General features: G+C 44.2%; 4 protein-coding genes and 1 non-coding gene across 12 annotated transcripts; 3 read left to right on the top strand and 2 right to left on the bottom strand.

Annotated features, from left to right (window-relative positions):
- Positions 1-13,278: 13,278 nt before the first annotated feature.
- Positions 13,279-38,483, top strand: LOC115464303 (ADP-ribosylation factor-like protein 6-interacting protein 4). Its single transcript, XM_030194693.1, has 2 exons — positions 13,279-14,196; positions 38,208-38,483. The coding sequence occupies exons 1-2, from the start codon at positions 13,279-13,281 to the stop codon at positions 38,481-38,483; spliced, it is 1,194 nt and encodes a 397-aa protein (XP_030050553.1).
- On the top strand, positions 38,149-101,721 carry NAB2 (NGFI-A binding protein 2). The gene is made up of 7 exons (XM_030196656.1): positions 38,149-38,608; positions 75,001-75,820; positions 81,354-81,487; positions 87,290-87,341; positions 91,129-91,258; positions 95,742-95,933; positions 99,987-101,721. The coding sequence occupies exons 1-7, from the start codon at positions 38,532-38,534 to the stop codon at positions 100,094-100,096; spliced, it is 1,515 nt and encodes a 504-aa protein (XP_030052516.1). The 5' UTR covers positions 38,149-38,531; the 3' UTR covers positions 100,097-101,721.
- An 11,098-nt stretch (positions 101,722-112,819) lies between these two features.
- STAT6 (signal transducer and activator of transcription 6) lies at positions 112,820-334,633 on the bottom strand. Of its 8 annotated transcripts, none has more exons than XM_030196648.1 (24): positions 309,198-309,303; positions 308,542-308,603; positions 297,256-297,350; positions 259,259-259,393; positions 251,934-252,075; positions 230,375-230,458; positions 211,079-211,240; positions 208,954-209,105; positions 208,105-208,236; positions 207,198-207,386; positions 206,153-206,240; positions 205,841-205,963; positions 205,177-205,269; positions 201,064-201,270; positions 191,204-191,298; positions 189,627-189,763; positions 182,971-183,117; positions 180,158-180,221; positions 179,634-179,723; positions 160,601-160,702; positions 158,373-158,462; positions 152,613-152,675; positions 144,913-145,059; positions 112,820-113,125 (listed from the first exon to the last, which is right to left on the bottom strand). In XM_030196648.1, the coding sequence occupies exons 4-24, from the start codon at positions 259,381-259,383 to the stop codon at positions 112,975-112,977; spliced, it is 2,583 nt and encodes an 860-aa protein (XP_030052508.1). In that variant the 5' UTR covers positions 259,384-259,393; positions 297,256-297,350; positions 308,542-308,603; positions 309,198-309,303; the 3' UTR covers positions 112,820-112,974. The 8 variants fall into 8 exon arrangements, with proteins under 8 accessions (XP_030052508.1, XP_030052509.1, XP_030052511.1 ...); XM_030196649.1 differs by lacking the exon at positions 308,542-308,603 and adding an exon at positions 295,695-295,754; XM_030196651.1 differs by lacking the exon at positions 297,256-297,350.
- Positions 334,634-486,540: 151,907 nt separating this feature from the next.
- Positions 486,541-1,099,321, top strand: LRP1 (LDL receptor related protein 1). The gene is made up of 89 exons (XM_030196646.1): positions 486,541-486,879; positions 613,905-614,027; positions 647,915-648,052; positions 672,711-672,830; positions 673,755-673,883; positions 682,240-682,503; positions 727,735-727,897; positions 731,269-731,491; positions 735,657-735,846; positions 755,988-756,131; positions 759,842-760,078; positions 760,739-760,919; positions 769,178-769,400; positions 770,359-770,548; positions 779,964-780,089; positions 780,616-780,756; positions 782,676-782,801; positions 784,318-784,434; positions 786,040-786,120; positions 803,761-803,928; positions 806,426-806,608; positions 807,705-807,905; positions 808,411-808,656; positions 810,426-810,623; positions 836,326-836,530; positions 837,120-837,284; positions 838,598-838,842; positions 847,848-847,979; positions 849,425-849,652; positions 850,438-850,612; positions 875,140-875,234; positions 875,345-875,494; positions 877,031-877,171; positions 879,467-879,592; positions 881,839-881,970; positions 883,776-883,910; positions 885,071-885,200; positions 886,533-886,659; positions 887,803-887,954; positions 888,675-888,799; positions 893,139-893,510; positions 924,976-925,165; positions 928,391-928,595; positions 930,906-931,098; positions 932,547-932,672; positions 941,562-941,687; positions 950,042-950,161; positions 952,362-952,475; positions 958,845-958,994; positions 961,434-961,556; positions 965,383-965,499; positions 966,412-966,540; positions 968,607-968,729; positions 968,893-969,030; positions 971,450-971,637; positions 973,348-973,531; positions 977,901-977,986; positions 979,089-979,208; positions 979,900-980,087; positions 980,787-980,992; positions 985,361-985,549; positions 1,001,864-1,002,012; positions 1,016,016-1,016,109; positions 1,018,038-1,018,154; positions 1,019,831-1,019,950; positions 1,021,300-1,021,422; positions 1,026,358-1,026,483; positions 1,027,205-1,027,321; positions 1,038,320-1,038,426; positions 1,039,513-1,039,645; positions 1,041,406-1,041,525; positions 1,043,994-1,044,116; positions 1,045,769-1,045,912; positions 1,049,490-1,049,624; positions 1,051,580-1,051,699; positions 1,055,355-1,055,620; positions 1,060,852-1,061,030; positions 1,062,959-1,063,065; positions 1,063,861-1,063,977; positions 1,065,054-1,065,230; positions 1,071,358-1,071,498; positions 1,075,197-1,075,370; positions 1,079,060-1,079,221; positions 1,080,636-1,080,810; positions 1,082,825-1,082,929; positions 1,083,060-1,083,124; positions 1,088,836-1,088,926; positions 1,094,537-1,094,681; positions 1,096,758-1,099,321. Exons 1-89 carry the CDS (start codon positions 486,783-486,785, stop codon positions 1,096,896-1,096,898), a joined length of 13,632 nt encoding a protein of 4,543 aa, XP_030052506.1. The 5' UTR covers positions 486,541-486,782; the 3' UTR covers positions 1,096,899-1,099,321.
- On the bottom strand, positions 563,821-563,902 carry TRNAL-CAA. Its single transcript has one exon. It is a non-coding gene; the product is annotated as a tRNA-Leu (tRNA).
- Positions 1,099,322-1,153,433: the final 54,112 nt, after the last annotated feature.

Raw genomic sequence — 1,153,433 nt, 5'->3', positions numbered from 1 at the left:
ACTTATGTACAAGGTCTGGAATGGATGACTTCCATGGGAAAGAAGGACCCAGATGCAGGCAGAAACATGAACAATAGATTTTGTTATTGAATACCACAGAAGGTTTAAGTAAGGTTGCATATTGGGGTATTGTCTAGAGTATGAACCTATTGCTTAGGTGTGTTTCAAAATATAACATGATTTGATTGGTTGAGGCCTAGTGAGACAATGATGATATAACATTTTTAGATTAATTTATAGGCATGTCAAGTCTCACTCATTAGGCATATGTCACACGCAATTGGAAACTTTCCCTCTCCTCTGCTCTGAGTCTCTTTTGATGCTCTCAGCCTTGTGAAGAACTGTCCTGATGAGGAATTTACCCAAGTAGCAAGTGTAGAGTGGCCCTATAATAAAATGCAATAAAAGTATAACCACTAGATGGAAGGAGAGTACTTCCATTTGTGCCTATATATGGGGACCATAAGAGAGGAGGAACCAAAAGTTCCAGTATAGTTTTGTATGGTGGAAACAACAAAGAAACAGGCAGCAAGGCTAGGTATTTCCCTGAGCACAAGCTATAAAGCAGACTTGCATACAGAGCTGGATTAAAACATAGACAAACCAGACCTAGGGCTCAAAGGTTTAGCGGGGGGGGGGGGGGGGGGGCTGTCAGTTGTGATATGGCTAGGTAGACAACTATGGATTTTTTTTTTCAGGCTTATACAGATTTATATGGTAACTGTCTCAAAACCAGAAGGATGGCTAAAGGGTCTGGATATTTTTTACAGTTTAGCCCTCTAAAGCTCTCCAATCCTCCCCATTTCCAGTGCAGAAACTGTGATAGGATCCAGCCAGTGGGCACATAACAACATAAGTGTTACCATACCGGGCCGACTGAAGGTCCATCAAGCCCAGTATCCTGTTTCTAACAACTACTTAGTAGCTTCATTGCATGCCCCTAGTCCTAATATTTTTGGAATGAGTAAACAAGTGATTCACCTCTAACCGTTTCACTCCACTCAGTATTTTATAGACCTCTACCATATCTCCCCTCAGCCGTCTCTTCTTCAAGCTGAAGAGCTCTAGCTGCGTTAGCCTTTCCTCAAAGTAAAATTGTTCCATCCCCTTTATTGTTTTCTTCATCCTTCTCTGTACCTCTTCTAATTCCGCTATATCTTGTTTCAGATGTGGTGACCAGAATTGCACACAGTATTCAAGTTGCAGTCGCACCATGAAGTGATACAAAGGCATTATAACATTCTTGTTTTTGTTTTCCATTCCTTTCCTAATAATTCCAAAAATTCTATTTGCTTTTGTTGGTGGAGGTGTACTTTGTACTTATGAAGGCCTAAACCAAGCAGTTTCAGTGCTGCTAAGTATCTAATATCTAAGAATTAATGTACAGACGATGAGAAGTGGAAATTTCTCTTTTTTTGTGTAAATTACAATGATATTAAGCAGGCTAGGTGGAGCAAGTACCCCACCTCTTCCCCCCATCTTCCTCTGACCAAGCAAGTGAAAGACAATCCATTTGCTGTTCACATGAGTGTGTTTATTAGCCTTTGAGATACTTTTAGGATGCAGATCAAAGGAAGTTCCAGGTGTAGGGGGCAGGGCTGACAGAGGAGAGAGAGATAGAAATCCTGTAGTAAGGACTGGATAAGAAAATATTATTGCAGAAGGGGGAGAATCTCTCCCTTTGAATATGGCCAGGAGACAGAATTCTTCCCCATGCCCTTGGAAGTAAGACTACTATCCAGGAGAGAATTACCCTTTTACAACCATGAACCAGGTAACACCTTATTTCCTTCTCTGCCTAGAACAATTCAAACACTATCTCCCTGGTCCCTGAAGTCAAAAGCAATAGTTCTATTGACAAGAGAAACCTAACACCTCTATAGCAACTGGAAGCAGTAGTTAACTTTTGTCTCCTCTTTTAGAATAGGGGAAATACTAATTAAAGGTTTGAGAAATGTATGTATAGATAAATAGAAGAGGTCCAAAACATTTGGACAACAGACCAAATGCATCTTCAAAAGGAAATATAAACAGATGCTGTGTATTTTATTGATACTAGAGATCCTGACTGACTGTAAGGTGCTAACTAAGGGGGTGTGACAACCCCTCCCCCTTGTGCTCCCTTTTTGTCTTGTAAGGGAAAAGAAACCCTATATAATATTTCTCTGCCACATAGAAGGTTGGGCAGTGTACATCTCTTTTGGCTCCCAAGCCAGGGAGTTTGAAAGAATGTCCTGCTTCCACTTTCCATTGTAATTTCCATTTCTATATATGTTCTCATTTCTGTCATATTCTAGACTATTTCTATGACTATTTTTCTTAATTTTTTTATCCTAATCTTTGGATAATTAAATAAACCAGTGTTAACCCCGAGAAGTGCTTCTCTGGTCCTTTTTTCTTTGTTTCAGTCTAAATAAGTTTTATCCGCTGTCCAGCTCTTAAGATATCGGTTGAGAGGATTGTATTGTGTAAGTAGTGCTCACCGTGATTAAAGACTCTGGAGGTGCGGCACGAAAAGCACAAACACTTTCTTAGACACTGCTGCACAGTGAACAAAGGGTTTCAACATATCATCAACCATGACACCTAGATCCTTTAACCTGGGCGGTGACTCCTAATGTGGAATCTTGCATCACGTAGTTATAGTTTGGGTTCCTCTTTCCCACATGTGTCACTTTGCACTTGCTCACATTAAACGTCATCTCCCATTTGGATGCCCAGTCTCATAAGGTCCTCTAGCAATTTTTCACAATCCCCTTGCAATTTAACTTTAAATAATTTTGTATCATCAGCAAATTTATCCCCCTGTTTACTGAGCCGCACGCCAATGCCAACACAGCCCATTCAAAGTGAATTGACTGTGTCGGCGCTAGCGCGGCTTAGTAATCTTAGATAGTGCTGGGGACGAGCTGGATGTCTTGGTACATGTGGGTACCAATGACATAGGAAAACATGGGAGGGAGGTTCTGGAAGCCAAATTTAGACTGTTAGGTAGAAAGCCGAAGTCCAGATCCTCCAGGGTAGCATTTTCAGAAATGCTTCCTATTCCTTGCGCAGGACCTAAGAGGCAAGCAGTGCTCCAAAGTCTCAATGCATGGTTGAGACGATGGTGCAGGGAAGAGGGATTTAGATTTGTTAGGAACTGGGCAACATTCTGGGAAAGGGGAAGACTGTTCCAAAAGGATGGACTCCACCTTAACCAGGATGGAACCAGGCTGCTGGTGCTAACTTTTAAAAAGGAGAGAGAACAGCTTTTAAACTAGAATGGGGGGAGGGGGAATCTGACAGTCACCCAGGAATACATGGTTCAGTGTGGAGTATCCTTGAAGGATACTATTGAAACAGGACATTCAGGGAAACCCAGTACAGATGTTTCAACAATGCTGAAAGAAAGCCAGGTGTGTTTAAGGAGAGAGCAGGATAAAGGATGCACATTATCTCTGTCAACTTCTAAGCTGCTTGTAGATGCAAGGAAAAAACACAATTTGAATGTCTGTATACAAATGCTAGAAGCCTAAAAAATAAGATGGGAGAAACAGAGCATATAGCACTAAATGATGAGGTAGATATAATAGGCATCTCAGAGACTTGGTGGGAAGAGGACAATCAATGGGACACTGTGTTAACAGCGTACAAATTGTATTGCAATGATAGGATCAAATTGGAGGGGAGGGAACTGCACTATATGTTAAAGAGGGAATTGAGTCAAATAAAAATATTCCACATGAAACAGATAGTAGGGTGGAATCATTATGGATAGAAATTCCATGTGTGAAGGGAAGGAGTATTCTTGTAGGGCTGTACTACCATCTGCTGGGAAAGAACAAACAGACAGATGAAGAAATGTTTACAGAAATTTAGCAAATTGGACAACAGTATAATAAGGAGTGATTTCAATTATCCCAATGTTGACTGGATAAATGTTACATCAGGGAGCGCCAGGGAGATAAAATGTCTAGACTGCTTCTTGGAGTAACTGGTCCAGGAAACGACAGGAGGGGGAGCCATTTTAGATCTAGTCCTTGGTGGCATGCAGGGCATAGTATGAGAGGTAAAGGTGTTGGGGTCCCTTGGGAAACAGTGATCATAACATGATCAAGTTTGAGCTACTATCTGGAATGAAGCCACAAAGAAAACCTACTGCAGCTGCATTTAATTTTTGAAAGGGTGACTATAATAAAATGAGGAAAATGGTTAAAAAGAAGCTAATAGGATTGGCTGCAAATGTTAGGACACTAACTCAGACATGGACGTTGTTCAAAAATACCATCTTGGAAGCAAAGACCAGATGCATTCCACAAATTTACAAAGGTGGAAAGAAGAGAAAATGACAGCCAGGATAGTTAAAAGGTGAAGTGAAAGAGGCTATTTCAGCCAAAAGAATGAAGAAAATGAGAAACAACATAAACACTGGCAAGTCAGAAAGCACTGATAAAGAAGGCTAAAAGAGAATATGAAGAAAAACTTGCCACAAAACTCACAGTAACAACTTTTTCAGATACATCAGAAGCAGAAAGACTGTGAAGGAATCTGTGGGACCATTAGATCATGAAGGAGCAAAAGGGGCACTCAAGCAGATGATGAAAAGCCCCGCGCTGTTCCAAACAGCACTCTAAAAATAGCACTGGAGCAGCGCGGGGCGTTATTGGACCTATGATCAGAGATAATGACATGCAAATTTTAGCACACAATTATCTCTGATCATGGGGTAAAATTGCGAGAGGATTGTATCAATCCTCACACACTTGACGGGTCTAGGCTGTCAAAAGCCAAGACCTGTAAAACACAGGGGCTGGAGGTTCATGGGACCACCAGACCCCAACTACCCTTGCCCCGAGCAAGCAAGTACCTCTGGTCCCCCCGACCCCCCCCCCCCCCCCGACAGAGGTTCAGGGAGGGCTGGAGATCCGGTGGGTCTCCAGCCCCCCCCCCCCCCCCCCCCCCCAGCATTTCTAAAAAGTCCCTGGTGGCTCAGTGGATGACCAATGACCCGAACCCCCCCCCCCCCAGCTGCCTGCAAAATGGCGGCGCCCTGCCCAAAGTATCCTGGGTTTTCGCTGGGTGGGGCTTCACATCTTTTAAGGGAGAAACTCCCTTATATGGTGTGAAGCCCCACCCAGCGCATCCCAGGATACATTGAGCAGGGCTGGGCGCCACCATTTTGCAGGCGACGTCGAAGGAAGAGGAGGGAGGCAGGCTACCTCCCTCCAACTCAAGGTAGGGGGTGGGGGTAGGGGGATTGACAGCAGCCCACTGGACTACCAGGGACCCCTTGCTAATGCTGGAGGGGGAGACTAGAGACCCACCGGATCTCCAGCCCCCCTGTCACTGGGGAGGGGAACGGGTTATCGGTCGCCCACTGGGCCACCAAGGACTTTTTAGAAATGCTGGGGGGGGGGGGGTTAGGGGGGCTGGAGATCCAGTGGATCTCCAGCCCTCCCTGAATCTGTGTTGGGGGGGTCGGAGGGACCGGAGGTCCGCCAGACCTCCAGCCCCGTCGCTGGAGGGGTTGTCGGTTCCTGGGGGGATTGCTTCATTGCAGGGAATGGGGGCCTGCTGGCATGCAAATGCATGCTGGACTGGGCTCACCATTCCTCCCCAATGGTCTGCAAACCCTAACGCCAGCTCAGAGCTGGCATAGGGTTTGCCGCAGCCAGGAAGCCAATCTTTGGCGCGCTGGTCACTGATCATTGGGGATGAATAGTTTTAGCGTGTATTTGCATGCTATTTGTGCTAAGAGCTCTGTTTTGCATGCATTTGCATGCTAGTTGCATTCATAGCCCATAAGCACGTTGTTTCACGCGCTCAGGGACTCTGATCATGGGGCGGAAGCAAATGCAGGCGCAAGTATGGCGCTAACAGCCTCTAGCACAGGCGTTTGCTTCTGATCATCTGTATGTCAGGGAGGACAAGGCCATAGCGGAGAAACTGAATGAATTCTTTGCTTCTGTCTTTATGGAAGAAGATGAAAGAGATCTGTCTGTACCGGAAATGGTTTTCAGGCATGATGATGCGGAGGAACTGAAAGACATCTTGGTGAACCTGGAAGACGTATTGAGCTAAATTAATAAATTAAAGAGTAGTAAATTACCTGGACCGGATGGCATACATCCAAAGGTACTCAAAGAACTCAAGCATGAAATTGCTGATCTGCTGTTAGTTATATGTAACCTGACATTAAAATCATCCATAGTACCTGAAGGTTGGAGGGTAACCAATGTAATGCCGATTTTTACAAAGGGCTCCAGGGGTGATCCGGGAAATTACAGATCAGTAAGGCTGATGTCAGTGCTGGGTAAAATAATGGAAACTATTATAAAGAATATAATTATGGAACACATAAATAAACATGGTTTTAATGGGACAGAGTTAGCCTGGGTTCAGCCAAAGGAGGTCATGCCTCACCAATTTGCTTCATTCCGTTGAAGGCATAAATAAATATGGATAAAGTAGTGTATCTAGATTTTCAGAAAGCTTTTGACAAAGATTTTCATGAGAAAATAGTTAAGCTCTGGAACTCGCTGTTGGAGGATGTGGTAAAAGCGGTTAGCGTATCTGGGTTTTAAAAAGTTTTGGACAAGTTCCTGAAGGAAAAGTCCATAGTCTGTTATTGAGATAAACATGGGGGAAGCCACTGCTTGCCCCAGGATTGGTAGCTTAGAATGTTGCTACTAATTGGATTTCTGTGCCAGGTACTTGTGACCTGCATTGGCCACTGTTGGAAGCAGGGTACTGGGCTAGAAAGACCATTGGTCTGGCCCAATATGGCTATTCTTATGTTCTTAATAAATTTGGGATCAGCCCTCTAGGCTTAAGGATAAGATAAAAAAGAACCTGTAACTGCCCATAATATTAACCATTCTGCTTTCTGTAATTGTAATTACTGTTATGTAACTGTTTTCCTTTTTTTTTTATTTATAAGAAGTCTTTATTGTGCAATTCAAAAATACAGATTTGCTGCGATACAATAAAAATGATGCACCTGTCCACAAATCTTACATAAACATAGGTAAAGCCAGTACACTTTTCGTATATAACTGTAACATTCAAATACAAACCTTAGTAGACTTCAAATTATTTTTCTTAAACTTTTCAATATTCGCTAATTATCCCCCCTGTGTCCTACCCGCCCCCCCCCCCTTCCCATTTTCCCCCCCTTCCCTCCCTCCCATTTAATTTAGCGATGTAACCGTACAGGCTGCTGTCATGATAACATCACACTACAGAGTTTGCATAGCGATCAGAGAAATGTTTCCATATCGATTGCCATTTATTCATCTGGCGTTTTCTAACCGCTATCAACCTCTCCATCTCACACACATAGCTCAATTTGTTATGCCATTTTTTGATTGGCGGGACCCCTGTCTGTTTCCAATGGGAAGCTATGGTGACTCTGGCAGCCCCCAGTGCCTGTTGCACCAAGATTTGTTGGGGCTTCTTTAGTCCTGGTGGCTTTACTGAAAAGAGAAAGAGCTCAGGAGTCCCACGGAATTGAACATCCCACCCACTGCTGTAACGAGCATGTACTGACTTCCAAAATGCCCGAACTTTTACACATCTCCACCACACATGACCCATATTCCCTCTTTGTCCGCATCCCCTCCAGCACAGCCCGGAAGAATCCGGAAATATGCGCTGAAGGCGGTCCGGAGTGAGGTACCATCTGTATAATACTTTCATTGCATTTTCTTTAAATGGGACATGGCTATACACTCCGGCCACATGTCGCTCTATTCTCTCCCACTCAGTCTCCCCCAGGGCCATTCCAGTCTCTTTTTCCCAACTCTTCCTATGTAGAGTATAGCTAGGTACTTGTGCAGCGATACTGTGATATAATCGACTGATCAATCCCCGTGAGAAGGCAAATTTCTCACATATGTCTTCTAGGCATAACCGTTCCCTTTTTATGACCTTACGTACAGCCTCAGTTTTAAGGAAATGTGCTAATTGACAATAAGCAAATTCATCCCCATCCTCTATGGAGTATTTGATCTTCAGGGTTTCAAACGGGATCAGAGAATCCTCCTCAAACATCCGACCCCAATTGCTCAGGCCCTCCATATGCCACCGCTGAAAAACCCCCGTTTCGTTCCCGGGTAAAAACATGGGATTAAATGCTATAGGGGCCATACGTGTTAGTATACAACGCCCTTTTGGAAACATGCTATCCCAATAGTGGAGAGTGACACATATGGACGGACACATACCCTCCCTCAGCACTCTGAAAGGCTTAGGAAGCCACACAAGCGATCCCAAAGGCCTTGTCCCCAAGGAATGTTGTTCAATATGCACCCATTGTCTATCAGGGTAATTCTGATGCCATTCAATCGCAGCTTTCCCCTGAGCGGCCCTGTAGTACCATAGAAGATTTGGGACACCCAATCCTCCCTTTCTCCTAACTTGGTAGAGCAACTGGCGCGCTAAACGCGGACGTTTACCCGCCCAGACGAATCGCATAATAGAGTCTTGCATGGATGCAAAGAGTCGCCTGGGCAGCATTACAGGTAGCGCTTGAAATAGATATAACAGACGGGGTAGCACGTTCATCTTAACAATGGCTATCCTTCCGAACCACGAAACCTCCTGATCTCCCCAACGCTCTAGGTCTAGCTTGATGGTGCGGGTCAGCCCCTTATAATTGGCCTCGGTTAGTTCAGATAGATTGGAAGTAATATTCACCCCCAGGTATTTGATGTGTTTTGTAGCCCACCGGAACTGGTATTGTGCCTTCAAGGTCTCTACTATATCTTCTGGAACTGAAACATTCAAAGCCTCCGACTTTGTCATATTGACTTTGAAACCAGAAACTGCTGAATATTCCTCTATAAGACACAGAAGGTTAGAGAAAGTGGGCACAGGACGAGTGACATATAATAAAATATCATCCGCGAAAAGAGCTGCCTTATGTGTTCTATCCGCTACTCGGGCCCCATACACTCCCGGATCTGACCTTAGTTTTGAAGCAAACGGCTCCATAACCATTGCAAATAAAAGGGGTGACAACGGGCATCCCTGCCTAGTTCCCCTTTGAAGTCCAAACAGATCTGAATTACTCCCATTGACCCGAACACACGCTTGAGGAGAATCATATAGTGCCTGGATCCATTTCCTGAATTGGGCTCCAAATCCCATGGCCTCCAGAACCTTATACATGAAGGGCCAATGGACCCTATCGAAAGCTTTTTCTGCGTCCAAGCTAAGTAGACACAGAGGCCGTTTAGTATTTTTTGCTAGGTATATAAGGTCCAGGGTACGCCTGATGTTATCTGTGGCTTTACGATGCGACACAAACCCAACCTGGTCGGGATGTATGAGTGTCGGCATCAATGGTGCCAGTCTGTTTGTCAGCACTTTAGCCAGTATTTTAACATCTGAGTTCAAGATTGAAATAGGTCTGTAAGAACCACAGTCAACCGGATCTTTATCTGGCTTAGGTAATACTGCAATCCATGCCTCCATCATTGAGGTGGGCAACTTCCCCCCCCTTCCCACCTGATTGAACAGGTCCGCGAGAAGTGGGGCCAGTTCAATTGCAAATTTCTTATAGAATTCATTCGGAAGCCCATCCAATCCAGGCGACTTACAGGAGGGCAGGCCACGCATTGCCTCCTGTACCTCAAGTGGAGTAACGGGTTTATCTAACAATTCTCGGTGCTGGAGTGTTAAGCTTGAAATCTCACTATCAGCCAGGTAGGTATCGATAGATTCCGAGGTGGGTGCGATCTCTTGTGTATACAATGTTTGATAAAATTCCCTAAAGCGTTTACGAATAAGGTCTGATTTATATATTGTGGATCCTGTGCCATCACGTACCTGCTTTACTGTACGATCAACTTTTTGTCTCTTTAATTTAATAGCCAGGAGCCGGCCAGCCTTATTGGCAAATTCGTATACTCCAGCCCTTAACCTCTCTCGGCCCATGTTAAGCTGCTCTGTGTAAATGGAGTCCAGCTTCATCCGCTCTCCACGCAGTTGGGTCAGTATGTGAGGTGATTTATTAGTTTTGTGTTGGCCCTCCAGCACCTGTATCCGGTCCATACATCTCGCTATTTGGAGTTTACGTGCCCGCGAGCGTGTGCTTGCTAGTTTAAAAAATAACCCCTTGAGACCGCCTTCATTGCATCCCACACAGTAGCTAAGGATGGGCCTGAATTAAGGTTGAACTCTAAGTATTCCTTCAACAGCTTTCTATAGCCGTCTTCCACCTCCTGTTCTAGCAACAAGCTCGTGTTCAGTGTCCATCTCCTATCTTTTATTTCCAATTTTATATTCGGCAAGGTGACCCATACAGGTGCATGGTCGGAGATCGTTATGTTGCCTATTCCAGCCGTTGGACCTTGCTCTACCAGCGAGACATCTACAAATATATGGTCAATACGAGAATAAGAATTGTGCACTGGGGAGTGATATGTGTAATCTCTGTCCGCCACATGTGTCAATCTCCATAGATCTAGTGTACCTAGGGAATGTGCCAATGACGCCAGCGCTAGAGCCTCTCTTCTCCCCTCCGTATTGGTAGGTCCCGTTCTATCCAATTCTGGGTTAAGGACTGCATTAAAATCACCCCCCATTATTAAAGGGCCCTGCACAAATAAGGCTAGCAAATTCTTCACCCTAGTAAAGAACTCTGCCTGCCCACTGTTGGGGGCATATACAGATGCTATCGTTAAGTCAACCTGGTCTATTTGGACATGTAAGAATATAAACCGCCCTCCCGGGTCTTTCTTTATTCGTAGCACCTTTACCGCTACTGCTGAGTGGAACATTACAGCCACCCCTCTTTTTTTGGAGGCCTCAGATGAAGCACAATAGACCCCAGGGTATCCCGAGCAGGAGAGAAGTTTTTCATGCTTGCTTCGGAGGTGTGTCTCCTGCAGGAGAACCACGTGTGGCTTCAACTGTTGTAGCTCTTTATAGAGCTTCTGCCTCTTTTGGGGCATATTCAAACCTTTAACATTATAGGATATTATTTTTAATTCAGCACTCATTATTCAAGGTGTAAATAGCGTGCAACTTTGATATTGACAGCAGCTTTACATTCCAATTTGCACCACAATATAAGCGTAAGAACATTTCAGTCACCCAGCATCTAGTACAGTCTATACATATGGTCCTTTCAGTCACCCCATCCCCCCCTTCTTTGACCTTACCCCAAGATCCCTTTCTTAATCGCATCCCTCCCTCCTCCCACTGTTCTCCCCCCTTCCCTACCCTCCCTTCTAGTTCCCAACCCTTAAAATCCCTCCTAGTTCCCCCATTCCCACCAGGTCTACCTGATTCCATCCCCCCACCAGACAGTGCCTTAGGCACCGAATGGGTTATCAGAGAAAGAAACCTCTCCGATCAGGTTGGCCACCCTTCCCCCTCCCTCACAAAACACAGCTCCCCTCTCTTTAGATTTATTGCTCATGATGCTATTCATCCGTGGCACACCCACCCCTTATAGGAGCATATACCACTTGAAAACTTTCCCACTTCCAGACAGTTTGATAAGTCCCATTATGCTGACATCAATACTTATAACAGAGTTTACCAGTGTACAAACCAATTCAGTTCCTTTATTTCTGAGTCTTCTGACCCACACGCTTCCATTTCTGCAAGCGAGCTTTCGTGGAAGGCGCTATCTCTGTTGGCAGCGCAGATGTCGGGGTCAGGCCTGCATCGTGTAAGATCTGCCATGCTTCAGAGACCCGGCGAAGCCGGAGCTGTTTGCCTTTTAATTCAAAACATACAGCAAAAGGGAAGCTCCAGCGATATGCAATTTTTTCCTTATTTAGGATCTCCAGGACTGGTTTCATTGCCCTCCTTTGAGCCAGCGTGTATAATGAAAGGTCTTGAAACACTGTAATCCGCGCTTCTTTATATTCTAGCGTGGTCAGTTGGCGAGCCCGCTGCCAGACCCGTTCCTTAAATGTGAATGATGTAAAGCGCACAATTATATCTCTAGGCCTGTTTGCCATTGTTTTACCCAGTGCCCTGTGTGCACGATCTATCTCCAACTCTCCAGGGGTGTAGCTCTCTCCCATGATGTGCTCGCAGAGAGTTCGCACGACAGTTGGGATATCTTCGCCGCCGCCATTTTCAGGTACTCCCCGAAATCTCAAATTGTGTCTGCGCCCTCTATTTTCTAAATCATCCAGCTTATATTGTAGCTCCTCAGCCTGGTCAGCCAGTTGACCGATGCGTGCGTCCATGGCCGCGTTAGCCTCTGCTTGCTCGTCGGCTCTCTCTTCTAGTGTCACCACGCGGCCTCCCAGCTCCCGTAGATCCATGCTAATGGAGTCCACGTGTTCCAGAATTTCCACCCTGGATGCCTTAATTTCTTCGCGTATTGCTTCAAGGCATTTCGCTAGATCTTTAGGGTAACTTTTCTTTTTAAGCGCCGAACTTCGCCGGTCCACGTGGGAAGACGCAGTGTCAGAGTCTGATGATTGCCGCTGCTCCGGAGAAGCATGGCGCGACAGGCCTTTCGCCGTCTGCCTTGTCGAGTGGCGCTCTCCCTCCCGCGTCTGCGAAGTCGCGATTTTGCTCATTATGTGGAGCGGGTTATTCCAACCTTGTCCACCCGATTTGGCACTTGATTTGTGATGGGGCACCACAGAAAACAGCTCTATTCAGCGGGGAAGTGCAGGAGCAAGAGTTTTAGGCAGCCATCTAATCTCGTGACCAACTGTTTTTCCTTTTAACCTCTAACATATTACTTTGGCAACACATGTACACATTTTGTCATGCCAATAAAGTTTCCTGAATCTTAGAAAGCACCAGTAGGGGAGAGAGAATGGAACCAGAGGGGAAGGGAATGGAATTGGTGCTTCTCTCTCTCCCTTTCCATGTCCTGCTGTTTTTCCATGTCATGAAGGCAGCACAGTAAATGTGCTGTTCTCTTATGCCTCCTGCTGGTGGAAATGCAAGGCGCAGTGCCCCGAAGGGTGCACGGAGCCAAAAATAATATGGCGCCGTGCCCCGACGGGCACGCGCACTAATCCCCAGCGGGGGGTGAGTGCGGCGAGGGAAGGGACAGGCCCCCGTCGCCAGCGGCTCCCCGCTGGGCAACGGGAGGAGCCAAAAGGGGGGCTTAAAAGCCCAGGTGTAAAGCCAGGTCGACCTCTTCCGGTCGCCGTGGCCAGCCGAAGTACACTGAAGTACCACGTACCTTCGAGCGCTGCAGCCCCGATCCTGAGCGGAGGCGGCCGACAATCTTTTCCCCGCCGCCCACGACCCCGAGACGATCTTAGATCCTTGACGAATTACACACCACCCACCACTCCTTCGCCCAGTATGGAAGCAGAAGCGGAGGCAGCAAACGAATGTCCAACCCAAGATAGCAGAGCGGAAGAGGGGCCCAGCACGCCACCGGAGAAGGAGGTCGAGACAACGGCCCAAGAGAACGACACGAGCGAGACAACAAGGAAGAAGCGAACGGCAAGAAAGCAAGCAGGCAAAAAAGCGACAGGACAACTCGCCCCTGCAGCAGCAGCCACGCCAGTGCTGAAGAAAAGAAACAAGAAAAAAGCCACAGCCAGCGGTGTGGAGACCCGCCAGTCCCTACAGAGACCTGGGTGTGCAGGCGTATGGTCGTCTCCACATGCGGCAGAAAGTGCGGGGCCAACAGCATGGCCGTATGGCTGGGGATACCCCCCTTCCTATTTTGGGGCATGGCCAGGATTCGGCCCCCCACCCAGCCATACATGGCCAATGCCAAATGCGGCAAATCACCCGAACCCCGCAACAGCCCCGAGCACCCCAAACCACGGTTGCGGGTGCTATACAACTAATACCCCAAGGCCGGAGCACGCTACCACGACCAGTGCCCCAACACAGGAGAGCACAGGTACGACCAGCAGGGCTTGGGGACTAGAGAATGTAAATGCCAATGCAGAATCGGGGGTGGGAACGAGCAGAGCAGGCGATAGTAGCACGACAAGCGGGGGCGATCAGGGCGCACACGCCGAGGGAGAGGGCGGCAGTGGGGGGCCCAGCATCACAGTCAAAGAGGCAGGGCCCCCTCCAGGCAAAAAAGAGAAAAAGAAAAAGAAAAGGAAAGGAAAGAAGAAATGCAAGCATAGCAGTTCAGACAGTGAGAGTAGCTCCGATTCATCGTCTTCGTCCTCTACCTCATCATCGGACGAAGACGATGAAACAAAGAGCGCAGAAGGAACAGTGGCAGCTAACAAGGAGGACCGCCCCCCTCCAATGGTAGCACTGCCTCACATATGGAGACTAGTACCCAAATCCACTAGAAAAAAAATAAATTCTTTGCTTCGGTCTTCACCGAGGAGGATTTGGGGGGGACACCGGTGCCGGAAAGAATATTTGAAGCGGGGGAGTCGGAGAAACTAAACAAATTCTCTGTAACCTTGGAGGATGTAATGGGTCAGTTCAGCAAGCTGAAGAGTAGTAAATCACCTGGACCTGATGGTATTCATCCCAGAGTATTAATAGAACTAAAAAATGAACTTGCGGAGCTACTGTTAGAAATATGCAATCTGTCCCTAAAATCGAGTGTAGTACCGGAAGACTGGAGGGTAGCCAATGTTACTCCGATTTTTAAGAAGGGTTCCAGAGGAGATCCGGGAAATTATAGACCGGTGAGTCTGACGTCGGTGCCGGGCAAGATGGTGGAGGCTATTATTAAGAATAAAATTGCAGAGCATATACAAAAACATGGACTGATGAGACAAAGTCAGCACGGATTTAGTGAAGGGAAGTCTTGCCTCACCAATCTAATGCATTTTTTTTGAGGGGGTAAGCAAACATGTGGACAATGGGGAGCCGGTTGATATTGTATATCTGGATTTTCAGAAGGCGTTTGACAAAGTGCCGCACGAAAGACTCCTGAAGAAATTGCAGAGTCATGGAATCGGAGGTAGGGTATTATTATGGATTAAGAACTGGTTGAAAGATAGGAAGCAGAGAGTAGGATTGCGTGGCCAGTATTCTCAGTGGAGGAGGGTAGTTAGTGGGGTCCCGCAGGGGTCTGTGCTGGGTCCGTTGCTTTTTAATGTATTTATAAATGACCTAGAGATGGGAATAACTAGTGAGGTAATTAAATTCGCCGATGACACAAAATTATTCAGGGTCGTCAAGTCGCAGGAGGAATGTGAACGATTACAGGAGGACCTTGCGAGACTGGGAGAATGGGCGTGCAAGTGGCAGATGAAGTTCAATGTTGACAAGTGCAAAGTGATGCATGTGGGTAAGAGGAACCCGAATTATAGCTACGTCTTGCAAGGTTCCGCGTTAGGAGTTACGGATCAAGAAAGGGATCTGGGTGTCGTCGTCGATGATACGCTGAAACCTTCTACTCAGTGTGCTGCTGCGGCTAAGAAAGCGAATAGAATGTTGGGTGTTATTAGGAAGGGTATGGAGTCCAGGTGTGCGGATGTTATAATGCCGTTGTATCGCTCCATGGTGCGACCGCACCTGGAGTATTGTGTTCAGTACTGGTCTCCGTATCTCAAAAAAGATATAGTAGAATTGGAAAAGGTACAGCGAAGGGCGACGAAAATGATAGTGGGGATGGGACGACTTTCCTATGAAGAGAGGCTGAGAAGGCTAGGGCTTTTCAGCTTGGAGAAGAGACGGCTGAGGGGAGATATGATAGAAGTGTATAAAATAATGAGTGGAATGGATCGGGTGGATGTGAAGCGACTGTTCACGCTATCCAAAAATACTAGGACTAGAGGGCATGAGTTGAAGCTACAGTGTGGTAAATTTAAAACGAATCGGAGAAAATTTTTCTTCACCCAACGTGTAATTAGACTCTGGAATTCGTTGCCGGAGAACGTGGTACGGGCGGTTAGCTTGACGGAGTTTAAAAAGGGGTTAGATAGATTCCTAAAGGACAAGTCCATAGACCGCTATTAAATGGACTTGGAAAAATTCCGCATTTTTAGGTATAACTTGTCTGGAATGTTTTTACGTTTGGGGAGCGTGCCAGGTGCCCTTGACCTGGATTGGCCACTGTCGGTGACAGGATGCTGGGCTAGATGGACCTTTGGTCTTTCCCAGTATGGCACTACTTATGTACTTATGTACTTATGTAACAGGAAATACTTTGACATATTCCAAGTGCTAGAGGGGAAGAAGAGGGACAAGAAAAGAAAGAAAGACTCAAAAGATAATACAAACACACGGGACAAAGGCACACAAAAATCAATTGTAAACTGGCTATGGGCATTTCTCAGAGTAATAGACGTAGCCGGACAGGCCGACCCCACCCAGTACAGCCCTATGCTAGCGTACGCCCACAACATAGTGCAGGCGTACAAAGATCACGAGGGAAACAGGTGGCTAAAATATGACGAAGACTATAGGGACAGGATGGACGAGTGCTCAGCCCTAGGGTGGGGGTGGATGAATGTGGATTTGTGGTTGCACTGCATGTCAAACAGAGGGCCCGTAACAGGCGCACAGGGAAGACCCTTTCGGCCAGGGGGACCAAGCAGCGGGGGAAGAACATTGGGGAACCAGGAAGGGGCGTGCTGGCGATTCAACCGCGCAGCATGCTCCCAGCCAAACTGCAGATACAAGCACGTGTGCACCTCGTGCGGAGCCCCACACCCAGCCGTCAAATGCGCCAAGAAACCACCAGATAGAACGGCCCAACCCTAACGGAGACCACAGGGTCATAGCACCTTCCCCGGTCAACCTGCCAGCGATGCGGCCATGGTTGGCCCGGTATAAAGAAAAGGAGGCAGTAATAATCGAATATGGTTTTGCACACAGCTTTAGAATCCCCTATTATGGTGCTCAAACAAGAAGAGCGGTCAGAAATTCCCCATCAGTGCGGCGGCTGCACCTTGAAGCGACAACACGCATCGCAAAAGAGGTGAGCTTAGGAAGGGTGGCAGGCCCCTTCAACGACATACCTTTTGAGCGCTTCATCGTGTCCCCGTTAGCAATCATCCCCAAAAAAGAGCCCGGAAAATACAGACTCATACATAACCTATCGTATCCTGCAAGCACCTCGGTGAATGATTTTCTCCCCCCAGAAGCGAGTTCAGTGCACTATGCCACCTTTGACATATCTTAGCTAGCAGTGATTCCCAAACCCTGGCAGCTGAAGACATGCTGTTTTTCCATGTCATGAAGGCAGCACAGTAAATGTGCTGTTCTCTTATGCCTCCTGCTGGTGGAAAGGTCATAGCATGAATGAGCAATGTAACTGGTTGCAAAAGATGGGGCTAAAGTGGGAGTGCAAGGCACTGGTTGGTTGCCCCAATTTCCACTCCTTCCCCTCAGGATGGCCCTGTATCTGAGTGCTAGCACCTATCTTTCTAGGAAAAAAGCATTGTAGTATATTTAAATAGTGTGAAGTTTACAAGATTCTATTTGCTGGCAATGCTTTTTCTCCGACACACCGTCAAGGGCAGAAGTGTGGAACCATTTAGGTTGCATGAACCCCTTTTTAACCTCCAAAAGGTTCAGGGATCTCCAGCTCATCTCCACCATTCTCTTGAATTCCCTCCCCTCAGAGCCAAACCTGAACACACTAGCCCTCTTTATCTCCCTTCCCTTTTCTGCCTCCACCAAGCTCTCTCCCCCTCCCCCCACCACAACCAGTCACTACCAGTTTCAACTCTTTCCCTTCCCCAGCCTCTCTCGCTAGCCACTCCCTATGAGACCCCCTCCCAGTCAATCTCCATCAGTCTCCCTCTTTTTCTGTGTCCTGTGGATCCCCTGTAAAGGTCTCATGGAACTTGGAAGCACAGGTTGGAATCCACTGATCCACTATCCTCCTTATAAATCCCACTATCCTCCTTATAAATCTCATACGTCTCACCATTCAGCCTCCTCAACTACAATCGTTGAGAGAGGCATCAGATAATTTTGCAGAACTGATGCTGTCGTCATCTCCCTGCTAAAAATAAACAGAGCTGGGACTTCGGAGCCTTTGATGCATGGAAGCAAAACTGCCAGCTGTCACAACAGCCTGGTGTCTGCCTCTGAACCCCAGTAAACCATCAGCACCACATCCTCCACCCCGTTGCCAGATCATGTTTCCTGACAAGGAGGGAAATTCTATAGCCTTGATTCTGTAATATCTTATCTCTATACTAAAATAAAGATTGTAGTAGGGCAAGATTTTTCCATCTCTTCTCTGGGACCTCACTTTTATCCCATGTCTCATTTCCCCTTTCATTCATTTGCCTGTTTGCCCCCACCTCTCTCCCTACCTATCCCCCACAGCTCACCTATCCCACTTCCTCATCAGCACCTGAACAGAATAGGGTGGGCATAAAAAAGCACAAACCTACAGTATTTTATATCCTCTCGACTAAAGCCTTCCAAATCAACCTTTACATTGAATCATTTTCTCATCTTTCTCCCTCTCTGTATCCTGTGTACAGTATTTCACTTCCTTTCTCTCTATGTATTTCATTCAACTCAATGCAGGAAACTTTATTGGCATGACAGGCTGTACATGTGTTGCCGAAGTAATACACTGAGGGTAAAGAAATAAAACTAACCAGAAGAAATAGCAGGGAAATAACAATGCTGCTTCTGTGATAGTCCCTATTGTTTGTTCCTTCCCCCCCCCCCCCCCCACCCATTTGCTGTTGCTTTAAAGGTTCCTCCTGCTGTGCTCTCTGGCATCCTGGAGGAGCCGAGTCTCTGTGGGTGGGCCAAGTTCTTCAGGAGCTGCCTGGCAGAAAGAGCATCTCTGGGCCTGTGGGTGGAAGGATGTGCGTCAGTGAGCGAGTGGGCAAGAGGGGCATGTGGAGATGAATAGCTGCCTTCCCGAAATAGCTGGGGAGGAAAGCAAGCCAGAGGGAGAGAAAAAGAAACTCAATGTAAACAGTCAGTGATAGTTGTCAATATTAGAAGTGGTGAAACCACTTACAGTGAATTCCCACTTCCCTCAGGAAAATTCACAGAAAACTATTAGGGGATACACTGTATACCCAGATCCAACTCCCTATTCTAGCATGTTTATCCCAAGCTTGTGATGTAATGGATTACAGCATACTCCTGGTCATGTCTATCCCTTTTATCTCACTGTATCACATGCTGCAGGTAATAAAGACCATCCCCAGGTATGTATATCCCTTCTGTCTCACTGTTTCACATGCTGCAGGTAAACACCATCCCCAGGCATTTCTCTCTTTTCAGTCTCATTGTATCACACATCACATCAGTGGTGTAGTCAGATGGCAATTTTTAGGTGGGGCAATGGGTAGGTTGGGTTGGGAGGGCACACATACACATTTCATTTCCTCAGCCCTGTCTACTCCTCCCCTGCTTCCCCTGCTTCCCCCATTTTCAAAGGTAATGAAATATCTTAGCTAGCAGTGATTCCCAAACCCTGGCAGCTGAAGACTCAGCAGCACCCTCCCCTTTCCAAGCCCTTTCATTAAACCACAGCCATCAGCGGCAGCGCTGTACCCCATCAACACTAGCACCCTACACATACTCAGTTCTTGTGCATGAATTGAGCATGCCTGTAGGTCTGGCATCGATTGTTCAGAGCAATGCCATTGATGGCCACATTTTTTGAAGGGGGTTGACGGGCAGCTGAGTCTTCAGCTGGTGGGGCTTAGTGATCCCCATCAGTTACATGAATGGCAGAGAGTTGCCAACTTCCCCTTGCTTCGCCCCCAGACCACCTTTTCAGTAAACTAGCGAAAGATAAATTATTAAAACATAGAACATAGAAAAATGTAGGCAAAGACCACAAGGCTTATCCAGTCTGCCCATCCATGCCATAACACCATTCATATTCTCAGTTTGGGCAATAACCAAAACCCTAATTTACACTGGTATTTTACCTGTTCAGAAGGCTTTCGGTGTTATCCTCTAAATGTTTAGATTTTGTTTTTATTTATTTCAGTCAGGGATGTAGCTGCCATTCAGTGAGACCAACAAAATGCCCAGAGCTGCCCAATAGAAGGGGCCGCCTGTAGGGAATAAAGAGCAACCCCAGTGTGTCTATCCTTTCTATCTCACTGCAGGAAGTAAAAACCGTCCCCTGGGCACTTCTAGCTCGCTGTGAGGCCCTTTTATAAAGGAACACTAGCTTTTTTAGCGTGCACTAAAAATAAGCATACGCTAGATGCTAGCAGTACCCATACTTTCCCACCAGTGACTCTAGCATTTAGTGTGCGCTGATTAGCGCATGCTAAAAACGCTAGTGCACCTTTGTAAAAGGACCCCTTTATCACACAGCGCAGGGAATACAGACCATCCCTGGGCATTTCTATCCCTTTTATCTCACTGTATCACACACTGCAGGGAATAAGGATCATCCCCTGGGCATTTTTATCTCTTCTATTACACTGTATCACATGGTGCAGGGAATAAGGACCATTCCCGGCCTTTTCTATTCTTTCTTTCTCACTGTATCACACACTGCAGGGAATAAAATACTTGCTGTAACACAAGCTTACACAAGTAGCCTTGTAAAAACATTTGCACACACCAGTAGTATAGCTAGATGTCCAGTTTTGGGTAGGTCTATGGCAAAATGGGTGGGCATGAAATTTCCTCTCTGCCCTCACCCTTCCCCCACTCTCTGCCCTGTCTCCCAACCAGAGGTGTAGCCACACCTTGCGGTGGGAGGGGGCCAGATCCCGAGTTGGAGGGGGCACATTTTAGTCTGCTGCCCTACCACCACCCCCTCTCCTCACCGCTCCCCCCCTCCACCCTGCCAGTCCCCACCCACTGCTGCAGCATATACCTTGGCTGGCGGGGTCCCCAACCCCCGCCAGCTGAAGCCTTGTCCAGCACCAGTCTCCGGCGCCGCCGCACTGCCTGCCCTGAACTCTGTTCCCCCTCAAGTCCTGCACGCTCCTTTTAGTGAAACTGAGCATGCTTAATTTTACTAAAAAGAACGTGCAGTACGTGAGGGGGAAGAGAGAGCAGGGCAGGTAACGAGGTGGCACCAGAGACCGGCGCTGAACAAGGCTTCAGCTGGCAGGGGTTGGGGACCCCCCGCCAGCAAAACCAGGAGCCCAGAGGACATTTGGGGAGGCCCAGGACCCCGTAGCTATGCCATAGCTCCCAGAACCCTCTCTAACTCAAAATATAAATACCTTAGTAGATGGGGATCTCCTAGTCCTGCTAGCTGAACTTCTTTTCTGAAGGCATCTAAAACTGCCTTCTACCATAGTAACATAGTAAATGACGGCAGATAAAGACCTGTACGGTCCATCCAGTCTGCCAAGATAAACTCATTTTACATGGTATGTGATACTTTGTATGTATACCCGAGTTTGATTTGTTTTTGCCTTTCTCAGGGTGCAGACCGTAAAAGTCTGCTCAGCACTGTTCTTGAACTTTCCATATCTATTCAGTTATGATCAGGGCATAGACCATAGATGTCTGTCCAGTACCAGTTTTGCCATCCAATCTCCGCTAAGATTCCGTAGATCCATTCCTTCTAAACAGGATTCCTTTGTGTTTATCCCAGGCACGTTTCAATTCCATTACTGTTTTCATCTTTACCACCTCCCAAGCTTAGCCGTCAGTGCTAGCATCCTGCACATGCATGAAAACTGAGCAACTGCCAAGCTTGGTAGAAAGGAGTTCAGAGGAAGTCTTCAGCTGGTGGGGCCTGGGGATCCACACCAACTGAAAATGTTTATATTTTGATTTGGGGGGGGAGAGAGGAGAGGGAGTGGAGAATGGGAGATGGTGCTCCTCCTGAGCGAGTCCAAGCCCAGAGTGGATGGGTTCCTGATTTCCCATGAGGAGTAGCCTAGTGGTTAGTGCAGTGGACTTTGATCCTGGGGAACTGAGTTCAATTCCCACTACAGCTCCTTGTGACTCTGGGCAAGTCACTTAACCTTCCATTGCCCCAGGTATAAAATAAGTACCTGAATATATGTAAACCACTTTGAACATAGTTGCAAAAACCTCAGAAAGGCGGTATATCAAGTCCCATTTTCCTTTCCCTTTACATCACAGGCATACACAACCACCTTCATGAAGAGCTCACACACAATCACACATGCACACCCCCAACATATCCCTACATGTATATGCCCTCTCATTCACAAAGAGATGCACTCACCTGTACACATGTACATAACACACATTCAGAATTATTCCTCCATACATACACCCCCATATGTATATCCATGTTTTCTTCTTTTTTTATTATTTTTATTAAATTTGACAAAAAATACATTTTCAAAACAGAAAAACAATGCACAATAGTACAATATAAAATAACCAAAGCTGAGTTTTATAACTACACTATATATCTAAATAATAATAATAATAATGTAATTTGTTCATACCGGAATTGGCGAACGCCTTTACGGTACTATGTAAGCCACATTGAGCCTGCAAATAGGTGGGAAAATGTGGGATACAAATGTAGCAAATAAATAAAATAAATAAATACTAGCTAACTCTAAAGTGTGAGTGATGAGAGTGGATGCAGTTTTTTAAATTACAGATATTTAATTTGATAACTTACAAAATGCCATTCCTGATGATGTCACAACAAGGCAGCAAACAGTTAAAACACAGAATAAAGAATTTCAAGAAAAAATAACATTTTCTCCGAGCTATCCTGAAGAGGAGAGGGGATGGTACAAGAGTGACTCCACTGCTGACGTTCATGCTGCCTCGTTGTTTCTGGTGTACGCAGGCACGGACACATGCACACATATACAAATGCAAAACCACTGAAGGGCTGAGAGGAGGCAGAGAACATTCCAATTCTGACTGGATCAACTGTGGCCACGTGTAGGTGAAGCAACTGGTCTGCTGCCAGCAAAAGCCGTCCGTGTGGTGATGCCACTCTAGGAAGCATGCCTGCCTGCACTGTGAGATATTAAGAGGTGTATGAATGGTGGAAAGGGGGAAAGCAAGAAAAGCAGGGATGGAGAAGAAAGGTGGAGGGGGAAGAGATTGCTAGGGTTACCAGAAAGTCCAGCCCATCAGGCGCAGGTTTATTCAATCCCCCTTTAGTCCCACTGCATCTGTGGATTTGCAGTGGAGTTAAAATTACAGGCTCAGCTACAGTGGTGGCAAAACCAGGACTGACTCAGCCTGTCCCTAATAACCTGAAGTCAGTTGGTATAGTAGGGTTGTCATTAATCCAGTCCTGGTTTTACTTTTATGCCACTGCCTTCCTGAAGCTGCAGTTCTACCTTTTCTTCTTTTTTTGTTTTCAAGTTCAAACATTTTATTTACATAGAAAAATGTAGGCAAATAAAGACCACATGGCCTATCCGGTCTGCTCATCCATGCCGTCTACTGTCTCTATCACTCCCTTAGAGATCCTAAGTACTTGTCTCACGCTTTCTTGAATTCAGATACTGTTTTCATCTCCACCAGTTCCCAGGGAGGCCGTTCCACAAATTCACCACCCTTTCTTTGACGTATTTCCTCAGGCAACTTCTGAGTCTATCCCCTTTCACCTTCATCCTATGCCCCTTCGTTCAAGAGCTTCTTTTCAGTTGAAAGAGACTCGCCTCCTGTGTGCTTATGACACATTAATTAATTAATTTATTTGTTGTTATGACACATTAATTAATTAATTTATTTGTTGCATTTGTACCCCACATTTTCCCACCTATTTGCAGGCTCAATGTGGCTTACACAGTACCGTAAGGCGGTTGCCAATCCAGTACATACATATTTAAATGTCTCTATTGTATCTCTCCTATTGTAAAGGGATGGGCAGTCCTGGTGAGGTTTGGGTCGCTTTTGGGCCATTTTGGTTCTGCTCAGACTTGCCCTGATATTGTTGGGTCCAGGGGGGAATGACCAGATGGTCATGATTATCTTTGGGCTGTTATTGGCCCAATCCCTTCTCCCACTGGTGGCCAGTTCTGGGGCCTGGATCGGGTCTGGAGCTGTAGGCAGCAAGGCATGACCAAGTGCACTGCCGCAAATGAAGAGGAAGTGTGGCAGGCTGGAAGGAAAATGGCCAGCTTTGATCCTGCCCTGCCGGAGCTAATGCAAAAGCATGGTTAAGTGCCCAGGAGCTCCGTTAGGCGTCAGGAGAAGCCAGGGCATAAATTTTAAAATGTTCCCAGCAGGCTTCCTCAGGTGATCGTGGTTGAGCACCAGCAACGGAGGGGGTCCGGAAAATGGCAGGGGTGGACTGAGGAATGTCTCCATATGACGATAAGAGGTCTCCTGACCTCAGGCTTCTTTAATTTTATTTGGGCTGGTTTTGGCGGTTTATTTTTTGGGGCTCCAGGGAACCATTAAAAAAAATATTTTTTTATGGTTGGGGGGTCCTAAGGTCCATGAGTGGTGGGCCCAGGTGTTAAAAATTCTTGAAAAATATTTTTAATGGTTATTTTTGCTGTTTTAGGTGCGGAGGGCCTAGCATCCTGTAGAATATGGATTTTTGAAATCCGTCAATTGTGTCCACAAGCATAAAATTATTTTAACACTTTCGCCTACATTTACTAAGGTGCGTAATAGGCACGTTAGCGTTAATGAGCGTTAATGGTAAACACGTGTTAAATGCTAATGCACCCATAGAAATGTATAGGCGCGTTAGCGTTTAACATGCCTTAACTTTCAAAGGCATGTTAAAAATGCCAATGCACCTTAGTAAACATAACCCTTTCTGAAAGTTTGAAAGGGTTTAGCTGAATTTTAGGGTTAATTTTTAAGTGAAAATTTGTAACATGGTAGCAGAAAGTGGCTTTTACATTTTGAAAACGTGGTCTGGATTGAAATGGTCTGAAATGGGAATCTGTGTCTTTTTTTTTTAATTAATTGAATTTTTACAAACTAAGGGCCCTGTTTATTAAGCCGTGCTGTAGGCATGCTAGCAGTGGGCCAACAGGTTGGATGGGTGGGCACTAGACAGTGGTGTGCTGGTAAATGTTTAACAACAGGCTCTCTCCCCGGTCCACCTCTGCACCCCCCCCCCCCCCCGTCCACCTGTGCACCTCCCCTCAAAATTGCAGAGCTGGCTATAGCCGGGGAGAGAGCCTGGGGGGGGGGGGGGGGCAATGCATTACTCTCTCCAGGAAAAAAAAATTAAATGATCCCAGGTTCCAATTTAATTCATGTTTAATGTGGGATAAAATGCCATAAATAAGTAAATAAATATAAACTTTTAATGTTGAGCACCTGATTCTCAAAGTGGACATATTCCAAACACTATAATGAAAATAAAATGATTTTTTTCTACCTTTGTTGTCTGGTGACTGTTTTTCTGATCATGCTGGCCCAGTATCCGATTCTGCTGCTATCTGTCCTCTTAACTCCGTTTCCAGGGCTTCCTTTCCATTTATTTCTTTACTTTCCTCCTTTCTTCTTCATTTCTTGCTCTATATCCATATGTAAAAGCTGGGTCGTCCGCAGACTTGACTGTCCAGTGGATCTAGCTTCTGCCTATTTTCTTCATCCATGTGCAGTTTTTCTCCTCTCTTCCTTTTCCCTCATCTCCTTCCTCACTCTTCCATCCCCTCCATCCATGTCCAGCATTTCTCCTCTCTCCCTTCCCTCTCTTCCATCCATGTCCAGCAACCCTCCTCTCCCCTGTCCTTCCCTCCATCCATGTCCAGCAACCCTCCTCTCCCCTGCCCTCCCCTTCATACACCCATGTCCAGCAACCTTCCTATCTCCTCTTTCCTCCCCTCCATCCACGCATGTCCAGCAACTCTCCTCTCCCCTCCAGCCATCCATACCTAGCAATTATTTTCTCTCCCCTGCCCCCCTCTATCCATCCTCCCCAGCAATTCTCTTCTCTCTCCCCTTGTCCCCTCCATCCATCCATCCCCAGCAATTCTCTTCCCTCCCCTGCCCCCCTCCATTCATCCATCCCCAGCAATTCTCCTCTCTGCCCTGCCCCTATCCAGCCATACCCAGCAATTCTGTTCTTGCCCCTGCCCCCCTCTATCCATCTATACCAGCAATTCTCTTTTCTCCCCTGTCCCCTCCCTCCAGCCATCAGCGATTCTCCTCTCGCCCCTCCCGCTCCCATCCATGTCCTGCGATTCCACCTGCCCGCCCGGAGCCCTCTTCTCCCCCCCCCCAAAAAAAAATTTACAGTGCAGGCTGAGCTCCGTTCCCGCATTTGCCTCCCTCACTCTCACGGCAGCGCTTCCTAAACGCTGCCCACCGCCGCCACGATCGCGGGATTTACCTCCCTCCGTCTTAGCAGCAGCGGTAGCGAATTATACACGCTGCCTCCTTCTAACCCGGAAGCGTCTCCGCTTCCGGGTTAGAAGGAGGCAGCGTGTATGATTCGCTACCGCTGCTGCTGAGTGCTGAGAGGAGGGAGGTAAATCCCACGATCATGGCGGCGGTGGGCAGCGTTTAGGAAGCGCTGCCGTGAGAGTGAGGGAGGCAAATGCAGGAACGGAGCTCAGCCTGCTCCCTCCGCTCCGCTGCCTCCACTGCTGGGCCTGAACCAAAACTGGGTGGGCCTGGGCCCACCCAGGCCCACCCGTGGCTACGCCCCTTTTTAGCGCACGCTAAAAATTAGCATGTGCTAACACTAGAGACACCCATAGGAATATATGGGTGTCTCTAGCATTAGCACGGTCTAATTTTTAAGCACGAGCTAAAAAGTTAGAGCACTTACAGCGCAGCTTAGTAAACAGGGTCCTAAAGGAGTCTTTTACAAAGGCGCAGTAGCGTTATTAGCGTACACTAAATGCTAGAGATGCCCATAGGAATATATGGGTGTCTCTAGCGTTTAGTGCATGCTTATTTTTAGCGCACACTAAAAACTCTAGCGCGCCTTTGTAAAAGGACCCCTTGTACAAGTAAATTCTTTTTTTTTCTTTATTAAAACTTTTATTTATTCATTTTACATTTATATCTAACAACATAAATGTATGGCAATATCAGAAATAACATTATAAGGCATTACCTAATACCTGAATTACAATAAAGAAAGATTTTCATTACTTTTGTCCACAATTATGTGAATCAAGATCTAAGAAATAACACCAGGAAATATTCATAAAATCTACTAGCGGACGGGAGAGACAGACATCCATAGCTGATTTAACAGCATTCTCAAATTTATGGAAGTACCTCCAGAGGCGGTACAACTTTTTCCTTTGATGTGATAAATTCTAATAATTTCTTGGGATTAAAAAAGAGGTAATTCACTAACTCAAAAGAAATACAGCATCGACAAGGAAATTTCAAAGTAAAGGTACCACCTAACTTTAGAACCCTAGACTGTCAAGAATTCTTTTCTTTTCTTTTGAGTGGTGTGTGCCAAATCAGGAAAAACTTGTAGCTTTTGTCCCAAGAAAGAGTCATTAATATGCCTGAAGTAAGACCGTAAGATATTATTACGATCAGGCTCAAGTGTGAATGTTACCAATAACATCGTCCGTTCAGAGATCAGTTCAAGAGAGGTCTCCAGGAATTCTGTTAGATTTAAATCTTTAGAAGTAGCAGCTTGAATTTTATCTTTAGGTAATCCTAATATTCCCATTACATATTGAGTTCTCGTTATACAAGTAAGTTCTAAGAAAAATTAAAAATACATCAAGAAAAAAAATTTCTAAATAAAAACACAAAATTCAAGCCCACATCAAGAGGAGAACTGTAAGCATTAGTCCATTATTTAAAAAAATAAACCAAAACTTATCAATAAGCAAGTCTCGCTGACACATACTTAGGTAGTCTTTTACTAAAGCTTAGCTCCAGTTATCTGCAGCAGGGTCCATTTTATTTCTATGGGCCCTGCTGCACATAACTCGAGCTAAGCTTTAGTAAAAGACCCCCTTAACAATCCCTAAATAACCTGCAAGACTATTAACTGAGGAAACCTTAGTGGAAAGAAATGTTTCTAAATGAGCAGGATCCAGGAACAGGTAGGTATGACTCTCAAGACTGACCATGCATTTACAAGGAAATTTAAGAAAGAAAAGATCTCCTGCAACCAAGACAAAAGCCTTAAGCTGCAGGAAAGCTTTACCACCAAGCTGTGTAGCCCTGGCTACATCAAGGAACATCATAACCACCATAGAAAGGAGCATCCTTTTTCTTAAAGTAAGACTTAAGCAGATACAGTTTCTTCTCAACAGACAACAGTGTTACCAGCAAAGGGGGGGGGGGCGGGAAGTTTCCACAGATCAAAGAGAAGCTTCTGAAAAGCTAGGAGTACTCACTGTAGATTTGCCCCTGGACCCCCCTGCCGATGACCCTCTCGCCCCCCCCCTCCTGCCGCCAACCCGCCGTCGCCTACCTTTGCTGGTGGGGGACCCCAACCCCCGCCAGCCGAGGTCCTCTTCTTCCCAATCCCGCACAAGGCTTCATTCTAGTCCGACGTTCTGCACGTTGTATGTGCAGGACGTCAGACTCACAAGGCTTCGTTCTGTTTCTGTGAGTCTGACGTCCTAACGAAGCCTTGCGCGGGATTGGGAAGAAGAGGACCTCGGCTCGGCTGGGGTTGGGGTCCCCCGCCAGCAAAGGTAGGCGACGGCGGGTTGGCGGTGGGGGTCGAGAGGGTCATCGGCAGGGGGGGTCAAAGTTGCTGGCGGGGGGTTTCGGCAATGGCAGGGGGGGTCAAAGTTGCTGGCGGGGGGGGAGGGGGGTCAGCAATGGTGGGGGGGCTAAAATGTGCCCCCTCTCCTCGGGCTCTGGACCCCCCTCCCGCCGAAGTCTGGCTACGCCCCTGCTCTGTCCACACATCAGAGCAGCCTCCGGGCATCCCAGCAGATGCCAGCAACTCACAGCTCACTAACTGCTCTCCCAATGTACAGCGGCAGGGATCACCTCTTAGATGGTACCCTCAGGGCTTCTTTTCACACATCAGAGCAGCCTCTGGGCATCCCAACAGATGCCTGCAACTCAGGGCTCACTCACTGTTCTCCCCCATCTGTGTCATTTTTATTGAAATTCTGTGTAATTTTCACTGTGTTTTATAAAGAAATGTATTTTTCCCATTGAAGCCAATGGTTTTAAAGATGGAGGTTTTTCAAAGGTTCCATGGGTGAAAAAAAACAAACATTCCATGCACTAGCGCCTGATTAGCTCCGAAGGGTCAGGTGGCTCTAGCCGAGTCCCTCTCGCCTGGGCAACAGCAGTTGAAACTGTTGCCAGAGAAGCCCTGAATTTGAGCGAGTGAGGGAGCATGTGTGGGTAGCTCTGAGGTTTGAGAGCACTGGAAAGTGATAAAAGTGCTGAAGTGAGAGAAAAAGTGTATTTAAAAGATTGAATGGCTGTGACTGATTGAGTAGCCTGAATTTGGAAAACTTAAAAGGAACTGCTAGCTGATTTTAAGCTTTAAGCTGGGTTCATTAGTGTGACAGACTGGAAATTAAATTGTCCTAAGTTGAGAGTGGCTTGCAAGCGATAGACTGCTCTGTGTGCTAGAGGTCAGAGATGACTCTCCTGTCTTAGGTGGATTGTTCCAAAATAACAACCTGTCTGAACTGTTGCTGAAAGCACTGGCAGTGAGAGAATGTGGTATGCCTGCAGCGAGGAGCAAGAGTCTTATAAGTGACTGTGCTGAAAGCATGGGCTGAGACTCCAGCACAGCCAGGCTCCTATAGCATAGGGCATGTACTTGAGAGAATAGGAAGCAGCCCAGTATGGAAAATAATTAAACTTTATTTTTAATTAATTAGTAGGCCACAGTACTCTATACCCAGAAAGTTTGAGTTTGCTGCTTAAGTTTGATAAATCCTAATAAATAAAGAAGTGAAGAAGTTAGGGTCTTACCTCCTTTGAGTTTTAAGTAAAGCCAGGTGTCAAGCCTCCAGAGAACAGAACGCCGCTCAAGAAAGCAGCAAGGGCCCCATGCAAGCAAGGCCAAGGCCCAGCCAAGAGAGTATTTCAGATAAGTAGTGACAACATCAGCACACACTAAAGGAGAGCAAACACCATTAGGGAACTTGGTTAGCGTGGGAGGAGTAAACCACTTACCTGGGGAAGAGTCCGTAGTCCTGGTCCATCCTGGTCTGGTGAAACCTGAAAGATAAAATAATACCGCAAAGGACCAGTCCTTTAAGGGATAATTGGGTAACAAGAATAAAAGATTTAAAAAGTTGAAGGGTTGACTTAACAAAGAATACTTATCTGATGAATGTCCTTGGTCAAGTTTGACTTTATCAAAATTGCTAGAGTTTTATGGGTAATTCTGGTACACAGTTCAATTGAGAAGATTAGCACTGTTGGAAAAGAACCACTTGGGTTAACATTACATTAACTGTTGTGCAATTTATTCATATTTGTGAACGTAACATATTTTTAATATGCACCGGTATTTTTAATCACACAGCACAGACTGAGTTTTTAACATGTTTTTAATCGACTTATTTATTGAAACATCTTTGTGCAATAAAATGTTTAAAACCTTACACTATTGTTTTTCTTGTGAATTCCATACGTGATGTTGATTCAAAGGGGAAACTCAGAAACTGTGACACAAATTAATTTAAAAGTTGTAATACCATCTAGTACCACTAGGGAATCCACAATATTGATATCTTTAGTCTGTCCTCATACGCTTTATGACGAACACCACTGATCATGTTAGTAGGCACCCTCTGAACCAACTCCATCTGTTTATATCAGTGGTTCCCAAACTTTCTCAGTTCAAGGCACCCGTTTAGTGTGTCAGTCATTTTTTCACGGACCTCCAGCCCCTTTGTATCGGGGGGGGGGGGGGGTGGAGATGAGGGGACCATAAACATGCAAATGCATGCTGGACAGGGTCTCCCCATTCCTCCCTAATGCCCTAGCAAACCCTAACGCCAGCTCTGAGCTGGCGTAGGGTTTGCAGAGGGAGCAGCGCCCTTGTTTGCTGCACAGCCCGCTGAGCATTGGCGAGGAATACTAATGTCCCTGTTTAGCATGCATTTGCACGCTATTAGCTATTAGTGTCATTGTTACACATGCTCGCTGGTTCTGATCCTGGGGCACAAGCAAACGCGGGCACTAGTCCAGTGCTAGTGGCCTATAGTGCCCAAGTTTGCCTTTGATCATCGGAGCCTGAGTTTCTTCAGTACCCTCGGATGTATAACATCCGGCCCCATCACTTTGTCAACCTTAAGTTTAGCCACCTCCTCATGAACACAGTACTCTGAAAACCACTCAGGGACTATCGCCCCTCCATTCCTATTTGTATTTGTGTTTGTCTTCTGCAGTTCTGCTCCCAACCCTTCAGCTGTGAAAACAGAACAGAAATATTTGTTAAGCAATTCCGCCTTATCTTTATCAGCTTATACATATTCCTTCCCTTTCAACTTTTGAGTCTCACAGTGCCACTTTTGCACTTCCTCCTATCACTGACATCCAAAAAATTAATTAATTATTTTATAGCATTTATATCCTGGGCAGGCTCAATGTGGCTTACATCAGTCTGCAAAACATACATTAATGTCTTCCCCCCCCCCCCCCCCCACTTTACCATATTGGCTATTTTTTTCTTGCATTTGCATCTTTGCTTTCTTGACTACTCTACCAGCTTCTCTTAGCTTTTCCAGATATTGTTCCTTATTTTCCTCTTTCTGCAATCTCTTCCCACTGCAGCTCCTTGTGAAAGTCACTTAACTCTCCACTGCCCCAGATTGTAACCACAGAAAGGAAGTATATCAAGTCTCATCTCCTTTTTTGTAGTTTATAAAAGCTAACTTCTTTTTCCTTACCTTTTTAACTACTACTTTTGAGAATCAAAGTGGCCTCCTTTTCCTCTTTCTTTTATTTACTTTTCTCACAAAAAGGTTCATTGCTCTTACAATAGCTCCTTTCAGTTTTGCTCACTGCTTTCCAACTTCTTCCAGATGTTCCTATCCAGAAAGCAATTCCTTGAGGTAATCCTCCATCAAAATAAAGTTAGGTTTTTTTTTTTAAGTCTAGAACCTTCACTTTTGAATGAACCCTCTCCACTCCTATCTTAATATTAACCCACACCATCTGGTGATCACTGGATGCCAGGTGATCACCTACTATAACATCAGAAACACTTTCCCCATTCATAAGTCCAGTATGACCCCATCACACATGGTTTGGGTTTCTGCCAGGCACTTGTGACCTGGCTTGGCCACCATTAGAAGCAGGATACTGGGCTATATGGACCATTGCTCTGACCCAGTATGGCTATTCTCATGTTCTTAACTGCTGGAATAATTCTCCTTGTAGAGAATCCAGGATTTCCCTGCTTATAAAAGGCCCTGCAATAGGGATATCCCAATCAACATCTGGCCTATTAACATCATAATATCTAGCATATTAAAATAGTACTTCCCCTTTCACAGCTATATTTTGAATGTCTTCAATTAAATCTCTGTCCACTTCTTCTGTCTGTGAAGAAGGCCTGCATATCACACCAGTGTAAATACATTTGCTATTCCCACTTTCCAGATTGACTCACAGTGCCTCTTCCTTACACTGTAGGTCCTTCAATTATGTGCCTTTAATATTATCTTTAACATATAAAGCCTCCCTGTCATTCCTGAACAGATTATAGCCCGGTATAACTATATCCCAGTCATGGTTCGGTGTGAACCATGTCTGTGTGATCGCCACTAAATCCAAATCAGCCTCTTCTATCACAGCCTCAAGATCTAAAACTTTAGTTCACATACTTCGGGCATTAGTATATACTGCTTTCCAGATGCTGCCCATTTTTCCTATTTGTGTAAAGGTATTTAATGCTTCACTTACCTGAGGTCTTTAATCACCCTGCCTCTGTGATTCTACTTTAAAGCCCTCTTCAGTCAGTTAGCCAGTCTGTTGCTGAAAAGACTTCGTCCCTTCTTTGATAGATACCGTCTCTGCTTAGAAGCCCATAAAAAAGCATCCCATTGTCCAGGAGGCCAAAATGTTCTTGACAACATCATCTGTGCAGCCATATATTCATCTCCAGGATACAAGTTTGTCTATTACGGCCTTTAACCTCAATAAGGAGGATCGAGAACACCACCTGTGCAGCTTTCCCAGAGCCATGAAGCCACTTTTGAGGGGTACCTAGCAGTATCATTTGTGCCAACATGGATGAGCAGCACTGGATAATAGTCTTGGCAAGCTCTCTGTAACATAGAAATATGACGGCAGATAAGGGCCGTGTAGCCCATCCAATCTGCCCATCCTCAGTAAACACTAACTCCTCCTTTTCCTAAGAGATCTCTCACTTCCTTTTCCTAAGAGATCCCATGTCCCACGCCTTCTTAAACTCTGACACAGTCTTTGTCTCCATGACCTCTACTGGGAGGCCATTCCACGCATCCACCACCCTTTCCGTGAAAGAGTATTTCCTCAGATTCGTCTTAAGCCATTTCCTCTTAACTTCATCTTATGCTCTCTCATTCCAGAGGTTTCCTTCATTTGAAAAAGGTTCACCTCCTGTACATTAATGCCACTGCGGTATTTAAACATCTCTATCTTACCCCCTGCCTCTCTTCCAGCGTATACAATTTGAGGTTCATGAGCCTGTCCCTATATGTTTTATGACAGAGACCGCTGACCAATTTTGTAGCCGCCCTCTGGACCAACTCCATCCTGTTTATATCTTTCCATAAGTGCGGTCTCCAGAATTGCACACAGTACTCTAAATGGGGCCTCACCAGAGACTTGTACAAGGGCACTATCACCTCTTTTTTTTCCTGCTGGTCATCCCTCTGCTTATGCACCTGAGAATCCTTCTGGTTTTGTGTCGCCTTTTCTACCTGTTTGGTCACCTTAAGGTCATCAGACACAATCACCCCCAAGTTCCACTCTTCTTTTTTACACAGAAGCACTTCGCCCCCTATACTGTACCGTTCCCTCCGGTTTTTGTGACCAAAGTGCATGACCCTGCATTTCTTAGCATTAAATCTTAGTTGCCAGTTTTTGGACCATTCTTCAAGCTTCACCAGATCCTTCTTCATGCTATCCACTCCCTCCAGGGTGTCCACACTATTATAGAGTTTGGTATCATCCGCAAAAAGACAAACCTTACCAGACAGCCCTTCCATAATATCACTCACAACCATGTTAAAAAGAGCCAGCCTGAGGACCGAACCATGTGGTACACCATTTGTAACATCCTTTTCCTCAGATCAAACTCCACTTATCACTACCCTCTGTCACCTGTCTGTTTTTAACCCAGTCAATCACTTTAGGTCCCATCTCAAGGGCATTCAGTTTATTTATCAGTCATCTGTGCAGAACCGTGTCAAAGGCTATGCTAAAATCGAAGTACATCACATCTAGCGCCCTTCCCACGTCCAACTGTTTGGTCACCCAGTCAAAGAAATCAATCACATTTGTCTGACAAGATCTGCCTCTAGTGAAACCATGCTGCCTCGGGACCTGCAGTCCATTCAATTCAAGAAACCTCACAATTCTCCGCTTTAGAAGTGTTTCCATTAGTTTGCTCACCATTGAGGTCAGACTGACCAGTCTGTAATTTGCAACCTCCTCCTTGCTTCCGTTCTTGTGCAGAGGGACCACATCCGCCCTTCTCCAGTCTTCCGGGACCACTCCAGATTCTAGGGAAGCACTGAACAGGTCAGACAGCGGAGTCTCCAGAACTTCTCCAAGTTCCATGAGTACCCTTGGATGTATCCCATCAGGCCCCATTGTTTTGTCTACTTTTAGTTTAGCCAGCTTTTCACAAACACAGTCTTCGGTGAATTGGTCCTGGCCCACCATACATCCATCCTCATTAGCATTTGTCTTCTGCTGTCCTGCCCCCGGTCTTTCATCCATGAACACTGAACAGAAATATCTGTTTAGCAGTTCAACTTTACCCTTAGCTTCTACATATTCCTCCCCCTCAGCCTTGAGCCTCACAATGCTATTATGGCACTTCCTCCTGTCGCTTACATATCTAAAAAATGTCTTGTCCCCCAATTTTACCGTATTGGCTGTCTTTTTCTCCATTTGCCTCTTCACTTTCCTGACAGCTTTTCCAGATTCTCTTAGCTTTTGTAGGTATTTTTGTCTGTCTTCCTCTTTCTGAGTCATCTTGTAATGTATAAAGGCTGACCTTTGTTCCCTTACCTTTTCAGCTACTACATTCGAGAACCAGAGTGGCCTTCTTTTCCTCTTACTTTTATGTAATTTTCTATCATAAAAGTTTGTTGCCTTTAGAATAGCTCCTTTCAATTTCGCCCACTGATGCTCTACTTCCTTCAGCTGTTCCCATCCAACTACCCTGAGAAATTCACCCATCTCAGCAAAGTTAGCTCTTTTGAAATCTAGAACCTTCAGTCTCGAATAAGCCTTCTTCTCCTGCACCTTAATATTAAACCACACCATTCAGTGGTCACTAGATACCAAACATTCTCCCCGTTCGTAAGCACCAAGTGTAGAATCGCTCCATCCCACGTCAGTTCCGTCACCCACTGCTAGAACAATTCTTCTTGTAGAAAATCTAAGATCCCTTTGCTTCTAGACGACCCTACAGCAGGGACACTCCAATCAACATCTGGCATTTTAAAGTCACCTATTAGTAGTACCTCCCCTTTCTTAGCTAATCTCTGTCCATTTCTTCCAACTGTGAGTGTGACCTGTATATTACACCAACGTAAACACATTTTCCTTTCCCTCTTACCAGTTTAACCCACAGTGCTTCTTCCTTACCCTTTATATCCTGCAATTCTGTCACTTTAATATTATTCTTAACATATAATGCCACTCCTCCACCCTTTTTTCCTACCCTGTCCTTCCTGAATAGATTATAGCCAGGTATAACTATGTCCAGGTCATGGTTCTCCATGAGCCATGTCTCTGTGATCACCACTAAATCCAAATTGGCTTCTATCATTGCAGCCTCTAGATCTAGAAATTTGTTTCTCATACTATGAGCATTGGTATACAAGGCTTTCCAGATTTTACTCTTTTTTTCCCCCTGTTCTATTTGATATCTTGCTCTTCTGAGGGTTATTAATGACTTTGGAGCTTCTCTCACCCATCCCCAGCCAATTTAATTTAAAGCCCTCTGTAGTACTTTAGCCAATCTGTTACTAAAGACACTTCATCCCTTCCTTGATAGATGGACACCATCATCACTCAGTAGCTCTTGGAAAATCATCCCATGGTCAAGGAAGCCGACGCAGTCACACATTTAGCTCCAGGATGCAAGCTTCCCTCATCCGGCCTTTACCTTCAACAGGAAGGATCGATGAGAACACTGCCTCTGCACCTAGGTGCTTCACCTCCTGACCCACAGCCATGAAATCCCACTTGATATGTTCAGTAGGATACCTAGTAGTATAATTTGTGCCAATATGGATGAGAAGCATAGACTAGTGATAAGTAGTCTTGATGAGTATCAGCAAACATTTTGTTACATCTCAAATCTTGGCACCAGGCAGACAACACACCTCCCTAGACATCATATACGGTTGGCCGATGGGCGTTTTAGTACTCCTCAGAAGAGAATCTTGAATTTTGGCACCTGGCAAACAGCACACCTCCTGGGATATCATGTCTGGTCTCTAGATGGACACCTCTGTATCCCTGAGATGACATCGCCAACCACCACTACCTTTTGCCTCTTAGTGGCCACTGATTCAGCAACTTTGAGGATTTTGAACTCTGATTCCTCCTATCTCTGGGATGCCCTCACCTCCTCCACTTCCAGGGCTGCATATTGGTTCTTCACTTTGAGAGCAGGTTTTAGGACACCTCACACTTTGGGGAGGTACAGAGACATTAGGCACCCTAAGAAGGAAACCATCAGTCTTGCACCCCCTTCCCTATTAACCTTTAGCGCCCCTCAACAATCATAACAACAATTCTCAGAATAATCTGGGTAAATGGGCTATTAGTGTTTATCCACTCCTGCCCTAGCTAAAATAATATTTAACCATCTTTCTGACATCATGTGCACCTTTCTTTAAATTAGTCACCTTATTTCATAACTCCTCTTACTCTTTTACCCATTTATATGTTCCATCTTTGCTTATACCCTACACTGTCAATTAACATGTTCCATTACATATTGTGTTGACATTGTAAGTAGTGTACTATGCCACTTTGTATTATTTGAATATTTTTACTGCTGTAATTGTCTATTGCTCATGTTTGATGTATTCTTACTCTACACCGCCTTGAGTGAATTCCTTCAAAAAGGTGGTGTAATAAATCCTAATAAATAAAAATAATAAAATAAATATTTGAGAACTGCCTACCCTATCTTTGGGTAAAAGTACCTCCTATTGTTTCTTTGAGTTGGTGTAGCTCGACTCTAGCTGTTCCTCCCCCCCCCCCCCCCCCACAGCTGCTGCCCCCTCTAACCCTCCCTCCAAGCTGCTGCTGCCTCTTCCCCCCTCCAAGCTACACCACCCTCCCAGCTATTCCCCCTTCACCCTGCTGCCCCCTCCAAGCTATTCTCACTCTCCCAGCTACTGCCCCCTCCAAGCTAGTCCCCCCTCCAAGCTGCTGCCCTCATCCAAGATGCTGCCCCTTCCCCTCCAAGCTGATATCTCCATCCAAGCTGCTCCCCCTCCCCCCTCCAAGCTGCTCCACCCTCCAAGTTGCTGCACCCATAGGAGCTGACTCTGTGGGTGCTGAGTGCTTAAGCACCCCCAATATTGAGAAAACTCCTTGTATGTGTCCAGGAAGGGGTTATTTCCTCTAAGCTTAGCACCCCAATAATTTTTCAAAGTTGGCTCCTATGGCTGCACCCCTCCCCTCCCAGCTGCTGCTGCCTCCTCCCCCAATTACTGTCCACCTCCAAGTTACTGCCCCTGACACCCCATCCAAGCTGCTCCACCTCCAAGCTACCCCCTCCCCCTGCTGCCCCTGACCCCAAGCTGCTCCCCATCCAAGCTGTTCCCCTTTCCAGCTGATGCTCCAGTCCTTCCCCTTCCAAATTGCTGCTCCCCTCCCTCTACCAGCTGTTCCCCCTCTCCCTTCCTCTGCATCCGATGCCCCCTTCTCCCTCCCCCAGGTGCTCCCCCTCTCCCCTCAAGCTGCTGCTCTAGGCACTGCCTATTCTTGCCTAACGGTTAACCTAAGCCTGGGAAGTAGCAGGTAAGGTGCCAGTATAAAAAAAAAAAAGAAAAAAAGAAATTGTTCCAGCACAGCCCAAACGGCTCCCTGCAAGAAGCGGGTCGTTTGGCAGCTCTGTATTTCTTGCTAAATGAGCACGTTGAAGCCTGAGAGCAGATTCCCCCTCCTCCCCTTCCCGGAGTTTGAAAACAAAACCTGGTTGAAAGAAACCTGTCATTTTGTCACTAAGCAGTCTCCGGTTTGGGGCGTGGGGAATCTGCTCATCATTGGTTCTTCCTGCCTCCCTCCCCCCCCCCCCCCCCCCTCACCCGTGTCGCTTCCCAAACGAGTGTTTTTCCTTCCTTTGCTCTCATTCTCTGTTGTCTAAGATTAAAACTCCCATGGCTGGCCATAGACTGAGCTCCATTCCTCCCCCAGATCCTCCTACACAAGCCCAGCCAGCCAGCGAGCACAGCTCTTTCTCTGTAACTTCTGTGTGGGAGGAAAGCTGCAGAGCTACAGACAAACCCCTCTCGGCAAAGAGAGAACGAGAGAGGCTGGAAGCGAAGGAGAGAAGGCACCGGGAAGAGATCGGGAAAAGGAAAGCCAAGGAGAAAGAGGAAACCTCGGCACAACCTGCAGCAGATCAAGTTTGGCTCGGTTGATTGTTCGGTTTTCCTTTTGTTTTGTCCTTGCGCTTCGCAGGTTGCCCCATGCAGAAGAAGTCTTTGCTCCCAGGGGAGGCAGCGGCCGGCAGGACGGAGGAGACAAGACGCACTGCCAAGCCCAGGCAAGTACAGTCACCATCATTTCGCAATCAAGCCAACCTCCCCCGGGGACCAGGCAGTGGCAGTGCTAAAAGAAAGCAGAGTCAGTTGCTGCTGCTGCTCCCGGCTTTCTGAAATCGCCTGCAGCAATTGGTTTTCAAAGGGTAGAAATTGGGACCACAGCCTGGCACATAAGTGCACTGCGATGGTGGGCATGCAAAAGCCCAGCGCTGGCTACTTCACCACACGGGGTCACTTCAGTAGCTCTGAGATTCGTTACTTCAGCCCAAGTGCAAGTGTGTCTGAGGATGGAAAACTTTGGCAACGTGTTGTTTGCCACACTTTTTTTTTTTTTTTTTTGCAGAATCAGTCGGTCAGAGGGAAAACGGTTTCTGTGTGGGTGGTAGAGAGAGAGAGAGAGAGAGAGTGGAGCAATGAAGGCTTGTTCTGCAGTGTTAGCTTGTCAGTAAAGCGTCAACTCTGTGATTTGGAGGCAAGTCGCTTAATCTCTGTATGGCCATGTTGGTATAATCGGGGCTCAATATTCCCGGTGCCTCACTTCAAATTAAGGTTCTCTGAATATGACTGGCTCATTACATCTGTGTGCTTCAGTTTGCTAGATTGTAACTGAGGAACAATTGGTTGTAGCTGAGGAACAATTGGGTTGATAATGCGTTGGGGATTTTTCTTCTCACTTTTTTCAGTCATGTATGCATGTTGTATGCACCCCAACAGTGATGCTTCTTTGTGAAGAGTTCTGGTTTTCTAGGATTTAAAGAGTTCCATATGAAAAGAAAACGATTTACAAATGTGACATCCTATAATTCCATTACCCAAGTAGAAAAAAAATAGAAAAATGTATTAACTTGTGTTGCTATTTGTCTCAGGAAAATGCTCAGATTTCTGAATAGGTTGGTCACCTGCTTGTTTGATTAAATCATTTTCTCAATGGATTGGTTACTTACAGATGCACTGTAATGTTTTTTTTTTTCCTAGCTGAGCAAGTTCTCAATATATATTTGTCACCTTGCAGTTTATCAGGGTGCAGGTGCGTGAAAGTGACAGAAATTCCAATGCTTCACTATGGGAGTCATAAATATATAATATGAACCAGCCAGAGCACAACTGTAGGTAGATTCACCTGATATACTGAGACAGAACACAATGCATGAGATGGGACAGGAACACCATGAAATGGCTTCTTCTTATTAACTCAAATTGTTCTGGAGTTAAAATGTGAGTGTAGAAGATTGGACCCCTAGCTAACATCTATGCTTGCAATTACTCTGCAACTGCCATGCAAATCTGCTCTGTTTTCTGACTAAAATCTTATTTGCATTGTCTTCAGTTACTGCAGAGAGAAAGAAGCATACTAAGGCTAGAATGTGGAGGTTGGAGCGGGGTGGGAAGGGGGTGTTGGTGTTGATAGCCTCTGCAGAAGCAACACATAGAGAAATGATTTTTACACTAACCAGCAATATTGATAAGCATGTGAAACAGCATCCCTAGAACAACATGGTAACTTTATTTATATTTTGCGCACACCTTTTTCAGTAGTAGCTCAAAGTGAGTTAGATTCAGGTACACTGGCTATTTCTCTGTCCCAGGAAGGCTCACAATCTAAGTTTGAACCTGAGATAATGGAGGGTTAAGTGACTTGCCAAGATCACAAGGAGCAGCAGTGGGATTTGAAGCGGCCACCTCTGGATTGCAAGACCAGTGCTCTAACCACTAGGCCACTCCTCCACTCAAAAAACTCTGTTAGAGAGAAAAGAAGGCCGGCGAGCTGCATAGCGAGCAGCCGCAAATAATATGGCGGCTGCCTAGCGGTAGCTCCCGGGATCGCACAGTCCTCCGGCTTCCCCGCCTAAGATAGAGTGATGTCACAGGAGACACCGGCAAGGATTGGCGGGGAGGCCGGAAAGGGGGTGGGATCATGCCTGGCGGCGCGAGAATCAAATAAAGGGCTGCCACAGAGGCTGGGAGGCCTCTTTGGTGGCAAGCAGCAGAACTCTGGATTGCAAGACCAGTGCTCTAACCACTAGGCCACTCCTCCACTCAAAAAAACTCTATTAGAGAGAAAAACCATTGGATATCTTCTATCTGTCTCTGGGCAACTAACCACTGCTGTGAGAACAAAACAGGTTAATGATTATGACCTCTTATCTTAAACTATTCTTCAAATACACTAAAACAGTGAAAACTTTCCCCATGGATCCTAGCACTTCAACTACCCACCCTCAGCCCCGTTCTTATCTCTTGCTCTGCTTCTGTTTGCACTGCACTGTGCTAGGTTGTTCTTTGCAATCTATTTAGCGTGTCCCAGCCGGCTGGTGCGTTCCTAGCTGACAAGATACTATAGCCTTCCCAATGGGTAGCAAATATCAGCACAAAATATTCTCATTATAATACTTACTGAAGAGCCAAAACCAAGAGGTTTCAAAATTGCAAATAGTTCGTTATACCTCTGATATTAACAGTGCTGATTCCTCCTTGGGTAGGTATATGCTGTATTTATTTCTTCTCCTGCACATCTGCTCCTTCCCTTCAGGAAGGAAACAAATAGATTGCAAAGAATAACTAGCACAGTGCAGTGCAAACAGAAGCAGAGCAAGAGATAAGTACAGGCCATGGGTAGTTGAAATGCAGGGATCCAAGGGGAAAGTTTTCACTGTTAGTGTATTTGAAGAATAGTTTAAGATAAGAGTTCATAATCATTAACGTGCTTTGTTCTCACAGTGAGTGGTTATTTGCACAGAGACAGATAGAGGATATCCAATGGTTTTTCTCTCTAATAGAGTTTTTTGCATGGGCATCTTATCTATTAGTCTAGATAAATAAAAAAGGACCAGTGATAGGATTAGCTCCATTGACAACTTTGGCATTCTTTTGTAATAAAAGGGCGCATTCACCTGAAGGTGAAATGCCAAGGGTGGATGCATTGAGGTCCAGTTAATTGAAGTTTAAATATTAAGGCAACCACACGCTGTGAGAACAACATTTGAGTTGCTCTTGGTATAATGTTGTAGAGATTAATGTATTTGATACAATGCACTTTCACGTGGAAACAAGGCAGTTTACAATTTTAAAATATAAAGAGTGGAAAGGAACTCCATTGTATAATAGGATAGAGAGTTGCAATGCTGCCCTAACCCTTAGCTCTGGGATGTTAACAATATTAAAAGTTGTGGCCAATCACAGAGAGAACAATTACATAATATGGTTAAAGAAATGTAACAAAATATAAATTTCAGACAAGGTACTATAGCCTTCCCAATGGGTAGCAAATATCAGCACAAAATATTCTCATTATAATACTTACTGAATAGCCAAAACCAAGAGTTTTAAAAATTGCAAATAGTTCGTTATACCTCTGATATTAACAGGAAGAGAACTAGAGTAGCAATGATAAAATGATTTTTTTTCTAGAAGAGGCTAAACAGGTCACTGAAGCTGAGGCCAATTCAAACTTATTCAAATGAATTCTATGATTAGAGACTGAATATGATTTAACCTTTAACCAAGATATTAAATTAGGCTGCATGTTAATCACAGTTAACTCGGTGATGAATGCATTAATTATTAATCATGATTTTAAAAAATTATTCACATTACAGCGTCTTCTGTCTCCTTCAAACATCTCTTCTGCCTTTTCCATTCCCAAACCCTGTCCTCTGCGCGATCCAGCATCTTCCCCCCACCCATAATTCAGCATAATACCCCCCCCCCCACACACACACACAGTGATCTACCTTAAAGATGGTCTTCTGTTAGTCCCTAGCAGCATTATACATATGCTGTCTGCGGCCTGCTCCGAAGCATTCTCTCTAGCCTGTCCCACCACCTATGACATCACTTCCTGTTTCTGCATGGGCAGGATGCTTCAGACCAGTGTTTGTGCAACGCTGCCGCTCCCGGGGACAACAGACGACAACCTTTAAGGTAGACCAGCAAGGGGGGATTGAGAAGGGGGGGGAAATGCTGAATCTTGGTTGGGGGAAAGGAAGTCATAGCAAACCCGTGAACAGAACTGGAGGGGCCACCAGTGGAAGTTATGACTGAGACAGTGATCTCCAGCAGCCAAGAGAAGAGTTTGGTGCTACTCACTACCAAGTTTGTGTCACTGCTTATGGGAGTGGAGGAGAGGGGGGGAGAGAGAGAGAATGGACCTGGGGAACTGGAGAGGGAGGGAAGGAAGAGAAAGGGAGAGATGCTGGATCCGAGGGTATCCCGAGAAGGGAAAGGGGATGGGATTTGATATACTGCCTTTCTGCGCTTACAGGGTTGAGTGACTTACCCAGAGTCTTAAGGAACTTCAATGAGAAATAAATAAATATTTAAAATAAAACAAATAAATAACTTTAATTGTGCAATTAATCACGATCACACTCTTTTTTTTGTTTTAAATCTCATGATTAATTGTGATTAAAAATTTTAATCGAAATGCAGACCTATATTAAATACAAAGTACATTTGCTATACATCAACTTAAATGCCAAACTGAGAATATTAAACTCAGTCTGAGCTGATGTAGGTAACTAATTTAAAGATTTCAAGAGCGTGGCATCTCTCTAGGGCAGCAGGCTTCAGGGGGTGGTAGTGCATTGCCACAGTGGCATAGCTGGCAAAGATAGTTGGAAGGAAATCCTTTAAAAGCTACTGTCAATAATAGGCCTTTCAGCTTCTCAGTGCATGTGTGCTTGAGGTCTGCCATGTCCTACCTTCTTGGACAGAACAAAGGAGGGGGTAAGATGCAGCAGGCCTTGACTCTGTGTGCATGCATTCTGGGATGCTGAAATGCCCACCACTCACAGCAACTTTTAAAGGGCTTCCCTGCTGCTGTCCTTGCCAGCTCTGCCAGAGCTGCACTGCTGCCTCCCCCCTCTCACCACCTCCCATCCCAAAGCCTTTATTTTCTTTGAGCTCCTGTGGTGATAGGTGGTGGGGCAGCAGCAGGAATGGCAGGGGGAACTAGGGAAGAGAGGGGAAATGCTGGACACCTGGGGGTAGAGAAGGGGAAATAGTGTCCACAGGAGGTGGAAGGAGTAAGTAAGGGGAGATGCAGTGACCTGTGATCAGGGGATTTAGTGAATCTTACACTTTCAATTGTTTTCTTTTTTGTTTGTTGGTAAATGTTTTGCAGTGGCATCTTTTAATCTTTCATCACTTTCTGTCTCTCCATGGATCCAGTATCGCTCCCGTCCCATTGTTGAAGGAAGGCTAGGGGGTTGTGTGGATGCAGAATTGATTTAATACTGTATGAGGGAAGCAAATCTGTACTGAGGGATTGTGGCTTAGTAGGGGCTGGAGTACTTCCCTCACCCCCCAGTTCCAAAGTAGCCTTCAAGAGCTGAATACTGTACTTCAGCCCTAGCTGCAGTTATTTGTTGGTATGGGGTGGAGTGTGGAAGCAGTAGGTGGTGGGATTTTGTTTTTTTTTTAATTTGGCAGTCCAGTCTCTTAGAAGCAGCAGGAGGCAATATGTCCCTTTACAGCTTCCCATCTCCCCCCCTACCACCACTGCTGCAGCCCTGCCACCAGTGGCATAGCCACAGGTGGGCCTGGGTGGGCCGGGGCCCATCCACTTAGGGCTCAGGCCCACCCAACAGCAGCACATATTTAGTGCTAGCTAGTGGGGATCCCAAGCTTTGCCAGCTGAAGACCTCCCCCTGATGGTGCTGAAAACACTGCTTTCTACTTCAGCAGTCTAAGCTTCCTAAGCTGCTGATACTGGCCTCATCGCACTGGGGGGGGGGGGGGGGGGGGGGGGGAAGGAGAACACTTGGTGCCCACCCACTTCTTGACTAGGCCCACCCAAAATCTGCTGTCTGGCTACGCCCCTGCCTGCCAAAGGTAATTGAAGGAAAAAAAGAGAGGTTAGGTTATCACCACCATAGAGATAGGAGGAAAAAGGACCTATTAAGTCCAATTCCTTTTTTTTTTTTTTGGCCTGGTCAGGTGAGAGGCAGAGAGAGGGGAGTTCAGGGAGAAAGAGGGGAAAGAGAGAGGAGGTTGGAGCAGGAGTGTGGGGTGGAGTTGGGTCTTAGAATAGTAGGAGAGAAGGATTGGGGCAAAGGGGGGATACAGAGGGAAGAGTTTAGGATGGAAACAAGGGAAGAGAGACGGAGATAGTGTTCAGGCAGGGTGGAAAAAAAGAATGTGGGGTAAAAGGAGAGGAATAAGGGGAGCTGGGCAGAGTGAGGCAAGTTTAGGGCACAAGAAGGGAAGAGTGAAGGAATGGAGCAGAGAGGAGTGTGGGGTGAGTTTGGGAGAGGAAGAGGAGGATTATGGCAACAGGAGAGGAAGAGAAGGTAGTGGAAGTAAGAGGGTGGGGGAAAGAGAGAGAAGATAAGTGGACAGCAGGATAAGGGACAGAAGAATGTGGTTAACAAAAGTAAGGGGAAGTGTAAGGGATAAGAGAGAAAGGGAGAAGAAAGTTATTACTAGGTACATTTTATGAGGGGAAAGAAGATTTGGAGGGGATATGGGTGGTGTTTTGTTGGAATCACTGAGTCCCAGTGACTCCACTGGGGATGGGAGCTGTTATTTGGGGCCCCAAACATCTTCTTGTTTTTTATTAGTGGTGTTTAGTTGGGCCCATCAAGCCCGTCCCCACAGGACCCCTTATCTTCTTGCTTGTATATCCCCAGAGATCATCCTGGAACAACAAGTGGAACAAAAAAAGATTTTTTTTAAATAGTGTGTGACGGACTCCAGATTTCACACATAATTTTAGGCAACTGACTTCTCTTTCGGTCATCTCCAAGCTGCCTTCAATTACATTTTTATCACTTCAAAAGGTGTTTATCAACTCAGAATGAAAGGAATCTTGAAATAAAATGTCATTTTCTGGTTTCTACGGTTCTCTTTGTTTTTCAGGATCACCCTGCTTGTTGTAGAGAGCTGCACAGGAACGGGGTTAGCGGGAATCCTGCAGTTCCCGCAGGGATCCCCTCCAGGTCCATGGGGATGGTTGCAGGTCCTATATAAAAGACACTGATAAGGAGTGATTGGAGCTGGGTATTGATAAGGATTAATTCATGATAAACCCCCTCCACTAAGGTTGAAACGATACTGTTTAAATTTGATGGCAATTATAATAGCACTAAAAAAAATTAAAGGATATGGTTGATAGCATTGAAATCCCCTTAAGCACTGAAAGGGGACGTTATCAACATGGGCTACTATTAAGTTTCATTATTTTATTTATTTATTAATTTATGACATTTATACCCCACATTAGCCCGAAATAGACGCAAGTTCAATGTGGCTTACAAACAATAAAGTGAATAAAATATAATAATGTACAGAATATAACACAAATTACAATAACTTCAAGAAGCAAAGTAACACATGTGCAGTAAGTAACCAGGGATTTAGACTATCTCAAGGACAAACAAATAATTAAGGGTGGATAGGTGAGAGCATAATTAGGCAGGACTAGATGGGAAACCAGATTAAAAAAAGGGTGTGGGTAAAATTCAAATAGAGTTCTTTGTATTCAGAAAGGCCAGACTGAAGAAATGTGTTTTTAGAAGTTAGGTAATCATCTGTAAACTTGATTGATTTGAGAAGAGAATTTCAAATTTTGGTGCCTTGATAGAGAAATTAGCAGAGTGAATTGTTTTTTTTATATCACATTCTTACAGGTAGGGAAATGTAAGACAAGATATTCTCTAGATGATGAAACAGCATTACGAGGGGGTAATTCAGTAAGATTATTTATATATGATGGGGCTTGACCAAACAGGATTTGGTGCATGAAACCGCATAATTTGAAAGATATTCTATCTTTTATTGGTAACCAATGTAGCTCATATAAAAGAGGAGTGGCTTTGGCGAAGCGAGGAGATCTACATATAAGATGAGCAGCAGCATCTTGAGCTGTTTGTAATTTTTTTGAGAAGACTAACTACCTTTAAGTCCAGTGAGCACAAGCGATTGAGGGCAAGATGCACTAAACTAAACGAGGCTTTAACGAGCCTTTAACGAACAGTTTTCCTACCCTGGCATGCATTAAAGCCCAATTTCCGACGACGATAGCAGCAAACGAAAACGGAATGCAGATGAGGAAATTGTGTAGAAACCCTATTGAAATGAGATGCATCAAAGTTTACCGCTTGCCCTAACGCTGGAAAACTACGGGAAAGCTAACGAGAGGTCTATACCTCTTGTTGGGGCTGCCCGGCTTCCAAAACTCTAATGTAAAACAAAACAAAAAAAATCCTAAGAGGTCTGTACCTCTCGTTGGGGCTGCCCAGCTTCCAAAACTAATGTAAAACAAAAAAAAAATCGGGAGGGGGCAAAAACGCTCATCAGGAGTGTCCTTTATCGACGGCCTTGCCCCCCCCACCCACCCGCCCGAGGTTGCTGCTGCTCCCCGCTCCCCCCTACATTAAAGTTATAGCTTTAGGCTGCCCCGGCCCCCCTCCCTTCCTCCCTTTCTCCTCAGCTCCGCCTCCCGCCATCCTCCGTACCCGTGCCCCGCCCCCGCCGCCCCCCCCCCAGAGGTCGTTGCCGCCGCTCCCCCCCTCCACCGGGCCCCCCTCAGTCTTACTGGGCCCTCGCAGCGCCTCTCACCTCAGTGTGAAGGCGCTGCATGGGCAAGAAGAACAGCTGATTGCCTCTTCGCCGAGTCTTCGGACGTCCCTCCTTTCCTCCTGGGCCCGCCCTCGTCTGACGTAAGTAACCTACGTAGGTTACTTATGTCAGACGAAGTCGGGCCCAGGAGGAAAGGAGGGACATCCGAAGACGCGGCAAAAAGGCGATCAGCTGTTCTTGCCTGTGCAGCACCTTCACACAGAGGTGAGAGGCGCTGCGAGGGCCCGGTAAGACGGAGGGGGGAGCGGCAGCGGTGACCTCAGGCGGGCGGGGGCAAGGACGTCCATAAAGGACGTGTTTGTTTGTTTTTTTATTCTTACGTCCTTAGCATGCGCAGAGCAGCCAGCATAACGTTTGGCTGCTCTGCGCATGCTCTACGGGCCGATTTTGCGACGGTTTAACGAAGGGTTAGTGAATGCAAGTGAGCTGCAACGAACAGCTCATTTGCATTCCCTATCCTTCGTGCATAGCCGTTCCGTACCGATTCGTTATGGAATTCGGTACGGAACGGCTCTAACGAGGACTTTTGTGCATCTTGGCCTGAACCAAAGTACGACAGACAGAATTTGAGAAAAATGGCCTCAATCTCTTTAGCTTCCAAAGTGAATGAAAGACACTTGAGATCAACTTAGAGACTTGGTTTTTAAGGGTGAGGAAACGATTTATTGTGACTCCCAAGATTTTCATTGATGACTCAAGGGGATAGGTTTTGATCTTAATTGTAAAATTACTAAGATTCATAGGATGATGAGGGTTAGTTATAATTAGAAACTTAGTTTTATGTGTGTTAAGTTTTAGTTTGAAATTAGAAGCCCATGAGTCTATAAGTTTTATCCCTAGACTAATCATGTGAGTTATGTCAAGTAATTCCTTAGAGAATGGGATATAAATGGTGACATCATCAGCATATATGTATGTCAAAAGACCATGTTTTTCTAAACGATGACCAAGAGGTATCATCATAATGTTAAACAAGATGGGGGAAAGAGGAGAGCCCTGAGGGACCCCACAGCCAGGAGACCAAGTGGAAGAGAGTACACCTGATTGTGTGACTTGATATGACCTGGATCTTAAGAAGCCAGAAAACTATTTCAGGACAACTCCACCGATTCCATAATAGTCAAGAATATTTAAAAGAATATTATGATCAACAGTATCAAAAGCACTGGATAGATCAAATTGAAGTATCTTTTGTTGCCAAAACGTAATTCTCTCCTAAAGTTACCTAAGAGGGTGGTAGTAAGCACAGTTTCTGTACTGTAAGAGGGCCTAAAACCAGATTATGAACTATGCAAAATGGCATGAAACTGGAGATACTTCATAAGTTGGCACATGACAAGTCCTTCCATTATTTTAACAAGAAGAAGAATTGAGGCTACTGGTCTGTAATTGGAAACTAAACTTAGGCTAGTTTGGGTATTTTTAGGTATAGGAGTCAAAATAATATTGCCATTGTCAGAGGGAAAGAAACCTTGAGACAACATGAAAGTAAGATTTGAGTGCAAATGATGTAAGAAGTAGGGCACATATCAAGTAGACAATGTGAATTTGGGTATTTGCGTAATGTGTGATTGACCTGATCAGTAGTAATTGGATGAAAAATGGACCAGATTCTGCTTGAGAATTAAGCAGTGAAGGATCATGTAAATAGAGAAAATAGTTCTATAGGTGAAGGGGTATTGTTAAGTTCTAGTCTGATTTTAGTTATTTTCTGTTTAAAATAAGTAGCCAAGTTGTCGGCAGTAGGTGTGAGATTGGTTGAATTGGTTATTATTTTGAAGGGGCCTTTTACTAAGCCATGTAAGCGTCTACGCATGTCCAACGCGTGCCAAAATGGAGTTACCGCATGGCTACCATGTGGCTCTTGCGGTAATTTCATTTTTGGCACGCATCTGATATGTGCAGCCGAAAAATAAATGTTATTTTCTGCCAAGTGGCATTTGGCGCACATAGGTCATTACCGCCTGGTTACCACGTGAGACTTTACCACTGGTGGTGGTAAGGTCTCAGACCCAAAATGAACACACAGCAATTTTCATTTTGCCGCACGTCCATTTTCAGCAAAGAATTTTAAAAAGGCCTTTTTGTACAGGTGCGCTGAAAAATGATTCTGCATGCACCTGTATGAAAAAAAATACTTTCTACTATTTGTTTTTGATCTGCTGGTCATTAGTTTCATGGCATGCCCTTTTGTTTTAGTTATTTGAAAGGTTAAATAGTCATTCCTCATTATCTATTTCTCCCCTATTAAATTTCTATCATATCTCCTCTCAGTATTGTAAGCCAAAGGGCTCTACCTAACCTCTTTAGCCTCTCTATGAGGTTCCATCCCCTTTTTCATTTTTATCACCCTTTGAACCTTCTCCAACTCTGTTCTATCCCTTGTGAAATGGGATGACCAGAACTGCACACAGCAATATTCTCTGTTCTGTTTTCCATCCCTTTTCAGTTAATTCCTACTATTCTATTTGCAGATGACACAAGTTGTTAAAATGCATACGGATTGTGAAAAATTGCAGGAAGACCTTAGGAAGTTGGAAAACTGGGCATCCAAATGACAGATGAAATTTAATCTGGACAAATGCAAAGTGATGCATATTGGCAAGAATAATCTAAATCTTAGTTATTTGATGCTAGGTTCCACCCTAGGAATCAGCACCTAGTTGTCATCATGGACAATACGCTGAAATCTTCTGCCCAGTGTGTGGCGGTGGCCAAAAAAGCAAAAAGAATGCTAGAAATTATTAGGAAAGGGATAGAAAATATTATAATGCCTCTGTATTGGGACCACACCTTGAGTATACAGTTCAAACTCCTCTTACTGACCTTTAAATGCATCCACTCTATGACCCCTCATTACCGCTCCTCTCTTGTTTCTCCCCACATTCCTCACCGTGAACTCCGCTCTCTGAACAAATCTCTCTTGACGTCCCCCTTCTCCTCCACCGCTAACTCCAGACTTTGTTCCTTTTGTCTCGCGGCACCTTATGCCTGGAACCGTCTTCCTGAACCCATACGTCTAGCTCCATCTGTTCCTGTTTTTAAATCTATGCAGAAAGCTCACCTTTTCACTACTGCCTTTGGCTCCTAACCACTACTCATTTGCCCTCCTCCTCTTTACCCATTAATTCCCTTGCCCATTCTATGTCTTGTCTATCTGTTCTACCTAGATTGTAAGCTCTTTGAGCAGGGACTGTCTCTCTATGTCAAGTGTTCAGCGCTGCGTGCATCTGGTAGCGCTATACAAATGCTATTAGTAGTAGTAGTAGTATTATGTGCAATTCTGGTCGCTGTATCTTAAGAACAATATAGCAGAATTAGAAAAGGTTCAAAGAAGGGCGACCACAATGATTAAGGGGATGGAACTCCTCTCATATGAGGAAAGGCTTAAGAGGTTAGGACTCTTCAGCTTGGAAAAGAGACGAATGAGGTGGGAAATGATAGAGCTCTACAAAATACTGAGTGGTATAGAATGGGTAAATGTAAATTAGGTTGGGGTTTTTTTTAACACTTTCAAAAAAGTACAAAGACTAGGGGACACTCAAGGAAGTTACATGGTACTACTTTTAAAATGAACAAGAGGAAATATTTTTTCACTCAACAAATAGTTAAGCTCTGGAACTTGTTGCCAGAGGATGTGGTATCAGCGGTTAGTGTATCTGAGTTTTAAAAAGTTTTGGACAAGCTCCTGGAGGAAAAGTCTACAGTCTGTTATTGAGAGAGACATGGGGAAGCAACTGCTTGTCCCTGAGATCAGTAGCATGAATCTTGCTGCTGTTTGGGATTGGGATTCTGTCAGATACTTGTGACCTGGATTGGCCACTGTTGGAAGCAGGATAATGGGTTTGATGGACCAGTGGTCTGACCCAGTATGGTTATTCTTATACTCTCGTATAGCCAGCTACAGCATATCGGACTGAAAATTTCAATGTACTGTCCACAATGACTCCAAGACCTTTTCTTGGGTGGTGAGTCCTCACTCAGAAGCCAGCATTTTGTACCCATAGTTGGGATTATGTTTCCCTATGTGCATCAATTTGCTCTTGTCCCTATTTAATTTATATTTGCCATTTAGATGCCTAATCTCCTAGTTTCACAAGATTCTTCTGCAGTTCCTGAGCCCCTACGTCTTGCCCCATCCTTGGCCACCTTTAAATCTAGACTGAAAGCCCACCTCTTTAACATTGCTTTTGACTCGTAAACCACTTGTAACCACTCGCCTCCACCTACCCTCCTCTCTTCCTTCCCGTTCACATTAATTGATTTGATTTGCTTACTTTATTATTTTTTTGTCTATTAGATTGTAAGCTCTTTGAGCAGGGACTGTCTTTCTTCTATGTTTGTGCAGCGCTGCGTACGCCTTGTAGCGCTATAGAAATGCTAAATAGTAGTAGTAGTAGTTCCTCAAAATCTGCTGCTATTGTAATTTAACGACTTTGATAATTTTGTGTCATTTGCAAATTTGATCCCTTCTTTCTTTTCTCCTTGTCATGTGTTAAAATAGCACAGGTCCCAGTGCAGATTATTGGGGCACTCCACTGTTGACCCTTTTCCAGTTGGAAAACTAGCCATTAGTCCTACTCTGTCTCCTGTCTTTTAGCCAGTTTCTAATTCACAGTAGGGCATTGTCTTCTGTTCTATGACTTTGTAATCTCCTGAGTTTCCTCTCATGAAAGACTTTGTGAAATGCCTTCTGAAAATTCAAATATACTATCCGCCTTATTTTCGAAAGAGAAAGACGCACATATTTCGACCCAAATCGGGAGATGGGCGTCTTTCTCCCGTGGGCGCCCAAATCAGTATAATCGAAAGTCGATTTTGGGCGTCTTCAACTGCAATCTGTCACGGAAACGGCCAAAGTTGACGGGGGCATGTCGGAGGCGTGGTGAAGGCGGGACTGGGGCGTGTTTATCGGCCAAGGAGAGATGGGTGTCCTCGGCTGATAATCGAAAAAAGAAAGGCGTTTTTAGCGCGATTTGGGTCACTTTTTTTGGACCCTTTTTTTTCACGAACAAGTCCCAAAAAAGTGCCCTAAATGACCAGATGACCACATTTTCCCACCTATTTGCAGGCTCAATGTAGCTTACATAGTTTTATTAACATTGTCATTCCAGGATATCAGATACAGTTAGTATTGTGCAGAGATTAAGTAGGGAAGAGGGAAGAAGGAAGGGAGTGATTAGGGTAGTTATAGAAGGTAGGCGCCGCTTATAGTCATATTTTAAATGTTTTTAGGTGCCATATATAGAATCTCCCCCTATATGTCTAACCTTCTCAGCTGTAGGATTGTAGGTTCCATCGAGCAATTGTTATTGGACATCCCAGGAGCCTTTCATGGGAAAGCTAAAGGGGAGACTTTATTGTTCAGAAAAATGTGCCATCTTGCAAGGAAGTGTATTCTGCAGTGTTGGATTTCTCTGGACTTCTAATTTATTGGTGGTGGAGGAATTGGCCACGCACTGATTGTGTTGGAGGAAAGGGATGCTGCCAACTCTTTCAAAAGAAAGAAGTACTTCTTGATGGTATGGGATCCATATACAAAATCTCTAAGTCCCCAAGGACAAAGTCTAATTTTAAATTCACTATAAAGCTGTCTAAATTAGTGTTCATCCGTGATACCATTGTTGTAGAGAATTTATCTTATATTAAGGGTAACTACGGGGGAAGGGTGGGGGGCTGGTATCTGGGGGCTACAAGATTCCTCATTAGGTATCGAAGTCACAAATGAGTTTCGCAAATCAGACAGACTGTTGTGTTTTTTGGTAAGTAGAGGCGTGGCCTCATGGCTTCCAAGCCCAAAATTGCTAGATGGCCGATGAAACTTCAATCACGTCAGCTTATTTGCTTGCGGGGAAGCAGCGGCATCAGGATCCACACACTCTAGAGATTGCTTTTAAACATATCACAGGTTCTGGAATATTGGGAACCTACATAATGGAAGGAGAAATTAGGTCTTACCTGATCATTTTCTTTCCATTTGTCCTTCCCAATATTCCAGAGGCCTGCCTTAGGTTTCTGAGATGTTTAGTCAGTGCGAAGTAATGGGTCAAATAACGACTATCACTTTGCATGGTGCTTCCTGCATATCTTTTATTCACTACAAGAGATGCAAGAGGTCCACACATGTCTGCTCATCTGGTTAATGTTAGGTTAGTGAATTGTTTAAGGTTGTTGTGTTTATTCTGAGTATTATCTTTTCATCCCCCATTTCCAGTATCTGGCCCTTTGAAACCCCCCTTCCCCCCCCCCCCCTGCACTCTGTATCTTTCTCTTTCCCCTCTTCCCCAGGGCACCTCTGTTTATCTTTCCTGGCATTTCAGCACTCCTGCACCACCCACAGTCCGTGTCCTCTCACTCTCAGCTCCATCTATCTGCCTGTCTCGGTCCTCTGAGCTTGCCTATAACTCTGCCACGCTGCAGGTATGCTGCTTCTTTCACCGCCCAAAGCCTCTCTCTGTAGCTTCTCGCCTCCTCTGACAGAACTTCCTGCTTCCAGACTGGTCACTACAAAGAGGCTTCGAGCGGTGAGAGAAGCAGTATGCCTTCAGCGCGGCAGCGCTAAAGGCATGTTCAGAGGGCTGAGACAAGCAGATAGATGGAGCTGAGAGAGGAAACGACCTGCAGGAGGGTGTAGACCATTTCTCCTGACTGTTTGAGGGCTGCAACTGAGGACTTCCGGGGCCACGTATTGGAGACCACTGCCTTAGACCTTTCTTCTAATTTTTGGAGATCTCTTCTCATGGTTTCTACTCCCTCCGGGGTGTCCACTCTGTTGGCAATCTTCATGTCATCGGCTATATCACTGATGCTAAAATTTAACTTTGCAAACAATAAATGTAGGGCACCTGTTAACAATGCAAAACATATATTTCTAATGACTTATACATACACCAAACTGAGAGTAGCTAAAGTCCCCAATCTAAATCTTCACTCCTGCTTCTTTACTAATGTACCCCATCTCACCCATTCCCAACTCATAAAAGATAATGTGTAAGAGAACAGAATAACCATTCACAAAGAGATCGTGAAGGTGCAAAAGAGGTGCTCAGGGAGGACAAGGCAGTTGCAGAGAAACTGAATGTATTCGTTGCTTCTGTCTTCATGGAAGACGATGTAAGAGATCTGCCTGTTCTGGAAATGGTTTTCAAGGGTGATGATGTGGAGGAACTTACTGAGCCAAATTTACAAATTAAAGAGCAGTAAATCACCTGGACGGGATGGCATACATCCTAGGGTACTCAAAGAACTCAAGCATGAAATTGCTGATCTGCTGTTAGTAATATTATTATTTTATTTATTTAGATTTTGCTCACACTTTTTTCTGTAGTAGCTCAAGGTGAGTTAAATTCATGTACCACCGGGTACTTCTTTGTCCCTGGAGGGCTCACAGTCTAATTTTGTACCTGAGGCTATAGAGGGTTAAATAACTTGCCCAAGACCAGAAGGCACAGCAGTGGGATTTGAACTGGCCACTTCTGGATGTCAAGACCAATACTCTAACCACTAGGCTATTGCTCCACTTACTATGTAACTTCTTGTTAAAATCATCCATAGTACCTGAAGATTGGAGAGTGGCCAATGTGATGCCAATTTTTAAAAAGGGTTCTAGGGGTGATCCGGAAAATTATAGACCAGCAAGCCTGACATCTGTGCCGGGCAAAATAATGGAAACTATTATAAAGAATAAAATTACAGAACACATAGACAAACATGATTTAATGGGACAGAGTCATCATGGGGTCAGCCAAGGAAGTCTTGCCTCACCAATTTGCTTCATTTCTTTAAAAGCATGAATAAACATGTGGATAAAAAGGTGAGCCAGTTGATGTAGTGATCTAGATTTTCAGAAAACATTTGATAAAGTTCCTCATGACTACTACTACTTAACATTTCTAGAGCGCTACTAGGGTTACGCAGCGCTGTACAAAATAAAAAAAAAAGGACGGTCCCTGCTCAAAGGAGCTTACAATCTAAAGAGAGACTCCTGCTTAGAAAATTAAAGAGTCATGGGATAGGAGGCAATGTTCTGGTGTGGATTAGGAATTGGTTATTGGACAGAAAACAGAGGGTAGGGTTAAATGGTCATTCCTATCAATGGAGGAGGGTGAACAGTTGATTGCCACAAGGATCTGTATTGGGACTGGTGCTATTTAACATATGTATAAATGATATGGAAATCTGAACGATGAGTGAGGTGATCAAATTTGCAGATGATACAAAACTATTCAAGGTTGTTAAAACACGTCCGGACTATGAAATATTGCAGGAAGACCTTAGGAAATTGGAAGGCTGGGCATTTACAAATGCAAGGTGATGCACATTGGAAAGAATAATTCGAATCATAGATGCTGTCCACCTTGGGGTAGCGCTCAAGAAAAAGATCTGGGTGTCGTAGTAGATAATACACTGAAATCTTTTGCTCAGTGTGCGGTGGTGGCCAAAAAAAGCAAACAAGATGCTAGGAATTATTAGGAAAGGGATGATGAATAAGACTGAAAATATTATAATGCCTTTGTATCGCTCCATGGTGCATCCGCACCTTGAGTATTGTGTTCAGTTCTGGTTGCTGTATCTCAGATATAGTGGAATTAGAAAAGGTTCAAAGGAGAGTGACCAAATGATAAAGGGGATGGAACTCCTCTTGTATGAGGAAAGGCTAGAGATGTTAAGGCTGTTCACCTTGGAAAAGAGACAGATGAGGGGAGATATGATTGAGGTCTACAAAATCCCTAGTGGTGTAGAACGAGTAGAAGTAAAATCGATTTTTTTTACTCATTCCAAAAGTACAAAGACTAGGGGACACTCGAAGTTACATGGAAATACTTTTAGAACAAAAGAAAATATTTTTTCACTCAATGAAAGTTAAGCTCTGGAACTGTTTGCCGGAGGATGTGGTAACGGCGGTTAGCATATCTGGGTTTTAAAAAAGTTTGGACAAATTTCTGGAGGAAACGTCCATAGTCTGCTATTGAGACAGACATGGGAAGCAACTGCTTGCCCTGGAATTTGTAGTATGGAGTTTTGCCACAATTGGGTTTCTGCCAGGTACTTGTGACCTGGCTTGGCCACTATTTGAAAAACAGGATACTGGGCTAGATGGACCACTGGTCTGACCCAGTATGGCTACTCTTATGTTCTTATGTTCTAAAAAGGCAAACCTTTCCTTCTAACCCTTCAGCAATGTCTCTCACAAGGCACCCCAACATAATAGCCTGACAAAATAGCCCTGACAAAATGGCCCCCTAGAAAAAAATAACACATCACAAAAAAAGATGATAAACTGCAAGTGAAATCTTCACTGATAAAGGCTCCTACCCGCATTGCATTGTATAAAGCATATATAAATAAGCAAAATTCTATAGCTACCAACTGGTATTTATGATCTGTTCTGCTGTTTAAAGAAACTATTCTTCCATCAACATGCTAATTAACAAAAAAATAGTCATCATTTTCATAGTCTTACCAACCATATCCTGTTTGGCAAGGTAAGATTATTAGGAAAAAATGCAGTGCCATATTCTGGGTATCCTGATCAGGCCCTTTTTCAGGGGGGGGGGGGGCAAATTTGTCAAAGGCTATATTGTGGGCAGGCCGTTTTCTGTTATGTCAGGGGCTATTATGTCGGGAGCTTTTTTGTCAGGGCTATTTTGACCGGATACCCTCTCACAAATATATTAAACAGAATAGGCCCATGAGGCACTTGGCACTACTTGCTTTAATGAAGAACTTGAAGGACCAGGGGGCATGTAAAGAAGCTACAAAGTAGTAAATTTAAAACAGATCAAAGAAAATATTTCTTCACTCAACGTGTAATTAAACTCAGGAATTCATTGCCAGAGAATGTGGTAAAAGCAGTTAGCCAAGGTTTGGATATCTTCCTAAAAGAAAAGTCCATAAGCCATTATTAAGATGGACTTGGGAAAATTCATTGCTTATTTCTAGGATAAGCAGAGCTGGTGGTTGGGAGGCGGGGATAGTGCTGGGCAGACTTATACGGTCTGTGCCCTGAAGAGGACAGGTACAAATCAAAGTAGGGTATACACAAAAGTAGCACACATGAGTTGTCTTGTTGGGCAGACTGGATGGACCGTGCAGGTCTTTTTCTGCCGTCATCTACTATGTTACTATGTTTTGGGATCTTGCCAGATACTTGTGACCTGGATTGGCCACTGTTGGAAACAGGATACTGGGCTTTATGGACCCTTCGGTCTGTCCCAGTATGGCAACTCTTATGTTCTTATTGTGTGTCTAAATCAGGCCCTTAAAGGACTCAGAACAGGGAGACACTAACAGGGTGAGATAAGAACACATTCCTAACATTATGGAGCCCTATTCCTTATGATATAAGAGAGGCAGAATCTCTCAATAATTAAGAAATCTTTGAAGACTTGGGGGCCCTTTTACTATGCTGTGGTAAGCACTAACGTGTGTTTAATGCACCTTAAAATGGCCTACCGCAGGGCACACTTAGGCATCTCATTAAAAGTTTTACATGGGCACATACTACCCACAAGCTAAAAATAAAATTTATTTTTTTAGAGCTGGGTGGTGTGTTTGGGGGTGAAGAGTAGGTGTGGTTATGCTAATCAGTTGGCATGTGAGCATTGTGGTGCACTGATTAGATGCCAGTAAGTGCTCACGTGCTAATGGCCATGCACTAAAGGGGGGAATTTACACGTGGCCATTATTGCAGAAAATGTACAAATCGGTCATTTACTGGCAGTGCTAAAAGTGGCCTTAGTGCGTAGGAAAGACCCACTTTTTAGTGCTCCTTAGTAAAATGACCTTTTGGTTTTATCAAAAGCTTTTTTAAAAGACTTTCTTCTGAGGGGGTGGGGGGGGGGGGGAAGTGAGGGGTAATTAGAATAGGGTGTTTAATATAAGCAGTGTGTTTTTTCTAGCAAAAAAAAGTGCCGGTACTCAAATATTAGGCCACCCTTCAGGGGTGGGGGTGATCACTGAGGGTCCCTCCCCACAATAGCCAGGCCTCCTGCAACCAGTCAAAGAATCTATGACAAGGCAGAATTGGTGTATACAGCCTGAGCTCTATCATTAAAACTTGGGTTCCATGGGTCAATTTTAGCAGACAATGGAAAAGGTGCCGGTACTCAGTACCCCCAACTACCCCCTCAAAAAAACCCTGAATATAAGTAATTTGTTAGTCTGAATATTTTTTTTTTGAGGTAAGTAAGGAGTTTCTAGCATAGGAGGTTTAATATAATTAATGTGCTATTCTGAATACTTGTTACCAGTTTTGTAGTTTTATTGTCACTCACCTTGAGCTATTTGGTGAGGAAAAATAACAAAACCTGTAAAGTAAAGTATTTTGCTGATAAATTCCTTGTCAGGTGGTTTGGGAGAAGTCCCCTTCCTTATCCTTCTGGTTGAATGATGCACACAGGAGGGAGGAAACGAAAGGTATGGCAGGTATGGCAGGTGTACGGTTGCGTTGGTGCAATAAATTAGAGTAGTTGCTGCATTACTCAAATACATACAAATTAGAGCCATCTAACAAGTGGTAGGTGATCACTCTTTCATAGAGTACTTCGATGAATGGGGGAGCAGCTCTCTAGAGCTGTTTTGCTCAGCACAGAATGTATTATAGATGATGCTGCCGCCTGAATATGTAAGTTCCAGGTTATACTGCAATTTCAAAGCTGTAAAGTAAATGGCTTGGGTGAGGAGATGATTTTTGCAGGGGGGTGAGAAATCTAAGGATGACAAACAGCAGGGAGCAACCAATAGCTATAGGAACCTTTATGTCTCTATGTTAATATACTCTGATGGACTCTATTACCTTTCCCCGTTTTTCCCTCGTCCCTTGTAATTACTATCCTTCCTATTCACTTTACTATAGTTCATTTGTTTGTTTACCGGATTGGCGATTGCCTTTACGGACTGATGTTAGCCACATTGAGCCTGCCAACAGGTGGGAAAATGTGGGGTATAAATGTTATTCTATATAATAGAAAGCACCTCCAACGTTCTGAAGCTGACTCCGTGAAAGTGAAGCCTTGAAGCATTTGTGCTCCTGCTGTATCCATCTCCTGAACTGACGTCATGTACTTCCGTGTTCATCACAAACAGCAAAGACCAATCACTGGAAGGGAACGCTGCAGAGTTGCCAGGCTACGGAACGCAACGACACACGCATGAGGGTGTCGTCGTCCCTCCCTTCCTCCCTCCCTCTCTCCCTTCAAGTTCCAAGTCCCCTCCCTACAAATTTTAAAAGTCATCTTCACTTACCAAGTCTGGTTTACGGCGTCCGGAAGCAGCGGTAAAAGGTGTGCAGTCTCGGCCCTTCCATCTCTCTCAGTTCTGGTCCCGCCCTTGCGGAACCAGGAAATGAGGGCGGGACCAGAGCTGAGAGAGAGAGAGAAGGGCCGAGCCTGCACGCCTTTTACCGCTGCAGATGGCCGCCATAACCCCGACTTTGTAAGTGAAGATGACTTCTAAAATTCATAGGGAGGGGTGCTGGAACTGGAAGGGAGGGACGACGACCCTGGAACTGGGAGGGAGGGGGGATCCTGAAACTCGGAGGGAAGGAGGGGGGAACCTGAAACTCGGAGGGAGGGAGGGAGGGAGGGAGGGAGGGGATGAGTGACCCTGGAACTTGGAGGGAGGGGACGAGCAACCCTGGAACTCGGAGGGAGGGAGCGAGGGGGGGGACGACCCTGGAACTCGGAGGGAGGGAGGGAGGGGGGACCCCATGGCACACACTCATTCTCACACATAGTCTCTCTCTTACAGACACACTCGCACCCAGTCTCACTCTCTCTCTGTCACATACACACACTCGCACATTCACTCTCTCTCTCACACAGTCACTCTCACACACACACTCCGAGGAAAACCTTGCTAGTGCTAGTTTCATTTGTGTCAGAAATGAGACTTTTTTACTAGTAAATAAATAAATACTCTGGACCAGTCTTGCTACTAGATGAACTAGGTGTCCATCTAGGGTAGCTGAATTGGGGGAGGGGAGGAGGATAGTGGCACAGCACCCATGCAGGAGAACAGCAATTTAATTTGCTCTCAGAGCGGCGAGGGGCCTTTAATCACAAGTCTATTATGAAAGCCTGCTCTGGTTCCCCCCTCCCCCCCCAGCCGGTAGTCTGCGTCAGAAAGGGCTGGAACATGGCAGCACTTGAGCATGGGCTTGTGCTCATCATGGCCTCACTCCGTGCATTTATTTTGCTGCAGTTTCGGCTGGCAGAGATAGGATGTTGGTGGCAGGCCTGACAGGGAGGAGACGCAGGGCATCTTGAGGAAGGAGCTATGGAAGGGAAGAGAAAGTGGAGATGCTGGAAACCTCGAAGGGGAGGGGGGCTAGGAATGGGATGAGGAAATTCTGGATGGGGGCTAGATAAATGCTGGACACCCAAGGGGGTATAGAATAGGAAGAGGAGATGTTGGACTGTTGAGAGACCGGGGGGGGGGGGGGGGGGGGGGGGGGAAAGAGAGGAGTAGGCCACCTGAAGTTTCACCTAGGGTATCATATACCCTTGGGCAACTCCTTATAGTTTTTTAGGGATGGGCTGTTGCAATCCCTAACTCTTACATCTTTTAATTCCCTGTTATTTCTTTTCTTTTTTTTTTTTTTCATTCTTTACTAATTGCCACACTCTGTAGTTACGAATTCTGCAGTTTTCAGGCCCAGTCACTTCACTTTCTCGAGAATCAGACTCTGAATGCATAGCTGGAAGGGGGTGGCTCAGGCACAACGAAAGGCTGGAATGAAGAGGGAGGTGGAGGATTTGGACTGGATGACACGCTTCCCTTACTCACTGTGCTGGAGAGAAAATATCCATAACCAGTAGTAATTTGGGGGGGGGGGGGGGGGGGAAACAAATGAAAAACTATCAGGATGAAGCCAGCAGGGGTTTCTCCCTTCCACTCCAGCTGCAGCAAGGAAAATAATCACTGGTCTGCCTGTCCTTAACAACAACAGCTGCATGGATTTAAGGTGCCTTTGAAACAAAGAGCCCATGAAGGAGTCAGCTGGACCACCAGACAACCAAGCAGTAAAAAGAGGGCTCAGGAAGGACAAGGTAACAGCAGAAAAACTAAGGGGGTCGAGATTCAGCATCGTTTAAGTGTTAAACCATACTAAGAGGTGTTTAATTACACAATGCTGCTGAAAATCTAATGTGATTGCCATGGCACTGAATGGATAGCATTAGGCAGTCTGGGAGCAGAGGTCTGACAGAGCCGCATAAACAGCAGTCCTATCTTTGCTCGGATAGGTAAGTTGGTGCCAGCAGTAAATATCAGCCGACATCTCTATAACTTGCAGATCCAAAGACCTGGATATTCAGTGCCCGGGCCCAGCACTGAATATCTGGGTCTAATTCAGCAAGTGTTTTTCAGTGGCTTTAAAACTACTGACCACCATGGGCTGAATATAGCTTTGTAAATGAATTCTTTGCCTTAGTTTTTACCAAGAAGAATACTAGAGTCATACCCACACTGTGCTCTCTCTACTCATGAGTATTTGGGGCAGTAATGGGGGGCAAGCCAAGGAAAAAATAGGTCTTACCTGATCACTTTTTTCCCCATTAGTCGTTTCCACTATTTCAGAATCTGTGGGATAGTTATCCATCAACCATCAGGTGGAGATAAAGAAGTGAAAACTGAGCTGAGACCTCTCTCTTGGCATCCAATCCAGCTACTCATTATTTAGATAGACAAACATAAGAACAAAAGAGTAGCCATACTGAGTCAGGCCAATGGTCCATCCAGGCCACAAGTACCTGGCAGAAAATGAAATAGTGGCAGCATTCCATGCTACCAATCTCAGGGCAAGCAGTGGCATCCCCATGTCTGTATCAATAGCAAACTATGGACTTTTCCTCCAGGAATTCGTCCAAACTTTTTAAAAACCCAGATATGCTAAGCGCTGTTACTACATCCTCCAGCAAAGAGTACCAGAGATTAAGTATTTGTTGAGTGAAAAAATATTTCCTCCTATTTGTTTTAAAAGTATTTCCATGTAACTTCCTGTCTCCAGTTACAACATAAGAATAGCCATACTGGGTCAGACCAATGGTCCATCTAGCCTAGTGTTCTGTTCCCAACAGTGGCCAATCCAGGTCACAAGTACCTGGCAGAAAACCCAAATAGCAACATTTCATGCAACCAATCCCAGGGCAAACAGTAGCTCCCCCATGTCCATCTCAATAACAGACTATGGACTTTTCCTCCAGGAACTTGTCCAAACCTTTTTTTAAACACAGATACGCTAACCGCTTTTACCACATCCTCTGGCCACGAGTTCCAGAGCTTAACTATTCTTTGAGTGAAAAAATATTTCCTCCTATTTGTTTTATTTATTTTTTTTTTTTATTAATTTGTTTATTTATTGTTTTAGTGATAATACAAAGAATACATCTTTGAAAAGATACACCAGATATAAACACAAATACACTAAAGAATATAATATATATAGAAAACATCTCTACAATCTGGTTACAACAGTCCACCATAAAGAGAAGGAGTGGGATTCAAGATTGATTAAACCAAAGGAAGTTTGGTGCTATTAACTTAAAGTTTGAGGAAAAACAAGCAGTGGTACTCCTTAATTTACAGAACCATAAACCAGAGATGGAATTAGCATTGGTTTTTCTTCATATCAAGGAATGACCTTAATTGTTCAGGTTCAAAGAATATATATTTTTTATCCTTGAATATCAAAATACACTTGCAAGGAAATCGTAATTGGAAAACTGCTCCAACATTTAAAGACTCTTGCCTCATATCTAGGAACTTTTTCCGCCTTTGCTGAGTCCAACGAGCAATGTCTGGGAACACAGAGACTTTGCTTCCTTTATACTCTGGATAAATTTTTTTAAAATAAAGTCTCAATAAAGATTCTTTATCTTGTAAGAAGACAAAAGATACAATCAATGTCGCTCTGGTTTCTGTATTATCCACAGACTGCTCCAAAAAGTTTGTCAAATCCAGCGTTTCAGGAGGAATGTCCTGTTTAGAAGTAACTTGAGGTAAAGGAGGTTTCTTTTCCAAATAGTAAATCTTTTGAAGAGGAGGGAGTGTTTGATCTGAATAATTGTATATTTCTTTAAGAAACTTAGCAAACATATCCTTCGGGGGCACAAATTGAGATTTTGGAAAGTTTAGGAATCGTAGGTTTAAATTTTCCATATTCTCTATTTTTCTTTGTATAGAGGCACAATCTCCTACAATATGAACTTGTTGTTGAGATATTTTCCCAATTTGCGTCTCTAGGTCAGTTTGCTTTATTATTACTCCCTCCATTTGTCTTTTAAGAGATTTTATCTGAGAAGAATTGTTCAAGGATAACATTATGAAAGAGGTACAGACCTTGTGAAGCGATTCCAATGCTGTCCAAATCGATTCTAGCGACACCTCTTGGGGCTTGACTAAGGGTTGTATCGCCAATACGCAAGCAGAAACTTCTTCTGGCGTAGTTGTTTCAGGCAATACCCCAATAGCCTCCCCTGTTGGCATTTCTGGCGTTCGCTGGACTCCCTCCTATTTGTTTTAAAAGTATTTCCATGTAGTTTCATTGTGTGTCTCCTAGCCTTTGTACTTTTTGAATGAGTGAAAAATTGATTCATCTCCACACCACTCGGGATTTTGTAGACCGCAATCATATCCCTCCTCAGCTGTCTCTTTTTCATGCTGAAGAGCCCTAACCTTTTTAGCCTTTCCTCATATGAATGGAGTTCCATTCCCTGTTGTTAGGAAGAAATCATTTAGTGTGCAGAGTCCCGCTGTATGGAAGTCTTACATTTGGCATAGTCCCTGGATGACTTTAAGATAAACTCAAAACCTATCTGTTCCACCATGCATTTGGTTGTTAGGCTCCCTGTTGCTGTTTGGTAGAGGGGGGATGGTGTGATGTGCGGCAGTGTTGGTCTCTAATTCTCTCTTATCTCCCCTTTTCTTTATTATTGTAGTTCCCTTTCTGTTCTTTTCTTTTTTGGTATTCATGGTATTGTAAACTGCTCCGATAGTTCTCTCCAGAGCAGTATATTAAGTGTGAAACAAACTTGACCTGAAGATGTATACCCTGGAGAGAGATAGGAGTGATATGATATAAACATTCAAATATTTGAAATATATTAATGTACAAACAAACTCTTTCCAGAGTCTCCACATGATTGCTTTAGTTTCAAGGCCAATCATCTGGAGACTTAAGGCTTGTCCTATCTGTCTTCAGCTCACTAATTTAAAACAGGAGCTCAGTAAAGTAAAGCAGGAATTGGATACACTTAAAGCAGCTTCTAGGACTGCACAAAATCATACCGCACAGAATCATACCAAATTCTCAACACTGCCTCAAAGGATAAAACCACCTAAGAATAGATGGTTCACGGTAGGCTCAGGCAGACTTCGTTATGTGACACAGAAGCATCCACCCTCACAAGTGTTGCCCCTACAGAATTCTTTTGCTCCATTACAGCACTGTGATGTTCCTGAAAATAGAACTGAGGTGGAAGAAAAAGCAATGAAGGTGGAACAAAAAGATATTAAGGTACACAAAGAGAAAAGGCGCCCCCAAATCACTAATGTTGAAACACATAGCATGAAATGTAGATGGAAAGCGATGACCACAAATGCTCGCAGTCTAAGCAATAAAGTTCATGACCTTCAAGCCCTGATGTTGGAGGCAGACTTAGACGTTGTTGCAATCACGGAGGGGGCTATAATCTATTTAGGAAGGATAGAGATGGTCGTAAAGGTGGAGGAGTATCTCTGTATGTGAGAAATTGTATCGCAGCGACTGAAATGATGGGCCAGGGGAAAGGAAGAAGTGATATGTATCACCTTAAAAAGAGATGATAGAACCTCTGTCCATGTGGGTGTTGTCTACAGACCTCCGACACAATTGGAGGAATTAGATAAAGATCTGATTGCGGATATTCAAAAGTTGGGAAAGAAGAGAGAGGTGCTGTTGCTGGGAGATTTCAATCTGCCAGATGTAGATTGGAAGGTTCCATCTGCGGAATTGGAAAGAAGTAGAGAGATCGTGGATGCTTTCCAAAGTGCTCTGCTCAGACAAAAGGTGACAGAACCCACAATGGAGGGAGCGATGCTGGATCTGGTGCTCACAAATGGGGATAGTGTGTCAAATATCCGAGTGGGTGCCCACCTGGGCAGTAGTGACCATCAAATGGTTTGGTTTGATATGACAGCTGAAGTGGAGGGTGGCCACTCAAAGTCCTGGATTTCAAGCATGCTGACTTTAGTAAAATGGGGGACTACCTGAGGAAGGAGCTGATGGGCTGGGAGGACATACGAGAAGTGGAAGGGCAGTGATCCAGGCTGAAAGAAACTATAAATAGGGCCACAAACCTTTATGTAAGGAGAGTACATAAAAGCAAGAGAAAAAGGAAACCGATATGGTTCTCCAAACAAGTGGCTGAGAAAATAAAGGCTAAAGAGTTGGCGTTCCAGAAATACAGAAAAACTCAAGAAGAGGAACACGGAGAGGAATACTGGATGAAACTGAAAGAAGCCAAGAGAGAGATACGTCTGGCGAAAGCGCAAGCGGAAGATCAAATGGCTAGAAAGGTAAGGAGGGGTGACAACAATTTCTTCAGGTATATTAGTGAAAGGAGAATAACTAAAAAGGGAATTGTGAGACTGAAAAATGCTGCGAACCGCTATGTAGATAATGATGAAGAAAAGGCAAATTTGCTAACTACATACTTTTGCTCTGTTTTCACAGAAGAAAATCCGGGAGAAGGACCACGATTGCCTTGCAAAAGTACATATGAAAATGGAGTGGATAGAACACCGTTCACAGAAGAGAGTGTGTATGAACAACTAGGAAATCTAAAGGTGGACAAAGCCATGGGACCGGACGGGATCCACCCCAGGATATTGAGGGAGCTCAGAGAGGTTCTGGCGTGCCCTCTTAAAGATTTGTTTAATAAATCCTTGGAGACGGGAGAGGTTCCGTGGGATTGGAGAACGTCAGAGTGATCCCTCTTCACAAAAGTGGTGATAGAGAAGAAGCTGGAAACTATAGGCCGGTAAGCCTCACTTCGGTTATTGGAAAAGTAATGGAAGCGATGCGGAAGGAAAGGATAGTGAATTTCCTGGAAGCCAATAAGTTGCAAGATCCGAGATAACATGGTTTTACCAAAGGGAAATCGTGCCAAACGAATCTCATTGAATTCTTTGACTGGGTGACCGGAGAATTGAATCAGGGACGTGCTATAGAAGTAATCTATTTAGATTTCAGCAAAGCTTTTGACACAGTTCCCCACAGGAGGCTCTTAAATTACCTGGACAGGCTGAAGATAGGACCTGACGTGGTGAACTGGATTAAGAACTGGTTGACGGATAGACGCCAGAGGGTGGTGGTTAATGGAATTCGCTTGGATGAGGGAAAGGTGAGTAGTGGAGTGCCTCAGGGATCGGTGTTGGGGCCGATTCTGTTCACTATATTTGTGAGTGACATTGTCGAAGGGTTAGAAGGTAAAGTTTGCCTTTTTGCGGACAATACTAAGATTTGTAACAGTGGACACCCGGGAGGGAGTGGAAAACATGAAAAAGGATCTGTGGAAGCTAGAAGAATGGTCCAAGGTTTGTCAATTAAAATTCAATGCGAAGAAATGCAAAGTGATACACTATGAAGTAGAAATCCATGGGAGACGTATGTGTTAGGTGGTGAGGGATCTTGGGGTGATAGTATCTGAGGATCTGAAGGTGACGAAACAGTGTGACAAGGCAGTGGCTGTAGCTAGAAGGTTGCTAGGCTGTATAGAGAGAGGTGTGACCAGCAGAAGAAAGGAAGTGTTGATGCCCCTGTATAAGTCATTGGTGAGGCCCCACCTGGAGTATTGTGATCAGTTTTCGTGGCTGTATCTTGCTAAGGATGTAAAAAGAATTGAAGTGGTGCAAAGAAAAGCTAAGAGAATGGTATGGGATTTGCGTTACAAGACGTATGAGGAGAGACTTGCTGACCTGAACATGTATACCCTGGAGGAAAGGAGAAACAGGGGTGATATGATACAGACTTTCAAATATTTGAAAGGTATTAATCCGCAAACGAACCTTTTCCGGAGATGGGAAAGTGGTAGAACCAGAGGACATGAAATGAGATTGAAGGGGGGCAGACTCCAGAAAAATGTCAGGAAGTATTTTTTCACAGAGAGAGTGGTGGATGCTTGGAATGCCCTTCCGCAGGAGGTGGTGGGGATGAAAACGGTAATGGAATTTTAAAATACGTGGGATAAACAGAAAGGAACCCTGTTCAGAAGAAATAGATCCTCAGAAGCTTAGCGGAGATTGGGTGGCAGAGCTGGTGGGGGGCGGGGCTGGTGGTTGGGAGGCGGGGCAAGTGCTGGGCAGACTTCTACAGTCTGTGCCGTGAAAATGGCAGATACTATCAAGGTCAGGTATACACAAAAAGCAGCACATATAAGTTATCTTGTTGGGCAGACTGGATGGACCGTGCAGGTCTTTCTCTGCCGTCATCTACTATGTTACTATGTTACAGTTTGGGGGCTAATATAATTAATAACATACCTTCCAAAATCAAACCAAATATGTATAATAAATAAATACATAAATTATATAATTTGCATATAAAAAAATTTATTTAGTTATTTTGTAATTAAGTACACCTTTTTATTTTACAATTTTTATTTATTATTTTTTAGATATTTAAGTGGAAATTATATGATAATTCAGAGAGATATATATTAGGTAGGTGTCAATTTTATTTTAATAGAAGTATAATTAGAGTTTATTTTGGGTCGTTTTGCAGCATATATTTTAGTAATCAATATTTTAAGCATCTGTTTATTGTTATCTATTAACAAGTGACATTTTATATGTTGTATTTTATATGCAAATTATATAATTTATGTATTTATTTATTATACATATTTGGTTTGATTTTGGAAGGTATGTTATTATATTTGTATATTTAATTTACACACTTATAGTAATTTGTTATGTCATTTTTTATATTTTACTTTAATTTATTTATTTATATACTAAATTTTACTATCATGGTGTTTTTGATTATCAGCCGAGTATTCGATCATGGTTATAGATTTCAACTATTATTTTATTTTTAATTGTTAATATTTGTTCTAATTGTTATATAATTGTTTGTTTTGTAGCCCCTGATGCAGCCCAGTTGGGCAAAACATGGCCTGTATCGGGCTTGTTAATTTCATTTTGATTTTAATTCATTAAATATTGTTTTTCATATATGTATCTGCTTTGTCTGTTTTCCATTCTCTAATGCAGGGCACTTTATCTTTCAATAGTCCTGTCTCTCACATTGAAGATTATTTTGCCAGAATGATGGTCCCTCACTGAAAAATTGGGAAGATCATTGGTTTAGAGAATTGAACCCAAATGTTGCTCACAAGTTCTGCATAAGAGACAGGTTAATCTAATCCAATCTCATCTACCTATATTTAGGTGCTGATTAGAAAATATACTTAATTGATGTCACAGCGCCTAACTCTGCGTGCATCCATTTACCCCAACGAAAACGTGGCGTAAATCCCAACACGTAGGTTTATGCACACTGGGCCATAATCTATAATTATGTGCGTAAATTTCAGAACGCCCACAAAACGCCCATTTTCCTGCCCATAACCACGCTCCTTTTTGCCTGTGCGCATTAGAAGTGCGGCACACTCTGTTACAGAATATGCTTAGCGAGTTCTTCTCCTAAATTTTAATTAGTGCCAGTTAGTGCTCATTCTTGCTTGCTAAGTGCTATTATCACCCAATTATTAAGCCAATTAATTTGTGCGCATTGTTATAGAATCCACATGGATTTCAGCGCAAATCTCTAGATGTGCTATATAGAATCCAGAGGAATGTGCACAATACACATCCCTCCTTGTTAAAAAACAAAAAAAAATGCAAAACCAAAAAAAACAAGACAGGAAAAAAAAATCAAAAGCAGGTTTTGCTACTAATTACAGGATTTAGAGAGGTTAACCACTCATGTTAACAAAGTTCAGGGGCTATCTGTTTAAACTTTTTCTTTTTTGGGCAACTTTAAACACAAAAACAGATCCTCAAATAGTCCAGGGTTGATTTCATCTGACTGGCTTAACCGTCTGGATTCGTTTTCCAGATCTCTTTCTGTTTTCCATACCCAGGACCTTACTTTTACTAATGTTGTGAGCTTTTACTGCCTTTGTTTTTGCATTGTTTGAGGGGGGTTACCATTGTTTTCTGTGTTATCCGACTTTTCATTTATCTGACAATGGGGTCTATCCCATTTAGGTTGGATAATTGAGATTTTACTTTATACGGGAAACCAAGTTCAGTCTTTAAGAGGATGGAGACAATTTTATACAGCATTTTTTAAAAAGGGAATAGGATTTGATATACTGCCTTTCTGGGTTGTAATCAAAGTGATTTATATGTTATATGCAAGTACTTATTTTGTACCTGGGGCAGTGGAGGGTTAAGTGATTTGCCCAGCATTACAGGGAGCTGCAGTGGGAATTGAACCCAATTCCCCTGGTTAGCAGGCTGCTGCACTAACCATTAGGCTACTCCTCCGTTTCAATTATGCTAACTCCTCTTACTCTCTTACCTATCTATATGTTCGACTTACGGGGTACTTGACCTGAAGAAGTTGGGAAACACTGCTATAGAGGACACAGAGGTTGATGGTGTAGGGGGACATGGGGTGAGGAGTGATAGGAGGCAGGGTGATGGTTATTACTAGAATTGTAGATGACATGGGTGAGTGTTAACCACCTCTCTGACATCATATGTACCTTTCTTTAAATTAGTCCCCTTATTTTCTAACTCCTCTTGCTCTCTTACCTATCTATATGTTCCATCTTTGCTTATACCCTTCACTATCAATTAAAATATTCTATTACGTATTGTGTCGACATTGTAAGTAGTCTATTATGCCATACTTTGTATTGTTATTTTAATATTTTTACTGCAGTGATTGCCTATTGCTTATGTTTGATTTATTCTTACTGTACACCGCCTTGAGTGAATTCCTTCAAAAAGGTGGCAAATAAATCCAAATAAATATATGCATATAAATTGCAGCTTCCCAAATCACCCCATGTACAACTATGCACAGTGTCAAGAACATGCACAATTATACATGATTCTGGTGTAGAGGGATAGGTTTTTGGCTGTGCACAGGTGGAATCAGAATTTACGCAGGCCTCATTAATTATGCACTTTCATGCCTATTATGCACGTAACATTACACCAGCGCCAGAGGTGGGGTAGATGCATCCAGCTTCATTATAGTCATCATTTCTACAGTTTTTATGGGGCAATATTATTAACACCCATAGGTATCTGTGTACACAATAGACCAGTGGTTCACAATCCTGTCCTGGTGGCTTCGCAGTCAGGTTTTCAGGATATCCACAATGAATATTCATGAAGAGATTTGCATGTAGTGCCTCCACTATATGCAAATCTCTCATGAATATTCATTGCGGATATCCTGAAAACCTGACCGGCTCGAGAGCCCCCGGGGTAGGTTTGGGAGCCACTGCAATAGTCTAAAAGTTGCCTCCTGCTTCACCTCTCAACCTAGGCAACCTGTTCTAAAATTACTCTCCACGTAGTGCAATAAGGAATGTTTTGGGAGAGGAAGTGTCGGGGTGACCATGATTGTTGAGTTTAATTATCAAATTCTAGGAGGGGGGGGGTCCTCAAAGACTGAAAAATAAGTGAGGGGGTGCCTAATACTGTTGCATCTGGCCTGCTTTCTCTTCCCCTAGCAGCAGCTTACTGAGCAGAGCTGTCAAGTTACCCATTCCAAGAGGAAACCTTTTTTCTGCCAATCTCATCCTTGTGCATTATGGGACCTGCAGCACTGATTTCAATGGATAGAATCATGGACTGCAAACACTATACTGCTTTGGGATGTAAGTTTAAAACCAGGACTAGACAAAAAGGTTCCCTCCTGGAATAGGTAACTTGGCAGCTCTGGTCACAAGGAGCCAAACACAGTACAAATTACCCCTCCCAGGATACACTAAGCGGAGTGGAGGAGTGGCCTAGTGGTTAGAGCACCAATCTTGCAATCCAGAGGTGGCCAGTTCAAATCCCACTGCTACTCCTTGTGATCTTGGGCAAGTCACTTAACCCTCCATTGCCTCAGGTACAAACTTAGATTGTGAGGCTTCCTGGGACAGAGGAATATCCAGAGTACCTATGTTTGTACAGCGCTGCGTATGCCTTGTAGCGCTATAGAAATGCTAAATAGTAGTAGTAGTAGTACCTGGATGTAACTCACCTTGAGCTACTACTGAAAAAGGTGTGAGCAAAATCCAAATAAATTATTTGAGATTCTGTTGCTACTATCTGAGATTTTACGTGGAATGTTGCTACTATTTGAGATTCTACATGGAATGTTGCTACTATTGGAGATTCTACATGGAATGTTGCTAGTGGAGGAATAGCCTAGTGGTTAGTGCAGTGGAACATTGAGCGTTGCTACTATTTGAGATTCCGTTGCTACTATTTGAGATTCTATATGGAATGCTCCTGAGTGGAGGAGTGGCCTAGTGGTTAGCGCATCAGTCTCACAATCCAGAGGTGGCCAGTTCAAATCCCACTGCTGTTCCTTGTGATCTTGGGCAAGTCACTTAACTCTCCATTGCCTTAGGTACAAACTTAGATTGTGAGCCCTCCTGGAACAGAGAAATATCCAGTGTACCTGAATGTAACTCACCTTGAGCTACTACTGAGAAAGGTGTGAGCAAAATCTAAATAAATAAAGGAGCTTCCTTGATATTTGGAGTGGCCAGCCACCACCAGCTATTTTACTGATGCTGCAGAATAGGAGAGCGGCTTCTACCCCCAACCCCCTCTCCCCACTGATTTCATGTTACAGTACAGAGATGTGGTAGCCGTGTTAGTCTACTTTTAAAGATAATCAATAGAAATAGAATAAAAGAAAACAGAGAAAAGAAAATAAGATGATACCTTTTTTATTGGACTAACTTAATACATTTTTTGATTAGCTTTTGAAGGTAGCCCTTCTTCGTCAAGAAGGGCTACCTTCGAAAGTTATTAAGTATTAAGTTAGTCCAATAAAAAAGGTATCATCTTATTTTCTTTTCTCTGTTTTATTTTATTCTATGTTACAGTACAGGAAGCTCCATGAGAAAAGAGGGAAGCCAATGGGCTGCCTCTGGGTCACAGAATTCTGCTTTTGCTTACAAGGCTGACCCAACCACTAGGTAAAACTAGGCATTTACCTGGGGTAGGGAAAAAAAATTAGTAGATCCTGACAGCCACCAGACATCATACTTTTAAATGTTAAACAATATTTTGAATCTAATACAATGACAGCAAATGGATAAATGATCTAGTTGAAAACTGCTCTTCCTTCCTATAGGTAATGTTCTGAAGGTACTTTGAGTTTGTGTGGTTGTCACAACCTAGTATTTTGTTTTCACTGCAGCTGTTCTTTTCTTCCCCCCCCCCAGAAGCTGCAGACCTAGGTGACTGTCAAGTCTGCCTGATGGTAAAGCCGGCTCTGGGATGATCAGCTCTGGCAAGCTCTTGGTCTCAAAAACAGTGAGACAAGGCAGAGGAAAGAGCCAGAGCTTTGCTAATGTGCATAGGGGAAAGTTATAATCAGCAGAAAAGGAGGCCCTGCCACTGTACAGATCATTAATGAGATCTCATCGGGAGTATTGTGTCCAGAGCCGAGTACAGGTAGAGAGTCGGCACTGTAGGCCCTATATAATGAGACTGAAGTACCTAACTCAGTGGTTCCCAAACTCTCTCGGGTCACGGCGCCCCTAGACTACACACTTCCTTTCAAGTCTCTCTCTCCTCCCCCCCTCCCCCATTGCTGTTGCTGCCACCACTGTTGCCAATGGTATTGAATCCTACCTTCCATCCAGCTTCAGCCCCTCCTTCTCTCCCCCTTCAATCCAGCTTCAGCTCCACCTTCTCTCCCCTTTCCATCCAGTTTCTGCCCTCTTTCTTTTTCTCTCCATCTTTCTACCCAGCATCTTCTCTCTCTCCAGCACTTTTCTGTCCAGCGTGTTCCCCACTTTCTGTCCCCATCTTTCCACTCATCATCTCTTCTATCCAGTGTCCCCACTCTTCTATCATTTTTCCCCCCTCTCTCCATTCCGCATCTCCTGCCAATCTCTCCACATCCCCCTTCCACCCAGCATCTGTTGCTTCTTCTGACGAGCAACAGTGGCCCTGGTAAAACAACAAACAGCAAGCGCGGGGCCGCAACTATTTCAGTCAGAGCCGACAGCGCATGCCTGAAGGCTTTGGCTCTGTGTTTCCTTTCTATTGTTTGCCGCTGTTTCTGCTCATCAGGAGAGTTCCCCGCTGTGGCGGGAGCACAGGAGATGCTGTTAAATGTGGGAGACTTGGGAAGTCTGTGGGAGGGAGGTGAAGAAAATATGCCGCGGCAACCATGCAAGTATGCTGCGGTGTCCTGGGGTGCTACGGCACACAATTTGGGTCCTCGAGATTTGCTTGTACTGCTTTTTTTGCATGCAGATATGTTTTGCATATTCTTTGCGGGTATCTTGAAAACTTGGATCTGCTGGGGCTCACTGGAGATTAGTGCAATAGGAAAATGAGGGGGAACATGATCAAAGCATTCAAATGCTTGAAAGGTATTAGCAATGCACAAGAAGCAAGCTTTTTCCATTAGGAAGGAAGTACCACATTAAAACAAGAGGTCATGGTACAAGTGTAATACTCCCTTGTAGGCAATCCTGAGTCTGGGGCTGGAGTCTCCCTTGGGCCCTGTAATGATTAGCACCTGGTGCCTCCACCTGGGGAAGAAAAGTGTTAGCGGGTGGGATTTCCCTCCTTTCCCCTCAGGAAATTCAAAAAGACTGCTGTGAACAAGTCTGGCTGAAAAGTTAATCAGTTTATTGAACTATTTACAACTTATACTATATGAAGCATTAAGACATTTGCTAATGAGAAGTATTTGTGGTAATCAACTTAAGTCCTTTGAGTGAATGATGATGAATAAACAAACTACTAAACAACCTTTAAACAGTTCTCTTGAACCCTCTTTGTCAATGGGGCGACTTTAAACACCTCTCCCTGGTGCTTTATTAAAAGTCTTTTAATTAGGGTGGTAGTATTACCTATGTCCCCCTTACTCCTTCTCCAAGTCTTTCCCTTTGTCTATCTCCACCCGGCTCCCCAGACCTCACCCTCCTGCTGGAGCACTCTGGACCGGTAGCTGCTGGACAACCAATAGGACTGAGCCAGTCTGGCTTGGCTAGTCTGTGCTGATGAGCTCCGATTGCTGATTGCTCTCTCAAGAACCACCGCTCCTCTGGGCTCCTAGTGCTGATTGCACTCTTACAAGCCTCCACCAGGGCTCTTAGCGCCGGTCACGCTCCCAGGAGCCTCTTTGCTGCAGGACCTTGGACACTGACTGTCCCTGAAGGCTGCTGTTGTTTGGATTCAGGCCCCAGAGGCCTTCTGTCTCACTGACTGTGTCCCCGAAGGCCTTGTATTCTGCTGAGTAGCTTCCCTGACTCCATAATCAGTTTCAGTTACCTTTACTTAGTGTGTGTGCATTATTAGCCTCAACTTTATTTATTATTTTAATAGATAATTCTGTGCGAAGTGGGTAAATGTTGCTCATTTCCTCTGCCCTTTTTCCCAGTAAGCAATTAGCATATTGTCATTTGCTGTTCTGCTGACCTGTAACTATGCAGTTTCTCACTAGTAGACTGAGCAGTGACGAGATGCAGGAGTGATGAAGTGACCACACACAGGGCACATTGGGTGCAGTCCCTCAAATCTCACTTTTGATGCTGAAAGGATTTTTTTTTCTCTCTTTCTCTAGGTCCAGTACTGACCTGGCCACTATGTCTCTGCCCAGGACCCTTGGAGAGCTGCAGCTTTATCGTGTGCTCCAGCGAGCCAACCTGCTATCCTATTATGAGACCTTTATCCAACAGGGCGGTGATGACGTCCAGCAGTTATGTGAGGCTGGTGAGGAAGAGTTCCTGGAAATTATGTCCTTGGTCGGAATGGCTACTAAACCTCTTCATGTCCGACGACTACAAAAAGCCCTCAGGGAGTGGGCCACCAACCCAGCTCTCTTCAATCAGCCAGTGGCGTCCATCCCAGTTAGCAGCATACCTTTGTTTAAGATCTCAGAAACAGGGGGCAGGAAGTCCATCAGTAATGGGCATGGAAACCCTGCAGATAACCCAAATAAGGGTTTTAGAGCCCTTCCAGCAGGAAGTTTCAGCCCCAGAAGCCCATCTGATCATGGGGAGAAACATTCTCCTCTACAGCTACCACAAGATGCCCGGCTGTGGCAGGGCAGGAACACACCAGAGCCAGATGGCTTCCTGACAGAGGATGAAGGAACATGCTTGTTCCCCCCAGCAGCAGAGAACCCAGAGAAGCTGGATGTGGACATGGTGCGAATCATCTCAGAAAGTGTGGACCGGCTGATGAAGAGCTTCCCACAGAGTGAGCCTGCAGAGACCAGGTCACTGTTGAAACTGAATAAAAAGCTGGCCAAATCTGTGGGCCACATTTTTGAGATGGGGGAGCATGACAGACGGAAGGAGGAGGAAATCCGGAAGTACAGCATAATTTATGGCCGCTTTGATTCCAAGAGGAGGGAAGGAAAGCAGCTCACACTACATGAGGTCAGAGGAGATGCTCCAACATGTCACTAGAATTAAATAGTAGTTAGTAGGGATATGCACAGCCCCCCCCCCCCCCCCCAAAATAGTTTGCCTAGTCTTGGCTTCAGATTAAGTTTTTGCGATCTTTGGGTGATTTTGTTGTTGTTTTTGTTTTGCACATTGAATGCATGCAAGAAATCTTTGTCCATGCAAATCATTTGTACACCCTTTAATTCATAGGTATATGTGAGTGCAAGTGATTCGTTCCCACTTTACATTTTTTGGCTCCTATATGAACTGAATGCGCATGCCACAAATGCACATTCTTAGTTGCAAAGCCTCCTGCATGCTTCTCTTTATAGTGAACTCCAATCCGTCAGATGCTTTGAAGCAGTCCTGCTTTTTTTCAGCTTCTGTCCCTGGTATTTGTCAGTACAGAATGTCATAGGAGCCGACTCTGTGGGTGCTATGGGTGCTTGAGCACCCACAATATTTAGAAAATTCCATGTATGTGTCCAGGGAAGGGTTATTTCCACTGGGCTTAGCACCCCTAATAATTTTGAAAAGTTGGCTCCTATGCAGAATATATGAGCAAAGATCCCACCCTACCCAACTGGGTGCTACTAACTGAAAACAACCCTGACCAATCAGTGATGTGTATTGGCACTTAACCGGCCAAGTGCTGACTGTGCCCCCAGAATGCCCCCAAAATAGCTGGTTTTGAGATGGGCGCTAACTGGTTAAGCGCTGCAGAAAATGACCAGTTAGCCCCGAACAAGCGATTTAACCAGGGGCGTAGCCAGACTTTGGCGGGAGGGGGGTCCAGGGCCCGAGGTGAGGGGGCACATTTTAGCCCCCCCCGCGCCACTGCCGACCCCCCTGCCGCCATTGCTGACCCCCCCTGCCGCCATTGCCGACCCCCGCCGCCGCCGCCAACAACAACTTTGACCCCCCCCGCCGCTGACCCTCTCAACCCCCCTCCCCCGCCGCCGCCATTGCCTACCTTTGCTGGCGGGGGACCCCAACCTCCGCCAGCTGAGGTCCTCTTCTTCCCGCGAAACGGCTTCGTTCAGTTTCTGAGTGACGTCCTGCACGTACAACGTGCAGGACGTCACTCAGAAACTGAACAAAGCCGTTTCGTGGGAAGAAGAGGACCTTGGCTGGCGGGGGTTGGGGTCCTCCGCCAGCAAAGGTAGATGGCAGGTTGACGGCGGGAGGGGGGGGTCGAGAGGGTCGTTGGCAGGGGGGTCCAGGGTCAAATCTACGGGGGCCCAGGCCCCCGTGGCCCCACGTAGCTACGCCCCTGGATTTAACTAGCCAGGAACCATTTTTGGCTTGTTAAATCGCTATGAATATCGACCCGGATACTTTTTTTAAAATGTAAAATCACTTTGTTTTCTTTCGGAACACATTTGTAAACTTCAGAACTGAGATACTGCGGGGCTGCCAAGTGATCCAGTTCCTGATGAGAGAATGTAGGCCATCCAGGGAGTAATTGTATAAGAAGGGCGCCAACATGGAGTTGGGAAGAATGCATTTAAATGACCAGAATGCTGGCATATATGCACGTGTGTCTGCAAATATCTGTGTAAATGCCAATATTCTGGCTACCTGCTGTTCCACAACATGACATGTAGTTTGAAGGTGGACATACATGGGTGGGGCATAGAGTTACACCTGTAAATTATAGAGTATTGTAATTTATGTGAGGGTTTTGTGTTTTTTAATCATGCTAGGTACAAGCATTTACAGGAGCTGTATGGCTAATGTAGGTGGTCATGCCTAAAATGTCTGTGTATATTTGCTCAGCTACACTATAATTCTATAATGGAAGGTGAGCATCTACTTTCCTTGGTCTCCAAATTTATAGAATTATCCTCCAAGTTCTAATTTTTTGACTAATCCTGGGTCCCTGTCCCCCCCCCCCCTAGGATTATGACTCTAGATCAACCAGACACCTGTCTCTACTCCTCCAACTATCTGTTCTCGATTTTAGCATCTCCCCTTCTTGCCACCTCCCCTGGCATCAGCCCTTCCCCTGAAACCTCCCCATTGTGGCTCCCAGCTCCTTCCCTCTGGTGTCAGCATTACAATGTACAGTGGTGTGATGCAAAGCAAAGCTTCCACTTAAACATGCATTGTGTCTTTGATCGGTCCTGCCTCCATGGTATTGAGAAGTTAGAGAGGGCAGGACCAGCAGAGGTGCACAGTGTGCTTGAGTGAAGGCTCTGCATTGCACTACTGTGCTTTGTAATGCTGATACTGGAGGGGAGCCAGGAGCTGCAAAGGGAGGTTTGTGGGGGGGGGGGGGGGGTTAGAAGCTGGGTCACAAGAGGGAACAGAGAGGTGCAAGTGCTGGATTGGATGGGGAAGTGGAGAAAGAGATGGAGATGGCTAGACTGGAAGGGGGGAGGAGAAGAGAAAGGTGGAGATCCTTAGATTAGAAGGGGGGAGAAGAGCGAGTGAGATGGAGATGGCTGGACTGGAAGGGGAGAGAAGAAAGAGCAAGGTGGAAAATTGCCATGGGAAGGTTCTACCCCATCAGACCCCACTCTGATGCCACAGATTTGCAAACCAAAAATATAGTAACCTTAACCTTCCGCTCCCCTCCTCCCCATCCAACTACCTGCCTTTTGTAGATTCTGACATCCCTAGTACTGATTCCAGATAGGAGGGAGGGGAATGCAGAGTTCTCAGACTTGACCTACAATCTAGATCACTTTGTGGCTGTGGGACCATAAAGTCACCAAATTAAATGCAGCTCACATTCAAGAGGACTGCCCTCTTCTTGGACAGCAGAAACAGGGTCAAATTTGTTTTGGGTTTGTTTCTTTTTAAACTCTCATGTTAATCTATCTCAGAACCCGCTGAAGTCCTGCAGCTCTGATAAACAGGTTGGAATGTGCTGGCCATTTTCTCAAGCTGGAGTCCGTACCCCAGTTTTGTGCAAGGAGTGAGGACTGCAGGACAGATTCTTCTTGGTTTTATTTGCAAGCCTTCACCAGCAGCCAGGCTAAATTTTGCTGTGAGAACTAGATACTGCAGCTTTTTCATTTGGAAATATTAGCCAAAGGGTTTCCCTTTACTTCTTCCAGTTCCAATGGAAAAGATTTCTTAAAACCCTTTCCAAAACAACAGATGTAGTATTAGAGTAAAAAAAAAAACCAAATTTGAAACAAGAATAAAATGGAAGCAACTGGTGCTGCTTATTTTATTTAACACCGAATAAAGCTGTTTATCATTTTTTGTGAAGTGACACTTAAGGGGCCTTTACTAAGCGGCGGTAAACACTAATGCATTCTTACCGTGCGGGAAAATGCACATCCTGCGGTAGTACTGGCATCTGAACATGGTTAGTGCAGCCACATTGCCGCGTGCCTACGATTAGCGCATGGTTAGCACATGAGCCCTTTCCGCCTACTAAATAGATCTTGATAAGGGCTCACACACTAATGGCCATGTGCTAATTAGGAAATTAGCACATGGCCATTGAGGAAATGAAAAATCAGCCATTTTATAGCTGCGCAGAAGTAGCCTCAGTGCGTAGGAAACCCACGCTGTAGTCATAGTATAGGCCATTGTCTTGTAATGCCTGAGCGTTACCCCAACCACCCAGCCGGGGTTAACCCTGTGGCCACCTGGAGGGTCCTACCCAGCACTGCCCAGGTCTGCCTGCACCTGTGTATGTGCACCTACACTGGCATACCCTCCACCCGCCTGCTGAGTCCTGCTTGCCTCTGGACAAGTTTTCCCACCCGCAAGTTATTTCCCCAGTGGTTTCTAGGGGCACTGGGAGCCACAACCTTGGTGCCCCACAGTTCCTAGAAAAAAACTCGCAGATCGAGAACACAGACTGCCAAAATTCTTAGTTGGTCCAGGACAACAGAGCTAACAAACTAACAGATTTATTATATAAAAAAAGTAGAACAGTGAACGTTAAAGGTTTCAAAACGGCAACAGATAAAATAACAAGGATTTCATGTTAAATCTAACTACCTTAAAGGACCCTAGTGATCTAGTGGCTGTGGCTTCTTCGGGGGCAGAAAATAAATCCCCTCTTTCCTGCCCACCCGCTGCCTCTACTCTGCCCAGTGCAGTGCCGTGTTTACAAAATGGCTGCCTAGACTTCCTACGGTAGTCTTGCCTCTTGCGAGACTACTGCAGGAGTCTCGGCAGCCATTTTGTAAACACAGCAGTGCAACCAAGGAGAATTGCGACAGAAGTTACTAGATCACCAGGGCCCCATGGGGGCTGTAGTGTGCAGCGGCGGGCAGCCAGGCAGAGCCTCTGGGCTCCCTAGAGCTTCTGGGCCCTTGGGCACTGCCCGGTTGCCCGAATGGTCAGTCTGCCCCTGATTCTGGGCTAGGTCTTTGGCTTCAGGGCCAATCAGGGCACAGAGCATTAGCACTGAGGATGTTTAGCCAATGACACTACAGTTTACTTTCCTCCTCAGGGGTTGTCCTCTTCTTTGGGGAAGGTAAGCTACAAAGAAAACAGACCTCTGCTACAGCTATAATGCAGAGGTCAGACAGCACCTGCTGGTCAATCAAGGGAAATACACTAAAGGGAAGAAAAGTGTCATAGGGCAGTATTACAAATCACAAAACATAGCCACTTTTTAGTACAACTTAGTAAAAGGGCCCCTTAGCTTTTTTTCCACTGACCTCTGTAGTTTATAGTGTTCTACTTATTTCATACAGCAGCAAAAGGGAGGATCAAAGTACACGCAACAATACAAATGCAAAAAATGCATCAAGGGCCTTTCAAGCATGGGAAAGGCAAGAGTCCTTTATTACTAGACCCAACACAGGCTGTGTTTCAGCGTCAAGGGCCTGGGTCGAGGTCAATAGGAATCAGTCTATCGAAAATAATGAGCTGAAAGCTCATATAATCAGCAGACCAAAGTTGATTGGAAATGTATTCTCAACACAGAATGAAGGTGTATAATCATATTCCAGCATCTTCAAATTGGCGCACTTTCAGCATTATTTTAGATAGACTGATTCCTATTAACCTCCGATGCAGGTGCTTGACGCTGAAACACAGCTCATGCCGGGTCTAGTAATAAAGGACACTTTCCCATGCTTGAAAGGCCCGTGGTGTTTTTTTGGTTTTTTTTTTTTGCATTTGCTACTTATTTAATAATATACCTCCATTACCTCAGTGTTGTGAAGAGAATCTATGGTTACTGAGCATTCATTCTAATCGGTTTTCCATGGACATATTTGGAAGAGGAGAGCGAATACTTTGAAAATGTAATGTAATGTAAATTCAGGGAGATTTAATGAGATTAGTGGTACACGTGAGATTAAAATTTGAGCCTTTCAAAACTCTGCAGTCCAGGATCAGTGATGCCGTGACCGTGCAGGTGTATTGATGGAAATGTGCATAAGGGTTTTTTTAAAGAGAAGTTATACTGGTGATTTTTGACTAGTTGCAGATGAATTCTGTGTCCAAGATGTTACTAAAAAAATGACAGTCTTTTTTTGTCCACCAACACAAGCTTCTTTGCTTCCTTCATGTGGTGCTAATGACATGGTCTCATTCCTTTCAGATGACCATTAATGAAGCTGCTGCCCAGTTCTGCATGAGAGACAACACCCTCCTCTTGCGAAGGGTGGAGCTCTTCTCCCTGTCCCGACAGGTGGCACGGGAGAGCATATATCTAACCACGCTCAAGTGCTCCAGGTAAGTTTTCCTTTCTATCACCTTTCTCCCTTTCAGTGGCGTAGCCAAGGGTGGGCACGGGTGGGCCCAGGCCCATCCACTTTGGGTTCAGGCCCACCCAATACCAGCACATCTCTAATGTGGCTGGCAGGGATTCCCAAGCCCCACCAGCCGAAAACTCCCAACTGTCCCTCCTGCATACCTTTTAAATAGCAGATCTTTGCCTGCTACAAGCAGCGACTGATACATACTGTTCGCACCAGCCCTGCAGCCTTCCCTCTGATGGATTCCCACCTATGCGGAAACAGGAAGTTGCATAAGAGGGAAGGCTATGGGGTCAACATGTGCAGTGTGTATTAGCTGCTGCTCGTTGCCAGTGAAAATCTGCTATTTAAAAGGTATGCAGGGTAGGGGGATGTTTGAGAGACCATATGGCATGCAGGCAAGAGAGAGAGAGAGACCAAATTACTTGTGGGACAAGGCGGAGTTCTTCTGCCCACCAATCTTGGGCCCAGGTCCACCCAAAATTGGGTGTCTGGCTACGCCCCTGCAGTCCCTTCACTCCTTCCTCTTCTGTTTTTCTCATATGGGCTCTCTCACCTCACTTCAGTCCATTCATCTCTCACCCAGAATCCATTGGATATGGCCCATCTATCTACATACTCCCTCTTACCTGGGCCTTGTCAAGTCTTCAACCTACAAAGTCCATCCCTTCTTGAATATCTTTCCATCTGACTCTCATCCAAGAGTAATTCATGAGCACTAGCTCTATGGCTACAATAGATGCTTCAGTAGCCCTAATATTAAACAAACTACTTCACTGTGTCTATTGAGGTGTATTTAGCACCCACAATAATTTTGAAAATTTGGCACCTGTGGAGCAACTAACATAATTTAGCAGGTTTATTTTGCATTTTTTTCATCTTCTAATGAATAATTTATGTTAATGCATGCTATCAAGAACACATATACTTTGCACTGGCATAGCTACGGGTGGGCCTGGACGGGCACAGGCCCACCCATTCTTGCCTCAGGCCCACCCTGTCTAGTGGCCCCCAAAGCATCTCATTGGTAGTTGGTGGTTCCTCTCTCTCTCACGGCAGCTACCCATCTCTCTGTTCCCCCGTTCCATCTACCTTTGAGCCGTCATCTGCAGCAATTTCTTTAGGCGACCTGCGCCAACCCTGTAGGCTTCCCTCTACCGCGTCCCACCCTCAATTATGTCACTTCCTGTTTCTTTACTGACAGGGACGCGGTAGAGGGAAGTCTGCAGGACCAGTGCAAGTTGCTTACAGGAGTCGCTGCTGGCGACAGCTTGGAGGTAGACCGAGGAGGGAGGGGTTTCAGAGAAAGACAGGCAGATGCCAGGGGGTGGGGGAGGGGGAGAGATGACTATAAGGGCAGATGGAAAGGTTTAAAAAAACTGTATGTATGTATGGGAGCGGGGGTGGGAAGGGCCCACCCAGGTTAACTCGGGGGCCCACCCGAAATGGCAGGTCTGGCTATGTTCCTGATGCTTTGTAGTCCAGTTTCTCTCTACAGTATAGAAATGCACAATGGGGTCAATATTCAAAGTGATTTAACTGGCCATAAATGACTCCTGGCTGGTTAAATCACCTATCTGGGGCTATGCAGTCATATTCAGCAGCACTTAAGTGGTTAGTGACGCTGAAAATAACCAGTTAGCACTGAACTGAAAGCTGGCTATTTTGGAGATGCAGAGGTTGGATGAAGAACATTTGAAAAATACTTTGAAATGGATGAGCGTGGATTATTTAATTATAAAGATTGACAACGGCGTGTGGGACTTTCTTGAATGGACTGTTATTGTTTCCGACGCTTTTGTATGGATTGAGTGCTAGTGTGAGTGTTTCAGGGGTAGACCCTTGAGAGAACAGGTACACTTTTGAGTGAAGTTTACATTACTTTAGAGCACTGGGTTTTGCTCACTAAAATATTGAAAATTCACGGAGTAGATCAATGATCGAGAAGCTTGTCCACCCTTAGAGGTATAAATTGCTTCGGCGTTTCCTTGCTTGGGTGAGTTATCACTCTGAGACTACTCCATACACATATTAATTATTTATAGATTTATTATTATTTTAGTAGTTATACCTGTTCCCTCATTGGTGTTCTCCCTGATTGAGACCCTGGTTTCCTGTTCTTGTATTCAAGAATGGAGTCAGCACTTGACTGATAAAGTGCCAATATTCAGCACTTAATCGGCCAGGGTAGGGTTACCATATTTTGTCCCCCAAAAAGGAGGACACATGCCCCGCTCCTTTCAGCCTAGCCCCACCCCTTTCACGCCTTCACTCCGCCCCCTTTCACTTCCTCGCTCCACCCCCTGTCACATTTCCCCCCCCCCCCCGTCACACACCCCGTCACTCCCCCTCCCCATCACCCCCCTCCCCTTACCTTACTACTGCCCTGGTGGCCTAGTGACCTCTTCGGGGCAGGAAAGAGCCCCCTCTTTTCTGCCTGGAGCGCTGCCCTGCATGCATCCTTCCTGTTTGTGATTTCGGCACCGATTCAAAATGGCCGCCGAGAGTTGATGTCTCGCGAGGTCACTTCAACTCTCGGCGGCCATTTTGAATCGGCGCCAAGATCACGAACAGGAAGGATGCATGCAGGGCAGCGCTCCAGGCAGGAAAGAGGGGGCTCTTTCCTGCCCCAAAGGCAGAAGAGGTCACTAGACCATCAGGGCAGTAGTAAGTAAGGGTTGGGGAGGCTAGCAATTTGCCCGTTTGTCCGGATTTCTGGCTGGCGGGCGGTTGCCCGGACATGTCCTCAATAAGATACGACTGACTTTTATGCAATCCTATATATGCAGTTACCCTGGCCTAGGGTTACCATTTGTCCGGATTTATCCGGACATGTCCTCAAAAAGACACACACACACTCCTGACGCATTCTGCCCACCACTCAGGGCACAGGAGCACCACGCTTCAGCTGAGGTCTGACACTTAAGTACAGAAAAGGTGTAATTTGTTTCTCCCCTGAGTTCTGGTGGAGCATGCAGACTGGAAATCCCCTCCCCCTTTCTTGACTCTTAAAGGCACACAGACAGACATGTGTGTACCTTGTGGTTTTATTTTCACATGTGATCCTAAAAGTGAAAGTGAAACATAACTCTCTACTGCCTGTTGCTAGGAAGGGTTTTATTTTAAACTTCCAGTCTATTACAGTCTAACAAGGATGTGTGACACTGATCATTGGGACAGACAGAAGGTACAGCACAGCCTGGCAGTGGAATGATATGTAATAACTTGTATTCCATCTATATGAGGAGATTTAAACATCAGAGTCAGAGCTGCCAAGTTGCCCATTCCAGGAGGGAGACTTTTTGACCAGTCCTGGTTTTAAACTTACATCCCAAAGCAGTGTAGTATTTGTAGTCCATGATTCTATCCATTGAAATCAGTGCTGCAGGTCCCATAATGCACCAGAATGAGGTTGGCAGAAATCCAGGACTAACCAAAGTCTTCCTCCTGGTTTCAGGCTGCAGACTTTTTGGCTATCCTGATTTTGAACTTAAATCCCAAAGCAATATAGGATTTGTAGTGCCTGACCCTGACCAAAGAAATCAGTTCTGCAAGTCCCATAATACACCAGGATGGGGTGATCAGAAATCCAGGACTGTCCCAAAATCTCCAGCTTGGAACTGGGTAAATTGTACGGCTGTACATTTAACACGTTAATAACGTGATTAACGTATTAAAGTTAGAAGTTTTAACACACGTTAACGTCTCGCTCCCTCTTTGCTCCCATCGTGGGCTTACCTGGTCTGCAAAGACTGGCTGCTGGGTCCCGGCCTGGTTCAGCCCTGCTGCTGTGCTCCCAAAGCTGCCAGGGAAGATGGAGCCATGCACCCGCAACCTGGAAGTAACCACTTTGCGACCGGTGCAAAGTTGGAGAGGCTGTAGGCAGCAGCAACAGTGGTTCTCTTTCCTTATATCTGGTCTTCTCAGCCCTCCGATTTTTCCTTTAGTGATGCAGTGCTGAAGGCATGCTGCTCCTTTCAGCCGCCCAAAGCCTCTGTAGCGTCCTGCCTCCTCTGACAGAACTTCCTGTTTCCAGGCGGGATGCTACAGAGGCTTCGGGCGGCTGAAAGGAGCAGCATGCCTTTAGCGCTGCACCGCTAAAGGCAAAGTCGGAGGGCTGAGAGGAGCAGGTGTAAGGAGAGAGAGAAAATGTGGATTTGGGGGGGGGGGGGGGAGGGTTCAGGAGTGCAAGATCCCAAAAAAGTACAAAACATTTTATACTGCTTATTCCAGAAATAGTGGATTTTCTCCAAGTCCAATTTAATAATGGTCTATAGACTCTTCCTTTAGGAAGCCATCCAAACCTTTTTAAAACTCCGCTAAGCTAACCGCCTTTACCACATTCTCTGGTAACGAATTCCAGAGTTTAATTACACGTTGAGTGAAGAAAAAGTTTCTCTGATTCGTTTTAAATTTACTACATTGTAGCTTCATTGCATGCCCCCTAGTCCTAGTATTTATAGAAAGCATAAACAGACGCTTCACGTCTACCCATTCAACTCCAGTCATTATTTTATAGACCTCTATCATATCTCCCCTCAGCCGCCTTTTCTCCAAGCTGAAGAGCCCTAGCCGCTTTAGCCTTTCCTCATAGGGAAGTCGTCCCATCTCCTTTATCATTTTCGTCGCCTTTCTGTGCACCACAGGGGAGAAAGTGTGCAGAGAGAGCAAGAGAGAATGGGGACCAGGGGAGGGGTTCAGGAAATTTGCTTGGAGAAAGAGGGCAGATTGAGAGAGAGAGACATTTGAGAAGGACAGATGCTGGAAATAGGGGATTGGAAAAAAAAAACCCAAGGGAGATTGTGATCATACAGTGGAGGGGAGAAATTGTGATCATGGAGAGAAGTACTGAGAAGAGAAAACAAGAGATGGTGATCATGGAGGGGAGGGGATAAACGGTGTCCATTGAGGGGAAGGGAATTGGAGAGAAGAGAGACAGGAGGAAATGGTGCCTACGAAGGGGAACGGAAGGGGAGAGAAGAAAAGAAAAGAGAGACCAGGAGATGGTGCCTTTGGAAAGGAAGGGGAGAGAAGAGAAAACAGGAGGAGACGGTGATTATGGAGGGGAGGGGAACGGGAGAGAAGAGAGACAGGAGGAGACTGTGCCAAGGGAAGGAAAGGTGAGAAAAGAGATACAGGAGGAGACTCTGCCAATGGAGGGGAAGGGAAGGGGAGAGAAGAGAGACAGGACGAGAAGGTGCCCATAATGGAGGGGAAGGGAAGAGATGGAAACTAGACAGATTTGAAAAGGAGGAAAAAAATAGATGGAAGCTGAATGTGAACAATGGATATAAGGCAGGATGAGAAAGCGGAGAGAAAAAGAAACAGTGAATAGACAGTAGACCCCTGGAAGAAGAATTCAGAGCATAGAGAAGCAGAACCAGAGACAGGGAATGAGATGATTGAAAAGATAAAATCACCAGACAAAAGGATAAGATAAATTGTTTTATTTTTAGTTTAGTAATTGAAATTTGTCAGTTTTGAGAATTTATATCTACTCTCTATATATTGCACTCTGCAGGAGGAATTTGAAGATGGACACTTTATGCAATTAATCATGCGATTAAACATTTTGATCATGCGATTAAACCTTTGCATTGATGTACAGCCCTAGTAAATTGCCATCCCTGAAACATCCATTGGTGGGCAGAGCTTGGGGCCCTTGCCGCAGAGCGGAATGACAGACTGGAGACTTCATCAGCACAAATTAGGTGCCCTGTCCCCCAACCCCCCCAGAACAAATTCTAATGCAATAATGTGGTTTCCTTTCCTTTTACAGGGTACATCCCGATGACACCAGTGCATCACAACCCAAAAAACTTAAGCAAGAGGTAAAAGAAGCTTTTAAGGTGGATTGTCCTGTCTGTTATATGAAGAGTGGGAGGGGTATGAAGGAGGTTCTGTGATTAAAAAAAAACTTTGGCTAGTTAACTATTTCTGAAACTAATAGCTTGAGGCAGCGTCCCAGCAGCCCTTACCCTCCCCTCCTTTCCTGGTGGATGATAGCAGGAAGACCCTGGTAAGTTTGCAGATGCTGTTGTTTTGTAAGCTCAGTGGTAGTTTCCAGTCTAATAGTTAGTGCAGGGCTGAGAACCAGGGGACCTGTGCACTGCAGCTCCTTGTGACTCTGGACAAGTCACTCAACCCTCCATTGCCCCAGGTACAAAATAAGTACCTGAATAAATATAAACTGCTTTGAATGTAGTTGCAAAAACCTCAGAAAGGCGGTATATCAAGTCCCATTTCCCTTTCCCTATTTGAGATTCTACATGGAATGTTGCTACAATTGGAGATTTTAGATGGAATGTTGCTACTATTGAGATTATGTTGCTACTATTTGAGATTCTACATGGAATGTTGCTATTCCACTAGCAACATTCCAGAACTTGTTTTGGGGGTGGGGTGGGAGGGCTAGGAGCACACCGCTGACTTTCCTGCAGCTCAGACAGCATGGGCACGGGCTCCGCGGTGAATCTCTTTGGCTGGTGGGGCTTGAGCATCCCCTCCAGTTATATATTTGGTGTTGCAATTTTGGAGGGAGCCTGAACCCAAAGTGAGGGGACCCAGAGCCCCCGAGGCCTCCCCTTGGCTACCATTGGAGTAGTTTTGTATAGTAACTAAGTCAATTTAGCTAGTTACCGTACTTAAATAAATGATTTTTTTTGTCACTTTTACTTGCAAAAAAGTATAGGAAGTATTTTTTTTAACTTTTACTGAAATAATCATTTCACCAGTTTTTACAACTTTTACTTAGCTGCCTCTGATGTTGCAGTTAAAAGTGGTGGGGATAGGTGGGGGTAGGGAAGTTAAAGGAAAGAGATGACATTGTGAAAAACTGAACAACTTGAGTGTTTGATGGTTAAATGTATTTTTGATTGTTTAGGGAGCTTGGGAGGGGGGGGGGCTCGGACCCCTAATGTGGGTCTGATTACAATTATCACACGTTAATCACCCCACACAATTTTCAATGAAATAGTTTAGATATATAAAAAGTAAAAGTGGAAGGGAGATGTAAATGATGATTGCTCAGTAAACCAAATTAAAAGGCAAAACTTGGACCAGAATTTTGCTATTGCAAACCTTGTCACGCAAACAGTGGATCATCTCATCTTAAATTTTGCTGTTCAGGGAATACAGCCTATAAGAACAGTGGAGTTGCTTGTGTTTGTTGAACTGGTTGCTGGTCTCCATCCAAGCAGAACAGTGATGAGTTGGGTCACTTTAAAGCAGAAATGAAGCTGAGGCTGGTAGCAATTCTTGGTGAACAGACATGTCTCTACCACAAAAGACTGCTCATCATCTCATGGGAAATTTTACACTGTGGTAACTGTCCACTGGATTGATAAGAGTCTTTAGAGAGGAAGTCTGCTTGGCTGGCCTTGACTGAAGGGTTCCCACACATTTGACATGCTTACAGATACTCAGTGTTTGTCAGATGAAAAACTGCTAGAACATACAATGATTCCAACTTTGTGAAAGCCTTCTCCGTAATTGGACAGCATGACGATGATAACAACGATGAAAGCGATGACTTAGCACTACTTCTAATGCAGATGATATCAACAAGGATGAGGATAAAGCATTCTTTGCTGTAAGGAAGTCAAGTGTTTTAGTCAGAAACTCACTTGATCAATATCTGCAGACCCAGTCAGAAGACATCAGTAATACTGCAGCCTGGCCTGATTTGAAGGAACTTTTAATCAGACTGGACAGTCCACTTTCTGATAGTGCAGTTGTTCAACACCTTTTTAGCTGTGCTGGATAAGTGACTCATAAGCGCACTCGCATGAGTGACAGTCATTTTCAGAAATTTACTTTTACTAAAAGCAAAGTGGATTGAATTGTAGAGCAATAAAGCTTTGGGATAAAAGCATTAATAGTTGCATTCATTGTAGTTGTGGTACTTTTACTTTGTACTCTAAAAGTATTATATTAGAAAATAACTTTTTTACTTTCACTTAACTACATTTTTTAATGTGTTCTTCACTGTAATTAAGTATTAAAATATACATTTATTTTTACTTTTACTTAAGTACTTTGATCTAGTACTTTGACCAATTCTGTACTGGAGCAAAGGAGGGGAGAGGATAAGGGAAAAGTAAATCATTTAGGGTAAGTTTTACACCTGTATAAGAGGTTGCAACAACAACGTAACAAAAGGGGATCTGAGCCAGTCTAAACCTTTGTCAGTACCTCATTGTGAGCCGCACTGCTCCAAGCTAGGTGACTGTAATCATCCCTTGAGCTTCTGAGATGAATTTCCATTAAATACCAAGCTAGTATCCTCCATGGGCTCTGTCAGGAACCACATCCTGTGGAGCGATGTTCACCACCTTAGGCTTGTTGCCTTGATATCTACCAGGCCTTTCTTTTTCTCTCTGTTTTGTGTGAGATTCACCCATTATGGCTCGGGTGCTCTGCTCCTCAGCGGTGCTGTGACAATTTAGATTATACAGGTTGTACAGGAAGTGACGAGTTTCAGAGCTTGTTGAGTGAAAAAATATTTACCCATTCTACGCCACTCAGGATTTTGTAGACCTCAATCATATCCCCCCTCAGCCGTCTCTTTTCCAAGCTGAAGAGCCCTAACCTCTTTAACCTTTCCTGATAGGAGACGAGTTCCATCCCCTTTATCATTTTCCTCGCTCTTCTTTGAACCTTTTCTAATTCTGCTACATCAGTTTTGGGAATGGAGTGAATGTATATGTTAATGTTCTCTATCTCTGTCACCACAATTCACAGTGTTTGCTTGTTGCTTCTGCTTTCTGGAGGTGTCTGCCCTTACTCTTTGCAGTGCCTCCAAGGATATTTAAAATTGCAGCTGTTACTCTTAAGTGTTCCTTCCTCTTTAAGTTTGTCCCCCCTGAATCCCTGAATTCTTCCCACTGCTGTGCTGTGAAATACCAGACCATGGGCTGAATCCATCAATAAGTCCTATTTGTTGGGCCCCCTGCGATAGATGTGATGGCTTTGATAGGGTTACCATATGGCTCCAGAAAAAAGAGGACAGATTGAGCCAGGCCAGATTTTACTTCCATTGAAAGCAATGGAAGTAAAATCCAGACTGGCTCAATCTGTCCTTTTTCTGGAGCCATATGGTAACCCTAGGCTTTGATCTTGTGACATTTGAAGGTGATTTTCAGAGGTGAATGAGAGGGTTAGAAGGTGAGGGTCTCCCCCAAGTAGGGTTATCAACTGGTGCTAGATTCGCCCAATAAGGTTGATCCAGTCCAGGTTTTACTCCATTGCATGCAGGGACTTGTAGTCTTGCTTTTCATAGGGAATGCAATGGGGAAATCAGATGTACAAGTCCTTGCATGCAATGGAGTAAAACCTGGACTGGATCAACCCTGTCGGGCGAATCCGGAATCAGTTAGCAACTCTAGTCCTGAGAGTGGCCCTGCATGCAGAGGAGAGAAGTATGTATTGTGTCACTAATGCATGCTGCTGCTTTTTCCTCCTTCCCACTTCTTCACTATTATACTTTCATTACCTGCGTATTCTCTGTTAGGTCTGTATTGATTTGTCTCTGTTTTCAGTTTGGGCAGATTTTCAATCTAGAAAGACAGCTATAATTTTTGTTAAATCATATTTTTCTTTTAAATTAAATGTTTGCAGGTCATGGAGCAGAGTTCTGCTGAGTCCCTGCAGCCAGCTGGCTGTGACCCTTACGCCCCTATGATCCGTGCCAGTATGGAGGAAGACACTGGAAGCCTTTCGGGAGAGAGCCTGGATGGCCACTTCCAGGGTGAGTCCCACAGCAGTGGCATAAGAACTGATGAGGATGGTGGAAGGTGGAGAGAGAAACTAGACTACAAAGCAGAGGATGAGTATCATCAGTGGATTAAGTTCAGTAGCAGTCACTTCTCTGTATTGCCAGGGTCACCCATATGATAAAAAAACAACAAAGCAGTGGAATCAAATGCATTTATTTGGAATAATACCCGACGTGGCCACGTTTCGCCCTCAGGCTGCGTCAGGGGTACAAACTATCAAAAGTGTATATAAGTATATCATATACACTAGTACTGAGATGAGAACAGTTATTCAAAAAATCTAGTTCCACTTTTCTGCTACTTCCAACTGAACTGATATGCAGCCTGAGGGCGAAACGTGGCCACGTCGGGTATTATTCCAAATAAATGCATTTGATTCCACTGCTTTGTTGTTTTTTATCTACTGTTTTGTAAGCAGTTGTGTGCCTTTTTGTTTTTTTGGAGGGTCACCCATATTACACCCCTTGATGATCTGCTATGAACAGGCAGCCACAGGAGGAAGGGAGCAAAAGCCTGAACATTAATGCATTCCGGTGGCCAGTCCATCTTCAGAATGTATATAGCTCTTCAGTTCTTCCATTGTAATTTATGCTGTCATGCTCTGGAGCATGTGGGGTAATATTTTAAGGCTTTACAGATGAAAAAGGACTTGTATATAATTGTGTAACTGCATATGCACGTAAAAAGTGTGTAGGTGTTCTCGAGGGCATAGTTTGGGTGGAGAAGAGGTCTGATGTATATGTATATTTTATGAAATACCTAAAAAAGAAAACCCAAATTCGAACACTTGTTTATATTATCCAAGACAGACCATCAGAAGTCATAACCGCCTCATGCTTGGCAAAGAGCAAAAGGCTAGATTCTTCCTCATCAGCCCCCCCAAAAACTTTTCAAGTGAAATTTCTTGCGTTCATGTTGTCCTGGTTGGACGATTAGTGAACAGAGGAGGCAGCGCTTCCTATAGAGAAAGAAAAATGATATAACTGAGGTAGATATTCCCTTGATACAGCCAGGAGGCAAAACATGCAAAAATTATAGGGACAGACTTATGAACCTCAACATGTATACGCTGGAAGAGAGGAGGGAGAGAGGAGACAAGATAGAGACGTTTAAATATCTCAAGGGAATTTATCTACAGAAAGAGAACCTTTTTCAAATGAAGGAGAGCTCTGGAATGAGGGGGCATATGACAAAGTTAAGCGGGAATAGGCTTAGGAGTAATCTAAGGAAGTACTATTTCACAGAAAGGGTGGTGGAGGCGTGGAATGGCCTCCCGGTGGAGGTGGTGGAGTCGAGGACTGTTCCAGAATTTAAAAAGGCATGGGATAAGCATGTGGGATCGCTTAGGAACAGGAAGAATTAGGGGTTACAGAGGATGGGCAGACTGGGGGTCATATGGCTTTTTCCTGCTGTCATGTTTCTATGTTTCTTTGTGTCTATGTTGGGTTCTTACCTCAACTGTAACCATATGATCTGATACATATAAGTGAAGTTGTACATAGATAAATGAAATCAATATATTTAACATATGAATGTATGAAAGTTCAATTGAAAATTTCTTTTTGGACTGATGAGGAAAAATCTAGCCTGTTGCACTTTGTCAAACATGAGGCGGCTATAACTTCTGATGGTCTGACTTGGATAGTATAAAGAAGAATTTGAATGTAGGTATTCTTTTTTAGGTTGATAACTTAACCCCATTCTGAATTTTATGAGAGTGCCAGTTTGATTGATATAAATTAGTCATGTACAAGGACAGAGTGCACACACAAATTTACACCTTTTTTGGTGCAGTTGTCAGTCTGTAATGGCATTTGCCTGCTATTGGAGCAGGATCTGGGAATCTATCTTACAAAGGTACATAGACACCTTTTTACATTTCTGTTATAAAATCAAGCCCTTTCTGACGCTACTGGTAATATAGCATTATAGACCCTGTGAAGAAGACACGTGGGATTTTATACTCTGCTAGTACATTTATTTATTTATCATTCTTGATATACTGTCCTTCTGTTAGGTCAAACAGGGCAATTTACAACATTGTCGGAGCCAGTCTATAAATTTGCTAATTGAAATGTATATATGACAATCAAGCATTAAATCCAGCTAACAAGCAAAACAGCATCCCAGGTCATACAAACAAAATTAGAAATAAAACAATTTGACCCACCAGGTTTGTTCATATGATATTATACAAAAAATGAGTTTTTAGATTCTTTTTGAAAGCATCTAGACAATGCTGTGAAGCAAATGTAGGCGCTAGAGGCTGTTAACGCCATACTAGTGCCTGCGTTTGCTACCGCCCCATGATCAGAGCCCCTGAGCATGTGAAACAACGCTTTTGTGGGCTCTGAATGCAACTAGCATGCAAATGCATGCAAAACAGGGCTCGTAGTGCAAGTAGCATGCAAATGCATGGTAAACCTATTCATCCCCAATGATCAGTGATGCTGGCTGCGGCAAACTGTAAGCCAGCTCAGAGCTGGTGTTAGGGTTTGCAGAACATTGGGCAGGAATGGTGAGCCCTGTCTAGCATGCATTTGCATTCTAGCTGGCCCCCATTAACCCCAATGCAGCAGCCCCGGCAGGAGCCCTGACCTAACCCGACCCTCCCTCCTCCCCCTAGCAACAGGGGGCTGGAGGTCCAGCAGACCTCCGGTCCCCCCCGATCCCTCCCCAGACACAGGTTCGGGGTGGGCTGGAGATCCAGTGGGTCTCCAGCCCCCCTAATCCCCCAGCATCCCACCGATGTCCCTGGTGGCCCAGTGGGCTGCGGATAAATCCCTCCCCCACCTGGTGGTCTAGTGGCCCTTCCCCACCCTCCTACCTGCAGTTCAAGGTGGCCTCCCTCCTCTTCCATTGGTGACATCTGCAAAATGGTGGCGCCCAGCCCTGCCCAGTGCATCCTGGGATGTGCTGGATGGGGCTTCACTTATATGATGCACTGGGCAGGGCTGGGCGCCGCCATTTTGCAGGCGGTGCCCATGGAAGAGGAGTGAGGCCACCTCCCTCCTCCAACTGTAGGTAGGGGGTGTGGGGAAGGGTCGCTAGACCAGCAGGTGGGGGGGGGATTTACCCACGGCCCACTGGGCCACCAGGGACATCGGTGGGATGCTGGGGGTGGGGTTAGGGGTGCTGGAGACTCACCGGATCTCCAGCCCCCCCTGAACCTGTGTTGGGGGGGGTTTGGGGAACCGGAGGTCCACCGGACCTCCAGCCCCCTGTTGCTGGGGGGAGGGGGAAGGGGTTCCTTACTTATCCGCGACCCACTGGGCCACTAGGAACATTGGAGGGATGCTGGGGAGGGTTATAGGGGGCTGGAGGCCCACTGGATCTCCAGCCCTCCCTAAACCTATGTTGGGGGGGTCAGCCCCCGTTTCGCTTGGCTTGGGCGTGGGTAGTTGGGGTCTGGTGGTCCCATGAACCTCCAGCCCCTGTGTTTGACAGGTCTGGGCTTTTGACAACCCAGACCTGTCAAACAAGTGCGCGAGGATTGTTGAGTGTGGGAGGATTTCAGGCACAATCCTCCTGCACTTCTACCCCATGATCAGAGAGAATTGCGTGCTTAAATTTGCATGCAATTATCTCTGATCATAGGTCCGGTAAAGCCCATGCTGTTGCAGCACTATTTTTAGAGTGCTGTTTGGAACAGCGCAGGGTTTTGATCATCTGCCCTTAAATGTATATGTTGAAGGAGTGAATTCCACATCGCAGGAGCCTGGTAGAAAAAGGCAGCTTCTTGGGTGGAGTCTAAATGGGCCCTAGACAATGGAGGAATGACCAGACGATTCTGGTTCTGTGATCTTAAGCTACATTAGTGGCAATAAGGAATTAATAGATTGTGAACCCACTAGGGACAGAGAAAGTATCTGCAAATAATAAATGTAAACCACTTTGGTTGTAATGCAGAAAAGCAGTATATCAAATCCATTACCTTTACTTTTTATTCAAATAGGATAGAAGTCCCGAGTAGAATGTCTTGTCTTATGGGCAGGACTAACATTTTGAACTTAGATCGATACAAACAAGGCAGCTAGTGAGCTTCCTTCAAAAATGGTTGAACATGGTCATATTTATTCCAGACTCACTTTTTGCTCTGGTGCTGTCTGTGAGCAGTATGAGCTCTGGAAGTGGCCTCAGAAAGGATCAGAACTCGGTGAAGAGGTTGAAGCATAAGGCTGTCGTTTGTGTTAGGCAGGCAGACCCAGTGAGATAGAGTTTATGGAAGTTTTGACCTTTGAAGCTTGCATGTGGCCAAGGTGGTGCGTGGCTCAGCAGCAATACAAACCCTGATCTAATTTTGCCAGCAGAATAAAGCTGCTGATTACAAATGCTACAATGCAGTGCAATGGAAGCTCAAAAGTGATGGCTGCTCAAAAGTCTTGTGTCAAGAAGCAATTTCGAGAGAGCAAATTAGAATTAACTACCTATTGCGGGTCACATCTATCCTTCCAGCTGTTGGCTCATCTATGAGGCTCACCCCATCCCCCGTGGCCCCACCTGAAGGCCCACTCAGTCTCTCCACACATGGCCCCTGGAGCCGCCACATCCTGCAGCAGACCCTGATGGATGAAGGACTGCGACTGGCCAGGCTGGTTTCACATGACCGGATGGGGCGCCTCAGCCCCTGCAAGCCTCAGATCTCAGGTGAGTGCAAAAGTAGATTATGCATGTTCTTATCATTCCTGCAGCTAATTGGCCCAGAGCTAGCTAGCAGTAAGTGGGATGTGTATAGATACAGCAGGGGCTCAGGGATCAATGCCTTTAGAATAAATTTCAGAAAATAATTTGGTTGACAGAGGAGGAATTAGATGCCTATTCCATTGGCGTATCTACGAGTGGGCCTGGGTGAGCACAGGCCCACCCATTCCTGGCTCAGGCCCACCCAAAAGCAGCAGCAGCAGTAGCAGTAGTGCCCCACATCAACATCTCTCTTTCCTTTTCCTTCTCCTTCTCCTCCTTCTCCTCCTCCTCCGTGACATCCCTATCGCTGAACCCCATCCCTCCCTCCCTCCCTGGTGTACCTTATAGGCGTCCTCGGCACCTGCAGTGATTCATTATTGCTGCCTGCGCCAGCCCTGCAGGAATCCATCGGCCGGGTCCTGCCCTTGCTTTCATCACTTCCTGTCTGGCGGGACCTGGCCGATAGAAGCCTGAGGAGCCGGCACAGGCAGCAATAATTGAATCACTGCAGGCGCCGGGGACGCCTGTAAAGTACACAAGGGAGAGACAGAGTTCAGCGACGGGCTGTCAGATGCCGAGACGCTATGGAGGGCGAGAGATGTTGATGTGGGGTAGGTGAAAACATCTATAATTTTTTTAAATATCTCGGGGGGGGGGGGGGGGGGCGGCGCTATGGACTGCTGTGCTGTGCTGTGGAAGGGCCTATCTGTTAGCTCTGGGCCCATCCAAAATACTGGGTCTGGCTACGCCACTGGCCTATACCTTATTCCTACTATTGTGATACAGTGATGGAGAAGGCATAGAAACACCTGGGGTATGATACAGGAGCGAGTAGCTGTTCTGGTAGGAAGAATATTTTTCATAGATCATCATTCCTTGCAATGAAAGGGATTTTCTTTTTTCATTGCACAAGGAGAAGTGGATATATGATGGCATGTACTCTTTGTTCAGCATATGGGGGCAGCAGGTTGTGGAGTTTTTCTTTAACAAATAAATGACTTGAGTAGGCGTTTGCAGGGGCGGTTAGTGGGGGAGGATGGGTGTTTCCTGTGTCTGGCTGAGATAAGCTGGAAGCTTTCTGTGACGCTAACAGGGCTTCCCAAAAAGCGTGGGCTTGTTATTTCTTCACAACCTATTCCTCCTCCCTCCCCCTTTTAGTTGTTGGGCTTTTTTTTTTTTTTTTGTAAGATTTCAGTCATTTATTTTCATGATTTATTATTGTGAAGAAAAATGGCCTGGGTTTTTAGAATGATCAGAGACTCGCTTGCAGTTTTGAAACGAACAGACTTCAGCAGGCTGGAATGACAGTTAATAGTGCCAGCTTAGCCACAAAATAAGAAAGCTCTCCAGGTGTGAGGAAAACTTTGGGCAAAGGAAAAGCAGGCATGGAGGAAATCCAGCAACTACAAGGTGCACCGTGCATTAGCTGAGGACAGAAGTTTTCCACTTTACAGCTCTGGTTTCCATTCCACAATCTCTGGGACTGTGGAAGCAGACGGATGTTTGCACTTTTCATACCCTCTACCTGTGGGGATGGGGAATTACTTCTAGCCATAGGATTTTAGAACCTATTCTTGGAATTTTGCAGAACAGAGTTTTGTGATTTTCTGCCATCTTAACCAGGGGCGTATCTGGCCTCCGGCGGTAGGGGGGCCAGAGCCAGAGGGAGGGGGCACATTTTAGCCACCCGCCGCCACCGACCCCCCCCCCGCCGCCATTACCGGACCCCCCCCCCCCCCACTGCCACCAATGACTCTCTCCAACCCCCCTCCCGCTGCCAGCCCTCCCCCGCTGTCGTTTCTTACTTTTGCGCCGAGGTCCGCTTCCTCCTGGGCCTTTAAAAATATTTCTTCAGCTGGCGGGGGACCCCAACCCCTGCCAGCCAACCCGAGGTGACGTCTTTCAAGTTCTTCGTCCGTCGTGGCCGACGTGCTGGAATCGAGCTCTGGATTCAGCCGCTCAACTCCAGCACGTCGGCCACGGCGGACGAAGAACTTGAAAGACGTCACCTCGGGTTGGCTGGCGGGGGTTGGGGTCCCCCGCCAGCTGAAGAAATATTTTTAAAGGCCCAGGAGGAAGCGGACCTCGGCGCAAAAGTAAGAAACGGCAGCAGGGGAGGGCTGGCGGCGGGAGGGGGGCCATGGCGAAATCTGCGGGGGCCCAGGCCCCTGTGGCCCCACGCAGATACGCCCCTGATCTTAACACTGCAGTACTCTGTATAGGGGTTGGCCAAAAAGTATGTCAGCCCAGTCTCCTTCATGGACTTGCTCCTCCTCTGTCTTTCTTTCTTTCTTTTTTTTAAAGGGGGGGAGGTCAGCTAGTGCCTTCTTTCCTTTTTAAATTCCAGCTTAATCAGAATCAGTGCTGGGTCACTCCATGAAGCTAATAGAAGGCACTTTAAAAACTATTCTTGTGGGGAAAGGGGGAGGTTAGGGGGTATATGGCAGGGATATGTTAGCTGAAGGGGTGGGATGCTATAAGAAACGAGGCCTTCCCCTTACTTTGGGTGAGTTAAGTAGAGGAGTGTGGTAGCCGTGTTAGTCCACTCTTAAGGTTATCAATAGAAATCAAACAAAATAAAACATGGAAAAGAAAATAAGATGATACCTTTTTTACTGGACATAACTTAATACATTTCTTGATTAGCTTTCGAAGGTTGCCCTTCTTCCTCAGATCGGAAATAAGCAAATGTGCTAGCTGACAGTGTATATAAGTGAAAACATTCAAGCATTACTATGACAGTCTGACAGGGTGGGATGATGGGGGTGGGTAGGAGGTATGCATGGGGACATCAAAGCATATCATTGCACACCTTGTTGGGTGTGTTGCAACACTTTTCTTATTTATTCCCCAGCCCTTTTGGTTCTGTACATGCAATGGTATGAATTCCCTGCTGTTCATATGCCTGTCTGGAATATTGTGTGCTATAATTTTTGTTGTATGTGTTTTTTAAATAATAAAAAAAGATTTCAACTAAAAACTTAACTTTTCACCCAGCACACAATTAGGCTGTGTAATTTGGTGCCAATAGATGTGGTGAAAGTAGTTTAATAAGGAGGTCATTACTCAGCCCATGCTAATCACTGTATTTATTTATGCCAGGCCAGATCTGGATAACGGTTCTGAATATCCGGCACATTTGCGGCCGCCAGAAGTTATCCAGGTCTGGCCAGTATTCAGCACTGGCACCCAGATAGCTGTCTGGACAAGTTAGGATAGCCTTTTTGCCAGCCCAACTTGCTTGGATAGTTATGTGGGCAGCAGCACGGAATGATGTAGGCGGTGCTCGGACAACTCCTGGCTCCACCTCCGGATGGTCCGAGCACAGAGTGCCACAACAGTCTGTACTGATACTGAGCAGCCCTCTCATTAAGTGCCACTGAATATCAGCAGCAGACCCAGTCAGCCTGATTTAACCAGATAGGAGCCCTCCTACAAGGTTAAATCACCTGAATAGCAACTGCAAGGGTTTTAAAATTATTTACATATGTTCCTGGAGGAAAGGTCAATAAAGCATTAGCTGGGCACACTTGAAGAAAACCATTGCTTAGCCTTGGATGTAAGTAAGAAGGAATGGATATTTTCTTTGGGATCTTATGAGTTGGCCACTGTTGGAAACAGGCTACTGAGCTTGATGGAGCTTTGTTCTGACCCAGTCTGCAATTTTCTGTGTTCCAGCATTGTGAGCATTTATTCACAAGTAGCTGGGGACGTTTCTCCCTCTTTTGATAGAATATCCCGGTGATGCAGTAGTCCTGAGGTTGGAAGCCATGGATCAAGGGCTCTGAATCCAGCCACTTAATGTTGCTTCCCTCCACCCAGCATTTGCGAATACTTCATCCATAGCCTCTCCGGTCCCAGACAACTTGGTGGGGGGGAGAAAGGGGGGGAAACCTTCTACATGTCCCTGCAAGCACCGCAACTGAGCCAGCCCACTTCCAAATTTTCTGTCTTCTTTCTCCCTCGCCGCCACCTCCACATTTCCACCTTATTCTTTTTTTTGTGTGTTTTGCGTAGAATTTGAAGACAGTGCAGTGGACAGCAGCCAATCCATCTCCTCCCATCCTAGTGCAGCAGAGCTGCAGCGAAGCCCCACTAAAGGAGAGCAGGAAACCAGCCGACAGTGATCCTACCGTCCACTCACCGGAGCAGCAGAATCGCATGGACGGACCGAAAATACTTACCAAGCAATAATTTAGTGTCTGTGCACCCCCTCCCCCCCTCTGTTGTAGCATAAGAAACCATCTGCTGCAGTGTCTCTTGATTTATTGTGTTTAGGGTGGGATGTTATGAGAATATTACAGGCCTAGTGTAGGGCTGGAGGGCAAGGGTGAACAGACATCTCCTGTTTTCAGCCAGTAGCTTGGGTAGTCCTAGTGTTTCAGCAAGACACGTTTGAGATCTCAAAATGGAAGGTTCTTGTTTTTTTGTTTTGTAATTTTATTTTTGTTTTTAAAAATCAACCGAAAATGTCCCACTATTTACAGAATTCTCTCCTCATCCTGCAGCGGCACAGAGTGGAATTTTAACTGTGAAGTCCTACAGGGGAAGGCTGGCCTGCATCATGTCTAGCTGCTCCACATATACATGTGAAGTTGTTCATAATCCCAGTTACAATTTAGTGACTCCATTCCCTGCTTAGGCTAGATTTTAGACTTGAAGGACACAGTATTTTTCTATTTTTCTATATTACATTTTTATGTTAAATGGTGGGTGGTGTGGTGGGGGAGGGGGGGAGAGATTCTAGAATACCCACAATATTAGAAACTAGACTGATAACAGAAAATAACCAGCCACCTGTGTATAACAACTGATAACTGAAATTAATTACCAATAAGAAGAAATAACTTGTTGCCACCAGCTTTTATCCTATATGAGTATTAATGAGGGAGATTACCAGCGACAAACTTGTGTGAGGGCCAGTGAATTAGTATCTACGTTTAGTTACACGTATCACAGTAATTATAAAGTCCTGTATTAAACAGAACAGAGCGATCGGGGATTGAGCTGTCCAGGGCAGGATGTGCTCAGTTCTGATAGTATCTTCGAAAAGTTTCTGCCAGCATGGAGCCTTTTCTAATCTACCTGTAGTGGGAGCAGCCATTTTACAGGCACATGTGGTGAAGAAAAATGAACAGTACCGACCCAGCTGCTTCCACAGGGGATTGCTGACACCGACACCGCTGCAAGTCGCTGCCCTAACAAACTTACGTGTGTACACGCTGCCAGTTAAATAGTGAGGCCACTGTTGGGTTTCATTTTGGAGGTGGACATCAAGTGCATGCGATTAAGGAGAAGGAGTCTTAATCTCTTCTGTATAGTCCTGGCTAAAACAGGCACTTTTGAAACCTGTCTGTGTCGTTCAGCAAGTGTAAAAGCCAACACTGAGCTTCTCTCCATACACGTGTGTTTCCCTTGTGAAACTGCAAATATACAAGCAGAGTGTAGCCCTGCCCAAATCATGCACCCTTGACATTCTCTATATAGTGTGGATTTCCTTGGGTAAATAATGGTTTTCTCAAAACAAATTTTAAACAGGTAAATGCCACTATTTCCATGTGAAAATTACAAATAAGACTTCCAAAATAACCTCTTAACGTGTCTGGCTTTACCTGTTTGAGAACAGCTAGTAAGTGACCACCTGATTAGGTTATAGGTGGACTAAAAGTTTTAAAATCAAATATATAAACGACAAGTGACCAACTCACCTGCAAATGCGCAGTACAGACTTCCCTCTCTGTCCCGCCCTCGCGTCGACGTCATGACGTCAGAGGGCAGAACAGAGAGGGAAATGGAGTCGGACTGTCGGACGCTGCCGCTGCCGCTGCCGCCTGGAAACGAACATCGCGCGAACCAACCTCCCCCCCATCCCCGCCGCCGCTCCCGCCCCCCTCCGTATCGGGCCCCCTGCACTGACCTGACAGCGCCTCTCACCTCCGTGTGGAAGCGCTGCAGGCAGCAGCACAGTGATCTGATGCTGCCTGTAGCCCCTTCACACGGAGGTGAGAGGCGCTGTCAGGTCAGTGCAGGGGGCCCGGCACGGAGAGGGGAGGGAGCAGTGGCGAGTAGGGTAGCTGGACATGGGGGGAGGGCAGGGGGGAGAGGGCATGGTTGCTGGACATGGGGTGAGAGCAGGGCAGAGAGGAGGGTTGCTGGACATGGGGGGAGGGGGGAGGCCAAGGGAAAGAGGAGGGTTGCTGGATATGGGCGGGAGGATCGGTGGACAGGGTGAGGCCAGGGGAGAGAGGAGGGCTGCAATACTCGCCCGTTTTTACGGGCTTAATGGCTAGTAATATAAATAAATAACAGGTTACCTTACAACACAAATCTAAAAGCAAACTCTTTGGGGAAAATCCAGAGGATTTGACATGACAGGTACAAGGTTTTAGACTCTCTGGGACAAGGATTCCAAGTACTGCTCTGTGCCCCTGCCTGCCTAGTCACTGAGGGGTCAATATACAGTTTTTTTTGGATGCCACTAGATATTCAGTGCTAACCCATGTCTGGACACAAGCATCAAATATCTGGTTATACATAACCAGATTGTTAAGTGCTGACTATTGGCACTTAACTGGATAAGTGCCAATTCGGCTCCCAGACTACCCACAAAAGAGCTGGTTTCAGTTTAGGTGCTACTGTATATACCCAGTTAGCCCTAGAGAAGCGATTTAAATGCCCAGGAACCTCTCCTGTCCATTTAAATAGCTTTGAATATCGACCCAAATGCTTGAGGGAGAAAGAGAGTGCAGGCCCAGCAGATAGGCTGCCAGTTATATTACATCATAATGGGACCATGATGCCGCAGCCAGGGACTGGCTTCTGATTGGCTGACAAACCTCATTAGAACACTAGCCCAAAGCTGTGTCATAATGAACATTTACAGCCTCCAAAACAGGTAGCACTAACCCCCCTCTATCCATCACCGACTATTCTTTCACAGAGCAACGGGACATGTTTTGACTCTGCTCAAGGGCCATGTACTGTGGTTAACTGTAGAGAATTAGTAACTTTTTTTCTTTTGAAATATGTACAATAGATTATTTATTTTGTTAATTTTAAATAAAATTTTATTTTATGGCTTAATTTCACTGACTCGCTTGACCACTTCCTTTAAAAATAAATATTGATTTGGAGTAACAATGTCAAAGAAGATGGAATGCAGCATTATCTGGTGCATTATCTCTGCAGTACTCAGGGCAATAGAAAGGGAAACCTGACACTGAAAGAAAGTACACAGTACATAAAATACAGCATCTTTTATCCAATGCATTTTTACAAAGATAACAAGTTGGTCCAATACTTTTCCCACATAGGGTCTATTTTATAAGATTTTTCATAATAATACAGAATGGGGGAAAATCCTAGAGTGAGATGAAAATGCAATTTTAGAAAGAGGGTTAGAATGTGTTGCCAACCTCAGAAGTTCCACGCAGGTGAGAGGTATCTCAGCATTCTTACCAAAGATGGCAGTATCATCAGAGGAAAGAAATGTTTCAAGATTTGTGGAAGAGTCCATCTTGAAATTAACACAACAAATAGCCACAACATGCTCAAACTAATGAAAATGCAAATTGCTGCCACACTAAAATTGTGACAATAATCTGCCGCGAGCACTAAATGTTAACTTTCCTGTCAGTGCCTGTGTGGTGGTTGAAATAAAAAAAACAATGTTGGGCATGTATCAGCACCTTACCCCCAAATCCAACACCTCTTCCTGCCACACCCAAACTTGTAGCTGGTGTCTTTTGGCACCCAGCCTGCACTCACAGGACAGCCCCCTCCCCCCTTGATATTAAATAAAAAGATTCCCCGGTGGTCTAATGGTCCCCTGGTTCCCCTCCCTTATTTACAAATCCCTGGTAGTCTACTGATCTCCCTCCCCCGTCTCACAAAATTGTCTGGTAGTCTAGTCCCCACCCCAACCCTGAGGCCCCCCCAACCTCATACCTAGAATGAGGCATGGAGCAATGCCCACTCCTGCCTCTGAGCACCACCGTCTACAAAATGGTGCCCCAGTGCATCCTGTTTACCATATAAGGGAGAACTTCCTCATGGGCAGGCACAGCTGCTACTGTTTTGGTCTCCTAGGAATATAGCAGGTACTAGGAAACATGGGCCTTGTGCCCCGTCCCACCCTGCCTGTGGGACTGATATGAATTTAGACAGCTTTTCTCCTGGAAATTAGGTCAATATTCAGCCAGTGGTGGTCGGAGTTTTTTATTTTTACAATTAGACCTAGATATTTAATGGCAGGCTAGGTCCAGGCACTGGCATTGACTATCTGGGTCTGCGGTTGCACCCAGAAGTTATATGGATACAGCTTGTGTTCAGTGCCATGCCTGCATACCTGACCTGGCAAAGTTAGGACTGGCGTTTCTGTGGTCCAACTTGCTCAGTTAGTGTGAGCATTAGCACTGAATATTGCCAGGGCTGCATAACTTCTAGAACCACCCCGGCACTGTCTGGACAATGCCACAGCAGTCAGCATTGAAATTTGGTGGCACTGCCCAGTTAAGTGCTGCTGAATATTGACAGCCTACCAGCTTTGCATGATTTAAGCAAACAGGAGCATCTCCTGCCAGGGCCGGTCTTAGCAAGTGCGGGGCCCTATGCAGATCAATTTGGTGGGGCCCCATCCTAGCCCCGCCTACCCTAGCCCCGCCCCCACCCTAGCTCCACCCCATTGATAAGATTATTCCATTTTTAGAACATTTTTTTATTTACGAAATTTCAAATAAAGACAAATGAAGCTAAACTTGTACAAAAAAAACTGATTGAAATAATAAGCACAATGCTATCATGAAACCTCCCCTCCCCAGAAATTATTCAGTTCAAGGCCACTACAATTAGTAGCGGGCACAAGCCGGGGGTGGATGCCGCGCCGGTGGTGGCGGGAGCGGAGTGGCCGAGCCGCGGGAATGGGGATCATCTCAGGCGACTAAGGCGAGCAGTGGCGGAGGTCGGAGCGGAGGCACGAGCGAGGCAGAGTTGAGGCGCTGCGCAGGGCCCTATGCGGTCACCTTGGTCGCCTCTGCCTAAGACCGGCCCTGTCTCCTGCCCACTTAACCACACTGAGAGGCATATTTCCAAAGCACTTAGACAGTAACCTATGGAACTTTGAAAATGAGCCCCTGAAAATCTTCCCCCAGAAATACAGGCCCTTGCAAAAGCAAGGTTAATGCAGCCTAAGCCACAGACCTTTGGTCATCCTACACTTAGGTTTCCCTGGAAGGCTGAGGAAGGGCTGGATAATTGCCTGCTCTCAGTCCCAAAGTGCATCCTATGATGCACATTGGGTTTTTTTTTCCAGATTTGTTTCCTCTAAAACTTTTAATAGTAGAAGTTTGGGGGTGGGGAAAGGTTAATAATGCTGTTTGAAACAACACTTTGGTGATGCTGTTCTCTCCCTTTTCATCTTTCAATCCTGCTGTATAGACTGACTCATCCACTGGGGGGATGGATTACATAGAAATGTGTTCGGAATGGAAAAATAAGGAATTACATCAAATTTTGGTAAAAGCAGTGCATAGAATATACAATGCATTTATGTATCTACAGAGACAAATAACCTGCTTCATATCATGGTACAGGTGAGTGAGCAAACAGGACTGCACCCAGGGACTTGGAGGCTAGCTGATTATACTTGCAGACTAGCTGAGGAAAGGCAGGGACTTTGGGTTATCTTTGTTTCTTTCAACAGGTATCAAAGCCCAGGGGGAGAGGAGGAATGTAAACCGGCTATTGCAAGCTTCTGAAAATGGCCCATACTACCTCTCTGATAATCATCTTAACTTTCCATATTTCATTAACAGCATCACCTTCCCCAACACCAACACACACCAAAACCTACACATTTCTAATTTGCTGGTCAAACATGGTAGGGGAAATATGCAGAGGCATGGGGGGAGGGGCATCTTGTGTTCTTTTCAGATTTCACCTGTTTATCCTCAGCACTTCAGAACATGGTGGAAGAGATGTAATTTACTGTAGCTGTTCTGTAAGGAATAAAGAATTGGTACTGCCCTGGATGTTCTCCCTTCTGCTCAGTAACTATGGCTCCCCTGTTAATTTTCAATCCCCACACATGTACTGCTTTGTACAGCAATTAACTTTTCAGACACTTGGGTCAATTTGATACGGTGAAGTACCTCATATATCCTTTCCTACAGCTATCATATGTGTGTGGGAGGGGGGCAGATTGACTGGGTCTGGGATTTCATCTATCATCTTGCAGTACCCCATGCCATAGTCAGGCAGTTTGCCATCTGGAGCCCAGTAAAAAAAAAAAAAAAAAGAGTGCATTCACTTTCTTTATTGAGTGTGTGTGTGTGTGTGTGTGTGTGGTGGTGGTGGTGGGGAGTAATTTAGTTGGACACTGCTTCAATAACTTTTGTAAACTTGTAAACCGTATATAAAATTTTTGAAAATAATAATAATACACAACACCACAAGCTGGGAGATTCTGTTAAAATGTTTGTAGTGTTTTTTTAAATTATTATTTAGAACATATTTATAAGTGCACTATAACCAGTGCATGTTTTCTAGCGAAAAAGGTACCGGTACTCAAATGGCAGGCCACCCTTCAGGGGTAGGTTGATCACTGAAGGGACCCACCCCATAACAGCCAGGCTCCCTGCAATCAGTCACAGAATTTATGACAAGGCAGAATTGGTGTGTAGAGCCTGAGCTCTTTCATGAAAACTTGGGGACCATGGGTCAATTTTAGCAGACAATGAAAAAGGTGCCTCAGTACCCCCCAACTACCCCCTCAAAAAAAGCCCTGACTATAACCCTGTATGAATGTGACTCATAACTTCTCCTTTACACTTATTTGTGCCCTCAGAATGGGGGAGGGGGGGAGGGTTTGCAGCAAACCTGCCTTCCATAACAGCACTAACGGCCAGGACTCAGAAAGGTATAGGTGTAAAAGAGCCAAACATTTCCTGAGGCCCTCATGATCAAAAGCAAACTCCGGCGCTAGAGGCTGTTAACGCCATACTAGCACCAGAGTTTGCAGCCGACCCATGATCAGAGCCCTCGAGTGCCTGAAACAACGCACTCAAGGGCTCTTAGCGCAAGTAGCATGCAAATGCATGCTAAACAAGGCTTCTAGCGCAATTAGCTTGCAAATGCATGCTAATCAGAGCTTAACGCATTCATCCCCAATGATCAGCGTCCAGCGCACCAAAGATTGGGTTGCTGGCCGCGGCAAAATCAACGCCAGCTCTGAGCTGGCGTTAGATTTTGCGGATCATTGGGGAGGAATGGTGAGCCCTGTCCTGCATGCAGTTGCATGCTGGCAGGCCCCCATTCCCCGCCAAAGAAAGCAAACGCGATCAGGGGGCTGGAGGTCCGGTGGACCTCCTGCCCCCCGACGATCCCACCCCCTTCTTGTTCAGGGAGGGCTGGAGATCCGGTGAGTCTCAAGCCCCCCCCCCCAAACCCCCAGAAATTGAGAAGTGGCTGCCTCCGGCCAAAGGCTCTCCCACCCAGCGACTGGGGGGGGGGTGGAGGTCCGGTGGGTCTCCAGCCCCCCCCCCCCCGTCACTGGGTGGGAGAGCCTTTGGCTGGAGGCGGCCACTTCTCGATTTCTGGGGGTTTGGGGGGGGCTGCAGACCCACCGGATCTCCAGCCTTCCCTGAACATGGAGGGGGTGGGATCGTCGTGGGGACCGGAGGTCCACCGGACCTCCAGCCCCCCCATCGCTGGGTGGGAGAGGGTTTGACCACAACATTTTCTGGGGGTTTGGGGGGGGGGCCTGGAGACACACCGGAGCTCCAGCCCTCGTTGTTCAGGCCTCGGCAGGCTGTTTGACAGGTTTGGGCTTTTGGCAGCCCAGACCTGTCAAACAAGTGCGGGAGGATTGAGCTGAGCACATGCTCAGGCACAATTCTCCCGCACTCAAACATGATAATCAAAGATAATAGCGCTGCTTAGATTTGCATGCATTATCTTTGATCATCGATGCAGAAAAGCCCTGCGCTGTCCCGGCGCTATTTGCAACAGCGCGGGGCTTTTGATCATGAGGGCCTCAGAGAGAACAGAGAGGACGAGAGTGACCATTTACCACCTGGAATGGGAAATGCCTTGGAGCAGGGGTGGACAACCTGTGGCTCGCCACTGAATCTTGTGTGGCCTGCGAGACCATGGGAAGTATATGCACAAAACATCATTAACCAGAATTTGGGTGATTTCAAATACTATATTTTACAATATATATTCTGGATAGCCACTGAAACAGTTTGGTTTTATAGTTTTTAGTTACAATTTATACTTAAATATCACAGTCTATGGATCTGTGCATTTTTAGTTCTGACATTATGTAATGTTGTGGCCTGCTAGGGGTAGTACTGACATTCATATGGCCCTCTGTGTATAAAGGTCACCCCACCTCTGCCTTAGAGGAAGAGGTGGGATCTGTACTGTACAACTGTGACATCGAGTTTGCTGCTACAATGTAATGCACGATGGAATGGCTGAACTGTAAAATTCTGATCAATTTCAGTATACTTTTGTTGTTGTTGTGGAATATCAGCCATGTGGCCAGAATTTGTAGTCTTTCCAATCCAACATAAGTTATAAAGAGTTATAAAAAGGTGTTGAGAAATATCTATCTGGGGACAAAATAACTCTAAAAATTGAACAGGACGAGATGAAACTTGGAATGAGAAAATCCAGTTAAACCCCCCCCCCCCCTCCCCACGAGTTAAAAAAAATGGGGTAAATTGAACTGGGGTTTCCAGAGACATAAGCTCTCCCCAAAATGGCCCAGTGCATTTCTATGGGAGAAGCATTTCCAGCTTCTGTAACAGAGAAACTTACATACATTGAAACACAGCAGAGAACTCCTCCTTTCAAACTGCCACTCCATGTTCTCTACTCTCCCAATCCCCAAAATTACCCTCCTCCTGAAACAGCCCCCCACCCCACCCCACCAAAACAACCCCCCCCTGCAACAGCCTCCCTACATAACCCCCCCCCTCCCCAAAGCTATCCTCCTCCCCCCCAATTGCCCCACAAGGTAAAACTGAGAGAAGAGGTTGCAAGGCTGAGAAACAATTGAGTAAGAACTAGATCAATTAAAGATTTCTTGAGGAATCTAAGATGAAAAACTGCAGCACAGGGGACAATGAAATGAGAGTGAAAGGACAGAAAAACATAGACAACCAAAGATAGTCAAAACTATACCCCAATCCCTTATTTACTTGAGTTGAAGAAGCAATATGTTGCAGTGGAAAAGGAGAAACCGTTGTAAACCTCAAAACTACAGGATCAGTAAGGGGTAGTGGTGATTGGCGACTCCCTTCTGAGGAACATGGAGGCATCTATCGACCGCTCAGACTTGATGTCCCAGGATGTCTGCCAAGATCTGAGACATTCCTTAAAGCCTGCCAAGAGTCATTAAACCAACTGAGGAAGATCTCAGAAAACTACTCTTGCCAGAAAAGGTATTTAAAGGTGACAATTTGGAGGAACTGAAACAAACCTCTGGTAAAACTGGAAGATGTAAACTTGTTCCTGGAGGATGTGTTAAAAGCAGTTAATATAGCTGTGTTTAGAAAAGGTTTGGACCAATTAATAGAAGTCCATAAACTGTTATTAATGTAGAACTGGGAAAAGTCACTGGTTATCCCTTGGGTAAGTAGGAGGAATTTTGCTCCTTTTTGGGATCCTGCAAGGTACTTGTGACTGATTAGCCACTACTGGAAATAGGATGCTGGGCGATGGACCTTTGGTCTGTCCTAACATGGCAATTCTTAAGTTCTTAAATATTCTTATGCAACACTGTTTATCCATGCTGAAGAAATGATACTGCTAGGTATCTCTCCATGTGTACCAGAAGTGACTTAATCAATCTGGGAAAGTGGGTGAAAGAAATGTGTTTACAGGTGATGCTCTCCTCAGGCCTCCCAGTCAAGGATATGAAAGGCAGATTAGGATCCTAGCTTGTGGAAAAAACATCCTCCACCGCAGAGAGAACAATGAAAGGAAGTCGCATCTGGAGATTCTGCAGTTATGGCATGGTTCTTTGCTAGAAGATGACCATGAATGTCTGGTGGTTACGATGAAACATTATTTCAAAGGCTTTGACAAAATCAGGTAAAATACTGTTTGAGCTAAAACAGGGATGGATTGTTCTTTGAAAGAATGTCATTGTGTTAGCATATGTGTACACTATTGGGAAACAGTGTGCAGTATGTGCTCGTGTATGCTCTTTAAAGAAAAGGGAATTCTAAATGAACCCTACTAACCTCATTGGTTTTGAAATAAAAACAAAAACAGGAAAAAAATGACATGAAACATTTCTGGGTGCCCATCCCTAGCTTCTAGTACTGACACCAGCAAGACGACTACTACTATTTATCATTTCCATAGTGCTACTAGACGTACGCAGCGCTGTACACTGGACATGGAGACAGTCCCTGCTTACAATCAGGCCAGATGACCAGGACTAATAAGAGATAAGGGAATTACTGAGGGGGGAATGAGAAATCATGGGTACTGAACAAGTAAGGGTTTGGAGTTAAAAGCAGCATCAAAAAGAGGTGGGCTTTTAGCCTAGATCTGAAGACGGCCAGAGATGGGTCAGGAGCGTTAGAACCTGGGCTGGGATGTGTGCTACAAGCCCTCACTTGTAACTACTTTGGGATTTTTGCCAACTTGCTTTAGTCCAGTCAGTGTAGTAACCTAACTTGATTGAATCTTATCTTCCCTATCCCACTACAACATTTTGTATTTATCCATACCGGACTTGGCGAATGCCTTCATGGTACTGTGTAAGCCACATTGAGCCTGCAAATGTGTGGGAAAATGTGGGATACAAATGTAACAAATAATAATAATAACATTCCCTAACTGAAGACCATACACCAGGGCTACATCATGTGTCCCAAATTTGGTCACACAAAGGGCACTTCTATAACTGGGTGCCCACATGTATGCACCACCTACACACACAAAATAACTGAACACTTACAAAAGTGCTGGCAGGGCGCCTAAGTGATATTCTGTAAGTGGCATCGCGTGTATTTGCTAGGGGGGTGTACACATGGGTGGAACATAGGCAGGACCCCATCTGCATGAGTAGTTTACACTGTCAGTTATAAGCTTCCCTGCTGCATTTACACAACCACACTTATGCCAGGTCTATACTGCGGGCATGTTAGCATAAGGGGTGCCAATACCAGGGTACACCAGTATTCTATAATGGAATTTGGTCACCCAGATGAGAATTACCTCTCACCAAGCTGCCTTGGGACACCCTGATGAAGGCACTCAGTTATAAAATTGCCCCCTAGGTGTCACCATCGCATGATGACTGGGACTCCCTCCCTCCTTACCAGGGGCTGTGAGCACTGCCTCCATAGCATTCCCAGCCCTTGTTGACTATTTCTTGGTCATTTACACCACTAGTTGGTATCTAATACACACAAGCAAGTTCCAAGATGGGCAGTGGCCCAATTTCAATATGAAGGGTGCGCTGAAAGACGTACCCGAACACGAGCCATGTTTTGGGACAGAGGCCTTCATCAGGGATCCTGTTAATCAGCAACCAATCTATATAAACATGCTAGTTACCAACTCAGCTGTCAAAATTGTATAATCATCACCATGGTTCATAAAATAAGGGCATGAAGTGCACCAAGCTTAAATTGCAAGGCTAAAGGCGTTGGCGGGAAACCAGCAGTGCCTCCTCTCATGAAAAGCTTGGAACTTGCTTGTGCTATCTTCCTCTTGTTGTTGCCTCATCAATTTTCTGTGGAAATATTGATTTCCTGTTTTTGTTTCCATCTAACACACACACACACACACACACACACACACACACACACACACAGAAACAAAAATGCAGATAACACAACACTTATGTAGAGCAATGTGCAATTTTCCTGTGTTTAACTCTCTCTCTAAGTGGAAGACAAGTTAATGTTGTATATCAAGGAGCTTTATTATATTACATAAAAAAATTATACAATTAATTTTTCTAAAGAACATTTTTCACCTGTGCAAACAGCAGCCAATTGTGGTACTCGTATATACAAAAGAATACAAGTTGCAAAAAGGTTTTTGCAAGGAAAAAAAAAAGGTCATGTTTACACAGTGGTAGTGAGTAATATACATATGGAAATTTAACTCATTTACATGATATTTTACCCATCTTCCCTCTATTTGGACAAAGCAAGAATAATGCATCAGTGAGTGTCCCTGAGGGCTCTGGTGGGTGGACAGACCAGAAAACCATGTGCCTGCCACTTCTAGCTCTCATTTAGATATGATTGAACACTTACACACTGGAAGAGCAGCCCCCGCAAGACAGCAGAGACCTGGCTGCTATTAGTCACCTCCCCAGCCCACTCAGAGTGACGGAAGCGACAGGAAAAAGAGGGGCCTCAAAATCCAAGCAATATCCTGCTGGTATTTTACAAAACAAAATCCATGGATTGTTTGTAGCAAGTTGCCCTAACAGCCTGGCTCTCCTTTAGCCTCGTGTGGCTCTCCTCCCATGTTTTGTGGGTATATGAGAGGCTAGAAGGTTCCCAACAGAGGTGAAAGGTAGAAAGCAGGTATCTGTGCTTTTCTGCTATGTTTATATGTTAGTTTATTTATCTACATACAAATATCACAGGGACACAGTGGCATACCAAGGGCGGGGTGGTGGGGGCGGTTCGCCCCGGATGCACGCTGCTTGAGGGGTGGAGAGCAGCCGTGCGCCTGTCGGCTCCGTGGTTCCCTGCTCCCTCTGCCCCAGAACAGGTTACTTCCTGTTCTGGGGCAGAGGGAGCAGGGAGCCAGTGGAGCCGACAGCCACTCGGCTGCTCCCAGCAGCTAAGAATGCACCCGGGGGGTGGGGGTGTCATGCTGCACCCTGGGGGGATGGACACCGCTGCACCCGGAGGGGGGTGCGCAGCGGCGATCCGCCCTCTTTAGACTGTTCAGAATGTTTGCATCAAGCATCACTACATGTCCATGCATGCACAGCATCCGAAGTGGAGCATGGAAGAGGCTAGGCCATCCAGTTCTGGTTGGTGATGCATTCGTTTCCTAGGGTTTGTGGAAGGTTGTGCTCCAAAAGAGGTGAAAATGCATCTACTGCCATAGGGTTTATTCCATTTTCCATCAACAGAGCGTTAATATCATCCTGTGAGTTGCATATCCTGGAGTAGGGAAGGAAAAGGAAAAGGCACTAGCTTAAACCACCTACGATGCAACATTTTGTTTTAGCCTGTCACACTTGCCATGGCATCAACCCACAGCAAAATTCTTTTTCTTTAACATTTTTTACAAAATTTACAACTCCAACACAAAAAGAAACATTTCATACACAGTTGTTCCTTCAGTGCACCAATAATTCTGCTTCACAGAATAGCAGTTTTTCCAATTTCTCCACTTCTACCCTTTCCCTTGCATCCCCACCCTACTTCCTTCTTCTAAAGCAAAGATACCTGTAGCAGGTGTTCTCCATCAGATGATGACACCATGTCACCACACATTCATACATGGGTGTCGTCATCCGACGGAGCCCAGCACAGGAAAATCTCAAACTTATTTTCCAGAAGCTTTTGGGAGTCCTACCATGCAAGTGTGCTCGCCTTCCTGCTTGCCTTGACCACATGGGACCAGCCAGTCTATTAGAAAGCTAATAGAATACAACTCCTAGGGCAGGAAGGCAGGATGTGTGAATGTGTCCTGCTGTCCTCAGAGAACGTCTGCTACAGGTAACTGCTTTCTCTGAAAAGACGTTGGACAATAATTAATATGGGAATTCCTAGCTAATCTAGGCTGTTCGAAAATAAAAGTGGGGGGGGGGGGGGGGGGGGGGGGGGGGGAAAGCAAACGAGGCCTGAAACCATTTGTTTGTTTAACAGACTGAACAGAAAGAAAATGGGTCTAAGGGAGATGGAGTTGGATTCTAGACCTCAAATAGATTCTGTAGTGCTGACTGATCAAACTGACGGACGTGTTGGGAATTTTGTGTTGATGTGAACATGTGGACAGATGACTACATCGTAGCTCTGCAAATCTCCTGGAGACTGATCTCAAGTGGACTATTGACTCAGACAATGGCTTGCACATTATAAGCCATAACATGACCCTCTAACGTCAGCCTAGCCTGGGCATAAGCAAGGGAAATGCAGTCTGCTAGCCAACTAGATATCGAGTGCTTTTACCAATGGCAAGCTAGGTGGTCTATGGGTTTAGTCCACTCCACATAAGGCCAGGGGCTCTCTTGCTGGGATGGGCATGAGGATCTGGGGAACAATGTTGGCAGAACAATCAACTGTTTAAAATAGAATTCTGACCTCATCTTAGGAAGGAACTTAGGATGAGTGTGCATCTTGTGTAAAAGTGGACCAGCTACTGGGGCCTGAAGCTCACTGACCCTGAAGGCTGAAGTGACCGCCATCAAGAACACAACCGTCCAGGTCAAAAACTTCAGATGGCAGGAATCAAGTGGCTCAAAAGGAGCTTTAATCAGCTGGGTGAGAATGATATTGAGATCCTATGACACTTTGGGACATTTGATCAGGGGCTTGAGCAACAGTAAACCTCCTGACTCAAATTAACTAGAGGCACAGAGGGCCTGCCTTCTACACGGTGATATGCCAATCGCACTGAGATGAACCTTAACTGATTTGGTTTTGAGAACAGACCGACAAGTGCAGAAGGTATTCAACCAGTTTTTGTGTAGGATAGTAGAAATGGTCCAAGTCCTTGAATTCACACCAGACAGCAAAACTCCCCCACCTGAAGTTGTAAGACCTCTTAGTGGAAACTTTCCTGGAAGCAAGCAGGACCTGGGAGACATCTTCGTGCAGTTGGAGTGAATTAACTACCACCCTGTCAACATCTAAGCCGTGATGGCCAGGGATTGGAGGCTGGGATGGAGAAGCGATCCTTCATTCTAAGTGATGAGGGTCGGGAAGCAGTCTAGTCTCCATGGCACTTTGGAGGCTAGCTCTGGAAGCACAATGAACCAAATCTGCCTCAGCCAATAGGGGGCAATAAAGATCATGGATTCCCTGTCCTGTCTTGAGTTTCAGGAAAGTCTTCACTATGAGAGGAATAGGAGGATATGCACATAGAAGGCCTGGTCCTCAATGAAGGAGAAAAAGCATCTGAGGCTGGTTGTTGTGTGATCCCTGCCTGGTACAGTACTGAGGGACCTTGTTGTTGAGATGAGTGACAAAGAAATCCACTGAGGGAGTGTCCCACTCTCGAAAGATCTCCTGGGCTATGCCCATACTAAGGAACCACTTGTGAGTTTGAATTACCCTGCTCAGTCCCTCTGCCAACTGTTGCATTTCCCCAAAAGGTAAGTAGCTCTGAGCAACATCCCATTCTGGAAGGCCCAGGTCTACAACCTTAGCGCTTCTGACACAGGAGGTACAAGCACAAACCTCCCTGCTTGTTGATGTAGTACATTACAACCTGGTTGTCCATTTGAATAGAAACAATTCTGTGCATCAGCTGATCTTTGAAGGCCTTTAGAGCATTCCATATCGCTTTAAGTTCCAGGAGGTTTTTACGCAGTGGTGTGCTGGTAAATGTTTAACAACAGGCTCTCTCCCCGGTTCACCTCTGCGCCCCCCTCAAAATTGCAGAGCTGGCTATAGCCGGGGAGAGAGCCGTCAGGTGGGGGTGGGGGGCAATGCATTACTCTCTCCAGGAAAAAAAAAATTAAATGATCCCAGGTTCCAATCTAATTCATGTTTAATGTGGGATAAAATGCCATAAATAAGTAAATAAATATAAACTTTTAACGTTGAGCACCTGATTCTCAAAGTGGACATATTCCAAACACTATAATGAAAATAAAATGATTTTTTTTCTACTTTTGTTGTCTGGTGACTTTGTTTTTCTGATCATTATGGCCCAGTATCTGATTCTGCTGCTATCTGACCTCTTACCTCTGTTTCCAGGGCTTCCTTTCCATTTATTTCTTTACTTTCCTCCTATCTTCTTCATTTCTTGCCCTACTTCCGTAAGTAAAAGCTGGGTCCTCTGTAGACTTGACTGTCCAGTGGATCCAGCTTCTGACTATTTTCTCCACCCTTATGCAGTTATTCTCCTCTCTTCCTTTTCCCTCATCTCCTTCCTCTCTCTTCCCTCCCCTCCATCCATGTCCAGCATTTCTTCTCTCTCCCTTCCCTCTCCTCCATCCATGTCCAGCATTTTTCCTCTCCCCCCTCGATCCATGTCCAGCATTTCTCCTCTCTCCCCTCCATTCATGTTCATCTCACTTCCTCTCTCTTCCCTCCCCTCCATCCATGTCCAGCATTTCTTCTCTCTCTCTTCCCCTCCATCCATGTGTATCTCCTTCCTGTCTTCCTTTCCCTCCTCTCCATGTCCAACAATTCTCCTATCCCCTCCACCCACCCATGTCCAGCAACTCTCCTCTCCCCTGCCCTCCCCTCCATCCGTCCATGTCCAGCAACTCTCCTCTCCCCTCCATCCACCGATGTCCAGCAACTCTCCTCTCCCCTGCCATCCCCTCCATCCACCCATGTCCAGCAACTCTCCTCTCCCCTCCATCTATACCCAGCAATTCTTTTCTCTCCCCTGCCCCCTCTCCATCCATCCATACCCAGCAATTCTCTTCTCTCCCCTGCCCCCCTCTAGCCATCCATACCCAGCAATTCTCTTCTCTCCCCTGCCCCCTCTCCATCCATTCATACCCAGAAATTCTCTTCTCTCCCCTACCCCCCTCTATCCATCCATACCCAGCAATTCTCTTCTCTCCCCTGCCCCCTCTATCCATCCATACCCAGCAATTCTCTTCTCTCCACTGCCCCCTCCATCCATCCATACCCAGCAATTCTCTTCTCTCCCCTGCCCCCTCCATCCATCCATCCATGTCCAGCGATTCTCCTTCGCCCCCATCCTCCCCTCCCATTCATATCCACCTGCCCGCCCTCTTCTCCCCCCAACATCCCCCTTTTTCTTCCTGCCACTGTGCCACCCTGCGGGGTTTAAATCTCTTTTATTACCTCCATCGAAGTGGCTGCGTCATTGAAAGCCCTGCCCGTCTCTAGCCTTCCTTTCGTGAGTTCGTTCCCTCAGAGTCCCGCCCTCGCGGAAAGAGGAAATGACATCAGAAGGCGGGATTCTGAGGGAATGAACTCACGAAGGGAAGTCTAGAGACGGGCAGGGCTTTCAATGACGCGGCTGCTTCGACGGAGATAATAAAAAAGATTTAAACACCCCCCAGGACGGCGCAGGTGGGCGCAGGCAAATGTGGGCTGTGGGAGGTGAGGTAAGAATGGCTTGTGGTGCCCTCCTGCCACGCTTACCTCGTTTACTGGAGCCGGCTCGCTGTGCAGAACCAGCTCGCAAGATCTTAAAAAATTTAACAACTGGCTCTTACGAGCCGGCTCTAGCACACCACTGTTTATATGTAACTGGATCTCCTGGAAGGACCACTAACCTTGAATGGGAAGCCCATCTACATAAGCTCCCCAACTCAGGATGAACACATCCATTGTCACTATTTTGTGTGGAGAAGCAATTTGGAATGGAAGTCCCTGAATCAAACTGGACTGAACTTGTCCACTACAAGAAAGATTCCTGTAGAGGAGGAGTGACACTAAGAACATCCGTTAGATTCCTTCTTGCCTGTGACTACTGAGAAGCTGTGACTACTGAGAAGCTGGAGTCCACTGAGCAGTTCTCAAATGGACACGAGCCATGGGTGTCATGTGGAGGCCATGTGGTATTGCAATCTTATCTGCCAAACTGTGACCTGCTGAACCATGTCTAGCAGGGCTCCAATGAACGCCAATCTTTGTACAGAAAACAGATGGTACTATGGGTAGTTGATAACAAACCCTATTAGCTCTAACGTGAATAGTTCTGGACATGGATTCCTGAGCTCCTTCCATTGATGTGTTCTTTACTAGCCAGTTGTCCAGGTAGGGAATCACATGCACTCCTAGTCTACATAGCGATGCTGTGACTACTGCTAGACATTTTGTAAAGACCCTGGGAGCTTTTTCTCCCTTCCTTCCTCCTTACCCAGCACTCCCTCTTCCTCTCCAGTAGTATTTCCCCACCCCCTTTCCCATACCATGCCAGTGTAGACCTTAGAAATGCATAAGCTCTATATGTAGATCCTTCAAGAGGTAGTGTGTTATAATTTAGGCTCTAAAACCTTGTCTGATGTTTTGGTGCCACCTCAGTAAGGCCAACACACAATCTCTCCACTGCAAAACACTATACACAAACTTGTGCAAAAACACACTCATAACCTTACCAAACCATAACAGCACTAATTCCAAGGACAGGACAAGCTACAACCTTATGCGTGGAAAGGCAGCACTGTAATTACACCGGGCTCTAAAACAGCAGTACACTACCTAGTGAAAAAACAAAACAAAAAGGGCTGCAAATACTGCACACTAGCAGAATACTGCACCTTGATCACACATGAAAAACACTTAACAACAGATATGACACAAGGAACTAGAAATAAAAAAATATAAAGGCAATACTGAACTGGAAAGTTACCTCAAGAAGTTAGACTCAGCATGCAGCAATACTAGAAAAATTGAAACTTACAAGCAAGATCTCACAGATGCACATTAATAAATTCTGAATAAAATACTTTTTTCTACCTTTGTTGTCTGATCATTTAGTTTTTCTATTCGCTTTGGTCCCAGTGTCTTCTGTTTTATGCAGTGTCTTCTTTCCATTTGATATTTTTTCACTCACCATATCCACCATTCTCCTGTGTCCTTATGCATCCTGTCTACCATCTGTAGCCCTGTCCCTATCCTTCCTCCAGTTTCAGTATCTGCCCTCAAAGTGTTCCGATCCAGCCCTTAAATTCAGCAGTTTCCCCTCCATCCATATAAAGCATTTCTCCCCTCCATCTATGTGCATCTACTTCATCTGTCTTCCCTCCCCTCCATCCATGTCCAGAATTTCTCCTCTCTCCCTTCCACTCCATCTGTGTGCATCTCCTTCCTTTGTCTTTCCTTCCCTCCATCCTTGTCCAACATTTCTCCTCTGTTCCCTGCCCTCCACTCCATCCATGTCCAGCATTTCTCCTCTCTTCCCTCCCCCTCCATCCATATGCATCTCCTTCCTGACTTCCCTCCCCTACATCCATCCATGTCCAGCAACTCTCCATTCTCCCCTGCCCTCTCCTCCATCCACCCATATCCAGCAAATTTGCTCTCTCCATGTCCACCAACTGTCCTCTCTCCCCTGCCCTCCCCTCCATCCATGTCCAGCAATTCTCCTCTCCCCTGCCCTCCCCTCCTCTCTACATCCAGCAATCTCTTCTCTCCTCCCAGGGGCGTATCTGGACTCCGGTGGTAGGGGGGGCCAGAGCCAGAGGCACATTTTAGCCCCCCCCCAACCATTGCCAGACCCCCCCGCCACCAACGACTCTCTCCACCCCCCTCCCGCCGTCAACCCTCCCCCGCTGCCATTGGACCCCAACCCCCGCCAGCCGACCCGAGGTCTTTTTTTTTTTTTTTTTTTTAAATATTGTTTATTGGCACAACTTCATACAATGCAAGATATTGTGACCACAACATTGAGAAAACAAAAACCTTTTCACAAAGAAACTGTTATCTAACAAAGAAGGAAATATCAAATCTGCTCAAACATTTGCAGAACCTATATTTTTCATTTTTCTCCCCCCCTCTTCCTTTACTTCCAAACAAACTCTCCAACTGATTCCCCTCCCCCCACCCTCCCCCCACCCTCCCATAACAATTCAAAATCCTGCTTTTTGCTGTGGAAGTAAGTGAGTCCCAGAACGGTGACCAAATCTTACAAAAACGGTCTCCCCTTACAGAGGCCAGGTCCCGGATCCTCTGTTTCTCCACTGAACAGCACTGCATCATGGCGCTACGCCAGTGTGATGTGCAGGGGGCTTCTCGTGTTATCCATTGCTGCAAAATTGTTCTTTTCCCCATCAACACAGCTCTCCTTAAAAAAGCCCTCAGGCCCTCTGGTGGCGGCCCTTGCACCAGAAAGGTATCAAATAGTTGGCCTGGAGTAGGCCTCCACCGTACCTTCCACATGTCCGACACCTGTCCGCCCATTGCCAGCCAAAATGAGCGCACCAATGGACATGACCAAAACATGTGTCCCAGGGATGCTCCCGGACCCCCACATTTAGGGCAATCATCTGACTCTCGCAAAGTTGCTCTGAAAGCTCTGTGGGGTGAGATATGGAGGCGCAGCAAGAATTTGTAGTTCATCTCTGTCCATGCTGCATTCTCAGTCACTCCCTGGGACGATTTCAAACAAATCTCCAGCTGTTGTGGTGTCAAACACCAACGGAGCTCTTTGGACCATCTATCGCATATGAGAGTAGTGTCCAATGGTGTTAGAGAGTCTCGCAAGCAGCTATGGTAGTATTTCAGTGGAGTTCTCTGCTGCGCCTCCAGCCCCAACAAAGCGTCCTGCAATTCCCACACACCCCTGGCCAGGGAACCGTCCGGCAACGAACGGACATAATGACTTAGCTGTAGGTATGCAAATGTATCGCCCCCTTCCAGACCAAACTCCTCACATAAGGTCTGAAATGGTTTCATTAACCCCTGCTCTGTTACTACCTGAAATAGAAACAGGATCCCTCGCGCCGACCATTTTTTAAATAGGGTCGAGGACCCCCCCTCTGGGAATGCCAGGTTACCCCGGATTGGCAACAGGGGCGACACCGATCTATCCCATTTATAGGTTTTGCTTATCCAGTGCCATGTTTTTCTTAAAGGATTCAAAATGTATTTGTAAGGACCCAGAGGGGGTAACTGGTTTGTTGGCGCCTGTAACCAATATGCAAAGTGTAGTGGTTCTGTCAGAGCAGTCTCAATCCCAGTACATGAAAAGTGTTCAGTGGATCGGAACCAGTCCGACAAGTGGCGTAAACAACTGGCTATCGAAAATAATTTCAAGTCCAAAAGTCCTAGTCCCCCTTTCCCTTTCGGCCGCATCAATGTCTTGATCCCAATACGTGCTCTCTTTCCTTGCCATAAGAACCCATTAAGCTGTCTCTGAAGCCATGTGTCCTCTTTACAACTCAGAATGAGCGGAAGCATTTGTAAAATATATGTCCACTTAGGGAACAGGATCATGTTGTATAGAGCTATTCGTCCTTGTAGTGATAGGGGTAACCCCCTCCACCCCCGCAGTGTTGTTACTAGCTTATCTTTTAGTGGACCAAGGTTTATCTCAGCTAACCGGGAAAGATCAGATGGGATTAGCACACCTAAGTATCTGACCACCCCCTCCGCCCATTGGAACGGGAAGTCTCCCACCCACTCCTCCCTCACCACAGATTGAACTGGGAGAGCTACTGATTTATGTAAATTTAGAGAAAGACCAGAAAAAAAACCAAACTCCTCTATGACCTCTATCAGGTGAGGGACCGAGATGGTAGGCTGAGTGAGGGTCAAGAAAAGGTCATCCGCGAATGCAAGTACCCTTGTCTCTTTCCCACGACATGTTACTCCTTTTATATTAGGATCTTTTAGTATGGTACGCAGGAGGGGTTCTAAGTACAATAAGAACAATAATGGGGACAGGGGACACCCCTGTCTGGTACCCCTTTCCACTTAAAAAACGTCCGAAGTCCATTAACCAGGACTCGTGCCGTGGTGTCCCGATAAAGCGTATTTATTGCAGCCAAAAACCTCCCTCCCACCCCAGTATATTCAAGGGTTTGGAACAGATAGTCCCAGTTGACTTTATCGAAGGCCTTGGCTGCATCAAGGCTCACTAGTAGTAGTGGGTCCCCTGTAGCCTGCCCATAGGCCGTTGCCAACAATACTTTCCGCACATGGGTAACTGCGTGACGGCCACGTACAAAGCCCACTTGGTGTTCCCCTACCAGAGATGGAATATGGGCAGCCAACCTGTCGGCCAGTATCCTAGCCAAAATTTTTATATCCACATTGAGGAGGGATATAGGTCTATAGGACTCCATCTGGTCCAGTGGTTTGCCAGGCTTAGGAATCAGGGTAATAAGTGCTTCATTTACTCCCTTAGAAAATGAGCCCCGGTCTATCACTTCATCATAATAATCTATTAGAGGACCATATATTTGGGGTGCCATGATTTTATAGTATTCATTTGAGAAACCATCTACCCCTGGAGCAGACCCCAGCTTTAGTTTCTTGATGACTTTTTGCACTTCTATCCCCTGGAGCGGTTTAGACAGAGCCTGTTGGGCCTCTACCCTCAACTTGGGCATCCCTGCATCATCTAGATAATCCCTCAACAAAGGCCCACGTTCACAGTTCCCTGTAGCATACATATCCTCAAAAAAATCTCGGAACCCATCCAAAATAGCTTGTGGCGTGGAAACCCGCGACCCCCGCTGGTTGGTAATCTTGGGGATAAACTGGCGTGGAATGTACGACCGTGCCACCCTCGCCAAAAGTCTACCCGGTTTGTTTCCAAAGCATTGAAACCTAAGGCGGCCCGCCGATAGGTGTCTCTGCGCTTGTTCGTGAAGAAGTGAATTAAGCGCCACCAGGGAGGCATCCATCCTGTCTTTATGAATCCTAGAAGGATCAGCAATAAATTTTTTTTTTTGCTAATTTGTACTCCCCTTCTAGGCGCAACACCCCTGCCGCCATTCTCTTAGCCCTAGCACTTTGAAAAGCAATCACCTCTCCTCTTATTACAGCTTTAGAGGCCTCCCAAAAAGTAATTGAAGAATCACATGAATCAGCGTTAGTGTCAACATAAAATTGCCATTTTGTCTGTAAGTGTTCAATGAACTGTTTGTCTTGATGTAAAAAGGACGGAAATCTCCATGGCCGCGCCCCTGTTACACCTACAGCCAGATCCAAAACCAGCCAGATCATTGCATGGTCAGAGACAGCTAATGGGCCTATCTCAGCCCTCCGAACCCTAAAGAACCAAGACTGGGAGATCAGTATGTAATCGATTCTCGACCAGGTTTGGTGGACTTTAGATTGGTGTGTATAATCTCTAGTGGTGGGGTTATGCACCCGCCAAGGGTCCACCAAATGCAGTTGATGGCAAAGCGTTCCCATGTCTTTCCCTCCTCCCGGTCCCCGGGAAGCCCTAGGGGAAGATCTATCCAGGGCAGGGTTCAGTACTTGGTTGAAATCTCCCGCCCAGATCCATGGAGCGTCCGCATATTGAAGGCCCAGGGCTGTAAGCGTTTGAAAGAAACTTGGACTATATTCATTGGGGCCATAAATCGTGCACAGATAATACTGTTGGCCCTGGTGATTCATCTGCACTAACACTATACGGCCCTCAGCGTCCTTGTGAATTAATTTAAACTGGCATGGGAGACCCTTTTTAATTAGAATAGCCACCCCACTTTTCTTACCCCCTGAAGAGGAATAAAAACACTCCCCTACCCACTGTTGTTTTAGTTTTTTGTGTTCCATGTCCGTGAGCTTAGTCTCTTGGAGACAAGCAATGGTGGCACCCCTGCGCCTCAACTGTGTTAATATTTTGTACCGTTTCACCGGGGATGTAATTCCAGAGACATTCCAGGAGATTATTTTTACCTGAGAACAATCAGCCAGTTGCCAGAATTTCAAAAGTTAGGATGACAGGTTTGCTATTCTCAACATCCCCGGGGGCCAGCCCCTCCCCCCAAGGGATCCAACTTCCATACAGAGCAGGGGTTATCAGTACAGCCATATGATTCACTACTAATATCCCCCTATTCCTACCTTTACTCACTCCCACAGCACTAGTGCACATCCATGTAACCCTCCCCCCCTCCCTCCCCACTAACCTAGTCCCCTTCCCTCTCTCCTCTCCCCCCTCCCCCCCACCCTTATCCCTTCCATCCCTCTCCAACCCCCTCCCCTCCACCCCTTCCTCCCTTCCCTTTGAACCCACACATGTGTTGCCCATTGAAATGGGTCCCAGGGGTTTTCCTTGTCTCCCTGCACCCGACTCCTAATGCAGTTTAAACAATATACCAACCCTGCAACTTAGTGTTCTAGTCTTTATCAGAGTAGCCCAGTACATTGGACTATATGCAGTTCAGCCACTGCCTGCAGCGTCCCGGTCCTTCAGCTCCTGTTGTTGCACATACTTCCGTGCCTCCTCCGGGGTTCCAAGGGTTCTCCACTGACCATTGTCCTTGACTTTTAGCACTGCAGGGTAAGCCAACATAAACTGGGTATTCATTTCATGCAGCTTTTTGCAGTATGGTGTAAACAGCTTCCTCTTCTCCTGCAGAGCTGCAGAGTAGTCTTGGAAAATGAGTATTTGGTTGCCATCAAATTTGGTTTCGTTCCGTTTCATCCGAAATCCCCTTAGAATTTCTTCTTTATGTACATAATTATGTACTTTCAGGATTACTGTCCTTGGATTGCGTCGTCCATCTTGCTGTCTGCCCACGCGGTGGGCCCTCTCCAAACATAAGGGCCCCGCGTAGTCAGATAAAGCAAATTCTTTAGCCAGCCATTTTTCCAGCACTGAAGATAGCACCGACGCACCCACCGATTCCGGCAGGCCCACAATTCTTAAATTGGCTCGACGAGACCTGTTCTCTAATTCATCCAATTTTTCAGTTACAGACTCCATTTTTTTCCCCATCTCTTTAAGCTGTTGCGCGTTGGGGATTAGTGACTCCTCCACTGCTGATACCCGCTGCTCGAGCTCGCCCGTCCTCCTTGTTGTATCCGTGATTAGCGCCTCCATCGTCGCGAGGCGTTCTAATATTTTGTCCCATTTAGGTTCGACCACCGCTCCAACTACCTCCGCCAGTTGCCGCAGCTGCTCCGTCGAAAAACCGTGGAGTCTTTTGGCGGCGTGCTCGGGCTCGCCTCCGCGCCGCCCGCCGGTTTCGGCTTCTCTCTTTCTTTTTTGGAGCTTTTGGGCGCCATTGGGAGGTTCGGGGAGTTCAAAAATTTTTCCATACAATCTCCCCTCGCGATTCCACAGTTGTGGCAGTGTTTACCTGAAGTTTGCAGGGTTTATTTCTGGAAGATCGAGTCGGGGCCCGGGAGATCGCGGAAACCACGTCTGCCTTGCCCTAAAGCATCACGTGACCCACCCCCGACCCGAGGTCTTTAAAGTTCTTCTTCGTCCTCCGTGGCCGACCGTGCTGCTGTTGAAAGCTGTTGAATCCAGTTCGGAGTCTGACGTCACAGCACGTTGTTCTCTATCTGACAGAGAATTTTATACCCATTTCCTGAAGCTGGATACCAGTCCTAAATTGGACTCCCACCCTTTCCTAAACGATAGCAGTTCCTCAATGGATTCCTGTAGCCCCAGGTAAAACTTAGAGATTGCCCCCTTCTTTCTACAGGCTTCGATCAGACAACTCCTTCATAGTGGATAATTTATTTACTAAATCATTCTGAACCTGCTAGAGCTTTGAGCCCAAAAAGTAGCTCCTTAAAATCCCTAATCTTCCCTTGCAGCATCAACAACTGTTCTATCCTACACAGCCCATCTGCCTCCCACCCTGTAAAGCCCCTAAAGATAGTCCTCAGTAGGAATGGGTATCGGACTTGAATATTGCTTTCCCCCAAATAATTTCCTCCTTCCCAAATGGATACTGATTATTGTGTAATTACATTCTGTAGTTGTCCTGCTGAGAACATACTTATGCTATGTAAAGGATTTGTATCCCACCAAATCTCTAATCAATCAACTTCAAAGCCGGTAACAATGTCATCAAATCTACAGTCTTAAATTAAATAACATATACAAAAATTAACAATCAGTGCATACAAACTTGGCAAAAAAGTGTGTTTTCTGCTTCTTTCTAAATTCCATATAATTCGAAAAAAGACGAATGTTCAAAGGTAAAGAATTCCAGATACTAATTGCACCATAACAGAAAACGACCCTTCATAGGCAGATTTAAATGCCATTCCCTTCATCAATGGAAAATACAAAATCAAACATTCACTATTTCTGCCACCTAAAAGTTGAAACAAAAAAGAAAAACCGTCAGGTGCATCACCAAAGTTTAAAAAACCAAAGCTTAAATAAAATATGGGCCTCATGAGGAAGCCAATGAAGACTCATAAAGGGGCGAGATGATCAAATCTTGATTTTTTAAATATCAGCCTAGCAGCAGTATTTTGGATCAAACAAAGGTTCTTCATAAATGTCACTGAAATACCAGAATACAAAGAATTACAGAATGATAGATTGCACTAATAGTCTAAAATGTTGTTGAATGAAATTAAGAACAAATTAAACGTAATTGTTTCAGTTTATAGAAAGATCTTTTGACAATAGCATCAATCTGAGGATCCATAAAAGAGGAATCAAATTCCTCCCAGTACTTTAGAAATTTTATCTATTTTTTTTTTAGTTCAGATGCTTTATTCAACTTTTTTTAAAAGGTACGTTTAACCTGATGCAGGAATACTCTCCTGATTCAAACTAAACCACGGTAATTTAGTTTTCTTTGTATTAAGTTTAAGATGGCAATCTGATGATCATCGTTTAACTTTTTTCAATAGCCCTTGTCAAGGTTAATAGTTAGGGGTGGATTAAAAGGAAGCAGCAGAAAAATATCATCCGCATAAGGGTAGATTTTCTAATCTAAAGGAATTTATCCCAGTGAGCTCATGTAAATATTATACAAAAGCAGAGAAACTAGGGAACTTTGAGGAACTCCACACTCAGCCAATCTGTTCAACAAAAAATGATTAAATGTCAAACGTCGCTGACACATCAAATTGCAGTAACATCATTTGACTCCTCTACTTAATTCTTTTTTAACATCCGATGTCAATGCAATCAACAACACCTCGGTGCTGTGAAAATTCCTAAAACCGTGTTTTGATGGTAACAATATATTCAAATTAATAATAAAATCTGAAAGTTGAGAGGCCACTGAAAACTCAGTAAGTTTTGTCAAAAAGGGGATACTGGCAAGACTAAAAAAAATTACTCAAGTGACTAAGAGCTTAGATAAAGTGGAATCCTAGGTTAAATCTTGTCAATCTGTGGCAGCTGCTGCCACTAAAGATAGTCTTATGATGCATTTTAGGTTGGAAGCAATGGAAAATGCATCTAGGGCGTATAATTTACATTTGTTGAATTTTCCTGTTACACATTATCTTTCACCCTTAGAGCTGTTTAAGATGTATGTATGAGATGTGTTGCAAATGATCTTTTGATGGTTTAGAGATTAAAAAGTTGTTTTATCTTCCTAGAGCAGTTAAGCAAATTAATCAGGAGAGTAATTTTGATAAACTGAATTCTCCAGATAGTTTAGATCTGACAAAATTCCTGGAATTGGTTATATTAGGCTCTACTGAGAAGAAACTTTGTTGTTAAAAGCTTATTTTCAGAAGAAGACAGGAGAGCTGATGCTTCCTGATGTGGCCAGGCTAATTCAATTAAGGAGTAAAGCCTTCCTTCTCACGTCTTGGCTGTAGGAGGCACATTCTTTGAAAAATTTCCTTGCAAATGCCTAATTATGCATGAATATCACTCGTTTTATTTTTGGATCCTATACATTTAGGGGCCTTTTTACTAAGCCGCATCAAAAAGTGGTCTGCGGCAGTGCGAGTGTGTCTTTTGGGTGTGCGCCGGGCCATTTTTTTACCGCATCCTGGAAAAGTGGCCTTTTTTTAAAGGGGCCTGAAAATGGACGTGCAGCAAAATGAAAACCAGCGCATATCTATTTTCAGCCTGAGACCTTACCGCCACCCACTGACTTAGCGGTAAGATCTTACGCGCTATGCAGGCGGTAAGCATGCAGCACGAGCCCAATGCCATTTACTGCCGGGTAAGCATCCCACAGTAGAAGGTATTTTCTACCGCGTGTTTTCAGTGCGCACCAAATTCAGAATTACCGCCCAGGGCACGTGGTAGCCGGGTGGTAATGCCAATTTGGTGTGTGCTGGACATGCGTAGGCCCTTAGGCGCCTTTGTAAAAGCGCCCCTTAGAGACATTTCTTTCTACTAAAGTTCACAACTCTTCCTTGACGGTTGCCTAATGCTTTTCGGGGGTTAAAGGGGTAATTCATATGATGTTTTCCATAGTGTAGAAAGCTGAGTTGAGTATTTTCTAATTATTAGCTCAGTGGCTGAATCATCTGTTCTCTCCATAATATAGACTATGATCTTTGTGATGAAATAGACTTTTTTTTTCTTTTTATGTAAAATTGTCCTGTATTTTTTATATGTAATAATTATTAAATTTCAAATTTTTTAAAAAGGGGATACTGGTATCTGGTCTAAAACCCAGTGACTGAGAAAAGTCTAATCCTGATGCTTTTGGGGTGGGAGTTGCCCAGCAATGGAGAAAACCAGCTATAATTTAAAATCAAATTCACTACATAAGTTAACTATTGTGATAAACACAGTGTCTGCCCTTACTTGAGGAGGCCGCCAGAGGGCACTCTCCCACTGAAAACCGGGAAAATGCCCATTCTGGTCAATAGAGGGAGCTAGTAGGGGAATGGATAGATGGTGGTTGCTAGGTCCGGGGAGAGTCCTGGGGGGGGGGGGGGGGGGGCAACAGGTCTAAGAGGTTATGGGCTGGGTCCTGTTTGGCTAATTAACCCCTTTATACCCACCTGAGTTGTGAAAGGGGGGAGAAGAGAGCTGGGAGGAGGAGAGAGATCCCCTGGAAGATACTGGCTAACCCTCTGGACTTGTGGTGGACGGTGTGTCCAAAGGAGACAAGCAGGCTGAAAATCCTAGGGTAAGAAGTCCCTAAAGCATTAGTGTTGGACTGTGTGTCCTCAGTACTTATAGGAACTGTGTGTCCAGGACTGTGTGTCCCAAGTACTGAAGAAAGCAGGCTGCAAAGCCTGGGGTTAGAAGTCCCCAAAGTATTGATGTTAATACTGAGCCCATGTGCCTGTGTGGTGGAGGCTCAGTGTGAAGACATGTGACAGTATAAAGTATTTAAGCTGGAAGAAGTGTGCCCAAGGGGCTGGAATAAAGGGTTGCCTGAGGAATATGCTGTTGGTGAGACCTGTCTAATTTGCTTAGTGAGAACCAGGTCACCCTGAGTGAGAAGGGGTAGCGCACTAATCTGCATATGACCTGCATATTGAGAACCAGGTCACCCTGAGTGAGAAAGGGGATATTACACTATGTAATCAAATACTCAGGAGGTTCAGAATACAAATATGCAGAACATTTATCTAATGGACAGTTTGTTTTAGAAAGACATTTGATTACTAAACACTATCAGAATCAGCGAAAGCTGAAAAAGGTGACCAGCATCTATCAGCTAGAATATCTATTTTGCAATTATTTCCTCCACAATGCTGAGCATTACTTGATATTTGATGAAGAGACTAAAATATCACCTTAATTTTGTTAGAAAAATAGGAAGCAAGATCTGTTGCTGATGGTTGAATGGCACTGGAAACATTACAGAATTGACAAGTTGTCAAACTTTTCAGCAGGGTATAAAGCTTCCTTAAATCAAATAGGTTCATTTATATTTTATGAACAGTTCTTTCTATTTCTTTTGAAGACGTTCATCACCTGATTTTCACCAAGCAGATTCCAGCTGGTGGCATTATAGTTTCATAACTTTCAAATTATGAGAAAACCATGGATTCTTGGTTGTCCATTTTTCACAGTGTGACAAAGGCCAACTGACAGGACAAATGGGATTTTTTCTTGATTTATCCACCACATCAGAGACAGCACTCTTCTGATGTTATCACCTGCATATGGTCCTGGCATAAACTCCACCTGATCGTCAAGAATCAACTTGAGTAAGCAAATAGCTAACCTGTTGCCAAGATTTTAACATCTAGATTTAAGAAAGAAATGGGCCTATACAAACCACACAGCATTGGGACGCTGCCTTCATCGCTGCACCCAGCTCTCCTCCTTCCCGTATTGTGTTAAAGAAGTCTTTTAATCTGGGTCCTAATATGAACTTAAAAGTTTTATAAAATTTGGTAGCATCCTTCAATAATTTCCTTACTCACCCCCTCATCTTTACTATATAGTGTTTTTTTAGAATTCTTGGAAATTTTTGACTATCGGGGTCCTCTTCTCCCAACACACCATGACCATCATTTATTTTAAGACCTTTTTTTGCTTATATTTTTTATTTGCCAGCATTCTGGATACTCTATTTCTTTGCTCATAATAGCGTTGTTTCATTACATCTAACTGAAATGTTACTTTTGCAGTATCCAGGACAGCCAATTTCTGCCTCTCTTTCTCCAGAGCTCTATATGCTCTGCTTGACCCCATACCTTTATGTTCTCTCTCCAAATCCTTAATATTCACACATAACTTTGCCTTTGCCTCTCTCGTTTCTCATAGGCTGCAATAAACAAACTCCCCCAACTCTCCAAATTATTCACTCCCAGAATGCAATCGAAGAAACTTCTCCATTATCATTCAGGATAAAAATATTCTTCTGTTTCCTAATAACCCTCTGACAATTATATTTCAACCCTAATAAGATTACATTGAGCCTTCAATATCCTTTTGGTTTACCCTCCCTACCCCAGGCCAATGTGACCCAAACTGTTGTGTGATCTGAGATAGAAATGGCCTCTATTCCCACCTCCTTTAAGTTCATAACTAAGGTTTTCTCCATCACAATAGCATCTACCCAGGGATATGACTGATGAACTGTGGAGAAATAAGTAAAATGTTCTTTATACCACCAAGAGGCTCATTTTCAAAGCACTTAGCCTCCCAAAGTTCCATAGAAACCTATGGAACTTAGCCTCCCAAAGTGCTTTGAAAATATGCCTCCAAGTATCTACTCCTATTGTTTCCAAAAACAACTTCAGCTTTTTTAGGGTCAGCCGCACTCAGGAATTTTCCTTTCCCATTTTATCTACCCCAAGTTGAAATCCCCTTCCCACCATAATTTCTCTCAGCTGCTCATAAAGCAACCCCTGTCTCAAACTGGGAGTGTAGATCCCCACTCTAGTCACTAATTCCCCCTCCAGTATTCAATATCTCCTTTGAGTATCTTTTATCTGAATCAGAATTTCAGTTTTCCTTTTTTTCATTTATAGAAGTCCCCAGTCTTCTCTGTCTAGGTATACTCTTGGTTTTCACCAAATAATATGTGGGAAAGAACTTATTCCACAGCATTCTCATATCCCTCATTTGTGAAATGTCAGCACATCTAATTCCACTCTTCTTGCCTCCTTAAAAACTCTCATTCTCTTGACCCTGGCATTCAATCCATTTACATTCCATGACACCACCTTCAGATCAATTCCTGTTGTATCCACAGTACCCTATTGCCTACATGCTACGCCCCATTTATGCTAAGCTATCTCCTACCTGCTCCTCCCACAGTCATCCCACCAAATCCATTACCACCCCTTACCTACCCCCCCCCCCGTCCCAATCCTCCCCTCCCCTAACATGACTGCATACTCCCTGTAGTCCACCATCTGAACAGGAAACACTCAACCCCCTTTATACACCAGAAAGAAAACCCCCTCTCATCCCCCATTCAAGCACCCCAAACACAGCATTGACACATCACAGACCCTCCAATTATTTTTATGTCTCCAAATCCTCACTCAGACTTCCAGTCACGCAATTTAAAAGTGTCTCTAGACATCCTTAAATTATTCTCTCAGTCCGGATTCTGTCTCAGGAGTGGATAATCTTTTAAGATATTTTCCCCTTTGCTGCCACTCTCTGCCGGCATCGATGGCAGTTTCTCTCTCCTCAGGGCCAGTCTTAGGTAGGGGCGACAGGAGCGGTCACACAGGGTCCCATGCCTCCAGGGGCCCCGGGGTGCTCCCTCCTGCTCCCCACCACTGCCGCGATCTGATTCCTTACCTCCCCTCCCCCGAGCCACAGGGTGCCCTCCCGGCACATACTCGAAGCCACCCTGATGATCTAGTGGAGTCTTCGGGGCAGGAAGGTTCCCCAGTCTTTCCTGCCCGCTGCTGGCACTGACCCCCCGTTGCCAAATCGCTCTTTAAAAATGGCTGCCGAGAGTTCCAGCGGGTTTCCTTTGTGCAGAACTGTCCTGAGTCAGTTTAAATGTGCCAACATTGTCCAGTTCAGCACACTATTAGGAGCCAAGTTCATACAAAGTTAATTACGTTCAGTGGAAAAAAAAATCTGTTGGCTCAGGTTGCTTGCTATGTGAATTATTCAATCACTGTTTCATTATTGCTATCAAGTATTACGTATTAAGGGGATCTTATTTTAATTCGTTTATCCAGTCCTTACATGCACATGGTTTTGCTTTTTAAACCCAAAGGTTTCCTATGATAGAATTTTACATATTTGAATTAGTTTTTCTGTACACGTTTTGCTTGATTTGTCTTTATTTGAAATAAAAAAAATGTTTACATAGTAGCATAGTAACATAGTAGATGACGGCAGAAAAAGACCTGCACGGTCCATCTAGTCTGCCCAACAAGATAAACTCATATGTGCTACTTCTTGTGTATACCTTACCTTGATTTGTATCTGCCATTTTCAGGACACAGACCATAGAAGTCTTGCCCAGAACTAGCCCCACCACCAAAACACTAGCCCCGCCTCCCAATCTAGGCTAAGCTTCTGAGAATCCATTCCTTCTGCACAGGATTCCTTTTTGTTTATCCCACGCATGCTTGAATTCCGCTACCGTTTTCATCTCCACCACCTCCTGCGGGAGGGCATTCCAAGTATCTACCACTCTCTCCGTGAAAAAATACTTCCTAACATTTACCAGCTACAACCAGACTTCACAGCCTCAACTGTGAAACCAATCAGAGACCAACCATTCATACCAGCAGAAACAACACAGAGCTTTACACACATGGGTCCTGTGCCTGTCTGGAGGGACTACAAGAAAGAAAATTAGCAGGTAAGACCTAATTTCTCCTTCTATAGCATCCTTCCAGACAGGAACAGATGAATGGGAAGTACCAAAGCCGTGACCTGCCACACCTGCACATCTAACCGATAATGATGAACAAAGGAAAGAAAGCAAGGACGATCACACTATCATCCTCTAAATCTGCACAGGTGAAACTAAAGAACATTCCACCCACGACTCCACCTGCCCCCCCAGTAGAATGAACCTTAAGGAAAGCAGGTACTGTCTCTTCTTCAACAAATTAGCAGGGTAGCTACGATTATTATGGATTTTATATTGTAGATTCCGTGCTCCTGAGGACGCCAGAAGGCGAAACATGTGAACGCATGTTGAGAGCATGGAAAGAGAGAGCGTGGAAACAACCACTATGGTTTATCAAAAATAACACTGCACCTCAACACTAGCAAGAAAAAAAGAAAAAAGGAATTGAGTTTAAGCATAGATGCGCAGCGTATCCTACCCTGACTGCACCCAGCACTTCTAACAAAAGTAGAGATAAGTACTGGTATTATCTTATATGGCAGGTTTCTGTCTGAACTGTAACAACTGAACATTAGTAATATTCTGGTAGGAAGGGAGGGCTGGCAGTGCGATGATGCTGGTAGTGGTGTTGTGATCACAAGCTGCCCTATACCTTAACTCGTGCACCTAGTCCTGAGCACTGTTCTACATATTTAGCTATTCTGCTTACTACTATTTACACAGAGGTTTTTTATGTTACAAGTGGTAGAGTTATACAATAGGTTTCTGTTCTTTTGTATTAGTTAAAATTTAATGCCACAAAGTGTAGAGTGATGCACTTGGGGTGCGGAAACCCAAAAGAGAGATACCGGATAGGAGGGGAGAGATTAGTAAGCTCGACTCAGGAGAGAGACCTTGGGGTGTTGGTGTCGGAGGATCTGAAGGTGAAGAAACAATGCGACAAGGCGACTTTCGTGGCCAGAAGGATGCTAGGCTGCGTAGAGAGGGGCATAACCAGCAGAAGAAAGGAGGTGTTGATGCCCCTCTACAAGTCGTTGGTGAGGCCCCACTTGGAGTATTGTGTTCAGTTTTGGAGGCCATATCTTGCTAAAGATGTAAAAAGACTGGAAGCGGTGCAAAGAAAAGCTACGAAAATGGTATGGGATTTGCATTGTAAACCGTGCGAGGAGAGACTTGCTGACCTGAACATGTATACCTTGGAGAAAAGGAGAAACAGGGGTGATATGATACAGATGTTCAAATATTTTGAAAGGTATTAATCCGCAAATGAACCTTTTCCGGAGACGGGAAGGCGGTAGAACTAGAGGACACAAATTGAGGTTGAAGGCAGGCAGACTCAGGACTAATGTCAGGAAGTATTTTTTCACAGAGAGGGTGGTGGATATGTGGAATGTCCTCCCGCGGGAGGTGGTGGAAATGAAAACGGTAATGGAATTCAAACATGCAGGGAAAAACACAAAGGAATCCTGTTTAGAAAGAATGGTTCCGTGGAATCTTAGCAGAGATTGGGTGGCGACCCCGGTAACTGGAAACAAAACGGGAACTAGGCAGACTTCTATGGTTTATGCCCTGATCGTGACTGAACAGATAGGGATGGGCTGGCGTGTAAATTTTGAGGGGCTTCGATGTTAGCTTCAGAACTTAGTACAAGAACAGTACTGGGCAGACTTCTACGGTCTGTGTCCTGAGAAAGGCAAGGACAAATCAAACTTGGGTATATATATAAATTATCACATACCATGTAAAATGAGTTTATCTTGTTGGGCAGACTAGATGGACTGTACTATGTTACTATGTTGTAACATATAGAAGGGTAAGAAAGTAGGAAGAGTTAGAAAGTAAGGTGATTGATTTAAAGAAAGTTGCATATGAGGTCAGAGAAATGGTTAAATATTATCTCAGCTAGGGTAGGAGTGGATAAACATGTCCTGCTGCAGTATATGCAGCCTGAATCACTCCTTGTGTGTGTGTGTGAGACTAATGAGTTACTTACTTCTTCCAGTAAAGACCTGATGCATAGGAAAGGATCAAAATGCTTTACGAATCCCCTTCAATAAGGGATCCACTAACCTCGGAGCTTCCTTAGGCTCTTCCTCTAACTGCAGCACAGAATAAACCTGCATAATCAACTATTGAAGCTCATCACGATGGAAAACGCGGACCACCGAGGAATCCTCCCTACAGGAAAGGTCCTCCATTCACTCCTCAGTTTCCCCTGACCTGCTGGAGCCAGGAGATCCTCCCCAGGCCAATCTGTCTCCTCATCAGAAACTGCCTCATTGCAATCCAGACAATCTTCCCTAAAGGACACTCTACAGTGCTTGGGAGGCGCAGGGGGTAAAGGAGGAGAGGAAGGTCAGGAAGGAAAGGCCCACTGCCCACATCCCCCCCCCCCCCCCCCCCCCCAGTCTGACCCACACTTTACGGAGGCAAAAGGCCCAGTACATTGCCAAAATGAAATCAGGCGCAAAATCCACTCCTGCATCCAAGGATCAACTTGCCGCTCAAACAAGAGACCTGCTGCCAGCTCTAACTGCAGAGGCAAATCAGGGCCCAATGCATCAGACAAGATGGCTGCAGTTCCCGAGTCCCCACGAGAGGAAGGCTCCCCTGATTGTCCCAGTTCCTGCTCTGCCTGCATAACACTGCCTGCCTGAATTAAGCAATGCTCGCAGACTCCTGCCACATCTAAGCTGCAGCTGGATACACATGGCAGTGCTTTAGCCTCTCAGCCAGCCGCAATGAAAGTGAAACCGGCATTCAGTAAAAATAAACAGCGCGCACTCCAGACACTTGCAGAGAGGCTGTGGAAAGCAGGTAGCTGAAACACTTAAAAAATATATATACATCTCAAAGGGAGCAGCAATGGGCAGACCCCCCAGACTCTCAAAGCTGCTGTTTGTGAGGAAACAGAGCAAGCTGCTGAAGCACATCTAAAATTGAGGAGGTGGAGGAGTGGAGGGAGGGACCCAGATCCACCCACCCACCCGCCCGGACGTAGCACCCTTGAGGCTAAGGAGACCCCCTCAGGCCCCCCACCTTGGTCCAGCAAGAAATAAAGGATCAGCACTGAGAGGCAACCTTCCTTTTAACTTATTCAGCACCTCTCTGAGAAAAAATAATCAGACAAAAAAAAGGAAAATGCCAGAAATGACTCCCCAGACTTATAAAGGAACACGACTGCACAGACTCACCACCTCTACACCTGCTGGAGGCTGAAAACAGTGACTCTAGGGGGACTGCACAGCCCACTTATAGGTGACTTTCAAGTCAGTAGATCTCAGTCTCCACCTGCTGGTAGAGAAGCATAACCCATTTGTCTGTGCTTGTCTGAAGGAACGCTATAGAATCACTATTTGTTTCAGATCAAAGGAGGTTAGACAGGTCACTATATCTGTAGTTCTATCTGTCCATTTAGGTCCCAGGCTTCGGGGGAGGGGGGCTGTCTACCCCAACAGGGCCTCTGTCTGGTTATCTAGGGTTCCACTCCAGCAGCACTGAACAGCTGTTCTGCACTACCATTTTTAGCATCAGCATAAATTTCAGATTCTGGGAGTCCCCTAATCCTGATGTTACTGCGTCCGGAGCAATTCTCCAGATCCTCTAGTTTAATAGGCAGCATTTCTTTGTCCCTCTGCCATTGCTCAGTCCTGCTGCAGCAGCACCAGTTCAACTGCACGCTGCTCCACTGGTCAGGGCCGCCGAGAGGGGGGGACAAAATTCCCCAGGCCTCCAGGGAGGCCCAGCGCCGAGTCCGTGGGTTCTCGCCCCTCCGTCCGACTCCTAGGTCCCTCCCTCCGTCCAACTCCCAGGGCCCGCCCTCTGTCCCTCCCTCCGAATTTCAAATGCGATCTTGTTCTTACTTCGTCGGGGTTACGGCAAGAGCAGCAGGCAGACGCAGTGAAAAGCATGCAGGCTCGCGCTTCAGCCTTCCCTTGTTGTCTGTCTCTCAGCTCTGGTCCCGGCTGCATGCGTTTCACTGCGTCTGCCTGCTGCTCTCGCTGTAACCCCGACGAAGTAAGAACAAGATCGCTTTTGAAATTCGGAGGGAGGGACGGAGGGGGGCCTTGGAATTCGGTCAGTCGGTCGGACGGACGGAGGGAGGGAGAGGGGGCCTTGGATCTCGGAGGGAGGGAGTTTAGTAGCACTATAGAAATGAATGATAAGTAGTAGTAGTAGTAGTGGGGGGGCCTTGGATCTCGGAGGGAGGCCTGTGGGGAGAGAGAAGAAATTGCTGGACAAGAGGGCAGGGCAGGGGGGAGAGAGAAGAGATTGCTGGACAAGAGGGCAGGACAGGGGGGAGAGAGAAGAGATTGCTGGACAAGAGGACAGGGTAGGGGGGAGAGAGAACAGATTGCTGGACAAGAGGGCAGGGGGGAGAGAGAAGAGATTGCTGGACAAGAGGGCAGGGGGGAGAGGAGAATTGCTGAACATGGATGGATGATTGGAGGGGCAGGGGAGAGAGGAAATTTACTGGATATGGGTGGATGGAGAAGGCAGGGGAGAATGGAGAGTTGCTGGACATGGATGGATGGAGGGGAGGGAAGTCAGGAAGGAGGTGCACATGGATGGAGGGAAGAGAGGAGAAATGCTGGACATGGATGGATGGAGTGGAGGGCAGGGAAGAGAGAAGAAATGTTAGACAAGGATGAAGGGAAGGAAAGACAAAGGAAGGAGATGCACACGGATGGAGGGGAAGGGAGAGAGGAAAAATGCTGGATATGGATGGAGGGGAGGGAAGACAGGAAGTACATGCACATGGATGGAGGGGAGTGAGGAGAAATGCTGGATATGGATGGAGGGAAAATTGCTGAATTTAAGGGCTGGATCGGAACACTTTCAGGACAGATGCCGAAACTTGAGGAAGGACAGGGACAGGTCTACAGATGGTAGACAGGACGCATAAGGACACAGGAGGATGGTGGACATGGTGAGAGAAAAAATATCAAACGGAAAGAAGACACTGCATAAAACAGAAGACGGGACCAAAGCGAATAGAAAAACCATGATCAAACAAAGGTAGAAAAAAGTATTTTATTCAGAATATGTCAGCTTTTGGAAATGTGTATCTGTGATATTTTTCATGCAAGTTTCAATTTTTCTAGTATTGCTGCATGCTGAGTCTGACTTCTTGAGGTAACTTTCTAGTTTAGTATTTTGCCTTCAGATTTTATTTCTAGTTCCTTGTGTCATATCTGTTGCCATGTGTTTTTCATGTGTGATCAAGGTACAGTATTCTGCTAGTGTGTAGTATTTGCAGCCCTTTTTGTTTTGTTTTTCATTAGGTTGTGTACTGGTGTTTTAGAGCCCAGTGTAATTATAGTGCTGCCTTTCCACGCATAAGGTTGTAGCTTGTCCTGTCCTTGGAATTAGTGCTATTATGGTTTGGTAAGGTTATGAGTGGGTTCTTGCACAAGTTTGTGTATAGTGTTTTGCAGTGGAGAGATTGTGTTTTGGCTTTACTGAGGTGGCACCAAAACGTCAGAAAAGGCGTAAAGCCTAAATCATGACACACTACCTCTTGAAGGATCTACATATAGTGCAGGGGCCCGGCCCGGTGGCGGACGGAGGGGAGCGGGGGGCAGGGGCGGCCTTGTCCTGGGCCCGGCCCAGTCTCTCGGTGGCCCTGCCACTGGTCCTCAGCTTCAGCAAAGGTGGCTTCCCAACTCTGAGACCTGCTGCCTCAAATCCGTTACGGAATCCTTATTTTCCTTTCTGGGCGCTGCCATTTCACTTTGTAGCTCTCCAAACCATTTTTAATCTCTCTCATGTTGCCTCCAAATAGTCCATCTTCTCCAATTTCTCTTCTGAACCACCACTCGTGGCCACCGCCATGTTCACCAACTCTTCTCCGTTGGTCAACCACTGCCCCACAACAAGAGGGGACTAGATCTACTGCAACCGCCAGTGAACCAATGTACTCCAGGGGTTCCCCACTTAGTAAGCATCCAAATCTGCACTGGACCACCACTTAAGGGTTTTGCTCTAAATTATTTACAAGCTCGATGCAAGAACTAGCCAGAGCATCCATGTGCTCTCAATGACGTCACTTCTTTCCATATTGGTCCCAGTATGTGGTTTTTGCTTTCCTTTGTCTTCTCTTAACTTTCTTGCCAGAATCTCATGTTCATTTGACATTTTTTCATATGCATCATCCCTCTCCCCTCTGTGTCCCTATCCCTCCCCCATGTTCAGTTCTTCCTTCTCTATGTCCCTATCTTCCCTTGTCCAGCATCTCCTGTGTCCATATTCCCCCCATGTCCAACATTACCGCTGTGTCCCTTTTGTTCAGCCACACTGCCCGTTTCCCTATCCTCCCATGTCCAGCATCTCCCCTCTGTCACTATCCCCTCCAGTGTCTATCACCCCTGTGTACCTGTCCCAATGCTCCCCCCTTATACAGCATCTCCCACGTGTCCCTATTCATCCTGTCCACATCTTCCCTCTGTGTCCACATTCCCTGTGTCCAGCATTGTCCCTCTATGTCCATATCCTCCCCATGTCCAGCACTGCTCCTCTGTTCTACCCTCTTCTCTATCTAGCATTGCACTTCTGTGTCAAGATCTATCCTCTCTCTGCCCTCCATGCTCAAAATGGTCCAGTCTCTTTCCTATCCTTTCCCCACCCCACGTGGTCCAGCATTCTTTGTCTCTCTCCTCCCCCCTTGGCCAGTATATTTCTCTTTTTCCATGGGTCCAGTATCTCTACCCCTCTCTCTTCTCCATATCCCACATCATGGCATGTCTTTCCCTCTCTTCCCTTCCTTCTCCTTGGCCCCTCCATGGGTCCAGCATATCTCCCTACCATTGTGGGATCAGCACCTCTCCCTTTCTCTTCCCTTTATCCCCCATGATCCAACATCTCTCTCTACCATCCCCCCCCCCCCATTGGTTCAGCTTCTCCCAATCTGGTCGTAAGCACTTGAGCCCAGGCCTAGCATACGATCTTGGCCAAGGCCTAGGGTGGACCAAACAGGCACTACGCACAAACTCAGCCACCAAGCCCCAAGCCCCGCACACACAGCACAAACAACTAGCACCACCGGAAAATGGGAGATAGAGCATTCAGGCGGGCCTCACGGCCTATCGGGAACCCACTTGTACAGAGTCCAAGAGTGTAGTCCTCACGGCCGAACAGGAACCAAGTCATACACTGGGAAGGGAGAAAAAAAAACAACGAGGGGTCTCCAAAGGGACTGCAGCACAGGCAACGCACACAGCGCAAGCTAGAGACACCAGGGAACGAGTGACAGCCAGAAGCTACTATAGGAATACAGAAGGCTGTGCCACACGGCAGTTAAGGCTAAAGGAAGCCACTCAAAGGAATACTTTAGGCTGTACCATACAGCATTCAAAGGTAAGGGGAAGCCACCTATAGGAATACCCAAGGCTGTGCCACACAGCGCACAAGGGTAAAGGGAATCCACACACAAGAATGCACAAGGCTGGCCCCACAGCACACAAGTGTAAAGAGAAGCTGCTTATAGAAATACACAAGGCTGTGCCACACAGCACACAAGGGTAACAAACAAAGAAAGTTGCCTTAACATGCACAGATCAGACAAGGAGCAATGCTCACCAAAATCAGGAGATAGACTCAGCAAACAAAGGGGAAAAAACATGCTAAAGGGAAGGCTGCTTCTGACACCAAACAGCAGGAAGCAGGGCAAACACAGCAGACAAAGGTAAGGCAACAAAGGAAAACTTAAACAAATAGGAGCAAATACAAGGACAGAGAGGCTGCCTACAGAGGCAGGACTACAGAAGGCAAATACTAAATACAGCACATAAAGGATTACACTGAGGAAAGGGAAACTAAACAAACCAACTGAAACGATACAAGGGACAAGCTTACCACAGACCAGACTACAGCAGCAAGCAGGGAACAAACACAGGTGCAGTATAGTGAGGCAATCAAGCTCATGCTGGGAATACCCAGCACACACACACAGAATCAACAAGCTACGAGGAGAGTAAGGAAAACACTCCAACGTATACAGAAAGTGCTCTAGCAGAGAGAGAGAGAGAGAGAGAGAGAGAGAGAGAGAGAGAGACAGAGAGAGAGCAGGCTTCAGCTGACAGAAATCAAACGCTAAAGCAAAGGTTGTAGGGAAAGGTAAAGTTAAGTAGATCTTGGCTTCTGACGTCAGCTCAATTCCTGACAGGCCAATGAAAAGCAAGTTCCAGCCATTCCCCTGACTGTTTAGCAGAGTGGGTTCCAACCATTCCCCTACCTGTTTAGCAGAATCATAACATATTATTGGAAGGCGGTAGAACGAGAGGGCATGAAATGAGATTGAAGGGGGGCAGACTCAAGAAAAATGTCAGGAAGTATTTTTTCACGGAGAGGGTGGTGGATGCTTGGAATGCCCTCCCGCGGGAGGTGGTGGAGATGAAAACGGTAACGGAATTCAAACATGCGTGGGACAAACAAAGGAATCCTGTTCAGAAGGAAGGGATCCTCAGGAGCTTAGCCTAGAATGGGTGGCAGAGCCGGTGGTTGGGAGGCGGGGCTAGTGCTGGGCAGACTTATACGGTCTGTGCCGGGGCTGGTGGGTGGGAGGCGGGGATAGTGCTGGGCAGACTTATACGGTCTGTGCCAGAGCCGGTGGTAGGAGGCGGGGCTGGTGGTTGGGAGGCGGGGATAGTACTGGGCGGACTTATACGGTCTGTGCCCTGAAAAAGACAGGTACAAATCAAGTTAAGGTATACACAAAAACTAGCACATATGAGTTTATCTTGTTGGGCAGACTGGATGGACCGTGCAGGTCTTTTTCTGTCGTCATCTACTATGTTACTATTATTCCTCCCCATAGTCTAGTATCTCTCCTGTCCCTGTCCTTCTCCCCCCATGGGTCTAGCATCTTTCTTATTTCCCTTCCTCAGTAGTCTGGTATCACTCCCTCCCCCCTGTGGGTCCAGCACATCTCCCTCTTTCTTTCTCACCACTCTGGTCCAGCACCACTCCCTCTTCCCCCCCCAGAATGTCCAGCGCCTCTCCCTCCCACCCCCCACATCGCAGTCCTTCAAACCTTCCCTCTTTGCCAGCAGCAACAGCAATAAAGACTCCAGAGGAAGTTGGAGAGTCATGGGATAGGAGGTAGTGTCCTATTGTGGATTAAAACTGGTTGAAAATTAGAAAACAGACATTAGGGTTAAATGGTCAGTATTCTCAATGGAGAAGGGTAGTTAGTGGGGTTCCCCAGGAGTCTGTGCTGGGACCGCTGCTTTTTAACATATTTAAATGGCCTAGAGATAGGAGTAACTAGTGAGATAATTAAATTCGTTGATGACACAAAGTTATTCAAAGTTGTTAAATCACGAGAGGATTGTAAAAAATTATAAGAGGACCTTACGAGACTGGGAGACTGGGCATCTAAATGGCAGATGACGTTTAATGTGAGCAAAGTGCAAAGTGATGCAAGTGGGAAAGAGGAACCTGAATTATAGCTACATAATGCAAGGTTCCACGTTAGGAGTCACGGACCAAGAAAGGGATCTAGGTGTCGTCGTTGTTGATACGTTGAAACTTTCTGCTCAGTGTGCTGCGCGGCTAAGAAAACAAATAGAATGTTAAGTATTGTTAGGAAAGGAGTGGAAAACAAAAAATGAGGACGTTATAATGAAACATAGAAACATGACGGCAGATAAAGGCCATATGACCCATCAAGTCTGCCCATCCTTTGTATCGGTCCATGGTGTGACCGCACCTTCAATATTGTGTTCAATTCTGGTCGCCGCATCTCAAAAAAGATATAGTGGAATTAGAAAAGGTGCAGAGAAGGGTGACAAAAATGATAAAGGGGATGGGACAACTTCCCTATGAGGAAAGGCTAAAGCATCTAGGGCTCTTCAGCTTGGAGAAAAGATGGCTTAGGGGAGTATCAGCCTGCTTATCCGACATTGCTGCCTGGATGTCCAACCGCCACCTGAAACTGAACGTGTCCAAGACCGAGCTTATCGTCTTTCCACCAAAACCCACTTCTCCTCTTCCTCCACTTTCTATCTCAGTTGATAACACCCTCATCCTCCCCGTCTCATCTGCCCGCAACCTCGGAGTCATCTTTGACTCCTCTCTCTCCTTCTCTGCGCATATCCAGCAGATAGCCAAGACCTACATAAGTACATAAGTACATAAGTAGTGCCATACTGGGAAAGACCAAAGGTCCATCTAGCCCAGCATCCTGTCACCGACAGTGGCCAATCCAGGTCAAGGGCACCTGGCACGCTCCCCAAACGTAAAAACATTCCAGACAAGTTGTACCTAAAAATGAGGAATTTTTCCAGTCCATTTAATAGCGGTCTATGGACTTGTCCTTTAGGAATCTATCTAACCCCTTTTTAAACTCCGTCAAGCTAACCGCCCGTACCACGTTCTCCGGCAATGAATTCCAGAGTCTAATTACACGTTGGGTGAAGAAAAATTTTCTCCGATTCGTTTTAAATTTACCACACTGTAGCTTCAACTCATGCCCTCTAGTCCTAGTATTTTTGGATAGCGTGAACAGTCGCTTCACATCCACCCGATCCATTCCACTCATTATTTTATACACTTCTATCATATCTCCCCTCAGCCGTCTCTTCTCCAAGCTGAAAAGCCCTAGCCTTCTCAGCCTCTCTTCATAGGAAAGTCGTCCCATCCCCACTATCATTTTCGTCGCCCTTCGCTGTACCTTTTCCAATTCTACTATGTCGCTTCTTCCTCTTTAACATCAGCAAAATTCGCCCTTTCCTCTCTGAACACACCACCCGAACTCTCGTCCACGCTCTCATTACCTCTCGCCTGGACTACTGCAACTTACTCCTCACCGGCCTCCCACTTAGCCATCTATCCCCCCTTCAGTCTGTTCAGAACTCTGCTGCACGTCTCATATTCCACCAGAACCGATATACTCATATCACCCCTCTCCTCAGGTCACTTCACTGGCTTCCGATCAGATACCGCATTCAATTCAAGCTTCTCCTTCTTACCTACAAATGCACTCAGTCTGCTGCCCCTCACTATCTTTCTACCCTCATCTCCCCTTACGTTCCCGCCCGTAACCTCCGTTCACAGGATAAATCCCTCCTCTCAGTACCCTTCTCCACCACCGCCAACTCCAGGCTCCGCTCATTCTGCCTCGCCTCACCCTATGCTTGGAACAACCTTCCTGAACCCTTACGCCAAGCCCCCTCCCTGCCCGTCTTCAAGTCTTTGCTTAAAGCCCACCTCTTCAATGCTGCGTTCGGCACCTAACCCTTACCGTTCAGTGAATCCAGACTGCCCCAATTTGACTGCCCCTATCGGACCGACCGTTCACTTGTCTATTAGATTGTAAGCTCTTTGAGCAGGGACTGTCTCTCTTTGTTAAATTGTACAGCACTGCGTAACCCTAGTAGCGCTCTAGAAATGTTAAGTAGTAGTAGTAGTAGATATGATAGAGGTCCATAAAATAATGAGTGGAGTGGAAAGGGTAGACGCGAAGCGTCTGTTTACTCTTTTCAAAAATACTAGGTCTGGGGGCATTCAATGAAGCTACAAAGTAGTAAATTTTAAATGAATCGGAGAAAATGTTTCTTCAATCAACGTGTAATTAAACTCTGGAATTCATTGCCAGAGAATGTGGTAAAGGCGGTTAGTGTAGCGGGGTTTAAAAAAGGTTTGGACGGCTTCCTAAAGGAAAAGCCCATAGACCATTATTAAAATGGACTTGGGGAAAATCCACTGCTTATTTCTGGGATAAGCAACATAAAATGTTTTGTACTTTTTGGGGATCTTGTCAGGTATTTGTGACCTGGATTGGCCACTGTTGGAAACAGGATGCTGGGCTTGATGGACCTTTGGTCTGTCCCAGTATGGCAATACTTATGTACTTACGACTGCAGCCAGCCCCAGAACCTTCCTTCTACTGGATCCTGCTCATGGATAAACAGACAGTTGAGTCAGAGGGGGTGGGAGGTGTTTACTGATGTCACTGCTGACAAAAGAGGGTCAGGCTGGACTAGGTGGGAGGGGAACACATGAGAGAGGTACTGTAGCCACTGGGAGGGAGAAGTAGTGGACTCATGAGGGGGGGCAAGGAAGAAGAGTGAGAAGTGCTGGGATTGTGGGGGGTGGGGATACAGGAGTTGATGCAGGATTACAGCGGGAGGAGAGAGAACAGACCCACACAGGGAGGGAAGAAGAGAGACAACTTCCTCTAATACAAAAATAGCTTACGTGATGTCCATGGCTGTGTCTTCAGGTAAGAGCTCAGTCTCAGGTAGTAGTGGGCATATATTCATTGGCTTGGACATCTGGTTCTCCACATCCTGCAAGGTTGGGCTCCTTGGGTCTTCAGCGATCCAAGGAAACGAGAGAATGTTGCTGGGAAAAGAAAAAGAGAATGGCAAAAAGGAAATGTTATGCAGGTATGAGCACCTACAGGTAAGAGGTCCTAGAGCCTTCCCAAATGCAAGATATTTATCCCTCTTTTCTTAGAACAAAAACTAGGACCACAAGTCATGAGCTACCTTATGCTCACATTAAGATCTCATTACAAGTCTCCAGCCTTGGGGTTACACTTGACACCAAACTGCTTATAGATACAGTCCTTTTTAGATTCCATTTATTGAAACAGCTCAAACCCATGCTATCATTTCACAATTTTAGATCAGTACTCCAGGGTTTGTTGTTAACCAAGCTGGATCACTGTAACTTTTTACTTCTGGGTCTTCCACAACATTGCATCAAACCTCTACAATCGGTGCAAATTCCTGCTGCCAGCTGGGGACTGGTAATTCTGTGTCACGACATATCACCCTCTTTTATGTGATTTACATTGGTTGCTGATTTTTTCCCCACAATTAAATTTAAGATTTTGTTATTGATTCAGAGGGCTTTTACAGAATGGAAGCCTCGATGTACTGAATTCGGTATTAAAGATCTATAAACCCTCCCATGCTCTGTGCTCAGGTGGCACTCAGTTGCTTTCAGTACCACCCAAAAGGAAAATGCATTTTGCCGAAAACAAGGAGGTGCTCATTCTCAGCAGGATGTGCCGAGTGGAACCAATTGCCTTTAGTTTTAAGGGTGATGGTTGATACACCTTCCTTTAAAGGTCAATTTAAACTATTCTTATTTTTTTTTTTAAGTTTTGGCTTAGACACAATGCACGGTAAAGTATGTGCAGCTATGCTCACGTTAGCTGCTCATTGCAAAGCAGAGATGACTGATTTCTAGACATGTTCATCAACAGACCGTTCGTTTTTATATTGACTATACCGATATTGATTATGTTTTACTTGGGGGGTAATTCTCAAAAAGCCACCTGAAGTTAGCACGCATCATCACAATGCTTGTGTAAATACTGTAACGGCAGTTATGCATGTTACTGCCGTTACAAAATACTAGGGTAAGCCCACAATTATGCGCCTAACTTTAGGTGCAAGCACTTACGCTAGCTCCATGGTTGCCTGTAGGCTACCGTATAAAGTACAAGCTATTATTGATGATTCATTGTGCGCTGTATCAGGACTCTCTATCTGAAAAATGCAGTGCAGTGGTATGTACCAGCACGACCGCTGCTGTCAGCTATGGGATGTGACCCTATTGTGCTCTCATTACAGCACCTACACTTGGATCAAAGAAAAGGCACATTTTCTGTTACTGGTCCAGCTGAATGGAACAAACTGCCTCTCAGGATAAAAAATGAGCCCTGGATGCATGTGTTTAAACGTCACTTAAGGAACCACTTGTTCTGCCTGGCTTATGTGTCTACTTACAGAGGACTGTCCTGTAGCTGCCTGATTTTGTTATTTTGTCTATTGTTGATTTGTAGTTATAGATGTGATGCATATGTATATTTTTTAAAATGTTTTTATTGTGCTCCGCCTTGGATAAGGGAAGATTATAAATAATAAATCTAATCTAAATGCCCGTACCTAACTGTAGGCAGTTAGGTGCATAACTGCTAGCATTCTGTAACATATACGCTTGAGTGCAGGGCACTCCCTGACTCCCTATGCCCCTCCCAGGTCCTTAGCCCCTTGCAGTTGCACACTGTAGAGTTTGCACACACATTGTGTAGAATACCAACTCGAACTGCAAATTAGTGCCAGCTGGAGCCAATTAACAGCAATTACAGCCAACTATTGCTCATTAACATCAATTAACAACTCATTATTCAATGTGTGTGTAACTGCCACAATTCTATAACTTGTTACACAACTTTCTAGAATCAGGGGTATTTTTACTATGTGTATGATTATGGATGTTCCTATGTTGTGACCTGCCTAGATTTGTGATAGGTAGACTATAAATACAATAAATAAATAAATAAATAAACTGCAGTAACTAGCAGAAAACATGCAACAAGTGCACTGAGTAAAGAATACGTAACCAGCTCCAAATATGTGCAGCAAATGTTCAAAAATCCCAGAAATAAGCTAATAGCACAGGCAGCTGAGCCAGGGAGTTAGGGGGGGGAGGGGCAAGATTTCCCGGGTCCGGCACTGGTGATTGAGAGAGACTGCTCTACTGGCCAAAGGTCCTTCTTCATGCTGTGTTCTGCCTATGCAGAAACAGGAAGTTACTTCACAGGAGGTGGAACGCCCCAGGAAGAAGGACCCGTGGCCAGCGAGCGGTCTTTCTTGATCGCTGTTGTGAGGGTCGGGAGCGGCGGAAGCAGGAGGGGTGACAGTGGCAGCGGGGCGCTGAACATTGTTTGTCCCAGGTCTGGCTTTGTCTCTCAGTGGCCCTGTTGCCTATGGCTGGGCCAAAGATAATGGACACCCTAGGTGAACCATCAGCCATGCACCCCCCCTCCCACCCCTGCTGCTGGAGTGGGTGGGACATGGCAGGACTTGAATGCATGCACACTGGGATGCTGAAAGGCCTGCTGGTGACAGTGGCTTTTAAATAGTTCACTGCAGCTATCTTTACTGGCTATATCAGAGTGGTGCAGCGCTGCCAACCCTTTAAGCCTGATGCCCCAGGTGGATGCCTAGCCCTCTCAGTGACAGGGCTGACCCTGCCACTGCAAGTTAACAGAAATTCTCCTTTAACTTAGGTGTAGGTACTCTCTTACTAAAAGCGGTCTTATTCTAGTGTCCCGTATTGTTGGATGGCAATGTTGGAATTAGGGGTTGGGGCAAATAGGATCCTCTGACACTGTTCCCTCTAGGGTGCATGGCCCATGATTTGTTAGATGCATGCCCCTTATAGTCCACCATCCCTGCCTTTCTCTCCCCCTGGTTTACCTTTAAACATTTATTTATTGTGAGAGGTCATTGGCTGTAGCAGCAGTTCAGATACATTACCTGTGGCTAGCCCCAGAGCCTTCCTTCTAACACATCCTGCCCCACTGGAAACAGGAAGCTGCATACAGGGCTGGTGCTAGACATGATGGGGCCCAGACGTTAGGGAGGGAGCCCCAAAGCTTGTTTGCAGGTTGTCCCTCTTTCAACTTCAAGGATGTTTGGGGCCCCCAGTAACACGGTCCTGGCTTCGTAAGAGGGAAGGGTCTGGGGCTGGCCACAGGCAGAGTATGCAATTGCTGTTGCTACCCTCTTGAAGTAAAGACAAATTCAAAGTTCAACCAGAGTGGAGACAGGGAGAGAGAGATGCCAGACCTGGAGAAGGAGGGGAGGGATTTGCTGACAACGGGAGGGAAAGAAAGGGTGAACAGCTGCCAGAGCAGGGGGCAGAGGAGAGGGGAAAATGCAGATGAGGAGAAACCCTGGAAAGATGCTGACTATGGAGGGGGAAAGAGGGAAAGGGGAGGAGATGCTGACTATGGGGGGGGGGGGGGAGAAGAGGAGAGAGAAGGAGATGCTGACTATGGGGGGAAGAAGGGGAGAGAGAAGATACTGACTATGGGGGGGAAGAAGGGGAGAGAGAAGATACTGACTATGGGGGGGAAGAAGGGGAGAGAGAAGATACTGACTATGGGGGGGGGGAAGAAAGGGAGAAGGAGATGCTGACTATGGGGCGGGGGAAGAAAGGGAGAGAGAAGGAGATGCTGACTATGCTATGGGGGGGGGGGAAGGGGACAGAGAAGGAGATGCTGACCATGAGTGTGGGAGAGGAAGGGGAGAGAGAAGGAGATGCTGACCATGGGGGAAGGAAGGAGGGATAGGGGAGATAGAAGAAAATGCCGACTATATGGGGGGATGGGGAGACAGAAGGAGATGCTGACTACGGGGGGATGGGGAGACAGAAGCTAGGATGATGAGGAGACAGAAGGCCGTGGCCATAAGGATGCTAGGCTGCATAGAGAGAGATATAACCAGCAGAAGAAAGGCGGTGTTGCTGACCCTGTACATGTTGTTGGTGAAGCCCCACTTGGTATTGTGTTCAGTTTTGGAGGCCGTATCTTGCTAAAGATGTAAAAAGATTGGAAGCGGTGCAAAGAAAAGCTACAAAAATGCTATAGGATTTACAATGCAAACTGTACGAGAAGAGACCTGCAAACAAACATTTTTCGGAGACAGGAAGGCTGTAGAACTAGAGGACATGAATTGAGGTTGAAGTGGGGCACACTCAGGAGTAATGTCAGGAACTATTTTTTCCACAGACAGGGTGGTGGATATGTGGAACGCCCTCCCGTGGGAGGTGGTGATGAAAATGGTAATGGAATTCAAACATGTGTGGGATAAACACAAAGGAATCCTGTTTAGAAGGAATGGATCCACGGAATCTTAGCAGAGATTAGGTGGCAATGCCAGTAATTGGGAAGCAAAACCGGTGTTGGGCAGACTTCTACGGTCTATGCCCTGATTGTGACTGAATAGATATGGATGGGCTGGAGTGTAAATTTTAAGGGGTTTCGATTTTAGCTTCAGAACAAGAACAGTGCTGGCCAGACTTCTACAGTCTGTGCCCTGAGAATGGCAAGGACAAATCAAACTCGCGTATTAAGTATCACATACTATGTAAAATGAGTTTATCTTGTTGGGCAGACTGGATGGACCATACAGGTCTTTATCTGCCGTCATTTACTATGTTACTATGTAAGGCAATGCTGACTATGGCAGAGGGAGAAGGGAAGCGAGAGAGAAAAGAAGCTACACTGAATGGAGAGAAGAGGGGAAAAAGGGAGAGTTTAGGACACAGCAGCCAGAGCCTGTTCCTTTGCTCCCACTGATCTGCCCTTCTATAGCCAATGCTGCTACTGGCATTGTGGCATCTTTGAAACACGAGAACAGCTCAGCACTGCCACAGGTACCACGGGAGGGTTTGTTTCCCATCGATAACCAAAAGACAAACAGACAGACAAAGTCTCTACGACTGGGAGTGTAAGTAGTGATTCAGATCTTGACTGACATTATGAGTGGGTCTTGGGCATTAGATGGGGATAATTAGGAAAATAATTAGGACTAGGTGATTATGCGAGGGATATGAATGGGCTGTGAGACTGTTAAGAAATATAGGGAGAGGAGAAAGCTTGAAGGACCTGGAGGGTTTCAGAAGGGGACAGAAGACCGTTGAGAGGAAAGGAAAGAGAAGGAAGGAAGGAAGGAAAGAGAGGGAGAGGGAGGGAGAGGGGGAGAGAGAGAGAGAGCGAGCGGAGCACACTGGGGGAGGAAAGAAAGTTCTCTCTGTCCAGAAGTGCTGTGAGGAATTCCAGAGCACGACAAATCCTCAGTGGTAAGTTATTTGCTGGGAAATTGCTTTTAAACTTGGGAAAGGTAGATTTAGAACTAAATAGGTTATCTCAGTGACTTTATTTTTAAGTTACTCTACTTGTTTAGCAAAAGCAGTTTAAGGAATAGGGTTTTCTTTGTCTGTTTAGCATTTAAAGTCTTTATTACAGTTCCATAGGCTAGCAGTTAAAGGACTATTTTACAGTTTACCACAGCATTAGTGTAGAACAGAGCTGATAGTCACAGAAAACTCCAGTTTACAATTTTAACTTTAGTTTGCAGCACAACTTTTTTTCCCATAGTATAAAACCCTTTCCCTTACAGTTTTAAAACTTGAACTTTCTGCCACAGCCTACAACATTTAACAGGTAGCCTCAAGAAGGCACAGCAGGTTCAGCTTCAGTCTTCCATCCCAACCACCCATCCTTAGCACAGCTCTTCATTTATAATCTTAATTTATAGTCAGTTATTCTAATTAGGTTAACAAGGGAGGAGTCATCTTACAGAGTTTTAATTACACTTCACTACTTTCTAAGAAGCAAATACTAAATAAATCACACAATATACCATATAATCTAAAGGCTCTTTTTATATTAGTCTAATATCATTACTACCTTAGCAAGTTTTAAATTATTAAACAACTCAATAATACTAAGATGCAGACAGTAGTCCAGCAGCAACAGGGGTACCATCCAGTCTTTTGCATTGAGTGTCACATGTATGATTATCTCTCAGTTGATGAGAGGTTACACATGTGCGACCGATGCAAAGAGCTCCTAGCTGTCAGACGAGTCCATTCTCTTGAAGCTAGAGTAGCAGACTTGAAGGAGCTGAGGGAGACAGAGAGGTACATAGAGGAGACCTAAATGGATGTTGTAGAGACACCCCCACATCCAGTCTGGCAGCCCCTGTGCTGCCTTGGAGGAGGGAGGTCTTCTAAAAGGAAAGCATCATCCTGGTGAAATAAGAAGTACTCCTTTAGCCAGTACCTGCCCACCAGGGGATACACTATCCTCTCGCACCAAGGATATGTCTCCAAAAATTTCTACCCAGGTGGGGAGGGTTAGGACAGCTGCTGTAGTTGGTGATTTAATCATTAGGCATGTAGACAGCTGGGTGGCTGGTGCACGTGAGGATCGCCTGGTCACTTGCCTGCCTGGTGCAAAGGTGGCGGACCTCACACGTCACCTAGGTAGATCTTTAGTGCTGGGGAAGAGCCGGCAGACTAGGTACATGTGGGTACCAGTGACATAGGAAAATGTGGGAGGGAGGTTCTGGAAGACAAATTTAAGCTCTTAGGTAGAAAGCTGAAGTCCAGGATCCTTCAGGGTAGCATTTTCAGAAATGCTCCCCATTCCACGTGCAGGACTCAAGAGGCAGGCAGAGCTCCAAAGTCTCAATGCGTGGTTGAGACAACGCTGTAGGGATGAGATATTTAGATTTGTTAGGAATTGGGCAACATGATTGGAAAGGGGAAGCCTGAACCAAAAGGATGGACTCCACCTTAACCGGAATGGAACCAGGCTGCTGGCACTAACTTTTAAAAAGGAGATAGAGCAGTAGAATTTTATGGTTTATAATGGGCTAGAAAACCCAGATATTTGTTTTCTTTTGTTTTCAGACCTGGGTTTTCTAGCCCATTATAAACCATAAAATTCTACTGTTTTGTCACTCTCTTATCTACCATGCATCTCTCCCTGTCTCTCATCCACCAAGCTCCCCCTGTTTCTCACCTTACCCTCTTCCTGTGAAACTCATTGAAATGCTTTGTTTCACTTATATATACTGTTATTTATCAACAGTTGCTTATTTCTGATCCGAAGAAGGATTACCTTCGAAAGCTAATCAAAACATGTACTGCATTAGTCCAATAAAAAAGGTATCATCATATTTTTTTGCCATGTTTTCTTTTATTTCTATTTATTACCTTTAAAAGTGGACTAACACGGCTACCACATCACTTTACCCAGATAATGTAGTAACAGCGGTTAGCACATCTGGGTTTTAAAAGGTTTGGACAAGTTCCTGGAGGAAAAGTTTATAGTCTGTCATTGAGATGGACATGGGGAAGCCACTGCTTACCCTAGGATTGGTAGCATGGAATGCTGCCACTATTTGGGTTTCTGTCAGATACTTGTGACCTGGATTGGCCACTGTTGGAAACAGGATACTGGGCTAGATGGACCATTGGTCTGACCCAGTATGGCTATTCGTATGTTATGTTCCCTCATTAATTTCTGCCCTTGGCCTCACAATATCTAACACTAGTCCTGTTGGGAGGTTAAATGTCCTTACGGGTATGAAACATTGCCGAGCTGGTGTGTAGGTGGCAGAGGCACTGGAATGTCCACTGATGAACTGAAAAATAATTAAAAAAAAAAAAGAGCAAATTAGGAAAAACAGAATGTTCTAGTCAAACCTCCACAGCCAAAATTCTAAACTCACCAGCACTCTCCCCAAAACTTACTGTAGAAAACAGAGGATAAATGTTTAGAGAGAGTTATAATCACAGCATGTAGATCAAGCTGATTTGGCCACATACACTTCAGACCTCACATCCCTTGCAAAATAAAATGCCTTCTTCAAATCAAGCAAGAAGGGTTCACTGTATCCTTCCATCTCCCATCTGCATCCCTCAGTTCAATGACCTATTTCATCTTTGTATTCCTCCCCTTCCTCCAACCAAACCCTTCACTTTCTTTCTGCATCTTTTCCAACCCTCCATCTCCCCTCTACATCCTCTCCTTTCCCTCAACCTACCTTCCATCTACAAATTGCATCCTCCTCTTCTACCAACCATCTCCCCTCTGCATTCATCCTATCCCCCAAAACCAACCCTACATCTCACTCTGCATTCCACCCCTTCCCCAGTCCAACACCTCCCCCTCTGCATCTTTCCCCTTCCAATAACCCTCCATCTCCCCTCTACATTCATCCTGTCCTCCAACAGCAATGCTACATCTCACATCTGCATTTCACCCCTTCAAACACCTCCCCCCTCTGTATCTTTCCCCTTCCAATAACCCTCTCTGACCCAGATCATCACATCATCTTACCTTTGCTTTCCTCCCCTTTCCCTAGTCCAACCTCTATTTCCCTCAACTCAACCCTTCATTCATCATCTGCATCTGTCTCCTTTCCCTAGCCAAGGCCAACTAAGCCATTAAGCAGAGTAGGTGGTTGTCTGGATGTGACCTCCTGAGTGGAAGTGGGGGCAAAACAACAGTATTTTATAGACCTCTATCATATCCCCTCAGTTGTCTCTTCTCCAAGCTGAAGAGCCCTAGCCACTTTTGCCTTTCCTCATAGGGAAGTCGTCGCATCCCCTTTATCATTTTTGTCGCCCTTCTCTGTACCTTTTTTAATTCCACTATATCTTTTTTTGAGATGCGGTGACCAGAATTGCACACAGTATTCAAGGTGCAGTATAGAAATTTACACCTACTTTAGAGCAGGTATGTGTGTCAGCATTTGGTGTGCCACTGGGACTGAATCTGAGAGCTTAGAGTATTTTATAAAAACACATTAACATAGTAACATAACATAGTAAATGACGACAGATAAAGACCTGATCGGTCCGTATCAGTCTGTCACACTCACGATTAAACCAACAATGAATGTGACAATAAAATACTTGGTCATTGCTTCTCTTTGGCATATCTGGAACACAGACCGTAGAAGCCCGCCCCTGTTCTTAGGTTCCAACTACTGAAGCTGCCATCAAAGCTCACTCCAGCCTATCCAAATCCATCTTGTTGTTTACTACTACTACTTGACATTTCTAAAGCGCTACTAGGGTTACGCAGCGCTGTACAATTTAACATAGAAGGACAGTCCCTGCTCAAAGGAGCTTACAATCTAAAGGACAAATGTACAGTCAGTCAAATAGGGGCAGTCTAGATTTCCTGAAAGGTATAAAGGTTAGATGCCGAAAGCAACATTGAAGAGGTGGGCTTTGAGCAAGGATTTGAAGATGGGTAGGGAGGGGGCTTGGCGTAAGGGCTCAGGAAGTTTACAGGACACAGACCGTAAAAGTCTGCCCGGCACTATCCTCATGCTCCAAATTACTGGAGTTTCCGTCAAAGACCCCTTCAGCCCAGATTGCTATAAACAGGACCCAGACTGTACAAGTTTGCCCAGCACCGGCCTTGGTTCTTTATTTTATACTATTCATTTTCAAACTAAAAGATCCTCTGTGTTCATCCCACGCCTTTTTGAATTCCGTCACCATTTTTTTTCTCTACCATCTCCCTTAGAAGGGCATTCCAAACACCAACCACCCTCTCCGTGAAAAAGAATTTCTTGACATTAATCCTAAGTCTACCACCCCACAACCTGAATTCACGTCCTCTATAGTTTGACCATTTTCTCTTCTCTGGAAAATATTTGTTTCTATATTAATACCTTTCAAGTATTTAAACGTCCGTATCTGTATCATATGTCCCCTGTCCTTGCTCTCCTCTAGGGTATACATATTCAGGTCTTCCAGTCTGTTCTTATTTGTCTTTTGGCGCAAATCCCATACCATTTTTGTCGTCTTCCTCTGGACCGCTTGAAGTCTTTTTATATTCTTAGCAAGATACGGCCTCTGAAACTGAACACAATACTCCAAGTGGAGCCTCACCAACTTGTACAGGGGCACCTCCTTCCTTCTGCAGGTTATGTCTCTCTCTATACAGCCTAGCTTCCTTCTGGATACAGCCACCACCTTGTCAAACTGTTTTGTCGTCTTCAGATCCTCAGATACTATCACTCCAAGGTCCCTCTCCCTGTCTGTGCATATCAGCCTCTCACCTCCTAGCTTATATGGCTCCCTTGGATTTCTACTCCCTAAGTGCATCATCTTGTACTTCTTTGCATTGAATTTTAACTGCCAAATATTAGACCATTCTTCTAACTTTTGCAGATCCTTTTTCATGTTTTCCACTCCCTCCAGTGTGTCCACTCTGTTACAAATCTTGGCAAAAGGCAAACCTTACCTTCCAACCCTTCAGCAATGTCACTCACTAATATAGTGAACAGAATCAGCCCCAGCACCGATCCTTACGGCACAACAATACTCACCTTTCCTTCCTCTGAGTGAATTCCATTAACCACCACCCTCTGGCATCTGTCTGTCAATCAGTTCCTAATCCAGTTCACCACTTAGGGTCCTAACTTCAGCCCATCAAATTTAATCAAGAGCCTCCTATGAGGAATCGTGTCAAAGGCTTTGCTGAAATCTAAGTAGATTGCATTCACCCTCAATTCAAGGCTTTGCTGAAATCTAAGTAGATTGCATTCACCCTCAATTCAATTCTCTGGTCACCCAGTCAAAGAATTCAATCTTTGACCGGGTAATCAGGATTAATATAGGTGCTTTCTTGGACTTCTCATACAGGTGTGCTGTTATACAATCAAACCCATTGAGCGTAATTTTGAAGCATTTTTGCATATCTTTGCACATATAAAACTGCCTGGGGATCTACACAAATAAAAGTAAGCACTCTGACTCCTAATGATACTTTACACAATGTATACACAAGGCATTCCTGGGAGCAGAGACTGGGCAGAGCCAGGGCACAGTTGCAAGTTACGGCGTCATATTGATCACCACTACTCTTTCTTTTTCCCTTCCTTACTTTTACCCTCTCTCTCTTATGCTTCTAAGCCATTAATTGTTTGTTCGCTGACTTGATGTATGTTTATATAGACTGTTGTAAGCCACATTGGGCCTGCCCGTGGGTGGGAAATTGTGGGATATAAATGCTATAAATAAATAAATATGTATCTAAGCAAACTTAAATATCAATCAAAATTTATAAATCATCTGCTTGATACGATTTAACTGGCCAGAAATAGCTGCTGACCAGTTAAATTGCTTGTTCGGGACTATCTGCTAATTTTCAGTGGCACTTAACCAGTTATCGCAGCTGAAAATTAGAACTTGGCACCTAAGTGAAAAAACAACTTTCTTGGGGGCGTTGCGGGGGCAGAGCCAGCAGTTGGCCAGTTAACCACATAAATGGGACCGCATAAAAATTAGTCCTACCTTTATATGGTAACACATAGCTGCTTAAGTTCTGAATATGTTAGCTGGCTCCATATAAACCGGATGGATATTCAGTGCCAAAGCCTGGACATGGCCCAGCACTGAATATCCAGGAATAATGCCAGCAGCAGTCAGCAAAATATTCATTGCCGCCAGCTGAATATTGACCCCTTAATATTTAAAAGTAAGAGATCCAATTCTGAATTTTTATAGGATTGTTCTGAGAGGGGTGAGGTAAACAAAATTGTTGAGTTTAAGTATCAAAATCTCAGGGAACAGCCCAGGGGCCTAAAATGATCTAGAGATGGGAGTAACTAGTGAGGTAATTAAATTTGCTGAAGACACAAAGTTGTTAAATCGCATGAGGATTGTGAAAAATTGCAAGAGGACCTTACAAGATTGGGCATCCAAATGTAATGCATGTGGGAAAGAGGAACCCGAACTATAGCTACGTAATGCAAGGTTCCACATTAGGAGTCACCGACCAGGAAAGGGATCTAGGTGCCATCATTGATGATATGTTGAAACCCTCTCCTCAGTGTGTGGCGGCGGCTAAGAAAGAAAATAGAATGTTAGGCATTATTAGAAAAGGAATGGAAAACAAAAATGAGGACATTATAATGCCTTTGTATTGCTCCATGGTGCGATGCACCTCAAATACTGTGTGAAATTCTGGTCACTGCAGCTTTAAAAAGATACCGTGGAACTAGAAAAGGTACAGAGAAGGGCGATGAAAATGATAAAGGGGATGGGACATCCCTAAGAGGAAAGGCTAAAGCAGCTAGGGCTCTTCAGCTTGGAGAAGAGATGGCTGAAGGGAGATAGGATAGAGGTCTATAAAATAATGAATAGAATCGAATAGGTAGACGTGAATCACTTGTTTACTCTTTCCAAAAATACTAGGACTAGGGGGCATGCAATGAAGCTACAAAGTAGTAAATTTAAAACAAATCAGAGAAAATATTTCTTCACTCAACAAGTAATTAAACACTGGAATTTGTTGCCACAGAATGCAGTAAAAGCTTAGCAGGGTTTAAAAATTTTGGATAGCTTCCTAAAAAGGTCCATAAGCCATTATTAAAATAATTTGGGGAAAATCCATTGCTTATTTCTAGGATAAGCAACATAAAATGTACTGTTTTGGGATCTTGCCACATGTACTTGTGACCTGGATTGGCCACTACTGGAAACAGGATGCTAGGCTTGATTGACCTTTGGTCTGTCCCAGTATGGCAATACTTATGTACTTATAATTTGCAGGGCATTAGGCTGAAGGTTTGCCTATCACAGCTAATACCTCTGCTCCCAGTGCAATCTTCCATCAAACCTCACACCAGTTCAGCCCTCCATTTGCCTTTGAATTCTTCCTCTTTCCCCAGCTCAACCCTATATCTCCCCTTTCCATCTGTTCAGGTTTCCCTCCAACGTAACTCAGATTCCATCTCCCCTCTACATTCATCTCCTTTCCCCAACTAAACCCTTCAAATCTCTTACCTACATCTCCCCTTCCACTAGTCCAGTTCTTTACTGTGCCTCTACATCTCTTTTCTTTCCCATGCCCCCCCCCCCCCTCTCTGAACCTCTCCCTTCTTTCCCCTCATTAGAGATGACTGGTGTGGAGATAGCTCAGGCATATGCAAGCAGAGAGGTGAAGACAGACTCAGCAGCCTGCACTTGGAAAGAATTTCAATTAGTCATACAGCTGAAAGGAGACTCGATGTGGATATCTTGTAAGCACTCACAGACAGGCAGATTCACACTGGTGCCCATGTCAAACTTCAGAAAAGCAATAAGACACACAAAGAAGGTAACAGAGAGAGCAGGCAAGCATAGTCAGCCGGGGAAAAGTATATATCTATATATATAAAATGCTGAAGGGAAAACTAGCTCTCCTGGCTTGATAAATTGTTGATCTGGTGGATCTGATATATAAATCAGACTTTCATTAATACACATAAAACAGCATTAAGAGAGGTGGAGGAAGACACACACACACGTGCACAAGGAGAATTCTGCAGTATTACTGTATGGTGCTGTTGGTTGTCCCTTGGCTGGACTCCTGTGGACAGGCTGGCCAGGCTGGGGCCCTGCTAACCGGTGACCCACTTTGGTCTCTGCAAGAAGACAAGTTAACAAAGCATAAGAGTGAAAGAATCAAACTTTTGCTGCTATGAGTCTCTGATAAAACATGCATCTATCCTTTCTAAACGCCTCATCCCCACCGTCTCCCCAATTCTACTTCTCAAAGGGCTGTAGAACCATACAGTGTACATCTCTGAAGAGAAAAGATGGCTGAGGGGAGATATGATAGAGGTCTATAAAATAATAAGTGGAGTGGATTGGGTAGATGTGAACCGCTTGTTTACCCTTTCTAAAAATACTAGGACTAGGGGGTACACAATGAAGCTACAAAGAAGTAAATTTAAAACGAATCGGACAAAATATTTCTTCACTCATCGTGTAATTAAACTCTGGAATTCATTGCCAGAGAACATAGTAGAAGCAGTTAGCTTAGCAGGGTTTCAAAAAAAGGTTTGGCTAATTTTATAAAAGAAAAGTTCATAAGCTATTGTTAAGATGGACTTGGGAAAATCCACTGCTTATTTCTAGGGAAAATAGCATAAAATCTGTTTTACTTTTTTGGGATCGTGCCAAGCACTTGAGACCTGGATTGGTCACTGTTGGAAACAGGATACTGGACTTGATGGATCTTTGGTCTGTCCCAGTATGGCAATGCTTATGTTCTTATGACTCAAAATTGCAGACCTCTTTCAAACACATCTGCCCTTTTGACTGTTGAGAATCCTGGAGCTTTCGCACTCCCCCTCCCCAAGAAGGGGATCCCTTTTGCAATTTCAAATCTCATCATTTAATTAGTTTTATGTGGTAAATAAATAATGAATATTTTAATTAATTTCAAGTGCTGGGGACTCCTCCTCCTACTCCTTTGTGCAATCTTAAATCCTTAATGCATAAGCCAAGGAATAGCACTGGGGGCCAGGCATAGGTCCCCCATATAAGAAGCTTGGAGAGACTAAGCCTCCACAGTTCCAACCACAACCTTCCCTCCCAACTCTCAGCCAAACTAACAAGCATCGCTGTTATTTATCCTGCCTGCCAGTTTGACTCAAGAGACATAGCATAAAATTACATAGTCCCCCAGTCTTGCATCTTCCTTCCCCTCTCCCCCCTTTAGTAGTTCAGCATATCATTTGAGCACAAGCTAAGTATATTTTATATTTAAATATTGAATAGGTTAGAATTTGCAATCATTAAAATAAAAATATTAAAAATATTAATAACATTGAAAAGACCGATGACAATACCAGTGAATCACATGGCTATGTCTCTGTGCGACAAGAGTCACTGCTGAAGTCTATGTATTGGGATACCCACTGTTGATCTGATTAGTTGCTGGGTTAAGAATATAGGATGGATGGACTGAGCAGAAATGTATACGTCCTTATTGGTGCCAAGGCCACAGTGTCTGAGCTCCCTACACCCCACATGTGAGCAAGACTCCTTCTATGAAGATAAGTGACTTTCTCTTCTGCACCCTTCCTTTTAGCATATACCAGGCAAGGCCAGACTGAAGTCTCCTTCTCCTGAACAGGCAAACAGCTATCCCTCCTCTAACAGGTTAGGCTAGGCCACATCGATACCTTCATTCTCCTAAAGGGGGCAGCAGTCTACCTGCTGGGCTAGCCTGGCCAGGCTAACTATCTCTGCCTTAGCTGAGTGGCAAGATCATAACCTTTCCAAACCTGTCCAGGGAACCCATGACCAGCTGGGTTTATTTCCACGATGAATATATATAAATTTGCATATGCTTGATCTCTATTTATTTAACATAAATTAATTGTGGATATGCTAAAAACCTGACTGACTACAAGGTTCCCTGGACAGGCTTGGAAAGCCCTGACTGTAACTAGTGGGTAATGTGCTCAGCAAAAACTGTGTGGGGAAGATACTGTGTACCAATGAACACAAATGTAATCAGCACTTTCCATCTATAACAGATCAGACAATGAAGGCAAGTCTGTAACACTGATTTGAAATGAAGCTTGGGACTATACAAAAATCCCACAATGCAATTGGATGCAAGCCCAAAATCTAGGGCTGGTGAAAGCGTTTTGCTCCAGAAACCAGGGCAATTGGCAGCTTTGTCACTGGAGACAACATAAAGTGCAGCATGTGAGCTGCAATTAGGACAGAAGAGGACAGAAAACAAATAAGGCAGAGAGACACTTACGTGGGGAAGGATGGCCTCATGGGAGCTGGGGGCGTCAGGTTGGGGTCTTGGATTGGTGAGAATGAGATCGGTACTGAAGTCGGAGGAGAGTACATTGAAGAGCTGCAAATAATAAAAGAATATGAGGGAAATTGATGGGAACTATGGTACCCATCTGTAACACAAACCCTGTGATGGCAGAAGGAATGGCTGAGGACGGCATAGAACCAGCAAAAAGATGGAGACAGCCTCAGAGAGAAGCCCTGTACTCAGACTGAGGAAGTAATATCAGTCATATAGCTGAAAATGCACTCAGAGGTGGGTTTCAGGGGAGCAGGTTTCAGCTGCTACTCATCTCATCTCAACACTGACAGCACAAAAACAGCCAAGGAAGACAGCACAGAGAACAGACACTCTAGTGATAAAACCAAAGGAACCCCTTCCTCCCAGGTCTAAGTCATGGGAGTGTCCCAAAAAGCAAACATGGACACATAGAAAATGTGGTCTTCCAAACTGGACGCACAAAGTGAGAAATTGTACACCAAAAGGGAGATATAATGGAGCATATCCAAAACATGGCGCACCCCTTGATAATGAAATGGAGTGATCAGTCCATTGAAGCAGGAAGGGGCCTACACAGGAAGTACAGACTGCAGGAACAGAGGATAATGCCAGGGACTTGCTCACAGGGTAAAACCCTAAAGAAACCCATATTTTTCTATCAATTCAAGAGTCAGTGGAAGAGAATGCTGTGGGTCTGGCTAAGACCAACAACAAATCATCCGCAAACGCCAGAACATGGGAGCACACCATCAGACTCTGGACCCCCTCTTTCCCTCTCAATGAGCATAGCAAGGGTTCCAAAGTAAGAAGAATCAGGAGAGGGGAAAGAGGACAACCATGCCCAGTTCAATGGAAAACAAATCCATTTGAATGCCATTCATCAACAAGGAAGCATGAAGGTTATGATAAAGAATACAAATGGCATCAGAAAACCATCCCTCAACACCCACATGAGCCATGTGAGACATGAATGCCCAATTAACCTGGTCAAAGGTCTTGGCCGCATCCAGACTGTCAAGCATAAGAGGAATGCTACAAAGTTGACTATATGCTAAGGCTAAAAGAACTTTTTGGACATTTACAACAGAATGCCTCCCTCACACAAAGCCAACGTGGTTATCAGAAATCATGGTGGCAATGTGCTGAGAAAGGTGGTCAGTCAAGGAAAATAATTTGAGATCTTAATAAGAGAAGTGGGCCTGTAAGAATCGGGGGAATCTCTGGGGTTACCCAGTTTCAACAAAGCGAATGCTACATACCTGTAGAAGGTATTCTCCGAGGACAGCAGGCTGATTGTTCTCACTGATGGGTGACGTCCACGGCAGCCCCTCCAATCGGAAACTTCACTAGCAAAGTCCTTTGCTAGCCCTCGCGCGCCCGCGCGCACCGCGCATGCGCGGCCGTCTTCCCGCCCGAAACCGGCTCGAGCCGGCCAGTCCAGTATGTAGCAAGACAATACACTTCAAGGGAAGACACAACTCCAAAGGGGAGGTGGGCGGGTTTGTGAGAACAATCAGCCTGCTGTCCTCGGAGAATACCTTCTACAGGTATGTAGCATTCGCTTTCTCCGAGGACAAGCAGGCTGCTTGTTCTCACTGATGGGGTATCCCTAGCCCCCAGGCTCACTCAAAACAACAACATTGGTCAATTGGGCCTCGCAACGGCGAGGACATAACTGAGACTGACCTAAAAAAATTTACCAACTAACTGAGAGTGTAGCCTGGAACAGAACAAACAGGGCCCTCGGGGGGTGGAGTTGGATCCTAAAGCCCAAACAGGTTCTGAAGAACTGACTGCCCGAACCGACTGTCGCGTCGGGTATCCTGCTGCAGGCAGTAATGAGATGTGAATGTGTGGACAGATGACCACGTCGCAGCTTTGCAAATTTCCTCCATGGTGGCTGACTTCAAGTGGGCTACCGACGCAGCCATGGCTCTAACATTATGAGCCGTGACATGACCCTCAAGAGCCAGCCCAGCCTGGGCGTAAGTGAAGGAAATGCAATCTGCTAGCCAATTGGATATGGTGCGTTTCCCTACAGCCACTCCCCTCTTGTTGGGATCAAAAGAAACAAACAGTTGGGCGGACTGTCTGTGGGGCTGTGTCCGCTCCAGATAGAAGGCCAATGCTCTCTTGCAGTCCAATGTGTGCAGCTGACGTTCAGCAGGGCAGGAATGAGGACGGGGAAAGAATGTTGGCAAGACAATTGACTGGTTCAGATGGAACTCCGACACGACCTTTGGCAGAAACTTAGGGTGAGTGCGGAGGACTACTCTGTTGTGATGAAATTTGGTGTAAGGGGCCTGGGCTACCAGGGCCTGAAGCTCACTGACTCTACGAGCCGAAGTAACAGCCACCAAGAAAATGACCTTCCAGGTCAAGTACTTCGGATGGCAGGAATTCAGTGGCTCGAAAGGAGGTTTCATCAGCTGGGTGAGAACGACATTGAGATCCCATGACACTGTAGGAGGCTTGACAGGGGGCTTTGACAAAAGCAAACCTCTCATGAAGCGAACAACTAAAGGCTGTCCTGAGATCGGCTTACCTTCCACTTGGTAATGGTATGCACTGATTGCACTAAGGTGAACCCTTACGGAGTTGGTCTTCAGACCAGACTCAGACAAGTGGAGAAGGTATTCAAGCAGGGTCTGTGTAGGACAAGAGCGAGGATCTAGGGCCTTGCTGTCACACCAGACGGCAAACCTCCTCCAATGAAAGAAGTAACTTCTCTTAGTGGAGTCTTTCCTGGAAGCAAGCAAGATGCGGGAGACACCCTCTGGCAGACCCAAAGAGGCAAAGTCTACGCCCTCAACATCCAGGCCGTGAGAGCCAGGGACTGGAGGTTGGGATGCAGAAGAGCCCCTTCGTCCTGCGTGATGAGGGTCGGAAAACACTCCAATCTCCACGGTTCTTCGGAGGATAACTCCAGAAGAAGAGGGAACCAGATCTGACGCGGCCAAAAGGGAGCAATCAGAATCATGGTGCCTCGGTCTTGCTTGAGTTTCAACAAAGTCTTCCCCACCAGAGGAATGGGAGGATAAGCATACAGCAGACCTTCCCCCCAATCCAGGAGGAAGGCATCCGACGCCAGTCTGCCGTGGGCCTGAAGCCTGGAACAGAACTGAGGGACCTTGTGGTTCACTTGAGATGCGAAGAGATCCACCAGGGGGGTGCCCCACGCCTGGAAGATCTGTCGCACCACACGGGAATTGAGCGACCACTCGTGAGGTTGCATAATCCTGCTCAACCTGTCGGCCAGACTGTTGTTTACGCCTGCCAGATATGTGGCTTGGAGCACCATGCCTTGACGGCGAGCCCAGAGCCACATGCTGACGGCTTCCTGACACAGGGGGCGAGATCCGGTGCCCCCCTGCTTGTTGACATAGTACATGGCAACCTGATTGTCTGTCTGAATTTGGATAATTTGGTGGGACAGCCGATCTCTGAAAGCCTTCAGAGCGTTCCAGATCGCTCGCAACTCCAGAAGATTGATCTGTAGATCGCTTTCTTGGAGGGACCACCTTCCTTGGGTGTGAAGCCCATCGACATGAGCTCCCCATCCCAGAAGAGACGCATCCGTGGTCAGCACTTTTTGTGGCTGAGGAATTTGGAAGGGACGTCCCAGAGTCAAATTGGAGCAAATCGTCCACCAATACAGGGATTCGAGAAAACTCGTGGACAGGTGGATCACGTCCTCTAGACCCCCGGCGGCCTGATACCACTGGGAGGCTAGGGTCCATTGAGCAGATCTCATGTGAAGGCGGGCCATGGGAGTCACATGAACTGTGGAGGCCATGTGGCCCAGCAATCTCAACATCTGCCGAGCTGTGATCTGCTGGGACGCTCGCACCCGCGAGACGAGGGACAACAAGTTGTTGGCCCTCGCCTCTGGGAGATAGGCGCGAGCCATCCGAGAATCCAGCAGGGCTCCGATGAATTCGAGTTTCTGCACTGGGAGAAGATGGGACTTTGGGTAATTTATCACAAACCCCAGTAGCTCCAGGAGGCGAATAGTCATCTGCATGGACTGCAGGGCTCCTGCCTCGGATGTGTTCTTCACCAGCCAATCGTCGAGATATGGGAACACGTGCACCCCCAGCCTGCGAAGCGCCGCTGCTACCACAGCTAGGCACTTTGTGAACACCCTGGGCGCAGAGGCGAGCCCAAAGGGTAGCACACAGTACTGGAAGTGGCGTGTGCCCAGCTGAAATCGCAGATACTGTCTGTGAGCTGGCAGTATCGGGATGTGTGTGTAGGCATCCTTCAAGTCCAGAGAGCATAGCCAATCGTTTTGCTGAATCATGGGGAGAAGGGTGCCCAGGGAAAGCATCCTGAACTTTTCTTTTACGAGATATTTGTTCAGGGCCCTTAGGTCTAGGATGGGACGCATCCCCCCTGTTTTCTTTTCCACAAGGAAGTACCTGGAATAGAATCCCAGCCCTTCTTGCCCGGATGGCACGGGCTCGACCGCATTGGCGCTGAGAAGGGCGGAGAGTTCCTCTGCAAGTACCTGCTTGTGCTGGAAGCTGTAGGACTGAGCTCCCGGTGGACAATTTGGAGGTTTTGAAGCCAAATTGAGGGTGTATCCTTGCCGGACTATTTGGAGAACCCACTGATCGGAGGTTATGAGAGGCCACCTTTGGTGAAAAGCTTTCAACCTCCCTCCGACAGGCAGGTCGCCCGGCACTGACACTTGGATGTCGGCTATGCTCTGCTGGATCCAGTCAAAAGCTCGCCCCTTGCTTTTGCTGGGGAGCCGCGGGGCCTTGCTGAGTCGCACGCTGCTGACGAGAGCGAGCGCGCTGGGGCTTAGCCTGGGCCGCAGGCTGTCGGGAAGGAGGATTGTACCTACGCTTGCCAGAAGTATAGGGAACAGTCTTCCTTCCCCCGAAAAATCGTCTACCTGTAGAGGTAGAAGCTGAAGGCTGCCGGCGGGCGAACTTGTCGAATGCGGTGTCCCGCTGGTGGAGAGACTCTACCACCTGCTCGACTTTTTCGCCAAAAATGTTATCCGCACGGCAAGGCGAGTCCGCAATCCGCTGCTGGAGTCTATTCTCCAGGTCGGCGGCACGCAGCCATGAGAGCCTGCGCATCACCACACCTTGAGCAGCGGCCCTGGACGCAACATCAAAAGTGTCATAAACTCCTCTGGCCAGGAATTTTCTGCACGCCTTCAGCTGCCTGACCACCTCCTGAAAAGGCTTGGCTTGCTCAGGGGGAAGAGCATCAACCAAGCCCGCCAACTGCCGCACATTATTCCGCATGTGTATGCTCGTGTAGAGCTGGTAAGACTGGATCTTGGACACGAGCATAGAGGAATGGTAGGCCTTCCTCCCAAAGGAGTCTAAGGTTCTAGCGTCCTTGCCCGGGGGCGCCGAAGCATGTTCCCTAGAACTCTTAGCCTTCTTTAGGGCCAAATCCACAACTCCAGAGTCATGAGGCAACTGAGTGCGCATCAGCTCTGGGTCCCCATGGATCCGGTACTGGGACTCGATCTTCTTGGGAATGTGGGGATTAGTTAATGGCTTGGTCCAGTTCGCAAGCAATGTCTTCTTCAGGACATGGTGCAAGGGAACAGTGGACGCTTCCTTAGGTGGAGAAGGATAGTCCAGGAGCTCAAACATTTCAGCCCTGGGCTCGTCCTCCACAACCACCGGGAAGGGGATGGCCGTAGACATCTCCCGGACAAAGGAGGCAAAAGACAGACTCTCGGGAGGAGAAAGCTGTCTCTCAGGAGAGGGAGTGGGATCAGACGGAAGACCCTCAGACTCCTCGTCAGAGAAATATCTGGGATCTTCCTCTTCCTCCCACGAGGCCTCACCCTCGGTGTCAGACACAAGTTCACGGACCTGTGTCTGCAACCTCGCCCTACTCGACTCCGTGGAACCCCGTCCACGATGGGGGCGTCGAGAGGTAGACTCCCTCGCCCGCATCGGCGAAGCTCCCTCCGCCGACGTAGTCGGGGAGCCTTCCTGGGAGGTGGCCGCGGTCGGCACCGCACGCGGTACCGACGTCGGGGACCTCAACCTGGGCGATGGGCCAGCCGGCGCCACGCTCGACGGTACCGGTGGCGCAAGCACCGCCGGTACCGGAGGGGTAGGGCGCAACAGCTCTCCCAGAATCTCTGGGAGAACGGCCCGGAGGCTCTCGTTTAGAGCGGCTGCAGAGAAAGGCTGAGAGGTCGATGCAGGCGTCGACGTCAGTACCTGTTCCGGGCGTGGAGGCTGTTCCGGGCTGTCCAGAGCGGAGCGCATCGACACCTCCTGAACAGAGGGTGAGCGGTCCTCTCGGTGCCGATGCCTGCTGGGTGCCGAATCCCTCGGCGACCCAGAGCTCTCGGTGCCGACACGGGGAGGAGACCGGTGTCGATGCTTCTTCGATTTCTTCCGAAGCATGTCACCGGAGCTCCCCGGCACCGACGAGGAGGACGTCGAATCCATCCGTCGCTTCCTCGGGGCCGAGACTGAAGAAGGTCGATCTCGGGGGGGCTGTACCGCAGGAGCCCTCAGGGTAGGAGGAGACCCACCCGAGGGCTCACCACCACCAGCAGGGGAATGGACAGCCCTCACCTGCACTCCACCCGATGCACCACCGTCCGACGACATCAGCAGACGAGGTCCTGGTACCACCGACGTCGATGCAGCTATCCGATGTCTCGGCGCCGATGCAGAGGCCCGATGCCTCGATGCACTCGATGCAGGGGCGGCCGAGGAAGATGGTCTGGACGCTGACGACGTCGATGCACTCGAAGATCCCGGTGCCGATGCCGACGAAGAGCCCGAGAACAACACGTTCCACTGGGCTAGTCTCGCTACCTGAGTCCGCCTTTGAAGCAGGGAACACAGACTACAGTTCTGAGGGCGGTGCTCGGCCCCCAGACACTGAAGACACGACGAGTGTCGATCAGTGAGCGAGATAACCCGGGCGCACTGGGTGCACTTCTTGAAGCCGCTGGAAGGCTTCGATGTCATGGGCGGAAAAATCAGGCCGGCGAAATCAAAAGCCGAAATGGCGAAATTTGAAGCACCAAAATTTTAGAGGGAGAAAAAATCTCGACCGAGGCCGAAAAGAGGCCTACCCCGACGACGAAAGAAAACTTACCGGGGCAAAAAAGCTGGAAGTACGGGGAGGATTTACACGAAACCCGGCGGGGGGTTTCCGGAGCACTTCCCGACTAGGACAAAGCTTTCCCGAAGGAAAAAAACACGTTCAAAACAAATTGGACGCGCGAGGTCGACTTTCCGGGGCTCGACACGGCGAAAACACGACCGTACCGAGTGCGGACAAAAGAAGACTGGCCGGCTCGAGCCGGTTTCGGGCGGGAAGACGGCCGCGCATGCGCGGTGCGCGCGGGCGCGCGAGGGCTAGCAAAGGACTTTGCTAGTGAAGTTTCCGATTGGAGGGGCTGCCGTGGACGTCACCCATCAGTGAGAACAAGCAGCCTGCTTGTCCTCGGAGAATAACGTTATCACTGCTTCATTAGCATAGTGAGGGAGTGCACTATGGGTCACAATTTCATTATAATAGGCCAAAAGCGGTCCACATACCTGGACACCCAACAACTTATAAAATTCTCCTGAAAATCCATCAGGGCCCTGCGATTTATGCTGCTGGATAAATTTAATCGCTCGCTGACGCTCCTTAGCATAGAGGGGGCTATTAAAATATTCCAGAACCTTTGGGGGAAATCTGGGGAGACCCGATTGTTGCAAATACTCTGTTCTGGAGAACAATCTAACCCCTGCTGATAAGATACCTTGAAAATAATCCCTCAAAACACCCGCTATCTCCTCTACACGAGAGTGAGGAACCCCATCCTGGGACTTCATGACCAAAAAGCGAAAATACAGGCTGATTGTTCTCACATGTGGGTCGGTGTCCACGGCGGCCCAGGAAACTGCAAATTTTTCTACAGCAAAATTTTAAAAGTTTTGCCAGAGCCTTCTGGCGTGCGAATCGCACACCTCGCGGACAACTTCCCACCCGTCGCGTGAGCGTTCCCACTCAGTTTAATCAAAAAGCAAATAATAAACAAACAACAAATCCAAAGGGGAGGTGGGCGGGTTTGTGAGAACTATCAGCCAGCTGTCCTCGGAGAATACCTGCTACAGGTACGTATCTTTGCTTTCTCCGAGGACAAGCAGGCTGTTTATTCTCACATGTGGGGTATCCCTAGCAACCAGGCTCACTCAAAACAATGAACACTGGCCAACTGGACCTCGCAATGGCAAGGACATAACATAGATTGACCTGAAACCATAAACAGCTGAGAGTGCAGCCTGGAAAAGAACAAAAATGGATCTAGGGGGGTGCAGTTGGATTCTAAACCACAAACAGATTCTGCAGCACCGACTGCCCAAACCGACTGTCGCGTCGGGTATCCTGCTGGAGGCAGTAGTGAGATGTGGATGTGTGGACTGATGACCATGTTGCAGCCTTGCAAATCTCCTCAATGGAGGCTGACTTTAAGTGAGCCACTGACGCAGCCATTGTTCTAACATTGTGAGCCGTGACATGGCCCTCCAGAGTCAGCCCAGCTTGGGCGTAAGTGAAGGAAATGCAATCTGCTAGCCAATTTGAAATTGTGTGTTTTCCGATGGTGACTCCCCTTCTGTTGGGATCAAAAGAAACAAACAACTGGGCGGACTGTCTAAAGGGCTTTGTCCGCTCCACGTAAAAGGCCAATGCTCTCATGCAGTCCGAGGTGTGCAAACTGCTTTCGCCAGGGCAGGTATGAGGACGGGGAAAGAATGTTGGCAACATAATTGACTGGTTAAGATGGAACTCTGACACCACCTTTGGCAGGAACTTAGGATGCGTGCGGAGGACTACTCTGTTGTGACGAAATGTGATATAAGGTGCATGCACTACCAAGGCCTGAAGCTCACTGACCCTACAAGCTGAAGTAACAGCCACCAAGAAAACAACCTTCCAGGTCAAGTACTTCAGATGGCAGGAATTCAGTGGCTCAAAAGGAGCTTTCATCAGCTGGGAGAAAATGACGTTGAGATCCCATGATACTGGTGGAGGTCTGACAGGGGGCTTTGACAAAAGCAAACCTCTCATGAAGCGAACAACTAAAGGCTGTCCAGAGATAAGCTTACCCTCTACACAGCGATGATAAGAACTAATTGCACTAAGATAAACCCTTATTGAGTTGGTTTTGAGGCCAGACTCTGATAAATGTAGAAGGTATTCAAGCAGGGTCCGTGTAGGACAAGAAAGAGGATCTAGGGCCTTGCTGTCACACCAGACGGCAAACCTCCTCCATTTGAAAAAGTAACACTTCTTCATGAAATCTTTTCTGGAAGCAAGCAAGACTCAGGAGACACCCTCTGAAAGACCCAAGGAAGCGAATTCTAAGCTCTCAACATCCAGGCCGTGAGAGCCAGAGACTGGAGGTTGGGATGTAGAAGCAACCCCTCATTCTGAGTGATGAGGACTGGAAAACAGTCTAATCTCCACGGTTCTTCGGAGGACAACTGCAGAAAAAGAGGGAACCAGATCTGATGCAGCCAGAAGGGTGCAGTCAGGATCATGGTTCCGTAGTCTTGCTTCAGTTTCAGCAAAGTCTTCCCTACTAGAGGTATGGGAGGATACGCATACAGAAGGCCTGTCCCCCAATGTATGAGAAAGGCATCTGACGCTAGTCTGTCATGGGCCTGAAGCCTGGAACAGAACTGAGGGACCCTATGATTGATCTGAGTGGCAAAAAGATCCACCGAGGGGGTGCCCCACTCTCGGAAGATCTTGCGGACTACGTCCATGTTCAGAGACCACTCGTGAGGTTGCATAATCCTGCTCAACCTGTCAGCCAGACTGTTGTTTATGACTGCCAGATAAGTGGCTTGGAGAAACATGCCATGATGACGAGCCCAAAGCCACATCTGGCCGGCTTCCTGACACAGAGGGCGAGATCCAGTGCCCCCCTGCTTGTTGGTGTAAAACATGGCAACCTGATTGTCTGTCTGAATTAAGATCACTTGGTTGGACAGCCGATCTCTGAAAGCCTTTAGAGCATTCCAGATCGCTCTTAATTCCAGAAGGTTGATCTGCAGACCTCTTTCCTGAAAGGGCCAGGCTCCCTGAGTGTGGAGCCCATCTACATGAGCTCTGCACCCCAGGAGAGATGCATCCATCGTCAGCACTTTTCGTGGCTGAGGAATTTGGAATGGTCGCCCCATGGTCAAATTGAATCGAATCGTCCACCACTGAAGAGAACTCTGAAAGTTGGTGGACAGTTGGATTACATCCTCTAGATCCCCTGCAGTTTGAAACCACTGGGAAGCTAGGGTCCATTGAGCTGATCTCATATGTAGACGTGCCATGGGCGTTACATGAACTGTAGAGGCCATGTGCCCCAGAAGTCTCAACATCTGCCGAGTCGTGACCTGCTGAGACGCTCGAACCATGCACACCAGGGGCAGAAGGTTGTCCGCCCTTGTCTCTGGAAGATAAGCTCAAGCTGTCTGGAGTGTTCAACAGGGCTCCAATGAATTCCAATTTTTGGACTAGGGTGAGATGGAACTTGGGATGATTTATGATGAACCCCAGTAGCTCTAGCACCTGAATAGTCATTCGCATGGACTCCAGAGCACCCTCCTTCGAGGTGCTCTTCAGCAGCCAATCGTCGAGATAAGGAAACACATGCACTCCCAGTCTGCGTAGCGATGCTGCAACTACAGCTAGGCATTTGATAAATATTCTGGGCGCAGACGCCAGGCCAAAAGGCAGTACACGGTACTGAAAGTGCTGTGTTCCCAGCCAAAATCGAAGCTACTTCCTGAGAGATGAAGTATCGAGATGTGTGTGTAAGCATCCTTTAAGTCCAGAGAGCATAGCCATTCGTTTTCCTGAATCATGGGAAGAAGGGTGCCTAAGGAAACCATCCTGAACTTTTCTCAGACAAGAAATTTGTTCAGGGCCCTTAGGTCTAGGATGGGACGCATCCCACCTGTTTTCTTTTGCACAAGGAAGTACCTGGATTAGAATCCCAGCCCTTCTTCCACTGGTGGAACGGGTTCGACCGCTTGGGCCTGTAGAAGGGCGGAGAGCTCCTCTGCAAGTACCTGCTTGTGCTGGGAGCTGTAGGACTGAGCTCCCGGTGGGCAATTTGGAGGCTTGGATTCCAGATTGAGGGTGTATCATAACCGGACTATTTGAAGAACCCACCGGTTGGAGGTTATAAGAGGCCACCTTTGGTGAAAAAACATTAACCTCCCCTCAACCAGCAAGTCGTCCGGTACGGACACGTTTAATGAGGCTATGCTGAACTGGAGCCAGTCAAAAGCCCATCCCTTGCTTTTGCTGGGTAGCCAAAGTGGCCTTAGGCACACACTATTGACGAGAACGAGGGTGCTGGGATGGAAATGAGCCTGGGCAGGCTGCCGAGAAGCAGGAGTGTACCTACGCTTAGCATAGGAACAGGGAGCACTCCTCTTCCCTCCAAAAAACCTCCTAGATGAGGAGGTAGTATCAGAAGACGCCCGGCGGGAGAGAGAATCCATAGCATCACTGTGCTTCTTGAGCTGGTCAACCAGATTCTCTACTTTCTCACTAAAAAGGTTATCCCCCTGGCAAGGAACATCCGCCATCTGCTGCTGGACCGAATGATCCAGGTCAGAGACACGCAGCCATGAGAGTCTGCGCATCACTATACCCTGGGCAGCGATCCTGGATGCTACATCAAAAGTGTTGAACGTACCCCTGGCCAGGAATTTTCGACACGCCTTTTGCTGCCTGACCACCTGGCGAAAAGGCTCGGCCTGCTCCGGAGAGAGTGCACTAACCAAGCTAGACAGTTGCCTCACCCAGTTCCGCAAGTGGATGCTCGTGAAGAGCTGGTGTGTCTGGATTTTGGCAGCGAGCATAGCGGCCTGATACGTCTTCCTCCCAAAAGAGTCCAAGGTTCTAGATTCTCTGCCGAGGCATAGTCCCTAGTACTCTTGGCTCTTTTGAGAGCGGAGTCCACCACTATGGAATTGTGAGGTAGCTGAGACCTCATCAATCCAGGCTCACCGTGGATCCAATATTGGGATTCAGTCTTTTTCGGGATCACGGGAACGACCAGTTTCGCATAAGGACCTCCTTGAGTACATTATGCAAAGGAGTCGTTGCAGCCTCTCTAGGCGGAGAAGGATAATCCAGGATCTCGAGCATCTCAGCCCTGGGCTCATCCTCAACCTCCATAGGAAGGGAATAGCCACAGCCATTTCCCGGACAAAGGAGATGAAGGATAGACTCTCCAGTGGCGAGTCTCCTTTCTAGTGGAGGGAAGGTTCAGAAGGAATCCCATAGGACTCATCAGAAGAAAAGTACCTGGGATCTTCCTCTTCCTCCCACGAACGCTCATCTTCAGTATCGGACAAGACATCCCTCAGAGCAGTCCGAAACTGAGCCTGCCTCGACGGCGAGGAACGTCCTTGATGGTGGTGCCGAGAAGTCGACGCCCGCCTGGACTCTGGTGACGCTTCCTCCACCGACGTTGAAGGGGAGTCGACCTGGGTGGTAGCCGACACTGATGCCGCAGGCGGCACCGAGATTGGGGACCTCACCACAGGCGAAGGGCCAGATGCCACTGCAGCAGACGGTACGGAAGGCACAAGGACCCCCGACACAGAAGCAGACTGGCGCAGCAATCCTTCCAGAAGCTCTGGAAGCAGGGTCCTGATGCGCTCGTCGAGAGCCACCATCGGACAAGGCTGCGGGGTTGGTACATGAGCCGGTGGCAGAATCTGTCGAGGCTCGGGAACAGATACCGTGGTGCCAGAAGACCGATGCATCGGCACCTCCTGAATAGAGGGGAAGCGATCCTCTTGGCGCCAACACTTCTCGGGTGCCGATTCCCTCGACGCCCCAGAGCTCCCGGCACCCCGGAGCTCCCGACACCGTGTGTCGAAGAAGAACAATGACGGTGCTTCTTCGCCTTCGCTCAACGCCCGTCATCGAGACTCCTCGGTACCGATGAGGAAGACGTGGAATCCTCATGTCTCCTCAGGGCTGGGTACGACAGTCAGTCCCAGGGGGCCTGCATAACAGGAGGCCTCGAGACAGGTGGCGACCCACTCGGCACCTCACTGCTCCCAGCACGAGTTGGTCGTTCCGCAGCCATTACATAGTAACATAGTAGATGACGGCAGAAAAAGACCTACGCGGTCCATCCAGTCTGCCCAACAAGATAAACTCACATGTGCTACTTTTTGTGTATACCTTAACTTGATTTGTACCTGTCCTTTTCCGGGCACAGACCATATAAGTCTGCGCAGCACTATCCCCGCCTCCCAACCACCAGTCCCGCCTCCCACCATCGGCTCTGGCACAGACCGTATAAGTCTGCCCAGCACCATCTCCGTCTCCCGCCACCAGCTTTGCCACCCAAACTCGTCTAAGCTCCTTAGGATCCATTCCTTCTGAGCAGAATTCCTTTATGTTTATCCCACGCATGTTTGATTTCCGTTACCATTTTCGTTTCCACCACCACCCGCGGGAGGGCATTCCAAGCATCCACTACTCTCTCCGTGAAAAAATACTTCCTGACATTTTTCTTGAGTCTGCCCCCCTTCAATCTCATTTCATGTCCTCTCGTTCTACTGCCTTCGCATCTCCGGAAAAAGGTTCGTTTGCAGATTAATACCTTTCAAATATTAGAACGTCTGTATCATATCACCCCTGTTTCTCCTTTCCTCCAGAGTGTACATGTTCAGGTCCACAAGTCTCTCCTCATACGTCTTGTAACGCAAATCCCATACCATTCTCGTAGCTTTTCTTTGCACCACTTCAATCCTTTTTACATCCTTAACAAGATACAGCCTCCAGAATTGAACACAATACTCCAGGTGGGGCCTCACCAACGACTTATACAGGGGCATCAACACCCCCTTTCTTCTGCTGGTCACACCTCTCTCTATACAGCCTAACAACCTTCTAGCTAGGGCCACCGCCTTGTCACACTGTTTCGTCGCCTTCAAATCCTCAGATACTATCACCCCAAGATCCCTCTCCCCATCCGTACATATCAGACTCTCCCCGCCTAACACATACGTCTCCCGTGGATTTCTACTCCCTAAGTGCATCACTTTGCATTTCTTCGCATTGAATTTTAATTGCCAAACCTTAGACAATTCTTCTAGCTTCCGTAGGTCCTTTTTCATGTTTTCCACTCCCTCCGGGGTGTCCACTCTGTTACAGATCTTAGTATCATCCGCAAATAGGCAAACTTTACCTTCTAACTCTTCGGCAATGTCACTCACAAATATATTAAACAAAATCGGCCCCAGCACCGATCCTTGACGGCAGAAAAAGACCTGCGCGGTCCATCCAGTCTGTCCAACAAGATAAACTCACATGTGCTACTTTTTGTGTATACCTTACCTTGATTTGTACCTGTCCTTTTCCGGGCACAGACCGTATAAGTCTGCCCAGCACTATCCCCGCCTCCCAACTACCAGCCCCGCCTCCCACCACCGGTTCGCTCCCGACGTCGATGCATTCCTCGATGTCCCTTACCTCGGTACAGATGTCGAAGGACCAGACCGAGCCCCAAAAAGCTTCTCTCGTTGGGCTTCTCGAGATGTTTGGGCCCGTTTCTTCATGCGAAGACACATACTGCAAGCGGCTGGGCTATGGTCGGGCCCAAGGCACTGGATACACCAAGTGTGGGTATCGGTACCTGAGATGGTCCGGTTACACTTTCAACATTTGAAGCCACTGGGTGTCTTCGATGACATGGAAGGAAACATGGCTTCGGCGAAATTAAACAACGCGATCGTGCCAAAAAAAGTAAAGGGCACAAAAGGGGAAAAAACCCGACCGCGCGGCCTAAGGCCAGCCGTGTCGAAAAGAAAGAAAAAGAAAGTGCCAAAAACTAAGAAAAAATACCGTTCTTTAAAAACAGCTGCCTATTAAAAGTGGCTGCCTCTCCCAAAGACGGTACACCTTTCCAGAGAAAGGGACGGCCCTTCCCTGCTAAGCCAGGGAGATGGGGAGGAAGGGGGGTGGACTCGAGACACCCGAGTTTAACACCCCAGAGGCTGTCAAAGAAAGAAAAGAAACCCTGTCAAGCCTCTAATTACGATTCCAGGCACAGAAAAAGTATTATAAATATATCTGTAATATCTTATAGAGAAAAAGAGAGAGAGAGACTAATGGGCTCACTTCCTACCTGCTGGGAGACTGAGAAAATACTGGGGCTAAGGTCACATGGCCAGGGCTCCTATTGGCTCTCTAGAGTCAGAGTTTTTTCTCAGTCTCCACCTGCTGGTAGGCGGGCACAACCCAACAGTCCAATCCTGGTCCGGTCCGGAGGGATGCTAAGGAAACCGGGTTTTAAAAAAAAACAAAAAACGAATAACGATAGAAATAAAACAAGAAATATAAAAAGAATCGTCAAGACTCTCTTTCCTGGGCCAGCGAAGCGAACATGCAAAAACCTCTGCACCTCACTGCGGACAAGAAAAAACTGAGCGGGAACGCTCATGCGATGGGCAGGAAGTAGTCTGCACATGCGCGGTTCGCGTGCCAGAAGGCTCTGGCAAAATTTTTTACATTTTGCTGTAGAAAAATCTGTCATTTCCTGGGCCGCCGTGGACACCGACCCACATGTGAGAACAAGCAGCCTGTACGTCCTCGGAGAATGGGTAGTCTCTTCTGTCACACCTTGGTGACTTGCACTAAAAATTTTCCAGGTTTGTTACCAAACCAATGGAACTGATATTTTTGAAAGAGCAAGGATCTGTGGGTTCTCTCATGCAAAAAAGAGAATTTAAGGCCACTTGTGTTGCTAAAAAATGTTCCTTATGTGAATGCATGAATGTAGGCCCCTTAGCCGTTCACAGAGCCCATTCTCAGGTGAGAATGCCCTTATTAATACATTTGTTGCTTGCACTAGTGTAAACTAGAATATCACCCCACAGAACTGTTTTAGAAATTTCCCAAAAAAAAGGGGTTCAGTGGCATGTTGGCCAATTAGTCTGACAATAATCAGCCCAAATGGTAGAAAGATAAAATTGAAAATCCATGTCTTTATACTATACAAATAAGAGGGAAAACACCATAACCTCAGTTGCTGATAAAAGGATTCCACCAGAGTTCTACCAAAATCATGAAGTGGTCAGAGATCTCCTCTGGGCCAATCTCAGTGGCCAAAATGTCAGTAAATTGAAAGGCAGACAAGAGGATGTAGTCCAAACTGGACATAGAGCTATGGGCTCTGGAAAGCTGCTTATAATCTCTCAGGTGGGGTGAAGGAGGTGCCATAGATTGGCCAAGTCAAGGGCCCTGCAAAAAGAACACAAAGAACAGTTTTTGTCTCCAGGTTGCAATGAAGTATTGGTAGACCTATCCAAGGCTGGGTCCATAACTAAATTGAAATTCCCCAAATCAGAGGTGTGCCAAGGTACGGAGAACAAAGTTGTGTCAGATGAGCTAAAAACTGGGCCATACACTACCAGGAGCAGAATGTCTTGACCCTGCAGAGTCAATTTTAAGGATAAGTACCTACCAGTACTAGATTTAGCCAAGACCTGCACTGTGAACTGCAAGGATTTGTGAACGAGTACTGCAACTCCCCCCCTGCCTACCCCAACGAAATCAACCAAAGCTTCCAAATCATGCACTCCTGGGTGGACGCATTTCAACTAAAACTCAACGCAGAAAAAACACAATGCCTTATAATCACCTCACAACACAATACAAACAAATTCACCACCATAACCACCCCAAACTTAGCCCTCCCCGTCTCAAACAACTTGAAAATTCTGGGAGTCACCATTGATCGAAATCTCACACTTGAAAACCACGTGAAGAATACCACTACGAAAATGTTCCACGCCATGTAGAAACTCAAAAGAGTGAAACCTTTCTTTCCAAGGGCCATTTTCCTGACCCTGGTGCAGTCAATGGTGCTAAGTCACCTGGACTATTGCAATGCACTCTTTGCTGGCTGTAAAGAACAGACCATTAAAAAACTTCAAACAGCCCAAAATACCGCAGCCAGACTCATATTTGGGAAAACAAAATATTAACGTGCTAAACCCCTAAGAAAGAAATTACACTGGCTCCCTCTTAAAGAACGTATCACATTCAAAATCTGCACGATTGTCCATAAAATCATTTATGGAGAAGCCCCGACTTACATGCTAGACCTCGTGGACCTGCCACCCAGAAATGCTAAGAGATCTTCCCGCACCTTTCTTAACCTACACTTCCCCAGCTGTAAAGGACTAAAATACAAACTAACATACGCGCCCAGCTTTTCTTATATGAGTACGCAGATGTGGAATTCACTTCTAACACCTAAGAATGATCAACGAATTAACTGACTTCCGCAAATCCCTGAAGACTTACCTCTTTAACAAAGCTTAGCACGAGAACCCTTAACTAACTATAACACAACACCTACCACTTTATTCAGATTGTATCTTTCTACAACGACTTGACCAAATCCTCCTGTCTTCCTTGACTTCTTTGTAACACCAATTGTTTTCTTTAATCTGGCATGGCGATGCTATAACAGGTCTCTGTAAGCCACATTGAGCCTGCAAATAGGTGGGAAAATGTGGGATACAAGCAGTGGTGTGCTGCTGGTGCTGATGATGCATAATGAACCTCCCCCATCCACGCGTTGAAGCTTATCATGATCCCCATCGGTAAGCCACATCTCTTGAAGACAGGCCATGCCTGCTCAGGCATGATTTAAAGCAGTTAAAATCTTGGCCTACTTGATGGGAGACACCACCTGGGAGACATCACCCACATTCCAAGACAGCAATCTATGCCTTAAGGAACCCAGGAGAAAAGCTAAGCAAAGGAAAAAAAAATCATACCAGATGTTAGGTTTAATCGTGAGCCCTTGGGCCTAGGCCGAGGAGCAGGGAAGGGGGGTGAGGAGTAGGGAAGGGGACCGAGGTACAATTGCTGAAATCTGGATTGGGGGGGGGGGGCAGGAAGAATTCAGACAAAAGAGTTTACACCCTCCACTTATGTGGTCTAACACTGCTAGCCCCAGCCCGCCAACCAAAAAAAAACTGGTTACAAGCAGAACTGGGCTGCCCAAGTACTCACCTACCCTCTGCTGAAGTCTGAGAAATACTGGCTAGGTCAGGGCTGCATAAGACCCTTATATGGTGAAGTCGGTGAACCAGTAGTTCTCAGTCTCCATCTGCTGGCAGGACAGTGCCAAAGACTTGTCCATCCAGTCTCTGGTGGACTGCGTCCTGGGATGTGCCAAAGACTCACTCGTCTGGATTGATCTGGAGGGATGATGCGTAATGCTCCCCTGCTCTGAAGCAGGTGAAACTTTCTGCATGCATTCTGTTAAATGTGCATATGTTATTTCATAAAGTACATTTGTAGCTAGCAATCCACCTAAACTACGCCCCGGAAAACATCCATGCATAGCACTCACACAGGTACGAGTCATCTTGTCAGCATGTGTACTTATTTACATGCATTTTATAACAGCTATTTACATACAGAAAATGCTTCATAAAGTCACCCCCCTAAAAACAGAGTACCTAAGTTTAGGCACTAAATAAGTGGCCTATATGAAGCCTATTATATAAAGAATAGTAGGTGCCTTTATTTGTTAAACTATTGCAAACGGCCGATACTGCACCTACATTTAAGGCACAATCTCGTACACCAACCATAAAGCTGGTGTATTATATTCAAAGCTTGACTGCAAAATAATGCACATACGTTAGTATTCTATAATCTATGTGCATAAAGTTTGCACCCATCTATGCTCTGCCCATGCGTCTGTCCACCTGCAAAGTATGTGCCTTGAATATGTGCATAAATGACCATGTGTGTCTGCTTGCGTGTGTAAATGAGTAGCATTTTGGCATTTACATGTGCTCTTACTGCCTAGAACTAAGTGATCAATCAGCCCTCATTTTCTTTTGCTAATACACATAAAACACAGCAGGAGAGAGGCAAGCAGACAAAAGACACATACACACATAGGAGTGCAAGAACAATTCAGTAGTATTACTGTATGCTGTTGGTGGGTGTCCCCTGACTGGACTCTTGTGGACTTGCTGGCCAGGCTGGGATGCTGATGGGTGGTGGCTGACTCTGATCCCTGCAAAAACACAAGTTACCAAAGTAAAAACCAGAGAAACTAAAACTCTTCGTCCTAAGCCTCCCAAAAAAACAAGTATCCATTCTTGCTAAAGGTGAACATCCCTCCCTTGAAATGGGCACCAGCCCCCTCCTGGGGACTCTTCCTGCTCATTTTATCAACTTCAAGCCCTAAGTGTATTGGCTGAGGTATAACACTGCAATTCAGGGCTCATCCTGGCTCCATCTGTTACCTGGTGGTAACAGCACAAGGTGGATGAAATGTACGGTGTTGTGAGACAGAGCCTGGACACTCAAGTTGGTGAGATAGAGGGATGATGGATGCAGCTGTAGTTGGCATAGATGGATTTGGTGGGGGATTGACGTGAGGAATGGATAAAACATAGAATGGATGGACAGAAGGGTAATTAAACCACAGATCTTTCTCTCACGTACCCTTCTACAATGATTGTGATCCTTGTTGGTACATATCCCCAGCTGTTCTTCTCAGACTGTTCCTCTGAGAAAGAAAGATTACATATGAAGAATGTAGCATTTTTAGTATTGAGCCCCTGCCTACCTTCCATGCAATCTGTCTCTCACACTAATGCATCTCTTTCTCATCCCCCCCCCCCACTTCACGCAGTGCCTTAGGAGGCTCACTCTTCGTATTTTAGACAAGAGAAGAAAGATGGATATTCCCAGCAGCTGCACACCCCAGGCAACCGTGGTGGATTAAAAGCAAGAACATGGTCAGTCTTTAAAATCTACAGCTTTCCAGCTCTCTTCCTTCTTTTTTCAGCATTGTTTACATGTTCACTTGTTGTACAGCAGTCCCTAGGGTAGGGATCCTCAACCTAGTCCTGGGGACACATCCTTGCAGCCAGGTTTTCAGGATACCCACAATGAATATGTACGCGGTACATCTGTATATACCACTTTGACTCTACACAAATCTCTCTCATGTGCACTGAATACTACTAAAACCAAATTGCTATATTTTAGTCCCACTATGTTAGTGTCCCTAAAACATTACTCTAAGAACTGGTGAACAATTGAATTTTGATACCTCTGCTAGAGTCCTGGGATTTAAACTCAATTCTCAGCTGACTATGGAACACCAAACAAACAGCTTGGGCAAAAAGATTTATTTTAAGTTATGTCAATTGAGAACCATCAGATTTTTTTTCCCTGAACATTTTAGGGTTTTAATGCAGATGATAATTTTATCTCATATCGATTACTGCAGTGTCTTATATGTAGGAATTCATAAAATGTTGCTGTACAGATTACAATTAATGCAGAATACTGCAGCAAAATTGATATATAATACAAAGAAAACTTGATTCAGCAATAGCCTTAAGAGATCTGCTCTGGTTGCCAGTTAACATAGTAACATAGAGGCATATTTTCAAAGCACTTTAGGAGGCTAAGTTCCATAGGTTTCTATGAAACTTTGGGAGGCTAAGTGCTTTGAAAATATGCCTCATAGTAACATAGTAGATGACGGCAGAAAAAGACCTGCACGGTCCATCCAGTCTGCCCAACAAGATAACTCATATTTGCTGCTTTTTGTGTATACCCTACTTTGATTTGTACCTGTGCTCTTCAGGGCCCAGACCGTATAAGTCTGCCCCGCACTATCCCCGCCTCCCAATCACCAGCCCCACCTCCCAACCACCGGCTCTGGCACAGACCGTATAAGTCTGCCTAGCACTATCCTCACTTCCCCACCACCAGCCCTGCCTCCCAACCACCGGCTCTGGCACAGACCGTACAAGTCTGTCCAGCACTATCCCCGCCTCCCAACCACCAGTCCCGCTTCCCACCACTGGCTCTGGCACAGACCATATAAGTCTGCCCAGCCCTATCCCCGCCTCCCAACCACTAGCCCCGCCTCCCGATCTTGACTAAGCTCCTGAGGATCCATTCCTTCGGCACAGGATTCCTTTATGCTTATCCCACGCATGTTTGAATTCCGTTACCGTTTTCATTTCCACCACCTCCCGTGGTTGGCGCTCAAACTGAGTTTAAGGTGGGATGTTTTGTTTTTAAGATCATTAATGGTTTTTGTCCACACTCCCTGATTCAATTGTTGTCAATTCCTTCTTTTAGGCCTTCATCTCATTTTTGCTTTACACTGAGATTACATTTTCCTACTATTGAGGGAGCTTTGCTGAAGCACTTTCATGAGAGTTCATTTTGGTATCAATGCAGCAGAATTTGGAAATTGATACCCATATCAAGTCAGACAACACTAAATTATTTACCATTTAGAAAATTATTGAAGACCTATCTTTTCAGTACATATTTTAGTACTGACATAGCCAGCCTTTCTAATTAGGATTTGAAATATGTGAAGCTAGAGTTTTAGGGTTTTCATCTTTAAGTTATGTGACCCGCTTTGATTCTCTATAGATATAGATAGTCTGGGTCAGAAGCATGGCGAACTGAATATATGTGTTTGGCTGCAAGCTATTTTGGTTTAACTACTGCTAACCATCTGAACTAAAGATGTGCAAGGACTTGGATATTATCATAAATTTAAGGATTTGAAAGACACTCTCTGCATGAAAGACGCTTTTGCATAATGAAAGTGGATGACAAACCTGGATCATAAAGGTCTTGTAAAGATTTAGATCACAGGAGGGAAGTGTTGTGACTCTTAAGGTGGTCCTATATAAATAAAGAGTTCTGCTTACCACAGCAGAGCTGAGCGTGGTAAGCTGCTCAGATGTATTTTATGGCAGTTAGTTATTGATGTATTAGTGGGAATAGGTTTATGGAAGACTGTTTGTGTGAATGCGGTTGAATGATCTGAGGTATTCAAGTACTTGTTAAAAGGATTAAAATATTTGAAAATAAAGTAGAAGTTGTACTATAACTGTTTGGTCTGATATAGGTATATATTAAATTACAATTATTTTAGAGATTAAACCTAGGTGCATTTAGAGTGTGAATATAGATATAGGTGGGATACAAATACTGAAATAGAATTGTGGGTATCCTGAAAACTTGGCTGGCTGGGATGTCCACAGGACTGGGTTCAGAACCCCTGCACTAGGGAAAAATAGCACCCAAGGTAAAGGTTGCTTTCAGCACCCTGCTTCACTTGCAGGTTTGTGTGCTTACACATTCGACTTAAAAGAGCAAAGTGAGGCCTCCTTCTCAGGTTGGCATCCTGGGAAGTCAACCTTCTTTCACATTGCTTGTGATAGCCCCTGTACCTCTGCCTCCCTTCCGCACCCCATCATTGACCTTGCACTCACTCGTGTAATGTGCCTTAAATGCAATGTCCTTTGGTTTCTCCTTATACAAGTACTGGAGCTGCTTTAGATCATGGATGCGGTCCGCCAGGGACCGGATGGCCAAGTCTTTGGCACAGAAAGGTTGAATGTTCTGGACCTGTGCAGAACCTGGAGAGAAAGAGGATGATGTGGGATTAGAGCTGAAAGCAACATGAGCAAAAAGAGAAGAGGTGGGAGCAGGCAAAAGAAAGAAAAATTACTCTCCCTTTCCCCACTTTATGAGTTGGGAAAATGCCACCACTCATGCTTAACGGTAAATGCAGGAGACAGAAGAAGCAGGTGTAAAAAGCAAGTCTCAGGGCACAAGAAATATTTGGGCATTTAGAAGGTGATTTTAAAAGGAGAATTTAGGTCTTACTGATAATTTTTTTTCCAATAGTCCTTCACACTATTCTAGAACCTGTGGGAAGGTTATGCTCATCAACCAGCAGGTGGAAATAGAGAACTGAAAACAGAGCTGAGACATCTCTCTCTTGGCATCCAGTCCAGCTCCTCAGAATTTACAAGCAATAAGGATAACTCAGAATAAACACAACAGCCTTAAACAACTCGCTAACCTAACACTATCTAGACGAGCAAACATGTGGACCTCTCTCATCTCTGGACAACTTGTAGAGAACAAGAGATATACAGCAAGCACCATGCAAAGTGACAGTCGCTATTTAAGCCATTACCTCACAACAACTAAACAACTCTAAAACCTTGGGCAAGCCTCTGAAATAGTGGGAAGGACTAATGAAAGAAAATTATCGGGTAAGACCTAATTTCTCCTTCCATTATGTAGCTTCCAGAATTTTTGGGATGTTCAAAAGCAATCTATAGAATGGGTGGGATCCTGGCACCGCCACCACCATGAGGAGCGAAGCCCCAAAACTGGCTTCCAAGCATGCAATATCCACCCTGTACAGTTTGGCAAAGATATGCAGAGTCAACCACACTGACGCCTTGTAAATATCCACCAGATACAATAAGGTAGTCAAAGACAAGGATGTCACTGTATGCCTCAAAGAATGAGGAGCCTGCTTCCTCACAAGCAAATCAGCTGACAAGATAGTCTCTTTAAGGCATCTAGCAATTATGAGCTTGGAAGCCATGAGGTCAAAAAAGCACAGTCTGTCTGATTTGTGAAACTAATTCGTGACTTCTAGATATCTATTGAAGACTCTATGAACATCGAGAAGCTTCGAGGAAGAATAATGAGCCTCTTCGTCCTGTCTGCAAAAGAACGGAAGCGCCATAGATGGTTGAGATGAAATGCTCACACCACTTTCAGAAGGAAGGAAGGAACCGTGCACAGGAAGACCCATGCCCCAAAAAGCAGAAAAAGGGATCCTGACAAGAGAGAGCCTGAAGCTCCGAAACCCTGTGCCGACACAACAGCCACCAAGAACGCTGTCTTTAGCATAAGATCTTTCAAGGAAGCCTTCCAGAGTGGCTCAAAAGGAGCCTTCTGAAGAGCTCAAAGGATTAAATTAAGGTTCCACTCTGGAAACAGTGTAGAAAAGGGAGGCCGCAAGCGGCCCACTCCCCGCAAGAATCAAACGACGTCAGAAGAAGGCGGGGCAGTGAGCAGCGAACAAGGGAAGGCTAGAGACATCGGGACTGGGAGCGCCGCCTCCTTCAATGATGCTGCGCTGCCGGAGGAAGGTAAATTTAAAAGAAAAAAAAAAGGAACGGGATCTTGGGGGGGGGGGGGGGGGGGGAGAAGAGGGCGGGCAGTTCCTACATGGGAGCGGGAGGGCAGGGTAAGCACGCAGCGGCAGCGCCCCACAGAGGATAGCGCCCCCCTGCGCCGCTTACCCCGCTTACCGCATCGGCACGGCCCTGCATAGATCCTCCATGAGCACCAGGCCTTGCTTCAGTAGGCCGTGTACCTACAGAAGACGGAGAGAATCACCATCCAGCAGTTGAATCAGGTCCGCATAACACGGCCTCCGTGGCCAGTCTGGTGATATGAGAATTATTCAACTCTGGTGCAATGTGATCCTTTTCAACACACAGCCTAGTATGAGCCAAGGAGGGAAGACATACAGTAGATGTGTCTCTGGCCAAAGCTGAGGTAGGGCATTGATCCCCACTAAACCCGGTTCTTTCAAGCTGCTTAAGTGCTCGGGTACTTTGGCATTCCTTTTCGTCGACATTTACACCAGAGCAGAACCCCACTGGTCCACTATCAGCTAAAAATCCTTGCTGAATAGTTCCCATTCTCCCGGGTCCAAGGAATGCCTGCTGAGAAAGTTCACCTCCCATTAAAGACCCAACGATGTGAGCTGCCGACAAGCAGAGAAGATTTTTCTCCACCCTGCGCATGAGGGAAGCTGCCTCCGCTACCACTGGAAGACCATGGGTTCCGCCTTGCTTGTTGATATAAGCTACCACTGTCGCATTGTTGGAGAAAAGAGCATTCCACACTGCCCTGAGCTCCAAGCGATTTATCGCCCACTGAGGCTCCTGTTCTGTCCAGGTGCCATGCGTCACGGGGAACTTGTAATGAGCTTCCCATCCTGACTTGCTACTATCCGTTAACACCACCTCCCATTGTGTTATCAGAAAGGGAGCTCCAACAGTCAAACTCCTGGGCAACAACTATCACTGCATACTCTGTCTGGCAACCAGCATCCATGAAAGATGAAGGTTGTACTTCTGTGACACTGGAGACCAGCGGCCAAGAAAAGACTGAACCCTTGCCCATGACCAGCGGCCAAGAAAAGACTGAACCCTTGCCCATGACACTACTTCCATCGCTGCTGTCACTGACCCCAGAATCTGGACATAGTCCCAGAACCTGGGCCTGCCTTGACTGAGGAGAAGACAAATCTGTTGAACCAGCTTCAATTTCCTGTGTTCCATGAGGAAGGTCTATAAAATAATAAGTGGAGTGAAACGGGTAGATGTGATTTGCTTGTTTACGCTTCCAAAAATGCAAGGAGTAGGGATCATACGATGAAGCTACAAAGTTGAAAATTTAAAATGAATCGGAGAAAATATTTCTTCACTCAACATGTGATTAAACTCTGGAATTCTTTGCCAGAGAATATAGTAAAAGTAGGTACCTTACCTTAGCGGGGTTTATAAAAGGTTTGCATAGCTTCCTAAAAGAAAAATCCATAAGCCATTATTAAAATGGACTTGGGAAAAAATCCACTGCTTATTTCTAGGATATGCAGCATAAAATGTATTTTATGGGATCTTGTAACCTGAATTGGCCACTGTTGGAAACAGGATGCTGGGCTTGATGGACCTTCGGTCTGTCCCAGTATGGCAATACTTATGTATTAAGATCCTCTCCCTTGCTGTGTTCAAGTGGAATGCCCAGATACTCCAGCACCTATTATGGAGTTAGTCTGCTCGTCTCGATACTGATCACCCAAATCAACTTTGTCCGTCGTAGCCATGCTATCCGAACAGGACAACACACGAATGAGCCAGTTCTTTAGATACTGGTAAACTCTTGATTCCCTGGTGCCAAAAGAAGGCCGCTACCCCCATCACAACCTTGGTAAATGTTCTTTGTGCCTTTGCGAGACCGAAGGGCAAAGCCCTGAACTGGAAGTGACAGCCCAGCACAGCAAAATGTAGAAACCTCTGAAGCAGTGGCCACATGGGTATATACAAGTATGCCTCCTTGAGATCAAAGGAAGTGAGAAATTCTCCTGCTTGAACTGAGGCTATGACTGCTCTTAGTGTTTCCATGCAAAAAAAAGGACACTCTGAGGCAATGCTTTAGACCTTTGAGATCTAAGACCAGATGAAAGGTGCCTTCCTTCCTTAGGACAATGAAGTAGATGGAGTATCTGCTTTGTCCCTGTTCAGCTTGGAGAACTGGAACAATGACCTAGACAGCCTGCAAGGAATTTACAGTGGCCTGAACTTTGAGTGTCTTAATTCCCTTTCAACAAGGAGACTTCAAGAAGAGAGATGTGATCAGGCAGGAGAACTCCGACTTGAAACCTTCTGTATGAATATCCAGAACCCACTGGTCCGACATGATTTTGGCCCACACCTCCCACTGAAGGAAGAGAAAGGTGGAACAGCCTCACATCATTGCAGAGCTCGAGAGGCATTGGGTGCTCTAGCAAACAGAGGAGGACTTCCTCTCCGCACAAAAGGAAGACTGGCATGCCTGAAAGTGGAATTTCTGACCATATTGTTGATGACCAGGCCAGTTCCATCTGCTCTCTTGAAACTGAGAGCCCCCTGATCGTCAGAGGGTTTCAGCTTATCCTCCGGCAACCGCTGTGGCTTAGTTTCCTTGAGTTCTTTTATCAAGTTACTGAGATCTTCTTCAAATAGCCACTTGCCCCAAAAGGGCAGTTAACTAGACATGACTTTGGCACTGCATCTGCTGCCCAATGCTGCAACCAGAGTTGCCGACATGCTGTGACAGCCAAAGACATACTGCCGGCTGTAACTCATAATGTGTCATAAAAGTATCCATCAAGTAGGCCAACAGGGTGTTATGGAGCCTGTGTTGTGTAGCAGACTGCTGATGCCACTTCAGGCATGCTCTAGCCATGAACAAACTATATACTGTTGCTTGAAGGCCCAAAGAGGCCACTTCAAAGGCTTCTTTCTGTGAGCCTTCTAGTTTCCTATCCTGTAGGTCATTTAGGACAATGCCCCCTTCCAATGGCAAGGTGATCTTCTTAGTCACTGCCATAACAAGGGAGTCCACCCTGGGAAGCTGCAATTTCTCTTTCTCCTCCAGAGTCAATGGGTAGAAGCGAGCCATAGCTCTTCCCCATTCTCAGCTCCGCGACCAGCAAAACTCATTCTGTTGTAATCAGGTCTTGAATGTCAGGATGCATCAGGAACACCTTAATAGGACCTCTAAGCCCACTCAGATCAATGAAGATGGAACTCCTGACATCAAAGAAGGCTGCTCCTCAATGGAAAGCACCATCAATGTCTCAGAAATAAGAGTAATGAGCTCCTCTTTATGAAACCTCAGTACTTTCGGGTCATGTCCACTCCTCAGGAGGAAGCTCTCCCTCCTCTAATGGCTTTTTCAATGATGGCTCCTTTGAATAGACTGAGGCCACATCAGATAAGGAGGGAGAAGCAGAGACGGACCTCCAGGAGTGGACAGATGAGGCTAAACAAGATCTCTTAGGTGCTGGAGGGGCAGCAGGGCGAGATACTGAAGCACCTCACAGCCATTCTAACTGTCTCTGCTTCAGTATACAGGCCTGGTGTAAGAGCAATATAAACTCCAGAGAAAACAAAGATCCCAATGCAGATGAATGTTCTGTTAGGCCCTGAGGTTGTAAAATGGCGACTGTGCTCCACGTGTGATCAGAGAGAGAGGCTGTTCCTCACTGCCAGTCAGCCCTGACAAAATGGTGCACGTTCCCATGCTCTCTGCATCAAACTGCACACCGGCCCTGCCGGAGAGCCCAAAGTCCTCGGCATATTCAGATGCTGCGCCATATCTGAAAATGTGCTACCGCTGACCATTTCCCCCATATTCCGCAGGATTCCCAGCTTGCACACACTGTAGTGCCCCAACGCCAGCCAGTGGGTCCCACAGCTGGAAAACCACTTAACTGCCTCGGCGGGAGTCGCCATTCACCTTGACTGGTACAAGTGCAGCACAACACAGTCCCAAGCAGTGAGTCAGAATCCCTCCCCTACACCAAGTAGAACTTGCAGCCCTACAAGCGGTTCTGAATCAAACTTTAATTAGCCTTCAGACTGCCGGCTGCTCCCCCCAAGCTCACAGTCTCCACAAGTCTTACCACAGATGAGAAAGGCTCAAAACTGATACTCTGTCCCATGCTCTCCAGTAAACCTTTTTCTTTCTCTTTTTTTTTTTTAATAAAGGTTGGTGTGCTAGAAAACGAAAGCTCCACAGGAAACCGGGAGAGGTGAAGGGATGGAAGAAGTAAGTTAGTGGGGCACAAGAGACAGGGATCTGAAGATCTCCAGATATGACTCTGCAAACTCAAGCCACCCGCAAAGCTCAACTGGGGACCAGTCAGCAGCAAATCACTCAGAACCAAGAGAGATATGTCTATCTCCAGCTGCTGGTTGATGGACACAACTATCCCACAGGTTCTGGAATAGTGGGAAGTTATGAAATGGAACAGGGGTTCTCACCCAAGTTCTCAGGACACACCTAGCAAGTCAAAACATCCACAATGAATATGCATGGAATAAGTCTGCATGCACTGCCTCTACTGTATGCAAATCTTGCTCATGCATATTCACTGTAGGTATCCTGAAAAGCTGACTGGCTAGGTGTGTCCCAAAGACTGGGTTGAGAATACTCGTTTTAAAGGATGATTTGTTTTATGACCAGAGGCTATTAACATATGCAAAAGGAACAAACTCAGCTAAGTGGGTGAAGCGAAGCACTGCTCTTGGAAGGAACAGGCAAAGGCATTACTGCATACACTTCCATGACCAGTCTCAGAAGTTTCTAGAGTCTTCACATACCACAATATCTTTCACTGGACCAACAATTAGCTCAACATGGGGCCACAGACAATGCCATCTGAAAAAAAGGCCGTCAAAGCTCTCAGATTAATTCTGATATTGGTACAATAAAAGATATTACCACCTGCAGATGATTTAGTCTTTTCCAGAACTGGCACATTCCTCTGTCCACCTCTTACCATCCACATTTTTCTGAATGTGTGCAATAGTGATGCCCCCAATCTCCGAGTCACTGAAACGCAGCAGGAAGGTGCCATCCAGTTGCGGTAGGAGCAGTTTCTGCAGGTACTGCTTACTGATAAATCCAATAATGAGCCTGAGAGAAATCAAATCAAATTAGGGCTTATATACTGCAAATCTTCTCTAATCAGGGTTCAGTGAGGTTTACAATAATTAACTCAAAGAGTCATTACAGGGTATACAGAATCGACAGAGGATGTCAGAGGAGGGGAACGTAGAGTCTGGTATAGAGTCAGAGCTGCTGGCCGTGCAGCAACAGTGAAGGTGGTAAGAGAGAAAAGGAAGAGAAACAGCTAGCAAGCACTGGCAGCAGGTATACAAGTGAGCGGTGCTGTTGCTGTCCCACTGCTTAGGGTAGGTCCTACATTGCAAGCTTTTCTGAGTCAATTCGCCTTATCTGATCTATCAGTCTTGGCTTTGCCTTCCTCCCTAAAATACTCAAGAATCCTCAGAGGGAGCAGCTAACACCATGACTGAGCAACATGCCCCTTAACTGGCAGCATGACCAAGGCAAGCTCACTATCATTTTAAGGGCAAAGAGGCCACACTCACTTAAGAAAACTCATGTTCGGCAGAGAGCCCCAGATTTTCTTCCAGAGTCCAACAGTGTTGCGTCTAATAGCAGTTAATTTCTCCATCTTATAAACGTAATGAAGTTTTAGCCCGCCACTTGAATGTGCAGGGCACCCTCAGATCTTTTTTAAGGACAATTCTATAACAGAACGCTTCCACCTAAGTCCAACTTGGGCATGTAAATGTGGAGAAAAACCAACTACCAACAATTACGTGCTTAAGTGGCAGCAAATTGACTGAGCACTATTGTATGAGGGTGCACAAAGTGGCATAGCGCATAAATGAAAGGGGGACATTCACATGGGTGAAGCCCACTTCTGCACACAACTTAAAGGTCACTCACTGTATGTTATACACAACTTTGCCACATTTAGAAGGTCTATGGCTGAAGTGTAACTGGGAGAGCCTGTTAAGTGCACTGATACTGGGTTATGCAAACATTTTATAACATAATCTGGGCACAGATGCCATTACAGAACAGGCTCTCACTGTGTGGCACTTCACTTATAGAACTGCTACTAAATGAATGGCCACTGTCTCATAATCCACTGGCCAAGTGACTGGGAGATATGACAGTCACTGTTAGGGAAATTTTGAAATCCCATAACCCCAGTGTAGGCCTTGGACTCCTCCAGGTCCTCCTAAAAGCCCCACGTGCTATCAATCGACTGCCCCTCCCCACCCAAGAGAAGTGGGGAGTCATTTTCAGCGCCCCTCTTCTTCCACAGGTGAAGAACACTTTGACAATTGCCCTTGCCTTCAATTTGAGCTCACACTGAAAAAAAAAAAGCTTTGTAGGAGCCTGCAACTTGCAGAACTCCCTTCTGCCACTGTGCGTGGTTGATTGAGAGCAAGTGATAGACAACCATCCTGGTCACCCTTATCATTCAGGAGAGAGGCGTGAGAGGAGCACAGAAACTGTGCAGGAAACCCTGTCACTTACTTATCAGACCAGTAGTTTTTTAGATATTTTTTCGTGAGGTCCACCACCCCGTCAAACCACTGCCAGAAAGTGAATCCCCTGTTGGGCAAGAGCTCCTGGACAGACCAAACACAGAGAAAAAGAATCAGGACAAAGACTTACTGACTACATCCATTTATGGGAGAGCTGGGTAGGGGTGCATTGACAAGAGCCAGCTCTGCTGGGGTAGCTCAAGGAGCGGCTGAGCCAATACTGCCCCTCCCCGGGCCTCTAGCAGAACAGTGACTCACATTGGCACGGACTTCTCTCCAGTGACTGCAAAGTGCAGAAAAACTCCCTTTCTCTTTCTTTTCTCTCCATTCTTCTTGACTTTTCCTCTTTTCATTCCTATTCTCACTTGCTCCCTTCCTCACCATCTCTAGCTCTTCCCTCCTCTTCAGTCCACAACAGTTGGGCCTGTGCTTAGGATGAGAAAAATTCTAGGGGTGGCAAGCTTTGAGGGTCACAAAATGTTATGCTGGATCTGAGCTGCAGCAGTCCATGGCCTGCTCCAGCAGATGGTGCAGTTAAGTGTTCAGTTGAGGAAAGCACAGTTACAAAGCCCTGGTGGCCTGTTCAGGGCTAGTAAGGTTCTTGGTGGTATCAGCCCGACGGCCTTCGCAGCTTCCACTACATGAGGGTGGGTGTGATGCAAGGGCTGGGTTGCCAAAACATTGCCAAGTACTCCATCTATTGGCCATGTGAGACCTTCCTAAGAAAGAGAAGGTGTGTGTGTGTGTGTGTGTGTGTGGGGGGGGGGGGGTCCATAACACATACCCCCCAGATTCTATATATGGCATCCTGATTTAGACACCTAAATTTGGCCGCGATCCTGAGACACGTGCCCAGCTTAATTGGCTAATGAGCCATTAACGATCATTAACTGGCCGCTAACAAATAGCGAATGCTACATACCTGTAGAAGGTATTCTCCGAGGACAGCAGGCTGATTGTTCTCACTGATGGGTGACGTCCACGGCAGCCCCTCCAATCGGAAACTTCACTAGCAAAGTCCTTTGCTAGCCCTCGCGCGCCCGCGCGCACCGCGCATGCGCGGCCGTCTTCCCGCCCGAAACCGGCTCGAGCCGGCCAGTCCAGTATGTAGCAAGACAATACACTTCAAGGGAAGACACAACTCCAAAGGGGAGGCGGGCGGGTTGGTGAGAACAATCAGCCTGCTGTCCTCGGAGAATACCTTCTACAGGTATGTAGCATTCGCTTTCTCCGAGGACAAGCAGGCTGCTTGTTCTCACTGATGGGGTATCCCTAGCCCCCAGGCTCACTCAAAACAACATTGGTCAATTGGGCCTCGCAACGGCGAGGACATAACTGAGATTGACCTAAAAAATTTACCAACTAACTGAGAGTGTAGCCTGGAACAGAACAAACAGGGCCCTCGGGGGGTGGAGTTGGATCCTAAAGCCCAAACAGGTTCTGAAGAACTGACTGCCCGAACCGACTGTCGCGTCGGGTATCCTGCTGCAGGCAGTAATGAGATGTGAATGTGTGGACAGATGACCACGTCGCAGCTTTGCAAATTTCTTCAATGGAGGCTGACTTCAAGTGGGCTACCGACGCAGCCATGGCTCTAACATTATGAGCCGTGACATGACCCTCAAGAGCCAGCCCCGCCTGGGCGTAAGTGAAGGAAATGCAATCTGCTAGCCAATTGGATATGGTGCGTTTCCCTACAGCCACTCCCCTCCTATTGGGGTCAAAAGAAACAAACAATTGGGCGGACTGTCTGGTGGGCTGTGTCCGCTCCAGGTAGAAGGCCAATGCTCTCTTGCAGTCCAATGTGTGCAGCTGACGTTCAGCAGGGCAGGAATGAGGACGGGGAAAGAATGTTGGCAAGACAATTGACTGGTTCAGATGGAACTCCGACACGACCTTTGGCAGAAACTTAGGGTGAGTGCGGAGGACTACTCTGTTGTGATGAAATTTGGTGTAAGGGGCCTGGGCTACCAGGGCCTGAAGCTCACTGACTCTACGAGCCGAAGTAACTGCCACCAAGAAAATGACCTTCCAGGTCAAGTACTTCGGATGGCAGGAATTCAGTGGCTCAAAAGGAGGTTTCATCAGCTGGGTGAGAACGACATTGAGATCCCATGACACTGTAGGAGGCTTGACAGGGGGCTTTGACAAAAGCAAACCTCTCATGAAGCGAACAACTAAAGGCTGTCCTGAGATCGGCTTACCTTCCACTTGGTAATGGTATGCACTGATTGCACTAAGGTGAACCCTTACGGAGTTGGTCTTCAGACCAGACTCAGACAAGTGCAGAAGGTATTCAAGCAGGGTCTGTGTAGGACAAGAGCGAGGATCTAGGGCCTTGCTGTCACACCAGACGGCAAACCTCCTCCAATGAAAGAAGTAACTTCTCTTAGTGGAGTCTTTCCTGGAAGCAAGCAAGATGCGGGAGACACCCTCTGGCAGACCCAAAGAGGCAAAGTCTACGCCCTCAACATCCAGGCCGTGAGAGCCAGGGACCGGAGGTTGGGATGCAGAAGAGCCCCGTCGTCCTGCGTGATGAGGGTCGGAAAACACTCCAATCTCCACGGTTCTTCGGAGGATAACTCCAGAAGAAGAGGGAACCAGATCTGACGCGGCCAAAAGGGAGCAATCAGAATCATGGTGCCTCGGTCTTGCTTGAGTTTCAACAAAGTCTTCCCCACCAGAGGTATGGGAGGATAAGCATACAGCAGACCTTCCCCCCAATCCAGGAGGAAGGCATCCGACGCCAGTCTGCCGTGGGCCTGAAGCCTGGAACAGAACTGAGGGACCTTGTGGTTCACTTGAGATGCGAAGAGATCCACCAGGGGGGTGCCCCACGCCTGAAAGATCTGTCGCACCACACGGGAATTGAGCGACCACTCGTGAGGTTGCATAATCCTGCTCAACCTGTCGGCCAGACTGTTGTTTACGCCTGCCAGATATGTGGCTTGGAGCACCATGCCCTGACGGCGAGCCCAGAGCCACATGCTGACGGCTTCCTGACACAGGGGGCGAGATCCGGTGCCCCCCTGCTTGTTGACATAGTACATGGCAACCTGATTGTCTGTCTGAATTTGGATAATTTGGTGGGACAGCCGATCTCTGAAAGCCTTCAGAGCGTTCCAGATCGCTCGCAACTCCAGAAGATTGATCTGTAGATCGCGTTCTTGGAGGGACCAACTTCCTTGGGTGTGAAGCCCATCGACATGAGCTCCCCATCCCAGGAGAGACGCATCCGTGGTCAGCACTTTTGTGGCTGAGGAATTTGGAAGGGACGTCCCAGAGTCAAATTGGAGCAAATCGTCCACCAAAACAGGGATTCGAGAAAACTCGTGGACAGGTGGATCACGTCCTCTAGACCCCCAGCGGCCTGATACCACTGGGAGGCTAGGGTCCATTGAGCAGATCTCATGTGAAGGCGGGCCATGGGAGTCACATGAACTGTGGAGGCCATGTGGCCCAGCAATCTCAACATCTGCCGAGCTGTGATCTGCTGGGACGCTCGCACCCGCGAGACGAGGGACAACAAGTTGTTGGCTCTCGTCTCTGGGAGATAGGCGCGAGCCGTCCGAGAATCCAGCAGGGCTCCGATGAATTCGAGTTTCTGCACTGGGAGAAGATGGGACTTTGGGTAATTTATCACAAACCCCAGTAGCTCCAGGAGGCGAATAGTCATCTGCATGGACTGCAGGGCTCCTGCCTCGGATGTGTTCTTCACCAGCCAATCGTCGAGATATGGGAACACGTGCACCCCCAGCCTGCGAAGCGCCGCTGCTACCACAGCTAGGCACTTTGTGAACACCCTGGGCGCAGAGGCGAGCCCAAAGGGTAGCACACAGTACTGGAAGTGGCGTGTGCCCAGCTGAAATCGCAGATACTGTCTGTGAGCTGGCAGTATCGGGATGTGTGTATAGGCATCCTTCAAGTCCAGAGAGCATAGCCAATCGTTTTGCTGAATCATGGGGAGAAGGGTGCCCAGGGAAAGCATCCTGAACTTTTCTTTTACGAGATACTTGTTCAGGGCCCTTAGGTCTAGGATGGGACGCATCCCCCCTGTTTTCTTTTCCACAAGGAAGTACCTGGAATAGAATCCCAGCCCTTCTTGCCCAGATGGCACGGGCTCGACCGCATTGGCGCTGAGAAGGGCGGAGAGTTCCTCTGCAAGTACCTGCTTGTGCTGGAAGCTGTAAGACTGAGCTCCCGGTGGACAATTTGGAGGTTTTGAGGCCAAATTGAGGGTGTATCCTTGCCGGACTATTTGGAGAACCCACTGATCGGAGGTTATGAGAGGCCACCTTTGGTGAAAAGCTTTCAACCTCCCCCCGACTGGCAGGTCGCCCGGCACTGACACTTGGATGTCGGCTATGCTCTGCTGGAGCCAGTCAAAAGCTCGCCCCTTGCTTTTGCTGGGGAGCCGCGGGGCCTTGCTGAGGCGCACGCTGCTGACGAGAGCGAGCGCGCTGGGGCTTAGCCTGGGCCGCAGGCTGTCGGGAAGGAGGATTGTACCTACGCTTGCCAGAAGTATAGGGAACAGTCTTCCTTCCCCCGAAAAATCGTCTACCTGTAGAGGTAGAAGCTGAAGGCTGCCGGCGGGCGAATTTGTCGAATGCGGTGTCCCGCTGGTGGAGAGACTCTACCACCTGTTCGACTTTTTCGCCAAAAATGTTATCCGCACGGCAAGGCGAGTCCGCAATCCGCTGCTGGAGTCTATTCTCCAGGTCGGCGGCACGCAGCCATGAGAGCCTGCGCATCACCACACCTTGAGCAGCGGCCCTGGACGCAACATCAAAAGTGTCATAAACTCCTCTGGCCAGGAATTTTCTGCACGCCTTCAGCTGCCTGACCACCTCCTGAAAAGGCTTGGCTTGCTCAGGGGGAAGAGCATCAACCAAGCCCGCCAACTGCCGCACATTATTCCGCATGTGTATGCTCGTGTAGAGCTGGTAAGACTGAATTTTGGCCACGAGCATAGAGGAATGGTAGGCCTTCCTCCCAAAGGAGTCTAAGGTTCTAGAGTCTTTGCCCGGGGGCGCCGAAGCATGCTCTCTAGAACTCTTAGCCTTCTTTAGGGCCAGATCCACAACTCCAGAGTCGTGAGGCAACTGGGTGCGCATCAGCTCTGGGTCCCCATGGATCCGGTACTGGGACTCGATCTTCTTGGGGATGTGGGGATTAGTTAGAGGTTTCGTCCAGTTCGCAAGCAATGTCTTTTTTAGGACATGATGCAAGGGAACAGTGGACGCTTCCTTAGGTGGAGAAGGATAGTCCAGGAGCTCAAACATTTCAACCCTGGGCTCGTCCTCCACAACCACCGGGAAGGGGATGGCCGTAGACATCTCCCGGACAAAGGAAGCAAAAGACAGACTCTCGGGAGGAGAAAGCTGTCTTTCAGGAGAGGGAGTGGGATCAGAAGGAAGACCCTCAGACTCCTCGTCAGAGAAATATCTGGGATCTTCTTCTTCTTCCCACGAGGCCTCACCCTCGGTGTCAGACACAAGTTCACGGACCTGCGTCTGCAACCGGGCCCGGCTCGACTCCGTGGAGCCACGTCCACGATGGGGGCGTCGAGAGGTAGACTCCCTCGCCCGCATCGGCGAAGCTCCCTCCGCCGACGTAGTCGGGGAGCCCTCCTGGGAGGTGGCCGCAGTCGGCACCGCACGCGGTACCGACGTCGGGGACCTCACCCCGGGCGATGGGCCAGCCGGCGCCACGCTCGACGGTACCGGAGGCGCAAGCACCGCCGGTACCGGAGGGGTAGGGCGCAACAGCTCCCCCAGAATCTCTGGGAGAACGGCCCGGAGGCTCTCGTTCAGAGCGGCTGCAGAGAAAGGCATGGAGGTCGATGCAGGCGTCGACGTCAGTACCTGTTCCGGGCGTGGAGGCTGTTCCGGGCTGTCCAGAGCGGAGCGCATCGACACCTCCTGAACAGAGGGTGAGCGGTCCTCTCGGTGCCGATGCCTGCTGGGTGCCGACTCCCTCGGCGACCCAGAGCTCTCGGTGCCGACGCGGGGAGGGGACCGGTGTCGATGCTTCTTCGACTTCTTCCGAAGCATGTCACCGGAGCTCCCCGGCACCGACGAGGAGGACGTCGAATCCACCCGTCGCTTCCTCGGGGCCGAGACCGAAGAGGGTCGATCTCGGGGGGGCTGTACCGCAGGAGCCCTCAGGGTAGGAGGAGACCCACCCGAGGGCTCACCGCCACCAGCAGGGGAATGGACAGCCCTCACCTGCACTCCACCCGATGCACCACCGTCCGACGACATCAGCAGACGAGGTCCTGGTACCACCGACGTCGATGCAGCTATCCGATGTCTCGGCGCCGATGCAGAGGCCCGATGCCTCGATGCACTCGATGCAAGGGCGGCCGAGGAAGATGGTCTGGACGCTGACGACGTCGATGCACTCGAAGATCCCGGTGCCGATGCCGACGAAGAGCCCGAGAACAACACGTTCCACTGGGCTAGTCTCGCTACCTGAGTCCGCCTTTGAAGCAGGGAACACAGACTGCAGTTCTGAGGGCGGTGCTCGGCCCCCAGACACTGAAGACACGACGAGTGTCGATCAGTGAGCGAGATAACCCGGGCGCACTGGGTGCACTTCTTGAAGCCGCTGGAAGGCTTCGATGTCATGGGCGGAAAAATCACGCCGGCGAAATCAAAAGCCGAAATGGCGAAAATTGAAGCACCAAAATTTAGAGGGAGAAAAATCTCGACCGAGGCCAAAAAGAGGCCTACCCCGACGACGAAAGAAAACTTACCGGGGCAAAAAGCTGGAAGTACGGGGAGGATTGACACGAAACCCGGTGGAGGGTTTCCGGAGCACTTCCCGACTTTAGAAAAGCTTTTCCGAAGAAAAAAACACGCTCAAAAAACAATTTGGACGCGCGAGGTCAACTTTCCGGGGCCCGACACGGCGAAACACGACCGTACCGAGTGCGGACAAAAGAAGACTGGCCGGCTCGAGCCGGTTTCGGGCGGGAAGACGGCCGCGCATGCGCGGTGCGCGCGGGCGCGCGAGGGCTAGCAAAGGACTTTGCTAGTGAAGTTTCCGATTGGAGGGGCTGCCGTGGACGTCACCCATCAGTGAGAACAAGCAGCCTGCTTGTCCTCGGAGAAACTGAGGTTAACTGGCACTAATTAGGATTTGCGTGTGCATCTGATCGCGCTTTTCTATAAATGCTTGGTGCCCAAATTCCATAGCGTGCAACACAAAAGGGGGCGAGGCCATGGGAGGGGCATGGGCATCAGGAGTGTTGTTACAGAATAATGAGTCAGTGCACCCAACTTGGGAACCAGAATTTATACCATGTTTCAGCAGTCGTAAATCTGGCGCCGTGGGAATCAGAGTTAAGCATGAATCTATAAAGGGCGTGCAAAAACCTAAACCCATCAATGCTAAAAATAAACATTGCAAGCTGGTCTTTCAGCTTCCTTGCCTTGTGACCAATACAGTAGCAGCAACACCAAACTGCTTGACACCTCCTTTTGAGGCCTCCTCCCTCCTCAAGATATCTGTCAGCACTGAAGCAGAAGGGAAGCTGGAGAGCTACTACTACTACTATTTACTACTATTTAGCATTTCTATAGCGCTACAAGGCGTACGCAGCGCTGCACAAACATAGAAGAAAAACAGTCCCTGCTCAAAGAGCTTACAATCTAATAGACAAAAAATAAATAAAGTAAGCAAATCAAATCAATTAATGTGAACGGGAAGGAAGAGAGGAGGGTAGGTGGAGGCGAGTGGTTACAAGTGGTTACGAGTCAAAAGCAATGTTAAAGAGGTGGGCTTTCAGTCTAGATTTAAAGGCGGCCAAGGATGGGGCAAGACGTAGGGGCTCAGGAAGTTTATTCCAGGCGTAGGGTGCAGCGAGACAGAAGGCGCGAAGTCTGGAGTTGGCAGTAGTGGAGAAGGGAACAGATAAGAAGGATTTATCCATGGAGCGGAGTGCACGGGAAGGGGTGTAGGGAAGGACGAGTGTGGAGAGATACTGGGGAGCAGCAGAGTGAATACATTTATAGGTTAGTAGAAGAAGTTTGAACAGGATGCGAAAACGGATAGGGAGCCAGTGAAGGGTCTTGAGGAGAGGGGTAGTATGAGTAAAGCGACCCTGGCGGAAGATGAGACGGGCAGCAGAGTTTTGAACCGACTGGAGAGGGGAGAGGTGACTAAGCGGGAGGCCAGCAAGAAGCAGATTGCAGTAGTCTAAACGAGAGGTGACAAGGGTGTGGATGAGGGTTTTGGTAGAGTGCTCGGAAAGAAAGGGGCGGATTTTACGGATGTTGTAAAGAAAGAAACGACAGGTCTTGGCGGTCTGCTGGATATGAGCAGAGAAGGAGAGAGAAGAGTCAAAGATGACCCCAAGGTTTCGAGCTGAGGAGACAGGGAGAATGAGAGAGCCATCAACAGAAATAGAAAACGGGGGGGGGGGGGGGGGGGGGGGGGGGAGCGGGGAGGTGGGTTTGGGGGGAGAAGGGGGTGGGAGAGGGATTCTTCTCTTCTCTCAGGGTTAAAAGGGCCTGTCTGCTTTGGTTCTTAAGATTGCTGGGGTGATGTTTTATGTGCCTGTTACCTATCTTTTTGTTACAGTAATTGGTTACTGCAAACCATTTTGGACAGACTTTGGCCCAAGGATGAGGTATATAACATTTTATAAATGAACAAGTTAATATCTGGTAGAATTCCATGCATACATTTATGCAAGAACACGTTAGGTTTTTATCTTATTTGAAGTCTGATACTAGATGGTTGTAAAATATACACACATACTTTCATTTCAATTATATAAATTGGGTACTAATATTTACATGTCCATTGTGGGCGCAGGCTTTAGAGTATTACCATATATGCAAGTAGGTGCGCACTCCACTGTGCCACTTACGCACTATTCTTAAGTATGCAACTATCTTGCATATGCGTATTTGCAAGGGGGGTACACACGGTGCAGCATGCCAGGGGGACATAGGCGGGGCTCCCACTTATGTGCATAACGTCTAGAATACTGTAAGTTATGTGTGTCCCAGTCACCTTTAGGCACCTGCACTTACGCCAGCTCTATGGTTGGTGGATGTGCAGGGATTACGCTTGTATTCTATAATGGAATCTAGGCACCCAGATTCTGTTCTAGAACAGCATCCTAATCCTAGGGGCCGGATTCTATAAATTGCACTCAAAAATGGGTGACAGAAAAGATCAGCGCTAAATATGATTCTATAAAGGGCGCACACTGATTCCTGTGGCCTAACTTTGGGCACTAGCCGTACAACAGCTGAAACCTGGTGTAAATGCTGGCGCCCAACTTGGGCGTAGAGACTCAGAATTCTGTAATGCATGCAACTTTTCAGAATGCCTGACACGCCCATTCCCCCACCATGGCCATGCCCCCTTGTGCACAATGGGGATTTGGGCACCTTGTGTTATTGAATAGAGCACAGTCAGATCATGTGGAAATCCTAATTTGCCAGCTAATGTCAATAACTGGTTGTCAGTAATTATTGCTTGTTAACAGCTCATTAGCCAATTAAGTTGCACGTGCATCTCGGGATTGTGCCCAATTTTAGGCGTTAGAATCCAGAGGTAGGTGCTTAGGAACGTTACAGTGACAGATTTCCTGGTATAATTTGCAGGCCTTGCACGAGGTCCCATTTAAAACATAAGAGGGACAGCTCACAGAATGCTGGCCTATCGGTAATGCTCATTTTGTCTTTTCTCAACATGCGATCTTACCATCCAATTTGCATCACATGAAAGACAGCGATACATTAATAGGGAACTCTGCACAAGAGTATAATTCCTGCTCAGATGGATGCTGATGAAGACAGTCAGATCACTGACACCTGAGAGGCTCATTACCTTATTGAACTGGGCCCAGGACACGCAGCGCTCCTGGAAGTCCTCTGCTGTGGAAGTACTGTCATTGAAGATCTTCTGAGCCAGGAAGAAGAAATGATCCCTCGTCAGCCCATGGCTGGTCTGCACCTCCGAGACAAACCTCAGGTTCAGCATCTCACACATCCTGGGCCAGGGAACCAGATCTGCCACCACGAAGGGGATTCGTTCCTAATATCCAACAGAAGAGAGACACTTTAAAGCTCAGGCCTTGAGACTTGCCAGAGATCTCTCTCGTAGGCCAAAGCATCCTTTCAGCACAGAAACTCACTAAAAAACAGCATTTATTTTCTCCCACAGTCTGTTTTCCATCAGATGCACCAAGCTTCACCTCTTCTGTGAAACCAGGGGAAGCATTAAAAGCCTTTACCTAGGAAAAAACCTATAGGGATAAATAGTCAGCAGCGGTCAGTGTTTTTTTTGGCCCTCACTGGCCTTATCACCAGGTATTCAGACAGCCGCGTATGAATGGATATACAATGCTGATACCTGGACAGCACATATATTTTTAAGTCCAGTATTCAGCACTTAAGCACATAAAGTGAACTGCATAAAGACAGGACTGTGTTCTATGCAGTTAGCTTATCCAGTAAAGTGTTGAATATTATATGGCACTTAACCACATAAGGGCTGACTCTGCTTAGGCACGGACCGTGAATATTCAGCAGTGCTATCCGACTAAGTGCTGCTGAATATCCACTGTTAGCCCTGACAAGCGATTTAAACAGCTTGGAGCCGGGGTCGATATTCAAAGTATTTCTTGGGAGTTACTTGGACAAATATTAGATTTTGAATCCTGCTCTCCTAGTTCTTCCCTCCCTTGAATAAATTTTGTCTGGTCAACAAACTTGCCTTGTTATGTCGGGATGAACACTTGGTGAGTGCTGAGGATGTAAATTTAGTTTAAAGAACAAAGAGAGTCCAATTCTCCCGCAAAAACACACAAGGAAACAACAAGTCAAGCGGAAGATATTCAGAAGGACCAGACTGAAGTCACAGATGTTAACAGTCAAAAATGATGATTTAGTAAGACCCTACACGGTCCGTGTTTCAGCCAAGAGGCCTTCTTCAGGGGTCTGATTGGACAGAATGGACAACCCACACTTTGCCGACGTTATTGCGTCTACCGCCGTGCCGCTTGTTCCCACTCACCAAGTGTTCATCCCGACATAACAAGGCACTAGTGGCCAAGAAAAAGATTTTTTATGTTCTAAAACAAGTTTTATTGAACAAGTAAATAGAGATACAGGATAAGAAACCGATGCAGAAGTTGTTCAATGTTTCTATGTATTAATCTTCCAGATTATTAACGCTTATTAAGTATGAACATAGCTCATTGTCCTAAAATAACCATAAAGTGCATTTAAAGGGTATAAAGATGTAAACTCATATACCAGTCAAATTCAATAACCTACCCAAAAGGAGCAAAATATCTTATGACAATCCGTACCATCATAATATCCTAACCCAAAACATATCCAGCTCTCCTTTTTGGGAACAAGCGGCACGGCGGTAGACGCAATAACGTCGGCAAAGTGTGGGTTGTCCATTCTGTCCAATCAGATCCCTGAAGAAGGCCTCTTGGCTGAAACACGGACCGTGTAGGGTCTTAATAAATCATCATTTTTGACTGTTAACATCTGTGACTTCAGTCTGGTCCTTCTGAATATCTTCCGCTTGACTTGTTGTTTCCTTGTAAATTTAGTTTAGCCAGATAGAAACATAGAAAATGATGGCAAATAAAGATCACACAGGGAAAGGGAATGGGACTTAATATACTGCCTTTCTGTGGTTTTTGCAACTTCACTCAAAGCGGTTTACATAGTACATACAGGTACTTATTGTACCTGGGGCAATAGAAGGTTAAGTGACTTGCCCAGAGTCATAAGGAGCTGCAGTGGGAATCGAACCTAGTTCCGCAGGATCAAAGTCCACTGCACTAACCACTAGGCTACTTATTCTGCCCATCCACACTAAGTAATAAGATTTACAATCCTTTCCTCTTCCTTAGAAATCCTTTCTGGTTGTCTTCTGCTTTCTTAACTCAGACCAGCTCCGCTGGGAGGCTGTTCCACGTGTCCATCACCCTTCTGTAAAACAATGCTCAGTTAAACATTCAACAGCTGGCCTAATGGTAAAAGGCTAAGTTTATCTGGTTAACACTGGGGCATGTATATTCAATGGCTTGAATATCTAGTTAAATTTAACTGGACAACTTATCCAGTTAACTCAGAGCCAGCCCTTCCATTTGGCAAAACAGGTGGTCACCAAACATGCCAAAATTTATGGAACAGCAAGATCTCACAAGGGAAGCATAAGAGCACTGACCACTAATTTTTCAAACGTGGCTAAAAGTTCCCCATTGCTGATCTGATGCACTGCTGTTGGCCATATAGAGGTTCAGCGGAAGGTGATTTTGGACAGAATGTGAGGCAAGAAAGTGAGAAAGGTGTTTTGGCCACAGCCACTGCTGCCGTGTTGGATGAAGCCACAACTGGCAGGAAGGGTGCACAATGCTGGAGTTGTTGCCAGATAGTAGGTTGGTGGTGGTGTGGGGGGGCACAAGGGTGAAAGTATGCTGAGGGTGCCTAATAACCATGCTCTGGCTCCGACTTAATTTTAACCAGATATCAGGCTATTGACGTCAGCCCCTACAGCTATCTTCTGGCAAGGTCTCTGTGTCCGGCCTTCACAGGGCATCGTGCACATTGCTACATCACAAGGATTATCGCCCCTTAGTGGAGGCTTTGACCAGAGATGGGATGAGTAGATTTTCGAAAATTGATTATAGAGGTACCTAGGACGATGTCTAGTATTGAGTTACAGGAATGCCGATACTGTATTCTACACAGAGTCTACTGTTCCCAGAGGCAGGCCCACAGGGTGGATTGGGTTGATTCCCCTACCTGTCCTAAATGTAATAGAGCTGATGATCTATGCAGCTGCAGTGGAATTCAACATTTTTGGGGTCATATTCATAGATTTTTGGGAGAATTATTGAGCTTGTCATTTATCATTTACCTAGAAAGGAGTTATACTTAACAAAACAGAAGCCTATGGGATACAGGGCAGGAGATCTAAGCGTCTAGTGCGTAAGGCATATATAGTGGGGATAAAGTGCATTCTTAATCACTGCTTGCAGGAAGAGGTCTCCTTGTTTTGGTACTGGAGTAAAAAATTTCATACTTTGATGATCTGGCAATCCCAAAGTGTGAAACAAACCTTAAAAAGACAGAGCATTTCTGTTGGTATGGAATAAGTTACCTTCCTTCTTTGTCCCCAGGGGTAAGCAGTTCACTTTTAAATGGATTTCAAGAATTAGGAGCTCTTCAAGAGACAGGAGGTTAACTGCATGATAGAGAGAGGGCAGAGGTTGGGGATAGGGGTTCCCTTTCTCAGTGTAAGAGTGTGCTATTAGGGATGGCCGGGGACCATCCTTGTGTTTTCTATTCAGGCTTTAAGGGTGGATTGGGGGTTGGTTGGGAGGAGAGCTGGATATGTTTTGGGTTAGGATATTATTATGGTACGGATTGTCATAAGATATTTTGCTCCTTTTGGGTAGGTTATTGAATTTGACTGGTATATGAATTTACATCTTTATACCCTTTAAATGCACTTTATGGTTGTTTTAGGACAATGAGCTATGTTCATACTTAATAAGCGTTAATAATCTAGAAGATTAATACATAGAAACATTGAACAACTTCTGCATCGGTTTCTTATCCTGTATCTCTATTTACTTGTTCAATAAAAATTGTTCTAGAACATAAAAAATCTTTTTCTTGGCCACTAGGATTTTTCGCTCTCAAAGGTATGCTTCATAATTCTCAATGACTGCTTATATTAACCTAGTTGAGGCAATCAGTTGCTGCTCCCTTTCCTGCGTCCATCCAAATGGTGCTGTTATAACGCTTTCCTTCCTGTTTCCATACCAGATGCTTCTGCTAGGGGTGGGTTTCTGAACTGAACACTGGAGCTAGGCTGGGAAGAGGGGCATTTGGTCAACTTTACATTTATTATTCCTTCTCCCTTACACTCCAGGTCACACTCCCCTCCCTAAATCCCCATGTCACTCACCACTTCGGAGAAGGCATTATCCCACAGAACGGTGGCCTTCGCATTGTTATCTTGGTTCCCATGAACAATCACCACCAGAGGGAGGGAGAAGGTCTGCAAAAGCAACAGGGCACATCCAGCACCATTCAACTCGAATCTCTCTACCAAATTCACAGCGTAATATGCATTATTTTATAGGCAGTGTGGACATCTATATGTTAACATACAGCACTACATTTACAAAGAAGCTCCACTGGTAACTGGTAACTGTATATAATATAAATTCTGTAATAATTGGCATCTCAAAGATGTGTAGCTCAGGCCACCAAATGTATTATTCTGTGCCAAACTGACAGCTTGATGCACTTCAGTGGGAACCAGAACTAGCAGAAAGTACTTCAAGAAGATTTAAACGTACTGCCTGACCGCCGCCGCCCCCCCCCCCTTTCACTTTTCCTTTATTTCTTTGCTCAAGGCACATCTCTTCAATGTCGCATTCAGCACCTAACCATTATACCTCTATTCAGGAAATCTAGACTGTCCCAACTTGACATTTCGTCCTTTAAATTGTAAGCTCCTTTGAGCAGGGACTGTCCTTCTTTGTTAAATTGTACAGCGCTGCGTAACCCTAGTAGCGCTTTAGAAATTTTAAGTAGTAGTAGTATTTCCCTTCAACCCAGGTTACCTGTAGATGGAAGGTAACATTGTGGGCACTGAGAGTGACATCTGTAGAGAACAGGATGGCGCATTTCTCTTCTGTCACAGACTCGGAGCCCTTCCGTTCACAGCGTTTGATCTTCTTCAACAGCTGTGCAAAAAGGCCAGACAGAATGTGAGAAGAGTTAGACACAGACAGATAGTAACACCAGAACAAACAGAAAGCAAACAAGTGAAATGTGAATGTTGTATGAGATCTGTGGTGGGGCGGTGTGTGCAGAGCATGTGTGAGGAAAGCTAATCTCTGGTTCATGTGGACATAACTGCCTGTTTCACTCACTATGTTCTTGAAACTTGCTCCACAGACCCTGGTTGTAAGGTTAAGTTCCAATGAAGCCATATTGTTAACAATGTCACCCATGTTTTCACTGCAGGGAGAGAAAAAACATGAGAAATTCCTGAGCTCCTCCCACAGGAGATCTGATGATACCATGCACCCCACTTCAGTAGCATGGCAATTTGTATAGACCCAGGCCTTCCAATTTTCAAAACCATTTAACCGGCCAGGAATGGCACCTGGCCAGTTAAATGGCACTTAACTGGCTATCTAGCAATATTCAGCAGGGGATAGTTGGGTATCTCCTGCTGAATATCACTGGTTAGCAGCTAGGAGATAATCAGATATATCACACGATATAGCCAGCTATCCCCTAATATTCAGCACATAGTCAGCTGCTGTAAGCGACCACATTGGGCCGCTTAAATAGCTGGAATACCTTTGGTTGGTTTAAACTTAACCGTATATCTCTGAATATCAACTCAGCCGGATAAGTTTAAACCAGCCAAAAATAAACCGGATATTCAATGCCAGTCACCGGAAACGGCCCAGAACTGAATATCCGGACTGACTGCCGACCGTGGGAGTTACCTGGGCGCCCTCACATGGTCTGAATGTTGGCCCCAGGGTGCTTAGACTTACCATAGTCTGTAAACACATCTTCCCATAATGCTCATGTATCTCTTAGAGATCAGTAAGCCTCTGGGGACAGAAAAATACTTTCTGTAACAGAACTTAACACCTTAAACTACTAAGACAGGCCCTTTACCTCATTATATGAATTTCCTGCCTAGAACATCTTCTCATTGCTCAAATACGTTCCTTGCTAAGGTAATGAATTTTGTCATCAGAACATCTTTATTCTGTGGACGTTCTTATAAAACAGAGTAAGTCCCACATATTAATTTATTCAGCCTCTGAAATGTTCTCATGCAGCACACAAGGAAATTCAGACAAGTTCAAGAGTGAGTTGAAGAGGTGGCCTCTGCCCCTCAGAAACAGGAAGCTAAGACCCCCAGCCCCCCCCCCCTTCCACACTTTTGCTCACCTGCTACGCTCAGGCACAGGATTCCGCACCAGCTCTCGGGCTTGTTTCTCCGTCACCACTGTGGCCTTGACCAGGGGCAGCTTGGCTGAGTTGCTGAACAGCTTCAGGCCCAAAAGGAAGCGCACGTTGGCCTGAAATTTGGTTTGGGTCTTTGGGACCTGTGGGGGTTGATGCTCCACTAGAAAAGAGCTGGCGATTGGGGGAAGGAGGAGGAGGGGGGAGCAATAAAGTACTGATATTAGTTAAGCCCACAGTTTTACAGACTGTTTAGAAAGCAGCTTTGAGGACTCTACAGCAGCTATGCCTCTAATATAGATAATAGCACATTCCAGCACCAGCATATCACCAGGGCACCCAGTCCATATGGGGAGATCTTAAGTCTTCTCCAGCCTTTTTTCAAAATGTTCTTTCCAGTGTATTGTGGTACCTTTAGTAGCAATTTCACATGGAAGAAGTAGGAAGTACAACTACCACAGTGAACTGAAACACCAGGCCAGGCTAACTAAAGAACTGGGTCACATCAAAGTAGACACTACGAAGTCCAAAAGAGTCTTTTAGTCGAACAAATCCCTTGCCAAATAGGCTGCATCAGGGTAAACATAAACAACTAACCAGGGATATACAAGATTTACCCTGGCAGTGAAACTGAGCATCAAAGATGACTTCAGCAGCTTATTATCCACAGAGGGCTGATAATAATAAACTGCTGAAGTCATCTTGGATGCTCAATTTCTGCCAGGGTAAATTTTGTATATCCCTGGTTAGTTGTTTATGTTTACCCCTGATGCTGGAGAAGATTTGGTGCAGTTCTCACTGTTTGTACAATGTGCTACGGGTATATTTGAAAAGATACAGTTGCATAACTGCCAGGCATCCTAATGCACGATATAAACGTATGGCAGGCTACCTCTTAACCAAGACACTGAGAGAACTGTTGAGACGGTCAAGGACTCCAGGGAAGTGCTCCATCCCCAGTTCAGTGTCTGCCTTTACCAGTTCTTGGCTCAGCTGAAGGTAAACATCAAAGAGACTTTCACACCTGTGGGAATAATCAAAAGTCATCTTCACCCGGGTTTGTCACATGATGTACGGTGCCAGTCATCTTAGAGAGATTTTAGATGCCTTTTAAAGACTTGGTTATTCCAAAGCTATCTGCAGGTATGGATGGATAATATCTGTAGGCAGATGAGGTGTGGCTATCCTAACTTGAGTAATTAAACATTGTTGTTAAATCTGAATTGTAATTCACCTTGAATTATTTCTAGTTAAGCAGACTAAAATGCTGTAATGAAATTAAATTTGCCAAGACATTCTAGTTTCTACCCTAGAAGTGGCTGTTCATTTTTAATCACACCTTGCCAAAAATTGCCATATGCTCTATTATCTCAACTCAACTGTAAACTTTTATCATCATCCAGGGCTTAATTTCTGGGGGAATAGTCTAAAATGCAGTCCCACCACTTCTTTTCAGACTCCAGAGCAGCAGAGGCGTTCTGCTCCAGTCCTCCCCACCCCCCTCCCAGACAGCCTGCAAGGAAGAGGACTGGAGGAGGTGAGAATGGAGAGGAGCAGAAAATTCTGCTCCTTTTCTCCTGTCCTAGGCCCTTCCATTCCCTCCCCCCAGTTCCACTTCCTTTTTGTCTACAAAATTAAGCCCTGTGAACGTCCTTTCTGCAAGGTGCATCAAAGTACATGCTGTGTAAACAGCTCTTTTTAAAATGGTAACCCCCTGCCCGTGGACCAGAGCAGCACTCACCTATCCTGAAGCGGGTGCAGATCCCCATCAAAAGGAGCTCCATTTCCAGCCAGCTGCTGCTGCCTTTTCCAGATGCTGATTCTTTTTACCAGCTGCACTTGAACATTCTCCAGCTCTGTCACTGCCTCCATTATCTGACTGGTCCACTGCTGCTAACGATGTGAAGGCATGGGGGAGGCAGAAAAGTGAGTGCAAGTGAATGAGACAGCGTTAAATATTATGCAAGCTTGTGGCTCTTACAGGTCAATCTTTTTACTGAATCAAGATGTAAAATTATTAGCAAAGGTTCTGGCTATTAGGCTTAATGCTGTGATAAGCTCTGTTGTGGGGGGAGGACCAATTGGGGTTTATACCAGGAAGATCCACTGGATATAATGTTCGCCGCACCCTCATCTTAATACAGTATGCTAAAAATCATGGAATTCCAATGACTCTTAACAATCGCTGCTGAAAAAGCATTTGATAGCGTAAAATGTGAGTTAATGAATGCAGCAAGCCTCAACTTCTTTTGAGCTGAATGTCAGAAAATATGAATAGCTTCACTATCTTCTACTCTTGCTGCATGAGTTAGAGTTAATGGGGATATTCAGACAGATTTGGACTCTTTAGGGGCATGTGACAGGGTTGTCCTCACGTGTCACCTAGATAGGATTTTAGATAGTGCTGGGGAGGAGTCGGCTGTCTTGGTACATGTGGGTACCACTGACATAGGAAAATATGGGAGGGAGGTTCTGGAAGCCAAATTTAGGCTCTTAGGTAGAAAGCTCAAACCCAAAACCTCCAGGGCAGCATTTTCAGAAGTGCTACCCGTTACACGCGCAAGGGGTCCAAGAGACAGGCAGAACTCTGAAGTCTCAATGTGTGGATGAGGCAACAGTGCAGGGAGCAGGGTTTCAGATTTGTAAGGAACTGGGCAACATTCTGGGGAAGGGGGAGCCTATTCCAGAACGATGGGCTCCACCATTAACCAGGGTGGGACCAGGCTACTGGCATCTGCATTTAAAAAGGAGATAAAGCGGCTTTTAAACTAAAACCTGGGAGGAAGGCCGACAGTCATTCAAAAGCACATGGTTCGAAACAAGGTTATTTTTCAAAGATATCAGCAAAACAGGGAAGATAGGGTATCCCAATAATGAGGTTGCAATAGAGAGCATAGTAGACCAGGTGTCTTTAAAGAAAAAGCAGACAAAAGATTGCAAATTAACACTGCCAACTGTGAGCAAGATGTAAATAGGAACAAACATAGTTGAAATATCTATATGCGAATGCCAGAAGCCTATGAAAGAAGATGGGAGAGTTAGAATATATTGCATGAAATGAAAAATATGATATCATAAGCATCTCTGAGACCTGGTGGAAGGAGGATAATTGAGGAAGAGTGGCCTAGTGGTTAGGGTGGTGGACTTTGGTCCTGGGGAACTGAGTTCAATTCCCACTTCAGGCACAGGCAGCTCCTTGTGACTCTGGGCAAGTCACTTAACCCTCCATTGCCCCATGTAAGCCGCATTGAGCCTGCCTGAGTGGGAAAGCGTGGGGTACAAATGTAACAAAAAATAAAAATCTTAGGGTGGATCAAATTGGTGGAGGGGTAGCACTGTATATTAAGGAGGGCCTTGAATCAAACAGACTGAAAATTCTGCAGGACACAAAATACATCTTGGAATCCCTATGGATTGAAATTCCATGTGTAAAGGGGAAAAGGATAATGATAGATGTTTCTTCACAGAAAGAGTGCTGGTCTGGAGGCATGGAAATGCCTCCTGCTGGAGACAATTCATAAAAGCCTGTAAAAACACAGAGAATGGGAAGGGAGGGTAAAGCCAGAATCAGGCAAGATCTACCATATTAAAGCAGGAAGGGAGAAAAGGGAAGAGGAGATGAGCCTGGAGTCTTCCTATTCCATCGTTTTCTAGTTAGCTGTGACAGTCCTGTTTTTGCCCACATGGCATCTATGGGCTTGTAGTTTCATTCTCCTAAGAAAAGAGGAAGGAAGTGCAAGTGCATGGATGCACTGGGAGTGCTCAGAAGTAGCTCAGCCTGCCAAATGGTCATCTTGCCTTAGCAGTGTTCTTCCTGCACAGCTCCCCCACCACACCGAGTATTATAACCCCAGAATTTTACTTGCCCCCTTCAGTGCTCCTTCATGGACTGGCAAATTTTCCTTGCTTTGCCTCATGCTCTCTTCCATAGTGTGGATTTGGTTGAGTTTATAACACAGTCTCTGGACAGCCAGGTTGAATTTCATCTCCTCCTGCTTCTGGCAGAAACTTGGAGGCAAGCGATGAAACTGGAAGTAGGGAACAGGAGATAGACACAAACAGAGTTTTTTTTTTTCTTATTTTGCTTTACATTTCAAATTTGCTTTTTTTTTTTGGAACAGTTCAGCTTCAGATAGTAATCCCGTACAAATTTGAAACTATGCAGTCACAGTGCGTATAAAGCATTCTTCTTAAATTTGTGGTGTTTAAACAACAAATTTATGAAAAATAAAGATAAAATTAAAATAGGAAGCATGGAATAGCGCAGGACATCTTTGATGGAAGTAACACTTTTTAATACTTCCTCGACATGGAAAGGGCAACTTTCAAAGACTTTAGCTGGGAAGAGAGGCAGTCTAAAACTGGCCACCCTGACATAGGGCACAAATATGCAGGCTCTGCAATGCCAACTGTACTTTTTCCTGTACTAGTGGAGTCATTCCTGGGGACAGGGACAGAGCGGGCAAATGCCACAACACTTGTGGTTTTGGGAATTTAGAACTGTGTGTTGCTCTGCCGGGGAAAATATCCACAGAAAAAGCAGGTGCAAATCACTGCAAATGCTTTTTCCCTAGGCAATTTTTCAAAGCAAAACGTATACGCACGCTTTGCAAAATGATGCAAATGGGTTAAAGTACTCATGAACTTGGCAACTAACCATACAGGGCTGTTATTCAAAGGCACTCATCTGGTCACCAACCAGATAAGTACTGGTGACATAGATATTCAGTGGCACTAATCAGACCAAGAAGATGGCATAAGCCTATGTGGGCTGAAGCTTGCCACTATACTGAGTGACCCAAAACATTTGCAGAAACTATTGAAAAACTATAGCAAACTTGTGAGGTTTATATTGTTTTATTAAATCTCCTTGGGTTTGCATTCTTTTTGTTAGGAGGAGAGTTTGATGGGGTTTGTTTTGGATACAGCAATATGTCATCTGCTAGGAGAAATCAGCTTCGATGTTTTGACATCATGCCGTCTCCTGTCTTATTAAACCACACAGTACAGCTGAATATGTCCTCTGACTGTTTCTGCACTCTCTAGACGGTGTCAGGGTGGTCTATGGGCAGAGCCAGAGGTTATCCAGCTAGCGATGATATTCAGACTGCTTCCCAGATAACTAACTGGATAAAGTCAGGACAGAAAAATGGCTGTCCTTAGTCCAGTTGGTGGTGTGAATAACGCAATAACCAGATAGCACTGTCGGTGTGTGCTGAAACCACATATTCAGCACCGCCTGATATCCGGATACTGGTGCTGAATATCCACTGCAATTTTAACCACGGTGATCTGTGTTTTCAAAAACACCAGTTGCCGCAGGCTGAATATCGGTTCCATAGTTGTGAAAGCTGCTCCCCCATCACACATACTAGCCTCTATAAGAAATGTATTTGTGCAGAACCTATATCATATGCTTACAGAGGGTTAAACTTATACAGCTTCATCTGCATTTAAAGTATGTTTGCATGTGGAACACGGCCGTCTCAAGAGATCATGGCACCCTGAGCCAACTTTTGGTTTGGCGCTCTTCCATTGGCATGCCCCCCTCAAGCCATCGTCTCCCTCCCCCCAGCCTACCTTTAATGGCAGTTTCCCCCTCCTGAATACCGACAGCGTTTCACCTAACACTGCCTGCATCAGCCCCTGCGTCATCCCTCTGCCACAACCCTGTAGAAACAGGAAGGATGGAGAGCGGCACAAGGAAGACGCAGGGGTGGTTTCAGGTGAAACGCTGTGTTTGGGAGAGGAAAACTATCTTTAAGGGTAGACTAGGGAAGGTGTTCTGAGACAGAAAAGAGTAAGGGGATTGCTGGCTCTTCTTTTTTCCACACACATGCAATGCTGCCAGATAAACTCTGAGCCAGCTTAACCTATAGTGCCAGTGACATCACAGGCTAAGGCGTTGGCGCTCTTTATCTCCAGTGCCCTGGGCCAGAGCCTCGCTTGGTCTATAGGTTAAGCTGGCCCTGATGTAGAAAAAGACTTTAAGATAATAGTGTGTAGGTGTTTCTGGGGCCACAGTTTGGGCGAAGTGGAGGTGGAGTTGCAACAATATGCACATATTTTACAAAATATACAGGTACACACATAGAAGGTAGTTCTATAATGGAAGCGCTAACATTTACATGACAGTTACGCGTATAAATGTTGAGAATGCTAGAATATGGGGCTCATTTTCAAAGCACTTAGCCTTCCAAAGTTGCATAGGTTTCTATGGAACTTTGGAAGGCTAAGTGCTTTGAAAATATGCCTCTATATGTGCGTATAAGCCAGATACAGCATATGCACTATTCTGTAAATACATACATATCTTACATGGAGCGCATTTCACAGGTGGGCGTACGCACAGGCGGAGTCTAGGCAGAGCATGGGCTGGGCACGTACTTACATGCATATCACAGAGAGTATTATAAGGTACACGTGCATTACACTGGTTCTATGGCTGCCATGCACACATACCCAGTCACCCTAGTATTCTATAAAGGAAGTAAGTGTCTACTTTCCTTTGGAGAATAGGCTCCTATATCCAGGCACCCAGTTGTCACTAAATTCCATATAGACTATCCACCTAATATTCAAAAACATTTAGCAGGCCAGGAACGGCACCTGATGTTTAAATGGCACTTAACCAGCTATCCGGCGATACTCAACGGGTGATAGCCGGTTATCCCCCGCTGAATATCCCCGAATATTCAATTCATATCCAGCTATTGTAAGCGGCCACATCAGGCCGCTTAAACAGCAAGTATATCTTTAGCTGGTTTAAAATTAACTGGCTATCTTCAAATTTCGACTTAGCCAGTTAACTTTAAACTGGTTACAATAAACTAGATATTCAATGTCGGTCACTGGAAACTGCCTGGCATTGAATATCAGGGTTGACCACCGACTGCAGGAGTTAGCCGGGCTCCTTCCCGTGGTCTGAATATCAGCCCCTTATATATTTTAAATAAAGACTGTATGCATTGATCAGACATCTTCCATCCTTTTTTTCTCCTTGCTGTCATATGCTGATTACAGAATAACCTCCACAGAACACACACATATTTAAACCTTTTCCATAGCAGGTGTAAATTTGTGTGTGAGCAACCAAGTATCTTTTGTGTTAGTTCTGTTGTGTTATGCTGAGTTTATCCTTACTGCTTGTCTATATAAATCTGAGTAGCTGGACAGGATGCCAAGAGAGGTATGTCTTACCTCAGTTTTCAGTTCTCTCTCTTGGCATCCAGTCGAGCTACTCAGTATTTACAAGTGGACAAGCAGTAAGGATAAACTCAGAATAAACACAACAACCTTAAACAACTCACTAACCAAATGAGGAAACATCTGTGGACCTCTCTCATCTCTGGACAATTTTTAGAGAACTAAAGATATGCAGGAAACACCATGTAAGATGACAGCCGTTATTTGACCCATTACTTCACATCGACTAAACATCTCAGAAACCTCAGGTGGGCCTCTGGAATACTGGGAAGGACAAATGGAAAAAAATTATCAGGTAAGACCTAACTTCTCCTTCCATTATGTAGCTTCCCACTATTAAAAGAACCTGTGGGATGTTTAAAAGGGATCAAACCACAGAATGAAAGCAGTAACTTTAGAGCAAAAAAGTAACCTAATACAAAGAATAAAGCTCTAATGGCAAAATACGTGCTTACAAAAAATGAAGAAAAAGCCCTCAGAAACCATGGGTAAAATACCCAGGGTTTAGTGCGCGGTTATGTTATTCTTATAACACACGCCACGGTTCTATCATTGGGCAAAAAACTTCATTTCGGATAAATTTACAATTTAATAGCCTCTAATGCGGCTTATGAAATATATCTTTTTTATAAATGTTTTTTTCTTTTTTTAATCCAACGTTAACTGTTGCACTTAGCTTTTAAGCCGGGCACTCTTCAATATCTGTTCGTTCAACGGGAACCCGTTTCGCCCAAAACCTGGCTTCATCGGGAACGGAGTGCTTTAAATGTGTTTAGTGAAAGCGTACAGCATTTCAAAAAATGGCGCCATTGGATTAAAAAAAGAAAAAAACATTTATAAAAAAGATATATTTCATAAGCCGCATTAGAGGCTATTAAATTGTAAATTTATCCGAAATGAAGTTTTTGCTCTTTCCAATGACGAGTGGTTCAACTTCTCACTCCCATCCATATTGCAGCAAAGGAGGATCGTCAGTTGGTCCTTTGACAATTTACTTCCTTTAGTTTCGGCTTGTTTGACTGCAAGTGTTCATTTTCGTCAGCATTGAAAATGTCACGAGGTGCAAACTCGTTCAAGATGGTAGGAAAAACTGAAACAACCCAATTTTCAGCACCAAAGTCATCAGTGTCTTGTTTTTCACCATGCTTTGAATTTTATGTTGTTCCTCTCCTTCCATCTTTCCAACCATCCGACAGTGGCTTTGAATTCAGTTAGTCCAAGACTTTCAGCTAGCTGATTAGCTTTCTCCATAAGCAGTGGACCACTGACAGGAAACTGTCTGCTCCTGACATGAGAAAACAACTGAAGAAGAGCATCTTCTACATCCTCAGCTTTTTCCGCCCATTTATGTTTCCAGTGTGGATTTGTATTGTTTTGCCAGTCTCCCAGAAGCTGGTCTTTCTGCTCCAAGATATGTGAAATTTGACTGGGATTGACACCATATTCTTTAGCAATAGATGCTTGACTTTGTTTGTTTTCTAATTTTTTAAGAACTTATATTCGTTCAGCCAGTGTTAAAGTCTTACAGTTGCGCGATGATGACTCCAGTGTACACTCTAACAACATTCTTTCGTTTCTTCTGCCTGTGGCAGTTAACCGAGATTTCAAATTTACCGCCCCTTTGTTACGCGCCAATCGGCTTCCATATTCCACACGTGCACTTATGCGGAGTCTTTCCTGCAGAGGAGCGGTCTTAAACCATGCATATAAGCGAATCTTGCAGTTATCAGTGGTGCGCTAAACCGAAGTTTGTCCCCATAGAAATAGATGGCGCCAAAAACGGGACCGAAGTATGGCATGCAGTTAAACAGAGCATGCGCTTATCCGACGTGCACTTAAATGGAGTGCACTGTATATATGTAAATCACACATAATGGGCCAGATTCTATATTTGGTGCCTAAAAAAATAAAAAAGCGGCAACAACGGAAAATGCACCTATGTGTATTCTCCCTTGCACTCCCTGATGTAACATTTATCCAGTCACTATTGGGGTAACTGACATCACCATTATAGTGTTACCCAATTTGCCAGCTTTCCTAATCTCTGTAAACATTTCTTCATTTGTCTGTTCGTTCTGTCCTGGAGAACGGTAGTACAGCCCTACAAGAATACTCCTTCCCTTCACACACTGGACAACGAGAGCACTTTTCTGCCCCAGTGGTCAGGCACATAAGGTGCTCATTTGACATCTGACCTCGTACTTATTTTCTCTTTGCTCTTGTGTTAACGTATTTAAGCTTTATGCAGTCTTTGTCTGTGCTTGTGGCCCCAGCATCCATAATTAATTAATTATTGTTCATTCACTTTAGCATTTAAATGCCGTTGGTATAAATTACAGTTTTCATTCACTTTGAAGCAGACATTAACAACAATTTCTTTGTGTTTTGTTATATTGTTGCATGGTTTGCTACAATAGCAATTTTCTTTGACCTTGACGTAAGACTCTACTGTTCTCAAGTGTCTGCACATTGGAGTTACTGGTATGCTTTTATGCCCCATTTTCATTGTCAGTCACTTAGAATTTTAATAAATTAGATATTTAATAAATAAAGCTATAGGCAAATATTTGTTTTATCAGGCTGCACGTCTTATGTTGAGTCCATTTTCACGCTGCAAAAATTCTATATACCACCCATTATCTGTTTTTTTAGCTCTGCATTTTTTAGCTCAGTATTTGCTTTTTAAGTCAGTATGTGTTTGTTATGTGATTGCATCTACATTAGCGTATGTACTTATATACACACTTTTTCCCTCGAATTATATAAAAACTGTGCACACGCCAAATTTGAATGCACAATTTAATTACATAACGAGTCAATTAGTACCAATAATTGGCTTTTTAATAAGCAACTACTGGCACTAATTTTATGCAAGTTCCAAAAAAGGGGACAAGGAAATCGGAGGGTCATGGGCGTTTCTAGAGCATGATTTTGAGTTACACATGCACCACCATCTGTTTTTTGCTCAGTGTGTTTTAATATTATTATATGTGTGTGTGCATATATATAATTTTTTATGTGTTTATGTGTAGATTATATGATTCCTGCGGCAGGTGGTCTTCCGCCAAAACATTTGAGTCCTTTGCTGAACTTCTCTTCAATAAATACAGACATTGCATTGCTACATTTTGCTGGGACTCTTTTTCTTTTTTGTCTAACCCTACTCTCTGATTTTTGCTTACACTTTCATAGAAGCTGTTTTTTTTCCCGTTGTGGTTTTGTTTGTACAAAGCACTTCACTGGGTAAAATTTTTTGAATAGCTGTAGCTCTATATATATTTCGATATTCAACAAAATATCAACTATTTTGATTCCTCTTTATTATATACCACAAATATCAAACCTATAAAATCATTTGTCAGCAACACACTCACACCCCCACATTCATCCAAGCCTTGTACCAGACCTTACTAATGCATCATATGCCTCACTACCACCGTGAACCCTACCCAATCAACTCTTATTACAATTAACAGTTGCTTCAACACATTCGTTTAAATAATTTACAGCGTTGTCATCTTGTCAACCACACTGTTCTTGATGACCAGCTTCTTCAACAACTGTCCTTTTAAACACTTTGTTGATTATCCACATTGTTCATACTGTCCATATTATCCATCATTAAACTCATTATTGCTTCCAGAATGTTCTCCTCCACTCCACAGTTAACTTTCCACAACCAGCAGGCTTCACTGTCATTTGGCAGTTTCCAATACTACGTCTGGATCCTCAAGGCTGGTATTCACAACTCCCTTTATCGCACACAGTATCCTGCACCCTACACAGCCTGTGTTTCACTACATAAGCGTCATCAGGGGTCGGGTTCAATTGATGATTCCACTCAATTCGTGGATATCAGGTGAACAGGAACTCCTAGCACTTCCATGCGTCCACGCCCCAGCAAAAACGCTAGCGCATGCGGTTTTGTTTGTGATGTGATTTTGGCCCACATCTCCAGAAACTCCTGAAAACATCCTCCCACCAGAGGAAGAGAAGAATGGACCAGCCTCGTATCATTGGGTACTCTAGCTGACAGAAGAGGACTTCTCTCCACACAAAAGGAAGATTGGCATGCCTGAAAGTGGGGCTTCTGACCACATTGCTGACAACCAGGGCGGTACCATTCAAAACTGAGATCGAGAGCCCCCTGAAGACAGATGACCAGAGGCTTTCAGCTTATCCTCCGGCAACCGCTGTGGCTTAGTTTCCCCCAGTTCTTTCACCAAGTTACTGAGATCTTCTCCAAATAGCCACTCGCTCCGAAAGGATAGTTTAACTAGAAATTACTCTAACGCTGCATCCACTATCCAAGGCAGTAAGCAGAACTGTCAATGTGACAGCCAAAGACATACTGCAGACTGTAACCCATATCATGTCATAAACAGCATCCAAGTTGGTCAACCCCGCTTCCAGGAGTGTGTTATGGCGCTCATGTGTTCCAGACTGCTGATGCTACTTCAGGCATGCTCTAGTCACTAATGAGCCACACACTGTTGCTAGAAGGCCCAAAGAGGCCACTTCAAAGGTTTGTTTCAGCGAGCTTTCCAAATTCCTATACTGTAGGTCATTTAGGGCAACACCCCATTCCATCAGCAAGATGGTCTTCTTAGTCACCGCCATAACAAGGGAGTCCATCATGGGAAGATGAAATTTCTCTTTCAGCTATGGAACCAATGGGTAGAGGCAAGCCATGGTTTTTCCCACTCTCAGCCCTGCATCCAATGAGATCCATTCTGATGTAATCAGGTCTTGAATGTCTGCATGCATTGAGAAGGCCTTAGAAGGACCTCTAAGCCCCTCATGATCGATGAAGATAGAACTCCTGATGCAGAAGCAGAAGGCTCCTCAATGGAAAGCACCACCAATGCCTCAGAAATAAGTGTGCTGAGTTCTTCTTTATGAAACAACCTCAGTACTTTTGGGTCATCCCCTTCCTCAGGAGCAAGCTCTCCCTTCTGTAACAGCTCCTTCAAAGAAGGCCCTCTGAGACCGCATTAGATAAGGAAAGAGAAGCAGAGATAGACCTCCAAGGGTGGACAGATGAGGCTAAACGAGATCTCTTAGGAGCCGGAGGGGCAGAAGGGGTGAGAAACTGAAACACCTTGCAGCAACTCTTGACAGTTCCAGCTTCAGTAAATAGGCCTGGTGTAAGAGCAATATACACTCCAGAGAAAACAAACATCTCGATGCAGCTGAATGCACTGTCTGTAGGAACAAAAGCCCTACATAGCACTATACAGCACTGCATAGCCCTATATAGCAGAACCATAAAGCATCATAATATATGGAACCACAAGTCGAACCTGGTTCATTAAAAACATTGAGCCAGATCAGTCAATGACTGCAGGAATTTCCCTGCCAAATGGGCTGACACCACAGCTGGACAGCTGGGACAACATCTGCATATTGTTTATTAGAACAATGACTCATGGTCAATGTGACTCTCCAGCTTGAAATAAATGGACAAGACTGTTGTGATAAACATTTGGGGGGGGGGGGGGGCACCAGAGACAGGGATTTCAAGACCTCCAAATATAACTCTACAGACTCAAGCCAACTGCAAAGTTCAACTGGGGACCAGTTGACCAACTGGACAAGGAGCAAATCACTCAGAACCAGAATCTAAAAACCGTGTCCATCCACCTGCTGGAAACAGAAAATACTACTATTTAACATTTCTAAAGCGCTACCAGGGTTGCGCAGCGCTGTACAATTAACAAAGGAGGACAGTCCCTGCTCAAAGGAGCTTACAATCTAAAGGACAAAAAGTGCAATCAAGATTGAGGCAGTCTAGATTTCCTGGATAGAGGTACAATGGTTAGGTGCCGAAAGCGACATTGAAGAGGTGGGCTTTGAGCAAGGATTTGAAGATGGGTAGGGAGGGGGCTTGGCGTATGGGCTCAGGAAGTTTATTCCAAGCATAGGGTGAGGTGAGGCAGAAAGGGCGGAGTCTGGAGTTGGCGGTGGTGGAGAAGGGTACTGAGAGGAGGGATTTGTCCTGTGAGCGGAGGTTACGGGTAGGAGCGTAAGGGGAGATGAGGGTAGAGAGGTAGTGAGGGGCTGCAGATTGAGTGCATTTGTAGGTTAGTAGGAGGAGCTTGAACTGTATGCGGTACTTGATCGGAAGCCAGTGAAGTGACTTCAGGAGAGGGGTGATATGAGCATATCGGTCTAGGCGGAAGATAAGACGCGCAGCAGAGTTCTGAACGGATTGAAGGGGGGATAGATGGTTAAGTGGGAGGCCAGCGAGGAGTAGGTTGCAGTAGTCAAGGCGAGAGGTAATGACAGAGTGGATGAGAGTTTGGGTGGTGTGCTCAGAGCGTGAATTTTGCTGATGTTAAAGAGAAAGAAGCGACAGGTCTTGGCTGTCTGCTGGATATGGGCAGAGAAGGAGAGGGAGGAGTCGAAGATGACTCCGAGGTTGCGGGCAGGTGAGACGGGGAGGATGAGGGTGTTATCGACTGAAATAGAGAGTGGAGGGAGAGGAGAAGTGGGTTTGGATGGAAAGACAATGAGCTCGGTCTTGGCCATGTTCAGTTTCAGGTGGCGGTTGGACATCCAGGCAGCAATGTCGGATAAACAGGCCGATACTTTGGCCTGGGTTTCCGCAGTGATGTCTGGTGTGGAGAGATAAAACTGGGTGTCATCAGCATAAAGATGATATTGGAAACCATGAGATGAGATCAGCGAGCCCAGGGAAGAGGTGTGGATTGAAAAAAGAAGGGGTCCAAGGACAGATCCCTGAGAAACTCCAACAGAGTGGGATGGGGGTGGAGGAAGATCCATGAAAATGTACTCTGAAGGTACGGTGGGAGAGATAAGAGGAGAACCAGGAGAGGACAGAGCCCTGGAACCCAAATGAGAATAGTGTAGCAAGAAGTAAATTATGATTGACAGTGTCAAAAGTGGTGGATAGGTCGAGGAGGATGAGAATGGAGTAGTGACCTTTGGATTTGGCAAGGAACAGGTCATTATAGACTTTAGTGAGTGCCGTTTCTGTCGAGTGTAGAGGGCGAAAACCGGATTGAAGCGGATCGAGGATGGCATGAGAGGAGAGAAAATAAAGGCAGCGGCTGTGAATGGCGTGTTCAAGTATCTTGGAGAGGAAGGGTAGGAGGGAGATGGGGCGGTAGTTGGAAGGGCATTTAGGGTCTAGTGATGGTTTTTTGAGGAGTGGTGTGACTACAGCATGCTTGAAGGAGTCAGGGACAGTTGCAGTGGAGAGAGAGAGGTTGATGGATATGACAGATTGGGGGGGGGGGGGGTGACAGTAGGAGAGATGGTGTAAGTTAGTGGGGATGGGATCAGAGGAACAGGTGGTGCATTTCGAGGAGGAAAGAAGGTGGGCGGTTTCCTCCTTGGTGATATCAGGAAAAGAGGAGGAGGAGGCCTGGGTTGGTTGGTTGAGGGAGTGGGATAAAGGGTGAAGAGGAAGAGGTGGCTTGGTAGTGAATTTGAGGTTGACCTTCTGCACCTTGACGCAGAAGTAGTCAGCCAGTGATTGAGGAGAGAGTGAGGGGGGGGGGGGTAGGAGCGGAGGGCACTTTGAGGAGGGAGTTAAGGGTGGCGAAGAGACGACGAGGGTTGGAGCCGAGAGAATTAGTCAATTGGGTGTAATATTCCTGTTTGGCAAAGAATAGGGAGGACTGGAAGGAGGATAGCATGAATTTGTAATGAATGAAGTCGCTATGGGTGCGAGATTTCCTCCAGAGGCGTTCAGCAGATCGGGCGCAGGAGCGAAGGAATCGGACGCAAAGGGGTCAGCCAGGGCTGGGGATTAGTATGCCTTGTGGGACGGGAGATGGATGGTGCAAGGGTGTCCACAGCAGAGGAGAGAATGGCATTGTAAGTAGAGACAGCCTTGTCGACAGACTCGGAGGACATGATGGACGGGAGGAGATTAGAGATACTAGAGGATAAGGTGGGAGGGTCAACAGCCTGGAGATTCCTGAAAGTAGTGGTTAGTGTTGGGCGGGACTGAGGGGGAGGGTGATGAAGTGTGAAGGTGATCAGGTGATGATCTGAGAGAGGAAGAGCAGAGGCGCAGAAATTGGAGGAGCTGAACTGGATGCCATAAGTACGTAAGTATTGCCATACTGGGACAGACCAAACGTCCATCAAGTTCAGCATCCTGTTTCCAACAGTGGCCAATTCAGGTCACAAATACCTGGCAAGATCCCCAAAAAAGTACAAAACATTTTATGCTGCTTATCTCAGAAATATTTTCCCCAAGTCCAATTTAATAATGGTCTATGGACTTTTCCTTTAGGAAGCCGTCCAAACCTTTTTAAAACTCTGCTAAGCTAACCGCCTTTACCACATTTTCTGACAACGAATTCCAGAGTTTAATTACACGTTGAGTGAGGAAATATTTTCTCTGATTCGTTTTAAATTTACTACTTTGTAGCTTCATCGCATGCCCCCTAGTCCTAGTATTTTTGGAAAGCGTAAACAGATGCTTCACGTCTACCCGTTCCACTCCACTCATTATTTTATAGACCTCTATCATATCTCCTCTCAGCCGTCTTTTCTCCAAGCTGAAGAGCCCCAGCCGCTTTAGCCTTTCCTCATAGGGAAGTCGTAATATCCCTTTATCATTTTCGTTGTTCTTCTCTGCACCTTTTCTAATTCCACTATATCTTTTTTGAGATGTGGCAACCAGAATTGAACACCATATTCGAGGTGTGGTCGCACCAAGGAGCAACACAAAGGCATTATAATGTCCTCATTTTTGTTTTCCATTCCTTTCCTAATAATATCTAACATTCTATTTGTCTTCTTAGCCGCAGCAGCACACTAAGCAGAAGGTTTCAACCTATCATCAAAGACGACACCTAGATCCCTTTCTTGGTCGGTGACTCCTAACGTGGAACTTTGCATGACGTAGCTATAATTTGGGTTCCTCTTTCCCACATGCATCACTTTGCACTTGCTCACATTAAATGTCTGCCATTTAGACGCTCAGCCTTCCAGTCTTGTAAGGTCCCTCTTGTAATTTTTCACAATCCTCCCGCGATTTAATGACTTTGAATAACTTTGTGTCATCAGCAAATTTAATTACCTCACTAGTTACTCCCATCTCTATGTCATTTATAACTATGTTAAAAAGCAGCGGTCCCAGCACAGACCCCTGGGGATCCCCACTAACTACCCTTCTCCATTGAAAATACTGACCATTGAACTCTACTCTTTGTTTTCTATCTTTTAACCAGTTTTTAATCCACAACAGGACACTACCTCCTATCCCATTACGCTCCAATTTCCTCTGGAGTCTTTCATGAGGTACTTTATTTATTTAGATTTTGCTCACACCTTTTTCAGTAGTAGCTCAAGGTGAGTTACATTCAGGTACTCTGGATATTTCTCTGTCCCAGGAGGGCTCACAATCTAAGTTTGTATCTGAGGCAATGGAGGGTTAAATGATTTGCCCAAGATCACAAGGAGCAGCAGTGGGATTTGAACCGGCCACCTCTGGATTGCAAGACTGGTGTTCTAACCACTAGGCCACTCCTCCACTTTGTCAAAACGCCTTCTGAAAATCCAGATACACAATATCAACCAGCTCACCTTTATCTACGTTTGTTCACCCCTTCAAAGAAATGTAATAGATTGGTGAGGCAAGATTTCCCTTCACTAAATCCATGTTGGCTTTGTCTCATTAATCCATGCTTTTGAATATGCTCTGTAATTTTGTTCTTTATAATAGTCTCGACCATTTTGTCCGGCACCGACGTCAGACTCACCTGTCTATAATTTCCTGGATCTCCTCTGGAACCTTTTTAAAAAAAATCGACGTTACATAAGCCACCCTCCAATCTTCCGGTACCATGCTCGATTTTAAGGATACATTTCATATTACTAACAATAGTTCTGCAAATTTATTTTTCAGTTTTATCAGTACTCTGGGATGAATACCCTCCAGTCCAGAAGATTTGCTACTCTTTAATTTCTCAAATTGCCCCATTACATCCTCTAGGTCTATAGAGATTTCACTCAGTTTCTCTGACTCGTCAGCTTTGAATACATTTCTGGCACTGGTATATCTCCCAAATCTTCCTCAGTGAAAACTGAAGCAAAGAACTCATTTAATCGCTACAGCTTTGTCTTCCCTGATCGTCTCTTTTACCCCTTGGTCTTCCTGCTTTTAATATACCTAAAAACATTTTTACTATGTGTTTTTGTCTCCAGTGCAATCTTTTTTTCAAAGTCCCTCTTTGCCTTCCTTATCAGTGCTTTGCATTTGACTTGACATTCCTTATGCTGTTTCTTATTATTTTCAGTCGGTTCCTTCTTCCATTTTCTGAAGGATTTTCTTTTAGCTCTAATAGCTTCCTTCACCTCACTTTTTAACCACGCCGGCTGTCGTTTGGTCTTCCATCCTCCTTTTTAATACGCGGAATATATTTGGCCTGGGCTTCCAGGATGGTGTTTTTGAACAGAATCCACGCCTGATATAAACTTTTAATTTATTTGTAATTTTAATGAATTTTACAAGATACACTTGTACAGAAAAGGAGTATTACCATACCATACAAGAAAATATTTTATAAAGAAAATCTATTAAATGATAATTACTGCTAAAGTCCACAATTGTAGGCAAGGCACAATTCAAAAATTGGTTAACATAGGAAAAAATGAGTAGAACATGTTCCCACTTATCCTATCACGGAGTAGATACTAATGGAGGAAGCACAAGAGAGTTTACGGCTGGTTCTTGTCTGGAGTCCAGGAATTTTGCTAACTGATCACTCTCAAAGAAAACATATTTAATTGATTGAAATTTAACAACACATTTGCAAGGAAAATTAAGCCAGAAAATTCCCCCCTGTGACAATACACGATCACGAAGTTTCAAAAAAGACTGACGTCTTTTCTGAGTTTGTCTAGCAATATCAGGAAATACTTTGACTTTGCAATTCAGAAAGACTTCATGTCTATGTTTAAAGAAAGTTTTCAAGATCCAGTCCCGATCCGGCTGTAGAACAAAGTCTATAATTAATGTAGCAGGTTGTACTCCACATAGTTCATCTTCAATTGTTTGTGATAAATTCAAATTTAACTCCTCAAATGGGGTTTCCATAGATGGTATTATGTGCTCACTTGGTTTCTTAACATAGGGAGCCAAATAATAAATCCTTGCTACAGGTGGAAACAATTGTTCAGTAATTTTTAATACTTCAGAAAGATATCTTTTAAATGTTATTAAAGGAGCCACTGCTGGAACTTTAGGAAAATTTATAAATCTCAATGTTTTCATCCTTTGTAAATTTTCTAAAGTTTCTATTTTCCTCTGTAAGTATACATTTTCTTTTATTAAAGTTATTTGACTCTCTTTAATTTGATTTGTTTCAAGTATAATTGTTTGTTCAAAAGTTTTAGATTGTTCCAACTGTTTTTCCAAGTCTGCTATTTTAGCTTGATTTGATTGAGTAACTTTAACTATTGGAGATAGTTTCTGGGTTAAAGAATCTTCTAAACATTCCAAAGCATCCCAAATTTTTTCTAGGGTTATTTTCTCCGGTTTTTTAGGAAATAATTTCAATGTTACCTCTTCCTGAGCTCCTTTCTTAGAGCCAGTCTTGCTCTCTTGTGATTCAACTCCTGCTCCTTCGGTATTCTCAGCAGTAACCACCAGCACTGCTGCACTCGGCGTTCTGCTAGCAGAGTCTGCCCCTGCTCCCAGATCAGACATCTCCTCATCGGGTCTAGTCAATCCAGGGCTCTGGTCTGCCAGCATTGCCGGCATCGAAGGAGGACTCCGTTCCTCTGGGCTCAGAGTGATCTCTCCCTCAAGCAGGTAGGTCGGTTCTCCTCTCATCGATCCCTCCTGCAGCAAGGGTTGTTGCCCAGTCAATTCTACTCTGGGAACAGTGAAACGGTCCATCGGTCCCAATTCCTGTCTTGCAGAGGGAGCAGGGTAAGCCCTCTGTTTGCCCCGTCTCTTGGGCATGGAAATGTATTTTTTAAGGAAAAAAAAAAACAGCAAGAGGGAGTTGAGTGAGGAGCTGTTTCACACACGTCCTATTCAGACGCCATCTTGCCTGAGTCCTGATATAAACTTTTGACCCTCGAAGCCGCTCCTCTAAGTTTGTTTTCACTGTTCTTCTTATTTTATCATAGTCTCCTTTTTTAAAATTAAATGCTAATGTATTGAATTTCCTGTGTATACTTACTTCAAAGCTAATATCAAATTTAACCATATTATGATCACTGCTATCAAGCGGCCACAGCAACATTACCTCCCACACCAGATCATGCGCTCCACTAAGGACTAGGTCTAGAATTTTTCTCTCTCTCGTCGGCTCCTGTATCAGCTGCTCCATAAAGCTGTCCTTGATTTCATCAAGGAATTTTACCTCCCTAGCATGCCCTGATGTTACATTTACCCAGTCAATATCGGGGTAAATGAAATCACCCATTATTATTGTGTTGCCCAGTTTGTTTGCGTCCCTAATTTCCTTTAACTTTTCTGCATCCGTCTGTTCATCCTGACCAGGCGGGCGGTAGTACACTCCTATCACTATCCTTTTCCCCTTTACACATGGAATTTCAATCCATAGGAATTACAAGATGTGTTTTGATTCCTGCAGAATTTTCAATCTATTTGATTCAAGGCTCTCCTTAACATACAGTGCTACACCTCCACGAATTCGAACCACCTTACCACTACGATATAATTTGTACCCAGTTATGACAGTGTCCCACTAGTTACCCTCCTTCCACCAGGTCTCAGAGATGCTTATTATATCTAATTTTTCATTTAGTGCAATATATTTACCCATCTTATTTTTAAAGGCTTCTGGCATTCGCATATAGACATTTCAAACTAAGTTGTTTGTTCTTATTTATATCATGCTTAGTACTTGACAGTATTAATTTGCAATCTTTTGTTTGATTTTTATTTAAGGACACCTGATCTACTACGGTCTCTTTTGCAACCTCACTATCAGGATACCCTATCTTCCATGTTTTGGTGATATCTTTGAAAGATATCTTATAGCGAAGCATGCGCTTTTGAGCGACTGTCAGCCTTCCTCCCGTTTCTAGTTTAAAAGCTGCTCTATCTCCTTTTTAAATGCCGATGCCAGCAGCCTGGTCCCACCCTGGTTAAGGTGGAGCCCATCCTTCCCCAGAATGTTGCCCAGTTCCTAACAAATCTAAAGCCCTCCTCCCTGCACCATCCTCTCATCCATGCACTGAGACTCTGCCTGTCTCTTGGACCCCCTGCGTGTGGAACGGGTAGCACTTCAGAAAATGCTACCCTAGAGGTTCTGGATTTGACCTTTCTACTTAACAGCCTAAATTTTTCTTCCAGAACCTCTCTCCCACATTTTCCTATGTCACTGTTACCCATATGTACCAAGACAGCCGGCTCCTCCCCAGCACTATCTAAAATCCTATCTAGGTGACGCGTGAGGTCTGCCACCTTCGCACCAGGCAGGCAAGTAACCAGGCGATCCTCACGTTCACCAGCCACCCAGCTAGCTATATACCTAATGATCGAATCACCAACTACAACAGCTGTCCTAACCCTTCCCTCCTGGGCAGCACTTGGAGACATATCCTCACTGCGAGAGAATAGTACATCCCCTGGTGGGCCGGTCCTGGCTACAGGAGTACTTCCTACTTCACCAGGGTGATGCTCTCCTTCTAGACCGCCCTCCTCCAAGTTAGCACAGGGGCTGGAGGTGGGACTTCTCTACAACATCCCTGTAGGTCTCCTCTATGTACCTCTGTGTCTCTCTCAGCTCCACCAAGTCTGCTACTCTAGCCTCAAAAGAATGGACACGTTCTCTGAGAGCTAGGAGCTCTTTGCATCGGGCACACACATATGACATCTCACCAACTGGGAGATAATCATACATGCGACACTCAATGCAAAAGACTGGATAGCACTCCTCTCGCTGCTGGACTGTTGACTCCATCTTAGTATTGTTGAGTTTTCCAATAATTTAAAACTTGCTAAAGTATTAAGGATATTAGCCTAATATAAACCTATCTCTAGGACTGTGTTAAGCCATTTTTCTACACAGCTTAGGAAGTAGAAATCCAAGGGAGACGTATGTGTTAGGCGGGGAGAGCCTGATAGGGGAGAGGGATCTTGGGGTGATAGTATCTGAAGACCTGAAGGCGACGAATCAGTGTGACAAGGCGGTGGCCGTAGCTAGAAGGTTGCTAGGCTGTATAGAGAGAGGTGTGACCAGCAGAAGAAAAGAGGTTTTAATACCCCTGTATAAGACGTTGGTGAGGCCCCACCTGGAGTATTGTGTTCAGTTTTGGAGGCCGTATCTTGCTAAGGATGATTTAAAAAAATGGAAGCGGTGCAAAGAAAAGCTACGAGAATGGTATGGGACTTGCGTTACAAGACGTATGAGGAAAGACTTGTTGACCTGAACACGTATACCCTGGAGGAAAGGAGAAACAGGGGTGATGTGATACAGACGTTCAAATATTTGAAATGTATTAATCCGCAAACGAACCTTTTCCGGAGAAGGGACGGCGGTAGAACTAGAGGGCATGAAATGAGATTGAAGGGGGGCAGACTCTAGAAAAATGTCAGGAAGTATTTTTTCTCGGAGAGAGTGGTGGATGCTTGGAATGCCCTCCCGCGGGAGGTGGTGGAGATGAAAATGGTAACGGAATTCAAACATGTGTGGGATAAACATAAATGAATCCTGCTCGGAAGGAAGGGATCCCCAGAAGCTTAGCCGAGATTGGGAGGCAGAACTGGTGGTGGGAGGCAGGGCTGGTGGTTGGGAGGTGGGGCTAGAGCTGGGCAGACTTATACGGTCTATGCCCTGACAATGGCAGATACAAATCAAGGTAAGGTATACACAAAAAGTAGCACACGTGAAATTATCTTGTTGGGCAGACTGGATGGACCGTGCAGGTCTTTTTCTGCCATCATCTACTATGTTACTGTGTTAGTTTATACAGTATATTGTGTGATTTATTTAGTGTTCCCTTCTTAGATGGTAATGAAATGTATTTAAAACTCTGTAAGAGCACTCCTTGCTTGTTACCCTAATTACAATATAAATGAATAGTCGTCCTAGGGGTGGGCGGGAAGACTAAACTAGATCCTGCAGTGCCTGCTAGAGGCTATTAATGCTGTGGTACAAAGTTCAAGTTTTAAAACTAAGGGGAAAAGACTGGAGATTAGTTGATAAAATTTGAGTGGAGGAGTAGCCTAGTGGTTAGTGTAGTGGACTTTGATCCTGGGGAACTGAGTTCAATTCCCACTGCAGCTCCTTGTGACTCTGGGCAAGTCACTTAACCCTCCATTGCCCCTGGTACAAAATAAGTACCTGAATATATGTAAACCGCTTTGAATGTAGTTGCAAAAAACCTCAGAAAGGCGGTATATCAAGTCCCATTTCCCTTTTCCTCCCTTTTTTATATTTTTATTCTATCACTAACCTACAATTCCTCCTTTAAACCCCAATCTTTAAGTTCCCAAAGCGCAAAGCAAAATATGTCTCAGCTCTATCTCCATCTGCTGATTGACTGACACAACTATACCTCAGGTTCTGGAACAGTGGGAAGCTACGTAATAGAAACATGTTTTTTTTCTGATAGATGTGCGTGCATAATGATTTTCTTTTTTTAGTACAAATAACTTGAACACATGCAACCCTCTGGCACTTCAGTGTTGCTGCCATGAAGTTTCAAAGTGGTTCTGACTTTTTGACATTCCCCTTCCTGGTGCATTCTGGGCCTGAGGTGGAAATATAATCATGCGCCAAGATGCAAGCTCAAAAGTAAAGGTGTGCCCAGCAAGCCTCCCGTCGAATGAGTGGGTCTCATGGCAGCTCTGTCCCATCCATTCAGAAGGCTTCAAAGGTGTCGCATTGCTGGAGCACAGCGAAGAGTACTCCTGGGTGTCAATCTCCCAGCAGCACTGATATCACTAGGAAAAACATTTGAATAGTTTAAGAAGAAAAAAAGGATATTACCTGTTTCAAGATCACTGCCTTCTCTCCCTCCAGGATGGACCTGAAGACTTCCACCATTTTCAGGGGATTCCTCCTGCACAGGGCCTGCAGTACAAGTCAAACATTCAGCAAAGTGTGTATTTGTGAAACTGACAATCATTCTTTGCTTTGGAGGGATGTGTGAGCTCACATTCATAGGTTTGAACATGGAGGGGGGGAGGAGGGAGTTTTTGAAAAGGTTTTGCACAAATACACATTTGTCCATTTACAACATGAGTGTGAAACTATGTACATATGTAGAGGTAGAAGGAGGAAAAGGAGTTCTCTTGGGGATGGTGAGTGGGGAAGAGGGCAGGGCAGCTAAAGTCCAGAGAGATCTGATTTTCAAAATCTCCATGCATGCTCATCCCCACAGAACAGATCCACACAAAGGGCAGGTCCAATTTTCAAAGGGAGTTTCCCTTTGAAAATTAGCTTGAAGGCTTGCAAGATTTACAGGCATTTTGAAAACTGTATCCTATGTCACCCAGTGAGCAAAGGAAGGGACATCAAGGTAGCAAGTCCATAGTGCTGTGCTCTAATTCCTGTGCCACCCTGCAAATCTCCCCTCACAGTAATCCTCCTATTAAACGTGCTGAATATCTAGGTGCAAAACACAAACACAATTTCCCTTTGAAGTTGCCTAAGGTAAAAATTACCCCAGAGAAGTGCACCTGCTTTCTCTTCATATGTATTTCTGCACAAAATACATAATTCTATGTAGTGTAGCATTCCCCACCCTACTCTCACACCTTGGAATGCCTTTAATAATAATAATAAAACTTTATTTATAGCCCGCTATACCTCAACAATCTAAGCGGGGAACATAGAATACATACATAATAAAATCCAATTTCACAAAAATAATTAATTACAAAAAAACAGACATAATAACTAATACAAACTTACACAGGGCTGTGAAAAAAAAAACTTACCATTAATCCCTATTAAAATGAAACTTTACCATTCATCTGAAAATCCATATGCACAACTAAACATTTGGGTCTTTAAATCCTTCTTAAAATGAGTAATTTCTTGCACACAACTAAGTTCCATAGGCAATGCATTCCACAACTTGGAGCTTTTAACATAGAATATAGAAGACCTATATTATTCTAGGTAAATGTGCTTAAGAGAGGGAACTTCAAACAATTGTTGTTGGAAGGATCTGAGAGAGTGTGATGGTTGTTAATGTCATAGAGTGGCGCTGGGTGTTGGGGAAAGATAACCGTTTAATATCTTCAAAAAATTAACAACAAGATCTTAAACTCAATCCGGAATTTTACAGGCAACCAATGAAGGGATTTTAAGACAGGAGTCACATGATCAAAACGTGATCCTCCTCTGATTACTCTTGCTATGGAATTTTGGGCAATTTGTAGAGCTCTCAGGGAACTACCTATAATTCCTATTAATAGGCCATTACAGTAGTCTAATAGAGGACAAACTACTGATTGTACTATTTTCTGAAAATTATCTGATATGACAAGGGGTCTACTGAATCTTACAATCTTAAGTTTATAAAAAAAACTTTTGAAATCACATTCTGCACTTGTTTCTTCATAGATAATGTGGTATCCAGTTGGACATCTAAATTCCTGATCTCATCCAATACTGGAATTTCAATAGAATTTATACTAAATGTTTTGGGACTGTTCAATTGTACCAGATAACAGAAGTATTTGAGTTTTCGAGATATTCAGTTTTAAACGGCTACCTTCCATGGATTGAGCGATCTTCTCAAAAATAATCTTAATTTAGAAAAATAATCTTCAAAAGAAACTTCAATAAGTAATACAAACTGAGTATCATCAGCATACAGTTTATATTGAACATCAAGGCATCGTAACAACATGCATAAAGGTATTTTAAAAAGATTGAAAAGTACTGGAGACAGACAAGATCCTTGAGGAATACCTGTCGAACAAACTACTAATTCAGATTTTTCTGAATCACTGAATAAACAGAATTTTCTATCTACTACTAATCATTTCTATAGCACTATTAGATGTACGCAGTGCTGTACACTTGAGCATGAAGAGATAGTCCCTGCTTGACAGAGTTTACAATCTAATTAGGACAATCAGGACAAATAAGAGATAAGGGAATTACTAAGGTGGGGATGATAAAATAAGGGTGCTGAACAAGTAAGGGTTAGGAGTTAAAAGCAGCATCAAAAAGGTGGGCTTTTAGCCTAGATTTGAAGGCGGCCAGAGATGGAGCTTGACGTACTGGCTCAGGAAATTTATACCAGACATATGGTGCAGCAAGATAAAAGGAACGGAGTCTGGAGTTAGCAGTGGAGGAGAAGGGTGCAGATAAGCGAGATTTACCCAGTGAACGGAGTTCACGGGGAGGAATGTAGGGAGAGATGAGAGTGGAGAGGTACTGAGGAGCTGCAGAGTGAATGCACTTATAGGTCAATAAGAGAAGTTTGAACTGTATGCGGAAACGGATAGGGAGCCAGTGAAGTGACTTGAGGAGAGGGCTAATATGAGCATAGCGATACTGGCGGAATATAAGTCATGTGGCAGAATTTTGAACAGATTGAAGAGGAGAGAGATGGCTAAGTGGGAGATCTGTGAGAAGCAAGTTGCAATAGTCTAAGCGAGAGGTGATCTGCTGAGTATGTTCAGAGAAGGAGCGAGAGGAGTCGAAGATGATCCCAAGGTTACGAGGAGGGAAGAGGAGAGGTTGGTTTAGGGTGAAAGATAAGAAGCTCAGTCTTGGTCATGTTTAGTTTCAGATGGCGGTGAGACATCCAGGCAGCAATGTCAGACAGGCAGGCTGATAACTTTGGCCTGAATTCCTGCTGAGATTTCTGGTGTGGAGAAGTAGATCTGGGAGTCATCAGTGTAAAGGTGGTACTGAAAATCATGGGGTGAGATCAGAGTACCAAGAGAAGAAGTATAGATGGAGAAAAGAAGAGGTCACAGGACAGATCCCTAAGGTACACCAACTGACAGTGGGACAGATGTGGAGGAGGATCCACCAGAGTATACACTAAAGGTACGCTGGGAGAGATAAGAAGAAAACCAGGAAAGAACAGAGCCCTGAAATCCAAGTGAGGACAGCGTATCAAGGAGTAGGCTGTGATCAGCAGTGTCAAAAGCAGCAGATAGATCGAGAAGGATGAGGATAGAATACAGGCCTTTGGATCTGGTCAGGAACAGGTCACTGAACACTTTAGCAAGTATTGTTTCAGTGGAATGAAGGGGGCGAAATCCAGATTGAAGTGGATCAAGAATAGCTTGAGAGGAAAGAAAGTCAAGACAACGGCGGTGAACAGCACGTTCAAGTATCTTGGATAGGAAAGGGAGGAGGGAGATGGGGCGATAGTTGGAAGGACAGGTAGGGTCCAATAAAGGTTTTTTTTAAGTAGTGGTGTGACTACAGCATGTTTGAAGGCATCAGGAACAGTCGCAGTGGAAAGTGAAAGAATGAGAATATGACAGATAAAAGGGATGACAGTAGGAGAGATAGTGTTAAGTAGATGGGTGGGAATAGGATAGGAGGAACAGGTAGTTAGTTTCGAGGAGGAAAGAAGATGTGTAGTTTCCTCTTCAGTGATTTCAGAAAAAGAAGGGAAAGGGAAATGGGACTTGATATACCGCCTTTCTGAGGTTTTTGCAACTACATTCAAAGCGGTTTACATATATTCAGGTACTTATTTTGTACCAGGGGCAATGGAGGGTTAAGTGACTTGCCCAGAGTCACAAGGAGCTGCAGTGGGAATCGAACTCAGTTCCCCAGGATCAAAGTCCACTGCACTAACCACTAGCAGGGTTGGAGGGTTGAGAGAATGGACTAAGGGATGGAGAGGTGGAGGTGACCTGGTTGAGAATTCAAGTTTAACCTTGTGAACCTCATCATGAAAGTACTCAGCCAGAGTCTGAGGAGAAAGTAAAGAGGAAGCTGGAGGTGAAGGCACTTTGAGGAGAGAGTTCAGTGTGGCAAAGAGACATCGAGGGTTTGAGCCAAGAGAATTTGTCAACTTGATGTAATAATCTTGTTTGGCAAGTAAAAGAGCAGACTTGAAGGAGGTCAGCAAGAATTTGAAATGTATGAAGTCAGTATGGGCACAGGATTTCAACCAAAGGCGTTCGACAGAGCGGGCACAGGAACGTAGGCAGCGGATTCTACAGGTCAGCCAGGGCTGGGGTTTGGTATGCTTTACAGGACAGGGATTGGGAGGAGCAAGAGTATCCACAGCACAGGAGAGAATAGTATTATAGTTAGAGACAGTCTCATTGACAGACTTGGATAACATAGTGGTAGAGAAGAGATTTTGAAACACTGGAGGACAGAGAGAGAGCTGGGCACCTCTCAGCCAAGGAAAGGCTTACCAGGGGTTAGGCCAAAGCCAGCATTCCTCCCCAAGGGTCACCTGACCTGATAAAAAGGAGCGGAAGCAATGTAATACAGAACCGGCTAATCCTATAGATTGAAGCCAGTTCAGTAAGGTGTCATGATCAATAGTACTGAAAGCTGCAGCTGCATAGATGACTAATGTTACAAGAAGATACTTCATTCCTTTATCAAAGCCAGCCTTAACACCATCTAAAAGAGAAATTAAGTGTCTGTGTCGTGATTTTTTCGAAAACCAAATTGGTGCTGATCCAAAATTCCCTGTTCTTGCAAGAAATCGTCTAGTTGCTGATATACAGCACGCTCTATTATTATAGCAAAAAAAGGTAGCGAAGAGTTGGGACAAAAATTATCAGTGTTCATCCAATCTAACTTTTGATTTTTAAGTAAAGTTTTCACAGCTGCAACTTTCAATGCAGATAGCAAGACTCCTTCAGCTAGTGATGCATTAACTATTTTGGTACAGAATGATAAGAACGACTGTTAAGGGTTTTACTATAGATGGATGAACATTTGCAGACTGAGTTATTTACAAGAGTCAGAATCTTTTCTAATTCAGCCTCAGATAGGACTGAAAATTCAGAACAAAAATGAACGTCATTTGTGGGTTTATATATTTCAACTGGAAGAGAGGTGTTCTCAAATTGGGAAAACATCAACTCTAGAACAAAAACCATTAGCAAAATCTTGAGGAGATATCATTTGTTTTCGTGTATGTCCTATTGTTAATTTTTTGACTACTGCAAAAAGTTCTTTTGCTGATGAAGGGGCTTCCTCTATTTTTTTATTGAAATACTAGTGAAAAAGGCCCATTTCGGAGTGAAATGAAACGGGCGCTAGCAAGGTTTTCCTCGTAGTGTGTATGTTTGCGAGAGTGTGTGTGGGCGAGTGTGTGTGGAAAGAATACTTGTACAGACTATCCTGTCTGTAAATGAAACACAGACTCCTAAGGTTGGGAGTGGAGCCGTCACTGAATCAGTCACAGCAGCAGCGAATATACAATGTTGTGGTCTCGAGAGCGGCCCCCAAACAGTGCCCTCTAGGTCCTAGTGCCTGCCTGAGCTAACATACAGAACACAGCACCTGCAGTCCTCCCTGCATTCACCTCTCCCTGGCAGAGAATGAAACCTGAGCTGTGCCTTTTTCCTTGAAGCACTGGGCTGGACAGCTTGTTGAAAAAGCTTTACTCTTGGCAGAGGGCATGAATGTGGGAACTTGCTAGCAGTTCTCTTAATTACTTCTAAAGCTGTGTTATTTGTTGGGGTGGGGGAGGAGAAAGTCGGTGAACCTGGCGATCTGGATTGTGTGCTGTTGCTGGTAAGAATGTGCCTCCGTGTTGTTTTTTTGTTTTATGACCTTGCCGATTTCAGCACCTCCAGTCCTCCCTGCATTCAAGCAGTGGCAGCTCATTGTGAGGCAGGGGGAGGAGTAGGGAAATACACTGGCGTGTTTCCCTACTCCTTACTCCTGCCTGTGATTCATGAAACCGGATATCTATACCACCATGCAAAATGAAGTGAGGCTTCATTAGAAAGTTGGTGGTGCCTTTTTTATATATAGATACTGCCCTTCAATGGCAGATGGGTGTAAGTCCATTCTGGCTGATTTGTGGGAAAATGGAAAAACCAGGTTCTTCTTGCTTTCTCTGAAATGAACTTATTGCCTTTTGCCTCTGAAATATTGGGGATCCTGAAGGGGCTATGCAGAAGTCCAGTATACTTACACTATGATAGGACATACTTACTAGATTACAGACATTTATTTTTGAGCATACGTGGACTTGCTTCCTTCTGCCACTGCAGGGCAGTATAGAGCAAATAATTTTCAGACAGCTTTTACCACACCTACCAAGCCTCCCACTTTAGGGGGCTCATTCTCTGTAGTTTAGCGAGGAGCTAGTTAAACTAAGAACAGACAAAACAATGGGGCCTGATGGGATACATCCAAGGGTGCTCAAAGAACTTCGGGAAGTTTTGGCTTCTCCGTTGTCTGACCTCTTCAATGCTTCCTTAAGGAGTTCGGAGTGGTCCCGGAGACCTGGAGAAGGGTGGATTTAGTCCCTCTGCACAAGAGTGGAAGTAAGGAGGAGGTTAGTCTGATCTCAATGGTGAATAAACTAATGGAAATGCTTCTGAAGTGGAGGACTGTGAGGTTTCTAGAATTAAATAGACTGCAGGACTCAAGGCAGCATGGCTTCACTAGAGGCAGGTTTTGCCAGACTAATCTGATTGATTTTTTTTGACTGGGTAACCAAACAGTTGGATATAGGAGGGGCTCTAGATGTGGATTTGGATTTTAGCAAAGCCTTTGACATGGTTCCTCATAAACGACTGATAATAAACTGAGTGCCCTCGGGATGGGTCCTAAAGTGACTAACTGGATTAAAAACTGGTTAAGTGGAAGGAGACAGAGGGTAGTGGTAAATGGAGCCTGCACAGAGGAAAAGGACATTATCAGTGGTGTACCACAGGGATCGGTCCTTGGGCCGACTCTTTTTAACATCTTTGTGAGTGATATTGCAGAAGGACTGTCTGGTAAGGTTTGTCTCTTCATGGATGATATCAAGCTCTGTATCAGGGTTGACACCCCAGAGGGTGTGGCTAGCATGCAGAGGGATCTGGCAAAACTGGAAGAATGGTCCACTGATTGGCAATTCAGATTTAATGCTAAAAAGTGCAGGGTCATGCACATAGGCTGCAAAAGCCCAAACAGTATAGTATAGAGAGTGAAGTACTTCTGTGTACAAAAGAAGAGCGTGACTTGGGGGTGATTGTGTCAGATGATCTCAAGGTGACCAAATAGGTAGAAAAGGAACAGTTAAAGCCAGAAGAATGCTTGAGTACAAAGGGAGAGAAATGGCCAGCAGAAGAAAAGAGGCGATAGTGCCCTTATATAAGTCTCTGGTGGTCCATTTTAGAATACTGTGTGCAATTCTGGAGACCACATCTACAAAAAGATATAAACAGGGTAGAGTCGGTCCAGAGAGCGGCTACAAAATTGGTCAGTGGTCTCTGTCGCAAAGTGTATGGGGATAGATTTAAGGCTCTCAATATGTACACATTAGAAGAAAGGTGGGAGAGAGGGTAGTAGTAGAGAGGGGATGTGGCATTAATGTATAGGAGGTGAGCCTCTTTCAATTAAACGAAAACTCAGGAATGAGGAGGCAAAGGATGAGGTTGAGGTTATAGGCTCAGGAGTAATCAAAGGAGGTACTTTTTCAAGGAAAGGGTAGTGGATGTGTGAAATCGCCTCCCGATGGAAGAGGTAGGGTCGAGGACTGTATCTGAATCAATAAAGCATGGGACAGGCACATGGGATCTCTTAGGGAGAGGAGATAGTGGTTGCCGTGGATGGCCAGTCTGGATGGGTCATTTGGCTCTTATTTGCCGTAATGTTTCTATGTTTCTACTCCCGCCAAGGAAGCCGACACTCCCACTGGTGGTTTAAGACACTTCTCTGAGTCAATCCAACAGTTAGTACAAAGTAATGGGGGCGCTGTGCCACTTGGTTGTACATCTGGACCTATCTGCACTTGCATGTGTCCCTTGGAGAACTGCCCTAAGACAGGTCCCCTGGCCTCCTGTTCACCACCTTCACAATGCATGTGCTCCATCTGCTTCAAGACACTGTTGCAATGCAGCTGCACCCATAAGGACCCTCCCCATTCCTGCTACATGCAGCCAGAGCCAGACAGATACACAGTACTGTACAGAGACAAACCTGAGTGTTGAAATCTTCAAGGTGAGTTAATACAATAGGGTAACTGTAGACCGGCAACTCCCAGTAAACTGGTTCAAAGCAGGTTACAAGCAAAAATAAAAAAGATAGGTTTTCAAACCTTTACGAAAAGACAGATAAGTTGGCACTATTCTAAGACTTAATAGGAAAAGAACACCAAAATTGAACATCTTGATATACATAAGTTGACTGCAAAGAGCTTTTATATTTAATTCTACGGAATGATGGAAAATAAAGCTGAGAATCCCCTGCCCAATAACAGAACAGAAAATAGATTTGCTAGATAATCAGGGCAAGAGGCTTCAAAAACCTTGTAAACCCAACAAGCCAACTTAAAAGGAACTCGGGCTTTTATAGGAAGCCAATGCGGTCCTATCAGACACAGCGTGGCATGGTCAAATCACCTCTTGTCAAATATCAGTTCTGTTGTGGTATTTTGCAAGATCTGTAATCTAGCAATACAGGACGCAGAAAAAGTTGGGGTAAAACTGAGAGCAAGATCAGTTTAAACAAACAGCGAAGAAGCAAGAACTTTGGTCACTGGCCTAAAAATCCAATCTATAAAAGAACATAGAAGATGAGATAAATGGGAAGCCCTGGAAACTCATGTCTAGTCCCTTTTTTGTTTTTTAAAAAGGGTGTTAACTTACCCCAGAAAGAAGGGCTAAAGAGCCTTCTGCAGCAGTTAATGGCCATTTTGGCCTTATTAATACCTGCAGAGAACTACATAATGCCGTAGGACAGAATTTTACCAGACCACAGCACTGCACTAATGACTTTATGGTGAGAATACTAAAAGGAAATTTCAAAAACATCAAGGAACATAAAACTTTGAAATTAAAATGATGAAATATTTTGACACCTGTCAGACAAGACTTAACAAAGATCTGGGTTTTCTATCACATTAAAAACCATAAAATGATACTGCTTTGTCACCCTCTCATCACTCATCCATCTCTCCCTGTTTCTCTCCCCCACCCCTACCTTCCCCATGAGACTGTCATTGGAATGCTTTGAAGTTTCACAGATATTTTCTGATATATGTCATCATTTGCTCATTTCTGAATTTCTGATCTGAAGAAGGGTTTTCTTTGAAAGCTAATCAAAAAATGTATTAAGTTAGTCCAATAAAAAAGTTTGATATGGAAGATATGGCAGTTGATCTTTACTACAGGCTAGACAAAGTACAAAACAAGACAGATCTGCATGCCTATCACCTCCATTATATACAAAATCTTTCTCATGCATATTCATTAGGAATATCCTAAAATCCCAATTGGCTGGTGGTCCCCCAGGACAGTTTGAGAATCACAGTTATAGACGGTTATTTAGAGGAAGTCATTACATTATGAAGGACATGTCAGAAAGCTTGCACAGCTTTTACATCTGTATATAGTTTACTTCTTATATTCCACAAACACCCATAAGAGTTCAGTGCGGATCACAAGAAGAAGAAACAGGCAAATCCTGCAAATAGTCAAATAATTACATTTAAAATAAAAAGCAGCACAATCTAACATAAAAATACAAAAAAATACCCTCACGGGAAGGCACTCACTGAAAACTACAGCACAACGTGAGGAACAGAACACAAAGCGCATCCTCTAAACTCCGTGGAAAAACAAAGACTGAAGGACTGGTGCTTGCACATTGGGTAGAAAGGCACCAGCGCATGTGGGGTGGGACACTGCTAGAAAATTCTACACCATAAACTACTCAGCGTCCACACTGGGCTCCGTCGGGATTGTATCACCCACATATGAGAATAGGAAGGCCTGCCTTGTCCTCGGAGAAATTTGTTTGATGTGTTAGTCATAGGAGGAAGTACAAAAGTGGCATTGTGACACTCAAGAGTGAAGGGGAGGATTATGTAGAAGCTGATAAGGATAAGACAAACAATTTCTATTCTGTGTTCACAGGCAAGGGCTGGAAGTTACATTGAGCCTGGATTCTCAATCTCCACCACTGCAGCCTCAAGTAACTAGCTATCCTGATTGATGTGCTCAGCATAGGTGTCATGAGGGAGCCACTGGAACTGATGATCAGGATGGAGGGGAGGCAGTAAGCATTGCTGGAAGATCCTTGGAAGCAGTAGCACTGATACAGCTACAAACGAGAGAACTGATGCCAGGAACTGAAGCTATGAGAACAACTCTGGAAGAGATAAATCAAATTTTGCCTCCTATTCTTTTAAATAAGCAGACTGATATGACCGAGACTATTTGATTATCTAACTCAGACTTGGCTACGACACTTTTTCTGTTGTTAGTAACTTGACTCCTCAAATTAAAACTTTGGAGAACAGTGTGTCACAGCACAATATGGTTTTGGAGCAGTTAAAATCTTCAGTTGATGATCTTCAAGGTACTACACAATCTGCTCCTTGGTTATAACTGTTGCAACCAACTATTATTTTGGATCTCTCTTCTGTCAGACTAAGGGCCCTGTTTACTAAGGCGCACTAGCGTTTTTAGTTTTTAGCACACGCTAATGCTAGAGACACCCATATATTCCTATGGCTGTCTCTAGCATTAGAGTGCGCTTATTTTTAGCACATGCTAAAAACGCCAGTGCACCTTAGTAAACAGGGCCCTTAAATTGGAATCTTTGGAGTATTCGATAAGAAGTGTAAATCTGAGACTGCTGAATTTTCCAGAGCAAAAATTTTCACCAGTAGATTTGTTTAAGAGATAATGGGGCTCCTTTTACAAATTGGAGCTACCGATTAGCAGCATGCTGAATGCGAAGAAGCCCATTCAATTTTCATGGGCTTCTTCACATTCAACACATGGCTAATCTGTAGTGCCGCTTTGTAAAAGGAGCCCACTGCTTGGAAGATTTGCACTTAACATCTGAAGCAATTTTATCTGATACTCAAACTTACTATCTACCAGGTTTCAAACATCATTAAAATGTGCGTTCTTTTGGTAATCGTGTGGCATTCTTGCTGGAGGGCTCTAGTATATTGTCTAGAGCTCTGGAAACATCTTATGGAACTTTTTCAACTACTGCTGATAGAGATTTGATATTGCCCCCCACACACATCTAACCTCAGCTTTAAAGTCTACAAATTCAGCAAATGGCTCCAGGCTGCAGGAGTTAAAGTGTTCCAGAAGGGGCTCCAACTCTGTTGAAAACGTTCTCCAGCTTTGGAATTAAAATCCGTAATTCCCACCCGCTCAAGACGCATTAGGTATATCATGCGCACACGCCACTGTTGTAACAAAGGATACTTATATGTCAGCCACTCTGTCAGAATGACCTGCTTTGATACTATAATGGCCCTAGAGACAAAGAATGCAAATCCACGTGGCATCGAGCGTCCCAACCTAGGCTGTCCAAACAAAAGTGTAGGGTCGTAGTACCAACCTGTCTTCCACATGCGAGATACTTGAAGCAGGATTACGTTCCAAAAACTTATTTGCCTTTACAGGACCAGAACATATGTCCTAGGGTCACACCACTAGCTCCACAGGACATGATCCCCAAGGAGAAAGTCCCATATGAAATGCCCTTCGAGGGGATATGTATAAACGAAGGACAAATTTGTATTGTAATTCCCAATGCAATGTCAATGGAGATAAACGCTGAATCAAAAGTATATGTGATTTAATGTGCGCTGCAGTGATGTTAACTTGTAAATCCTTTTGCCACAGAGATAACAATCTTGAGTAGTCCAGTTCAGGTATTGAGTCTCATATATGCCTGTGGAGAAAAGAGAGTGACACTCTCTGCTGTGCTTCTAAAGAAAAGGCAGATGAAAGTTCTTCTTGTACATCTTCTGCCAGTGACTCCCAAGGCAACGATGATACATAATGCCGCAGTTGAGCATAATGGAACTCATCAGATTGTGGCAAGGCAAACTCCACTTGGAGATCTTGGAAAGTTTTTATACACAATACCTTGCTTCTTCCATCTGCGGAAGGCGGGGTACAATTGGCCTGACACAAAAGCCACGTTATCACAAATTGCCAAATATGGAGTTACCTTTGCAGAAAAACGATGTAATCGACAAATCCACCTCCAAACTGCCCTTGCGGACTTCATAATCAATGAATGTTTTAACACACTTGGTATAGTTGCTCCAGTTGTATGTAAATAACTACTGAAGTGAGCTCCCGGGGAAAGTTGTAGCTTCAAGGTTGTATTAGAGTAATCCTAAGTAGCCCTGAACCAGTCATTAATATGCCTCATGCCACATGCAATAGTAAGGTGTCGTATTCTAAGTAACCCCAACCCCCCCGTATTCCACCGGTATACATAAGGTTGATATGGGAAAGACGAGCTCTCCTACCTTGCCAGAGAAAACACTGAACCAATGTGTTCAGCTTCCTCTCATCCCTCCATCTCAAGTACAATGGTAAGATCTGGAATACATAAAGCCATCTGGGGACAATAAACATGTTAAATAGTGCTATATGGCCTAACAATGAAATAGGTAGTGAGCGCCATGCATACAACCTCATCTTTGTCTCCCTTAATAACCACTGAATATTTTTTTAATACAGCAAGTTTAAATCTGTTGGAATTTGAACTCCCAAATATTTAATTGAGCCCTGTGCCCAGTTAATAGGAAATTGTCCTCTCCAACTTGTTTGCCTTCCCGTTAACACAGAAAGAGCAACTGATTTATTAAAATTCAACCTAAAACCAGAAAATTGCCCAAATTGTCTAATCTATGTTAATGGGGTGGATTTGTCAATATCAATAACAAATCGTCAACATGAGCCAATGTTTTGATACATTGATCTGCAAGAGAGACGCCCTCTATCCCCTCTGAAAGTGAGCGCATCCGGAGCAACGGCTCCAATGATATCACAAAGAGTAAAGGGGAGAGAGGGTATCCTTGTCTAGTGCCTCTTTCTATAGCAAATTCTTTTTCTTTAATGCCATTAATTAACACGCATTCCTGAGGGTGAGAGTAAAGAGCTTGTACCGCTTGCAAAAACCAACCTTTAATTCCCATAGCAGCCATAGTCTGAAACAAACAGTCCCATCCCACCTGGTCAAAGGCCTTTTCTGCATCCAGACTAACCACCAAGGATGGAACACCCTTATCCCTACAAGATGCCATTGCCAGTAATAGGTGTCTGACATTATGTGCAGCTTGACGTTGCCATACAAACCCCCACCTGTTCAGATCCTATCAATTTTAGTAGACACTGCACCAATCTTTCAGGCAATATTTTAGCTAACAACTTAATGTCCACATTTAGGAGTGATATTGGCCTATAGGAGTCTGCTTGCTCTGTCGGTTTGCCCGGCTTGGGTATTAAACTTAACAACATGGTATTAGCATAAATGGGAAAATTACCGTGCTCTATCACCTCCTCATAATATTCTAGAAGGGAAGCCAGAGCCGCCGGGGGCAAGATCTTAAAATACTCTCCTGTGAATCCATCAGGACCTGGGGCAGAATGAAATTTTAGCAACTTTGTCGCCTTTTGCAACTCAACTAATGAAAGGGGTGCGTTCAAGCAGTCTAGATCGGCCAAAAACAGAGTAGGTAAACCTGAGCGCTTTAAATAATCTAGCAGGTTTTGCTCTTGAGGTATCAACTCTGCTTTATATAGTGAGAAGTATTCTGTGAATATCTGCCCTATTTTCCCTCGATCACTTTTAAGCACACCACGCTTATCCCGTAAGGTAGCCACGGTCCAAGACCCTCCCCAATTCTTAATTACTCGAGCAAGCATGCGTCTTGGTCTACTACCAAACCTTTGCAATCTATATTTATAATATAAGGATGACTTGGTCTCTATTTCGTGCAGTAGAGTATTGAGAGCTACTTGAGTGGCCTTTAAATTTTCAAAAGTAGCCTTTGTGGGCCTCTGCACATGAGCATGTTTAGCCCTATGTAACTGTGTTTCTAAATGTAAAATACCTGCTGCTCTGTGCTTTTTCCTCATACTACAAAATGCAATGATGTCTCCCCGTAACACTGCCTTCGACACAGACCAAAATAATAGGGGTTGTTTTTGAGCATGTTCACTGTTATTAACCACATAATCAGCCCATCTGCTATTAATATACTTCTGAAATTGAGGGTCTGTGTACAAGTATGCCGGGTACCTCCACCCTCTCCCACCACAACTATCAACAGGCATTTCTAGGTCCACCCACACTAGAGCATGATCTGAAATTTCTTCAGAGCCAATGGTCGCTGCCAATGCCAAGGGAAACAAGGAATGTTCCATCAAAATATAATCTAAACGGGCTTGCGTTCCATGAGCCCTTGACCGGTGACTATAATCTCGTTCACCCAGATGCAATGCCCTCCATGTATCAACTAAGTTAAGAGATTTTAAAAAGACAGAGAACTCTCTGGTCCTTTGCCCTGAATAATGCAAAGAGTTCGGGTTGGAACAATCATAAACCGGATCTGAAACTAGATTGAAGTCTCCCAATACTATCAACCTTGAGTTCATGTGCTGCAAGCAACATCCAGCCAAAGCTTTAAAAAAGACTGGGTCATAGCAATTGGGACCATACAATACCACTAGTAGAAAATCTATGCCTTGCAGCCACACATGTAAAATTACGTAATTCCCCTGTGTCCCTTTTGTCACCAAAGTAACTTTGCACGATAACCCCTTTCGAAACAAAACTGCCACTCCCCCTTTCCGTCCCTGTGAGGCAGCCGAGTAAATCTCCCCTACCCAAGATCTCTGTAACATAGCATGTTCTAAATCTGTGAGGTGCGTCTCTTGCAAACAAGCGATATCTGATTTATGACGCTTTAGTGCTGACAAAATTTTGGAGCGCTTTATCGGGGACCCAATGCCCCCTACATTCCAGGATATTATTCGTGTAGGCATACGCTAAAGAAATGAACATTGTTAATGAGATAATCCCTATGCCCATTCCTATCCCCTCCAGTGAAATCTTTAAACAAATATTCAGCAACATGCTCATATGTATTCAGTGCAATTTGAACCCCTCTTGTCCAAGTTAACCATACCATCAACCCTTCTATAGCCCAAGAACCCCCCCCCCCACTTTTAGACCCTGAACAGAACCCCTCATCCTGCCCACCTTCCCTTCCCATTCCTCACCAACCCTAAACTTAACCCAATCCATCTACCCAGAAAATAAACCTGGGGACAGACACTGAGATCACACTGAGTGCTAGGGACCCCAACCTCCAAATATGACTGCTATAAACTCTGATATCATAATACTCCCAATACTAAAACAACTATATTGACATATTTGCACCTTTTCCGCACCAACAGAGGCAGTAGGGATTAACCGCATCAATCAGTCTATTGTCCAGCAATACTGTTTTTGCCTCTGCTACAGTCTTGAAAGCTTTCCATTGACCTTGAATTGAAACCCTTAATTGTGCTGGATATTGTAGCGCAAAACGAATTCCTTTATTTATGAGAGTTGAGCAGAGAGGATGGAACTGATGACGCTGCTCCTGCACCGCAGGGGAGAAATCCTGGAAAATAAATATTTTGCGCCCTTTGTGAATCAGTGAGTCTCTCCGTAATTTAAACCCTTGAAGTATTTCAACTTTACGTCTGTAATTCAATATTTTTGCCATAATTACTCTCGGTCAGTTCTGATCCTCCGTTCTGCACCCAACGTGGTGCGCCCTTTCCACCACTACCGGACCCATTGTGTCTGTGAGGGCCAATTCCTTAGCTAGCCAATCTTCCAGCTAAGTCGCTAGGTTCTGCTCAGGGATTTTTTTCTGATAAGCCCACTATAAGCAAATTGTTCCTGTGTGAGCGATTTTCAAGATCTTCCAGTTTGCTCATATGCTCCTTTAGTTGCTGGTTTAGTCTCGCTATGTCCGGGCCGTACACGAGGGAGTCATCCTCCAGTGCCGAAACCCTGGCTTCTAAATCCCCCTTGCGGGTCCCCAAACTGTCCAGCATCGTTTGAAACAAATCCAGCTTTTGATCCATCACTGCCCACTTTGGCTCCCAGGCTCTCTCTACTGTCGATGTTAGCTGCAGGAGCTGGGCGTCTGTGAAGACCGTACACGGCAAGGGAGGATCTTCCGCCATCTTGGCCTCCACATTGCCAGGTTTACTTTTTTTCTTTTTTAACAGCCTTATGCACCATCCCAGTGGGCGATTTGTTCAAATATTTGTCCATAAAGAAATAGCCCGCTACCATCCAGCGCTAAGCAATGAATATGGTGCAGCAATTAAGACGATATGGAGGCGAGGGCCCCGGAGCTGCAGCAAGACGCTGTTGTTCAGCTCATAGCATCACGTGATCCCGAGATAATATTTTAAAAAATAAGGAGAAGTTGTTTTGGGGTGTGGCCTTCCCAGACGCTTCTCGTGATACACGGAAACAGGAGTAAGCAATTTTTTCTACTCCATTCTGCTGTGATTCAGTTGGGGGTCAAATTCTAAAATTTTCATGCAAGTATATTATCTATTATCAGTCAAATAAATATGTTTTGTGGGATCCTGCACACATGACTGCTGTTTTGGAAACTAAGAGGAGCTCTGCGTCAAATTTCAACGGGGAATTGGGCAGGGGCTGATAGCGGCATTTAAATATATTGCTCTGTCTTTGCATTCTTCATATACTCCAATTCATTTTCCAGTATTATATTTTTCTGTTTCCTCCCTTATGGTACTGGAATCCCCCTCTTTTGTGGACGTCAACTGAAAATTTGCTATTGTTTTTCTTTTATTTAGTAAGGGAAAAAATTATTGTTAATTGCTTGCTTTAATTTCCTTATTTCAGCCTTACTATAGAAGTTTATATTCTTGGTTGTATTTTAATAAAACATTCAAAAAAATTTTTTTCCATGTTAGATATCCTCTGCTCCACATGGACATCTAATGATTAGAACAGTCGGATGAACCAGGTGTAACAGGACAGTGTGTTTTAAGCCTGAAAAACTGCATTTATTAATTCTTGAAGTGCATTTCTCTAGTTTGGCCAGCAGGTGGTGCATGTTATGTTTTATGCTGTTACAAAGAACTGACCTTTCCCTTCTTTTGCTAACAGATAAAGGAAATGCCTGTAGTGATGTAACCAGCTATTTTCAAATGTTGTTGTTCTGGGCTCTGATTAGCCCAGGAGTTCATTTTCATTTGGATTGTACCAGCTTTTGCCCCAGTCCTAGCCAGGAAGAAGAGAGACAGGAATCTCTTTGCCAAGGCTCTATAAACAGTTTCATTTGATAACTTGTGAACAGCTATATATCCTGATCTTCTCAGGTACTTTTTAGAAAGTAAACAAATGTTTAGTTAGTGTTATAATTGATCCATAGTTCTGTTACCTATTATTGTTTGCTGATTGCACTTCTTATGTTGCACTGCTCAATATTTTTAAGACAATAAATATGCAGTTTATTGCTTCTTTGTCTGGACTGATAAAAACTCCTGGTGGTTTGTGTGTTGGTTCTGTGAGTGCTTTCTGGGAACTGTGGAACCACTGGGAGTGTGGCCTCCACTAACCTAAAAATCACCGGGGATAATTTGAGAGTGGGAGACTCGCCCAGAGGTGGTTGGGACCCAGTCGATGGGAGGAGGGTGCTAGTGTAGAGCACAAGCGGCAGTTGAAGGCAGACCTGAGCTGTGCTGGAGAGACCCTTTAAGTAGCCACGGGGAACACCAGGGGACTCAGGTTCCAATCCCACCTCAGCTCTTTGTGATAGTTTTTTTTTTTTTTTTTTTTTTAATTGTGAGCCCTCCAGGGACACAATACCTATTGCAACTGAATGTACACCACTTCAACAGACTTCAGGCTTGCAGGTTTCTTATATTTTCAGATACAGAAGTATTTTTCTGTTGCTGAAGGGATCAAAATTTAAATAATAATAATAATAATAATCACAAAGAGTTGAAGTCAGATTTGGACCTGGGTCCTTTAGTTCTCAGCCCATTGCTGTGGCCATTAGGCTATCCCTCTGCTCTGAATGAAGGTCTATTAAAAAGTTAATTTAAAAAAAGATTTTAGTACCATGAGCATTCACAGATCCTGAAACTGTCATGGAGCTGCAATTCTGGAGAGGGCTTGAGCCCAAAGTTGAGGTGCCCAGGCTTCTGAGCCCCACACCCATGACTACGCCCCTGTTGGACATGCCAAGTACCAGGTCTAAATAACAATGTCCATCTTTTTGGACATAGATATCCCTTTCCTTTTTGAAGTCAGAGTTGGACTTTCATATTTTGGCCCCTCCCTACTCCAGCGCAAAACATGCCCCTTGCCATAAAGATGTACTGCAGTTTTAGATTTGAGTTTCTAGCTTTATAAAATCAGGTTTGGATGTTTAAATTCCGATTTTCAGATGTCCAAAACACTAATAAGGGCCAAATTGAGTGCCCTTGGTATGGTCCCTTTAGTGACTGACTGGGTTAAGAAATGGTTGAGTGGAAGGTGACAAAAGGTAGTGGTAAATGGAGCTCACTTTGAGGAAAGGGATGTTACAAGTGGTGTGCTGCAAGGATTGTTTCTTGGTCCACTTCTTTTTAACATTTTTGTAAGCAACATTGCGGAAGGGCTGTTTGGTATGGTTTGCCTCTTTGTGGATGATACCAAAATCTGCAGTAAGATAGATGCCCATGATGGTATGGATAACATGAGGAGGGACCCAGCACGGTAATGCCTTTGTATAAGTCTTTGGTGGGAGCTCATTTGAAGTACTGTGTACAACACTGGAGACCATACCATCAAAAAAATATAAACACGATGGAATCGAACCAGAGAATGGCTATTAAAATGGTCAGTGGTCTTTGTCATAAAGCATATGAAGACAGACTTAAGATCTCAATATGTATACTTTGGAAGAAAGGGGGGACAGGGGAGATATGAGACATTTAAATACCTATGCGGCATAAATGAACAGGAGATGAATCTCTTTCAACTAACAGGAAGATTGGAAGTGTGTGCGGGGGGGGGGGGGGGGGGGAGCAGAGGATGTGGTAAAAGGGGACAGACTCGGGAGTAACCTAAGGAAATACTTCTTCATGGAAACGGGGTGAATTCATGGAACAGTCTCACAGTGGAGGTGGTGGAGATGAAGACTGTATCTGAATTCAAGAAAGCTTGGGAGAAGAAGGGATAGTAGATGGTATGAGTTGGCAGATTGGATAGGCCATATGGTCTTTATCTGCCATCATTTTCTGTTTCTATATTGGGATAAGGAAGTATACAGTAATGTAAGCCAAAGCGTGGGCTACACTGTATCCTTTAGTGTTGCAATGTTTAAGTTTATTATGTAAATAATACAAACCAAAGTGTGATTAACCTTCTGATAAATAAAGAGAAATTTATTATCTATTCCACATGCATGTGGGCTTCAGTGTCTGTGGCACTCACATTTTATTTTTGTCTCTATACAACTTACCAGGTGCTTGCAGTAACATCCCTGCAGCACCTCTATAGTTTTCCATGCCATCATCATGTCAGATGATCTTACACTGCATTCATCCTGTCCTAGCTCAAGTTGGAGGAGGCACAACTATCGCAGGTAATTTATATTAGCAGGACTACTGGTTCAGGGGTAGCAGGCCACATACTAGACCAGTCCTGCTCAGAAAGGATTCTGGGGCTCTGGAGAAGGAAAGGAGCAATGTGGGAAGGTCCAGGTACAGGAGCAGCAAATAAAGATGGTTACAATTAAACTAAAACTTAAACATAAGAATTACAACTAAAATGAAAACTTACACTTACATGGAAGACATGGAGGGGAAAATATGTATAGAAGGTTCTGGAGGAATGTTTATGAAAAACCAGAATCTGCAATTTCTCAAATCAGAATGTTATAAGGTTTTTCTGATGTTTGTTCTGTTTAAATAGTAAATTAACAAAACAACAACAAGGATCTGGAGAAACAAGAAGTTTACAAGAGCAAGGTGAGACCAAAAGAGGTTCAGGAAGAAATTTTAAAACCATCCATGAAGTCACTGAATTTAGGAGCCTTTCAGTTATGACCATTTAAAGTAGTTTATGACTACTTCACTACAAGCCACATTTAATCTGAAAAAAATATATCAATGAGATGAAAACACAATGAAAGTCACCTAAGTCAAGTAAATTAACTTTGATGCACCTTTGTAGGACCATTTTACTTACAACCACTTAGTTTTGGACATTTAGATTAATTCTACTTAAAATACAGTTATAGCTAATTCACATTTTCATTTCAACAATATTATTGAGGCACATTAAGCTCAACTAAAGCACTGAAATCCACAAAGAGATATGAACATTTTGTGAGCTCTAATTTTCTTGGCTGATCACAGGCAGTAAAAAAACAAGAGGAGAGTTTTCATAATGGTCAATGTCAACCAATAGTGGGATGCCAACCAATAGTGGGAGAGCTTTATGTGAAAACATTTTTTCAAATTAAAGTTAACCAAATGTACAAAACAAATGGCAAATATCATGTTTTGACTTCCTTGTCATGTGAACTGAATTGGCCTGAACTGAAACAGGGATTTTAAGAGTTGGAGATGCCAGAAGCACAAGAAAAGCCAGAGGACAATGGGTGCGCTTACCTGTGACAGAAATTTGTATGAAATTGGATGAACAATTTAAAAGTTATAAGGGATATATGCAGACATGATCTGGACCATATTCAGCTGACAGTGGTCAGCGTTTTTTAAACGTTGACTGTCGCCGGCTAAATTAGCCCAGGATTTTCAGTTCTGGGCCATGTTTGGGCACCGGCACTGAATATTTGGGGCTAATTATGAATGTCCCGGCCAGTATTCAAGCCAAGGCCCACATAACACAGTTATGCGAGTCCCAGCTGAATATCGTCTGGGATCCACATAAATAAAAAAAACAAAACAAAAAACAGGTCAGGTGCCCCCTCCCCATCCACTCCCAAGGAAAAAGAGGGCTGCCCCAACCCACACTAACTTCTGTAGCCCTCCCCCACCTGGAGAAATCCCTAAAGCACTGTGAGGCTGCCGCTAGAGGTCACAGTAGCCATATTGAACTGCAGGATGGCGCCAGGCAGGAGCAAGTGGGCATCACTCCTGCCCGATCTCCTGCTCTTAGACCACCAGAAACTTCTCCAGGTACTCCTGGGGGCCATACAGAGGTGGGGGAAGGGCTGGGTCAGTCTTATATTTAGTTCAGGGGATGGGAGGATTGTTGGGGGGGGGCACCAGCTGATATTTAGACTGGTGCCTGGTTGAACTCGGCACATAAAGTTAGAACAGCTTCTTTTCTGCTCTAACTTTATGCACTTACCTACCTGGTTAGCGGTCTGAATATCATTTAGTAGCAATATTCAGCGGCACTGTCTGGTTACATGCTGCTGAATACTGCTGGTTAGCCCCGACCAAGTGATTTAAACGGCATGGAGCCTCTCCTCACCGTTGAAATCATTTTGAATTTTGGGCCTGATATTTTTACATGAGCAGCTTCTTGTAGGGAGCTAGGCTAATAATACCAAAATGTGTCCCCTACTTCCTTGACCTTGCTCAGTCAGAGTTCTACACACCTCAAGCATATTCACATACTGAGGAATCCACTCGTCCTCACTGCCACGGCCTGACAGTGCACCGCACAGCTCCTTCATCATGTTGGTTAAGATTGAACCCACTGTGCTGGTATAGAAAGCATCCGAGCCTTGGAGAAATTCCCTGGCATCCCAGAAAGACATATAAAGAGAGTGAGAGAAAAAAATATGTTAACAAGGAAGTCCACCATAGGGCAAATACACTGAATCCTTAAAATGTAGCTCTTCTTAAGTCAGTGGGATTTTCTTTTTGATTATTTGTTATTTTAAGATAGATCTCTGTATTTTCTATTCTTGGATTCTCCTCGTAATGTTGACTGAAACTTTCATGAGGCTGATGCTATTATATGTACAGTTTCTTTGGAAAAATGTTTCTAGAATTTGAAAAACTGATATTCAAAATTACTATCTTGATATATATATATATATATATATATATATATATATATATATATATATATATAATTTTTTTTAATGTAGTTCTTCATGGGGGGGGGGGGGGGGGTTAAGTGCTGGAGAGGACCCTGTATCCAAGTAACTTCTACAAGTGTCATTAACAGACTGACAGCTTATGGGATAAACCCCATCACCTAGTGTTTAAACAGCACACCTGCCAAGTGATTTCGGTCCTGGAAGACTCCAGGCTAATCCTAGCATTTTATGACACCCCAACTCCTGGTACATTCTGGTAACTGTAGTGCTGGTTTCAAATGGAACCTTTAGGGACTACAGATAATACTATGCAATGAGGACATGAGTTCAGAAACCAGGACAGGCCACTGCAGCAGGTTCCCCTCTGGTTCACAACTAGGTGATACTTGAAAGACAATGAAGATACATACCTGTAGCAGGTATTCTCCGAGGACAGCAGGCTGAATATTATCACATATGGGTCATTGTCAGTGACAGCACAGGAAACAGAGAACTTGCAAAGCAAAAAAAATCTAAGAAACCTCTAGAACGCAGCATCGCGCGGGAGCAACACACCGCGCATGTGCGAGAGACTTCCCACCCGCGAAGCGAACGTGCTACCTCAGTTTGATAGAAAGCAAAAATATATATACAAAAGAAACAACTCCAAAGGGGAGGAGGGTGGGTTGTGATAATATTCAGCCTGCTGTCCTCGAAGAATACCTGCTATAGGTATGTATCTTCATTTTCACTGAGGACAAGCAGGCTGATATTATCACATATGGGGAATCCCTAGCCCCCAGGCTCACTCAAAACAAAGAACATTGGTCAACTGGGCCTCGCAATGGCGAGGACAAAACAAAGATTGACCTAAAAAGAAACAAAACTAAGTAAGAGTGCAGCCTGGAACAGAACATAAATGGGCCTAGGAGGGTGGAGTTGGATTCTAAACACCAAACAAATTCTGCAGCACCGACTGCCCAAACAGACTGTTGCGTCGGGTATCCTGCTGAAGGCAGTAGTGAGATGTGAATGTGTGGACTGATGACCACGTCACAGCCTTGCAAATCTCTTCAATAGAAGCTGACTTCAAGTGAGACACTGACGCAGCCATGGCTCTGACAGCCAGCTTGGGCATAAGTGAAGGAAATGCAATCTGCTAGCCAACTGGAGATAGTGCATTTTCCGATGGCAACTCCCCTCCTGTTAGGGTCAAAGGAACAAACAATTGGGCGGACTGTCTATAGGGCTTCGTCCGCTCCACGTAAAAGGCCAAAGCTCTCTTACAGTCCAAGGTGTGCAACTTGTCCTCACCAGGGCGGGTATGTGGACGGGGAAAAATGTTGGCAAGACAATTGACTGGTTCAGATGGAACTCCAACAACACCTTCGGCAAGAACTTAGGGTGAGTGCGGAGGACTACTCTGTATTGGTGAAATTTAATATAAGGTGAATGGACTACCAAGGCATGGAGCTCACTGACTCTACGAGCTGAAGTAACAGCCACCAAGAAAATGACCTTCCAGGTCAAGTACTTCAGATGGAAAGAATTCAGTGGCTCAAAAGGAGCTTTCATCAGCTGGGTGAGAACGACGTTGAGATCCCATGACACTGGTGGAGGTTTACCAAAACAGGGTCCAAATCTCCCACAAAGCACACAAGCAACCACAAGAAGAGCAGAAGAAACCAAAAGAACCAGACTGAATACCACAAAGAGTAAGAGCACCAAAATAGTTTTATTAGGACCCTACACGGTCCGTGTTTCGGCCAAATAGGCCTTCCTCAGGGGTCTTCAAATTGACGTATACAGATATTCTTTCTACCCCATGTAATTTTGGAGGAACAAGCACAAAAACGCTGGTGCTATCTGAAACTAAGCATAGACACTAATGACTGGTGGAGGTTTGACAGGGGGCTTTGACAAAAGCAAACCTCTCATGAAACGAACAATTAAAGGCTGTTCAGAGACAGGCTGACCTTCTACACATTGATGGTAAGCACTGATTGCACTAAGGTGAACTCTTACGGAGTTGGTCTTGAGACCAGACTCTGATAAGTGTAGAAGGTATTCAAACAGGGTCCGTGTAGGACAAGAAAAAGGATCTAGGGCCTCGCTGTCACACCAGGCGGCAGGCCTCCTCCATTTAAAAAAATGACACCTTTTCGTGGAATCTTTCCTGGAAGCAAGCAAGACTCGGGAGACACCCTCAGAAAGGCCTAAAGAGGCAACTTCTAAGTTCTCAACATCCAGGCCGTGGGAGCCAGAGACTGGAGGTTGGGATGTAGAAGCGACCCCTCGTTCTGAGTGATGAGGGTCGGAAAACAGTCCAATCTCCTTGGAGGACAACTCCAGAAGAAGAGGCCAAAAAGGTGCAATCAGAATCATGGTTCCGCGGTCTTGCCTGTGTTTCAGCAGAGTTTTTCCTACTAGCGGTATGGGAGGATACGCATACAGAAGGCCTGTCCCCCCAATGTAGGAGAAAAGCATCTGACGCTAGTCTGTCGTGGGCCTGAACCCTGGAACAGAACTGAGAGACTTTGTGATTGGTCTGAGTGGCAAAAAGATCCACCGAGGGGGTGCCCTATGCTCGGAAGATCTTGCAGACAATGTCCTTGTTTAGTGACCACTCGTGAGGTTGCATTATCCTGCTCAGTCTGTCGGCCAGACTGTTTACGCCTGCCAAGTACATGGCCTGGAGAAACATGCCTTGGCGGTGAGCCCAAAGCCACATCCTGACGGCTTCCTGACACAGAGGGCGAGATCCGGTGCCCCCCTGCTTGTTGGTGTAATACATTGCAACCTGATTGTCTGTCTGAATTAGAATGATTTGATTGGACAGCCGATCTCTGAAAGCCTTGAGAGCGTTCCATATCGCTCGTAATTCCAGGATCGGAAGATCCTTCTCATGAAACGACCAAACTCCCTGAGTGTGAAGACCATCTACATGAGCTCCCCACTCCAGGAGGGATGCATCCGTCGTCAGCACTTTTTGTGGCTGAGGAATGGATGTCCCAAGGTCAAATTGGATAGAATGGTCCACCACTGAAGGGAACTGCAAAACTCGGTGGAGAGATGGATTACATCCTCTAGATCCCCTGTGGCCTGGCACCACTGGGAAGCTAGGGTCCATTGAGCTGATCTCGTATGTAGGCGTGCCATGGGAGTTACATTATCTGTGAAAGCCATGTGTCCTAAGAGTCTCAATATCTGCCGATCTGTGATCTGTTGAGACGCTCGAGCCAAGGACACTAGGGCTAAGAGATTATCTGCCCTTGTCTGGGGAAGATAAGCGCCGATGAACTCTAATTTCTGAACCGGGATAAGACGGGACTTGGGATAATTGATTACAAACCCCAGTAGCTCCAACAGTTGAACAGTGATCCGCATGGACTGTAGAGCCCCTGCCTCCGAGGTGCTCTTCACCAGCCAATCGTCGAGATAAGGAAACACATGCACTCCCAGTCTGCGTAGAGATGCTGCGACAACTGCCAAGCACTTTGTAAAGACCCTGGGCGCAGATGCGAGGCCAAAGGGCAGTACACAGTACTGAAAGTGCTGAAGTCCCAACCAAAATCGAAGATACTTCCTGTGAGCTTGGAGTATCGAGATGTGAGTCCAGAGAGCATAGCCAATCATTTTCCCGAATCATGGGAAGAAGGGTGCCAGGGAAACCATCCTGAACTGTTCTCAGACTAGGAACTTGTTCAGGGCCCTTAGGTCTAGGATGGGACGCATCCCCCCTGTTTTCTTTTGCACAAGGAAGTACCTGGAATAGAATCCCAGCCCTTCTTCCCCTGGTGGAATGGGTTCGACCGCATTGGCCGTTAGCAGGGCAGAGAGTTCCTCTGCAAGTACCTGCTTGTGCTGGGAGCTGAAGGACTGAGCTCCAGGTGGACAATTTGGAGGCTTGGATGCCAGACTGAGCGTGTATCCTAACTGCACTATTTGTAGAACCCACTTGTCGGAGTTTATAAGAGGCCACCTTTGGTGAAAAAATATCAACCTCCCTCCGACAGGCAAGTCACCCGGTACAGACATGTTTACTGCGGCTATGCTGCACTGGAGCCAGTCAAAAGCATGTCCCTTGCTTCTGCTGGGGAGCCCTAATGGCCTTAGGTGCACAGCGATGACAAGAACACGCATGCTGGGGCTGAGCCTGAACCGGCTGCCAGGAAGCAGGAGTGTACCTATGCCTGTTATAGGAATAGGGGGCACTCCTCCTCCCTCCAAAAAATCTCCTAGAAGAGGAGGCAGTAGCAGAAGACGTCCGGCGGGAGAGAATCCATGGCATCATGATGCTTTTCCATCTGATCAACCATATCCTCTACTTTTTCTCCAAAGAGATTATCTCCCCGGCAAGGAACATCTGCCATTCGCTGCTGGGTCTTACTACTACTATCATTTCTGAAGCGCTACTAGACGTGTGCAGCGCTGATCCAGGTCAGAGACACACAGCCATGAGAGTCTGCGCATTACTATACCTTGAGCAGCTACTCAGGATGCTACATCAAAAGTGTCGTAAGACCCCCTGGCCAGGAATTTGCGAATCGCCTTCTGCTGCCTGACCACCTGGTGAAAAAGTTCAGCAAGCTCCTGAGGAAGTGCTTCAATTAAACTGGACAGTTGCCTCACCGAGTTCCGCAAGTGAATGCTCGTGTAGAGCTGGTATGTCTGGATCTTGGCGGCGAGCATAGCGGCCTGATACATCCGCCTCCCAAAAGAATCCAAGGTCCTAGACTCTCTGCCTGGGGGCGCCGAGGCATAGTCTCTAGTACTCTTGGCTCTTCTGAGAGCAGAGTCCATCACCATGGAATCGTGAGGAAGTTGGGCCTTCACCATTACAGGCTCTCCATGGACTCTGTACTGGGACTTGGACTTCTTGGGGACCACTGGATTAGAGAGAGGGCAAGACCAATTCTGCATCAGCACTTCCCTGAGCGTACTGTGAGTGTTGGGGCCATTGCAACCTCTGCAGGTGGAGGATAATCCAGGACCTCGAGCATCTCAGCACTGGGCTCATCCACAACCTCCATAGGGAATGGAATGTCCCTAGATATTTCCCGCACAAAGAATGAGAAAGTAAGACTCTCAGGTGGAGACATCCTCACTTCAATCGGTGGAGTAGGATCAGAAGGAAACCCACAGGACTCCTCCTCTGAAAAGTACCTGGGGTCTTCCTCCTCTTCCGACAAGCGCTCCTCTTCGGTATCAGACAGACCCTCCCTAAGAGCAGCCCGAAACCAAGCCTGCTTCGACTTCGAGGATCAACGACCTCGTGGGGAGCGTCGAGAAGCCGACCCCTGCCTGGACTCCAGCGAAGCTTCCTCTACTGACGTTGAGGGGGAGTCGACCCAGGTGGCAACTGGCTCCGGTACCACAAGTGGGTAGTGAGGTAAAAGGCAGAGATAATAAAGCGAAAATAGGCAGTAAAAACCGCCGAACTCAATCGTCTCCTGAGCCGAAAAAGGGAAGGTACTGAAAAACAACTTTCCACGATCACGGATAAGAAAGAACTGAGGTAGCACGTTCGCATCGCGGGCAGGAAGTCTCTCGCGCATGCGCAGTGTGTTGCTCCCACGCAACGCAGCGTTCTAGAGATTTCTTTGATTTTTTTGCTTTGCAAGTTCTCCGTCTCCTGGGCCATCACGGACGACGACCCATATGTGATAATATCAGCCTACTTGTCCTCGGAGAAGAATTGCTCCTTAGGATCGGGAGCAAAGTGATTTACAGTTATACAGCAGAAGAAATAAAAAAAAATCCAAAATGTACAAGTTGTACAGATAATTACATACAGTTCTTGGGTCTGTATTGGCTCGTTGACAATTTTTATCAGTAATTAAGCTCATTCTGAAGTGTGTCATCCTTCCACATAAGATGGAACACATTTTCTGCCTCTATTACTCATGAAATGTGTTCATGAGTAAGTATAAGCAATCTGAAACGTGCATTAACTTTGTTTACCAAAGTTCTTGAGGGTTCAGCAAAACCCTTAGGGGTCACTTAACAGCCTTAGCTATGTCATGGGCTTTTCTTCCCTTACGTCAGTCTCTTGAGTTTTTTGGCTATGGTTATTTGCTTACAGCAGGTAAGTTCCAAGCCCATGAGGCAATCACAGTCTGATATATTCCAGTACAAATCTCAAAGATAGGCTCCACTCTACTAGTTACATTATCTCAGCAATACCTCTCTCCAGCAGCTCGAGAAGAACATGAGTAGCCAGACTACTTCCATGAAAGTATCTAAACAGGATGACCGAATAAAATACTTTGAACACATAGGGTGAGTAGGATATGCAAGAAAACTGTGTGAACAAAGAGTGAGTGGAGAAAGGACTGGCCCAGTCTAAGGGTATTGGACACCTTACATGAGACTTCAACTGTACCCAGCCCCCACCCCTGCAGGGCCCAGCATCTCTCCTTTCCCTCTAATACCCACCCCTCTTAGTTATCCAGATTATCTCCCCTTCCCTCCCCCACCCCATGTCCAATGCCTCCCTCCTTCCCTTATTTCTACATAGCCTTCTGCCGTTATCCCCTACTTCCATCCAGCCCAGACCAAACATATACAGAAGCACCAGCTTTGGGTGGGCCCTGTAACATAAACCTGCACTAAGCGCTGCTTTGTCCCACCCTCCTCTGACAGGAAGTCTGTCTCAGAAAGGGAGAGACAAGCCTGGGGTGGGGGTGGGGGTGGGGGGGAAGCAGTGAGATGGGAAGCAGGGGAAGGCACTCATGCGTGTCTGAGCCATGCCCCCTCTGCCCGAGCTATGCCCCCTGCCCATGCTGCTGCCCTAGGTAGCCACCTAGTCTACCTAGTGACTGGGCCAGCCCTGGGATAATGGGGGGAGGAGGCAAGGATAGGAGGGAGGCAAGGACAACCCACTTGGTTCTTACCAGGGCTGGTTCTCTAGCCATTCCCCCAAGAGCTGACGCAGCTTCAGGGGGAATTCCACATATAGGGAGTTGAAGCATTCTGGAGGCATCTTGGACACGATACTCCACAAGGTCATTTTGGACATCGCACAGTCTCTAAGCCAATAAAAATAAAAGAAAGGAGAAAAACAGAGAATGTGAACCCAAGGTCCAACTCACATATACAGTCTCCGAGTCCCAAAGGACAAAGTCTAATTTTAAATTTGCTATGAAACTTGTCTGACTGAGCATTTAACCTGCGATATCAGTCTTTTAGAGCTCTGGTCCTTCATGAAGAGCAGATGGGGGGAGAAGGGTGGGTAAGGACTAGTATCGGGGGGCTATAAGAACCAAAGCCTTCTGTTTGATATGAATCACTGCACTGTAATCTTGGGTTTAGAGAGGGGGGGTCAAGTTAGAGGAGGAGGGGAACTGTTGTGGTACATTTTGAGATCTGTTTTGTATCTGCTTCTTTTGCTATATTTTCTTTAAACTCAATAAAAATTGTTAGAACACAAAAGGGACAAACCTCATCTCTGAAGAAAAAGAAACACGGTCAGATCCACTGTTATCTAAAAGACAGCGAGTTTCTGCAAGCTAAGCTTAATGTTACAAAGCTAAAATGTTAATAATAAGGCCCACATCAGAGAATACAAAAATAGATAAAAGTGGGGTGTATAGTGTATTTATGTCCAGAATATTAAAGACAATTCTAGGCATAAGAGAAGGGAAGCATTAATGCTGATATGAAAGACATGAGGTGAGGAATGACAAGAGAGGGGCGCAGGGGGACGGTTATTTACTGGAAGTGTAGGGGATGCAGGATAAGGAATGACAGGAAGGGGCAGTTTGATGGTTATCCGAGAGTATAGAGGACATATGGTTGGCATGAATGGGCAGACTAGATAGAAAATGACAGCAGATAAAAGCCATGTTTGTATTCTAGGGCTATAGAGAAGTTTTCCAGTAAGCGGTATGAGTATCCTTGGGGGTACGCAAAACACTCACAGGGATATGCAAACAGTATGCAGCTACTGGCAACAGCTTGAATCTCTATCTCTCCCTTCAGCAACAATTACAGTCAAAGCAGGCGCAGAAGTGTGCGTCAGCTTCATCGAAGTGTGCCCTGCCATCCAGTGCAGCATTTTTCTCTGGCATCTTCGAACCCCCACTCCATCATCCGAGAAAACACCAACGTATTTTACTCTGGCCTCTTCAACCCTCCCCCCCCCCCCCCCCCATGGGAAAACAGCAACGTATTTTCCTCTCATCTCTTCGACTCCACCCCGGTGGAACAATGCAGTTTTCTTTGACCTTTGATCCCCCCTTCCCCACAGAAGCTTCGTGGCAAGTCCCCCCCGCACAGGAAAACTGTGCCTCAAACTCTATGCTGAAACCCTAGGCCCTGCAGGAAAGCCTCAAACTCCATGTTGTACCTATTTCTGTCCTCCATCACCCCCGGGGCATGCAGAGCTTCCAGCTGCTACTGCCCCTGCCTGTAGGAAATATAACTTTCCTCCGGCCTGCACTGGGGTTGTGAAGCTTTGTGCTAACATTCTCTCCCCCCCCCCCCCCCCAATCAGGGCAGGAACCGCACCTTCTGGCCTCCACAGACCTCAGAGTTGTGCATTTAGGCCTGCCACAGCCAAAAAAGAGGGGTTGTGCAGCTTTGTGCTAACATTCTCACCTCCCCCCCCCCCATCTCGGGTGGGAACCGCACCTTCTGGCCTTCTCCACACCCAATCCTGTCTGTGCTTCAGATTTTCCAGTCTCGGCGCTGGATAAGAATTAAAAAAAAAATACTGTGGGGTTGGGATGCAATGAAAGGTAGAGCAAGAGAGATGGTGGTGGGGAGAGGAAGGGGCAAGGTATAAAGGGTACATTTAGGAGTAGCAAGAAGGGAACAGCCAGGATGGAGAAAGGGGCAGTATGGGAGAGAGAACAAAATAAGGGTGTGCAATGAAGCGTGAGGAAACAAAGAAAGGAGTGTGTGTGGGGGGGGGGGGGGGGTAGGCAAGTCTCTGGTGAATGGAGCTGCTGAGCAGAGGGAAGGCCCCACAGTGGCTGGAGGCAGCCTGTGGTGATCACTACAGCTGCATGCAGTGATATTTATAGCAGGGGATTCAGTAGATGTTTGTTTGTAATTTGTTAAAGAAACAGTAAGAAGAGCTTGGCAGACCCAGCATATCAGGATGAAGGGCTGCAACTGTTGGTGGTCATCACCTCTTGAGGAAAGATGCAGGTAACAGGAAAAGACTAGGACACAGAGGAAAAAAGCTGAACATGGTGGAAAACTGGGGCACAGAGACAAGAGATGCTGAACATAGGGTTTGACACGGGCACAGAGAGGAGAGGTGGTTGATGGACATGGAGAGAGAAGAAATATCAAATGGACTGGAGACCCTGGCAAAAGAGTGAAAAGACAGAGGAAAGCAAAAATCAGAGACTAGGACAACACAATTAGAAAAATGACCAGTCAACAAAGGTAGAAAAAGCAATTTTATTTTCTCTCGTGAATAGAAATGTCAGTTTTTGGAACATACATCTGCCAAAGCTAGCATTTAGATATGGACATGAAATATAACAAATCATTCTGTGCTGATTTTCTAAGCACAGAATGCTAAAAGAGGTAACAGGCCACACTTTAAGTGACTGTGGTTGCATTCCTTGCATATTCGGAAGACAGTTTGTGTCATTACTATGTGATATTTATTTTTAGTTTACATTTGGTATGTGCATTAAAAGATGCCTTGGTTCATTCAGGACTATTTATTAAGAAAAAAAAAATGTTCTTCACAAAAAGTGGAGAAGTTGTCCATAGTGAACAATTAAGTTTCATTTGTTATTCTCTGGGAAAATGAAACAAGAATCCAATGGGTCATTACGGGCAAATCCTTCTCCTGTTTTTTGTTTTGTTTTTATAAATAGACCCTGTCTGTAAGTCTCACTGTTTTTACTCCCCCCTCCCCCCCCCCCCCCCCCATTTACAATGCTGCGCAGCAATGCTGATATAGCCCATTCAAAGTGAATGGGCTGTGTTGGCATTTGAGCACCGGCAGCCACTAGCAAAGCTTTGTAAATGGGGGGGGGGGGGGGGGGGGGCAGTTTGTAAGAACACACCACCTGCCAAGGGGCCAAGCAGTTTATATGAGAATGAAATGTAACAGATCATGCAAACTGTGTCTTGTTCTGTATGCCATTTCCAGTGACCTGTATGTGTTACGTATGTTGTATACCCTACACCAGATTTGGGTTTCTGCCAGGTACTTGTGACCTGGCTTGGCCACTGTTCGGAAAACAGGATACTGGGTTAGATGGACTATTGGTCTCACCCAGTATGGCTAATCTTATGTTCTTAAGTTCTAAGGTAAGAGTTAACTGTTTAATAATAAAATGTCCATTTCAAAATCTCTGCTTATCTGAGGTCAGGGGTACTCGGTTGAAATGTATTTGACTTACGGGGTACTTGGCCTGAAGAAGTTGAGGGAAACACTGCAATAGAGGACACAGGAGGTTGATGGTGTCAGGGTGATGGTTATTACTGGGGGTATAGAGGACATGGGGTAAGAAGGGGGCAGGATGATGGTTATTACCAGGGCTGTGGAGTCGGTACAAAAATCCTTCAACTCCGACTCCTCAGTTTATGGTACCTCCGACTCCGACTCCTCAGTTTTTAATATGTATTTTTTTTGCATGTTGACTGAAAGAGTGCAGCATGCAAGGCTGCATGTTAATGTTTGGGTTTAAAATCTATGTCATTGTGACTTTTTATTTTATTTATTAAAGAAACTAGAAATATTCATTAATCCTAAAGTTTAAACAAAAAAACACACATAAAAAAACAATGATGTGGTTTTTGAATTTTTCTGGTGTCATTGTTATAGTAACTGTCAGCTGTAAAAAATCTTGATAGTTGTGTCTGGCCTCCAGTAGATTTCTGATCTTTTATTGACCCTGAAGTAGATGGAATGTTTTCATTGCTATCTTTCTCATTCACAGCTTCTAACACTTTAGGATGGAAACGCTGCAAGTGTCTTTTTAAATTTGATGCTCTTGTAGGTGCATTTTTTTCATAACCACTGAAACTGCTAATTTTTGCATCACATGCTTTTTCACCATCATCATCTTCTATAATACATTGACATACATAATGTTTCCCATCTGTTGATATTGTAAAGTGTTCATAAACAGCAGACTTTGTCATGTTTCCTGACATTCTTTTTGCCATTGTGAATGGTGTGCCACTTCCACTAAAATATAAAGCTCTTCTTGCAGAGAGAGAGAGGAAGTTGGGTGGAGTCTCTCTGCTGCCTTATCTGTGTGTGCTGAATGATCTTCTCTTGGAGCTTAAGTTCACTGTGGAGTCAGAGAGGAGGTGCTCTACAGCAGGTCAGTAAATGGGACACTGAGCAGAGTGAAGCTCTCCAGCAAAATAGTTCAGCTGGACTTCACACTAGTGAAACAACTAGGTACTAAGCTTTATTCACAGCAGAGAAGTACTTTATTCAAATGTATGAGGAGTCGGAGTTGGAACATTTTTGCCAACTCCAACTCCGACTCAATGTACCCAAAATTGCTGCCGACTCTGACTCCACGACTCCGACTCCACAGTACAACAGCCCTGACAACTTTCTCATTATCCTCAAACCATATCAGGAAAGGTGGAAGTAGTAGTGTCAATGAGTGTAGGGCCTGTAAGTCAGTATGCACACTCAGATGTTCTGAAGTGGTCCTGTCCTTTTCTCCTGTGTACACTTTCCATGAAGAGAGGTAGAGGTGGAGCCAGGTACAGCCACTGTGGAGCGTATGAGTGCATGCTGGCTCACAGGCCCCATACTCATTAATTTTGCTACTGCTGCCCTTTTCTGGCCAGGAGCAGCCATGCCAAGTCTCAGACATTAGGTTTGTGTCTCATGCAATTGGAGGCTGTCTCACTCTTGACACACAGTAATCAGCTATTTTACATCAGAACTTCAATGCTAATGCACGGATCCTGATCCCGCACAGATGAGAAGAAAATCTAAGAGGAGTGGTATAGCCATGGGTGGGCCCAGGTGGGTTCAAACCCACTCAGTAGCATCACACCTATGGTGTGGCTGGTGGGGATCCCCAAGCCCTACCACCTGAAAACTCCCAACATCTTTCCCTCCCATGTTCCTTTTAAAGAGCAGATTTTTGCTGGCATTGAGCAGCAACTGATACACACTGTTTGCACCATCCCCACAGCCTTCCATTCCATCATTTATATCCTGCTTGTAGAATCAAAGCGGGTTATATAATATACAAATTAATAATTCCTTATAGTCATTTATAATAAGAATAATGACATAATATAGAAATTAACATAACCTCTTAAAAAAAAACCAAAATGTTTACTGATGAGTCTTCAAGACTTTAAGGAACTGTAGATAATTGACTATTACCCAGATTTAAACTGGTAACGAATTCCATATTCTGCTAGATTAATAGGCAAATGAACTAACAGAGAAGCGCTTAAACATCTTTAACAGTGAAAGAAGGAATAGTTAACTGAGTATGGGAGTATAGACAGCAGCCATTAATGATCTTAAACACAAGACACATCACCTTAAACTCATAGGAGCACCAACCAGTAACCAATGTAGATCTTTTAACAAAGGAGATGCCTAATCAAATTTCTTGCCTCTATATATCAATTCCGCTGCAATATTCGGCATAAGTTGAAGCCTATTTAAAAGCTTTTCACATATTCCTACATATAGATCACTTCAGTAGTCTATTTGGGAGTAAATTATAATTTTAACTAATATACGGAACTGTTCTGGGGGAAAAAAAAAAGAGATCTAACTGCTCTCAGCTGTCGCAACTTTAAAAAGATCTTTCTACTCAGATTATTTATCTGACATTCCATAGTTAGCTGAGAGTCAAGCATAACTCTCTGAGCCCTTGAAGAAGTTTCACAACTCAATTGTTCTCCCGTTCTTAAGGTAATAGTCTTGGTAACATCTACTAAAATAGTGCTAAAGTATAACAATCTGGTTTTAGCAGTGTTAAGTATCAATATATTCTGGGAAGCCCAACAATGAGTTTTATCAATGCAATCCAAGATCAATTTGTAACCATCATCATAACCTGAAACTAATGGAACTAGGATGAAAAATATCATCCGTGTAAGACGAAACATAATACAAAGAGGACTCCAAAAACAAAACAAAAAAATCCTAAGGAACTCATAAAGATATTAAATAAAATTGGTGACAATGGTGAATCCTGGAACACCATAGTCTGGAGTCCAACACTTGGAAAAAACATCTTCTTGACACAATATTTTCTTTTTTTTTTTTTAATCCTTTAAACCATTCCAAAACCACCCAACCTGCCCAGCAACAAAGCATGGTCTACGGTGTCAAATGCTCCAGACACATCAAACTGCAAAAGAACAGATGGGATCTTATGACTTAGGCCCCCTTTTACAAAGCTGTGCTAGCGGCTGCCATGAAGAAATGCCGACACAGCCCATTCAAAGTGAACAGGCTGTGTCGGCATTACTGAACCGACAGCTGCTAGCAAGGCTTTGTAAAAGGGAGCCTTAAGTAATAATTTTACCTTTGAAACAAATGTTAAAAGTAAGCATTCCAGCATTACTGGACTCCACTTGTGGACTTATGTGAGGTTAATATATTTTTTCTTCCTTTCTGTTTTTATTTTCCTAGAACTTAGTTCAATTAAATTTAATTGTAATTAACTGAACTTTCCCACTCATGGCAGGCTCAATGCTGCCTGGATGTCCAACCGCCACCTGAAACTGAACATGACCAAGACCAAGCTCATTGTCTTTCCACCCAAACCCACTTCTCCTCTCCCTCCACTCTCTATTTCAGTCGACAACACCCTCATCCTCCCCGTCTCATCTGCCCGCAACCTCGGTAGAGCGTTCCATAGTTGTGCGCTTAAATAGGAGAAGCTGGATGCATACGTTGATTTGCATTTGAGGCCTTTGCTGCTTGGGTAGTGAAGTTTTAGGCTGCGTACGCTTTGTAGCGCTATAAAAATGCTTAATAGTAGTAATAGTAGTAGTAGTATGTTCGTGCTGATCTTGTTGTGTTTCTGGTTGGTAGGTCTATGAGGTCTGCCATGTAGGCCGGGGCTTTGCCGTAGATAATTTTATGAACCAGGGTACAGATTTTGAAAGTTATACGTTCTTTGATTGGGAGCCAATGCAGTTTTTCTCAGAGGGGTTTGGCGCTTTCAAAACGCATTTTTCCAAACATAAGCCTGGCTGCTGTATTTTGAGCGGTCTGCAGTTTCTTTATAATTTGTTCTTTGCAACCCGCATTATGCTGACGATGACCAGGTTTAACTTCCCATGTACATTATAGAGCTGGACGATGGAGATACTATAAGTGGTACATTAGAGCTGATACAACTCTTGGTTTTCTCATCATTGTTTGAATTTAAATGGGGGAAAGACCAAGGTCCTCTACTTTTAGTTACAGGCATCTGGTTCTTGACCTAAAAACCTATTTTTAGGAAAACATTTGCTAACTGTTGGGGCAGTAAGGTTGGCAGCAGTGCAGGGACTCTGATGTCCAGGATCTCAAGGCTGTTCCCTACTCTTTTATTTTTGGCACTGCTTTTACTCTCTATTACAATTTGAATTGTAAACTGCATAGATGCGTTCTCAACACTTGGTATATCAAATGTAATAAACTTGAAACTTGATCATCACCTTTCTGTGGGAAGTCCTGGCTTCAGTTTTAAGGTGCTGTCAGGGTGGATTCTCAACTACAATTGAAAGATCCCATTTCTACAGTTGTACAGAATTCAGCCTCAGCCTTATTGGTCGCTAACTAATCTAACTACAATTGCACGTTGCTTTGGTTCTTCCTTGAATGACTACTGCACCACTGTAGTAGGTCTGCCATAAAGGGATATACAGTATTTCCAGTTTGCTCAAAATAGTGTGGTATGGCTGACTGATGGAAGAAATTTGATCATAAAAGATAGTACAGCAGCCAAGCAGGGGCCTCATAGAAGGTGCCACAAAAATCATGAACTCTATTTCTAATGGGCAACTACCAACAGCATTAAAAAGGGCAGTAGTGCGTCCTTTGCTAAAGGTGGACAACTTTGACTAGGGCAAGCTTGAAAGTTACCGGCCAGCATCTAACATCCCATTTCTAGGAAAATTTATAGAACAAATAGTCTGTGTTCAACTCAACAATTGGCTAGAGGAGAGAAACTGGCTACATCCATGTCAATCTGGATTCAGATCTGGTTATGGAACAGAAACAGTCCGTATATCCCTACTAGATGGTCTTCACAGAAACCGAGACAGGGGATTTGCCTCGGAATTAGTACTGCTAGATTTCGCAGCAGCTTTTAACACTATGGACCATGATATCATACTAGCATGACTGACAGAAACAGGTATCAGTGGAGCAGTAATTGCCTGGTTCAGATCCTATCTATCAGATAGGCATCAGTTCATACTGTTCAGCAGCACCTCATCACCACCATGAGCACTGTCCTGCAGGGTACCACAAGGATCAATACTGTCACCTATTCTGTTCAATAGCTACCTCAAGCTACTAGCCAAGCTGATTCGGTCAATGGACACTTGGCTCTACATCTACGCGGACAACATGCAGCTACACATATCCACAACCCTTGACATTAAAATCTCATTTGGGAAATACGAACTGCCCCTCATATCACAATCAGGAGCCTTGGAATAAAGCTTGAGTCAATACTTACTCTGATCCCCCAAATCCAAGCAACCTTCAAGAGCTGCGTCTATCATTTGTGACAACTATGCTGCCTTTCTCCTTACATTGTGAAGGCAAATTTTGTCTCAGTTGTGCATGCCATGATATCAAGACTGGATTACTGTAATACAATCTACACTGGTTAGACTACAAAGGGTCTGCACCAACTCCAATTGATTCAGAATGCACACACACTATCCACCTTTTTCCTGCCCCCTCCACCCATGACACACACACACACAAACCATCCACTTTTCTCCAGCCCTCTCCACCTTGCTTCAGCCCCCTCTCATGGCACACACAACCCCCATCCTCCTTCCTACAGCCCTCCACCCCATCACACTCCAACCACCTTTTTTCACACCCTCAACACTCCATCCTCCTTTTCTTCAACCCCTCCCCCCAATATTTCATCCATATTTTTCCCAAGCAACCCTCCCTCCCTTCCCCTTCTCCTTGCACACACACCACTCTAGTGTGGCAAGAGGAGGAGACGTGCATCGGGCTGCTTCTTTGAGCTGTGTGGGCCTCCGTACAGCCAGCTTAAAAACACTGCTGGGGACCAACGTGACAGAGGAAGAAGTAACCCAATGTGTGGCTGTGCAGCTCCTCCTCTTTTTTTTCCATTTTAGTTTTTATTGAGATTTTCAAAACAGCATATAAATTCAAGTAATTCAGTATCGAATACAACTTAAAACAGGTGTAGAAATCCCCAGCTCCCGAGATTGTTGCAAACGTTTCTATTCCTAATGCTACCATACAAGTTAAATGATGTAGACAAAAACAAACCCAAGCATATCCTTATATGCAAAAGAACAAACAAACAAAAATCTCTGAACCCTAAACAATCCAATCTTGTTCAAGCTACCTGTTGGTCATACTAGCCCACAAAAGATAGCCAAGTCCCTTTAAACTTATCTTGACGCGTACACCTTAGGGCTGTAATATAACTTGGGTAGTAGGCCTGCCACATTTAGGCTTAACCGATGACAGAGATGGCAGCTTACCCTCTTCACCAAAGTCCTGCTATCTCCTTTTTAAGAACAGCCAGATAGGGCAGTAATACTCGAGACTGGTCCAAAGTAATTAAGGGAGACAATGAAGCAGGAAAATGTTTTGGATCTAATAGTAACTGTATTTGGAGACTGAGAAACTTTGACACCATTCAAACCAAAAAGGCTGAATGAGACAAGTCCATCATACATGTATACATGAGCCTCCTCTGCCACAGACTCTCCAGTAAACACGTGTAGTACTGCATGTCATGGCAGACATTTTCTTTCAGTGGTCACAAGGGTCAGGAACAAGTGGCCTTTGCTCCTGTCCCCATCAACCCCATTGGACCACCAGGAATATCAGGTAGGCCCAGGGGGCCTAGCAAGATGGGGTGGGTCATGGGGGGGTGGGTCATGGGGGGGGGGTGACTCACGGGCTGGGGGGAGAGGGAAGAAAAGGGACCTTATTTTTTAAAAACAGTAATGTGGGTCCTGGCAGATAGTCAATGCCAGGACCTGCATAGGCTGGCCAAAGTTAGGATAGCTCAAAAGCCGTCCTAACTTTAGATGGCCTAGCTGGCATTGAATATTGCCAGTACCCACATAACCGCTGGCTCCTCTCCGCAGCCGCCCCCTGTACTGCCCTTGGCCTGCCCACTTTCAACATGGGTGGTCAAAGACGATAATTCAGCATCACTGCCTGGTTTAGAGCCACTGAATATTGTCGGTTAGGTGGCTCAGAGCAATTTAAACAGCCTGTTCTTTTAAATATCGGGTCCAGAGTATTTTGAAGGTATGAAGCCATGTGGGGCAGATATACCAAAAATACATCATTTTAAGCTCACTTTCAACTAGATTAGCCAAAATAGAGTTTAAAAACATTAGCATATATACATTGCCAGTCTTTTTCACAAACAGGCTCCCCTAAGTCTACCTCGCAAATTTCAGTTCAGGAACACCCTCTTCAAGCAATAAAGTGAATAGCAGCTCCTCCTCTATCCACCCTGGTGTGGTGTGTGCACAGGGAGGGAGGGAGACAGCCAGAAATCAAACACGTGTGCCCAGTTGCACCACAACAGCAGACTGCACAGAATTCTGGAAAGTCTGTTAAGATGGGGAATTCTGCAAAAATTCTACATTCTGCAGAATTCCCCCAGAAGTATAAAGTTCTCTCTCTCTCTCTCATCTCCTTCACAGCTGCATCTCTTTCCACTGTATCACCGAAGGAGGTTCAGTAGAGACAGGAGATGGCATGATGTCAAAAAGTTGAAGCCGTCTCCCCCCCTCACCACAGCTGCCATATTGGTGGCACCAAAATAAACTATCCATGCCGCATGCTTGTTGGTAGAATTTATATTAAATCTCAGTTATAATGGGTCATGGGTTTGACAATCCGCCTTTAAAAACATGCCAGCTTGTGCGGCCATCAGAACAGAATAACCTTGAATTGGTTATAGTAGTAATTAGTTCTCAACCATAATCAGTGTTATTTCGAGGGACTGGTTATAGGGACACCATAGCAGTGTGACAGGGGAGACGGAGGCTGGTGGGTTGCGACCAGGGAGGGGGTGATTGCCGCAGGAGGAGGGGGGGGGGGGGGGAAAGAGCAGCTGCGAAAGCTCAGCATGGTGAGTTACCGGCTCCAGGGCCTTTATCCACCGATGTAGGGGAAGGACCATGGCTCGGCTTCCGAGGCTCTCTTTGGTTTATTACTGTGTAACCCTGGGGCAGCACGTCGCTGAGCTGGGCACAAAGTTAGAGTTCCACCACCCCACCCCACCCCCAGCTTCTTTTGTGATCAAAGATGCTATTCTTTTAATGTAGAAATAGCTTTATTGTCATCATAAGCAAAAATAATGGCATATAATGCCGTACTGAAATCCACATTACAGCAATACAAACAACAAAGCAAGCTCTGGAGCACTGACAAATACATCACTCGTTTCATGAGAGGTCTGTACAACTTGCGCCCTCTCATGTGACAACCGATACTCCAATGGGACCTCAACCTTGTTCCCTACTGCCTCATGGAACCACCCTTCGAACCCCTTCTCACTTCAGAACTAAAATTCCTCACTTGGAAAACTGTCTCCCTCACCAATATCAAGTTGCAAGTTTATTCAAGGTTTCTACCCCACCCATCAAATGTGTTGTCTAGACGGCTTACAAAGTATATCAGAAAAAACAGAGTAGGGGGAAAAAAGAGGGGAGGTAAGAATCCAAAATTGGATGTCTGGCTACCAGGAAGGGAAATGTGTACATCAGGCTGGTCGTTGGTTTTCCCCTAGCAGATCTAGAGGCTAATCACCTCCATCGGGCATATCAGTGAACCCATGCATTGGTCCACTAACCACCTTTCACACACTTCTTCGATGACGGGAGTTATGCTTTGAACCCAACCCAAACCTCTCCAAGATAGTCTCGGAGTCCCATCTCAACCAGTCCATTGTCCTCCCTTACTTCTATCCATTGCCTTACCTCGACGTAGTACATAAACGTTTCCACACCTTGGACTGCAGACAAGCCCTCTCCATCTATACTGAAAAGGACTGCTTCACTTTCATACTGTCCCCAGCTCTTCCTTTCTTACAACCTGAGCAACATCGGCAAGCTGGCCCTTCTGCTATCACTTGTCTGCAATAAACTTCTGGGGCACAATCTCTGCCCACCAACTAAGAGCCATGGCATCTACTACAGCAGTGTTTCCCAACCTCTTTTATTTATTGCACTTGTATCCCACATTTTCCCACCTGTTTGCGGCTCAATGTGGCTTACAAAGACCTGTTATGGCATCACCATTTCAGGGTACAAAAGATACAATTGGTGTTACAAATATAACAAGGATAACAAGACGATCTGTTCAAGTAATTAAAGAAAGAAGATACTCAGAATAAAGGAGGAGCGGTGATGTATTGTAGTTAGTTATGGATTCTCGTGGTAGATTTTGTTGAAGAGATAGGTTTTCAGAGAGTTCTTCAAGTACCTCCAAACAAATTTCAACCAAATATCCCGGAGCTCCCAGCAGCAGAGATTTTGAAATGGATATTTTATTGTTAAACAGTAACTAACTAGGCAAAATACATAACAAATAAAAGTCACTGAAGCTGGCATACAGACCAAGACACGCTTGGCATGATCTGTTATATTTTAGTCTCGGGTATGTTATTCTTACAAACTGAGTAAAAATGAACAATGAAACTTAGACGGGACCTATTTATAAGAAAAGGAGAAAAGAAAGTTCTCCACAAAAGTTGCCAATAGTGACCAATCCAGTTTTCTCTTTTATATTTTACTTTCTTTATTAATTTTGCTTTAAACAAAGATAACACACTTTGAATGATACATCAATGTTTTAAATAACAACTTTAAAGTAAATTATTCCAAATTTTTAAATTCCAAAAGGAATTTATATAAACATTGATTTTCAGCAGTCCACAAATTAGAGAGAATCCAAATATCACCAAAGGAAGTTGGTTAAAGTGGAAATAATTAACATTTAAGTTAGAGCAGGCGGTTTCTAAATTTACATCTTGACTATATTTCCAACATTTATTTGGTCAGTTCTTTTTTCCCATGCATAAGTAAAAATCTAGACAATTGTTCTGGTTCATAAAAGATATATCTATTATTCTTGAAAAAAATTAAACATTTGCATGGAAACCTTAATTGAAAAGTAGCTTCTATTTCCACTGCTTTCTGCTTCAATTCCAGAAATTTCTTTCTCCTTTGCGCCAATCCAGTTTTCTCAAATGAAATCTGATTGGTCACTATGGGCAAGTTCTCCATTTTTGTGAAGTACTTCTATTATTTTTTTTTAAATAAATAAGCTCCAGTGAACTAAAGCACCTTATTATGCACAGACCAAATGAAAATTAAAAATAAATAGCACATAGTAATGACACAGAAGAAACTTCAGATCATACATGGAATGCAACCACAGTCACTTAAACTGAAAGTATGGACTGTCTTAAAATGTGGTGAAATACAGGCAAACGTGTTGCTTTTACAGTTTTAATCAATCTGGGCTTTTTGGATGAAATAAGCATTCTGAATCTCAATTTCCATGTCTGATTTCAACAATTAGGTCACTTTCTGGACAGAAGTGGTTTCTTATTTTACTTTTGAGAACTATTAGATGAGAGAAGTTGGTTTCACACAAATATTCTGAAGCAAAAGGAAGAAGTTCTGTAAGAGCTATTTTGGACAGCTGTGGGTACTCCCTTTTTTGCATCTGCCAACACAATATGTCCCAGGTCCTTATCTTGAAGTTTCAGTGTGGCAGAAGGAAGGTCAGAGAGGCCAGAGGCAGCAATTGAATAAAAGTGGATTGAAAAAAGTATTCCAAGATGCCTACACCTCCATACAGACCTGCAGCCAGTCTGCCCCCTTTTCTCTCTCTCTCTCATATACACACATCCCACATGCCCTCATCCAGTCTCTCTCTCTCTCATACACACATCCCACATGTCCTCATCCAGTCTCCTCTGTCTCTTGGACTCACTCACTCACTCTCTCTCTCTCTCTGCCCTCAGCCTCCCCCCTTTCTCTCAGCTTCCCTCTCTCTCTGCCCATCTGGCCTCAGCTTCCCCCTCGCTGCCCACCTGTCTTCAGCCTCACTCTTTCTCTGCCCACCTGTCCTCAGTCTATCTGCCCTCAGCCTCTCTCTGCCCACCTGTCCTCAGCCTCGCTCTCCTTTTCTGCACTCCTGTCCTCAGCCTTGCTCTCTTTTTCTGTCCTCCTGTCCTCAGCCTTGATCTCTCTCTCTTTGCCCACAGCTTCCCTTTCTCTCTACCTGCCCTCAGCCCCTCCTCTCTGCCCTCAGCTTCTCTCTCTCTCTACCCACCTGCCTTCAGCCTCTTTCTGCCCACAGCCTCCCTCTCTTTGTGCCCACCTGCCCTCAGCCTCCCTCTCTCTTTGTACCCACCTGCCCTCGGCCTCTCTTTCTCTCTCTGCCCACCTGCCCTCAGCCTCCCTCTCTCTTTGTGCTCTCTGCCCACAGTATCTCTCTCTCATGGGAATGAGAGTTATAAGTGCAACAGGCTCTTCTTGCACCTCAACACATATCAGTTACTGCAAAATGTCTAAAGCCCTGTTATAACAAACTAAAACTATATTAGGAATTTTGATATCACCTCAGTAAGACACAATCCCTCCCCTGTAAAATACTATGCACAAGCATTTGCGTGAATACAGAACAATGGGCGACATGAAGTATACAAATCAGCACAACACAGAACTAAGACATAGATCAAGTTACTGAGGCAGGTAGATGTATTATGGACATAAGAGCGTGGAGCAGCAGAAAGGGGAGCAGACCAAAGAACAGACCAAGTAGTCCAAACTCCATAGTATTCCAAGTCACCATTTATTAGCAAAAGCACTGGAGGGGTTAACACAGCACCTGATAGGCCAAGTTTTGCCCTAATCTGATCTTACTTATCTAACTTTGGTGTACTAGCAATTTTAGCTTGCACTAAAATGCTGAGACGCCCATTATATTCCTATGGGCGTCTCAGCGTTTAGCACCAGCTAATTATTAGCATGAGCTAAAAACACTAGCACACCTAAGTAAAAGCCCCACTTTATTTGTTATTATCGGACTCTCTCTCTCTTCTAACTTTTTAAATTGCTCTTTTGACCTTTAGTTGGTGTTTCTTTTCTTACTTCTGTATTATATTGTTTTTATACCTGTTTGTAAACCACTTTGATTTTATGAAAGGCGGTATATTAAGTCTCAATAAACTAAACTTCTTTGGCTGGTTCAGAGGCCAGTAGTACCAGACAGTGTAATGTTGTTGCTAATAAATGGTGATTTGGATTACTTTGGCCTACTTGGCCTGTTCTTTGGTCTGCTTACCTTTCTGCCTGTATTTGTTTTCTGAGAGCATACAGTCTGGAGGACAGTCCTGCCAAAATTGGAGTTATCTACAAGTGGGCTATGTAAGCAGTAATGTGCTGTGAAGATGTGAAGTGAAATGGCCTTGCAGGAAGGAATTTTGGAGGAATGCTGTAGTACAGAGGTTCCAAACACGTGGTAAGCTAGGAGTACACGAACTATTAGCAGGGGGTACGCAGCAGCCTGAATGTCTTTAACCTTCTTCCTTCCTTCTTCCCCTGGTACAGCAGCAGCTCTGTTTTTCTCTTCCATTCCATTCTGTTCCCCCCCCCCCCCCCCAACAGTATGAACATCAGTTCTTCATTTATGTCCGTCCCCAATGTTTGTTTTAATGCCTGGAATGCTGTTAAAATCTGCAGCGCAACGATTCAGTCACCCGGCTTCAGGCACCTTTGCTAGGGAACGCCTGGCCTCTGATGATGCAACTTCTTCTTTCTCGGAGGCGGGCCACAGCCTAGCGAAGGTGAATCATTGTGCTGCCGATTCCAGTGGTGTTCCAGGCAAGTTAAAGCAGACACAGGGGAGAGACAGAAAGGGATGTCTGGTGCTGGTTCCTGGGGTGGAGGTGAAGAGGGAGAGGTGCTCCTGGACTGGGGGAAAAGGAGGGAGAAAGGGACAGGCTGATGGACTAGTGAGAGGCAGAGAGAAAAAGAGAGAGTCTGGATCAGAGGAAGAGGTGGAGAGATGTGGGTTCAGGGGGGCTGGAGATCCGCTGGGTCTCCAGCCCCCCCCCCCCAACATCCCTCAGATACGCCTAGTGGTCCGTGGATGAATCCCCATCCCACCTGATGGTCAAGCAGCCCTTCCCCACCCTCCCACCTTTGGCGGCACTTCCCCACCCCCTAACTTGTAGGGGGGTGGGGAAGGGCCGCTAAACCACCAGGTTGGGGGGGGGATTCATCCATGGACCACTAGGCATATCCGAGGGATGCTTGGGGGGGGTTAGGTCGGGGTTTCTGCAGGGGCTGCTGCATTGGGGGGAATGGGGGCCTGCTAGCATGCAAATGCATGCTGGACAGGGCTCACCATTCCTCCCCAATGGTCTGCAAACCCTAACACCAGCTCCATGCTGGCAAAGGGTTTGCCGCGGCCAGCGAGCCAATCTTTGGCACACTGGACGCTGATCATTGGAGATGAATAGGTTTAGCCCTGATTTGTATGCATTTGCAAGCTAGTTGCATTCAGAGCCCGCAAGCATGTTGTTTCACACGCTCAGGGCCTCCGATCATGGGGCAGTAGCAAATAAAAGCGCTAGTATGGCGCTAACAGCCTCTAGCACCTGCGTTTGCTTCTGATCATCGGCCCATCAGAGAGCAGATATTGCAACTGAATATGAGAGGAGCAAAGGGATAAGGACACAGAGGGTAGATGCTGGTCAGGACAGATAGGGAAGGTGGGCATGGAGAGAGAAGATATATGTCAAATGGACAGGACACCCTGCAAACATAGGAAAAAAAGACAGAGAAAAGTCAAAGAGACACTGGGACCAATGAAAAAATAAAGTGCTCAGACAACGAAGGTAGAAAAAGTATTTTATTCTGAATTTATTAATTGCAGTGTATCTGTCATTGGAAATGCACATCTCTGATAGTGTGTGTTACTCTTTTAGGACTGTTCTATATTTAATGCCACATTATTCTCTTGCTCTACATGACCAGCTGTTTCACTTTATTACTGTCATTGCATTCCTACTTTCCAATAAACTTTGGCCTCTTTCAATATCTTAGTCAGCTACATTCCTTGCTTTCAATTAACCATATGGCTAAGGCTGTGGAGTTAGTACACCAAACCTTCAACTCCAACTTCTTTAAAATTAAACAAAAGAGCTATACTGATGCAGGCACTAATCTTATCTCAGTCGGATCATTGCAATGCTCTTTATGCTGTTATTTCTACTACTTTGATGAAAAAGATCCAACTATTACAAAATAGAGCAGCCAGGTTAATCTTTAGACACAAAAGTTATGATCATGTTACACCTCTTTTGTGTTCCCTTCATTGGCTGCCACTGAAAGTTTGTATGGAGTTTAAATTAGCTTGTTTTGTTTTTAAGATTCAGGATGGTGCAACTCCTGAACTTATATAAGAACAGCCATACTGGATCAGACCAATCGTCCATCTAGCCCAGTATCCTGCTTCCAAAAGTGGCCAATCCAGGTCACGAGTACCTGGTAGAAACTCAAATAGTAGCAGAATTCATGCTACTGATCCCAGGGGCAAACAGTGGCTTCTTCATGTCTATCTCAATAGCAGACTACAGACTTTTCTTCCAGGAACTTGTCCCCTTTTTTTCCTTCATGCAAATGTTTCTAATATTACATCACTTCAATATATTCATGACAAAAAATAAAGCTAAACAAATACATTCTTTAGAAGAAAAGGAAAAGGCAAAATATCCTATATCAACATTTGACCTCAATATGAGGAAAAAAGAATTCCAGGATTAAAGACACATAGTCCAAAAAGCAAGAAAATGTTTATATCCATTCCCCTCAAATCAGACCACTCTTATAGCAAAAGCACAGCCCTAGATTCAAGCCACAACACAAACTTCTTCTTTAGCTTCAAGAAATTCCACAAGTTGTTTTGGGTCCAAAAACAAATATGTCTTATTCAGAAACAAAGTGGGAAGTGGACCAATGACTCCAGGACGCTGAGACTATGATGATGTAGTATAAAAAAGCAAACTTTACTGTAGACTCGACACAGTACTGTGTTTTGGCCACAGGCCTGCCTCAGGAGTCTTGACTGATGCGAACAAAAGTATTCAATAATGGTTGGTCTCGTTAAAAACCTTCATGATTTTCAAACAACAGTCTAGTGGAGCAAATCTGCTTTCACCTGGTAGAGGGACACAACCCACAAGTCTCTGGATTGATCTGTGGGACGCTATGGAAAGGTGATCTAGGAAAGTTGTCTTATTTTCTATCCCTTTCCTAATATTGCCTAGCATTCTGTTTACTATTTTGGCCAGTCACACACTGGGCAGAAGATTTCAGTGTATTGTTCATGATGACACCTAGATCTTTTTCTTGGGCAAGTAGGCGTGTGTAGGATCATGGGTGAGAGGTTTGGTTTTGTTTATAATATCCAGAGTGCTTAGAGATAAGTAATAACTCTAACTCACTGCCAACCTTTTGGGGTCTGATGATTATGTGCTTTGTCCCCACAGGTGCTGACTCCTAGGGTGGAACCTAGAATCAAATAACTATAATTTGGATTATTCTGCCCAAAGTGCATCACTTTGCACTTGCTGAGGCTCATCAAGCCTAATGACTATTATCCAATGCTGTTCATCCATGTTGGCACGAATGATACAACTAGGTACCCTTCCAAACATATCAAAAATGACTTCACGGCTCTGGGAGAACAGGTGAAACAGACAAGTGCACAGGTGGTGTTCTCGTCAATACTACTTGTTGAGGATAAAGGCCAAGGCAGAGAAGCTCAAATCCTGGAGATGATTGTGGCTGCGCAGATGGTGTTATCAAGAGCATTTTCACTTCACTGGATGCTTTTTCTAAGGGCTGGTAAACAAAGATGGTGTCCATCTATCAAAGAAGGAAGAAGTGTTTTCAGCAGCAGAATGGCTAATCTACTGAAGAGAGCTTTAAACTAGATTGTTGGGGCAGGGTGATCAAAGCCTCCAGGTAAGTACAAGCCCTCTAGTAAGTGAGGCATTAAATATCTTTACAAAAATAGGAAAAAAGGCCAGTGTTTGGAAAGCTATATATACTAATGCCCGAAGTACAGTAAATACTGGGCTATAATATGTTCAGGAAAGACAGGGTAGGAAGAAAGGGGGGGGGGGGGGGGAATGGCATTATATGTTAAAGATAATATTAAAGCCACACATCTGCAGGACATACAGAGTAAGAAAGAGGCATTGTGGGTCAATCTGGAAAGAGAGAATGGCAAATGTGTTTACACTGGTTGATATACAGGCCTCCTGCACAACAGAAGTGGACAAAAACTTACGCAAAGACATTCAAAATATAGCTGTGAAAGGGGACAAGTGTATGCCACTGGGGTATGTATCCCTATTGCGGGATCTTTTACAAGCAGGGAGATCTTGGATTCTCTACAGGGGAAACTACTCCAGCACTTGGTAATGGAACCCATGCGGGATAGGGGCCATACTGGACTCAATGCTTACTAATGGGGAGAGTGTTTCTGTTGTCATAGTAGGTGCTTATCTGGCACCCAGTGATCACCAGATGGTGTGGTTCAATATTAAGACATGAGTAGAGAGGGTTAATTCAAAACTAGAGGTTCTAGACTTTAAAAAAAAAAAAACAACAAAACTTTATTCAGATTGGGAATTACCTCAAGGAATTGCTGTCTAGATGGGAAAATCTGGAAGAAGCTAGAAAACAGTGGGTAAAACTGAAAGGATCTATTTTAAAGGCAACAAACCATTTTGTAAAGAAAGTAAATAAAAATAAGAGAAAAAGGAGGCCACTATGGTTCTTAAAGGTAGCAGCTGAAAAGGGAAAAAAGGTTAGTCTTTATAAACTACAAGAGATTGCAGAAACAGGAAGACAGGCAACAATATCTGGAAAAGCTAGTAGTCAGGAAAGCAATGATGCAAACTAAAGAAAAAATAGCCAATACTGTAAAATGGGGGGGGGGGGGGGAGACCTTTTTCTTACATATGTTAGTGATAGGAGGAAGTACAAAAGTGGCATTGTGAGAATCAAAGGTGAAGGGAAGCAATATGTAGAAGCTGGTAAAGATAAAGTGTAACTGCTTAACGCATATTTTTGTTCTGTGTTCACAGCTGAAGGGCCGGGAGAAGGACTGCAGAAGACAAACACAAACAGGAATTGAGGAGTGGTAGTCCCTGAACAATTTTCAAAGGACTGTTCATGAGGAGCTGGCTAAAGGTGGACAAAACAATGGGGCCAGATGGAGTGGAGGAGTGGCCTACTGGTTAGAGTGGTGGACTTTGGTCCTGGGGAACTGGGTTCGATCCCACTGCAGGTACAGGCAGCTCCTTGTGACTCTGGGCAAGTCACTTAACCCTCCACTGCCCCAGGTACAAATAAGTACCTGTATATAATATGTAAGCCGCACTGAACCTGCTATGAGTGGGAAAGCGCGGGGTACAAATGTAAAAAAATAAAAAATAAACAGAGAGTACTGAAGCAACTTTGGGAAGTTCTAGTGACTCCGCTGGCTGACCTTTTCAATGCTTCTCTAGCGTAAAGAGTGGTCCCGGAGGACTGGAGAAGAGCAAATGTGGTCCCTTTTCTACGAAAGCAGAAGTAAGAAAGTGGTTGGGAGCTACAGGATAGTTAAGTCTGACTTCTGTGGTAAGTAAATTAATGGAAACATTTTTAAAACAGAGAATAGTAAAGTTTTTGGGATCCAATGGATTACAGGACCCGAGGCAACATGGTTTCACTAGAAGCAGGTCTTCTCAAACAAATCTAATTTCTCTGACTGGGTGACCAGAGAGTTGGATCGAGGGAGAGTGCTAGATACAGTGTATTTAGATTTTAGCAAAGCCTTTGACACTGTTCCACACAGATGATTAATAAATAAATTGGGTGCCCTAGGTATGGGTCCTAAAGTGACTGACTGGGCATGTCAGAGGGACCAGTGCACTACAAATGCTGGCTCCTCCCACGACCAAAGGACTTGGATTTGGTCATTTCTGAGATGGGCATCCTCTGTTTCCATTATCGACGAAAATCGGGGACGACCATCTCTAAGGTTGACTTAAATGTTGAGATTTGGGCGTTCCCGACCGTATTATCAAAACAAAAGATGGACGCCCATCTTGTTTCGATAACACGGGTTTCCCTGCCCCTTCGCGGGGATGTCCTGTGAGGACACCTCAGGAAAACTTGGGCGCCCCGTTCGATTATGCCCCTTTATATGTGCCTGGTGGGAGTTTTGCTAGATTAGCTTAACCTTTTCAACGCAGATATTTTTGTAAACAACACTGAAGAATGGTTTTGGTCCTTTAGACATTTCAACATTTTTACTCACATACATATTTTTGCCGTTCATGCTCTGCCGGTACACCCCTTTCTTTTGAATATTCATAGAAGTCAAAGCACGTATCCCGATTGAGAGATATTTCAGACCAAGCGTAGCATATTGGAAGGACTATCATTAAGTAAGTTTTTCCAATTTCTCTTTCTGTATTACTTTGATACTCACTGGGTCTGTTTTTACTTGCTCTGGTCTTTGTAATTATTATAGCCTCAGAGCTTTTATTTGGGTGTTTTTATTGTGTCTCTTACATCCTCCTGGGATTTAGTAAAATCGTGGTTCCCACAGTGCCATTTCACACTCTCTCTTTGGCTTTGTGAGGTCACTGTTCTCTAACCTCAGTGTTTTCCCTGAGATGTTTTTTTTAAACATTATGACTCATTTTTTGATGCAATTATAAGATGAACGTACAGCTGGTAATATTGTATCTTGAGCAGTCTACCAAGAAAGGTTTGTGTTATGTGTATGCCCCTGAGGTTTGTGTTATGTGTAAGCCCCTGAGGTTTGTGTTATGTGTATGCCCCTGAGGTTTGTGTTATGTGCATGCCCCTGAGGTTTGCGTTATGTGTATGCCCCTGAGGTTTGCGTTATGTGCATGCCCTTTTTGCTTCCTCTGTATATCCAGTCTGATTACCACACATTACCATCCAGTATAGGTTCATATGACAGTATATTTATTCAGATTACCATTGTCTGAAAGACTTTTTTATTAAGTATTGTGATTATTACCCATATTTTTTTTTACAAAGCATTATGTCTTCAATATGGGTAAATTAGCTACCATGTAACTCATGGCTCATTCCATATAAACAACAACAAAACTGAGCGGAAGCTATCCAGAAGGACCAGACTGAAGCCACAATTATGGGAACCAAAATAATTTATTACGACCCAACACGGTCCGTGTTTCGGCCAAAAAGGCCTTCCTCAGGGGTCTAAAACAAAGATATAACAATGACATAATAAAAACAATATAAAAACATATGAAGGCACATGTTATATATAATAAATAATAATAGTAGCTTTAAAATAACATTTTACATCTAAAATGTACATTTAAAAGCTGTGCATGTGGTTACAAGCGATTTTTGGACAAATTTTAATTTGTGTATAATGATTTTAAACAATATATGTAATATATGTAGTTATACAAAAGGTATATAGATGATATTTTCATCTTGTGGAAGGGCAATATAGAACTACTTAATGAGTTTCATGGTTGGCTTAATAGTTTAGACACCAATTTGAAGTTTAAAATGCAATCAAGTACGGAGTGTATCTCTTTCTTAGATGTGCTAGTCAGGAAAGAAAAATATTGGCTGACCACATCATTATATAAGAAGCCTACAGATCGTAATTGCTACTTACATTATACCAGCTACCACAACCGTGCCTTAAAAGACAATCTGCCTTTTTGCCAGTTTTTGAGGCTCAAACGTGTATGTGCCAACACAGAAGATTTTTTAGAACAATCCAAAAATCTCTCAGAGAGGTTTATCCAAAGGGGATACCCTAAAGCATGTGTTAAGAAGGGCTTCAATAAAGCCTGTGATAGAACAAGAGAAGATCTTTTACAGACTGGCAATAAGATCAAGGAGATCCCTGATATTGTATGTAATTTCCGTTTTTCATCATTCAGTCATCACTTTAAAGATATCATTAAAAAACATTGGCATATTATACAGACACTCCCTTGCTTTAGAGATATTACACCGACATTTGCTCTTTCCAGGAATCCAAATTTGAAAGATCTTTTAGTTCCATCTGCTCTTCCTACATTAGATAGGACAGTTGAAGCTAAAGGCGGTCATCAACCATGCAACAAATGCTCAGTTTGCATACACTCATTAACTCTTCAAGAATTTGTTCATCCTACCACCAGAAAACACTATAAACTAAATTTTAATAGTAATTGTCAAACACAAAATGTAGTATATATTATTTTATGCCCATGTAGCTTAATATATGTAGGTAAGACCAGTAGGATGATTAAGGCTAGAATTATAGAGCACCGCAGCTGCATTAAAAGACAAATCAAAACAGCACCTTTGGTTGACCATTGGATACAGGCTAAACATAAATGTGAAGATATAAAATTTTTCATCCTTAAGACCTTTAAAAGCAGTTGGAGGGGTGGAAATTTAGATAGCACACTGCTTAAAGCAGAACGTGCTATTTATGAATTAGACTCAATAATTCCGAATGGTCTAAATAAGGAATTAGAACTTATACATTTTTTATGATACATACTTATATAATAGCATTTGTTTACCCTTCACTGGTTATGCATGTGTTCCCCAAATCTGGCCCAAAATTTGTTTATTCTTTTTAATCCAGTTAATTTTTAAATACATAAATAGATGAACATATATATATATCATTATCCATTGTCCAAATGATATAACAGACAGTTTAATCCCCTTTCTTTCATTCATATAACTCTCAAAATTCCTCTTGATTTGAGATATCACATAAATCACTTCTTGTACGATCATTTTATATTATTGTTTCTCAGTACATACATCATTAATTGATTTAGATAGTTTGAGTTGTCATCCCACATTTTTTGAATATTGAAGCTGATAGTTATGATATGCTGCCATATAGAATTCACATCAACGAGTGACATTAGTGCATTTCTTACAAATAATCGGCGAGTTGCCTTCCATGTCAATAGCACTTGTCTATTCATTAAGGAAGTATTAGCAAAAACTTTTTAGTCGGTCTATTTATATTTTTATTTTTATAATAAATACACCAAGCTGTATGTGCAAGTTGACAGCAATTGCTTTCACCATGATAGTGTCTCAGCCTATCCAGCTTTAATATATCTCCGTTCCATTTTCATTCCAGCCGTTTCTTTAAATTTCTGTACATTAAACTATAGGGTTCCTTTTAACTAAATTATCGGCTATATTTTTACTTTTAACACATATTATTCTGCACATGTCATTAATTGACTGAGGCAGTTTTAAGCGCCATTGTATTTCCTTTTGAATATTAACCTTTAACACATATTATTCTGCACACGTCATTAATTGACTGAGGCAGTTTTAAACGTCATCGTATTTTCTTTTGAATACTTGGTTTCTAAGCCACTATAGGCTATCATATGCGGGTTACATCATTAATCGCCGTCAGCATATTTACTATAAAAAACAGCTGATTTGCTACTGCCGGTTTTCAGCGTGTCAGCACGTTCATGGAGATAGCACTCACAAACCCAATTTGATAGCACCAGCGGTAAGGTTTTTAGATTTTGCTCTTAAAACATATAGCTTATTTCAATCATACTTGGCGTTTGATATTTTAGGTTTTTTGAACAATGTGTATATTATTTATTTCGAAAATAATGGCGTTCTTTATATGCGTTTTTAAGGCTATATTTTAAATTGTCATATTTTATCTACATTATTTATACCTTTATCCAGATCATCTCATTTTTGTGAGCCCTTTTTGGAGGAACACTAGCATAAGCCAGTTTGAAGGTTAGATAATTATTAATTAATGCTTATGCAACAGTTGTCGTCTCTGTAGCTAATAATCACTTTTAGATATGTGTATACAGACCTTTAATACATGTACTATCTCGCACACGTCACTATTTGACTGAGACAGTTTGAAGTGTCATTGTATTTTCTTTTGAACATTGAGATTCTAAGCCATTATTGGCCACCATAATCGATTCATATCATTAAGTGACGTTAGCATAACCACTATAAATAAACAGCTGATTTGCCACTGCCGACTTTCAGCGTATCAGCATGTCTATGTAGATAGTATTCATAAATTCACTCCGATAGTATCAACGGTAAGATTTTTATTTATTTTCTTTTATTTATTTTTTGCATTCGCTCATAGATCTCGTTCTCAAAATATATAGTTTATTTCAATTACACTCGGTGCCTAAAAGCCATTCAAATCATTTTTGAATATCAAAGCTTGTATATATCTTAAAACGACGGTGTCTTTTGTATGCAGTTTTAAGGTTTTATTCCAACCTCATTAACCTTTTTTCATATATTTTTATCCAGATTATCTCACTCTGTTTGTGAGATTCTTTTTGGAAACATACCAGTATAAGCCAGTTTGAAGGTATGATAATTATTATTTATTAATTAATGTTCACGCAAAAGTTGGTGTTTCTATAGCTAATAATTACCTCCACATATGTTTACATTTATTTTGATATCATATTGCTTGTATATGCATCTTCAAGTCTTTCATTAGATCTTTACATATTTTTAAATACAATTTATTGTTGGATACATTATGCACTCTCATATTAATATGTTTCTTCTGTAGTCATATAATTATTTACGTACATACTCCCTCTGCAACTACATATATTACATATACTGTTTAAAATCATTATACACATATTAAAATTTGTCCAAAAATCGCTTGTAACCACATGCACAGCTTTTAAATGTACATTCTAGATGTAAAATGTTATTTTAAAGCTACTATTATTATTTATTATATATAACATGTGCCTTCATATGTTTTTATATTGTTTTTATTATGTCATTGTTATATCTTTGTTTTAGACCCCTGAGGAAGGCCTTTTTGGCCGAAACACGGACCGTGTTGGGTCGTAATAAATTATTTTGGTTCCCATAATTGTGGCTTCAGTCTGGTCCTTCTGGATAGCTTCCGCTCAGTTTTGTTGTTATTTTGCCTTTTTGCGGGAGTCTTTGGACTCTTCTTGTTGCTCATTCCATATAAAGCAATGTGTACAATTAATCAGATTACCATATATTTATTACTCAGCTTGGATTAATTTACTAGTATCATGCTCAGCCTTTGCTCTCTCTTCCCCTTTTCGGATGTTTTTCTCATTTGTATAAGATATGATATTCCTGACATTTTTTACTTATAGGATTCGATTCTATATTTGATGACTGTCAAATTGGTGCTGAAAAAATTGCACTTGGGTGTATTCTATAGAACGTGCCTAAATCTAGGCACAGTTTATAGAATATGCCTAGGGCCATGACAGCACCTAACTCTAGGTGCTGGTAGTTACACCAAGAAAAATTTGGTGTAAATACTGGCGCCTAAGTAAGGCATGGAGTAGGTATATTCTATAACCCTGCGCATATTGCCCACACCCGCCCATTTTATATCCAAAAGTCACATCCCCTTTTCAGCGATGCGCATTAGAATTTACAAAAAAACAATTTGCAGAATATGCTTAGTGATTTGTGTGCATAAATTCTGATTAATGCCAAATAGTGTTGATAATTGCTAGTTAAGCACTGTTATCAACACTGATTGACTTGCTAAGGTAATTAAACTGTACAAACAAATCCAGAATATGACTGGATTTGAACACGTAATTACGGTCGAGCTATATAGAATCTAGGGGATAACATGATATTCTTGACATTATTTTTCCCTGTAGAGAACCTGACATTTTGATTATCCTGTGGACACATTATGTTGGTTTTAAACAGATGTTGATTTTCACTTTGTGTTCAAATTGTGGGCTTGATGAGATGTATTATGATTGATCTCATCTGTCAGAATACATAAGATCAATTCCTGTCAGGTTTCTTTGCATGTATGATATAGATCTAGCCTGATACTAGACCTATAATTTGTGTGGTAATGATAGGTATGTTGTCCAAATTCTTCTCATACACTACATTGTTATGGGGATTTTTTTTTTTTTTTGCTCTTTTACTGTTACTTATATACATGGCTTACTCTTTAGCACACGCTATTTTAGTTAATTTCACATTCTGTGGTATAGATATTTTGTTTCTTAAATATTTGAGTTGGCTCTTTCCAAACAACGAAAGAGACATATATACAATTATAGGTCTTTATTTCAAAGTACCAAACGACTCAACACAGCTGCTGTGTTTTGGCGTCTAAGCACCTGCCTCAGGAGTCTACAAAACATATGAAAGCTGGTATAAACATATAATACTAAAAACAGTAGTGAAATATAAATATGACAAAACATAAAATGATAATGTATTTATTTATTTTATTTGTTGCATTTGTATCCCACATTATCCCACCTCTTTGCAGGCTCAATGTGGCTTACAATATATCATGGATAGTGGAATATAGAGAGTAGACATTTGATGTTACAGAAGGATTTTCTGTGTGTATATATATATGTATATATATACACACACACACGTGAACAAAAATACGTATGTTAAAATAAGGTAACATTTACTAAGTAGATTTGCATATATATAAAAAAAATATATATAAATAATTAAAAAATTGAATTAAAAAATGAGCATCTTCAAATAAAATACATAAATAATATGACATTGAAAAATAGGTGCAAATGGAACACTAGACCACTAACCTTGTGGTATAAAAATGCTGTTTCCAGGGTCAAATAGAGAGATAAAGTGTGAATGTTCCATTTTTTCATTTTGCTTGACATATAACAGGAAATTTTAACAAGTATGATGCCCCCATCACCAAGACCCTTGGCCAAAATCCCCCCCCCCCCCCCCAAAAAAAAAGTCCTTGGGGTCACAAGAGAAAAATCAGACAAATATATGATTAGAACCCAGAAATTGATCATACATATATCTGAAGTAATTATATAACACCAAATTTCTGTCCAGTTCCAGGTCAAAAGGTTACTAACAGAGTAGATCTGAATTTCCTGTATTTCCACCTTAGCCTGGATAACCCCAGACTTTTCCGAAGTTATCTTCACAGTTTGCTATAGGGACAGATCCAGCATCTTGATAGCATCCAATATGGCGTCACAGTCAACCAGTGCTGGTTTCTGTAATCCATTGAGGACGGCACTATGCTATGCTGAACCAACCGAGCAGCACCAGAAGTTGTTGTAGTGTCAGGCCTTGATCCCCAATAACCTCTCACACAGCCATTTCAAAAGGGGCATTCCTTGCACTGGTTCCCCATTCGATGAGGCTAAATTCTGTCCCTTCACAGACAGTGCGATCTCGGTGGAACCAGTCTATCTTTTGGGCTCAAAGACACCCACTCTGGACTAACAACTGATTCATTAAATGTCGAGCCCTCCAAAGGCACTGTAGTGGATCCATAGGTCATGATGCCAGTAACCTCGAAGGTCTGAATCAGCTCAAGAACAGAATTTTGCACCCGAGAGTAGGTACGTATCTGACCTCTCCTCTTCCCCATTGTAATCAACGCAAACGGAGAGAAAATGGCTTAAAACAGATGCCAACACAGGAGCTGACTCACAGCACTTCTGCATCAAACACCATCTTGACTCCAGCAAGTTTGGGACACTTCATTTGGTTTCTCCTCAGAGGCCTATCTGATATGGGTGGGCCTACAGCATAGCCCTCCAAGTAATTGAAACACAGAAGCCCCTTTGGAAGGGATGCCTTTTCATTTTGGTACACGAGATGGATGTCCTATTTCCTGCGGCACTGGAGATCTGACTCCTCTGCCCACACTATTTTACTCCAAGACAAGGCATTTTCTCCTAATAACTATGATCATACATCCTCAGATGTGACCCCTGAAGGCGGCATATCAGCCAAAACACGGACCATGTTGGGCCCAGATGACTCATGTGACTTTTTAAGGAGAATAAATTTATTGGAAAATATCTGACTTCTGTTCAATCTTTAAGACATTCCTCCACCCTGTTTGTTGTTTGTTCTACTTTTGTGGAAGGACTTTCCCATTCCTTTTGCTTTTGTTTGCGATACATGTATATGTTTTACTTTATATATTAAAATACTGTATCTTACTGTATATTTGTGTAATTGTAGACTCCAACACAGGCTCTTGTCACCGAAACATGGTCCATGTCGAGTCATACTGAAGAACAGTGAATAAAACATCTCCAGCCACTATTGTCTACTCTACTGTTTTTCCTTTGCTTGTTTGCTTCGTGGCAAGTATGGACTCTTGTTTGTTTCTCTTTGAATTCCCCTGCTGTCCACAGAGAGCAACTTCACTTTACAGTCAAAACATCATTATGCAGAAAATCTGGTCAAGGCCAGTAACATAGCAAATGACAGAAGACAAAGACCAACAGTCCATCCACTCTACCAATGTCAGACTCATTATCAAGTCTGATTAAACCAACAATGAATGTAATACAAAATACTTGATCACTCTCTCTGGCATTTCTGGGACATAGACTGTAGAAGTCCGCCCGGCCCTGCCCTTCACTTGAGACTGAAACGCTTCTGCTGGGGACCCTCCTGACTCAGAATTTGGGTTCAGATCTCAGATAAACCCAGTTAGTCAAAATGTCAGAGAAGCTTTTCTGGCACAAAAGCCACGGTGAGCTCTTAACAGTACACTTTAGAGAAAATAAGTTCTGGAATCACTAACAGAGAAATGATTAAAGGCAAATGTGGACGCTAGAAGCCACTACCGCCTGTATTTACCTGCGCAGAATGATCAGAGGGCTCTAGTCTGGCAAACAAGCACCAGGGAATACCGCAGAGCTTAATTAAATGACATTTAAATGAGCTCATTGGGATTCCCCCCTCATGATCAGAGAGCTGCACTCTGATACTCCTGCGCTCCTACTGCCTTTACGCCAACTTGGAGCTAGTATCAGTGTTAAGGGGAGAGCCTCCCCCCTGCTCGGAAAGGAAGCCTGAGCTGTTACTGACAGCCCCGGGGGTCCAGTGGATCCTCCCAGACCCACCCCCTCTATCGGTAAGGCCCCAGGAGTTCAGTAGACCCCTGCATGCAAATACAAATAAACCACACTGGTGGACCAGTGGGACCCCTGTCCTACCCCCTGGCCGCCACTTCGGGTCCAGTGTGACTTGTGACTGGTGGCCCGACCTGACTCGCCCCCTGAAAGATTTCCCTGGTGGGTTGGTGGTGGAGGGGCTCCCTCAACCCAACCCCCTTCTCCAGTAACTTGCAAACTGGAGGAGGGACTAGCACTCTCTCCTCTACAGTAGGCACCACCTCAAAATGGCGGTGCCCTGCCCTGCACATCTTGAATGCATGGGGAGGGGTTTAACTTCCATATAAGGGAGAAATCCCCTTATATAGGTTAAGCCCCACCCCCATGCATCCCAGGATCAGGTCAGGCAAGGCCCCCTTTCTCGGTTCACATTGCCGGGGGGTGGGGGGGTGTGAGGACAGCAGTCCCACTGGACCACCAGGGTGGGTTTTTGCATTTGAGTGCTGGTGTCACAAATTCAAGGAGAAAGTGAGCTCTTGGGCCGCTGCTAAAGTACAGCTTGCAGCAGGTGAATCACCCAGGCTAGGACTGATACTAAGCAATGCAGGCTCAGACTGCAGACAGACAAGGCTGGAGCTGGAAAGCTAGACTGGAGCTTTTAAGCAAGGCTAAATTCTGGAACTTGAAGGCAGGACTTGGATGGAATAGAAACCAGTAATAGAGCAAGCTTGGCTGGAGCGGGAACCAGGAACACAGCAGGCTTGGCTGGAGCGGGAACCAAGAACACAGCAGGCTTGGCTGGAGCGGGAACCAGGAACACAGCAGGCTTGGCTGGAGCAGGAACTAGGAACAAAGCAGGATTTGGCTGGAAAGCTGGACTGGAGCTTAGAAGCAAGGCTGGAACTAGAAAGCAGAACTGAGGCTTAGAAAACAGGGGTGGAACTAGAAAGCACAGTTGAAGCCAACTGGAACAACAGAGGCAAAGCAGGAGACAAGACAGGAACAACAGAGGCAAAGCAGGAGACAAGACAGGAACAATCTAAGACAAGGCCAGAGGCACAGCTGGAAACAATGCTAGAGACAAAGAATGAACAAGCTAGAAGCAAGGCTGAGGCAAAGCAGGAAAAAGCTGAGGCAAGACAAGACACAAAACAGGAAGCAAAGCAGGAACAACTGAGGCAAGACACGACACAAAACAGGAAGCAAAGCAGGAACAACTGAGGCAAGACAACAGACAAAAGAGGAACAACAGAAAATGCTAGACACAAGGCAGGAACAGGCTAAAAGTGCAACATATGCACACCGGCAAGAAAATGAAGATAACATACCTGTAGCAGGTATTCTCTGAGGACAGCAGGCTGATTGTTCTCACTGATGAATGACGTCCACAGCAGCCCCCGATGACTGAAAAATCTTCCTAGCAACAAAGTTTGCTAGAGCCTTCGAGCGCGCGCGGATGCGCAGCCATCCGCTTCCCACGTCCCGTCAGTTTGATAAAAAAGCAAAGAAGGAAAAGAGAACTCCAAAGGGGAGGCGGGCGGGCATGAGAGAACAATCAGCCTGCTGTCCTCGGAGAATACCTGCTACAGGTATGTATCTTCATTTTCTCCGAGGACAAGCAGGCTGCTTATTCTCACTGATGGGGTATCCCTAGCTCATTCAAAACAACAATGAAAGGTCAATTGGGCCTCACAACGGCGAGATGTGAAAGTGTGGACTGAAGACCACGTCGCAGCCTTGCAAATCTCTTCTATAGTGGCTGACTTCAAGCAGGCCACTGACGCTGCCATGGCTTGAACACTATAAGCCGTGACATGACCCTCAAGAATCAGCCCAGCTTGGGCGTAAGTGAAAGAAATGCAATCTGCTAGCCAATTTGAAATGGTGCGTTTCCCGACAGCAACTCCTCTTCTGTTGGGGTCGAAAGAAACAAACATTTGGGCGGACTGTCTGAAGGGGCTTGACGTTCAGCAGGGCAGGTATGAGGACGGGGAAAAAAATGTTGGCAAGACAACTGACTGGTTAAGGTGGAACTCAGACACCACCTTCGGCAAGAACTTAGGGTGCGTGCGGAGAACTACTCTATTATGATGAAACTTAGTATAAGGAGCATGGGCTACCAAGGCTTGAAGCTCACTGACTCTACGAGATGAAGTAACTGCCACCAAGAAAATGACCTTCCAGGTCAAGTACTTCAGATGGCAGGAATCCAGTGGCTCAAAAGGAGGTTTCATCAGCTGGGTGAGGACGACGTTGAGATCCCATGACACTGCAGGAGGCTTGACAGGGGGCTTTGACAAAAGCAAACTTCTCATGAATCTAACGACTAAAGGCTGTCCAGAGATGGACTTAGCCTCTACACGATAATGGTAAGCACTAATTGCACTAAGGTGGTTCCTTACTGAGTTGGTTTTGAGACCAGGCTCTGATAAGTGCAGAAGGTATTCAAGCAGGGTCTGTGTAGGACAAGAGCAAGGATCTAGGGCCTTGCTGTCACACCAGATGGCAAACCTCCTCCATCTGAAAGAGTAACTCTTCTAAGTGGAATCTTTCCTGGAAGCAAGCAAGACTCAGGAGACACCCTCAGAAAGACCCAAGGAAGCGAACTCTACGCTCTCAACATCCAGGCCGTGAAAGCCAGAGACTGGAGGTTGGGATGCAGAAGGGCCCCCTCGTTCTGAGTAATGAGGGTCGGAAAACACTCCAATCTCCACGGTTCTTCGGAAGACAACTCCAGAAGAAGAGGGAACCAGATCTGACGCAGCCAAAAAGGAGCTATCAGAATCATGGTTCCGCAGTCTTGCTTGAATTTCAACAAAGTCTTCCCCACCAGAGGTATGGGAGGATATGCATACAGAAGACCCGTCCCCCAATGAAAGAGAAAAGCATCCAACGCTAGTCTGTCGTGGGCCTGAAGTCTGGAACAGAACTGAGGGACCTTGTGATTGGTCTAGGTGGCAAAAAGATCCACCGAGGGGGTGCCCCACGCTCGGAAGATCTTGCGTACCATGCCCGAGTTGAGCGACCACTCGTGAGGTTGCATAATCCTGCAGGTATTTGGAAACATAATAACTATTAGGGGAAAGCTGGGTATTTTCCCCTACATGTACATGTTCCTTTCACATCTCTTGCACCTCCTTTGGCTCTATACACATTTTCTGAGTAGATACATTTTTACTTGTAATGTCTGTGTGTTTTTAAATGCAGTTTGTATATTCATGTTCAAATTATTATTGATCATATTTAATTGGTTTTTGTTCCTATTGTTTCTCTATTTATAATTGTTTTAATGTGGAGATATTTCTAATTAGGTTTTACATTCAATTTACTGATACTTTTATTGTGATCAATTAGATATATTTTGTTTTAATTGCTTATATTTTTATTAATGCTGTTTTGTTAATCATTTTGACTGAATATTTTAAGTTTCTTATTAGTTTCTAACCCGACACAGCCATAGGGCAAAATGTGGCCACGTTGGGTATAATTTGCCCAGCACTCCTATATCCTTGGTCTGCTTTTTGCTTGATTTCCTCAAACGATCCAGAGAAGAGGGCTCTATCGCAACACAGAAGTTAGTATCAAACATATAAATTGCGAGTGACCGTACTCACCCGCAAATGCGCAGTAGAGACCGAACGTTCAAGGAGCAACACTCCACAGCCCGCCTCCACCAGCAGCTCCTGTTCCTGTACCAAACGTAATGCAGCCAACAGGGAGGGGAGGGGGCGTGGAAATCGGAGGATGTAATGCAGCCAATAGGGAGGGGGCGTGGAAATCGGAGGAGGACGTAATGCAGCCAATAGGGAGGGAAGGAGGGGGGCGTGGAAATTGGAGGAGGACGTAATGCAGCCAATAGGGAGGGGAGGGGGCGTGGAAATTGAAGGAGGACGTAATGCAGCCAATAGGGAGGGAAGGAGGGGGCGTGGACATCGGTGGGGAGGGAGGGAAGGAGGATGGAGAAGAGAACCACGATATACAAGGGCACAGCAGGAACGACGAAGTGGCCGAGGCAACAAAAAAACCCGCAGCAGAAACCAAGCAGGGATCAAAAAACGTTCTGGGGCCAACAGAAAAAGGTAAACAGGTGCATTCACTCGCAGCACGTACACACACAAGTCCTGCTTTGCAGCATGAAGCAAAGACATAGCTGTCCCACCCCTTTGGCTCACTGAACAGCACGAGTCAGCAGAAGGGGCGGAACAACTACAACATGTATGCGGGGAGGGGGGGGAGGGAGACCAGCACGCAACTGAAAAACGAGCCTGCCTTTCAAACTGCTCTAACTGCCCAAAAGGAGACACTGAACCTCCACTGCCACCCAGCTCCAACAACTGCCCAAAAGGAGACACTGAACCTCCACTGCCACCCAGCTCCAACAACTGCCTACAAGGAGACACTGAACCTCCACTGCCACACAGCTCCAACAACTGCCTACAAGGAGACACTGAACCTCCACTGCCACACAGCTCCAACAACTGCCTACAAGGAGACACTGAACCTCCACTGCCACACAGCTCCAACAACTGCCTACAAGGAGACACTGAACTTCCAATGAGACAGGGAGTACTAACAGCTCACAAGCACTCTCTCTCACTCACACACAGAGACACACATGCACACACACACACTAACTGCTCACTCTCACACTCACTGTCTCTTTTCCTCAGAAACACACTTCAGTTCTCACTCACTCTCACACACAGACCCACACACAATATTCTAAGAAGGGGAGGGGGACAACAACAAAAAACCCTGATTTGCAGCTTATAACAAATGGATATACAGAGCCACTGACCACCACCACTGTGAGAGCTCACTCTCACGCTGTCTGTCTCTTTATCAGAGAGAAACACTTTCTTTCTCACTCACTCTCTGACCCAAACACACATGCACCCAATCAAACATATAAACGGCAAGTGACCAACTCACCTGCAAATGCGCAGTAGAGTCACTCAGAACGCTAAGACTGTAGAAGTCCAAGCCCCGCCTCCACCAGCAGTACAGCCCAATAGGGAGGAGGGCTTGGACATGGGCGTGGAAATCGGAGAAGGAGGGAGCAGGGAGGGAAGGAGGGGGCAGAACTGAGGGAAACACGCTGGGGGGGGGAAGGGCCCGGGGGCCATAGGAAAACAAAAAACTAGCCCGTTGTTACGGGCTTAACGGCTAGTTAGACAATGAGAGACTATGCTGTAAAAATTATGAATTTACTGCTTTACTTGGCTAAACAAGGAATTGCACTTCGTGGACATGATGAAAAAGAAGAACCAGCAAACCGTGGAAACGCCGTGGAATTGTGCAATTTGTTTTCAAAATATGAAGTATTTGCAAGAAAACTGAAGGGTTCTTTCAATCTAGAGGGCCACAGAACTCAAAATGAACTATTACAGATTGCAGCAGATTTTGTAAAAGCTAAAATCATTCAGAAAGTTCAGGAAAATGGGCTCTTCTTGTTGATGAAGCACATAGTTTCAAGCAAGAAGAAATGAAAGTGTTATGAGATATATAGAAAATCTCAAAATAAAAGACCACTTTTTGGGATTTATTGATTGTTCTGAGCAAATAGATGTTAATATAATTTATCAGCGCATTAAACAATTCTTACAACTATCATTGATTGCAGATTTGCCAATTTTAGCAGAGTGTTGTGATTGAGATGGACATGGGGAACCCACTGCTTGCCCCAGGATTGGTAACGTGAAATGCTGCTACTAATTGGGTTTCTGCCAGGTACTTGTGACCTGGATTGGCCACTGCTGGAAGACCTAATAAAGCTGTTCTTTTTGTATGGAGTTGCTATCATGGCAGGTCAAGTCAAAGAAGTACTGCAAAAAAAAAAAACACTGCAATTTGAAGCTACTCGGTTGTATATGCCAGATTGTTCCATCAATAAAAAAAGTTGAAACATAAAAAAACACTGCAAGATCATCCCTATATATATATATATATATATATATATATATATATATATATATATATATATATATATATATATACACACACACACACACACATACATTGCATGGCCCATAAATTGAATTTGGTTTTAGTAGAGGCCTACAAACTAAACTGGGCAGCAACAAGATTTTTTTTACACTCCAGAAAGCGTGTTTACATTTTTTTTGACACCATGCATACCTACCTAGAGGCCCAGAAGATGCTTGGTGTAAAACTGGAATTGTCCAGCGACACAAGATGGATCCTGCCAATGGAAAAATGTATCTGCTGTTAAAAACTCACTTCTCAGCGCTTTATTGGGACTTTCGGAGCCTGCATACCGTAGAGTCACTGAAACATCAGGTTTGCTGAAAACTGTGTACAAGTTAGAATTTTGAGTGTTTTACCATGTACTTCATACAATTCATGTCACACACAAAGCACTGCAGGCAGAAGCTACAACACTTTCTCGGGTCTCTTGTGTACCGCAGAGAACCACAGACGTGTTGCAGAATATGCGAAAAGATGCTATTTGGGAGGACTAAAAGTTCTGTGAGCTGCATGATGTTCCCGACACAGATGAAGAGCACACTTACAAATGACAACATTCAAGACCTGTGAAAAGAACAGCTTCACTTGAATATTCGTTTTTTACGAGCACTCGGGCAACGAGAATATCTCTCGGAGTCGAGCGAAAATGAGAGTGCAAAAGAAAAATGGGGACGACGACTGTATTTTCCAGTGCTAGATACACTGTTAGGAGAATGTAGTTGCAGGTCTTCACCTCAGTGAACAGAAATCGTAAAAAGTGTTGACGCAGTTCTGAAACGTAATTTGGAGGGCAGTAATGGACGACTCAGTAAATATGCAAGTGCTCTTTCTATCAAAACAAAAAACGTGCTCACACAGAGATGGAGTTGATGAAAATTGACTTAAACACAGAAATCACTCTGGAAACTCTGAAAGCAGCTGCTGCAACACATTTTACAAAGCTTTTGAAACTGGAACTTACTCACTTGCACAGGTACCTGAGAGAGATCCTTTTTTGCCATGCAACACGTACAAAACTGGCGGAGATCCACAATGGTTCTGGAAAGACTGACAGCTTTATGTTCACTGAACAATGAAAGTGATCTTGTTGGAGATATTAATTAAGATCAGATCACTGACACCTATGATGTGAAGTCTAGTTGCCAGATGTTACTTCACTAATGTGATCATTTAATTTTGGGGTTTTCCGTGGAGCGACAGGTTGCCATGGTGCCTGGAAATTGAACTTGGCACTGGTGATTTTGTGTCATCCAAAGGTTCTGACTACCTATTCTGCAGAAATGTACTTTCCTTCCAACTACACTGTTCAGCCACCAAGCTCTCAGACAGTGCAATGAAGTTCATGAACAACCTGTTGATCATGCAGTTCCCAATCTCATGGGACAGCAAAATCAACAAGTTCTCTGAGGGTAGGAACGGAGGGGGGAAAGATATATGTTTGTGTGAGAGAGAGAGACAGACAGAGCGGCAGACTGTGGACAAGTGGGATGTGAGTAAGTGAGTGAAAGAGACTGGCTGCAGGCCTCTATGGAGGGGCTGGCATCATCTACAAACACTTTTATCAATGACTTTATTACGCTAAGAGAGAGAGACACACACACATACACAAATAAACACAGACAAGTCTTCACTCGTTAATGTTCTTGCCACTTTATTCTCTGATGTATGATACATATCTAAATTTAAAAGGTATTACTTGCAACTATTTTACTTACCTTTTTTTCCTGTGTTTAGCCAGACATTTATGGATGTAGGCCCTGCCCCAACACAACCTCCTTTAGCCTCCCCAAACAGCTGTGCCACCGACCACCTATGCAGGTCAGAAGGTACTGAATTATTCTTTTGTTTTCCTTTGTGGGTTTTTCACAGAGTATTCATTTTGAATTGGCCTGGAGTAAGACTGGGGACATTTCTAGGGTTGCATTTCAATTAAAATTGTAATCATGTGATTAAAGGTATGTTGTTTATTTATTTTTGTTCCCACTGCAGTTCCTTGTGACTCTGGGCATGCTACTTAATCCTCCATTGCCTAGCATCACAAGAGGTTGCAGTGGGGGAGGAAAAAAAAATAATAACATACCTTTAATCACGTGATTAAACGTGATTACAAATTTTAATCAAAATGCAGCCCTAAATAATGAACAACAATATATCAGTTCTTATATACAGTATCACACCAAAAGGCTCAGAAAAGTTTACAACAAAATAAAAAAAGTCTTACACGAGATACCATTTAAGATTGGCAAAGAACCAAGATTTAAGTAATTTCCAAAATCTACGGGTAAGGCATTCCATATAGATACCACAGCCAATGTAAATAATCTCTTAGAGGTTTAAAGAAAAAAGTGAAACTGTCATTTGTTTACATGTGAACCTAACTGTGGTTCTAAAAGGCTGAACAAGTCCCAAACTAGAAAGGTACTCTGGGCAGAAACCATTTTTGAGCTTGAAAATCAAGCAAAGAGCTTTAAAATGGATTCTGACTTGGACTGGCAGCCAATGAAGGACAAGTAACAGGAATAACAGATCATGTTTACTTTTAGAAAAAAGTAAACGAGCAGCACTGTTCTGAAGCAATTGGATTTCAGACAAGGATCTAGAAGTCACTCCTATATAAAAAGAATTACAATAATCAATTCTAGAGAAAATCACAGCTTGAACTAATTTTTATAATCAGTTGAAAAATATATATCTGATGCAGGTGTCTAAGATTAAGATAAGTAGCAGTGATCAATTTCTTAATATGAGTATCCCCATTCAAGTCAGAATCAATCCAAATGCCCAGACTTTTAACTGTTTTCTGAAGAGGAATCATTTTACCCTCTAGGATTGGACTTAGAAATGGGAAAGAAATTTTAACAACCTTGAAATTAATTAATGATTGCAGTGCTAAGAACCGTGAAGCTTAGCCAATAATGGACGAGCCTCCATCATCCAATCATTGCACTGTCTGTGGGTTATTGCGCTAAAATAGTTTCATAACCGTCATCTGCTGTTAAATTAGAAACCGCAATATGCAAAAAAAAAAAGATGTTACTTATCTTAGATGATCGAAATAACAATTGACTTGTCCCACAGAGTTCTTCAGGTTATCAAAAGATGAGGCTCAAAGAGATTCATTACAAATGATGGCTTTTATTGGGTTTGGATATGTCATTGAAGATTTTTCACTTTGGATTGTTTTATGAGAACACTAACATATCACAAGGAGGTAATGAAGGACTATTTCAGTCTCATCTTTAAACACCTGCAGCCATTATCCTGGGGGAACCCTTACCGTCTCCTATTTAGGAGGCAGTAGGGGCTCCAGAGGTAGCCCTGCGGTAACCAGGTAGCACGCGGCTCTGCCTGATTACCGCCTTCATCACCATATGCCAGAAGCCAGATCTACCGTAGGGCTCCTGAGCAAGCACGGCGGTAGGGCCAATTTGGCACACAACGAAAAGCCTCCTACCACTTCGTAAAAGGGCCCCATAATGTTATCCACGTTATGCATGCATAATCAGGTGAGAGAACCGAAAAAAAGCAATGCATAAAAACAATCTTCTCTTATAAACATTACCAAGATTTTAAGAAAAAATAAAACCTGGATAAACAGGTACATAAAGCATTGCTGTCCCCCTATAAAGTCTGTTTGTCTGACTGTTGATGCTGTTTATCCATCAGGTAAGCCTTTGATACAGTGGATATTGATTTATTGTTAGATAAACTGCAAGAGTTTGGTGTAGGTGGGGTGGTTTGGAGTTTGTTTGAGTCATTCTTGAAAGGGTGTTTTATACAGGTTTCGGGTGGGGGGGGAAGGTATCAAAAGTAATCCTTGTAGCAAGAGGTGTACCACAGGGGTCTGCCCTTTCCGCTCTGTTATTTAATATTTATATGGCGTCTTTAGGTAAAGTGTTTGATGATTTGCATGTGGAGCATCGGATCTATGCAGATGACGTTCAATTTTTTTTCCCCCGTACAAGAAGGTTTGATTTGGTTCAGTGAAAGCCTGAAGGTGTGTGTATGACTGGGTTGGACCATTGGTCCGACCCAGTATGGCTACTCTTATGTTCTAATGGACGTGGAAGAATAGGTTCGCACTAAATTTAAGAACATCTGAATTGATGTTTGTAGGACAGGATGAAGAGTTGCTTCAATGTCAATCAGTGAAAGTTAGTGAGATTGAGCTACGGATGAGGGGTAAAATGCATGTGTTGGGATGATTTTTGACTCACAGTTACGATGCAGGAGCAAATTTTGAATGAGGTGAAGTCTGCGTTTTTTCAGTTGCATCTATTAATCAGGCTTAAACCAATGTTATCGAGGACCGATTTTAGATAGGTGGTCTAAAGTTTAGTGATTTCTTGGATAGATTTCTGCAATGCATTGTATCTGGGAATAAGTAAATCTAGAGTACAGGCATTGCAGACTATCTGGAATGCAGCAACCAGGTTATTTACTGGTGTGCCATGGTTTGAACATGTGTCACCAGTACTTTGGTCAGTTCACTGGCTACCAATCGCTTATCGAGTGCAATGTAAGATAGCACAGTTAATTCATTGTGTCCTATATTCAAAGACTACTTCATTGTATTTTCAGCAGGTTATCAATGTACTCTGCACACAAAGAGCATTGCATTCAGAGACGTCTGTGTTACTTGCCAATGATAAGCTGGCAACTGCTTTTTCAACTGCTGGTCCACAGATTTGTAACACTCTACCTGGGTATCGGAGATTGTACAACAGTTTGGAGCAGTTTGTCAAGGGTTTGAAAACCTCCTTGTTTGTGCACGCATGGGGGTTGATGCCTTTGTGATGGAGTGGTATGGTCAATGTCTTCTGTTTTGTGATTTTATGATTATGTGTGTTTTTGTTTGCACTCCACCTAGTTTATAGGCGGACTAGAAATTTTTAAATAAACAAAATAAAATACATTAGGTTGTCACAGAAAGTTTGTCTGATTCTTTTACAAAAGAACCCAGCTGCGGAACAGGTGAGTAATGGCTCTCCTTAATTTAATTTTGAAGTTTTATTCTTATAAGGCTCTGTGTTCTACTGAGCCTATGAGTGTGGATGGATTTTTAACTAAGCATTATTTGGTTCCTTTATTAGTTTTGGAGGAATCTGAGTATTTCACACCAGCTGTTTTTTTTTTTTATCAGTTCTAGTAGAGGCTGTGATTTTACATCATCAGCTAGGTAAGCCACCTCCTATTTTGGAGTTCTGGTGAACTTTTGATAAGTTCTTATACTTGGTTCATTTAAGATGAAGGTGCAAAGATGTATGCTTTAAGTTTACAAAAAAAACCTTTAACTTTAACTATGAACTAAGATTTTATATATGTGTAGCTTTACTGTATTGCATAGGAATTGTTTTAGTGCTCATGCAACCATCTTCTCTTTTGGCATCTAAAATTTAACTTTGGGAACTTTGAATATGCTTATTTATTTATGCATTCATACTTGTGTCCCTCTATTATCCAAAAACAAATTTCAGTTCAAAATGGTTTACAATTTACATTTTGGTGGAGTTACAATAGGGTTGAGCAATGTGGAGAAGGCATCATAGCTCGTGTGGTCATTCAGAGAGTTTTTGAAGAGACAGATTTGAATAGGAAAAGGTAGTTCTTATTTATATTTGATTTAAAATAAAGGTGTCAAGATGTATGCTTTAAGTTTTTTTATTTACACTTTTAGTGGAGACTATGATTTTACACACGTGGTGTTAATATATTTTATTGGAACTGTTTTACTACTTTTTTTTATTCCTAATAATATTAGTTTTGCATCATTTTAGTATCTTTTGTCCCTAATACAGCAGTCTAGCAAAACAGGGCTATGTTGGGCAATGATGTCTGACACCTGAGATTTGTAAATAGTTAATAAAGCCTGCTTTCTGAAAGGTCTGCTTCTCTTCTGTTTTCCACACTCTATTATTGCCCATCCTAAATACATCCAAAGGAATGCCTCTCTTGCCCCTACTTAAATGCACATACACTGTAGAAACTCATAACTTTAGATGGGGATGATGTCCTCTTAAACCAAGAGCATTTCTACTTGTGGCCTTTATTCCCCTTTTCTCCATATTTTCCACCCCCCAAAAAAAGTGTTAGATCCAGTCAGCTTAAGCACAAAATAACACCAGAAGTGCTTGATTCACCTGGAGCAGCCCAAATTCCCAGCTGAATGGCTGGATCCACCTGGATCTAGGTCCATTTACCATCAGAAATACCCAGTTCCAGCATTCATTCATAGATACAGCACCCATTTCCTCTAGGTCTGGATCCACCTGTATCCAAAATCATAGTAGGTGACGGCAGAAAAGACCTGTACGGTCCAGTCTGCTCAACAAGATAAACTCAAATGAGCTACTTTATATGTATACCTGACCTTGATTTGTATCTGCCATTTTCAGGGCACAGACCGTAGAGGTCTGCCCAGCACTAGCCCCACCTCCTAACCACATGGTGCTACCACCCAATCTCTGCTAAGCTTCTGAGGATCCGTTTCTTCTGAACAGTATTCCTTTACGTTTATCCCAAGCATTTTTTAATTCCATTACCGTTTTCATCTCTACCACCTCCCTCAGGAGGGCATTCCAAGTATCCTCCACTCCCTCTGTGAAAAAATACTCCCTGACATTTTTCTTCAGTCTGCCCCCCTTCAACCTCATTTCATGTCCTCTAGCTCAGCAATCATTTTTAACGCATGAGCTATATCTTCAAGGATCCATAAACTAATCCCACCAGAAGAGATTAGGTTCTGGATCCTTGTGAATACAACCCATACGTTGGAAACAATTGCTGGATATGGGTGGATCCAGCTCTTGTGGTTAGTTAGAATGGTTTAGGGGTACGCCCCATTTTTCTGTTACATTGCCAGAGCAGGAGTTGGGTGCTGCTTGGCACTTTAGATTTTTACTCCATGGTAAGGCGTAAACTTGGGGTAGCAGTTTTACAAGGTCCTTATTTTATGTGCCTGTGCTGTATGGCGGAGCATGGACAAGCTTCTATGGATTAGCTCTTAGATTTCTTCGTTGCTGCCTCTTTGTGGCAATGGAGATTTTGTTCCAGGCTTGTCCCCCTCTGTCTTTGCTTGGTGGGCACACAGAGGGGTGGTTTATATAATGAATATGGTTACAGAGGAGGGTAGAATTAAATCATTTCAAGAACTATGTGGGGAGTTTAACTTGGCTCATGGTGATCTTTTTCAGTACCTGCAATTGCAACATATCCTTGCCACGGAGTTCCCTTACCTGGACTACGTATGGGCTGTTTGTAGAGGCCTACTGGTTGGATGCACAACAGTTGGTTCCTCTTAAATATTATCACAAATTTTTTCACGATAAACTGAAAGAGATTGATTATGACTCTTATGCTTCAAAGTGGTCTCAAGATGCTGTGGAATCGGTCACTAGTGACCAGCTTAAACGTTGCCTCTTGGCCAGTGTTAAGTTTACGAATAATGTTTTAAAGTGGGAGTTGCACAGATAGAGAGGGTAATACAGCATACACAGAAAGTATACAGACAAAAAAGCAACACTGGGCCTTCAAGACTGGGACAAAAAGATACTTTATTGAAGACCCGACACGGGCCGTGTTTCAGGGGTCAAGAAGAGACACAGTAAGGTCCACTTGAAGTCAAATCAATGCCAAACACCGGTCTTGTTCCCTGTCTTTCATTTTTTCGGACCCATCTCAGCAAACAGATTACGGGGATCTTGGTTCATAAAAGGAGCAACAGCTACTAATTTGAAGTCCACTGCTTTTCAGCTACACTGACGCATGAAGTTCAACTTTCCACAGCCAATCATAAAGGTATCAGTCCACTCAAACCGAAACATTTCCAATGGGCACCCAATTCCAAGGGGTTATTTGGCCTTTATGAAACCTGCTATCCTGTTGGGTAAGAAATGTATTTTGCAGTGTTGCCAGATCCTCCATCCTTGGCACAGTGGCGCACCTTGATGATACAACAGCTGTCGATGAAGCATCATGAGTTTGTGGACTTGGCTTCTCCCATGGGTCATCGTTTTACCCAGACCTGGGAGACCTTCTGGTCTACATTAACACCCATAGCACATAGCAGTCTTTTAAATAGCTGAGGTGGTTTGTTTTTACTGTTATTTATAGTTTTCGACGGACAGAGCCAGGATGAGTTGATTGTGGGGCATTATATATTCTAAATGGATCTTTTAGGATATTGCTATAGTAGATTGTATATTGTTATTTGATTTTAGATGGTTAATAAAAATGATTTAAATAAAATGAGTCCTAGATCCGGGTGCATCCAACCCTTTTGGTGAAAGTAGGTTCTGCATCGATCCAGTCCTTCTGATGGGAACTGGATACAAGTGGTTCCAGCCCTTCTGGCGGGAAGGAGTGCTGGATCCATGTGGATCCTGCCCTTCTGATGGAAAATGGTCCTAGATCCAGCTGGATCCAGCCATTCTGTTGGGAATTTGGGCTGGTCCACATAAACCAAGCCCTTTTTGCAGAAATAAATGCTAGATCCAGCCCTTATGGTGTTATTTTGTGCTTGAACCCACTAGATCTAGCCTTATTATTGGGGTAGGAAAATAAGAGGAAAAGGGGTACAAAGGTCACAGAAGGGTGAGCCACCAACCTGCTGCAGGTTCCAGTGTGCATACAGCCCCTTGCTTTTTGTCCTCATCTTTGAAATCCATTGATTTGCGACCAGAGACACCTGAAATGCTCTTTAAGAGGGCACAAGTTCCTCTCTGACAATATCTCCAGATCCAAACCAGCTATGCTACTAAACCATGCATCTTCCTCTCCCTTCACTACCATTCCATTCTTTAGTATATGTCCCCTGGGTCCCACACCCCTCCATAGCATCCAGCATTTCTCTCAATATCTACCTCAATTTTCTGCTATATTGTACAGCATTTTTATCCTTTCTTCCCCCCTCCCCACAATGCCCAGCATTTCACTCTTCTCCTCTCCCTGAGAACTCCTACATCTCTTGCCTTTTCTTTCCTCCCAAGATTTGCAAGATCTGTCTCCTTCCTTCTCCCCCTTCCATGATTGCCAGCATCTCTGTCCTACTATTTACTATTTCTAAAGTGCTACCCGGGTTGCGCAGCGCTGTACAATTAACAAAGAAGGACAGTCCCTGCTCAAAGGAGCTTACAATCTAAAGGACAAAAAGTGCAGTCAATCAAAATTGAGGCAGTCTAGATTTCCTGGATAGGGGTACAATGGTTAGGTGCCGAAAGCGACATTGACGAGGTGGGCTTTGAGCAAGGATTTGAAGATGGGTAGGGACGGGGCTTGGTGTATGGGCTCAGGGAGTTTATTCCAAGCATAGGGTGAGGCGAGGCAGAAAGGGCAGAGTCTGGAGTTGGCGGTGGAGGAGAAGGGTACTGAGAGGAGGGATTTGTCCTGTGAGCAGAGGTTACGGGTAGGAGCATAAGGGGAGATGAGGGTCGAGAGGTGGTGAGGGGCTGCAGATTGAGTGCATTTGTAGGTTAGTAGGAGAAGCCTGAACTGTAAGCAGTACCTGATCAGAAGCCAGTGAAGTGACTTGAGGAGAGGGGTGATATGAGCATATCGGTCTAGACGCACAGCAGAGTTCTGAACGGATTGAAGGGGGGATAGATGGTTAAGTGGGAGGCCAGTGAGGAGTAGGTTGCAGTAGTCAAGGCGAGAGGTAATGAGAGAGTGGATGAGAGTTCGGGTGGTGTGCTCAGAGAGGAAAGGGCGAATTTTGCTGATGTTATAGAGAAAGTGGCACTGAGATGTTTCCTGTTTTGTATTCGGTTATAAAACTGAATGACAAGCATGATATAGATTCGTACTAAAACAAGGTAAAGGAGTCCAGACAGTGGTATACACTGCAGACATTTATATCAGCCTGATGCACAATCCAGAATTTACTAAATGCGAGGACTATATGCTCAGAAAAATTACAATCAAGAGCAATACCTTTCTTATTTTCTAATATATAAACATCATTTCATTGTAAATATCATTTCCCTACTAAATCTATAAGGTGACCGATGCTTGTGCTTGAAAACAATCACGGCAGGTTCCTTTTAGAGAGATGCATGGATACAGGGGAAAAAAAAAAGATTTTAAATGCTCCCAGGTTTCAACCTAATTCATGCTTAATGTGGGATATAAATGTCATAAATTACAATCATACATAATGCCCTTTTAACCTCCCGCTGTCTCCTTCCAATGTTTCAAGGTTTTGTTCCAGTGTTTATATTCCTTAACAACACTTTGATTGTCTCGCATAACTCTTCACAATGTAATCCATAACCAAGTTGTAACAAATTGTATTTCCATCATTCATATCGTATTGTAAGCCACACTGAGCCCGCAAAAAGGTGGGAAAATGTGGGATACAAATGCAATAAATAAATAAATAAATAAGCAAATAGATAGAAACTCTGAAAGTAGAGCACATGATTCTCATTACATGATGTCTGTTTTAGTAGTCCATTACCAGGAGAAAACAAAAATCTCTACATGAATATAACAGTGTTAGGGTGTCCCTTTAACCAGCCCCTCCAAATGACACACGGATTACAATTAATAACAAATTAGTACTCTAGCTATGAAAAGGTATACTTCCTCTGTGTACATCCGTATGCTGCACAAGCTGGCATGTTTGAAAATATAAGTGAGATTAAATAAAAATGCCTCCAACTAGAGCATCACGCACCTACCTACATCTCCATTACCCGAGCTGCAAAGGTCTCAGATACAAATTAACCTACACATCAAACTTCTCCTACATAAGCATACATAAGCACACAACTAAGGAATATACTCCCAAAGACTGTGAAATCAATTTCCGACCATCTAGATTTCAGGAGATCATTAAAGACCTATCTATTCAGAAAAACATTCCCCACCAATCAAACCTAGATGCCTCCAATCTGCAACACAGCAAACCTCAAGCTGTACTGGACAATACATATTACTTCCTATCCTTTACCCCTAGGCACCCGAATATACTAGTTTTACCCGGCCCTAACATCAAATTGTATTTCCACACCGGTTTAGGCGATCGCCTTGACCGGTAAGATGTAAGCCACACTGAGCCTGCAAATAGGTGGGAAAATGTGGGATACAAATGCAACAAATAATAATAATAATAACAATAAAGAATGACATGCATTGAGCAGCTCTTAGGTCTGCTGTGTTTGTTTCAAATGTAACTCCAGACTCTGTTCCTTTTATCTTATGCCTGGAATAGACTTCCTGAGCCGGTACGTCAAGCTCAATCTCTAGCCGTCTTCAAATCTAAGCTAAAAATCACCTTTTTGATGCTGCTTTTAACTCCTAACCCTTGTTCAGTACCCTTATTTTATCATCCCCACCTTAGTAATTCCCTTATCTCTTATTTGTCCTGTTTGTCTTAATTAGATTGCAAGCTCTGTTGAGCAGGGACTGTCTCTTCATGTTCAAGTGTACTGCGCTGCGTATGTCTAGTAGCACTATAAAAATGATAAGTAGTAGTAGTGTATGGCAAGGACGGCTGTGAAAGTAAGGAGAAACAGAGACTCACCTAGTTGGCTTCAACTTTTTGACATCATCCTGACTCCATCCATCCACTTCCACGAAAGTCTCGCGAGGCCACCGCTGGAAGTTTCATCAAATATTTTTAAAAAGTGGAGACAGCGAGAGGATCAGTGGAAGCAGGCAAGAAAGAGTAGGGATCTTTGCTGCCCCAAAGAAGCCACTAGACAACCAGAGTACTCTGAGGTATGTGCCGGGAAGACACCCTGTGGCTTAGGGGAAGGAAGGCACTTTTGTGGGGATCCACCAGGACCTGGGTCCATCCCTGCAGGAATCCCGCTATCCCTGCTCCTGTGCAGCTCCCTAGTTGCCACATGCATGTGCCAGTAAGTCATATGACCTCCAATGATCGTGCTTGTGTCAGAGCTAAGGCCTGCGTTATCAGCCCAGGAGCAGAGAGGATTAGTGGAAGATTTTCCGCGGTCTGCGCTGTTAAAGCAAGGAGAAGGCGGTGACACTCAAAGAACTTGGAACTTAGTAGGCAAGAGGCTGGCGTAGGCGCAACTTCCACGCGAACCCTGCAGGAACTGCTTACGTTCCGACAAGAATACTGCAGAACTGCTTCTCTCCCTAGAGGGGATTCCTGCAAACCCAGTTCTTACGCAGGTCTCTAGTTCCTCTCTCATAGAATCTAGGTTCTGCATGTCACAAGGTTGATTAAAACGCTATATCTTTACCCAACAGGGCATGGAAATTCTTTACAATCACCCAAATAGTACCCAAACCAGAATATATACAATAATTTAAATAATAAAAGGCCATATTTTACCTCCAAGCAAATTAGCCTCTGCACACATGGACCTCAGCTAATGAAAACAAACTAAAAGCCAAAGTGTGACTTATGACATCAGTTATCAGAGAGGCTAAATCCTGAGGAGATTATCATCCCAAATTTACATACTTACATTCCTGCTAAATTTTTATATTAAAAGCATTTATTTAGAGCACTCTTTACCATATAAACTACTATGGAAAATCATAACTGCATTACCTGCAATTTATTTTGTGTGTGTGTGTAATGCGATTGCAAAAAGCAAACTCCCCCATCCCCCACCCAACTACTTACAATCCCTTATGGTCTATGGCAAAGCTTTTCAATCCCAACTGGCTTGGTGTGCCCCGCGGACTGGGTTGAAAACCTCTGATCTGGGGAGTAGTCAAGGCAGGAGTCTCTCCTGTCCATGTCAGCTAGGGTTACCATATGTCCTCTTTTAAAAAGGTCATGTTTTCATTTTTTCAAATATGTCCTCCAGGTTTTTTAACTTTAAGGAAAACATCTTCTTTTTCTTTTATGTGCCTATGACCAACACACCTACCCAAATGAGAGAAACCATCTGTAACCTATTAGTCAGTCTAAACACATGGTACTGCTAAAGAGAAAGAAGAAATGCTGATCTCCCTACTGGTTGAATCTGTCAAAGGAATTTGTTCAGGAAGCTCAACTTTACGCATATGTTATACAGACTTACTTTAACGTGTAACTCAGGATCTGTTTTTAAGGTAGTCCAGAATCCGTGAGATCCGGAAAAATCTGTTGTTTTAAAAAAACAGATTTTAAAGATTCTTGTGGAGAATCTGTGAGATCTGCCAGGGCCGTCCTTTACCTTCTTCCCCTCCCGGTCTCTCCAATAGTCACCCCTCCCTCAGGCTGCGATGCTCCCTCCCCCACCCCCCCTACCTGTCTTCCCGGTGGTCCACTGGAGGGTTGGGGGCAGGAGCCCAGCCTCTTTGCTCTTACCGTTAGCAGGATCCCCCAGTGGACCACCAGAGAGAGAGGTGGACCTCGAGAACCTAGACACTGGGGGGGAGCGAGGGAGAGAGAATTGCGGCCTGGGGTCGGAGAAAGAGAGGGCTATCTGAGAGGCTATGAGGGGAATCGGGAAGGTTTTACAAAGTAAAAATAGTTACGCAGGTGCCGGCACCTAAATATTGCTACCTCCCGCATAACCCCCGACTCCTCCAGCACCGCCCCTGCAAAGATACCAAGTCATACGCATTCGGCTGCCCTCACCCTCTCACACGCCATCGGAGAATGGTCTCCCCTCCCCGGCCTACTATCTTCCACTCTCCTTCTTGTCCACGATCCGGCCCGTCTTCCCCCCACCCCCACCGGTCAAACTCATACCTGAGATGGCCCACCAACAATCCCACAGCTTCCTTTCTCTGCCGACCCGATGATGATCCCTACGACACTAGTTCTGCCCCTCTGGCTCTGAGGCATCCCGCCTTGCCGGAAGCAGGAAGTTGCGTCAGAGGAAAACACGGCACGTCACCAGAGAACGGGGTGGGGTCTTAGATGGACGTAAGTAGCACTACCCCGCCTCCTCCGAGTCCTACTCCCCAGTTAATTCTTGTTTGCTGCCTGGGCTGACACCAAGATTTGCAATACAGTTGACTTGTTCACGTGCCAGTAGTATCAGAGGTCGCACAGCCACGCGCCAGTAGATCATCAGGTGATGAATTCTAATATTGGTCCGTGCATCAGCTTCTTGCGCAGAGAGGAAGTGCGGCAGGCTGAATTATTGAAGCGAGGACTGGTAGGACTTATTGCACAGTGCTGTTTGCTACCAAAGCGGTAAGTGTTAAATAATGCATCGGGAGTTATTTTCTTCTTCTTTTTTTTTTTTTAATTCACGCCGGTTTCACAAATAACGTATGTGTAGACTTGGAGGTGCGTAGTTAAGGGCAGACTGGGCACCAGCATAGAACATGAAATTAAACTACTTTTTGTTTGTTTTCATGTTTTTAACCTATGTTTCCATGCTTTAAAATAGACTAATAGGGCCGTAGGCAATCATACCACTTTATCCCTGTATAATGAGTGTAGCAATTTAAATGAATGGAGCCACGGAATACGAGCATAATGATAACAGCCATATTGGATCGGACCAGTGGTCCATCAAGCCCAATATCCTGCTTCCAGCAGTGGCCAATCCAGGTCACAAGTACCTGGTAGAAAGAGGTAGTGGTGTACAAAGAAATAACATGTCCTTCCAACTATCGCCCCATCTCCCTCCTCCCTTTCCTTTCACCCCGGTTGCCTTGACTTTCTTTCATCTCAAGCTATTCTTGATCCACTTCAATCTGGCTCTCGCCCCCTTCATTCAATTGAAACAGCGCTTGCTAAAGTCTCCAATGATCTGTTCCTAGCCAGATCCAAAGGTCTCTATTCTACTCCTGCTCCTTGATACGCTGTCCTCACTTGGATTTCAGGGCTCTGTTCTTTCCTGGTTTTCTTCATATCTCTCCCAGCGTACCTTTAGTGTATACTCTAGTGGATCCTCTTCTACTTCTATCCCACTGTCAGTTGGTGTACCGCAGGGATCTGTCCTGGGACCTCTTCTCTTCTCCATCTACACTTCTTCCCTTGGTACTGTGATCTCATCCCATAGTTTTCAGTATCAGCTTTATGATGACGTCTCCCAGATCTACCTCTCCACACCAGAAATCTCAGCAGGAATCCAGGCCAAAGTATCAGCCTGCCTGTCTCACATTGCTGCCTGGATGTCTCAGCGCCATCAGAAACTAAACATGACCAAGACTGAGCTTCTTATCTTTCCACCTAAACCAAGCTCTTCTTTTCCCCCAATCTCTATTTCTGTGGATAACACTCTCACCCTTTTTGTCTCATCAGCTCATAACCTTGGGGTCATCTTCGACTCCTCCCTCTCCTTCTCTGCACAGATTCAGCAGACTGCTAAAACCTGTCTTTTCTTTCTCTATAATATCAACATAATTCGCCCTTTCCTTTCTGAGCATACTACCAGAACTCTCATCCACACTCTTTTCACCTCTCGCTTAGACTATTGCAACTTGCTTCTCACAGGTTCCACTTAGCCATCTCTCGCCTCTTCAATCTGTTCAAAATTCTGCTGCACGACTAATATTCCACCAATGTCACTATGCTCATATTAGCCCTCTCCTCAAGTCACTTCACTGGCTCCCTATCCGTTTCCACATACAGTTCAAACTCCTCTTATTGGCTTATAAGTGCATTCACTCTGCAGCTCCTCAGTACCTCTCCACTCTCATCTCTCCCTACACTCCTCCCAGAGAACTCCGTTCACTGGGTAAATCTCTCTTATCTGCACCCTTCTCCTCCACCGCTAACTCCAGACTCCGTTCCTTTTATCTTGCTGCACCATATGCCTGGAATAGACTTCCTGAGCCGGTACATCAAGCTCCATTTCTGGCTGTCTTCAAATCTAAGCTAAAAGCCCACCTTTTTGATGCTGCTTTTAACTCCTAACCCTTATTCACTTGTTCAGAACCCTTATTTTATCATCCTCACTTTAATAGTCCCTTATCTCTTGTTTGTCCTGTTTGTCTGTCCTACTTAGCTTAAAGCAGCGTCAAACTTGGCCCTCCCCCAAGTTTGACGCTGCTTTAAGCTAAGTAGTTTTTTTTGCACTTTATGTCCTTAATGATTTAGTAGACACAGTGGATTTAGCATTTTTGTACAAAAAAAAAAGATTTTAAAAAAATCTATGGTACAACACTTAGGGAGGACGTTGGGTGTGGACCGATGATTGAATCACGGTGACCGTTCATGAGTAATCCCATTAATTTGGCTGATTGTCACCTGTCTGGAGTCTTTCTCCCCCCCTTCCATTTATTTTTTGCTATCCTGCAATCTGTTTGATTAGATCCGCAGATATTGCTGCTGGATACAAATGTAACAAATAAATAAATAAAAATGTTTAGTTGTTGAAGGTTTTATATGTTGGCTATGTAATGAATGATAAGTTGATATCTTTTTTTTTTTGTATCATCTTATTTTCTTTTCCATGTTTTATTTTTTTCTATTGCTGTCTAATATTTATTTTCCTTTCTTTTCTAGGATGCACTGTAGAAAATTGAAGTGATGGACTAGGACAGATATCCTGGCGTTCTACAAAAAAAAAAGTTGGCTTTTCCCAGATGATAGTCCACACTATCCAAGGAATGCACTCATGGTCAATGATGTGAACCTGACCAACGAGCAAGAACAGCAGATAAGCCAACAAAATGTGGGGGAGAAACTTGGTGAAAAGATCAACATTGTAGAAGTGATGAACAGGCATGAATACTTGGCATAGATGCCAATGCAGGCAGAGGTGGACAATGATTTTGGGTTTTTTTTTAATACAATTTACATATTACAGTATATGTACAGAAAAATGCTAAAGATACAGCTATTACAAATGAAATTACATATAACAAAGAAAAGAAATCTCAGTAGCATCTATCAAGTCCACATTAGCAGGAAGACTTAAGACAGAAAATTGAGAAGAAATGTCAGCAATAAAACAAACAGCAAAAAAGTACTATTTTCCAGGAGCATTTAGATTTACAACCGACACAAATTTTGAACAAGATCTACACTTGAAGTTCCCTCTTACTATTAATAACGATGACTAGAGGTTTGAAAAATATATTTCACAAAACCAACATTTGACAGAAGTTTAAGGGATGTTTAGCCTTACTTGAACAAAATCTCCTACCAAGTTACAGATTCACATGGTACATCTGTCGCCACTACAGTAAGGAGACTGATATAGAAACATGACGGCAGATAAGGGCCATATGGCCCATCCGGTCTGCCCATCCTCAGTAACCACTCGCCTCCACCTACCCTCCTCTCTTCCTTCCCGTTCACATTAATTGATTTGATTTGCTTACTTTATTTATTTTTTGTCTATTAGATTGTAAGCTCTTTGAGCAGGGACTGTCTTTCTTCTATGTTTGTGCAGCGCTGCGTATGCTTTGTAGTGCTATAGAAATGCTAAATAGTAGTAGTAACCACTAACTCCTTTTCCTAAGAGATTCCCGTGTATCTGTCCCACGCCTTCTTAAACTCTGACACAGTCTTCATCTCCACGACATCTACGGGCAGGGCTGCCGAGAGATTAGGCCGGGCCCGGGGCAAGGCTGCCACCCCTCCCCCCGCCGCTGCAGTCTGTGGTCTCACCTGCCTGCCTCCACGGCTCCGGGTCCCCCGCATTCAATGCGGCAGTCGCAGATTGCCTCTGTTTTTTTTTAATTATTTGTTACATTTGTATCCCACATTTTCCCACCTATTTGCAGGCTCAGTGTGGCTTACAATAATACCATAGAGGCGTTCGCCAATTCCGGTATAAACAGTTTTACACAGTGATGTTATGGTAGAATAGCGTTCATGTGGAACAAACAAGCATATTAGGGAATCATATAGAGGAAGAGTGCCCCTCCCTGTGTCCCGCCCTCGTCTGATGTAACTTCTGGTTTCCGCGAGGGCGGGACACAGGGAGGAAAGGCCATAAGGGAGGCGATCTGTGACTGCCGGTTCGAATGCAGGTGGCCCGGAGCCGAGGAGGCAGGCAAGTGAGACCGGGGACTACAGCGCTGGGCCCAGGGAATTTTGCCCCCCTCGGCGGCCCTGTCCACGGGAGGCCATTCCATGCATCCACCACCCTTTCCGTGAAAGAGTATTTCCTCAGATTCATCCTAAGCCTATTTCCTCTTAACTTCATCTTATACCCTGTAATTCCAGAGGTTTCCTTCATTTGAAAAAGGCTCACTTCCTATACATTAACACCACTGAGGTATTTAAAACGTCTCTATCATATCCCCTCTTTCCCATTGTATACATGTTGAGGTTCATGAGCCTGTTCCTGTATGTTTTATGACCAAGACCGCTGACCAGTTTTGTAGCCGCCCTCTAGACTAACTCCATCCTGATTATATCTTTTCATAAGTGCGGTCTCCAGAATTGCACACAGTATTCTAAATGGGGCCTCACCAGAGACTTGTACAAGTGCACTATCACCCCTTTTTTCCTGCTGTTCATTCCTCTCCTTATGCACCCAAGCATCCTTCTTTCTTTGAGTGTCACCTTTTCTACCTGTTTGGCCACCTTAAGGTCATCAGACACAATTACCCCAAGTCCCGCTCTTCACCCCCTATACCCCCCTCCCTATTCTGTACTGCTCCCTCAGGTTTTTGTTACCCAAGTGCATGACCCTGCATTTCTTAGCATTAAATCTTAGTTGCCAATTTTTGGACCATTCTTCAAGCTTCACCAAATCCTTCCTCATGCTATCCACACCCTCTGGGGTGTCCATCCTATTACAGAGTTTGGTATCATTCGCAAAGAGACAAACTTTACCATTCAGCCCTTCCGTAATATCACTCACAAAGAGGTTAAAAAGAGCTGGCCCAGGGACTGACCCCTGCGGTACACCACTTGTAATATCCTTTTCCTCAGAGGAAACTCCATTTACCACTAACCTCTGTCTTCTTCTGTATAATCAGTTTTTAACCAAGTCAGCCACTTAAGATCCCATACTGAGGGCATTCAGTTTGCTTATCAGTCGCCTATGTGTAACCATGTCAAAGGCTTTGCTAAAATCCAAGTACATCACAACTAGCGCCCCTCCCATGACTAGGGTTACCATTCGTCTGGATTTCCCCGGACATGTCCTCTTTTTGAGGGCGCTGTCAGGAGACCGGGCGGATTTCAGCAATTGCTTGATTTGTCCGGGTTTCCCGTCGCCGTCGGTCGGGTCATCACATTATGACCACCTGTACTCCGAGTCCGACTTCTTCACTGACTTGACTCCTCTGATCATGCAAGCGCGGCGGCGCATCAGCGTCTGTGTGTGTGCGTGCCAGCCAGCGCCTGCCTGCTGATCAGCATCAGCTGATCTGATGATCCTGCTGCTACTGCAACCTCCCGCCTTCTCTGTCTGTAGCCGCCGCCATAACCGAGTCGACGATGAGGCTGCAGCATCTGGAACTCTCTGGACGGTCTGCTCTGGTGACTCTGTGTACCCCTGCCCTTAGCCGCTGCTATAACCTGTCCTGAGGTAGTGAGATAAGGGGGAAATAAACATTTTGAATGGACAGCTCAATAATACAAGTGTATTTACCTGCAGACGTTCACTATGTTGCCGTTTCCTCAAGATGCAAATAAAGCGATGGATTTGTCTTCCCTTCCCGGTCTTCCCCCCCCCCCCCCCCCCCCCCCATTTCTGTGATTTAAACGGCTCACTGGCTGCTCCTGTAGAGAAACCAGCCCCAAATCTCCCGCTCCCTCTCCCTCTTCCTTTTCTGTATAAGCTCGGGAGGTGTTTTCGTTGTACAGGCGGAGGGCGCTCTCTCAATGGAGCACTGTGCACCAAGTCTAATAGATCCATTCTTCGAATCCTAATTCCCTAGTTAAGTCTTTTGATTTTTTTTCAACAAACACTTCCTTTGTTCATGTCTTAGAATTCTAAATTTCTGTAACCTGTGGTTAAAATACGTTTTTGTATTAGAGAATTTTGCATCTTTAAATTAGCCTTGAGGCAGTTGGAGGGGGGGGGGGGGGGGAGAGAAAAAAATATATCTACAAATAATCAAACAGAAACAAAACAAGCACCCTTAAATCGGTGTGGGCTGTGCTGGTCAGTGGTCCCCACTGTAAGCTGGAGCTGCAGGGGTTAAATTGATTCAGCTGCTGCAAGCTGAGCAGAGCTGACATTTGTGTGTGTGAGAGAGAGAGAGAGCTGACAGTCTTTTGTGTGTGCGTGTGTGTACAAGTGTCCCTTAGGAATCTTGAGGGGAAAAGGGTAAATTGGCTGAAGGGATGGGTGGGAGCCTAAAGAGAAACAGCCTGTGGGTTTCTGTGACAGCATGTTTTAGCCCAAGAAGATGGTAAAACTTGCCAAGGTGGGATGGGCAGTTACATTTTACAGTTGCCAAGTAACCCATTTCCAGGAGGGAGATTGTAGTCCAGGACTGGATTTCTGACAGCCCTATCCTGTTGTATTGTGGGGTCTACTGCACTGATCTCTGAATTAAAAAAAAAAAGAATCAGGGACTACCAATACCACACTGCTTTGGGGTGTACCTTTAAAACCAAGACTGACCAAAAAGCCTCAGTCCTGGAACTGAGTAACGTTGCATCTCTGAAATGTAACTATGGTCATTAGAGAATTTTTAACATGTTCTATCACAGGCAAGTCTGAAAAGTATATGTCTTTTGCAAGATTACTCATCACTCTTATAAACAGCATAACTGCTGGGCCTTGCAAGAGCAGTGGCTAATTCAGTTGGAGTCTTCTCTATTGGTAGCAGGAGAGAATCTTATGGAACAATTTACCTTTAGGTATTAGTTCTGAGCAATCTTTCAAGAAATTTAAGATTATGTTAAAATCTTATTTCTGTACTAAAGCTTATTCTGGTTCATAATGTAGGGAAACTACCAGGGATGGCAGGCAGCCCCTCTGCAGTTTAGGATACAGTGATGTGAGTATTCTTGATATGGTTGTGTTCTTTCATATTGGTAAATGGGTGATAAGGAACCAGTGTGACGGGAGCAGGGCAGGATGCAACAAGAGGCGGGGTGAGGTGTGGAAAGGGGCGGGGAGAGGCCGTGAAAGGGGCGGAGCGAGGGCGTGAAATGGGGCGGGGCAAGTGTCCTCTTTTTTTTTTTTTTTAAGGACAAAAAATGGTAACCCTACCCATTACCAACTGTTTGGTCACCCAGACAAAGAAGTCAGTCAGATTTGTCTGAAAAGATCTGCCTCTAGTGAAACCAGGCTGCCTCAGATCCTGCAGTTCATTTCGTTCGAGAAGCCTCGCAATCCTCCACTTTAGAAGTGTTTCCTTTAGTTTGCTCATTGAGGTCAGGCTGACCAGTCTGTAATTCGCAACCTCCTCCTTGCTTCCATTCTTGTGCAGAGGGACCATATCCACACTTCTCCAGTCCTTCAGGACCACTCCCGATTCTAGGGAAGCATTGAACAGCTCAGACAGCGGAGCCACCAGAACTTCTCCAAGTTCCATGAATACCCTCGGATGTATCCCCTCAGGCCCTTTTAGTTTAGCCAGCTCCTCACAAGCACAGTCTTTTGAGAATCAGTCCTGGTCTACCATACATCCATCCTCATTGGCATTTGTCTTCTGTGGTCCCGCCCCCAGCCTTTCATCCGTGAACACTGAAAAAAATATTTGCTTAGCAGTTCAGCTTTACCGTTATCAGCTTCTACATATTCCTCCCCCCCCCCCCCCCCCCCCCTTGAGCCTCACAATGCTATTATGGCACTTCCTCCCATCGCTTGCATATCTAAAAAAAATGTCTTGTCCCCAGATTTTACTGTACCAGCTATCTTTTTCTCCATTTGCCTCTTCGCATTCCTGACAGTTTTTCCAGCTTCTCTTAGCTTTTCTAGGCATTTTTGCCTGTCTTTCTCTTTCTGAGTGAGTCATCTTGTAATGTATAACGGCTAACCTTTTTCCTCTTTTTCCCTTACCTTTTCAACTACTACATTTGAGAACCAGAGTGGCCTTCTTTTCCTTTTATATAATTTTCTAACGTAAAAGTTTGTTGCCTTTAGAATAGCTCCTTTCAGTTTTGCCCACTGATGTTCTACTTCCTTCATCTGTTCCCATCCAGCTAACTCTTCCCTGCGAAATTCCTCCATCTCAGCAAAGTTCTTTTGAAATCTAGTACCTTCAATCTCAAATAAGCCTCCTCCCCCTTGTCTTAATAATAAACCATATCATCCGATGGTCACTAGATGCCAAATGACCTCCCACCGTAACATCAGAAACATTCTCCCTGTTTGTAAGCACCAGGTCTAAAATTGCTCCATCCCACATTAGTTCCATCACCCACTGCTGGAACAATTCTTCCTGTAGGGAATCTAAAATCCCTTTGCTTCTAGATGACCTCGTAGCAGGGACACTCCAGTCAATGTCTGGTATATTAAAGTCACCAATTAGTAGTACCTCCCCTTTCTTAGCTATGTTGTGAATGTCTTCAGTTAAATCTGAATAATGTACGTAGGGGTGAGATACCTAGATCGGTCAGATGAGTGTCAAAAAATGGCTTAGGTACTCAAACCATTTTTATTTTTATTTAGGTAAGTAATCTTAAGCGGAAAAGGCCTCGAGAAACCCCGTGACTGCTGAAAAAGTCTATAAGGGGTTGGACTTCCTCATCATCGGCCAAAAAAACCTATCTTTACATTGGCTAAACAAGAGCTAAATAGAAAATCACTTAGCTCAATGAATAGCCGGTCTCTGTTCTCTCTCTGTACTCCTCTGATAATTCAGACCGTGATCAGCGGCGGCCAGCATTTCGAATTTGCTTATTCTGCTTCAGGATCACTGGACAAATTCCCGCATGATCCTAATGGCGGTTATCACAGAGACCAGTTAAATCTGCCCATTTCTTCTGATTGTGAGGGTGACCTGTATATTACACCAGTGTAAATACATTTTCCTTTCCCTCGTACCAGTTTAACCCACTGTGCTTCTTACCCCGTATGTCCTGCAATTCTGTCACTTTAATATTATTCTTAACATATAATGCCACTCCTCCACCCTTTTTTCCTACCCTGTCTTCCTGAGTAGATTATAGCCAGACCTAACTATGTCCCAGTCATGGTTCTCCATGAGCCATGTCTCCGTGACTACCACTAAATCCAAATTGGCTTCTATCATTGCAGCCTCTAGATCTAGAAATTTTTTTTCCGTACTACTGGCATTGGTATACAAATATACAAATAAAGAAATATAGAATGCCCAATCTACCCACCCTATCAGATTAACTGTTCACTCGCCCTCTAAATTGTTCTCTAGTCTTTTAGATTGTAAGCTCTTTGAGCAGGGACTGTCTTTCTATGTTTAAATTGTACAGCGCTGCGTAACCCTAGTAGCGCTTTAGAAATGCTAGTTAGTAGTAGTAGCTCTCCTGATTTTACCGGTTACCAGGAGTTGCTGGCTTCAGACGTCCCAAGCAAGCAGTGCTATTATCCTACCATCTTTCACTGCGCACAGCAGCGTCTCCAGCAGAGTGGCTTGGCCTCACCAACTCTGTGTTCAAGCTGAAAAGCGTGCCAAGTCTGAGGAAGGCTTTTTACTTTCTATTATCCCAATGAACTGCACTTTTCATCCTGATTGTTGGATTGTTGGTAACATCTTATTCTCCGAGGACAAGCAGGCTGCTTGTTCTCACTGATGGGTTGACGTCCTCGGCAGCCACCTCCATCGGAAAGTTTACTAGCAAAGGCCTTTGCTAGTCCTCGCGCGCCCATGCGCACCGCGCATGCGCGGCCGTCTTCCTGCCCGAAACCGGCTCGAGCCGGCCAGTCTTCTTTCGTCCGCGCTCGGTACGGTCGTGTTACGCCGTTCGTGCCCCAGAGAGTCGACCTCGCGCGTCCTTTTCGACGTGTTTTTTCCTTGTTTTTCTTTAAAAAAGTTCGGGAAGCGCTCCGGAAGTGTTCCGGAAGACCCTTTCGGGTTTTCTGCCCTTCCCGTAATTTTCACAGCTTTTGCCCCGTAAGTTTTCTTTCGTTGTCGGGGTAGGCCTAGTTTGGCCTCGGTCGAGATTTTTCTCCGTTTAAATTTTGGTGCTTCAATTTTCGCCATTTCGGCCTTTGATTTCGCCGGCGTGATTTTTCCGCCCATGACATCGAAGCCTTCCAGCGGCTTCAAGAAGTGCACCCAGTGCGCCCGGGTAATCTCGCTCACTGATAGGCACTCTGCGTGTCTTCAGTGTCTAGGGGCCCAGCACCGCCCTCAGAACTGCAGTCTGTGTTCCCTGTTACAAAGGCGGACTCAGGTAGCGAGATTAGCCCAGTGGAACGTTTTGTTCTCGGGCTCTTCGTCGACATCGGCACCGGAGGCATCGAGTGCATCGACGTCGTCAGCGTCCGGACCATCTTCCTTGGCTGCCGCTCCATCGACTGCATCGAGGCATCGGACCTCTGCATCGGCGCCGGGGCATCGGGCGACTGCATCGACGTCGGTGGTACCGAGACTTCGTCTGCTGATGTCGTCGGACGGAGGTGCATCGTCAGGAGTGCAGGTGAGGGCTGTCCATTCCCCTGCTGGTGGCGGTGAGCCTTCGGGTGGGTCTCCTCCTACCCTGAGGGCTCCTGCGGTACAGCCCCCCCGGGATCGACCCTCTTCGGTCTCGGCCCCGAGGAAGCGACGGATGGATTCTACGTCCTCCTCGTCGGTGCCGGGGAGCTCCGGTGACATGCTTCGGAAGAAGTCGAAGAAGCATCGACACCGGTCTCCTCCCCGTGTCGGCACCGAGAGCTCTGGGTCGCCGAGGGATTCGGCACCCAGCAGGCATCGGCACCGAGAGGACCGCTCACCCTCTGTTCAGGAGGTGTCGATGCGCTCCACTCTGGACAGCCCGGAACAGCTTCCTCGCCCGGAACAGGTTCTGACGTCGACGCCTGCATCGACCTCTCAGCCTTTTTCTGCAGCCACTCTGAACGAGAGCCTCCGGGCCGTTCTCCCAGAGATTCTGGGAGAGCTGTTGCGCCCTACCCCTCCGGTACCGGCGGTGCTTGCGCCTCCGGTACCGTCGAGCGTGGCGCCGGCTGGTCCATCGCCCAGGTTGAGGTCCCCGACGTCGGTACCGCGTGCGGTGCCGACCGCGGCCACCTCCCAGGAAGGCTCCCCGACTACGTCGGCGGAGGGAGCTTCGCCGATGCGGGCGAGGGAGTCTACCTCTCGACGCCCCCATCGTGGACGTGGCTCCACGGAGTCGAGCCGGGCGAGGTTGCAGACACAGGTCCGTGAACTTGTGTCTGACACCGAGGGTGAGGCCTCGTGGGAGGACGAAGAAGACCCCAGATATTTCTCTGACGAGGAGTCTGAAGGTCTTCCTTCTGATCCCACTCCCTCTCCTGAAAGGCAGCTTTCTCCTCCTGAGAGTCTGTCTTTCGCTTCCTTTGTCCAGGAGATGTCTACGGCCATCCCCTTCCCGGTGGTTGTGGAGGACGAGCCCAGGGCTGAAATGTTTGAGCTCCTGGACTATCCTTCTCCACCTAAGGAAGCGTCCACTGTTCCCTTGCACCATGTCCTGAAAAAGACATTGCTTGCGAACTGGACCAAGCCATTAAGTAATCCCCACATTCCCAAGAAGATCGAGTCCCAGTACCGGATCCATGGGGACCCAGAGCTGATGCGCACTCAGTTGCCTCATGACTCTGGAGTTGTGGATTTGGCCCTAAAGAAGGCTAAGAGTTCTAGGGAGCATGCTTCGGCGCCCCCGGGCAAAGACCCTAGAACCTTAGACTCCTTTGGGAGGAAGGCCTACCATTCTTCGATGCTCGTGGCCAAGATCCAGTCTTACCAGCTCTACACGAGCATACACATGCGGAACAATGTGCGGCAGTTGGCGGGCTTGGTTGATGCTCTTCCCCCTGAGCAAGCCAAGCCTTTTCAGGAGGTGGTCAGGCAGCTGAAGGCGTGCAGAAAATTCCTGGCCAGAGGAGTTTATGACACTTTTGATGTTGCGTCCAGGGCCGCTGCTCAAGGTGTGGTGATGCGCAGGCTCTCATGGCTGCGTGCCACCGACCTGGAGAATAGACTCCAGCAGCGGATTGCGGACTCGCCTTGCCGTGCGGACAACATTTTTGGGGAAAAAGTCGAGCAGGTGGTAGAGTCTCTCCACCAGCGGGACACCGCATTCGACAAGTTCTCCCGCCGGCAGCCTTCAGCATCTACCTCTACAGGTAGAAGATTTTTCGGGGGAAGGAAGACTGGTCCCTATGCTTCTGGTAAGCGTAGGTACAATCCTCCTTCCCGACAGCCTGCGGCCCAGGCTAAGCCCCAGCGCGCTCGCTCTCGTCAGCAGCGTGCGCCTCAGCAAGGCCCCGCGGCTCCCCAGCAAAAGCAAGGGGCGAGCTTTTGACTGGCTCCAGCAGGGCATAGCCGACATCCCAGTGTCAGTGCCGGGCGACCTGCCGGTCGGGGGGAGGTTGATAGCTTTTCACCAAAGGTGGCCTCTCATAACCTCCGATCAGTGGGTTCTGCAAATAGTCCGGCAAGGATACACCCTCAATTTGGCCTCAAAACCTCCAAATTGTCCACCGGGAGCTCAGTCTTACAGCTTCCAGCACAAGCAGGTACTTGCAGAGGAACTCTCCGCCCTTCTCAGCGCCAATGCGGTCGAGCCCGTGCCATCCGGGCAGGAAGGGCTGGGATTCTATTCCAGGTACTTCCTTGTGGAAAAGAAGACAGGGGGGATGCGTCCCATCCTAGACCTAAGGGCCCTGAACAAATATCTCGTAAAAGAAAAGTTCAGGATGCTTTCCCTGGGCACCCTCCTCCCCATGATTCAGCAAAACGATTGGCTATGCTCTCTGGACTTGAAGGATGCCTACACTCACATCCCGATACTTCCAGCTCACAGACAGTATCTGCGATTTCAGCTGGGCACACGCCACTTCCAGTACTGTGTGCTACCATTTGGGCTCGCCTCTGCGCCCAGGGTGTTCACAAAGTGCTTGGCTGTAGTAGCAGCGGCACTTCGCAGGCTGGGGGTGCACGTGTTCCCATATCTCGACGATTGGCTGGTGAAGAACACATCCGAGGCAGGAGCCCTGCAGTCCATGCAGATGACTATTCGCCTCCTGGAGCTACTGGGGTTTGTGATAAATTATCCAAAGTCCCATCTTCTCCCAGTGCAGAAACTCGAATTCATAGGAGCTCTGCTGGATTCTCGGACGGCTCGCGCCTATCTCCCAGAGACGAGAGCCACCAACTTGTTGTCCCTCGTCTCGCGGGTGCGAGCGTCCCAGCAGATCACAGCTCGGCAGATGTTGAGATTGCTGGGCCACATGGCCTCCACAGTTCATGGCCCGCCTTCACATGAGATCTGCTCAATGGACCCTAGCCTCCCAGTGGTATCAGGCCGCTGGGGGTCTAGAGGACGTGATCCACCTGTCCACGAGTTTTCTCAAATCCCTATATTGGTGGACGAATTGCTCCAATTTGACTCTGGGACGTCCCTTCCAAATTCCTCAGCCACAAAAGGTGCTGACCACGGATGCGTCCCTCCTGGGATGGGGAGCTCATGTCGATGGGCTTCACACCCAAGGAAGCTGGTCCCTCCAGGAACACGATCTGCAGATCAATCTTCTGGAGTTACGAGCGATCTGGAACGCTCTGAAGGCTTTCAGAGATCGGCTGTCCCACCAAATTATCCAAATTCAGACAGACAACCAGGTTGCCATGTACTATGTCAACAAGCAGGGGGGCACCGGATCTCGCCCCCTGTGTCAGGAAGCCGTCAGCATGTGGCTCTGGGCTCGCCGTCACGGCATGGGGCTCCAAGCCACATATCTGGCAGGCGTAAACAACAGTCTGGCCGACAGGTTGAGCAGGATTATGCAACCTCACGAGTGGTCGCTCAATTCCCGTGTGGTACGACAGATCTTCCAGGTGTGGGGCACCCCCTTGGTAGATCTCTTCGCATCTCGAGCGAACCACAAAGTCCCTCAGTTCTGTTCCAGGCTTCAGGCCCACGGCAGACTGGCATCGGATGCCTTCCTCCTGGACTGGGGGGAGGGTCTGCTGTATGCTTATCCTCCCATACCTCTGGTGGGGAAGACTTTGTTGAAACTCAAGCAAGACCGAGGCACCATGATTCTGATTGCTCCTTTTTGGCCGCGTCAGATCTGGTTCCCTCTTCTTCTGGAGTTGTCCTCCGAAGAACCGTGGAGATTGGAGTGTTTTCCGACCCTCATCACACAGGACGAAGGGGCACTTCTGCATCCCAGCCTCCAGTCGCTGGCTCTTACGGCCTGGATGTTGAGGGCGTAGACTTTGCCTCTTTGGGTCTGTCAGAGGGTGTCTCCCGCATCTTGCTTGCTTCCAGGAAAGATTCCACTAAGAGAAGTTACTTCTTCCATTGGAGGAGGTTTGCCGTCTGGTGTGACAGCAAGGCCCTAGGTCCTCGCTCTTGTCCTACACAGACCCTGCTTGAATACCTTCTGCACTTGTCTGAGTCTGGTCTCAAGACCAACTCTGTAAGGGTTCACCTTAGTGCAATCAGTGCTTACCATTACCATGTGGAAGGTAAGCCGATCTCAGGACAGCCTTTAGTTGTTCGCTTCATGAGAGGCTTGCTTTTGTCAAAGCCCCCTGTCAAGCCTCCTACAGTGTCATGGGATCTCAATGTCGTTCTCACCCAGCTGATGAAACCTCCTTTCGAGCCACTGAATTCCTGCCATCTGAAGTACTTGACTTGGAAGGTCATTTTCTTGGTGGCAGTTACTTCAGCTCGTAGAGCCAGTGAGCTTCAGGCCCTGGTAGCCCAGGCCCCTTACACCAAATTTCATCATAACAGAGTAGTCCTCCGCACTCACCCTAAGTTCTTGCCAAAGGTCGTGTCGGAGTTCCATCTAAACCAGTCAATTGTCTTGCCAACCTTCTTTCCCCGTCCTCATTCCTGCCCTGCTGAACGTCAGCTGCACACATTGGACTGCAAGAGAGCATGGGCGCGCGAGGACTAGCAAAGGCCTTTGCTAGTAAACTTTCCGATGGAGGGGGCTGCCGAGGACGTCAACCCATCAGTGAGAACAATCAGCCTGCTGTCCTCGGAGAATACCTTCTACAGGTATGTAGCATTCGCTTTTCAGCAGTGCAATTATCTTACCATCTTCCACTGTGTATGGCAGCATCTCCAGTGATGTGGCTTGGCCCCACCCACTCTGTCATCACTTCCTACCTGTTCAAGTTGTAAAGCGCACCAAGAGTGAATCGTGCTGCCTCAAGCACGTCCCCCAAAGGGGCACATTGAAGGGTCATGGCCTGCCCCTTTGGGGGTAACTTTGTCAGATGGTGACATTTTTTCAGAAACTGGGTCCCTTATTGGAACAAATCAGTTGAAAGATAATCTTTTCCAACTGTAGAAACTGCTTCCAAACGCAACCCTGTGTGCATTTTTTAAGTTTGATTTTGTAATTGTGGACTACTTAACCAAGTTTTTCTTTGTGTTTTTGTAATTATTTCCTTGAGTTTAAATTTTTCTTATCTTGGTGTTATTTCTTTCAAAGATATATTTTGTCTTTGTACATTTAATTGCATAAATTATTTTTTTTTAAGTTTGTTTTTGTTTTTGGAATATGTTTTAGTAATGTTATGTAGGACTGTATTAACCAGATATTTTGTTGTGGTCACTTCACTTGTCTGCAGGCTGGTAGGTTCCTTTTATTTTAAGTCTTTATTGTGGTGAGATAATTTTGTGACTTTATCAAGGACGCTTCACATCGGCTAAAAGTACATCATGTATCTTACAGTCATAATGCTTTACTTGATTGTTGAGTTGTTAATGCCACATTTAATTTGACACAGAAGACTCAACATGACAGATTTGCAGACATGAAACGTGGCTCTTTTGCAAGCCAGTTGACCAGAGTAGGGCATATACAAGAGGTTAGTTCATCTTATTTGCCTATACTGGTTTATTATATGAATGCCAGATCTGCAGTAAACAAAGTACAATGAAGACCTGGATAGCAGAAGAACAAGCAGGCCTGGTGGTCATTTCAGAAACCTGGCTACAACTTTCTCATGATTCTTCAAATGTATATAAGTTGATTCACCAACCCAGGGCAATAAGGACGGGAGGGGGCATAGCATAGTCATTCCTCAATGTTCAGAGGAAGCTCACTTTTATGTCATCTTCGTTAGAGATGTTATCCTGTATTATTCAGGATCACTGTTTAGAAGATTCACTGTGCTGTATCCCATTTTATTGTCCACCAGGAAAATGGAAAATTTGTTCATGAGAACTTTATGCAATTTATATCAGCAGGTAATATGGAATATGCTAATATTATCTTATTACTAGGAGACTTTGAATCTACAATTAGAACAAAGTACTGATTCTAAGGTCAAGACAGTAAATTCCTTTCAGAGCTCATTAAATATATTACCCCCATCCACTAAAGTCAATGGAAGGAATGGAGTGGAGAAGTGGCCTAGTGGTTAGGGTGGTGGACTTTGGTCCTGGGGAACTGAGGAACTGAGTTCGATTCCCAGCACAGGCAGCTCCTTGTGACTCCTGGCAAGTCACTTAACCCTCCATTGCCTGCCGCATTGAGCCTGCCATGAGTGGGAAAGCGCGGGGTACAAATGTAACAAAAAAAAAAATTTAACATGTCCAATAATACAATATACTACAAGAGGTAAAATTGATAACCCTTTCTGGAATAGAGTAGATAATAGTTTAGAACAATAAGTTGATTTGTCAGCACTCATCTGTGGAATGCACTACCCAAATCAGTGAAAATGATTCAGGATCATCTGACTTTCAGGAACTCACTCAAGACCTGCCTATTTGGACAAGCTTACCCTAAAGATACTGTCCTATCTCATTGACCCCAGGACACTAACCCCTCTAGTGCTCTCATGAACTAACCCATTTCTTATCTTTACCTCACCACCCCACTTATCCCTCTCAATTTATTGCACTCGCCACTTTGTTATTTAGCTGTTGTAAGCCACAATGAGCCTGCCAGCGGTGGGAAATTGTGGGGTATAAATGCTGTTAAATAAATAAATAAATTACTAACATGGAATGATCTCAGCTGAAAAATCTTAGATGAAATAGCACCACTGGTTGAGAAAAAGAGACCTGACAAAGTGAGGCAAAATTGGTTTAATAAAGAGCTTTTGAAAATTAAGGTTTTGTAGGAAACTTTAAAGAAAATGGACAAGCGTTTAGACAGAGGAAAACAGATGGAGAAGAGACGGCTGAGGGGAGATATGATAGAAGTGTATAAAATAATGAGTGGAATGGATCGGGTGGATGTGAAGCGACTGTTCACGCTATCCAAAAATACTAGGACTAGAGGGCATGAGTTGAAGCTACAGTGTGGTAAATTTAAAACGAATCGGAGAAAATTTTTCTTCACCCAACGTGTAATTAGACTCTGGAATTCGTTGCCGGAGAACGTGGTACGGGCGGTTAGCTTGACGGAGTTTAAAAAGGGGTTAGATAGATTTCTAAAGGACAAGTCCATAGACCGCTATTAAATGGACTTGGAAAAATTCCGCATTTTTAGGTATAACTTGTCTGGAATGTTTTTACGTTTGGGGAGCGTGCCAGGTGCCCTTGACCTGGATTGGCCACTGTCGGTGACAGGATGCTGGGCTAGATGGACCTTTGGTCTTTCCCAGTATGGCACTACTTATGTACTTATGTAGATTGCAATGGAGAGCAGTAGTAAACAATTATAAATCTAAGTTATCCTACTTTATATCTTTGATTAGGAAGTAAGGATGTGATGTAAAAAATTATCACATTGAATAACTTAACCAACTCATCAAAGTTATTATCCACTGATAACTCTCCCCTTCGGCTGAGGATCATGCCCTATTCATGCCCTATTCTTTACTACTACTAATCATTTCTTTAGTGGTACTAGACATAGAGGGGCATAATCGAACAGCGCTGGCGAAATCGATGGCCGGCCATCTTTGGGGCCAGCGCCGCAAGCGGGCGGAGCCAAGCGTATTTTCGAAATACGCTTGGCGCCGGCCAAATCGCTCGCCGGGTTTATAATAGGATCGCCGGTGGATCGCCAGGTTTAGATAACATGGCCGGCTCCAATCAGCCATAATGGAAACCAGACCCAGACATCTCAAACCCTGCGAAATGCAAGGCATTTGGCCGTGGAAGGAGCCAGCATTTGTAGTGCACTGGTCCCCCTGACATGCCAGGACACCAACCGGGCACCCTAGGGGGCACTTAAAAAATCTTAAAACAAAAACAAAATTAGCTTCCAGGTGCATAGCACCCTTCCCTTGTGTGCTGAGCCCCCCAATTCCCCCCAAAACCCACTGCCCACAAGTCTACACCATTACCATAGCCCTAAGGGGTGAAGGGGGCACCTACATGTGGGTACAGTGGGGTTTGGAGGGCTCAACATTAACCACCACAAGTATAACAGGTGGGGGGGATGGGCCTGAGTCCACCTGCCATAAGTGCAGTGCACCCACTAAAACCTGCTCCAGGGACCTGCATACTGCTGTCAGGGAGCTGGGTATGACATTTGAGGCTGGCATACAGGCTGGCAAAAATGTTTTAATTTTTTTTGTGTGTGGGAGGGGGTTGGTGACCACTGGGGGAGTAAGGGGAAGTGATCTCCGCTTCCCTCCGGTGGTCAGTTGGGTCTCTTTTTTGAGGCTTAGTCCTAAAAATACATGGACCAAGTCCGGCTGGCGAAATGCTCGTTCGAGCCAGCCTTTTTCTTTTCATAATAAGGTGAAGCCGGCCATCTCGTGAACCCCGCCCCGCCCCCCTTCCTGCCTTCGCTACCCTACCAACACGCCCCCTTGAAGGTTGGCCGGCGCCGCAACAAAAAAGCAATTGGGGACAGCCAAAATCAGCTTTCGATAATACCGATTTGGCCTGGATTGAGAGATCACCGGCGATCTCCCGATTTGTGTCGGAAGATCGCCGGCGATCCCTTTCAAAAATAAGCCTGATATGCAGCCCTGTACACGTATGCAGGTACTTTCTCTGTCCCCTAGAGGGCACACAATCTTTGTATCTGGGGCAATGGAGGGTTAGTAACTTCCCCAAGGTCACAAGGAACGGCAGTGGGAATCGAACCCAGGATTCCAGGATCAAAGCCCACTGCAGTTTTACCCTTCTTTAAGGGTAAAACTGATTAAATCAGCCATCCTTATTCCTTGTCCATTTGACTTAACAGATTTAGATGATCTCTTCTGAAAATAATGGAGGCATAGTGTCAGAAACTGGGCCTCTTTTACCCCTCCTTCCCAAATTTTAGTTACCGTGTATTTGAAAAAATACTCCTCTACTGTTCCTTGGACAACTGCCCAGTATATCTAATAATAAATGCCTCAGAAAGTTATATTAAACAGCTAACCCCTCACTGTCTGGTATACAGCTTAACACCTATTTGTAAGAATTTCTCTTTAAAGACCAGTGATGTAAGTAAATACCTCTAGTAACTAAGGTGATGGAAGAAATATTTAGAACATTATAATACCCTACATGAATCTCAATCCAGTTTTAGTCGTGGTTACAGCACGGAAACAGTTCTGGGGACCTTGCTATCAGAGGACAGATTAATCATGGTAAAAGGGTTCATTTAATGCAATTTGATATGTCAAGTGCATTTGGTGATCATGAAATCCTGTTGAACTTAAGCCATTATGGTATAAATGATTTAGGAAGAGTAGTTCCAGGGTTTCCTGATGAATTGTTCTTAACTTAAAATTAATAAACTTTGTTCTCTTTCCTGGGTCCTCACTTGTGGAGTTCCCCAAGGTTCACCAATTACCAATCCTGTTTAATATTCTTCTAGCCTCCTTTTGTTATAAACTCTTCAAAATGGGCTTTCACCCTTTTATTTATGTGGGCGATAAATATTTCTATATCCTGTTTACGGGAGATTTTCAGGGATCAATACCTGATATCAAATGTGGGTTAGACATTTTAGAGTTTTGGGCATCGATTGTTCAAATTAAAAGTTAACAACTGGCTCCCAGGTTCTTGGATCCACTGACCAGACTTGGTTGTGTGCGGAGTGCTGTTCCGCTGCTCCCAAGGATTGCTTGATAGTAGCCATCGGTTGAGGTTTACAGCGGGGCATTGCCATATGGTATGTGCATCCTGCCCCTCTCCCCCCCCCCCCCCCCCAGCTGCCCTTGCTTGGTGCTTCCCCTGGCCTCCCCTGCAGCTCCAGACAAATTGGAATGAGTTTGTCTGGTTCAGTTTTCCCCTGTGTAGGAATTTAAGCTGCTTTAAAAGAAAAAAAAAAAACGAAAACTGCTTTTGCAGTCTTTAGAGGCACAGCACACCCAGAGAAACAAGCAGGGGGTCAGCAGGAATGCCAAAGTCCTGGGCAGGGGCGTAGCCTTGGGCGGGCCCAGGCCCAGCCACTTTCCCTCCAGGCCCGCCCACCCAACATCCCCCGGGGTTTAAATCTTTTTTTTATCTCCGTCGAAGCGGCCACGTCATTGAAAGCCCTGCCCATCAAGCCTTCCCTTCGTGAGTTCGTTCCCTCAGAGTCTCGCCTTTTGACATCATTTCCTCTTTTCATGAGGGCAGGACTCTGAGGGAATGAACTCACGAAGGGAAGGCTTGTTGGACAGGGCTTTCAATGACATGGCCACTTTGATGGAGGTAAAAAAGATTTAAACCACCTGTGGCAGGAAGAGAAGGGGGGATGTTGGGGGAGAAGAGGGCGGGCAGGTGGATATGAATAGAAGGGGAGGATGGGGGTGAAGGAGAATCGCTGGACATGGATGGGAGGGGAGGGCAGAGGAGAGGAGAATTGCTGGGTATGGATTGACCGGGGGGCAGGGGAGAGAAGAGAATTGCTGGGTATGGATGGATGGAGGGGGGTAGGGGAGAGAAGAGAATTGCCGGGGATGGATGGATGGATGAAGGGCAGGGGAGAGGAGAGTTGCTGGACATGGGTGGATGGAGGGGAGGGCAGGGAGAGAGGAGAATTGTTGGACATGGATGGAGGGGAGGGAAGGGTATGACAGGAAGGCGATGCATAAGGATGGAGGGAAGAGAGAAGAAATTCTAGACATGGATGGAGGGAAGACAGAGGAAGGAGATGTACATGGCTGGAGGGGTAGGGAGAAAGAAGAAATGCTGGACATAGATGGAGGGGAGGGAAGTGAGATGAACATGAATGGAGGGGAGAGAGGAGAAATGCTGAACATGGATGGAGGAGAGGAAGGAGATGAGATGAGGGAAAAGGAAGAGAAGAGAAAAACTGCTCATGGATGGAGAAAATAGGCAGAAGCTGGATCCACTGGACAGTCAAGTCTGCGGAGGACCCAGCTTTTACTTACAGATGTAGGGCAAGAAATGAAGAAGAAAGGAGGAAAGTAAAGAAATAAATGGAAAGGAAGCCCTGGAAACAGAGTTAAGAGGACAGATAACAGCAGAATCGGATACTGGGCCAGCATGATCAGAAAAACAAAGTCACCAGACAAAGGTAGAAAAAAATCATTTTATTTTCATTATAGTGTTTGGAATATGTCCACTTTGAGAATCAGGTGCTCAATGTTGTTTATATTTATTTATTTATGGCATTTTATCCCACATTAAACATGAATTAGATTGGAACCTGGGATCATTTAATTTTTTTTTCCTGGAGAGAGTAATGCATTGCCCCCCCCCCCCCCCCACCCCGGGCTCTCTCCCTGGCTATAGCCAGCTCTGCAATTTTGAGGGGAGGTGGAGCGGGGAGAGAGCGTGTTGTTAAACATTTACCAGCACACCACTGTCTAGTGCCCACCCATCCAACCTGTTGGCCCACCCAAAAATTGCCTTCTGGCTACGCCACTGGTCCTGGGCCTATGGTCAGCCCATGTGGACAGGCAGTACTCCTGGGCATGCCAGATAGCCAGGGCTGTGAAAGTTAGTAGTTCAATACATCTGCCAGCTCCCTGTGCCCCTCCTGTGATAGACCATCTTCGGTAAAGTTCTCGGGGGAGGGGGGAAGGTCTGGAGGAGCACTCGGGTGTCTCTGGAGACAACTAAAGAGATAGTTGAACCACGGTCCTATTTGGTTTTCAGGTGGAACAGCAGCCATTTTGAATGCAGGCAGTATTTCTCATACTATAGCGTCTCTGCAGCAGGAGTTTGCACAGCCCCAATGGTCTTGTGGGGTCAGGAGTGGTTTCTACTGCCTCCTAGGTCCATCCTCGGGGAGGAGGGGGAGGGTCCCGATGGGGCCCCCTAGGCCACTGAATTCTGGTTGATTCCATCATCTATTTTTAGCTGTTTAAACCTGCTATAATTGCAGAGACTGGTTTCCTTCCACTTCCATGGGCTTCCCAGAGGCCCACTAGGGGCTCCTTTCTGGCAGCCTCAAGGGGGCTCCGGTCCTCACAAAGGTTCCAATGGGGGTGGACTCCACTTTTGGAGGTGTGAGAGGCCTTAGGGTTCTGGTTCTGGGCCTGTTCTCCTCTGTCAGAGGAGGAGTGTTCTCCCTATCCTGCTCTTTCGGCAGGAAGAGCTTCCTGCATGATGGATTCAATGTTAGAGGCCCTCAGCTGCTCCAGGGCCCAGAGGTCTGACCCAAGAGTGTCCCCATTTTGGAGGTTCTAGCAGGGCACCCAAATCATCTTCCACTTCGGGATGCTAGTGGAGTTGGCGTCCACAGAATGAGGGTCCAGGGTTTTAGACCAACTGTATACTTTTGCCCCCAAGGTGGATTCCCTGGTTGCAGCTGTGACAAAAGAAACAAAGTCGTTCAGCTCTCAAGAAGCTTCAGAAAAGCACAGTGGGGCAGCAGTTCAAGTTCAGCTTTTACACAGACACTGCTAGTGCGCAGGCTTCTGTTATGGAGGTTTCAGGGAAAAGGTAATACAGCATTGGTTTTGGCTGCCTGAATCTTCTAAAGTTTCTCACTTGGGGTGTGGTACTTTCTTCTCTGATGTTGTGTGTGGCTAGTGCACCTTCCTCCTGCATTATGAGTGGTAGGCCAGAGATGACTCTGGGTTCGCCACTGGACTATCCAACCTATTTAACAGGAGAACCATATGAAAGCTGCAGTCTCTTCCCCACTGTAGATAAGAGAACATGCCATATACATACTTTTTTTTGTATTATCAGATTTAAACATCTTATTTAAGGGTTTATTTATTAATCTGTAAAGTGCACTTCATTTTTTTTTAAATTGTGGCTCCTCTTATTAACCTAATAATGGATATTATTGTGCATTGCAAGTTAGTAAGTAGAATGTCATACTATGGGCTAGATTTGTAGTGAGGAGGAGAAAGTAAAGAATAGAAGCTCCAACCACTAGTTGGCATCTCAGTAATCCAGGGTTCCTTTCAAACTTGACCTGGTGACTTGCACAGGCAAATAGGTTTGGAGGATAAATATGCATGTAAATATCCATGTATTTGGAGACCCAGTAGATGCAAAATACATCTCACGTGTAGATATTCTGAAACCCCAATTACTTGCAGAAGTCACCAGGACAACTTTGAAAAGTCCTGCTACAGTATAGCTGTTAACCAGCAAAACAAGTCTCTCTGTTCCTTCTCCCACACCTTTGCAGAAAGCTAGAATGAATGAACAAACTCCTATCCCCACGGGGTTTTTTGCATTCTTTCCTGTCCCCGTACTGTCTATGACTGTCAGGCTGTCAGGGGTTTGGGTCCCCCGTCAGCACAGGTAGTCGACAACGGCAGCGGGGTGCAGTTTTTGGCGCGAAGAGGGGGGTCGCAAGGTTAGCAGAAGGGGGGTCCAGGGGGCCATAATGCGGGGGTGACAGCTGATTCCGAGGCAGGGGGAGGAGTAGGGAAACACGCTCCGCGTTTCCCTACTCCTCCCCTTGGTTTCAAATCAGCTGTCATTGATGTCATTGACGTCAGTGCGTGCCTGCCTAGCAGACCACCTCTGAGGGAGGCATGGTCCCTGGCACATTCGAACGTTGGCGTTGAGAATTATTATATAGGATTATTGTGTCGCAAAATGCTGTCTAAAAGTCAAACTATTTCATCACATTCTTCCAGAGGGTTAGCGGAACTCCAGGTATTTACAAACCCCACCAGGCCCTGATGTTCTCTTGCAAAAGCAGCGCCATACGTTCATGCATGATGAAGAGACCCTCTTAAGTTGTTGGGGGTTTTTTTGGTGTGTGGGGGGGTGCTTTTAATCAAAATACTTTTTGGAAGACATGCTCCCTGCCGGTTGCACTGTGGGTCTAGCTGCAGGGTCTGGGTCTTAGCACGTGCAAGGGATCTTTCGCTGCACAACATCAAAATGGGGGGGAATTCTGCCAACTTGATCAGCGCTGCTCACTCTTGGAAGAGCCACAGCCCACCCCGTGTGGCGGCAGTAGTGCAAGGCTCTTCCTTCCTTTGAGAAAAGAAACAACTCTGGGTACGGGAAATTGGACATGTTTGCCAGTCCTAAGCACGCACCTTCTGCAACAAGACAGAGAAAATTCTCCAAAATCTGGAAAATGAACTTACCCCCCAACAGCAAACAAATCCAGCACAAACACACTCCGATCTCCTGTTAAATCCACTGACCCGGCTCGGCCCTTTAATCCATGCACTCTACTCCAGAAATTCTTCTCCGTCTTCCTGGTAGGGTAACTGCTTTAGCTGGTATTTGTAGAACAAGCCCTCTGAAATGTTCATACTATTTCCTGATATGGATCCGATGGGTTTCTTTTTCTAGATAGTTTTTGATTGGTGTAGCAACGTCGGGAAGAAGAGGAAGAGATTACTAGGAGAGGAGGAGTACGGGAGGGAGCAGCACAGTTCCTCCTAGTGAGAATACAGTTATTTTTCTCCCCTGCTTCTTTTGAGTGTTGAGAGAGATTAATTATAGCTCCAATGCTGGGCGAAAATATATCTCATAAAGAAGCAAAATACAGTAAGGGTTATGCGCCCACTTCCTCTTGTGCACTCAACCCCGTGGCCTTTGTGTTTCCTTCTCCCTGGTGTCAGAAGTTATGAGCCAGTAATAAAGTACACAGGGGCGGAGAAATGCAAAAATGGGAAAGATATTTCTTTCAGGGGCTGGTGTACTAGCATTCCAAGCTGGTGCTGTTTCTATAGTATTACTTTAAATTCCTTTCAAGTTCAAAGGACATTTGTTAATGTTTGGCTATATCGTTGAGGGGCACCACTTCCCACATAAACACTGAAACTTCTCATAGACCTGATTCTTAAGTAAAAACGGCCCCACCCTCCATGAGTGGCAGTGCTTTCCTTAGCTTAACATTGTCTTGCAGTATTTAGAGCATTGCTTTATTTTATTTTATATTTTTTGCTACTTTATGACTGGAGGGTGATGAGTGGAGGAGATATCTAGTGGTTAGTGCAGTAGACTTTGATCCTGCAGAACTGAGTTCGATTCCCACTGCAGCTCCTTGTAACTCTGGGCAAGTCACTTAACCCTCCATTGCCCCTGGTACAAAAATAAGTATCTGAATATATGTAAACCGCTTTGAATGTAGTTGCAAAAAAAAAAAAAACCCTCAGAAAGGCAGTATATCAAGTCCCATTTCCCTTTCCCCTTTTTATGTACACTGTAACTGTCACTTCTTTTTCCAGCACAATGCTGCCAAGTTCCCTGTCATTTACAATCCAAGCTTGGGCTACCTGTAACAAGGCTGCTTACCCCTCAAATTTCCTCGGGGTCCAGGCTTCCCTGACCCGCTTCCCTGACCCACTTCTCCCTCTTGGCAGGAAGAGAGGTACAATTTACCCCCTGTTGAATTGCCTACCACTGTTAAACTGATGCTTGCTGTTCACGTTTTGACCTGCATCTGGACAGAGCCTGAAGTGGCTAGCAGCTGGAAATGGTTTTGAAAACAATGGGTATGACTGTAGGAGATATTCTGGCTATGGATCAAGAAGAGGTGTTTTTTTTTTTTTTTTTTTGGGGGGGGGGGGGAGATGGACAAGCAGGTAGGTGGATTTCCAGGAGCTCTGCACAGCTTTTTTGTGTTGGGAGTCTGTGTGGGTGCATTTGTTGTTATATCATGAAGACAAGTAATAGGGGCATACATTATTATTTTTTTAATCATCTTTGTCTAAAATGAATATTTCCTAATGTTCAAGGCAATTATGATTGTTTGGTTTCACCTATTCATCTTTTAGATGTGCATTGTTCACATTGGGTGAATCTCTTCATAAAGGCGGTTGTAATCTTGGGCAAGTCACTTAACCCTTCATTGCCTCAGGTACAAACTTAGATTGTGAGCCCTCCAGGGACAGAGAAATACCCAGTGTACCTGAATTTCACCTTGAGCTACTACTGAAAAGCTGTTAACAAAAAATCCAAATAAATAAATCCCAATAAATAAACTTTTAAGTATGCAAATTGATTGTGAATGTCGACTTTTTTTTAAGTCTGAGTATCTTCATTTAAGAAAAAGTACAGAGTTATAAGATAGAACTGTAAACCATGACAATGTGGACATTTAGGTGTTACACTTAAGCTGTGATACAGCAACCATTTAATCTTGAATTAGAGTAGACAGTTTGATTTTGAAACAGGCCCTCGGCTAGTAAATCAGGAGACAAGAGGCAAATGATTCCGAAAGCAGGACACCTTTATTGCTAGCAATGAACAGTACTGAGTTCAGTCTCAGGATACTGCCCCCCTGAGCGTCATCTGACATTCGGTCTTATACAAATTAGTGATCATGCGCATAAAACACACCATACGTCACACATACACATGCGCAGTAATTGCACATGCGCAATACATTAGTAGTTCCCACAGAGAAAAGATACGTCAGTTTCATAGCTTTCACAGAAATTGTTACTTTGCAAGAAAATGTAACTTATTGCAGTGTTCCAGCACGTTCGCACAATACAGCCTCTATGCATAGATCACGAGACTGCTTTGGCAGAGCCTGCTGCCTTCCCTACACTCCTAACTTGCTGACTACTACAATTTGTTATCTAGCTGCTGGTTAGCAAATACACACTACTAGTAAAAGTTCAAACTGCACAGGTTCAGGTCTTAGTCTAGGCTCATTATATGAAAGCTGAGATCTTGGTACAAAGCAAAGGTGCAAGTGTGAATGCAAAGTCCAAATAGAAAATCCTGTTAGTGCAAAAGTTCACAAAAGTCCAGTAGTTATTCAAATGTGGAGCATGCCACAGGTAAGGCAAAAGTTCATAAGTGTTATGCACAAGGGCGGAGGTCATCTTGGCAGTCCCGTAGATGCTACATTACAGTCGTCCACTCCTACAATTTCTTAGCAATATAAGCTTAAAATCTGTAAGCAGTACATACTAAATTCTACCAAATATTATAACAATATTTAGGCAGATTTTTCCATGAGCTCGGAACAATTTTGAGAGTGTGAGAGAGAGTAATGTGTCCTATAGGGAGCATTCATGTTGAGTTACAGCAGGGGCGTATCTGAACTTCAACGGTAGGGGAGGCCAGAGCCGAGGAGAGGGGGCACATTTTAGCCCCCCCCCCCCAGCGGCACTGACCCCCCCCCCCCCCGCTGAAGACGACGACGACGCCACCACTCCCCCCCCGCCCGACTACTTTAAACCCCCCCCTCCTCCCGCCGTCGCACCTCACCTCCCTTTGCTGGCGGGGGCTGGCCCGCCAGCCGAAGTCTCCGTCCTTCCTTCCGTCACTCTGCCGTCATGCCTCACTTCCCTTTGCTGGCGGGGGACCCCAACCCCCACCAGCTGAAGTCTCCGTCCTTCCTTCGTTTGGGTTTGGTGGTTTCTGACGTCCTGCACGCTGCACGTTGTACGTGCGTGCGTGCAGGACGTCAGAAACCACCAATCTCAAACAAAGGAAGGAAGGAAGGACGGAGACTTCGGCTGGCGGGGGTTGGGGTCCCCCGCCAGCAAAGGGAGGTGAGGTGCAACAGCGGAGTGACGGCAGGAGGAGGGGGGTTGAGAGTCTCATTGGTAAGGGGGTCCAGGGGCAAATCTGCGGGGGCCAGGCCCCTGTGGCCCCATAGCAGATACGCCCCTGAGTTACAGTGGTTTGAAAACAAATAGATCTTAAAATTATATGTTTATACTGAATCATACAGATGGAGTTCCAATAAGTTTGAGTATAGGTACATTCATATAATAAATGCTTTTAAGAACTCAAGTTTTTTGTACAGTACCAGCAATTCTGAGATATAGCAGAATTAATGCAGTGCAATTTAATGGGAGTCTATTAAGATCTGTGCACCAGGAAGTACATGGATGGAGTTATGCTAACAGATCAAGACATGCCAAGTCACATACATTCAGCATGTTACACATGCAATTAGGCCCCTTCTCCAGCTCATACGCTTAAGGGGCCTAATCTCATGCATTGGGTCCTCTCCCACCCCCACTGCAATCCAGTACCTCTCCTGTCCTTTTAAGTTCTTCTTGCAGTGTGGGCACCTTCAACAACAGCACAGTAGTTTGTCAATGGAGGCTTTTCCTTGCTGAAGGAAGGCCCCAGGATTGGCTGAAGCAGCTATTGATGAGTACCAGGCTGCTTCAGCCAATCCCGGGGCCTTCCTTCAGCAAGAGTGGGCCACAGCTGCAGGAAGGCCCCCGGGATTGGCTGAAGTAGCCTGCTCTTGTGCTGAGGGGAGGGCAAAGCACAGCTTAACTGCAGTGCAGCAAGAAAGAAGAACATAAGACATACCGGATGGGATGGGGGAAGGACAACGAGGGAGAGAGGTACCAGATGGGAGGAGTACAAAGAAGGAGAGAGGTACTGCATTGTGGGGGAAGGGGCAATGAGGGACACAGGTGCTGCATTGTGTGTGTGTGGGGGGGGGGGGGCAAGGAGGGAGAGAGGTGCTGGACAGGGAAATCAGGTAGGGAAGTATACAAGTATTGACATACTGGGACAGACCTAAGGTCCGTCAAGTCCAGCATCCTGTTTCCAACAGTGGTCAATCCAGGTTACAAGTACCTAGTGTTTTTACTAGCAAAAAAGGTGCCGGGACTCAAATGCTATGGCCACGCTTCAGGGGTGAAGTGATCACTGATGGACCCATCCCACAATAGCCAGGCCCCCTGCAACCAGTCACAAAATCTATGACAAGACAGAATTGGTGTGTAGAGCCTGAGCTCTTTCATTAACACTTGGGCCCCATGGGTCAATTTTAGCAGACAGTGGAAAAGGTGCCGGTACTCAGTACCCCCAAGTACCCCCTCAAAAAAAGCCTTGCCTAGCAAGACCTCAAAACAGTACAATACATTTTATGCCATTATCCTAGAAATAAGCAGTGGATTTTTCCCAAATCTATCTTAATAATAGTTTTATGGACTTTTCTTTTAGGAAGCTATCCAAACCTTATTTAAACCCCGCTAAGCTAACTGCTTTTACTACATTCTCTGGCAATGAATTTGAGTTTAATTACACATTGAGTGAAGAAATATTTTCTCCAATTTGTTTTAAATGTACTACTTTGGGACGCTCGTAGCTCACCAAAGAGGCGGCAGCGGTTCATAAAAGTCTGGGGGGCCTATTTGCAAAAAATATCTCCAAGAGCACGGAGTCAAGTATTGAATGTTTTAGGTTAGATCGGGTGCATGGAAGAGATGTGATAGGGATGAATGTGTCGAGAACTTGTGGTAAGCCGTCACGACTGGAAGTTAAAGGTGTGATGAGTGGAAGAGGAGGTTGGAAGCCTCAATTCTTAATGTCATGTTCGCTACAGTACCCACATGAGAAGATTGGGATATCAAGTTGTTGTAGGGGGGGTATGTTCTGTGTCTTATCACATGCTCAATTACTACTAAGTGGTGCTATAGTGAAGAGGATAGGGGATAGGTAAGAGGGAGGGAGTTGGGGGAGGGGTAGGGGGGAAGAAAAGGTTGACTGGTACGGGATAATGTTTAATTGGCATTGGGAGTGCTGTCGAAAGGTATGTTCAAGTTTTGAGTTTGATTTGTTGCAAGTATATAATGTCATAATATGAGTAAATCCTAATGGCAAATATTAACAAGGGTTCAATGAACATGTATTCCACAGTGGTGACCTACTGCGACGGGGGGCTATAAGAGCCAAAAGCCCCTTGCGCATTTTTGTTAGCAAGACATCAAAGGAGTGGGGCACTGTTGGAAGTTTTTTTTTTTTTTTTTTTTTTTTTTTTATGACATAGCAGAGTTTGTTATGTGGGCGACCTTATGCTCTATAAAGGATTAAGTGGGTTAGAGATTTAATATGGGTAAGCACTTGTTGGAGTTTTTGCATAACGTTGGGATTGGAATGGGGTTGGGGTATAGGGAAGGGAAGGGTTGGGGGGAGGGAAGAGAAAGTGGGGGGGGGAAGAAAATGTATGGAATTACATGTTCAAGAAATGTTTCACTGTGATTTAACTGCTGTATTTGATGTTATTCCATCAATAAAATAGATTTAAACTAAATGTACTACTTTGTAGCTTCATTGCATGCCCCCAGTCATAGTATTTTTGGAAAGAGTAAACAAGCAATTCACGTCTACCCATTCCGCTCCACTCATTATTGTTGGATTATTTGTAGTAAATAATTAGCAGATTTTAGTACACACAGCTTCAGCTTTAGAAATGTTAATTTCTTTCTTCATCTCTCTCTCATTCACCCCTGAATAATTCACTGCTGAGTCACTTTAAAGTTGAAGTAACAAAACATCTGTTTACTCACAGTTTGTAGTTAGATTATAATCAGACAGGCTTATATATACATATTACTATACATTTGTCTTATCAGCTCCTTCCATGTGCTTAGATGGTAATGGATGCTCACACCACCATAGATCCTCTCAGGTTAGGAGAGATCATGAGCTCCATGTGCTCCATGTGCTGCATGTGCTGCATCTAACCCCCACAGGAAGTTGCATAGCTGTGTGACCTCTCTAAGTAATTCACATCAGAGGTCACAGAGTAATCACAGAGAAATAATAGGTGACAGGCAATGCATGTAAAATACAATTACATTCCAACAAACCCCTTCTCATGCATAACTGTCATGCAATTATTTATTCATACAAAGTCCAAGCTTTATACGCAGATTCACAAAATGTTCTCTGGGTAACGGTTTGGTCATGATGTCAGCTGTCATCTCACTGGTGTGACAATAGTGTAGACTGATGACCCCTTCTTTCGCCAACTCTCGCACGTTGTGGTATTTCGTTGCGATGTGCTTGGTGCGTGACTGAACCTTGTCATTCTGTGACAGTCGGATGCAGCTCTGATTATCTTCCATTATCTGGATTGGTCTCTTTTCAGCTATTCCGAAATCCAGCAAAAGTTTTTCAATCCACATCAGTTCTCTGCACGCTTCCGATACGGCCACATATTCAGCTTCTGTAGAAGACAGACTCACAATACTTTGTTTATGACTGGCCCATGAAATTTGTACATTTCCATACATAAACACATATCCACTTGTGGATTTATAATCAGAATGATCCCCTGCCCAATCTGAATCACAGTAACATATTAGTTTTGGATTACTATTGGCTGAAATCTTTAATTTACAATCAATGGTACCCTTTAAATACCTTACCATCCTTTTAACTGCAGTCCAATCTGATTTGGTAGGTGAGCTGACCCTTCTGCTCAAAATTCCTACTGCATTTGCTATATCAGCCCTGTATGTGGTAGCTAGATATAAAAGCTTACCTATGGCTGATCTATATTGGATGTTATCTGGTAAAGGTTCTCTTACTGTTTCATCCTTCAGAAAATCAGTGATCATGGGAGTGCTTACAACTTGGGCATCTTGCATACCTAAACTTTCAATAAGCTCATTTATTTTCTGCTTCTGGCTTAGAAGATAAGAACCATCATTTTGTTTCTCAATTTCTATACCAAGATAGTATGACACATTACCCAGTTCTTTTATCTCAACATTGAGGTTTAAACACTTTACAATGTCCTTGTACTCTTGCTCACTTTTGCTTGCAATGAGCAGATCATCAACAAAAGCTAAAATGTATGCATATTGTCCATTTGTGCACCTAGTGTACAAGCATTTATCTGCTTCACCTTGCTTAAATTCTAAATTTGTCAATATTTCATGCAATTTATCATTCCAACATTTTGCACTTTGCTTTAATCCATAAAGACCTTTGTTTAATTTACACACTAGCTGTCTTTGTTTTGTATTTATGAAACCTGTTGGTTGTTCCATGTACAAGTCTTCAGTTATATCTCCGTGAAGAAACGCTGTTTTCACATCAATGTGGTTGACTTGCATGCCTTTTGAGACTGCAATGCTCAGAAGTGTTCTGATTGTCGTGTGTTTCACTACAGGTGCAAACACTTCATCAAAATCTTCTCCATATTTTTGAAGATATCCCTTTGCCACTAATCTGGCTTTATACCTTTCCACTTTTCCTTGTGCATTCCTTTTTAACTTGAATACCCATTTGCATCCTATAGCTTTCTTGCCAGGAGGTAATTTTGTAAGAATCCAAGTATTATTTTTATCCAATGCATCAATTTCTTCTTGTGCAGCTTTACGCCATTCAGCAGCCTCTTCTGCTGGCATTTTCTCAATCTCATCCCATGTTAAGGGCTCTTGAGCTTCTGCTGACTTTGTTAGGTAAGACAGTCTTGGGGGTGGAACACCTTTGTTTTCCCTGGATGAGCGTCTGACAACAGGTTGGTCTGACCTTTCCGCATCCTCTAAATCTGAGAGTTCTTCTCCAATTGATTCCCCTTCTCCAACTGTACTGTCTTCTTCAATGATCCTTTCTGTGTCTGCTTCCTCTGCCTGTTCCTCGTTAGATACAGATGAGTTGCTTTCAGACATCTGCCTTGGTATGGCATTTATATACACTGGCATGTCTATTATGGTTCTAGTTTCATATTCTGGATGATAAGGCTCATCTGGGATAATCCAGCCTTTATCAACCCTTTTGTTTTCATCAAAATATGTAACATGTCTTATGCCAACAATGCCAGTTTTCAGATTCAAAATTCTATATCCTTTGTGTCCTGGAGCATAGCCAACTAAAATGCCCCTTTCTGTTGTGGAATCCAGCTTATGCCTTCTTTGCTTTGGTATATGAGCATATGCTGTACTTCCAAATGTTCTTATGTGTGACAGGTTTGGCTTCCTACCATGCCATGTCTCATGTGGTGTGCGCTCAGCGCCTTTAGTTGGCATTCTGTTTTGTAGGTACACTGCTGTGAGAATGGCTTCCCCCCATAGTCTTTTAGGGAGATTGCTATCTGACAGCATACATCTGGTCATTTCCACAAGTGACCTAAATTTTCTCTCTGCAACAGAATTTTGCTCTGGTGTATAAGCTACTGTTGTGATATGTTGAATGCCTTCTTGTTCTAGAAATGTGCGCATGCTTTGTGAAGTGAACTCACCACCATTGTCGGTCTGAAGAACCTTTGGTTTTCTTTCAAATTTGTTGCTCACCATGGCTACGTATTTCTTCAGCATGTCTGTGACTTGACTTTTCTCTTTCAGCAAATAGGCCACACAATATCTAGAGAAATCATCCAAGAATATTAGCACAAATCTGTTATTTCCCAATGATGGGATATTAAACGGTCCACATAAGTCACTGTGTATTAAGTCCAGCACTTTATTACTCCTATTTCCTGTGTATGCAGGAAATGAGGGTCTCACACCTTTTTGAGTAACACAGTCTATGCATTTCTCCATTTTACCAGCATCTGCACTTATCTGAATGCCGGTGGCCAGTTGCTTACTGTAAAGATCCTGGATCACCTTAGAATCACGATGTCCCAGGCGGCGGTGCCAGATTTCCAGACTACATTTACCATCATTCTTCCTTACTTGCACCATATGTGAGGCTTCACCTGAAATGCTCAGTTTATAAACATCATTATGCATAAAAGCTTCAGCATACACTTCATCATTTTTAGAGATTGTGCACTTACTGTTTTCAAAATGAATCACAAATCCCTTCTTATCTAATGTAGATACACTAAGCATATTACAAACTGCTTGGGGAATATACAAGACATCACTTACAGGAATTTCTTTAACTTCATTAGACACTTTGCATTTTAAGAATCCAATACCTTTTGCTTGGATCTTAGCAGTCCCTGCGTTTGCAGTTTTAAGAATACCTTCCTCTGGACACATTTCCTGAAAGAAATCCTTACAATTGGTTAAATGGCATGTGCTCCCTGAATCCAAAATCCAAGTACTTTCATTTGAATTATTATTTACCATAGTCAAAGATTTTTCTGCCATTAGAAAGCCCTTGTGTTTATCTTTGTCCTTCATACATTTCCTGGTTTGAAAATTCTTTAGTTCCATTGGCTTAGGTGAGCTAGAGGGAGTGTTTTGTGTTTCCTTACACCATTTAGATACATGTCCCTCCTTTCCACATAAGTAGCAAATCAGCTTGCCCTTGGGTGGAGTTTTCCCATAGCTCCGCCTTCCTCTGTTCTTTGCCAAGAAATTTGTTTCATTTCTCTCTGACTGACTTTGAGAACACATCTCCTCAGAATCATTTATTATGCATTCCTGCCTTAGTTTTGATGTTGCCTGTTCAAAAGATTGCCCTTCAATGGCCTCATTTACAGACCTAAAAACATCAAACTTCTTTGATAGTGAGGTAAAAAGAAATGCTCTTTTCAATGCATCACACATGGGAATTCCAGAAAGTTCTAATTTTTGAAATGAAGACATAAGATGCATAATGTGATCATTACATTTACTTTTATCCCTTAATTTGGTTTCATTCAACTCTGCCAGCCAAATTGGTTGCTGCTTTGCATATGTAGTTGCATACATAGTTCTCAGTTTATATAAAATGTCCTTTGGTGTATCTTTTCCCTCCACTAATATGGCTTGTTTCTCTGAGAGAGCTTCCAAAAGCATGCACTTCACATAATAGTTTGCATTGTCCCATTCAGCCATATTTTCAGCTGTTCTGTCTTGGTCTAAGCATATATTTAATCTTTTTGCTCGAAGGAGACATATGAATCTTAGTTCCCACTGCCGGTAATTAAACTCAGTTAATTTAGGCACCTTGAGAGAATAGAAAAATGGTGAATTTCTTCCCTCAGCCATTTTCTTAGCCTTCTGTCTGCTGTGTGGGGGGAGAGAGAGACAGACTGAATCTTTCCTTTAAAACTTAAGAGAAAAATGTGGCCTTTTTTTCTGCCTGGTAATATTTCTCTTCTTTTTCAATTCCTGGCCCTGGGCCCATAACCCTTTTGTTGGATTATTTGTAGTAAATAATTAGCAGATTTTAGTACACACAGCTTCAGCTTTAGAAATGTTAATTTCTTTCTTCATCTCTCTCTCATTCACCCCTGAATAATTCACTGCTGAGTCACTTTAAAGTTGAAGTAACAAAACATCTGTTTACTCACAGTTTGTAGTTAGATTATAATCAGACAGGCTTATATATACATATTACTATACATTTGTCTTATCAGCTCCTTCCATGTGCTTAGATGGTAATGGATGCTCACACCACCATAGATCCTCTCAGGTTAGGAGAGATCATGAGCTCCATGTGCTCCATGTGCTGCATGTGCTGCATCTAACCCCCACAGGAAGTTGCATAGCTGTGTGACCTCTCTAAGTAATTCACATCAGAGGTCACAGAGTAATCACAGAGAAATAATAGGTGACAGGCAATGCATGTAAAATACAATTACATTCCAACAATTATTTTATAGATCTCTATCCTATCTCCCCTCAGCCTTCTTTTCTCCAAACTGAAGAGCCCTAGCCGCTTTAGCCTTTCCTTGTGGGAAAGCCGTCCCATCCCCTTTATCATTTTTGTCACCCTTCTCTGTACCTTCTCTAATTCCACTATATCTTTTTTGAGATGCAGTGACCAGAATTGCACATAATATTCCAGGTGCAGTCATACCATGGAGCAATACAAAGGCATTACAACATCCTCATTCTTGTCTTCCATTCCTTTCCTAATAATACCTAATATTCTATTTGCTTTCTTACCCACCGCCCCACACTGAGTAGAGGGTATCAACGATGACACCTAGATCCCTTTCCTGGTTGGTGACTCCTATCATGGAACCTTGCAATACGTAGCTATAATTTGGGTTCCTCTTTCCCACATGCATCACTTTGCACTTGCTCACATTAAACATCATCTGCCATTTGGATGCCCAGTCTTGTAAGGTCCTCTTGTAATTTTTCACAATCCTCTTGCGATTTAACAACTTTAAATAACTTTGTGTCCTCAGCAAATGTAATTACCTCACTAGAAACTCCCATCTCCAGATCATTTATAAATATGTTAAAAAGCAGCAGTCCCAGTACAGACCCCTGGGGAACCCCAGTATTCTCCATTGAGTATACTGACCATTTAACCCTACTCTGTTTTCTGTCTTTTAACCAGTTTTTAATCCACAATAGGACAGTACCTCCTATCCCTATACTTGGGGATAGCTCTAGAGCACTCGCTAATGTTTATAGTTTTTAAAATATATATATATTGAATAATTCTCCACCAGTTGCCGATTAAAGCAACAAGATTCACAATTGCAATGAATTAAATATATATATATCTGTTGAAATGCAGTATTCTGTACTGCAAGATTTAAAAGCATCCACTCAGGACACCAAAGACCATATATTTAGCTTCAAAAGCGTTTATTAAGTTACAATTTTAGCAATTAATGTTGCAGCGAGAGATAAGAGTCTTACAGAGAATCTGTGCTTAAGTAAGGTAAATATGAATTATTAGTTACTTACAAGTTCTTATTACAAAGCTGAGTGATGAGCACATGGCACATGGTTACAGGAGAGAAGGGTAGAGCTGTAGGTCCCCAGAGCAGCAGATCCCAAGAAGAAGCAGGTCCCAAGCGCGTGAGCTGGGCTTTTCCAGGCTTTTTATACAGTCTGTTTGCAGGGAAATATGAGTGCATGTCCTGTGTGCATTTGCTTCCTGGTTTGCACTGGATAATTTGCAAGGCGTTATGGTTAATGTAGTCTGTTCACATGATCACATTATAAGTCTTTCCTTTCTGCATATGTCCTGGCGTCTTCCTGTCTGATAGCTGATGGGAGGGGGCAGATATACAGTGGTGGAAATAAGTATTTGATCCCTTGCTGATTTTGTAAGTTTGCCCACTGACAAAGACATGAGCAGCCCATAATTGAAGGGTAGGTTATTGGTAACAGTGAGAGATAGCACATCACAAATTAAATCCGGAAAATCACATTGTGGAAAGTATATGAATTTATTTGCATTCTGCAGAGGGAAATAAGTATTTAATCCCTCTGGCAAACAAGACCTAATACTTGGTGGCAAAACCCTTGTTGGCAAGCACAGCGGTCAGACGTCTTCTGTAGTTGATGATGAGGTTTGCACACATGTCGGGAGGAATTTTGGTCCACTCCTCTTTGCAGATCATCTCTAAATCATTAAGAGTTCTGGGCTGTCGCTTGGCAACTCGCAGCTTCAGCTCCCTCCATAAGTTTTCAATGGGATTAAGGTCTGGTGACTGGCTAGGCCACTCCATGACCCTAATGTGCTTCTTCCTGAGCCACTCCTTTGTTGCCTTGGCTGTATGTTTTGGGTCATTGTCGTGCTGGAAGACCCAGCCACGACCCATTTTTAAGGCCCTGGTGGAGGGAAGGAGGTTGTCACTCAGAATTGTACGGTACATGGCCCCATCCATTCTCCCATTGATGCGGTGAAGTAGTCCTGTGCCCTTAGCAGAGAAACACCCCCAAAACATAACATTTCCACCTCCATGCTTGACAGTGGGGACGGTGTTCTTTGGGTCATAGGCAGCATTTCTCTTCCTCCAAACACGGCGAGTTGAGTTCATGCCAAAGAGCTCAATTTTTGTCTCATCTGACCACAGCACCTTCTCCCAATCACTCTCGGCATCATCCAGGTGTTCACTGGCAAACTTCAGACGGGCCGTCACATGTGCCTTCCGGAGCAGGGGGACCTTGCGGGCACTGCAGGATTGCAATCCGTTATGTCGTAATGTGTTACCAATGGTTTTCGTGGTGACAGTGGTCCCAGCTGCCTTGAGATCATTGACAAGTTCCCCCCTTGTAGTTGTAGGCTGATTTCTAACCTTCCTCATGATCAAGGATACCCCACGAGGTGAGATTTTGCGTGGAGCCCCAGATCTTTGTCGATTGACAGTCATTTTGTACTTCTTCCATTTTCTTACTATGGCACCAACAGTTGTCTCCTTCTCGCCCAGCGTCTTACTGATGGTTTTGTAGCCCATTCCAGCCTTGTGCAGGTGTATGATCTTGTCCCTGACATCCTTAGACAGCTCCTTGCTCTTGGCCATTTTGTAGAGGTTAGAGTCTGACTGATTCACTGAGTCTGTGGACAGGTGTCTTTCATACAGGTGACCATTGCCGACAGCTGTCTGTCATGCAGGTAACGAGTTGATTTGGAGCATCTACCTGGTCTGTAGGGGCCAGATCTCTTACTGGTTGGTGGGGGATCAAATACTTATTTCCCTCTGCAGAATGCAAATAAATTCATATACTTTCCACAATGTGATTTTACGGATTTAATTTGTGATGTGCTATCTCTCACTGTTACCAATAACCTACCCTTCAATTATGGGCTGCTCATGTCTTTGTCAGTGGGCAAATTTACAAAATCAGCAAGGGATCAAATACTTATTTCCACCACTGTACATATCTGAGGTAACTAGCAAATGGTTTGACAAGCAAATGCCTTGTTTATGGTTTTCCTTTGAAGTCTTTGTCGTACCTCATGAAAGACTCGAGAGGAAATTGAGAAATTGTCGTTGGTGAGGCCCCACCTGGAGTATTGTGTTCAGTTTTGGAGGCTGTATCTTGCTAAGGATGTAAAAAGAATTGAAGCGGTGCAAAGAAAAGCTACGAGAATGGTATGGGATTTGCGTTACAAGACGTATGAGGAGAGACTTGCTGAACTAAACATGTATACTCTGGAGGAAAGGAGAAACAGGGATGATATGATACAGACGTTCAAATATTTGAAAGGTATTAATCCGCAAATGAACCTTTTCCGGAGATGCGAAGGCGGTAGAACGCGAGGACATGAAATGAGATTGAAGGGGGCAGACTCAAGAAAAATGTCAGGAAGTATTTTTTCACGGAGAGAGTAGTGGATGCTTGGAATGCACTCCTGCAGGAGGTGGTGGCAATGAAAACGGTAACGGAATTCAAACATGCGTGGGATAAACATAAAGGAATCCTGTGCAGAAGGAATGCACAGGAGCTTAGTCGAGATCGGGAGGTGGGGCTGGTGGTTGGGAGGCGGGGATAGTGCTGGGCAGACTTATACGATCTGTGCCAGAGCCGGTGGTGGGAGATGGGACTGGTGGTTGGGAGGCAGGGATAGTGCTGGGCAGACTTATATGGTCTGTGCCCTGAAGAGCACAGGTACAACTCAAAGTAGGGTATACACAAAAAGTAGCACATATGAGTTGTCTTGTTGGGCAGACTGGATGGACCGTGCAGGTCTTTTTCTGCCGTCATCTACTATGTTACTATGTTACTTTCCAAATGCCTTCTGAAAATCCAGATACACAATATCTACTGGCTTACCTTTATCCACATATTTGTTTACCCCTTCCAATAAATGTAATAGATTGGTGAGGCAAGATTTCCCTTCACTAAATCTGTATTGGCTTTGTCTCATTAATCCATGCTTTTGAATATGATCTGTAAGTTTGCTCTTTATAATAGTCTCTACCATTTTGCCCAGCACTGACATCAAGCTCACCTGTCTATAATTTCCCAGATCACCTCTGGAAACGTTTTTAAAAATCGGCATTATATTGGCCACTCTCCAGTCTTCCAGTACCATGTTTGATTTTAAAGATAAATTACATATCACTAACAATAGTTCTGCAAATTCATTTTTCAATTCTATCAGTACTCTGGGATGAATACCATCCAGTCCAGGCAATTTGCTACTCTTCAATTTGTTAAATTGTGCCATTATATCCTCCAGGTTTATAGAGATTTCATTCAGTTTATCTGACTCATCAGCATTGAATACCATTTTTGACACTAGTTTTTCTCCCAAATCTTCTTCTGTGAAGACTGAAGCAAATAATTTATTTAATCTCTCCACTACAGCTTTGTCTTCCCTGAGTGCCCCCTTTCCCCTCAGTCATCTAGCGGTCCAACTGATTCTTTTGCCGGCTTCTTGCTTTTAACATACCTAAAAAATTTTACTATATGTTTTTGCCTCCAACATAGTCTTTTTTTCAAAGTCCCTCTTTGCCTTCCTTATCAGTGCTTTGCATTTGACTTGCCATTCACTATGCTTTTTCTTATTATTTTTAGTCATATCCTTCTTCCATTTTCTGAAGGATTTTCTTTTAGCTCTAATAGCTTCCTTCACCTCACTTTTTAAACATGCCAGCTGTCGTTTGGTCTTCCTTCCTTTTTTTTTTTAATAGATGAAATGTATTTGGCCTGGGCTTCCAGGATGGTATTTTTGAACAGAATCCACATCTGATGTAAATTTTTGACCATCACAGCTGCTCCTCTAAGCTTTTTTTTCACCATTCTTCTCATTTTATCATAGTCTCCTTTTTGAAAGTTAAATGCTAATGTATTGGATTTCCTGGGTGTACTTCAGAGCCAGTATCAAATCTGATCATATTATGATCACTGTCCTCAAGAGGCCCCAGCAACATTTCCTCCTGCACCAGATCATGAGCTCCACTAAGGACTAGGTCTAGAATTTTTCTCCTCTTGGCTCCTGTACCAGCTGCTCCATAAAGCAGTCCTTGATTTCATCAAGGAATTTTACCTCCCTAGTATGCCCTGATGTTACACTTAGTCAATGTCGGGGTAATTGAAATCACCCATTATTATTGTGTTGCCCAGTTTGTTAGCCTCCATAATTTATGATAACATTTCCACATGTGTCTGTTCATTCTGACCAGGTGGACGGTAGTATACGCTTATCACTATCCTTTTGCCCTTTACACGTGGCATTTCAAACCATAGGAATTCCAAGACGTGTTCTGTTTCCTGTAGAATTTTCAATCTATTTGATTCAAGGCAGTCCTTAACATACAATGCTACCTCTACCAATTCGATCCACCCTATCACTATGATATTATTTATACCCTGGTTATATCCTTCTACCAGGTCCCAGAGATGCCTATTATATCTAATTTTCATGTAGTGCAATATATTCTAATTCTCCCATCTTATTTTTTTGGCTTCTGGTATTTGCATATAGACATTTCAGACTATGTTTGTTGTTCCTATTTACAACTTGCTCATCGGTTGACAGTGTTAATTTGCAATCTTTTGTCTGCTTTTTATTTATAGACACCTGTTCTACTATGGTCTCTATTGCAGCCTAGCTATTGGGATACCCTATCTTCCCTGTTTTAGTGATATCTTTGAAAATACCTTGTTCCAAACCATGTGCTTTTGAATGACTGTCAGCCTTCCCCCAGTTTCTAGTTAAAAAGCTGCTCTATCTCCTTTTTGAATGCCAAAACCAGCAGCCTGGTCCCACCCTGGTTAAAGTGGAGCCCATCATTTTTAAAATGTTGCCCAGTTCCTTACAAATCTAAAATTCTCCTCCCTGCACCATCGCCTCACCCACACATTGAGACCCCAGAGCTCTCCCTGTCTCTTGGACCCTGTGCGTGGAACGGGGAGCACTTTGGAAAATGCTACCCTAGAGGTTCTGGATTTGAGCTTTCTACCTAATAGTCTAAATTTGGCTTCCAGAACCTCTCTCCCACATTTTCCTATATGATTGGTACCCACATGTACTATGACAGCCGACTCCTCCTCAGCATTATCTAAAATCCTATCTAGGTGAAGCGTAAGGTCTAAATGCTTAATAATTGAATCACCAACTACAACAGCCGTCCTGACCCTTCCCTTCTGGCTAGTAGCTCCTGAAGACACATCCTTGGTGTGAGAGGATATTGCATCCCCTAGTGTATTGGTCCTGTCTACAGGATTACTTCCAGCTGCACCAGGGTGATGCTCTCCTTTCAGAAGACCTCCCTCCTCCAAGTCAGCTCAGGGGCTGCCAGACTGGAGGTGGGACTTCTCTACAATGTTCCTGTATGCCTCCTTTATGTACCCCTCTGCCTCCCTCAGCTCCTCCAAGTCTGATACTCTGGCCTGAAGAGAACAGACTCATTCTCTGAGAGCTAGGAGCTCTTTTCATTGAGCACACACATGACCTCTCACCAACTGGGTGATAATCATACATGTGACACTCAATGCAAAAGACTGGATAGCACCCCTCTCACTGCTGGACTGCTGTCTGCATCTTAGTATTATAGAGTTTTTTGTAATTAAAACTTCTTAAGGTACTAGGGATATCAAATGAATATAAAGAGCCTTAAGATGATATGGTGTAATTTGAGGCATATTTTCAAAGCACTTAGCCTTCCAAAGTTCCATAGAAACCTATGGCACTTTGGAAGGCTAAGTGCTTTGAAAATATGCCTCTTTGTAATTTATTTAGTGTTTGCTTCTCAAAAACTAATTAAATATAATTACAATTCTAATGAAAACTCTCCTCTTGTTGTCCTAAGTGATTCAATGAGGGAGATGAGGAAGAGAGGGGGAGCAGAGAGAGAAAAAGGTGCTGGACTTGGGGAGGGGGAGGGCAAGAAAGGAGAGGTGCCAGGATCTGCCGGGAAAGAAGGAAGATGGAGAGTTGCTGGTCCTGAACAGGTCAGAGCAGGAGTGAGGGAAGAGAGAGGAACACTTGAAGGACCCCTGGGGGGGGCAGAGGGAGGGAAGGGGGGAGAGAGAGAGAGACAGGAGGGAAGGAAGAAAGAGAGGTGCTGGCACGTGGGAGGGGGGAAATAGGGACACAGCAGAGTTATGTTGGACAGGGCAAGAGATGCTCAACATGGCGGGGAAGACAGGAGTGATGCTGGGTCAGATAGTGTTAAACTGTTTGTGAGCCCTTGTACTTAGGCCGAGGCTTAGGAAGGACCTTGGCCAAGGCCTAGGGTGGGCCAAACAGGCGCTAAGCAATACCCCAACCACAAAGCCCCACACTCTCAGGACTAGCACCACCAGAAAAGGGAGGTAGATCACTCAGGCGGGCCTCAAGGCCGAACGGGAACCCACTCATACAGAGTCCAAGCGTACGGGCCTCACGGCCGAACTGTAACCGAGTCATACACTAGGGAAGGGAAAAAGAACAACGAGGGGTCCCAAAAGGGACTGGAGCACATGCAACGCACACAGCGCTAGCTAGAGACACAAGGGAAGGGCAACAGACAAAAAGCTGGCAGGTATAGGCTATGACCAGGGAAAGAGAATACATACAAAAGCTACACCAAAACACAGGTAGCAGAGGCAAAGCCCACAGGGGAAAAGGGAAAGCCAAAGACAGGATGGGACACAGACTCAAGAGCGAAGCTCCACAGGAACACTCTAGGCTGTATCATACAGCACTCAAATACACTAAGCTGTGCCACACAGCACCCAATGGAAAAGGGAAGCCACCTATAGGAATACAGCACTCAAGGATAAAGGGAACCCACTTATAGGAACACACAGGACTGTGCCACACAGCACTCAAGGGTCAAGGGAATCCACTCACAAGAATACACAAGGCTGTGCCACGGAGTCAAATAACAGACGCTAGAGACAAAAGGAAAAGCAAGCAAACAGGGAAAGCCATCTTTACGTACACCAATCAGATAAGGAGCAAAGCTCACAAGAATCAGGAGACAAACACAGCAGACAAAGAGTTAAAGCAGGCTAAGGGGAAGGGCTGTTTTCAACACTCAAGTCAGGAAGAAGCAGGGCTTACACTGCAGTCAAAGGTTTAAAGCTAACAAAGGGAAAACACAAACCATGTTCGTACCAGAACTCAGCAGCACACAGAGACAGAACAACAGAGCACTCATAAGGTGCAGGGAAGCAAGGTAATCAGGGAAAGCAGCTTAGCTAGGGAAACAAACAAGCATACCCTGGGAACAACCAACACACAGAGAAGCTACAAGCAACAAGAAGAGTAAGCAAACTCTTACAAAAGCATGGTATGCTACAAGCACAAACAGAGAGAGGGAAATAGGCTTCAGCTGACAGGAATCAACGTCAAAGCATAGACTGTAGGGAGAGGTAGGTTTAAATAGATCTGACTTCTGACATCTGCTGCCTCAGACAGCTCAATCAGAAGCGAGTCCCAGTCATTCCCCTGCCTGTCTTAGCAGAATCATAACAGATAGATAGGGATGCAGAGAGATGATGGACATGAAGAGAAATGAAGTGCCAAATGAACAAGGAGACTCTGGCAAGACAGTTAAGAGAAGGAAAAAAGAAAGCAGAAACCAGAGACTAGGACCAACACAATAAGAAAAGTGACATCACTAGCCAACAAAGGTAGAAAAAAGAATTGCATTTTCTATTTATTGATTAGAATATTTCAGTTTTTGGAATATGCATCTGCTAGAAATAGTTTTAGAAATGGCTGGGTCCCACGAGAAAAATCTCACTCATTGGCCTTCAATCTCTAGCACTGCAATGGTAAATCTCTAGTAATGGGATGGGCCACCCTTGGCATCTCTGCAGATCTAGAGGAGGAAAAAGTACTATTCCAAAATAGCTCCCATTCTCTCTCCTGGAAAATGTAGTTTGTATTCTCTTGCCAGGAGTTTTGTAAGCCACACAGTTTATTATCATTAACAAATCTGAGTAGCTTATAAAAATGGGAGGCTAAATGGCCTAAAGCAGCAAATTGTTTGCAGTAGGAGTTTCTGGTAAGTCAGTGCAGAGTATGCCAGATTTCTTAATGGAATGTTATAGTTGAAGCCATTGATAAAATTGAGAATTGGGTAAACCAAAGTGAAGCTTCAACTCAGCAAACATTAAAGAGGGTATCAATATCCCATATTCCTGCATTTTGCTAGTGAGGCCAGGTGATCTCTTTTTTGCCAATTAAAATACAGGGATTATACAAGGTAGATTGGTAAAGTGAGTAAGACCATAGTACATCTAAAATATGATCTAGATAATAAGTGGCTTTCATGATGGGATTAGAAATGAGGGGTAAAGCCATCCTTGGGGGGCCTGATCAACGGTATAGGAGTAAGCAAAGCTTTTTCAATTGTAACCATCTCTGTACTAAGTCAGAATCTTCAGTTGTTAACCAGATTGCACCTTGATGTAATATAAAAGCTTTATGGTAGATATCAAATCTGGGAAATTTACACATTATTTGGGGGCTTTTAATTTAGATAGTAATATTCTAGGGGTCTTATCTGCCTAAAGAAATCTTACCATTAATTTTTCCAAAGAAGCATAAAATGAAGGTGGGAATAGGATAGGGAACATATTTAGAATGTTTAATATTTTGGGTACTATTATTACTTTCAAAGAATTGAATCTGCCCCTCCAAGACAAGTGAAGAGGAGACCAGGGAGACATTGCTTGTTTTACTTTATCAGAAATTGTTTTCATGTTAAGTGTAGCTGAGGAGTATATATCTTTATCAAAATAAATTCCCAGATATTTATATTTCAATTTGTTTATTGATTTTCAATTTTAACAAGATTACACTTGTTTTGAAATACAGCAATAGTTAAATTAATAAGAAACTCAATAGTTCTTCATATAAACAATAAAGCAAAAGAAAAGGTAATAGCATATTATCACAAACATACATTTTAGGCTTCCTTAGACCCCATTTAAATCATGGGGCGAACAGAGTTAGGGAAGAGTTATTACTTGAACTTATATAAAAGAAATAAGGTGGCGTAAATACTCCCATTTACTTTAACTATTAGATTTGCTTAGAATCTAGAAATGATTTTAGACTGTCTGGTGAAAAAAAAGGTATATTTAACCTGACCCAACCTAACTAAGCATTTGCACAGATAGGCAAGGAAAAACATCCCGCCTATCTCCAACGTTCTTGCTTTTAATGCTAGAAAAGCTTTCCTTCTCTGTTGGGTCGATTTTGTAACATCAGGGAAGATTTGTACTTTTATCCCACCAAAACAGGATTGAAGATTTTTAAAATAAAGTTTCATTATGTTATTCAGATCCTGTTCGAAAATCAGGGAAACTATCAGAGTTGACCGGTCTGCATTTTCATCCACCGAGCGCTCTAGTATTGCTGAAATGTTCTCAAGATCTAAGTTAGTGTGTAGTCCATCCTGTTTTTTCCCATTCTCTCCTTTGGGGCTTGGAATATAATATATCTTATTAACAGGCGGCATCGCTTCCAGGGGCATTTTTAAAACTTCATTTAAGTATCTTTTAAATAAATCATAAGGATTAGTCCCTGGGAGTTTGGGAAAGTTCAATAGTCGCAAGTTTAATCTTCTGTTGAAGTTCTCAATTTGATCCAATTTCCTTCGGATGTCTGCATTATCTTTAACCACACTGACTTTGAACTCTTGAAAAGAATCTACTTTATTTTGGAAATCAGTCACTTTTTCAGCAATGTCCATTTTTAACTGGTCAACCTTTAAATTCAACTCTTGAAAATTTTTTTTTTAAAGTACTCACTTCTCCTGAAGTTTGTTGTAATGTCCCATCCATTTTGTTCAACATTGTCCAAATCATTGCCAGATTTACCTCCTTCGTAATTCCTAAAGATGTTTCTTGTGCTTTCGGCGTCTTCTCCAACACTTCCCGCCCCTCACTGACAACTTCGCCCGAAACACTTCCGGTAGGGCGTCGCTGTTCATCGGGCCTCGTCGTTGACGCCGGGCATGGAGACCTCACTGTTGCTGGTGGTGAGAGAGATATTTCTTCTCCTAGCAGGGCCTCCGCTTCCCCAGAGAGCCCCGCTGTAGGATCCGTATCTCTTATGATTTGGGAGATTGACGCAAAATAGCGCTCGAGACCCGACTGAGGCACCGTGGGAGTGAGGTAGGTGGGGGAACTACCTTCATTATCACCTTTCTTTTAGTATGTGGCATTCTTCCTTGAGGAAATATTTTTTTGCCAAGTCGAATTCCCAGATATTTAATAGAAATAGTGAACCAGGAATAGAAAATGGTATACATGATTAATTCAGTGGCATAAGTTTAGTTTTGTCCCAGTTTACCTTATAACCAGATAATGATGAGAAAATAGAGTCTATGGGGGAAATTCTATATATGGCGCCTTAAAAATTGATGCCATAAAACCATGCGGTTAGTGTGATGCTATAAATTATTTCTAAAGTTAGGTGTAGTTTATAGAATATGCTCATGAGCTGTTCTTGCAACTAAAATTTAGGCTACCTAGAACCAGGCCTTAGTATCTGCACCTAAGTTAGGCATAGATCGAGTGTATTCTATAATAGTGTACATAGTTTTTTGAACTACCCATGACCCGCCCATGGCCATGTCCCCTTTTCCACTGTGTGCATTACAATTTATGCACACCGTGTTACAGAATATGCCTAGAAAGTTGTGTGCGTAAATTCTAATTAAAGCCAATTAGGGCTGCTAATTTGTTGTTAAGTACCAAGTATCCATGGCCAAATTAGCATGCACAATATAAGGCACCATATACAGAATTTTGGGGATATGTGTGAAAGTTCAGTCAGTGATGTCTGAGGGTTAGATAAGTATAATAAAATATTGTAAGTATATGCTAATAATTTTAACTCTGATTTATGTTAATACCAGTAATGAGCGGGTCTTGTCTAATCCTGTTCAGGAAGGGCTCCAAAGCAAGATTAAATAACAATGGTGACATGGGACAGCCCTAGCAGGTACCCCTATAAAATGTGAAAAGGTTGGAGAGTTCTTCATTGGCAGATGAAGAGGAGTAAAACAGGCGAACAATGTTTGTGAAGGAGTCTGGGAAACCAAAATGCTCTAGTATTCAAAACAAGTATTTCCTCTCCACCAATCAAAAGCTTTTTCAGCATTGATGGAGACTGCAAGAATACAGTCTTTTTTTGAACAGGTAGAGTGGAAAAGGTGACAAGAGTTTCATATTGTCCAACCCAAATCTTCCTTCAAAAAAATCCAACTTGGTCAGGATGAATAAAGGGAGCTATTACTTTTTGTAATCTGTTAACTAGTAATTTGGTGAAAATGTTATAATCTAACTTTAGTAACAATATCAGGTGATAATTTTGAACCAATTGCAAATCTCTGTTGGGTTTGGGTAAGACAATAATATGTGCTTCCAGGAAGTGGCCCTTACATTTGTGATGAGATGTAAGATCTTGAAAATACAGATCCAATTTGGGAGTAAGAAAGGTAGAGGAGGTTTAAAAAACAAATTCAGCAGGTTGGCCATCTGGGCCTGGGGTCTTGGAAGATGCTAAGCATTTTATAGCCATGTGAATTTCTTCAGTGATGATCTGCTGAGCTAGAATGTTGCTGGAATGAGGTGTGGGAGATTGAGTGATCTCAGGAATTCAAATATGGCTTCCTCCGAGGAGTCAGATGCTGAGGTATAAAGTCTTGTGTAGAAAGATTTGAATGATTGAAGAGTATCTGAGGAAGATGTTTGTATTGGGCCTGAAGGTTGTTTGATTGCAGAAATTCTTTGTTTGACTCGTCTTCCTTTGAAGTAAGCGGTCAGCAGTTTGCCCGCTTTGTTTGCTGTAGCATATTACACCAAGCTCTGTTTAAAGTGAATTGCTCAAAATACGATTACGTTTGAATTTGAGTTGTTGAAGGTGGAAAAGGGAATTGGAATCAAATTTTTGATATAGAGCGGATTCAGGGTTGTGAATTTTTTTTCTACAGAGATTAGTTCAAGTTTTTGTTTCTTCTTTTGGAATGCATTGTAGCTGATCTCCTTACCTCTGAGCCATGCCTTATAGGATTCCTATATAGTAGAGTAATGCATATTTCAGATGGCATTACAGGTGACATAAGTACATAAGTACATAAGTAGTGCCATACTGGGAAAGACCAAAGGTCCATCTAGCCCAGCATCCTGTCACCGACAGTGGCCAATCCAGGTCAAGGGCACCTGGCACGCTCCCCAAACGTAAAAACATTCCAGACAAGTTATACCTAAAAATGCGGAATTTTTCCAAGTCCATTTAATAGCGGTCTATGGACTTGTCCTTTAGGAATCTATCTAACCCCTTTTTAAACTCTGTCAAGCTAACCGCCCGTACCACGTTCTCCGGCAACGAATTCCAGAGTCTAATTACACGTTGGGTGAAGAAAAATTTTCTCCGATTCGTTTTAAATTTACCACACTGTAGCTTCAACTCATGCCCTCTAGTCCTAGTATTTTTGGATAGCGTGAACAGTCGCTTCACATCCACCCGATCCATTCCACTCATTATTTTATACACTTCTATCATATCTCCCCTCAGCCGTCTCTTCTCCAAGCTGAAAAGCCCTAGCCTTCTCAGCCTCTCTTCATAGGAAAGTCGTCCCATCCCCACTATCATTTTCGTCGCCCTTCGCTGTACCTTTTCCAATTCTACTATATCTTTTTTGAGATACGGAGACCAGTACTGAACACAATACTCCAGGTGCGGTCGCACCATGGAGCGATACAACGGCATTATAACATCCGCACACCTGGACTCCATACCCTTCCTAATAACACCCAACATTCTATTCGCTTTCCTAGCCGCAGCAGCACACTGAGCAGAAGGTTTCAGCGTATCATCGACGACGACACCCAGATCCCTTTCTTGATCCGTAACTCCTAACGCGGAACCTTGCAAGACGTAGCTATAATTCGGGTTCCTCTTACCCACATGCATCACTTTGCACTTGTCAACATTGAACTTCATCTGCCACTTGCACGCCCATTCTCCCAGTCTCGCAAGGTCCTCCTGTAATCGTTCACATTCCTCCTGCGACTTGACGACCCTGAATAATTTTGTGTCATCGGCGAATTTAATTACCTCACTAGTTATTCCCATCTCTAGGTCATTTATAAATACATTAAAAAGCAACGGACCCAGCACAGACCCCTGCGGGACCCCACTATCTACCCTCCTCCACTGAGAATACTGGCCACGCAATCCTACTCTCTGCTTCCTATCTTTCAACCAGTTCTTAATCCATAATAATACCCTACCTCCGATTCCATGACTCTGCAATTTCTTCAGGAGTCTTTCGTGCGGCACTTTGTCAAACGCCTTCTGAAAATCCAGATATACAATATCAACCGGCTCCCCATTGTCCACATGTTTGCTTACCCCCTCAAAAAAATGCATTAGATTGGTGAGGCAAGACTTCCCTTCACTAAATCCGTGCTGACTTTGTCTCATCAGTCCATGTTTTTGTATATGCTCTGCAATTTTATTCTTAATAATAGCCTCCACCATCTTGCCCGGCACCGACGTCAGACTCACCGGTCTATAATTTCCCGGATCTCCTCTGGAACCCTTCTTAAAAATCGGAGTAACATTGGCTACCCTCCAGTCTTCCGGTACTACACTCGATTTTAGGGACAGATTGCATATTTCTAACAGTAGCTCCGCAAGTTCATTTTTTAGTTCTATTAATACTCTGGGATGAATACCATCAGGTCCCGGTGATTTACTACTCTTCAGCTCGCTGAACTGACCCATTACATCCTCCAAGGTTACAGAGAATTTGTTTAGTTTCTCCGACTCCCCCGCTTCAAATATTCTTTCCGGCACCGGTGTCCCCCCCAAATCCTCCTCGGTGAAGACCGAAGCAAAGAATTCATTTAATTTCTCCGCTACGGCTTTGTCCTCCTTGATCGCCCCTTTAACACCATTTTCGTCCAGCGGCCCAACCGACTCTTTGGCCGGTTTCCTGCTTTTAATGTATCTAAAAAAATTTTTACTATGTATTTTTGCTTCCAACGCTAATTTCTTCTCAAAGTCCTTTTTTGCCCTCCTTATCTCCGCTTTGCATTTGGCTTGGCATTCCTTATGATCTATCCTGTTACTTTCAGTTGGTTCTCTTCTCCACTTTCTGAAGGATTGTTTTTTGGCTCTAATGATTTCCTTTATCTTACTGTTTAGCCACGCCGGCTGACGTTTAGTCTTTTTTCCCTTTTTTCTAATACGTGGAATATATTTGTCCTGAACCTCCAGGATGGTGTTTTTAAACAGCATCCACGCCTGATGCAAGTTTTTTACTCTGCGAGCTGCTCCTTTCAGTCTTTTTTTCACCATTTTTCTCATTTTGTCGTAATCACCTTTTCTATAGTTAAACGCTAGCGTACTTGATTTCCTAGTTTCACTTCCTTCAATGCCAATATCAAAACCGATCATATTATGATCACTGTTATCAAGCGGCCCTCGTATCGTTACCCCCTGCACTAGATCATGAGCACCACTAAGGACTAAGTCTAGTATTTTTCCTTCTCTTGTCGGCTCCTGAACTAGCTGTTCCATGAAGCTGTCCTTGATTTCATCAAGAAATCTTATGTCCCTTGCGTGTACAGATGTTACATTAACCCAGTCTATATGCGGGTAATTGAAATCCCCCATTATTATTGTGTTGCCCAGTTTGTTTGCGTCCCTGATTTCCTTTAACATTTCCGCATCCGTCTGTTCGTCCTGGCCAGGCGGACGGTAGTACACTCCTATCACTATCCTTTTCCCCTTTGCACATGGAATTTCAATCCACAGTGATTCCAAGGAGTGTTTTGTTTCCTGCAGAATTTTCAATCTATTTGATTCAAGGCTCTTGTTAATATACAATGCTACCCCTCCACCAATCCGATTCACCCTATCACTACGATATAATTTGTACCCCGGTATGACAGTGTCCCACTGGTTATCCTCCTTCCACCAGGTCTCAGAGATGCCTATTATATCTAATTTTTCATTTAGTGCAATATATTCCAACTCCCCCATCTTATTTCTTAGGCTCCTGGCATTCGCATATAGACATTTCAAACTATGTTTGTTGTTCCTAAGTACATCATGCTTAGTACTTGACAGTATTAATTGGCAATCTTTTGTCTGATTTTTATTGTTATTTAAAGATACCCGATCTACTACAATCTCTTTTGCAACCTCACTATCAGGATACTCTATCTTCCCTGTTATGGTGATATCTTTGAAAGATACCTTATCCCGAACCATGCTCTTTTGAGCGACTGTCGGCCTTCCCCCCATTTCTAGTTTAAAAGCTGCTCTATCTCCTTCTTAAACGCCGATGCCAGCAGCCTGGTCCCACTCTGGTTAAGATGGAGCCCATCCTTTCGGAATAGGCTCCCCCTTCCCCAGAATGTTGCCCAGTTCCTAACAAATCTAAAGCCCTCCTCCCTGCACCATCGTCTCATCCACGCATTGAGACTCTGGAGCTCTGCCTGTCTCTTGGGCCCTGCGCGTGGCACAGGTAGCATTTCAGAAAATGCTACCCTGGAGGATCTGGATTTCAGCTTTCTACCTAAGAGCCTAAATTTTGCTTCCAGAACCTCTCTCCCACATTTTCCTATGTCATTAGTACCCACATGTACCAAGACAGCCGTCTCCTCCCCAGCACTATATAAAATCCTATCTAGGTGACGCGTGAGGTCCGCCACCTTCGCACCAGGCAGGCAAGTCACCAGGCGATCCTCATGTCCACCAGCCACCCAGCTATCTATATGCCTAATGATCGAATCACCAAGTACAACAAAATCCTCAGAGTGCTCAATAACTTTTTAAATCACATTTATCTGTTAAAAGAGATGGATTCAATCTCCAGGTGTTTTAATGGTTCTTGAGACCATTTTAATGTACATGATATGGCAGCTTGATCTGATATTGTGATGTCATGGATTTTAGAAGATTATAGCATAGGGATTATGTTTTTAGAACCAATAAAATAGTCAATCTTACAACTACTATTAATTTCTACAGTGCTACTAGACATACGCAGTGCTATACACATTATATGCAGGTATTTTCTCTGTCCCTAGAGAGTTCACAATATAAGTTGTTTGGGGGGGGGGGGGGGTTTGTACCTGGGGCAATGGAGGGTTAAGTGACTTGCCCAAGGTCACAAGGAGCTGTGGTGGAAATCAAGCCCAGGTCGCTAGAATCAAAGCCTGCTGCACTAACCGTTAGGCTGCTCCTCCACTTCATATGTATGATGTGGAGGGGAATAAAACAAATATTCTTTATCAGATGGATGTAATGGGCGCCAAAGGTCAGTCCAGACATATTCTTACTTGAGGGATGATATAATGGCTCTAACTTTCAGTTTAGTGGGTCAGCAATTTGATGATCTGCCCAAGAAAGGATCCAAAGGGAAGTTAAAGTCTCCTCTGATTAATATATGGGAAGAGCATGAGAGGCTATTTGAAGATACTAGTTTTTGGAAGAACGCTGGATTATCAATGTTAGGTGTGTAAATGTTAAATAAAGTAATAGGTTTGCCAGTCATATTGCCTTCTACACATGTCCACCGACCATTAGGGCCAAAAGAATGGGAGATGCACTGGAACTCGATATTCTTTGTGAATAAGAACAATAACCCCTCATTCTCTTTGCTCTTAGAGGCAGCATAACAGTGGTCAAAGTAGTTTCCAATAAGTTTTTTTGCTTCAATATCAGAGATGTGGGATTCTTGTAAGAAACATATGTCTGACTTAAGGTATTTGAGGCAAAGCTGGATATTTTCTTTTCCGTTTAACAACATGAATTATACCCTTGATGTTTAGAGATACAAAGTGAATATCAGACATCTAGGAGTTACATATGGGTATTCTTGAAGCTATGAATTGCACCTGTAGTACAGAAAATTTAAGTATCCACATTGTAAAAAGGAGAAATGCAAAAACAGAACTTGCATAATTAACGGCAAGATATTCCTTGGTCACAGTCGTCCATGAAAAACACAAGAGAGCATCATTGGCAAAGGAGAAGGTTCACATGAGGAATAATAAACATCAGCCAAGAGTTAATATAAATCCTAGGTGGAAACAGCATCACAATATAGATGTAGTTTGTTCCTCCAAGTAAAGGTGAAGTACTTTGGGATTTTCGTAGGTTTTAGTGGAGTTGCATTAGGTAACTTTTATTTTTGCTGGATATAGTAAGCAATATTGAGCCCTGAAGGATCTTAGTTTAGGCCTCCTTTCTAAGAAGCACGTAGTAGTCCTAACAAAATCAGGAGTAAAGATCAGCTTCTTACCTTGGTAGCTCAAAGATTTCTTAGACTTAGCTGATTGAAGTATTTGTAAGGCTTGATTGTAGCGCAGAAGTTTTAGAATCACAGATCGAGGAAAAGCAAAGCCTTTAACAGGTTATGACAGGGTCTTGTGAGCACGCTCTATTTCAAGTGATGGGTTGAAGGCTACTTCCAAAATTTGAGGAAGGAAGGGATGCAAAAATGAAGACAAATCAGTACCTTCACAATTTTATGGAAGGTCTAGAATACGTATATTGCATTCGATTAGCCAGTTCAAGGACCTCCAATTACAGCATGTCTAGCTTGAGAAGGTGCTGTTGCATATTTGAGGCCTGTACATCATGTGCTGCCAAACGTTCTTCCAGGAGCGAGTAAGTAAGGTAAACATTTCAGTAATTTCTGATTATTTTCCGCTGTGGTGAGCAGATTTTGCTGCATTAGGTCATTTAGCATTTTGATGATATCAGCTATGGAATTGTGATGATTCGAGGAGTCAGGTGCCAAGGCAGTTTTTGCCGGAGTAGGAGGTTCCGTCTTTGATCTTTTTGTAGCAGAGTGTTCTGTGTATGCAGGATCATTTTTAGATAATTTTAATGCTATGGTGCTCCGGTAGCAAAGTGTGCAATTATGGGACACAGTATAATCTGGAACGGCTGATATAAATATAATAATAATTCCCCAACACGAGCCTCCTCAATTGTGTATGTCTTAATTCATAGGTATATGTACATACAGGTGATTTTTTATGCGTTTAAATTCTTAGGCACCCAAACTAACCAAAAGTGTGCTCATGCAGAAAGCCTCCTGCATGCTTATTGCGGGTGTAACTCTATTTTAGCACGGGATAGCAATGCAGAAAGGGTTTCAGCATGGTATTGATTCATGCAGAAACCTTTTCAATCCCACGGCATGCAAAGTTAAAAAAAAGCTTTGCCTACGAAGCTACTGTGAAAAAATTGGGTTTTTTGAGAAGAGTGGGTGTTTATCAGCATCCTCCTCTCCTCCCCCAACCCATCTATCCAGCCCTGCATACCTGCATTGCCCCCCTTATTGGTCTAGAGGCCCCCCTCCCTTATGACCTGACCTGAACCGACCCCCACCCACACCTACAGTTCAAGGGATACCCCCCTGGTAGTCTAATGACCTGCCCACCCCCTCATCTCACTTCACACCAAAAATTAAATCCCTGGTGTGTAGTGGCCCCCCCCCTCTCCCAGCCTACCAAAGCCAACCTCGCAGTACTTTATAGGAGAGGTAGGAGTGATGTCCACTTGTTCCTGCCTCCAACATCACCATGTTGGCAGACAGGCCCCACCTGGTGCATCCTGAGGATACACTGTGCAGAGCAGGGCATTTTCACCGCCTCTCCTGTAAGGTACCACGGGGTGGGCTCAGATGGCCTGGGGGAGTAGGAGGGAGGTGGGAGGGTGCCACTAGACATCAGGGATTTAATTTATTTGAGGAACGTGTTGGGTCAGGGGAAGGGAGAGCATGAGTGGGTCACTAGACTACCAGGGAAATCTCTTAATTGTAGGTGGGGGTGGGGGGTCAGGTTGGGCAGGGAGGGGGTCCAGTCCACACAGGATTGTGTGTTCGGGAGGGAGGGAGGTTTTTGTTTTGTATGTCACCCTTCCTGTCAGTGCCTGAGCCAATCGCCGCTCAGGCACTGACAGGAAAGGTGATGCTTATCAAGCTGTGCATTACTGCCGTGGTCTTAATGCAGCAGTAATTTGCATGCTCATTGATTATAGCATTCCGCAGTATTATTTGTGTGATATTTCGCAGTAGAGCTGCAGCTCTTCTGTGGCCGTTTTTAGTTGGACTGATTGCCAGAAAGGTTAATATGGAGGGGCATAATCGAACGGGGACGACCATCTCTAAGGGCGTCCATCTCTAAGGACGTTCCGGTGAAGGGGCAGGGAAACCCGTATTATCGAAACAAGACGGATGTCCATCTTTCGTTTCTATAATACGGTCGGGGACGCCCAAATCTCAACATTTAGGTCGACCTTAGAGATGGTCGATCTTAGAGATGGTTGTCCCCAGGGCTGTGCCTAGGGTCTCTGGCGCCCCCTTGCAGACTATCAGTTGGCGCCCCCCTGCAGACTATCAGTTGGTGCGTGCCCCCCCCCCCCCCCAGACCTGCCTGGCTCCAAGGCGTGTAACCCGCACAGAGCAGCAGGTACAATTCTAAACTAAGGCATGGGGGAGGGGGTAACCTGCACAGAACAGCAGGTACAGCTCTAGGCACCTAACTGGGCAGACTTGATGGACCATACTGGAAAGAATATATCAGCATAACTGCCTAGCCCAGGAAGATCTTCTTTACCAAACGCTAACCAGAAACCTACTGTGCTGGTGTCCCACCGTTCTTTCTTACTTTTCTTTGCAGCCCCACCCCTCGAAATACTCAGCAAAAGAATGCATTCACCTTTATACGGAGTAGAAAAATTATTTTCAATTACTATTTCTTCTTCAAAGAAAGGCGCTGCCCTCCACTGATAGCTGCACATCTTATCTATGTCTTAGGAATGTCAACAATAGTCCATAGAATGTTTAAAATTCAGAATTTTCCAATACTGCAAAGACATGCTCATTCCAATCAGGCATGCTGACATCAACATCTGTCCTTTGCTCTGTTTACTGATGAAAAGTAAGATAAATGTGGGGTGTTTACACCAGATGATCAGGTTGGCCAAATACAAACATCTTTCATTGTTGTTCCAGCTTTAATTACTAATTTGCCAAGAAGATACAACCTAAGCTTTTGAGAGTAGGCCCACAGCAGAATTTGCTTTGAAAAGAATGAACTTAGGGGTGAATTCACACATATTTTCTTTCTTTCTTTTTCTCATATGTGGGTTCAAAATGACAAACATTACAACCCTTGAGAGTTCTAATGGCTGCAGTTCAAGAGCTAATCCATCTTCTTTCTGTGAGAACATTCAGCGTTATAACTGTGTATTCTTACACTCATTCTGAAAGTCCAAAAATAGTTGTCCCTAGACATTAGAGTTCTTCATTGTTTCTACAAGCTCAGTTTGTAATTATGACCGATATTAAATTCTTCACCAGCAGCGAGCTACCATCAACCTTTTAAAAGCAAATGCATTATATTTACAGATAATAACAATACCTAACTGCAACAAATGATGACATCCTGGCGGGCGAGTGAGCGGGGGTTGTAAAAGCAGCCTGCCTTCAAGGGCGCCGTCAAGTTGTATAAAAAAAAAACCTTACCGCGTTGGCAAACTGGCAGGCGGGACGCCAGTAGTAAAAGCAACAAGCAGGCAAGCTCGTCTCCGTCCGCTTCCCTGCCCTCTCAGCATCCCGCCCGCCCGAAAGGAAATGACATCAGAGGAAGGCGGGATGCAGAGAGGGCAGGGAAGCGGATGGATACGAGCTTGCCTGCTTGTTGCTTTTACTACTGACACCTGCCCCGCCCGCCAGTTCACCAACGTGGTAAGTTTTTTTTAATACAACTCAACGGCGCCCTTGAAGGCAGGCGCCCCCCTGCGGCGCTTACCCTGCTTACCATGTTGGCACGGCCCTGGTCATCCCCAGTTTTCGGCCAAAACGGAAATCGAGGACACCCATCTCAAAAACGACCAAATCCAAGCCTTTTGGTCGTGGGAGGAGCCAGCACTCGTAGTGCACTGGTCCTCCTCACATGCCAGGACACCGACCAGGCACCCTAGGGGGCACTGCAGTGGACTTCACAAATGGCTCCCAGGTGCTGAGCCCCCCAACCCCCCCCCCTAAAATCCACTCCCCACAACTGTACACCACTACCATAGCCTTTAGGGATGAAGGGGGGGGGCACCTACATGTGGGTTCAGTGGGTTTCGGGTGGGTTTTGGAGGGCTCACATTTACCACCATAAGTGTAACAGGTGGGGGGGGGGGATGGGCCTGGGTCCGCCTGCCTGAAGTGCACTGCACCCACTAAAAACTGCTCCAGGGACCTGCATTCTGCTGTGGTGGAGCTGGGTATGACATTTGAGGCTGGTATAGAGGCTGAAAAAAATGTTTTTAAAATTTTTTTTAGGGTGGGAAGGGGTTGGTGACCACTGGGGGAATAAGGGGAGGTCATCCCCCATTCCGTCCGGTGGTCATCTGGTCAGTTCAGGCACCTTTTCGAGGCTTGGTCGTGAAAAAAAGGACCATAAGTAATGCCATATTGGGAAAAGACCAAGGGTCCATCGAGCCCAGCATCCTGTCCACGACAGAGGCCAATCCAGGCCAAGGGCACCTGGCAAGCTTCCCAAACGTACAAACATTCTATACATGTTATTCCTGGAATTTTGGAGTTTTCCAAGTCCGTTTAGTAGCGGTTTATGGACTTGTCCTTTAGGAAACCGTCCAACCCCTTTTTAAACTCTGCTAAGCTAACCGCCTTCACCACTTTCTCCAGCAACGAATTCCAGAGTTTAATTACACGTTGGGTGAAGAAAAATTTTCTCCGATTTGTTTTAAATTTACTACACTGTAGTTTCATCGCATGCCCCCTAGTCCTAGTGAACAGACACTTCACATCCACCTGTTCCACTCCACTCATTATTTTATATACCTCTATCATGTCTCCCCTCAGCCTCCTTAGTCTTTCTTCATAGGGAAGTCGTCCCATCCCCGCTATCATTTTAGTCGCCCTTCGCTGCACCTTTTCCAATTCTACTATATCTTTCTTGAGATGCGGCGACCAGAATTGAACACAATACTCAAGGTGCGGTCGCACCATGGAGCGATACAACGGCATTATAACATCCTCACACCTGTTTTCCATACCTTTCCTGATAATACCCAACATTCTATTCGCTTTCTTAGCCGCAGCAGCACACTGAGCAGAAGGTTTCAGTGTGTTATCGACGACGACACCCAGATCCCTTTCTTGGTCCGTAACTCCTAACGTGGAACCTTGCATGACGTAGCTATAATTCGGGTTCTTTTTTCCCACATGCATCACCTTGCACTTGCTCACATTAAACATCATCTGCCATTTAGCCGCCCAGTCTCCCAGTCTCGTAAGGTCCTCTTGTAATTTTTCACAATCCTGTCGCGATTTAACGACTTTGAATAACTTTGTGTCATCAGCAAATTTAATTATCTCGCTAGTTACTCCCATCTCTAAATCATTTATAAATATATTAAAAAGCAGCGGTCCTAGCACGGACCCCTGAGGAACCCCACTAACTACCCTTCTCCATTGTGAATACTGCCCATTTAACCCCACTCTCTGTTTCCTATCCTTCAACCAGTTTTTAATCCACAATAGGACATTTCCTCCTATCCCATGACCCTCCAATTTCCTCTGTAGCCTTTCATGCGGTACCTTGTCAAACGCCTTTTGAAAATCCAGATACACAATATCAACCGACTCCCCTTTGTCCACATGTTTGTTCACTCCTTCAAAGAATTGAAGTAAATTGGTCAGGCAAGATTTCCCCACACAAAAGCCATGCTGACTTGGTCTCAGTAATCCATGTCCTCGGATGTGCTCTGTAATTTTGTTTTTGATAATAGCCTCTACCATTTTCCCCGGCACCGACGTCAGACTCACCGGTCTATAATTTCCCGGATCTCCCCTGGAGCCTTTTTTAAAAATGGGCGTTACATTGGCCACCCTCCAATCTTCCGGTACCACGCTCGATTTTAAGGATAAGTTGCATATCACTAGCAGTAGCTCCGCAAGCTCGTTTTTCAATTCTATCAGTACTCTAGGATGAATACCATCCGGTCCAGGAGATTTGCTACTCTTCAGTTTGCCGAACTGCCCCATTACGTCCTCCAGGTTTACCGTGAAGTCAGTAAGTTTCTCCGAGTCGTCCGCTTGAAATACCATTTCCGACACCGGTATCCCACCCAAATCTTCCTCGGTGAAGACCGAAGCAAAGAATTCATTCAGTCTCTCCGCTACGTCTTTGTCTTCCTTGATCGCCCCTTTTACCCCTCGGACATCCAGCGGCCCAACCGATTCTTTTGCCGGCTTCCTGCTTTTAATATACCGAAAAAAATTTTTACTATGTTTTTTTGCCTCTAATGCTATCTTTTTTTCATACTCCTTCTTGGCCTTCTTAATCTGCGCCTTGCATTTGCTTTGACACTCCTTATGCTGTTTCTTGTTATTTTCAGACGGTTCCTTCTTCCATTTTCTGAAGGCGTTTCTTTTAGCCCTAATAGCTTCCTTCACCTCACTTTTCAACCAGGCCGGGTGTCTTTTGGACTTCTGTCTTTCTTTTCTAATTCGCGGAATATGTATGGCCTGGGCCTCCAGGATGGTATTTTTGAACAGCATCCACGCCTGTTGTACAGTTTTTACTCTCTCAGTTGCCCCCCTAAGTTTTTTTATTACCGTTCTTCTCATTTTTACATAGTCTCCTTTTTTAAAGTTAAACGCTAACGTATTTGACTTTCTGTGTACAGTTACTTCAAGGTTGATGTCAAAACTGATCATATTATGGTCACTGTTATCAAGCGGCCCCAGTACCATAACGTCCCTCACCAGATCATGCGCTCCACTAAGGACCAAGTCTAGAATTTTTCCTTCTCTCATCGGCTCCTGCACCAGTTGCTCCATAAAGCTGTCCTTGATTTCATCAAGGAATTGTATCTCTGTAGCGTGTCCCGATGTTACATTTACCCAGTCTATATTTGGATAATTGAAGTCACCCATTATTATCACATTGCCCATTTTGTTCGCGTCTCTGATTTCTTTTATCATTTCTGTGTCTACCTGCTCATCCTGGCGAGGTGGACGGTAGTACACTCCTATCACCATTTTTTTCCCTTTTATACATGGAATTTCAACCCACAGTGATTCAAAGGTGTGATTTGTGTCCTGCTGAATTTGTAATCTATCTGAGTCAAGGCTCTCTTTAATATACAATGCTACCCCTCCACCAGTCCAGTCTACCCTATCATTACGATATACTTTGTACCCCGGTATGACAGTGTCCCACTGGTTATCCTCCTTCCACCAGGTCTCAGTAATGCCTATTATATCCAATTTTTCATTTAGTGCAATATATTCCAACTCTCCCATCTTATTTCTTAGACTCCTAGCATTTGCATATAGACATTTCAGAGTATGTTTGTTGTTCTTATTTGCATGATGCTTAGTACCTGACACTATTGATTTGACATCTTTTGTCTGATCTTTAGTTGTATTTAAGGGCACCTGGCCTACCACGGTCTGTTGTGCAACCTCACTATCCAGAAACCCTATCTTCCCTGTTTGTGAGGTATCTTTGCAAGATACCTTTTCCCGAACCATGCGCTTTTGAGCGACTGTCGGCCTTCCCCCCATTTCTAGTTTAAAAGCTGCTCTATCTCCTTTTTAAATGCCGACGCCAGCAGCCTGGTCCCACCCTGGTTAAGGTGGAGCCCATCCTTTCGGAATAAGCGCCCCCTTCCCCAGAATGTTGCCCAGTTCCTAACAAATCTAAAACCCTCCTCCCTGCACCATCGTCTCATCCACGCATTGAGACTCTGGAGCTCTGCCTGTCTCTTGGGCCAAAAGCTCGTGAGGGACGCCCTTCTTTTTTTCCATTAACGGCCGAGGACGCCCATCTCTTAACCACGCCCCCGTCCTGCCTTCGGTACACTGCCGACACATCCCCATGAACTTTGGTCGTCTCCGCGACGGAAAGCAGTTGAGGACGCAAAAAAATCGGCTTTCGATTATGCCGATTTGGGTGACCTCTGGAGGATGCCCATCTCCCGATTTGTGTTGGAAGATGGGCATCCTTCCCTTTCGAAAATAAGCTAGATAGTGACCCTGTGATGCAGGGTTGTCATGCTAGCTTTTTCTGCACCACTCTCCTGCCCTAGTGGCCTTAATTTTCTAACTACATGGCTATGAGAAAGTTAATGCACTATAGTGCATATGGGGAAGCTCATTATCCCTCTTTCAGAGATGCCAAGGGTGACCCATCCCAGAGCTGGAGATTTATCACAGCTATTCTGGAGGTTTTGCTCTTGGGCCCCAGCCATGTCTAAAACCAGCTCTGATAGATGTACATTCCTAAAAACTGACATAATTGACTCATAAATAGAAAGTAAAATTCATTTGGTATTCCCCAGCCATGCTCAAAGTTTCTCACTGGGGCAATGTTGAGGTTGGTTAAGAAGAGCAGATGTGTAAAGGCACCCCTCCAACCCTGCCCTGCTTTGTGCACCAGCTCCTACCAGACTCCTCCCTCACACACCTGCATCCCCCCCATTTACAGCTTAAAAATATCTCCCCTTCTAGTCTAGTGGGTCCCCCCCCCATTTGCTTTCTGACTCAGTTCCTTCCTTTCCCCTAACATAAAAAATAACTTGGTGGTCTAGTAGCCCCCTTCCCTCCCCCACAAAAATTCTCTGGTAATCTAGTAGTCCCCTCCTTTCCCTTGTCCCAAAATGTCCCTGGTAGTCTAGCAGGACTCCAAACCTAGCCCCCACCCCTGACCCTGTGGAAGTGCCTTCCTTTCCCTGAGCCGCAGGGTGCCCTCCCGGCACATACCTCAAGGTACCCTGGTGGTCCAGTGGCTTCTTCAGGGCAGGAAACATCCCCACTCTTGGCTGCTGAGCGTTCCAGTGGTGGCCTCACGAGACTTCTTGCCGCAAGGTTGGGTTAGATTCCCGTGAGGATGGGTTAAATTCCCCAAAGGGACTGGTTATATTCCCGCAGGGACGGGTTAGATTTCTGTCCCCATACACCACTCTTCTCTACTTGCTGCTCTGTTGCTAGAGAGCAGAGAAGGTGGTAGGGGGGAGGATGGCTTTGAGTTGATTCCTTTCTTGATAGCTAATCACTCTCCTCCCTCCCTGCCAGAGTAGGCAGAAAGGAGAGGGCCAAGGGGATTTTTCAGAGCAGCTTCAGAGTAGTTAGAGTGAAGATGTGAGATTTGCAATATAAGGAACTTAAGCTGAATGATTCTCTCAATTGTGTAAGATTCAGTTTCCTTTTTCTTAACATTGCTTATGCTCAGTTCAGATGTACATGAGTTTGCCAATTTCCTTTGTTTGCTGTGCTTGAAAGAAGGTTACAAATACAGATACTTTTCTCTTTTCAAGTTACTGGTTGTCCACTTTAGGCAATGAAGAACAGAGGGAGCAGGGGCTTGAGCAGAGAAGACTACTTATCAAAACAATAAATTACTTGACTTTACTCTTTGGAATGCAGCCGGGAAAAATGTTTTGCACAGTCTTTTTTAAATGCTGGTTATAAATCTCCACAAAGACTCTCTTAAATCTTCCAAAACTCTTTAGTTTCCTTCATAGACACACTCAAACAGTTTTATTTAAGTCAGAAAGTGTTGCGAGGGAGAGGGGGGGACATGGCAAGATGTCAGTTGGACGAGTTGCAGCATGCATTCTTGCTGAGCTGGAGCTTTACTTCATTTCTTCCTTTTTCCCTCAAGCAATATGCCCCATACTAAGAGGAAGGGGGTGGTAAAGACTGTGCCACCACCCACTTCAATCTACACTCCAGCAGGCTTTTGAATGTAGTGCTGCAAGATACCAACTAGATGCTTCTCCTCTTTGGGGATCGCTACTGAGCAGAAGGGGCGTAGCCAGACAACAGATTTTGGGTGGGCCTGGGCAAGAAGTGGGTGGGCACCAAGTGTTCACCCTCCCCCCCAACCACCAAAAAATATCTCAGCTGGCGGGAAAATGCTTCTTTCCACCTTGGCAGTCTGCAGCAGGCATGCCCTGAAAACTGAGTATGCGCAGGTGCCGGTATCATGGAGAGTAGCATTTTCGTTACCATCAGGGGGAAGTCTTCAGCTGGTGGAGCTTGGGATCCCCACTAGATACCACTAAACATGTGCTACTGTTGGGTGGGCCTGAACCCTAAGTGGGTGGGTCCTGGCCCACCCGTGGTTACGCCACGGATGGGGCAGCTGAGGAAATCACTGCTCGCAAGGTGGTGATGCTGGAAATCCTCTGGACAGCTATCCAGAAGTTGCATATTACATTGGGAAAGACTGCATCAGACATGGCTACACTAATGAGTAAAGCTGATCATGTGGCTCAAATGGTGGGTAGTGCGGCAGGAAAAAGTTTTGATCAAATTCAACAAACACAACTTGAGGTGAAAAATCTTAAGGCTGCTGTTTCTACTGTGATTATGGCTCAGACATTTATTCACAGAAAGATTGAACAACTTGAGAACTTTAAATAGATGACTGAAGCTGAGAGTCCTGAATGTGCCAAAAGTATTGGGTGTGACCCCTGTTGACATGTTTACAAAATTTCTTCTTGAGATTTTGAAGGTGCCCTCTGAATCTATTCCCCTTTTGAATAAGGTATTTTGCCTGCTGTGTCTAAGAATGCCACAGAGATTCAACCCATGGAAGATGAAATGAAAGCAGGAACTCTGTGTTCAGACAATGATTGGAGAAAATGATTTGAATAACATCTCTGCTATTTTCAAGAGCCCTTTTTTACAGAAGTGAATGACCATGCTACCTTGATTGCTACTTTTGTTTTTGAACAAGATCTAAATTCTGTAATGAGATTATATTTTAGAAATGCTAGTTCTTTATTTTGTGGACAACATTTATGGATATATCCTGATGTGACGAAATTGACGCAGGAGAGGAGAAAACATTTTTTAGTTATGAGAGTAGAAACTAAAAGATTGGGGACCTCTTTCTTGCTGGGATGGAGGTAAATTAAAGATTTAAAGCCCCAAGGGCGGTGCGGTATGGTGGCGCAGCGCCGCAGCGGTGCCCTTGAAGGCAGGCGCCCCCCTGCGGTGCTTACCCCATTTACCGGGTTTGACCGGCCCTGCTATTGATGAATGTGGTGAAGTCTGAAATTATGATAGTAGGAAGGAATTCCCTTTTGTTTTCCACGACCAGTTGTACTGTTGAAAGATGATGATCCCTGTTAAGTCCACCTTGAGAAGGAGTTATATTGGATTCACGGTTGTCTTTTAAAGATCACATTGGGCAAGTGGTGAAGATAGGCTTTTACTGTCTGCACTTGTTATTGAAATTGAGGCTAATGGAAGGGTATGATTTTAGAATTGTAGTACAGTCATTGGTGTTGTTCAGACAGGATTTTTGTAATGCACTATGGGACCCTTTTACTAGGCGCGTAGGTGCCTACGCATGTCAAATTGGCACTACCGCCCAGCTACCGCATACCCTAAGTGGTAATTTCTTTTTTGTCACGCACCCAAAACACTTGGTAGAAAATATTTTCTATTTTCCACCATGGGGCGCTTACCTAACGGTAATCGTCAGTTGGCGCGCGCTGGACACTTACCACCCAGTTAGCATGTGAGATCTTACCACTAAGTCAATGGGTGACGTTAAGGTCTCAGGCCAAAAATGGACGCGCACTGGTTTTCAATTTACCGCATGCCCATTTTCTGGCACAATAAAAAAAATCCCTTTTTTCCAGGCGTGCTCAGGAAATGCACCAGCGTCGTGCCTACACCAGCGCAGGCCACTTTTTGGCAAGTCTTAGTAACAGGGCCTGTCAAGAATCTTGTGGCTTGATAACTTAAGGCCCCAATATCTTGGAGTATAACCTTGGCACACCAATCACCCGAAGTCTCTATTATTTTTATGAAGTCTCTTTTATTGAATAAATCACAGATAATTTACTCACAGATAGATGTTCAGAGGTGCTGCTCCAGGACACTGAGACTCCTTAATCTGAGAGCTGTTGGGGGTGGAGATCTGAAGAGAAGTAGATATATTGCAGGGGGGGAAGGATAGTTGAGCAGGTAGAAATGGTTCAAAGCTGGGTGACTGGAATGTGCGGTATCTCATTAGGGAGGAAATATTTTCAAGGTAAAAAAACCAGGTTCGTTACAGGGAGTTTCAGCAGGACAGAGCTGTCTGGAATAAGATGCTACATGCTCCATGTCTCTGGCTAGATGGTCGTGGAATGCCTCATGGCTGAAAGGACAAAGAGGTGTTGAAGCTTCACACAGTCTCAGGGAGGAGCAGATAGAGACCAATGGGGACAGCCTGCCATCGGGTAGCAAGGGGTGGTCCTAGAGGACGGCTCTCAATTGGAGGGAAAGGTCATACCTGGCTGACCTCCCAGGATAGAGATAGTGAGAATGACCAAGAAATGATAGCAGGAGGAGAAAAGAGCCAAGCTTGGCAGAGAGAGAGAGAGAGAGAGAGAGAGAGAGAGGGAGGTCTGGGCAGCCTCACAACCAGTGGAACAGTTCTTACACAGCCAAGCAAGTGTGGTTGCACTGCCTGTGAACTACATTACCCACAATGCATTGCTCACGTATCTTTGCAGTGAGAAACTGCAGCAATGATAGTCCTTAGAACTGAGAATAACAGTAAAAGCATTACACACATTTTAGGATCATGTTATAAACTAGTGCGAGGCTGTCAGAGGACAGAACAGGGCCCCTATATTTTGGGTTGGCAGGGGAGCATGCTGTAAGGCATTGCAAATGATACAAAATTCTGCAGTGAGACTGATTTTTGGCATTAGGAAATGTGAGCACGTGTCACCACTGTTGCAGAAATTATATTGGTTACCCATGAAATATTGTATCGTATATAAGGTCCTGGTCTTGACATCAGATTTTATATCAGGGAGGTCCAAAATATTCTGTGTACGTTCTGTGCATTCAGCTGCTGAGAGGAAGCTTTTTGTACTAGAATTAACTACATTTCATTGGGTGGAATCAGCGGCTTGTGCTTACTCTGCAGCTGCCTCTGTGTTACTGACCATATTCAGTTTTGTTCATCCATACAGCAATTTAGAGAAGTGCTTTAAAAACATACTTGTATCTGCAAGCTTTCACCAACTCCTGGGTTTTAGTATGGTGTTTATTAGTTAGATTTTTTGATATATTGTTGTTTTAAAATGTTTTGTTAATATTTGTCTTTGAAATTTTATGTATGTTTTTATAATGCAAGCTGCCTAGGGATCGGCAGGGTATAAATTATTAAAAGAAATAAATAACTAAAAGCAAAAGCTAAGTTTGTTGACATTGCAAAATACCTTCTGCAACAGCTGTTGCCGAAACTGCTGTGCAGAAAGCAGAAGGACTTCAACTCTCCCACAAGATATGTGACTGAACTCACAGCAGCCTTTTTTTCAGCAATATATTTAGAATTGACTTGATCTGCTAACAATGTGTAAATGAAAGTCTTATAAAACAGATGGATCTGTCATAGCCAAAGTTTTCATCATTGGGCTAAAGAGTAACAGAGAAAATGTGTTAACTGTTTGTGTTGAACCATAGTGGAATGAGGTGGGCCATAGGCCCCACTGATATTTTGTCTTACACAGCATCAGCAACGAGAGAGCTTTGGGGTGGGGCTAGAGATCGGTTTGTTTGGGCCCTCCAAACAAAAAGATGTTCTGCTGCCCCTGGCTTGAATGATGTACAAGAAAATCACAGTTTTATTGGTGATATTTGAAAGACACTAAGGGCCCCTTTTACTAAGCCGCGTAAGCATCAACACGTGTCCAAAGTGCGCCAAAATGGACTTACCACCCGACTACCACGTGGCTTTTACGGTAATTTCATTTTTGGTGCGCGTCCGCTACGAGAGTCTGAAAAATATTTTTTTTTCTGGCGCGCCTAGCAGACGATCATCAAGTGACATCTGACGCACGTAGGTCATTACCACACAAATTCTTTACCGCTAGGTCTATGGCTAGCAGTAAGGTCTGAGACGCAAAATGGACACGCAGCAATTTTGATTTTGCCGCACGTCCATTTTCGGGAAAAAAAGAGGCCTTTTTTACAGGCGCACTGAAAAATAATTCTGCGCGTACCCATAATCCGCGCTTACACTACCGTAAGCCACTTTTTACTGCAGTTTAGTAAAAGGACCCCAAGTGAAACTTTGAAAAGGGTAATACCTCATGTGAGAGTTAAATTACAGGCACTTAGATGGGTCAAGCAGTAGCCCATGGACATCCACTAACCATCCCTTCATCATTTCAACAGTAATAAATCACAGGGTTAAGGATGAACCATTCAGGAAATATATGGGGGTTGATATTCAAAGTGATTTAAATCACTTGTTTGGGGCTACCCAGTTATATTCAGTAGCACAACCAGATAGACCTGCTGAAAATGACCGGTTAGGTCCCATTGCAAAACCAGCTATTTTGGGGGGTGTTCCAGGGGTACAATCAGCACTTGGCTGATTAAGGTAACCGAATAAATAGGACCACATGAAAGTCAGTTCTAGCTTTATGCTGTTCATCATAGCTGGTTAAGTTGTTGAATATCCAGATATTCAATGCCAGTGATGGGGCATGGTCCAGCATTGAATTTCCTGGCATAAGATTGGCGGTGGGGTATAAAATACTGATTGCCACCGGCTGAATATTGGGCCTATGGTTTCTGATGAGGTTGTAAAGAAAAGTCATGCCACAAAGTCTTTTTCACTAGGATCCAACAGACTTTCCTTGTCATCAATATCAGACCAGTCCAGACCAATGGATTATGTCCATCCACCAGCAGAAGGAGTCAGAGAAAATAGTTCCAAGCACTTCATCTCTTAAGTGTATTGTGCAGCCAGGGATGTTCAGTAATTTTCTTTGTCTCCTAGTGGATGGTAGGCGGCTATGCAGCTTCTCTTGGTGCTTGCTGGCTAAACTGCTGCCCCAGCTCTGATGCTGGTAACCTAGTCTTGGGTGCTTTTACAATGATAGTCAGTGGTCCTGGGTCACTCACCTGCCAGCTAGGGGATACCTAGTTGTTCTGGGTCCCTCCTCTCCCCTCCCATCCCCTTCTTCGCCTGGGGCCTTGTGGCTTGGCTGGTCTGGATGTGGCATAGTACAGACTGGTATTCTCTCTGCTGAGCAGGTATGTTTATTGTTCTCTGCTTGCTCTCTGAGCTGTGACTGACTCTCTTTGCCAGTGAGCTAGGCTGTTCCTTTTCTTTGCCTCCCATTTAAAAAAGAAAGATAAACTATCATATCCCGGGGCTCTGCTGGACGCTTTTATTCACTGTGTTCCTGGTCGGTAGGAGCGGGCGTTTTCTGCCTCTTTTTGGGGGTAGGCTTTTGATTTTTCAAAGTCCAGCCTGTTTTTTCTCTTGCTACGGCTCTCGTGCGCTCTCTTTCTGGGGTGCTGTTCGGGGCAGTATTTGCTTTTGTTTGCGGTGTTCTTTTGTGTTTCGGCAGAGTGCATTTTGTTTTCCTACACCCAAACGGGTGTTCTCACCTAAGCCATTGCACCAGCGGCATGCCTTTCCTGTGCGGTCTTCCTGTTGGGTGGGGGTCACCACAGCGATACGTCTGTCTCCTCAGTCATGTGGCTTCCTTCAGCATTTGTTCCCGGATCCAGTTCGGGCCTCTCTTTTGTGAGTTTACACCTCCCTTTCTCTCATTGGCATTCTGATCTGGGCTTGACGACATGGTTCTCCTGCCTGTGGTAGTCCTAGTTTTCCTGGCACTTTTCTGCTTGAATGGATCTTTTTGGGCTCTGGTAGGCTGAGCATAGACATCTGGGGTTCTGTTTCACTGGAGCAGTTTTGGAGGTCTTGCCCTCTCCTCTAGGACTAGGTGCACCTCTAGTCTTCCTGGGTGCCTCTCCGCTTTGTGCTGGAGGGCACATGTCTCTTTTATTTATTTATTTATTTTATTTGTTGCATTTGTATCCCACATTTTCCCACCTCTTTGCAGGCTCTCTCTCTCTCTCTCTCTCTCTCTCTCTCTCTCTCTCTCTCTCTCTCTCATTCTTTTGGTATTCCTAGTTCATTGGCTGTCTTCACTGGCTTTCCTATCCTGTGGTGACTGTTCGGTCTCAGGTGGAAGTTCAGGACTAACATGAGGTGGTCCTTCTCAGTCTGGGCAGCTTGTCTCACTCTAGAAGATCAGTTGTTCTTTCCTTCTGGAGGTGAGGGGCATGTAGCTTGATCTTTTCTCTTTTCTAGCTTGTGGCCCGGTAATCAGGGTCGCAGTCTGGAGGTCTCGACTTGCTCGCTGCTCTGGAGATATTTGTCTGTGGTGCAGGCTTTTCCTTCAAATGAACTTGCCTTCTGGCCTGCTCAGGCTGCAAGGACCTTGCGGTTCTTGTCCTCACGGTCTATTCGGTGGTAATATCTCCTGTCACCCATCTCTGCATGTCAGATGTCTCTACAGGCCAGGCAGGGCTTCCACCAGTGGGATGGTTGTCTCTCTGCCTTCATTGCCAGATGGGTCTGTCTCTGAGCATTCTTCCTTGCGCTTTTTCGGGCATAGCCTCTTGGCTCATTTCCAGTGTAGCAGGTCATGCGGAGTGCTTTCTGTTCTCTTTAGCATGTTTCCTTCTCAGCCTAGGGTGCTTGGTTCCTTCTCTGGAGGTTGTGCCTTTGTCCCTTTGCTTTGGATGTAGAGACTCACTCTGACTTGGTTGTGGAGCCTTTTTCTTCCCCCTCTACTACTAATCATTTCTATAGCACTCCTAGACATACACAGCACTATACACTTTATATGCAGGTTGAACTTTGCTCCCTTTCTGGAGGTCAAGCCGTGCTCCCTCTCTGAAGGTCGAGCTTTGCTCCCTTTCTGGAGGTCGAGCTTTGCTCCCTTTCTGGAGGTTCAGTCTTGTCTCTTTTCTGGTGGTCAATCCTTGCCCCTTTCTGGAGGTCCAGCCTTACTCCCTCTTTGGAAGTCAAGCCTTCCTTCCTCTCCAGAGGTCGAGCCTTGCTCCCTCTCCGGGGGTTGAGCCTCGCTCCCTCTCCAGGGGTCAAGCCTCGCTCCCTGTCCAGAGATCAAACCTCGCTCTCTCTCCAGAGGTCAAGGCTCGCTCCCTTTCCGGGAACATATAGATAGGTAAGAGAGTAAGAGGAGTTAGAAAGTAAGGTGACTGATTTAAAGAAAGTTGCACATGACATAAGAGAGATGGTTAAATATTATCTCAGCTAGGGTAGGAGTAGACAAACATGCCCTGCTACAGTATGTGCAGCCTATGTCACTCCTTGCGTTTATGAGTGAGACTAACAAATTAGTTACTTCTTCCATTAAAGGCCTAGTTGAAGAGCCAAGCTTTCACCTGCTTCCTGAAGCAGAGATAGTCTTGTGTTAAGTGGCGCCTTTCAGGCAGTGCATTCCAGAGTGTGGGGGCTACTCCAGAGAAGGCTTGCTTGCAGGTATCACATCATGTAATGTCTTTTGGAAAGGGTGTGGTTTGTGATAGTCCTTGAGAGGACCTTAGTGACCACATCATACCATTTTTGCAAAAACTTCACTGTACTGTATTGATGTGGTCACGTTGCTTGCCAATATTCCGCCAGTGTCACTATGCTCATATTAGCCCTCTCCTCAAGTCACTTTATTAGCTCCCTATCCGTTTCCTCATACAAATCAAACTCCTCTTATTGACCTATAAGTGCATTCACTTTGCAGCTTCTCAGCACCTTAGCAGTGGCCAGAATTGTTAAAAATGCCAGCCATTGCTGGCTAGAGTAGCCCCCAATATTCAGTGCTGGGCCATGTCCGGACAACGGCACTGAATATTGGGGTCTATACAGTGCTTTTTTTGTGCCGGTACGCAACGGCACGGTGAACCGGCACCTTTTTTTGCCCCCTGGCGACCCTCCCGGTGAGTCCTGTACTTACTTTTTTTTTAAAGACTCAGAGGCGCGAATGATGCAGGCAGCGATTGAAAGAGGCTGTCTGCGTCGGAGCTTCCCTCTGCGAGTCCCGCCTATGTGGAAACAGGAAGTTGTAACAACATAGGCGGGACACGCAGAGGGAAGCTCCGACGCAGACAGCCTCTTTCAATCGCTGCCTGCATCGTTCACGCTGCTGAGTCTGAGAATTGCTGGACATGGGAGAGGGGAGGACAGGGAATGGAGAATTGCTGGACATTGCTGGGAGGGGAGGGCAGGGAATGGAGAATTGCTGGACATCGCTGGGAGGGGAGGGGAGGGCAGGGAACGGAGAATTGCTGGACATCACTGGGAGGGCAGGGAACGGAGAATTGCTGGACCTGGCTGGGAGGGGAGGGAACAGAGAATTGCTGGACATTGAGGGGAGGGGAGAGCAGGGAACAGAGAATTGCTGGACATCACTGGGAGGGGAGGGTACAGAGAAGTGCTGGACATTGCTGGGAGGGGAGGGCAGGGAACGGAGAATTGCTGGACATTGCTGGGAGGGGAGGGCAGGGAACGGAGAATTGCTGGACATCGCTGGGAGGGGAGGGCAGGGAACGGAGAATTGCTGGACATCGCTGGGAGGGGAGGGAACAGAGAATTGCTGGACATTGCTGGGAGGGGAGGGGAGGGCAGGGAACGGAGAATTGCTGGGCATCACTGGGAGGGGAGGGAACAGAGAATTGCTGGACATTGCTGGGAGGAGAGAGCAGGGAAGAGAGAATTGCTGGGCATGGGAGGGCAGGGAAGGGAACAGAATTGCTGGACATGGGAGGGGAGGGCAGGGAAGGGAACAGAGAATTGCTGGACATTGCTGGGAGGGGAGAGCAGGGAACAGAGAATTGCTGGGCATGGGAGGGCAGGGAAGAGAACAGAATTGCTGGACATGGGAGGGGAGGACAAGGAAGGGAAGAGAGAATTGCTGGACATGGGAGGGGAGGGCAGGGAAGAGAAGAGAGAATTGCTGGACATGGATGGGAGGGGAAGGCAGGGATGAGAGAATCGCTGGATGTGGATGGGCAGGGGAGAGAGGAGACATGCTGGACATGGATGGAAGGGAGGGAAGAGAGGAAGGAGATGCACATGGATGGGAGGGCAGGGAAGAGAGGAGAAATGCTGGAAATGGATGGAGAGCAAGAGCAGGAGATAGAGGAGAATTGCTGGACATGGATGGATGAAGGGGTTGGCGGGGACAGAGGAGAAATGCTGGACTTGGATGGAGGAGAGGGGAGAGAGAATTATTGCTTTATATGGATACAGGGGAGGGAAGAGAGAGGAGAAGTGCTGGACATGGATGGAGGGGAGGACAGAAAAAAGAAGAAGATGCACACGGATGGAGATGAGGGAAAGGGAAAAGGAGAAAAGCTGCACATGGATGGAGAAAATAGGCAAAAACTGGATCCATGTTATACCTCCTCCAGTCAGTTCCATGGAGGAGGACCTAGCTTTTACTTATGGATGCAGGGCAAGAAATGAAGAAGAAAGGAGGAAAGTCAAGAAATAAATGGAAAGGAAGCCCTAGAAACGGAGTTAAGAGAACAGATAGAGAGCAGCAGAATCAGAGACTGGGACCAATATGGATAGAAAAACAAAGTCACCAGACAACAAAGGTAGAAAAAATCATTTTATTTTCATTTTAGTGTTTGAAATATGTCCAATTTGAGAATTTACATCTGCTGTCTTATTTTGCACTGGGTATACTGGAGCTGTAAGAGCTTACAGAAATTATTTATAATGAAAAAAATCATATTTTTTTTCTTCTATACTAGTATAATATTTTCAATGATGTCTGTTTATATGCGCCATGGCTGGTATAAGGGGTGTGGCTATCATAGGGGTGGAGCCATATGTGGTGGCCCCACCCATAATGAGTACCGGCACCTTTTTTTCTACAAAAAAAGCACTGGGTCTATATGAGGTCGATATTCAGCCAGGAGCCTGTATAGGACAGTTACGTGGGCCCCAGCTGAATATCACATGTGCAAGAAGTTCTGGAAGTCTGAAGACATGTCACCAACTCCTGCTTTAAGGTAGCAGTACGAGGAGGAGAGGAGGAGAGGAGCAGCGGCACTGTATTTATTTTGCTGGTGGGGCTTCGGCCTCACCGCCAGCAAAAGTAAAGGGGTGTTGTAGTTTTGGAGGGAGCATGAGCCCAAAGGGGGGCCCAGGCCCCAAGGCCCCCCTGGCTATGCCACTGCTTTGAAGACACCCAACACTACATAAAGCAATCATACATACCTCCTTTGTTGATTCTGATACTACAGATTGTATTCTCTTGTTACTATGTAAGCCGCATTGAGCCTGTGATGAGCGGGAAAGCGCGGGGTAAAAATGTAATAAATAAATAATAAATATTAAGAGGTGCTCCAGTTTAAACCCTGCCACTTTGCTACCCACACCAGATGATGGGGAACCACATGGCTGGTGCTAACAGTAGAATCTCAACCTCAGGCCGGGCAAGACCTGAGTGCTGTCCTTCTAAATAATGCTGACTTTAAATTTTGTAGATAACTCCTGCATCAAAGACCAGAATGGGATTTGGTAGCAAGGTGTGCAATTTGTACAGTACATGATGTTATTGAAGGGCAGTATTTACCTCATATTAAAAGTGCACAGGTAGCTGAACTTGTTGCCCTTATTCAGGCTTGTACTTTAGCCACAGGTCATTCTGTAAACGTTTATACTGATTCAAGATATGGGTATGGAATGGTGTGGGATTTTGGGGGGCTATTGCTGAAGCAAGGGGTTGCCTGACCTTAGGGAATAAGCCAATAGCTAATGCTAAAATATATATTTATTTTTAGAATGTGTTAAGTTACCAAAGTCAGCTTTCTGTAATGAAATGTAAAGGACATGATAAATTTAAACTCCTGCAGGTTCCCACTGTTAGGACTCACTGGTTTCACAGCAGGTCCCGTCGCCAGCACAGTAGCTCGGGCGGATGCTGCAGCGTCTGGCTTTGGGACTTCCCCTGGATCGGCGACAGTGGTGTGTTCCAGCTCCTCCTCATGGTTGGCAGCGGGGGTGGCCGCCGTGGCATTCAGCCACGTCACCATGACGCTTCGCTCCACCCCTGCGCTCTTGGCAGGGGTGGAGCCGATGCAGCCATATTGGCTGCCTCGGATTTTGACAGCACCGGCTCCTTCCTGGCCTGCCCTCCCAGGGTGGGGGCGTTCTGCTGACATCAGATACCCTCACCTTTTAAGGAGGAGCTGGGCTGGGAATGGTGCCTCAGCTTCTACTCCTTAGGCTGGTGCTTGCTTTGAGCTCTAGTTTATTCTTCTGTCTGCCGCCTGCCTGAACCCATGACTGCAATCCGACTGTGTCCTTCTGTCTGCCGCCTGCCTGAACCCATGCCTGGAATCCAACTGTGTTCTTCTTTTCCGACTGCCTGAACCCACGCCTGGAATCCAACTGTGTCCTTCTGTCTGCAGCCTGCCTGAACCCATGCCTGGAATCCGACTGTGTCCTTCTGTCTGCCGCCTGCCTGAACCCACGCCTGGAATCCGACTGTGTCCTTCTGTCTGCCGCCTGCCTGAACCCATGCCTGGAATCCGACTGTGTCCTTCTGTCTGCCGCCTGCCTGAACCCATGCCTGGAATCCAACTGTGTTCTTCTCTTCTGACTGCCTGAACCCACGCCTGAAATCCGACTGTTCTTCTGTCTGCCGCCTGCCTGAACCCACGCCTGGAATCCAACGGTGTCCTTCTGTCTGCCGCCTGCCTGAACCTGCGCCTGGAATCCGACCGTGCCCTCCTGTCTGCCATCTGCCTGAACCCGCGCCTGGAATCCGACCGTGTCCTTTTGTCTGCCGCCTGCCTGAACCCACGCCTGGAATCCAACCGTGTCCTCCTGTCTGCCGCCTGCCTGAACCCGCGCCTGAGATTGGAGAAAAGGTGGCTGAGGGGAGATATGATAGAGGTCTATAAGATAATTTATTTATTTATTTATTGCATTTGTATCCCACATTTTCCCACCTTTTTGCGGGCTCAGTGTGGCTTACAATACATTATGAATCATGGAAATACAATTTGTTACAACTCGGTTATGGATTACATTGTGATGAGTTATGCGAGACAAAGTCAAAGTATTGTTAAGGAATATAATAATGGAAAAGAGCACTGAAACATTGGAAGGAAATAACGGAAACAAAAAGGGGCAATATATAATAACGGGAAAACATTTGGTATACATTTTCTGTGAGTAAAGGTATGAGTATGGTGAGATTACAGGGGATGAGAATTCAGAAGTGGCTATATTGATGCATTACTGAACAGTGAGTAGAGTGAAACGGGTTGATGTGGAGCGTCTGTTTTTACGCTTTCCAAAAATACTAGGACAAGGGGGCATGCGATGAAGCTGCAGTGTGGTAAATTTAAAACGAATGGGAGGAAAATTTTCTTCACTCAACGCGTAGTTAAACTCTGGAATTCGCTGCCGGAAAAGGTGGTTAAGGTGATTAACTTAGCGGACTTCAAAAAAAGGGTTGGATGGCTTCCTGGAGGAAAAAGCCATAGAATGTTATTGAATGGATGAGGGAATAATACAGTATTTCTAGGATGAGTGGGACAAATTGCTTGTTCTTTTGGCCGCTGTCGGTGACAGGGTGCTGGGCTCAATGGATCCTTGGTCTGTCCCAGCATGGCGATGCTTATGTACTTATGAATCCGACCGTGTCCTCCTGTCTGCTGCCTGCCTGGACTAACCGCCTGTCTCCCGCCTTATCCTGAAGCTTGTACTTGCCATCCTCCATTTAAGCCCTGCCAGCCGCCTGCACCCAGGGGCTCAACCGCAGGGAAACAGTGGTCATCGCAGGTGAAGCATAGAGCTTGTCGACTGCTGCTGCCATCCTAGGATCAGTGCAAGAGCTCATGCTACGTGACACCCACACTGAAGAAAATCGACTGACCTACCACAGAAGGAACAAGGAGTGTGGGAAGGCTCTGGATGCCAACAGACTGATGCTGGGATTTGGGTCACAGCTCAGAGATATTAATGACACCTGAAGCACTGCTTCCCCACTTAGCAGAGCTGTGTCATGGGAGAATTCATGAGGGAAAGTGGAATATGATAGCAATGTTTAATGAATTAAATGTTAATGAATTCAAATGAATTCAAAATCTGTTTTTATTTGATAGTAAGTAAACAGAACAGTAGTTTATCCACATGAATTGCAACAAGAACAATAATCAGACAGGATAATGCCAGTACAATACATGATAACACCCATCCCTTCTCCCCCCCACCAGGTACCTAAACCATAAGGTGAAAAGAAAAACACACCCACTACACATCATGACACTTATAGTCCCCAACCTAAGAAACACAGCTAAAAGTGAAGAACCCCCCTCATCCCCCCCATGGGTATGCACAACTCAAACCTTCCCCCCTGCATCCTTGGAGTCTGTTCAAGTCATGACTGCAAGCTCTGTGAGAGAAGAAATGCAAGTAAGGCTCCCAAATAAGACAAAAACAAATCTTCTTTGGATGGTACCATGCCCCATAAGATTCCCAGACAGTTCATGGGTTTGTACCAATACCAGAAACTTGGGGGCTGGGCACTGAGCCAATGATTCAGAATACATTTTTTTACCCAGAATATAGGCCTTACTCATGAACAATTTCTCTCCCCTCCCCTGGGCCCCCAGAGAACACGTATTATTATTATTTTTTTTTTTAAGTTCACAAAATTTATATTTGTATAATCAAGAAGAAACATGGTATAAAGCAAGATGCATACAAAAACATGAAACAACATCTACCAAGCAGTGGTAGATTAGCATAGCTTTAAGAAAAATTGTCCAGGGAGTTATAATAATTATTTATTGTAGGTATTAAAGTAAATTCAAGTTATGTTATAATGGGAACAAAATACCCAAGAAAAATGAGTCATATAAACAATGTTATTTTGTTGGGAATGAACATATGAGGCAATAGGGGACCAAATTTTGTCCATGGAGCTATGTCTGTTAGTATTATCAGCTGCTTTACATTAAAATTTTTTTTTTTTTTTGTTACATTTGTACCCCGTGCTTTCCCACTCATGGCAGGCTCAATGTGGCTTACAGGGGGGCAATGGAGGGTTAAGTGACTTGCCCAGAGTCACAAGGAGCTGCCTGTGCCGGGAATCGAACTCAGTTCCTCAGGACCAAAGTCCACCACCAGGCCACTCCTCCACTATGTATGTATCATTAGTACATTGGACCAACAGAAGGTGATATTTATCTGAGAACAAGATTTCCAGTTATGTAAAACCATTTGGATAGTAATAGCAACTAAAATATCTAAAAGCTTGTTTTGTCATTTGTCTAACATGTCTGATATAGCTAAAGAACGAAATAGTATTATATCTATTGTGAGAGGAGAGGATATTGGAAGGATATTTCTTATATTATTCCAAACCGCCAACCAAAAAGGATATATACAGGGACATAAATATAACGTATGTATTAGATCTCCTAATTGTGAATTCAGTGTATTTTTTCTACCAACAGAGGTGCCGGTACTCATTTGCCAGGGTGGGGTGATCACTGAGGAACTCACTCCACAATAGCCAGAAGCCCTGCAGCCAGTCACAGAATCTATGACAAAGGCAGAATTGGTAGGTAGAGCCTGAGCTCTTTCATTAAAACTGGGGGACCATGGGTCAATTTTAGCACACAATGGAAAAGGTGCCGGTACTCGGTACCCCCAAGTACCCCCTCAAGAAAAGCCCTGTGTGAGTTGCAGTGCCAACGTTGATTAGATGTGTTTAATTTGGCAGGGTGTAATTTACTAGGAGTTCAAATAGCTTTGTGAAGAAAAGAAATACGATTGCATTAAATTGGTGGAGGCAGTAGGACGTATAATGTGAGAGAAATAACTATGCCAATGAGTTTCTTCATTGGACCATTTAGATTCCAATAGCCGTAATGTTTTAATACTTCTTTTAAAGGCAAATTTCTTGGCTCTTAAAATCTTTAAAAAAAAGTGCTATGTTCCTATGTCATTCCAATTAAGAACAATGTAGAAAGATCTGACTTCATAGTAAAAGAGGGGAAGGATTGTAGATCTTTTAGTATACAATGTTGTCAGAAGGACATATGGGGTTTACTTTTACTGTTTATTATATACAATAATTTTCTGATACCACAAGCTATCCATATTGACCAACATATAGGGTGTTTTGTTATTTAACATGTGAGAACTGTATAGCCTGAAAAGTACAGAAAATAGTATCCAGCATATGGGAAACATCCGTCTTAGTTAAATATGGTAGCCACTTAAGTGAAATAGGGCAAATTAAATCTGATTCAATGGTAAGCCAAGCAAGATTATTATCACCGTCTTTAATTATTATTATTATTATTATTAACATTTGTATATCGCTACCAGATGCAAGCAGCGCTAAACACCTGACACAGAGAGACAGTCCCTGCTCGATAGAGCTTACAATCTAAAAATACAGACAGACAAGACAATTAAGGGCGAGGGAAGTACTAGGTGAGAAGGAACAAGGAGAGGGGAATTGAATTGCTCCCAAACAGTAGGGGTGGCTACTCTTACAGAGAAGCAATTTTGAGCAAGCACAGCAGAATCAGGCTCAGGCTGCTAGATTCAGCAAGCAACATAGACGTGCAGAATAAAACACTGACAGAGGCAACAGCATAAGACTGACATAAGCAGAAAGTGCTACAATGACTGACAAGTATGCAGAAAAATGCATAATAGGAAACAGATTATCATCTGATGAATAACAAAAGGAATTCAATGCAGGGTATGGAAAACCAGATGAAGAAACTGGCTACAGACACAAAAGGGAAAGCAGAGTAAAAGAAAATCTTATCCTGGAGTCTACAATAAGCCCTGTGGAAAAGGAATGACATACAAGGAGTTTAAATCCACTCCAGCTAGAGCTCCCCAGTAAGATCAAGAAAACATCATTCAGTGAGGATCCCAAGGATAGCCACTGGTGAAGGAAAAATACAATCCTTTACAGGTGCAAAGGGAACAAGCTTTTTTTATTTTTGGAACATGGGAAAACAGTTAAAAAATGAAAAGATATTAAATGAATCTACTGCAATACAAGTAATATATATATATATATATATATATATATATATATATATATATATATATATATATATATATATAAATTTTTTTAAGTACCAGCAAAAATTTGTTGCACTATATTAGATCCTGCAGCTACGACCTGCACAGTGAAGCAGGTGACTGTGACTGTATGATGCCCTTGAGAGGCAAATAGGGTGGTTTAACCAAAGTACCCCATACCTAAAAATTGAAGCCATATGATATAGAAAAAAGTTCGGGAAGCCCACTCCCCCCTCGTTTTTAGCGGCTTTTAAAGTATTCAAAGCAATTCAGGAAGCAGGTGAAAGCTTGGCTCTTCAATCAAGCCTTTAATGGAAGAAGTAACTAACTTGTTAGTCTCACTCACACACACAAGGATTGACTCGGGCTGCACATACTGCAGCGGGACATGTTTATCCACTCCTACCCAGCTGAGATGATATTTAACCATCTCTCTGACCCATGTGCAACTTTCTTCAAATCAGTCACCTTACTTTCTAATTCTTCCTACTTTCTTACTCATCTATATGTTACAACTTTGCCTTACCCTTCACTACCAATTATAATGTTCTGTTACATACATACATGTGTAGTCATTGCAAGTAGTATACCATGCCATACTTTGTATTGTTACTTGAATATTTTTACTGCTGTAATTGCCGATTGCTCATGTTTGATCTATTCTTACTGTACACCGCCTTGAGTGAATTCCTTCAAAAAGGCGGTAAATAAATCCTAATAAATAAATTTCAGCATGTTTGTTATTCCAAAGATAATTGGTAAGTTTTCTTTTCACATTAGTGTAGAAAGATGGGAGGTGCTAATTTGGGTAATATACTTAGGTAGTAATTAACCACAGGAACAATAGACATTTTGATAGCCTCTGTGCGACCCCACCATGAAAGAGACATAGGAGACCACTTTCCGATGATATTTTCTACCTTTTTTCTAATGACATCTAAATTTGAGGGTTATGCACGCCTACCAGCAGAGGGAGACTGAGAACACAAAAACTGAACCAAGTATAAGCCAGCAGCCAACCCCCAAGCAGCCAGTAAATCCTTAACAAAGCAAAACGCAACCAATGAAAAAACCTAAACTATAACCCCGAAAGGTCAAAGAACCCTGTACTCAGAAACAATTCTTGGTAACGTGCTTCCAATAACCGAACGCCACAGCGTTGCGGTCCTTCTCTGAAACCCAGAGGAAAACAATGGAACTTCAGAAATCCAAAGCTCCCAATTTAGAGTCCTATCAGCAATAGCAACATAGAAATGTCCATATCAATCATCTCTCAAGCACACTAGGACAAAGCATGAAATATGAAATAGAACACCTAGATACTTCAAGTGAGAAGAGGACCACTTTAGGTCAGTTGGGCTGATGTCAGACTGAGTTGTGATGTTATTTAAAGGCATTAGCTCGGATTTATCCTAGTTAATACAATAACCTGCAAAGGATGAAAAAATCAAAACCAGTTGCAATAGTTTGGGAATAGAAAGAGAGGGTTGAGAGAGAAAAATGAGGAGGTCATCAGCATAAGCTTCAATCTCTGCTTAGTATACTACTAGCCGTTGAGCCCGTAAAAACGGGCTGGTATTGGGGTTTTCCTTCCCCCCCCCCCCCCAAGAGGTCACCACCGCTCCCCCCCTCGGAGTTGCTGCCACCGCCACCCCTCCACCCGGCCCAGGCCCTCTTTTCGCTTCTGAACTTACACATCTATTTGCCGAACGCAGCAAGGCACATCAGCTGAGCTGCCGTGGGCCCTTCCTCCTCTGCCTGAGGCCCCGCCCTCCTGTGACGTAACGTCAGCGAGGGCGGGACACAGGCAGAGAAGGAAGGGGCAGCTCAGCTGATGTGCATTGCTGCGTTCGGCGAATGGATGTGTAAGTTCAGAAGGGAAGAGAGGGCCCGGGCCGGGTGGAGGGGTGGCGGTGGCGCCTCTTAGTGGGGGGGGGGGGGGGGCGGTAGCAACCTCGGCGGCGCAGTTTCCCTCTCTGTTCCGCCACCCCCTGTCATCACGTATTGACGCGGGGGCGGGACAGAGAGGGAAGTCTCTACTGCGCATTTGCGAGTGAGTCGGTCACTCGCCGTTTATATGTTTGATTATTTTGTTATATCACCATCATACTGCCCAAAATCCCTCTGTAACATTAAATGTCTAATTTCTAATATCTTTCCATTATTCAAGATGAATTGTAAGCCACATTGAGCCTGCAAAGAGGTGGGAAAATGTGGGATATAAATGCAATAAATAAATAAGCCAAAATTTTGTATTGCCCATTACAAGAGGAAATACCATGAACCTCAGGTGAAGCTCTAATGACAATAAGTAATGGTTCTAGGGCTAGATTGAAAAGAAGTGAGAATAATGGGCATCCCTGTCTGGTACCTCGGAATAAACGAATGGGATCAGATAGAGAATCATTTATTTTGAGTCTTGAGTATGGTAAAGTATATAGTAATTTAATCCACTGAATACAGCCAAATCATTTAAGTGTGTGCTTCTGAGAAATTATATGGAATTGGTAACGCCTGTAACTCTGCATTACATACTATCCATGGAATCCCATTCTCAATCTCCTTAAAAGATGTAACTCAAAGAGGCCTACTCAGCTCTCTGGACCATGCCTCTACTAACAGCGTGTACATTTTTGGTTTCTGCTGATTGCTCAGGGGTCCTTTTACTAAGGTGCGCTGAAAAATAGCCTGCAGTAGCGTAGGCGCGGGTTTTGAGTGCGCGCAGATCCATTTTTTCAGCGCGCCTGCAAAACATGCCTTTTTAAAATTTTCGCCGAAAATGGACGTGCGGCAAAATAAACATTGCCACGTGTCCATTTTGGGTCTGAGACCTTACCACCAGGCATTGACTTAGTGGTAAGGTCTCACGCACTAACCGGGCAATAATGACCTACGTGCTTAGAATGCCACTTGACGTGCATAGCTGATGTGCCTCAGAAAATAAAAATTCTTTTTCAGACGCGGGTAGCGGACGCACGTCAAAAATGAAATTACCGCAAGGTCCACTCAGCCCAATATCCTGTTTCCAGTAGTGGCCAATCCAGGTCACAAGTACCTGGCAAGATCCCAAAAGAGTAAAATAGATTTTATGCTGCTTATCTCAAGCATAAGCAGTGGATTTTCCCTAATCCATCTTAATAATGGTTATGGATGTTTCCTTTAGAACATGTGCAAACATTTTTTTAAACCCTGCTAACTGCTTTTACCACATTCTCTGGCAATGAATTCTAGAGTTTAAATACATATTGAGTGAAGAAATATGTTCTTCGATTTGTTTTAAATTTTTGCAGGGTTTTTTTTTGAGGGGGTACTTGGAGGTACTGAGTACCGGCACCTTTTCCATTGTCTTCTAAAATTCACTCATGGTCCCCAAGTTTTAATGAAAGAGCTCAGGCACTACACACCAATTCTGCCTTGTCATAGATTTTGTGACTGGTTGCAGGGGTCCTGGCTATTGTGGGATGGGTCCCTCAGTGATCACCCCACCCCTGAAGGCTGGCCTGGTATTTGAGTACCGGCACCTTTTTCGCTAGAAAAAGTACACTGAATTTATGTAGCATCATTGTGTACCCCCCCTAGTCCTTGTATTTTTGGAAAGCCTGTATGTTTTTTTTTTAACTACCTTATAGCTTTTCTTTGGGAGAAACTGTATACAAAAATAATCCCTAAAACAAACTGAACGCTATCTTAGGAGCATGCAGGCAACCCAAATGGTTTATTTGACAAAACTTTGACAAGTCCTGTAGAGAGATGACAGGGGACGTGTCACAGAGGGTCCAGGATATGAATCTGTGACTAACACACATGACTGTTATGACCTACAGCACTAGTCATACAAGCACAAGACAGTGAACTGTCTCTTTCGGGGTTTGATGAACACATCAAGAAGTACCAAAACTTGCATATCTTCAATGGCGTTTTAATAAAAACAGCTGTGATCTGCAAGACTGCAGTTATCATAATGTTTGTGCAGGGTGTTCTGGTGTCCAATGTGCCTCAAAGTGTCTTATGACACCGAGCAGCACAGAAGGAAAGTAGCTGATAGTGCAACAGCAGAGCTGCCCTATTTCACTAGCAAGGCGTGGAAACATTTTTGGCAGCAAACCTGGATAGGATAGTTGTGAAATCAGGGCTGCTGTGAGAGTATTGGGTGCCCTAGGTGAACCCTCAACCTTACCCCCTCACCCTCCTCATTAATTTTCAGGTTGATAACCTACCAGCTCCACTCAAAGAGTATTATTATTATTTACTCATTAATATCTTACATGCAAATTAGGCAACCAGGAAAATATTAAACAAGACTACATTGACGGGGAAACAGAGAGATCAACAAAAGTAAAAAGAAAGATAATCAGGAAAATTAATCCATAAATAACCTGGCTTTAACTAGGCCAAAACATTCCTCACCTTCGCTGACATTTTGCATAAAACATAGAAATGCTACGTCAATAGATGGTCAAGCTGGACTGGGTCATAACCTCATTGTTGGTCGAAACTGCACTGGCTTCCGGTTGAGGTCAGGTCTCAGTTCAAGATGTGTACAATTATTTTAAAGATTTTGAGTGGCTTGGCCTCTTCTTATTTATCTAACTGGGCCACTTTTCTTTGTAAGAGTTTTATAGGCAAAACTAGAAATCAGATGTTATTACTTTTTCCAACAGTGAAGGGGGTTAAATTCAACAGAATTTTCACTCAGTCAATTTATTATCAAACTGTAATGATATGTTAATTGCTGCCAATATATATTCACTAGTAAAAAAGGCTTGTTTCGAAACGCTATGAAACGGGCGCTAGCAAGGTAAATTCCCACCCATACTCCCTTCCTTCCCTCCCGAGTTCCATACCCCTCCCCCCTCCCTCCCGAGTTCCATACCCTCTCCCTCCCTTCCTTCCTTCCTTGCTGAGTTGCAGACCCCCCTCCCTCCCAGTTCAAGGGCCCCACCCGAAGCACATCCACACACCCACCCACACATATGTCCCTCCCTCCCTCCCAGTTCAAGGGCCATCAAGCCCCTCCCACCACATTCAGACTACCCCCTCTCTCACATTCAAACCCCCCCCCTCCGCTTTAATGTCCCCTGCACCCCCCTACCGCGACCCTTTGTACACCCCCTTTCCTCCAGAATACCTCCCCTGAAGCCGTCGCGTACCTCTGCTGAGCTGACGGATCAAGTTCTGTTCTTTCTCGGCTGCGGGGCGTGGCTTCATGATTGAGCATCTGTTGAAGTCTATGTGCGTGCATCTGACAGTGACAGCTGTTTCCCTACTCTTCCCCTTGCCTTGGAATCAGCTGAGAATGTGGGTGGAGCTATTATGATGCCTACGAACACCTCAGGCTTCAGGCTTCACTGCAAGGCTGCTGGCTTCAGAACGTTGGAGGTGCTTTTTATGGAATCAGCTGAGAATGTGGGCGGAGCTATTATGATGCCTACGAACACCTCAGGCTTCAGGTTTCACTGCAAGGCTGCTGGCTTCAGAATGTTGGAGGTGCTTTTTATTATATAGGTTACTGTTACTGATTATATGATTTTACGCAACTGTCTTATGCAAACGAAACGCATCTCCGGCACTATGTAAGCCACATTGAGCCTGCAAATAGGTGGGAAAATGTGGGATACAAATGTAACAAATAAATAAATCTTAAAACTTGGCTTTTCAAGAAGTATTTTTCTTAGTGTGTAGAATTTGACTCCATTTTCGTAATTCTGCACTGAACTTGAGAGGTTGTTATGGAATTTCAGCAAGATATAACATAACATAACTGACTTTATACCATCCATCTTGTCTCCATCTATATATCTGCACTTGGCCCCTCGGCTACATGGTAAGCCGTATTGTAGACAAGCATTAGCATCATATCTCTGTTATTTGAATGTTCTAATGTATGCATATTAGATGTTTCATTAGTATTATGCTGACATTATATTATATCTTTGTTATTTGAATTTCAGTGCTGTTAAATGTGTATATTTTTTATGCTGTTTTCATGGTAAGCTAATATTAGGCTTAATTTGCTGCTTTCAAGTTTACTCATTTATTATATTCAATTTTGCAATTTTTACTATTGTTAAGCTGTTAACAAGATTGTAAGTTTTATGTTAAACTGTACCTGCTGTATACCTCCTTGTGTGAATCTCTTCATAAAAGCGGTTAATAAATCCCAATAAATAAAATAACTAAAATCAGAAAATGTAATTAGGCGCTTGCTGGGGATCTTCAGAAAGAAGCTAGCCTTCACTGCAAGTGGCCCTGTTTTCAGCTGAAGGAAAGCTTTTCTATGTAATTCTGTGGCATGAGCCACATCAGGAAGTATTTGGACCTTATTACCACAAAACTGGAAACCTTTCTGGAATGCCCTCCCGCGGGAGGTGGTGGAGATGAAGACAGTAATGGAATTCAAACATGTGTGGGATAAACACAAAGGAATCCTATTTAGAAGGAATGGATCTATGGAATCTTAGCGGACATTGGGTGGCGACGCCGGTATTTGGAGAATAAAACCGGTGCAGGGTGGACTTCTACGGTCTGTGCCTGGAGAAAGGCAGGGACAAATCAAACTTGGATATACATATAAAGTATTACATACTATGTAAAATGAATTTATCTTGTTGGGCAGACTGGATGGACTGTTCATGTCTGTATCTGCCATCATTTACTATGTTACTATGTTAAAGTAAGCTTTCAGCACTAATAGCTTGTCAGTTTCAGAGGAGAAAACCCCCAGTAGGATAACTGGTACTGATAATATTGACTTCAGTTAAATCAAAAGAATCTGTTGACATCAGGAGCTCCCTTCTTTCTATTCCCCTGTACAGTATTTCTAGGCAAATATTAGCAATTAGAAATAACGACCTTGTCAGCTTCAGATGACAGAAAAAAAAAACTTCCTTGAGCTAATAATGCTTTAACAGTATCTTTACTGACAATAAAGGAGAAAAAGGAAAATTCAGCAATCTCAAAATTTTTGCCCTAATCTGGTTCTCCATAACATCTAATTGAGGACCTAACCACATGCAGATTCCCAATGTGAGAATCCGCAGATGTCATGCAAAACCCCTTCTTGGAGAGTCTGCAGTCCATGTCCGCCAATGTAGTTACCACTGGATAGAAAAAGTCACAAAGCTGAGATGCTGGGCCTTTCAAAAGTCTTCCACATGTTCAAGACAGACATATTTTTTGAATCCTGGACAATGTGCTGCCAGTATGATTTGGGATGTTTTGCAAACAACTAAAGCCCATCTGTTTAGGCAAACATTTTGTAGCATTCCAACCCCATGAAACTATTATCAATCAATGTGTAAGTTGATTTTGATTTAATTTGTTGGAAAGAATAATTGGTGGCTTTCTCTTATTTGAGTCTTTTTATGCTTATTTTAATTATGTATGTTTTGTTGTTGCCTGTCTAGAATTGTAGATGGGCAATCTATACATTTTTTTAAATAAATAAATTGGAATATTTCTTTTTTTTATTCCTGTCATACTTGAATTGTACTGGTTGCTTGCTGAGATTTGGTGTAGATTTTATACCACAGATCAGCACATAAACGTGCTTTCAGTAAGACTTGGCAAGAGCGATTTATTCTCTCCCCTTCAGAGACGAACAGAAATTTGCCAGCTTTACTGCTGGAGTTGACCCTGGTTCTCTGTTCTCTTAGCATTCTGAGATTTGCATGAATTGCTTGGATCTCCAACCAGGCCTTTAACAGAAGAAGTAACTAACTTGCTAGTCACACACACAAGGAGTGACATGGGCTGCAGCAGGAAATGTCTATCCACTCCTACCCTAGCTGAGATAACATTCAAAAACCATTCTGACCCCTTGTGCAACTTTCTTTAAATTAGTCCCCTTATTTTCTAACTGCTGTTCTTCTATCTATATGTTCCAACTTTGTGTACCCCTATGCTGTCCATTAAAATGTTTTCTTGCATATTGTGTTGACATTGTAATTTAGCATACTATGCCATACTTTGGGCCCTCTTTACTAAGCTGTGATAGAGGCACGTTAGTGTTTTAAGTGCACGCTGTATAGACGCCCATAATATTTCTATGGGCATCTACAGGGTTAGTGCGCGTTAATTTTTAGCATGCACTAAAAACGCTGGCACACCTCAGTAAACAGGGCCCTTTGTATTATTATTTGAATATTTGTACTGCTGTAATTGTCTGTGGCTTATTTTTGACTTATTCTTGTTGTGAAATTTTTCAGAAAAGCAGCACATTAATTAATTAATTAATTAAAAAGAAAAACCTGACTTGCTCATCTTGTGTTTCTTTCAGACAGAAGTCAAAAGTCATGCCTGACTCATAAGTGTTATTTGCTGCTTGCTCCTGAGGATGATGTTTGCAGAAGGAAGAGCAAAGTCCAGCTTTAGTAGCCCTGCAGAAAAAAAAAATCTTCTGGAGGGGTACTCCAAGTCGTAAAACCAACACAAAGGATAGTGACATCTTGTATGTCTGAATAAATTGTTAGTCCTACTTTAACTAACCACACCCTCTCCAAAAGACATTACACGGTGTGATACCCACAAGTGAACCTTTTCCGGAGTAGCCCCCACGCTCTGGAATGCACTGCCTGAAAAGCTGCGCTTAACACAAGACTATCTCTACTTCAGGAAGCAGGTGAAAGCTTGGCTCTTCAACCGGGCCTTTAATGAAAGAAGTAACTAACTTATTAGTCTCACTCACACACACAAGGAGTGACACGGGCTGCACATACTGCAGCAGGACATGTTTATCCACTCCTACCCTAGCTGAGATAATATTTAACCATCTCTCTGACCTCACTTGTTCAACTTTCTTTAAATCAATCACCTTACTTTCTAACTCTTCCTACTTTCTTACCTATCTATATGTTACACAGGGGCGTAGCCAGACCTTGCCAGGAGGGGGGGCCAGAGCCCGAGATGGGGGGGCACTGTTAAGCCGCCTCCCCCCCTCCGGCAACCCCCCTTCCCCCGCTCGATCGCGCTGACACTCTTAAACTCCCCCCCCTCCCGCCACGAACCCTCCCCCACCATCGCCGCCAGCCCCGCTACCGCATGATTTACCTTGATTGCTGGCGGGGATGCCCAAACCCCGCCAGCCAAGAGTGTTCTTCAGCGCTGGAGTTAGTAAACTCCGGCGCCTTCATTCAAGGAAGTTCGTCTGAAGGATCAGCTGGTTTTGACGCATTTACGTCCTGCACGGGGCTACATGCACGGTGCAGGACGTAAGGCGTCAAAACCAGCTGATCCTTCAGACGAACTTCCTTGAATGAAGGCGCCGGAGTTTACTAACTCCAGCGCTGAAGAACACTCTTGGCTGGCGGGGTTTGGGCATCCCCGCCAGCAATCAAGGTAAATCATGCGGTAGCGGGGCTGGCGGCGATGGTGGGGGAGGGTTGGTGGCGGGAGGGGGGTCGTCGGCAGGGGGCCAGGGGCGAATCTGCGGGGGCCCGGGCCCCCTCAGGCCCCACGTAGCTACGCCACTGATGTTACATCTTTGCTTTACCCTTCACTATTTTATTTATTTATTTATTTGCTGCATTTGTATCCCACATTTTCCCACCCATTTGCAGGCTCAATGTGGCTTACAAAATGTTACAACGACATTCAATTATAATGTTCTATTACGTATTGTGTTGACATTGTAAGTAGTAACCGCTCCTGCGGTTCCCTTACCAAGCAGTATACCATGTCATACTTTGTATTGTTTTTGAATATTTTTACTACTGTAATTGCCTATTGCTCATGTTTGATCTATTCTATAAAAATGCTAAATAGTAGTAGTAGTAGTATTCTTACTGTATACCGCCTTGAGTGAATTCCTTCAAAAAGGCGGTAAATAAATCCTAATAAATAAATAAATAAAGATCCAGCCTCTGTATATTTTCAGCTTCAGCCAGGAACTCGTTGTGAAGTCTTTGCTGACCTCTGGTGGCGTGTTGAAGAACTAATTGTTCCTACTGCCATAAACTCAGTGGTCCATACAGCTTTTGGCTGTATAAGTTGCTATATAGCCAAATCTTATGCGGCCACTATGAGGCAGAAGGAATAGGGACACTCCTGAGCTGCCTTCAAGTGATATGGAGAGCCATAAAACTCACCTGCTCTCCATATAACTTACGCATTCAAGTCTGAGATAAGCATATGCATAAGACCTTGATATCCCAAATTGTTAAAAACAAAGAACTAGAGCCCAGTGCCCTTCTTGCCCTCCCCAATTAGAAAAATTATACTGGCAGCAAAGCCCCACCCCCACCTCTATTAAAAAAATTAGCAACAGTGACCACTCCCATTCTTCTACCCCTTCCCACCAACCCCCTGAATCCTCCAGGATGCTCTACAGAAGGAGGAGAGGCTCTTACCTCCTCCCACAAAGCAGAATATTTACCATTTTAGCTGTACTGGCACTTACAATTAATTTAGTCACTGCACTCAAGTAATGATTGGTCCCTTTACAGAGAGCTGTCAGTGAAGGAACCAATCCTTGTTTAGTATTTTCCATCTCCTTTTTCTGCAAGAATTCTTGGAAGGTTCAGGAGATTCACTGGTGGAAGTGGGGGAAATAGAGAGGGTCTGATGCAGTGGTGGACTGACAGTGATCTGGGCCCCCGGGCAGTGAGGGTGATCTGGAGCCCCTGGCCACTGCCCGCCACCCCTCATGCCGTGCTGCCGCCCCCTACCGCCACCCCTGCTGCCCCCTCCCATACACCACAGTGTCCTGAGCCTCAGTGGGCCCTTCCTGGTCCTATGTTGAAGGGCCCTGGTGGTCTAGTGGCTTCTTCGGGGTCAGGAAAGAACCCCACTCTTTCCTGCCCATTACCGCTATTCTGCCTGGTGCCCACCATGTTTTTAAAATGGTGGCCAAGACTGCCCACTGTAATCTCACTGGTCTTAACAGTCTCACAAGATTGCCACAGGGAATCTCGGCAGCCATTTTTAAAAATATGGCAGTGTCGGACAGAATAATAACAGCGGGCAGGAAAGAGTGCTGTTCTTTCTTCCCCCCACCCCCCACAGAGGCCACCAGACTCCTAGAGCTCTCTATACTCTTTTCCTACTTGATAAAGAAAAATATGTAGTGCACAACCATTAACGTGTGTAGTACTATCTTAGTACCAAGGTGTCCTGTATTGGAACAACTCTAAGAAAATAAAATGTAAGGGATCAGTTAGCACAAATCAGAGTAGGTACATCATATACACAATAGACTGAGGCTTCTGTGTCAGACGAAGCAAAAACATCAACAATACAGTAAACAGGCCTGGCATGTTTCTGACACTTCGAGGTAAGTGGATTTTCACAACATCCTTCATTTCAATAGTTCCACTTTACTACTGCTACTACTATTACGTATCATTTCTATAGCGCTATTAGATGTACGCAGCACTGTACACCGGACATGAAGAGACAGTCCCTGCGCGACAGAGTTTACAATCTAATTAAGACAGACCAACAGGACAAATAAGGGAATTACTAAGGTAGGAATGATAAAATATAGGTACTGAACAAGTGAGTAAGGGTTAGGAGTTAAAAGCAGCATCAAAAAGGTGGGCTTTTAGCCTAGATTTGAAGACGGCCAGAGATGGAGCTTGACGTACCAGCATATGGTGCAGTAAGATAAAAGGAACAGAGTCTGGAGTTAGCAGTGGAGGAGAAGGGTGCAGATAAGAGAGATTTACCCAGTGAATGGAGTTCCCGGGGAGCCAGTGAAGGGTCTTGAGGAGAGGGGTAGTATGAGTAAAGCGACCCTGGTGGAAGATGAGACGGGCAGCAGAGTTTTGAACCGACTGGCGAGGGGAGAGGTGACTAAGTGGGAGGCCAGCAAGAAGCAGATGATGTCACTTAATTCGTTAGCCAATCAAAAAAATGCCACCCATTGAAGTAGTGTGTTTAAATCCCAAGGCTCATAGGACTTCAAGCAGAAAATCAAATGCCACTCTTGTTGGAGTAACCGCTTGTGTCTATTCATGCCCTGGGCAGTATAGTCCACTTGAGCTATTACCCAACATTTGAAAGATGCAAAATCATGCTGAAATTTCTTACAGTGGGCCACCAAAGGTGCCTCTAACTTGTGATTGACAATACAGGATCTACGTTCACTCAACCGAGTAGAAAACCAATGGGTAGTTTTTCCCACATATAATTTGTTGCAGTGACATTTCAAAGTATGTATGTATGTATATATATATATATATATATATATATATATATATATATATATATATATATATATATGAAACATGATCTGATTTACAGTTAGTGGTAGATCTTAACTTGTACGTTTTCCCATCCACTGGATTAATAAAGTCAATGCACTCAATATCATATCACAATACATACAACTAGTACATTTCACAAGCCCCGGGGGCAGAGTATGTTGTATAGTTGATTCATAAATTGATAATGCAGCTGGACTCAGCATTTCTTTTAAATTAGGATCTCTAGAATATGCAATCCTAAATTGTTGATTTAAAAATACAGGATGGGACTATATAATATCCCAATTTTTCTGCATTAATTTGGCCACCCCTACCCATCTTATAACACAAAAGTCTCATGTGAATCTTCCTGCAAGACAGGACATCTGGAAGTCAACAATAAATCACAATTGTTGAACTTAGCTCTTGTGTAAGATTTCCTTAAAACTTGTCTGGGATATCTCCTTTGCAACAAATCGGCTGCCAAATTCTTCGCTGATTGTTTATAATCATGAGTGTCACTACAAATTCTACAATGTCTTAAACATTGGGAATAAGGCAAACTGTTCTTTAAAGAACAGGGATGACAACTATGGTATTGTAACAAACTATTCCTGTCTGTGGGTTTTTTTTATATACTTTAGTTCGAAAAATGCCTTCTGGAAAAAATATACCATCACATCCAAAAACTTAATGTTCGAATCAGAAAGCTCATATGTAAACTGGATTGCTTTATCACGAAAATTGATCCAATCTACAATATTTCGCAATTGTTGTAAATTCCCAGTCCATAACATGAAAACGTCATCTATGTAATGTTTCCCAATAAGAATGTTATCCTTAAAAAGAGGAATCTACAAACCATCTCTTTTCAAAATTGCTCAGACAGGTTGGCAATGGTCGGAGTGAATGTGGCTCCCATTGCTACCACTGAAATCTGAAGAAATAACTCATCCTGAAAAAGGAAAAAAATTCTAGTCTGGGGGGGAGGGAGATGGAGAATAATATAAATTTCAAAAAAGACTGAAGTTTCGGCCTGTTTGCTTTGAATAGTCAAATAGACACACCTGCAAACTTCGATGTGCATCTGGTTTATACCGAGAGGCTAACCACACCTCTTTGTTTCTTGTTCGATATATGGCCGGTGACTGGTGTTATGTTTACTTGAAGTGTATTGTGTAACACATGATGTTCTATGCTTCTGAATAGTTGTACTATGTGACAATAAAGACTTCATGCAAATAAAGAAAAAAAAAGGAAAAAATTCTTACATAAAGCTAACTTAGGGCTTCTTTTACAAAGCCGTGCCACGGATTCATGGTGTGGCAAATGAGAGGAAGCCCATTCAGTTCCTATTGGCTTCCTCTCATTTGCCGCACGAGAATCGCTAATGCGGTTTTGTAAAAGAAGCCCTTAGCTAACTCAAGCAAAAAATTAGAAGGGACTTCCACAGGTCTAGGTCTTTTTTCCAAAACTTACCAAAGCACTTCCAAAGCTTGCTGTTGTGGGATAGATATATACAGAGACTTGATGTCCATCGTGACCATAAACATGTGGTCTGCAGGGTCAACAGATTCTTCCCCCCAAATCTGCAAAAAAATGTGAAGTGTCTTTTACATAGGAAGGAGATAATTCAACAAAAGTTTTGAAGAAATAATCAACAAAAGTAGATAATAGTAAAGGACGCCCTGGGGGGTGGGGTGTTATCTAGACATTTGTGTATTTTAGCAAGAACATAAAGAACAGGTGTCAAGGGATATTATATGTTCAAAAACTGCCATTCTTTCTTCGTCAGAAAACTTTCCTCTATCGCTTCCTGAATAAGAACTTTGATGTCTTCCTGTAATTTACAAGTAGAATTGTCATCCAACTTCTTATAGGTATTGAAATCATCCAGCTGTGATTTGATTTCACTTTCCTGCTTATTTTCGAAAGAGAAAAATGCCTATAGTGCGACCTAAATCGGGAGATAGACGTTTATCTCGCAAAGGCGCCCAAATCGGTATAATCGAAAGCCGATTTTGGGCATTTCCAGCTGCACTCCATCGCGGAAACGAATAAAGTTGACGGGGGCGTGTCGGAGGCGTGGTGGAGGCGGAACTGGGGCGTGATTATCAGCCGAGGAGAGATGGCGTCTTTAGCTGATAATCGAAAAAAAAGGCGTTTTTACCGCGATTTTGGGTCACTTTTTTTGGACCCTTTTTTTTTCACGAACAAGTCCCAAAACAGTGCCCCAACTGTCCAGATGACCACTGGAGGGAATCAGGGATGACCTCCCCGGACTCCCCCAGTGGTCACTAACTCCCTCCCACCAAAAAAACCCCACTTTACAAACTTTTTTCCAGCCTGTATGCCAGCCTCAAATGCCGTACCCACCTCCATGACAGCAGAATGTGTTTGATCCTGTCACAGCCTTTCCCTGGGTCAGATATGGCTCTCGGGTGCAGTACAGGGTCACATCAGCATTGCATTGTGGTGGGTGTAGGGTATTGGGCTCCGTGATTTCATTAGCTTGTGTTACAGTCTCACGATGTTGGTAGTTGGTAGGCTCTTCTCCCATGGTGCTTTTCCCCCTGCCTACTGGGTCAGAGTGTGCCCTGTTGTGTTTCCTGTTGTAGTCCATGCGGTAGTGGCCATTTTTGTAAGCCAGTTTTAGTTCCCTTTCCTGTGTTAGCCACGTTACAGAACGTAGTTCTTACCTTGAATGTGGCTGAAAGAGGGCATTGTACAGCATTCTGCCAGCTCTGACCTACTGCTCATCTCAGTACCAGGGAGACTCGTTGCCAGTGGGGCACAACCTCTGATCTGCAGTTAACTGTGAGTAAGTGCGATTATTCCAATAAAGGACGTTTTTGGTGAGATTAGTCTTTAGGTGTCAACTGGTGTGCCAATGTTATATAGCAGCAACCAGTCCTAGAGGCCTGCGTGTATGCAGGTCCCTGGAGCAGTTTTAGTGGGTACCGCAGTGCACTTCAGCCAGGTGGACCCAGGCCCATCCCCCCCCCCCACCTGTAACACTTGTGCTGGTAAATGGGAGGCCTCCAAAACCCACTGTACCCACATGTAGGTGCCCCCTTCACCCCTAAGAGCTATGGTAGTGTTGTACATTTGTGGGTAGTGGATTTTGGGGGAGGGGGTTGGGTGCTCAGCACGCGTGTTGGGAGCTATGCATGTGGGAGCGTTGTCTGAAGTCCACCGCACTGACCTCTAGGGTGCCCAGTTGGTGTCCTGGCATATCAGGGGGGCCAGTGTACTACGAATCCTGGCACCGCCCACGACCAAATGGCTCGGATTAGGACGTTTTTGAGCTGGGCGTTTTTAGTTTCTATCATCGCTAAAAAAAACAAACGCCCAGCTCAAAAACATCCATTTTTTCGAAAATACGGTTCGGCCCGCCCCTTCACGGACCTGTTCTCGGAGATAAACGCCCATGGAGATAGGCGTTTCCGTTCGATTATGCCCCTCCACATAATCCTTCCTACTTGGTTTAATGAGGAGTTCTCATTTACGTCTTGCTTCTGCTTTTACTTTTAACTGCAAGCATCAGATGTAACTGAATAAAATTAGTAAAAACTAGTGAAATTATTACTTGAGTAAAAGTAACAAATGTTCCCTATACTTCTTTACAAGTAAAAATGACAAAACGTTTACTTAAGTACAGTAACTTTTACAGTTACTATTCAAAACTGAAAAAAGAAAGCATTGATCAGACAGCTATTGGCCAGTTTCCAACCTGCCAGCTGTGGCTAAGCTGCTAGAATCAGTGGTAACATAGTAACATAGTAGATGACGGCAGAAAAAGACCTGCATGATCCATCCAGTCTGCCCAACAAGACAACTCATATGTGCTACTTTTTGTGTATACCCTACTTTGATTTGTACCTGTGCTCTTCAGGGCACAGACCGTATAAGTCTGCCTAGCACTATCCCCGCCTCCCAACCATCAGCCCTGCCTCCCAACCACCGGCTCTGGCACAGACCGTATAAGTCTGCCCAGCACTATCCCCGCCTCCCAACCACCAGCCCCGCCTCCCACCACTGGCTCTGGCACAGACCGTATAAGTCTGCCCAGCACTATCCCTGCCTCCCACCACCGGCTCTGGCACAGACCGTTTAAGTCTGCCCAGCACTATCCCCGCCTTCCAACCACCAGCCCCGCCTCCCGAACTCGACTAAGCTCCTGAGGATCCATTCCTTCTGCACAGGATTCCTTTATGCTTATCCCACGCATGTTTGAATTCCGTTACCGTTTTCATTTCCACCACCTCCCGCGGGAGGGCATTCCAAGCATCCACTACTCTCTCCGTGAAAAAATACTTCCTGACATTTTTCTTGAGTCTGCTCCCCTTCAACCTCATTTCATGTCCTCTCGTTCTACCGCCTTCGCATCTCCGGAAAATGTTCGCTTGCGGATTAATACCTTTCAAACATTCGAACGTCTGTATCACACCACCCCTTTTAAAACAACAAAGGTGGTCAACTGAGCCTCGCAATGGCGAGGACATAACTGAGATTGAACTAAAGCAGAAACATCTAACTGAGAGTGCAGCCTGGAACAGAACAAAAATGGACCTAGGAGGGAGGAGTTGGATTCTAAACTCCGAACAGATTCTGCAGCACCAACTGCCCAAACCAACTGTCACGTCGGGTATCCTGCTGAGATGTGAATGTGTGGATTGATGACCACATCGCAGCCTTGCAAATGTCTTCTATAGTGGCTGACTTCAAGTGGACCACTGACACTGCCATGGCTCGAACACTATGAGCCGTGATATGACCCTCAAGAGTCAGCCCAGCATGGGCATAAGTGAAGGAAATGCAATCTGCTAGCCAATTGGAAATTGTTCGCTTCCCAACTGTGACTCCCCTTCTGTTGGGATCAAAAGAAACAAACATTTGGACGGACTGTCTGAAGGGGCTTGTCCGCTCCATGTAAAAAGCCAATGCCTTACCTCCATTCTATGAAATCTATTTCATGCATATTCATTGTGGGTATCCTGAAAACCTAACTGGCTAGGTGTGTCCCAAGGACTGGGTTAAGAACCCCTAATATATACCTATTGGCAGCATTTGACACAGTACATTATGAATTTTTTCTTCCTTTAAAGCCCACAAGACAGCCAACATTGGTAAGGCTGCAGAAGTGTATTATCTTAGGCTAGAGGAAGTGAAATCACCTTAAACTAAATCTGAAAAATAAAATGGAGGTTTTCTGGCCGGGAAAATCTTTTCCTCCTAAGAATTTGCAAGAAATAAGACAAGGGGATGTAATTTTGAAGGGGTGGTCCCAACCCTTTGGAATAGGTAACCAACATTTCAGAAATAGGCTGATTGTTGGGACTATCAAGATATTTAGAAGGGTCTTAAAACTTTCCTATTCTCAAAAGGGCTGAACTGAAACTATGAAGGCAGGGCGAAGGCAGACCTGCCATTTTGGGTGGGCCCAAAGTTAACCTGGGTGGGTCCTTCCCACCCCCACCCCTGTACATACATACAATATAGTTGTTATTTTTAATGACTCGATGTCTGCCCGTTTCTCTCTGAACTCTCTCCCCCAGTTCTACCTCAGAGCCATTGCAATTCCTATAGTCAACCTGCACCAGCCCTGTAGGCTTCTCTCTACCATGTCCCCCACCAAAGAAACAAGAACTGACATCATTGAGGGCAGGACATGATAGAGAGATGCCTGCAGGGCCAGCACAGGATGCATATAGGAATTGCTGCCAGCAGTAGCTCTGAGGTAGAACAGGAGGATGGGGGGTTCCAGAGAGAGACGGGCAGATGCCAGTCCACGAGTGGAGAAGAGGGAGAGATAGTAGTGAGGCGTCGCCACTGAAGAGTTTTGGGGGCCTCATGGGCTGCTAACTGGGTGGGCCTGAGGCAAGAACGGCTGGGTCTGTGCCCACCAAGGCCCACCCTTAGCTACGCCACTGATGAAGGGTACTGTACTATAATGTGGTGTGGGATTAGTTATAGTCTGTTGAGAAGCTTTGAGGTTGGGAGGAGTTGGGTAAGCATTAGCTGGGGTTTTAACTCTCACCCTCCTTTGTCGCTTAAATTGATGTAAAGGTGCATTAGAGGATCAATAATATTTTCATCTCTGTTTTTATTTTATTACTATGAGCCACCTTGAGCAGCCCTGGAGGCTGAAGTGGTGTGGTATATAAATTTCAATTACGTTATATTCTACATGGAGCTATAACCCAAAAGAAGTCCTAGACTGGGTAGGAGTGGCTGTGGCATCTGACCTGGTGGGCTGAAAGTTCTAACTCTGTGCTGCCCCAGTAACAGGATCCAGGTTCAGGCTCCTGCACAGCCGCAAAGTCATTGGCTTGTGTGCTAAGATGTGTTTAGTTTGAGTAAATGTGTTTTTGTTTACCAGACTAATTCAGCTGTGCTCTGACATTTAGAAATATTCATGTTTTTACATGACCTGAGCCATCTGTTGTGACTCTGTTATAGCTCAGGTAAACTCTTTGAAGAGAGGGCTTTGAGTGCCCAGGGGCAGCCCATGCTCTGAGCTACTCTGTCTTTTATTTCTGCCTTCAGATCATACCACATTGAGGACTAGCCTGCAGTGGCATAGCCAGGAATTTTTAACAAGGGGTACATTTCCTGCCACCCTCCTTGTCCCCCTCCTGGTACCTTAAAATCACCTCCACTCCAGTCTTCGCCTGGATAGCAGCAGTGGCACTCATAGGTTGTCTGTGGCCTGCCACCAGTCACAAAACAGGAAGTTGCATCAGAAGGGGCAGGACAATTCAGAAAGAAAGTCCTGGGGCAGGCCACAGGCAGCCTATGAGTGCCACTGCCTGGGCAAAGACTGGAGCAGAGATGATTTTAAGGCATGGGCGAGAGGCTGGGTCTGACAGGGGGTGCTTACACAACACACGCACCTTGAATAAATACACCACTGCCAGCCCATAACAGTTGGATTCACTCTGGGTAGGGCAGGCTGACTGGCTAATATCATGGGTCTTTTTCTTCTTCCTCTCCAGCTCCATCAGCTACCTAGGACATTCCTTACCTGGGCAGGACAGGGCTGATGATCTTCTGTTATTGGAACTCCCTGCTCTTCTCTGTCCCCCATTTTAGTTTCCCTCCCTCTCTGGCCCTCTTCCAGTTTCTGTTCTTCATTATGGCTTCTTGATTTATTCCTCCTGACTGGTTCCCATTAGGGAACCATCTTGCATGATCCTTCTTTTCTGAGTGTCATCAGGAAGCCTGTGGTGTTTTCTCTCTCACCTAGGTAACCTGCACTTAATTGAACCGTTTCCTCAGCCTCCTCTTCTCTCTCCCTCCTTCATGGCAGATTTGGGCCTGCTAGAGAAATATTCCAGCCATCCTCCTACTGAGGGCTCTTCTTGGCTGGAAATGTTTGCACATGTAGGACATGTGCTTCACCTGCAGTGGAGAGGGGGTGGGAAGAGGAAACCAGGGCATTCTTCCCTAAGACATCTTAGATGTTGGGGTGGGGGGAGGGGTAATGGTTAGCAAAGGATGCTTTCAGCTTTGCTTTTGTGGAGGAGGGGAGGGGCAGCAGTGTGAAGACTCTCCGAGATCACTGTCATTATCTTCAGACTCACAGACATAGTAGAAAAAAGGTTTCTCTCTCGTTTACTTACTAGTAGCTTGATGGAGGTAGTAGCTGTTGTATATGGCACATACCAGAGTCTCCTGTGCAACCTGTTGAGCAATGATGCACACTTCACCCAATAATTTTAGGACCGTTGTACAAGGCCTGATAACACCGTGCTTCGACTATGCGAATGCACTACTATTAGGACTCCAGAAAACACAGAAAAAAAGCATTGCAGATAGAGCAGAATTCAGTAGCCAGAGTACTAACAGGAGCCACCTGTTGAGAACACGTCATCCCAGTGCTGAAGAAACTAGACTTGAAACTTCAAAATCCTCTGCCTGATGTTCAAAACTCTACAACAACAAACTTCGGAGAGCCTCACAACCAAAATACAAGTCTACCAGCCAAAAAGACCACTAAGATCTGAATCCAATCGTCTCCTAGCTATTCTGTCTTATCATCTTGTCCTTTTAGAGGAATTTAAATGCAGGATCTTTTGCATTGCTGGACCTACATAATGGAACAAGCTACCCATGAGAATCAGAAAGAACACCAACTTCAAAGAATTCAAAAGAGAACTTAAAACTTTGCTGTTTTTACATGCCTACAACTGCGGAGAACCTGAATGTCTATCACCAAATGTTCAATATAAGATACACAGAACTGCATCTTATTACAACTCATCCCTGTGACTCTCCAACAATGTCTAGAGACACTGAATATACTGTATTATGTCTTCTGTTTTACTATGAATGTTCCTATTGCAATCCGCTTAGAACGATGGATAATGCCAGGGTCGTTTTACTCATACTACCCCTCTCCTCAGGACCCTTCACTGGCTCCCTATCCGTTTTCGCATCCTGTTCAAACTTCTTCTACTAACCTATAAATGTATTCACTCTGCTGCTCCCCAGTATCTCTCTACACTCGTCCTTCCCTACACCCCTTCCCGTGCACTCCGCTCCATGGATAAATCCTTCTTATCTGTTCCCTTCTCCACTACTGCCAACTCCAGACTTCGCGCCTTCTGTCTCGCTGCACCCTACGCCTGGAATAAACTTCTTGAGCCCTACGTCTTGCCCCATCCTTGGCCACCTTTAAATCTAGACTGAAAGCCCACCTCTTTAACATTGCTTTTGACTCGTAACCACTTGTAACCACTCGCCTCCACTTACCCTCCTCTCTTCCTTCCCGTTCACATTAATTGATTTGATTACTTTATTTATTTTTTGTCTATTAGATTGTAAGCTCTTTGAGCAGGGACTGTCTTTCTTCTATGTTTGTGCAGCGCTGCGTATGCCTTGTAGCGCTATAGAAATGCTAAATAGTAGTAGTAGTAGTAGTAGTAGTAGTAATAATAATAGTAATAATAATAACATGTACCAAGAGCACTGGAGCAGAAGGGAGAGATGGTGAGTTGGTGCTGGTGAACTGAGGAAAGAAAGCTTCCCCCTATTTCATTTGCAGCTTTCTCTTTGCCCGTTATCCTCTGACCCTGTAAGCCAGCCTAAACCAAAGCAGCATGGCACAGATCAACTGTTTCCAGCCTTCTCTCATCCAGTGAGGAAATTATTCACTGTGAGGTCACCTGAATGAAGAAGAGGGCAAACACTTTCCTCATGCTGGTGCCAGGCCCAAAGTCAGCAGGCCCTAAATCCAAGCACAGCTAAGCCAGAAGCTGGCTGGAATCTCTCTTGCTTCCACACCCGTCTTCAGGGCCGCTAGCTAATGTCTCAGTCCTGATCTTCTACACCCACTCTGTGTCTAGAAGCAGACCTGGCATCCCGTCCAGTGTGGTACCCAGGGTAGAATATTTCTGCAATGATGACATGGCTAGAAGCGCTTGACTTATCTCCAACAAAAGAAGCAAAGAAACTCCTGCGCCAGAATATGGCCCTGGGAACTGTCTGAACGCCTCAGATTTCTTGGTAGAGGGTCCAGAGACAAGGCAAGTGGAATCTCTCAGGAGCACCATAGCATTGTATCAATTTTACTTTAGATTGTAAATGACATTAAACAGACCAATAAAAGAGTAATAATCTATGACTGTTACTGTAGCACTGCAGTGTAATACAAGGAGCAGGAAACCCTCACATATGAATATAGCATTAGAGAGCACAGCAAGGAATGTGAGACCCTGACAAATTAACTACAGAATTAGACAGCGCTGCAAGAAGTTGAGACCCTCAGATATATCTATAGCATTAGAGGTGCTATGAGGAGTGCGAGACCTTCACATAGAACTACAAAATTAGAGAGCCCTGCAAGGAGAGCGAGACCCTCACATATAACTATAGCGTTAGAGAGCGCTGTGAAGTGTGAGACCTTCACATATAACTATAGCATTAGAGAGCGCTGTCAGGAGTATGAGACCTTCACATATAACTATAGCATTAGAGAGCGCTGTCAGGAGTATGAGACCTTCACATATAACTACAGAATTAGAGAGCGCCACAAGGAGTGTGAGACCCTCACATATAACTATAGCATTAGAGAGCGCTGTGAAATGTGAGACCTTCACATATAACTATAGTGGTAGAGAGCGTTGCGAGGAGTGTGAGACCCTCATATATATAACTATAATGTTAGCGCTGTGAGGAGTGTGAGACCCTCACATATGACTGTAGCCCTGAGAATTGCTATGTGAAGTTCAAGACCCTCACATCTGTCTGTAGCACCCTTCCAGTAAGCTCTGATGCTGAAGTGGAATGAGGAGATGAGGAACTCAAGGAAAAGTGCATTTCATCACTTCATAGCTGAGTCTGGCTTGAGCAGGAAATAAACATTCCTCTCACTGCTCTCTTGCATACCGCTGTGCTCTGTACTTGCAGATGTTCAGGCGCGATGGGTTGATGAGGAACAGATGCCCCTCCAGCAGTTTTGCCTGCAGTTCTGGCTGATGCATATGTTTTTGGACTGTACAGAAAATGTGCCCCATCCAAGGCCTGTGCACAAGTCCATTGCTGGAACCCAGCCAGACTCAGTCATTGTTTTCTCTTGGAGGACTTTCTGTGTTAAAAAAAGTCTGAGCTGGTGTAGTCTGTCTCTGGTTTCATAAATGGGCCTCAGTCCCTCTTTCCTGTTCCTTTATAGAGCTTAAATCTCCACAATAGTGGTGGTTGAGGAGAAAGAAACCTACCCCCCACAGACCAAATCATTGATTCTTTATTGATGGTTGTGTCCAGTCTCTATTCCTTCTCCCTCCTCCCTAGATGCCAGGCGAATAGCACTTCTTTTTTTTTTTTTTTATTCGTTTTAAATGTCATACAGATATAATGCGCTTTAGACAACATGATACATATCCAATTCCCCTCCTCTCTCCCTCCCTTCCCCTCCCCCCTCATAGGCGAATAGCACTTCTACAATCAAGGTGAACAGACAGATCAAGGAGTTACATTCAAATGGCTTGCTCAGTGACTCATTTGTAATACTGAATGCTACCAGAGAGGCCTGTTTCAATTCCTGAGCCTGGCTTCTGCTTTCCGGGCTATTGAGAGGTGAGAGTGAAGCCATAGCCGCCATCTTGGTACACTCAAACCAAAGCAAACTATTGGTTGACGCATAGGTAGTTCTTATTGCTAATAAGCATTTGCTATTGTTTTGGATGACTCAATATGGCGGCAAGATCCACCTACTGACTTCAGGCCAGATAGTGGGCCAAGCACACTCCCACCGTCTCCTGTCAGGTAGAAGGTGGGGGAAGAAGATAGTATTAAGAACATGGGGAAATTCTACAGGTAACTGCATATGCCACTTGATATTCGAATAAAAAAAAAAAAGCACAAGATTGGATGTGGAAAAACACTTTATTGAGGGACCCAACACAGGTCGTGTTTCAGCAATAACCTTGCAGCAGGGGGTCCGTAAAATAGATAAGTCAACGCGATTCAATAATTCTGCTCAAATGAAATTATAGTACAAATTCCACACATATAAGACGCCAATGCCACTCCCAAGTAGCTACAGTTGAAGAAACACACATACAGATTGACAGCAGCTTCTCAATCTGTATATCACCTCTCACAGACATAGACCAATCCAAAGTGATTCACAAATCATGAAGGTTGCTGGGACTGCAGTCTCTTTAAGGGCCAGTTCTGATTCAGCTAGAAGCCCAACAGAACAGGAAGAAACTGATATACAAAACCATAAAATATCTACAACTTACAAGTGTATACTTCAGTAGCTGGGAGGCACTGACACCCCAGGGAGAGTGGAAGAAAACCAGCATGGTCCAGGTGTGAATACTTCAGGAAGCAGCCCTGCTGTCTGGCTCTCTCCCCAGCTGTCCAACCAGTAAAGTGAAGAGGAGCTGGAAACAAGAAAAAGGCTGTGATGCTAAGAACAAGTGGAGATCAGTACATCTTCCCTGCTCACTCACCAAAGTCATGAGATATTGAGAACAGACTAGGCAACATTTACCTCTTAAAGCAGACAGGAACCAGGACTGAGTCAGGCTGCTTGTCGCTGTCTGTAGGGCCTCAGCTTACACAAAAGTAGGGGCCTTTTTCTTCATCATGATGTGTCTGAAAGGATAAAGTACATATTAAAGTAGGATGCAATTAAACCTTGAGGAATGTAAAGAAGGAGGGAACCATGTAATTTTGCATTAACTTTAAGATTAAGGAAATTCCCACCTAGGCACTGGTTTCCTGAAGGTAGGTAGGGAGGAGAGGCTGGGGTAACAATTTGCAGAGTCTGAGTTTAGAATTAGAGGCGTTAACTCAGGATTGCTGTCACTGGAAATGAAATGAGGCATTAATGCAATCTTCTATTTCTTTATCTTTCATTTTTAATATTAACTGAAAAAAAGAACAAAATCTCTTTCATTTTCATAAGTTTCATTTTAAGATTTCAAGCTACCTCCAAAAAAAAACAAAGCAAAGCACCCCCAGTCCTTCTCCATCACCCTATCCCTGAACACTCCCTTCCAGTTACCCCCATCTATGCCCCAGTAGCTTCTGCACTGCTAGTATCATACTTCAAAATGGCACAGGCCAGCCTCATTTTGAATTATAGGCGTACTCCAAAAATGGGCTGGTGTCAGGTCAGTGAGCACCACATCAGCAGGACAGCAACAACTAGCGATCCCACCTGCCTGCTTTTCACCCACAGATGGAGTAAAATGTGAAAGGGATTTGGAGATGTTAGGGAGAATCTGGGGGGGGGGGGGGGGCTATGGGCAGGCCTGGAGTGCTTCCTTCTCAAACATGAAACAAAACGAAGCACAAAACTAAACATTTTTCAGTGCAAATCTTTAGCGTTAAGAATCATAAAAGTGGGGAAAGCACATGGAGCGTGACTGCTAGAATTTTGTCCAGCCACTCTGTGTGTGTGCATGTATTTGTATCTGTGTTGTTTCTGTGCATCTTGGTTTTCTCTGTATGTGTCTGTCACTTGGAGGAGAGAGGAACAACAGGTTGGAAGGAGTGGTTTCTAAACATTCGATTTGCTTTGGAAAGAATAATAAGATGAAACTCAGTGTGGTAATATAGTTAACCATTAAGATGGCTATTTTATAACTGGGTGCCTCCATTTAGATGTCCTGAGGGCACATGGTATGAGTTTAGGTTCCACTACAGAACATTAGCACAACCTGGTTTAAGCATTTAGGCACTCATGTTTATGGTGTGAGATTGTACATATAATGCATGTTACGCCTGTAAGAGGGAACCCCACCTGTATCTCATCCATGCTGTGCCCATGTGCACACCTCCCTTGCAAATGTGCACTATGGAAGTTAAGCGGGTATTTGCAAAATAGCGCTTAAGTGGAATGCTAGCATATACACACCTAAGTATGCACATACTTGTATATATCCCAGAAACAGAGAAAAAGGCAGCAGATAAAGGCCATATCCAATCTGCCCATCCCCTTCCCCTAAGACATCCCACATGCCTGTATCTCCCTTTCTTGAATTCAGATACAGTCTTTGCTCCATCCAGGGTCGTAGCCAGACCTCAAGGTGGGAGGGGCCAGAGCCCAAGGTGGGGGGGGGGGGCACATTTTAGTCACAGCCCCCCCCCCTGCTGCCTTGCCACCTCCACTCTGCCACCCACTGCTGCCGCTGTAACATCTTGGCTGGCAGGGGTCCCCAACCCCCACCAGCTGAAGCACCAGTGCCACAAATACTTGGCTGGCGGGGAGGTCCCCAACCCTCACCAGCTGAAGACTTCTTCCAGTGCTGGTTTCTAGCGCTACTGCATTGCCTGCCCTGCTCTCTCTTCCCCTCACATCCGGCACGCTCCTTTTAGTGAAACTGAGCATGCTCAATTTCAGTAAAAGGAGCATGCCCAAAGTGAGGGGAAGAGAGAGCAGGGCAGGCAATGTGGTGGCACTGCCGCAGACCAATGCTGAATGAAGTCTTCAGTTGGCAGCGATTGGGGACTTCTGCTAGCCAACCAGGGGCCCAGAGCAAATTTGGGGGGCCCAGGCCCTCATGGCCCCACCTAGCTACTCCACTGGCTCCATCACCTCCACCGAGAGGTCATTCCATGCATCCACCACCCTTTCTGTAAAGAATGTCCTTAGACTTTTGAGTCTATCCCCCTTCAACTTCATCTTAGACCCTCTCGGTCCAGAGATTTATTTCAGTTGAAAGAGACCTGCCTCCTGTTCATTTATCATTTGTCAGAGCTGGCGCTAGATTAGATCATAGGTAAAAGAATGGGGTAAAATTGATTTTTCAAATGCTCTTTGCTGCTGAAGATGCTGAGGGTGATTTTTGGGAGCAAGGAGAGAATTTTATGCCTGCTTTTTTGCCTTTGTTTGCAGGGGAGGTCCTTGAGACAGCTCCTATTGGAGCGAAACATGCATGTCGGGCAGCAGAGCCCCTGGATCTGATTGTTGAGATAAGTTTCATTATTAAATATAAGAACGATAAGAAAAGTTCATTTATAATATATTAGCCGGGTGTACCGATGACGAAGTTTGCGTCGTTGATACTGCCATATGAATTTTAGTGCTGGCAGTAGACGCTACTGAGGTACCCAAAGAAATGAATGTTGTTATGAAGAAGAGGGAATGTGTGACGTTGAAGCTATTGTTTGAAAGAAATATATGAGTAGAAAGTTGGATCCCATAACCTTTATATCCTGTTCATTTATGCCATGGAGATATTTAAATATCTCAATCATATCTCCTGTCTTTCATCTTTCTTCCAAGATATACATATTCTGGTCTATGAGTCTGTCTCCATCTATATGCTTTATGATGAAGACCACGGAACATTTTAGTAGCTGCCCTCTGGACTGACTCCATCCTGTTTATATTGTTTTGAAGGTGCAGTCTCAGGAATTGGGTTTCTCCGGGGACTTATACAGAGAGATAGTCATCTATCCCCTAAATATCACTGTGGACAGATTTCAAAGGATAGATTTTACAGTTTAACCACAGGGTGCCACTGTCCCAAGGCCACGGGTACTGCCATTCTTCTGCACCACTAGGAGGCAGTACAGATAGCAACCAGTAACAAACTACAAGGTTCAGTCACTAGGGGGCCCTCTTACTGAACTATGCAAGAATCTGGGCTTAATGGTTGGTAATGCAGGATTTTACTGCATGCTAAACCCAGATTTAATGCAGCCTTTTTAGTTTTTTTTTTCATTTTTTTTTCAGAAAATATATTTTATTGCAGGTTGTGCACTAATACCGTGATTAGCACGAGGTACCTACTTAGATATTTATTTATTTATTTATTTATTTAGTTGCATTTGTATCCCACATTTTCCCACCTATTTGCGGGCTCAGTGTGGCTTACAATACATAGTAAATGATGGAAATACAGTTTCTTACATTACATTACATTACGATTATGGGTTACATTGTGAACAGATAAAGGAAGACAGGGTCAGATCAGTCGCCTTTGGGGCGTGGAAACTAAAGGATATGGTGTAGGGGACTTACTACGCTGATCGAATAATAGCAAGTGAGCGATGGGGTAGACAGTTTTTATCTGTGGGTAGATATTGAATGGGAGAGAGTACGGGGACATGGAGTATGTGGGGTAATATCTTGAGGCATTGTTATGATGTATATGGGATTTATATGTTTTGATCCTTGCGGTATGTTTTGTCAAAGAGATAGGTCTTCAATCGTTTGCGGAAGTCTGTCAACTCGTAGACCGCTCTCAGGCCGCGTGGTAGTGCGTTCCAGAGTTGCGTGCTCTTGTAGGAGAAGGTTGAAGCATGTAGTCCTTTATACTTTATGCCTTTGCACTTAGGGAAGATATAACACGGGGGCATTTACTGCCCCCTAAGTGCTCGCATTAACTCTAAGTTATCCATTTAGTGCCTGCTAATCATAACATGCTATCTGGATAGCACAGGAACGCCCCACTCTGCCCATGACATACCCCCTCTGAAAAATACTTTTTAAAAATTGCAAAGGTTAGAATGTGCAAACAGGCAAAATAGCACAAAACGCTGTAATACATTTCTGTGGCAGCCTGTTTGCATGCACTAACTGCCCTTTAGTAAAAGGGCCCCTAGGTGTCACTGTACATAGCAACATTTAAAAGTGAAATACACATTTGAATCACTAACAGCCAACCCAGTAGGGATCTAGCTGTGGAAATGGAAATTGGGGGAAGGGGGTAGGGGAGGCTGAAGGATGTAGAGTGCCTCATGGAATTATTTCCAGTTCCTTAATGTCTGTGTATATGTGTGTGCATTTTTAACTCTTTATTTTCAGAATTTCAAAATTAAGTCAAGCACAGCATTTTTATCAGAAAAGCACACAGTAGAAATAAAGAGCCTCTTTTACTAAACTGCGCTAGCAATTCCAGGTACGGTGAATACGCCACAGCCTGTTCAATTTGATGGGCTTCATCATATTTGCTGTGTGGGAATCGATAGTGAGGTTTAGTAAAAAAAAGGCCCAAAGTCACTAAGGAAAATCCAAGAAATAATAAGGTGCCATGTAGGAAGACATTTCCAAAGTATAACCACAGAGAAATAACCCCCAAAGAGGAAACCCATAAAATCAGCAGCATATAAAGAAGTGAGAAGCCTCCTACCCTCACATACATAAGTACATAAGTATTGCCATACTGAGACAGACCAAAGGTCCATCAAGCCCAGCATCCTGTTTCCAACAGTGGCCAATCCAGGTCACAAATACCTGGCAAGATCCCAAAAAAGTTCAATACATTTTATGCTGCTTATCCCAGAAATAAGCAGTGGATTTTCCCAAAGTCAATTAATAATGGTCTGTGGACTTTTCCTTTAGGAAGCCGTCCAGGCCTTTTTAAACCCCGCTAAGCTAACCGCCTTTACCACATTCTTTGGCAACGAATTCCAAAGAGTAATTACACATCGCGTGAAGAAACATTTTCTCCAATTCATATTAAATTTACTACTTTGTAGCTTCATCGCATGCCCCCTAGTCCTAGTATTTTTTGAAAGAGTAAACGATTCACGTCTACTCGTTCCACTCCTCTCATTATTTTATAGAACTCTATTATCTCCCCTCAGCCGTCTTTTCTCCAAGCTGAAGAGCCCTAGCCACTTCAGCCTTTCCTCATAGGGATGTCATCCCATCCCCTTTATAATTTTTGTCGCCTTTCTCTGCACCTTTCCTAATTCCACTATGTCTTTTTTTAGATGTGGCGACCAGAATCGAACACCATATTCGAGGTTCGGTCGCACCATGGAGCGATACAAAGGCATAATAACGTCCTCATTTTTGTTTTCCATTCCTTTCCTAATAATACCTAACATTCTATTTGCTTTCTTAGCTGCAGCAGCACACTGAGCAGAAGGTTTCAACATATCATCAACGACGATACATAGATCCCTTTCTTGGTCTATGACTCCTAACGTAGAACCTTGCATGACATAGCTATAATTTGGGTTCCTCTTTCCCACATGCATCACTTTGCACTTGCTCACATTAAACATCATCTGTCATTTAGACGCCCAATCTCCCAGTCTCGTAAGGTCCTCTTGTAATTTTTCACAATCCTCCCGCGATTTAACGACTTTGAATAACTTTGTGTCGTCAGCAAATTTAATTACCTCACTAGTTACTCCCATCTCTGGGTCATTTATGCATATGTTAACAAGCAGACCCCTGGGGAACCCCACTAACTACCCTTCTCCATTAAGAATACTGACCATTTAACCCTACTCTCTGTTTTCTGTCTTTTAACCAGTTTTTAATCCACAATAGGGCAGTACCTCCTCTCTCTATTCTTTGGATCACTGGAGAAGCCCCCTTGGCCTCAGCCTTTTTACAATCTAAGAAAAAAACCTTAGCTGAGAAAGCTCATAAAAAATGAATATCATTCATTCTTGAAGGGCATTTGCATGGATAGTGTAACACAAAGGAGGCCCCCAGCCGAGGGCCTCCTGTGCACATCTAAAGAAATTTCTTCCTCTGGTCCCCAGTACATCTTTTCAGGTCCAGAAGAATCCACACAACCCCAAGAACAGAGCCTGTCTATTTTTAAGGAACAGATGTAGAATCTGGTCCCAGTCTCAAGGGATGACAAAGGTCACTAGGAGAATTCCTGTACTCTCTCTGCCTCCTCCACTGAACGCTCCAAGTATGTAGGTCTAAGCAGCCTATTCAATGATTTAACTTAGTGGCTGCAGAGCCACATTTACCACCCCCCTTCCTGAGAAGACAGAAAAAAAGCCCTTACTGGCAGGAGAAAGGGCTTCTCAGTGATCCTCAGTACCTCCCACAGTCATTTTTGGAAAGAAAAGATATTGAGAAAAGATCAACAGCTACAAAGTCAAAAGCCTTGCTGTGTGTCCGGGTTTTCAAACCGACAGTAAGCAACACCTTTTTCCTGTAGGAGTGTTTTTACTGAAGATAAGTTGCTAGAACGCTGCCCCTGAACTTTTGCTGTGTTCACCAGGGCCAAATGATCAGAGACTCTGTCTGAACCTTAGAGTAAATCTCAGAGGTAATTACTGCCAAAGAGGGAACAGTTTTCTCAGGGAGGCCATATCCATCTGTGACCTAGCATTTCATCATTTCCCTGCTTGGAAACACTATATACAAAAAGTGGCATGAGGGGCCTTTCTGCCCCAGCACCAGTATATAGTATACTTTCCGGAAACTTCTAGCTGACTCCCTGAGCAGCATGCACAGATAAGTTCATTGTGAAATTCACTCAAGTTTATAGTTTGTATAAAGCATTCACATAAAATTTAAAGGAGGTTGGAGGATTTTTTTTTTTGCCAATGATGATAAAGACAGCTCCTTGATTGAGAAGGCAATGTCACAAAGAAAGGAGTCTTTTTGAGGCTTTTGCCTCCAAAGTTTCCACTTTTTTGGTTTGACAGAAGTGAATAACGGTTAGAGTAAAGACAACTGGTAAAACCGTTAATTGTTGAAGAGGATTAGTGTAGTTGTATTATTTCTGATTTCCCTAAAAGGAAAGCCATGGAAAGAGATTATAAGGAGGATTGTTCTAGAAGGAGACTTGTCCTTCATCTTCTCGCTGCCTAGCTGACTGGAGTAGGGGGTACCAAGCTTCAGTGCGGTCTCAACTGCTAGATTAAGGGCTCTTCCAAGATTCCCTCTATCCTCCTTCTCAAAACTCAGGCTGGGATTTAGAAATCAAAGCCTCAGATCCTGTGGAGAGTGGAGCCTTATTACAACCTGGAAGATGGACAAATGGGAAAGAGAGACATTGGGAAAATGTGATAGAGAAGAGTGATACTCCAGTGGTAAGGAAGGATCTTCCACCCCATCCATCCCTTTACCTGTGAAAGAAACTCTGTGAGAAAGATACTGCGTAGAAACACAGATAAAGACCATCCACCTCTCCCCCTCTGATATTTAAATACTTTGGTCAGCTTTGAATTCAAATACTGACTGTGGTGTTTGGAACTGTATCCAGATACCAGTGTTGAATATCCAGGTATAAGGCAGCCACTGGAAGTGATCCAATACTCAGCACTGGTACCTGAATAACTATCTGGACAAGTTAGGACAGCTCTTTGGGTACCAGCAGCATGCAACATCTGTGGTAGCCGGACAACTTCTGGCCAGGGGTATAGCTTACCAGTCAGAAAGCCCAGCAAAAAGCTCAGAGCCGCCCAATGGTACGGGCAGAGATGCCAAGTTACCCAGTTTCAGGCTGGAGATTTTAGGACAGTCCTGAATTTCTCCCCCTCCCCCCATCCTGGTGCATTATGGGACTTGCAGCACTTATTAAATGGCCAGGATCAAGCACTCTCAGGCTTATTTTCAAAAGAGAAAGACGCTCATCTTTCAACACAAATCGGAAGATGGGCATCCTTCTCACAGGGTCGCCCAAATCGGTATAATCGAAAGCCGATTTTGGCCATCCCCAACTGCTTTCCGTCGTGGGAACGACCAAAGTTCACGGGGGCGTGTCGGAGGCATAGCGAAGGCAGGACTTGGGCGTGCCTAACACATGGGCATCCTCAACCATAATGGAAAAAAAAGGGTGTCCCTGATGAGCACTTGAACGACTTTACCTGGTCCTGTTTTTCTTACGACCAAGGCACAAAAAGGTGCCCAAACTGACCAGATGACCACCGGAGAGAATCGGGGATCACCTCCCCTTACTCCCCCAGTGGTCACTAACCCCCCCCCCCCCACCCTAAAAAAAAACCTTTCAAAATATTTTGTGCCAGCCTTTATGCCAGCCTCAAATGTCATACTCAGGTCCATCGCAGCAGTCTGCAGGTCCCTGGAGCAGCTTTAGTGGGTGCAGTGCACTTCAGGCAGGCAGACCCAGGCCCATCCCCCCCTACCTGTTACACTTGTGGTGGTAAATTGAGCCCTCCAAAACCCACCACAAACCCACTGTACCCACATCTAAGTGCCCCCTTAACCCGTAAGGGCTATGGTGGTGGTGTACAGTTGTGGGTAGTGGGTTTTGGGGGGCTCAGCACACAAGGTAAGGGAGCTATGTACGTGGGAGCAATTTCTGAGTGCCCAGTTGGTGTCCTGGCATGTCAGGGGGACCAGTGGATTACAAATGCTGGCTCCTCCCATGACCAAAGGGCTTGCATTTGGTCGTTTCTGAGATGGGCGTCCTTGGTTTCTATTATCGCTGAAAATCAGAAACGACCAAGTCTAGGGACGACCATCTCTAAGGACCATCTAAATGTCAAGATTTGGCCGTCCCCGACCATATTATCGAAACAAAAGATGGATGTCCATCTTTTTCAATAATACGAGTTTCCCCGCCCTTTCATCGGGACGTTTTGCAAGGACATCCTCAGAAAAACTCGGGTGTCCCTTTCGATTATGCCCCTCCATGTATCCCACATTCCTTTGGGACGTAAGTTCAAAATCAGGACTGGCCAAAAAGTCTCCAACCTGGAAATGAGTAACTTGGCATCTATGAAAGGGTCACCTGCTATCGAACTACTGCTCTCCATCCCCATTATCCAGCATCTCTTTCTCTTTCCCTTCCTCTCCCCCCCCCCCCCATGAGTCCAGCATTTCTCTCTGCCCCCCAATGGTCTTCCAAACTTGTGCCGGCAGTGGCAGCAATGAAAACAGGTAGCCTCTGGCTGGCCTCACCAGGGACTTTCCTCTGCTATATCATGCTTCCTGTGATGTAGCTTCCTGTGAGCAGGACATGGCAGAGGAAAGGGCATGGTGGGGCCTGCTAGAGGCTACTTGCTGGGGTTGGCCAAAGGCTATCTACTTTCATCTCTTCGGGGGCGTAGCCAGACACCCAATTTTGGGTGGGCCTGGGCCCAAGATGGGTGGGCAGAAGAACTCCGCCTTGTCCCACAAGTGACTTGGTCTCTACCTCTCTCGCCTGCATACCATATGGTCTCTCAAACACCCCCCCCCCCCCAACCACAACAACAACTTGAAAAGCTAAAGGTGGACAAAGCCATGGGACCGGATGGGATCCACCCCAGGATATTGAGGGAGCTCAGAGAGGTTTTGGCGGGTCCTCTTAAAGATTTGTTTAATATATCCTTGCAGACGGGAAAGGTTCCGAGGGATTGGAGAACGGCAGAGGTGGTCCCTCTTCACAAAAGTGGTGATAGGGAAGAAGCTGGAAACTACAGGCCGGTAAGCCTCACTTCGGTTATTGGAAAAGTAATGGAAGCGATGCTGAAGGAAAGGATAGTGAATTTCCTGGAAGCCAATAAGTTGCAAGATCCGAGACAACATGGTTTTACGAAAGGGAAATCGTGCCAAACGAATCTCATTGAGTTCTTTGATTGGGTGACAGGAGAATTGAATCAGGGACGAGCTATGGACGTAATCTACTTAGATTTCAGCAAAGCTTTTGACACGGTTCCCCACAGGAGGCTCTTAAATAAACTGGAGGGGCTGAAGATAGGACCTGAAGTGGTGAACTGGATTAGGAACTGGTTGACGGACAGACGCCAGAGGATGGTGGTGAATGGAATTCGTTCGGAGGAGGGAAAGGTGAGTAGTTGAGTGCCTCAGGGATCGGTGCTGGGGCCGATTCTGTTCAATATATTTGTGAGTGACATTGCCGAAGGGTTAGAAGGTAAAGTTTGCCTATTTGCAGATGATACTAAGATCTGTAACAGAGTGGACACCCGGGAGGGAGTGGAAAACATGAAAAAGGATCTGAGGAAGCTAGAAGAATGGTCTAAGGTTTGGCAATTAAAATTCAATGCGAAGAAATGCAAAGTGATGCACTTAGGGAATAGAAATCCACGGGAGACGTATGTGTTAGGCGGGGAGAGCCTGAGAGGCACGGGCGGAGAGAGGGATCTTGGGGTGATAGTATCTGAGGATTTGAAGGCGATGAAACAGTGTGACAAGGCGGTGGCCGTAGCTAGAAGGTTGTTAGGCTGTATAGAGAGAGGTGTGACTAGCAGAAGAAAGGGGGTGTTGATGCCCCTGTATAAGTCGTTGGTGAGGCCCCACCTGGAGTATTGTGTTCAGTTTTGGAGGCCGTATCTTGTTAAGGATGTAAAAAGAATTGAAGCGGTGCAAAGAAAAGCTATGAGAATAGTATGGGATTTGCGTTACAAGACGTACAGTATGAGGCAGGGGCGTAGCCAGACACACAATTTTGGGTGGGCCTAGGCCCAGGATGGGTGGGCAGAATAACTTTGCCCTGTCCCACAAGTGATTTGGTCTCTCCCTCTCTCCCTGCATGCCATTTGGTCTCTCAAACATCCTCCCTACCTCGCATGCAGCAACTAATACTCACTGCTCATGTTGGCTCCACAGCCTTCCCTATGATGCAACTTCCTGTTTCCGCATAGGTTGGGAATACATCAGAGGGAAGGCTGTGGGGATGGTGCAAATAATATGTATCAGTTGCTGCTCGCTGCAGGCGAAGATCTGCTATTTACAAGGTATGCAGAAGGGGCAGTTGTTGGGAGTTTTTGGCTGGTGAGGCTTAGGGAACCCTGCCAGCCACATCATAGGTGTGCTGCTACTGGGTGGGCCTGAGCCCAAAGTGGGTGGGCCTGGGCCCATCCAGGCCCACCCTTGGCTACGCCACTGGTATGAGGAGAGACTTGCTGAACTAAACATGTATACTCTGGAGGAAAGGTGAAACAGGAGTGATATGATACAGACGTTCAAATATTTGAAAGGTATTAATCCGCAAACGAACCTTTTCCGGAGATGGGAAGATGGTAGAACGAGGGGACATGAAATGAGATTGAAGGGGGGCAGACTCAAGAAAAATGTCAGGAAGTATTTTTTCACGGAGAGAGTAGTGGATGCTTGGAATGCCCTCCCGCGGGAGGTGGTGGAAATGAAAACGGTAACGTAATTCAAACATGCGTGGGATAAGCATAAAGGAATCCTGTGCCGAAGGAATGGATCCTCAGGAGCTTAGTCAAGATCGGGAGGCGGGGCTGGTGGTTGGGAGGCGGGGATAGAGCTGGGCAGACTTATGCGGTCTGTGCCAGAGCCGGTGGTGGGAAGCGGGACTGGTGGTTGGGAGGCAGGGATAGTGCTGGACAGACTTGTACGGTCTGTGCCAGAGCCGGTGGTTGGGAGGCAGGGCTGATGGTTGGGAGGTGAGGATAGTGCTGGGCAGACTTATATGGTCTGTGCCAGAGCCGGTGGTTTGGAGGAGGGGTAGGTGGTTGGGAGGCGGGGATAGTGCTGGGCAGACTTATACGGTCTGTGCCCTGAAGAGCACAGGTACAAATCAAAGTAGGGTATACACAAAAAGCAGCAAATATGAGTTATCTTGTTGGGCAGACTGGATGGACCGTGCAGGTCTTTTTCTGCCGTCATCTACTATGTTACTATGTTTTAAATAGATCTTCACCAGCAGCAAGCATCAACTAATACACACTGCTCATGTTGGCCCTACAGCATGTGTCAGTCGCTACTTGCTGCAGGTGAAGATCTATTTACAAGGTATGCAGGAAGGACAGTTGTTGGGAGTTTTTGGCTGGTGGGGCTTGGGAAGAATGCCTGCCAGCCACATCATAGGTGTGCTGCTACTGGATGGGCCTGAGCCCAAAGTGGGTGGGCCTGGGCCCACCTGGGCCCACCCTTGGTTATGCCACTGTCTCTGCTGCTGCCAGCATGAGTTTTGTAGGACCATGGAGGGGGGGAGGTTAGAGAGAGATAACAGACTTGCAGAGGAAGGGAAGAGATGCCAGATCCATATATGGGTAGGGGGATGCAGAAGATGGAGACATGCTAGGCCTATGGGGGGAAAAGAGACTGGATCCAGGAGGGAGGAGAGAAGGTGAGAGATGCTGGCCCTGGGGAGAAGTGGAGGGAAGAGAGATAGAGAAACCTGGAACAAAAGTGGGAATAAAGGGGTAGAGATGCTGGACCTGGGGTGGGGGGCAGGGATAGTAGGGAGAGGGAGAGATGCTGACCCCAGGCTCTTGTTCCTTAGTTTCTCAACTACTTAATTTTAAAACATAGCAGCCTCCTTATCCTCTTACTTTCCTAACTAAAATGTTAATTGCCCTTAAAATATCTCCTTTCAGTTTTGCCTACTGCTTTTCTACTTCCTTCAGATGCTTCCATCTGGCTAATGATTCCTTGAGGTATTTCCCCATCTTGAAAACGTTAGTTTTCCAGAAGTCCCTCGCTTTTAAATTAACTATCTTCACCAATGTCCTAATGATCTCTCTATATAAAAGGCAACACCAACGTTCTATGAAGCCTCCAGCCAGAAGTGTGAAGGGGGCGAGATATCCAGTTTCCCTATGAGTGTCTGCCCCGCCCTCTCTGTAACACAGTCAGTGAAGGAAAACAGCAGAGCACGAAATCAAATCGCTGGCTCTGTAACAGTGAAGGACTCGGAGGGGGGAGGGGAGAGAGGCCAGAGGGCAGGGACACACACACTCCCACATGCACACAGAAGAAAACATTGCTAGCCCCCCGTTTCATTTGCATCAGAAACGGGGCTTTTTTACTAGTTTCTATATAATTGATGACCTAACGAATGTTAAAATCCAATCTATCACTCAGGAACCTACAGTATATGCAATACCATAATGTATTCTTCTTTACCATGTATGTATGCACCTTAATGCAGTACCTCTTGTAATTCTATTACCCGGAAATGGCAATCGCCATTACGGCAAATGTAAGCCACATTGAGCCTGCAGCTAGGTGGGAAAATGTGGGATACAAATGCTACAAATAAATAAATAAATAAATACTGATGATCGGTATCAGGTGAATTCTCACCCACCAATTCCCCCCAAGATGATTCCCACCTAGGACAATTCCCCCCAGGACAATTCCTACTTAAGAGGAACCGGTCATTTACCCCCCTCCCTAGCCTTTTTTTTTACCGACCGCAGCTTCTTTCTTGTATCGAGTCCCATAACTCCTGCTAATTTGTTCTAAATTGTAATTAGTGTGTCATTTTGAGGGGCTGAATTAGGTTGAAACCTAGTTTGGGGGGGGGATGTGGGGGGCATTCCCCCCCTACACGAACTACATGTCTAGAGGAGGAAAGGGATGTGTGAAAGATAATGTTGTGGGGGGGGGGGGGTGAGGAGGTACTGGCCCCCCAAACAATCTGGAAGAAGAAAGGGAGGGAGATTACTTGTCCTAGTATGTTTTCTATTTTTTGGATTATGGATGGGAATTGTCCTCTTTGGTATGGTGGGAATTGTCCAGATGGGAATTGGTGGGTGGGAACTGTCCAGGTGGGAACTGACTTAGAACCCTGATGATCACCCACTACAACATCAGAAACACTCTTCCTATTCATAAGCACCAGATACAATATTTCACTCCCCCCCCCCCCCCCCCCCCCCCCCCTCCGCATGAGTTCCATTATCAGATGCCGGAGCAGTTTTCCCTGTAAAGAATGCAAAATCTTCCTATTTCTACACAACTCCAGAGCCCAGATGCCTCAGTCAACACCTGGCAAATAAATATTACCTATCGCTACACTTTCCATTTCATAGCAATGTTGTTAATGTCTTCAGTTAAGTTTCTGCCTGGAAGGGAAGTCTGTATATTACACTAGTGTAAAGAAATGTTCCATTTTTCTCTTTCTAGACTAACCAACAGCGCCTCCTCCTTATCCTGTAAACCCTGCAATTCTGTGGCGCTTATATTAGTTTTTATATATAGCACATCTCCTCCACTCTTTCTTCTTACCCTGTCCTTCCTGAATAAATTGTAGCCCAGTATAACTATATCCCAGTCATGGTTCTCTATGTACCACATTTCTGTGATCGCTACTAAATCCAGCTTCTTCCATCACGTACGTTAGATCCAGAGCCTTATTTCCTATATACACTGCTTTCTAGATGTTGCCTTTTTTTCCCATATCTATAGCCTTAGGGCTTTTACTCACCTGAGAACTTTGTTCACCCATTCCCAATGATCCTAGTTTAAAGCCATCCTCAGTACGTTAGCCAGTCTGTTGTAGCAAACACTTCTCCCCTTCTTTAATAGGTGGAAGTCGTCTCTTTTCAGCAGCTCTTGGAAAGCCATCCCATGTCCATGAAGTCAAAATGTTGATGATGTCATTCACACAGCCACACATTCATCTCCAGGAATGCTTCTCAATTTCAGCCTTCACCCTATACAAGGAGGATTGAGAAGAACACCACATGAGCATCTGTCTGTTTTACCTTCTCTTTCAGAGCCACAAAGTCACTTTTGATTAGGGCCCCCATCGATGAAAAGTTTTAATCGCACGATTGATCACAATTAACATTTTGATCGCACGATTAGCCACATACAGTGTCCCCCTCACATTTTTACCTGTATAGTGCAAAATATAGACGGCAAATGTCAATTCTCAAACCTGACATATTGTACTTCAGTTACCAAACTGAAAATAAAATCATTTTTCCTACCTTTGTTGTCCAGTGATTTTATTTTTCTAATCATCTTATTCCTTGTCTCTGGTTCTGTTCCTCTGCCTGTGCTCTGAACTCTATTTTCAGGGCCTCCTCTCTCCTCACTATTTATTTTCTGTCCTCCTCCCTTCTTCACTTCTTCCCTTATAAAATCTTTCACATTCAACTTTCTGCCATTTTTCTTCCTTCTTATAGTAGAGAGCAGCATGACGTGATTATATACCAACAAGGATATCATTCCAGTTATCCACAATCAATCAGAAAGCATTTCTTCAGATCACATGATGCTCACATCCAATCAGATTTATCAAAGCAGTGTTACCATTCCATCTCTTTTTTTTAAACCCTGTGGTTGTAAAGTTTGCAGTGTATAGATCCAATACTGTTCATGGTGGTTTAACTGATGATCTCGATCAGCTCATAATGGCCCTTTTACAACGGACTTGCTGCGCAGCAATTTGGAACTACTGCAGGAGCCCAGTGGTAATTCCCACCCCCAGAGCGTGGCATTTCCGTTGCTACAAAAATATTTTGTATTTTTGTAGCACTGGGGCTTACCCAGAGGTAATTGGTCAGCGCTGTATGCTGCACGGTTACTGCCGGGTAAGTGCAGGAGCCCTTACCGTCATCTAAATAGGTGGAGGTAAGGGAACCTCCAGGAAATGGCCATGCATCAATCCCTGTGATTAGTGCAAGGCCATTTCCTTTAAAAAGAAATCCCAGCCTTTTACCGCTGCATTAAACGGGGGCCTTATTAACCTCCCTATCCCACAACAGTCCCCTAATTAACTCCCCATACACCACTCATACCGTGCCCTCATAACATTTAACATTCCCCTCCCAGATACTTCCCCAAAAACATTCAGTAAGAATTAGTGCTAAGTATTAAGTAGAAAACATCTAAGTATATTGAGAACATGTCAAATCATGGGTGACTCAATTGCCACTATTCACCAATTACCACCAGTTTGTCCATCTTCCCTCCGACCGCTTCGGAGATTACAGAAATCACATTGTAGACCCCGACTGTAATGCTGTACAGGGGCTCAGGTCGTTTCTGCCGCGGCTTTCCGTTTTGGATTGCTCCTCTTGGTGGATTCGGGGACCCTCTGCCATTTTTGTAGTTTCGCTTTGGTTGCCGATGCCACCGAACCGGGGGGTGACTTAGAGGACACCAGGCCCGCCCCGTGCAGGGATGTCCAAGCTTCAGTGAGCGAATAAACTCTGTACTTAATCCCCTTTACGGTAAAGTTCAAAGAAAAGGGAAAACCCCACCGGTATGGGATCCGCTCCTTAATTAAGATGTCCAAGCCTGGCTTCAACTGGCATCTCTGTTGTAAGGTGAACTGCGAGATGTCCTGGTATACAGTTATTTTAGCCCCTCCGAACTCCAAGTCCTGTTTCTTCCTGGCGCAGGCAAGTATTTGCTCTTTGACTTCGTACTTGTGGAACCAAGCAATCACATCTCGTGCTCTATTTTCCTGTCTCTGGCCAAGAGCTCTATGTGCTCGGTCCAGCTCAATCGCCACCGTTGCAGCCTCCGCACCCAGCAAGTTGGCACACAGGGTCTGCACTATTTGCGGGACATCCTCTGTCTCACCGTCTTCAGGGACCCCTCGGAACCGGAGGTTATTCCGCCTCCCTCGATTTTCCAAATCGTCCAGTTTGTAGGTCAGTTCCTTTGTTTTCTAGTCCAATATTTATAATTGCACCTCATGGGAATTCAGGGACTCCGCGTGCTCTTCCAGCCGCAACTCTGCATCTTCAACTCTTCCCCCCAGCTCACGGAGGTCCGAGCTCAGTACCTCCATCCGGTCCAGTATTTCCTCTTTTGATTTTTGTATATCGGCCTGAATTCCGGAGAGGATCTGGCGAAGTTCGCCCGACAAGCCCTTTTTAGCCTGGGGCCTCCGCGATTCCGCCATTGACAGTGCTGAGTCTGAGTCAGAGGGTGAGGCCTGCGCCATTGCCTCGTGGCGCTTTGGGGTCTTGTTTGCCCCGCCGCCTACCGACTTCTCTCTGTCTTTATTCCGCCCCAAATGCGCTTTGCTCATGGCGAATCAGGTTGGCGTCTTCGGGGGACAAGCTGGTAGCGTTCCAAAAGTCTGATGGCTGCTTTTAATAGCTTTTTGTCGTGGCGAGGAGTGGGAGCTCCGAGGCTAAGCCGCCATTACCAACGGTGACGTCACTTCCTCCCTCAGTCCATATTTTAATAAATTTCTTTCTTTTTTTTCTTTATATATAATTAAAACATGCAATCCAAACATCAGGCACTCTTATCTGTTACTATATATCTAAACTACACTTGTTCCCTTGGCTACCTATTAAGACTTATTATATATTTAATTATTTATTAGGTTTTATTTGCTGCCTTCTTGAGGAAGTTCACCCAAGGCAGCGTATAGCAAGAACATTCTGGAGAAGGGCAACAGATAATTACTGCAGCAAAAATATTCAAATAACAGTACATAGTATGACAGTATGTCTACACAATGCAAAATAAAATATTTTCATAGACAGCATAGGGTGTAAGTGAAGGTGGGACACATAGATAAGTTAGGGTAACAGGAGTTAGAGAATAACGGGACTAATTTAACAGCCCATTTTATTCCTATGGGCCCTGCTGCAGATAACTTGAGTTAAGCTTTAGTAAAAGGCCCCCTTAGTTAGGATAGACAATTATTTTGCCATGCCATCAATCCACATGTGATTTCACAACTTTAAATAGCTTTGTGTCACAGGGCCGTAGCCAGACACCCAATTTTGGCCCAAGAATGGGTGGGCAGAAGAACTCCGCCCTGTCCCACAAGTGATTTGGTCTCTCCCTCTCGCCTGCATGCCATATGGTCTCTCATACATCTCCCCTCCCCCGCATACCTTTTAAATAGCAGATTTTTACCGGCAGCAAGCAGCAACTAATACACACTGCTCATCCTGTGGGAATACATCAGAGGGAAGACTGTGGGGCTGGTGCAAGCAGTATGTATCAGTCGCTTGTCACTGCACAAGGTTTGTAGGAGGAAGGACAATTGTTTGGGAGTTTTCGGCTGGTGGGGCGTGGGGATCCCTGCCAGCCACATCATAGGTGTGCTGCTAATGGGTGGGCCTGAGCTCAAAGTGGGTGGGCCTGGGCCCACCCTTGGCTATGCCACTGTTGTGTCATCTACAAATTTAGGGACCCTTTTATGACACTGCAGTACAGCTAACGTGGCGATGGTGCACAGTGATCCAGCTCTACCGCCAGGTTCCCGGGGTAGCCGGGTGGTAGTTCCGGCCCCCACCACGTGTCATTTCCTGGGCTTTTTTTTTTTTTTTTGCTGTGGGGATGTGTCTGGTGGTAATCAGACAACACTGTGTGTTGCCCAGTTACTGCCAGCTACCGCGGGAGCCCTTACCGCCTCCTATTGTAAGGGATCCCCAGGAAATGGCCACGCGGCAAATGTTCAACTTACCACATGCTACTGATAAGCTGAAAAACTTAACTAACTCAATCACCATCAGACAGCATTGCTAAGTATTTCAATTAAAAAAAATCATAAACCTACACAAAACCCTACCTCAGAACAACATGGACACCGAAAACTTCATTGACGGTCTAGACCCAACCCCTGGTGAATACCCTGCTGACTGAATATAGTCCAGTTTCGCTCTACTTACCGCCGACACAGTTACCCAGGCGATTAAACAATACTCAAACAGCCACTGTCAACTGGACATCTGCCCCAGCTACCTAATACGATCTGCCCCCCAACGCTTCATAATAGATCTCACATCCTACTTAAACTTCATGCTACAACAGGGTATATACCCTCAAGAAAAAGGCAACATCCTGCTCACCCCAATACCGAAAGACACTAAGAAAAAAACAAACGATATTACCAACTACCGCCCAGTAGCTACTATCCCATTAGTAGTCAAACTCATGGAAGGTCTGGTGACCAAGCAACTCAATTACTACATAAACAAATTCACTATACTACCTATATGAGTCACAATCAGGATTTCGACCCCTACACAGCACCAAAACAGTACTACTCACTCTTCTAACCAAATTCAAGCAGGAAATAGCAATAGGCAAGAGCATTCTCCTCCTCCAATTTGACATGTCAATTGCAGTCGACATGGTTAACCATAACATACTGCTAGGAATCCTAGAATACTTCTGAATCAGTGGTGGCACTCTGAATTGGATTAAGGGCTTTCTAACCACACGAACATATCAAGTGAAATCAAAAACAAACATATCATCAGCATGGAAACCAGGCTGCAGAGTACCGCAAGGATCACCATTGTCACTGATCCTCTTCAACATCATGATGACTCCACTAGCCAAGACCCTATCCACCCAAGGCCTCAACCCATTTATCTACGCTGATGACGTTACATTATATATTCCATACAAACATGATCTGGCAGAAATCACCAACGAAATCAAACTAAGCTTAAACATCATGAACTCATGGGCAAATGCATTCCAGCTAAAACTGAATACAGAAAAAACACACTGTTTCATTATCTCATCCCAATACAATACATACAAACCCACAAACATTAACACCCCAGGATACACCCTTCCTGTCTCAGACAGCCTGAAAATCCTCGGAGTAACAATCGACCGTAACCTATCACTAGAGACCCCAGCGAAGTCCACCATAAAGAAAATGCTTTTCTCAATGTGGAAACTCAAACGGGTAAAACCATTCTTCTCGAGGGAAATATTTTGTAACCTGGTACAGTCCATGGTATTAAGTCACGCGGATTACTGTAATGGAATATATGCAGGATGCAAGGATCAAATCATAAAGAAACTTCAGACTGCCCAAAATATAGCAGCTAGGCTTATATTTGGAAAAACACGCTTTGACAGTGCCAAACCACTCAGAGAAAAATTGCACTGGCTACCAATCAAAGAACGCATCACTTTCAAAATCTGCATGACTGTTAACAAAATTATTTACGGCGAGGCACCGGGCTACATGACAGACCTCATTGACCTGCCAACCAGAAACTCCACAAAATCTGCATGATCATATCTAAACCTCCACTACCCAAGCAGCAAAGGACTCAAATACAAATCCACCTATGTAACCAGCTTTTCCTACCCAAGCGCACAACTATGGAGCGCATTGCCAAAAGCAGTAAAAACTATGCTCGACCACCTAAATTTTCGGAAAGCACTAAAGACAGACCTGTTCAGAAGAGCATACCCCAATGACCCGACATAAAAATATCGGTCACTTGCGACACAACATAACCAAAGACTGCAACAGCCATTACCTGACTCTTCTTCCTCCTTTCCTTCTCTAAGTTTCCCTGTAATGATGTGAGTTTAATTGTCAGAATTATTGAAATATGTAGCAGAATTATTGATTGTGCTGAATCAGATACAAATATATACCAATACAAAAATACAACTTTAAAGACTTATTGAAACTGCAGCAGAGAAACTGGTCTGCATCCCAAGTCCCTCTTCCCCCCTCCCTCTGGGAACCCTTAACAAGACTATTCAATTACAAACAAAAACTATTCAAATACAAACAAGTAAGAGACTGCGTCAAAGAGTTTTAAACGTCCTCTCTTCCTCTGATCAAAAGGCTGCCTGAGTGTAAACATCAACACATCTCCAAAGATCAAAGACACCAAGAGACAGAGAGACTGGAGAGGTGTGAAAACTCCAGCTATTGAAGACAAAAGGGAAGCATAAACAAGACCATTTGCTGGCTCCCCTCAGACAACAAGATGCTAGCCCATGTGTAGAAAACTATGAACTACATTTCCCAGTGCACCCGGGACCATAATGCTTTGCAAATTACCCACAAATCAATGCAACCAGGAAGCAAATGCCCACAGGAAATGCAATCATGTTTCCCTGCAAACTAACAGCATAAAAAGAGGAGCTGCTTCCCTGAAAGACAGACTTTCTTCTCTTGTGCTGCACTTCTCTTCCATCACTGACTGCTGTGAGGATCTGCCTCATGGCCCTTCACTCGGCTGGACCACAGCATGCTATGTAACAAAAGGACTTGTAAGTTAACTTTGATTTAAACCTGTTGCCTTGTGTTAAAGCATGAATTCTTCTGTTCTAAGATCCTTAAGACTACCTCTTGTTTGCAACATTGATTACATTAACTGTATTATAAATAAACCCCTTTTGAAGCTAAATATATGGTCTTTTCCTGTTCTTTGCACATGTTCTTAAACCTGGCAATGAAGGTTAATGTAATCCAATAAATATAGCATTTAATTCCTCTTATTCTTGCAATTGTGAATCTTATTACCTTAACAGGTAATTGGTGGAGAATTAATTAATTAATTAAAAAAAATATATCTTAAAACTTAGAAATACAGCAAATGCCTGAGCAATTCCCCTGTTTTTAAATATTTCTTGTAACACCCCCAACTGTTTCCTACCATACATATACCTCATTATACCACAATATCATTTTGTATTCATTCACACTATGTATTTGTTCAAACTGTAATCGGCTAACACCGTTAATGGTTATATGTAAGCCACATTGAGCCTGCAAAAGGTGGGAAAATGTGGGATACAAATGTAACAAATAAAAATAAATAAATACTGTTTTCACGTGATACCAAGTTAGTAAAGTGGAGAAAAAGACCTCAGTAGTCACCACATGGCAGCAGAACAGAAATTGTATTCAATGCCTGCATTTCTGTGACTCCGTTCTTATCATAGGTCAAAAAGATTTGTATGATCACATTTTATCCTACTGGCAGTTTGCTTAATGGAACATTAGATGCTGGGCTCAAAAGACCCCACCAGATGTGCTTGACAAAACATTCGAATGACACTATCCTTTTTGTTACAAATGTCGATGCACAACCCCTGAAGAAGCCGACTAAAGTGAAGCGGATCTGGCCGCCGTCGGGTGTCAGATAAGTGTTTGACTTTTTTTGCTTAAAAAATGGTCTCTTTAAAAAAAACTTTTTATGCAAGACAATCCTAAACATATGTTAAAAAAAAGTTAGACCTTTTGTTTCAAAAATAAAAGAAATAGTTATTTTAATAAAGGACAAATAAAATATGTTAAAATATATTAAATCGAAATAAAGAAAAGATACGAGGTTTTTCAGACCAACGATGAATACCACAACCCCAGCCAAAGACAAAGAAAATTGAAAGTAAGCGTTTGGATGTTTTGAGGTCTTTTCCTCGTTTTGAAAGAAGTATTTTGTACTGTTAAAAAAATTATCACCGGATCTTCACTATAGTGTATGGCCAACTGAGACATCTTTTAATGGAACAGGACAATTTTCATAAGTGTGTCTGTGGGTTAGCATTGGTATGTGCTTGAAATAATTGAGTTTAACCTATTTAAAGTACCACCCATAATGTATAACATCTGTTGCAGACTACTTAGAAATGTGTTGTCAGGTGCACTCCATGTTAACCTTGGGCCTTCCAAAAATATCATTTCTGGCTATGCCACTGGCCCAGGGACTAGAACTGTGTCTGGGCCCAGCCTCTCAGGAGCTCTGTGGTCCTTCTTGAGTGCTCGGCACAAAGGAGGCAAAAGACTGATGACTCCTCTCTTTTTCTTTCCTCCCAAACCAGCTTGGCACTTCATGTCACACTCCACACAAGGCCTGAGGCATCAGACTCCAGAACTTAGACTGATTCTGGGAGACAGAAGAAAAGCACAGCACGATTTTCCCTCCCAAACTGAAGCTTATGTACTCCTGCCTGACATCATCACATCTCTGTATTCTCCTCCAGAGGTAGTTTCCTGTACAGAAGCCTTGTATATATATACAGTCCATCATACCAGGGCCAGCTCAACCATTAGGGTAAACTAGGCAGCTGCCTAGCACAGTAGTTTCTAGGGGCAGCAAAGAGCAGCTGCTGTCAAAACAAAATAATGAATCCTGACAGCCAGACAAACTCAAAAAATGTAGATATGTACTTTCACCCGCAGGAAGGGTGAGCTTTTAAGGTGGTACAATAGTTATTAAGGTGCCTTACGACCCTAATGCATTTTGTTTGCCCTTTAACATATGTTAAAGGACACTAACACACACTATAGTACTAAAACACATGTTAATATGAGGTACCACAGGTTACATAGTAAATGAGATGCAAAGCATACGGATGATAGGAATGGAAGTAAAACCCGGACTAGCTCAATTTGTCCTCCTTTTTCTGGAGCCATGTGGAGGGGCATAATCGAACGTCACTGGCCAAATAGATCGCCGGCAATCTATGTTGGAGGCGGCGCTACAGCTGGCCGGAACCTTATTATCGAAAAAGATGGCCGGCCATCTTTTTTTTCGATAATATGGTCTACCCGGCCAAATGCCTTGGAGTTCGCCGGGTTTGAGATGGCCAGGTTTGTTTTTCAGCGATAATGGAAAAAAATGCCGGCCAACTCCAACCCGGCGAAATCCAAGGCATTTGGTTGTGGGAGGAGCCAGCATTTGTAGCGCACTTGTCCCCCCCTGACATGCCAGGACAACAGCTGGGCACCCTAGGGGTCAGTGCGGTGGACTTCAGAAAAACCTCCCACATGCATAGCTCCCTTACTTTGGGTGCTGAGCCCCCCAAACCCACTACCCACAAATGTACAACACTACCAAAGCTCTTAGGGGTGAAGGGGGCAACTACATGTGGGTACAGTGGGTTTTGGAGGGCTTCCATTACCAGCAGAAGTGTTATAGGTAGGGGGGATGGGCCTGGGTCCGCCTGCCTTAAGTGCACTGCGGTACCCACTAAAAGTGCTCCAGGGACCTGCATACACGCAGGCCTCTAGGACTTGTTGCTGCTGTATAACCTTGGCACACCAGTTGACACCTGAAGACTAATCTCTTTGAAAAAGTCCTTTATTTGAATAAGCACGTTTACTCACAGTTAACTGCAGATCAGAGGTTGTGCCCCACTGGCAAAGAGTCTCCCTGGTACTGAGATTAGCAGTAGGTCAGAGCTGGCAGAATGCTGTACAATGCCCTCTTTCAGCCACATTCAAGGTAATAACGTTCTCTAACGTGGGTGACACATGAAAGGGATCTAAAACTGGCTTACAAAAATGGCCACTACCTCATGGACTACTGGAAACAAAACAGGGCACACTCTGAACCCAGTTAGCAGGGGGGGAAAGCACCATGGGAGTACAGCCCAGTACCCTACACCCACCACAATGCATTGCTGATGTGACTCTGCAGGACACCTAACAGAAAAGGTGTCACACTCACCCGAGAGCCACATCGCAACCAGGGAAGGATACAACACATTCTGCTGTCATGGAGGTGGGTACGGCATTTGAGGCTGGCATACAGGCTGGCAAAAAAGGTTTTTAGTTTTATTTTTTTAGTATGGGAGGGGGTTGGTGACCACTGGGGGAGTAAGGGGAGGTCATCCCCCATTCCGCCCAGTGGTCATCTGGTCAGTTGGGGCACCTTTTTGATACTTAGTAGTGAAAATAAAATGACCAAATAAATCCGGCGATATACTGCTTATCACCGGGTTTTTTTTCATTATCGCTGAAAGCCTGCCATCTGGTAGCCACGCCCATGCCCGCCCATGTCCCGCCTTTGCTTCGGCGCTGACACACCCCTTTGAACTTTGGCCGGCGACGCAACGGGAAAGCGGCGATGTTGGCAAAAAAGCGGCTTTCGATTATACCAATTTGGCCGCTTTTCCAAGATCGACGGCCATCTCCCGATTTATGTCGGAAAATGGCCGGCAATCACTTTCGAAAATGAGCTGGATAGTAACCCTAACTGTGCATATCCTGAAAGCTGAGTGGCTGGGTGTGCCCCAAGGACTGGGTTGAGAGGCACTGTTTTAGGGTACCTGATACTTTTGCATCAGCCCTACATTATACACGGGCTAGTAGCATCCCTGAAATACTGCCATCAGACATTAGTTAATAACGAAGCACCCTCCCCCCGATATTCAGCCAGCAGTGGGCAGCGCTGTTAATGTCCGCCACCGGCATTGAACCTGGCAATTCAAGGCCAGGCCATATCCGGTTGCCGGCATTGAATATCCTTTTTCTTTTTTTAAAGCTGGCTAGTGCATGCCCGGTTACTGGCCATTCGTTAACACATAAAGATAGGATTGCTATTTACGCTCTGAGTATCGGGAGCTAACTGGACTGCACCCCCAGAACTCCCCTGCACTTCGGCACTAACCAGTCATTTTCAGCGAAGACAACCAGATAAGTGCCCCTGAAAATGACCGGATAGCCACCGATAAGTGAGTTAACTGGTCGTTGGCTGCTCCTGGCCAGTTAACTTGCTTCGAATATTGGCCGGACTATATTGGAATTGCCAGCACAGGGTTTTTCAACCCAGTCCTCAGGGAATCCCCAAAAAAACAGTAGAGCAAAAGACCTACAAAATTAAATGTAGTAAAAGCAAAGGAGCAGATCTGAAGAAAATCTTATATTTAAAAAGGGTTTTATTCACTACAATAGATAAAAAAAAACAGATGCTCGACACAGGCCATATTTTGCCCTTGGCAGGGCTATTTCAGGGGCAATAAAGACCACTAGGTATAAAACATAAGTACCACCTATGCAGGGGCAAGGCAATCTGCTGCCTGAGGCAGGGATGAGATGCCGCCCCTGCCCGGTCTGGCATCTCCCCTCCCCTTTCCCTCCTCAACCCTCTTCCCCTGTGTCTACCTTATATTTTTTTTTCCAAAAGGCGGCAGTAGCAGTGATTCCCACAGACTGCTCTGCCGTGGTGCCGCCAGCCCCGGCCTGTTCACTCTACTGCGTCCTGCTTCTGAGGAACCAGGACATCGAGAGGTGGGCCGCAGTAGGGGGAAGAGGCCGGTGCCAGCAGCAGGGCAGCCTATGGGAATCGCTGCTGCTGCCACTGCTGCCTTTTGGAAATGAAAAAAAAATAAGGTAAACGTGGGGAACAGAGTTGAGGAGGGAAGGGGAGAGTGCCGCTCCTGGAGAGTTGGCCAAATGGTAGGGCCGCCACTGTGTCTATATGATAAAATAATAGCTGGGCAGACTTATACGGTCTGTGCCAGAGCCGGTGGTGGGAGGCAGGGATAGTGCTGGGCAGACTTATACGGTCTGTGCCCTGAAGAGCATAGGCACAAATCAAAGTAGGGTATACACAAAAAGTAGCACACATGAGTTGTCTTGTTGGGCAGACTGGATGGACCGTGCAGGTCTTTTTCTGCCGTCATTTACTATGTTACTATGCACAATACAGCTGTAAGTTGTGCTGCAGAGTGTGCTGGAGAGAGAGAGAGAGGGCTACTATTTTATCACACAGGTGATACCTATGTTTTACACCTAGTGGTCTTTATTGCCCCTGACAGCCCTGCAAAAAACACAGCAGCCAGACTCATTTTTGGCAAATCAGAATTTGAAAGTGCAACACCACTACATGAAAAACTCCACTGGCTCCCTATCAAGGAACGCATAAACTTCAAAGCCCACACAATAATCCACAAAATCCTCCATGGCGAATCTCCAAGCTACATGACCGAATTGATCGACCTACCAGCCAGGAACGGGTCTAAATCTTCTCGAACATATCTCAACCTTCATCTCCCCAATTGCAAAGGCCTCAAATACAAAACCTACTACGCATCCAACTTCTCCGTTATAGGCAGCAAACTCTGGAACGCAATAACTCAACACATCCGAACAACCAATGAACATCTACCCTTCCGGAAGCTGCCGAAAACGTACCTCTTCAAACAAGCCTACTCTAACAACCCAACTTAATTCTTAAACCTAATCCACATCCACATCACTAGCACCGCCCAAATTCCAATCCTCTCCCCCACGTATCGTATCGTCCTTTTGTCCTACTCTCTATAACTGGGCTATCTCTGTGATATTTTGTACCATACTTTGTATTATCTCTGTGATACTCTGTACCATACCTTGTAAGCCGCACTGAACCTGCTATCGAGCAGGAAAGAGCAGGGTATAAATGCTATAAATAAATAAATAAAGACATGGCCCATGTCGGGCATCTGGTTCTTTTATCTATTGTAGTAAATATAAGATTTTGTTTTCAGAATGGGGAACCCCAAGCCAGTCTGGTTTTCAAGATATCCACAATGAAAATGCAAAAGATACATTTGCAAGCAAATACATCTCATGCATATTCATCGTGGATATCTTGAAAACCAGACTAGCTCGGGGATTGAGAAACCCTGAAGAATAAAGCGTCACAAATAAACTTTAAGGAAGAGACTAGGGGACAAGGTCAGAGCATATTTTTTTCAATGGAAAGTGCTGCAGATGGTTGGAATGTCCCTCGGAGACGCTGTCTGAAACAAAACAGCGGCAGAATTGAAAACAAGTGAGGAAAGCATGCAAAGCATGGTTCATGGAGTTCTGCATTTGTATATGTGCATAAATCTGAATTTCCTGTGCACAGTTATTCATTATCTGTCTTCCCTTGAGTTCTTTAAAATATATGTGAAGGGGGTATTACATTTAACTTTTAGTGATGGGGATGTTACAAACGTGTATTACCTCCCTGGAAGGGTTAAAGAGATTAATTAGGATGGGGAGATGGATAATTTAAAATTCTCCTGATAGTTTAGATCTTATAATTCTGTCAGGATAATATTGCTGAGAGGGCCACCCTGTTGGTCTGTTTTAACTCAGTGGAAAAAAGATGTTATTATTGAAGACATTTTTAAAAACAAAAAAAAAGTACCATTTTATGGTCAAACTATTCTTATGTTTCCTGATGTATCCAGGCTGACTCAGTTGAGATGTAAAGCTTTCTTACTGCTTAAGCCTGAGGTTTGGGCAGTGGGTGACACTTTTTTTTCCTAAAGTTTCCCTGCAAGTGCCTGGTTACGTATGAAAATAGTTGTTATGTTTTTTTGGATCCTTCACATTTTGAAAGTATTTTGTTATCTAAGACTTCTTTAGCTGACATAACATAAATTGTAGTTAGGTTTTCTTTGGGGTTTAGATTTGATTTCATTTCAGGCTTGTAAATTCTTTAGTTTACTTGGTATAGTGAAAGAGTTGGTTGTTCCAGATGTTCTCCACTGGGTGTGCACTAGATACATGTAATATATTATTAATGCCTTTTATTGATTTCTGTATTTTATTTGTTACTTGCTGTTGTAACATTTACAACTTTTATTAAAAATAAAAATTACAATAAATGTTTAAAACATCAGCATCAGGATTTTAAACCTAATCCTGGCAATCAGGGCTGCTGAGAGACTGGGCTGGGCCCGGTGGCCCCCGCCCCCCGGCCTCCCGAGGCCACCACGCCGCAGTCCCCAGTCTCCACCCACCCACCCCTGGCCCCATCGACAGCCCCCCTCCGTCCGAGGGTGGGACATCAGGGAGGGACATCAGACAAGGGCGGAACACAGGGAGGGAAGGCCCGAAGGGAGGCGCTGCTGCTGTGCTTTCACACGGAGGTGAGGCGCTGTGATTTGAATGCAGGGGGCCCGGCCCGGTGGCAGACGGTCGACGGAGCCGAGGGCGGGCGGGTGAGACCGGGGACTGCGGCGCCGGGCCCCCCTTGGAGGCCATGGGAATTTTCCCCCCTGCCCCCCCCCCCCTCTTGGCAGCCCTGCTGGCAATTACTGGCAACAATACATTAGACAAAAGTCTGACTACCATATTCTGGATGAGATGTAATTGTTTGAACTGAGGGCAACCTACTATTAAAGAATTGGCTAATTACTAAGGAGTGCAAGAGTATATTAATTGCTTTTGAAGTTAAAAATGGTTTCAAAGAATGTATTTTCCGTAAATAATGAAAAGACTTCTCACTTTTTTTGAAATGAAAGTTAAGAACAAGTTAGAATCCCAGATTACACCTAAAGATGTTATGATGTTTCAGATAGCAGTAGGTTGCTTATTAATCATTGCAATAGAGGAAGGAGGAGAAGTACTTGACACCCATAAAGCCTCATTATTATTTAGGAATAATTTGTGTTCATTCAACTATTCTTAAATCTGATCTACATTGTTACTTAACCTACCCTGAAAAGATGTATCCCAAGAATCATGGGCCACTGTAAGATGGATATCACTGGTATAGAAGTGTGCATAGAGGCCCAGATCCTGAATCAGTAAAGCCATAGGGGCCAAAAAATATCAAACAAAATGGGGGTCAAAACTGAACCTTATGGCACCCCAAAATAAGATTAAATACAGAAGAACATTGTTCATTCATACACAACTGATATGTGCTGGAAGAGAAATAAGTCCAAAATCAGTTTAATACACCTGTCAAACCAGTTGTTCCAATGTGAGTAATTAATATTACTGGCATTCATCAAATTTGACAAGTGCCATGCCCGTTTCCGGGTTCTCTGACAATCAGAAGTGAGGACACGCCCACTCCCATCCACTCCCTGCCTACAGGGTTGACATCACCGGATATGACATCATGCTCCCTGCCCAAGCCCCACCCATTTTACATAACCACATCCCTCACCCCCACTTTACTTGCATAGCTCTGCCCCAAATCCTGTCCCTGATGGATGCTATAACAGGAAGTTACATCATAGCCACACCCCCTTTGTTTATTTTTAACCTATAATCACAGAGAGCAACCTTATATTATTCAAGGGAGGACACAGAAGGATGTCTTCTCCAACCACGTTCAATTCGCCTCAGCAGTCACCTAAGTTTACATAGCTTGATATTAAACCAGGGTTGTTTATTGGGGTTTTACATTTATATAAAAGTCATGGAACCAATGAGTGCAGTGTATTTTCCATTGCAGTAAACATATCAAAACTTTATGTGATGCAGATGCATCTGAAGTATTCACTTGAAGAACAGATTCACAAATAAATCCCTGTCTAAAGACATTATATTGTGTCTATATTGGTAGAGCAGAGCTTCTGAGATTAACTGACAATGTGTAACCTTAAATGTCTAAAGAAAATGCTTGGTCCACGGGAAAGTTACAGACGATATATTTAAGTTTATCAGTGCATGGACTGCTACATGTGTTAGTTCCAAAAACTGCAAATCAAATCCTAAATCATCCCAAAGCAATAAAATTAAATAGTTTGCAGGTGTTCTGGGATTAGAACATAAGAACATAAGAGTAGCCATACTGGTTCAGACCAATGGTCCATCTAGCCCAGTATCCTGTTTTACAAACAGTGGCCAAGCCAGGTCACAAGTACCTGGCAGAAAAAAAAAATTGTGGCAACACTCCATACTACAAATCCCAGGGCAAGCAGTTGCTTCCCATGTCTGTCTCAATAGGATACTATGGACTTTTCCTCTAGGAATGTGTCCAAACCTTTTTAAAACCCAGATATGCTAACCACTGTTACCACATTCTCCGGCAAAGAGTTCCAGAGCTTAACCATACAGTGAATGAAAAATATTTCCTCCTTTTTGTTTTAAAAGTATTCCCATGTAACTTCCTCAAGTGTCCCCTAGTCTTTGTACTTTTGCAATGAGTAAAAAATCGATCTACTCGTTCTACACAATTCAGGATTTTGTAGACCTCAATATCTACCCTGAAGAGCCCTAACCTCTTTAGCCTTTCCTCATACAAGAGAAGTTCCATCCCCTTTATCATTTTGGTCACTCTTCAAATCATCTTGAATTATAAAGGACCCAGGCAATAAACTAAAATCTGACATCAAACACAAAATTCTTCTAATATTGCAGTATTCATAGGCGGAGCACGATAAACTGCAAATTGAAACCATCGCTACAATTTGTCAGTTGAAGTTTCATTTCCTTAACTAAATTATCTCTAAATTTCTGATAAACTGCAAATTGAAACCGTTACTACAATTTGTGAGTTGAAGTTTCATATCCTCAACTTATATTATCTCTACATTTCTGATATCTTGCTTAGAGAGGTGTGGTAGCCATGTTAGTCCACTTTTAAAGGTAATCATTAGAAATAAAACAAAATAAAATATGGAAAAGAAAATAAGATGATACCTTTTTTATTGGACATAACTTAATACATTTCTTGATTAGCTTTTGAAGGTTGCCCTTCTTCGTCAGATCAGAAATAAGCAAATGTTGGTAGATGACAGTATATATAAGTGAAACATCAAAGCATTTCAGTGACAGTCTAACAGGATGGGGGTGGATAGGTGAGAGACAGAAAGAGTCGGGTGGATGAGGGACAGGGAGATATGCATGCTTTTAACTCCTAAACCTTCAACTGTCCCCTATCCCTGATATGTCCTGTCTGTCCTAACCCTTATCCCTTACTTGTCCTGTCTGTCTGTCATAATTAGATTGTAAGCTCTATTGAGCAGGGACTGTCTCTCCATGTTCAAGTGTGAAGCGCTGCGTACGTCTGGTAGCGCTATAGAAATGATAAGTAGTAGTAGTAATAGTAGAGGGTGACAAAGCAGTACAATTTTATGGTTTACAATGGGCTAGAAAACCCAGATCTTTGTTAAGTCCTGTCTGGTGGGTGTCAAAATATTTAATAATTCTGACTTCAAAGGTCTTACGTTCCTGTATTGTTTTAAAGTTCCCTTTCAGGATTCTTACCATGAAATCACTGGTACAGTGTTCTGGTTTTATAAAGTGCTGGCCCACAGGGGTGACATCCTTATTGGTACTAACATTTTTCATATGGTGTCTATGTAAATTAAATCTCTTCTTTAGCATCTGACTTGTTTCTCCAATATAGCAGCCTTCGTTGCATTTTTTACACTGAATGATATATACCACATTAGAAGATGAGCACGTGAAAGATTCCTTAATGTTGAATATTTTTCCTTTGTGAATGACCGTGGGGTCCTGTGAAATGTTTGGGCATAGTTTGCAGCTGGATATATTGCAAGGATGTGTGCCATTCTTTTCTTTTTGAGTCTGTGTTGGGAGCTTACTTCTAATTAGCTTGTGCTTTAAGTTGGGTGGCTGTCGGAAGGCCAGCACTGGTGGGGATGGGAATATCTCTTTCAGTAATTCATCTTGCTAAATCTTGCTCTGCATTAAAACTTCCAAATAATTTCACAGGAGTGAAATACAGCCCATTCGATTTATGTGTCTAGTGAAAAGAAGTGCCTGTTAGATATTAGATACTAGACTCTAAAAAATATTTTATCATGTTTCAAGATTTAAAAGCACAAAATATGGGTAAAATTAGCTGACTGCATATCTCATTTTAAACAAGAAGTCTTTACTGAAGCAAACAACAGAGCTCCTCCTCCTAGGAAGCTGACACTTCAAAGGGAATCAAACCCTCATCAAGCACTGTCTGCCTAATTAACACTCCACTGTTAATTGCTGCCAAAGACAAACTGGCTTTTTGTTATACTGAACTGCTTGAGAGCTCTGTAATTTTACTTTAAACAAGAATGTGCTTTGGTCTACTAAACCAAAAATCTTCAGACATCCCAGTAATCTGGGGAAGAAGAAACAATAGACTCCCCCATCCACCGAGAAGACACAAACTCAAGAGGCAAAACTCTAATCTACCTATACCCACATGAATACCTGCCTACCACCATCAAGAAACCCCTAAAACTATACAACCACAAACAGACCAGTACTTGGAAACTTGGGTGTAGTAAATGCCAGATCAGCCAATAAAAAATTTCCTATGATCCATGATGTCATCAATAAATACCACTTAGACATCTTGGGAATAACTGAGACCTGGCTGGATGAAAGTGGAGGAGTACCATTGGCTGAACTATGCCCACAGGATTCACTATCCTACATCAACCAAGACAAGGGAAGCAAGGTGGAGAGGTAGCAGTCCTGATCCATGAGATAATCAAACTGCAGCAGTCCTGATACATGAGACAATCAAACTGCGAAAAGTCTCTATCCCCCCACCTGTCTGAGTCAAAATGCCTGAATCCAGCTGGGAGACAAAAATCCAATGTGGCTGCTCATGGTCTACAAAGCACCTCGCAACACCACATCATCTGTGCAAGAACTACATATTAAAAGACTTTTTTTGCAAGAGAGATGTCTTATTTTTAGGTTTTAAACCTTCTATTTTCCCTGATAGCTTTGAGATCTATAGCTAGCTCTCCAGTGTGGTGCTCAGTTTGTTTGTTTTTTTTAATGTTTCCGCTGTAAGTTTGGGGGGAATAGATATATTTTTTTGGATATCTGAAGAAGTTTTTTTTGTCTCTAAAAAATCAAAAAGTTACCTAAATCTGAACCTGTACTTGAGATGATGTGTATCTCAGCATAATACTGCAATAAAAACAACAAATCCCCAAATCACTGATTATTATTCCAATAATGCTATCAAAAGAAACCAGGACAAATGCTACAACATCTTTTTTTCTTTAAAGAGTATTTTTTTTAAGAAGAGTGCCCTCAGAAATATCCACTATTTTTGACAGTTAATAATAACCTTTGCCTAGTGGTATAGTGCTTCATTCATCGGACTACTTGTCATTTAACACCACGCTTAATGCTATTTGTGTCACTTGTGATTATGTGATCAACCATTAAAAGAACTCTGATAACCTTTCATCAACAATGGCCAGCTGCTACTTCACTGAAGTTGCAAAATCTACAATTAGAAATAAACTTATCTTTTGAGCCCGCATCCTCGCTGTCTAGATGCTCAGTGCTCCCAAGATGCAAAAGCAACGGACTGCTCTCCCCTGGAATCGCCCGACACCACGGGTTTCAAACTGCTTTCCTCAGGGACTCGGGTTAAAGCTGTCACCAATTTTGGAATAAAGTGCTGGTCGCTTCAGCGGTACACTGCTGTAGCTTTTATAGGCGCCAGTTGTTTTCTGATGAAGACCGGAAATGAACTTCTTGTGATGTCACTAGAAGGAAAAAACGTTATGCAAAAGCACAAATTCATGGCGAAAATAAAAAGTACATTTCTAAATATATATAACCTCAATAATTGATAAGAAAGATGATGTTATTGCATTGGCGAGGGCTTCCTTTCAGAGAGTTCAACCTTCGATGCATGCGAATGGTCTTTCATTGAATGTAACAAAGATGCAAATTTCGTGGTGGTCCCGTTTAGGAGAACCATGTCCGGTTTCTGGAGTTGAGTTAGATTCTGTTTTTGTGCCAGTGGTTTTCTCGCTTTGTAGTTTATTATTATTATTATTTATTGCATTTGTACCCCACATTATCCCACCTATTTGCAGGCTCAATGTGGCTTACAGAGTGTTGCTATGACATAGTCATGACAGGATCTTAGATACAATCAGTAGTAAGCAGAAGATGTATGAGGGATTAGAGAAGGAAGTGTTAGATAGGGTGGTGTAAGAGGTGTATTTTAATACTTGGGTGGGTTAGGTGGTGATTTGTGTCATTAAGGGTTCTTTTTGTAGGCTTTGTTGAAGAGATGTGTCTTCAAAGATTTGCGAAAGTTGATAAGATTGTCCATGGTTTTCAAGGCGGTGGGTAGTGCGTTTAGGGGGTGATTTTGGACACGAGGCTGTATTTTAGACCACAGGTGGCTGCTATGGTTGATGTTATTTTCTTTAAACTGCGGATGACATCTAGACTTCAGACATTTTTTTCTGTGGAGAATTTTCATACTGTGCTGCAGATTTGTGTGTCATCTTCTTTTAATTATTGTAATGCTTTGTTGTGCAGTTTGCCGCGTACAACTTTGCAGGCCTTGCAGGTTGCATAGAACTCTGCTGCACGGGTTCCTTTAAGTTTGGGTCAGGAGGTGCATATTACACCTCAGTAGAGGTTGTTGCATTGGTTGCCTGTGGTGCAGCGCAGGGGCATAGCCAGACCTCGGCGGGAAAGGGGTCCAGATCCCAAGGTGGGGGGCACAGTTTAGCCTGCCTCCCCCAGTCACCGACCCCCCCCCCACACACACTTTCCACCCCCTCCCGCCGCCGACCCTCCCCTGTCCCCAACCCCCACCAGCCGGTCTTCTTCAGCGCCAGTCCCCTGCTAGCAAAGGTACCTTGCGGTAAGAGGGGAGAGTTGGCGGCGGTGGGAGGAGGGGGGATCGAAAGTGGTGGGGGAGGGTTGGTGGCGGGGGAGTAGAAAGTAGAGGGGGCCAGGGCTAAACCTGTGGGGGCCCATGCCCCCATAGCCCCACCCAGCTACGCCCATGCAGCGTATTGAATTTATACTTTTGATATTGGTGTTTCAATTGCAGCAGGGTGTTGCTCCTGTGGCCTTAGTGTGTAGTTTGCAGACTTACTGTCCTTCTCAGGCATTACGGTCTCAAAACCAGAATTTATTGGTCGTTCCATCTTTTCACCTGGTACGTTTGGAGGAAATTTGTAGTCAAGTTTTTTTTTTTTTTAATTGCTGGTCCTCGTTTGTGGAATTCATTACCATTGGTTATGCGACAGTTAGCATCTGTTCTCCAGTTCAAGAAATTGTTAAAAACCTGGCCATTTTCTAGGGCATTTGATTGATGGGGGTTCTGAGTTTTTAGAGTTCGTGATTTGTAAGATTGTGTATTGCAGAGGCGTACCAAGGGGGGGGGGCGGGCAACAGGGCACGCGCCACGGCACCCCCCCAGCGGCGTGCACCCGGGGCGGACCGCCCCCACCGCCCCCCCCTTGGTACGCCACTGCAATACACAATCTTACAAATCAGGTTACTTCCTGTTCCAGGGCAGACTCAAAGGGAGCAGTGAACACATGCAAATTGCGAACTCAGAGACAGGGCAACAGGCGCGCGCCTTGGCACCCCCCCCAGCGGCGTGCACCCGGGGGGGGTGTCTTTTCGCCGGGGGGGGCGCATCGGCGATCCGCCCCGGGTGTCAGCTAGGATCGGAACGCCACTGGTGTATTGTTTATGTTTTTTTAATGAATGTTTTATTGTACCTTGCCTAGACGTTTGAATAGGCGGGTTATAAATGTAATAAATAAATAAATAAAAAGATGCCACCTCACCCTTTCAGGGCTGTACCTTTTCAGGCACTATGTTACATTGTTCTGGGTAGTGCCCTGTTACCATGTCACCCCAAGCCAAGTGAACAGGTAGAGTCAATCCTGGGTTTGCCCTATCCCATGCATAGAGCAGTAATCTTATGTTAGGAAAACGAGTGGGAAAATCAAAGTTACAAACCATTGTATGCAATAGGGAAAATAGAGGATTGAATTAGCCTGTTGAAAGCTGACCTGGGGTAAAGTGGCAAACTCATATCAAATAGTAGCATGTGGTGGCATGATTTTCACACCCCTGTACCAGCCTCATCTGTTAAATGCTGGATGAAAGATGTGGCCATTGCACAGACTCACCACTGGGTGGCAGTAAACCTTGGCCAGAGGAAGCCTGGATTCACTAATCACAGAGATCAGTTCCATTCTCCCCCTGCTGTCTGCTCTCTCTCTGCACAGCATCACAGCCTGCCTTTCCAATTTCCAACAGCAGCTGGAAAGCTAATTCTCTTGGGATTGTTGAAATTTAGCAGTCATTTTTAGGGCTCCTGTGTTGCTTCTGATTTTCATGTAATGTTCTGAGCAGAAATAAGTAAGTAATCAACTTTTTGCAAGATTCTTTTATCTAGCAGTCCAGCTACAAGGAATCTTAGCAAGTCATGAACTCAGTTAAAGCCCGTACTCAGGAAAGGAATGGGGCCATTACAAATGATGCACACCTTTTATTATGAAACATGCATGACAAGAAAGAAGGAAATGTAGTGAGAGAGGAAATGAAGGGCTTTGGTTATGGAGGGGGCAGTAAAAGGCAGAAGAAATAGGTGGTGTATTTTTCTGGACCATGTGGTTTTAACTTTATGGAATGCTGGGGGAAAGGAGGGGGAAGGGCAGGGCCAGGAGGTGAAGGCCCAACAGAAGAGATGGAAAGGCTAAGCAGGAAGCCATGAACCAGAGACCAAGGTTTAAATCCTACTGACATTCCTTGTGATCTTGGACAAACCATTCAACCCTCTATTACTTCAAGTACAGGCTTGGATTATAAACCCTCTGAGGACAGGGAAATACCTATGTAACTCACGTTGAACTGCCACTGGAAAGAGATATGAGATAAGGTTGGAGGTTGAGAAATAGTAGGCAAGATGAAAGGCTAAGACAGTGGTTCCCAACCGTGGTCCAGGAGGCACCCCAGTCAGTCAGGTTTTCAGCATATCCACAATGAATATTAATGAAATAGATTTGCATTTTCTCATTAATATTTGTTGTGGGTATCCTGAAAACCTGATGCTGGGGTGCCTCCAGGACCAGGTTTGGGAACCACTGGGCTAGGAGAAAACAGAAGTAGAAGTTAATGGATGGGAGGGGAGAAATCAGACAGCAAGGGGAAGGGCTGGGAGGGGAGTGAAAGATGGGGGACAAGAAGTTGGGGACTGGTCTAAAGAGAGGCTCAGAGCCTGCTTTATTTATGCATCGCAGGGAGCACCTACAGCTGTGCCCCTCTGATTCAATTGACTAGTGCGGTGCCCCAATCTCAGAAGCCAATGAAGAAAGCTTCCTGTGCGGTTACCACAGGTTTAACACTCTTTTACCATGGGATAGCAAGCAGAAAGGGTTTCAGCGTTGATGTTAACTCATGTGGAACCCTGACCGCACACTGCATCAGCCCCAGGCTTTTCTCCCCCACCCCCACCCCTGATCCAAAGGGGGGAGGGAAGGAATGAAGGGTAGTGGGTACCACTAGACTCCAGAGACTATTTTTCATAGTCTGGTAAAGAGGGTTGTATGGTCGAGTCCAGGGCTGTCGTGGCAGCTTAGCACTAGTTTGTTTTTTAAATGTTACCCTTCCTGTCAGTGACTGAGCCAATCACTGCTCAGGCACTGACAGGAAGGGTGACATTTTGCAATGTGCTGTGTATTACTGCTGTGATTTTAAAGCAGCAGTAATTTGCATGTTCATTGATTACAGCATGCCACGGTAGTTTTGCTGCTATATTTTCATAGTAGGGTCATGGCGCTACTGCTGGGTCAGTGGCGAGTTTAGCAGAAGTGGTGCGTAAGGATGGTGAAGTGAAGTTGAGTGAGGCAGCATAGGGAATTGTCATGGAATAGGAAAGAAGCCCAGTTGAAGTGATTTGTGTACTGGCGGGTACCTGACTCCAGACTAGGAGAGCCATGGAAAGGCATAATCGAAAGGGACACCCAAGTTTTGCTGAGGACGTCCTCGCAAAACGTCCCGGTGGATGAGCGGGGAAACCCGTATTATCGAAACAAGATGGACGTCCATCTTTCATTTCGATAATACGGTCAGGGACGCCCAAATCTTGACATTTAGGTCGTCCTTAGAGATGGTCATCCCTAGACTTGGCCGTTTCTGATTTCTGAAACTAAGGACACCCATCTCAGAAATGACCAAATGGGCTTTGGTTGTGGGATGAGCCAGCATTCGTAATGCACTGGTCCCCCTGACATGCCAGGACACCAACCGGGTACCCTAGGGGTCACTGCAATGGACTTCAGAAATTGTTCCCAGGAACATAGCTCCCTTACCTTGTGTGCTGAGCCCCCCAAAACCCACTATCCACCACTGTACACCACTACCATAGCCCTTACTGTTGAAGGGGGGCACCTAGATTTGAGTACAGTAGGTTTCTGGTGGGTGCACAAATTTTGAAGACTGCCAGTTACCATCAGTAATTGGTCATTATCACTCAATTATTGATGTGTCGAAGCTCATTAGTCCGTTTATTTGCACTTGCATCTCTGATGCATGCACAAAATTGGGCAAGGAAATTAGGACGCGAAATATAGAATCTGGGGGTTAGGGTGTAACTGCAAGGGGGCATACTTGTGGGCAGAATATGGATGAAACATGGGCAGGTCTCCCAGTTATGTGTGTAACTTTATAGAACACTGTACGTTAAATGGGAGGGTTGTCGTAAACAAAAAAGGGATCATGTGTTACTGGATATTGCTGTCAGATGATTTGATTATTATTCTGTCAGGCTTGCTCATTGTTACGTAACCGCTTGATGTGTTTGTCTAAACTTGTTGTTTAGTTGTATGTTGTTGGGTTTTCTTCGATCCTGAATAAGAACCATTAAAGAACACTGGCCAGAACAACTGGTAGCGTGTCTCTTATCCATCTATCATCTGACAGAGAATGCGAACTGGTGGGAGCTACATTATAAATTTGTGCTGCTGTTACACATATCGCCTCATAGAGCTTTTCGAGCTACCTTACAAGACAATAGTCTATGCCCACGTTGTTCTAAGGGAGCTCATTTGGGACACATGTTCTGGTCCTGCTCTTTGACTATGACATTCTGGAAAGCCCTATCTCATCATGTTTCGAAGCTTTGGAATGTTACATGGTGCCCATCACCAACTCAGCTGTTTGATATTTTCCATATCTCAGGCCCTATTCCATGAGGTATGAGGGCTTTTCTTAAAAGATCCATGTTGATGGCAAAAAAGTGATTCTCCAATTGTGGTTTGACTCTAATGCACCTACACTAACTCACTGGCGTTCTTCTATGATACGGCTCTGCTCTTTCGAACGGTCCAGAATATCTGACTTAGCCTCCAAGAAAGGAGACTTATTTTGTTCAACCTGATCTCCTATTTGGGATTCACACACTCCAACAGCACGCAGCAAGATTTTGAATTCTTAGTTGGACAGAGAATCAAGATATGGGTAGAGTAAGGGGAGGGAGGGGTGGGAGGATTGGCTGTAGTGGGGGGAAGGGGTAAGATTTTTGGGGGGGGAAATAAAAAAAATGTCTATGGATATAAATAATGTTTGAATTTGTCAGTTGGGATAATATCTGTTTAAGAGATGCTGTCTAATCTCTTTCCTATGTATCCTGTTGTTTGCTCAATAAACAAGATGTATATAAAAAAAAACTTTAGAACACTGTACATTACACACTAAAATGCCACATTTAGGCGCCAACAGTTATTCCTGCTATAGTCATGGCATAACTGTTTGCAGCAAAAAGAAAGAGTAAAAATGACCTTCTAGATCCTAATCCTAAGATTTAGAGCTTCCTCTGCTGCAGCGCACACTCATTCCCAGCTGCTTCGGTCTAGGGAAAGGGTCCATATGGAAACCTTAAAGGATTATCTATAGAGAAATTATTTCTTACATCATTGACTTTTTAAGAACGTTTGAGAGCCTGAGTTCCTATACATTAGGTTTTGGATCTAGAAGGTCATCAAGGTGTTCCATAGCTACTGTTCAGACATGAAAGCACACTCCTGAGGCAGGCCTTACAGCTGAAACATGGCCCCTGTCGAGTCACTTAAGATGACAACTAATAAAAGCCAGCTATACACCATTGATTTTTCTGGTCATCTCTACTGTTTCGTTTTTGCACTTTGTGCTGTGGAGATTGGTCCTTCTTTTGTTCGTGATGGATAACTGTTTGTACCTACATTTAGGTGTGCTAATGCTTACTTATGGAATCTGGGCACATAGATACCTTTACAAAGTTAGTGTTCAGCAGATGGCATCGGTGTGCCCACATTGTAGTGCCCAGTTATAGAACTTTTTGCCCCCTTATGCACTGTGTAGTTCAGCCATTCCCAACCCAGTTCTCAGGGCATACTTAGTCCCATCAGGTTTTCAGGATATCCACAATGAATATGCATGAGATAGATTTTCATGAACTGCCTCGATTGCATGCAAATTAAACTCATTAATATTCACTGTGGGTATCCTGAAAACCCGATGGGACTAGGTGTGGACCGAGGATTGGGTTGGGAATGACCGGTGTAGTTCTTTCTTTTCACCATTTTAGGCATTACTTTAGTACAGGGGTTCTCAACCCGGTCCTCAGGCCACACCCAGCCAGTCAGGTTTTCAGGATATCCACAATGAATATGCATTCATACCCGCAAACAGTTAAAGGTTTGACAGTGTGGGACATTGGAATTAACACCTTGTGATATGATGCAAGTAATTATGGACTACTAGACGCATAGCTTTTGAATTACAGCAGAAGATCTTTTTGTGAGGTGGAATGACAGCATTCATTTCAAGCATTACATCATTGGTAAAGAACGGCAGAAATACTGCTGAAGGACTTTAAAGCAGTAAAGGTGTAAAGCCTTACATAGCAATCAACAACGATTTTATGTGAACGCTTGAAGATATAATTGCTTGAAGAGTTAAGGGAAGAGTGTTCATCTGTGACTAAAAGACTACATATCATCTGGTTATAATATGAATAGACTGTTATGTCTTGTTTATGCTATGGTCTTGTAGATGAAAATAATAAATGTAGTGTGGAAGTGAGTATAGGTATAGTATGAATGAGTGTATGAAAGTTTGATAAAATGTGTTAATAGCATATGAAAAATATTAATAAAAAAAACAGAATAATTTTCATTATAAGGTTGAAATCGTGGTTACTTAAAAAGGGTATTCAATGAATATGCATGAGATACATTTGCACACAATGGAAGTAGTGTAGGCAAATTTATCTCATGTATATTAATTGCGGCAATCCTTACAGACCAACTAGATGGGATGTAACCTTATGCAAGGGAAAGAAAGATGTCGGAGAGACAGCGACACAAGAGAGAGAAAGAACAAGGAAGAGAAAAAGAATCAAAAGTATTTGAGTAGCAGCAAGCAGAGATGAAAGAGAAGGCGAGAACAGGTATAATCCGATTTCTTTCTTTATAGTAATCATGTGTGACTTGCAAACACTGGTAAATTTCTGTTTTCCCTTTTCAACTTTCAATACTGGCAACAAGTAACTGTAAGCAGCTTATCCTATATCTTATCACTACTGTGCATCTAACTTTGTCCCTGCTCTGTCACAGGATTTACAGACCCATTCAGACATTAACATTTATAATTACTACATAACAATAGAATGTCAAAGAGATCAATGTGTTTTCCTTAATCTCTGTCCTCTCTTTTCTGCCACAAGCATGAAACATTAGATAAGTGCCTTTTAATATTAAATTCTCCTCTTTAATATGTAACCACCCATAAATGAAGATTCTTTCTTAAATCCATTTTCTCCTTGTGGTTTCCTGACTCTCCTCGCCAGGAAGAAAAATATTTTAACAGGTTACTATGTGCAAATTACATTATTGAGATTTAAAATCTGTGAACTTGCTTAGAGCTCTGGGAGGGAATCTCCTTGGTATGGGAGGAAGGTAAGTGGACATAGTGTGAGTAAATGACCTTATAATGTACCTTCCTGGAGGCTGAGGTCACTTTCTTGTAACAGGGGTTCTAAGTGGACAGCAAATACGTGTGTGGCTGACTCATCCTGTTTGTCCACAGAGAAAGCTGAATGTTAGAGATCTGCGCTAAAGCTATATTTTATTTGTGCACACAATGCAACAAACATATAAGATGCAAATAATTTGTGTGCAAAAGGAAACAAAAAAATAGGAAAACCTATATACACTGCATTAAACATAAGGAATGACGCTGGCTGCACATACTACAGCAGGACATGTTTATCCACTCCTACCCTAGGTAAGATAATGTTCAAGCACCTTTCTGACTTCATTTGCAACTTTCTTTAAATTAGTCCCTTAGGGCCGTCTTTACTAAGGTGCGTTAGTGTTTTTAGCTTGCCTACACTTAGCTAACCAGGTACACCCCTATAGGGATATTGTAGGCACGTACATGATTAAGCCCATCTCTTCTCCCTTGCTTTTGGCGCCTAACCACCTTCCCCATTCATGATACCTACACTGACTACATAGTTCGTAACCTTTAGATTGTAAGCTCTCCTGAGCAGGGACTGTCCTTCCCCATGTTTAAACTTGTACAGCACTGCGTAACCCTAGCAGCGCTATAGAAATGCTAAGTAGTAGTAGTAGTAGTAACGTGCGTTAAAAACGTTAACGCGCCTATAACATTGCTTAGTAAACAGGGTCCTTATTTTCTTATTTCTGTTTCTCTATCTTACCTATCTATATGTTCCATCTTTGCTTACACCCTATGCTGTCTATTTAAAATGTTTTATGCGTCTACATCACTACTGGTTCAGCATGGACTAGGCAGCACTGGGCATGAGGTTGGGCCATAGGCTTCATGAATTCTTGAGGGGGGATGCATATGGACAGGTGTCAATATAGAGTTTACACAGAGCTTTGCTGTCGCTTTGTCCTCCTCGTAGCTATGAGAATCTTAAGGAGACATGGAGCAAAGAATTAGGATATGAGTTGAAAGGAATAAATTTTGCAAAATTGATACAGGTGGGCTCACAAACTAAGTTTTTACCTGAGGCAATGGAGGGTTAAGTGACTTGCCCAAGATCACAAGGAGCAGCAGTGGGATTTGAACCAGCCACCTCTGGATTACAAGACCGGTGCTCTAACCACTAGGCCTGAATGCTTGTCCATTTCCATTATTTGATATACGATCCTTTCCCTCCTGTTACATTTTAATCTATTATTATGTTTGTATGTGTGTTAGTGCTTTGGTTTTGCATGTGTCTCTGCTTTGTTGTGTCATGTGTTTATATGTGTGTATGTGTGTGTGTGTGTGTGTGTGTGTATGCCAAGCAATGTGAAAACGCCCTCCCCTACCCCTCCACTCGAACCAACACAGGTGCTATGGAATGGCAGGGCACCTCACTGCCCTCTCTATCATCCCTCTCCTCTGCATTTTCCCCTTCTTTCCCTGTGGTTGATATCTCTGAATGGGGAGGGGGGAGTTGAATATGGCAATAGCATGTGTCCCCCCATAGCAAGGACATACATCAAACTAGGACACTTTGGTGGATCTTCACAATGCCACACAGAGAGCTCCTATTCTCTGATGGCATCTGGGCATCCAGATTCCATACTTGTGTAAACTGGTATTGGTGCAACTAACATTTGGACATCCTACTATTACTAGTACTACTACTACTACTAATCATTTCTATAGTGCTACTAGACATACGCAGTGCTATACACATTATACACAGGTATACGTTCTCTGTCCCTAGGAGGCTCACAATCTAAGATTTTTGGACCTGGGCCAATGGAGGGTTAAGTGACTTGCCCAAGGTCGCAAGAGCTGCAGTGGGAATCAAACCCAGGTTGCCAGGATCAAAGCCCGCAGCACTAACCATTATACTCCTCCTCCTCCGCAGTTACACCAGCCATAGAGCTGTTAACTGAGGGCACCTAAATGTGGCAAGAGTGCCTTTAATTTTCAGCATTCTGTAAGCTGCATGTGTAAGTGGTAGCCCCATCCATTCCCCTTCCATGTTCCACCCATGTGAATGCCCCTTGCATCTATGCACTATGCCACTTACGCTCTTACAGTATATAGTATAGTATAGTCTTCAAGTCTTTGCTTAAAGCCCACCTCTTCAATGCTGCGTTTGGCACCTAACCCTTACCGTTCAGTGAATCCAGACTGCCCCAATTTGACTGCCCCTATCGGACCGACCGTTCACTTGTCTATTAGATTATAAGCTCTTTGAGCAGGGACTGTCTCTCTTTGTTAAATTGTACAGCGCTGCGTAACCCTAGTAGCGCTCTAGAAATGTTAAGTAGTAGTAGTAGTAGACGTACAATCGATTTGCTGCCCACAGATGCACAAAAGTGCCAGTTTTCTACAGTGTTGTATAGTAACTAAGTAAATGTAACTAGTTACTGTACTTAAGTCAAGGTTTTTTTTTTACTTTTACTTGAAAAGAAGTACAGGATAACATTTTGCTACTTTTACTGAAGTAATAATTTTGCCAGTCTTTATTACTTTTACTCCGTTACATCTGACGCTTGCAGCTAAAAGTAAAAAGTACAAGCGGAAGGGAGATGTTGATTCTTCAGTAAACCAAATGAAACTGCAAAACTGGGAACAGGATTTTGCTATTGCAAACCTTGTCATGCAAACAGTGGATCATGTCATCTTAAATGTTGCTGTTCAGTGAATATAATCTATAAGAACAGTGGAGTTACCTGTGTTTGTTGAATTGGTTACTGGTCTCCAGACAGAACAGTGATGAGCTGGGTCACTTTAAAGTGGAGATGAAACTGGTAGCAATTCTTGGTGAACAGACACAACATGTCTTTATCACAACAGACTGCTCCATCCTCCCATGTGAAATTTATCATCGGGGGGGGGGGGGGGGGGGTAACTGTCCACTGGATTGATAAGAATCTTTAGAGAGAAAGTTTGCCTGTCTAGCCTTAAGACTGAGGGGTTCCCACTTCCCACACATTCGATGTTCTTGCATCTTATGTACTTATGCTCAAAATAAGTCAAGCTCAGGATTCCCCATCCAAAACGAGAAGGGGTGGCTCCCAACTGTCCTTAACCTCCCTCGGATGCAGCCTCAGTTCTGGAAGGCTCAAGGGTCTCTTGGAAAGTGGGCCTTCTTGCAGCTTTTCCTTACCCTCTATCCCTGTCCCTACAGGTGTGATGTGCTCTAGACACTTTTCTCTCAGTTTACCCATTTCTTCAGTCTCTGGTCATCATTCTGGGCTGGGTACTCTTTGCAGGGATTCTCTGATGGGTTTTCCATGGGATCACTCTAGGTATAGAATCCCTGGTAGCCTTTTCATGCTGTTCTGGCTCAGCACTAACTCCGGGAGCCATCTCACTTTCCTGTGCTTCAGACTCTCTCATTGCCCTTTCCAGACAGGCCTCACTTCAACAATCTCCTGATGCCTCTAAATTCTTGTAAGCCTGCTTTCTGTCTGTCTCCTCCCTTCTCCAGATCCTCCTCTTATATCCTCTGCCTCTCCTCCTTCACCCCCCCCCCCCCCCCCCCCCCCGCAGATGGATTTTTGGCAGGCTCCCTTCCCCAAGCAGAAGCACTCCATATGGTTTTTGTTTTCTTTCTGGCATTGCACCCATAAGTTCTTCCTTGGGGACTCTTGCCATTCCTGCTCTTTCAGTGCCTTTGAGGGAACCTTTTCTTCTTCCAGACGGCTTTCTGCTGGGCCCGTTTGGTGCCGTCCTTCTTCCTTAGCACTGGCCCAGTGCTTCTTAATGGCAGTAACCACAGCAGCAGTCTCCAGGGCAGTAGATGTCAAGCTGTCTCTCCTGCTCATGGCCAACTAAGTCTTCTCCTGTTGTGGAGTACAACTCCACAGTTCCTGCAGCACATCCCTCTTGCCTCTGTCTCATCCCCTGTGGTTCTCTGAAGTATTGGGTTGTTGGGTGAAGAGCATCAGTAAGGTTCAAATAAGTTGTACAGAAAATGAAGTGTGGAAAACGGAAAGCCTCTGTATACCACTGGTGGCTTCATTCTGCTGCTGCTGTTTTTGAAAAAGGGGGAGGTTTCTTCCTGGGTAATAATTTTTGTTAGTGTTGTTTGGAAGGTTTAATAACCATCCCCCTCCCCAATTCATGGTTTTATAAACTGCTACCATATCCCCTCAGTTGTCCTTTGCAAACCGAAGAGCCCTAAACTATTTAGCCTTCCTTCATAAGAGAGGTGTTCCTTTATCATTTTTGTCTCCCTTCACTGAACTTTTTCTGGTATTACTATTTCTATTTTTTAGATGAGACAAACCAAACCAGTAACAGCAGCACATAGGAGGCAGCAGGGCCTCTGAGCCTGAGGAATGGTCAATGATGGTGGCTTATAAGCACTAGAGGCTGAGGCTCGTGGGATATCACTACTTCCTGTGTACACCTCCCACATCTGGCAGTAGGCATGTCCTATGAAATGAACATAAGTATTACAAACCAGTAAACTGGCTGTTTTTTTAATGCAAGCCTGATGATGATTAAAAACTGCAGGAGAAAATAGCAAATCACCATCCATGGTTCAGAATTTATAAACCCCTGATGCAAGCAATAGTGCTGAGCATACTCTGAGGCTCATTTTCAAAGCACTTAGCCTCCCAAAGTTCCATATGGAACTTAGCCTCCCAAAGTGCTTTGAAAATACGCCTCTCTGTGTTGCAGCCCTTACAAGCTTGATGATGTAAGATCCTTGGGTTTTATCTCACTAAAAGACATCTGTGAAAGACCCAGATTTCTCCTGCCTCATTTGTTGCTCATTCCTACTGTGTCTGATGGGTCTCTTAGTACCAATTGCCTGCTCTCCTGCCATACTAACCAGAACTTTACCTCTAAAAGACACTTCCCAAATATAGAACCCAGTACTCTCCAAGTCAAGGATAAAGGTTCTCTTTACCCTTAGGGTGATTTTTCCACAACCCCCCCCACCCCCCACCCCCGGTCATCCAGTCCAACACTAAGAAGTTTTTTTTTATGGATCCAATAACAATTCTGGTATGTCTTATGTGTCCCCTGGTGCCTCAAATAAGAGTAAACATACTTGGTTAGTAGGCATCAGATGTTATGCAAATGAGGCAACCGATATGCAGATCATCTCCTCCTAGCCTTCACCAACCACTTTGTTGGGGTGGGGGTGGGGACTCTTCTTCCAAATGACAATTCAAAAAGTAAATCTTCCACCGAGCCCTCCTTCAGGAGAACTGGGGTCTCTGTTAAACAGCTTCCACCCCTTGGACAGGACTCTTTACTTCCACCATAATCTTACAGTTCTGTCCTCCCCCCCCCCCCCCCTTGCCTGTTAGTTGAAGGCTTAGTACAAAAGGCCTGGTGTTGTGTCGCACTAGGATCCTTAACATAGTTGCAATACTGATACAGAATAATTTCAAAGTAAATACCATAGGCACCCCATCTAAAAGGCTTGGGAAGGCTTCCTGTGACTTTCTCCTGGCTGTTGCCCCCACAAACGCAGAGCTGGTGTGGCGCTGCAAACAGGCAGTTAAATAGCAGATTTTCACTGATAGTGAGCAGCAACTAATATACACTACTCATGTTGGCCCCACATCCTGTTTCTGCATAGACAGGAATACGTCACGAGGAAGGCTGTGGGGCCGGTGCAAGCAGTATGTATCAGTCGCTGCTTCCTGCAGATGAAGATCTGCTATTTACAAGGTAAGCAGGAGGGACAGTTGTTGGCAGTTTTCAGCTTGGGAATCTGTGCTAGCCACATCATAGGTGTGCTGCTACTGGTGGGCCTGGACCCACCCAAGACCACCCTTGGCTATGCGACTGCCCTAGCTTGGTTACACTCTTCAACATGCAATAACTTCCTTTATCTTAACCACAGTTCCAATAGTCAAGGGGTAATTAGCCTACCTTGGTAGCCTTCAGTTACCACATTTGTAATCACACAACACTAGAATCCCTGGAGGCGTAGACTTAAGACTTCCTATCACACAGGAATGCAAGGGTCTGAGCAGTAGCGTAGCCAGGTTGAGGGTGTGGGGTGTGCAGAGAGCGGGCTGCCGACCGCATCAGCAAATATATTAAATGCAAAAGATCGCATGAAAACTAGGCACCGTCTCTGTCTGAAGTCCGTTTGGGGGAGCGGCTGCTGCCCTGGCGACCCACCTAGCTACACCTCTGGGTCTGAGCTAGGGCCACTCCTCTTCCCTGGAATTCCCCTCAGGTACTGCAGCCAAGCCAAAGCCCCTTGGGAGGATCCTTGCTCAGGGTTACTCCTGGAGGCCTCTTGCCTCAGGTCCTCTCTGCTCTACTGTTTCTCAAGGTATTTAACCACCTCCCTGCTTGAGGCCCATCTCTCTGACACCTGCTACTGTAATATCCCTCATTCCCTCACACCAGGGGCGTAGCCAGACTTCAGCGGTAGGGGGGTCCAGAGCCGAGGTGAGGGGGCACATTTTAGCCCCCCCTGGCGCTGCCGACCCCCCCCCCCCCATTGCCGACACCTCCCTCCTGCCCGCCCGCCATTGCCGACACCTCCAACAACTTTGACCTCCCCCCCCCCCCGCCGATGACCCTCTCGACCTGCTGTCGCCTACCTTTGCTGGCGGGGGACCCCAACCCCCGCCAGCCGGGCCTCTTCCTTTGTTTGGTTTCTGACTGAGTCTTGCGATCTACAGAGCTTCGTTCTGTTTCTGTGAGTCTGACGTCCTGCACGTTGTACGTGCAGGACGTCAGACTGTGTCAAAAACCAAACGAAGGAAGAAGACTTCGGCTGGTGGGGGTTGGGGTCCCCCGCCAGCAAAGGTAGCAGGTGGTGGGTTGGCGGCGGGAGGGGGTTGAGAGGGTCGCCGGCAGGGGGGTCCACGGACAAATCTATGGGGGCCCAGGCCCCCATAGCAGCTACGCCCCTGCCTCACACAGGGTTTGAGAAAGCCATACAGCAACTGTTCTCAGTGAACAAGGAGGATGGATGCAGCTACACAGGTTGTGATGTCATTCAGATGATGCCAGCACAGATATGATATTCACGATCTCAGCACAATACAAATGAACCTATAGTCCCTGGTTTCTTTGTGGAACTCAAGAGAGAAATATATGCTACAAGACCCCATGCCTGCAGTGGGGGTACAAAAAGGACAAGATCTAGCTGGCAACCCCCAATCTTTACCACATGTTTTGTTATGCAGACTGAGAGCTTTTTGCAGTCTCAGGTCACAGGTCATTTAACAGTCACAAACTTTGGATGTGTGTGGTCTTCACCCATCCTGTCCAGGTGGTCTCAGAAGACAGTCCCTTGTAGTCAGCCAGAGACAGAGTAGATGTGAAATTTCTATCTGGTGGCCACAATATCTAAGTATTCTTCAGATCAGCTTTCCCAGTATACACATAATAGGATACCCCATGCTATGTAGTTTGCATTCTTGGTTTCTGGTTGCCCAGAAGGGGGCCAGCAGTAATACAAGTGATCCAGACCTGCATGCCCCCAAAATGTAACAGGCCACAAATTCAATTATAAATCTGGGACAAACCTTTCAGCCTGAGAAAGAATCATACATGCCTAGATGAGTCTTTACAGGAAAGCTTTGTAAATAAGAGCTTTGCTGAGCCCTGACCAAAAGTGGAACTTTTTAATCAGCAAGCTCCTAAAATCTGGACCACATCATTTTTTTTTTCCACAGAGCCAGTGACTGAACTGTGCATCATTGACATATCTGTCTGCTCAGTGTGTGGCATAATTGGGTAGAGAAGGCTTAATTACAAGGTTACATATAATGGAAAAGGATCAGACACATATATCTAAATGTCTCTCTATTTTTATGTATGTATCTATAGCTATATATAGATATAAACATTTATGCACACACTCACAAATTCTCAGATCTTCATTTCAGAAAGGGGTACACCTCAGGTGCTACTGACAACTGGGTTCTTCAGGACAGAGGAGAAGATGGAGCTTCTAGGCCTTAATGATGAAGATAAACGATTAAACAAAAACAGCAAATAATAATAACAACAATCTTCACATACTAGATTGTTGTTTCAATCAAATAAAAATGTACTGAGACTATTGGGCTCATTTTCAAAACAGAAAAACGTCTACAAAGTGGCATAAAGCAGCATGTGGACGTTTTTCTCACAAAAACGTCCAAATCGGTATTTTCAAAACCTATTTTTAGACGTTTTTCTCTGAAGTCTATCAGAAGTGTCTCCAAATCTCAAGGAGGCATGTGAGGGGTGTGTTCAGGGCGGGACTTGGGCGTTCCTAAGACTTAGACGTTTTTCAGCCATAATGGAACAAAACAAAAACGTCCAGGACTAAAACTTACACGTTTTGAGCTAGACCTGTTTTTATAATGAATAAGGCACAAAAAGGTGCCCTAAATAACCACTAGAGGGAATCAGGGTGACCTCTCCTTATTCCCCCAGTGGTCACTAACCACCTCCCACCCCCCAAAAATGTGATGAAAAACATTACTTGCCAGCCTCTATGCCAATACTCAGGTCCATTAAAACAGCATAGAGGCTCCTGGAGTAGTCAACTAGTGGTGCAGTGCACTGCACACAGGTGGACCCAGATTCCTACCTCCCCCTACCTGTTACACTTGTGGAGGAAACTGTGAGCTCTCCAAAACTCACCAGAAACTCACTGTACCCACATATAGGTGCCCCCTTCACCCGTAAGAGCTATGGTAGTGGTGTACAGTTGGGGGTAGTGGGTTTTGGGGTGCTCAGCAGACAAGGTAAGGGAGCAATGGTGAGGTGTGTACCTGGGAGCTTTTTATGAAGTCCACTGCAGTGCCCCCTAGGGTGCCCTATTGCTGTCCTGGGATGTCAGGGGGACCAGTAAAATGCTGGCTCCTCCTACATCCCAATGGCTTGATTTTGTGCATTTTGCACTTGGCCGTTTTTTTTTTTTTTTTTAATGGACCCCCCAAACCCTCCGTTCAAATCACAATGTATCCAAACAACAAAACGTCCACAGTATTTAAAAAAAAAAAAAAAAAGATAGAAGTTTTTCTTTTTCAAAAATGACCTGCTTTCCTATTTAGATTTTGGACATTTTTGCAAAACGTCCAAAGTCGGGCTTAGACGTCATATTGAAAATGCCCCTCGAAATGAACAAAATGGTAGAGTTGACAAATGTTGCCTCTTCAGGAACTGCAGTCCAGTACAACAGAAAAACAGAGTCTAATTCTAATCCCAGAATTCCTTTGTCCCCCGCCTCTTTCCCCTATCCCCTTTCCTCCAGTACTTCTCTAAGAACAGATATGGGATTTCCGGTTGCTCCTACAGATTTTCCCGTTACTGCCATCTTTACTGCCTGTCAGGGTATCTAATTCTCTGTTACACTGATTAGGATGGCATAAAACCAGTGTACTTTTTCTAGCAAAAAAGGTGCTGGTACTCAAATGCTAGGCCACCCTTTAGGGGTGGGGTGATCACTGAGGGACCCACCCCACAATAGCCGGGCCCCCTGCAAACAGTCACAGAATCTATGACAAGGCAGAATTGATGTGTACAGCCTGAGCTCTTTCATTAAAACTTGGGGACCATGGGTCAATTTTAGCAGACAATAGAAAAGGTGCAGGTACTCAGTACCCCCTCAAAAAAAGCCTTGCATAAACCAAATGTACTTTATTGAATTACTGGACAAGTAAACACTTCTTTTCATCTCCTTGTGTCCCAGGAAGGCAAACTCTCCTTTTTTCCCCACTCTTTCCAGATGGAGACCAGCATGAAGTTGCTTCTAATCCAGATGTAGGCTACAACTGGGGCATCCTATTATGAGTTGGTGGGGACACAGCAGGTAGCGCTATAGAAATGCTAAATAGTACCGTGTTTCCCCGAAAATAAGACAGTGTCTTATATTAATTTTTGCTCCCAAAGATGCGCTAGGTCTTATTTTCAGGGGATGTCTTATTCGTGAGTAGTAGGGGGACTGTGGCGGTAGGGAACAGTATTGAAGTGGGGGGCGGTATCCTGCAGGAGTAGGCCGTGGCTTACAGTGACCGCAGGACTCGAGCGGAGCAGATCCGCCCTGGCCGGGCTGGGAATGGAGGAGGGGTATGAACTAGGGAAGGTAATGGAATGTGGGGCCGGGCTGCTCTGGCTGGGGGTCTCGGGAGGTTGTGAGAGGACTTAGGGCGCAGGATCATCCCTACCATATTACAAACGTTAAAACAAATTCTACGGTAGCTCCGTTCCCCGTTGGTGGCGCTTTATGCGCTCCTGTACATTTGCTACACTTTCCATCCTTCTAGTCTGACTTAGCCCTTGGGCGATAGAGCAGCACCAAAAGGGCTCGGTTACTCATTTTCTTTTCTTTTATTATTTCTGCAAGGGGGATGTTTCTTTTCTTTCTGGGCTCACTTACCGGTAGTTGATCTTCACAAAAGCGTGAAGGAGGATGGTGGGAGTCCGCTGGACGATAGATTTTTCACCTCAGTCTTGTTTCTTGCATTTCTTTTATGTTATTTCGTCTTTGGGTTGCAGCAAAAAAAATTAAGGTTTCTGTGTCCATGTCCCATCGGGGCCAAACAAAAACTTTGCTAGGTCTTACTTTCAGGGGAGGCCTTATACTTAGCAATTCAGCAAAACCTCTACTAGGTCTTATTTTCAGGGGATGTCTTATTTTCGGGGAAACAGGGTAGTAGTAGTCTCCAGAACTAGTATAGGGCAAGGGAATGGGGCTTGATATACTGCCTTTCTGTGTTTTTTTTTTTTTGTAACTACATTCAAAGCAGTTTACATAGTATATATAGGTACTTATTCATACCTGGGACAATGGAGGGTTAAGTGACTTGCCCAGAGTCACAAGGAGCTGCAGTAGGAATCGAACCCAGTTCCCCAAGATCAGAGTCTGCTGCACTAACCACTCCATAGAGAGGCTCTGTGCTTAGTTTTCTCTGGCTGCCCAACACACAGTGGCAATGTATAGGGGAACCAAGAAAGGAAAAAGGAGAGATGCTGGGCTAGGGATGGTGAACCCCTGCCTTGCAAGCAAATCGAGACGGTTTACAAATACAATCAAAATTTATAAAAACAGAAAGGAACGCCATTTGCATATCGGGAAGAGCAAACACACAGAACATGCATCCCATTACTACCATGTATTAGTCAGTCATAGAGTCACATCAGGCAATCCATAAAGATACAATTACAGACCATCTTCAGGCCCCGAAGGTGATTAAAAAAAATACGTTCTTAGAGCTTTGCGGAAAGAAAGATATGAGGTATCTAACCAAAGATATTGTGGAAGAGTGGAGCCCTGAATCATTATTATTATTATTAGCATTTGTATAGCGCTACCAGACGCACGCAGCGTTGAACACCTGATACATTCAAACATCATCTGTTGCAAGCACGGGGACCTACAAAGTTTGAACTGTGCATGGGGTCTGTAGATATAGAGCCCCACAGGTCAAACAGAGCATGTTTCAATCGTGCAGTCCAGCAGCCATGGGAGGGAGAGAGGAAGGAGGTATCCATGAATGACTGGAACTGAAGACCCAGACCTGCCAGCTTACAGGTGCTGGGCCAAGGAAGAGAGATGGGGGGGGGGGGGGGTGGAGAAGGAGAAGCCGGAGCAGAATATGGATGGGACTTGTGGACAGGGGGAAACAGAGCAAAAGAAGGATGGGACACTAGGAGGAGGATGGGACTGAGGAGACAGAGCAGACAAATGCAACAGTGAAGAACAGGGTATGGGGAGGAGCAGGAAATTGTGGATGTGAGAGTGAGTGGAACTTTGGAGGCGACCAAGGTCATGTTTCTGCTGAAAGGCTTAGTCACTTTTTTGCAACATAGCACAAAGCAAGGAGCATGGGCTTGATGGTGACAAGAACACACAAACTGTTTGCCCCATGGATGATAACCTGCTGCAGATTAATTTTCACTATCCTTTCCTCTTCCTTACAGATCCTGGAATCAATATTCGAAACCAGTTAACTGGGTGAGAGAGCTGATTAACTTGTTAAATGTGTCAAGCAAGTCCCCAGGGTATATTCAGCAGTACTTAAGCAGATAAGTACCACTGAACATCCCCTCTAATAGCTAAAACCAAAACTGGCTATTTTGTGGGTGGTCTGGGGATGGATGGAGTCGGCCCTTAACTGGTTAATTTAACCCTCCAAATAAGAATGCACAAATAGCAGCCATATCTTTGGATGGTTTAACTTAACCAGTTAAGGGCTGCATATCAGCACTTGTCAGGTTAAGTGTTGTCCTTCCATACATATCTGGATATTTATTTTGATTGTGCTCACACCTTTTTTAGTAGTAGCTCAAGGTGAGTTACATTCAGGTACACTGGGTATTTCTCTGTCCCAGGAGGTCTCACAATCTAAGTCTGTACCTGAGGCAATGGAGGGTTAAGTGACTTACCCAAGATCACAAGCAGTAGCAGTAGGATTTGAACCATGCACCTCTGGATGTGAAACCTACATATATAACTGTAAATCTATGGTGGTGGGGGCAGCCTAGAGAAGGCCCCCTAGGCAGATGCCTACATTACCTGCTGACACGACCTTACCGTGACTCCAGAGCAGGTCCACCAACGAAGAGCCGTGCATCTGACAGGTGCACATTCCAGTGACAGTTCTCCAATCCAGTAGAGGCATGTAGGACGCTGGGGAGGACATCACCGCAGCAGGACATTTAACTGCCCCAATAAGTGCTTCCTATGTCTTCATTCCTTCAGTTCCTGAGATGCTCTTTCCAGCTTGTTCCAGCCTTGCACCGCTGTTCCTGCCTGGTTCCTGAGACACTGAGGCACTGCCTTGTTCTTGCTAAACTCCTGAAGCCCTGCCTGGTTCGTATTTTTCCTTGGAAGTCACTCCCCTCATCTACCACAGCCTTCTTACTGTGGACCAAAGGCTCACCACACCGGTCATAACACCTACTAGATATCCAGCAATGGTCCAGGGCATTGGAAGACAATGAATGGAATGAAAAGTATCACCAGGCAGGTCTATCCTTTCTATTATTATTATTTATTGCATTTGTATCCCACATTTTCCCACCTATTTGCAGGCTCAATGTGGCTTACATAGTTTTGTTATGACTATGATTCCCCCCATAGATTAGTGGAAGTCATTCCTGATCTTTGAGGGCCACCAATGGGTCAAATTTTCAGGATATCCTTAATAAATATGCATACCTACTTAAATTTAAAGGGTTAAAATCTCTTCAGTCATCATCAACTACTATCTAACAGCATTTAAACCTGTTCTGATGACTCTATTGTAATTCAATTATCTTATTACAAAATTGTTTTTATTAACAACTTACTCATATCATAAATCATTATAAAAATACATTGATTTTGAGGTCACGTGCTGCCATGATACGGGGTGGAAGCTGAAAAGCAAAGCTCCGTACATACCTTTCAAACATCAGCGAATATCAGCGGAACGGCGCCTGAATTCTGACCCCGAACATCAGCCCATATAGGGGAGGATAAGCGCTATGAAATATCTTGCCCAACGATCGGCGAATGTGAGAATGGCGGCGAAAACGGTGCGAAAAGAGAGGGAGAAGACGCGCCAGCCGGAAAACAAAATGGCGGAGGCCAGGTCCTCGGGAGAAACAACGGTGAGCTCAGCATGGGTCGGAGAGATCACAGCTGAAGTAACGGCAGCAGTTGAGGCAGCGCTAGACAAAAAGCTACAGCAGCTGTATGACCGTGCGGAGGAGGCTCACGAAAGGATCGACAGTGTATGCCTTGAACTTGATGCGGGGCTCCAGCGCATTGCGGATGCAGAGGATAACGTGGGAGCGCTGAAAGAGAGCAATGAGAAACTGCAGAAACAAGTAGCTGAACTGGAAGTGAAGGTTGATGACTTAGAGAACCGGAGCAGACGGAACAATTTAAGACTAGTGGGATTACCGGAGACGCTGCTGGATAAAGATCTACCAAAGTTCCTGGAAGAATGGCTACCAAGAGAACTTCAACTGGGGGATCAGCTGCAACAGTTTTGTGTTGAAAGGGCACATAGAATTGGGCCACAGAAGCAGACTAGGAATCGACCTCGGGTGGTGATCTTTAAAAGTCTGAACTTTCGGCACAAACAATTAATACTTGCAGAGGTGAGGAAAAAACATCAACTGACATACCAGGGCCAAAATATACTATGTTTTCAGGATTACTCCCAGCATGTCCAGCAGCTCAGAAAGGCCTTTTCGCCGATCTGCACGGAGCTTTTCAGAAAAAACATCCGTTTTGCGCTCCTGTATCCCGCAAAATTGAGGATTACAGCAGAAGGAGAAACAAAGCACTTCGATAATGCTGCAGAGGCCCAAAATTATGTAAGCTCTCTGAACCGGGAGGGAACCTGAAGAGCTACACAACAGTGCCTGAGATTATGGTAAATTGACTGAAAAATATGCTGTGGATGGACAAAGTTATGTTCAGGATCACGGGTTGACATGGGAATATTGGGAGGGAATGAGAGGAGGTAGCAACAGATGGAATTTAGGCCGCGTTGGGGGACATGTGATATAAGTTAAAATAGTTAACAGAGAATGCAATATAGGGGGGTTGAGGATTTAGGTTATTATTGACATAGATTATGGCACAGCATAAAGATGATTGTGTGTTAAAGGAGGAAAGGTTGGGGCAGTGGGAGTGACTGGTCCGAGAAAGGAAAGGGGGGAGCTCGGAGTGATTAAGGGAAGGTGGGATGGGGATGAGGGGTAGGGAGGGGAGGGGGGGGATTGGGGAGAGTGTGGGGAATTTACAGATTATATGGAGACAGAATGACGAAGAATGGCAGGGGAGATTGAATGGCAGAATGACAGAGACATGGCACAAGGAGCGAGAGGGGTTGGATGATGATGCGGGTGTGCTGGAGCTGGGACAGCACATCCGGTTGAATTGGATATATATACTACTACAGAGTATCGTAACAGAAGGAATTGAGTAATGAATCTAAAAATTTATTCATGGAATGTGGGTGGAATTTCATCCCCTATAAAGAGAAAGAAAATATTACATAGCTTAAAACAGAAAAGAGCCGCGATAGCCCTGTTGCAAGAGACACACTTATCCTCCCAGGAACATCAGAAGCTAAATACTTGGTGGGTGGGCAATATTATAGAAGCTCCAGCAGTGGGGAAAAAGGCGGGAGTGGCAATCCTGTTCCATAAGGATCTCAAAGTGGAGAAACAGCGGATTTATACAGACCCAGAGGGGCGTTTTATTTTAGCACAGCTTAAGATCAATGGAAATCCTTACCTCCTGGGGAATGTTTATGCACCCAATAACTATAGTAAGGGATTCTACCGCCAGCTTACTCAGCAGATAAACTCACTAAGATATGGGGAACTGATTATGGGAGGAGACTTTAACATAGTGGCAGATCCCACACTAGATAGATCACATAATACACAAGGTCGAGGAAGGGACAATACAAAAGGCATACCAATGCTCTGTGAGACACTAGGATTGGTGGATGTTTGGAGGGTCTTGAACCCCGGAGCACGGGACTATACACACTACTCACGAGCCCATCATACACAGAGCCGCATTGATTACATACTAGCAGAGGAGGGATGTATGGGGAGGATTCGAGATACAGACATAGACCCAACTATTATATCAGATCATGCACCAATATTCATAATAATGCAAGAACGGGGGACGGGATTGGGTCAGAGACGATGGAGATTCCCCCAGGAACTCTACTTTGATAAAGATTTCTTGCAATTTATAAGGGAAAAATGGATGGATTATAAAGCATATAATGCGGACCATAGGCGTAATATAGAACTGTACTGGGAGGCAGCGAAAGCGGTCATGAGAGGGGAGATAATTGCATATCACGCTTGGAAGAGGAAAAGCAGGGATAAAGAAATAATACAATTGGGGAAACAGCTCACACAACTGAGGAGAGCATATGGGCCCGCAGCGTCGAAACAGTGTAGAGAGCGCCTTCTGGCTACACAAGCTGCCCTAAATGAATTACTACAGCAAAGGGCGGTGAAATCGACAGAATATTTTAAATATAAACTTTATAAATATGGGGACAAACAGGGCAGAATGCTGGCTAGGCTAGCGAGACAAAAGACAGGTATACAAAAAATACTGACGCTGCAAGATGCTGCGGGGAGGTTGACCCACAGGGAAGAAGAGATCCAACAGATATTTCATGATTACTATAGGACCTTATATGAGGAAGATAATCAAGAGGACTTAGATCCACAGTTGTATCTAGATGGGGTAGAGTTGCCAAAGATTACAGAGAGTCAACGGGGACGATTAAACAAGCCTATAGATATAGAGGAAGTCATTAGAGAAATTAAGAGAAGTGCACTGAATAAGGCACCAGGACCGGATGGGTATCGGGCCGAATTTTACAAGCTGTTAGTCACAGATATAGCACAGCCACTGACAGAACTGTTTAATGCGGCAGTGGGAAAGGGAGAACTTCCTGCAACGCTAAAAGTAGCAGATATATCAGTCTTTTTAAAACCAAATAAAGATCAGAATAAACCTGAATCATATCGTCCTATATCCTTAATAAATTATGAAGCAAAGATATTTGCGGGTATCTTAGCCCACCGCCTAGCAGGGGTGTTAACAGAGATAATTGCTGACCCACAGGTGGGATTTATTCAGGGGAGACAGCCGGTTAAAAATATTAGGAAAATATTGGCATCGATGCAATATATGCAGTATACGCAGCAGGACTCCCTACTTATAAGTTTCGACGCTGAAAAAGCGTTTGATAGGGTGAAGTGGGACTTCTTATTTCAGACATTGCAGGCCTATGGGATGGAGGGGTTTTTTGAACAAGCTATTCGTACCTTATATAATGGACCAGAGGCACGGATTTGGGTTAATAACAACTACACGCAAGCAATTCCGATATGCAGGGGCACCCGTCAGGGATGCCCTTTATCCCCGTTGCTGTTTGCATTAACGTTAGATCCATTAATACGGGAGATTTTAAGGAACCCCGAAATAGAGGGGATAAGGATAGGGACGAGGGAATTTAAGGTGTCAGCATTTGCTGACGATCTACTAGTATATCTGTCTAACCCAATGCGATCTTTGTCAGTGTTAATGGAGTGCATTACTGAATATGGTTCATTCTCTGGCTTTAAATTAAATACCCATAAATCGGAAGGCCTAGCAATCAACAAACGACTAAGAGATAATTGGAGAGGAGATTTCCCTCTAAAATGGGCAGATAAAGAAATATTATATTTAGGGGTATGGTTAACAGCAGATGTCAGAAATCTATATAATAAAAACGTCACAACTCTAATACAAGACACAGGACAAACTCTTAGACAATGGCTCTCGTTGAGTGGACGGATAGCATTATATGGCATGATAGTATTCCCTAAGTGGCTATATGTGATGCGACAATTGCCAATATGTCTCACTCAGAAGGATTTGGGTAAGCTCCGATCCTTGCTGACCAGGTATTGCTGGGGAGGTAAAAAGCCCAAGATTAAACTGGAGCGACTCTACGGAGGGGGGAAAAAGGGAGGACTTGGACTACCCAATATGAGTTGGTACAATTGGGCATGTTTACTAAGACATCTGGCAGACTGGATACTAGGTACAGAGGAATATACACCTTGGGACTTGGAAAGGGAGTTATTTCATCCGCTGCACCCACACTATTTGATACACCTTACACAGACGAACACACCAAAGCAGTGGAAAAATCATATATTACTGCAACCAATGAGACGTGCTTGGCACTTTTTGATGAGGCATCTAGGGAACAATCCTGTGAATACAGACATGATGCCCTTAATAGGGAATCAGGAATTTGGCTTGGGATTAATACAGGGGAAAGTTAAAGAATGGGCAAAACATGGCATAGTATATGTTGCAGACATGTTGATGGACACAGGGGACATAAGAACTAGAGAGAATTTAGAGGACTTAGTAGGTAAAGAGCAGGTAGATTGGTTCACATATGGCCAGGCCCAGGCGTTTATGCGTCAGGCTATGGGGAGCAATTGTTCGAGGGGAGTATATCAGATGGTGGAGGAATTTTTTCAACCATCGGAGGTAGAGCAGGTCACCGTCTCGGGGATTCATAGAGCATTGGGGAATTTCCACATGCATCAGATGTATGAAGGCATAGAGAAGAAATGGGCTGAGGAACTGCAAATGCCGGTTCGGGAGGGAACGGTAGCACGCAGACTCAAGGAGATACACAATATGGTATATAGTGCACGACACAGAGAAATACAATTTAGAACTATCACTCGGGCATATTTTTCCCCAAAGCAGGCATATTATGCGGGGCGTCTAGACACCCCAGCGTGTATCAAGTGTTCAGATCAGGGAGGATCGCTACTTCATATGCTATACACATGCCCTCGAGTGGTGACCTTTTGGAACAGGATCCAGGGATACTGTGGGATGCTGCTTAACAAAGAGATTCGACTTAGACCGCAGGATGTAAGTTTGGGAGTGGAGAGAGGTAGGCTAATGTTGCGGCGGGTAGCATATATTTTGATAGTTAAAGCTCTGATTGTGGGAAAACAGTGTATTTTACAGCATTGGACAAAGGAGGATGCTCCAACGTATTGGGAATGGAGGAATGCATTCCATAGCTTGTTGGTGTTGGAAGCCAGAGGAGCTAAGAAAACACCTAAACGTAAAAAAGAGTTTTTGGAGGTGTGGGAACCATATCTCCAGTCACTGTCAGGAAGAGCTCGCAGCTTAATTCTGAACTCCATGTCATTATAAGGGGATGGGGAGGGAGGGGGGCTTCTAGGGGGGGAACAAGGTGAGGGGGAGGGATGTTGAAGGAATTTGTTCTAATTATAATACATAAGAGACTGCTATGTAAATGGAAGTATACTATCTAACTAGGAATACATGGAAATAATTGAAATCGGTGCTATTGCTTCATGTAACAAAACAGAGTGTACTTAAAAATGGTAGGACCATTGAACAATAGATGTTTAGGTTGTACTAATGTATACCGGTTAATGTGTTCAATAAAAATTATTTATGTAAAAAAGAGAGGATAGGGGTGGGTGGATAAAAGTGTTAAAAGTTTGATGACTGCATTAATATTATGTCTTTATTGTGTACATTTTGATATTTGAAATTCGGTATCTTTATAGTGTTGGATGTGTTTATTTTGCAATGTCATCAATAAAAAATGTTGAAACATAAAAATACATTGATTTTTCATATACAAAAAATTGTTTACATTAATCATAAAATCACTTATCTCACAAAAGTCACTTCCATACATTTTTCTTCTAATTTGCATGTGCATTAATGCTGCTGTTGGGAAGTCTAGCAATAACACTAACATGGATATGAATCACATGCTGCTACATTACAGCCTGTTAGATCTGACGCTCCTGGAGTATGGTCTAGTTCTTTCATGGATGCTAAGGGCAAAAAATTAATATTTGCACCTGTTTCGTGTTTATTTTTTTTCCAGTTTCAAGTAGTAACTGAAATATGTTTTGCCTTCCACTAGCCTCCCTGGCCCTTAAATGTACCCTCTTGATTTGTGTAAAATAATCTTACTCTGCAAAGACGGGTGACTTTGGTACCTTTTTGCACAGAATAGCTGCCTATACCATTTGAAATCTACATTTATCACCAGTGCGTCACTTTTCACATCTTACATGTGTTATTGTTAGAGCCTTTCTCAGCTCAGGAAACAAGGGTGAAATGGCAGGAGATATACAGCTGATTCTCACCTCTTAACTGAATATGTAAATGTAAGGCAAATCTGGCAAATCCCCATATAACAACAGATTAATCCCTTCACACTCCACAGACTGCAGTTTCCAGAAGACCCTTTCCAGAAATGTACTTGCCCTGCACAGCAGCTATTGTGAACTGTACTTCAAGGAGGAGTGTGCTTTATCTTTCTGGAGCAGTCTGGACTCTTGACAAAGAAAGGAGATTGAAGATGGCTCGCTGGAGGAGAAGGCTCCACATGCACTGAAAGAGGACGGCCTGTTGTTTCAACCAGGAATAAAGGCTTCCAGTCCCCTGGCTCCAAACCAAAACCTTTACTTCTGATTAGTAGCTAGAATGATTCCTCACAATATCAACCTTCTTCCACGGCTATATTGCTTCTTCTTGTCATCTAATGTCTAAATCTGTTGTCTTTCTTTCTTTTTAATGTGATCGTTTCTGTTACATGTTTTCCCATTTTGAAATAAGAGATGTGATTCTTTTCAGGTGAATCCTACTACTACTACTTAACATTTCTAGAGCGCTAATAGGGTTACGCAGCGCTGTACAAATTAGTAACTAAGGACGGTCCCTGCTCAGAAGAGCTTACAATCTAAAGGACGAAATGTCAAGTTGGGGTAGTCTAGATTTCCTGAGTAGAAGTGTTGTGATTAGGTGCCGAAAGCGACACTGAAGAGGTGGGCTTTGAGCAAGGATTTGAAGACGGGCAGGGAGGGGGCCTGGCGTATGGGCTCAGGGAGTCTGTTCCAAGCATGGGGTGAGGCGAGGCAGAAAGGGCGGAGCCTAGAGTTGGCGGCGGTGGAGAAGGATACTGAAAGGAGGGATTTGTCTTGAGAGCGGAGGTTACGGGCAGGGACATAAGGGGAGATGAGGGTAGAGAGGTAAGGAGGGGCTGCAGATCGAGTGCATTTGTAGGTTAGTAGGAGAAGCTTGAACTCTATGCGGTATCTGATTGGAAGCCAGTGAAGTGACTTGAGGAGAGGGGTGATATGAGTATATCGGTCAAGGCGGAAGATAAGACGTGCGGCAGAGTTCTGGATGGACTGAAGGGGGGATAGGTGGCTAAGTGGGAGGCCGGTGAAGAGTAGGTTGCAGTAGTCAAGGCGAGAGGTAATGAGAGAGTGGATGAGAGTTCGGGTGGTGTGCTCAGAGAGGAAGGGGCGAATTTTGCTAATGTTGTAGAGGAAGAAGCGACAGGTCTTGGCTATCTGCTGGATATGCGCAGAGGAGAGGGAGGAGTCGAAGATGACACCGAGGTTGCGGGCAGATGAGACGGGGATGATGAGGGTGTTATCAACTGAGATAGAGAGTGAAGGGAGAGGAGAAGTGTGTTTGGGTGGGAAAACAATAAGTTCAGTCTTGGCCATGTTCAGTTTCATGTGGCGGTTGGACATCCAGGCAGCAATGTCAGATAAGCAGGCTGATACTTTGGCCTGGGTTTCCGTGGTGATGTCTGGTGTGGAGAGATACAGCTGGGTGTCGTCAGCATAAAGATGATAGTGGAAACCATGAGATGCGATCAGGGAGCCTAAGGAAGAGGTGTAGATTGAAAAAAGGAGGGGCCCAAGGACAGATCCCTGAGGAACTCCAACAGAGAGCGGGATAGGGGAGAAGGACGAACCAAGAGAGTGTACTCTGAAGGTACGATGGGAGAGATAAGAGGAGAACCAGGAGAGGATAGAGCCCTGGAACCCAAAGGAGGACAGTGTGTCAAGAAGTAGGTTGTGATTGACAGTGTCAAAAGCGGCGGATAGGTCGAGGAGGATGAGGATGGAGTAGTGACCTTTGGATTTGGCGAGGAACAGGTCATTACAGACTTTAGATAGTGCCGTTTCTGTTGAGTGTAGGGGGCGAAAGCCGGATTGAAGCGGGTCAAGGATGGCATGAGAGGAGAGAAAATCAATGCAGCGGCTGTGAACGGCGCGTTCAAGTATCTTGGAGAGGAAGGGTAGGAGGGAAATGGGGCGGTAGTTGGAGGGACAGGTAGGGTCAAGAGATGGTTTTTTGAGGAGTGGTGTGACCACAGCATGCTTGAAAGTGTCCGGGACGGTTGCAGTGGAGAGAGGTTGAGGATATGACAGATGGTGGGGGTGATAGTAGGCGCGATGGTGCTAAGTAGGTTGGTGGGGATGGGGTCTGAGGAACAGGTAGTGGATTTCGAGGAGGAGAGGAGATGGGCGGTTTCCTCTTCGGTGATATCAGGAAAAGAGGAGAAGGAGGCCTGGGTTGGTTGGTTGAGAGAGTGGGTTATAGGAAGAAGAGGAGGAGAAGGTTTGGTGATGAATTTGAGGTTGATCTTCTGGACCTTGTCACGGAAGTAGTTGGACAGAGATTGAGGAGAGAGTGAGGGGGGGGGGTGGGAGCAGAGGGCACTTTGAGGAGGGAGTTGAGGGTGGTGAAGAGACGACGAGGATTAGAGCTGAGGGAATTAGTCAATTGGGTGTAATATTCCTGTTTGGCGAGGAACAGGGAGGATTGGAAGGAGGATAGCATGAATTTGAAGTGAAATCAGTATGGGTGCGATATTTCCTCCAGAGGCGTTCAGCCAAACGGGCGCAGGAGCGAAGGTATCGGGTGCAAGGGGTCAGCCATGGCTGGGGATTGGTACGCCTTGTGGGACGGGAGATGGACGGTGCAAGGGTGTCTAGGGCAGAGGAGAGAGTGGCATTTAGGAGGAATAAAACGGGCCCCACTGCAAATTACTCCAGCTAATCTTTAGTAAAAGACCCTCTTAATAAGTGGCTCTCCTTGCTCTATTCATGATTTAAACTTATTAAACAACACATGCATGGGACTCTGATGAGGATCTGCTCTTCTGCTGTCTGTACTGTATTTATGATTTACATATATATATATATATATATATATATATATATATATATATATATATTAGGGCTGTACATTTAACGCGATTAACCATGATTAAGATTTCTAACTCGAACTAATAATTTTAACTTGATTAATTGCATCATGCTGCTCTCTCCTATAAGGAAGAAGAAAAATGGCAGAAAGTTGAACATGAAAGATGTTATAGGGGAGGAAGTGAAGAAGAGAGAAGAAGAGAAAAGAAATAGTGAGGCGAGAGTAGGCCTTGAAAATAGAGTTCAGAGCACAGAGGAACAGAACCAGAGACAAGGAATAAGATGATTAGAAAAATAAAATCACCGGACAACAAAGGTAAGAAAAATGATTTTATTTTCAGTTTGGTAACTGAAGTACAGTGGTGTGCTGGAGCAGGCTCTCACAGGCTCGCAAGAGCCGGTTGTTAAGTTTTTAAGAATTTTGGGAGCCGGTTGTTAAAGTAGGGCCCTCCATGGCTACTTTAACAACTGGCTCCCAAAATGTGGGCTTGGGCCCCCTGCTGAATTCTCTTCTACTTTGCTGGTGGGGATGCTGAGCCCTTCTAGCCAAGTAAATAGACTGCTGCTGTTCCCCGCTCCTTGTTTCCAGCTCTGAGCAGCAGGCTGGGACTTCTCCAGCATGTGTGAGAAGTTTCACCATGCTGCTCAGAGCAAGACGTTGGGAGTGGTGGCAGTCCTGCCAGCAAAGGTATGCCACGAAGGGAGGGAGGAGAGAGAGGCAAGTGTTACTCCCCCTCCCCCCCCCCCCGGGCCACCCTTGGCCCTTCCAACTGCAGAGCTGGCTACGTCCGGAGAAAGAGCCTATTGTTAAAAATTTACCAGCACACCCCTGCTGAAGTACAATATGTCAGGTTTGACAATTGACAACTTCAGTCCATATTTTGCACCATACAGGTGAAATTGTGAGGGGGACACTTTATGCGATTAACTGTGTGTTTAAAAATTGTAATTGTGATTAATCGTGTGGGAATCGATGAACAGCCCTAATCCTATATAATAAAACTCACCCTCAACGTTCTGAGGACACTGACGTCAGTGTCACTTCCTGCGGGCACTTCCTTCGGGTTCGAAGGGTTCATGGTGGTGAAGCCACCGAAATCACTGTCTGGGCCCCGCCCTCGTGTCAAACGTGATGACGTCAAGGGCGGAGCAATGGCGTCAAAGATCGAGGGCGGAGCAATGGCGTCAGTGGATGAAGGTGGCGTGCGTTGACGAGGAGCGGAGCAATGGCGGTCAGTGGCTTCACAACGCCAAAGGGGTGGGTAGGGAGGGGGGGTTCGGGAGGAAAACCTTACTAGCGCCCGTTTCATTTCCTCCAGAAACGGGCATGTTTTACTAGTATATACATTTATATATATACACACACACAGTGCAATCCGCTTAAGTGCAAGGGTCTGGGACCAAAGAAATTCATGCAGTTAACCGGAGCATGCACTTAACCGTTGTGAGCCAAAGAAGCTTGACATCTGATAAACATATGTACAGTACTGTTTATTATATGTAGGGGAAGAGCAGTTACCAGGCAGAGGAGATGAAGTTGAGGATGGGAAGGCAGTTAAGAAGATGCTGTGGATGGTGGGGCAACTTAAGAAGCAGAGGAGAGGATGTTAGTAGAAGCAGGGGCGTATCTGGAATCCGGCGGTAGGGGGGGCCACAGCCAGAGAGGGGGGGCACATTTTTGCCTCCCTCCCCCCCCCCCCGCCGCCGCCTCTCTCCACCCCCTCCCCGCCGTCAACCCTCCCCCGCTGCTTACTTTTGCTGGCGCCGAGGTCCGACCCGCAATCTCCGTTTTTCGTCTTCCTCCCTGGCCATGCTTCCAGGAAGTAACGCTGCAGTGCTGATTCGTTGAATCCAGTTCGACGTCTGACGTCAGACGCCGAACTGGATTCAACGAATCAGCACTGCAGCGTTACTTCCTGGAAGCATGGCCACGGAGGTAGACGAAAAACGGAGATTGCGGGTCGGACCTCGGCGCCAGCAAAAGTAAGCAGCGGGGGAGGGTTGACGGCGGGGAGGGGGGCCAGGGCGAAATCTGCGGGGGCCCAGGCCCCTGTGGCCCCACGCAGATACGCCCCTGAGTAGAAGAGACCCTGCCCCTATCACTCACTTACAGAGAAAGCTTGCTTGTACTATTATGCTCCCTGCTGATTCATGCCAAAGAAGGGGGAGGAGAGAAGGATCAGTTGTTAGTGGTGGTGGGTGTGTGTGTGTGTGTGTGGGGAGGCACCATCAATCCACCCAGGGTGCTATTTGCCCTAGCTTGCCCTAGTTATCAATGTGACTCTTGGTTCTTCAGCTATCCCAACTATATTTACTGAACATGGCCAAGACAGAGCTTATTGTCTTTCCACCCAAACCCACTTCTCCTCTCCCTCCACTCTCTATTTCAGTCGATAACACCCTCATTCTCCCCATCTCATCTGCCCGCAACCTTGGAGTCATCTTCGACTCCTCCCTCTCCTTTTCTGCGCATATCCAGCAGCCAGCCAAGACTTGTCGCTTCTCTCTCTATAACATCAGCAAAATTTGCCCTTTCCTCTCTGAGCACACCACCCGAACTCTCATCCACTCTCATCACCTCCCAACTTGACTACTGCAATCTACTCCTCACTGGCCTCCCACTTAACCATTTATCCCCCCTTAAATCCATCCAGAACTCTGCTGCGCGTCTTATATTCCGCCTAGACCGATATGCTCATATCACCCCTCTCATCACTTCACTGGCTTCTGATCAGGTACCGCATACAATTCAAGCTTCTCCTACTAACCTACAAATGCACTCGATCTGCAGCCCCTCATTACCTCTCTACCCTCATCTCCCCTTACGTTCCTACCCGTAACCTCCGCTCACAGGACAAGTCCCTCCTCTCAGTACCCTTTTCCGCCACCGCCAACTCCAGGCTCCGCCCTTTCTGCCTCGCCTCACCCTATGCTTGGAATAAACTTCCTGAGCCCATACGTCAAGCCCCCTCCTTGCCCATCTTCAAATCCTTGCTCAAAGCCCACCTCTTCAATGTTGCCTACGGCACCTAACCATGTCACCTCTATTTAGGAAATCTAGACTGCTGCCCCAACTTGAGTGACTGCACATTTTGTCCTTTAGATTGTAAGCTCCTACGAGTAGGGACTGTCCTTCTTTGTTAAATTGTACAGCGCTGCGTAACCCTAGTAGCGCTTTAGAAATGTTAAGTAGTAAGTAGTAGTGTTAAGTGGTATGGGCCCTACCATTGAGCACATGGCTCCACTTTTCTGCCCCCAGTTCTCGCCCCTAATGGCTTATGCAAATTAGTTTGTGCACATGGCCTGTCTCTCCACATGTAGCAGAACCCTATTTTATTTAGGACTTTTATGGCGGGAGTAGCTAAGAAAAAAACTGTACCTGAATATAACTCGCCTTGAACTACCACTGGAAAGGTGTGAGCGAAACACACAAAAAAAATCATTAAATAAAGACAAAAGTGTCTAAATGTAAATTCTTCCTGACATAAAATGGGGTTGAATGAGTACAAGTTTGAAACTTGGGAGGAGCAGAAACAGCATTAGTTGTCAAGGACTCAATCCGAACACTTATCTTCCTAAAAAAAAATAAATGAAAGAAAAAAATGAAAGAGTAATCTTAATGGCTTTGTATAACAGCTATTTATATAACACCTTTTATTTTTTTTTTTTGTAGGGCTGCTTTAAAGGAGAGAGTCTCAGCAGCGTGAGGTGCTAAATGTGCACCTAACGCAGCAAAAAAAAAGTGTTCTGTGTTAGTTTTGCCATCTGGATGAGCTGTTTTTTTTTTGTTCATTTTTTGTGAGGGGATGTGTCATAGGCAGAGAATGAGTGTGGAAGCCCTGTTCAGCTTAAGGCTGGAGCCCTTAGCGTCTCCTAAATAGGAGGTAGCACATGCTCCCACACTAAATATATTTTTGAATGGTCACAAGACTATCTCCACTTCAGGAAGCAGGTGAAAGTTTGGCTCTTCAACCAGGCCTTTAATGGAAGAAGTAACTAACTTGTTAGTCTCACTCACACACTCGCGGGCTGCACATACTGCAGCAGGACATGTTTATCCACGCCTACCCTAGCTGAGATAATATTTAACCATCACTGACCTTATGTGCAACTTTCTTTAAATTAGTCACCGTACTTTATAACTCTTCTTACTCTCTTACCTATCTGTATTTTCTGTCTTTGCTTATACCGTACACCAGCCAGACCTGACATTTTGGCTGGGCTCAGAGTTAATATGGGTGGGCACTATATATATATGCTAGAAGTAGGGCACACTACTCATGCCTATATATATATATATATATATATATATATATATATATATATATATATATGGGCATGAGCAGTGGTGTTCCTAGGGGGGGCAGACACCCGGGGCGGCGCCCCCCCCCCCCCGGGTGCAGCACCCTCCCCGATGCAGGGCGGACCCCCCAGGTGCACGCTGCTGGGGGGGGGTGCCGCAGCGCGCGCCTGCTCAGAATTCCCTGACTTCGCGTGCTCGCTGCAGCTCCGTCTGACCTGGAACAGGAAGTAACCTGTTCCAGGGCAGAGGGAGCTGCAGCGAACGTGCGAAGTCAGCGAACTCAGAGCAGGCGCGCGCCGTGGCACCCCCCAGCGGCGTGCACCCTGGGCGGACCGCCCCCACCTTGGTACGCCACTGGGCATGAGTAGTGTGCCCTACTTCTAGCATTTTTCCTCTCTCTCCCTCCTTTTATCCAGCATTTCTCCTGTTTTTCTCTCTATCTGACCAACCAGGGTCTTCCCCTTGCTCCCCTTCCTTCTCCCCAACAGCTTGTCTCTCCCCTGCCCTTTTCCATGTCCCCTCTTTCTCCCACCATCTTTCCATTCATCTTTCTCTCTGTACCCCTCTTCTAGCCAGCATCCCAACTCTTCTTTCTTTCCATCCAGCTTCTCCCCTCTCACCTCCATCCAGCATGTCCCTTTCTCTCTCTCTCTCTCCCTTCCACCAACATCTTCCCTCGCTCTCCACCTTCTGTCCAGTGTCTCCCTCCTTTCATCCATCTCCTCTCTCTTCCTCCTTTCATCCAGTGTCTCCCCTTTTTCTGTCCCCATCCAACCTCTTTGATCTCTCTCTCTCCCCCCATGCAACATACAACCTGACACACTTTCTTCCTCCTCCCCTTCCAAACAAAATATTTTTTTCTATGCTCCTCCACCCCAGCATTTTTTGTTTCCACATGCCTTAGTTCCCCAGGCACCCAAACGGCTGCTGAGATCAGCCAGGGAGCTCAACTGCATCCCTTCTACACGCTGCCACTGTGAGCAGCCTCAACAAAAAAAGAAAATGAAGCGCGGGGCCGCCGCCGCCTTCAGGCACGCGCTGTTGGTCTGCCAGTCCCCAGCCCTCTGAACAGGAAATTGACGTCAGCGGGGACAGAGGACGGCAGAGCCGACAGCGCATGCCTGAAGGCTGCTGCGGCCCAGCGTTTCATTTTCTTCTTTTGCTGAGGCTGCTCACAGAGACGCAGCGGCGGCGGTAGCGGCGGAGGATCATCTCAGCGGGAGACTTTCCCGCTTTGGCGGGAGATGACCTGCCAAAGCGGGAGTCTCCTGCTGAGTGTGGGAGACTTGGCAGGTGGGTGAGTGGGTTGGCGGGCCTGAGCCACCTGTAGCTACGCCCCTGCCTACACTGTCTATTAAAATGTTCTATTACGTATTGTGTTGACATTGTAAGTAGTATACTATGGCCCAGGGGCGTAGCCAGACCTCGCTGGGAGCGGGGGCCACAGCCCTAAGTGGGGGGCACTGTTTAGCCCCCCTCCCGCTGCTGCCTCCCCCAGCCGCTGCCACCACCCCCAGCCGCCGCCGCCACATTGAACCCCTCCCGATGATCCCCTTGAACCCCCCTCCCGCCACCAACCCTCCCCCGCCGTCGCCGCCCGCCCGCCGCTTCAAATACCTTGTGTTTGCTAGCCCCGCCAAAGAGAATCTAGTTCTTCGGCGCCGGACTAGCGCCTTCATTCAATGCAGTTCCTGGCGTGATCAGCTGTTTCTGATGCTACTCCGGCGCCGAAGAACTAGATTCTTTGGCGGGGCTAGCAAACAAGGTATTTGAAGCGGTGGGGCGGGCGGCGACGGTGGGGGAAGGTTGGTGGCGGGAGGGGGGTTCAAGGGGATCGTCAGGAGGGGGCCAGGGCCAAATCTACGGGGGCCCGGGCCCCCTCAGGCCCCCGTAGCTTCGCCACTGCTATGGCCATACTTTGTATTGTTATTTGAATATTTTTGCTGCTGTAATTGTCTATTGCTCATTTTTGATTTACTCTTACTGTACACCACCTTGAGTGAATTCCTTCAAAAAGGTGGTAAATAAATCCTAATAAACAAAATAAATAAAATTATGCTAACAATTAGCACATGGTAAATGCCAGGCAGCCCACTAGCCCTTGGATTCTGTATAGTGAAGTTACTTGCGGTTCTGTGCATAAATCTAGGTGTATTCTATAACTACGTGTGTAAATGAATTGTTTTAACAAGCTGTTAAGCATTGTTAACAGCTCTTAACAAACAATAACGAGCACTAATTGGCAAAAACCTCACCTATTATTCCCTTACCCTTAATTGTTCTGTCTGTTTACTTGTCTTATCTAGATTGTAAGCTCTTTGAGCAGGGACTGTCTTTTTGTGTTTGGTGTATAGCGCTGCGTATGCCTTGTAGTGCTATAGAAATGATAAATAGTAGTAGTAGTAATAGTAAGCGTATTCTGTAATGTACTGCACCTAAATTCTAACGTGCACAGTAAAAGGGGGGCATGGAAAAGGGTGTTTTTGTGGGCGTTCCAAAATCTATGCGCGTTGTTATAAAATATGGGCCAGTGCGCGTAAATCTACATGCAAGGAATTTATGCCAGCTTTTCGTTGGCGTAAATGGATGCACATACATTTGTGCGCATGAACTACACTTAAGCGTATTCTAAATACTGCATGGAGCCTTATGCATGGTGTTTAGAATACGCTTAGGCGTAATTGCCTAACCCGCGTTAATTTTAGATGCCATATATAGAATCGGGCTCTATATGCCTACAGGCCACATGGAACTCACACACTAGTTTGTTAGTGCACAATAAGGCAGTGGCGTTCCTAGGTTGGCTGCCACCCGGGGCGGATCGCCGCTGCATTCCCCCCCCCCCCCCACGGGTGCAGCGGCGTCCATCCCCCCAGGGTGCAGCACGACACCCCCCCCCGGCGCAATGACACCCCCTCCACGGTGCATTAAGCCCCTCCCCCCGGGTGCATTCTTGGCTGCTGGAGGGTGCAGAGAGCAGCTGCGCGCCTGTTGGCTCCACTGGCTCCCTGCTCCCTCTGCCCCGGAACAGGAAGTAACCTGTTCCGGGGCAGAGGGAGCAGGGAACCAGCGGAGCTGACAGGTGCGCGGCTGCCCTCTGCACCCTCCAGCAGCGTGCAACCGGGGCGGACTGCCCCCACCGCCCCGCCCTTGCTATGCCACTGCACCAGGGGCGTAGCCAGACAACAGATTTTGGGTGGGCCTAGGAAAGAAGTGGGTGGGCACCACGTGCTGTCCCCCACCAGCACCAAAAAAATATCTTAGCTGGCGAGAAAATGCTTCTTTCCACCTTGGCTTACCATCAAAGGGAAGTCTTCAGCTGATAGAGCTTGGGATCTCCACCAGCTACCACTTAACGTGTGCAACTGTTGGGTGGGCCTGAACCCTAAGTGGGTGGGCCCTGGCCCACCCAGGCTCACCTGTGGCTATGCCACTGCACTGCACTAAGGACCCCTTTTAACAAGCTGTGTTAAAAGGGGTGTCGGCATGTGGATTTGCTGCACGTCGAGGCCCCTTTTACTGCTGCGGGTAAAAGGCAAAAAAAAAAAAAAAAAGTAATGGCTGTGCGATGTGCATACTTGCCGTGCGGCCACTTGCGGGGGTAGCCCTTATCATTATCTATTGGGAGGTGGTAAGGGCCCCTGCTCTAACCCAGCGGTAACCGGGCAGCACATTACCACTGGATAAGCCCCTGGCGCAAACAAAACATTTCTGTCACAATAGAAATGGCGCATGGTGGGGACGACACTACCACTGGCTCCCACAGTGGGCCGGCGGTAGTGCCAGAATGACACATGCCAACACCGCAGTAGCTCTACCGCAGTGTTGTAAAATATCCCCAAAGCTGTTAGGGTGCCTTAGTAAAAGGACCCCTAAAATTGGGGTTAGCACGTTCGAAAGTCCCACGTATGGGGTGCTAAAAGCCCATTTCTTAGGGCGGCTTAATAAAACGGCCTCTGAGCTAGGAAAATATTTCCATCCCCTTTCTCATTGTTTTTACTTCATCAAGGAGTGCTATTATGGTGAAAAAGATTACAAATGACTATTTAATTACATCATGTTTAAATATGCAGTATGTCATTTCTTGTTATAACTACTATCAATAGCTTGGCCCCATTATTTAGGCATGGCCTTAGTGGCTTGCTTCTACTGGAATTGTCCCGGGTCCTCATGGCCTATGGGGGCCCCAAATCTGCCTAATACAGAAGAAAACACAGGCAGGTTTGTGTTTGGGGTTCCCTCAATTTTAAACGTCTAACACTATCCCTGGGAAAAAGCAGTTACAAGATCGGATACTTTTTTTCGGAACGGGCTACTTAACAAGACTTGTAGTGCACCGCAGCTATTGTCATGAAGAAGCAAACAGACGGTAACGTCGGGACACTGTGAGCAAATCCATCAGGATCGGACCGTAGAGCTGATTTCAGGCAGGCTTGGAGAAGGATGGAAGAACGTCGATCACAAAGCCTGGAAAGAGAAGTGGTTCTGCAGTGCCTAGAGCGGGAACTGCCCTCAGTGCTACAGCTTTTCCCTATGCACGGATACACGGCACAGATGCTCGCTGCCATGTCTGCCACCCCTGACACCCACCACAGCCCCACTGACAGCTGTTCCCCATCGCGCATGTGCAGTCCGGGGGCTGCCGCTTAGCATTCCCTCCTCTCCCGTGGCAGTGACGTCACTGCCAGTCCTGGCCAGGGAAGGGAGAGAACTGGGCGGTTCGCGCTCCCCCTTCATTCCCTTTCTCCCTCCCTCCTTCTTCTTTCCTTGCACCCGTGGCGCGCACACTCAGCACCAGGAGAAAGCGCACGGCGCGCTCATATCATACACGCGCAGAGCAAGAGGAGCAGCCGAGTACGCATCGGTGCTGGGAGCTTTCTAGCTGCGATTCTTCTGTGCATTTTAATTCCTCCCCTCCTCATGCATCCCTAGTGCCGGAGGGCAGAGGCGCTGTAACCCTTGCCCATCTGCCTCCGGACCCCGAGAAGTCGCTTGTATTGGCACTGAAGCTGTTGCACTCCGGAGCTTCTCACCGCTTCAGTGCAGCCATGCCGCTGCTGCTTCCACGGGCAGACGTGGTCCTCCTGGCATTGCTGCTGGCCCTGGGATTCCTGCACCACTTTCTCGCTCCTGTTTCTGCCCTTGGTGAGTACAAGGGAAAGCCTTATTGATCGCATTGGGGCGGGCGGTTAACCCTTGGCGTGCTATATTGTCTCAGGCATTGTTTTATCCCTGTATTCTGGAATCAGCTAAGGGTGCTTATTTTGGATCCAGCCCTTAGGCTGATTACTTGCCCCAGTTCATAAGCCCTGTGCTTACTGTCTCCCCCCCAATCCACGGTGGAAAATAAGCCTATTTTTCAGTCTTTTTTTTTTTTCAAGCATTTAGCCCCCCTCTTTTTTTTCTTTTGTATCTATGCATCAGTATTTCAATTTGCATGCTTGCGGTTCTTTGAAATGATTATTCTATATATCCTGGGATAATGTATTTAATGGTTTAAAACAGGAGGGGTGTGGAAGGATGTAAAATGGTAGGGGTTTGTCTGGATTATTAGATCTGGATCCGGCTTGGCCTTCTTTGGCTAGTATTTCATCCATGAAACGATCGTCTTCAATCACAAGAAATACAGTATCTTAAATCATGGTAATAGGAGGTTTTTCTTTCGAGCTTCAGATTTTCCATCCTCTTTTCCAAATACTGGATCTGAGTTGTGCTTTTTCATTCACGGCTCCTGGATGCTAAAGCTGTATTTGTGTTTGTATGTGTTTTCGGAGGTGGGGGTTGGGGGGGGGGGGGGGAGGGCTAGCTTCCTTGTTTCCTTCCGTCTGTCGTTTTTACTTGCAGTTAAAAACCAGTAATTATTGAATATTGTTTTCCTCGTACAGTATTGTGGATGTGCAAAAGAGTGCAACCAGTATTTATAGATATTTGAAACGAGTCGACCCTGGGTTTGCAATATGTAGAATGCAAGCAGGGCTTGGGAAGGAGTTTCACAGTTAGTTTTAGAAGAGGGTACAGGGCAGATGCTGTAAACCAAGAACACAAGGGTTTAATTGTGGAGGAATTCTGGATGGGGATCCAGATTTGCAATCCCAGCTCTGAGTGGTGTGAGGCTGCAGTGCGCCTCCGCTGCGTGACATGGCACATAAAACCGGGAGGAAAGAAAACAAGAAGGGGATCACTGCCATATACCAGGGGAGCAGAACCTATTCTACTGTGTGGGGAGCACTCTAGCAGCTCGCTACACAGCTTTGAATGTGTGTCGTTTTTCTCTTATTTAACTATGTGCAGAGTTTTTTTTTTTTTAAACAAGGGAACGTGTTGCTTCGCCTCTCCACATAGATTATATAAGCAGTGAATCATTTTCCAGAGACTCTTAAGCAAGAGTTCCTATTCTAACAGGTTATCTGCTACCCAACCCCCTCCCCCAACCAAAGAAAGAAAAAGCAATTGTGAAAAACATGTGAAACAAAAGAAAAACAGGGTTGTTTTCCTGTGGCAGATTTAAGGCAATAGACCTGAACTAGAAGAAAATAGTTAGGAATCCTTTCATGTAGTTACAGCCACAGGACCAATTTCTGGATGGTGCATACTGAGACAAAGGTCTTAAATACACAATTGTACCTTTATAAGCATCATTTTGAAATGCCACATACCTGTCTGCTGTTTTCCAGGAGTCCTGAGTCTAGATATAAATATCCTAGAAACTTGTTTTGCTCTGTTCTGAATGTTTTGTTTCTTAGGTAGTGTTTGGGATGGGGTAATGCATAATGCATGCCTTCCTGGTATTCCCTACTCCAGGCAAATCCTTCATTAGTTGCCAAGGCTGCTGTGGTTAGGAGGTGTTCAGACCTGTGCTTTACCTTCTGTTATCCTTTCCTGCTGTGATCTCACAGTGCTGCGTTGTGACATCATAGTGGTTGCTGCTGTTAGATTGTTTCTGATTCACCATTGTTGGTTAGGAGGTGTTCAGACCTGTGCTTTACCTTCTGTTATCCTTTCCTGCTGTGATCTCACAGTGCTGTGTTGTGACATCATAGTGGTTGCTGCTGTTAGATTGGTTCTGATTCACCATTGTTGGTTAGGAGGTGTTCAGACCTGTGCTTTACCTTCTGTTATCCTTTCCTGCTGTGATCTCACAGTGCTGCGTTGTGACATCATAGTGGTTGCTGCTGTTAGATTGGTTCTGATTCACCATTGTTGGCTCAGAGAGGAAAGAGCCTTTTGTTTAAACAGCACATTCTCCTAATTAGGCACAGTACAAAAGCAAAGTATGAAGAATGTCAAATATAGGTATTCCAGCAGAGTGTGTGTGGGTTGTTGGGGGTTTTCTTTTAAATGATTATTATTAATCACATTCCCTGGGGAGAGGTGCTAAGTGTCTTCTGTCCATCCAGCTCCTAGTTAATTCAAACACCCTGAACTGTTAGCTCTTTTTAGTTGTGAAATACCAAAAGAAAAAAAGCTGCTCCTGCTTCAACCACAGAAACTATTTTTCTGTATGGGATTCCATTGTTTGTTTACCCAGTGCTTGTCTCCACACAGATTTATTCTCCAACACACTCCTGACCCAGTGCCAGATATAATCATTTTGATTTTTATTTAGTACTTCTTATTCAAATTACATGAGGTTTTGCAGTGTGCATGCAGCCACCTCTGGGGTGGGTGATCTGGTAACATGCTTATAATATCAGCGTGGCGCAAAAGAATTCAGACGAGGAGAAAGCGGGAGAAAATCTATAGGACACGAGAGAGCACGCACGAAGCTTTAGTAAAAAGGACCCCTTTGTATTCATGCTTTTAGCCAACAGAATTAGTGCGCACTAAATTTGAAGAAGCCCATAGGGAATATAATGGGCTTCTTAACACAGCGCACACTACTGTCCGTTAGCACACGCTAAGCTTTAGTAAAAACAGCCCCAAAGTCTTCTGTATTGGTTCTCTCTTCTCCACTTACTAAGAGTAATAAACATTTTCGCCTTCCAACTTGCTCATGGCAGCCAGAAGAAAGGATATAACTTCTTAAAGCTTACTTCAAGAGTACAGATGTTGACATCCTTAGCTGGGAGGAGTTGGCCGTGGCTCAAGACTAGTGGCGCAGCAACCCAAAGCTAAGGGCAGCCCACTTCAAGATAAAGTATTCTTTGCATAAAGAAGAGAGGGAGAGACAGCAGAGGAAGGAGGAGGAAACTGTTTTGTTACTTCCCCCCCCTCCCTATCCCCTCAAATCTCTTGTGGAATGATCCGTAACTTTTTTTGGACAGACTCGTTGCTCTGTAATTGAACTCATAAGCCACCACAAAACCCATCGGTAGTCCGCGGTCAAGCGCATCGTGGACTGCGAGTATCGTTTACCCCTATTGACCGTATGTTTAAAACTAAGGGGCCCTGTTACTAAATCTTACTGTGCGCTAAATGTTACGTGGCCCGTAAATATAAAATGGGGATGTGCGGCATTTAGGCCCAATGCGCAGAAGCAGACGCGGGCGCTAGAGGCCATTAGCGCCAGACTAGTGCCCGCGTTTGCCCAGCACATAATTTTCAGAAGGCCCTTACCACGGCAAAACAAGAGCTCGCCAGCGATCACCGCTAATAGCGTGCAAATGTAGGCAAAAGGATTAAAATAGGTCGTTTCGTATTCCCTCTGATGTGCAACCCAACGCCAGCTTGGAGCAGGCGTTACTCACTTGTCCAGCAAGGTGACGGAGCGGAAGTCCCTCTCCCATGTAGCCGGTCTTAGGTCATGTCAGGAGGCGTAGTTTTCGAGGAGTTTTGAAGGAGTCAGGCAAAGGAATCCTCTTCCCAATTGAAGCTAGCGTGCTGCGGGAATGTGAGGGGGCCGAGTGAGGACGCACAGGTTGCTGCAGTCTCCAGCTGCCGATTCACTGCCTCTCCCCCCCCCCCCCCCCGTTGGACTGAGCATGAGCACAAGAGTTTTGCATACGTGCAGCTCTTGTGCGCATGTCCCTGGCACAATCCTAAAGCTTAACTTCTCAATGCTCGACACTTAGCCAGACCTTGAGGTGAGAGGGGGCCAGAGTCCAAGGTGGGGGGGCACATTTTGGTTGCCATCCCGCTGCCCCCCTCCGCCGCCACTGTACATCTTGGTTGGCGGGGGTCCCCAGCCCCTGCCAGCTGAAGCACCGCCGCAAATGCCTTGGCTGGCGGAGGTCCCCAAATCCTGCCAGCTGAAGACTTCGTCCAGCACTGGTCTTCGGTGCCGCCGCATTGCTTGCCTTGCTCTCTCTTCCCCTCACGTCTGGCATTCCCGACGTGAGGGGAGGAGAGAGCAGGGCAGGCAATGCGGCGGTGCTGCCACAGACCATCACTGGATGAGGTGTTTAGCTAGTGGGGATTAGGGACCCCCCACGAAAGCCAACCAGGGGCCCAGAGCATATTTGGGGGGCCCGGGGCCCCTGTGGCCCCACCTAGCTACGCCACTGTTCGACACTAACAGTGTACATATCATTTGTATACTATTAGTGTCAAGCATTAGGGAGTTATTTTTGGGTGCTGTTATGGTGGTATTTCCTGGTGTTCGGAACAGTGCCGGAGTTTTCATCATCTGGGTCTTAGCATAAGGGCTCCTAAGCTTACCCATTTCTCTGCTCTGCTACTTATTTGATCTTGTAAGATAACCCATCCTCTTCAGGGGGGGGGGGGGTCTCCTAATAGTCCCATACTAATGTTCATGTTTTCTCTCTTTTATTTTTAACACTTTAAAGGACAGTGTTTCACTTTACCGCAACACTAACTGCTGTTTTGAAACATTTGTCCCCAAGTTAAGTTTTCAGCTGCTCATGCTGTTGCGGGGGAAAGGAGGGGGGGGGGGTGTTCTGTTAGAGATCAGCAGAAGCACCCATGAATTAGTTGAAGTAATGATGGAAGAATAAGGTTTTTATTGCTGAATCATTAATATGTAAGTACTACTATTACTACTTATCATTTCTATAGCGCTACTAGAGGTACGCAGCGCTGTACACTTGAACATGAAGAGACAGTCCCTGCTCGACAGAGCTTACAATCTAATTAGGACAGACAAACAGGAAGGACAAATAAGAGATAAGGGAATTACTAAGGTGGGGGTGAGTGGAGGAGTGGTCTAGTGGTTAGGGTGGTGGACCTTGGTCCTGGGGAACTGAGTTTGATTCCCACTTCAGGCACAGGCAGCTCCTTGTGACTCTGGGCAAGTCACTTAACCCTCCATTGCCCCATGTAAGCTGCATTGAGCCTGCCATGAGTGGGAAAGTGTGGGGTACAAATGTAACAAGAAGAATGAAACATGGAAAAAGGTGAGATCTTAATAATAGCTTTTTGTGCCAGATTATCTGGCTTTGTAATATTTTAGCAGGTATTCCTGGTTATACATGGTTTTGTTACAGGGGTTCAATCCTGAAATTTATTAAATAGTGTAAATTCAGTGTAGATTCTGACCATGGCTAAGTTGCTCAGTTGTACCTGCAGCCACCTCTTGGGAGGAGGATGATCTCTGAAACTGTCTGATGCCTGAGCTGGATGTTAGTTCCCAAACAAGAAATTACTTCTGTGGTTATTCAGTTACAATTACATAGCGGCAAAGGAAAATAAAGTGATGCCTGGAGGCGTTTGCTTGGCAGAGTGGAGATTTTTAACACCTTTTCCCAGGTTTGCATCTGGCTCGTTGTAGTTCTGTTGGGATAGATCCCGTTTCAATTCAGAATACTGTATTTCAGGAATTAGAAGGGGCAGGACTTGATAGCCTGCCAAAGTATAATTACCTAAAATTGACAGAGTAGTTGGAGAGAGAGAGAGAGGAGACGTTCTTAAGGTCAGTTTGTTGAAAGGTACAGGTTGTGGGCCCATTAAAAGCATTGCTTGAGGGATACTAAAACAGTTAATGAGGTGATAACACAGTACTCTCTTGTGGCGCGCGCGCGCACGCACACACACACACCCTCATTATTCTCCTCCTCCCTGTGTCCTTGCTGTGCAGGCAGGCCTACCATTGGCTCCTTGAGTCATCTTGATATCACTCCCTGTTGGTACATAATAAGTATTGACAATACTAGAAACCTAACCATTAACTTAACTAAGACAATCACGTGTAGTATAATAGTGAATGTGCTCAGAATGCCCATGCATGCTACACAGCCGTAACCAGCTTAAAACATAACATTGGGACCCACCATCATAGCACAGCCCTACCTACCAGTTAAAAAAACACAATGTTCAATACAGTCACTGTTGTCTTGGATAACAGTAGCGGTGGTACTTTTTTTTTTTTTTGTGACATTTGTACCCTGCACTTTCTCACTCATGGCAGGCTCTATGCGGTGGGCAATAGAGGGTTAAGTGACTTGCCCAGAGTCACAAGGAGCTGCCTGTGCTGGGAATTGAACTCAGTTCCTCAGGACCAAAGTCCACCACCCTAACCACTAGGCCACTCCTCCACTCCACTTAGCTTATAGTGTAGATGTCTCATAATGGGGGGGTATCCAAACGGGAAACGAGACTGTAGGTCCATAGGCATCCTCTCTATTTTTCTTTTTTCCTTTTATATTTGCTCGCGCTGGTGGCGCTAATCATAAAAATCAAAAAAATAGTGCTCAGTCGTGCCATTCAATGTCAGCTGTTCAATGCTTGCACGTTCCCGACATGCTGCATGTTTCGCCAAAAAGGCGTCCTCAGGAGAACGAGCTTCGCAGAACTTTTACATGGAGACTACAGGAGGCAAACAGTATTATGGCCCCACCCAGTAGGACATAAGTATTGCCATACTGGGAACGACCAAAGGTCCATCAAGCCCAGCATCTTGTTTCCAACAGCGGGGGTCACAAATACCTGGCAAGATCTGAAAAAAGTACAAAACATTCTATACTGCTTATCCCAGAAATAGTGGATTTTCCCCCAAGTCCTTTTAATAATGGTCTATGGACTTTTTCTTTAGGTAGATGTGGGTTTCTTCTCAATCAGGGGGCATGCCTTAGCTTCAAGGCTGTTAGGTCCCGATGCGGAAAACTCCAGTGCTGTATGTAACAGCGCTGGAAATATCGGAACAGTGCAGCAAAACAACTTTCCCTAATGCTCAACACTAATGGTATGCAAATATAGGTATGCTGTTAGCATTAATTATTAGGGAGTTAAGGGGGGGGGGGGGGTTGTGCCTGAGCATGCTCAGAAGAGCATGCCGCAGTGTCCCTTACCCCAACCCCTTCCCTATTAAAAAAAAAAAAAAAGAAAATAATAAAACCTGGCATGGTCCGGTGGACCTCTAATGTCCCCTCAAAATCATTGAAAAAGCCCTGGTGGCCCCCCGACCCCATCATATCTGGGAGGGAGGGAGGGATTCCTACTCCTTCCTGGTGGGTGTGTCATCAAAATGGCAGCATCCTGCCCTGCCTGGTGCACCCTGGGTCGTACTGGGTGGGATATAACTACCATATAAGGGAATCTGCACCATAAGCCCTGTAAAATGACTTATGGACTTTCATATAATGTGACATTAAGGTACCTCAAAGAATAAGTAAGGCATAAGAAGCAAACCCCTTTTCATGGAAGATAAGTTCTAGAACAATGTTCATTAGTGTTTTTTGACACACCAAAAATCAGGAGTGAGGACAAATTTCTGTACCATCCTCTGCGTGGAAGAACAGGGAAGGAGTGTCCCTTGGCCAAACCATCCCTGCTTGGTGGGGGGGGGGGGGGGGGATAATCCCGAGTGACATAATTATCCCCAACCTCAATGAAAGCCAGCAGTGACTTGTGGGAGGAGTCTAAGATTTGGTTGTTGAAGTGGAGGAGTAGCCTAATGGTTACTACAGTGGGCTGAGGACCAAGGTAACCGGGTTTGATTCCCACTGCAGCTCCTTTTGATCCTGTGCAAATCACTTAACCCTGTATGGCCCTGAGTGCAAAAACTTACTGTGAACCCACTAGGGACAGTACCTGCATGTAATATGTAAACTGCTTTTGGTTATACCATGGAAAGGTGGTGTATCAAGTTCCAGAGTTCCTCTGGCAAAAAGCTGGTGTACATCCACTTGACTGCTGAGCACATAAATCCTTTCCGTAGCTCGGTGTTTCAAAGCTCGCATCCAGGCAATGTTGTTCACAAACACAATGAGATCGCTATAGCTGGCCTGTGAATTTTGTAAACTGTCATGATGCCAGCGTACTGAGAAAAGCAACATGCTGGCAGGAAGGGCCCCTACGATGCCCATGCCAAGGGTTGCCCTTTTCTGATCTAGTTGAAAAGGACAAGATGTAAGGCTCCGAGGGAATAGACTGGAGTAAATGTAAGGAAATATTTGCTCAAGAAGGGGTTATAGTGGGTGCATGAAACCAGGGGGCAGAAGAACACTTTTGTTTGGTTAGAATGATTTGACCCCCCCCCCCCCCCCAATCTCTGGTTCCCCAGAACTCCTAATTGCTGATGCCATGTAGGACAAAATATTGCTCAGGTTATGGCCCCAGTGGCCCACCCTATTCTTCTGTCAGTGCATGAAACAGCCAAGAGCTCCTGTGCTATAGAGGTGGCCTGCAGGCTCTGCTACTGCCTTCTCCTACACCTTATTGGCTGGCTAAGTTGTGTATGACCAATGGGCAGCAAGTGAAGGAGAGAGCAGCAGTGCAGGAGTGACACGCTTCCTGTATGCCCAGTGATGCCAGTGGAGAAGTGGAATAGGAATAGGTGATAGAACAGTTTGGAAGGCTGAGAGAGTGGTTGGGTGATGAGCGGATTTAGAAATGGGGAGGGAAAAGGATATTAGATGATGATTTGGAGAGGGTTAGGTGAGGGGATATGGGCTGGAGGGAGCGTAAGCACAGCCTGTGAGACTCCAAGCAGATGTGAGGACTATGAGTGGAATATGAGCTGGTCTGAGGGACTGGGAGGGAATTATGGGGGTGGGGAAGAGAAGAGACAGCAGGAGGTGAGCGAAGGTAAGTTGTGGAGATATGCTGTGGATAGACATAGATGGAGGAAGAAAAACAAGAAATGCTAAGAGATGAAGTGAACCGGCGATCTCCAAAGTACTTTGCAAACTGGACTATCTAGACCAAATTAACAGCGATGCGAACAGGTAGGCTAGTGAATTTTCATAGAATGTGGGATCCACATGTTGTGTGGTCCAAAGCCTCGTTGACTGTGAGACTATGCTGTTTATTTTTTCATTGTTATTCCTGCTCTGGTATATTGCATTATGGGTTTTAGCAGTTAGCCACAGTTCTCCTGGAGGGGTGGGGCAGGGTAGTGAAGGTTTTGGGATGTTATCTGTTCATGCCTTTGCTGACATTGTTAGTCTGTTTTGCTGATTCTGTGGCTTGTTCATACTTAATAAAATAAATAAAAAACATACGAGATGAAATGAAGACAGGAAAATAAATTGTAGATAGGGAAATAAGTCAGTGAAGAAAAGTGAGGAGGACAACAGAAGTCAATCTACAGACACAAAAGTTGGAAACATTTTGTTTATTTTAGTTTAGGGAGGAATTGTTTGCTTGCTGGGCTGGGTCAAGGACAATAGACAGGAGGGCAGCTGGTATTTGCCCTTCTCTTTCACCGTTGTGGCCAGCCCAGTAAACAAGGTATTTTACTGGAAGGGTGAGAGGTTTGTGACTCCCTTCCCCAACAGCTCCATTATTGAGCAGGGCTGTCGTCATGTCTTGAACTGACGGGAATGGAGAACTCTGTTCTTTATTCACAGTCTGTGACCGCCTGAGTGAAAAGATATAGTAGATATAGTAGATATATAGTAGATATAGTAAAAAGATATAGTAGAATTGGAAAAGGTACAGCGAAGGGCGACGAAAATGATAGTGGGGATGGGACGACTTTCCTATGAAGAGAGGCTGAGAAGGCTAGGGCTTTTCAGCTTGGAGAAGAGACGGCTGAGGGGAGATATGATAGAAGTGTATAAAATAATGAGTGGAATGGATCGGGTGGATGTGAAGCGACTGTTCACGCTATCCAAAAATACTAGGACTAGAGGGCATGAGTTGAAGCTACAGTGTGGTAAATTTAAAACGAATCGGAGAAAATTTTTCTTCACCCAACGTGTAATTAGACTCTGGAATTCATTGCCGGAGAACGTGGTACGGGCGGTTAGCTTGACGGAGTTTAAAAAGGGGTTAGATAGATTCCTAAAGGACAAGTCCATAGACCGCTATTAAATGGACTGGAAAAATTCCTCATTTTTAGGTATAACTTGTCTGGAATGTTTTTACGTTTGGGGAGCGTGCCAGGTGCCCTTGACCTGGATTGGCCACTGTCGGTGACAGGATGCTGGGCTAGATGGACCTTTGGTCTTTCCCAGTATGGCACTACTTATGTACTTATGTACTTATGTACCAGAGTCGGGTTACAAATAACAGCGATAAAGGCTATAAAAAGTTTGGAGGGGCAAATTTGGGAACTTTAATTTTTGAAAGTTGTGTACTGTGCAACTTTTTTTCACAACTTTGAATTACAGTGATATAGGGGCTCATTTTCAAAGCACTTAGACTTACATAATAACCTATTGTAAGGTCTCCTGCACAGGGAGACTCTTGGAAAAGTCTCCTGCACCGGGAGAAGTCCCTCGGCCCTTTAGCTGAGCTGTGTGCTGTAATCCACTGCTAAAGAGCACATGGCAATCCACAAGGTCAGATCATTGTACTTTATTATAATCCCTTTGTGTCAACTGCTCCTCCAGAGGTAGTGCCCACCACAGCATTTCTCAAGAAGCATATCAGTTCAACAGCATAGTATTCAGAACAAAACCAAAAAAGAGCCAAAACGTTCCAAATTCTCAGCAGTTCATATAAAGCAGTTATGCAAAGCAATTCTTCAAACAAAGCAGTTCAGAAAGGGTTCAAACTCCCAGCAGTTCATGTATAGCAGTTATGCCCAAAACCACCACTCCTCCTCTCTCCCTTTCAAAAGAAATCAACCTAGGAAGAATGGCAAGGGTCCCTCCCCAACCAAGCCAGCATTATAACCTGACCACCACCCGCATGACCCTCCTGTTCTCTCAGCTCCCCTTGTGGGATAGCCACCTTTTCCCCTTCCTCTACCAGGCTCTCCTCCCAAGCAGCCCTCTGCTGTTTCACCTCCTTTCCTTCCAGTGTAGTCAGAGCAGCAATCTCCATCAGCTCCTCTTGCCCTAGTTCTTCCTCCTTTTCTTCCCCATGGGTTCCTCCCCACACCCATTGCTCAGCTGCTCTGTATTTGCTTGATTGGGCAGGTTCAGAACTCCTTCCCACATCCTGGCTCTCTGGGACAGATTTTTCCAACTCCCTTCTCTTGCCCTTCGCCTGATCTCCTCTGGGGGCTGTTGGGGATTGAAGTCCCTGTTTCTACCATGGGACCTACTCAGGGGTTGCTGGGAATCGTAGTCTTTTCCTTTTCTCCAATCCCCCAGGGGAAAAGACTCCATCTTTTCTCTACCCAGTCTCTCTCCCTCTCGAGCCTCCTCATTCCTCCATGTGCCTTCATTCTCCCTCTCACCCTCATATTCCTCACACTATTGAACTTTATAAGTCTAGGTGCTTTAAAATGAGCCTCATAGATTTAAATTGGCTATTTTTTCAAATGTTTATTATTTTTTAAAGATCTAATTAGTCCATACCCGAGGCTGAAATTTGGCAGGATTATGCAGTTGATATCCCTCTATCTTGTGGTTTAAATAAGTCACATTCCCCACTTTTGTTACCTTTTCGCTCCTTGGGTCACATAATCCTATGTGATATCCCACAGAAGGCAACAGTCATGCCTGGTGGGAGCATCAGGTTGCTTGAGCTGGAAGCCAGCAGGAAGCGTAACAGGAGATCAATGGGTGGAGTTTAGGGAAAGGGAGCAAGTGATGCAGTGTGCCCTCTCTCGCCTCCTCCCCTATATGAGCTTCCTGGTTCTTCTACCTAGCTTCACTCCCTTCTTCCCTCCATGTGGGGCAAGCAATGCAACTCCCTGGGGTTCTTAGCTGCTGCTTGACCGGTGGAGCTTTATCAGTTGATACGAGTACTTTATTTTCATGTCTGGGGCTCCTGACACATGTCTAGCTCTCCCATTCAGCGCATGATTGCTGGGGTTTTTGGGCTAAGGTTGGGAAGCTCCTTGTGTAGCTGTGGGCCTGGGACTGCCTGGGACTTGTAAGCCATGAGTAATTAGAAATGCTTCAGGAGATGGGAGACAGGAGCAGTCCAAGAGAACAGATGTGCATGGGCTCTGGGGAGGAGGACAGGGAGCTGTAATTCCCCCCCACCCCTCCCCAACAGACTTGGATCAAGTTGAGAGGTGAGCTGAGCCTACTGAGAAGGGGTGAAGTGATGGATGAATGGATGGATGAAGTGGGAAGAGAGGAAAGGAGTGGAGCAATGGCATAGCCGGTGGGGGGGGGGGGGGGGGGGGGCTTAGAGGCCTAGCCCCCCTCCCGACCTAGTGCTCTGGCCACCTCCAAAACTGAAGCACTCCCTTAAATGGCTGGTGGGGATGCCAAAGTTCCGTTAATCGAAGAAATATAGTGCCTGAGCCGCTCCCCTCTTCCTTGCGCTTCTTCTGTAATGCAGAAGTCCACAGCTTGTCTCCTGCCAATGATGCCGGGACTTCTTGCACATGCTCAGTTCACACAAGAACTGAGCATGCTCGGGGAGTCCTGGAGCCAGCAGCTGGAGGCATGCTGCCTACTTCCACATGACAGAAGCAGTGCATGGAGGTGGGGAGCACACAGGCACTGCATTTCTTTGGCTGGAGGGGCTTCAGCATCCCTTCCAGCAAAGATATGTTTAATGTGTGCAATGGTGGGGGGGAGGGGGGGGGGGGAAGAGGAGGAATGCATTGCCCCTCCCCACAAAATTGGAGGGCTGGCTTTGCCCCTGAAGTGGAGAGGGACAAAAGGGAGCTGGCTATGAAGTTATGGGAGGGAGATGACTGGAGAGAAGATGGATGTGGAGAATAACAAGGAAGGAAGCAGAGCAGGCTGGGTCAAAGGGAGCTGGTGAGTAGCATAGGCCAGAGGAGGGTATAAGGAGTGGAGCAAACAGTTGAAAAATTGAAATATACCTATGGGGTGGGTGCAGAGAATTAAAAAGAGCAGAGGGAGTAGAGAGGAAAGGGGGACAGTGAAGGGTAAGGCTACGAAGAGGAGAGAGACTGGGAAGAACTCTCTAGAGGGAGGGTGTAGTATTGCGTCCATGGGATTGCCTGGAGGCAGTAGAGAGTGTTTTATAAATGGGCTGGGGGTGGGCCTAGGAAGTCACTGTTTAGGATTTTCAGTTCTTCCACAGCTGTTTTGGCCACTTGAATCCACATCACCTACCCCTGCTTTGAACATTTAAATAAGGCCTGGCTACTCATGCCCACAACTGCTATGACTTGTTTTTACTTATTTGCCATGGAGAGTGCAGGGTAATTTGTATTGTGTTTCATCCCCCTGTCTTTTGAAAAGTTGCCCCCTATGGCCTCCAAAGGGAGGCAGTGAAGACAAAAAATGTTAATAGAATTCAGAAGGATAGGGATGCATGAGGAGGTCCATTAGTAGTGAAAGAGAGAAAGCAGAGCCAGATATCAAGCAGGCTTTGTGGTGGGTTGAACCACAAGGCGGTGGCTGTAGCGAGAAGGTTGCTAGGCTGTATAGAGAGAGGTGTGATCAGCAGAAGAAATGAAGTGTTGATGCCCCTGTACAAGTCGTTGGTGAGGCCCCACCTGGAGTATTGTGTTCAGTTTTGGAGGCCGTACCTTGCGAAGGATGTTAAAAAAATGGAAGCGGTGCAAAGAAAAGCTATGAGAATGGTATGGGATTTGCGTTCCAAGACATATGAAGAGAGTCTTGCTGACCTGAACATGTATACCCTGGAGGAAAGGAGGAACAGGGGTGATATGATACAGACGTTCAAATATTTGAAAGGTAATAATCCGCAAACAAATCTTTTCCGGAGATGGGAAGGCGGTAGAACGAGAGGACATGAAATGAGATTGAAGGGGGGCAGACTCAGGAAAGATGTCAGGAAGTATTTTTTCACAGAGAGGGTGGTGGATGCTTGGAATGCCCTCCCGCGGGAGGTGGTGGAGATGAAAACGGTAACGGAATTCAAACATGCATGGGATATGCATAAAGGAATCCTGTGCAGAAGGAATGGATCCTCAGAAGCTTAGCCGAAATTGGGTGGCGGAGCAGGTGGGGGGAAGAGGGGTTGGTGGTTGGGAGGCAAGGATAGTGGAGGGCAGACTTATACGGCCTGTGCCAGAGCCGGTGATGGGAGGCGGGACTGGTGGTTGGGAGGCGGGGAATCCTGCTGGGCAGACTTATACAGTCTGTGCCAGAGCTGGTGATGGGAGGCGGGACTGGTGGTTGGGAGGCGGGGAATCCTGCTGGGCAGACATATACGGTCTGTGCCCTGAAAAGACAGGTACAAATCAAGGTAAGGTATACACATATGAATTTATCTTGTTGGGCAGACTGGATGGACCATGCAGGTCTTTTTCTGCCGTCATCTACTATGTATGTTACTATGTAATCCACCATCCCTTTCTTGTAAATAGTATCTGTACTGCTGCAGGAAGTAAGAAAGCTGGTCAGACTGGATGTGCCTAGGGTTATTTGTTATTTGCTGCCATATTGGGGTAGGAACATTCCATCCTGCCTGGGCTTTGTTACTCCTACATCAGGGCCTATTTTGTGGCGTTCAGCCCCCTCCTTGTTCTGTGCCTGTACAGCCCCATGTTGTGGAGGAACTGAGTTCATGAATCTGTGATTGCTGCTTTACTCAGCACTGATGGTGGTGGCCCTTATGGTGCCTGCTGCCCAAGTTCTTGTTTTACAACCTAACAGCATAATTCTGTGCCATGTCCTTTTTTATGGGAGATGTTTTTCTGTTTGACTCATCACTTTCCTCTAACTCATTTGAGATCAGGATCTGAGGTTTTTCATTTTATTCTGTGACCCTTCTGAACTTTGACCTTCTCCTATGGCTCCCCCCCCCCCCCCCCCGAGGAGCACTGCCTTTGAAGCATCTGCAGCCATCTTGGGGGAGGCGAATACCAGTGCTGAGACGTGAACCCAGGTCACTGAGCTATCCGGCAACAGCTGCACAAGAGTGACGTGAACTGGGGTGGAGAGTAGAACTGAGTGTGGTCAGAAGGGAAAGGAAAGAGAAGGCATATGGAGGAGCATGAGGACCAAAAACTCTCTTTCTTTTAAAACCTGTGAATTTTATTGCCGGAAGATGTGGTCAGGGCATCGGGCATGGCTGGGGTGGTTTAAAAGGGGTTTTGGACAAGGTCTGGTGGAAGAGTCCAACAGAAAACTAGTCTGGTGGAATTGGAAGAGCCACTGCTTTTCTCCGGTCCTGAGTAATGAGGAGTGGCTGTTCTCTTGGCGATCGAGATTGGGAAGCAGTGTTGAACCCGATGGAATTTTGGACTGACTCAGACACTAGCACATATGGAGGTGTATTTTCAAAGCGCTTAGACTTACAAAGTCTAAGCGCTTAGAAAATATGCCACGTAGAAAACATATGTAACTTTGTAAGTCTAATTGCTTTGAAAATGAGCTCTATTGCGTTCTAATATAGTAATAAGAATAATAATAAAAACACTACATAGTTCTACATATATACATTTAGACACTTGTGTTCCTCAAAGTCCCATAAGAGCTCCATGCGGCCTACAAATGACAATATCCTAGGCATCCTCAAGAAGCTAAAAAAGTTAAATTTACTGGAGAAAAGTAGAGAAACAAAATCACTTCACTTATTAAATAACTGAATAAGATAAGTTTTTAAGAACCTTCTTAACCCAGTTTACTTTATTTATCTGGCTAATATTTAGTGGAAGAGTATTCCACCATTTGGCAGACTGGAAAGGAAACAAAACCATTAAAAACAGTCTTGTAAATTATACGTTTAGGGTTAGGATGCTGTAGTAATGACAAGTCTATTACATAGAGCTCTGTTTCTTCGAGATAGACTGACAAGATCAGTTCAGTAGCCTGGTGCTAACCCATACAGAATAAGAAACGCCATGGCACAAAGCTTAAAAACAATTTGAGCCAATGAAGGCGTAGCAAGAGAGGAGACGGATTCAAATTTCGATGACCCACAGATAAGCCCAGCTGCAATGTTTTGAAACGTCTGAAGCCTTTTCAACAGGCTTTCAGACTAGAGAGTTGCACGGGGACAGAAATCTTACCCATCCCCGCCCGTCCCCGCTGGAATCTTACCCGTCCCCAACCATCCCCACTGGAATCTTACCCATCCCCACCCATCCCCGCAAAAATTTAAACCATCCCAACCCGTCCCCACTCGTCCCCGCAAGAATTTAACCCATTCCCACCCATCCCCGTAAGAATTTAATAGTACATAAAAGAAAGTTCCAGTCAGCTCCCTCAGTCTCTCTCTGGATTTGAGCCACAGCACTGTAGGCAAGGAAGGAACGGAAGTTGGAACACTCTGGTGCGCACATGTAAGATTTGTCTCTGATTCACTGGCAGTGTGTGCTGAGAGGTCGCCACATGCACGCGCCAGTAGGTCAGGTGACATCTGATTGTCGTGCCTGTGTCAGAGCTGAGGTCTGTGCACCAGCCTGGGAGCAAAGAGGATTAATAGTAACATAGTAAGTGACAGCAAATAGACCTGAACGGTCCATCCACTCTGCCCAATAGTCACACTCATGATCAATTCATCATTAAATCAACGAGTGTGATATTATATACTTGATTATGGTCTTTCTTTCGTGTTTCTGGAACAAAGACCACAGAAGTCTATCTGGCCCCATCCTTATGTTCCAACTGCTGGAGTTGCCATCGAAGCCCACTCCAGCCTATTCATGTTCTCATTTGTGGGACACAGACCGTAAAAGTCTGTCCAGCACTGTCCTCATGTTCCAGCCACTGAAGTTGCTGTCTAAGCCCTTTCCAGCCCATCCTACACCAGATTGCCATGTATGAGACACAGACCATACAAGTCTGCCAGGAATCAGCTCTAGTTCATCACAGCCAGAGTCGCCATCTAAGCGTCACTTGACACATCCACACACATGCAGCCATTTAAGGTTAGCTTTTATATAACTTCCATTTTCTAATTAGAGATCCTCTGTGTTCATCCCACGCCTTTTTGAATTCCGTCATCATTTGTGACTCTACCACCTCCTTAATGGAAGACTTTCCACATTTATGCTGTTAAAGCAAGGAGGAAGAGGAGGAGGAGGAGGAGGAGGAGACAGCACTCAAAGAAATTGGTATTCGGTAGATGAGAGGCTGGTGCAGGTGGAGCTTACAATTCCACGGGAAGCCCACAGAACTGGTTCCATCCCCGCGGGAACCCCGCAGGAACTGACTCCGTCCCCGCGGGAACCCCACAGAACAGCTTCCATCCCCGCGGGAACCCCGCAGGAACTGCCTCCGTCCCTGCGGGAATCCCGCGGGTTCCGCGGGATTCCCGCGGGGACGGAAGCCGTGCAGCTCTCTATTTCAGACAAGGACACAAAAATGGCATTACAGTAGTCTATTTGAGAGAATAGACTACTGATTTGGGCTACTGATCAAAAAGCATTAAAGTTTTAGGCTTGATCTTATTCATTGTAAAATAACTGTTTTTCATAATTTGATTTACATGTGGCTCAAATGACATGAAGAGTAATGTAATCAGGTGAAAGCTAAGTGTTCTGAGTTAGACTGATTCATTGTGGACCTTGGATGGGTCTCTGTATCTTTCTGTGCCTCCAGGACGCAGTTGAAAACAAAATGTTTTTTTTTTTTCCTCTCCTCTGACTAAATTACCTACTAGCGGAGGTGAGGGTGACCAGATTTGGGACAGAATGTAATCATGCCTGGAACAGATGTCTTGGGCAGTGGTAAGAGCAAAGGAGGTGACAGGACAGGAGAGCAAATGGGGTGTGCATCGATGCAGGGGGCAATTTGGGCAGACTGGGTGGATGAAGACATCCTTATCTCTCTTTGGTGATTAGTTACTATCAAGGAGGTTGATTTAGTTAATAGAGGAGCCACTTTAAAATCCTTTAGAGGTGGGGAGGATGGAGGAAGGGTTGGGGGAGGTAGCAAATATTTATAGTTATTTTTAAAAACACTTACATCTCTGGCCTCTCTTAGCCTTGGACATCCAGTGATCCCTCTGTCCTCCCCCCCCCCCCCCAGGCCTCTGATACTTATCTCTGCCCCAGCCCCTGCTCTTTTCAGTCCCCTCCCACCACATTTCCTCCTAGCCCAGGGCTGCTGCTGCTCTTTCCCTTCCTACCTGTGACTTCTCATTGCAGTGGCCTGCCCAGATGTCACTAGCTCGGGTGACCTGACGGCTACATTTTATTCAACTCTGCTTACCATAATAACAAATGCATAAAATTGGACCTACGTGTGTGCAAAACCAAGCTTTCTCTCTCTGTTTGTAGCCCAGCTCTTGAATTTGATTTCCATGGTTAAGAGATTCTGTTCTGTTTTCTGTCCTAGGCTGGGCGGGGTGCATGCCTTGTAAGTTGGTAGTGGAGGAGTAGCCTAATGGTTAGTGCAGCAGGCTTTGATCCTGGTGACTTGGGTTCGATTCCCACTGCAGCTCCTTGTGACCTTGGGCAAGTCACTTAATCCTCCTAGGGATAGAGAAAGTAGCTGCATATAATGTGTACAGTGCTGTGTATGTCTAGTAGCACTATAGAAATGATTAGTAGTAAGTTAATGGTTATTTTGGCTTTTTCTAATCATTTTCTCATTCTGATTTGTGGAGTGGAGGGACAAATTGTTCTTTGAAACACCATCCTTGAAAGCCTTCTGCAAATAAGATTTTTTCAGGAGGTCCGTCTGTGCTGTTGCGGTTCTGAAACAGTTCTTACAGAAGCATTTTTCCCCTCCTTAGTCTGGGAGAACAAGGGTTAGTAAGATCTTTTGAGTAGTGTGGATAGCAGGTAGGGGAGCCAGTTTAGCATGACCATCTGGAGAATTTGTTGGGTGCTGTCCTTCACGCCTCTGCCAAACCACGCCTAGAATTCTTATAATACTGTTCCATATTAAGACTGTTGGTTTTATGGTGCATCCTGGTAAAATCAAATGACTGGTAAACCAAGAATGTGCCATTCTGGAAGACATATCAAGCAGATTAAATGTCTATTCACTTATAATTCCCCATCCCCCCCTCCCAATACTGTCAAAAAGTAAGGACAATCCTTTTCATACCAGAAACGCAAACCTTGCAATGGTCACTGGTCTTTTGGAAGGTTTGTAAAAGACAGCCCAGAATACAGCAGCCAGACTCATATTCGGAAAATCAAAATATGAAAGTGCTAAACCCCTACGAGAAAAGTTACACTGGCTCCCACTCAAAGAACGCATCACGTTCAAAATATGTACCCTAGGTCACAAAATCATTCACAGCGAAGCCCCAGCCTACATGTCAGACTTGATAGACTTACCACTCAGGAATGCTAAAAAATCATCTCGCACATTCCTTAATCTTCATTTCCCCAACTGTAAAGGTCTAAAATACAAACTAATGCACGCATCAACCTTTTTATATATGAGCACACAAATCTGGAATGCGCTGCCGCGCAACCTAAAAACGATCTATGATCTAACCAACTATCGCAAACTACTGAAGTCCCGTCCCTTTAACAGGACATACCACAAAGATTAACACATGTGAACTCCCCCACATGTATCCAAAACTGTCTTAAAATGTTCTCTTGTTATATTACTATCATGTTTTTCATTATCATGTAACCCAAAATCTTTCTGTAATACCAAACGTCTATTCTCTTCTTATTTCCACTATTCATGATGTATTGTAAGCCACATTGAGCCTGCAAAGAGGTGGGAAAATGTGGGATACAAATGCAATAAATAAATAAATAAATGTATCTTCCCTGAGCAGTAAAGAAATACACAGTCCATCTGTTGCAGAATGGAGGTGGTTTTGAGGAGTTAGAGTATCAAACATTGGAATTAAAGAGCCTTTATAGTTTGGGACTTTTCTTCCAGGAAATGTATTTTTTAGATGTAGTTTGTGTCTCTTTTTCTTTCGTTGGTAGCTTAAAGCAAGTTATAAATTTAAGCATAGATGGGGTTTCGTGCCCAGATGTCTCATGGTCTGAGGGGTCTTATTTACTAAGCTGTGCTATGGCTATAATATGCTTTAATTGATGATAGATTCTGTTATTTGCAAATAGAGGGTCCTTTACTAAGCTGCGGTAGCATTTTAAACTCACGGTAGAAATCAGATGGCGGTAAACACTGAGACGCCCATATAGCTAAAAACGCTACCGCAGCTTAGTAAAAGACCCCTTATTGCACACAAAAAGAGAAAAGCCAGTGTATATTAATAATGGACTACACTGCATATATAAAATGCAGCTTCTGGTAGACAAATTTTCACTCTTTCAGAAAGTACAAAGACCAGGGGACACTCAATGAAATTACATAGAAATACTTTAAAAACATGTTTTAAATCAACGAATAATTAGGCTCTGGAATTCTTTGCCAGAGGATGTGGTAACAGCCGGTAGCATATCTGGGTTTAAAAAAAAGGTTTGGACAAGTTCCTGGAGGAAAAGTCCATAGTCTGTTATTGAAATATACATGGGGAAGCCACTGCTTGCCCTCAGATTGGTTGCATGGAATGGTGCTACTATTTAGGTTTCGGCCAGGTACTTGTGACCTGGATTGGCCACTGTTGGGAAGCAGGATACTGGGCTAGATGGACCATTGATCTGACCCAGTATGGCTATTCTTATGTAACTTCATAAGCTGTGTTATCCCAGAAAGATGAGAACACCTTCAGAGATGTAACTTTGCCCTGCCAGCCAGTTCTTCGGGGGGAGGAATTTAAAGGGGCTGGCATGCTTACAATAGAACCCCTCCCCACTCTGGTCCGAAATCCCTTAGCGGTGAAGGGTTGGGAGGTCTCTCCTTCTTTCCTATAAGCAATGGAAAGTGAAGTGATTCGCTCAACATCAAAAGAAGATCAACAGGATCCGAGTCCTGGGTTCCCTACTTCACCCACCTCAGTCTGCTACTCTAACCGTTCGGTTACTCTTCCACTCGTGGAAGTTTCTTAGGGGCCCTTTTACTAATGGACAGTGCTCTCCGTGTCCTATTTTATACCTCTGGGCCCACGTCACTTAGTGCACACAAATATCCGTTAGTGCATGCTAAGCTTTAGTAAAAGGGCCTCTTAGTGTTTTGTGATTTTCTTCTTTCTTTTAGTTTGAACTGTGACTCATCTAATTTGAACTGGGTCAAAGTCTGTATGTGGCTGGGGACCTTGAAATGGCCTGCCATCATTGTCCTCTGTGTACAAACAGATTGGTTAGCATCACTGTTTATATAGTGAGGCTTGGAATTTATTGACTGGATAAATCAATAATATACCCGCACCCATCCCACCAAGGAATTGTAACTGAAATGTACACTCTCCCTGGATTATCCCCCTCCTAGGAAATTACACATTGTAATACACAAGAATAAGCCCCAGAGTGAGACTGTTGAGATTTAAGGTACCTGAAGATGTCATAGTGTGTAGGGTTACCATAGTTGCTGTGACAAAAAAAGATGACACAAGATGTAATTCAGACCTGTCACACCCCTGTACCGCAGTGTCACCTTGACTCCCCCCTCCCCCCAAGAAAGCCAGGTTCCCTCCCTCTTCCTCCATGTATGTTCCTTCCCCAATCTTTTTTCAGCCTCCCTCCATCCACCTTTTTTTTTACAGCTCCCTCCCTCCCTCCACCCATATGACTCCATTCACATCCCCTCCCCTCCCCTCCTGTACCTTTATATCATGCAATATAACCAGCTATCCGCTAAGTGTTAAACAGCAATAATTCAGCGGGAGATAGCCGGCTGTCTCCCTCTGAATATTACTGGATAGCCAGCTAAGTGCCATTTAACCGGCTAAGAGCTATTCCTGGCTGGTTAAATGGTTTTAAATTTTGGGAGGATGGACTCACATTGGTGGTTAAGAAATAAATGGTTGGCAATAAACTGAAAACGCCAATAATCATGAAGTCACCCTATTCCTTAATCATTCTGTAAATATTTTTGAAAAAGAAATGTTTAAGAAAGCATCGAACTGCCAGATATAAAGGGTGGGAGGCTTAAGGGTGTGTACAAGCACTTCAGGAACTGCTGTGCCAAAGCCAGAAAAAAGGGGGGAGGTTTGGGAGCCAGGAGAAAAATGATGCTCTCCAGAGGAGCTAAATGGAGTGGCTCAGCAGATATGGTGTGATATAATAATTACGGACTTGCCACTTAATATGTCTTTCCCAGTTAACTTTAGTGGCAAGCACGACACAGTTCTGTGTCATATCATGCACCCTTGCTGCTTAATTTTCCCATTTGTGTATCACTGATTTTCTAATTAAGAGAAGATAATTAATATTGAGGGCTGGCAGCATAGCATGGTGATTAAAACACAGAGAGGACTAACAGGGAGCTAAATCTTCAGAACTGACTTGGAATCTGGGAAAATCTCGCTCTCTTGGTTCTGATCCTGGGCTCTGCAGTTCTTTGCAGACCCTGTTTGAAGTGAAAGTGTTTGTAAGGTTTTCAAGTGCTGCAAAAGTGTTTCCATTTTCCTTCTCGTCTGTCCCTGTTTCTCTTCCTCCTTTAGGGTTTTTTATTTATTTGGATTTTGCTCACACCTTTTTCAGTAGTAGCTCAAGGTGAGTTACATTCAGGTACACTGGGTATTTCCGTGTCCCTGGAGGGCTCACAATCTAAGTTTGTACCTGAGGCAATGGAGGGTCAGAACATAAGCACCGCCACACTGGGAAAAGTCCAAGGGTCCATCAAGCCCAGCATCCTGTCTCCGACAGTGGCCAATCCAGGCCTCAAGAACCGGCAAAAACCCAAAAACAAAACAAAAATTTAAATTAATAATGTTCAATGGACTTTTCCTTCAGGAATCTGTCCAAACCCCCTTTAAACTCAGCAAGGACAACTGCTGTCACTGCATTCTTCAGCAACGAGTTCCAGAGTCTAACTACACGCTGAGTAAAGAAAAACTTTCTCCTATTTGTTTTAAATCTACCACATTCTAGTTTCATCTTATGTCCCCTGGTTCTATTATTGTTAGAAAGTGTAAACTTCTTATCATTTCTATAGCACTACTAGATGTACGCAGCGCTGTACACTTGAACATGAGACAGTCCCTGCTCGACACAGCTTACAATCTAATTAGGACAGACAAACAAACATAGTAACATAGTAACATAGTAGATGACGGCAGAAAAAGACCTGCACGGTTCATCCAGTCTGCCCAACAAGATAAACTCACATGTGCTACTTTTTGTGTATACCTTACCTTGATTTGTACCTGGCCTTTTCAGGGCACAGACCGTATAAGTCTGCCCAGCACTATCCCCGCCTCCCAACCACCAGCCCCACCTCCCACCACCGGTTCTGGCACAGACCGTATAAGTCTGCCCAGCACTATCCCCGCCTACCAACCACCAGTCCCGCCTCCCACCACTGGCTCTGGCACAGACCGCATAAGTCTGCCCAGCACTATCTCCGCCTCCCGCCACCAGCTCTGCCACCCAATCTCAGCTAAGCTCCTTAGGATCCATTCCTTCTGAACAGGATTCGTTTATGTTTATCCCACGCATGTTTGAATTCCGTTACCGTTTTCGTTTCCACCACCTCCCGCGGGAGGGCATTCCAAGCATCCACTACTCTCTCCGTGAAAAAATACTTCCTGACATTTTTCTTGAGTCTGCCACCCTTCAATCTCATTTCATGTCCTCTCGTTCTACTGCCTTCGCATCTCCGGAAAAGGTTCGTTTGCAGATTAATACCTTTCAAATATTTGAACGTCTGTATCATATCACCCCTGTTTCTCCTTTCCTCCAGAGTATACATGTTCAGGTCCGCAAGTCTCTCCTCATACGTCTTGTAATGCAAATCCCATACCATTCTCGTAGCTTTTCTTTGCACCGCTTCAATTCTTTTTACATCCTTAACAAGATACGGCCTCCAAAACTGAACACAATACTCCAGGTGGGGCCTCACCAACGACTTATACAGGGGCATCAACACCCCCTTTCTTCTGCTGGTCACACCTCTCTCTATACAGCCTGACAACCTTCTAGCTACAGCCACCGCCTTGTCACACTGTTTCGTCGCCTTCAAATCCTCAGATACTATCACCCCAAGATCCCTCTCCCCATCCGTACCTATCAGACTCTCCCCGCCTAACACATAGTCTCCCGTGGATTTCTACTCCCTAAGTGCATCACTTTGCATTTCTTCGCATTGAATTTTAAACACTTCATGTCTGTCCGCTCCATTCCACTCATTATCGTGTAGACTTCTATTATATCACCCCTCAGCCGCCTCTTCTCCAAGCTGAAGAGCCCTAACTGTCTTAGCCTTTCCTCATAGGGAAGTCCTGCCATCCCTTTTACCATTTTCGTCGCCCTTCTCTGCACCTTCTCCAATTCCTTTATACCTTTTTTGAGGTGCGGCGACCAGAACTGAACACAATACTCGAGGTGCGGTCTCACCATGGAGCGATACAATGGCATTATAACATCCTCGTGTTTGTTTTCCATCCCTTTCCTAATAATACTCAACATTCTGTGGGCATTCTTAGCTGCCGCAGCACACTGAGCAGAAGCTTTCAACGTCTTATCAACGATGACTCCGATTCCTTTCTAGGTCTGTAACTCCTAACGCGGAACCTTGCATGACATAGCTGTATTTCGGGTTCCTCTTTCCCACATGCATCACTTTGCACTTGTCAACATTGAACTTCATCTGCCATTTGGACGCCCAATCTCCTAGTCTCGCGAGGTCCTCCTGTAATCTTTCACACTCCTCCTGCGACTTGACGGCCCTGAATAACTTTGTGTCATCTGCAAATTTAATTGATTTGCCTAAGATCACAAGGAGCAGCAGTGGGACTTGAATCGGCCACCTCTAAATTTCAAGACTAGGCTATTCCTCCACTCCGCTTTAGGGTTGTTTGGGCAGAGAGAGAGAGAGTAATTTTACATCCCTTAGAGAGGTTTAATTTGATGACGTATAAGCAAATAAAATTATGTTTAGGCGTCCTTGGCTTAAGCTATATCGTGTGTTGAGGAAAGTCTGTCAGCTTGGTTGCTTTATTTAATTTTTGTGTGAGACATTTTCAAACAGATTTGTGTTTCTCTCATTGCCTCTGGAATGTCTTTTTAAACCTGGCCTCTTTTTTTTTTTCCTTTTTATTGAGAAACCAGACTCATCATTCTGACCCCCCCCTCGAAAAAAAAAATAACCGTAAGGGAAACAGACTTTAAAAAAGAAGTTCTTTCCTTTGTCTGCTCTCCGCTGTCTGAGGAGTTCATTGTGTGGAAGTGGTGTTCATGAAGAACGCTGCCTTTTTCTGGTATTGTAATTGGGATGTACAGCCTGGAAAAGAAGCACTTCTTTAATGCAGAGCAATCCAGAGATGATTTAAGATCTGTGGCATTCTGAAAGGAAGAGAATTGAGCAAGTAGATGGGCCTTAGACATTCTTACCCGTCTTCAGACCCTAATTTAACAAGGAGCACAGATTCCATTGTGAGGAAAAAGGCAGTTCTTATTTAGTACAGTGAGGGGGTGGGGCGGGAGGGGGCCTGGACCTCTGTGGCACAGAGAGTGGGAGGGAATGAGATAGGAGGGGGCCAGGTTTCTATGGCATTGTGAAGGGAGTACAGGTGGGAGGAGGCCAGGTTTCCATGATGCTGTAAGGGGGTATGGGATGGCGGGCTTCCATGGTACTGTAAAGGGGTATGGGGTGGGGGGACCGAGCTTCCATGCACAGTAAGGGGGTATGGGGTGGCAGGAAGCTGGGCTTGCATGGCGCAGTGAGGAGCAGGAGTGGAAGTAGGCCACACTCATGCTGTATAGTGAGGGGTGTAAGAAGGGAGGAGGCTGGATCCTCGTGGTGCAGGGAGAGAGAATGGCTGGGCTTCTGTATTACAGTGGGGCAGAAAGCTGTGCTGTTATAATGGAGTAAACACTGGAATAGCTACTGAACTATGCCTGCAGTTAACTCCTGGAAGAGGCATTTGAATGCTGAGGCAACCTTTCTTGGCGATCGGCACCATTTTTGAAAAGCTGCCCAGATCCATTTTATTAATATTTTGCAGCTCAGAGGATAGCTGAAGAATCTCCTGGGAAATGCCTTTGTCCTGGCCAGCAGCAGTGCTTATATTGTTTTCATAAGGAAATGGTCCATTTTAAGTACTTCCTCTGGCGCTGATGCTGTTTAAGACTCTGCATCTGTTACAGGACAGAGGAAAAAGAGAGGGCTACCCCAGCGATAACCTTTCCAGGGCAAGTGTGAAAAAAAAAAGAAAAATCTTATTGTCGTATTTCCCCCTTTGGCAAGAAAAGAATAGCCATACCGGGTCAGACCAATGGTCCATCTTGCCCAGTATCCTGCTTCCGACAGTGACCAATCCAGGTCACAAGTACCTGGCAGAAACCCAGTTAGTAGGTGTGGGTTTTAACAAACCTGTCTAGATTTGTATTTTAGATACAATTATACACCTTTCTAAATCAGAGCTCAAAACAAGTTGCATACAGGGTGCAGTAGGGTTTTGTCCTGGGGAAAACTGGATCTTTCCATTAGCTTTTATAGTGTCAACATCAGATTTATGCAAAGCTGTCTGAGCTGTGGTCCTGGCAATTTTCTCTCTAGATCCTTAATCAGAACCAGGTTCTCTTGGACAGTGATGCCACGAGTTTTAATTCACAAGTACCTGACTTGAGGTTATTCCTCTGTTTTATGGCTCCCTCCCAGATCACACCAGTCATTGCAATGACAGAGCTTTGCGGGGAGGGGGGGGGGGGGTGCTGTAGAACTGAGGTCTGGAAACCATGGACGACATCTGCTGAACACCTGGTCTGTAGCTTGTTTTGAAGTATAGACCTGGGATGGAAGTACTAGATCCCCCTTGGTTTATTATCCAGGAAAGGAGGGGGGAGAGAGGTGAGGTGGAATGGTTTGGTCTGAGTAATGCACCATCCCCTTGTAAGTCTGGGCTGGTCTGTCTCTACATGCCAGTGGCAGGAGAGTGATTTAAAGAGAGAACTGGTTAAGGGACATTTAGACATGCTATAAACATCCTGTGTGTCAGACAGGAGTAAGTTTGTCTGAAATAACTGTCTGTCAGGACTAGTTCCTCCCCCTCCTCCTGTGTAAACTTGGAATGGTGTGATTAGGCAAAAGGATGAGGTACAATGAAAGTCAGATACATATAATTTTTGTCTGTTTATACATCATCTAACTTGTTTATCCTTTCTTTTTCTCATGGTATGGCTGCTGTTTGTGGCCTGTCTTGTGACTTCTTCCCAGATGGGAAAGGCAGGCTAGTGAGGTCTGTTCACATTGTCAGTGCACATGTGCAACTGAGCTGATGGACTTTCCCCAGCAGATGCTATCGCTTAAACCAAGAGTGCTTAAACTTATTTTCATGTGCTTATAGGTCATCAAAATTAAGCCTCTCTAAGGGGTTTAAAATTTACTCTTTCTTAGTGCCCAAACAACCCTAAAGCTGTAATTTCTGGTGTTCTCCTTTACTAGTTCACTCTGTGGTATAACATAATATTCCACAAATTATTCCAGAAAATATTTTCAAACCTTTGTATTTTTTCTCATTTTTTAATCTCCTTAGCTTCATCCTTTGTTTTTTTTTTTTTTGTTCTTTTCTCCTCATCCCACATCCATTTCTTTTATGCTTTTATTTTTTCATTCACATTTTATATTTTAATTTTACTCATTTCCTTATTTTCCATTTTCTACATTCCCCCTCCTATTTCTTCCTTTTTGTTTTCTTCTCTTATCCATTCTGTTCTCTGACTTTCTTCTAGATCATGGGCTTCCAGAGTAAGGCCCATGGGTGGGTGTGTGACCTGTGGAACATGATTTTTTTGCTCCTGTGCTTGTCCAGTCTCCAGATCAGAGGCAGAACCCATAGCGAGTGTTTGCTATTTTTGACATGTGCTTCATTTTGCCTCCTTCTCTTCCCCCTCCCCCAATAATTCCAGCAGCCTGTGAGCAGCCCTGACTGGGTCTCAGCAGCCCTTCCCTCAGTATCCCTGCCTCCTGACCTTTCCCTCTGTTTAGATCCTCTTCTCTGCTGATAAAGTGGCAGCAGCCCCAGAAACAAAGAAGATGTGGGGCTAGGAAAAGCCTCTACCTCTGGAGCCCACAAACTTCCAAAAGCAAATCTATCCTATACCATCACAGGTCAATCCCAGCTTGCACCTGTCATGGACTGGGTACTCTCGATACTGGGCGTCTAAATGGCAGATGACATTTAATGTGAGCAAGTACAAAGTGATGCATGTGGGAAAGAAGAACCCGAATTATAGCTACATAATGCAGGGTTCTAGGTGTAGTCATTGATGATACATTGAAACCTTCTGCTCAGTGTGCTGAGGCGGCTAAGAAAGCAAATAGAATGCTAGGTATTATTAGGAAAGGAATGGTAAACAAAAATGAGGACCTTATAATACCTTTGTATCGCTCCATGGTGCGGCTGCACTTCGAATATTGTGTTCAATTCTGATAACTGCATCTGAAAAAAGATATAGTGGAATTAGAAAAGGTGCAGAGAAGGGCAACGAAAATGATAAAAGGGATGGGACGACTTCCCTATGAGGAAAGGCTAAAGTGGCTAGGGCTCTTCAGCTTGGAGAAAAGACAGCTGAGGGTAGATATGATAGAGGTCTATAAAATAATGAGTAGAGTGGAAAGGGTAGACGTGAAGCGTCTGTTTACGCATTCCAAAAATACTAGGACTAGGGGGCATTCAATGAAGCTACAAAGTAGTACATTTAAAACAATTTAGAGAAAAGTTTTCTTCACTTAACGTGTAATTAAACTCTGGAATTCGTTGCCAGAGAATGTGGTAAAGGCAGTTAGCTTAGCGGGGTTTAAAAAAAGGTTTGAACGGCTTCCTAAAGGAAAAGTCTGTAGACCATTATTAAAATGGGGAAAATCCACTTATTTCTGGGATAAGCAGCATAAATGTTTTGTTCTTTTTTTGGGATCTTGCCAGGTATTTGTGACCTGGATTGGCCACTGTTGGAAATAGGATGCTGGGCTTGATGGACCTTTGATCTGTCCCACTATGGCAATACTTATACTTTCTTCTCATAGTGATGCAGGGCTGGGGCTAGATGTTTCTCTCTCTCTTCCAAGATTGCAACACTGGAAGTGTATGTTGGTGTACCTGAAGTTTGGGGCTGCAGGACTGGCGTGGTGCTGTGTGTTTCTGTGTGTGTACGCTGCTCCTAGATTGTAGGCAGCAGAATGGAGCGGAGCTGAAAGGGGCAGGAGGGGAAGGGGGATAAAGACACAGAGGAGCAGGAAGGGGAAGGAGTGAAATGGGAAGAAGAGGAGAGGGTATTGAGGGAGGAATGAGTGGAATAGTGCACCATGTAACACTCCTCTCCACTATCCACCAACCTCCTGATCTCCCAAGAGGCAGATGCTGGGGAAAGAGAGCAAACAGGGGAGAAGGTTACTTGCTTCATCCCTGGGTATCTTGTAACTGGTCTTCCTCCTTCCCTAGCTTTTTAATCACAAAGACATGGCTTTCCTTCCCCCTCCTCAGCAAAGTCTTCTCAACAGGGGAAACACCCAGCCCGACCCTCTCTGTAATATGAAATGCTGTAATTGGTCCTTTTTGTGAAAAACTTGGGGACACATCTAAGTTTCCATCTTGCTGATATGGTTCCCAGGTCCTATTTCTTTTATCACTTTATTTTGTTTTCCTTTTCTACTTTGTTTCTCTTTTCCCACTTCAGTAGTATCTACTGGCCTCTTCCATCTCCCCATACCTCTTCCTCAAGCACACCTCTCTCCCCTCTTATTAACGCACTGATCCACCCCCAGCTGTCTGTCCCATACAATGCCCAGCTTTCTTCGTTCACACATATCTCTTCTCCATCCTTCTGTCACAATCACTGCTGACCCCCATCCATACCAACATTAGTCACTCACCTCCTTCCTCACACAACACCCTTCTTCGTTCCTGCACCTTTCTCCTCTACCATGCTTTCCCGCTGTCCCTCTTCTATTTTCCCAATCTCTCCTTCCTTCTGTCATCTTTCTTCCTGTACTCTCTTTGGTTTTTCTCCTTGTCCCTCCCTTATTCCTTTCATCACCCCATCTCGCCTTAATCCCTTCCTTCTAGAGAATGACACGGTGACAAAGTTTGCCCCCGCCTTGTGGGTTCTGTCCCTGACCCCACCCCGTCCCTGCTCCATTCCCATGGGGTCTGTACTCATCTGCAGAATCCTTGAACAATTATGATTTTATATTTAAACCTTTTTATTAAAGAATTAAAAGGAACAATATGCTTTGCAAGTATTGTGTATAAATTACAAATAGAAAACAATAATAACAAACAGCTATAATAACCCTCCTCACCACCACCCTCTACCCTTCCAACCCCAACAATAGCTGATTTCTACTATCCCAGGGAATCCTAATCCACCCTGTTAAAATGTTCAGGGGTACAAAATACAACCTGTTATGTATGCCCTAGAGGGGAAAAATATGCCCTATGAAGCACTATGATTTTTTTTTTTAAATCTGTGGACGATTAAGAAGTCATCAACAATCTCAGGATTCAACCTAGCTTTCCTGTCTTCCACAATCCTTCCTACAATAGAAAACGGCTTCTTAGAAGATGTGCTGGTAGCAGGATGTACAGGATCCCCCATGCAAATTTTGCTAGCTGTGGCCAGCATGTTTGCTTGTTTAAAAAAAAAAAAAATCAAAATATTGTTGTCTGTATCACTCAAACATAAATAATAGTCCAGTTCATTAACAGGCTTCAAAGTAGAAAAATGACATGAGGACAAAGTTTGTCCCCATCTCTGATCTGTCCCTGCCCCCCCACAAGCTCTGGCCCCGTCCCCATCCCCGCGGTTACTGCGGGTCCCCATCCCCGTGTGATTCTCTGCTTCCTTCCCTCCCACTGACAGTGGTATTCACTTTCACATCTCAAGGACCACCCGTGGGTCAAGTATAGTAGGATGTCCTTAATGAATATGTATGAGAAATTTGTTGAATATACATAAGAGACGAGCATACACTAGAAATATTGTGAAAACCTGACCGGTTAGAAGCTCTTGAGGACTGGGAGTGAACACCACAGCTCTGTTCTTTTTTTCCTCGCCTCCTTTATTCTCCTCTACTCGTCTCTCTCCCAGATTCTGAACAAATGCAAGACTGCCTATGGCTGGCCTTCCTTGAAAAGGAAGGTGTGGATGGAGGGAGGAGGTGAGTTTCTGCTCTGGGCAATATTGTACCTGTTTACAGGCCCTGCTCCTTGTGCTGCTGTTGCTATTTTGTGAAAGTTTGAATAGAGCTGGCAGGCAAACAGGACAATGCTTGGTTGGAAGGCGCAGCTCCTCGAGGTGAGAATTCAGAGCTCTGCGCGCTGCCACTGTAACCCCATCCCTAGTATCTTTCCATGAGCACCTCTGGAACGGTTGAAGGAAAGAGAACCTGAACCTGAGGTGTGGTGCTGGGCCTCACTGTACATTTGGCACCTGGTGCGTGTACTAGCCTGGAAAATAAATCCCTGGAGAGTACACTTGGCAACGTTTTGATAAAGCTGTACCGATACGGGATTGGCCTAATCCATAGTGGCAGTGCTGCACACTGTCATATGGGGCAACCCTAAATTGAACCCCAGATTGGGAGCTTTCTGCTCCCCTGGCTGATTGGAGATGGGGATATTGAAGAGGCAGGGTTGAAGTCCCTGGAGGAGGGGGCGGGGGTGATACCTAGTGGTGGATTTAGAACCCATGGTGCAGGGCTCGAAAAGGTAGCAAAATCCTTACTGCGATGACCAGGCTTGGAACAGTGGAAGGGAGAGCCTTTGAAAAAAGGAAGAAATTCTCAGGTAATTGAGAAGGAGGGCTTATGGTACCAGATTCCAACACTGGTTCTCATTGAGCTGGAATGAAAAAGGTTTTTTTTTTTTTGGGGGGGGTGGCGGGGCTAAAAAAAGAATAGCAGAGGTTTGGTTGTAAACAGAGCTGTAGGTTAAGCACCCTGTAAACACAAAATAGTAAGCTGGAAAAGGAACAATGCTTGACAGGTGATGGGACAAACAATCAAACTTTACTGCTGCAGTACATAAGACTCGACATGGCACCGTGTTTTGACACTGCAGTGCCTGCTTTGAAGTCTGATGATGCTAAATTCTGCAGGACTAATAATAATGCAGCCAAATTCAACAATGTTTGAAGGTCTTTAAAAAGACCACGCATGGATGGATGCTGCACTTTTCCAAACACTAAAAGGTGCTAAGATAGTGAATGCGCACAGAACGTACTAGGTGGAGAGCAATCTTCTGCTTTCACAATAAAGTTTGGTTGTCCCATCACCTGTAGAGCATTCTTCTTTTTCCCGCTTCCTGTTTTGCTATTACTATCTCGTGGGACTTGTCTGTGTTCAGTTTCCTTTAAGCCCCCTGTAAACAGCCTTAGTGGATAAGTAGCTTGCTATAATCACGATAGAATGTGAGAATGTAAGAATAGCCATCCTGGGTCTGACCCGTGCAACAGTGGCCAATCCAGGTCACAAGTACCTGGCAGAAACCCAAATAGTAGCAACATTCCATGCTACCAATCTCAGGGCAAGCAGTGGCTTCCCCCATGTCCATCTCAATAACAGGCTATGGACATTTTCTCCAGGAACTTGTCCAAACCGTTTTTTTAAACCCAGATACACTAACCGCTGTTACCACATCCTCCAGCAATGAGTTCAAGAGCTTAACTATTCATTGAGTGAAAAGGGGTTGCTTGTAACTTGTCTGAGCAAATGACGCTGAGGACCCTTAATCATAAGTGGCTTGCTAAGGGCTCAGGCTGTGTCTACTTTCTTGAGAAGGGAGGTGGTCTGTGAGATTTATTTATTTATAAGGATTTATTTACCTCCTTTTTGAAGGAATTCACTCAAGGCGGTGTACAGTAAGAATAGATCAAACATGAGCAATAGGCAATTACAGCAGTAAAAATATTCAAATAACAATACAAAGTATGGCATAGTGTACTACTTACAATGTCAAGAAATGTTAGAAAGTAAGGCGACTCATTTAAAGAAAGTTGCACATGAGGTCAGAGAGATGGCTAAATAAATACACACTTGATCAGCCTCAGAACAGGCCTGGTGTTGTGTTTTACAGTGCTCTGGTTGGTTCTGATGCTGTGCTGCTCCATTTCCTTGCAGCGTCCTAAAGGGATTTCTAAGTCCTACTTAAACTGCATTCCTGGCAGCCTTTTCCATCACTGTCTTAAATGGAGATGTCAGATTTATAGTTGGACTATGACCTGACCCTGTGACCTCAGATAAGCCGTTTATTCCAGCTTGAATGTCTTGCTCTGCTGCAGGGTGTGTGTGTGTGTGTTTTGCAGGTTGCTTTTATCATCTGATGCATTAGTTTACCCTTCAGTATTGGGCTGGCAAAAATATTGTTCCCATCTTTTCCCATTTGATGGCTGTCCTGCAGTGAAAGCTTTAAAGCTTCTGCCAGGTCTTCATCGCATCTTATTTCAGTATAAATCCAAATGGTTGGCATTGTTATTCTGGCAAACTATAACAGAAACCTTAGTAGAAATTTCAAAGTATTAAAAATATTCTCATTTACTCATATTGTATACATAATTACTTTTTATGCAAAGCTCAATAAATTTATATAATATTTATTTGTTGTGCTCAGTTTTTTTGGTGTATTGCTGTGGACTAAAAGTCCAAGCTTTGCAGGGACACCACATTTACATCATAGCACATCCTACCTCCATCCTGATAATAATGCTCAATTAATGGACAATGTCCCAAAAAAATTGTTAAAAACTGATGTTCAAAAAATTGAATAACAGCTACTTAACTTAGGTAGAGATTGTGCAGAACTAAAGATCTTCTTCCTGCAAAGTTCTTGTCCACTGCAATACTTTTTTCAGAAAATCACTCCGTGCAAGACTTAAGAACAAAAGAGTCACTGTTCATCAATTTTAGTTCCCTACATGGGCCATGTTTCGCCAAACTAATGGCGTCTTCAGGGGAACTGATCTGAAATACAGGTTAGAGATCGTATAAAAACCAGCACTTCACCCCGTATCTAAGAATGAATGTAGAACAGCCATACAAAATTTAAGTTACAAAATAAACTCCTATTCAGCAAAGTTCAATTTTTAACTCACTCTTCAGCAGAACCAGGGAGGAGCACCACCCTGTCCGGTTCACAAACCTACTTCTGAACGCCCTGATTTGCCAGGTCTCTTGAGACAGGATAACCATTAGTTTTACCATGTTCCACAACCCTTACAGGGGAGTCCCTTGGTCTTGCCTTCAGCGTACTCTGGCCCCGGAGGAGGCATATACTACTGTTGGGGTGGGGGAGGCACCAGGCCTGTTCTGAGGCTGATCAAGTGTGTGTTTATTTTTTTGGTTTGTTGCCAGGGTGGGAAGAGGGCAGCTCCAGGGGGAGAGCAACGTGCAGGCTGTGGGCTTTGTAAAGCATCCCTGCTTCTGCTTCAGAGCACACTAGTGGGGGGGGGGGGGGGGGGGGGGGAGACGGTGTCCGATATCTGTTAGGTCACTGACACCAGTGGGCTGCATATTTGAGGGGGTAGGAGTGAGGGCTCTGACCTTTCTTGAATTTTTCAGGATAAAAGCATAGACTACTGTGAAAATATTGATACTGCTCCAGTACCCTAATGCAGCCGCGGCCTCTCTTTTTAGAGGCGTGGAGGAGTAGCCTACTGGTTAGTGCAGCGGACTTTGATCCTGGGGAACTGGGTTCAATTCCCACCACAACACCCATGGGCAGATGATCAAAAGCCCCATGTTGTTCCAAACAGCGCTCTAAAAATAGCACTGGAACAGTGCCTGGCTGTACCACCCCTATGATCAGCGATAATTGAATGCAATTCTCTCTGATCATAGGGTAGAAGTGCAGGAGGATTGTGCCTGAGCATGCGGAAGGGCTGCTAGACCACCAGGTGGGGGGTGATTGACCCGCGGCCCACTGGGCCACCAGGGACATCTGAGGGATGCTGGAGGAGTTAGGGGGCTGGAGCCCCCACATATCTCGAGCCCCACCTGAACTTGTGCCCGGAGGGTTGGGGGGACCGCCAGCCCCCTGTCGCTTGGGGGGGGGGGGGGTCGGGTTGGTGTTTCTGCGAGGGGCTGCTGCATGGGGGGACATGGGGGTCTGCTAGAAATCAAATGCATGCTGGACAGGGCTCATCATTCCTCCCCAATGGTCTGTAAACCCTAACAGCAGCTCAGGATTGTAAGCTCTTTGAGCAGGGACTGTCTTTCTTCTATGTTTGTGCAGCGCTGCGTACGCCTTGTAGCGCTATAGAAATGGTAAATAGTAGTAGTAGTAGTAGTAGGGCAAAGGGTTTGCCGAGGCCAGCGAGTCAATCTTTGGTGCGCTGGTCGCTGATCATTGAGGATGAATGGGTTTAGCATGCTACTTGTGCTAAGAGCCCTGTTTTGCATGTATTTGCATGCTAATTGCATTCAGAGCCCGCGAGCGTGTTGTTTCACACGCTCGGGGGCTCTGATCATGGGGTAGTAGGAATTGCAGGCGCTAGTATGATACTAACAGTCTCTAGCGCCTGAGTTTGCTTCTGATCATTGGCCCACTTGTGACCCTGGGCAAGTCACTTAATCCTCCACTGCTCCAGGTATAAATAAACTGCTTTGAATGTAGATGCAAAAAACCACAGAAAGTATATCAAGTCCCATACCTTTTCCCTTTCCCCTTTTTGGCTGAACTGTCTGTACTGTATGTGTGGACTGGTGAGATGGGCCCCAGTCTTGACCTGCTGCAATATTCCTGTGTTTCTGTGCATTTTCAAAACCATCTTGAATGGATGGTAAATGGAAACACTTTAGGGAATTCAGAGTTCAAATCCCATTGCTACTCCTTGTGTTTTTGGGCAAGTTACTTTACCCTCTATTGCCTTAGGTACAAAAGTAGATCGTGAGCCCTCTGGGGATAGGGGAAATATCTACTGTAGCCAAATGTATATTTGAGGCTCATTTTCAAAGCACTTAGCCTCCCAAAGTTCCATAGAAACCTATGGAACTTAGCCTCCCAAAGTGCTTTGAAAATATGCCTCAACGTCTTCTACAACTAAGAAAGGCATGAGCTAAAATCCAAAATCCTGTCCCATATCTAAGATTAGAGGTTGATATTCCACGAAAGCTGAGTGTCTGGTTTCTGCTAGATTTATGTTTTCAGCTGAAAATTTACCCTAGTTTGGAATCCAAACTTTACCTGTATTTAGAATTCCAAATTTAGGACTGCAGCTTAGTTTTTCCTAGGGCTGGGATCTAAAGTTGAATGCTCAGTGCTGAACAGTGGTGTTAGCTTCTGACTGTGTTGCCTGCCCTGACTCTACTATCATCACTACGCACTAAATTTAGGCAGGTGAAGGACAGTTGTGTAATCTAGGAACCCGCATTTACGTTTCCCGTGCATGGGTAATTTTGTCTAGAATACTAGCACTTAATATGCATCAGGGTATGCTTACCCGCTAGAGTGACTGCATGATGTCTAAGCACTGTTTTGGAGTACTACAGGACCGACTCAAGGGACTGTGGCATCCTGAGCCAACTTTTGTATCAGCACCCTTCACCCCCCAGTGACCCTATATCTCATCCTCTCAAGTTGTCCCCCCCCCCCCAACTTAATGATAAAGGGTGTCCAAATCTCAGTTCGATATAAGTACATAAGCATTGCCATACTGGGACAGACCAAAGGTCCATTAAGCCCAGTATCCTGTTTCCAATGGCGGCTAATCCAGGTCATAAGTACCTGGCAAGATCCCACAATAACAAAACAGATTTTATTCTGCTTATCCTAGAAAATGCAGTGAATTTTCCTACGTCCATTTTAATAATGGCTTATAGACTTTTCTTTTAGGAAATTAGCCAAACCTTTTTTAAACCTTGCTAAGCTAACTGCTTTTACCACATTCTCTGGCAATGAATCCCAGAGTTTAGTTACTCATTGAGTGAAGAAATATTTTCTCAGATTTTTTTTTTTTTAAATTTACTACTTACTAGCTTCTTTGCATGCCTCCTAGTCCTAGTATTTTTGGAAAGAGTAAACAATCGATTCACATCTCTTCTTGCTTGCCTCCCTCCTATCCTTTGGACAATGAACTGCAGGCAGAGGGAAGAGGGAGGGGGATATGCTAGACCAAGATTCTGGCTCCCTTTAACACTGGCACCCTGGGCCAGTGCCTCACCTGGTCCATGGGTTTTTGAAGGGCATGTCCAGGGTGGAGAATGGGCGTTCCTGTGCGCTATCTGGTTGGCCGCACGATTAACGCATGAGCCTTCGCTGCCTACAAAAGAGGTGGCAGTAAGTGCTCCCATGGTAACGTTCAAAAATGGCTGTGCACGATCAGCAACAGTAGTGCCTAGCTAGCCATTAATGAAAACAATAAAAAAAATTGGGGGTTTTACAGTCGCAGTAAAAATTGGCCTTAGCATTTGGGGAAAGACCCATGTAAGGGTGTGCTAAGGCCAGTTCTTACTGCAGCTTAGTGTAAAAGGACCCCTTAAATTGTGTGTACATGCAGAGATGGGGGGGGGGGGGGCTTACAGGACCTAGTTACAGGACATGGGTGGGGCTTGGTTACATGCCTTACAAAAAATAACTTGCTTCAGTAAAGGCTATTAGCCAATTTCTGGTAATCTAATACTAAATATAATTTGGCAGTAGCCTATTCTACTCTAACCAGTTGTACTAATAGAAATATAAATTTCTACTGAAATGGAAATGAGCCCTCAGAAACCAAAGTGATATACCTTGATCTAAACACTGTGACAAAACGATATTTGCAGATTTTGTCAGTGTTTGATTTCTATCATGGGGCTGCTAATTCCACAAATTTTTTAAATGTCTTTTTTTTGCAGTTAAACTGTGACAATACTTTAAATTCGTGTCATCTTAAAATTTGCTGTGCAGAAATACCAAGTAGCAAAAAAAAAAAAAAAAAAAAGCTCAAATCTCTAATCTGCAGCAAAATAGAAGTACTTAGCTTTTAAAGTTCAAACAGCAATCAGCTTGCTAGATTCAAACAGCACCCGAGTTTTAAAGTTCTACGGGGCCCAATCGTTTCACCCCTTTCCGGGCTTCTTTAGGAAAGATGTCCTGTAATGGCGCTGCTAGGATAATCTGGATGTTAACAAATGATATCAATCAATACTTGGCAACTTACAAAAAAATATCTTTTGTAAGTAATTAGTAATTCAGTATGTCCACCAACTCCTGGCACACAGCCTTCAGCTTTTCCACACAACAAGCAAACGATTTACTTAAAGTTCCTTCTGATTTCAACATTGAAGAACCATGTTCCACAGATTGGGGTTAGAACGAAATAAACAACAAAAATAAAAACATTGTTAAGTTGGAACTCAACAGTGGCATTCTGGCAGAATACTGCAAGAAAGAACGGATACCACGTGGTCTTTGTATGAATAAAGCCCCACAGATATTCAGTGATGACAAGGAATTTGTGGAAAAGTGGAACAGAATTTTGAACAAGTGTTCTTTTGATTTAATGCTATTAAAAAGTCATTGTCATCTCAATCAATTGAAAGAAGAACTAGATGTCGACATACAGCAATTGAAAAACAACTCCTTGGAAATATTTGATAAGTAACATCAAACCTTTAAAGATAATGCCGAAAAATTCCGTGAAATGGTAAAAATGGTTTGCCCGAGATGAGAGAGATTACCTAAGTAATAATGTTTGCTCATGGATGTGTTCCAATGAGGCCAATAGAGGTAATACAGTAGCTGTAAACAAATTGTTTTCGACTTCAGATTCGTCGTCATCCAGTAACAGTGATGACTTGTCCAACAGCAATAATGGACGTGGTTTTTTAGGAACAAGAACCACAAGAAGAGGAAGGGGGAACAGAAGAAGCAGAGGGGGGTCAGAGAAACAGACCATGGACTTGATCCCAACCAGACAATCAGTGGTGATCAACTTGTCAAACAGAAGTATTTCTCCCATTGAAGAACAAGCCTTATCAAGAGGTCTTTCTTTTGTTCCATCTTTACAATTCAACGAATTCCAATTTGCAGTAGACCTAGAACAATTCATGAGGAAATTACAGCTCAGAATGTTTTTCGGCGATGAAAAGAGTGATTTCGATCGATCCATCATTAGTCCAAAGTCTACTTGGAGACCATATGGGCAAATGGATCCTGCACTTGTCATGTAGGAGTGGAGGAGTGGCCTAGTGGTTAGGGTGGTGGACTTTGGTCCTGGGGAACTGAGGAACTGAGTTTGATTCCCGGCACAGGCAGCTCCTTGTGACTCTGGGCAAGTCACTTAATCCTCCATTGCCTGCTGCATAGAGCCTGCCATGAGTGGGAAAGCGCGGGGTACAAATGTAACAAAAAATAAAAATGTTTAAGCAGATGATTCTGGCAGACGTAAGAAAATTGAAAAAGAAAAATGGGTACAAATTTCCAGTCAAACACAATCTTGACAAAATTGAAGCTGAGGCAATACGGACATTACAGAAGGACGATTCAATAATCATTAAGAAAGCAGACAAAGGTGGAGCAATCGTTATCCAAAATAAGGCAGATTACTTAGAAGAGGGCTTGCGTCAGTTAAATGATAACCGTCATTATAGAAAACTGGCTTTGAATCCAACCAAATGCCTTCAGTCCCTGATTAATGGAACAGCTAATGATGCTCTGCATGAAGGATACATCACAATTAAACATAAAAGATTTTTGTGTTGTCGCCATACAACAACACTTGTAATGTATTTTTTTCCAAAATCCACAAAAGATTAAACAATCCCCCAGGGAGACCGATTTTATCGGCTCGTCAGTCTGTTCTTGAGCTGTTATCACAGTTTGTGGACACTTTTTTTTTTAAAACCTGAGGTCTGCAAAAATTCATCATACATAAGAGACAGTACCCATTTTTTTTACAGAAATTAGCAACTGTAGATCCAGAAGATGGCCCTTTATTGATGGTCATGTTGGATGTGAACTCATTGTATACCTCAATTCCCCAAGAAGAAGCTCTACAAACTATAAAAGAAGTGCTAGATCTTAGGATCAGACCACACCTCATTCCTACAGACCTTTTAGTGAGACTAGAGCGATTAGCGCTTAAAGAAAATTTCTTTATGTTCAATGGCATTTTCTATTTACAAATGAGTGGGGTTGCAATGGGTGCAACATTTGCACCATCAGTGGCTAATCTCTACATGAACCGGTTTGAATCAGAATGGATGGAAAAGTCTCCATTCAGCGTGTTGATACTCAAATGGTGGAGATACATTGATGATGTCTTCATGTTATGGAAAGGTACAATACCAGAATTTTGTTTGTTTTTGAATTGGTTAAACAGCTGTAACTGCAACAACCAATTCACAGCACAATATTCTTACACGAATATCCATTATTTCGATGTAGATATTACTTTATCCCTCAGTATTTTTCTAACTAAGGTCTTCAATAAAGACACAGACAGGAACACCTTTTTGCATCACAAGAGTTGCCATCCAACCCACTTGAGGAACAGCCTTCCATTTTCTCAGATGTTGAGATTACGTAGAATATATATGGATACATCAATGTTTAAAACACAAGCTAAACATCTTATGGCAAAATTAAAGATCGTGGATATCCTATTAGAATTTTAAAGAGAGTATACAAGACAAAAGAGAATTCTTGTTATCCAGCACAAACATCAGAGAAAAAGATGGAGATACTTTGACGATGGTGATGCAGTATACAGAAGCAGGTCACAATATGGCAAGTATAGTTGAAAGATGGTGGGATATTTTGCAATCGATTCCTAATTTTCAAGATAAAACATTATGGATTGCCTTTTCTAGAGGCAGTAATTTAAAAGAAAAATTAAGTCCTGCAGATATAGGTTGGAAAGAACTGGAAAAATCAACTGTTGGCCACTATAAGTGTGGCATGTGCCAGATCTGTCGAATTATGAATCAAACTAAAATTTTTCATAATTCTGCCACCAATACAACACACACTCTCAAGCATTTTACCAATTGCTTGTCTGGCCATGTGGTCTACACCATCATGTGTCCATGTCAAAAAATCTATGTTGGCATGACAACCAGACTGTTAAAAGTAAGAATCTTGGAGCATAGGTCCAATATTCGCAGATCAGCTAAGAAGGAACCACTAGTTGAGCATTGTATCTAATTCAAGCATACGTTCGAAAAACTTCAATGCTGTGCCATTGACAGGGTAGAACCATCAAGCAGAGGAGGTAATCGTAAATTACTCTTACAGCGTAAGGAAGCTAAGTAGATCTTCCAACTTCAAACTTTGGAACCCAGAGGGTTAAATAGTTCAGTTGACTGGCACATATTCTATCGATAAATTCCAACAAGTCTAATTTGGTCGATACCAGTCTAGAATTCAATAAACAGGTTTTGCACCAGTTTTTAGAAACTCTGTATCTTGGCGTGTGATGTTGCAGCGCCATTTTGAACAAGAGGAAGCGAATGAGCTAGTAGATGTCTATGTGAGTTGGTTAAGTTGTCCATGCTTATTTTATTTTTTTGTAAGTTGCCAAGTATCGATTGATATAATTTTTTAACATCCAGATTATCCTTGCGGCGCCATTACAGCACATCGTTCCTGAAGAAGCCCAGACAGGGGTGAAACGATTGGGCCCCGTAGAACTTTAAAAGTCGGGTGCTGTTTGAATCTAGCAACTTGGTTACACGCCTCCCTGGTGCATTTGCATGCCCACAGTTAATTCAACTGTACAGTTGGTGTAACTGGATGCCTAGGCATTCCCATATCGGATCACGCTAATATTTTGTAATGAAACTGAATACCTAGCTTCCATTACAGAAGAGGCTCCTATGGCACCTAACTATAGGTGCTCAGTTATATAATTTATCCCCATAGTGAAATAAAGAGCCATGATCAGTTTTCAAAGGGTTTAATTTAAGCCCTTTTGAAAATGAGGCTAATAGTGGATCCAGTTTACTGTCGCTGCTCCTTCCCTGCTATCCGCCATGCCGGTATGGGATGGCACTGTTCATTTTTAATTCCTTTTTCATCCTTCATCTTGTCTGAGGACAGCACAGGGCAGAGCGGAAGCTGCTCATTCTTAGTTTAGGAATGTGCCCCTCGTGACTCCAACCTTTTTCTTTCCTGCTGTCCAATAGCCCTTGCTTTATGTCAATGATTTTAAGACACTTGCACGCTTTTGATGTCACCATTTGTACACTTGTTGTCAAAGATATATATCATTAAGGGATACTTTTACAAAGCTGCAGTAGAAAGTGGACTTGGCGTTCTTTTATGTGGGAGGCCATTTCTAGTGCAGCTGGAAAATAGGCAATTCCCCCCCCCCCCCCCATTAGCATATGTCCATTAACAAGAATTAGTGCATGAGTCCTTACTGAAATCTGTTTTGTAGATGGTAGCTGCCCACAAGCTAATCCTGCGCTAATTGGTTAGTGTGCAGCAATGCTGATATGCTAACTGATAAGTACAGAAATGCCCACTCTCTGCTTCCAGACAAGCCCCCCTTGGCCAAAAAATGTAATTTTTTTTTTTATAGTGCATGGGTAGCATGTACAAATTTGAGACTTATAGTGAGATGCCTCAGCATGCCCCACGGTGAGCCCTTTAAGCTGCGGTAAGCAACCGTGGTGCTTATCACAGCTTAGTAAAAGGACCCGTAAGTGTTGAAAGAATTACAAAATACTCAAAAGAAAGCAAAAAAGGACCCCTAAGTGTTGAAAGAATTACAAAATACTCAAAAGAAAAAACAAAAACAGTTTCCAGGTTCTGATGATTTTTAGTATTATCTCTCCTCAGATGACACCTCTCCAGGGTTGCCAGGTGGAAAATTTTTTTCTAGCCCAATCCAGCCCAAAAACCAGCCCAAAACCCGCCCAAACACAAACCCCGCCCCTGACACCCCCACCCCGCGTCATCACCCCCGCCCCCGCCGTCACCGGCCCCGCCCCCGTTGTCACCGGCCCCGCCTCCCCGTCATCGGCCCCGCCTCCCCGTCATCGGCCCCACCTCCTACGTCATCGGCCCCGCCTCCCACGTCATCGGCCCGCCCAAAACGTCACTAACCCCGCCCAAAAAACGTCACTAACCCCGCCCCCCCGCGGCCGAAAAAGGCAAAAAGCCGCCCGAAAAACCGCACAGAAACCCAAAAAGCCGCCCAAAAAACCGCAACCCGCCGCGGGCAAAAATTTCCCGCGGCGGGTCGCGGAAAACCACCCAATTGGGCAGTAAAACCGCCCACCTGGCAACACTGCACCTCTCCCTATCTTCATTTTTCTTCTTCCTCTGTGGTGTTTTTCTCCCCTCCCCCCTCCCCACCCTAGTGCAGCTGTGGAGGTAGTTTTATGTATACAATCTAGCTTCAATAACTTTATTGGCAAGGAAGATAGTAATTTACTGTCCAAATATACCTAAAAGCATATAAGTATTTTTTTATTTTTAATCCTCACAAAATATTTAGACCCCAATATAAAATTGTGTGCCCTGAATTATACCTTGAAACAAGCCAAATCAGTTTCCAGTTTCTCCAACATTTACATTCTGTGCTGCTGAGAGCTGTGGCGAAAGACTTTGAACTGGGTTCCGGGAGGTTTTACTTGGATTTGTTGGTTACTGTTCTTTATCAGGCAATCAGTTTTCAACCTTTGGCATCTCTGGCTTGATTTTCTGGTTCACATCTATCGCCTTTATGTTTTATCTCTTGTATTGAATTGTATCAATATTACATTGACAGCAGAGATCGTGGCTTACAACCTTTTTTCCATGCAACATTTCATAACTGCAGAGGCAACCAATTTTATAGCCTTATCCTTGTAACCTCACCCACACAGGAGATTCCCTGTTATCTCCCTCCCTCTGCACATCACATTCTGTCATCATGAGGGGTCTCCATACTTCTCTCTCTCTTTTTATTTTCCACCTCTTATTCTCTGGACTTTGTTCTATTTTTATGTTTCTTTGTCTCTCTCTTTCTCTTTCCTTCGGTAGCTGTTCTTTCCCTTTTTTTTTTTCTGTCTCATTTCTGTCTCTTTGAAGAAATTATCCTCTTAGAGTACATTTCGGTTATTATACTCCAAAAGTAAGTTTGGAAAACAAAAGAAATGCTAATGGCACCATGAAAAATACAGACACTTGTTCCAATGCCTAGCTCAGAAGTACAGAGGTTGATGGAAATGGAACGAGCAAAATACAGGAGAAGAACTTTTCAAAGCACATAGAGGCGTATTTTCAAATCACTTAAACTTACAAAGTTCTATAGGGTACTACGTAACTTTGTATGCCTAAGTGCTTTGAAAATGAGCCCCATAGGTTACACTATCAGGCTTATTTTCGAAACAGAAGGACGCCCATCTTTTGACACAAATCGCAAGATGGGTGTCCTTCCCACAGGGTCGCCCAAATCGGCATAATCGAAAGCCAATTTTGGGCGTCCTCAATTGCTTTCCGTCGCAGGGAGGACCAAAGTTCATGGGGGCATGTCGGAGGCATAGCGAAGGCGAGACTGGGGCATGCCTAACATATGGGCGTCCTCGACCGAGAATGGAAAAAAGAAGGTCCCTGACGAACACTTGGACGACTTTACCTGGTCCTTTTTTTCTTACGACCAAGCCACAAAAATGTGCCCTAAATGACCAGATGACCACCGGAGGGAAACGGGGATGACCTCCCCTTACTTTCCCAGTGGTCACTAACTCCCTCCCACCATAAAAAAAATATATATATATTTTTCCAGCCTCAAATATCATACCCAACTCCATGACAGCAGTATGCAGGTCCCTGGAGCAGCTTTTAGTGGGTGCAGTGCACTTCAGGCAGCAAGACCCAGGCCCATCCCCACTACCTGTTACACTTGTGGTGGTAAATGTGAGCCCTTCAAAATACACCAGAAACTCACTGTACCCACATGTAGGTGCCCCCCTTCACCCCTTAGGGCTATGGTAGTGGTGTACAGATGTGGGGAGTGGGTTTTGGGGGGGGGGGGGTTGGGGAGCTCAGCACACAAGGTAAGGGAGCTATGCACCTGGGAGCAATTTCTGAAGTCCTAGGGTGCCCGGTTGGTGTCTTGGCATGTCAGGGGGACCAGTGCACTACGAATGCTGGCTTCTCCCATGACCAAATGGCTTGGATTTGGTCATTTCTGAGATGGGCTGAAAATCGGGGACGACCGTCTCTAAGGTCAACCTAAATTTCGCGATTTGGGCATCCCCGACCGTATTATCGAAATGAAAGATGGACGCCCATCTTGTTTCGATAATACGGGTTTCCCCACCCCTTCGCCGGGATGTCCTGCGAGGACGTCCTCAGGAAAACTTGGGCGCCCCTTTCGATTATGCCCCTCCACATAACTTTGTATGTTTAAGTGCTTTGAAAATGAGCACCATCTGCTTAACCCAAACATCTTTTCTATTATCTCAATTCAACTTGCATATCTCTGATTTAACATAAAAAATGACTTGCGAGGAGGTTTGTTATTCTCATCAGTCACCACAGATAAAACTTTACTAGTCAGAAATGATCTGGATTGTTTAGGACCAGAAAATGTACCTCCATTATCAGCATCTATTTATCAAACATTTACTGGAAAAATTCAGCTCCTGAGTACATCTGAAGAAAGAGCTTCCGCCACTTATATTATGAGTGGTTTTAAACAGATGAATCAGAGAAAAGTTATATTTTTTGATAAAAACTCCCCCTCAGGGAACCTTTACCATGAGAAAACGTTTCCATATCTGTTGTGGTTCCCAGCAGAAGATGTCTAACAAAGCTGCTTCAAGGATCTCTTAACATCCAGGAAGGTCCAAACTATATAGGGTCAGTTAGCCTCCTTCCAAAACACCCCACCGGAGGTGGAAAACACTAGAAGTGGAAAGAATTCTGCTGAAACTTTTACTTTAATATGTCCACTGGATATTTTGAACTTACAGTATCGTCAGGAGTCATGTTAGGGGTCTCCCTACACTCCTCCCAGGGAACTCCGTTCTCTGGGTAAATTTCTCTTATCTGCACCCTTCTCCTCCATTCCTTTTATCTTGCTGCACCATATGCCTGGAATAGATTTCCTGAGCATGTACGTCAAACTCCATCTCTGGCCGTCTTCAAATCTAGGCTAAATGCCCACCTTTTTGATGCTGTTTTAACTCCTAACCCTTACTCACTTGTTTAGTACCCATGTTTTATCATTCCCACCTTAGTAATTCCCTTATCTCTTATTTGTCCTGTTTGTCTGTCCTAATTAGATTGTAAGCTCTGTCGAGTAGGGACTGTCTCTTCATGTTCGTGTACAGTGCTGCGTACGTCTAGTAGTGCTATAGAAATGATAAGTAATAGTAGCAGTAGTATGTAGGGTCATGAAGAAACTGAAGTTTCAAACCGAGATTCCTAAATCTGTCTTCCAAAGTCTCCAGTTTGGCAAACCCAGCCATGTTATCGTTGAGTGATGCTGCTTTTGTATTCTGTGGCCCAGTCATTTGATGTTCCAGTACCCATGTTTTCTCCTGTAGTTCTAACAGTATTCTCTTGTATGGTTCTTTTCTTTGTATAATTAGAATTCTGTCTTGTTCCATGGAAGGGGGTTTTAACTCCTGAAAGCCGATCAAGAAATATATGAAGTTTGTCCAGTAAAAAGACATCATCTATACGTGTATTTTTGTTTTTATGTAATCATTGTCTTTGAATAATTGAAAATAACATAAGAATTGTCCTACTGGCTCAGACCAAGGATCCATCTAGTCCAGTATCCTTTTTCCAACAGTGGCCAATCCAGGTCACAAGTATCTGGCAGAGTCTTAAAAAGTAGCAAGATTCCAAGCTACCGACCCCAGGGATAAGCAGTGTTTTCCCCCCATGCCTACCTTAATAAGATGTTATGGACTTTTATCCAGGAATTTATCCAATCTTTTAAAAACCCAGCCTCATTACCTGCTTTTCCCACTTAACATTCTATCAGAAGGATCATTGATCTCTCAGTAAAAGTGACAGTCTTCCATAACTCTTCCATCATGATTTCCTCAGGTTTCACCAAGATGCTGACCCACTCCTGACTTGATATCAGAACAGGAGCAAGTCGGAGGGACAACATCAGTAACCATAGCAACTCCCACAACCCTCTCCTCCATCGTGACTCTTGGTCCTGCAAATTAGTGACTTCCTGGTGCGTCACCCCTACTCATCAGTACCTCTGGGGAAACCTAAGCATCATAATGGTCTAGGGGTAAGCAGGTGGCCCCCACTGCTCCAGCCCACATCCATCACTGCTCCTTCCATATTTTGGCCTAACTGTCTTTGACCTCCTGAGCCGCTTGAGGATGGAGATTTGGGTTTGATGACATTTCAAATTACAGCTGTGATGCTGCTCCTCCGATTTTAGTAACAGAGGCTCTTGGCTTGTCACCACCAGCAGCCCCTCAAAGTGGTCAGTTGTCTCCTGGAAAGGTTCAGAGAGGAAAACTCTTACTTTGCCTTCTTCCTCATGAAGCAAGTTAAATTTTGGCTGATGTAGAAGAAAATTAAAAGAGTTGTAACTCTCATGGAGCTCCTTGGGACTCTCTCCTGTCTCTCACTACTTTTGTTTTCCTTCAGCACTGGATATTTTAATAATACTTTATCTTCATTCTGCTTCTTCTAGCTCTTTCTATATATCCGTAGCTCCTCTTCCTCTTTCTCCTCATTCCTCCTACACTTTGCTCTATTTCTCCCCCTCTTATTTCTATATTATCTCCCTGGATTCCTTTTCTCTCAAATCCAGGTTCTTCACTGACTCACCAGTCCCTTTCTCTTTACCCTCTCCCCTCTTGTTCTCTATTCCTTCCATCCCAGCTTTGGTCTCCCCTGTGAAAGCTGTATTCATTTCATCCCTGACATGGCCTGGATTCCCCTTCTGCTGATACACTGTGAACAGGGTTTAATTTTCTGCTGATACACTGTGAACAGGGTTTAATTTCTAGGAGAACAGCCTGGAATGCAGTTCTACTACTACTACTTTTCAGACTGGAACGACATGGGTGTTCTGCTGTAGCCTCTCAATTCCAGACATCCTGAAGGGAAAAGGAGTGGAGTGGGTGCCCTGGAGCACAGCAGAGAACAGTCACTCTGCCCCTCTTCTGCTGTAGCTCCTACCTCTGGGTTGCCCAATCCCTCCAACTCCACAGTTCCACTTCCTTTTTGTCTACAATTTTGTCTCCGTTCCCTCAGTAAGACTTGGCCTGGCCTGGCCTCCCTTTGACCTGATACACTGTGTTTCCTACCCTACCAACCTTCCATATCACTGGGCAAGTTTTTTTTCCCCCCTCCCACCCCACCATGATACCAGAAATGCTTGTTCTTTCTTATCCTGCTCACTCAGTGACGCTCGCCCCTATTCTTCCCACCATGGCTGGCAGGAAGATACTTAATATTTTGTCAGATTCCTCTGCAGGATGGGGCCAGTTTTGTGGTACAAGTCTCACAGGTCCCTTTATGTTTCATGGCTGTTACTGAGAGGAGAAACCGCAAAAGCGGAAGACAGAGGTCCACTATGTATAAAGATATATGCAGAGAGGAGTTATGTGACCAGCAGGGCTCTTCCAAAAAACACCACGAAGACGGATATATGTTGGAGAAAACTTTATTCTTTGTTCTTGTAATACCCCGTTCTGTTTTAGGAATTGTGACATTGTTAAATAAGAGCCTATTAGGGTGAGGAGCTATAAAAAGGAGTATAATCTACATCAAGGCTATCTTAAAATGAAATATCAGCCTTTGTTCTTGTCTTCTCCATTGTTTAAAAAAAAACTTTAAAAACAAAAAAACTCAAATCGTCAACGGTATGTCCCATCTCTTGCCAATGACTGACCAAGGGCGCTGATTCTTTTTGACGGTTAATGTTACTGCGATGTTCAATTATTCTTGTTTTGATCATCCTTTTTGTTTTTCCAATGTACAGTAACTTCCATGGACATATAATAATGTGTATGGCATGATCACTGTTGCAATTTGATGAGTGCCGTAAAATGTATTCTTTATTAGTCTGAGGATGTATGAATGTGGAAATTTCAAGTGTGTGCTTACAGACACTGCACTTGTGGCATCTTTGACATGCAAGTTGTATAACAGCTTCTCTTATATAAGCACACAACTATGGAATGCATTACCAAGCGCCGTGAAAACAACATATGACCACCTAAACTTCAGGAAACTCCTAAAAACTAACCTGTTCAAAAAGGCAGACCTGGATCCAACTTAAATGCCTTAACCCTGCAACACAACAAAATAAAAGCTCGTACTGGACATAACTAAACTCTTCCTCCTATGATTCCCAATGTGTCTGTCACCTCATAGTAGATGACGGCAGAAAAAGACCTGCACAGTCCATCTAGTCTGCCCAACAATTTAAACTCATATGTGCTACGTTATGTGTATACCTGACCTTGATTTGTTTCTGCCATTTTCAGTGCACAGACCATAGAAGTCTGCCCAGAACAAGGCCCACCTCCCAACCACCAGCCCTGCCTCCCCCCACCGGGCTCTACCACCCAATCTCAGCTAAGCTTCTGAGGATCCATTCCTTCCGAACAGGATTCCTTTATGTTTATCCCACGCATTTTTGAATTCTGTTACCGTTTTCATCTCCACCACCTCCCGCGGGAGGTGCATATTCACTGTGGATATCCTGAAAACCTGACTGGCAAGGGGCACTCCAGGACGGGACCTGGGAAACACTGGGTTAGGAAACAATCAGGGAGGGACTCTGGACTCATCTGATAGGACTAAAGGAAAGAAAGTTTTCAGGTAAATTAACAACTTTTCCTTCCATAGCATCCTATCAGACCAGTCCAGACCAATGGGATGTGTCCCCAATATAGGGTGGGCCTATAAGATTGAAATATTCAAAAGAAAAAAAACTGGAATAGCTTTAGAGATCCTTCCCAGCAAAACCCAGTAGAAAGAACCAAAACCAATCAGGACGACTCTGGAAAGACAAAGGGTATGGAAGAGAAGGAAGCAAGTCACATGATAAGTATAATAACAAAAAATAGAATTGAAAGAAAATGGAAGAGATGCATAAAACAAAAAACAAACCCAAATGGTGATTGTTCACCAATACCGGTATTGACGATCGCCTCTACGGTACTACGGTACTATGTAAGCCACATTGAGCCTGCAAATAGGTGGGAAAATGTGGGATATAAATGCAATAAATAAATAATGGTATCTGGATTTGGTAGAGGAGAAAGTGTGGAAGGGACAAGTTTTTCTTTTAAATTTCTTCCTCTGGAATAGGCCACGATCAATTTCTTCTGTTTAAAGAAGTCATGATTCTCAAGTGTGTACCAATGTCTTCTTATGCTTTTCTGGATTTTCCAAGAAAGATGTGAAAATCTGAGTGTGCAAACAAAATCTGGTGAGGAATTGGTAGGTTTGGTCTTAAGAAGTTCCTCTCGGTTTTGACATGTGGCTTTGAGTAGACTGGATTGTATCTGTTGTGAGGAATATCCTCTTCTTTCAAATCTGCCAGACATGACCTTGGATTGGTGATGAAACTCAATGTCATCAGTACATATCCTTATGAGCCTCAAAAATTGGCAAAGAGGTAAGTTGACTTTCAAGGAGCGATGGTGGTAGCTATGGTAATGTAACAGTGTTTTGGTCCGTGGGCTTCCTATATAGGGTGGTCTTGAAAGAGTCTGCACTTTTAATAATCATGAGATCCATGGCCCCTGACCTTGCCAATTTGTATGTCGCACACTTGGAAGAACTCCACCTTCAAGACCATCTCTTTAAGGACCATGTCATCCTTTACAAACGTTACATTGACGATATATTCATCCTCTGGAAGGGTGGTGCCCCCTGTTATGCTTACCGCGCTTACCGTGTTGTGCCCTTTCTAAGAGGGGTATTACTGGCTGGTATTGCTCAGTTAACTGGTAAAGAAGGGGGAATCCAGTGTTTCTGTCCTGATTTCTTTAACAATTGGTTCAGAGTACAGTTTTGAACATTACTATGTTCATGTGTTTTAAGAATGGGTTTCAGTTCTATTTACCCGTTTTCTTGTTAAATTTCTTGAGTGCCTGTCTTTGAAGATATTTATACTTTGATTTCCTTCTGCCTTTTGTTTTGTTCTGTCTTGCGCTGTTCAAAGGTTTTTGGCACACCCCTTGCATAACATTGCGTGATCCAAAATAGTTATTTCTCCGAGGACAAGCAGGCTGCTTGTTCTCACGACTGGGTTGACGTCCGCGGCAGCCCCCACCAACCGGAAGAAGCTTCGCGGGACGGTCGGCACGCAGGCCATGCCCACCGCGCATTCGCGCGGCCGCCTTCCCGCCCGTGCGCGACCGCTCCCGCCAGTTACTTTTTTCCCGCGACTGAGAGAGTGGTGCGTTTGCCTCTCTCTCTGTTCAGCCGCCGGATTTTCGACCGCGTTTACGCGGATCGTCGCTTGGACCGTTCGGTTCCCTCTGTTTTTTGTTTGTATTGTTTTAAAAAAAAAAAAAAGAAAAGAAATTTTTTTTTGCGCGTGTGGAGCACGCGCTCCCCCTTTTCCCTCGCTTTCTAGCGGGGACGCCACGTTGCGGCCTAGTGGCCGCTCGGTCGGTTGATTTTTTCGTGGTGTGATTTTAGCCACCATTGCCGACTTTGACTTCGCCGACGCGATTTTTCCGTCGATGTCCTCGAAGGTCCCGAGTGGATTTAAAAAGTGTGGTCGCTGCGGCCGGCCGATCTCGCAGACCGACACCCACGCTTGGTGCCTCCAGTGCCTCGGGCCGGAGCACAATCTCAAGTCGTGCGCTTTGTGTCTCGGTCTCCGGAAACGGACTCAGGTTGCGAGGCAAGTTCTGCGGGACCGTCTTTTTGGAACTTGCGCCGGCCCCTCGACGTCGACCTCGACGGCATCGGTATCGAAGGCCGGTTCTTCGGTACCGGTATCGATGCCCGAGACATCGGCACCGATGGCAGCGACCCCAGGAGAACAGGTCCCGTTGGCCCGCCGGTCCGCCGGTGAGAGTGGGGTTGAGAGGCCGCGTGGGCAGTCGGCCCCGGTCACTCCCTCAACTCGTGAGCCACGGGACCGAACCCTGTCGGACCCGGTACCTCGAGACCGAGGGGGATCGACCTCCTCCTCCTCCATGCCCTCCGGCACCGGTGACGTGCACCGGAAAAAAGATAAGAAGCGCCGTCACCGGGAGCCCTCGGTGCACCCTGAAGAGGAGTCGACGCCGAAGCGTCATCGCAGAGAGGAGAGATCTCCGTCGGTGGTGGAGGTACCGACGCGTCGGGGTTCCGGCACCTCGGTGCCGTCTCCTGGCCCCCAGCAGCTTCTGGCACCGACACCCTTACCGGCCCCACCGCCTTTCCCGGCAGCGGGCCTGGACGAGTGCCTCAGAGCCATCCTTCCGGGGATCCTGGAAGGGCGGCTGTGCCGGCGTCGGGGGTGCTTGCGCCCCCGGCGCCGATGACTGTGGCGCCGGCGAGCTCTAGCCCGGCGCCGGGGCTGTCGACACCGCCGCCGCTTGCGGTGCCGGTCTCGACCGCCACGCAGGTGGAGTCCCCGTCGACGTCGATGGAGGGAGCTCCGTCCCCGCCGGCGCGGGAGTCCACCGCTCGACGACACCGAGACCTTGGTGCCTCGACGTCGAGCCGGGCCCGGTACCGGACTCAGCTACATGAGCTAATGTCCGATACCGAGGATGAGGACTCGTGGGGGGAAGAGGAGGACCCGAGATATTTCTCCTCAGAGGAGTCTACGGGCCTTCCCTCGGACCCCACGCCGTCACCGGAGAGGAAGCTCTCACCTCCTGAGAGTCTCTCCTTTGCCTCCTTTGTGCGGGATATGTCTATAAGCATTCCCTTTCCCGTGGTCTCTGTGGAAGAGCCGAGGGCCGAGATGCTCGAGGTCCTCGACTATCCATCACCACCTAGAGAGTCCTCCACGGTACCGCTGCACAATGTCCTGAAGGAGACGCTGCTTCGGAACTGGGTGCGACCACTAACTAACCCCACCATTCCCAAGAAAGCAGAGTCCCAGTACAGGATCCACTCTGACCCAGAGCTCATGCGGCCCCAGTTGCCCCATGACTCAGCGGTCGTGGATTCTGCTCTCAAGAGGGCACGGAGTTCGAGGGATACCGCCTCGGCGCCCCCGGGGCGGGAGTCTCGCACTCTGGACTCATTTGGGAGGAAGGCCTACCAATCCTCCATGCTCGTGACCCGCATCCAATCTTACCTGCTCTATATGAGCATCCACATGCGGACCAATGTGCAACAGCTGGCGGACCTGGTCGATAAGCTCCCGCCGGAGCAGTCCAGGCCTTATCAGGAGGTGGTCAGGCAGCTGAAGGCGTGCAGAAAGTTCCTGTCCAGGGGGATTTTTGACACCTGTGACGTGGCATCTCGTGCTGCGGCCCAAGGTATAGTGATGCGCAGGCTCTCATGGCTGCGTGCCTCTGACCTGGACAACCGCACCCAGCAGAGACTGGCTGACGTCCCTTGCCGGGGGGATAATATTTTTGGCGAGAAGGTCGAGCAGATGGTTGACCAACTGCATCAGCGGGAAACCGCTCTCGACAAGCTCTCCCACCGGGCGCCTTCAGCACCCGCCCCCGCGGGCGGGCGTTTTTCCCGGGCTCGGCAGGCTGCACCCTATTCTTTTGCGAAGCGTAGGTACAACCAGCCGGCCCGAAGGCCTCGTCAGGCACAGGGACAGCCCCAGCGCGCTCGTTCCCGTCAACAGCGTGCGCCTAAGCAGCCCCCTGCGCCTCCACAGCAAAAGCCAGGGACGGGCTTTTGACTGGATCCATGGGAACATAGCCGCCCTACAAGTGTCCGTACCGGACGACCTGCCGGTCGGAGGGAGGTTAAAATTCTTTCACCAAAGGTGGCCTCTCATAACCTCCGACCAGTGGGTTCTCCAAATAGTGCGGTACGGATACGCCCTGAATTTGGCCTCCCTGCCTCCAAATTGTCCCCCGGGAGCTCAGTCTTTCAGCTCCCATCACAAGCAGGTACTTGCAGAGGAACTCTCCGCCCTTCTCAGCGCCAATGCGGTCGAGCCCGTACCACCCGGGCAGGAAGGGCAGGGATTCTATTCCAGGTACTTCCTTGTGGAAAAGAAAACAGGGGGGATGCGTCCCATCCTAGACCTGAGAGGCCTGAACAAATTCCTAGTCAAAGAAAAGTTCAGGATGCTTTCCTTGGGCACCCTTCTGCCAATGATTCAGAAAAACGATTGGCTATGTTCCCTGGATTTAAAGGACGCATACACTCACATCCCGATACTGCCAGCTCACAGACAGTATCTCAGATTCCGCCTGGGCGCACGGCACTTTCAGTATTGTGTGCTGCCCTTTGGGCTCGCCTCTGCCCCACGAGTGTTTACAAAGTGCCTCGTGGTGGTAGCGGCCTACCTACGCAAGCTGGGAGTGCACGTGTTCCCATATCTCGACGATTGGCTGGTCAAGAACACCTCGGAGGCCGGAGCCCTCCGGTCCATGCAGTGCACTATTCAACTTCTGGAGCTGCTGGGGTTTGTGATAAATTACCCAAAGTCCCATCTCCAGCCAGCTCAGTCTCTGGAATTCATAGGAGCGCTGCTGAATTCCCAGACGGCTCAGGCCTACCTTCCCGAAGCGAGGGCCACCAATCTCTTGGCCCTGGCTTCGCAGACCAGAGCGTCTCAGCAGATCACAGCTCGGCAGATGTTGAGACTTCTGGGTCATATGGCCTCCACAGTTCATGTGACTCCCATGGCTCGTCTTCACATGAGATCTGCTCAATGGACCCTAGCTTCCCAGTGGTTCCAAGCCACCGGGAATCTAGAGGATGTCATCCGCCTCTCCACCAGTTGCCGCACTTCACTGCTCTGGTGGACCATACGGACCAATTTGACCCTGGGACGTCCATTCCAAATTCCGCAGCCCACGAAAGTGCTGACGACGGATGCATCTCGCCTGGGGTGGGGAGCCCATGTCGATGGGCTTCACACCCAGGGTCTGTGGTCCCTCCAGGAAAAGGATCTGCAGATCAACCTCCTGGAGCTCCGAGCGATCTGGAACGCACTGAAGGCTTTCAGAGATCGGCTGTCCTGCCAAATTATCCAAATTCGGACAGACAATCAGGTTGCAATGTATTACGTCAACAAGCAGGGGGGCACCGGATCTCGCCCCCTGTGTCAGGAAGCCGTCGGTATGTGGCATTGGGCGTGTCGGTTCGGCATGCTTCTCCAAGCCACGTACCTGGCAGGCGTAAACAACAGTCTGGCCGACAGACTGAGCAGAGTCATGCAACCGCACGAGTGGTCGCTCCATTCCAGAGTGGTACGCAAGATCTTCCGAGAGTGGGGCACCCCCTCGGTGGATCTTTTCGCCTCTCAGACCAACCACAAGCTGCCTCTGTTCTGTTCCAGACTTCAGACACGCGGCAGGCTAGCGTCAGATGCCTTTCTCCTTCATTGGGGGACCGGCCTCCTGTATGCTTATCCTCCCATACCTTTGGTGGGGAAGACCTTACTGAAGCTCAAGCAAGACCGCGGCACCATGATTCTGATAGCGCCCTTTTGGCCCCGTCAGATCTGGTTCCCTCTTCTTCTGGAGTTGTCCTCCGAAGAACCGTGGAGATTGGAGTGTTTTCCGACTCTCATTTCGCAGAACGACGGAGCGTTGCTGCACCCCAACCTTCAATCCCTGGCTCTCACGGCCTGGATGTTGAGGGCGTAGACTTCGCTGCGTTGGGTCTGTCTGAGGGTGTCTCCCGGGTCTTGCTTGCCTCTAGGAAGGATTCCACTAAAAAGAGTTACTTTTTCAAGTGGAGGAGGTTTGTCGTTTGGTGTGAGAGCAAGGCCCTAGAACCTCGTTCTTGCCCTGCACAGAACCTGCTTGAATACCTTCTGCACTTATCAGAGTCTGGCCTCAAGACCAACTCAGTAAGGAATCACCTTAGTGCGATTAGTGCTTACCATTATCGTGTGGAAGGTAAAGCCATCTCTGGAGAGCCTTTAGTCGTTCGATTCATGAGAGGCTTGCTTTTGTCAAAGCCCCCTATCAAGCCTCCTACTGTGTCATGGGATCTCAACGTCGTCCTCACCCAGCTGATGAAACCTCCTTTTGAGCCACTGCATACCTGCCATCTGAAGTACTTGACCTGGAAGGTCATTTTCTTGGTGGCAGTTACTTCAGCTCGTAGGGTCAGTGAGCTTCAAGCCCTAGTAGCTCATGCTCCATATACTAAATTTCATCACAACAGAGTAGTGCTCCGCACTCACCCAAAGTTCCTGCCGAAGGTGGTGTCGGAGTTCCATCTTAACCAGTCAATTGTCTTGCCAACATTCTTCCCCAGGCCGCATACCCGCCCTGCTGAACGTCAGTTGCACACATTGGACTGCAAGAGAGCATTGGCCTTCTACTTGGAGCGGACACAGCCCAACAGACAGTCCGCCCAATTGTTTATTTCTTTCGACCCTAACAGGCTAGGGGTCGCTGTCGGGAAACGCACCATCTCCAATTGGCTAGCAGATTGCATTTCCTTCACTTACGCCCAGGCTGGGCTGGCTCTTGAGGGTCATGTCACGGCTCATAGTGTCAGAGCCATGGCAGCGTCGGTGGCCCACTTGAAGTCAGCCACTATTGAAGAGATCTGCAAGGCTGCGACGTGGTCATCTGTTCACACATTCACATCTCATTACTGCCTCCAGCAGGATACCTGACGCGACAGTCGGTTCGGGCAGTCGGTGTTGCAGAATCTGTTTGGGGTGTAAATCCAACTCCACCCTCCAGGACCCGAATTTATTCTGGTCAGGCTGCACTCTCAGTTAGTTGTTCTTCGTAGGTCAATTTCTGTTGTACCCTCGCCGTTGCGAGGTTCAATTGACCTGGGTTATTGTTTTGAGTGAGCCTGAGAGCTAGGGATACCCCAGTCGTGAGAACAAGCAGCCTGCTTGTCCTCGGAGAAAGGGTATGATACATACCTGTAGCAGTTGTTCTCCGAGGACAGCAGGCTGATTGTTCTCACCTACCCTCCCTCCTCCCCTTTGGAGTTGTGTGTTTCATATTTTATTGCTTGTCATTCAACTGGCGGGAGCGGTCGCGCACGGGCGGGAAGGCGGCCGCGCATGCGCGGTGGGCGTGGCCTGCGTGCCGACCGTCCCGCGAAGCTTCTTCCGGTTGGTGGGGGCTGCCGCGGACGTCAACCCAGTCGTGAGAACAATCAGCCTGCTGTCCTCGGAGAACAACTGCTACAGGTATGTATCATACCCTATCTTGTCGTGATCCTGTTCAAATTCTGGTCCCCGAGGCTGGTCTGTCAGACCCTCATTAGCTGGGGAATATTAGCGGTATATAAGACCTAATTTGATTTGAGAGTACCCCAAAAGGACACCTGCTTCCAAAAAGGAGGGCAAAAATCAGCATTGAATTTACATATATGTTTACACAGGTGTAACATTACAATTAATCAAACCCAGGTTCTTCTCTGTAAGCCATTTGGTCAGACTAAGAGGTATTAGTAATCAACGTGGGCTATCATTGAACATTATTTTACCACTAACGTGCTATTTTAGTGCAGGTCCCATTTTGTGCAGGGAGACCTAAAGAGTCTGATTTACAGTGGTTCCATGCTGAAAGCAGATGGGGAGAAATGAAGAGGGCTAGAATGTGTGTTGTATTCCTGATGAGATTGAGGAATAAGGATTTAAGTTGAATGTAATGGCTCTTTGATGGGAGCCCTTTGGTAGTTGAGGTAGTATAGAAAAGGAGAGATGATGGCTTCCTGCTGAGAGATGACTGGGTTGGAGTGAAGAGAGCAGGGCTTAGCCAGACACCCAGTTGTGGACGGGCTTGAGCCCGAAATGGGCGAATATGGGAACCCTGCCCCCCATCTGGTATCTCCCCCCCCCCCCCCAGGTGCTCCGACATCTCTTAATTTCACTCCTCTAACTCTCCCAGTATCTTTTAATTCCTTCAGTGCTGGGCCGGCAGTGAACAGCGACTCACACCGGCTTCTTGCGCCAGCCCCAAGCCTTCTCTGCCCATGTGTACGTCCCATTTGTAGTTGTGCGCCAAAGGCTAGATTCTATATATGACGCCTGAAAAATCTGTGCAGAAAAAAATACGCCTAGGTGTGTTCTCTAAATTATGCCTGCATTTTATAGAATAGGCTTAAATTTGTGCGCGGTGTATAGAATACGCCAAGCGCCTCTCCACACAAGCAAATTTGGTCATGTCCATTTAGGCTTAAATCTAGACGCCTATATTAGGCGCTTTCTATAATACACATACATTTTAGACACGCCCATTTGACACCCGTAACCACACCCCCTTTTCAACTATGCGACTTGGAATTTACTCACACCACATCACAGAATATACTTAGTGAGTTGTGCGCATAAATCTTAGTGTCAATTAGTGCTGATAATTGCTTGCTAACATCCAATTCAGAGTGTTGATTAGCTATTTAACCAATTAAGTGAACCACATCGTTGTAGAATTTGGCTCGATTTCTGCTCAGAAATTAAGGCGTGATATATAGAATTTCAGGGTAAGTTAATACATTAGCGCTGAAGTGCAGTTATGTGCATAACTATAATATCTACAAATTAGCACCAATTAGCACCACTTACAGGCTATTTTTGATATTGAAAGCCAATTGGTGCCTAATTTAAATGCAACTGGTGTTATAAAATTGTCTGAATATTCCTTTTATGGTCTGTTTTTATTTTTGGATTTGGATATGTTTTACTGTTACCTGCTTAGGATTGTAGATAAGAAAATAAATTTGAGTGCACAACTTTATAGAATCCAGGGGTGTAGCCAGGGAGAGGGTCCAGAGCCCGAGGTGAGGGGGCACATTTTAGCCCCCCTCCCTGGCGCCGCCGACCCCCCCGCCATTGCCGACCTTCACCTGCCGACGACCCTCTCGACCCCCCCTCCTGCCGCCAACCCTCCACAGCTGTCACCTACCTTTGCTGGCGGGGGACCCCAACCCCCGCCAGCCGAGGTCCTCGTCTTCCTTCATTCTGGTTGCCGCATCTCAAAAAAGATATAGTGGAATTAGAAAAGGTACAGAGAAGGGCGACGAAAATGATAAAGGGGATAGGACGACTTCCCTATGAGGAAAGGCTAAAATGGCTAGGGCTCTTCAGCTTGGAGAAAAGGCTGCTGAGGAGAGATATGATAGAGGTCTATAAAATAATGAGTGGAGTGGAACGGGTAGATGTGAAGTGTCTGTTTATGCTTTCCAAAAATACTAGGACTAGTGGGCATGCGATGAAGCTACAATGTAGTAAATTTAAAACAAATTGGAGAAAATGTTTCTTCAATCAATGTGTAATTAAACTCTGGAATTCGTTGCCAGAGAATGTGGTAAAGGCGGTTAGCTTAGCAGAGTTTAAAAAAGGTTTGGACGGCTTCCTAAGGGAAGAGTCCATAGACCATTATTAAATTGGATGGGGAAAATCCACTATTTCTGGGATAAGCAGTATAAAATGTTTTGTACTTTTTGGGGATCTTGCCAGGTATTTGTGACTTGGATTGGCCACTGTTGGAAACAGGATGCTGGGCTTGATGAACCTTTGGTCTCTCCCTGTATGGCAATACTTATGTACTTCTGTAACACTAGTGCATGCATGGCCACTAAAGTTTTTTTTTCCCCAAATTATTTTATTAGTTTTCCCAAATATAACAATAACAAGAGACAGTAAAGGAGGGGAACGTGGAACTAAAAAGAAAAATAGAGGGTAGGAGAGAAAAGTGCCTTTGCGTCTACAGTATAAGTCTCTAACATTGGGCCAACATTATGTCTGAATAGAGTGAAGATAGTTTTCCACAGGTGACCAGATTTTCCTTGTGGCCACTAAATTAAAAAAAAAAAAAGAAAAAGGAAAATCAACCATTTTACTTCTGTGGTAAAAATGGGCTTAGCATGTGGGGAAAACCTGCGCAAGGGCCACTAAGGCCAGGTTTTACTGCAGCTTAGCAGTGGTGTACCTAGCTTGCTTGCCACCCTGAGCGGGTTGCCTCTGCAACCCCACCCTGAGGTGCATCACCCCCACCGCTCTTCCTTCTAGCAAGGGGATGCATGGAGCAGTCACCTGGCTGTCAGCTCTGATGATCTCCTGCCCTGGAACAGAAAGTAACGTCAGAGGGGCAGGGGGTTGCTCCGTGCACACCATTGCTGCCTCCACCTGGGGTGGACCGCCCTTGCTGTCCCGCCCTTGCTACGCTACTGCAGCTTAATAAAAGGACCCATAAGTTTTGTATCTGGAGCAATGGGAGAGTTAAGCAACTTGCCCAGGGTCACAAGCAGCCGCAGTAGCAATCAAAGCCAGTTTTCCTGGTCCTTAGCCTTCTGTACTAACCATTGGACTACTCATAAGTACATAAGTATTGCCATACTGGGCAAGACTGAAGGTCCGTTTAGCCCAGCATCCTGTTTCCAGCAGTGGCCAATCCAGGTCACAAGTACCTGGCAAGATTCCAAATACATTTTATGCTGCTTATTCTAGAAATAAGCAATGGATTCTCCCCAAGTCCATTTTAGTAATAATCTATGGACTTTTCCTTTAGGAAGCTAGCTAAACCTTTTTTAAACCCAGCTAAGCTAACCACTTTTACTACATTCTCTGGCAACGAATTCCAGAGTTTAATTACATGTTGAGTGAAGAAATATTTTCTCTGATTCGTTGTAAATTTACTACTTTGTAGGTTCATTGCGTGTCCCCCTAGACCTAGTATTTTTGGAAAGTGTAAAGAAGTGATCCATGTCTACCCGTTCCACTCCACTCATAGATCTCTATCATATCTCCCCTCACCCGTCTTTTCTCCAAGCTGAAGAGCCCTAGCCGCTTTAGCCTTTCCTCATAGGGAAGTTGTCCTATCACCTTTATAATTTTCGTCGCCCTTCTTTGTACCTTTTGTATTTCCAATGTATCTTTTTTTGAGATGCGGTGACCAATCATTGTGAGTTTGCAGACCGTATCTGGCAATTAAGCAGCCAAAACTGCAGCGAGAATTTACATTTTTTTTCTAACTGGCTTGGGCTTTTATTGCATCCTAATTGAAACTAAGTAGATATTACAGGTACAGAGTAAAAGTTTTGAAATGCTGGAATCGGCAAAATGTGTCCGAATATCTGATATTGTTCTGTGGTGCACTGCCAGTGTGTGGAAAATATATTCTTATGCGTTGATCTTAGTGATCATGGCTTCCGTGATGTAAGGTGTGGGTTTTCTTTCATTAGATTGTAAACTCTTTGAGCAGGGACTGTCTTTTTTGTGTATGGTGTACAGCGCTGCGTATGCCTTGTAGCGCTGTAGAAATGATAAGTAGTAGTAGTAGTGTTAGGTAGTTTGTGTCCAGCTATAGACAGATAATTTATTTTTATTTATTTATTTGTTACATTTGTATCCCACATTTTCCCACCTATTTGCAGGCTCAATGTGGCTTACATATTATCCTGTTTCCCCGAAAGTAAGACATCCCCCGAAAATAAGACCTAGTAGAGGTTTTCCTGAATTGGTAGATATAAGGCCTCCCCCGAAAGTAAGACCTAGCAAATTTTTGTTTGAAAGCAGGGCTGCCAAGAGCCGGACAAGGCTGCCCCCGGGCCGCCCCCCCCACCTGAGGTCGCCGGGCCCCACCCTCCATCGCTCCCGGAACTAACCTTAAACGCCTCCTTTCACCTTCACAGCAAGCAGCAGCAGGGCAGACCTCTCCTTCCTTCCTTCCGTGCCCCGCCCTCGCGGACGTTACGTCAGGTGAGGGCGGGACACGGAAGGAAGGAGTGACCTGCCCTGCTGCTGCGTGCTGCGAAGGTGAAAGGAGGCGTTTAAGGTTAGTTCCAGGAGCGACGGAGGGCGGGCGGGCCAACCCCGATCCAACCCCGATGTTTCCTCGAAAAATAAGACAGCCCCTGAAAATAAGACCTAGTTCATTTTGGGGGGCAAAAATTAATATAAGACAGTGTCTTATTTTCGGGGAAACACGGTACCGGAGAGGCGTTTGCAGATGATATTATTTTTAGTCTGTTCTACTAAGGGGGATGGGCTTGTGTTATCGCCTTGTGTATCTGTCTACTTTCTACCACTAAACTTCTGTGTAGTGTGCTATTGAGACACAATTATGTGGACATATCAAGGAGGCAGTATAAATCAAATGAGCGTTCTTTCAATGTGCATCAGTTCTGCATTTGATGCACATGAGATTTGTGCCTTATGGCAGAAAGTCCATGAGGATCATCTTGAGGTATTTTGGAGGGGATTTATGTATTTCACAAATGCAACATGCCGCCTTCTAACTTTTTTGTTTGGTTTTCCATCTGACCCACTTCCATTTTTAAGCATTTGGTTAGAAAATGAAGATTCTGAGAAGTGGACTTTTTTTTTTTTTTTAGGTACACATGTTTCTTGAATGCACGTATAAAATTGTACCAGCCAATAACTTTTTGGTTTTACATCCAATCTACACCAGATTTTCCAGGCACATCAGAGCTGGGGGATCACAACAGTTTTTTTCTTTTGCTTTTTTACAATCCACCTACATCCATACTTCATGAATAATTGCATACAATTAGGCTATGCAGGTTTGGTTAATTCCATCCGGTGCAAAACAGATATTCCAGACATGTGGGAAGTCAATGTGAAGAGTGAGAGGAATATTTTTTTTGGGGGGGGGGGGGAGGTAGGGGGCGGTCGGTCAACATAATGTAATTTATGTCACAGCATGACTTTTCAGTATTTGCATCACCCACCCCAGATTTGCAGATGTCAAGGCTCCGAGAAGAGTTGGACTTTGGGTATTTTTTTCCTAGATCCATGTAGGCTAATGCATACAAGTATGACAGTCTGGTAAGAAGGCTCCATTAGTTCTCTCTGCACCTTCTAGACCTTTTTGTCGCTACAAAAGCGTATTTGAAGATGCAATGTGCTGGAGCGGAGATGATCTTATCCACCCTCCCTTTCTTTTTTTTTTTTTTTAAACTAGCCACAGATTGAAACTAAAGTCATCTTGTGCTATTCTATTTCTCCTTCCAAACTCTTCTGGTAACTTGCTCCGTCTTAAGGCCCTATGGGGTTAGAGAGAGAAAGCAGAAGATTATTTCTGGCATGCAAGAAAACCTTTTACAGATTAGGAATGTGAATTTGCATTTTTGTTTCTAACGAGAAACAGATTTTTGTTAAAAGAAATGGTGGGTGTGGTCAGCAATGAAAACTCATAGTCTGGTAGTTCGGGGAGGGGATTATAAGAACATGTAGAGAACAAGGTAAAGCAAAGCGGATTTTTCCTCTCTGGCTAAGTGGGAGTATGTGGGAGGAACAGGCCTTTTGATGTTAAAACATGTTTATCATCTCATGTCTGATCCCTGAGGTTTCATGACCCGAGATTAAATGGATGGCTTTGAAATCCTTTTGCTCTGAGATAGATAAGCTTTCCAATGTTACTGTTTTTTGTTTGTGCATAGGCACATCATCATATGTATAAATACACTCATCCATATGGAGAAAACATCATCAATTTGTTTCTTTCCACCTTTTTTTTTTTTCAGACATCGGTTTCACACATTCATGTTGACTTTTTTTTTTTTTAGCACATATTAGAAAGTTTTAAGATGTATAAATTGCCTTTAAATGCGTTAATTCATAGATGAAGATCCATTAAGTAGGTTTTGCATGTTCTAAATTTTGAAAGTGCAATAACGTTCTAAATGCATGTGAAGAAATGCACATTCCTATTATATTATAGTTGTGTGCGAAAGTTCAGGCAAACCCAGTCAAAAGATATGTTTTCAATTAATCCTTAAGTGAATAGAAGCAGGCACGATCTCTTAAAGGTACAAACATGAGATCTTCAGATTTTAATGCATACTATTTGCTGATTATACCAGAATGCTAGATTCACTTTTTTATTTTATTCAGGCTCACATTTTGGACATATTTTTAGTTGATTTTACAGCTTTTTTTTTTTAAATTTCAGAAGTTATGGCCAAAAAAGTTCAGGGAGGCAGTTATTAAGGTGATTTATGGCCCTAATATGTGTTATTTGCCCCGTAACATTTGTTAAAAGGCAGTAAGAGTAAAGGGTCATGGATTTGATATACACCACCTGTGATACAACAAAAGCAGTTTACATATATTATATATGAGTGATATTACCGTAACACACATTGAATATGAGGTACTCTGGGTTACGTAGTAATGAGATGCAAAGCATACAAATGCATGCATAACAGCTCATTACTATATAATTGAATAACCTGGCTTGCAGTGAATACTGCAAGTTGTATTATTCCTGGAAAAATGCTGGTTGTAGTTTTCTGTCCTGGGAGCACTGGGCTGCAAAGTTGCTGCCTTGGTGCTTCTTTAAAAGGCCAACGCATATAATCAGGAGCTACCCCCCCCCCCAACTTACCCCGGAACTCTGTGGTGTCTAGTAGGTTTGGGGCAGGAGCAATCTCCAGTTGCTGCTGCCCCTTCCGGCATTGAGTTCAAAATGGCTCTGGCAACTCCTAGTGGTAGTTTTGCTATACTACCACAAGGGGTCAAGCTGCTTTATAGGGATCTCTTGCTAGGAATCTCTTCATAAAGGCGGTTATTAAATCACAATAAATAAATGGGAGCTGCTGGGACTATTTTGAGCTGCGGATCATTCCTGCCCCGGACCCACTAGACACCAGGGATTTGCTAGATAGGCCTAGGGGGATATAATGGAAGTGTTTGGGAGGGGGGCATTGGGGGCTCTTTGGGACAGGGGACATGTCATTGAGGGTTCTTCAGGGAGGAGGAATGTCATGGAGGGGAGGGGAGCAGCTCCTGATTGTGAGCTGAAGCCCCTGGATGCATTGGGCCACAGCTTTGCAGATCAGTGCTCTTGGGATGGTAAAATAACTCTTCTTGTAAGGTTGATTGCAAGCACCATTATTCTTGTATAACGGGAAACTAACCTGCAGTACTAAGCTACCATAGATTAGTCACACCTGTGGTTAAAAGTTTGACTTCTTTTCCACCTTAATAACTTCCCCTTAGTGACCTTATTTTGCCTTCAGTTAGTCAGGGGAAGACAATTCCAGGTTCTGATAAACTTCTAACCTCTCAGCTTGTGATTGTTCTGACTAATTTCAACCACCATGGGCTATTTTGAGCAGCCTTTTGTGCATTTGAAAATGAAGATTAATCACTCTCCCAAAGCAAGGGAAAGCTTAAAAAAAAAAAAAGATCTCTAAACTCTTCCAGCTAGCAGTTTCAACCGTCAAACATTTTAGAAATGAAAGTTACATGGAACTGTTGAAGGCGGGGTAAGATCTGAAAGAGCAAGAAAAGCTCTGGTGGAACTGCCACGGATTTGATCTGATCAGTATAACAGAACACCAAGACACTTCGAATCACATACTGAAAAATTTAGCTGACACTAGCATTGCTGACCACAGTGCAGTGTTGCTTACACAATGGTAATCTGTATGGGAGAGTTGTCTTACAGAAACCTTTTTACGATCTCATTATAAAGTCATTGTCTAAAGAATGCAAAAGGACGGTTTGATAAGCCTTAAGCTCAGTATTATTTTTCCTAGCAAAAATGGTGTTGGTATTCGCATGTAGTGCTGTCTTTAAGGGATAGGGTGACCACTGGGGCTTCGCTCCCACAACACATGCCCATTGCAATCAGCCACAGGGGATGAATTCTATATAAGGCGCCAAAAAAAGCCGCACTTGGTGATATTCTATAAACCTCTCCTAGAGTTAGGCCCATTTTATAGAATATGCGTAGCTCCCATTCCCGTGCCTAAAATTTAGACGTGACCATTTATGTCAACTGAAACCTTGTGTAAATGCCTGCATCTAACCTAGACGTGGATCGGGCGTATTCTATAACAGTGTGCATAATTTTTTGGAACACCCATGCTCCGCCCCTTTTTGAGATCCATGCGTTAGAATTTATGCACTCCACTTTACGCGTACCATTTTACAGAATACACTTAGAAAGTTGTGAGCGTAAATTCTAATTTAGTGCCAGTAATTGCTTGTTCGTGGCCCAATTATTGATGCCGATTGGCTTGTTAACCACTCCTTAAAAAACCTTCATTGGACCCTACCTGTCTTTCCAACTATCGCCCCATCTCCCTCCTCCCTTTCCTATCCAAGATACTTGAAAATCCTGTTCACCGCCTTGGACTATTGCAACCTGCTTCTCACAGGTCTCCCACTTAGCCATCTCTCTCCTCTTCAATCTGTTCAAAATTCTGCTGCACAACTTATATTCCGCCAGTGTCGTTATGCTCATATTAGCCCTCTTCTCAAGTCACTTCACTGGCTTCCTATCCGTTTCCGCATACAGTTCAAACTCCTCTTATTGACCTATAAGTGCATTCACTCTGCAGCTCCTCAGTACCTCTCCACTCTCATCTCTCCCTACATTCCTCCCCGGGAACTCCGTTCACTGGGTAAATCTCTCTTATCTGCACCCTTCTCCTCCACTGCTAACTCCAGACTCCATTCCTTTTATCTTGGAGCACCATATGCCTGGAATAGACTTCCTGAGCCGTATTCAAATCTAAGCTAAAAGCCCACCTTTCTGATGCTGCCTTTAACTCCTAACCCTTATTCACATGTTCAGAACCGTTATTTTATCATCCTCACTTTAATATTCCCTTATCTCTTGTTAGTCCTGTTTGTCTGTCCTAATTAGATTGTAAGCTCTGTCGAGCAGGGACTGTCTCTTCATGTTCAAGTGTACAGCGCTGCATACGTCTAGTAGCGCTATAGAAATGATAAGTAGTAGTAAGTTGTGTGCGCAATTTAGCACCACTGCCACATTTGCACACTCAACTTTAGGTGCTATATATAGAATCTTGGGTATAGTCCACGAAGAGGCAGTTCTGAAAATATTTCACCAGTCCTTAGAACACACTGCTTTTTGAGGTAAAGAGAATAAACCGGACTGCTACAAACCCCAACACAAACTGCATGCTGATAGAATACCTCACTTGGGTCCCATATGCAAAACCCCTCTAATTTTATAAACTTGCACATTCAAATTTCCAACTCATGCAAATTTGCGCACGCAAGTTATAGACTAAAAGTCAGTTGTGTGCTTAATAATTGGCTGTACTTAATTGACACCAATTAGCCTACATGTGTAACTATCTTTAGTCACTGTTCTATGAGTTGCACGCTTAACTTCTGTGGTGGCTTAGGGGCATATCGGACAGTGATGAGAATAGGCTATAGAATACTGTCATTTATGTGTCTAACTGCCTACAATTAGGCTTGAGTATTTGTCAGCTGTTGAGTTGACATAAGTACTCACAACTATGGTTAATTATTTAGATTTTGCTCACACCTTTTTCAGTAGTAGCTCAAGGTGAGTTACATTCAGGTACACTAGATATTTCCCTGTCCCTGGGGGGCTCACAATCTAAGGGATGTGTTTACTAAGGTGCGTTAGTGTTTTTAGCATGCAACACTTAGCATGTTTTAACCATGTAGGCGCCTATAGGGATATTGTAGGCACTTACATGGTTAACGTGCCTATAACACTGCTTAGTAAACAGGGCCCTAATTTTGTACCTAAGGCAATGGAGGGTTAAGTGACTTGCCCAAGATCGCAAGGATCAGCAGTGGGATTTGAAACAGGCACCTCTGGATGTCAAAACTGGTGCTCTAACCACTAGGCCACTCCTCCACTTCTAGCATTCTATAATAGCAGTTGTACACATTTGCGCTTTATCATGCATCATCCTAGCACCTAAATTTCTGTGACCTTTTGAGAATTTACCCCAATATGGATACAGCCCTGCTAACTACAAAATAAACAACCCTGTATTAGAAATAGAAATGTGCAGACAAAAACTGAACTGGAGACCCAAGAAGCTAGACTCCCGCCTGTACTACAAGACCTGAGAAATAGAAATGTCTTTCCTCCTGTACTGTGCAAAATCAGAGTTGCTACATACTCTGATTCCCAGACCTGGCCTATTCAAATCACCAAACCACACACTAAACTTTTGTTTTTCTACTGCTGTCTGGACAGCTCAGCCTCTGTAAGCCCGCGTCTTTCATTTTTCAGGGGCTGGGCTCTTATGTGCTGCTGCAGTATGCGTTTCCTCATTCTCCCCTTGGCGAGTGGGGATTGGCTGAAGATGCTGCTTCTCTCATGAGAGGCCCCGTCTCTGTGCCTTTGGTGTACACAGCCCTGGCTGTTTTTCATTAATATTTGGGGACCACGGGTCAGTTTAAGCAGATATTTGAAAAGGTGCCAGTACACAGTACCACCAAATACCACCTGAAGAAAAGCTTTGCTTAAGCTTATTGGAACAAAGTGTTCTGGACTGATGAAATGAAAATGAACTGTTTGGCTACAACCCCACGGGATACATTGAGAAAAAGGATGAGGGGTTTGAAGAAAAGAACATATTGCCAACCCTTAAGTATGTGGGTAGATCTGTTATGCTTTGGGTTTTGTGGCACTCAGTGGCACAGGAAATATTGTGCGGGTGGAAGGAATGTTGGATTCAACTAAATATTATATTGTAGAGGCTAATGTCTCACAATCTGTGAAGAAATTGGAATTGAAAAGAAGTTGACTATATCAGTAAGACAATGATCAGAAACGTAGCTCAAAATCAACCTTGAAGTACTTACAGGAATGAAGGTTTTGGAGTGGCCTTCACTATCCCCAGACTTGAATATTATTGAAAATCTTTGGGGAGATCTCAAACGTGCAGTGAGATCTGGGAATGTGTCTGAACTGTAAGAATTTTGCAAGGAAGACTGGAAAAAAAAATTCCAAAAGCAGGAAGAGAGAAATTCTTAGCTGGCTACAGAAAATGTTTGAAAGCTGTTATTTCTCCTGAAGGAGATATTTAAAAAGTACATAAGAATATAACTGAAAGGGTGTCCAAACGTTTTTTATGCGTCGTACTCTGTACTTTACTTTTAAAAAATTTTTACTACAAGAATACAGACACCTACAAATAAAATATTTATGCTTTATAATTTGCAGAAAGATGTCACATTTAACTTTGTTCCGTGTACAGGGATTTCTCTTTCTTCTTGGATCTGCTTAGCTCACACATCTGTTTTATCGGTAGTCACGCAGGGTGAATTACATTCAGATACAGTAGGTATTTCCATGCCCTCAGAGGGCTTATAGTTTAAGTTTGTACCCGAGCAATGGAAGGTTGAGATTTGCCCAAGATCACAAGAAGTGTCCAGTGGAGTTTGAACCCTGGCTTCCCTGTTTCTCACAACAGGGAAACAAGGAGTTGGCCACGGATAGCAAGAGATGATCCACAGGAGTCGGTTGTAAAATTGCACAGCTTGATTATATTATGTGACCCGGCATGGACTGTGTTTTGGCCTTCGTCTCTCTTTTGATTGTCTTGCTCTTCAGCCTGCTGCTCTAACCAGGGTGTCTAAACCTTTGCACAGAGCTGTGTGGTGTATATAACGGGCAAGATGGAATATCTATGTATGATGCATATGTATACACACATACAGTTATGTAAAATGTATGAAGGCATCTCCATAAACTGGCCTCTGGAGGTACATGCTACTTAGTCACGTCAAAGAGTTAATGAAGGCTGCTACTGTTCTTTCAAGAAACTGATAGAAGGAATCCAAAGTATAGCAAAGGAACATCAGACACAAAAAGTACAAATGGCCTTCAAGGTTAGGACATCAACTCAGAAGTTTATTAATCAGACCCGACATGGTTCATGTTTCGGTGAAATTGCCTGCGTCAGGGGTCTTACAAATGTGAACATGTACAATTATAGCAACCTTTCAAGGGAGAATGCCAATTGTTAGGTGACAAAAAGTCCCCCCCAAAAAAGGCGTGAATGTGCAAAGCTAAGCTCTCATGCAGTACACACTCTGCTCTTGAAGTGCAGAGAAACACTATTCAGAGTATGTACCACGTGAGAATTTATTTTTGCACATTCATGCCTTTTTTTCGGCGTCCTTTTGTGGCATTCTCCTTTGAAGGGTTGTTATAACTGTACCTGTTCACATTTGTAAGACCCCTGATGCAGGCAGTTTTGCCGAAACACGGACTGTGTCGGGTCTGATTAATACATTTCTGACTTGACGCCCTAACCTTGAAAGCCCTATGTACTTTTGTGTCTGTGTTCCTACTGTGCTTTAAACATGTTATGTATTGCAGGTCCCTTTTCTTGAGTGGGATGTTTTACTAATACGTGTACTAGCTTAGTAACATGCTTCAGTACATCTAACTCTACATGGTAAACAAAAAAAAAAGAAAACATGAAACTTTCCAAAGTAAGGCTCTCACCCCAGTCCTAGGGACACTCCTAGCCAGTCAGGATATCCATAATGAACATGCATGAGATAAATTTGTATGCCTTACATCCAATCTATGCAAATCTATGTATATTTATTCTTGATATCCTGACTGACTAGGTGTGTCCTGAAGACTGGGTTGAAAACCCTTGTCCAGATAGAGAGAAGTTGATCTGTATGATGCTTATAAGATCCATCTTCAGGAGTATATTGCGGTCTATGAATATGCAAAAAAAGCGTATTTTTGGCATGAGATTTCAGAGGCTGTTAATCGCCCATTAGAGGAGTTTAATACTGTTGTTTTTTGACTCAAGATAACAGGAGAGGCTGTGCTCCTGTAGATTTAACATCAGATCAGTTTGGGGGTTTCTTTCTCTAAGATGGAAAATGTATTGCAGCCATTTCCAGTGCGGACTGAGGTAGGTTATATGGGAAACTTTTAGGGGGGGGGGGGTGAGTTATTGGTGCTTGTGAAAGTCTGAAACCTACACAGTCTCTGATGGATCCTTGTTCCTCAGCTATTTTAAGGAATTTGGGTGATGTGGTGGCACCTTCTTTGGAGTTAATAAATCATTGGGGGAAGGTTGTGTATCGAATTGTCTTAAGAAAGCAATAGTAAAGCCTTTATTAAAGAAGGAAACTTTGGATCCTAAGGTGGTTACCAAACTACTGACTGATTTCAGTTTTGCCTTTTTTGGCAAAGTTTATTGAAACAGTAGTTTATGTGCAATTGCTTGATTATGTGGAGGTTAATGGCTTATTAGACTGTCATCAATGTGGATTTCATAAGAGTCTCATTGTACGGAGGTTTTGGTGTTATCTATCTTTGATGTGCTTAGGAGAGAGTTGGATGAAAATCTTACTTATTATTTTGTGTCTTTGAATGTGTGCTCTGCATTTGACACGGTCAGTCATGCTATTTTTCTTGATAGATTGCGGATGTTGGGTTTGGCAGGTAGAGTATCAGACTGGTTTCAGTTGTATGTGATGGGATATACTATGGAGGCTCTTTGGGATGTTAGTGTATCAGATGAGTTTGCCATATTTAGGGGGTTCCATAAGGATCAACATTATTGGCAATGCTGTTCTACCTGTATCTTTCCCCCTTCTTTGTGTAATGTTGCGTCAGTGAAGGTTGAGTACAAGATTTATGCTATTATCCAGTTTTTTTCTTTGTGGACAATTACTTTTTTCTGGGGTGTACTCATTTGGATTTATGTATGCAGTGGATATGAGACTAGAGACTCGATATTTAGACTGCGGGAGTTAGCCTGGCAAACTTTCGCGGTCAGCGCTGCTCCCTGATATGCAATGCCGGACCCATTTCCGGTGACTGGCATTGAATATCTGGTTTATTTTTGGCCAGTTCAAACTTAACCGGCCAAGCCAATTATTCAGCACTGGCCGGTTAAGTTTGAACCGGATAGGCCTGGTATTCACGAGGCTAAATATGGCTGCTAAACTTAGCTGGCGATGCTCTTAAAATCGGCGTATTGCTGGTTATATTACGCAGTATAATTGGCTAGCCACTAACTGTGAATTTTCAGCAGGTCATGGCCAGCCATGTCCTGCTGAAAATTCGTGGATAGCTGGTTATGGGGGCATTAAACCAGTCAGATGCTGATCCTGGCTGGTTAAATGCTTTTCAATATCGAGGGTAGATGATTGCGAGTAGTTCATTGCTGAGATTATGATTGTTGGGGGGAATATGGAGAGTAGTAGATATGCCTCAGTGATATTTGATGATGTGGTTATTCCAATAAGGGATCAAGTAATTAGCCTGAGGGTTGTGATTGAGTCTTAACTGAATGGGCAAGCCCAGATTTCTAGGGTAGTGCAGCTGAAGATGTTGGGTAAGATTAGGGTGATGTTGTCTAGGGGAGGTTTTCAATTGGTGGCCCAAAGTCTGGTACAGTCAAAATTGAATTATTGTAACAGCCTGTGTCTCGGGGTTTCACAAGCACCTTGTAAAGCACTTCAGGTAGTGCAACATGCTGCTGTGCTTTTGATTTTCGGTCTTGGTCATTTTGATCATGTTTCCATTTGTATGAAGTCTTTACGTTGGCTCCCTGTTTTATATAGGGTGTGTTTTTAAATTGTTGGTTATTAAGGCTGTGAATGGAGTGGCACTTGGCTATTTAAAGCAGGTTTTGCAATTCTGTGTACCTCAGCGTTCTTCGATATCAGAACATGTCAACTAATTGTCCCTTTGTTAACGAAGCTGTGTTATAATATATCACCAGGGAGGCAGCGTTGTATATAATAGGCCCAATATTGTGGAATAAGCTACTTTTACGGTTGAGTACAATAAAAGAGCTGAATGTTTTTAAGAAACGACTTAAAGCATATTTATTTGCACAGGCCTACTTTGGTGTAGACTGAGGGTGAAGCTTTTTGTATATTAAGCAGGGTGCTTCACAGAACTATCTAAATACCTACCTCATAGCCTATAGAGAGAGATATAACACTGTACCTAACCAACAAGGTTGTAGTCACTCAGTGTCCCACTTATAATATTGTACCAACTTTTGTCCCACTGATGATGTAAACCGCACCGAACCCTAACAGGATATTAGCGATATATAAGCTCAGAGCTGAATTTGAATTGTATTGATATTAAACAAAATTCCATCCACAAATATCCACAAACATATTTTGATGTTTTAATTGATATATATACTGTACCCCGCCTAGTTAATAGGGGGGTTAAAAATGTGTAAATAAATAAACTTGTCACTTCCAAAATGTTTTCCATGCGTAAGATTGGAAATTAAATTCAAATGCAAGAGAGGAGATTCGTCAGTATAGGAAAACTACACTACCACTGAGAGGCTGCTTCCCACCGTCAATAGGAAAATTAACACAAAGACTATAAGACAGGAAAGTGAAGATGACAGAAGAGAGAATAATTTATTGTGTTTTTTTTTAGTAAATCTTACCGCCTTGTCTGACAGGCAGGTCCAGGCAGTGTTCAGACTACAAATAGTGAGAAAAGAACTCCAATCATTTGGCAGGAAAGATTTCAGTCATTCAGGCCCATTCGTACATACCTCGCCCTTCATCCGCACCCTCCTGCATCCAGTCAGTGATTGACTTATACATAGAGGAACAAACCCACGCAGACTCGAAACCACACAGGAAACATTTGCTTTAAACAGTGGTTTCTACAATGAACAGCGTTGATCGGATTGAACAGACAACTTTGAGAGACTCCTGAGGCAGGCAAGTCGCCGAAACACAGCTATATTGAGTCTGTAGTACTGTGTAATAAACGTTTAGACTCTGAAAGAATTGTCAAGATATTTCTTTGAGTCGCTTTCGCTGTTTCCTATATGGTTTTCAGTCAGGGGTCCCCAGATGGAATGCCCCCCAGTATGCCCATGTCGTAATTATGTATTTATTAGGATTTATTTACAGATTTATTTACCACCTTTTTGAAGAAATTCACTCAGGGCGGTGTAGAGTAAGAATAAATCAAACATGAGCAATAGACAATTTACAGCAGTAAAAATATTCAAATAACAATACAAGTATGGCATGGTATACTAAGTTACAATGTGAGAAGATTGATAGACTGAAACAAAACCATGCTGTACTCTGATAATCATCTGAATAATGAAGAAGCTGTACAAATAAAACACCGTCACTGCCTTTTATTTCCATTTCTCACCTTGAACTAACTCCACCAGCAATGGTGGAATATCTTGATCTTAATTAGCTAAATGCACTCTAAACAGCATTAGTGCGTGCTGATGCGTAACTCGAATGCATTCTGCTGACAATAAGGAAAACCATTTGTTACTTTGGGAGCAATTTTGGCAAGCCAAGTATATGCAGTTTACATGGATAATGGGGGAGGGGGGGGGGAGTGTTATCAATGTGAGCTGCTGTTCTAATGTGTTATTTTACTGTTAACCCTATTATGTTTCACTGACTACAATAGCATAAGTTAGTGGTACAATAACATGTCTTAATGGTAGCCCACATTGATTTTTATGCTCCTTAGACGGGCAGTTATTAATGCGTATTAAGGGAATGACCTGTGTTTTTTTGCCATCTGTTATAAGGAGAATGATGAATTATAGACAGTTCACAAAAGTTTTTCAGAAAATTTGTTAGCACATGATTTTCCCAAATTCTATATATGGTGCCTTTAGTTCTGCATGCTAATTTGGCCACATAGCTAAATTGCGCAGCCAACTTAATTGATAAACCAATCAGTGCCGACAGTTGGTGCTTATCAGCCAATTAGCAGCACTAACTGACTTGCTAGGTGTATTCTATAATGCGGCGCATGTAAATTCTAATGTGAGCAGTCAAAAGGGGGTGTGGCCATAGGCGTGGAATGGGCAGGTTGTGGGCATTTCAAAAAACTATGCGCTCTATTATATAATACACCCGATCTGCGCCCAGCTGATATCCAGAGAAAATCCTGATTGCTGAGATACTGATATGTACCAAACATAAGAGGGACTTTCAGGCGATCATGTCTGATCTTGAAGTACCAAAATGGTGTAACAAGTTGGGGGTAAATATTCAGCCTGCGGCGGTCAGCATTTTGCTGACCACCGCCGGCATTATTCCTGGATATGCAGTGCTGGTTCATATCTGCGCTCTGGCTTTGAATATCCGGTTTATGCGACGCCGGGTAATACGTGGCCGGTTAAGTTAATATTCAGAACTTGTCGCATAAAGAGAGGACTGTTTTTTTTATGTGGTCCCATTTATGTGATGACTCTGACTGGTTAAGTGCTGACAGTGCCCTCCCCCCCCCCCCCCCCAAATAGCTGGTTTTCACTTAGATGCTCAGTGGCAACAAGTAGTTAAGTGCCGCTGAAACTTAGCAGATAGCGCCACTGATATAACTTTTATGAGTGGAAAGATCTCTGTTTACCCTTAGATATCAAAATGGATACAGATGAGAAGGAAGAAATAATATTATTAGGTGCTAGATTGAAACACCCATGTAAATGTTTGATTTACTTGGAACATTCATGTTTTTTTATGAAGCTTCTCAACTGCAATTTTTTGGAGGGGAAGGGATCTCATTAGCTGTTCCATAAGCGGTCTAGGTTAACCATCTATGTTGTTTTCGTGCTATAAGAATATTGGGATTACTCGCTGCTTTTCTTTGATTTCCTTTTTTCCTTTGTCTCAACTTCCTGTATTTCTGAATTGTCCCTTTTTGTGGTCTAATTTAAGCCTAGGTATATTCAAGTGTCTCTCTGTTTATATGCCTTAATTTGTGTTTCTTATTATAGCTTTTTGCCTGTTCAATGTATTTGTCTTTGATGTATGTATGAAGTAAACCAAACATATGATACCCCCATTGCAAGGCCTTCATGGTGAATAGAGAAAAATTCCTTTGCTGTTCCTGAGTCGCCCTAAGCGGGTCTGGAAAAATCTGTATTTTTTGCCTCATGAAAAAAGACCTCTTTTTAAAATAGGAATGTTGTGTTGGATGTCTGTGTTGGGGAAAGGCAAATGAGACCAGTAAAATAGCTCTTTTAATCTTTTCTCCACTTGAAAATTCCAGGAGATCTGTCTGTTCTCCAACCTTTTAATTGATAGAGATTTCCCCTAAGATTGCATTATCTTCCCCCAAAGACTCCTTTCATGCTTATTCCTGTGGGCAAATAGAGTGTCTTGCTAACAGGCCCTATTGCTGTTTTCAACATGCCCAAGATCTCCACCAAATACTTTTTAAACTGTTCCCTTGGGAAATTTAAGAGGTTTGAATGGAAAATTCAATACATGGAGGATTTTGCTATATCATTGAATCTACAGTTTTTCCATTCTACACTGTATCACTTCTCTATCCTGGACTAAAGTTCTCTGCATAGTTGACAGTTGTCCAGAGTTTCCTTCCAATTTCTTAATTGGATTCATATGACCAAATTGGATATCAATTGCAATCTGAGTTAACATTGAAATAAAATGTTCCAGGGATGTCATCAAACTCCATAAGCAGTCAAGAGTTACAATAGTAGGCTTATTAAGTTGGAACTTTATTTTGTAGCCTGAAAACCACCACATTGACCTCTTGAGATGTCACATCTTCATCATGGGGAGCCAGGATCTCAGATCTCTCTGCTTGGGCTGAATCTAGAGAAAATGCAGCATTTAAACCAGTCCTCGTGCTTCTCCCAGCTCTGTCCTCATATTGTTTTGGTTCATATATTGCTCCACTTATTGCAGGACAAGGCATCTGTCTGATCCCTGATTGAATGTCAAGTTCCTCCTTCTAGCCAGGGGAAACTGGCCCCTAGCTACACCAAATGCCATTATCCAGCAGCAGGAGGGCAAAGTGCCACAGACTGTTGAACTAAGCAAAGTATCTCTTTTCATTTGTCGGGCTGCTTCCAACGTAGCAGCAACAGACCCTTGTGGTAAAATCAGAATAGAGATGGGTAGCTGCTAGGTTATCCTAGTTTTGTCAGAGTGGAACATGCTAAAGATCTGGGGGCTTGGATCTCAGTAGAAATCAAGAAGAGCACCAAACACATCTCATCTTTGTGATGCCATTTTGGATCCCCCATGATGTCTACGCAAGTCTTCACACACCTTTCTTGTGCACTACTTTACTACTACTACTATTACTACTAGACGTATGTAGCGCTGTACACATATATGCAGGTACTTTATCTGTCCCTAGAGGGCTCACAATCTTAAGTTTTTGTACCTGGGGCAATGGAGAGTTAAGTGACTTGCCCAGGGTCACATGGAGCTGCAGTGGGAATTGAACCCCGGTTGCCAGGATCAAAGCCTGCTGCACTAACCATTAGGCCACTCCTCCCTTAAAAAGCCATTTCTGTCACAGACAGGATTTAAACTTGTGCAGGGAAACCCCATTGGATTTTGAGTCCAACGCCTTAACTACTTGGCCACCGTGACTCCCATAGGTTAATGATAATAGCACAGAGATTAGTGTGTAGACCTTGTGCTGCTTCCTGCACTTTTATTACATTGGCCTTAAAGTTATCTACTTGGTTTGGCCTCTGGGTCAATTGAGAAACTTGATTACAGGACCACCAGATATCTGTATTTGTGGGATTGGTCATGGCACTTTAATAGACTTTGTGAGTAAAAGCCAATTGAGCAGTAGGCCCTATATCAATCTAGGGTTTCGGAGGAAGTAACGTAGAAGTGATATGAGGGATCACTTCTCTAACAGTTTCCAAAAAGGCCAAATTGGGATAGAACCACTATATAGATGCCATGGTTTGTTTTGACTCACATTTACATCAACTGAGGCTAAAAACAAGAGAAATTCTAGATGCCTATTGGGCATGAGATATTTTCAGTGCATTTTTAAAAAAATTAGGTATCGATTGAAGATACGTTAACACCCTGAGTAATACCATCGGTCTCCATATTTAAAGAAACCTATAATGTTCTTCAGTGGTGGTTTATTTTTTTTTTCTGCCAGGTCACTGACCTGGAACCTTTTTGAGATGCTTTGCTTTCGTCTTTGCAGCTGCAGTGGAGGGCTGATATCCCAACCAGCGTTGATCTGATAATTTTTTTTAGAAAATTACTACTGGTTTTCTTTGGCTTTCTTTTCTCCAGTTCCTTCTCAAAGTACAGGCTTAACACCGTACAATGAGACTTTAAGCAAATTGCATTGAAGCTTCCAAATATGAGTTTGAAGCCAGTGACCCATCTGCTTTTCTTGTACTTAATTGGAGTTGTGGAGACCAGATGTCTGAATGGCATATATGGAAGAAATTGATTCTGGAAAATTTTTGTTTCTAATCTAGTCAAAGGTCAGGATCCTCCCACCCCAGTATAGCTTCCCAGCCTTTCGGTACAATGAAAAAGTAGGTTATAACCACAAAAGATGACATACGTGATGTAAAAAATGAGTTTACAGCTAAAGGCAAGCCCGTACCAAATCTGAGGTAATTTTTAATAGTTGGGTTGTCATCCAAGGGTAAGGATTTGTTCGTGCATAGACACCAAATAGAAAGATTCAGAAAGATGATAAGCTCAAGTGTTATCATTTTCAGCCCAAAGTATCAGGACTGTATTTGTAAAAAATAAAAATAAAAAAAAGAACCAAACAACCCCCCAAAAAACAGGTGTAGCAGGCCTCCGCAATGTGCTTCCTTGTGTAGTGACAGGAGGAACATTCTGGATCCCAGCACCAGAAAAATGGCAGTAAAACTAATGAAGGGGAGAGTTAGCCCAATTGCATTAGTACCTTAAGTTTTGGAGGGAAATAGAAAAGTACAGGGAGGAGCAAGGGATTTAGCACTTTCTCTTTTCTCCCTAGGAAGGGAACCAGTACAGAAAGATGTAGAGCACAGGTGGGTGTCCCACCCTGAGGCCCATCAAGGCCTTGGTTCTCTACTCAAGGGTCTAAAGCAGCAATTCACAAACTTGTCCTAGGCGGGGAACCCCAGCCAGTCAGGCTTTCAGGATATCCACAATAAATATGCATGGTATTGATTTACATGCACTGCCTCCTTGGTATGCAAATCTATGTCATGAATATTCATTGTGGATATCCTGAAATCCTGACTGGCTGGGGTAACCCCAGGACAGGTTTGGGAATCAGTGGGCTAAGGTGAAGTCGAGGGGAAGGCCAATAATAGGCTCTGCTCTCTTAAGAAGAAGTAAAGGAGAGGGGTTTTAAGCAGGAACATGCAGAGTTATAGTTGCTCCTTGTGTGAGTCACCCACATCACCACCAGCGAGAGGAGACAGTGGTCTGGGAGTGGATTTTGCACGTCTCCATATTTGTGCTCTGTTGCGGTCTCGCCGATTGCACAGCCCTTGGTATGGTTCAGTTACAACAGCAACAACAAAAAAAATGACGCACACGTCAGAGTCACTAAGAGCCAGCCCAGCGGGGATAGGGTATGGTTGTGTTGGGGGGGGGGGGGGGGGGGAAGAGGAAAGGGTGGACAGGATCTTACTGGGCCCCCTTTATCTTTTTGTTTGAAAGGAGTAAAGAAACCTGTTTAGCTCATATCAGTGTATTTATTGTAGAAAGACTTTTTTTTTTCTCCACACAGCACATAATTAAGCTGTAGAATCTGTTGCTAGCGGATGTGGATAAGGCAGCTAACATAGCGGGATTCAAAAGAAATTTGGATAAGTTCCTGGGGGAGGGGGAGAGTCCATAAAAAAATAATTAGCCAGGTAGACTTGGGAAGACCATCATTTATCCCTGGAAATGAGCTATGAGAAACAGATGTACTTTTGACATTTGCTAGATACTTGTGATTTGGACTGGCTATTGTCTGAAACAGGTTGTTGAGCTCCGTGGATCTTGGAGTGACCCAGGATGCCTTTTGTTGTGTAAAAAGTTAGCAAAGCTGGGTTATATTGCAAAACAAAGTTAAATCTTTTTAGCTAGGTAAGAAGGTGTTCAGTGATTTATGTTTATTTCTCTCTGCAAAGATGTTTTATATATTCTCATTCTCACACACACACTGTCACACAGACAGTCTCACTCTGTCACACACCCGCACATTCACTCTGGATCTCTCTCTCAAACATACACACTCCCAGGAAAACCTTGCTAGCGCCCGTTTCATTCGTTCCAGAAACGGGCCTTTTTTACTAGCTTTATATATGTTTCAGTTTTCCTGTATTCTGCCTTTTTTTTCTTTCTCTGCACCCAGTTCAGTTTTACATTCTGATATAGAAGTGGGTGTCAGAGAGGCAGGATTCAGCACACTTGAAACAAATGCCCTTAGAGCTAGATTCCAAGAGAAAATCCTCCAAAGTGAGCTCCCTGCAGATAAGGCAGCATACTTCAAATTGGCATCAGAAGAGGGTGCGATTTATGTGCTGGGTTACTCTGAATCATTTTGGATCGTTTTCTGGGGCGTGGGAGGGAGGAGGTGGGAACGTCAGTCTTGACTGCCTCTGCATTCAATTCAAGCCTTTTCTTTCTGTCAGACTGTGGACTGTTTGTGCATGAAGGTGAGAAATTTTTCCCAGTCTTGTAACTGTGTGAGGTATTTTCCATGGTGTTCTATCACAGAATGGAATCTTCTGCTGCGGATGGTTGTTGCAGTGGTCAGTTGGGTGTCCCGTGCGCTCCTGCACTGTAGTTTCCACTTAAAATTCTAGAAAGATAAAATCCTTTGGGAGTAAAATCTTAGTGCAGGGTTTGAGCTGTGTACTGATCTGATGATCCATTTCTTCACCATCTTCATCAAAGTCATTGGTTACTTGTAAGACGTTTACAATATAATTCAAGGTAGAGAAAAAAGGGACCAACACAAGACAGAACAAGAAGGGAAGGGTTATAATCATTAGTAATATAAAATATACATTTCTAGGGAACAAAAGATTAATTATGTTTGGCATAAAAAAAGAGACACTTGAGGAAAGGAGGGGAATGATTGTCACACAGACACTGCAGCGTATTAGCTGTTGAAACTGGCTTTAAGTTGAGGTAGAGGCAAGATGTGCAATCAAAATTTAATCTGGGAGGAAGGCCTGAGTGAATAGGTTTTCAGGGCAGATTTGAACTTATTAAAGATATTTTCAAAGCAAATATAAAATGGAAAAGCCATTCTAGAGCAATGAGGCTAAAAATGGAAAACAGGTTGATTCCAAGCAGATCTGCATTTGGGTTGGAATGACCCAAAATTGCTTATGGGAAGAGTGAAGGGTATGGGAGTGTAAAGAATTAATATTATAGAGGAATGGAGGAAGCTTGATGAGCTAATGTAAGAATTTTAAAGTGGATTCAGTATATATAGTAACTGGGAGCCAATGCTCTTTAGAAAGAAGGGGAGAATCCCTGTCAGACTTCTTAGTGCTAAAATGTAGTTTACAGAAGTATTGTGATTTATTTGTAATCAGTGAAGTTGTGATAGCAGCAAAACATGAAGTAGTGAGCTGCAGTAGTCCAAACACAAAATTACATTACATTACACTAGTAAAAGAGACCCGTTTCTGAGCAAATGAAACGGGCGCTAGCAAGGTTTTCGTCGCCAACACTCCCCCTCCCTCCCTGCCCAACCCCTTCGTTGTTCTGCCATTGCTCCGCCCTCAACGTCATGACATTTGATGCGAGGGCGGGGCCCGGAGCGATTTTGCAACCCCCCCCCTCCCTGTGAACCCTTTCGTTGTTCTGCCATCAAGGTATTCGTCATCAACACCCCCCCCCCCCGCCTCCCTGCCTGCCAACCCCTTCGTTGTTCTGGCATTGCTCTGCCCTCAGCGTCATGATATTTGACGCAAGGGCGGGGCCCGGAGCGATTTCCCACCCCCCCGCCTCCCTGCCTCCCTCCCTGCCAACCCCATAGTTGTTCTGCCATTGCTCCGCCCTTGAGGGTGGGGCCCGGAGCGATTTTGTAATGATATTTGTATTAATGATTTACAGTTTCTGTTTACACTTTGATTTGGGCTTGTAGTGTTGATTTATGATTTGTAATTGGGATGGATATTGATGGCTACATTTATAGTAGAATTTTTTAGAGGTATGCTTTCATCTGTTTCCTAAAGTGTAGATAGTTCGTGATGCTTCTTGTGATCTTTGGTATTGAGTTCTACCATTTGGAACCCAGATAATTGAAAGTGGCCGTGTAAACAGATTTGTATGTAGGTGAAGAAGTAGGTAGTTTCTGGCTTCCGTGGTTGCGTTTCTTGGGGATAGTTCAGTCATGTCTATCATATATTCTGGTGACTGACCAAGTAATATTTTATAGATGATGGTGCATGCTTTGAAGATCAGTCTTGCCTAAATAGGCAGCCAGTGTAGTGTTTCGAGTAGGACGATTTCTTGAAAATTAGTCCTGCTGCCGTTTTTTGGACTGTTGGCGGCATTTTCAATGCGCTCTCCTTACAACCCACGTATGCAATGAATCTGGTTGTGATAGTATCGTTGATTGTACTATACTCCTGAATGATTGTCTTGAAAAGTAGTCTCTGATCCTTTATAGCTTCCATAATGTTCTGAAGCATTTGGTAGTTACTGCTGATATTTGACTATCTAGTGTTAGGTGTTAGTTAAAAAATACTGGGAATTACTCTTGAAAATGTTCCAATTTGGTATGTTTGGTAGTGGATAGTGAAGTTTTGGTGGTCTGTGGGGTTGTGCACATTTTGTCAGTAGTGCCTTTACTGCGCTCGTGTTGGGTGGTTCGAAAGTAGACCAGATTCTGTCGGCCGTAGTGTGGTAGGTTTTCGTTGTGCAGTCTTGTAAGAAGTCAGCGATGGTCGTTTGTGGTATTGCAAGGGTAACTCTTGTTTTGATTATTTTTTGTATGAAATATTGCCCTAGTTCACTTGTGGTAGATGGTGTTTTGGTTGTTGCCAGTACTTCCTGGGTTTTTAGCAGGTTGTTCATGAGTTCAAATATTTTTTTCATGTTAATCTGTTCTGGGTTTGTGTTTGTGACTAAGGAATGTAGTAAGAGTCATGAGAAAATTAGAGCCATGGGATAGGAGGCAATGTTCTGGTATAGATTAGGAATTGGTTTTGGGATAAAATACAGAGGGTAGGATTAAATGGCCATTTTTCTCAGTGGAGGAGGGTGAATAGTGAAGTTCTACAGGGATCTGTATTGGGACCGGTGTTATTTAACATTTGTAAATGATATGGAAATCGGAACAATGAGTACATAAGTGTTGCCATACTGGGACAGACCAAAGGTCCAACAAGCCCAGTATCCTGCTTCCAACAGTGGCAAATACAGGTCACAAATACCTGGCAAGATCCCAAAACAGTACAATACATTTTATGCTGCTTATCCTAGAAATAAGCAGTGGATTTTCCTCAAGTCTGTTTTAAACCCCGCTAAGCTAACTGCTTTTACCACATTCTCTGGCAACGAATTCCAGAGGTAATTACACGTTGAGAGAAGAAATATTCTCTCTGATTCGTTTAAATGTACTACTTTGTAGCTTCATTGATTGCCCCCTAGTCCTAGTATTTTTGGAAAGCATAAAAGCAATTCAACGTCTAACCGTTCCACTCCACTCATTATTTTATATGCCTCTATCATATCTCCCCTCAGCCGTCTCTTCTCCAAGCTGAAGTGCCCTACCTGTTTCAGCCTTTCCTCATAGGGAAGTCGTCCCATCCCCTTTATCATTTTCGTCGCCCTTCTCTGTGCCTTTACTAATTCCACTATATCTTTTTTGAGGTGCGGTGACCAGAATTGCACACAGTATTCAAGGTGTGGTCGAACCATGGAGCGCTACAAAGGCATTATATCATCCTCGTTTTTATTTTCCATTCCTTTCCTACTAATACCTAACATTCTATTTGCTTTCTTTGCTGCCACAGCACACTGAGCAAAGGGTTTCAAAGTATCATCAATGAGGACTCCTAGATCCTTTTCCTGGTCGGTGACTCCTAACGTGGAACCTTGCATCACGTAGCTATAGTTTGGGTTCCTCTTTCACACATGCATCACTTTGCACTTGCTCACATTAAACATCATCTGCCATTTGAATGCTCAGTTTCCTAGTCTCATAAGGAATTTTTATTTATTTATTTATTGCATTTGTATCCCACATTATCCCACCTATTTGCAGGCTCAATGTGGCTTACATAGTTTTGTTAACATAGTCATTGCAGGGTGACAGATCCATTTAATATTGTGCCGAGGTTAAGTAAGGGTAGAAGGAAGAAGGAAAGGGGTGATTAAGGTAGTTATAGTAGGTGGGCTATCTTGACTGAGTGGGTTGTCGGGTGGATTAGTGTGACTGTTAGTTCTCATTGTATGCCTTGAGTGAGGTGATTAAATTTGCAGGTGACACAAAACTATTCAAGGTTGTTAAAACACATATGGACTGTGAAATATTGCAGGAAGACCTTAGGAAATTGGAAGACTGGGCATCCAAATGGCAGATGAAATTTAATGGGGAGAAATGCCAAGTGATGCACATTGGGAAGAATAATCCGAATCATAGTTACCTGATGCTAGGGTCCACCTTGGAAGTCAGCAGTCAAGAAAATGATCTAGGTATCGTTGTAGACAATAAGCTGAAATTTTCTGCCCAGTGTGCGGCGGTGGCCAAAATAAACAGGATGATAACAATTATTAGGAAAGGGATGGTAAATATGACTGAGAATACTTTAATACTTCTGTATCGCTCCAAGATGTTGACCTCACCTTGAGTATTGCATTCAGTTCTGGTCACCATATTATTGTGGAGCTAGAAAAGGTTCAAAGAAGAGTGACCAAAATGACAGATTATTGAACTCTTCTCATTTGTGGAAAGGCTAAAGAGGTTAGGGCTCTTCAGTTTGGAAAAGAGATGGCTGAGGGAGGATATGATTGAGGTCTACAAAATCCTCAGTGGTGTAGAACAAGTAGAAGTGAATCGATTTTACTCTTTCAAAAAGTACAAATATCAGGGGACACTCAATGAAATTACATGGAAATACTTTTAAAATAAACAGGAGGAAATATTTTTTCACCCAACGAATAATTAATCTCTGGAGCTCTGCCAGTAGATGTAGTAACAGTGTTAGCATATCTGGGTTTAACAAAGGTTTGGACAAATTCCTGGAGGGAAAGTACATAGTCTGTTATTGAGACAGACATGGGGAAGCCAGTGCTTGCCCTGGGATTGGTAGCATGAAATGTTGCTGCTTTTTGGTTTTCTGCCAGGTACTTGTGACCTGGATTGGCTACTATTGGAAACAGGATACTGAGCTAGATGGAGCGTTGGTCTGACCCTGTATGGCTATTCTTATGTTCTTATGAGTCATAAAGCTTTTTTGTCAATTAAGGAATGGTTGGTTTGTAATTGGTAGAGAGTAAAGAATAATTTCTTCAGAATGGCATTTGGACTGAGATTGATAGCCTGCACAATATGGGGGTGTTAATGCCCTGTCACCCAGTCCTATTGGGACATGATAGTGGAGGTGTAGCTTGGTGGTTAGAGCAGTGTGTTGAGACCCAGTGAAGCCAGGGTTCAAATCCCACTGATGCTCCATTTAACCTTGGGCAAGTCACTTCACCCTCCATTGCCTCAAGTATAAAGTTATGTAATTCCTCTGGGGATAGGGAAATACTAATACAAATCACTTTGAGCTCACACCTTTTCATTCGTAGCTTAATCTATAATAATGTCGTGACCATTGCCAAAACAGAGTATTAAACCTCCTAGAAATAAATGTGATGGCAAAGAGCAACTTTTCCCAACTGGATTTCCTTTGTGTACAAATCTCTCCCATACATATTTATTATAGGTAGCCTGAAAAACTTTACCAGTTAGGAATATTTCTGATCTAGGATTGAGAGTCATTGGCATAGAAGACTTTTAAGCACATCTTGGACACCCGCGGTCTTTTTTTTTCAGTTGCACTACTGCAGACCCTTTTGGATCTCATGTTTTACCTTAATTTCTCCAAACCTAAGGGAGCCCCTTTATTAATGGTATGCTAACCATTAGTAAATGAGCCTCTAAGAATTATATATGCTGGTTCTTGGCCTTCTTGAATTTCAGTGCCTTTTAGGCAAGTTTCTTTGTCTGTTTGTACAAGTCAGTGGACCCATAGTGAAAGCTGCTCTGCATGCTGCACGTTGGGCCCCTGAAGATTGAGTTTGCGTTGCTATAGAAACATAGAAAAATGAAGGCAGATAAAGACCACGTGGCCTTATCCAGTCTGATATCCACACCATCTACTATCCCTTCCTCTCCCTTAGAGATCCTATGTGCTTGTCCCAAGCTTTCTTGAATTCAACTATTCTTTGTCTCCACCACCTCCACTGGGAGGCCCCGTTCCACGAATTCACCACCCTTTCAGTGAAGAATTATTTCCTCACGTTACTCCTGAGTTTGTCCCATTTTCCTTTCATCCTATGTCCCCTGACCATTTTAGTAGCTGTTGTCTGGACTGATTCCATCCTATTTGCCTTTTTTTGAAGGTGCGACCTCTAGAACTGTACATAGTACTTTAAATGAGGTCTTCCCAGAGAGTTGTATAGAGGCACCATCTCCTCCTTTTTCTTGCTTGCCATTCCTCTTCCTGTGCACCCAAGCATTCTTCTGTCATCTGCTATCGCCTTTTCTACATCTTTAGTTACCCTAAGATCATCATACAAATGCACCCAAGTCCCACTCCCTAGGGTTTTTATATCCCAAACGCATGACCCTGCATTTTTAGCATTAAATCTTAGCTGTCAAATTCTGGACCTTTCTTCAAGCTTCACTAGGTCCCTCCTCCTCCACCACTGGCACAGACTAGATAGAATGGAGAGAGCAGTGGGAGGCTGCAGCCGGTTCTTCCAGTGTCTGCTGACCTTATAGAATTTTAAATTTGGGGGGGGGGGGGGGGAGAGAGGTGAGGGAAGGAAAGCACATCTATGCTCATTGCATGAACTTTTCAATTCATTTTTACTCAGTTATTGCACATACATTCTACTCGTTCCAGGCCTTCAGGGATTCAGGCACTGCCAGAATAGAAGTGCATTTGCAGTGAGCTTGGGCAGTGAATTTACTAATGAAGGGACTTTACTCTCTTTACGAGAATCAATATTGATTCTGTAATAACAAACCTAATTTAAAAACAAAATTGAGTGTACGTCTCTTTAGTTGAGCTTGTTGCTGCTGACACAGGAATATACCATTCTTAAGGGAGAGAGCTGGTAATGGAGCATTGGAACAGTTTTTGTATAAGTTGTTGGGGGGGGGTGCTTTGTGTAATGAAAACCTCCAGCAGCTTTGAGGAGGCGGGGGGGCCCTGTTGCACATCTCACTTCAGCACCGTGACACACTCTCCACACTCACACACCCCAGCTTCTCCACAGAGCCTGTGAACAATCCAAACCTAAATCAAGTGGGACTCTCTTACCTTGAGATCCTAGGTCCTGCTGGGTAATTTATGATGGAGAAATGCACTATTTTTTTTTTTTTTTTTTTGTTTCTTTCCTTCTTCTCCAACAGTAATCTCCACGCACGTTTGGGCTTCTCTTTTTATGTAATGTGTGTGTGTGTGTGTTAATAGCTCAGTTATTATGAATAGCAGTGGGAGGATGTGTACTGCTTTTTTTTTTTTTTTTTACTGCAACTTTATTTAGAAAACTCACTGCCTGATATTCAAAAGGGTTTAATCAAACAGGAGAGGCTGTTGCCCAGTTAAATCCCACTGAGCTGGTCATCTACCAGTTTTCAGCTATACTTAAGCAGGTAGTGCTTCTGAATAATGCTTGTGACCGCTGAGATGCTGTCCAGTTAGTGCTGGGGTGGTATTCAGTCCACTAGCCAGAAGAAAATGCTTGAAGTTAGGACAGCAAAAAGGCTGTCCTAACTTTATCCACAAAGCTAACCTAATATCGTTCGAATCCCGGTTAACTTTGGGGAGACTGCACTCACCTGGATGTTCAGTGCTTAAGTCCAGTCATGGCCTGCCATTGAATATACAGCTTAATTAAACCTGCGGCTTAAAAATCAGTGACCACAACAGGCTACATATCGGGCCCTCAGAGTTTAAATGCAGACATGCAGCTTTCACACTTCTTCAAGGACGAGGTGGTGGTGGTGGTGGTTGGAGGGGGGGGGGGTAGATGCTGCAGTGGCTGAGGGTGGGGTGGAGTAGATGCTGCAGTGGCTAGGCAAGTTAGAAGCTGGGGTCCAGATAGACTAAACATTTTTCACTTGTCACAAAATGGGAAAAATCCTCTATCTGTTAGAGCCCTGGACCTCTTAACCCCCCCCCCCCCCCCCCCCACTCTCTGCTGCTGGGTGCCTGTTCTCTCTGTGCTGAGTCTTCATTCCTCTTAGTCCCCGCCTAAGTAGAAAAGCTTTCAGTTTTGTACTTTATTAACAGTACTTGCCTGGGGTGTGGGGTATCTTTTCTGGGAACTGAAATTTTTAGTCTGAAAACACAATTATAGGGTGCTGTCAACCAGTTTAAAAGAGTCCTTAGAAAAAGAGTTCTGAAATGAAAAGGAAGATGGCTAAGAGATTTCCAAAAGAGAAAAGGGAATTCATTTTCAATGCACAATCCTCCTGCCCCTTTAGGGACTAACCAAGAATTAAACCAGGACATCTCTTGACCAGCAAGCTCCCAAATTATAATATTGCTGAATAGAATCTGTACTTATTCCCTATTAGTAACCGAGGCACGCAGGTGGGGTGTGAATCAAAATTGTGCTTGTTTTAAGGAGCAGAAAAATCCTTATTTATGTCAGCAACAGGTTTGTTCAACATCACTACTATTATTATTTTTTTTAAATGAGCCAACCAATAGGTAAACAAGCGGAAAAGCAGAAGGCCAAGAGAAGAGAAATAGCACGGCATTATATCTGTGTGTCCCATTTGGTTTTGTGCTTTTTGAATCTTCTCCATGTTTGCTGGCATGGCTTTGCTGGTTAGACGTGACTAAAATGAGACAGGGTGGTTTAACATTTCAGTCACATGCGATTTTTGCTGAAAGAAAGTGGTCCTGGAAGAATGGGAGAGAAGTAACAGCTTTAAAAAAAGTCCTCGTTTTCTGTATCTTCCCTGTGTTTGAGGCCAGAGGAAAGAGAAGCAGTGGGTGAAGGGACTTACAGAAGTAATTCCTAATACTCTCCTTTGATGTTTCGCTTTCTAAAGTACCTTTTAATATAAGCAGAAATCAGAGGGAGTGGAGGAGTAGCCTAATGGTTAGAGCAGTAGAATACAAATCACCAGAACTGGGGTTCAAGTCTCACTGATGCTCCTTGTGATCTTGGACAAGTCACTTAACTCTGTATTACCTTTTGGTACAAACTTAAGGGGTCCCTTACTAAGGTGCGCTAGCGTTTTTAGTTTGCCCTAAATGCTTAGATGCACATTATATTCCTATGGGCATTTCAGTGTTTAGCGCCAGCTGATGTTTAGCGTGAGCCAGGGGCGTAGCCAGACTTCGGGGGGAGGGGGGTCCAGAGCCCGAGGTGATGGGGCACATTTTAGCCCCCCCCCCGCTGCCGCCGACCCCCCCTCCGCCATTGCCGACACCCCCCGCTGCCGCCAGCACCACCACCACAACTTTGACCCCCCCCCTGCCGATGACCCTTTCGACCCCTGCCCACCGTCGCCTGCCTTTGCTGGCAGGGGACCCCAACCCTTGCCAGCCGAAGTCTTCTTTCTTCGTTTTGTTTCCGAGTCCGACGTCCTGCTCGTACAACGTGCAGGACGTCACACTCGGAAACAAAACGAAGGAAGATGACTTCGGCTGGCGGGGTTGGAGTCCCCCACCAGCAAAAGTAGCAGACGGCGACGGTGGGTTGACGGGCGGGTTGGTGGCAGGAGGGGGGGTTGAGAGGGTCATCGACAAGGGGTCCAGGGCCAAATCTATGGGGGCCCAGGCCCCCATGGCCCCATAGTAGCTACGCCACTGGCATGAGCTAAAGACACAAGCAACCCTTAGTAAAAGATCCCCTTAGACTGTAAGCCATTTGGAGACGGGACAAGTTACTACTATACCCGAATGCAACTCACCCTAAGCTACAACTGACAAAAGCATGAGCTAAATTCAAACCCAGAATCCCCATCATGGATTCAAACAGGCTATAATGGCCAAACATTGTCTTTTACATACTGTCCTTTATTTGTTCCTGCAATGTGTTCCTGGTGTGCGAGAAGTTATTTCACTCTCAGCTTGATATTCTATTTTTTGATTTAATGTTGTGCTCTATTTTTAAAAATTGTATTATGTTTTGTAAACCACTTTTTGCTGGACTATGTTGAAGGAAGGCACTATATAAATACAACAAATCACATTTCATACAGTGCAGAGATCCATCCTTCCTGCCTAGATCCTTTTTTTTTTTTTTTTTTGCATGTGCAAGCAACTCAGGCACAGCTGCTTTTCTAAGTGTGTAACATATAGTAACATAGTAAATGACGGCAGATAAAGACCTGTACGGTCCATCCAGTCTGCCCTACATGGTATGTGATACTTTATATGTATACCTGAGTTTGATTTGTCCTTGCCTTTCTCAGGGCACAGACCGTAGAAGTCTGCCCAGTACTGTTCTTGTACTAGGTTCTGAAGCTAACATCGAAGCCCTTCAAAATTTACACTCCAGCCCATCCCTATCTATTCAGTCACGATCAGGGCGTAGACCATAGAAGTCTGCCCAGCTCCCGTTTTGTTTCCAATTACCGGCGTCGCCACCCAATCTCTGCTAAGGTTCCACGGAACCATTCCTTCTAAACAGGATTCCTTTGTGTTTATCCCATGCATGTTTGAATTCCATTACCGTTTTCATCTCCACCACTTCCCGCAGGAGGGCATTCCACATATCCACCACCCTCTCCGTGAAAAAATACTTCCTGACATTACTCCTGAGTCTGCCCCCCTTCAACCTCAATTCATGTCCTCTAGTTCTACTGCCTTCCCGTTTCCGGAAAAGGTTTGTTTGCAGATTAATACCTTTCAAATATTTGAACGTCTGTATCATGTCACCCCTGTTTCTCCTTTCCTCCAAGGTATACATGTTCAGGTCAGCAAGTCTCTCCTCGCAACGCAAATCCCATACCATTTTTGTAGCTTTTCTTTGCACCGCTTCCAGTCTTTTTACATCTTTAGCAAGATACGGCCTCCAAAACTGAACACAATACTCCAAGTGGGGCCTCACCAACGACTTGTAGAGGGGCATCAACACCTCCTTTCTTCTGCTGGTTATGCCCCTCTCTACACAGCCTAGCATCCTTCTGGCCACGGCCGTCGCCTTGTTGTATTGTTTCTTCACCTTCAGATCCTCCAACACCAACACCCCAAGGTCTCTCTCCTGAGTTGAGCTTACTAATCTCTCCCCTCCTATCTGGTATCTCTCTTTTGGGTTTCCGCACCCCAAGTGCATCACTCTACACTTCTTGGCATTAAATTTTAATTGGTAACAATCTATAAACACCGGGGAATATTGCTTTATATCAGAGTACTAAGTATATACACCTTATGCAGCAAATGTACTCCGATTATGAATATACAAAAACTTTTTAATGTCAACACTCATACATATATATACATTATAAATCACCACAAGTTTTGCAGAGTTCACATATGCCCATATCCCATACCCTCTTATATCCTTTCAATGATTTAACCAACAGTCAATTCTTGCAGCGTTATCAGTTATTTATCTATAGTTGATCACCAACCAGATATCATAGTTGTCCCATATCACCATCAAACCCAAGTATGAACCGCTGCTTGTGTCTTAATGTCATTCAAAAAATCAAACGGGAAAGTCCCGCATACGGGATTGTCCAAGCCACCCAAGACCAATGGCTCTTAACTTGTGTTAGGTAGAGGAGTGTGTTAGCCGTGTTAGTCCACTCTTAAGGTTATCAATAGAAATCAAACAAAATAAAACATGGAAAAGATGCTTAAGACAAGATTCAATTTACATAGACATCATATAAACAATGCTGGTGCCAGCAGGGTTCCCACGCCTGTTGGGCAACATTTTACAAGACCAGGACACTGCACCAGTGACTTCACAGTGAGAATCCTCAAAGGTAAAGTCAGAATGATTGAATATTTTAACACCCAACAGAAAGGACTTAACAAGGACCTGGGGTTCCTAGCCCATTATAAACCATAAAGCTGTATGTCTCTGTTGATCACCCTCCCCTCACCTATCCACACCCACCCTGTTAGAATACCAATGATATGCTTTGATGTCCCCATGCATACTTCCTACCCACCCCCATCCTCCCACCCTGTCAGACTGTCATAGCAATGCTTGAATGTTCTCACTTATATACACTGTCAGCTAGCACATTTGCTTATTTCCGATCTGACGAAGAAGGGCAACCTTCGAAAGCTAATCAAGAAATGTATTAAGTTATGTCCAATAAAAAAGGTATCATCTTATTTTCTTTTCCATGTTTTATTTTGTTTGATTTCTATTGATAACTGTTGTGTTGAAACAGGTGCTATCCATCCATTGTATCTGCATCACAATCACATGAGTAGCGGGTCACCTTAGCTGGGCCTGGAACTCGGCAAAACCAAGCTTTGCTGGTCGGATAGGATATTCAATACCGTTCCTCAATGCGAGACCGCATTTCGGATTTCCTTCATCAGGAGGAACTATCAAACATATAAATGGCAAGAGGCGTACTCACTCGCAAATGCGCAGTAGAGACCCTCTCTGTCCCGCCCCCGCGTCAATACGTGATGATGGGGGCGTGACAGAGAGGGAACCTGCGCACCTGCGAGTGAGGGAACCACCGTCGCCACCGCTTCCCCCCCCCCAGGGTTGCTGCTACCGCTCCCCCCACCCACCGGAGTCTCCGACGCAACCCACCCTCCACCCGGCCCGGGTACCTGGCTTAACTATTCAAACCGCCGGAACGCAGCACACAGCTCATCTGAGCTGCCATTGGCCTTCCTTACCTGCCTGTGTCCCGCCCTCGCCGACGTTACGTCACATGAGGGCGGAACACATGCAGAGAAGAAGGAAGGCTGACGGCAGCTCAGATGAGCTGCGTGCTGCGTTCCGGCGGTTTGAATAGTGAAGCCAGGTACCCGGCCCGGATGGAGGGGTGGCGGAGGGGATTCCGGGGGGGGGGGGGCGGCGACCTGTCTGGGGGGGGGGCTTTCAACCCCCCCCTTCCTTTACTAGCCCGTTTTTACGGGCTCAACGGCTAGTATCTCTAGACCAGATATCATAGTTACTACTACTACTACTATTTAGCATTTCTATAGCGCTACAAGGCGTACGCAGCGCTGCACAAACATAGAAGAAAGACAGTCCCTGCTCAAAGAGCTTACAATCTAATAGACAAAAAATAAAGTAAGCAAATTAATTAACATGTACAGGAAGGAGGAGAGGAGAGGAGGGTAGTTGTCCCGTATCACCATCAAACCCAAGTATGAACCGCTGCTTGTGTCTTAATGCCATTCAAAAAATCAAACGGTTAAGAATTGTGACCTGGTTGAAGTAATCTGCTTTTGCTTGTTGTTTGAGACTGACAAGCCTTGCTCTGAGGTCTGGCTGGATGGAGCCAGACCTTAGTACTCTGAGAAGAACCAAGAAAGACTTAGACTGTGTTTTTGTTGTGGGGCTGCCCTACTTACCACAGACTGTGTTCGGGCCATGCCAGGCTGAAGCTTGCTTAAGACTGCTTATTGAACTACAGAGGGGTTCTATCTTTTGTTCCTGGTCCTGAGATGTAACAGGCTTCAGGATTTAATTAAATAAACACTTGTTTTCATTTATATCCCTTTGTCCAGCTGTGTCACAGGCCTACCCTCAACCCTTGCTTGTGGTATCACAGGGTGTTACTAAATTTCATACTGTTAGAGGTTTCACAGGCCGGGGGGGGGGGGGGGGGGGATGGGGACAGTGGAGGGAGGTCCCTGCCAGAGGGGTTGGAGAGTTGGGAGGTCCCTGGGTGGGAGGAAGCCCAGCCCAAAGGAGTGATGTTGAAATAATTTGCAGGGCAAATGTGTCCCTGTGGAGAGTGACAGCAGGGGTGGAGTTTGGGTTTAATAAAAGGGGTTGTGTTGAGGTACACAAGGTCTTTGGTTGCCTGTACCCCAGCCAGGACCCTTGGGAGTATTGGGGGATCCTGGAGTTGTAAGCAAGAAATGCAGGCTGGATATAAGAGCAGTTGCTGCCCAAATAAGTGGCAACGGAAAAGGAAGTTGAACCTCAGGTGGACAAGGGGAGTCCAGCCTGGAAGAGGAATTGGGACAGGAGAAGCCTGTCCAAGACCGGAATGTAGCCCTGAGAGGTACATTGATGGAAGGAGGACCGTCTAAAGGGTCTGTGTCTACAAGGAATTGGAGTAGAAATCAGGAGTGGAATTAGAAAAGGTACAGAGAAGGGTGACGAAAATGATAAAGGGGATGGGACGAATTCCCTGTGAGGAAAGGCTAAAGCGGCTAGAGCTCTTCAGCTTGGAGAGAAGATGGCTGAGGGGAGATATGATAGAAGTCTATAAAATAATGAGTAGAGTGGGTAAATGTGAATCACTTGTGTACTCTTTCCAGAAATACTAGGACTAGGGGACACGCAATGAAGCTACAAAGTAGTACGTTTAAATGAATCGGAGAAAATATTTCTTCACTTAATGTGTAATTAAACTCTGGAATTCGTTGCCAGAGAAAAAGCAGTTAGCGGGGGTTAAAAAAGGTTTGGATTCCTTCCTAATGGAAAAGTCCATAGACCATTATTAAAATGGACTTGGGAAAAACCCACTGCTTATAGGCAGTATAAACTGTATTGTACTGTTTTGGGATCTTGCCAGGTACTTGTGACCTAGATTGGCTACTGTTAGAAACAGGATGCTTGGCTTGATGGACCTTTGGTGTGTCCCAGTATGGCAATACTTAAGTATTTATGTAAATATGTACAGTTGTGAATCACCTGGAGAGGGAGGAAGAGAGGTCAAAATTGCCACAACTGATCTTGAATATATCTGTGTTTATAAAGAGTTGGAGTGTTTACTCATGGTTGCAGAGGTTCCCGTAAAGTTGGTGTTGATTTTGATAAAACTACCAGAGTACAGTGACTTTATTTGGTAAGAGAGGAGAGTGGGTGCTCCCGGATTGGGAGAAGCAGTACCCCAATATTCTCTTTGATACTCCCAAATCTCTGCATCTCTATTTCAGAACTTTGACTCACTCCCAAGCTCGAATGGTGGAACCTGTGACTGAATGAATGATGAACTGAGTGGTGAAGAGAAAAGAGCATTTAAGAGACATTTTCCTTGTGACCCAGTTTACACATATAATGGATGTAGTGCATGCAAATAAATATCATGCATATTCATTGGGGAAATCCTGAAACCCCGTCTAGGTTGTGGCCCTCAAGGCCTGAAGTTGAACACCCCTGATCTAGAGTTTGGTTGCTAAGGTGTAGTGCCCAAAAATGCAGGGTCATGCATTTGGGTTGCAAAAACACAAGAAGTGGTACCCTACACAGGGCATTGAAGTTCTTCTGTGAACCGAAGAAGACTGAGATCTGGTGATGAACGCATCTGATGATCTTAAGTTGGCCTATCAAGTAGATAAGGTGACAGGAAGACTTGGTGCAGATCTGGAGATCTTCTTTTCAAAAAGATATAAACTAGATGGAGTCAGTCCAGAGGGTAGCTATTAAATTGATGAGTGGTTTTTGTCCTAATGCACATAGAGATAAACTTAGAGAATCTAAATGTATACTCTGGAGAAGGTTTAGAAGAGATATGAGAGACATTTAAGTAACTCTAAGGTATAAATATACTGGAGTTGGGCCTTTTCCATGGAAAGAAGACTCTGGAATGAGGTGTTATAGGATATAAGGATGAAAGAGGGTAGACTCAGGAGTAATCTAAGGATATTCTTCTTTACAGAAAGGGTGCTGGATGTGTAGAACGGCCTCCCGTTGGAGGTGGTGGAGAGGAGGACAATATCTGAGTTCAAGAGAGTATGAAACAAGCACAGAGGATCTGTAAAGGAGATGAATGGAAGTAGATGGTATAGACTAGTCTTTGTCATTTTCTTCATTTCTGTGAATATGAAAGATCATGGAATATATTACTACTATTATTACTTATGATAGACATAACGCAATGCTGTACACTAAACATGTATGAGACAGTCTCTGCTTGACAGAGCTTACAATCTATCCAAGACAGACAAATAAGAGATCAGGGCGTTATTGTGGTAACAATTAAAACAGACATGGATATTGAAGAGGTGAATAGGGGGGTTAAGAATTAAAAGCATCCTTAAAATAATGGACTTTTAGCCTGTATTTGACTAGGGCCAGAGACAGAGCGTGACATACTAACTCAAGAAGTCTAATTCAGCCTACAGCACAACAAGATGAAAGGAACGGAGTCTAGAGCTGGCACTAGAGGAGAGGGGTACAGATAAGAGTGACTTACCTAATGACTGGAGCTCCCAAGGGGGGGGTGTAGGGTGTGATGAGAGGAGAGGAGAGATACCAAGGAGCTGCAGAATGAAAGCACTAGTAAGTTAGTAAGATGAGTTTGAAGTGTATACAGAAATGGATAGGAAGCCAATGAAGTGACTTTAGGAGTGGCATTCTGTTGCTCTGTTTTGGTAGCATTTTGTTAATGTTTTGAGATCTCATTCTTATGAAGGGCCGTTTTTCTCCTCTAGATACACAAAATGGGAGAGAATTTATTTGAGTTTGGAAACTTTGTGCAGTCCAGCCTGGAGAAGATTTTGATTCATATCTGTACAGATGATCTTGGGTATGACAACCCTTCTGCCTACTTCTTTCCCTGTCCCTTGGTTAGGGAAAGGAGCCTATGTACTTGCAAAAAGCAGTGGAGGAATGTGGATCCTGTTCCTTCCCCTCCCCCTTTCTGGCTTTCCATAGAACATCTGTTTTTAGAATTAAGCTCAATCCAGACCATGTTTGCTGCCAAACTGCTATTTCCTTTGGAGAGCTGGAGTGCAGTTAGAGCACTCGTCCAAGCTTTAGGAACGCTATTTGGTACAAAGTGTGCACGAGAACCAGGGCCGCTGAGAGACACAGCCAGGCCCGGGGCAGGGCCACCCCCCCCCCCCCACTCAGAATGCAGCAACTGCTGTCACTGCCACCCTTCATTTGGTTGCTCAGGCTGTCCCTTACCTTCCTGCGTCAGTGCGTCTACTCCTCCCCGGCCTCCAAGGCGGGCCTGGCTTCTCCTGTGTGTCAGGACTGGGTATTGTGTTAATGCAATCACCCGGGTCCCAATAGGAGCAGGAGAGAGTCCCCGACCCTGGCGCCAGGTCCCCCTTTGGAGGTCAGGTCAGGAGAATATTACCCCCCTGCCCTTCCTTCTCTGCAGCCCTGCATGAAAACATAAGGGGTACCATGCTGGGACAGACCACTGATTTCCATTGAGCCCAGTATCCGGCCGATCCTCGGGAATGCAATATTGAGGCCACGTCCAGCTCTTCGACAGACAGGGCAACGCTTTCTGTAGGGCATAAGAAATCAAGAGTTGGGGGGGGGGGGGGTGGGAAAGGTAGGGGCTACCTAAGAAAAAGAATTTCCCTGATCAGTAGCTATCAATGGGTGGTCTGAAGCCCATTCAAAGCAAAACAGGTATTTTAGTCTGTGCCTGATGGAAAAATAATATGGCATCCTCAGATCCTGAGCTCTGTACCGTGGATAACAGTACATAGATTTTGTTTTACATTAAGTATTCAAGACAAGTGTCTTGACCAGTACAATGAGGAGTATTGGTCTGAGGGCGACTGTTTTGCAGCAGCCAGAAAGATCTATTACCAGAACATGTAGTATGGGCCTAGTTGTGAGTCTGTGCTGCTGTGTGTGTGGAAGAGTCTGCCTTGCCTGAAGTGAGGGGTGCTCCTGGGTGGAAGGGACATGTGGGAAGGGCACTCTCAGGAGGAAATAATTGCCAGCTGCCAGCTTGTGAGAGCGTGCTGGAAGTCACTTTGCTTCTGCATGGAGACATGCAGTAGGCTTAAGTGTGTGGCGGATATCACTCCTCCCTCCCCCCCCCCCCTTGTGAATCTCTGAGCCCAATTCAAAAGTAGATGTGCATATGCTGATTCACCATATGCAGGCCAGTGGTGAGAGGGGGGCCCCCTTTCTTGATCCTTCAATGTCTGGAAGTACTTGCCACTGTCCTGTGGCCTCCCTCTTGAGACATTGGTGCTTTTGTGGTGCTGTTCTCCTCCCCTTCTTGCAGCCTCCCCCCTTCACTTCTGCATACTTACCATCATGCTCATAAATCAGGATGACATCATTGTTGCAATCTCTTTCCATTATATCAGCATGACAGAAATCACAGAACAATTTTCAACCGGATAAAAGTAAACAACACGTAATAGAACATAATCCTGAGACTGTCCCAATAAAATAAGCCATACGTGGTTTAATGGGACAGAGTCAGCATGGGTTCAGCCAAGGGAAGTCTTGCCTCACTAATTTGCTTCATTTCTTTGAAGGCGTGAATAAACATGTCGATAAAGGTGAGCCGGTTGCTGTAGTGTATCTAGATTTTCAGAAAGCTTTTGACAAAGTTCCTCAAGAGAGATTCCTTAGAAAATTAGAGTCAAAAGATAGGAGGCAATGTTCTGGGGTGGATTAGGAATTGGTAATTGGACAAAAAAAAAAAAAACAGAGGGTAGGCTTAAATGGCCATTTTGTTTAGTGGAGGAGGTTGAATAGTAGACTGGTACAGGGATCTGTACTGGTACCAGTGCTATTTAACATATTTGTAAATGATCTGGAAATCAGAACGACGAGTGAGATGATTGAATAATTTTATGTTATCTGCAAATTTTAAACTTGTTAAAATACATACGGACTGTGAAAAATTGCAGTAATTAGAAGACTGGCCATCCACATGGCAGATGAAATGTAATGTGAACAAATGCAAAGTGATGCACATTGGAAAGAATAATCTGAATTAAAGTTACCTGATGCTAAGGTCCACCTTGGAAGTCAGCACCCAAGAAAAAGATCTAGGTGTCATAGACAGTATGCTGAAATCTTCTGCCCAGTGTGCAGCAGCGTCCAAAAAAGCAAACAGAATGCTTGGAATTATTAGGAAAGGGATGGTAAATAAGACCAAGAATATTATGCTTCTGTATCTCTCCGTGGTGCAACCTGAACCTTGAGTATTGTGTGCAATTCTGGTCACCGTATCTCAAAGATATAGCGAATTAGAACAGGTTCAAAGAAGAGCGACAAAAATGATAAAGGGGATGGAACTCCTCTCATAACCGGAAAGGCTGAAGAGATTAGAACATTATAACTGACTAGTAAAAAAGGCCCGTTTCTGACACAAATGAAACGGGTGCTAGCAAGGTTTTCCTCGGAGTGTGTATGTTTGGGAGAGTGTATGTGAGAGTGACTGTGTGAGAGACAGAGTGAAAGTGTGAGTGTGTGTGTGTGTGTGAGAGAGAGTGAGTCTGGGTGTGAGTGTGTTTGTGAGAGAGTGTGTGTGTGAGAATGAGAGTGTGTATGTGAGACACAGTGTGAGAGAGAGTGTGTGTGTGTGTGCGAGAGAGAGAGTGTGTATGAGACACAGATTCTCTGTGAGAGTGAGTGTATGAGACCAAGCGAGTGTGTGAGTGACTGTGTGGCACATAGAGAGTGAATGTGATACAGTATGAGACAGAGTGTGTGAGAGTGTGAGTCAGAAAGACATTGTATATGAGAGAGAGAGTGTGAGCCCTGCCCTCCCAATCCATGCCCATCTGTCCCCTGCCCCCTCCATTCATCCTTTTCCAGCAATTCCCCTCTCTCCCTGAGCCCTGCCCTCCCAATCCATGCCCATCCATGCTCCTCTGTCACCTGCCCCCTCCATTCATCCCTATCCAGCAATTCCCCTCTCTCCCTGAGCCCTGCCCTGCAATCCATATCCATCCATGCCCATCTGTCCCCTCCATTCATCCCTATCCAGCAATTCCCCTCTCTCCCTGAGCCCTGCCCTCCCAATCCATGCCCATCCATGCTCCTCTCTCCCCTGCCCCCTCCATTCATCCCTTTCCAGCAATTCCCCTCTCTCCCTGAGCCTTGCCCTCCCAATCCATGCCCATCCATGCTCTTCTGTCCCCTGCCGCCTCCATTCATACTTTTCCAGCAAGTTCCCTCTCTCCCTTCCATGACCCCCCCTCGCATCCATGCTCCTCTCTCTCCCATGTCCCAGCCTGGCCCGCCCTCTTCTCCCCCCCCCATCGCATCCATGCCCCCCCCCTTCGCATCCATGCTGTCGTTTCTCCCCTGCCCTTCCGCTCCCATTGTTCAACTTTACTGCCCACCCTCTTCTCTCCCCCCAACATCCCTTTTTTTTTTTCTTTTAAATTTACCTCCGTGGCGGTTCCGGCAGCGCAGCGTCAGGGAAGGAGGCGGCGCTCCCGACGTCTAGCCTTCCCTTCGCTGTGTTCCGCCTTCTTCTGACGTCATCCTTGACGTCAGAAGAAGGCGGAACACAGCGAAGGGAAGGCTAGAGATGTCGGGAGCGCCGCCTCCTTCCCTGACGCTGCGCTGCCGGAACCGCGTGCGTGGGTGCGATCCGTTTAAAAAAAAAAATTTTTCCGCCCTCGACGTCATGACGTTTGACGTGAGGGCGGGGCAGAGACGGCTGGCTGGCTTCACACCACGAATCCACGAACCCTACAGCCAGGGAATGTTTGAGTGGCTTCAGAACGTTGTCTTCAGAACGTTCACGGTGCGTTTTATTATATTAGATAGTGAAGGGTAAAGCAAAGATGTAACATATAGATAGGTAAGAAAGTAAGGTGATTGATTTAAAAGAAAGTTGCACATGAGGTTAGAGAGATGGTTAAATATTATCTCAGCTAGGGTAGGAATGGATAAACATGTCCTGCTGCAGTATGTGCAGCCCGAGTCAATCCTTGTGTGTGTGAGACTAACAAGTTAGTTACTTCTTCCATTAAAAGCCCGGTTGAAGAGCCAAACTTTCACCTGATTCCTGAAGTACAGATAGTCTTGTGTTAATGCTTATCCAGAACCACACAGCACATCCAGAACCACACAACAGCAAAACAGCTTTGCACTGTGACAACTGAAGCAGTAGTACTTGTTAGAGCAACATGCTGAGAACCAGGGGAGCCTGGCTCAAATCCCACTGCAGCTCCTTGTGATCTTGGGCAGTCACTTAACCCGCCATTTCTCTAGGTACTAACTTAGGGCTCTGTTTACAAAGGCACGCTAGCATTTTTTTAGCGCACGCTAACTGTGTAGACACCATAGGAATATTATGCCATCTACACGGTTAGCGAGCGCTAAAAACGTTAGTGTGCCTTTGTAAACAGATTGTGAGCGCTTTAGGGACAGAAAAGTGCCTACTGTATCTAAAAGTATATTGCTTCCATAGCTTTCAGACTCGCAGACAGTATATATGATGTTAAATAAGAAATAAACACAGGAAAGAACAAGCACCAATGCTGAACCTAACAGAGGCTGATATTATTCTCCCCAAGGACATAATTACGGGATACTTCTTGATGTGAGACTGGAACTATGACTTGAGTCTTAGAAATAACTTTGCAGGAAGGATCAATGACAAATTTGGGCTGGACTATAAAAGTACTTAACAGGTGGGAAAGCACATGGAGTGTGGTTCATGGAATTCTGCTTGTGTATGTCACAGAGGCGTAGCCAGACCTCGGCGGGAGGGGGGGCAGAGCCCGAGGTGGGGGGGCACTGTTTAGCTGCCTCCCCCCGTCGCCAACCCCCCCCCACCGCCTTGGACCCCCCCCGCCACTTTGGACCGCTGCAACCCCAACCCCCTCCCCCCGCTGCTGCCGCATCAGGTACCTTGTTTGCTGGCAGGGGTCCCCAATGCCCGCCGGCCGAAGAGTCTTCTTCAGCCCTGATCGACTCTGGCACCTTCGTTGTGGGATCATCTGTTTCTGATGCCTTACGTCCTGCACGAGGCTACATGCACGGTGCAGGACGTAAGGCGTCAGAAACAGATAATCCCACAACGAAGGCGCTGGAGTTGACTGGCGCTGAAGAAAACTCTTCTGCTGGCCTGGTTTGGGGACCCCCGCCAGCAAACAAGGTACCTGATGCGGCGGCGGGGGGCGGTAGCGGCAGCAACGGAGGAGGGGGTCAAATGTAGAGGGGGCCAGGGCGTAATCTGTGAGGGCCCCTGCCCCCGTATCCCCAAGAAGCTACGCCCCCGGTATGTCAGTGGTTCCCAAACCTGATCCTGGAGGTACCCCAGCCAGTCAGGTTTTGAGGATATCCACAATGAATATTCATGAGAGAGATTTGCATACAGTGGAGGCAGTGCATGCAGATCTCTCTCATGAATATTCATTGTGGATATCCTAAAAAACTGACTGGCCGGGTTGCCTCCAGGACCAAGTTTAGGAACCACTGGTGGGTGTATTTGTGTGTTGGTATCATGTTGCCTCTGTGTGTGTCTCTGACCTGGGGGAGAGGGGTGGGGTGATCTTGAATGATGTGGTACCCAAACCTGCTGGTTTCATTTTATTATTTTTTCAAACTAAGTATGATGATGTATCATACCATTAGAGTTCACTGTCAAAGGATGGGTTTTATAGTTTAACCACAGGATGCTACTGTCCCAGACGCACTGCAACCAGCTACAGACTATGCAGGTCAGTTGCTTGCTGTCAGTATACATAGCAACCATTCAGAAAGGTGCACAATTCATTCACTAGATTTCATGGAAGAATTTACAAGACAGAAAATGAACACACATCTGAATCTGTGGGTTAGTAGACTTGAATAGTCTTTAGAGGCTTTAAAAGTCCCTGTGTGTTTGTTCCTTCCTTCTGTCCCAAGCTCCTTTCCTACCCAGACTTATTTGGCTTCCGATCAGATATCGCATACAATTCAAGCTCCTCCTCCTTACCTACAAATGCACTCAATCTGCGGCTCCTCACTACCTCTCCACCCTCATCTCCCCCTATGTTCCTGCCCACAACCTCCGATCACAGGACAAAGCCCTTCTCTCAGTACCCTTCTCCACCACTGCCAACTCCAGGCTCCGCTCATTCTGCCATGCCTCACCCTATGCCTGGAATAATCTTCCTTTACCCATACGCCATGCCCCCTCCCTACCCATCTTCAAATCTTTGCTTAAAACTCACCTCTTCAATGCTGCCTTCGGCGCCTAACCGCTCGAGAAATATAAAATGCCCCAATCTATCCACCCTATCAGATTAACTGTTCATTCGTCCTCTAGATTGTTCACTTGTCTTTAGATTGTTCTCTTGTCTTTTAGATTGTAAGCTGTTTGAGCAGGGACTGTCCTTCTATGTTTGAATTGTACAGCGCTGCGTAACCCTAGTAGCGCTTTAGAAATGTTTGTTAGTAGTAGTAGTAGTAGTAGTATTTGATGATTTGTGGGTTTATTTTTTATTTATTTGTTGCATTTGTATCCCACATTTTCCAACCTATTTGCAGGCTCAATGTAGCTTCCATTGTAACGTGATGGCGATCGCCATTTCCGGTAGAGAAATACAGAGTGGCGATAGTGTTAAAGTTCATGAGTAATAGAATGAATTAGGTAGTCTAGGAGGAAGAATTAAGTATTGCCCAGTTCCGGTATAAGTGTCGCAGGGTTGTTGCCCAAATTAAGAGGTAGGAGAGAAATTGTTTAATTTTAAGAATGAATTAGTGGAATTTTCATCACCAGGTAGGTAACTCTGACCTTAGCAATAGACTAATTGTACTTCATTTGCAGTTCGTTAAGAAATGAACACAAAATATACCAAATAAACTTGCATATCTTTGTTAGATTAAGCATCCCAGCAAATTTACCAATTTGAAATAACTCACAACTAAGCTGCAGATGGTGAGAGACTAAGGGTGAAATTCTGTAAATTTAGGTACTGAACAGAAACCGCACTTGGCGTAATTCTATAAACAGTTCTGTGAGTCGGGCACTATTTATAGAATTAGTGCATACCTCCGTGCTGCGCCCAATTTTTAGGTGTGAGCTTTTACACCAACTGAAAGCTGGTGTAAATCCTGGCATGGAAATTAGGCGCAGGTCCCCCAAATTCCGTAATACTCCATGCATGTCCATTAGACGTCCCCTTTCAGTTGTGTGCTAAAGGATGTACGCACATATCTTTATAGAATTCCGCTTTGCAAGATGCGAGCGTAAATCTGTGCGCTGGGATTTACGCCACATTTTTGTTGGTGTAAATGGAGGCGCATAGTTTTAGGCACTGAGATATCACATAAGAGTATTCTATATACCGCGCCTAAATCTAGGCGCTGCTTATAGAATACGCTTAGTTTGCATTGATTTCCGCACCGATTGTTTTTAGACGTCATCTGTAGAATCTCTCCCTTAACGCCCAGTTTACTGGGCACTAATTGTGAAAATAGCGCAAAGCTTCTTAACGTTGCTCTGCACTAGGAGTTAATGTGGGGTAAACTGGAATGTTAATGCTTAACATGGTTTATTAATTGCTTTTCCAAACAAAAAAGACTTCAGCCGCTTATGGAATCAAAGTTTTTTTTTCCTGGTGTAGAGTCTCGAGACTAAAATTCCTCATTTCTGGAGCTAATTAGGAGAAGACATGCGAACAAGTAAAACGGTTTTGTAAAACAACTCAGTGGAGGAACACTTAAAAAAAATTTGTTGGCTTGGCCACAGTTCTTGGTCTGGGACATAATCTTGTACAGAATATCGTAACATTATCTAGCTTATTCTCGAAAGGGAAGGACGCCCATCTTCCGACACAAATTGGGAGATGGGCGTCCTTCTCCCGAGGTCGCCTGAATCGGCATAATCGAAAGCCGATTTTTTGCGTCCTCAACTGCTTTCCATCGCTGGGACGACCAAAGTTCATGGGGGCGTGTCGGCAGTGTACTAAAGGCGGGACAGGGCGTGGTTAAGTGATGGGCATCCTCGGCCTATAATGGAAAAAAGAAGGGCGTCCCTCACGAGCATTTGGTCGACTTTACTTGGTCCCTTTTTTTCACGACCAAGCCTAAAAAAGGTGCCTGAGCTGACCAGATGACCACCGGAGGGAATCTGGGATGACCTCCCCTTACTCCCCCAGGGGAATCCTGTTTAGAAGGAACAGATCTATGGAATCTTAGTGGAGATTGGGTGGCGACGCCGGTAATTGGAGAGTAAAACCAGTGCTGGGTGGACTCCTACGGTCTGCGCCCTGATCGTGACTGAATAGATATGGATGGGCTGGAGTGTAAATTTCAAGGGGCTTCGATGTTAGCTTCAAAACTTTTAGTACAGGAACAGTGCTGGGCAGACTTTTACGGTCTGTGCCTTGAGAAAGGCAGGGAAAAATCAAACTCGGGTATACATATAAAGTACCACATACCATGTAAAATGAGTTTATCTTGTTGGGCAGACTGGATGGACCGTTCAGGTCTTTATCTGCCGTCATTTACTATGGTATGTTATTTATTTATCAGGATTTATTTACCACCTCTTTGAAGGAATTCACTCAAGGCGATGTACAGTAAGAATAGATCAAACATGAGCAATAGGCAATTACAGCAGTAAAAATATTCAAACAACAATACAAAGTATACATTTTTAGTTTAAAATAATCTTCTAGCTGGGAGGCTGTAGGTGATATTTCTCCAGATTTACTACAAATGTCTTTAGTCTCTGGCAATTAATTTAGAAGTTGAAAAAGCTCTGTTGTATTGGAGATATTTTATCAACCAGGACAGTGCAATAGACCTTTTTGGTGCTAGTTAGTTCACATTTGTATTTCTTTCTCTTATCAATTAATAAGTTGACCCAGCAAGAACCGGGATGTGGCATTGGGAAAGATGTGGAGCAAGTGTCATGGAATTTTTTCCAGTCCCCATTGTATGCGTGTGTTGTGGCTGTTTGGTATGTGTGTGTATCTGTATCCGTGTTGGGTTTCTGTGTATCTGCAATCAGGGGAGGACAGTTTGACAGGAGGAGTTTTAATGGCTGTGTTACAGCGGATCAATGAACGCTGCTGCTGCTGCTGGAACTGCTCCCTTAGAAATGCATGTTTTTTTTTTCTTTTTAAGAGTCTTCTCTGTCCCATTTTTGAACTCAATGTTTTTCATCACCTGTTTTTCTTTTTTTCTCTATGCCATGTTTGATCCTGTTCCCTTATATTTTTCAAGAGGTGTTTTGCTCCCAAACAGATAGAGGCATTTTGTCAACTCTTTTTCATAAATTTCATAAATTTTTTCTGTTGGATAGATTTGTATTCCATAAGAACTGATGAAATAATATTGTGGGAGCTTAAAGGAAGCTGAGAAAAACTTTGTTTTGTACATGGGTGTTTCTGTGTTGAGAGTGTGTGCTTTCTGTGTATCGGTGATCAAGAGAGATTAGAGGGGAGGGCATTTAGAAAGGTGCAGTTCCTTAATCACAATTTTAAAGTGAATCAGTGTATTTGTACTACAGCTGTTAGAGCTGCTTATATATTGTGGCATTTTTTGGCAAGGGATCGTCTTCCACCAGATGCCGAAACTTCACTTTCTCCATTATTCTGTTTGTTTATATAAATCTATAGACTCTCTCCTTGGGATATCCAATCAAAATGGTTAAGAAAGTATATAAAAATATTAAATAAAACTTCATAAAAGTACAATGTAAAGCAGATTTCCATCTTACAAAAGACGCCTACAATACCAGTCAAATCTTCGTACCATCATTGCACAATCAGAAAGTATTTCAAACCTTTCCTAAACAGTGCTAAACACTGAGGGGATCAATATTCAGCTGGTGACACTTGGCGTTTTGCTGCTGGCCATCGCTAATGTTATTCCTGGATATTCAGTGCCAATAAAATCCCCTCCCCCCAGTAAAGATGTCAGTTTCTCTTTTATTAGAATGAGTTGCCTGAACCTTCTTCCAGATCCCTTCCTGTGACTAGACCTGCTTTCCAGTACTCCACTCCACTGCCTTCCTATTGGTTTGATCCTACCTAGACTCTGCTCCTATCAAGGAGGTTAGATTGAGATAGGAGACATGAGCCTCCCAAAAGTTTTATGACAGGACATGGTATGGTCCTATCTAGTCCATTATTTGGGCTGCAGGTAGTAGGTGGAGCTTGCCGCCATATTGTAGCCAACTTGTGAGGTTTATGACTGCCTGTGTGTGTGTGTTTTTTTTTTTTTTACTTGAAAGCTTCCTATATATAACTGAGGGTTTTTTTTAACCTCTAGGGGGTCCTGGGGCGTGAGCCATGGACCGTGGGTGTGTGCACTCCAGAGCAGCAGACTTGTTTTTGGAGCCGCGGAAAGCTCTAATTTTGTAGGGGGCAGCTTTAAGAAAGGCCTCGGCTTTGCCTGAGCCTTGGGGCTGAGTTTTGGGGACCCCCTCCTAGAGGTAAAAAACAAACAAACTTTGGATTCCATATGGGAAGCTTTCAAATAAATAAAAAAGCTGTAAAAAAAAAACAACAACACATAGGCAGTCATAAAATCAAGTTTACTATTGTTTTCAATACCATCTGTGAATGTTTGGGCTACACAATATGGTAGCTGTGCTGGGGAGAGTGCTTCAACTTTTTGACGTCATGCTGTTTCCTATCATGAAACCTCCTTGGCCTATCTTGCCCATTATGTGGACTGAATCCAGTAGGTGGAGCTTGCTGTCAGTTTAGTTCACCCAAAACAATAGCAAAGGCTATTAAAAACAATAGCAAAAGATTATTAGAAATAATTGACTGTCTATGCGTGATCTATTTGTAAAAAGTCTAAAGCTGTTCCATTTGGATAGGCAGTGCCTTAAACTTATTTGACACCTTTTTTATTTGTTTGAAAGCTTCCCATATCTAGATATATATCGTGAAATAAAATTAAATATCACTAAAACAGCTTAAAAAATTATTGTAGCTGGTAGAAACAGCAGTAATTTGTACTCATTTTTCTATGCTGTTCTACAGAATATAGCAAATTTAAGTGAGGATATCCTCTTTCCTGATTAGGTTCATCTTAACTGTTGCTGCCTTGGGAAGTGTGGTGTTATAAAGATGGAATAGATTGTTATTAAATGGAAGTAAAATTAAACTTGCATTTCATTGGGACACATGGAATCACATCTTCACTTCATCTCTTTTATCAAAGTTTACATTTTAGATACACAAATGGATTATTCTGTTTTGAGCATGTTTCAGGGACAAGTGGTTTTTATAAGTCAAAATAATAAAAATAAATATTTTCTTTCATGCAGCTCTCTCATTTGTTTAAACATAACTAAGTGGGCTATAAGCCCCAGTGCAGTCCATTGGTTTTCTTATATTTTGTTTTTGTTCTGACTTATACTGTGCTAAAACTGAAAACTCTAATCTCTTCTATCTGGTCGATAATAAAAGGAGCACATTGTGAACACTATCCACCCTAAAAGGTTGTTTTGTGGCTGTACATGAGGAATTGTGATATTGAATAAATAAGTGTATGTTTGTGTTCCTAGTCATGTATCCAAAAGTTTTATAATCCTTTCAAGAAAGCCAGTTAATTGTTTTAACTTAACAGTGGCACATAACCACAAAGGCATGGTATGGTAGCATTTCCAAAATGGAAATACTAGAGCCCAGCTAAGGAACAGGTTGTTTTGAGTTAGTCTTCATTGGACCAAACTTGCTTTCCTTGTGCCATCACCATCCAGCTGGATAGGAAGTGCCTTAAAATGTGGAGGATAAAGGATTTTATTTTTTGACATTTATATCCCACTTTATCCCAAGCAAACTCGTGTTCAATGTGGCTTACATTTGAAAATACAGTGAGACAGAATAATAGAATTCAGTAATATCATAGGAGCAAGCAGATGAATATATTTGAAACATTTTAGTAAAGTTGAGATTAGCAAATATACCCAACTGGGCATTTAAATGTCTGTCTTGTAATGTTGCCACATGTTCAGAAATCATAGCCATAAGTATAGATAGTTATTATCATGTGCACATAGGCATCCATACACACATCGCAGAAGTAAAGAACGTTTACAGAGTACATCCAAAACTTAATTTTATTTCCTCATTTCCATCTTCCAAAATCTAGTCAGCAGATGTACAGATCAGTAGGACCCACAGCAGTCCAAAACAAGTAAAGTCTGAAACAACATAGTTTGTACGTAATTTTTCACCCACCCTTAGGATTTGCCTTTGGGTTTAAAACAATACCATGTGCATGTAAGGTCTGGATAAACAAATTAAAACAATTGCCCATAATATGTAATACTTGGTAGCAATAATGAAACAGTGATGGAATATTCACATAGCAAACAGCCTGAGCCAACAGATTTATTTTCCACTGAATATAATTAACTTTGTATGAACTAATTGTATAATAGTATAACTAACTAATAGTATGAATAGTGGAATAGATTAGAAAATAGTCATTTAGTGTTACAGAAGGATCTTGGTAGCATTATAAAACATGATAGTTATTTAACAAGCAGATATTATAAGACAGTTCTGAATGTATGTGGAGGAGTTGTGTGTATTTACGTTTGTTGATCTTTTTGATAAGCCTTATTAAAGAGAGAGGTCTTCAGTAGTTTACGGAAGTTGGTAAGTTCGTAGTTCGTTTTTAGGTTGCACGGTAGTGCGTTCCATAGCTGTGTACTCAAGTATGAAAAGTTAGACGCATGCATTAGTTTGTATTTCAAACCTTTACAGTTAGGGAAGTGAAAATTAAGGAATGTGCGGGATGATCTTTTAGCATTCCTGGGTCCTGGGTGGTAGGTCTATCAGGTCTGACATGAAGGCTGGGGCTTCTCCGTGAATGATTTTGTGGACTAAGAAGCATATTTTGAACATGATGCGTTCTCTGAGTGGGAGCCAGTGTAGTTTTTCTCGCAGGGGTTTAGCACTTTCATATTTTGTTTTGCCGAATACGAGTCTGGCTGCAGTGTTCTGGGCTGTTTGAAGTTTCTTGATTATTTGCTCTTTACAGCCAGCGTAGATTGCGTTGCAGTAGTCTAGATGACTGAGCACCATTGATTGTACCAGGTTACGGAAGACGGTCCTTGGGAAGAATGGTCTTACTCTTTTTAATTTCCACATTGAGTTGAACATCTTCTTGGTTATGTTTTTCACGTGGTTTTCAAGTGTTAGATGTCGGTCGATGGTAACTCCAAGAATTTTTAGGGTGTCCGAAATTGGAAGGGCCAGATTTGGTGTGTTAATGGTGGTGAATTTGGACGTGTTATGTTGAGAGGTGAGTATTAGGCATTGGGTTTTTTCTCATTAAGTTTCAGCTGGAATGCATCTGCCTATGCGTGCATGATTTGAATACTTTGGTTGATGTCACTGGAAATTTCCTTTAAGTCTTGTTTGAATGGGATGTAGATCGTTACGTCGTCTGCGTATATGTATGGATTGAGGTTTTGTTTTGATAATAGTTTGGCCAAGGGTATCATCATTAAGTTAAATAGAGTCGGCGAGAGTGGGGATCCCTGTGGGACTCCGCATTCAGGTATCCATGTGGCTGATGTGGTCAAGTTGGATGTCACTTGGTATGATCGTGTGGTGAGGAGCCCCTTGAACCAATTGAGAACAATCTTCTTAAAGACCTGGTTATTTCTTTTTCTTTTTTACTTGTTACTATGTAAGGCGCATTGAGCCTGCCATGTGTGGGAAAGCGTGGGGTATAAATGTAATAAATAAATCAGTAATACTAGAGGCAGTACAGGCATCTTCATTGGTAGCTTGTCTGACAGGTTATGTAGCTGCAGATAAAACAGTGGTGTAGTTATGGGTGGATCCAGGTGGGCATAGGCCAATCCATACTTGGCTAAAGCCCTCCCTTTCTGGCCCATTATAAAAAGTTCAGCGGCATCCACCTCGCTTTCCTCTCTCTCATTCCAGGTTCCAGCATTTGCCCTCCTCCCCCCACCCATGGCCTAGTAACTCTGCCCCCTCTCTGATCTACCTCAGTATCTTTGCGGGTGGCAGCAGCCATGCACATCCACTGCCTGTGTCAACCCCACAGGCTTCCTTCTGTTGAGTCCTGCCCTTGATGATGTCATTTCATACTTCCTGTCTGGCAGAACACAGCAAAGGGAAGTCTGCGAGGCCAGCGCAGGCAGCGGATGTGTGTCGCTGTTGCCATCCAGGTGATGTAGACTGGGGGGGAGAGAGTGCAAATGCTGGATGTGTGGGGGGGAGTGGAGGGGAGGATGTAGAGGAGAGAGAGAGAGATGCAGAACAAAAGAAGACCCACCCATTTTAACTGTGGGTCACCGAGAATGGAAAGCAGGAACGCTATATGTCTAGGATTCTTTAGGCCTGAGGGAGAGGGGCAAATATGTCACAAGGCTCAGCTGGAGGCCTCTGAGAGTTCTAAAAAGTTTCTGAATGTTGAAACTAAGCAAATATGGTTGATAAAAAAATGATGATATTGAATGTGCATGGTTACATTCTCCAGTGAACAGAACAAAAATATTGATCTAGTTAAAAAAAAAATCAAATTAGATTTTCTTTTCTGCCTGAAACCTTTTTACGTAGAGAAGAGACAAGAAATTAAATAGGAAGTTTGGGTATGGATAAAATGATTGACAGAGGGACAACTATTTATTAATCCATAAGAAATTCCTCCTTTGAGATAAAACAAGATTCCAGTATAATATTTATAAACACTTGAAACTATTGTATGAATGAAGATAGTGTTATGTAATTTGTAGGCACTAAATATTTTCAATTGCATATTTTTTTCTCTCATAATAGCAAAAGTGGCAATTATTTATTTGGATTTAGCTCACAGCTTTATTCAGTAGCAGCTCAAGGTAAGTTACATTAAGGTACACTAGTTATTTCCCTGTCCCTGGCAGGCTCACAGTAAGTTTTGTACCTGAGGCAACGGAGGGCCTGAGTTCACAAAGGCTCCGATGATCAGAAGGAAACGTGGGCGATAGAGGCTATTAGTACTATACTAGTCCCCCTCCCCCCCCCCCCCCGTGATCACAGCCTATAAGTGCATGAAACGAGCTTGCCAACTCTGACCGCAAGTAGCTTTCAGACCAGAGCATTACCTGTTCCTCCCCAATGCTCAGTGGGCAGCGCACCAAACACTGGCACTGCTTCCACGGCAATCCTTACGCTAGCTCGGACCTGGCGTTAGAGTTTGCAGAGCATTGGGGAAGAACGGGGAGCCCTGTCCAGCATGCATTTGCATGCTTACAGGCCCCCCTAACCCTCCCCCCAACACCAAAATATTTCCCCTGGTGGCTCAGTGGTCAACCCTACCCCTGCCCACCCTGGTGGTCTAGTGCCCCCCCCCCCACCAAACAGTCCCCTGTACCTTTAGAAGTGGATGAGGGAGTAGCACTGAAAAGGGTGGTGCCCTGCTGTACCCGGTGCTGGATGGGGCTTCAATACCATATAAGAGAGTTTTCCCTTGTATGGTATTGAAGCGCATCCCAGGATGCACCTGACAGGGCGCCACCATTTTGAATGCTCACCCCAGGAGGAGGGGGACACCTGCTACCTGGTCTGTTTGACAAGTCCGGGCCTTCTTTTTTTTTTTTTGACAGCCTGGACCTGTCAAACAACTTCTGCAGTAGGATTGTGCCTTGTGCGCATGCCCAGGCACAGTCCTTCCATAGAAGTCCCCCATGCTATTAGTTTTGTTAATCGAGGCTTTAATTCTCTGCAATGTTCTGGTGCTAAATTTTCAGCACTGTTTTGGAACATTGCGGGGAATTTGATCATCGGTGTTAAAGAGCAGCAGCGAGTTCCCTGGATTGTCAGCCCCATGCTCTAACCACTAACTGGTCCTCCCCTCCTAGTACCAGCTTATAGGAGGGAACTTTTAAAAAAAAAAAATCCTTTCATTGGACTGTAAGCCTCCAAAATCTTCACAGAAAAGATATTTAGAAAAAGGAGTTAACTTTTACATAAAAGGGGCATTTTCAAAAGAACGTCTAAGTCAGAATTGGGATGTCCTGCTTTAACGTCCAGAAAAAAAAATGTCCATCTCATAGCAAGTTTTGAACAGGAAAGACATCCAGATTTCCCATTTGAAAATACGCGAGAAGGATGTCCTTACAGTGGAGACGTCCATTTTGAAACCATTTTACAAATGGACATGTTTAAATTATAAATGGTGGGTGGACCAGGCACAAGCAGTATTCTTATGAAAATGGCCACACAAAGTCCTTGCACAGCAGAGGAGTAGCCTAGTGGTTAGTGCAGTGGACTGTAAACCAAGGGACACAGGTTCAAATCCCCCTGTAACTTCTTTTTTTTTTTTGGTAAATGTGATCCATCTAGGAACAGAAAAATGCCTACTGTACCTGATTGTGCACCACTTCATTAGCCTTCAGAATTGCAGATGACTTTTTAAAAAAAATTTTTTATTAATGAATTTTAAATTTTACATTCATGTAATAACATAAATATACAGGATTCTAGAAATATCATTACTTAATCTATCATAAGAAAAACTATATTAATTATTTGTCCACAAATAGATCCAAGAACTAAGTAAATTAACTTCGAGTAAAATAAAAAGAAAAAAACAGAAGGGTTTCCTCAAAAAGTGCAGCCGATACATAGTATATCAAACAGAAAGTCTTATTCTACTCCCTAGTCGAGATAAGTTCTAGTAATTTGCTAAGCTCAAGGAATATATAATTGGAGGAATTTAATGAAACTACACACCTACAGGGATACATGAGAAGAAAAGTTCCACCTATACTAAGCAATCTTGATTTCAATTGTAAAAATTCCTTCCTTCTCTTTTGCGTATTCCTTGATAGGTCCGGAAACATTTGAATTCCTGCTCCTAGAAAATTATCTTTGATGTGGCTGAAAAACAATTTGAGTATATTATTACGATCCAATTTGAGGGCAAATGACACTACCATAGTGGTCCTTTCTGTTATAACCTTCAGTGACGACTCAAGAAATTCAGTTAGATTTAAATTTGGTAAAACAGGATTTTCTACATTTCGTATTCCAGAAATATACTGGATCCTAGTGATAGGTGGGATATTCTCAGGAGGGATATGCAAAATGTCCATAAGATATCTTTTAAACATTTCCAATGCAGATATTAGATGTCTTATATCTTTGGTAGAGTAAGTATTTTTCTGTTCCTGAAAGGAGCCCCAGGAAAAAAAAAATTATTTACAGATGGATTTCAAGCTGTGTTCCTTGGTTTACAATCCACTGCACTAACCACTAGGCTACTCCTCTGACCTGCTTTTTGCTGTTTTCAGAATGGCCATACTACTTGCAGTTGACACTTTCAGGGGAGAGCGAGGGGGTCAGCAACTACTGGGGGATTAAGGAGGGGTCATGCCTTAATTCCTCAAGTGGTCAGCTGCTCAATCAGAGCATCTTTTTGTAACTTGGGTGTGACTGAAACAGGTCTAGATAAAAATGTCCTTTTTAGATGGGACATTTCTTCCCGTTTGAAAATTGTTGCTTGATGTCCTACTTTTCTGTCCTCCCTAGTCCCACCCAAAACATGCCCACAACATGCCCCCTTGTTATTTAGACAAACAGCAGTATGAAATGGCAAAATTCTAACTTTCCAAAATTGGGATTTGGATGTTATAGCAGATGGACTTAAAATTTTTTGAGGTGTCCATCTGCTTTGAAAATGAGCACCATAGACTTCTGGAGAACAGCCAAACTCGTTAGAAGATTTCACTTTTTATTGAAATGCTCAGAAAGTCTCTGCAAAGGCTGGATCATAAATTAATAGCAACCGCATAGTTCTCCAAGCTAAAGCTAGCAAAAATTGAAAGCTTAATCATACCAGACCACTCTTCAGTCTGTGTTACACTGACTTTATATTAGAAACAAATAGAGTTTTTATATGGCCATTAAAACCAACCTTACACTTAATCAAAGAATTTCATAAATTTCATACACAATCATGGCAGGAGTAAATTGGATGATAATAATAATGGAAAGACAAATGACCCAAGCTCTCACAGGCAGCAAAAACTGTTAAGGAGACAAATCTCATATAGTGAGAATAGAAAGGCACTGATGCAAGAGCCATAAAATGATGGTAGAACAGACATATCTCAAATGACAGTGGCAACGAAGCAGAAAATGACAAAACACAGAAAGAGAAATCAATGGGCTTATTTACTAAGATGTGATAAGGTTTTACAGTTGATATGCAGCAGCTGTAAAACTTCCTTGGGTATTCCTGGCATGTATGGAGAATGATGTTAAATACGTGTGACTGCATTAAAATGCATGTTAGTGGCTCGGCTGATATCGTAGAGAGTAGTTAACTGTTCACCTTATCTGCTGCATAAGTAGCTAATGTGTGTTAAGATCATTCCGTGTTAGCTGTCAGATGGGCTGCCTGCTCCCCCCTTGCCCCCTACTGCGCCTAAACATGAAATCTTGGGTTAGGTGTTAAACATGGGGGTTTATTGAGTATTAAGGGGTTAATCAAGGAGTGGAGGACTAGCCTAATGGTTAGTGTAGTAGCCTGAGAACTGGGGGAACAGGTGAGGTTCCCACTTCAGCTTCTTGTGACCCTGGGCAAGTCACTCGACCCTCCATTGCCCCAGGTGCAAAATAAGTACCTGTATATAATATGTAAATCGCTTTGATTGTAACCACAGAAAGGCAGTATATCAAGTCCCATCCCCTTTCCCTTTCCTTAAAAAAGAACCACCTAGTTTTAAGTGATATTTTAGTCATTTATGTGTGTAAATGCACAATTCTGTAAGTGTGCACCAGTATTCGATGGTGCGTACTTTGTAGGTGGGCGGAGCATGGGTGGGGTGCACTTTACACGCATAGATTCTAGAAAACTATAGCTTACAAGCTAGAGGCTTGCTTGGGGATGGGGACAATGGGGAAACCCGTGGGTATTCAGGGTGTTGGTGACAAAACAGCCATTAATACCACTGAGATGGGAAGGGACGGACCCAAAGCAAAGGGGGGCAGGAGGAAATGGATCAGAAATGTATGGAGACAGAAGGGACCATATGATGTCCCCATGCACAGCTCAACTCACAGTATTATTGGCACTGATGATAGAGTTAAGAAATAATCAAGATAAGGGTATTTCAACTCTGACTATGCAGTTAGATTTTTTTGCAGCATTCGATCTGGTTAATTATAAGATCTTTCTTAACAGTTTGGCCCATTTCAGATAGTGTTGCAATGGTTAAAGGTTTATATATACAACATTGTACTTTACAGGTAGTTTGGAATAACTGTCATTCTGATTCTTGGCGTATGTTGCAGGGGTACCACAAGGCTCCTCGATCTCCCCAGTACTTTGAGTGGTTTGCAACAAGCACTTAAAACTTTTAAAATTAAGTACGTCTCGTATGCTGATATCTCCTGGCACACAGGAGCAAGAGAGAGACAGACCCTGGTGCTGCCTTGGCCCCCTTGGAGGCCGGGGAGGAACAGATACACTGATGCAGGGGGGCAGGGGGATGGTGGCGGCTTGAATGAACGAGGGGCTGTGGCGGCAGCTGTATCCCCAGTGGAGGGGGGTGGGCAGAGGCTGTCAAAGCAAGAGTTCATTTTCAGTTGTTGATGCTCATCTTTAAGACGTTATTCCCCCGGATTCTGTCTAGCATTACGCAAGTTGTGCGCACAAATCAAGTCGTATTCTGGATTTGCGCATGCAACTTAATTACTGAACAAGCCCATCAGCACTGATAATTGCCACTTAAGCAATTAGTGACACTAATTGCCATTAATTAGAATTTACCCTCAGAACTGTCTAAGCGTATTCTTTTTTTTTGTGTGTGTGTGTTTCATAAGTGTCTAATTGTTGTAACCTTTATTTCACTGCATTTAACAGATTTGGAAGACAACTAATAAAATAAAATCATATAGATGAAAAAGGCACATCTTTAAACCTAATGTATAGCTAAAATAAAAGCTCATAAATATTTTTGAGTAAAACACACTAAGGTCTATTTACTAAAGTGTGGTAAGATTTTTTTTTAGTTACGTAGGTTAGAATCTGTAATTGAAGCTCAGTAACTGGAAAACCTCCATGTTAATAGTTGGTGATGCTCCCAACATTTTGCCATGCAGTTCACATAAAGAAAAGTTCTTTATCTTGCATTAATGAATAGTAGATAATGTGTATTCTATAACTTGATGCAAGTAAGTTCTAAGTCGCATAGTTTAAAAGGGGGTGTGACTGTGGGCATGGAATGGGCGGGGCTTGGGCATTTCTAAAATCTATGCGCACTGTTATAGAATACACCTTGTCCGTGCGTAGTTTTACTTGTCGTAACTGCCTACAACTAAATTTAGTCCAAGGATGGGTGCTTGGCATATTCTATAAACCATCTGGAAATTTCGGCATATTCTATAAAGTATGCCTATAGAATAACGTATTTCATTTCAGCGCCGATTTTTTTTTTTTTAGGCATGATTTATAGAATCTAGTCCTTTATGCTCTTGCACACAAGTACTTTTCGGATTCAGTTGTACTGTACTTGGCCACCAGAGCACTTGCTCTGCAAAGGAAATTAGGACTCTTGTTACCATCTAATACTGTGTCTTAAATTATATATGAGAAAGAAATCTATTGTGGGTTGTGTTTCTGATATCTGGAATAGATTACCTTGTAATGTAAGATGAATAACATGTTACCTGGTATTCGGGAAACAGGTGAAAACTTGATCTCTATTTGTTAAATAGTTAGAGTCAGGTATACAAATAAAGGAGCACATACGAGTTTATCTTGTTGGGCAGACTGGATGGACCATACAAGTCTTTATCTACCGTCGTCTACTATATTGCTGTGTTACTATGTTACTGTGTTATGTAAGTTATGTTTTTTGTGTTGAATTAATGCACTGGTGATTTTGTAATTCATGGGACTATTCCCATTGTCTTTTCTATTTCCATTGTGCTCCACTTTAAGCCATATCCAGGTTAGGCAGAATATGAATATCTATATTAGATTAGAAACTTGAAACATAAACACTTCAGCCAAAAAAAATGCATATTTAATAAAGTATTGCCTATTACATTTTTAACCAGTTATAGGATACATTTGGTTGAATTTACAAATCTTTTAAATGCAGGTTGAGTATGGCGATGGGAAAGAACTGTGGGGATAGTGATGGGACGGTACCAATATGATGGGTATGGGGTGGGGATGGAAGAAAATTGACTAGGGATGGTGAGGATATGGTAGATGTATTATGGGGTAGGGATATAAAAATTGGCTGGGAATGGGGACGTGATTACATCCCCATACACACCTCCATTACATGCCTTATTGTACAATCTAGGAATGTGCAAATTACACCAGCTCTATGACTTTTGTAGGTAATCACTTCTTAAATATAAACAATCCATGATCTCTTGGTTAATAAACCCCCTCTAACCAAACATCATCTCTTAACCTTTATCACCATCAAAAATATGAAAGCCATATCTTTGCAACTTGCTTCTCACAGGTCTCCCACTTAGCTATCGCTCTCCTCTTCAATTTGTTCAAAATTCTGCTGCACGACTAATATTCCGCCAGTGTCGTTATGCTGATATTAGCCCTCTCCTCAAGTCACTTCACTGGCTTCCTATCCGTTTCCTCATACAGTTCAAACTCCTCTTATTTACCTATAAGTGCATTCACTCTGCAGCTCCTCAGTACCTCTCCACTCTCATCTCTTCCTACATTCCTCCCTGGGAACTCCGTTCACTGGGTAAATCTCTTTTATCTGCACCCTTCTCCTCCACTGCTAACTCCAGACTCCGTTCCTTTTATCTTGCTGCACCATATGCCTGGAATAGACTTCCTGAGCCGGTACGTCAAGCTCCATCTCTGGCCGCCTTCAAATCTAAGCTATAAGCCCACCTTTTTGATGCTGCTTTTAACTCCTAACCCTTATTCATTTGTTCAGAACCCTTATTTTATCATCCTTACTTTAATATTCCCTTATCTCTTGTTTGTCCTGTTTTTTCCTAATTAGATCGTAAGCTCTGTCGAGCAGGGACTGTCTCTTCATGTTCAAGTGTACAGCACTGCGTACATCTAGTAGCGCTTTAGAAATGATAAGTAGTAGTAGTAGTAATATCTTCACTACCCCATGAATTAGTTATATTCTTTCACAGATGAACATCGGGTGGCAGTGAACTACTTGGGGGAGGGGGGGGGGGGTCCACAGAAAAAGCATGGTCTCATGTTCATTCCAGGCAGGCCACAGCTTTAGTAGGAAATATCCATTTGATAGGCATGGAGCTGTCATACTGGAACATAACAAACTATGCTCTCGCTATTTAAACCAGTTCAGGCCCATGCAATGCGTAAAAACCAGAATTACTACCTTTAAAGTACTTGCCTCCACAAGGAGCCAGTGTAATTGTTTCAATGAGAGATCATGCTTTCCCTTTTTTGAAAGTCCAAATATAATCTGTGCAGCTGTACTCTGTACAGTTTGAAGTCATGTTAACATCTTTCCTGGAAGGCCTACTGGGGCCAAATTCCAATAATTCTGTCTAGCTGTCAAAAGAGCCTGAGACACATTCCTCCAAATCTGTTTATAATAAATATGGCCTCAGCTGCTGTAGTGTTAATAAGAACACAAGAATAGCCATACTGGGTTAGACCAATGGTCCATATAGCCCGAGTATCCTGTTTTCAGCAGTGGCCAATCCAGGTGACAAGTACCTGGCAGAAACCCAAATAGTAGCAAGATTCCATGCTCCCAATCCCAGGGCAAGCATTGGCTTCCCCATTTCCCCAGCAGACTATGGACTTTTCCTCCAGGAACTTGTCCAAACCTTTTTTTAAACCCAGATACACGAACTTCCAGCAGGGAGCTCCAGAGCTTAACTATTTGTTGAGTGAAAAAATTCTTATTTCTTTTAAATATGTTTCCATGTAACTTCATTGAGTGTCTCCTAGTCTTTGTACTTTTTGAAAGAGAAAAAAATCGATTCACTTCTACTTGTTCTACACCAGTCAGGATTATGTAGACCTTAATCATATCTTCCCTCAACCATGTCTTTTCCAAACTGAAGAGCCCTAACCTCCTTAGCCTTTCCTCATACGAGAGGAGTTCCATCTTCTTTCTCATTTTGGTCGCTCTTCTTTGAGCCTTTTCTAATTCCGCTGGTCAGACGTATTTATTTTATTTTCAGCACTTGATATACTGCAAATGATCCCTGTGGCAACTATGCGATTTACACTTTCTATTACAGATACTTTGTACTGTATTTAATGGGCTTACAATCTAAGTTATATATTGTACCTGAGGCAATGGAAGGCTAAGTGACTTGTCCATAGTCACACAGAGCTGCAGAGGGATTTGAACCCTGTTCCCCAAGATCTTAACTCACTGCCGACCCTCAGGCAGCAACAGAAATTGAACCCGGTTCCCCAGATCCACAACCCCCTACACTAACCATTAGGCCACTCTTCCACTCCAATATTTGGATTCAATGTTGGGTTTTTGTTCATATAAGTCCCCAGGTTTCTCATCTTTGAGACAGCTGGGAGATGTTTCGTCTCCTAGAGTTAACTGAATACCTGTTGGATCAGCTTTGCCTATCCGCAGATCCTCTGACTTGCTCAAGTCCTGCTTAAGCTTATATTGCATAAACCAGTCAAGTATCTGAGACAGTGATTATTCTGATGGCTCCAATTCTTTTCTCCATTCCTCTTAATAGGTAACCAAATATGATCAACATACACGTGAAAGCAGAGGCTTAACCCATACGTCATCGAACAAAGTGATTGCATATTCAAATGGGAACAAAAGTAACCTTTGAGACATTGCACATGAAAGGGGTCTGTGCTTAGAACAAAACTCAACTTGCCTAGCCTAACCTGTTGAGCTGTGTCACAGAGAAAAGAGGAACCCCATTTTAGCACTGTACCATCCAAACCTATGCCCCTCAGCCCGTAAGCAGATAGTAATCAATTGCATCAAAGGCTGAGGAAATATCGAACAGTTCTAAGATTGGTGAATCTCCTTAGCCACATGGTGATGTATTGTCTAGTTGTTGATATGCTTTCTGTGCTTTGCACCACTTGAAATCCTTACTATCATACATCTTGAAAACCAAAGTATGATACAAAGTAATTTAAGTAGGACAGAACTACCCTTTTTATAACTTTTTCCCAAATAGGGATGGTGGGAAATTCTCATAGTTCTTAACATTCCCAGGAAAAAGGGTGGTTGACTTTAACAGTGACCAAGTAACTCTCTTTAAAGCATTAGGAAAAGTGCCTTCATTTACCACTCTGTACCCCATATCCCTTCTAGCTAGTTGAACTAAAGAGGCAAGATCACACGTGTGGAAATATGGCTGCTCATGCTCTAGCTCAGAACATGTGGGTCATGTAAAAGTACACATCTTGTCACCGCATGTAACACCTGGAATATTTTATCAAAGCCCTTTTATGCATGTAAAAAGGCCTTTACATGCAAAAATCTTGATTAAAATTACCTCCAACAAGTCTCTTCACACAGTGGAAAGATCTACATTTGGTAGAAATGCTCTGGTGAAGATAGTTGCCTAAGGCGGTGTCAGATTTTTCACCTTTAACCAGTCGTTCTTCCAACATTTCCCCCCAAATTACTTGTCCACAAAGGTGAACATGCCTTGCACAGTTGAGATTCCAACAGAGCCATAGCCTTGTACCTGGAGTAAACTAAAGCCTTTAGGAAGTCCTGTGTTTCGCTTCTGTTTATTTCAAAATTTATATTCTGCTCAGTCTACAATTTGATCCCAATAAACCTGGCACTGCCATTATTACTAAGCACACACTGATTGGCTAGCAGTTTGTATCTGTCTTATGCCCAAGTGGGTTGGTCTCTGTAAGGGCTTGTCAAGGCCTGTAGTCTCATAGCCATGCTGCTGCTAGAGGTACAGTTGAAGTCAGTCTCTTGAAGAGAACTGCAAGTCTGTGATGTGAATATGTAGACTGAATTCCACACCCCATTACTGTCTAGACCAGGGGTGGGCAACCAGGAGATTGATTTTTATACAATGGAAGCAGCACATTCAAATCAGTTTTATGCATATTCATTGTGGACATCTTGAAAACCAAACTGGGTTGTGGCCCTCCAAGACCACGGTTGCCCTCCCCAGGTCTAGATAAAACCCCATTTTAGAACATATAAACTGGAACTGATACGTCCAGGTTAGGATGTGTACAATTCAGATAGTAAAGGATCTCTAAAATACATACAGGCAAATACACGTGCACTTCTGCAAGTGGAAGCAGCCGTTTTACAAAGATACAGGTTGGGAAAGTAGACCAGAGGACCTCGGTCGCTTACACATGCAAGTTCGTGTTTTTACCATTTACATGTGTAAATGACATTTGTATGCCTGCCATTTTGCAAACCTACATATATACATTCTGCTAATTAACATCAGAGGTTATAATTCTTATTTTCATTTTGGAGGGGGAAATAAGAAAAAAGGGGATTAAGGGGAGACCTCCCTTAAATTCCTTCTGTCAAGGGCTGGCCCATAGGAGCTCTTATTTTATTTATTAGGATTTATTTACTGCCTTTTTGAAGGAAGTCACTCAAGGTGGTGTGCAGCAAGAATAAGCCTCATATAAGCAATAGACAGTTACAGCTGGAAACATATTCAAATAACACTACAAGATATGGCATAGTATATATTACATTACAATGTCGACACAATACACAACTAATTAAAGTGGCTTCACTATGTTTGGCCCAGTCCAACAGACTGAAAGAACAATTGACGCTAGCGACACCGTTTCATAAGGCGGTCCGATATCAGAAGATCTTTGGCTTCCTATTCCCTGTACTTGGAGTTACAATATGGAAGTCTCTACCTATTGCCATCAGAACAGATATCTACCTTAGCTTCCGGAAGAGGCTAGAAACCTTTCTCTTCCCCAAGTCTCTTTCATAACAATCATTACAATGCCTGACTCTTCATATTATTCATCTGATTTTCTTATAAGGTTCTTTTGTCTCATGGATACATTTTAACAGTTTCTGCTTTGTCACACCTATTATGTAAACCGTAGTGAACCCTGGTAAGGGGATTTTAGCAGTATACAAGACCTGATTTGATTTGAGTATATAAAGTGAGGCAAAATTACAAGCTTACATAGTAACATAGTAGATGATGGCAGAAAAAGACCTGCACGGTCCATCCAGTCTGCCCAACAAGACAAACATATGTGTAAACCTTACCTTGATTTGTACCTGCCTTGTTCAGGGCACAGACCGTACAAGACTGTGCAGCAGTACTTCCCGCCTCCCAACCACCAGTCCCACCACCGGCCCCGGCACAGACCGTACAAGTCTGCCCTCCACCATCCTCGCCTCCCAACCACCAACCCCTCTTCCCCCCCACCTGCTCCGCCACCCAATTTCGGCTAAGCTTCTGAGGTGCAAGGGAGCAGCTGTAAATCCTGATGTTGACATACTGGAACCATAAAAGGCATCTCTGTAGGTACTTGAGCACCCTCAATATTGAACAAACTCGTAGGCAGGACAGGAAGGAAAGAAGGCTCTAGGGTTGGCCTTGAGCTGCTGGCGATTTACAGGAGTAAAGTTTTAAAAGGTATATGGGGGAGGGGGAGAGGAGGATGTTTCAGTGAAAATTTCATGCCCATACAATTTGGACTCAGGCCCAGGGCCGCCGAGAGACTGAGCTGGGCCTGGGCTGCCGCTGGGCCCGGGGTAGAATTGTCATCGCTGCCGTCGTCCCCCAAAAAATCATCATCGCCACCGCCCCCCCCCCCCCCCCCACCCGCTCGAAGTACCTTGGTTGGCCCTGCCAGCTGCAGGCAGCGTGGCTCCTTCCTCTGCCCAGCATTACCTGCCCCTGTGGCTGCTTTCCTCAGGTCGCACATGCTCAGTCTCAAAATTGAGCATGCACGGCCTGAGGGCCCAGCAGCTGCTCGGCAGGCAATGCAAGGGGGGCCTGGCGCCGGAGTTTTCTCTCTCCTGTTCCTGTTGGGACAAGAACACCTGGGCCCTGTCAGGAGCCGGAAAGAGAGAGAGAGACCCCTGGAGGCCCGGGGAAGTTTGCTCCCCCCCTGCCCCCCCTTGGTGGTTGTGCTCAGGCCTACTCAAAATTGACTTCCTTGGCTATGCCCCTTGTGGCAGGTATAGATGGGCAGCCTGGATAGTATCTAAGGGTGGTCTTTATCTGCTATCCTTTTTCTGTTTCAGTAGTCTGGTGGACAAATCTGTGATATTACTGCCTTCTTCAGGCTGTGATTCTGTGTCTTAAAAGATCTACATTATCATCCATAATCAAAAGCAAAATTTCACATTTTTTAAAAAAGTGCATTTACCATTGTGACTTTGAGAGCTGGGTAATTTGGTTCTTGCACGAAACTAGGTTTTGATCATATATCTTGAGAGAGCACCAGGAAATGTGATTCATCCTATTTAGTTCAGTGCATATCAGGAGATTAGAAAGGTCATTTTTCTTCTCCATAACTGCTTCCTCCAAAATTGCTACAGGTGCACTTGATGAGAACTGAAGCTTTATCTACCCACCCCAGTAATAATCTTGATTTGACTTGTTAAATAGAGACTGTTATTCATCTCACCAAATTAGAACATAAATAGCCAAGAAAAAATAAATTAAAAACAGTTGAAAGCACTCTAAAACGGATGCAATTCCTATTTCTGTAAACTGGGACAGTGTAAGGTTAAGAGGCATCCTAGGCAAACCTTCAGGTTTGTATCCTAGTCAATTAATTCTTGGTCCCTCCTTCCCCAAGATTGTGCTAATTTAAAGTCAACAACGGTGATCATCTCAACACCACTTCTTCAGGATAATCCTGTAAAAATGCATAATTGAGAATCATATGTTTAATTGTTAAATTTTTCAAATTGCCCGAAATGCAAATTTGCTGTGCCTTCCTTTGGGTAAATGTAGGGCTGAGGGTTCTTTGAGATTGTGTGACTGTTGAGATCTATTGTTTGCTGCTGTAGGCACTGTTTCTTTCTCTATAATATAACCAAAATTCGTCCTTTCCTTTCTGAGCACACTACCAGAACCCTTAATCACCTCTTGCTTAGACTATTGCAACTTGCTTCTCACAGGTCTCCCACTTAGCCATCTCTCTCCTCTTCACAATCTGTTCAAAATTCTGCTACATGACTTATATTCCTCCAGTGTCGCTATGTTCATATTAGCCCTGTCCTCAGATCACTTCATTGGTTCCCTATCCATTTCTGCATAGTTAAAACTCCTCTTATTGACTTCCAAGTGCATTCACTCTGCAGTTCCTCGGTACCTCTCCACTCTTATCTCTCCTTACACTGCTCCCCGGGAACTCCGTTCACTGGGTAAATCTCTCTTATCTTCACCCTTCTCCTCCACCGCTAACTCCAGACTCCGTTCCTTTTATCTTGTTGCACCATATACCAGGAATAAACTTCCTAAGCCGGTACGTCAAGCTCCATCTTTGGCCATCTTCAAATCTTCACCTTTTTGATGCTGCTTTTAACTCCTAACCCTTACTCACTTGTTCAGTACCTATCATTCCCACTTTAGTAATTCCCTTATCTCTTATTTGTCCTGTTTGTCTGTCCTAATTAGATTGTAATTTCTGTCCAGCAGGGACTGTCTCTTTATATCCAGTGTACAGTGCTGTGTATGTCTAGTAGCGCTATAGAAATGATAAGTGGTAATATACTCTGCTTAGTGGTTAAGCCAGCCCTGTTTATAAAACTCAATATGTTTTCTCTCTTGGGCCCAGATGCTCAAAACTCCGGCGCTGTGCTGAACAGCGCCAGAGAAATAGCACCAGAACAGCACTATAGAACAACTCCCTATTGCTCAATGCTAATGAGATTCAAATATAGGTGCGTTATATCATTGATAATTAGGAAGTTGTTTGGAAGGAGGGTGCCTGGCGCATGCGCTCAGGAGTTGAGGAAGAGGTGCCAGTTGCCCAGCTTCGAGCTACACAATTTGGGTAAGGCAAGCTTCAATTTCCTGCCAGGACATTGCAAGCAGACCTCCAGCCAAAGCAATTGCCATTAATGCTTTGGATGGGGTGGGGGGGGGGGGGGGGGGAGAATCAGTGAAACAGTGAGGCTCTTTCAATCGATCTCAGGTGGGGGGGTTGAGGTAAACAAGGTCGTTTAAAAAAAATTTCAGAGCCAGGAATAAACTTGAAGTTAGACTTACTGAAGCAATAAAGACTCCTGTTTTTTGCACACAGTTTTGGTGAGAGTGATGGGGAAAATGATCTTCTCCTGACTCTCAGACACCCTAATGCCAGCTCTGAGCTGGTGCAGAATTTTGCAGTAGCAGGGCACCCTTGTTATCTACACTGTTCACTGAGCATAGGAGGGAATAGGAAATTCCCTCATTTGCATGCTAATTGCCCTATTTTTCAGTGCTTATGTTTATAAGTGTGTAAGTATTGTCATATTGGGACAGAAGGTCCATCAAGTCCAGCATCCTGTTTCCAACAGTGGCCAATCCAGATCACAAGTACCTGGCAAGATCTCAAAACAGTACAATACATTTTATGCTGCTTATCCTAGAAGTAAGCTGTGGATTTTCCCCAAGTCCATTTTAATAGCATTTCTATGGACTTTTCCTTTAGGGAAGCCATCCAAACCTTTTTAAAACCCTGCTATGCTAACTGCTTTTGCTACATTCTCTGGCAACGAATTCCAGAGTTTAATTACACGTTGAGTGAATACAAATTTTCTCCAGTTCGTTTTATTTATTACTTTGTAGCTTCATTGCATGCCCCCTAGTCCTAGTATTTTTGGAAAGAGTAAACAAGTGATTCATGTCTACCCTTTCCACTTCACTCATTATTTTATAGACCTCTATCATGTCTCCCGTCAGCCGTCTTTTCTCCAAGCTGAAGAGCCCTAGCTGCTTTAGCCTCGCTCATAGGGAAGTCGTCCCATCCCACGTCGTTTTCCTCTGATCATAGTGCACTTTCAAATGTGGGTGCTAGTCCGACGTTAATGTTCTCTAGCGCCTGCATTTTCTTCTGAGCATCGGGGCCCTTAGCTCCTTTATAGGTGATATCAAAAGTGGTGGGGATATGCTGAAGTTAAGTTCACGGGCTGGCTGATTTTTTTCGTGCTATGTATTTCAACCGAGGAATTTCTCTCACCACCTATCATGCGAAAATATGTCTGTGTCACACACAGACACATCCTCCCCTTATGGAAGCTGCTGATGTATGTGTTAGGGCTGAGTCTTGTTCAATTATGTCAGCTGGTCTGTGGAAGCATTTAGCACAGCACTGGATTTCAGCTCTGCTCCTGTTAAACAATTCCTTGTTCTGTTTGTAACGCTGCCATTAGTTCAGGCACATGTCGGTAGTACATGAAGCGTATTTTGTTTTAAAGAAAATACCATTTTGGGGGTCAGGTTGAACGAGGGGGAGGGACGAACAGGTGGGAGAAAATGATGATGCTTAAAACTGTTTTTGTTCTTAATTATTAAATCAGACAGATTTGTTAATTATTAAAAAAAAAAAGATGTAAAGCTAAATCAAATAATGTTCTTACAGCTGTTCTTTTTCTTTTGCCACTTTGCCAGTTCAGGTTTTTGGACATGCCACCATGTATTCATTTTGCCATCATGTTGTATTACATCCTGTAAGATGGTTCATTTTTCTTTCCTTTTTCTTATAGTGCCTAAGTCGTGTAGCCCTAAACATTTTACCTGTAGGGATCAGCTAACATGCATATCAAAGGGCTGGAGGTGTGATGGTGAGAAGGACTGCCCAGATGGTTCTGATGAATCCCCTGACATATGTGAGTTCAATTCCCATCTTCTTTTATTTTTTTTCCTTTCGTTAAGTTTTCATTGCCAGGCTTATTTATTTACTTGTCTTGAGATTGTATACTACCCTTTCTACATAATGAATCAAGACAGTTTACATTGCTGCCTCAGTTTAAACAAGCCAAATAAAAAGAAAAATGTAAACATAATAAAAGTAAAAGAAGCCACATTACAAACTAAAACAAACTGAAGAGGCCAGTGCTGCCTCAGACTTGGATCAAGAGACTGAATCAAGTAGATAAAAAGTCCTTTGAATCTCTTGGCTTGGATTCCATTATACCCCGTACAGCACACAGCTCTGTTCGGAATGCAGATGGTGGTGACTGGAACCTTGTGCTGGCAAGGAGGGCGGGTTGGGTTGTTTTTTTGGTTCTCGGTGTATCAGGGGATATCTTTTTTGCCTCAGATGAGTAAACTTGAAACCCTGAACATGTGTAAGGGGCAGTGTGTACAAGCATGTGACAGCTATTCTACTGCCACTTTCTAAGATTCCAAGTAGGGCCGACTTAACCATTAAAGAGTCTGGGCAGTTGCCGTCTAGAGCAATAGCTTCTAGGGCAGAAGTGGGTAACCTTGGTCTTCAGGGACGGCAACCCAGTTGGGTTTTCTGGATTTCCCCAATGAAAGCGCATGAGATCTGTTTGCATACAACGGAGGCACTGGATGCAAATAGAATGCATGCATATTCATTGAGGAAATCCTGAAAACCCGACTGGGTTGCGGCCCTTGAGGATCGAGGTTGTCCACCCCTGTTTTAGGGAGAGAGCAGTTTCAGATAACTCGTGTGTATGTGAAACAACATTTTTAATATCTGTTATAGTATCCAAGTAACAGTTTTTACAGGATAAGTCTGAGAGAGGAGGTGTTGGGCTGATCATGAATTGGAGTTTAATGAGGGGAGGAGCTAGGGGACCTCAGAATTAACAGAGGAAAAGCCTGAAGGTTCGACTAGGATACGTGGAGGGGCATAATCGAATGAAAACGTCTATCTCCATGGGCGTTTATCTCCGAGAATGGGTCCGTGAAGGGGCGGACCGAACCGTATTTTCGCAAAAAATAGACGTCAATGTTTTATTCGACAATTTGTGAGCTGGGCGTTTTTGTTTTTCAGCGATAATGGAAAATGAAAGCGCCCAGCTCAAAAACGAATAAATGCAAGGCATTTGTTCGTGGGAGGGGCCAGGATTCTAGTACAGTGGTCCCCCTCACATGCCAGGACACCAACCGGGCACCCTAGGGGGCACTTTTACAAAAACAAAAAAAAAGGTAAAAGAGCTCCCAGGTGCATAGCACCCTTCCCTTGTGTGTTGAGCCCCCCAAATCCCCCTCAAAACCCACTGCCCACAAGTCTACACCATTACTATAGCCCTAAGGGGTGAAGGGGGGCACCTACATGTGGGTACAGTGGGTTTGGGGGGTTGGACGACTAATAAGCATTAAGCAGCACAATTGTTACAGGTAGGGGGGGATGGGCCTGGGTCCACCTGCCTGAAGTCCACTGCACCCCCTAACAGCTGCTCCAGGGACCTGCATACTACTGCCAGGGAGGTGGGTATGACATTTGATGGTGAAAATAAAAAGTTGTGAAACATCATTTTTTTGTGGTGGGAGGGGGTTAGTGACCACTGGGGGAGTCAGGGGAGGTCATCCCCGATTCCCTCTGGGGGTAATCTGGTCATTTAGGGGACTTTTTGGGGCCTTATTCGTGAAAAAACAGGGTCCAGGAAAAGTGCCCTAAATTCTAGCTACAAACGCATACTTTTTTTCCATTATCGGCGAAAGGCGCCCATCTCTGTTCGGGTGATAACCATGCCCCAGTCCCGCCTTCACCACGCCTCCGACACGCCCCCGTCAACTTTGTACGCTTCCACGATGGAGTGCAGTTGAAAACGTCAAAGTTCGGCTTTCGATTATACCGCGTTATTCGTTTTTGTGAGATAAACGTCCATCTCCCGATTTAGGTCGGAACTTTGGCGTTTTTCTCGTTCGATTATAAGCAGGATAATCACATAACACCAGCCCCGATTACAGTTATTATTTATTTATTATTCATCGCATTTGTACCCCACATTATCCCATCTTTTTGCAGGCTCAATGTGGCTTATAGAGTAAGATTATGATAGAGTCAAGACATGGTTTAAATACAGTTGATCATAAGCTGAGGTAGAAGAGGATTTAGTTGGGTGGATGTTGGGTAGGTTGTATGAGAAGTGTTTTAGGTGTGTTTGGGTGTATTGGGGGATGATTTGTATCATTGAGGGTGACTTTTGTAAGCTTTGTTGAAGAGGTGTATTTTCAGAGCTTTGCGGAAGCTGGTTAGATTGTTCATTGTTTTCAGGGTCTTGGGTAGCGCATTCCAAAACTGTGTGCTTTTGTAGTTCAGCGTGTCAGTCCCCTTCCTTCATACCCTCTTGCTCCAAAGGACTCCTTGTAGCTTTGTCCTTGAGGGCAGGTGTTTCTTTTGGACTCCCACCAGTTTAATGATAGCTAAGGAGCTAAGCAGGGATGGATGGCACTGTTCTTTCAAGTTGGAAACTGTACTTACTAAACCAGATAGATGGGTAAAAGCATCAGCCCCTATTCCCCTCGCCTCACACCCCCACACACTTTTGATGCAGTACTCGGTATCTTCTTAAAGTTGACATGATTTAGAAAAACAGCTTTTCACAAATATTGCTGAAGATCTCCAAGTGACCTTGCTAGCATCTTTAGATCGTGTAAATATAAAGGCATCTGGTAAAGACAGCTTGACTTAGGCACTGATGCAGTGAGCTTGCATTAGAGCTGTGTGCTGACACTTAGTGCATGGCTATAATGCAAGCCTAAAATAACATTTTAGCTCCACGATGCAATCAGCCAATGGGATGCAAATTAATGCTGCGTTAAAAAGTACGCACTGTCAGAAAAAGCAGAGCACACTACTGTAGCAGTAATATGCACCTGTTTGCTGCAGACATTTCTCTTCCTGTCAATTTGAGAGCGGGAATTGGAAGGGAAATATTAGAAAACAAAATCCTGCTGGACTTCTGGATCCTCAAATCCCCCAACAGACTCCCAAAACATCCATGGTGGTCTCCTTCCACCCCAACCTAAATTGCCACCCCCACCCCCCAAGATGACCCTCCCATTCTCAGATTCTCCACCTCCCAAGACCAAAGTGGTGGCCTAGTGGACTTTGACCCCCCCTCTTTCCCACAATGCACCTGAAAGATGGGAGGCAGGACCAATTCCCACTTGCTTCTGCCCCACTCTGCCTTCTTGCAAAATAGTGGTCCAATTTGCTGTTTTTTGGCAGACTCCACCTTGAGTCTGTTAGATAAGGCAAAAAAGCCTTTATTTGTTAAACTGACCCCACACTGTGCATTTTGCAAGATGGTGGCACAGTAACAGGAGCAACTAGGCATTGGTGGAAGATGTAATGGGGCAGTTTAACTAGAGTAGCAAATCACCTGAACTGAATGGTATACGTCTCAGAGTTGTGATAGAACCAGTGGTGTGCTGGAGCGGGCTCTCACTGGCTCGCGAGAGCCGTTTGTTAAATTTTTAAGAATTTTGGGAGCCGGTTGTTAAAGTAGGCCTCCCCATGGCTACTTTAACAACTGACTCCCAAAATGTGGGCTTGGGCCCCCTCCTGAATTCTCTTTTACTTTGCTGACAGTGATGCTGGCCCCACCAGCCAAGTAAATAGACTGCTGCTCCTGCTCCTTGTTTCTGACTCTGAGCATCAGGATGGGACTTTTCATACAAGCGCAAGAAGGTTCCATCATGCTGCTCAGAGCCAGAAACAAGCAGCAGAGAATGGTGGCAGTTCATTTATTGGCTGGTAGGGCTCGGCAAAGGTATGCCTAGCTTGCCCGCACAAGGGAGGGCAGAGAGAGGCATGTATTCCCCCCCCCCCCCCCCAAATTTCAGGGCCGGTTATGCCCGGAGAGAGAGCCCGTTGTTAAAAATTTACCAGCACACCCCTGGATAGAACTAAAAAATGAACTTGCTGAGCTATTACTAGTAATGTGTAATTTATCTTTAAAGTTGAGCTTGGTACTGTAAGATTAGAGGGTGGCCAGTGTAACACCAATTTATTTTTTAAAAAGGGCCCCAGAGGTGACCTGGAAGATTATAGACTGGTGAGCCTAAGGTCAGTGCCGAGCAAAATGGTAGAGACTATTATACAGAACAAAATTACTGAACATATACATAAGCATGGACTAATGAGACAAAATCAACATGGTATTAGTCTAGGGAATCTTGCCTGGATTTTCAGAAGGCATTTGACAAAGTACCTCATGAACGACTAGATCCATGGTAAACAAAACAGCAATACTAACAGACTGGATCACATCAGAAAACCTTGACCTACTCTTCATTACTGAAACCTGTATCCATGACCAAAAGGACCCTATAATCCTAGATCTGTGCACCCCAGGATACAAAATCACACATTGGACCAGGAAAGAAAAAAGTGGCGGAGGCATAGCACTAATCTAGCGATCCCATTTTACCACCAAAACCACTGCAGAGTCCATAACACCTCAACTAGAAATAGCCTCAATTAGAATCCACAACAATACCCTACACGATCACTTGAACTGTGTCCTGTTTTACAGACCTCCAGGTAATTGGAACGAAGGCCAGACTAACTTCATGGACTTCATCTCAGACACATGTGTAACCGACTCCAATATACTAGTACTAGGAGACATCAACCTTCACTTAGAAGACCCAAACTCTACCAACGCACGAGAATGTAAGGAATTCCTCTGCTTATGGGATCTCAAATGGCCACAAATGCAAGCAACCCACGAAAAAGGGCACACACTCGATCTCATCTCACACAAACTCTCATCAGACCAAAACTTAATAATCACTGATATCAAAAAATTGTAAAACTATGCAACATGCTACCTCAGGACACCACTGACATCGAAAACTTCCTTAATGAGCTGGACCCAACCACTGGGGAATACCCGGCTGACCGGACCTGGTTAAACTTCACCCTTTTTACCACCGAATCAGTTAGCCAGGCGATCAGCAGGTTCTCCAATACACACTGTAAACTGGATATCTGTCCCAGCTACCTAATGAAATACGCCCCTAACCGCTTCATAGAAGACCTCACATACCACCTGAATTACATGCTTCAGCAAGGTCTCTTCCCTAAGGAAAATGGCAATATCTTACTTACCCCGATACCAAAAGATACCAAGAAAAAAAACAAATGAATTCACTAACTACTGACCAGTAGCATCGATCCCGTTGGCAGTCAAACTGATGGAAAGCATGGTAACCAAACATCTTACAAATTACATAAACACTCAATACTACATGACTCATAGTCAGGTTTTCGCTCCCTCCACAGTACTGAAACAGTACTAATCACTCTCCTAGCCAAATTCAAACAGGAAATAGCAACAGACAAAAACATCCTCCTCCAATTTGATATGTCCAGTGCATTTGACATGGTAAACCATAATGTATTAATAAGATTACTAGATAACTTCGGAATTGGTGGAAATATACTTAGCTGGATCAAGGGTTTCCTAACCACAAGAACATATCAAGTAAAATCAAACTCAAACATATCATCACCGTGGATAGCAGACTGTGGAGTACCACAAGGATCACCGCTTTCTGCGGTCCTCTTCAACCTAATGATGACCCCACTAGCCAAGTCCTTATCTAACCAAGGCCTTAACCCTTTCATCTATGCAGACAATGTCACAATATACATTCCTTACAAAAATAAACTGACAGAAATCACCAACGAAATCAAGCTCAGCTTGAACATCATGGAGTCATGGGCAAATGCATTTCAACTAAAACTCAATAAAGAAAAAACTCATTGCCTCATCCTCTCATCCCAACACAGCGTGGAGAATCCCACAAGTATCAACACCCCAGACTACACCCTTCCTATATCAGACAGCCTGAAAATCCTTGGCATTACAATAGACTGCAACCTAACACTAGAGAGCCAAGCGGCATCCACAACAAAGAAAATGTTCCACTCAATGTGGAAACTCAAACGCCTGAAACAATTCTTCCCGAGGGAAACATTCCGCAAACTGATACAATCAGTGGTGCTAAACCACGTAGACTACTGCAATGGAATTTATACAGGATTCAAAGAACAAACCTTAAAGAAACTCCAGACAGCTCAAAACACGGCAGCAAGGCTTATATTTGGAAAAACGCGATTTGAAAGCGCAAAACCCGTCCGTGAAGAACTGCACTGGCTACCATTCAAAGAATGCATTGCCTTCAAAATCTGCACCCTGGTCTACAAGATTATCTACGGTGAAGCCTCGGGATACATGACAGACTTGATCGACTTACCAACTAGAAACACATCAGAATCAACACGATCATATCTAAACTTGTGCTACCCAAGCTGCAAAGGACTTACGCATCCAGCTTTTCCCACATAAGCACACAACTATGGAACGCATTGCCAAAAGCCTTGAATCGACGTACGACCACCTAAACTTCAGGAAATCACTAAAAACTAACCTGTTCAAAAAGGCATACCCCACCGATCCAACTTAAATGCCTGATCCCTGCAACTCAACAAAACTAAAGTGCGTAATGGACAAAACACAACACAACTCTTCCGATGTATGTTTCCCTAATGTGGCTATGCCACATGAACTTCATCTTACCACAACCAAACGCCTCTCTGGTACTATGTAAGCCACATTGAGCCTACAAACAGGTGGGAAAATGTGGGATACAAATGTAACAAATAAATAAGGAAATGAGAAAGTCATGGGATAGGAGGTAATGACCTATTATGGATTAAGAACTGATTAAAAGATAGAAAACTAGAGAGTAGGGTTAAATGGTCAATATTCTTAGTGGAGAAGGGTAAATAGAGAGGTTCCCCAGGGGTCTGTGCTGGAGCTGCTGCTTTCTAACATATTTATAAATTATCTAAAAACAGGAATAATGAGTAAAGTGATTAAATTTGCTGATGACACAGTTATTTGAAGTTCTTAAATCACAAGAGGATTGTAAAAAATTGCAAGAGGACCTTACAAGACTGGGCATCCAAATGGCAGATGACAATTAATGTGAGCAAGTTCAAAGTGACAAAACAACAGATGGGGTTCACACTCTCCACAGAGACGGAACACAACAATAATGTTCAAAGTGATTCATGTAGGGATGAGGAGCCTAAATTATAGCTACATGTGCAAGGTTCAACTTTAGGAGTCATCGCCCAGGAAAAGGGTTTAGGTGTTGTCATTGATACGTTGAAATCCTCTGCTCAGTGTGCAGCAGCAGCAGCAGCTAAGAAAGCAAATAAAATGTTAGGAATTATTAGGAAAGGAATGGAGAACAAAGCTGTGACTATTATAATGCCTTTTTATTGCTCTACGATGCAATCGTAGCTCGCATATTACGTGTAATTTTGGTCATCACATCTCAAAAAAGAAATAGCGGAATTAGAAAAGGTACAGAAAAGGGTAAGAAAAATGATAAGAGGATGGAACAACTTCCCTATGAGGAAAGGTTAAAGAGGTTAGATCTTTTCAGCTTGGAGAAGAGATTTCTGAGGGGGAGATATGATAGAGGTCTATAAAATACTGAGTGGAGTAGAACAGATACACTTAAATTGCTTGTTTACTCTTCCAAAAGAACAAGGGAACATACAATGAACCTACTAAACAGCAAATGTAACACAGATTGGAGAAAATATTTATTCTACGTGTAATCAAACTTGGAATTTATTGCCAGAGAATGTGGTAAAAGCAGTTAGTTTAGCAGGGTTTGGACAAGTTCCTACCAGAAAAGTCCATAAACCGTTATTGAGATGGACTTGGGAAAATCCACTGCTTATACCTGGGATAAGCAGCATAAAATCTGTTTTACTGTTCTGGGATCTTGCCAGATACTTGTGACTGGATTGACCACTGCTGTAAACAGGATACTGGGCTTGATGACAATGCTTAGATTTTTGTGCTCCTGTCTTCTATCTTCCAGGTATTCAGTGAGGGTCATGGTAGTGTTGGGGTCTACTAGACCACTACTGAGTTTATTTTTTGAGTCTCAGGGGTGGGGGATTGGAAGATGGGAGATCATCTTGGGAAAGGATGTGTGCGGTTCAGGGGGGGAGGGACGGTGTTATCTCTGGGGATGAGGGGAGGGGGAGTCCAGGGTCATTTGGAGGAGAGGGTGATCTGAGGTGAGGTGCTGCTGCATTTCACCTCAGGTCACCCTCTGCTTCAAAGCAGGGATGAAGATACGGGTCCTCTACCCCTCCTCAGACTTTGCGTTAAGGCTCTATCGCTGTGTTCAGACTTTTGCTTTTCAGCACTCCTCCCTGCATCTGTGTTGAATAGTGAATAGCCTTTTTATCATTTTTAAAATACGCCATGCACTCAAGGCTTTTCATGGGTTTAGCTGGAGTGCAAAAACACTTTTCTGCATTGTGTGTCCACAAAATTGTACGCTAAAGCAGTGCTAATCCCATGCAAATTCTAGATTCTTTTTATTAACACTGAAAGAAAACTTTTATGTTGGTATCTTTCCAATTGAATGGAAGCAGACCATAATTCATCCATGTATGAAGGACCTTAAGCTTGACTCAGAAATTGTCTGTAATTACTGGCCAATTACAAACCTGTAGTTCATTTCAAAAATAGCTGAGTAACTGGCAGCTGCTTATCTAATCTAATTTCTTGAGAGTGTCCATACCCTGCATCCCAGGCAGGCTGGGTTTCGAGCTCACTATTCATCTGATGAACTTTGCCCTTTTTAACTGTGTTCAGACAGATAGGGAAAAGAAATATTGTTGATCTCATTGGACCTTCCATGGTATTTGAGCTCCTTGATCACTCTGTCCTTACTTGTAGATTTTCTGAACTATGTATTGCTGATAAAAACCCTTGCTTGGCTCTGTTTATATTTTGCAGATGGATTTTTTTCAGGTTCACTAGTGTACCACTTTCGCCTCTTGTCTCTCTGCCTTGTGGGGCCCCCCAGGATTTATTCCTTGGCCAGTGCTGTTTAATATCTTCCTTGCTCCACTTGCTCTCCTTATAAAGTCATTAGGACCCTCATTCATGTATGCTGATGACATCCAAATATTGATCATTGTTGACTCGATCTCACCAGAATTTCTTGTCTCACATTCTGATGACATTGCCAGTTGGATTACGAACAGTTTGTTAAAATTAAACTCTGCGAAGACAGAGGGGGATCCTCTTCTCCTGGCATACACAGATGTTTATCTCTACCATCCAAGGGAGTCTTATATTCCTTAAAGACTCTTGTAAAGTCGTCTTGGTCTTCCATACACAGATCTCCAACCTTGGAAAGAAATGTTTTTTTTCCTACGCTTAATCATTTGCGCACTGTTCATCCTCTCTTGAACCAGTCAGCTCTTCACCTTCTGATCCACTTCTTAGTCACATCACATCTCGATTACTGTAATACCTTAAACTAAAGCTTAATCCATATCCAAATCAGGTGACTTCAGCTTATCCGGAACACGTCCGTAAAGGTCCTCTATTGTGCCAACAAATTTGACAGTAACTCCTCTTCTTACTGACAAACAATGGCTCTCCATTGCTTATCGTTTCCCCATTAAAATTATCACATTAGCCCATTAGTCTTTCTATTCTGTCTCCCAGCATTTTTCTTCAGTCTCTTGACCCCTTACAAACCATGTCACTCTCTTCTTTATACCCATAGTAACATAGTAGATGACGGCAGAAAAAGACCTGCATGGTCCATCCAGTCTGCCCAAGATAAACTCATGTGTATACCTTACCTTGATTTGTACCTGTCTTTCTCAGGGCACAGACCGTATAAGTCTGCCCAGCAGTTTTTCCCGCCTCCCAACCACCTGTCCCGCCTCCCATCACCGGCTCTGGCACAGACCATATAAGTCTGCCCTCCCCTATTCTCGCCTCCGAACCACCAACCCCTCTTCCCCGCACCTGCTTCGCCACCCAATTTTAGCTAAGCTTCTGAGGATCCATTCCTTCTGCACAGGATTCCTTTATGCATATCCCATGCATGTTTGAATTTCATTACCGTTTTCATCTCCACCACCTCCCGCGGGAGGGCATTCCAAGCATCCACCACTCTCTCCGTGAAAAAATACTTCCTGACATCTTTCCTGAGTCTGCCCCCCTTCAATCTCATTTCATGTCCTCTCGTTCTACCACCTTCCCATCTCCGGAAAAGATTAGTTTGCGGATTAATACCTTTCAAATATTTTTAAACGTCTGTATCATATCACCCCTGTTCCTCCTTTCCTCCAGGGTATACATGTTCAGGTCAGCAAGTCTTTGCTCATACGTCTTGGAACGCAAATCCCATACCATTCTCGTAGTTTTTCTTTGCACCGCTTCCATTTTTTTTGACATCCTTCGCAAGGTACGGCCTCCAAAACTGAACACAATACTCCAGGTGGATAGCCAACAAAATCTCTTGGCTATCCCACCCCATTTTTGGGTATGTTCGGATGAAGCATGTCACTATTGCTTCAGTGTGGTAGCCTCCAACTTTGTAGAATGGTCTCTTACTTTATGTTTATGCTGAAACCTCTTACAGTAAGTTTAAGAAAGCATTGAAAACATATGATTTTACTTTGGCCTTTCCACCTGACTAACTTATGTTTCTTATTTCCTTTCCCTGCTTTTTGCTACATTTGGTCGCAGCACAAAAAGCTTTATCCATTTTATTTTTTATAGTCTTCTTACACTCCTCTACCCTTCTACTGTGTTTTATGTTAATTACATCTTGATTAAGTTTTAATGTATTGTAACCTAGGCCTCCTTTTGTATTCTGCCCTTGTAATACTCTCCCTGTAAATGTATATAATTTTTTTTTATTGTATACCACTTAGGTAATCTTATTTTATGTTTAAATCTGTTTGTTAGCATTTTCATAGAAAAAAAAGTACAAAAACTTTTAAGCAAACTGACCATACAATACAAATCAATAGAGATCTTGAGCTCTTACAGCTCGTCACAGGGATTTCAAGCTTGTATATATATATAAAACCATATACTAACCCAATACTCCCCCCCCCCCCACTCCTCAAAGAACAGGATATCAAATCTAGGTTCACAAGACCAATTTACAATGATAACTTATTCAAAATAGGCATTCGAGATGATAGAGACTGCACATAGGGTTCCCATATGGTCTGAAATCTCTGTTTTTTTTAAATGTAAGACTAGGTAATCTTATAGGCACTATCTCAAGTAAACCCTAAACCATTGCATCAATCCCTGAGTGATCTAATGTTTAATATTTAATACAACTTGATATTCTATCTTTTCTGAATAGATATGCCAAAGTGGTTTATAAATAAAAGCATACAACCAAATTTAGAATCAAAGACTAGAAAGGGAACTCCATTACGGACAGGAAAGTCATCTATACAGAGGATTACAAATGTGACAACAGTAAAAACAGTGTTTGGATCTCCACTCTGGAATCACTGCTCCAAAAGGTTAAGTGTTGTTCGCTAACTTACAGTGCAATTTCAACATAGATTTGAATTTGTTTAAAGATAATTTCTTACATAATGGGACTGGTAAAGTATTCCAAAGTGAAAGAGCTAGGAAGGAAAAAAGCTGAACTACGTGTTGATTCCAAATGTGCATGAATGGGGAATTGAGTGAAGAGACTGGCCTGGAACATGAAGAATAATCAGTGAGGAAACCTCTATGAGTGATTACTAATACCTTAAACTGATAAAGGTATTGTACAGGCAACCAATGTAATTTCTGGAGAATGGGAGAGATGTGGTTAAATCTATGAGCCTTGCATAATAACCTTGCCACCCTCTTTTCTAGAAGCTGGAGACATTTTACTGCAAGGATAACGTTAAAATAGTCAAGATGTGACATAACCAATGCAAATGCAAAGGTGTTGAAGTCAAAATATCTTTGTACTGGGAGTAATTGTCTTAAGTGCTAAGAAGACTTTTTGTATGATTGCTGAAATATAGAACCTGAAAGATAAGTCGGCATTAAAGATGGCAAACTCTTTAATACCTAAGTGTTATCTTCATTGGGATTTTGTATAAGATTGGGGTAATGATGGGGGGAGTGAGGTGACCAGAAAGCCAACAGACTGTAGTTTGGTCAAAATGAAGCACTAACCCATGAGTCTTTAACCAACAAGCTACTTTGTTCAAACAGAGTTGGCGTGGACTTGGGTCTGGAGTATGAGGAGAATAAAAGAACAACAAGAGAATATAATCTGCATAGAAGTATGTAGAAATAGTCTTGAATAAGAACTGCTTAGGAAGAGATTAAAGAGAACCGAGAACACGATTGATCCCTGATGGATCCCATAGGAGATCTTGTACAATGATGACTTTGAACTGGAGAAGTCCCCAAAGAAAGAATGGTTGGATAAAACGGATTTGAACCAGTAAAAGACCTAGCCTAGAAAATAGGGTGTGAATGGCCCTGGATATAATGCTGAAACTAAGGTTTTCTTTGTTTTGAGTGTGGATTTCTTTATGTGTGTGTTAACATACAGGGGCTGGACCAGTAAACTGCACTCTGCTTTTTAGCAGAGTGGTTTACTTAGGATTTTCCCACACCAGTTTTACTCCCCTATCAGAAAGTGGCCTAGTAAAACCACTGCACTAAAGCAGAAATCAACAAATCTCAGGTGCCAGATTGCCATTATGCCTAAAAATTGCACCTGGCATCCGTGATTTCGTGCTCCTGAAAGTTGTTCTTTTGCAGAGCTTCCTCAGAAATGACGTGTCTCTCACATATGCACTGTGATTAGGCTTTCTGTAAGGTAGAGCCATGCCGTGCAGGAAGGTAGGGAACTCTGCTTCAAACCTTGCATGACATAAAACTGTAAAACCAGTCCAAACCTCTTACACTGCATGGCTCAGGCTTTCAAGAGAGGCCAATCATGGGGCAAACATGGGAGACACACTGTTTCTGAGGCATCTCTGCAAACAGCAAGGTAAGGGGATCAAGAGGCAATTTTCCAAAGTACATTAGTTGTCTGGAAGGGATAGGTATGAAAATTTGAGGGCAAGAGAAACTGGGTGAAGGCAGAAGATGGGGGGGGGGGGGGGGAATAGAGAGAGAAAGACTAAGTGAAAGCTTGGAGGGGTTGAGAGAAAGAAAGAGACTGGGTGGGGTAGGGGGTTTAAGACACGGTTGAGGAAGCTCATACTCCATGTGGCATAAATTTTCTCTTCTTTGTTTTTTTTTTTTTACTTCACTTTCCAATGCCAAAACAAAGAGGGAAACGGAGGGTTTACTCTCCTGCCCTTTACCGCGACAATCCGTGATTACATCTTACATGGTTCCTGTTGATTAGGGCATCTCCGCTGTCAGATGTAGGAAGGAGCCTAACTTGGATGATGATGCTTTTTCGTTGAGCACTTATGGACCTGTTACTCGTCCTCCTCCAAGGCTGTTATGGGAGGTGTTGACCCAGTCCTTTGGAGGGACCTAGACGTACTACTGTGGTGTTTGAGTTGTCAAACCCGCTGACCTCAGAAGTGATTTCTAGAACAATGCTAACTGCAATGCTGACTGCAGGGGAAAACCAGTTGGTGATAGCCTGCTTTGGCAAGGATGGAGAATGACGGGAAGAGTCTGTTACTAGTTCTCAAGACTCCCTGGTGCCCCCCTCAAGCCCCTGGTGAAACCACTGATTGAGGATTGGGATGCTCTATTCAATGCTCTGGACAGCATACATAAGGTATGCTCCAGCTTTGTTACAATTTTTTTGACCTCTTCAGCCAGGTTGTCTAACTTAAAATCTTCCATTGAACAACGTACATCCAGGATCGAAGAGGTGGACAAATCCATATCTGAAGTAAAGTCTGCTGTTTCTCAACAAGTGACAGATAAGACATTTATGATGCAGAAAATAGAAAACTTGTAGAATACAAATAGAAATTTAAACTTGAGGTTTTGGAATTTTCCTAATGCCAGATTAATAGGGCCTAAGAATCTTTTTCAAACATTTCTGACAACAGTTTTGAGGTTTCCTGAGACAAATGCCTCCTGTTCAAAAAACAAAATGTATTTAAATTTGCCAATATCTGAAACAGAGACTGTGGATGAAGAATGTTTCCGGAATTCTGTATTTGTCTGCGATATTTCAGGGAGATCTACTTTGTTAGACTCCTTTGTTTTTCTCCAGAAGAATCTGTGTTGAGTCTTGGAAATATGTCTTTTAAGGGTGATAGCGTGCTAGTGTTTCCAGATGTTTCTAGGTGGACACAAAGCAGCGGAAGAAGTCTGACTTTCGTTAATCAGTTTTGGATTTGGGAGCAAATTTCCAACGGTGATTTCCCTGTAAATGTTTTGCTTCCTACTAAAGAAAGAAATAGATATACTTTCTATGAACCCACAGTTGCAATATTTCCTTGAAAGTAAATGAGTCTCCAGATCTCTCCCCAGTGTTCCTTAGTAAGATCCTTTGGGTTTGTAAGAGACAGGATTTTTCTTTCTGATTTTCCTGTTTAATTTCCTTGTATTAATTCACCCTCCTATGGATTTACTAATATCTTGGTTTCTCCTCCATCTTGTGGACTGGCCCTTTTTTAGTGCAGTTTGTACATGGAATATTTTCTGGATTTCTATTCAAAGTTTGTTCTTCGAGTGTAAAATTTAAATACCAATAAGAAGAGAGAGTCAGTGAAGGTGTTTGTGTGTGTGTGATAGAGGAGTGGGTGAGATAGAGGAGGGGTGAAGGCAGGGGGGTGAGAGTGGCTGAAAGTGGAGGGTGAGAGAGTGGGTGAAAGGGGGGTTGAGAGAGAAAGAGGAGTGGGTGAAGTCAGGAGGTGAGAGAAAGAGGGGAGTAGGTGAAGGCAGGGGGTGAGAGTGGGTGAAGCAGGGGGGTGAGAGGAGTGGATGAAGGCAGGGGGATGAGAGAGAGGAGTGATAGAAGGCAGGGGGTGAGAGACTACTACTACTTATTTCTATAGTGCTACTAGACGTACGCGGCGCGGGAGTGGGTGAAGGGGGTGAGATAGAGGAGTGGGTGAAGGCAGGGGTGGGGGTGAGAGTGGGTGAAGGCAGGGGGTGAGAGAGAGGAGTAGGTGAAGGCAGGGAAGTAAGAGAGAGAGAAAGGAGTAGGTGAAGGTGGGGGGTGAGAGAGTGTGAGCAGGTGAGAGAGTGAGTGAGTGAATGAGTGAAGGTGAGCAGGTGAGAGAGTGAAGGTAAGTGGGTAAGAGAGTGTGAGTGGGTGAAGGTGGGGGAAGGGTGGTGGGGGTGAGGTACAGTCTGCTGTGGATCCAGGCCATTGTGATACTTGAAACAAAGAGGCAATTACTTCTTTGCTTCACCTATCAAGGTGGTGCTTTCTACAACTCGCAACCTGCTTTTGGAATGTAGACACTTGACTTTGGCCGATGATTTGCAGAGGCACCTTAAGGTACTGATTACTAAAGTTTATTTGTCCACAGATACAGAACAGTAAATCTAAAGATCTACTTGTTGATCTGTGAGGGGTTTCTCCCTCCCATACTTCACCAGGGACAATGTTGGAGGGGTGGGAAAAGAAGTGAGAGATGTTTCATCCGCTGGCTCCTAGAGTTAATGAAGATTGTTGAGGCCTGTGCCAAAGGATAGCTCAGTGGACATGGAAAAGCATACAAAGTGGGTGAATTAGTAATTGCTCTCAATGTGTAATGGAAAAAAATGCAAAAAGAGAAAACCTGCAGTATAATTCAGCACAGTGTTTTACTCTCAACTTAATGTTGCATCCCTACACCATCTCAGGCCAGTGTAAAGATGCAAAGGGGTCATCTGAGGTGAAATACAGCAACTGGTGGCCCTGGCCCTCTGATCCAATCCCACCCCCATATTCTTCACACCTTGAACCCCAAAAATGTCCCTGGTGGGCCTCAGACCTCCACCTTCCAATTCCAGAAACACACCTGGTGGCCCAGTTTCCTGCCCCTAGTCTCTGACTCTCGTACACTATAGATTTTCCTGGTGGCCTGCTAGCCTCAACCTCCTCCCCCCATCCCACCAAAAATTTCCTCGGGGCCCAAGTGCATTTCCCTAATACCTCCTGAATTCCAAAATTGTACATTTAAAGTTGGGAGGCAAGAACAATGCCATCTCACTCCGGTCTCTGTGCTATGTTGGCAGTGCCTGACCCAGGGGTGTAACCGGAACTAGATTTTTAGAGGGGACAAGCGTTTTGTCTTGGTCCCTCCTCACCCGCTGCTGCTGCCACTGCCGCCGAATCATACCTTTTACTGGTGGCTTTCTTAAGCCCTTCCAGCCAAAGAGATTCTGTTCCGGAGCCCCAGCCCATGCTGCTTGAGAAGTGAGAAAGCCGGCAGGGTGCTCCAGCCTCCAGTGCCGGCACTTTGTCCGTGTTTAGTTCAATGCATTAACTGAGCATGCACAAAAGTACCAACTTCGGTAACTGGAGCATCCCACCAACTTTCTGCTTCTTAGGCAGCACAGGCGGGGGTTCCATCAGAGAATCTCTTTGGCTGGCAGAGCTTGAGCATCTAGTTCCGCAGTTTTGTAGAGGGCCTGAGCCCAAAGTGTGGGGGGGGGGGGCCTGGTCCCTGACCAACCCCACATGGTCCCTGACTAACCCCACATGGTGCATCTTACATGCAATACACAGGTCAGTCTGCCAGTAAGGCTTTGTAATTTTCCAATATGGTGGTGCCAAGGCAGGAATGAGTGGACATTGCTCTCAACTCCCAACTTTAAAGGTTTGATTTGGGGTTCTGGGGGTCAAGGGTCAGAGGGCATGTGGGTCTTCTCTTGGACCCTGGGGTTATTTTTGGTGGGGTTGGGGAGGGAGGGTGGGGCTCATGGGCCACCAGGGAGATCGTTGGGTAGGAGATGGGAGGGTCAAGAATCACAGGATGGGCCATTGGGGCCGTTGGAGAGATCTTTGGGATAGAGGGTTGGCGAACAGAAGCCACTGGACTATCAGGGTTTTGTGTTTGGGGGGGGGGAGTCTAGGCCCACTAGGCTATTAGGGGACTTTTTCAGGGTGGGGGTCCAAGGGTTGTGGCCTTTTAAAAAATATCTCCTCTCCTGTCAGTGCGTGAACTCAGTGCACTGACCAGGGGCATAGCCAGCATTGTTTTTTGAGGGGTACCCAGGGGCGGACTGGGAGGTGCAATGCATTTTCTCTCCCCCCCCATGTTAATCTTACCTTCACTGGCAGCAAACTGCCTCAGTAGGAAGAAGTCAGCAGCCTCTTTTCCAGCCGCTGATGTCTGCACTCTTCACACAGAGTGCAGACATCAGCGGCTGGAAAGGAGGCCGTTGATTTCTTCCTGCTGAGGCAGTTAGGGCAGTGATCTGGTCTGCTGGTGGGATTGGGCATATCCACCATCCATTGTGGAGGGGGCCTGAGCCCTGAGCTCTTGGCTATGCCACTGGTTCGGAAAAGGAGATATTTTACTCACTGATGCAGCAAGCAGTACACGTCTCCCATTCCAACACATTCTTCAGTAAGGTAAGGACTGGATTGGATTAGACTACACTAGGCAGGACTGGGATGTCGTAGAAAACCTGGACTTGGCTCAGATTCCATAAGACATAGAATTAAGCTAGCAGCAGCTCATTGCAGATTCAGTGACAATTGTTTTCAATTTTGTGGCACATTTACATGCACATGCGCATAATTGTAAAAAGAATAAATTAATAATTTTGTTTATATTAAAAAATATATTTTTCTAGCCTTTCTTTGATGTTTTTTTTTCTTTCTCCTTTTTCATTTATTTCTTATTTTTGTTTGACTCTTCCCTTTACTCTCCAAAAGGTGTGACTTTTTTTTTCCTCTTGTCTTTCCTCCCAGTCTCTGTGTTTCTCCCTCAGTTCTAATCATCTGGTTATTTTCCTCTGGCATTTCCATCCCACTCCATCCCCCTTCGCATCTCACCTGTCATCACTTTCCCTTCCCCGTTCTCGCACTCCAATATTCTCTGTCCTATCTTTCTCCTCCATTCCTCCCCTTCTCTTCACCTCTTGCAGGGTCATGCCCCTGATCCTCTTTCCTCTGAGGCCCTGCCCTTAATCTCCTCTGCTTCTACTTGCAGCCTTTGCAGTGCCCAAACAGACATTGCTGTGACAGTAGGAATGAGGTTACATAGGGGCTGATGATAGACGTGAGAGAGAGGTGTAGGGGTTACAGTGGAAGAGAGCCTTTTCTGTAAGGGCAGGGGCAAGGCAGTGTGAAAAAAAGAGAAATTTCAGGAGCAGTAAGTGTGGGAAGGCCTGGGAGTCTTGGTAGGAGCAGAGAAGGGAAGAGTCCAAAAGCTGGGGGGGGGGGGGGGTAGAAAGTGGTGAGAGTGTCAAGTGCAGCATTCCCCAGTCGGTGTATTGCACTAGATAGTGCAAATGTGCTGCAGAAGTTTTCCGCTGGCTAACTGGAGCCTGGTAATGAGAGGAGCTGGGACAGGCCTGAGCCACAGCCATGGGTGCAAAGTCTTCACTCTCTCCATTCCTCCACAACTCTAGGCCTGCAGGATCGGTGTATGGTTCAGCACAGTGCTTACCTTTCCTCTATGCTCAGAATTACTTGGGGCCAGTGGGTCCTGCAGAACAGTGAGAACCCTGGCGATTCCAGCTGCAGAGGAAACAGAAGAGCATTTCACCACACCTGCGGCTTGTGGGAGAAGATGAGGGTGGAGAAGGGACAGATGATTATGCCAACATGGTGAGGAAGGTGACAGTGCTGGGGAGGATTGGTGAGTGGAGAGTGAAGGGGAGGGTGGTGTTAGAGGATGGGGCGAAGGGCAAGTGATGCCATGGAACTGGGGGTAGAGGGAAGGAAGGGCAGCAATGTGCCACAGTGATGTGAACCCCCCATGGCTGGTTGTGCTGCAAACCCTAAAAAGATTGGGAACCACTGGTCCAGCAGCTCAGGGAAGATGTTGGCGATTGAATGCAGTGACCAGCAGCAGCAGTTGCCAGGTCTTGGGTTCCTATGATGTTGTGATTAGTGGCAAATTATGTGGCATTAATGGAATTGCAGGAAACTGAAGTATCAACATAATGGAGAAAACTCACACACTCTCTTTCACATACACACTTTGCTTTCCTACATTTTTCTAGCAAAACTAAGAGGTAGGTGTACTTTTTATTCTTAGTTAGATCATGAGTATCTAGAAAACTTAATTTGCCAAACAGCTTTTAATTCCCCCCTCAGGCTTCCTCCACAGACCATTAAGACTAGATTGAAAAGCATTAAGGTAAATAAAAACCTGAGCTCAAACCAATTACAGGGTTGTGCGCTCCCACAGAGGTGACGCTGGCTCTTTCCCCCTTAGGGCTTGGAAAGTGCAGCCAATCTGACAGACAGTATATTTTAGTGCACAGGCAAAAAGCCTGGCTCCTACTTTCTTGCTCTCTTCTCCTGCCCCACCCCCAGTCTTGTGAAGCTTTAGGCCTGGGAAGCCCATCTGGAATCTATCCCTATGGAATAGAGGAATTAAGAGTATCCCAAACTCTTATGCACCCAGAGGCCTGCAAAACCTCTAAATTATGTAGAGAACGTTTACACCAAATGTGTTTCTCTTCTTTGGGATGGGCTTGGTTCAGTTCACCTCATTGATTCAACAGTGAGTGAGCTGAAGGCTGCAATAAAAGTTCCTCGGGATTAAAAACAAAGTCAGAAGTTAATTCTTTGACAGTGGTCCGCTCTGCTGTAAGGGTGTACTGGTTAGATGAAGAAAAGACGTGTCAATTGCACAGAAAAAGGGTGGTGAGAATCCATCTTGGTAACTGCTGAGGGCACTCTCCACTACCTGCCCCTTTGCCCTTTCCTCCCTGGCTTTAGCCTTGAACTGGAAACATTCAGCCTTGGTGAGATAAAGCTGCTGTAAGTTTGTTGCAGAACCTGGAGCCGGGCAGGCAAGAAAATACTTTCTGTCAGGGGCCAGGAGATATGGACTCTCCCCTACACCTTACATATACTGACAGCTTGGCTTCCACTCACATCTCGACCTCTGAGAAACACATATACACAAACACAACCCTAGATGAAAGCAGTCCTTGAGACAAAAGTTTCTGCTGTGCTTCCTTTTGTGTGGTGATCAGTGAAAGGGAAAAGCAGAGTAGCACCCAATTTGTTTTCTGTGTTGCAGCACACCCAGCTCAGGGTCCACTTCATTGTAGCACAGCATCATCTTTCCTCCTTTGCCCTGCCCCACTCCCAATCCTTCATTTGGCCCTTTTCCCCACCCGCCTGGTGTTAGCATGCGTCTCTTCTTACCCTCTGTCTCCATCTCTTCCAACTGACCTGGTAGGTGGTAGCTCCCTGCTCTGCTGGCTTCTCTGTGCAATTGACATAGTGCGGGTGTGCAGGCAGAGGGGAAAAAGCAGCAGATAAACGATCTCTAAGTGAGAGAAACGATCTCTAAGTGAGAGAAACAGATTGTACAGCTTAGTAGTAGGTATGGCTGGACAGACCGGATAGGTCATACATTCTTTATCTGCCATCAACAGTCTGTCCAGCCATACTTACTACTAAGCTCTACAATTCCTTTCTCTCACTTAGAGATAGTTTCTACTTGTCCTATGGTTTCTTGAATTTGAATACATTCCTTATCTCTACCGTCTTTACTGGGAGGCCATTCCATGCATCCCATACCCTTTCCATAAAGAAGAATTTCCTTAGATTACCCCTCAGTCTTTTCGCCTTTGTTCCAGAGCACTGTCATATTTTCCCTTTCCTGCCTTTCTTCCATATTGAGATCTTTAAGTCTGTCCCCATATGCTTTATGGAAAAGTCTATTGGCCATTTTAGTGGCCATCCTCTAGACCATCCTATTTATATGTTCTCTGAGGACAAGCAGGCTGTTGTATTCCTACAGTTGGGTGATGTCTTCTGATGGAGCCCGGTGTGGACGCTGACTGGCGAGATTAACTTAAAACTTTTTAGCGGCATCCCAGTGTGCATGAGTTGTTGCCATCCTGCCTGACGTGCGAGTACGGGTACCTCGATCTTTGTTTTTCCTTGGAGCAGAGAGGACGCGTCATCAAGTTCTCTGTGCATATTCTCTCTCTTGTTCACAGTGCCTTCCTGTGCGGGTATTTTTTGCCCTTTTTAAAAATATTTGTTTTCTTTCTTTTCTTTTATTTTGTTTCCCTTTACTTTTAGTCCGTTTTTTTTTTTGCTCTTAAGGTTTCCTTCTTTTTTTAAAATTTGCAATTCAACTTCAATATACAGAAGAAAATGTAAAGAAAAAACAAGAAAACATACATACAATATCAATATTCATACACATAAGTATAAGTCCACATGAAGACAGAACTGAGACTAATGACTTAACAATAAAAAAGGGGGAAAAAACATGCAACAGTGCAGAAATACTTTTAAAACCCAATAATATCGACTGCTACTCAATAGTTCTAGGATTATCAACCACCTCCTTAGATAACAAGAAAGTCTGTAAATGTACAGGATCAAAAAAAAATGAGTGATTATCATAGGTGATCAGATATTTATAAGGAAATTTCATTAAGAAAGTGCTTACCACAGCCAAAACTCTAGGCTTAACTGAGTTGGCCTGGCTACATCGGGAAACATCAAAGCTAATTGACCATAAAAGGTATATTTTTCTTTTGGAAATAAGCTTTTATCAACAGCATCCTTTTTTTTCTACTGATCCTAAGACTACCAACAAAGTACTCTCTTGGAGATCCCCTCTTGTTCGTGAGTTGCTAGGCCCATTTAGGCCAGAGCACTGACCTCAGTTTGAATGTTGCCCCTTTTTACTTTTCATGTCCTAGAAGACCCCCAGTGGCTTCAAAAGATGCGACCAATGTAATTGTGTGATTTCCGTGACAGACCCGTACTCGTGGTGCATTGGGTGCCTTGGGCCTAACCATGAGCCTACCTCTGTTCTCTCTGTTTGAAAATGCAGTTGAGGAGACAGTGTGACAGGTCCAACAGGAAAGGCTTTTTGGCTCCTTGAAGACTGGTACATCGACATCGGCACTGGAAACATTGACCCTACTACTCTTAAAGGCGTAGGTTTCCACCACCTTCTCATTCTGCACAGAACCCCCAGGCAAGCATTCTCGGCCTCATCGGTCCTGCCCTCGGAAGCCTCAGTCAGCTCCCCAATCGAAGCAAGAGATGAGCTTTTGACTGACTCCAGGAGAGCATAGTCGCACCTTAAAGTAACCATCCTGGATGATTTACTGGTAAGGGGAAGGCTGAATTTTTACCAACACAGGTGGCACCTTGTAACCTCCGACCGGTGGATTCTTTAGTCTGTCTTGGTTATGCCCTGCAATGGCATCAAAGACCACCAGATTGCCCACCGAGAGCATCGTACATCAGCTCTTGGCACAAACAAGTACTTGTAGAGGAAATCTTCACCCTTTTACAGGCCAATTTGGTCAAACCTGTACCACCAGGGAAAGAAGGATTCTGTTCCAACTACTTCCTTGTGCCCAAAAAGATGAGAGAATTTCTTCCCATCCTAGACCTAAGGGCCCTGAACAATGTTCAGGATGATTCCCTGGACACCCTTCTCCCCATGATTCAGGAAAAACAATTAGCTATTCTCTCTGGACATAAGGATGCCTATACCCACATTTCAGTACTTCCTAATCACAGGAAGTGTCTCAGATACTGGATAGGGAAACATGACTACCAGTACTGCTTTCTGCAATTTGGCCTCATGTCAGCTTTCAGGGTATTCACCAAGTGTCTAGCAATAGTTGCAATGTATTTGCACAGATTGGGAATATTCGTTTCCATATGTGGATGATTGGTCAAGAGCACATCGCAGGAGGGAGCTTCAGAATCAGTGCACTTAACTATTCAGGTGTTGGAGAGCATTCATTATAGACTAGCCTGTCCCACCTTCTCCCAGTCCAGCAATTGGAGTACATAGGAGCCCTGTTCGATACATTGCAAGCTTGTGCTTTTCTTCCACAAATGAGAGCAGAGACCTTAACACTCACCTCGCAAGTCTGAAGCAGCAAGCAGGTCATGGCTCTGTAAATGTTGAGATTGATGGACTACTTGGCCTCAACAGTGCATGTCACTCCCTTGGCACATGTCCATTTGAGAGAAGCCCAGCGGACCCTAGCTTCTCAGTGGTCTCAAGCAGCTGGAATCTAGCAGATGTTATCCACATTCCTCCAGAGTTGATTCATGCTTTTCTCTGGTGGATAATTTGAATGAATTTGACTGTGGGACTACCGTTCCAAATTCTACCTCCTCAGAAAGTGCAAAAAACTGATGCTTTCAACCTGGGATGGGGAGATCATCGGGATGACCATCACACTAGGGAACTTGGTCTTCTCAGGAAACAGATCTCCATAGCAACCTCCTTGAGCTGAGGGCCATTTGGAACGTTCTAAAGGCTTTCAGAGATCAGCTACAGAACCAAATTATTCTCATTCAAACGGACAACCAGGTTGCAGTGTTCTATGTAAACAAGTGTGGGGGGGGGGGGGATGAGATCCTATCCCTTGTGTCAGGAAGCAGTGGGAATGTGGCAGTGGGCCCTACTTCACTGAATGGTCCTCCGGGCCACATACCTACTGGGAAAGGACGACGCCTGGTTGACAGACTGAGCAGGGTTTTGCAACTGCATGAATGGTATCTCAACATTGGTGTAGCCTGCAAGATCTTCCGAGAGTGTTATCATCCACAGATGCAAACCTTACTAGACAGCCTTTCCATAATATCGCTTACAAATGTGTTAAAAAGAACTGGGCCAAGGGCTGATCCCTGCAGCACACGACTGATAACACCCTTATCTTCATAGTGAACTCCCTTTACCACTACCCTTTATTGCCACTCATGTTTGTGCAGCGCTGCGTATGCCTTGTAGCGCTATAGAAATGCTAAATAGTAGTAGTAGTAGTATCATCAGTTTCTAACCCAGTCAGTGCCTCTAAGGCCTATACCAAGGGTATTCAGTTTATTTAAAAGTTGCTCATGCAGAACCATGTCAAAGACCTTCCTGACATCTAAGTACACGACATCCAGTGTTCTCCCTGATTCAACTCTGGTCACCCAGTAAGAAAAATTGATCAGACTTGTCTGATGAGACCTACCTCTAGTAAAGCCATACTGCCTCAGGTCTTGTAATCCATTTGGGTTCCAGAAACTGCACAAACCTCTCTGTTTCAGAAGTGTTTCCATTATTTGCTCACCACAGGGGCGTAGCTACGGGTAGGCCTGGGTGGGTCAGTTTTGGTTCAGGCCCATCCAGCCAATGGAAGCATCCCCTCTCGTCTTCCTTCCCTTCACCCTTGCATGTCCAGCGGCTCTCACCCCTCCCGCAGTTCCGGCACTTCCACGTCTTTCTTACCCTCCCCCACCCCTGCCACGGCAGTGCTTGCACTTTAATGCTATCATGCCACTAAGCAGGAACTCCACACAGTGCGTCGGGGCCTTCCCTCTACCGCCTCTCATCCACTGATGCAACTTCCTGTTTACACAGGCTGGGCGGGATGTGGCAGAGAGGGAAGGCTCAGATGCAGAATGCAGGCCTATGTGGTGTTCGTGCTGGGCGGCGATGATAGCGTGAAGTGCAAGTGCCGCGATGGGGAGGGTAAGGAAGACAAGGAGATGGCGGTGCTGGAACTGTGGGAGGGAAGAGAGGTGCTGGACATGCGGGGGATGGAGGGAAGGGAAGAGGTGCTGGACTTGCATGCATGTTGACGGGAGGTTGGAGGGAAGGGAGAGAAGTGCTGGGCATGTAAGGAGGTGCTGTAGGGAAGAGATAGAGATGTGGAACTGTGAGGGAAGGGAAGGGAGTGAGGTGCTGGATATGTAGGGGGAGGGAAGAGAGAGAGAGGTGCTGGATATGTATGTACATTATGGTCACAGACAAAGCACAACAAATGCTTTTTTATTGTATAAAGCCCACTAATAATAAAAGATGATTAGACCAATCAGCATCTCCAGTAAAGGCCCCGAATGGCTGGACATTCATCAACCTTATTTTATTTTATGTATTTATTTGAAAACTTGTATGCTGCACAGTCTGATAATTCTTGTGATTTACATAAGCACAGACACAATAGTTAAGACAAAATCTAATTGCATAAAACAGTGAGACACAATTAAAATCAAAATAAGCCATAATAAAATTGAACCACAAAAACATAACCGCCATCATGAGATTTTACATAACTTATCTGGTCGTTAACTCATCAGAAAGTATTTGAGTACCATTTAAATATAGTATAGAACGTTATACCATCTATTGTCAGATAAAATTTCAATACCCTGTAAAACATAAAATCATCTGAAGATCAGAGTGCATTACACTCTGTTACCAAAAGCCTGTTTTAAATACGTTTTCAAGTTTTTAAAAAATAAATCCCAGCTCCTCAATGTCTTCATTCAGATGGTAATGAATTCCACAATTCAGATCTTGATCTGAATTCAGATCTTGATAGTTTTTGAGGGGAGAGGGAAATGAATACTCCCAAACTTCAGTTTCACAAAGCAGCAAATGATAGGATGGACCACAGTTAAAGATTTTTGTCTTTGCTCTCCCACTTCCATGAAGCAGCACTGAGGAGGTGACTGGAATAAATTTAGCACAGGCTGTCCCAGGTTTATGTGTGCTTTGCAGTCTGGGGACAGGACTGGCTAACAGTGCAACTGGATTTCATCCTAGTGCAGTGTCTGACCATCCCTCTCCCCGGGACTGGTGAGTTCTCAGGCTGCAGGTAACCACCAGGCACTTTTGTTGAGAAGGAAGCTCTATTTTTCTGTCTGGGGGCCATCAGGGTTTACCTTTAACTGGCTTTGTGGGGATGGGGATGGCTAATTTGTGAACAGAACCAGGAGCCCTGAGCCCAGAGCAATAGGAAACCTGTCTGGTGGCACAGCCTGTGGGAACAGTTTGCAGTTTTGAGCACAGGGAAGCTGCATCTCCGCTCTGGATTTTGGAATGTGCACCTTGGCCTTGAGGTGATTAAACAATCATCCCCCAACCTTGCACATTTTGCATACAGATAGTCACATTAATCTTTAGAAGGCCCACATGTTTTATGAGTATGCTAACGCCATCTCATGAGTTTCTTGCAGTATTTCCCCTTCCAATAGTCCAGTCTTTCTCACTGCCCAGGCCTCATTCTGCTTCTGTAGTCATCCTACTGTGCTCTCAGGCATGGGGTGCTCTAATAATGTTTGTCTTCACCACTTCACAATTAAAAGGTATGCAGTCCACAGTCAGCTGACAGCTCTCAAATGCTTTGGTTAAACCTCTCTATCTTCATTCTCAGTCAAGTTGCTCACAAGGCAGAACATGCTGCATGGCTCTGTGACACCGATGTCTCAGTAGCACAATGTAAATATTTATGGTTTATTATTTTTAATATACCGCGCTTTGTGGGCAGTGGCAAAATGGTGTACCAGGTGCAGGTATAACAAAGATTAAGTGAAAGGGGGTGGCAGCCTTTCTCTCACTCCTCAGCTGATGTCATCACAATAAGAAGCAAATTAAGGTCTTGGGGTCTGCAGCTTCTGTTCAGATTCAATTCTTCTGATTAATCTCACTATGCACTGGCAAAACCTCCAGCTCAGGAAACCCCTTATATTATCGATCCACTCATAGATTGCCTAATCCATTGCTCAGTCCTTCTACAAAGTCCCGGGCCGATTGAACTGTAGTAAAATATTGATTATTATTGCCCTGGAAAGGTCACTCATAGCTTTGCTGGATATAAGAGTGCAAAGCATATCTTTTTCTTGTTCAGCTTTGAACATAGTGGTGAAAACTCCCACCTCAATGGTGCCCACTGTGTTTTAAATAATCCTGGAAACAAAGGATGTTTATTTTTATGTTTATGGGTAACTTAGACCCAGATGCACAAAACAACGAGCCAGCAGCGTGCTTTTCATACTGGTTCTAGCCGGTTTAGCGAGCACAGAGTTCAGCCAGACTTGCACAAAGGGCTTCTCCGGTCTCTTTTCCTGTCACAGTAGCAGCTAACGAGAATTGTATGCAAAGTTATTTTAATGAGCTAATTTCTGTTCAAATGTGCATTCTGAATGACACACAGCTGATACCCTAGCGATGCATAGAAAGGACCCGCCTACCTAAAAAAAAAAATGGTTGCAGCAGTTAACAAGCTTAAAACACAAAAAGAAAATGAAAAGGAACTCCAGTTTGGACAGGAAGGAACTTATTAATCAGCAGTCACAGGCATATACTATAAGGCAAAGAATAGACAAATGTCTCTGCAAGAGGGTGCCTGGCATTGGTTCCTAGCTGACCAGGGGGGCAGCATCAAAAGCGAGGGTATAAAAGTGAGTTTTGAGGAGAGTTTTGAAATGCAAAAAGGACATTTCAGATCTCAAAAAAGGTGGAAGGTCGTTCCATAGCTGGGGGCTAAAAAGAAAAAGGCAGGACGGCGAGTATGGGTGGGGGGGGGGGCAGGACGAGGCGATGAGAATCAAGGGAGTGGAGAGCATGGGCAGGGGTGTATGGAATGACAAGCGAAGAGAGATACACTGGAGAACCAGAATGGAGAGTTTTATGAGTAATACACACCAGTTTAAACCAGGCTCGGTATTTTACAGGGAGCCAGTGGAGTGACATTAGCAGAGGGCAGGCTGAATCAGTTGAACTCCAAAGAATTTCCAGATGAGGGCTGCTCAGATTTCTGGTTTTGGAGGCAACCTCTGTAACTTGGTACCTTCGAATTAGGCACCACAATGGGGCACGATGATCGCCAATTCTAGAACGACTTACAGTGGGGGAAATAAGTATTTGATCCCTTGCTGATTTTGTAAGTTTGCCCACTGACAAAGACATGAGCAGCCCATAATTGAAGGTAGGTTATTGGGTAACAGTGAGAGATAGCACATCACAAATTAAATCCGGAAAATCACATTGTGGAAAGTATATTATTTATTTGCATTCTGGCAGAGGGAAATAAGTATTTGATCCCCCACCAACCAGTAAGAGATCTGGCCCCTACAGACCAGGTAGATGCTCCAAATCAACTCGTTAACCCTGCATGGACAGACAGCTGTCGGCAATGGTCACCTGTAGAAAGACACCTGTCCACAGACTCAGTGAATCAGTCAGACTCTAACCTCTACAAAATGGCCAAGAGCAAGGAGCTGTCTAAGGATGTCAGGGACAAGATCATACACCTGCACAAGGCTGGAATGGGCTACAAAAACCATCAGTAAGACGCTGGGCGAGAAGGAGACAACTGTTGGTGCCATAGTAAGAAAATGGAAGAAGTACAAAATGACTGTCAATCGACAAAGATCTGGGGCTCCACGCAAAATCTCACCTCGTGGGGTATCCTTGATCATGAGGAAGGTTAGAAATCAGCCTACAACTACAAGGGGGGAACTTGTCAATGATCTCAAGGCAGCTGGGACCACTGTCACCACGAAACCATTGGTAACACATTACGACATAACGGATTGCAATCCTGCAGTGCCCGCAAGGTCCCCCTGCTCCGGAAGGCACATGTGACGGCCCGTCTGAAGTTTGCCAGTGAACACCTGGATGATGCCGAGAGTGAGTGGGAGAAGGTGCTGTGGTCAGATGAGACAAAAATTGAGCTCTTTGGCATGAACTCAACTCGCCGTGTTTGGAGGAAGAGAAATGCTGCCTATGACCCAAAGAACACCGTCCCCACTGTCAAGCATGGAGGCGGAAATGTTATGTTTTGGGGGTGTTTCTCTGCTAAGGGCACAGGACTACTTCACCGCATCAATGGGAGAATGGATGGGGCCATGTACCGTACAATTCTGAGTGACAACCTCCTTCCCTCCGCCAGGGCCTTAAAAATGGGTCGTGGCTGGGTCCTTCCAGCACGACAATGACCCAAAACATACAGCCAAGGCAACAAAGGAGTGGCTCAGGAAGAAGCACATTAGGGTCATGGAGTGGCCTAGCCAGTCACCAGACCTTAATCCCATTGAAAACTTATGGAGGGAGCTGAAGCTGCGAGTTGCCAAGCGACAGCCCAGAACTCTTAATGATTTAGAGATGATCTGCAAAGAGGAGTGGACCAAAATTCCTCCTGACATGTGTGCAAAACCTCATCATCAACTACAGAAGACGTCTGACCGCTGTGCTTGCCAACAAGGGTTTTGCCACCAAGTATTAGGTCTTGTTTGCCAGAGGGATCAAATACTTATTTCCCTCTGCAGAATGCAAATAAATTCATATACTTTCCACAATGTGATTTTCCGGATTTATTTGTGATGTGCTATCTCTCACTGTTACCAATAACCTACCCTTCAATTATGGGCTGCTCATGTCTTTGTCAGTGGGCAAACTTACAAAATCAGCAGGGCTCAATACTTATTTCCCCCACTGTAGTTGTGTTTAGGGCATTATAGAATAATAGCATAAACCAATTTTGACTCTGATGCGCCGGAAGTTAGGCGCGATCACTAACGCCAGGTCAATTGCTGGTATAAGTGGACGCACCTATGTGTGCCAAGCAACGCGCGTAACAGATAGCATTCTGTAAGTTGTGTGTCGCTTGGCACCAGGCCCACGACCCACCTGTGCTCCATCCACATGTTTGCCCCCCCTGCAGTTACTCACCATAGCACTTACACATAATCTTATAGAGTAACGCATAGTGCTTATTTCAAGTATGTGGTACGAATCAATGCACTTTTGCACCATTTATAGAACTGCCTCCTTTTTGTGTAAGCTGAGCAGCTTAAAGAACCACCCAGGGAGATGTTGCCTTTTCTGCCGTGAGCCATCGGCCTGGCCGAGCTCTGCTCAGCCACTATTTTCACAATGCCTACCAGCCACAAATTAATCTGCCTTGTGTGGTTGTCGATCATCCAGTTTTTCTTCCAGGGAAGCACGTTTTTGAGCCGTTTGCGTCCTAGATTCCTCCGCGCCTTGGGCTGTCTCCTCCACATCTGCAAGGCACATCTGAAGGCTCCCATTTCTGTATGAAGAGTTTCTGTATGATGGTTCATATTGTGAGGAGGCAGGAAACTACAAGGTCCAGAATGCACTGCAGCAGGAAGGGAAGCAGAGTCAGGGAAAGGACTCTAGGCAGAAGAGTGAGAAGCCAGGAGTTGATTGGGAAATTGAACCAGATGTGAGAGGTTTTCAGGCAGCTTTATTAAGACAATGGTGGAAAATTGGAAGGGGGAGATGGAAGCACTGGGGAAGCTCTCTGCTGAAAAGGTGACAGTTGCACTACCCTCTGAGAAGGAAAAGTAAATGCTTTTGTTTGGCTTTTTAAACTGTGAAAGTTTGAGGGACTGCTTTAAGTCTGAAAAGGGTTTAATTAGAAGACTCTGAATAAATGCCTTTTGTTATGTTTGAGTTATAGAAGAAATAAGCCATGAAGATTATGTTAAATGGCAACTAATAAAGCCTTTGGTTATAAGAAACCTGGTGTTGATGAACATTTGTGAAAGGAGAAGAGGAGGCAGAGAACTCCCCTGTGTTTGAGACAGAGTCCTGGTGAATTACCGAGAAGTGTAGAGCCCAGCAGTGACTGTGTGTGCAGGGTCAGCCCTGGCCGGGTCCTGGAAGGGTGACCAGCTCACAATATTTTCTAACTTTTTGATGACAATTTGAAAGTTTATATTGAGGTCCTTCTCAACTACTGCTGTTACCTTAGCGATGATCTGTGCAGCCCATGCCAAGCCCACCATCATCTGGAATGGTCATAAGACATAAGCATCGCCATGCTGGGACAGACCAAGGGTCCATCGAGCCCAGCACCCTGTCTCCGACAGCGGCCAAAAGAACAAGCATTTTGTCCCGCTCATCCCAGAAATAGTGGATTATTCCTACGTCCATTCAATAACATTCTATGTCCTTTTCCTGCAGGAAGCCGTTTAACCTTTTTTTAAACTCCGCTAAGCCAACCGCCCCAACCACCTTATCCAGCAACGAATTCCAGACTCTAACCAGGCGTTGAGTGAAGAAAAACTTCCTCCAATTCGTTTTAAATTTACTACACTGCAGCTTCATCGCATGCCCCCTTGTCCTAGTATTTTTGGAAAGCGTAAACAGATGCTCCACATCAACCCGTTCCATTCCACTCATTATCTTATAGACCTCTATCATATCTCCCCTCAGCCGCCTTTTCTCTAAGCTGAAGAGCCCCAGCCTCTTCAGCCTTTCCTCATAGGGAAGTCGTCCCATCCCCTGAATTATTTTTGTTGCCCTTCTCTGTACCTTTTCCAATTCCACTATATCTTTTTTGAGGTGCGGCGACCAGAACTGAACACAGTACTCAAGGTGCAGTCGCACCATGGAGCAATACAATGGCATAATAATATCCTCATTTTTGTTTTCTATCCCTTTCCTAATAATACCCAACATTCTATTTGCTTTCCTAGCCGCAGCAGCACATTGAGCAGAAGATTTCAGCATATCATCAATGATGATACTTAGATCCATTTCTCGGTCCGTGACTCCTAACGCGGAACCTTGCATGACGTAGTTATAGTTTGGGTTCCTCTTTCCCACATGCGTCACTTTGCACTTGCTCACATTAAACATCATCTGTCATCTAGACTCCAGTTTCCCAGTCTCGTAAGGTCCTCTTGTAATTTTTCACAATCCTCCTGCGATTTAACGACTTTGAATAACTTTGTGTCATCAGCAAATTTAATTACCTCACTAGTTACTCCCATCTCTAGGTCATTTATAAATATGTTAAAAAGCAGCGGTCCCAGCACAGACCCCTGGGGAACTCCACTAACTACCCATCTCCATTGAGAATACTGACCATTTAACCCTACTCTCTGTTTTCTGTTAACCGATTTTTAATCCACAATAGAACCCTACCTCCTATCCTATGACTCTCAAATTTCCCCTGGAGTCTTTCATGAGGTACTTTGTGAAACGCCTTCTGAAAATCCAGATGCACAATATCAACCAGCTCAACTGTATCCACCTTTATCCTTCCAGCTCTGCTGTTTTGAACTCTGTCAACCTTTCTCCATCTCTTTTAAGCAGTCTGGATGTCATTTTCCAGGGACAGTTGAGCAGTAGTCACAGTCTCAAGGTCAGTAGATGGCCATTTGGTTCTCTGTGTAAGATAAGAAGTCAAAAGTTATCAGGGTCAGCAGGTTATTCAGGTTGAAGAGTAAGCTATATGGAATCCTGTCTGTCCTTGGCTTTGAAGTGATTGATAAGACACTGTGCTGTTTATCTCTGGCCTTTTGTTGCTGCCTTTTGCATTTATTTTAGACAACAGGAAATGGTCAAGTCTGTTCAGCCAGGCTTATCACTTGTGAATCTTAGGATGGTATCATGGGGTGGTGATGGTTCTGCTCTCTCAGGGGGATGATCAGAAGCAAGTGCTAGAGGCTGTTAGTGCCACACTAGGGCTGGTGTTTGCTAACACCCCATGATCAGAGCCCTCGAGCATGTAAAACAACGCGCTCAAGGACACTGAACGCAACTAGCATGCAAATGCATGCTAAACAGGGCTAAACATATTCATCCCCAATGATCAGTGGCCAGCGTGCCAACGCGTCAAACCGTATGCCAGCTCCGAGCTGGCGTTAGGGTTTGCAGATCAATGGGGAGGAATGGTAAGCCCTGTCCAGCATGCATTTGCATGCTGGCAGGCCCCCATTCCCCCGAACAACAAACCTGCCAGCGATAGGGGGGCTGGAGGTCCGGTCCCACTGACGATCCCCCACTCCCAGGTTCAGGGAGGGCTGGAGATCTGGTGGGTCTCCAACCAACCCTCCCCCCCAGCGACAGGGGGGGGGGCTGGAGGTCTGCTGGAGGTCCGGTCCCCCCGACAATCCCCCCCACCCCAGGTTTCAGGGAGGGCTGGAGATTTGGTGGGTCTCCAACCAAACCCTCCCCCCCCCAGTAGTGACAGGGGGGCTGGAGGTCAACTGGACTGACGATCCTCCCCCAGGTTCAGGGAGGGCTGGAGATCTGGTGGGTCTCCAGCGCCCCCTAATCCCCCTGCGAGGGGTCCCTGGTGGTCTGGGCCCCCCAACCTTGTGTGTTGGAGGAGGGAGGGAGGGTAGCCTGCCTCTCTTCTCTTCCTGCGACGCTGCAAAATGGCGGCGCCCTGCCCAGTGTATCCTGGGATGTGTTGGGTGGGGCTGTACACAACTCCCTTATATGGTGTATAGCCCCGCCCAGCGCATCCCAGGATACACTGGGCAGGGCTGGGCACTGCCATTTTGCAGCGTTGCAGGAAGAGGAGGGAGGCAGGCTATCCTCCCTCCCTCCTCCAACACACAAGGTAGGGGGGACTTAACCACCAGGGACCCCTCGCTGGGGGACTAGGGGGGCTGGAGACACACCGGATCTCCAGCCCTCCCTGAACCGGGGGGGGGGGGGTGGGGATCGTCAGGGGGGGGGACCTCCAGCCCCCCCTGTTGCTGGGGGAGGGGGGGTTGGTTGGTCGCCCACCTGGGGGTGGTCGTCGGGGGGGACCGGAGGTCTGCTGGATCTCCAGTCCCCGTTGCTCGGGGCAGGTGTAGTTGGGGCCTGGTGGTCCCATGGACCCCTAGCCCCTGTGTTTGATACGTTTGGGCTTTTGACAGCCCAGACCTGTCAAACAAGTGCGGGAGGATTGTGCTGAATACATGCTCAGGCACAATTCTCCCGCACTTGTACCCTGTGATCAGAGGTAATTGCGTGCTTAAATTTGCATGCAATTATCTCTGATCATCGATACGGTAAAGCCCCGCGCTGTTCCAGCACTATTTTAGAGTGCTATTTGGAGCAGCACGGGGCTTTTGGTCATCTGCTTGTCAAGGTTTAGTGGCAGTGCCAGCAGCTGGTAAGTTCTGATTTTGGCAATTTGTCCTGCCACCCCTCTCCTTAGGGATGTTTTGTAATTGCTTATCTTTTTTGAGTTGCCTATATGTACCTTACTCTTTCCGTGTCATGAACGTAAGGTGTTTTTTTTTCTTCTTCTTTAATTTTTTTCTTTTTTCTCAGGTCCCCAGAGCAAAATCTCCCACTGCCAGCCAAATGAGTACCACTGCATGGGTACGGACTTGTGTATACACATGAGCAAGCTCTGTGATGGTGTTTCCGACTGCTTGGATGCCACGGATGAAGGTGTTCACTGCAGGGGTATGTGTTCAAAGCTTCCTTTCTAAGGCATTCCTCACTGTTCCCCCTTTCCCATGCAGCCCCTCATTCTATACTCTTGGATCCTAAATGTAAGTGCCATTTTTGTGCTACGTTTCTGGAATACTGGTGCTTACGTGTGTGAATGTTACATTTCACGTGCATGAGCGCTGGCTGTATGATCAGCAATATTCTACAGATTTAACATGCAACTGCAAGGGCATGCATACGTTAGTGGAGCATGAGCGAGTCCCACATTTAAGTACATGTCCCTCTCAATATTCAAAACCATTTAACCCCCCAGGAATGGCATCTGGCTATTTAAATGGTACTTAGCCGGCTATGTGGCAATATTCAGCGGAAGATAGCCGACTGTCTCCAGCTGAATATCGCCAGTTAGCGGATAGCCGATTATATTGGGTGATATAACCGGCTATCTGCCAATTTTCAGTGTGAGTTTGGGTGCCATATGAAACCCTGGAAAATCTATCTCCAGTTTAAACCTAATGGGCTAATGCAGAATATCGGCTTGGCTGGTTATGTTTAAACTGGTCAAAAATAGACCGGATATTCAATGCTGGTCACTGAAAATGGCCTGGCATTGGATATCCGGGATCAGCGGTGACCGTGGGAGGCAGCCTGACTACCTCCCGTGGTCTGAATATCAGCCCCATAACATAGAGATTGCTATAAGTTATTTGCTAAAATGCAACATTTATGTGTTCACATTTACGCCTGCCTTTTACGTGGCGTAAATGAATGGTGTAAGTGATGGCGCAAATGTGGACTCTGTAATGGAATCTGGATGCTCAGGTGTTCTAGAATTTGGTGCCCAGATTTGGGTGATCTTTGTAGAATTGCCTTCTACCATCCATCATGGATCTGCCTTCCCACTGTACCACCCCCCCCCCCCCCCCCCGGGAGGGGAGAAGTCTAAGTCATTTTGATATTTCAGCCAGGTGCAGTACATGTATCTGTTTAGTGTTCAAGTCAGTAATAACGCTTAATGACAATACTGCTTAAAGTTTTTGTAATGCCGCTAGAAGTATTGCACTGAAACAACCCAACGCTATACATAAAATCTTAGAAATGCAGCTATTTTAATGTTCTAAGGAGAATGACCTTGGTGGCAACTCTTTTCACATAACCAACTCCAGGTCGTGGTTCGCCTGCCTCCTCACCGGACATTCTGTTACTTCTCACTCAATTTTGTATTTTTGTCTTATATTTTAAATTATATACCATTTATTTACTAAATACTCAAAATTCAGTAATCAAAACAATAAGTTATTTCAGTGTGAAGAACCAAATGCTGAGATGCACCATGTTTCACTGGAAGCTGCTTCAGGGATCGGTCATGTCAGAGCCAATCAATCATAATTGAATTTCTTTCAGACCAAACTATTGAGATAAACTGGAAGTATTGCAGCATTGTATGATGGTGATACGAATGTAGGGAGAGATTGAAGGTCCATTAAGCCTAGTATCATAAGTACATAAGTATTGCCACATTGGGCAGACCAAAGGTCTATCAAGCCCAGCATCCTGTTTCCAACAGTGGCCAATCCAGGTCTCAAATACCTGGCAAGATCCCAAAAAAGTACAAAACATTTTATGCTGATCCTAGAAATAAGCAGTGGATTTTCCCCAAGTCACTTTAATAATAGTCTATGGACTTTTCCTTTAGGAAGCCGTCCAAACCTTTTTAAAACTCTGCTAAGCTAACCGCCTTTACCACATTCTCTGGCAACGGATTCCAGAGTTTAATTACACGTTGAATGAAGAAATATTTTCTCTGATTTGTATTAAATTTTACTAATTTATAGCTTCATCATTTATAGATTCACGTCTACCCATTCCACTCCACTCATTATTTTATAGACCTCTATCATATCTCCCCTCAGCCGTCTTTTCTCCAAGCTGAAGAGCCCTAGCTGCTTTAGCCTTTCCTCACAGGGAAGTCGTCCCATCCCCTTTATCATTTCCGTCGCCCTTCTCTGTACATTTTCTAATTCCACTATATCTTTTTTGAGATGTGGCAACCAGAATTGAACACACTATTCGAGATGCAGTCGCATCATGGACCGATACAAAGGCATTATAACGTCCTCACTTTTGTTTTCCATTCCTTTCCTAATAATACCTAACATTCTATTTGCTTTCTTAGCCGCCGCAGCACACTGAGCAGAAGGTTTCAACATATCATCAACAGTGATGCTGAGATCCCTTTCTTGGTTGGTGACTCCTAATGTGGAACCTTGCATTGCATAGCTATAGTTGGGGTTCCTCTTTCCCACATGCATCACTTTGCACTTTCTCACATTAAACGTCATCTGCTATTTAGACTCCCAGTCTCGTAAGGTCCTCTTGTAATTTTTCCACAGTCCTCTCACAATTTAACAACTGTTTACAACAGTGGCCAATCCAGATTTTATGCTGCTTATCCTAGAAATGAGCAATGGATTTTCCCCAGGTTCATCTTAATAATGGCTTATGGACTTTTAATTAAGGAAGTTATGCAAACCTTATTAAAATCCTGCTAAGCTAACTGCTTTTACTAAATTCTCTGGCAATGAATTCCAGAGTTTAATTTACATGTTGAGTGAAGAAATATTTTCTGTGATTTGTTTTAAATTTACTACTTAATAGCTTCATTGCTGCCCCTAATCCTAGTAATCTGGAAAGAGTAAACAAGCAATTCATGTCCACCCATTCCATTCCACTCATTATTTTATAGACCTCTATCATATCTCTCCTCAGCCATCTCTTCTCCAAGCTGAAGAGCCCTAGATGCTTTAGCCTTTCCTCATAGGGAAGTTGTCCCGTTCCATTTATCATTTTTGTTGTCCTTCTCTATACCTCTTCTAATTTCACTATATCTTTTTTGAGATGCGCACAGTATTCGAGGTGCGGTTACACCATGGAGCAATACAAAGGCATTATGACATTCTCATTTTTGCTTTCCATTCTTTTCTTAATAATACTTAACATTCTATTTACTTTCATAGTGGCTGCTGCATACTGAGCAGAGGGTTTGAAAGTGTCAAGATCCTTTTCCTGGTCAGTGACTCCTAATGTGGAACCTTGCATTACATAGCTATAGTTCGGGTTCCTCTTTCCCATATGCATCACTTTGCACTTGCTTACATTAAACGTCATCTGCCATTGGATGCCTAGTCTCCCAGTCTCATAAGGTCCTCTTGTAATTTTTCACAATCATCTTGCGATTTAACAACTTTGAATAACTTTGTGTCATCGGCAAATTTAATTACCTCACTAGTTATTCCCATCTCTAGATCATTTGTAAATATGTTAAAAGGTAGCAGAACCCCACTCCATTGAGAATACTGACCATTTTACCCTCTGTTTTCTATCTTTTAATCATTTTTTTAAAGTTATATTTTATTAACATCACAAAAGAAAACAAAGGAATATGCACAGCTGACAATACAGGAAATGTGAGCAACTTTTTGATTAGAACCCAACCCCCCCCTCCCCTACACCCACCCAAACCAAAAGCTACCACTATAGCTGCACAAGTACAAATATCATCCCAACCTGGGACAACCGTTTTATTTCGTCACACTGACCCAGAGGACTAGACAGCTGGTGCATATATAACAAATCCCTCCCACTGCCCCCCCTCACCTACCCCCTCTGAAAATAAGTTCAAAGTCACAGATTCAATAAAGAACTCATGGCTTGGTGTAGTAGAGAGTCCCAAAGCCAAGACCATGTTTGTTTAAATTGGCGCCAGACCCTAGGAGAACCAATCGTGGCATCCAACCTTTCCAGTTCCAACAGGTTAAATAGTTAATTCCGCCAGAAAGTCATGGAAGGTTGGTCTTGTTGTTGCCACTGAAACAAAAGACATCTCTGGGCCACAAAAAAATGCGCTTACTAATAATGGGACAAAAATAAGTCAGAATGTTCCCCCAAATGGAACGAACTTGCTTACAAGTCTAGAACGTATGCACCAAAGTTCCTAGAGTATCGCCACATTTAGAGCAAGTAGCAGAGTTAGCGATTTTAGCCAAATAGGCACGATGTGGGGAAAAATAGAATCTCAAAAAGAAATTTGTACTGCTGTTCTTATAAACGTACAGACTGGGTGAGGCGTTTCATCAACAACTGTAGGCCTTCACCATGGACCTGCTCCCCCGGCTGCAGTTTCACGTTCCACAACAACTGCTCATAATCCCACTTATGGGCAGGGCTCTTCAACTGATTAGAAAGAAAGACAGTCGGTTTTTCTTTGTACGTGTAAGCATTAAAGTTTCCATTAACAAGTCCACTACATTTTCCCTCAAGATGGATGCATCCAGTTTTGATACATAATGCTGAACTTGAGTATATTGCAAATAGCCCCCTCGCTGGAGCTCTGTGAAAGATTTTATTGTACCTTCCTCAGTCACCACATCACTGATATAAATCAAGCCCCTGACATTTCACTATTTCAGATACGATTTGGAGAGATCCAGGTCCAAATCCCTATTCCCCGACAAAGGGAGTAGCATGGTAGATTTATTTATTTATTCGTACTTGTATCCCACATTTATCCAAAAACGAGTTTTGATTCAATATGGCTTACATTTAATGAAGGAGAAAGCTGCAATTGCTTACACATCCATCTCCAAACTCCTCTCATGGATCGCAATAGAGGATGAGATTTTGTGACCACAATCTGTGTACGTGCACTTCTATGAAGAAAATAGAGTAAATGAGTAGGATCCACCAGCTGCTGTTCAATGCCAACCGGGTGATACATAATACATTCCACATTATATCTCCTTAGATCAGGTAGGGCTAGACCCCGCCCCCCCCCCCCCCCCCCCCCCCCCCCCCGCCGCCCTAAAGACAGAGACAATTGCTATAATGAAAGTCTAGGTTTTTTTGTTATTCCATAGAATCTTCTTCAAGTATTTTGTAAATGTCCTCATATCTCTACTGGTCAAATACACGGGAAAGGTTTGTAACACACATAACCATCTTGGAAAGAGGACCATTTTATATAATGCAATCTTACCGTGAAGTGTCAAAGGTAAGGAGGACCACATCTGTAGGACGTCAGTTGATTTCTTAAGTAACACATTCAGATTTTCAGCATACACATCACCAACATTTCTAGTGATAAAAATCCCCAAATATTTGATTTTTCTATCCACCCTCTCAAGAGGAAACGGTTCAGACCAATCCTCATAAGAATAATCTCCCAAGGACAAAGTTTCTGATTTCTCCAAGTTAAACACCAATCCAAACACCCACCCATGAAGTTGCATCAGTTGCATGAGGTGAAGCAACGACAACTTGGACTGAGTCGAGACAAAAAGCATGTCATCGGCAAAGGCCATACATTTTACACATTCCCAACCCACCTGCAGACCTTGATCATCTGGATCTGCCCAGATGGCCATTGACAAGGGCTCTAAGGCAAATACAAACAGGAGGGGCGACAGAGGCCCTGCCACATGTCCCTAGCCAACAGAAAAAAGTGTGAGATAGAATTATTAAGACAAACTGCAGACAAGGGGTTGGTATATCAAATTTTTGTCATGCCCTCAAAGGGACCCCCCCCCCCCACCATTCCAAATTTCTCTAATACTGAAAACAAATAGTCTCAGTTGACACAGTCAAAAGCCTTTTGGGCATCCAAGCTGACTAATAATGCAGGAACGTTTCTGGTGGCACAATGACCCAATACTGCTGCCAGACCGCAAATATTCCACGTGTCCTACCTGTTTGGTCACCATGAATCAATTCCGGCGACAAGCCTGTCAACCTGTTTGCCAAAATCTTGGCCATCAGTTTCACTTCACAATTAAGTAAAGATATGGGGTGGTATGAATCCAGTTGTAAAGGATCCCCATCCAAGTTTGAGTAAAACCACAATAACTGAATGGTTGGCATGGAAAGGAATGGTTTTGATAAATTGCTCCATAATAGGCTTCCAATGGCAACGAAACGTGCTTCTGTAACAATTTATAAAATTCGGCAGTCAGGCCATCTGGACACATGCATCTTTGCCAGTGGTGCCTGTCTAATAGCCCAAAGTATCTCCTTCGCAGATAAAGGTGCATGCAATAATTCCAGTTCCAAGAGGAAGGACTAAGGAAGAGACATAGGCCCAAATAGCTTTAGGTGTCACAATTTGTTGCCAATAAAACTTTTCAAAATATTGAGCAAATATAGAGGCCAGTTGGGCATTATTAGTAATTGTGTGACCCTGTGATACTTCTACAGAACTGAGGCCCCACCCAAGGACGCTTCAAGGGTGACAACAGCCTGCCAGTACGATTCTTCTATACAGCCTATGTTGATAATACCATCTGGATTTCACTGGTTTTTTTCGTGTACCTTAACATTCAGTGCCACCCTAGCTGCTTGTAACTTATCTCAATGAACTTACATGGGAAAAGATATCTAAAGTTTCTTATACCTCTCAACCTGCTTTTCCAAATATAACAATTCCTTGGCATAACACTTATGTTTAGCAATGACATAGGCTATGGTTCCCCCCCTTAACACCGTTTTGGCGGCCTCCCAAAACAAGATGGGATTCAAAGCATTCGGAGCATTATCCTTCATATATTGCTTCCATTTCTGGACTTTAAATTGCCTATATTGAGAATCACTATAAAGATGGGCAGGAAACTGCCAACTACTTCCACCCTCTCGGCCTCCCAGAATCCTTTGGACATCAGACACATTACATCATGATCTGATAAAGTAGAAAGACCAATTGCCACCTCTTGAATGGAGGGGAACAAGGTAGCTGTAACAAACATACGGTATAATCCAGCTGTGACCTGACCGGATGCACCCAGGCAATATGAGTGAAATCTTTATCCAAAGGGTGCAAAGTATGCCATGGTTCAACTAAATCCCTGACATTACAAAATTGTTTAAGACCTCTACTAGCTCTTGAATCAACTGGAGTAGGTTTTCCTAACTTATCACAGTAGGATCTGTCATCACATTAAAATCACTCACTACTATAAACGGGAGATGCAAATAAGGACTACCAAGCTTTACCAGATGACGATAGAAGACCATATTAAAAACATTAGGGGCTTAGACATTCAGGATGACTAACTCAGTATTCTGAATGGTCAAATGAAGCAGTACAAATCTACCATCTGTATCTTGCAAAGTTTTATGGATTTGAATAGAAACTAAGCAGTATAGCCACCCCAGCACTATGGGAAGTGTACACCAGAAGAGTACACCACCTCCCCCACCCAACCACATTTCAATTTTTGATGTTCACGATCATTACGATGGGTCTCTTGCAAACAGATCACATGTGCTCCTTTCTGTTTAACAGTACCTTGTAATCTGAGCACCCAATGCCCAGCCCTCACGAGGCCCTCATCTAACATCCTTATACAAGACAAAGCAACGCATCTCACAAGTCCAGACATCCAGAGCATGCAACCCGATTCGTTCCCCAACCCCTCTTCCCATCCCACACCCAACTGTAACCTTAATTCCCTTTGCAAAGACCCCCTCCCCCTTACAAAATGAAGGCCAAAGCATAATTCTATATGGAAACCCATCCCCCCTTTCACAGTCATCCACCATACGCTCCACAATCTCCTTTTTAGTAAATCCAAACAGACCTCCACTCCATACCCCCTGTCCCCCCAGATGAGGAGCCCAACACACTGTAAACAGACTGGACAGTAGCAGTCCAGTCTGTCAATGCTCCTCAGGGGTTAGTTGATCTGAACCTTTGTTGAGCACAGTATCCAAAAAAAGATTGAGCCTCCTTCAGAGAATTGTAAAATACAGGGCGTCCCTTGTGAACTACCCATAATCGGTCTAGATAAAGTAAGGCAAACTTGATTTGGTTTTTAAACAGACATGCAAACTGGGCTGAATTCCTGGCGGCATACCACCACTGCTGCAGAGTTATCCTGAAAGCAAATTACCCGACAAAAGCAGAGATTTGCCTGCCCGCAGTTCTCTCAAGACTAGAGAATGACAGGGGAGCGGGGACCTGCGGTGCCTGTGGGGATGGGGTGGATACAGAGCCTGAGGGGACGAGGCGGGAATGGGGACAGAGCCCGTGGGGATGGGGACAAACTTTTTTCCGTGTGCCATTTTCCACTTTGAAGCCTGTTAATGAGCTAGACTGTTATTTATGTTTGAGTGATGCAGACAGAAAAAGAAAGGGAGTGGGAAAGGACCAGGCTAAACAGGGATGAACAAGGAGACTTCAAATGCTTGGTGAAGACTCTGTTGAACCATTGGTCCATAAGCGATTCTGTGATGCAGACCACAATATTTTGATTTTTTGGAAAAACAAGCAAACATGCTGGCCACAACTAGCAAAATTTGCATTGGGATCCTGTACATTTCTGCTGCCAGCACAGAGAAGACATCTTCTATTGCAGGAAGGACTGTGGAAGACAGGAGAGCTAGACTGAATCTTGAGATGATTGATGACTTATTCATCCACAGATTCAAAAATCATAACCGTGCTTCATAGGGCATATTCCTCCCCTGCTAGGGCATACAGAGTGGGTTGTATTTTGTACCCCTGGACATTTTAACAGGGTGGATTAGGATTCCTTGGGGTAGTAGGAGTCACTGTTTTTGGTGTTGGAAGGGTAGAGGGTGGTGGTGGTGGTGGGGTTATTATAGTTGATCGCTGTTATTGTTTTCTATTTGTAATTTATAAACAACAGTTGCACAGCATATTGTTCCTTTTTATACTTTAATAAAAAGATTTAAATATAAAATCATAAGTGTTCGAGGCTTCTGTAGATGAGGACAGAGCCCACGGGGATGGACGGGGACAGAACCTGTGGGGACCTGGTGGGGATGGAGACGGCCTGCGGAGATGGTACGGAGATAAACTTTGTCCCTGTGTCGTTCTCTAGTCTTCATGTTGACCCCTCTGCTTTTGCTTTGCATCAGAGAGGGCCGCTTGCTAATTTGGTGTTGGGCCTTTTCTCTGCCTCTGCTTGTCCTGCATGAAATATCCTTTTGTGCAGCGCAGCCCTATTATCCATGCAAGGGACAGAGCTGGCAGTGTCTTGTTCCTGACACTGAGGACAAGCTCCTAATGGGGTGTAAGAGTTCTGCCAGCTTCCTTTTTTAATCCACCCCATAAGTCATCCTTCCCATCCAGCTGTCATCAGTGAACCATTGTGCAGAGGTCTCTCATTACTGTGGCCTATCTGGCTCTCATCAAACTCCTTCAGAGTGTCAAAAGGAAGAACAGTGACTTCAGAACCAGGGGAACCGGGTTCAATTCCCACAATTCATGTTGCATTTAGTACCCACAGTTGTTTGAAAAGTTGACTTTTATGTCCCATCCAGCTGCCATTACTCTTTGAACCTGAAACTGGTACCCTGTATAGACACAGAGAATGGAGGTGTGACCCACTGGTTAGAGCAGGGGCTGAGAACCCGAGGGAGGGGCAGGGTTCAAATCCCAATGTGGCTCCTTGTGATCTTGAGCAAGTCACTTAACCCTCCATTGCCTCAGTACAAACTCAGATTATGGGCCTTCCAGGTACAGCAAAATACCTACTGTACCTGAATGTACATTGCATTGACGATTTGCAGGCAGTATATAAGAAATGAAAAATAAATAAATGTTTCTTTATTAATACATTGGATATACCACTTATTCAATCCAAAGTGGGTTACATTAAATTTTTTTAGAAATTAAAATGAATAAAAAAAATGTCATTTTTATTATAGAAAAACTTAGACAAACAGCAGAACATAAAATCCTCACAAACTCACAGCCCAATAATTCAGTTACATTTGTCTTGTTGAAGCCACCGAGGAAGAGGAGTAGTTTAATGGTTAGAAAACCAGGGAAGCCTAATTCAAATTCTAGTTCTGACCCTTGTGTTTTTAACCATTTATTACCTCAGGTGTATACTTAGGCCTCAGGGAATCGGGAAATATGAGAAGTGTATCTGAATATAACTCACCTCGAGCTACTACTGAACAAAGTGTGAGCTAAATCCAAAAATAAACCAGATTGCCCTGCTCCCTCCAACTTATTCTCAAACTCATAACAGATTATAACTTAAGTTCTATAACTTAAGCCACCAGTACTTGGGAGCACTGCTGGTGTGATGAGAAGCAGCTGTTTCTGTTGCTATAACTAGTACTGAAGCTTCAGTCTTCACCAGCGGTATAGATTTTTTTTGTCGGTATTAATAGCTGGTACTGCTGTGTTGCTCAGCATTTTCATGAGTTAAGTGCTGACGCTTTCGCAGCCTCCTCTTATTGTAGGAAGTGGTGTCAGGAGCATCACAGACAGTTCAGCGATAAGTGGACCGTTTTTTGGATGTGAATCGAGCTCTAAAGTGCTGGGTAACTTGGTGGGTATAGTTACCTCCAGGTGGCCTGCAGCTAAGGGAATTGTGGGAGGAGATGGTAAATCTTGGGCAGGATGGGGTCACTTCTATTTATGTTCCTCGAGGACACTATTTTTTAACAGCACCAGGGCACCCAGATCCCATTACAGAATACTAGCATAATCCAGTATCAGTGCACCTTATATCCGAGCTGCCACTCAGACCACTCAGCAGGAGATTTAGGGCCGTCCCCAGCCCACCCCACTCTGCCCCAGCTCTGCTCTACCTTACCCCACCCATTGCTCCACCCTGCTCCACCCACAACTCCTCTTATTGCTGCATCCATCCCAACCTGTTGCTCCTCCCCAGCACAGCTGATTCGTGGCCAGCAGAATAAGGAGTGGTCTCCCCGTCAAGTGACAGCAGGAAACACCTTCTTACAATATCATCTGCTGCTGTGGGATCAGCGGCAGCATGAGAGAGTGCTTTATGAAGGCATTTCCTGATGCTGCTGGACAGGGAGACCACTCAGCAGGAGATTCTGGCTTCTCGGCGGGAGTGCGGGAGATGACGGGTTTGTTATATTTACACGCCCACAGTTAGACCAGCCATTTATTTATTTAAAACATTTATAAACCACATGATGCAAGAGTACTCGGCGATGTACAATAGAACAATCATAGTATACACCATGACATACAAGATAAACCAGTTAAACATAATGTTATAAATAAATCATGCATTCATAGTGCTGACACAGTATCTATAAATATATGAGAAACAAAACAACTAGCTTAATTATCAGAGGCCTGTTAAAATAAAAATATGTTTAGTTCTCTCTTGAGCTAATCGACATTCTGAAATGTACGTAAACTTAGTGGAAGCTCCTTCTATACAATCACTTTAAAAATACAGGCACCGATACTCATCAAGCCTGACCACCTTAAAGGAAGGCAGGCATCAGAGGATCTCAAGACTCTTAAGGCTGATAAATCTGCAATGTTGAGAGCGTAAAATTCAGGAAACCAAATCATGTAAAGCTTTAAAAATGAAAATTTGAAATTAATTCTCTGCATCATAGGTAACCGTAGACCTAGTGGAACTGTGGATGCCTGATGTGGTAGGGATGCACCTAGCTTCCAGTATTCTGTAAGTTATGTGCATACATAGGAGCCCCTCCTGTTACCTGCCCGTGCCCCACCCATGCTTTGCATTAATGCTGTATGCCACTTACTCACACCCTTACAGAACTGTGCTGAGGTGCCTTGTTGGTACTTTCGGGCGTAAGTATGCTTACCTGTGACAGTGCTAGTATTCTGTGCTTTTAAGTTGACAAGAGGTGCAGAAATGCAGGCACCCTGTTAAATTGTCCTTAATGTGCTTATTCCCATGGCCACAGCATGGTGGTGCCTGTCCTCTCTTTCTGTCTGCAACCTGTTCGTTGGCCTGCTTTTTGCAGCTTAAATGTCCAAAAGTGCAGAAAGGGGAAAATTAAGACAGAAACAAAGAATTTAAATTTATTCTTTGCCCAATCACAGCTTGTTTTAGTCTGCTAGCTGCACATTTTAAGAAGACCTCTTCATCTTCCAGCAATTATTACTACTACTACTTATCATTTCTATAGCGCTATTATAGCAACGTTATACAGGAACTCCTGAGGCAGGCCGGAGTGGCCGAAACACGATTCATGTCGAGTCCAGATTGTTTCAATAAACTTTTGCTGTGAACTTTTTTCGAGTCCAGTAGAAGTTTTTTGGCATCATCCATCTTGTCTCCTTCACTTTGACGTTGTTTTGTGGATAAAGTTGAGCCAGTTGATGTAGTATATCGAGATTTTCAGATAGCTTTTGATAAAGTTCCTCATGAGAGACTCCGGTGTGGATTAGAAATTGGAAACGCCTAGCCACCTGCCTGGTGTTACCCCACGGCCATTTAGAGGGTCTATCCCCAGCACAGCTCAGGTCCGCCTGTACCTGCCACATTTGCTGTACACCAGCACCCTCCTCCCACCGACTGGGTCCCCAACCGCCTCTGGGCGAATCTCTTGCTCTCAGATGAACCCCAGTGATTTCTAGGTTACTGGAGCCACACTCACAGACCCAACATACAAACCACCAGGATTATCAGTCCAGACAGGCAGAGGCAACAAAGTTAATTGTTTATTGTCTTAAAAATGGAACAATGAACAAAAAAAATGTTTAATCATCAAAAATAACAGGTAACTGAAATATGGGTCAATTATAACACTAACTAAAAATTTGTTTACTTTCTAGAAAGTACCTGGGGAGATCAAGACATACAGCTGCTCACCAGTTATCAAATATAACTTTTTTAGGGCTTCGGCAATGAGCTTTCACTCTCTCTTCTCCTGGGCTGAAACGGGGGCAAAAGCCGGTACAATCCAAATGAAATGAGCCCAGAACAAGTTAAAAAAAATAGCTGGTTACACACAGATAAATGCTGGTTTGCACACAGATTTCCTTTATCTGTGTGCAAACTAAAAGAAGAAACTATCATTCCTCTGTAACAGTTTTAAAAATGAACATGCACCACCTGTTGGCAAAACTAGAGAAATACACTTCAAGAAATATTCAATACAATTTGCAGGATTAAAAACACGCTGTTCTGTCACAGACAGAAAACAGAGGGTAGGGTTAAATGGCCTTTTTTCTTCCCATTTGAAAATCCCCGTTGGATGGTCCTATTATTGGGCCCTCCTTAATCCCTCCCACATCATATCCCCTTGTTATTTGGACGAATTGCAGTGTGAAACTTCCAGATTATGACTTTCCAAAATCAGGATTTGGATTTTTTTATCAGATGGACCTTTGTTTGGTATTTTAAAACTTCCATCTGCTTTGAAAAGGAGCACCAAAGTCTGCCTCCAAAGATAACGAGCAAAGCACACAGTTATTTCTACCCAGAGCATGACCCTTAAGTGTGCAATTATAATGGCTTTTTTTCTGCTGTGTCTCTTCCTCAGTGACATTATTCAAATGTCATTTGCTTTTGCTTTGGAAAAACCTTATAACCTGGTGGAGAAAATTCTGCTTTCTGTTGATAAAAATATATACATACATATAAAGGGGCTTTTTTTTTTGTAGCTGGTATACACCTGGCACCTTTTTTCCTGCCTTTCAAAAATGTCCTAGTCACTCCATTACGTTTCTTACTCAAAAAACAGTGTGTTTTTCTTCTTCTCTATTGGGGCCTCAGGCAGCCTCAAACCTGTGACCCACAGATTCAGAGGCTCCAGGTAACTTACATTGTAGCATAGTAAGTGACGGCAGATGAAGACCTGAATGATCCGGCCAGTCTGCCCAACAGTCACATTCATTCTCAATTCTACATTAAATTTATTTATTTATTTATTGCATTTGTATCCCACATTTCCCCACCTTTTTGCAGGCTCAATGTGGCTTAAATCATGAATAGTGGTAATCTATAGACGAATAGACATTCAGCATTACAAAAGGATCTTGGGTAACATGACAGTAATAGAACAAGATGGTGTGATAACAAGCAGAACATTGTAGGATAATTCTGGCTACATGCTGAGGAGTTTACATGTGTTGATCTTTGTGGTATGTTTTGTTAAAGAGGTGGGTCTTCAGTAGTTTGCGGAAGTTGGTCAGTTCATAGATAGTTTTTAAGTTGCGTGGCAGCGCATTCCAGAATTGTGTGCTCAAGTAGGAAAAGGTTGACGCATGCATAAGTTTGTATTTTAGACCTTTACAGTTGGGGAAGTGAAGATTAAGGAATGTGCGGGATGATTTTTTTGCATTCCTGGGTGGTAGGTCTATCAGGTCTGGCATGTAGGCTGGGGCATCACCATGAATGATTTTATGAACTAGAGTGCATATTTTGAATGTGATGAGTTCTTTGAGTGGGAGCCAATGTAGCTTTTCTCGTAGGGGTTTAGCACTTTCATATTTTGTTTTACCGAATATGAGTCTGGCTGCAGTATTCTGGGCTGTTTGAAGTTTCTTTATTATATGCTCTTTACAGCCAGCGTAGAGTGCATTACAGTAGTCTAGATGACTGAGTACCATCGATTGTACCAAGTTGCGAAAAACGGTCCTTGGGAAGTAATATCACAACGAATGTGATATTAGATATTTGACCATGGTCTTTTTATGTTGTTTCTGGAACACAGACCCTAGAAGTCTGCCCGGCTCTGTCCTTATGTTCCAATTACTGGAGTTGCGGTCAAAGCCTATCCGAATCTGTCTTGTCATTTGTGGGACACAGACCATAAAAGTCTGCCTGGCACTGTCCTCGTATTTCAAATTACTGGAATTTCCGTTGAAGCTTTCTACGTACAGCCCATCCTAAACTGGACTGGGGAGGCTAAGCCTCCCCAGCCCAATCGTGGACTTCCGCTTGTGATGCAGCCCGCCCCCGCCCCGCGCATTTTGACCTTTTATTTCCGTGGCAGCGACGTCAATGAAGAAAAAGACTTCAGGCTCGCCGCCAGCTTCTCCCTTCTCTCTGCACACAGTGTCCCGCCTTCTGCGGTGATGCATTTCCTGTTTCCGCGAGGGCGGGACACTGTGTGCAGAGAGAAGGGAGAAGCTGGCGGCGAGCCTGTAGTGTCTTTTCTTCATTGACGTCGCTGCCACAGAGCGTATGGAGGTAAGCTCCGCCCCCTTAGCCTCCCCAAACAGTTGGGCTACCTGTGGGATTATTTGTAGTAAATAATTAGCAGATTTTAGTACACACAGCTTCAGCTTTAGAAATGTTAATTTCTTTCTTCATCTCTCTCTCATTCACCCCTGAATAATTCACTGCTGAGTCACTTTAAAGTTGAAGTAACAAAACATCTGTTTACTCACAGTTTGTAGTTAGATTATAATCAGACAGGCTTATATACATATTACTATACATTTGTATTATCAGCTCCTTCCATGTGCTTAGATGGTAATGGATGCTCACACCACCATAGATCCTCTCAGGTTAGGAGAGATCATGAGCTCCATGCGCTCCATGTGCTGCATGTGCTGTGTCTAACCCCCACAGGAAGTTGCATAGCTGTGTGACCTCTCTAAGTAATTCACATCAGAGGTCACAGAGTAATCACAGAGAAATAATAGGTGACAGGCAATGCATGTAAAATACAATTACATTCCAACAAACCCCTTCTCATGCATAACTGTCATGCAATTATTTATTCATACAAAGTCCAAGCTTTATACGCAGATTCACAAAATGTTCTCTGGGTAACGTATGGTCATGATGTCAGCTGTCATCCACTGGTGTGACAATAGTGTAGACTGATGCCCCTTCTTTGCCAACTCTCGCACGTGTGGTATTTCGTTGCGATGTGCTTGGTGCGTGACTGAACCTTATCATTCTGTGACAGTCGGATGCAGCTCTGATTATCTTCCCATATCTGGATTGGTCTCTTTTCAGCTATTCCAAAATCCAGCAAAAGTTTTTCAATCCACATCAGTTCTCTGCACGCTTCCGATACGGCCACATATTCAGCTTCTGTAGAAGACAAACTCACAATACTTTGTTTATGACTGGCCCATGAAATTTGTACATTTCCATACATAAACACATATCCACTTGTGGATTTATAATCAGAATGATCCCCTGCCCAATCTGAATCACAGAACATATTAGTTTTGGATTACTATTGGCTGAAACCTTTAATTTACAATCAATGGTACCCTTTAAATACCTTACCATCCTTTTAACTGCAGTCCAATCTGATTTGGTAGGTGAGCTGACCCTTCTGCTCAAAATTCCTACTGCATTTGCTATATCAGCCCTGTATGTGGTAGCTAGATATAAAAGCTTACCTATGGCTGATCTATATTGGATGTTATCTGGTAAAGGTTCTCTTACTGTTTCATCCTTCAGAAAATCAGTGATCATGGGAGTGCTTACAACTTGGGCATCTTGCATACCTAAACTTTCAATAAGCTCATTTATTTTCTGCTTCTGGCTTAGAAGATAAGAACCATCATTTTGTTTCTCAATTTCTATACCAAGATAGTATGACACATTACCAAGTTCTTTTATCTCAACATTGAGGTTTAAACACTTTACAATGTCCTTGTACTCTTGCTCACTTTGCTTGCAATGAGCAGATCATCAACAAAAGCTAAAATGTATGCATATTGTCCATTTGTGCACCTAGTGTACAAACATTTATCTGCTTCACCTTGCTTAAATCCTAAATTTGTCAATATTTCATGCAATTTTCATTCCAACATTCTGCACTTTGCTTTAATCCATAAAGACCTTTGTTTAATTTACACACTAGCTGTCTTTGTTTTGTATTTATGAAACCTGTTGGCTGTTCCATGTACAAGTCTTCAGTTATATCTCCGTGAAGAAACGCTGTTTTCACATCAATGTGTTTGACTTGCATGCCTTTTGAGACTGCAATGCTCAGAAGTGTTCTGATTGTCGTGTGTTTCACTACAGGTGCAAACACTTCATCAAAATCTTCTCCATATTTTTGAAGATATCCCTTTGCCACTAATCTGGCTTTATACCTTTCCACTTTTCCTTGTGCATTCCTTTTTAACTTGAATACCCATTTGCATCCTATAGCTTTCTTGCCAGGAGGTAATTTTGTAAGAATCCAAGTATTATTTTTATCCAATGCATCAATTTCTTCTGTGCAGCTTTATGCCATTCAGCAGCTTCTTCTGCTGGCATTTTCTCAATCTCATCCCATGTTAAGGGCTCTTGAGCTTCTGCTGACTTTGTTAGGTAAGACAGTCTTGGGGGTGGAACACCTTTGTTTTCCCTGGATGAGCGTCTGACAACAGGTTGGTCGACCTTTCCGCATCCTCTAAATCTGAGAGTCCTTCTCCAATTGATTCCCCTTCTCCAACTGTACTGTCTTCTTCAATGATCCTTTCTGTGTCTGTTTCCTCTGCCTGTTCCTCGTTAGATACAGGTGAGTTGCTTTCAGACATCTGCCTTGGTATGGCATTTATATACACTGGCATGTCTATTATGGTTCTAGTTTCATATTCTGGATGATAAGGCTCATCTGGGATAATCCAGCCTTTATCAACCCTTTTGTTTTCATCAAAATATGTAACATGTCTTATGCCAACAATGCCAGTTTTCAGATTCAAAATTCTATATCCTTTGTGTCCTGGAGCATAGCCAACTAAAATGCCCCTTTCTGTTGGAATCCAGCTTATGCCTTCTTTGCTTTGGTACATGAGCATATGCTGTACTTCCAAATGTTCTTATGTGTGACAGGTTTGGCTTCCTACCATGCCATGTCTCATGTGGTGTGCGCTCAGCGCCTTTAGTTGGCATTCTGTTTTGTAGGTACACTGCTGTGAGAATGGCTTCCCCCCATAGTCTTTTAGGGAGATTGCTATCTGACAGCATACATCTGGTCATTTCCACAAGTGACCTAAATTTTCTCTCTGCAACAGAATTTTGCTCTGGTGTATAAGCTACTGTTGTGATATGCTGAATGCCTTCTTGTTCTAGAAATGTGCGCATGCTTTGTGAAATGAACCACCACCATTGTCGGTCTGAAGAACCTTTGGTTTTCTTTCAAATTTATTGCTCACCATGGCTACGTATTTCTTCAGCATGTCTGTGACTTGACTTTTCTTTTCAGCAAATAGGCCACACAGTATCTAGAGAAATCATCCAAGAATATTAGCACAAATCTGTTATTTCCCAATGATGGGATATTAAACGGTCCACATAAGTCACTGTATATTAAGTCCAGCACTTTATTACTCCTATTTCCTGTGTATGCAGGAAATGAGGGTCTCACACCTTTTTGAGTAACACAGTCTATGCATTTCTCAATTTTACCAGCATCTGCACTTATCTGAATGCCGGTGGCCAGTTGCTTACTGTAAAGATCCTGGATCACCTTAGAATCACGATGTCCCAGGCGGCGGCGCCAGATTTCCAGACTACATTTACCATCATTCTTCCTTACTTGCGCCAGATGTGAGGCTTCACCTGAAATGCTCAGTTTATAAACATCATTATGCATAAAAGCTTCAGCATACACTTCATCATTTTAGAGATTGTGCACTTACTGTTTTCAAAATGAATCACAAATCCCTCTTATCTAATGTAGATACACTAAGCATATTGCAAACTGCTTGGGGAATATACAAGACATCACTTACAGGAATTTCTTTAACTTCATTAGACACTTTGCATTTTAAGAATCCAATACCTTTTGCTTGGATCTTAGCAGTCCCTGCGTTTGCAGTTTTAAGAATACCTTCCTCTGGACACATTTCCTGAAAGAAATCCTTACAATTGGTTAAATGGCATGTGCTCCCGTATCCAAAATCCAAGTACTTTCATTTGAATATTATTTACCATAGTCAAAGATTTTTCTGCCATTAGAAAGCCCTTGTGTTTATCTTTGTCCTTCATACATTTCCTGGTTTGAAAATTCTTTAGTTCCATTGGCTTAGGTGAGCTAGAGGGAGTGTTTTGTGTTTCCTTACACCATTTAGATACATGTCCCTCCTTTCCACATGAGTAGCAAATCAGCTTGCCCTTGGGGGAGTTTTCCCATAGCTCCGCCTTCCTCTGTTCTTTGCCAAGAAATTTGTTTCATTTCTCTCTGACTTGCTTTGAGAACACATCTCCTCAGAATCATTTATTATGCATTCCTGCCTTAGTTTTGATGTTGCCTGTTCAAAAGATTGCCCTTCAATGGCCTCATTTACAGACCTAAAAACATCAAACTTCTTTGATAGTGAGGTAAAAAGAAATGCTCTTTTCAATGCATCACACATGGGAATTCCAGAAAGTTCTAGCTTTTGAAATGAAGACATAAGATGCATAATGTGATCATTACATTTACTTTTATCCCTTAATTTAGTTTCATTCAACTCTGCCAGCCAAATTGGTTGCTGCTTTGCATATGTAGTTGCATACATAGTTCTCAGTTTATATAAAATGTCCTTTGGTGTATCTTTTCCCTCCACTAATATGGCTTGTTTCTCTGAGAGAGCTTCCAAAAGCATGCACTTCACATAATAGTTTGCATTGTCCCATTCAGCCATATTTTCATCTGTTCTGTCTTGGTCTAAGCATATATCTAATCTTTTGCTCGAAGGAGACATATGAATCTTAGTTCCCACTGCCGATAATTAAATTCAGTTAATTTAGGCACCTTGAGAGAATAGAACAATGGTGAATTTCTTCCCTCAGCCATTTTCTTAGCCTTCTGTCTGCTGTGTGGGGGAGAGAGAGACAGACTGAATCTTTCCTTTAAAACTTAAGAGAAAAATGTGGCCTTTTTTTCTGCCTGGTAATATTCTTTCTTTTTCAATTCCTGGACCCTGGGCCCATAACCCTTTTGTGGGATTATTTGTAGTAAATAATTAGCAGATTTTAGTACACACAGCTTCAGCTTTAGAAATGTTAATTTCTTTCTTCATCTCTCTCTCATTCACCCCTGAATAATTCACTGCTGAGTCACTTTAAAGTTGAAGTAACAAAAAAAAAAAACAAAAAAAAACAAAAAAAAAAAAAAAAAAAAAAAAACATCTGTTTACTCCAGTTTGTAGTTAGATTATAATCAGACAGGCTATATATACATATTACTATACATTTGTATTATCAGCTCCTTCCATGTGCTTAGATGGTAATGGATGCTCACACCACCATAGATCCTCTCAGGTTAGGAGAGATCATGAGCTCCATGTGCTCCATGTGCTGCATGTGCTGTGTCTAACCCCCACAGGAAGTTGCATAGCTGTGTGACCTCTCTAAGTAATTCACATCAGAGGTCACAGAGTAATCACAGAGAAATAATAGGTGACAGGCAATGCATGTAAAATACAATTACATTCCAACACTACCGACCGTCTATGCGGGCTTTATGTTGGACTCAGACCATACAAGCCAGCCCAGCACTGGCCATAGCTGATACAGCCAGAGTTGCCATCTAAGCACCACTTGACATGCAACACATATGCAACCCTTCAAGTTTTGTTTTTTTATGCCATTCATTTTCTAATTAGAGATCCTCTGTGTTCATCCCACGCCATTTTGAATTCCGCCACAATTTTTTTTCCCCACCACCTCCCTCGGGAGGGCATTCTAGGCATCAACCACCCTCTCCATGAAAAAGAATTTCCTGACATTACTCCAAAGTCTACCTCCCCGCAACCTCAATTCATGTCCTCTAGTTTTACCATTTTCCCTTCTCTGGAAGAGCTATTCTGGATCACCTGGCTGAATACATCGCACCAGCTGAAAAAAAGGCCTGGTTACTCCACCCCTAAGGTTGGCTCTGCATGAGTGGCCAATGCAAAGTGATGCACATGGGAAGAATAATCTAAATCATAGTTACCTGGTGCAAGGGTCCATCTTGGGAATCAGCATCCAAGTAAAAGATGTAGGTGTCATTGTAGACAATACGCTGAAATCTTCTGCCCAGTGTGTGGTGGCAGTCAAAAAAGCAAACAGGACACTAGGATTTATTAGGAAAGGATGGTAAATAAGACCAAGAATATTATAAGTAGCCTCTGTATTGCTCCATGGTGCGACCTCATCTTGAGAACTGCATTCAAATCTGGTCACCATATCTCAAAGAAGACACAGCAGAATTAGAAAAAGCTCAAAGAAGAGCAACCACAACGATAAAGAGGATGGAATGCATCTCATATGAGGAAAGGCTAAAAAGGTTAGGGTTCTTTAGCTTGGAAAAGAGACTGCTGAGAGGGGATATGATTGAGGTCTACAAAATTCTGAGTGGTGTAGAACTGGTAAAAGTGAATTGATTTTTCACTTTTTCAAAAAGTACAAAGACCAGGAGTCTCTTGATAAAATTACGTGGAAATACTTTTAAAACAAATAGGAAATATTTTTTCAGTCAAATAGTTAAGCTCTGGAAGTCATTGCTGGGAGGATGTGGTAACGGCAGTTAGCGCATCTGGGTTTAAAAATAGGTTTGGACAAGTTCCTTGAGGAAAAGTCCATACTTTGTTATTGAGATGGACATGGGGGAAGCCACTGGTCACCTTGGGATGGGTAGCATAGAATCTTCCTACTAATTGGTCACTGTTGGAAGTAGGTACTGGGTTGGTCTGACCCAGCATGGCTATTCTCATGTATATGTGTGTGTGTGTGTACATACATACACTAGCAGAAACTGGCAAAACATTTGTAGTAAGCAGAGCATTCATCCCCGCTGCCCCAAACAACAAGATTCAGGCACTTTTTTCCCCCCTATCTTTGTTCTCTTCCCCAGCATGGTCTCTCTCTCTCTCCTGTTCCCAGTCCTCCCCCCCCCCCCCCACCACCAGACACACACATTCTATCCCTTTCACCTCCCACCCCCACCCTGTGTCACTTTATTTCATTTCTTTCCTTTTCTTTTCTTCCTCTCTCCCCCGCATGGATTCTCTCTCTCAGGCAGAGAGAGAGGGAGAGAATCGGTGCGGGGGAGAAAGGAAGAAAAGAAAAGAAAAGGAAAGAAATGAAACAAAGTGACTGGGCAGCACTCTGCCCTGTGTTTCCTGCAGTTCATTTGCTGTGGTAGCGCTTCGGTTTTTGTGGTCTGGCAATATTGCAGGTTCAGTTCCTGCACTGGAGCCTTCATTTGCATCCAGCAAACGTCTGTCCTGTGCCAGTGTGGGCATGCACCCCCTGCCCTCTGACACACCACTTCCATGTCCCCAACGCATTATCGTCACTATAAATAAAACATAACATAGTAACATAGTAGATGACGGCAGAAAAAGACCGGCACGGTCCATCCAGTCTGTCCAACAAGATAAACTCATATATGCTACTTTTTGTGTATACCCTACTTTGATTTGAACCTGTCCTCTTCAGGGCACAGACCGTATAAGTCTGCCCAGCACTATCCCCGCCTCCCAACCACCAGCCCCGCCTCCCAACCACCGGCTCTGAATGTGCAATTTTTGCATGAAATGAGGTAGACATATATTTCAGGACACTGCTATAAGATATTCTTCAATGCCAAACTGCTGAAACTTCTAAAAGGCTGTATTTTGAGTAAAAAAAAAATCAAAATTTGATCTGTTACTGGTGATTTATAATGTACTGTAATGTAAAATAGCTCTTGTATCTTGCTAACCCCCACGAAAAGTGGTTCGAAGTGGGTAAAAATTCAAAGATATGATATAACAGGGTTAACCCAAAAATTTCTTAAACAGATACGTTTTCAGATTTCATTTTGTCTGTTTCGCATCAAGTACACATATAACAGTTTTTTGCTTTCAGGTGACAATATATGTATATTTATTTATTTATGCATTTTTGTATCCCACTGTTATCCAAAAACAGGTTTCGGTTCAAAGTGGCTTACAGTTTACCGTAGTGTTTTACATTTTTTTGCGTAGGGAGGTCATTGATAGCTTGTGTGGATTAGCTGTAATTTTTTGAAAAGGTAGGTTTTCAGTTCTTTTCTGAACTGTGGATAGTGGAACGGCTTTTGGTATTGAGTTCCGCCATTTGGAACCCAGGTAGCTAAATCCTGCTGTGTAGATGGTTTTGTACGTTGTGTTTCTGCAGTTGGGTAGGTAGAGAAGTAGGTAACTTCTGGTTTCTGGTCTTGCATTTCTTGGAGATAGTTCGATCATGTCCTGCATGTATTCAGGTGCCATTCCAAATAGTATCTTGAAAATGAAGGTGCTGGTTTGAAAACTAGTCTGGCCTTTAATGGCACCCAGTGTAGTTTCTTGAAGTAGTGGAGTAGATATTTTGTATTTCGACTTTTTAAGTATTAGTCTCGCTGCTGTGTTTTGGATTGTTTGTAATGATTTTAGTGTGCTTTCATCTTATGTATTCTGCATTGCAGTAGTCTAAGTGTGATAGTATCGTTGATTGTACCATTATCCTGAATGATTATCTGGGAAAGTAGTTGTTATCCTTCTTAGTTTCCTTAGTGTTCTGATATTTGATTGGCCACCGATAGATGTTTATCTAAGATGATTCCCAATATTTTTAGTTGTTTCAAAATAATGAGACCCCTTTTTTCTGTATAACAAATAAAGGCTCACAAACAGGCTTAAGAACATAAGTGTTGCCAATACTGGGACAGACTGCAGGTCCATCAAGCCCAGTGTCTTGTTTCCAGCAGGTGGCCAATCCAGGTCACAAATACCTGGCAAGAGCCCAGAACAGTAAAAAAAAAAAAGATTTTATGCTGCTTATCCTAGAATATGTAGTATATTTTCCCAAGTCCATCTTAATAATGGCTTATGGACTTAGGAAATTATCCAAACCTTTTTAAAACCCTGCTAAGCTAACTGATTTTACCATATTCTCTGGCAATGAATTCCAGAGTTTAATTACACGTTGAGTGAAGAAACATTTTCTCTGGTTTATTTTAATTTTACTACTTAGTAGCTTCATTGCTTGCTCCCTAGTCTTAGTATTTTTGAAAAGAGTAAGTAATTTACTGTTCCACTCCACTCAGTGTTTTATAGACCTCTATCATATCTCCCCTCAGCCGTCTCTTCTTCAAGCTGATGAGCTCTAGCTGCTTTAGCCTTTCCTCATAGGGCTTATGATAGAGCTATAAAATGATCACGCATCAAATATGTACTGTGATAACTATTCTTTGCAAATCATGATGTAATTATAGCATCATTATGTACAGTTGGTCAACATGAATTTTTGCTAGATAAGCACATAAGAAAATTGATTTTGAGCATAACATTCTTAGCATTCACATTTATTGTTTTCATTGGAGTGGAGGAGTGGCCTAGTGGTTAGAGCAATGGTCTTGAAATCCAGAGGTGGCTGGTTCAAATCCCACTGCTGCTTCTTGTGATCTTGGGCAACTCACTTGACCCTCCATTGCCTTAGATTGTGAGCTCTCCTGGGACAGAGAAATATCCAGTGTACCTGAATGTAACTCACCTTAAGCTACTACTGAAAAAGGTGTGAGCAAAATCCAAATAAATAAATTTGTTCATATGATGCTTGGCCTTCATTAGATTTCCCAAACCTCCCTGAGCTGACACTTCAGTTTTATAATCATAGGTGCAGGAAGATTGATGTGTTTTTTTTTGTGTTGGGGGGACGAGAGCCTTTGTTATCTTCTACTGTTTTAACCAAGTGTCTAGATTGCTGTATGTCATCAGTGGAAGCCAGTCCCAGTTTTGTCTGCATTCCATCTCTGGACTTTAGTTCCTGCTTTTCTCAGGAACATTAGAACTGAAAGCTCGGAAATGCCTGGAGGTAAAACCAAGACTGGTACAAACTGTCCTGGATGACACAGAGCTACTTGGTCTTCCCGGGTTGCCAATATGTCTATCTTTGCACAAGTCCACTATTATGCAGCACTGGGTCAGCAGCTGACCTAACCACACTTTTCCCTTTGGTTTTAGAATTCATGGTGAATTGCTCCAGTGCAGGGTGTCAGCACCACTGTGTTCCAACACTGAGTGGACCAGGCTGCTATTGCAACAGCTCCTTCCAGCTGGCCGAGGATGGCAAGAGCTGCAAAGGTCAGTGATCAGAATGCAAGGGAAGGTGCGGGGAGGGGGGGGGGGGGGCTATGTGGGATCCTACAGGGAGGGGGGGGACACTGTCACTTAACATTTGCTGGAGTTATGATGGCGCAGAATGGTAGTTGGGTTAGGGATTATGCCGCATGTTTTAGTCGTATATTTTCCAGTGTATTTATAATGTTTGTTGGACCACATATCAGCAAACGAGATAACTATGTGGTGTACAGTAACATAAAACAAGTAAGAAAAGTAGTTAACAGTCGCATTTGTAGAGGAAATGGGGAGAAAGCAGGAAGCCATGAATAAAGAGTTTGCAGGCAAGTAGACCCAGGCCCATCACTGTACGTCTTGCCAAGTACCACTTCCCAGTCAGCATGAAATAGAGCAGTCCGTGAACTTTCAGGAGGCCTAAAGATCAAAGTCAGCCTGAAGCAGTGCATCTTTAGGACAGACTTATTAGTCTGAGGTCCAGAGGTAGCTCAATCCAGATGGACTGAGCTATCGTGCTGAAGGAGGTTCAACAAGTACTTTCACAGCACACCCTAGTATAAGCAGAGCTACAAGAAGATTTAGGGTGAATGACCATAGTGCAGAATTATAAGAGTAGTGTGGGGTTTGACACAACAGTTAGTGGAAGATTTCTAGTGGACCATGCCAATTTGGGAACCCCTGATGTTAGGTGCTGAGGCTGACGTTGGATAGAGGACGATGGAAGAGCCAAAATAGAATGAGGATGAGGCCATTTAAGCTTGGGGAAAGTCTCAAATTTGAGAAGGGGGCATGAAAGACAGGTTGGGTAGGAGCGCTGAAGTTTACCTGAGAGGGAGAAAGCCTGTGTGATCTGACAGGGTGGAGGAGCATTCCTGGCCGGAGACTAGAGCGATGATGACTTAACAGTAGCTGTGCCTCTTGCTTCTGCAGACTTGGACGAATGTGCTCTGTATGGCACCTGCAGCCAATCCTGCACCAACACGGAGGGGGCCTATGTCTGCAGCTGCGTGGAAGGTTACTTGCTCCAGCCAGACAACAAATCCTGCAAAGCTAAGAATGGTGAGTTCTGTCCCTTGCCATAGCACTTCTGTGTTTTTATTCTGTTTCACAAATAACGTGTCTGCTTTCTGTGCACCCGTGTGCCAAAAATGGCTTCCGTGCACATGTGCGGCAGTACAAGGAAATTAGAATGTATGTGCATATTTGCCCAGAAGCAATGCTGATCCTGTGCAGGAATTTGTTTGGGTGCAACATAACGTTGGGTGTAATTGTATAGGTGCAATTGAGATTGGGAGGAGAGGGCAGGGGGTCACTGTGAATTCAGCTCCAAGATGTGCACATTCAAAACAGTAAAATGAATCCTTTGGTACTGATTTATAATAGATCATTAGTGTTAACAGAACAAGATTACAAAATGGATTACTTCAAGACTGATCCTTGAACCTTAAAGCAGACTCTGTCTTACCAGGCAGTGACCCTTTCTTATCCAGTAGTCTGCTCGTACATTTCGGTCCTGCCCTGCAGCATCTCCTGCCCCCCCCCCCCCTACACCCCCACTCTCACACCCTCACTCTCACACTAACATCAGTGCACCTTAGTCTTGCCCTGTAGCTCTTCTGGCTATTCCAGTCTAAGAAACGGTCCCTGCTCAACAGAGCTTACAATCTGTTCAAGACAGACCAACAAGACAAATAAGGGATTAGGGAATTACTTACGGTGGGAGTGATTAAAACAGACTTGGATAGTGAGCAAGTGAATAGGAGTTAGGAGTCCTGAGGCACCCTAGGAAGCTTAGCCCTGCATGTAGCTGCCTGCTCCATTGGATGCAGTTAGAAATGTTTTTGTTAACATCTGTCACTGAGTGGAAAGTATATTTCCTGCTCCTTCCTTGCTGGGGTGCTAGCAAACAGGTGTGTAGTGTTGGTGGAGGTTTTTTTTTATGTACTCCGGTCCTGATCGTCTGATAGCGATTGGGGTGGGTGGTTGTTTTTGAAAGCGCTGTGGATTTCCTTTACTTAGAGCCCTAACTGCTGATGCTGGCATCAGATGGTCCCTTCAAACAGACACTCATATCAAACGGTAAGAAAAACAATGGAGCATCGAAGAACAGCAGTGAGAGGAAGATGTGGCTGTGTCTAGCACCCGAGTTAAACTAGAAAAATCTTCAAACCATGTACATTAAAAAAAAAAAAAATCTAGGTATTAATTAGGGTCATGAAGGCTCCAGGCCATGAAGGGTTGTCTGCAGGGCCAGAGTTATGTGTATTGGCTGTAACATTTAAGAGGCCTCCCTCAATTAAGTACATTTTAGGTTCAATACTTTTCCATGCAAATGAAGAGCGAGGCCCTGAGCTGTACCTTGTCTAGTGTGTACCAGTGGCGTAAAACATTTGGGTGGGCGAATAAGTTGGATGGCTGGGCATGATGTATTTCCTCTCCCTCCCCCACCCAACTTAAAATTTAGATATCTGAGCTGGCAGAGATCCCCGAAGTCTGCCGTATCTCCCTTCAGATGGCTGCAGCAGTCAACGGTAGCTCTCCCAGCTGATGATGCTGGCACAACGCACATGCTCAGTTCTTGTGTGAGAATTGTTGGTGGCTCTGGAATGCTGCCGCTGACTGCTAACACCCCAGCAAGGAAGGACAGGAAACTTACTTTTCTCTCAGTGACAGATGTTAACTGAGGGGGAGTTAAGGCAGGCTTCAGAAGTCTTCACTTGTCAGGGCTTGGGGATCTTCAGCAGTGCTTCTTAACCCACTCCTGAAAGCATAACTAGCCAGTCAGGTTTTCCAGATTACCATACTGAAAATGCACAAGATAGATTTACATACAATGGGTTTCCAGTATATGCAAAGTTATCTCATGCATATTTAGTGTGGTAATCCAGAAAACCTGACTGGCTAGGTGTGCCCACAACAGTGGCATGTGGTGACATTTATAGCAGGGGATTCAGTAGATGTGCTAAACATTTGTGCAATGCATACCCTTAACTAAGGTTAATGTAGTAACTGTTTGTGCTGAACAGCGTCACGTCTTGGTCTCTTTCTGAGCGTTACCTATAACATTTGCCACTTCTCCTTTTGACTTCTCTGTTGATTTGAAGAAACATGTTCTGTATCACCACCACCTTTTCGAAAACTATTCTATGTTGTTATACACAGATTGACGAATATCACTGTTCCCAGTCCTCACAAAATTAAAGATGTTATTACAACGTTATATCCTACAGGATGTAGAAATAGTGGGGGCACTGGGGGTATATGAGCCTAAAGAAGTAGCACTGCAGCAGGAAGAGTTGGCAGGAGACCATTGACAAACATGGAGGGAGGGGGGGAGAAGGGACTTATAGTCTCACAAAATTTGTATGTTTCTTGGTTTTACCCCCTAGGCAAACATATATATACTAGTAAAAAAGGCCCGTTTCTGACACAAATGAAACGGGCACTAGCAAGGTTTTCCTTGGAGTGTGTATGTTTGAGAGAGTGTATGTGAGAGTGACTGTGTGTGAGAGAGAGAGTGAATGTGCGAGTGTGTGTGTGTGTGAGAGAGAGAGAGGGAGTGAGTCTGGTGTGAGTGTGTCTGTGAGAGAGAGTGTGTGTGTGTGAGAATGAGAGTGTGTGCAAGTGCGTATGTGAGACACAGTGTGAGAGAGAGTGTGTTTCACACAGATACAGTGTGTGCGAGAGAGAGAGAGAGAGAGAGTGCGTGTGAGACACAGGCTCTTTGTGAGACTGAAAGTATGAGACCAAGAGAGTGTGGGAGTGACTGTTGTGACACATAGAGAGTGAATGCGATTCAGTGTGAGACATGGAGTGTGTGAGAGACAGTGTGTGAGAGAGTGAGAGAGAGAGAAAGACATTGACTGTGAGAGAGAGTGTATGTGAGAGAGAGAGTATGTGTGTGACAGAGATACCTCCCCCTTCCTCCCTCCCTCTGGTGTCAGCCCCCCCCCCCCCCCCTCTCTCTCTCTGGTGTCTGAGCATTACTGTGCAGGACGCTGAGCTCTGGCTGTGCTTCAAGGAACTGACCAATCCTATTTAATAGAATGCACCTCCAACATTCTGAAGCCGAGAAACCTCGTGTGGTTGGTCACTTCTGCTTGTGACGCACCCGGAAGTACGTGATGTCAATTCAGGAGATGGATACAGAGAGCAGGAATGCCTCAGCCATGCAGTCAGCTTCAGAATGTTGGAGGTGCGTTTTATTATATAGGATATATATGCCCCCCTGCTACCAGGGACTTCACCATCATGTCACCTCTCCAGAAGTAACGGTAAAAGGTACACAGCCTAGGTGTGGGTTTAACATGGTTTGTGAGTGAGCGTGGAGACTATTCAAGCACATGCTTAATGGTTAGAGCTAGAGAGCAGCCAAGTTACCGAGTTCCAGGAGGGAAATTTTGAGCTAGTCCTGAATTTCTGCAACCCTATCCTGGCACATTATGGGACCTGAAGTGCTGACGTCAGTGGTGGTATCAGGGACTACAAATAGAGCACTGCATTGAGATATAAGTTCAAAAATAGGACTGACCAAAAAATCTCCCTCCTGGACCTGGGTAACTTGGCAGCTCCTCAGCAGTGGCCTGAAAACCAGGGAAGCTGGGCAAGTCATGTTCGCTCTCTATTGCCTCTGATACAAACTAGAGATTCCGAGGATGGACTGCCTGAAAGAGTGAGATTTAAGAGCAGTGTGTCCAAGATACGAATTACAAATTTTACAGTGAGAAAAGGTTTAGAAATGGAAAAGGCAAAATAAAATATTTTTGCTTTTTTTGAATGCTTCTGAAAGAAAGTAGGCAGAGTGAAGGCAGCATTAGGACACTGTTGAAAGGAATTTGCCCAAGTAATTTAATAGTTAACAGGGTAAATTCCCTGGGCTGAAAATTTCTTCAGTCCAGCCCAGATTTTCAAAGGGAAACTTTATTATGAGAGACTGTTGTCACCAGAGACACAGAATGCAACAGGTGGATGTACTTTCTAGCTCTCTTTCTGGTGTTGTCTTGCTGCTCATGGGCTCATTCATGGGCAGATGATCGAAAGCTCCGTGCTGTTCCAAACGGCACTCTAAAAATAGCGCTGGAACAGTACGGGGTTTTAACCGCCCCTGTGATCAGAGATTATAGCATTGAATATATGCGTGCTATTATCTCTGATCATAGGGTAAAGTGCGGGAGATTGTGCCTGAGCATGCGCTCGGGCACAATCCTCCCACACTTGTTTGACAGGTCTAGGCTGTCAAAAGCCCAGACCTGTCAACACAGGCTTGAGGTCCATAGGACCATCAGACTCCAAACAGCATGGCCCTGGTGGCCTAGTACCCCACCCTTATATGCTGTGAAGCCCTGCCTAGTGCATCTCAGGATGCACTGGGCAGGGCTGGGCGCTGCCATTTTCGAGGCGGCGCTGATGGAAGAGGAGGGAGGCCACCTCCCTCCTCTAATGAAAGTAGGGAGGTGGGGAAGAGGGCCGCTAGACCACCAGGTTGGGGGGGGGGGGTTGATTCACGGCCCACGGGGCCACCAGGGTTGTATTTGAGGGGATGCTAGGGGGGGTTAGGGCCCCCCCTGAACCTGTGTCGGGGGGGGGGTCCACTGGACCACCAGCCCCCATGTCACTTGGGGGAGGGTCGGGGTTCTCGCTTCTGCAGGGAGGGGGGCTGCTGCATTGGGGGGAATGGTGGGCCTTCTAGCATGCAAATACATGCTGGACAGGGCTCACCATTCTTCCCCAATGGTCTGCAAACCCTAACGCCGTCTCCGAGCTGGCATAGGGTTTGGCGTGCTGCTCGCTGATCATTGGGGAGGAATACATTTAGCATGCATTTTCATTTTATTTCCACTAAGAGCCCTGTTTTGCATACATTTGCATGCTAGTTTTGTTCAGAGCCCGCGAGTGCATTGTTTCACTCACTCGGGGGCTCTGATCAGGGGGCGGTAGCAAATGCATGTGCTAGTATGGCGCTAGCAGCCTCTAGCCGCCTGCATTTTTCTTCTGATCATCGGCCCATCAGTAGTCTCTCCCCGTCCACGATCATGTAAAATTCTGCCATTTGCTGTCAGTCCTTTTTATCATCTGACATCAGACCCTTCACACTTTCCCCCATTCTTCAGTCCTACTGTTTTTCAACATTCTCCTCCCTCCCACCCCCCCCCCCCCAACACAACCCAGCCCCAGAAAAACTCACTGGTTCTCTCCTAAGATGCTGTGCAGAACTCAGCTTTCTCCTCTGGACTTTCAGATCTTATAGCCACACAGCTGAAGTGATGTCATGGTGACATTACTGACCCGGCCTTAGAAAGCTCTAAGAGAACTTTCTGCACATGTCCCTGGGCTCATGCTGTACAGTACTTAATATATATGGTATAAACCACCACTTTACGCCTCAGTTTTTTAAAGTCCGCAGTTGCGACTAGATCTGTGCTGCCTGTCAGTTCCTTCAGAATATTGTGAACTTCTTTTCTCATTCTGTTCAGTTTTTAGGTTTTTCTTTCTGTTTTTATCATTTTTGAATTTAATTTGGCTTGAGTTATTATTTCCAATGTCACCTCCATAGCCAGGTTTTAAACGCTGTCAGTCTTGTGCTAGGAAAATGCCAAATACTGACCAACATACTCGTTGCTTGAGGTGTAGGCATTCAGACTGTATGGACAAGTGTCCTCAATGTCATCCTATGTCACCAAAGACTGTACAGATAAGGACTTTTAAAAGTAAAAAGATTACTTACAGGAGGACGAAAAGGATGATGAAAAAAGCCTTATTTCTTAAAGTACCTGACACGGCACCATGTTTTACCTAAGTGCCTTTCTCAGGTGTTTAAAATAGACAATATATAATAATGTAAATAATATGTATTTAAAACATATAAAAACAAAAAAAAACAACTCCATAGATAAAATGCTCAAATACATGGATAAAAAACAATGCATTAATTATAATGAAAAGATATATCAATTAGATATAAATAAATAAATAAAATGCATACAGAAAGTAGATGCATAAGAATTCTAAAATAAAAGAACACATGTATATACAGTAAATATAACATATAATAAATTAAGACATATGTAGCAGACCAGAATTGAATATATGAGGTTGAATATTACAAATGAAAAATCCGACTTGATCATGTATGTAATGGAGAAATTGTCACATTGATATGATCTGTTATGTTCTCTTATAAAAGTTTTCAAAAAAAAAAAAAAAAATATATATATATATAAAAAAAGACACAATTGTAAAAGAACACACCTTGGTACAGGATGTCAGTATCATAAAGCTTATGCAGTTGAAACACACGCTATCTGCGATGTGAAAAGAAATGCGTATGAAGGAGACATAAGCAAAGAGAAAAATATAGGGAGGGGGAGGAAAACCACATGTTCTATAGATATGCATATAAAAAAAACCCACAGATGGTGAGAGACACTAAAAGGATATGCAAAGACTGAAAACAAACGTAAAGGGTGAAGAATCATAAGAGTGTTGACAATAAGGATATTGTAGTGAACGGGTAAAGAAACAGACTAAAATAAAATGAAATATGACAGAAACTTAGCCTAAATCGGTTCTTTATACAAAAAGCCCAAAGAAACCAATAAATAAAACACTTTGCTTGCTCTGTGGTAAAGCAGAAAAATATATGTAGAACCCAGAAAAGAAAAGAGACACAGAATATCGGTGAGAGGAATAGTAGGCTTGAGAAGTGGAGGAGCATTCATGTTCACCACGAATAAGAAACGAAGGAAAAAAACACGGTGACCTAATACGAATGAGAAGTAATAAAAGTAATGCAACAGAACTAACAGCATACGGGCATAAAACCCGAGAAATGCTTATAAAACCATCAGAAGGAGCGAAGTACTTGACAGAATGAAAATATAGAAGGGGTCAGAAAAAGAAATGTACATATAAAAAGAGAAGTGTGCATTCTGAGGGAGAAGATGTGAAACATGTGAAAGGAAAAATTAATGCGCCAAAAAGAGAAACGCCAGTAGTGAACAACATGTACATAAACTCCAGAGTGAAAATAAAGATAAAAGTTGAAAAAAGTTAAGGAGTGGAGGAGTGGCCTAGTGGTTAGGGTGGTGGACTTTGGTCCTGAGGAACTGAGTTCGATTCCCACTTCAGGCACAGGCAGCTCCTTGTGAACACTGGGCAAATCACTTAACCCCTCCATTGCCCCAGGTACAAATAAGTACCTGTATACAATATGTAAGCACATTGAGCCTGCCATGAGTGGGAAAGCGCGGGGTACAATGTAAAAAAAAAAAAGAGATGAACAGGAATACTCTAGAAGTGCTGTGAATGCTAGAGAATCAATCTGTGCTGCAAAGCTAACTCAAAACAGGAAAAGACTTCTAGAAAATAAAAAGATGGCAATAATACAACAAAATAATATAGATACATATAAACAAGGAAGAGAAGAAAAAGCAGGTAATTGGAAACTAAGAGCAATGGACCATGCAGAAAGTGTGCCAGGAAGACCAATGGTGAACGATTATAAACAGAAGAGGATGGATGTACACAGAGAAAGGGAGGTATTGGGTTTTCATCCGAGGTAGTGCTTGGTTTTAAATTGTAATCATTGTGCCATTTTGAGGGGCTGGTTATAGGGACTCCCTGATGATTATGTTGCTTATGATTATGATGTTATTCTGCTGATGCTGATTACGATGATTACAATATCAATATTATCAACCTTGTAATATTCATATTGACATATAATATATTGACCTCATTAATATTCACATTGACCTAATCAATATCATCATTACCTTATAATATTTATGTTAATATTGGGCTGGAAAACTTTCCACCATCTTGCAGCACTGATTGGGACAATCCTGGGGGACTTCTGCTGTACTACCTTGAAGGCCTGACTTCACGCCAAGGAGAGGGTGGAGAAACATTGCATAGAGTATCAGGGCAGGATTATATTTAGTGGGTCATCCTCCATCATAATAATAGTTTTCTTTAAAACCTCTGCAGATAGTCTCCCTCTTACATCCTGGCCATGATCTGACACCCCCCCCCCCCCCCCCCCCCCCCGGTTGGCTGTGGCTGACAATGGGCAAGATTTGAATGGTTTGTAACTGGTGACTGTTGCCTGTTGGCTTCTTTGAGACAGTCAGAAGCCAGCAGAATGCATAGGTTGCAGTGAAGCCAGAGGAGGAAGAGGCAGCAGCAGCTAAGGTGTGTTACTTGCTAAGCTGATGCCTACCAGCGGGAGATGATCACAGAGGGGGTGGGTAGAGGAGATAGGCTAAGATTTGCTGGGGTCAGCACAGTTCTGGCTTGGCTCAGGCTGGACATTTTTTGATCTGATCCAGTGTATTGAACAGGAAATTAATTTCTTTGTGTAGCGTGAAAAAAAAAATAATAATTAGTTTTGTCTTGTTACCTTTTTCCATGTTAGAGCCCGTGGACAGACCTACAGTGCTACTGATCGCTAACTCCCAGAACATTCTGGCTACATCCCTTAGTGGCATCCCGATACCCACCATCAACCCCACCAGCACCAAACAGACCACTGCCATGGATTTCAACTACGCAGAGGAGACGGTGTGCTGGGTGCATGTGGGGGACACTGCCTCCCAGACTGTACTGAAGTGTGCCAAGATCCCAAACCTGAAGGGCTTCACTGAGGAGCGATCCATCAACATCTCCCTCAGCCTGCACCGTAAGTCACTCCTCAAGGCAGGAGCCTTAAGGGATCCAGGGAATCTAGCTGAGTTTTCTGCTTAAGAAAGGCAGATCCAGCCTGCTTACATGGACACGGGGCGAGGTTGGGGAGGGGGTTCCTTTCTTACAGTATTTTGTAATGAGGAATAAGGGTTGCGTATTTTCTAGTTATGGAAGATACTAAGATCAACACAGAGGAAAATGGCCCATTCTCCCTAACTTGAGAAAATTTCCTTTGATTATTTTATTTTGTAAACAGGTGCTGTAATTTCATGGGGCTGGATCAGACTAGTGGGATTATTTTGATGGTGGTAATTTACTTGTATGCCTTACCTTGGTAGTATAAAGTACAAGCTCTGAGAGCTGCAGGAGGCCTAGAGAATAACCTTTTTAATTAAAGGCTACATCAACCAGATCTTGGCAAGAGTTTGGCCCAGGTCAGAACTTGTCTACAAGTGGATCTGAGATTTGCTGACTCATCTGAAGCACACACAATAGTCAAGGACCGAGTGTACCTGTCTGCTTTGTACAGTGAGCAGTGATTGGTCTGTTAAAATAACTCTCTGGTTACAGAGGTTGAAGGTGAATTCCTTGGTCCTGTCCTGGCATTTCCAGCAAACACACAAAAAGAAGCAGGGATCTGCATAACACATGCAACAAAACCACAGCAGACCATAAAATAAAAGTTAGAAAAGATTTTAGTGAAACGTCTTTAACAAAATAAAAGACCCAACATAGTAGTATGTTTAATTCCAAGGACTCCATCAGGGGAAGAATAACAGTTTCCAAGATTTCAAACTAATTAATACAGCCATGAATTTGCTTCACAAAGCCAAGAGAAATTTCAGATAATGTGATGTGACCAAATCACAGCCAAATGGTTGTTTTAGTAAAAAAAAAAAAAAATAATAGAACAGCCCCCTAATGCAGCCTTGGAGAGAGAAATATAACCATGTTGGGTCTTTTATTTTGTAAATGTCTTTTCTAGGGTTACCATATATCTGGGTTTACCCGGACATGTCCTTTTTTTAGGACACCACAGGGTGTCCGGGTGGGTTTTGCCAACCTGCCTGTTTGTCCAGGTTTGCGGGCAGGCAGGTGGGCGGGCATCAGGGTGTCCTCCCCTCCCCTTCTGTACCGTACCTTATCGTTCCTAGTGGTCTAGTGGCCTGTTCAGGGTAGGCTCTTTCCTGCCCGGGGCCTGCTGCAGACCACTTGCTGCCGGTGCCACTTCAGAATGGCTGCCGAGAGTTCCAGCGGCGGCCTCGCAAGACTTCCGCAAGTTGACACTGGGGTGCTGGGGCATGACGGGGGCGGGGCTGGGGCATGATTAGGGTGTGGCGGGCGGACTGAATTTTATTTTGTCTTTTTTTTTTTTTGTTTGTAACGACAAAAATGGTAACCCTAGTCTTTTCATTAAAATCATTTTAATTTATTTGTTTTTATCTTATGGTCTGTTGTATTTTGCGGCTCCAGCAGAGTTGACTGGTTAAAGCAGATTACACCTGGATATGGTTTTCAGTTCCAACTTTCTTAAAATTTAAATATCAGAGTCCTTCCTGTCCTGCTTGCATTGTGGTACCTGTAGTTCAGTGATTAAAATGAAATATGAAACCAAAATGCAGAGGAACTTGAACATTATACTAAATCACCCAGGTAGAATGGCATGGTTTTTGGCTAGTCAGAATGCTGAATTTGCTTGCCTAGCCCTGCCCCTCATTGTCTGTTTCCTGCACAGGTTGGTTCCCAAACTGGGAGCCTGGAGATTGGGGGGAGGGCTATCTCACAACCTGTGTGCTCCACTGAATGAGAGAGATTGTGCACAGAGGCACTGCGTCCTCAGATGGTGATGCATTTTAAAAGAGTTTCAGAATCACCCCTACAGATGCAAAATTGCTTTTGAAAATAAATTGATGATCTTGCTCACTGGCAGGAAGAGTCTACTCTCAGACTTGACCCAGGTTGCTTGCCAGGCTTGTATGGGGATAAAATGGGCACACCTGGAAGTACTATGTCAATGTGTGAATAGAAATCTTATCTGTTGTGACAAATAGAGAAACCCAACAGAGGGACTATTGCCATGAGGCAATATATTTTAACGGGGTTAATTTTGCACATACCGTGACAGAGTAAGTGGAGATTGTCTCCCAGATTCACTGTTAATGCTCACTTCAGCTTTTGAATTGTTTGGAACAGAGCTGCTTCCTTTGTATGAAGGATCCAAATTCTGTATTCCTGAATTGTCCTTTTACCAGATTAATGGCTTCGTTAATCTGTTAATTTGTTTACCATGGGTTCCTCTTTTTGCGTGAGTTACAGGAAGCCAGTGAGGGTGTTGCAATCTTTGCTAGTCACCACGTTGGGATGAGGGATTGCAGCCGATGATATTTAGTCTAGTGTTGGGATTGATTTTTGCCAAGGAAGGGGGCTGCCCTTTTGAGGGCACCTCCCATATATGAGGGAGGGGCTTGAAATAGTTTGAGAGAAAAGGCATCAGCTGCTCGGAAGCAGTTTATCATCACGGGTCAGACCTGGCAAGAATTTTGCAAGTCTTTTTACAGTTTTCTTAAGGTTTACAAAACATCTGCATTCAATTTATACGCCATCGATTAAATAACGAAGGCGCGAGTTGTCTTGTCCCTGTTGGCTTCCTGTTGAGACAAGGAGGTATTAACCAAAAAGGAGACCAGAATCCGTAGGAGAACATTTCTCTTGTTTTATTTATTTATTTACCACTTTTTTGAGGAAATTCACTCATGGTGGCGACAGTTACAGCGGTAAAAATATTCAAATAATAGAAAGTATGGCATAGTATGTTACATTACAATTGGCATTTGATATACCTAGCCTGTCAACACAATACGCAATAAAATATTTTAATAAACAGCATGGGTATAAGCAAAGATGAAACATATGGATGAAACATAAGATATAAGAACAGGAGTTAGAAAATAAGGGCACTAATTTGAAGAAAGTTGCACATTAGGTCAGAAAGATGCTTGAATATTATCTTAGCTAGGCTAGGAATGGATAAAGATGTCCTGCTACAGTTTGTTCAGCCGGTGTCAATCCTTGTGTGTGTGACTAGCAAGTTATAATATGCCTTCCACCCTCCTCTCCCCCTCTTTTTCCTGGTCTGCTTCTGGTGTGTGCGCGCATGCGTTTGTCTGGTTTTGCACTCTGTACTTTTTCAGACCCCTGGGTTGATGCTGGCTGAATGTTGCTTAAATAAATAAATGCGAGAGCAGAGTAACCAGACGTCTGCATAGAGAGCCAGAAGTTTTGTGGTGAAAGGGACTGGGCCCTAATGGGGGGGGTGGGGAGAGGTACATGCGCGTGTGTATGTTTTTTTTTCCAGTGAATTTCAGTCACGGTTCCGGGAAGACCGTGTCTCTTTTTTTTTTTAAAGTTGAAAGTCTGCTTTCAATCTTGGGGATCCTGGCAGCGAGACCCATGAAGGCTGTAACAGCTCCCAGCTGGCAGTGTTTTCTTACTGCACTGAGTTCATTCATTTTTTTTTGTCAGTTTTTAGATGTTATGTAAAGTGAGCACTGACGAAGGGGAGAGGGGAAAAATCTGTGTCCCCAGTTTCTGGAGCCAGAGGATACTTAGACTAAGAGTAGCCCATATTGAATTCCTCTCTTGCAACTGTTTGGATTAAACAGTGATGGGATATCTTTTACCGGTGATATAAGTACCAATTATTCCTCAGATAAGGGGAACAAAGACCCACCATAACTTCTCTGTATTTACATGTTCCAGAGGGATAGCGGTGTTGGTCTGAAATAACCAAAACAGAGGCTGGTGGCACTTTAATAGGTTCATTGAGTCATGTGTGGTTCCTGAGGACTGGAGGTAGGCTGATTTGTGGTTTTGGGAGGTAGGCTGATTTGTGGTTTTGGGAGCTACAGGCCGGTGACTCTGATCTCACGAGTGAGTAATGGAATCACAGTGCAGTTTCTGGAATCCAGTGGATCTAAGGCAGCACAAGGAAGGTCTTGTCAGATGAATTGGCTTTTTTTTTTTGACTGCAAGACTACAGAGTCATCAGGGGAAAGCGGTAGATGTCATGCACTTGGATTTCACCAAGTTTTGGCACAGTTCCATGTAGATGTCTCATAAATAACCTTAGCACTCTCTGCTTGTCAGAAACTGGTTGAGTGGGAGGTGACAAAGGGTAGTGGTCATTGGCATTCACTCTGAGGGAAGGCATGTTGCCAGTAATATGCCATGGTGACTGGTCCTTAGTCTGGTTCTTTTCATTCGCAATATAGCTTATGAAAATGTTGGACTATTAGGAAAAGTTTTTCGTTTTGGGAAGCAGGAGCCGAGTCTGACCGTCAAACCGGTGTGCTGGTGGTGGGTCATCTGGTTGTGTTAAGGTTCCTAGATTGTGGAGGGGCAAATCTGGGATGCTTGGAGAGAAGGTGGTGTCATGAACACAGTTGCTAGGGGAGGGCAGATGCTCTTGCCAGAGTTGCGGTGGATCACTTTTCATCTGGTCCATGGCAGCTAATATCAATCCCCAGGACATACACCCAGATCATAATTGGACTGATCTCAATATTCTTGGTAATTAATATTCTTTGTGAGGAACAAAATAGGTTTCCAACTTTTGGTGTCTCTGGTATTGTTTTCTGCTCTGCTTCTCTTGTTTTAATTCATCCTCTGTTTCATGTCTTTCAGCATGTATTTTTGTATCTCTGATGTCTCTGTTCACCTTCCTTTTATTTTTCATCTCAGTTGATTCTTTGTCTCTTCAGTAAATGCATCATTCCAGGCTCTCTCTCGTTTCTTGACATTTTCCCTTTTCCTCATTCAAGCATTCTTCCTCTCTGCTTCATCCTTTCCACCCCTTCCCCTTTTGCATGGGACTGGAGGGTGGTAAAGAAGCAGCAGGGGATCTGAGAAAAGGGAGATGGACTACACTAGCACATTTGGAAGGAAAGCGGTGAAGGAAGCAGGTAGCAGTAGGAAGGAGAGAGTAAGTAATGGTCAGCATTGGAAGGGAATTTAGGGGCAGGTCTGAAAAGGGGGGCATGAAGAGTGAGGGAAGCAGTATCAGGCAGGAGAAAGAGGGGGAATCTCTGGAAAGGAGAGAGGAAGGGAGGGAGAGTCAGGAAGTACTGGAAGCAAGAGAGCACAGCAACACCAGGAAGGCAAGGGGGATGTAGGGTGAAGCATTAGCTAGAAGGGAGGCAGGCACACGAGAGGGGCAGCCTCAGTAGAGAGAGCACAGCATAGGTGGGAGGTTACAGAATTCAGCAGGAGACCAGTGTTAGGCCTGAGGTAGCAATATGGGTCATACGGGCAGGAAACAGAAACATGCAGTGTAGAGACCAGGTTTCCAACTTCCCCTTTCACTCCCATCTCACCCCTCCTATTTTCCCATCTCTCACTTTTTCACCAGTCCTTCCCACTCTCCGACCCCTTCCCCATCATGTTACCTCCGTGTTGCACCTCCAGTCTCATCTCTCACCTCTTTGTTAAACCCCCGATCTAGCTGCTGAAGCCCTGTGCCTGAGTCTACAGTGTCTTCTCCATCACCAAGTGTCTGCTGTCTTTACTAAATCCCCCTGTCTTTGCTGTCCTCCAAGTCTGTCCTGAAATCTCTACCCCATTTCTTTGAGTTGTTGTCTTTCTCCCATCCCATTCCATAGTACTGTCCTGCCCACTCTTGTACCTACTTTCTCCAGCTCCCGGACTTTACTGCTCCTTCTACGTTCTTGGTCCCATGTTGCTCTCCAAGCAGATTGTGAGAGACGCAGGTGTACGATTGTCCCCACTATCCCACTTGCCAGGCTGCTGGGAGTAGTGAAAGCAGAATCGTAGCTCACCATTTTGAGTTGTTCAGAGCTTGATAGAAGGCAAAGAATGGAAGCAGACATGTCGTCTTAGTTCAGCCTCAGATGCAAAAGAATCTCTTCCGCCACACTGGCAGCAGGCATAGCATTTAATGGTGTGGCCATACAAAAAGCTGACATGCCATTAAGTGCTGCTCCTGCTACCCCATTTAAATTGGGGACAGGAGGTAGTTCTAGCGTAAAATATGCAGTGCATTTGAGTCAGTAACTAACCTGTCTTACTAGTGATGGCAGTGGCTAAAGTCCCAGCACCAATGATGACAGATGGCAATTCATCTTTCCTCAACAGAGCCATAAGAGTTCAGCCTGTTGTGATGTGTTGTGGAGGAGCTGTGCTGAGCTTGGCCTATTTTAAGAACGGAGGTAGAAAGGAGGAGGAGCTGCAGGAAAAGCATGGTCCTCTGCTGACCAACAGTCATAGAGCTGGATAGGAATCGTTAGGCACAACCATCAGGATCAATACAACATTTGAGGAAGCAGAACAAGAGACACAGGAGCTCCTTGCTGCAAGTCCAGACGGCTCCGGTCATATTCCTCTCCTTCAGTGTACTAGGCCCTTTTCTAGTTTGGGTTTTCTTATCATACCCCTTCCACCATCTACCTGATTTACAGTGCTCTCTAGGTTCCACCCCTCTGTCCCACTGGTGTAGGATCTCCTCCTTTAAATACACTGGTAAGCTCTCTCATCCCAACGTTCTGTTCTCCCACAGCCCTTGCGGATTTGAGTAAGTTTGCACTGTAGAGTACTGGCATTTCAGTTCTGTTCTTGTGCTGTGGAAAGGTGGCTGGCCTCATAAAAGCATCCCAGACTGCCAGCTTCTCGGACACACAAAGCTGGATGACAGTTGACAAAAAATAAGGTATAGAAATGAAAGGAAGGTGAGGCTGAATAAAAACAGGAATCAGAGGAAAGTAAAGAGGATAATTTGACCCAGAGATTTCAGTAGTTGGAGAGCGAGCGCAAAAATGGAGGAGAAGTGGAAGGGTGGCAATGACAGTGCCATCTGTGGTACCAGCTCTTTATTAGCTCAATTATTGCCACTCTCCCATCAGATCTAATGAGATTTGCAGCAGAGGTTCTGTAACAATGGCTTTGCATGTTGCAACGCCCCCTCCCCCCCACCCCAAGCTGGAGCTTTTCACCTATCTCATCCTGGAAAGAATGCGCTTAGGTATGCATCTGATTTGAGCTTTATGTATGGATTGTTTTTAACCCCTGGGGATTTTAGGCCTCTTTATAATTGAATGCCTTGTTCTGATCGCGTGGATGTTTTTCTAACCCCACAAAGCTCTTTCTGAAAACTTTGCAGCTCTGATTTTCCTGTGGTACGACATCGTGGTAACCCAGGGGGATATCTGCATAGCTTTTCTATGTTTAATGCAACTGCTGTGCAACAACTAAAACTCTTTTTAGGGAAATAAACTGGTAGACAAAACAAACGCCATAGACTTGGAAACTTTCTTATTTTTAATTTAACTTCATTTATCTTCATTTTTTTAATTCTACCTTTATAAATAAACCAAAGCAAAGCAGATAGCAAGATAAAACATAAATAGGTCAATGCACACAGAAAAATTGCTATATAAAATTATCATACAAATAAAATGAACAAGAAAAGGAGAAAATAATTAAGGCGTAACATAGAACACCCATTCTTCTCAGTGTATGCAGCATCAAGGCACTAACAGGATAGAATTCCATAACGAAGATGAAGGCTCAGGAATAGGATCACAGAAAACAAACGCCAATAGGAATGGATATGTGGTAGAACTTGACCGATTTTCAGAAGACTGCATTAGTGAGGAGCAGCTCAACTAAAGGTGGACAAAGCAATGGGGCTGGAAGGGATACATCCGAGGGTACTAAAGGAACTTAGGGAAGTTCTGGCGGCTCTGCTGTTTGACCCTTTCTATACTTACTAGAGTCCTGAGTTATCTCCTGGAGGTTGGGAACTACTGGCAGGTTAAGCTGACCTCTGTGGTAAGTAAATTAATGGAAACACTTCTAAAACAAACAATGGTCAGGCTTCTGGAATCAAATGGATTACAAGACCCGAGACAGCATGGTTTTACTAGAGGAAGGTGTTGTCAGACAAATCTAATTGTTTTGACTGGATGACCAGAGTTAAATCAAGGAAGTGCACTGGATGTGGTTTACTTAGATTTAGCAAAGCCTTTGACATGGTACTGCATAGATGACTTATAAATAAACCGAATGCCCTTGGCTTGGGCCCTAAAGTGATTGACTGGGTTAGGAACTGGTTGAATGGAAGGCGACAGAGAGTAGTGGTAAATGGAATTAACTCTGAGGAAAAGGATGTGCCACAGGGTTCCGTCCTTGATCAGCTGTATTTTCAACGTTTTTGTGAGTGATATTGTGGAAGGGCTGTGTGGTAACGTTTGCGTCTTCGCAGATGATACTGAATTCTGCAATAGAGTAGACATACCCAGTGGTGTGGATAACATGAAGAGGGACCTACCAAAACTTGAAGAATGGTCCAGAAGTTGGCAGCTAAGAGACCTAATGCTAAAAATGCAGGGTCATGCATTTGGACTGCAAAATGGTACAGTATAGGAGGCGAAATACTGTTTTTCACAAAAGAGGAGCAGGGCTTGGGTGTGATCATATCTGACGATCTTGAAGTGGCCAAACAGGTAGAAAAGGCGACAACAAAAGTCAGAAGGATTCTTGGGTAAATAAGGAGAGGAATGACCAGTAGGGAAAGGAGGTGATAGTGCCTCTGTATAAAATCTCCGGTGAGACCTTATTTAGAGTATTGTGCACAGTTCTGGAGACTGCACCTTAAAAAGATAAAAACAGGATGGAGTTGGTCCAGAGAGTGGCTACTAAACGTTGGGGAGAGACTTAAAAGATCTCAATATGGATGGGGGGGGGGGGGGGATAAGATAGACACTTAAATACCTCTATGTCATAAATTCAGGCTACTTTGAATTGAAAGGAAGCTCGGGAATGAGGCTCATAGTATGAAGGTGAAAGTGGACACACTCAGGAGTAACCTAAGGAAATAGTTTTTTACAGAAAGGATGATGGATGCATGAACCAGCCTCTCAATATTGGTGGTGGAAACAAAGACTGTATCTGAATTCAAGAAAGCGTGGGACAAGCATGTAGAATCTTATAGGGATAGAAAGATATAGTGGATGGTATAGGACCTCTTAAGGAGAGGAAGATACAGTAGAGAAGTAGAGGGTGTAAATAGGCATACCAGATAGGACACCACAGTTTTTATCTGCCATCATTTTCTCTGTTTCTGTTAGGGGTCCAAGTTAATCTCAGTTAACTCTGCAATTAATGCATGAATTATTAATCATGACTAAAAAAAAAAAAAAGAATCACATTGCAGGGTGTCCTGTCTCCTCCAAACATCTCTTCTATTAGGTAGCTTCCCACTATTCCAGAACCTGTCAGATAGTTGTGTCCATCAACCAGCAGGTGGAGGTAGAAAATACTGAGGAGCTGGACTGGATGCCAAGAGAGAAATGTTTTCAGCTCTCTATCTCCAGCAAGTGGAGTTTATTTATTTATGCTTTCTTGTATCCCACTGTTATCCAAAAATAAGTTTCGGTTCAAAGTGGATTACAGTTTACATTTTGGTTGACAGTTACATTAGTATTTAACTGATCTGACATGGAGAGGGTATCGACAGTCTTTAGAATTTTCTGAGGGGCTGTTTTGAAGTGAAGTGAAGGGAAGGGAATTGGGACTTGATATACTGCCTTTCTGTGACTTTTGCAACTAGGTTCAAAGTGATTTACATAGTATATACTGGTACTTATTTGTACCTGGGGCAATGGAGGGTTAAGTGACTTGCCCAGAGTCACAAGGAGCTGCAGTGGGAATCCATCCCAGTTCCCCATGATCTGAAGGAGGAAGGACTATAATTTATGTTTTAGTTTTTTCTAAAGAATTTTGGTGAGGTAGGTTTGTAGAGATGGGACATTGATAGAGATAGGTCAATAGTTTTTGTGGTTTTCTGAAAGGTTTTGATGAGGTAGGTTTGTACTATAGAATTTTTTGAAAAGGTAGGTTTTCATTTCTTTCCTGAATTTGAGCTTTGTGGGTTGGTTGAGTCTGGAGGTCTTCAGATCCTTATCTCTGGTGCGTCGCAAGTTTACTTCTCCCCTCCTTTCACCTCTCCCCTGTTTTATATGGAGCTCTCCTTTTCTAGCACAACCTTAAAAAAAAAAAAGGTGAAGGAAAGAGGTTTTTTTCTGGAGAGTGTGGGACAGAGTATCAGTCCTGAGCCTTTCTTATCTGTGGTAAGACTTATGGAGACTGTGATCTTGGTGGAGAGAGAGAAGCCAGATAAAGTTTGACTGCAGGTTCTACTTGGTGCAGGAGAGGGATCCTGACTCGCTGCTTGGGACACATTGTGCTACGCTTGTGACAGTCGGGGTGAGTTGTGACTTGTGCGGAGGCAGTTTAAACGGTGTTCCCGCTGTGGGACTCACCAGCCGGTGTCGCTGTGTTGCATTGTATACAAGCCAGAATCCCCATATAACGCAGAAGAAACGGTCAGCAGCAGCATATCTTAGGATTCGGCACAGCATCTGAATATCCCAGGGTCTTCTGGTTCTCCGGCATGACCGGTGCACAATTTGATGCAGGAGAGCACAGGAGCGGTTCCCTTTTGTTGGGGTTAACTGGCAGTGAGGAGCAGCCTCTGTCTGATCGTGTGCGGAGCACAGCCATTGTTTTACAGCCTCAGTGCCCAGCAGAACATTCCGCTGCATCAGGATCTTTGTTTTCTGTGGAGTTTATATTGCTCTTACACCGGGCCTATTTACTGAAGCAGGGACACTCAGAGTTGCTGCAAGATGCTTTAATTTCATGCTCTGCTGCCCCTCCCTCTCCTAAAAGATCTTGTGTAGACCTCCAGGTGTGGGCAGATGACGGTAATTCTTCTTCTCCTTCCTTATTTGATGTGGTCTTGGTTTATTCAAAAGGAGCCGTCCTTGAAGGAGCCATTAGAGGAGGGAGAGCTCCCTCCTCTTATTTCTGAGGCACTACCAGTGCTTTCCTTTGAGGAGCCATCTGCTTTGGAATTAGGAGTTCCATCTTCGTCGATCATGAGGGGGCTCAGAGGTCCTTCTAAGGCCTTTCCAATGCATCCAGATATTCAGGACCTGATTACAGCAGAATGGATCTCACCAGAGGTGGGGGCTCTTTCTCACATCTTGGATCTTGTCTGCTTTTTTTTTTTGTTTCAGTTTTGTTTCATATTATCATGTTTTATTATTCATTCTAATATGTTTTGTTATCATCTATAGACCCCTGAAGAAGGCTTTACACCGAAATACGGCCCATGTAGGATTAGGTTTGTCTTATGCCTCTGGGGGGGGGGGGGGGTCAAGGTTTTATGCTGTTGATGTTCTGTTGGAGAATAAATTGTTTTTAGAAGCTTGGACTTTGATTTTGACTGATCTCTTGGACCATTCATTCCCTTCCACCCTCTTTGAGCTAGTGACTAAAAAGACTACCTTTCTGGTAGAAGGAGGCATTGCCCTAAAAGACCTAAAGGATAGGAAGTTAGAAGGCTCACTGAAACAAGCCTTGGAAGTGAACTCTTCGGGCCTTCAAGCGACAGTGTGCAGTTCGTTCATAGCAAGAGCGGTCCTGAAGTGCATCAGCAGTTGGCAACACAAGACGGGCACCATAACGCTCAACTGGAAGCGGGGTTTGCCTACTCAGCGGATGCTATTTATGACACTTTATGAGTTACGGCCCACAGTATGTCTTTGGCTGACATGGCACGTTGGCAACTCTGGCTGCATCATTGGGTATCAGATGCAGCATAAAGTCACATCTAATTAAACTGCCCTTTCTGTGTAAGTGGTTATTTGGAGAAGATTTCAGTAACCAGTGGGTTCTGGATATTCTTACTGAAGGTTACAAGTTGACATTTTCCCGCCCGGTTACTCCTCTCTTCTTGCAGTCTCCTTGTCGAAAGGGAACTAAGGCGGTCAAGGTTCGGGCCACTGTAGATTCCTTGCTGGTGCTCTGGACCATTGTTCCAGTTCCCCAGGCCGAACAGGAACAAGGCAGATAGTCTGACTACTTCATTGTTCCAAAGTAAAAAGGCGCCTTTCATCTGGCCATAGATCTCAAAGGTATAAACTGCTGCTTCTGAGTGTCCCGCTTTCGCATGGAGACACCAAGAGCAGTCATAGCCTTTGTTCAAGTGGGAGAATTTCTCACTGCCCTAAATCTCAAGGAGGCGTACTTGCATATAACCATATGGCTACCGCATCTGAGGTTTCTAAGTTTTGGAGTGCTAGGCTGTCACTTCCATTTTAGGGCTTTGCCCTTTGGTCTCTCCATGGCTCCAAGAATGTTTACCAAGGTTATAGTGGTGGTGGTATCCATCCTGTGGTGCCAGGGAATCAGTTCACCTGAATCTTGATGACTGACTCATTTGTATATCACAGGGCACCTGAGTGGAACAAGAGTCTCGATGGTCAATAAATTGTTTGGAGCTCAGGGCAGTGTGGAATGCCTTATGCGACTTCACTCCCTTTCTGACAGTGGCCCCAGTCCCAATTTTCTCTTAACGATGCGATAGCGGTGGCATTTATCAACAAGCAAGGTGGAACCCACAGGCATTCAGTGGCGGTGGAGGCAGCCTCCCTCATGAGTTGGATGGAGGAAAATCTTCTTTGCTTTTCGGCAGCTCACATTGCAGGGTTCTTGAACGTGGAGGCAGACTTTCTCAGCAGTCACTCCTTGGACCCGGGTAAATGTGAACTATCCAGGCAGAGGTTTCAGCTCATGGTAGACCAATGGCAAGGAAAAGGAATGCCAAAGTGCCTAAGTTCTTTAGCTATTGGAAAGAACTGAGATCGATGCCCTACTGCAGTTGCAGCTGGAGATACATCTACTGTATGTGTTCCCTCCTTAACCCATGGGAGGCCACATGTTGGAAAGGTCAGGGTTAAATAATTCTCATAGCCCTGCTGGACTGGGGGTCTTCTCCATCTTCATCAGGTACATACCCTACTGAACCAAGGTCCAGTGGTCCTGGAGGATCTGTACCCCTTTGGTCTTACAGTTTGGCTATTGAAAAGGCTCAGTTGAGACGAAAAGGTTATTCTGATTTGGTCATTGCTACTTTGCTTCAGACTTGGAAACGCACTTCATCTATGGCTTATGCGAGGGTATGGAGGACGTTCGAGGGCTGGTGTTCTGAGTGTGGACTTTTTCCCTTCTCTGCTCAGATCGTACACACCCCAGTGTTTCTCCAAGCAGGTCTTCAGAAAGGATTGGTTTTGGGTTCGCTAAAAGTTCAAGTTGAAGCTTTGGCCTGTTTCAGGGGTTGATTACAGAAGATGTCTCTGCTTACTGAAGTATCTTTATTGACAGCTTAAATCTTTCACAAATTTTTGAAAGATTCCTGGAGGAAGGCCTGTTGGGAGTTCCTCTTCTAGGCTGCCTTATCTAGAAAACTAATGCAACCAAAAGGATAAGTCTGTGCAGCCAATATAACAAATATCAAAAACCATCAGAGATACAAACAAATGCACATACATTTTTTATATTTCCGCCAATATTTTATCAACTTATTATATTATTAAGGTGTTTATTTAAATATAAATGAAAAATGAAATGAAATAGCCCTTAAAATAATCATACCACTTAAAATTCCTGAAGGCTTAACTGTGGTTGGGGGCCACACTCATCACACCTTATACAAATTCAAGAAAACAATTCAAAGAAATAAATTGCGTGTTACAATACGGTATAATAATGAGAGGTCACTTATCTTATTTCCATATCAGATTTCATATATAAACACGTATAACATTAGTAGATTATATCACTGTTGTACTCCCAACCATGGCCAGAATAAAGGTTCCACCCTACTCGCAGGCTTTATCAAGGGAGAAGTTGAATAAAAATAGTAACCCGTTACATGACATTAATAACCGCAGTGGATGTTGATATTTGAAAGTTAGAAAATGGACCAATGCAGAAAGCTGTTGGGGGGTTGAGGACTCAAATTGGGGGAAGGGGAGGAAGAGCGTGTCACTAGACACCCACCAACCCTTCTATGCTGCCCTGGACCTGGTGAAAAATTTCTCATGTGCGTGCATCAAAAGCCACTGTTTCCTTCCACTCATTGCAGTGGAATGATTCATGGTCTCAACATCTTATTTTTTTTAATGGAGCATGCAGCCGTGTCTTCCATGTGAGTTAACCCCCCTCTCTGCATTGCTCAGCAAGAAATGCAGGCATGCAGCCCGCAGTAACTGCACGGTTAGGCTCATGGTAGCTTTCTTTATTGGCCCCTTAGATTGTAAACCCTCTGGAGACAGGACAAATTCCTATTGTACTTGAATGGTGAGCTAAATCCAATCCCCATCTCTTGTTTGCTTAACTGTGCCCACTATCTAGCATCTTCAGTAAACTAGGGAAAGAACTGCTTTTCATTTGGGTGTTGGACTGATGCAAGTAAAGCCTGAATACATCTGGATTTTTGTCAGAATCTCATGCAGGGCTCAGTCTGATATGGATAAAGCATGAACATAGCATGGTAAAAATATGTATAAAAATTAAATATGCCAAAGGAGAAGCAGAAAAGCTGTATGACCTCAAAGGAAAATAAGAGTCAAACATCGGGAGTGGAGCTGGAATTGAGCCGCTTGACAATTTAGCATTGCAGCTGGCAGAACGAGACTTTATTTGAAGCTCTGAATTTGACTTCTGGAAGAAGGAATGTAACTTGGGCGCAGTGCTGAGCTGTAGAGGATAGGAGTCTTTGGCTGAAGGGGTAGGGTGAAAGCAAAGAGAGGCGTTATAGCTGAAGTGCTTGGGGGGTGAGGCGCATGATGGGGAGGAAATGAAATTTATTTCGTCAAGAATGTTTTATGACTCCCCAGAGGAAAAGAATTGACATCTGAGACCCTGCTGGCAGTAAATTGTGAAACTATGTGAAAGAACATTCTCTACAACCTTCGCAGAAACCGGAGTGTGGACTGTGCAGGCGGGCAGTTGCCTGGGGCTGGAAGCAGCATTTATTTTGACATTTTTAAGATGTGTTTGGTTTGGTATTAAGTTTCCCCTCCATGCAGAAGTATTTGACCTCAGAAGGGAAATGCAGCCCCCACAGTGACCAGCTTGCAGCCTGTTGCTTGTTTACACTGCCTAACCCCTCTCCTCCCTCCTCTTACCCAGCTCACATTAAGGAACCGTTATGCACATCCTTTGGACTGATTCTGTTGACTTTCATGCATGGCTTTTCTCTGTACCCCTATCCACCCACCTTTCTTCAGAGTACCATCTGAGGCTTCTCAGGGAGCCCCCAAGAGTGTGACAAGGTCTGAATCCATCTTGTGCGGGTGATTGACCTTCCTGGAAGCATTCATGCCGACCCCATCCTTATCGCCCTGGATTTCTCTTCCATTCTTGTTAGCATTGTTGTTTCTTGTTCACGTTCCCATTTCCAGTTTTCCCTCCTGTGTTGTCTATGGCTGAGGTCAGGGATGCCATCTGTATCATCTCTGTAGAAGCCAGATTACCAGCCTTGCTTAATGGATTCCCCCCCCCCCCCACCCCCGAGTAGTTGTTCTAAAGCTGCGGTACATAGGAAAGCCTGTTCATATATAATATCCAGTGCATTGATACTTATAATTTTTATAGTGCTACTGGATTTATACATTGCTGTACAGTGGGAATAGGTTTCTATGTCCCTGCCTAAAAGAACTTACAGTGTAAAGGGTACCTGAAGCGATGAGAGAGAAAGCAATTTGCCCAAGGTTACAAGGAGCGTTGGTGGCAGAAGCAGGGGTTTGAACCTGGCTTCCCTGCTTCTCAGCCCATTGCTCAAACCACTAAGCTACTTCCTGTAAAATGGACTCAAATTCCATCTTTTATTGAAGCCTGCTGTGTCAGGAATTGCTCCTGCCGGTTTTGGGTAACTGGAATAGTTTCCTGCATGTGACTGTGGTGGAGGGTGCTGGCAACACGCCTGCCTGTGTCCTGTTCCTTCTGGGTACTGTTCACTTGCCAAGCAGCTGCAGAATAACAGGCTAAGAGAACTTTCTATACGATGAGTGTCCTTAGAACGTAAATGGAAAAAAAAAAAAGCAGAACAACAAAAGCAGAAAAGTATATTTTGCATGAGGTGGAGCTGTGGTAGCTGGATATGCCTGTGCAGAGCTAAGGAGCCTGTCTGTCACTGTGACTACACTGCTACCATGTATATCGAGAAGTGATATTCAGGATCTCCATTGACATGTCCAAACAGAAACAGTTTAATTAACTCATACTCATGCCAAGCAGTATTTTCTGCTTTTTAACTTATGGCATGCTCTTGATTGGTATACCTAAGAAGTGACATACCTAAGAATGCCCTCTGCAGGGACTGTGTGGGCATGTATTTGGTGCCCCTCTGTATTGACTGTCTGTGTTGGCTGACTGTGTGTGTGTTGGGTGTCCCCTGCAGGGACTCTGCGTGTTTGGTGCCCTTCTGCAAGGACTATGTGGGCATGTATATAGAAGGTAAGAGTGTCTTGGGTGCCCCTCTGCAGGGTCTGCTGGCTGTCATTCTGAGGGACTGTATGTGGGTGTATGCAGAGGGTAAGGGGGATTTGGCATTTAAAGTTTGCTTTCCCATCTCTGAGAGGTTCCTGTCCAGGGAGGCAGCTAATTGTCAAAGTAGTTATAGCTTTTTTTTCGGGTGGGGGGTGGGGGCGTCCTTCTGTAAATCTGACATGGAATTTCTTCCTAGCTCTGCCCTTGCCTTCCTATCTTAGATTCCTGTGATCTGTCTTGTCTGTAATTTTAATTATCCTCTTTTCCAAGTTTGCCTCGCTGTTCTAATTGTGTGTTGCACCATAGTCAGTGAATCTCTTCATAAAGATATTTTAAGAAATAAGTAAATATCGTGTAAGAAAAGGCACACGGCCTACTAATGACAGGCATATTAGAGATCCCTTTTGCATAATCTAGTTACCTCTTTGGGCTTTCCTGTTGGACGTTTTAATTCTGCCTTCTAGTTAATTGCCTTTCTAATGTGCGATCTGTAAACAAAAGGTTTGCTTTTTTTTTCTTGTTCCTGCATGTTAACAGTTGTGGCCTGTAGTGTGATGCCATGGAGTTGGTGCCTAAAAGGAGAAATGGTCCGATTGGATCGTCTTGCGTGCACTAGAGCTGCATTATGTCATCAGTTGGAGTTTAATTTGCTTGAGGCACCAATCTCTGTCACTGCAATTTAGACCATGCTCAATGATCTAAGGTTATTGGATGTGCCTTCATCATCATTATGTGTATATCTTAGATGTGTTGGCTAATTAGGATGCTATTCACCTTGGCTGATTTTATGAACAGGTGCTTAAAATGGATATTGGTGACTTCTGTTGACAATTGCATGCATTTCATGATATGAGTAATAAGAGGCCTGACTATGCTTCATGTTCACTCAAGCTGGTGGAAAATGTTAAAATGGAGCAATTGGAGTAACGCTGTTGAATCTGGTTGTTAATACTGTGTCCCGTGTTTGTATTGGCATTACTTTAGGGAAGAGAAGGTTGGGGAATTTTTTTTTTTTTTTTTCGGTGGGGTGAGGTGAGGACCTGGGTTTTAGTGTAGGTTTATATTTATACCCCCTTAGAAGGTTGTTGATGTTTGGGAGTGGTTATAGTTTTCTTGTAATCGTATTATTGATGTATGATATGGAACTTAAGTTGATGTTGATATCTCTACAATGGGTAATTCTATTAAAAACAAGTGAAAAAAAGTTGGGCCATTAACCATCCATTTATCTAGTTTTTCTGAAGATTTGGATAGATACTATACATTTTTTCAGTTTTACATTTGTGTATTTTTAAACAAGTAGGGAAAGCATGCAGAAGCATGGCTTAGGGAATGGCTTCCAGCACAGATTTTAGAAGTGTTGGGGTGGGGGGAAGTTGTGGTGAGAATGTGTTTTGAGGGTTGTGGGGAATCTAGGTGAGTGGTAGGCGAGTTGTATATGTATCATAAGTGTTGCTGTAGGTGGTCCTGGGTAGGTCAAGGCTCCACCTGCATTGGCATGAGACCCATCTGCTGCATGGGTTGAAGAAAAGGCATCTTCAGAGGTTGGCTGAAGTGGGATTGAAGGAAGAGGTGTTGATATGTCCTGAATCCTCTTCCTTAGCCATCCCTCCATGGCTGTTGCTTCTTCAGCTGCCAACATCATTACATCTCTCGTGCAGTTCATTGATTGTCTGGTTGAACCAACCAGTGCTCTGTGGATACAAAGTGCTGTTTGACTGAAACAGCTGATCTTTGAATGGTGCATGCTAAGGAGGGGCTGCTGTGTTGAGGCAGGGTCATGGAAAGGGGAGGTAAGAGGGAAAGGAATTTCAGCCTCTGCGAGAAGGGTACTTCTTCCTCAATATTTGTTTCATAGTGGTTTCCAGCTAGGTGATTGGGTTAGGGATGGGGCAGTCGAGAGATAAAGCTGCAACGTCTAGAGTGAGCTGAGGAAAGGCCTGGCTGAGCATGAGATGGAGATGTCCCATGTGCAAAAGTTTCAGACTTATGAAGAACAAAAAAAATAGCCTTTTCTGCCTTGACGCAGAAAAGAATTTCTGGCTAGTATGAAACAGGAAAAGGTTAGAACTTTAGATCACCCACTGTATGAACAACAGCTGACTCACATTCCAGCTGTTTCCCATCATCTTGTTCAAGTGTCTTTTCTGGCCAGAAACAAAATTGCACCATCCATGAGGAGTTTGAGTTGCTGGAAGTAGGGAGTGGGAGGAGTGAGGAGGGTATGGCGAGTGTTCAGGCTGCAACAGGCCTCAGGGCAAGGTCTTAAACTGCAGGGTCATGGGCTGTGTTTATTCTGCTGATCATCCAGGGTCAATGGATGCTTGTGAAGGCCTTGCAAGCATCTCGGTCTAGCCCGCAGCGTTTTGTGACCTTGTTTAAGTTTCTAAGTGTAATTAGCTGCCATTATTGGTTTAGCATGGTGGAATCTGCCAAAGGAGCATTATGTGCAGACTTACTCCATTTAGCAGCTTTGACCTCCTTCTCTTATCTGTATTATAGTCATGGGGCGAACCCAAGCCACTTCAGTTACAGGGACTCTCTACTTCCTTCAGCATCCATAGGCAGGTTTGTGTGAACCAGGTTAAGAAAAAAAAAATCTGGGTTCTTCTGTGTTTTGTTTTGTTTTTTTTTTTGGGGGGGGGGGGGGGCGGGCTAGTGACTAGTTTCCTTTCTTATTCCAAAGCAACCAAAACAAGTGTGTGTGCTTCAAAATATGCTATCAGTAATTGTTCAGCTAGCGCTATCAGCATCAGATAGCCAGTGATGATTTTCTGAGACCTTTCCCTCTTGATCAAGGGCTCTCAGGTTTCAGGATACCCACAGTTAATAGAGATAGATTTGCACGCCCTACCTTCATTGTATATATACAAAAGCCAAGACTGAAAATAGCTAACAATGATTTCAACTCCACACTATTAAACAGTCCACTAAAGTGTTAACTTTTCTTCTTATTTCTTAAGAGTACCCTCAGTAAAAACCACTGTTTTCAGTCAAACACATTTCTGTTGCCCAGTGGCATAGCACTTCTTTCATCGGGCTACTCTTTTTATATTATTTTGTGTGTACGTGCTATTGCATACCATATAGTGATACTGCTACAAAATGAAACTAAATCAAAATCTAAAAACGTGAACTTATCTTTAAACGTTTTGTCGGCTCTCTGTAATTGAATCCTTATATTGATTTCTCGAGGTACCGAAACCACTGTCGGGTCTCCGACTGCCTTCCCCTGAAAACGCCCACACTATTAAAAGCGTCATTGTATGCAGATTTATCTCATACGTTTTCGTTGTGGGTATCCTGAAAACCTGACTTGCTAGTTTGACCTGAGGACTGGGTAGAGAATCCCTGTTCTTGGTGGATTCCCCATATTTTCTTACAGCTCGTCTTCAGTGGGTTACCTGTATTCCCACACTGACAGCATAAGAGGTGACGCTTCCCCTTTTCTCCCAGATCGTCTCTCGCTTCATAGTGGTATATCCTTTTTGCTTCCATTCTTGTCCTATTCATTAATATCATGTGCAGCTTTCGATTGTGTCAGCTGACCTTGTACTTAGCTGCCCTCTCTTTCGCCCATGTTTCTGTTTATTTTTTAAATGTCATTGCCTCAAACGTTGGTCTCTTCTTTCCCAGTACTGATTTATGTAATCTGCCACCAGAGCTTCTGAGTACATGCAGGATTGGTGTTAAGCATGCAGGGGCCCAGAGCAGAAACTGGGGTGGGGAACCCAAAGCTCACCTGCAGGATTATGCTTTCTTTAGCTTGAGGCAGGCTTGGGGCCCCCTGAGGCATGGGGGCGCAGGGCAAATTCCCCTGTTCGCAACTTCCTAATACTGGCCTTGAGTACATGAACTGCAGTTCTTTTCCTTTCCGCCTCTCATCGTGTCATGTGCCCTTTCATGTCTTTCCAACTAATCTTCAGAATTCTTCTGAGCCCCACCACATTTCACGTTTTAGTTAGTAATAAACTTAAATTACTATCAAGGGGCATTTGCTTGGCTTTAACGATTGTGTAATGAAACAAAGGAGTGAGGTGGACTCAAGGAGAATATCAAAATGTAAAAGTCTTTATTATAAAAGGCATAAAACCGACTCAACATGACCATGTTTCGGCACATAGGCCTGCCTCAGGGGTCAAACAAATCTTTTATATCATAATGACAAAACTTAACTTAAGGAAGTTGTCCTGGTTGCTAAAACGCCGTGTGGTCCCATGTAGAAAAATCACTCTGAAATGCGAATGACGCCTTGCTGGCTAAACCGGTGATGTAATCAATGCAGCCAAGAGCTTGACATCTTCCTTAAGTTAAGTTTTGTCATCGTAATATAAAAGATTTGTTTGACCCCCGAGGCAGGCCTTTGTGCTTAAACACGGCCATGTCTGGTCAGTTTTTTATGCCTTTTATAATAAAGACTTTTACATTTTGATATCCTCTCTGAGTCCACCTCACTCCTTTGTTTCGCTGCTCACGATTGCGTGAGGGACCCTTCCTTCTCTTTTTTTCTTTAATGTTTGTATATCATCTAGTTGTTGCTCTGTTGAGATATCAGCATACACTCTTATAACATGATTGACGCTGTATAAAAGGCATTTGGTAGATGGAGTCCATTTCCAAAAGAGCTTACCATCTAGGGTTGGGCAGAGGGGAGGGTAAGTGACACAGGGACTGTTGGTCTACAAGTTTTTGGCTGTGGGCTCTCTTGCCAGTTCTTTCTTTGTTCTTCCCTCCTTTAACCAAATACTCTGCTAACATTTAATTATAAACTGCGTAAAGAAATGATGCTCAAATTTGAGACATTAATATACCACATGAGTTGGTTTGCGTCTTTAAATTTTCTGACAGTTCTCTGTCTTGAACTTCAAAGAACTTTTGAGTTTTGCTTTCCCAAAGGATGAAAAAAAAAATTAAAGTACTCGTTTCCTTAACATCTTGCAAAAGAGAACAAACTAGTTTCACAATTTAGCAAGCCCCCCTCCCCCGGCTGCGAAATAAAAAGAAAAAAAAAAGCAGAGATTTTCTGCAGAGATTTCAGATTGGGTAAAAAGCAGTGCTCGGACGGTGACTCACAGTTTTAGAGTTCATTCTGCAGCCATATGGGATCATTTAAAAATAAAGGAACTTGCAAAACATCACTTTATATTTATGGAAAACAGAAACTCTCCCCCCCCCGGTCCCAGATTCTTACTAAGTGCAGCTGGGTACTGAAGACTTCAGAAACGCGTCTTCCAATAGTCTCACCATCCACAGTCTTCCAGTTTAGTCTTATACTACTGTAGATGTATAGTGGCCAAGTTTAGTCATTAGTTTTATTGGCTTACCTTAATAGGTAAGAGGTGCACTCTTTCCCTCCCCCCCCCCCCCCCCCCAGTTGGTAAAATGGTCTACGTGTTCCCGACTGTGTGTACGCTAAAAGATGGAATGGCTGAAGCCAATGCACAACTGTGATCTTAAAATGTATTCCCTACGCCGAAAAAATAAACCACTTATGTCAGGGGGGTAATGTCCATTGGTACTTCTTATCTGTGGACTTTGAACCAAGTTCAATAGCAAAAGTACACGGGTGTCTACTTTTTCTTTTTGAAATCTGCTGTAGGTAATCAGGACCCCTGCCACTTGTGCCTGTTTTTTTTCTGTGGGTGCTTTTTTTCATGGAAAATAATGCACAGTGAGTTGCAAATACAATCTATGTGCTTTTCCTTCTCAACTCTAGACATGCTTGTGGGAACACCACTCCCTGGGTGGGAAAACTGTGATCAGGCGAGTCTACTGGCACCAGAACTTTAGCTTGCCACCCAGAATTTACTTCATGAGGTAATGCAGCCTGCCAGTATCTACTGGACACAGCCATGCTGCCTGCCACTAGGCAGAAAGATGCCAGTTGCTCTGCTGGCATCACCTGGGGCCTTGAATGTCCGCTTCCAATCACTGGTGTGCTCCTTCCTTATTGGAGATCACTGTATTGGCAGACAGCAGGGGCAGGGCAGATGATCAGGCACCCCTGTTCTAGAAAGGTCTGAGGTGTCCCATCTGGTTCCGAACAGAGGAGGTAGAAGGGTTGAAAATGCCATGGCTCTCCTACTTCTGCTGATTATGTTGTGGGCCTAGTGAGAGACAGGAGAAATCAAGATGTTTGGGTGGGGTAGCGTTAGGGGTATGGCAGATAAAGGGACCTGTAGTGGTGGGGGTCCAGCATCAACACTATTTACATCAGGGCTCACTCCTTGATCTCACTGGGGTCAGTTGGGAACCTCAGCACCCCCCCCCTCCTTCCCCAACACACCTTCTCTTCAGACTGCACTGGCCGTCCAACCCTGGCATGTGCAACCCCTGGACCAATAAGTTTGTCCACACCTGCTTGCACTGTATTGGTGAGGGCTAGTTTTAAGACCTATGATTGGTTAGCTTTTCTGAACTCTTTATTAACACATCTGACCTCATTATAACATTTCACATTAGATCACAGCAACAAGCCCCAGTTAGTATGGCCTGTACCTCTCCTCTCTCGGCCCCACTCTTGCTGAAACTGAGCTCGTCTTTCATCTGATGACGTTCCGTTTCAGTGCCACACTCCTTACTCTGTGTGGTGAGTTTTTTATTTGGTTCCCATATTTGCAGAATGCCTGTCCAGCGAGACCCCTTACTGAATCTTGCCCAGTCTTGTGATTGCCCCTTAAAAAAAACCCCATTAAAAATAATATGATTTATAGTTGGCTTTTCTTCATTTTATTTTCACACCTATCTGGTCTCTTGCACACAGCTGGAGCGCCCTTGCAGAGCGGTTGTGTGCATGAGAAACATCTTCCAAGTTTGAAAAAGATGAAATAAGTAGGAAGGGGATGGGGGTGAGGAAGGGGTTCAGCGTAGCTCTTGGCGGGAATATAATGAGGATGCATTTCTGTTCTCTTCTGCTTTAGGAAGGTCAGTGTGCCACTTGTTCTGGAGCAGTAACTGGTTGCTTTATAGGAGTCATTTTGGAAGCCACATTTGGTCATGGGTGACACTACAGTGTTGTAACAGTGAGTCTGCTATGTGCAGGCATTTCGGAAGTTCCTCCATGTGCGTTTGTCAGGGTCATGCTTCTGCTGCTGAACATTTCATGGGGTTAAGCTTCTGCAATCCGAAGGATGCTGTGCACACAGTCCTAGAGGCAGGGGCGATTTGGAAACTAGAACAGAAGAGAGGAAATAGTTACCGTAAAAGTTGGGATTGTGAAATTGAAGGAATGGTTCCTGACACTTTTTGAATAATTGATTTTACTTATCTGCAATTGTGCAACTAGACAAATTACTGTTCTCCCATTACCGGTTGCTGTCATCCCCAATGTGACGCTGTAGTGACCTCCACCCCCCAGATGATTACCTCATCCAGCTTCCCCTTCCAGTTTGCCATGTGTTGATCAGTTTGCTTTCTGGTTAACAGTTGATAGCTTTGTTTGCTTAGGAGAGTGGATAAATAATACTTATATTTGAGGCAAATATTCAGTGCAGCACTTGAGCCATGTAACTTTAATACAGATTAAAAGGGGAGGTTATCAATGTGGGCTACCGTTAAGACTGGTTATTTTACTATTAACCTCAGTTACTAGTAACTAGGTCTCATTGCATAAATTGGGACCTGTGCTGAAATAGCACGAGTTAGTGGTAAAATAACACATCTTAACTGTGGCCCGTATTAATAACTTCCTTCTTAATAAAACTAAAATGAAGTGTCTTTAGAAATGGAAATCACTTCTATATGTTATAAAAGTGAACAGATACAGGACAATGAAGCCATTGTGACATCACTGATGCCGTTGGCTCTTAGCCATTGGAGGAATGAGGTATTGTGATGTCACAATATCAACTCTTGTTACTAGAGACTGAAACTCTTCATACTAAGGGGGGGGAGTTATCAAAATGAGCTTCTGTTAAGATGTGTTATTTTATCACTAGCTTGTGCTATTTTAGCACAGGTCCCATTTCATGCAATGAAACCTAGTTACTAATTAATAACTGGGCTTAACAGTAAAATAACACATCTTAATGGCAGCCCACATTATAGCTTTGTCCTTAAATAGTCATATAAGGGAAGGGAAGGGAAATGGGACTTGATATACCACCTTTCTGAGGTTTTTGCAACTACGTTCAAAGCGGTTTACATATATTCAGGTACTTATTTTGTACCAGGGGCAATGGAGGATTAAGTGACTTGCCCAGAGTCACACAGAGCTGCAGTGGGAATTGAACTCAGTTTGCCAGGATCAAAGTCCACTGCACTAACCACTAGGCTACTCCTCCACTAGCAGCATTTCATGTAGAAGCCTGCCCTTGCAGATCAGCAATGTGGCCGCGCAGGCTTCTGTTTCTGTGAGTCTGACGTCCTGCATACCATAAACACTCATCTTAAATGCTAAATAATAACATTAAACATGACCTATACAAAAATGAACTTTTATCGCATGACTGATTAAACACTCTGCTATTAATGATCAAGCACGACCACTTATGTCAAATAGGGTCTCTCTGTAGTTGAGGACATAATGTATATTACAATCCAGTTTATTACTCAGGAACCTTCATGCAACACCATAATGTACTCTTCTTTACCATGCATGTATACACATGGTGTATATATGTGTGTGTGTATATATATATATATATACAGTGGGGGAAATAAGTATTTGATCCCTTGCTGATTTTGTAAGTTTGCCCACTGACAAAGACATGAGCAGCCCATAATTGAAGGGTAGGTTATTGGTAACAGTGAGAGATAGCACATCACAAATTAAATCCGGAAAATCACATTGTGGAAAGTATATGAATTTATTTGCATTCTGCAGAGGGAAATAAGTATTTGATCCCTCTGGCAAACAAGACCTAATACTTGGTGGCAAAACCCTTGTTGGCAAGCACAGCGGTCAGACGTCTTCTGTAGTTGATGATGAGGTTTGCACACATGTCAGGAGGAATTTTGGTCCACTCCTCTTTGCAGATCATCTCTAAATCATTAAGAGTTCTGGGCTGTCGCTTGGCAACTCGCAGCTTCAGCTCCCTCCATAAGTTTTCAATGGGATTAAGGTCTGGTGACTGGCTAGGCCACTCCATGACCCTAATGTGCTTCTTCCTGAGCCACTCCTTTGTTGCCTTGGCTGTATGTTTTGGGTCATTGTCGTGCTGGAAGACCCAGCCACGACCCATTTTTAAGGCCCTGGCGGAGGGAAGGAGGTTGTCACTCAGAATTGTACGGTACATGGCCCCATCCATTCTCCCATTGATGCGGTGAAGTAGTCCTGTGCCCTTAGCAGAGAAACACCCCCAAAACATAACATTTCCACCTCCATGCTTGACAGTGGGGACGGTGTTCTTTGGGTCATAGGCAGCATTTCTCTTCCTCCAAACACGGCGAGTTGAGTTCATGCCAAAGAGCTCAATTTTTGTCTCATCTGACCACAGCACCTTCTCCCAATCACTCTCGGCATCATCCAGGTGTTCACTGGCAAACTTCAGACGGGCCGTCACATGTGCCTTCCGGAGCAGGGGGACCTTGCGGGCACTGCAGGATTGCAATCCGTTATGTCGTAATGTGTTACCAATGGTTTTCGTGGTGACAGTGGTCCCAGCTGCCTTGAGATCATTGACAAGTTCCCCCCTTGTAGTTGTAGGCTGATTTCTAACCTTCCTCATGATCAAGGATACCCCACGAGGTGAGATTTTGCGTGGAGCCCCAGATCTTTGTCGATTGACAGTCATTTTGTACTTCTTCCATTTTCTTACTATGGCACCAACAGTTGTCTCCTTCTCGCCCAGCGTCTTACTGATGGTTTTGTAGCCCATTCCAGCCTTGTGCAGGTGTATGATCTTGTCCCTGACATCCTTAGACAGCTCCTTGCTCTTGGCCATTTTGTAGAGGTTAGAGTCTGACTGATTCACTGAGTCTGTGGACAGGTGTCTTTCATACAGGTGACCATTGCCGACAGCTGTCTGTCATGCAGGTAACGAGTTGATTTGGAGCATCTACCTGGTCTGTAGGGGCCAGATCTCTTACTGGTTGGTGGGGGATCAAATACTTATTTCCCTCTGCAGAATGCAAATAAATTCATATACTTTCCACAATGTGATTTTCCGGATTTAATTTGTGATGTGCTATCTCTCACTGTTACCAATAACCTACCCTTCAATTATGGGCTGCTCATGTCTTTGTCAGTGGGCAAACTTACAAAATCAGCAAGGGATCAAATACTTATTTCCCCCACTGTATATATATATATATATATATATATATATATATATATATATATATATATATATACCATGATCTGTTCCATCTATTTTATGTTCCATGTATGTTACCATGTATGTATGCACCTTAACGCAATACCATTTGTGATTCTGTTACCCGGAAATGGCAATCGCCATTACGGCAAATGTAAGCCACATTGAGCCTGCAAAATGGTGGGAAAATGTAGGATACAAATGCTACAAATAAATAAATAGGAACATTCCATGTAGAATCTCAAATAGTAGCAACAGTCCATGTAGAATCTCAAATAGGGAAAGAGAAATGGGACTTGATATACCAACTTTCTGAGGGTTTGCAACTACATTCAAACCTGTTTACATATATTCAGGTACTTATTTTGTACGAGGGGCATTGGAGGATTAAGTGACTTGCCCAGAGTCACAAGGAGCTGCAGTGGGAATCAAACTCAGTTCCCCAGGATCAAAGTCCACTGCACTAACCATTAGGCTACTCCTCCACTGTTGGATATATGTGTACAACTGTGTACCAATACTTTATCCATATAAAGTTATACTTACTATTTTGGAAGTGGCACTTAAATTTATCCCTCACTATCTTCAATTTTAGGCAGTTCACAAGAAAACAGACAGAATAGTTATAAACACAAGAAAACATTATAAAAACATTAACAACAGTGATGCTAAGCAGAAATGCTGTTGTCGCTATATCTGTTTCTATCCCATCCCAAACTCTGCCCGAAATTAAAGCCGCTATCTTCTGTCATTTAGCAATTTAAACAGCCCACTGATAGCCATGCTATGGGGTGCCGGAATGGAAGTTAAAAAATATACAGCCCCTGCCAGCCGTATAGATCCGTTAAACTTTGGGGTTTTAAAAAAAATAACATTGTCTTGTCTGTGACACAGAAGATGAAATAAACCAGGGAAGATACGAAGCAGATGTGTCTTTCAGGCATTCAGAAGAATGGAATTTGAGGTCTTTCACAGAATTTGCTCTGGAATCAGAAGAAAATCAGCGGAAGGGCAGCACCACTGCCTTTCTACAGTGAAGATTTTACCCTATGTGCTTTGTTGGATATCAGTACACAATTTCTTTTTTTTTTTTTTTACAAAAGCAAGTAAAACTTCTTTAGAACAGATGAGCTTAGTGCCATTATTCAGTGCTGCTTTCTCTTTCCAAGAGGTACCCCTAATCAGTCGGGTTTTTAGGATTACCACTATGAACTTACACGAGAGAGATTTTGCCTGTATGTGATCATTCTAAGAAAAGGTGACTAAAGTCACCAGAAGCAAAAAATGAGATTTTAATGAATTCTGGTAGTGCAAACAATATACAACAGTCCAACCCCTGGCCTTTTATGTGAAAAAAATAAAAAATAAGTTACAGAGGGTTCAAACATGTAACTTTTTGAGACTGTTTATTGACCCTTGACATGATAAAGCAGCCATTCTTAACATTTTGGATCCGTAACTTAATTAATTAATTAATTTGTTACATTTGTACCCCACATTTTCCCACCTATTTGCAGGCTCAAGGGGGCCCCGGCGCCGGGGTCAGGCCACCGGCACTGCAGTCCCCGGTCTCACCTGCCTGCCTCCTCGGCTCCAGGTCCCCTGCATTCGAAGCGGCAGTCACAGATTGCCTCCCTAAGGGCCTTCCCTCCCTGTGTCCCGCCTTCGCGGAAACCGGAAGTTACATCAGATGAGGGAGGGACGGCCAGAAGAGAGGCGATCTGCAACTGCCGCTTTGAATGCAGGGGGCCCGGAGCCCAGGAGGCAGGCAGGTGAGACCGTGGACTGCAGCGGCAGGGAGAGCGACGGGGGTGGGGGGAGTGGGGTGGCAGCGGCAGGGGGGGGGGCGGCCTTGCCACTTGGCGGCCCTGATGCTCAAAGCAGCCATCTTTGAAAAAAATGACCCAAAATAGTGCATCAGAATACGCTGCTAAGGGTCAGGTTGCCACTATTTTGAATGATGGCACTGAAGGCAGGAGCAATTATACGGATGATTGTTGGTAGTTCAAAGACTGCTCACGTTACTCCTGTATTCAAGGAATTACTCTGGTTTCCAGTGTTGCATAGGCTGCGTTATAAGATTATTTTTTGATTCATAAGTACATAAGTATTGCCACACTGGGACAGACCAAAGGTCCATCAAGCCCAGTATCCTGTTTCCAATAGTGGCCAATCCAGGTCACAAATACCTGGCAAGATCCCAGAAAAAGCTCATTCATAAAAGGATATTTGCTGAAGTCCCTAGTTACTTTAATGACATTTTGTAAATGTATATCCCATCACACTCATTGAGATCAGTATCCACTAAGCAATTTTTGTAGTCCAAGTGCTACAGTATATCATTATGTAGAAACTTGTAATTGCAGCACCTCTTCTGTGGAATAATCTGCCTGGCTGTTTAAGATGCTGTGCTAGTGTACAACAGTGCAGGAAACTATTAAAGACTCACTGTTTTGCAAAGGCCTTTTAGAAGACTGGAATTCTGAGAAATTTTAAGGATTTCATTGATGCTTGTTTTTGTAGGATTTAATGTTCTGCAGATGTTGATTTCTGAATAAATATGATCTTGTTGGATTGGATTTTAATTTTGCATGTATTTTTGTAACCTGCTTTGGGTAAAGCAGAATATACATTTTAAAAATAAATAAAATAATTTATTCCTGCCTTTAGAGGCAGGTGAGGGGTGGGGGAATTGGGGGGGGGGGGGGTCGGTCCCAAGGAGCCTTGCTGCTTAAAACAAAATCCACCAGTCAAAAAAAAAATTGATGGGGCTACCCTAGAGGTACTGGGGGGAGGGGCGCCATTGGCTTTTGGGCCTTGCACTGAAGAACACTGACCTCAGTGTATGGTTTGAAAATTGACCTTTAAGGGAGGAATTATAATAGTGTTTAGGCTCCTAAGTTGGCACCTTTTGAAAGTTGGCCAAGGCAGAGTCCCTAGATTTAGGCGCTTATTTTCAGTAGTAGACAGATCTAAGGATGGACTTAGGTGGTAAAACTTAGATTGCTAATGCTGATTTTCAGCACTAGTTGCTTAAGTTGGAGAGCCATATTAAGAACTAGCATAGGAAGCCTACATTTTATCAGCCAGGTTCTCTTCTTCCTCTGCATTTAACAATTAGTTCCTGGTGGCCCTGCTTTTATAAGTTGAACGGGGGAGGGGTGATATCCTTCCATCTGCTGCACTTCAACAAAGTGCTAGGGAGAGGTTCAACAATACTTCAATGCCTCTTCTGCCTTGGTGGTCAAATTGTTTATGGGGGGGGGGCAGCATGCTTGCCACCCCCTCCTCAAAACCACTAGAAGACCTGAAACCTAAGCCAAACTAGGAAGAGAATGGAATTGTGCCTCCTCTTTGCTTGGTATCCACTGTTGCTGTGAAAGAAGAAAAGGTTATCCTTCTTTCATCTTGGTTTGGGGAGGGTAGGAGGGTGTTGGAGGACAGCCACCCTTCCGTCTTACTTGTACCTTCATCCAGGAAGGAAGGAAGGAATCCATGGGTTGGCCCTGAAGCTCTTCTTTGAAGTGTGGTGTGAGGAGGATGTGGTGGGGAGGATACTGCTGGCCTCTTCTCCTCCTAATCTATTTTTAAAAGTGATAAAGAAAATGCCATCAGGGGCACTCCTGCTCAGATTTTAAATGCAGAGAGAGATAGAGAGCATTAGGGTTCAGAGGGTAGGCCATATGCTAAATACACATTTTTAGCCAAGACTGAGTTCCCTAAATCTAAGTGACCACATTTTGGCCACCTAGTTAAGGCACTAATCTTTGGCTTCCCAGTGCTCCAACACAACTAAGGGAGCTGGGCTTGGGTCAATATACACCCCCCATAAACCTCCCAGTCAAGTTCAAGTTTTATTCGGTACTTGATATACCACCCAATCAATGGACTTTTTAGACGGTTTACAAAACCATAAATAGAAAGGTATAACAAAGACAATGAAGTAGCCAACCAGCAATGACCCACCTCCTATTTCCGAAGGAGATACGTAAGATTGGAGAGAGGAAAAGGAAGATTACTTATGACACCATATTAGTAGTAAATATACATAAGGGGTAGCATACTTTCAAAATATCCCCAAAAAAGCATGCTTACCAAAAAAAACTGAGAAAAATAACCAAAACTCACACAGTCTGTTTTGATCATCAAAACACACACACACACACACACACACACGGCCATGTCAGATCCCTAAAGTTCCAACAAACACTGCTGGTAGTTCATGACTCATACCAAAATAAAGTCCCATGGGACAGGAACAGGGGGCATTCCAAGATGAGCTCTGTCACGGCGTTCTTTTTCCTCTACTACTCATTTCCTTACCTCTCCTACTAGACGGGGAAGAAGCATTAAAGGTGTGTAGTGTCTGTTGTCGGAAGCCTCTGCCCCAGTATCATCAGGGGTGATGGACAGTTTTGTGCACCGACCCAGGGCAGCAGGAGTGACTCTGGGTGGCTTGCTGGGATTGCCAGTAGAAGAAATTGTGCCACTGACTTCCCTTGAGCTGGAAGTTCTCTATCCTCTGAGTCGTGGCTTCCCCCACTGATGCCGCAGGGAAGTCCTAAGCTGCCGCTTTATGAGATTGAGCAATGGCAGAGGGGCCCCGAAGCAATCCACAGCTGGAGGAGACGCTGTGGGGATTGAGATCATGCTGGTGAATGGGGATGTGCAGCGTGCAGAGGAGCAGCCCTGAGTTTCGGGAGAGAAGGGAGCACATGGAGCAGACTTTCCCTTTGTCAGTACGGCACCAAGTATTGCTGAACTCTTCACTATCACACTGATAAGACCTAAGCTTTGAGAAGGCATCTTGAGATTAGAAAAGTCCTTTCTGGGCCAGATGGGGAGTACTTTCTCAAAAAATGGATATTCTGGTTTCACAACAGAGCACTGCTAAATGATATTAATGGGTTAAATCAGTGTGTTTATGAAAATGAAAAAAATCTTCAACAGATTCAGCAAAAAGAAACAGTAATTATTAAGGATATCTCTGTTATGCATCGCAAGTTGGAGACATTGGATAATGCAAATAGGAGGGTGAAATCTAAGATTTATAAACTTTCCCCGTGTACCTGCTGGATCTACTCTTGAGATTTGTCACGACAGTTTTGAAAGGTGCCTATAGAATCCATTCCACCGGTTTCCAGAGCTTACTATCTCCCACAAGCAAAGAGGAAAGAAAGAACTGGAAAAGTTCCCTCCTTAGAATTGGACAGTTTGGATTTAACAGATTTTCTACAAAGATCAGCCTCTGGCCCTGTGGTTGCTACATTATTAGTGACTTGTGTACTAGAACCAGCTAGGGACTGGCTAATCTGGATGTTTTTCTGTTCTAAAGATACTACTTTTATGAAAGCAAAAGTTCAGCTCTTCCCAGATGTGTCCAAGGACACTCGGCAGAGGAGGAGACAGTTTCTTCTTTTGAAAAGCGGCTGTGTTGAAGTTGGGAGCTCTTTTCTTTTTGCATTATCCATGCCTTATTAAGTACCAAGATGCACGTTACGTGTTTTATGAACCTTAACCGTTATCTGCATTTGTCACTCCCAGGTTGTGGTTGCACCTTCTGCTGGAACTTCGATTGGATTGCCAACTAGTTTGACTTCTAGAGGTCGCGTTTAGATATATGGTGCTTATTTAGGTCTTACGTCAAATCCTCATTAAAATTTTACTTGTGTTTTATAGTTTGGTTCTCCCTCTACATTTGTGGACTACTGTAGACTTTGGTTACCATATTTCTTTGTTAGATATTTGTCTGTGTATGTCTATCTTGCCAAGGTTCCCTTTTCTGTAGCAAGTGTAATTATTGCTTGTGATTATAGTTAAAATTTCAATAAATATAAAATAATAATAATAATAAAAAGTCCCACAGGTACTTAGCTTAACTGGAGAGGCCTCCTTTCTTAGTACAGGACCATTAAATTCCTACTGTTCCATTGCATAAAAGGGCTTTCGTCAAGTGTTGCAATGCATGAACAAATTCCAGCTGTCCAAAACTCTGACAGTGGTTCTTTGGAGTTTAGTGGGGAAGTTTTGTTGGGGGGTGGGGGAAGAAAGGTAAAATGCGGTGGGCTTATATAGTAAGTAACTGGGGTTGGGGTAGTCTGAGCTTACCTGATCTAAAGTTATATAATTTGACTTGTTTGGTGAGACCTCTTCATGATTGGGTATTGGAGACTAGTGAGTTTACGGATGTAAGCTTTGAGAGAGCTTATTTTAAGCCTTTTCATCTACATCATGTGCGAGCTTCCAGGGATCCTGGAGAGTTTTTAGGGTAATGTATTTTTGAGGGCAATGTAGTTTTCCTGGAAAACTCTTTTACAGTTACGAGGGCAATGTCCCCAGAGTAGTGACCTGTTTCCTATAGTAGGAAATGCAGCTGTTTCTCCTGGAATGGTGTTTCAATGTTGGAATAGCTTGGGTATCTCGCGCATTGAGCACTTATTGCGGGAAGATGGGGTCCATTTTGTCTTAGGAGGAAATGCAACAGAGTGGCTGTGTGGCCAGCAGATAGATTTGTTTACTTATAATTAAGTCATTATATCGCTTCATTGGACATTCGGGATTTGGTTACTCATTTGCGTAACACCTTATGAGAATTTTTGCAGACTGATGCATTGGGTCATGCCTAAATCTCTTGTAGGCATATTTTCAAAGCACTTTGGGAGGCTAAGTTCCATAGGTTTCTATGGAACTTTGGGAGGCTAAGTGCTTTGAAAATGAGCCTGTGAGTTTCACAAGCTCCAGGTGAGTGTTATGAAGGGCTGAGTGAGTTGGAATGAGGACTTGGGGGTGACCTCTGGATGGGATTCATTTTCAAGCTCTAATTACGGCTATCCCAGGGATGGTGCACAGTGCTGAATTTACAGGAGTGTCAAAATCGTACTATATATTGAGCTTATTTCTGTCAAAGACAAGCCAGTGTTGCCATTGTTTAAAGGCCTCTGCAGCTGCTTTATTTCATGTGCTGTGGAGGTGTAGGAAGATAAGGGTTTTTTTTGGGAGGGCAGTTCTCCATTATTTACAACAGATTTTGGGTTCCCTGGTAAACTTTTAAAGTGTGGGGGTTATTTGGAATGAATCCAGCTGTTATGGGGTTAGGGGTAGGGAAGCAAAGCTATTCCTCCGTAAAGCTTATATAGTTGGTAAAAAGTGTATTCTTAATCATTGGCTTCAGACTTGGCCTACTTCCTTTTGGTTGTGGAGGAATAGACTCCATGCATTGATGATCTGGGAATCCTGTGGGGCCAGTTATTATCCTAAGTGACAAAAGGTCTTTCTTTGGTCTGGGAGGTGTATCTTCAGACCATTTCCCATTCCGCTTGTAGTCAGGTTCTCATCTAATCTATATCTTGTATACTGCTCTATCCCAACATGTTTCAGGTAACACCTTTGATTAGTTTGTATTTGGGGGGGGGCTTAAAGGGAATTTTGAGGAAGTGGGGAAGGCTTGGCAGTTATGGGATTCTAAAAGTCAAGACCCCCTAGTTGCTTATCTTTTTGTTCTCTTTGCTTAGTTCACATGGATTGGGGGAGGGGGTACTGGGACAGGGAGGGGGAATTTTGTAGGGGCTGTGGGGATGTAAGTGGATGATATACTAATGAGCATAATTCTCGTGTTTTGAATTTATTTCAATAAAAAAAGATGTATAATTTAAAAAAAAATTAGTTTTTTTGTTGTTTTACATTGGTTTCATATGGCTGCCTCATTTATCCAGTTCACTCAAGTTGTAGATCTGTCTTTGTTGCTTTCTTTGCTCTTTAATTAGGGAGGATTAAAGTAATTTTCAGAGTCTGAGAGGCTGTCGATGTGGAGTATCCTACTGCAGATGGTGAACCTGGTCTTAGATTTGTCACAGCCACTTTGTACATCTCCTCCCATTTTCTGTTTAATAACTTAATATTAAAACAGAGAGCTCAATTATAGCCAGGGCTTGGGTTAGTGTCGGAAAGGTTTGGGCTGGGCTGTGCCGTGCTTCCTATTTATTACTTAGCCCTCTGTTTACAGTAATTATTTCCCTCTAATTTCCTTACTGCTGGCACAGCTGGGACCGCACAGGGCTTAGGTCTTGTTCTGTATCTCTATTCTGTTTTAGCTTTCAACCCATTTCATTACTTGGCTCCTCTGCCTTAAACACGTATTAGAATTTGGTTGATGCAGACAAAAAACAAAAAAAATAAACCCCCCCCCCCAACCCAAGACCCTGACTCCAAATATATAAATACAAGGCCCGATTATTCAGTGAGACTTTACCGGGCAGGGGTGGCACCTACCTGGATAAGTTCCACTTACCTGGTCTGTACCCAGATTTTCAGTGGCACGTACCCAGATAGAGCCACTGAAAATCCAGTCAGACCGCCCCGGTGCTTTCTGAGGACAGAGTCTGGACAGAGCCAGGAGTTACCTGGTCAGCGATAATATTAAGCCTTCTAAATTATCCGGCTAAAAGGCTGTCCTAACTTCATCTGAGTTAGTGGTTTTCCAGGTACCGTATTGCCCATATCCAGAAGTGCCAGTGGCTGCATTAGTCCTGGGTATTTAGCACTGGTATCTGGGTGCTGCCCGACACTGAACATCTGGGTATAAAAACTCACAGTAGCCAGCATTTAGGAAAAAAAAAAATGCTGTTCACTACAGGCCGATCATTGATCCAGTAGAATATCAAAGCACTACCTGCTTCTTAACCTTGCATCATAAACTCACTGGCCTCAGTTCTGCAAATTCCCTGATCTCTTAAGTTGAAAAAGAGGATTTGGAAATAATGTTTGTCTATGGCCTTTTATTTTTCCTCTAGCTCTGGGGTTCCCCACCCAGTCTTCTGGACACACCCAGCCAGTCGGATTTTCAGGATATCCCCAGTGAATATGCAGTATACAGATTGGCATGCAATGCCTGACTTGTATGCAAATGTGTCTCATGCATATTCATTATGGCTGTCTTGAAAATCCGACTGGCTGGGTGTGTCCTGAAGCCTGTGTTGAAGACCAGGGCTTTGATTTATAAACAGATTGTGGGGATGGAGGGAGACTGCAGACAGACAACTCTGCACATGCCCTCACTCCCATGCACTTCCTGCACTGTGTCCCTTTTGGAGACAGGATTCTGGGTTACAGGGAGACCTTTGCTTTGATGCACTCTGGCAATTCTCATAATTTTCTGTCAGTTTTTATACTTGTTGAGCTCTTTGTCCTTTGTGGATTGAGGCTTGTGCATAAACTTGTTGCTTACCTACAAATTCAGCAGAATTGTTTCAGCTCTCTTCATATATAAAACAATAACTCATCAGTCTTGTGCCTCCCTAGGGAGGCCACCCTTGGCAGCAGCTGGCCAAGCCAGATGTGCTTCTATGTGTGTAGCATTTGGCGCTGGAAGCCCTCAGAAATTTTTGCTTGTCAGATTATTCTATTGTTGTCTTGGTCTGGCTGGTTGTACAAAAAGAAGCTTTCAAGGCTTTTAAACACACAAGCGAAGCTGTTATTTGCAGAGAAATGAGTCGTACAGATTTCTGTATAGTCTGTCTACTTTTGAGGCGCATTTGCTCCTCTCGTAGTGAAAGGAAGCGGTGGTTCCACTTTTCACATCATTCAGATTCTTAGAAATCCTTCCTGTGTGGTGGCTCCTAATCCAGACATCAAGGAAATGTTAAAGCAGTTGCTCTCTGAAGGTGGAGCACTTCAATCCTGTCAGGTTTTCAAGATTTCCACAATGAGTAGGCAAGAGATCAATTTGCTTACAATGGGAAGCAGTATATGCAAGTCAATTTTATACATATTCATTGTGGAAATCCTGAAAAGCTGACCGGGTTGTGGCCTCGAGATTTTTCAGTTCCTCCACATTGTCACCCTTGAAAACCATTTCTGTAACAGGTGCAATAAGTTCGTTGACATTGATTATGAATGCCTCTTTAAGGAGTAGGGCTTTTTCTGATGATTTGAAATTGGCAACTGTGCGCCTGCTTTTGAAGGCTTCTGCTATGAATCCTAGTGTGATTTCTAACTTTCGCCCTATATCAGCGTTGTTGGTACTGGTGAAAGTGATAGAACAGTGTACACTCAGCTTGATTACATGCTTTGTGCTTTGATACTGGACCTGTTTTAGTACGGCTTCTGCAAGGCCCATAATACAGTCACTTTTGGTAGCTTCTGTAGATGTAGTACATCATGGGCTGAATCAACATCACAGTTAATTTTTAGTGTTTTTGGACATTTCTGCGGCATTCGATACGTTGGATCATTATATTTTGATTAAGCAGTTAGTATTGTTTATCCTTGAGGGGACAGTACTGAAATGGTTTATATCCTTTCTTTTTTATTTATTTATTTATTTATTTGTAGCATTTATACCCCGCTCTTTCCCGCTTGATAGCAGGTTCAGTGCGGCTTACCATGTATGGGTTACAAAGTATCACAGAGATAACACAGTTGAATAGAGTAGTACAAGAGGAAAAGGATGTGGGGGGAGGATTGAGGTATGGGTAATGTTAGTGGTGTGGATTAGGTTCGAAAATTAAGTCGGGTCGTCTGGATAGGCATGTTTGAAGAGGTAAGTTTTCAACAGCTTTCGGAAGGGTAGGTGTTCGTTGGTTGTTCAGATAGATCTTGGTATGGTGTTCCATAGTTGGCTGCCTATAACGGAAAAGTTGGATGCGTAGTAGGTTTTGTATTTGAGACCTTTGCAATTGGGAAGGTGAAGATTGAGATTTGTTTAAGAAGATTTGCTGTGAGAAATCAAGAAGTATGTGTGGGCTCAATTTTTTTTGCACCTAAACTGTTGCACACGGGGGTGCCACACGATTCCTCACTGTCAGCAGTTTTATTCAACCTGTATTTAGTGCTTTTGTGTTATCTGCTTCGCTCTCTTGGGCTGTTATATTGGGTTTATGTAGATGACATTGTTCTTCCATTGGAGTCATTCGTGTCGGATGCAGTGGTTTGTTTACAAAACATTTTTGATGAGGTCGCTTCTTGGATGGGGAAAAAAAATAATTATTGAATATTTTGCATGTCAGTAAGAATTCATGTCAGGTAAGTTAAGTAGTAGTAGTAGTAGTAGTATGCACTGTAGGGGTGCTCATAGACTCTCTGTTTAGCTTTAGCCTACAAATACAGACTGTGTTAAAGAGTTTGTAGTTTAAATTGTGTTTAAGTAAATTGAAACCATTTCTTTTTGTATCTAATTTTAGATCTGTTCTGCAATCCATGGTCCTGAGTGGGCTTGACTACTGTAACATTGTTTATTTAGGATTACCAGCTTCTTGTATGAAGTCCTTACAGGTCATGCAAAATTCAGCTGCACGTCTTGTGTTGGGGCTCTCTAAATTTGAGTATATCTCCCCACATCTCATTAGGTTATACTAGGGCTCATTTTCAAAGCACTTAGACTTACAAAGTTCCATAGGTTACTATGAAACTTTGTAAGCCTAAGGGCTTTGAAAATACGTCACTCTGGCTTTCTGTTGCTTTTTGTAGTCGTTTTACGTTATTTCATTTGGGATTGTAGAAAAGAAATAAAGAGGGAACAATCTCCACAGGTCAGACAGCAACAGCAGAGATGACCGAAGAACCAGTGGGTAGCTGGATACGTCTTCAAACAAATCCTTTATTGACAATAGCTCAATCAAAAACATATGGAGAAGTACACAACTGTCAAAAGGACTTGACATGGGCTGTGTTTCGTCTATACCGCCTGCATCAGGAGGCCGAGTTGAGTCTAAATGTGCATATATCAAATGCACAGGATCGTATATAAGTCAAAATGTGCAGTAAATAATCTGTAGGGGAAAATGAAAGACTCTCCCCTAATTATAAGGATCTGTTATGGACAGTCATAGTGTCCAACAATCAATACAGCAACACTTCTCCACTCAGGGGTTAGAAGATTCTAACCCCTATAACTGTCCATAACAGTTCCTTTTATGATTAGATACCGCATACAGTTCAAGCTTCTCCTTCTTACCTACAAATGCACTCAATCTGCAGCCCCTCATTACCTCTCTACCCTCATTTCCCCTTATGTTCCCGCCCGTAACCTCCGCTCACAGGACAAATCCCTCCTCTCAGTACCCTTCTCCACCACAGCCAATTCCAGGCTCTGCTCATTCTGCCTCGCCTCACCCTATGCTTGGAATAAACTTCCTGTGCCCTTACGCCAAGCCCCCTCCCTACCCATCTTCAAATCTTTGCTCAAAGCCCACCTCTTCAATGTTGCTTTCGGAACCTAACCTTTATACCTTTCAGGAAATCTAGACTGCCCCTATTTGACTGACTGTACATTTGTCCTTTAGATTGTAAGCTCCTTTGAGCAGGGACTATCCTTCTATGTTAAATTGTACAGCTCTGCGTAACCGTAGTAGTGCTTTAGAAATGTCAAGTAGTAGTAGTAGTAGTTAGGGGAGAGTTTTTCAGTCCCCTTTTAGGTTTTTTTCACATTGTGATTTATATACAATCGTGGGCATTTGATAAATGTACATTTGTACTCAAGTTGAACTCCTGATGCAGTCAATATAGCCAAAACACTGCCTGTGTCGAGTCCTTTTGATGATTGTGTACTTCTCCATGTGTTTTTGCGTGAGATATTGCCAATAAAGGATTCATTTGAAGACTTACCCGGCTACACACTGGTTCTTTGGTAATTTCATTTGGGGTTATATCATGTTTTTTTCGTTTTACCAGCATAATTTTGCAGCCATATATTCCTGCCAGGTTTTTGCAGTCTGAAAGTCCCCTTGGATTTATTGTTCCTGATTTGCACAAGATAAGACTTAGGAGAAGTGCCTTCTCTATAGCTGGACAGAGAGAATTTGTTTAGAAGGAATTCCTAATCCTCAAGGAATTCATCCTAAACAGAGTTTTTTCACCTACTTTTCAGTATTTAGCAGCTCAAGCTTGGAATTCTCTCCCATCTAAGACTAGAGTTATTTCTGATTATACAGTTTTTAGGAAACAGTTTAAAAACATATTTTTTGATAAGTATTGCTATTAGTTTAGGGTTTTGTTCTGCAATTATGAGATTATTATTATTTCTGTTTGTTTGCTAATTCTTCAGGTTTGTCTGAATTCTTTTGATTTATGTAATCCACACTGAACTTATGGGTCGTTGAGGAATTTAAGTGCGTATCGGTATCAGAATGGAACCAGATGCCATCAGTGATGGCGCTGCTTTAAAAAAAAAAAAAGATGTTGAAAAGTTACTTGTTCCAACTTGCCTACACATTGAACTGGGACTTAGGTGGTGAAGCCTTGTTTGAGATTGTGTTCTATATTTCTTCTGGATTGTGTTTTAATTTTGTATGTATTTTTTGTACTCTGCTTTGGGTAAAGACAGAATATAAGTAATAAACTAAATTAAACTAAAATGAAGCCCCTTTAATAGGTACATGCTAGAAACATTCCTATAACATAGATATGATGATTACATGTCAGCATAATACAAATGAAACATCTTAAAACGCACGCATTAGACCGTTAAAATATCACGTGATGCTCACAATGCCAGTAACATCCAATGAAAAGAAGCACCAGGAGCCTTCAAAATCGGGACACAATTTCTTTATTCATACACCTTGAACATCTATTCTTTCCTAAATGACCCAACATGGGCCGTGTTTCGGTGCACAGCGCCTGCGTCAGGGCTCAATTTTTAGAGAGCAGCTAGGGCTTTCCTCTTTGGTGGCGACAAGTTGGATGATCGTCCCGCTTCTTATAAATAAGATGCGCTGAATCGCTCAGTGAAACTAGAACCGGAACGGTCCCTTCATACTCATAATCATCCAACTTGTCACCGTCAAAGAAAGCCCTAGCTGCGCTCTAAAAATCACTACGTTGACCCCTGACACAGGCGCAGTGCTCCGAAACACAACCCGTGTCGGGTCATTTAGGAAAGAATCGATGTTCAAGGTGTATGAATAAAGAAAGTGTATCCCGATTTTGAAGGCTCCTGGTACTTCTTTTCAATATTTGGACTTTGTTCTGTACTTCTGGACCTTCTCTGTGCTGCTTTGAGTACCATGCAATGAAACATCTTAATGAAAGCCAAGGGGGCAAGTGCATTTGAGACATATAAATGAGCAAACTGGGTAGGACAAAGCCATTGGGATAAGTAGATGGCTAAATTTGAAGTATTTTATGTACATTTGAATGAGGTGTGCGGGACTGATGTTTGTGGATGTGAGAAGTAATCTCTTATGCATTCATTTAACATAATAGGTTTAAGTTACAGTGTGGAGGGAGGTGGGGTTAGAGGAATGTTCTGCTTGTGAGCCCTGGCACAGGTTACCTAGGGGAGTGGTTGAACCTGTTACTAGGGTCAATCTGGGAAACTTTAAGAAGGGCAGTGGACCATGCCTGAGGCCAGGGGGTGGACAGAATTACCTCTCCAGCTTCTCTTTCAGCCTCATTTTTCCTTGATTCTTGAACTGTGTGACTGGCTTGTTCCTCCTCATTAATTACTGTTCCTTGTCAGCCGCTTTGATGGTTTTACTAGTGTTATAAATGTAGGAGCCACTCTTGACACATACTCAGGGGTTAAACACAGCTGAACAACTGCTAGCTTGACTCAGGCGTTCTGCCACGTGTGATACTTGACTTTGTGAACTTCTTAGTGCGGATCAGTTGAATATTTTGCGGGCAGGGGGCCTGTTCTTTCTGTACTGCTTTAGTCCATGCTAGCAGAATGCATCGCCTCTTTCACTGGTGCCACTTGGTGCCCAGCGCAACTGAGTCTGAGCCAATTATCATGCTGTGAAAAGCGGCTTGGGAGAAAGCAGTTAGCTATAATTGCGGTTTCTCTGTATTGCTCTGATTTGTGAACACTCCCTCGAGTTCTTATTTTTTGCAGGATACAAACCTGCCTCTCTGCAAAGTATGATTCACATTTTTTTTGCATTTGATAAAATGGATCTCTGTCCTTGAACCTTCTCTTGGTGAGCTATGCATGATTAACTTTTTGTTTGAAAACCCTCCCCAAAACTCACACATGGAGGGGCATAATCAAACAGCGCCGGCCAAATCGATGGCCGGCCGTCTTCGGGGCCAGTGCTGTAAGCGGGCGGAGCCAAGCATATTTTCGAAATATGCTTGGCGCCGGCCAAATTGCTCGCTGGGTTTAGAGAAGGATCGCCGGGTTTATATGAGATGGCCGACTTCGTTTTTCAGCCATAATGGAAACCGGGCCCGGCCATCTCAAACCTGGCGAAATGCAAGGCATTTGAGCGTGGGAGGAGCCAGCATTTGTAGTGTACTGGCCCCCCTCACATGCCAGGACACCAACCGGGCACCCTAGGGGGCACTTTAAAAAAAGAAGCTTCCAGGTGCATAGCACCCTTAGCTTGTGTGCTGTGCCCCCAAATCTCCCCCAGAACCCACTTGCCACAACTCTACACCATTACCATAGCCCTAAGGGGTGAAGGGGGGGCCACCTACATGTGGGTACAGTGGGCTTTGGGGGTTTTTGGAGGGCTCTACATTAACCACCACAAGTGGAAGAGGTAGGGGGGGATGGGACTGGGTCCACCTGCCTGAAGTGCACTGCACCCACTAAAAACTGCTCCAGGGACCTGCATACTGCTGACAAGGAGCTGGTTATGACATTTCAGGCTGGCATACAGGCTGGCAAAAAAAGTTTTATTTATTTATTTATTTTTTTTGGAGTGGGAGGGGGTTGGTGACCACTGGGGGAGTAAGGGGAGATGATCCCCGCTTCCCTCCGGTGGTCATCTGGTCAGTTGGGGCACTTTTTCCAAACTTGGTCCTAAAAATAAATGGACCAAGTCCGGCCAGCAAAATGCTCGTTGGAGCCGGCCTCTTTTTTTTCCATTATAAGACGAAGCTGGCCATCTTGTACCCATGCCCCGCCCCACCTTCGCTACCCTACCAACACGCCCCCTTGAAGGTTGGCCGGTGCAATGACGAAACAGCAGGTGAAGCCGGCCAAAATCGGCTTTTGATAATACCGATTTGGCTGGGATCAGGAAATCGCCGGTGATCTCTCGATTTGTGTGGAAGATCGCCGGCGATCCCTTTTGAAAATAAGCCTGATAGTAACATAGTAAATGACAGCAGATAAAGACCTGTACACACCATCCAGTCTGCCCAACAAGATAAACTCATTTTACATGGTATGTGATACTTTATATAACTCAGCTTTATATACTGTCTTGCATACTCTCGTGGCTAGTGGGTTGCACTACTGTGGTCCTCCATGTGAGTGTATGAGGCCATTGGAGAGAGTTCAGAATGCAGAGGCTTAGGGTGGTGGGTGTGTTTGCATGCTTGTGGTAGTGGTTACCTGTTAAAGAGTGGGTGCTTTTAAGGCAGTAGGGCTGCTTTTTAAGGTGTTCCATAGTGTTGAAATCTTTGTATCTTAGGGGATGGTGTGAGAACATTGGACCTTTAAGATGTAGCCAAAAGAGATTACTAGATGTCCTGCAAGGGCAGAGCTCCATTTTGGAATACTGAAAGTCAAGAGCATTTTCAGTGATTTTGCCCAACATTTTGGAATAAACTTCCACTGGCCTTGACAAACAAGGTTAACCTCTTGGCAGCCTGGAAGAACTTGGAAACTGATTTATTCTTAGCCAGATAGGCTGTTAAGTGCTGAGCAGTAGGATAATGACAGTTGCTCGCAGAGTTTGTCTGCATTGTGACATTTGTATTTCTCTTATGTACTGTATTGATTGTATTTAGTGTTGTAAACTGCATTGAATGTTTTTACAAGAATGTGGTATAGAAGTTTTTGTATAAATATATTGTGATATCCCCCTTCTCACTCAGGGTGACCTGGTTCTCAATATGCAGATCAGATGCAAATTAGTGTGCTACCCCTTCTCACTCAGGGTGACCTGGTTCCCACTCAGCAAATTAAACAGGTCTCACCAACTGCATATTTCTCAGGCAACTCTTTATTCCAGCCCCTGGGCACACTTCTTCTAGCTTAATACTTTATGCTTTCATAGATCTTCACACTGAGCCTCCCCACACAGATGCATGGGCTCAGTACTACACCAATACTTTGGGGACTCTCAACCCCAGGCTTCTCAGCCTGCTTCTCTCAGTACTTTGGACACACAGTCCTTTCTTCTTTGGACGCACAGTCCCCCCCTCTTTGAACACACAGTTCCGGACACACAGTCCCCCCTCTTTGAACACACAGTTCTGGGCACACAGTCCTTTCTTCTTTGGACACACAGTCCTTTCACTGAACACACAGTTCCTGTAAGTACTGAGGACACACAGTCAAACACTAATGCTTTAGGGACTTCTTACCCCAGGATTTGCAGCCCGCTGATCTCCATTGGACACACAGTCCACCACAAGTCCATAGGGTTAACCAGTCTCTTCCAGGGGGATCTCTCTTCTTCTGCTGCCAGCTCACTTCTCTTCCTTCCACTACTCAGGTGGGGTCTAAAGTGGTTAATTAGATACACAGGACCCAGCCCATAACCACCTGCACCTGTGGACCTCCCCGAGCTCTCCCCAGTCCTAGCGACCTCCACCTATTCGCCTACTAGCACCCTCTAGTGGCCTACCCCGTATAGGACACCCTCTGACTTATCACAATATAAAGTGGTTAGCCTAGGGAGAGGGGTGTAAGGATGGGGCTAACTTTTAAGGCCATTTTCAGGCATAAAACAGAGTCTTGTGTGCAGCTGTGCAGTCTTTTAAAATTGCTTACATCATTTGTGGGCAAACTTATGCATGTAGTTCCATTACTCGCACATTGGGGAGGTGTACTTAGGGTGGGGAGGACACTTATGTGCATACTGTTGGATTTCCAAAAGTTATGTGCATAAATTTGCATGGGGAAAGTATTCAGATGAATAGCAGGGGCACGCTTTTCCTCTGATGGTTAAAAGTACCCACAGACTTTGTGTATTGTTGGAAAGTTGACCCCTAAGGTGTCACCAGCTTTTGGCACAGTCTCTGGGTACTTTTGTTGGAAAGTTGACCCCTAAGGTGTCACCAGCTTTTGGCACAGTCTCTGGGTACTTACTACTACTACTACTTGACATTTCTAAAGCGCTACTAGGGTTACGCAGCACTGTACAATTTAACATAGAAGGACGGTCCCTGCTCACAGGAGCTTACAATCTAAAGGACAAATGTACAGTCAGTCAAATAGGGGCAGTCAAATTGGGGCAGTCTAGATTTCCTGAAAGGTATAAAGGTTAGGTGCTGAAAGCAACATTGAAGAGGTGGGCTTTGAGCAAAGATTTGAAGATGGGTAGGGAGGGGGGTACTTAAAAAAGGAAGGCCCAACCTATGTTTCTTCCACCTTTATGGTATTGTTGGAACAGCTCCTCTCAAGCAGGAGGACTCGTTGAGATGGGAAAACTGTGAGAGATAGTTCTAATATAATTATATTTTACTCAGTGATTTGGGAGAATGAGGAAATACCTGTCTGGCTCTTTGTCCCCTACTCCCTGCTGTGCCATGGACCACTAGTTTTAATGTGGCATCCAGTTGGTGGTCCTAATTAGGATGATATAAAGAACTTTGGACATTGTGCTCTAATCAGTCTCTCTCTCTCACTCTCTCTCCCTCCCCCTCCTCTTTTTCTCATACAGATGTGGAGCAGATGGCCATTGATTGGTTGACGGGGAACTTTTATTTTGTTGATGACATTGATGACCGAATATTTGTGTGCAATAAGAGTGGAGACACCTGTGTGACGTTGTTGGATCAAGAGCTCTACAATCCCAAAGGAATTGCCCTGGATCCTACCATGGGGTAAATTAAACTCTCCTTTTCCTTCCCAGCTAGCATACATCATCCCGTGGTCATCAAGTGTGATCTCTCTCAAGAGCCTATGAAATACCATACTGGGTCAGACCAAAGGCCCATTGAGCCCAGCACCCTATCTGCTACAGTGGCCAGTCCAGGATCCCAAAGAATAGATCCAATCCTCATTGCAAATATCCAGAACGGCTTTTCTACCTTTACATGGCTATTAATGGTTAATGAATTTTTCCGTCAGAGCAACAGCCAACAGGTCAGGGTAAGAACCCCCCCCCACCCTCAAGTGTAGTCCAAATCAAGTGCAAGAGAGTAAGGGTGGACCAAAAAAATCTGATGGTGAGTTGAGGTAACTTTATTCAGCACAAAGTGTGTATACGACCAGACACGGGGCTGTGTTTTGATGGATCTACCGTCTGCTTCAGGGGTCACCCCTACTCTTTTGCACTTAATGAATTTTTCCCCCACAAACTTGTCTAAACCCAGCTACTCAAACTACCTTTACCACGTCTTCCGGCAACACATTCTATAGTTTAATGTTTCACTGAGGAGAAAAAAAAATACTTTCTCCGATTTGTCTAGATGTGCTACTTACTAGTTTTCATGAAGTGTCCCCTCATCTTAATACTTGAAAGGATAATTAACCTCTCCACATTTACCCATTCCGCCCTACTCACAATTTTATAGATTTCTATCCTATATCTCCTCTTCTGTAGGTTGGAGAGCCTCAATTTCTTTACCTTTTCCTCAAGGGAAAGCTGTTCCATCCTCTTTATAATTTTGGCTGTCCTTCTCTGTGAAAACGCATGCACACACAAACTGACATACCTGCGAGTGTGTGCATGCATTTCGAAGGGAGCAGATTCACACAGGCTTATCAGTGTCTGAAACATGACCGAGTCATGCTCAACCACCCGTAGAGATTGTAAATGTTATTTACTGTGTCTCATTTTGGGTGAGTTAATACTCTGAGAATCCTCAAAAAAATCAACAGTTATCTAGAAAATCATCTCTTTGATTAAGAGGTGAGATCAAGCTGATATCTTATTAGAAGTATCCATATTTATAAACTCTAGTTTATGCCTGGTGGTTTATGTACAGCTACTAGAGTAAATTTGGGATCATTTTTTGTATAGTCGAGTCAGTATGTCAGCAAGGACTGATCCTGAGCTGTTGCATGTGGAGGGAAGGGTCACGTCTTTCTTACTCATATCCATAATGCGCAGTGTTGCAAGACCTCATGCTTCTTATAAGGGAAATGACTTGTGCTGACTTAGCTAACTTAGTTGCCACAAAGGGATATGCTGGGAGTTGCACTGCAGTTGCTGAGGTTCAGTGCTCATGCTGTGCACCACACTTGAAGTTTCCATATCTCATGATTCTTGATGGCAACCTCTGATTTTGCAGAAGTCAGCTCTAAATTGGTGGTTGAAGAGTATCTGTTAGCACATGTAGATCAGCTACTGGTATAAATAGAAATTTTAGAAAGCTGCATGTGTGAATGACTGGGGTGCCCAAAGGAAAAAGGGGTGGGTTGGAGGGGGGGAGGAATGAACAAATTGCACATGTATTCCATTTTACAGTGGGAATATATGTATAACCAAAAAAACATTTTCTTGTCAGCTTTTGCACTTCCTCCGAACTGCGCACAACTTCTGTCAAAGTGCTTGGTTTGTCCAGGCATCAGCATGAGAGGTTAAGGTTGTTTTTAGTTTTGTCTTTTAAAAGACAAAAACTTCAGTGACTTTGTTGCTTAATTGGCTCAAATATGTATAGTTTTTTGAAATGGGACTATTATGTGTATGATTGACAACAGTTAACACTGGGAAGTGCAAAATAGCCATGTCGCATATAGATGTCAGCGCTTATTCATGAAAGCTGCTGAGTGATACCACTCTTTTCATTCACGTGTAGATTTAGGAGATCACACTGTACATGCTGGTAAATATATGTGTATTTGCTGGTGTCCTTGTACCTGTTTTACAAAAGACTTTGTGATAGAGCCCTTCGTAAAATACTGGGGATTGTAAATGTCCTGACCTAGACATTCTAATTCTATCTTTACCCCGGGATTCTATATAGCGCGACTTAAGTTGCGCATGCAAATCCAGTTGTATTCTGTATTTGCATGTGCAACTTAATTAGTTAAGCCAGTAAGTGCCAATAATTGCCACTTAAGCAATTATTGACACTTAATTGGCATTAATTAGAATTTACGCGCAGAACAGTCTAATTGTATTCTATAACATGATGTGCATAAATTCTAAGTCGCATAGTTGAAAAGGGGGTGTTGAATGGGTGGATCATGGACATTTCTAAAATCTATTCACGTGGTTATAAAATATACCCGTGTGTAATTTAGGCGTCTGCATTTACACCAAGTTTTACTTTGCGTAATGACTAAATTTAGACGCGCAGATGTTCGCTTGACATATTCTATAAACTGCGTGGCAATGTAGGCATATTCTATAAAGTACGCCTAAATTTAGGCGTACTTTATAGAATACACCTAGGCGTATTTCGTTTTGGCATTGTTTTTTTTAGGTGCGATATATAGAATCTGGTCCTGAATGTTTTATATCAAATGGGGCTCTGTGGACACTGCTGGCACTGCACATTGTTCTCACCACTGAAATGCCTCTTCGCTGGCTCCTAAATGTACCTCGGTCCTGCTGTGCAGCACCCGGATCTTCCAGTACCAAGATCCCTACACAGTCCCGCTCAGCTACCTCAGTCTTGCCTTGCGATTTTCCCTCTACCGGTGCTGAGAGCCACGTTCAGCTCTGCTAGTGCTTTTCCTTTGGCACTTAGAAGAATTTTTCTATGAAACTTTCAAGCAGCCAGTCCAAGTTAATCCAGTCCTCTTGACATTAATTTCAGTTTATAGTCTGAGATGCAAGAGTGAGTCTCCTCACGGGGACCAGTGAGTTTGCACACATAACTGGGCCTCACTGATTCCTTTGCTTAGCTGACTAACCCCAGTAATAAACGTTTTGGTAATGTGTTGAAAGGGTGTTTGGGGGAGGGTAGATACTCATGATCACGCTCTTTTGGGGAAGACAGTTTGCCTCAAGGAAGATTATTATTCTAGAAAAATTTCTGCTTCACGAGACAGTAAAGTTTAGCCAAAGAAATCATCTGTGGGTATAGGCCAAGGGACCTGTAGATCAGTGAAAATTGGGCTGTGCAGGTGAAATAGGCAAGCGTCTGTCTCTTTATGCTGCAGCGTTTAAGCTTCTGCCCATAGGCTCTTGTGGAAGATTCAGTCATAATGTCATCAATTGTCAGAGCTCTGAAGCTTTCCAACTCTGATTACCATTTTCTTTTCCCAATTAATATCCCTTTTTGTTTGATGTGTTTGACAGGAAAGTTTTTTTCACGGATTATGGGCAGATCCCAAAGGTGGAGCGGTGCGATATGGATGGCCAGAACAGAACCAAGCTGGTGGACAGTAAGATTGTGTTTCCTCATGGGATCTCATTGGACTTGGTGAACCGGCTTGTGTACTGGGCTGATGCTTACCTGGACTACATTGAAGTGGTGGATTATGAGGGAAAGAACAGACACACCATTATTCAGGGGCTCTTGGTATGTTCAGCACTTGATCTTGCTTTCATTGTTGTTGCTCATTGGATGCAGTTCTGAACCCCCCCCCCTCCACCCCCTGCTTGGTGCTTGAGAAAGTTTCCATGATGGCTGAGGGACTATAGTTTGGCCCATTGGACATTAACCTCTGATTGTGTGGAGGAGTAGCAGCCTAGTGGTTAGTGCAGTGGACTTTGATCCTAGGGAACTGGGTTCAATTCCCACTGCAGTTCCTTGTGACTCTGGGCAAGTCACTTAACCCTCCATTGCCCCTGGTACAAAATAAGTACCTGAATATATGTAAACCGCTTTGAATGTTGTTGCAAAAAACCTCAGAAAGTCCCATTTCCCTTTCCCTATTTGAGATTCTACATGGAATATTGCTACTATTGGAGATTCTGTTGCTACTATTGGAGATTCTACATAGAATGTTGCTACTATTGGAGATTTTAGATGGAATGTTGCTACTATTGAGATTCTGTTGCTACTATTTGAGATTCTACATGGAATGTTGCTATTCCACTAGCAACATTCCATGTAGAAGCCTGCACTTGCAGATCAGCAATGCGGCCTTGCAGGCTTCTGTTTCTGTGAGTCTGACGTCCTGCACGTACGTGCAGGACGTCAGACTCACAGAAACAGAAGCCTGCGCGGTATATAATATGTAGACTGCATTGAACATAGTTGAAAAAGCCACAGAAAGGCAATATATCAAGTCCCATTCCCATTCCTCCATTGTTCAGTCTGGCTCAGTTCCTAGGAAGGCTGCAGAACTTTTTCTTTGGATTGAAGCGCTAGAGGTGTTGTATTTGTTTCCCCACTTATGTTTCTGTTAAAAATTTTTATGTACTGCCACTTCTAGTGAAGGTCACAGCGGTTTACAAGAAAAAAACAATTAAAACATAATAAAATAGAAAAGAACTCAATAAACAATAGGACAGAACATTCAGACAAGATCAAACACACAGGGAAGTAAGCAACTCAACAGGCAACCGATAACTCGCAGCCCGCAATCAACTAGAAGGGGGATAAAACAAAATGCGAGAGAGAAAGTGTGTATTAAGCAGGGCTTTGAAACGAGAACAAGACAATTCAGAACAGAGTGCATGAGGGAGATCATTCCAAAGTTTAGGGGCCAGGAAGAAAAACGCAGAGGGAACACTATAGCAGATGCTGCAGGAGCAAAGCTACCAGGGTGTTTTTTTTGTTTGCACTTTTCAGACCCAATGAACCAAAGATAAAAGGTGGGTTTTTATTTTTATTTATGGAGGGGCAATGTAGAGGAAGCCTCTGATGAGAAGTGTCACCATTGCATTCATAAGAGACTGAAACATTTGGTCCTCATGCTTTGTTATGTGAGGAACTACAGCTGTAGATCTTTAGCAGATCCCTAGAAGTAGAAAAACACAGGCTGAGACTAGATTGCAGTGCCTTAGTTTCTTTTGTCATTTTAAAATTAAAAGGATTGGGCTGGAATTGTTGCCTCCATTTTGTGATCTCATGCAGGGATAGGGGTAACACAAAGCAGAAGAGGATCAATTGATCTTATCTGATTTGTTCTTTACTCTCTTGCTCGGATGGAAATTGTATGGGAAGAGACTTGAAGATCTCATTATGTCTACCCTAGAGGAAAGGAGGGATTGGGGGGAGGGGAGATATGATACAGACAATTAAATACTTAACATATTAATATGCAGATTAATCTTTTTCAGGGCTGAGGGAAGTCATAGAACTAGAGGTCATAAGTTGAGGTTTGCAGGGTGGAAGACTTAGGAACAGTGTCAGGAAATACTTTTTCACAGAAACTGGAGAATTCCTGGAATGCCCTCCAGCGGGAGGTTGTGAAGACAAAAATGGTGACAAAATTAAAAAATACATGGGATAAACACAGAGGATCACTATATAGAAAAAGGATGGCTATAGAGGAATTTGAAAAGGTACAGAGAAGGGCGACAAAAATGATAAAGGGGATGGGACGTCTTCCCTATGAGGAAAGGCTGAAGCAGCTAGGGCTCTTCAGTATGGAGAAAAGACGACTGAGGGGAGATATGATAGAGGTCTTTAAAATAATGAGTGGAGTGGAACGAGTAGACCTGAATCGTTTGTTTACTCTTTCCAAAAATACTATGACTAGGGGGCATGCGATGAAGCTACAAAGTAGTAAATTTAATATGAATTGGAGAAAATGTTTCTTCACTCAATGTGTAATTAAACTCTGGAATTTGTTGCCAGAGAATGTGGTAAAGGTGGTTAGCTTAGCGGGGTTTAAAAAAAAAAGGTCTGGATGGCTTCCTAAAGGAAAAGTCCATAGACCATTATTAAATTGACTTAGGGAAAATCCACTGCTTATTTCTGGGATAAGCAGCATAAAATGTATTGAACTTTTTGGGGATCTTGCCAGGTACTTGTGACCTGGATTGGCCATGGAAACAGAATGCTGGGCTTGATGGACCTTTGGTCTGTCCCAGTGTGGCAATACTTATGTACTTATGTAATTAAAGCAAAATTTAAATTTTGATAACTGGAGTGAGCTTTGATGGTCGCTTCAGAGGTTGGGAAATATGACCAATGCCGGGTAGATTTCTACAGTCTGGATCCCGTAAAATGACCAACCAAAGCAGATCAGGATCAAGGCTGGAGTGGGCTTCAATGGCAATTCCAGTAGTTGGGAAGTAGGACTGGTGCCAGGCAGACTTTTACAATCTGTGCCCCAAAATTGGCAGGGAGAGACAGAGATTAAGTATACCAGTGTTTAATCGTAATGATACAGAACCTGCGCAGAATGCCACATTCAACTCCGGCCACCTTGATGGGCAAACTGGATAGACCATGCAGGTCTTTATTGGCTGACATTTACTGTGTTATTATGTTAGATCTATTATATTCTATTTGGGGGTTAATAATCCGCCTTTAAACCAAATGGTGCAAATCGGAGTTCAGAAACAAGAAGGTCCCCAAGTGGAAGGAGATTACATATCACCTTATAATTAGAACAATAGCATTAAAAGTACTGAAAGACTGTATTTTAAATAAGGATACCTTTCTAATAAAGAAATATGCCTTAAACATCTTGCAAAATGGGGTATAAGAAGTCAAAGTATATATTTCAGGTGGGATACTATTCCAGATCCTACTTGCCTGAAAACCAAATGACTGTTCCCAACGTACCCTGGAAAACATTCCCTTTACTGAAGGACAATCCAAAGATAAATTTGTCCTACTCCTAAGATGATTTCTGTTTCTAGTTATCTGAAAGATCTGAAGAATCTTTCCCACCGATTCAGAATTCTGTCCGTGAAGACATTTAAACGCTAAGCATCCAATCTTAAAGTGAATGTTAGAATCAACTTTTGACCAATGTAACTTATTTAAAAGGGGAGATGCCACATTAAATTTTCCCATATGAAATATTAATGTAGCTGATGTATTTAACAGTAATTGAAGCTGCTTCCTTAATTGTAGATTAATAGAGCAATATAAAGAATTACAGTGGTTGAGTTGAGGTAATAATTTTCTTGAGCTACTGTCCTAAAGCTTGAAGGACTAAGAGAAGAGCATATCGCTCTCAATCTTCTCAGGTTGAGAGAGAATTTTTCGCTTTCTCCTGTGTCTGTGCCAGGTGTCCTCCACCTTCTTAGACAAAAGCATTCTGTCATATTCTGTTTGAGCCCCTCCTCCTCCAATTCAGCTTCATATGGATCTGTGGAAAGTGCCACCACCTGGCAATTTATTCAAGCCAGCTGTTTGAACAGTCAGATACAAGTGTGTGTCTGTTGTGAAGAGAGGTGGGAAGTCCAACCGTGTACCATAGTAATCTTGTGTGTGTGTGTATGAAGTTGGAGTCCACTTATTATTGCTTTGAATGTTCGATTTTGTTTATGTGACATTTCAAAAGATAAAATAATTTTTGGCATTTTATGGGTGTGTGGGGTGGTGTGAAACTGCACACTCTACCCCATCCGATAGGATACAATATTACAGAGCAGCTTGCTACTGTGTTTTCAGATTTCATGATGTGGGTGTAGTTGGGCCAGCCATAGATCTTTTTATTATTATTATTATTTTTTTTTGTTTGTTTTTTTAACTTGAGTGTCTAGCCCTGGACTTGTGTTTTGTGCACCCAGATGTGCTGTGTTCTAAGCAGAGCTCTCTTCTGTGTATGATGTAGATCGAGCATCTCTACGGCCTGACCGTCTTCGAGAACTACCTTTATGCTACCAACTCTGACAATGCCAATGCCCAACAGAAGACCAGCGTCATCCGGGTCAATCGCTTCAACAGCACCGAGTACCAGGTGGTGACACGTGTGGACAAGGGTGGGGCACTGCACATATACCATCAGCGGCGTCAGCCCACAGGTAAGGCGATGGAGGAGGAGAGGGAGACGAGACCACTGGTCATAGATTCAATGCAGGAGGTGGAAGGCCAATATCCTGATTTTTCATTTTCTGTTACACCAAGAGACATCCATGGTAGCTTTTGGTTCACTAGCTAGAATATGATGGTGTTTCCACATAAGATCGGGGTGGGGAGGGCAAGGAGAGAGAGGATATAAAAATTAAGAAATTACTTCAAAAAAAAAAAAAAAAGAAATTTAACATTTTCTTTGTTTTATGGATGGGGTGAAGAAGCTTTCAGATTTTGTATTTTTCCTAATTGCTGTTTTCCATCTTCCCAATATTCCAGAAACTGGGGGATAGTTGTGTCCACCAACCAGCAGGTGGAGATATAGAACAGAAAATTGAGCCGAGACATATCTCTTTTGGCATCCAGTCCAGCTCCTCAGTATTTTCTATCTTCAGCAGGTGGTTGGACACACTTTTTGGCCTCTGGTTCTGAGTGTTTTGCTCCTGCTCCAGTTAGTCAACTGTTCCCCAGTTGAGCTTTGTGGGTGGCTTGAATCTGCAGAGTCATATCTGGAGATCTTCAGATCCCTGTCTGTGGTGCCCCATGAATTTACTTCTTCCCTGCCTTCACCATTCCCCTGTTTCCTGTGGAGCTCTCCTTTTCCAGCAAACAACCTTAAACAAAAAACAGAAAGGAGAAGGAAAAAGGTTTACTGGAGAGCATGGGACAAAGTATCAGTCTTGAGCCATTCTCATCTGTGGTAAGACTTGTGGCGACTGTGAGCTTGGGGGGAGCAGCCAGCAGCGGTAAGTCCGACTAAAGGTTGACTCATATGCGCTTGGAGGTCTGCAGTTTTTACTTGGTGCAGGTGAGGGATCCTGACTCACTGCTTGGGACATGTTTATGCTGCGCTTGTGACAGTTGGGGTGAATGGTGATTACCGCGGAGGCAGATAAGCAGTGTTCTTGCTGTGGGACCTGCCAGCCAGCTTCGGGGCACTGCAGTGCGTGCAAGACAGGAATCCCGTGGAATGCAGAACCTGTGCATAGTTTGATGCAGGAAAGTACAGGAATGGGTGCCATTTTGTTGGGGGCCAACTTGCATTGAGGAGCAGTTTGATCATGTGTGGATCACGTTTGGAGCACGGCTTCTATTTACAGCCTTAGGGTCTGACAGATCATTCAACTGCATCAGGATCTTTGTTTTGTCTGGAGTTTATATTGCTTTTACACCAGGCCTATTTACTGAAGCAGGGACAGTCAGAGTTGCTGGAAGGTGCTTCAATTTCTCACCCCACTGCCCCTCTGGCTCCTAAGAGATCTCGTTTAGATCTCCAGGAATGGGCAGATGAGGCTCTCTGCTTTTCCTTCCTTATCTGATGTGGCCTTGATCTATTCAGAGAAGCCATGAGAGGAGGGAGATGATCCAAACATACCGAGCTTGTTTCATAAAGAGGAGCTCAGCACTCTTATTTCTGAGGCACTGGCAGTGCTTTCTCTTGAGGAGCCTTCTGCTTCAGTGTCAGGAGTTCCATCTTTGTCAATCATGAGGGGGTTTAGAGGTTCTTCTAAGGCCTTCCTGATACATTCAGATATTCAGGTCCTGATTACAGCAGAATGGGTCTCGTCGGATGCAGGTATGAGAATAGGAAGAGCCATGACTTGCCTCTACCCAATCTTGAAGGAAAAAATTGTAGCTTCCCAGGGTGGACTTCTGGTTATGGCGGTGATGAAAAAGACCACCTTGCCGGTGGAAGGGGGCATTGTCCTAAAAGACTTACGGGATGGGAAGTTAGAAGTCTTGCTGAAACAAGCCTTTGAAGTGGTCATTTAGGGCATTCAGGCGACAGTGTGCAGCTTGTTTGTGACAAGAGCATGCCTGATGTGGCATCATCAACACAAAACGAGTGCCATAATTTCTAGCTTGAAGCAGATTTGACCTACTTGGCGGCTACTATTTATGATACGTTGTGGGTTATGGCCCGCAATATGTCTTTGGCTGTCACGCCATGTCGGTAACTCTGGTTGCGGCATTTGGCAACAGATGCAGTATCAGTCACCTCTAGTTAAACTGTCCTTTTAGGGCAAGTGGCATTTGGAGAAGATCTCAGTAACTTGGTGAAACAACTGGGGGAAACTAAGCCACAGCGATTGCTGGAGGATAAACTGAAAGCCTCTTGTCAGGGGGCTCTCAATTTTGAGACAGCAGACGGTACTGGCCCAATCAGCAATATGGTCAGAAGTCCCACTTTCAGGCATGCCAATCTTCCTTTTGTGCGGACAGGATGTCTTCCTCTGTCAACTAGAGCACCCAATGCCTGCAAAGCTTAGCAATGATGCGAGGCTGGTCCTCTTCTTCCGGTGTGAGGACGTCTTCAGGAGTTTTGGGAGGTGTGCGTCAAAATCTCATCAGACCAGTGGGTTCTGGATATTCTTACAGAAGGTTACAAGTTGGAGTGGTCGCTCCTTTTCTTGCAATTTCTTTTTCGAAAGGGAACCAAGGTGGTTGAGGTTCAGACCACCATAGATTTCTTGCTAGTGCTCCGGGTCATTGTTCCAGTTCCACAGGCTGAACAGGGACAAGGCAGATACTTATCTACTTCATTGCCCCATAGAAGGAAGGCACCTTTTGTACGATCTTAAATCTCAAAGCTCTAACCTGCTGCCTATGGGTTTTCTGCTTTTGCATGGAGACACCAAGAGCAGTCATAGCCTCAGTTCAAGTGAGAGATTTTCTTACTGCTCTCGATCTCAAGGAGGCATACCTGCATATACCCATATGGCCTCCACATCGGAGGTTTCTATGTTTTGCGATTCTGGGCCTTCGCTTCCAGTTCAGTGCTTTGCCCTTCAGTCATGCCACAGCTCCAAGAATATTAACCAAGGTTGATGGTGTTGTTGGCGGCAGCATAATTTCTTCAGTGCCAGGGAATCAGAGTTTACCCATATCTCAATGACTGGTTCATTTATGTGTCCTGTTTGGGTAGTGTGGCAGCGATGGACAAATTTCTCTGTCTTCTGTAGTGGTTGGGTTGGGTGGTCAGTTTTGAGAAGAGCAGACTAACTTCATTGCAGATGCTGCAGTATGTGGGTGTTCAATTTGACACAGCATGGGAGAGGTTCTTTCTCACAGAGTGCAGGAGGTTGACATTGGTTCAACAGATTCATCTTCTCAGGTCAAGGCAGTCCCTGGGTCAGGGACTACATCAAGGTTCTGGGGTCAATGACAGCAGCAATGGAAGTGGTGCCATGGGCAAAGGCTCATATGTGGCCATTATAGGCATCTCTTCTCAGCCGCTGGTTTCCAGTGTCACAGAAATACGACTTTCATCTTCTTTGGTCCCTGGTTGCCAGTTGAAATATGCCGTGGTGGTTGTCGGCCAGGAATTTGACATCAGAGCTCCCTTTCTGATAACACAATGGAAGATGGTGATAACGGCTGCCAGCAAGTCGGGTTGGGGAGCTCATACAAGTTCCATCTGGCGCATGTGGACAGAACAGGAGTCTTGGTGATAAATCACTTGGAGCTCAGGGCAGTGTGGAATACCTTATGTGACTTCACTCCTTTTCTGGTGGAGGTCACAGTCTGAGTTTTTTCTAATAATGTGATGGCGGTTGCTTATATCAACAAGCAAGGTGGAACCCACAATTGTCTAGTGGCGGTGGAGGCAGCCTCCCTCATGAGTTGGGTGGAGAAAAATCTTCTCTGCTTGTCAGCAGCTCACATCGTGGGGTCCTTGAATGTGGAGGCAGACTTTCTCAGCAGGTACTCCTTGGACCCGGGAGAATGTGAACTATGTAGCCAGGATTTTCTGTTGATAGTGGACTGATGGGGTTCTCTGCTTCTGGACTTGATGGCAATGAAAAGGAATGCCAAAATGCCCAAGTTCTTCAGCTGTTGGAAAGAACTGTGCTCGGTAGGGTCAATGACCTACTGTAGCCCTGGCCAGCACCACATCTACTGCATGTCTTTCCTCCTTGGTCTCCATGATAGGCCGCATGTTGATAAGGATCACATTGCACCAGGGTCGAATAAGACTCTTAGCCCAGGATTGGCCAAGGAGGCAGTGGTATGCAGACCTGATTTGACTGTTGGATGGGGATACACAAACTAGTGAAGGAAGTTCCAAAGCTGATAGAGGATCCATGCCCCTTTGGTCTTACAGCTTGGCAATTGAAAGGGCTCAGTTGAGATGAAAAGGTTATTCTGATTTGTTCATTGCTAACTTGCTTCAGGCTCAGTATGCTTAAGGGCTGTTGTTTTGAGCATGGACTTTTTTCCCTTCTTAGATCACGCACATCCTAGTGTTTCTCAAAGCAGGTCTTCAGAAAGGGTTGGTGTTGGGTTCTCTAAAAGTTCAGGTTGCAGTTTTGGCCTGTTTGAGGGTCTGATTACAGATGTCCCTTGTGGCTTACCTGGATATCATTTGATTTTTTGCGGGGAGTGGGCTGCTTGCGGCTTCCCTTTCGTATGCCATGTCCAGAGTGGAACCTTAAAATAGACCTTCAGGCTCTTCAGAAGCCTCCTTTTGAGGCACTCCGGAAGGCTTCCTTGAAAGACCTTATGCTAAAGACAGAATTCTTGGTGGCTGTTGCGTCGGCACATAGGATTTTGGAGTTTCAAGCTCCCTTGTCAGGTTCTCTTTCTTCACTTTTCAGTGGCAGGGGTCTCCCTGAGCATGGTTCCTTCCCTTCTACCGAAAGTGCTATCAACATTTCATCTCATCTAATCTATGGCACTTCTGTCCTTTCACAGAGAGGATGAAGAGGCTCAGTATTCTTCCTTGAAGCTTCTCAATATGTGTAGAGTCCTCATTAGATACTGGAAGTCATGGATGATATTCGGGAATTGGACAGACTGTTTGTGCTCTTTGGTAAGCAGAGGCTTGGCCTTATGGCCTCTAAGCCCACAATTGCTAGATGGCTGAAGGAGACACGCATCAGCTTGTTTGTTTGCGGGGATGCAGACTCCTAAGGTGGACCTCTAGAATAGTGGGAGGGACTAATGCAGGTAAAACCTAATGTCTCCTTTCATGTTGAATTATATTTTTATTTTTTTAAGGATAAAAAGGTGTTAGTGTGCACTATATATTGCTACAGTGCTCTCCATACAATACGGATATGAGCTGGTGACTTGAAATTTAGCTGTTAACATGGAGTTACTGGATATATCTTTCTCTCTTTATGCAGTGAACCTGACAGTTTTCTCTTTGGGTTTATAACTCAGTTGGAACTAGTTTTCATTGGGCTACCGAGTACTGTACAAATCCATCCAATTTCCCAAGGATTGTTTATCCAAGGGTTGATATTCAAAAGATTTGTCCAGTTGAGTACAGGAGTTAAATGAATTTATCTTAGTTTTTGGAATTTTTCTATCCACCACTGAATAGCTTTTGTCCATTTAAGCCTTATTAGATACTGGTCCCCCTATTTTTTAATCCTTGTTTTTATTGTAAATGCTTCTGTGTACACTGAGTAAAATTATACATCCTGGTACAACATCATCAATCCTAACCCAGGTTAACATTGATTCACTTTTTCACCCAAAGTACAGTACAAATGCAACACCACACCACTTCTTATCTCTGTCCCCAGCTTATACCCTTATCCAAGTGTGCTACTCTTGGGTGAATTTATGAAAAAATGAGTACTGAAGGGTATTGTATAATGGGTGTTCTGCGATCAGTACCCTTTATAGAATAGCATTTAGAGCTTGGATTTAGGCTTAGCTTTGGGCACGAAGAGTTACACCAACGGAAATCAGGTATAAACCTTGGAGCGCAAGTTGGGCGCAGATCCGCACTATTCTATAACTCTGTGCGCATTGTAAGGGAACACCCCTGCCCCACCCATGGCCACGCCCCTTTGCAGATCCATGCAGAAACACTTAGGTGCTATTCTATGTGCTTTTGGGCGGATCTGCCGTTTTTGTTCCATTTCAGCACCTTGCATTTGTTAGAACAGTTTTCTGCTCCTAACATTTGGCGCCATTTATAGAATTCTCCTGTTAATGTTCTTTCTGTTCTTCACCCTTCCTTTGAACTGTAACAACTTAAAAACAAAAATAAAATAGTGTTTGGTTTTGGGTTAAGTTGGATTTTACCTAGTGTGTTCCCAAGTATAACGTGTCTTTTAAACTCCATCTATCTATACATCCATACATCCATTTTTTAATTTTTGGATCATCAGTCTTGCAGCCTTTCAAAACCTTCTGTCAGAACATTGGGCTATATCAGTGGTTCCCAAACCTGGTTCTGGCGGCACCCCAGCCAGTCAGGTTTTTAGGATATTCACAATGAATATTCATGAGACATTTGCGTGCACTGCATTCACTGCGTACAAATCTCTGATTAATATTCATTGTGGATATCCTGAAAACCTGATTGGCTGGGGTGCCTGCAGGATCAGGTTTGGGAACCACTGGGCTACAAAATTCTTCATTGATCCTTTTTCCTTTTAAATATCAAATCATTCGTTATTCAAAAATAATTCAGCTTATCCTGTGCAGAAATTCATAGAAACACAGAAACAGGAAAGCTTGGGCGCCCCGTTCGATTATGCCTCTCCACGTTAGCTGGTATTCTCACCCTGAAATACCTGAAACTGTCTCTTCTGCACTCAAATGGGTGACGTGGCCTACAGCTCTCCTCCATTGCTGTTGTGACATTCAGTGGAAAACTATCAATTTTGATTTACCTATTTTCAGATCTCATTGGCACATAGCTTCAAAAAATGTGCCAGTGAGATATGGGAACTCTTAACAGATAATAAAACATTGTTCCCATATTTTTATTGTATTTGTTTTAAAAATGTGTAGCCTGTTCTATCTCAAAAATTCTAGGCATGGTACAATAGCACCAATTTATGCTGGTGCTCCCCTATTTGTGTTCCTTTTATATCTTATTCTAATAGGTTGTGCAAAGGGTTCCTGAGCTAATGCACATAACAGGGGTGACAGTGAGCACCCTTGTTTAGCGCAAAATCTTTTGCCATTTATTTTTTAAGTAGTTCACTTATTATCAATAGCAGAACGCTTGGACCCACTAATATTTTAAAAGACCTCTGTAGCGACACATTTCACATGAGATCACCTCTCGTGACTTGTCCAGTTCGTCTATTTTCATTTCATTTATTCATGCTCGTATATCCCACAGTTATCCAAAAACGAGTTTCAGTTCAATGTGGCTTACATTTAACAGTCGTCAGAGATTACCTTGACTCAGTTGCATTTACAAGGGTGTACGATGCTGTGTTTTACAGTGGTTGGCAAGATAACTACTCCATTTTTAGCATTCTTAATTATTTAGCAATTAAAGCTTAATACTTAGCTTTCACAAAAGCAGGACCAAAGAGCCAACATGGGCCATGTTTCCCATCAAGCCACGCTGCTTCAGGGCAGGGTCCTAAAACCAAAAATTATATGCATTAAAAAAAAAAAAAAACCCAAATTTATTTAGGGCCCTGTTTACTAAGGTGCACGCTTGCTAACTGTGTAGATGCCCATAGGAATATTATGGGCATCTACATGGTTAGCATGCGCTAAAAAAGCTAACGTGCCTCTAGCACGGCTTAGTAAACAGGGTCCTTAGTGTGACGACAAAATAATACTTAAAAAAAAAACCCGCTCAAAAAGGCATTAAGGGGCTTATTTATTTGTCGCATTTGTATCCCACATTTTCCCACCTATTCGCAGGCTCAATGTGGCTTACTTAGTACCGTAAAGGCTTTCGCCTAGTCCGGTAGAGAAACAAATACAAGGTGATATTGTGGTCGAATAAAGGTACTTGTGTATCAGGTACAATGGGGGTTGAGGAGAGGAAAGGTTATATGGTGTCCATTACGAGCTTTGGTTTTGCTGTGTTGCCGAGTGTAGGTATCTATGTTGGGTCGGTGGGGTATGCCTTTTTGAATAGGTAGGTTTTCAGTGATTTCCTGAAGTTTAGGTGGTCATAGGTTGTTTTCACAGCTTTTGGCAGTGCGTTCCATAATTGTGTGCTTATATAGGAGAAGCTGGGTGCGTAGGTTGCTTTGTATTTGAGTCCTTTGCAGTTTTGGTAGTGGAGGTTTAGGTATGTTCGAGATGAACTAGATATGTTTCTGATTGGTAGGTCAATGAGGTTTGTCATATATCCTGGGACTTGGCCGTAGATAATTTTGTGGACTAAGGTGCAGATTTTGAAGGTGATACAGTAAACAGGGCCCTAAATCTTACATGCTAATGCAGAGCTACCGTTTTCAACATGATCATTCTTTCAAAGATGGCGCTTGCAAAGTCTCAAGCCCCAGTTTATAATCACATGGCTCAATCCACCAATGGAATTTATGCTGTTTACCACCCCCCCCCCCCCCATCATGAAATTGTGACCTTTAAACTGGAATTTATTTTTAAGCAGGCCATTACTCCAAAGAAACTGGGCTAAATTTTTTCCAGCAGTGAAAATGAAAACCTCCACTACATTTGGTTAAATGCTTTTTTTTTTCCTGCTTCTACGACCAGCTGTAACACTGCATCTTCTCTATGATCTGGATTGGGTACTTGTGACCTGGATTGGCCACTGTTGGAAACAGGATATTGGGCTTGAAGGACCTTTGGTCTGTCCCAGTACGGCAATGCTTATGTTCCTATGTTCTTAACAAGATCTATTATATTCAGCATCCTAAGAACATTGTATTTCTTCCCCTTGTAAACTCTGATCTTTATGTATCAAATCAGAAGTAATCCCAATAAGTCTTGTGCCTAAAAGATTTGTCAGAATTTTTGTATCCTTATTCAATTTAGTCCTTCCACTTTTATGCAGAAAAGTGATTTTGCCTGAGAGAGACAGACAGACACACCAGGACTCTTCCTCCTGGAGATCTGGCAACAAAATGTGCCAAAAGTGTTTTTTGTTTTTTTTTTTTAAATAGAATTCTATTGGGAATACATCTGGGCCCACAGCTTTTCCAGTTGGCATAGTTTTTATCGCTTTCCACATCTCAATGTAACCATTATCTTTTGTCCTCTCTCAACCTGCTGAACTCTGTGCCCTCTAAAAATGAATCTTTAATCTGTTGCTTGAAAGAAGTGAACTCAGCTTGTATATTATTTCTACTAGAAATGCACAAATCATTTGTCTTTTGTCTCCTCCTCCTCCTCCCTCCTATATTACCTGTATCCCCAAAATCATATTTTGGGCTCCTCTCTGTTGCAATTGTGCAGCAAATAGTTTATATATCTTATCCCCAAAGGAATAATAATTTTGTCCCAGTTTCCTATATATAAACTCAACCTCTTGCTCTACTAGTATACTATTCATTCTCCGAGGACAAGCAAGACGACGTTTCTCACATTTGGGGTGATGTTATCCGACAGAGCCCAGTGTGGATGCTACCCAGCATTCCATAGCTTCAAGAAGTCTTTGGCAGCATGCCACTGCGCATGCGTGAGTGCCTTCCTGCCTGACATGAGCGAGCGGAACCAGCACTCAAGTCTTTCCGTGGAGCAGAGAGGTTGTTTCTAGTGAGCTCTTCTCAGTGTGTCTATTTTTGTTTTATTTCTTAAAGTGTCTTCCCTTGTGGTATATAGTTTTCATTTTCTTTCTATTTATTTTTCTCCCTTGCCACTTCATTACTTTTAGGGGGTTTTTTGTTGTTTTTTTTTTACAAGTTTCTCTCACCTGCTGCCCCTGTCCCTCCCCCTGCCCCCCCCCCCAACAGAACAACACCTCTCTCTTCCACTACCCATTGATCCAATTTCTCTCTCTAACCTCCAAACCCCCCCCCCCCAATCTCTCCCTCCATTTCTTTCTTGCTTTGTCCCCTCTCCTGCCTTTTTCCCATCTCTACAGGTCTGACATTTCTCCCCTCCCCCCTCCATGAACTGACATTTCCTGTTCTTCCTTCTCCCTCCTCTGGGTCTGGCATATCACCTTGCATCTTCACATAGCTCCAAACTTAAGGTAGGTCACTGGCAGCATAAAGACAGGCTGCCTCAAGCCAGTCCCAGGGAATTTCTCTACTGCATCCCACACACAGGAAGTTGCATCATTGGAGACAGGATACAGGAGAGGGAAGGTCTCTGGTTCTAGCCAGAGGCTGCCTGTGACCCACCTTAGGTTTGGAAGACTGGACGGGGAGGGGATGCAGGGAGAGATGCCAGCCTTGAGGGGAGAGAGGGAAGGGAAAGGAGAGAGAGAGAGGAAGAAATGCTGGACTGTGGGGGCAGAGAGCCAGGAGCCAATGTCTGGGACGAGGGCATTTCAGTTCAGCAGCAGGTGACCCCAACTAGTGGACTGCTGTGAGCTTTGAGTTGAGCTTGCTCAGTGGTAGTTACACTCCTGAACTTTATTAAAGCTTGGAGATGATTGGACTTTATTTCAAAAATGTTAGACATGAAATACAGGCTAAATGGATCATAGATTACACCACATATGGAGTGGTTAGTCTTTGAGCATTCCATGCACAGGTACAGCCACCATTGTCTTAGGGGTCTTTATGTATTTGAGAAGATCAAATTCATCTGATCTGGGTTCCATTTCCTGCTAAAGGAACCCCCCCTTCTTTTTAGCTGTTTTATTGACAAACTTTAGATAAGAAATGCCCTCATATGTGCTAAGACCCTAGGGTAGAGAGGTAATGGGGGGCTGCAGATTGAGTGCACTTGAAGGTCAATAGGAGAAGCTTGAACTGTATACGGTAGCGGATCGGGAGCCAGTGAAGCGACTTGAGGAGAGGGGTGATATGAGAGTAGATAAGACGTGCGGCGGAATTTTGGACAGATTGAAAGGGGGGATAGGTGGCTAAGCGGGAGGCCAGCGAGGAGAAGGTTGCAATAGTCTTTTGCCATATTGGGTGGTTTTATGGAAGGAGCTACTGGTACTGTGCTAATGTTTCTGTGCATGGAGTTATATCCTCCTTTTACTAGTAGGAGAACCTGTGCTGACTTGCTTGTGCATCATCAGCTCTTTAACTGGAATTGATGCAAGCAGTCTGTGCTTAAGCATCTGCAGGCACTTCACATTTCAACTTTATTTGATATACTGCTAAGCCAATAATAGATCTAAGTGGTTTACAATAATATATTTAAGAGGGGATAGAGAGTGGAAAACATAAAGGTTCAAACAGTGTAATGACAATAATATTCCAAGTAATCAATAATAAAAAAGAAAAAGCAGCAGGAAAGGCAGAGCATAGTGACACTAAATAAAATACATCACTAGGGCAAGACATATCACTGGAAGCAGTGAAATTAGTCAGGAAATACCTGACCACAGTAGATTTTCAGAGCCGACCTGAATTTCTTATGAGAGATTTCTAAACAGATATCTGGGGCAGATTATTCTGACGCAGGGGTTCTCAACCCAGTCCTCGGAACACACCTAGCCAGTCAGGTTTTCAGGATACCTACAATGAATTTGCACGAGATAATTTGCATTCCCTACCTCCATTGTATGCAAACTTATCTCATCCATATTCATTGTGGGTATCCTGAAAATCTGACTCGAGGACTGGGTTGAGAACCCCTTTTCTAAAGGGTAGGGGCTAGTAGGAACTTGTTCAATCTAAATGTACCTGGGAGTGAGATGGAATGACCGGGAGACTTTGGGGTGAGGAGAGATTGGGAGAGAATGGTATAAGCGGATTGAACAAGAAGGAAGACAACCCGGGATAAAAGACCCAATTATAAATGACAAGAATTTTGAACAGAATGCAGAAAGAAATCAGTATCCAATACCCTTTGATTTAAAGGGGCATAACATGATCAAATTTCTTAGCTCCAAAAAGCAGTTTGAAGTGGTTTAGATTAACTTGGAGTTTTCTGATTTAGAGAGCTTTAAATTCTGAAGTAGTGAATTACAGTAATCTAAGGGCCCTGTTTACTAAGTTGTGCTAAGGGTGCACTAGCCTTTTTAACTCGCGCTAGATGCTAGAGACACCCATAGGAATATATGGGTGTCTCTAGCATTTAGCGTGCTAGCGTGCCTTAGTAAACAGGGCCTTCAATGTGATAATACCAAAGAATGGAGGAGACGCAAGGTTCCATGGTCTAGGTTTGGACAAGTTGCTAAAAGAAAAATCTATAAGCCATTATTAAGATGGACTTGGGAAAATCCGCTGCTTATACCTGGGATAAGCAGCATGTAATCTGTTTTACTCTTCTGGGATCTTACCAGATACTTGTGATCTTGGATTGGCCACCATTGAAAATGGCTTGACGGGTCTTCGGTCTGTCCCATTATGGCAATTCTTATGTACTTAGAATAAAGAAGGTTTTTTTTCCCACAAGGTTAGGAATGTGGGAATCAAAAGTCCGACACTTATCTAGAGTGGCACCTCTAACTTTAACATAGTTTTGGTAAGGAATATGAGTACCATTAACTAATAATGGTTGATGATTGGGAAATGTTTTCATTATGGAATGAAAAGTTAAATGAATATATCACATATATACAAATATGTGATACCCGTAAGTGAGCCTTCTTTGGAGTATCCCCCATACTCTGGAATGCACTCCCTGAAAGGCTTTGCTTAACACAAGACTTTCTCTACTTCAGGAAACAGTTGAAAGCTTGGCTTTTCAAACCAGGCCTTTAACGGAAGAAGTAAATGACACCGGCTGCACATACTATAGCGGGACATATTTATCCACTCCTACCCTAGCCAAGATCATGTTCAAGCACCTTTCTGACCTCATTTGCAACCTTCTTTAACTAGTCACTTATTTTCGTACTCCTGCTAATCTATTTTATCTATCTATGTGTTCCATCTTTGTTTACACCCTATGCTGTCTATTAAAATGTTTTATTTTGTATTGTGTTGACATTATAATATAGTATACTATTGTTTGAATATTTTTTACTACTGTAATTGTTTATTGCTTATGTTTGACTTTTTCTTGCTGTACACTGCTGTCACGAAACACCTAGCCACCCGCTTGGGGCTACCCCATGGCCATTTAAATGGTCTATCCACAGCACAGCTCAGTTCCGCCTGCACCTGCTGCTTGTGCTCTACACTAGCACCCTCTTCCCACTGATTGGGTCCCAACCGCCTCTGGGTGAGTCTCCCATTCTGAAGGTATTCTCCAGTGATTTCTAGGTTACTGGGGCCACACTACCAGTGGTCCCACAGTTCCTGGAAAGCCCTCACAGACCCAACACACAAACCATCAGGATTCTTAGTCGGTCCAGACAAGTGGAGGCAATAAACTGAAAATGTTTGTCATAAAAAATATTGAACAGTGAACCATAAAAACAGATGGAACAAAAACAGCACATAATAAATGCAATAATAAATGCAAATGCAAAGGTATAAAGGACTACATGCATCAACCTTCTCCTACAAGAGCACGCAACTCTGGAACGCACTGCCACGCGGCCTGAGAGCGGTCTATGAGTTGACAGACTTCTGCAAACGATTGAAGACCTATCTCTTTGACAAAACATACCGCAAGGATCAAAACATATAAATCCCATATACATCATAACAATGCCTCAAGATATTACCCCACGTACTCCACGTCCCCGTACTCTCTCCCATTCAATATCTACCCACAGATAAAAACTGTCTACCCCATCGCATACTTGCTATTATTCGATCAACGTAGTTATTCCCCTACACCACATCCTTTAGTTTCTACTCCCCAAAGGCGACTGATCTGACTCTGTCTTCCTAATCTATTCACAATATAACCCATAATCGTATTGTAAGAAACTGTATTTCCATCATTCACAATGTATTGTAAGCCACACTGAGCCCGCAAATAGGTGGGAAAATGTGGGATACAAATGCAATTAAATAAATAAATAATAGGTAACTGAATATGGATCAATTATAAAGCTACCTAAACATTTGTTCACTACCTGAATAGTGCCTAGGAAAGACAGGAAATGTAGCTGCTCACAGGTTACAGAATATAACTGCTCACAGGGTCTCAGTAAAGTGGTCTTTCTCTACTTTCAAGCTGAGACTAGAGAAAAATCCAGTATTTCCTAGATGAATTTGAGCTCCTGAGCCAATTGGAGCCCAGAACAACAAGTTTAAAAAAAAAAATAGCTGGCCACATCACTACAGATTACTTCTTAATTTGTGTTAGCTAAAGAGGGAACAGCCATTTTTTGGTAACAGCTTTATACATAAACATGCACCACCTGCTGGCAAAACTAGAGAAATACACTTCAAGGAATAATACAGTTTTACAGGTTTAAAAATCCACTGTTTTGTCATAAGTGCCTTGAGTGAATTCCTTCAAAATGGTGGTAAATAAATCCTAATAAATAAATAAAAATATCAGGGAAACATAATAGTGATGGATTTGGAGTGGCCACACCGTGAGCTTGGATACCTCAAGGGTCTCTGCTCTTTGGGCGACCAGACTGTCATGGTCACTGTGCCTAGTGGTGGGTGGCTTCTCTTTGAAAGATTCTGGACTAGTCTGCACATGGTTTCTGTGCAGAAACTTTTTTGTGAGATTTCTTAAGCAACTTCTCAGCATCTAAACATTTTATGTGATTGTTTAGACATGGTGACTTTTGAGCCACTATGCTTACAATACTTCTGGGCATGGTGAGAACCAAGGCAGAAGAGACACTTGGTATGTATGTCAAATTTTCCTGCCACGTTTCAAACATGGACGAAATCCAGACTTGTGATGTCATATTTTTCAAATGAATGAAAGCTAACACAACATAAACAGAGTTGGAAACCAAAACAAATGGGAGAACTTTGTTTTGCATCCATTCAGCTGAGTGGAAAAGACAAAACCAAGGAACTGAGAATACCATTTTGCGCAGTAAGGGTTGTACATATTCAGAACTTTCCACTAAGTTCTAAGCTCTGGGAAAACAGTTCCATTTTAGTGCCATCAGATGACATCATACTCTTGTGTGCCTGACTCAATCCTGCTTGTCAACAGAAATCATTTTTTCCCCCGTGGTGTCTCACAGTAAACAAATGGATTTCATAGCCTGCTGCCCAAAAATAATGAAAAGCTAGGTGTCATGCTCTTTGCTAGGCTGGCAATTGGAGAGAGAGAGAGAGAGCTGCAGAGGGTTTCGAAATAGTCACTGCTGCTGAACCTTGGACCATTTCAATCCTGGTTCTATTTGAACAGTGATGCAGTGTTCTGGGGTTTGTATCTAAGATCACTATGAATCTCTAAATGGCTGTTGTGCTGCTTTTAACAATTGCCATCGTGCTGCAGATTTTCCATCACTTCAAGATGGCAGCTGTCTCCTGAGAACTTTTGGAGATATTTATATCTGTATCTATATATCTATGTCTATCTATCTAGGGTGAGGCAAAAAATAGTAACTCCCCTAGATTTTTTTTTTTTTTGCCATTTTCTCAGTAAGTGTTTTGAATTTCAAGGAGGTTAAAATTTGTAATTGTGATTAAAGACAGGGCATAGCTGGCAGTCCATGGAGTGGGGGTGGGGGGGAAGAGGGAATTCTTTTCCTCTCCCCTCCCCCCACATTAGATTTCATAACTTTGCTGGTGAGGATGCTGAAGCCCCGCCAGTCGAAGAAATCCACTGCCAAAGCAGCCTCCTTCCTCCCTGTGCTGCCTCAGGAGCGAGGAAGTCAGTAGGGTGCCTCACTCCCCAAGCATTCTCATTTCATGTATGAACTGAGCATGCTTGAGGAGTGCAAGTGCTGGTGGCCAGAAACACCCTGCTGACTTCCTTGCTCCTGAGGCTGTACGAGGAGGAAGGGGGTACTGTTCTAAACCGTTGAGTCGCCTGTATAAGCTCAATTTGCACTATATCAAATGTCTGGAAATAAATAAACTCAGGCAGCGGATTTCTTGGGCTGGTGGATCTTTATTTACTACTTACTACTTTTCATTTCTAAAGCGCTACTAGACGTACCCCATCAGCCATTGAACAGGTACTCCAAATTTGGAGGGTCCTGAGCCCAAAGTGGGGGGGGAGCCCAGGTCGTCAAGGTCCCTCCCCTCCACTGTGGCTATGCCACTGATTAAAGACTCGATAATTTCCTTTCTCTCGCCTCCACATCTTTTCTCCTTTCCTCCTCTCTACCCCCAGGACCATTATCCGATTCCCTTCCTCCCGCCTGCGATTTTCTCTCAGTTCCCTTCCTCCCGCCTGTGGTTCTCTCTCAGTTCCCTTCCTCCCTCCCTCCATTCTCTCTCAATTTCCTCCCTCCCTCCCTCCTCTCTCAATTCCCTCCCTCCCTCCATTCTCTCTCAATTCCCTCTCCTCTGGCCTGCGGTTCTCTCTCAATTCCCTGTGGCCTGTGGTTCTCCCTCAATTCCCTCCTGCCCGCCCCTCTTGCTTGCGGTTCTCTCTCAATTCCCTCCCGCCCTCCCCTCTTGCTTGCGGTTCTCTCTCAATTCCCTCCCGCCCTCCCCTGTTGCTTGCAGTTCTCTCTCAGTTCCCTCTTTTCTTCCCTCCCTCCCTCCCGTGGTTCTCTCCCAATTCCCTCTTTCCCTCCCTCCTTCCCGTGGTTCTCTCTCAATTCCCTCTTTCCCTCTTTCCTGTGGTTCTCTCTCAATTCTCTCTTTCCCTCCTTCCCATGGTGCTCTTTCAATTTCCTCTTTCCCACGGTTCTCTCTCAATTCCCTCCCTTCCTCCCTCCTGCCTGTAATTCTCTCTCAGCTCCCTCCCGCGATTCTCTCTCAGTTCCCTCCCACGATTCTCTCTCAATTCCCTCCCCCCACATTCTCTCTCAATTCCCTCCCCCCACATTTCTCTCTCAATTCCCTCCCTCCCCCCTGCAGTTCTGTCTCAATTCCCTCCCTCCCTCCCCCTGCAGTTCTCTCTCAGTTCCCTCCCTCCCTCCCCCCGCAGTTCTCAGTTCCCTCCCTCCCCCTCCCATTGTTCTCTCTGAATTCCCTCCCTCCCCCCTCCTGTTGTTCTCTCTGAATTCCCTCCCTCCTCCCTCCCGTTCTCTCTGAATTCCCTCCCTCCCCCCTCCCATGGTTCTCCCTCAGTTTCCTTCCTCCATCTCTCCCCCCCTCCTGCAGTTCTCTCTCAATTTCCTCCCCCCTCCCTCCCCCCCTCCGTGGTTCTCTCTCAATTCCCTCCCTCCCTCCTCCTGCTGTTCTCTCTCAATTCCCTCCCTCCCCCTCCCGCGGTTCTCTCTCAATTTCTTAATCATGATTAATGATTTACAAGTTACTTGCGGCTTTAATTGTGATTAATGTGCAGCCCTAGAAACTTTTGGGCTCATTTTCAAAACAGAAAAATGTCTAAAAAGTGGAATAAAGCAGCATTTGGACGTTTTTCTCACAAAAATGTCCAAGTCAGTATTTTCGAAACCTATTTTTAGACATTTTTCTATGAAGTTCATCAGAAGTGAATCCAAATCTCAAGGGGGTGTGTCAGGGGCGTGTTCAGGCCAGGACTTGAGTGTTCCTAAGACTTAGACATTTTTCAGCCATAATGGAACAAAACAAAAACGTCCAGGACTAAAACTTAGACATTTTTAGCTAGACCTATTTTTATAACGAATAAGGCACAAAAAGGTGCCCTAAATACCCAGATGACCACTGGAGGGAATTAGGGATCACATCCCCTTATTCCCCCAGTGGTCACTAACCCCCTCCCACCCCCCCCAAAAATGTGATGAAAATTATTGCCAACCTCAGATGTTATACTCAGGTCCATTAGAACAACATGCAGGTCCCTGGAGTAGTCTAGTGGTGGGTGCAGTGCACTGCGGACAGGTGGACAGGCTTCTACCTCCCCCTACCTGTTACACTTGTGGACGAAACTGTAAGCCTTCCAAAATTCACCAGAAACCCACTGTACTCACATATAGGTGCCCCTTCACCCGTAAGGGGTATGATAGTGGTGTACAGTTGGGGGTAGTACATACAAGGTAAGGGAGCAATGGTGAGATGTGTACCTGGGAGCATTTTATGAAGTCCACTGCAGTGCCCCCTGGGGTGCCCTGCTGCTTTCCTGGGATGTCAGGGGGACCAGTCTACTAAAAATGCAGACTCCTTCTACATCCCAGTGGCTTGATTTTGTGCGTTTTGCACTTGGACGTTTTTTTTTTTCCAAAAATGGACGGAAAAACAAAACGTCCAAATCACAAAACCTTTATTTTTGAAAACAAAAGATAGGCATTTTTCTTTTTTGAAAATGACCTTCTTTCCTATTCAGATTTTGACAGTTTTTTGCAAAATGTCCAAAGTCGGACTTAGATGTCATATTGAAAATGCCCCTCTTTATGTATTTATTTAGTCATCATCTTATATATTATCTTGAGCTGTGTTGATGTTACTGACATTTTAGCGTTACTACCTAGCAATTTTTGCACATTAAAAATGTTCAAGCTAAAACACAGTAAATTAACATCATTGAAATGATACAATTAACAATGTGTCAGAATTTTGCTGTCATTGTAAATGATCAAAGTTTCTACCCCTAGCTTTTAACACAGGCCTTCAGTCACTCTGGGAAGTTCTTAACAGCCTTGTCCATAGGTCCCTGAGGCAGGCTGTCCCAGATCATCTGCCGACTGCCGTTCTGATCCGAGATGTTTTAAAAGAAATTATCTGTAAATTATATTACCAAATACAAATTATTCAAATTTTGTTTACAAAAGTCTACGTCCTGTGACATCAGTAACAGTAAGCTGGTACCCTCCTTTTTTTTTTTTTTTTTTTTTTTTTGAATAATGGTAGTGTTGCAGTGCAAACATTTTTGAATGCGCAAAAATTGGTGGGTGGTCGCTCTAAAAAGTCTGTAACTGCACTTGGCACATAAATGTAGATAGTAACAACAAATAAAGCTGTAAAATTTCACATTGAAATTCCAAGCGGTTGCTAAGAAAACAGCAAAACACTCTAGGGGGTTACTTTACTTTACTTTACTTTTTTTTTCTTTCTTTTTGTCTCACTCTGTGTGTGTGTATAGTATAGATATAGATTATCTATATCTATAAATTTATAAATAATATGCATGTGTGTGGAAGAGAAACAAAGCAAATAGTTGTGACACTTTAAAATATTAACAGCTTCTTGTTTTATATTTTTCTCTTTCCACACCAACAGCTTTTTATAGCAGTCTGTCTCAGGGTGTCTGTCCATGTGGTAGCCCCTTTCCGACACAAAATTCTGTTTATTTATTTTAACATACCAACTTTCATGTCTTTCAATCAAGGTGGTTTATGTAGGATTAAAGCAATAGAAAGCAAGAAAGGAACACCAACCTTATAATACAGGACAGATAAACTAGAGAGATACTGTATTGGTGGGTGGAGGAGAGTAAAAAAGTTATCAGACCCTATACTGAACAGCACAGCAGTCTAACCACAGGCCACCCAGTCACTGAAGGCATGGATAAAAAAGAAGGGTTTAACATACTATTTTAAATCTAGGATGAGAGCCTTCTGAGTGCAGAGAATGGAACAGCTCCTGGCTGGTTACATAGCACTTAACCGGCTATCCACAGGGATAGTCGACTGTCTCCTGCTGAATATTCGCGGTCAGCGCACAACGGCTAACTGGCTATATCACAGATATTCATCGTATCACCGGCTAAGTTTGGTGGTCAAATAGCAGGCCTATCTTTGGCCGCTATAAATGTAACCAGCCAGTGCTCAATATTAATTTGGCTGGTTAGGTTTGAGCTGGCCACAAAAATAGATATATTCAGTGCCGATCACAGGAAACGGCCTGGCATTGAGTGTCAGGGCTCAGCTCTGATTATGACCTTAGCTGCCTCCCGCTGTCTGAATATCGGCTCCCTTGTGTCTGCATGGAAATGGTGGTTTTCTTTCAGAATTTACATAAAAGAACATTTCTAAGTTTTTTGTTAGGACCAAGTTCCCAAATCCTTGTCCTGTACCTCCTGTTCCCGATATGTAAATAGCCCCCTTTTTAAAATGGCTTTTCCCACGTCTATGAATCTACGTGTGTACGTGCTGCAATGAAATAAACACACATAGTTAAAATCAATATATCAACCTTAAAAATGAAAACATAAGACATAAAATCAAACAAACAAAAAAAAAAAGAGAACTGCAAAAATAAATACTGTTAAAAGCCAAGCTTAATAAATGGTTCTTGTAATATCTTCCTAAATTCAACTCCAATAGTGACCACTGGAAGAGCATTGCCAGCTTGAACATTTACCACTGGAAAAAAACTTGTGAGCTTGCTTTTGTCTTACATATGTATTTTAAAATGTTACTTTCCTGCAGTGAGAAGCCACGCCTGTGAATCGGATCAGTTTGGGAAGCCGGGTGGATGCACCGACATCTGTCTCCTTGGCAACAGCCACAAAACACGGACATGCCGCTGTCGCTCTGGCTTCAGTCTTGGCAATGACGGAAAGTCATGCAAAAGTAAGTATGATGTTCCCCCACCACCAGACACCTCTTTCCCTGACTTAGTTATTCTGTATTTTTTGGAGTGTTCATCCACTCTTGACTTTCCCTTTGGCGGTGATCTAGTCAGCATTTTTTTCCCTACCCAAATGCTTGTCTATTAAGGTTTGTTATGTTGAAATACTTCACAGTTTGCTAGTTTAGTTTTTTTCTTGCTTTGTAAGAAACAAAGTAACTGCTTTGGATGTAGACTTTGAAAGATTGGATCTTTTATGGTTTACCGTTTCCCCAAAAATAAGACACTGTCTTATATTAATTTTTGCCCCCCAAAATGCGCTAGGTCATATTTTCAGGGGCTGTTTATTTTTCGGGGAAACATCGGGGTTGGCCCGCCCGCCCTCCGTCGCTTCCAGAACTAACCTTAAACGCCTCCTTTCACCTTTGCAGCAAGCAGCAGCAGGACAGGCCACTCCTTGGTTCCATGTCCCACCCTCGCCTGACGTAACGTCCGCGAGGGCGGGGCACGGAAGGAAGGAGAGGTCTGCTCTGCTGCTGCTTGCTGTGAAGGTGAAAGGAGGCGTTTAAAGTTAGTTCCGGGAGTGCCGGAGGGTGGGTGGAGGGAGGGCCCGGCGACCTCGGGTGGGGGGGGGGGGGGCGGCCCGGGGGTGGCCTTGTCCGGCTCTCGGCGGCCCTGCTTTCAAACAAAAATTTGCTAGGTCTTACTTTCGGGGGAGGCCTTATATCTACCAATTCAGGAAAACCTCTACTAGATCTTATTTTCAGGGGAAGTCTTACTTTCGGGGAAACAGGGTAACTTTTTTATTGATGTCACAATCCACAACATTTAAGCATCAATAACAGACACCAATTTTATATCTCTATAGTCCTTAACAAAACTTTTGGTTAAAGTAACATCAAACTTTTACATGAACTTACCCCCCCCCCCCCCCCTTAAGATTGGATCTTTTAAATCTGTTGCTTTTGTCGTCTGTTGAGATCTGCAGGATTTGTTTGTTGGCTGTCCTGAGACTTCTCTTATGTCATAGCTTGTCAGTTGCTTGTGACATCATAGAATCCTGCAGATCGCATTTTCCCCTCTATAACTATGAACTTCATGCATAATGCTGATCTCCAGTGTTGATACCGTTTTGAAGAGAAAGTATTTTGTTTTAAAAAATGTTTCTGTCCTATAACATTTACTGTTTAAAGCTGACCTCTGTCCCCCTGCTCCTGCCACCTTGTGTCCTCTGTTCCGAGACCTGCTGTCTAAAGGTTGGTGAGAGAACAATTTAGGCATGCAGAACTTGCATGCCTAGGAAGAGACAGCTTTAAAAAAAAACAAAAAACAATAAATAGCAAAAGCTATGCTGAATGGACTGTGGGCTTTTATTCTATAAAGGTTTTGCTCCTAAATGTATGCTCCTAAATTACAAGCCTAATCTATTTTGGAGCATAGATTATGCTCATAATTTAGGAGTGTAAATTTAGGACTATAACCTTTATAGAATAAGGCCCTGTATGTATAGGGTTACATATAATACAATTCGAGCAGTTCTGAATTGGTGGTGTTGAAATGCTCTGCCAGTTTTCAGTGTATTTTCGGTAGCGTTTGGGAGAATTAAAATATAAGTTGTCAAGATCCAGTCTCAGAAGTACTGCATGGAGATGTGACTGTGAACTTGCCCTGTTGAAAGTTAGGATGCCATGCTAGCTGCCATAGTACTGGAAGAAAAGGGGATGCCAAGACAACTAGTGTAGGTTAGCTCCACTCCCCTTCCTTCAATACCCAGATAACACACATCAGCTATATTTATCCACTGCCTTGCAGATCCCCTAGTGAAATGCATATCATTGGAAAAGAAACCTCCAAATCGATGAGCATCTGGCCTGTACCAGTCACTTACCTGTCCAAATCGATGAGCATCTGGCCTGTACCAGTCACTTACCTGTCGCCTGTCAGTTTGTATAGAAATCGGCCAGATAGGGTTTTTTTTTTTGACAGATAGGATGTCATGAACAGACTGAAGGCCTTATGTGACCTGCCCATAAGGCATTCTTTTTTTTTTTTTTTTTTTTGTGAGGAACGCCTAAAATGTGGATCTTTGTGTGTGGTTTTTCTTTCCTAAACCACATGTAATAATAACAAAACAAAATGAACCTCTCAGCTTGAAAGTCTTGCTAGTCCACACCCGGAGCTGAATATCCACAGATAATGGAGCAAGATTGCTTACTGATAAAAAATTTCTTCCCGTGTTATCCTGTCCTGGACATATAGGCCCAGTGGTGTAGAATGATTAGAAGTGAATCAATTTTTTTACTCTTTCAAAAGTACAAAGACCAGGGGACACTCGATGATGTTAAGTGGAAATACTTTTAAAACAAATAAGAGAAAATAATTTTTCACTGAACCAATTGTTAAGCTCTGGAACTCATTGATGGAAGATGTGGTAACAGTGGTTAGCATATCTGGGTTTAAAAAAGGCTTGGACAGGTTCCTGGAGGAAAGTCCATAATCTACTATTAAGATAGACATGGGGAAGCCACTGCTTGCCCTGGGATTGGTCACATGGAATGTTAGTACTATTTGGATTTCTGCCAGGTACTTGTGACCTGGATTGGCCGCTGTTGTAAACCGGATACTGGGTTAGATGGACCATTGGACCAGTATGGCTATTATGTTCTTATGCTCTTGATTATAGAGCTGCTGTGCTTAACGCAGTGCCTTACAAACCTTTAAGGGGCCCTGTAGTTGAAAAATGTATGCAGTCGGTGCTGATGTAAGCCACGTGAATCCTCTTTTAAGGAAATGTGACCTGGTTATATGCATAATTTTATTTGCACATCACGCCATTGCAGACCCTATGAATAAAGTTTGTGTTGCTCAGGAAGCGGAGTTGGGAGCAGGTACAAAAGCCTTGTATAGAGAGTTGCAAATTCAGCTGCTTTTGGTAAAGCTTAGTTGGCGCAAAAAAAAAAACCCCAGACCTAATTTATATCAAACATATAAACGGCAAGTGACTGACTCACCTGCAAATGCGCAGTAGAGTCGGAACGCTGAGAGTGTAGAAGTCCAAGCCCCGCCTCCACCAGCAGTACAGGCCAATAGGGAGGAGGGCTTGGACATGGGCATGGAAATCGGAGGAGGAGGGAGCAGGGAAGGAGGGGGCGGAACTGAGGGAAACATACACTGGGGAGGAGGGCAGGGGAGTGAGCAGGGTTGGTGGACGGGGGGAGGCCATAGGAAAACAAAAAACTAGCCCGTTCTTACGGGCTTAACGGCTAGTCTAATATATAATGCGTATATATGTATATGTATTTTTTCAGTGATGCCCTTTAAATAGCCAGTACCACTGAATGTAAGCATAAAGTTAAGCACCTGTTCCAGCTCTTAACTTTACGCAATGTGCAGCCGCTTTCAGGGTGCAGCGTTTTGTTTTGTTTTTTCTTTACAACTTACTGCATTTAAAGTTGTTAAACCAAATATTCTAAGTCCCAATCCTCCCCTCCACCCTTGAGAAGCACCATTATAAGCTGCTAAGATTAAGACTGTGTGATTTATATGTTTGTGTACAAGTCTATGCGTGCTGCCTATGTATGGGGGAGGGAGGTAGCTGTAGATACAGATGAGAGGGAGGGGAGAGAGGATCCTTTTGTCCTTGGGGCTGAGAGGTGGAGGACAGCAGCATCCCCACATCTGCAGCTGTGTAACTTCTTGCTTTCTTTTGCAGAGCCGGAGCATGAGCTCTTTCTGGTATACGGCAAAGGGCGACCCGGAATAATCAGGGGGATGGACATAGGAGCCAAGGTCCCTGATGAGTACATGATTCCCATTGAGAACCTGATGAACCCACGGGCCCTGGACTTCCATGCTGAGACTGGCTTCATCTACTTTGCCGACACGACCAGCTACCTGATAGGGCGACAGAAGACTGATGGCACGGACCGGGAAACTATCCTGAAAGATGGTACGTATGGTTCAGAGCTGGGGGGTCCTGTGGATATCAGTGAGTACAATTTTAGTACATTCAAACCATTCCCTTTATTGGGAGGGGGGGGACAGTAGTACTTGTTTGTCTTTTCCTTTGTAGTCTCTCTACTTCCTGCTGAACCCTCTTCAGAGTGTCATCATGCCCACCTACACACCTTACTAACTCCTATCCAGCTCCACACATTACCTCTCCTCATTGAGCTTCCTCTAGGGCAACTAGACTGAGCAGGGTCTCCCCTTACACCTAGCCCTGCAGTTTTCATGAAGGAGCTATTGTGCATGCATGACTCTTCCCCTTCTTCTCAACTGGTTGTCTGCATATGGCCTTTAGTAGCATTCTTTCGTTTCTGACTCCATTATACCTTATTTATTCCTCTTAGTCTCTCCCTGCAGGCTATTACCATCCTCCAGTATTTTTCTAATGCTTGTCCCTGATACCCAACGATATTAAAGGCTCAGTATTGCCTAGCTCTGGGTAAGAACAGAATTACAGCATCCTCGGTGTTAACATTACCCCAGTTAGCATGGGCTGTTCATGAAATAGTCATAATGCTAGGATTTGACAGGTAGCAGAAGGTACCTTAGTTCAGGTGCTCTGCCCTGCCTTTACTTACCAGGTATCCATTGATATTTTAAGGCATTCATAACGTGGAAGGCATCGCTGTGGACTGGATGGGGAACAACCTCTACTGGACGGATGATGGACCCAAGAAAATAATTAGTGTGGCCCGGTTGGAAAAAGCATCGCAGAGCAGGAAGACCCTTATTGAGGGAAAGATGACTCACCCCAGGGCCATCGTGGTGGATCCACTGAACGGGTAAACATGATAGCATCTGCGTGGGCTCAGTGACAGTTTCTTGAGTGGGGATGCGATTACATTGATCTACTGGAAAACGTTAATCACTTTTGATCTGTGGAACTGGAGTATAGTTAGGCCAGTGTCACCAGGGTGGTGGTCGGTGTTGTCGCAAAGGTTTCAGATTGAGTAATGGTCAAGAGCACAACTTGAAGAGGTCAGACTGCCTATATCTTCTATAAACAAGCTAGAGAACAGCAGTAGTTCAGATAAAGTTTTTATTCTTTGAACTGAGGGGAAAAACAGAAGTCATAAGGAACTTGGAAAATAGTTGTAGTGCATTGTTTATACATACAGTTGTTATGCATTTCTGTTTGAATTATTATGTGGATTTTTGTAAAATGGATTTTGGATTTAGCTCTTGCCTTTCTCAGAAGTTCAGATACAGTAGAAGGCTTACAATTTAATGTACCTGAGGGAATGGAGGGTTAAATGACTTCTTCAAGATCTCAGAGTAAAAGTGGGATTTGAACCCTGGCTTCCCTGGTTCTCAGCCCACTTCTGTACCCAATAGGCTAGTCCTCCACTCCATAATATGCAGAAATCTGATGCACAAGATAGTTTATAGGAAAAGCAGTATTGCAGGAGAGTTACACATAAATTCCGCTTATGCAAATGACCATTTATTGTAATTGTCAAACACATGAAGAGCCATATGCCACACAGGCTTGCAGCTGTTTCTAAAGAGCACAGGGTGGTTAGAACGTTCCACAGTGATCGGGTAAAGAAGCAGCCTGATCATTGTTCTGCCATCCCTGGCAGAAGCTGCGCATGTCTCAAGAAGATTCAGAAGGACCTGGTCCTGGAGGGACCCTGGCCATTCAGGTTTTCAGGGTATCCACAGTGAATATTCATGAGAGAGATTTGCATGCACTGTCTCCACTGCATTCAGATATGTCTCATAAATACTCATTGTGGATATCCTGAAAACCTGACTGGCTAGGATGCCTCCAGGACCAGGTTTGGGAACGACTGACTGTAATGGTAAGAAAAGGGACAAATATATACCGGGGAATTTTGATATTTAAGTACATAAAGTCCAATACATACACATCAGCATTTCCATTTTTTTTCCATGTGTTTTCCCTCCCTAAGTTCCATTTTCTCGACTTTTTAAGTCTTTCTTCTCAGTACATGCTCCCGGGGAGGGAAGGTTGGGGAGGGAAGGTTGGGGGGGGGGGGGGGTCATGTTTCCGTAACTGCTCCATTTCTTCCTTTGTTGAAAATAAGTGGAACCAGCCCTTAATCTTTCACAGTACCCATCTGTGCTTTTCCTTTCTGTGGTGTGTATCACTGCCAGTATACATTTATAAGTACCTTCTATACCTGAATAGAACTGACCTTGAGCTACTAATGAAAAAGGTGTGAGCTAAATCCAAAATCCCTATTAGGGTTTAAGCTCTAAGGAGCATAAGCGGCTTGCTTGTTGTCACACGCATGTATTAGATCAGGTCAGCTGAGCACAGTGCATATTTGTGGGGTCATTGGCGAGACTCTTGAGACTATGGAAACATAACAATATGAATACATGGAAAAATATTTTCTCGCATTAGCAATCACATCACAAAGTTCAGAAGTGGATTTTTTTTCTCTCTGTGTGTGCTTGTGTTTCTCCTTGTATCTGACAGGGTTTTCTTGAAAGTGCTGTCTCCCCTTCCTTCGGGAGACACAGCTGGCTCCCGACCCCTTCTCCTCCCTGCCTGTGACTCCAGGATTCCTCGTGCTTATTCACTTCTCATTCATTATTTACAAATGCCAGTTGGCAGGCACACTAAATTGGAAGGCTGACCCTTAGCAAATAGTTCAGAAGGAGGCAGCGCCCACCCTGCTCCCCTCCTGTCAGCTCTGCTTTGACTTTTAATGGCTGGTTTCTATCAGTTGACGGATTGCTTAATCTGTACTTCAATTATCAATATTACAAACATGGCCCATAAACAAGTCATCAGATTTAAAAGGGGGGAAAAAGAAGGATTACTTCCCCCACCTCTGTCTTTAACAGTTTTATTTCACCCCTGTGGATTATCAGCAAACAGATTGTAGGTGACACCCTTTAAGTGGACTGACCTAGTACACTTTTGATTAAATTCCTAGAGTCGGGCTCCTTTCATCATTTCAGCACTGTGGAGCTATTCATATTTGAAGGTTTCTCTTGTTTACCTGCACTACTTATAAACATGTAAACCTGGAGAGGTGGAGGTTGCTATGCTGATCTCATGCAAGAACTGCAGGGATACTTTGTAAAGCATGAATACAGCACAGACAGCTGAAAAGAAAACTTGGGAAGACTAAAAATAATAAAAACAAAAGGCAAGTTCTGCTCATTGTAAATGGTGCACACCTTGAGGCCAGTAACCAATGCTCTTTTCATGGCTAAAGTAGTACTGTACTTGTGTTTGTCAGGGCTTGGATTGATTTACTGCTCAGTATATCTGCAAAAAAGAAAATTTCCTTGTCATCATTAGCAGATCCAGAGACTTATGGGTTATGACCACCTTACCAGCAGGTGGAGATAGAGTACCAAACTGAACTCTACAACATAGGACGGTATGATCTTTGGTCAGTCAGTATTCTTAATCTTCAGCAGGCAGTGGATGGACTCTCACAGACTCCTGGGTTCCCCTGCCTGTATGGCTCCTGTTCCTGGTTCCCTGGTTCAGTTGAGCTTGGGGGGGGGGGGGGTGTCTAGGCCGGTAGAAGTGCCTGACTTGGGGTACTGCTGGCGATGCCAGGTTCCTTCCCTCCTCTCCTGCCACTTCCTTCCTTCTCCTCACAGAACTTTGAAAAAAGAAATGTTGGAAAAGAGCAGATTTCTGCTTATTGGCATTCTGGAGGAGATGAAGTGTCTCTGCTTCTGCAGCTGTCTGGATTCAGCCACCTGATCAGAATCAGAAGGCCTTTTGGGTACTGATAAGGCTGGCAAAATTGAGAGTATGAATTTTCATTCTTCCTCTCTATTGGGTTTATGCTGTTCTGGTTAGTGCACCTGCGGCAGTACACTATATTTCTTTTTGAGCAGCCTGTGTGAGGGTTTGCCTCTGTTCTCGGGACAGTACTATAATAGGGCCAGCACGGGAACGATTTTGATGTGCCTTTTTACAGTACCTCTCTTCAGTCGGCGGCAGCCATTTTGGTCATAGGCTACAATAATGGCTTGCTCTTTCTCCTTTTCTGTCTTCACAGCTTTTGGGCTGTTCTGGTGGGCACAGCGCTGGTTCCCTTGATTGGCGGAGGGTTTTTGTCTGCCTTTGTAGTTTCAGGTCTTGGCTCTTTCTCGCATGGCGAATCCCCGCATAGAAAAAATCTGGACCTTGCTGTTCCCAGGTCACTCTCAGCTTCTCAGAAGCCCTTGCAGCCTTCTTGTCGGCGGCCTTCTCCAGGGTACTCCTGGCTGCGTTTTCAGTCTGCAGCTCACTTCTCTTTCTGAGGCCTTGGTTATGCTGGCGTGGGCTGTCTTCTTTTTCCTGGGGGGGGGGGGGGGGTGTATTTCCTCCTTGCCTTGAGCTAAGGAGCAATGTCTCCTCACAGTTGCCTGTCTTGCTGTTTCCTGGCTGCATAGGCAGCTTTCGGCTTCTTCCTGCACTTACATAACATAAGAACATAAGAATAGTCATACTGGGTCAACCCAATGGTCCATCTAGCCCAGTATCCTGCTTCCAACAGTAGCCAATCCAGGTTACAAGTACCTGGCAGAAACCCAAATAGTTTCAACATTCCATGGTACCAATCCCAGGCAATCAGTGGCTTCCCCATGTCTATCTCAATAACAGACTATGGACTTTTCCTCCAGGAACTTGTCCAACCAAACCTTTTTTAAACACAGATATGCTGACTGCTGTTAATGCATCCTCTGGCAAAGAGTTCCAGAGCTTAACTATTCTTTGAGTGAAAAAATATTTCCTAATATTTGTTTTAAATGTATTTCCATGTAATTTCATTGAGTGTGGCCTAGTCTTTGTACTTTTTCAAAGAGTAAAAGATCAATTTACTTCTATTTGTTCTATACCACTGAGGATTTTGTACACCTCGGTCATATCTCCCCTATCTGTCTCTTTTCCAGGCTAAAGAGCCCTAACCTCTTTAGCCTTTCCTCATATCAGAGGAGTTCCATCCTGTTTATCATTTTGGTCACTCTTCTTTGAACCTTTTCTACTTCCGCTATATCTTTTTTGAGATATGGCGACCAGAACTGAACGCAATACTCAAGGTGAGGTCATGCCATGGAATGATACAGAGACATTATAGTATTCCCAGTCTTATTTACCATCCCTTTCCTAATAATTCCTAGTATCCTGTTTGCTTTTTTGACTGCTGCTGTGGACTGGGCAGAAGATTTTGGCATATTTTCTTGGGTGCTGACCTCCAAGGTGGACCCTAGCATCGGGTATCTCTGATTTGGATTATTCTTCCCAATACTTGCATTTGTCCACATTAAATTTCATCTGCTATTTGGATGCCCAGACTTTTGACTTCCTAAGATCTTCCTGCAATTTTTCACAGTCCACATGTGTTTTAACAACCTTGAATAGTTTTGCTGCCCTTTGCTATGTTTACTCCAGGTATTGGACTGTGGGGTTCCTTGTTTTGGTTGCTTCAGCTCTATGCCATTTGGACTGTTTTTGTTTTCCTTCCCGAGGCATGGTCATTTTTCTCGTCTCTGATGTGGGGGCAGCTGGTTGCCAGGTTGCCAGTATCCACATGAGCATCTAGTGGTATGCTACTGCAGCAGCTGCCTTTGGGGCATGTCGATGATCCCAGCATGGCCTCCCTAAGGCAGCAATCCCATGGGCTGTTGGGATCCTTAGACTCCCAGTTGTCTGATCTGCTTTTCGGTGCCTTGTGGCATTGTCAGCCTTTAGCTCCCAATTGCATTCGCGGACTTCAGCATACGGTGGCATTTCCACCTCGCAGCTCTCTGTGCCTTTAGCCAGCTTGGGGCCATTCTGGCATGGGTGATTGTCCTTCAGATTATTTAGTGCTTGCACTGTTAGCGTTTGGGCAACTATAGCCTTGTAGCTTGGAGTAGATGCCGGGCGGGATGCCCCTTGGGTGCCTGGCAGGTTGCAGCCTTCTGTTTTTCTTATTCGTATTGGCGGAAGACAGTTTCTGGTGCCTTTTCCAGGCCACTTCAAGGCCACTGTTATGGGACCCTCCTGTTGGGGGGGGGGGGGCTATGCAGATTACCTGGCTTCACTGCATATTGGCGGGTTCTTGCTGTCTCGAGTGCCCTCTCTCCACTGAGCAGGCAGCATGGTTGTGTCTTTTTGCTTTTACAGGCACTCCTTCACTGTTAGCAGCTCCAGCTGTGTCGGCCTGTAGAAGTTCCTGTGGCCATTGTCGGTCTTTGCCTCACAGTGGCAGTTTCTGCTCAGTGCACAGCTATGGTTGCTTGGCTAGCTCATGGCTCTATGGTAGTGGCAGAATTAATCTCTTTCATGGCTGTTGAGCTTTTTCTGTGGGTACATGTGGAGTGCGGCTCCATCACTGTCTGTGCAACGTGGTTTCCCCTTTCCACATGCTGCGCTGCTTGGTATTTAGCTATGGAGCACGGTTCTGGCTACACCTGGTGGTCACACCATCATATTTAGTGTGGTCCATTTGTGCTTCGCTGGTCCCAGTCTCAGTTCAGTTCCATCTTGGGGATGCCATTCCTAATTTCCTCTGTCGATTGGAATGGCTCTATATCTGAATGGGGAGTAAGTCCTTCCTTTTTTTCTGTCTGAAGTGCATCCCCAGTCCTGACTCTGAACATGGCCGCCTGTGCCTGGCGGCTGTGGCTCCTTTGTAAGGCACAGTTCCATCTCTGCCTGATGGGCTCAGCCCTGTTGCTGCCCATCTCTGTATCATCTCTGTATATCTAGCACCCTGTCTCTCTCTCAGAGATTAGGCCGTGGTGCTAACTCGGGGTGCAGAGCATGACTTCAGAGCTGCTTCTTCCGTATGGCTCCAGTATAGTTGGCTCTGTCTCTGTCTATGGGACACAGCTTCCTCCTGGGGTTTGGGGCATGGATTCTTCTCTGCATGTATGCCCACCTCCATCTCTGAGCGTGAGGCGAGGTTTCATTGGTTATGCCTCATAGCTTCATCCTTGGAGTTGTACAAAGCTCCTTCTCTGGATAAGTAGTTCAGTTCAATCTCTGATTACAGCACAGTGTTCCTTGTCTGGCTTGGGGTGCAACTCTGGATCTGGGCACAGATGCATCTCCAGATGAGAAGTACTGCATCATTCATGGAAGTGGAAGGGCACTCATCTCTGAATGTGCACAACATCTTCGATGCAGTTCCATATCTGACTCTCGGACTGGTCTTGTCATCAGTGACTTTGCCACTTTGTTGGGGGAGTGCACCTCTGGTGTTCTGTAGTGCACAGCTCAGCCCTTTCTGTGTGGAATGTTGCTAGTTGGCATCATATTTCAGCTCATCCCATGTCTATGGAGTTCTGCTTGGCTCTGAGCCTGGGACGCAGTCTCACGCTATCTATCCTGGGCCTCAGTCCTTTCGTGTGACAGGATCCTCCCCATCTTAGATGGAGTTCTCCTTTGTAGCTTTGTGCTCGAACTGGCTCAATCTCTGCATGGTCAGCTTGGCTCCAGCTCAGCATTTTTTGCTTGGTTCCATCACTAATTTGAAATCCTGACAATGTTCTGTGCAGATCCCTTATTTGAGACTCGGAGTTGAGGGTGACTCTCACTGATGGTTCTTCGTTGTTTCCTGTGGTGGTATCCACATTTCCATTTCCATTAATTAGCCATTGTTTCCTCCATTCTTTGGGAGGAAAATCATTCTAGGAGTTTCCATCTGCTTCTGTTTTTTTTTTTCTTCAATCGCTGTAGGTCTTTCTGGCACCTTCAGACCACCAATGGATGTCTGGGTGTGGTCTCCCTTCCTGCTACTGGTGGGCCCCAGTCGCTGCAATGCAGCCTCATATGCAACCATAGCTTGCTGGAGTCTGGTGCCCATTGCATGGGCATATGTCATCTGGTTGCATTTCCTCTTCATTCTCTTCTTTGACGGTCCCCTACATGGTTCTTGTGTCACTTGTTTTCCAGACTTTGTTCGGTTGATGGTTTCGGCTAGGTCTAAGGCATCCTTCACAGTATAGTGTTGGTTCTTTCCACAGCTGTGTCTGGTTTTAACCCTACTTATGGACTGGTTTACTACATGAAAAGCAGTCACAGGCGTGGAAGAAGATAAAACATCAAGATGACACTGACTTGTCAAACACATGATTTCTATTGTATGTACAGCATGAACAAATCCCAACCAAGTAAAGTCAACACAGGTTGTGTTTAGGCTAAATAGCCTTCATCAGGAGTCAACTGCTGAGTCTTCTCTAAGTAAAAATCTTCAGAGCAAATATAGTGCAAGAAGAAAAACCCTTGCTATTTACGTCTGATAAATTGTTATCAAAAGCGTGTCCTAAACCCTGTGTATAGTGTTCTCGCCAACAGTAGCTTTGCTATATACCAGAAGTTTCTGAATTCGTCTGCTGCTGATGACAAAGAAGGAAAATTGTGTCTTACCTGATCATTTTCTTTCCTTTAGTCACAGCAGACAAATCCAGCGTTCCCACCCTTTCACGAGGTTGACACTATCAGTTCAGTCTGTCTCTGCTTAGATTTCTTACTGTGGTTGTCTGTGCATAGTTCTTTTAGTTGACAGGTTTATGCCTCATTTCTGTGAGGAGGAAGAAATGTTTGCTTCCTTGTTGCTTCTGCTTTGATACGAGAACTACTGACTAACCAAGGAGCATACGGTCCTATGTGGCAGAGTTCAGTTAGGTACTCTCTACTTGCTGGTAAATGGTCATAACCCACAAGTCTCTGGGTTTGTCTGCTGTAACAAAAGGAAAGAAAATGATCAGGTAAGACATAATTTTTCCAAATGTGGTGTTTAACAACATGGAGAGTTTTATCTACTGAAGGGAGGAAGGAGTATTGAGGGACCAAAAAAGTTTATTAAGACCCAACACGGGCCGTGTTTTGGCCAACCGGCCTTCTTCAGGGGTCTAAAAACAAACAAAATGTAACAAATCAGAACATATACAACTTTATACATGTATAAATAGAAAATGCAGAAAATGCAGCTGCAGTTTCTACACATAATTTTTCAAGGACAAGAAAGCAGAAGTCTGAGTAAAGTTTTGCTTTGATTGGTGATGGTGTGCCATTGCGGCCAGTTTTGATTATTGTGCGTGATGCAGTGCGTCTTGTCTTGTAAAGGTGGATGTACTGGACTGACTGGGAGGAGGATCCCAAAGAGAGCAAGCGAGGGAAGATCGAAAAGGCCTGGATGGATGGCTCCAACCGCAGCATCTTTGTCACCTCCAAGAATGTGTTGTGGCCCAATGGCCTCAGCCTGGATATTCCAGCCAAAATCCTGTACTGGGTGGATGCTTTCTATGACCGTATCGAAATGATTTTCCTGAATGGCACCGAAAGGAAGGCCAGTAAAAAAAACAAAACACACTGTTCCTGGTGGGCCATATATTTTCAGTTGCGGAGAGGAGAAAGGAAGAGGGTTAAAGGAGATGGGAAAGTTAGAAGGGTAGATAGCTAAATAAGGGAAAGGCTATTCAACCAAAGTGGAAGAGTATATTGTTTCATGGGAATGGGAGGAAGTGGTTAAGCAGATAGAATTACTTTCCTTGAAAGGGGGGAGGAGGAGGAGAAAGGCACATGTGGAAGGGAAGAATTGGTTTATGGGTTAACTCTCCCTGTCTGAGAGTCTTCTTTCTTGACCTCACTGGGCCTGATAGGGTTGTTCTCACCAGGGCTTTTTTTGAGGGGGTACTTGGGGGTACTAAGTACCGGCACCTTTTTCATTGTCTGCTAAAATTGATCCATAGTCCCCAAATTTTAATGAATGAGCTCAGGCTCTACACACCAATTCTGCCTTGTCATAGATTCTGTGAGTGGTTGCAAGGGGCTTGGCTATTGTGGGGTGGGTCCCTCAGTGATCACCCCACCCCTGACGAGTGGCCTGGCATTTGAGTACCGGCACCTTTTTTGCTAGAAAAAACGCACTGGTTCTCACCATGTCTTGCTTAGCAGGTGGGAGGGTGAGACATACTTGGATGGAGCCCCTGGGCACATTTTCTCAGTGCTGTGCACTGATGTGCAGTCTTAATGCTGACAGCTTTGCTCAGAGCTGCTGCTGGGCACCTAAAATTGAGAGAGACGTGCAGATAAACAGCTCTGTTTTATCTGATCTCCCATGTGCTGTTCTTTGATAAACTGTTTATGATAGCTTCATACTGTTGTAGGGGGAGGGAGGGAGGGCAGGATGGCCAGGTGGTCTCTGCTGGATTTGACATTTGCTTTTTAGGGAGGGTAGAAGGCTACATGTAGAAAAATGTACACATATGCTGCACATCTAAGGTAATCCGCCTCTCCTGTTCCAGGTTGTATACGAAGGCACAGAGCTGACCCATGCTTTTGGCCTCTGCCACTATGGTAACTACCTTTTCTGGACAGAGTACCGGAGTGGGAGCATCTATCGCCTTGACCAGACAACCAAATCTGTCATTTCACTCCGAAACGAGAGACCCCCTATCTTTGAGATCCGGATGTATGATGTTCAACAGCAGCAAGGTATGCTAGGAGGCACTGGGTATACTCCTGCCAGTGGCAAAGCTGACAGGTTGGCGATGCACCATTTTCTTGTCAGGTCTAATGGTGTGTGTGTCTGATGCTTTCAGCCTGGGGTCAATGCTGCTATTGTGACTTCTCTGTTTACAGGGTGTGAGTGGGGATGTGGGATTTCATGTCCCTATTGGGTTTTCCGGTTAAGAATGTTATTGATATTAGGAGTGAGGTGTTGTTTGGGGTTTATTTATTTTGTTCGTTTTATTTTTAATCTGTGTTTTACAGTACCCCCACTTAGAACTGTGGATATGCAGGCTAGAAATGTTTTGAAGTAAAGAATCTTGTGATATTTGATTTCCCCAGTGAGGATTCCCTCCCTGTGCAAAGTCCTAGGTTGCTTTGCACGAATTATCCTGAGCTGTGTTAGGTTCTGCAATGGTCTGCGCTCCCTGCGGTGGCTTCCTTTTGTGTCAGCCAGGACTAGGGTAGTCCAGTTTTTTTAGCTAGTTGTGTAGTGGTCAATTGTAAAAATGGCGCAGAAAAATAAGTTCCAGGACGATGCACACAGAGCACAAATTCTGTAGTGACAGTTCCGCATGGAACTGCCATTATAGAATATTGGCGCAAGTTCGCAGTTTTATACCTAACTTTGGGGCCCTTTTACATAGATGCATGCATCAAATTGGCATTACCGCCCGGCTAGCGCGTGCGCCTCGTGTTAATTCTGAGTTTGTCATGCGCTGAAAACCCGCAGTAGAAGATAACTTTCTGTTTTCTACCATGGGGGTGTTCCCGGCGGTAATGAGCAGCTGGTGAGTGCTGGACGTTACTGCATGAGCCCTTGCCACTAAGTCAATGGGTGGCGTTAAGGGCTTCGGCCGTAAATAGACGCGCGCTGGTTTTAATTTTGCTGCACGTCCATTTCCCGGGCCCCCCCTTCAAAAAACCCTTTTTTCCAGTCACGGTGGAGAAATGGTCCAGCGCGCGTCCAATACATGTGCCCACACTGCCGCAGGCCACTTTTTGGTGCGCCTTTGTAAAAGGGTCTTTTTAGGTGCAAGCACTTACTCCATGTCATAGACTGGTGTAAATGCTCACACCTAGCAGTTGACAGTGAGAGGCGTAACCCCCAGTATTCTGTAACATGTGTGCGTAACTTCTAGACACGCCCTGACCCATCCATGCCACCTATAAGTTACATGTGACAGAAAATTAGTGCGCAGCTTCTAGGATAGCAAGTAATTTCAGTTGCACATGCAGCTACCAATTAACATCATTGGCTTGTAACTCCAATTAACAGCCCATCATTAAATTGAGTTCTTTGCACAACTGACCCTGTTCTATAAATTGGGCACCCAACGTTGCACACCCTGATTCTATAAGTCATCAAAAATTGTGCACGCAAATTTATTAGCATAACGAGCCAGTTAGTGCAAATAATTGGCGCAATTGTTGGCACTAATTAGATTTAATTAGGACTTACCCTCGGCCCAAAAAAGGGGATGCGGAATGGGAAGGTCATGGGTGTGGTTTTGAGTTACACGTGTAATTATAGAATAGCGGTGCTCCACGCATAAATTTAGGCATGGGCATTTACTACTACTTAACATTTCTAAAGCACTACTAGGGTTACGCAGCGCTGTACAATTTAACATGGAAAGACAGTCCCTGCTCGAAGAGCTTACGTTTTCGTTGGTGCAAATGGCGGTGCCTAAATTTACGCGTGATCTGTCTGCTTAAGTGTCACGCTCCTTGTAGCATGCCGCTCACGTAATTTTTTTTCAGTTTCGATTTTTTTTAGACGCCATATATAGAATTTAGCCCTAAGCGTGAAGTTGGATGCTCAAGTTAATAGAATTAGGGAAATAGTGTCCTGTTACAAGCCAGACACTGCACTGTCCAGTTCAGTGGCGTAGGTACGTGGGGCCACGGGGGCCTGGGCCCCCATAGATTTGGCCCTGGACCCCCCCTGCCGACAACCCTCTCGACCCCCCCTCCCGCCGACAACCCGCCGTCGCCTACCTTTGCTGGCGGGGGACCCCAACCCCCGCCAGCCGAGGTCCTCTTCCGGCGCAAGGCTTTGTTCTGTTTCTGAGTCTGCCGTCCTGCCAGCAAAGGTAGGCGGCAGGGGTGGGTTGGCGGCGGAGGGGGGTCGAGAGGGTCATCGGTAGGGGTGGAGGGGGGTCAAAGTTGTTGTTGGTGGTGGCGGGGGGGGGGGGCTCAAATGTGTTCCCTCACCTCGGGCTCTGGACCACCTCCCGCTGAAGTCTGGCTACGCCCCTGGTCCAGTTGGCATGACTGATCAAACAGGAATGTCACTTAACCTTCTCACCTCTGTGCAGTTGCTGATGATGGACTGCCCCCTCCCGTGCGGGTCATTAATTTTCTTATTGAACTGCATGAGGTGGCTTAGGTGGATACAAACAGAGCAGATCAATCAGTAGTATGGTTCAAAACTTTATTACAAAAAAAAAATCGCCCAACACAGACTGTGTTTCGCCCACAAGGGCTGCATCAGGGGCTCTAAAATAATAAGTAATGAACCCAATTAAAAACCACTCAGTTTCACAAAAAGGAGCATGCCGGACGTGAGGGGAAGACAGAGCAGGGCAGGCAACGCGGTGGTGCTGGAGAACGGTGCTGGACAACGCTTCAGCTGGCGGGGGTTGGGGACCCCCACCAGCAAAACCAGGGGCCCACAGGAAATTTGGGGGGAGCCCAGGCCCCCGTGGCCCCACGTAGCTATGCCGCTGCTTACGTCAATATTCAGCCCTTCACTGCATAAGCCAAACTGCTTAAAGATAGGACTGCTATTTATGTGGCCTGATTTAAGCGGTTTACATATGCAGTGAGGGGCTGAATTTTGGCACTTAACCCGACTCTGCCCCTGGAACGCCCATGAGTTAGCTGCTTTTGAATTCAGTGCTAACCGGTCATCTTCAGCAAAGATAACTGGTTAAGTGCCGCTGAAAATGACCCGATAGCCACAAACAAGTGATTTAACCAGTCAGCCTGTTAAATCGTTTTCAGTATCGGCTGGAAAATGTCCAGACATCAAAGGTAAAATTCTTTTAAAATGTACTGATTGGACTCCCTCAGCTTTGGGAATTTGCATCTCTGTTATCTTTGTATTTTGCACAGTAGGAGAGGAAACATGTTTGTTTCTCTTTCTCTGCAGAACTTGGCTTCTTGCGGTTTCTATTTCTGATCTGCGGTTCCTTATGTGGTGATAGGGTTGCCAGCTGGCTTCAGATTTTCAGGATAAGTTGATCCAGCCCTGGGTTTATCGTTACATGCATAGATTTGAAGCGTTGCCTTAGGAAATACAATAGGGAAATTAGAACCACAAGTTCCTGGCTTCATGCACTGGAATAAAACCAGGATTGGGTTGACTTGTTCTATCTAGAGCACAAAAAAAAAAAACCCCAAAAACCAAAGGGATAACTATCAAACATTTTTTTATAATAACTAAATCCCAGCAAAAAAACAAACAAACAAAAAAACTGGCAAAGCAATATATTATCATGAATACTTTGTTTATTGAAACACCATTGCAGAGAAATACAAGAAAGACAGCATAGTAGATGACAGCAAATAGAAACTGGTATAGCCCATCCAGTCTGCCCAACAAACTTATCGCATAAGATATGATGTGATACTGTATATGAATACTTGATCATAATTTGTCCTTACCATTTTCAGGTCACAGCAGTGGCGTACCCAAGGGTGGGCCCCTCACTTTGGGCTCAGGCCCACCCAGTAGCAGCACACCTATGATGTGGCTGGCAGGGACCCCCAAGCCCCACCAGCCAAAACCTTCCAACTACTCTCCCTCCTGCATACCTTGTAAATAGCATATCTTCGCCTGCAGTGAGCAGCGACTGATACATACTGTTCGCACTGGCCCACAGCCTTCCCTCTGATGTATTCCCGCCTATGCGGATACAGGAAATTGCATTAGAGGGAAGGCTGTGGGGTTAACATAAGCAGTGTGTATTAGTTGCTGCTCGCTGCCAGTGACAATCTGCTATTTAAAAGGTACGTGGGGGAGGAAGGATGTTTGAGAGACCATATGGCATGCAGGCGAGATGGGGACAGACCAAATCACTTGTGGCACAAGATGGTGTTCTTCTGCCCACCCATCTTGGGCCCAGGCCCACCCAAAATTGGGTGTCTGGCTACGCCTCTGGGGCACAGACGGTAGAAGTCTGCCCGTCACTGTCAACGAAACTCCGCTCCAGCCCATCCAAATCTGTTCAGCCATGATCAGGGTTCAGACTGTAGAAGTCTGCCCGGCACTGGCTTTACTTCCCAATTGCTGGAATTGCAATCTAATCACCACTTAGTTTGGTTCCATTCTTTCCATACAGGATTCCTACATTTTTGGAAAGAAAAAAAACAACCAGGTACTCAAAATATCAGGTACCCAGTTGACCTTTAGGGTGGCTGGATCAACTCATCACCATACCCAGAACATCCTTCCGTAAATATCACTAACCACTGTAACCGAAAATCAAAGAAAAAATATACGTATCTTCCTGTACCATTAATCTCATAAAGAAGCAAAAAATTCTCTTCAAACAACAGCAGAAACTCAGTGAGGAAAAGATATTCTCCAATGTAGCGTCGGATTTTACCCCTGTGGGCTTTTTCAGAGTGTTTCACTGAACAGTCCAAACAATTCCGTTAATCCAATAATGCTGAACTATATATATCACATATTTTGAGCAAAACTACATAACTGCTGTTCTTGCAGAATAATCCAATGTAGAGCCAGTTGGCAGCTTGATTTGTTGAGGAGTTGTGTTAGTATGTGTCGCAGAAGTGATGTATTTTTACTGGAATGTAGTTTTTGTGTAGGGATCTTTAGCAGTCTGACATGTTCCGTTTTCCTAGTAGGGTGGTATAGTGGGTGTCCTAGAGGCTTGGTGTAATAGGATTTTTGTTTTTTTTGTGTCATGGGAGTTAGTGCTGTTTGAGTACGGTTATATAGGTTTGGCACGCATTTGTTTTGCAGGTTTTTCCGTTTATTCCAAAACTTTGCCCGGCGTGCCTAATATCCTTGCACTTGCTGTGGTTATGATTGTTTCTACACAGCCAGCCCAAGAGAGACGGAGCTAAAGAATTTGCTAGAATTTTTCAGTCTTGACTGGGAAGTGCAGCAGATCGGATTTGTGGTCTGGTTCCTGTTGTAGCTATGCACAGCATCCTGCAGACAGGCAGCTACCAGAACTTCCCTAGGGCACTGGCAGATTACGGCAAAATTTAATTAGTGTTACTTTATTTGTATTTATTTCTCACCTAATCCCACAGTGTGCTTCAGGCGAGGTACATAGTCTATCTATGCTATCTATGTTCTTTGTCTTTATGACCGTTTGCCATATGGACATTTAGTGTTCTAGAAACGATCAAACAGTTCAGGATACTTGCCCAGAGGCAAGTGGTAGTCCAGTTTGCAGGGCTGCCGAGAGACACAGCTGGGCCCGGGTGAGGACTGGACTGTTTCTCCCCCCCCCCCCCAAACCTGGGCTGTCGCCATGCCATACCCCCTCCCATCCCTACCCCCGATCTGTCAAAAAACTGCAAAACTCCCAACCTGAAACTAGTGCCATGAAGAGGGAGTCCAAGCAAGGCAGTACTACCTCCCTGTACTCCTTGTCTCAACTCGCCCAACACTCCGCTAGCAAGTTGCAACCTCAAAAGCAAGGGCCTCACTGCTGTTTCCAGCCTGGCGTCACCTGGCGCAAAAGGAGGTGCGCATACTCACAGGTGGACGCAGCCACCTCCTACTGCACACGCTGTCCAGTTTGCATCAATCGGTCAGGTGCTCTAGTCTTGCGACATCTCGCGATTTAGATAGAAGGAAGGGATTATTCCCGGAATCGGCCAACCTTCTGCTCTCTCGAAATCTTGCCAGTGCCAGCCTCCCCACCCCCTTGGAGGCCAGGCCCAAGGAATCTTGCCCCCCTGCCACCCTCAGTGGGCCCTGCATGGGGGGATATCAGTGTAGAGAAATGTGTGCAGTTCATAGTAGCACCCTCTAAGGGGGCAAATCTATAACCTAGATGCTAACATTTATGCATGCGTTACATACGTAAATGTTTAGAATATTAGCACAGACATAGAAACGGAGAAAAATGTAGGCAGATAATGCCATTAACTCCCCCATCACTCCCTTAGAGATCCTATGTACTTGTCCCAATTCAGATACTCTTTTTTTTTTTTTAATAGTTTTCACCACCTTTCTGTGAAGAAGTATTTCCTCAGGTTGCTTCTGAGTCTATCCCCTTTCACCTTCATCCTGTGCCCTCTCGTGTTTCTGCTAGCATTGCTGCCTAATCAGCTATTAGCAGAATCACACTTAACTTCTCTGGAGTGGAGGAGTGGCCTAGTGGTTAGAGCACCGGTCTTGTAATCCAGAGGTGGCCAGTTCAAATCCCGCTGCTGCTCCTTGTGATCTTGGGCAAGTCACTTAACTCTTCATTGCCTCAGGTACAAACTTAGATTGTGAGCCCTCTTGGGACAGAGAAATATCCAGAGTACCTGAAAGTTACTCACCTTGAGCTACTGAAAAAGGTGTGAGCAAAATCTATCTAGATAAATAAATAGCATGTATTTGTAAGGGAGGAGAAGGCAGAGGCAGGACACGTAATTTACAGAATGGTGTAAGTTACGTGCATCCCCGCTGCAATTAGACCCCAATGCTCAGAAGTAAACGTGTGCGCTAGAGGCCATTAGCCCCCCCCCCCCCCCCGCATTTCCCTGCGCAGAATGTTCAGAGAGCACGGGAACAAACGAGCACGCAGACGAACAGCGCAAGTAGCATGCTAATGTATGCTGATGAACTCCTTTTCCTGTTCCTGTCCCATGCTCAGAAAACAGCGCGCTGATCAATGGCGCCCTTAGCGCTGTAAACCCTATTCCAGTTTGGAGCTGGTGTTAGGGTTTGTGAAACAGCCCGCCTGGCCTTTACCCCCGTCTTGCCACTGCACTAGTGCAAATTTTAGTGCTGTGCAGCAGCACGAGAGAAAATAACAGCGGCAGTATGAGGAGCCGACCATTCGTTCCCAAAGACACACTGCTCCTTTATTACTAGGGACTGGAAGGAGACTGCAAACTTTTCAATTGCTATTAAAGACCAGCCAATTATTGTTGCAACCATAAAAGAAAAAAATTGCAAAAAGGGGCTTTAGGGTTGGGAGCAGTCGCATGTCCCTTCATTGCACAAGTGTTCTGCTGGTAAGCAGACTGTCGCTAACCGTGTCGGCTGTGAAAAAAGCACAGCTCCCTCTGTAACGGGGCCAGCTGGGGGAACTACTTACTTTTGCTTGCGATGAGTCTGCGTTGCCTCCTTTCCCTCTGGTGTTCTGGGCATGCTTTCAAGTGCTGTGCTTGATGCACAACTCGAGCGCATGCGCCAGGCACTATCCTAATGCTCAACGCTATGAGCGCTTCTGTATTTCATCTCATTAGAGCTGTGCATTTGGGACTTTCTCTATAATATCACCAAAATTCGCCCTTTCCTTTCTGAGCACACTACCAGATCCCTCATCCACACTCTTATCACCTCTCGCTTAGACTGTTGCAACCTGCTTCTCACAGGTCTCCCACTTAGCCATCTCTCTCCTCTTCAATCTGTTCAAAATTCTGCTGCAACGACGAATATTCCACCAGTGTCGTTATGCTCATATTAGCCTTCTCCTCAAGTCAATTCACTGGCTTCCTATCCGTTTCCGCATACAGTTCAAACTCCTCTTATTGACCTATAAGTGCATTCACTCTGCAGCTCCTCAGTACTTCTCCACTCTCATCTCTCCCTACATTCCTCCCAGGGAACTTTGTTCACTTGGTAAATCTCTCTTATCGGCACCCTTCTCCTCCACTGCTAACTGCAGATTCTGTTCCTTTTATCTTGCTGCACCTTATGCCTGGAATAGACTTCCTGAGCCGGTACGTCAAGCTCCATCTTTGGCCGTCTTCAAATCTAAGCTAAAAGCCCACCTTTTTGATGCTGCTTTTAACTCCTAACCCTTATTCACTTGTTCAGAACCCTTATTTTATCATTCTCACTTTAGTATTCCCTTATCTCTTGTTTGTCCTGTTTGTCTGTCCTAATTAAATTGTAAGCTCTGTCAAGCAGGGACTGTCTCTTCATGTTCAAGTGTACAGTGCAGCGTACGTCTAGTAGCGCTATAGAAATGAAAAGTAGTAGTAGTAGACTTGTACTGGCGAGTTCCTGCGCTGTTCAGTACAGCGCCGGAGCTTTGAGCATCTGTGCCTTAGGTGCTGAGATTTAAACCAGCTCTATGGCTAAGTGCGCATGCCTAAATATTGGGCACGTTTATACTGGGTTATGCTGGTATGGTATTATGCAGCCTAGGTTTCTGTATAGAATAGGCTCCTGTGTCACACCCTCAGGTGCCAAAATGGACACCTTTTCCTAAAGCTTCTGATGAGGCCATAGACACCTGGCAAACACTATCCCTTCCCTTTTGTTCTTTCTTCCCCTCTTCTTTCCTATTTACATTGTAGTTCTTACTTACCTTATTGTTTCATGTCTGTCTCCATTGTTCTTCCCCCCCCCTTTTTTATTTTAGATTTTAAGCTGCCCAGATGGTTGTTCTGTTGGGCGGGATAGTACATGGTCAATAAACTTGAAACTTAGGCACCTAGTTATAGAACTGCCCTCCGCGACTGAAAAGGATAACTCTGAGTGGGTTTTCGGGTTAGAGCTAAGACGTTAGTGCTACAACGTACCATGAACAACAGCATTCCTTTGCCTAGTCATAGTATGGTGGATGTACTGCTTTTCTAATATATGGGAGAACCAGTTCCCCACAGAATATAGATAGGAAGAACACTGCCGGGGATGCGAGAATGACCAAAAAACCAGAGGAGACCTGGTTCCCCATGAGAAACCTATATTATATCCAACAGAATAGTTCCAAAGACTCAGCATGAACCATATTTCAGCAATGGTGCCTGCATCAGGAGTCCAAGGTCCTTGGTGGGATATGTTGAGCAGCAGCAGAAGGGGAAGTATAACACAAATTGGAAAATGGACCCGAATTTCAGTTTAACCATGTGCGCGTATGACACCCTGAGCAGTGTTCGTTATCCGATTCGTGCCATACTTCCCTTTTTGCTGGTCGATGTATCCTACCAGAACCTTGGATTCCTGATGCAGGTACCATTGATGAAACATGGTCCATGACGAGTCTGCGGAACTGTTCTGATGCTTACAGTGAAGGTTTCTCATTTAGATGTGCTGCTCTTCTCAGGCACCTCTATAAGAGTGCACTTTTGCATTGCTAGCTCCCGTGAGAAAGTTTCATTTTGTTTCAATATGTAACCCTGAGTAGTGTGGATTTTGTGTACAGAGGCTCCATATGGGACAGTAACTTGGTCTTTACCTTTGCAGTGGGGTCCAATGCCTGCCGCGTGAACAATGGTGGTTGCAGCAGCCTATGTCTGGCCATCCCTGGGGGCAGACAGTGTGCCTGTGCCGAGGATCAGATCCTGGATGTTGACATGGTCACCTGCAAAGGTAGGTTTCTGGCTGTGCCCTGGGTCTTTCAATAAAGAAACTCCAGGTGAAAGTATTTCCACCTCTCACCACTTGTCATTGAACAGGTGTGTTGGGTAATATGCAGAGATAGTGCTACTCTGGTTATTTTGCATAATAATATAATTTCTTGTGACGAACATTCTGCCTAATGCTCAAATTAACCCAACACTTTTACAGTTCCACTGATTTTTAGCTTGCCTTTCATAGTGTTTCCTGCTCAGAGAGACAGTGTCTCTTACAACACAAATGAAAGCTAATAATAATAATAATGCAAAATGTAGTAACGGATATGCGTCATGCAAAAAGAAGCCTGTGTTTGCATGTTGCAACTACAGTATCTCCTCCGAACTGCATGGGATCTGGGAGCTACAGATTTGGCTAAGAGCCCTCTGTCAACAACCCTTGTTGACATCCTGTAGCAAAGCTGGCCTTTCCCTACCTTGACATCACTTTTCCATTTGCTGGACCCTAGCTTTGCCTGTATGTTTTTCTTTTCTTTTCAAAGCCAATCCATCCTACGTGCCTCCCCCTCAGTGCCAGGCTGGGGAGTTCGCCTGTAAGAACAGCCGCTGCATTCAGGAGCGCTGGAAGTGTGACGGGGACAACGACTGTTTGGACAACAGTGACGAAGCGCCTGAGCTCTGCCGTATGTATCTGTACCCCATCCTGCAAGTCTTCAGGTCCTCCCCCAGTCAGATAGCCCCAGCAATAACTTTCTAAACCTATCATTTCCTGTACGCAATGCGCATATATGCACGCACACAGATTGCGAACCCATAGCGTGTACAAGAAAATATTACACCGTGACAAATTTTTAAATAGGGGTTATAAAGCAGAACAGAGAAACAGAAACATTCACATCTAACTGATTTCTAATTAGAACATAGGAATAGCCATACTGGGTCAGACTAATGATTCATCTAGCCCAGCATCCTGCTTCCAACAGTGGCCAATCCCGGTCAGAAGTACCTGGCAGAATCCCAAATAGTAGCAACATTCCATGTTGCCAATCCTAGGGCAAGCAGTGGCTTCCCCCATGTCTATTTCAATAACAGACTGTGGACTTTTCTCCAGGAACTTGTCCAGATACGCTAACTGCTGTTGCTACATCTTCTGGCAATGAGTTCCAGAGCTTAACTATTCTTTGAGTGAAAAAATATTTCCTCCTGTTTGTTTGAAATGTATTTTCATGCAGTTTCATTGAGTGTCCCCTGGTCTTTGTACTTTCTGAGTGAGTGAAAAATCGATTTACTTCCACCCGCTCCACTCCACACAGGATTTTGTAGACCTCAATTATACCCTCCCCCCCCCCACCTCAACTGTCCCTTTTCCAAGCTGAAGAGCTCTAACCTCTTCAGCCTTTCCTCATAAGGGAGCAAAATTATTAAGGCATAAAGATATGCAAAAGTAATTTAATGTAGAATTACTTTTGTTAAAAGAATTGCTTAAATAACAGTTCTGAAATCCTGATATTATGTGCATTATACTGGCTGAGGTACACTTGGTTTATAAAAAGTTGTAGATATAGCTTGTCAAGAATTAGAGGGAACATTGGTTTCATTTCTTGTCTGTTGTTAGTGTTTGATGTTCTTATGTAACATGGCAGGACAAGAGCAAGGCTGAATCTGTGATTCTGTGACCTTGCCCACTCCATCCTTCCCTATATTAGTCAAAAATGGCTTTGGGGCTCAGCCATGTACAGAGCCTCTCTAGAGACTAGAAAGAGATTTGGTAAGCCCTTTAGTAACTGCGTCTAGAGGGTCATCCACATGCTTTGTCGTATTTGTACTACATTTTTTCTCAATCCTGAAGGCCCAGTTTTTGCTTCTTTTTTGTTTGCTTTGTCGTATTTGTATGCTGTTTTCCCTCTCTTTTGTGACTTGATTTTCAGGATAGCCACAATTTAGATACTTTTGCATGCATTGACAGTAGCTGGTCATTAATTTATGGTTTTGAATTGCCTTTAAAACCAGGCATGTTTAGGACCCTCTAGGGCTGGAATTTAACACTCCTCTGCTAAGCTTACAGTGAAGTCTCTTTCCGCACCTGAGTTATTTAAGCTTTTTCAGAGCGAGGCAGACAGTCTTTAAAAAGATTTTTCAGCAACAGAAGCGTGCAGCGCCCAGAGCTATGATGATGCATAGTGATCACTTTGTCTTCAGCATCAGTTCATCAGTTCAGGTAGTATACTGTGGAGCATTTCAGACAGAGTAACACCCTGGTTAATGAAAATGCAGTATTTCTGGTTGAACATCCAGTGACTGCATTGTGGGGATACAGCATGATGTAACAGAGCAGAGGGGAAGGGAAAGTAACCCCCCCCCCCCCGCCCCAACAAACACACACACACTCTCTCTCTCTCACACACACACCTCACACACACACACACACACTTTCACACCTTACACTTACTTACTTACTTCAGCAGAACTAGAATGTGGTAAATGATTCTCTTCCCCCCCCCCCCCCCCCCCCCACCACCACCACCAAGGAACATAGACATGGCCAGTGAGAAGCTTATAAGGTTTGGATGGCTGTTGATACCGTTGTGCTTGTCCTTTGCAGATCAGCATACCTGCCCTTCTGACCGATATAAGTGTGAGAACTATCGCTGCATCCCCATCCGTTGGCTGTGTGATGGAGACAATGACTGTGGGAATGGTGATGATGAGTCCAACGCGACATGCTCAGGTGAAGCTGGGTCACACCACACTATCTCTTCCTCTCTCCTTGAAACAGAGGCTTGAAACCTCAGAGAAGATGTTTGGGTCCAGCCACACAGTATTGTGGGAAGTGAGGGCTTTCTGTTGGCTGTGACAGAGGGATATTGGTTATCTCCTCTAAGAGCATCTGGGGGGAAGATATCAATGTGGGCTTTCATTAAGATGGGTTATTTTACTATTAACTAGGTCTCGTTGCATAAAATGACATCCATGCTAAACTAGCACAAGTTAGTGGTAAAATAACCTGTCTTATCAGTAGCTCATATTGATAACTTCTGCCCTCAGTCCATTACTTCTCATTCTTCACATGTCTTCTTTTGTCCTTGTCTTCTACCCCTTGGCTGTTTGCTGCTCACCTCCTGGCCATGATTATCAGTATGCAGACCCGCGTTATGTGGGCTGGGTTATAAAACCCTCCACCTTTTCATGCTTCACAGCCCTGTTGCAAAATGGGGGAAATGCTTTGAGGTGAGGAGGGAAAAGCACTTTGGATGAGAATGGGCCTGAGGGCAGTAGAAGAGTTAATCTGTGAGTTGTAGCTCAGTTTTATACCGTAGGTCTGTAGTAGGAGGGATGGGGGGACCTCCGAAGCTGTTCTGCTCTGGGCGCTATGGAGCAATTCTGTAACGGGGTGCTCGAGTGTCCGTGTTAGGAGTCTGTTGTATAAATCAGGGGTACTCGGTGTCCGCCCTCGTGGTCTGCAACCGAGTCGGGTTTTCAGGATTTCCCCAATGAATAATAGAAGAAACACTATTTGCAATTTGGTAAAAAAGTGATGGTGTGTACAACAAAGAGTAGATCTGGGAGATCAGTCCATTTGAATGTATGAGTATGAAAGGCATATGTGAGTGATTGTTGAGGTATTTTGCAGCATTTTAAATTTGTGTAAGAATATAATAAAGTGTAGTAAGAATAAAAATGTTTGATATATTGGAAAAAAACTTGTGGAATAGTTACTTATGGTAGATAGTACATCACTGTAACTAGTATAATATTTTGATACTCATTTGAAAGTAGATCAATGAATATGCATGAGATCTATTTGCATGCACTGCCTCCATTGAATACAAATAGATCTCATGTAATGCCTGTGTAGATGTGAGCATCTAGCTTATAAAACTGCCTTGCATATGTCAAGGGTACTTAATATACTGCCTTTCAACTGCAGCAGAAAGGGAGTTCACAAAATGCTTATAAAATAACAAAAATAAGTCCATAATAAAGCAAGAAAGAAAAGAGGTACATCAGCTAAGCGAAGGAGACACACTGCAAATCAATAAACTACCAAAGCATCCGCCTATGGATGCATTTTGTAGGCTTTGTATTGATGATTAAACACTTTCTCAGATTTGTTTGTATTAAGTAAAAAGGGCAACCAAGTTCTGAAATTGTGAGCTCTGGGAAATGGCAGGAATGCCCCTGTCTGCATTGCTTTCCCATTAGCACTTAACCTGTGGGATTATATCTCCCTATGTCTTTTTCAGCACGCACTTGTCCCCCGAACCAGTTCTCTTGTGCCAGTGGCCGCTGCATCCCAGTCTCCTGGACCTGTGACCTGGATGATGACTGTGGAGACCGGTCAGATGAGTCTGCCAGCTGCGGTGAGTGCCATGGGACGCCAGTGCCACTCTGTCACCGGGTGTGTGAGAGAGAGGATTCAGTAGAATGAGTGGTGAAAATTACCAGCTAGGTCCTTGATTGTCATTGTTTTGTTCAAGCAGGAGTCATTTTGAGAAAAAACATTTCAGGGTGAGAGCCAGATGCTGCCTTGAGCAATGGCTCAAAGGGGGTACTTTTCCAGTGATAGAGCCAGCCCAGCTGTTAGGGCACATTGAGAGCGACTGGTGTAACTAAAACAGTCAGCTCCCTCAGGCACAGGCTCTTATTCAATCCTTCCCTTCCATAACTCACTCTTCCCCACAACAACCTCTGTAACTTGCTCCTCTCACCCCACATTCTCTTCCCCCAATACGCATGGTTCCTCAATCTCATCCCAGCCTGTCTCAGCTCTCATTTACCTCTGCAACTAGTCAGCCCCCATGAGCCCATCCCTACTTCTAACCCCTCAGGACATTTGCTGTCAGTATCGTCTCTGGGATAGCCATTCTGCTTTTGTCTGTCACTTGTGTGGTTCTTACTATAACTCTCACGTTTTTCTCACAGTTGTTGGCTCTAACTAGCTGGAAGCTGTATGGTGTAGGTAGAAGACAGATTAGGTGTGTTACAGAACTGGCATCCATGCTAAGCCTTTGGAGAAGTTGTGGGAAGAGAGTTGGGGGCTGCAAATGGGCTCTGGGCTTCAACAGTGAAAAATACTGATCTAGGTCAAGCATCCAAGGAAGATACCGAGAGTTTGAGAGAGAGAGATTTACTGGAGGGGTGAACGAGAGGGGCAGTAGATGCAAGAGGATAGGGGACTGGTGTTTAAAAAACAAACAAACCTGAAAATGACCAATGAGGAAGATTGAGGAGAGTGCTGAGTAGATAGGAAGAAGAGGAGGAAATGGGGGAAGAATCCTAAAGTGGGGAATCAGACAGGGAAAAGGGGGAGGGAGGGCGTGACCAATTTAAGAGTATACAATACATGAAGAAGGCGTTCTGAAGAAGCATGATCACGAACATATCAAAACTTGGTTTTGGTGGGGAGGGAGGGGAGGGGCAGGGGAAGTAAGGAGATCTTTTTGTGAAATAGGTATTCACGGGGGACCTTGAGTTGTACTCTTTGATGTTGAAGAAATGTAATACAAACTTAAAAAAAGAGGGGGTTTGGTGCATCAGCAACTAACAGTAGGAAGGCAGGACCATAACTCTCAGTCCTGGTTACATTTGGACAGCATCCAACTCTAATTAGCGACCATGGGAAGAAGCGGTACAACAGTTCTTAAAGCGCAAGTAGATGCCTTTGTTGAATGGAAAGTACAGGCAGGTTGGGGAAAGCACCAAATATATAAATTATATTCTGATGTTGCTGTGTGTTTGTTGCATGGTCTTGATGTCCGTCCACTGCCCCCCCCCCCCCCCCCCAGTCTGTAACAGACAAAGCACAGGAGGGTGATGGATCATACGAATGCTGTCCAAATGATGTCTTTTTAATGAATGTACAGATATTTCTTGGGTCATTTGCCTTTTAACTCAAAAAGACCTTTGCTGCCATATCCTTCAAATTGTTCATCTTTTTGTGTCTGTCATTTGCTGCATCCCTTCAGCTTATCCAACCTGTTTCCCCCTGACCCAGTTCACCTGTAACAACGGCCGATGTATAAATATCAACTGGCGCTGTGACAATGGTGAGTATGGGGGAGTTATTGGGGCTTTCTTACCAGGTGGGAGGGGGTGGAAAGTGGCCCTGTTTATTTTGTCTTCCTTTTTCATTATATGTTGTGTAAGTAAAGTTGGAAACAGAAGCAGTGAGATGGAATGAGGCAGTATCTTGACAGAGGGGAACGGGGTGGGGAGGGAGAGGACATTCCTGGAAGAGAAAGGGAACCTGGCACATGCCTCTGTCTGTTCTGAGGCCACAGCACTGAGGGAATGGCAGGGAGTTTGAAGATGGTGACTGCATAGCTCTGCTCCCAGCTCTAGAGAGGAAAAAAATTACTTCAGTAAATTTTGATTTTTACAATTTAGTTTGCTTTCTGTTATTTGTTCCTATCCTGAAGGGAAGATCAATGTTTCTTCCTTTTTTTTTTTCTAAAATTTTTGATGACTTTCGCTACACAGTTAACTCCTCCTCCATCTCCAGTGTGTATGATGCCCATCATTGTAAATCTGAGTTCACACTACCTAGAATGAGAGTAGCCAAACACTGACCTCTGTAGGTGCCATGGATGGGGGAAGCACATACCAAATATAATATTCATACTTACAGAAGGATTACCAAAATGACCCAAGAATGTATATCTTGGGGTGGGGGGGGGGGGGGGGGAGCAATATGAGACACATTCAGACAGCTCATGCATAGAAATAATGCCCAAGCATCAAGCTCTTTTTTTAGTGGAAAGCAAGTCCTAGAACAAGGTATGCTGATAGATTTTGAGAATAGAGTACTGTTAGGAAGGGTGGTAGATGCTTGGGATAGAGTAGCCTAATGGTTAGTTCAGAGGCCTGAGAACCAGGGTTTGATTTCCATTGCAGCCCACTTAACCATTGCCCCAGGTAAGAAACAAGTACCTGTATATAATATGTAAATCACTTTGTAACCACAGAAAGGTATACCAAATCCCATCCCCTTTCCTCCTTCTGTAGAGGAGGCATGAAGGTCTGACTGGCAACATAATTCAGGAAACTCAGAAGGTAGGAATGGAGAACAGCCAAAAAAGAGGAAGAAAAAGCCTCACGTTGAACAACAAACCAAAAGAATGAGGTCCAAAATAGGATTCCAGGGAGACAAGTTCTAAAAACAAAATCATTGTGCATACTGAAAACATCAAGATCATCACTGTTATTTTCTTACAAGTTCACTGCTGATACAAACTTTTTGTCTTGGGTTACTTAGTGCCCACCCGTAACCTCCGCTCTCAGGACAAATCACTCCTTTCTGTACCCTTCTCCACCACCGCTAACTCCAGACTCCGCCCCTTCTGCCTAGCATCACCTTATGCCTGGAACAGACTTCCTGAGCCCATACGCCATGCGCCCTCCCTGCCCATTTTCAAGTCCTTACTCAAGGCCCATCTCTTCTCCCTTGCTTTTGGTGCCTAACCACCTTCCCATTCCTGATACCTACACTGACTACATAGCTTTTACCTTTAGATTGTAAGCTCTCTTGAGCAGGGACTGTCCTTCCCCATGTTTAAACTTGTTCAGCGCTGCGTAACCCTGGCAGCGCTATAGAAATGCTAAGTAGTAGTAGTAGTGCGATAATGCGTTGGACTCCTGATGCAGGCCTCAATGCCAAAACACAGCCCGTGTCGAGTCACACTTTCCAACTGTACAAGTATAGATTTTTAATGCCTGGAATAAGAGACTTTTGATTTTAAGGTTACATTATATAGGTGTTGACCATTTGAAATGAAATTTTGTTTTTAGAACTTGTCTCCCTGGAATCCTTTTTTGACCTCACTCTTTTGGTTTAACGTCAGGTTAAAAGCAAAATGAACAGGCGAAGGCAAATGATGTTATCTGGATATACAAGTAAACTACAGGTTATAGTAGAGAGGAGCTATGTCACTTTGGTTAGGCACCACCCTCTTCCCACCACCCCTCTTAATGTAATCAGTGATTCACTTAGGGGCCCTTTTACTAAAGGGCGGTAGGGTGCGGCAAATTGGGCCTACCGCTGGGCTACCGCAGAAACCCGGCAGTAGTCCCAGCCTCTGCCATGCGCCAAATGCGGTGCTAGAAAATGCATTTTTATTTTCTTGCGCTAGGGGCTTACCCGGTGGGTCACTTACCACAGGGCCATTTCCCTTTAAAAAAAAATATATATATATATTAAAAAAAACAAAAAAAAAACTTTTACTTGCTGTGGTAAAAGGGGGCCTCGGGGTGCAGGGAATCCATGTACCGATGCTACCATAGGGCCCCTTTCACTGCAGCTTGGTAAAAGGGGCCCTTACTGTGGATGTTCAGGTAACTTTATTTTTCTTATAGACCTGCAAGACCAAAAGCTATCGGAGTAGTGAGCTTTCGGGTACAGTAGGTAATTTTTCTGTCCCTAGAGGGCTCACAATTTAAGGGGCCCTTTTTGCTAGAGTGCACTGAAATCTGAACGTTTTTGTGCAGAATTTTACCAGATACTAAGCCCAGATTTAGGCATGCATTTGGGAATTTGCCCTTTATTTTTCATTGCAGGTGGTGCATACGCCACCCGCTGAGAGTTAATGCAGGACACATGTTACCTGCTGCGTACTTCTGCATTAACTTTGTGTCAGCCAGTCAGTGCACACTAATTATAATTTGGTAGCTGGCCAATGTGTCCTTGTCCGTTACCCGCCCCTCACAGAAAAAAAAAATCCCCCAAATTCAATAATGCACGATTTAGTGCAGAAAAGGAACGACTTCCCTATGAGGAAAGGCTGAGAAGGTTAGGGCTGTTCAGCTTGGAGAAAAAGCGGCTGAGGGGTGATATGATAGAAGTCTACAAGATAATGAGCGGAGTAGAGCGGACAGATGTGAAGTGATTGTTTACACTTTCAAACAACAACAAAACCAGGGGACACAAGATGAAGCTAGAATATGGTAGATTTAAAACAAATAGGAAAAAGCTTTTCTTTACTCAGCGTGTAGTTAGACTCTGGAACTCGTTGCCGGAGAATGTAGTGACAGCAGCTGGCCTTACGGAATTTAAAGGGGGTTTGGACAGATTCCCAAGGGAAAAGTCCATTGAACAATATTTTTTTTTTGGGGGGGGGGGGGGGGTGGTTCCGGGTTCTTGAAGCCTGGATTGGCCGCTGTCGGAGACCGGATGCTGGGCTTGATGGACCCTTGGTCTTTTCCCAGTATGGCAGTACTTATGTAAGGAAAATACTTTAACATGTTTGTGTGGGAGATGTTTTCTCGAGGTAAGCAGACAATGCAATTCAATAAGAGGGCCCCTAAGTTTTTACCGGAGGCAGTGGGAGGGGTTAAGTGACGTGACCAAGATCACAGAGAGCTGTAGTGGGATTTGAACTGAGCTCCCCTAGTTCTCAGCCTGCTGCTGTGACCATTAGGCTACTCCTTCACTTCATCCTCCACCTTCAACTGTTCCTTTTGTTGGTACTACAGCAGAGTTTGGTAGCGGTAATTTAAAATATTTTGTTAGCCGCTTAGAACAGTGTAGGTCAAGTGGAACAAAAGCATCATCATTAAATCACCTTAATAGATCCTTTGTTGACTTTTATTCTGTGCATTCAAACGGACTAACGCAGCATCACACTGCTTTATCGAAGAAGTGAAGTGAAGGGAAAGACCATGATCAGCTGAAGTTCGTAGCACTGCACCAGAAAGTGGAGCAGTGTAGATGAGCCTTTACAGTCCTCGTTTGCTGCCTCTGCTAGATTTCTACGTTCAGTGTAGAAGCCTTACAAAAGATGCCAAACCTATGGTTGAATGTAAAGGAGACTTACGAGTAAGACCACTAGAAATACTTAAACCGAGGCACATAGATGAAATCTCATTGCTGCTTGAAGTCTGTACCCTGACTTGTGGTAGCAGGAAGTTTTCTGAAGCCTCGTCTCATCCAGCCCAGTCAGTCAACACATCTGCAGCACATTACGAAAATCTGAAATCTTTCCATAAACGTGACTGCTCCTAGATACATAGGGTAAAAAGGTGTGTTTATGCGTGAGTAGAAAAGGCCAAATATCTATTACTTTGACAATGAGGCATCAAGGCACAGAGACAAAAGGGTGGCACATTTTCAACTTGTTATGGCAAGTTGCAGACTTTGACCTGTTAAAAGAGTTTTTAGAACTGGCCACCATCCAGGGCTGCTTTGAAAAAGACTTGTTTTATGGAATTGTAGGCAGGGAGCGGCATGAGAAGGTGGGTTTGGAGGGTGGAGGATGGTAATGCTCGCAAAGCCTCATATTCCACTTTCTTTACACCAACCTCCTCCCCCCATTTACATTTCTTAAACACCATGGCCTCTCTGCTTCATGCTTTTAATTAGGTTTAATTAACAGTTCCTAGGTGGGGAGGTGTGAGTAAAGCATCAGAGACAGATGTTTCTGTTGCAAAATGTCTAGTTTTCAAACACAGGTTTTGGTGCTGCTGATTCTGACCAGCTGTGGTGGAGTTGGTAAACTGTTCTTAGATCTGCTTGTTAGCAGGAATCTTTACTGACCCGTCTGTGCATCTGCCCTGGCAAAAGTGTGGCCAAGCCACCCCTCTAGCTCCCTTGATAATTACAGAATAGCTTGCACTAGATTCCAGAGTGAGAGAAAAAAAATCTCTCTGGTAGTGTTACTGAGGTAGGGGAGGGAGAAGGAGTGCTATGTGCACCATAGACACATAGCAAACTATCTGAAGTTGAAGCAGCCGGTCTGCTTCAGCAAAGGGTCTCTGATTTGGTTAGCAAAACTTCAAATGCTCTTGTCCTTTTGGGGGGGGGGAGGGGAGAAAATGTCTAGGACCCAGTGGATGGGGGTCTCACACTTGTTTAACTCCAGTTAACCTCCCAGCTGAAACGTAGCACACTGGAGTGATATTCCCCAAAGATTTCTCATTTTAGAGATAGATGGGAGAGAAGTATGTACAAACAATATTAAAATGATGTGACGAAACACCTAATCTGTACATAACTCAGAATCTCAAAGGAGCAGGTATTATATAAATTCTAAATCGGATCCAAAATCAATATTCATATACAGCCATTTTTGATGTGGAAAAATAAGACACCTGTGAAACATTTTCTGATGCTGAAAAGCTCCCTTGAGGCAGGCATGTTAGTGTCAAAACGCTGGCATTGGGACGAGATTTTCTATGATAGGTGTACTTAACTGAGTTTTCAATTTGCTTTCTTGTTATACATTAAAACCTAAATGAAATGTGGGGTAATTGATTAAATCGTACGCTAGAGTAGCTGTGTTTTAGCATATCTATAGCGGTTTGATTATAATACCCCATAAAAGCAATTTTTATGTTTAAGATATACATGAATATTGATTTGGAATTTAAATAATACCTTTACCTTTGATATTCAGAGAACGTACAACAGAATATGCAGTTCTACGTATTTGCCAGTCCTGTCAGTAACAGATACTGGCTTAGTAGGAAAGTCCTTTCCTTTCTCTAGCATAATCTCCACTGACTTCTTATCTGGTCTTTTACTTCTGGCCTTTGACTACAACTGGAATTTTCTGGAGTCTCTACACTCTTCACAATACTACTTGGAACACTGGATTTTAGGGTTTTGGCTTCCCCATGTGAAGTGTACTCAACTGACCCAGACCTGGACAGATCAAGGAGTTTAAGCTCAGTCCAAAAGCATACGTGGTGATGCTCGAAGTCTTCAAACATGATAGTGCAGAATTGAGCCACTGTTCTTCCCTTCACTAGTTTTGGGGCAGAACTCCTCCGAGGTCAAAACTCAGATGACCTCTTTCCCTTATATTGTAAGCTCCTTTGAGCAGGGACCGTCCTTCTTTGTTAATTTGTACAGCGCTGCATAACCCTAGTAGCGCTCTAGAAATGTTAATTAGTAGTAGTAGATGTCTATGTATCTCCTCTACCATCAGAAACAACTGATTTCATCTCCAGAGGGGAGTTCCGGAATGTTCTATTTTTTGTGGTAAATAATGCTAAGGACCTTTAACACAGTTTCATATCCTGAAACTGGTTGCTTTTGGGACAAAGCCGAGGTAGTCATATATTTATTTTTATATTTATAAGGTAGTCATATATTTATTTATTTAGATTTTGCTTACACCTTTTTTTAGTAGTAGCTCAAGGTGAGTTACATTCAGGTACACTGGGTGTTTCCCTGTCCCAGGAGGTCTCACAATCTAAGTTTGTACCTGAGGCAATGGAGGGTTAAGTGACTTGCCCAAGATCACAAGGAGCAGCAGTGGGATTTGAACCGGCCACCTCTGGGTTGCAAGAGCGGTGCTCTAACCACTCCACTTGTTATTCTTTAGGGTTCTACATGGAATGTTGCTACTCTTTGAGATTCTGCATGGAATCTTGTCACTCTTTAGGATTCCAGAATCATTGCTGATCTGCAAGCGCAGGCTTCTGTTTCTGTGAGTCTGACGTCCTGCACGTACGTGCAGGACGTCAGACTCACAGAAACAGAAGCCTGCGCAGCCGTGTTGCCAGGTACACTGGATCTTTCTCTGTCCCAGGAGGGCTCACAATCTAAGTTTGTACCTGAGGCAATGGAGGGTTAAGTGACTTGCCCAAGATCACAAGGAGCAGCAGTGGGATTTGAACCGGCCACCTCTGGGTTGCAAGAGCGGTGCTCTAACCACTCCACTTGTTATTCTTTAGGGTTCTACATGGAATGTTGCTACTCTTTGAGATTCTGCATGGAATCTTGTCACTCTTTAGGATTCCAGAATCATGGCTGATCTGCAAGCGCAGGCTTCTGTTTCTGTGAGTCTGACGTCCTGCACGTACGTGCAGGACGTCAGACTCACAGAAACAGAAGCCTGCGCAGCCGTGTTGCCAGGTACATTGGATCTTTCTCTGTCCCAGGAGGGCTCACAATCTAAGTTTGTACCTGAGGCAATGGAGGGTTAAGTGACTTGCCCAAGATCACAAGGAGCAGCAGTGGGATTTGAACCGGCCACCTCTGGGTTGCAAGAGCGGTGCTCTAACCACTCCACTTGTTATTCTTTAGGGTTCTACATGGAATGTTGCTACTCTTTGAGATTCTGCATGGAATCTTGTCACTCTTTAGGATTCCAGAATCATTGCTGATCTGCAAGCGCAGGCTTCTGTTTCTGTGAGTCTGACGTCCTGCACGTACGTGCAGGACGTCAGACTCACAGAAACAGAAGCCTGCGCAGCCGTGTTGCCAGGTACACTGGATCTTTCTCTGTCCCAGGAGGGCTCACAATCTAAGTTTGTACCTGAGGCAATGGAGGGTTAAGTGACTTGCCCAAGATCACAAGGAGCAGCAGTGGGATTTGAACCGGCCACCTCTGGATTGCAAGACTGGTACTGTAACCACTAGGCCACGCCAGAATATAAGAGAACTCTCCTGTTTCCACACTCTGCCTTCAAAGCCTTGGCATCCTGAAAATTGAAATAGATGTCTAGTTACACTCGTTAGCCTTGGCTAGCACTCTGATGTCACAGATTAATTGCCTCATTAAATCACTTGCTTCTGACTTCCTCGATCTCCAGACATGTGCATTCATTGCACGCTTTTTCTTTTATATATGCATATATTTCCTTTGAATATATAATTCTGTTGTACCGGGGTTTTGTGTTATTTGCAAGCGTTTTATGGTGTCTGTTGTTATTTTTATTTTGTGTTTTCGCTGTGCCAATTGTCCTGTCTTTGGTTGGTGTTTCTGTGTTTCAGAGAAGGACTGTGGGGATGGCTCAGATGAAATGAACTGTCCGTACCTTACCGGTTAGTGCATAGATCAACATGCACCACCCTTAAAAAAACATTTACCTAGTACGGATGAAGTGTTTCACCTTTTTGCAAGCAAGCAGGATTTTGTAGACTGTAGAAGCTATGGGTTTACAAGTTCTCTTTGGCTGCTTCATGGTAGAGTCATGGGAGCTTGTGTGCCATACATGGGTGATCAGTAATACAATACATATCTGTATGTCCTCAGAGGCAGACAACATCCGTGTTACAAAAATGCCATTGTCTCCATAATCCCCTGTATTCTATATAATGTACCTAGAGATCCGTGCTGCACTAACGAGCAATAATGAGCACTAATTGGCACTAATTAAAATTTACACGCACAACTCGCTAAGCGTATTCTGTAACGCAGATTTCTAATGTGTGCAGGTAAAAAGGGGCGTGGTTATGGGCATTTTGTGGGTTCCCAAATTTACACACATAGTTATCGAATATGGCCCAGTGTGCGTATTTCTACGCATCGGGATTTACGGCAAGTTTTACTTGGTGTAAATGAATGTGCCTAGATTTAGGCGCTGAAATATCAACTAAGCGTATTCTATATATGGTGCCTAAATCTAGTCACCATTTATAGAATACACTTAGCACCGATTTCAGCGCCGATTATTTTAGACGCCATATATAGAATCTCCCCCAATATGGGGCTTGGCTCGCACCAGGTGTTCTGGAGTTCAGCTTGTGTGATAGCTACACAGCGTTAAAGAAAGTGGCATTTGCACACAGGGGAGAGCAACAGCATTTCTCAAGTTTTTTTTATTAACTACTTTTCTCCTTCTGAGGACTCTTGTTCGTACCAGGGGCGTAGCTACTATGGGGCCATGGGGGCCTGGGCCCCTGTAGATTTGGCCCTGGACCCCCCCTGCCGACGACCCTCTCAACCCCCCCTCCCGCCGCCAACCCACCGTCAACCCGCTGTTGCCGTCTGCTACCTTTGCTGGCGGGGGACTCCAACCCCCGCCAGCTGAAGTCTTCTTCCTTCGTTTGGTTTCTGAGTCTGACGTCCGTCAGACTCACAGAAACAGAATGAAGCCCTGCAGATCGCAAGGCTTCGTTCTGTTTCCGTGAGTGCAGGACGTCAGATTCAGAAACCAAACGAAGGAAGAAGACTTTGGCTGGCGGGGGTTGGGGTCCCCTGCCAGCAAAAGTAGCAGACGGCGGGCGGGGGGGTCGAGAGGGTCGTCGGTGGGGGGGGGGGGGGGGGTCAAAGGTGTTGGTGTTGCTGGCGGCGGTGGGGGGTGTCGGCAATGGCGGCGGGGGGGGGGCTAAAATGTGCCCCCTCACCTTGGGCTCAGGACCCCCCTCTCGCCGAAGTCTGGTTATGCCCCTGGTTCGTACTTGTATATTCATGGATGGATAGTGTTTCTCAGTCTAGCCTGGCTTTCAGGGTCAATCATGTTGTATTGGGAGGCACTGGGCAGCATGTAAGAAATGTGTTTTGAGCTGCTGCTTGGGTGTGACTGCTGTGATGAGCTAGTATTAAACTGTAGCTAGCTATAAGATAGCGAAGGCTTTGAGTGGTCAAAAGCGGCATGCCCCAAACACTTTGCTGTGCTGCACAGTGTTGTCTTTAGATTAGAACAGGGGTTCTCAATCCCAGTCCTCCATACACACCTAGCCAGTCAGGTTTTCAGGATACCCACAATGAATCTGCATGAGAAGTTTGCATACAATGATGGTAGCGCTTGCAAACTCATGCATATTCATTGTGGATATCTTGAAAACTTGACTGGCTAGTTGTGTCCTGAGTACTGGGTTGAGAATCACTGGATTAGTTTCTATGCATGATTTCCCTTGAAGTGGTGTGCCTCTGCTAGAAAAAGACCCCTTAATAGATCCCTCCAGAAAACTTTCTGAAAAATATTTGGTCTTGTTTCCTAAAGGAAAAGGGGGTCCTTGTTTGAGCAAATGTACACTTCAGTTTTGATTTGATTTGATAGACTTATGCTATTGCTGTTACGTGTGCTATTGTGACATCACAAAGTAGCCTTGTCTGCCACTTACAATGCAGCTTTCACCTATCAGTCTCCAAGTTCCTGTTTATAGTCTTCAATTTGTATTATTTGTTTTATGCCACTAGAAGTCTGGATTTTTTTTTTAAGGTGCCCATGGTGTAGAAAAGCCTGTGTCTAACTCCATAGCAGCTTGAAAACCTTACTTGCAGAGCGCTATGGCTCAGCAGGATGTTTTTAATCGTTCCACCGTGACCAGCGGATCTTACTCTTTTGTCTGTGTACTGTGTACCAGCAAAATTGTTCAAAGCCATCATCTGCTGTATTTTTTTTTTAAACGCCCCAGAGGTCTTAGGTGCAGGGCACAGATATGTCTCTGCAGATTGAAGCTGGTGACTCTTAATTCATTTCTGTGCATTCAAGGGGTGACGACTTATGTCCCTGGAAAGAACCGCCTGCTATTTCCACCCCAGTAAAAATGACCAAGGTGGAAATAGCGGGCAATTTACTACATAAAACGCATGCAGATGAGCAGCACGGACTTTTACCGAGCTGCTTGGTAGGGAAAAGCGCCAGGGCATGCACAAAGCGGTCAGTTGGTAAGCATGGTTGCTATGTGCGTGCCCTGGACAGCGTGAATGAGGCTCCGTGGCTCATCACCCTACCTATCACAAGCCTCCCTCATGTTTCCCACTGCCTGCCAGCTCCACTTATGCTTATCCAGCACCACCAAGCAAACGACACCCAGCAAATGTGGCACTGCTCTTCCTAACTGACCCAGCACATGGAGAGTTAAGGGGTGCTCTTGGAGATCTTGGGTTTGTACAAAAGTGCTTCTTCTACGGTTTGTGCCCTGAAAATGGTAGATACAAATCAAAGTCAGGTATACATATAAAGTAGCACATATGAGTTTATCTTGTTGGGCAGGCTGGATGGACCGTACAGGTCTTTTTCTGCCATCATCTACTAAGTTTACTACGTTTATGTATGTATGTTCTGTGGGCAGGAGAGGAAGAGGTACCTCGGATGAAATTACGGCTGCTCCAGACCTCCCATTAAATTTTGTTTGCTAAAAGTAGGTGGTCCTTGCAGTGCGTTGCTTAGGAATGGCTGTGCATCCCTTAGAATGCATACTTGAATACAAAAAAGCTGATTAAATATATTAGCATGCAATTCCCGATATCTGATGCCAGGAACGATAAAAAGCCCGCAGAGCCCCTTTATGCATTCATCACTGGATTCCCTGCTCGCTAATCCGGCTTGGACTGGTTAAAAACTCACATTGCTGGCCCAGTAAGTTTAATACATCTCGCCCTCAGTCAGGGCCATTTTGGTGTGACCTTTGAGTTCTGATTGGTGAAAGCTGCTCACGGCCCATGGCAGCTGCTTTGAGATGACACAGGTGTTGCACAGTTCCATCTAATAGATGGGGGAAATCAAAGGAGAGACTCACCATGATAGCAGCATTAAGATATAGGGCAGGGGAGTGCTTGAGGCTAAATAGAACCCTTCTTGTTGTCTCTTAATGACTTGAGATTCTTTTCATTCTATTCGCTTTCTATTTTCTTTGAAAGTCGATCCTAATCCTGTAACTGTGGTGCATGTAGTGATCTATGCAGTTTGTGTTCATTTTCTTGCTAATAAATAATTTACCTTTTAATGTATGTGAAGGCAAGGGGCGCATGCTCACTTGCATATGAAAAAATGTCACGGCCTTCGCAGCGAGCCACGATGGAAAATAGTGGTTCTTCAGTATATCTGATGTGGTTTCTTTGCTGAAAGGTTAATTATCTGCCCTGCAGTAAAGGTTCTGAATGGAGGGCTGTTGGGAGTACAGGGGACTTAGTCTTTCACCTCCACAAAAATGCTGACTCAAAGCCAAGCTGAAGTCATGTTGGTGAGTCTCAGCTTGGTTTGCAACAAAGATAAACACATTTAAGGTTGGGGGTAATTTTAAAAGCACATACAGTGCAGGTTTGTGCATGGAAATGGCTTGTTTCAAAACTTTCCAGGAGTATATGTGGATAAAAATATACATTTAAGGCTGTTGTGTAGGAATTTGTACCCATAATGAGTAGAGACACTTTGGAGGGTGGGGTTTGGACTTGACTTACACACATTTTTGGATTTTAAAAAGTATGTGCACAAATTTTCTCAAAAGCCATCAGGATGATGTAGCTGCATTGCTCCATTCTGTGCACACAGAGCTGTGTCCATGTAGTTTGGCTTGAGTAATTTTTGAAGGACCAAGTGCATGTTAGTTTTTCACTTGCTATACTGCTTCACTTATATCGCAAGATCTCAGCAAAATAACAGGCAAAAAAAGGAACGCCATTAAAAGGTAGGACAGTCTCAGATATGTTAGGCCATTCACCGCCAGACATTTAAACCCACCTCATCATAAAGAAATTCTAATAAACCCTCTCCTCTAGCCCTCAAATAAGGGAACTGAAAATGCTAAACTAAAAAAATAAGCCTTTAACAATCTTTTAAAACGTGTCAAAGACTGAGCTTCCCACAACGATTCACAAATCAGGCGCTAAATTTAAAAAAAAAAAGCCCCTCTTTTCTAAGGGAAATGACATCATTTCCTTTTTAAAAAAACTGCTGTAGCTGTGTACATTATTGCTGCACATTTATGTTATAAAATTGACCTTTTAGAGGGTAATTGTACAAGAGAGTGCCTCTGAAAAATCCAAAAAAGGCATCTATTTTATGCATATCTTATAAAGGCTAAGGGGTATGTTTACTAAGGTACGTTAGCGTTTTTAACGCGTCTGGAAATTTAAGACAGTTAAACTCTAACGCGTCTATACATTTCTATGGGTACTTTAGCGTTTAACGCTCGTAAACCATTTACATGCGTTAAAAACGCTAACGCGCCCAGAGCACCGCTTAGTAAACATAGATGTGTCTTTATAAAACACCATCTGCTCAAAGGATGTAAATACCTGTAAGTACTCTCTGGGTGTGCAGGTCTGTTTTATAAAATACGTCCATACTTTGCAGCACATCTGTGCTCCACCCTGTCTGCGCCTCCAGAAACATAAGAAAATAAGAATAGCCATACTGCATCAGACCAATGGTTCATCTAGCCCACTCTCAGGGTGTGGTCTGTTTTATAAAATGCTTCCGTACCTTGCAGCACCATCTCTGCTCCACCCTGTCTTCGTCTCTAGAAACGTAAGAAAATAAGAGTAACCATACTGCATCAGACCAATGGTCCATCTAGCCCAGTATCCTGCTTCTAGCAGTGGCCAATCCAAATAGTAGCACCATTCCATACTACCAATTCCAGGGCAAGCAGTGGCTTCCCCCATGTCTATCTCAATAACAGACTATGGACGTTTCCTCCAGGAACTTGCCCAAACCTTTTTTTTTTTAGTTTATTATTTTTGGGGGATTTATTAACCGCCTTTATGAAAAGATTCACCCAAGGTGGTGTACAGCATTTCACATAAAACTTACAATTTAGTTAACAGCATAACAATAGTAAAGTAACCAAGAATAAACATAAATACAATAAATGAGGTAAACTTGTAAACAGTAAATTGAAAACTAATAATAGAACTACCGTGAAACAGTATCAGAAATATACACATTTAATAGCACTGGAATTCAAATATGAGAGATATAATACAGTGTTAGCATAGTACTAATGATACACCTAATAAGCATGCATTAGAACATTCAACTAACATAGATACGATACTAATGAGTGATACTAATTTAAACCCAGATACGCTAACCTAAGGAAGCTACCTAAGACAAGCCCATCTTGGAAAGCCTACTCCAAGGACTCAACATCTAACCTAAAGTCCTTCAGAATAACATATCCATGGACCATTTTGGACTCTATTTCTCTTACCCTTATTTCTTTTTTTTACCTTGTCCCTTCTATCCCATTTAATTTAATTGTATTTGAATAACCACTGGTCTGGCGATAGGATAGCCTTTTCAGTACATTGTAAGCCACTTTGAGCCTGCACATATGTGGGAAAAGGTGGGGTATAAATGTGCTAAATAAATAAATAAATAACCAACTTTACCACATCCTCCGGAAACGAGTTCCAAAGCTTAACTATTCTTCTGAGTGAAAAAATATTTCCTTCTATTTGTTTTAAAGGTATTTCCATGCAATTTTATTGCATGTCCATCTTTGTACTTTTTGAATGAGTGAAAAATCAATATGTCCCCATATGTTATTTTAAAACCTTTATATTCCGTTCATTCCGCTGTTCATGGCAGATTGCAGTAAAACATACACAATTAAGAATAATTATTTGATACAACCCATTTTGCTATACTAGTTCAATTTATAGTGTTATCATATCTTGATTGTTGCAGCAGCTATGTAGAAGAAATTACAATTAGTTGAAAATACATCAGCCCATATGAGTTCAAAAAAATGTCAATTTTAGCGTGTTTCACCTCCTTTTTAGAAAACATCATTGGCTCCCATTACAAGAGAGGATTGCTTTTAAAGTTTCTTACTTTGTTTTGAACATTTTTCAAGGTGACATTCCAGAGAAGTTTCTCTCATTGGTGTGTTTATTTTTACAAGGAAGCTGACTCTTAGGAAGGTTGGATTATCCACGCTACAGTTCCCTTCTTTTAAAGCCTTTCATTTTAATAAGATACTGGAACAGGCATTTTCCTACAAGGCTGTTTCAATTTGGAATGCTCTCCCAGTTTTTATCAGAAATTGTGCTTCCTATCTCTTATTTCGTAAACATTTTAAGACTTTCTTATTCCAAAAATCCATGGATGACATTTAGCTGTTGATCTTATAGTGCTTTATTTTTGGGACATATCTTATTGTCTGGTTATGTAAGCCACTTCAGGACCTATTTTTAGGTAAGACTTGGTATATTTGTTTATTTATTAGGATTTATTTACTGCCTTTTGAAGAAATTCACTCAAGGCAGTATACAGTAAGAATAAAATGAACAATAGACAATTACAGTAGTAAAAATGTTCAAATAATAATACAAAGTATACAATGTCAACACAATACGTAATAGAACGTTTTAGAAACAGAGAAACATGATGGCAGATAAAGGCCATATGACCCATCCAGTCTGCCCATCCTCTGTAAGCCCTAATTCTTCCTGTTCCTAAGCGATCTCACATGCTTATCCCATGCCTTTTTAAATTCTGGAACAGTCCTCAACTCTACAACCGCCACCGGGAGGCCATTCTACGCCTCCACTACCCTTTCTGTGAAATAGTACTTCCTTAGATTACTCCTAAGCCTATTCCTGCTTAACTTTGTCATTCCAGAGCTCTCCTTCATTTGAAAAAGGCTCTCTTTCTGTACATAAATGCCTTTGAGATATTTAAACGTCTCTATCATGTCTCCTCCCTCCCTCCTCTCTTCCAGCGTATACATGTTGAGGTTCACAAGTCTGTCCCTATAATTTTTGCATTCAAGACCTCTTACTAATTTTGTAGCCGCCCTCTGGACCGACTCCATCCTGTTTATATCTTTCCGTAGGTGCGGTCTCCAGAACTGCTCGCAGTACTCTAAATGGGGCCTCACTAGAGACTTATACAACGGCACTATTTTGATTGACAATGTAGGGTATAAGCAAAGATGGAACATAAATTATAGATAGGTAAGAGAGTAAGAGAAAATAACATGTAGATATGTAAAAGAATAAGAGGAGTTAGAAAATAAGGAACATATATATTTGCAAGAGAGTAAGAAGAATTAGAGAATAGGGTGACTAATTTAAAGAAAGGTGCACACGAGGTCAGAGAGATGGTTAAATATTATCTCATCTAGGGTAGGAGTGGATAAACATGTCCTGCTGCAGTCTATGCAGCCCGAGTCACTCTTTGTGTGTGTGAGTGAGACTAACAAGTTAGTTACTTCTTCCATTAAAGGCCTGGTTGAAGAGCCAAGCTTTCACCTGCTTCCTGAAGTAGAGATAGTCTTGTGTAGAGCGGAGTGCAAAGAATAAAATAGAGTAGTATAGAACATAAAATACCTTGTGAAACATAACAGAAAACACATCTTCCCTGTAGGTGTGTGACTTCCTGTCAGTACACGTACTTATAAGCATGTATTTGTTTTGAAAGAACCATTTCCATGGGTAAAATCTGCTTTATATAAGGAAAATGCTTTATAAAATTTACCCCTTCGAAGGCAGTTTTCAAAGTCATTTTCCCTGGGTAAATTATCTTTCTAGGGTTAAAAGTGCGCATGGTGTTCCACGCCACATGTGCTTCTATCCAGATTATGAGGAGGTAGGATATAATGCACAGAGATCAGATTTTCAGATCTCTGTGTGGTTTTCATTGAAATGTCACCTGCCCAAAATGCAGGCGCACTGTTTACTGGTGCTTTGTACTTGTGGACAGTTCTCAAAGGGAAGGCATATATTTTTTTTTTTGGGGGGGGGGAGGGGGGGGAGTCTATAACTGGGTGCCTCAGTTTGGGTGTCCAGATGCAGCACAGGGAGCTCATATTCTATTACAGTATATGTGAATCCAAATTCTGTTCTAGAATACTAGTGTAAGTCGCAGAAATGTGCACATGTTTAAGCACGCCCATTTACACCAGGTCCGTGGCAGGCATAAATGGGCACTTAAGTGTGACACATGGGTAACTTACATTATTCTGTAAGTTGTGCATGTAAGTGGGAGATATGCCTTTGTCCTACCCAAGCTCCGCCCATGTTCACGCCCCCTTGCATTTATCCACATGCACAGCTCGCACTTCCACATGGTTGTGTACAGCAAATGTGCTATCATACATGCACTTAGGTGCCCTGTTATAGAATGAGGGGGATGGTGTGTTCCTCTTGAATAATTAGGTACACATATTGCCCCCCTTAAAGTAACCATTACACATTTGGGCTTCATTGGCCCAGAACTGGAATATCCAGGAATGCCACTGGGTGGGGGGTACGTCTCAATGCTGGAATAGCAGGGCTGTGAAGAAACCAGATAGTGCAATTGTCCTTTCAAGAGCAGAAGATGTTTTCTAATATGGGAGGATTGGAAGAAAGCAACGAGAAAAGTGCTTTTCTTCAAGAAACCATAGTTGCAAGGTAACAGATAGGGCAATTTTCATACAGCCTGCAGGATTTCTCGTTGAAACTTGGGCTGGTTGCAGTAATGAGGATGCTTCTCATACCCATTTACATCTGTTTTGAAGCAGCTGTGAATGCAGCCATGGTAAGAATGCGCAGGCTTCAAAAATGCAAGCCCTGTGCGTCTCCCCCTCCCTGTCCTGGGCAACGTGACCATGCAGGTTCTTTTATCCATGTTATTGCGGGTGGGGGGGGGGGGGGGCAGTTTTCACCTAATCTTTTCCCGTAGGTGAACAGCTGTTTTTATGCCAACAATCCTGTGAAAATTGCCTTGAATTACACCCTTTCTTTAGCAGAAACATGAGTTTCTTGTACCCTTAATGCGCTTGGGTATGTTCTGTAGATGCAGTATTTTCCCCCTGATGTTCACCCTGTGATGGTCGGTGTTTTTTTTAGATGCCGGCAGCTGCGGGTTTGTTATCCGGATACTGGCACTGAATCTCTGGGTAGTTAAGCAGGTATTGGCGATATTTAGACTGGTACCTGGACAAAATTAGAACAGCCTTTCTGCTGTCCTGACTTCATCTGGATAGTAACCCAGTTAGCAGACTGAATATTACCACTAACAGTCTAACTCCTGGCTCCACCCCTCGACCATCCTGGCAGTATTTGGATATTGCCGGGGTGTCGGATAATTTTTCAGTGCCATTATCCAGATAAAGCCACTGAAAGCCATGGCTGGCCCCAATAGCCTCAACTTACCCAAATAGGAGCCATTCCTAACTGGATAAGTGCCACTGAATATTGATCCCTATCGGATTTGCCTCTGAAAGGTTTTAGGAGACACAGCTCCATGCAGTAGCAGGCTTTGCTCCCTAGTTTGGGTGACATGAAATCCTTGTTTCTCAGACAACGACTGTGGTGATAACAGCGATGAGGCGGGCTGCAGCCACTCCTGCTCCAGCACACAGTTCAAGTGCAACAGTGGCCGTTGCATTCCCGAACACTGGACCTGTGACGGGGACAATGACTGTGGAGACTACAGCGATGAGACGCATGCAAACTGCACCAACCATGGTAAGTGCGGCACCTGTGCAACCTGTACAGTGAGCGCTCTTATTTATTTGATTTGTTTAAAACATTGCTAAACTGTGCTGTCCCTTTGTCCTAGACGGTGTACAGCTTAAAACAAACATAATCAAAACCATAAAAAAAACCAAACACATCAAAAACAAATGCAGATCATAATACAAAAACAAACTCATCTACACATTGACTGTTCTTTTTTTTTTTTCACTGAAAATAACCGTTTAACTAATCTGAAAAAGTTTTTAACTGTTTTATTCTTTTCTATTCCATTGATTCTGCATATCTCTAGGTCAGTGCTTCTCAACCCAGTCTTTGAGGCACACCTAGTCCCATCAGGTTTTCAAGATATCCACAATGAATATGCATGAGATAGATTTGCATACACTGCCTCGCATGAGTTTTCATTGTGGATATTCTAAAAACCTGATGGGACTAGGTGTGCCCCAAGGACTGGGTTGAGAAGCACTGCTCTACTCATTGGTACCTGGGACCCAGTGGGAAATGAAGCAACTTGTCCAAACATTGTCAGCAAAGTCACCAAAAAAGCACAAGGAGCCTTCAAGAAGGGGGTGGGGGTAGGAGGGTCAGATAGGTACTTTATTAAACAGACTCGACACGGTCCATATTTCGGCAAAACCGCCTCCGTCCGGGGTTTTGTGCTGAAACAAATGTATCAATCATTCAGTAGAAAGATACAGTCTGATTTTGTAGAGAAAAACAATCTTGAATGGAGAAGCTGCCTCTAACCAGTGCGGAACAAAAAGTTGCATCAAAAGCTCTCCCGCGTAATGTGAAATTGCTTCTCTCAGCAAAACCGCTGCTATGGCAAACGCCAAACACTGTCAGCGGCAGAAGCAGATTTGAATCCAGGTCTCCTGAATCCCTGTCATTTGTCTCAGCTACTAGGTGCTCCCTGCCATGTAGCTTCCCAATTCCTCTGATGTCACAGTGCCGCTTCTGTGACATCACAGCCGTTCGGGTTCTGTTTTTGTACATACTGGATTTGTGACATCAGTAAAGGATGGACTTCTATGCTGCAGATGTGATCACTTAGTTCTACTGATTCATCCTTTCCATAGTTTCTCTAAACAGTGATTATTTTCATTCATGCCAGCTCCCTTTCAGATGTCCATGCTTAATCACGGGAAAGGCGGCTTTTAAAGCTGAAAATTGCTCCTCTCAATGCAAGAAAAAAAAAAAGCAGATGCAAATTTGAACCTGTCTTCTCCTGCCAGCCCTGAATTTTCAACTCTGGAGTAATTTGCCTTTGAAGACTTCCTTGCAGGCCTGTGGATACACAGAAAGGGTCCCCTGCCCCAACAGTGTTCTCAGTCCCCTTTGGACTTGCAAGCCACACTCTTGAAATGTGCAATAAGAAAGGGAAACCGTCAAGAAGTTAGGGTGGTCACTGGGGGTGAAGGGGGAAAGAGGGATGGAAAATCATTTGCTAGGTAGTGCTGGTGGGCTGCACAGTGAAAATGATGACACTATGCTTGGAGGTACCCCTCCGGGCCCTGTAACGTACCTCTGCATCCCCTTTATGATCAGCCTTGTCTGAGATTATAGACGGGAAGCTGTGTTACATTCAGGACCAGTGACCATGAGAGGGACGGTTGATCATGGTGCAGAGTTCCTTGGGTTCGGAAAAATGAATGAAATGTAGATATGGCCTGGCAGAAGATGAAAAGCCAAAGAGAATCCTGCTCTTCTTCTACCATCCAAGTGGTAAAAGGAAAAGGAGAGAATGCCTAGTTTTGGCTATGATTAAAAGCGTCTTCTGTGTGTGGTGATGCCAGTGTGCCTGGACTTGGAATATTTGGGGCAATTTTTAAATTGAGGTGCTCGCAAGTATAGGGTTCCGTTTTTGAAAATGCAGACCTGCACTCAGAGCATGCATGTTTATAGGTTTTTTTTAAAAGCACATGCAAATATATCCACACGTTCCCTTTCCCAGCCTAACCCTTCCCTGTTTCCATTTCTGACATTGGTACTTTTAGCTGCAGTGGAAAGGAAGGGAGGATGGAAATTTTTAACAAGGCTATGGGGCTCATTTTCAAAGCTCTTAGATTTACAAAGTTCCATAGGTTACTAGTCAACTTTGTAAGTCTAAGTGCTTTGAAAATATGCCTCTGTGTAACTTAGTAAGTCTGCTTTGAAAAATACGCCTCTTTGAAATTTACCCTTGTATCTTAAGTATGGTTATAGGACTCATCCAAGCATTTGCTGAAGCAAAATGACCTACTTTTAAGGTGGTGGTTGTTTTTTTTTTTTTTTTAATTTTAATATTTGCAGTCTTACTGTGTGGTTTTGATTTTTTTGATTTTGAAAACCCCTTTGAATGGTTATTTCAGGAAAGCGGTATATCAGTTTTTAAAAATGAATAAAAAGAAATAGCAGTTTCTGTCTCTCTCCCCACTCCCTCATATGTTTATTTGTAAAATATGTGCCCCATTTACCCACTAAATCTCCTCTTGGCTTGTTCTAGCGACCCGCCCACCAGGTGGCTGTCACATGGATGAGTTCCAGTGCCGGCTGGATGGACTATGCATCCCCCTGCGCTGGCGGTGCGATGCTGACACAGACTGCATGGACTCCAGTGATGAGAAAAACTGTGAAGGGGTGACCCACGTCTGCGACCCTAATGTCAAGTTCGGCTGCAAGGACTCTGGTAACAGCCGCTTTCTGGATGTTTTAGAACAAGCATTTACTTTGCAGCAGGAAAGGGCTGTGTGGAAGTTTTGGGGGAATTGCTTGAAGCTGGCAGTTTTCGCATGTTAGTGTTCAGGATGAGAAAAATAAATCACATCAATCAGTGATGTGGTTCACAAATTTATTTGTTATTTTTAGAGCCCCTGATGCAGCCCTTGCTGACGAAACACAGTCTGTGTCGGGCGACTGTCTTATAATAAAGTTGTGAACCACACCACTGATTGATCTGCTGTTTGTATCCACGTTGGATTTTGCAGATTGTCTGCCGCCTTGTTTTCTGAGAAAAATAAATGCCAACATTTCAGTTTTTTGTAGATCTTACTGAATAACGTAACTTGGAGGGTTTGAAATAGTGGAAATACATTTGCTGCTTCTGAATACGTCATGTGCTACTCTGTTTTATTGTAGGACCTGGTACTTTTCATTTGGGAATTTGAGGCGTCTACCCCAAGAATGTTTTTGTGCTTAACTGGTTGAATCTAACTTCCAGTAGCTTGTGCTTTGATGTCAAAGCTAGTTTTGCCTCACCTGAGCGTGATCCCTCCTCCCTTACCCTGGCCTTCACCACTCCCCCATCTCCCACATTGTCTATAATACTTGAAGTGTCAGCCATTTTTGGCCTCTTGATTTCAGTTAAATGTCTGAAGTCCTGTCCTCTGGCTGAGCGCCGTGATTTGTTTTAGCAGTGGCTGGAAGTGTTCCCATATTCTGGGTCTATAGTTTAGCCAGGATAAGGGACATTTAGCAAGTTTTGCCAAAGCACTAGAGTGGTAAGAATAAAACAAAGCAGAGATACTGTCTTTTTTGTTTGTTTTCTCCCCATTTAATGGATTGCGGAGGGCAGGATTTAGAAATAGTCTCATTTTAAGCTGTAAATCACAAAAACAAGTTCAATTTATTTTTGTAAAACCAACTTGTGTTGGTGGATCACAATGAAGAAGGGGATTAATGGTATTATATGGATTACTTACAATATTGGAATATTGTTATATAACTAACTGTTGTGTTTCCACTGGAAAAATTTACCAATAAAAGTTTTATCCCTTTCTTTGAAGCGAGGTGCATTAGCAAAGCCTGGGTGTGCGATGGAGACAGCGACTGCGAAGATAACTCCGATGAAGAGAACTGTGAATCCTTGATCTGCAAGCCCCCGTCCCACACATGTGCTAACAACACCTCTATCTGCTTACCCCCTGAGAAGCTGTGCGATGGGACCGATGACTGCGGAGATGGCTCTGATGAGGGGATGCTGTGTGGTATGTTGCATCCCAGTAATATCTCTTTTTTTCTTTCATTAATGGCAGTTGGATACCACCACACTTCCCCTCGGTGACCTTTGTCCTGGGGGAGCCACAGCCAGTCAGGTTTTTGGGATACCCATAATGAATATCCATGAGACAGATTTATATACCAAAGAGGCAGTGTATGCAAACCAAGCTCATGAATATTCATTGTGGATATCTTGAAAACCTGACTGTCTGGGATTCCCCCAGGATAGGTTTGGGAATCGCTGGCTTGTGACCTTGATGGCAGATCAAACATTTCAGAGCTGCCTACACAGATTTGTAGGGAGTGAGTGAGCATGACCAGGACTGAAACCAACAGTTATAAAGTTTAAATCCTGAGATCCCTAGTAGGGAAAATCGGTTGTGCATTGGTATTTGCTATGTAGACTCCATATGTTTATCATTAATGCTGGGGGATGCCATGATGGGTATGGTTTCTGAGGTTCTCTGTCTGTGTGCACTTAATTCTTTGCAGATCAGTGCTCCCTGAACAACGGTGGCTGCAGCCACAACTGCACGGTGACCCCTGGGGAGGGCATTGTATGTTCTTGTCCACTTGGGATGGAACTGAGTTCCGACAACAAGACCTGTCAGATCCAGAGCTACTGTGCGAAGCACCTCAAGTGTAGCCAGAAGTGTGAACAGGAGAAATTTCATGTGAAATGCTCCTGCTATGAGGGCTGGATGCTGGAACCCAATGGAGAAAGCTGTGTGAGTCTGGGTAGGTATAAAGTTTAGGAGACAGTACATAATTCAGAATGTTACTTACGGTTTGTGTACACTGAAGACGCTGGAAGGAGGTTGGTTTGCATACGTGATTGTGTTGGGCTTGTGACAGTAAAGCTGAGAGGCCATCCTTTTACCTTCCTAAAGCCACTGTTTTCAGCTGCTTCCTCCCCCAACCAGTCATGATTCTTCCTGTCTTTGTGTCTCTGACACAAGCGCACAGACTCTTGATGAAGGCCCTTTGGCCGAAACACAGCGTTGTGTTCACTTTGATTTTCAATAAATACTGTTTCACTCAAGATCTTTTGTGGTCCTGTTTCTGGAAACCCTGGTTTTTATTCCCACTTCCCTCCTTGACTTGAGTTTTTTTTGTGGGATCTTTTGAGTTCTCCACACAAGTGGATTCTCTTTGGATTACAGGAACCCTAAAATGCATCTGTTTTATAAAGGTGTAAAGTAGGTGCCTCTGGGGCTTTATAAAATAGGTTCCTAGAACCCTCTCTAATAGCACACACATGCCAACTCACAAATTTACATCAGCTGGTAAAAGGTGCAAGAATGTTTGTTTCCTGTAAGGGTTAACTTTGTAAGGAGCTGAGATGCAGGCAGCAAGTACATGTGTAAATGCCAGTATTCTCATTACAGTACATTCATATGTAAATGCCAGTAATCCGGCTATACGCTGTTCTGTAAGCAACCACCAATACTTGACAGCAAGCACTTTACAGGTGGGAAGAGCGGGGTGGGACACACACACTACACCTAAACTATAGAATACCATGCAAGACATGTATTTACCTGGTTACACTAGTGCTGTTTAAGGAAAAATAGGCGTCTACTTTGTTTAATAGAATACGCTCTACTTAGCACATTCATGCAGTGACGATCCTAGGTCGGCTGCCACCCGGGGCGGATCGCCGATGCGCACCCCCCCCCCCGGCACAATGATCCCCCCCCCCCCCAGGTGCATTTTTAGCTGCTGGGAGCAGTCACGCAGCTCTCGGCTCCGCTGGCTCCCTGCTCCCTCTGCCCCGGAACAGGAAGTAACCTGTTCCGGGGCAGAGGGAGCAGGGAACCAGCAGAGCCGACAGGTGCGTCGCTGCTCTCTGCACCCCCCAGCAGTGTGCACCTGGGGTGGGCCGCCCCCACCGCCCCACCTTTGGTACGCCGCTGCATTCATGGCACCTTAATATAAGCACTCTCTAAATATATACTTGCGTATTTATAAAAAAACAGTCGTGAGAGGGGGGTAGTGCGGGAGGGAGGGGTGTAATATTAAAGTTTTAGGTATGGTGAGTTGGGGGGGAGGGGGGATGGATCTATTAACAGTTTGATGACCGGTGGTATGGTTCCATCAGTATGGGGTGTGTTGAGATTTCGGAATCAGTGTTCATTTCTACCTACTTTTGTTATGTTGATTGGTCATCACTATTAATTGTTGCATAATAGGAAGGGAGGTGGGTGGGAGAAAAAAAATGAAAAATTTTGATGACACAGTTGAATGATTTGTATCTAAGCATATAATTATGGTAGAATGCTTAAATGGTTACAAAAAGAATGTTAAGGTCTTTTTAAACTGTTAATCATCAATAAAAATGATTGAAAATAAAAAAAACAGTCATGTGTTGTAACCCTGCCTTCCCTCCTCCCCAACGTCACCCCTGGGAGTGCCTACATAAAAGTTGAAAACAGGGTTTTGTTTTTTTGTGGGGAGATGGGACTTAAGTGGATTGGGATGAGTGACTTCTTTCTTCCTTTCTTTAGACCCCTTTAAGCCTTTTATCATCTTCTCAAACCGTCATGAGATCCGCCGGATCGACCTGCACAAGGGCGACTACAGTGTTTTGGTGCCAGGTCTGCGGAACACCATTGCACTGGACTTTCATCTCAACCAGAGCTCCTTGTACTGGACAGATGTGGTAGAAGACAAGATCTACAGGGGAAAGCTGTCGGAAAATGGAGGTAGGAGGGCTGGCTGAAGGAGTGTCCTGTTATGAGCCCTTGTGAGCAAGGTGGTGGGAGAGATTCCTACTACTACTAATAATCATTTCTATGGTGCTACTAGACATGCACAGTGCTGTACACATTATAGGTAGGTACTTTCTGTGTCCCTAGAGGGCTCAAATCTAAGTTTTTGTACCTGGTGCGATGGAAGCAGGGGCGTATCTGGACTTCGGCGGTAGGGGGGGCCAGAGCCAGAGGGAGGGGGCACATTTCCCCCCCCCTGCCATTGTCAGACCCCCCCCCCATCACCAACGACTCTCTCCACCCCCCCTCCCGCCGCCAACCCTCCCCCGCTGCCGTTGCTTACCTTTGCTGGCGGGGGGGGGGGGGGCCCAACCCCCGCCAGCCGAGGTCATCTTCCACCTGCCACTGCCTTAAAACTATTTCTTCAGCTGGCGGGGGACCCCAAACCCCCGCCAGCCGACCTGAGGTGTTTAAAGTTCATCTTCGGCCTCCATGGCCGTGCTGTTGTTGATAGGAGCTGTTGAATCCAGTTCGGAGTCTGACATTGCAGCACGCTGTACGTGCTGTGACGTCAGACTCCGAACTGGATTCAACAGCTCCTATCAACAACAGCACGGCCACGGAGGCAGAAGATGAACTTTAAACACCTCGGGTCGGCTGGCGGGGGTTTGGGGTCCCCCGCCAGCTGAAGAAATATTTTTTAAGGCAGCGGCAGTTGGAAGCGGACCTCGGTTGGCGGGGGTTGGGGTCCCCCGCCAGCAAAAGTAAGCAACGGCAGCGGGGGACGGTTGACGGCGGTAGGGGGGCCCAGGCCCCTGAGGCCCCACGCAGATACGCCCCTGGATGGAAGGTTAAGTGACTTGCCCAAGTTTACAAGGAGCTGCAGTAGGAATCAAACCCATGTCACCGGGATCAAAGCCCGCTGCACTAACCATTAGGTTACTCCAGTCCCATTGCAAAAATGATGATGAGCTTGTTTTCCATTTCTCTTTTATTCCATGTTTCCTCTTTTTATGTCCTTTTTGCCTTTATTCCCCTCTCCGTTGCTGGGCTACTGGGGTGGTCAGCAGTAAGGGAGATCTGAATGGGTTTGGTTGTATTGCCCTTCGCCAAAGATCTGAAGGTTTCAAAGATCACAGCCTGTCTAACCTTCCCATTTTCACTTCCTGTTGTATATTTATATTTTGCTTAGCATTACACTTCCTTTTATCTAAGGGTCCTCTGTGCCTAATGCAGGCATTTAAAGATTTTGTTAATGCCTTTGCCTCTGTCACTTTCTCTGTGGTGAAAGATTTCCTAATGTTACTTCTGAGTCAGCCCCTCTTGTTGTGACCTAAAGCTTTCCACTGAAAACGTCTTGCTGCGTGTGCATTTTTAGGCTTTTCTGTCTTATATTCTGCCTTTCCTCTCCTCTCCTCTCCTCTTCTCTAGGGAATGCATATTTAGGTCTTTAATTTTCATCTGATTGGGCTTCTGCTACAAACTGTGTGCTATTTTGATAGCCCTCCACTGAGCTTCATATCCTTCTGTAGTGTTGCTGTTTCGAGGCCTTGAGAGGCCTCGGAATGTCGCATCTTACTGCATCTTGTTCATCAGGAACTGGAAAACAGGGCAGAGGTCCTGTGAATGAAATGGCCTTGTGCATCTGGCAATGGTACTGACCCTTGAGCCCTAAGAATGCCATAGTTTGGGAGATATTACTACAGCAACATTTTTATCAATTATATGATTGTGTTACTGTATGACTGTGTTCACTGGTGGTACTGTAGAAATATGTTTCCATCGACAAGCAGGATGAATGAGCTAACACAAGCAAGTATTGTTATCCAAGCTACAAGGGCAGCTCTCTGAACTTAAGAGAAATCTAGTAGGCCAATATTAAAAGCCAGCAATAAGCACTTAACCACCCCCCCCCCCAAAAAAAAAAATAAAATAATGGCCACTGAATATACATGGAGGGTGCACACAAGACCACTGAGAGACAAAGCCAGGCTCGGGGCAAGCACCCCTCCAGGCCCATGTGCCACTGCCCCCTCCCCCCATACCTTGCTTGTCTTCTCTCCTGCTAAGCTCCGCTCTGCTGCATAGGTTCTTCTTCCTGCCTTGTCCAAACAGGAAGTACTTTGCACAGGAAGTGGGATGCAGCAGGAAGGAGGACCAGTGGCCGGCAGAGTGGAGTTAACATGATAAATCTGCTCTGCAGCACACAGGAGCAGGAGAGCCATGCTAGCGCTGGGTGGGCACCGGGCCCACCTTGAAGGCCAGGCCCTGTGGAATTTTGCCTCCCCTCTCAGCGGCCCTGGGTGCCCGCCACCAGCAGCTATATGTATATTGAAAATATTGAGCCACTGTACATATAGTTAGGGCTTCGAGTTGAGGTTTGTGAGCTGGGCTGGTGTCTGGTTTTTGGTCCCGGGAGTGAGCATGCCTGGATTAAGTGGTTCTGACCTTCACTCCTCCTTCCCCCAAATCCTTTCTTCTCTTCTTCCAGGGGCAGTTAGACTTGGGTGGGGTGAGGAAAGACAAAATAGAGTTTGAATAAAGTTGAGAAAAAATAAAATAAGAAAAAAACAAGTAAAAGAAAGGCAGCATTCAATGCCATAATTGGGTCTGGTCGAGGAGACTGCCAACATTTCTCCAGTGTCATGAGAGTGGTTGGCCGATGGGAAGTGGAAGCTGCAGAGCAGGGGGACACCCCACTGTGAAGAGGCTGAGCACAGCAGACACTGCTTGGTCAGGCCTGGTAGGACAAAAGGAAAGGAAATTAGGTATTACTATGTTTCCCCTTGCTGACTGGGACTGGATCATAATATCCCCCTAACTATCTCTACTGTACCAAGATGTCATATATGTTGAGATGCTTCAGGAGCCATAAAATAAAAAGAACTTCAGTCCTTACCATTGGATTCTTCTGCACCTCTCAAGAAGCATAAGGATATTTAAAAACTAAAAATTAAGATTCTTTGCAGACCTAAGACCACTGGATGGAAGGAGAAAGGAAATGACAGCCAATGAACAGGAGTATTTCCACCTCAAGAGATATAAGGATGAAGTGTCATCGTTGTGGGTATACTTTCAAGGATGAGAACACCTTAAAAAAATGCAGGCTAAATGTCAAATATTGCAGGTCTCTACACAGGTTTTCATGGTGCAGAAAGCAGCTGCTACACAATGAAAGCTGCCGATACAGAAATCTCAGCTGCTTACATCCCCGAAGGCATTGGTGCTAAAGCATTCTGTGCAGAAATCAAATTCGAGTCAGCAAGGATACTTGACCTAGAAAGATTCATGCACACTGAGCAGAAGGCATTCTGTGTGCTGTAGAAGATGTATTTGATGCAGCAGACTCACTTGGCACCAAATCATAGTTTTTTTTATCCCAGAAGCAAGGGACTTCCTGCCCAGGTCCTCCTTGGGTTTTGAAACCAGCAACGAGCCTCTCTAAAGAAGGCTTTCAAAGAAATGCTTTAAGAAGTTTGTGAGAATCTTGCTTGGATTTACTGAAGCCGTCCACTCCAGTGAGACCAGTACTGGAGGTTCTACAAAACCAATTCCTTTCAGATCATTTAGGGGGTGCCTTCACAAACTTAATTATAAATTACACTCACTACTGGACTATCTAGGAGTTCTTCCTCACCAGAATGAGCGTTTGGGCATCGTGAGGGAAATATTATCAGGCTACCTATGTGTGAAGGCCAAGTAGGCGCAGTTAAGCGCAGAGCGAGTGTATTCTGTAACAGCACGCATTTAGAAATGCCCACGACCTGCCCATTCCACGCCTGTGGCCACGCCCCCTTTTCCAATCTGCATCTTAGAATTTATGCGCATCAGTTTTCAGAATACACTTAGATTTTACTTGCATCACTTTCCAGAATATGCTTAGAAAGTAAGAGGCAATAAACTAAATATTGTTTATTGTCTTAAAAAATTGAACAGTGGAACAAAGTGCAATCAGCAAACAATAACAGGTAACTGAAATATGGATCAATTATAACACTAACAACATTTGTATACTTTCTGAAAAGTATCTGGGAAGTGCAGGACATACAGCTGCTCAGAAGTTATCAAGTGTAACTGTTTACAGGGCCTTAGCAAAGAGATCTGTCTCTCTCTTCTTCCTGGCTAAGACTGGAGCAAAAACTAGTACTCTCCAAATGAAATGAGCTCCTGGGTCAATCAGAGCCCAGAACATTTCAAAAATATACTGTTTCTTGCTTCCTGTTTGTATGCTAAAACTAAAGAAAAGAACATTCATTTCTCTGTAACAGCTTTACAACAAAGAAACACCACCTGCTGGCCAAATAGGAGAAATACACTGCAGGACATAATACAGGAAAATATCCAATACACTTTACAGACTTAAAACACTCTGTTTCTTCACACAGAGTGTTAGAGTAAGCGATGTTACTCAATACCCTGGAGATGGGTGACAACATATATGGCCGAAGGAGGTAGGGGTGGCTGTTTTGTTAATGTATATTGCAGTTATTACCCTTGTTAGCTGTTATATCAGGATTTAGTTAATTCATAGGACTGTAATGTTTGAAATGCATAAATAAAAATCTCTATATATAAAAGGCACCACCAACGTTCTATGAAGCCTCCAGCCGGAAGTGTGAAGGGGGAGAGATATCCAGTTTCCACATGAGTGTCTGCCCCGCCCTCGCTCTCTCTGTAACACAAACAGTGAAGGAAAACACAGCAAAGCACGAAATCACATTGCTCTCTCTGTAACAGTGAAGGACTCAGAGGGGGGAGGGGAGAGAGGGCACAGGGCAGGGACACACACACTCCCACATGCACACAGAAGAAAACCTTGCTAGCCCCCGTTTTATTTGCATCAGAAACGGGGCATTTTTACTAGTGTAATATAAGTAATAACCATCTTTTCTCCGTGTAGAAGGCAGTTTCTTTACCAGGGAAGGCATCTGTTTACGCTTTCCAAAAATTCTAGGGCTAGGGGGCATGCGATGAAACTATAGTATAGTAAATGTAAAACAAATTGGAGAAAATCTTTCTTCACCCAATGCATAATTAAACTCTGGAATTTGTTGCCGGAGAATGTGGTGAAGGCGGTTAGCTTGTCAGAGTTTAAAAAGGGGTTAAACGGTTTCCTAAAGGACAAGTCTATAAACCACTACTAAATGGACTTGGGAAAAATCCACAATTGCAGGCATAACATGTATAGAATGTTTGTACGTTTGGGAAACTTGCCAGGTGCCCTTGGCCTATATTGGCCGCTGTGGTGGACAGGATGCTGGGCTCGATGGACCCTTGGTCTTTTCCCAGTGTGGCATTACTTATGTACTTATTGCCAGTATCTTAGGCAGAGACAGCAGCAGCAAGCTCTGAGGCCTCATTAGACAGACAGACAGACTACTGAAGCCCAAGACATCTTCATCTTTTGATTTGATGGAGGAAAGATGGCATAACCGGTCTGTCAAAGAACATTCCATTTCCCAGTGGGAGGAAGATTAAATTTTTTCAGAGTCTTGACCACTGATTAGGAAAGACAAATGAATGTTGAGGACAATAAATTAATGATACTGCCTTCATTTCTCTCAGATCCCATTAGATTGTCCCATCCCTACTTCCTCGCTGGATCAGCTGCATAGTGCGCTCTTCCAACAAAAGCAAGTTTCAGTGCTGGAAACAAACAAAAGTTTTCTACTCCAAATATTTGCTTCATTTTAGAGTGATAGGAGGTTTGAGACCAGTCTTGGACCTGAGAAATCGGAGCAGATTTCCGTTTCAGAAAAGTTCAAAATGAAGTCTTGAAATACCATTCTTTTCCTGGATGTAGAAGACCTGGTTATGCTCACTGAATGTCAAAGATGTATACGCAAACAAAAAAAACAGCACCACGGGCTTTTAAAAATGGAACACAGTTCTTTAATGAATGAGCCTTGATAAAAAGACCCGACACGGGCCGTGTTTCGGTGACTAGCACCTGAGTCAGGGGTCACAGTGATGACGTGGAAAACTTGGGGAATAACTCGAATATATTCCTCTACAATATATTATTCCTTACCCCACGTCTCATATAGTAAAAGCTACAAAGCACAACATCAGTAACCGGTACAATTAACCATAACATTTATTGAAAAGGTAGGTTTTTTAAATTTTTTTCTGAACTGAAGGTAATTTGTGATACTTCTTGTGTCTTTGGGATTGAATTCCACCATTTAGAACCCAGATAACTAAAACCAGCTGTATAAACGGATTTGTAAATTATGTTTCTACGGTTGGCTAAATTAAGTAATAAGTAACCTCTGGTTCCTGGACTTAACATTTCTTGGTGAAAGCTCAATCAAGTCTAGCATGTATTCAGGAGACATGCCGAGCAGTATTTTAAAAATAAGAGTAACTGCTCACCATTGAAGGAAATAAGTTTGTTTTTTCTCTGTTTGGCCAATTTGGCTAGTGAATGTTTTTTCTGAGGAGACCAGCCAGCTACTTTAGTGCAGTGTCCTGTATATAGGTATGACTGACTGAGCTGAAATGTAACCTGGATTGGTCACTTTCCCACTGTTGGAAACAGGATGCTGGGCTTGATGGACCTTCGGTCTGTCCCAGTATGGCAATACTTATGTTCTTACCGATGGTTCAAAACACCACAGTTTGGATTTTTTTGTACAGCTCAGACATTTGACCTTATTACTCTTTTACTAGTGCAGCAACACTGGCTACCTATAATCTATAGGATTAAATTTAAAAAACTGATTCTTGCACACGTGGTTCTACTTTCGGGCTTTTCCGATTATCTCTCCTCTAAGCTCATTTCTTGGGTTCTGCCCTGTCCTCTTCATTCCTTACATGGTGATTGACTTCTTCACTAGTCTGTGTCCTCTGCCAGAGCTGAGACTGAGACATTCTGAATTTTTCTTCCTGGCCCTTTCACTATGGAACATGTTGACCCTCAATTTGCACGCAGAGCTACCCCACAAAAACTTCCATGCAAGTTTCCATCGCTTTTAGGCAGCTGGTAAAATTTATGGACTGACTGTGCTTATGTCTGCTTTTTCTTCTCTTGCTGTCTCCTTTGTCTTCATTTTCTGCTTTTCTATTTGTTATATGGCGTTTCTTTCCTTTTTCTGTTAGTCTGTAAACCCCTTTGACATTTTGGTGTGAAAGGTGGTATAGTAAATTCAAATAAACTATAAACCATAAATGATGAATCTGGTTCTAGAATGTCTGGGATTCATCATCAAACTATCCAAAATCAACTTTTCAACCATCCCAACTACTCATATATTGAAGCCCTAATAGATATGCATGGGTTGATATTCAAAACAATTTAGGTAGTTAACTTTGGACTTGACTGCATAAATAGTTTGGGTAAATCTTTTGGCACAGTGACCACATCACATTTTGGCCAGAGGTTGAGATGGTCAGCCCAAAAGTAATCCATTAGGAAGAGGGTGAGGGCCAAAAGTGAACCAGATAGCACCAGTTTTCTGTGCTCTTCAGTTAACTTTATGCAGTTAGGACAGCCTTCGTGCAGTCTAACAACTGGGTAACTTATCTATTTAAGATTTTAGAACAAACCTATTCAACAGTCTGACTTAACTGCATGATGAAGCTGGAAATGCACTTTTATGTTAAAGTATGTTTATTAAAAAAAGAATGCAGCCATGTTGACCTGACAAAACGTGTAAATACAAAGTTGGCAATCTACTATAATAATTTGCACCTCCAATGTTCTGAAGCTGACTGCCAGGAAGTTGAAGCCCGGTTCATAATGTCTGAAGCCTTCCGGTGACGTCACCGTGTTGCCTGGGAAACGGCGACGCGTCTCAAGCACGGGCAAAGCACCAATGCACTATCAGGGCCCCAAACTGCTATGACACAAAAAGAAACAAACGAGCGCCAACAACTGTTGGTCATAAGGGATCAACGACAAAACAGACAGAATGGAACGCGAGCTGCTGTTCTTCCCCTGCCAGCGACTTCTTCAGCTCAAAGAAAATGCGATCCTCCGCGATCTCGCCAACAAGAAAAAGCTGTGCACTATCACTTCAGCATCAGACGAAAGAACTCAGTCTTACCCATGTGGATCATGAATGTTGCCGTTAACACCGGCATCTTCAAACTCCCCAGCTACATCCTATCACCGTCCGCAGTGACGCCTTACTAAAACAACAAACGGTTTGGCATCGGCGATCAACCAAGACAACCTGGGAGAAGCCGAGCTCGCACAGAGCGCCAGGAAGGGTAGTCTGAGGAGGAAGGGTGCGTGTCGCCAGCCACCGACCTGGCGAAGCAACAGAAATACATTTCCCAGAGAGCAATGGACCTTGCCAGAAAGCTACACTTTCACTTGCCAGAAAGCAGCGACTGTCAACAAACAGTATGACACAATAGTTTGAGGGGGAGGGGATTGTGAGTCAGACCCTCCACGTGATTTCCTACTGCCTGACAGAGTTGGTTGTTATGGAAACTGAGCCACAACGGATTGAGAGCGGAAGTAACGGGTTCTACCACCGAGTAGTGAAGCGCCAGCACCGCCCCCACAGGATTTCCGGTAGGTGTAGTTGTTTTATGTTTCAGGGAAGTAAATATAAATAAATTGTATTTTGACAGAGATCATAGGGGCTGCTCAGAAATAGAAACCGGTTCTCTCGAATAATTGGGTCCCCATTCGTTTCCGAATACAGTTCAAACTCCTTATTGACTTACCAGTGCGTTCACTTCAGCTCCTCAGTACCTCTCCATCCTTATCTCTCCCTACACTCCTCTTCAGGAACTCCGTTCAATGAATAAATCTCTCTTATCTGCACCCGTCTCCACTGCTAACTCCAAACTCTGTTATGTTCCTTTTATGGTGCTGCACCATATGCCTAGAATAGACTTCCTGAGCCTGTCAAGCTCCATCTCTGGCTGTCTTTAAATCTAGGCTAAAAGCCCACCTTTTTGATGCTGCTTTCTTTTAACTTCTAAACAGCAGAAATACATAACACAAAAAAACACATCTCATTGTCATGCATCAGATTAGTCATAAAACAATCTGGGAAATTATTCATTAGCATCACAGGAAATATCTAAAAACACTTCCATTATAAACATTCATGGCAAAATCAGATTGCCTTGCTAGCGCCTGTTTCATGTCTAACAGAAACGGGCCCTTTTCTCTAGTCATTAATAAATGACATATTTTCAACAGTATTGTCCCAAAACTAAATCCAATTCATACAGAGTGGAAAAAGTATCAATGTTTCTAAAATACTTAGAACAAACTCCCTCCCCCACCAACCGCAGCCCACAGAATTCTGGGTTGCTAGAAGGCGGCTTTTGTCTTTTTACAAGTGGATTTTCCATTAGAGATAAGTGGGTAAGTCATCCAATTATCTTTCAGTGATGAGTGAGCTGCTGAATATTGACCTCTCAAGTGGGGAAAAAAAGGTCCGTATTAGAAAACAGATGCTCTAGTGGAGACCTGTGGCTCAATCAATGTTTTCAGCTCGATCCCCTGTGGTGTTTATTGGGTATATGGTAGTTGCTCTTCTTGTGACTCGTGTTTCCTCACATGTGTCGGCTCCGGTGTGTGTAAAGTTTCATTGGAACCAGATGACCCAGCCGTTACTGAACAGGAATGAATAGCTGAGTTCTTTGCCCCCTTCAGGGACTTTTGTCAGCACAGCACTAGATTGTATTGACCAGAGATGCAGCGAAGGAGTAGCCTAATGCTTAGAACAATAAGCTGAGGCTCCTTGTGATCTTGGACAAGTCGCTTAACCCTCCATTGCCTCAAGTACAAACTTAGGGGGCTGATGCATTAGCGCCATGTGCTAGGCTTCCAAATGCAAGTGTAACGCAAAACATGTTGCTTCCTGATGCAGGAACCAAATAGTACGCTAACAGGCCAAGCACAGAAAAATGTGCTCTAACATAGGAAGGCTCACTGGACATGTGCCCACGGGTCTGCATTAGTGGCAGCTGTGTCCGGCGCACAGGTCTGAGCACCAAATTGAATTGGTTATGTGTGTGTACATCTGTGCACGTTCTAGAATGCTATTCTGTGCATCAGAGTTTTGTTATATTTTGTGAGAATAGCATTCCAGCACATAGGCAGATGTATGAGCATATAACTGAATTTGTGCTCAAACAGTCTAGTTCTCAACAGTCCAGCACTTTTACTCTTCCTCAGACTGGGTGTTAAAGCCCCGGAATTGTGCTTAGCCTTTTTGGATTTCTGTGTACTTCTCTGCATCTGCACTGAGTAGCTACTTATTCTGGCAGACTTTAATATTCATGTTGATGATCTCCCTAATTATAAAGCCAGGGCTTTCCTGATTTCTGGAATTATCTTTCTCTTCACCAGTGGGTTTCCTTCTCAACTCATGCCGCTGGCCATACCCTAGATCTGGTTCTCTCCAAGACTCGTCTGTTTTCCCTTTGGCCCACTCTTCAGTTTCCCTATCTTGGACAGATCGGTCTCTTATTCTGTTTTAACTTGTCTTGAGTCATCCTCCTCCTCAGCCGCCGCCACCATCAGTCTCTGGTTGTTGGATCAGAGCAGTCTATGATTGAACCCAGCTCTCTTTCTCCGTCTCAGTTTTCAGTCCCTGCGTACTTTTCATCTAAATCTCTTAATGACCAAACCAAGACCTAGCACTCTATTTAGAGCTAGGTCTTGACACTATTGCTCCTAAATCTTTTCGCCAATTTGTCTTCTCATGATAATCCTTGGTACACTTCTGACCTCCGCTTAGTTAAACACCAATATCGTCAAGCCGAGAGACTTTGGAAAAAGTCTAGATCCCCCATCTGCCCTGCAAAACAGTAGGAACCTTCACCGCGAATACAACTCCCAGTTAAAAAAAGGTGAAAAAGTCACATATTACTTCTAAAATATCCAAATCCTTCCAAGGATCTTTACTCTGTTTACCAACAGATGGTTAATCCCCAGATTAAAATAAGGCTAGTACTACCCCCACAGCTGAGGCCGTTTCTCTGTTTTTCAATAATAAAATAGACACTTTATTACAACCTCTGCCGTCACCACCTGTCCCATTGTCTACCACTCCCCCAACCCCTGCTCTTTCATCTACTCCCGCGGCATCTGAGGTTGGTACCACTGTTTGGACTTCCTTCCAGACACAAACCCTTTTCTCTCTGAAGGCAGTCATGTCCACAATGAAATTCACTTACTGTCAAAGTGATCCTGTTCCATCTTCCTGGCTGAAGGTCCCTGAGCTATTTCTCCTTCCTACTCTCCTGTTGATAATCTCAGTCTATCCACTGGCCAGTTCCCTGACCTGTAGAAGCTAGCTGTAGTCTTGATTCTTCTGTTCCTACCCATTACTGCCCTGTCTAATCTCTCCTTCTGTGTAAAGTTCTTGAAAAAATTGTTTAATCAGCTTACTTCTTCGATGAAAAGACATTAGCTTTACATCTGTGTCAGTCAGGCTTCAGGGCCCGTTTCAGTACAGAGATGGTAATGACAGCTCTGCTCGGTGAACTTCATTCTCATCTTCACCAACATAAAATTGTCTTGGCGATCTGTTTATAGATCTTTCCGCTGCCTTTGAACTTGTTGACCACTCTGTACTGCTTTCTCACTTATCTTCCCTAGGCATTACCAGTGAAATTCTCTCTTGGCTCACATATTTTCTGTTCCACCACTCTCTTCAGGTTATCACTTCTTCCTCTTCAGAAAAAAGGGAACTCCACTGTGGCATCCCCAAGGATGAGTCCTCTCCCCCTTGGTGTTAAATCTGTTTTTGAGTCCCCTTGCAGCCCTTATTCAGACATCAGGAATTCAGCCTATTTTTATGCAGATGACATTCTTCTCATCTACCCAACCAATTCTTCCTCCAGTTCTGTTGCCCCTATCCAGGCTTGCTTCAACTAAGTTGCAGACTGGCTGGCTCGTCATAAGTTAGTGCTCAACAAAGACAAAACAGTCACCTATTGGTTCTCTGGCACCATATCTCCTAACCATTTGAGGCTGCTTTAAGTGGTATAAAGCGGGGTATAAATGTTCTGAATAAATAAATAAGTAAACCCTCCCCTATTAATGTTTGTTTATGTCCTTGATGTACCTATCATCTTTTCAAAATATGGTCATGGTGGTTTACAATCAGTATTAAAAGCAAAAATCTAAGGAAACAGAATGCTGATAAATAGGAAAGGTAATACATCCATCAGAGAAGAGAAATGAGGAAAAGGGGAGGTGGGAAAGCGATGGGAAAAGGTGTCAAGCAGAGACCGGTCACTCTTCTCATGCTGTTATGAGCTGACTGGACCGAATGCAAGTTCAAAATAATCGGTTTTTAATTGAGGCTTGACTTAACCGCTTTGGTGCTTCAGTCACCCCAGTTTCAAGCTTCCGTTACTTAGGAATTATCTGGGACTCCTCCCTCTCCTTTCTGCCTCAAATTTCGCATCTGTCTAAAGTCACTTTTCTCATGCTCCATCAGTTTCGTGCCATACGCCATCTTTTTGATCTCAATAACTTCCATGTTCTCATCCTTTCATTTTTTACGTCCTGCTTCGACTACTGTAACATCGTGGATGCAGGTCTACCCCACTCCTCACTCAAAAAATTGCAAACTCTTCAAAATACCACCTTAAGATAGCTCTGTTATGCTTGCCACCACACAGACTATACTACTCCCCTACTGAAACATCATCACTGTTTACCTGTCGAATATCGCTTAATCTACAAAGCTGCGACCTTGACATTTAAGGCCCTCAGAATAGGCCTCCCTGACTACCTTGCCTGCCTCACCATCCTCTACTTACCTGCTAGGGCCCTCTGCTCTCTTAATGATCACTGTCATGTCCTTCCCAGCCCTAAGTTTGCTCACTGTGAGTCAACCAGGCATAGTGCTTTCTTTTTCCTTTCACATTTGGAACAGTCTCCCTCTCTATCTCTCCATGGTGATCTCTCTCTTAAGAGTTTCAAAACTAACTTAAAGACCAGGCTTTTCAGACAGGCTTTTGGAGGGTCAGTCTGATTGGGCCCTCCAGTTAGAGGTTGTCCTAGGCAAAAACAAAGGATATGGTAACCAATCTTTCCTGTCTTTCTGTACGAGTATATAGCTTTCTTATTTTTTAATGGAGTTCCTTTGTTTCATATTTTGTTGTAGCCTGTATACTGCTCTGCTATTCCCGGGCAGTTAGAGCGGTTTAGCAAGTATGAATAAACTATTAACGAATAGCCTCTTTACCATAATATTTCTGTGTGCTGTGTGCCATTGTCTATGGGAGGCTTTGTGGATGGTTACCTTATGTGCATATCCCTTTTTTCCATTAGACGCCCACAACATTGTGGGCTAAAGCTGAGCTAACTGATGCATAAAGCCTGATAACACTTTACTTCATCAGTCCTTTAGATTGTACCAGGGGTGTAGCCAACTCTCCAATTTTTGGAGTACCTAGGGGTGGGGTCAACACATTCCTCCTTCCTCATTTCTCCCCCTCCCCCCTGGATGCGCTAAACATACCTTTGCTGGTAGGGATGCTGAGGCCCTGCAAGCCAAAGAAATACAGTTCCCAAGCCGCTCCCCTCCTCCTTGCGCTGCTTCTTTAATGCAGAAGTTGGCAGCTTGCCTCCAGCCTCCGTCTCCAGGACTCCCCGAACGTGCTTAGTTTTTGGAAGAGGCCTGGCTTTGATGGAGTGTCACAAGTACCTTTCAAGATCCCAAAACAGTACAATACATTTTATGCTGCTTATCCTAAAAATAAGCAGTGATTTTCTTTCCCCAAGTCCACTTTAACAATGGCTTATGGATGTTTTTTTTTTTTTTAGGAAGCTAGCCAAACCTTTTTTTAAACCTCGCTAAGCTAACTGCTTTTACTACATTCTCTGGCAACAAATTCCAGAGTTTAATTACACGTTGAGTGAAGAAATATTTTCTCCTATTCGTTTTAAATGGTTATCTCCATGTAGTGAAAAGCTTTTCAGATGACAATTAGGATGACTTTTGGCCTGGATAGGTGTAAATTGCATTAGACGTATCAGCTGCCTTTGACTTAGTGGATCATAACTTGTTTGGACTTTTGATCTTAGGGATAGGTTGCACTGTTCTGGAGTGATTTTCTTCATTTCTCTCTTGCCGTTCTTTTTGGGTTAGCATGGCTAACTCTCAGCCTCAGTTCCTCTGCCCATATGTATTCCTCAGAGTTCAGTTCTTGTGCTGGCTCTCTTTAATGTGTTCTTGAGTCCCCTAGCTACCCTTATTCAATCTTTGAGACTTGGCCTTTTTTTTTTTCCAGATGATAATCAAATAATTTACAGCACTGACAGTGAAGCCTCGATTTCACACTGCTTAATTGCATTTTCAAGGTTTCTCTTTGGCTTTTATCCCATTGTTTGAATCCTAACAAGCGTCAAGCCTTGTGGATTGCTGGTACAAACACTGCTAATGGAGCAGACAATCACTTTGACATCACACTTGAAAACTCTAGGGGTTATCCTCGATACTGACTTCCCTTTTGAGAAAGATGTTTCATTTGTTGTGCAGTCTTGTTTCTTTGCTCTTTGGCAAGTGTACTCTTTATGCTCTTTTCTAGCAAAGGATGCTGTGCATAACTTAATACGTGCCCTTGTCACGAGTAAATTGGATTACTGTAATTCCTTGCTTAATGGCTCACATCAATGAACCTTACATCGCCTACAGATGATGCAGAATACAGCTATTCAGTTACCGCAGGAAATCCATTCTAGTTCCTCTTATCTTCAGTTTCAGAAACCACTGAAAGTTTATTTACTTAGGAAACTTTTGAGATATTAAGTGTAATTCTTTCTATATATTATTTCTGTAAATTACCCTGATATTGTTATCAGTTTCTTAAATTGTTAACTTCACTTGGCCCATCTGTATGATCACATTTCACCACTTTTTTTTGTAGTTCCATTGGCTTCCAGTCATATTATCAGCTAAATTTTAAAATATTAGTTACCACGTTTAACATCTTTAAAACAGAGCTTCCTGCTCCACTTTTTGACCTTGGTACTGCTGGCGTCCACAAGGCATCTACATTCAAATAATGATAAACTTTTGGCTATACCTCCTCCCTCTCGAGCACGGTGGGAATCTGCCAGAGCCTCGGCTTTCTATAACTTGGTTCCCCTCTTGTGGAATTCCCTCCCCATATACATTTGATTGGAGTCAATACTTCCCCAGATTCAAATCTGCACTCAAGACATTTCTTTAATAGTGCTTGATCTGTTGTATGCAGGCTTACCAGTGCTTGCCCGCTGTTTCTTCTCAATGTTTCCTCTATTTTCTTACGTTTCTTATTTATAAACTGCCTTGTAATGTACGTGAATCGTGGTGTATCAAGATTGTACATAAAGAAGAAAGACTAGATTCTGTATATAATTAGGTCTGCCTCACCCATTTGGGCAGCAAAAGCCATGGGCTCTCTGTACTATCCTAGAGAGAACTGCAAATCCCCTCTAGATACTTAATTACCCCAACCTTAAATCTGCTCATGACAGGCTTACACCGTCAAGGCAGTATAGACCCTTGTAATTAGGAAGGAACCCAGTATGTAGTAGATATAATAAGATAGTTTATTACAATCTTACCAATAGCAGTACAGGCGAGTCAAGCATTCACATAATGGAACCGCATATCATGGTACGTCCTCTCTTTCTCTAGCCTTCTGGAGTCTTCCTTCTCTGTTCTTCTTCTCCTCTTGTCTGGTCTAATACCCCTCAAACTGCTGCTTATATACAATTTTGGCCCTATTCATTTCAATGGACCCCAGCTGTCTCAACAGGGCTCCTAGCCCTTATCAGTTGATCAGAATGACTTCATATGTTCCCAAACCTTCCTCTAGCCCCCCCTTTGGATGCTCTCACCCGGGGTGCAGCTGACCCAGTACTATCTCTACATAACCATAGCAACTCTTGCTCATGACGTCTTGCAGGTGCCAGTCTCAGGATTGTTTATAGAGTAGATTGCCCCCACCCTCTGTCAGTTCTCAATTACCTCATTTCAGCACTTGCCACAGTGAAATGTAACTGTGTCTTAGGTGATCTCTGATTTTTACAAGCTAGCTCTCGTTTGTATCAGAGATGATTTTGATTTTAAGAAGCCTAGCTCTTATTATGAGCCATTGGCCTGTATTTTACTGAGAGCAGGGGCTAGCATAACTCTTCAATTCATAAAAATCTTTGAAGAATTGGTTGAGAAGAAGAAAATGCCTCCATTCTTATCAGATAATGTATAAGAACCAGTGAATGCAGCAATGTGTATTCCAAGAGCTGAAGACGGTATGGGCCTATCAGATAAGCTTTCGGGCATATTGTATCTAACAGCATCAATAGAACCAAATAGTCAAAGTGCTGAAGTATGAGAGCAAATGGCTGGAGTCGGTCGCCATCCTTAAATTTAGACAAATGTTAAACAGCTGAAAAAGTACTTTAAAAGAATTAGATCAGTAAAATAGGAAAAGCAATTAGCTATAGAAAGCATAAATATAATGGAAAATCTACACGTTGATCAAAACCTGAGTTATAAATGGTTAATGAGAGGTGACTTTAAACCACATGATCAGAGGTTGATAATAGGGTACAGGATAGTGTACTAAAGACAAAATGGTTTACAGCCAGTAAATTAAAAATGGTGAAACAGACAAATCGCAGATTTTTTAGTAGTGAACTGGAAATGGTTGCACATATCATTGCTGGGCGTATCTGGCTTATGTTGGAAAAACTGGATGCAGGAAGTCACAATAAATTAGCACACCTCATCCACTGGAAGCTGTGTAAACATAACACTGCTGTGATAGAAAAAACCCTGGGTTCAAGATCCAACCAACTGTGGAGCAAAGGGAAGTTGTTTTCACCTGGGGCATTCCTGTTCTCTCAGCTAAAAGCTTGAATGGAAGAAAACCAGATACTGTGGTAAAAGAGAAAAGCATGAAATTAGCATTAATGAAAGAGAAGTTTTTCAAATACCAACAAATAGAATCGGAGACCAAGAAAATGTTGTGGAAAGAGACCGAAGTTGTCTCAGCTGTATTGGGTGCCGCCGGCCTGATTAAAAAGAATTTCTAAGTGCCTATGCATATTACCCCGTTTAAACTCCAGAAGGAGGCTGTTATTGGAGCAATGGAAGTGTTTGAGACATGCCTGAACAATAAAACTGAGAGCCTGAGATAATCTCCAGCCTACCCTGCCTTAGATGAGAGTGTATTCTATGAGAGATTTATTCCTGTCATGGTAAGCACAAAATAAACCCATTTGCAGACTCTACCTCCAGCATTACCTTCTGTCTCTCTCTTTTCCTCTCCACAGCCGCAAAAAGAAAAACAAGCTGGAGCTTCCCCTCCCCACTGCCTTTCTGCCTGACCCAGCAGCTTTCCTGATTAAGTAGAAACTGTGCACAGGGCCGTAGTCTGCACATTGCTGACAGCTCTGCTGGTTTCTGCCCAAACAGGAAGTTGCATCATAGTGGGTGGGAAGAGCAGAGCTGTCATCGATGTGCAGACTCTGTGGTCCTTTGCACAGTTTCTACTGAACTGGGGAGGCAGGCAGCGGGTCAGGCAGAAAACTGGTGGGTTGGGGGAAGCTCTAGCTTGTTTTTCTTTTTGATGGGGGGGAGGAAAACCGAGCATGCATGGGGGTGGGGGAAGCAGGGCAGCAGCGTGGGGCAAACATCACTGGAGGAAGGCTTCTGCTGGCGGGGCTTGGGGACCCCTGCCAGCCAAACCAGCAGACCTTGGAGAGGGGCCCCCCCAAACTCAAATTGGAGGGGGGCAGGCCCCTAAGCCCCCCCCCCGTGTGGCTGTGCAACTGCTCTCCCCTACTCTCTCCTTAGAAGTCATGCTTTCTCTCAACCTCCCATCCTGTTCCCATCAGTTTCTGTCTCTATCTTCACTTCATCTTTTATGCTGTCCTCTCTCTCATCTCTGTCTGTCTGTCTGTCTGTCTATCTATCTATCTATCTATCTATCTATCTATCTATCTATCTATCTATCTATCTATCTATCTATCTATCTATCTATCTATCTATCTATCTACATACATACATACATACATACATACCCTGTCCTGGTAGGTAGCAGCAGTATCTCTCCTCATGGCCCAATGATGGTATAATTTTCCACTTTTTCTTCTCCCTTCGCCTCTGGGGCTGATCACATGATCACATTCCTGGTACCACTACCACCTGTTCATATAGGACACTACACAGCTCTGCTGTTCATACCTTAGTTTAAATTCCATACCAGCAGATCTACAGATGGTTATATCGATGAACAGCATGCCTCTGCACCCCTTCTACTTCCTGTTCCCTGAATCTTATAAAGATGCCCTGACTCGATAAAAACTGTAACAGGCTCTCTACTGCTGCAGTGCCATCAGTCCTCCGTGTACACATCTTCCTGTGTTAGCATCCCTTCCTGTATTCACCATGACCAGCCAGACCCTGGAATATTGATGTACACGCGTGTACACTGCCCAGCAGCAACACAGCTCACAGCTCCATTTGCTATTATATGGATAATGATGGCTACTGATATTAGTGTAGCAGTTAGGTAAGGATCTGATTAGAGGCCAACCAAATTTCGGTTGCGGTCAAGCCAGCCAAAATCCTTTTTCTGCACAGTTTCAGTTTTCGCTGAAAAGGTGTGTTTTTTTTTTTTTTTCACTTTGTTTACTGAAATCATTTTTTTAAATGTACAAACACTACAAAAATGCAGTGCAATCATCCTCAAGATAAACCAATAAAGGAACCCCCCCCCCCTGTTCTCAGGTAGGCCAAACATTTCTAACCACAATGATCCATAAAGTCCCTCTTCCCTGTCTTCTTTCTCCTTATTCATGTGAAAACCATTCTACAAAGGGTTTCCATATTTTTTTTGTCCAAAGACATAATCCTCTTTTTTTTGCACACAGTCAGTTTACACAAATAAAATGTTTGCCATAGTTTATTTTGTAATTCATTTGTGTTTAGAATGTTTGCAGTTTTCCAGCATCTTGAACGTTCCCTACGCAGGATTGTAATATACTGAAAGATAGCTTTAGCTTCAGAGAAAGTAGTTCCCACAGGTTATATTTGCAATAGTGAAACCAAGGGGTCTAATGGTATAAAAGTTCAAAACATAGCTGTGAGAGACTTTGTCCGTTCAGTTCAAAATGCTCTAACTTTAGGGCATTCCCATCATATATGATAGTAAGTTCCTTTCTGTCCACATCCCCTCCAGCATATCTTAGAATGTCCCTTACCAAATCTAGATACTCTATCAGGAGTCATATACCAGCGATACAGCAATTTTAACACCTTGGTCTATGAGTTTCACTGAGAGAGATTTTGTATTTATTATGATGTATAGATAAACCATTCCTGATCAGTCAGTTGTACCCCTAAATCCTTCTCCCACTTCATTAGGTATTTTACTTGTGTAATATTCCCCCCCTATCAATCAATCATATTATTTTGAAATCAATTTTTTTTCTGGTTGTTTCCTGCTTGTAACAATTCTTCAAAAGGAGTAGGAGAACTATTCTAATTTTCAGACATGTTTTCGGTTTAGGCAAAGTGACCAGGTGTTTTCAGTGGAAGCTGAAAATTTATGCTTTTTGTCTTCCACCCTCCTTCCCTCCTCCCCCCCCCCACCTGTGCCCCCCTAGGCCTATCTTAAAATCTCGTGCAATCTAGGTGTGTGTGTGTGGGGGGTGTTGGTACAGGATCAGTCCCCAGTTTCCTGACCATTCTAGCTCTGTTCTTAAAATGGCTGTTGTGGCTGAGGCATTGCTCCTACCCTGACTTCACCACTAGACCATCAAGGATTGTAAGATATTCCCGTGGGGGTGGGGGGTATGGGCTACTCTTTTTTTGCACTGTGATTGCAAGTAATGTAGTTATGATCTTGCACAATAGTTTATATGGTAAATAGTGCTCCAAATAAATACTTTTGATACAAAAATTTAGCAGGAATTTAAGTCTGTAAGGGCTTCTTTTATAAAGCCGTGCTAGCAATTCCCATGTAGCAAATGAAAGGAAGCCCATAGGAATTGAATGGGCTTTCTCTCATTTGCCACACTGAGAATCGGTAGCTCGGCTTTGTAAAAGAAGCCCTTAATTTGGTATGAGAAGCTTATGATGTCAACAGTAACTCTGAGTGTAGCACAAAGCACCATGGTTTTTAGTTTATTTTCATTAGTTGTGGTGCATGTATGTGGAGGGTATTTTGCTTAGATGTAAAATAGGGTCTTTCATTATTTAAATTGTTATAGTTTGGCTTGGATACTATGGATTTAGCAGAGGGATGTAGACTTCAAGCTCTGACAATCCGCAATGGCCCCCAATGCTTCTCATTCACACAACCGAACTTGTGTTCTCGGTTTCAGCTTCAGATGAAAGTTTTCAGTTTCAGTGTTAGTTTGATTTCAGACGAAACTCAAATAGCTATTTCATTTGGCCTCTGTATCTGATCTCCTAAGTCCCTGTGACCATTCCGGCTGCTATCAATCTGCTGCTAGTAGCCTGGCTGGTTTCTTGGTGCTGTTGCTTTACTTACATAAACACAAATTTAACATTTGTTGATAATAATCATTGCATCACATGTCCTATTATATTTTTACATAAATATCGGAACCCAGACCTTTGGTTTCTTTCTGTGTATCCTGTGCTTTCCTGAAGTCTCCTGCTGTTTTAACTTGTACCACAGCGGTGCGGAGTGTGTAGACTACAGGCCTCAGTCAGCTCTCCTTTGGACCCATAACGACACAATCAATTCTGCAGGCTTGTTGGCCTGTTAAAGCAACGTCCCTGCTTCCAGGCTGCGGCCTCCTTGGCTCCTCCTTGGGAGGGGGATATATCAGTATGTCTCCTCAGGTGAAATTTTGCCCATCCCTGCTCTGCCCCTTGCTCTGGGATAGCGTTCCTTACACTCAGCACCCTTTCTATGGGACCCTCCCAATAATTCTGTTGCCTGCCCCCTTGGAGTACAGTGTAATCAAAGGGGAGTCGGTTTGCAAAGAACTTGACCCCTGGAAGAGTCCCAAACCACCATTTTTTGCCATCATTTTCTATGTCTATGTGGGGCAGAGGTGAAAGGAAAAAAAAAAAGAACCAACATTTAGAAGCAAAATAAAAAAAAAACTGATCATCTTTATGACTGAGATGTTTATTAAAATTTATACTCTTATTATGCAGATTTTGTAGTTCTTGGAAGGAGATGGCTTCAGAAGATGTTGACAGGGTCACACACACGGTTTCAGAAGATGTTCGGAAGATCTCTCTCACACACACACACACACACACACACACACATACGAACACACTGGCAATTGTTAGAAATGTTTTTCTTTCGCGTTTCTGCTAGCTGTGTATATTCCAAAGGAACAATGAGTCCGCTAAACCTAGCAATTACATGCATCCCACCCTGGTTACAGGGGACCCAGGGTTTAGCAACCAGTTTCACATAATGATACCTTGTTTACTGAAATACTCATCATTATGTGAGACTTAATTAGTATTCTGAGCACATGGCTAATGATAATTATGATCTGTCAGCAATTAGAACTGAAAAGCAAATCCTAACTTGATTAGTGCTTGTAAAGTAGGAAGTTCAGAAGGGGAGGGTGGGGAATGAAAGGTTTCTTCCACTTCTTTGGGAACGCTAGATAGTTTACAGTGCAAAAAGTCTGGTGCGCAAACAACTTTTTTTTTATTTTTTATTTTTTAAGCTTTTCATTTTTTTTGAGGGGGTAGAAGAGGAAGATAACTCCCCCCTTAATTAGTGAAAAAAGAAATGTCTCTAGAAATGGAAGTCACTGCTATATGTAATAAAAGTGATCTAAGTATAGGACATTGAAGTCATTGTGGCATCACTGATGTGGTTGGCTCTTAGGCATTTGTAGAATGAGGCATTGTGACATCACCATATCAGCTCTGGTTACCAGAGATTGAAACTTTTCATATTAAGGGGCCCTTTTACTAAGTTGCATAAGTGTCTATGCGTGCCTAATGCGCGCCAAAATGGAGTTACCACTTGGCTACTGCGGGGCTCATGCAGTTATTTCATTTTTGGTGCGCATCCAATACGTGCGTCTGAAAAATAATTTTTATTTTCGGACACGCATATTGGGTGCACGCCAAGTGGCATTTGACGCACGTAGGTCATCGCCCGGTTACCGCGTGAGACTTAAACCACTAGGTCAACGGCTGGTGGTAAGATCTCAGACCCAAAATGGATGCGCAGCAATTTTCACTTTGCCGCATGTCCATTTTCGGCAAAAATTTAAAAAAAGGTATTTTTTACAGGTGCACTGAAAAATGATTTTGCACACGCCCAAAACACTTGTCTACAGTACCGCAGGCCATTTTTCAGTGCGTCTTTGTAAAAGGTCCCCTAAGGGAAGAAATTATTAACATGGCCTACTGTTTTAAGGCATGCTATTTTTATGCAGTGAGTCCTAGTTACTAATAACTGGGCTTAACAGTAAAATAACACGTCTTAACAGTAGCCCATGTTGATAACTTTCCCCTTTATAAATGAAAAAAGAAATGTCTCTAGAAATGGAAATCACTGCTGTATGTAATAAAAGTGATCCAAGTATAGGACATTGAAGTCATTGTGGCATCACTGATGAGGTTGGCTCTTAGGCATTGGTAGAATGAGGCATTGTGACATCACAATATCAGCTCTGGTTACCAGAGACTGAAACTCTTCATATTAAGGGAGGAAGTTATTAACATGGGCTACTGTTAAAGACATGTTATTTTTATGCAGTGAGACCCAGTTACCTAATAACTGGACTTAAAAGTAAAATAACACATCTTAATGGTCACCCAAGTTGATAACTTCCCAGTAAGTCATATGAAGGGTAATTCTGTAACTAGGTGCCTACAATTAGATGCCCCTTTGTATGCATATGTTCTCAAAAAATGCAGCAGTTATGTGTATTAGCACACTATGTGCTATTCTTTAAGATCGTGCTCAAGTGCAATAACACGCAAATGCAAGGGGGCATACATATGGGGTGGGCTCCCAGTTACGCAGATTACTTACAGAATACAGTAAACTACGTGCGCCCTTACTGCATTTGAATGCCTGCAGTTACACTAACTTTGGCTGTTGTCACTCGGTGTGCCAAAATGTAAGATCTGGGTTGTGCTAATATTCTATAATGGAATCTGGGTGCCCCCCCCCCCGCTCCTCTCATTTTGCTGTGGCCTGAGGAGACAATGGGTTGGGAGCAGGTTTTGCACCCCCTCTATATTTGTGCCCTGTATGGCTGCACCACTCGCACAGCCCTTAATACACATTCCAGCACAGTTTTGTGCGCTCCGTACGCTCTTATAAAACTGCCCCAATATATGTGTGTGCTTAAGGTGCACAGAAATCACAGTGGCTGCTTTTAGCTGATAGAAATGTAGGTGCTTCTGGAGCCAGAGAATAGGCAGAATTGTGGTTGGGAGTAGCACTTTTATTTTATAATATTCACGCATACGTGCCGATTATTACTGGCAAACAATTTTACCTGCCGCAGTGCAGCATTATATATGTGCACCTGCTTTACCCTGGGCTAAGGTGCATAGGTGTTATGTTAAAATAGGTATCCTCCACTTGACTGAATTATCTATAAAAGAGTTATCAGATAGTTTGGACCATCCTGCCTTAATGTGACAGTCTTTCTTCAGAGGACAGTATCTGGCTAATTAGAGGTGCCTGGTCTCCCCTGTGTGTGCTAGGCTGTTCATTAGTTTTCTTTCTGCTTGAATGCACAGCCAGGATTTTGGGAGGCTACTGCTGTTTTAGAGTTGGAATTTGCCACAGGTTCTCTGCAGTGACTGCTACTTTCCATCAAGCTGTACAGGAAGGCTCATTGCTGTTGTTTCGTGACCAACTTGCCATTTGATGGCTGTTAATAAATAGGATGGCATCTCCATGACTATGGACCGTTCAAGGGCCTTCACCAAACATATGAGATTTATTTATTTATTTTTTTGTTTGTTACATTTATACCCCACATTTTCCCTCCTATTTGCAGTCTCAATGTGGCTTACAAGTAAACGTAAAGGCATTTGCCGTTAAGGTTGATAACAAATACAAGATTGTGTTGTGGTCATATGAGGTACATGTGATTCAGGCGTCATTGGGTTGAGCGTAATCATGATAGTAAGTTGACCAGTACGATCCTTGATTATGTTGTGTTGCTGGGTGTGGGGAGTTACGTTGGATCGGAGGGATAGGCTTTTTTGAAGAGGTGAGATTTTAATGATTTCCTGAAGTTTAGGTGGTCATATATTGTTCTCACAGCATGCGGGAGTCCATTCCATAGTTGTGCGCTCATGTAGGAGAAGCTGGGGTAATGTAGGTTTAGGTATGATCGCGCTGATCTGGATGAGACTTCAGGACCTAAATGTGTGTGTTTTAATTTAGGTCAGTGGTTTTCAACTCAGTTCTTGAGACATACCCAGCCAATTAGGATTTCAAGATATCTGTCCTTGAGATAAAGGTGCATGTACTATCTCCATTGTATGCAGATCTCTCTGATATATATGCAGACTGACTAGGTATGTCCTGAGGACTGGGTTGAGAACCCCTGGTTTAGGGGAAATGAGAGTACAGTAGAAAATTCAAATACCTTGAAGTGAATTGAGCAGACTAGGGTTGGCCTTTTGGACTCTATTCAGAGTGAGTTATTAATTTGCTGGCAGGTGGCAAACACAGAACTTGCTTATCCAGCTGATTTCAAGCCTTATCTGGATAAAACTGACCTGTTTAATGTGTCACATGGCAAGATTTGATCCCGATAAGGGGCCAGGTTTGGGAACAGCGGAGGCAGAGGCAGAACTGGTAACTCTGTTTTAATGATGATATTGAGCTACTAAGGACCAAATTCTATAAATAGCACCGAAAAAATAACACGCTAAGTGCTATTCTATAAACAGCGCTGAAAGTTAGGTGTGGTTTATAGAATACTCTTAGCATCTAACTTTAGATGTGAGGATTTACATCAAGTAAATCCTCACGTCTAAAGGCATGGATCTCCTTTATTCTATAACAGATGCATAAATTCTAGGAATTCCCTTGATCCATGCGTGGCCACACTCCCTTTTTGCTTATGCGCGTGTAAATTTCAGTTAGTGCTGATAATTGGCTCGATATTCAGTTAAATTGCACACACAAGTTGAGTGCAGGCCTAAATTTGCATGTACAATTTTAAGTGCCATTTATATAATTTAAGGGTAAATGGCTGAGTTATCCCTTTAATTTAGGCCTGCTGAATAGGTGGCCATAAGCGGATAGTTGCTGGAGTGACCAGTCAGCCCCTATACATGTATTTAATGATGCACCTTAAATAGAAAAAGCCGCTGAATCGACATACCAATGCTCAACATTGCAGTAGCTATCCTGACTGAACGTCAAGCCCTTTGTCCTTTTTCTGACTTCATACTCTTCCCAAATATGAAGGGAAAGCCAAGAGAGGAGGCAAAAACTAATCTGAACAAAGAAGCTTGGTGCCAGTTGAATTATATGAAGCATTGATCGCTCTAGTAATGTTTCCATGTTACATAGCACTATACAGAATAAATCCCAAACATTAGTTTTGCTCTCAAGGTAGTGAGAATTGAGTCCCTTGAGATAAGCTGTGTGGTGGAGTTGATCTGGAGATTGCCGTATCCAGCATGGCTTTTGTGTTGTATCCTCTGGACTACCAGGATCCCTCCAGACAGCAGTTTAATTTTATTCTACTTCTGTTATCATTTTTTTTTTTTAGCACTTACCAGCTTTGAGGTTGTGATCCAGCATGGCCTGGCAACTCCAGAAGGCTTAGCCGTCGACTGGATCGCTGGGAACATTTACTGGGTGGAAAGTAATCTGGATCAGATAGAGGTGGCCAAGCTGAATGGGAGCATGAGGACCACTCTGCTGGCTGGGGACATTGAACACCCGCGAGCCATTGCACTGGATCCTAGGGATGGGTGAGTAGCAGCGGTTCTTTAACTTCTGTAGAATGCTAATAAATTCACCGTGCTGGCTGTTGGGATCATTTTTATTTTAATTATCCTTAAAAGTAATCACAACCGATGAGACACTGGCCAGTACTTCTAAAGCATCACTGCTTGAGCTCAGGATATTTTGTCCTCATACTAACTGGTCAAGCACCAGTGACCTTGTAGACCCATCACGCAATAATCCAGTATCTTTGTGTGTCACAAAGGGTTTATGTTTTGCCAATTCAGATATTCAGCTAGTCCCATGGCATTCAGAGAGAGCGCAGAGGAGAGTAAAGGGCTTTTCTTTCTGAGGGGTTGTCCAACCCATCTTGCCCAGAATCCTGTTTCAGATAGTGGTCTTGGAGTTGTTAATAACACCCAGCAGAGCTTATATGTCCCCTGTGGATATGTTAAGTATTGCTTTTCCTGTGTACCTTTTTTTTTGAAGACATATCACAGTACATTGTGGGGTACTGGTTGCTGTTAAAGCACATGTGGAGCTGGTGTGAGAACTTTCTTGAGGAAGGGAGGGTGCTTTGTAAATCTGCACACTGATATCCCTTCTTTCCCCCAGGATCCTCTTCTGGACAGATTGGGACGCCAGCCTCCCGCGTATTGAAGCTGCCTCCATGAGTGGCGAGGGACGGCGCACTATTCACAAGGAGACTGGATACGGAGGCTGGCCCAATGGTCTCACCGTGGACTACTTGGAGAAGCGAATTCTGTGGATAGATGCCAGGTGAATATGGGAGGAGTGATTTAGCTTCGTTAAGAAAAAAAGAATATGTTGTTAGTTGCCCCCATTCTCCCCACCCTTCCTTGCTGGATGGGGTGTAAAATAGGACATGTTCAGCTATAGTCTCTATCTCATTTCATGGCAACACAACACCAGTCATGTACTTGAAAAATTCTTGGTTGTGTTTCGTTTCCTTGATGCTGAAGTTAGTGATATGATCCCGAGACCACCTCCATCAGTGAAGCAGCTTGGATCCAAGAATTTCCAGTCTCATTTGAAGGGTATATAGACAGGACACAGACGAATGGATAAAATTTCCTTAAACCATATTTTGGGAATAATTGTTAAAGTTAATTGAAGCCTGAAGATCTAGAAATACATTGTGGCTTTTTTTTTTTTTTTGGGGGGGGGGGGGGTGGGGTGGCCTGGTAACTTTTTCTTGCTCTCTTTGAATATCTTGCTCAATCAGATCTGGCCTGTATTAGGCTGCAGAGCCATGAAGCAGTTAACCCCTTGTCAGTGGTGTGCTGGTAAATTTTTAACAATAGGCTCTCTCTCCAGGCATAGCCAGCCCTGCAGTTTGAGGGGAGGGGGGTGGGGAGACCCATGGGTGGACTGCAGAGGCAAAGCATTCCTCTCCACCCTCCCCATGCAGGTGCACTAGGCATACTTTGCTGGCAGGGATGCCAAGCCCCCATCCAAATAAATAGACTGCCACTTCTTGCTGGTTCTTTCTGGCTCTGAGCAGCATGCCGGGACTTCTCACACATATTCTGAGCATGCACAAGAAGTCCCAGCATGCTGCTCAGTGCCAGAAACAAACAGCAGGGAGTGGTGGCAGTCCATTTATTTGGCTGGTGGGGCTGAGCATCCCTGTCAGCAAAGTGAAAGGGAGTTCAGGAGGGGGCCTGAGCCCAAATTTTGGGATCCGGTTGTTAAAGTAATCACAGGGGGCCTAGGCTCCCAAAATTCTTAAAAAGTTAACAAGTGGCTCTCCGAGCCAGTGTGAGCTACCCCTTATGTTTATCTCCCCACCTTGCCCAGCCAGTGTAATGAGAAGCTTTGACCAGGGGCCACAAATCACCCCTCCTTCCAGGTCTCAGTATGCTGCACCCTTCAGCAATGGGTAATACTCCCTCTCCTATGCCAAGGGCTGTGAGAGCTTCTGTCTCAGTATTTAAACCTGGACCTTCTGTATGGCAATGGTAGCCCTGTCTCAGAGATCTTTATTAAATGACAAAGCTAGGTTTAAAGTGTGTTTTAAAGTTACTGGCCAGAGTGAGATGAGGTTTTTCTGGTTTTTATGCTTTTTCTAGGTCTGATGCAATTTATTCAGCTTTGTATGACGGATCTGGCCACATCGAAGTCTTGCGAGGCCACGAGTATCTGTCTCACCCGTTTGCCGTAACGCTTTATGGCGGGGAAGTGTATTGGACAGACTGGAGGACCAACACCTTGGCGAAAGCGAACAAATGGACCGGTTATAATGTGACGGTGGTTCAGAGGACCACAACTCAGCCGTTTGACCTGCAGGTGTATCACCCATCCAGGCAGCCTCTAGGTAACTGCAGCAAACATATATGGATGTCTGACTTTCAGTTGTTAGACATTAGCATGTGAAAACTGAGTTGTGAGTGGTTTGAGGGGTTTTGGAAACAGTTTGACATAAAGTGGTCAAATTTTTCCACTGAACTGCCAGAGATTGTAAAAAGAAGTACATCTGAACTTGGCAAACAGTTAAATTTATCCATCTGGAAAGGGGGTGTCGTTTGGGGTGGGGTGAGGACATCAAACAGTATTTGTTTTTAAATTAATTAATTTATTGGGATTTATTAACCACATTTATGAAGAGATTCACCCAAGGCGGTGTACAGCAGGTACAGTTTAACATAAAACTTACAATTTTGTTAACAGCATAACAATAGTAAAATAACCAAGAATAAACATAAATACAATAAATGAGGTAAACTTGTAAACAGTAAATTGAAACTAATAATAGAACTACCATGAAACAGTATAAAAAATATACACATTTAACAGCAGTGGAATTCAAATACCAGAGATATAATACAATGTTAGCACAATACTAATGATGATACACCTAATAAGCATGCATTAGAGCATTCAGCTAATGTAGATATGACGCTAAACGTTTTCTACAATGCAACTTACCAAACTAAGAGACCAAGAGCAGATATATGATGGGAACAAGATGCGTGGTACAGATCCAGTTGGGATAATTTGATGGTTAGCTAATCTCAAGGCAAGTTCTTTGTATAGCTAAGCAAGAGATAAGGAACTGATCTACGTTACAGTGTGTGTAGCAAACTAGTTCAGGTACAGAATGAGTGTCACCCTCTGTATTAAAGGCTTGGGAGAAGAGCCAGGCTTTCACCTGCTTCCTGAAGTAGAGGTAGTCTTGAGTTATGCGTAGCCCCTCTGGGAGTAAATTCCAGAGCGTGGGGGCTACTCCTGAGAAGGCTCGCTGGCAGATATCACATCGTACAATTTCTTTTGACGAAGGTACTGATAGTGATGATCCTTGAGAGAACCTTGGAAGTCTCAAAGGAGTGTAATGGGCTAACTTATTCTTTAAGTACTCTGGCCCATTTTTTATCTGAGGACCTTGAAAATCAAACATAGAGTTTTAAATTTAGCCCTGTAAGGTACTGGTAGTCGGTGTAGCTTTTGCAGAAAGGGTGTGATGTGGTCATGCCACTTGCAGCCTTCTATCAGTCGTACCGCAGCATTTTTAATTAGTTGGAGCTGGTATAAACTCTTTTTGGTTTGGCCATTGTACAGGGCATTACAGTAGTCTAGTTGTGATGAAATCATGGCATGGACCATTGTGGTCAGACTCGTCTTTTCAATATATGGAGAGAGATTTCGTATATATGGAGAGAGATTTCGTAGCTACCATAGGTGATAGAGACAATTTTTGAAGGTTGTTTGAATTTGTGGGATCAGAGTGAATGATGAGTCTAGCAGTGTCCCAAGATTCCTGACCTCTGATGTTAGGGAGAGTTCATACTTCCTAAAAGGTATTTTGAAGTCGGGTATTTGTCCATTTGTGTTTGGTACCCAAATAATTTCTGTTTTATTTGGGTTCAGGCAAAGTTTGTTGTTGTTTGCCCATTCCTGAATTGCGGTTAGGCAGGCAGTCAGTCAGTTTACTCAGAGCTGTGGGTAGATCTGGTTCATTGGGTATTAGTAGTTGCACATCATCAGCAAAGATGTAGAATTTTGTGTCCATTGACTGAATCAGCTCATCCAGAATGCATACATTTTATCCATCAGCATGCATAAATATTTAAAGTTGCATGCAAATTTTTTAAGCCAGCACTTATTTATATAATTCCACTGAAAATGTACATAATTTTTAAATGTGCAGGAGAGCTTAAAGTCAAATGGCAGCCGCTTGCTGCTGATTATTGACCTCAGTGTGCCTGGGAAGTAGGCAGAATTGGAAAACTGAATGTGTCAGCAGAGTAACAGGGAATAACAGCTTTCGTATCAAAGCTATTGGATCAAGTCCAGCTGGAGCTGGTGAGGGTCACCATCGTTACCACCAGAAATGCATGCGGAGAGGGAATCCTAGAACAGCATGCATCTATTTTGGAGCCTATTCTGTGTGTTTAAATCTTTTTATTAATATATCAAGTCATATAAAAAGAGAACAATAAGCACCAGAACAGAGCAACCAACATTGGAAACAACTATACAGCAATTGAGCAAAATCACAGAGGGGCTTTGTGTCTTATAGCCCCCCCCCCTGAATACAACACCCCAACCACCCTCCCCCCCTCCAAAAAAAAATTGGAGCCTATTTTATATAGAAAAGGATTTGCCTACTTTTCTTAGTGAAAGAGGTCAAATATATGTTTATATTTTTAGTGTATCAAAACACCAAATATCTCAGGCTAGCTTAATTTTAATATAATCTGGGTCCCCCAGTAATCATCGTCTTTTTATTTACTCAGACACAGCAGACGTCTTAAAGACTTCAGCGGTGCTGCTCAATACCATAAACTTTGTATAGCTGTTGAGATTTGAGACCAATAATGAGGCGGGCTTATATATGCTATTGAGTAGCACTGCTGAGGTCTTTAAGCTGGTAGAAACTTTTCTTGTGTCTGGGTGAATGAAAGACAACATTTTCAGTGTAAGCACATACACCGTAAAGCTGGACGCATGGATTACAGTATTATAAGCTATGTGCATAACTGTGCCCCGCACATGCTTCACCCAAACTCCACCGATATGAATGCCCTCCTTCAAAGTATGCACCATTGAATACTGGCACCTAGTTAAGGAATAAGCTGTAACCAGAAACCATTCATTTGCAGATGTGTTCACATATGCGTATAAATGACTCGCATACTGCCTTTACATGTGTTATTGCTAAAATTAGGCTGTTTTTATAGAATTATCCCTTTGTTGGTTTGTTGAAGCAAATGAGTGGTTACGTGCTTATACCAGGGGCATGGCCACGGGGGCCTGGGCCCCCATTGATTTGGCCCTGGACCCCCCTGCCGACGACCCTCTCAACCCCCCCTCCCGCCGCCAACCCGCCATCTGCTACCTTTGCTGGCGGGGGACCCCAACCCCTGCCAGATGAAGTCTTCTTCCTTCATTTGGTTTCTGAGTCTGACGTCAGACTCACAGAAACAGAACAAAGCCCTGCAGATTGCAAGGCTTTGTTCTGTTTCTGTGAGTCTGCAGGACGTCAGACTCAGAAACCAAACGAAGGAAGAAGACCGGCTGGCGGGGGTTCCGGCAGCAAAGGTAGGTGACGGCGGGCGGGGGTCGAGAGGGTCGTCGGCAGGAGGGGGGGTCAAAGTTGTTGTTGGTGGTGCTGGCGGCAGCGGGGGGGGGGAGGGGGTGTTGGCATTGGCGGCGGGAGGCACTAAAATGTGCCCCCTCACCTCGGGCTCTGGACCCCCCTCCCACCGAAGTCTGGCTGTGCCCCTGGCTTATACTGCTATAAGATATCATCTGACGGGGAATGCTTAGCTGTTCCTTCTACTTGTCAGAATTCTTGCCTGTTGCACTGCTGTAATTTTATGCACCCAGTTAGTGTTTGGTAAGAGTGGACGCTTCAGTGTTCTACCTGATTGTCAAAAGGCTAATGAAGAAGATTGCTACTGGGAAGGTTTTTACCGTTTCCTGTCTCTGTCGGTCTTGCTTTGAGGCTGTTGCCCAGACTGGCGTGATTACTTATAGAAAGAGTAGGATTTGTTATATGAATTATACTTTTTGTAACTGGATTTTTTGGTTGATAGCCAGTATTGTACCTCCTTGAGGTTGAATAACACTGTTCGAAGTCGTTCTCTGCCAAAGTAGTTAAAGTATTACAGTCATCATTGATAGTCTATTATTTCTTTATTGTCAAATAAATTGTCCCAGTGCAAGAATCATCTGCGACTTTCTCATGAACGTCCTCACACAAGTTAGATGCTCTCAGCCAAACCATGTGTCTAGCTGCTATTACTACTACTACTGCTACTACTTAGCATTTCTATAGCGCTGCCAGGGTTACGCAGCACTGTACAAGTTTATGCTACTGCACCACCTCTGGCAGCTGTTGCATAGGCATCATGGACTCTCTTATCATAGTTTTTGAACAATCTTCAAAGTCTTGCAAGATTAAGTCAAACTCTTTAGCTCAATCCTTAGCAATAGACTCGGCCATAGGCTTTAAATGGTCGAGAACCTTATACATATACTGCGTCATGGAGAAATAGTGAGCTGCTACATGAGCACTTAACATGGTATTTTGGAATGCTCGTTTGCCAATGAGATCTAGGAATTTCTGGTCTTTTGCTGATGGTAAATTGGAATGGGTTCTTGAGTTCTTATGTTTTTGTGGTGCAGATTCCATGACCATTGAATGATGTGACAATTGCGGTTTTCCAAATCCCATGACAGATTGAATTTTATATTCAATTGACCGTGAGGTACATCGAAAGGTATAAGGTGTAGACCAAATTCCTTTATGAAGATCTAGGAGCACTTCATGTGAAGGTAAAGCTACAATTTGTATAGGTGCATCCAGGTATTCAAAGGCACTTATGTGGTTTGCTCTAGGATCAGGCATAGCTTGAGTAGGACAGTCGAAGATGTCTGGGAGATGCAGGAGGGGATGCTTCTGATGGAGAGTGAAATCTCTGGTGAGTTGAGAAAAAGTGTAGCTTTTCCTTGAAGAACTAGTCCCGTAAATCTCAGTGAGCTGCATGAGAATGGAGGAGTAAATGCCTGGAGGATGTACTGTGAGCAGGCAGTTGTTGTGGAGAAGGGAGACAGATCACTGCTTTTTAAAAGTGGAGCCATGCCTGGATAGAGAATGGGACCTCTTCTTCCGTTTCCCTGAAACTCCCTCATTAGAAGCTCGCCTGAGCACCCTAGCTGTTGTTGTCTGCACAGAGTCTTAATGCAGAAATACTGGAGGAGAAGCTTTCCTTAGGCATTTAGCAGGGCTGTGCTCTGGCGTGGACGGCACAAACAATGCCTCAGGTGCGGAGCGAAGGAGTTCCATGTCTCTATGGTGATGGCATTGTGGGGTGGCATCCTGTTGGACAGAAGAGCTGTGGCTGTATATCTTATCAGCGCTGTTCTGGGAAGCTTCTGTGTGTGGCTACCAGTGCTTTTTTTGTAGAAAAAAAGGTGCCGGTACTCATTATGGGCGGGGTCACCACATATGGCCCCACCCCTATGATAGCCACACCCACATTAACCACACCCCCTATACCAGCCATGGCGCATATAAACAGACATCATTGAAAATATTATAGTACTATAGGAGAAAAAAATAACCTGAATTTTTTTCATTATAAATAATCTCTGTAAGCTCTTACAGCTCCAGTATACCCAGTGCAAAATAAGACAGCCAATGTAAATTCTCAAATTAGACATATTACAAACACTAAAATGAAAATAAAATGATTTTTTTCTACCTTTGTTGTCTGGTGACTGTTTTTCTTTCCATATTGGTCCCAGTCTGTGATTCTGCTTTCCTTTCTTTTCGCTTAACTCTTCTGTGCCATTTGTCATTTTTGTCTCCTTTTTCTTTGCTTTCTTCAATATTTTTCAGGCTCTCTGTCCAGATTTAATTCATTCTTACTATCCATTCTTTAATTTCCTTCATCTACCTGTGGCTTTTCATCTTTTCCTCACCCTTGTTCTCCCCATGCCCCTTCCTCTTATTCTCCAGTCTTTCTCTATTCCCCTTTTCCATCCAGCAGCTCTGCTTTCTCTCCCCATCCTTCCAGTGTCTCCTCTATTTCTTCTGCATTCTTCCATCCAGCGTCTTCCCTCTTTCTCTCCCTATCCTTCCGTTTTCCTCTCTCTCTCCCCATCCTTCCATCTGTTTTCCCTCTCTCTTTCCCCATCCTTCCATCTGTTTTTCCCTCTCTCCCCAATCCTTCCATCTGTGTTTTTCCCTCTCTCCCCATCCTTCCATCTGTTTTTCCCCTCTCTCCCCAATCCTTCCATCTGTTTTCCCTCTCTCTTTCCCCATCCTTCCATCTGTTTTTTCCCCCTCTCTCTCCCCATCCTTCCATCTGTTTCCCTCTCTCTTTCCCCATCCTTCCATCTGTTTTTCCCTCTCTCCCCAATCCTTCATCTGTTTTTCCCTCTCTCTCCCCATCTTTCCATCTGTTTTCCCCTCTCTCCCCAATCCTTCCATCTGTTTTTCCCTCTCGCTCCCCATCCTTCCATCTGTTTTCACCCCTCTCTCTCCCCAATCCTTCCCTCTGTTGTTTTCCCTTTTTCTCTCTGTCCCCAATCCTTCCATCTGTTTTTCCCCTCTCTCTTTCCCCATCCTTCCATCTGTTTTTCCCCCTCTCTCTCCCCATCCTTCCATCTGTTTTCCCTCTCTCTTTCCCCATCCTTCCATCTGTTTTTCCCTCTCTCCCCAATCCTTCCATCTTGTTTTTTCCCTCTCTCTCCCCATCTTTCCATCTGTTTTTCCCCTCTCTCCCCAATCCTTCCATCTGTTTTTCCCTCTCGCTCCCCATCCTTCCATCTGTTTTCCCCTCTCTCTCCCCAATCCTTCCCTCTGTTTTTTCCCTTTTCTCTCTCTCCCCAATCCTTCCATCTGTTTTTCCCCTCTCTCCCCACTCCTTCCATTTGTTTTTCCCTCTCTCCCCCCATCCTTCCATCTGTTTTCCCTCTCTCTCCCCAATCCTTCCCTCTGTTGTTTTCCCTCTTTCTCTCTCTCCCCCATCCTTCCATCTGTTTTTCCCCTCTCCCCAATCCTTCCATCTGTTTTTTCCCTCTCTCCCCCATCCTTCCATCTGTTTTTCCCCTCTCTCCCCAATCCTTCCATCTGTTTTCCCCTCTCTCTCCCCACTCCTTCCCTCTGTTTTCCCTCTTTCTCTCTCTCCCCAATTCTTCCCTCTGTTGTTTTCCCTCTTTCTCTCTCTCCCCAATCCTTCCCTCTGTTGGTTTCCCTCTCCCTGCCAAGTTTCCCGCGAACGGCGCGAAGTCGTGACGCACGCGGCACCAGCCCCTATTTCCGGCCGCTGCTGCTTCTCCTGTTGAGCAGCAGCGGCCGCTACACAAAGAAAAAGAAGATTAAAAAAAAAATTTTGAAACCTGGCTGAAACGCGGCACCCCGGCACTGTAGACAGCCATTAGGCATTGGCTGTTGCCCCGCAGCCACTCCTCCTCTTGCCTCTACGTCACTGCCCCTGGAGGAAGACCCCGGAGGAGCGCAGTGACGTAGAGGCAAGAGGAGGAGCGGCTGCGGGGCAACAGCCAATGCCTAATGGCTGTCTACAGTGCCGGGGTGCCGCGTTTCAGCCAGGTTTGAAGTTTTTAAAAAAATCTTTTTCTTTGTGTAGCGGCCGCTGCTGCTCAACAGGAGAAGCAGCAGCGGCCAGAAATGGGGGCTGGCACTGCGTCCGTCACGGGGCGGGGCGGGGGAGCAAAAAAAAAAAAGGTGCCGGTACGCCGTACCGTTGCGTACCGGCACAAAAAAAGCACTGGTGGCTACAGAGTCCTCTTGTACCTCGTGGGAGTTGGAGTTTTCTGAGGAGGAGGAGCTGCACTGATGCTGGGTACCTCCCCATCCAGCTGCACTAGTGAACAGGAACAGAGCTTCCTGGAAGGGTGGTTCATTGAAGGTGTCCTCTTTCCTTCCTTCAGGGACTTCCTTAATTTTAAGTTGCTAATCTTTCTTGATGTGGGAGACCTTTTTAAGCAATTCGGGCAGTTGGAAACAGGAAGCACCACATACAAATATAGCCCTAGGGGCTCTGGAGCAACTGATTGCAGAGCTTCCAAAGTTTGTGCATGCAGGTGGTGGAGCAGCTCATAGGGCCTTTCTGGATGTGGAACTGCTATTGTATTTGTCTGTGAGTTCTAGATATGAATGGTGTCTGAGGTGTGGGAAGGGGGAGTAGGAATATGATCCTTGCCAGGAAGGGTAGAAATAACAAATTGGAAATGTTCAATGAACCTGTATTGGCAGTGTGGCCTAGCCTGCAGGGGAGGAACACTGACCAAGGAAGAGTGAGAGGGAACCTAATAGGGGGAGGAATCAGTTGGGGACAAGGCAGGTCAGGTCAGGATGAAATAGAGAGCATAGACTGGGGCAGTAGGTATGGGGTTTGAGGGTATTAAGCATCCTACCCCAAAACAAAAGTAAAACTGCATTCGGAGAAAAAGGTGAGGGAAAAACAGAATAAGGAGAGGAGGAAGACGACATTAAAGTGGGGAGGTACTGAGAAAGAAGTGGGGATGGTCTGAGACAAAAGAAAAGTGTCTGATGTGCACAGGTTAGGTAGGGAAGAAGGACCATTGAGGACTGGCTGGGAGGGGGAGAATATGGGTTGTATAGATGGGCCAGGGTGGACCGGAAGGCATAGCGTGAGTGTGGTGTAGATGGGCTGGGAGTAGGATAGTAAACTGTGGCGATGAGTTGGGGTTGGGGAGAAAGAGAGACTGGTGGGACTTGTAGTGCTACTCCTAGCATTTCTTTTACCCACAATTCCTCCCTGTGTGAAACCAACTGCTGTGCTCTTCATTTAAAGACAACCTGACCAGTTGTGTTCACAACCCACCATGCTTTAATTTCCTTTATATGGACTTGGTAATTTGTGCCAAGTTGATCACCCCCAATCATTTTGAAAAGTTGGTTCCTATGTCTGAGAGTAATAACCCAGTGTGTTCAAAATAGGTGATACTATGGGGCTGGTTTTCAATGCACTTAGACTTACAAAGTTCCATAGGCTGCTGTGTAATTTTGTATGTCTAAGTGCTTTGAAAATACACCCCTACGCAACTCACTTAAAACCAACATTCTTAATACAGCGACTGTGACTCCAGAGTCAGAAGAGAAGCGTGTGGCTTCATCTTGTTTTCCAAAGGGCAGCAGGATTCTAGTGAGACATGGGAAAGTAGGGAAGAGAAAGCCAAGTGACTCAGAATAACATTGAAGGCAGGGAAGTCCTTGACAGGAAATGAACCTACAGCAAAGGATCCATTTTAAGCTGCCATGAAACAATAACTAACCTTCATCTTTATTGCCGTTCTTCTCCTTCCCTTTCCTTTTTTATACATCAGCTCCAAACCCTTGCGCAGAAAATGGAGGAAAAGGCCCCTGCTCTCACCTTTGCCTCATCAACTACAACCGCACCCTCACCTGCGCCTGCCCACATTTAATGAAGATGGCACAGGACAAGAAAACCTGTTATGGTATGTGAAAGCTTAAAAAGAATTCAGGGTACTGTAACAGATTGAGATATATTGTTCTGAAGGGCAGGGTTTGTATGACTGTGCCCAGCAATGGTCTGCATGTGGTCCTCTTGAATAGAAAGGGGCAGGCAAAATGGGCACCTGCCTAGGGTTCCAGGCTGGTGGGGGTGCCACATCGCTGCTATCACTATAATGCTAGTGGAACTAAGCTCATATCTAGCTGACCCAGCATGACCCCTTCATTGAAAAGGGGTAGGCCTCAATAGTTGGCTGCATCTTGGGCCAGTTATGATGTTATAGGCGGTCTCTCAGCTGACCACCCAGGGTATTTAGCCTTGCAACTTCCCCCACTCTCCAACATCTAGGTGATGGTCTGGCCTCCCTTGAATCATGACCTTTTATATTATGTAGCTGCCTTGATGCCACCCTTCCAACCATCTGTTAAGTTTATCTGTTAGTTAGATTTGGGGTATATTTCCTTTCATAGGGAAAAAAATGGGGGAGGGAAATACTACAACACAGTGGCGTAGCTAGGTGGGGCCACGGGGGCCTGGGCCCCCCAAATTTGCTCTTGGCCCCTGGTTGGCTGGTGGGAGTCCCCAATCCCTGCCAGCTGAATACTTCGTCCAGTGCTGGTCTGCAGCAGCACCGTTGTATTGTCTGCCCTGCTCTCTCTCTTCCCCTCACTTCGGGCACGCTCCTTTTAGTGAAACTGAGCTCAGTTTCACTAAAAGGAGCGTGACCGACTGTCTATGCCCTAAAAATGGTCCAGAATTATACTGGACGAAGTATTCAGCTGGCAGGGGTTGGGACTCCCACCAGCCAAGATGTTTACAATGACAGCAGTGGGTGGCAGGAGGGGGGGATGGTGAGGGTGCGGTGGTGACCAAAACATGCCCCCTCCCTTCCTTTGGCTCTGGCACCCTCCCACCTTGAGGTCTGGCTATGCCCCTGCTACAACAGAGAAATTATAAGGAGCTGGCGGGAAGAAGCAGGGGATTGATTAGTTTTAAAGGAAAAGAAGGAATAATCCCTGCCCAACTTTATTTATATTTCAAATTTGATATATCACCTTGTACTAAAAAAAGAAGGAAATAAATCATAACTTTGGCACGTTTCATTCCACAGTTGGTCATTTTGTCTTTTTACTATCCAGGTAACTAGAGTCTAAATCTCTGGAAATGCATCTAGGTGTCCTCCATTGAAAAATTCCAATAATACCGGAATCTGAAGGGCTTTGGGGAGATCAAGGTTATTTCCCTAGAGGAATGATACTATTGGATCCCCCCTTAATCTCTAGGTACAGATGGTTGTTTGACATCATCTCAAAGTTCCACCCTGCTGTTGGTACATTACAGGAAGCCTCAAAGCTGTTACATATCTAGGGAGTAAATGGAACAATGGCCAAGAATTTCAGACTCACTGCTGTCTTCTCTCTGTCTTAGAGTTTAAGAAGTTCCTGCTTTATGCTCGCCAGATGGAAATCCGTGGGGTGGACATTGACAATCCATATTACAATTACATCATCTCCTTCACCGTCCCTGATATCGACAATGTCACTGTGGTGGACTACGATGCACTGGAACAGAGGATTTACTGGTCTGATGTGAGGACACAGACCATTAAGAGAGCCTTCATCAACGGCACAGGCGTGGACATTGTGGTGTCTGCAGGTATGTTACAGGTTGCTGCGTAGAATTTTCTCTGCTCACATCTCCCATTCCCACCCCTGCGGGTTCCTTCCACTTTCAACTAGAACTGGGCAACGATTAAAGCTTTTAATCAAAATTAATCATGAGATTAAAAAAAAATGTAATCACACAATTAATTACAATTAATCATAACCTGCAGTGGCACAGCTCTAATGTGGCCAGCCCTGCCAGCTGAAGACCCCCAACATCCCCCCAGCATTTGAAAAACAAATCCATGATAAGAAGAAACCAGTGTACAGGGCAAGCCTTTTTAACTTAAAAATCCAGAAAAATTCAATATACTCTTTTAAAAAAAGTAGAATTTGAGAAACTTCTTCTTGTGAAAAATTGTAAATATATACATACATACACTGATTGAACCAAAGTCAATGCACAGCCTTGAAACAAACATCAGCTGACCACAATTTTCCCATACATTTACTGTACATGTAATGTTAGAACAGTTTTAGCGTATGCATGAGTATGACAGCTTAAATAACTGTAGACTGCAATATTTGCGGAAGTTACGTCAGGCGAGGGTGGGACACGGAAGGAAGGAGTGGTCTGCCGCTGCTTGCTGCGCTTTCGAAGGTGAGGCGCTTAAGTTCAATGCCAGGGAGCGATGGAGGGCGGGCGGGCTGGAGTGTGGCGGCAGCACTGGGCCCCCGGCCTGGGCCCTGGGAATTTTGTCCCCCCCTCTCGGCGGCCCTGGATCAGGAAGATTATACTGTGGTCTTACTGTGTTTGGTGTGTCCTTTGCTTTGCAGACTTGCCAAATGCTCATGGCTTGGCTGTGGATTGGGTGTCTAGAAACCTCTTCTGGACTAGTTACGATGCTAACAAAAAGCAGATTAATGTGGCTCGGCTGGATGGCTCCTTTAAGAACGCTGTGATTCAGGGACTGGATAAACCCCACTGCTTGGTGCTGAATCCTCTAAAAGGGTGAGTGACTGCTTCCTGAGGCTAGAATGGCAGCTTTGTCTGACCAAAGGAGGCACAGCTGTGCTTGGACATTTTTAGGCCTACATAGGCAAGTTGGAAAGATCTTTTTCGCTTGAAATATCACCATTTGTTATGTATTGGCCCAGATTAATGAGTCAGTCAAGCATTTTGTGGTGAAAATTCTCATCAGTGTTGAAACTGGTGGCTTCTGCATTGCCATTTTCTCTTTATATTAAGCTGTGCAAAGCTGTGCTTGTGTGGATTGCATACATTTCAGCATTACAGAGGGCCGTCTGTAATCTAATATGATGTGTGTTCTGAGCTATTGTGCTCGTATTGGTTCGGTGAGCAGTGCTGTTGGAAGAACACATTTTACAGTTCCTAAATGAACTAGTAGGGGTCAGGGGTCAAGATTTGTCACATGACAGCTAGTATTAAGTTGAAATGGTGAGAACAAGGGTATGTTTTAGAGTGTTTCGGATTTTTAAATTTTTTGATCCATTGACTAAAGTTCTAAATTCAAGAGATATATTCAGTGCAAACTCATATTTATATAGTAAAGGAAGGAAAAAGCCTCAAAGAGCTCCAAACACGGAAGTTTATAGAGCTAAATGTGATCACAAGGATCTGTTCTTTGTCATCGTCTAAAAAAAAACGTCCAGTAGTGTTCAGTTTACCAAAATATATCATAAAATGTTTATATCTACGGCTTATAAAAAGCTCTAGACAGTAAATCTTTTCTTTGATGCTGTGCTTATATAGTAACATAGAGGGGCATAATCGAACAGAAACGCCTATCTCCATGGGCGTTTATCTCCGAGAACGGGTCCGTGAAGGGGCGAACCAAATCGTATTTTCGAAAAAACATGGACGTTTATCTTTTTTTGAGCTGGGCGTTTTTGTTTTTCAGCGATAATGGAAACCGAAAACGCCCAGCTCAAAAACGAATAACTCCAAGACATTTATTCGTGGGAGGGGCCAGGATTCGTACTGCACCGGTCCACCTCACATGCCAGGACACCAACCGGGCACCCTAGGGGGCACTTTTACAAAAAAAAAAAAAAAAAAGGTAAAACAGCTCCCATGTGCATAGCACCCTTCCCTTGGGTGTTGAGCCCCCAAAATCCCCCTCAAAACCCACTGCCCACAAGTCTACACCATTACTATAGCCCAAAGGGGTGAAGGGGGGCACCTACACGTGGGTACAGTGGGTTTGGGGGGCGGTTTGGAGGGCTCCCATTTACCAGCACAAGTGTAACAGGTGGGGGGGGGGGGGGATGAGCCTGGGTCCACCTGCCTGAAGTCCACTGCTCCAGTGACCTGCATACTGCTGCCAGGGAGGTGGGTATGACATTTGAGGGTGAAAATAAAAAGTTGTGAAACGGCATATTTTGTGGTGGGAGGGGGTTTGTGACCACTGGGGGAGTCAGGGGAGGTCATCCCCGATTCCCTCCAGTGGTCATCTGGTCATTTAGGGCACTTTTTGGGGCCTTATTCGTGGAAAAACAGGGTCCAGGAAAAGTGCCCTAAATTCTCGCTAAAAACGCATATTTTTTTTCCATTATCGGCGAAAGGCGCCCATCTCTGATCGGCAGATAACCACGCCCCAGTTCCGCCTTCACCACGCCTTCGACACGCCCCCATCAACGTTGTCCGCATCCGCGACGGAGTGCAGTTGAAAACGTCCAAATTCGGCTTTTGATTATACCGCTTTATTCGTTTTTGGGAGATAAACGTCTATCTCCCGATTTGGGTCACAATATAGGCGTTTTTCTCTTTCGATTATAAGCAGGATAGTAACATAGTAGATGACGGCAGAAAAAGACCTGCACGGTCCATCCAGTCTGCCCAACAAGATAACTCATATTTGCTGCTTTTTGTGTATACCCTACTTTGATTTGTACCTGTGCTCTTCAGGGCACAGACCGTATCTTGTCTAAAAGTCAGCCTTTGTACAGCGCTACTTGCAACTCCTTCAGCCAGTCTCCTTTCTTCCAGGACCAACAATGGCCAGCGTTTCGCTTAGCTGCTTCAGGGTCCAAATGACAGGGAGAATATAACAGCATACATGCAGAAGGATGCATGCTGATATTCTCCCTGTCGTTTGGATTCTGAAGCAGCTAAGCGAAACGCTGGCCATCGTTGGTCCTGGGAGAAAGGAGACTGGCTGAAGGAGTTGCGAGTAGCGCTGTACATTTAGTTCTGTAAACTTACAGGTTTGGAGCTCTTTGAGGCTTTTTCCTTCCTTTGCTATATAGATATGAGATTTCTTTGAATATATGAGTCTTTTGAATTTAGAACTTTTGTCAGTGGATCACTAGTTTTGTAATATTCTTTTTGTGTGAAGTTGTGTTTGCACACACCGTTGTTTGTTACAGAGATTTTAATTCTTTTGCCCAGCACTCCCTTCTTCCTCTTCTGGGCTTTCTGATTAGTTAGAACTAGCCTCTACCAGACTCCAGCGCCATGGTCTTCGTCCCATTCGTTTATTTTACCACTTGTGAGCCATCAGTAGGTATCACTGTTCCTTGATGGCTGGGACTCCTTCCCTACCACTAGATCAGGGGTTCTCAACCTGGTCCTTGGGACACACCCAGCCAGTGAGGATTTCATGATATCCACAATGAATATGCATGAGATAGATTTGCATACAATGGAGGTAGCGCATGCAAAGTTATCTCATGCGTATTCATGGCAGGTATCCTGAAAATCCTGACTGGCTAGCTGTGTCCTGAGGACTAGGTTGAGAACCCCTGCACTAGATAGCATCTCCAGCCCAGTAGAATCAATTCTTTGAACTGACCCTCAGTTTCCCTGCATGCAGCCCTGCTATTAAGCATCCTCTACTTTCCATATTGGCGGCGTGCTTTGCAGAAACAGGATACCGTGGCGAAGACAGGGCAGAGGTGCATTGTTGGTACATACATAGTTACACTTTGAAAATTACTCCAGGCTAACTGTGCATTTATGTTTACACTCATATTTTTTGGGTTAAATTTGTCTTAGATGCCCCAGTTTCCCGCCTCAGGTATGCATTTGTAGAACAGTGGGTTTTCTTTGTCGACAAGCAGGATGAAATTAGCCAAACTAGAGAGTGAAGCCAAGTGATGACACCAACATATATCTTGGAGTTCAGAAAAACTGAGAAAGTCTTTTCAAGCATGTAGAGGAATTCTTGCACAGCCACCATCTCGCTGGTCCCTTCAGTTTGTTTTTTTCTGCACTTCTGCACAGACTTGTTTCTCTACTTTCACAGCATTTTTTTTCTTGCATCATTGGCCACTCTAGATTTAAACTTTTCTCAGTCACAACCCACCCTGCAGATTCCCTCCCCATTTGTTAAAAAAAGAAAACTTCGGTTGTTGCAAAAATCAACTTCAAGTTTTGCCCAACCAGCTGTTCTGTTGGAAGATCTCCACCCTTCATGTTCAAACAGCTGTCCATCACAGACTTCCATGATATCTGCTATGGGTACCTGGGGCTTGGCCATATGCTGTGAATTGTGTCTCCATTGTGTGTGAATGTCATTAAAGTAACAGTGTTCCAAGGGATGCAAGATGGTGGTCAAGCAGCCTCTGCTTCTGACTCCAGTTGCGGGGAAACCCAGTAAGTTGGTTCATTGAGGTGCGAGGGGAGACCACAGGTAACTCCACTTCTAGGAACGATTTCTTATAGAAGAGCAGGAAGGTGTGTCACAAGAAGAAATATCGTATGGATAAACCCTCCAGAAAGGAGGAACTTGGATCCTTGGGGTCCAAGCCAAACCTAGCACAGGAACTGCTGTTTAAGAGGACATCCCCCAGAACAGAACCTGTGCTGATGTTGGCCCTGGCACCCTTCTCGGTGAAATCAGCCCATTCAGTGTCATCTCCATTGGCATATTTAGTACATTTGGTGCCAAAGATCTTGTTTTGGGATCTGGCAGTATTGGTACCAGAGACTGCTGAACAGGACACAATTACATCCAGACTGGATAGGATGGGCAATAAGGCCAATGCCAGTGATTGAGGGTTAGCTGTCCCTGTTACAAATTTACTCCCCTCAATCCCAAGGAGTCCTTTGCTCAGAATAGATGTCCAGCTGGTGCTCTTTGATCCTGGCATCGGAAGATAGAATTGACTCTGCAAGCACCCTGCTATCACCAAAACTAGTGATACCTTGTAGCCTTCCCTACCACTGAAAAACAAGACCCACCTTCAGCCTCAAGTTCTCCATACATAGACCAGTCTTAGGGGGATTCTCCTGAGTGATTCAGTGAGAAGGAATAGACTGAAACTGAATTTTCTTCCATGCTGCAATGAAGTGGAAATATTCTGGTTAGATAGTTAGCTTACCTCTTAGAATATGGGCTAATTACTACTTCAGTGAAAGTCCATCTGAATGTGATAGCAGCCTGCCATGGTTGCATAGATAGGAACCTGTTTTTAATTCACCCCTTAGTGTCCAAGTTCATGGAGGTGAAAAATTGTAGTTCCCATAGGACAGAAATCATCTTTTGCATCTATTCATTTTATCTGCTAAAGTAGGAGCTGTTTTGTAATGGGCCAATTTTGGTCAACACTAGTCCAGGCACATAGATTTATGCCACCCTACTAGCAGTTGGAGATGGAAAGCCAGTGCCATAGTCACTGGTTTAAGTTCTGCTGAGCAACTTGCTATCTTCTGCAGATGGTGGTACATGTTTGGACTGGTACCACAGGGTTTGGAGTTCAGCTTCCAGGATGGAAGCTCAGGGGTTTGTCCTTGCCTGATGAAGCCTAGGAGAAGATAAGAGGCCTCTGTAGGCACCAGTCAGAACTGTTGGCTGTTCCTTGCCTTTTCTCCTCCCAAGGGCTTGCATTTGCCTTCTACTGTTCCTTCTCCATTCAGAAAATGAGATCCTTTAGTTATCTGGCACCCTCGCCTGTGGAATTCCCAGCCTCTGAGAATCAATTGTATCGACTGTTCTTTCAAGTGGGTTAAAGACATGGTTCTTTACCCAGGCATTTGGACTGCCAGTAGTGAGATGCTGGATAGGCTCTTCAAACGGGCTGTAACGTATTTTGTTACCCAGGTGTGTTCAGCAGTAAGACTCTGAATTTGCTTCTATTTGGATACAGCAGTAAACTGTAACTCTTTGCGTTCTTCTTTTCTTCTACTACCGTCACCCTCTAGAACAGGAGTGTACAAGTTCAGTCCTCAAGGGCCACAAGTCAGTTGAACTTTCAGAATATCCCTAACGAATATTCATGAGATAGATCTGCATGCCTACTGCCTTTATTATGTTGGAATCTATCTCAATCATATTCATTAGGTAGATATCCTGAAAACTTTACTGGTTTGTGGCCGTCGGACTGAATGTATGCACCCTGTTCTAGAACATCTTGTGTGATCTTAGATTTGTGTTTCCTATAGCCTGACCCTTGCCCTCCCATGTCCTTCTGTCGCTCAAACTATTGACCTTTCTCCTTTTGTTTTAATGTAAACTGCTCTTCTGTATTGAGAGGTAGTATATCAAATAAGAAGACAAACTGGGGAACCAGCTTGAGCTCTGTTGCCTTGAATTGTAAAGCTAAGTGTGTGTGCGTTGGGGTGTACATGTGGAAATAAAAACAGAACGAAGCAAAATTAAAAAAAAACATAAGAGGTAAGGAGAGGAATGATTCTCCTCGCCTCTGGTAAGGGATACACTGTTCTGGTGATGAATTGAGGGTAACTAGTTCAGACGCAGAGGGTCACAGCAGGAAGGGGTAGATGGAGAGGCTAGTTCCTGCCAAGTATTGTACTCCTAAAGCAGGGCAGATGCTGCAGTGTATGTGGGAGCTGGCGGTTTAGCAGCTTAGCCAACTCCTTTTTTGTTCTAATTGTGACAGGACCACGGCACTAATCCTGAGTTGCACTGGAGCAGGAAGCTGACCTCTTCTACTGGCATTTGGGCAAAGGGGATGGGGGAAGCCATAGCAGGTGCCACAAGTGCCGAGGGAGAACCGCATACAGTTTTTGGAGGCTTGGCAGCTGTTTTAACAGCAGAGGTCCCTTTGTAACTGGAGGTGCGTTATAGTCCCGGACAGGAGTGGAGGAGTAGCCTAATGGTTAGTGCAGTGAGCTGTGGAACTGGGTTCGATTCCCTCTGCAGCTTCTTGTAACCCTGGGCAAGCCATTTAACCCTCCACTGCCCCAGGTATAATAAACACCTTAGATTGTGAGCCCTCTAGGGACTCCCGCTGTGACTCGTGCTCCGCTTATTTTTTAAACGCCTTTGGGAGCGTTGGGCTGGTGCGGTGACATTGAGTGTTCCCCTAGATGCGAGCATGCTGAAGTGTTGCTGTTCCAGGGAGGCAGCTGAGTATCTACTTCCGCCTCTAGGGCATTTAAGGGTGGTTCCTGCTCCCCTCAGATGCCTTTGCAATGAGGTTTCTAGCCCTAGACTTGCCTCATGTGCCTGCCTTCTTTGGTTCTTGCTTTGCCTTGCCAAGTTCCTGCCATGTTCTTGCTCCAGCTTTGCCTTGTTTCAGAGTTCCTGCCCAGCTCCAAGCTCTGCCTTGTCTCTGAGTTCCTGTGAAGTTCCAAGCCCTGCCAAGCTCCAGGCCCTGCCTTGTCTCCGAGTTTCTGTCATGCTCTAAACCCCGCATTGTTTCCGTGTTCCTGCCAAGCTCTAAGCCCTGCCTCATCTCCGAGTTCCTGTCAAGCTCCAAGCCCTGCCTCGCCTCCGAGTCCCTGCCTTGTTTCAGTCTAGTGTGTCTTGCTTGTTGCCTTGTCCTTTGCCTATCTGGACCCAATTTTAGCCTAGTTCACTGTCTTGCCTTGTCCTGTCTGGTTCCAGTTCTATTCCCACTGCCTTGCTTTCCCTTGCCCTGTCTGGATCCAGTTTTTCTCCTGTCTAGCATTGCCCTGTTTTGTGCAGCTCATTGTGTCTGGATGCAGTTCTTGATCTGCCTTGCTTTGCCTTGTTTGGACCCAGTTTTAACCTAGTTGTCTTGCCCTCTGGACCCAGTTTAAACCTAGTTCTGTGGCTTGCCTTGCTCTGCCTGGGTTCCATTGCCCTGCTTTTCTTTGCCTCATCTGGATCTGGTTCTCGTCTTGTCTTGCCTTGTCTAGCTGTGCCTAGTCTTGCCTTGTCTAGCTGTGCCTAATCTTGCCTTGTCTTGCTGTGTCTAGTCCTGCCTTGCTCACTCTAGACTTGTCTTGTCTGCCCTGCCTAGCCTTGTCCAGTCTAGTCTTGCCTTGCCTTGTTCTGCCTAGTCCTGTCTACCCTTGTTCCAGTCTTGCCTTGTGCCAGCCTAGGGGACTTTGTGCTGCAGCTCCTGCTACGGTCCAAGGGCTCACTGTTTCTGTGGTTGTGACATCTGCATTTAATATGTACAGCATTGCGTACATCTAGTAGTGCTACAGAAATAATTAGAAATCCTCTAGATGTGTAAATGTCATGCACAGGACAGTTCTTTGGGGCATGTCCTGGCTGCTTTCTCTTTTGTGTGCCCTGATCCTGCCTCCAAGAAACAGGGCTGCCTTGGCCTCTTCTCATTTCCAGACTTAAGTTGCGCTTGGGTATACCCCATGTGTTTGTACTGGTCTGGCAGGATGATAAGGAATGTGAAATTTGAACTGGCCTGTTGATTTCCTTTCTTTGAATTGCACCTGGGTAGGTCATGGCTTACTGCTGTGTTAGTGAAGTGGTGGTTGAGGCGACACGTGGCTAGCTGCTCGGTTCCCTTGAGTTCAGGAGGAGCAGACTTTGGGTACCTCACCTATTTAGTGTCATACCCCTGATAGGTTCAGGGAAAATAGGTGAGGATTTGGGAACCTTGTGTCTCACTGGTTTATTAGTCTGAGGATTTGTCTTGTAATTTAACTTACACATTAATATACTGTCAAGTAACTTAGCTGTACTAGCATTTACACCAATGATCTCACTAGGACAACAGGTGATTGATTCTGTGCCTTGAACTGCTGGCAGGGTGATGGCATAAACACACATGTCTGGACTGTGTCTGCCAGGATTCAAGGAGAGGAAACGTAAACTTATTTGTTAATTTCACCTATCTCCACATAACACACTGCTTTACTCGTGGAAATGCCTTTAAAACATCCCTCTTTGCTCATTAATGTCGCTTTTTGAACAGCGTGAATTCCTGTCCAGCACTGTCACCACCTTCATCAGAGCATCCCTGTAGGGTGTTGCATGCTGTTCCCTCAGCTCCGCTGTCTTCCCAGGAGTGGGGATGGCACAATACGAATTCTAGTCCTCCCAAACCCCTTTACTGTATAGCTTGAGCCCGGTAATGATGTCTGGTCACTGGGGGATCACCTACTTCTGGTGCCTCTCTTAATTACCACTAAGGCCCCAGACTTCCTCATGTTACAGCAGAATCCAAGGACCACACACACGGATAAGCAACTGACATCACCTGGAGCCACACACACAGCCCCCCCCCCCCCCCCCCCCCATCAACACACACCAGAATCAGCAAGAGAAGGAAACAAATGAAAGGCTGTGTACATATAGTGAGACAGGCTTCCTGTTTATAGTACACCTAATCCTTGTCTGGGGAACAGGTTTCAAAATAATCCTTTTACACAGTGCGGCTTGGCTGGGAAGCGAGGTTAAATGCTAGTTATGCTTTTGAGAGGCAGATGAGAAGGAATAACAGAATCCTTGTACTTTAGGGCTACCTTTTCTATTGAAATAAAAACTGTAATAGCTGATAGAAACTAAAATCCTTAGCTGATGCTGGTTAAACGTGACAATGAATTGCACTTAGCCACAGTTTATTTTTGTTGTTTTTTTTTTTAACAGACGAAACCCTTAGTTCAGTTCTCAATGACTTGGTTCTTTATCAAGAAGAATATTAGCAGATTTGCTAACTACCAAGACCCACTTTTGCTTCCATCATGATCAGCTTAACAACTGAGATGACTTAAGCCCACCATTGCTTATAGTCCTACAGATTAGAGAATGACACGGGGACAAGGTTTGTCCCCACCCCATCCCCGCAGGTTCTGTCTCCGTCCTTGTACCGTCTCTGCGGGCCCTGTCTCCACCCCTGTCCCTGCCCCATCCCTGTGAGCTCTGTCCTCATCTGCAGAAGCGTCGAACACTTATGATTTTATATTTAAATCTTTTTAGTAAAGTATTAAAAAGGAACAATATGCTGTGCAACTGTTTATAAATCACAAATAGAAAACAATAGTAACAATGAGCAACTCTAATAACCCCGCTCACCACCACCCCCTACCTTTCCAACCCCAACAACAGCTGACTTTTTCTACCCCAAGAAATCCTAATCCACCCTGTTAAAATGTCCAAGGGTACAAAATACAACCCGCGCTGTATGCTCTATGAAGCACTGTTATGATATTTTAATCTGTGGATGACTAAGTCATCAACAATCTCAGGATTCAGTCTAGCTCTCCTGTCTTCCACAGAAGATGTCTTCTTAAAAGATGTACTGGTAGCAGGAATGTATGGCATCCCCCATGCAAATTTTGCTAGTTGTGGCGAGGATGTTTGCTTGTCTGCATCACTTAAACATAAATAACAGCCCAATTCATTAACATCCCCACGGGCTCTTTCCCCATCCCCACCCCGTCCCCGTGGGCTCTGTCCCCATCCCCGCGGTTACTGCGGTCTCCATCCCTGTGCCATTCTCTACTACAGATTCCTGATGTGACCACACATGGTCTGCTGTAGCAGAGTTCTCTGGTTGATGCATTGTTGAACTTAAGGCTTTGTACTTTAGAGATAAGGTCGAAAAAATTCCGAATTACATTTCTACATTGAAACCTATTGCTGCTCCAAGAGCTATTTCAGATCCAGAAAATGATTTTGTCTGTATCTGTTCAGATAACTTGGATTACTTTTTTCTCTAATTTCTGCTTAATTAATGCAATCTGTCATTCGTAAATTGGCCACTGCTCACTGTAGATTAGATCCTTGCCCTTCTCATTTTTTTTTTACAATATCCAAAAGCTTACTTTATTAACTTGTTAATTTACTCTCTGTAGGTATGTAAGCAGTGCAAATTACTTTAATGAAGAAATATAATTTTGTACACATGGCTGCACTTAATCTAGAGGGAGTTTCACCACTAACAGGAGTCTAAAAGTCAAGGTTGCACGAAAAAGCACCATGTTCTAATTGACAGCATTACACAAAGACCCAAATCACACAGCGCCATACAAAGAAAGGTTCATTCCTTCACATGTGTGTGTTTGGCTATAAATTTGTTAGGTTTACTAGGTTTGCATAGGTGCCTTCTTCAACAAGATGAAGTCTGTATTTGTGGATGTGGCGTAAACAATAGGGAAGCCCCATAGTAGTCCCATAATAATCTGAAAGATGTACTACAAGGTTTAACGTGGCCGTACACAAAATGCCAACTGGCTTGTTTCTCGAGCCCCATTGGGCAGTATTGATTAAGCTAAGTAACATCATTTCTTGGTTGAGAAACAGTTTAATATCACGTTTTGATTTTTTCCACACAGTACATAAGTAATGCCACACTGGGAAAAGACCAAGGGTCCATCGAGCCCAGCATCCTATCCATGACAGCGGCCAATCCAGGCCAAGGGCACCTGGCAAGCTTCCCAAACGTACAAACATTCTATGCATGTTATTTCTGGAATTGTGGATTTTTCCCAAGTCCATTTACTAGCGGTTTATGGACTTGTCCTTTAGGAAACTGTCTAACCCCTTTTTAAACTCTGCCAAGCTAACCGCCTTCACCATGTAAAGTAATCCCTATTAGTAGCCTTTACATACATACAAATGGAGTTTTTTGTCCAGTGATAAATTACATTGGCACTTTAGTGCACTTTGCACATTGTTGCCTAACGGTGACTACTGAGGTCTTTTTCTCCACTATAAACCGAAAAAAAGAGCAAACAAGTAACGCTACGCCTATGTTACCTCACATTCTCTAACCCTTGTGTTAGTTTAGCTTGTTTCAGCTCATTACCAGTACTTTTGTTACTTTTGCTGAAAATTGTGTCCAGTATTTCCTGTTGTTTCTCGAGTCAACCATTTCCTTAGCTAGTCTTATTCCTAGGTTTTCTTTCTTCTGTGTACTAGTACATCTGATTTGTTATTTTTTTAGACATTTGTTTAGAATAGGTGCACATGTTTCTCCCTTCTGAGAATCTGCTCTTTACGGGTTCCTTTACAAAGATACGGTAAAAAAATGGCCTTAGTGCACCCCTATGCAGGTCTTTTCCATGTGCCAAGACTTTTTACCATGGCCGAAAAGTGGCCCGTTTTCTGTGTTTTGCATTAATGGCCATGAGCACGTGGCCATTTCTGGAAATTACCTTGTGAGCATTTACTGCTAGCCTTTCTCATTTGTTGAGGAATTTATCTTGTGGTTCAATAGCTTGGATTATATATTTATAGAATATCATGATAAAATCAGGGAGTCTTCCCTAGGTTACTTGAGGATATTATGTTAACATCTATTCCCTAAAGTGGAGGAGAGACACAACATGACTCTCCCCAGTAGTTTTCACCCAATTGCCAGTATTCCCATTATTGCTAAATTGTTGGAAACATTAGTGGCCCAGCAATTTTCAAATTATCTGGGTTATCAATAGAAATCAAACAAAATAAAACATGGAAAAGAAAATAAGATGATACCTTTTTTATTGGACATAACTTAATACATTTCTTGATTAGCTTTCGAAGGTTGCCCTTCTTCCTCAGATCGGAAATAAGCAAATGTGCTAGCTGACAGTGTATATAAGTGAAAACATTCAAGCATTACTATGACAGTCTGACAGGGTGGGAGGAGGGGGGTGGGTAGGAAGTATGCATGGGGACATCAAAGCATATCATTGATATTCTAACAGGGTGGGTGTGGATAGGTGAGGGGAGGGTGATCAACAGAGACATACAGCTTTATGGTTTATAATGGGCTAGGAACCCCAGATCCTTGTTAAGTCCTTTCTGTTGGGTGTTAAAATATTCAATCATTCTGACTTCAAAGGTCTTAAGTTCTTGTATGGTTTTAAAGTTACCTTTGAGGATTCTCACTGTGAAATCACTGGTACAGTGTCCTGGTCCTGTAAAATGTTGACCAACAGGCGTGGGAACCCTGCTGGCACCAGTATTGTTCATGTGATGTCTATGTAAATTGAATCTTGTCTTAAGCATCTGGCCTGTTTCTCCAATATAGCATCCTTCGTTACATTTTTTACACTGAATGATATATACCACATTGGAAGATGAGCAAGTGAAAGATCCCTTTATGTTGAATATCTTTCCTTTGTGGATGACTTTGGGGTCCTGTGAAATATTTTGGCATAGTTTGCAACTGGATAAATTACAGGGAAGTGTGCCCTTCTGTTCCTTTTCAGTCTGTGAAGGAAGTTTACTTCTGATTAGCTTGTGTTTTAAATTGGGTGGCTGTCGGAAGGCCAGTACTGGTGGGGATGGGAATATCTCTTTCAGTAATTCATCCTCCTGGAGTATAGGTTGTAGATCTCTTATGATTTTCCTCAGTTTTTCCAGCTCTGGATTGTATGTCACTACAAGCGGGATTCTGTCTGTGAATTTTTTCTTTTTCTACTGTAGCAGATTCTCCCTGGGTGTTTTGAGGGAGGAGGCAATATTCTTGGAGATTATTTTATTATTATTACAAATTATCTGGGTAAATTTGATTATTTACTTTCATCCCAGTGTAGGTTTAGTTCTTGCTTTAGTCCTGAGCTCCTTTTAGCATTAGTTTTAGAAGTGAAGAAGGTGCTATGTCAAGGTCAACTGCTTTTATTAAAATCTGACGTATCTGATCCATTTCACAGTTTAAAGGAAATTGGCATGACTGGAGCTGTCTTGAATTGGTGTGAAGGTTTCGTACGTAACAGATACTGTGTTTACAAGAATAAGGTTCAGTCTGCTAGTTGGAATACTACTAGCGGAGTGCCTCAGGGTTCTCCATTGTCCCCTATTTGATCCTGGGGAACTGGGTTTGATTCCCACTGCAGCTCCTTGTGACTCTGGGCAAGTCACTTAACCCTCCATTGTCCCAGGTACAAATAAGTACCTGTATATACTATCAGGCTCATTTTCGAAAGAGAAGTACACCCATCTTTCGACACAAATCGGAAGATGGGCATCCTTCTCACAGGGTCACCCAAATCGGTACAATCGAAAGCCAATTTTGGGCGTCCCCAACTGCTTTCCGTCGCGGGGATGACCAAAGTTCACAGGGGTGTGTCGGAGGTGTAGTGAAGGCGGGACTTGGGCGTGCCTAACACATGGACGTCCTCGACCCATAATGGAAAAGAAAAGGGCATCCCTGACAAGCATTTGGACAACTTTACCTGGTTCTGTTTTTCTTACGACCAAGGCACAAAAAGGTGCCTGAATTGACCAGATGTCCACCAGAAAGAATGGGGGATTACCTCCCCTTACTCCCCCAGTGGTCACTAACCCCCTTCCACCCTCAAAAAACATCTTTAAAAATCTTTTGTGTAATGTTGATTATATCTGGAATCTTGTTCTCTAACTGGGTATAGATTGTACTTGTTGGCACTATGCGAGTTCCTTCCTGTAAGGGTGGTATTATAACTGGATGACATTGTGTATGTTACAGGAGCACTCTAGATGTGTGTAGTGGATGTATTTGGGATTCTGCTGGATGATTGCTCAATTATTATACTGTTTGTCATCAATAATAATAAAAATCGTTGAAACATAAAAAAAAAAAAAAATCTTTTGTGTTACCCTCAAATGTCATACTCAGGTCCATCGCAGCAGTATGCAGGTCCCTGGAGCAGTTTTAGTGGGTGCAGTGCACTTCAGGCAGGCGGACCCAGGCCCATCCTCCCCTACCCGTTCCACTTGTGGTGGTAAATGTGAGCCCTCCAAAACCCACCACAAACCCACTGTACCCACATCTAGGTGCCCCCCCTTCACCCGTAAGGGCTATGGTAGTGGTGTAGAGTTGTGGGTAGTGGGTTTTTTTGGGTGGGGTTGGGGGGGCTCAGCACACTTGGAAGTTCCTGAGTAATAGAGTGAATTATAACATAAGTTAGATAATCAACTATAGACAGTTCATTTCCGGCATAAGAAATAAAGTGGTAGTGCGTATTGCGTAACTTTCATTAGTAGCAGCGAAGGATATCGGTCTAGTGTAAGGCGTTCGGTTTTGTCTAGTTCGTGTAAAGTCTAGTTGTCTAGTATTTAGGATGGATCGTTATGGTATGCCTTCTTGAATAGGTTGGTTTTCAGTATTGTTTTTATGGCCTTTGGTAGTGCGTTCCAAAGTTGCGCACTTATGTAGGAGAAGCTGGATGCATATGTGGATTTATAGTTAAGTCCTTTGTGATATATATCACACACACACACACAAAGAGAGAGAGAGAGAGAGAGAGAGTCATCCTCAGGACATTTTCAGGATACCCACAATGAATATGCATGAGAGATAGAATGGAGGTAGTGCATGCAAATTTCTCTCATGCAGAGCGAGTGGGGTCTTTTCCTGCTCCGCTTAACCACTGAGACATCATGGAATTTAAAGCAGGCCCTCCCTGTGAGTGATAGTATTCATTAATGGGTCTTTGACTTTGGCTCTTTGAACATTTTGCTTTGACTTCAGTTGCTTTTTGCTGCTCTAGGCAGCCACCTACTCTGCCTGTGGTTCAGCGGGCCCTGATAACCCCTGCATTCAAAGATGCATTAACCAGGTAACGAAGCTATTCAGTCGGCCACCAATTTGATCAACCAGGATGAAGGTTCCAAAGTCTTTATATCTGGGTTAAATGGGCTCCAAACAATCGATTCCCCTGCTAGGAGGATTTCTAGACCTCAAATCCTAGCAATTCTGTTTGTGACCCTTATTAACTAACTTAAGTAGGACTGGACCACAAATCAGGAGATCGGAGAAGAGTAAAGAATACTTAATAAAGCTCACTGTAGCTAGTCTTCACTAACAATATTTATAGAAAATTAGCTTTTAATCTCTGCTCTCCACCTTTTGGCATGATCTGAGCAGCTTGCCTTATCATAGTTCAAATGGGACTCGTGCCAGTGTCTTTGCAGCTGTCATGTAGCTGGTTTTGGCTGCCACAAATGTTTGGCCTAACCTGAAATCTAACAGGAACAATAACATTTGAAGCATGGGATTATCGAGGAAAAAGGTAGAGCATGTGATGGGATATCAGGAACAAAGAGAGAGCTCCTTGGAGTAACTACAGATTTACTGCTACTTTAGATTGTTCACTAAATGATACAGTTTAGATGGAATTAAACAGAAAAGCATCTATTCCTGCTTAGCTTCCCAAACATAGGAAAGTTTCTCACCCAGACAGCTGACCTCTCACCAGCAATAATGTTAAACATGATGGGGCCCCGGGTAGAGATTTGGGAGGGGGCCCCAAAGCCCACCACCAGGCTATATTTCCTTCAGGTTCAGACAGGTTTGGGTCCCACCTTCCCTTCCTCCCCCTCTGCCTCTCGTTCTGGCAAGGAGCTTGGTATCTGGTCTCTAAGGCAAAATAGCTTTTTTTCCTCCTTTCGTTATGTTTAATACTTTTGTATTACTTAAGGTTAGCATATGTCTGGATTTCCCTGGGCATGTCCTTCTTTAAAGGGGACTGTTAGGGGTCCGAATGTTTTTTTCCAGCCAGCCTGTTTGTCAAGGTTTCTGGGCAGGCGGGAGCTCTTGCCTCCCGCCCCCCCCCCCCAAATAAAATGTGCGCCCTGGTGGTCTAGTGGCCTCTTCAGGGCAGGAAAGAACCCTACTCTTTCCTGCCTGCTGCCACCACTTCTTAAAAATGACTGCAGAGACTTCAAGAGGTGGCCTCGTGAGACTTCGCAGAAGTCTTGTGATGCCACTACTTGAAGTCTCGGCAGCCATTTTCAAGAAGCGACAGTGGCGAGCAGGTCAGCGGTGGTGGGCAGGAAAGAGTGGGGGGGGGGGGGGGTTCCTGCTCCGAAGAGGTCACTAGACCACCAGGGCTGTAAGGTAGACCTGGGAAGGGAGGGGAGGGGACAAGCTTCTCATAGATGGGAGAGAAAGAAGGGGGGGGGGGCAAGCTGCACGTGGATGAGAGGAGAGGAAAGGGGGACATGCTGTTCATGGATGTTTGCTTTTTTTGGAAATGTACACCTTTTCTAATTTTGTATTTAGACTATGGAAGAAATTGAATGTCTCTTACTTTTACCAGTATTTTCACTGCTTATTGAATCTGGCTTTCTTGGTGGGGTCAAGGTGACTGTGGGGTGGCATTTTATTTTTTGTGTCCTTTTTTTTTTGGACTCTGCAAATACAGTTATACTGCTGCTGAGGTAGGACCTATTAAGGTATAGTGTTAATCTTAGAATGTCCAGTAGGTTGCGCTGTCTCTTGTTTCAAACATAGTGTCCAGCTATCTTGTCCAAGCTAGGTCTATGTTTGTGCAACATTAACTGGTCAGTGCCTTTTGCACATCTGCATCCACAGGGGGGCTGTTGGTTCTTCCTCTTTCTGGCCACCATGAATGTTTCCTGTTGTCCACAGATGGTTATAATGGGTTTGACTTTGAGTCCTAGGCAGAGACATAGTGTTGAGCTATCAGCCACCTAGACCTTCCCTTGGTTCATCCTTGCATATCTGTTCAGGACCATCTGTGTCCTTGAAGTGATTCTTCCAGTAAGAAGTGGTGTTTTAAAACTACCTGGCACAAAAGGAAAATCTCCTCTAGTGAGAAATGTGGGGGTGCACGGCAAAGAAACCATCTGAAAGCTCAGTCATCGACATCCTGTGAAAGAGAAGGCATATGTCCAAATGGTAAGGCAGTCTGCTGACTGCAGTCATGCAAACCCCATGGGTACTTCTGTGAAGTTCAGTTATGTGATACCTTTAATGAAATAATTATAGAAACAGGACAATAGCACTGCATTTCACTGATCAACCATTCACTGACTTTTGGAATTGGAGCAGAGCATTTTCTATGCAGGTATTGCAGTACATGCATTGAATGTATTGTGGAAATCTGTGTGACCCCTGATGAAGGTTTTTCCGAAAGTTGGCATTTGGATAAACTCTTGCCATGTTTGTCCGTCCTTGAATTGCTTCTGCTGTTTAGTTGTCTGAAGCCTGAATTGAACCAGAATTGAGAACAGATAACAGATGACTGTCAGAGTTTATAAACACAATTGGTCTGTACTCATCCCAGTTTCAGCTCCCATCCATTTCAGTACCCTATAGAAATAACCTAATTCAGATCTTACATAAGTACATAAGTACATAAGTAGTGCCATACTGGGAAAGACCAAAGGTCCATCTAGCCCAGCATCCTGTCACCGACAGTGGCCAATCCAGGTCAAGGGCACCTGGCACGCTCCCCAAACGTAAAAACATTCCAGACAAGTTATACCTAAAAATGCGGAATTTTTCCAAGTCCATTTAATAGCGGTCTATGGACTTGTCCTTTAGGAATCTATCTAACCCCTTTTTAAACTCCGTCAAGCTAACCGCCCGTACCACGTTCTCCGGCAACGAATTCCAGAGTCTAATTACACGTTGGGTGAAGAAAAGTTTTATCCGATTCGTTTTAAATTTACCACACTGTAGCTTCAACTCATGCCCTCTAGTCCTAGTATTTTTGGATAGCGTGAACAGTCGCTTCACATCCACCCGATCCATTCCACTCATTATTTTATACACTTCTATCATATCTCCCCTCAGCCGTCTCTTCTCCAAGCTGAAAAGCCCTAGCCTTCTCAGCCTCTCTTCATAGGAAAGTCGTCCCATCCCCACTATCATTTTCGTCGCCCTTCGCTGTACCTTTTCCAATTCTACTATATCTTTTTTGAGATACGGAGACCAGTACTGAACACAATACTCCAGGTGCGGTCGCACCATGGAGCGATACAACGGCATTATAACATCCGCACACCTGGACTCCATACCCTTCCTAATAACACCCAACATTCTATTCGCTTTCCTAGCCGCAGCAGCACACTGAGCAGAAGGTTTCAGCGTATCATCGACGACGACACCCAGATCCCTTTCTTGATCCGTAACTCCTAACGCGGAACCTTGCAAGACGTAGCTATAATTCGGGTTCCTCTTACCCACATGCATCACTTTGCACTTGTCAACATTGAACTTCATCTGCCACTTGCACGCCCATTCTCCCAGTCTCGCAAGGTCCTCCTGTAATCGTTCACATTCCTCCTGCGACTTGACGACCCTGAATAATTTTGTGTCATCGGCGAATTTAATTACCTCACTAGTTATTCCCATCTCTAGGTCATTTATAAATACATTAAAAAGCAACGGACCCAGCACAGACCCCTGCGGGACCCCACTAACTACCCTCCTCCACTGAGAATACTGGCCACGCAATCCTACTCTCTGCTTCCTATCTTTCAACCAGTTCTTAATCCATAATAATACCCTACCTCCGATTCCATGACTCTGCAATTTCTTCAGGAGTCTTTCGTGCGGCACTTTGTCAAACGCCTTCTGAAAATCCAGATATACAATATCAACCGGCTCCCCATTGTCCACATGTTTGCTTACCCCCTCAAAAAAATGCATTAGATTGGTGAGGCAAGACTTCCCTTCACTAAATCCGTGCTGACTTTGTCTCATCAGTCCATGTTTTTGTATATGCTCTGCAATTTTATTCTTAATAATAGCCTCCACCATCTTGCCCGGCACCGACGTCAGACTCACCGGTCTATAATTTCCCGGATCTCCTCTGGAACCCTTCTTAAAAATCGGAGTAACATTGGCTACCCTCCAGTCTTCCGGTACTACACTCGATTTTAGGGACAGATTGCATATTTCTAACAGTAGCTCCGCAAGTTCATTTTTTAGTTCTATTAATACTCTGGGATGAATACCATCAGGTCCCGGTGATTTACTACTCTTCAGCTTGCTGAACTGACCCATTACATCCTCCAAGGTTACAGAGAATTTGTTTAGTTTCTCCGACTCCCCCGCTTCAAATATTCTTTCCGGCACCGGTGTCCCCCCCAAATCCTCCTCGGTGAAGACCGAAGCAAAGAATTCATTTAATTTCTCCGCTACGGCTTTGTCCTCCTTGATTGCCCCTTTAACACCATTTTCGTCCAGCGGCCCAACCGAGTCTTTGGCCGGTTTCCTGCTTTTAATGTATCTAAAAAAATTTTTACTATGTATTTTTGCTTCCAACGCTAATTTCTTCTCAAAGTCCTTTTTTGCCCTCCTTATCTCCGCTTTGCATTTGGCTTGGCATTCCTTATGATCTATCCTGTTACTTTCAGTTGGTTCTCTTCTCCACTTTCTGAAGGATTGTTTTTTGGCTCTAATGATTTCCTTTATCTTACTGTTTAGCCACGCCGGCTGACGTTTAGTCTTTTTTCCCTTTTTTCTAATACGTGGAATATATTTGTCCTGAACCTCCAGGATGGTGTTTTTAAACAGCATCCACGCCTGATGCAAGTTTTTTACTCTGCGAGCTGCTCCTTTCAGTCTTTTGTTCACCATTTTTCTCATTTTGTCGTAATCACCTTTTCTATAGTTAAACGCTAGCGTACTTGATTTCCTAGTTTCACTTCCTTCAATGCCAATATCAAAACCGATCATATTATGATCACTGTTATCAAGCGGCCCTCGTATCGTTACCCCCTGCACTAGATCATGAGCACCACTAAGGACTAAGTCTAGTATTTTTCCTTCTCTTGTCGGCTCCTGAACTAGCTGTTCCATGAAGCTGTCCTTGATTTCATCAAGAAATCCTATGTCCCTTGCGTGTACAGATGTTACATTAACCCAGTCTATATGCGGGTAATTGAAATCCCCCATTATTATTGTGTTGCCCAGTTTGTTTGCGTCCCTGAAACCTTTCCTGGGGAATCCCCAGCCAATCGGATGTTAGGATATTCACAATGAATATTTGCATGCAGTGGCAGCAGTACATTTTATTTTTATTTTATTTTTGTTTCATTTGTACCCCGCGCTTTCCCACTCATGGCAGGCTCAATGCGGCTTACATGGGGCAATGGAGGGTTAAGTGACTTGCCCAGAGTCACAAGGAGCTGCCTGTGGCTGAAGTGGGAATCCAACTCAGTTCCTCAGGACCAAAGTCCACCACCCTAACCACTAGGCCACTCAATCATTTATCCTTCCCATACAACACAAACATCGCATTATTTTATTAGAAAAAAAAAAATATTTGACAAAAAAGTGACCAAAACAAGCACCCAGCCCAAAAAGTAAAACCCGGCTGGCTCAATCCGTCCTCCTTTTTCTGGAGCCATATGGTAACCCTACCCCATCCCCTCTCTTTCAGGGCTGAAGCAAGCCCCAAAATGTTGCTGGCAGAGCTGAGATTCCTCTGTATCCACACATGTGGGGCAGAGTGGAGCCCAAATCAATCAGTGCTCAAAAGAACAGAACCGAGGAAGCTATTGTACTCTGGATCCTCATTATACGTAGTGAGGAGGGGGGATTATCCAGGTGTTATGCATGAACAGCTGCAGTTAACGGCCAAGCAGGGCCCTCACTAAGGGCCAGATGCTCAAAAGTTGCTATTTAATAATACCATGTCCGTCTATATCCATGGTTGAATTTACCGATTTTGAAATGGCGATTAATTGTTCAAAGGAAATCGCAGGCAAATGAGAAATCCTGCAAGCGGCTCGGTAGGGAAAGTGTGGTAAGCACTGATGTTATTCGCATGTACAGGGGAAAAAAAGAAAGGTGACAAGTGCGTCAAAGGTGTGCGTGCACTGATGTGACGTCACATGGAGATTCCTTTTTTTTGGGTTCCACAACAACTTTTCTAAAAGTGCTGTTACATGTGGAACACGCACACATAATATACGTACATGGCACATTTCATGCACACATGCAGGTACTGTTAATGAATGTTCCATGATGACTTTTTAACACTAAGTGTAGAACACGTATATGGCATGTTTAAAACACATGTGCAAGCAGACTGCTCCACCACGAAGTCTCCCTCATGCAACGACAGCTTCAGACCTGTTGGGTCTTTTAATGTTAAAGGTAGGCGCTCCTTTCTGTTCATTGCATGGAATGCTCATTTTAATACTAATGAGCTCATTGTAATGCATTTGCGTAAGATTATCGTTAGCTGCTACCACGAGGGTTAAAAGTGACGCAGAACCCCTTTGTGCATTAAATGCTGAATAATGTGCATGCTAGAACCGGCTACAACCAGTCAAAGTGAAACGTTGCATGCAGGGTAAGCTTCGAGGATTTCCCCCCTAAGAATTTTATTGCACAGATCTCCGTAACTGCTGGCTAAATAATGATACTTCAACACACAGCTCTAGCAGTACTGTGGTGTCTATTTTGAAAGGGGGAAAAGTCTCAACCGTTGCGGCAATCACTCAGAAAAGTTTTTGGTTGCACGCAAAAAAAAGTCATCATTGACTTTAAAAAACCCCCGTGGCTATCAATTTTTTAATTATTTTTTATATTTTAAATAGTCAAAACACTGTTCATGCATCAAGTTTTTCTTCAATCACAGTCTTACAAAAAGTGCCTCAATAGACTTATCTTTAGAATGTTTACTCCAGCTTGCGTATTGGTTCCAACGGTCCCGTTTCGATATTCTTCCTCAGGGAACCAAACCGCAAAACATCATTGAAGCTTCATGCTGGAGATTTCATCTACCCCCTAAGAATTTAACATCTTTGCAACATGTTTTGAATGTGTCTTGATAAATAGGCCTGTGGTGATTCTTAATACTTGAAAGTGAACTTATTTCCCCTAGCTTTCTGTTGATGTTGAAACAGATACTACTGTACCTAAATGAACAATAATTTCGTACAGGTCTTTATCTGCCGTTGCTATGTTATTTAGTTCCAGGCCAATTTTGTTTTAGTTTTCCTGATCTGAGTGTTAACTTCAAGACTGCTTCATCGGAACCTTTTTTTTCTTTCTAAACAGAGCAGATCTCATTTTTAAAATGGTGTTTTTTTTTTGTTATTTGTGCACATCTTGTAAGCGAAGGATGTTCCCCCTGAGAAATTTCCATTGCTACCTCCCCCCTCCCTTTCTGTAACTCACTCGCCACCTCCCACCACCAACTCTGCTTCTGGTGGATGGTTTTTTGTTTTTTTTTTTATGTGGAATTGGAGTCTATGTGCTTCATTAGAGAAGGAAGCTGCCTGGCATAAAATGTCAAATGCTTTTTTGTTCACATCTCCAGAGAAAGCTGTTCACCAGAAGCAGCAGCTGGTTTCTGGTTCATGGGCTGTGACAACCTTTCTCAAAGAACAGCCAGCACGCCTAAGTGGAGGATGCAGGGAGCAGTGGAGTAGAATTCATTCCGGAAGAATGGATTTGGCGACTTTAGGGAGCCTGAGCTGACATTAAGATAAACTTATTTTCACTTCAAACTTAGGGCCCTTTTTTCACTAATTTTTTTTTCCCCATAGACACAAGTCTCCAGAAAAACGTTTGCACATTTTTACACACTGTCTTTATTCTTTTCAGGCAGTTGTCTCTCTCCTTGCCTCAGTTTTATCCCATTATTTACTGAATTGTAGCTTGCAGCTTTCAGAGTGTTTATTGGAGTTGCTGGGATATCTCTGGTTATTTCCTGAAGTTGGGAAGGGCAATGAACATTTTATTATTTTGGGAGAATAAATAAGCCGACTTCCATAACCCTGGAAGCTATAGCCATTGACAGAAGTCAGCTGTCTGCAGTCTTTACAGTGAATTAGGAAACTAGTGCAGTGTTGCCAGTTGGAATTTTAAAATAGTAAATCTGTTCTTTTTTTTTTTAATTTTGAAGGAATGTTCATCGTTGTTCAGTTAAATAACCTTGAAACATTTCTGCAAAACTGTTAACCTATACATCAAAATGTTTAACACCTTCCCCCATCCTCTCCATCAACTGGCTGGAAAGAATATTCACATTAGTACCCTCTGAAATTTTGAAAGGATTAATGGAAAGCAGTTGCACGGGTAAAAAAAACAAACAGTGTTCTACTCATGGAATTGGTGGGTGTAGGTGAAACTGCAATTTCTTTTACGTATTGCAGAGATATTCCTGGGGACAGGGAGGTTGGAGAATGGAACAATGTGTGTAGTTTTGTGCCAAAAAATTAGATCCAGAGAAAGCATGCACAAATCTCAGTGTGTTATCTTTCCTTAGACAATAAAGCAGAAGTACCTGTGCTGTCTCCCTTTCTGTTACTGTTCCCTAAGTATTGTTGTAGTCTGTCCTTTCATTGGTCATGATTTTGCCCTGGTTTTATACCTCACACTTTGCAAGATGGCATTGTTTGTATGATATCTCTAATAATTAATTCAGTAGCTGGCTTTAATCTGTCATTACACAACATAATCAATGATCATACTGGGCAATTTACTATCCTCTGCCCCTCGACCCTGTGACGCCTGAGTCACTTCTACCTCCTTTGACCACAACACAATCTTGTATTTGTTATCAACTGAAATGGCAAACGCCTCTCGGTTCTTTGTAAGTCATATTGAGCCTGCAAATAAGTTGGGAAAATGTGGGATATAAATGTAACAAATAAATAAATTTCACTTTGCGTTTCCTAGTTTGGGAGTTTTCTTTGTCACAATTTGCTATCGGGGAAGATGGGATTAGCAAGTGAGGGAGAGTATGTAGAACAGCATTCAATGGGTCATAAATGCAATTATAACAGGTTTTCACTGTTCTTTTCCTTTGTTCGTATAGAAATCAAACAAAATAAAACATGGAAAAGAAAATAAGATGATACCTTTTTTATTGGACATAACTTAATACATTTCTTGATTAGCTTTCGAAGGTTGCCCTTCTTCGTCAGATCGGAAATAAGCAAATGTGCTAGCTGACAGTGTATATAAGTGAAAACATTCAAGCATTACTATGACAATCTGACAGGGTGGGAGGATGGGGGTGGGTAGGAGGTATGCATGGGGACATCAAAGCATATCATTGATATTCTAACAGGATGGGTGTGGATAGGTGAGGGGTGGGGTGATCAACAGAGAAATACAGCTTTATGGTTTATAATGGGCTAGGAACCCCAGATCCTTGTTAAGTCCTTTCTGTTGGGTGTTAAAATATTCAATCATTCTGACTTCAAAGGTCTTACGTTCTTGTATGGTTTGGGTAACTTTAAAACCATACAAGAACGTAAGACCTTTGAAGTCAGAATGATTGAATATTTTAACACCCAACAGAAAGGACTTAACAAGGATCTGGGGTTCCTAGCCCATTATAAACCATAAAGCTGTATTTCTCTGTTGATCACCCCACCCCTCACCTATCCACACCCATCCTGTTAGAATATCAATGATATGCTTTGATGTCCCCATGCATACCTCCTACCCACCCCCATCCTCCCACCCTGTCAGACTGTCATAGTAATGCTTGAATGTTTTCACTTATATACACTGTCAGCTAGCACATTTGCTTATTTCCGATCTGACGAAGAAGGGCAACCTTCGAAAGCTAATCAAGAAATGTATTAAGTTATGTCCAATAAAAAAGGTATCATCTTATTTTCTTTTCCATGTTTTATTTTGTTTGATTTCTATTGATAACCTTAAGAGTGGACTAACACGGCTACCACACTCCTTTGTTCGTAGAAAGCTGTACTGGACAGATGGAGATAATATTAGCATAGCCAACATGGATGGCACCAATCGAAGCGTTCTGTTCAGCGATCAGAAAGGACCTGTCGGTAAGACTCTCAGATCACAATTCCCAAAACTTGGTAACTGGTCTGTGGGCAGATTAGAGCTGCATGTGCTGGACTGACCATTGTTTTTATCTCCTGTGTGCTGGTTTCAGGCCTTTCCATCGATTTTGTGGATCAGAAGCTGTACTGGATCAGCTCTGGCAATGGGACCATTAATCGGTGCGAGTTGGATGGAAGTGGATTGGAGGTCATTGACACCATGAAGAGCCAACTGGCTAAAGCCACGTCCCTGGCCATCATGGGTAAATAATTCTGGTATCACCTTTTGTAAATCCGTTTTCACAGACAGGGCTCCAGGCAGAGGTTTTCATGGGTTTCTCATAACTCATTTATTCACTTCATCAGTCTTGTTTTAGTCTCACAGCTGGAGGCAGACTTACAAAGCTATGAAACCCTTTTTTTATGAGGTATGCAGTACAGTATAAAGGTCTGGGAATCATTATCCTCTCAGTTTGAAAAGTGCTTTCAGGGTTTACTTACAGGGGATGAAATAGAATCTCCATCTACTTCTGTGGCTGCTGTCCGACCAAATATGTTTTGTTTTGTTGTTTTGTTGTTTTTTTTTTTTTTTTTTTTGGGGGGGGGGGGGGGAATTGTAGGAATGCATTCATTTCTTCCCTTGCAAATGCACACTTCCCACCCTACCAGCATTCAGCCTCAGTTTTCACTCATCTCTTGTAGCACTTTACCTCCTCACTCTCCTCCTTCTCTCCTCCTCATCTCCTACCTCACTCACTTCCACTTCCCACCTGCTATAGCCATCTGTCACCTCCTTACTCTCCTCCTTCTCTCCTCCTCATCTCCTACCTCACTCACTTCCACTTCCCACCTGCTATAGGCATCTGTCCTAGTTGGGGGGTTTAAAGACACAACCGTTTGCTATCAGGTCCCCTGATTGGTGCCCAGAGATGTAGCCTGAAGAAGTGCCACCTTCTGCACAAAGGCATGTCTTCCCAGTCAGGATCAAAGGACGACGCTTTTTCACTCACCCCACATGAGCAATGAGTGGATTTTTCAAACCCTGATGCTCTCGTATATTAAAGTAGGAATACTGCCAAAACTCTGGGCCCTGTGAAATACATGCTATGTAAGATATGTGCATATTTACAGAATAGCACTTAAGGCAGGATTTTATTCTAAACCAGAAGTTCACAGTCCAGTCCATGGGGGACACCTAGCCAGTAAGGTTTTCAGGATATCCACAATGACTAGACAATGTGCTGTCTCCATTGTATGCGAATCTGTCTCATACATATTCATCATGGGTATCCTGAAAACCAGACTGGTTGTGTCTCGGGGACTGGGTTGAGAACCCCTGTTGTAATCAGTTATACATTCTGTAACTGTTAGTGCCCAGTTTATAGAATTACTCCTATTAATTTTACAAGAGGCATTTATACTGCTGCATTAAAGTTTTCAAACTAGTGTACACTATTTCGGAGAAGACCATTTTAAGTGACTATGCTGAAGGTTTTTAAATACTGCTGCTATCTGAATACTTTTTTGGCCCACTCGCTTCCTCCTATAATCCCGCCCACAAACATGTGAACATATATGACCATTTAGCAATTCTCTTTTTTTTAATACACAGATAATAGAGTTATTTATAGGCCATCTGGTAGCCAGCATGTGACTCCCTTGAAATATTGGCCTGAAAAATAATAATCGGTATTTTTCCCCTAAGAAAAGATGTGATTTGGGGAGGGCACCTGGTAATGAACAATTGTTATAACTGTGTCTTTGGTTTTCATGGGTAAAGTTTCCTTCTCCTGTTTCAGGTGATAAGCTGTGGTGGGCTGACCAAGCTTCTGAGAAGATGGGAACCTGTAACAAGAAGGATGGGACAGATGCTCAGGTGCTGCGGAACAGCACCACATTGGTGATGCACATGAAGGTTTATGACGAAAAGATACAGCATGGTAAGGTGCTGGATCCCTCGCGCAAGCTATTATAGCCTTCTCTACTGCAAGGCTAGAAGAGGGCTGGTAGGGATTTGATTGTCGCCATTAGTGTACAAAAATAAGAAGCAACAACTTTGGAATGTATAATCCCATATTATCCCCCTTGTTTTTCTAAGCTGTTCCTGTACTTATCCTTCCTTGGTGACTGACACTAAATTGCTCCTTCCTTATGAGTTAGCATCTAAGATCCAGCAGGTAAATGTCCTTCCCACCCAGGCCTCGGGCACAAAAATAAATAAATAAATAAATAAACAAACCCTGAAAGACGTGAATTAAAGTGAATCCTCACACTTTTGTGTGAAAAATGTGGGCACTTGTGTCTAATCCAGCTCAGTGTCAGGCCTCTATCCCATCTCCTCAGCCCACTGATGTCTCCCCTCAAGTATCTGCTCAAATATAGACAAGAATGCTGTTTGGTCAATATTTTTTAATTCAGTCAATTGACCCACTTTCAGGCTCATTTTCGAAAGAGAAGGACTCCTATCTTTTGACACAAATCGGAAGATGGCTTCCTTCTCACAGGGTCGCCCAAATCAGTATAATCGAAAGCCGGTTTTGGGCGTCCCTGACTGCTTTCTGTTGCGGGGATGACCAAAGCTCATGGGGGCGTCGGTGGTCCCCAACCCATAATAGAAAAAAAAAGGGCGTCCCTGACGAGCACTTGGACGACTTTACCTGGTCCTGTTTTTCTTACGACCAAGGCACAAAAAGGTACCCGAACTGACCAGATGACCACCGGAGAGAATCACGGATGACCTCCCCTTAATCCCCCAGCAGTCACTAACCCCCTCTCACCCTCAAAAATATCTTTCGTCAGCCTCAGATGTCATGCTCAGCTCCATGACAGCTGTAAGCAGGTCCCTGGAGCAGTTTTAGTGGGTGCAGTGCACTTCAGGCAGAAGGACTCACGCCCATCCCCCCCTACCTGTTACGTTTGTGGAGGAAATAGCGAGCCCTCCAAAACCCACCACAAACCCACTGTACCCACATCTAGGTGCTCCTTCACCTGTAAGGGCTATGATAGTGGTGTACAGTTGTGGGTAGTGGGTTTTGGGGTTTTTTGGGGGGGCTCAGCATGCAAGGTAAGGGAGCTATGTACCTGGGAGCAATTTCTGAAGTCCACTGCAGTGCCCCCTAGGGTGCCCGGTTGGTGTCCTGCATGTCAGGGGGACCAGTGCAGTACGAATACTGGCTCCTCCCACCACCAAAGGGCTTGCATTTGGTCGTTTCTGAGATAGGTATCCTTGGTTTCCATTATCGCCGAAAATCAGAAACGACCAAGTCTAGGGATGACCATCTCTAAGGACGATCTAAATTTCAGGATTTGGGCGTCCCTGACTGTATTATCGAAACGAAAGATGGTCATCCATCTTATTTCGATAATACAGGTTTCCCCACCCCTCCGGGACGTTTTGCGAGGACTTTCTCAGCAAAACTTGGGTGTCCCTTTCAATTATGCCCCTCTTTGTCTACAAGTTTGACACAAAATTTATACTTTGATTCATAGAGGGCCACGGTCTCTTAATAGAATATATAGGGCCGGGCTACATGATTATAATCTTTAGTGGCACTGTAATACTTCTGTTGGTGATCTTTTGCATATGCTACTCTTGTGTCCTCTGATTTGTGCTTTTTGAAAGTCTGGGAGGACATCAAATTGCTATTTGTTCAAATTTCTGAGAGGATTGTGATATTTTGATCCCTGGCTGTTTGGGGATTTTAGATGAATGACAGAGTTGCTTAATTTTGAATGCTTTAACTCTTGAAATGATCTTCCATAAATGTGCATTGCGCATTCTTGTACATAAATTTGAACGTAAGGTTGCTGAATATTCCTGTTGACAAGGTACTATTGAGAAGATTTGGTATTCTCTACTTCAGCTTCATAAATAACCACTGACATTTCATTTCATGAGCTTTTCTTTTTCTATATTATTTGTATTTGTTTGTAACTGTTCTCGATGTTTCCTCCAGTGATTGATAGTGGACTTGTTATTTTTTGTTGAGGTTTTTTTCTGGCCTTGTGTTTTACTGTTTAGTTGTTGGTGTTATTTTTTCTTAAAACTTGTGAATTAAAAAAAAAAAGGGACAGAAGTATCTGGGAATGGTAATGTGCTTTTCTTGTACCCTCAGCTTTCATGGCTTGCACATATTTGTACTGTATGTATACAACTGAAATGTAAAAAGAACATGTCTTGAATATGTTCCTTAACTGCTTCTTTTTCCTCATCTTTTTTTCTGTACTTTGCTTAGGAACAAACCCCTGCAGTGTGAATAACGGAGATTGTTCTCAGCTGTGCCTTCCGACCTCGGAAACCACCCGAGCCTGTATGTGCACTGCCGGCTACAGTCTGAAGAGCGGGCAGCAGTCCTGTGAAGGTCAGCTGAGAGTTATTTGATTAAAGTTAGGGCTGCACATTGAATACAAATTTTAATCACATGATTAATTGCATAAAGTGTTCCCCCCTCACGTTTCCTCCTGCACAGTGCAAAATATAGACAGCAGTTGTAAATTTTCAAAACTGACATATTTCAGTTACTAAACTGAAAATGAAACCATTTTTCTTACCTTTGTCTGATGATTTTATTTTTCTAGTCATCTTGTTCCTGTCTCTGATTCTGCTTCTCTTAGGGCCTCCTGTCCATTTCTGTTCTCTCCTCCTTTTTTCTTCTCTTCCTGCCCTATATCCATCTTTCACATTCAACTTTAATCCATTTTTCTGCCTCCTTCTCAAATCTATCTAGTTTCTAGCACTTCCCTTTCCATCCATCCAGGGGTGGCATCTCCTCCCTTCTCTCTTCCTTTTCTCCTCTGTTTATGTCCACCGTCTCCCTTCTGTCTGTCTTCCATCTCCTGTTTCCAACATCTGTCCCTCTTTTCTCCCACCATCCAGCATGGCTCCTCTCTGTCCATCATCCCTCGCTCTTTACATGCTTTAAGGGGCAAAGAAAGAGAGTTAGTGCCCTAACGCAACTTGATAACTATCGCCCTTAATGTACTTTTTAAAATCCTACATCCATCGGTTGGGTTCCTTCGACAGGATGATTTTCAGAAGTAAAAAACTAACATACCTATCCTCCCCCCCTCCATGTACATTACAACAGGATAAGAATAAACAATCCAAGCATTGGCCTGGGACCTTTGCTTTTATGAACCCAAACCCTCACTGTCAAGATTGCAAAACCCAGATTATTGAACCCCACCCCTACCCAGGAGCTCAACCAATATAAACAGAGATATTAGTCATTCCTGTAACCTATTCAGTGCCTGACTATGTGCCTTAGGAGATACCTGCCGCATGTAAGAATCCCCTATTGCCAAAAATCTCTTCTGCTTTTTAGGAGAGGATCTAGCCCCATAAGAGTCCCATATCATCAGAGCATGAAGCCTGTTCCTCCAATACCAAAGGTTCAGGGAAGCAGGCTGTAACCCAATGATTAAGTATACATGTTTTCCCCAGAATATATGATTTACCCAAGAAAGCTTTTCACCAGCCCCTCGAGCCCCAATAATGCAGAAGTATTAAAAACAATCCTCTCCAAGAAGATCCTGAGTGGGTGTCCCAGCACTGATTGTAAGTACTTGAACAGTGCCACCCAGAAAGCTTTTATTTGACTGCACTGCCATATACTAGGAAAAAAGGAGTTATCTCCAGTCCGACCCTTAGGACACTGGGGAGTATCTTTACAGCCAGCAAGAAAGGCTCACCTCGGAAAAATAGGCCCTATGCACGGTATGAAAATGGCACTCCTGCAATTCTGCACTGTGCACTAGACCTTGCAATGCCTTAAAAATGTCCTGACAGTTGTAAGATGTAAATGTCTGCCCAAATCTCTGTTCCAGGCCTCCAAAACTGACAAATATATCTTAGGAGGTTGTAGCCTACTTACGTTTTTATTAAACAGGAGATGGAAACCAGGCCCAATGCATCTCCTTCCAAGAACTCTCGTATTCTCGTGGAGGAGTAGCCTAGTGGTTAGTGCAGGTGACTTTGATCCTGGGGAACTGGGTTCGATTCCCACTGCAGCTCCTTGTGACTCTGGGAAGTCACTTAACCCTCCATTGCCCCAGGTACAAAATAAGTACCTGTATATATGTAAACCGCTTTGAATGTAGTTTCAAAATATCACAGAAAGGCGGTATATCAAGTCCCATTTCCCTTTCCCAGTACTCGGCGAAGGGCCACATGAGGTCCAGATAGTGTGTGTCAACTGTATGAAGCACAATGATCTGCTGTACTAAATGACCATCTTTGTTGTAATTAAGAGAAAGTGTAATAGGATCCATCCTCCCGAATCAGGTATTCAACTAAGAAATCACGTTCAAAGGAAACATCCGTAAGCAAGCTTGTATTCATAATCCAATCTCGTAGGTGACATAGGTAGGTTACTGAAGCCATGACAAATTGCCCAGGATGGTTTCAGAAGTGTTTTGTGTTCCCTTGGTTAAGTAACAGCATGGTCTGCATTGTTAGAGTAGCATGTTGCTGACCAGATGTATTGGGTTAGCAGACGTTATGCCTCTAGTGTTGAAGCATTCCACTGTCACCACTGCTTGGCATGTCGCCTTTGGGCTGTCTGGTAATTGTGTATGTATACATGTGCTCTGACCTTGTGTGTTTCAGGTGTGGGCTCCTTCCTGTTGTACTCTGTCCATGAAGGAATTCGCGGAATTCCACTTGACCCTGTGGATAAGTCTGACGCCTTGGTTCCTGTCTCTGGGACGTCCCTGGCCGTTGGAATTGATTTTCATGCAGGTGAGAGAAGCAGGAGTCACTCTTTTCAAGCAATTTGAAGCCACAGATTTCTGAGGAAACAATGATAAATCTCTTGGTTGTCTAATCCGTTCTAAACTGGTTTATGGTCCAGGGAGACCTCTTTTTTCTGGTCCTCCTGGTTGTTGTATAGGATATCAGTGGATAACTTTCTAAATAAAGTTTGAGGGGAAAACACACTGGAGGAATGTTTTGTTTACAGCAGGGTTTTTTTTGGTGTTTGTTTTTTTATTTCATCCACTTTTTGTTTATGAAGCTTTGTGAAATTTTAGGGTTTGTGAAATTGTATTAGAGAAGGGAACATCTTGGGGAGCCAGGGCAGGGGCTCTCAGAATGGGCTATAAACAAGACTAGTTTCCAGGACACCCTCAATGAATATTCATCAGATGTATTTGCAAACACATGCTCTAAGGGGGGGGGGGGGGGGGGACCCATACTCTGCTCCAAATCTAGCCTGTTTGTGGTCATCGAGGATTACCGTTTCAAACTCATGGGAAAGCGGTGATGAGGTCTCTGAGCCAGGTCAAGCTCCTTCAGGGGCCAGTGAAGAAAGTCATGCATTACAGCTCTACGTCAAAGCTTAGCATAGGGTTTCATAATGCATGCATTAAAAAAAGTAACCAAATATACAAGTAAGCTGTGTGCAAGCAATGTGCACTGACAAGGGAGAGCACACTGGATATAAGTGCACGTGGATCTGTGCTAGCTGTAGTTATATTTTGCACACCAAAAATTGTATCGGCACTTTTGTGATATCAATATGTGCAGAGTTATGCACATGCAATGCCAAATGCCAATGCAATTTTTGCAATATGTCAACAGTCTCCAGTACTTTGCTATGTTTCAGCGCCCTATTCCCCTCAGCTCCTCTTCCCTGCCATTTGATGTTTGCTCCATCTCCTTCAACAAAGCCAGGAAAAAAGGTTGTGGGCCTTGTGTGACTGCAGTAAAGAGGAGAAACTGGCATAAAATCCTCACTAACGCTGATTGCTGAAGAACGAGCTAACCTTTTTATTCCTCCTCTTCCAACTTTCAGGCCATCTGCTCACTTCTCTGCATCTGTGTTTAATAGCTAATACCTTCATTACCGTGAGATTGAAATAAGCTGTGCGCTGATGTCTGCCAGAGTCCTTGCATGCAGTTAGCTCATGCGTAAAAATCATTTTAACATAGGGCACGCAAAATTGTACACCAGAGCTGAACTATGCTGTGTGCAGAGCCTTGTATGCTTTATTACATCTGCCTCTCCATTACAAATCTGTGTCTATCCAGCAAGCAGTGTTAGAAGCAGTCCTAAGAACACCAGCTACAGAAGACCACTGCTGCAGCTGGTCAGGGCTGGCTCAACCTATGGACCAGGTGAGGCAGTGTCCCAGGGTGCCGAAATCCCAGTCCGGTCTACCTTCAGACTCCTAGAGGGATAGATGCTGGACTAAGACTTCGACAGCCCTGAGCCACTGCCCCACAGGCGGTGGGGTGGGGGTGGGGGTGGGGAATAGAGGGAGAGACACTATATTGCGGGGGGTGGGGGTGGCAGCGCCGATGTTAAAATTGGCTTAGGGTGCAACATTCCTCTGAGCTGGCCCTGCAGGTGGTGTCCTTAGAATAGAGAGAGAATGGAGAAATTTTGGAGACTACGTTTGATATTAACAACAAGAAATACAGGGGACCTTCTAAGAAAAGTTAAACTGTGAAGGGGAGTTGAATAATGTCTGTTCCTTAAATCTGGTAGGTGTGGCTTTACCTTCCTAGCAGCTTGCTTAGCATCTGGAATGCTCTCTTCTCAGATAATGACACTATTTACTGGGTGGACATGGGGCTGAGCACCATCAGCCGAGCCAAGCGTGACCAGACATGGCGAGAGGATGTCGTTACCAATGGCATTGGCAGAGTTGAGGGAATTGCTGTCGATTGGATAGCAGGTGAGATTTAGGGTCTATCCACTTCCTGAACCTGTTGCAAAAAGCTGCGGGTCTATTTCGGTTCAGACGCCAAGTCTTTAAGTAACCCGAGAAAGCCAGGAGCAAAGCCAAACTGTACCCTCCTGTTTTTCAGTGCTTTGTCACTGCCCAGCAGCAAAGTGTATTAACAAACAAACAAAAAAAAGTAACTTAAGTAAAGAAAAATGGGCATGCATAAAAGAAGGCAAACGATTCTATTCTGAAGGACATAAAAAAAAAAATGGTGGAATTGCTTCTTGTTCCTATAGCCATATGCCACTTCCCAGACACCAGGGAGTCAGCACTGCTACACAGAGTACAAATCTGGAGGAGTGCAAATGTTACTGCCCACTCGCTGTCTCCTCACATGGGTGATGGTGAAGTGGGCAGGGTGGAGGTGCCAGTGGGCAAATCACACTGGTCGCAACTGTAACTCTGATTGGTGCTGCAGGGAATGAACCAAGCACAATGAATTCAGAGACCCATTTGTAGGTATCGGTTTAGGGCAGTGGTTCTCAAGCCAGTCCTCAGGACATACCCAGTCAGGTATTCAGGATATCCGGCAGCGAATGTGCAGGGGAGAGATTTGCATGCACGGCCTCTTCCTCATGCATATTCATTATGGATTTCCTCAAAACTAGACCGGCTGGGTGTGTCCCATGGACCGGTTTGAGAACCCTTGTTTTAGGGTATAGGCAGTAGAATGGAGTGGGCCACTGGGACAATGGCCCAACCAATATTTTGCTCAACACACCAACAACAGCTAGAGAGCTTAGGGCTGGGTTTGGTTTGGTTAGTTTGGCCCCTCCAACTAAAAAGGTGTTCCCTGCCCCTGGTTTAGAGAAAGATATAGTAGTATCAAATTCACCCTGTGCCTGTCCTCCATGGGGTTGGTGTGCTATGTTTTAGACCTAGTCCGAAGCAGTGCTGTGATACATATATGCTGTTCTTGCTTTCGTTTCCATTTTTTACTTGCCTAGGGTTAGACGAGAAGTCTCTTCTGAGGCTGGTTTGTTTGCTGAGATAAAGTGATCCCTGTTAGTAATGTGAGCACGTTGCTGCTATTAGAGGTCACGCCCATGCAGGTATATTGGGTTAGGAGGAAAAAATAACTTGGAATGGCTCCCAATCCTGTATTATAGGAAACATTTACTGGACAGATCAGGGATTTGATGTGATCGAAGTGGCACGGCTGAATGGCTCCTTCCGTTACGTGGTGATTTCACAGGGACTGGACAAGCCTCGTGCCATCGCTGTGCATCCAGAGAAGGGGTGAGTCTTACAGCCAAATACAAGTTCCATGAAACAAGATCAATTTTCCCCCTTTCTGCCTATTTATAAATGACTTTCCCCCCCCCCCCCCCCTAACTTTCTCTTCCATCTCTGACCTTTCTCTCTCTTTTGGAACTGCGTGGGATAAAGACAGTATATTTGTTAGGGCTGATAGGGGTAATAAAAGAAAGGATAGAGGTTTTCGGCAGGAGCAGTTGTGGAGAACAGTGGTGAAAGTAAGGCTGAACATTCAGGCGGTTTAGGCTAACAGCAGTGTGAATTTATTAGGGATGTACATTTCTGAAATGACCTAGGACGTGTCGGTGAGATTTCCCATGTCATTTTAAGTCATTGGCAGATGAAATAAACAGAAAAAAACTGAAATTATGTGCTTTTTTTGTGTGTGTGCCATCAATCATGCGCACTATTTACACAAGTGTGCACTCTTTTTCAAGAGTGCATGCATGTGTGCATTATCAGGAAAAAGTATATGCTCTTTTCACGAATAGTGAGCGCTCTTAACGATATTGCTGTATGACAGTATAATGACATTCACACCACCTTGGGTGAATCTCTCATAAAGGCGGTTAATAAATCCCAGTGAATAAGAAAATAAAATAATGAACTCCCTCCTCCCACTCCCCAAAGAAAATGAAGGGTCCCTTGTAAATGACATGGAAAATGGGACAAAACAAACATTTACTGACTCCACATGCATAGAATTTATATACTCATCTGCCCAAGGTGATAGAGTGTTTTTGTCTTGATCAAGCAGATCTTTTGGCGAGTGTTATTTCAGTCAGTATGGGGGGGGCAGTGGCCCAATTAATCTGATTTTCAGCAGTAAAGAACCTTGGTATTATTGTGGATCATTTCTGGCACTTGACAGGTCAATATTCAAAATGATTTAACTGGTCAGAAATGGCTCCTGGCTGGTTAAATCACCTGTTTGAGAGTAACTGCTAATTTTCAGTGGCACTTAACTGGTTACAGGTGCTGAAAATAACTGCTTAGTGCCAAAGTCAAAACCGGCTATTTTAGAGGTGTTTCGGGGGGTGGAGTTAGCACTTGGCCAGTTATGTGGATATTCAGAATTTAACTGACCAGGTTGACTGCATAAATAGAACCACATGAAAGTCAGTCCTATCTTTATATGATAACCCATGACTGGTTAAGTGCTGGATATCACACTTAATCAACTTTGTGTTAGCTGGGTCTGCGAATCTGAAAATTCAGTGCTGAAGCCCGGACGTGGCTCAGCGTCACTCAGGCCTGGTATTTTTTTTTTTTTTCTTCAAGTCTTCTTCTTATTTTTTTTCTTTATGTTATTAGGTACCTGTTCTGGACAGAATGGGGTCAGTACCCTCGCATTGAGCGGTCTCGATTAGATGGGACGGAGAGAGCGGTTCTGGTGAATGTCAGTATAAGCTGGCCAAATGGGATCTCAATAGATTATGAGGTGGGTGCATTTCCTTCAAACAGGTAAGGGTGTTTACTTAAGTGGAAGCCTCTACTAACTTCTCTCAGGCTCTCTGATAAACTTTATCTTTATCAATATATGTAGAAAACTGTGGTTTTAGTTTTGCATTTCTGTTTAAGTGATGAGCAAAGGTCCAGGTTATATTTGATAGCATTAATATACTGTGCAGCAACATGTAACCAGTAATAATTAAGATTGAATTGCATCACATCACTAATTCAGGCCACATCAGCGTCTTCACTTCAAGCAATGTCAAAGTTGGCGATCTGATGTTTTTCAGCTTGTAATGTATGGCAGCTTGCTCACTGGAAGGTTCTTGAATGATTTTGGGGGGGGGGGGAGAGTTATCAATGTGGTCTCCCAGTAAGATGTGTTATTTTAGCACAGGGCCCCATTGTATAAAATGGGACCCTGTGTTAAAATAGCATGACTTGTGGTACATCTTAATGGTAGCCCATGTTGATAACGCCCCCTCCCCCTTTATGGTTGAACGCTGATTCAAATGTGTTTGGATGTCTGCAGTGCTGTTTTATGTAATTTGGATAAATGTGACCGTACTGGGAAGAAGAGTGAGAGCAGAGTTCTTTCACCTCAGAAAACGGTCAACACAGATCTGCCACTTTCAACAATGTTTAAAGTTAGGTCTTGAGTTTGCTTTCTTCATAGTGTATTGACTTTATTTTGAGTGGCCCTTCTCTACTTAGGTTTGTGGCACTGGAAATATAAATTAGAAGCTTAGTGTCTGCGGCCTCTAAATGATGGCTATAAAGTATCCCCCACTGACAGAACGGATTATGTGTTAGTTTCAGCAGCTATACTTTTGATAATGCCTTCTTTTTGAGCTTGCCATTTTCCCACCATTTCATGAGTGCAATAATGCCTTCCCACAGTGATGGTGTATGCTATAATGTTCACATCCTGTGTGAGGTGGAGGCCACTGTCTGCACTTCAGGCTTCACGGCCCACTGAGGATGTGTCATTATAGCTTGTACTACACTTAATCATGTCTTATTACTCTCTTCACTGGATATTCCATGTTGGCAGCTGTAAAAGTTATTTGTAGGTGCTAGTTACAGTCCAAGATTACTGTTTCTTTTGCTGTGTCTCTGTATTTCGTCTCAGTTAGGGAAGCTGTATTGGTGCGATGCTCGAACAGATAAAATTGAGAGGATTGACTTGGAAAGCGGAGAGAACAGGGAGGTGGTGCTCTCTAGCAACAACATGGACATGTTTTCTGTCTCCGTCTTTGAGGATTACATTTACTGGAGTGACAGGTAACTTCCCTTCCTTCACAAGCAATGGAAAATACAGCTTATTAATACTTTTTTTGTATTTTTTAATCGCCTCTTTGGTACTCACTAATGCATTCCTGCAGGTCTCCCTAAAGCCAAGTATGATCACTTTAAATCTAAGTGATGACTGAGAAGGGCAAGAGGGCCCAGTAGGGTGTGGTAACATTTTCTGACAAATGAATACAGATGCATTTGCAGCTGTGGTTGCTATGATAAGTTCCTCTTGAATATTAGTTTCAATTCAGCTTGTAGGAACAAGTAATTAAGATGAGCCAACCTGGCATTTTTGATTCCCTTCAGCCTTCACCCTCCATCCTCCCCCTTCCCTCTTTCAGTTCTGATCTAGAATGCAGAAGAAATGTGGTCCTAGCCTAGTGGCCTTACCTAGTGCTCAGAACTACCATGCTGGAGACCTGAGCTTGATTCCTAGCTTGGTATCCCCCTGGTTTGCTTCAGATAGCCAGAGGAGGGAATGAGTGGAAGAGCAGAAGGCAGCTGAACTAGATCTAAAGATTGGAAAGGTTATGAAAAATTATCTGAAAATTCTTGAAGGATGTATACAGCAACTGGATGGAAAAGACTAAAGAGAGAGAGCCATTTAGGAAGAGGCTAGACTGTAAACAAATGTTTTGCAATGTTAGGTAGCAGGCTGAACCTTCAGAAACCTGCCTCACCCCCATCTCCTGCTTTCTTCCATTGCAGGACCCATGCTAATGGCTCCATTAAGAGAGGCAGTAAGGATAATGCTACGGACTCTCTGTCCCTCAGAACAGGAATTGGTGTCCAGTTAAAGGACATCAAAGTGTTTAACCGAGACAGACAGAAGGGTATGTCCTGAAACAATTACACTTCATCATAAAAGTACTATGCATATGTTTCTGAAATGTGGATTTGTGGGTTTTCTGTCCATGATGGAATAAAGCACTGTGTTTGCTATATTACGCCACACACAGACATGGGTCAAAAGAGCAAGTTTTGGGTGATGGCTTTCCATTGGACTGACTTCATACACGTGGCTAGTTTTCTGAGTTGAATAAGGGAGCCTAGCCCTAGAAAACCAGTCAGAAGTGTATTCGTTTATTGAAAAGCATCACCTACATCTTACCGTTTGACCTTTGTTTCTACGCTTGGATTAGAGAGACCAACTTGAGGGTGAAGGTATAGGAATCCATCCACAAAGCAGCTCTTAGAGCAGGGGCTCTGAACCCGGTCCTCAGGACATACTGTGTCTGTTTTTCAAGATATCCACAATGAATATACATGGAGAGATTTGCATACTGTGAAGATAGTGCATGCAATTTTATCTCATACATATTCATTGTGGATCTCTTGAAAGCCAGACTGGCTTGGTGTCCTGTTGGGGGGGGGGGGGGGGGGGGGGAGAGACTGGGTTGAGAATCCCTCTCTTAAAGGTATAAAAATACATGTCCCTAAAGAGGGTAAATGTATAGGATACATATGTCAAAGTTGGAAAAAGATGCTTATTTTACAGAGATGAGTATAATAACAATCTTCAAAATACATCTCACTCAAAGAGAAGGTTCTCAAGCATTTATGTAATATTAGTGGACCATCATACAGAAACAACGTTGAAATTAGACACTTCAGTCCTCCAGATTTAGAGCAGTTTGTAATCATAAGTCCCCCTCAAAACGTTAACAGAGTTATGTTATGTTACACCTGTATTTATTTTCCGCCTATACAGTTCAAGGACAGATCACAAAAGTCAGATAGGCTAGACCAGTTGTCTAGGAGCTATAGAGGGGCATAATTGAATGTCGCCGGCCAAATAGATCGCCAGCGATCTATGTTGGCGGCGGCACTACAGCTGGCCGGAACCGTATTATCGAAAAAGATGGCCGGCCATCTTTTTTTCGATAATAAGGTTTAGCCCGACCAAATGCCATGGAGTTTGCCGGGTTTGAGATGGCCGGGTTTGTTTTTCAGCGATAATGGAAAGTTATGTCGGCCATCTCAAACCCCGGCCAAATTCAAGGCATTTGGCCGTGGGAGGAGCCAGCATTTTTAGTGCACTGGCCCCCCTGACATGCCAAGTCACCAACCAGCCACCCTAGGGGTCACTGCGGTGGACTTCAGAAAAGCTCCCACCATGTGCATAGCTCCCTTACTTTGGGAGCTGAGCCCCCCAAACCCACTACCCACAAATGTACTGCACCCACTAAAATTGCTCCAGGGACCTGCATACAGCCTCTAGGACTTATTGCTGAAGACTAATCTCTCTGAAAAAGTCCTTTCTTGAAATAAGCACGTTTACTCACAGTTAACTGCAGATCAGAGGTTGTGCCCCACTGGCAAAGAGTCCCCTGGTACTAAGATTAGCAGTAGGTCAGAGCTGGCACAGTGGTGTACAATGCCCTCTTTCAGCACCATTGAAGGTAAGAACTACCTTCTGTAACGTGGGTAACAAAGGAAAGGGAACTAAAACTGGCTTACAAAAATGGCCACTACCGCATGGACTACAACAGGAAACAAAACAGGGCACACTCTGACCCAGTTAGCAGGGGGGAAAAGCACCATGGGAGTAGAGCCCTGTACCCTACACCCACCACAATGCATTGCTAATGTGACTCTCTGCAGGGCACCTAACAGAAAAGGTGTCACACTCACCCGAGAGCCACATCGCAACCAGGGAAAGGCTGTCGGAGGATACAACACATTCTGCTGTCATGGAGGTGGGTACAGCATTTGAGGCTGGCATACAGGCTGGAAAAAAGGTTTTTAGTTTTATTTTTTTAGTTTGGAAGTAGATTGGTGACCACTGGGGGAGTATGGGAAGGTCATCCCCCATTCCCTCCAGTGGTCATCTGGTCAGTTGGGGCACCTTTTTGAGGCTTGGTCGTGAAAATAAAAGGACCAAGTAAAGCCAGCGAAATACTGCTTAATGCCGCTTTTTTATTCCATTATTGGCTCAAGCCGGCCATCTGGTAGCCACGCCCATGCCCGCCCATGTCCCGCCTTCGCTAATCTACCAACACGCCCCCTTGAACTTTCGCCGGCGAAGCGACGGGAAAGCTGCGATGCTGTCAAAAATGCCGCTTTCGATTATACCGATTTCGCCGCTTTTAAGAAATCGCTGGCCATCTCCCGATTTATGTCGGAAGATGGCCGGCGATCACTTTCGATTATAACCTGGATAGTCAGCTGAACCAGAGATAGAACTTATAATACTCACTTGCTTAACACACATGTCAAGCTTTAAATGATCCATTTGATAGACCTGCCTTATTGAATAGGAAAGCGTTTAGATGCTTTCTGAAGTAAAGATAGTGAGTACAAGATCTCGGATACATTGGAAGTTGATTCTAAAAGATGGCTAGCTGTACTGATTAGACTGAGATGTTTAACTTATTTTAATTTCTTAAACATTGGCAATTTAAGTTGAAACAGGTTGCGAGTACCGTGTCTGGAAGAGGGGCCTCGTAACAAAGATGTTAAATTTAGCATATGGTTTGGAATTTCCCCATTGAGAATTTTAAAAGTAGTAATGCCCAACTAAGCATGCAGGCGCCTATAGGGATATTGTAGGTGCGTACATGGTTAACGCATGTTAAAAACTCTAACATGCCTATAACGTGGCTTAGTAAACAGGGCCGTAAACGTTTAACAGTAATATGTTTTTTGTTTTAAAAAAATGTGAAATGATTATATTTGAGGTATTGCTTTTAGGTTTTGTAAATTCCCAGATGGTTGGTCTGGTTCTCTTTTTAATTATGTTATCCACATGGAACTGATCAGGTTATTGTGGAATAGAAGCTGTTGATGTAATGTAATACGTAAGTATGATTAAGTACGTACAATTTCTTGTTAAAATTCAAAGCGGTTGCTGAGGAAATGGCAAAAAAAAAAAAATCTAGGGAGTTACTTTTTTTTTGCCTCACCCTGTATATACCTTTATAAAATAGGCCCCCAGATCCAGCCCTAGTAGCACACTCTTAAGAAGGTGTAAATAAAAATATGTGTATACATGCAGAGAGAGAGCATGCATTTAACATACGTGCATATACTGCAACCCTGCCTCCACTGCACTCAAAATATGTCTTGGGAACTCCTCTGCGTGGCATGCATGTAAGTACACGTGACGTTGTCAGCATGTGTACTTATACACTCGTATTCAGCAGTGCATTTTTAAAGGAACCCTTTTCTGTGTGTAAATTCATAGGAACATGAGTGTTCAAATACATCTTTATCTACAAGAAGAAAAATTGGGACTGTCTCTGAGAAAAGGTGACTAAAGTAGTGGATTCAAAATGTTGAGAATGGCTGATTTTTTTTTTTCCTGTCACGGGTCCATAAGCAGCCTGAAAAAGTTACATGTTTGAACTTCTGTAGCTTTTTTTTTTTATTTTCCACATTGAAGGGTGAGTTGTGGACTTTTAAATTAGAAATTGTTTGCTCTAATTTAATTCATTAAAACCTCATCTTTTGTTTCTGGTGACTTTAGTCACAATTGTTTAAACAGAACAAGCGGAAGCATAACCTGAATAGTACCTTAGTTATCTTTCTGCTATCTCTTAGCTCTGTAATTGAAATATGTATTTTACCTTGTTGGAATATTTTTGAAGAGAATGTTTAAGGGGAAGTGACTTGATGTACTTTTTCTGTGGTTACAATCAAAGAGGTTTACATATATTATATATAGGTACTGGGGCATTGGAGGGTCAAGTGACTTGCCTGGCGTCACAAGAAGCTGCACACGCTAACTCAATTGATCTCACCCCTGGCCTCTGAGAGCAGCATGCAGCCTGCCTGGTTTTCACACTAACCACAGTAATTTTGCGTAAGAAAGATGTGCTTGTTTCTCCCTTAGTTGTATCATGGAATTCTCTAGTTCTGTCTACAGAATTCCATGGTCCTGTATCACTGTGCTCATCCATATTCATAGCCTAGAAACCAGAATGACTGGGATATCACCCAAGTGAAAATGATGGAGCCGTTTTGAGGCCACTAGAATATTTTTGAACCTGTCTAATTTGTGACCCACTTGTGTTCCCACATGGGTGATCTTGCTCTTCTAATAAGGCTGATACAAAATTTTTGTTTTTTCAATTGTCTCTCTTCATTTGGGTTTTTCATTTTAATCTTAAGTTTTACATTGATGCTGTATTTATTAAAGAAATGAAGATATCTTTTCTTGTTTTTGAACAGGGACTAATGTCTGTGCCCAGAACAATGGGGGGTGCCAGCAGCTGTGCTTGTACCGTGGTAATGGGCAGAGGACTTGTGCGTGTGCTCATGGCATGCTTTCAGAGGATAGCGTGAGCTGTCGCGATTATGATGGGTACTTACTGTACTCTGAGCGGACAATACTGAAGAGCATCCACCTATCGGATGAAAACAACCTGAATGCCCCGATAAAGCCGTTTGAGGACGCGGAGCATATGAAGAATGTGATCGCCTTGGCGTTTGATTATCGCTACAATAACCGGGGCAGCAACAGAATTTTCTTCAGCGACATCCATTTTGGCAACATCCAGCAAATCCTTGATGATGGCTCAGGCAGGGTCACGATCGTGGAAAGTAAGTACCAGTTGGGACCCCCCCCACACACAGCTAGACACTGAAAGGACAAGCTGCAGGATGTACCAGTGGAAATAGTGGAGTTACTGGTCTATGAGGGGTTAAAGGATTTGTAATGGCAGACTGCAGCTTGTAGAGAAATAGACCAGGAACAAATGAGGAGATAGCTCATTCACACTGAACTTTCAGGTTTTTGACAAAGGTCTTTCTCAAGACACGTTTCCTCATCTGCTTTTACCTTTTGACCGTTTTACACATATGTGAAGACTCCTGAAGCAGGCTCACTGCCAAAACACGGTGCTGTGTCGAGTCTTCATCAATAAACGTTTTACCATCATTTGAAGTCTCCTTGTTTGTTCCTGATCAGCCTTGTCTATTTCCCACTTCCTTCATCTCTCTGTCAGTTTACTGTGGGATCTCAGTGTTCCTCCGCCTCGGCGGACCTTCACTGATACTGCAGCTTGTTAACATGAAGCACAAAAGCGAGAAGGTGGTGATTCAGTTCTGTCAACCCAGAGACACAAAACCTGCTGCTCAACTGCACCAACTTGCTCAAAACTTGGGGTGGGGGGGGTGGAGCATCCACCATGACACTACATAGTACTCTATTGAATATAACCAAGTTCAACCTTATTAGGGTCCAGTTGTTTTCAACAGAGTAATGTTAAGCGCTAAACGTACATGTAGTTTTCACTTCCTCCCTTGTGTGAGACAGCATTGTGCTGCTAGGCCAGGGTTGGGCAACCATGGTCCTTGAGGATTACAACCCAGTCAAGTTTTCAAGATTTCCCCAATGAATATACATGAGATCTATTTGCTTACAATGAGAGCAGTATGTGCAAATTAACCTCATGCACATGGAAATCTTGAAACCCATTTGCTAAATGCTCCCTTTTTCACCTTGGTTCCAGCTTATTTAGATGGTTGTGTGTCTGTGTGTTCTCCCGTTATCCCCCACACCCTTTCAATTTCTTAGCAGTTAGACTTAGTTGAACCAAGCTTTGTGTGATGTAAAGTTGGCAATTTCCCCATAAAAATGCACGGGTCAAACTGAACTCATATTTCAAGAACCTGTGGGCCAATTCTACTGAACCCTGACATCTGGACATAGATTATAAGGAGCTAAATGCAAGAATACAGTGATCAGTCCTTGGTTACCGAAGCGATGATATTCAGTTAGAGTTATCTGGGCAGAAATAGCTCCTGCCTGATTAACTCCCATTGACTGCATCCCAACATATTGAGTGGCATCTAACTGGATATCATGTCAGACCTTAAAGCAAGATCTGGTTAGTGTGGGGAAGCCTGGGGGCGGAGCATAGGCAAGGCCAGAAGTTATCTGGCACCACCATTATTCGGTTCCGCCACATACATGGAAGTTCTTTGGATAGGTTTTCTGGTACCAGCTCATTCCAAAAATACAGACAAGGTTACACTTGAGGAAGTTACATCGAAATATTTTTAAAACAATTAGGAGGAAATATGTTTTTCACTCAACGAATAGTTAAACTCTGGAACTCTTTGTCAGAGGGTGTGGTAACAGCAGGTAGAGTATCTGGTTTAAAAAAAGGTTTGGACAGGTTCCTGGAGGAAAAGTCCATAGTCTGCTATTGAGATAGACATGGGGAAGCCACTGCTTGCCCTGGGATTGGTAACATGGTATATTGCTACTATTTGTGGTTCTGTCAGGTATTTGTGACCTGGATTGGCCACTATTGGAAAGAGGATACTGGGCTAGATGGACCATTGGTCTGACCCAGTAAGACTATTATGTTCTTATTGGTGCTACCTGGATAACTACTGACGGCCCTACAAGTCCCAGGTATTCTGTGCCAGTAGCCAGATATGGCCTGGCATTGAATATCTGAGTCTAAATTTGCCTGTGGCAGCCGCGATTTAAAAAGACTCCGACTGCCATCAGCTGAATTTCACCTGGAGAATGTTTTATAAGACAGTGCGATGATAATTCCTCCCATATGTATTTACAAAATGCTTTGGTTTTGCCAAACTAACTTTTGTGTAAATCTTCTCCACTGAAGGGGACATTCGAGTTTCATATTCTCCAAGGCTCACACAACGTTAGAGGCACATAAGAAGCAAATTTCAACATTTCCCCTTCAGAAAGGAATGGGAGACACAATTGGTAGTTCAAGGATCTCTTGGCCAGTGGTCATTAAATTTTCTATCTGGTGGTTGGTTCCAGTGGTATTTTTATTGAACTGAGTGGAAAGTCAGTGTCATGGTTTCAGTCACTATCATTTCTCTCACATGTTTCTTCTGAAATTGCTCTCCTTTATCCGTCCTTGCGTTTTAGTTTTTTTAATTAGTGCTAGCCTAAACTAAATCCATGCTGACCTTGCGTAGTGGAAGTCTGGCATAAATTGATACTCTGAAAATGATTAAACTTATGAAGAGATACCTTCGTTTGTCAGAATGGTTGAATGTGCAGGGTTGGATTCTAGAATATATTTTGAAATGGGTTATATAACAAAAGCTTTGAATACATTAGTTTTCGCACTCGTTGGTAATGTAGCATATAAAATGGAACAGAGGTTATCTAGAAAGGCACACTTTCTGATGGTGTTAGATGGGATTTGTGTGTACAGGTGGCTCTGGATCCTGCTCTCCTTGTGTTCTCATGGGCTACAGAAGATTCCAGGACCCATTAGGTTTGTCTTTAGTCCGGCAGGAGACTGGATCAGTTCTGCATTTGTCGTACTTTTGTGAGCTGATGTTTCCAGAATAGCTGTTTGATCCTTGCTATCCACAGGAGGTGCAAAGTCAAATTAGTTTCCCTTGTAGGCTCTAGAAAGCTTTTCTGGTGTAATCACTGAATATCCACTGGAGGATTTTTTTGCCTCTTCTATGATATCAATGGCTTCTGAACAGATGCCTCCGAGACCCACTTTGTTTGTATAAACCTGCAGCATGTCATACACTTAGGGATACTTCTGAAAAGGTTGCTGTGCACGAATCGCAAATTCTATATTGGTAATAATGCGTGTAATTGCTGTTATAGAGTACTTACAGAAGTGGGTGTTTACCTGCCAGCGTTTAGGCGTGGTTACGCCAGTGTTTACCAAGCCCGGTCCTGGAGTATCCCTTGCCAGTCATAGTTTCAGGATATCCGCAATGAATATGCATGAAAGAGATCTGCATATAATGGAGGCAGTGTATGTAAATCATTGCAGATATCCTGAAAACCTTGCAAGGGGTACTCCAGGACCATACTTGGGAACACCATCTCAGTGGCAGGTGTAAACGAGCACCGTTAAATATTACAGTTGTGCATATAACTGACTGTATTCTAGAATCTTGGCGCATATGTGTTGGGCATGGCCCCGAGCTACCCACACCCCCCATGTGCACTGTTTCTAGAATGGCGACTAGGTGCAGTTATGCACATAACTGCCAATTAACGCAAATTAACTCCAGTTATTGGAAGTTATTGTTAACATCAACTGTCACCTAATTTACCAATTAATTTATTCTTGTACCAGGTACTATTCTATATCCTGTGTGAGGTGCTTCTATATTCTCCTAAATCTGCTTGTGAGATAGGGCCTGCCAGCCAGTTCAGAGCTACTCTTCTTCCCCTCTGCCACCAGCTGATACCCTATCAATGAATGTAGTTCTATTTCTCTCCCTCAATGCTGTCTTTTTCCCCTTTTTCTCTTCTTCCTTTCCTTCTTCCTAATTTTAGAATTGTAAGCCACACAGATACATTACTTGATATGTGGGATAACAAGTCTGTAATAAACTTGCAAATTTAGACTATTATAAAACAAGTGGAATGTTGAGTTTATGATTTAATTTGTATATCATTGATTCTCAAAAAATGTTTCTATTTTCTATTGTCAGTTTATTGCTGGAATCTGGTGCTGTGCTCTCTTTTTATGTTTTTGTTTTGTACTAAGCATGGGGCCTCCAGAGGTTCCAGTAGAAGGTTGATTTGTAACCCTGTTAACAGCTGTCCAGGAGACCGGAACTTGTGCTCTGCTTGTGTCATCCGACAGTGTCTGTAGGAGACTCCAGGACTGGGTTCTGTTTATCTCATTTCCTTGAATAAACCTTTAGGCCATTAACAGTGTTTGCACTGTACACTCATTTTCTTGGCAAGATTTTAATGTTGATTGATTTTTTAAAATTAGTTTTTATTTTTTGTTTACACTCTGGGGGGTATGAGTCTGGTGAACGCTGTTGTCCAGTTGAGAGTTGGGGCAGATGCTGTGGTTTATAATGCATCAGATGTGTTACTGGCTGTATTTCTTTGACTCTTCAGAGTCTGGAGATTGTATTATTCTCCAGTTCTGCTGTGGTCAGGTTTTCAGAATTAGCTTGACTAACAGTAATCACCATTACAGAGTCAATGGATCTCTTGAAAACTTTCATTGGAGAAAACAGGTATGAGGTGCTTATAAATACAAGCTAGACTTATCAACTTCAAATTTAACACTACTAATAAGTATGTTTAATATCTATATATAAAGATCCAAGTCTATTAAATACAGTGTATTTTATGTCAACTAGGATTTCGTATTTAGTATTACCACCGTACAGCCAGTAGACTGCAAAGGCTCCCAGAGATTTACACATCTGTGCCTGACATGGCCATGTCTTGCTTTGAAATGGCTGCGTCATGGGCTAAATTACCAGCTGGTGGAAAATTACAAACTTCACCACATCTGGTCCAACAGATAACAAGGTTAAAAGCAATGCTTCTTCCTCTGGGTACGCTTTTGTAATTGAGAAAACCATACCCGTATCATCTTTGACTGGAGCATCATGACCCTGAACTCCTGGTTAACTTTGGAAACTGATTATTATCCCCATCAGCAGTGTCTAATTGAAGTAAGTAGACCTAGTAGAGAGAGAGGTGGAAAGTTTTTCATCCAGTGTCACTGGACTTACCTTATTTAATTGTTTGGTTCTGTGATTCTTACACACGAGAGCCCACATTTCGTTCCTGAATTGCTTAGAGGTGAACATGTGTGCAAAAGGGTTCACAATAGTAGACGAGGAAGCCAGTACCCAGGCCAAAGCCGGGAAGGCTCCTTGAACACTGACCTGCCTTCTGATCAGCAAGAACATCAGGATGTATGATGGTAACCAACAGCCCATGAAGGCTGATACTAGAATAATGGAGAGTCGGGTGATTTGTGTGTGGTGCCTGTCTAGATAGCTGGTCTTCATGTCCAACCCTTTAGTTTTCAGGTAGGTTAAGATTTTGGTGTACATGATGGTGATAATGATGAGTGGTATGGCAAAAGCACAGAGAAATAGCAAGACACTGTAAGTTATTTCTGTTTCATGTGTTAGAAAGGCAAAACAATACATTGAGTCTGGCCAGACAGATCGATAAATGAACTGTGGGATGGCCAGTGCCAAGGCAGGCAGCCAGATGATGCATAACACTGAAACCAGGTAGCAGTTGACTTCGAAGCGATAGGACTTGAATAGGTTCACAATGCTAACATAACGGTTAATAGAAAGTCCAGCCAGGGTAAACACACTGGCAGAAGAGCAGAAGATGCTAAGAAAGTTAACCAGTTTGCAGAGGAACCTTCCAAACACCCAGGCCCTCATGATCATGGATGTGACATTGAAGGGCATGCAGGTCAGTTGCAGAATATTGGCCACACTCAGGTTGAGGAAGAAGATGGTGGTGCCATCCCGGTTCTTTTTTCGCCTTAGGAGAATAAACATAACCAGAGTATGACCTGCCAAACCAGTGAGAAAAATGAGTCCATCGCAAACAGAGACTACCAGCTGCTGCGGTTGAGTGTATAGCGCCATCCCAGAATACTTGCTGCTATTTCTTGTTGGGAAGTCTGTTGTACTATTCATGTTGTCATGTGTTGATCTATCAAAAGAGAAGAGAGGACAAATTTTGTCAGAATATCGGCAATTAAGAGCAGCCTCATATCCTGGTTAAAAAAGGGCAAAAAGTGGTGTGACCCTCCAAATCCTAAAAATCAGAGTCCGATCCTTAGGACACACCCAGCCAGCTGAGTTTTCAGAATATCACCAGTGAATATCCTTGAGATAGGTCTCCATGCGCAACCTCCATTTCACTGTGAATGGGTGGACTCTTGGGCTCCCCCCTCCAACTACAGTACCCTGAACGGCTGTCGGGGATGCCCAAGGCCCGCAAGCTGCTCCATGGCCCGAATCTCCCCTGGTATAAGGAAATCAGCAGCGTGCTTTCCAGCTGCCGATGCCGGCAGTTCTCGTGCATGCTCAGTTTGCGCACATGAACTGAGCATACGCAAGGGAGTGCTGGCGTTGGTGGCTGGAAACCACGCTACCCACTTCTTTGCAGCAGGGAGATTTGGGCCGCAGAGTTCTTCTGCTGGTGAAACTTGGGCATCCCCACCAGTAAAGGTAAAATTTTTAACAGGGGTGAGGGGTGAAGGAGAGAAAGTAGAGAGGAATGGGTGGTTATTTTATGCAGATCTCTCTCTGTCATATTCTTTATGAATATCCTAAAATTGTGACTGGTTTTGTGTGTGCTCAGCTTGTGCACCACTACTATGTGTAATTTCAGGATTCTAATTTGCCTTTATTTGGTTGCTAGTCCTAAGAAGAAAACAAGCTGGAGGTAATTTGACATAAATGAAAATATTCCAACTCTAAGCTATTCTCTTAATATGCACCAGTCTTCTGTTGTGTGCACTTTACAGGCGGGCATAGCATGGATGAGGTGCACAATTATGCATTTTCTTTGGCAGGCAAGGAGCGACTATTTTCCTCAGTTCTATGACTGGTGTAAGTGGTGGTGCCTAAAATAAATGCACTTTTTTCACTGGTTACTCTGGTATTTTATAAAGGAAAGGAGGCACCTATTTTCCTATATATAATAGACTCCAAATAGGTGCCTTATTGGCACCTAGAATTACCTTCTACATATGAGAACTCAGGACTACATGGGTATCTGGAAGTCGAACATATACGGAATGAAATACTCCAAGCTTGGAGGTCAGTGCTCACTGGGTTGTTTAGCTGAGGTGAGAGCTGTAGAAAAAACAGCAATTTCAAGGATGGGGTTATCCGACTTAGTAGCAGTAGGTATATGGGTGTGAACAACTCTTTCTGCATATCCTGCAATAGGATATCTTGCTATAAGGTGTCTAGCAACATTCGTGTCAAAGAGGTGAATAAAGACTTCCCTTGTTTGACGTCATGGAGTCAGATTGGTTATTCTAGTATTAGGTGTTTAGGATATGGCAACATGGTTGCTGTGGGCACCAGGAGAATATATGGATACTGTGGCCTGTGGGCCCCCTTTGTCCCAAGATTGGAACAGGGGGAGACCAAGGTGGGACACCTCTGTCCAGGCTAGTGATGGGGTATGAGAGAACTGCATTGGAGTTCATTTGTCTAGGAAAGTCATGTGGTCTGTTCTGCCTTCTGTCTGGCTCCCAGAGCAGATGGGAAAGCATAGTGTTGAAGGGGTTGTCAGGGGTCCTATGGAGTGCTGTAAAGGGACCTCAGGTAACCTGAGAATAGGTTGATCATCTGTGTTGATTGGAGGGCCAATTCTAAGGCAACTGTGGGCACTCGGTAAGAATAAACAATAGTATTTGGCTGCCCAAAGGTTGAGCACAGTGTACTGCCTTGAATTCCCAAAAATGGTTGATGTGGGACAACCTTTTGGTAGGGTAATCTTTTCATGCTGTTTCTGGGATAACCTATCGGTGCCATTTTTGGTACTCTGGGTGTGAAGATGAAAGAGATGCCTTATTAAGGGCAATTCTATAACTGGGGTGTCTTCAATTAGGTGCCAAGAGGGCTCAGTAGGAGCCTTTTCTATAAGCTTGGAAGTCTAGAAAGCACTCTGCTATTAGCTTCCTATGCCCTTGTCTTGACTCAATTTCTTTTTACTAGGCTTTCTTTGAATGATTGTGTTATCTATCCTATCCATAAAATGGCGTTCTTTTCTATTTGATTTTTTACAATAATTATAATCAATAGAAATAAAACAAAAATTTAACATGGAAAAGAAAATAAGATGATACCTTTTTTATTGGACATAACTTAATACGTTTCTTGATTAGCTTTTGAAGGTTGCCCTTCTTCATCAGGTCGGAAATAAGCAAATGTTGGTAGATGACAATATATATAAGTGAAACATCTAAGCATTCCAGTGACAGTTAACAGGATGGTGTGGATAGGTGAGAGAAAGGAAGAGGGACAGGGAGGTATGCATGGAGACAGGGAGGGTGACAAAGCAGTACAATTTTCAAAGCAGCACAATTTTATGGTTTATAATGGGCTAGAAAACCAGAACACTGTACCAGTGACTTCATGGTAAGAATCTTAAAAGGGAACTTTAAAACAATACAGGAACATAAGACCTTTGAAGTCAGAATGATTAAATATTTTGACACTCACCAGACAGGACTTAACAAAGATCTGGGTTTTCTAGCCCATTATAAACCATAAAATTGTACTGCTTTGAAAATTGTACGGCTTTGTCACCCTCCTGTCTCCATGCATATATTTTGGCGGAGAAGAAAGCACTGGGGAAGGTCAGCAACATGTGCTACCGAGGGTGCATAAGGAGGGAGATCACATCATCTGTTTGGTGGCCAAAGGGGAGATGAGCACAGCAGGACACTTGCATCGGTGCTCCATCATAGGCCAGACTCACAGTGGGCCACCATGATCCGAAGCCTATATGAGTCACAGTGGATGGAAGATCTCTCGAGCTGAGAGTCTTATCCGGGAGAGATGGATCAAGAAAGGCTTGTGGCTACAGATCTCTTATGTTGCAGAGATTGGTGTAGAAGGATGTCCAGGACAAGAGCCAACTGTGTATCTCTGGCAAGGAGTGAGGTGGAAAAGGGTCCCAAATATAAAGGCTTAGTGAAATGCAGTTCGGTTGTTGGATTGTGACTAGCACCGTTATGTAGAAAAGTTGAAGGTCCCTGAAACAGATTGGTGAAATGCTGACTAACGTTGTACTCCACTGTCAATTGCTGCGCTGCTGCTCATTGCTTGGTTGCATTGCCAGGGCTTTTTTTGAGGGGGTGCTTGGGGGTATTGAGTACTGGCACCTTTTCCATTGTCTGCTAAAATTGACCCTTGGTCTCCAAGTTTTAATGAAAGAGCTCAGGCTCTACACAACAATTCTGCCTTATCGTAGGTTCTGTTACTGGTTGCAGGGGGCCTGGCTATTGTGGGGTGGGTCCCTCAGTGATCACTCGCACCCCTGAAGGGTGGCCTGCCATTTGAGTACTGGCACCTTTTTCGCTAGAAAATATGCACTGTGCATTTCACCGATAAAAATCGTTGCACCACTGCACCTTAAAGATGTGTTTCTCAGTTTTTGCTGTTATATATATATATATATATATATATATATATATATATATATATATATATATATATATATATATTACATTTACTGTGTAAAAGACTACTTTAGAGGTTTTTGCACTGATAATTGTATAGCCCCAGCACAGGCTTTTGCCTGGGTGTTCTGAAATTCAATAATAGTTTTCAAGGAGTGAGGTGATCCAGAGCAGATCTTATAATGGGCTGGGTACTGAAGGTTCTTAAGTGCTCCACGGTGCTTCACTATGGCGGGGAAGTTTTAACTGAAAAAGAAACAAATTAGATGGAGAGAGAGAAAAAGAAACAGATGAAAAACCGAAGAGCGTTAGGAAGGAGAGCGACAGTTTGGGCTGGGCAGAAAGAACAGACTGAGGTGGAAACAGAGTCTCATGGTGGGGAATGGTTTGAACATGCTCAGAAAGGCCACTCAGGCTTATCTCTGAGCTGTAGGGGAGCTGTCTATCAGTGTGTGACTGACTTATCCTGCTTGTCCATGGAAAATTCAGGAACTAATCATAGGCAGATAAAACAGTAAACATGAGAAGAGCAGGTCTGTGTGCCTGATGCATCCAATAAGATTGACCACAGGAGATTCAGAGTTGGAACTGCAAACCAGAGCCAGGTCATTTGAACAAATATATCCTGAGAGAGATGCATTCCGAAGGCCTTTTTAGCAAGAGTGTGATTTGAAGCGGCAAGGCAATTAGGATTAGAGGCCAATAACTAACTTCAGGGTTTTCCTATAGTGTTTGCATTCAACACGAAGAAAATGAGAGGTTCTTTACAGCATAGCTGTTTTTCAAGCGGGGCCAGTTTGTGATATATATATGTGCGTATGTGTGTATGTATGTGTATATATATATATATATATATGTCATCGCCCCTATCCCCTTCAGGCTGGCTCTCCCTCTACTTCAGTTTTTATACTTCCTCTGGAGGCTGGTTTGTGGTGCCACCTTTTAAACAGCTGCTGTTCTGTTTTCTTCCAGCACGGCAGAGCTCTTAGTAACTTTGAACTGCATGGTGTTGCAGCTTTCTCAGTCTCGTGAGAATGGAGTGAAATTGTGGATAGTACATAGATCAAATTCACCAAGAGCTGTGTGGTGCAGAATATAAAGAGAATAACTGTTATGGTGGTATACAAGCAACAAGCCTGAGGAAAAGGGAGATTGTGTACTGGGGAAAGAGTTGGGGGGGGGGGCACACTTAGGGTCGATAGGGCCTTACAGTGAAGAACACTGGTCTGGAGCATGTGACCTTTCTGCATGGAGCCCATATTTGATTAGGATTTATTTACCTCAAGTCCATCCTGACAGAGAAAGGATGCGTTGCAGAAGTGAGTTATAGTAAAAAGATGCATGGATGTATATCCAGCAGTAAGGTGTCTTGCCATAAGGTGTGGTGGTGGTAGTGGTGGAATTATCCTGGCCATGCCCCCCTTCCCCCCCCCTTGTCCTGACCATTAGGTGAATAAGATGGACCTGTAGCAGAACTCCTCCATCCTGACTTGATGTCATAGGGAAGAACTGTATAAGAGGAGCTTGTCAAGCAAATGGCAGAGGAATGCAGACTGTCTAGCCGTGGGTAGTGCTCCAAGCTGTGCACCTGTGTGCATGCACACGGGTCAGAAAGGAAGCGTACATGCCTAACAACTGCACATCCAAAATTTTACTGGCTTTCTTTATTGTGAATATAGCCTATACTACACACATCGAGTTGAGGCTGAAAACTTGTGCACAAAATGTTTTTCATGTGCACATGGGCCAGCAAAAAATAAATTAGAGAGAACACTGGCCCTGGACATTAGTGTATATGGGAGTTATAAATGCTCACATGGAGTGGGATCACATCTCTAAAATGGATCTATGGTAACCTGGGAATAAAGACACCTTCTGTGGATTGGGATTGGTGCCCTTTTGGGGTATCTTGAATGTGAAACTAGAAGAAAGGCCTTGTAATATTATCCCAGGAACTGTAGATGCAAAAGGGATGAAGTTGTGAGAGGTGGTTTCTCAAAATGGAGGTAGTGTGAAGCAGTTGAAGACTGTGACAGATGGAAGGTCCTTACTTAGAGCAGACTTGAAGGTTCAAGTGCTGCCTGTCGAGAGGAACACGAACCATGCAAGAAAATGTGTACGTAGGCAGTGACTGTATACGATTGTCATCTTAAAAAGTAGTACGGCTTGAGCTATAGTTGTTGCAAAGTAGTCTGAAAGGTGAGGAAAAGAGAGAGTGTGCTTTGAAATGAGCAGAGAATGCTTGAAGGGTGTAGTTATTTCATAGGAGATCTTAGTTGTGGAAGAGAATCTGTGGCAGTTTTGAGAGGTTTCTGCAAAAAAAAAAAAAGTAATGGTAAAGGAACTTACATATTGTAGAGGAAGGAGGCGGATAAACTTGATATTGATAAGATTCTTTAAGAAGAATGAGAGAGGAATTTTTCTCCAAATAGTAGTGGGTAAATGAATCTTTTTTTTGTTTAGCAAGATTAGTCAATGGCTACACTGGAAAAATGGGGTAAGGATGGTGGCAGATGAATTCAGCTGGAATATGCCTTATGATGAACTCAGAAGGCTAGAATGTTTAAGGTTGAATGGAGTTATCCAGCCTAGTTAGGTACAAGACGTATTTGGGCAGTCTGATAATTTATATTTACTGAAGAAGGGTTGGCTCTTTGCCTGACAGACCTCTCAAGGAAAAGGGTAGGTATTGGTAAATCCATAAAATTTGACCCGCCATCTGCATATTATGACTGATGGCCATGTTTTGAGAGAGAAGTAGGTACAGCTGTCTACATTAGTTGTATATATGCTATTTATATTCTTTTTTCATCGCCACTTTCACATATGAGCAACACACCATTTTAGGGAGATCACCTGTTCCATAAGCTTTTTATTGGGTCATTGTATACAACACTTTTCAATGGCTTTTTAAGTGTTTATCTGTTTTTATTGACGTATAGTTATCTATTTATCTTATTGTATTTTTATGTACTGCTGTGTTTTATTAATGTAATGTTTTATTTTTGTTCATGTTTTAGAATTGACCCCTGAGGCAGGCGTTAGTTTAAGACGAAACATAGCCTGTGTCGGGTCATAATAAAGCATACTTATTCCATGCTTGAGAGCCCTTTGTGCTTTTTTTCTGGACTAAATTAGGGGGTCTGTTTACTAAGCCACGTGGAATTGCTGACACAGCCCATTCAAAGTGAACGGGCTGTGTTGGCACTAGAGCACAGTGAGCCCCAGCGTAAGTGTTGGACTTACTGGACAAAGTGTCACAGGTTATGGGAATTTTAATTTATTTATATATTTCTTTTACTTGGTGGAGCTCAGGGAGCATATGAGAGCTCTGGAAGGATGTGAGCATATGGAAAATTTGAGAGATACAGCCCTTGAGAGTCCTGTATCGACAAGGAATGAGCTCGTATCTACGATTGGCAGTCTGGGAGATGTAGAGAGTGAGACAGTAGGCATTCAGAATACCAGTAGTTTAAGACTTGGAACGCATTAAAGAGTAGGAGAGGCACCAGGATGGAGCAGGAACTGCTCTTAAGCTCAACAATCTTTTTATTTCACCTTCTTAAGTCTGTGACAGTGGCCAAAGCGAAAAAAAAGTAGTGGTTGGTTTGGAGGCCGCTGACATAATAGTCTGCTGTTTTATTGATTTATTTACTGCCATTTTGAAGAAATTCACCCAAGGCGATGTATAACACAGTTGCCAGCCAGGTCCCATTTAACACAGTGAGACTTAGGGCCTCTTATGTTAAACCATGCTAGCGATTCCCGCATGGCAAATGCGAGGCAGTCCATTCAATGAGCTGTGTCACATTTGCAGCAGCAGGAGTCACCAGCGTGCTTTAGTAAAAGAGGCCTTAGCTACTATTAACAGTTTAAAAAATAATAATAATAAGTTTGAAGTAAATATAAATTTTAAAAACATTATGCACGTAAATGGTTTACGCTCGTTAAACACTAACGTGCCCATAGAATGGCATCTGGTTTTGTTTTGACACAAATAAATAATGTGAAATATATTAAGTATATAATGTGTGATGTATACAATATACTGATTATAGATATTTAGACAACTAAAAGGTCACGTATAGTTTGATTGTCATAGAAATGTATAGGTGCATTAGCGTTTAACGCGCCTTAAATTTAAAGGTGCGTTAGAAACGCTAACACACCTTAGTAAACACACCCCATTAGTTTGTCAGTTACCACACCATAAATCAGTTTTGCGTGTGCTAAATTGGTATATCGTAGTTAAAGTATGGGAGACAGGATACAGTAGAAGGAGGGCACACTATTTCTGATATTTGTTTTATTCTTCAGAGTCCTCTTAATCAAAATATCAAGTTTACCCCCCCCCCCCCCCCAAATAAAATCATGTTTGAATTCTGTAGTGGCTTACAGTTTAACATAAGCCGTCTCACCCTCAAATACTCAAACGCCTATTACATAAATTACATAAACACAGTACTTACCCCCCTCAAGGAAGGAATTAAGTCCATCAGCGTGCCCAGTAATAGCAGAGCAGTTTTTTTTCCAATGGAGAAACCAGACATCTGCTTAACTGCCTAAGACATAAGGAGAAAATAGTTTTGTTTTCATGAATTTTAAGTTCATCTTAAAGGAGTAATGTAAGCAAGCTGCTTTCCTCCTCTCCTGATTGGGACATGCTTGCCTGCACAGATTAATAACTGACTCATAGCGTAGCGCAAACATGAGCTGTGATCTTCAGCTACTGAAAACCTCTGCAAATACATAAAAAAAAAAAAAAATTAACGACAGCATGAAAAACAGATCCTGGAAATAAAGATAGCCAGGTTCAGCAAATCCAAATACTTACGAGACGTGTGTGGGGGGGATAACTTAGTGTGGGGTTGCCTTTCAATTTATGTCTTGTGTTGTTAACTGTCTGTGCAGAGATGGGCCATGGAGTTTGCCCCTGTTCAGTGCAATTAGCATTTCCAGCAAGGCGGGGTTTAATCTTGCTGAAATGTTCACCGTTTGTAACATGTGCTATCGGTGTATACAGAGTGTTTAAGGTAATTTAGTTTTCAGCCTGAGATTACTTCCTTGGGATATATCTTGGTGAATGGTGGCGAAGGAGAGCCAAATGGGGGCAGGGTGAGTCTAGTATTCCAAAAGTGCTTATGTGTTTGGTAGTGGCTGCTGCCTGCATATGTGAGTTGTATGTTGTTGTTTTTTTAATTGTTGCCTTTTGTACCCTTAACATTTATTTATTTATTTTTTGAAGTTGCTATATTCCTAAAGATATCTGTTTGAAATTAGGGTCGGCCATTAATGGGTCTTAAAATTTTACCAAGAGCAGTGAAATGTGTCCACAGAAGAAATAGTTTTGTAAGGATAAGACTAGCTTTGTCCCAGTATGGCAACACTTATGTACTTATGTATGTATAACTTTAAATGGATAGTTTGCCTCTGAACATGTCTTAAATCCTTATGAATGAACCACCTCCAAGTGCTGGTAGTAGAGGTAAAAATTGTGTCACAGTTGAAGAGTACATGAGTTGGACATGGAAGATACTTTTTATAGTGATGGGGAACCAAGATATAAAGCTCATGGAGGACTTGTGGTAGGTTAGCGTGAAAGGGGAATGAGGAAGGGCTGATAGCAGAAGCTGCGTCTGCAGGTAGGTGAGCAACAATCGTGACTTTTGGTTTGCTTGGAAAGTGCATGTTTTAATGCTTGAAAAAGAAAGTGAGTTAATTTGGTGTGTGTTTACATCCAGTGAGATAATAAACGTTGTTATTTAATTTAATTTTGTATGTATAGGGTGGCCATGTTTGCTGGGTTAAATAATGTTTCAAGAAAAGATTTTGCAAAAGGTATTGGTTTGACTACGAGAAGGTGGCAGATTGCTGTCCCTAGCCAGTGACGTATCTAGACATAAATATTTGGGGTGGCAGCAGGAGCAGTAGTGTAGCCAGAGTTTAATTTTTAGATGGGCCTGGAGGTGGATTGGGTGGGCACAGGCCTCGCATTTCCTCTCCACCCGCTACCACCCCCCGCCCGCCGCCTTTCCTCTCCATCCGCTGCTGCATTTCCTCTCTACCCGCTACCCCCCCCCCCCGCGACAGCCCCCTGCACATGGTCAATTCTGGTCATTTTTACTGACCTGAAGCGCCGTTCTCCCTCCAGCACCGGTGATTCCCATAGCCAGCCTTCTGCCAGCGCGCATCGTCGGAGCCTTTTCTCAGGCGCGCCCCGCCTACTCTGCAACTTCCTGTTTTCCGCAAAGGTGGGACGCAGGAAGTTGCAGAGTAGGCAGCACGTGCCTGAGAATTGTTAGTTGAATATCTAACTATTCAGAGCGAACTAAACCTTTTTACCAGAAATTAATGGGGAAACAAACTGTCAAACATCAAGCAATTGATTTTACTGAGGATGAATCACTGTCCCTTATAGCTCTAGTAAAAGATGTCATGCTTAGTTCTCCACTGTCTACAATTGATGATTCTCAAAAGGTCCCTATGTGGATCACCCATAACGATTCTACTTGGGGTGCTCTTATAACCCAACATGATGAGGATGTAGCCTGTGGATACTTATTAGGTTCTTTTACTCCTGTTGAATTGGGTTTTGCTTCTTGTGAAAAAGGGATCGTGGCAACCGGCACGGCTGTTTTAAAATTGTATAGCTACATACCTCACTTGCCAGTTATCATTCACAGTTCTCATGATGTCAACTACCTTTTGAATATAAACACCATTTGTATGATTCTCCCCAGAGCTGCTGGATTATTTCTGAAGGAACAGGTACAAGGACCCTGTCTTGCACCACTACCTGAGTGGAGCAGAAAGAAGAAAGGGAGTAGAAATGTTATGCTATCCAGCTGGAGCAACACAGTTATCGAGGAAAAGTTTTCCATAAGAACTGCTGTTAAATAAGAGAACTAGCATAGGAGAGTACTGGAGAATATACTGCTGATATTTTAGCAAACTCACTTAACATTACTGGATTTTGTATATAGTAAGACAAGACATTACTGCTGTTGGCTCTCCAAGGTGCAGTAAACCCTTCACAGTCTGATGCAGCTTAACTGTGTGGATTGTTTATTGACTGAGAAAAGTGTGAGGAGTGAGGCCCAGATGCATTAAAGACATTGGTGATTCCCGTTCCCTACCGATTCCATAGCGAATCGGTAGGGAACGGGAATGCATCAACGGTAGGGAATGCAAATGAGCTACTCGTTGTAGCTCACTTGCATTCTCTAGTCCTTCGGTACCTGAGTCGGAGAATCGGGACGTCCCTTTAGATTAGGCTCCTTTTCCTGGTCTCTTCAGCCAATCAAAGCGGGCTTAGCTGGCTGTTGTCAGCGAAATGCGCTCTGATTGGCTGAAGAGACCAGGAAGAGGAGCCTAATCTAAAGGGACGTCCCGATTCTCCGGCAACCAGGAAAATAGAAAAATTTTGCTGTGGAGGGGTAAGTGGCGCGGCGAAGACTATGTAGAAGGGGGAAAAAAACACGAGCGCCGGCAGAGCAAAAAACTGCGGGGAAAAAAACCGTCTCTCACAAGCGCAGGGAGAGTACGTCCTTAAAGGACGCCCCTCACATGCGCTCCCTGCTTTTTTTTTTTTTTCTTTTTTACCTTTTTTGGGGGCCCTTTTCATTTCCGATTCCCTCACAGGAGCCCTAACAAGAGGTCAGACATCTCGTTAGGGTTCCTACGGTAAGGGAATCGAAAAAACGGTAGTGCATCTGATTATAATGGGCTGCAACGGTACTGCAGCTCATTATAATAGCTTTTCAATCATTTGCATTCCGTTTTCGTTGCCTGCTACTTTGGCAGGGAAAATGCCCTTAGTGCATGCCCGGGGTGAACTACTTGCGTTTTAAACTGGCTGGAACCAGTTTAAAACGCAAGTTGTGGGCTCGTTAGGTTTTGTGCATCTGGGCCTGAGTGGATTCAGTGCCAGACAGTTTTCTGTGGGAGATATGCAGGCAAGTACAGGTAAATAAATAAATAAATGTTAGTGCCAGCACCTGGGTTCCACCCTTGTTAATGTGGAGCCCACCCCTTTCAGAATGAGCTCCCCGTCTGTCAAAGCACTGTCCAGTTCCCAACAAATCTGAAGTCCATACACAAGATGTCAAGGCTCAGCTATTCTCTGAGGCATGGTATGTGGAATGGAAAGCATTTCTAAGAATGCTACCCTGAGGTTCTGGATTCAATTTTCTACCCACAATTTTAATTTTGGCTTCCACAACTTCTCTTCTGCACTTTTCTATGCCACTGGTTGCCAAATGTACTTTGACAGCTGGCATCTTACCAGGTGTCATATGAGGTCCCTTTCCTTTGCATTAAGCAGACAATTTACTAAGTGATCGTCATGACCACAAGCCACCCAGCTATGTACATTCCTAATGACTGAATCAACTTATACTGCACGACAGCTCCTGAAGGAATGCCCGTCGAGCTACCAGAATCATTGTTTGAGATTTATTTTCCCATTGCACAACAGAGACACAACACCGCACTACTGTATAGTAAGATTGCATACGTTTTACTCTATCCATACGTTCTCAGTACTCACGGACTCCTGATAGTGCTCAAATACAGCCCATGTCGAGTCCACATGCACCTAACCATCAAAGATTTAAGTGATTTATCATAATAAAGGACATTTTTGTGGTGGATCACCCTCCTTTGTTTGTTGGTCATTCCCACAGTGCTTTGTTTTTGTGACCTGTAGGACTTTTTGGTTTTTATCTTTTTTTTTTTGTGGACCACATGCACCTAGAGACATATCCTCGATGCTAGATGATACTGCATAACTTGGAAGGCAGGTCCTGGCTACAAGATCAGTTCCTGTCACACCAAGATGATACTCTCCTTTCCAGGTGACCTTGCTCCTCCAGGGCAACTCAGAGGATGCCAGATTACTGTATTGTTATGCTAATGTTATGTTTCTATAACCTGCCTTCTCCCATCGCATGCCCCCTAGTCCTAGTATTTTTGGAAAGCGTAAACAGACGCTTCACATCTACCCGTTCAACTCCACTCATTATTTTATAGACCTCTATCATATCTCCCCTCAGCCGCCTTTTCTCCAAGCTGAAGAGCCGTAGCCGCTTTAGCCTTTCCTCATAGGGAAGTCGTCCCATTCCCTTTATCATTTTCGTCGCCCTTCTCTGTAAGTTTTCTAATTCCGCTATATCTTTTTTGAGATGCGGCGACCAGAATTGCACACAGTATTCAAGGTGCGGTCGCACCATGGAGCGATACAAAGACATTATAACATCCTCATTTTTGTTTTCCATTCCTTTCCTAATAATACCTAACATTCTATTTGCTTTCTTAGACGCAGCAGCACACTGAGCAGAAGGTTTCAATGTATCAACGACGACACCTAGATCCCTTTCTTGGTCTTTGACGCCTAATGTGGAACCTTGCATGACGTAGCTATAATTCGGGTTCCTCTTTCCCACATGCATCATTTTGCACTTGCTCACATTAAACGTCATCTGCCATTTGGATGCCCAGTCTCGTAAGGTCCGCTAGTAATTTTTCACAATCCTCCTGCGATTTAACGACTTTGAATAACTTTGTGTCATCAGCAAATTTAATTACCTCAGTAGTTACTCCCATGTCTAGGTCATTTATAAATATGTTAAAAAGCAGCGGTCCCAGCACAGACCCCTGGGGAACCCCACTAACTACCTTTCTCCATTGAGAATACTGACCATTTAACCCTACTCTGCTTTCTCTTTTATCCAGTTTTTAATCCACAATAGAACACTACCTCCTATCCCATGACTCTCCAGTTTCCTCTGGAGTCTTTCACGAGGTACTTTGTCAAACACCTTCTGAAAATCCAGATACACAGTACCAACCGGCTAACCTTTATCCACATGTTTGTTCACCCCTTCAAAGAAATGTAGTAGATTGGTGAGGCAAGATTTCCCTTCACTAAATCCATGTTGGCTTTGTCTCATTAATCCATGCTTTTGAATATGCTCTGCAATTTTGTTCTTGTTAATAGTCTCTACCATTTTGCCTGGCACCGACGTCAGACTCACCGGTCTATAATTTCCCGGATCTCCTCTGGATCCTTTTTTAAAAATCGTCGTTACATTGACCACCCTCCAATCTTCCGGTACCACGCTCGATTTTAAGGAAGAACTTGATTTGCATACACTGCCTCCATTATATGCAAATTAATATGCATGAACTTGATGTGCCTACACTACCTCCATTATATGCAAATCTCTTTCATACATACTCATTGTGGATATCCTGAAACCCTGACTACAAGGGGTACTCCAGGACCAGACTTGGGAAACACTGGAGTAGACAACTGAGAAGGGAATCATGAGTAGAATGAAACAGGTTTGTAGGGAATAGTAGTAATACTAAGGGACACTCTATGAAATAGGTAGTGCATTTAAAACTAATCATAGAAAGAGGTTTTTTCACTCGCCACACAAGCTGTAGAATAGGTTTACGGAACATATGGTCAAGGTAGTTAGCCTAGCTGGATTTAAAAAGGGTGTCAAGTTTCTGGAGGAAAAGTCCATAAACCATTATTGGTGAGATAGTTTTGGGGAAGCCACCACTTATCCTTGAGAATGAGCAACAAGCAATGTAGCTGCTCTTTGGGTTCTGCCAGGTGTTTTTGACTTGAATTTGTCATTGAGAAAGCCCAGCACGACACATTTCATGTTCTCATGAGACTGGATGAGTCTGAAAATCTTTATCTGCTTCCATATTTGTTGTTCTTTGTGGCAGGCAGTACTGGAAATAAGACTATAATTCTTCAGTACATATTCTAACCCACTTTTTCTGCAAATGTTCCTGATTTATTGGTAAAGCTTTAGGATTCAGAGAATCATACTCCATTCGGTAGTGTGTCAGCACGTACACTTGGTTGGTAGTTGAAATGAATTCAACTAGTTAAAGGTGGTATTTGGCATGAAGAGTATGTAGCTCATTGCATTACATATAAGCAAGCCAATGACTGGTGTTGATTTTGGGGCTGAAATACATTATAAGAAACAATTTTCTTCACTGGAATAAAATCAAAAAAACCTGTGCAGAGATCCATGTGATGTGCAGCTTATGCTGAAAACATATAATCTGAAAGGAAGCTTAGAAAATAACATCTTATTAACAAAATATTTTCAGTTGAGTATATAGGACAAATGGTAATCTTGTGATTACAGCCTAGAACTGGTAGTCTACACTTCTGTGACCTTATCTTTGTGATTCCAGCAGGTCTGTTTAATTGATTGGGTAAACACTGTGGTAATAGTGTATTTCTCTTGTTCAGGATTAGCTGAACTCTTGTCACAGTAACCTCTGTAAAGAGCTCTGAACTCCCCATGTGAGTGCTATTACCAATTAAGAGGGGGGGGGGGTAATTTTATAACAGGGCACCTGTAGAAATTTCCCAAAGCATACCTATTCTTTTTATCACACTATCAAATTAGAATGACGTCAATCTAGAGTGACAGCAGGAAAAAGGACATATAGTAAACATAATAAATCAGATTAACCATCACACGTTTTACGTTCGACCACAAACCAGAGAGGCCAACGGAAATAAAAATAAGGAAAACAAAATATACCTTTGAGAGCATTATCAAAAAAGTGCTATGTAGCCAGCCTACAACTCAAGAATTCAATAAGCTGTTTAACTAAAACAATGTCTACCCCCCACCCACTTAAAAATAAGAAAGCAATTACAAGAACATTTCAAATTAAAGTTAACACCTAGGGTTAGGACCTTTGGCTTAAGCACCAAGAAGCTCTATCTTCTCTTTTGTGTTCCATTTGACAAATCAGGAAGTATATGAATAGCAAACCCCCAAAATGTTCCTTCTTATCCCAGAAATATAGACGTAGGATTGTATTTGGGTCCAGGTCAAGAACAGAAGTTACCAGAAGGGCGATCCACCATGTTAAAAATAACTCCAAAAACCCAGTCAGATTCAAAGCTGCTTGAGTTCCCGCCTGCTGACTAGACAAAGAACTTCTACCCACCTCTTGGTACAGACAGATGCTCCACCCTCACCACTGGCAGTAATATCTCAACAATCATTAGTAAGCTCTCCATAAAGTACTTCTGTACCATTTCAACTGGTGGGAACAGGGAAGTTAAAAAATATCAAGCTTTGCCTTCTCAACTGGTTTTCAGCTTACTCTGATTTCCAGTGTAAAATGTCTGTCTCCGTTCTAGGCCATGTTGAGTTCATACACTCCAAATGCACAAGTCTCCAACCTAATGCCATGCTGATCCAATGTTCAAACCTGATCTTCTACTGTCTAGAAACATTAGCTAAATTTTGTTAAAATAGCCAACAAAAGAAGATAGACATCCCAGAGTGACTCGCAGGCCACAACAACTGGTCTATCACCTGTAGCACCTTGGAAGTGCTAGTCTTCTCCTTTGAGAAAAGCAGGCACACCCAAAAGTTCTTACTAGGCCCTCTCTGCTCTCAACTTCGGCTTTACAGGATAAGAATCAGCCATCAGAGGGCCCCTCTAGTACTTAGCTCTGCTTCCAGCTCCTTGCGCAAAGGTGTCCGTATACCTCCTCCTAGTGGGGTTCTAGGTCAGTTCTCATCTGGACAATTCCCACCCAGGACAAATCCCACTGAACCAATTCCCACCACACCAGGGAGGACAATTCCCACTCAGAAAACACACTAGGACAAATAATCTCCCTCCCTTTTCTCTTCCACGTCATTTGGGAGGCCAGTACACCCTCCCCCCCCCCCCCCCCACATCATTATCTTTTACACATCCCTTTCCCCTTGTAGACATGCAGTTTATGTGGGGGGGGGGGGGGGGGGGCAATGCCCCCCCACACCCCAAACTAGGTTTGAACCTAATTCATGTTTAATCTGGGATCTAACTGTCATAAATAAATAAATAAATACAAAGTGCAGTTCATGTGGGGGGGGGGGGGGGGCAATGCCCCCCCACACCCCCCCCAAACTAGGTTTCAACCTAATTCAGTCCCTCAAAATGACACACTGATTACAATTTATAAGAAATTACTATTTTACCTATGAAGTTATTCCGTTATCATACGTCCTCTGTGTACATCCATATTCTGCTCTAACCTCGTTTCAGACGCCATAAAAAAAAGCACCACCAGGACTTAAGGGACCCAATACAAGAAAGAAGCTACAGGCTAGGAAGGGTGGAAAATGTCCAGGGGATGGGGGGGGGGGGGAGTCCTTGCTGGGAATTGTCCCCTTAAGTTGGAATTGTCCTGGGGGGAATTGTCTGTCCTAGGTGGGAATTGTCCCAGGGGGGAATTGGTGGGTGGGAACTGTCCCGGTGGGAACTCGCCTGATACCTCTAGTGAAAAATGCTTTCAGCTTGTGGTGGAGCCATCCTTGCTTCAGGGCTGAGCAACTTCTCTTTAGAGCATCAGTCTGCATACAGTTCTGGCCAAAGCGGCTGCACCTCCAGACCGGGACAGAGATGCCAAAGCGCTCCAGCCTCATCTGTGCAAACACAGGTACTAGAGCTGGGCTGCAGGGCTCAGCCCAGTTCTTCCTCTTCTGTATCACAGAGGAGAGTCTGGCAAAGCAAAATGAACAGCCAGATAGGGCAGAGGTCCCTTCCTCACAACTCACTCGTCTGCCATCTTGGACCCAGCATATCTATTTCATAAAGGCCTTAGATAAAATGGGCACCCTGACCTTTCTCCAGTAGAAATACTTCTGGAATGCCTTTATAAAATACGTGCATTTTTGGACATTTTTATAGTCACCTTATAATAATTAGCTTAGCCTCCACCAGTGAAGGTGATTAAAGCTGTTTTCTCAGGTGAAAGCAACGGTTGTATATATATCATTCATTCCAGTGATAGCTTGTGGTTCTTACAATATTTGTTCAGCCCTCTTGTCCGCTGTAGGTTTAAGCAGTTACCTACACATTAGTGTTAAGTGTGTCTCAAAGTCTGATGCCCTGGTTATTTGACAAGTACATAGGACCTGTAAGGGAGAGGAAGGGATAATAGATGTAATGGAAGGGCAAACTGGATAGGGCCATATGGTCTTTATCTGGTTTCATTTTTCTCAGTTTCTGTTTTGCTGTTTGCTAGGATGAAATCACTGTAGCATTAATTAACTAGTTTCTGGGCCAGTTCACTGACCCAGTGGCCCTGCCAAGCACCCAACTTCATATCCTGAGTGTAGACTGAGAGTCCTGACGTGGGATGGTCTCTGTGATTGGGGGAAGAGGGGAGTCTTGGCCACTGCACATCACCAAAATCTGTAGGCTGCAGCCAGTGCATGCACCTCCCAGATTCAAATAGTTATTATTATTACATTTGTACCCCGCGCTTTCCCACACAATGCAGACTCAATGCGGCTTACATAGTAATTTGAAATACAAAGTTAATAAAATTTTAATAAAACAGTAGTAAAACAATGTAAAGTTGGGCTTAGTAGTGTATGATTAGTTGAACTAGATAATATATGACTAGGATAAAAGAGGGTAGACAGGATAGGATAGTGTAATTTGGGAGAAAGGGTAAGGAGGGATAAAATTAAGGAGAGATGGAAAGAGAAGGATGGGAGGTTGGTATTTAAGTCAGAACAGAATTGGGAGTGGAAGTTGGCAAGATTAGGTTGGGGCATTTGGGTAGGCTTGCTTAAAGAGATGAGTTTTCAGCATTTTTCTAAAGGGCAAGAAGTCGTTTATTAATCGGATTGGTCTGGGTATAGCGTTCCAAAGCTGGCTGCCCAAAAAGGAGAAACTGGATGCGTAGTAGGTCTTGTATTTAATTCCTCTACAATTGGGAAGGTGTAGGTTAAGATAAGTTCATGAAGAAATAGATCTGTTTCTAGCAGGGAGGTCGATCAGTTCATTCATGTAGCCAGGGGATTCACCGTGGATGATCTTGTGGGTCACTGTGTTTATCTTAAAATTTATTCTTTCTTTGATGGGGAGCCAGTGAAGCTTTGCTCGAAGAGGTGATGCACTTTCGAATTTTGATTTGCCAAAAATAAGTCTGGCAGCCGTGTTTTGGGCAGTTTGGAGTCTCTTCAGTATTTGGGTTTTGCATCCTAAAAAGCCACTGTTGCAGTAGTCGGCGTGGGTAATAACAGTAGACTGTATCAGGTTCCGGAAAGTGTTGAGTGGGAGATAAGGCTTCACTCGTTTCAATATCCACATCATATTAAACATTTTCTTCGTGGTGAGTTTAGCGTGGTTATCAAAAGATAAATGGCTGTCTATCGTTACTCCTAGTATCTTTAAGTTGTCAGATATGGGGAGTTTGACATCAGGGGTGTTGAGAGTAGTCGGGAGATAAGGGGAGTATTGGGAAGAGAGAACCAGGCACTGCGTTTTTTCTTTATTTAATTTCATTTTAAAAGCATTAGTTCAGGAGGTTAGAGTGGTAATGGCAGTATTGATTTTGTCGTGGATTTCAGATAGATTGAATTTAAAGGGGATATATATGGTGACGTCATCGGCATAAATGAAAGGATTTAGACCATGTTTGGTTAGTATTCTGGCGAAGGGGATCATCATAAGGTTGAAAAGTATCGGGGAGAGTGGAGATCCCTGTGGTACTCCACATTCTGATGACCATGGGATGATAGATTTGTAGCTCCTTTGACTTGATAGGATCTGGTAGTAATGAAGTTATTAATCCAGTTGATAATGTTTCCACCGATCCCAAGTTTGTCCAAGAGTTTGGTAAGGATTGAATGGTCAACCATGTCAAAAGCGCTGGATAAGTCAAATTGTAAGAGGAGGATGTTGTATCCGTTTGCTATTTCAAGTTTGAATTTAGATATTAAGGTTAGAAGAACTGTTTCAGTGCTGTGGGCAGGTCGGAAGCCCGACTGGGACTCGTGGAGGATGGAGCTGCAGGCAAGGGAAGGAGTGTGTTTAAAAACAGAAAAAATTACCAGGCTAATTAGTGTTGGATTATTTGTAGTAAATAATTAGCAGATTTTAGTACACACAGCTTCAGCTTTAGAAATGTTAATTTCTTTCTTCATCTCTCTCTCATTCACCCCTGAATAATTCACTGCTGAGTCACTTTAAAGTTGAAGTAACAAAACATCTGTTTACTCACAGTTTGTAGTTAGATTATAATCAGACAGGCTTATATATACATATTACTATACATTTGTATTATCAGCTCCTTCCATGTGCTTAGATGGTAATGGATGCTCACACCACCATAGATCCTCTCAGGTTAGGAGAGATCATGAGCTCCATGTGCTCCATGTGCTGCATCTGCTGCATCTAACCCCCAACAGGAAGTTGCATAGCTATGTGACCTCTCTAAGTAATTCACATCAGAGGTCACAGAGTAATCACAGAGAAATAATAGGTGACAGGCAATGCATGTAAAATACAATTACATTCCAACAAACCCCTTCTCATGCATAACTGTCATGCAATTATTTATTCATACAAAGTCCAAGCTTTATACGCAAATTCACAAAATGTTCTCTGGGTAACGGTTTGGTCATGATGTCAGCTGTCATCTCACTGGTGTGACAATAGTGTAGACTGATGACCCCTTCTTTCGCCAACTCTCGCACGTTGTGGTATTTCGTTGCGATGTGCTTGGTGCGTGACTGAACCTTGTCATTCTGTGACAGTCGGATGCAGCTCTGATTATCTTCCATTATCTGGATTGGTCTCTTTTCAGCTATTCCGAAATCCAGCAAAAGTTTTTCAATCCACATCAGTTCTCTGCACGCTTCCGATACGGCCACGTATTCAGCTTCTGTAGAAGACAAACTCACAATACTTTGTTTATGACTGGCCCATGAAATTTGTACATTTCCATACATAAACACATATCCACTTGTGGATTTATAATCAGAATGATCCCCTGCCCAATCTGAATCACAGTAACATATTAGTTTTGGATTACTATTGGCTGAAATCTTTAATTTACAATCAATGGTACCCTTTAAATACCTTACCATCCTTTTAACTGCAGTCCAATCTGATTTGGTAGGTGAGCTGACCCTTCTGCTCAAAATTCCTACTGCATTTGCTATATCAGCCCTGTATGTGGTAGCTAGATATAAAAGCTTACCTATGGCTGATCTATATTGGATGTTATCTGGTAAAGGTTCTCTTACTGTTTCATCCATCAGAAAATCAGTGATCATGGGAGTGCTTACAACTTGGGCATCTTGCATACCTAAACTTTCAATAAGCTCATTTATTTTCTGCTTCTGGCTTAGAAGATAAGAACCATCATTTTGTTTCTCAATTTCTATACCAAGATAGTATGACACATTTCCAAGTTCTTTTATCTCAACATTGAGGTTTAAACACTTTACAATGTCCTTGTACTCTTGCTCACTTTTGCTTGCAATGAGCAGATCATCAACAAAAGCTAAAATGTATGCATATTGTCCATTTGTGCACCTAGTGTACAAACATTTATCTGCTTCACCTTGCTTAAATCCTAAATTTGTCAATATTTCATGCAATTTATCATTCCAACATTTTGCACTTTGCTTTAATCCATAAAGACCTTTGTTTAATTTACACACTAGCTGTCTTTGTTTTGTATTTATGAAACCTGTTGGTTGTTCCATGTACAAGTCTTCAGTTATATCTCCGTGAAGAAACGCTGTTTTCACATCAATGTGGTTGACTTGCATGCCTTTTGAGACTGCAATGCTCAGAAGTGTTCTTATTGTCGTGTGTTTCACTACAGGTGCAAACACTTCATCAAAATCTTCTCCATATTTTTGAAGATATCCCTTTGCCACTAATCTGGCTTTATACCTTTCCACTTTTCCTTGTGCATTCCTTTTTAACTTGAATACCCATTTGCATCCTATAGCTTTCTTGCCAGGAGGTAATTTTGTAAGAATCCAAGTATTATTTTTATCCAATGCATCAATTTCTTCTTGTGCAGCTTTATGCCATTCAGCAGCTTCTTCTGCTGGCATTTTCTCAATCTCATCCCATGTTAAGGGCTCTTGAGCTTCTGCTGACTTTGTTAGGTAAGACAGTCTTGGGGGTGGAACACCTTTGTTTTCCCTGGATGAGCGTCTGACAATAGGTTGGTCTGACCTTTCCGCATCCTCTAAATCTGAGAGTTCTTCTCCAATTGATTCCCCTTCTCCAACTGTACTGTCTTCTTCAATGATCCTTTCTGTGTCTGTTTCCTCTGCCTGTTCCTCGTTAGATACAGGTGAGTTGCTTTCAGACATCTGCCTTGGTATGGCATTTATATACACTGGCATGTCTATTATGGTTCTAGTTTCATATTCTGGATGATAAGGCTCATCTGGGATAATCCAGCCTTTATCAACCCTTTTGTTTTCATCAAAATATGTAACATGTCTTATGCCAACAATGCCAGTTTTCAGATTCAAAATTCTATATCCTTTGTGTCCTGGAGCATAGCCAACTAAAATGCCCCTTTCTGTTGTGGAATCCAGCTTATGCCTTCTTTGCTTTGGTACATGAGCATATGCTGTACTTCCAAATGTTCTTATGTGTGACAGGTTTGGCTTCCTACCATGCCATGTCTCATGTGGTGTGCGCTCAGCGCCTTTAGTTGGCATTCTGTTTTGTAGGTACACTGCTGTGAGAATGGCTTCCCCCCATAGTCTTTTAGGGAGATTGCTATCTGACAGCATACATCTGGTCATTTCCACAAGTGACCTAAATTTTCTCTCTGCAACAGAATTTTGCTCTGGTGTATAAGCTACTGTTGTGATATGTTGAATGCCTTCTTGTTCTAGAAATGTGCGCATGCTTTGTGAAGTGAACTCACCACCATTGTCGGTCTGAAGAACCTTTGGTTTTCTTTCAAATTTGTTGCTCACCATGGCTACGTATTTCTTCAGCATGTCTGTGACTTGACTTTTTTCTTTCAGCAAATAGGCCACACAATATCTAGAGAAATCATCCAAGAATATTAGCACAAATCTGTTATTTCCCAATGATGGGATATTAAACGGTCCACATAAGTCACTGTGTATTAAGTCCAGCACTTTATTACTCCTATTTCCTGTGTATGCAGGAAATGAGGGTCTCACACCTTTTTGAGTAACACAGTCTATGCATTTCTCAATTTTACCAGCATCTGCACTTATCTGAATGCCGGTGGCCAGTTGCTTACTGTAAAGATCCTGGATCACCTTAGAATCACGATGTCCCAGGCGGCGGTGCCAGATTTCCAGACTACATTTACCATCATTCTTCCTTACTTGCGCCATATGTGAGGCTTCACCTGAAATGCTCAGTTTATAAACATCATTATGCATAAAAGCTTCAGCATACACTTCATCATTTTTAGAGATTGTGCACTTACTGTTTTCAAAATGAATCGCAAATCCCTTCTTATCTAATGTAGATACACTAAGCATATTGCAAACTGCTTGGGGAATATACAAGACATCACTTACAGGAATTTCTTTAACTTCATTAGACACTTTGCATTTTAAGAATCCAATGCCTCTTGCTTGGATCTTAGCAGTCCCTGCGTTTGCAGTTTTAAGAATACCTTCCTCTGGACACATTTCCTGAAAGAAATCCTTACAATTGGTTAAATGGCATGTGCTCCCTGAATCCAAAATCCAAGTACTTTCATTTGAATTATTATTTACCATAGTCAAAGATTTTTCTGCCATTAGAAAACCCTTGTGTTTATCTTTGTCCTTCATACATTTCCTGGTTTGAAAATTCTTTAGTTCCATTGGCTTAGGTGAGCTAGAGGGAGTGTTTTGTGTTTCCTTACACCATTTAGATACATGTCCCTCCTTTCCACATGAGTAGCAAATCAGCTTGCCCTTGGGTGGAGTTTTCCCATAGCTCCGCCTTCCTCTGTTCTTTGCCAAGAAATTTGTTTCATTTCTCTCTGACTTGCTTTGAGAACACATCTCCTCAGAATCATTTATTATGCATTCCTGCCTTAGTTTTGATGTTGTCTGTTCAAAAGATTGCCCTTCAATGGCCTCATTTACAGACCTAAAAACATCAAACTTCTTTGATAGTGAGGTAAAAAGAAATGCTCTTTTCAATGCATCACACATGGGAATTCCAGAAAGTTCTAACTTTTGAAATGAAGACATAAGATGCATAATGTGATCATTACATTTACTTTTATCCCTTAATTTGGTTTCATTCAACTCTGCCAGCCAAATTGGTTGCTGCTTTGCATATGTAGTTGCATACATAGTTCTCAGTTTATATAAAATGTCCTTTGGTGTATCTTTTCCCTCCACTAATATGGCTTGTTTCTCTGAGAGAGCTTCCAAAAGCATGCACTTCACATAATAGTTTGCATTGTCCCATTCAGCCATATTTTCAGCTGTTCTGTCTTGGTCTAAGCATATATCTAATCTTTTTGCTCGAAGGAGACATATGAATCTTAGTTCCCACTGCTGATAATTAAACTCAGTTAATCTAGGCACCTTGAGAGAATAGAACAATGGTGAATTTCTTCCCTCAGCCATTTTCTTAGCCTTCTGTCTGCTGTGTGGGGGGAGAGAGAGACAGACTGAATCTTTCCTTTAAAACTTAAGAGAAAAATGTGGCCCTTTTTTCTGCCTGGTAATATTTCTCTTCTTTTTCAATTCCTGGCCCTGGGCCCATAACCCTTTTGTTGGATTATTTGTAGTAAATAATTAGCAGATTTTAGTACACACAGCTTCAGCTTTAGAAATGTTAATTTCTTTCTTCATCTCTCTCTCATTCACCCCTGAATAATTCACTGCTGAGTCACTTTAAAGTTGAAGTAACAAAACATCTGTTTACTCACAGTTTGTAGTTAGATTATAATCAGACAGGCTTATATATACATATTACTATACATTTGTATTATCAGCTCCTTCCATGTGCTTAGATGGTAATGGATGCTCACACCACCATAGATCCTCTCAGGTTAGGAGAGATCATGAGCTCCATGTGCTCCATGTGCTGCATCTGCTGCATCTAACCCCCAACAGGAAGTTGCATAGCTATGTGACCTCTCTAAGTAATTCACATCAGAGGTCACAGAGTAATCACAGAGAAATAATAGGTGACAGGCAATGCATGTAAAATACAATTACATTCCAACAATTAGAACAATAACAACAAGATAGAAGCTTACCAGATCATGGAACCAGTTGGACATTGTCTCTGGATTCTTTATTCACAGGCTTAATATACCACAATTCAAGGACATGTCACAGCGGTTTACAGTATCAAAGTGTAACTGATATTCAACAAGGTTTAAGCAGGCAGGTGAGGGTCCTGTTCACTTAAACCCCTCTATTTCTGGATATCCAACGCCACTTAACCACACAGTGCTGCAGAATTTCGTCACTGAGCAGTTTGTACCCGGGTGGTCTGTGGGTGGATTTGGGGAGGAGCTGCCAGTTATGCTGGCATCGGCCATATTCAGGGTCAGGATCTGCATGGGCTGGTGGGCAGATAGGACCGTACAAAAGGCCGTCCTGTCGTTCACTTAGCTATGCGGGTGTTGGCACTGAATATCAACTGGCACCCAAATAACTTTTGGGTCAGCAGTTGACATGACCCCAGCATTGAATATTTGGGTAGATTCAGCGGCTACGAAACCATTGACTGTTGCAGCCTGAACATTGAGGGGTTTGGTTTTATACAATAACTAGTTAAATTGCCAGCTGAGGTGCTCCATTGATCCACAGAACACGGTACAGTAAAAGCAGCTGCAGAGCAAGCTTCCCACTCACACAGAAACACATACACACTCTGCCCCACAGTGCAAACTTCCCTGACACGTGTGCACGTCGCCCCACAGTGCAAACTTCCCTGACACGTGCGCACGCTGCCCAACAGTGCAAACTTCCCTGACACATGCACACACCGTCCCACAGTGCAACCTTCCCTCATATTTTACCAGACAGTTGTGCCAGTCCTGTTCCAGAGACACGATCTGTAAGGATGAGGGGGTGAGTACATTCATTTTTCTGTTCAGTGTTCTGTTTTCTTTGGTATGTACTAAATTTCATTAACTGTGTCTGCAGTTTTCGCTGCATTTGTGAATGGAGTAGAATTATAAACTCCTGTGAAACTGACTACATTTTTTGTGGTGTTTAAATTGGTGACCTATTGAGATGAAAATAAGAGAATGGCTTTTAATTTTTCTCTTTCTTGCTTTTTCTTAGATGTTGGGTCAGTAGAGGGCTTGGCCTACCACAGAGGATGGGATACATTATACTGGACAAGTTATACCACTTCCACCATTACTCGTCACACTGTGAACCAGAGCCGGCATGGAGCCTTTGATAGGGATACAGTTGTCACCATGTCAGGGGACGATCATCCTCGAGCATTTGTACTGGATGAATGTCAGAAGTGAGTGCAAAATCTGAGACTTGCAAGTGCATTTACTCTGTATGCATTCACTTGTTTTTTTGGACCAGCAGTCTTCTCCTCCTCCTCCTCCTCCTCCTCCTCCTCCTCTTCCTCTGGGCTTCTTGTGAATTTGGAACTGACTTTGAGCCTTTGGCACCATGACCATTCTTTCTCATCCAGCTGTGGATGTTCCCCTTTTTATCAGCAATCCCACCTCCTTCCACCCCTCTCATCTGGTCCCCCAGAACCCAGCATGCCTGACACTGTCCAGAAGCTGAACCTCCATTCCAGTCAGTTGATTATAAAAGATAGAGTCAAATGAATGTACATGTGATTTCTCATCAAGTTCATGCCAAATCTCCTGTAGTTTTTTGGGATTTCATGATATTTCTGCTGCATTTTGCACTAGTTTTCAGCAGAGTTAAACACTTGTCTACTGTAGTATTCTTCAAAATTCAACAGCTCTGAAAACACAGAAAGGGTATGTGCACAAGACTGTCCATGGAACATGGAACCAGTTAGACATTGTCTCTGGATTCTTTATTCACAGACTTGATATACAGTAAAGTCTTGATTATCTGACGTAAACGGGACTGACCCGTTGTCGGGTAAGTGAAAAGTTGGATAATACGGAAAATGATGGGAACCCCTCAAACAATGCATAAACCAAGACTGTAAAAGCAGGGTCCTGGGTTACAATGGTGCTGCTATGCTGTAAAAGCTGGATCCTGAGTCTGTAACAAATTGTCTCAGGTTCGAAACTTCCCTCTGTGCTACTTCGGAAAATGGAAAGAGACATGATAACGTCACCGGGAGGTCTGCCAGATGGTTGGATTAGTGAAGGTCTCTTAAACCCCTCTGTCTCTGGATATTCAGTGACACTTAACCACACAGTGCTGTTGAATATCCCGTCTGACCGTGTGGTACTGAGCAGTTTGTACCCGGGTGGTCTGTGGGTGGAGTCAGGGAGGAACTGGCAGTTAAGGTGGGCGATCATTTGGTTATCATAATGCTTTTTATTCGCCTCTTACCGTAAAATTGCATTTTAAGTTACAGTTGTCACAGAATACGGCTGCTAAACTTATCCTTGGTCTCAAAAAGTCTGGTCGTTCTTCTGCTTCTCTTGGCTTCCTATTCATTTGAGAGTTTTATTTAAGTTGGCCTATATAATTTTTAAAATGTTTGATGGTATATCCCCAGATTATTTCTTTAGTTTCTTTTCCTTTTGTTCTTGGCATCTCGAGAGTTAGAGATCCTTTTTGTCTGATTTTTACCTTCCGGTTCAAATGTTAGATATAAAAAGATTTGGGAGATATCCTTTTGCTATCAGACTTCCTATCTCTGGCTCTCACTTCCTATTGAACTTCAAAGCTCTTTTAGTTATTTTTCATTTTGTAAGAGTGTAAAGACTTATTTGTTAAAAAGATTTTTCTTAATTGATTTTTAAGTTACAATTCTTTATTTTACTTTGTTACCCACTTTGAGCTACTAATAAGTGGGATTTAAGGGGATAGAAGAATCTCATCAAATCACATTTGGAATTTAGTTATCACCAAATGGTGTATATTAAGACACAGGAAGAGAGGACTTATTCAAGACTGAAGATTAAAGGTTCTAGACTTCAAAAGAATTAAGAGGCCCTTTTACTAAGCTGCGTAGGCACCTATGCTCGCTGAACACGCGCCAAATTGGAGTTACCACCCGGTTACCACATGGCCCTTGCGGTAATTTCAATTTTGGCGCGTCCGCTACACGCATCTGAAAAATATTTTTTATTTTCTGGCGTGCGTAACGGACACGTGCCAAGTGGTATTTGATGTGTGTAGGTCATTACTGCCCAGATTCTTTATTGCTAGGTCAATGGCTGGCGGTAAGGTCTCAGACCCAAAATGGACACGTGGCAATTTTGATTTTGCCACACATCCATTTTCGGCAAAAAAAAGAGGCCTTTTTTTTAACAGGTGCGCTAAAAAATGGATCGGCACGCACCCAAAACCCACACCTCTACCGCAAGCAATTTTTCAGCGCACCTTTGTAAAAGGACCCCTAAATTTGTCAAGATGGGGGAATATCTTAAGGAAGAGTTAGTTGTATGGGAACAGCTGAAGGAAGTAGAACTGCAGTGGGCAAAACTGAAAGGAGCTATTTTAAAGGCAACAAACCTGCATATACAGACAGAAACAGCACATGAAGCGGTAGAGTGGTACTCACGATAGGTTTTGGCACCCTGGCCGTCAGCAACCAGTGCCATGTTTACTGCACTAACTGTGTTGCGCAGACCCTGTCAAATGTCTCTACTGACTGTGAAGCCTTTTCTAAAATGCATATATGAAGACACCAGCAAATATGTGTGTATTTACTTGGCACTTCATTGGCAACAGCCTTTTCACAAAAAACACGTTGAAAAGAAGAGTAGCCAGAGTCTTTCCTGCAGAGGAGAACGGTCTTAAACCATGCATATAAGAGAATCTTGCACTTACCAGTGGTGCGCTAAACCGGTTTGTCCCCATAGAAATTGATGGTGCCAAAAACGGGACCGAAGTACGGCATGCAGTTAAACAGAGGCATGCGCTTATCCGACGTGCACTTAAATGGAGTGCACTGTATTTTCTTGAATCTCCCCAGAATCACACTTAAAACACTCCCCTTTAAATCTCTGTGTCCTGCGACATCTATGCTTGTAACTAGCACTTGTAAATATGACTATTGTTAGATGCTGCATAAGCCTTCTAAAGTGACTTCATTGTTCTGTAGCAGCTAGCAGTTTGTCATGGGGTTGAGGCAGCGGTCATTGTCACCACTGTGTAGAGAGATGATTCAGTTGAGATTGTTTGGGCCTGGGTCATCCTAAAGGTGATTGGATTCTTCCTCTTCAGTTTAAAAACAAATACTGCCTCTCCCCTAGCATCACAGTGAGCAAGAGCTAATGGCAAGGAATGCTGATTGATACTTCCATTACTTGACCAGTAGATAGTGTGCCTTTTGGGTAAGTGGTAGGGCTGTTGCTTTTGAACTTGCAGTTAAGTTTTAGCTCCCTTATTCGTAGTGATAAACAGTTACCCATCTTCTCAATTTCAAATCTCTGCTGCTGCTAGTAACATTTGCACCAAAGAGTCCGCTCCACATTGATGCTGGTAAACTTTTGAAGATTTGAATTTTAGCAGTGTGCTATTGTTTGCCCATGTTTTGATTTCTGGTTTTGTTTCGTGTATTGTCTTCCCATAGTTTAATGTTCTGGACCAACTGGAATGAGCAGCACCCCAGCATCATGAGGGCCACACTCTCTGGGGGTAACGTTGTGATCATTATTGACAAGGATATCCGGACACCCAATGGCCTCGCCATCGATCACAAGGCTGAAAAGATCTACTTCTCCGATGCCACCCTGGATAAGATCGAGCGGTGCGAATATGATGGTTCACGGCGATACGTGAGTTCAAAGTGCATCAAAGCACTGGAACTTTGTGCTAGTGAATGTAGAAACCTTTTGCCCTGTTCAGATACTGTAGATCAGGCTTGTCCAACCTTTTTCTATCGGAGGCCACATTTTATATTTTTTAACATTCAGAGGGGTCAAAACACTGACCATTGTATTTTGCTGCATATTTTGTCAAATAGTGGTAAAATACAAAGGTGCATTGTCTCCTCCCCAGCCTTCACCCAGTCTCTCTCTCTCCCTCCCCACCCCTCCAAGTCTTCACCCAGTCTCTTCCTCCTCACTTGGCTTCAGTTGCAAAAGAAGCAGCGGGTTTCCTGCTTCCTCATTGTTACATGGCTCCCTGCAAGTTTGAGCCGCATGGTACCGGAAGTTCGGGTTGATCCTTCCTCATTGTGACGTGGCTCCCTGCAAGCTTGAGCCGCATGGTACCGGAAGTTCGGGTTGGTCTTGTGGATGCAAGTCTCACGAGACTTGAAACTGCAAGACCAATCCGAACGTCTGGTACCATGTGGCTCAAACTTTATAGAGAGCTGAATAATGGTAGGAAGCAGGAATCTTGCTGTGTAAGCACCTCAAGAATTGACGAGCTTCCAAGGGCCAGAAAAAAAGCACTTGGTGGGCCAGATTCCGACCTGCGGGCCACAGAATGGACAAGCCTGCTGTAGATACATGGTGACATTATGTCATATCAAGCATTTTAAACCAGCTGTGTCTTGTTCTTCCTATCTAATTGTGCACAGTCAGGAACCAGTGATCTACAGCATCTCAGGGTGTAAAGATATGACACATACACATTGGATACTTTTATGCATGATAACAATTTAGATCCTCCTAATAAACAAAATAAACTCGGGGGGAGGGGGGTAATTTTCAGCAGTGATGGCAAGTGACTTCATTTAAATGCCATGGATGATATTTATAATATATTTATTCAGTGCCACTAGGGGAAGCAATGCTGTAACACAGCGCCTCCGTTTAAACGTCCCAGTACTGTGCGGTGAGATCCCAGTCTATGAGGACCTTGTGATGCCCAGACTATTATCGAATACTAGTGTAACCTGGTATCAGCAGGCCTGACATTTACACACCTGCAGTTACACAGTCACACCACTTGTGTGCGCCCTTACAGAATAGTGCTTCGGCACCCTGCTACCACTCACATGCATGAGTGAACACTTCCCCACAAGTACTCTGTACCTTAACCCAGGCAAGGGGTGTGTAAATGCAGGCGTCCAGTTAACGGTTGAGGTATATTATTGATAACATATATATAGAGTGGCAAATTTCAGCTGTTATCCAAATATCTGGATAGTATTGTTGCTTCAACCTCACTCCTCAGCACTATACAAATAGGGTAGGAGGAATTTTATTCCAGCAGTATCTGTACAGTGTTTTAAAAGCTGCAGGTAGGAACTTGTATTCAGCAGCCTGTGAACGTATGTCTGTTACAAAGTTCAACCATCTGTTTATAAAGACACAAATCCTCTGATCCTCTGAGTCGTGAGCAAGGCCACATTAACCATCCGTGGGGCCCTTGGCAAACTTTTGTGGACCCCCCCCTCCCCCTCCCCAATCCAGAAGCACAGCTTTTCTTGCTTCCAGAGGCTGAAAAGCAGCATAAAGGAGTGAAGCTGCCTCAGAAACAGGAAGTGATGTCAGAAGGGGTGGAACTGGCAGTGGCACTGACTGACGGCAGTTCCATACCTTTATGCCACTTTTTATCCCTGGGAAGCAGCTGCACTGGAAGAGGGAAAGGGAAGCTAGGAAGATACTGGACTGGAGTGGGCCCTGTACTCGGGCCGCTTTTACTTATGGGCTTCCTGTTAAACTGGCCTGGGGCCTGCTCCCTTTGCCCATTGGTAAAAAGGGCTCTGATCCCTGAGCCATTAGTAGTGGAGGAGCAGTGCTTATAGATCCAAGCGCAGAACCTCCAGAAGTACATTAGTGGGAAGTAAGGGACCACAGGCTCAACTGCCCTGAGCCGAAAAGAAGAAACTGATTTATTCAACCCCTGCTTGAGGTGTGAGTCATATAATTTCTTGCTTGGGCTGTGCTTGAGGCTTCCCTTGGGTGTCAAAACATATATTGATATTGTATGCATTCTTTGAAAAGTTGCACTTATCATTATAAAGAAAATTGATGGTAGCCATGTTTCTGTGAAATGAAAGCAGAGTATATATTGAGTCAGGATGAGTGGGGAGAAACAAAATTGCATTATTTTTACTTTGGTTTGATTCACTTACTTAGTGTTACACTTATATTGCAATTCATTCAGTTGATTTTCTATTTATCTTCAAACAGGTTATTTTAAAATCTGAACCAGTTCATACTTTTGGCTTGGCTGTCTACGGGGATTATATATTTTGGACGGACTGGGTACGCAGGGCAGTGCAGAGAGCCAACAAGTATGTGGGCACAGACATGAAGATGTTGAGGGTTGACATTCCTCAGCAGCCCATGGGGATCATCGCTGTGGCCAATGACACCAATAGCTGTAAGCAGCTTTCTCTTGTTAATCAGATGATCACTAGTTTGAAGGCTTTCAGAATAATCAAACCTTCTTTACGTTTGTACATCAAGAAATGAGGCTGTATTGGCTGTTGCATCCAAGCATTAACACGCATTGAGCATTTCAGGTTATACTGGTGCAGGTTTGGCAAGTTCCTTCCCTCAAAGTAGCAAACCAGACAAAAGATTGAGAAGAGAAAGTGTTTGGACTTAAGAAAAGGCTAGTGAACTTTCATGGGAAGTTTATTTCATGAAATCTATGTAACACTTAACAATTGTTCCCGGTAAAAAAGTAATATAGTGGGTTTAAAAAAAATTTACTCAGTTATTCTGATGATACTGAATAGAGAATGACATGGGGACAAAATTTGCCCCATCCCTGCAGGCTGTCTCCGTCCCTGCCCTGTTCCTGCTGGCTCTGTCACATTGCCGCCCTGTCCCCATGGGCTCTGTCTCCGTCCCCACCCTGTCTCCATGGGCTCAGGCTCTGTCTCCATCCCCGCCCCTGCAAGCTCTGCCCCTGTCCCCGCCCTGTCCCCGCGGGCTCTGCCCCTGTCTCCTCCCCCACCCCATCCCCGCAGTCTCTGGATTTGACTCCATCCCTGCCCCATCCCTGCAGCCTCTGGCTCTGTCTCCGTCCCCCCCCCCCCCTCCATCTCCACTGGTTCTTTCTCTGTCCCTGTGGGCTCACTCTCTCTCTCTGTCCCTGCCCGTCCCCGTGGGCTCTGTCTTTGCCTCTGTCCCTGCCCTGACCCTACTCTGTCCTCATCTGCACAAGCCTTGAACACCTATGATTTTATATTTAAATCTTTTTATTAAAATATAAAAAGGAACGATATTCTGTACAACTCTATGATCTTCCCCAACAATAGCTGATTTCTGTTACCCCAAGGAACCCTGATCGACCCAGGGGTACAAACTACAACCCGCTCTGTATGTCCTGGTGGGGGAGAAATATGCCCTATGAAGCACTGTTAGGAATAATAAGTCATCAACAATCTCAGGATTCAGTCTAGCTCTCCTGTCCTCCACAGTCCTTCCCAGAACAGAAAATGTCCTCTCAGAAGACGTGCTGGTAGCAGGATTGCATAGGAGCCCCACACAAGTTTTGCCAGTTTTGGCCAGCACTTATGCTTGTTTTTCTAAACCATCAAAACATCATTGTCTGCATTAGAGAATGACACGGGGACGGAGACAAAGTTTGTCCCTAACCCAGCGGGCTCTGTCCCCGTCCCTGCGGTTAACCACGTTTCCCCACCCTTGTGTCATTCTCTAATACTGAAGAGAATTGGTTGCTAAGTTAATGAGCACCAGTTCTTTCTGAGCCACCCTCTATATACAAACCATTACACGTGTGCACCCATCTCTTACTGGCTCATATCAAGAAATCATCTCTTCATTTCTGTCTGCTGACTTGCTTTCTTTGGTTTTCAGGTGAGCTCTCGGCTTGTAAGGTTAATAGTGGCGGCTGTGAGGACCTGTGCTTTCTTACTGCTGAAGGGCGTGTGGACTGTAGCTGCCGAGGAGACAGAATTTTGCAAGAAGATTTCACCTGCAAAGGTGAGTCTGTGCCTAGTTGCAGACATAGAGCAGAAGCATTTGTTTGGACTGGAACAGAAAGGGAATTCATTAATTTGAAATAGGTAAACTGGCCAATCTTTCAAGCTGAATTCCCATTTGTACTCTTATGAGGGAGAGAGCAGAGGACAGTTTCCTACTATTAGAATAGAGGTCAACCAGTGGTATACCAAGGGCGAGGCAGCGGGTGATTTCCATCCTGGGTGCAGGCAGTAAGGGGGTACATCGAGCATTCGTGGAGCCACAGACTTCCTGTTCCATGATTTCTCAGTGCACCTCCTTTACTGCTTGGAGGGAAGGGAGGGGGGGTACTTCGATCCGGGTGGCAACCCAGTTAGGTATGCCACTGCAGGTCAACACAAGCAGCTGGTGATACCTTTTTTTTTGTCCTAGCAATATATTTTTATCTTGCTTTCAGGCAGAATCCTTGTGTTTAAATAGTACACAGTGAGTTAGCATTCAGTGAGTTAGGCATTAAGTTGAATGTATATACTATCAGTTTCTGAGTTGCATAAAAGTGGGAATGTTTAGTAAAGGGCATTAAGAAGGGCAGTTTAGTAAAGGTAAAAGAAAAAGAAGTTGCTTACCGTTTTCCGTAGACAGCAGAATCCAAAGCCAGACTGTCACCACACTCTTGGTGGTGTCATTGGAACTTACCTCCCAGCTACAGTTTAAAAGATGCCTCCATCCCACATACCTCCTTAGAACCCTAGTCCGTTAGACTTACAAGTCTGTACCAAGTGTACTTCAGCTTGGATTGAGATGGGTGGGTGAGTGTGGCTTAGATACTTTGAACCTCCTGACTCTACCACAACTGATTATGAGGCAATTGCATCTTCCATTACATAGCTTATCAGTATTACAGAACCTGTGGGATACTTATCCATCAATGAGGAGGTGGAGACAGAGAACTGAAAACTGAGCTGAGATATATCTCTCTTAGCATCCAGTCCAGTTCCTCAGTATTTTCTGTCTCCAGCAGGTGGATGGACAAACTTTTCAGCCTTTGGTTCTGAGTGTTTTCTCCTGGTCCAGTTGGTCAGCTGGTCCCCAGTAGAGCTCTTCTTTTTCAGCAAAACAACCTCAAAACAAAAGAAAACAAAAAAAAAAAGAAATGAGAAGGAAAGAGGTTTGCTGTTGAGCATGGGACAGAGTATCAGTCCTAAGAAGTATTTCTTACCAGTGGTAAGGCTTATGGAGACTATGAGCTTGGGGAGAGCAGCTGGCAGTGGTAAGTCTGACTTGGAACCGCCGAGAGGGATGCAAGTTCTACTTGGTGCAGGGGAGGGATCCTGACTCACTACTTGGGACATGTTGTGCTGTGCTTGTGACAGTCTGTGAGAATGGCAACTCCTGTGGAGGCACTTAAGTGGTGTTTCCGCTGATGGGCTCGCCTGCTGGTGTAGGGATCAATGCCCTACTGCAGCCCAGGCTGGAGACACATCTACTATATGTCTTCCCTCCTTGGCCTATGGTAGGCTGCATGTTGAAAAGGATCACAGTGCACTGGGTTCAAATAATTCTTGTAGCCGCGGAGTCTGTGGTACACGGCCCTGATCTGACTACTAGATGGGGGTCCTCTCCATCTTCCTCAGGTATGTGACCTACTGAAGCAAGGTCCAATGCTTATGGAGGATCTGTGCCCCTTTGGTCTTTCGGCTTGACTATTGAAAAGGCTCGGTTGAGACAAAAATGTTCCGATTCGGTCATTGCTACCTTGTTTCAGACTTGGAAACGCTTTACATCTATGGTGTATGCAAGGGTGTGGAGGACGTTCAAGGGCTGGTGTTCTGAGCGCAGGCGTTCTCCCATGTTTGCTCAGGTCATGCAAATCCTAGCATTTCTCCAAGCAGGCCTTCAGAAAGGATTGGTGTTGTGCTCTCTAAAAGTTCAAGTTGTGGTTTTGACCTGTTTCAGAGACTGACTTATAGCCAGTAATGTCAAACTTATTGAAGACACAGCATCAACCAGATGCTTAGTTTTTGTGGTAACTGCCGATGTACTTTGCTTGTGAATAGCAAACTTAGCTGGAGCAATGCTCGTTTGCAAAATTGAGTTTCAGCTCCCCAATTCACCGGGCCTGAGGAGACATCCTGGCACACTTGAACATACGCTTCACACACCAATCATGGGCGTCCAGTCGAGACGTTTTCCCCTTATATTGCGGACATCTCTTAAACTGTGGCTTAGAGAGTGATATTCGAAAAACTGACTGAAAAGCCAAGAACAGAAACCTGACTTTACTACATGGGGGTTTAGAAAGATTGATAAGTCTATCTGACTAGGGCTCTCAGAAGGTGGGGGTGCGTGGGATGGAGGCATCTTTTTAATTAAGTCAAACCAAAGGTCTATCCATAGTGGCCATCCAGGTCACATGCATCTGGCAGGATCCCAAAAGGTAGCAAAAGTCCATGCAGCTAACCCTTAGGGATAAGCAGTGGCTTTTCCCAAGTCCATCTTAGTAATGGTTTATGGACTTTTACAAAGATATAGGAGTGCTGGGCAGATTTATTAATACAAATACCTGACGTGGCCACGTTTCACCCTAAGGCTGCATCAGTGGTTAGAAACCATAGGGGAAAATACCCAACTTTCCCCTAATAGTTATGTCTCTAAATATATTGCAGCACTTCCTCATTAGTGAAGCAGATGTAGGGCGAAAAGTGGCCATGTCAGATATTTGTATTAATAAATCTGTCCAGAATGCCTGTATTGTTGGTCTACTTTTGTTTGCTGCTGTTATTGAGTGCAGCTCATCGCCTCTCTTCTTGTCTGCTTATGGACTTTTCCTCCAGGAATTCATTCAGACCTTCTTTTTTTTTTTTTTTTTTTACATGTAACTTTATTGGAATCACAGAACAGTACAAATTTGCATTGCAAAAATATTACACTTAATAAACCTCTACTGCTTCATTCATATCTAAATTTTTCCAGTTTTATAACAACCCCGCCCATAATGTACCTTGCACCCACACCCCACACACCATACCCCTAAGAGGCAAGTGCATTTTAACAAAAGAAGAAGAAACAAATGCATATTGTGTTCCTATGTGCAATAAAATATACACTAATGTTGCAACTTTTTGACCCACTTATTCTCCATCTCTTGCATCTTCCCGTATTTTAAAGCTGTCAATTTATTCAGCTGGTAGTAATTGCTGACTTTGTTACAATAACATACATAGCTAGGCCTCTTGAGTCCCTTCCAGCACACTGCAGTTTCACATCTGACTGCCACCACGAAGTATTTCAGTAACTTCCAGTCCCAATCATCAATCTCTCTCCCCCCCCCCCCCCCCCCCCCCTGTAACAGAGCCTTGAGTTCCTATCCAGCTGGAAGCCCAAGCTCTCAATTTTCTGCTCTTTTTCTACTGTCTACACATAATTAACCGTCCTTGAATAATAGCTTTAAATGCGTCCCACAGTATGGCATGATGTCGCTGTGGGAATATTTAGAAATAACAATAGAAGATGGCAGGTTTAGCACAAAGGTAACACCTTCACAGTGCAAGTCAAACACCATAAATCCAAACTACCAATATTTCTTTTCCCCCTTGAAGTTAACCAGTCCTAATTGTTACAGTTGTCTAGGTCTTGTCGCGTCGGAGTAAGTGGAACCGATGTTTCAGCCATCATGCTGTGGCTCTCTTAGCAGACCTGGAAAACCAACTGCATCTCCTCCTAGCCAGTCAACTCAGTGAAGGAGACTGAAGGGTCTTAGACTGTGTCTTGACAATCCAGGTAGACTGAGCCTCTGAACAGGCCAGATCCAAACAATGCAGAAAGTTTACAAAACTATCTGCCCAACAACCACCACAACCAAAACCTAGAACTGTAACCAATACTGTCATCAATCTAACCGGTTCAGGCACTGGGTCAAGCCACAACTTCCCTCTAGTCAGGAGGCCTAAATTTTGTGATAAAGCTGAATGGAGTTGACAACAAAAACATCATAACTGGAATAGAGAGTGCTTTCACTGGTTTACCTGAAGATCAAGCTGATCATATCACCAGGATGTTACTTTGAATCAAAGCACTTCACCACAACTTACCACATGAACAACGACTAGCTCTAAAATCCTTAAGAAAATGACGGAACCTAGTGATTCTCCCTGTGGACAAAGGGAACATGACTGTAGTAATGGATGCCAAAGATTACCATCAACAAATATCCAACCTCAACCTCCTAGCAGAGGGCACATGTATTGTTTCCCAACAACCTACCCCAAAAAATTCACAGAGAAATAACAGGGTGTATAAACAATGCTGCATCCGGTCTGAAGCAATGTAACCACCTGACCCCCAGATTCTATGGCCTACCCAAGATCCACAAACCAGATGTTCCACTGCAACATCAATTAACTCTCCAACCCACCCTGTAGCATGCTAAGTGACCTGAGAATTAAGAACTTTAACTGATGACTTAGCCTCGAATGTCAATGGCCTGCGACTAAGCGACATAGACATTCTGGTTAGTTTTGATGTGGTTTCCCGCTTCACCAAAGTCCCAGTCGATAAAGCAATCCAGGTCATAAACCAGAAGCTAGAAAAACACATGGAGTACTTACTGATAGAATAGGCTAAACTAGCAGCATTCTGTTTAAAGACAACACTTTTTCAATATTGAGAGCAGTACTATGCCCAAACAGAAGGCACAATGATGGGTTTCCCCCTCTCCCCAGTGGTAGCCAACATATTCATGGAGTTTCTCAAATCCACCCTACTAGAGAGTGCCAAGTTCAAACCCAAACTGTTGATCTGCTATGTAGATCACACAAACAAACAAGCAAAAAAAAAAACCTTCCTCCTCCCCACTCCCCTACCATTCCCTCCTGTGACCAAGCAGCCTATTTTGCATATCTTTATTAAAAAGAATTGGTTTGCTGTGGGAAAATTTAAATCAAAGTAAGTAGTAATATCCACTCTAAGCTGGTGAAAGACACCTTCCTCCAACAGTAGCGTGTCATTTAGCTTCCAGTACTTAATCCCCCATCCTGCCCCACTCATATGGAGTTCCACAGGGGAGTGATCAGATCACATAATAATCCCCAACTCAGAATGAAGCACCCTGGAAATAACTTCCCACCTGATCAAAAAGAAATCTAGCCTAGAAAAGGAATCAAAGATTAGAATTTTGAATTTCCTAATACCAATATGTGGAATGATAAAATAAACGAATGACAGATGGATTAACACACACACTCCCTGCTTCTGTGGACTGTCGCCTAAAACCCAAAATGATTATAGGCTTTTAGAATAAAGCAAAGGCATACATCCTTAGTCTGATGATATTGGGTTGTGTCTATAGGCAGCTGACGATGCAGGTGGATGGTTGTTGATCTTGGTTGTGACGTGGTGTTATTCACAATGTACAGGATACAAGAGCTCATCTGTGCCTTCCAGCTGCATCTTTTATCGAAATCGTATCAGAAGAGTCCTCTAAGTCATGATAGCATCTTGAAATTTGATTTGTTTTCCATGCCCATTTGCTAGAGATATGATAACCACAAGAATGTCTTTGACATCACTTGGACATTCCTCCAATTTTTGAGGCTTCAAGCAATCTGTTGCTGAATCAGCAAAATTTCTTTGCCCAAGGTTACTGCATGCCTCCGACTTGGCCCAGATATCTCTCTGGGTTACAATGTCAAGGTAATGGCCATGATTCTTTCTTAGATGCAAGGCAGGCTTGTCAGGGAAAGTTTCTCAGTGCACAATACATTGCAGATGTTTACAAGCTAAAAGTCTGTGATGCACTGGATCTCATAACAAGGGTGTGTGTGTGGGGGGGGGGGGGGGGTCCGCCTCCCATAGAAACAGTTTGTGGAATTCTACAAGAAAATACATGATAGAGAAGGTCAGGTGAGAGAGGCAGCTGTAAATTTCCCAATATTATCTCAGGAAGCACTAGAGCAACTGAATGCCCAAGTATCAACTTTGCATCCAAGAGATGATTAAAAACATCTACCAAGGGAAAAAGCTCTGGGCATAGATGGGCTAATGGGAAGTTTCTATAAAATGTTTATGGGAGAGTTAGTGGAGGAATGACAAATGTATTCAGTAGCTTGCTGAAAGGCAGTTGAGGAGTGATCCAGGCTGGAGAATTAACAGGAGGGGTAATGTAATATCTATAGCGGTTTAGGGTGAGGGAATGGTATGGGGAGGGGCTTAGTAATTAAATGTAAATGTAACCCTTGCCCACACCTCAGTTGGGGCCACCAGTTAAACTTTCCGGTTCTGGAACCCGGGACAAGAGTACACACAAAGAGTCTGGATTCTCAGATGAGCTGGGCACAAGGTGGGGCTGGGTTAAATCCCGGTAGGCCGAAGGGAGATGTCACCTTTGGACTCGCTACAGTCCACTTTCACTCCCAAAGAATTTGACGCCACAGCTCCGGATTCCCGGTAGGCTGAAGGGAGACTTTACCTTTGGACTCACTACAGTCCACTTTCACTCCCAAAGAATTTGACACCACACCTCCGGATTCAACTGTAACTTGCTTTACTGAACAATAACTGGAAAAACAGTTCATAAATGCTTTGTTATATACAGATTCAGGGCATCTTCAAACTCAACTCCTTGGATACAGGTCAAACTGATAAAGTCATAAATCAGTTTCTGTCTTTATTTCCTGTCCTCTCTATCCCATCCTGGATCAGGGTTCTTCTGAGCACCAGCAAATGTCCCACCAGAAGTGAGGCTCCTCCGCTCTCACTTCTCTCCTACCTGGGGTGTCTTTTCCCCCAGGCTCTCCTTCCCTTAAGACTCCCCCCTCTGGTGACCGAACTGCAGGTACCCACTGCCTTATAGCAGGGGTCTCATCCACCAAGTGCTACAAATTCCTCCTTTATCCTGAGATTCCCCCTCGTTACTTGGGTCTTGGCGGATGTGGGCAACCAAAAACCACATTTGTACAAAACCAGACACTTGTCAACTCTGGGCCCTGCACACCAGGACTGGCCCCTCCCATGTCCACCCACCAGGCTTGACAATCCCTGCCCTTGTTGTCTTAGTGACCCTGAAGATCCTCCCACTTCCAGCCCCACGCTAGAGGATGACTTCTGTAGGTCACGTAAAGGTGAGACACTTTTCTTTGGGGTGGGGGTCATGGGAGTTCGAATGCTTTAAAATTGATGGTTGGGGGTCTAGAGGGCAGAACTAAGATGGCGATGCTAGCCTGAGCCAAGTTCACTGCTCTTTTACCTTTGCAATTTTTCGGTATGGGTAAAGGCCGTGGGAAGACCCAGCTCATCCCTCCAAGCCCGGTGTTGCTTCTGTTATGGGACCTATTGATCGCTTTGTGTGGTGAACAGATGACCCAGAGTCTGGAATGAAACACCTGCTTGAGGAAACCCTGGAAGGAGGGGCTATGGATCTTTCTCCAGGGCAAGACACCTTGCTGACTCCTGAATTAAGACCTCCACTTCCTGAGCCATCGTTCAACAGCTTTGTTGCTGCTTCAGGGAATAGTGTCCCAACTAGAGAAGTCGAGCTGCAGTCACCTGGAGGAGGTGAGATCAGAGCAGGTCTCTTTCCTGAGACACCGCAGAAAGCAACTCAATCCTGTGTCGGCATAGTGGAGCTGGGAAGAACTAAGAACCTTACAGCAAGAAGTATGGTGGCAACTGGTGGGTCAGGAGGGTCTGTTGAGCAGTCTACAGATGAATAGACCTCTGGAGCTGTATTACCTCAATTCCTTTTAAATCATCCAGCTCAAATTATTCTTGAGGTCATCTGGGAAACACTGAATGAACTTGGCAAGTTGCATATTCCTCATGTTAATATCCTGGCTCAGGAAGTGAAGAGAGTTGAGGACAAGGTTGATAAATGTATTCTGGATTGAACTCATGTTACAGCTAAAGTTGAACAAGTTGAAAAAAAACTTGGACCGAGTTAGTTCTTTACAATTTGTATTGGTGAAGGATTTCACTGATATTAGAATGAAAGTGAAAAATTTGAAAAATAAGATCCGTGCAACAAATCTGATATTTTTACATTTCCTCAAATTGTCTCATGTCTCAACTTGGGGAAATGTTTAAAAGATATGCATGTGTAGTGCTATAGGTTTCATCTGATTTATTACCACTGGTAGTTTCTGCTTTTTATTTACCAACTGGGAAGAAGCAAAGTCAACAGCTAGAGACTGGCATTCCTGTAGAAATGAAAAAATCTAGACTGGCGTTCCTGTAGAAATGAAAAAATGTTGAAAATCTCACTGCAAACTGCTATTCTTCCAATAGGTCCCCACACAATAACAATATTTTGTACTCTGATTGTTCACAATATTTTTATATGTGTAAAACTATATTTTAAGAATTGTTTAAGGTTAATTAAAGGGGTAGGAAAAGCCTCAGAAAATGGAGTAACTACCACAGAGCAAGTTATCCTCTCTTCAATCATTGGCTGAAAAACCTACTCATTTTTATATGTAAATGTCTCAATGGGAACAGCTAAGTACCAAGCAGCTTCTTTTACTTAAAATAATTAGTGCAAATGCACTTATCTCAATTTGAAGGTAACCACAATTTCATTATCTTTTACAGTCTTATATAACTTGTTCCGATGTGGCCAGTGTTTCGTGGCCCCTACTCCTGTGTCAGGGAAAACTTCAATCTGCTGCTAGATGCCTTCACTCAACAGGCATTTCTTAGCTTCTTTCAATGCTGCTAAACCTTCATCTATCATGGGTCCTGTATCTAGCCCCTGGGTATCACCATTGCTCAATGGCAGACTCCCTTCCCTCTCACCCTCAGGGGGTTTACATTGCTGTGGAAATAAGGGTTTTAACTTGGGCAGAGACTTCACTTTGGACTATTTAGTCAGAGGCAGGATTGCTTGGCACCATGTGACAATGTTACGTTGCCTTCCAGCGCCTAATTCAACCTGCAGCCACGATGAATTTGAATGCAGGAATGGAGATTGCATCAGCTACAGCCTGACCTGTGACAAATTCCCCCACTGCAAAGACAAATCGGATGAGAAACTATCCTTCTGTAGTAAGTTTTCTTCCGTTGCTGCTTTCGGTTATGTAACATGATCACCCTCAAAAGTAAATTGGTATTTAAACTGAAAGACTGGTGCCATGTTTCTGTGTACTAAATATAAATTCTGCATCAATAACCATGCACATAACTGCCATTTTAAAATACTAGAGAAAGCCAAAAAAAGGCAGGCCTTGTGAAGAACAGTCTTTATTAGTAAATTAAAAGCTCCCAGGAGTTCAACATACAATGCCCGACATGGCTATGTTTCGCCAGAATTACAGGCTGCGTTGGGGGGGGGGGGGGGGGGGCAGTAGTTACCAGCTGGTGTAAAACTTCAAAAGTCACCTGGGCTGGTCCAACTGATAAAACATGACACACAATGCTGCTATTCCTGGAAACGTTCAGTAGTCAGTCATGGCCATGTCGGGCACTGAATGTTGAACTCCTGGGAGCTTTTAATTTCCTAATAAAGTCTGTGTTCTTCACAAGGTCTGCCTTTTGGTTTTATCTTCCACGTTGGATTTGGCAGACCATCTGCCTTGCTGTTTTTTAACATTTTAAAATACTAACATAAGTCCACAGTTACCAGTATTGAAGCTCAGCTGCTTACATCCTGTCAGTGGCTCGTGTAAATGCCCGTGCTTAAATATCACAGTTGTGCGCATAACTGTTGGGTATTCTATAACCTTAGCGGGTAAGTTCTGGACATGCCCTTCCACACCCATGTCCACACCCCCCTTGCAGTTACACGCTATAGAATTTGCGCCTAAGGTTATAGAATTCCAACTAAATGCAGTTACACATGTAACTGCAAATCAGCGCCAGTTCATACCAAGTATGACCAATAATTGATTGTTAGGTAATTTGTAACTGTAGGTATTCTATAACTTGTTCCTGCAATTATGCACGCTAAGGTCTAGGTTCTATATATGGTGCTTTAAAAAAATCCATGCAGGGGGGGGTCACGTGATGCTGTAAGCAACGGTGGACGTGGGTCTCATCGTCAGCTCCGGAGCTCACCCTTAAAATCACCTTTGCAGTGGCTTATAGTCCTTCAAAAGTCAACATAAACAGCGATAAAGGAGCAGGAGTGCATGGACAAATTTTTAGTTCAAGCAGGGATGTCAACAACTGCAAAAACCTCTAAAAGAAAAGAAGATAAACTTCGAGGAGCGGAAAACAAAATGGCGCCGACGTCGCCGTCTGCTTTACCGCCGCAGAAGCCTACAGATGCATTAGTGGTGGAACTTACGGAGTCAGTAGTACATGCGCTAGACTCTCGTTTCACCCAACTGGCTGAACAAATTGCTGGAATTACGGCAATTACCTCAGAGTTATCTCGCCGTACAGGTGAATTGGAAACGCGAGTCTCAGAGGTAGAAGACGTCCAGAACAACTATGCGGAAAGTATAGCAAACCTGGAAAAAGCAACCAGAGAATATCAAGAAAAACTGGACGAGCTAGAAAACCGGGCTAGAAGAGAGAACCTGAGATTTGTAGGGTTTCCTGAAACATTGGCTGACAAGGATATAAAAACCACGCTGGAAACATGGCTGCAAGCGAGATTTCCTGAAGCTAATGAAGGACATGGAATTCACCTGGACAGAGCACATAGAACAGGCCAGAAACAAACGAGGAGTACTAGGCCAAGAGTGATTATCGCTAAATTTCATCGATACTCCCAGAAAGCTACAATACTTAGTTTGTACAAAAGCAACAAAGAAGAGGCGAAATTCGAAGGAGGCACCATTAAAATATTTCAAGATTATTCAGCTACAATGGCGGCGCGACGCCGAGCATTTACGCCGGCCTGCTCTAAACTAGTGGAAAAGAAACAAAGATTTACGCTTCAATATCCTGCGATATTGAGGATACAAACGAGCAACGGGTGGAAAGCCTTTGAAACAGCAGAAGCTGCCATGAGCTGGATAAACTCAACAGAAGAAGGAACATGATTCTCTACTCAATATTTGAAAGGGACCTGACGCATAAAGGGAATTACAAAGAATAGAAGATCAGATTCTGAACTGTGCCAGTAGTAATGGACAAAAAGTTTATTTTTCAGATAAGTATAATTAAAATGTTAATTGTTACAAGATCTGTTAAAGTTCAAAGGAATATAAGAATATTTAAATATATACTTTGGGGGAAGGGGTGAAGCTCCGGGAGCATCAAGCGGACCCGTGTGTAAGACAACAAACACGCTAGAAAAGGGACAACAAGAAGGAAGGGATAATAAGATAGGGGGGGGGGAGATTAAAAAAAAAGGGGGAGGGAAGGGAGGGACAATTTAAGCCAAGGTTCCTAAAGTACCATATAAGGTATCGATCCGCACATGAAGTGGAAATCAGGTTGGAAGGTGAAAGGTCCAGGCTGGGGGACCCGGAGCCTTGGAAATGGTTAAGAGTATATCTGCACACACTTATTTATAAAGGTAATGGCTAAGCCAGCAAATGTACGCTTAGTGTCCTGGAACGTGTCGGGGATAACCTCTCCAATAAAAAGATCTAAGATCTTGACCCACCTAAAGAAACACAAGGCAACAATAGCATGTTTACAAGAAACCAAACTCTCTGATTCTGAACACCAAAAATTGAAGCAACAATGGGTGGGAGATTGTTATTACTCATCTGTGGGAGGTCGCAAAGGGGGCGTGGCCATACTTATAAAAAGAGGCATCCCCGGCATGTCCAGGCTGGTAGAAAAAGACACAGATGGAAGATACATATTAATCCACTTAAATTATTTGGGGTATGACTATTATATCTGTGGAATATATGGACCAAATACAAGAGATCCGAAATTCTTACATACCTTGGTGCAACTAGGACTCAAATATGACAATGCACCATGGATACTAATGGGTGACTTTAATCAAGTCTTAGATCCTAGCATGGATCGATCAGTGGCGATGACCTGGGGAGCGATGAGAAAGGGCAAGGGAATGGACTATTTGTGCAAGATGTTAGAAATAGTGGACCCCTGGCGTCTCTTACATCCGACACAGCGAGACTACACACATCTCTCTAAAGTACACAAGACTTGGTCACGGATAGATTACATCTTGATAAGCAATACCTTATTTCCCATGGTGCTTGAAGCGGAGGTGGGCCCGATGGCAATATCAGACCACACGTTAATTTGGGTGGAACTAGCAATGGGACCTCCAGTGGAACAATATAGGCGCTGGAGATTTCCAGCCTATTTACTAAACAATCCTGATTTTCGAACATTCTTAGAGAAGAAATGGGAAACATATACAGAGACGAATAAACAACACCAAGATACACCGGGATTATTTTGGGAAGCATCGAAGGCAGTTATCCGGGGGGATATCATCAGCTATGTGGCGGGTAGAAACAAAAGAATAGCACAAGGAATCATACAATTAGAACGCCAATATCTGCGCTCCAAAAGAAATCACCAAAATAATCCAACTGAAACACATTATGAACAAATGATGGCAGATCTGGCGGGACTAAACACGTTAATTCACGAGAAGACACAAAAATTATTGATACATAGACGATTCCATTATTATAAATTTGGGAATCGAAGTGGAAAGCTATTAGCAAGACTAACAAAGGTATGGACGGGACAGACCTTCATTCACACGTTAAAAACTATAGATGGTACCAGGAAGCATAAACCAACAGAGATATTGCAATTGTTCCAAGACTATTTCTCGGGAATGTATAAAGCGGAGTCGGAGGTGGAGGGTTCAGTGATCCAAGACTATCTGGAAGACTCAGGGATGCCACAGTTGTCACTAGAGATGAGAGCCCAGCTAAATGCCCCACTAAGTTTACAGGAAGTAAAAAAAGTAATTACAACCCTCTCAGGGGGAACAAGCCCAGGGATTGATGGGTTCTCAACAGAATATTATAAAATGTTGGCTCATAGAATAATGATACCATTAACAAAATATTTTGAGGAGGCCATAGAGCAGGGAAACCTATTCCCAAAAACGAATGATGCGCTTATAACTCTAATTCCGAAACCAGGGAAGTCACCAGAAGATCTAGAAGCATACAGGCCAATATCTTTACTAAACGTAGATTTGAAAATATTAGCTAAAATACTGGCGGATCGGTTAGCACAACATCTCCCACAACTTGTGGATGACCATCAAGTGGGCTTTGTAAGGGGAAGACACCCAGGCCTCAATGTTCGCAGGGCACTATTGGCGTTGGCGCATGGTAAGATTTCGAAAGAGCCATTGTTGCTGGTAAGCTTGGATGCAGCTAAGGCATTTGACAAAGTGCGATGGGGCTATTTATTTGAAGTTTTGAAATATATGGGCATGGATGGCTGGTATTTTAGAGCAGTGTCTACCCTCTATGCTGAGCCAACAGCACATATATTAGCGAATGGTATGGCATCTCCGGCATTCCCAATACGGAGGGGCACGAGGCAGGGATGCCCCCTGTCGCCTCTGCTCTTCTTGTTGTATATTGAACCCTTTTTGAGAACAGTGGGAAGGAATGCCGAGATTGCGGGAGTGGCAATACCGGAATTGCCAACTAAAATATTAGCCTTTGCTGATGACATATTACTTACATTGACGGACCCACAAAATTCTTTACCTAATCTATTAGAAGCAGTGGAGGAATTTAGTTATATCTCTGGGTTTGAATTAAACACACAAAAATCGGTGGCACTACCGACCAAAAAAGAAATAAAAACACGATGGGTAGGGATATTCCCATTACAATGGAGAATGGAAAAAATCAAATATTTGGGAATCTATCTCTCCCCACACTTAGAATACATACATAAAATCAACTTAGAACCTTTGTGGGAGATGACAAGAACAACCTTAATGATGTGGCAAAAACTTACCCTTTCACTCTTTGGTAGAATTGCAATATACAATATGATTATAGTGCCGAGATGGACGTATATAGTGCAAGTGTTATCGTTATTTATGACCCGTAAAGAAGAACTAGACCTATATAAACTGTTAAAGCAATTTTTATGGAATGGGAAACGAGCTCGAGTCAGTATGCAACAAACATATTTGACGAGAGCAAAAGGAGGATTGGGAGCACTCAATATTAAATGGATCTCAGTAGCGGGGTGCATGAGGCATATTGCAGATTGGTTTAGAGGAACGTCACATTTCACATACCCAGAATCAGAGTGTAAGATGCTTCAGGAGGTACATTTTAGTTTTTGGTTGCACGCAGGACCAAGTAAGGTGACAACACCAACATATCTTAAACCATTGTTTCTTCCACTTCAGAAAACATGGGTATGGTTAAGTAAACTCCTTGGTCTTAATGGGAAAGTTACGCCCTTCCTACCGATTGGAGGGAATCTAGATTTCCCAGTGGGGAGCTCTTCTTTAACATTTTGTAAATGGAGGGCAGCAGGTATTTTCTTTTTGTTTCAAGTTTTGCGGAGGGATGGAACGTTAAAGTCCCAAGAGGAATTACAGGGCTGCCAGGGGATGGAGATAAGAGATTTCTTGGCATATGAGCAATTAAAACATTATATTCGGTCCCTCCCAGGGTCATCGTTACAAACTACAGTGCGAGAACAAATAACAGAGGTTTATGACTTGGAGGCCCAGAAATCAGTACCATTAAAGTATTATCACTTACAGATACGAGAGGCTATGTCTATGACACACTACACAAAATTAACACAGAAGTGGGAACAAGAACTGGGTTGCACCATAGGGAGCACTACAATACAGACCTGTTTGCAGTTATGTTATAAGCAGTTTGGATCTATTGAAATCAGAGAAATGCAATACAAATTCTTGATGAGACTTTATATATCGCCACACAGAGCATTTAAAGCAACTTTGAGGCCACAAGATGATTGTCCAAAATGTGAGAGGCAGGGAGCACATATGGGACATATGTTCTGGCATTGTCCGCCAGTATTGAGATTCTGGTCTCAGATATGTCTACATGTATCAAAGATGTGGGGGATTAATTGGAAGAGCCATCCAAGGTTGTTATTTGAACAATTTACAAACCAAGGGTCCAGTAAGGTTGGCCTTCGACACTTCCAGAGACGATCAGTGATGATGGGTAAAAAGACAATACTTAAATTGTGGTTGCAGAAAGAAACACCATCCACTCAACATTGGAGAGCAAATATGATCTCGCTTAGTGCAATGGAAAGAAAGGAAGCATTAGATCTGGCATCACAAAGAGGTGAACAGTATCTTCAATGTTGGATGCCCTTTCTAAACACACTAACTCCACGGGCACGTAGTAGAGTACTTAATGGATAATAATTGTTGAATTGAAGTTGAACATGGGAGGGAAGGGGGGAAAGGAGGGAAGGGAAGGGGAAATAAAATGTGATAAAATGTATGATGATGACTGGAAAACGAAGAGTTAATGTATTAAGATTGGTGGACTTATATATTTCAATGTAATCTGCATCATGTTGGATGTTATTATGACTTGTTCAATTTTTTCTTATCGGTCATCAATAAATATATATATAAAAAAAAAAAAAAAAAAAAAAAAAATCCATGCAGAAAACAGTCCCGCCTAAGCGTATTCTGTAAGATTTAGGCGCAGCATATAGAATACGCTTAGTTGGTATCCGAGTACCTATATCTACGTGCCTCCATTTATACCAACGAAAATGTAGCATATATCTTCTGCGCATAGATTTACGAGGACTGGGCCATGTTCTATAACAACGCGCAGAAATTTGGGAACGCCCACGAAATTCCCATTTCCCCGTCCATAGCCATGCCCCTCTTGAACTGCATACTTTAGAATTTAGGCACTGTTCATTACAGAATATGCTTAGTAAGTTATGTGCATAAATTCTAATTATTGCCAATTACGGCTCATTATAGCTTAAATGCTCTTAAAAACCGCTGATTGGCTTGTTAATTCAATTAAGTTATGTGCATTGTTATGGAATACGCTTAGATTTCGGCACGGAACACTGGGCACAATATATAGAATCTGGCAGTAAGCGTGGAATTTGGTGTGCAAGATTCTAGAATGATAGGGTAAGGAGGTAATTCTATAAATGAGGTGCCAAGTACATGCATAAATGAGAATGCTGGTATATGTGCACACATGTGTAAATGCCAAAATTCCAGCTCAATGCTATTTGATAAAAAGGCATCTAAATGTGATGGTTGTAGTTTGAAGGTGAACGTACGCATGGGCAAAGTTTGAGCGGAGTGCATGTAGGGGTACTGAAACCTGTCCTAGGTACCCACAGGCCAGTTGGGTTTTCAAGATGTCCCTAATGAATGTGCATACTACTACAATGAGATTCCTAAATTTTCTATCTAGTTACTAAAATTAAATATCCCTCTTATGAAGTAACTACCATAAATAAATATCAATTCTTTATGAATATCAAAAAGATAATAATATTTTTCACAATACTCCCAATATTGTACACCAAGTTCTCCTATAGTTCTATTTTACTCATCCACAACTCTAACATACCTCTCAAGGAGGTTGGTCTCTCTCCTGCTGCGTGCCATCCAGGACCCGGATGATTGCATTAACGCAGCAGGAACAGGAGAGGATAGCAGCAGACGGTAAGGGGGCGGGTGGGGCAAGTTGGTGCAGTGGCGCGGTAGCAATCTGAGTGTGGAGGGTGGTGCAAGTGGGGGGGGGGCAGTGTGGTGGGTGCGGCAGCAGCCCGAGTGGGAGGGGGCACAGCGCAGTGGTCCGGTCCTGCCCCAGGCCCAGATGGGTCTCTCGGCTGTCCTGCTTAGGGCTTTGGATTTGTAAGTTGCGGCATTTACACCAGTAAGCAGTGATTTTTCATCCTATGACTGTCAGTACCAATGCATGAAATGCCAAATTTTACACAACTAGATGCCCAAAGTGAGCCTGACTACTAAATGCTAATTTTAGGATTTTTGAGATGGCTTTTATGCTGGAGAAGTTTCCACACTTGCTGCCTCCCATATCACTCCTCCATACTCCAGGTCCAAACAAGCATTTATCTGACACGCATTTATTTAGATGTTGCTCACACCTTTTTCAGTAGTAGCTCAATGTGAGTAACATTCAGGTACACTGGATATTTCTCTGTCCCTGAAGGGCTCGCAATCTAAGTTTGTACCTGAGGCAGTGGAGGGTTAAGTGACTTGCCCAAGATCACAAGGAGCAGCAGCGGGATTTGAACTGGCCACCTCTGGATTGCAAGACCGGTGCTCTAACCACTAGGCCACTCTGTGTTCTCAGGTGCAGTGCATTTTGCGAGAAGCTGTCATACTCTCAGGGTCTGCTGGTGTTGTGTTGCACTATTTTGCATGGGGAGAGTGACCGCATTCACAGAACAACAAGTGCTGCTGCTCCTCGGCAGTTAACGTAGACGCGGTCTCCTGTGTAGTGACCTTGTAATTGTGCTCCTTGCAGGCACACGTCACTGTAAGAAAGGTTTCTTGCGTTGCTTGAATGGACGCTGCATCTCCAGCTCACTCTGGTGCAATGGGCATGATGACTGCGGAGATAAATCTGATGAAGTGCCTTGCAATGGTGAGTCATACAACTTATTTCGTTTCTCACATCTTAAACCTCTCTCACCCCTGTAGCACATGCCTAAAAACACCAGATGGTCCCAGGCATAATCCCTACATTTTAAGTGGTCTTGACAGGAAATCATTTTACATAGCTGAGTCTAACAAATATCAGGAATGCTGGAACATTTCTGGAAGTTCTTCAGTTATGATGCTTAGATAAGCAAGGAGATAGTGTCTTCTTTCCCACCTCAGGGTTCTGCATCTCAGAATGGGTGTGTTGCTGAAGAAATACTCTTAGAGCCTGTAACATGGAGAGCCAATCACTTTTCTTAGTGTGACCCCTGGTGGCTGTTTAAAGCACAGCGTAGGTTGTAGTTCAGAAAGATGCTCACTGGATCATAAAACTTAACTGTGGTGGTGTAGCACAGTAGGTGTCAGCAGAGAAAGATCTCTGTCTAGTAATTGAAGGAGGGGTGTAGGTTAGAAGTAAAGGCTTAAAGAAATCTGCGGCTCTTCATGAACAGAGGATAATTTAGCCACACTTGGTAAAAGGATTCGGCTAACTGCCCAGTTCGATAGGGGAAACCTGTCACCAAATATGTCTGCTTTCTTCTGCTGTCCATGGAGAAACCCCCATTATAGGAAAGTGACTATGTTTACAGAAGGAGAGCAATAATCGAAAACAGCGAAGATGACGCAAAAAAGGAAAAAATGGAAAAGAAAAATAGACAGAAGAAAAAAAACAAAAAATAATAAAAAACAGTAGAAAAAAGAAATCAAAAAATTAAAAAATAGAAAAATGTACACGAAGAAAGAAAAAACTCAAAAAATAAGATTGAAACCAAAATAAAAAAATAATAAAAATCAGAAAAAGACGACACAAGCAAAATGAAAAAAATGAATAAGTTTATTAAGGTGATATGACTCGACACAGCTGTGTTTCGGCCCAACTGGCCTGCGTCAGGAGTCTGTTACACCATGTATGTGTTATCTGGCAATATCAGTCCTGGTAGAGTATTCAATTAAACACACCTTTGTTTGATAACACTCTACCTTTAAAAAGGCTGTGTGCACTGTTTGACAAAAATCGTTATAGAAGATTTTGGAGCGGAAATGTATGTATATCTCATTGAAAGAAGCTGCAAACCAATTTGGCATTTGCTGGCAATCGATTGCCAGCAAATGCCAAGTTGGTTTGCAGCTTCTTTCAATGAGATATACATACATTTCCGCTCCAAAATCTTCTATAACGATTTTTGTCAAACCGTGCACACAGCCTTTTTAAAGGTAGAGTGTTATCAAACAAAGGTGTGTTTAATTGAATACTCTACCAGGACTGATATTGCCAGATAACACATACATGGTGTAACAGACTCCTGACGCAGGCCAGTTGGGCCGAAACACAGCTGTGTCGAGTCATATCACCTTAATAAACTTATTCATTTTTTTCATTTTGCTTGTGTCGTCTTTTTCTGATTTTTATTATTTTTTTATTTTGGTTTCAATCTTATTTTTTGAGTTTTTTCTTTCTTCGTGTACATTTTTCTATTTTTTAATTTTTTGATTTCTTTTTTCTACTGTTTTTTATTATTTTTTGTTTTTTTTCTTCTGTCTATTTTTCTTTTCCATTTTTTCCTTTTTTGCGTCATCTTCGCTGTTTTCGATTATTGTTGTTTTTTGCGGACAGGTTTCTTCTGTATTTTTGACATACAGAAGGAGAGCAGCATCTGCTTATATATTGCATAACCGTGTACGTTTACAGCCCCAGACCTTCCAAGAACAGTGGGCTTGATATTCAAAGCCATTTAAACAGCCAGGGAGAAGCTCCTGGCCTTTTTAAATGACTTGTCCAGGGCTATCCCGCTGAATATCCCTACTAACCAACCATCTCCAAACTAACTAGGTTAGGGGTGGGCAGGGCATGGGCAGAGCGCAAACTTAGCCGGTTAGCTACAATTTTCAGTCCGCTAACCGATTAAATATAAATTCAGGACAGCAAAAAGTCTGTCGTAACTTTATGTGGTGAAGTTAACTGGGCACTGGTCTGAATATCAGCCAGCGCCCCAGTTAGCTTCCAGGTGACCACCCACCGGTGTGAGTGGCTCAGACGCCGTTTACTGCTGCAGGCCGTACATTGGGCGGCATCCATTTGTTATAGCAATGTACTTTAAACAAGCCCCTGCACTTTTCTACCAGTGCTGTTTCATTTTCTACAGCGACCGCTTGCACGGCTGAAGAATTTCGGTGTCGAGATGGGAGCTGTATTGGCAACATGAGCCGGTGCAACCAGTTCATTGACTGTGATGATGCCTCTGATGAGATGAACTGCAGTAAGTCCTGACCTTTTCAGACCCCTTATTGAAGGGTACCTGGCAGGTTTCATCACCCAGAGTTGTGCGGGTGTCTAATTCCTGTCACACTTGAGACCACAATACTGAAATAATGTTGATCCTTAGGACTGGCACATTGCAGGGAACGCGAATACTGAGCTTGAAGAGTTGCAGACAGGCCTGATTTTTTTTCAGGGGAGCAAAATTTAAGCAAGTAATCTTCTTCTTGTGTCCTGTGCATGCAGGTATGCTTGATGAAAAATTCATTGTAGATATCATGAAATCCAGACTTCTTTTTAACACTCAAGGTAATCCTCAGGGATTACCAGATAGCTCCAAGTCAGCAAGGGGAAGACTGGGCTGTTTGGGTTTTTTTTTTTTTTTAACCCCATCGCATGCTTGACCTTTCTCTATGAACACTAAGCACTGAAAATCCAATAGAATGGAAATGTAAAGCCAGGATTGGCTCAAAATTTGGCAGAGATCAGTGGTGGATAACTTTGGTTCTCCAGGGCTTCAGATCAGTCTGGATTTCAATGAATATGCAGGAGGTATGTCAATATCTCCTTGCATATTCATAGCTCTGGAGGACCAGGACTAGATAGACTTACTAGCTGTATCCTGTCTCTACCATTGACCTGTACAGCACCGAAACGGGACACAAGAACATCATACACTCTCCAATGGAGACCAAAGAGTTGATTCTCAACAACATACACTAAATAAAAAGCTTTTGATGGTATTGTTATAACTCTATTGATGTATCTAAAATTAATGACTATCTTCTAAGTGAAATCTTACTTGTGTTTCCTGTCCATGCAGCCCCTTTTGAGGCAAATGGGTAGACACAGCATGACCATGAGGTAAAATAAGTTGTATAAGGTTAAGCAAAGAGAACTGGAGAGCCAGCAACTCTATGAAACAGCAGCAGTCTATGTGACTTTTCCTGGCAGAATGTGAAGGAGCTTTCCTGTAGATTTTGTAAACTGCTTAAATGGTACCCCCATATGTGGTATAACAAACATGAATAAACTTGAACTTGAAGAAGCAAGGAAGCTGTCCTTGCAGCCTGTGGGGAGAACTTCCATATCTGGGCTTCCTTCAAACTGTGTACGACTTTATTCCATATGGTTGTAGTACTGTTTGTGGAGTAGGGTTTGAAAGCACATGTTTATTATGAATGTTTTAGATTTTGTGGACAATGCAAGATATAAGCTGATAAATAAAGTAAATTTCTATTATATAACTTCTCACTATTCCAGAACCTGTGGGATAGTTGTGTCCATCAACTAGCAGGTAGAGATAGGGAACTGAAAACTGAGCTGAGACATATCTCTCTTGGTATCCAGTCTGGCTCCTCAGTACTTTCTATCTCCAGCAGGTGGTTGGACTTTTCAGCCTCTGGTTCTGAGTGCTTTTCTACTGGTCCAATTTTGTGCAGGCAGGAAGTCCTCCTCTCAGTCAGCTAGAGCATCCACGGCCTCCAGAGGTTCGTAATAATGCGAGGCTGGTCCACTCTTCTCTTCCTCTGGTGGGATGGTGTGTTAAGGAGGTTCAAGAGGAATGGGCCAAAATCACATCAGAGTAGTGGGTTCTGGATATTCTTACAGAAGGTTACCAGTTGGGGTTATCCTACCCGGTCTGCTTCTCCTTGCAGCCTTCTTGTCGAAAGGGAAGCAAGGCGGTTGAGGTTTAGGCCACAGTAGATTCATTGCTGGTGCTGTGGACCATTGTTCCAGTTTCTCAGGCCAAATAGGTACAAGGGAGATACTCTGTCTACTTTATTTTCCCAAATAAGAAAGACATCTTTCGTCCGGTCTTAGATCTCAAAGGTCTAAACCACTGCCTCCGAATGTCCTGCTTTTGTATGGGACACTATGAGCAGTCGAGCCTCTGTTTAAGCTGGAGAATTTCTCACTGTCCCCGGTCTCAAGTAGGTGTACTTGTATGTACCCATATGGCCACTGCACCTATTCGACACAGCATGGGAGAGGATCTTCCTCATGGAGAACAGGAGGTCGATGCTGGTTCAACAGTGAAGGCAGGCTCAGGGTCTATATCCAGGTTCTGGGGTCAATGACAGCAGTGATGGAAGTGTTACCATGGCAAGGGCTCATCTATAGCCATTACAGGAATCACTTCTTAGCCAATGGTCTCTGGTGTCACAGAAGTATGACCTTCATCTTTCTTGGACGCTGATTGCCAGGCGGAGAATGTAGTGGAGGCTATCACCCAGGCATTTGATCATTGAAGCTCCCTTTCTGATAACACAATGGGAGGTGGTGACAACGGATGGCAGCAAGTTATGCTGGGGAGCTCATTACAAAATCCATCTGGCACAGGGCACCTGGGTGGACCAGGAGTTTCAGTGGTTGATAAATCACTTGGAGCTCAGGGCAGTGTGGAATTTTTTTACACGACTTCACTCTCTTTCTAGTGGGGGCCCCTTTCTGACTTTTCTCTGACAGTGCGATGGTGGTGACATATCAACCAGCAAGGCAGAAACTGCAGTCGTTCAATGGCAGTGGAGGCAGCCTCCCTCATAAGTTGGGTGGAGAAAAATCTTATCTGCTTCTCGGCATCTCACATCACGGGGTCCTGGAATGTGCTGGTGGACTTTCTTAACAGGCATTCCTTGAGCCGGGAGAGTGGGAACTATCCAGCCAGGGGTTTCACCTGATAGTGGACTGATGGGATTCTCTGCTTCTGGACTTGGTGATGAAAAGGAATGCCAAAAATACCCAAGTTCTTCAGCCGTTGGAAAGCACAGGGCTCGTTAGGGATCGATGCCCTATTGCAGCCCTGGCTGGAGACACATCTACTGTATGTCTTCCCTTCATGGCCAACAGTAGGCCACGTGTTCAAAAGGATCGCATTGCACCGGGGTCGAATAATTTTTGTAGCCCCAGATTGGCCACAGAAGCCTTGGTAGATGGGACCTAATTTGACTGCTAGACAGGGATCCTCTCCATCTTCCTCAGGTATGTGGCCTACTGAAGCAAGGCTGGTGTTCATGGAGGATCCGTACCCCTTTGGTTTTATGGCTTGGCTATTCAAAAGGGCTCGGTTGAGACGAAAAGGTTATTCTGATTTGGTCTTTGCTACCATTCTAGAATAGGCAGCATAAAATGTATTGTATTGTTTTGGGATCTTGCCAGGTACTTGTGACCTGGATTTACCACTGTTGGAAACAGGATGTTGGGCTTTATGGACCTTCGATCTGTTCCAGTATGGTAATACTTATGTACTTATGTAATATCAGAAACGCTCTACATCCATGGCATATACGAGAGTACATAAGTATTGCCACACTGGGACAGACCAAAGGTCTATCAAGCCCAGCATCCTATTTACAGCAGTAGCCAATCCAGGTCACAAATACCTGGCAAGATCCCAAAAAAGTTCAATACATTTTATGCTGCTTATCCCAGAAATAAGCAGTGGATTTTCCCCAAGTCATTTTAATAACGGTGTATGGACTTTTCCTTTAAGAAGCCGTCCAAACCTTTTTTAAACCCCGTTAAGCTAACTGCCTTTACCATATTCTCTGGCAACGAATTCCAGAGTTTAATTACACATTGAGTGGAGAAAGATTTTCTCCAATTTGTTTTAAATGTACTACTTTGTAGCTTCATCGCATTCCCCCTAGTCCTAGTATTTTTGGAAAGAGTAAACAAACGATTCACGTCTACCCTTTCCAATCCCCTCAGCCGTATTTTCTCCAGGCTGAACAGCCCTAGCCACTTTCACCTTTCCTCATAGGACATGGAGGACATTCAAGGGCTGGTGTTCTGATTGCAGACTTTTTTCCTTCCCTGCTCAGAGCGCTCACATCCTATTGTTTCTCCAAGCAGGTCTTAAGAAAGCATTGTCATTGGGTTCTCTAAAAGTTCAGGGTGCGGTTTTGGCCTATTTCAGGGGCCAACCACATAAGACGTTTCTTCAGCTCACCCAGATATCATTCAATTCTTGCAGGGAGTGGGCCACTTGTGACCTCTTTCATATGCCATTTCCAGAGAAGAAACTTAGTTTAGTCTTTTGAGCTCTTCAGAAGGCGCCTTTGAGCCAGTCTAGCAGGCCTTCTAGAAAGATCTAAATGCTAAAGACAGCATTCTTGGTAGCTGTTGTCGGCACATAGGGTTTCAGAGCTTCAGGCTCTCTCTTGTCAGGATCCCTTTGCTTTTCGGAGGTGGTGTTCTCCCTGCTCACGGTGTCTTCCTTTCTTCCGAAAGTGGGGTCAGCATTTCATCTCAACCAATCTGTGGAGCTTCCGTTCTTTTGCAGAAAGGATGAAGAGGCTCGATTTTCTTCCTTGAAGCTTCTCGATGTGCGTAGAGTCCTCATTAGGAATCTGGAAGTCACAAATGAGTTTCGCAAATTGAACAGACTGTGTTTTTTTTGATAAACAGAGGGTTGGCCTCATGGCTTCAAAGCCCACAATTGCTAGATGGCTGAAGGAGACTATTGTGTCAGCTTATTTGCTTATGAGGAAGCAGGCTTCTCAGGCCTTGTGGGCTCATTCTATCAGGAGACATCCTAGGTGAAGACTACCCTAGTGTGTCTCTGGTGGATATTTGCAAGGTAGTGATGCAATTGACACTGCATACCTTTGCTAGGCACTGCAGGGTGGGCGTTTCAAAGCGCTTGGAAGCCAGTTTTTGGGGCTTTGGTCCTCGGGGCAGCTGCGTCAGGATCCCACCCACTCTAGGGATTGCTTTGGAATATCCCACATGTTTTGGAATAGTGGGAAATTATGTAATGGAAGGAGAAATTAGGTCTTACCTGATAATTTTCTTTCTATTAGTCCTTCCCACAATTCCAGAGACCCGCTCGAAGTTTCTAAAATGTTTAGTCAGTGCAAAGTAATGGGTCAAATAATGACTGTCGATCTACTACTACTACTACTACTTAGCATTTCTATAGCGCTGCCAGGGTTACGCAGCGCTGTGCTTCCTGCATATCTCTTGTTCTCTACAAGTTGTCCAGGTATGAAAGAGGTCCACATATGTTTTCTCGTTTAATTGTTCCTAGCCAGTTAAATAGCACTGAATATTAGGGGATAGATGCATAAGTGTGGCCAATTAAGTGAATCTGTGAAATTTATTTTTCCCTTTTTGAAGGCTAAAAGGAAAAAAATGGGGAATTCCTACCGAAATTAGCGCTTCTATAATAGATGCTCTCTGGGGCATAGCTCTCCTGTGCTCCTCTGCTTTGCTGGGTGCAGCATTAATGTAGTTGACAGGGATCCCCAAGCACTGCCAGCTGAACAAATCCAGAGTGTACCACCCCAGGTCTGAAAAGTGCAGCAGTCAATGGCAGTACTTTGAGCCACTAATGCTAGTAACATGAGCTCTGCCATTGATCACTGCGCTTTTGTTACTTGGGGTGGTAGACTCCAGAGTTCTTCAGATGGCAGGGTTTTGGGGGTTCCTGACAGCTAAGGTATTTTAAATTTACTTTTGATAAGGGAGCAGGAGGAGGGAAGAATGAGGAAATGGGTGTCCACCTACATTTATAATTGACCCTCTAAAATTCCTTTCTGGGTACATTACTGGTTGCTCTATCTTCGGAGCTGATGCCAAAACCAATACTGAAATCTTTGTCATTATACACATGTTTTCCATTGTAAAATGGGAAATACACGTACAATTTTTTGTTCTGCCCAAACCACACTTACATCATTCCCCCTTGATTCTCTGTCTGAAACATCTACTAGTACATATAGCGGCTTTCTGAAATTTTGATATATATATATATATATACACACACACACCACACTCTCCCCTTCCCCCTTCCCAAAATAAAAAATCTGGGTTTGGGTTTCTGTCGAAAATGTGGAAACTGAAGCACTCCGCCTCCCCCCCCCCCCCCCACCAGGTCTACCTTAACCCTTTAGTGTCCAATGTTCCCGTAATAAGCCATATGAGAACAGATTGATGGGAACATTGGACACTAAAGGGTTAACAAGCCCTGGTGGTCTACTGGCCTCTTAGGGCAGGAATGAAGCTCACTTGTACCTGCCTGGTGCCACAGCTGAATCAAAATGACCACCAAGACTTCCTGTGGCAGCCTTGCAAGACTACCACAGGAGGTCTAAGCAGCCATTTTGAGATTGCTTTTGCTTATTCTAGTGCCCATCTCCTCCATAACACAGACAACTCCTATCTTACAAAACATCCCAACAAAAAACTTACAAAATTTGAACTATGGACTCTCATTGGGAAGTCAGTGCACATACTTCAAAATGTAGTTAAAATTTTAAGGACTATCTTCAAACCTTACAGCAGATTATTGTTCAGCTTGTAAGAGTTCAAGAGGGTGATTATTGTTTTAAATTTATGCTTGAGGTGTTCTGTTACTCTTTCTTAGACATCACTGATTGCAGCAGCTATTTTAAACTTGGAGTGAAAGGAGTAACCTTCCAAAAGTGTGAGAAGACATCACTGTGTTATGCCCCCTCGTGGGTTTGCGATGGCTCAAATGATTGTGGGGACTTCTCTGATGAAAGGAACTGCCCTGGTAAGTGTGAGGTCATGCCTCAATAAATTGGTTAGGCTATAAGATGCCTCCAGCCTCTGTGATTGCTGCTTCTCCAGACTACCAAGGATGCTCCTTTGGATTTTTACGTATGGGGCATGTGTATCTCCTTTCCTTTACCATCCTCTGGCTGCCACAGAGAAACAATCCGCCTGATTTTCAAAGTGATACATACAGCCAGAGAAGGCTCCTGGCCACTTAAATCACTTGTCTGTGAATATTCAGCAGCATGTAACCAGATTGTGCTGCTGAATATCTGGTTTAGAGCATGGGCGGACTGGCAGTGATCTGGGCCCCCAAGCATTGAGCCCTCACCCCCACCTTTGTTTCCAGCACCCCCTCTGCACACTACAGCCCTATCGGCCTACCTTGAAGGGTGCTGGTGGTCTAGTGGCATCTTCAGGGAGGAGGAAAGAACTCCACTCTTTCCTGCCCACTGCTTCTTCTTAATGGCTGCTGAGACTTCCTGTGCAATCTCATGGGTCTTGGCAGTCTCAGCAGCCATTTTGAAGATGCAGCGCAGCAAGCAGGAAAGATTGAGGTTCTTTCCTGCCCTTGAAGAGGTCAATAGACCACCAGGGCCCTTCAAAGTAGGCCTGGAGAGGGCCCACTGAGGTTTGTGGGGCTGTAGTGTGGAGGGAGGGAGAGAGGCACTGGGACCCCAGTCCACCCTTGGTTTAGAGCCTAAGCTGAAACTAGATAATTTGTGAGCAGTCTTGGGGCAAAGTTGGAACTTATGCATTTTGTGCCAATATTTAGCACTTAACCATATAAATTGAGTCACATAAAAATCTGTCCTATTTTTATGTGTCAAAACAGCAGATCAATGATAGAAAAAGTCCAAAATTTATTCACCACACATAAAAGCATAAATACATAAATGCTTAAAAGTCCGACATGTCCATGTTTTGCCCTCACAAGAGTCATTTCAGAGGCTATTAAAAAAAAAATCTGTTAATAGGTACATAAAAAACATGCTAGTATAAATGAAAAAACTCATAAATGCAACTAGATAATAAATAAATAATCAAATGGTAAACCACAGATTGAAGCCAAAGACATGTATATGAAAACCAATGTCATAGGAGCCAACTTTTCAAAATTATTGGGGGTGCTAAGCCCAATGGAAATGACCCCTTCCTGGATACATACAAGGAATTTTCTCAATATTGGGGGTGCTCAAGCACCCACAGCACCCACAAAGTCGGCTCTAATGACCAATGTGACAATCAAACATGCAACTACTTAAAGCCTTGCATATGAGTTAAAAAAAAACCCCAAAACATGCATCCAATTAGAAAGGAGGTGAAATGGACTCACGTACCCAAAAGGTGTAATCCAAATATCACCTAGTGGTTGAAGGCTAAGGGCAAATAAAAATCGTCATTAGAATGTAAAACCATCCCCATACTGAAAATAATCCATAGAAACATCTGATTGATCAGCTCAAAAAAGAAAGTAATACACACATACCACTCCTCCATGCAGCAGCTCGTGGTGAATCTGCTACAGCTGTGCTGTTACTTGCTCTTGGACAGTCTGGGTAAAGGTCAGGGGTCACAGCTAACATGCAAAAATCTGTCTAAGAAGACACAACAAACTAAAAAATATTTAAGGGTATAATGCCTCACTTGATAGATGTGGAGCTGATGGAAAGTCTATTAAACCTTTGTCAGTCTCCTTGCACACAAAGTGCATCAAAACGGCATAATTTAAAAGACACATCAAAAACAAAAAACAATTAGGGATTCTAAAAGGGCAGCCTAAAATTAGCACACTCACACTGGTCTGGTAATTTTATCATTAGAAAAATGTACAAAATTCTGTGGGAATTATGCATTTCGAAACATGCGTTCCAATGATGTTATCACGCATCAGTGATGTCATTGCATGCTGAAACATGGGGGATGATCCAAAGAAGTGCAAACTTATTTAAAAAGACCATAAACCTTAATATTATGGATAAAAATAAATAAAAAAAAAACACTCATTTTACCTCACAATTCCTTATGAAAGCAAATATTACATATTAAATATATTGTTAAAAGCTGATCAAACACGCATGGCATAAATACATCCAATAGTAGATATTAAAACATTATTACAAGCTAATCAAACACAAATATATTAAAAATGAATAAAATAACTATATACATACCAAAATTATTCAAAACATTAACTAAATGATGTGATAAATGGTTGTAGAAATTAAATTAAAAATTAAAGGAATATGGACAATCCAGCATTGAATAAAGACAGTATCAGACAAAAAAATGCTGACCACCACCAGCTGAATATCGGCCAGAGTGTGTCTACCAAGAAAACTGAACCTTGGGAATTAGGTTCCTTTTTTTAAGAGAGGTTCTTTGATTTCAGCTTAAATTAAAGGTTTCTTTTCGCTTCTTGTATCCTGTGTTTTAGGTATGAAAAAACCAAAATGTACAGTAAATTATTTTGCCTGCCCAAGTGGGCGATGCATCCCAATGAGCTGGACTTGTGACAAGGAGAATGACTGTGAGAATGGAGAAGATGAAACCCATTGTGGTAAGTGTTCTCAATCCTGTCTAGGGCATAGAGGCCTGGATTGAAAATCTTAGAAAAATGATTGCTTTATGTTCTTTCAGCTGAGATCAAGTGCAGGTGTCCAGGCTGAAGATGATGACTCCCCCACTCACAGCCCTTTTTAGGGTGATTTATAACTGGACACCTATGTGCCAAGCCAACATAGATACCTGTGTGCCTACACTAAATAGTCTCCCAGATCCAAACACCAGTGGCATAGGTAGGACTGAATGGGCCCCCATTAGGTTTCGGGGGAGGAGGAAGGCACATTTCCCAAAGCAGACATATTTCAATTGGAAAAAAAAATGCTTTTTCCTACCTTTATTGTGTGAACATTGCTTTAGTCCTAGTGTCTCTCTTTTGTTTTTCTCAACTCTCTCCAGAGTCTCCTGTCATTTTGACATTTATTCTCTGTCCATCCTCTAACTTTCCTGTGTGTCCCTATCTGTTCTGTGTCCCTGTCCCTCCACATGTCCAGATTCCCTCCTCTGTTCCCTTCCTCCTGCACCCCTACCTTCCTTGGTCTGGCACCTCTCTCTGACTCCCTCTGTTTGGTCCATCAACTCGCACTCTCAATTCCCTCTGCTGCCCCCTCTCTTCTCCCTCCCATTTGGTCCAGGTCTCTCTCTGCTGTCCCCCTCAATTCCCCCTCTTTTTTGCTTCAGATCTTTCTCCCTCCAAATCTAGCATCTCTCCCTTTTCCCTGCCGGGCCTCCATCCCCTCCCCCCACCAACCGGTCCTCCAAGCGTTGCAGCACATTGCCAACAGAGAGAGCGGTGAATGCTGCTTCTCTGTGGCCGGTGGATCCTTTCTTCAGTGCATCCCACCCACAGGAAGATGCATCATAAGGACTGGATGCGGCTGAGGGAAGGCTTCACCAGCCAAAGAGAGGCAGCATTCACTGCTTTATCTGCCAGCGATGCGCAACAGTGTTTAGAGGGCCAGCCAGGAGGGGAGAGGAGGGAGGAAGACAGATGCCAAGTTGCAGTCAGAGAAGGGAGAAGGCCATTCAGATGGCACAGGAGAGGCTTGAGGATTGAGTCTACCCATCAGGGAGAAAGTTTGGCTACCTTGCTGCTGGCCTGCGATCTCACAGAAACTATAAGAATGGTGGCCATTTTGTCTTCTCATGTGTCTCTTGCCTTAGTGGAGCTTGTACTGAAAACTCCTCCAGTAGCTGCGAGGCCCTCAGATTCTGCAGTGTTACACTCAGCACAGGGTAAGAGGACTTCAGAGTCACATACTGCTTGAAAATCCTGCAGAAGCTGCTGATTTTATCTTGTTGATGCATCTAGCTTATCTTTTAAAGGGGAACAAATCCTCACAGCCTTCTACAGTCTATCTCTTCCATTCTCTAAGCGCATTAAGTTGAACTGTTCTGAGAACTGGGATTCTGACTCAGTAGCTTCTCCTCCTTCTGACCAGTCTCCTTCCTTGGCACTATCTATAAGGGTCTAGGACTTTGTGTCTTAAGGAGTTCTTGGAAGGTGGGGAATTATCTGTGGATGAGGGAACTAACCCCACAGTGATCAGACCATTTTGTAAAAAGGATCTCCCTGTGCTTATTACTAAATCTCTGGAGACACAGCATTTCTCCTCCTCCTTTGCAGACGTCTCCTGTCCCTAGAGATCCTATTATGCAAACCATTAGAAAGCCAGGCTATCAGTGCGGAGTGGGACACATTGTCCGAGACATGTCTAAGCTTTATCCATTGTATCCAGAAGAAAAAGATAAGCTGCCATTCTCATCAAAGGTGGGGCTGCTCTTAGACGTCCAGGATCTCAGGATTGAGTCTTCCTTGAAGCCATCCTTTGATGTAGAAGCTATCGCTCTCTAAGCTTCAATGTATTCTGCCTATTTTGCCCGGCAGGTCTTTGCTTGGTTTAGTAGTAAGGGGTGGTGGTGGGGTGCCGTACCTAGCCCCCAGCCTTGAACCCGCTGCAGCTGTAAGATTTTACCCAGTTAGAAGCCAAGTTTACCTTATCTGACTTATGTTTCTTATGATTGGATTCGAGCTTCCGCATGTGATATGTCTTTGGCTGTTTACAGCACAATGTCTCTTGCAGCTTAGAAATTGATCTGCAGATGTGACCTTGAAGTCGTATCTTATCAAGTTGCCTTCCATAGGGAAGTTACCTTTTAGTGAACACCTGAGGAAATTGGTAAAGGATCTTAGTGAGCCAAAGCCTCAGAGATTATCAGACTGTAGTCCAAGCCCTCCTGTCGTTCTAGGTCAAGTCCAGTACATTTTAGGGAGGGCTAAATCCTATAGGCAAGGTTAATCTAGTGCTCCCCAGAGGTCATGTTATCAATCCAGACAGTCTTCCTTTCATAATGACAAGAAGGGTTCCTCTCATCCTTCTCAACAATGGGGTAACGGTCCACTACTCAAAGTTGTTAATAGGAGGACACTTGTCCAGTTTTCTTGAGGAGTGGACCAGGACTAAATCATATCAGTGGGTGCTGGAGGTAATTAGAGAAGGACTGTAAGCTGGAATTTTTGCACCTTCTAGAAGATTTTTTTTGTTTGGAATCTCAGTGCAAAGTATCAGTCAAGAGACAAACGGTTTGCTCAACCCTACAAAATCTTTTAGACTGGATGTAGTAGTTCCTGTACTCAAACATAAGACAGGATTGGGGATATATTCCCATTTATTTAATTGTTCCCAAAAAAAGGGGGCTCCTTCAGATTCATCTTGGATGGAAACCCTTCTTTTAGTGATAGTGTCTGGATGCCTGGGTGAGTGACCAAGGGCTGTAGATCTGAAAAAGGTGTATCTGCACATCCCAAACTGGCCTTCACATCAAAGGTTTCTATGCTTTACGATTCTCAGCCACTATTTTGATATTTGGGCTAGCCATGGCACCCAGAACTTTCACAAAGGTGGTGGTGGTTGTAGCAGCCTTCCCTTGTGCAGAGGAGTCAGAATTCATCCATATTTAGGTGATTGGTTGGTCAGAGCATCCTCGCTGCAAAAGAATGTACAGAACACTGCAAGGGAACTGGAGTTACTTCAGACCGTGGGCTGGTGATATGTCAACAAGGGCAAGCCATTTCAGTCTCTGGAACATTGCTTCAGTACCTGGTGAGAGAGAGCGTTTATCCCAGTTCTTCATATGCACAAGCTGTGCCCCCCTTGCTTTTATATACTAAGTGATATTGGTGCATACTTTGAAGAACTTTCAGTGCATAAATATATGGTAAGTTACACAAACTTATCACTCCAGGAAATTACTCAAAATAAAAACGAAAATGAAATCACTGGAGGTATAAATACGACTGGATCTAATAAGCTTCCAGTCTTCATAGGTCCATTTTTTTTTTCATTTTCTTAACATTCTTTTATGTTCTTAATAATCATGTGGTTTGCTCTTTTTGAAGCTAAGTGCTCTTTTTTTTTAAGTGATTATTAAGAATATGCCAATTATTGATGCCAATGATATATTAAGCATTAGTATTCTGTACACACATTTGACTCCTAATCTCAAGCAGGCATCAGCTTATATAGTTGCCCTTCACAGTTCAACTGCTCTTTCAAAACTTTTTGAATCTCCCAGGCCCCCTTCTCTCCCCCTGTGGACCCTCCTCTCATTCCTTGCTGAAGTCTTTGGGTATTTGTTTTGAAATGTTTGTTCACTGTTCTGCTGATGAGTCACTTTGCACTGTTGTGCAGCTCATATGCTCGTTGATAAATAAAGTTACAAAAAAGAATTGCCCTTCACGTCTTTTCACCTGAGTGTACCAGAACCAGCAGAGGTTTCAAGGAAATGTGATCTTTCGTTCTTTTTGTTCCTTCTTTTCCTAGATAAGTTTTGTACATCTGTCCAGTTTGAGTGCAGTAATCATCGCTGTATCGTTAAGCAGTGGGTCTGCGATGGAACAGATGACTGCGGTGATGGATCTGATGAAGGCAGCCACTGCCGTACGTTCCAGTCATGTTTTCACTCCAAGTAAATGTGATTCTCCCTGATGGCTGCCCGAGTGGCTAACACTTGGAGCAGAAACATTCACAGCACATAGGGGGGAATGAGGCAGCCAAGTCCTTGTTCTGAAAATCAGAGAGTAGTGTTTGCAGCTGAGTGTGGTAGAATTAGAAAAGGAGAGGGAACCTCTTGTTCGGACATCGTTATTCTACTTTTGACCCTGAGAAGACAGTGATGAAAGTGCCTTTGTGATTTGTATATAGCTGATATTTCATGGACACTGCTGACTCATTGCCAAGACAAGGAACAGTGGTAGCAGATTTAATTTTAAAAGAAATTAGTTTATTTATTTATTTGTTGCATTTGTATCCCACATTTTCCCACCTATTTGCAGGCTCAGTGTGGCTTACATTATGCCGTAGTGGCGATCGCCATTTCCGGGATGAGAAATACAAAGTGGTATTGCATTAAAGTTCATACGTGATAGAGTAAATTATAGAGTAAATTAAGCAGTCAAGTATAGAGAGTATAGTTAACCTTTTCTCTGTAATTGTAAACTATCTTGATTAAACCATGGTGGGAAGGGCAGTTCAGCACATTTTATTAATCAGTGTGTGTATTTTATTGCTGTTTTGGAAAATACAATAGACGTCTGGAGATCAGGGGTTTATTTGGAAAGGAGGGCAAGATTAAAGCATTCCTAAATTGAGAATGTGACCTGGTACTTCCTGCCAGTGTTGTTCAGTGTGGGATGATGGCATCACTTAAGGTTGTAACATAAATTATCCAGAGAAATGTACGGGGAAGCTGATTGTTGAGGAGAGCAAGAAGGAGGTTGGGTAACATTGGAAAAGCCTTAAACTAGGCAGATTTACATCGTGACAGCCTTATCCCACTTTATGCATTTGCAGAAACGAAAACTTGTAGTCCTGAGTCTTTCCAGTGTCCTGGTAGTCCCTTGTGTATTCCACGGCACTGGCTCTGTGATGGGGTACCGGACTGCCAGGATGGTGCAGATGAGAACATCAAGGCAGGTTGTGGTAAGTTGTTTTGTGGGAAGGTAAGAGATTAGAGTCTGCTATAAGCTCTCTACTTTCCCTGTGATTGCTTTTGTTGACCAAGTTTGCTTTGATATCCCTGGTCGTGTCCAGAGTTATCTTGTGGGCGTCTACCAAGTTGCCCTGCCTTGTAGTAATCAATTCTGAATGTAAGGTGCTCCTAGTAATCTGGACTATCCGCTAATTTGGGTTCCAGTGCTGTCCACGGTCAACTGGTTTGAGATTCTATAAATTAGTGGTTTCCAAATTGTGCTTTGGGATCCCAAATGGGGGTAACATGATCAGTAGATGGGAGCCCCAGAAACAGGGCTCCTCCCACACCCTCTGGAACTCCACTATGACCTATGACCAGTACTAGCAGTCAGCATGGAGGCTGAGAGTTGATGAATGTTCACAGACCCTGTTCTCTCCTGTGTGAGCTTTCTGGAAACCCACGTCGTGTACTGGAGTCTGTGAGAACACCCTACACAAAGGGCCCAGTGCTGACTGTTGCTACTGTTACCACCACCTTTGCTGCTGCTGCCGCCTTTGTGCTTTGGGGATGTGGGGGAGGAGGAGGAGGGAGTAGATGGGAAGGGGAGTGGAGATTTGCTAATTTTTTTGTCATATAGGATCATGCAACCTTTTAAGTGTTTAAAATGGGATCATATTGGGTAAGTGTTTGGAAAGTACTGATACATATACGGGGCAATTCCATAAACTAGGTGCTAAGATTTACACATGCATTAACATGCAAATATATTTTGAATCCTAGCATACATGTGCATACATCCAGCGTTCTGCCTAAGTGCTAGCTATAAATATGCACGTATTTTTAAGAAAGGTGTACACATGGGTGAGACACAAGTGGGATTTCCACTTACATGCATAGCTTTCAGAGTACTGTAAGTGACACACTTCACTTGCTCATTCAGGTGCTTGTACGGACACCTCCTCTATAGCTGGCATAATTACAAGTGCCTGTACCAGGATATGCCAGACTTCTAGGTTCCATTATAGAATAAACTCCTACCACCTCCCTCCCCCGCAACGGGCAAGGTCACTGAGAGAGAGGGGGGCATGATTCCCCCTGGCCCGGTCTCCAAGGGGGGCCCAGGCACCTGCAATAGAAAAGTCGCTTTCTTCAGGCTTCCAGTGGCAGGCACGGGCAGAAAGCTGGATTAGTTCTCCTGCTCCTGTGTGCCCGGGTTATTGCATTAAATCTGCTTTGTTGGCCACATCCCGCCTCTCATGGGAACTACTTCCTATTTCTGCATAGGCGGAAGGGGACGCAGCAGGAAGGAGGACCTGTGGTTGGCACTTGGCAGAGTAGTTAACGCGATAATGCGGCACACAGGAGCAGGAGACAAACTGAGTGAGCAGTAAGCTACTGCCAGGTAGGGAAGCCTGCGGGGAGGGGAGACGCCCTCAAGATTGTATGCCCCAGGCCTGGTTTGGTTTCTCAGTGGTTCTACCCCCGGGGCACCTAAATGGAGGCCTCCAGTTATAGAATTGCCCCCATAAAGCAGAAAAAATGTAATCCAAAGCACACCCAAACAGTGCAAAACATATAAAAAAAGCACAAGCTGCTTTCAAATATAGGGGGGCATCAAGTCAGTACTTTATTAAGCAGAGCCAACACGGACCGTATTTCGGTGAAACCGCCTGCTTCAGGGGTCTTGTGCAGAAACAGTCAACAAATATATTAATCAGTCAGTGGAAAGATACAATCTTACTTAAACAAAGAAGGCGCCTGCAATCAATGCAGTGCACCAAAAAGCAGTGAAAGCCTCCTGCACAATGTGATCTTCCTTCTCTCAACGAACCTCCGCTGTGGATGTTTTGCCAAACCACCGACCGTGTCAGGTCTGCTTAATAAAGTACTGATTTGATGCTCCTCTGTTCTTGAAGGCTCCTTGTGCTTTTTCTGCTATTTTGTCTCATAAAGCAGAGAACATTAGCCTGAGATTGCGTTATTAGTTCCTATTCCTATCTTCATGTATAGATTCTTCACTGGTAGCCTGAACATTTGTCAGCTGCTAACGTTTTCCCCCTTCTTTTCCTCCTAGTATTTAACAATACTTGCAGTGCCAGAGAATTCATGTGCCAGAACAAGCAGTGCATTCCCAAACAGTTTGTCTGTGACCATGACCATGACTGCAGCGACGGATCTGATGAGAGCCCAGAATGTGGTACATCTCAGGGGTGGGGACAGGGTGGGGCGGGGAAGGAAGCTGAGTGAAAAGCCTTTCGTTTAATTACATCTGCATACAAAATAACTCTGCAAAACTCATATTTGTGTTCCATTTCCTGCCTGTTAAATCTAACCACGCTGTCTATCCTTATGCCCGGTAGAATACTCAACTTGCGGCCCCCAGGAATTCCGCTGTGCAGACGGCAGGTGCCTGAACCTTCAGTGGGAGTGCGATGGGGAGTTTGACTGCCATGATCATTCAGATGAGGCTCCAAAAAATCCACGCTGTACCAGTTCTGGTGCGTGCTCCTTAAATCATGAGTGGATTTTGCAAATTTATTCTAGCTCGAATCTCTCCCTCTCTTTCTCACATACGAGTTGCAGTCTTCTAGGCACACCCACCAATGTAACATAAGAAAAAAAGAAATGCCATAGTGGGTCAAGCTAGTAGTCCACCGAGCCCAGTAGTCTGTCTCACAATTGGCAATATGGGTCTTTTGCAAGACATGCATAATAGATCCCCATGGCTCACTCGCAGCTTCTGGCAGAAATAAATGGCAATCTCTCCTCAAGTCAGACTGTCTATTAGTTATTCATCCCCCCTCCATCCCCTGGTTTTGAGTGGAGGAGTAGCTTAATAGTTAGTGCAGCAGGCTTTGATCCTGGCAAGCTGGGTTCAATTCCCACTGCAGCTCCTTGTGACCTTGGGCAAGTCACTTAACCTTCCATTGCCCCAGGTACAAAAAATCTTAAATTGTGAGCCTTCTAGGGACAGAGAAGGTACCTGTATATAATGTGTACAGAACTGTATACATCTAGTATCGCTATAGAAATGATTAGTAGTAGTAGTAATGGTTTTCATTTCTATGACTGTTTGTCTTTAACTCTTTAAAATTTTCACAATGTACAGTGAACTTTTGATATTTAATTTTTATTTTTTTGGACAGATATTAACAACAATTTGAAGTAATGTTTGATGGGGTTTTTTTTTTTGTTTGACTGTATTTTATTGTGCATTTTTTTGTACTTTGTCTAGAATTTTAAAATAATAATAATATTCATAATGCTAGATATCACCAAACAATTTCTGTGACTGACAATTTCTGTAGTGTTTCTAGTTTGACTTGTTTGATGTTTTGTTTTTGTTTGTTTGACTGTATTTTTTTTGTGTATGTTTTTGTACTCTGCCTAGAATTTTAGATAGATTTGTCCCAAACACTTCAACTTATATGTAGTACACAGTCCGATTTAACACAATCATCATCTTTAGCTTCATAAACGATTTTTGTGTACGGGGATCATCAGAATATTTAACAAGACCCATTCTGGAGCAACAATCCCATAGTTTATGGCACTGCGTACATCTTTATTTTTATTTATTTATTGCATTTGTATCCCACATTTTCCCACCTATTTGCAGGTTCAATGTGGCTTACATAGTTTTGTTAACATTGTCATTACAGGATAACAGATACATTTAGTATTGTGCAGAGATTAAGTAAGGGAAGAGAGAAGAAGGAAGGGAATGATTAGGGTAGTTGTGGAAGGTGGGTTTTCATAACTGAGTGGGTTGCTGAGGTGGATTAGTGAGGTTATCGGTTCTCATTGTAGGCTTTGTTGAAGAAATATGTCTTCAGAGATTTGCGAAAGATAGTTGTTTCGGCGATTGTTTTCAGGTCTGTAGGTAGTGCATTGCATAGCTGCGTGCTCATGTAAGAGAAGGTTGTGGCATGCATCAGCTTGTATTTTAGTCCTTTACAGCTGGGGAAGTGCAGGTTGAGAAAATCTTCATGGATCACCCGATTTATTTTAAATCTCTTTTTTTCTTTTATCAATATTCCTCAGTCTCTCCTTATGCTTGATTTAAAATTTTGAGATGCTTATATATAGTACTTAGTAGTAGTAATGGTACTTAACTTTGGCAGCACTTTTCAATCCACACTAAACCTCCGCCAACATGGCCAGGTTTCGTGTTCCTTCTTCAGGGAAGAGGTTCGCATCTCCTTTTCGCTCTTGCATATATGAAAAAAATGGCGGCCATTTTTTTTTCATATATGCAAGAGCGAAAAGGAGATGCGAACCTCTTCCCTGATGAAGGAACACAAAACCTGGCCATGTTGGCGGAGGTTTAGTGTGGATGGAAAAGTGCTGCCAAAGTTAAGTATAAGCATCTCAAAATTTTAAATCAAGCATAAGGAGAGACTGAGGAATATTGATAAAAGAAAAAAAGAGATTTAAAATAAATCGGGTGATCCATGAAGATGTATGCAGTGCCATAAACTATGGGACTGTTGCTCCAGAATGGGTCTTGCTGTTAAATATTCTGATGATCCCCGTACAAAAAAATCGTTTATGAAGCTAAAGATGATGATTGTGTTAAATCGGACTGTGTACTACATATAAGTTGAAGTGTTTGGGACAAATCAATCTGAAAAACTGAATATAAGTCCCCACACGTATATTGTGAGGTCCCCTTAAATTGATAGAATTTTAGATAGACAGGCTATATAGATTTTAAAGTAAGAATATTATTCATAATGCTAGATATCACCAAACAATTTCTATGACAATTTCTGTGCAGTTTTTCTAGTTTACTGACCTGTTATACTGTCTTTGCTATACACTAAAGTAGTTTACAATGCAAAATCCAAGCTATATAACAAATGGGCGGGAATCAGCAGAAAACTGTAATGACAGTCGCCTTTGTATGTCTATCAGAAAACAAGTGCAACGAGTCCTTCTTCATGTGCAAGAATGGGAACTGTATTACCGAGAGCTTGATCTGTGACAATAACGATGACTGCAAGGATGGCTCGGACGAGCTCAACTGCTTTATCAATGAGTGTCTGAACAAGAAGCTCAGCGGCTGTACCCAGGAATGTGAGGACCTCAAAATTGGCTACAAGGTTGAGACCTTAGACTTCATTTGCTTTCGTTAAGTTTGAGAACGAGTGAAAGGTTAAAATGGGTATAATTTTGGTTTTCTTTTTAAGAGCAGAATGGGAGCTGGGAGTAGTATCTTGACCCTGTTCCACTATTAGTCTGGCATTACAGATGTCATGATATTGATGTGATGTCTGATTAGCAGAAATGGATTTCCATTCTGATACCGTCCATTGAATGTGTGTCTGTATTTTTGTAGTATCCAAGGAAGGCAGTAAATATTTGGTAGGTCTCTTCCCTGGTGATTCCTTTCTCAAACCCATTCTGATTTCATTTTTATGTAGGACATGTGAAGGCAGATTTTAGGTAGGACTCAGAGGAGAGGAATTTGCATGGACAATTCCAATTGAATTTTACAAGGGATTCTACCAAATGAAGGCCCTCTTGTAAAATACATGTAAGGACGTGCAGGACTCTTTGCTGATATGTTCCCATTATGGGAGCAGTAATTTTAAAAAGCTGCACACTGGGTGTGTGTGTGAGGGGGGGGGGGGGGGGGTTAGCACTGCGTACATTTAGTAGCGCTATAGAAATGATAATTAGTAGTAGTAGTAGTAGTATAGCCCACATGTGTGTGGGAGCAGATTTTATAATTGCTGCTCCCTATTTCTGGCACAAACCTTAATTCAGGAGTACAAGTCGTCCATCCTGATCACTCGCACAAGGCGTCCACCCCCCCACCCCCTTCACTATTCCCCCACCCACCAACATCTAGGACCCCACCCCCCCCCCCCCCCCCCCCCCCCCCCCCCCCCCCCCCCCGGAATCCTGTTCTCCATCTATATTAAGATCCCCCAACCCCACCTCCCAGTCCCATCCCTGGCTTTACTGGGGACCTAGGTGTCTAATGGGTACAGGATCCATCTCCAATCACTTCTACTCTGCCTGGACAGTGACCCCTAGTGGTAGGTTATCAGACCACCATCCTTTCTCCTTTCTTTTATCATCCCTCCCCTGTTTTTCGACCTTCCTCTGCCATGCCTAATTTTGTTAGTTTGACTTTGTTTATTGAAGTTGTTTGTTTTCCAGTTTGATGTTGTAGTTCTTTTCTCACCTTTTTATTAGTCTGTAAACTCCTTTCTCCTTTCTTTTATCATCCCTCCCCTGTTTTTCGACCTTCCTCTGCCATGCCTAATTTTGTTAGTTTGACTTTGTTTATTGAAGTTGTTTGTTTTCCAGTTTGATGTTGTAGTTCTTTTCTCACCTTTTTATTAGTCTGTAAACTGCTTAGGCCTGTCCTCAGCTATAGCAAATGTTGAAATAAAAATAAAAAAATACAAATAAATCCATAAATATACTCTTGGTACTACCGCTAGACTGAATACATTTCATTCAAGAAGCTGCAAAGCAGATGTTGGAAAACCGAAACATAACCCAAGGGGATTATAATCTAGAAATACTTATTGGGAAGAGGAGTGGATAGAGTACAGCATCTTTGTCTATTGTTTCAGTTTTCCTTCTGGGACCTGATTTTACCTAGGACACCTATATAAAAAGTCTGAAAAGGCACCTAAAGATCCATCCTCAATAGTGTGTCCCTGTGAAGTGTAGTCTTCAAATTTGAACACGTCTTTGTTTTGTTTAGGTCAGGAATTACACTCCATATCTGCCCCTGTGCCTCCACCTCCCCCCCACCCCCGCCCAAGTTAACTTCTTTGTCTTGAACTCTGCAGTGCAGGTGCCGTCCTGGGTTTAGACTGAAGGATGACAGGAAAACATGCATTGACATAGACGAGTGTACAACCACGTACCCATGCAGTCAGAAGTGTATCAACAGCCCAGGAAGCTATCACTGCCTGTGTGTGGAGGGATATGAGACCAAACCGAATGACACCACGGGCTGTAAAGCCACCATAGGTAAGTCAGTTGCTGGAAAGATGCTGTTGAAATGTCTTGGTCGTCACAAATATTCATTTCTTTGAAAAAGGAATTTCAACATGACCAGGGTTTCGTTACACTGTAGCAATGAATTTGTGCATTTATTTTCAGAATTTATTACCCAGTTGACACAAAAATGTTTGAAATTGGGCTAATGCAAATACAAACAAATGAATATGCATATGAGAAATTTATATGCACTGACTCATGCCTATTCATTTTGCTGATATCCTGAAAACCCGACTGACTGGATGTGCCCGAGAACTGGGTTGAGAAGCATTGCCATAGATCCTAGAAATTAATTAGGTCAATGTCCAATAGAGTTGTCCAAGCAATTATGGATGTTTTCAAGACAGATTTTTCTTCTTTTTTTTTTTTTTTTTTCAAATTTCCCAACCGCAGACTGGTTACTTTTTGTTTGTTGGCCAGACAAAATTTAATCAATTAAAGATGATAGAGAAGAGGAGTGTAGTTAAACCTCAATGGGATATGTTTAACTTAATCCACTGACCACGCCAGCTGAAAAATTGACCTCCTCATAACCGAATGCCTCTCATCCTAAGGTCTTAAACATTGAATAGGAACGTAGGGAGGTAGCTACATAGGGACATGCGTTTAAAATCATTTATCTGTAAAGGCTAGACTGTACTTTGGTCTGCCGGGTCCTGTTTAATGGTAGCCGAAACCTAGCCTTCGGGATTGATGTCATTGGATCACCCCACTAGCATTGACAGCAGACACTGCAGAATTCAAACTGGGAGCCCATCCTAGGGGACATACTCATAATGCAGCCTGGATATCACTGGCTGACAACTGCCAAAGCCTGTCCGTTCACTGAAATAAGGTTTTGTTTGTTGAATTTCTCTGAATTTGAAGAAAACACTGTTAGAAAACCTTGCAGTCTAAGATTGATTTCTATGGAACAGATAGATTTCTGTGCAAAAGCACCTCAGTTTATCAGGACTGAGTTGTAATCAATTACTTGTAACCTAATTCCAAATAGCTGCAGAACAGCACTGATGTTTACCCATGATGAGATTATTGTCACCATACCCAACAGGAAAAGGTAACTGCAGGTCAGAATATATATGGTACTGTAATTTGAATTAATTGGTGGACCCCGCAGAGGTGCAGCAGGTATCCTTTTCACACCAGGAGCCACAAAACAAGGGTAAGTTCAGATGAAATGGGAGGGGGGGGGGAGTGAGGACACTCTTTATTCAATAGAGTGAGATTCTGGAACATTTTGCCAATATAGGCTGTCATGGCCACAGCACCAAGGAACTTGAAATGAAAGCTGGATATGATTTTTATAGATGAAAAATTCAGCGGCTAAGCTGATAATAGGTTCTAGGGCAGTGGTTCTCAAACATGTCCTGGGGGATCTACAAAAAAAAGCAGATCAAAAAATACAAAAAGCAGAACAAGAGGGTAACAGAAGAAGTGGTTTATTACAAGGTTACCCGACGTGGCCACGTTTCGCAGCCTGAGGGCGAAACGTGGCCACGTCGGTAACCTTGTAATAAACCATATACAGTGGGGGAAATAAGTATTTGATCCCTTGCTGATTTTGTAAGTTTGCCCACTGACAAAGACATGAGCAGCCCATAATTGAAGGGTAGGTTATTGGTAACAGTGAGAGATAGCACATCACAAATTAAATCCGGAAAATCACATTGTGGAAAGTATATGAATTTATTTGCACTCTGCAGAGGGAAATAAGTATTTAATCCCTCTGGCAAACAAGACCTAATACTTGGTGGCAAAACCCTTGTTGGCAAGCACAGCGGTCAGACGTCTTCTGTAGTTGATGATGAGGTTTGCACACATGTCAGGAGGAATTTTGGTCCACTCCTCTTTGCAGATCATCTCTAAATCATTAAGAGTTCTGGGCTGTCGCTTGGCAACTCGCAGCTTCAGCTCCCTCCATAAGTTTTCAATGGGATTAAGGTCTGGTGACTGGCTAGGCCACTCCATGACCCTAATGTGCTTCTTCCTGAGCCACTCCTTTGTTGCCTTGGCTGTATGTTTTGGGTCATTGTCGTGCTGGAAGACCCAGCCACGACCCATTTTTAAGGCCCTGGCGGAGGGAAGGAGGTTGTCACTCAGAATTGTACGGTACATGGCCCCATCCATTCTCCCATTGATGCGGTGAAGTAGTCCTGTGCCCTTAGCAGAGAAACACCCCCAAAACATAACATTTCCACCTCCATGCTTGACAGTGGGGACGGTGTTCTTTGGGTCATAGGCAGCATTTCTCTTCCTCCAAACACGGCGAGTTGAGTTCATGCCAAGGAGCTCAATTTTTGTCTCATCTGACCACAGCACCTTCTCCCAATCACTCTCGGCATCATCCAGGTGTTCACTGGCAAACTTCAGACAGGCCGTCACATGTGCCTTCCGGAGCAGGGGGACCTTGCGGGCACTGCAGGATTGCAATCCGTTATGTCGTAATGTGTTACCAATGGTTTTCGTGGTGACAGTGGTCCCAGCTGCCTTGAGATCATTGACAAGTTCCCCCCTTGTAGTTGTAGGCTGATTTCTAACCTTCCTCATGATCAAGGATACCCCACGAGGTGAGATTTTGCGTGGAGCCCCAGATCTTTGTCGATTGACAGTCATTTTGTACTTCTTCCATTTTCTTACTATGGCACCAACAGTTGTCTCCTTCTCGCCCAGCGTCTTACTGATGGTTTTGTAGCCCATTCCAGCCTTGTGCAGGTGTATGATCTTGTCCCTGACATCCTTAGACAGCTCCTTGCTCTTGGCCATTTTGTAGAGGTTAGAGTCTGACTGATTCACTGAGTCTGTGGACAGGTGTCTTTCATACAGGTGACCATTGCCGACAGCTGTCTGTCATGCAGGTAACGAGTTGATTTGGAGCATCTACCTGGTCTGTAGGGGCCAGATCTCTTACTGGTTGGTGGGGGATCAAATACTTATTTCCCTCTGCAGAATGCAAATAAATTCATATACTTTCCACAATGTGATTTTCCGGATTTAATTTGTGATGTGCTATCTCTCACTGTTACCAATAACCTACCCTTCAATTATGGGCTGCTCATGTCTTTGTCAGTGGGCAAACTTACAAAATCAGCAAGGGATCAAATACTTATTTCCCCCACTGTATTCTGTTACCCTCTTGTTCTGCTTTTTGTATTTTTTGATCTGCTTTTTTTCTTTTGGTTTGCTATTTCTGTGGCAGATCTTTGCCTTTTTTTTTGTTTTTGTCTGGGGGATCTACAGCCAGTCAGTTTTTCAGGATATTTATAGCGAATACATTTGTGAGAGATTTTTTCTCGTGCATATTCATGGCAGATGTCATGGAAACCTTAACTGGCTATGGGTCCTCACAGAGAGATTTCAGAACCACTGCTTTAAGGAAAGGTGTTGATCAAGAGAGAGAAGCTGAGTGCTGTATTTTTGTTGTTGTGTTGGAATGGCTCAGAATGAACAGGGTTTGTGTTTGTGCCCTCCTCTAGACTGGTACCGTAAAAGCTGTCAAATATTTAGAAGATGTTTGGCCCTATTGGGTCTCTGGTATTCTTTCAGGTTAACTGTATAAGGCTATGCCAGGTGTCTGCTACCTATTATATATTGTGTTCCAGATTTAACTAAAATGAATGATCACGTTCCACCACATGTTTCCTCTCTCTTTCCCCCCTCCCTACATGAAAATTAATACCTTGGCTGGCGGGGATGCCCAAGCTCTGCCCGTTAAAGATGATGTTGCTTGCCCCCCCCCCCCCCCATCTATGCATCTGATTGGCAGGGTACTTCTCTGTGTGCTTCTAGCTGCTGATGCCAGCATTCCCCATACATACTCAGTTCATGAACTGAGAATGCGCAGGGGTCCAGTCTCAGCAGCTGGAAGCATATCGCCAACTTCACCACTGTGGAGATAGCTGGGGGGGTGGGGGGCTCAGGCAGAGGGAACATCTTTAGCTGGCAGGTGCGGATATCCCCAGCCAGCAACACCGACCATGTGTGCCACACAAAACATATTAGCATGCTATCTTGTATCATGTGTACCATAGATTGCCGACCCTGTGCTCACCAGTATGTGCACTAGTAGAAGTCAGTACTATGGAATCCATGAGCTGGTACCGATCCATTGCAGTGCAAACTAATCAGCTGGGCTTGCATTTGATCTGGAAAGGAACTGCAGTGGTTTGTGTAGGCCAAGCCTTTGCTTGAGGCATGAACAACTCGAGGAAGATGATGAAATGAACAACTCGTTGGTGTGGCTCCAAAATGATCTTTCTGCATTTTTTTTTGATTAACTGAGTTTATTCTCCCCTTAACCAGCTGTGTGTTGTCTTTCTCCATCTTTTGTCTTCTCTTCTAGATGAGGAACCTTTCCTGATTTTCGCAAATCGCTATTACCTAAGGAGGCTCAGCTTGGATGGTACCAACTACACACTGCTGAAACAGGTAAAGTGACAGCCCCGCAACAAGCTCTGCTGTATTTAATGTGACCAGATCACACGGCGTGCTCAGTCTGTTGATCAGTGTTACAGATAGAGAGAGCAATTTTCAAAAATGCAGTTCTGTCTGAAAATTGCTCACTCTTCTCTTGAGTAAAAATGCATGTGTGGGGAAAAGCAACCTGCTTACTTCTACCCATGGCAAGAGGAAGCAGTCTTAGATGTGGATTTAAATTCTGGTGGATAGGGGTTGAAGAGGGCAGAGTTTGCTTTTTCAAAACTGTATTTTTCCAGGGAAGTATATCCACAGAAAAAGCGGAAAGAGATCTGTTTGAGTGCTTTTTGCTTTTTCATTTTCAAAGGGAAAATGTGCACATGCTTTCCTTTTCAGAATTAGCTTACGGTTCGCAGGTTAAGGTACTTGTGGACTTGCACCTACCTTCATAGTTCTCACAATCACCTTAATGTTTCCCAGGAAGAAATGTGTTTTGTAACACACAGATCTGTGTTTGATTTTCATACACATCCTTCTTTTCTTCTCTAAAATCAGCTTTGTACAGTGGCCACGCTGGTAATAACAATCCTTGTGATTCTGTTTTTAATATATTAGTTCAAAACTTCTCCTATAGTGGTAACACACCACATTTTCCTTCATTACTGTTAGTGTTGGCGCAGACTTGGGATTTTGTTTTTTTTTTTTGTTTTTTTTTTTTACTTTTGAGCCTACGAGGAAGCGCTGTGGATTTCTATGCAACCAGTGGCCCAGGTCACACAACTGAAATAAAAGCAGGAGTGAAAGAGCTTGGGCGAGGGTGGGGGGGGGGGGGGGGGGAGATGCCAGGTTTGATGCATCAGCACTGTTCGTATTCAGCAGTGGATGTAAGAATAAGGGGGGCATTAACCAGGGCAATTGTTCTGGGCCTCCAGGCCCCATTCCTGCCCAAAGCTGAAAAGTCCAACTTTTCAATGGGCTTTGAGGCCCCTTTTCAAAATTTTGCCCTGGGCTCCAGCAGGTCTCAGTCCCTGCTAAAATGCGGAGCTAGCTGGAATCTGGAGATTTCTTTTCTGAAAGAGTTTACACCTGCTGCTTTTGACACGTTCCTCTACAGGGCTTGAACAATGCTGTGGCTTTGGACTTTGATTACAGAGAGCAGATGATCTACTGGACCGATGTCACTACTCAGGGTAGCATGATCCGCAGAATGAACATCAACGGGAATGACGTTCAGGTCGGTGTGGCTGCTCCACGTGGCTCTTATTCCTTCTTCCCCTACATGGCAAAGCACTTTGAGATGTTGGATTTGGGCTGGGTGTTTAGAAAGTGTTCAAAGTAAGCATCAAAGCTTCTTAGGCATATCTTGTTATAAGCTTGATGTTCGTGTGCTGAAAGACAGCCCAAAACTGCACTCAACAATTTAGTGGTCTCCCTACTCCCAGTCCTTTCTTTAGTAACTTATGATATAAGCAAATGCTGCATTTTCCTGTGGTCTAAATCCAGGTAAAATCCTAAGCTGTATATACAGGAACCTAGAAAATATCACCACTCAGACATATAATTAGTACATGTCCCAATATGATTTTTAAACGGTAGCTCTAAGTGATAATTAATAAATTACATCACCATCATTACCACAGGTCAGATCATTCTTGAATCAAAAGTCAGCAAGTGGGGCATTTGATTGTCCTATATCTCAGGAGAAGGGATTCAAGACTGCTGATCTTTGTACCATTTATCTACTTATTTTTTTTAGGCCAAGTTTATTTATTCAAACTTTCCACTTAGCAAAACATGGCCATTTGGTAGCCCAGCAGTTCTGTGTACAAGTCACCAAGTCACTCTTCAGCTCTGCTCTTCCTTGCAACAGGATTTCTGCCTTTGGAAATAGATGTATAAATCATGTTTCCTGTTTCCTATTTCAGATTCTCCATCGTACTGGCTTAAGTAATCCTGATGGATTGGCAGTAGATTGGGTTGGCGGGAACCTTTACTGGTGCGACAAAGGGAGAGATACCATTGAAGTATCCAAACTTAATGGAGCTTATCGCACTGTGCTGGTAAACTCGGGCCTGAGAGAACCCCGGGCTCTCGTGGTCGATGTGCAGAACGGGTAAGAATTTCAGTATTTTCATGTAGGCTGAGAGAGGTCCCATGAACACTACCTCCCCTCCCAATTAAAAAGCCTGAAACACTAGGCTCTCTAAGCTAATGCTGGCCCTTTGGGCTAGCATGACTTTGGACAACTACTGTGTTTTCTGACATCCATTCCTGTGTGTCCCAGGCAAATGTAGTTAAAAAAAATAAAACCCAAAACAAAAAGCACCAAGAGCCTTCAAGACCGGGACATGTCCTTTAATTGATAGATGTAGAAATAATGTTCATCAGTGACCCGACACAGGCCATGTTTCGGCACACAGTGCCTGCATCAGGGGTCATAAGTCAGTAACCTTCAAAAATAAGGAAAGGCTAGCCTTCCACCGAGGCTCCAAATAGTGGTAGTTGACCTTCAAATCAGTCAAAACTCTGGCGTTTTGGTATCTTTGAAATAAACAAGAGTTTTGACTGCTTTGAAGTTCAACTATCACTATTTGGAGTACCGCTGGTGGGCTAGCCTTTCCTTATTTTGTACACTATTTCTACTTATATCAATTAAAGGACATCTTCCGGTCTTGAAGACTCTTGGTGCTTTTTGTTTTGGATTGCTTGTTTTGTACTTCGTATCTCTCTCTGTTTGACTTAAAAAAAAAAATCAGAAAGTGAATCTCGCCAGAAACATTTCATTTAACAGGAGATGTTTTCTCTTACTTAGGTACCTTTACTGGACAGACTGGGGTGACAACTCGCTTATCGGTAAGATAGGCATGGATGGCTCCAACCGAAGTGTGATTGTTGACAGCAAGATCACCTGGCCCAATGGTCTTACCCTGGATTATGTCAACAGCAGGATATACTGGGCTGATGCTCGAGAAGACTACATTCAGTTTGCTAGCCTCGATGGTAGCAACAGGCACACAGGTGAGGAGAAGTTCAAGTGCTCTGTGCATGTGCATGTCTGGGCATGTAAAATATACTGTGGATGTTGCTTGTGCTTTAGCTGCTGCCAAGCAAATCCTCTTAAGTCTAACCTGTGTATTACTTAGTCCCAACAAACAAGCCTTAGGGGTAAGTGAAAATGGTGTACCCAAAATACAGGTGAGTCCTAGAACCACTTGAGTCTAATATTGTTGAAAACACACACATTCCCACCAAATATGATAAAAGGTGCCCTTGGCCTGTAAGCACCATCAACAAGTAGCATTGTTGGGGAACATAGTCTTTAATTTCACAGGAGTATAATACCGATGCATTCTTGTATCCCACTATTATCCAAAATCAAGTTTTGGTTCAAAGTGTCTTACAGTTTACATTATAGGTGAGAATTGCAGTAATAATTTTTCACTTCCATAGAGAGAACTTCAATAGTCTGTGTGTTTATCTTTAGAGTTTTCGGAGGGGTAACTTTGAAGTAGTAGGACCTTAAGTTATGTTGTTGTCTGTAGGGTTTTTTGTGAGGTAGATTTAGAGGGGCATAATCGAACGGCCGGCGATCTATTTTGGCGGCGGCGCAACAGCTGGCCGGAACCGTATTATCGAAAAAGATGGCCGGCCATCTTTTTTTTCGATAATACAGTTTAGCCCGGCCAAATGGCAGAGTTCGCGGGGTTTCAGATCGCCGGTTTTGTTTTTCAGCGATAATGGAAAAAAATGCTGGCCATCTCAAACCCGGCGAAATCCAAGGCATTTGGTCATGGGAGGAGCCAGCATTTGTAGTGCACTGGTCCCCCTGACATGCCAGGACACCAACCGGGCACCCTAGGGGGCACTTCTAACAATGTTTAAAAAATATACAAATAGCTCCCAGGTGCATAGCTCCCTTAACTTGGGTGCTGAGCCCCCCAAATCCCCCCAAACCCACACCCCACAACTCTATACCATTACCATAGCCCTTATGGGTGAAGGGGGGCACCTACATGTGGGTAGAGTGGGTTTTGGGGGGGTTTGGAGGGCTCAACACTTAGCATCACAAGTGTAACAGGTAGGGGGGGAGATGGACCTGGGTCTGCCTGCCTGAAGTGCACTGCACCCATTAAAAACTGCTCCAGGGACTTGCATACTGCTGTCAGGGAGCTGGGTATGACATTTGAGGCTGGCATACAGGCTGGCAAAAAAGGTATTTATTTTTATTTTTTTAGTGTGGGAGGGGGTTGGTGACCACTGGGGGACTACGGGGAGGTCATCCCCCATTCCCTCCGGTGGTCATCTGGTGAGTTGGGGCACCTTTTTGAGGCTTGGTCGTGAAAATATAAGGACCAAGTAAACCCGGCGAAATACTGCTTAACGACGCTTTTTTTTTTCCATTATCCGTGAAAGCTGGCCATCTGGTAGCCACGCCCATGCCCGCCCATGTCCTGCCGTCGCTACGCTGCCGACATGCCCCCTTGAACTTTCGCCGGCGCGGTGATGGTGTCAGAAAAACCGCTTTCTATTATACCGATTTCGACGCTTTTGAGAGATCGCCGGCCATCTCCCGATTTATGTCGAAAGATCGCCGGCGATCACTTTCGAAAATAAGCCTGTTAGTGAGTTAGGATGTTGATAGCAGTGGGGCAATTATTTGTGTGGTTTTCTGAGGTGTTTTGATGAGGTAGATTTGTAGAGGTGGTGTGTTGATATTTTGTGGTGTTAGGTTATACATTTTTTTTGAAAAGGTAGGTTTTTATTTCTTTCCTGAATTGAAGATAGTGATGCTTCTTATGGCCTTTGGTAAAGAATGGTCCCAAAAAACAAGAAGGCAGACGATCCACAAAATCCAATGTGGAGGCAAAAAAGAGCAGATCAATCAGTAGTATAGTTGAAACTTTATTAGAAAAATAATCGCCCGACACAGACTGTGTTTCGCCTACAAGGGCTGCGTCAGGGGCTCTAAAATAACGAACAATATTAAAACAAGTTTAAAACATATATAAAACCACAAATAATGTATATAGAAACATATTGTCTCAATTGAATACATGAACATGATACTTGGAAGGGAAAAAGGGGGTAAAAAAGGATACCATGATGACAAACATAAAAAAATATATATTACTATATATATTGGCCACTAGAAACGTCTCAAAAAAAATAGATAATTAAATGATGCTTCTTATGGCCTTTGGAATAGAAGTCCATCATTTGGAGCCCAGGTAGCTAAATCCTGCTGTGTAGATGGTTTTATAGGTTATGTTTCTGCAGTTGAGTAGGTGCAGGAGTAGGTAGCCTCTGAATTCTGGACTTGCATTTCTTAGGGATAGGTCAATCATATCTAGCATATATTCAGGTGCCATTCCAAATAGTATTTTGAAAATAAGACTACTCGTTTTCAAAAGTAGTCTTGTCTTGATTGGTAGCCAGTGTTTTGAGTAGTGGAGTTGCTCTTTCGTATTTCGATTTCCTGAATATTAGTCTTGCTGTTGTGTTTTGGATGGTTTGCAACGATTTTAGTGTGGTTTCCTTGCACCCTACTTATGCTGCATTGTCAGTTGTTATAGTATTGTCGATTGTATCATTATCCGGAATGATTGTTTGGGAAAATAATCTCTTATCCTCAGTTTCCTTAGTGTTTTGAAGCATTTTGATGTTACTGCCGATACTTGACTGTCCAGCGATAGATGTTTATTGAGGATAATTCCTAACATTTTTGGTTGTGTTTCGATTTGGTATGTTTGATGATTTATTTTGAAGTATTGGTAAGATGTGGGGTTGCATGGGCTGGTTAGAACCAGGAATTTTGTTTTGTGTCTGTTTAGTTTTAGTTTGAAAGTTGTTGCCCAGTTTTCCATAAGGTCCATGCCTTAGGAATCCATTGAACCATGTTTTACTGCTCCGTTGATTCCCATGTTGTCGAGTAAGGTCATTAGTGTTGTGTGATCAAAGTCAAACACACTTGCCATGTCGAATTGTAATAGTATGTTTTTTCCTTGGCATATTAAGCTTCTGAATTTCAATATCAGGGTGGTTATGATTGTCTCGATATTGTGTTGTGGTCTGAAGTCTGATTGGGAGTTGTGAAAGATAATTGTGTCATGTATTCCATTAGTTGCTGTGCTACAAGGCCTTCCATCGTTTTTGTCAGTAGTGGTATTGAAGCCACTGGTCTGTAGTTTGTGATGCCGCCAATTTTGCTTTTTGTGTTTTGGGGGATTAGTGTTAGTACTATGTCGGCTTTGTCTGTTGGGAATTGTCCTTTTGCAAACATGTATGCAGGCCTATTTTTGTGGGGGTACTTGGGGGTACTGAGTACCGGCACCTTTTCCATTGTCTGCTAAAATTGACCCATGGACCCCAAGTTTTTAAATGAAAGAGCTCAGGCTCTACCCACCAATTCTGCCTTGTCATAGATTCTGTGACTGGTTGCAGGGGACTTGGCTATTGTGGGGTGGATCCCTCAGTGATCACCCCGCCCCTGAAGGGTGTGGCCTTGCATTTGAGTACTGGCACCTTTTTGCTAGGAAAAATTGCACTGCATGTATGTGATATGTTTGGTGAAGCATTCGATGACCCATTCAGGTGAGTCTTTCATCACGTAGTTAGGGCAGTTGTCTAGCCTTCAGTATGCTTGTGCGTATTTTGTCAGTAGCTTCTTTACTGTGGTTAGTTCGGGGGGATTTAAATGTGGACCAGGTTCTGTCTGCTACGGTGTGGATGTTTGTTTCATAATCTTATAGAAAGTTCATGGTGGATGTTTGTGAATTTGCTAGGTTTGGTCTTGTGTTTGCTATTTTGTTTTTAAAGTGTTGTGCAAGCTTATCTGCAGTTGGTGGTATTTCAGTTGATGCCAATATGTCTTGGGTTTTCAGTAGTTTGTTCATGAATTTGAATATTTTTTTTTCCTATTTGTCTGTTCAAGGTTCGCATATGCGCTGCAGTGCTCTGCTTTTGCCTTTTTAATGTTATTTGTATACTATCTTATAGCTTTTCTCCATATGGTTTTGTTTTTGGCCCATGTTCTTTCAAGTTTTCTGCACATTTTTTTCAAGCACCCAGAAGAGCCCTTTCTGCCCCCAGGGCTCCCTGTGGTAGACTGAGTGGGGGGGAGCAGTCAGTATCTGCCCCCTTCCAAGAACCTGAGGGGGAGGGTGGGAGAATTGCCTGTCCTGCTGCCACGACTTCAGTTCAAATATACAGTACTTCAGCTTCATATAAGAGAAATATGATGATAGAATTCCAGATCAGTGTTTATATGTTTTCTACTACCAGTTATTGCTACTACATTTCACCACATATGAAATTCACAGCCACACTGTCGTATTTTAATTTGATCCCCTTATCTGCCACTGATCTTAAGCTGTTCTTTCTCTGCAGTACTGAGCCAGGATATCCCTCACATCTTTGCTCTGACCCTCTTCGAGGATTACATCTATTGGACGGACTGGGAGACCAAGTCTATCAACCGAGCCCACAAGAGCACTGGTGCGGACAAGTCTGTCCTCATCAGCACTCTTCACAGACCCATGGACATCCATATCTACCATTCCTACCGGCAGCCAGATGGTACGTAAGCGCCTAACACATTTTTTCTAGGCTCCTTTATAACTGAAGAGCTCTGTGATGATTGTGGAAGCTCACTGGGATGAAATTGTAAAATAAGCACACTTCCTCCTCTTAATGTAACATGTAACATAGTAGATGACGGCAGAAAAAGACCTGCACGGTCCATCCAGTCTGCCCAACAAGATAACTCATATGTGCTACTTTTTGTGTATACCCTACTTTGATTTGTACCTGTGTTCTTCAGGGCACAGACCGTATAAGTCTGCCCAGCACTATCCCCGCCTCCCAACCAGGCTGTATTAACCACCCATGGGTCATGGATTTGATATACCGCCTTTCTGTACTGTGAGTACTACCAAAGTCGTTTACATATATTACATGCAGTTACGTTTTCTGTCCCTACTTGGCTCACATTCTTAAGTTTTTGTACCTGGGCAATGGAAGGTTAAGTGATTTTCCCAGGGTCACAAGGAGCAGCAGTGGGAATTGAACCTAGTTCCCCAGGTTCTTAGCCCACTGCTCTAACCATTAGGCTACTCCTCCATTCCATTAGGGTTGTAGGCAAAGTTTTTTGGATGTCGCCAGCCCCTCTCCCCAAAATCCAATAGTGCCCTTTCCCTCTGCCCTTCTCCTTAGTTCAGCAGCACAACTTATCTTGCTTCCCAGGGATAAAAAGTAGCACAAAGCCACCATCGGTCCATGATATTGTTGGCTCTCCTGATCCAGTCCATCAGAAACAGGAAGTGATGTCGGAAGGGGGGGGGGGGGGACTAGCAGAGCCATTAGTGGCACTGGCTGATGGCAGCTGTATACATTTATGCTGGTTTTATCCCTGGAAAGCAGCTGCACTGGAGAGAGGGAAAGGGAGAGAAGGAAGATCCAGAGCAGGTCCTGTGCTCAGGCTGCTTTTCCTTATGGGCTTCCCTTTTAGGCTGGGCCTGGGGCAGCTGCCCTCTTTGCTCATTGGTAAAAATGGAGCTGGAAAAATATGTTGATAAATACAGGCATATTGTTTATGCATCTAATTGGTTGTGCTATGAGACTGCCTGTAGAATGCAGAAGGAAGGGTCTTGGCACTGCCACTCAGACCACTTCTACGTCCATCACTATAGCAAATTAAAGAAGCAAATGAAACCCCAAACGCTCTGCCAGGATTTTGCTTGCTAAAAAAGAATTTCTTGAGCAGGAGTGTTTTGGGTAATGATCCCATTTTCTCTGGATACAGGAACATTTGTTGTTTTTTTCACTATGGCTTATCCTGATAGGGAGCGGAATAGATTGTGACAGGGTTGATAGCGGAATTTATTGATTCTTTGCTCTTGATGACTCAGTTCAGCAGTCAGGGTGATTTCTGTACTCTAGGGAGGGGCAGTTTTCGAAAGTCTGCACATACATTTCCCCGCAGAATTTGCAGGCGTTCTGAAATGGAAAGTACGCACTTTCTTTCTGTTTGAAAATTGCTCAGGATAGAGGCACCTGTAGAGTTCTGCACCTGCCTTTTCTGTGGATATTTCTTTTCTGAAAAGCAGTGTGTAATTTTGAAGCCAAAGTTTGCATATTATTGCTTCTCCTGACCTAACTTTGCCTTTAATCCCACCTTCTTTTTGCCCAAGTAAGATATGGAGGGTAACTTTGTTTCTCCGAGGACAAGCAGGCTGCTTGTTCTCACTGATGGGTGACGTCCTCGGCAGCCCCTCCAATCGGAATCTTCCTAGCAAAGTCCTTTGCTAGCTCTCGCGCGCCCGCGCGCACCGCGCATGCGCGGCCGTCTTCCCGCCCGAAACCGGCTCGAGCCGGCCAGTCTTCTTTCGTCCGCACTCGGTACGGCTGTGTTTTTTGTCGTGTCGAGCCCCGGAGAGTCGACCTCGCGCGTCCGTTTTATATTGACGTGTTTTTCTTCGGAAAAGTTCTGTAAATTTGTCGGGAAGTGCTCCGAAAACCCCCTTGGGTTTCGTTTTCCCCTTCCCGTATTTCCAGTTTTGCCCCGGTAAGTTTTCTTTCGTCGTCGGGGTAGGCCTCTTTTCGGCCTCGGTCGAGATTTTTTCTCCCTTAAAGTTTTGGTGCTCCAAATTCGTCATTTCGGATTTTGACTTCGCCGGCGTGATTTTTCCGCCCATGACATCGAAGCCTTCCAGCGGCTTCAAGAAGTGCACCCAGTGCGCCCGGGTAATCTCGCTCACTGATAGGCACTCTTCGTGTCTTCAGTGTCTGGGGGCCGAGCACCGTCCCTAGAACTGTAGTCTGTGTTCCCTGTTACAAAGGCGGACTCAAGTAGCGAGATTAGCCCAGTGGAACGTTTTGTTCTCGGGCTCTTCGTCGGCATCGGCACCGGGGTCATCGTGTGCATCGACGTCATCAGCGTCCAGACCTTCATCCTTGGCCGCCAGTGCATCGAGTGCATCGAGGCATCGGCCCTCTGCATCGGTGCCGAGACATCGGATAGCTGCATCGACGTCGGTGGTACCGGGACCTCGTCTCCTGATGTCGTCGGACGGTGGTGCATCGAGTGGAGTGCAGGTGAGGGCTGTCCATTCCCCTGCTGGTGGCGGTGAGCCCTCGGGTGGGTCTCCTCCTACCCTGAGGGCTCCTGCGGTACAGCCCCCCCGAGATCGACCCTATTCGGTCTCGGCCCCGAGGAAGCGACGGATGGATTCTACGTCCTCCTCGTCGGTGCCGGGGAGCTCCGGTGACATGCTTCGGAAGAAGTCGAAGAAGCATCGACACCGGTCCCCTCCCCGCGTCGGCACCGAGAGCTCTGGGTCGCCGAGGGAGTCGGCACCCAGCAGGCATCGGCACCGAGAGGACCGCTCACCCTCTGTTCAGGAGGTGTCGATGCGCTCCACTCTGGACAGCCCGGAACAGCCTCCACGCCCGGAACAGGTTCTGACGTCGACGCCTGCATCGACCCTCCATGCCTTTCTCTGCAGCCGCTCTGAACGAGAGCCTCCGGGCCGTTCTCCCAGAGATTCTGGGAGAGCTATTGCGCCCTACCCCTCCGGTACCGGCGGTGCTTGCGCCTCCGGTACCGTCGAGCGTGGCGCCGGCTGGCCCATCGCCCGGGGTGAGGGTCCCCGACGTCGGTACCGCGTGCGGTGCCGACTGCGGCCACCTCCCAGGAGGGCTCCCCGACTACGTCGGCGGAGGGAGCTTCGCCGATGCGGGCGAGGGAGTCTACCTCTCGACGCCCCCATCGTGGACGTGGCTCCACGGAGTCGAGCCGGGCGCGGTTGCAGACGCAGGTCCGTGAACTTGTGTCTGACACCGAGGGTGAGGCCTCGTGGGAAGAAGAAGAAGATCCCAGATATTTCTCTGACAAGGAGTCTGAGGGTCTTCCTTCTGATCCCACTCCCTCTCCTGAAAGACAGCTTTCTCCCGAGAGTCTGTCTTTTGCTTCCTTTGTCCGGGAGATGTCTACGGCCATCCCCTTCCCGGTGGTTGTGGAGGACGAGCCCAGGGCTGAAATGTTTGAGCTCCTGGACTATCCTTCTCCACCTAAGGAAGCGTCCACTGTTCCCTTGCACCATGTCCTGAAAAAGACATTGCTTGCGAACTGGACCAAGCCACTAAGTAATCCCCACATCCCCAAGAAGATCGAGTCCCAGTACCGGATCCATGGGGACCCAGAGCTGATGCGCACCCAGTTGCCTCACGACTCTGGAGTTGTGGATCTGGCCCTAAAGAAGGCTAAGAGTTGTAGGGAGCATGCTTCGGCGCCCCGGGCAAAGACTCTAGAACCTTAGACTCCTTTGGGAGGAAGGCCTACCATTCCTCTATGCTCGTGGCCAAGATCCAGTCTTACCAGCTCTACACGAGCATACACATGCGGAATAATGTGCGGCAGTTGGCGGGCTTGGTTGATGCTCTTCCCCCTGAGCAAGCCAAGCCTTTTCAGGAGGTGGTCAGGCAGCTGAAGGCGTGCAGAAAATTCCTGGCCAGAGGAGTGTATGACACTTTTGATGTTGCGTCCAGGGCCGCTGCTCAAGGTGTGGTGATGCGCAGGCTCTCATGGCTGCGTGCCGCCGACCTGGAGAATAGACTCCAGCAGCGGATTGCGGACTCGCCTTGCCGTGCGGACAATATTTTTGGAGAGAAAGTCGAACAGGTGGTAGAGTCTCTCCACCAGCGGGACACCGCATTCGACAAGTTCTCCCGCCGGCAGCCTTCAGCTTCTACCTCTACAGGTAGACGATTTTTCGGGGGAAGGAAGACTGTTCCCTATACTTCTGGTAAGCGTAGGTACAATCCTCCTTCCCGACAGCCTGCGGCCCAGGCTAAGCCCCAGCGCGCTCGCTCTCGTCAGCAGCGTGTGCCTCAGCAAGGCCCCGCGGCTCCCCAGCAAAAGCAAGGGGCGAGCTTTTGACTGGCTCCAGCAGAGCATAGCCGACATCCAAGTGTCAGTGCCGGGCGACCTGCCAGTCGGAGGGAGGTTGAAAGCTTTTCACCAAAGGTGGCCTCTCATAACCTCCGATCAGTGGGTTCTCCAAATAGTCCGGCAAGGATACACCCTCAATTTGGCCTCCAAACCTCCAAATTGTCCACCGGGAGCTCAGTCTTACAGCTTCCAGCACAAGCAGGTACTTGCAGAGGAACTCTCCGCCCTTCTCAGCGCCAATGCGGTCGAGCCCGTGCCATCCGGGCAAGAAGGGCTGGGATTCTATTCCAGGTACTTCCTTGTGGAAAAGAAAACAGGGGGGATGCGTCCCATCCTAGACCTAAGGGCCTGAACAAATATCTCGTAAAAGAAAAGTTCAGGATGCTTTCCCTGGGCACCCTTCTCCCCATGATTCAGCAAAACGATTGGCTATGCTCTCTGGACTTGAAGGATGCCTACACACACATCCCGATACTGCCAGCTCACAGACAGTATCTGCGATTTCAGTTGGGCACACGCCACTTCCAGTACTGTGTGCTACCCTTTGGGCTCGCCTCTGCGCCCAGGGTGTTCACAAAGTGCCTAGCTGTGGTAGCAGCGGCACTTCGCAGGCTGGGGGTGCACGTGTTCCCATATCTCGACGATTGGCTGGTGAAGAACACATCCGAGGCAGGAGCCCTGCAGTCCATGCAGATGACTATTCGCCTCCTGGAGCTACTGGGGTTTGTGATAAATTACCCAAAGTCCCATCTTCTACCAGTGCAGAAACTCGAATTCATAGGAGCTCTGCTGGATTCTCGGACGGCTCGTGCCTATCTCCCAGAGACGAGAGCCAACAACTTGTTGTCCCTCGTCTCGCGGGTGCGAGCGTCCCAGCAGATCACAGCTCGGCAGATGTTGAGATTGCTGGGCCACATGGCCTCCACAGTTCATGTGACTCCCATGGCCCGTCTTCACATGAGATCTGCTCAATGGACCCTAGCCTCCCAGTGGTATCAGGCCGCTGGGGGTCTAGAAGACGTGATCCACTTGTCCACGAGTTTTCTCAAATCCCTGCATTGGTGGACGATTTGGTCCAATTTGACTCTGGGACGTCCTTTCCAAATTCCTCAGCCACAAAAAGTGCTGACAACGGATGCGTCTCTCCTGGGATGGGGAGCTCATGTCGATGGGCTTCACACCCAAGGAAGCTGGTCCCTCCAGGAACGCGATCTACAGATCAATCTCCTGGAGTTGCGAGCGATCTGGAACGCTCTGAAGGCTTTCAGAGATCGGCTGTCCCATCAAATTATCCAAATTCAGACAGACAACCAGGTTGCCATGTTCTATGTCAACAAGCAGGGGGGCACCGGATCTCGCCCCCTGTGTCAGGAAGCCGTCAGCATGTGGCTCTGGGCTCGCCGTCTCGGCATGGTGCTCCAAGCCACATATCTGGCCGGCGTAAACAACAGTCTGGCCGACAGACTGAGCAGGATTATGCAACCTCACGAGTGGTCGCTCAACTCCAGAGTGGTGCGCCAGATCTTCCAAGCGTGGGGCACCCCCTTGGTGGATCTCTTCGCATCTCGAGTGAACCACAAAGTCCCTCAGTTCTGTTCCAGGCTTCAGGCCCCCGGCAGACTGGCATCGGATGCCTTCCTCCTGGATTGGGGGGAGGGCCTGCTGTATGCTTATCCTCCCATTCCTCTGGTGGGGAAGACTTTGTTGAAACTCAAGCAAGACCGAGGCACCATGATCCTGATTGCTCCTTTTTGGCCGCGTCAGATCTGGTTCCCTCTTCTTCTGGAGTTGTCCTCCGAAGAACCGTGGAGATTGGAGTGTTTTCCGACCCTCATCACACAGGACGAAGGGGCGCTTCTGCATCCCAGCCTCCGGTCCCTGGCTCTCACGGCCTGGATGTTGAGAGCGTAGACTTTGCCTCTTTGGGTCTGTCAGAGGGTGTCTCCCGTATCTTGCTTGCTTCCAGGAAAGATTCCACTAAGAGGAGTTACTTCTTCCAATGGAGGAGGTTTGCCGTCTGGTGTGACAGCAAGGCCCTAGATCCTCGCTCTTGTCCTACACAGACCCTGCTTGAATACCTTCTGCACTTGTCTGAGTCTGGTCTCAAGACCAACTCTGTAAGGGTTCACCTTAGTGCGATTAGTGCATACCATTACCGTGTGGAAGGTAAGCCGATCTCAGGACAGCCTTTAGTTGTTCGCTTCATGAGAGGTTTGCTTTTGTCAAAGCCCCCTGTCAAGCCTCCTACAGTGTCATGGGATCTCAATGTCGTTCTCACCCAGCTGATGAAACCTCCTTTTGAGCCACTGAATTCCTGCCATCTGAAGTACTTGACCTGGAAGGTCATTTTCTTGGTGGCAGTTACTTCAGCTCGTAGAGTCAGTGAGCTTCAGGCCCTGGTAGCCCAGGCCCCTTATACCAAATTTCATCATAACAGAGTAGTCCTCCGCACTCACCCTAAGTTTCTGCCGAAGGTTGTGTCGGAGTTCCATCTGAACCAGTCAATTGTCTTGCCAACATTCTTTCCCCGTCCTCATTCCTGCCCTGCTGAACGTCAGCTGCACACATTAGACTGCAAGAGAGCATTGGCCTTCTATCTGGAGCGGACACAGCCCAACAGACAGTCCGCCCAATTGTTTGTTTCTTTTGATCCCAACAAGAGGGGAGTGGCTGTAGGGAAACGCACCATATCCAATTGGCTAGCAGATTGCATTTCCTTCACTTACGCCCAGGCTGGGCTGGCTCTTGAGGGTCATGTCACGGCTCATAATGTTAGAGCCATGGCTGCGTCGGTAGCCCACTTGAAGTCAGCCACCATGGAGGAAATTTGCAAAGCTGCGACGTGGTCATCTGTCCACACATTCACATCTCATTACTGCCTGCAGCAGGATACCAGACGCGACAGTCGGTTCGGGCAGTCAGTTCTTCAGAACCTGTTTGGGCTTTAGGATCCAACTCCACCCCCCGAGGGCCCTGTTTGTTCTGTTCCAGGCTGCACTCTCAGTTAGTTGGTAAATTTTTTAGGTCAATCTCAGTTATGTCCTCGCCGTTGCGAGGCCCAATTGACCATGGTTGTTGTTTTGAGTGAGCCTGGGGGCTAGGGATACCCCATCAGTGAGAACAAGCAGCCTGCTTGTCCTCGGAGAAAGCGAATGCTACATACCTGTAGAAGGTATTCTCCGAGGACAGCAGGCTGATTGTTCTCACAAACCCGCCCGCCTCCCTTTTGGAGTTGTGTCTTCCCTTGAAGTGTATTGTCTTGCTACATACTGGACTGGCCGGCTCGAGCCGGTTTCGGGCGGGAAGACGGCCGCGCATGCGCGCGAGAGCTAGCAAAGGACTTTGCTAGGAAGATTCCGATTGGAGGGGCTGCCGAGGACGTCACCCATCAGTGAGAACAATCAGCCTGCTGTCCTCGGAGAATACCTTCTACAGGTATGTAGCATTCGCTAAAAGGCATTTCTCATGTATATACCAATGCATGTGCGTGAAATGCTTCATAGGCGGTCGGTGACTCAGGTGTTCGAGGAGGCTAGCTAAAGTGGGGTGAGGCAAATGCATGGTGGGTTGAGGTATGGCGGGACAAATTTAAATATTTGGGGTCATGGCACCTGTGCCTGTTGGGGGGGGGCACGTTTGGATACATCAGAGAAGGACTTCTTCACTATGTTGCTGTGGTGCAGCTGCACCAGCTCCCTCTCCCCACCCCTCAGTTCCTCTGTTACTGATGATAATATGTATACTGAACACACTCCAGTGAATTATGTGCCACAAAAATAAAAATAAATCACCAAAATGGTACACTTTAAACAGAATAATATTTGCAGCATTCAGGAAATATACGCCAGTACTTTAATACTTCCAGTCAGCTCTACCTCCCCAATCCAGCATCTTCCTTTTAGCTATGTGATGTTCAACAGCACTGGACAGAAATGCAGTGGTTACTGGCTGATAGTCATTTGCCCGTCATTGTCTTAGTACAGGGGTTCTCAATATCAACCCAGTCCTCGGGACACACCTAGCCAGTCAGGTTTTCAGGATATCCACAATGAATATATATGGCATAAATTTGCATACACTACCTCCATTCTATGCAAATCTATCTCATGCATATTCATTGTCGGTGTCCTGAAAATCTTACTGGCTAGGTGTGTCCTGAGGACTGGGTTGAGAACCCTTGTCTTAGTAGGTTGCCAAATGGCCACCAGGTTTCAGATCTACTGCCCTTCAGTTTATTGTTACCAAACATGTTTGGATTATGTATTATCTGTATTAGCTGCACCTAATGGTTACAGCAGCAGGCTGAGAACCAGGGATGCCAGGGTTCAGATCCAACTGCCACTCCTTGAGATCTTAGACCTGTCACTTAAACCTCCATTGCCGCACATACAAACTTTGACTATAAGCCCTCCAGGGACAGGAAAAACTTAGGGGCCCGATTCACAGGCAACCTTGGTAAAGTTTAGCGCCTCACTAACAGCTAGCAATGTATAAAGGGGATAACATGCAAAGGAACTACATGGATCCCCCTTTGTGCATTGCTCGCTATTTGCAAGTCCAAGTTGTCAGATACATTGACACTGCTGTCAAATGCATATGGCAGCTCTAATGCACCAGGCCCTCCCCAACCCCACACTTTTTTTAAATTTCCCTGGTGATCCAGTGGACCCTGCCCCCCCCCCCCAAAAAAAAAAAAAAAAAACAAATTCCCTGGTGATCCAGTGAGCCGTACTCCTTCTCCCACACATGCACCCCCCCAACCCCACCTGTATCCCTCCCTTTATCTTATAACAAGGTGGAGGCTCCTGCCCTTAAAAGTGTATAGGGAGGGGTGCGAGTGCAGTGGGGTCAGGAGGGGGGATGTGCATGTATGGAAAAAGGGCTGTGGTTCACTAGACCACCAGGGTAATGTTTTAAAAAGTTTCGGGGGGTCATACTGGTTGGAGGGGGATGTCACAGGGAGGGGGTGGGGATAGGAAGGAGGGGTGTGTATGCATGGGAAAAAAAGGGGTCTGGTTCATTGGACCACCAGGGAAATCTTTTTAAAAAAGGTTCAGAGGGGGGTTGCAGTCCACTGGACCACCAGGGAAATTAAAAAAAAAATGATCGTGGGGGTCAGGGTCTGCTGGGCCACCAGGGAAATTTAAAAAACACAATGTGGAGGGAGGATTGTCGTGGTTCATAGGACCACTAGAGAAATTTAAAAAAAATTGGGGGGGGGGGGGGGGGGGGAGCACCTGGAGGTGCTTCTTTCCTCTCCAACAGCTCCAGAGCAGCCATAAAATTTGTTTGTTAAATTACAGCTGCTCTGGATCTGTGTGCATCCCCTGGAATACACATTAGACTATGAGTGAGTTCATTAGAATACTAATGAGCTCATTGTAATACAAAAATTTGCATGGGGTTCTTGGTGGCTGCTAACGGCACACTTTATGGCACACTTTAGAGCCACAGAAACCCCCTTTGTGCATTACTAGATACATAAACGTTTGCTTTAGAATGGCTAGAACTAGGGTAAGTTTTGTGCATCTGGGCCTTAGTGTACCTGAATGTAATTCACCTTGAGCTACTACTGAGAATGCTATGAGCTAAATCCAGAATCTAATATTAGGCATATTGAAAAGTAATACAAAACCTTAAAGTCACTCAGGGGGTCTTTTACTAAAACTTAGTTCAAGCTATATTGAGCAGGGCCCATAGGAATAAAATGGGCCCTTCCCCTCAGAACCTATAAAGCAAATCTACTGTACTATATTTGTACTAACTTCCAGGAGTCACACAGCAAGGGCTTACCTATTAAAAGGCAGAACCGTACACATTGCAATAGGACATCAATACACCTATTGGGAAAACTGAACAAGTGAGATTAGTACAGATCCATCATATTCAGACATTCAGTGATAACTGATAACACAATACCTGGCCTTTTTTTTCCACATACAAACAGAGAGGCCCTCATAAGTAAAGAATAAGTAATGACAAATGAAAAATAGAAATATGTGGACAAAAATTTAACTGAAAGCCCAAGATAACAAATTCTGCATACAGTACAACACCAAAGAAATAAAAATTGTGATACATGTCCCTTTGTCCTGTGCAAATTATAAAGATAACAGATGTAAATTTCAAAAATTAACTCCCCTGTTTACTAAGCCGCTCTAGCGGCTGCTGGTGCATTAATTCTATAAGTACATAAGTATTGCCATACTGGGACAGACAAGCCCAGCATCCTGTTTCCACAGTGGCCAATCCAGGTCACAAGTACCTGGCAAGATCCCAAAACAGTACATTTAATGCTGCTTATCCTTAAAATAAGCAGTGGATTTTCCCCAAGTCCATTTTAATAAAGGCTCATGGACTTTTCTTTTAGGAAGCTATCTAAACCTTTTTTTAAACCCTGCTAAGCTAACTGCTTTACCACATTCTCTGGCAAAGAATTTCAGAATTTAATTACATGTTGAGTGAAGAAATATTTTCTCTGATTTGTTTTAAATTTACTATTTTGTAGCGTCATTGCATGCCCCCTAGTACTAGTATTTTTGGAAAGAGTAAACAAGCGATTCACGTCTACCCGTTCCACTCCACTCATTATTTTACAGATCTCTATCATATCTCCCCTCAGCCGTCTTTTCTCCAAGCTGAACAGCCCTAGCGGCTTTAGCCTTTCCTGATAAAGAAGTCGTCCCATCCCCTTTATCATTTTCGTCACCCTTCTCTGTACCTTTTCTAATTCCACTATATGTTTTTTGAGATGCGATGACTAGAATTGCATACAATATTGGAGTGATACAAAGGCATTATAACGTCCTCACTTTTGTTTTCCATTCCTTTCCTAATAATACCTAACATTCTATTTGCATTCTTAGCCGCAGCCGCTACACATTGATCTGAGAGTTTCAGCATATCATCCCAGTTGGTGACTCATGTGGAACCTTACAGCACATAACTATAGTTCGTTTTCCTCGTTCCCACATGCATCACTTTGCACTTGCTCACATTAACCATCATCTGCCATTTGGATGCCCAGTCTCGTAAGGTCCTCTTGTAATTTTTCACAATCATCTTGCAATTTAACAACTTTGAATAAATTTGTGACATCAACAAATTTAATTACCTCACTAGTTACTCCCATCTCTAGATCATTTATAAATAATGTTAAAAAGCACAGACCCCTGGGGAACCCCACTATCTACCCTTCTCCATTGAGAATACTGACCATTTAACCCTACTCTCTGCTTTCTGTCTTTTAACTAGTTTTTAATCCACAATAGAACACTACCTCCTATCCCATGACTCTCCAATTTCCTCTGGAGTCTTTCATGAGGTACTTTGTCAAATGCCTTTTGAAAATCCAGATACACAATATAGATCGGCTCACCTTTATCCACATGTTTGTTCAAAGAAATGTAGCAGATGGGTGAGGCAAGATTTCCCTTCACTAAATCCATATTGACTGTGTCTCATTAATCCAAGCTTTTGAATATGCTCTGTAATTTTGTTCATTTTAATAGTCTCTACCATTTTGCCCGGCACCTACGTCAGGCTCACTGGTCTATAATTTCCCAGATCACCTCTGGGACCTTTTTTAAAAATTGTCATTCCATTGGTCACCCTCCAGTCTTCACTTTGAATGGGCTGTGTTGGCATTGCCGTGTGGCAGCCGCTACCACAGCTTAGTAAACAGGGGGATAGAATAAAAATTAATGCATGAAACAAAAATAGAAAATAAGGTGATACCTTTTTATTGAACTAATTTAATACAATTTTTGACTAGCTTTTTGGGATTTACTGACCTGAGGAAGGAGGTTTAGGCCTCTTAAAACTAGTCAAAAAATGTATTTAGGCCAATAAAAAGTTGGCAACTTGTTTGACATTTTTTTGTTTTATTTTTATTTATTAATCTTTAGTATGGACTAACACAGCTACCACACTATCCAGCTTATAATTGAAAAAGAAAAACGCCTATATTGCGACCCAAATCGGGATATAGACGTTTATCTCACAAAAACGAATAAAGCGGTATAATCGAAAGCCGAATTTGGACGTTTTCAACTGCACTCCGTCGCGGATGCGGACAAAGTTGATGGGGGTGTGTCGAAAGCGTGGTGAAGGCGGAACTGGGGCGTGGTTATCGGGCAATCAGAGATGGGCGCCTTTCGCCGATAATGGAAGAAAAATATGCGATTTTAGCGAGAATTTAGGGCACTTTTCCTGGACCCTGTTTTTCCACGAATAAGGCCCCAAAAAGTGCCCTAAATGACCAGATGACCACTGGAGGGAATCGGGGATGACCTCCCCTGACTTCCCCAGTGGTCACAAACCCCCTCCCACCACAAAATATGCCATTTCACAACTTTTTATTTTCACCCTCAAATGTCATACCCACCTCCCTGGCAGCAGTATGCAGGTCACTGGAGCAGTTATTAGGGGGTGCAGTGGACTTCAGGCAGGTGGACCCAGGCCCATCCCCTCTCTACCTGTTACACTTGTGCTGGTAAATGGGAGCCCTCCAAACCGCCCCCCAAACCCACTGTACCCACATGTAGGTGCCCCCCTTCACCCCTTAGGGCTATAGTAATGGTGTAGACTTGTGGGCGGTGGGTTTTGAGGGGGATTTGGGGGGCTCAACACCCAAGGGAAGGGTGCTATGCACCTGGGAGCTCTTTTACCTTTTTTTTTTGTTTTTGTAAAAGTGCCCCCTAGGGTGCCCGGTTGGTGTCCTGGCATGTGAGGGGGACCAGTGCACTACGACTCCTGGCCCCTCCCACGAACAAATGCCTTGGATTTATTCGTTTTTGAGCTGGGCGCTTTCATTTTCCATTATCACTGAAAAACAAAAACGCCCAGCTCACAAATTGTCGAATAAAACATGGACGTCTATTTTTTTTGAAAATACGGTTCGGTCCGCCCCTTCACGGACCCGTTCTCGGAGATAAACGCCCATGGAGATAGACGTTTTTGTTCAATTATGCCCCTCTATTTCACCCTACATTAAAAATAAAATTATTTTTGTTTACCTTTGCTATTTGGTGTTTAAATTTTCTAATTATGTAGGTTGCAGTCTCTGGTTACTCTTTTCCCTGTCTTCTCTTAACTCTTTCCATAGTCTGTTGTTCATTTATCATTTTTCTCTCTTCTCATATCTTCTTCACATCTTCCACTACATCCAACTCTGGTACTGATATTTTCCTTTCCGTGTTCTTCCATTTTTCTGCGTCTCTGACCACTCAGACGTAATTCATTCTTCATTTTCCTTTTTCTTTTTTTTTTAGCAGTCTATCTACAGCTTTCCATCTCTTTCCCTTACCCAGGCCCTCCCATTCTGCCTCTTATTCCTCAGTCTTTCACTAACTCTTCCTCCCATCCAAGTCATGCAGCATCTTGTGTGTGTGTCTTTCTCTCTCAACTCCCCCTCAGCCATATCGGATCTATTTCTGTCTCCCCTCACAGCCATCCAGGATCTCCTCTCTTTCTCCCACCCCACCATCCATGATCCTTGTCTATGTGTATTTTCTCTCTCTTCCTCTCTCCATTGCCATACAGCATCTCCTCCCTCTCTCCATTGCCATACAGCATCTCTTCTCTGTTTCTCTCTTCCACATCCAACATCACCCTTCTGTCTCTCTCCCCCCTGCTACACAGCATCTCTTCAATCTCTTCCCCTCCCCCATCCATCCAGGATTTCCTCCCTCTCTCTCTCTCTCTCTCTCTTCCACCCCACCATACCTTCCAGGATCTTCTATCTGTCTCTCTCTTTCTCCACCTGCCATGCAACATCTCCTGTCTTTATTTTCCATATCCAACATGACCTCTTTGTCTCTCTTCCCTCCCCACACCACCCAGGATTTCTTCTCTATCTCTCCCTATCCAACAAGGCACCTCTGTCTCTCCCCCACAATCCAGCATTGCCCCTCCCTCTCTCTCTCCTCACTCTATCGTTACCCCTTAGCCTCTCTTCTTCCACCATTCAGCATCGCCCCTGTCTCTTCCTCCCTCCAACTAACTAGCTTTGCCCCTCTGTCTCTTGCCTTGTCCATCATCTTCTATCTTTCTTCCAATTTCATACCTCCATCATTACCTACACTCTCTCTCTCTCTCTCTTTCCCTCTCTTCCCCTTTCTTTTTCCTCCCCCCCCCCCCCCCCCCCCCGACCACATACTTCTTATACCTCTTCAGAAATGTTTGACCTCTCTAGCTTGATGGCTAAAAGATCACCAGCTTGTACTCAGTCCTGATAAAACTGGTACTTGCTGGATCACTGATCCATTGTCTCAGCCCTCACATATGCCAATTCTTTTTTATATTCATTTAGAGTTTTACTACTACTACTTATGATTTCTGTAGCATTACTAGACATACGCAGCGCTGTCGAATGAAGAAGGTGAAAGCCAGATTGAAGTGGGTCAAGAATAGCTTGAGATGAAAGAAAGTCAAGACAACGGCAGTGAACAGCACGTTCCAGTATCTTGGATAGGAAAGGGAGATGGGGCGATAGTATTTTGGTATCTTGGAGTATTACTTGACTCTAAGCTATCGTTTCATCAACATATTTCACATACTCTTCAAATTGGTTTATTTACTCTGCACAGACTTCATTACCTATGCTCTTGATTTTTGATTCATTTCACACATTCCTATCCTTGTGATTTCTCGTATTGACTATTTCAGTGCAGCATTTGCAGGCATTGCTTCTGTTCAGTTAAGACGACTTCAGACCTTTCAAAACACCACTGTTCGCATACTCTACCATGCTTGCTGTTTTGATTGCTTAACTCTGCTTTTTATTTGTCTTCATTGGTTATCCATGCATTTTCCACGTAAAATGTTATGCCTCACCCATAAGTTATATCACACAGGTCAGCTTTCCTATTATTCCATATACCCCATCCCACATTATCAGATCTCTAGACTCAAATAGATTAGTTATTTCAAATCCAAAGCTGGCCCAGTATGAGTCCACGTGCTCCTCTGCTTTTTACTTTCGTGTCCCAAAACTCTGGAACGATCTTCCACTCAATATCCGTTCTGAACACTCTTTTCCCAAATTCAAGGCTTTACTCAAAGCACACTTTTTTAAATTGACCTTCGGTGATGCCAACCCACAGTCAGCTTGCGGGGTGTGAGCCTTGGGTTGAATGTTAATTCCTTGTTTGAATGAATGAGATTCTTTTTTATCTATTTAATGGAGTTCTTTTATGTTTTATGTTATATATTTTTACTGTAAACAGTGTTGATCCACACGTTGGAAAATGCAGCTTATTAAGCCTCATTAAAAAAGAAAAACAAACTGGGAGCTTCCCCTCTGTGCTTCCTGTCTGCCCAGTCTGCTGCATCCCTGATTTGTTGGCCATCAATAAACAAGAAACCTTGCATGGGGCTATGAAGTTCTGCATGCCACTGACAGCTCTGCTGTTACTTCCCAAACAGGAAGTTGCATCATAGGGGGTGGGACCAGCAGAGCTGTCAGCGATATGCAGAGCTCTGTGGCCCCATGTACAGCTTTCTGTTTATTGCCAACTAGTGAGTGGGGGAGGCAGTGGTTCAGGCAGGCAGACAGGCGGTGGGGAGGGGAAGCAGTGGTCCAAGAGAGGAGGAGAAGGTTGTGATTGGGCTGGGGAGTTTTAGCCTCCTCAAGCCTCTTATAAGGGGTGCCTATGAAATGCCTCTTAAAAAAAATTCCTTGTGATATAATTGTACACAGCTTTGTTGTAGGCATGTCCAGGAATGGGTTTTGGGTGGACTGTGGACAGTCACTGTTTATGCATGCACTTTATAAATATGCGTACACACTTAACGCCTGCTTCCAAACTGCTGTAAATGTACAGAGGTTCGTTATAACTGTGATTTATGCAGGATTTGTGTTAATTTTCTATAAAGATACAAAGTGCTCTCTTATGAAATTATCCTTGTGGTTATTCTTGTGCATGCTTCCTTTTCTCCAGTTCCAAACCATCCTTGTAAAACTAATAACGGAGGCTGCAGCAATCTGTGTCTCCTCGCTCCGGGAGGTGGCTACAAATGTGCCTGTCCAACCAACTTCTACCTCGCTTCTGACGGCAAGACTTGCGTTTCCAATTGCACCGCTAGCCAGGTAATAAACGCTTTATTCCTTTACTGCCAGCTTAGCAACCGGTGAGACGACATTCATGATATTTCACAGGGGCACCGAGTGTCACCAGCTATTAACAAGGTAATTCGTTTGGGATTTTCTGACCCAGCAGTTTTCTCCTACTCCTTGGAGATTCCATCTCAGACACAACCAGGGCTGAGATCTACATTCACAACCACCTGGAGAATTTTTTCCCTGTTTGTTCCCTCCCAACTCATTTTAGTCCAGTCATTGATGGTGCTCAGCTGGGGACCAGGCACCAGAGCTCCTCCAGGAACCCTGTAATCATGGACCCTAAATCCTGCCACTAGGGGGTCATCTGTGCATGTTGCCTTGAGCTTCTTTCCCACAGGCTGTGATTGCTTCCTTTGGAAACCAGAAGACCCGACCTAGTAACTGAACCCAGACTCCTCCACATGCCACAGAGTTGGTCCTCAATCCAGTGGTGTAGCTAGGTGGGGCTACAGGGGCCTGGGCCCCCCCCCCCAAATTTCATCCGGGCCCCTGATTTTGCTGGTGGGGGTCCCCAACCCCTGCCAGCCGAAGCCTTCTTCAGCACCAGTCTCCGGAGTGCCGCGTTCCCTGCCCTGTGCTCTTTCTTCCTCCTGACATCCTGCACGTTCCTTTAAGTGAAACTGAGCATGCTGAGTTTCACTTAAAGGAGCGTGCACAGGACGTCAGGAGGAAGAAAGAGCAGGGCAGCGAACGTGGCGGCGCCAGAGACCAACACTTAAGAAGGCTTCGACTGACGGGGGTTGGGGACCCCCACCAGCAAAGGTATTTGCTGCTGTGGGGTGTGGCGGGGGGGGGGGGGGGCAGCAAGGCGGTCGGGGGGCAGCAGACTAAAATGTGCCCCCTCACACCTCGGGCTCTGGCCCCCTCCAACCGTGAGGTCTGGCTATTCCCCTGCCTCAATCATATGTGACAGGCACAGTGTCCAAACAGTAGCTGAACAGGAAAAATCCCACAGAAGACCGAACAGGAGTACAAGTGTAGGAAATATACTGGACGTGTGTAGAGACTGAAGAATAAAGTAGATTTGTTGAACCAGTGGTTTGTCCAGCTGTCCTTCGTTTCCTGCTCATTAAATTTCTCAGAGTCCTTGCCCAGCTTTAAAAGCATAATTATAATAATAAAACACATTGGGCCAGATTTTCAGCATTTAATCTGTATATTCAGCAGTGCTATCTGTGTAGGAAGCGGCACCCGTGCTCTGTCTGTGTACATCCCTTTGCAAGCGTTTAGGTGCCCCGTTGCCACTTTCATGGGTAAGTGTACACATACTACATGTAAGCGTCACTAAGCTTTGTACATATTATTTGCGTCATGCTGTAAGGTGGTGCCTGCCTTCTCGATCCTTGAGATCACAGCATGAACATGAACTTGTTGTCCCTGCACTCCAAAATCTACTACTGGAGATCACCAGAATTGGTACTTTTTCTGTTTGTGGTCTGATGAATGGAATAGACTGCCCTTGCGACGTAAAGTTGAAGCTTCCTTGTCTACTTTTAAAAGAAGGATTTCTTACTGTACTAGGCTTATCAGGCTTGTGGTTGATAAGATGGATGAACTTCATTAGTATGGACTCCTTGCAGGTGTTGTATATTGTATTCTTTTTGTAATTTTATTGTATTTTATGTCTGTTCTGTATCTTTTGATTATGTATGGGTTTTTTGATACCCCGGCCTGGATGAGGGACGGGCTAAGTACATAAGTATTGCCACACTGGGACAGATCAAAGGTCCATCGAGCCCAGTGTTAACCAGCATCCTGTTTCCAACAGTGGCCAATCCAGGTCACACATACCTGGCAAGATCCCAAAAAAGTTCAATACATTTTATGTTTTAAATGTTTGTGTTCTAGATGTGAGCAGGGAGTGATCAAGTTATCACCAAGAAATGCAAACCCAGGAACCAGAGGTTTGCCCAACTGCAAAAACATACTATACAAGTCCACCTACACGGCAGGATTTAGCTACCTGGGCTCAAAATGGTGGAACTCAATTCCCATAGTCATAAGAAGCATCAAGAACTACCTCCATTTCAGAAAAGACCTAAAGACCTACCTCTTCATGAAATTCTATGAGTGAAGCTTGCACTAATCATTCTGGAACAACAATACACAACACAAATACAAAACACAACCAGAGACTGGGGCATTCTGACTTTCTTGGGTCTGTAGGCACTATTAGCATGAAAGAAAATCACTTAGACAGCAATACTCTGGACTCGTATGGCTAGAGGTATGACCAGTGCCTAAATTAGCCGTATGTTCTTGTTAGGCTGTCCAACAATGAAGGAATAATGCCAAAATGAAAATATGCAATGCTTTTTAACATATTTATAAAGGATCTAGCGATGGGAGTAACTGGTGAGATAATTACATTTGCTGATGACACAAAGCTATTCAAAGTTGTTAAATCACAAGAGAATTGTGAAAAATTACAACAGTACCTTACAAGACTGATAGACTGGGCATCTAAATGGCAGATGACGTTTAATGTGAACAAGTGCAAAGTGATGCATGTGGGAAAGAGGAACCCAAATTATAGTTGCGTAATGCAAGGTTCCACATTAGGAGTCACCGACTGGAGAAGGGATTTAGGCGTCATCGTTGATACATTGAACCCCTCTGCTCAGTGAGTGGCAGTGGCTAAGAAAGCAAATAGAATGTTAGGTATTACTAGGAAAGGAATGGAAAACAAAAAAGAGGATGTTATAATGCCTTTGTATCGCTCCATGGTGCAACCTCACCTCAAATATTGTGTTCAATTCTGGTCACCGCATCTCAAAAAAGATATAGTGGAATTGAAACAGGCTAGTGAATCAGAAGACAAAAGGCCAAATTGGTTCCAAAGCAATGCAACTTTATTGCTAGCAATGAACAGCACTGAGTTCTCTCAGGATACTGTGTGTCATAAATCATCTGACACTTACATTTATACTTCCCTGTTAGGCCTGCGCACTAGACCCCTTATACATCACAGTGAACATGCGCAGCGAACATTTGTAGTTCTTACAGTATACATTTGTAGTTCACAGTACACACACGTCATAATACTGAAATGATACTGGCAAGGAAAACGAAACTTAGCGTCTTCTTCTACACACACAATGCTCCTTTCTAGCACAGGAGATAAGATTCGTTAGGCTCAGAGATGCAGGGTGGGGGTGTCTACACCCTCCAAGGTCATCTATTCATATGACGCCTACATGCAAGCTGGTCTTGTGTAAGCCTTGCTACTACTGTTACAAGCTGTATATCTAATAGCCCTGCATTCTGTCTTGCATTAGTAAACAGCAAAACTGGGTAAGGCACAAATGTCCAGTGCATTCATAAAGTATGGCCAAAAGGCAAAAGTAGAGGTAGTATGCATAAGTATAAGTCCATCAGTATGCACAAAACATGAGGTTGTTCTGTTGGTCAGTAGTATTCGAGTAGTATCCGGCGTTCCACTCCTACAATTCCCCCCTTTTGATACTAGAACAGTCATTCTGATGGAGAGTATCACTCCCAGAACCCTGAAAGGGAAAAGAGAGACAAGAAGCATTAGCAAGGAGGCAAGAAGAAGGAGCCCTAGGCCCTTGCGCAGCCGCTGGTTACTTCGCCGGGGTTGAGACGGAGGGCCCCTAGAGGAATCCCCCCCCCCTTTGTAGCCGGTCTTGTGCTGGCACAAGGGTAGTGGCCCATGAATTGACTCAGGAGGACAGAAGTCCGCGTCAGCCACAAGATTCTGCTTCATCCGATTGGGGGATGGGGAAGTACATTTGCAGAGCCATAAGTTGGGCAGCAGCCCGGCAGTCAGCGATACTTTCCATGGTGGAGCGGAGACACCTGAAAACCAAGGGGAGAGACAAAGGAATTAATAGGCAGGACAGCAAAAACAGGCCACCCATAATGAGGAGGCCCTTGAGGCTCCCGGAGGTCGGCAGCCAGTTGGTTAGGGAGGAGGTCCAATCCCAAGCGCTGTTCCAGGTTTGGACGGGGACGTGAGCCAACTTAACCATCCGGTCAGTTATCTCTCTGATGACATGGCTCTGGTCATCAATTTGTAGGCAGCAATTACTGAGGTTAAATTTTCCGCACACCCCCCCCCTCCTGGGCCAAGAGGTAGTCAAGAGCTAAGCGGTTTTGGTAAACTGCGGTAATGAGCTTAGTGTTCTGGCGGGCTAGGATGTTGAGGGCAAAGGCCGAATCGTTGGTAAGGATTTCGAGCACAGCCTGTAGGCGGATAATGCGATTCAGCATGTAGATAGGGGTACGATACCCGTATGTACCATCTTCAGCCCATGTGGCCGGTCCATAGTAATGAATGATACGTTCTGGCGGCCACTCGTTGTCCTTCCAGTCTCCTATCTGGACTTTGGGTTTGGTGTCTGGAGGGGACCGTTTACGTCTGCCAATGTTACCAGGCCCCTTTTCCATGTAGAGGGGGATACCTAACGTCTCGCCGACGCGCAGAGGCAGAAGGAAGAAACTAGGGCGAACGGTGCCCAAAAGACAAGTACCATACCAGCGGGCGGGGAGCTGTTCATAGGCCCTGCGACCGCAAATGTAGTAGTAGCCCTCCGGAGCTACCCATTTAAGAGAGGCGTTTCCCCCGTATGTCCAGGTTGTATTTAGTGTGGGTTCAGTCCAAATGGGCACCGGAACGGGCAAGTTGTCCGTTTGCCACCACGTGGTACGACTTCCATTAAACTGGAGGACTCCTGTGCAAGCGGAATCTCCCACTGGAACGGAATAACGCTTTGAGGGAGCCCTGCTAGCGCAAAGGGTCCCTATGATGTTGGTCCGCAGGGCCCACTCATAGGGTCTCGGACGTCGGGGAAAGGTAATGTTGGTAGTGTTAAGGGCGTCCCACATATGCTGGCGAACCTCCTTCGCTTCCCAGGGCCATTGTTCACCCATATCAGTGCCTCCACAGACGAAACAATTGGCAATTCCTTAGGAGAGAGCAATATTTTCGGCGAGGTTGAGAAACATGTTCCGAGCCTCGGGAGAAATGGGGAACTTAGTCGCTGCCTCCTCAGCGCGAGCAATTTCATCGAACACGTCCTGGTACCCGACAACCGTGGTCTGATAGTGTGTGGGTGTCTTTTGCTCGAGGCTCTGGCTAATGGTGATGAAGGTTATGGGGTCCGTCCCGGCCCCATCGATGCCAAATCCCCAAGTTTGTCTCCAGGGGCTCTCCGGTCCCCTCAGCGGCCATTCAAGGAGCACGGTGTTATCGGAGCCCCTGCGAATTTCACCTAGGCCGGGACATCCAGGGTAACCGCCTCCGGTGTAGGCACACACTCGCTCCCATCCCGAGGTCCGGGTGTCTGCAGCACAAGGTAACCAAGACCAAGGAGACCCATATCTTCCGTCCAAGGTAAGGGGGCAAACATACTTGTGATCATTTGCGTAGGCCTTGCGCCAAGCTAGACTCCCGCACTTGTGGGACCAGGGGTGTCTGTCGATAGCAGCGCAGACGTCAAAGGTAAGGGTGGCCACAGTTTGAGTACCACCTGCAATAATGCGGGTAGAATTCACGTAATACAGGATACCATCTCCCTGGACTCCCATAGAACCGACGTATTGGGGGAGGCCCACACTGAGGGTGACATTGTAGTATCGTGGCTTGACTGGACTGTGGCAGATAGTGAGATTGCCCTGGAGACACCTGTGAAACTGCTGGAGTCCAGCCGGAGTTGTAATGGCACAAGCCAGAAGGGATCGGCAATCACCTTCCGGGGGCTGCGACTGATGGATGAGGGTGGTGATCAGGTGATAGCCCCCCTCTATGCGATGGCACACTAAGCGCAAACACTCAGTGCAGTTCTGACTCAGGGGAAGAGGCTGGTTGGAGGATGGGCAGAGGAGGAGTAAGAGGAGTGGATACAGCATCATAGATTTGGGGGAAGGCATCCCAGTCTTTGCAGTAGGAAGATGATGAGACCCAAGATGAAGGCTGCAATAAACAGGGAGCCAAAGACACAGTGGGTCCAATAGCTGAGCTTCTGTTGCTGGGTAGGCATGGATCTGGTTCACGTCTTCCTTAGGGTCAGCCGTAGTGGAGCGTCAGGATGTTGATGAGCAGTCCAAAGTTTAGGGGTGCTACCAGTAGGTGCAGCGGGCTTCAGCCTGGTCCAATGTATCCACACAGGGCTAGGGTTGGGGTAGTTAGGAGAACAAAGGAGGGCCCTTTCCATTTGGGCTTTAGACAGTCAGATTCATCCCACTCCTTTACCCAGACTTCCTCCCCTACCCTGAACTGATGTGTAGGACTAGTGAGAACTAGGGGACCTACCCTCTCAGTGTACTGCTGGATGTCTTGCACTACCTCGCGTAAGGCCTTCATCTGTTTCACTAAGGAATTCTCGCCCTGTATCTGCAAGCAGTCAGGAAAAGAGGGTAGTGGTGGTGGCCTGGCGTACATCATCTCGTAAGGAGTAAGGCCGGTAGCCTTAGGGGTGCACCTAAGATGCAGCAAGGCCAGTGGAAGTAGGTCGGGCCATTTGGCTTTAGCTTCTTGACATAGCTTAGCGAGCTGGTTCTTCAGGGATCGATTAGCTCTCTCCACTATTCCACTACTTTGGGGTCTCCAAGCACAATGTAACTTCCAATCGAGGCCCAGCTTCGTACTGAGCTGTTGGGTTACTTCACTGGCAAATGCAGGCCCGTTGTCGGAGTTTATCTGCTTGGGGAGACCGTATCTGGGTAAGATATGATGAATCAGTAAGGAGGTGACTTCTTTAGCCATTTCCGTTCTGGTGGGCTGGGCTTCAATCCATCCGGTGTAGGTACACACGGCGACAAGGATGGCTTTGTAGCCCCGCGCTGGAGGCATATGTGTGAAGTCAATCTGGCAGACATGGAACGGGCTAGTGCCACGGAGGACATATCCCAGTGTAGGACCGGGTCCCGTCCTGGGGTTGTTCCGGGCACAAGTTGCGCATTGACTGGAAGCGTTTTTAGTCCACAGGGACATCTTGTTGATGTAGTAGGTCTTCTCGAGCAGGCGCCCCAGAGCGTCCCTGCCCAGGTGGGTGCGGCTGTGGGCCTCTTTAGCCACCGTCCATGCCAGGGCTTCGGGTATCCATATTCGCCCATCCTGTAGTATCCACCAGCCATTGCGTGATTCCAGGCCCTCTTGTCGGGCCCATTCAGTTTCTTGGGGGGTATAGATGGGGGTCTCTGTGGGGAGGTGAACGACGAGTACGGGGTCAGAGGAATGAGAGACATAAGGGAGTTGACTAGCCCTTTTTGCGGCATCATCCGCTCGTTGGTTTCCCCTGGCGATAGGATCCGTACGGCCGGTATGGGCCCTGCAATGCATCACGGCTACCTTCGTTGGCTTCCACACTGACTCGAGTAGTTGGCAAATCTCAGTGGCGTTTGCGAGGCCTTTCCCTTCAGCAGTTAGATATCCTCTCTCTTTATATAAGGCCCCGTGCACCTGGAGAGTGAGGAAGGCATATTTGGAGTCGGTATAGATGTTAACAACTTTTCCTTCAGCCCACTGGAGGGCTCTGGTGAGGGCAATCAGTTCCGCTTTCTGGGCTGATGTTCCTGGCGGCAGAGCCATAGCCTCGATGACGTGGTCTTCAGACACAACAGCATAGCCAGCTCTTCGAGTTCCCTCTATCACTTGGCTGCTTCCGTCGGTGAACAAGATGACACCCCCTTGCCAGGGCTGATCCTTTAGATCAGGTCTGCTAGAATACACAGTAGCCATTACCTCTTCACAGTCATGGAGTGGCGGTTCAGGGGCCGGGAGGAGAGTTGCGGGATTGAGGTTAGTTGTGTCCAGGATCCGTACCTCCGGATTTTCGCACAGGAGGGCCTGGTATTTGACCAATCGGGAGTTGGTCATCCACTTGGGTCCGTGGCTCTCGAGCAGGCCACGGATGGTGTGGGGGGTAGTCACAAAGAGTGTTTGGCCGAACGTGAGTTTATTGGCCTCGTGTATCAATAGACAGGCCGCCGCTATGCTTCGGAGACACCCCAGCCATCCCCGTGCCACGTTGTCCATGCCCTTTGAGAGATATGCGACCGGGCGTTGCCAGGTGCCGACCAGTTGGGTAAGGACTCCAAGTGCCAATCCCTTCTTTTCGTCGATGAACAAGTGGAACGGCTTGGTCACATCCGGCAATCCGAGCGCTGGTGGGGCCACAAGGGCCTCCTTGAGGTCTTGAAGGGCTTTCAGTTCGTGTTTCTCCCACTGGAGGTTTTGGCCCTCGAGCTCAGGTCCTTTCAATTTGGCGTACAAGCCTTGGGTTAGAACAGCGAAGTTAATGATCCAGATTCCACAGTATCCAGCTGCCCCTAGTAATGCCCGCAATTCCTTCTTATTTGCAGGAGTGGGTTGATTGCGAATGGCTTGAGTCCGGGGGGTACCGAGCCTTCGGGTTCCTTCTCGGAGGCGAATACCCAGGTACTCGACTTCGATCTCACATATTTGGGCCTTTTTCCGACTGGCTCGGTACCCCTGAGCTTCCAGGGTTTTTAAGAGGTAAAGGGTAGCTTCTGCACAGTCCGTGTACGTTTCACGGCCCACTAGTAGGTCGTCCACGTATTGAACGACCGGCCCGTACTCGTCCTGGTACATCTTCAAGTCCTGGGCAAGTTGATCACCAAAGAGGGTGGGCGAGTTCTTGAATCCCTGGGGAAGCCGGGTCCATGTGAATTGCTGCTTAATCCCAGTCTGTAGATCCTCCCACGTGAAAGCAAACAGCTTCTGGCTGTCGACAGCAAGAGGGATGGAGAAGAAGGCGTCCTTCAGATCAATGACACTATACCACTTGGTCTGGGCTGGCACTTGGGCTAGAATGGAGTAAGGGTTCGGTACAAGGGCAACTATGTCGGCTACCTGGTTATTGACTTTCCTCAGGTCCTGGACAGGTCTGTATTCTGATGTTCCTGGCTTCTTAACGGGCAACAGTGGGGTGTTCCAAGCAGATCTGATCGGTTTGAGGACCCCTTGTTGGAGGAGTTTCTGTAGGTGAGTTTGCATACTATGCCTGGCTGCATAAGGGATGTGGTATTGTCCTTGGTTGACGACTTGAGCATTTGGCTTAAGTTCAATCCAGATGGGGATAGCGTTAACGGCCAGTTCGCCGGGATTCACTTCTGCCCATACGTTAGGCACCTCATCCATTAAGGCTCGCCTCTGCTGAGCAAAAGGGGTATCCTGGGCGTAACGGCAGTCGTCGGGGCCTGCAATTGGGGGGGCGTGCAGCCTCCATTCTTCTCTCACAGGGCAGACAAGCGTCACTGGTCGGTCTTCAAAGTGAGCTTCCACTTCACCCGTGGTCTTGAACTTCAAGGTGGCCTGGAGCTTGCAAAGTAGGTCTCGGCCAATCAAGGGGACTGGGCATCCGGGGATATGTATGAACTGATGAGACACCATCGTCCCTCCGATCTGGACTTGGCGTTCCTTGAGGAGGGGAGCTGTGAGTGACTTCCCGGAGGCCCCCACAATCGGTATGGTTTCTTTCGTGGCCGGGGCTATGGCAGTGGTGATAACAGATCGCTGGGCCCCAGTGTCTAGTAAGGCCTTCATTAATTGCGTCCCCACCCGGATCTCCACCAGAGGGTCAGTGGGGACTCTGCCCTCCCGGTCCCTTCATGCAGTATGGTCCCGGGTGGCGTCAAGGGCCATCTGCCATTCCTGTTATTCATCACGTCCTCGGCCTCGGCCTCGTCTGGGACCTCTGGGGCGGTCGTCGTCCTCCTCCTCTCTCGTCTGGTCTCGTGGCTTCTCCGGGCAGTCAGCCCACCAGTGCCCTTCTTTTTGGCAGTTTGCGCACTGGTTACGTCCTATGGGGGACCGTGTTCCTCTCCCCCTTCGGCTCCTTCCTCTGCCCCGTGGTCTAGACCCTAGGCGTTCTTCCAGTACCGTGGCCAACACATCTGCCTTCTCCCGCATCCGTCTGGTCGACTCCTTCCGGGCTTCCGTCTTCTTCTGGTCGCGGTATCCGAAAACGCGATCAGCTATAGCTTTCAGTTGGCTGATACTCATCCCTTCGAACCCCTCCGTTCTCTGTAGCTTTCTTCGTATATCCGGTGCTGACTGACTGACAAAACTCATAACCACTGTGGGGAGGTTCTTGGGGTCTTCGGGGTTTATCGGACTATGCCTTCTAAATGCCTCCATAAGTCGTTCAAGAAAGTCCCCTGGGCTTTCGTCCCTCAGTTGGACTACGCTATGGATTTTTCCCATATTGGTAACCTTCTGTTTTCCCTTTTTAAGGGCTGCCAGGTACGCCTGCTGATACTGGCGGATGACGGTTTGACCCTCGGCGGTTCGATAATCCCACGCAGGGGCAGCGGTGGGCGCCTCCGCCTCTATGAGGTTCTGTATGCTGGCATGGCCTGGGTTCGCATCCCAGACAGCTTGTTCCATATTCTGTTGTAAGAGGCGGCGTTCTTCAGTGGTTAGAATGTGGGCGCTCAACTGCCTAAGGTCACCCCATGTCGGGTTATAACTATATATGATGCCTTCCACCAATTCTACCAGCTGTTCAGGTTTCTGGTCGTACAAGGGCCCATGCAATTTCCAGTTGTACAAGTCGGCACTGGAGAAGGGAACGTGGCTGTAGACGGTCGATTCAATGGGCTGGCCCCCTTCTTCTGCCGGATTAGGGGTAAAGGTGATAGATAGTCGGACTGGGTATAAGTTGGTAATCCCCGCCCCGCGGCTGGAAGGGAGGGCATTTTTTGGACTCGATTGGGGAAACCGAGTGATTTTCTTCACAACCCGTTTGCTCTTCCGTGAGGTTGCGGGGCCAGTTGACTCAGGTGAGCCTGGTCGGGAAGTCTCTCCGGCATCCGATTCTGACTCGGAAGCCTCGGCGTTATCCGGACCCTCTGCCAGGCCCGTGAAGTCGGGGTATATGGGGGCGTATGGAGGTGGCGCAATATCGTCTTCGTACGCCTCCGTCGTAGCAAGTATCGGGGCCTTCAGAGGCACCTTTTCGGGCAAGCCCTGAACTTTCCCTCGGGTTTCCTTCGGGGGTTTCATTCTAGGAAGTGTGTTGGTAGTACGGGGCGTGGTCTCTGTCCTAGCAATAGTAGCACGGGGCGTGGTCTCGGTGGCTTCAATGCTAGGGGCTGTCGGCCTTATGGGGGCGGTCTCTGCAGCCTTCTGAACGGCAGCGGTTGCCGGGGTTTGGAGAGTGAAGGCATGGGTCTGCAGGGCTTTAAGTTTAGTTTTCCTGCCCTTTCTCTGGTTCACCACCATAAGGGCAGCTTTTTCTACCTTACGTTGGGCCCAGTCCGGCGGGTTCCGGACTACATTCAACCACGCTTCTATATACGGTATGTCCTCAGGACAGCCTGGGTTTCCCTCAACTATAACGATGTCCATAACCGCCGCCACCTTCTCATACTCAAATGACCCCTCCGGTGGCCATTCAGCGATCCCCAACCCTGGCCACATAAATTGACATCGCTGTATCATCCCGGCCCTACTACATTTATCTTGGTCGAACACTTCGCTAAAGTGTTCCGTCATTAAGTCTAGAGGTGTGGAACCACCCCCGCCCATCCTAATCTGAGTGCCAAAGGAGAGACCACAGACAAAGGAGGAAAGGGATGGTGGAGGAGTAAGGGGTCTCTTTCCACCGGACACAGAAGGGTCAACACTCGGCCTGACCGGAACGCGGTCGCCCGGTCCGGAAATGCAAGCCCACTCACACACTTTCATACGCCACAAGAAACCCTCCTGTTCGGTTTCTTCGCCCGAGCCTAGTGAGTTTCGGGACCTAGTCCGTATTAGTCACTGGCTAAAAGAGGGTGATCATGCCTCTTCTTCGGTCCTTACTGGGCCGGTCACTACGTTGAGTATACTCGCCTGTCCGCTGGGGTCGCAGGCCGCGCCGTCGGTGCGCTTCTCTCCGGAGTCAAAGAAAAGGTGCCTTGCCGGAACCACACAACCCCTTTCCAGTCAGGCGGAATTGATCGGCCCTCCTCCGGGAGATGGACGCTGAAATCAGCGGTGGCCACTCACCACCTTCTTGGGAGGGGATCGATGACCCGACCTGACCGCAATGGGGGAGGGGAAAGAATATAATCCGATTTTCCTTTTGTAAACACTCCTAGCTGGCTCGCCAATGAAACAGGCTAGTGAATCAGAAGACAAAAGGCCAAATTGGTTCCAAAGCAATGCAACTTTATTGCTAGCAATGAACAGCACTGAGTTCTCTCAGGATACTGTGTGTCATAAATCATCTGACACTTACATTTATACTTCCCTGTTAGGCCTGCGCACTAGACCCCTTATACATCACAGTGAACATGCGCAGCGAACATTTGTAGTTCTTACAGTATACATTTGTAGTTCACAGTACACACACGTCATAATACTGAAATGATACTGGCAAGGAAAACGAAACTTAGTGTCTTCTTCTACACACACAATGCTCCTTTCTAGCACAGGAGATAAGATTCGTTAGGCTCAGAGATGCAGGGTGGGGGTGTCTACACCCTCCAAGGTCATCTATTCATATGACGCCTACATGCAAGCTGGTCTTGTGTAAGCCTTGCTACTACTGTTACAAGCTGTATATCTAATAGCCCTGCATTCTGTCTTGCATTAGTAAACAGCAAAACTGGGTAAGGCACAAATGTCCAGTGCATTCATAAAGTATGGCCAAAAGGCAAAAGTAGAGGTAGTATGCATAAGTATAAGTCCATCAGTATGCACAAAACATGAGGTTGTTCTGTTGGTCAGTAGTATTCGAGTAGTATCCGGCGTTCCACTCCTACAGAATTAGAAAAGGTACAGAGAAGGGTGATGAAAATGATAAAGGGCATGGGATGATGTCTCTATGAGGAAAGGCTAAAGTGGCTAGGGCTCTTCAACTGGGAGAAAAAATGGCTGAGGGGAGATATGATAGAGGTCTATCAAATAATGAGTGGAGTGGAATGGGTAGACGCGAATCGCTTGTTTACTCTTTCCAAAAATACTAGGACAAGGGGACATGCAACGAAACTGCAAAGTAGTAAATTTAAAACGAATCAGAGAAAATATTTTTTCACTCTACGTGTAATTAAACTCTGGAATTCATTGCCAGAGAATGTGGTAAAAGCAGTTAGCTTAGCAGGGTTTAAAAAAGGTTTGGATGGCTTCCTAAAGCAAAGGTCCATAGACCATTATTAAAATGGACTTGGGGGAAACCCAAATGTATTGTACTGTTTTGGGATCCTGCCAGGTACTTGTGACCTGAATTGGCCACAGTTGGAAACAGGATGCTGGACCTTCGGTCTGTCCCAGTATGACAATACTTGTACTAACCTCTAACTGTAACACATTTTTTCATTTAAGAAAAAAACAAAGACATACCTTCTCAAGGAACCCAGTGAGTATTCCGTACACACTAATAGTTATCTTGCCAACCACTGTAAAACAAAGGATCATATAACCTTGTAAATATAATCTAACAACTGTTAAATGTAAGCCACATTGAACTGAAACTCATTTTTGGATAATTGTGGCATACATACATAAATAAATAAGGGCACCTAGATTATAGCATTGCTGCCATTATATGGATAATATGAGACTGTGCCAAGGAGCTTTGTTGGAACAGGAAACTGAGTGAAATCACAAACCTGAAAGCTAGTCCACCTAAGGAGGTTTTCATTTTCCCCAGTGCAGCTGCCACCATCTTGGTACACCCAAAACGATGTAATTGATAGGACAACAAGCTCCATCTACTGGCTTCAGCCCAGGTAATGGGCTAAGCACGCTCCTGCCATCTCCTGTTCATCAAATCTCCTTGAGCTGTGCAGTCGTATTTTCAGCCTGATATTATGCATATAAGTACTGAAAATACATGGTTAGCAAAATTGTACATTCATTGACTGCTGGTGGTGGTATAAACGCCATTTGAATATCAGCCCAATTCTTGGTAACCTGGCTGCTTTTTCTTGACAGACCCCATCGGATCAGTTCCCACCATTTTATCTTTGCCCTTCATCTTGTACCTTTTTATTCATAGTTTGTGTGTAAGAATGACAAGTGCATTCCATTCTGGTGGAAGTGCGACACAGAGGATGACTGCGGAGACCGCTCAGATGAGCCTGAGGACTGTCGTGAGTTACCACTTACCCATTCCTTGACTACTGTATTTAAATATCATGTGCGACATACCTATAGCAAAGTTTTCATTGAAAGAAAGTGGTGTGACATGTGGGAATGTTTAGAACGGAAAAATTTGTGGGAGGGGGAAGATAAATTAGATGGGTTACTGTCATACCTTTCAACTTACTGAGCACTGTTTAGTGATTTTCAGTATAAGGGGAGACATGAAGTTTAGTGGATATGGAGACCTCGGTTAGGAAGATGAGACTTGCTCACTGATTAATGTCCACTAACTTGGGCTTTACAAATTGCCTAAGTTCATCAGCTTTCCCTGTCTGCTGCCTTCTCATGTCTTCACGTATTTTTCTTTACTACATTTTTCCCCATTTTGACAGTTGGTTCAACACAGAAACAAAACAAAACAAAAAACAACAATTCTGATAACACTTGCGATTGATATTTGTGAATTTTGCACAACAAAGAAAACTGAACTTGTGTAATTAGTATAACCTAAACCAAGGCAATAATGTATTTTACATAGGGGGACAGGCTGTTACCAGTGTAGGCTACTGTTAAAATGTGTTGTTTTATTGTTAACCCCATGTGAGGGGGTATACAGAACACCACCCCTCACCCTTAAGGATAGTCCCTCAGGTACCCTGAGCCACTTTAAACCCATTAGTCCAGCCCAGAGAGGAAGTGAGATGGGAGAGATGGAGCCAAAGGTACAGGAAAGAGAAAGTATAAAAAGTAGGGCCAGACTGGGGTTAAGGAGGCCTAGAGGAGGAAGAGTTGAGCCCCACCGTATGCCTCTACAACTTGTGCCTAGCGACTGTGACTGAGATTTGAGACTTGTAAACTTTGTCTTGAGGTCTGGCTAGAGCCAGACCTGGACCTCAGAGAGAGGAAAAAAGAAGAGCTTACAGGCTGTGTTTAGGGCATTGCAGCCAACAGCCTCAGACTGTTTGGGCCTTGTCAGCCACAGGACCTGGATAAGACTGTATTTGTTAAACCAAAGAGACTTTTCACCTTGTTTAACAGGCCTGCAGTTTTCTGTTAATAAAGCACTTATTTTCAGTTTTAGAACTTTGTCCAGCTGTGTTATTGTGCAGGCCTATCCTCGCTCGCGGTATGACATCCCAGTTATTAGTTTAGTTTATTAAAATATAATATTTATTAACTAGGTCTCATTGCATAAAGTGGGACTAGTGCTAAAATAGCACAACTTAGTGGTAAAATAACACCTCTTAATGGTAGCCCACATTGATAAATTACGCCTTTCAGTGACTTTCCCAATTTCCATTTAAAATAATTCCTTCAGTTTCCACAGCACTTCCCCCACTGTGTACTGTGAAGTCACTTCTAGGGCCTGATATTCAGCCAGCAGTGATCAATGCTTTCCTGACCACCGCTGGCGTTAAACCCAGAAAATCAATGCCCGGCCATTAGCACTTAACCAACCAAGTGTCGATTCCATCCCTGAACCACTCCCAAAATAGCCGGTTTTCAGTTTTGCGCTAAGCAGTTATTTCCAGCGGCACTAACCAATTAAGTGTCCTTGAAATTTAGCAGCCTCGAATTTGCAATTTAACCTGTCAGGAGCCATTTCTGGCTGGTGAAATTGCTTCGACTATCAATCCCTCAGTTTTTATTTTTATTCAGTAGCTGACTCATCCCTGGTACATTTACTATAAGTACAATTTGGGCAGATTTTCATACATTTCTTATTTGAACGTTCCAGTTTAGGCAGCACAAATCCAGGACAGCTTTGCATGTATCCAGAAAGTCTGAGCCCAAAGTATAAAGTAACCTGGAAAATCAGCAAAATACCATACGCACGCAGTTCGATGTGAGGAGTTTGGAGTGATAACTAGTCAGAAGCAACTTTGTGTACAAATCAATTTTAAAATAATATTGTTCTCCACTTCCTGTCACACAGCTGAATTTAAATGTCGACCAGGACAATTCCAGTGTTCAACGGGGATCTGCACCAATCCAGCTTTCATCTGTGATGGTGACAATGACTGCCAGGACAACTCTGATGAAGCCAATTGTGGTGAGCATGGGCATCTTTTGGGGGGGGGGGGGGGGGAGGAGAGAGTGAGTGTGGTGTTCAGAGAGGTGCTGCTGAAGGCAGTGATTGTGTGTTTAAGTCCCTTGGCTCACATGTGAGGAGGACGCAAATGGATTTTAATATCATACCTTAGGAAATACGTGCAAAGGCCGATGTCATCATTTAAATGTTTTAACGTAGGGAAACAAGCTGTGATGTTTCCCCTCAATGTAAAACTCCTATTCTTGTTTTTACCCTACTGTCTTGGTTTTGATTACATTTGTTATATGATTACGTGGAGTAATAAGTCAAAAACGTAGAAAAAAGGGTTCACACATTTTTCTTCAGCTTTTACCATGCCTTCTTTTTTGGAAGCTTATCTGTCTTCCTTTCACCGAAAAAATTCCTCTTTTTCATTCTTTGGATTTTTCTCATTCACAATTGGCCTCTGCTGGCAGGGCCGTGGGAAGGAGTGGGCATTCGCCTGGGGTGTTATGGAGGTGGGAGTGTGCATGAGGAAAATGTAATGATGCCATTTTCCCACTAGTGTCACTGCAGCCAAGGTTTGGCTGGTTGTGTTATCGGAGGCATAGGCTGGCTGGCCAGCCACTGGTTAAAAGAGGAAACGCAGACTCTACGTAGCTCAGAGAGGGTTCTGTCTGCTGGGGCTACAGCACCAAGAGTCTTTGTTCCCAATTATCCAGGATTCGCCTCTTCCTCCCATTTTTATATTCTTCCCCCCTCCAATAGGCTTAGACTTTGCAGCTTGGAAAAACAAGCAAAAGTAAAATTTGCATGGGGGATCCTGTACATTCCTTCTACCAGCACATCTTCTGAGAAGACATTTTCTATTGCAGCAAGGACTGTGGAAGACAGGAGAGCTAGACTGAATCCTGAGGTTGTTGATGACTTATTTAGCCACAAATTAAAAATTAATGGCAGTGCTTCATTGGGCATATTTCTTCCCCGCTAGGTCTTATAGAGGTGGTTGTATTTTGTACCCCTGGACATTTTAAGAGGGTGGATTAGGATTCCTTGGGGTAGTAGAAGTCAGCTATTGTTGGGGTTGGAAGGGTAGAGGGTGGTTGTGGTGGTGGGAGGGGGGTATTATAGTTGCTTGTTGTTATTATTGTTTTCTATTTGTGATTTATAAACAACAGTTGCACAGCATATTGTTCCTTTTTATAGTTTAATATTTAAATATAAAAGCATGTGTTCGAGGCTTCTGCAGATGAGGACAGAGTCCACAGGGATGGGGACAGGGCTTGTGGGGATGGGACGGGGATGGAGACAGAACCACGGGGACGGGAAGGGACAAACTTTGGCCCCGTGTCATTCTCTGCCCACAGACTGTAGCTCCATGAGAAATTCAGTACATTTGCACCTAGAGTTTAGCCACTAGGGGTTGCTAGTGCTTGATGATTGGGACTCCCTCCGCCTTGACAACATCCCCAGAACCCTTGGTATAGGACTCACACAGTACCTGCTGAAGAGCAGGTTCTGAGCCCTTTTTTACATGAGGCACCACAAAAAGATTCAGCACATTTTACTCAAAAGGTAAAAACGACCAAAAGATCGAGCAGTAAAAGCATGAAAGTGGCCAATTGGTATTTTGAACAGTCCGAATAGTTACAAGCCTCCTCCTTTAAGCTCTCCTCATTCTCTGCTTCTCAATACAGATATACACGTCTGCCTCCCCAGCCAGTTCAAATGCACAAACACCAACCGCTGCATCCCTGGCATATTCCGCTGCAACGGGCAGGATAACTGTGGGGACGGAGAGGATGAGAGAGAGTGCCGTAAGTAGCTTTTAATCACACAAGTGTGGCTTCAGGTTTTGGTAAAGGAAAAAACTAATTGGGTAAACCAGATAGATTCTAAGTTTTATCTTAATTTTCTTTTGTCTGCCCAAAGCCAGCACCTACTCCTCTCTCCTTGCCCCCCCTCAGTGACAGCACCTACTCTTCTCTCCTTGCCCCCCTCAATGAAAGCACCTAACACCTCTCTCTCCTTGCCCCCCCTCAATGACAACACCTTCTCCTCTCTCCTTGCCCCCCTCAATGCCAGCACCTACACCTCTCTCCTTGCCCACCCTCAATGACAGCACTTTCTCCTCTCTCCTTGCCCCTCTCAATGACAACACCTTCTCCTCTCTCCTTGCCCCCTCTCAATGACAGCACCTACTCTTCTCTCCTTGCCCCCCCCTCAATGCCAGCACCTACTCTTCTCTCCTTGCCCCCCTCAATGCCAGCACCTACTCCTCTCTCCTTGCCCCCCCCTCAATGACAGCACCTTATCCTCTCTCCTTGCCCCCTCAATGCCATCACCTACTCCTTTCTCCTTGCCCCCCTCAATGCCAGCACCTACTCCTTGCCCCCTCTGAATGACAGCACCTACTCCTTGCCCCCCCCCTGCAAGCACTTAAAGCTTCCTTTGTGTCGTGACAAGGGCAACGGCAGCAATGTAAGCAGGCTGCTTCAGCAGCTCTGAAGGCGTTCGCTCAGCCATGTCCTGCCCTTTAGGAAAGAGGAAGTTGCTTCAAAGAGGGTAGGACGCAGCTGAGGGAAGGTCTCTGGGGCTGCCGAAGCAGCCTGCTTACATTGCTGCCCAGGAGTGTAGCAAGCCCGGCATGTGCCCTGTGTGACATGCCCTCAAATGCTGCTGATGCACTCCCCGCCCCACCCATGTTGCATAGGAAGCCAATGGAAGGGGTGCAATTTTTTGCGCCCAGGTCTCATAGCCCCTATTTTTACCTGCTAGACTGTGTTGGGAGGAGGAGGGGAAGTGGAGGGAGAAAATGTATGGATAAATAATTTGCTAATTACCCTTACATTGATTTCAAATTTACAGTTTACTGCTCATTCCAAGTGGAAAACAATAAAATGAAAGGGAAAGGGGATGGGATTCGATATACCACTTTTCTGTGGTTACAATCAAAGCGGTTTACTTATTATATACAGATACTTATTTTGTACCTGGGTTGATGGAGGGTTGAGTGACTTTTCCAGAGTCGCAAGAAGCTGCAGTGGGAATTCTCAGGTTGCTACACTAACTACTCCTCCACTCCAGCTGATGGGTCAGATATCTATGATATGACTGTTTACAAAGTACATTGTGTTCCACTTCTTCTGTTTTGCTCTTTGCCCAGCGGAGGTGACTTGTGCTTCAAATCAGTTCCAGTGTGCGATTACTAAGCGCTGCATCCCAAGAGTCTGGGTCTGTGACCGAGACAATGACTGTGTGGATGGATCCGATGAGCCTGCCAATTGCAGTAAGACTCTTTATTTACTGGTCTTCCATGACCATAAAAACACATGTTCAAGATGTTTAAAAAAAAATGAGAAAGTTATCTTTCTGGCTAGCTGGAGGTAACAAGACGTTACATGTAGAGACTAATATTAAAGTTATTGCACCAAAATAAGAAACATCTCTACATTATTACCCTTATGAATTCATTAAACAGTCCCTTTTTCACTCCAAAATCTGGTAAACCCATTGGAACCCCTCACCCAAGAGCCACCAACAGGTCAATTTTCAGGCTATCCCTCATGAATATGCATGAAAGAGAATTTGCATATAATGGTGGTAGTAGCCATTCAGGGGTCTTTTTACTAAGTAAAAAATGGTCTGTGGTAGTGTAGGCGCGTGTATTGAGCGAGCTCCGGGCCAGTTTTGACTGCGTCTGCAAAAAAGGACTTTTTTCTAATGGGACGGGAAAAGGGCCTGCGGTAAAACTGAAACCAGTGCACGCTCAAAACCGGCCTTAACACCGCCAATTGATCTAGTGGTAAGGGCTCGTGCACTACACATGCGGTGACTGGTCAGCACGCATCAAGAGCAGATTACCACCAGAAATGATGCACGTGGGAGGAAATAAAATAAATCATCCAGGCAGTATGGGCGTGAGCCAAATCTGAAATTACCTCCAGGGGGGTGTGGTAGCCTGGCAGTAGTCTTGTTTTGGCGCGTTCTGCACATGCGCAACATCTAATGCGCCTTTGTAAAAGGGCTTCTCAAATCTTTCATGCATATTCATTAGGGGTATCCTGAAAACCTGACCCATTCACAACTCTCGAGGACTAGAAATGAAAACCATTGGTTAAATATTAGTATCGACAGTTTTTGTTTTTAATGAGAATTTTCTGCGGTTCCACCGTATACCCTGTTCCCAACTACTCATTTATTGTATTCATTCTTATATCCCACAGTTATCCAAAAACAGGTTTCGGTTCAATGTGGTTTACAATTTTCGGTTATTAGTACATTCTGTTGTGTTTTTACATTACATTACAATCATTGTATTATCATCATTACATTACATTCAATGTCAGACATTTGTATCGTATGTGGTTGACCATAGAATTTCTTGAAAACGTAGGTTTTTAGGCCTTTCCTGAACTGAAGGTACTCAGTGATGCTTCTTATCGTCGTTGGGCATCGAGTTCCACCATTTGGAACCCAGGTAGCTGAATCCAGCCGTGTAGATGGATTTGTAGGTTATGTTTCTGCAGTTGGGCAGATGGAGTAATACATAACTTCTGGTCTCTGGACTGTTTCTCGGCGACAGTTCAATCAAGTCTAGCATGAGGTCAAGAGCCATGCCAAACAGAAGCTTGAAAACGAGTACTAGTTTTGACAACAGTCTGTCCCTAACTGAGAGCCAGTGTAGTTTTGCTTTCATATTTTGATTTTTTTTGAATATCAGTCTCGTTGCTGTGTTTTGTATGATTTGCAGTGATTTTAGTATGTTTTCTGTGCATCCTACGTATGCTGCATTGCAGTAATCTAGTTGGAATGATATCATCAGTTATACTATTATCCCAGTGGATTTTGCCTATATTGTTTTGCAGACCTTGAAGTGTTCTATGTAACATCATGTGGTGAAAGGTTCTGTTATATGGTGGACAACACCAAATCCTTGGACAATTATTCACATATGTTAGCAAGAAATGTACTTCTCAGGTCCTTAAATTATTGGCTGTGCACGTACAGTAAAGATTAGACTCCAGTAAGAGTTTTAATGGTTCTCTATTAACTGGACCGGTCCTTTTCCTGTTAACCTCTGGCCCTAAATTCCAAAGGATTTATCCATATTGCAACAGCCGCTAAGCAGATAATTTTTTATTTTATTTATTAGGATTTATTTCCTGCGTTTTTGAAGAAATTCACCCCAGGCAATATACAGCAAGAATAAGCTGGACATAGGCGACAGACAATTACAGCAGTAAAAATATTCAGTTAGCAGTACATAGTATAGCAGGGTATGCTAGTTACAATGTCAATACAATAGACATTAAAACATCTTTTTAGCATAAGACAGTGCGTATCAGTCTTCTTGTGGCCATAATCACAGCCATATCTTCGCTGGAGGTGCAGAATAAGATACACCTATGGAGAGGGTACCCCCCCCCCCCCCAAATGCTAGCTTTGTGACCCGTTTGGCGTCCCAGCTGAAATAAGGGGACTAACTTAAAGAAAATTGCACACAAAATCAGAAAAGGTGTACGAAAATGATTTCAGCTAGAGGAGGAGTGGATATGCAAGTCTCGCTACAGTGTGAGCAGCTAATGTTAGGTTTTGTGTGTGTGACTAGCTAGTTGCTGCTTCCATTAAAGGCCTGAGAGAAGAATCAAGTTTTCCCCTGTTTCCTGAAGTAGAGTTAGTCTTGTATTAAATGAAGCTTTTCAGGGAGTGTGCTTCAGAGCGTGGAACCTACTCCAGAGAAGGCTAGTTGGCAGCTGTCAGGTTGCATGATTTCCTTTCAAGATAAGTCCCATATCTATTAATTTTCAGTGATACTGTAGAGTGCTGTTTGTAAGTTTTCTCTGACCCCCCCCCCCCCCCCCCCCCGGCAGTATTCATACTGGGTCACAACGAGGGCATTCTGCCTAATTAAAGTGGATAATAATGATAGTCAGTCGCTATCTGTGTAGTTAAGCAGTTTTAAGTTGGGCTAGAAAAAAGCTGTCTTCACTGAAACTGCTTTCCTGTCTGAATAGCAGCTAAATATTACTGCTCTTCGTGTAGTCACTGGTGGTGAGTGCTGTCTATTTCTAGTCAGCAACTCCACTTCTACAGATAACGGCCGGCGTTTTATACACTTGCCGTGGTGTTTAAATATTGATCCATATAAACCTATTAGAATCTACTATTGAATTGCAAAATATGTTTCCCCACTCCACCTAGTGTTTATTTTAATAAAGTGACACTGACGTGGTGCACAGCAGTTTCCGGACGTTTCATATGAAGGGCCATGCAGGGTATTTCAGATCAGAGGTACTAGACAGAGGTGGGATCCCAATTGGAGGAAAGCTTGTTGAGTTGGAAGGATGGATGAGGGGAAAGGGGGAGCATGTCTGGCCTTTAGGGTTTTGGATTTCAGTGTGGGGTCCCATTATCCTGCTGCTTGGGCCATCCTATCGCCTCCATCTGAGGATGGGGCTGTGTATTTTGTTGCCTTTATGTAGTTTTCAAAGAGCAAATGTTAACTTACAATCCAGTCTGGCATTTTCCATTTCTGCTTAGCAGCTCTGTGTTCAGAGAGAGACAAATCTAAAAATTTGTACAGTTCAGCTCTCGTGTCATGTGTGTGTGTGTGTGTAGGGGGGGGAGCATTCTACTTTGCAGGCTCCAGTTTAGGGGTTCTCAATTGTATTTCTTTAGGCTGGTCACCGAATCTCAAAAAAGATATAGTGGAATTAGAAAAAGTGCAGAGAAAGGTGAGGAAAGCCTAAAGTGGCTAGGGCTCTACAGCTTGGAGAAAAGACAGCTGAGGGGAGATAGAGGTCTATAAAATATTGAGTGGAATGGAAAGGGTAGATGTGAAGCATCTGTTTACTGTTTCCAAAAATACTAGGACTAGGGGGCATTCAAAGAAGCTACAAAGTAGTAAATTTGAAATGAATTGGAGAAAATCTTTCTTCACTTTAACGTGTAATTAAACTGTGGAATTACAGTGCCAGAGAATGTGGTAAAGGCGGTTAGTGGGGTTTAAAAAAGGTTTGAACGGCTTCCTAAAGGAAAAGTCCATAGACCATTATTAAAATGGACTTGGGGAAAATCCACTGCTTATTTCTGGGATATAACAAAATATTTAAACACACATGAATACAAGTGTATTGCTTCTTCAGCTTATTGAGAGTGGAGTAGTCTCATATATAACACACGATAAAAATTATTTGATTTTTCACCCAATGACTGGGTGTATTATCTGTGTGTATTGTCTAATCATTGACTTAACCTCCACCACCCTTTGCTAATCTTATATATGAAAATATATTTCTGTTTATCAATATGCTATCATCTAATTTTATGCAGCACTTAGCTTGAACAAGTTGGTGCTCTTAAAACCCTGACAGGTCCCCGTTTCGTGGCTACTTTTTCAAGGGGGAGTCACCAGTTCAAGTAACTGTCTCAAGTGCAACTGCAGCATTACTCTGGGTGTATTACTCTGGGTGTATTACTCTGAGACAGAGTAATGCTGCAGTTGCACTTGAGACAGTTACTTGAACTGGTGACTCCCCCTTGAAAAAGTAGCCACGAAACGGGGACCTGTCAGGGTTTTAAGAGCACCAACTTGTTCAAGCTAAGTGCTGCATAAAATTAGATGATAGCATATTGATAAACAGAAATATATTTTCATATATAAGATTAGCAAAGGGTGGTGGAGGTTAAGTCAATGATTAGACAATACACACAGATAATACACCCAGTCATTGGGTGAAAAATCAAATAATTTTTATCATGTGTTATATATGAGACTACTCCACTCTCAATAAGCTGAAGAAGCAATACACTTGTATTCATGTGTGTTTAAATATTTTGTTATATTTTGATGCTCGACAGAGCACAGGCACAATTGTTTATTTCTGGGATAGGCAGCATAAAATGTTTTGTACTTTTTTGGGATCTTTCCAGGTATTTGTGACCTGGCCACTGTTGGAAACAGGATACTGGGCTTGATGGACCTTTGGTCTGCCCCAGTATGGCAATACTTTTGTACTTACGTAGGATCTGTGATTTTTTTCCCCCCTAAATGGATACCTGTGTCATTGAGAAGCATTTATGCTGTGTAAATTTGTGCAGTGGCTGGACCAGCTAAGAGTATGTACCTCTCCGATTATTTTTCAGTGCTGAAGAATAATTCTTGAATTGGTTGTGTTTGTGTGTGTATGTGACTGAATGCGTTATGTTCTCTGTATTTCAGCTCAGATGACGTGTGGTGTGGATGAGTTCCGTTGCAAGGATTCTGGAAGGTGCATTCCGGCGCGCTGGAAGTGTGATGGCGAGGATGACTGTGGGGACGGATCTGATGAGCCCAAAGAAGAATGCGGTAAGTGTGGGGTTGGTTTGCAGCATTTATATTTGCTGGGTAACTTAGGTGCTCATTTTCAAAGCATATGGACTTACAAAGTTGCATAGTAACGTATGGAACTATGTGAGTCTAAGTGCTTTGAAAATGAACCCTTTGACCACACAAACATATCTGAAGTTCTGGGTCTGTTCGTTTGACAGTCTGCACTGTAGAAGTAACAGGTTGTTACTTATTTAGGGGCATCTCGCATAAGCGCTAGTGGCTGTTGGGGAGGATTCATCCATACATCTGTCTCTGTCCGTTTGTATGCATTTGTTTGTGCATATGCTAACATTTACATAGGAATTTATTACTGGTGAAGGAAGAGCCATGAATAAACTGCAGTTGGTGAGAGGACAGACCACCACCACCAAACAAGAAACCTGACAGAGAAAGAATGATGAAGCTGTGGGTGGTGGGAGGATAGGCCCAACACCCAAAATGGAGCCAAATGGCAGAGAAAGGAGGCTGAGCCTGGAGCTGTGGGAGGTGGGGAAACAAGGCCTATCCCCTGAACAAGGAGCAAAGCCAAGAGCCAAGATTTTTTTGGAATCTTAGAACATGAAAAAAGTCTAAACATGTATACTTATGATGTGACATAATGGTGTGTTTTCCCCCTCCAATATATATATAAAGAGTGAGAGGTGTTTTAATGTACTGTATTAAAAAGTTTGTTTTCCTGTTTGTTTTTATATTTCAGATGAGAGAACATGTGAACCCTATCAGTTCCGCTGCAAGAATAATCGTTGCGTGCCGGGACGCTGGCAGTGTGATTATGATAATGACTGTGGGGACAATTCAGATGAAGAAAGCTGCAGTATGTTTGCCTTCTTAAAGCTAAATGATAACATGGACATGGTGTGTGACAGACTGTGGGTAAAAAAAGTGGGAGAGCGACCAAGGATACCAGAAACTGGAAGATGTTCGTTAATAAACAACTTTATTAATAATTTGAAGTCTTCAAATTATTAATAAAGTTGTTTATTAACGAACATCTTCCAGTTTCTGGTATCCTTGGTCGCTCTCCCACTTTTTTTACCCACTCGTTTTTACCGTGGGGCGTTTGAGTTCTCCGTGTTTTGGCGGATTTCTTCTCACGTGTGACAGACTGTTACATATAGGGGTATTTTTGCCCATGGCAACCGTTATCCTCCATGTGAGGTTTAGGAAGGTACTGTTCCTTTAAAGTGGAAGGTCCCTTGGCTTGTTCCATTGTCTCTGTCTGGGGTAACATTCCTGATTCCCTGATCGAGGATTAATGGCACATCCCTTTCATAACGCTCATCGGAATTGCTTCTGTAATTCCGCCAGGGATCTGTATGTGCCACTTACAAGTCTTTAAGTGGTGCCTAAATTTGGATACTAAAAAAAATGAGTGCTAACTGCTGTTCTATAAACGGTACTCAAAGTTGGGTTCTGTTTATAAAATAGCACTCAGTGCCAGGACCTACGCTCAGTGTTAGGTATGAAGATTTATACCAACTGAAACCTGGAAATCCTCACGCCTAAATTAGGTTCAGATCCTGCCTTACTCTATAATAGTGTGTTAAATTCTAGGAACGCCCCTGGCCCCTCCCACGACCCTGGCTCCACCTATGATCACGCCCCCTTTTCAGATCCACGTGCATCATTATATAATACTGACTACAAAGATGCCTGCACAAATTCAAGGGCCCGTTTACTAACGCGCTCCTAAAAGTGGCCTGCGCTAGTGTAGGCGCATGTTTCGCACATGCACAGGTCCATTTGCTCAGCGCGCCTGGAAAAAAGGCATTTTTTTGTGTGTCGAGAAATGGACATGCGGCAAAATTAAAACCAGCATGCGACCATTTTTGGGGTGAGACCTTACGACCACCCATTGACTTGGTGGTAAGGTCTCATGCGCTAACCGGGTGGTCAGCGTGTGTAAACTGCCGATTACCGCCAAGTAAACACCACGTGGTAGAAAATATTTTCTACCGTGTGTTTTGGGCGCTCGTCAAAAATGGAATTACCGTCCGGGTCACGTGGTAGCTGGGTGGTAGTGCCACTTAACACACGTTGAATGCGCCTACGCGCCTTAGTAAAAGGGCCCCTCAAATTGTTGCCAGTTAACACCAATAACCGCGCGTGTGTCTTTTTGATCAGTCCAGGAACTGGATAAAACTTAACTCTCTATACTCGACTTCCATGGTCTACTCTACCACGAATGAACTTTAATGCAATACCATTTTATCTCATTCTGAATATGAACTTTTTACTTGACAGCTTAATCTACTCTGTCAACCTTGAACTCTAATGTAATACCACTTGTATCTCTCACTCCGGAAATGGCGATCGCCATGATGGAACAATGTAAGCCACATTGAGCCTGCAAATAGGTGGGAAAATGTGGGATACAAAAGCAACAAATAATAATAATTGCTAGCATCCAGTTATTGCCTATTAACTGCTCATTTGTCATTGAAGTTGCACGCACAATTACGGAATAAGCCTGATGCTCGCCAAGTTTCGGTACGCAATTTTGGGTGCCATATATAGAATCCGGGGGATTGTGTGTAAATACAAGGGAGTGTCCACATGAGTGGAGCATGGGAATGGCATGGGCATGGGCATGGCTCCCACTTAGGCATTTAACTTATAGAATACAGTAAGTTACGTGGGCCCTTCGTATTTACGTGGCCGCAGTTAAGCTAGGTCTACGGCTGGGGGAAAGCCAACAGTCATTCATTCAAAAGCGCGTGCTTCGGAACAAGGTATCTTTAAAAGATATCGCCAAAACAGGGAAGATAGGGCATTTCAATAGAGAGGTTGCAAGAGAGACCATAGTAGACCTGCAGGTGTCTTTAAATATAGAGAAGACATATTTTAAAGGTTGCAAATTATCACTGTCAACTGCTGAGCAAGTTGCAAATAGGAACAACAAACATTGTTTGAAATGTGTGTATGCAAATGCCAGAAGCCTAAGAAATAAGATGGGAGAGTTAGAATATATTGCACTAAATGAAAAGATAGATATAATAGGCATCTCTGAGATTTGGTGGAAGGAAGGTAACCAATGGGACAGTGTCGTACCAGGGTACAAATTATATCGCAGTGATAGGGTGGATCGAATTGGTGAAGGGGTCACATACGTTAAGGAGGGCCTTGAATCGAATAGATTAAAAATTCTGCAGGACACAAAATATGTCTTGGAATCCCTATGGATAAAAATTCCATGTGTAAAGGGGAAAAGGATAGTGATAGGAGTGTACTACCGTCCACCTGGCCAGGATGAACAGACAGATGTAGAAATTTTATCAAAAATTAGGGATGATAACAAATTGGGTAACACAATAATAATGGGTGATTTCAATTACCCTAATATTGACTGGGCAAATGTAACATCAGGATTTGCTAAGGAAGTAAAATTCCTTGATGAAATCAAGGACTGATTTATAGATCAGCTGGTTCAGGAACCAACAAGAGGGGGAACAATTCTAGACCTAGTCCTTAGTGGAGCGCATGATCTGGTGCAGGAGGTAATGGTGTTGGGGCCACTTGATAATAGTGATCATAACATGATCAGATTTGCTATAAACTCCGGAGTAAGTACACACAGGAAATCCAATATGTTAGTATTTAATTTTTATAAAGGAAACTGCAAAAGTCAAAAATTTACATCAGGCATGGATGCTATTCAAAGATACTGTCCTGGAAGCCCAGACCAGATATATTCCATGTACTAAAAAAGGAGCAAGTAAGACCAAATGACAACCAGCATGGTTAAAAAGTGAGGTAAAGGAAGCTATTAGAGCCAAAAGAAAATCCATTAGAAAATGGAAGAAGGATCTGACTGAAAATAATAAGAAACAACATAAGTAATGGCAAGTCAAATCCAAAGCGCTGATAAGGAAGGCAAAGAGAGACTTTGAAGAGGCAAAAACACATAGTAAAAACATTTTTAAACATAATAGCAGGGCTTTTTTTGAGGAGGTACTTGGGGGTACTGAGTACCGGCACCTTTTTCATTGTCTGCTAAAATTGACCCACGGATCCCAAGTTTTAATGAAAGAGCTCAGGCTCTACACACCAATTCTGCCTTGTCTTAAATTCTGTGACTGGTTGCAGGGGTCTGGCTATTGTGGGGTAGGTCCCTCACTGATTATCCCACCCCTGAAGGCTGGCCTAGCATTTGAGTACCGGCACCTTTTTTGCTAGAAAAATACACTGCATAATAGAAGCAAGAAGCCAGTAAAAGAATCGAATCGGTGGGACTGCTAGATGACTGAGGGATAAAAGGGGCAGTCAGAGAAGTGAAGGCCTTAGCGGAGACATTAAATGAATTCTTTGTTTCAGTCTTCACTGAGGAAGATGTGAGAGACATACCTGTGCCAGAAATGATATTCAATGCTGATAAGTCAGAGAAGCTGAAACAAGTCTTTGTAAACTTGGAAGATGTAATAGAGCAATTTGACAAATTGAAGAGTAGCAAATTGCCTGGACTGGATGGTATACATCCCAGAGTACTGAAAGATGTAAAAAATAAACTTCCAGAGTTATTGTTAGTAATATATAATTTATCTTTAAAATCCAGCGTGGTACTGGAAGATTGGAGGGTGGCCAGTGTAACCTAAATTTTTTAAAAGGGTTCTAGAGGTGATCTGGGAAATTTCAGACCAGTGAGCCTGATGCTAGTGGCGGGCAAAATGGTAGACAGTAGTATAAAGTACAAAATTACTGAGCATATACATAATCATGGATTAGTGAGACAAAGCCAACTTGGATTTAGTCAAGGGAAATCTTGCCTCACCAATCTACTACATTTCTTTGAAGGGGTGAATAAACGTGGATAAAGGTGAACTGGTCAATACAGTGTATCTGTATTTTCAAAAGGCATTTGACAAAATACTTTATGAAAGACTTCTGAGGAAATTAGGAAGCCATGGGATATAATGTCCTATTATGGATTAAGAACTGGCTAAAAGATAGAAAACAGAGAGTAGGTTTAAATGGTCAATATTTTCAATGGAGAAGGGTAGATAGTGGGATTCCCCAGGAGCCTGTGCTTGGACCATTTATAAATGATCTGGAGATGGGAATAACTAGTGAGGTAATTAAATTTGCTGTTGACACAAAGTTATTGAAAGTTGTTAAATTGCGAGAGGATTGTGAAAAATTGCAAGAGGACCTTACGAGGCTGGAAGTCTGGGCAGACAATGTTTAATGTGAGCAAGTGCAAAGTAATGCATATAAGAAAGAAGAACCCAAACTATAGCTGCATGATTCAAGGTTCCACATTAGGAGTTGCTGCCTAGGAAAAGGATCTAGGTATCATTGTTGGCGATGCTATGAAATTCTCTGCTCATTCTGCAGTGGTGGCTAAGAAAGCAAATAGAATTTTAGGAATTATTAGGAAAGGAATGGAAAACAAAAATGAGAACGTTATAATGCCTTTGTATCGCTCCATGTGGCAACTGCACCTTGAATACTGTGTGCAGTTCTGGTCACTGCATCTGAAAAAAGATATAGCAGAATTAGAAAAAGGTACAGAGAAGGGTGACGGAAATGATAAAGGGGATGGGATGACTTGCCTATGAGGAATAGCTAAAGTGGCTGTGGCTAGGGCTCTTCAGCTTGGCGAAGAGACAGCTGAGGGAAGATATGATAGAAGTCTATAAAATACTGAGTGGAGTGGAACGGTAAATCACTTATTTACTCTTTTCAAAAATACTAAGACTAGGGGGCATACAGTGAAGCTACTAAGTAGTTTATTTAAAACAAACCTGAGAAAATATTTCTTCACTCAACGTGTAATTAAACTGGAATCCGTTGCCAGAAAATATGGTAAAAGCAGCTAGCTTAGCAGGGTTTTAAAAAATTATTTCCTAAAAGAAAAGTCCATAAGCCATTATTAAGATGGACTTGGGAAAATCCACTGCATATTTCTAGGATATCAATACCAAAAAGTAGTAGAGATAAACTAGAGAGTTAATCGAGACATGTGTGATCAGGGAAAGTCTCATACAGTCACTAGGGTAATTCTAGACACCAATATAGGTGAACCCTTATTGCGTGACACTTACAATCATAGACCCCCTCCTTCCAATATTTTAAATCTTAATAGCAATTTCTTGATTTATTTAGTTATTTATTGAAGGAGTGATCTAATTTCACTTGATATTTGCACGTTGGTTAATACTCTCATATGAGTCTAGGTGTTAGGTGATGCAGCAATACGGTCTTAAATGCTAAAGCCACACTTATCTGTGATGACGCTGGTCTCCGATTTGCTAGTCTGCCGATATAGCCTGTTGTCCTACACGGGTAATATTTCTAGGATAAGCAGCATAAAATCTGTTTTACTGTTCTGGTCTCTTGCCAGGTACTTGTGACCTGAATTGGCCACCGTTGGAAACAAGATCCTGGGCTTGATGGATCTTCGGTCTGTCCCAGTATGGCAATGGTTATATGTAACACTGAAGGCATGTCAATTTCAGGTTGCTCTAGTATTCTATTACAGAATCTGGGTGCCCAGGTGCTGTCATGGAATAGGTTGTCATTGCGTGACATCGTGGTGCCTAAAAGGGAGCACCCTGGTTATTGAATGGTTCCCAAAGCAATTTATACAGACCAAACTTATGTGTATAAATACCTGTTTATTTTCAATACCACTCCCAATAAGAGTATGAAATGCACCTGCTCTCCTGTTAACACAAAGTGTGCCATGGCTCCAACTTGTTCCTAGCCGCCTTTAACAGGAATTGCCTTCCACCCCCCCCCCCCCCCCTAAGTTTGGAGTATTAGGTGAAAAATCTGCCCCCAGTTCTTCCCCCTTGCTATAATGAAAGCAGAAAGTTTTAAATTGTGTAACATTCTCAGTAAATAGCCAGGATTTGTTTCATGGATGTGGTTCTACTTGCTGTAAAAGGTGAGCCAAGTGACGCATCATTTTCTTCACTGTTCCTCCACTTCTAGTCTAGAAACTGGCTGTTTTCATGTTGTGTATTTTGAGTTGTATCATTTCACCTCATCTTATGTTTTTCTCCATTTTAACACTGTCGTAATGGGGCATCCAGAGGTAGGTTTCCATCGTACTTATCATTATAGCGTTTTATTAAATTGTTGCCAGATAAATTTATCCATGTTATATTGGTATGTTCTTCTTCCATCTTCTGTTATGTACCTATATTTATAAACAGGGGTGGAAAAATATATATAGAAAAGGTATGCTCCAGCCAAGATTGTTAGGAGCCAAGAGAGCTAGTTTCTCTTTACAAACTTTGTTGTTTTTTTAATGAGCTCTCTGTTTTGGTGTATTTGTTTATTTTGAAGGAAAGAGTTTAGCCTTTTTCTTCCCTTTGCTATATTTTCCTAGCTTCATCCTCCCCCCTCCTTTTTCCTTCTCTCAGATTCTTTTTCCTCTACCAGGGCCGGCACAAAGGATCATGGTACCCTGAGCCAACTTTTGATTTTTCACCCTCCCATTAGCGTGCTCCCTATTGGCACAGCCGTCCAGGCCACCCCCCCCCCCCCCTCCGGCCTGTATTTAAAGGCCGTTTCCCCCTCCTGAATACCGACAGAATTTCACCTGATGCTGTCCACATCAGCCCCTGCGTCTTCCCTCTCCTGCGCCCCTGTGGAAACAGGAAGTTATGTCAGAGGAGGGGCCGGGGCTCAGCAGAAGGAAGACATCGGGGTGGTTATGCGGGTAGTATTAGGTGAAACGCTGTCTGTATTTGGGAGGGGAAAACTGCCTTTAAAGGTAGACAGGGGAATGTGGCATGAGACAGAAAGAGGAAGGGGCTTGCTGGCTGTTCTTTTTTTTCCTGCACACACAACACCATCAGGTAAGCTCTGGGCCTACTTAACCTATAGGGCCAATGACATCACAGGCTTAGGTATTTGGCGCCCTTTGGCGCCAGAACCTCACCTGGTCCATAGGTTAAGCCGGCACTGCCCGCAACCTCTCCACTCCTAGCCTCCTCCTCCTCTTCCTTCCCCTAGTCTGTCTTCTCCCACGCCTCCTCTCTCCTCCATTAATAGTATCTCTACCTCTAGAAGCACAGCACGACCTTGCAGGGGCTCTGTTAGCCCGGAACTAGGAAATTACATTTGGGCCACATAGAAAGTTACGTCTTTTTCCATCCCTGTCTATATCTATATCTGTATCTGTCTATCTATATCAATCTATCTATAGACTTATATATCTGTGTGTAATGTATAATATAGACATATATGTATATGCAGTGCTGAGAGAATCTGTGAAGCCCCTAGGATGGCCTGTATGTTAGCACAATTTATCCTCAGAACATGCTTAGATCCTTATTGAAACCATGATGAGAGAGAAAGATAACCTCATTGAACAGGTAACACAGACAAAGAGGATATGTTTTTATTATATATTCAACCAAATGATTTAAGTAAAGTGCAATAAGCAATTAATGTGCCAGTTAGCATGCGCTGTCACTGGACTGACATGACAACTTGTGCTAATTCATGTGTTAACTGCATGCTGTGTTAGGGGGCAGGAACCAGGCGGTTTATGGCATGGTCTGCACACCACAGTTGACACATGATACTTACTGCACGCTGTCATTGGTGCTGCTAGAGCAAATGCGTTCACTGCCCCCCCCCCCCCCCCCCCTCAAGGAGGCATTAAGGCATCCACGTTAATTGCAAACAGTGTTCACGCATGGTAAAGAAAGTTTCTGTGCAGTAACTGCAGAGGACTTGCTGGACATGTCCTCTATGATTTCCTCACAGCCTTTGCACTTATTGCATGTTAATATTCGTTAGAACAGCAGGCTGACAACCCCAAAATAGCCTGGTTCAAATCCCACTGTGATCTTGGGCAAGTCACTTGATTGTGAGGCCTCCAGGGATAGAAAATTACCTATAGTACCTGAATGTACACCGCTTTGATAGTCTTCGGGCTTGCAAGCAGTCTATAAGAAATTATAAATAAATAAAATGCAGTAAGTGGAAAAGCGTACCACACTTCACTGAAAGGGCCCCCAAGTATCCTTTCATGAAAAAGTATGTAGACCCCCCTAGTTTCCTTAGCACAATGAATTGGTTAATTAGAATCGGGCACGTAAACAATTGGGTTACAAATAAACCACTCTGCAGAGTAAATTTGCGTGATTGAATTTGGACATCCTGACCTATGAAAAACTGCAAAAGGGTTTGAGTTTGATCTTCACCATAAGTTAGTGGGAACTTACATGCCACGATCCAAAGAAATTTCAGAGAACTTATGAAACAAGTACTTGACGTAATCTGTCTGGACAGGATTACGGCTGTATTTCTAAACATTTGGGATGCCATTCATTCACTGTCAAATGGTCTATAAATGGAAGAAGTTGACTGAAGATTACAGCGACTCTACCTAGGAGAGGGTGTCCTGCTAAGATCACTCCAGGTGCAAACCAAAAAATCATCCTCAGAGTCACAAAGAACTCCAGACTAGCATCTCAAGATCTGTAGGCTTCTCTTGCCACAGCTGATGTGAAGGCTGTATGTGTCAGCCATCTGGAAAACAGTGTTTCTGAGAGGATAGTTAGGAAGAAAAAAACGTGCATTAAAATGAACAAGCTGCCAGCCACAGATTCACCAAAGAGCATCTAGATGACCCACAGGTCTTCTGGAATAATGTTCTCTGGACAGAGCAGTCAAAAATTGAACTTGGTTTCAATAACAAAAATTGTGTGGCAAAAACCAAACACTGCCTTACAAAGTAAGAACCTTATTTCAACTGTCAAGCCTCCTGGCGGAGGCAACGTAGTGTGAGGCCACTTTGCTACATTGGGTCTGGATGTCTTGCCTTCCTTCATGGACCCCTCAATTCTACTTTATAGCAGAAAGATCCAGAGGAGAATTCTGGGTATCTGTCTTAGAGCTGAAGTTGAGCTGAAAGTAGGTCAGATAGCAAGATGACAACCCTAAACATTCAAGTGAATCTACTACAGAGTGGCTAAAGCAGAATAGATTTTATTTTGGATTAGGCAAGCCAAAGTCTAAGCCTAGAATCTACTGAAATGTGGCGAGACCTGAAGTGAGCTGTTCGCACAAGGGAACCCTCAAATATGAAAGGTAACACTGTTCTGTATGGAAGAAGGGATCAAAATTCCTCAAGGATGGTGATGTGAAACTCATCAGCAGTTTCAGGAAATGTTTATTTATTGCTGCCTAAGAAGATGCCACCAGTTACAGAACAAAAGCATTCACATACTTTCACACAAGACTACTTACTATTGAAATATTTTGTTGAATGTCTAATCGAAAAATCTCCCTTTTGTCTGTTATTTTTAAATATGTGTGCTTTCTTCTTCTTTAGGGTCTAATCCATGTTTTAAATCTGAATTGTACTAAAATACAAATCATCTTAGGGAGTTCACGATCTTTCTTAACACCATAAGTCATCATTACACCCAAAAACGAACAGTCCAACCTGCTGCCTTTCCCGTGCATGGCTCATGTTTCAGCACAGATTCCTTTCATTTGTTTTTGTCTAATAATCCCAGATTTCTGCAATTCCCAGCACTTTTCTGTGATCTTTCATCTTTCTCTAAACTCTGGGAGATTGGAGTATGTTTGCAGTGACACAGGAAGGAGGTTTAGGTATTGAGGAGATAAAGGTTAGGGCATATTATCAGCCACAAGACACATTTTATTCCTGTGGGCCCTGCTGCAGATCACACGCACTAATTTTTCGTCAAAGACCCCTTGAGAGTTGTAATATTAAAATATGGTACATCCTGGTTACTTTGCTTTAAAAGATAACTTGCATCCTAAAAGGAACCACAGGCTTCATTAATTGGGGGGAAACTGGAAGCCACATTCGAGAGCAAAGTAGTTATAACATAGTTGGTCTGAAGCAGAATATTCAATTATGTTCCTCTAAGGATAAAGCTTTTGTTATACTGTTTATTGTTAATTGGAATATTCCTTATGGGGAGGTTTATAACGCACCAAAAAATCCAGGCTGTTACTGGTGAGAGAGGGTTGGTGCTGCACTTTTTGGCTAATGAAAATGGGCTAATTGCGGGGGGGGGGGGGGGGGGGGGGGGTTGTTGCAATTTTGAAAGACATCTTCAAGCCAGCTGATTAAGCATTTTTTGTTACATTACAGTCCGATATTTTTATGATTCACTTGAGCAGGGATAAAAAATAGCTTTAAGTGGTAACGATCGACCCATTCCTATTTATGTTGCAGATTTTTTTTTTGGGGGGGGGGGGGGGGTGAGGGGTGCTCCTTCCAGTTGTTGAGTCCTTGATGGGTGTGGTCAGAAGCATTGAAACATGCCCAGTTTCTTAGTTGATTGTCAGATGGTATAATGTTCTCAGTGCCATTGTTTAGTATTCTGTAATTCTTCTAATGTGGCTTAGAAAACCAGACTAGTGCAGGTCCTTAGCTTGTGAAGCAAATTGTAAGTTAAGATAAAAATACTAAAAAATACCAGATAGATTAGTCTACTCAGTTTGTAGCCATCTTAATGTGTATGCGCAACCTCGATCTTTTTTCTCTATTATGTATACCCTGTTGCTTTTCTAAAATGGATGTATTCTTTCTTTCTGACATTTTTTTTCCCTCCCCGCTGTCCAGTACAAGCCATAACAAGCCTTGCTCCCCAACCAGTCCCTTGGGGTGGATGGGAGCAGGGAAACTGTTTTAGAAGGCGCTGCTTGCTTCCCAAATGTAAATGCTTTATCCTTGATTGTGGAATGAAAATTTTGAGCAAAGATGGAAAAAAAAAAAGTACACCTGTAACTTTTTAATTACTTGAACAAGTTTTTTTGTTTGTTTGTTTTTTACCTTGTTTATTCTGTATATGGGTTTACTCTTTCCCCTTAGCACCAAGACCTTGCTCTGAAAGTGAATTCTCCTGTGCTAACGGCCGATGTATTGCTGGAAGATGGAGGTGTGATGGAGACCATGACTGTATCGATGGGTCTGACGAGGTAAGGAGTTTAGGGGAGGTGAAGTAGAGATTAACACCACTATATAAAAAAAATCATCTGCAGTAGGTTGAGCGGTAGGGGGGGGGGTTGTCCTTACACGGATTCTGTGTGGAAATGTTGAATTCTGCGCGACACGAGAATTCTGTGCAAATTCTGCACTCCGCAGTCACACAGAATTCTGGCAGGAGTATGTAGAGTAGTGGTTTTTATGGATACGTCGGTAAGCTCAAACAGTAGAGTATGTGGGGTGGAGAAGGCTAGTAGTCTAACATCAACAGGGTGTAAGAAGCCTTGAGGAATAGCAGTGAGACCTACAGGAGTCACTATATGCACTGCCCTATATACTTGATATGGATAAATCATTTCATTTTTATATTAGAAACTTTTAATAAAACTTACATAATTATAAAGCCAAAGCAAATGTAGATGAAGGTACAGCAATATTCATGAATTTAATGAGAAATCAAAATCCCTCCAGTAAAACCAGGCCGCATTGTGAGGAGAGAAAGCCCACAGACTAAAATGAAATCCATTTTAAAACAAGGAAGAGATCAAAAACCCAGGGATTGCCGTACTCTATATCCTAAAACCCTTAAATCCTATTATTCACCTAAAAGAAATATAAGGAAACATCGAACAGCGTGTTCTTGAGAAAAGATTCGTAACTGAATAGGATCAATAGAGATACATATTTCCTGAATAAGTGTCTGTGCACTTGCAGGGAAATTTTAAAAAGAAAGTGGAGCCCCCTTCTCCAAAATTCTAGCTTAAACCTTAAGAACGCTTTCCTCTGCAATTGTGAACTCTGACACATTAGGGAAAATATAAATCTGATGACCACAAAAGGGTAGTGGGTAAATCATTTAAGAGACATTTTCCAAACATGATAAATCTTGCTTTGGTTTCTCACTTCTCTCCTATTTCATCTTAGATCACGACATAAACTTTGCTACAGATGCACAGAAACCAATAAGTGCTTGTCTACAGTATGAACCTCACTCTAAAAGCCAGCTACGCTCATTTACACAAGATGATTTTTGAGAAAGACTGCCCTATCTACCCTGTTCTTCCTTTCCCCCAATGCAGACAGACTGTGTCATGCGATGCGAGGCAGATCAGTTCCAGTGCAACAATGGACACTGCATCCCTCATCGGTGGCGCTGTGATGCCGACGTGGACTGCATAGATGGCAGCGATGAAGAGAACTGCGGCACAGGAGGTAAAGTGATCCTGGTTCACCCCATTCCACGGTAGCAGTGCGGCATGCTGCACACACAGAAAATTCCAGTGGTTATTTGTAGGCCACTCTGGCATGTTCCTGGGTAATCTTTGCTGCCTTTGTAAGTTTGCTTGAACAGAGTCCTTATGTGGAGCAGCGAGCGTATGTCCAGCACTTGGGTCAGAGAGCAGAGAAATATTAAAATATACAGAAGGCAGAGGGAGGGATATGACAGTGCCATGTTGCCAAGACCAGTGAAACAGAGGCGTAGCCAGACCTTGATGGGGGGGGGGGGCACATTTTGGCCTGCCTTCCCGCTGCCACTTCTGCCTCCCTCCTCCCCGCCTGCTCGCAGCCACTTCCCCTCCCCTCCACCGCCACTGGATGGTATCTTGGCTGGCGGGGGTCCCCAACCCCCGCCAGCTAAAGCGTTTGTCCCATGCCGGTCTCACATTGCCTGGCACCCTGTCCTGTTTTCAGCACTGTGCACGCTCGTAAACGAGGTTTGGGGAGGGGTGGGGGGTGAAAAGAAGTACTCAGGTAAAAGGTGATTAGTTTATGGGGAGGCCCGTCCAGGACATGATGTCAATAGGGGAGCTTGCTGGCCTAGGTTACCATGGGTAGACTGTGTATTGTGGAGGGGGAAGTAACAGAACTGGTTTCACTCATAGGAGCCTACTCTGACCCCCAATATTGAGAAACTTCCTTGTATGTGTCAAGGGAGGGGTTATTTCCATTGGTCTTAGCACCCCCAATAATTACGAAAAGTTGGCTCCTATGGTTTCACTAACATTTGTACCCTTTTGGAATTTGAAGTTTCCCAGTAGGGGGGCTTGGCCTATCTGAGATTTGTAATTTTCAATTGGTAAGTGTTCCATACCAGAAATCTTTCTCTTGTGTATATGGAAATGGGAGGGAGGGAGGGTTCTATGGATAGGGCTTATGGGATCTTAACTGATATAGGGGGAGGGGGAAGTTAATGGGTTTGGAATGACCTTTTTTTTTTTTTTTTTTTTTTTTTGATGTGTCAGTTTTATTTCTTTCCTGTGCTCAATAAAAATTGAATGTTCCAAAAGAAAAAGTAAGACAGCCTATAAATTATTTTAAACAAATGTGTTTAACTCGTTTATTGTGAAAACACAGCTAGTTAGACAACTACAGATTCTTGCGCAGAAAACTTTGTATTAGCAGCAAACCTGAGGTTAACACATGCAGAACACAGGATCTCGCAAGTTACAGAATAAAGGGCCACACATCAGAAATAGAAATATGCAGCAAACACTGAAAACTCTTCTGTTGCTGCCCCTTCCGCTCCGGTTCCCTGCACCACAGCCCTGGGAACAAAGCTGAAAACCAGCTAGTCAGGACCTTTCAGAGGTGCAGACACAAGTGGAACCAGATCATTAAAAAAAATGAAAAAAGAATCCTGAAATGCAAAAAGAAACAAAGCCAAAGTGAAAAACAGGATTTGATGTGTACACAAAAATGTACAGACAAAAATGAGCTGATGGTTTATTAACTTAATGTGTGGCAGTCAGGATCTGTTTTGCTGACCTTGCTGCTGTTCCTTGCTGCCCCCAGTAGCCTGCATCCTAGGCAACCTGCCTAGCCTGCTTAATGTGTAAGCCAGCCCAGGGCATTGCCTCACTTTGAATTGAGTGTTAGGATTTTGTAGTAACTCTGTAAAAGTGGTGTCATGCAGGAAAAGCATAGGAGCTGATATATTGTGCAGAGGATGAAATATTTATTTTTTTCAGCAGTACGGACATGTCCCTTGGATGAGTTTCAGTGTAACAACACCCTCTGTAAACCGCTGGCATGGAAGTGTGATGGGGAAGATGACTGTGGAGACAATTCAGATGAAAACCCTGAAATGTGTTGTAAGTTGGTTTCATTTTTTTCTGGAGATAACATCCTTTTAAACACTGGCACGATGGTGCCAGGAAGGAAGATATTTTACCCAGCATCTGATATGGATCTGGCTTTGGGGACTCAGATGCCATGGTTGAATTCTGTTGCCTTGCTGGAGCTGAAAGCTTCATGGGATGGTTTCCTGTTTAATAAAAGTGCTCTGGCCTGGCCTGATGACTCAATGGTATTGCTGCTTTTGCCATGAAGAAGGAGCTGGATGTGATTGCAGCATCCCGTCGTCTGGTCCTTGAGTTGGCAGGGGATGCTTCAGAGGTTGTGGTCATAGAGCCCCTGTGGGGTGGGGAGGGGAGGCAGAGACCCAGTCTTCATGAAGTGACTGGATTTAGGGTCCATTGTTCCGGGTTCTAGCAGGATCCTAGATGCATCGCCACTGACCAAGGACTAGGGCTGGAAAGACTAGACTCAAGGAGACCACAGTACCAGCATATATGTACATGTGTGTGCATATGTGCGAATAAATGTCAGTATTCCAGCTACATGCAGTTCTATAAAATGGAGTCAGTGGCGATCCTAGGTCGACTGCCACTAGCTCCCTGCTCCCTCTGCCCCGGAACAGGAAGTAACCTGTTCCAGGGCCTACTTTTCTTTACAGAACTCTACCATAACTGGCCAAGTGCGGGTGAATGTTTTTTGTGTGCAAGAACTTACTTAGAGCTGGTGTCAATGCTTGTGCCTAGTTTAGGAAAGTAAATGTGTAAAGATGGGTTATTGTACCACAGGTTATAATGGGACCCTCTGCCAAAATAGCATGATTTGTTGTAAAATAACCCTTTTTTTTTCAAAACTTTATTTTTGATTTTAATATTCAACATTATCATAGGTGTCAATAATCAAATGACATACTGCAGTTCTTCAGTATATTACTAAGATTCCACTACCCATCCCCTCTAACAGTGTTTCTATAGAACCCCTGCCTCCCTCCACTCCCCATTCCTGCTGTTCAGAGAGTGAAGCATAATCCCAGGAGCCCGCATCAATGTTAATGACCCTATATTGTGAAGATAAGTATTTGGGTTTAAAAAAAGGTTTGGACAAGTTCCCGGAGGAAAAGTCCATAGTCTGTTATTGAGATGGACATGGGAGAAGTCACTACTTGTCCTGGAATTGGTAGTATGGAATGTTGGTACTATTTGGGTTCCTGCCAGGTACTTGTGACCTGGATTGGCCGCTATTGGAAGCACGATACTGGGCTAGATGGATCATTGGTCTGACCCAATATGGCTATTCTTATCTTCCCTAACCCAGTCTGCCAATAACCCATCTTAATAGTAACCCATGTTGATAACTCCCCCACCCCCAAAATCCCTGAGATTGGCGTGTATTATAGAATAGCATGTAGCCAGATGATTGACATTTATGTACAATTTGTGCTACATAAGCCCGTAGGTAACTTAGAATACTGGCTTGTTCATTCGTACTTGCCACCTAAATCTAAGTGGCTCCTCATAGAGTTACAAGAAAGCCAAAGGTTATCAATAGAAATCAAACAAAATAAAACATGGAAAAGAAAATAAGATGATACCTTTTTTATTGGACATAACTTAATACATTTCTTGATTAGCTTTCGAAGGTTGCCCTTCTTCATCAGATCGGAAATAAGCAAATGTGCTAGCTGACAGTGTATATAAGTGAAAACATTCAAGCATTACTATGACAGTCTGACAGGGTGGGAGGATGGGGGTGGGTAGGAGGTATGCATGGGGACATCAAAGCATATCATTGATATTCTAACAGGATGGGTGTGGATAGGTGAGGGGTGGGGTGATCAACAGAGAAATACAGCTTTATGGTTTATAATGGGCTAGGAACCCCAGATCCTTGTTAAGTCCTTTCTGTTGGGTGTTAAAATATTCAATCATTCTGACTTCAAAAGCCAAAAGAAGTGGAAGTAAAATGAGCCAAGAAGAATTGGACAAAAAGTGAAGTCCAAGCTTCTGAAAACTCTTTATTCTTCAGTAATTGATCAGATAGATGTACAGTCTTGACCCACCATCTTGTGATTGTGCAGTTTTAAAGCCACGTATTATAGGCTGATTTTACGAAAGGTGGTATCTCAATCAGCCAATAAACATATAGAGAGTTCTCAACAGAAAACATGGAGCAGGAGCAAGCTTTCTGGTCAAAACAGTATACAAGTAGCAAACTAGGATTACAACTTGAGGTGGGGGGGGGGGGGGGGGGCAGGGGAATGGACCAGATTTCAGCATGAAGGACTGTGTATATTATGCCCAGCAGTATATTTTCTCCCACTGTTTTATCCTTGATTTTTCTCATTGTGAAACAGATGTGTTAAACACTGTGGTTTGTACAGCCCGCTAAAAAGCTACCTCCGTACTGCCAGCGCTCTGCCTCGGTGGCCAGACATTGTGCACTGATGTACTTTTTCTTTGTTCTTTACATTTTCATCTGTGTACAGTGAAATTCCAGTGTCCTCCCAACAGACAGTTCAGATGCAGGAATGACCGGGTGTGTTTGTGGATTGGGCGTCAGTGTGACGGGGTCGATAACTGCGGAGATGGCACCGATGAGGAGCACTGCGGTAAGTAGCAGAGTTCAGGCAGCCTGGGAATGTAATGTAGCTTCCACTGTAACCGGCTCTGTTCATTTAACTCTGCAGAGCTCCTGCTTTGGGCTCCTGAGTGCTGCTTCACAGTTGGAATAAGCACGTTGATATGTTTGCTCATTGTTTTGGTCTCGTACCTGGCTTAATCTCAAAAGCCTGTGCAATTCTGCATCAGGTGCCAGAACATTTGGAGACTGTAAATGGCCGGGTCAGTATTTAAATACCACAGCTGTCATTTTTTTTTTTAAATACCAGCCACGGCATTTAAATATAATCTGAGTCTTCAGCACTGGTACCTGGACAGTTGCTGGCAGTGAATAGATAGAACGGAGAGCACTGCTGCTGTCCGGATCATGGTGACATTGAGACCACTGTCCAGATGGCTGTCTGGGTAACTTTAGGAGAACTTTGTGCTCTCCTAAAGTTATCTGGATAGCCGTCTCCATATTACCACTATGTGGATAATTTCTGGCACTGCCCATGTACCACCCGAGCACCCTAGTAGAAATTCTATAACTGTGCAATTATTCAACACCCCCCCCCCAACCTTTGTGTACTTCCATATACAGAATACCAGCACTTACACACAAGTGCCAACAGAGGTGCCTAAGTGGAGGAGTAGCCTAGTGGTTAGTGTAGTGGACTTTGATCCTGGGGAACTGAGTTCAATTCCCACTGCAGCTCCTTGTGACTCTGGGCAAGTCACTTAACCCTCCATTGCCCCTGGTACAAAATAAGTACCTGAATATATGTAAACTGCTTTGAATGTAGTTGCAAAAAAACCCTCAAAATCCAGATTAGCAACGTGCCGGAGACCAGCGCTGAAGAGGACTTCAGCTGGCGGGGGTTGGGGACCCCCGCCAGCAAAGGTACTTGATGGCGGGGGAGGGTTGGCGGCGGGGGGGGGGGGGTGAAAGTAGGGGGGCCAGGGCTAAATCTGTGGGGGCCCATGCCCCCGTGGCTTCACCTAGCTACGCCCCTGCTGTGAAGTAACAGGTCTCAAGGCTCAGCTAAATAAACCATTTATTTCACATTTATATATCTGTCTGGCTGTGTTATTCACAGGGCCACCCCACAACCCTCATCTGGGGTATCACAGTGTCATTGCATATCCTGAATCCTGACTGGATTGCAGCCCTCAAGGGCTGAGGTTGGACACCCCCTACTTTATAGAATGGGTTCTCCCCATGCAGTATTGAGGCACCCAGTTATAGAATTGCCGCCCCCCCCCCCCCCCCCCCCAATCTGTACGGTGCTGGGGCAGTCACGAATGTCAGTGGTACTATCCAGATAAGTCAGCCATTCCCAACCTAGTCCTCAGGGCAGACCTAGTCCTATCAGATTTTCAGGATATCCACAATGAATATTCATGAGTTAGATTTGAATGTAATTGAGGCATTCCATGCAAATCTATCTCATGCATATTCATTGTGGATATCCTGAAAACCTGATGGGGCTAGGTGTGCCCTGAGGACTGGGTTGGCAATGGCTAAGCGCATAGACCTGCTTTAGGCCCCAGCAGCTGGAATGCTGCCCTCTGAGCAAGTACTTTGTAATACTGAGCTGGTCTTTGTTAAAGGTTTTTGCTGTGTCTTCATCTGACCACTGAGTTTCCTACCTACCAACAGAGACGTCAGCTGGAAAGGGCAAGAGATGTGATCCTGAGAAGAGCGAGTTTGAGTGCCAGAACAAGGAGTGCATCCCCTTCAGCAAGCGCTGTGACTTCTTCGATGACTGCGGAGATGGCTCGGATGAAAAGCAGTGCTCAGAAAGTCAGTGGCTGCAGGCATATGGTCTGACTGGCAGACTGTTGGAGTTATATACTTAATTCTGGGCTTCTCACTTGTCTACCTGCTCTTTACTCTGTTCTAAACAAGAGAACCCGAGCAGCCTATAGCGCTTTCTGTATTGCCTAGTGGTCAATTATCGTAGAACATAGAAACCTATAACAGAGAAAATGATGGAAGATAGTCCATGTAGTTTACCCTTCCATACCAAATACTAAGCTCTAAAATCCTTTCCTCTCCTTCAGAGATCTTTTGTACGTACCTGAATTAAGTTACAATCCTTATCTCCAGTAACTCTGCTGGGAGGCTGTTCCACACATCCATCACCCTTTCCATAAATGTTTCCTTAGATCAGGGTCCTCAGCCCAGTCTTTGGGACACTCCCAACCAGTCAGGTTTTCAGGATACCCACAATGAATATGAATAAGAGAGATTTGCATGCATTGCCTCCACTGCATGCAAATCTCTCTTATTCATATTCATTGTGGGTATCCTGAATGGCTAGGAATGTACCGAGGATTGGGTTGGGAATCACTGACCTAGTGCCATTGTAGAGGCAGTTTTTGAAAGCCATTTACATGTATGAAGCAGGGGTTTATGTGTGTGGAAGTAGCTTCTTATAGAATTATCTGGAACACGTGCTGGTAACGTATGTGAGTAAGGCCATTTTGCTGTCTCGGCAGGCTACCCCGCAATGACCACAGGTGCTTCTTGGAGCAGGGTGTGGACTTAACACCCATTCGTTAGAATTTTCAAAAGCATGCATGTAAAGATTGTCAAATTTGTGCATTCTAAGTAGCCAGTGGAGGTAATTTCCAAAAGGAAAGTAGGTTTGTACTTTCTCTTTTAAAGCTGATGCAACTTAGGCACATGCTTGCTGCAAAGTTAGGCAGCCTGTTATTACTGGCCCTGTTTGCATCATTATGGGAGTAATTTTATTAGAGCACACCTATATAAGAAATCCATAAATGTTACAAAGGCATGCAGGCAACTATGTGCTTTTATAAAATAGGCTTTCAGATCCAGCTTCAGTGGCATGCAAATGCCCATGCTCTGAAGAAAGGTATGAATGTGGGCATGTACTCTATGGAGATAATGTAATAAAGAGCAGAAAAGTAACAGCTCAGATACACATGGATGGTCTTAGGCCTGAGCAATTAGGTCATAGAGATGGGAGGTGCATGCTCACATCTAGATTGTGAAAGCAATTGTGTGTCCCACCCATATGAACAGGCATGTGCTCACAGAATAGCACATGTCTGGACTATTGTCATTTATGTTTATTTAAAACTTGATGAATTGCCTATCTTGGCCAAGGCCAAATCGAGGTGACGTACATACTTAGAAATCAGAAGCTAGAATAAAAACTCCAATAAAAACAGGATAGACACAATTATATCAGAAAGATAGAATTCATTTGTCATGAAATGCCTAGCATCTGCCTGGGGTTACCCTACTACTACTTATCATTTCTATCAAGATATTCCCCAGTGATTTCTAGGACACTTGGCCCACACTCCAGGGGTCCCAAAGTTTCTAGAAAGCACACAAAAACACAAACAAGGATTCTTAGTCAGTCCAGGGCTAATAAATGAATTGATTTATTATCATGACAAATTTGAACAGTGAACATTTGAAAAACAAGATGGAAAAGTACAGCAAACAACAACAGCTTTAATGTTGATCCTTGTTTTGGTTACCTAAAACTTGTTACTACCTGGGTAGCACCTGGGGAGTTCAGGAACTTAACAAGCTTTGAACAGAATCTCAGGACCAGGGTTGCCAGGTGGAAAATATTTTTCCAGCCTAAAGGAGCCCAAAATCCAGCCCAAAACCCGCCCAAACTCAAACCCCGCCCCTGACACCCCCGCCCCCGCGTCATCACCCCCGCCCCCGCCGTCATCACCCCCGCCCCCGCCGTCATCGGCCCCGCCTCCCCCGTCACTAACCCCGCCTCCCACGTCACTAACCACGCCTCCCACGTCACTAACCCCGCCTCCCACATCACTAACCCCGCCCAAAAACGTCACTAACCCCGCCCACCGCGGCCGAAAAAGCCACCTAAAAAAACCGCCCGAAGCACAAAAACCAGCCCAAAAAACCGCAACCCGCCGCGGGCAAAAATTTCCCGCGGCGGGTCGCGGAAAACCGCCCAATTGGGCGGTAAAACCGCCCACCTGGCAACACTGCTCAGGACAGAGATGTTTCTCCTCTGTACCCCCACACTGAGATCAAATAAAGATCCAGTACCTCCAGGCTAGATTTGAAGTCCAGAACCAATCAGAGCCCAGAGCATCAACCTTTGAAAAAGTATCTGGCCAATGGTACTGCAAGTTCCCCTTTTCTCAAGGCTAAATTGGAAAAGAGAGTAATCTTTTCTGCAACAGCTTTAAAACTGAAAACAAGTGCCATCTGTTGGCCAATTAGAAGAAATACATTTTCATGAAATTATTTATTTACAATTGACAGGCCTGAAAACCCATTTTCTCACACCATTTTGTCAACAATCATGTCGACATTCATTGCAACGCCACCACTGCGCCCCTCCCAGCATTCCCGCATCATCCAAAGCTATATGAAAAAATGTGTTTTTAGACTGACTCTAAATTGCTTATAAGATGTCTCTGATCAAACTGAAAGAGGCAGATTGTTCCATAAGCTAGGTGCAAGAAAGAAGTAAGCACTATGCCTTGTTGATTCCAACTTAGCCCCTATTGGGACTTGGTAGATCAGTCTGGGATCATTGATTGGGCGTAATAGATGAGGTGGCACATAAGATACAGTTAAGCTTGTAAGATAATCCGGAGTACCCTTATGCAGAGTCTTGTAAGGATTTTAAACCGAATCTAGAACTTTACAGGGAGCCAATGAAGTTAATGAAAATAGCGGGGTACCATACCTGTGCGATGTTGTATTTTGTAGAGACTGTAGTCTTTACCCACATGTGTGTTTACATATGCATGGAAATGACTAGAGTACTGGCATTTCTGTGCATACTTGTCACCCAAATCTAGGTGGCTCTTTATTGAATTAGTCCCTTTGTGCATACTCAAATATTTTATAAAATATGCATGAACATCACAGCTCTGCCTTCATTCCACCTAAACTACATCCCTGGGAATACCAACTGGTAGGTCAGACAAAAGTTTTCCATGCACCTATCTCTTTAGCCATGTGTAAGGCAGGTTTTACAGAAAAAGCTTAATAAAATACTCTCCTATAAGTTCTGTCACCCTTGGGGTGGGTGAGTGGATATGCGCACGTCTGTGTGTGTGTGTGTGTATATATATATATATATATATATATATATATATATATATATATATATTATGGATGTCCATAGGGGAAAACCTTTTGGTTCGTTTCAGTTTGGTCTTTTGCGCTAATCTACTCAGTGTGTGTTAATTCATGGATGAACGAGTGTTCAATTGATTTAGAGTGCACTAAACATTTTAAGCTGTGCCGATGAACTGAATATACACTAATGAAAGTCATTCCCTAACATATATATTTGTAGACGTAGGGATAGAGATGGATAAGTAATTGTAATTTTGTATTGCAGTTCCGAAAATCCAAAGCTGTGCGTCTAATATGGCTCTGTGTGGTGATGAGGCGAAGTGCACTGAATCTCAGAACTCTGTTTATTGTACCTGCAAAAAAGGTTTCCAGAGGATTCAAGAGCAGAACTCATGCAAAGGTAGGGATCGTGTTGGACGCGCTTTGCATCCAAATTCTGTGAAAAGTAGAGTACGATATGTTTATAAATTACATCTCTTGCGCTGCATCCCAAGAAAGATATAGTAGAATTGGAAAAGGTGCAGCGAAGGGTGACTAAAATGATATCGGGGATGGGACGACTTCCCTATGAAGAAAGACTAAGGAGGCTAGGGCTTTTCAGCTTGGAGAAGAGACGGCTGAGGGAGACATGATAGAGGTATATAAAATAATGAGTGGAGTGGAACAGGTGGATGTGAAGCGTCTGTTCACGCTTTCCAAAAATACTAGGACTAGGGGGCATGCGATGAAACTATAGTGTAGTAAATTTAAAACAAATCGGAGAAAACTTTTCTTCACCCAACGCATAATTAAACTCTGGAATTCGTTGCCGGAGAACGTGATGAAGGCGGTTAGCTTAGCAGAGTTTAAAAAGGGGTTAGACGGTTTCCTAAAGAACAAGTCCATAAACCACTACTAAATGGACTAGGGAAAAATCCACAATTCCAGGAATAATATGTATAGAATGTTTGTACGTTTGGGAAGCTCGCCAGGTGCCCTTGGCCTGGATTGGCCGCTGTCGTGGACAGGATACTGGACTCGATGGACCCTTGGTCTTTTCCCAGTGTGGCGGTCACCTCCTACCTTATGTACTTATGTAAGTACTGTGGAATCCTTCACTACCGCAGACTATAACATAGCAGTGAAGTAGGTGGCAGAAAAAAAGACCCATTGGCCCACCCAGTCTGCCAGGTTACTCCTGCCTTCACTGCCAAGGATAAGTCCCAGTTATCAGCATGAGTCTTAGGCTATTTTTTACTTTCTGCCCTCAGTTCTGTATGTGACCATCTCTGGGAAAAGGAACCTACTCTATAAGGACACTTGGGCACTCAGGTTCCAGTACAGAATATTAGCATAACCCAGTATCGGTGTGTTTTCATTCACATGTCCACAGTTGCACCACCCATCGTGTGTAACTTTAGTGTTTTGCATGTGAGTGGGAGTCCCACCCATGTACACGCTTTCCTTGCATTTGCTATGCAAGTTAGATGCAAAGAACCAAGCAACAAGGAGTGGGAACTGGATCAGGCTCTTCAAGAACAGACTCAGGACGCCAGAATAAAATTATGGATGTTTATTTAAGCTGACTTGACATGGAATCATGTTTCGGCAAATGCACGCCTGCCTCAGGAGTCTTGATACGTATACTTGATAATCACATTAATCGTTAATGATGCTTCTCGCGAAAAGAGCATGAGCTGGTCTTTAGAAAGACCGTTGGTAAAAGAAATAATTGTTGAGTAGCACGATGTCGGCATTTCACATGCTACTCAACAATTATTTCTTTCACCAACTCTCTGTCTGAAGACCAGCTTATGCTGTTTTCGCAAGAAGCATCATCAGCGATAAATATAATTATCAAGTATACGTATCAAGCCTCCTGAGGCAGGCATGCATTTGCCGAAACATGGTTCCATGTCAAGTCAGCTTAAATAAACATCCATAATTATATTTCGGCGTCCTGAGTGTGCTCTTGAAGAGCCTGATCCAGTTCTCCCTCCTTGTTGTTTGATTCTATCCGCCCTATGGGACCTTTGTGTTCTTTCCACTTTTTGTGGTTGTTATGCAAGTTAGGTGCACCATTATAGTGGCCCCACTGGCACTTTAATGTGTAAGTGTACAGTTTTGCACCTAAGTGCTAGTATTCTATACATTTACATGTGCAAGGGACATGTAAATGCAGATTCCCGGACGATAGAATTACTCTTCATGTTTTTGTCTGCAAGGAGATTCAGAAAGCAGAGGGGGATGTCCAAGTGGAGGCAGTAATAAGGCAGTTAAGAGCTGGGATTTAATGACTGGGGAGAGATGACAGCAGGAGAGGTGATTGGCTAATCGACAGTAGGGTCAGTACTCTGTTTTCTGCCTTTCTTGTAGACATAAATGAATGTTTGAAGTTCGGTGCTTGCTCCCAGATCTGCAACAACACCAAAGGCTCTCATGTGTGCTCTTGCTCAAAGAACTTCATAAAGGTTCATCACGGCTGTAAGGCAGAAGGTAACATTTGATCTCCCCTCCCCTCTCCCCAGAAGCTTTTGAAGAACGTAAGTGCCTCTGAAAATAAGGAATTAACGTTACCAACAGGAGCTTTGTGAAATATAAACTGCGCTGATGCAAAATTTTTCTTCTCTAGCTTTACAGCTAGCCTAAACTAGGGATATGTATAGTCAGGGGGGGTCCTTAGTTTCCTGAAGTACCCTGGCAGCTGCCACAGAATTTGCTGCTCCCCACAGAATTGCAGGGAACCAGAAACTCTACTGTAGCTGGCCATCTACCAGCCATGATGATCATGCAGTTTCCCTTCCCTGAGGTGTTGGTATTCCAAAGGTTTGTTTTATTTTGTTTGATTTCTATTGATAACCTTCCCTGAGGACAAGCAATTCCCTGTCGCCCTGAAGGTGTCAAACCTGACCACTTCTTCCAGAGCTTTGCAAAAACAATTTTCCTCTCTGGACATGCACTGCTTTTCCTGTGCAGCATGCCCAATCTCTTTACTTTTCTGTTACTGCCAAATGATTTTCTTCACTTAATGTCATTTTTGGTGATCTTGCACTTTGAATCTTTTCCAAGTATGCTGTAATGTTTCTATTTTCTCTCTTAGTTTCTAGTTTAATTTTACATGGCTTACGTCTTACTTTTCATCATTTCCAAGTTATTTTCTCAGTAAGAAAAGCCTGAGAAAGATCAGTTTTACCATATTGGCTATCTTTTCTTTCATTTACAACTTTGCTTTCCTGGCAGCTTTTCCAACTTCTCTTAACTTTTCCAGATATTTTTGCCTGTCTTTTCAGCTACTATATTTGAGAACCAAAACAGCCTTCTTTTCCTCTTACTTTTATGCATTTTTCTAACATAAAGGTTTGTTGCCTTTAAAATAGCTCCTTTCAATTTTGCCTACTGCTGTTCTACTTCCTTCTGCTGTTCCCATCCAACTAACTCTTCCTTGAGGTATTCCTCCATCTTGACAAAGTTCTTTTGAAGTCTAGAACCTTCAATCTTGAATAAGCCCTCTCATCGTGTCTTAATATTGAACCACACCATTCGGTGATCCCTAGATGCCAAATGATCACCCACCATAATATCAGAAACATTCTCCTTGTTTGTAAGCACCAGGTCCAGAATAGCTCCATCCAACTTGGGTTCCATTATCGACTGATGGAACAATTCTTCCTATAGCAAATCCAAGATTCCCTTGCTTCTAGATGACCCTGCAGCAGGGATGCCCCAATCAACGTCTAGCATATTAAAACACCTATCAATAGTACTTCCCCTTTCATAGTTATCTTGTGAATGTTTTCGGTTAAATCTGAGTCCATTTTTTCTGACTATGAAGGAGGCCTGTATATCACACCAATGTAAATACATCCTGTTAGATTGTCACTGAAATGCTTTGATGTTCCTATCCAACCCCACCCTGGTAGACTGTCACTGTTATGTTTTGATGTTTCACTTATATATATTGTCATCTACCACATTTGCTTATTTCTGATCTGACGAAGAAGGGCAACCTTCGAAAGCTAATCAAGAAATGTATTAAGTTATGTCCAATAAAAAAAGGTATCATCTTATTTTCTTTTCCATGTTTTATTTTGTTTTATTTCTATTGATTAGTTTATTTTCGAAAGGGAAGGACGCCCATCTTCCGACACAAATCGGAAGACGGGCATCCTTCTCTCAGGGTCGCCCAAATCAGCATAATCGAAAGCTGATTTTGGGCGTCACCAACTGCTTCCCGTCGCGGGGACGACCAAAGTTCCCGGGGGCGTAGCGAAGGCGGGACTGGGGCGTGCCTAACAGGGGCGTCCTCAAGCAATAATGGAAAAAAGAAGGACGTCCCTGACGAACACTTGGCTGACTTTACTTGGTCCTTTTTTTTTTTTACGACCAAGCCACAAAAATGTGCCCTAAATGACCAGATGACCACCGGAGGGAATCGGGGATGACCTCCCTTGACTTCCCCAGTGGTCACTAACCACCTCCTTCCCTGAAAAAAAACAACTTTAAAAACTTTTGTCCTTTTTTTTTTTAAGAGTATGGGTGAAGGACCTCCTTCGCTATGCCTCCATCCCTGCGACGGCAGTTGAGGACGTCCTTCGCTATTTATTTATTTAGATTTTGCTCACACCTTTTTCAGTAGTAGCTCAAGGTGAGTTACATTCAAGTACACTGGATATTTCTATGCCTCCATCCCTGCAACGGCAGTTGAGGACATCCTTATGCCTCAGTTGAAGACGTCCAAAATGTGGATGTTTGTGAGAAGGACGACCATGCCTGGATATTTCTGTCAGAAGGATGCCCATGCCTGCTATGCCTCTGACACCCCCTTTATTTATTTGGATTTTGGATCACAAGTAGCAGCAGTGGGATTTGAACTGGCCACCTCTGGATTGCAAGACCAGTGCTCTAACCACTAGGCCACTCCTCCACTCCACTCCCTTGAAATTTGGCCATTCCTGTGGGGGGGGGGGGCAGTATGCAGGTCCCTGGGGGGAAAGTATGTGTGTGTCAGCGGAGGCATAATGAGGGCGTGGACATCCTTCTTTCAAACATTTTGGACGTCCTCAACTGCCCTCCCCCCCCCCCCACAGGGATGGCCAAATTTCAAGGGAGTGGAGTGGAGGAGTGGCCTAGTGGTTAAAGCACTGGTCTTGCAATCCAGAGGTGACTGGTTCAAATCCTACTGTTGCTACTTATGATCCAAAATCCAAATAAATAAATAAAGGGGGTGTCGGAGGCATAGCAGGCATGGACGTCCTTCTCACAGAAACATCCAGGCATGGACGTCCTTCTCACAAACATCCACATTTTGGACATCCTCAACTGCCATAGCGAAGGGCGTCTTCAACTGTTGTTGCAGGGATGGAGGCATAGAAATATCCAGTGTACATGAATGTAACTCACCTTGAGCTACTACTGAAGAAGGTATGAGCAAAATCTAAATAAATAAATAGCGAAGGACATCCTCAACTGCCGTCGCGAAGGACATCCTTCACCCACACTCTAAAAAAAAAAAAAAAAAAAAGACAAAAGTTTTTAAAGTTGTTTATTTCGGGGTGGGAGGTGGTTAGTGACCACTGCATACCTTTTTCCTTTCAGTTAGTGCATCAGTTAGTCCACTGCAGTGCCCCCTAGGGTGCCCGGTTGGTGTCCTGGCATGTCAGGGGGACCAGTGCACTACGAATGCTGGCTCCTCCCACGACCAAATGACTTGGATTTGGTCATTTTTGAGATGGGCGTCCTCGGTTTCCATTATTGCCGAAAACCGGGGATTACCATCTGTAAGGTCGACCTAAATGTTGAGATTTGGGCGTCCCCGACCGTATTATCGAAACGAAAGATGGATGCCCATCTTGTTTTGATAATACGGGTTTCCCCTCCCCTTCACCGGGACGTCCTTAGAGATGGGCGCCCTTAGAGATGGTCGTCCCCGTTCGATTATGCCCCTCCACGTGATAATTTCTACAGAATTTCTGTACAATCTCACCCATCTGCAACAGGAGATTGCTGGAGGGGGTTGAGCGTTGAGTATTAGGGTATTAGGAGAAGGGGTAGCTCTTGCAGGAAAAAGATTAGGGTTCATTAATCAAGTGATTTCAGCATTTTTTATACTCCTAATCTCTGCCCCTTCTCCCACCCGTACTCCGATGCCTAGGTGTTGAGCATCACGTCCTGTATATCGCCGATGATAATGAGATCCGAAGCATCTACCCGTTCAATCCCAACTCCGCTTACGAACAGGCCTTCCAGGGAGATGAGAACGTCCGCATCGACGCCATGGACGTGTACGTGAAGGGCAACAAGATCTACTGGACCAACTGGCACACTGGCAAGATTTCATACCGAGAGCTGCACATGTCATCTTCCACATCCTCCAACAGGAACAGGCGGCAGATAGAGGGTGGAGTCACTGATCTGAATGTGAGTGTGAGATCTCTGTTTTCTTCTGACCAGCCAATAGATTTCAGCTGTCATTGTGTGGCCTTTCGTTTAACTAATCCTATTTATTGTGCGAGACCTAGTTCTTGAACAGTGATTAACCATTCCTTCTGTCTACCATGCTCAGTTTGCATCACCTTGTCATAGTCCTTTTTTTTTTTCTTGGTTCCTGTCCTCTGGAATTCACGTCAGGTATTTTATATCACATTCTTTGTTGGTTTAATCATGAATTGATAATGAGTGTGACTGTTGGGCACACTAGATGGACCGTTCAGGTCTTTATCTCCCTCGTTTACTATGTTAATTCTGGGCTGAACTCTCATATCCTAAATTTAAAGTGGGGCTAAAAGCTCCTTTTTTTGCTCTGGCCTTTCTGGGTTGGATAAACTCATGGGGACTGGCTCTGGCAGTGGGAAAAGTCCTGATTACTTGACCTCTGTTCTGTTAGATAGGTATTTGTTCCTTTCATTTATTTGCCTTTTTAAGTTATGTAAACCACTATTTTTTCCATTTGAAAGGCAGTATTACAAGTGCCAAGTAAACATATATAAAGATTAGATCAGGAATTTTTAACCCAGACCTTGGGACGCACCCAGCCAGTCAGGTTTTTGTGGTGCCCATAATGAATATGCATGAGATAGATTTGCATAAAGTGGAGGCAGTGCATGGCCGCCGGTGGGTACCTTTGCTGGCGGGGGTCCCCAACCCCTGCCAGCTGAAGTCCTCTTCTCCGGCGTGGCCGTGTTGCTGATCTGCAAGGACAAGCTTCCATTTCTATGAGTCTGATGCAGGACATCAGACTCACAGAAACAGAAGCCTGCCCTTGCAGATCAGCAACGCGGCCGCACCGGAGAAGAGAACTTTGTCTGGCGGGGGTTGGGGACCCCCGCCAGCAAAGGTATGCGGCGGGCGAGGGTTGGTGGCGGGAGGGGGTCGAAGGGGTTGGCGGCAGGGGGGCCAGGGCCAAATCACCAGGAGCCCATGCCCCCGTGGCCCCACTTAGCTACGCCCCTGCACCCAATTATTGGTGCTAATTGGCTTTTTACTCAACTAAATTGTGTGCACAAATTGGGCTCACTCCCAAATTTGCATGCACAACCTTGAGCGCCATATATAGACACTTGAGGATAAAATATACGCATAGCTTAGACAGCTATATGTGGGAGTCACACCCCTATCCCGCCTGCAGTTATGTACTAATGCACCTATGCACTATTTGATAGACTAGTGTGTAGTATACATACACAAGTAAGTGCCGATTATCTTGGCAATTACATGTATATGGAGCACGTAACTATATGCACATAGCTAATAAGAATTGTCCGTTTTTGTTTTTATACTGAAACCACTGCTATTCTGTGAGTGGCAGTATCAGGGTTGGATTTCAGCCTGTTTGCTGAGAACTGATGTTTGGAACAGCGCGGGGAATGAACTCCCCAGTGATCAACGCTAATGACGTGCAAATTTAGGCATGTTATTAGCATTGGTCATAGGGGGACTTCTGCGGGAGGATTGTGCCTGGGCATGTGCTTAAGGCACAATCCTCCTGCAGAACAGGTTTAACAGGTTCGGGCTCAAACCTAAGCCTTGGTGGTCTGGTAGACCTCTAGACCCTCATAACCCCCTCCCCCCCCCCCCCCCAAACACAAAGGGCCTGGAAGTCCTGTGGACCTGAAGACCCCTACCCTCCAAAAACACATAAGCCCCCCCCCCCAACAATACCAAATAGCTTGATGGTCTAGTGGTGGACCCTCCAGCCCCCCCCCCAAACCCTCCCATACCTCAAACCAGGAAGAGGGACTAGCACACCCTCCCTCCCTCCTGGAGGCACCTCCTCAAAATGGTGGTGCCCTGCCCGGTGCATCCTGGAAATCACTGGGCGGGACTTAACTACCATATAAGGGAGTTTCATCTTATATGGTAGTGAAGCCCCGCCCAATGCATCCCAGGATGCACCGGGCAGGGCGCCACCATTTTGGGGCAGCACCTACAGGAGGAAGGGAGGGAATACTAGTTCCTCCTCCTGTTCTGAAGTATGGGGGGTTTAGGGGACGGGCCTATCACTAAACCACTAGACTACCCCTCAGGTGGGTGGGGGGGGGTCTACTAAGGGTCCCACTGGACCACCAGGTTTTTAGGTATTATCGGGGGGGGGGGGGGGTTATGTGTTTGGGGGGTGGGGGGCCTGGATGCATTGAAATGCATGCTGAACAGAGTGTCCCCATTCCTCCCAAATGTCCTAGCAAACCCTAACACCAGCTCTGAGCTGGCATAGGTTTTGCCACAGGAGCAGTGCCCTTGTTTGGCGCGCTGCCCACTGAGCATGGGGGATGAATACTAATAACCCTCTTTAGCATGCATTTGCATGCTCATTACATTCAGAGCCGGCGAGCTTGTTATTTCACGCACTTGCCGACTCTGAACATTTTGCAGTAGCAAATTCGGGCACTAGTTCAGCGCTAATGGCCTCTAGAGCCTGCATTTGCTTCTGAGCATCTGCCTATATGAGGGGGAACTTTTGCACCATAGAAGCATGTCAAACAGCCTAACTCCTATACTCAAGCTTCTTTGTGTTATGGGTTATTGACCAGTGTTGCCAGATGGAAAAAATTGTTCACGCTCAAAACCAGCCCCAATCCGCACAAAGTCAATTAGCATACGAATGACATTAATAAATATTAATGAGTCAATTTGCATATGAATGACATCAATAAATATTAACGAGGCCATTTGCATACCAATGACATCATTAAGCCCGCCACCACTGGCCGCGGCCGTGGGAAAACTGAGCCAACCCGCAGCGGGTGAAAAAAAACGCTGGCGGATCAAGAAAAAGCCGCCCAAAATCCCGCAACCCGCACGCAGCGTGAAAAAGCCGCAGCGGGTCGTGGAAAGGAGCCCAATTGGGCGGGAAATCCGCAGCCCTGGCAACACTGCTTCTCTCTTTTTAAAACCAAGCTATTGTGTTTCTACTGTTGGTCACATGGAAGGTGCTTGCCCTACCCTGCAGAAGGGAATGCCTTACTCTTTGCCAATTAAGAGAGCCATCAGAATAGACTGGCAAATCCTTGGTAATTGTATTAGTGGCTACAAGCAATGTCTGGATACTTCAATGTGTTGCAGATTTCCTTGACTGCAAGATCCAGAGGGGATTAAAAAAAAACATCTGTTCTTCATTTTTATCTATTGCTAACACACATTTTTACACCTCCTCCTTCAAAAAATGGAAATAAATATCTAGATTGATTATACACACTGAAGTCCTAAGACCTTCTCTAAAATGCAAATTTAAATACATGCAAAATTAAAAGGAAAAAAAAAACCTTGGTAATTGAATGCCCTAATGGAGCTGTGTCTAGCCTCAGGCTGTAGCATTGTGCTTTGTAGTAATGGTTCCCCGAAGGGTGGGAAGCAGAAATACACACATAAGCTACTCTTCTCAACTAAATAAAATGGTCCCTAAGGTCATGTGAAAAAATAAGTATGTTTGATTTAATATAAGCAGTACATTGTACTATAATTAAAAAAAAAAAATAAGCTAATTTTACCAGTTTTATGGTTGAAGTGACAGAAGCTAAAAGTATTACAGAGATGAAATTGGGGGGGGGGGGGGGGGGGGGATTCAACCTAAAAATATGAGAAACCCTTCTCTGGGATGCAGAAGACTCAAGTTCCAGTCTTCTGTCTCGTGAGGTTGGTAGGTAGGAGAGGAAGGAAGGCAGCTGCTAGTGTTATAGCACCCATGTCACCCAGGACTAGTCTTAAAAGGGCTTCTCTGCAGCCCTCAAAACTGGGAGTGCTATTTGGGAAGGATAAAGAAAAAAATGAGTTTGACTTTTACAGAATGCTTCTGAGTGGCCCATCCATGCTCTCACAAAACACCTAGCACCAACTTAGGGTTAACCCAACACTGCTTAGGCCCACCTGCACCTGGGCATGTGCTCTATACTAGCCAACCCTCCACCCCATTCACTAGGTTCCACTTGCCTCTGGGCGAGTCTCCCACCTACAAGTTATTCCCCGGTGATTTCTAGGACACTGGGGGCCACACTCCCAGGGCTTCCACAGTTCCCAGAGAGCACTCAAAGACCCAAAAAAACAAACCACCAGGATTCTTAGTTAGTCCAGGACAGCAGAGCTAATAAACTATAGGTCTACTATCACGAACAGTGAACAAAAAAAGGTGAAATCAACAAAAAATAACAGGTAACTGAATATGAATCAATTATAAAACTGCCTAAACATTTGTTTACTAACTGAATAGTACCGAGGGAGTTCAGAAAACATAGCTGCTCACAGGGCCTCAATAAAGAGATCTTTCTCTCTCTCCACTCCTTGGCTGAGACTGGGGGAAATCTAGTACCTCCTGGCTAGATTTGATCTCAAGGGCCAATCAAAGCCCAGAGCACAAACTTTGAAAGTATCTGGCCAATGGTACTCCAAATTGCCTTTCCATAAGCTTAAACTAGAAAAAAGAGTCTTTTTGTGCAACAGCTTTAAAGCACAAAACAAGTGCCATCTGCTGGCCAGTTAGTAGAAATACATGTCATCAGTAAAAATAATACTGTTCACAGGCTTAGGGAACCCACTGTTTTATCACACATTCTAAGAAAATAGGGCCAGCCTAATCATTTCTCAAGACTAGGTGATTGCCTAGGGCAGCAGGTTCTAGAGAGCAATAAAGAGCAGTTATTCACACTAACGCAGTGGTTTTCAACCAGTGTGTCACCAACAGCTGGGAGGTGTCACCAAAAATTGACAGCATGCATTTGCTTTTCTTAACAACTATGTTGTAGGTTGGGGTGGGTTGAGAATTAAGAAGGTCAGGTACTTGAAATCTCCATAATTGGTCCCTACTTCTGTCACCAGCCCCAGATGAAAATGTTAAAGCCCAACTCTCTCTTCTACCCTGACAGACATCATCCTTGCATCTATATTTCCCTTACATCATTCTTATCAACAATTAAATGATTATATAGGGTTTTATCCTTTGTTGAGCTGCAAATTATAATGTTTAGTGTGTCATGCATGTGAATATTGTCTGTCAGGTGTGTCACAATAAAAGAGAGGTCGATAACTATTGCACCAATGCAAAGAACCATCAGGACATACTTTCACCTGCAGGAAGGGTGGTCGATTTTCAAATAAATGGATTAGCAGCATTGAATAGAATGGCGCTGTGGTTCAACACAATATGTTCTTTCTGTTTACAGATCCCAGGTCTTAAGATGCCCAGAGGAATTGCTGTTGATTGGGTTGCAGGCAATATCTACTGGACAGATTCAGGGCGTGATGTTATTGAAGTGGCTCAGATGAAGGGAGAGAATTGCAAAACGTTAATCTCGGGCATGATTGACGAACCCCATGCCATAGTTGTAGATCCACAGAGAGGGTAAGAGGCAAGCTGTTTATAATACTATTTTGATTTTGCATAAGTAACTTTGAAATGAGAGAGTTTTTTTGCCCTACTCATCCTGGGCCTGAGCAACTTGCAGATTAAGCAACAAGGATGACATTTATAAGAGACTGGAGGAGGCTGATCAGGATAACAGGAGACACATTGCACAGCAAGCATAGGCCATCCTTACTCATTTCCAACGAGGAGAGTGAGGCAGCGTGACTGAGACTCTTAAGCGTGCCAGAACTGCATGAGCATTCTCAAAACTCTTGCGTCAGCAGAGCTCAAACTTAGTCTGTCCACCAACCCCCAGAGTCTATGTAGTGCGACTTGAGTTGTACGCGCAGATCCGGTCGTATTTTGATTAGCGCCGAAAATTGCCACTTAACAAGCAATTACTGACACTAATTGGTACTAATTAGAATTTACGCACACAACTTTCTAAGTATATTCTGTGAAGTGATGCGCCTAAATTCTAAGACTCAGATTGGAAAAGGGGGCGTGGCCATGGTCGTGGAGTGGGCGGGTTGTGGGCGTTTCTGAAAACTATGCGCGCTGTTACAGAATACATCCACTCCACGCCTGCTTAGATATACCACAATGATCCATCCTAAATACCAGGCAACGAAACTCAAACCACAACTGGATAAAACTTAACTCTCTATACTCGACTACCAAGGTCTACTCTACCACGAATGAACTTTAACGCAATACCACTTTATCTCTCATTCTGAATATGAACTCTTTGTTCTTGACTGCTTAATCTACTATGTCAATCATGAACTTTAATGTAATACCACATGTATCTCTCCGGAAATGGTGATCGCCATGACGGAACAATATAAGCCACATTGAGCCTGCAAATAGGTGGGAAAATGTGGGCTACAAATGCAACAAATAAATAAATATAGGCATTTACACCAAGTTATATTTGGTGTAAATGCCTGCAACTAAATTTAGTTGCACAGATGGGTGCTAGGCGTATGCTATAAACCACGCCTAACTTTAGGTATAGTTTATAGGATACATCTAGGCATTTTTTTTGTTTGCACCGATTTTTAAGGCACTGTATGTAGAATCTAGCCCCAAATGTCTAAGTAAGAACATAAAGTTATGGCATTGAAAAGGCTGTCCTAACTTCATCTACCGAGTTAACCGGTCACCAGCCTGAATATCATCCGGTGCCTGGTTAACTTCCAGGTCAGCACACATACGCATGCCCCAGCATTGAATATCCAGGGCTACTTCAACCCGCTGCTTCGAGTGGTTTACAAGCTGAATATTGCTCTCATTGTAGATATCCTGATGACCAGACCAGCTATTGGTTACTCCAGGAGCAGCTTGAGAAACACCTGCTTCACGCAGTGTTACTAAATTACTTTCCATGTTTCCAAATGGAGTGTAGATTTCCAAAACATTTGCACGTGTGCCTGTGAAACATGAGGAGGTATATGAGTACGCTTGTGTGAAAGAGGTTGACTGTGTGACTTAGCGGCAAGGCTTATAGATGGTGCTTTGTGTGAGAGGGAAGCTGTGTATTTTTGTAAAACTGAGGCCACTGTTGTCCCTCCTCCTTCCCCTCCCCCCTTCAGTCTCTGTTCTGCCCACAAACATTTTTTTTTGTCTCCTTCACACCCTCCATTGGTTCTCCCCAGGAAGAGGCAGCAGCAGGTAACAATACACTGGCTGCTTGTGAGAGTAACTATCCTCCCACTCTCCCGTAAGGATCACACTGACTCAGCCTGTTTTTAATCTGTATGTGTAATTTTCCCAGTTGCACACAAGTTTAAAAATAATAAGATAGTGGAAATAGGCATCAGTATAGGGCATTGTCCATTTATTGTAAATGAAAGAGAGATGTGCAGACTAAATTAGTCTGATTGGAGTATCAATACTTGCATTTTTCTGGTTTCATCTTTAAGAACAATGTATTGGTCTGACTGGGGTAACCACCCTAAAATTGAAACTGCGGCTATGGACGGGACACTGAGACAGACACTGGTGCAAGACAACATACAGTGGCCTACAGGTAAGCCTATGGTGTCTTTATCTCAACCCTGGCTCCCTTCTCATTTCAAAATTCCACCGGAGGAGGTTGGTTTTGTTTTGGTATTTTATGTGCTGTTATTTCAGTGTATCTTAGAATGGTTCACAAAATCAAATTGAAAGACATGTTTTCCTTGGCTTTGCCTATAATCTGTGTATGAGCAGAGAATCATCACCTTAGATCAAGCATACTGAAGTTACTTCTAGCATGTAGGTGGAATCCTGATGGAGGATTTTGTTTTGCTAGCTTTTCATGATTAAAGGTAATAACTGAACCTTATTTAGGGGGAAGCTCTGGAAAAAGGGAAAGAGAGGGTCTGGTTTAGAATGAGGGAATCCAGGAACAAGGAATTGGAACTGGATCAGGCTCTTCGAGAAACAGTCAGGATGCTGGAATGAAATTATAGAAGTTTATTAATATTGACTCGGCACGGAACCATGTTTCGGCACCTGCGCGTCTGCCTCAGGAGTCTTGATACATATACTTGACGATCACGTTTGTCATTGATAATACTTCTTGTAAAAAGAGCATGAACTGGTCTTTAAAAAGACCGTTGGTGAAGAAACAATGGTTGAGCAGCCTGTAAAGGGATTACACTACTTTGAAAATACTGTGTTAACAATAATATTTTGATATTTAAAAGTATGTTGGAAAGATAAAGGGCAGTTCTTTTGTTAGCACCATCAGCTGCAAAGCATGTGAAATGATCCCAACTGAGGTAATGCTTAGGAAGGGGCTGTCCCGGCAGAGTCATAGGCATCTTTGTTTCCCCTGCAGGCTTAGCGGTGGATTACTTCAATGAGAGGCTGTACTGGGCCGATGCCAAACTCTCTGTTATTGGCAGCATTCACTTCAATGGCACGGATCCAGTCGTGGCCATTGACAGCAAGAAAGGTACAGTGATAGTTCCTCATTTTTTTTAAAAGACTGTCATGTCTGTATGCACCTTTCAAGATTATAAATGTCTTACCCATTCATACCTCTCCTATATGTAAGTGATTAGTTTTCATTAGCAGACAATTAACTGGCACCTCAACCATTCATTCTAGGGCACAAGTGGCGTCTTTCCAACATTAAGCTGCATTCACTTGTTACAAAGATGGGAAAAGAATGTACACCTCTTTGATAGCTTTTTGGCTTGCAGGTGGTATATAAGAAAGAAATAAAAGCAAAGTTCTTGCAGGATTTTTAGTTAAACAAAACAAATGATCCAACAAAAATAGCTTGGGGATAGTAAACAGGGAAAGGCCTTTGTTCCTGATATTGGGACACTTTTTCATTGACATCACACATTCATGTTAATAATAATATTTTATTTAACATGTAGTAGAACTTCTTAATGCTCACAGATTCATTTTGTGTGCACTACATTTTTTAAGGCACAACTAACAAATCTGTATTGCTTAAGACATCAGCGTGGAAACGGTCTAAATGCATTCCTTATCTGAAAAAAAAAAAAAAAAGTAAGCCATGCTACTGATTCTGTGAACTGGTTTGACTCCTGGCCCAGGTCTTCTGCTCCCTGGGCCAACCAGGGCTGAGGATGGTGTGGGCTATAGCATTCACAACCCTTAAAGGCCAGTTGTGCAGGGGATATATAGCAGAGGAAAAACCCCTGGATCATAAGGAATTAGAGGCTCTTGGGGCCAGAACCTTGCCCTGGTTCTGATTGAGCTGGGACTCCAAACACTCCTATACAAGGAGAAGTGGTCTCCGCTCCTGGCTTATTTCAAAGAAGTGTGTTGAAAAGCATTGGATTCTTTACCCTCCCCCCCCACACACACTTTTTTCCCCCTCACTCTTTATATTTTTTCCGTATGTATAATATTATTCAAGCTCTGATTTGTTCAATGTTATTCTTCTGTAAACTAACTCAATAAAAATATTGAACATAAAAAGTAATTGTATATTTTCCAAGATCAGATTTGTCCTAGCAAAAGTGCTTAATTCTAAATTGTTTTTCTTTGTAGGGCTAAATCATCCATTCAGCATCGATATCTTTGAAGATTATATTTACGGGGTAACATACATCAACAATGTCATCTTCAAAGTGCACAAGTTTGGCAATGATTCTGTCGTCAGCTTAACATCTGGAATAAACCATGCCACAGATGTTGTTCTCTACCACCAGTATAAACAACCAGAAGGTTAGTGGTGCTGTGGAGTCCTTACAGATATGTCTATTTTCATGTTTTACCACTTCTTTTTAGTAGTTCTTCAGTCCTTTTCTTGAAAAGATTTTGGTGGCATAATTTCAGGGCATGTGTTAACATTTTGAAGGAAAATAGGGGAATGGCTGGTTGTCACCGTTTGATGAGGGGCTGGAGAACTTCCTCAGGTTCCTGCCCAGGAAGTAAAATAAATAAAGATCCACAGGAGTTGACATGGCACAGTGTTCAGTGGTGAGAGTGTTTAATGCTGGCCCTGACCAATTAAAAAAAAAAAAAAAAAAAAAGAGTATATTCAGCACCACAATGTGAATAAGTGGAGGAGTGGCCTAGTGGTTAGGGTGGTGGACTTTGGTCCTGAGGAACTGAGTTCGATTCCCGGCACAGGCAGCTCCTTGTGACTGTGGGCAAGTCTCTTAACCCTCCATTGCCTGCCGCATTGAGCCTGCCATGAGAGGGAAAAAGCGCGGGGTACAAATGTAACAAAAAAAAAAAAATAAGTGGTAGTACTGAACATATGTGGAGAACATCACTGACAGATTCTATGGAAGCAGCAAGGGGGGGGGGGGAATCCAAAACCTCCACAAGAGTAAAACCAAAACTAAACAAGGAGTGGAATCGTAACACACTAGGGTAATGTGCGAGTGAAATCAGACTTTGCTGACATGACCAGACACGAGTGTCGTATTTTGGCTTGGCAGCCTGCATCAGGACTCTATAAATAGAATTTCGGCTTGTGCAAGTTGCAAGTGTCAATTGCACAGAGGACAGAAACAGCTAACCAATACCATGGCATATCTGGCTTAATTAAACTACCAAATTATCAGAAATTCTGGTAGCAGTACAAAACAATGGTGATGCGTTGTAATAGTGTCCCGCCTTGGGCACCAGTTATTTTGTATTTCTTCCAGAATCTGTGTTAATTGATGGTTTCATTAAGACAGATGTGCTGCAGTATTTGTTGGCTGGTTTTATCCCCTGTGCGATTGACATCTGAAACTTGCACCAGCCAAAACTTTATTTATAGACTTCTGATGCAGGCTGCCAAGCCGAAACACAGTGCACGTGTCCTGTCCTGTCGAACATACCTAAACCTCCACTACCCAAACTGCAAAGGCCTTAAATACAAAACAACCTATGCATCCAGCTTCTCCTATATAAGCACCCAACTATGGAACGCATTGCCAAAAGAGGTGAAAACAACCTACGACCACCTAAACTTCAGGAAATCACTAAAAACCAACCTGTTCAAAAAGGCATACCCCACCGACCCAACATAAATACCTACACTCTGCAACACAGCAAAACCAAAGCTCGTAATGGACACTATGAGGCATATTTTCAAAGCATTTTGGGAGGCTAAGTTCCATAGGTTTCTATGGAACTTTGGGAGGCTAAGTGCTTTGAAAATAAGCCTCTAAATACCCTTCCTCTCATCAACCCCCATTGTACCTGATACACAAGTACCTTTATTCGACCACAATATCCCCTTTGTATTTGTTTCTGTACCGGACTTGGCGAATGCCTTTTCGGTACTATGTAAGCCACACTGAGCCTGCAAATAGGTAGGAAAATGTGGGATACAAATGTAACAAATAAATAAAATAAAGACTGATTTCAGTCGCACATTACCTTAGTGTATTCTGACTCCACTCCTTGTTTACAGATGCTATGGGAGGCAATTCTACAACTAGGTGCCTCCATTTAGCCCCCCTCCCCCTGAGTACATGCAGTGGGAGTCTTCTACAGTGGAACCTGGGCACATTTATAGAACGCTATCGGCACACCTTACATTTACATGTCTGCATCAGCCATAGGTGACAGTCCTAAGTAAATATTCTAAAGATAAGTAAAAAAATAAAAGTTTTTTATGATTGAAATTTAATTAAAATGTGCTCTTTAAAAATGGCTGCCGAGACTTCCAGCAGTGGCCTCGCGAGACTTGGAGTCTTGCGAGGCCGCCCTTGTAAGTCTCGGCAGCTATTTTAAAGATGATGCGGCTAGGAGGGTCAGCGGCAGCAGCGGGCAGGAAAGACTGGGGATCTTTCCTGCCCTGAAGAATCCACTAGACCACCAGGGTGGCTGCCTTTAGGTATCTGCTGGGACCCTGCAGCTCGGGGGAGTGGGGAGGAGGCCTGGAGTAGGTGGGGTGGGGACCGTAGGGAGGATGCTATTAAAAATAAAAGGTTTTTTCAAACATGCCGGCTTGTGCAAATGGATGTGCACAGAGGAAGTATAATAAGGGAATAACTTTTCACTGGGGGGAACGGGGAGGAGATCTGGAGTAACCTAGGTGAGGTGGGGTGGGATCATGGACAGTAGGGAGGATACTATAAAAAAAAAAAAAGTTGTATTTTCAAACATTCCAGCTTGTGCATACAGATGTATGCAGAGGAAGTATAATAAGGGAATAACTTTTTATAGGTAGAGTAGTAATTTGTTATATATTGTAATCTGTGTGTCATTTAGAGGGGCTAGTTATAGGGACACCCTAACCCTGTTATATTGGTGCAGAGATTTTTTTTTCTCCTGGTAAAGGGCTTCTAAAACAGACATCATGTTATGAGAATCAGGTGCTCAACATTCAAAGTTTCTATCTATTTATTTACCTATTTATGGCATTTTATCCCACATTAAACATGAATTAGATTGGAACCTGGGAGCATTAAAAAAAAACATTTTTTTCTTGGAGTAATGCATTGCCCCCCCCCCCCCCCCCCCCCAGGCTCTCTCCCCGGGTATAGCCAGCTCTGCAATTTGGGGGGAGGGGGTGGTACAGAGGTGGAGCAGGGAGAGAGCCTGTTGTTAAAAATTTACCAACACACCACTGCCCAGCACCAAATCTAACTTTACACAGACTGTCACTTTCACAAACTAAAATTGTGGCCCAGTTCTTAGAAACAGCAAAGGGGAAATAAAATGCAATTTTCTTTGGGAGGATAACTCTGCTGTCACAAAGTAGCATTTTAAAATTTGTTAAAAGACGTTTCCTCATGTAGCTGTACTTCCAGAGCAGAGCTGTGAATATTGTGCTGACTAAAACAAAATGAGCAGTGCTAATTAATTTATAGACATCTGGTTTTCTGCTTCTCCCATAAACATCTATGTTTTGGAAACTTATTGTAGATATATGCATATGTATACAGGCCTTTATGGAGAAGGATGGGGTTAAAGAGCCTCCTGTCAGAGTTATGAATCCAATAACACCTCATCAAGCAGATTATAGCATGGAAATTTTATTTGAGATTTGTGTTTGTGAAGAAGGTTTATTATTGTGAGTTTTTCAGTCTCAGCTAGTGAAATCTGTCATACAAAGAGTACAGTTTACCAAGGTGAAAGAGAAATAAACATGGCTGGTTAGGACCCTCTTTTCCCCTACGTCCCTTCCCGAATCAGTGTCACACTGGAGAATATTTATGGAATTAAATAGGCTACACCTGTATTTATACAATGTGCTAAATCAACCTAAACATCCAGGGTACAAAAAGGTGCCTGATTGTGCAGCTGACTACTTAGAGGGATGAAGAAATGACCCTTCATCTCCCAGTGGTTTACTGACCTCCTCCCCCCCCCCCCCCCACTAAGAAGTGAAAGTGACAGTGGATACCAGGCTCTAGGACAGCTTTGGGTATTATGGCCATTCCTAACAGAGCAGCAAGGAAGTGTGAGGAGTAGCCTAGTGATCAGTGCAGTGGGCTTTGAGCAACAGGACCCAGGCGTAACTCCCACCTTAACTCTCTTATTTCTGTACAAATATGTGAGCCCTCCGGGAACACAGAAATACCTTCTGTACCTGAATTTATAAGACACCTGCAAGCGTGATGGCTACTGTAGTGGTATACCTTTAGGTACAGTGGGTTTTTATCAGCTCCTGGAGGCTCAGAACAGTGACTATGAGCTTGTCCTACCTAATCCTAGACAGGCCTATTATAAAATGAGAAGGAAAAGGGCCTTCTACTTTTTGGTGCCTTTCCTGTGGAATGGCCTTCCTCCGGTTATGTGATCTGAACCCCTTTTTTAAAAAAATGTGAAGTCCTTTTGAAAACCCACTTTTTAAAATAATTTTATATCCTAAGTGTCCCTGTAAATGGGAGTAGTAGCACCAAGCAGATGTGTAGCAGATGGAACTGTATGTCTCTGATTTTTTTTTTCTTTTTTTTTTTGTGAATGGTTCTTTCCTGTTTTTATTGAAGCTCTTTTCATTTTTATTAATTATTATGTATTTTTCTACATTACTTTGATTTATATGTTAAAAAAGCGGTTCAATAAGATGAAATAAACATATAAAGGAATTAAGGTGGGATTTGTACCAGGGTCCTATTGTTTAAAGTCCACTGCACTGACCACTAGGCTGCATTTCTGCTCTGCAGGGACATCTGCGTGGCCGTTTTTGTACAAATGATGCCAGACAGATGTTTTTCAAAAATGGCCATCTGTGTATATTAACAATGAAGTGCGTCCAGTAACTGTGTTTCATGATGCAGTGTTATTTCTCCCAAACAACTCCTTCTATCCTTTATTATCTATTCTGTATTAAAATCAAGCGTACTGCACAGGTTTAAAAGCCTCTCTGTAGAAATGACTTGTTATAAAATTGCCCAGACTATATACAGGTATAACTGTGTGCTTAATGCTATTTCATCTGTACTTCTACTTGTGATGAGCAGAAGCACTCCCAGTGATGGATTTTGGCCTTGCACACACACTTTTGATTTTCAAAAGTGTGCATATAAAGTTTCTCAGCTTTTGTGCATACCAAAGAGCAGGTTTGAATTATGTGCATGGATTTTCCATGAGATTTGCACATTTTTGTCTTAGAAAATTGATGTAAATTATCCATGTACTGCCTTTACAAGTTAGATGGCCTGCTCTAAAGTTAAGTTTCCCTCTGTGAGGGTAATTTAAATGCTGTCCACATTGATGTAAGTCTGTAGGTAGTTTTTTTTCCCCTGCAAATGTTGTGCTAGTTTGAAAATGCAAACTGTGAAACATCTCTTGTACAATGTATGAGATGTTCTCAGGAAAAACAAGGCACATAGTTATGGATTTTCAGTGCAGGTAAATAACAGAACTTGCAAGGAGGAGAGTTTTCAAATAGCTCTGAAAATTGCCTTCCCCATACTTACCACTTACCACTCGGCCATGCTGACTTCAGACAAGAAAATTCTTGCAGGGTAGTCTTGCCAGGGTAATCCCAAAGACATAGACCATAGCCTCCACCATAACCCCCATGCCTGCTTGGATAAGTGTTCTGAATTGAGGGGCAGGGGAAAGGTGGGACGAAAAAGAGCAGTCTTCCATGCCATGTCCAGACATGATGTGCACACAGAGTAGATCACCAGACCTATTTGGTGATCTACTCTGTGTGTGTATTGCACATAACTCTGTAGATCCCTTCCTCCCACTGTTCCCCAAACATGTAGGTTTTCAGGTGAAATGATAGAAGTGGAAAAACCTCACCCAGTCCTTCCTTTTTCATCTCAGCAGCTAGAGAGGCCATTTAGTCAGTCTTCTGTTTGCACCCATGTGTTTTTTTATAGCAATCACAAGATTGCCAGAAAATAGAACTTATATAAAAATAGGAAACCAAAGAGTTAAGCCTCCTGGTATTTTCAGCTTGTATATCAACAGTAGGGGTGGGGGTTGGGTTGGACAGGGGAGGGAAGAGTAGCACTTTTAATGTTAAACTGAATAGATCTTTAAGTTGATAAAGCAATATTGTGTTTGTTTAATTGTCCATTTTTCCCTAACGTAGATGTTTCTTTGAATAAAATATACTGAAACATAAAAATGGGAAACCAAAAGTACAACTGAGATTTGCAAAGAATTGTTGGCACGTCCAACATCAGTTGACTTACCTACTGCCATGCACACCACCATGTGTCTCTTGTTAAAACTCTCTGTAGCTTGTCATTCCTTCATGCTCATCAAGTGAGCGTAATGTTCCGTGCCGTGTGTCCTGTCCAAGAGAAAGTGTTTGCTGGTCCTGCTGATTCTGTGTCCAGAGACACAAACAAATTTTTCATTGAGTGCGAGCACATACTGAACAGGAGAATGCATCAAGATAACCATTAAAACATTTTTTTAAATCTATATTCTCTTCTAGTGACAAATCCATGTGACAGGAAAAAGTGTGAGTGGCTCTGTTTGCTGAGTCCAAGCGGCCCAGTCTGCACCTGTCCAAATGGCCGGCGGCTGGACAATGGAACTTGCATTGTGATCCCATTACCCACAGTTTCACCGGATGGTATGTGGCTGACACGTTCTCTGTGACCCAAAGGATCATGTTAATATTATGTCATCCTGGTTGTTGCTTGACCTTGTACAGGTTAAGGAAGATACATTAATGTATCGTCTTCCAAGAAGACCTTTTTTAGGGCATGAAGGTTTTGAATCATGTGTAGTTTATGAGGGATTTTTAAATGAAATTTTGAATATCTAATGTTATTCAGAAAGAGTTTGATTACATGAATGGCTGCTGTGTATGCCCTTCAGCTCAGAATGAATGTGCCTGATGGTTCACAGAGCCTCCCCAGTCCATAGGCTGATGGTGTTCTTCCTTTGCATGCTTGAAAATGCATGTTAGTTGCCAGGGGACTTCCACATTTTCTTCCTTACCTACATAGGTCTGAGCACCTCATGTCCTGTGCCACATCACTAGCTTAGTTCCCCATTCCCAGAGCCTACCAGCAGCTGTCTTGGAGAGAGGATAAAGAGATCACCAGCCTGCGTTTAACTTCAAGAACTATATAAATGCCTAGCAAAGCAGAATTGTAGATCTTATGTGTGCACCAGGCTTCGATACAGGAAAGTCTCATGCCAGCCAAATTGATAAGTGCATCTGATAACTTCAACCCAGAACTCTCTAATGCAGGCTTGTCCAACCTACGGCCTGCCAACCTCTTTTTTTTGTGGCCTGCAGAAGCTCTGGGTGAAGTCCTGAGGATCTGCTTTCCTGCCACAACTGGTCTCACAACGTGTTTGAGCCGTGTGACACCAGAAGTTGCGGCTGTTCCTACGGTATCAAGTCTCAGGACTTGATACCACAGGAATAGTCTCAACTTCCGGTGCCACGCGGCTTAACCTTGTGAGAAACCAGTTATGGCAGGGAAGCGGATCCTATCTGAGGACTTCACCTGGAGCTTCTGCAGGCCACTCATGGCAGGGAAGCAATTCACCGATGTGCCCAAGTGGGGAGAAGAAGAAAATGGCGTCGGGAGGCAAATGCTGAAGAAAAGCCCGAGCATAGCTGTCAAAGGTGCTTGACACTGCTCTCCGGCCTCCACAACAGGAGCAGCGTTTCATGATCTTGGTGACAACAGCTGCCTATCACAAGCAACAAACCTCAGCCTTAGAAGGGAAAGCTGCTTCTGTTTCTAGCTTTTTTTTTTTTAGAAGGCTGGACATTTCTGTGTATCTTGAGGCAAGGGAGTACAGCACCACTGATAGGGGAGGAAGGGGAGGGACCTGGCACTACCAGGTGTACCCCGAAGCCCACCTGGGCCCTCTCAACCCTGAAGCTCAACTGTCCCACTGACCAGGCCAGGGGTGAGGGGAACAAGACAGGGTGAAGGCGGTGTCTGGCAGGGTGCTAAGTTATGTTTTAGTCACTAAAAAATGTTTTCTTTGTCAAAAACTATATTTATTTATTAGGATTTATTTACTGCCTTTTTGAAGGAATTCACTCAAGGTGGTATACAGTATGAATAGATCAAACATGAGCAATAGGCAATTACAGTAGTAAAAGTATTCAAAAACAATACAAAGTATGACATGGCATACTACTTGGTAAGGGAACTGCAGGAGCGGTTACTATTTACAATGTCAAAACAATACGTAATAGAACATTATAATCAGTGCATTTTTACTAGCAAAAAAGGTGCCAGTACTCAAATGCTAGGCCACCCTTCAAGGGTGGGGTGATCACTGAGGGGCTCACCCCACAATAGCCAGGTCCCCTGCAACCAGTCACAGAGTCTATGACAAGGCAGAATTGGTGTGTAGGTCCTGAGCTCTTTCATTAAAACTTGGGGCCCATGGGTCAATTTTAGCAGACAATGGAAAAGGTGCTGGTACTCAATACCCCCAAGTACCCCCTCAAAAAAAGCCCTGATTATAATTGATAGCGAAGGGTAAAGCAAAGATGTAACATATAGATAGGTAAGAAAGTAGGAAGAGTTAGAAAGTAAAGTGATTGATTTAAAGAAAGTTGCACATGAGGTAAGTGAGATGGTTAAATATTATCTCAGCTAGGGTAGGAGTGGATAAACACGCCCTGCTGCAGTATATGCAGACTGAGTCACTCCTAGTGTGTGTGAGTGAGACTAGCAAGTTAGTTACTTCTAGTGAGCGGAGGAGTAGCCTAGTGGTTAGTGCAGTGGACTTTGATCCTGGGGAACTGAGTTCGATTCTCACTGCAGCTCCTTGTGACTCCGGGCAAGTCACTTAACCCTCCATTGCCCCTGGTACAAAATAAGTACCTGAATATATGTAAACCGCTTTGAATGTAGTTGCAAAAACCTCAGAAAGGCGGTATATCAAGTTCCATTTCCCTTTCCCTTTCCATTAAAGGCCTGGTTGAAGAGCCAAGCTTTCACCTGCTTCCTGAAGTAGAGATAGTCTTGTGTTAAGCGCAGCCTTTCAGGCAGTGCATTCCAGAGTGTGGGGGCTACTCTGGAGAAGGCTCGCTTGCAGATATCACATCGTGTAATGTCTTTTGGAGAGGGTGTGGTTAGTGAAAGTCCTTGGCGGTGTGTGGAGGATCATCCTATTTTTCAGGTTCTCAGGGCCATTTCCTTTCAGGGCCTTGAAGATCAGACATAGAGTTTTAAATTGCACACCTAAAATCATTCCTAAATAGTAGAGTTCAGAGCTGATGCTGATATCATGCCTATATACAATGGCTAATGTTGGGATTTGAATTTCAGGGTTTCTCTATTACCAAAATGTCTCTTTTTTATTTTTTTTTTTTTAAACTGCTCACTGGAACCGATGCTGGACTAGGGAGCTAGGCCTGTCTGGGAGCCAAATGTTAACATAGTTGTATATATTTCCGGAATACTGTTTCATTGTTTTGATTTTTTTTTTGCAGTTAATTCATAGAGTGTATTCAGTGAAGGCTGGAGGGGGGGGGGTAACGAGAGACAGCAAGAGAATGGGTGAAAGTAGGGGGGTACATATATGAGAGAGAAAGAGGATAGGGTAGCATGGGAGAGAAAGAGAATGTATGAATGTGCTCACGTGTGCACACACATGTCTTGGCGCTCCGAATATTATGAAATATTAAATGTGGCCCCTGATACTAAAAAATTTATGAAGTCCACTGCAGTGCCCCCTTGGGTGCCCGGTTGGTGTCCTGGAATATCAGGGGGACCAGGGCACTACAAATGCTGGCTCCTCCCATGTTTGGTCGTTTCTGAGATAGATGTCCTTGCTTTCGATTATCGCCAACGACCAAGTCTAGGGATGACCAATTTAAGGATTTGGACGTCCCTGACGGTATTTTCAAAACAAAAGATGGACATCCATCTTGTTTTGAAAATACGGGTTTCCCCGCCCCTGGATCGGGACGTTTTGCGAGGATGTCCATATCAAAACATGGACATCCCTTTTGAAAATGCCCCTCCACGACTTACAATAAGAAAAAAAACTAAAAGAAAATACCTACCAGGTAAGTATCGAACCCCTTCTGTTTTATATTTGCAAATGGTCCACTGAAAATGTCACCAACCCACAATGTCCTCCTTATGTTTCACTTTTGTCTTCTCTTTAATGGTCATTATTGTACCTTGTTTGGGGGGGGGGCAGTATTATGAAAGGGATAAAGGAATGTTGTCTAGTGCTTCAAAGTAGGTTTTATTTATTTAAAGCAAGAAAACTGTTTCCTGTTAATTGGGGAAAGAGAGCTCCAACCTATTGTACTTTTTTTCTCCCCAATTATATTAGTTACAAGTCCAGACACGTGTAACCTAGAATGCCTGAATGGTGGCAGCTGTTTTCTCAATGCCCGAAAACAGCCAAAATGCAGATGCCAGCCCCGTTACACTGGTGAGAAGTGTGAAACTGACCAGTGCCGAGACTACTGCCAGAACGGTGGAAATTGTGCCGCTTCTCCCTCAGGTAAGCGGGTAGAAAACCTTCCACTCTCCTGTGGTGTGTTTCTTGAGTTTGCTCCTCTGGTCTGTGCAGTTCTCAATGTTTTCTTTTTTCCAGACTCAATTTTTTTGTCTTAGTTTCTTAGCTCTTCTTTTCATTCTCTTCTGTGTTTCTCCCTTTCCTCTTCCTTTCCTTCCTGTTTTCTCTTTTTTTTTTTTTTTTTTGCATCAAATCAAACTAGGGCTTTTATATACCACTAAATACCCCATCTGGGTTCATTGCAGTTTTTATCAATTAAATGCTAATTTGCAACTAGTGCAATTTACATCAAGAATCTAATATGCAACATGCTAATATGCTTTGTATTACAATCTTCATGATCACACGAAAGGAGCAGGTTTGTCTTGAAGCAGAGAGGTGCTTCCTTTAGATGTAAAGTGTTGCATGCTATTCCCACTTTTATAATACTGCTCAGATTTTTCTATAGTTAACATTTAGGGTCTTAATCTATAAAGGTTATGCTCCTAAATTGCAAGAGTAATCTACTTTGGAGCATAGATTATGCTCTTAATTTGGGAGCGTAAATTTAGGCGCATAACCTTTAAAAAAAATAAGGCCCTTACTACAGCACACTGAGGAGGGTCTGCTTGCTCAGCTTTTACATTTATCTGTTTCATTTGTATCCCACATTTTCCCACCTATTTGCAGGCTCATTGTGGCTTACATAGTACCGTAGAGGCGTTCGCCAATTCCGGTATGAACAAATACAAAGTGAAATTATGGTAGAATAAGGTTCATGTGTGACTGACGCATTAGGGAATCGTAGCGAGGAAGAGTTATTTTATGGCCATTACCAGCTTTGGTTTCGTTGTGTTGCATGGATTCAGGTTTTTTAAGTTGGGTCGGTGGGTTTTGCCTTTTTGAACAGGTTTGTTTTTAGTGATTTCTGGAAGTTTAGGTGGTCATACGTTGTTTTTACGACTTTTGGCAGTGCGTTCCATAGTTGTGCACTTATACAGGAAAAGCTGGATACATAAGTTGATTTGTATTTGAGTCCTTTGCAGCTTGGGTAGTGGAGATTTAGGTATGTTCGTGCTGATCTTGTTGTGTTTCTGGTTGGCAGGTCTACGAGGTCTGTCATGTGTCCCTGGGCTTCGCTGTAGATGATTTTATGAACCAGGGTGCAGATTTTGAAAGTAATACGTTCTTTGATTGGGAGCCAATGCAGTTTTTCTCGGAGGGGTGTGGCGCTTTCAAATTACATTTTTCCACCTGGACAGATCGAAAAGACATACATGTAAATAGCTACATTCGGGGGCCGAATGAGAGACTGAGCCGGGCCCGGAGCAGGGCTGCCACTTCCGCGCCCCCCCCCCCCCCCTCCAGGACTTCCACATAGCCAGACTACAAAAATTGGGGGGGGGGGGGGGCGGCACATTTTGCCCCACCTCCCTGCCCCCTGCCGCAACTCCACATACCTTGATTGGTGGGGGTCCCTAAGCCCTGCCAGCAGAAGCTGTTCTCCACCACATTACCTTCCCTGTGGCTGCTTTTCCAAAAAGCAGCCGCAGGGCAGGCAATGCGGCGGAGAACAGCGCTGGAGGAAGGCCACAGGGCAGACAATATGGTGGAGAACAGAGCTGGATGAAGGCTTCTGCTGGTGGGCCCTGCGGACCCCTGCCAGCCAAACCAGAGGCCCTGAAGCCCTATATACCTGCTCCTCCCCAAGCCTCAAAGGAGGAGGGGGGAGGGCCAGGTGCCAGAGTTTTCTCTCTCCTGCTCCTTTTGGGACAGGATCACCTGGGTCCTGTCAGGAGTAGAAGAGAGACAGGCCCAGGGGAATCTTGCCCTCCCCCTCCCCCCTCGTTAGCCCTGTTTAAAAGTGAAACGCAACCAACTATTTTTATGGATCTCTTACCATATATATATATGCAGTAGAGAAACTTCTATAGTTATCATATGGTCTTATAGTACAATACTCTCTCTCTCATCTGCATTTATTAAACTACCGGGAACTGCAGCATTTACAGCGCCCAGATATAAACAGAGCAGCCGACAATCACTTCAAGCCATGCTAAAAAGCTAAGTAATACGCTTAAAACTAAGCCATACGTCACCATTTTCATTTGTTGAATGATAGAGTTGGTGGGGGGGAGGGGTGGGGGGATAAAAGGGGGAAAACTAATGATGACAAATGTAAATTGACAAACTGTTAATAGGATCGTTGGAAATTTTGTTGGTTAACGTGGTATTGTTCAAGGTTGTACTTAAGATCAAAGTTGTCATTAATAAAAATCATATTAAAAAAAAATTTTCATTTTTTAGTTTCGTTCAACAATGGTGAAAGGAGGTTTTTAGACCAGTGCTGACTTTTTGACCAACCACATGTAGAGGAAATATCTAGTTCCAAGTCTGTGAGTGAAGGTCTAAATGAAGTCTTTTCCTCCTGTTTTTTTTTTTTTTTTTTTTCATTTTCTGGATATTTAATGAATACAGATGAGGGGGAGAGAGTATTGTGTTTAAAAGTGACCAGCGTGTTTAAGTAGCTTTTTCAGAAGGCTGCTGTTTATGCAGTGTGCCTTTTGGAAGGCGCTATGTCATGGGTGTGGTTTGGTTGAGCTGGAAGTATGAGTATATTTCCGATTTTGCAGTGGTAATGCTGTACTTTAAAAATATCTAGACATCGGTGTTAACACCTATAGCACAACTGGAGCAGGTATCAGTTAATTTCTCACTTGGATAAGGCTAGAGGGGTCATTGAGGGGACAGTTGAACTTAATTTTTGATGTTTTAAACCAGCTCAAATATTTAAAACAGAAATGTTATTTTATTTGGCTCCTTAATTGGCCAATTGTGGATGTCCAGTTTTGTAAAATCTGGCACTTGAAGTGCCAACACCTACACCCATGCACCTAGTTATGGACGTGCCGGCAGTTACATGTTCAAAACCACAAATGATACTTCTTTTTTTTGGAGAGGTCATCTTAGCTAAAATGGCTCTCCCTGCTGGCACTTAACTGATGTCCTTATATGTATTTTACAAAAGGCTGTGTGTTTAGGAAGCCTTTTGTGAAATATTTTGGAAATTGTCTCAAATCCTACATAAAAAAACAAAAATATAAAACAAGTCTAATACACTTCAAATATGTCCCAAAAATGCAACAAAAATTATTGAAAGATATATATTTATAACAGTGGTTCCCAAACCTGGGCCTGGAGGCACCCCAGACAGTCAGGTTTTCAGGATACCCACAATGAATATTCATAAGAGAGATCTGCATGCACTGCCTCCATCAACTGCATGCAAATCTCTGTCAAGAATATTCATTGTGGGTATCCTGAAAACCTGACTGGCTGGGGTGTCTCTAGGACCAGGTTTGGGAACCATTGATTTATAAGCTAAGAGGAAGCCTCAGAATAATACTACGGCTCATAAAAACCTACCATGCAGGCAGCAGCTGCTTATCATAATTATTGACACCAACCATTTTTAGTGCATATTTGGGACATATTTGTTTCAGCTGAACCAAATCCGACATAGACACTTAATGTGAATTCAGGCTTCACATATAGAAACACAGATAGGGTAATACAGCGTACACATTAATAAAGAACTTTATTTGTCCCAGTCTTGAAGGCTCAGTGTTGCTTTTTTTGTTCATTCACGTATAGAAAGCCAGCTAATGTTTCTCTACCTCGGTTCTGTTTTGCAGGAAATCCCACATGCCGCTGCCTGACCGGATACACTGGTCCAACTTGTAACCAGCAAGTGTGTGCCGACTACTGTCAAAACAATGCCAAGTGTACCGTCAACCAGGGCAACCAGCCCAAATGCAGCTGCCTCGCTGACTTCACTGGAGACAAGTGCCAATTCAGTAAGGCGGGAAATGGCCTGCATTTGTAACTGAATGTACTTTTCCCACTATAAGAGCCAGTTATTACATGCACTGTTGAGGAGATACTTGTGTTTTGTGAGTTAGAGACACTGTATCTCATTGTACCCAGCTAGATGCAATGTAAAATTAAGATGGTTTATGTACTTATATTCTGCCTTTCTTAAGGTGGAACACAAAAGTAACATGTAATTTTGACATGTAACACATAATAAATAAAAACATGAAAAAAAATCAAATAAAACAATAATATAAAACAAATTAAAAACAACTAACAGACTATCACTGCATGATAATAAAACACACTTACATAAAGGACACCAGTATCTGTATATTACATAACAAAACAATTATTAACCTAAACTTAGGACTTTCACGAAAGGTGAACATGGGAATAAGACAGTAGAACATGAAAGAACTTTTGCCCAAGAAGTAGTTTAGAGATTAGGGTAGTGGGACTGAGAACTAGGTAAACCCTGTCTCCCCTTCTGAAGTGCCTTGTGACCTTGGACAAGTCACTTCACCCTTTGTTGCCACAGGTAGAGATTTAGAGCTAGTTTACTAACCTGCATTACTAGCTGTGTATATCGTCATATTAACATGCATTAGTAAATCTAGCCTTAGGATTCTAGGTCCTTTGGAGTAAGAGCCTGCCTACTGTACCTGAATATACAGTAACTTGACTGAGCTCAGGTTTAGAAAAGTAAATACAGTACAGTCTTGATTATCCAACGTAAATGGGACCGACCCGTTGTTGGATAAGTGAAGTGTCCGAAAATACAGAAAACATTACATAAACAAAGACATAGAATTCCCAATTTTCAAAAATTGTTCTAAAACAAAGATTTTTAATAGACATAAATGCGATGATGTCACCGCATGTCTGATGTCACCGGCATAGCCATCAGTCTGTTGGATATGCCGGATGGTCGGAGTAGTGAAGGCTGGATACTGTACTTTAATTAAATCAAAAACATATAAAGTGTGTTTTATTATTATGCAGTGATAGTCTGTTAGCTGCTGATTTTAATTTGATTTTTTTTCATGCTTTTATTGATTGTGTTGTATGCCAATTACATGTTACTTTTGTGTTCACCTTAAGAAAGGCAGAATATAAGTAAATCAACCATCTTAATTTTACCGTTGTTAAAAATAATCCATGTCTGATTTTTATATATCTTAACCAAAAAAATAATCACATTGCTGACTTAAATGGCTACGACCAGCCACATAATTCGTGAGGAGGGAACAGTACAGGGAAGCATGTTAAACTAATGCAGCATGTACCAGGAAGATCCTGTACTAAAACATTGGGTCTAGATGATTTGCAGAGGCTGCCCTGAGCCTTTACGTTTTGTAAGCTCTGTTCACTCGATTCCTCTGCTCTCCTTGCTAGGGGTGTGCTTTGGATATTGTGAGAACGGGGGAAGTTGTCAGCTCACTGTCAACGGCAGCAAACAGTGTCGCTGCACGCCGCAGTACGAAGGGTCCAAGTGCGAGGTTGACAAGTGCACACGCTGCAAGGACGGCAAATGCAATATCAACAAGCAAAATGGAGAGATCACATGCATGTAAGCATGGAGGGGGGAGGGGGCACCCGCTGGTTACTAAGCAGTGACTTGCTGCATTTGTCATGAGAAATGACCAAGGAACTCTTGAAAAGTCAATGGGAATCAGCTGATCAATATTCAGGTCCAGCGGAAGGGCAGTAGGCGTGCTACACAATCCTTTTAACCTTCCACTCTCTCCTCCTTTATCTTTCAGGCTCTGAAACTCTGATAATTAAACTCAGCAACCATCTCTGACCTCATGTGCAATTTTCTTTAAATTAATCACCTTATTTTCTAAATCCTCATACTGTCTTACCTATCTGTATGTTCCGTCTTTGCTTATACCCTACGCTGTCTATCAAAATGTTCTATTCCATATTGTGTTGACGTTGTAAGTAGTATACTATGCCATACTTTGTACTGTTATTTGAATATTTTTACTGCACTAATTGTCTATTGCTTATGTTTGATTTATTCTTACTGTACACCGCCTTGAGTGAATTCCTTCAAAAAGGCGGGAAATAAATCCTGTAAAAATGCATAACTAGACTTTGTGAGGCCAGTTCTCAGCCATGGGCCAATCGCATATAGTTAAATGAATATTCATGACATTTATACCCCACATTAGCCCGGAATAGACTCAAGTTCAATGTGGCTTACAAACCATAAGTGAATGAAGATAATAACATACAGAATATAACACTATTATCCCCTTAACTTTTGTACAGATTGTGAGCCGGTGCTATCTGTTTCAGTGGCACCACTGGAAATCCACCACTTAAATGGTTCTTTGTTTAGTGGTTGAACGTTGCCGCTAAAACTGATGCTTTTTAGCTGGCCCAAGAATGCCTGGAGCCCCAATTCTTGTTTTAAAACAGATAACTTCAGCTGTTCAGAGATTTACATGACCAAATACTGCATATTCATAATGGGAGATAATTTTATAAATGTAAAACGTGTTTTACAGGTGGAATAGGACTCTTACACAGTTGCACAGCTGGATCCATGCGTAGGCATTCTTGGGGGTGGAGATGTATTTTCTAATATTAGTGTGTTCACACACATGCATTTAGGCCTCCTTTGGAGCAGATGTGAATTTGTGCTCTGCCAGGATTGGTTTTGGGCTTCTGTTTTATAAAGCACATAACTGCCTGTGTTGCATTTATGACATTCTATATAGGCATCCTTCAATACAATTTCCCCTCACCCCTTTACCAGTAGATGGGGCTGTTTAAAATTTCCCACCTCCCTGCAGGTAAAACAACACGTTGATTGTTCTTTGAGTTATTATGATGTCAGGATCTATTGTTCTGTTTTGACCACGGGCAAAGGCCTGGGCTGCCCATTGGTTGAGCAAGCCCTGCTCAGTGTGTTATGTTTACTTTGGGTATTATGAATAAGAGTGAAGTAGCCTAGTGGTTAGTGCAGCTCCCGGTGAACTGGGTTCGATTCCCACTGCAGCTTCTTGTGACTCTGGACAAGTCACTTAACCAGTGCGCTTTTTCTAGCAAAAAAGGTGCCAGTACTCAAATGTCAGGCCACCCTTCAGGGGTAGGCTGATCACTGAAGGACCCACCTAACAATAGCCAGACCCCCTGCAACCAGTCGCAGGATCAATGACGAAGGCAGAATTGGTGTGTAGAGCCTGATCTCTTTCATTTAAAACTTGGGGACCATAAGTCAATTTTAGCAGACAATGGAAAAGGTGCCGGTACTCAGTACCCCCTCAAAAACAGCCCTGCACTTAACCCTCCATTGCGTTCGGTACAAAATAAGTAGCTGTATATAATATGTAAACTGCTTTGATTGTAACCACAGAAAGGCAGTATATCAAGTCCAATTCCCTTTCGCTCTTTCCTAAGATACACACCATTCATATCTCATCTCCATTTCCTTTCAGTTTTGTTTTGGTTTTTTTTGCATCTGTATTCTTTCTTTCCCATTATATTTTCTTACTACCCCCTATCCCCTCACCCCTGCTTGATAGAAGCCAGTCTTGTACCAACGTGTTTGCCCTATATAATTTTTTTCCCAGTTGTCCGGATGGCAGGATAGCACTCAGCTGCCTGAACTGTGATAACTACTGCATGAATGGAGGGACCTGTACAATGAATGCCAAGTCACAGATGCCAGAGTGCCAGTAAGTAATGCAAGAGTGTGAAACTTCTCTCCCCTTCTTCTTCTGATTTAATGTTCTTGAGGAGATTTGCCTCTCCTGAAGCATTTGCACCTTGTGTCACCTGCTTACCTGCGTTCTTTCTGTCCCTCAGGTGCACAGCGCAGTTGAGAGGCCAGAGATGTGAGGAAGTTTTGACCATGGAACCAAAGAATGGCAGTACGTGCATACATTTCTTTGTCAGTTTTCTGGTTCTACAAAAAAAAACCCCAAAGTTTCTACTTTCCAAACAGATGTAGCATGATAGATACTGAAATAAGCCGAAAGCAGCATCGAGGCGTGCAATATAGCAAGCAGACATTCTAAGCAGCTGACAGGACCGAAATGTACAATATTCCATTAAAACTTGTCCAGTCAAGGCAGATTCTGAATAATCTTTTCCAGCCTGAGAAATAACCTGGAGAGGGACCTGACAGCAGTGCTCTGCTCCATACAGGCAGCTTCCAGCTGAGCTAGACACCTAAAAGACCGGGAGAGACCTGCTCAGCCTAAAAATGCATTTTGTTAAAAAAACACCTGGAGTAGAACATGGAAATCTGTGAGAGTATATGAAGTAGGAATTCAGAAGCATATTGAGACAGGCAGGAAAGAGATATTGGTGACAAAACATACTTAATGCAAGTAGCAGTACAAATTGATGCAATCTGCTTATATACACACACTCACGTTCTGGAACTACAGCCATGCTCAGCTGAGTCCTTGGAACATTTTCTTAAGCCCTTTATTAACAAGTATAGGTTAGTACAAAGTTTGTAGGTGGGACTGAGTAATGCTTGCAGACGCAAGACAGGGGTGGGCAACCTTTATACACAGTATTGTTACTGGCGAGCTGCGACATTATGTAATGCCAGAATGCACAGTACACAGCTCCACAGACCACCTGGGATAAATGAATAAATAAGTAAAAATGTAACTAAAAATGATGGAAACAAAACTACTAGCGTGGCTGTTGTGAAATGCGGTATTTAAACTCACCAAATCTCTGGATAATGTACATCCAGTGGTCTTGTGGGCTGCATAGAGTTCAGTGGCATGCCGCTTGGCCTGCAGGCTGCCCACCCCTGCACTAAGGAGATTGATATTTAAAGTAGTCTAGACATAATTTAAGATTATTTCAGATGTTTGATTATCTGCCGTAATTTGGCCTTTAAATCTTGACTGAGCTTATGGGCTAAATTTAGCATGCTAAATTAACCAGTCAAATTTGGACAGAGAAACAAGTTACGTGGCTAGTGCTGATCTTCAGTGTGAACTGCTTAACTTGGACCTGTCAAATCTACAGTATCCGCTGCAATAACAGACTTATATTTGACTGGCTAGAGCTCACCGGCCTTCCCTTGCAACTCTGATCTCACTTTACTGTGTATCCATATTAAAATAACGTTGCCATTGCCCATTCTCCCTCCTTCCCTCCTTTGTCCTGATGTGACCACAAATTTGTTCTTTCCTGATCCTCTCCCATATCACCCTCAAGTCCAGTCTATTGAGAAGGTTCTCCCAGACCCTGCCTCCGCTTCTCCCAGCATCAAAACAGGATTGGTCCCTTCAGTAAAGTGTTGCAGATATATTAAGAGGCTGATAGCCATATCATTTGAAACATCTAACCCACATATTTTCAGATTATACCTAGATGCGGTGGCGCCAGTGCATTTTTTTCTAGTGGAAAAGGTGCCGGTACTCAAATACTAGGCCTCCCTTCAGGGGTGGGGTGATCACTGAGAGACTCATCCCACAATAGCCAGGCCCCCTGCAACCAGTCACAGAATGTATGACAAGGCAAAATTGGTGTGTAGAGCCTGAGCTCTTTCATTAAAACCTGGGGACCATGGGTCAATTTTAGCAGACAATGGAAAAGGTGCCAGTACTCAGTACCCCCAAGTACCCCCTCAAAAAAAGCACTGGGTGTGGCGCTATCCATTCAGGTGATGCTACTGAGTATACTTGTATAACTTGGGCAGCCTGTGTTAAACATTTCAAATTATTCATGTTCTTCCTATTTGTGAAGCCCACTTGGCTGTCTTAACATATAGTTTAGTGGCTGAATATCACCACTTAGACATATTGGACTAAATTTTATATATCATGCTTAAAAACTCGGCACCCAAACGAAATACACCTAGGTATACTCTACAGAATATGCCTAGTCGTATTTAGTTTCAGTGCCTAAATTTAGGCATACTTTATAGAATGAGCCTAAATTTCTACACAGTTTGTAGAATACGCCACACGCCCTTATGAGCGACTAAATTTAGTCACAGGCAGTTACAGCAAGTAAAACTTAGTGTAAATGCTGAATTAGAATTTACGTGCACCAGGTGTATTCTGTAATAACACGTGTAGATTTTAGGAACGCCTACGACCCGTCCATGGCCATGCCCCTTTTTCAACTGTGCAACTTAGAATTTACGTGCATCATGTTATAGAATACATAAGTACATAAGTATTGCCACACTGGGAAAGACCAAAGGTCCATCAAGCCCAGCATCCTGTTTCCAACAGTGGCCAATCCATGTCCCAAATACCCGGCAAGATCCCAAAAATGTACAAAACATTTTATACTGCTTATCCCAGAAATAGTGGATTTTCCCCAAGTCCATTTAATAACAGTCTATGGACTTTCCCTTTAGGAAGCCGCCCAAACCTTTTTTAAACTCCGCTAAGCTAACCGCCTTTACCACATTCTCTGGCCACGAATTCCAGAGTTTAATTACACATTGAGTGAAGAAAAAATTTCTCCAATTCATTTTAAATTTACTACATTGTAGCTTCATCGCATTCCCCCTAGTCCTAGTATTTTTGGAAAGCGTGAACAGACGCTTCACATCTACCCATTCAACTCCACTCATTATTTTATAGGCAGTTGTGCACGTAAATTCTAATTAATGTCAATTAGTGTCAGTAATTAAGTGGCAATTATTGGCGCTGATTGGCTTGTTAACTAATTAAGTTTTGGGGGGGGCACAAATCCAAAATACAACTGGATTTGCGTGCGCAACTTAAGTTGTGCTGTATAGAATCCGGGGGATAGGGCTGGATTCAGTGAATGGTGCTCAAAATTCAGCAGTGAAAGAAACCAGCGCTGAATGGTATTGCGTAAAGGGTGCTCCGGCATCTGCGCTCAACTTTGGACGTGAGGATCTACACCAGATGAAACCCAGGTATAAATTCCAGTGCACATGTTAAGGGAACACCCCTTAACATATTCCTCCCACTGTTATGCTCCCTTTGCAGATCCATGCGGAAACACTTAAGTGCTATTCTGTAAATGGATCTGCCCCCTTTCTGCACCTTGCATCCGTTAGAACACTTTTCTGCACCAAAAACTCACAATAGGCGCCACATATAGAATCTGGAGGGGATAAGTTATGGGCTAGATTCTGTATACGGCGCATGAAAAATTTGCACGGAAAAAAAATTACGCCTATGTGTATTCTCCAAAATATCATCTCGCACATTCCTAAATCTCCACTTCCCAAGCTGTAAAGGACTAAAATATAAACTGACACCTGCATCTAGTTTTTCTTATATAGTCACGCAGCTATGGAATGCACTACCAACTCCTATGAAAAAAATGCACGATCTAATCAACTTTCGGAAATCCTTGAAGACCCACCTCTTTAACAAAACATACCATAATGATCCATCATCTGAACTTTAGTACAGTACCGTTTTCATCTGTTATTCCATTAATGTTCTCTCTATACATGTTACTTTTATACACTATATTTCCCATGTTTCTTATATAATTACTAATTGTATGTTTATTCAGTCATGGTGATACCATGACGGAGCAATGTAAGCCACATAGAGTCTACGAATATGTGGGATACAAATGCAATAAATAAATAAAATAAATAAATAAATTCTGTAAAGTATGCCTAAGTTTTATAGAATAGGCTTACATTTCTGCGTGGTATAGAGAATGCGCTGAGTGGCTCACCACGCGACTAATTTTGGTTGCATCCATTTAGGCCACGTTTTACTTGGTATAAATCCCAATGCCTAAATTAGACGCAGATTTGGGTGTATTTCTATAATAATGTGCATAGATTTTAGAAACGCCCCTTCCCTTCCCATGGTCACACCCCCTGTTCAACTATGCAACTTAGAATTTAGGCACACCACATTCTAGAATACACTTAACGAGCTGTGTGCATAAATCTCAATGCCAATTACAGCTGCTAATTACTTGTTAACATCCAGTTAACAGCACTGATTAGATAGTTTATTTTATTTACGGTTCATTAGTAATTAGTTAACCAATTAAGTTATGCGCAGCATTATAGAATACACTTCGGTTTCCATGCAGATTTTCAGATGCCATATATAGAATCCGGGGGGGGGGGGGTATACGTCTAAATCACCCCCCCTTATCAGATGGATAATCTCGAATATATAGCAGTTTATTGAGGTAATTCTATATAGTGTGCCAATCAGATGCCTAATGATTGGTGCTGAAATGGAAGCTAATGGTAGTTAAGCACCAAACTGGGTGGGAAATGGTAGTTAGGTGCCTTACTTAAGTGCTCTTAGTGCTATTCTATGCCTGGGCAATTGTGTTTTCCAGCGCATGACTGCAAAGGGGGTGTTCACGTGGGCAAGGTCATGGGTGTTCCAACTGCTCTTGCGTGCATTTTATAGAACAGTTGCAATTACACGCCTATGTGCTGCATTTAGCCACCACCCAGAGTCAGTGCAACCCAGTAAGCGCGACGGGGCGCTGGCATTTGGAGGGCACTGTCATGCCAACAATCGCTGCGGATGCGGGAACAAAACTTTTTACCGCCCTAAGGGAAAGGTAAAGAGTTTTGTTCCCGCAGTAAAAAATCCTTTCCTCCCTTCCCATCTTTCTCCCTGCAGGTCTCACATACAGGGTCCTGCAGCTGGCAGTGATTCACAGTAAGAGAGGCTGTCTCTGTGGCCTTCCTCCTGCTGCATCCTGCTCTCTCTACTGCAACTTTCTATTTATCGTCAAAATAGGAAGTAGAGAGGGCGGGACACAGCAGAAGGAAGGCCACAGAGACAGCCTCTCTTCCTGTGAATCGCTGACGGGGAGGGGAGGATTGGACTGGATCCATGGGACAGGATGGGGTGAAGACAAACATTGCAGGGGGTGCCAATTTATAGGTTTCCAAGGGGATGCCAGAAACCCTTGCACTGGCACTGCCACCATTTACAAATGCCAGCCATAGACATGGCATAAGTGGCGCACCTAAAGTCTGGTGTCTAACTGCAGACTGAAGCTAGTATTCTGTAACAGATGCATGCATGCAACTCGGCCGTTGTACAGTACCAGCTTAGCACCCAGTCTTTTGGTAACTTTTAACAACCAATGTAGAATTTACCCCATATGTCCACAATTACCTGTTTAAAAAAAAAAAAGGAAGCATTTATGAGGCTAGAGCCGATAAATAACCACTTAAATGCTTTTGAATATTGACCCTTTTGTGTCCTGGTGGCTGGAGAAATGTGTGAAGAGTGAAGAGAAAGCAAACCCATCTCTTCCTATGTGTGGGGGAACGGTAGGCCCTAAACAGTGTTCCCCTCAGAGTTGTGCTCCAGGGATGTGGTTGCCTGTATCAAGAGTCCAAAGTGCTCCTGACGTTACAGTGCTGCCTTGGAGTCCTTAGACATCCAGGACTGAGCATGTTAAACCTAGCCTGGCTAAATTGTAATCAGCTAGATTTAACATTTTCAGCTGAAAACCTGGCTAGGTTCGACTGAAAATTCCCTCTAAGTGCTTTATCCTTGCATTACTATGACTACTTGAAATTTGTGCTAGACCATATTTGTACAAAGGAAATGTTTTTATAGTTCTTGTGGTCAGTAAAAAAAAAAATTGTGTATGTGTGTGTGTTTTTTTTATAAAGAAATGGCTTCAATTGTGATCCCTATCGTATTGCTGCTCCTCATTGTCCTCATCGCCGGAGCTGTGTTCTGGTATAAACACAGAATGAGCGGGTAAGTTTGGCAGCTTGGTACATATGCATTATGGGGACGGGAAAGCTCTTGACCAAGTAAAGGCGCAGGGATGGTGAAGTAAGCAGTACTCTGTATATTTACTACATCTGTTGCTTTATATTCAAGTTACTTACAGGATTACTATTATATTGTCTATTTGCATTTTAATTTTTCGACATTGTGTAAGCCACATTGAGCCTGCAATTAAGTGGGAAAATGTGGGGTATAAATGTGTTAAATAAATATATTGGAGCAAACAGAATTCAGACATGCAAAACACTGACACACACCCCCTCTCCTACTTGAAAACAAAAATATACAAATAGTTTATCATAGTAAGTGAGTGACGGCAGGTAAAGACCTTGAATGGTCCATCCACTCTGCCCAACACTCGCATTCATTCTCAATTCTAGATTAAATCAACAATGAACGTGATATTATATACTTGATCATGGTCTTTCTTTGTTGTTTCTGGGACATAGACCATAGAAGTCTGCCTGGCTCTGTCATTATGTTCCAATTACTGGAGTTTCCGTCAAAGCCTATCCAAATCCGTCTTGTCATTTGCTGAACACAGACCATAAAAGTCTGCCCGGCACTGTCCTCGCACTCCAGATTACTAGAGTTTCCATCGAGGCTCTCTCCAGTCCATCCTAAACCAGATTGCTATATGTGGAACTCGGACCGTACAAGCCAGCCCAGCACCGGCCTTAGTTGATACAGCTAGAGTTGCTGTCTAAGCACCACTTGATATGTAAATGCATATGCAATCCTAAGTTTTGTTTTTTATACTATTCATGTGCTAATGTAAGCCGCATTGAGCCTGCCATGAGTGGGAAAGCGCGGGGTACAAATGTAACAAAAAAATGCCACCACAGTTTTTGTCTCCATCACCTATTCATGAGTAATGAAAAGACTGAAAAGGGATTTTCACAAAAGAACCTAAAAGAGCCTTTTAACACTGTCCTAAAGTGAGCAGTTTTCGAACTTACCACAATGATAAAAGTACAAAAAAAATCCCTAAAACTATACTGATTCTGTGGGCTCTGGCTACGTTTACTAGCTTTTAAGAGTGTAATACTGGTATTGCCATGGCAGAGCTCCTTGGCTGCTGTTTTTTCTCTGCCCAGTTAATCATATTTCCTTTCCAGGGGCATAGTCAAAAATGGGCTTGGGCCCAAGCCTGTCCACTTTTGCCTTAGGCCCTCAGCAGCGAGACACACCTATTGGTAGCTAGCAGGTGTCCCTGAACCCCACCAGTTGGAGAAATCAAGAGCCTGCCCAGATCACCAAAAACATGGCTGTCAGTGGCTCAAAGTTCCACTGCTGAACCCAGCACCACTAGCATGCTCAGGTCCTGTGTATGACCTGAGCATGTGTGAAAACTGAACTTTAAACTGCTAAAAGTGGCACTTCAGGTGATCCGGACAGGTTCTGGATTTCTACAACTGGCAGAGCTTGGGGATCTTCACTAGCTTATTTTAATTTGGTTGTGGTGCGGGGGGGCGGGGGGGAAGAGTTAAGAGGGGACAAGAGGGAAAGGGGCAGCAGAGGAGTAGGGTGCCTGGTGCCTACCCATCATCACTGTAGGTCCCCCAAAACTACTGTTCTGTCTACACTGCTGCTCTCTTCCTGTCAGTAGGTGAGTCAGGGCCAGATGCACAAAGCTTACCATTTTATTAACGTTTGCTTTAGACTGGTTCTAGCCAGTCTAAAGCAAGCGATTATGTAGCTAGGAATGCTCAAAGGGATTTTCCATGGCTCTAACAAGTGTCGTTAGCAGCCACTGAGAACCCCATGCAGATGTATTCTAATGAGCTCATTAGTATTTTAATGTGCATTCCAGGAGATGCACAGCTCCACAGCGACCATAATTTAATGAGCATATTTTACGACTGCTCTGGAGCTGTTGGAGAGGAGGGAAGCATAAGACAGCTGCAAAGGCTGCCTGTTTGTGCTTCCTATCTCTCACCTCCCAGTGCCCCCTTCTCCCTGAATTTTTTAAAAATTTCTCTGGTGGTCCAGTGGACACTGACACCCCCCCCCCCCCCCCCAAATCTTTTTAAAAAATTTTCCCTGGTGGTGCAGTAAACCAGAACCCTTCTCCCTTTGCATGCACACCCCCTTCCCGACCCTGAACCCTTCCCCTCCCCATCCCTGTACCTTTGCAAGGTGGAGGTAGGAGGGCAGGAGCAACAGCCTCAGCACCCAGAACAAAATGGTGGCTCCCAGGCCCTGCCCAGTGCATTCTGGGATGTACTGGGCAGGGCTAAGCACCATAGAAGAAAAAAAAACTCGTGGTTTTTGGCCCCACCCAGTGCATCCCAATATGCACTGGGCAGGGCCTGGGCGCCACCATTTTGTTCCGGGCGGGCCCAAGACAGAACGGAGGAGCTGTTGCTCCTGTTGTCCTGCCTCCACCTCCGTGGTGTGTACAAAAGGTTAGGCGATTGGAAAGAGCTAGCTCACCTTACTCCTCCTTTTCGCCTGATTGACTTACGTAGGGGTTCAGTGCAACTCCACCTTTTGGTGGGTACCTCCTTGCCGTGTACAAAAGGATACGCATACATTTTCGCTCAAGTTTTCTGCATACTAAATAACATGATGTTGTTATTTTCAGGGGAATGATTTTCAAAGGCAAAGCCTGTTCTTACTTTTCCCTTTGAAAATGGAAGTAGTATATGCATATATTAACTGCACAAGTTAGGGAGCCTATTACAAAATTATCTTCCCTAGCTTCAGAATATAGCTCATTGAAAACCCTGCTATATGAAGGTAATAACATCTTTTGATGAGGCAGGGGAGTTACCATATTCCTGGAGACTGGCTGAAGTAGTCTTAATACAGAAACCGGGAAAAGACCCCATGAGCTGTGGCTCGTATAGGCCCATATCGCTATTAAATATTGATTATAAAATCTTCACTAAAATCCTTGCAAATAGGTTGCAAAAAATGTTACCACATATTATACATGATGATCAGGCGGGATTTATTGAGGGCAGACAGACGTTTGATAATATCAGAAGCCTCTTGCATATCATCCAGCAGGCGTCTGATGAGACAGAATCAGTAATTTTGTTCTCGGTTGACGCGGAAAAGGCCTTTGACCGAGTGGAATGGTCCTTTTTATTTACAGTCTTAGAACAGATAGGAATGGGAGGGAGGTTTCTAAAGTGGTTACAATTATTATACACAAGCCCTATGGCAATGCTAAAAATAAATGGCTCCCACACGAAATTGCTGAACCTGGGAAGAGGGACGAGACAGGGTTGTGCAGTTTCTCCTCTGCTTTTTGCACTCTCAATTGAACCCTTAGCTAAGAAGATCAGGGAGCATGGGAATATACGGGGAGTAATTAGAGGGAAGCGAGAGCATAAGATTATGCTCTTCGCTGATGATGTGCTGATGACATTGGCTCATCCTGTACAATCGCTTGGGCAGGTGATGGAGGAGTTGCAACAATATGGGAAGATGTCGGGATTTAAAATAAATGTAAATAAATCAGAGATACTTAATCTTACCATGCCTCAGGATGAGGCCCAGAGGTTGAAAGCATTATATCCAATTCAATGGGCAACCAAAACAATCAGATATCTAGGCATAATGGTCACATCTAGGATTGAGAACATAGTCCAGGAAAATTTCCCAAAGAAACTGAGGGAGTTGTTCGAGGAGCTGGACAGATGGGAAGGCCTAACAATAACATGGCTAGGTAGAATTCAGGCCGTAAAGATGATGCTTCTACCTAAATTGCTGTACTTGTTTCTGGCACTCCCATTGCCGATTCCCCGAACCTTCTTTCAACAATTAAATAAGAAAATGTTTGCATATATTTGGAGAAAGAGACCACCAAGGGTACGAAGGAGTATGATGTTTCAAACTCCAGCAAAGGGTGGAATGGGAGTCCCTAATTTTTATCTGTATTACCAGGCAGCACAACTTAGGATTCTAGCGGGGTGGGATTCAAGGAACAGCAAGAAGTGGCTACATTGGGAAAGAGCGTGGTTGGGGACCCGATACCTGAGGGACATACTATGGGGCCCGGGAAGGGAGATCTTAGCAGCAGCAGGGAAAGTCCCGATGGGTCTCAAACACTTACTAAATACATGGCTCCAAGTTAGGAGAAAGGTGTTTCCAGATAGAAAGTACTTTCTACAGACGGCTATACGAGGTGCACCGGGCTTCCCCCTTGGAGAAGAAGAGAGAACGTACTCAATATGGGCCAAGAAAGGGCTTGATAGACTAGGACAGCTATGGAGTAATGGAGAAATAAAATCCTTTGAAGATTTACAGGAAGAGTTTGATCTAGAGGAAAGAGATCTGGTATTTTATGTCTGCTTAAGGAGTTACATTTTGAAACGAGCCAGGGATGAACTAGAACTGACTGAGACAGGGTTGGAGCAAGCGATGAGAGGGGGAGATGGGAAAGGTAGCATAACACGACTGTATAGAGCATTACTCCTCCTCTCGTCGCCCCAAGGCTTTTATACGAGGAGATGGGAGGAGGATCTCCGGACACAGTACTCGGAGGAGTGGTGGGCGGTTGGATATAGACATCTGTTGAAACTGACCGTGGCCCAGTCATTGGCAGAAAACGGATATAAAATCTTGTATAGATGGTATTATACGCCGATGCGACTACATAAAATTTATCCACAGATTACAACAGACTGTTGGAGAGAATGTGGGGGACGAGGGACATTTTGGCACATCTGGTGGGATTGTCCCCGGGTTCAGGGGTTTTGGACCGAGATTCTAGATATGATATTTGACATGTTAAAGATAAAATACCCAGCTCAAGCCCAGTATTGCTTACTGAATGCACGTCCGGGGAAGAGCCCTATACATTGCCATAAATTGGTTATCCATCTCCTGGGAGCAGCTAAAATAGCGATAGCTCAAGCCTGGAGACAGAAAGAAGTCCCCAAAATGCAGATAATAAAAGGTAGACTGCACCATCTCTATCAAATGTCAAAGTTGACAGCTATCCGTAAAGGGCAAATACAACAATTCCAAAAAATATGGCATGTGTATGAACAATGGAAAGGAATTTAATGAGGATATGTTCTGTACCGATGATGGGTGGGGGGGAGGGGGGATAAGGGGAGTTTAGGGGATCAAAAATATCTGATGTAATTGGAGGCTGGGAATAGTTATGTTATGTTTAGGTAATGACCATCACATTCTATTGAAGAGCATTTATTTTGTATGTTAAGGAAAATGAAAAATTGATGTTAAAATACCAAATGGTGTATACTGTTGGCTAAGGTGTATTGAAGTTACAGAATTTGGTTGTCATTTGTGATATGCACTTATTCATTAATAAAAAGATTACATAAAAAAAAAAAACCCTGCTATATAACAGATGATTCATAGGCATAAAGGCTTAAACTGTCATTCAGTTTGGATTAAAGTCTCTCAGCCTTCAAACTAGAATATGTGTGTTGCCTGAACACACTTAAAATGTTTCATATTGTTGATTTTGTTGCCGGTGGTGTTTTGCCATAGCTTGAGTCTACGCTAGGAATGTAACTTCTTCAAATAAGCTTGGTTTCCTAAAAGCTTGGCTGCAGTAGTTCATGTACCGCTGTCCTGTTTTTCCTGTTGCAGAGCCAAAGGATTCCAGCACCAGCGGATGACGAACGGCGCCATGAACGTGGAAATAGGAAACCCCACGTATAAGATGTATGAAGGAGAGCCGGATGACGATGTGGGTGAGCTGCTCGATGCAAACTTTGCTCTGGATCCAGATAAGGTAATAACAACAACAACAAAATAAATATTTCAGGTTTTGGGAAGATGAACAATAGCATTATCTCCTCCTCCTCCTACTACTTAACATTTCTAGAGCGCTACTAGGGTTACGCAGCGCTGTACAGTTTAACAAAGAAGGACAGTCCCTGCTCGAAGGAGCTTACAATCTAAAGGACGAAATGTCAAGTTGGGGCAGTCAAGATTTCCTGAATAGAGGTGTAGTGGTTAGGTGCCGAAGGCGACATTGAAGAGGTGGGCTTTGAGCAAGGATTTGAAGATGGGCAGGGAGGGGGCCTGGCGTATGGGCTCAGGGAGTTTATTCCAAGCATGGGGTGAGGCGAGGCAGAAAGAGCGGAGCCTGGAGTTGGCGGTGGTGGAGAAGGGTACTGAGAGGAGGGATTTGTCTTGAGAGCGGAGGTTACTGGTAGGAACGTAAGGGGAGATGAGGGTAGAGAGGTAAGGAGGGGCTGCAGATCGAGTGCATTTGTAGGTTAGTAGGAGAAGCTTGAACTGTATGCGGTACCTGATCGGAAGCCAGTGAAGTGACTTGAAGAGAGGGGTGATATGAGTATATCGGTCCAGGCGGAAGATAAGACGTGCAGCCGAGTTCTGAACGGACTGAAAGGGGGATAGATGGCTAAGTGGGAGGCCAGTGAGGAGTAGGTTGCAGTAGTCAAGGCGAGAGGTAATGAGAGAGTGGATGAGAGTTCGGGGTGGTGTGCTCAGAGAGGAAAGGGCGAATTTTGCTAATGTTATAGAGGAAGAAGCGACAGGTCTTGGCTATCTGCTGGATATGCGCAGAGAAGGAGAGGGAGGAGTCGAAGATGACTCCGAGGTAGCGAGCAGATGAGACTGGGAGGATGAGGGTGTTATCGACTGAGATAGAGAGTGGAGGAAGAGGAGAAGTAGGTTTTGGTGGAAAGACGATAAGCTCGGTCATGGCCATGTTCAGTTTCAGGTGGCGGTTGGATATCCAGGCAGCAATGACGGATAAGCAGGCCGATACTTTGGCCTGGGTCTCCGCAGTGATGTCTGGTGTGGAGAGATACAGCTGGGTGTCATCAGCATAAAGATGATATTGGAAACCATGAGATGAGATCAACGAGCCCAGGGAAGAGGTGTAGATTGAAAAAAGAAGGGGTCCAAGGACAGATCCCTGGGGAACTCCAACAGAGAGCGGGATGGGGGTACCTAAGAAGGTACCGTTTCTGCTGAGCAGTGTTTTCACAGGAAGCACATTTTTGAGGGGGGGGGGAGGGGTCTTTTGATGACCTGTCATGTCACTGCATTATTTAAAGTATTTATATAAGGGTCCCAAGAAACAACAAGGCAAACGATCTGCAAATACCAACGTGGAAAACAAAACAGCAGATCAATATAGCATCCAAAGATTTTATTAATGATACTATATACCAGAGAAATGCATTTCTCTGGTATATAGTATCATTAATAAAATCTTTGGATGTTATATTGATCTGCTGTTTTGTTTTCCAAGTATTTATATAATACTTAGATCTAAGTGGTTTACAGTTTCATTACAGGTACTGGCACTGTCCCTAAATGGACTCACAATCTAAGTATTTTATACCTGGGGCAACGGAGGGGTAAGTGACTTGCCCAGGGTCACACTGAGCTGCAGAGGGAATTGAACCTTTTCTGCTGTGTCCCAGATGTTCATTTATTATATATGGCATAGTTTGCCTACTGTTTCAGAACCTCCCTTTATCCCTGGCTACTTTACAAGTGTGACTTTTCATGTTACCAGGTGCATCTGCCCCGAATAGTCTGGATATTTTTGTATTCCCTCTGAAGTATAATGTTGACCTTACTCTAAGATGCTAGTCCTCAAGGGCTACAAACAGGTCAGGTTGTAAGGATAACTCTAATGAATCTACTATGCTTGCAAATCCTCTCTCATACATATTCAATAGGGACATCTTGAAGTTGACCAGTGTGTGCCCCTTGGGTAGGCGGAGTTGCCCACCCCTGTTCTAAAGTATACAAAGACATTGCCTTCTCTTTCCAGTTCACTTCGTTAACCTCTTTATTTTTCCTTTTGTTTCCTTTTCCCCTTTAGCCTACAAATTTCACAAATCCAGTTTATGCAACATTATACATGGGAGCCCACAACAGCCGAAATTCGTTAGCCAGCACAGATGAGAAGAGAGAACTGCTTTCAAGAGGTGGTGAGGATGACCTTGGAGATCCCCTAGCGTAGAGCAAGTGGCTGCATTACATTTGTGAAGATGGGGAAAAAATGGAAAAAAAATAGACATAAAGAACACTGTATAAAGTGTACAAATGAAGGACTACTTTTATATGTGATCACAGTATTATATTTTCTTTAATGTTTTTCTCTTTTTTTTTTTTTTTTGGAATCTATATTGTTCCCTGTTGCCGCTGCCTTCCGTGTGATGCTGGAATTTGTACAGATGGCGAAATGGTATCACACAACCAAGGGAGGGGAGGGGGGTCACATTTTAAAACATCAGAGGGAGGTCAGAAGTTGAGAGATGAAGCAAACGAGAAAGAAGGAAAAGGCTGAAAGGGCTGGATGCTAAAATCAAGACTGTTATCTTATTTTTTTCTTAACACTTCAGGGGGTAAGTTTTTAAGGACCAGAACAAAGAGGCTCCCTTATTTCATTTAAGACATTTTAAACCTCACTAGAGCAATTGTTTTCTTTATTCTTGCACACTTAAAAAAAATTTAAATTGAAAAATGTATCTTCTGTTTTTAAGAAGTATTGTATATTTTTTTAATTATTATTATGTTACGGTTAATCGTGTGGCACTGGCTGGCTTGGATAGAGTCATTTGGCCATTCTCAGCATTTAAGAACAAAAGGGTGTAAGTACTATCAAAGGAATGTGCGCTTCATAGGCTTTGTGGGTTGCCGCCAGCTTCAGCCAAGTGAATGCTCAAGGCCTTCACAGTTTGTCTTCTCGAAGAGAGGTTTAGGAAGTTGGTTGTGTCCCCACCTTTCCCCTGACCACCACTTCTGACGGTTGTCTTGTTCTACATTTGGGGCATGACAGCCAAGAATTGGAGTTTGCCATTTTGAGGTTGGTGGGAAAGTCTTGAGGGATCATAACAAGGCCTGCTCTTAGAGGTTTGCTTGGCAAACCAACATGGCAACCCTGATCATAGCCAAAATGGAGGTCAACAGCCAACTAAAGTGCATTTTCAACATAAGAATCGAAAACAAAAAAAAATAAAACATTTAGGATTTTGTCATTTTATTATGTAAAGAGCCAACTGGTAAGTTCATCAAAAGTGTCACTCTGTAGTGGTCATGTTTATAAAAATGATACCTTCTAGCTCCCTATGTGATGCTGTGTGATATGACTTTCACGGTACAGTTTACTAATAATAATTGTTTTATACACTTGAGTCTCCTCAAACTAAGTTAGGAATGTATTCTTTTCTAAGCAGACCTTATCAAACAATTACCAGTAGTATGTGTGAAATGTCAGGAAAGAGCATATATATAGTTTAATATTCAATTTTTACTATGAAGAAACTGTGTAGAAAATGAGCTAGAGGTCAAAGGTAGAAAGGAGCCAGTTTTAGACTGTAATGGCTGCAGGGCAAGAGGGCAATTCCAATTTGGGCATTTTTGAGCAGGTTCTCATCTTAAAACTAGATTGTTGGAATTTTGTAGCTTAGAGTGAAAAATGGATTTTTCACTCACCTTCTAACATACATTTTATTTACCTATGTCAATACCCCGCACATGCCTCTCCCTGCCCCAGATCTCAGGATTCCAGCTGCAAGGCGTTAAACAGGAACTCTCCCCAAATCACACCTCTGATCTGGGAAACCACATCTAACTCTGCCCATTTGCAGTTACCGGCCATGTAGATGGGCCGCGCAGGTCTTTTTCTGCCGTCATCTATTAGGTTACACACGTGTGCACAGCCAGCCGTGTCTCGTTCTTAGCAGGTTGTTTCTCATTGAAGAGGCACTTTAAAGAAAGGGTGTTCCTTCCTTATTTCTCCCCCATCCCATAACCATGGCCCTAGCTGCGTCTTAAAACACTTTGTTTTAGAGAGTTCTGAAATTTCAGCTTTTTAAGATGTTTTTATGTTTTAACATGTAATGATGTTAAATACATTCCGAAGAAAGGTTTAATTTTTTGTTTTGTTCAAGTAAGCAATTCATGGACTTATGATTCTTTTCCTTAGAGCATTTTGCTGCTAAAGACAGCTCGGTCCGAAGCATTATCAAACTCAGCTTGCTATAATTTCTGCTGAGATGCTGCTTTTTTTTTTTTTTTTTTGTAATTATTTCTTGGGGAGGAGGAGCAGGGAGTTTATCAGCCATATTTAATGCATGTATCTGAAAATACAAAGAACAAAAGCTGTGCTTACCCAAACACTAAAACATATTCAATACAACATGTGCTTCTGTATTTTTATCAGAAAGGAGTACAATCATTTTTTTTGTCTTAGTTTCTCTTACATGCATTTTTTAAAAGAAAACAGAAGAACAAAAAGAGAGATTTTATAGTGTAAATGCATGTGGCTCAATCCTTTTGGGGGGCGGGAGGGAAATAAAAATGTTTTAATAATTTTTGCTGGATTACTTTACAACTTAAATAACACAGAATATTGTTATAAATAAAAATTGAAAAATTGAACCTAAATGCGTTTGTGTGTGTGTGTGTGACTCCACTCAATACAGTCACAGTTATGTTGGTATTGACTAGACTACCGTTGGTTTAACTGTGGCAGCTGATATTCAGTCTCATGTTACATTCTCCTTGTTGCTTCGGAGTCCAGCACTGGCATTACTTCAAATGTCTGCATCGTTGAGAAGGAAGAAATTTCATTTTTGAAAACATAGGGGCCCTTTTATTTTTATTTTATTTGTTGCATTTGTATCCCACATTTTCCCACCTATTTGCAGGCTCAGTGTGGCTTACATAGTACCGTGATGGCGATCGCCACTTCCAGTATGAGACATACAGAGTGGTATTGCATTAGAGTTCATGAGTGTCAGAGTAAATTAGGTAATCAAGGAGGAAGAGTTAAGTTTTGTTGTATTGCAGGGTTCAGGCACCTAAGCTGGATCATTTTAGTATGCCTTTTTGTTAAAAAAAAATCCGCAATCAAGCGGAGAACTCGAATGCCCCACGGGAAAACACAGATGTAGGTAAGTATTGAAGAAAAGACTCGACACAACTGTTGTGTTACGGCCTATGTTTTTATAGAAAGATTTATTTGATTTATGTTTTTATAGAAAAGATTTATTTGATTTATGTTTTTATAGACTCCTGATGCAGGCCTGTAGGCCGAAACACAACAGTTGTGTCGAGTCTTTTCTTCAATAAAGAAGTTTCTATGATATTGTCTCCAGGATTTGTATTTCCGTGGTCAAACATCCCACTTTTTACCTATATCGGTATACCTTTTTGAACAAGTTGGTTTTTAATGATTTCTGGAAGTTTGTTAGGTCGTGTATTGTTTTCATGACGTTTGGTAGTGCATTCCATAGTTGCGTGCTTATGTAGGAGAAACTGGATGCATAGGTTGATTTAGTAAGATGCACTATGAAAAGGGCTTAGCACATCCTAGTGCGGGACTTTCCTGCACATTAAGGGCCTCTTTAATCAAGCTGCAGTAGCTGTTCCTGATGTGGCAATGCCAACTAAGCCCATTCATTTTGAATGGGCTTCGTCAGCATTGCCATTCGGGAACTGCTAGCGCAGCTTGATAAGAGGCCCTAAGCCCTTTTTTTTTTTAGTGTGTCCCTAAAAAAAGATTTTTTTTCTGTTTTTATTTTCAGATCGTGTGCTAATTACTTATTATTAGGATTTATTTATTCCCTTTTGAAGGAATTCACTCAAGGCAGTGTACAGCAAGAATAAGTCAAAGATAAGCAATAGACAATTACAGCAGTAAAAATATTCAAACAACAATACAAAGTATGGCATAGTATGCGATATTGCAATGTCAATAAGAAATTTTAATACACAGCATAGGGTGTAAGCAAAGATGGAATGTATAGATAGGAAAGAGGAACAGAAGTTAGAAAATAAGGGGACTAATTTAAAGAAAGTTGCAATTGACATCAGAAAGGTGCTTGAATAATATTAGCTATGGTAGGCATGGAAAAGCAAGTTCTGCTACACAATGTGCAGCCAGTGTCACTCCTTGTGAGTGTGACTAGCAAGTTAGTTACTTCTTCCGTTAAAGGCCTGGTTGGAGAGCCAAGCTTTCACCTGCTTCCTGAAGTCGAGACAGTCTTGTGATAAGCGAAGCCTTTCAGGGAGTGCATTCCAGAGCATGGGGGCTACTCTGGAGAAGGCTCGCTTGCGGGTATCACATCCAGTGGTGTCCTTTGCGAGGGTATGGTTAGGGAAACTCCTTGGGAAGGTCTTAGTGACCTTGGAGGAGAGTAGTGGGAGACCCTGGTCTTCAAGTACTCTGGGTCATTTCCTTGAAGGACCTTGAAGATCAAGCATAGAGTTTTAAATTTAGCCCTATATTGTACAGGTAGCCAGTGAAGTGTTTTCAGAAATGGTGTAATGTGATCCATAAGTACATAAGTAATGCCATACTGAGAAAAGACCAAAGGTTCATCGAGCCCAGCATCCTGTCCCCGACAGCGGCCAATCCAGGTCAAGGGCACCTGGCAAGCTACCCAAACGTACAAACATTTTATACAAGTCATTCCTGAAATTGTGGATTTTTCCAAGGTCCATTTAGTAGTGGTATATGGACTTGTCCTTTTGGAAACCGTCCAACCCCTTTTTAAACTCTGCCAAGCTAACTGCCTTTACTACGTTCTCCGGCAACGAATTCCAGAGTTTAATTATGCGTTGGGTGAAGAAAAAGTTTCTCCTATTTGTTTTAAATTTACTACACTGTAGTTTCATCGCATGCCCCCTAGTCCTAGTATTTTTGGAAAGCGTGAACAGACGCGTCACATCCACCGGTTCCACTCCACTCATTATTTTATATACCCATCACTTACAACCATCTATTAGTCTTGCTGCAGCATTACAATGCTAAATGTCAGCATACACCAAGTGAAAATAACGCAGGAACTCTTACCGGAGGCGCTGAGTGCTCTTGCATTAACCTCGAGTTAGCATGCTCAAATTACCACATGCTAACTGGTTATCTGGATAACACGTCCCTGCCCACACTCTCCCCATGACACGTCCACGTCAAAAAATAAATATTCTGAGATTAGCGCATGTAAACAGGAAATCTACTGCAGGACACTTCAGCATTTCCTGCGGTAAGCCTTTGTCAGCACACTAAACCCATTTTAAGGCTTAGTGCAAATTAGTAAAAGAGCCCCATAGTTTTTAGACAGAGTTCTTACCTTTGTTGACAAAACCAGCTGTCTTCAGGTTCAGAAACCAAAAACTCAGGTGTTTCCTTGAACTTCTAGAACTTTACGAATAGTTGCAGACTTCTTGAAACCCTTTTGAAGAAACCTGGGTTCTTTAAGCGGTAATTATGCAGAGGAAAGTGGAGAACTTCTACTGCATTTTTCTTGTGCCAAGCATTTTCCTCCTGCTTTGTGAGCCATAAGCTTAGTCATAGGATCCAACTTTTCAAAATGATTGGGGGTACTCAGAAGTATGGCAGGGTCATGGACACAGTTGACCAGGCTGTATTTAGATGTAGAGCACAGATGGTAGTGCACATACTGGAAGGACTTGTGGTTAAAGGAAGAGCTAGGGAAGCACTGATTGTCCCACCAGTCTCTCTTCATCCCCAACTTCACCTCATCCCCACCAAATTTACTCCAACTCACTTTTCTTCTCCCTCTCCCTCCCACCCTAGCTATACTACAGTCATATTATCCCTTCCAGTCCAGCCTGGCCTATCCAACCCAGACTCAGACAAGATGATTGTTTTAATTTTCTGAAAAAGGAAAAAGATGTTCCTCTTCATTTCTCTTTCAATTTGAGACTTGATTACAGGTCCTGGCCATTGTAGGACATTTTCTGACCATGGCATCACACACTGCCAAAACTCCCTCTGCTCCCCCATGTTGTTTCAGTAAAATAACATATTTATCCTGGTGACTATAGGACTGGAAGAGAATGACAAAATACCAGCTATTCCCCATCTTTGACCCGGCCCAGCTAGCACAACTTTACTAAACTTAAGCAATGTTCAAACCTTTGTATCTATAGTTTGCCATATATCCTCTGTCTCTCCTTATTCTTGGTCTTCTCTTATGCTCAAATGTAACCATAGCCCGACGTGGACACGTTTCGCCTATATGGCTTTGTCAGGGGCAGCTGTTAAACAGCACTACACACAAAATAATAAGATAAAAGCAAATCATAATATATAAAATCATAACTAAAAAAAATCATACATACAATCTAGGGCTGCACTTTAATTGCAGTTAACACTGCGATTAACGCATTAAATACGATTGTTAAAAGTAATCATATTCCAGCGTCTCCTGTCTCCTCAAAACATCTCTTCTGCTCTCTTCCACTCTCTTGTTGTCAGTGCAATCTAATCTTTCTCCTCATCTGCGATTCAACATCATCTATACTGGCCCCCCACCCCTCAATGCCAGTCTACCTTAAAGGTGTTGTTCTGCTGATACTCACTAGCAGCAGTGTTGTTGCACATTTGCTGACTGGTCCAAAGCTTTCCTTTGACCTGTACTGCCCAAGCAGAAACAGGAAGTGATGTCAGAGGAGGCAGGATGGGCCAGAGGGAAAGCTTCAAAAAGTAGGCCAAAGGCAGCATATGTGCAAAGTTGCCACACCCAGGACCAGCAGAAGACTATCTTTAAGGTAGACTAGCAGGGGTATTGAGGGGGGGGGGGGGGGCAGATGCTGGATCCTGGGTGGGGGGAGAAGTGTGAGCTGCAGACCGCAAGCAGAACTGTAGGGGTCACCAATGGAATCTATGACTAAGGCAGTGAGCTCCAGAAGCCATGAGAAAAGCTTGGTTCTGCTCACCATCAAGTTTGTGTTGCTGCTCATAGAAGGGGAGGGAGGGAGAGGTGTTGGACAGTGGGAGAGAAAGATAATGGACCTGGGGAAGAGGAGGGAGGGAAATTTGAGAAAGCGAGAGATGGTGGATCTGGAGGTGGGAAGGAGGAAGATTATCACCCCTTTAGGGAAGGGGGATGGGATTTGATATGCTGCCTTTCTATGGTTACAGTCAAAGCGGTTTACATAGTATATACTACTACTTATCATTTCTATAGTGCTACAAGGCATATGCAGCGCTGTACACCATACACAAAAAAGACAGTCCCTGCTCAAAGAGCTTACAATCTAGATAAGACAGACAGGCAGACAGAACAATTGAGGGTAATGGAATAAAGAGGTGAGGATAAAAGGACAGGGCAAGTGAGCAGTGGTTAGGAGTCAAAAGCAGTGGTAAAGAGGTGACCTTTAAGTTTGGACTTGAAAACGGCCAAAGAGGGGGCTAGACGTACAGGCTCAGGAAGTTTATTCCAGGTGTGAGGTGCAGGAAGATAAAAGGAACGGAGTCTGGAACTAGCAGTAGAGGAGAAGGGGACAGATAAAGAGAGATTTATCAACAGAACGGAGTACTTATTGTGTACCTGGGGTTCTCCGAGGACAAGCAGGCTGCTTGTTCTCACTGATGGGTGACGTCCACAGCAGCCCTTCCAATCGGAATCTTCACTAGCAAAGTCCTTTGCTAGCCCTCGCGCGCCTGTGCGCACCGCGCATGCGCGGCCGTCTTCCCGCCCGAAACCGGCTTGAGCCGGCCAGTCTTCTTTTGTCCGCACTCGGTACGGTCGTTTTTTCGCCGTGTCGAGCCCCGGAAAGTCGACCTCGCGCGTCCTTTTCTTCGACGTGTTTTTTCTTCGGAAAATCCTTAAACTGTTCGGGAAGTGCTCCGGAAGCCCTTCGGGTTTCGTTTTGCCCCTTCCCGTATTTTCAGATTTTGCCCCGGTACGTTTTCTTTCGTCGTCGGGGTAGGCCTCACTTAGGCCTCGGTCGAAATTTCTCTCTAACTTTTTCTGGTGCCACTTTCGTCATTTCGACTTTTGATTTCGCCGGCGTGATTTTTCCGCCCATGACATCGAAGCCTTCCAGCGGCTTCAAGAAGTGCACCCAGTGCGCCCGGGTAATCTCGCTCACTGACAGGCATGCGTCGTGTCTTCAGTGTCTGGGGGCCAAGCACCGCCCTCAGGCCTGTAGTCTGTGTTCCCTTTTGCAAAGGCGGACTCAGGTAGCGAGATTGGCCCAGTGGAACGTTTTGTTCTCGGGCTCTTCGTCGGCATCGGCACCGGGGGTATCGTGTGCATCGACGTCTTCAGCGTCCAGAGCTTCATCCTCGGCCGCCAGTGCATCGAGTGCATTGAGGCATCGGCCCTCTGCATCGGCGCCGAGACATCGGATAGCTGCATCGACGTCGGTGGTACCGGGACCTCGTCTGCTGATGTCGTCGGACGGTGGTGCATCGTCTGGAGTGCAGGTGAGGGCTGTCCATTCCCCTGCTGGTGGCGGTGAGCCTTCGGGTGGGTCTCCCCCTACCCTGAGGGCTCCTGCGGTACAGCCCCCCCGAGACCGACCTCCTTCGGCCTCGGCCCCGAGGAAGCGACGGCTGGATTCTACGTCCTCCTCGTCGGTACCGGGAAGCTCCGGTGACATGCTTCGTTCCAAAAAGTCGAAGAAGCATCGTCACCGGTCCCCTTCCCGTGTCGGTACCGAGAGCTCTGGGTCGCCGAGGGAGTCGGCACCCAGCAGGCATCGGCACCGAGAGGACCGCTCACCCTCTGTTCAGGAGGTGTCGATTCGCTCCACTCTGGACAGCCCGGAACAGCCTCCACGCCCGGAACAGGTTCTGACGTCGACGCCTGCATCGACTTCCATGCCTTTCTCTGCAGCCGCTCTGAACGAGAGCCTCCGGGCCGTTCTCCCAGAGATTCTGGGAGAGCTATTGCGCCCTACCCCTCCGGTACCGGCGGTGCTTGCGCCACCGGTACCGTCGAGCGTGGCGCCGGCTGGCCCATCGCCCGAGGTGAGGTCTCCGGCGTCGGTGCCGCGTGCGATGCCGGCTGCCGTCGCCTCCCAGGAAGGCTCCCCGACTACGTCAGCGGAAGGAGCTTCGCCGATGCGGGCGAGGGAGTCTACCTCTCGACGCCCCCATCGTGGACGTGGCTCCACGGAGTCGAGTCGGGCACGGTTGCAGACACAGGTCCGTGAACTTGTGTCTGACACCGAGGGTGAGGCCTCGTGGGAAGAGGAAGAGGACCCCAGATATTTCTCTGACGAGGAGTCTGAGGGTCTTCCTTCCGACCCCACTCCCTCTCCTGAAAGACAGCTTTCTCCTCCTGAGAGTCTGTCTTTCGCTTCCTTTGTCCGGGAGATGTCTACGGCCATCCCCTTCCCGGTGGTTGTGGAGGACGAGCCCAGGGCTGAAATGTTTGAGCTCCTGGACTATCCTTCTCCACCTAAGGAAGCGTCCACTGTTCCCTTGCACAATGTCCTAAAAAAGACATTGCTTGCGAACTGGACAAAACCTTTAACTAATCCCCACATCCCCAAGAAGATCGAGTCCCAGTACCGGATCCATGGGGACCCAGATCTGATGCGCACCCAGTTGCCTCATGATTCTGGAGTTGTGGATCTGGCCCTAAAGAAGGCTAAGAGTTCTAGGGAGCATGCTTCGGCGCCCCCGGGCAAGGACTCTAGAACCTTAGACTCCTTTGGGAGGAAGGCCTACCATTCTTCTATGCTCGTGGCCAAAATTCAGTCTTACCAGCTCTACACGAGCATACACATGCGGAACAATGTGCGGCAGTTGGCGGGCTTGGTTGATGCGCTCCCCCCTGAGCAAGCCAAGCCTTTTCAGGAGGTGGTCAGGCAGCTGAAGGCGTGCAGAAAATTCCTGGCCAGAGGGGTGTATGACACCTTTGATGTTGCGTCCAGGGCCGCTGCTCAAGGTGTGGTGATGCGCAGGCTCTCATGGCTGCGTGCCTCCGACCTGGAGAATAGAATCCAGCAGCGGATTGCGGACTCGCCTTGCCGTGCGGATAACATTTTTGGAGAGAAAGTCGAACAGGTGGAAGAGCAGCTCCACCAGCGGGACACCGCATTCGACAAGTTCTCCCGCCGGCAGCCTTCAGCCTCTACCTCTACAGGTAGAAGATTTTTTGGGGGAAGGAAGACTGTTCCCTACTCTTCTGGCAAGCGTAGGTACAATCCTCCTTCTCGACAGCCTGCGGCCCAGGCTAAGCCCCAGCGCGCTCGCTCTCGTCAGCAGCGTGCGACTCAGCAAGGCCCCTCGGCTCCCCAGCAAAAGCAAGGGGCGAGCTTTTGACTGGCTCCAGCAGAGCATAGCCGACATCCAAGTGTCAGTGCCGGGCGACCTGCCAGTCGGAGGGAGGTTGAAAGCTTTTCACCAAAGGTGGCCTTTCATAACCTCCGATCAGTGGGTTCTCCAAATAGTCCGGCAAGGATACACCCTCAATTTGGCCTCAAAACCTCCAAATTGTCCACCGGGAGCTCAGTCTTACAGCTTCCAGCACAAGCGGGTACTTGCAGAGGAACTCTCCGCCCTTCTCAGCGCCAATGCGGTCGAGCCCGGGCAAGAAGGGCTGGGATTCTATTCCAGGTACTTCCTTGTGGAAAAGAAAACAGGGGGGATGCGTCCCATCCTAGACCTAAGGGCCCTGAACAAATATCTGGTCAAAGAAAAGTTCAGGATGCTTTCCCTGGGCACCCTACTTCCCATGATTCAGGAAAACCATTGGCTATGCTCTCTGGACTTGAAGGATGCCTACATACACATCCCAATACTGCCAGCTCACAGACAGTATCTGCGATTTCAGCTGGGCACACGTCACTTCCAGTACTGTGTGCTACCCTTTGGGCTCGCCTCTGCGCCCAGGGTGTTCACAAAGTGCTTGGCTGTAGTCGCAGCAGCACTCCGCAGGCTGGGGGTACACATGTTCCCATATCTCGACGATTGGCTGGTGAAGAACACGTCCGAGGCAGGAGCCCTGCAGTCCATGCAGATGACTATTCGCCTCCTGGAGCTACTGGGGTTTGTGATAAATTACCCAAAGTCCCATCTTCTCCCGGCGCAGAGACTCGAATTCATAGGAGCTCTGCTGGATTCTCGGACGGCTCGCGCCTATCTCCCAGAGGCGAGAGCCAACAACTTGTTGTCCCTCGTCTCGCGGGTGCGAGCGTCCCAGCAGATCACAGCTCGGCAGATGTTGAGATTGCTGGGCCACATGGCCTCCACAGTTCATGTGACTCCCATGGCCCGCCTTCACATGAGATCTGCTCAATGGACTCTAGCTTCCCAGTGGTTTCAAGCTGCTGGGGATCTAGAAGACGTGATCCACCTGTCCACGAGTTTTCTCGAATCCCTGTATTGGTGGACGATTTGGTCCAATTTGACTCTGGGACGTCCTTTCCAAATTCCTCAGCCACTAAAAGTTCTGACCACGGATGCGTCTCTCCTGGGATGGGGAGCTCATGTCGATGGGCTTCACACCCAAGGAAGCTGGTCCCTCCAGGAACGCGATCTACAGATCAATTTTCTGGAGTTGCGAGCGATCTGGAACGCTCTGAAGGCTTTCAGAGATCGGCTGTCCCACCAAATTATCCAAATTCAGACAGACAACCAGGTTGCCATGTACTACGTCAACAAGCAGGGGGGCACCGGATCTCGCCCCCTGTGTCAGGAAGCCGTCAGCATGTGGCTCTGGGCTCGCCGTCACGGCATGGTGCTCCAAGCCACATATCTGGCAGGCGTAAACAACAGTCTGGCCGACAGATTGAGCAGGATTATGCAACCTCACGAGTGGTCGCTCAACTCCCGAGTGGTGCGCCAGATCTTCCAAGCGTGGGGCACCCCCTTGGTGGATCTTTTCGCATCTCGAGCCAACCACAAAGTCCCTCAGTTCTGTTCCAGGCTTCAGGCCCATGGCAGACTGGCATCGGATGCCTTCCTCCTGAATTGGGGGGAGGGTCTGCTGTATGCTTATCCTCCCATTCCTCTGGTGGGGAAGACTTTGTTGAAACTCAAGCAAGACCGAGGCACCATGATTCTGATTGCTCCTTTTTGGCCCCGTCAGATCTGGTTCCCTCTTCTTCTGGAGTTATCCTCCGAAGAACCGTGGAGATTGGAGTGTTTTCCGACCCTCATCACGCAGGACGAAGGGGCTCTTCTGCATCCCAGCCTCCGGTCCCTGGCTCTCACGGCCTGGATGTTGAGAGCGTAGACTTTGCCTCTTTGGGTCTGTCAGAGGATGTCTCCCGCATCTTGCTTGCTTCCAGGAAAGATTCCACTAAGAGGAGTTACTTCTTTCTATGGAGGAGGTTTGCCGTCTGGTGTGACAGCAAGGCCCTAGATCCTCGCTCTTGTCCTACACAGACCCTGCTTGAATACCTTCTGCACTTGTCTGAGTCCGGTCTCAAGACCAACTCTGTAAGGGTTCACCTTAGTGCAATCAGTGCATACCATTACCATGTGGAAGGTAAGCCGATCTCGGGACAGCCTTTAGTTGTTCGCTTCATGAGAGGTTTGCTTTTGTCAAAGCCCCCTGTCAAGCCTCCTACAGTGTCATGGGATCTCAATGTCGTTCTCACCCAGCTGATGAAACCTCCTTTTGAGCCACTGAATTCCTGCCATCTGAAGTACTTGACCTGGAAGGTCATTTTCTTGGTGGCAGTTACTTCAGCTCGTAGAGTCAGTGAGCTTCAGGCCCTGGTAGCCCAGGCCTCTTACACCAAATTTCATCATAACAGAGTAGTCCTCCGCACTCACCCTAAGTTCTTGCCAAAGGTCGTGTTGGAGTTCCATCTGAACCAGTCAATTGTCTTGCCAACATTCTTTCCCCGTCCTCATTCCTGCCCTGCTGAACGTCAGCTGCACACATTGGACTGCAAGAGAGCATTGGCCTTCTACCTGGAGCGGACACAGCCCAACAGACAGTCCGCCCAATTGTTTGTTTCTTTTGATCCCAACAGGAGGGGAGTGGCTGTGGGGAAACGCACCATATCCAATTGGCTAGCAGATTGCATTTCCTTCACTTACGCCCAGGCGGGGCTGGCTCTTGAGGGTCATGTCACGGCTCATAATGTTAGAGCCATGGCTGCGTCGGTAGCCCACTTGAAGTCAGCCTCTATTGAAGAAATTTGCAAAGCTGCGACGTGGTCATCTGTCCACACATTCACATCTCATTACTGCCTGCAGCAAGGTACCCGACGCGACAGTCGGTTCGGGCAGTCAGTTCTTCAGAACCTGTTTGGGCTTTAGGATCCAACTCCACCCCCCGAGGGCCCTGTTTGTTCTGTTCCAGGCTGCACTCTCAGTTAGTTGGTAAATTTTTTTAGGTCAATCTCAGTTATGTCCTCGCCGTTGCGAGGCCCAATTGACCATGGTTGTTGTTTTGAGTGAGCCTGGGGGCTAGGGATACCCCATCAGTGAGAACAAGCAGCCTGCTTGTCCTCGGAGAAAGCGAATGCTACATACCTGTAGAAGGTATTCTCCGAGGACAGCAGGCTGATTGTTCTCACAAACCCGCCCGCCTCCCCTTTGGAGTTGTGTCTTCCCTTGTCTTTGTCTTGCTACATATGAGACTGGCCGGCTCAAGCCGGTTTCGGGCGGGAAGACGGCCGCGCATGCGCGGTGCGCACAGGCGCGCGAGGGCTAGCAAAGGACTTTGCTAGTGAAGATTCCGATTGGAGGGGCTGCCGTGGACGTCACCCATCAGTGAGAACAATCAGCCTGCTGTCCTCGGAGAATACCTTCTACAGGTATGTAGCATTCGCTTAATGGAGGGTTAAGTGACTTGTCCAAAGTTACAAGGAGCTGCAGTGGTAAATAAATAATATACCTTTAATTGTGTGATTAATCACAATTAACATTTTTAATTAAAATGCATCCCTAATCAAAACTTTATAAATAAATGTACATTAGTGTAAATTGTTAAATATTCACATGCTTGTGTAATGACACTTCCATATTCAAAGTTTAATTTAACAGTACATTCAAATTTTTCATACAGTGTACATTAACAAAAGAAGGGTGACACAACTGCTTTAAACAATTTGAAATACACATACATCAGCCATATAAGCATAGATCTTTCAAGAATACTGCCAAAGATATAGGTGACAGAGACATTATTCTTATCAGATGGTCGCCAGCTAGGTGGGCACGGAGCCAACTAGCTCCCAGACCCTGATAATTTCGTGTCTAGACTGGGCACAGTGTGAGGGCCCAGATCATGCTGGGACAAGCGTGGGCATGAACAGAACCAACTGATGCCAATCATATTGGGAAAAGCGAGGTCAGGTCCACGTTTGGAGGTGGAAGGGACTCTGGTATGCCGATCTCTGCCCTATTGACCCTGAGGTACCGAACAGGGTAGAGGCAGAGCCGCCAAAAGCTGATGGATGCTCAGAATCCCACAGGGCAAGACCTCACTGCAATGCTCCAACAGCTGGAGTGCTCACTTCTCCCGTCCCACAGACACCAATTCCTCGGGACTACCATCAGCAAGACCAGCACCATGCAGTGGACCATGAACGGAATGCTGGTGGGCGCACAAAAGCCAAACACCAAATAACTGGAAGTCTCAACTGTCAGAGCACAGACTTTTCCCATCTCACAGCCTGCCAGCTAGAGCCCCATTTTCGCAACCAGCACCGCACAATGGAGTGCAGCCAGGATGTCGGCACCAGATTGGACATCTGTCCCATGTGATCTCTCAATGCTGAGACTGGAGAGAGGCCAGGTGCTGAATCCGAGAGAGGTCAATGCACAGGCAGTGAACCCTGAACCCAGCGGCACCATTCCCAATATGAAAGCCCCATCCACGACAGGCACCCCGTCGTGGACAAAGTCAGGTACCGCCAACAGACATTTTATTTATTTATTTGTTGTATTTGTATCCCACATTTTTCCACCTATTTGCAGACTCAATGTGACTTACAATATTTCAATATGGCAAGCGCCATTCAGAAGTAGATAGATAATTGGTTACAAAAAAGAACAAGTGTAACAATGGATATTATCAATTCAATAAATCAGAAAACAGACAGATTATCAAGTAAGTAGTGATGTTTTGAAGTTTCTATTATTGATTATTAAGGTAAGTCTTGTTAAAAAGGAAGGTCTTCAGTGATTTTTGAAAGTTAATAAGGTTGTGAATATTTTTCAAATCAAGTGGTAGTGCATTCCACATCTGCGTGCCAATATAGGAAAAGCAGGACGCATGCAATAGTTTGTATTTTAAACCTTTACAGCTAGGAAATTGAAGTCCCAAGAATGTGCATGCTGATCTTTTAGCATTCTTGGGTGGCAAGTCGATAAGGTCTGACATGTAAGCTGGAGCATTTCCATGGATGATTTTATGAACCAGGGTGCAAACTTTGAACACTGAACGTTCTTTAACTGGAAGCCAATGGAGTTTCTCTCTTAGGGGTTTTGTTTGACAAACTCCGGTGCGCAACCTGTGCAGACACAGACTCCTCACCAATATCAGCACTTCATAATTCTGAATAGAGACTGCACATGGAGGAACAACTGATGCAAGGAAACAATACCCCAGGTAAAGAAAAGAAATAGCGGGCTGCCTTAGTCTCACGCACACACACACACACACACACACATGCTTTAACAAAACAACAAAAAAAACCAACTTCCTAACTTGCTTAATTCGCATATTCTTGGGTAATACACAGATTTCCAACATCACATAACCTGACAGCACCACTGTTTTGTGTCAAAAAGTGAACAAATATGTACATCCCATCTTATTAGTCCTCGACTCTAGCTGACCGCAATTGTTTCACTAATAGTTCCAGCTGAGTTTCAACGGGTCTTCATCAGGAGGAATAACTAAAAAATCACATATCAAGAACTAAAGCTTATATCTTAAAAATTGCTTATAAACGTAAAAATGCTATAAAGCTAATATGGAACAATAAGTTGGCCACTTACCCTGTGGGAACTCCAAACTCTACTCATCATCAGCAATGCTCTATGTGAACTGGATGTTTAAATAGATTGTAGATTTGACGCACCTTAACTTGTCTCGTGGTGCATAATTTGCACGATTACATCACTATCCGTTCACTACATAAAATAAAGGGCCATTCAACTATAACCATTCGACTTCGTGGTTTAGACCATTGGGGTATACAGTGTTCCACTTATATATAAATCATTGTTCCTTGGTGATCAAAACCTCAGGTATATTACCCCCATTAGGCAATTCTACCCGTAATAACACAGATATAAGCTTTAGTTCTTGATATGAGCATTCCATGTGCTGGACCTGAACCAAAATACTGCTAAGTGATTTCTGATTATTTTATTCTAATTTCTCAACTTTTTGGCTATAGGTTTACCTACCTGATAGTCTCTTTAATTTAATGCTTATTGCTTAATTTGTCCTGTGAATCTGTATTGTGGTGCACTTCTCTGTCTTCTAACCCTGCCCCCCCCTCCCAAAAAAACAACAAAAAAATAATACCCTCTTTCCTTTCCTGCCTAGCTGTGATAGAGGATAGGCTTTTCTAACTGTTTCTAGTCTTTTAGCATTCTAACTTTGTGAAAAGGTTCTGCCAGTCCTAGGCAAAGCCAAAAACTTAGTCTCCCAACTGGTTATACATTTCCATTTTACATTAATGAAACTGCTATAATTACCGTTTTCATCACCACCACCACCTCCCATGGGAGGGCATTCCAAGCCATTCCAACTCATTAACTTTACTTCTCAGTCACACACAGGCAATCTTGCAGACTGTTAACCCCATCATAGTACACCTGTTCATACCCATTTCAACCAATCAGGATGACTTTTATTCTCTGTAATAATTGTGGTGCTTTAGTTTCAAGGCCAATCATCTGGAGACTTAAAGCTTGTCCTATCTGTCTTCAGCTTGCTAGTTTAAAACAGGAGCTCAGTAAAATAAAACAGGAATTGGATGCACTTAAAGCAGCGTCTAGGACTGCACAGAATCATACCAACTTCTCACCACTGCCTCAAAGGATAAAACCACCTAAGAATGGATGGTTCACAGTAGGCTCAGGCAGACTACGTTATGTGGCACAAAAGCATCCGCCCTCACAAGTTTTGCCCCTACAGAATTCCTTTGCTCCATTACAGCACAGTGATGTCCCCGAAAATAGAACTGAGGTGGAAGCAAAAGCAATGAAGGTAAAACAAAAAGATATTTATTTATTTGTTACATTTGTATCCCACATTTTCCCACCTATTTGCAGGCTCAATGTGGCTTATATAGTACCTTAATGGCGATCGCCAGTTTTGGTATGAACAAATACAAAGTGATATAGTAGTATAGTAAAAGTTCATGTGTGACAGACACATTGGGGAATCATAAGGAGGTGGTTAAGTGCCCAAAGAGAAAAGACACCCCCAAATCACTAATGTTGAAACTCTTGCTACTAGGGGATTCCATTATCAGAGGCATTAACTTTGAAACACAGTTCAAGGGGCCATGAAAAGTGAAATGCCTTCCAGGCTCTTCAGCTACCAAGCAAATACCAAGCAAATAATCTCTATAATCAGAGAAGAAACTAAGGAATCAAACACTTATGTTGTTATCCACGTGGGAACAAATGACTTGTCCAGTAATATCCCACTTGCCGTGCAGAGAGCTTTTCAGGAGCTGGGAGAGGGGTTAAAATCTTTGATACAAACAATAGCTTTCTCTGAAGTACTACCTACTTTTGGAAAGGGAGAGAAAAGATTGCAAAGTACTGAGAATTTCACTAGCTGGCTCAAAGCCTGGTGTCACCAAGAAGGATTTAGGTACATAGAAGGATGAGGCAATACATGGAAAAACAAAAGACTATACTGTAAACGATGGGCTGCATCTCACTGTGGCAGGAAAAAAAATCCTTGGGGAGAAATTCAGACAATATATTTCTAGGCATTTAAACTAGAAGACAGGGGTGGCATATGGAGGCAGGTCACTTCAAGTGTTCACCCCCAGCTAAAGCTAAAGACAAGATGCGACAGCAGAAAAGAAAGCAATGAAAACAACAATCTTAGCAAATCACTTCTTACCAACACAGCAGGAAGTGAGACTAAACAAAAAAACTAAACAGAAGATAAAAATTCCACTGAAATGTAGATGGAAAGCGATGAACACAAATGCCCGTAGTCTAAGCAATAAAGTTCATGACCTTCAAGCCCTGATGTTGGAGGCAGACTTAGATGTTGTTGCAATCACGGAGTCATGGCTCAATGGTTCCCATGAATGGGATGCAAACATACCAGGCTATAATCTATTTAGGAAGCATAGAGATGGTTGTAAAGGTGGAGGAGTAGCTCTGTACGTGAGAAATGATATCGCAGCGACTGAAATGACAGGGGCCTGGGGAAAGGAAGAAGCGATATGGATCACCTTAAAAAGAGATGATAGAACCTCTGTCCACGTGGGTGTTGTCTACAGACCTCCGACACAATCAGAGGAACTAGATAAAGATCTGATCACAGATATTCAAAAGTTGGGAAAGAAGAGAGAGGTGCTGTTGCTGGGAGATTTCAATCTGCCAGATGTAGATAGGAAGGTTGCATCTGTGGAATCAGAAAGAAGTAGAGAGATAGTGGATGCTTTTCAAAGTGCTGTGCTTAGACAAACAGTGACGGAACCCACGAGGGAGGGAGCGATGCTGGATCTGGTGCTCACAAATGTGTCAAATAGAGATAAAACCAAATTCTTGGTCCTGTCTAGCCCGCACAATCCCACGTCTTACCAAAACTTCACAATTGACCAACAAATATACCAAATCTAAACACAACTAAAAATACTAGGAGTCATTCTTGATAAACGTCTATCTCTTGAAAATCAAGTAGCAGCACTCACATCAAAGAGCTTCAAAACACTATGGAAACTGAGAAGGATTAGGTACTATTTTCCCAGACAATCATTTCATCTAATAGTGCAACGTTGATACTGTCACAATGCAGTATCAACGATAGACTACTGCAATGCAGCATATATAGGGTGTAAAGAAAATACACTAAAATCACTGCAAACCATTCAAAACACAGCAGCAAGACTGATATTCAGAAAGTTGAAATATGAAAGAGCAACCCCATTGCTTGAAATTCTACACTGACTCCCAGTCAAAGCAAGATTATTTTTCAAAGCTGTCATTTTAACTTTCAAAACACTGTTCGGCGTGTCTCCCGATTACTTGCTAGACCTGATTGAATTATCCCCAAGAAATGCAAGCCCAGAAACCAGAAGCTACCTACTACTTCAGCTACCCAACTGCAGAAACATAACCTACATAAAAGGAATCCTGTTCAGAAGGAAGGGATCCTCAGGTGCTTAGCAGAGATTGGATGGCAGAGGCGGGGCTGGTGGTTGGGAGGTGTGGTTAGTGCTGGGCAGACTTATACGGTCTGTGCCCTGAAAAAGACAGATACAAATCAAGGTAAGGTATACACAAAAGTAGCACATATGAGTTATCTTGTTGGGCAGACTGGATGGACCGTGCAGGTCTTTTTCTGCTGTCATCTACTATGTTATGTTACAAGTCCAGCTACATGGCTGGATTTAGTTATCTGGGATCAAAATGGTGGAAGAAATACATATTAAACTGCAAATCCTGTATCAGAGTGGCATAGAATATATTAAACAGAGTGGGGGCTAAATTTGAGCCCAGAAGAACCCACATTGCACAGGGTCGACTACAGAGGACTGGTTGTCTGATTTGGCAAAAGGACTGAAACCATTTAAGTCCACATCCAGTGACACTGACCTCTTCTAACCAAGCCAGAAGGAGATTCTGATCAACATCAGAAGTAGAGCTCAGATCAAGCTGCATTAGAAGGACCTCCATTCTACCGTTCAGGAATGTGTATATTATATTAACCATAGCCACCAATGTTGTCTCTGTTGTGGCCCTTTCTTTGGGTGAAGAGCATTCAGAAACAATGTAACTTGTTGAGCCACCATCTTTTCGGTGACCTTGGCCAGAAAAGGTAAATTAGAAATTGATCAGTAATTTGCCAAGGCTAAGTTGAGACCAGTTTTCATTAGTGGAGGACAGACTACAGATTGTTTCCATCATCTTCCGTCCATCATTTGTCACATCATATCCTCTATCTCCCCAGTAATAACCATTACTCTTTGCTAATGATACCTAGTATTCTATTTGTAGTGGCTAAGAAAGCCAGTTATTATTAGGAAAGGAATGGAAAACAAAAATGAGGATATTATAATGCCTTTGTATCGCTCCACGGTGTGACCACACCTCAAATACTGTGTGCAATTCTAGTCACCACATCTCAAAAAAGATATAGTGGAATTAGAAAAGATACAAGATACAGACAAGGGCGATGAAAATGATAAAGGGGACGGGACAATTTCCCTTGAGGAAAGGCTAAATCGGCTAGGGCTCTTCAGCATGGAGAAAAGACGGCTGAGGGGAGCTATGACAGAGGTCTATAAGTAGAACGGGTAGACGTGAATACTCTTTCCAAAAATGCTAGGGCTGGGGTCACACAATGAAGTAAATTTAAAACAAATTGGAGAAAATATTTCGTCACTTAACGTGTAAATAAACTCTGGAATTCAAGCAAAAGAATGTGGTAAAAGCGATTATCTTAGAGGGGTTTTAAAAGGTTTGGATAACTTACTAAAAGAAAAATCCATAAGCCATTATTAAGATGGACTTGAGGGGAAATCCACTGCTTATTTCTAGGATAAGCAGCAAAAAATATATTGTACTGTTTTGGGATCTTGCCAGGTACTTAGGACCTGGATTGGCCACTGTTGGAAAAAGGATGCTGGACTTGATGGGCCTTCAGTCTATCCCAGTATGGCAACCCTAACGTTCTTATTATACTTCCTTTTCCATTGTTCTTTAATCCATGCCCTCTGCACCCACAGTAATACTCATTATCCTACTCATTCCTTTTGTTCTTTATCCTTGTCCTCTACATTTGCAGCAATGTCAACCTGTACTTTCCTTATATTTAATCTCCTCTGTATCCATGGTAACCCTTCTAGTGCCAGTAGCTGTACTGGAATTGCCAGAGGCACCTTCAAGCAGCCACAAGTTGTGGCAGTGAATTCTTACTGGAGAGAATGATCTCCAACACCAGAGTGTTTTGCCAAAAGGCCTTAAAATTCTAGTAAGTTCTCAGTTTATCAGAACAAGTTCTCAGATTCCTGAGTCAGGAGCAGAATAAATGAGAAACTGAAGCTGTAACCATCAAGAGTTATATAGATACCAGGAAACCTCTTCTGACTAGCTCCTATTGGAAGGGAAGGGATTTTGGATTTAGCTCATGCCTTTTTCAGTTGTAGCTCAAGCAGGGATGGACTGACAGTGCTCTGGCCCCATGAGGTAAGGGTCATTGGGGCCCCCCTGGCACTGTCTGCACCCCTGCACACTAGTGTGTCCTCCCTGGTCCTATCTTGAAGGACCCTGGTGGTCTAGTGGCCTCTTTGGGGGCAGGACAGATCCCCACTCATTCCATGCTGCTGCAGTACCCAACCCAGACGTTTTTTCAAAATGGCTGCCAAGACTTCCTGGGCAGACCAGTTCTGCTGTTTTGTTTGGGGTTTTTTTTTTTTTTAAAACAACTTTCACCCATGTTCACAGAAAAGAACTTAGATTACCTTTGCCCCCGAAGAGGCCACTGGACTACCAGGGCCCTTTAAGTTGGGACTTGGAGAGGCTGTAGTTTGCAGGGGGGGGGGGGGAGCCTCTGGATCACCAGAGCCTCTGAGCCCTCAAGCACTGCCCGGTTGCCTGTATGCTCAGTCCACCCCTGAGCTCAAGATATGAGTTACATTCAGGTACTGTAGGTGTTTTCCTGTCCTCAGAAGCCTTGCAATCAAATTTTATGAAGGGTTAAGTGACTTGACCAAGATCACAAGGAGCCACAGTGAGATCTGAACGCTGGCCTCTCTGATTCTCAGCCCACTACTCTACGTATTGGGCTATTCCTCTGTTCCTACTAAGCCCAGAGGACTTTGTTCAATTACATTTAATTTCTCCTCGTCCCCTCCCACTACACCAGGCAGAGAAGATTTGTTCATCCAAAAGTGAGTCCTTTTATTTGGTTATATTAGTTCTATCTTGAACATTTTGCTAACCGGTCTACAGTATTAATGTACCAGGCTGCCAGAGTTTCCAACCAACATCCTCCCATCACCCTAGCCTGTACCTTGATCCACTCTCATACATTCTTAGCACTCTAGAAATGGAGCAGCAGCATTTTTCCTCACCAGCAAGTTAACTCCCATTTGTAGAGTGCTGAGATTGTATGAGAATAGGGAAAGGTGTGTTTATATTCCCCTTTAGGCATACCCCTGATGCAGCTTGAAGAGGCAAAACATGGGCATGTCGGGTGCTTGGTTTGAATAAATTGCATACTTCTACGCTTGCTGGTCTACTTTGTGTTTGCAGATCCTCACTTCTGTGCTTCTGAGTCTAAAAATGGACACGCAGAGCCAGCAGTGACTTTTGGCTCTTGTATGCAGCTAATCCATGTGGAAAAATGTAGGGCTGCATTTCGATTAAAATTTTAATTGCGATTAATTGTGCAATTTAGCTCCTTGTGACTCTGGCCAACTCACTTAACCCTCCATTGGCCAGAGTCGCAAGGAGCTGCAGTGGGAACAAAAATAAATAACATACCATAAAAAGTAATGAAAAGATAAGAAATACAAAATGCAAACTAAAAAATTACAAACGAAAGAATCTAAAACAGCATGCAGAATTGCTATAAACAGCCTTACAGTTTGTACAGCCTATGTCTGAAATGTAGCCCTAGAAAAATGTAAAGCAATTCCCTTTAAAAATGAAATATCTGTAGGAAGGCTTAAATTTCCCTCTATATCAGGGCTTCTCACCAGGACACACTCAGCCAGTCTGGTTTTCAGGATATCCCACAATGACTGTGTGAGAGAGATTTGTATAAAATGAAGTCAGTGCATGCAATTCTTTCTCATGCATATTCGTCATGGATAACCTGAAAACCTGACTGACCAGTTGTGTCCCAAGGACTGGGCTAAGAACCCTTGATCTAGATCAAGGGTCCTCAAACCCAGTCCTCAATGTCCACAACCCAATTTCCATAATGATTATGCATGAGATATATTTGCATTCACAGCTTCCATTGCATGCAAATAGACCTCATACATATTTGTTGTAGAAATCCTGAAAACTAGGCTGAGTTGTGGACCTCTGATACAAACAACCTCTGAAAGTGTATTGAGTCATTCTATTAGAGGGCTGTGAATACACCTATTTAGCCCTGATTCTATGAAGAAAAACAGGTACCTACTTTTCTTTCTAGCAGGGCCAGTCAGGAATATCGCAAGGACAGTTGCACAGGGCCTCGCGCTCCTAGGGGCCCCGTATCTCTGGCATGTCTGTCCTCCTGTCTCGGAACACCTCCCTGCTCTGTACCTTAATGTGCATCCACATTTCAGTAGAGAGCATCAGGCAGCGGCAGCGATTTTCATGTCCCGTCAGCTGTCGAGCCCAGAGCCTTCTTGCTGCTGCATCCCGCCCCATTTTGATGTCACTTCCTGCTTCCACAAGGGTGGGGTGCAACAGTGAGGAGGCTCTGGGTTCGGCAGCTGATGGGATATGAAAATCGCTGTCGCTGTCTGCCGCTCTGTACTGAAACGTGGTGGATGCACATCAAGGTATGGGGTGAGATGGGGTTCAGAGAGCTCTAAACCTCCTTTTAAACTCTGATAAATTATGGGTTATGGTAGCAGGTACAGGCAGGGGGGAGTGGGGGGGCCCACTGAACTGGTCTGCGCAGCGCCCTGCAATTGCTAAGTGTATATTCCTTCCTATACTAGGCCTGTAATATGGCCCTGCTAGCCCTCAGTTTTCCTAGCCTTGCTGTTATCAGCATATTTTTAGTCTCTTCCTGCAGCTGCATGTAAGCTACAGTGATTTCTCAGTAAATGGAAAGTACATGTTACATATCAAGGTGACACTTAGGAGGAACTGAGGCTATGGGGCCCATATATGGCAGATACACATGGATATAACCTTGATGGTGATGAGAGACTGAGGACTCTGCAGACTCTAAGATGTTCCAACGGAAATATGTGTTCAGAGAGGAAGAACACCAGGTGTTTCATACTAGCTTGCTACATGGTTTTTGCATGCTGTGATCACGCGCTACTGATAAAGAATTAGCCAATTGCCACAAAGTGTGCATGTGAACACAAGTAGGAGAGGATGGTAGAATACAGGAAATTGCCATTTTTGTATATTACTATATTGTGCGATGGAAGGAAACAGGAAAATCTATATATGACCATAAGTTAGTTTAGGAGAAATCACATGATTTAGGAGAAACAATACTTACAACTGTATATATGTGATGGCTAAGAAAGTTTTTGCTGAGCAGTTTTGTTATTCAGTTTGTGCATCTGGCTACTGGGTGACAACCTACTCCAGTGAGAACAATTATTTTGTATTGGCTTAGTGAGATACCAATAAAGATTTTTACTGGTTGCACCTATATCTAAGTCTGATTGGCTCTCCTATTCCAGCGTCTAGGGCTGAAGTGTTTTCCCTACATAAGAGGCCCTGCTTTCTAGAATACTATCATAATGGAGTAATTGAGTGCAAACACTCAACGCCAGCCTTAGAACTGGTGTAAATGCTCAGGCCTAGTTTGTATATACAGTGGGGGAAATAAGTATTTGATCCCTTGCTGATTTTGTAAGTTTGCCCACTGACAAAGACATGAGCAGTCCATAATTGAAGGGTAGGTTATTGGTAACAGTGAGAGATAGCACATCACAAATTAAATCCGGAAAATCACATTGTGGAAAGTATATGAATTTATTTGCATTCTGCAGAGGGAAATAAGTATTTAATCCCTCTGGCAAACAAGACCTAATACTTGGTGGCAAAACCCTTGTTGGCAAGCACAGCGGTCAGACGTCTTCTGTAGTTGATGATGAGGTTTGCACACATGTCAGGAGGAATTTTGGTCCACTCCTCTTTGCAGATCATCTCTAAATCATTAAGAGTTCTGGGCTGTCGCTTGGCAACTCGCAGCTTCAGCTCCCTCCATAAGTTTTCAATGGGATTAAGGTCTGGTGACTGGCTAGGCCACTCCATGACCCTAATGTGCTTCTTCCTGAGCCACTCCTTTGTTGCCTTGGCTGTATGTTTTGGGTCATTGTCGTGCTGGAAGACCCAGCCATGACCCATTTTTAAGGCCCTGGCGGAGGGAAGGAGGTTGTCACTCAGAATTGTACGGTACATGGCCCCATCCATTCTCCCATTGATGCGGTGAAGTAGTCCTGTGCCCTTAGCAGAGAAACACCCCCAAAACATAACATTTCCACCTCCATGCTTGACAGTGGGGACGGTGTTCTTTGGGTCATAGGCAGCATTTCTCTTCCTCCAAACACGGCGAGTTGAGTTCATGCCAAAGAGCTCAATTTTTGTCTCATCTGACCACAGCACCTTCTCCCAATCACTCTCGGCATCATCCAGGTGTTCACTGGCAAACTTCAGACGGGCCGTCACATGTGCCTTCCGGAGCAGGGGGACCTTGCGGGCACTGCAGGATTGCAATCCGTTATGTCGTAATGTGTTACCAATGGTTTTCGTGGTGACAGTGGTCCCAGCTGCCTTGAGATCATTGACAAGTTCCCCCCTTGTAGTTGTAGGCTGATTTCTAACCTTCCTCATGATCAAGGATACCCCACGAGGTGAGATTTTGCGTGGAGCCCCAGATCTTTGTCGATTGACAGTCATTTTGTACTTCTTCCATTTTCTTACTATGGCACCAACAGTTGTCTCCTTCTCGCCCAGCGTCTTACTGATGGTTTTGTAGCCCATTCCAGCCTTGTGCAGGTGTATGATCTTGTCCCTGACATCCTTAGACAGCTCCTTGCTCTTGGCCATTTTGTAGAGGTTAGAGTCTGACTGATTCACTGAGTCTGTGGACAGGTGTCTTTCATACAGGTGACCATTGCCGACAGCTGTCTGTCATGCAGGTAACGAGTTGATTTGGAGCATCTACCTGGTCTGTAGGGGCCAGATCTCTTACTGGTTGGTGGGGGATCAAATACTTATTTCCCTCTGCAGAATGCAAATAAATTCATATACTTTCCACAATGTGATTTTCCGGATTTAATTTGTGATGTGCTATCTCTCACTGTTACCAATAACCTACCCTTCAATTATGGGCTGCTCATGTCTTTGTCAGTGGGCAAACTTACAAAATCAGCAAGGGATCAAATACTTATTTCCCCCACTGTATACATAAATTAGAGTATTCTATAACTGATGTACTTGTGGGCCCACTCAAAATAGGAGTGTGCTTACAGTATAGTGTATAACCAGATTATTGCTATTTATTTTCATAGACCTCATATTTCTACTGTTTGTAAGTAATGTTATTTTATTTTGCGACAACTTCATTCAGTTAGATGTCTTTTGATAATACTGTGTTTCATTAATTCATTACTTCATTGTTTATGTCTAGATTAAATTATTGTAATATTGTTTTTTGAGGGCTGCCAAAGTTTATCCTCAAGAAGTTACAGATGCTGCAAAATTCAGCTGTGTGGGGTTTTTTTTTTTGTGTAATTTACAGAAATTAGCTCTTATAACAATCTTTAAAACAACATCATTGGCTACCAGTGGATATAGTAACATAGTAAATGACAGCAGGTGATGACCTGTACGGATCGTCCAGTCTGCCCAACAAGATAAATTTTGCATCATCTTTAAACTTCTTTTAACTTTTAAAGCTTATCATTGTGGCACCCTGGGTTACTTACTGTTGCTTACTATCCCTTATTCTCATGGGTAGGTTCTCAGATCCATAAATGACCATCATTTAATTTTGCCTGACCCTTGTGATGTGCAGGTTTTCCTGGCCCTCTTGATGCACAGTTAAAAAGTATGCGTCTTAGTGCGTTCTTTTTCATGGCACCTGTCACATGGAATTCTCTTCCCCTGTCGATCAGAAGCGAATTGTCCTTAAAACTGTTTGAGTAAATTGAAAACCTGGCTTTTTCAGAAGGCTCTTGAGGTTACTTGAATTTGTTGAGGTTGGAGTTTGGGCAGCATTAACCTGAATTCATTCTTATACGTGTTCTTTTCTGTTCAGGTACTTTCTGACCCAAATGGGCTCACAATCTAAGATTTATTTGTAACTGGGGCAATGAAGAATTAAGTGATTTTGCCCAGGGTCACAAGGAGCTGCAGTGGGAATTGAACAAAGTTCTCCCGCTCCACAACCCGCTCCATCTAACCACTAGGCCGCTCCTTCACTCACATTTAATAATAATATTATGTGTATAAGTGACTGGAATATCAGCGTTTATATGTGGTCCTGCTGCTAAATCTGTGTAATTTCTTATAGGATTACCCTCATTGTGCCTGATGTTGGGAGAAACTGAATTAGTTGGAGATGTAGCAATTTTGCATTAGTGTGCTGTTCCCCCTTTTATTATGAGTTGTGTGTGGTCTTTAGTATTAACATTTTATATTTCTGCATAGTGCTACAATATTTACCTTGGTTCAAGGAAAGGCATCTGTCAACAACATTCATTCACTCTTCTAGAGTTCTCAACACTTGCAGTAGTTTGTAAACTTTTTCACATCCTTGTCTATTTTTTCATATACTGCTTTCCAAAAATAAATCAAAATGCATTCAAGTAGAATTTCACAGGTCTACACAACATATTCTACTCGTTTGATGTGAATGAGCAATCAGGCCTCGAGAAATTTTCATTAAATCTAGGAAATCACCAAAGTTCTTCTACCAACTGTGTTGCAGTATTGTCTTGCCAACTGAATCTATAGACCCAAAGTATGGTGGAGAAAAAGACCTCAAAACACACTTGTTCACAATCCTCTCATTTATTCTGTCCCAGGCTAATTATGGTTCTATCATTGGTTATATAAAAAATAATCCAGCATGTCCAATATTAAGTGCCCAATACTGTAGCTCCTTGTGACCTTAGGCAAGTCACTTAGGGGATCTTTAACTAAGCCACGGTAGCGTTTTTAGCTTGCGGTAGAAATCGCTCAGCGTTTACCACCAGCTGATTTCTACCGTGAGCTAAAAACGCTACCAGGGCTTAATATAAGGACCCTTAACCCTCCATTGCTCCAGGTACAAAAACCTAGATTGTAAGCCCAGTAGTTTCAGAGAAAGTACCTGCATACAATATGCAAATTGCTGTGATTGTACCACAGAAAGGCGATATATCTCGTCCATGACCCCCTGTTTTCCATCATTTATTTCTGAATGTAAAGAGATGAAGCCACTGCAACTGGCTTGTAATGACAAAGATCTTTAGGGTGCAGGGAGAAGAGACAGTCTTACCCATGGCTTTTTTTTTTCTGGAGGTCATGACAGGAACTTTCAATGACACTATGTTCCCAAGTCACTAGGGAAATAAAAAAGAAGAGAACAATTCCCTATGTAATCCCAGGTTAAATTGGGATTACTGAAAAGAGTAAGTCCCTGTAGAGAGTCACTGGTGGGAGTGATTGGGAGGTCTCTTGGGGGAGGAGGCCCATCCCATGGGAGTGTTTATAAAATAAAGTGCAGAAAGATAGTGCCCATGTGATCTGTAGAGTGACAGTTCTGGGAGGAGTTAGGAGTTAATAAAAAGAGTTGCACATGAAAGCACATGACCTTTGATTGCCTGATGGTCCCCTGCCACTGATGTGAAGGAGTAAAGGGAATTCCAAATAAGAGCGATCAACTACTGGCTGTAAAGGACAGTTGTGGCTCAACAAAGTGGCAATTGCGATTGAGGAGAGCTCTAGGGGTGTGGGTAAGGGAAAGACCAAGTCTGGGAGTGTAGGATTGGAGCCAGAGAGTGCCCATCCCAGCATCAAAGTGGTGCCAATGCAAAGGATCACTCTGCAGGGAGGTCAGACCACAAGGGGGTTTGACCTCGAAAAGTGTGAGGAGCATAGCCTTTGAGGACTGAATTCTCTGGGATAGGCATGGACAGGAGTGCATGTCTACATGTAAATAACCAGCGGACCTGACAGCCGCACGACTGCTCCCAGCACCCTAGCAGGTAAGAAGAATGCACCTGGGGGGAGGGGCCGGGGGGGACGCAGCACCCGGGGGGGGGGGGGGACGGATGACGCTGCACCCAGGGGGGTGTGCAGCGGCGATCCTCCACGGGTGGCAGCCGACCAAGGAATGCCACTGCTTAGACAGCGACAGCTCAGATGTGATGTATGGTGGAAGGTTGTTCCAAAGATGGGGGCGAGAAAGAAGAATGCAGATGCATTTAGTATATAAACAGTCCCATTTTCTTGAAGTCCTTAGGCACAGATCTTACAGATATGGATCTTTGTTAGTACATCTATATGGATAATGTCCAAATTATTTTCCCTGTCTCCTCTTCAATATTTGAGACCTTCATTTCATGAAAGTTTGTTTCAAACATAACTCAGTTTGGCCGAATAGACATCTTATCAAACTGAATACTGAAAAACAATTCTAATGTGGGTGGGTGGGAATGTTCAGTGGAAGACTCATCCTTGACTATTAATTGGCCCAGTGCTGGATGTTAAGCCTATTTTCCTCCAGACTACTGATCGTAGTTTGGGGGTTTGGATTGATTCCTCTCTAGAGGGTGAATCTCAACTCCGCCATTTAGTTCCTACTGTGTTTGAAAGCCTACGCCTTTTACATTATTACATAGTATCTAAATGTGAAAGTCATGTGAACAAGTTTGAACTTCAAGCAGCTTCTTTTACTCGATTGGTTTCAACTCGAAAGAAACTTTTATTCAGTATTTGAGTCTACGGAATTCTTTGTCCATCAAGATTAGACATAAACAGACTACATGAGATTTCAAGTGTTATTGAAAGCTTGGTTATTTATTAAGTACTTTCAATTCAGTCTGAGTTATATTATCTAGAATAACCACATTCTTGGATTGTGTATTGCTAATTAGAGTTGCAAAATGTCTCCTTTTGTTGTTAACCATCCTAAGCTAAGTATCATGAGAATATATAAAATCCTGTTTATTATTATTTAATGTTTTTATTAACCTGCTGCATTTGATTCTTTTTACATTATTATTGTAATAGTTGTGTTCATTTCATATGTGTATTGTTGTACCTCATCTTGAACTTTCTGAAAAGGTGAGTTATAAATTTAATAATAATGATGAGGTTTTATTACATAGCCACTTATTCACTGGGGACTTCATCAGAAACTTATTTTCCACTAGCCAGTGCCTGACCATCAGATAGTGCAGAAAGAAATGTCCAATTTACTTTATGGGATCAGCAGCCTGTATAAAAGAAAAATAAAAGGGAAGAATTCATTAATGTATGGAGATCTTTTTCTCTGCTAGATGCAAAGTCTGCCAGGGACCGAGAAATGTCATTGCACGGAGAAATGTCAACATTGATGAGAAAGGGATAAAGGTGCGAGCTGTGGAGATAGAAAAAAAAATGCCCCCCCCCCCCCAAATAGAGTAGGTCTCTCTGTGAGAATAATACAATAAGATGGTTAGTATGATGATAGTAAACAATTCATACTGTGGTGTGTGGGGCGGGGGCAATAAGAAGAGAAGCCAAGGAAATACAAATGAGTGTTCTGGCATCTTTGTTTTGGACTAATTTAAATTCTTCTGCTGCCTATTAGGAATGTCCATTGATTTTGTTTATTTATTAGGATTTCTTCACCACCTTTTTGAAGGAATTCACTCAGGGGTCCTTTTACCAAGCTGCGGTGAAAGGAGACTTGCGCTGGCATCAGTGTGTGTTTTTGACACGCGCTGAGGCCTCATTTTACCACAGTGGGTAAAAGGCTATATTTTTGTTTTTAAAGAAATGACCGTGCGGCAAGTGAACCACTTGGCCACTTTGGGGGCAGCACTTACCGCCACCCATTAAGGTGGCGGTAAGGGCTCCTGTGTTATGGTAACCGGGCAGCGCACGACACTACCTGATTACTGCTGGGTAAACACTGACGCAGGGGCGTAGCTACGTGAGGCCACGGGTGCATGGGCCCACACAGATTACGCCCTGGCCCCCTCTACATTTGACCCACCACCCCCCCCCCCCCGCCGTCACTTTGGATCCCTGCTGCCGCCACCACAACCGCGACCCCCCGCCACATTGGACCCCCCGCCACCGCCCGCCCGCCCCTGCCCCGCCGCTGCATCAGGTACCTTGTTTGCTGGTAACCCCGCCAGCCGAAATTTTCTTCAGCATCTGTTTCTGACACCTTACGTCCTGCACCGTAAGGCGTCAGAAACAGATGATCCCACAATGAAGGCGCCAGAGTCGACCGGCGCTGAAGAAAATTCTTCAGTTGGTGGGGTTTGGGGACCCCCGCCAGCAAACAAGGTACCTGATGCAGCAGCGGGGCGGGGAGTGGGCGGGCGGTGGCGGGGGGTCCAATGTGGCAGGGGGTTGCAGTTGTGGCAGCGGCAGCAGGGATCCAAAGTTGTGGGGGAGTCAGCGGCGGGAGGAGGCGGCTAAACAGTGCCCCCCCCCCACCTCGGGCTCTGGCCCCCCTCCCGCCGAGGTCTGGCTACGCCCCTGCACTGATGCTACAAAATAGCTCTGGAAATGGCATGTGCTGGGGGTGGGAACTATCGCCAGGCTGCTATGGTAGCCTGGCGGTAGTTCCGGATTAGCGAGTGGTAAGCCAATGTTAGGTTTATCGCCGCTTCGTAAAAGACCCCCCTCAAGGTGGTGTGCAGCAAGAATAAGCCAGACATAAGCAATAGAAATTACAGCAGTAAAAATATTCAAACAACAATTTTGTTAGCGCATTTGGGGCCCTTTTTACAAGTACGCACTAGAATAATAGTAATATAGCAAATGATAGCAGATAAAGACCTGCACGATCCGCCCAGTCTGCCCAGCAGTTATCAATTCATGATTGAACTAACAATCCAATAGAAGTATTACATTTTACTCACCAAGTTCCGTTTTAAGATGTCTTCCCCTCCCCCACCAAGATACACAGCACCTGCACTCGTAGCATATGATATGCATGTGGTATAAAACACCAAGTCAAGAACCCAAAAGCAATAATGAACATTACTGTGTGCCTCAGCGGTGTAACTCGCCAAAAACCAACTTTCAAGCACAGTGAGATTTACAACACCAAACCTCATCATTGGCGTCACAGGAAAAGATTTATATTTTTACTAATATTTGTAATTTTCCAAAATGGCTTAAACATTTATTTGCCTTTTTAGGTGTATAATTTTTAAATTAAATACTCATCTGAAGTTAATATTCCACTGCCGGGTTGGGGACATAATCCACGGTAAAACACTGACCAGTTAACAGGCGCTGACTTTAAGCAGGGGACTCTTCTTGAAACAGTTTTTTAAGCGAAACGTGAGTCATGTTGAATTATGTCCCCGACCCGGTAGCTGATATTCAGCCTGTAGGAGGCAGGCCAGCTAACTCCTGAAATCGGTGCCAAGCCTGGATATTCAATGCCATATCCGGGTTTTTTCAGTCAGTTTAAGCTTAACCACCAAGTTAATATTCAGCGCTAGCTGGTTAAGTTTATAGCGGCAAAAGATAGGGCTGCTATTTAGGCGGTCCTATCTGGCTGCTAAACTTGGCCAGAGATATACTACTACTACTTATCATTTCTATAGCGCTACAAGGCATACACAGCGCTGTACACCATACATGAAAAGACAGTCCCTGCTCAAAGAGCTCACAATCTAAATAGGACAGACAGACAGAACAACTAAGAGGAAAAGGAATTAAAGAAGTGGGGATGAAAAGGGGTGCAGGGCAAGTGAGTAGTGGTTAGGAGTCGAAAGCAGCGTTAAAGAGGTGGGCTTTTAGCCTGGATTTGAAAACGGCCAAAGACAGGGCTAGATGTACAAGCTTGGGAAGTCTATTCCAGGCAGGTGTGGCGAGATAAAAGGAATGGAGTCTGGAATTAGCAGTAGAGGAGAAGGGGACAGACAAGAGAGATTTATCCACAGAACGGAGTACCCGAGTGGGGGCGTAGGGAGAGACAAGAGTGGAGAGGTACTGGGGAGCGGTAGAGTGAATGCACTTATAGGTCAGTAAGAGAAGTTTGAATTGAATGCGGAAACGGATAGGGTGCCAGTGAAGTGACTTGAGGAGAGGGCTAATGTGAGCATAGCGACTCTGGCGGAAAATGAGTCACGCAGCTGAATATTTGTGGCTAGCCGGTTATATAGCATGATACAGCTATTTCAGGGGCCTTTTTACTAAGCCGTGTAGGTGCCTACGTGTGCCCAATGCGCGCCAATATGGAGTTACCGCCCAGCTACTGCGTGGCCCTTGCAATAATTTTATTTTTGACGTGCATCCACTATGCACGTACAAAAAAACAAAATTGTTATTTTCTGACAAGCGTCAAGTGGCATTCTATGCGCTTAGGTCATTACCACCCAGTTAACGCGTGAGATCTTACCGCTAAGTCAATGGCTGGCGGAAAGGTCTCAGACCCAAAATGGACGCGTAGCAATTTTTATTTTGCCGCACGTCTATTTTTGGCAAAAAAGTTTAAAATTTTTTTTTATTTATAACCATTTAAAATTTTTTACAAGCGATAAAACAACTTGCCAGAAATACAGAGAAGGTAATATATAGGAATTATTTCAATCAGGTAATTCTATTCTCTTCCTTAGACCACTAAATGATGATCAATGTGGAATAATGAATTAGATGAGTAATATCTGGGGATAAACAGGTTAATACCACGTTCTTTTTCTGTTTACTGTTTAATTGAACTCCTTGTCTTGTTTCACTCTCCCTATTTTGGCAAAAATTTTAAAAAGGCATTTTTTTTGTGGCGCACTGAAAAATGGATCTGCGTGCACTGAAAACCCACGCCTATACTACCGCAGGCCGCTTTTCAGTGCACTTTAGTAAAAGGACCCCTCAGTGCTATGTGCTAAGCACTAATATTCAGCAGAGATAGCCAGCTATCTCACGCTATTAGGGCTTAGCCATTCCTGGTCAATTAAATGGTGCTGAATATCGCCTGGACTAGGTTCCCCTTTTCTCCAGCTCACTCACTATAGATATTTAAAGGAAGCTTCTTCTAGCAATAGAAGAACTGGTTCCTTTAAGTGGTTTATCCAAGATAGACAACTATGGATATAATTTCAGGGCCAAGTAAAGCCTCTGCCTTGTCACCAAATATGAGCAGAAATTTGTCAGGAAATGTTTTGCCCAAAGGGGAGCCACTTCTCTTTCTAAACCAAAGTGGAAAGGTTGACATGTCCATCCACTCGAATACAGAGAAATAAAGGTCAGCAAACGAGTGGTAGGTGATTAGCTTTTTATTTGACTAATTTAATAAATTTGTCACTAAGCCTTGCAAGCTCTGCAGCTTTTATCAGGTCATGACAAAACGACATAGTAATTTTCAGCCTTGTATTTGTTGGAGAAACCAGGAATTTATACAGATGCAGTCTAGGTAAATCTGATTGTCTGCAGAAGAACTGAACATTAGGAGTGAGACATTACTGAGAAACTGTGTTCCTCCTTTTCCTTGTTTCAGTTTTTCAATGCTGAAGTGGAGAGGAAAACTCAGGGGTTTTATCTGTAATGCTGCATTTGTTACGCTATTCTCAGAAAAAGTCAGACAGAGACCAAAAGACAGAAAAAGGGAAGTTTTATTACTCTCCACAGAAGCATAGGAAATAAGTTTGTATACAAGTACAGAGAAGCTATTTTTATTATACCCAGGCTCATCAGACTAAAAAAAGACAAAGTTAGAGAATGAAAGGTTGTAGAAAGAATAAGAAACAATTCAGGTCCTAACTATCAGGGTATAACTAAATAGTGTTTGGAAAATTACTACATTATCATAGGCATTACTGTGGAGATCAGAAATATAAAAAGAAAAGAAAGAAAAAGGAAGAATGAAAGATTCTTAGCTGCAAAGATTTAGTCCTCACGGGGGTGGGGGAAGTACACCCCCCCCCCTGGAAAATAGGCCCTGGCAAGGAAATAAAACTCTTAACTTGTCCAGGAGGCGTATTTCAGGGCTCCTTAGATGAGCAGTCACTTATATACCCTTCTCATCACAGAGGACCACCTCATATATCACCCAATCAGCAATCCTCCACGTACATAGGGCTCCGCCATGTTTTCCTACAGTTATTCTTATATTTCCAGCAAAAACTGGTTTGTAGTAGTTTGCAGATATGACCGTTATCATGCCTCTAGCTATCGTGAACAGGATGTGCTGATGTCTGTCGTAACAAACCCACTATTTCATCAACACCAAGCATTGAGATTCTGTCATATGTTCCACATTTCAGGTGGTTTGATTTTTTTACTATTAGAGGTAGACCCTGTTACCCACCCCTTCTAGGTATGTAGAGAAGTACTTTCTGTAAATCTTCAATATGAGCACTTGAACACCTAAGTCACATGAAATTATATGTTTCATTGAATAGTATGTCACTATGGATAACACATTGACTTATTTGTTCTGCCTTCACATACACTATCACACTATGGTCTCCTGTTGCCTGTTTGTAAGTATATATTCTTTTAAAACTTTGATTGCTGTTATATTTAATGTTCTTTTAAATTAAAGTTCTCTGTTTTTATTGTTTTACTATTTTATAGTTTTAATATGATTTTAAATATTTAATACTTTTTTGAGTTATTGTTTATAAGTTTTGATTTATAATGATGCTTTAGATTCAATTTGTATGTTTTTTATCTTGTAGGTTTTTTTTTACCCCTGATGCAGCCTGAGGGCGAAACGTGGCCATGTCGGGTAACTGTTTTAATAAACCACTTGTTCTTTTTTATTCAGTCGTTTCTGTGGTTTTTATGTAATCTTCAGAATTTTCCAGACATTTGCATATGAACTCAGGCTAGGAGGAAACAGTTCTTGGCCCTCAGATGGGAGGCATTAGCATTGGAGGCCAGATTTGTACTGTATTTCCCTTGCAAATGTATGAATTGGATTAATATGGAATATATTTTCTATGAACCATCTCAGCTGAGACTTTTTTCTGGAGTCTAAAGGGTCTATTCATTCCACAGATGGTAGTTCAAAATGGGACAATAAGTAGAAGACTAGTAGTCTAGTCCCTCTTTTTTCTCTTTTCTTAGGTATTTCTTTATAATCCTACTCCTTCTGGTATTTCCAATTTTTGGATCTCTCCCTGTTAGTTGGCTGTAATATTATGATATTTATTTATTTATTTTTATTTATTTTTATGCTTAGTTTATAAGCTTGTGTTTTCTATATCATTGTTTTTCTGCTTCAAAGTTTCTTTGACGTAATGTTTCCAAAAATAATAAAAAATTTTAAAAAAACAACATTCTTACAAATTTATATTCTGTATGATAACTGAAATGCATCTTATTTAGCAAATCTGAACTTTGAAACTATTGCTAAAATTGGCTGGTTTAGTTGCTCATATTACTTGCTAACTAACCTATTAACAGCATTTCCAAGGTGAAATATATACAAAATAAAATACTTTGATATTTTTCTGTAGTACAGTGGTTACCAAACTTTTTCAGTTCGTGCTGCCCTTAGGGGTCTTTTACTAAAGCTTAGCTGGAGTTATCTGCAGCAGCACCCGTAGGAATAAAATGGGCCCTGCTGCAGATAACTCCAGCTAAGCTTTAGTAAAAGACCCCCAGTGTCCATGCAAATTTTCACAGCGTCCTCACCCCTGCCACACATTTCTCCCCCCCCCCCCCAAAAAAAAGGTATTGTGGGGAAAAAAGTTGATGGCAGAGTCCATAAAAATCTCTGCTGAAGCTATACAAAATGCTGGCCACTGTTGGATGGGACCCAATTTATATCACTAAGAATGTTATAAAAAAAAAGTCTAAAAGAGCATTTTTTGGAAAGATTTGCAAATATATAATCAGAAAAAAAAGGTTTTTGACTGATGATTTTATAATTACTAAGCGCAATTCATTCATTCATTTATAGCAAGATATTAGGCTGCACTTCAAACTTGAAAGGTCATCAGGGTGGTTTATGAAACCAAAAAAAGCACAAGTAAACAGAAATTACAAAGTCCAGATAACAGTGGAAAGAAGCAATATCAGGCACAAGGCTCACATGTCATCCGTCATCTTTGAAACCCTACCCAAAAAAAGCTATAAGTAGGTAGCTTACTGCTTCAGCTGTGCTCCCTTGGTCTATCTCCTGGTCCTGTGCGCCAGGACCCGGGCTTATTGTGTGTTAATGCATTAACTCTGCTCTGCCGCCAGCCATGGGTCAGGTCCTTCTTCGTGTCACAGGAAGTAAGACCCAACTCGTGGTCGAAGACAGAGCAGAGTTAACGCATGAAACACGCGACAATCTGGGTCTCGGCACACAGGAACAGGAGACCAATGAGCGTGTGCTTATTATGCCTCTCCCTCCGCAGCACCCCTGTGAGTTTGCTGCAGGGCATTGGTTAGCAAATGCTGCTCTAGTATAGTCCAGGCAGTCTACTGTAAAAAGGCCTCACAAAGGAAATTATGCATCTATATATTTATCAAAAGAACATTTTCTACATAAGTTGTATCTATTCCTGCACCCAGTGCAAATACCCAAGATTTTTAAAGCAAGAAAATGTTTCCTACTATATTGAATAGTATACATCGGTGTATATTGAAATCTGTCCACAAAAAGAAACCTTTTTTTTTTAATAACAAAATGATTCTCAAATGTAATTTATGAGCCTCCAAAGAAAAGCAGACCAAAAAGGTGTCTCTCGCAGGAATATCACATGAGGCGTCTAAAAAGGCTGAGAGCTAAAGGCTACCAGGTGAATCAATTGCATCGTCAAGTCCTCTTTTCACCTCATTAGGATGAAACACAGTGGTGCTCATTTTCAAAGCAGATGGATGTCTCAAAACGGCCAAAAAATGTCCGTCTGCTGAAATCGTCCAAATTGTGATTTTCGAAAGGCAGAATTTGGCCGTTTTAAACTGCAGTTCATCCAAATAGCAAGGGGGCATGTTGGAGGTATGTTTGGGGTGGGACTAGGGAGAGACCTAAACTAGGGCATCACATGTCCAAGGCAAAAAAGGATGCTTTTATCTTGATCTGTTTTAATCACATCCAGGATACAAAACGTTGCCCTGATTGAGCGGCTGACCACTGGAGGGATGAAGGCATGACCCCTCCTTCAAATCTCAGTGGTTAACGACATCCTCCCACCTCAGTAAGAGGAGAACGTGACAGTGGATATCAGGGTCTGACAGCTTTGGGTAATTCCTAATAGAGCAGCAAGGAAGTGTAAGGAATAGCTGAGTGATCAGTGCAGTGGGTTTTCAGCACTTTAACTCTTTTATTTCTGTACAGATATATACTATTCTATAACTTGCATGCTAGATGGAAATTTAATCAGTCCCATCTCAATTACCAGGAGTGGAGGAGTAGCCTAGTGGTTAGTGCAGTGGACTTTGATCCTGGGGAGCTGAGTTCGATTCCCACTGCAGCTCCTTGTGACTCTGGGCAACTCACTTAACCCTCCATTGCCCCTGGTACAAAATAAGTACTTGAATATATCTAAACCGCTTTGAATGTAGTTGCAAAAACCTCAGAAAGGTGGTATATCAAGTCCCATTTCCCCTTTCCCCTCCTCCTTATATAATCTGTCAAGTGGATTTCCACAAGGGCAGTATATAAGCCTTTAAATTAAAATTATAATGACCATGATGATCATGCCAATATGGAATAACTCTTTATTAGAGACAGGAAAGCAAAGTTACTCACCCGAAGCAGGTATTCTCTGAGGACAGCAGGACATATGTTCTCAAATGAAACATATTAACATAGTAAGTGACGGCAGCTAAAGACCTGAATGGTTCATCCAGTCTGCCCAACAATCACACTCATTATCAATTCATGATTAAATCAACAATGAATGTGATGATATACACTTTATCACAAGTCTTTCTTTGGTGTTTCTAGGACATAGACCATAGAAGTTCACTCAACTCTGTCCTTATGTTCCACTTACTGGAGTTGCAGTCAAAGCCTACTCCAGCCAATCCGAATACAGCTTGTCATCTGCGAGACCCAGACACCGCATACAAGAACACACATCCTACAGCAAAAGAGGCCAAGTAGACACAAAAACATTCTGGAAACTGATATACAATAACGAATGGACAGCACAAACAGGCTCCATATACTACCTCTTACAATGGGATAAAAGATGCAAAAGCATACTAGACGAAATAGCACCCCTACGAACAAGAACCTCACGCAAGCATAACGCGATACCATGGTTCAACACTGAACTGAAAAAGCTAAAAACACAATCCAGGAATCACAAACGAACATGGAGAAAAACAGAAGATGAGAATACATTCAACGCATGGAAACAAATACAAAGAAAATACAAATATGCAATAAGACAGACCAAAAGATCATACTATAAAACTAAAATAGGGATAGATTACAAAGACACGAATAAATTATACAAACTCGTAAACAAACCACTAGACACCAACCTGGTCACTACAACGAATACAGACATCCCATCTGCAGATAAACTTGCTAAGTATTTCAATAAAAAAATTGTAAACCTACGCAACACGCTACCTCAGGACAATACTGATATCAAAAACTTCCTTAATGAGCTGGACCCAAGCTTTGGAGAATACCCGGCTGACCGAACCTGGTCAAACTTCGCCCTCCTCACCATCGAAACAGTTACCCAAGCGATTAACAGGTTCTCCAACACTCACTGTAAACTAAATACCTGTCCCAGCTACCTAAAGAAATCCACCCCTGACTGCTTCATAGCAGACCTCACATCCCACCTAAATTACATGCTTCAGCATGGTCTCTTCCCCAAGGAAAATGACAATATCCTACTCACCCCGATACCAAAAGATACCAAGAAAAATACAAACGAAATCACTAACTACCGTCCAGTAGCATCTATCCCGTTGGTAGTCAAACTGATGGAAAGCATGGTAACCAAACAACTTACAGATTATATAAACAAATTCTCAATATTACATGAATCACAGTCAGGATTTCGCCCCATCCACAGCACTGAAACAGTACTACTCACTCTCCTAGCCAAATTCAAGCAGGAAATAGCAATAGGTAAAAACATCCTTCTCCTCCAATTCGACATGTCTAGTGCATTCGACATGGTAAACCATAATATATTAATAAGATTACTAGATAACTTTGGAATTGATGGAAATATACTTAGCTGGATCAAGGGTTTCCTAACCACAAGGACATATTAAGTAAACTCAAATTCAAACATATCATCATCGTGGATAGCAAACTGTGGAGTACCACAAGGATCATCACTTTCTCCGGTCCTCTTCAACCTAATGATGACCCCACTAGCCAAGTCCTTATCCAACCAAGGCCTTAACCCTTTCATCTATGCAGACGATGTCACAATATACATTCCTTACAAAAATAAACTGACAGAAATCACCAACGAAATCACGCTCAGCTTGAACATCATGGACTCATGGGCAAATGCATTTCAACTAAAACTCAATAAAGAAAAACACACTGTCTCATCCTCTCATCCCAACACAGCGCGGACAACCCCACAAGTATCAACACCCCAGATTACACCCTCCCTATCTCAGAAAGCCTGAAAATCCTCAGCGTTACAATGGACCGCAACTTAACACTAGAGAGCGCCAAGTGAAATCCACAACAAAGAAAATGTTCCACTCAATGTGGAAACTCAAACGCCTGAAACAATTCTTCCCGAGGGAAACATTTCGCAACCTGATACAATCAATGGTACTAAGCCACTTCGACTACTGCAATGGTATTTATGCGGGATGCAAAGAACAAACCTTAAAGAAACTTTAGACCGCCCAAAACACGGCAGCTAGACTTATATTTGGAAAAACGCGATTTGAAAGCACAAAACCTCTCCGTGAAAAACTACACTGGCTCCCAATCAAAGAACGCATTGCTTTCAAAATCTGCACCCTGGTTCACAGAATTATCTACAGTGAAGAACTGGGATACATGACAGACTTGATCGACCAACCAACTAGAAACACATCCAAATCAACACAAACATATCTAAATCTGCACTACCCAAACTGCAAAGGACTTAAATACAAATCAACTTACGCATCCAGTTTTCCTACATAAGCACACAACTGTGGAATGCATTACCGAAAGCCTTGAAAACGACATACGACCACCTAAACTTCCGGAAAACACTAAAAAGTAACCTGTTTAAAAAGGCATACCTTACCGATCCAACTTAAATGCCTGGTCTCTGCAACAACACAACATCACACCTAAGTCTATCACCCTGCAACTTCAGTTCATGTCCTCTAGATTTACCATTTCCCCTTCTCTGAAACAGATTTGTTCCTATATTAATACCTTTCAAGTATTTAAACGTCTATATCATATCTCCCCTGTCCCTCCTTTCATAGAGTATATACATATTCAGGTCTTCCAGTCTTTTCTTATATGTCTTTTGGTGCAAACCTCATATAATTTTTGTTGCCTTCCTCTGGATTGCTTCTAGTCTTACACCCTTAGCTAGATGCGGCCTCCAAAAGTGAACATAATACTCCAGGTGGGGCCTCACTAGGGATTTGTACAGGGGCATCAACACCTCCTTTCTTCTGCTGGTTACTCCTCTCTCAGTGCAGCCTAGCATCCTTCTGGTTATGGCCACCGCTTTGTCACACTGTTTTTTTTTTCATTTTAAGGTTCTTGGACACCATCACCCCAAGGTCCCTGTCTGTGCCTATCAGCCTCTCACCTCCTAGGACATACATACCCTAGAAGAGCAGCAGCAAAGTCACCCAACGGCAATGCCCTAGTTTGTGAGAAGACTCCTGTTAGGTAAGCCCTCTACCTTTGAATATGGCTCCGGTTTCAGGCTCCCTTTCAGTGATAAACCTGCAGAAGCAGGATTATCGTTTGATTGCCATCTATCTAAAGCTGTTGAAATGAAAGTGTAACTTTCTCCAGCACAGAAAAACCAATTGCTGGCAATCCAGTTTGACATTTATTTTTCGTAATGCTAGCATTGGTGTTCCATGGGTGACAGTCTAATTCAGCCTAACGTTGCCATGGAAACAGAATTTAGCTGGGATTCTTTTTGCAGCGGTGTGGTTTATTCTTGTCATTTATATAACCCCAGAAAATGTCTCCTGTAATCGTTCTTCGGCTCAATTCTTCTAGTGAAGTTACTGGAAAAGTAACTTTCCACATGTATCCATGCAAACATTAAAAAAAAAAAAAAACTGGCCTGCAGTATTCAGTTGATATAAAATGACCATTTCATGGTTTTAGATTTTAAAAAGAAATTGCAATTTTTTTTTCCTGTTAGCTCCAGCTTGGAGGGAAAGATGTTTATAGTTCTATTCAATTTGCTGATTCCAATGTCTCTTTTCAATCCATGGTACTATCCCTGCTGACCTATATGCATCTTAAAAATGTTCTTTGACTTGATCTTCAAGCCTTTTCTATGTGTAATACAAGATTTGTTCACAGCTGGACAGCAGAACCATAGAGGCTGAGCTCTCTGCCTTGCAACATCAAGAGAACATCAGAACATAAGTGTTGCCGTACTGGGACAGATCGAAGGTCCATCAAGCCCAGCATCCTGTTTCAAACAGTGACCAATCCAGGTTACAAGTACCTGGCAAGATCCCAAAACAGTACAATACATTTTAAGATGCTTATCCTAGAAATATAACAAAATGTTTAAACACACATGAATACAAGTGTATTGCTTCTTCAGCTTATTGAGAGTGGAGTAGTCTCATATGTAACACACGATAAAGATTATTTGATTTTTCACCCAATGACTGGGTGTATTATCTGTGTGTATTGTCTAATCATTGACTGAACCTCCACCACCCTTTGCTAATCTTATATGTAAAGATATATTTCTGTTTGTCAATATGCTAACATCTAATTTTATGTAGCACTTAGCTTGAACAAGTTGGTGCTCTTAAAACCCCGACAGGTCCCCGTTTCGTGGTTACTTTCTCAAGGGGGAGTCACCAGTTCTAAAACCAAAAACAAGATGCAGCATAAAGTTACTTACAAAATAGTTCTAAAGGCATATTAGTTGTATAATTACTTGTATTCTAAATAAAATTGCTGTTAGCTTACCAAGTAGATACGTTCCTTCAAGACGTGGTGAAAAAAACTCCCACATACATTAAGGACACTATACATTTTCTTAATATATTGCAGGATATACAGTTACCAGATTCACATATTATTATGGCAACCTTTGACATAAAATCTCTATATACTATGATTCCTCAAAATGAATTGTTAGAAGTTATTGGTGAAACCTTAAACAATCGTCCCAGTCCACATCAAGTCCCCACTGATTTTTTGTGTAAACTGGCAGAAATAGCATTATGCAGTAATTTTTTCTGCTTTCAAAATGAGTTATATAAACAAAAATCTGGTGTGGCTATGGGAGCGACATTCGCTCCCACTCTAGCCAATCTTTTTATGGCTCAGTTTGAAGATAAATGGTTAGCTAGATCTCCTTACAATGACATGCTAGGGACATGGAAACGTTACATCGACGATATATTCATTGTGTGGTATGGTAGTATCGAACAATTACAGTCATTTCATAGTTGGCTGAATCAATGTCATGCCAGAATCCAATTTACCTTAACGTGGTCAGAATCCAAGATACATTTTCTTGATGTTGAGATTCTTCTTGCAGAGAAGCAATTTGTTACCAATGTATTTGTTAAAAGCACTGACCGGAATACTTTTTTAGAATACAGCAGTTGCCATCCCAAAGCATTAAAACGAAGTCTTCCATTTTCTCAGTTTCTCCGCTTTAAGCGTATTTGTACTACAGATGCCGATTACAAAGCACATTCTGAATCTTTTGGTTCTAAGTTGTTACAGAGAAATTATCCACACAAAACCATCAAGAGAGCCTACACCAGAGCCAAGTACAACAACAGAGAATTATTGCTTCAATCTCCACCACGGACACAACATGATGGACAGATCATGACTTTTGTGACAAGATACACTCCGGGTGGAGAGGCTACTGCTGCTATTATTCGCCGCCATTGGGACATCATTAAAGCACATCCAGTGTTCACAAATCATAACATCAGGATGGCATTTTCACGTTCCAAAAATCTGAAAGAAATTTTAAGTCCAGCGGTTTTACCTATGGTTCCCATTGACAACGTAGGCAACTTTGGCCACTTTAAATGCATGAAACCTCGTTGTAAAACATGCCCCACAACCATTGAAGGGACAGATTTCGTCTGCAACGGCAGGAGTTATAAATTAAAGTGCAGAACTACATGCCGATCCACGGGCATTATTTACTACATTAAATGTCCATGTGACAAATATTATATTGGGAAATCAATGAGGTCACTACATGAGAGACTGATTGAACACCGTTCACGAATTACTGCACAAAATTTTGGAGCACCTATGGTACAACATTGGACATCGCAAAATCATACCATCGAAGATCTTAAATGTATGGTGATTGAACAAGTGATTCCCTCCACTAGAGGAGGTGATTTAAACAGAAAAATTTTACAGCGTGAAACCTTTTGGATTTTTACACTGGATACTATAGAACCAAGGGGTTTGAACACTTACACACAGTGGAGTTGTTTTTTCTAACACAACATTCCCCTTTCAATATAAGAAGTGAGCTATTCAGTCCTTGTCTCTGGTTGTATGGTTTATAACAAACACGCACACTGGTATTGGAATATTTCCATATCAGTTCTAGAGTGATTAATAGGCACCAAGTTCAACATATTTTTTTCAATGTTTTTCAATTTTTTCCTTTTCCTAATATATAGAAAAATCTTTTGATATGTTAAAACTTTTGCCACAAACAAATGGTTAATCAAGGAGTGCTGGCTCGAGACATACAAGATGAATATCAACAGTGGCAGTTTTCTATACTAGTCTTAGACAGGGCTTTTATTTAGTTTGAAGACTGTGTTAAGGACTTTGATTTTGAAGCTAGCTTCACAACCAGCTGGCATGGCTGAGCACTAACAAAAAGAGCCCTGGCCATTTTTGAGAGAGACAGAGTAATGCTGCAGTTGCACTTGAGACTGTTACTTGGTAAGCTAACAGCAATTTTATTTAGAATACAAGTAATTATACAACTAATATGCCTTTAGAACTATTTTGTAAGTAACTTTATGCTGCATCTTGTTTTTGGTTTTAGAACTGGTGACTCCCCCTTGAGAAAGTAACCATGAAACGGGGACCTGTCGGGGTTTTAAGAGCACCAACTTGTTCAAACTAAGTGCTACATAAAATTAGATGTTAGCATATTGACAAACAGAAATATATCTTTACATATAAGATTAGCAAAGGGTGGTGGAGGTTCAGTCAATGATTAGACAATACACACAGATAATACACCCAGTCATTGGGTGAAAAATCAAATAATCTTTATCGTGTGTTACATATGAGACTACTCCACTCTCAATAAGCTGAAGAAGCAATACACTTGTATTCATGTGTGTTTAAACATTTTGTTATATTTTGATGCTCGACAGAGCACAGGCACAATTGTTTGTTTTATCCTAGAAATAAGCAGTGGATTTTCCCCAAGTCCATCTTAATAATGGCTTATGGACTTTTCTTTTAGGAAGTTAGGCAAACCTTTTTTTAAACCCTGCTAAGCTAACTGCTTTTACCATATTCTCTGGCAACAAATTCCAGAGTTTAATTACACGTTGAGTGAAGAAATATTTTCTCTGATTCGTTTTAAATTTAATACTTTGTAGCTTCATTGTGTGCCCCCCCTAGTCCTAATAAACAAGCAGTTCATGTCTATCCATTCCACTCCACTCATTAGTTTATATACCTCTATCATATCTCCCATCAGCCATCTTTTCTCCAAGTTGAAGAGCCCTAGCCATTACAGCCTTTCTTCATAGGGAGGTCATCCCATCCCCTTAGAAAATACTCTTACTCTCTGTATCTATATGTTCCATTTTTGCTTATACCCTATGCTGTCTATTAAAATGTTTTATTGCATATTGTGTTGACATTGTAAGTAGTATACTATGCCATACTTTGTATTGTTGTTTGAATATGTTTAGTACTGTAATTATCTATTGCTTATGTTTGACTTGCTGTACAACGCCTTGAGTGAATTCCTTCATAAAAGCGGTAAACAAATCTATATGAATAAATAAATTCCTGGTTTGGTGCTGTTAAAATGCCCAGAGCCCTAGAGGTTAAAGAATTCTTTCATATCTCATTGCCAAAACCATATGTAGCAGCGTGAGTGAGGATTGGGTGAGGAGCCATAGCCACTCAGGGGGTTGAAGGTAAAACAACAATACATAAGTACATAAGTATTGCCATACTGGGACAGAAAAAAGGTCCATCAAGCCCAGCATCCTGTTTCCAACAGTGGCCAATCCAGGTCACAAATACCTGGCAAGATCCCAAAAAAGTACAAAACATTTTATGCTGCTTATCCCAGAAATAGTGGATTTTCCCCAAGTCCAATTTAACAATGGTCTATGGACTTTTCCTTAAGGAAGCCATCCAAACCTTTTTAAAACTCTGCTAAGCTAACAGCCTTTACCACATTGTCTGGCAACGAGTTCTAGAGTTTAATTACACATTGAGTGAAGAAACGTTTTCTGCGCTTCATTATAAATTTACTACTTTGTAGCTTCATCGCATGTCCCCTAGTCCTAGTATTTTTGGAAAGCGTAAACAGACGCATCACGTCTACCCGTTCCACTCCACTCATTATTTTATAGACCAATATCATTTCATCTCTTAGCCGTCTTTTCTCCAAGCTGAAGAGCCCTAGCCGCTTTAGCCTTTCCTTATAGGGAAGTCGTCCCATCCCCTTTATCATTTTCATCGCCCTTCTTTGCACCTTTTCTAATTCCACTATATCTTTTTTTAGATGCAGCGACCAGAATGGAACACAATATTCGAGGTGCTATAAATGAAGATCCATCAATTATACTGAAAAGTATGTTGAACAAATAAAAGAACAATAATACAGTACACACCCTGACAAACACAGTGCAAGAAATGTAGCATTCAGTGAAGGTACAATGTTATTAGGATTCACAGAACAAAAGGAGGTAAAGAATCTAACAAACCAACAGAGTGAGTGAGTTACTGTAACTGAGGTAGGGATGTCAGATTGTGCTACAACAACAAACTAAACTAAAGCAATGAAGACAACTGAATGAATGCATGACAAAAGTAAGCTAAAACTACATGATAGGGTAAACTAAATGAATCCGGAAAGTGGAGATCATTGAAAATGCGAGTGTGTATAATAAACATCCAAATCAGTGAATAAACCGTGTAGAGAAAGGTGTGTGGTTGAGAAAACGCAACAGGCAAGCAATGAAGACAGTGAACGGCGGTGCATATGTAATATAAACACAAAAAGGTGAAATACGCTTTGTGCTTTGTGGGATACTGCAAAGACTTCTTGAAACCTACAGCGGGAAAACTAAAAAACAAACAAACCCCAAAGCCTTTATATATATATATATATATATATATATATATATATATATATATATATGGCATGTCATATTGGGTGGCTAAAAATAAACTGGAATCTATGTCGGGACTAGTGAAAGGGAATTTTAAAAATATTGTTATGAAGTGCCCTTGTATGTATGATTCTATTAAAAGTAAGTGAGCGGTGTAAAAATGAAGGAAGTGCAATGGCCAAATAATAAGAGCTGTGAAATGAAGTGCATGAATAATTCAACAAAAGGTCCTGAAACCGACAACAGGAGAACCAAACAAACGTATAACTACACCGATATCTAGATGCCTGAGGCCTGGACCATCTCCCATAGGAGGCTCCTGAGTCCAGGGAAGCCAGGGCGGCACTGACCTTAACAGTGGCAGGGCATGTCTCCTCCAAGTACTAATCTCCATATCTTCCTGCAGCTGCCCACAGAGTAGGGTTACCATATGTCTGGATTTACCCGGACATGTCCTCTTTTTGAGGACATGTCTGGGCAACCGGGTGGGTTTTGCCAATCTGCCTGTTTGTCCAGATTTCTGGACAAACGGGCAGGCTGGTGGGTGGGTGGGCCATTGCTAGCCTCCCCTCCCCTTAGTTACTACTGCCCTGGTGGTCTAGTGACCTCTTCTGCCTTTGGGGCAGGAAAGAGCCCCCTCTTTCCTGCCCGGAGTGTTGCCCTCCATGCATCCTTCCTGTTGTTGATCTCGGCGCCGATTCAAAATGGCCACCAAGAGTTGAAGTGACCTCATTAGACTTCAACTCTCGGCGGCCATTTTGATTGGGCGCCAGTGGCGTACCAAGGGGGGGTGGTGGGGGCAGTCCGCCCCAGGTGCACGCCACTGGGGTGGTGCCACGCGCCGGTCAGCGTCGTTTGTTTCCATGCTCCCTCTGCCCTGGAACAGGAACATGGAAACGAACGACGCTGACCGGCGTGCACCCAGGGGGAGGGGGTTCTTTCGCTGGGGTGGGGGATGTCCTTTCGCCGGGGGGTTCGCTGCACCCAGGGGGTGGGGGCGCATTGGCGATCTGCCCCGGGTGTCAGCGCCCCTAGGAACGCCACTGATCGGCGCCGAGATCAGCAACAGGAAGGATGCATGCAGGGCAACGCTCCAGGCAGGAAAGAGGGGGCTCTTTCCTGCCCCAAAGAGGTCACTAGACTACCAGGGCAGTAGTAAGGTAAGGGGAGGGGGGTGAGGGGTGTGTGACAGGGGGGAGGGGAAAATGTGACAGGGGCGGAGCAAGGACGTGAAAGGGGTGGGTGGGGTGTGAAAGGGGGCAGGGCAGTGTGTGTGGTAGGGGTGGGGCATGTGTCCTCCTTTTTGGGGGAGAAAATATGGTAACCCTACCACAGAGGTACTTGATGGCCTCCTTATCACAGGGGTTCTCTGTGTATACACTGGTTACTGGTGAGGTCCATGAACTGTGTCTTAGACCTATACATCTGCTGCACCAGACCTCTCCACTTCTTGTGTGCCTCTGCAGATTGTGAAATACAGCAGCAATGATATGGACAGCACTCCTGCCTTCTCTAGCAGTCACACATCATAGAAATAGACCACAGACAAACAGTAGCTGTAGAGACACCCAGACACCCATAAACATTCATGCACTCAGGCATGCACACACACACACACACACACACACACTGCAGACTCAAACAATGAAGTTCCCTTGAAGTTTGAGAGACCAATCAACCTGTTAAGCAACAGTCTATAACACATCCTTCTATGTGGTAACGTAGAGGTTCAATGATGTCACTTTGGCAAAGTACCTGAGACCCTTCAGATGGCAAAATGGCCATGTTGCACATTGCCAATATTCGACTTTAAACACCTTTTCAGCATTGCCATGTGAGAATCTCTAGTGTGGTTTGGTAAAAGAGGATCTTAATATCATAGAGGCAATGGAGTGAATATAGCAAGCCGGTTAAGGATTAATTATGGGAACTGCCAAAACATTCAGTGAGCCTTCTTCATAATAATCATATAAAAAAATCTTGAAACTGTTTAGGGGCAAGGGAAAGAATACATTATTCACCATAAAATATAAAACAGAACCAAAGAAATTTTATAAAAATGAATTGTCCCACCCAAAAACAGGACACAAGGTTTCTGGGTCAAAAAAACAAAACAAAACAAAACCAGGAAAAGGCACTGAGCTCTCCCATAAACAAATCCCTCATATATCCAAGGCATAATTCTAACACTATAATCCAATCAGGTTCCAGCAGAAAGGTTAGCGATAAAGTTCTTAAAGTCACTAACTCCAAGAATTCTCCAGAAGGACCATCAAATCCAGTCACTTTATGCTGACCATCATCCAGGCACACAAACTCTCGATGCTCACCCAAATCAAGACTGGCAGTTATAATTAAAATGTAGATAATCATGAAGATATCACCTGTAGAGAAGAGTCCACTGTGTGAATGGCATCTAATAGCTGGTCTGAAATGACCCAGATCTTTCTGCATCTAGACTCAACTAACCAACAGAGGGAATAAGCTGATCTCAGGTCAATGACACTATTTATTCCACTCAATGACTCTCTCATTCCCCTAAACCAGGGAAGAGGCCGCCAGGATGTTCCCCTCCATGGGAGCAGTGAACCTTACTCCTTGGACAATGAACCCTCTCAAGTTCCCAGTTGGAGTGGTTCCAGGTTGCAGTGGTGAGAACATCAGTTTCAACGTATATTTCAAGCTCTTCCCTGACCACTGCAATTCTCAAAAGTTGCCGGACAATGTGGGGAAGGTCCTCGGGCATGGATAGGTAAGTCTGGGGTTCCCTTTCTCTTCTTCATATCAGTACAAGAAAAACTCTGATGATCAGTCCTGCACGAACTCTTCTGGCACCATCTCAGTCCTCCGGCAGGTTGGAACACTCTTCATCTGGTTTCTTCTCAGAGGCCTGTCTGATATGGATGGCCCTACAGTATAGTTCTCCAAATCATCAAATCACACAAGCCCTTCCACCACAACAAGTTGGTGTCTCTTTGGAGAGGACTGTTTATTTTTTAAAAACTTGTATCAGAGAATCTGCTGGATTTAGACAATATTTAAATAAAATTAAAAGTAAACTGGCATCACATTGGTTCTCCTGTGAGGTAGCTATTCTGTTCATTACTCATCCATATACAAGAAAATCCATAATCTTGTAGAAAAATAGGGAGCCAAAGTTTGGGTTTTTTAAAAAAAAATCTTGAGTACCAAGCTGAACATTACAGACACCACATATGCACTTTATCATCCATAGGTCCTCCCTGCTCCCTTCCATATGTTATTATTATTATTTGTTGCATTTGTATCCCACATTTTCCCACCTATTTGCAGGCTCAATGTGGCTTACAATGTTCTGTCATGGCATTTGCCATTCCAGAATGAAGATACAATTGGTGTTACATAAAGAACAAGGATGTCATAGTAAAATTAAGCAAACATATATAAAAAGAGAGCATTCAGAATATAAGGTTAAGTGGTGATGTGTTATAATTACAATTATGGATCATTGTGTTCACTTATCTAAGGAATTTTTCCACAATAAGACCCATGTTTAGGTATTGATTATAGATAAATAAATTACTTTCCCATCCAGTACCTTCCCTAGTGGAGAAAGGAAGATGACAAAGAGAAAAGAAGCAACTTAAACACAGTTTTACAATGTTAATCAACGTTTTCTCTGTTAATTTTTCCCTTGCTGCTCTAAAGCAAAAACTTTAGTGCCTTGTCTGAGTTAAATTAAATATTTTCAGTTGTTTTATTTTTTATTTTTCACTACATAAACCCAGTTCTCAACATATTCCCAGCCAATCAGGTTTTCAGGATATCTACAATGAATATGCATAATTTGGATTTGCATACAATTGAGGCAATGCATACAAATTATCTCATGTATATTCATCATTGATATCCTGAAAACCAAACTAGCTTTTGGCATATCCTGAAGACTGGGTTGAGAACCCCTAGGATACATAACACACTCTTTGACAAACTGTTTCTAATGGAATGTAAATAACTCCCAAATTACTGCACAGCAGGTTTGTGGACCATAAAAGTATAGCAAATAAACTGCATTTCCTATAAGACATTTCTATCTAATATGTATCAATAAAAGTGACATCATTTAAAGCATGAAAAAAAAATCTGTCTAACACAAGTAGAATTTTTTTTTATTTTCCAAATATATACAGTGGTGGAAATAAGTATTTGATCCCTTGCTGATTTTGTAAGTTTGCCCACTGACAAAGACATGAGCAGCCCATAATTGAAGGGTAGGTTATTGGTAACAGTGCGAGATAGCACATCACAAATTAAATCCGGAAAATCACATTGTGGAAAGTATATGAATTTATTTGCATTCTGCAGAGGGAAATAAGTATTTGATCCCCCACCAACCAGTAAGAGATCTGGCCCCTACAGACCAGGTAGATGCTCCAAATCAACTCGTTACCTGCATGACAGACAGCTATCGGCAATGGTCACCTGTATGAAAGACACCTGTCCACAGACTCAGTGAATCAGTCAGACTCTAACCTCTACAAAATGGCCAAGAGCAAGGAGCTGTCTAAGGATGTCAGGGACAAGATCATACACCTGCACAAGGCTGGAATGGGCTACAAAACCATCAGTAAGACGCTGGGCGAGAAGGAGACAACTGTTGGTGCCATAGTAAGAAAATGGAAGAAGTACAAAATGACTGTCAATCGACAAAGATCTGGGGCTCCACGCAAAATCTCACCTCGTGGGGTATCCTTGATCATGAGGAAGGTTAGAAATCAGCCTACAACTACAAGGGGGGAACTTGTCAATGATCTCAAGGCAGCTGGGACCACTGTCACCACGAAAACCATTGGTAACACATTACGACATAACGGATTGCAATCCTGCAGTGCCCGCAAGGTCCCCCTGCTCCGGAAGGCACATGTGACGGCCCGTCTGAAGTTTGCCAGTGAACACCTGGATGATGCCGAGAGTGATTGGGAGAAGGTGCTGTGGTCAGATGAGACAAAAATTGAGCTCTTTGGCATGAACTCAACTCGCCGTGTTTGGAGGAAGAGAAATGCTGCCTATGACCCAAAGAACACCGTCCCCACTGTCAAGCATGGAGGTGGAAATGTTATGTTTTGGGGGTGTTTCTCTGCTAAGGGCACAGGACTACTTCACCGCATCAATGGGAGAATGGATGGGGCCATGTACCGTACAATTCTGAGTGACAACCTCCTTCCCTCCGCCAGGGCCTTAAAAATGGGTCGTGGCTGGGTCTTCCAGCACGACAATGACCCAAAACATACAGCCAAGGCAACAAAGGAGTGGCTCAGGAAGAAGCACATTAGGGTCATGGAGTGGCCTAGCCAGTCACCAGACCTTAATCCCATTGAAAACTTATGGAGGGAGCTGAAGCTGCGAGTTGCCAAGCGACAGCCCAGAACTCTTAATGATTTAGAGATGATCTGCAAAGAGGAGTGGACCAAAATTCCTCCTGACATGTGTGCAAACCTCATCATCAACTACAGAAGACGTCTGACCGCTGTGCTTGCCAACAAGGGTTTTGCCACCAAGTATTAGGTCTTGTTTGCCAGAGGGATTAAATACTTATTTCCCTCTGCAGAATGCAAATAAATTCATATACTTTCCACAATGTGATTTTCCGGATTTAATTTGTGATGTGCTATCTCTCACTGTTACCAATAACCTACCCTTCAATTATGGGCTGCTCATGTCTTTGTCAGTGGGCAAACTTACAAAATCAGCAAGGGATCAAATACTTATTTCCACCTCTGTAACCTTCATAAAGAATTCTGCTTGACCTCATTTTATTGTTAGTTGCTCAGAAACACAGGGGTTCTTTTACTAAGGTGCACTGAAAAAAATGGCCTGCGCTAGTGTAGGATGTATGCCTGTAAAAAAAGGCCTTTTTTTTTCTTTTTGGCCGAAAATGGACATGCGGCAAAATAAAAATTGGCGTGCATCCATTTTGGGTCTGAGACTTAGTGCTATGTTTTAACTGGGCGGTAATTGTCAGCACGCAATACATTTCCAATTACCGCCCAGTTAGTGCTGCGCGTTAGAAAATTAAAAAACAATTTTTGATGCTAGTAAAAAATGGAATTACTGCCTGGGCCACGCGGTAGCTGGGTGGTATTTCCAAATGAACATGCGTTGGACGTGCATAGGCGTCTATGCGGCTTAGTAAAAGGACCCCATAGTTAATAAGTGTTCTTGAGTAAAGGACCCTTAGGGGCACTTTAGGCTTAATGTGGGCTTACCGTGTGCTTAAAAGGCAATATGGTAGGATCCACTGAGGCATCCTGCAGTAGTTTCCCATTCAGCACGCACTAATCCCACACTGGAAAATATTTTTTATTTTCTAGCGCAGAAGGCATACTCATGGGTGGAGAGTAGGCATGCCTGTGCTGCAACATGATTGGATGGATATAAAATGGCGAGTGATTGATCAAATTCAATTAGGTAAAGAGGGAGGTAACGTAGATAGTATCCTTAATTATAAGGAACAATGGTGGATATATACATTGGGAACAGTTACCCCAGGAGGCTTGAATTTGGAAATAGATTGCACTGCAGCTATGTGATCTTACGGAATGACATCATTGGGTAATATTCATTTATTTAGATTTTGCTCACACCTTTTTTAGTCATAGCTCAAGGTGAGTCAGGTACACTGGATATTTCTCTATCCCAGGAGGGCTCACAATCTAAGTTTGTACCTGAGGCAATGGATGGTTAAGTGACTTGCCCAAGATCACAACGAGCAGCAGTGGGATTTGAACCGGCCACTTTTGGATTGCAAGACTGGTCCTCTAACCACTTGGCCACTCCTCCACTCCACTAGCAACTTCATTGGTGTTCAGAGGCATGTGATACATTTAAATATGACTGTTTACTGGTGTGCTAAGACTCAATATGGAAGGCACTGATGCAGTACGAGTGAGTTTCCCTGTTTTTAAGGTATGTAGAGATTATGCTCTGTTTTGTATATTATTAAATTAGTACAAGTCTTCTGACTGATTGTTTTAATTTCCAGTTGAACAGACCACACCCTGTTGCAAACCATGCTGCATGTGGGTGGAGGCGTCCGTACACTGCTAATTAAGACACACACACACACACCCACACACACACACACACACACAAAGATGTGAAAGAATTGCACTGATATTGAAGGATTTTAAAGCAATTTTATAGACATTGGATGTAATAAAGGAAAATTATACAACAAACAAGAAACAACAAATAAAGAAGATTTTCTAATGAAAAAAATTTAAGAAGTTGGTCGGAGAGTAGTTGAAGTTGCTTTTTGAATTTAAAGAGGAGCAAAATTGCTATTAATGATAAAACAGCTGAGTTGATTATTTCTTGCATTTAGAGTTACCTGTGCTAATTGGGTAGCATGAGCACATTACCGTGCGCTACCTGAATAGCACAGGAACAGCGCAGGACCCTTACCGCCTCCTAAATAGGTGGCAGTAAGGGCTCCTGCAGTAATGATGTGAGCTAATGGGGAACTTAACCTATGGCCATTACAAGAATATATGGCAAGGTGGCCATTTTACCACCACACTAAAGGTGATCGCAGCCCACGGAAAAACCACACGTTGACACCAGCGTCAGCCACTTGTTAGCGTGGCTTGGTAAAAGGACCCCTAATACTCTTATCCTTAAGATATCAAACCATTAAATCAAATATAAAGGTGCTCATTTTCAAAGCACATAAACTTACAAAGTTACATAGAGGGGCATTTTCGAAAGAAACGTCCAAGTTGCAATTTGGAAGTCTTTGCAAAACGTCCAAATCTGGGGGTGGAGAAACCCGTATTTTCAAAAAAAGATGGACGTCCATCTTTCGTTTCGAAAATACCGTCAGTGACATCCTTAGATTTGGATGTCCCTAGACATGGATATTTCTGACTTTTGGCGATTTTTGAAACCAAAGACGTCCATGTCAAAAACCATTTGGACGTAGGAGGAGCCAGCATTTGTAGTTCACTGGTCCCCTGACATGCCGGGACACCAACCAGGCACCCTAGGGGGCACTGTAGTGGACTTCATAAAATGGTCCCAGGAACATAGCTCGCTTACCTTGTATGCTGAGCCCCTCCAAACCCACTACCCACAACTGTACACCACTACCATAGCCCTTACGGGTGAAGGGGGCACCAATATATGGGTACAGTGGGTTTGTGGTGGGTTTTGGAGAGTTCAATGTTTCCTCCACAAATGTAACAGGTGGGGGGGGGGGGTATGGGCCTGGGTCCGCCTGTCTGAAGTGCACTACAGTACCCAATAAAACTGCTCCTGGGACTTTCATGAGCTGTCATACAGGCTGGCATGAAATATTTTTAAAGATGTTTTTTGATGGTGGGAGGGGGTTAGTGACCACTGGGGAAGTAACGGGAGGTCATCCCCGATTTCCTCCGGTGGTCATCTGGTCATTTCGGGCACCTTTTTGTGCCTTATTCGGAAAAAAAAAACACGTCCTGGTGAAAACGTCCAGGTGTTCGTCAGGGACGTCCTTGCTTTTTTCGATTATGGGTCAAAGACGTCCAAGTGTTAGGCATGCCCAAGTCCCGCCTTTGCTATGCCTCCAACACACCCCCTTGAAATTTGGACGTCCTTGCAACGGAGTGCAGTTGGATACATCCAAAATCGGGTTTTGATTATACCAATTTGGACGTCTCTGAGAGAAGGACGTCCATCTTCCGATTTATGTCGAAAGATGGACGTCCTTCTCTTTCGAAAATGAGCCCGATAGTAACATATGTAATTTTGTAAGTCCATGTGTTTTGAAAATGAACCTCATAAATGTATTCTGACTTTTCTGTAAAGTACATTATTATCAAGCAGATTCATTCTAAACATACACAGTGGATACATAACTATTGTTATTTATAAAACTCAAGTTCTTATCCATATACACACATATATCATACATATGTAGTTCATTGAAATAATTATTAATTTTAAACCCCATGATGAAACTTACATACTAAAGGCAGCTGCATAATAAGTTTTCATAATGGTTATTTTCCTTCAATTTACATCAGCCTTGCATAGAAATACAGCCTTTAAACATAGAATAACTGCATTAGATAAGAAAAACAAAATGTTTTTCTTTCCCTAGATTTATCATTAAAAAAGCAAAATAGCAGCAAAACTGAGCTTTTTTTAAAAACTTTTTTTTTTTCTCTCAGACAGACATCTGGCAATGACATCTTAGAAAGGAGAAATGTCCAGTTTTAGTGTACCTGGAAAGATGTTTTACTGAGAAAGCACAAATTCTTACACAGCCTCTGGCTACTC

Source organism: Microcaecilia unicolor, chromosome 3 (assembly GCF_901765095.1).
Source record: "Microcaecilia unicolor chromosome 3, aMicUni1.1, whole genome shotgun sequence".
NCBI classification, from domain to species: Eukaryota; Metazoa; Chordata; class Amphibia; order Gymnophiona; family Siphonopidae; genus Microcaecilia; species Microcaecilia unicolor.
This window is presented reverse-complemented; position numbering and strand designations above follow the sequence as displayed.

What these genes read in the sequence shown, in the direction of transcription:
- LOC115464303 (XM_030194693.1), top strand. Translation starts at nt 13,279, where the DNA reads ATGGAAGCAGAAGCGGAGGCAGCAAACGAATGTCCAACCCAAGATAGC. An exon ending in AGGACCGCCCCCCTCCAATG is followed by an intron (nt 14,197 to 38,207) that starts GTAGCACTGCCT and finishes CTGTTGTCTAAG; the next exon opens with ATTAAAACTCCCATGGCTGG.
- NAB2 (XM_030196656.1), top strand. Translation starts at nt 38,532, where the DNA reads ATGCAGAAGAAGTCTTTGCTCCCAGGGGAGGCAGCGGCCGGCAGGACG. An exon ending in CCAAAAAACTTAAGCAAGAG is followed by an intron (nt 87,342 to 91,128) that starts GTAAAAGAAGCT and finishes AAATGTTTGCAG; the next exon opens with GTCATGGAGCAGAGTTCTGC. An exon ending in CTGCAAGCCTCAGATCTCAG is followed by an intron (nt 95,934 to 99,986) that starts GTGAGTGCAAAA and finishes TGTTTTGCGTAG; the next exon opens with AATTTGAAGACAGTGCAGTG.
- STAT6 (XM_030196653.1), bottom strand. Translation starts at nt 259,383, where the DNA reads ATGTCCAAAATGACCTTGTGGAGTATCGTGTCCAAGATGCCTCCAGAA. An exon ending in AGGCAGTGATCTTGAAACAG is followed by an intron (nt 211,241 to 230,374) that starts GTAATATCCTTT and finishes CCCTACTTCCAG; the next exon opens with TTTCATCGCTTGCCTCCAAG. An exon ending in AAAAACTACTGGTCTGATAA is followed by an intron (nt 189,764 to 191,203) that starts GTAAGTGACAGG and finishes GATTTCTCTCAG; the next exon opens with GCTCATTATTGGATTTATCA.
- LRP1 (XM_030196646.1), top strand. Translation starts at nt 486,783, where the DNA reads ATGCCGCTGCTGCTTCCACGGGCAGACGTGGTCCTCCTGGCATTGCTG. An exon ending in TCCACGCTGTACCAGTTCTG is followed by an intron (nt 969,031 to 971,449) that starts GTGCGTGCTCCT and finishes TATGTCTATCAG; the next exon opens with AAAACAAGTGCAACGAGTCC. An exon ending in GGGCTGTAAAGCCACCATAG is followed by an intron (nt 973,532 to 977,900) that starts GTAAGTCAGTTG and finishes CTTCTCTTCTAG; the next exon opens with ATGAGGAACCTTTCCTGATT.